The sequence below is a fragment of the Symphalangus syndactylus genome, chromosome 11, assembly GCF_028878055.3.
Source record: "Symphalangus syndactylus isolate Jambi chromosome 11, NHGRI_mSymSyn1-v2.1_pri, whole genome shotgun sequence".
NCBI lineage: Eukaryota > Metazoa > Chordata > Mammalia > Primates > Hylobatidae > Symphalangus > Symphalangus syndactylus.
This window is the reverse complement of record NC_072433.2, coordinates 7280408-8433840: the sequence shown is the minus strand read 5'-3', so window position 1 is coordinate 8433840 and position 1153433 is coordinate 7280408.

Genomic DNA, 1153433 nt, shown 5'->3' with positions numbered 1-1153433 from the left:
TACTACTCTCTTAGCGCTCCAAATGTCCAGTTGCATTTTCTACAGAAAGAGTGTTCAGATCTGCTCAATCAAAAGTATGGTTTAACTCTGTTAGCTGAATGCACAGATCAGAAAGAAGTTTCACAGAATGATTCTGTGTAGTTTATATTTGGAGACATTCCTTTTTCCACTATTACCCTCTTAGCGCTCCAAATCTCCACTTGCATTTTCTACAGAAAGAGTGTTTCAGAACGGCTCAATCAAAACTAAGGTTCAACTCTTTTAGTTGAACAAACAGAACAGAAAGAAGTTTCACACAATTCTTCTGTGTAGTTTTTATTTGTAGACATTCTTTTTCCCAATATAGGCCTCTTAGCGCTCAGAATGTCCAATTGCAGTTTCTACAGAAAGAGTGTTTCAGAACGGCTCAATCAAAAGTAAGGTTCAACTCTGTTAGTTGAATGCACAGAACAGAAAGAAGTTTCATACAATGCTTCTGTGTAGTTTATATTTGAACGTATTCTTTTTTCCACTATTACCCACTTGGCGCTACGAATGTCCAGTTGCATTTTCTACAGACAGAGTGTTTCAAAACTGCTCAATCAAAAGTATGGTTTAACTCTGTTAGCTGAATGCTCAGATCAGAAAGAAGTTTCACAGAATGCTTCTGTGTAGTTTATATTTGAATATATTCCTTTTTCCACTACTACTCTCTTAGCGCTCCAAATGTCCAGTTGCATGTTCTACAGAAAGAGTGTTCAGATCTGCTCAATCAAAAGTATGGTTTAACTCTGTTAGCTGAATGCACAGATCAGAAAGAAGTTTCACCGAATGATTCTGTGTAGTTTATATTTGAAGACATTCCTTTTTCCACTATTACCCTCTTAGCGCTCCGAATCTCCACTTGCATTTTCTACAAAAAGAGTGTTTCATAACTGCTCAATCAAAAATATGTTTTATCTCTGTTAACTGAATTTACAGATCAGAAATAAGTTTCACAGAATGCATCTGTGTAGTTTTTATTGGAAGATATTCTTTTTCCCAATGTAGGCCTCTTAGCGCTTAGCATGTCCAATTGCAGTTTCTACAGAAAGAGTGTTTCAGAACGGCTCAATCAAAAGTAAGGTTCAACTCTGTTAGTTGAATGCACAGAACAGAAAGAATTTTCACAGAATGCTACTGTGTAGTTTATATTTGAATATCTTCCTTTTTCCACTATTACCCTCTTAGCGCTGCGAATGTCCACTTGCATTTTCTACAGAAAGAGTGTTCAGAACTGCGCAATCAAAAGTATGGTTTAACTCTGTTAGCTTAATGAACATATCAGAAATAAGTTTCACACAATGCTTCTGTGTAGTTTTTATTTGAAGATATTATTTTTCCCAATAGAGGCCTCTTAGCGCTCAGAATGTCCAATTGCAGTTTCTACAGAAAGAGTGTTTCAGAAAGGCTCAATCAAAAGTAAGATTCAACTCTGTTAGTTGAATGCACAGAACAGAAAGAAGTTTCATACAATGCTTCTGTGTAGTTTATATTTGAACATATTTTTTTTTCCACTATTACCCACTTAGCGCTACGAATGTCCAGTTGCATTTTCTACAGACAGAGTGTTTCAAAACTGCTCAATCAAAAGTATGGTTGAACTCTGTCAGCTGAATGCTCAGATCAGAAAGAAGTTTCACAGAATGCTTCTGTGTAGTTTATATTTGAATATATTCCTTTTTCCACTACTACTCTCTTAGCGCTCCAAATGTCCAGTTGCATTTTCTACAGAAAGAGTGTTCAGATCTGCTCAATCAAAAGTATGGTTTAACTCTGTTAGCTGAATGCACAGATCAGAAAGAAGTTTCACAGAATGATTCTGTGTAGTTTATATTTGGAGACATTCCTTTTTCCACTATTACCCTCTTAGCGCTCCAAATCTCCACTTGCATTTTCTACAGAAAGAGTGTTTCAGAACGGCTCAATCAAAACTAAGGTTCAACTCTTTTAGTTGAACAAACAGAACAGAAAGAAGTTTCACACAATTCTTCTGTGTAGTTTTTATTTGTAGACATTCTTTTTCCCAATCTAGGCCGCTTAGCGCTCAGAATGTCCAATTGCAGTTTCTACAGAAAGAGTGTTTCAGAACGGCTCAATCAAAATAAGGTTCAACTCTGTTAGTTGAATGCACAGAACAGAAAGAAGTTTCATACAATGCTTCTGTGTAGTTTATATTTGAACATATTCTTTTTTCCACTATTACCCACTTGGCGCTACGAATGTCCAGTTGCATTTTCTACAGACAGAGTGTTTCAAAACTGCTCAATCAAAAGTATGGTTTAACTCTGTTAGCTGAATGCTCAGATCAGAAAGAAGTTTCACAGAATGCTTCTGTGTAGTTTATATTTGAATATATTCCTTTTTCCACTACTACTCTCTTAGCGCTCCAAATGTCCAGTTGCATGTTCTACAGAAAGAGTGTTCAGATCTGCTCAATCAAAAGTATGGTTTAACTCTGTTAGCTGAATGCACAGATCAGAAAAAAGTTTCACCGAATGTTTCTGTGTAGTTTATATTTGAAGACATTCCTTTTTCCACTATTACCCTCTTAGCGCTCCGAATCTCCACTTGCATTTTCTACAAAAAGAGTGTTTCATAACTGCTCAATCAAAAATATGTTTTATCTCTGTTAACTGAATTTACAGATCAGAAATAAGTTTCACAGAATGCATCTGTGTAGTTTTTATTTGAAGATATTCTTTTTCGCAATGTAGGCCTCTTAGCGCTTAGCATGTCCAATTGCAGTTTCTACAGAAAGAGTGTTTCAGAACGGCTCAATCAAAAGTAAGGTTCAACTCTGTTAGTTGAATGCACAGAACAGAAAGAATTTTCACAGAATGCTACTGTGTAGTTTATATTTGAATATATTCCTTTTTCCACTATTACCCTCTTAGCGCTGCGAATGTCCACTTGCATTTTCTACAGAAAGAGTGTTCAGAACTGCGCAATCAAAAGTATGGTTTAACTCTGTTAGCTTAATGAACATATCAGAAATAAGTTTCACACAATGCTTCTGTGTAGTTTTTATTTGAAGAAATTATTTTTCCCAATAGAGGCCTCTTAGCGCTCAGAATGTCCAATTGCAGTTTCTACAGAAAGAGTGTTTCAGAAAGGCTCAAACAAATGTAAGATTCAACTCTGTTAGTTGAATGCACAGAACAGAAAGAAGTTTCATACAATGCTTCTGTGTAGTTTATATTTGAACATATTTTTTTTTCCACTATTACCCACTTAGCGCTACGAATGTCCAGTTGCATTTTCTACAGACAGAGTGTTTCAAAACTGCTCAATCAAAAGTATGGTTTAACTCTGTCAGCTGAATTCTCAGATCAGAAAGAAGTTTCACAGAATGCTTCTGTGTAGTTTATATTTGAATATATTCCTTTTTCCACTACTACTCTCTTAGCGCTCCAAATGTCCAGTTGCATTTTCTACAGAAAGAGTGTTCAGATCTGCTCAATCAAAAGTATGGTTTAACTCTGTTAGCTGAATGCACAGATCAGAAAGAAGTTTCACAGAATGATTCTGTGTAGTTTATATTTGGAGACATTCCTTTTTCCACTATTACCCTCTTAGCGCTCCAAATCTCCACTTGCATTTTCTACAGAAAGAGTGTTTCAGAACGGCTCAATCAAAACTAAGGTTCAACTCTTTTAGTTGAACAAACAGAACAGAAAGAAGTTTCACACAATTCTTCTGTGTAGTTTTTATTTGTAGACATTCTTTTTCCCAATATAGGCCTCTTAGCGCTCAGAATGTCCAATTGCAGTTTCTACAGAAAGAGTGTTTCAGAACGGCTCAATCAAAAGTAAGGTTCAACTCTGTTAGTTGAATGCACAGAACAGAAAGAAGTTTCATACAATGCTTCTGTGTAGTTTATATTTGAACGTATTCTTTTTTCCACTATTACCCACTTGGCGCTACGAATGTCCAGTTGCATTTTCTACAGACAGAGTGTTTCAAAACTGCTCAATCAAAAGTATGGTTTAACTCTGTTAGCTGAATGCTCAGATCAGAAAGAAGTTTCACAGAATGCTTCTGTGTAGTTTATATTTGAATATATTCCTTTTTCCACTACTACTCTCTTAGCGCTCCAAATGTCCAGTTGCATGTTCTACAGAAAGAGTGTTCAGATCTGCTCAATCAAAAGTATGGTTTAACTCTGTTAGCTGAATGCACAGATCAGAAAGAAGTTTCACCGAATGATTCTGTGTAGTTTATATTTGAAGACATTCCTTTTTCCACTATTACCCTCTTAGCGCTCCGAATCTCCACTTGCATTTTCTACAAAAAGAGTGTTTCATAACTGCTCAATCAAAAATATGTTTTATCTCTGTTAACTGAATTTACAGATCTGAAATAAGTTTCACAGAATGCATCTGTGTAGTTTTTATTGGAAGATATTCTTTTTCCCAATGTAGGCCTCTTAGCGCTTAGCATGTCCAATTGCAGTTTCTACAGAAAGAGTGTTTCAGAACGGCTCAATCAAAAGTAAGGTTCAACTCTGTTAGTTGAATGCACAGAACAGAAAGAATTTTCACAGAATGCTACTGTGTAGTTTATATTTGAATATATTCCTTTTTCCACTATTACCCTCTTAGCGCTGCGAATGTCCACTTGCATTTTCTACAGAAAGAGTGTTCAGAACTGCGCAATCAAAAGTATGGTTTAACTCTGTTAGCTTAATGAACATATCAGAAATAAGTTTCACACAATGCTTCTGTGTAGTTTTTATTTGAAGATATTATTTTTCCCAATAGAGGCCTCTTAGCGCTCAGAATGTCCAATTGCAGTTTCTACAGAAAGAGTGTTTCAGAAAGGCTCAATCAAAAGTAAGATTCAACTCTGTTAGTTGAATGCACAGAACAGAAAGAAGTTTCATACAATGCTTCTGTGTAGTTTATATTTGAACATATTTTTTTTTCCACTATTACCCACTTAGCGCTACGAATGTCCAGTTGCATTTTCTACAGACAGAGTGTTTCAAAACTGCTCAATCAAAAGTATGGTTGAACTCTGTTAGCTGAATGCTCAGATCAGAAAGAAGTTTCACAGAATGCTTCTGTGTAGTTTATATTTGAATATATTCCTTTTTCCACTACTACTCTCTTAGCGCTCCAAATGTCCAGTTGCATTTTCTACAGAAAGAGTGTTCAGATCTGCTCAATCAAAAGTATGGTTTAACTCTGTTAGCTGAATGCACAGATCAGAAACAAGTTTCACAGAATGATTCTGTGTAGTTTATATTTGGAGACATTCCTTTTTCCACTATTACCCTCTTAGCGCTCCGAATCTCCACTTGCATTTTCTACAGAAAGTGTGTTTCAGAACGGATCAATCAAAACTAAGGTTCAACTCTTTTAGTTGAACAAACAGAACAGAAAGAAGTTTCACACAATTCTTCTCTGTAGTTTTTATTTGTAGACATTCTTTTTCCCAATATAGGCCCCTTAGCGCTCAGAATGTCCAATTGCAGTTTCTACAGAAAGAGTGTTTCAGAACGGCTCAATCAAAAGTAAGGTTCAACTCTGTTAGTTGAATGCACAGAACAGAAAGAATTTTCATGTAATGCTTCTGTGTAGTTTATATTTGAACATATTCTTTTTTCCACTATTACCCACTTAGCGCTACGAATGTCCAGTTGCATTTTCTACAGACAGAGTGTTTCAAAACTGCTCAATCAAAAGTATGGTTTAACTCTGTTAGCTGAATGCTCAGATGAGAAAGAAGTTTCACAGAATGCTTCTGTGTAGTTTATATTTGAATATATTCCTTTTTCCACTACTACGCTCTTAGCGCTCCAAATGTCCAGTTGCATTTTCTACAGAAAGAATGTTCAGATCTGCTCAATCAAAAGTATGGTTTAACTCTGTTAGCTGAATGCACAGATCAGAAAGAAGTTTCACCGAATGATTCTGTGTTGTTTATATTTGAAGACATTCCTTTTTCCACTATTACCCTCTTAGCGCTCCGAATCTCAACTTGCATTTTCTACAAAAAGAGTGTTTCATAACTGCTCAATCAAAAATATGTTTTATCTCTGTTAACTGAATTTACAGATCAGAAATAAGTTTCACAGAATGCATCTGTGTAGTTTTTATTTGAAGATATTCTTTTTCGCAATGTAGGCCTCTTAGCGCTTAGCATGTCCAATTGCAGTTTCTACAGAAAGAGTGTTTCAGAACGGCTCAATCAAAAGTAAGGTTCAACTCTGTTAGTTGAATGCACAGAACAGAAAGAATTTTCACAGAATGCTACTGTGTAGTTTATATTTGAATATATTCCTTTTTCCACTATTACCCTCTTAGCGCTGCGAATGTCCACTTGCATTTTCTACAGAAAGAGTGTTCAGAACTGCGCAATCAAAAGTATGGTTTAACTCTGTTAGCTTAATGAACATATCAGAAATAAGTTTCACACAATGCTTCTGTGTAGTTTTTATTTGAAGAAATTATTTATCCCAATAGAGGCCTCTTAGCGCTCAGAATGTCCAATTGCAGTTTCTACAGAAAGAGTGTTTCAGAAAGGCTCAATCAAATGTAAGATTCAACTCTGTTAGTTGAATGCACAGAACAGAAAGAAGTTTCATACAATGCTTCTGTGTAGTTTATATTTGAACATATTTTTTTTTCCACTATTACCCACTTAGCGCTACGAATGTCCAGTTGCATTTTCTACAGACAGAGTGTTTCAAAACTGCTCAATCAAAAGTATGGTTTAACTCTGTCAGCTGAATTCTCAGATCAGAAAGAAGTTTCACAGAATGCTTCTGTGTAGTTTATATTTGAATATATTCCTTTTTCCACTACTACTCTCTTAGCGCTCCAAATGTCCAGTTGCATTTTCTACAGAAAGAGTGTTCAGATCTGCTCAATCAAAAGTATGGTTTAACTCTGTTAGCTGAATGCACAGATCAGAAAGAAGTTTCACAGAATGATTCTGTGTAGTTTATATTTGGAGACATTCCTTTTTCCACTATTACCCTCTTAGCGCTCCAAATCTCCACTTGCATTTTCTACAGAAAGAGTGTTTCAGAACGGCTCAATCAAAACTAAGGTTCAACTCTTTTAGTTGAACAAACAGAACAGAAATGAGTTTCACACAATTCTTCTGTGTAGTTTTTATTTGTAGACATTCTTTTTCCCAATATAGGCCTCTTAGCGCTCAGAATGTCCAATTGCAGTTTCTACAGAAAGAGTGTTTCAGAACGGCTCAATCAAAAGTAAGGTTCAACTCTGTTAGTTGAATGCACAGAACAGAAAGAAGTTTCATACAATGCTTCTGTGTAGTTTATATTTGAACGTATTCTTTTTTCCACTATTACCCACTTGGCGCTACGAATGTCCAGTTGCATTTTCTACAGACAGAGTGTTTCAAAACTGCTCAATCAAAAGTATGGTTTAACTCTGTTAGCTGAATGCTCAGATCAGAAAGAAGTTTCACAGAATGCTTCTGTGTAGTTTATATTTGAATATATTCCTTTTTCCACTACTACTCTCTTAGCGCTCCAAATGACCAGTTGCATGTTCTACAGAAAGAGTGTTCAGATCTGCTCAATCAAAAGTATGGTTTAACTCTGTTAGCTGAATGCACAGATCAGAAAGAAGTTTCACCGAATGATTCTGTGTAGTTTATATTTGAAGACATTCCTTTTTCCACTATTACCCTCTTAGCGCTCCGAATGTCCACTTGCATTTTCTACAAAAAGAGTGTTTCATAACTGCTCAATCAAAAATATGCTTTATCTCTGTTAACTGAATTTACAGATCAGAAATAATTTTCACAGAATGCATCTGTGTAGTTTTTATTTGAAGATATTCTTTTTCCCAATGTAGGCCTCTTAGCGCTTAGCATGTCCAATTGCAGTTTCTACAGAAAGAGTGTTTCAGAACGGCTCAATCAAAAGTAAGGTTCAACTCTGTTAGTTGAATGCACAGAACAGAAAGAATTTTCACAGAATGCTACTGTGTAGTTTATATTTGAATATATTCCTTTTTCCACTATTACCCTCTTAGCGCTACGAATGTCCAGTTGCATTTTCTACAGAAAGAGTGTTCAGATCTGCTCAATCAAAAGTATGGTTTAACTCTGTTAGCTGAATGCACAGATCAGAAACAAGTTTCACACAATAATTCTGTGTAGTTTATATTTGGAGACATTCCTTTTTCCACTATTACCCTCTTAGCGCTCCGAATCTCCACTTGCATTTTCTACAGAAAGAGTGTTTCAGAACGGCTCAATCAAAACTAAGGTTCAACTCTTTTATTTGAACAAACAGAACAGAAAGTAATTTCACACAATTCTTCTGTGTAGTTTTTATTTGTAGACATTCTTTTTCCCAATATAGGCCTCCTAGCGCTCAGAATGTCCAATTGCAGTTTCTACAGAAAGAGTGTTTCAGAAAGGCTCAATCAAAAGTAAGGTTCAACTCTGTTAGTTGAATGCACAGAACAGAAAGAAGTTTCATACAATGCTTCTGTGTAGTTTATATTTGAACATATTCTTTTTTCCACTATTACCCACTTAGCGCTACGAATGTCCAGTTGCATTTTCTACAGACAGAGTGTTTCAAAACTGCTCAATCAAAAGTATGGTTTAACCCTGTTAGCTGAATGCTCAGATCAGAAAGAAGTTTCACAGAATGCTTCTGTGTTGTTTATATTTGAATATATTCCTTTTTCCACTACTACGCTCTTAGCGCTCCAAATGTCCAGTTGCATTTTCTACAGAAAGAGTGTTCTGATCTGCTCCATCAAAAGTATGGTTTAACTCTGTTAGCTGAATGCACAGATCAGAAAGCAGTTTCACCGAATGATTCTGTGTAGTTCATATTTGAAGACATTCCTTTTTCCACTATTACCCTCTTAGCGCTCCGAATCTCCACTTGCATTTTCTACAAAAAGAATCTTTCATAACTGCTCATTCAAAAATATGTTTTATCTCTGTTAACTGAATTTACAGATCAGAAATAAGTTTCACAGAATGCATCTGTGTAGTTTTTATTTGAAGATATTCTTTTTCCCAATGTATGCCTCTTAGCGCTTAGCATGTCCAATTGCAGTTTCTACAGAAAGAGTGTTTCAGAACGGCTCAATCAAAAGTAAGGTTCAACTCTGTTAGTTGAATGCACAGAACAGAAAGAATTTTCACAGAATGCTACTGTGTAGTTTATATTTGAATATATTCCTTTTTCCACTATTACCCTCTTAGCGCTCCGAATGTCCACTTGCATTTTCTACAGAAAGAGTGTTCAGAACTGCGCAATCAAAAGTATGGTTTAACTCTGTTAGCTTAATGAACATATCAGAAATAAGTTTCACACAATGCTTCTGTGTAGTTTTTATTTGAAGATATTATTTTTCCCAATAGAGGCCTCTTAGCGCTCAGAATGTCCAATTGCAGTTTCTACAGAAAGAGTGTTTCAGAAAGGCTCAATCAAAAGTAAGGTTCAACTCTGTTAGTTGAATGCACAGAACAGAAAGAAGTTTCATACAATGCTTCTGTGTAGTTTATACTTGAACGTATTCTTTTTTGCACTATTACCACTTAGCGCTACGAATGTCAAGTTGCATTATCTACAGACAGAGTGTTTCAAAACTGCTCAATCAAAAGTATGGTTTAACTCTGTTAGCTGAATGCTCAGATCAGAAAGAAGTTTCACAGAATGCTTCTGTGTAGTTTATATTTGAATATATTCCTTTTTCCACTACTACTCTCTTAGCGCTCCAAATGTCCAGTTGCATTTTCTACAGAAAGAGTGTTCAGATCTGCTCAATCAAAAGTATGGTTTAACTCTGTTAGCTGAATGCACAGATCAGAAAGAAGTTTCACACAATAATTCTGTGTAGTTTATATATGGAGAGATTCCTTTTTCCACTATTACCCTCTTAGCGCTCCGAATCTCCACTTGCATTTTCTACAGAAAGAGTGTTTCAGAACGGCTCAATCAAAACTAAGGTTCAACTCTTTTATTTGAACAAACAGAACAGAAAGTAGTTTCACACAATTCTTCTGTGTAGTTTTTATTTGTAGACATTCTTTTTCCCAATATAGGCCTCCTAGCGCTCAGAATGTCCAATTGCAGTTTCTACAGAAAGAGTGTTTCAGAAAGGCTCAATCAAAAGTAAGGTTCAACTCTGTTAGTTGAATGCACAGAACAGAAAGAAGTTTCATACAATGCATCTGTGTAGTTTATATTTGAACATATTCTTTTTTCCACTATTACCCACTTAGCGCTCCGAATCTCCACTTGCATTTTCTACAGAAAGAGTGTTTCAGAACGGCTCAATCAAAACTAAGGTTCAACTCTTTTATTTGAACAAACAGAACAGAAAGTAGTTTCACACAATTCTTCTGTGTAGTTTTTATTTGTAGACATTCTTTATCCCAATATAGGCCTCCTAGCGCTCAGAATGTCCAATTGCAGTTTCTACAGAAAGAGTGTTTCAGAAAGGCTCAATCAAAAGTAAGGTTCAACTCTGTTAGTTGAATGCACAGAACAGAAAGAAGTTTCATACAATGCTTCTGTGTAGTTTATATTTGAACATATTCTTTTTTCCACTATTACCCACTTAGCGCTACGAATGTCCAGTTGCATTTTCTACAGACAGAGTGTTTCAAAACTGCTCAATCAAAAGTATGGTTTAACTCTGTTAGCTGAATGCTCAGATCAGAAAGTAGTTTCACAGAATGCTTCTGTGTAGTTTATATTTGAATATATTCCTTTTTCCACTAGTACTCTCTTAGCGCTCCAAATGTCCAGTTGCATTTTCTACAGAAAGAGTGTTCAGATGTGCTCAATCAAAGTAGGGTTTAACTCTGTTAGCTGAATGCACAGATCAGAAAGAAGTTTCACAGAATGATTCTGTGTAGTTTATATTTGGAGACATTCCTTTTTCCACTATTACCCTCTTAGCGCTCCGAATCTCCACTTGCATTTTCTACAGAAAGAGTGTTTCAGAACGGCTCAATCAAAACTAAGGTTCAACTCTTTTAGTTGAACAAACAGAACAGAAAGAAGTTTCACACAATTCTTCTGTGTAGTTTTTATTTGTAGACATTCTTTTTCCCAATATAGGCCTCCTAGCGCTCAGAATGTCCAATTGCAGTTTCTACAGAAAGAGTGTCTCAGAACGGCTCAATCAAAAGTAAGGTTCGACTCTGTTAGTTGAATGCACAGAACAGAAAGAAGTTTCATACAATGCTTCTGTGTAGTTTATATTTGAACATATTCTTTTTTCCACTATTACCCACTTAGCGCTACGAATGTCCAGTAGCATTTTCTACAGACAGACTGTTTCAAAACTGCTCAATCAAAAGTATGGTTTAACTCTGTTAGCTGAATGCTCAGATCAGAAAGAAGTTTCACAGAATGCTTCTGTGTAGTTTATATTTGAATATATACCTTTTTCCACTACTACGCTCTTAGCGCTCCAAATGACCAGTTGCATTTTCTACAGAAAGAGTGTTCAGATCTGCTCAATCAAAAGTATGGTTTAACTCTGTTAGCTGAATGCACAGATCAGAAAGAAGTTTCACCGAATGATTCTGTGTAGTTTATATTTGAAGACATTCCTTTTTCCACTATTACCCTCTTAGCGCTCCGAATGTCCACTTGCATTTTCTACAAAAAGAGTGTTTCATAACTGCTCAATCAAAAATATGCTTTATCTCTGTTAACTGAATTTACAGATCAGAAATAATTTTCACAGAATGCATCTGTGTAGTTTTTATTTGAAGATATTCTTTTTCCCAATGTAGGCCTCTTAGCGCTTAGCATGTCCAATTGCAGTTTCTACAGAAAGAGTGTTTCAGAACGGCTCAATCAAAAGTAAGGTTCAACTCTGTTAGTTGAATGCACAGAACAGAAAGAATTTTCACAGAATGCTACTGTGTAGTTTATATTTGAATATATTCCTTTTTCCACTATTACCCTCTTAGCGCTACGAATGTCCAGTTGCATTTTCTACAGAAAGAGTGTTCAGATCTGCTCAATCAAAAGTATGGTTTAACTCTGTTAGCTGAATGCACAGATCAGAAACAAGTTTCACAGAATGATTCTGTGTAGTTTATATTTGGAGACATTCCTTTTTCCACTATAACCCTCCTAGCGCTCCGAATCTCCACTTGCATTTTCTACAGAAAGAGGGTTTCAGAACGGATCAATCAAAACTAAGGTTCAACTCTTTTAGTTGAACAAACAGAACAGAAAGAAGTTTCACACAATTCTTCTCTGTAGTTTTTATTTGTAGACATTCTTTTTCCCAATATAGGCCCCTTAGCGCTCAGAATGTCCAATTGCAGTTTCTACAGAAAGAGTGTTTCAGAACGGCTCAATCAAAAGTAAGGTTCAACTCTGTTAGTTGAATGCACAGAACAGAAAGAAGTTTCATGTAATGCTTCTGTGTAGTTTATATTTGAACATATTCTTTTTTCCACTATTACCCACTTAGCGCTACGAATGTCCAGTTGCATTTTCTACAGACAGAGTGTTTCAAAACTGCTCAATCAAAAGTATGGTTTAACTCTGTTAGCTGAATGCTCAGATCAGAAAGAAGTTTCACAGAATGCTTCTGTGTAGTTTATATTTGAATATATTCCTTTTTCCACTACTACGCTCTTAGCGCTCCAAATGTCCAGTTGCATTTTCTACAGAAAGAGTGTTCAGATCTGCTCAATCAAAAGTATGGTTTAACTCTGTTAGCTGAATGCACAGATCAGAAAGAAGTTTCACTGAATGATTCTGTGCAGTTTATATTTGAAGACATTCCTTTTTCCACTATTACCCTCTTAGCGCTCCGAATCTCCACTTGCATTTTCTACAAAAAGCGTGTTTCATAACTGCTCAATCAAAAATATGCTTTATCTCTGTTAACTGAATTTACAGATCAGAAATAAGTTTCACAGAATGCATCTGTGTAGTTTTTATTTGAAGATATTCTTTTTCCCAATGTAGGCCTCTTAGCGCTTAGCATGTCCAATTGCAGTTTCTACAGAAAGAGTGTTTCAGAACGGCTCAATCAAAAGTAAGGTTCAACTCTGTTAGTTGAATGCACAGAACAGAAAGTATTTTCACAGAATGCTACTGTGTAGTTTATATTTGAATATACTCCTTTTTCCACTATTACCCTCTTAGCGCTCCGAATGTCCACTTGCATTTTTTACAGAAAGAGTGTTCAGAACTGCGCAATCAAAAGTATGGTTTAACTCTGTTAGCTTAATGAACATATCAGAAATAAGTTTCACACAATGCTTCTGTGTAGTTTTTATTTGAAGATATTATTTTTCCCAATAGAGGCCTCTTAGCGCTCAGAATGTGCAATTGCAGTTTCTACAGAAAGAGTGTTTCAGAAAGGCTCAATCAAAAGTAAGGTTCAACTCTGTTAGTTGAATGCACAGAACAGAAAGAAGTTTCATACAATGCTTCTGTGTAGTTTATATTTGAACATATTCTTTTTTCCACTATTACCCACTTAGCGCTACGAACGTCCAGTAGCATTTTCTACAGACAGACTGTTTCAAAACTGCTCAATCAAAAGTATGGTTTAACTCTGTTAGCTGAATGCTCAGATCAGAAAGAAGTTTCACAGAATGCTTCTGTGTAGTTTATATTTGAATATATTCCTTTTTCCACTACTACGCTCTTAGCGCTCCAAATGACCAGTTGCATTTTCTACAGAAAGAGTGTTCAGATCTGCTCAATCAAAAGTATGGTTTAACTCTGTTAGCTGAATGCACAGATCAGAAAGAAGTTTCACCGAATGATTCTGTGTAGTTTATATTTGAAGACATTCCTTTTTCCACTATTACCCTCTTAGCGCTCCGAATGTCCACTTGCATTTTCTACAAAAAGAGTGTTTCATAACTGCTCAATCAAAAATATGCTTTATCTCTGTTAACTGAATTTACAGATCAGAAATAATTTTCACAGAATGCATCTGTGTAGTTTTTATTTGAAGATATTCTTTTTCCCAATGTAGGCCTCTTAGCGCTTAGCATGTCCAATTGCAGTTTCTACAGAAAGAGTGTTTCAGAACGGCTCAATCAAAAGTAAGGTTCAACTCTGTTAGTTGAATGCACAGAACAGAAAGAATTTTCACAGAATGCTACTGTGTAGTTTATATTTGAATATATTCCTTTTTCCACTATTACCCTCTTAGCGCTCCGAATGTCCACTTGCATTTTCTACAGAAAGAGTGTTCAGAACTGCGCAATCAAAAGTATGGTTTAACTCTGTTAGCTTAATGAACATATCAGAAATAAGTTTCACACAATGCTTCTGTGTAGTTTTTATTTGAAGATATTATTTTTCCCAATAGAGGCCTCTTAGCGCTCAGAATGTGCAATTGCAGTTTCTACAGAAAGAGTGTTTCAGAAAGGCTCAATCAAAAGTAAGGTTCAACTCTGTTAGTTGAATGCACAGAACAGAAAGAAGTTTCATACAATGCTTCTTTGTAGTTTATATTTGAACATATTCTTTTTTCCACTATTACCCACTTAGCGCTACGAACGTCCAGTTGCATTTCCTACAGACAGAGTGTTTCAAAACTGCTCAATCAAAAGTATGGTTTAACTCTGTTAGCTGAATGCTCAGATCAGAAAGAAGTTTCACAGAATGCTTCTGTGTAGTTTATATTTGAATATATTCCTTTTTCCACTAGTACTCTCTTAGCGCTCCAAATGTCCAGTTGCATTTTCTACAGAAAGAGTGTTCAGATCTGCTCAATCAAAAGTATGGTTTAACTCTGTTAGCTGAATGCACAGATCAGAAAGAAGTTTCACAGAATGATTCTGTGTAGTTTATATTTGGAGACATTCGTTTTTCCACTATTACCCACTTAGCGCTCCGAATCTCCACTTGCATTTTCTACAGAAAGAGTGTTTCAGAACGGCTCAATCAAAACTAAGGTTCAAATCTTTTAGTTGAACAAACAGAACAGAAAGAAATTTCACACAATTCTTCTGTGTAGTTTTTATTTGTAGACATTCTTTTTCCCAATATAGGCCTCCTAGCGCTCAGAATGTCCAATTGCAGTTTCTACAGAAAGAGTGTTTCAGAACGGCTCAATCAAAAGTAAGGTTCGACTCTGTTAGTTGAATGCACAGAACAGAAAGCAGTTTCATACAATGCTTCTGTGTAGTTTATATTTGAAAATATTCTTTTTTCCACTATTACCCACTTAGCGCTACGAATGTCCAGTAGCATTTTCTACAGACAGACTGTTTCAAAACTGCTCAATCAAAAGTATGGTTTAACTCTGTTAGCTGAATGCTCAGATCAGAAAGAAGTTTCACAGAATGCTTCTGTGTAGTTTATATTTGAATATATTCCTTTTTCCACTACTACGCTCTTAGCGCTCCAAATGACCAGTTGCATTTTCTACAGAAAGAGTGTTCAGATCTGCTCAATCAAAAGTATGTTTTAACTCTGTTAGCTGAATGCACAGATCAGAAAGAAGTTTCACCGAATGATTCTGTGTAGTTTATTTTTGAAGACATTCCTTTTTCCACTATTACCCTCTTAGCGCTCCGAATGTCCACTTGCATTTTCTACAAAAAGAGTGTTTCATAACTGCTCAATCAAAAATATGCTTTATCTCTGTTAACTGAATTTACAGATCAGAAATAATTTTCACAGAATGCATCTGTGTAGTTTTTATTTGAAGATATTCTTTTTCCCAATGTAGGCCTCTTAGCGCTTAGCATGTCCAATTGCAGTTTCTACAGAAAGAGTGTTTCAGAACGGCTCAATCAAAAGTAAGGTTCAACTCTGTTAGTTGAATGCACAGAACAGAAAGAATTTTCACAGAATGCTACTGTGTAGTTTATATTTGAATATATTCCTTTTTCCACTATTACCCTCTTAGCGCTCCGAATGTCCACTTGCATTTTCTACAGAAAGAGTGTTCAGAACTGCGCAATCAAAAGTATGGTTTAACTCTGTTAGCTTAATGAACATATCAGAAATAAGTTTCACACAATGCTTCTGTGTAGTTTTTATTTGAAGATATTATTTTTCCCAATATAGGCCTCTTAGCGCTCAGAATGTCCAATTGCAGTTTCTACAGAAAGAGTGTTTCAGAAAGGCTCAATCAAAAGTAAGGTTCAACTCTGTTAGTTGAATGCACAGAATAGAAAGTAGTTTCATACAATGCTTCTGTGTAGTTTATATTTGAACATATTCTTTTTTCCACTATTACCCACTTAGCGCTACGAATGTCCAGTTGCATTTTCTACAGACAGAGTGTTTCAAAACTGCTCAATCAAAAGTATGGTTTAACTCTGTAAGCTGAATGCTCAGATCAGAAAGAAGTTTCACAGAATGCTTCTGTGTAGTTTATATTTGAATATATTCCTTTTTCCACTACTACGCTCTTAGCGCTCCAAATGTCCACTTGCATTTTCTACAGAAAGAGTGTTCAGATCTGCTCAATCAAAAGTATGGTTTAACTCTGTTAGCTGAATGCACAGATCAGAAAGAAGTTTCACAGAATAATTCTGTGTAGTTTATATTTTGAGATATTCCTTTTTCCACTATTACCCTCTTAGCGCTCCGAATCTCCACTTGCATTTTCTACAGAAAGAGTGTTTCAGAACGGCTCAATCAAAACTAAGGTTCAACTCTTTTAGTTGAATGAACAGAAGAGAAAGAATTTTCACAGAATATTTCTGTTTAGTTTTTATTTGTAGATATTCTTTTTCCCAATATATGCCTCTTAGCGCTCAGAATGTCCAATTGCAGTTTCTACAGAAAGATTGTTTCAGAATGGCTCAATCAAAAGTAAGGTTCAACTCTGTTAGTTGAATGCACAGAACAGAAAGAAGTTTCATACAATGCTTCTTTGTAGTTTATATTTGAACATATTCTTTTTTCCACTATTACCCACTTAGCGCTACGAACGTCCAGTTGCATTTCCTACAGACAGAGTGTTTCAAAACTGCTCAATCAAAAGTATGGTTTAACTCTGTTAGCTGAATGCTCAGATCAGAAAGAAGTTTCACAGAATGCTTCTGTGTAGTTTATATTTGAATATATTCCTTTTTCCACTAGTACTCTCTTAGCGCTCCAAATGTCCAGTTGCATTTTCTACAGAAAGAGTGTTCAGATCTGCTCAATCAAAAGTAGGGTTTAACTCTGTTAGCTGAATGCACAGATCAGAAAGAAGTTTCACAGAATGATTCTGTGTAGTTTATATTTGGAGACATTCCTTTTTCCACTATTACCCTCTTAGCGCTCCGAATCTCCACTTGCATTTTCTACAGAAAGAGTGTTTCAGAACGGCTCAATCAAAACTAAGGTTCAACTCTTTTAGTTGAACAAACAGAACAGAAAGAAGTTTCACACAATTCTTCTGTGTAGTTTTTATTTGTAGACATTCTTTTTCCCAATATAGGCCTCCTAGCGCTCAGAATGTCCAATTGCAGTTTCTACAGAAAGAGTGTCTCAGAACGGCTCAATCAAAAGTAAGGTTCGACTCTGTTAGTTGAATGCACAGAACAGAAAGAAGTTTCATACAATGCTTCTGTGTAGTTTATATTTGAACATATTCTTTTTTCCACTATTACCCACTTAGCGCTACGAATGTCCAGTAGCATTTTCTACAGACAGACTGTTTCAAAACTGCTCAATCAAAAGTATGGTTTAACTCTGTTAGCTGAATGCTCAGATCAGAAAGAAGTTTCACAGAATGCTTCTGTGTAGTTTATATTTGAATATATACCTTTTTCCACTACTACGCTCTTAGCGCTCCAAATGACCAGTTGCATTTTCTACAGAAAGAGTGTTCAGATCTGCTCAATCAAAAGTATGGTTTAACTCTGTTAGCTGAATGCACAGATCAGAAAGAAGTTTCACCGAATGATTCTGTGTAGTTTATATTTGAAGACATTCCTTTTTCCACTATTACCCTCTTAGCGCTCCGAATGTCCACTTGCATTTTCTACAAAAAGAGTGTTTCATAACTGCTCAATCAAAAATATGCTTTATCTCTGTTAACTGAATTTACAGATCAGAAATAAGTTTCACAGAATGCATCTGTGTAGTTTTTATTTGAAGATATTCTTTTTCCCAATGTAGGCCTCTTAGCGCTTAGCATGTCCAATTGCAGTTTCTACAGAAAGAGTGTTTCAGAACGGCTCAATCAAAAGTAAGGTTCAACTCTGTTAGTTGAATGCACAGAACAGAAAGAATTTTCACAGAATGCTACTGTGTAGTTTATATTTGAATATATTCCTTTTTCCACTATTACCCTCTTAGCGCTCCGAATGTCCACTTGCATTTTTTACAGAAAGAGTGTTCAGAACTGCGCAATCAAAAGTATGGTTTAACTCTGTTAGCTTAATGAACATATCAGAAATAAGTTTCACACAATGCTTCTGTGTAGTTTTTATTTGAAGATATTATTTTTCCCAATAGAGGCCTCTTAGCGCTCAGAATGTGCAATTGCAGTTTCTACAGAAAGAGTGTTTCAGAAAGGCTCAATCAAAAGTAAGGTTCAACTCTGTTAGTTGAATGCACAGAACAGAAAGAAGTTTCATACAATGCTTCTGTGTAGTTTATATTTGAACATATTCTTTTTTCCACTATTACCCACTTAGCGCTACGAACGTCCAGTTGCATTTTCTACAGACAGAGTGTTTCAAAACTGCTCAATCAAAAGTATGGTTTAACTCTGTTAGCTGAATGCTCAGATCAGAAAGAAGTTTCACAGAATGCTTCTGTGTAGTTTATATTTGAATATATTCCTTTTTCCACTAGTACTCTCTTAGCGCTCCAAATGTCCAGTTGCATTTTCTACAGAAAGAGTGTTCAGATCTGCTCAATCAAAAGTAGGGTTTAACTCTGTTAGCTGAATGCACAGATCAGAAAGAAGTTTCACAGAATGATTCTGTGTAGTTTATATTTGGAGACATTCCTTTTTCCACTATTACCCTCTTAGCGCTCCGAATCTCCACTTGCATTTTCTACAGAAAGAGTGTTTCAGAACGGCTCAATCAAAACTAAGGTTCAACTCTTTTAGTTGAACAAACAGAACAGAAAGAAATTTCACACAATTCTTCTGTGTAGTTTTTATTTGTAGACATTCTTTTTCCCAATATAGGCCTCCTAGCGCTCAGAATGTCCAATTGCAGTTCCTACAGAAAGAGTGTTTCAGAACGGCTCAATCAAAAGTAAGGTTCGACTCTGTTAGTTGAATGCACAGAACAGAAAGCAGTTTCATACAATGCTTCTGTGTAGTTTATATTTGAAAATATTCTTTTTTCCACTATTACCCACTTAGCGCTACGAATGTCCAGTAGCATTTTCTACAGACAGACTGTTTCAAAACTGCTCAATCAAAAGTATGGTTTAACTCTGTTAGCTGAATGCTCAGATCAGAAAGAAGTTTCACAGAATGCTTCTGTGTAGTTTATATTTGAATATATTCCTTTTTCCACTACTACGCTCTTAGCGCTCCAAATGACCAGTTGCATTTTCTACAGAAAGAGTGTTCAGATCTGCTCAATCAAAAGTATGTTTTAACTCTGTTAGCTGAATGCACAGATCAGAAAGAAGTTTCACCGAATGATTCTGTGTAGTTTATATTTGAAGACATTCCTTTTTCCACTATTACCCTCTTAGCGCTCCGAATGTCCACTTGCATTTTCTACAAAAAGAGTGTTTCATAACTGCTCAATCAAAAATATGCTTTATCTCTGTTAACTGAATTTACAGATCAGAAATAATTTTCACAGAATGCATCTGTGTAGTTTTTATTTGAAGATATTCTTTTTCCCAATGTAGGCCTCTTAGCGCTTAGCATGTCCAATTGCAGTTTCTACAGTAAGAGTGTTTCAGAACGGCTCAATCAAAAGTAAGGTTCAACTCTGTTAGTTGAATGCACAGAACAGAAAGAATTTTCACAGAATGCTACTGTGTAGTTTATATTTGAATATATTCCTTTTTCCACTATTACCCTCTTAGCGCTCCGAATGTCCACTTGCATTTTCTACAGAAAGAGTGTTCAGAACTGCGCAATCAAAAGTATGGTTTAACTCTGTTAGCTTAATGAACATATCAGAAATAAGTTTCACACAATGCTTCTGTGTAGTTTTTATTTGAAGATATTATTTTTCCCAATAGAGGTCTCTTAGCGCTCAGAATGTCCAATTGCAGTTTCTACAGAAAGAGTGTTTCAGAAAGGCTCAATCAAAAGTAAGGTTCAACTCTGTTAGTTGAATGCACAGAACAGAAAGAAGTTTCATACAATGCTTCGGTGTAGTTTATATTTGAACATATAATTTTTTCCACTATTACCCACTTAGCGCTACGAATGTCCAGTTGCATTTTCTACAGACAGAGTGTTTCAAAACTGCTCAATCAAAAGTATGGTTTAACTCTGTTAGCTGAATGCTCAGATCAGAAAGAAGTTTCACAGAATGCTTCTGTGTAGTTTATATTTGAATATAATCCTTTTTCCACTACTACTCTCTTAGCGCTCCAAATGTCCAGTTGCATTTTCTACAGAAAGAGTGTTCAGATCTGCTCAATCAAAAGTATGGTTTAACTCTGTTAGCTGAATGCACAGATCAGAAAGAAGTTTCACAGAATGATTCTGTGTAGTTTATATTTGGAGACATTCGTTTTTCCACTATTACCCACTTAGCGCTCCGAATCTCCACTTGCATTTTCTACAGAAAGAGTGTTTCAGAACGGCTCAATCAAAACTAAGGTTCAAATCTTTTAGTTGAACAAACAGAACAGAAAGAAATTTCACACAATTCTTCTGTGTAGTTTTTATTTGTAGACATTCTTTTTCCCAATATAGGCCTCCTAGCGCTCAGAATGTCCAATTGCAGTTTCTACAGAAAGAGTGTTTCAGAACGGCTCAATCAAAAGTAAGGTTCGACTCTGTTAGTTGAATGCACAGAACAGAAAGCAGTTTCATACAATGCTTCTGTGTAGTTTATATTTGAAAATATTCTTTTTTCCACTATTACCCACTTAGCGCTACGAATGTCCAGTAGCATTTTCTACAGACAGACTGTTTCAAAACTGCTCAATCAAAAGTATGGTTTAACTCTGTTAGCTGAATGCTCAGATCAGAAAGAAGTTTCACAGAATGCTTCTGTGTAGTTTATATTTGAATATATTCCTTTTTCCACTACTACGCTCTTAGCGCTCCAAATGACCAGTTGCATTTTCTACAGAAAGAGTGTTCAGATCTGCTCAATCAAAAGTATGTTTTAACTCTGTTAGCTGAATGCACAGATCAGAAAGAAGTTTCACCGAATGATTCTGTGTAGTTTATTTTTGAAGACATTCCTTTTTCCACTATTACCCTCTTAGCGCTCCGAATGTCCACTTGCATTTTCTACAAAAAGAGTGTTTCATAACTGCTCAATCAAAAATATGCTTTATCTCTGTTAACTGAATTTACAGATCAGAAATAATTTTCACAGAATGCATCTGTGTAGTTTTTATTTGAAGATATTCTTTTTCCCAATGTAGGCCTCTTAGCGCTTAGCATGTCCAATTGCAGTTTCTACAGAAAGAGTGTTTCAGAACGGCTCAATCAAAAGTAAGGTTCAACTCTGTTAGTTGAATGCACAGAACAGAAAGAATTTTCACAGAATGCTACTGTGTAGTTTATATTTGAATATATTCCTTTTTCCACTATTACCCTCTTAGCGCTCCGAATGTCCACTTGCATTTTCTACAGAAAGAGTGTTCAGAACTGCGCAATCAAAAGTATGGTTTAACTCTGTTAGCTTAATGAACATATCAGAAATAAGTTTCACACAATGCTTCTGTGTAGTTTTTATTTGAAGATATTATTTTTCCCAATATAGGCCTCTTAGCGCTCAGAATGTCCAATTGCAGTTTCTACAGAAAGAGTGTTTCAGAAAGGCTCAATCAAAAGTAAGGTTCAACTCTGTTAGTTGAATGCACAGAATAGAAAGTAGTTTCATACAATGCTTCTGTGTAGTTTATATTTGAACATATTCTTTTTTCCACTATTACCCACTTAGCGCTACGAATGTCCAGTTGCATTTTCTACAGACAGAGTGTTTCAAAACTGCTCAATCAAAAGTATGGTTTAACTCTGTAAGCTGAATGCTCAGATCAGAAAGAAGTTTCACAGAATGCTTCTGTGTAGTTTATATTTGAATATATTCCTTTTTCCACTACTACGCTCTTAGCGCTCCAAATGTCCACTTGCATTTTCTACAGAAAGAGTGTTCAGATCTGCTCAATCAAAAGTATGGTTTAACTCTGTTAGCTGAATGCACAGATCAGAAAGAAGTTTCACAGAATAATTCTGTGTAGTTTATATTTTGAGATATTCCTTTTTCCACTATTACCCTCTTAGCGCTCCGAATCTCCACTTGCATTTTCTACAGAAAGAGTGTTTCAGAACGGCTCAATCAAAACTAAGGTTCAACTCTTTTAGTTGAATGAACAGAAGAGAAAGAATTTTCACAGAATATTTCTGTTTAGTTTTTATTTGTAGATATTCTTTTTCCCAATATATGCCTCTTAGCGCTCAGAATGTCCAATTGCAGTTTCTACAGAAAGATTGTTTCAGAATGGCTCAATCAAAAGTAAGGTTCAACTCTGTTAGTTGAATGCACAGAACAGAAAGAAGTTTCATACAATGCTTCTTTGTAGTTTATATTTGAACATATTCTTTTTTCCACTATTACCCACTTAGCGCTACGAACGTCCAGTTGCATTTCCTACAGACAGAGTGTTTCAAAACTGCTCAATCAAAAGTATGGTTTAACTCTGTTAGCTGAATGCTCAGATCAGAAAGAAGTTTCACAGAATGCTTCTGTGTAGTTTATATTTGAATATATTCCTTTTTCCACTAGTACTCTCTTAGCGCTCCAAATGTCCAGTTGCATTTTCTACAGAAAGAGTGTTCAGATCTGCTCAATCAAAAGTAGGGTTTAACTCTGTTAGCTGAATGCACAGATCAGAAAGAAGTTTCACAGAATGATTCTGTGTAGTTTATATTTGGAGACATTCCTTTTTCCACTATTACCCTCTTAGCGCTCCGAATCTCCACTTGCATTTTCTACAGAAAGAGTGTTTCAGAACGGCTCAATCAAAACTAAGGTTCAACTCTTTTAGTTGAACAAACAGAACAGAAAGAAGTTTCACACAATTCTTCTGTGTAGTTTTTATTTGTAGACATTCTTTTTCCCAATATAGGCCTCCTAGCGCTCAGAATGTCCAATTGCAGTTTCTACAGAAAGAGTGTCTCAGAACGGCTCAATCAAAAGTAAGGTTCGACTCTGTTAGTTGAATGCACAGAACAGAAAGAAGTTTCATACAATGCTTCTGTGTAGTTTATATTTGAACATATTCTTTTTTCCACTATTACCCACTTAGCGCTACGAATGTCCAGTAGCATTTTCTACAGACAGACTGTTTCAAAACTGCTCAATCAAAAGTATGGTTTAACTCTGTTAGCTGAATGCTCAGATCAGAAAGAAGTTTCACAGAATGCTTCTGTGTAGTTTATATTTGAATATATACCTTTTTCCACTACTACGCTCTTAGCGCTCCAAATGACCAGTTGCATTTTCTACAGAAAGAGTGTTCAGATCTGCTCAATCAAAAGTATGGTTTAACTCTGTTAGCTGAATGCACAGATCAGAAAGAAGTTTCACCGAATGATTCTGTGTAGTTTATATTTGAAGACATTCCTTTTTCCACTATTACCCTCTTAGCGCTCCGAATGTCCACTTGCATTTTCTACAAAAAGAGTGTTTCATAACTGCTCAATCAAAAATATGCTTTATCTCTGTTAACTGAATTTACAGATCAGAAATAAGTTTCACAGAATGCATCTGTGTAGTTTTTATTTGAAGATATTCTTTTTCCCAATGTAGGCCTCTTAGCGCTTAGCATGTCCAATTGCAGTTTCTACAGAAAGAGTGTTTCAGAACGGCTCAATCAAAAGTAAGGTTCAACTCTGTTAGTTGAATGCACAGAACAGAAAGAATTTTCACAGAATGCTACTGTGTAGTTTATATTTGAATATATTCCTTTTTCCACTATTACCCTCTTAGCGCTCCGAATGTCCACTTGCATTTTCTACAGAAAGAGTGTTCAGAACTGCGCAATCAAAAGTATGGTTTAACTCTGTTAGCTTAATGAACATATCAGAAATAAGTTTCACACAATGCTTCTGTGTAGTTTTTATTTGAAGATATTATTTTTCCCAATAGAGGCCTCTTAGCGCTCAGAATGTGCAATTGCAGTTTCTACAGAAAGAGTGTTTCAGAAAGGCTCAATCAAAAGTAAGGTTCAACTCTGTTAGTTGAATGCACAGAACAGAAAGAAGTTTCATACAATGCTTCTTTGTAGTTTATATTTGAACATATTCTTTTTTCCACTATTACCCACTTAGCGCTACGAACGTCCAGTTGCATTTCCTACAGACAGAGTGTTTCAAAACTGCTCAATCAAAAGTATGGTTTAACTCTGTTAGCTGAATGCTCAGATCAGAAAGAAGTTTCACAGAATGCTTCTGTGTAGTTTATATTTGAATATATTCCTTTTTCCACTACTACTCTCTTAGCGCTCCAAATGTCCAGTTGCATTTTCTACAGAAAGAGTGTTCAGATCTGCTCAATCAAAAGTAGGGTTTAACTCTGTTAGCTGAATGCACAGATCAGAAAGAAGTTTCACAGAATGATTCTGTGTAGTTTATATTTGGAGACATTCCTTTTTCCACTATTACCCTCTTAGCGCTCCGAATCTCCACTTGCATTTTCTACAGAAAGAGTGTTTCAGAACGGCTCAATCAAAACTAAGGTTCAACTCTTTTAGTTGAACAAACAGAACAGAAAGAAGTTTCACACAATTCTTCTGTGTAGTTTTTATTTGTAGACATTCTTTTTCCCAATATAGGCCTCCTAGCGCTCAGAATGTCCAATTGCAGTTTCTACAGAAAGAGTGTCTCAGAACGGCTCAATCAAAAGTAAGGTTCGACTCTGTTAGTTGAATGCACAGAACAGAAAGAAGTTTCATACAATGCTTCTGTGTAGTTTATATTTGAACATATTCTTTTTTCCACTATTACCCACTTAGCGCTACGAATGTCCAGTAGCATTTTCTACAGACAGACTGTTTCAAAACTGCTCAATCAAAAGTATGGTTTAACTCTGTTAGCTGAATGCTCAGATCAGAAAGAAGTTTCACAGAATGCTTCTGTGTAGTTTATATTTGAATATATACCTTTTTCCACTACTACGCTCTTAGCGCTCCAAATGACCAGTTGCATTTTCTACAGAAAGAGTGTTCAGATCTGCTCAATCAAAAGTATGGTTTAACTCTGTTAGCTGAATGCACAGATCAGAAAGAAGTTTCACCGAATGATTCTGTGTAGTTTATATTTGAAGACATTCCTTTTTCCACTATTACCCTCTTAGCGCTCCGAATGTCCACTTGCATTTTCTACAAAAAGAGTGTTTCATAACTGCTCAATCAAAAATATGCTTTATCTCTGTTAACTGAATTTACAGATCAGAAATAATTTTCACAGAATGCATCTGTGTAGTTTTTATTTGAAGATATTCTTTTTCCCAATGTAGGCCTCTTAGCGCTTAGCATGTCCAATTGCAGTTTCTACAGAAAGAGTGTTTCAGAACGGCTCAATCAAAAGTAAGGTTCAACTCTGTTAGTTGAATGCACAGAACAGAAAGAATTTTCACAGAATGCTACTGTGTAGTTTATATTTGAATATATTCCTTTTTCCACTATTACCCTCTTAGCGCTACGAATGTCCAGTTGCATTTTCTACAGAAAGAGTGTTCAGATCTGCTCAATCAAAAGTATGGTTTAACTCTGTTAGCTGAATGCACAGATCAGAAACAAGTTTCACAGAATGATTCTGTGTAGTTTATATTTGGAGACATTCCTTTTTCCACTATAACCCTCCTAGCGCTCCGAATCTCCACTTGCATTTTCTACAGAAAGAGGGTTTCAGAACGGATCAATCAAAACTAAGGTTCAACTCTTTTAGTTGAACAAACAGAACAGAAAGAAGTTTCACACAATTCTTCTCTGTAGTTTTTATTTGTAGACATTCTTTTTCCCAATATAGGCCCCTTAGCGCTCAGAATGTCCAATTGCAGTTTCTACAGAAAGAGTGTTTCAGAACGGCTCAATCAAAAGTAAGGTTCAACTCTGTTAGTTGAATGCACAGAACAGAAAGAAGTTTCATGTAATGCTTCTGTGTAGTTTATATTTGAACATATTCTTTTTTCCACTATTACCCACTTAGCGCTACGAATGTCCAGTTGCATTTTCTACAGACAGAGTGTTTCAAAACTGCTCAATCAAAAGTATGGTTTAACTCTGTTAGCTGAATGCTCAGATCAGAAAGAAGTTTCACAGAATGCTTCTGTGTAGTTTATATTTGAATATATTCCTTTTTCCACTACTACGCTCTTAGCGCTCCAAATGTCCAGTTGCATTTTCTACAGAAAGAGTGTTCAGATCTGCTCAATCAAAAGTATGGTTTAACTCTGTTAGCTGAATGCACAGATCAGAAAGAAGTTTCACTGAATGATTCTGTGCAGTTTATATTTGAAGACATTCCTTTTTCCACTATTACCCTCTTAGCGCTCCGAATCTCCACTTGCATTTTCTACAAAAAGCGTGTTTCATAACTGCTCAATCAAAAATATGCTTTATCTCTGTTAACTGAATTTACAGATCAGAAATAAGTTTCACAGAATGCATCTGTGTAGTTTTTATTTGAAGATATTCTTTTTCCCAATGTAGGCCTCTTAGCGCTTAGCATGTCCAATTGCAGTTTCTACAGAAAGAGTGTTTCAGAACGGCTCAATCAAAAGTAAGGTTCAACTCTGTTAGTTGAATGCACAGAACAGAAAGTATTTTCACAGAATGCTACTGTGTAGTTTATATTTGAATATACTCCTTTTTCCACTATTACCCTCTTAGCGCTCCGAATGTCCACTTGCATTTTTTACAGAAAGAGTGTTCAGAACTGCGCAATCAAAAGTATGGTTTAACTCTGTTAGCTTAATGAACATATCAGAAATAAGTTTCACACAATGCTTCTGTGTAGTTTTTATTTGAAGATATTATTTTTCCCAATAGAGGCCTCTTAGCGCTCAGAATGTGCAATTGCAGTTTCTACAGAAAGAGTGTTTCAGAAAGGCTCAATCAAAAGTAAGGTTCAACTCTGTTAGTTGAATGCACAGAACAGAAAGAAGTTTCATACAATGCTTCTGTGTAGTTTATATTTGAACATATTCTTTTTTCCACTATTACCCACTTAGCGCTACGAACGTCCAGTTGCATTTTCTACAGACAGAGTGTTTCAAAACTGCTCAATCAAAAGTATGGTTTAACTCTGTTAGCTGAATGCTCAGATCAGAAAGAAGTTTCACAGAATGCTTCTGTGTAGTTTATATTTGAATATATTCCTTTTTGCACTAGTACTCTCTTAGCGCTCCAAATGTCCAGTTGCATTTTCTACAGAAAGAGTGTTCAGATCTGCTCAATCAAAAGTAGGGTTTAACTCTGTTAGCTGAATGCACAGATCAGAAAGAAGTTTCACAGAATGATTCTGTGTAGTTTATATTTGGAGACATTCCTTTTTCCACTATTACCCTCTTAGCGCTCCGAATCTCCACTTGCATTTTCTACAGAAAGAGTGTTTCAGAACGGCTCAATCAAAACTAAGGTTCAACTCTTTTAGTTGAACAAACAGAACAGAAAGAAATTTCACACAATTCTTCTGTGTAGTTTTTATTTGTAGACATTCTTTTTCCCAATATAGGCCTCCTAGCGCTCAGAATGTCCAATTGCAGTTCCTACAGAAAGAGTGTTTCAGAACGGCTCAATCAAAAGTAAGGTTCGACTCTGTTAGTTGAATGCACAGAACAGAAAGCAGTTTCATACAATGCTTCTGTGTAGTTTATATTTGAAAATATTCTTTTTTCCACTATTACCCACTTAGCGCTACGAATGTCCAGTAGCATTTTCTACAGACAGACTGTTTCAAAACTGCTCAATCAAAAGTATGGTTTAACTCTGTTAGCTGAATGCTCAGATCAGAAAGAAGTTTCACAGAATGCTTCTGTGTAGTTTATATTTGAATATATTCCTTTTTCCACTACTACGCTCTTAGCGCTCCAAATGACCAGTTGCATTTTCTACAGAAAGAGTGTTCAGATCTGCTCAATCAAAAGTATGTTTTAACTCTGTTAGCTGAATGCACAGATCAGAAAGAAGTTTCACCGAATGATTCTGTGTAGTTTATATTTGAAGACATTCCTTTTTCCACTATTACCCTCTTAGCGCTCCGAATGTCCACTTGCATTTTCTACAAAAAGAGTGTTTCATAACTGCTCAATCAAAAATATGCTTTATCTCTGTTAACTGAATTTACAGATCAGAAATAATTTTCACAGAAAGCATCTGTGTAGTTTTTATTTGAAGATATTCTTTTTCCCAATGTAGGCCTCTTAGCGCTTAGCATGTCCAATTGCAGTTTCTACAGAAAGAGTGTTTCAGAACGGCTCAATCAAAAGTAAGGTTCAACTCTGTTAGTTGAATGCACAGAACAGAAAGAATTTTCACAGAATGCTACTGTGTAGTTTATATTTGAATATATTCCTTTTTCCACTATTACCCTCTTAGCGCTCCGAATGTCCACTTGCATTTTCTACAGAAAGAGTGTTCAGAACTGCGCAATCAAAAGTATGGTTTAACTCTGTTAGCTTAATGAACATATCAGAAATAAGTTTCACACAATGCTTCTGTGTAGTTTTTATTTGAAGATATTATTTTTCCCAATAGAGGTCTCTTAGCGCTCAGAATGTCCAATTGCAGTTTCTACAGAAAGAGTGTTTCAGAAAGGCTCAATCAAAAGTAAGGTTCAACTCTGTTAGTTGAATGCACAGAACAGAAAGAAGTTTCATACAATGCTTCGGTGTAGTTTATATTTGAACATATAATTTTTTCCACTATTACCCACTTAGCGCTACGAATGTCCAGTTGCATTTTCTACAGACAGAGTGTTTCAAAACTGCTCAATCAAAAGTATGGTTTAACTCTGTTAGCTGAATGCTCAGATCAGAAAGAAGTTTCACAGAATGCTTCTGTGTAGTTTATATTTGAATATAATCCTTTTTCCACTACTACTCTCTTAGCGCTCCAAATGTCCAGTTGCATTTTCTACAGAAAGAGTGTTCAGATCTGCTCAATCAAAAGTATGGTTTAACTCTGTTAGCTGAATGCACAGATCAGAAAGAAGTTTCACAGAATGATTCTGTGTAGTTTATATTTGGAGACATTCGTTTTTCCACTATTACCCACTTAGCGCTCCGAATCTCCACTTGCATTTTCTACAGAAAGAGTGTTTCAGAACGGCTCAATCAAAACTAAGGTTCAAATCTTTTAGTTGAACAAACAGAACAGAAAGAAATTTCACACAATTCTTCTGTGTAGTTTTTATTTGTAGACATTCTTTTTCCCAATATAGGCCTCCTAGCGCTCAGAATGTCCAATTGCAGTTTCTACAGAAAGAGTGTTTCAGAACGGCTCAATCAAAAGTAAGGTTCGACTCTGTTAGTTGAATGCACAGAACAGAAAGCAGTTTCATACAATGCTTCTGTGTAGTTAATATTTGAAAATATTCTTTTTTCCACTATTACCCACTTAGCGCTACGAATGTCCAGTAGCATTTTCTACAGACAGACTGTTTCAAAACTGCTCAATCAAAAGTATGGTTTAACTCTGTTAGCTGAATGCTCAGATCAGAAAGAAGTTTCACAGAATGCTTCTGTGTAGTTTATATTTGAATATATTCCTTTTTCCACTACTACGCTCTTAGCGCTCCAAATGACCAGTTGCATTTTCTACAGAAAGAGTGTTCAGATCTGCTCAATCAAAAGTATGTTTTAACTCTGTTAGCTGAATGCACAGATCAGAAAGAAGTTTCACCGAATGATTCTGTGTAGTTTATTTTTGAAGACATTCCTTTTTCCACTATTACCCTCTTAGCGCTCCGAATGTCCACTTGCATTTTCTACAAAAAGAGTGTTTCATAACTGCTCAATCAAAAATATGCTTTATCTCTGTTAACTGAATTTACAGATCAGAAATAATTTTCACAGAATGCATCTGTGTAGTTTTTATTTGAAGATATTCTTTTTCCCAATGTAGGCCTCTTAGCGCTTAGCATGTCCAATTGCAGTTTCTACAGAAAGAGTGTTTCAGAACGGCTCAATCAAAAGTAAGGTTCAACTCTGTTAGTTGAATGCACAGAACAGAAAGAATTTTCACAGAATGCTACTGTGTAGTTTATATTTGAATATATTCCTTTTTCCACTATTACCCTCTTAGCGCTCCGAATGTCCACTTGCATTTTCTACAGAAAGAGTGTTCAGAACTGCGCAATCAAAAGTATGGTTTAACTCTGTTAGCTTAATGAACATATCAGAAATAAGTTTCACACAATGCTTCTGTGTAGTTTTTATTTGAAGATATTATTTTTCCCAATATAGGCCTCTTAGCGCTCAGAATGTCCAATTGCAGTTTCTACAGAAAGAGTGTTTCAGAAAGGCTCAATCAAAAGTAAGGTTCAACTCTGTTAGTTGAATGCACAGAATAGAAAGTAGTTTCATACAATGCTTCTGTGTAGTTTATATTTGAACATATTCTTTTTTCCACTATTACCCACTTAGCGCTACGAATGTCCAGTTGCATTTTCTACAGACAGAGTGTTTCAAAACTGCTCAATCAAAAGTATGGTTTAACTCTGTAAGCTGAATGCTCAGATCAGAAAGAAGTTTCACAGAATGCTTCTGTGTAGTTTATATTTGAATATATTCCTTTTTCCACTACTACGCTCTTAGCGCTCCAAATGTCCACTTGCATTTTCTACAGAAAGAGTGTTCAGATCTGCTCAATCAAAAGTATGGTTTAACTCTGTTAGCTGAATGCACAGATCAGAAAGAAGTTTCACAGAATAATTCTGTGTAGTTTATATTTTGAGATATTCCTTTTTCCACTATTACCCTCTTAGCGCTCCGAATCTCCACTTGCATTTTCTACAGAAAGAGTGTTTCAGAACGGCTCAATCAAAACTAAGGTTCAACTCTTTTAGTTGAATGAACAGAAGAGAAAGAATTTTCACAGAATATTTCTGTTTAGTTTTTATTTGTAGATATTCTTTTTCCCAATATATGCCTCTTAGCGCTCAGAATGTCCAATTGCAGTTTCTACAGAAAGATTGTTTCAGAATGGCTCAATCAAAAGTAAGGTTCAACTCTGTTAGTTGAATGCACAGAACAGAAAGAAGTTTCATACAATGCTTCTTTGTAGTTTATATTTGAACATATTCTTTTTTCCACTATTACCCACTTAGCGCTACGAACGTCCAGTTGCATTTCCTACAGACAGAGTGTTTCAAAACTGCTCAATCAAAAGTATGGTTTAACTCTGTTAGCTGAATGCTCAGATCAGAAAGAAGTTTCACAGAATGCTTCTGTGTAGTTTATATTTGAATATATTCCTTTTTCCACTAGTACTCTCTTAGCGCTCCAAATGTCCAGTTGCATTTTCTACAGAAAGAGTGTTCAGATCTGCTCAATCAAAAGTAGGGTTTAACTCTGTTAGCTGAATGCACAGATCAGAAAGAAGTTTCACAGAATGATTCTGTGTAGTTTATATTTGGAGACATTCCTTTTTCCACTATTACCCTCTTAGCGCTCCGAATCTCCACTTGCATTTTCTACAGAAAGAGTGTTTCAGAACGGCTCAATCAAAACTAAGGTTCAACTCTTTTAGTTGAACAAACAGAACAGAAAGAAGTTTCACACAATTCTTCTGTGTAGTTTTTATTTGTAGACATTCTTTTTCCCAATATAGGCCTCCTAGCGCTCAGAATGTCCAATTGCAGTTTCTACAGAAAGAGTGTCTCAGAACGGCTCAATCAAAAGTAAGGTTCGACTCTGTTAGTTGAATGCACAGAACAGAAAGAAGTTTCATACAATGCTTCTGTGTAGTTTATATTTGAACATATTCTTTTTTCCACTATTACCCACTTAGCGCTACGAATGTCCAGTAGCATTTTCTACAGACAGACTGTTTCAAAACTGCTCAATCAAAAGTATGGTTTAACTCTGTTAGCTGAATGCTCAGATCAGAAAGAAGTTTCACAGAATGCTTCTGTGTAGTTTATATTTGAATATATACCTTTTTCCACTACTACGCTCTTAGCGCTCCAAATGACCAGTTGCATTTTCTACAGAAAGAGTGTTCAGATCTGCTCAATCAAAAGTATGGTTTAACTCTGTTAGCTGAATGCACAGATCAGAAAGAAGTTTCACCGAATGATTCTGTGTAGTTTATATTTGAAGACATTCCTTTTTCCACTATTACCCTCTTAGCGCTCCGAATGTCCACTTGCATTTTCTACAAAAAGAGTGTTTCATAACTGCTCAATAAAAAATATGCTTTATCTCTGTTAACTGAATTTACAGATCAGAAATAAGTTTCACAGAATGCATCTGTGTAGTTTTTATTTGAAGATATTCTTTTTCCCAATGTAGGCCTCTTAGCGCTTAGCATGTCCAATTGCAGTTTCTACAGAAAGAGTGTTTCAGAACGGCTCAATCAAAAGTAAGGTTCAACTCTGTTAGTTGAATGCACAGAACAGAAAGAATTTTCACAGAATGCTACTGTGTAGTTTATATTTGAATATATTCCTTTTTCCACTATTACCCTCTTAGCGCTACGAATGTCCAGTTGCATTTTCTACAGAAAGAGTGTTCAGATCTGCTCAATCAAAAGTATGGTTTAACTCTGTTAGCTGAATGCACAGATCAGAAACAAGTTTCACAGAATGATTCTGTGTAGTTTATATTTGGAGACATTCCTTTTTCCACTATAACCCTCCTAGCGCTCCGAATCTCCACTTGCATTTTCTACAGAAAGAGGGTTTCAGAACGGATCAATCAAAACTAAGGTTCAACTCTTTTAGTTGAACAAACAGAACAGAAAGAAGTTTCACACAATTCTTCTCTGTAGTTTTTATTTGTAGACATTCTTTTTCCCAATATAGGCCCCTTAGCGCTCAGAATGTCCAATTGCAGTTTCTACAGAAAGAGTGTTTCAGAACGGCTCAATCAAAAGTAAGGTTCAACTCTGTTAGTTGAATGCACAGAACAGAAAGAAGTTTCATGTAATGCTTCTGTGTAGTTTATATTTGAACATATTCTTTTTTCCACTATTACCCACTTAGCGCTACGAATGTCCAGTTGCATTTTCTACAGACAGAGTGTTTCAAAACTGCTCAATCAAAAGTATGGTTTAACTCTGTTAGCTGAATGCTCAGATCAGAAAGAAGTTTCACAGAATGCTTCTGTGTAGTTTATATTTGAATATATTCCTTTTTCCACTACTACGCTCTTAGCGCTCCAAATGTCCAGTTGCATTTTCTACAGAAAGAGTGTTCAGATCTGCTCAATCAAAAGTATGGTTTAACTCTGTTAGCTGAATGCACAGATCAGAAAGAAGTTTCACTGAATGATTCTGTGCAGTTTATATTTGAAGACATTCCTTTTTCCACTATTACCCTCTTAGCGCTCCGAATCTCCACTTGCATTTTCTACAAAAAGCGTGTTTCATAACTGCTCAATCAAAAATATGCTTTATCTCTGTTAACTGAATTTACAGATCAGAAATAAGTTTCACAGAATGCATCTGTGTAGTTTTTATTTGAAGATATTCTTTTTCCCAATGTAGGCCTCTTAGCGCTTAGCATGTCCAATTGCAGTTTCTACAGAAAGAGTGTTTCAGAACGGCTCAATCAAAAGTAAGGTTCAACTCTGTTAGTTGAATGCACAGAACAGAAAGTATTTTCACAGAATGCTACTGTGTAGTTTATATTTGAATATACTCCTTTTTCCACTATTACCCTCTTAGCGCTCCGAATGTCCACTTGCATTTTTTACAGAAAGAGTGTTCAGAACTGCGCAATCAAAAGTATGGTTTAACTCTGTTAGCTTAATGAACATATCAGAAATAAGTTTCACACAATGCTTCTGTGTAGTTTTTATTTGAAGATATTATTTTTCCCAATAGAGGCCTCTTAGCGCTCAGAATGTGCAATTGCAGTTTCTACAGAAAGAGTGTTTCAGAAAGGCTCAATCAAAAGTAAGGTTCAACTCTGTTAGTTGAATGCACAGAACAGAAAGAAGTTTCATACAATGCTTCTGTGTAGTTTATATTTGAACATATTCTTTTTTCCACTATTACCCACTTAGCGCTACGAACGTCCAGTTGCATTTTCTACAGACAGAGTGTTTCAAAACTGCTCAATCAAAAGTATGGTTTAACTCTGTTAGCTGAATGCTCAGATCAGAAAGAAGTTTCACAGAATGCTTCTGTGTAGTTTATATTTGAATATATTCCTTTTTCCACTAGTACTCTCTTAGCGCTCCAAATGTCCAGTTGCATTTTCTACAGAAAGAGTGTTCAGATCTGCTCAATCAAAAGTAGGGTTTAACTCTGTTAGCTGAATGCACAGATCAGAAAGAAGTTTCACAGAATGATTCTGTGTAGTTTATATTTGGAGACATTCCTTTTTCCACTATTACCCTCTTAGCGCTCCGAATCTCCACTTGCATTTTCTACAGAAAGAGTGTTTCAGAACGGCTCAATCAAAACTAAGGTTCAACTCTTTTAGTTGAACAAACAGAACAGAAAGAAATTTCACACAATTCTTCTGTGTAGTTTTTATTTGTAGACATTCTTTTTCCCAATATAGGCCTCCTAGCGCTCAGAATGTCCAATTGCAGTTCCTACAGAAAGAGTGTTTCAGAACGGCTCAATCAAAAGTAAGGTTCGACTCTGTTAGTTGAATGCACAGAACAGAAAGCAGTTTCATACAATGCTTCTGTGTAGTTTATATTTGAAAATATTCTTTTTTCCACTATTACCCACTTAGCGCTACGAATGTCCAGTAGCATTTTCTACAGACAGACTGTTTCAAAACTGCTCAATCAAAAGTATGGTTTAACTCTGTTAGCTGAATGCTCAGATCAGAAAGAAGTTTCACAGAATGCTTCTGTGTAGTTTATATTTGAATATATTCCTTTTTCCACTACTACGCTCTTAGCGCTCCAAATGACCAGTTGCATTTTCTACAGAAAGAGTGTTCAGATCTGCTCAATCAAAAGTATGTTTTAACTCTGTTAGCTGAATGCACAGATCAGAAAGAAGTTTCACCGAATGATTCTGTGTAGTTTATATTTGAAGACATTCCTTTTTCCACTATTACCCTCTTAGCGCTCCGAATGTCCACTTGCATTTTCTACAAAAAGAGTGTTTCATAACTGCTCAATCAAAAATATGCTTTATCTCTGTTAACTGAATTTACAGATCAGAAATAATTTTCACAGAATGCATCTGTGTAGTTTTTATTTGAAGATATTCTTTTTCCCAATGTAGGCCTCTTAGCGCTTAGCATGTCCAATTGCAGTTTCTACAGAAAGAGTGTTTCAGAACGGCTCAATCAAAAGTAAGGTTCAACTCTGTTAGTTGAATGCACAGAACAGAAAGAATTTTCACAGAATGCTACTGTGTAGTTTATATTTGAATATATTCCTTTTTCCACTATTACCCTCTTAGCGCTCCGAATGTCCACTTGCATTTTCTACAGAAAGAGTGTTCAGAACTGCGCAATCAAAAGTATGGTTTAACTCTGTTAGCTTAATGAACATATCAGAAATAAGTTTCACACAATGCTTCTGTGTAGTTTTTATTTGAAGATATTATTTTTCCCAATAGAGGTCTCTTAGCGCTCAGAATGTCCAATTGCAGTTTCTACAGAAAGAGTGTTTCAGAAAGGCTCAATCAAAAGTAAGGTTCAACTCTGTTAGTTGAATGCACAGAACAGAAAGAAGTTTCATACAATGCTTCGGTGTAGTTTATATTTGAACATATACTTTTTTCCACTATTACCCACTTAGCGCTACGAATGTCCAGTTGCATTTTCTACAGACAGAGTGTTTCAAAACTGCTCAATCAAAAGTATGGTTTAACTCTGTTAGCTGAATGCTCAGATCAGAAAGAAGTTTCACAGAATGCTTCTGTGTAGTTTATATTTGAATATAATCCTTTTTCCACTACTACTCTCTTAGCGCTCCAAATGTCCAGTTGCATTTTCTACAGAAAGAGTGTTCAGATCTGCTCAATCAAAAGTATGGTTTAACTCTGTTAGCTGAATGCACAGATCAGAAAGAAGTTTCACAGAATGATTCTGTGTAGTTTATATTTGGAGACATTCGTTTTTCCACTATTACCCACTTAGCGCTCCGAATCTCCACTTGCATTTTCTACAGAAAGAGTGTTTCAGAACGGCTCAATCAAAACTAAGGTTCAAATCTTTTAGTTGAACAAACAGAACAGAAAGAAATTTCACACAATTCTTCTGTGTAGTTTTTATTTGTAGACATTCTTTTTCCCAATATAGGCCTCCTAGCGCTCAGAATGTCCAATTGCAGTTTCTACAGAAAGAGTGTTTCAGAACGGCTCAATCAAAAGTAAGGTTCGACTCTGTTAGTTGAATGCACAGAACAGAAAGCAGTTTCATACAATGCTTCTGTGTAGTTTATATTTGAAAATATTCTTTTTTCCACTATTACCCACTTAGCGCTACGAATGTCCAGTAGCATTTTCTACAGACAGACTGTTTCAAAACTGCTCAATCAAAAGTATGGTTTAACTCTGTTAGCTGAATGCTCAGATCAGAAAGAAGTTTCACAGAATGCTTCTGTGTAGTTTATATTTGAATATATTCCTTTTTCCACTACTACGCTCTTAGCGCTCCAAATGACCAGTTGCATTTTCTACAGAAAGAGTGTTCAGATCTGCTCAATCAAAAGTATGTTTTAACTCTGTTAGCTGAATGCACAGATCAGAAAGAAGTTTCACCGAATGATTCTGTGTAGTTTATTTTTGAAGACATTCCTTTTTCCACTATTACCCTCTTAGCGCTCCGAATGTCCACTTGCATTTTCTACAAAAAGAGTGTTTCATAACTGCTCAATCAAAAATATGCTTTATCTCTGTTAACTGAATTTACAGATCAGAAATAATTTTCACAGAATGCATCTGTGTAGTTTTTATTTGAAGATATTCTTTTTCCCAATGTAGGCCTCTTAGCGCTTAGCATGTCCAATTGCAGTTTCTACAGAAAGAGTGTTTCAGAACGGCTCAATCAAAAGTAAGGTTCAACTCTGTTAGTTGAATGCACAGAACAGAAAGAATTTTCACAGAATGCTACTGTGTAGTTTATATTTGAATATATTCCTTTTTCCACTATTACCCTCTTAGCGCTCCGAATGTCCACTTGCATTTTCTACAGAAAGAGTGTTCAGAACTGCGCAATCAAAAGTATGGTTTAACTCTGTTAGCTTAATGAACATATCAGAAATAAGTTTCACACAATGCTTCTGTGTAGTTTTTATTTGAAGATATTATTTTTCCCAATATAGGCCTCTTAGCGCTCAGAATGTCCAATTGCAGTTTCTACAGAAAGAGTGTTTCAGAAAGGCTCAATCAAAAGTAAGGTTCAACTCTGTTAGTTGAATGCACAGAATAGAAAGTAGTTTCATACAATGCTTCTGTGTAGTTTATATTTGAACATATTCTTTTTTCCACTATTACCCACTTAGCGCTACGAATGTCCAGTTGCATTTTCTACAGACAGAGTGTTTCAAAACTGCTCAATCAAAAGTATGGTTTAACTCTGTAAGCTGAATGCTCAGATCAGAAAGAAGTTTCACAGAATGCTTCTGTGTAGTTTATATTTGAATATATTCCTTTTTCCACTACTACGCTCTTAGCACTCCAAATGTCCACTTGCATTTTCTACAGAAAGAGTGTTCAGATCTGCTCAATCAAAAGTATGGTTTAACTCTGTTAGCTGAATGCACAGATCAGAAAGAAGTTTCACAGAATAATTCTGTGTAGTTTATATTTTGAGATATTCCTTTTTCCACTATTACCCTCTTAGCGCTCCGAATCTCCACTTGCATTTTCTACAGAAAGAGTGTTTCAGAACGGCTCAATCAAAACTAAGGTTCAACTCTTTTAGTTGAATGAACAGAAGAGAAAGAATTTTCACAGAATATTTCTGTTTAGTTTTTATTTGTAGATATTCTTTTTCCCAATATATGCCTCTTAGCGCTCAGAATGTCCAATTGCAGTTTCTACAGAAAGATTGTTTCAGAATGGCTCAATCAAAAGTAAGGTTCAACTCTGTTAGTTGAATGCACAGAACAGAAAGAAGTTTCATACAATGCTTCTGTGTAGTTTATATTTGAACATATTCTTTTTTCCACTATTACCCACTTAGCGCTACGAATGTCCAGTTGCATTTTCTACAGACAGAGTGTTTCAAAACTGCTCAATCAAAAGTATGGTTTAACTCTGTTAGCTGAATGCTCAGATCAGAAAGAAGTTTCACAGAATGCTTCTGTGTAGTTTATATTTGAATATATTCCTTTTTCCACTACTACGCTCTTAGCGCTCCAAATGTCCAGTTGCATTTTCTACAGAAAGAGTTTTCAGATCTGCTCAATCAAAAGTATGGTTTAACTCTGTTAGCTGAATGCACAGATCAGAAAGAAGTTTCACACAATAATTCTGTGTAGTTTATATTTGGAGACATTCCTTTTTCCACTATTACCCTCTTAGCGCTCCGAATCTCCACTTGCATTTTCTACAGAAATAGTGTTTCAGAACGGCTCAATCAAAACTAAGGTTCAACTGTTTTGTTTGAACAAACAGAACAGAAAGTAGTTTCACACAATTCTTCTGTGTAGTTTTTATTTGTAGACATTCTTTTTCCCAATATAGGCCTCCTAGCGCTCAGAATGTCCAATTGCAGTTTCTACAGAAAGAGTGTTTCAGAAAGGCTCAATCAAAAGTAAGGTTCAACTCTGTTAGTTGAATGCACAGAACAGAAAGAAGTTTCATACAATGCTTCTGTGTAGTTTATATTTGAACATATTCTTTTTTCCACTATTACCCACTTAGCGCTACGAACGTCCAGTTGCATTTTCTACAGACAGAGTGTTTCAAAACTGCTCAATCAAAAGTATGGTTTAACTCTGTTAGCTGAATGCTCAGATCAGAAAGAAGTTTCACAGAATGCTTCTGTGTAGTTTATATTTGAATATATTCCTTTTTCCACTAGTACTCTCTTAGCGCTCCAAATGTCCAGTTGCATTTTCTACAGAAAGAGTGTTCAGATCTGCTCAATCAAAAGTAGGGTTTAACTCTGTTAGCTGAATGCACAGATCAGAAAGAAGTTTCACAGAATGATTCTGTGTAGTTTATATTTGGAGACATTCGTTTTTCCACTATTACCCACTTAGCGCTCCGAATCTCCACTTGCATTTTCTACAGAAAGAGTGTTTCAGAACGGCTCAATCAAAACTAAGGTTCAAATCTTTTAGTTGAACAAACAGAACAGAAAGAAATTTCACACAATTCTTCTGTGTAGTTTTTATTTGTAGACATTCTTTTTCCCAATATAGGCCTCCTAGCGCTCAGAATGTCCAATTGCAGTTTCTACAGAAAGAGTGTTTCAGAACGGCTCAATCAAAAGTAAGGTTCGACTCTGTTAGTTGAATGCACAGAACAGAAAGCAGTTTCATACAATGCTTCTGTGTAGTTTATATTTGAAAATATTCTTTTTTCCACTATTACCCACTTAGCGCTACGAATGTCCAGTAGCATTTTCTACAGACAGACTGTTTCAAAACTGCTCAATCAAAAGTATGGTTTAACTCTGTTAGCTGAATGCTCAGATCAGAAAGAAGTTTCACAGAATGCTTCTGTGTAGTTTATATTTGAATATATTCCTTTTTCCACTACTACGCTCTTAGCGCTCCAAATGACCAGTTGCATTTTCTACAGAAAGAGTGTTCAGATCTGCTCAATCAAAAGTATGTTTTAACTCTGTTAGCTGAATGCACAGATCAGAAAGAAGTTTCACCGAATGATTCTGTGTAGTTTATTTTTGAAGACATTCCTTTTTCCACTATTACCCTCTTAGCGCTCCGAATGTCCACTTGCATTTTCTACAAAAAGAGTGTTTCATAACTGCTCAATCAAAAATATGCTTTATCTCTGTTAACTGAATTTACAGATCAGAAATAATTTTCACAGAATGCATCTGTGTAGTTTTTATTTGAAGATATTCTTTTTCCCAATGTAGGCCTCTTAGCGCTTAGCATGTCCAATTGCAGTTTCTACAGAAAGAGTGTTTCAGAACGGCTCAATCAAAAGTAAGGTTCAACTCTGTTAGTTGAATGCACAGAACAGAAAGAATTTTCACAGAATGCTACTGTGTAGTTTATATTTGAATATATTCCTTTTTCCACTATTACCCTCTTAGCGCTCCGAATGTCCACTTGCATTTTCTACAGAAAGAGTGTTCAGAACTGCGCAATCAAAAGTATGGTTTAACTCTGTTAGCTTAATGAACATATCAGAAATAAGTTTCACACAATGCTTCTGTGTAGTTTTTATTTGAAGATATTATTTTTCCCAATATAGGCCTCTTAGCGCTCAGAATGTCCAATTGCAGTTTCTACAGAAAGAGTGTTTCAGAAAGGCTCAATCAAAAGTAAGGTTCAACTCTGTTAGTTGAATGCACAGAATAGAAAGTAGTTTCATACAATGCTTCTGTGTAGTTTATATTTGAACATATTCTTTTTTCCACTATTACCCACTTAGCGCTACGAATGTCCAGTTGCATTTTCTACAGACAGAGTGTTTCAAAACTGCTCAATCAAAAGTATGGTTTAACTCTGTAAGCTGAATGCTCAGATCAGAAAGAAGTTTCACAGAATGCTTCTGTGTAGTTTATATTTGAATATATTCCTTTTTCCACTACTACGCTCTTAGCGCTCCAAATGTCCACTTGCATTTTCTACAGAAAGAGTGTTCAGATCTGCTCAATCAAAAGTATGGTTTAACTCTGTTAGCTGAATGCACAGATCAGAAAGAAGTTTCACAGAATAATTCTGTGTAGTTTATATTTTGAGATATTCCTTTTTCCACTATTACCCTCTTAGCGCTCCGAATCTCCACTTGCATTTTCTACAGAAAGAGTGTTTCAGAACGGCTCAATCAAAACTAAGGTTCAACTCTTTTAGTTGAATGAACAGAAGAGAAAGAATTTTCACAGAATATTTCTGTTTAGTTTTTATTTGTAGATATTCTTTTTCCCAATATATGCCTCTTAGCGCTCAGAATGTCCAATTGCAGTTTCTACAGAAAGATTGTTTCAGAATGGCTCAATCAAAAGTAAGGTTCAACTCTGTTAGTTGAATGCACAGAACAGAAAGAAGTTTCATACAATGCTTCTGTGTAGTTTATATTTGAACATATTCTTTTTTCCACTATTACCCACTTAGCGCTACGAATGTCCAGTTGCATTTTCTACAGACAGAGTGTTTCAAAACTGCTCAATCAAAAGTATGGTTTAACTCTGTTAGCTGAATGCTCAGATCAGAAAGAAGTTTCACAGAATGCTTCTGTGTAGTTTATATTTGAATATATTCCTTTTTCCACTACTACGCTCTTAGCGCTCCAAATGTCCAGTTGCATTTTCTACAGAAAGAGTTTTCAGATCTGCTCAATCAAAAGTATGGTTTAACTCTGTTAGCTGAATGCACAGATCAGAAAGAAGTTTCACACAATAATTCTGTGTAGTTTATATTTGGAGACATTCCTTTTTCCACTATTACCCTCTTAGCGCTCCGAATCTCCACTTGCATTTTCTACAGAAATAGTGTTTCAGAACGGCTCAATCAAAACTAAGGTTCAACTGTTTTGTTTGAACAAACAGAACAGAAAGTAGTTTCACACAATTCTTCTGTGTAGTTTTTATTTGTAGACATTCTTTTTCCCAATATAGGCCTCCTAGCGCTCAGAATGTCCAATTGCAGTTTCTACAGAAAGAGTGTTTCAGAAAGGCTCAATCAAAAGTAAGGTTCAACTCTGTTAGTTGAATGCACAGAACAGAAAGAAGTTTCATACAATGCTTCTGTGTAGTTTATATTTGAACATATTCTTTTTTCCACTATTACCCACTTAGCGCTACGAACGTCCAGTTGCATTTTCTACAGACAGAGTGTTTCAAAACTGCTCAATCAAAAGTATGGTTTAACTCTGTTAGCTGAATGCTCAGATCAGAAAGAAGTTTCACAGAATGCTTCTGTGTAGTTTATATTTGAATATATTCCTTTTTCCACTAGTACTCTCTTAGCGCTCCAAATGTCCAGTTGCATTTTCTACAGAAAGAGTGTTCAGATCTGCTCAATCAAAAGTAGGGTTTAACTCTGTTAGCTGAATGCACAGATCAGAAAGAAGTTTCACAGAATAATTCTGTGTAGTTTATATTTGGAGACATTCCTTTTTCCACTATTACCCTCTTAGCGCTCCGAATCTCCACTTGCATTTTCTACAGAAAGAGTGTTTCAGAACGGCTCAATCAAAACTAAGGTTCAACTATTTTAGTTGAACAAACAGAACAGAAAGAAATTTCACACAATTCTTCTGTGTAGTTTTTATTTGTAGACATTCTTTTTCCCAATATAGGCCTCCTAGCGCTCAGAATGTCCAATTGCAGTTTCTACAGAAAGAGTGTTTCAGAACGGCTCAATCAAAAGTAAGGTTCGACTCTGTTAGTTGAATGCACAGAACAGAAAGCAGTTTCATACAATGCTTCTGTGTAGTTTATATTTGAAAATATTCTTTTTTCCACTATTACCCACTTAGCGCTACGAATGTCCAGTAGCATTTTCTACAGACAGACTGTTTCAAAACTGCTCAATCAAAAGTATGGTTTAACTCTGTTAGCTGAATGCTCAGATCAGAAAGAAGTTTCACAGAATGCTTCTGTGTAGTTTATATTTGAATATATTCCTTTTTCCACTACTACGCTCTTAGCGCTCCAAATGACCAGTTGCATTTTCTACAGAAAGAGTGTTCAGATCTGCTCAATCAAAAGTATGGTTTAACTCTGTTAGCTGAATGCACAGATCAGAAAGAAGTTTCACCGAATGATTCTGTGTAGTTTATTTTTGAAGACATTCCTTTTTCCACTATTACCCTCTTAGCGCTCCGAATGTCCACTTGCATTTTCTACAAAAAGAGTGTTTCATAACTGCTCAATCAAAAATATGTTTTATCTCTGTTAACTGAATTTACAGATCAGAAATAAGTTTCACAGAATGCAACTGTGTAGTTTTTATTTGAAGATATTCTTTTTCCCAATGTAGGCCTCTTAGCGCTTAGCATGTCCAATTGCAGTTTCTACAGAAAGAGTGTTTCAGAACGGCTCAATCAAAAGTAAAGTTCAACTCTGTTAGTTGAATGCACAGAACAGAAAGAATTTTCACAGAATGCTACTGTGTAGTTTATATTTGAATATATTCCTTTTTCCACTATTACCCTCTTAGCGATCCGAAAGTCCACTTGCATTTTCTACAGAAAGAGTGTTCAGAACTGCGCAATCAAAAGTATGGTTTAACTCTGTTAGCTTAATGAACATATCAGAAATAAGTTTCACACAATGCTTCTGTGTAGTTTTTATTTGAAGATATTATTTTTCCCAATATAGGCCTCTTAGCGCTCAGAATGTCCAATTGCAGTTTCTACAGAAAGAGTGTTTCAGAAAGGCTCAATCAAAAGTAAGGTTCAACTCTGTTAGTTGAATGCACAGAACAGAAAGAAGTTTCATACAATGCTTCTGTGTAGTTTATATTTGAACATAGTTTTTTTTCCACTATTACCCACTTAGCGCTACGAATGTCCAGTTGCATTTTCTACAGACAGAGTGTTTCAAAACTGCTCAATCAAAAGTATGGTTTAACTCTGTTAGCTGAATGCTCAGATCAGAAAGAAGTTTCACAGAATGCTTCTGTGTAGTTTATATTTGAATATATTCCTTTTTCCACTACTACGCTCTTAGCGCTCCAAATGTCCACTTGCATTTTCTACAGAAAGAGTGTTCAGATCTGCTCAATCAAAAGTATGGTTTAACTCTGTTAGCTGAATGCACAGATCAGAAAGAAGTTTCACAGAATAATTCTGTGTAGTTTATATTTGGAGATATTCCTTTTTCCACTATTACCCTCTTAGCGCTCCGAATCTCCACTTGCATTTTCTACAGAAAGAGTGTTTCAGAACGGCTCAATCAAAACTAAGGTTCAACTCTTTTAGTTGAATGAACAGAAGAGAAAGAATTTTCACAGAATATTTCTGTTTAGTTTTTATTTGTAGATATTCTTTTTCCCAATATATGCCTCTTAGCGCTCAGAATGTCCAATTGCAGTTTCTACAGAAAGATTGTTTCAGAACGGCACAATCAAAAGTAAGGTTCAACTCTGTTAGTTGAATGCACAGAACAGAAAGAAGTTTCATACAATGCTTCTGTGTAGTTTATATTTGAACATATTCTTTTTTCCACTATTACCCACTTAGCGCTACGAATGTCCAGTTGCATTTTCTACAGACAGAGTGTTTCAAAACTGCTCAATCAAAAGTATGGTTTAACTCTGTTAGCTGAATGCACAGATCAGAAAGAAGTTTCACAGAATAATTCTGTGTAGTTTATATTTGGAGACATTCCTTTTTCCACTATTACCCTCTTAGCGCTCCGAATCTCCACTTGCATTTACTACAGAAAGAGTGTTTCAGAACGGATCAATCAAAACTAAGCTTCAACTCTTTTAGTTGAATGAACAGAACAGAAAGAAGTTTCACAGAATGCTTCTGTGTAGTTTTCATTTGTAGATATTCTTTTTCCCAATATAGTCCTCTTAGAGCTCAGAATGTCCAATTGCAGTTTCTACAGAAAGAGTGTTTCAGAACGGCTCAATCAAAAGTAAGGTTCAACTGTGGTAGTTGAATGCACAGAACAGAAAGAAGTTTCACAGAATGCTTCTGTGTAGTTTATATTTGAATATATTCCTTTTTCCACTATTACCCTCTTAGCGCTCCGAATGTCCACTTGCATTTTCTACAGAAAGAGTGTTCTGAACTTCGCAATCAAAAGTATGGTTTAACTCTGTTAGCTGAATGCACATATCAGAAATAAGTTTCAAACAATGCTTCTGTGTAGTTTTTATTTGAAGATATTATTTTTCCCAATATAGGCCTCTTAACGCCCAGAATGTCCAATTGCTGTTTCTACAGAAAGAGTGTTTCAGAACGGCTCAATCAAATGTAAGGTTCAACACTCTTAGTTGAATGCACAGAACAGAAAGAAGTTTCATACAATGCTTCTGTGTAGTTTATATTTGAACATATTCTTTTTTCCACTACTACCCTCTTACCGCTCCAAATGTCCAGTTGCATTTTCTACAGAAAGAGTGTTCAGATCTGCTCAATCAAAAGTATGTTTTAACTCTGTTAGCTGAATGCACAGATCAGAAAGAAGTTTCACAGAATGATTCTGTGTAGTTTATATTTGAAGACATTCCTTTCTCCACTATTACCCTCTTAGCGCTCCAAATCTCCACTTGCATTTTCTACAGAAAGAGTGTTTCAGAATGGCTCAATCAAAACTAAGGTTCAACTCTTTTAGTTGAATGAACAGAACAGAAAGTAGTTTCACAGAATAGTTCTGTGTAGTTTTTATTTGTAGACATTCTTTTTCCCAATATAGGCCTCTTAGCGCTCAGAATGTCCAATTGCAGTTTCTACAGAAAGAGTGTTTCAGAAAGGCTCAATCAAAAGTAAGGTTCAACTCTGTTAGTTGAATGCACAGAACAGAAAGAAGTTTCATACAATGCTTCTGTGTAGTTTATATGTGAACATATTCTTTTTTCCACTATTACCCACTTAGCGCTACGAATTTCCAGTTGCATTTTCTACAGACAGAGTGTTTCAAAGCTGCTCAATCAAAAGTATGGTTTAACTCTGTTAGCTGAATGCTCAGATCAGAAAGAAGTTTCACAGAATGCTTCTGTGTAGTTTATATTTGAATATATTCCTTTTTCGACTACTACGCTCTTAGCGCTCCAATTGTCCAGTTGCATTTTCTACAGAAAGAGTGTTCAGATCTGATCAATCAAAAGTATGGTTTAACTCTGTTAGCTGAATGCACAGATCAGAAAGAAGTTTCATAGAATGATTCTGTGTAGTTTATATTTGAAGACATTCCTTTTTCCACTATTACCCACTTAGCGCTCCGAATCTCCACTTGCATTTTCTACAGAAAGAGTGTTTCAGAACGGCTCAATCAAAACTAAGGTTCAACTCTTTTAGTTGAATGAACTGAACAGAAAGGAGTTTCACAGAATGCTTCTGTGTAGTTTTTATTTGTAGATTTTCTTTTTCCCAATATAGGCCTCTTAGCGCTCAGAATGTCCAATTGCAGTTTCTACAGAAAGAGTGTTTCAGAACGGCTCAATCAAAAGTAAGGTTCAACCCTGGTAGTTGAGTGCACAGAACAGAAAGAAGTTTCACAGAATGCTTCTGTGTAGTTTATATTTGAATATATTTCTTTTTCCACTATTACCCTCTTAGCGCTCCGAATGTCCACTTGCATTTTCTACAGAAAGAGTGTTCTGAACTGCGCAATCAAAAGTATGGTTTAACTCTGTTAGCTGAATGCACATATCAGAAATATGTTTCAAAAAATGCTTCTGTGTAGTTTTTATTTGAAGTTATTATTTTTCCCAATATAGGCCTCTTAGCGCTCAGAATGTCCAATTGCAGTTTCTACAGAAAGAGTGTTTCAGAACGGCTCAATCAAATGTAAGGTTCAACTCTCCTAGTTGAATGCACAGAACAGAAAGAAGTTTCACAGAATGATTCTGTGTAGCATTTAGTTGAAGATATTCCTTTTTGGACTATTACCCTCTTAGCGCTCCGAATATCCACTGGCAGTTTTTACACAAAGAGTGTTTCAGAACTTCTCCTTCAAAAGTAAGGCTCAACTCTGTTAGTTGAATGCGGAGAACAGAAAGGTGTTTCAGAGAATGCTTCTCTGTAGTTTTTAATTGGAGATATTCTTTTTCCTCTATTACAATCTTAGCGCTCCGAATGTCCACTTGCATTTTCTACAAAAAGAGAGTTTCATAACTGCTCAATCAAAAATATGGTTTAGCTCTGTTAACTGAATTTACAGATCAGAAATAAGTTTCACAGAATGCATCTGTGTAGTTTTTATTTGAAGATATTCTTTTTCCCAATGTAGGCCTCTTAGCGCTTAGCATGTCCAATTGCAGTTTCTACAGAAAGAGTGTTTCAGAACGGCTCAATCAAAAGTAAGGTTCAACTCTGTTAGATGAATGCACAGAACAGAAAGAAGTTTCACAGAATGCTACCGTGTAGTTTATATTTGAATATATTCCTTTTTCCACTATTAACCTCTTAGCGCTCCGAATGTCCACTTGCCTTTTCTACGGAAAGAGTGTTCGGAACTGCGCAATCAAAAGTATGGTTTAACTCTGTAAGCTGAATGCACATATCAGAAATAAGTTTCACACAATTCTTCTGTGTAGTTTTTATTTGAAGATATTATTTTTCCCAATATAGGCCTCTTAGCACTCAGAATGTCCAATTGCAGTTTCTACAGAAAGACGGTTTCAGAACGGCTCAATCAAATGTAAGGTTCAACTCTGTTAGTTGAATGCACAGAACAGAAAGAAGTTTCATACAATGCTTCTGTGTAGTTTATATTTGAACATAATCTTTTTTCCACTATTACCCACTTAGCGCTACGAATGTCCAGTTGCATTTTCTACAGACAGAGTGTTTCAAAACTACTCAATCAAAAGTATGGTTTAACTCTGTTAGCTGAATGCTCAGATCAGAAAGAAGTTTCACAGAATGCTTCTGTGTAGTTTATATTTGAATATATTCCTTTTTCCACTACTACGCTCTTAGCGCTCCAAATGTCCAGTTGCATTTTCTACAGAAAGAGTGTTCAGATCTGCTCAATCAAAAGTATGGTTTAACTCTGTTAGCTGAATGCACAGAGCAGAAAGAAGTTTCAGAGGATGATTCTGTGTAGTTTATATTTGAAGACATTCTTTTTTCCACTATTACCTTCTTAGCGCTCCGAATCTCCACTTGCATTTACTACAGAAAGTGTGTTTCAGAACGGCTCAATCAAAACTAAGGTTCAACTCTTTTAGTTGAATGAACAGAACAGAAAGAAGTTTCACAGAATGCTTCTGTGTAGTTTTCATTTGTAGATATTCTTTTTCCCAATATAGTCCTCTTAGAGCTCACAATGTCCAATTGCAGTTTCTACAGAAAGGGTGTTTCAGAAGGGCTCAATATAAAGTAAGGTTCAACCCTGGTAGTTGAATGCACAGAACAGAAAGAAGTTTCACAGAATGCTTCTGTGTAGTTTATATTTGAATATATTCCTTTTTCCACTATTACCCTCTTAGCGCTCAGAATGTCCAGTTGCATTTTCTACAGAAAGAGTGTTCGGAACTGCCCAATCAAAAGTATGGTTTAACTCTGTTAGCTGAATGCACATATCAGAAATAAGTTTCACACAATGCTTCTGTGAAGTTTTTATTTGAAGATATTATTTTTCCCAATATAGGCCTCTTAGCGCTCAGAATGTCCAATTGCAGTTTCTACAGAAAGAGTGTTTCAGAAAGGCTCAATCAAAAGTAAGGTTCAACTCTGTCAGTTGAATGCACAGAACAGAAAGAAGTTTCATACAATGCTTCTGTGTAGTTTATATTTGAACATATTCTTTTTTCCACTATTACCCACTTAGCGCTACGAATGTCCAGTTGCATTTTCTATAGACAGTGTGTTTCAAAACTGCTCAATCAAAAGTATGGTTTAACTCTGTTAGCTGAATGCTCAGATCAGAGAGAAGTTTCACAGAATGCTTCTGTGTAGTTTATATTTGAATATATTCCTTTTTCCACTACTACCCTCTTAGCTCTCCAAATGTCCAGTTGCATTATCTACAGAAAGAGTGTTCAGATCTGCTCAATCAAAAGTATGGTTTAACTCTGTTAGCTGAATGCACAGATCAGAAAGAAGTTTCACAGAATGATTCTGTGTAGTTTATATTTGAAGACATTCCTTTTTCCACTATTAACCTCTTAGCGCTCCGAATCTCCACTTGCATTTTCTACAGAAAGAGTGTTTCAGAACGGCTCAATCAAAACTAAGGTTCAACTCTTTTAGTTGAATGAACAGAACAGAAAGAAGTTTCACAGAATGCTTCTGTGTAGTTTTTATTTGTAGATATTCTTTTTCCCAATATAGGCCTCTTAGTGCTCAGAATGTCCAATTGCAGTTTCTACAGAAAGAGTGTTTCAGAACGGCTCAATCAAAAGTAAGGTTCAACCCTCGTAGTTGAATGCACAGAACAGAAAGAAGTTTCACAGAATGCTTCTGTGTAGTTTATATTTGAATATATTCCTTTTTCCACTATTACCCTCCTAGCGCTCCGAATGTCCACTTGCATTTTCTACAGAAAGAGTGTTCTGAACTGCGCAATCAAAAGTATGGTTTAACTCTGTTAGCTGAATGCACATATCAGAAATAAGTTTCAAACAATGATTCTGTGTAGTTTTTATTTGAAGATATTATTTTTCCCAATATATGCCTCTTAACGCTCAGAATGTCCAATTGCAGTTTCTAGAGATAGAGTGTTTCAGAATGGCTCAATCAAATGTAAGGTACAACTCTCTTAGTTGAATGCACAGAACAGAAAGAAGTTTCACAGAATGCTTCTGTGTAGTATTTAGTTGAAGATACTCCTTTTTGGACTATTGCCCACTTAGTGCTCTGAATATCCACTGGCAGTTTCTACACGAAGAGTGTTTCCGAACTGCTCCTTCAAAAGTAAGGCTCAACTCTGTTAGTTGAATGCGGAGAACAGAAAGGTGTTTTAGAGAATGCTTCTCTGTAGTTTTTAATTGGAGATATTCCTTTTTCCTCTATTACAATCTTAGCGCTCCAAATGTCCACTTGCATTTTCTACAAAAAGAGAGTTTCATAACTGCTCAATCAAAAATATGGTTTAGCTCTGTTAACTGAACTTACAGATCAGAAATAAGTTTCACAGAATGCATCTGTGTAGCTTTTATTTGAAGATATTCTTTTTCCCAATGTGGGCCTCTTAGCGCTTAGAATATCCAATTGCAGTTTCCACAGAAAGAGTGTTGCAGAACGGCTCAATCAAAAGTAAGGTTCAACTCTGTTAGTTGAATGAACATATCAGAAAGATGTTTCACAGAATGCTACTGTGTATTTTATATTTGAATATATTCCTTTTTCCACTATTACCCTCTTAGTGCTCCGAATGTCCACTTGCATTTTCTACGGAAAGAGTGTTCGGAACTGCGCAATCAAAAGTATGGTTTAACTCTGTTAGCTGAATGCACATATCAGAAATAAGTTTCACACAATGATTCAGTGTAGTTTTTATTTGAAGATATTATTTTTCCCAATATAGGCCTCTTGGCGCTCAGAATGTCCAATTGCAGTTTCTACAGAAAGACTGTTTCAGAACGGCTCAATCAAAAGTAAGGTTCAACTCTGTTAGTTGAATGCACAGAACAGAAAGAAGTTTCATACAATGCTTCTGTGTAGTTTATATTTGAACATATTCTTTTTTCCACTATTACCCACTTAGCGCTACGAATGTCCAGTTGCATTTTCTCCGGACAGAGTGTTTCAAAACTGCTCAATCAAAAGTATGGTTTAACTCTGTTAGCTGAATGCTCAGATCAGAAAGAAGTTTCACAGAATGCTTCTGTGTAGTTTTTATTTGTAGATATTCTTTATCCCAATATAGGCCTCTTAGCGCTCAGAATGTCCAATTGCAGTTTCTACAGAAAGAGTGTTTCAGAACGGCTCAATCAAAAGTAAGATTCAACCCTGGTAGTTGAATGCACAGAACAGAAAGAAGTTTCACAGAATGCTTCTGTGTAGTATTTAGTTGAAGATACTCCTTTTTGGACTATTGCCCACTTAGTGCTCTGAATATCCACTGGCAGTTTCTACACGAAGAATGTTTCAGAACTGCTCCTTCAAAAGTAAGGCTCAACTCTGTTAGTTGAATGCGGAGAACAGAAAGTTGTTTCAAACAATGCTTCTCTGTAGTTTTTAATTGGAGATATTCCTTTTTCCTCTATTACAATCTTAGCGCTCCGAATGTCCACTTGCATTTTCTACAAAAAGAGAGTTTCATAACTGCTCAATCAAAAATATGGTTTAGCTCTGTTAACTGAACTTACAGATCAGAAATAAGTTTCACAGAATGCATCTGTGTAGCTTTTATTTGAAGATATTCTTTTTCCCAATGTGGGCCTCTTAGCGCTTAGAATATCCAATTGCAGTTTCCACAGAAAGAGTGTTTCAGAACGGCTCAATCAAAAGTAAGGTTCAACTCTGTTAGTTGAATGAACATATCAGAAAGATGTTTCACAGAATGCTACTGTGTATTTTATATTTGAATATATTCCTTTTTCCACTATTACCCTCTTAGCACTCCGAATGTCCACTTGCATTTTCTACGGAAAGAGTGTTCGGAACTGCGCCATCAAAAGTATGGTTTAACTCTGTTAGCTGAATGCACATATCAGAAATAAGTTTCACACAATGCTTCAGTGTAGTTTTTATTTGAAGATATTATTTTTCCCAATATAGGCCTCTTAGCGCTCAGAACGTCCAATTGCAGTTTCTACAGTAAGACTGTTTCAGAACGGCTCAATCAAAAGTAAGGTTCAACTCTGTTAGTTGAATGCACAGAACAGAAAGAAGTTTCATACAATGCTTCTGTGTAGTTTATAATTGAACATATTCTTTTTTCCACTATTACCCACTTAGCGCTACGAATGTCCAGTTGCATTTTCTACAGACAGAGTGTTTCAATACTGCTCAATCAAAAGTATGGTTTAACTCTGTTAGCTGAATGCACAGATCAGAAAGATGTTTCACAGTATGATTCAGTGTAGTTTATATTTGAAGACATTACTTTTTCCACTATTACCCTCTTAGCGCTCAGAATGTCCAATTGCAGTTTCTACAGAAAGAGTGTTTCAGAACGGCTCAATCAAAAGTCAGGTTCAACCCTGGTAGTTGAATGCCCAGAACAGAAAGAAGTTTCACAGAATGCTTCTGTGTAGTTTATATTTGAATATATTCCTTTTTCCACTATTACCCTCTTAGCGCTCCGAAAGTCCACTTGCATTTTCTACAGAAAGATTTTTCTGAACTGCGCAATCAAAAGTATGGTTTAACTCTGTTAGCTGAATGCACATATCAGAAATAAGTTTCAAACAATGCTTCTGTGTAGTTTTTATTTGAAGATATTATTTTTCCCACTATATGCCTCTTAGCGCTCAGAATGTCCAATTGCAGTTTCTACAGAAAGAGTGTTTCAGAACGGCTCAATCAAATGTAAGGTTCAACTCTCTTAGCTGAATGCACAGAACAGACAGAAGTTTCACAGAACGCTTCTGTGTAGTATTTAGTTGAAGATACTACTTTTTGGACTATTACCCACTTAGCGCTCCGAATATCCACTGGCAGTTTCTACACAAAGAGTGTTTCAGAACTGCTCTTTCAAAAGTAAGGCTCAACCCTGTTAGTTGAATGCGGAGAACAGAAAGTGGTTTCAGAGAATGCTTCTGTGTAGTTTTGAATTGGAGATATTCCTTTTTCCTCTATTACAATCTTAGCGCTACGAATGTCCACTTGCATTTTCTACAAAAAGTGTGTTTCTTAACTGCTCAATCAAAAATATGATTTAGCTCTGTTAACTGAATTTATAGATCAGAAATAAGTTTCACAGAATGCATCTGTGTAGTTTTTATTTGAAGATATTCTTTTTCACAATGTAGACCTCTTAGCGCTTAGAATGTCCAATTGCAGTTTCTACAGAAAGAGTGTTTCAGAACAGCTCAATCAAAAGTAAGGTTCAACTCTGTTAGTTGAATGCACAGAACAGAAAGAAGTTTCATACAATGCTTCTGTGTAGTTTATATTAGAACATATTCTTTTTTCCACTATTACCCACTTAGCGCTACGAATGTCCAGTTGCATTTTCTACAGACAGAGTGTTTCAAAACTGCTCAATCAAAATTATGGTTTAACTCTGTTAGCTGAATGCTCAGATCAGAAAGAAGTTTCACAGAATGCTTCTGTGTAGTTTATATTTGAATATATTCCTTTTTCCACGACTACCCTCTTAGCGCTCCAAATGTCCAGTTGCATTTTCTACAGAAAGAGTGTTCAGATCTGCTCAATCAAAAGTATGGTTTAACTCTGTTAGCTGAATGCACAGATCAGAAAGAAGTTTCACAGAATGATTCTGTGTAGTTTATATTTGAAGACAATCCTTTTTCCACTATTATCCTCTTAGCGCTCTGAATCCAACTTGCATTTTCTACAGAAAGAGTGTTTCAGAACGGCTCAATCAAAACTAAGGTTCAACTCTATTAGTTGAATGATCAGAACAGAAAGAAGTTTCACAGAATGCTTCTGTGTAGTTTTTATTTGTAGATATTCTTTTCCCAATATAGGCCTCTTAGCGCTCAGAATGTCCAGTTGCAGTTTTTACAGAAAGAGTGTTTCAGAACGGCTCAATCAAAAGTAAGGTTCAACCCTGGTAGTTGAATGCACAGAACAGAAAATATTTTCACAAAATGCTTCTGTGTAGTTTATATTTGAATATATTCCTTTTTCCACTATTACCCTCTTAGCGCTCCAAATGTCCAGTTGCATTTTCTACAGAAAGAGTGTTCAGAACTGCTCAATCAAATGTATGATTTAAGTCTCTTAGCTGAATGCACAGATTAGAAAGAAGTTGCACAGAATGCTTCTGTGTAGTTTTTATTTGAAGATATACTTTTTCCCAATATAGGCCTCTTAGTGCTCAGATTGTCCAATTGCAGTTTCTACAGAAAGAGTGTTTCAGAATGGCTCTTTCAAAAGTAAGGTTCAACTCTGCTATTTCAATGCACAGAACAGGAAGTAGTTTCACAGAATGCTTCTCTGTAGTTCATATTTGACGGTATTACTTTTTCCACTATTACCCTCTTAGAGCTCGGAATGTCCACTTGCATTTTCTACAGAAAGTGTGTTCAGAACTGCTCCATCAAAAGTATGGTTTAACTCTGTTAGTTGAATGCACAGATCAGAAAGAAGTTTCACAGAATTCTTCTGTGTAGTTTTTATTTGAAGATATTCCTTTTTCCAATATAGGTCTCTTAGCGCTCAGAATGTCCAATTGCAGTATCTACAGAAAGAGAGTTTCAGAACTGCTCAATCAAAAGTAAGGTTCAATACTGTTAGTTGAATGCACGGAACAGAAAGAAGTTTCAGAGAATTCTTCTGTGTAGTTTATATTTGAAGATATTCCTTTTTCCACTATTACCCTCTTAGCGCTCCGAATCACCACTTGCATATTCTACAGAAAGAGTGTTTCAGAACGGCTCAATCAAAAGTAAGGTTGAACTCTTTTAGTTGAATGCACAGAACAGAAAGAAGTTTCACAGAATGCTTCTGTGTAGTATTTAGTTATAGATATTCCTTTTTCGACTATTACCCTCTTAGCATTCCGAATGTCCACGGGCAGTTTCTACACAAAGATTGTTTCAGAACAGCTCCTTCAAAGTAAGGCTCAAATCAGTTAGTTGAATGCAGAGAACAGAAAGGAGTTTCAGAGAATGCTTCTGTGTAGTTTTAATTTGGTGATATTCCTTTTTCCACTAATACAATTTTAGCGCTCCGAATGTCCACTTGCGTTTTCTACAGAAAGAGTGTCTCATAACTTCTCAATCAAAACTATGGTTTAACTCTGTTAGCTGAATGCACAGATCAGAAATAAGTTTCACAGAATGCTTCTGAGTAGTTTTTATTTGGAGATATTCTTTTTCCCAATATAGGCCACTTAGCGCTCAGAATGTCCAATTGCCGTTTCTACAGAATGAGTGTTTCAGAAGGCTCAATCAAAAGTAAGGTTCAACTCTGTTAGTTGAATGCACAGAACAGAAAGAAGTTTCACAGAATGCTTCTGTGTAGTTTATATTTGAATGTATTCTTTTTTCCACTATTACCATCTTAGCGCTCCGAATGTCCACTTGCATTTTCTACAGAAAGAGAGTTTCAGAAAGGCTCAATCAAAAGTAAGGTTCAACTCTGTTACTTGAATGCACAGAACAGAAAGAAGTTTCACAGAATGCTTCTGTGTAGTTTATATTTGAATATATTCCTTTTTCCAGTATTACCCTCTTAGTGCTCCGAATGTCCACTTGCATTTTCTACAGAAAGAGTGTTCTGAACGGCACAATCAAAAGTATGGTTTTACTCTGTTATTTGAATGCACATATCAGAAATAAGTTTCACAGAATCCTTCCGTGTAGTATTTTGTTGAAGATATTCCTTTTTCGACTATTATCCTCTTAGCTCTCCGAATGTCCAATTTCAGTTTCTAAACAAAGAGTGTTTCAGAACTGCTCCTTCAAAAGTAGGGCTCAACTCTGTTAGTTGAATGCAGAGAACAGAAAGGAGTTTCACAGAATGCCCCTGTGTAGTTTATATTTGAATATATTCCCTTTTTCAGTATTACCCTCTTAGCGCTCCGAATGTCCACTTGCATTTTCTACAGAAAGAGTGTTCAGAACTGCTCAATCCAAAGTATGGTTTAACTCTGTTAGCTGAATGCACAGATCAGAAAGAATTTTCACAGAATGCTTCTGTGTACTTTTTATTTGAAGATATTCCTTTCTCCAATATAGGAGTCTTAGCGCTCAGAATGTCCAATTGCAGTTTCTATAGAAAGAGTGTTTCAGAAAGGCTCAATCAAATGTAAGGTTCAACTCTGTTAGTTGAATGCACAGAACAGAAAGTAGTTTCACAGAATGCTTCTGTGTAGTTTATATTTGAATATATTACTTTTTCCACTACTACCCTCTTAGCGCTCCAAATGTCCAGTTGCATTTTCTACAGAAAGAGTGTTCAGAACTGCTCAATCAAATGTATGATTTAACTCTCTTAGCTGAATGCACAGATTAGAAAGAAGTTGCACAGAATGCTTCTGTGTAGTTTTTATTTGAAGATATAATTTTTCCCAATATAGGCCTCTTAGTGCTCAGATTGTCCAATTGCAGTTTCTACAGAAAGAGTGTTTCAGAATGGCTCTTTCAAAAGTAAGGTTCAACTCTGCTATTTCAATGCACAGAACAGAAAGTAGTTTCACAGAATGCTTCTCTGTAGTTCATATTTGACGGTATTACTTTTTCCACTATTACCCTCTTAGAGCTCGGAATGTCCACTTGCATTTTCTACAGAAAGTGTGTTCAGAACTGCTCCATCAAAAGTATGGTTTAACTCTGTTAGTTGAATGCACAGATCAGAAAGAAGTTTCACAGAATTCTTCTGTGTAGTTTTTATTTGAAGATATTCCTTTTTCCAATATAGGTCTCTTAGCGCTCAGAATATCCAATTGCAGTATCTACAGAAAGAGAGTTTCAGAACTGCTCAATCAAAAGTAAGGTTCAATACTGTTAGTTGAATGCACGGAACAGAAAGAAGTTTCAGAGAATTCTTCTGTGTAGTTTATATTTGAAGATATTCCTTTTTCCACTATTACCTTCTTAGCGCTCCGAATCACCACTTGCATTTTCTACAGAAAGAGTGTTTCAGAACGGCTCAATCAAAAGTAAGGTTGAACTCTTTTAGTTGAATGCACAGAACAGAAAGAAGTTTCACAGAATGCTTCTGTGTAGTTTATATTTGAATATATTCCTTTTTCCAGTATTACCCTCTTAGTGCTCCGAATGTCCACTTGCATTTTCTACAGAAAGAGTGTTCTGAACGGCACAATCAAAAGTATGGTTTTACTCGGTTATTTGAATGCACATATCAGAAATAAGTTTCACAGAATCCTTCCGTGTAGTATTTTGTTGAAGATATTCCTTTTTCGACTATTATCCTCTTAGCTCTCCGAATGTCCAATTTCAGTTTCTAAACAAAGAGTGTTTCAGAACTGCTCCTTCAAAAGTAGGGCTCAACTCTGTTAGTTGAATGCAGAGAACAGAAAGGAGCTTCACAGAATGCCTCTGTGTAGTTTATATTTGAATATATTCCCTTTTTCAGTATTACCCTCTTAGCGCTCCGAATGTCCACTTGCATTTTCTACAGAAAGAGTGTTCAGAACTGCTCAATCCAAAGTATGGTTTAACTCTGTTAGCTGAATGCACAGATCCGAAAGAATTTTCACAGAATGCTTCTGTGTACTTTTTATTTGAAGATATTCCTTTCTCCAATATAGGAGTCTTAGCGCTCAGAATGTCCAATTGCAGTTTCTACAGAAAGAGTGTTTCAGAAAGGCTCAATCAAAAGTAAGGTTCAACTCTGTTAGTTGAATGCACAGAACAGAAAGTAGTTTCACAGAATGCTTCTGTGTAGTTTATATTTGAATATATTACTTTTTCCACTACTACCCTCTTAGCGCTCCAAATGTCCAGTTGCATTTTCTACAGAAAGAGTGTTCAGAACTGCTCAATCAAATATATGATTTAACTCTCTTAGCTGAATGCACAGATTAGAAAGAAGTTGCCCAGAATGCTTCTGTGTAGTTTTTATTTGAAGATATATTTTTCCCAATATAGGCCTCTTAGTGCTCAGATTGTCCAATTGCAGTTTCTACAGAAAGAGTGTTTCAGAATGGCTCTTTCAAAAGTAAGGTTCAACTCTGCTATTTCAATGCACAGAAGAGAAAGTAGTTTCACAGAATGCTTCTCTGTAGTTCATATTTGACGGTATTACTTTTTCCACTATTACCGTCTTAGAGCTCGGAATGTCCACTTGCATTTTCTACAGAAAGTGTGTTCAGAACTGCTCCATTAAAAGTACGGTTTAACTCTGTTAGTTGAATGCACAGATCAGAAAGAAATTTCACAGAATTCTTCTGTGTAGTTTTTATTTGAAGATATTCCTTTTTCCAATATAGGTCTCTTAGCGCTCAGAATGTCCAATTGCAGTTTCTTCAGAAAGAGTGTTTCAGAATGGCTCAATCAAAAGTAAGGTTCAACCCTGGTAGTTGAATGCACAGAACAGAAAGAAGTTTCACACAATGCTTCTGTGTAGTTTATATTTGAATATATTCCTTTTTCCACTATTACCCTCTTAGTGCTCTGAATGTCCACTTGCATTTTCTACAGAAAGAGTGTTCTGAACTGCGCAATCAAAAGTATGGTTTAACTCCGTTAGCTGAATCCACATATCAGAAATAAGTTTCAAACAATGATTCTGTGTAGTTTTTATTTGATGATATTATTTTTCCCAATATAAGCCTCTTAGCGCTCAGAATGTCCAATTGCAGTTTCTACAGAAAGAGTGTTTCAGAACGGCTCAATCAAATGTAAGGTTCAACTCTCTTAGTTGAATGCACAGAAGAGAAAGAAGTTTCACAGAATGCTTCTGTGTAGTATTTAGTTTAAGATACTCCTTTTTGGACTATTACCCACTTCGCGCTCCAAATATCCACTGGCAGTTTCTACACAAAGAGTGTTTCAGAACTGCTCCTTCAAATGTAGGGCTCAGCTCTGTTAGTTGAATGCGGAGAACAGAAAGTTGTTTCAGAGAATGCTTCTGTGTAGTTTTTAATTGGAGATATTCCTTTTTCCTCTATTACAATCTTAGCGCTCCGAATGTCCACTTGCATTTTCTACAAAAAGAGTGTTTCATAACTGCTCAATCAAAAATATGGTTTAGCTCTGTTAACTGAATTTACAGATCGGAAATAAGTTTCACAGAATGCATCTGTGTAGTTTTTATTTGAAGATATTCTTTTTCCCAATGTAGGCCTCTTAGCGCTTAGAATGTCCAATTGCAGTTTCTACAGAAAGAGTGTTTCAGAACGGCTCAATCAAAAGTAAGGTTCAACTCTTTTAGTTGAATGCACAGAACAGAAAGAAGTTTCACAGAATGCTACTGTGTAGTTTATATGTGAATATATTCCTTTTTCCAATATTACCCTCTTAGCGCTCCGAATGTCCACTTGCATTTTCTACAGAAAGAGTGTTCAGAACTGCACAATGAAAAGTATGGTTTAACTCTGTTTGCTGAATGCACATATCAGAAATAAGTTTCACACAATGCTTCTGTGTAGTTTTTATTTGATGATATTATTTTTCCCAATATAGGCCTCTTAGCGCTCAGAATGTCCAATTGCAGTTTCTACAGAAAGAGTGTTTCAGAACGACTCAATCAAAAGTAAGGTTCAACTCTGTTAGTTGAATGCACAGAACAGAAAGAAGTTTCATACAATGCTTCTGTGTAGTTTATATTTGAACATATTCTTTTTTCCACTATTACCCACTTAGCGCTACGAATGTCCAGTTGCATTTCCTACAGACAGAGTGTTTCAAAACTGCTCAATCAAAAGTATGGTTTAACTCTGTTAGCTGAATGCTCAGATCAGAAAGAAGTTTCACAGAATGCTTCTGTGTAGTTTATATATGAATATATTCCTTTTTCCACTACTACCCTCTTAGCGCTCCAAATGTCCCGTTGCATTTTCTACAGAAAGAGTGTTGAGATCTGCTCAATCAAAAGTATGGTTTAACACTGTTAGCTGAATGCACAGATCAGAAAGAAGTTTCACAGAATAATTCTGTGTAGTTTATATTTGAAGACATTCCTTTTTCCACTATTACCCTCTTAGCGCTCCGAATCTCCACTTGCATTTTCTACAGAAAGAGTGTTTCAGAACGGCTCAATCAAAACTAATGTTCAACTCTTTTAGTTGAATGAACAGAACATAAAGAAGTTTCACAGAATGCTTCTGTGTAGTTTTTATTTGTAGATATTCTTTTTCCCAATATAGGCCTCTTAGCGCTCAGAATGTCCAATTGCAGTTTCTACAGAAAGAGTGTTTCAGAACGGCTCAATCAAAAGTAAGGTTCAACCCTGGTAGTTGAATGCACAGAACAGAAAGAAGTTTCACAGAATGCTTCTGTGTAGTTTATATTTGAATATATTCCTTTTTCCACTATTACCCTCTTAGCGCTCCGAATGTCTACTTGCACTTTCTACAGAAAGAGTGTTCTGAACTGCGCAATCAAAAGTATGGTTTAACTCTGTTAGCTGAATGCATATATCAGACATAAGTTTCAAACAATGCTTCTGTGTAGTTTTTATTTGAAGACATTATTTTCCCAATATAGGCCTCTTAGCGCTCAGAATGTCCAATTGCAGTTTCTACAGCAAGAGTGTTTCAGAACGGCTCAATCAAATGTAAGGTTCAACTTTCTTAGTTGAATGCACAGAACAGAAAGAAGTTTCACAGAATGCTTCTGTGTAGTATTTAGTTGAAGATACTCCTTTTTGGACTATTACCCACTTAGCGCTCCGAATATCCACTGGCAGTTTCTACACAAAGAGTGTTTCAGAACTGCTTCTTCAAAAGTAAGTCTCAACTCTGTTAGTTGAATGCGGAGAACAGAAAGGGGTTTCAGAGAATGCTTCTGTGTAGTTTTTAATTGGAGATATTCCTTTTTCCTCTATTACAATCTTAGCGCTCCGAATGTCCACATGCATTTTCTACAAAAAGAGTGTTTCATAACTGCTCAATCAAAAATATGGTTTAGCTCTGTTAACTGAATTTACAGATCAGAAATAAGTTTCACAGAATGCATCTGTGTAGTTTTTATTTGAAGATATTCTTTTTCCCAATATAGGCCTCTTAGCGCTTAGAATGTCCAATTGCAGTTTCTACAGAAACAGTGTTTCAGAACGGCTCAATCAAAAGTAAGGTTCAACTCTGTTAGCTGAATGCACAGAACAGAAAGAAGTTTCACAGAATGCTACTGTGTAGTTTATATTTGAATATATTCCTTTTTCCAGTATTACCCTCTTAGCGCTCCGAATGTCCACTTGCATTTTCTACAGAAAGAGTGTTCGGAACTGCGCAATCAAAAGTATGGTTTAAATCTGTTAGCTGAATGCACATATCAGAAATAAGTTTCACACAATGCTTCTGTGTAGTTTTTATTTGAAGATATTATTTTTCCCAATATAGGCCTCTTAGCACTCAGAATGTCCAATTGCAGTTTCTACAGAAAAAGTGTTTCAGAACGGCTCAATCAAAAGTAAGGTTCAACTCTGTTATTTGAATGCACAGAACAGAAAGAAGTTTCATACAATGCTTCTGTGTAGTTTATATTTGAACATATTCCTTTTTCCACTACTACACTCTTAGCGCTCCAAATGTCCAGTTGCATTTTCTACAGAAAGAGTGTTCAGATCTGCTCAATCAAAAGTATGGTTTAACTCTGTTAGCTGAATGCACAGATCAGAAAGAAGTTTCACAGAATGATTCAGTGTAGTTTATATTTGAAGACATTCCTTTTTCCACTATTACCCTCTTAGCGCTCCAAATCTCCACTTGCATTTTCTACAGAAAGAGTGTTTCAGAACGTCTCAATCAAAACTAAGGTAAAAATCTCTTAGTTGAATGCACAGAACAGAATTTAGTTTCACAGATTGCTTCTGTGTAGTTTGTATTTGAAGATATTCCTTTTTCCACTGTTACCCTCTTAGAGCTCAGAATGTCCACTTGCATTTTCTACAGAAAGTGTGTTCAGAACTGCTCTATCAAAAGTATGTTTTAACTCTTTAGGTGAATGCACAGATCAGAAATAAGTTTCACAGAATTTTTCTGTGTAGTTTATATTTGAAGATATTCCATTTTCCACTATTACCCACTTAGCGCTCTGAATGTCCAGTTGCATTTTCTACAGAAAGAGTGTTTCAGAACTGCTCAATCAAAAGTATGGTTTAACTCTGTTAGCTGAATGCACAGATCAGAAAGAAGTTTCACAGAATGCTGCTGTGTGGTGTTTATATGAAGTCATTCTTTTTAGCAATATAGGCCTCTTAGCGCACAGAATGTCCAATTGCAGTTTCTACAGAGAGAGTGTTTCAGAAAGGCTCAATCAAAAGTAAGGTTCAACTCTTTTAGTTGAATGAACAGAACAGAAAGAAGTTTCAGAGAATGATTCTGTGTAGTTTATATTTGAAGATATTCCTTTTTCCACTATTACCTTCTAAGCTCTCCGAATGTCCACTTGCATTTTCTACAGAAAGAGTGTTTCCGAACTGCTCAATCAAAAGTATGGTTTAACTCTGTTAGCTGAATGCACAGATCAGTACGAAGTTTCACAGAATGTTTCTGTGTAGTTTTTATTTGAAGATAGTCCTTTCCCAAATATAGGCCTCTTAGCGCTCCGAATATCCAATTTTAGTTTCTACAGAAAAAGTGTTTCAGAACGCCTCAATGAAAAGTAGGGTTCAACTCTTTTAGTTGAATTCACAGAACGGAAAGAAGTTTCACAGAATGCTTCTGTGTAGTATTTATTTGAAGGTATTCCTTTTTCCACCAGTAACCTCTTAGCGCTCCAAAAGTCCAGTTGCATTTTCTACAGAAGGAGTGTTCAGAACTGCTCAATCATATGTGTGGTTTAACCCTGTTAGGTGAATGCACAGATCAGAAAGAAGTTTCACAGAATTCTTCAGTGTAGTTTATATTTGAAGATATTCCATTTTCCACTATTACCCACTTAGCGCTCTGAATCTCCAGTTGCATTTTCTACAGAAAGAGTGTTTCAGAACTGCTGAGTCAAAAGAATGGTTTAACTCTGTTAGCTGAATGCACAGAACAGAAAGAAGTTTCACAGAATGCTGCGGTGTAATGTTTATAGGAAGATATTCTTTTTACCAATATAGGCCTCTTAGCGCTCAGAATGTCCAATTGCAGTTTCTACAGAAAGAGTGTTTCAGAAAGGCTCAATCAAAATTAAGGTTCAACCCTGTTAGTTGAATGCACAGAACAGAAAGTAGTTTCACAGAATGCTTCTGTGTAGTTTATATTTGAATATATTACTTTTTCCACTACTACCCTCTTAGCGCTCCAAATGTCCAGTTGCATTTTCTACAGAAAGAGTGTTCAGAACTGCTCAATCAAATGTATGATTTAACTCTCTTAGCTGAATGCACAGATTAGAAAGAAGTTGCACAGAATGCTTCTGTGTAGATTTTACTTGAAGCTATACTTTTTCCCAATATAGGCCTCTTAGTGCTCAGATTTCCAATTGCAGTTTCTACAGAAAGAGTGTTTCAGAATGGCTCTTTCAATAGTAAGGTTCAACTCTGCTATTTCAATGCACAGAACAGAAAGTAGTTTCACAGAATGCTTCTCTGTAGTTCATATTTGACGATATTACTTTTTCCACTATTACCCTCTTAGAGCTCGGAATGTCCACTTGCATTTTCTACAGAAAGAGTGTTCAGAACTGCTCCATCAAAAGTATGGTTTAACTCTGTTTGTTGAATGCACAGATCAGAAAGAAGTTTCACAGAATTCTTCTGTGTAGTTTTTATTTGAAGATATTCCTTTTTCCAATATAGGTCTCTTAGCGCTCAGAATGTCCAATTGCAGTATCTACAGAAAGAGAGTTTCAGAACTGCTCAATCAAAAGTAAGGTTCAATACTGTTAGTTGAATGCACGGAAGAGAAAGAACTTTCAGAGAATGCTTCTGTGTAGTTTATATTTGAAGATATTCCTTTTTCCACTATTACCCTCTTAGCGCTCCGAATCACCACTTGCATTTTCTACAGAAAGAGTGTTTCAGAACGGCTCAATCAAAAGTAAGGTTGAACTCGTTTAGTTGAATGCACAGAACAGAAAGAAGTTTCACAGAATGCTTCTGTGTAGTAATTAGTTATAGATATTCCTTTTTCGACTATTACCCTCTTAGCGTTCCGAATGTCCACTGGCAGTTTCTACACAAAGAGTGTTTCAGAACATCTCCTTCAAAGTAAGGCTCAAATCTGTTAGTTGAATGCAGAGAACAGAAAGGAGTTTCAGAGAATGCTTCTGTGTAGTTTTAATTTGGGGATATTCCTTTTTCCACTAATACAATTTTAGCGCTCCGAATGTCCACTTGCGTTTTCTACAGAAAGAGTGTCTCATAACTTCTCAATCAAAAGTATGGTTTAACTCTATAGCTGAATGCACAGATCAGAAATAAGTTTCACAGAATGCTTCTGAGTAGTTTTTATTTGGAGATATTCTTTTTCCCAATATAGGCCACTTAGCGCTCAGAATGTCCAATTGCCGTTGCTACAAAATGAGTGTTTCAGAAGGCTCAATCAAAAGTAAGGTTCAACTCTGTTAGTTGAATGCACAGAACAGAAAGAAGTTTCACAGAATGCTTCTGTGTAGTTTATATTTGAATGTATTCCTTTTTCCACTATTACCATCTTAGCGCTCCGAATGTCCACTTGCATTTTCTACAGAAAGAGAGTTTCAGAAAGGCTCAATCAAAAGTAAGGTTCAACTCTGTTACTTGAATGCACAGAACAGCAAGAAGTTTCACAGAATGCTTCTGTGTAGTTTATATTTGAATATATTCCTTTTTCCAGTATTACCCTCTTAGTGCTCCGAATGTCCACTTGCATTTTCTACAGAAAGAGTGTTCTGAACGGCTCAATCAAAAGTATGGTTTTACTCTGTTATTTGAATGCACAGATCAGAAAGAATTTTCACAGAATGCTTCTGTGTACTTTTTATTTGAAGATATTCCTTTCTCCAATATAGGAGTCTTAGCGCTCTGAATGTCCAATTGCAGTATCTACAGAAAGAGTGTTTCTGAACTGCTTAATCAAATGTAAGGTTCAACTCTGTTAGTTGAGTGAACGGAACAGAAAGAAGTTTCATAGAATGCTTCTGTGTAGTTTATATTTGAAGATGTTCCTTTTTCCACTATTACCTTCTAAGCGCTCCGAATGTCCACTTGCATTTTCTACAGAATGAGTGTTTCCGAACTGCTCAATCAAAAGTATGGTTTAATTCTGTTAGCTGAATGCACAGATCAGTACGAAGTTTCACGGAATGCTTCTGTGTAGTTTTTATTTGAAGATAGTCCTTTTTCCAATATAGGCCTCTTAGCGCTCCGAATATCCAATTGCAGTTTCTACAGAAAGAGTGTTTCAGAATGGCTCAATCAAAGTAGGGTTCAACTCATTTAGTTGAATGCACAGAACAGAGAGTAGTTTCACAGAATGCTTCTGTGTAGTATTTATTTGAAGATATTCCTTTTTCCACTATTACCGTCTTAGCGCTCCGAATGTCCACTTGCAGTTTCTACAGAAAGAGTGTTTCAGGACTGCTCCTTCAAAAATAAGGCTCAACCCTGTTAGTTGAAAGCAGAGAACAGAAACAAGTTTCAGAGAATGCCTCTTTGTAGTTTTTATTTGAAGATATTCCTTTTTCCACAATTACCATCTTAGCGCACCGAATGACCACTTGCATTTTCTACAGAAAGAGTGTTTCAGAACTGCTAAATCAAAAGTATCGTTTAACTCTCTTAGCTGAATGCACAGATAAGAAAGAAGTTTCACAGAATGCATCTGTGTAGTTTTTATTTGAAGATATTCCTTTTTCCACAATTACCAACTTAGCACACCGAATGTCCACTTGCATTTTCTACAGAAAGAGTGTTTCAGAACTGCTAAATCAAATGTATCGTTTAATTCAGTTAGCTGAATGCACAGAACAGAAAGAAGTTTCAGAGAATGCATCTCTGTAGTTTTTATTTGAAGATATTATTTTTCTCAATATAGGCCTCTTAGCGTTCAGAAATCCAATTACAGTTTCTACAGAAAGAGTGTTTCAGAACTGCTCAATCAAAATTAAGGTTCAACTCTGTTAGTTGAGTGCACAGAACAGAATGTAGTTTCACAGATTGCTTCTGTGTAGTTTATATTTGAAAATATTCCTTTTTCCACTGTTACCCTCTTAGATCTCCGAATGTCCACTTGCATTTTCTACAGAAAGTGTGTTCAGAACTGCTCTATCAAAAGTATGGTTTAACTCTGTTAGGTGAATGCACAGATCAGAAATAAGTTTCACAGAATTCTTCTGTGTAGTTTATATTTGAAGATATTCCATTTTCCACTATTACCCACTTAGCGCTCTGAATGTCCAGTTGCATTTTCTACAGAAAGAGTGTTTCAGAACTGCTCAATCAAAAGTATGGTTTAACTCTGTTAGCTGAATGCACAGATCAGAAAGAAGTTTCACAGAATGCTGCTGTGTAGTGTTTATATGAAGATATTCTTTTTACCAATATAGGCCTCTTAGCGCTCAGAATGTCCAATTGCAGTTTCTACAGAAAGAGTGTTTCAGAAAGGCTCAATCAAAAGTAAGGTTCAACTATGTTTGTTGAATGCACAGAACAGAAAGAAGTTTCACAGAATGCTTCTGTGTAGTTTATATTGGAATATATTACTTTTTGCACTACTACCCTCTTAGTGCTCCGAATGTCCAGTTGCATTTTCTACAGAAAGAGTGTTCAGAACTGATCAATCAAATGTATGATTTAACTCTGTTAGCTGAATGCACAGATCAGATAAAGTTTCACAGAATGCTTCTGTGTAGTTTTTATTTGAAGATATTATTTTTCCCAATATAGGCCTCTTATCGCTCAGATTGTCCAATTGAATTTTCTACAGAAAGAGTGTTTCAGAATGGCTCTATCATAAGTAAGGTTCAACTCTGTTATTTGAATGCACAGAACAGAAAGTAGTTTCACAGAATGCCTGTCTGTAGTTCTTATTTGACGATATTACTTTTTCCACTATTACCCTCTTAGAGCTCCGAATGTCCACTTGCATTTTCTACAGAAAGAGTGTTCAGAACTGCTCAATCAAAAGTATGGTTTAACTCTGTTAGTTGAATGCACAGATCAGAAAGAAGTTTCACAGAATTCTTCTGTGTACTTTTTATTTGAACATATTCCTTTTTCCAATATAGGACTCTTAGCGCTCAGAATTTCCAATTGCAGTATCTACAGAAAGAGAGTTTCAGAACTGGTCAATCAAAAGTAAGGTTCAATATTGTTAGTTGAATGCAAGGAACAGAAAGAAGTTTTACAGAATGCTTCTGTGTAGTTTATATTTGACGATACTCCTTTTTCCACTATTACCCTCTTAGCGCTCCGAATCACCACTTGCCTTTTCTACAGAAAGAGTGTTTCAGAACGGCTCAATCAAAAGTAAGGTTCAACTCTTTTAGTTGAATGCACAGAACAGAAAGAAGTTTCACAGAATGCTTCTGTTTAGTATTTAGTTGAAGATATTACTTTTTCGACTATTACCCTCTTAGCGTTCCGCATATCCACGGGCAGTTTCTACACAAAGAGTGTTTCAGAACAGCACCTTCAAAAGTAAGGCTCAACTCTGTTAGTTTAATGCAGAGAACAGAAAGGAGTTTCAGAGAATGCTTCTGTGTAGTTTTTATTTGGGGATATTCCTTTTTCCACTATTACAATCTTAGCGCTCCTAATGTCCACTTGCATTTCCTACAGAAACAGTGTTTAATAACTGCTCAATCAAAAGTGTGGTTTAACTCTGTTAGCTGAATGCACAGATCAGAAATAAGTTTCACAGAATTCTTCTGAGTAGTTTTTATTTGGAGATATTCTTTTTCCTAATATAGGCCACTTAGCGCTCAGAATGTCCAATTGCAGTTTCTACAGAATGAGTGTTTCAGGACGGCTCAATCAAAAGTAAGGTTCAACTCTGTTAGTTGAATGCACAGAACAGAAAGTAGTTTCACAGAATGCCTGTCTGTAGTTATTTGACGATATTACTTTTTCCACTATTACCCTCTTAGAGCTCCGAATGTCCACTTGCATTTTCTACAGAAAGAGTGTTCAGAACTGCTCAATCAAAAGTATGGTTTAACTCTGTTAGTTGAATGCACAGATCAGAAAGAAGTTTCACAGAATTCTTCTGTGTAGTTTTTATTTGAACATATTCCTTTTTCCAATATAGGACTCTTAGCGCTCAGAATTTCCAATTGCAGTATCTACAGAAAGAGAGTTTCAGAACTGGTCAATCAAAAGTAAGGTTCAATATTGTTAGTTGAATGCAAGGAACAGAAAGAAGTTTTACAGAATGCTTCTGTGTAGTTTATATTTGAAGATACTCCTTTTTCCACTATTACCCTCTTAGCGCTCCGAATCACCACTTGCATCTTCTACAGAAAGAGTGTTTCAGAACGGCTCAATCAAAAGTAAGGTTCAACTCTTTTAGTTGAATGCACAGAACAGAAAGAAGTTTCACAGAATGCTTCTGTTTAGTATTTAGTTGAAGATATTCCTTTTTCGACTATTACCCTCTTAGCGTTCCGCATATCCACTGGCAGTTTCTACACAAAGAGTGTTTCAGAACAGCACCTTCAAAAGTAAGGCTCAACTCTGTTAGTTTAATGCAGAGAACAGAAAGGAGTTTCAGAGAATGCTTCTGTGTAGTTTTTATTTGGGGATATTCCTTTTTCCACTATTACAATCTTAGCGCTCCTAATGTCCACTTGCATTTCCTACAGAAACAGTGTTTAATAACTGCTCAATCAAAAGTGTGGTTTAACTCTGTTAGCTGAATGCACAGATCAGGAATAAGTTTCACAGAATTCTTCTGAGTAGTTTTTATTTGGAGATATTCTTTTTCCCAATATAGGCCACTTAGCGCTCAGAATGTCCAATTGCAGTTTCTACAGAATGAGTGTTTCAGGACGGCTCAATCAAAAGTAAGGTTCAACTCTGTTAGTTGAATGCACAGAACAGAAAGAAGTTTCACAGAATTCTTCTGTGTAGTTTATATTTGAATATATTCCTTTTTCCAGTATTACCTTCTTAGTGCTCCGAATGTCCACTTGCATTTTCTTCAGAAAGAGTGTTCATAACGGCTCAATCAAAAGTATGGTTTTACTCTGTTAGTTGAATTCACATATCAGAAATAAGTTTCACAGAATGCTTCTGTGTAGTATTTAGCTGAAGATATTCCTTTTTCGACTATTATCCTCTTAGCTCTCCGAATGTCCAATTTCAGTTTCTACACAAAGAGTGTTTCAGAACTGCTCCTTCAAAAGTAAGGCTCAACTCTGTTAGTTGAATGCAGAGAACAGAAAGAAGTTGCAGAGAACAGAAAGAAATTTCACAGAATGCTTCTGTGTACTTTATATTTGAATATATTCCTTTTTCCACTACTACCCTCTTAGCGCTCCAAATGTCCAGTTGCATTTTCTACAGAAAGAGTGTTCAGAACTGCTCAATCAAATGTACGGTTTAACTCTGTTAGCTGAATGCACAGATCAGAAAGAAGTTTCACAGAATGATTCTGTGTAGTTTATATTTGAAGATATTCCTTTCTGTTGTCTGCATTAAAATCAATCAAAAAATTATATTGAAATTGAAATACTGAATTTTATACTAAAGACAAGGCATCCAACTGAAAATGAAATTTTCCAGGTGAAAATTTCCAAATCATAAATATGTAGGGACAAAAAACTTTATTTATAAAGAAAAAGATAATTCTAATTAATTGATGATTCAAAGGTTTACAACTTTAAAAGTAAATATTATCTTTGAAGTAAAGTCCATTTAAATTATTTATGCCACCAAAATTTTAGTAATTGTATATGTATATCATGTAAACTTTTTCGAGAATGATGGAATTGGAAATGTTAGGGTATTATGCGGAAAAAATCACCTAAAGAAAAAAATTATCTCCTCATGAAGGATTACTTTAGCCACTTTGACAGGTGTAGGTAAAAGAACACTTAATGCACATCAATATGATTAGGAGATGCGCGCTTAGATATACGTTATCATTGAAAAGAGAATTGTATTATCAGGTTTGCAGGGGCCCTTCTTATCCTTCATATTTATGTAACTTTGTCATCTATAGAAAGATTATAGGAATTTTAAAAATAGCTGATAGTTAAGAAACATCACCATAACACTGTGCTGAATGCATAATAAAACATTTCCCTTCTCTCTAAAAGCCTTTTAAAATTATGTACCATAATCAGTATGGCCAGCAGAGGGTCATTTCCATGTTCAAGTTCCTCTGTTTCTCGAGGGTGAGAATCCTTCTATAGTCTTCTGAGGGTGACACTGTAGTGTTTTCTTAGCCTGATTATTTTTATCTATTTTTTCCGATGCTTTCCTTTGTATATTTACATTTTACATATTGAAAGTTATTTTTTCAAATATTTTATATGCAAGTTTACAAAGTACAACGACTGTACATTAAAATAACTTATTTATGCCATATGGAAGATTAAATATAATTTTACAATATCTAATATTGATTGTTTAGTTTCTAATCATTGATACTTGACATGATTTTTCCCAGCATACCTCAAAATATTCTTCAAAATCCTGCGAATTAATTCCTGTAACACTTCTGAGGTGTATTAATAAGCTAGAGATGTAAAGAAGATTTGCAGAGAAAATTAGGTTCCCAAATTAGAAATTTTGTCCCACTATCGACTAGAAACCTCTTGAAATGATCAAAAACAATAATAATGCATGTCATAGAGGAAAACCAATAAGGCTGCTGCAGCATGACTACCTCTGTGACCTCAGACAAGTTACGTGTGGGTCCCTACTTCTGTGACCTCAGACAAGTTACGTGTGGGTCCGCACTTATTTTCTTCATCTCTAATAAATATTCGACAAATCTCATTTTCAAAAGTCTTTTAAGGCCTATCCACCTTTCTTTTTCTGATGGAGTTTTGCTCTCATTGCCCAGGCTGCAGTGCAATGTCATGGTCTCGGCTCACACAACCTCCGACTCCCGGATTCATGTGATTCTCCTGCCTCCACCTCCTGAGTAGCTGGGATTACAGGTGCGCAACACAACGCCCAGCTAATTTTTTGTATTTTTAGTAGAGATGGGGTTTCACCATGTTGGTCAGGCTGGTCTTGAACTCCCGACCTCAGGTGATCTGCACGCCTCGGCCTCTCAAAGTGCTGGGATTACAGTCATGAGCAACCGCGGCCTGTGAGGGCTTTCTACTTTTAAGATGTCAGGACGTATAGCCTGGGAGGTAAATGGTAGTATATATATACATATATATATGTATATATATATACACACACACACACTGTATATATATACATATATACGGTATATTATACTATATATACATATATACTGAATATTATACTCTATATATACATATCTACTGTATATTATATATATATATATATACACATACACACATACACACATACACACATGAGACAGAGAGAAGAGATAGACAATTTCATGTGAAAATATAAACTGTTAACATAATATTTTGCTTCTCTGAGGAATATTTAGCATTGTTCTCAATCTTCTCTGCAGAATTTAAGCATTTTTCTCAGAACTCACCAGATAGAATGAGGGAGGGGCCATATGATACGAGCCAGAGATGAAGGGAGAACAATAGAGAGGGTGCTTTGGGAAAAATAGTACAGTAAGGCTAGGGAATACTTCTCTCCAACAAAAAGACCAAGGTCACAGCTGTATCTCTTCAGAAGCCAAACTTTCTTTTAAAATGTCAATTTCCATCTATTTCTTGCTTCACAGACATTCCATTCATTGCTGGATTTCAAATAAAGCCTTTCCATGTGCAACCTTTCTATAGAAAAAGAGAAATATGGGGGACAGTACAGTCTAAGAAGTGATTAAGAATATCTAGTGGACTTTCCCAGACTGTAAATCTTTACATATATCTGAGCCTAATGAGGTGATTTATTGTGCTATAATGCACAGTGAACTATACAGATGCTTCTTTTTGATCATGCTGCAGAATGGAACTAAATACTAAATACCAAATAGCACTCCCATGATTCTTATACATGTGGCATATTTATGCTTTTTTATATAGCAATTCTTATTCTTAGCTCTTAGGCAACTACGGAATCTATTTGTCATTTTAATAGTCATGCTCCATTTGAGTTATGCAAGGTAGAAATTCTAAGTAGAAAATCTTGTTTTTATTGAAAGTTTTTAGTAAACATTTTGGAAAAAGTCTGTTTTTTGATGCTACTTCTGCACGCTTTCTCAACATGATATTACTTGGTATTGTCCTTATTAACCATAGTACACCATATTCTGCAAATGTTAGAGAGGGTTAAAAATCAGTCATGTATAAGTAAAGCTAATGAAATAGAAAGGAAACCATATTTAGGAAATGGAAGGCAGAAGCAAATGTATTAACCGTGAGTTAGAAACGGTTTAGTCTTTGGAATGAAGCAGCAAGAGTTTAAAAATCTGGTTTGTGATTCACTAGCTTTGTGACCTTGGAGAATTACCTCAGATTTCTGAGTATCAGTTTAGTAGGTGATATCAATTGCAACTTCGCAGAAATATCACAAGTATTAAATAAAGGACTTAGTATCTGGGAGAGCATAGAAAAATTACTAATAGTTACATTTTTGTTAATATTACCGTTATTATTATCATACGTATAGTATTTTCTTTCACTGACAATGCATTTAGGACATAAGGAGAACTATAGAACAGTGCTTCTCCAACTTAAATGCAGAGCATGAATCACCTGGAGTTTTGTCAAAATGCGAATTCTGACTCAGTAGCCCTGCAAACTAAGGAAATCTTGGTAATGCTGGTGCTGCTAGTTCACCAACAGACCACACGTTTTGCAACAGCTATATAGAATGTCCTGTTTCTTTTTTTAATCACAAAACATGGCAAGCTCTAAAATAAAGCAGAATAACAGATTTAAATGTTAATACTCATGTCCTCAATTTATAATTTCTCCCTCCCTAACAATGGTATAATTCTGATTAAAAATTAGCAAAGAAAAAAATGGAAATTAATCTTCCTATGTTTATTCTTTTAACAAATTCTGTGTGATTACTACTGGGTTACTTGCTGTAGGAAATAGAAAAATTGCTTTGACATAGATCCTCAAGAATCTGTCCCACTACAAGCTTATTTTTGTAGGAAGCTAAAAGATTTATATAAATAACCGTAATTAAAGAGACAAATGAAGAAGTGCAATGAAAGACGTAGGGAAAGTGCTAGAGGAGTTCGGGGTGGAGGAAAATTATCCTCAAATAATATCTATGCGTAACATTATGCTATCTTCCCTAACCAGCGCTTGACCAGATTGTCACAGTGAACTTTGGTCCTTTCTTATATCTTAGTTTTGGTTCCCACATCCTTCTGTTTGGGGAAGTTCTTGTTTTCCTCATGTAATGACAACAACACTTAAACAATGTATACCAGATAAAAGGAACTATATTGCTTGCTTTATTTACATAGTTAATTTAATTTGTACAATGAACTATGAAGTAATCAGCATTATTTCCTTCATTTTACATATGAGAAAATGGAGAATCAGCGACATTGAATCATCTCAAGTTTCTAAAATATCCACTCTCACCAGGCTGTTTACCCTGTTTTTGTCTGTATGCTGCTATAACAAAATGCCACAGATTGAGTAATTCATAAAAAACAGAAATGTATTTCTCACAGTTCTGGGGCTGAGAAGTCCGAAATCAAGGCAGCGGAGATTTGGCAGTTGGTCCCGAGGTGGCACCTTCTTGCTTCTTCTTCACGTGACAAAAGTGGGCAAAAACGGACAATGTGACGACATGGCAGAAGAGACTGAGGAGCCCGGCATTCCTCTAAAGCATCTTTTACGAGGACGTTTATCTCATTCATGAGGGTGGATCCTTCTTCACTTAATCACTTAACCAAAAGCCCCATCTCTTGATGTCATTGTCCTGGGATTTTAGTTTCAACATACAAACTTTGGATGGGCACATAGGTTCAAATCATAGCACCCTCCAAATTATAATGCCTCTCTCATGCCTGTTCTCCTTGAAGTACCCTCTGGTTTTGCTCTCTTCATTCTTGCCATCACAGTTAACCCTTCAGTTCCATTTCTTTAAGTAATCTCTAAATTTGTAAGATGGTTCCATCTTTTATTTTTGTATATGGCAGTCTCTCAAACATATTTGTCATATGAACTAAGCAGGTAAATATGTAAATGCCAGCTAAATTTTAGTGAATGATATAATGGCCTAAAGTTGTATCTACCCTTCAGCCAAATATATTTACTTTTAGTAGCAATCTCCTGTCATATACAAAGTCACGACTCTAGGGGTAAACATTTTAGCCTGTGGGTAAGATGTAAAGCAGTGGTATGTTATAGTGACAACTCACTGTCATAGCACTGGGACATGCTCCTCTATCTGCTACAAATTGAATCAACAAAATATATATGATTTTGTCAGATTTAAATGTATGCTCCTGTTAGTAAAATAAAAGTATGGGAAAACTTTACGGAGTAGATTTAATAGAAATGTTTTCCTGAGTTATCTGCCTTCTTTATTTTTATGTTATGCTTTAAGTCTATGGTCAATGTATAGAGCTATGATTGATGTGCTTTTCCAATTCTGTTCAGATCAGACAGGTTAATTTTCTTCTTTTAAATCTTCTTGAATTTTGTCTAACACTTTTTGTTCCAATTTCTTACTAGATTATACTCCCTTCCCTAACTGCTTCATGATTACTTATACACAAACAATATTATGATATTGACACATTGAATTCATTTTAGGTGATGATTTTGGTCATAAACATGAGCAGGTTGTGAAGTGTTTCAGCCATCCCAGGGCATGGCTGTCAGTCCCTTGTCTAATGTTTCAAAAAAATCTTGAATTTGTGATGATGCTGTGATGGTCCCTCAGATATTCTTACACACATCTTTGCCCCTTGTTCCCTCTAACTTTCCTCTTCTGATAAAAAAGCAAACACTGCCAAGCTCAAATGGAATTACATTTGGATGCAAGTGTCACTATGCAATGGTTGCCAACAAAAGTACACAAGGAATTTTATTATGGTGAATTAAAGGCAAACAGACTTCAGAGAAATGAGCACGAACATGAAAATGGCGCATGGTACGCGGATCTCACTGGAAAGTCATTCTGTACACAATGTTTTCACTAGAAAAATCCATTAGCTTTAGCTAGAAATTGAAATTACTTTGTAGGAAATCAGAATAAAATATGTGAAAACATTATATTCTGTGCAAGATTAATACCACGCCTGGTGTTGAAAGGTTTGTGGTCTTGCTTCGACGATGCTAAAAGGTCAGAAACCACAAAGATGCATATGTGTTGTCGTTTGCACAGTTACTAATTTTTCTCATTATTTCCATAATGCGATGTGCTGTTTCAACAGAGAAACCCTCTGGAGAGTGGCTTGCACTGTTTTCAGGCAGCTCTTTTGCTTTCATGTTTTGGCCTTGGCCAGGGAACTCAGACAGACTTTTCAGTTATTTTCGACAAGAATGTATTCATTTATTGTTTTAAATAATAATAAATAGATTTTAAAATTACTGTACATTACTGCACTTTAAACGCCATGAGGTCAAGGACTCTAAAGTCTGGACATCATTGTATACCCTACATCTTGCACAAGGTTTAGAAAAAATGGCATGGACACCTATTTTTTGAATCAATAAATGAATACATAAAAGAATTCCAAACTCTAGTCCAAGGTTTTAGATTAATAATGTATTAAAATGCGTAAAATTTATAGACAAAACTCTTCTTATTTAGAAGTTTATTCTTTAATTGGAGAGATAAAATATATGCACATAAAAGCTTAAGGAAAAATAATAAGGGTTTTGAAGTACTTACTATGTGAAAAATTTAGCATAAATCTTACATCCATTTATTTAACACATTTTATACGTTGCATTATTTATATATAGTGCTGATTGGTAGAATTCATATGTGAACGGAACTATAAAAATTTTGAGGATAAGCACTAGAAACACAGAATAAATAGAGTGTTAACATGCAAAACACAGAAATACTTCAATTGACTAGGTGAAAGAAAAGATTTCTGGTTCCATGTACACTGATTATTGAGGGATGAGTATGACATTATTATGCCAGAATCAATAAATATTTTAAATAGGGAGAAAACTATAATTATATATCTTTGTGTTCAACAGGAGTAGCAGTACTGATAAAGTAGAAGTTTGTTATACCTTTTTTATAGTCTTTTAAAGTTGTTTATAAATAAAATCTACTCTTAGTTAATTAATGGTTGATGTTCATTGAAGTGTTTTCAAATTTTTGACCTCTGAATTGCCTTGTACATATGGAGAAATAAAGCTTGCCTAGCATAATTTCTTGAGTGGAGAATGAATGATCTGGATAGATTTGTTGACAATATGTCTGTACTTATTTTATTAATTCTTTAATCTTCATGAAGAAAAATATAAAAGTCATATTCTAGTGTTTTATACCATGGAAAAAATGTCTTATCCTTTTCCTAAGGAAAAATACATCATGACACAAAAGTAAAGTTAATTAAATTACTTACTTTATTAATTAACTGTCTATTATTTCTATGGGTTGAAGTAAATTTGATACTCAATGCTATTTAATCTAATTCTAAAAGCTTGAATGAGTAATGATTTTTTCATGTAAGGTTAGTTGAAATAAATTATCACTGATTTTCAGATTTAATATTAATTAGCTATTGCATATTCTTAATGGGATATAAGTGTTTAAAAAGCCCTTTTTGGTTGCGAAAAGACCACGCCCATTGTAGACTTCTTAGAATACATCACATCTGGCCTCCTTTTTAGAGTGGGGAATTCAACTCATAAGTGGCTGGACATTGATTCTGAACATTTTGAACATTATTTGCCTGTCTTCACTCATACTGGTTGCTGTTCTTTTATAAGTAATCACCATGTTTAGCATGCACTTGAACTATTGTTACTTAGGGTGCTTGACTATTTACAAGTCTCACTAGGATTCTAGGTATTCATTAGTCTCGTGGTGTGTATTTGCTGATGGTCCTATTATCTTTGTTGGTTCAGTTACACAGTACCATCCAAGATGCTGCAACACATTATACACAGGGTATGGGTTGTGGGAGCTGCAGATATCAGTTATTATTTAGGCTCAGAAACTTAGAATCTCTGCAAGGTTGGACATGATCCTTAGTCTTGTTTTAAGACCGTCTTGTTTTAAAAGTTAAACCCAAATTCTTAAAATATAGAATAGGGGTGCTAGTAGTGCTCACAGAATTGTAGTAAAGATCAGCTGGGAAAGAAGAGCCTATTAAACAGAGCCTGGTATTTAATAAGTATCAGCTGCCTTCAATTAGGAATCTGTGTTGTCATGATTAGAAGATTGCTGGTTTATTTTACAGATCTGTAAGTATAGCCAAAATATGTCAAAATAACCACCAGAAAGAATCATATACCGTCCCTTGAACATTTCATCCCTAGAATCTAGCCAGATTAGCATCTCTATACTGGCAATACTGTTAACACAGATTGTGCTCAAACCCCTCATTGACTTTTCAGCACCTGTAAATTACTGGAGATTTAGGAAGAAGTCTGGGGTTATGGCTTAGTTAAGCTGAGTGGCCAGAAAGTGTGAGATGCTGGATGCCTCCTCCAGTTCATTTCTCCAGCGGCCTCACCAGGCGTATCCATAGCTCCGCTCCCGGGAGCTCGTCTCCGGCGTGGGGCGTGTGCGCACCCCTGGCCGGGCGGAGCCTGGAGCCTGCTCATTAGCAGCGCGGGCAGCTCGTGCGCCCGCAGGAGGGAGGCGGAAGCACAGCCCTGAGCCGCCAGCAGGAGGAGGGAGCGCGGCGGCTGCAGGCAGGGGAGGGAGAGGAAAGAACGGAGGGACGGTTCCCGGACAGAGCGGGAGGAATCGGGGAGCGGCCAGTCCAGGGGGAGCTGCTCCGCTGCGCTGCGCTCGTTATTCACAGGACGCGGCGGCGCTTCCCGGGGCCGCTTCCCGGTCCCCTGGGTGGAGGCTGCCATCTAAACCTGACTCCAGGTGAGTTCCCCAAAGAGGCGAAGCGAGGGGTCTCGAACCAGAGACTTGGAACTGGCGAGGCTGCTCGGCTCCCCAAGCGCTGCTGCCTTGACATTTCCCGATTCACGGGAGGTTTTGGGGGCGGCTGCACAGGCTGGAGGGGCGGATGGGCGGTTGCGATCCTCAGCCGGCGTGGGGGCGTTCGGGAGGAATTAGCTTCAGTGAACGGGGTTTTAGGAGATGTCCGCAAGGCACGCGCTATGTACGCGTTTCTAGACGAGCTTTTGAGACAGAAATTTGGCTTCCCGGATGCCCGTTTTGGCCTTCTGTCCTTCCTTTTGCTTGCCTCATGCCCAATTTTCCAAGCCGAGGAAAGGACTGGAAGGGCGTGGAAGTAGGAGGTCTGGGCACAGCATTCGGCAGGGCAGCCCTGGTCTCCAAGTTTGGGGGTGGGGGGTGGGACTCTTTTCCTTTCAGCCTAATTTACCAGGGGAAAACCCGCAGAGCACCTTGAGGTGCCTTTGCTCCGCACCCTCCATAAGCTTATTAGAGGGAACTTGAGGCTCGCTAGACAACCTGTGACAGGTGACGGCAATTTAGCTTAAAAGCCATGTTGGTTCACTTCGTCTCCTCTTTATCCTTTGTTGCAAAATTGATACCTTTTTGGATTTCTTTAACAGCACAAAGTTTAAGTGGCCGGCTGACAGGAAATATTTCTTTTGAAAATGCTATGAGAAAAGTGATGAGTTAACGTTGAGAGAAAGGCAACTTTATTTTCTCGGAAGAACTTTGGGGAAAGAGATTGATAGGGAAATTCTGGGCATGAAATTATGGACATTTCCCACAGAATTTCCTTCATTTATTTATTTTTTTACATTTCCTTCATTTTTTTTTTAATCGTGTGTGTGTGTATCAGAGAGACAAAATTCGTTGGAGGTATTAGGACTTTATTTGGTTTAGAAGTTTCTTTCTTACTAATAGCACTAATTTGTGATCTTCATGATTATAAGAATTTACTAAGTGTTTTGCTTTTAGGTGTTTTGGGTCTGTTTTTTAAAAAAATTCAATACTTACTTTGTGGGCCTTGCTGAATACCTCTCAATAAAATCGGTGGGCATACAGTTAGTGACATGACCCCTGTGGATTTAATAGCAGGTAAGTATACAAATGATAAGTTTAGGAAATAAATGTCAGAATCAACATTTAGGTGTGAAATTGAAATATCTTTCAAATATTTACCAAACTCTCTTATAGGATCCAATGTCATTTTATGGTCAAGAGAGCTTAAAGGTTTCTCAGATTGAGATATATGTATCTACTTTGTTAATCCAAATGTAATGTTTTATTTTGTTCTTTAATGACTGTTTGAATTCAACAAATAAAACTTGCATATTTAATGTAAGGTTCTTTCACATATATTACTTCTCCAATTTTTAATATAAATTTAAGGAGAAAAGCAATATTCCATTTTGTAGATGAAGAGACTGTGTCACAGAAGTATTACTTTACCTAGATTTCTGTAATTATTATGTTATAAACTTAGAAATTACATATTATTCTGGAACATATAAAATATATGAATGTTATAAACCATAAGAATTCAGACCTATGCTATTTAACTTCAAGTTTAGTTCTTTACCCAAACAATTGCATGACTACATTGAGACTACTGAAGTAATTATATATGAACACGCTATACGAAAAAATACTTAAAACATTTCTTATTTTTGTCGTTTCTCTTTGATATAAAATATACTATAATTTAATGGAGTTATATTCCATATTTAGATGCTCCTAACTTCCAAATAACACCTAAACTCCTAAAAACTGACCTGTGTCCTTCTTAATAGAAGTGGCTTGACCGGGAGACCCAATTTTTACTAAGAATATTCTTGGGATAATTTATGTCTTATAATCAAGATAAAGACAGGCCACATTTAGTTGTATTTTTAAACCACTTAGTGTGAAGTTGCAACGCAGACATAACTTGCTTTCAGGCTACACTGCCAGCTTTGCAGTGAATAGTCTTTAAGATTCCGTGGAAACATTGGCAGATATAGCTAATGTCTATCTGATGTAGGATTTATGAGAAAAGGAGAGGTAGAAACTGAATGCTCTTATATTTCATATGTGACCACATTCATAAATCTTTATTGATAAGTACTTTGTTGTCTGACACGGGCTGATACAAATAGGCTTCTTCAAGAGTTGAGGAAGAAAACTAAATCCCTATAATACAGCCTTTTTCCTCCTTTTCTTTCTTAAGCGGTAATAGTTGATCCTAGCTTTTGTGTGTCTATGCATGCTCAATACAGTTAGGGGTATAAGGAGAAGTTAAGCAAGAATATTGAATGCTAGCTAGGAAAGTTTTTGGAGTCTCAAATACTTTGGAACGATTTTTCACATTATATACATAAAATTCCTAGTTACATTTGGGAACTAAGTATATTATACACAACTTTGCATCTGATTACAGGATTCCCTGTACATTTATAGCTCAGGTATTCTGGAAAGAGTCAAGATAATTAGTTTTATGGCTCTTGCCCGTGTGACCTGTTTCTTTCTGGTCCTGATATTAAAAGGATGACTTAAATTTTCTGGAATGTCAAAATTTTCTCTTCCCTTGGATCCTACAAAATACTTCAAGCAGTGTATGTGTGATACTCGCTGTCATTCCAACATTTCCAATCCTCCTGAGAATGCTAAACAATGCCCTAGATTTCTTCCTTTGTAATTCTTTCAGATAGAGGGTTAGCTGAGTTAGGAAGAAAGGAGAGAGGGAGAGAAGAAGAGAGATGACATTTTATCCCTCAGGAAAGAACAAGACCAATTGTATTCCTAATTTAGAAATATTATTCTACAAACATTCCTGAACAAGAGGGCTTTGCATATACATTAAAGCAGAATACCTAGTCAACTTCTAGTTATGCCATGTAGTGAAATGGAAGTAAGATGAGTAGGCCGAGATCATTTTTGTTGGAGAACTGAGACCACATGAAATAGGTAACAGAGTTACCCCAACTGGGGGGCAAGAGGACTTGAAAGTTTCCTCCATAAATTTGCAGTTAGTACAGGGCTGCTCCAGTGATCAGAGTCATGAATGCCCTAGAGTGTCTGTATAACCCTGTACACAGGCTGAGACAGCTCTAACGGCCCAGAAAAGCCTCTGGACAGAATCACTGCACCCTTGGACATTGTCCGACCGCATGTATGAGAATAGTGAGTGCTGAGGAGTTGTGGGTAGCTCGGTACAACTCTTGCTAAAGGAGTGTCATCAACATTCATTGCTGAAAGTGAATTTTTTCATTCACATATGTGATGCCTATTAGGTCATGATTTCTTGGATACCAATTTGTACAAGATATGAATTAATTTTTGAACATCCTTTCTTAAAAGTACCATGTTCATATAGTTGCTCATTTTAATATGAGTAGTTCAGATGGGACATAATAGAGTAAGGAAATGATTGAACATCCTAAGATCTAGTGTATATACCTTTGTTCATGATGAGATTCATCCCCTGTCCCCCTTTGTAGTGACACTGATGGCATAAGGAGTATTAGATGAAATTTAATGCAGAAAACAATGGGATATATGAATGGTAGATATGGTTGACAACCACCATTTTCACTGAAGTTGTTTCAAAGCAAAGAAATTTGGGATAAATTCATTTTATTTGCTCCTGAAGGGTAATTAGGAATAAGTAGGAATTGTGAAGAGGCTGTAGTGTTGACATTAAGAGAAGTTTTTGATTCTTAAAATAGGATATATTACACAAGAGTGAACAAACAGAAGATACTGAACAAATATTCTGTCATAAGTAAGTGATGGATTATTCGGACTTGTTGAACTATGTTTTTAAATGTATTATTTAAATATTTAAATATTATTAAAACCTTAAATAATATTTAAATATTATAAAAGTTGTAGAAAATTATGTTTTCAATACAAATATACACTTATAAGCTATATTGTAGATATGGGAGTAAACAATGCAATTTTTTTTAACTGAGTGAAAAATTTAGTTTTTTAAAATTCCAAATGGAGCTAACAGCTTAGTGTGATACATATTTTGAATTTCAAAATTTGTAACCAAATAGGACAAATGTGTTGAACTGTACTTTTCTTGAAGAACCGTGATAAGAATGAGCGGTGAAAAAATTACAGCATACTTACCAGGGATCAAATACTTGCTTAGGGTTAATAAGAAAAATCTCAGCAAACGCTAGAAATGAGGTACACGATCTATCAGAGACCCATGATTAAAGTGGTATCTTGTTAGGTATATGAGCTTGAAAAGAAACGGCATAGCTTCACTTTACCCCAGTTGCTTCTTTTGTAAAACGGGGAGACTAAGAGTGTGGTAACTCAAAATCCTTTGTTAATGATTTTCTTCTTAGAACAGTGCCAGGTCCAATTAGGATTAGATTGCTATTTTTATTATTGATATTTGCCCTAGTTCTGCCTTTTATTGACTGTGTGAAATTGGTGAAGATCCCTTTCTGAAGCTTTGTTTCTTACCTACAAGCTGGGAATAGAATACCTGCTATGAAGAGTGGTTGTTAGTACATTAGAAAGGCTGGATATTTGTTGATATAAGGGGCTCAGCGCATGGTAGAAATTTGATAGCATTTTTTGCTTGCCCTCCCATGTATTACTGTGAAGACATCCCACATATTATGTCCAAGTTTTTATTTTCCCCTCAAATGCAATGTCAAGCACAAAACATTCCCATCTCCCAATTCTCTTCTGATGTTCTACAACCATTAAAGTATAGAAAACTAGAATGAGTGTTTTTATAACTTTTGCTGTACTTAAGCATGTGGAGAGAAGAGCGCTAGATCACAGGACACACTTTGATAGGAAAAGGGAAATATTTACACTGCAAACAACTTTCTCCTCATGCTTAACAGTTTTATGCTGTCATTCTGTCAGCACCAAGTGAGATTTTTCTATTTAAATAGTTTTCTATTTGTGGTATGATAATTCATGTATGGACTTCATGTAACTAACATAAATATCATGGATGGTTGAGAAGTGGTTTATTTTTACCAAGAGGAAAAAATGTGTACACGATTTTTTAAAATATTGCTTTGAAAATATTTAAAATTAATTTTGATTCAGTTGGTGGAAGATAGCGTCACAAACTCACTGCTAGTGGTATTCTTGAGAAGTAATGTTTGAATTTTCTAGGTATTGTCCCCAGACTGCCTTAAAAGAATTTAATTTTAGATGTAAATTTTCTGCTTAACATGGAAGATTTTCCCTGAAAATATTAGCTTCATCAGATACATAGTTGCTTAGGGGTAGCTGCATGGAATTATGGGAAGAGTGAAATAGAAAAAAATTTTCATGTCTAAGTTATACATACTGGTGTAATCATATTGATTGGATGATAATGATAATTACAGCAGTAATGTGATTGAAAGGGTAAGCAAGTAACATATACTACAGTTACTAATATAATCCTGTGATTGAGTTTACCACTTCATTTCTCTTTCCTGGAAACCCTTAAGTTTGTCACTATTGCACTTTATTTCCTTTGCTTATTGTAGTGGTGTATTAGTTGTATTACTGCTGCTATAACAAATTACGACACATTTACATAACTTAACACATATTTATTGTCTTGCAGTTTCAAAGGTCAGAAGTCCAAAATCACTTTAATTAGGCTAAGTCAATGTGTCTGCAGTGTGGGTTCCTTCTCGAGGTGCTGAGGGGAGAATCCATTCTCTTGCATTTTCTGCTTCTGGTGGCACCTGTCTTCATTGTCTTTTCCCCATTCCTCCATTTTCAAGGTGCGTTGCTTTTATTTCTGTTTCTGTCTCCGCGCTGTCTCCTCCTTTAACTTTGAGTCCTTCTCTCCACTTCATCTAAGGACTCCTGTGATTACTTTGGACTCACGTGGATGATCTGGGATAATCACCTTGTCTCCAGATCCTTAAATGAATCGTATCTACAAGTCCTTTGGCTGTGTAAGGCAGCACATTCCCAGGGCCGGGAGATTAGGTGAAGAACATCTTTTGGGACTATTATGCAGCCTATCACAAGTGGTAATATCACTTTTATGCCTTGAGACCCTGAAATTAATGTACTTGCTTACGCATGGAAAAACAATGTATCTGTGGGGGTAACAGTTTATTTTTGAACCATTAGAAGGTATTGATGGGGAAGTTTTCATCTGACAACAGATACTGATAAATTAAATACCCTTAGATTTGTCAAAACTAGCTTTAGTAAAATATAAGTAAAAGTATTTGCACTGCTAGGGTCAAAAATATTAATTAAACCCATTATTTATCAAGGCCAAGTCCTGGATTAGTTAGGTTTAAATTAACCTAGAACATTATCTTCCATAGTGCTTAATTGTGAAGCTTAGTTCTTGTTGACAAAAGCTCATCCATATAAGAAAGCATCGAAAGGTTGGTGTTTTTTTAACCTTTGCAGAATATAACTTTTCAAAGGGATGTTAGACAGTAGTTCCATCACAATTGATGCAGTTCACAGACATTCTTTGTGAATATTTTATCTCATGAGTTATATCTATGACACTAATCATAGACTTCTAGAAGAAATTTAGCAATGGTCATGTCAGCCTTTCAAATCTTTCTGTAACCTAGAAGAGGATCATTGCATAAGATAGATTCATTTTCCCCTTTATTCCATTGTTGCCAGAGAGAACTTGAAATGCCCTGTTCAAATTAATTTAATGCAAATGAATTCTTGCTGCCTCACAAGTAGTTTGTCCTTCATTTTTCTTAAAATTATATTGAAAATGGATGTGACCTGCTTTACTGGTTGTTGTGCAGGAAGCGTTGTCCTTCCTGAAAGCTCCCTCCGTTGTCAAAATGAAGCCATTAAGAGTAAAGTAAATTATATTATCTGATCATAGTATCACAATTGACCTTAAAACAATAAATTTTATAATCAGTGCAAATTGCTGAATAGTGTTTGCAGTTGTAGAAATTTCAAAGGAAACCCTGGTTGAGATACAAAGCTGCTATAATCATTTTTAAAATCTTTGTTTTTCTTTTACTTTGGAACAGTAGTGCAGTAAGAACTTTTGCCTTATTGTTCTCTCTGCCTTCCAGAAACCCTCATTCAAATATTCTAAGTTTTTAAGTCTTTTTCATTTCTTTTAATATTGTAACATTTAACAATGTCAAAGAAAGTATAATTTTTCTGGAAATCAAGCTAAAAATAAAGAGAAGCCGATGTAAATGAACATCAAATTAACAAGATTGATTAGGAAAAGTAATTTTTGAAAAGGGCCCAAAATCCCTTTGCACATAAATGCAAAAGAATTTAGTGAAAGAAGGTGAAACTGGAGTAAAGAACTCTACGGATGCGTAAGTAACTCTTAATAAGAATGAGTAACGTACATGCGTATCTTTAGCTCCCAGTTTCAGAGATACAGTAGTTGTACAACAAATGGTCCTTTCCTGCTGTTAAGGAAGCCTCTCCTCCTCCAGCCATGCCATTCCTCAGAGCAAGCTCTTCCACTGAGTTTTCAGCAACCATAAGTAAGAAGGATGGTACGATAGGCTGCGTGTACATATGGCCCTCATTAGCAGGCCAACTGTTCCTTTTGCCCACCCACATCACTGGGGACATATGGCGTTACTTTGACTGTTGAAACAAGTGTGTGTGGACATATCTTGGTATGAGTAAAAGACTGTTGATTGTCTTTCTCTTGTCGCTCGTGCAACCGTCTCCTTGTGGAGATCGTATTATCCATAACACTAGATTTGAGGATGATAAATGACGTTGTTATTATTAACTGAATTTGCCTCTCTAGTTTGATCACAAAACCAGCGAATGTTTGCTTATGGAACATGTAAAGCTTATAGAAGACGGAAAGCTTACAGAAAGAAATGATGGCTTTTCTAAGCATAAGAGTCAGGTCTTTTTCAATCAAAAACTAACTCATTCAAAAATTCAAGAGTTCTGTAAAACCAGAACAGCAGAGGTTTCAGAAATGCTATTGAGATCATTTATTATAAAATAGCCATTAATGAAATGTAATAGTGAGTCTGTTGTTGTGACTATGTGGAGAAATGAATGAGAAAATATAAGATAGGCTGGAATGAAGAGAGTCATCGGATCCCAACATAATTCATTTTGTATAGTTCACAGTATTGTAGCTTTAAAAAAATTATGAATTTTTTCAGTACTGTGAATTCTGAATTTGCAATATGAGGCTTTTCAATCCTTGCAACAAGTGTGTGTTTTTCAGTGGTTCTAGAATTATCGGGGCTTTCGAGCTGCTTCTGATAAGAAGGCAAGGCTAGAGGACTCGTGTTGAGGTGGCATTTGCACAGGACTTTAGATAACATACATCGATGATGTAGAGAGAAGAGCGGGTGATGTTGCTGTGGATTATAGTGGAAAGGCACCTTTTGCTCCCTCTGCTGACCTATTTGTGTATTCAGCTGTGTAGCATATTTCTTGTATAATTACATAGTAATTTCACACATTACATTAAGAAAATCTGAACAATTTTTACTAAACTCATGTTTTCTAAATATTAAGTAAATAAAACCAATATTTGGCTAGGTAATATTTATAAAAACAGGATTTCTAGATAGATGATGATAAATTTTCATCTATATCTATAGAGCTGATAAATTTTCAAAACCCTTTGAATATCACTTGTACTACAAAGTCTCGTTTCAGTTTCAGTGCCATGGCACATTGATTAATCACCACTAAAGCGGTACATGAAATATTTGGCAATATAGGTATTTGGTAATGGTGATTGATGCACAGAATACGGCACCGTTATTATGCACTGGCCTTGAGAACTTTAGTTTTCATCTTCGATCACATGATAGAGAACAAACTAACAGCTTTTTTCTTTCACCTTGCTGGAGAATAAACTAACAACTTCAAATTATCTGATCCATCCAAAAACTTATTTCCGTGAAACTCACTGATTTATTTATTATTTCGTGGGGATCACTATTATTTGCTGTAGTAAAATATCAAATGATCGATGTTTTATACCAACATGGCAGCTCACATGGTAGGCAACAGAATGAAAACAAACAGGTTTACTACCAAGAATTATACCATATTGCTTTTATTGACAGAAAAAGCATACAGATAATTTTATTCAGAGATTTTATGTGAATTATTTTGATAAGTGTACACATATATTTATAACTGACCTTTCTTTGTCAAGTGTGTGCCCACACACGTATTCATACTAAATCAATCTTAGAGATCTTATCCAAAGATTGAATTTCTTAAAGTGACTGTTCCAAATATGTATAATTTATGGCAAAAAAGTCACAAAATGGCAATACAAGGAGGCATAAAAGTGAAGATAAAGGGGGAGATGATGGTTAAAAACACCTGTAAATGAATAATTGATTTTGATTTAAATTCTTTTTAGTTCTTAGCTGATGAAATGAATATAAATGAAATTATTATGCAAAACACCTCTATTTGTTGTATATGCATGTACATATATGTGTTACAAATACAAAACTGATAGGATATTATTTAACATATATTCACACTCATAATGTGCATATATGTACATAATGAAAATGAGTGCTTGTTTTATATGTATGTATACACACACATACACATATTGCATACTTTCATTTTTTAAAATTTTACTTTAAGTTCTGGGATACATGTGCTGAACATGCAGGTTTGTTACATAGGTATACTTGTGCCATGGTAATTTGCTGCACCCATCAACCCGTCATCTAGGTTTTAAGCTCCACATGCATTAGCTATTTGTCCTAATGCTCTCCCTCCCCTTTCCCCACACCCACCTACAGACCCCAGTGTGTGATGTTCCTCTCCCTGTGTCAACATGTTCTCATTGTTCAGCACCCACTTATGAGTGAGAACATGCAGTGTTTGGTTTTCTGTTCCTGTGTTAGTTTGCTGAGGATGATGGTTTCCAGCTTCATCCATATCCCCGCAAAGGACGTGAACTCATCCTTTTTTATGGCTGTGTAGTATTCCATGGTGAATATGTGCCACATTTTCTTCATCCAGTCTATCATTGATGGGCATTATGTTGGTTCCAAGTCTTTGCTATTGTAAATAGTCCCATGATAAACATATATGTACATGTGTCTTTAGAGTAGAATGATGTATAATCCTTTGGTATATACCCAGTAATGGGATTGCTGGGTCAAATGGTATTTCTGGTTTTATATCCTTGAGGAATCACCACATTGTATTCCACAATGGTTGAACTATTTTACAAGCCCACCAACAGTGTAAAAGTGTTCCTATTTCTCTGCATCTTCTCCAGCATCTGTTTCCAGAATTTTTAATGATCACCATTCTAACTGGTGTGAGATGGTATGTCATTGTGGTTTTGATTTGCATTTCTCTAATGAACAGTGATAATGAGCTTTTTTCATATGTTTATTGGCCACATACATATCTTCTTTTGAGGAGTGTCTGTTCATATCCTTTGCCCACTTTTTGATGGGGTTGTTTGTTTTTTTTTTCTTGTAAATTTGTTTAAGTTCCTTCTAGATTCTGGATATTAGACCTTTGTCAGATGGATAGATTGCAAAAATTTTCTCATATTTTGTAGGTTGCCTGTTCACTCTTGTGATAGTTTATTTTACTGAGCAGAAGCTCTTTAGTTTGATTAGATTCCATCTGTCAATTTTGGCTGTTGTTTCAAGTGCTGTTGGTGATTTAGTCATGAAGTCTTTGCCCACACCTATGTCCTGAATCATATTGCCTAGGTTTTCTTCTAGGGTTTTTATAGTTTTAGGTTTTACATTTATGTTTTTAATCCACCTTGAGTTAATTCTTTTATAAGGTATAATGAAGGGGTCTAGTTTCTCTTTTCTGCATATGGCTACCCAGTTTTCCCAGCGCCATTTATTACATAGGGAATCCTTTCCCCATTGCTTGCTTTTGTCAGGTTTGTTGAAGATCAGATTGTTGTAGATGTGTGGTGTTATTTCTGAGGCCTCTATTCTGTTTCATTGGTCTATATATCTGTTTTGGTATTAGCACCATGCTGTTTTGGTTACTTTAGCTTTGTAATATAGTTTGAAGTCAGGCAGCGTCATGCCTCCAGCTTTGTTCTTTTTGCTTAGGTTAGCCTTAGCTCCACAGGCTCTTTTTTGCTTCCATATGAAATTTAACATAGTTTTTTTCTAGTTCTGTGAAGAAAGTCAATGGTAGCTTGATGGGAATAGCATTGAATCTATAAATTACTTTGGGCAATATGGCCATTTTCATGATATTGAGTCTTCCTATCCATAAGGATGGAGTGTTTCTCTATATGTTTGTGTCCTGTCATTTCCTTGAGCTCTGGTTTGTAGTTTTCTTTGAAGAGGTCCTTCACATCCCTTGTAGGTTGTATTCCTAGGTATTTTGTTTTCTTTTTAGCAATTGTGAATGGGAGTTTACTAATGATTTGGCTCTCTGCTTGTCTGTTATTGGTATATAAGAATGATTGTGATTTTTGCACATTAATTTTATATCCTGAGACTTTGCCAAAGTTGCTTATCAGGTTAAGGAATTTTTGGGCTGAGGTGGTGGCGTTTTGTAAATATACAATCATGTCATCTGCAGACAGAGACAATTTGATTTCCTCTCTTCCTATTTGCATGCTTTTATTTCTTTCTCTTACTCGATTGCCCTGGCCAGAACTTCCAATACTATCTTGATAAGAGTGGGGAGAGAGGGCATCCTACTCTTGGGCCAGTTTTCAAAGGTAATGCTTCCAGCTTTTGGCCATTTAGCATGATATTAGCTATGCATTTGTCATAAATAGCTCTTATTTTTGTGAGATATGTTCCATCAATACCTAGTTTATTGAGAGTTTTTAGTATGAGGGGTGTTGAATTTTATTGAAGGCCTTTTCTGCATCTATTGAGATAATCATGTGGTTTTTGTCATTGGTTCTGTTTATGTGATGGATTATGTTTATTGATTTGCATATGTTGAACCAGCCTTGCATGCCAGGCATGAAGCCAACTTGATCGTGGTGGATAAGTTTTTGATGTGCTGCTGGATTCTCTTGCCGGTATTTTATTCAGGATTTTCGCATCGATGTTCATCAGTGATATTGGCCTGAAATTTTCTTTTTCTATTGGGTCTCTGCCAGGTTTTGGAATCAGAGTGATGCTGGCCTCATAAAATGATTTAGGGAGGAGTCTTTCTTTTTCTATTGTTCAGAATAGTTTCAGAAGGAATGGTACCAGCTCCTCTTTGTACCTCTGATAGAACTCGGCTGTGAAGACATCTGGTCCTGGGCTTTTTTTGGTTGGTAGGCTAGTAATTACTGAGTCAATTTCAGAACTTGTTATTGGTCTATTCAGGGATTTGACTTCTTCCTGCTTTAGTCTTGGGAGGGTGTATGTGTCCAGGACTTTATCCATTTCTTCTAGATTTTCTAGTTTATTTGTGTAGAGGTGTTTACAGTATTCTCTAATAATAGTTTGTATTTCTGTGGGATCAGTGGTGATATACCCTTTATCGTTTTTTAATGTGTCTATTTGATCTTTCTCTCTTTTCTTCCTTGTTAGTCTGGCTACCGGTCTATCTATTTTGTTAATCTTTTCAAAAAACCCACTCCTAGATTCATTGATTTTTTTTTGAAGGTTTTTTTGTGTTTCTCTCCCATTCGGTTCTGCTGTGATCTTAGTTATTTCTTGTTTTATACTAGGTTTTTAATGTGTTTTCCATTGCTTCTTTTGATTGTGATGTTAGGGTGTCTATTTTAGATCTTTCCCACTTTCTAATGTGGACATTTAATGCTGTAAATTTCCCTCTAAACACTGTTTTAACTGTATCCCAGAAATTCTGATATGTTGTGTCTTGGTTCTCATTGGTTTCAAAGAACTTATTTATTTCTGCCTTAATTTTGCTATTTGCCCAGTAGTCATTCATAAGCAGGTTGTTCAGTTTCCATGTAGTTGTGCAGTTTTGAGTGAGCTTCTTAATTCTGAGTTCTAATTTGATTACACTGTGGTGTGAGAGATTGTTTGTTATGATTTTCATTCTTTTGCATTTGCTGAGGAGTGTTTTACTTCCAATTATGTGGTTGATTTCAGAATAAGTGCTATGTGGTGCTGAGAAGAATGTATATTCTGTTGATTTGGGGTGGAGGGTTCTGTAGGTATCTATTAGGTCCACTTGGACCAGAGCTGAGTTCAAGTCTGAATATCCTTGTTAATTTCCTTTCTTGTTGATCTGTCTAATATTGATAGTGGGTTGTTAAAGTTTCCCACTATTATTGTGTGGGAGTCTAAGTCTCCTTGTAGGTCTCTAGGAACTCGTTTTATGAATCCTGGTGCTCCTGTATTTGGCATATATATATATTTAGGATAGTGAGCTCTTCTTGTTGCATTGATCCCTTTACTACTATGTAATGCCCTTCTTTGTCCTTTTTTATCCTTGTTGGTTTAAAGTCTGTTTTATTAGAGACTAGGATTGCAACTCCTGCTTTTTTTTTCTTTCTTTCCATTTGCTTGGTAAATATTCCTCCATCCCTTTATTTTGAGCCTATGTGTGTCCTTGCAAGTGAGATGTGTCTCCTGAATACAGCACACCTGTGGGTATTGACTCTTTATCCAATTTGCCAGTGTATGTCTTTTAATTGGGGCATTTAGCTCATTTATATTTACCGTTAATATTGTTATGTGTGAATTTGGTCCTGTCATCATGATGTTAGCTGGTTATTCTGCACATTAGTTGAAGCAGTTTCTTCCTAGTTTCATTGGTTTATATATTTTGGTGTGTTTTTGCAGTGGCTGGTACTGGTTTTTCCTTTCCATGTTTAGTGCTTCCTTTAGGAGCTCTTGGAAGGCAGGTCTGATGGTGACTAAATCTGTCAGCATCTGCTTGTCTGTAAAGGATTTTATTTCTCATTCACTTATGAAGCTTAGTTTGGCTGGTTATGAAATTCCATATGTACATCATGGAAACGAGTGCATGTGATACACACACACACACACGCACACACATTGCATACTTTCATTTTTGTGTCCATTACTTTTCTGATTTTATCAGCAGCCAACTAAAGAAAATAGAAAAAAAAATGGTAATTCGATCTTTCATGTTCTGCATCTTCCAGCTTCACAACTTATAGTTTTCTATTTTTATTGTTATTGTGATCAGAATGAAAATGTATACAATAGAATCAGAATCAGGTCAGAATCAACAAAAATACTATAATGTTTGTACATGCTTTCGATGCAGTTTGTCTCTGCAAAGGGTGTGTGTGTTTCTATGCACATGTGCATGTACACAAGTGTGTAAATAAGTGTTTTATTCATGATGGAGAAAGGCTGGTCAAAATGATTCTGAATGAGATAGCACCACTACAGCAGATAATTAGGTCTCTAGCAATAAAACAAGTCATTAAACATGTTTCTAAGCATCTACTCAGTATCTGGCACAATGTTAAGTAGTGTAAATATAATCATTAGCAAAATTCAGCTTCTACCCTCAATGGTATATGTGTAGAACAAATTGGTAAAGCTGGAGTACATTTCAGGACCAAAAACAGTTTCTGTGTAGTTCCCACTTCATCAAGACCATGTTGTATACCTCTCATACACTTAAGCCATAGGGAAGCAATTATTCCATCCATCCTTTTACAGGGTAGTGGTGGGGAAGAAGAGCTGACTGTCATGCTTGAATTCACATAATTTCATAATTAAATAATTTCATGTTACATAATCTCGATAAACCTAAAATCCAATATATGATAAAGATAGTGTTTCAAATCAGTGGATAAGTGATAAACAGTTCATAAAATGGTGTTCAGATAATTGGCTATATGTATTTTATAGTTGCACAAAGGTATAATATGTCATTAATAAATATTAATTCCATAGTGGATGTCAAATACACTTTTTCAAAATATAAAGAAAAAATACCATAGACAAATATCACTTGCAACATTACGGTTAAAATTAAATATCCAAACATAGCCCTAACCAATAACAGAAAATTTAAAAAAAAAATTATGGATTGGAATTTGTTAAAATATAAAACTTTTCTTTTTCAGAGGATACAATGAATATGTGTAAAAAGCAAATATCAAATCAGCAACAAGTGCTTGCAATTCACTTGACATATTTAAAATATGAGTAGTTCCAACAAATCATAAATAAATGATTAGTAGTCCAATAAAAAAAAGACAAAGTACATTGACAGTAAACTGTATGAAACTCATGAACACTAAATGTCTTAGATTCTCTATTGTTAAACAAAATGCAAAAACAATAGAGAACATTATGAATATGGAGTTAATATTTAACAAAATTATTTTATCCATGTTATAAGTAAATATTTACATCCAAAAACCCTTGTTTTCTCTGAAAGTTGTCACTTATGAGTCTATTTTGAAAATGTTTAAAGAATAGTAATTAATTAACTTTAATAAATAGGTACTCCTATTGAGGGAAAACAGACATTTCCATAATTTTTCTTCTGTTTCTAATCTAGTAGATGGTAGGAAAATAATGACAATTGCATGTTCATACCTGGAGAATATGCATTCCATTTCTTTTAAACTTTTGCATTCTCAAAACTATATTGATACCTCAAAGCATACCCTTTGCTGTTGAAAACAGCCTTTCAAGTATAAAGACACACACATCACTTTCCTTAAATCTTATATAAGGCAAGGGCCTAGATTCCTATCAGAAAATGTATTTCAAGAATGCTTTTTTAGTAGTTCCTGTGGCCTTATCTTATAGAGGAAGGTTTTTTTTTAAACATACACACAGTATTTGATGCACATTTTTATTGGAAAGAGCTTTTATTTCCTTAAATGTTTTGTTGTCTAAGTGTGAAAAGTATCCTGCAGTGGAATTCAGTGGCACAGATGCTTATTGTGATAGATGAGATGAACTTGCTTCCCTAAGCATGCATGGGCATGAAATGCATCTGGCTTCTGTACATAAAAGTCAGTTATGTTCCCAAATGTGTCTCTGCATTTACACAGACGTTTAGGGGCAGACACCCTACTGTTCCCTCAAAAGGCGGCTCTGCTTAATTATGAAGTTCAAGTTAGACCAGAAGTTGGAAAATACTAAATTCCACATTGCAGACAGAGCCTGAGCAGGTGATGTCACCACTGCATTCTAAGGTGGCAAGTCCTCAGAGAAGTAACTTATCACCTTACCATGGAGAAAAATAACCGTGTCCAGAACACAAGAGGATGCTTTAAGGTAGCGTACAATCAAGTGTGCAAACCTGTGCAATACATACCAGATGAAATCCAGTTCAGAGGCTCAGGAAAACAAACAAATGAGGATATGCTTTAAAAAATAGGACTTAATATAAACAGTCGTGAGAGTAAAACTATTGCTAAGCACATAGGAAACATAAACCAGGCTTTCAGGAAGGAGTTTGGCACATGTGTGCACTGGTAGGAGGTGTAATGTGCAGAAATCCGGCCTTTTGTGGCATAGCAACTAAAGTTCCTTTTCTATTGTCCAGACAACCTTAAATATTCCTTTATGCAGTACTATTTTAAAAAGGCCATCTACTGTGCACAATGTGTTAGCATCAAGGACATGAAATTTATCTGGAATATACCAAAACTTTAATCAATAGACTAGGACCAAAGCTTTTAAAAACAGGTTTTCGTAGATAAATCATTATAAGTTATTATTTCCTCGCCATAGGTAAGGCATGATAGATAACTTTACTTTTTCTCAGTCACTTAGTGTGTAGGTAGAATAATGACCCTTAGCAGGATGACCTTTTGAATGTGTTGTTAGGCAGCATGGAAGCATTATGGTTAGAGGTGGAATTAAGATTGCTAATCACCTCACCTTAAACTGGAGCGATTATCCTGAATTATCTAGGTGGGCCCACTGTAGTCACAAAGAACCTTCAGACAGGAAGGCGGAGAGACCAGAGTGAGCAGAAGAGCTTGGGGAAACTGGAGCCGAGGCTGAAGTGATGTGCTGTGTCCAAGATGTGCAGAGGCCAAGAGCTCAGGGATACATGTGACCCCTCAAACCTGGTGAATTCTCTCCTGGAATCTCTAGACAAAATATACACTTGATGATACCTTGATTTTAGCACACTAAGACCCATTTTGGACTTCTGACCCCCAGAAGTATAAAGAAAAAAAATGTGTTGTTTTAAGCCTCTGAGTTTATGTTAATTTACTGTAACAGCAGTAAGAAACTAACACAGTAAGACGGCTTTTATTTTTATGTGATGTATAGAATTAAATTGGATATGCTAGGAAATATTGGAAATTTATTGATTTATTTTTTTGTCTGAGCTGGAGTCTGGCTCTGTCGCCCAGGCTGGAGTGCAGTGGCGCGATCTCGGCTCACTGCATGCTCTGCCTCCCGGGTTCCCGCCATTCTCCTGCCTCAGCCTCCCGAGTAGCTGGGACTACAGGCGCCGCCACCACGCCGGCTAATTTTCTGTATTTTTAGTAGAGACGGGGTTTCACCGTGGTCTCGATCTCCTGACCTTGTGATCCGCCCGCCTCGGCCTCCCAAAGTGCTGGGATTACAAGTGTGAGCCACCGCGCCCGGCCAGGAATTTATTTTCTTAATATAGTTCTTCATATTAGAATAATGAGAACCATCGAGTAATGAAGTGTTCTATTTTGTGAAGGATGATTATATAAACAGTACGAAGGTTAAAAACCGGGCGGGACCGGCTGGGCACAATGGCTCGTTCATGTAATCCCAGCACTTTGGGAGGCCGGGGCAGGTGGATCTCTTGAGCCCAGGAGTCTCAGATCAACCTGGGCAACATGTGAAACCCCATCTCCACAAAAATACAAAAACCAGGCAGACGTGGTGGCGGCGCCTGTGGTCCCAGCCACTCAGGAGGCTGCGGTGGAAGGATCGGAGCCCGGCAGGTGCAGGCTGCGGTGGACCGTGATTATGCCACTGCGCTCCAGTCTGGGTGACAGAGTAAGACCCTGTCTCCATTAAATAAATAGATAAATAAATATATATATAAGTAAAAGAGGAGGGTGTCTTTTGAAGGCTATTAAAGTCGTCTAAGTGTCCTCTGATTATATGAGGCTGGAATGGTGCATGGAATGTTGTGTTGAATAACCTGATACAGTCTCTGAAACTATAGAAGCATTAGTAATTTTAGCCTGAGAGTGCTATAATCTGGGATAATTTGGTCCAATACTTCCAGAGAGGGTTGAAGTTTTGAGATAGCTGGAGTTATTTCAGTTGAAGACCTGAATATGAGGCAACTGCATACTCAATTACAATTCAATTTCTACTCTTTATATAAGGTAGAAATGGGTAACATGTGGGACACTGTGTTAAAAGTAATGCAGCCATAGTGTAGTGGTAAAAGCAGATGAAAAGTACTATAATAGTCGTATAGATGAGGTACTGGAAAGAAGCAGATTTGAAAAATTGGAGATAAATGTCAGTTTTCCGGAGCCATGGGATGAAAACCAAACCGGATTACAACAGATTCAATTCACTCAAGATGTCTAACTTGGTAATAGGTCAGAAAACTCAATTTGTCGTATTTTCTTAAAAGTACACAAAAATGTTCCTTTTGATAAAACACGTGTAGTGCACCTTCGGATTTGATTTTTCTTTATGTTCTGTAAACTGCTCACAGTAAAACAGAAAAAAAGTCTGACAAATATGATGGTCCTTAAATCTTGTAGGAGTATGATGCTTCTCCAAAGAATAGAGGTTTTCCTAGGAAGGCCCTAAGCAAGGAATCAAGTTTCCTTTTGCAAGAAATAAAATTCTCAAAAGTTCCCTGCACCTTGGAAAGGCTCTGGTTGAAATTAATAGCACAACGTTATTTATTTAAATTTTAACTTTTAAGTTCAGGGGTACAAGTGTAGGTTTGTTACAGAGGTAAGCTTATGCCATGGGATTGGTTGTACAGTTTATTTCATCACCCAGATATTAAGCCTAATATCCATTAGTTGTTTTTCCTGATCCTCATAGCAAATATTACCCCCATAAAGTTTTATGGTTACTTTTTTCTTATCTTCTGATTAATGCCATTAGATTCACCAATTGAAATTATTTTTCAGTAGTTTAATTCCCTCTAGAAGGTTTAAAAAATGTTTCCGAATTTCCTAAGTCTTCTTTCTTTGTTAGTCTTCTAAAAAGCTATATTCAATAGAATTCATGTGCTTAGGTACAGTTTCACTAAAAGCGTATCTTCAACATTTGATCTGTTTAAAAGTTCTTAAGGTGTTAAGGAACATTAGGTATCAGAGTTTATGGCATTTGATTAATCTGAATAAATCTTGGCATCAAATTGAATTCAGCAAAAGTAACGGTGATAAATCAGAGAGCAATATTTGAAATGTCTCCAGGAAACATTTTAAAACAATTTTTAAGTTCACTAATTTGAGTCATTACACTTGGCCCTAATATGGTAGATTTTAAGTGAAGCTCAGTCGAACCTGGCAGATATCATATACAAACTTTTAATAGTCCTAACAATTCCTGTACCTCATTTGGATAAAGATTATTTCCAGAGCATCAGTGCTTTGACCAGAAAGGCATTTATTATTCTGTAACACTTTTCTTGAGAAATTAGCGTGATTCATCATTTGAGTACGCTCTCTCAGATAAGATTCTAATATTTGGGTGTGAATAAAACTTCAGGGCATTGAAAACAGCTGGAAGATAGACAATAGGGTGATCATCCTCTCTTGTCATTCTCTATCAAGGTCCTCTTTAATTATTGGCCTAAACAGCTATAACTTTATGGTGAAAACAAACCGCTCGGATATAGCGTTAAAGGTTGAAATAATGAATTATACATAAATCGATTTAGTTCAGTTATATTCTGTTGAATTGGGAGAACATCGAATTTTTAAATTTCTCTGCATTTCTTGAAGTTAGGAATAAAAGCTGGGGTGGGGTCTCCTGAAATAATGAGGTCTAGAATAATTTCTGTTAAATTTACTTTTTAGTAGGATAAGTCTACTAAAATCAATATGAATGGAACCTTCAATGTACCACTGAAGATAATTAATCTTTGAGAGGTTAAGTAACCATTACAAGGTAATTTACCTAATTAGCAACTAAACCAACCAAATTTTAGATTTCTTAACTTTAAGACTATTGCTCACATAGTCACGTAAAGTATATCTTCCACATAGTCACAGGCAATCACAAGCTAACACGAGCAGTTAGCACAAAATAGATGTTCCACATAGAATGCAGAACAAAAAAAGACACTTTAAAAATCCTTTTCCCTTTTCCAAATTCATATTTAAAAAGTTTCTTGTGGAATTTCCCAAATGCCAGCATGGCCACATATAATACAGATTGATACTCAGACCTCTAATGAGAAACAGTTAGAATTATGCTAAACAAGGAACATTCTATATTGATTTCACAAATTCTCCTCTTTCCACTTATAGTTTCTCATAAAATGTAACATGTTTGTCTTGTGTGGAGTCTGTATAGAAAAAGTGTGATAACTGAAGATATAGACACACAGGTGTATGTATGTCTGTGTGTTCCTGTGTATTATAGCCTTTCTTTAATGGTTTTCTCTTTATATATATATATACTTTAAGTTCTAGGACACATGTGCACAACGTGCAGGTTTGTTACATATGTATACATGTGCCATGTTGGTGTGCTGCACCCAGTAACTCATCATTTACATTAGGTATATCTCCAAATGCTGTCCCTCCCCCTCACCCCACCCCATGACAGGCCCCGGAGTGTGATGTTCCCCTTCCTGGGTCCATGTGTTCTCATTGTTCAATTCACACCTATGAGTGAGAACATGCAGCGTTTGGTTTTTTTTGTCCTTGTGATAGTTTGCTGAGAATTATGGTTTCCAGCTTCATCCATGTGTCTACAAAGGACATGAACTCATCCTTTTTTATGGCTGCATAGTATTCCATGGTGTATATGTGCCACATTTTCTTTTTTTTTTCTTTTTTTTATTATACTTTAGGTTTTAGGGTACATATGCACAATGTGCAGGTTTGTTACATATGTATCCAGCCACATTTTCTTAATCCAGTCTATCATCGTTGGACGTTTGGGTTGGTTCCAAGTCTTTGCTTTTGTGAATAGTGCCACAATAAACATACGTGTGCATGTGTCTTTATAGCAGCATGACTTATAATCCTTTGGGTATATATACATATATATATAAAAAAACTATATATATATATTTTGGGGACGGAGTTTCGCTCTGTCACCCAGCTGGAGTGCAGTGGCACGATCTCGGCTCACTGCAAGCTCCGCCTCCCGGGTTCACACCATTCTCCTGCCTCAGCCTCCAGAGTAGGTGGGACTACAGGTGCCCGCCACCATGCCCGGCTAATTTTTTGCATTTTTACTACAGACGGGGTTTCACCGTGTTAGCCAGGATGGTCTCGATCTCCTGACCTCATGATCCACCCTCCTCGGCCTCCCAAAGTGCTGGGATTACAGGCATGAACCACTGCGCCTGGTCTCTATTTAAGTTAGCTCTGTCCAGGGCAAACCAGCATTTCAAAGATACAAACTGTTTTTGCAAAAAACAGGTATACACCTATCCATAGTGCAGACATTATGTCTACTTATTTCTCTCTAAATAGATCTTTCATTTTAACAAGTACTTCACCTTCACAAAATTTAGTTGAGTCAGTGAACTCTTATCCAGATGCTATATCTTGGCCAGATTATCAAGAATTAAGCCTCACAGATAGGCTGTTTCCATTTCCTTTAACAAAGTTTATCAGTCCTGAGTTACTTCTTGATTTCTTGCCAGTGGCATATAATGATGACTCAGCCAAGTCAGTTCCCAGAGTTGGACTCTTTTTTTTCTTATACACAGGAAACTTCTTTTCCAAGAATACTTGTTCCAGTTGCTCACAATCTTCATAGTTGATGATTATAGAATGATCTATGTACTTTCAATGTACCTTCAAAAATGAGATCTGCAGCTGGATAAGACGTGTGTGTGTGTGTGTGTGTGTGTCTTAGTAGACTTAAACCTTTCATTGAATAAGAAGCCTAGTTGATAGTGTAAGGTGAGAGTTAGAAGAACAGGGAATTATTTGGTTTAAGGAATTGTGAAGAAATGTGCTATGCCATTAAAATTTTTCTCTACTTTTGTGTTAAATCTTAATTTTGTGCAGAATTTACTAAGCTGCAGGAAACTGTCAAAATTGACTCTTGCTAAGTTCCATATTGGTTTGTAATTATCTTAAAACAAAAGTTGGTTGATACTAAAGTGCAGTTTTTCCTCTAGCTTTCATAAATTGAGACAGGTCTTTTTCTCACCCTCCATATACCTACGGCTGGAAGCCGAGGTGGTTGTTCTTGGTTCCCGTTACAACTTCTAGACTGTTAATTTCTCCGCTCCTTGCAAATTAGACTGTTCCTTTGAAACTCAAACCCCTTGGAAATATCAGCCATGCCCCTTTGGTATTACCATCATCAACAGACCTCCCTCCTGGGCACTCTGGTCTTATTTTTTTTTTTTTTGAGATGGAGTCTTGCTCTGTCACCCATGCTGGAGTGTAATGGTGTGATCTCGGCTCACTGCAACCTCCTCCTCCCGGTTTCAAGTGATTCTCCTGCCTCAGGTTCCTGAGTAACTGGGATTACAGGTGCATACCACCACACCCAGCTAATTTTTGTATTTTTGGTAGAGACGGGGTTTCGCCATGTTGGCCAGGCTGGTCTCGAACTCCTGACCTCAGGTGATATGCCTGCCTCAGCCCCCCAAAGTGCTGGGATTACAGGCATGATCCACTGCACCTGGCCTCTTGCCATTTATTTAAGGCTTTAGATCTTTTGCTCAATATCATCTTCAGGCAAGTTCAGCCATCATTTTAGTGGCTCAGTTTCACGTGAAAGGACCAGTACAAACCTCGGTTCCCCGTTTTTTGACATCTTTATTTCCATTACTTTTTTTCTTTCCTCCACTTTATTGTCATCAAATCTGAAACATTTTCTATAAGGGTATGTATCACCAGGATCTAGATGCAAATATTCTGCCTCCTGGACATCACTCCTTGCCAGCTCGTTGGCCCAGATGTCCTCATTCCTACAACCCTTCATTTTCACTGAGACTCTCCTTAGGACACAGATGCTGCTGCTCCCTCACGATCCATCCGTACTCTCTTGCTTTCAGTTTCCACGTTTTCCTCCTCAAATGCCATAGTTCATTTTTAGCATTCCCTTGCAACTACCCTGAGCTTCATTTTCCCACAATTTATTTGTTTCTCTTTCTCTTCCCAAATTTTAAATGTTGATGTTTCTAAGGGTTCTGTCCTAATTGCTCTTCTTTTCTCTCCACACACATACTCTCTCTAAGCTCTAAACACTACTAAACAGCTCATAATTTCCAGTCTTAGAGTTTGGTCCAGACCTTTATTCTGGGAGTTGATGATTTACGTGACAATAGCACTCGAATAATTCAGAGGTAACATGTCCTGGTTTCCCACATGATAGTAAGTGGCACTGCCAGCCATGCTAGATGCTTATAAGTCATTTTTGGCCCTTCCTCAATATTCTGACAATATCCAATTCAACATTCATTTAAAGAATATTTTGGTTCCAAATACATCTGTAATTTCCTCCACCTATTTTGATTTCCAATGTCCCCAGCCTAGCCAGAGCCACATATTTTCTTACCTACGCTTATTTTCTTAGGTCATCCTTAGTCAACTTACTTTAATTCTTATCTCCGACACCCTGTTAGCTACAGAGAAACCAAAGTGATCTCTTAACATGTCTTTCAGTTTCCAACTCTCCCACTTTTCTGGTGTACTTGGACTAAGATTTATGTTCCTCATCATTACTAATGAAGACCTGTACTGTTTCACATATCCTTCTCTTTCAGCCACGTCTCACATTACTCTTTCTCCCTTCTGTACTTCATCCAGATTCCTACTTTTCAGTTTTTCATTTCATCCAATTCACAGGTTTCTTCTACATGCCAAGATCTTGCTCATATATTAGGGTCCTTGAACACTGGGGGTTTTTCCTATAAGACGAATCTTTCTGTATTGTATGAAAAGCTAACTCTTTTTATTCTCAGGTCTTAGCTTAAATATTCTCACTTGAAAGAAGTGGTTAGAGTCTGTATAATCCAAATTAATATTTCTTTTTTTCTTTTTCTTTTGAGACAGGGTCTTGCTGTGTCACCCAGGCTGGAGTGCAGTGCCACAATCTTGGCTCACGGAAACCTCTGCCTCCTGGGTTCAAGCAGTTTTCCTTTCTCAGCCTCCTGAGTAGCTGGGACTACAAGCGCACACCACTACACCCGGCTAACTTTTTTATTTTTAGTAGAGATGGGGTTTTGCCATGTTGATCAGACTGGTCTCAAACTCCTGGACTCAAGTGATCCATCCGCCTTGGCCTCCCAAAATGCTGGCATTACAGGCATAAGCCACCACGCCCGGCCCAAATTAATATATCTATATATAAAAATTATATGTATGAATCTTATATAATGTGAATTAAGATTATATCTAATGTTCGCCCCAACACCCTTGTTGGATATTCAGTCCCTTGCTTCACTTTGCATGTGAACACATTTTGTAATAATCTCTTCACTTTGCTCAGTTGGATTTCTGTGCCTGTCTTCGTCTTCAGAATTGAAACCCTAGGAGTACAGGACTGTGGCTTTCTTATTCACCACTGCAGCTCCGTAACTAAGAGAGCATCTGATACATATGTGTGAAGGGAATTGGTTAAATATAGACCACTAGGTCCAGTGGAGTCCACAGCCTATTCACTTCATGTAGTTTCCAAGAAACAAATGCTTCTCAACATATATTAATGAATGAGATATGGGCCAGGGTATCTGGTCTGGCTGGAGATGGCTTAACTTTGAGTTCACTTGAGAGGGTATCAGTGTGAGCAGGAATGCTTTCACTCACTTCAAGAATTGCATGGTGTTGGCTGGGCGCGGTGGCTCTCGCTTGTAATCCCAGCACTTTGGGAGGCCGAGGCGGGCGGATCACGAGGGCAGAAGATCGAGACCACGGTGAAACCCCGTCTCCACTAAAAATACAAAAAAAATTAGCCAGTCGTGGTGTCGGGCGCCTGTAGTCCCAGCTACTTCGAGAGGCTGAGGCAGGAGAACGGCGTGAACCCAGGAGGCGGAGCTTGCAGTGAGCCGAGATTGCACCACTGCACTCCAGCCTGGGTGACAGAGCGAGACTCCGTCTCAAAAAAAAAAAAAAGAAGAAGAATTGCATGGTGTTTAGGGGGAAGAATCACCCCGCTTCTCTGGGGAGACATGAGGGCTCTGTGGCTCCTGTGGGCTCTCAAACTGTTGGAAGATGATTGCTAAACCTGAGTTTTCAGGTCTCCTAGTTATATTCATTTAAACTTATACATGATTTGTCACTATTTTAAGTTGTTTTTCACTGAAAAGTCAGTCTGAATATAGAGCCTTATTTCATTCAGATCAGAAAAACTGGGTTTTGGTAAAATCTGTTTATCTATAATTTTTAAGTAAGTACAATTTTATAAACCAGTTATTCCTAACTTGAGAGGCCTGGAGGATTTATTACAATGTGTATTTCAGGGCCACATCTGCAGAAGTTTTGATACAACATTTCCTTACTAATACCCCTGACAGCACATTTTAGCAGGCATCCTGTGTTATTCAGAAGCAGAACGTTTATGCACTACACTTTGGGAGAGAGAAGTGCATGTTATGTTACCATTTAAAGATGCCTGGTTCTTGTGGGGCAAATTGGCAAATGATTTATCTGAACTAATGGCAGAGTGGAATTTTAATACTTTAGGGTTTTCAGGAATCTTAGAGCTGTTTTCATTTGTCTCACACATACAGCCTGAACCTTGAAGACATTAATGAATTTGTCACAGAAATTAAATTGGGCCAAAATTTACATTTGCAACCCATGTCTGTGCTCTTCATTCTAAAGCACAATGGCCTAGAGTCATATTTTAACCTCTAAGTTTCATCTTATTAAAAAATAAAATAAAATAAATGTAAATACATGCATGTATTATACTATATATACAATTTATATACATTACAATATTAATTTGAATCACACATGACATCACTAGTAAAGGCCAGTTACAGTTTAGACTGAGATAAGCCCTGTGAGAATTTACTAAGGTCAAAAAGACTCCTTTTAATAGTGACTCAGTGGTACCTACTCTAAGGACAAAGGCTCCAGTATGTATCCTAATCTAAGTTATTACTGAATGTGAGTCCTGTGATAGCTTCTAATGAAAATTTTCCATTGAAAAAAATCAATGTTAATAACTGGAACTCGAGAGCTGTATTGGGTTCTGCTGTGTTTTTCGGGCTTAGACTGTGTGCTATAATATGCTAAGAAGAGGAGTTGATGACCTGTGAGCTCTGGTCACTTCCTGATCTCATTTGACTCTTTGGTCTTTAGTTTTAAAAGGGTGATCAGAGAGGTTGCTTTATAATGGAGAAGTTGAACAAAAGGACCATCAACCTGCAGGCTCACTGGCACAGCGCAAGTTTCACCGGATAAGCATTTCAGTAAAGAGGACTATTGCCAACAGCAATACTTGCAAGGAAGCTTTGTTACAGAGAGGATTTTTTTTTTTAAAGAAGCTGCTAGGAAAACTGACACTAGAAGCTAACTAGAGTCACTCTTTATAGATATCAATGAAATTGTAAGTCTGAAGACATTACTTACCTAGATACAGTAATGGACTTTATTTAAGAACCAACTTTATACATACCTAATATACCTAGGCTTGTTGATCAAGTTGGCTGGCTGGGGAAGAATAAAACCATCTAGAAGATCCACATGATGAGAGAAAGCATTCGGGGAGGGCAGACAGAGACATGATGCTGGCCACAGATAGAACCCAGAGACGCTCTGTGATTGAAGTAGTTCTAATACCTGGAAGCTTCGATTTGCTCTTATAACGTGTCTAAAGCCATTTAATTCAAGACTACCCTTCCTAGTTGGTACCTGTAGATGTAATGCATCTCCTAAGGTATTAGTCTAGGCTCCACCGGACAGAACAACTACCTGGAGGTAGGTGGTGGAGCCTCCGGACTCCGCGACACATTTCACAATGCTGTTTACTCCAAAACACTGGCCTTATTGAACTAATCTAGCTATTGGGTAAGACGAGAAGTAATACACGAACATTCTTAAAGTCTGTTCTCTTTTGCCTTGTGACCTTAAACATTTCAAAGACCAACATGAACACTATTGAATAGAATTGTGTTTCCATCGTCATAACTAATCTGAAAGCCTAAGTTATACCTCTTTCACTGCACATCCAATCTATTTTATGGGCAGAAGAGCACAATGGGCTCAGCTATGCAGGCTTTAGGAGTTATTTTAACCTTTAAAGAACAATAGACACAAGTAAAAGTACATACATAAAGTAGGCATTTTATATTTAATTTTTATTTTCATATGCATGAAAAGTGTGTTCCAAAAAAAGATTAGAGAAATCCATGGCATGTCTTTCTGGTTAATGTTACTTTATTTTTTGGTTCATCTACGCTACTACTTACAAGTTACTTGTTTTTTTTTTCATGGAAAATTTTTTTTAAATGAATTGATTTTGCTTTTCATCAGCACAGTTGTTGACTAATACCAAAGTTAGTTAGAAGGTTATGATTTTTACATTTATAGAATGTCAGGGGCAGCATTTAGACAATACATCATAGTAACTTGGCATTTATGAAATATTAGTTTTCCATAAACATGAACTCAGAGAGGAAGGTTACATTTTTTTAAATTATAATAACATTTTGAAAACCATCTGTCCTTTAAAATGTTACTAAAATATATATTGGAACTGGTGTTTTAGATGCCAGTCCTTCCTGAAGAGTGTTTTGAGATTTTTTTCAAATACTGCCTCAGTTCTATATAAAATAGAAAATATTCTGCCTTGTAAAATGACTACTGGATGTAGGTAAGAAGAAGTTAAGGAAATATTACATAAAAGTAGATTTGCAAAGGTAATTTGCTGAAGGATTATTTACACTTTGATGAGTGGATCTGGATATTTTGATACTAAGTGAAAGTGGTTCCACTGGAATTAGAAGGGAATAGAGATCTGAAAGCAGGAGTGAAAAGAATGTGTGTAAGCCGGGCACGGTGGCTCATGCCTGACCTCAGGTGAGCCGCCCACCTCAGCCTCCCAAAGTGCTGGGATGACACGCTTGTTAAGTGGTACTCTAATTAATCAGTAACTTAAACCTCAAAAGAGATTCATTATGTACACAAAATTAATCTTGTGTAATCAAGTGTATAAGTAAAATTAATTGAAGAAATCAAAAAACGCAAGGTGGCTGACACCTGTAATCTCAGTGCTTTCGGAAGTCTAGGTGGGAGGATCCCTTGACTTAAGGAGGCTGAGACCAGTCAAGCAACACGGTGGGACCCCATCTCTGTAAAACAATTAGCCGGGGATGGTGGTGCGTGCCTGTAGTCCGAGCTACTTGAGAGGCTGAGGCAAAAGTATCGCTTGAGCCTAGGACTTGGAGTCTGCAGTGAGCTATGATCACACCACTGACTCCAGCCAGAGCAACAGAGGGAGACAATGAGAACACGTGGACACAGGAAGGGGAACATCACACTCTGGGGACTGTTGTGGGGTGGGGGAGGGGGCAGGGACAGCATTAGGAGATACACCTAATGCTAAATGACGAGTTAATGGGTGCATCACACCAACATGGCACATGGATACATATGTAAGAATCCTGCACGTTGTGCACATGTACCCCAAAACTCAAAGTATAATAATAAATAAATAATAAACCACAAAACACTTGTAATTCCAAATCCAGATATATAAACCACAGGAATACTTAGATAAACACACGTTATACACACATATAGTATATGTATGATAAAATATACTTGTATGTTCAACTTGGGAAAGGTTGATGATTTTAGAAACTAATAATTCTATTGCCTTGTGCTCTAATGATTTTCAATTTGAAGATTTATTTGGGATCAAATATATGAGGCTCCACATACAAGACATCTTTCTTTCCCCTCTTCTCAGCACCATTTTTTGGCTGATTATTGGACTACAACTGGGAGATCTAGAACTAAATTCCTGCTTAGTGTTTACTTGTTCAGAGCATAGGCTTTGAAATCGTCCTGTTTTGCCTCAGTCTCCACAGTGGTACCTACTAACCTCATGACTAGGGGATCGTGTAGCATTTCTCTAAGCCTTGTTTTCTTAGCTGTGAAGTGGTAAATTTTGGAAGTGCTTTGTTCATAGGATTTCTGTGGAAACTGAATTGGGTAAAGAATGTAAGGCATTTAGCACAGTAAAATAACCTGGATTACAGTAACTTTTCAAGGAGTGTTTATTAGTACTTAAACTGCCATTGTCATCAAAATTCTGTTTTTACATATGAACTTAGAAATGCCATTGTAACCTTCTCAACTCATTTGGTCATTTAAAATAGAGAGGTTGAGTTAGGTGTTTCTTAAATTTCTCTTTAGCTCTGATACTATGTGTCTGACGTTAAGTAATGCAAAGTTGGTAATTAAATCTTCCCCTTTCGTGATGTAGGAGAAAGGCATAAAAAATTTCTGGGTGACTGGATTCCCTTGCAAGTTTATTAGAATTGTAATTACGTAGCATTTTGAATAAAGCGTTCATTCTGGAAATCATTAAGTTTATTTTTCTTAACTCCGTATTTTGTCAACTGTGGAAAAATTGGGATTTAGGAGTAACCTCTGATTTAAAATTCCACCTAGTAACCATCTAAATTGTAGTCTTGTAATTTCCTAACTTTGGTCTTGAAGGTGTTTATCATTCTTATGCGTTATCATACTGTATTATATATTTATGCAACATAAAATGTATAGTTTTAACTATTGCACATGTTTACATATGAAAGGTGTAGTTTTGAACTTATCATTATTAAATTTGCTAATTTTGCTTCACTATTCATTTTGGACACTTATCCATATTAGTACATGCAACTCAAGTTTATTCTTTTGAGCTACTGTATATCATTCAAATGTATGAATAAATAACCTTGCTTTGGTGGACATTTAAGTATTTTCATGTATCAGTATGAAAAACAGTTTCAAAATGAACATTCAAATATACATTGCATATATGTGTATAATATTTGTATATATGAAGGTTCCTGTGGGTCATATATCTGAAATCAAAATTACAAGTGTTTTGTACCTTCTATAATTAATTTTACTCTCAATTTTAAGTAAACAAGATTAGTTTTTGCACATGATGCATCTCTTTATTCAGTTAAAATTACTGACATAATTAGAATACCACTTAAAACTTGAGAATATTTTCAAGGGTATTTATGCAAAACTTACATAAATGTGTTGAAAAGTCCTTTTGTATATATGTAGAGATTACATGGTATGTTAAATTCATCAATTTGCCTAAATATCAAGTTATACTTAAGTAGTGTCCATACACCATGCTTTTGCTTGACTGAACTCCAATATGTATATCCGGAGTACTTTCTAACATTCATAGGTTAAGTGGCCTGTTTTGGAAAATGATATTAAAAATGTAATTCAGATGAATGCTTAAAGATTAAAAATGAATGAGCTTTCGTATTAATCATCAATATGACAACCCTAAAGGGAAGCATGATTTTCAAATATACCTCCTTGTAGGCAGGATAATTCAGAAATGCACAGTGCATATTAGATATGGGATTTGAGTCATAGTGTATTTCTCTAAGAATGTAATTTATTGTACTTTCACATCCACCCCACTGAATATGCAGAGTTTAAGATGCAATGGCCAGAAGACATGAGCGTGTCACTAGAAGGATGTGGACGTGGGCTCTGGGGCTGTTGATGATGACGGTGGTCTTTTGGGGTCATCTGGGGAATGGACAAGGCCAAGGTAAGTGCAAGGATTTTCTAATTCTTTGCGAGTTGGATGCGAATTTCACTTTGTGATGAAATTATGTTGAGTCTTTGGTTTGATGTTTAAGCAATTTTTTACAATCTTCCGTCAGGTTTTTGTTACAGGGTATTGTAATATCTCTGCACCAGTTAAATTGAAATAGAATTAGGTGTGAGTAAATGCATCAAAATTGAAGCCATCTTTCTGAAATTGGCTTTTCTCTGTTGTAATTGATGATATGTATATATATGTGAGGTTTTATGAAGCCATATATATGCGTGTGTCTCTGTTGTAGTTGGTGGTATGTATATATATGTGAGGTGTTACGAGGCCATAAATATGCGTGTGTGTGGGTTTTGGGTGGGTGGGTGTGCCTGTGAGTTTGTGTGTGTGGTATTTTACAAGAACACGTAGCATATAAAGTTGTCGTGATTTTGAAGAAAAGTTTTTGGACGTTTGTCTGTTTAGGGTTTTTATGTTTTTGGATGTTTGTCTCTTTAGGGTTTTTATGTTTTACATTTTAAAATTTCAAGAACCTATTCTTAAAGGATGCGATGTTCTTTAGAAATTAAATGAAAAATGTGACGTTTCTCATTCTTCTGCCAAGTGTATTTAGGGGAAATTAATGAGAGAGTGGAGCTGCAAGGTTGTGGCATCCTGAAATGTCTGTTGGAGCGTAGAAAAAGGCCATAGATTTTGTAATAAGGCTTTCAATACTGATTTCATCAATAGCTGTATGGAGTGGTTTGTGCCAAATCTAGTATCTGTGAATGTATTTTGTGATAAGTATTGTATTATTTTTGGAGGTGTGTTGCCTGCTCAGATACAAATTGCAATTCTGTATTTTATGTGATAAAACATCCTGACATCGCTGAAATTTTCTTTTCCTTTCCGGGCAAGTATATTCGGCATTGATTTCCTGCATTTTCAAGGCTTGAAATGAAATCTGTGAGCAGGAAGTTTACAGAGTTATTTCAAGGGATAGGTATATTTCTCCAGATAAAATTGAAAGTGTGCAGTGTTATTATATAATTGTGATGAAGTTGAGCTTTGCTAGTTTGAAGTATCTAATAAAGTTTAACACTTTTTAAAAGATCCTTCAAAAAAAGCAGTTTTCTTGCCATATGTAATATTGTTCAATGAAGTTTTGAAATGAAATAGATATTTTTCAAAACCACAAATGCATCTGTGCCTTTATATGAACAGTTGTATATACATGTAAGCAGATAATACATTTTGTTAATTAAGATCAGCTTTGATTTTAATTTTTCTTTCCTGTCATTCAGAATTTGTATTTGCATCTAATAGAATTCTCATTTTTCTTTTTTGTCATAAAACTAATGTAAAATATATTCAATACACATAGTAGTTTTTTTCACCAAAGGTCTAAAACAAGAATATGTAGACAGTAGCTACGTTGGATTTCTTTGGCTATAAGAGTTGTCTATTTCTCTGGTGATGTGTAGAATTACTAAAATGCAGCATGACAACTGTTTCTCTGTAATAGTGATCCAACATGACATGTAGTATTACACAGGGTTGCTAATACCTTCCTCTGACCATCATTTCCAGTAATTGTGGCTTGTTTTAGATGAGGAATAGGTTATTAGATATTTAAAATATTTGAGAAAAATAGGTATCTTCTCTCTTATTTACCCAAACCCTTTTATTTACTCAATATTGATGGCTCAAGTATTCTATCTTTCACTAGGGACCATCATTTATTAAAAAATGGCCTGAAATCAATTCCAAGTCTAGCTGTAGTGAAGCTTCTAGTGGGAAATGCAAATTAAGTAATTTGTTTTCTTTCTAAAAGGATAAATTAAAATAGACAATGATTCAAAGAACAAAACAACTTAATAGAAAACATAATGGAATGCTTTGATACTATGATTCAGGGAATTTTGCTTCCTTAGTGGTAGCTAGATTGAGTGAAGGAGATTGCTTAGGTATAATGAGCAAATCTTATAATTGCAAGTATAACCCAAGCTGCATATCATCATTTAGCTCAATAAGCCTCATTAAATATTAAATATTACCTTTTAACTTTTATGCAATTAAGCAGAATTTAAAAATAAAAGTTTTAAAAATTAAAGTTTTTATTACTAAGTATCTTTTAAAATACAAATCTCACAGCTCCTTATTGTCAAGAAAAGAACACATGAAAATTTATAAATAAGGTTTTCTCTCTATTAAATTTACAGTCTTGCATTAAATATTGGTTATTGGGACCCACCATGTCCATGATTATGATTAAGTATCAATGAAAGATGACTCTTGCAGCAAATATGCATGCAAATGTTTTAAGATTATTTTCACATTATTTCACATAATTTCTTAAGCATAATAGGATAAGTAAATTATACTTTCTACACAAGCTCTTCATATTTATGAATAGACCATGTTCTAAATTTTTCAATCATTGGGGAATCCCAATGTCATATTTATGAATGGACCATGTTCTAAATGTTTCAGTCATTGGGGAATCCCAATGTCATATTTATGAATGGACCATGTTCTAAAAGTTTCAGTCATTGGGGAATCCCAGTGTCGTATTTATGAATGGACCATGTTCTAAATGTTTCAGTCATTGGGGAATCCCAGTGTCGTATTTATGAGTGGACCATGTTCTAAATGTTTCAGTCATTGGGGAATCCCAGTGTCGTATTTATGAATGGACCATGTTCAAAATGTTTCAGTCACTGGGGAATCCCAGTGTCGTATTTATGAATCGACCATGTTCTAAATGTTTCAGTCATTGAGGAATCTTCCTAGAGAAACCGTGTGAGAAATTGTAGCTAAGCTCAAAAACGGAAGACAAAAATCGATTTAACGAGGAATGTAGATTAATGTCATAGTATTATCGCGACTGTGTGCAACCACTACTTATAAACAATGATATAAGAAATGCAATCTGAAATCTGAATTCTAAATAGGAATGTAGTGCCATTATCCCTCTGGGACCCTTAGGGTCAAAATAAGATAAAAGTGATGAATGGTGGGTTGGAAGTCAGTCAGTGATCCTTGTCAAATTTTTGTATCTGTCAAGAAAAGCATCTGCTTGAGGACATCCATTTTCCTACTTCTGAGTTACAGAATAATAGGTACTTATCCTGAATGTGACATTCCCTGACGTGGACTCTGTCTTTGCTGCTTAGGTGGTGTGTGCATGAGAAAGTGCTTAACATCTGAAAACGGAGACAATCCTTAGAGAAAGATATATATGAATTTTAAAAGGAAATATACCTACGATGGAAATAAAACAAATAGCATAAATATCTAGCTGTATTTGGTCTTTTTGGTAACTATTACAATATATACATTTTCAAACAACTAAGTTCAGCACTGACTTTGGGAGAATCTAGATAAAACTGAACTGACATATAATAAGCATTGGTGTAATTAATAGCACAGGGGGCAGAACCATGGGGGTATTTCCTGAGGAAGAGGGACTATAGAGAGGCAAAAGAAAACCCAGCTCATTCTGGGGAGTGCCAGGAGCAGTTATTATATTCAGAACTGAGAACTTATTTCTAACTCACCAACCCATAGTTCTGGCTGAAGTGCAGTGGTGCAGTCATAGCTCATTGTCAGCCCCAAACTCCTGGGTTCATATGGTCCTCTCATCTCAGCCTCCTGGTAGCTATGACCACAGGTGTGCACTACTTTGTCCAGCCAGTTTATTTTATATTTTATTTTCATTTCATTTGTAAAGACTGGGTCTTGCTATGTTGCCCAGGCAGGTCACAAACTCCTATCCTCAAGCAGTCCTCTAACCTAGGCCTCCCAAAGTACTGACATTACAGGCATGAGCCATTGCATCTGGCTCAAAAATATTTCTGTCCTAATGGCTTTAACAAAGAAGTGCCGTTTTGGGGATATATACAATGGTGTGCTGCTTGGGAGTGACAAAAAAATAATTATAAGAAGAATGGAACGAATATGTCAGTATGTTTTCAAAAGCAAGTTAGCCCAAGTTTTTAAACAAGCATAATTTTAGGGTTTTTGTAACTAACTTAGGGTTTAAATGTAGCAAAAATTTTAAACATTATCATGAATACACAGAAAATTTTAATCAATTTGGTTTCCATGATGAATTTACATGCTTAAATTCCTAATTTCAATTTGCTGCTAGATATGAGAAAGTTTGAGATTTTGAAGAAGCAAGTGGTTCTTACAAATGTAGCAAACTTAAATTTTGAGGACAATTTAATTTAACTTCCATTTTTATGACCAGATTTTGGGTCAGCTGTTAAGCATTCAAAAAATAAAATCTGATAATATCTGGCAATTCCAATTTTCAGTTTTATTGATCTTCACCATGAAATAATATATAAGCTAAGGGGCAAAATTTTGGAAAAGCAGATCACTTTGTTGTCCTATTTAGCAAGTTCTCAAATTATGCCATCTTGGAATCATTACAAGTAATTATACGAAGACAGTATCTTGTGTTTTGTATTTCATTGTTACACATCCAATTGTTCTCTAGAGATATCAGAGAAAACCCACTCAAGAAGGGAAGGTTAGATAAACAGCCCTCTCTCTCTCTCTCTCTGTCTTTGCCTCCATTTGGTTCCTTATGTTCATTTCTCAGTGCATTTCAGTTACTTTTATTGTTCCCTTCATTTTCTCTTTCATTCCAGAAGTTTAAGTGATTGCATAATTCTTTTGACAGCTGAAAGTAGTATCCGACTTTGAATGAAAGGTTTACAGCTACAGCTTTTCAATTAGAAAATCTCAGATCATGTGATCTATGAGTTTTAATATCTTAGGATCTCGACCAGTAAGGAATAATCACTTTGAAAAACCTTGATGCTACCTAGAGTTTGTGTTTTGTGAGGTTGCTTGGTAAATTATTTTCCTTTGATAATTGAATATTGCTTCAAGAGAGGTGAGCTCAGACGTTTGGCAATGAATATTGAATGTGTATTCCAAGAGACATGACCTTAAAATATCATCAAGCTAAGTAGTAGTGAAATTGAACTCTGCTGTATAATAGAAGTCAGTGTTTCTTACATCTTTGTGATATATAAATATTTTTACATTGTGGTAGATAATAATTTGTATGGGAACATTTAATTGAATTTAATTTATCCTATGGCAGAATTATGTTGCATAGGTCATTTTAGTTTTTGATTTAAGCATCTTAAAATTACAAATGCAAATATTCAACACGTAAAACCCACATGAATACACACTCCCAAACATTTGAAATCCTAACAGTCATTTCCAACAGCTTTTTCCTACAAAAGAAGTCAGCTCTTCTTAGAGAAGACATGCATTCCCATAGCTTGAGAGGTGCACACTATAAGGTAAACAGAGAAAGGATTACAGCAGTTTAAGTATACCAGCGGATTTACTTTATAGACAATAGACTTTTGAATTACTTGTCTTCAAAATTTGGTTTCTTGAGAAAATTATCTGTGTAGATTAATCATGCATTTCAGATACTTTCCAGACATCTGAATGTTGTTTTCTTAAAAGTAGCCAGCACGCCTTTTTATGCAGTCTGCATGGGAGATAGTAAGAGATGTGTATGCTGTATATCTACTAGTAGAGATTTGTTTATGAGTGCTTCCTTAAAAAATTATTTTTTCTGAAGAAAGGGATTTCTTTTTTATAATTTAGATTAGATGATTTTAAATGTTTTTAGGTTTTAACCTCTCTGATCATCAGGGTCATTGCCATGGAAAAAATGCAAGTTATAGCATATTTCATTTTTATAAGGAAAGAAGTTGATAATTTAGACTTTTTTCTTTTACTAAATTGAATTACATCACTCAATATTTGGATGGCATTAATTCACAATAGCAACAAAAAAATCTTACTATTCAACAAAATAAAGTATGATTTCCTTCACATTTAACTTAATTTGTTCTTTAAAACATCTCCTAACGAAGGTTTTCTCATCCTCTGAAGCTGAATTTATTTAGGAAAAAATATTTTAAACACCATCCCAAGTGATATAACTATTTTTATTGAGCTTTGATGTTCTATTTGAACATATTTGAAGACTGTACAAGCACTCAATTTAGAATTAAGATTTTATTTGGAGATTTTGGTTGTATTTGAAATCTGTTGTGGAATTAAACATGAAGAATACGTCAATTTACTAGATGTCATTGTCTATGACACATTTTAGTCTTATCTTTCTGCCTATATGTAAAGAGGAATAGAAATAATTGGTATAAACAGGAAAAAAGAAGTAAAGTGGTAGGATCAGATGTGAGAAATATATAAGCTAAGATACTCTTTTTTTGTTTGTTTGTTTTTTGTTTTTGTGAGACAGAGTCTTGCTCTGTTGCCCAGGCTGGAGTGCAGTGACACAATCTTGGCTCACTGCGGCCTCCACCTCCCAGGCTCAATGGTTCTCCTGCCTCAGCCTCCTGTGTAGCTGGGATTACAGGTACGCATCACCACACCCGGCTAATTTTTGGATTTTTAGTAGAGACTAGGTTTGACCATGTTGGCTAGGCTAGTCTCAAACTCCTGACTTCAGTTGATCCGCCCACTTCAGCCTCCCAAAATTCTGGGATTTCAAGTGTGAGCCACCAGGGCCAGCCTAAGCTAAGATATTCTAGAAGCTATTAATAGTAAAATATAATGTAAATTGTTTAAAATTAATCTGTATATGAAATTTTTTCTAGGACTTTCCTGCCAGAAAAGTAGGAATAGAATGGCAAAAGGAACGAGGTTCCTTCTACAAGTAGGCACACATCCTATTTCACTTTATCCTGTGATCAGTCTCAAAACCATCTCCTGGTGTGAAGTGCTAAAACTGTGCTTTAAGAATAACTTAAGTCCTTTATGTACAAACTAAAGTATGAGAGCCTGAACCTTGGAAACCAAGAGATTCCAAAAAGCCTTATGTGTGAGACTGGGTGCCACAGATCTTGGCAGAAATTACTGCTTATTCTTAATTCTTATTGTTCCTTTCTAGCACTTCAATTTATAATGCCAATATCTACCTCAGCCTAAAGACAAGCTCTAGAATCACTTGTGTTACTTATTACATTTCTTTTAAAAAGCTCATGAATTACACATGAATTTCAAAGTTGCCAACTGAGATTCCAAGGACTTAGAAAAGAAAAAACGTGGCACCTTTCCATTATAAAGGCTGTACGCAGTCTTCATAGTGTTTGTCTTTAAGGGACAACATGCCTCATCCATCAGCAACTTTTCTTCCTTAAATCATCATATCTTGCCTAAAAAGGTTTTCTGAAAACTAAGATTTGCAGATTGTTATATCACATCTTAATCTACGTATCAACTTTAGCATTATCAAAGCATGAACTGTTCTGGGTTTTCATAGTTAATTATGTTTGTGGTAATAACTGGGATGCAATTGTTTTTCTTCTGATGATTTTGTACTTGCTTTTCTTATGGTAACTTCTGATGCTTGTTTGTAAGATCTTCCTCTCTTTTCTCCATCTGGTTATCTTCTTACCTTCTGTCCTTTAACTCAGATGTCACCCACACTGTGTGTCTTTCTGGATTGCTTCTTATTTAACTGTTGCTTCTCATAGTTTACATACCTCCTCCTGTACCACACTATCAACATTTCTCAAGCTGCACTATATGCTGGGTTGTGTCTTTATTTATTTATAAGTTCCTTGATAATTCGGACTATATATTAGTATATTCAAAAAATACTTATGAAGTGTTTACTTTGGGTCAGGAATTATTGAGTGAAGGAAATTGACCAAAACTCTGCCATCATGAAGCTCGCATTCTAACTTAGGGAGACAGATAACAGACAATGAGCCACATAAATATGCAAAGTATCGTAAGTTAGATGGTGAAAAGTAATCCTGGATGGGGATCAGATAATTTTGATAGGATAATTTTTAACTGGGTAGTCAAGAAAGGCCGCACAGAGAAGATGGCAATTGGAAGAACAAGGTGGTGAGAACTGCTGAGTCTGGAGCAAACACACAATTTGGAGCAGTAGAAGATTCCAGAAGTAACAGTATAGAGGCGAAGAAGTGGGAATTGTGTGGAGTCTTTTACTTGCTGTTGTAATGACCTTGGCTATGCTTTGAAGTGAGGTGGAAAGTTGGCAGGGACCTTAGTTTTCTTTTTAATAATTCACTATGAATTTTGAACGGTCACTATTATAGACTCAATAATTTTGCTTTATTACTCTTGCAATTGACTACAAAAGAGCGTATTGAAGAAATGTTAAATTCTAATTTAAACTGATTGAAATAGGTTTTTATCTTTTTATGTTTCTCATCACTGAATATCTCATTTTTAATTAGTTTGAAAGCATTCTAAGATAGTGAGCCAATGCAATTTAGCATAATGCATAACTTATTATTCATCAGATTTAGGTATTTAACCGAGGATGCTAATTAGGAAAGTAACTTGTTCTGTTGGATGATTTTGATAAAGCTACTTTCAAATGATTATCACATCCATTGATGTCATATTAAGTTGTGTTTCTGGAAACCAAATTTAGGCAGTGGTAATGAGTTAATATCTCTAAGTGGATACCTTTTATCTCTACAGTCAAGGATACTTGAAAGTGGAAAAACATACTGGCTTCAAGTCTTGGGAACTAGGACTTACCGGAAATGTGTGTGTTTTTTTTGTTTCCTGGTGGAATTGTCTTCTCGGAAAGATGGTGTTTCCTTTTCAATAGGAAAAAATTGATCCTATGCTGCTTTACTTTAATGCTTTGCTTTTGTCAAAATAGTGTTTTCTTAGGAAAATTAACCTATCATAATATAATGAAAAGAGAAATGCTGAAGACACAAAATGATGTCCATGTTAATATTGAGTAGGAAGCATCAAGGGACATGAGAAGAGGGAAGCGAAGAGAGGGAGAAGAGAAATTTATAGTGTAACAACAATTAGTAAAAAGGATTAGCATATACATGTAGTCAATAAGTCAATAAATGGCTGTTTATAGAAAGCCTACCAGGCACTAGGGGATATAGCAGTGAAGAAGGCAAAGACACAATTGGCTATACTGTAGTGAGGAGGGAAAGAGGAGGAAGACATACAAATACCTAAAAAAAGCAATGGTGTGAAGGGCTATAAAGTACACTACTACGAAGAAGATTACATGTGATAACATGGCTGAGTAAAACTGTCAAGGAGGAAGGCACTGATCTGGCTGTAGGTATTTCAGAGCATTTTTCTCTCTGAGGAGGTAATATTTCATTTGAGAGTTGAGTGAAGACAAAGAGGAAGGTACTTTGAAGATCTGGGGTGCTCTGAGCAGAAAGAAGGGCAGATATAAAGATTCTGTAATTTAAAAAGAGAGCTTGATAGTTTCTTACAAAGAAAAGAAGGCCGGTTTGGCTGGAATGTCCATGAAGGAAGAGCATGGAGAGAGATTACATGAGTGTTCTCAGGGACCAAATCTAGATCTTATATCAAAATGTGAATATAAATTAACTACATTGAAAAGTGTATGATGGATGTGTGATACGATGAGGTTAGCTCTTAGGAGGGTGTACTATTGTGGAAGGGTACACTAGTGAAGGAAGGGGGTTCATTTAGCTGACTATTGCACCTGTCCAGTTGAAGGATGATGGTAGTTGGGATTATGAGTGTAGCAATAAAGTTGGAGAAAATCAGTTGAGATTGGAAGTTGATTTGAAGATGATTGAATTTACTGAGCAAGAATTATATCAAGGTATTTGGATTTAGGGACATGGGGGATTATGGTCACTTTTAGTGATATGGCAAAGTCTTGATGACATGAGGCAGTTTGCAAGTGACAGAGGTGTGGGTAGGTGCGTATGTGTGATTGATTTTACATTTTTTAATCTTAAATTAAGACGCTAGTTAGAATCCAAGTGGAGACATCAAGTAGGCACTGACAAGTTGACTTGGCTAGAGATGTGAGTTAGATCATCGTAGCCTATAGAGCATGCCTAAAGTCATGAATCTAGGTGAGGGGTTGGAAAACTATTATAGCCCATGAGCCAGATCTGGTCTGCCACCTATTTTTGTATGGCTCATGAGTTATAAGTACGTGTGGCATTTATAAGTCTAAAATGTAAAATACAGGGAAATTTTTCAGCAGGGAAAGTTCCATAAATTTGCCTCTTGGCAACACAAAGCCTGCAATATTTACTATCTGGCTCTTTGTCAAAAATGTTACTGACTCCTGATCTGGATGAAACCCTGTGAGGAGAGAGTGTTGACAGAAGAGAGAGAAGCATCACAGTGGAAATTAAAATTATGTCAACTGAAGTGTGTAGGGTAGAGAATTTAAGCCTGAGTATAACAGTAAGAGATTAAAATAACAGTAAATTCATTATCAGCGTGATCAATGAAACCTTTGGGGGCAAAGAGGAACTATCTTCGTCACACCTTTCACTCACTCATAGAAAGATCTTAGGCAGGAAATATAACTTGTTTGAAGATCTGAGATAAGGCTAATGTAGTTTGGACAAAGAAAGCCAATGGGAGGATGACATTACATCTGGCCAAAGATTTAGGGAAGAGCCAAATACTTCAGGCTTTTTAAAGTGATCTTTAGATAAAGAGGAGGTCATCAAGGCATTCCGAATTTGGAGGATCAAATCACATCTGATGGAAAAAATCTGGCTGTATGTGCATCTAGGATGTAAGGAAGCCAACATGGATGTGAAGTTAAAATTGTCCATTGCAAATAATAAAATGAAGGCCCCAGGTAGCCTTGGCAAGGGCAGATTTGGTATAAAATCCTTATTGGAATGGGCTTAAGCAGTAACGGGAATACGGATCTAGCTGTTGTGTTTAGTGGAATTTTATCAGTCTTTTTGTTGTGTATGATATATAGATGGTCAAAATAAGGAACTTCTACATTTTCGGTTTTTGTTTTATTTTAATTGAGATTTGAATTAAAAATAAGAAACTTTTATTTTGAAACTTGGAGACTGTGTTTAAAAAGTATAGAGTAGGGCAAGAAAAAAACCTAAAACTCTCCTGATGAGGAGAGTGCTAATCGTGACTCTAATAATAATAAAATACTTTTCTGATAATTTTTTGTGTGTTTCATTATTTATATATGTATGGGAAGTTGTACCCTAGCCACATGCCAATTCACCTGGTGAACTTGCTCTTCAACGTGGCACAAATATTTCCTTCTATCTTTAGCCTTCCGGGGTTTCTCACATGGACTATTGGCTCTTCCTACATGAACCTGCTGGTAGTACCCTGTAGGAGACATGCTACTCCATGACAACAGGCACCACGCTGTAGGGGAATTACCATACCTGTCAATCACTATCTCTAGAATGTGGCCTTTCATGAGCCCTGAGATTTCATACTGTTTCTCTGAGCTGTAACAATATTTATATTGAAAAAATAAACATGTTCTTCTATCTTTAATATTTTATATCTTATAATTTGAATATCCCATTTTCATTATACTACTTAGCTGCTAAGTTATGTTATAAAAACAAGTTTTAATTATCTGCAAACACCTTCAAATCTAATCCTTACCGGTGAAGACTGATGTCTGGTTAACATCTGTTAGGACATTTATTTCCATACAGTATTTATAGCGCCTTTTTGTTATTGATTGGTATGATAAATGTGTAACTCTTACACAAAGACAAAATTTTTAGATTTTTGTATTTAAAATACTGGTTATCAAAAGAAAAACCCAGATGTTATTTGTTTATGTTTCTGCTTGAGGTACTGAATCTATTTCAAGTCATATTTCTCAGTATTGATATACTTAATTTTGCTGAAATAATAACACACTAACTTTAGCTACTTTTTTTCTCAGTGTATCTCCTTGTCGCTCACCATTTCCGCCTCATTTCACTTCTCATCTTTATTTCTTTTTCTTTGGTCTTCTTTTACTTTAGGGATTCTTTCAATTTAGAAGTGTTCTTGTTTTCTGTTAATTACTATTCTTCTTGGATGTACACAGTTATCCTTTTCCATTTCATTTGTGAATTCATCTCAGAGGCATTTTGTATGTGCCTTTTACTCATAGCTTCTCAGAAGTCCCTTTCGAGGTTACCGATTTAACATGTCATGTACTATAAGGTTTGCATGGCATGGTGGCAGCTGACTTTGGTCTTTACAAGGATTGAAATGTTCACTCAACATGGATTGGTAGAATTTATTTTTTCCTTAAACATTTCATCGCCTTGTAAACAAACAAAAGCAAACCCAAGACTCAAAACTGACATTACTATTGGTGCCCCTGGAAATAGCTACCTTCTCACTAAAGTAGATTTTGTCATCCAACTTTATGTGTTGTTGAACACACATGGTGCTGTATGAGCACTCACTCACTAGTCTAGAAAACATTGCTGTGACCAGTTACCAGAAAAATAAATTCAGATTGCTCTTCACCTTCCACAGATGACCCTTCTGAAAGCCATTTGAATTCATTATAAATTATAGTTATATTAGTGTGACTTTAATTCACTTGTAATCTGAACTTTATGTGCAATGCATTTTTTCCCGTGTTTAATCATTTTTGAATGCTAAATCATTTGCAAACAAATGGCTTGTCCTTGAGAAAGAATTTAAGGCTGAAAGTACATTAAGTGCCATCTGGGTATCTGTGTCAATGGTTTTGTCACTACAAATGTGTGTGTGTGTGCATATCACCTACTTTATCACATTTATTTGATAAAATTGATATGCAATCTCTAAATCATTGTGTCTCCAACTTGTGTTATGCCACAAATACAAATTTTTGTCCTAAAGTTGATGGTACCCTTTGTAAAACTAGAAGTTCTCATTTGTGCAAAGGAAGGAAAAATAAAACAAGAAACAAATTCAATAAAAAAATTAAAGGTCAGATTTCTTTTATAGCTGCTGAATTCCTTTCTTTCCTTTCCATCATCCTCACATTCCCAAATCTCAACAAAGTTAAGAAATTAAAACACACATCATGAGATCATATGTTCACCTTGTTCAGGAACTGAAGGATTACATATACAAGACTATACCTTAATAAGTAGAGGGAGAAATATGAAGATATGAATAGAATATGAAAATTTATTATAATGCAGTTGTATTCTAAAGTGTTTCCTAGGCAGGCTAAGAGTATGTTGCCAGGAAATTTTAAGAGACCCACTCCATTATATAGAAGAGGATGTGTGTAGATCTCTTAATTCTGAAATGTTTAGAACTGAGTACAACAGGTCTTTGAATAACGACGTTTCATTCAATGTCATTTCATTATGATGTTGATGAGAAAAAACAAATTGATTCCAATTGGGGTTCACTGTCTGTGTAGAGCTTATGTATTCTCCCCATGTCTGCATTGATATTCTCTGGATGCTCCAGTTTCCTCTCACTTCCCAAGGCTGTGCATGTGAGGTTGATTGACGTGTCTATGTGGTCCCAGTCTGAGTAACTGTGGGTATGTGTGAGTGCACCTGCAATGCGACGGCACCCTGTCCAGGGCTGGTTCCCACATTGCGTCCTGAGCTGACAGGATAGGCTGCGGTCAACTGCAACCCTAAACTGAAATAAGTAGGTAAATAATGATTTTACTAGCTTTTATTAATCTTAAACGTATGAATAGCTGAAATTTGTTTCAGCATTTAATATTAGAAGTGTTTTGATCTTTATTTACAAGTTTGTTGACGTTTTAGTTACCAAAAGCCATAGAAGCTTAACTCTTTTGATGTCAACCTATGGTAAAATGGGTTTCGCTGACTGTATTTTTGTACCAATTAACCATCCCCAATTTATCCCTCCGTATGCGTGTATCAAAACATCACGTGACCATAAATATATATACCTATGACCAGTTTTCAAGCACCTGTCAATGATGTTAAGTGAAGACTTATTGTAGTCCTTTTTTGGCATAACGAAAATGTGTGTGTTTTGTTCAAGATTGGAAAAGTTCTTTGTGTAAAGAACTAGACAGTAAATATTATAGGCTTTGCTGGCCATATGTAGTCTCTGTCTCTCCTTCATCTACTCATTCTTCTTCTCCCCTTCCTTCTCCTTCTTTAAACACTTCCAAAATGCCAAAACAATTTTTAGCTCTCAGCCATATGAAGCAAGCCATTGATTAAATTTGGCTTGTAGGCCCATAAGGTGTGAATTCCTTTACATCATCAGAATGCCGCATATATATGAAATGTTATCTATGAGAAATTAATGGGGCTCCCAGCAGAGAGAAATTAGCCTAAGTTAAGTTTGGGCTTTGGAATTCAGGGGAATGCCATGCACAAAAATGCTCTGCTTTTAAAACTAGTTACTAACAGTCCATTTCTGATATCAGAAATACATGAAAACTACCAATTGAACGGACATTATTCACTACTTTAGTGCTGCTACTCCTGTGTGGTGGAAAAAGAATCCAGAAAGTTTTCCTTTCCATTTGAACATTCATGCAATAAAAATTTCCAAATCTTTTTTTGAACAAATTTTTTATCTTATAGCTCTCTTGTGTACTTTATAAGTACGTTTTGCTGCTTATTCTCAGTAACTGTATTGAAACAATCTGTTTTCCTTTATCAATCAAAATAAAATAAGAAATTTAGCTTAATACTAATATTAAGCTGAAGTGCAAGATATATGAAAAAGAGAGAAAAGAAGCAGGATAAACTGACCTTTTGATAACTGCAGAGGACAGCAGATCAAAGACTGGACTTTAACGTCTGACATTTTCAGAATCTATCACAGTAAGTCCACTGGGTCCAGAAATAGGTTTTAATCCTAGATTGAAATGACAATGCTGTCATGACATTGAGTTTGATGGAAAAAGTGAAGTTAAAGTTTTTCTCAATATTTTTTTAAAATCAATGATTGATTTAACTATAAAATGGACTGATTCTGAAGAACTCATTCTGACGTTGGAGGTGAAAATGCTTTTACTCTAATCATTAAAATCAATTTCTCTAGATATCTGACTTTATTCTGCTTTATAACATAAAGAATGAAACTATATTTATTAATGAAGTGTAATCTAGCAAAGTGGCATAAGCATAATTATGAGTCACTTACTAAAGTTGTGTGTTTTTTTCCATTGCATGAAAACCCTGCCTTGTTTTAATTTTTATTGACTCTTTAAAAGCAATTTTAGGTTTGTAGAAAGAAGTGAATAAGCATTCACACGTCATCCTCAGCCTCTACCCCAATTTCCCCGATTTTTAACATCTTGCAATAGTGTGGTACATTTGTTATAGTTGATGAGTCAATATTGGTACATTACTATTGACTAAAGTATGTAGTTTGTATTAGAGTTTACTCCTTGTCTTATGAATTCTATAGGTTTTGTCAAATGTGTAATGACAAATAATCCTCATTACAGTGTCATACAGAATAATGGATTCACTCTCCTAAAATTCTTCCTTGCTCCATCCGTTCATCGTTTCCTCTACTAATTTATGTAGAAGATAAATTAGTAGATTGAGTTGATGGTTATAGCAGTTTAAAGCACAGATAGAAAACTAGATTGACCTGCCTACCCAGACTGTGCTTCTCACTCTCACTGTGCCCTTTCTTAACCTTTGGAAATGCTTTTATTCATATATAAAATAGGCTATAACTTCATATAGTTGTATTACAAAAAGTTAATGCACAGAAAAAGACTTGTGCTAGGTATATGGTTTCTTCTCAGTTAAATGGAAGCCATTGCGTGTGTTTGTCAATAGAATTCGTCATACTTTATCTCACATATCTTTACGTCATTGTTGGCACATGACATGTTTAGACTGCACAAATCTCCTCCAAATCCCTAATAGTCACTGATCTCTTTACTGTCTCCATAGTTTTGCTTTCTCCAGAAGGTCATGTAGTTGAATCATACGGTATGTAGACTTTTCAGACTGGCTTCTTTCACTTGGCAATATGCATTTAAAGGTTCCTGTGTGTCTTCTGTAGCTTGACAGAATACTATTCCATTGCCTGGATATACCACAGTTTATTTTTCCATTCACTTCCTGAAGGACATTTCGATTTTAGTGATCATGAATAAGGCTCCTGTAACCTTCATGGGAAGAAGGCTTTTGTGTGCATGTAAGTTTTCAAATCCTTTAAGTAAATACCGGGAATGTAATTGCTGGGTTGTGTGGTAGGAGTATGTTTAGTTTTATAAGAAACTGCCAAACTGACTGCCAAAGTAGCTGTACTATTCTGCATTCTCACAAGCAATGAATAAAAGTTCCTGTTTCTCCTCACATTTGCCAGCTTTTGGTATCATCAGACTTTTGGATATTGGTCATTTTAATAGTCATGTAATAATATCTCACGGTTGCTGTGACTTGCAGTTCCCTAATGATACATGACTAGTAACTTCAAAATCCCCATTTGACAGCTGTATTTAGACCTTTGGACTATTTTTTAAATGAGTTGTTTTCTTTCTTATTTTCGAGTTCTCTGTATACTTTAAATACCAGTAATTTATCTGATATGTTTTGAAAATGTTTTGAATATGTTTTGAAAAAATTTTCTCCCAACCTGTGGCTTTTGTTTTCATTCTAAGCACAGTTTTAATAACAAAAGTCTTTAATTTTAATGATGCTCAATTTCTCAATTTTTTCTTTGTCTAACCCAATAAATCAGAAAGCTTTTTATCATTTCACATGACTTAATATTCAGGCAAGGTCTATATAGGCCCCTTTCAAACAGTCATAAAGTTTAGAAGCTCTGACCTCACAAACAATAACAACGACAACATAGAAACAAAAATGACAGCTTTTGATGTTGTCTCAGTAATTTCTCAATTCAAGAACAGATTACTGAGCTTTATAAGCAATACGTATAGATATCAATTTCACAATAAAATACCTTATGATATTTATCAAATCACCTTAGTTTTGGTCACTTATTACTATTAGACTAAAATGTAATTTGTCAGACATGAGAAATCCTTTGGAGTATTTTTTAGAGAACCAAGTATTTGTTTTAGCCTTTTCAGTTCTTCTCTTGCTGTTTCTCCAGTATAGTCATTCCAATTGTCTCTATAGATGTATTAATACCAGGTACATAGTAAACACAATTATCTCCCACGTGTACCCCAACCCCCTTCCCTGTTCATGCAGTGAACATAAAGGAAGCAGGTCAAAAGGAAGCAGGTCATGTACCCTGTGATGTGCTGGGTTGTAAGGAAAGGTACACAATTAATGTACCATGTCTGAGTTTTCTTCTTCTCTGTATTTGTTCCATTTAATGCATGTATGTTTTTTATTCCTTTGGCCTCTCCAGTCCTAACACACTCAGGGATACTTGATACAGCTATAAGGCTGTGTCTTTATCAGGTACCTTTGGGTTACCCCCAGCCAGGGGTGGGAAATAGAGGAAGTGAATGTCTGTATCCTCATTAAGTATCACACAGAGCAGAAACATAAAGAAGCCTGTGCCATGAATGGGTCTCTTCTTTCTCCAAAAACCACCTACCCCTTCAACTCCCACTGCTTAAAGAGAAATCTTGTATTAGTCTCCCCATTTTCTCCTCAAACTTGCTTTAGCAAAGCAGTTCCTAAACCTCTGTTAATGTATGTCCCCACCCCTAACTCAACACACAGTCTCATGTCACATCACAGAAAAGAAGTTCAAAACAAAACAAAACAAAGCCACAGTCTGATAAGAAAAATAGGTAAGTTTTACAAAAGTTGTGTACTGTATCTCTGCTTTGAATTTTGTCATTGGCCAAGGATAGTAAAACTCTTGGAAAACTATAAAACAGGAACTTACGTAATATGTTTTACCCAAGATTTTTCAAACATTTTTGGAAGGATACTTATTAACATCTTGCAGAGGTAATGTTACATGAAAAACTTAGCATAAGACCAATCAGGTATTCTATGCAATAATGCAGATATATGAAAAAATAATATAATGAAATAAATGACTTTTCAAAAGGTATTGATCCTAGATCCACATTCTTTTTTTGGTTCAGGTGAGGCAATTAGAATGTGAAAAAAAGAAGCATAGAACAACTGTCTAATGAGAGGGACGAATGCTCCTGGGTGGAAAGTTATTACAAGATAAATTAGTAGATTGACACTTTTGTGTAGTTTATATTTGGAGACATTCCTTTTTCCACTATTACCCTCTTAGCGCTCCGAATCTCCACTTGCATTTTCTACAGAAAGTGTGTTTCAGAACGGCTCAATCAAAACTAAGGTTCAACTCTTTTAGTTGAACAAACAGAACAGAAAGAAGTTTCACACAATTCTTCTGTGTAGTTTTTATTTGTAGACATTCTTTTTCCCAATATAGGCCTCTTAGCGCTCAGAATGTCCAATTGCAGTTTCTACAGAAAGAGTGTTTCAGAACGGCTCAATCAAAAGTAAGGTTCAACTCTGTTAGTTGAATGCACAGAACACAAAGAAGTTTCATACAATGCTTCTGTGTAGTTTATATTTGAACATATTCTTTTTTCCACTATTACCCACTTAGCGCTACGAATGTCCAGTTGCATTTTCTACAGACAGAGTGTTTCAAAACTGCTCAATCAAAAGTATGGTTTAACTCTGTTAGCTGAATGCTCAGATCAGAAAGAAGTTTCACAGAATGCTTCTGTGTAGTTTATATTTGAATATATTCCTTTTTCCACTACTACGCTCTTAGCGCTCCAAATGTCCAGTTGCATTTTCTACAGAAAGAGTGTTCAGATCTGCTCAATCAAAAGTATGGTTTAACTCTGTTAGCTGAATGCACAGATCAGAAAGAAGTTTCACCGAATGATTCTGTGTAGTTTATATTTGAAGACATTCCTTTTTCCACTATTACCCACTTAGCGCTCCGAATCTCCACTTGCATTTTCTACAAAAAGAGTGTTTCATAACTGCTCAATCAAAAATATGTTTTATCTCTGTTAACTGAATTTACAGATCAGAAATAAGTTTCACAGAATGCATCTGTGTAGTTTTTATTTGAAGATATTCTTTTTCCCAATGTAGGCCTCTTAGCGCTTAGCATGTCCAATTGCAGTTTCTACAGAAAGAGTGTTTCAGAACGGCTCAATCAAAAGTAAGGTTCAACTCTGTTAGTTGAATGCACAGAACAGAAAGAATTTTCACAGAATGCTACTGTGTAGTTTATATTTGAATATATTCCTTTTTCCACTATTACCCTCTTAGCGCTCCGAAAGTCCACTTGCATTTTCTACAGAAAGAGTGTTCAGAACTGCGCAATCAAAAGTATGGTTTAACTCTGTTAGCTTAATGAACATATCAGAAATAAGCTTCACACAATGCTTCTGTGTAGTTTTTATTTGAAGATATTATTTTTCCCAATAGAGGCCTCTTAGCGCTCAGAATGTCCAATTGCAGTTTCTACAGAAAGAGTGTTTCAGAAAGGCTCAATCAAAAGTAAGGTTCAACTCTGTTAGTTGAATGCACAGAACAGAAAGAAGTTTCATACGATGCTTCTGTGTAGTTTACATTTGAACATACTCTTTTTTCCACTATTACCCACTTAGCCCTACGAAGGTCCAGTTGCATTTTCTACAGACAGAGTGTTTCAAAACTGCTCAATCAAAAGTATGGTTTAACTCTGTTAGCTGAATGCTCAGATCAGAAAGAAGTTTCACAGAATGCTTCTGTGTAGTTTATATTTGAATATATTCCTTTTTCCACTACTACGCTCTTAGCGCTCCAAATGTCCAGTTGCATTTTCAACAGAAAGAGTGTTCAGATCTGCTCAATCAAAAGTATGGTTTAACTCTGTTAGCTGAATGCACAGATCAGAAAGAAGTTTCACCGAATGATTCTGTGTAGTTTATATTTGAAGACATTCCTTTTTCCACTATTACACTCTTAGCGCTCCGAATCTCCACTTGCATTTTCTACAAAAAGAGTGTTTCATAACTGCTCAATCAAAAATATGTTTTATCTCTGTTAACCTAATTTACAGATCAGAAATAAGTTTCACAGAATGCATCTGTGTAGTTTTTATTTGAAGATATTCTTTTTCCCAATGTAGGCCTCTTAGCGCTTAGCATGTCCAATTGCAGTTTCTACAGAAAGAGTGTTTCAGAACGGCTCAATCAAAAGTAAGGTTCAACTCTGTTAGTTGAATGCACAGAACAGAAAGAATTTTCACAGAATGCTACTGTGTAGTTTATATTTGAATATATTCCTTTTTCCACTATTACCCTCTTAGCGCTCCGAAAGTCCACTTGCATTTTCTACAGAAAGAGTGTTCAGAACTGCGCAATCAAAAGTATGGTTTAACTCTGTTAGCTTAATGAACATATCAGAAATAAGTTTCACACAATGCTTCTGTGTAGTTTTTATTTGAAGATATTATTTTTCCCAATAGAGGCCTCTTAGCGCTCAGAATGTCCAATTGCAGTTTCTACAGAAAGAGTGTTTCAGAAAGGCTCAATCAAAAGTAAGGTTCAACTCTGTTAGTTGAATGCACAGAACAGAAAGAAGTTTCATACAATGCTTCTGTGTAGTTTATATTTGAACATATTCTTTTTTCCACTATTACCCACTTAACGCTACGAATGTCCAGTTGCATTTTCTACAGACAGCGTGTTTCAAAACTGCTCAATCAAAAGTATGGTTTAACTCTGTTAGCTGAATGCTCAGACCAGAAAGAAGTTTCACAGAATGCTTCTGTGTAGTTTATATTTGAATATATTCCTTTTTCCACTACTACCCTCTTAGCGCTCCAAATGTCCAGTTGCATTTTCTACAGAAAGAGTGTTCAGATCTGCTCAATCAAAAGTATGTTTTAACTCTGTTAGCTGAATGCACAGATCAGAAAGAAGTTTCACAGAATGATTCTGTGTAGTTTATATTTGGAGACATTCCTTTTTCCACTATTACCCTCTTAGCGCTCAGAAACTCCACTTGCATTTTCTACAGAAAGAGTGTTTCAGAACGACTCAATCAAAACTAAGGTTCAACGCTTTTAGTGGAACAAACAGAACAGAAAGAAGTTTCACACAATTCTTCTGTGTAGTTTTTATTTGTAGACATTATTTTTCCCAATATAGGCCTCTTAGCGCTCAGAATGTCCAATTGCAGTTTCTACAGAAAGAGTGTTTCAGAACGGCTCAATCAAAAGTAAGGTTCAACTCTGTTAGTTGAATGCACAGAACAGAAAGAAGTTTCATACAATGCTTCTGTGTAGTTTATATTTGAACATATTCTCTTTTCTACTATTACCCACTTAGCGCTACGAATGTCCAGTTGCATTTTCTACAGACAGAGTGTTTCAAAACTGCTCAATCAAAAGTATGGTTTAACTCTGTTAGCTGTATGCTCAGATCAGAAAGAAGTTTCACAGAATGCTTCTGTGTAGTTTATATTTGAATATATTCCTTTTTCCACTACTACGCTCTTAGCGCTCCAAATGTCCAGTTGCATTTTCTACAGAAAGAGTGTTCAGATCTGCTCAATCAAAAGTATGGTTTAACTCTGTTAGCTGAATGCACAGATCAGAAAGAAGTTTTACCGAATGATTCTGTGTAGTTTATATTTGAAGAAATTCCTTTTTCCACTATTACCCTCTTAGCGCTCCGAATCTCCACTTGCATTTTCTACAAAAAGAGTGTTTCATAACTGCTCAATCAAAACTAAGGTTCAACTCTTTTAGTTGAACAAACAGAACAGAAAGAAGTTTCACACAATTCTTCTGTGTAGTTTTTATTTGTAGACATTCTTTTTCCCAATATAGGCCTCTTAGCGCTCAGAATGTACAATTGCAGTTTCTACAGAAAGAGTGTTTCAGAACGGCTCAATCAAAAGTAAGGTTCAACTCTGTTAGTTGAATGCACAGAACAGAAAGAAGTTTCATACAATGCTTCTGTGTAGTTTATATTTGAACATATTCTTTTTTCCACTATTACCCACTTAGCGCTACGAATGTCCAGTTGCATTTTCTACAGACAGAGTGTTTCAAAACTGCTCAATCAAAAGTATGGTTTAACTCTGTTAGCTGAATGCTCAGATCAGAAAAAAGTTTCACAGAATGCTTCTGTGTAGTTTATATTTGAATATATTCCTTTTTCCACTACTACGCTCTTAGCGCTCCAAATGTCCAGTTGCATTTTCAACAGAAAGAGTGTTCAGATCTGCTCAATCAAAAATATGGTTTAACTCTGTTAGCTGAATGCACAGATCAGAAAGAAGTTTCACCGAATGATTCTGTGTAGTTTATATATGAAGACATTCATTTTTCCACTATTACCCTCTTAGCGCTCCGAATCTCCACTTGCATTTTCTACAAAAAGAGTGTTTCATAACTGCTCAATCAAAAATATGTTTTATCTCTGTTAACTGAATTTACAGATCAGAAATAAGTTTCACAGAATGCATCTGTGTAGTTTTTATTTGAAGATATTCTTTTTCCCAATGTAGGCCTCTTAGCGCTTAGCATGTCCAATTGCAGTTTCTACAGAAAGAGTGTTTCAGAACGGCTCAATCAAAAGTAAGGTTCAACTCTGTTAGTTGAATGCACAGAACAGAAAGAATTTTCACAGAATGCTACTGTGTAGTTTATATTTGAATATATTCCTTTTTCCACTATTACCCTCTTAGCGCTCCGAATGTCCACTTGCATTTTCTACAGAAAGAGTGTTCAGAACTGCGCAATCAAAAGTATGGTTTAACTCTGTTAGCTTAATGAACATATCAGAAATAAGTTTCACACAATGCTTCTGTGTAGTTTTTATTTGAAGATATTATTTTTCCCAATATAGGCCTCTTAGCGCTCAGAATGTCCAATTGCAGTTTCTACAGAAAGAGTGTTTCAGAAAGGCTCAATCAAAACTAAGGTTCAACTCTTTTAGTTGAACAAACAGAACAGAAAGAAGTTTCACACAATTCTTCTGTGTAGTTTTTATTTGTAGACATTCTTTTTCCCAATATAGGCCTCTTAGCGCTCAGAATGTCCAATTGCAGTTTCTACAGAAAGAGTGTTTCAGAACGGCTCAATCAAAAGTAAGGTTCAACTCTGTTAGTTGAATGCACAGAACAGAAAGAAGTTTCATACAATGCTTCTGTGTAGTTTATATTTGAACATATTCTTTTTTCCACTATTACCCACTTAGCGCTACGAATGTCCAGTTGCATTTTCTACAGACAGAGTGTTTCAAAACTGCTCAATCAAAAGTATGGTTTAACTCTGTTAGCTGAATGCTCAGATCAGAAAAAAGTTTCACAGAATGCTTCTGTGTAGTTTATATTTGAATATATTCCTTTTTCCACTACTACTCTCTTAGCGCTCCAAATGTCCAGTTGCATTTTCTACAGAAAGAGTGTTCAGATCTGCTCAATCAAAAGTATGGTTTAACTCTGTTAGCTGAATGTACAGATCAGAAAGAAGTTTCACCGAATGATTCTGTGTAGTTTATATTTGAAGACATTCCTTTTTCCACTATTACCCTCTTAGCGCTCAGAATCTCCACTTGCATTTTCTACAAAAAGAGTGTTTCATAACTGCTCAATCAAAAATATGTTTTATCTCTGTTAACTGAATTTACAGATCAGAAATAAGTTTCACAGAATGCATCTGTGTAGTTTTTATTTGAAGATATTCTTTTTCCCAATGTAGGCCTCTTAGCGCTTAGCATGTCCAATTGCAGTTTCTACAGAAAGAGTGTTTCAGAACGGCTCAATCAAAAGTAAGGTTCAACTCTGTTAGCTGAATGCACAGAACAGAAAGAGTTTTCACAGAATGCTACTGTGTAGTTTATATTTGAATATATTCCTTTTTCCACTATTACCCTCTTAGCGCTCCGAATGTCCACTTGCATTTTCTACAGAAAGAGTGTTCAGAACTGCGCAATCAAAAGTATGGTTTAACTCTGTTAGCTTAATGAACATATCAGAAATAAGTTTCACACAATGCTTCTGTGTAGTTTTTATTTGAAGATATTATTTTTCCCAATAGAGGCCTCTTAGCGCTCAGAATGTCCAATTGCAGTTTCTACAGAAAGAGTGTTTCAGAAAGGCTCAATCAAAAGTAAGGTTCAACTCTGTTAGTTGAATGCACAGAACAGAAAGAAGTTTCATACAATGCTTCTGTGTAGTTTATATTTGAACATATTCTTTTTTCCACTATTACCCACTTAGCGCTACGAATGTCCAGTTGCATTTTCTACAGACAGAGTGTTTCAAAACTGCTCAATCAAAAGTATGGTTTAACTCTGTTAGCTGAATGCTCAGATCAGAAAGAAGTTTCACAGAATGCTTCTGTGTAGTTTATATTTGAATATATTCCTTTTTCCACTACTACTCTCTTAGCGCTCCAAATGTCCAGTTGCATTTTCTACAGAAAGAGTGTTCAGATCTGCTCAATCAAAAGTATGGTTTAACTCTGTTAGCTAAATGCACAGATCAGAAAGAAGTTTCACAGAATGATTCTGTGTAGTTTATATTTGGAGACATTCCTTTTTCCACTATTACCCACTTAGCGCTCCGAATCTCCACTTGCATTTTCTACAGAAAGACTGTTACAGAACGGCTCAATCAAAACTAAGGTTCAACCCTTTTAGTTGAACAAACAGAACAGAAAGAAGTTTCACACAATTCTTCTGTGTAGTTTTTATTTGTAGACATTCTTTTTCCCAATATAGGCCTCTTAGCGCTCAGAATGTCCAATTGCAGTTTCTACAGAAAGTGTGTTTCAGAACGGCTCAATCAAAAGTAAGGTTCAATTCTGTTAGTTGAATGCACAGAACAGAAAGAAGTTTCATATAATGCTTCTGGGTAGTTTATATTTGAATATATTCTTTTTTCCACTATTACCCACTTAACGCTACGAATGTCCAGTTGCATTTTCTACAGATAGAGTGTTTAAAAACTGCTCAATCAAAAGTATGGTTTAACTCTGTTAGCTGTATGCTCAGATCAGAAAGAAGTTTCACAGAATGCTTCTGTGTAGCTTATATTTGAATATATTCCTTTTTCCACTACTACGCTCTTAGCGCTCCAAATGTCCAGTTGCATTTTCAACAGAAAGAGTGTTCAGATCTGCTCAATCAAAAGTATGGTTTAACTCTGTTAGCTGAATGCACAGATCAGAAAGAAGTTTCACCGAATGATTCTGTGTAGTTTATATATGAAGACATTCATTTTTCCACTATTACCCTCTTAGCGCTCCGAATCTCCACTTGCATTTTCTACAAAAAGAGTGTTTCATAACTGCTCAATCAAAAATATGTTTTATCTCTGTTAACTGAATTTACAGATCAGAAATAAGTTTCACAGAATGCATCTGTGTAGTTTTTATTTGAAGATATTCTTTTTCCCAATGTAGGCCTCTTAGCGCTTAGCATGTCCAATTGCAGTTTCTACAGAAAGAGTGTTTCAGAACGGCTCAATCAAAAGTAAGGTTCAACTCTGTTAGTTGAATGCACAGAAAGAAAGAATTTTCACAGAATGCTACTGTGTAGTTTATATTTGAATATATTCCTTTTTCCACTATTACCCTCTTAGCGCTCCGAATGTCCACTTGCATTTTCTACAGAAAGAGTGTTCAGAACTGCGCAATCAAAAGTATGGTTTAACTCTGTTAGCTTAATGAACATATCAGAAATAAGTTTCACACAATGCTTCTGTGTAGTTTTTATTTGAAGATATTATTTTTCCCAATAGAGGCCTCTTAGCGCTCAGAATGTCCAATTGCAGTTTCTACAGAAAGAGTGTTTCAGAAAGGCTCAATCAAAAGTAAGGTTCAACTCTGTTAGTTGAATGCACAGAACAGAAAGAAGTTTCATACAATGCTTCTGTGTAGTTTATATTTGAACATATTCTTTTTTCCACTATTACCCACTTAGCGCTACGAATGTCCAGTTGCATTTTCTACAGACAGAGTGTTTCAAAACTGCTCAATCAAAAGTATGGTTTAACTCTGTTAGCTGAATGCTCAGATCAGAAAGAAGTTTCACAGAATGCTTCTGTGTAGTTTATATTTGAATATATTCCTTTTTCCACTACTACTCTCTTAGCGCTCCAAATGTCCAGTTGCATTTTCTACAGAAAGAGTGTTCAGATCTGCTCAATCAAAAGTATGGTTTAACTCTGTTAGCTGAATGCACAGATCAGAAAGAAGTTTCACAGAATGATTCTGTGTAGTTTATATTTGGAGACATTCCTTTTTCCACTATTACCCACTTAGCGCTCCGAATCTCCACTTGCATTTTCTACAGAAAGTCTGTTACAGAACGGCTCAATCAAAACTAAGGTTCAACCCTTTTAGTTGAACAAACAGAACAGAAAGAAGTTTCACACAATTCTTCTGTGTAGTTTTTATTTGTAGACATTCTTTTTCCCAATATAGGCCTCTTAGCGCTCAGAATGTCCAATTGCAGTTTCTACAGAAAGAGTGTTTCAGAAAGGCTCAATCAAAAGTAAGGTTCAACTCTGTTAGTTGAATGCACAGAACAGAAAGAAGTTTCATACAATGCTTCTGTGTAGTTTATATTTGAACATATTCTTTTTCCACTATTACCCACTTAGCGCTACGCATGTCCAGTTGCATTTTCTACAGACAGAGTGTTTCAAAACTGCTCAATCAAAAGTATGGTTTAACTCTGTTAGCTGAATGCTCAGATCAGAAAGCAGTTTCACAGAATGCTTCTGTGTAGTTTATATTTGAATATATTCCTTTTTCCACTACTACGCTCTTAGCGCTCCAAATGTCCAGTTGCATTTTCAACAGAAAGAGTGTTCAGATCTGCTCAATCAAAAGTATGGTTTAACTCTGTTAGCTGAATGCACAGATCAGAAAAAAGTTTCACCGAATGATTCTGTGTAGATTATATTTGAAGACATTCCTTTTTCCACTATTACCCACTTAGCGCTCCGAATCTCCACTTGAATTTTCTACAAAAAGAGTGTTTCATAACTGCTCAATCAAAAATATGTTTTATCTCTGTTAACTGAATTTACAGATCAGAAATAAGTTTCACAGAATGCATCTGTGTAGTTTTTATTTGAAGATATTCTTTTTCCCAATGTAGGCCTCTTAGCGCTTAGCATGTCCAATTGCAGATTCTACAGAAAGAGTGTTTCAGAACGGCTCAATCAAAAGTAAGGTTCAACTCTGTTAGTTGAATGCACAGAACAGAAAGAATTTTCACAGAATGCTACTGTGTAGTTTGTATTTGAATATATACCTTTTTCCACTATTACCCTCTTAGCGCTCCGAATGTCCACTTGCATTTTCTACAGAAAGAGTGTTCAGAACTGCGCAATCAAAAGTATGGTTTAACTCTGTTAGCTTAATGAACATATCAGAAATAAGTTTCACACAATGCTTCTGTGTAGTTTTTATTTGAAGATATTATTTTTCCCAATATAGGCCTCTTAGCGCTCAGAATGTCCAATTGCAGTTTCTACAGAAAGAGTGTTTCAGAAAGGCTCAATCAAAAGTAAGGTTCAACTCTGTTAGTTGAATGCACAGAACAGAAAGAAGTTTCATACAATGCTTCTGTGTAGTTTATATTTGAACATATTCTTTTTTCCACTATTACCCACTTAGCGCTATGAATGTCCAGTTGCATTTTCTACACACAGAGTGTTTCAAAACTGCTCAATCAAAAGTATTGTTTAACTCTGTTATCTGAATGCTCAGATCAGAAAGAAGTTTCACAGAATGCTTCTGTGTAGTTTATATTTGAATATATTCCTTTTTCCACTACTGTTGTCTTAGCGCTTCAAATGTCCAGTTGTATTTTCTACAGAAAGAGTGTTCAGATCTGCTCCATCAAAAGTATGGTTTAACACTGTTAGCTGAATGCACAGATCAGAAAGAAGTTTCACAGAATGATTCTGTGTAGTTTATATTTGGAGACATTCCTTTTTCCACTATTACCCTCTTAGCGCTCCGAATCTCCACTTGCATTTTCTACAGAAAGAGCGTTACAGAACGGCTCAATCAAAACTAAGGTTCAACTCTTTTAGTTGAACAAACAGAACAGAAAGAAGTTTCACACAATTCTTCTGTGTAGTTTTTATTTGTAGACATTCTTTTTCCCAATATAGGCCTCTTAGCGCTCAGAATGTCCAATTGCAGTTTCTACAGAAAGTGTGTTTCAGAACGGCTAAATCAAAAGTAAGGTTCAACTCTGTTAGTTGAATGCACAGAACAGAAAGAAGTTTCATACAATGCTTCTGTGTAGTTTATATTTGAACATATTCTTTTTTCCACTATTACCCACTTAGCGCTACGAATGTCCAGTTGCATTTTCTACAGACAGAGTGTTTCAAAACTGCTCAATCAAAAGTATGGTTTAACTCTGTTAGCTGAATGCTCAGATCAGAAAGCAGTTTCACAGAATGCTTCTGTGTAGTTTATATTTGAATATATTCCTTTTTCCACTACTACGCTCTTAGCCCTCCAAATGTCCAGTTGCATTTTCAACAGAAAGAGTGTTCAGATCTGCTCAATCAAAAGTATGGTTTAACTCTGTTAGCTGAATGCACAGATCAGAAAGAAGTTTCACCGAATGATTCTGTGTAGTTTATATTTGAAGACATTCCTTTTTCCACTATTACCCTCTTAGCGCTCCGAATCTCCACTTGCATTTTCTATAAAAAGAGTGTTTCATAACTGCTCAATCAAAAATATGTTTTATCTCTGTTAACTGAATTTACAGATCAGAAATAAGTTTCACAGAATGCATCTGTGTAGTTTTTATTTGAAGATATTCTTTTTCCCAATGTAGGCCTCTTAGCGCTTAGCATGTCCAATTGCAGATTCTACAGAAAGAGTGTTTCAGAACGGCTCAATCAAAAGTAAGGTTCAACTCTGTTAGTTGAATGCACAGAACAGAAAGAATTTTCACAGAATGCTACTGTGTAGTTTATATTTGAATATATTCCTTTTTCCACTATTACCCTCTTAGCGCTCCGAATGTCCACTTGCATTTTCTACAGAAAGAGTGTTCAGAACTGCGCAATCAAAAGTATGGTTTAACTCTGTTAGCTTAATGAACATATCAGAAATAAGTTTCACACAATGCTTCTGTGTAGTTTTTATTTGAAGATATTATTTTTCCCAATAGAGGCCTCTTAGCGCTCAGAATGTCCAATTGCAGTTTCTACAGAAAGAGTGTTTCAGAAAGGCTCAGTCAAAAGTAAGGTTCAAATCTGTTAGTTGAATGCACAGAACAGAAAGAAGTTTCATACAATGATTCTGTGTAGTTTATATTTGAACATATTCTTTTTTCCACTATAACCCACTTAGCGCTACGAATGTCCAGTTGCATTTTCTACAGACAGAGTGTTTCAAAACTGCTCAATCATAAGTATGGTTTAACTCTGTTAGCTGAATGCTCAGATCAGAAAGAAGTTTCACAGAATGCTTCTGTGTAGTTTATATTTGAATATATTCCTTTTTCCACTACTACTCTCTTAGCGCTCCAAATGTCCAGTTGCATTTTCTACAGAAAGAGTGTTCAGATCTGCTCAATCAAAAGTATGGTTTAACTCTGTTAGCTGAATGCACAGATCAGAAAGAATTTTCACAGAATGATTCTGTGTAGTTTATATTTGGAGACATTCCTTTTTCCACTATTACCCACTTAGCGCTCCCAATCTCCACTTGCATTTTCTACAGAAGGAGTGTTTCAGAACGGCTCAATCAAAACTAAGGTTCAACTCTTTTAGTTGAACAAACAGAACAGAAAGAAGTTTCACACAATTCTTCTGTGTAGTTTTTATTTGTAGACATTCTTTTTCCCAATATAGGCCTCTTAGCGCTCAGAATGTCCAATTGCAGTTTCTACAGAAAGAGTGTTTCAGAACGGCTCAATCAAAAGTAAGGTTCAACTCTGTTAGTTGAATGCACAGAACAGAAAGAAGTTTCATACAATGCTTCTGTGTAGTTTATATTTGAACATATTCTTTTTTCCACTATTACCCACTTAGCGCTACGAATGTCCAGTTGCATTTTCTACAGACAGAGTGTTTCAAAACTGCTCAATCAAAAGTATGGTTTAACTCTGTTAGCTGAATGCTCAGATCAGAAAAAAGTTTCACAGAATGCTTCTGTGTAGTTTATATTTGAATATATTCCTTTTTCCACTACTACGCTCTTAGCGCTACAAATGTCCAGTTGCATTTTCAACAGAAAGAGTGTTCAGATCTGCTCAATCAAAAGTATGGTTTAACTCTGTTAGCTGAATGCACAGATCAGAAAGAAGTTTCACCGAATGATTCTGTGTAGTTTATATATGAAGACATTCATTTTTCCACTATTACCCTCTTAGCGCTCCGAATCTCCACTTGCATTTTCTACAAAAAGAGTGTTTCATAACTGCTCAATCAAAAATATGTTTTATCTCTGTTAACTGAATTTACAGATCAGAAATAAGTTTCACAGAATGCATCTGTGTAGTTTTTATTTGAAGATATTCTTTTTCCCAATGTAGGCCTCTTAGCGCTTAGCATGTCCAATTGCAGTTTCTACAGAAAGAGTGTTTCAGAACGGCTCAATCAAAAGTAAGGTTCAACTCTGTTAGTTGAATGCACAGAACAGAAAGAATTTTCACAGAATGCTACTGTGTAGTTTATATTTGAATATATTCCTTTTTCCACTATTACCCTCTTAGCGCTCCGAATGTCCACTTGCATTTTCTACAGAAAGAGTGTTCAGAACTGCGCAATCAAAAGTATGGTTTAACTCTGTTAGCTTAATGAACATATCAGAAATAAGTTTCACACAATGCTTCTGTGTAGTTTTTATTTGAAGATATTTTTTTTCCCAATATAGGCCTCTTAGCGCTCAGAATGTCCAATTGCAGTTTCTACAGAAAGAGTGTTTCAGAAAGGCTCAATCAAAAGTGAGGTTCAACTCTGTTAGTTGAATGCACAGAACAGAAAGAAGTTTCATACAATGCTTCTGTGTAGTTTATATTTGAACATATTCTTTTTTCCACTATTACCCACTTAGCGCTACGAATGTCCAGTTGCATTTTCTACAGACAGAGTGTTTCAAAACTGCTCAATCAAAAGTATGGTTTAACTCTGTTAGCTGAATGCTCAGATCAGAAAGCAGTTTCACAGAATGCTTCTGTGTAGTTTATATTTGAATATATTCCTTTTTCCACTACTACGCTCTTAGCGCTCCAAATGTCCAGTTGCATTTTCAACAGAAAGAGTGTTCAGATCTGCTCAATCAAAAGTATGGTTTAACTCTGTTAGCTGAATGCACAGATCAGAAAGAAGTTTCACCGAATGATTCTGTGTAGTTTATATATGAAGACATTCCTTTTTCCACTATTACCCTCTTAGCGCTCCGAATCTCCACTTGAATTTTCTACAAAAAGAGTGTTTCATAACTGCTCAATCAAAAATATGTTTTATCTCTGTTAACTGAATTTACAGATCAGAAATAAGTTTCACAGAATGCATCTGTGTAGTTTTTATTTGAAGATATTCTTTTTCCCAATGTAGGCCTCTTAGCGCTTAGCATGTCCAATTGCAGATTCTACAGAAAGAGTGTTTCAGAACGGCTCAATCAAAAGTAAGGTTCAACTCTGTTAGTTGAATGCACAGAACAGAAAGAATTTTCACAGAATGCTACTGTGTAGTTTGTATTTGAATATATACCTTTTTCCACTATTACCCTCTTAGCGCTCCGAATGTCCACTTGCATTTTCCACAGAAAGAGTGTTCAGAACTGCGCAATCAAAAGTATGGTTTAACTCTGTTAGCTTAATGAACATATCAGAAATAAGTTTCACACAATGCTTCTGTGTAGTTTTTATTTGAAGATATTATTTTTCCCAATATAGGCCTCTTAGCGCTCAGAATGTCCAATTGCAGTTTCTACAGAAAGAGTGTTTCAGAAAGGCTCAATCAAAAGTAAGGTTCAACTCTGTTAGTTGAATGCACAGAACAGAAAGAAGTTTCATACAATGCTTCTGTGTAGTTTATATTTGAACATATTCTTTTTTCCACTATTACCCACTTAGCGCTATGAATGTCCAGTTGCATTTTCTACACACAGAGTGTTTCAAAACTGCTCAATCAAAAGTATTGTTTAACTCTGTTATCTGAATGCTCAGATCAGAAAGAAGTTTCACAGAATGCTTCTGTGTAGTTTATATTTGAATATATTCCTTTTTCCACTACTGTTGTCTTAGCGCTTCAAATGTCCAGTTGTATTTTCTACAGAAAGAGTGTTCAGATCTGCTCCATCAAAAGTATGGTTTAACACTGTTAGCTGAATGCACAAATCAGAAAGAAGTTTCACAGAATGATTCTGTGTAGTTTATATTTGGAGGCATTCCTTTTTCCACTATTACCCTCTTAGCGCTCCGAATCTCCACTTGCATTTTCTACAGAAAGAGCGTTTCAGAAAGGCTCAATCAAAACTAAGGTTCAACTCTTTTAGTTGAACAAACAGAACAGAAAGAAGTTTCACACAATTCTTCTGTGTAGTTTTTATTTGTAGACATTCTTTTTCCCAATATAGGCGTCTTAGCGCTCAGAATGTCCAATTGCAGTTTCTACAGAAAGAGTGTTTCAGAACGGCTCAATCAAAAGTAAGGTTCAACTCTGTTAGTTGAATGCACAGAACAGAAAGAAGTTTCATACAATGCTTCTGTGTAGTTTATATTTGAACATATTCTTTTTTCCACTATTACCCACTTAGCGCTACGAATGTCCAGTTGCATTTTCTACAGACAGAGTGTTTCAAAACTGCTCAATCAAAAGTATGGTTTAACTCTGTTAGCTGAATGCTCAGATCAGAAAAAAGTTTCACAGAATGCTTCTGTGTAGTTTATATTTGAATATATTCCTTTTTCCACTACTACTCTCTTAGCGCTCCAAATGTCCAGTTGTATTTTCTACAGAAAGAGTGTTCAGATCTGCTCAATCAAAAGTATGTTTTAACTCTGTTAGCTGAATGTACAGATCAGAAAGAAGTTTCACCGAATGATTCTGTGTAGTTTATATTTGAAGACATTCCTTTTTCCACTATTACCCTCTTAGCGCTCAGAATCTCCACTTGCATTTTCTACAAAAAGAGTGTTTCATAACTGCTCAATCAAAAATATGTTTTATCTGTGTTAACTGAATTTACAGATCAGAAATAAGTTTCACAGAATGCATCTGTGTAGTTTTTATTTGAAGATATTCTTTTTCCCAATGTAGGCCTCTTAGCGCTTAGCATGTCCAATTGCAGTTTCTACAGAAAGAGTGTTTCAGAACGGCTCAATCAAAAGTAAGGTTCAACTCTGTTAGCTGAATGCACAGAACAGAAAGAGTTTTCACAGAATGCTACTGTGTAGTTTATATTTGAATATATTCCTTTTTCCACTATTACCCTCTTAGCGCTCCGAATGTCCACTTGCATTTTCTACAGAAAGAGTGTTCAGAACTGCGCAATCAAAAGTATGGTTTAACTCTGTTAGCTTAATGAACATATCAGAAATAAGTTTCACACAATGCTTCTGTGTAGTTTTTATTTGAAGATATTATTTTTCGAATAGAGGCCTCTTAGCGCTCAGAATGTCCAATTGCAGTTTCTACAGAAAGAGTGTTTCAGAAAGGCTCAATCAAAAGTAAGGTTCAACTCTGTTAGTTGAATGCACAGAACAGAAAGAAGTTTCATACAATGCTTCTGTGTAGTTTATATTTGAACATATTCTTTTTTCCACTATTACCCACTTAGCGCTACGAATGTCCAGTTGCATTTTCTACAGACAGAGTGTTTCAAAACTGCTCAATCAAAAGTATGGTTTAACTCTGTTAGCTGAATACTCAGATCAGAAAGAAGTTTCACAGAATGCTTCTGTGTAGTTTATATTTGAATATATTCCTTTTTCCACTACTACTCTCTTAGCGCTCCAAATGTCCAGTTGCATTTTCTACAGAAAGAGTGTTCAGATCTGCTCAATCAAAAGTATGGTTTAACTCTGTTAGCTGAATGCACAGATCAGAAAGAAGTTTCACAGAATGATTCTGTGTAGTTTATATTTGGAGACATTCCTTTTTCCACTATTACCCACTTAGCGCTCCGAATCTCCACTTGCATTTTCTACAGAAAGACTGTTACAGAACGGCTCAATCAAAACTAAGGTTCAACCCTTTTAGTTGAACAAACAGAACAGAAAGAAGTTTCACACAATTCTTCTGTTTAGTTTTTATTTGTAGACATTCTTTTTCCCAATATAGGCCTCTTAGCGCTCAGAATGTCCAATTGCAGTTTCTACAGAAAGTGTGTTTCAGAACGGCTCAATCAAAAGTAAGGTTCAACTCTGTTAGTTGAATGCACAGAACAGAAAGAAGTTTCATATAATGCTTCTGGGTAGTTTATATTTGAATATATTCTTTTTTCCACTATTACCCACTTAACGCTACGAATGTCCAGTTGCATTTTCTACAGATAGAGTGTTTAAAAACTGCTCAATCAAAAGTATGGTTTAACTCTGTTAGCTGTATGCTCAGATCAGAAAGAAGTTTCACAGAATGCTTCTGTGTAGCTTATATTTGAATATATTCCTTTTTCCACTACTACGCTCTTAGCGCTCCAAATGTCCAGTTGCATTTTCAACAGAAAGAGTGTTCAGATCTGCTCAATCAAAAGTATGGTTTAACTCTGTTAGCTGAATGCACAGATCAGAAAGAAGTTTCACCGAATGATTCTGTGTAGTTTATATATGAAGACATTCATTTTTCCACTATTACCCTCTTAGCGCTCCGAATCTCCACTTGCATTTTCTACAAAAAGAGTGTTTCATAACTGCTCAATCAAAAATATGTTTTATCTCTGTTAACTGAATTTACAGATCAGAAATAAGTTTCACAGAATGCATCTGTGTAGTTTTTATTTGAAGATATTCTTTTTCCCAATGTAGGCCTCTTAGCGCTTAGCATGTCCAATTGCAGTTTCTACAGAAAGAGTGTTTCAGAACGGCTCAATCAAAAGTAAGGTTCAACTCTGTTAGTTGAATGCACAGAACAGAAAGAATTTTCACAGAATGCTACTGTGTAGTTTATATTTGAATATATTCCTTTTTCCACTATTACCCTCTTAGCGCTCCGAATGTCCACTTGCATTTTCTACAGAAAGAGTGTTCAGAACTGCGCAATCAAAAGTATGGTTTAACTCTGTTAGCTTAATGAACATATCAGAAATAAGTTTCACACAATGCTTCTGTGTAGTTTTTATTTGAAGATATTATTTTTCCCAATAGAGGCCTCTTAGCGCTCAGAATGTCCAATTGCAGTTTCTACAGAAAGAGTGTTTCAGAAAGGCTCAGTCAAAAGTAAGGTTCAACTCTGTTAGTTGAATGCACAGAACAGAAAGAAGTTTCATACAATGATTCTGTGTAGTTTATATTTGAACATATTCTTTTTTCCACTATAACCCACTTAGCGCTACGAATGTCCAGTTGCATTTTCTACAGACAGAGTGTTTCAAAACTGCTCAATCAAAAGTATGGTTTAACTCTGTTAGCTGAATGCTCAGATCAGAAAGAAGTTTCACAGAATGCTTCTGTGTAGTTTATATTTGAATATATTCCTTTTTCCACTACTACTCTCTTAGCGCTCCAAATGTCCAGTTGCATTTTCTACAGAAAGAGTGTTCAGATCTGCTCAATCAAAAGTATGGTTTAACTCTGTTAGCTGAATGCACAGATCAGAAAGAATTTTCACAGAATGATTCTGTGTAGTTTATATTTGGAGACATTCCTTTTTCCACTATTACCCACTTAGCGCTCCCAATCTCCACTTGCATTTTCTACAGAAGGAGTGTTTCAGAACGGCTCAGTCAAAACTAAGGTTCAACTCTTTTAGTTGAACAAACAGAACAGAAAGAAGTTTCACACAATTCTTCTGTGTAGTTTTTATTTGTAGACATTCTTTTTCCCAATATAGGCCTCTTAGCGCTCAGAATGTCCAATTGCAGTTTCTACAGAAAGAGTGTTTCAGAACGGCTCAATCAAAAGTAAGGTTCAACACTGTTAGTTGAATGCACAGAACAGAAAGAAGTTTCATACAATGCTTCTGTGTAGTTTGTATTTGAACATATTCTCTTTTCCACTATTACCCACTTAGCGCTACGAATGTCCAGTTGCATTTTCTACAGACAGAGTGTTTCAAAACTGCTCAATCAAAAGTATGGTTTAACTCTGTTAGCTGAATGCTCAGATCAGAAAGAAGTTTCACAGAATGCTTCTGTGTAGTTTATATTTGAATATATTCCTTTTTCCACTACTACGCTCTTAGCGCTCCAAATGTCCAGTTGCATTTTCAACAGAAAGAGTGTTCAGATTTGCTCAATCAAAAGTATGGTTTAACGCTGTTAGCTGAATGCACAGATCAGAAAGAAGTTTCACCGAATGATTCTGTGTAGTTTATATTTGAAGACATTCCTTTTTCCACTATTACCCTCTTAGCGCTCAGAATCTCCACTTGCATTTTCTACAAAAAGAGTGTTTCATAACTGCTCAATCAAATATATGTTTTATCTCTGTTAACTGAATTTACAGATCAGAAATAAGTTTCACAGAGTGCATCTGTGTAGTTTTTATTTGAAGATATTCTTTTTCCCAATGTAGGCCTCTTAGCGCTTAGCATGTCCAATTGCAGTTTCTACAGAAAGAGTGTTTCAGAACGGCTCAATCAAAAGTAAGGTTCAACTCTGTTAGTTGAATGCACAGAACAGAAAGAATTTTCACAGAATGCTACTGTGTAGTTTATATTTGAATATATTCCTTTTTCCACTATTACCCTCTTAGCGCTCCGAATGTCCACTTGCATTTTCTACAGAAAGAGTGTTCAGAACTGCGCAATCAAAAGTATGGTTTAACTCTGTTAGCTTAATGAACATATCAGAAATAAGTTTCACACAATGCTTCTGTGTAGTTTTTATTTGAAGATATTATTTTTCCCAATAGAGGACTCTTAGCGCTCAGAATGTCCAATTGCAGTTTCTACAGAAAGAGTGTTTCAGAAAGGCTCAATCAAAAGTAAGGTTCAACTCTGTTAGTTGAATGCACAGAACAGAAAGAAGTTTCATACAATGCTTCTGTGTAGTTTATATTTGAATATATTCTTTTTTCCACTATTACCCACTTAGCGCTACGAATGTCCAGTTGCATTTTCTACAGACAGAGTGTTTCAAAACTGCTCAATCAAAAGTATGGTTTAACTCTGTTAGCTGAATGCTCAGATCAGAAAGAAGTTTCACAGAATGCTTCTGTGTAGTTTATATTTGAATATATTCCTTTTTCCACTACTACTCTCTTAGCGCTCCAAATGTCCAGTTGCATTTTCTACAGAAAGAGTGTTCAGATCTGCTCAATCAAAAGTATGGTTTAACTCTGTTAGCTGAATGCATAGATCAGAAAGAAGTTTCACAGAATTATTCTGTGTAGTTTATATTTGGAGACATTCCTTTTTCCACTATTACCCTCTTAGTGCTCCGAATCTCCACTTGCATTTTCTACAGAAAGAGTGTTTCAGAACGGCTCAATCAAAACTAAGGTTCAACTCTTTTAGTTGAACAAACAGAACAGAAAGAAGTTTCACACAATTCTTCTGTGTAGTTTTTATTTGTAGACATTCTTTTTCCCAATATAGGCCTCTTAGCGCTCAGAATGTCCAATTGCAGTTTCTACAGAAAGAGTGTTTCAGGACGGCTCAATCAAAAGTAAGGTTCAACTCTGTTAGTTGAATGCACAGAACAGAAAGAAGTTTCATACAATGCTTCTGTGTAGTTTATATTTGAACATATTCTCTTTTCCACTATTACCCTCTTAGCGCTACGAATGTCCAGTTGCATTTTCTACAGACAGAGTGTTTCAAAACTGCTCAATCAAAAGTATGGTTTAACTCTGTTAGCTGTATGCTCAGATCAGAAAGAAGTTTCACAGAATGCTTCTGTGTAGTTTATATTTGAATATATTCCTTTTTCCACTACTACGCTCTTAGCGCTCCAAATGTCCAGTTGCATTTTCAACAGAAAGAGTGTTCAGATCTGCTCAATCAAAAGTATGGTTTAACTCTGTTAGCTGAATGCACAGATCAGAAAGAAGTTTCACCGAATGATTCTGTGTAGTTTATATTTGAAGACATTCCTTTTTCCACTATTACCCTCTTAGCGCTCCGAATCTCCACTTGCATTTTCTACAAAAAGAGTGTTTCATAACTGCTCAATCAAAAATATGTTTTATCTCTGTTAACTGAATTTACACATCAGAAATAAGTTTCACAGAATGCATCTGTGTAGTTTTTATTTGAAGATATTCTTTTTCCCAATGTAGGCCTCTTAGCGCTTAGCATGTCCAATTGCAGTTTCTACAGAAACAGTGATTCAGAACGGCTCAATCAAAAGTAAGGTTCAACTCTGTTAGTTGAATGCACAGAACAGAAAGAATTTTCACAGAATGATACTGTGTAGTTTATATTTGAATATATTCCTTTTTCCACTATTACCCTCTTAGCGCTCCGAATGTCCACTTGCATTTTGTAGAGAAAGAGTGTTCAGAACTGCGCAATCAAAAGTATGGTTTAACTCTGTTAGCTTAATGAACATATCAGAAATAAGTTTCACACAATGCTTCTGTGTAGTTTTTATTTGAAGATATTATTTTTCCCAATAGAGGCCTCTTAGCGCTCAGAATGTCCAATTGCAGTTTCTACAGAAAGAGTGTTTCAGAAAGGCTCAATCAAAAGTAAGGTTCAACTCTGTTAGTTGAATGCACAGAACAGAAAGAAGTTTCATACAATGCTTCTGTGTAGTTTATATTTGAACATATTCTTTTTTCCACTATAACCCACTTAGCGCTACGAATGTCCAGTTGCATTTTCTACAGACAGAGTGTTTCAAAACTGCTCAATCATAAGTATGGTTTAACTCTGTTAGCTGAATGCTCAGATCAGAAAGAAGTTTCACAGAATGCTTCTGTGTAGTTTATATTTGAATATATTCCTTTTTCCACTACTACTCTCTTAGCGCTCCAAATGTCCAGTTGCATTTTCTACAGAAAGAGTGTTCAGATCTGCTCAATCAAAAGTATGGTTTAACTCTGTTAGCTGAATGCACAGATCAGAAAGAATTTTCACAGAATGATTCTGTGTAGTTTATATTTGGAGACATTCCTTTTTCCACTATTACCCACTTAGCGCTCCCAATCTCCACTTGCATTTTCTACAGAAGGAGTGTTTCAGAACGGCTCAATCAAAACTAAGGTTCAACTCTTTTAGTTGAGCAAACAGAACAGAAAGGAGTTTCACACAATTCTTCTGTGTAGTTTTTATTTGTAGACATTCTTTTTCCCAATATAGGCCTCTTAGCGCTCAGAATGTCCAATTGCAGTTTCTACAGAAAGAGTGTTTCAGAACGGCTCAATCAAAAGTAAGGTTCAACTCTGTTAGTTGAATGCACAGAACAGAAAGAAGTTTCATACAATGCTTCTGTGTAGTTTGTATTTGAACATATTCTCTTTTCCACTATTACCCACTTAGCGCTACGAATGTCCAGTTGCATTTTCTACAGACAGAGTGTTTCAAAACTGCTCAATCAAAAGTATGTTTTAACTCTGTTAGCTGAATGCTCAGATCAGAAAGAAGTTTCACAGAATGCTTCTGTGTAGTTTATATTTGAATATATTCCTTTTTCCACTACTACGCTCTTAGCGCTCCAAATGTCCAGTTGCATTTTCAACAGAAAGAGTGTTCAGATCTGCTCAATCAAAAGTATGGTTTAACTCTGTTAGCTAAATGCACAGATCAGAAAGAAGTTTCACCGAATGATTCTGTGTAGTTTATATTTGAAGACATTCCTTTTTCCACTATTACCCTCTTAGCGCTCAGAATCTCCACTTGCATTTTCTACAAAAAGAGTGTTTCATAACTGCTCAATCAAATATATGTTTTATCTCTGTTAACTGAATTTACAGATCAGAAATAAGTTTCACAGAGTGCATCTGTGTAGTTTTTATTTGAAGATATTCTTTTTCCCAATGTAGGCCTCTTAGCGCTTAGCATGTCCAATTGCAGTTTCTACAGAAAGAGTGTTTCAGAACGGCTCAATCAAAAGTAAGGTTCAACTCTGTTAGTTGAATGCACAGAACAGAAAGAATTTTCACAGAATGCTACTGTGTAGTTTACATTTGAACATATTCCTTTTTCCACTATTACCCTCTTAGCGCTCCAAATGTCCACTTGCATTTTCTACAGAAAGAGTGTTCAGAACTGCGCAATCAAAAGTATGGTTTAACTCTGTTAGCTTAATGAACATATCAGAAATAAGTTTCACACAATGCTTCTGTGTAGTTTTTATTTGAAGATATTATTTTTCCCAATAGAGGCCTCTTAGCGCTCAGAATGTCCAATTGCAGTTTCTACAGAAAGAGTGTTTCAGAAAGGCTCAATCAAAATTAAGGTTCAACTCTGTTAGTTGAATGCACAGAACAGAAAGAAGTTTCATACAATGCTTCTGTGTAGTTTATATTTGAACATATTCTTTTTTCCACTATAACCCACTTAGCGCTACGAATGTCCAGTTGCATTTTCTACAGACAGAGTGTTTCAAAACTGCTCAATCATAAGTATGGTTTAACTCTGTTAGCTGAATGCTCAGATCAGAAAGAAGTTTCACAGAATGCTTCTGTGTAGTTTATATTTGAATATATTCCTTTTTCCACTACTACTCTCTTAGCGCTCCAAATGTCCAGTTGCATTTTCTACAGAAAGAGTGTTCATATCTGCTCAATCAAAAGTATGGTTTAACTCTGTTAGCTGAATGCACAGATCAGAAAGAATTTTCACAGAATGATTCTGTGTTGTTTATATTTGGAGACATTCCTTTTTCCACTATTACCCACTTAGCGCTCCCAATCTCCACTTGCATTTTCTACAGAAGGAGTGTTTCAGAACGGCTCAATCAAAACTAAGTTTCAACTCTTTTAGTTGAACAAACAGAACAGAAAGAAGTTTCACACAATTCTTCTGTGTAGTTTTTATTTGTAGACATTCTTTTTCCCAATATAGGCCTCTTAGCGCTCAGAATGTCCAATTGCAGTTTCTACAGAAAGAGTGTTTCAGAACGGCTCAATCAAAAGTAAGGTTCAACTCTGTTAGTTGAATGCACAGAATAGAAAGTAGTTTCATACAATGCTTCTGTGTAGTTTATATTTGAACATATTCTTTTTTCCACTGTTACCCACTTAGCGCTACGAATGTCCAGTTGCATTTTCTACAGACAGAGTGTTTCAAAACTGCTCAATCAAAAGTATGGTTTAACTCTGTTAGCTGAATGCTCAGATCAGAAAGAAGTTTCACAGAATGCTTCTGTGTAGTTTATATTTGAATATATTCCTTTTTCCACTACTACGCTCTTAGCGCTCCAAATGTCCAGTTGCATTTTCTACAGAAAGAGTGTTCAGATCTGCTCAATCAAAAGTATGGTTTAACTCTGTTAGCTGAATGCACAGATCAGAAAGAAGTTTCACCGAATGATTCTGTGTAGTTTATATTTGAAGACATTCCTTTTTCCACTATTACCCTCTTAGCGCTCAGAATCTCCACTTGCATTTTCTACAAAAAGAGTGTTTCATAACTGCTCAATCAAAAATATGTTTTATCTCTGTTAACTGAAATTACAGATCAGAAATAAGTTTCACAGAATGCATCTGTGTAGTTTTTATTTGAAGATATTCTTTTTCCCAATGTAGGACTCTTAGCGCTTAGCATGTCCAATTGCAGTTTCTACAGAAAGAGTGTTTCAGAACGGCTCAATCAAAAGTAAGGTTCAACTCTGTTAGTTGAATGCACAGAACAGAAAGAATTTTCACAGAATGCTACTGTGTAGTTTATATTTGAATATATTCCTTTTTCCACTATTACCCTCTTAGCGCTCCGAATGTCCACTTGCATTTTCTACAGAAAGAGTGTTCAGAACTGCGCAATCAAAAGTATGGTTTAACTCTGTTAGCTTAATGAACATATCAGAAATAAGTTTCACACAATGCTTCTGTGTAGTTTTTATTTGAAGATATTATTTTTCCCAATATAGGCCTCTTAGCGCTCAGAATGTCCAATTGCAGTTTCTACAGAAAGAGTGTTTCAGAAAGGCTCAATCAAAAGTAAGGTTCAACTCTGTTAGTTGAATGCACAGAACAGAAAGAAGTTTCATACAATGCTTCTGTGTAGTTTATATTTGAACATATTTTTTTTCCACTATTACCCACTTAGCGCTACGAATGTCCAGTTGCATTTTCTACAGACAGAGTGTTTCAAAACTGCTCAATCAAAAGTATGGTTTAACTCTGTTAGCTGAATGCTCAGATCAGAAAGAAGTTTCACAGAATGCTTCTGTGTAGTTTATATTTGAATATATTCCTCTTTTAACTACTACTCTCTTAGCCCTCCAAATGTCCAGTTGCATTTTCTACAGAAAGAGTGTTCAGATCTGCTCAATCAAAAGTATGGTTTAACTCTGTTAGCTGAATGCACAGATCAGAAAGAAGTTTCACAGAATGATTCTGTGTAGTTTATATTTGGAGACATTCCTTTTTCCACTATTACCCTCTTAGCGCTCCGAAACTCCACTTGCATTTTCTACATAAAGAGTGTTTCAGAACGGCTCAATCAAAACTAAGGTTCAACTCTTTTAGTTGAACAAACAGAACACAAAGAAGTTTCACACAATTCTTCTGTGTAGTTTTTATTTGTAGACATTCTTTTTCCCAATATAGGCCTCTTAGCGCTCAGAATGTCCAATTGCAGTTTCTACAGAAAGAGTGTTTCAGAACGGCTCAATCAAAATTAAGGTTCAACTCTGTTAGTTGAATGCACAGAACAGAAAGAAGTTTCATACAATGCTTCTGTGTAGTTTATATTTGAACATATTCTTTTTTCCACTATTACCCACTTAGCGCTACGAATGTCCAGTTGCATTTTCTACAGACAGAGTGCTTCAAAACTGCTCAATCAAAAGTATGGTTTAACTCTGTTAGCTGAATGCTCAGATCAGAAGGAAGTTTCACAGAATGCTTCTGTGTAGTTTATATTTGAATATATTCCTTTTTCCACTACTACGCTCTTAGCGCTCCAAATGTCCAGTTGCATTTTCTACAGAAAGAGTGTTCAGATCTGCTCAATCAAAAGTATGGTTTAACTCTGTTAGCTGAATGCACAGATCAGAAAGAAGTTTCACCGAATGATTCTGTGTAGTTTATATTTGAAGACATTCCTTTTTCCACTATTACCCTCTTAGCGCTCCGAATCTCCACTTCCATTTTCTACAAAAAGAGTGTTTCATAACTGCTCAATCAAAAATATGTTTTATCTCTGTTAACTGAAATTACAGATCAGAAATAAGTTTCACAGAATGCATCTGTGTAGTTTTTATTTGAAGATATTCTTTTTCCCAATGTAGGACTCTTAGCGCTTAGCATGTCCAATTGCAGTTTCTACAGAAAGAGTGTTTCAGAACGGCTCAATCAAAAGTAAGGTTCAACTCTGTTAGTTGAATGCACAGAACAGAAAGAATTTTCACAGAATGCTACTGTGTAGTTTATATTTGAATATACTCCTTTTTCCACTATTACCCTCTTAGCGCTCCGAATGTCCACTTGCATTTTCTACAGAAAGAGTGTTCAGAACTGCGCAATCAAAAGTATGGTTTAACTCTGTTAGCTTAATGAACATATGAGAAATAAGTTTCACACAATGCTTCTGTGTAGTTTTTATTTGAAGATATTATTTTTCCCAATATAGGCCTCTTAGCGCTCAGAATGTCCAATTGCAGTTTCTACAGAAAGAGTGTTTCAGAACGGCTCAATCAAAAGTAAGGTTCAACTCTGTTAGTTGAATGCACAGAATAGAAAGTAGTTTCATACAATGCTTCTGTGTAGTTTATATTTGAACATATTCTTTTTTCCACTGTTACCCACTTAGCGCTACGAATGTCCAGTTGCATTTTCTACAGACAGAGTGTTTCAAAACTGCTCAATCAAAAGTATGGTTTAACTCTGTTAGCTGAATGCTCAGATCAGAAAGAAGTTTCACAGAATGCTTCTGTGTAGTTTATATTTGAATATATTCCTTTTTCCACTACTACGCTCTTAGCGCTCCAAATGTCCAGTTGCATTTTCTACAGAAAGAGTGTTCAGATCTGCTCAATCAAAAGTATGGTTTAACTCTGTTAGCTGAATGCACAGATCAGAAAGAAGTTTCACCGAATGATTCTGTGTAGTTTATATTTGAAGACATTCCTTTTTCCACTATTACCCTCTTAGCGCTCAGAATCTCCACTTGCATTTTCTACAAAAAGAGTGTTTCATAACTGCTCAATCAAAAATATGTTTTATCTCTGTTAACTGAAATTACAGATCAGAAATAAGTTTCACAGAATGCATCTGTGTAGTTTTTATTTGAAGATATTCTTTTTCCCAATGTAGGACTCTTAGCGCTTAGCATGTCCAATTGCAGTTTCTACAGAAAGAGTGTTTCAGAACGGCTCAATCAAAAGTAAGGTTCAACTCTGTTAGTTGAATGCACAGAACAGAAAGAATTTTCACAGAATGCTACTGTGTAGTTTATATTTGAATATATTCCTTTTTCCACTATTACCCTCTTAGCGCTCCGAATGTCCACTTGCATTTTCTACAGAAAGAGTGTTCAGAACTGCGCAATCAAAAGTATGCTTTAACTCTGTTAGCTTAATGAACATATCAGAAATAAGTTTCACACAATGCTTCTGTGTAGTTTTTATTTGAAGATATTATTTTTCCCAATATAGGCCTCTTAGCGCTCAGAATGTCCAATTGCAGTTTCTACAGAAAGAGTGTTTCAGAAAGGCTCAATCAAAAGTAAGGTTCAACTCTGTTAGTTGAATGCACAGAACAGAAAGAAGTTTCATACAATGCTTCTGTGTAGTTTATATTTGAACATATTTTTTTTCCACTATTACCCACTTAGCGCTACGAATGTCCAGTTGCATTTTCTACAGACAGAGTGTTTCAAAACTGCTCAATCAAAAGTATGGTTTAACTCTGTTAGCTGAATGCTCAGATCAGAAAGAAGTTTCACAGAATGCTTCTGTGTAGTTTATATTTGAATATATTCCTTTTTCCACTACTACTCTCTTAGCCCTCCAAATGTCCAGTTGCATTTTCTACAGAAAGAGTGTTCAGATCTGCTCAATCAAAAGTATGGTTTAACTCTGTTAGCTGAATGCACAGATCAGAAAGAAGTTTCACAGAATTATTCTGTGTAGTTTATATTTGGAGACATTCCTTTTTCCACTATTACCCTCTTAGCGCTCCGAAACTCCACTTGCATTTTCTACATAAAGAGTGTTTCAGAACGGCTCAATCAAAACTAAGGTTCAACTCTTTTAGTTTAACAAACAGAACACAAAGAAGTTTCACACAATTCTTCTGTGTAGTTTTTATTTGTAGACATTCTTTTTCCCAATATAGGCCTCTTAGCGCTCAGAATGTCCAATTGCAGTTTCTACAGAAAGAGTGTTTCAGAACGGCTCAATCAAAAGTAAGGTTCAACTCTGTTAGTTGAATGCACAGAATAGAAAGTAGTTTCATACAATGCTTCTGTGTAGTTTATATTTGAACATATTATTTTTTCCACTATTACCCACTTAGCGCTACGAATGTCCAGTTGCATTTTCTACAGACAGAGTGTTTCAAAACTGCTCAATCAAAAGTATGGTTTAACTCTGTTAGCTGAATGCTCAGATCAGAAGGAAGTTTCACAGAATGCTTCTGTGTAGTTTATATTTGAATATATTCCTTTTTCCACTACTACGCTCTTAGCGCTCCAAATGTCCAGTTGCATTTTCTACAGAAAGAGTGTTCAGATCTGCTCAATCAAAAGTATGGTTTAACTCTGTTAGCTGAATGCACAGATCAGAAAGAAGTTTCACCGAATGATTCTGTGTAGTTTATATTTGAAGACATTCCTTTTTCCACTATTACCCTCTTAGCGCTCCGAATCTCCACTTCCATTTTCTACAAAAAGTGTGTTTCATAACTGCTCAATCAAAAATATGTTTTATCTCTGTTAACTGAAATTACAGATCAGAAATAAGTTTCACAGAATGCATCTGTGTAGTTTTTATTTGAAGATATTCTTTTTCCCAATGTAGGACTCTTAGCGCTTAGCATGTCCAATTGCAGTTTCTACAGAAAGAGTGTTTCAGAACGGCTCAATCAAAAGTAAGGTTCAACTCTGTTAGTTGAATGCACAGAACAGAAAGAATTTTCACAGAATGCTACTGTGTAGTTTATATTTGAATATATTCCTTTTTCCACTATTACCCTCTTAGCGCTCCGAATGTCCACTTGCATTTTCTACAGAAAGAGTGTTCAGAACTGCGCAATCAAAAGTATGGTTTAACTCTGTTAGCTTAATGAACATATGAGAAATAAGTTTCACACAATGCTTCTGTGTAGTTTTTATTTGAAGATATTATTTTTCCCAATATAGGCCTCTTAGCGCTCAGAATGTCCAATTGCAGTTTCTACAGAAAGAGTGTTTCAGAAAGGCTCAATCAAAAGTAAGGTTCAACTCTGTTAGTTGATGGCACAGAACAGAAAGAAGTTTCATACAATGCTTCTGTGTAGTTTATATTTGAACATATTCTTTTTTCCACTATTACCCACTTAGCGCTACGAATGTCCAGTTGCATTTTCTACAGACAGAGTGTTTCAAACCTGCTCAATCAAAGGTATGGTTTAACTCTGTTAGCTGAATGCTCAGATCAGAAAGAAGTTTCACAGAATGCTTCTGTGTAGTTTATATTTGAATATATTCCTTTTTCCACTACTACTCTCTTAGCGCTCCAAATGTCCAGTTGCATTTTCTACAGAAAGTGTGTTCAGATCTGCTCAATCAAAAGTATGGTTTAACTCTGTTAGCTGAATGCACAGATCAGAAAGAAGTTTCACAGAATGATTCTGTGTAGTTTATATTTGGAGACATTCCTTTTTCCACTATTACCCTCTTAGCGCTCCGAATGTCCACTTGCATCTTCTACAGAAAGAGTGTTTCAGAACGGCTCAATCAAAACTAAGGTTCAACTCTTTTAGTTGAACAAACAGAACAGAAAGAAGTTTCACACAATTCTTCTGTGTAGTTTTTATTTGTAGACATTCTTTTTCCCAATATAGGGCTCTTAACGCTCAGAATGTCCAATTGCAGTTTCTACAGAAAGAGTGTTTCAGAACGGCTCAATCAAAAGTAAGGTTCAACTCTGTTAGTTGAATGCACAGAACAGAAAGAAGTTTCATACAATGCTTCTGTGTAGTTTATATTTGAACATATTCTTTTTTCCACTATTACCCACTTAGCGCTACGAATGTCCAGTTGCATTTTCTACAGACAGAGTGTTTCAAAACTGCTCAATCAAAAGTATGGTTTAACTCTGTTAGCTGAATGCTCAGAACAGAAAGAAGTTTCACAGAATGATTCTGTGTAGTTTATATTTGAATATATTCCTTTTTCCACTACTACGCTCTTAGCGCTCCAAATGTCCAGTTGCATTTTCTACAGAAAGAGTGTTCAGATCTGCTCAATCAAAAGTATGGTTTAACTCTGTTAGCTGAATGCACAGATCGGAAAGAAGTTTCACCGAATGATTCTGTGTAGTTTATATTTGAAGACATTACTTTTTCCACTATTACCCTCTTAGCGCTCCGAATCTCCACTTGCATTTTCTACAAAAAGAGTGTTTCATAACTGCCCAATCAAAAATATGTTTTATCTCTGTTAACTGAAATTACAGATCAGAAATAAGTTTCACAGAATGCATCTGTGTAGTTTTTATTTGAAGATATTCTTTTTCCCAATGTAGGCCTCTTAGCGCTTAGCATGTCCAATTGCAGTTTCTACAGAAAGAGTGTTTCAGAACGGCTCAATCAAAAGTAAGGTTCAACTCTGTTAGTTGAATGCACAGAACAGAAAGAATTTTCACAGAATGCTACTGTGTAGTTTATATTTGAATATATTCCTTTTTCCTCTATTACCCTCTTAGCGCTCCGAATGTCCACTTGCATTTTCTACAGAAAGAGTGTTCAGAACTGCGCAATCAAAAGTATGTTTTAACTCTGTTAGCTTATTGAACATATCAGAAATAAGTTTCACACAATGCTTCTGTGTAGTTTTTATTTGTAGACATTCTTTTTCCCAATATAGGCCTCTTAGCGCTCAGAATGTCCAATTGCAGTTTCTACAGAAAGAGTGTTTCAGAACGGCTCAATCAAAAGTAAGGTTCAACTCTGTTAGTTGAATGCACAGAATAGAAAGTAGTTTCATACAATGCTTCTGTGTAGTTTATATTTGAACATATTCTTTTTTCCACTATTACCCACTTAGCGCTACGAATGTCCAGTTGCATTTTCTACAGACAGAGTGTTTCAAAACTGCTCAATCAAAAGTATGGTTTAACTCTGTTAGCTGAATGCTCAGATCAGAAGGAAGTTTCACAGAATGCTTCTGTGTAGTTTATATTTGAATATATTCCTTTTTCCACTACTACGCTCTTAGTGCTCCAAATGTCCAGTTGCATTTTCTACAGAAAGAGTGTTCAGATCTGCTCAATCAAAAGTATGGTTTAACTCTGTTAGCTGAATGCACAGATCAGAAAGAAGTTTCACCGAATGATTCTGTGTCGTTTATATTTGAAGACATTCCTTTTTCCACTATTACCCTCTTAGCGCTCCGAATCTCCACTTGCATTTTCTACAAAAAGAGTGTTTCATAACTGCTCAATCAAAAATATGTTTTATCTCTGTTAACTGAAATTACAGATCAGAAATAAGTTTCACAGAATGCATCTGTGTAGTTTTTATTTGAAGATATTCTTTTTCCCAATGTAGGACTCTTAGCGCTTAGCATGTCCAATTGCAGTTTCTACAGAAAGAGTGTTTCAGAACGGCTCAATCAAAAGTAAGGTTCAACTCTGTTAGTTGAATGCACAGAACAGAAAGAATTTTCACAGAATGCTACTGTGTAGTTTATATTTGAATATATTCCTTTTTCCACTATTACCCTCTTAGCGCTCCGAATGTCCACTTGCATTTTCTACAGAAAGAGTGTTCAGAACTGCGCAATCAAAAGTATGGTTTAACTCTGTTAGCTTAATGAACATATCAGAAATAAGTTTCACACAATGCTTCTGTGTAGTTTTTATTTGAAGATATTATTTTTCCCAATATAGGCCTCTTAGCGCTCAGAATGTCCAATTGCAGTTTCTACAGAAAGAGTGTTTCAGAAAGGCTCAATCAAAAGTAAGGTTCAACTCTGTTAGTTGATGGCACAGAACAGAAAGAAGTTTCATACAATGCTTCTGTGTAGTTTATATTTGAACATATTCTTTTTTCCACTATTACCCACTTAGCGCTACGAATGTCCAGTTGCATTTTCTACAGACAGAGTGTTTCAAAACTGCTCAATCAAAAGTATGGTTTAACTCTGTTAGCTGAATGCTCAGATCAGAAAGAAGTTTCACAGAATGCTTCTGTGTAGTTTTTATTTGTAGACATTCTTTTTCCCAATATAGGGCTCTTAACGCTCAGAATGTCCAATTGCAGTTTCTACAGAAAGAGTGTTTCAGAACGGCTCAATCAAAAGTAAGGTTCAACTCTGTTAGTTGAATGCACAGAACAGAAAGAAGTTTCATACAATGCTTCTGTGTAGTTTATATTTGAACATATTCTTTTTTCCACTATTACCCACTTAGCGCTACGAATGTCCAGTTGCATTTTCTACAGACAGAGTGTTTCAAAACTGCTCAATCAAAAGTATGGTTTAACTCTGTTAGCTGAATGCTCAGAACAGAAAGAAGTTTCACAGAATGCTTCTGTGTAGTTTATATTTGAATATATTCCTTTTTCCACTACTACGCTCTTAGCGCTCCAAATGTCCAGTTGCATTTTCTACAGAAAGAGTGTTCAGATCTGCTCAATCAAAAGTATGGTTTAACTCTGTTAGCTGAATGCACAGATCAGAAAGAAGTTTCACCGAATGATTCTGTGTAGTTTATATTTGAAGACATTACTTTTTCCACTATTACCCTCTTAGCGCTCCGAATCTCCACTTGCATTTTCTACAAAAAGAGTGTTTCATAACTGCCCAATCAAAAATATGTTTTATCTCTGTTAACTGAAATTACAGATCAGAAATAAGTTTCACAGAATGCATCTGTGTAGTTTTTATTTGAAGATATTCTTTTTCCCAATGTAGGCCTCTTAGCGCTTAGCATGTCCAATTGCCGTTTCTACAGAAAGAGTGTTTCAGAACGGCTCAATCAAAAGTAAGGTTCAACTCTGTTAGTTGAATGCACAGAACAGAAAGAATTTTCACAGAATGCTACTGTGTAGTTTATATTTGAATATATTCCTTTTTCCTCTATTACCCTCTTAGCGCTCCGAATGTCCACTTGCATTTTCTACAGAAAGAGAGTTCAGAACTGCGCAATCAAAAGTATGTTTTAACTCTGTTAGCTTAATGAACATATCAGAAATAAGTTTCACACAATGCTTCTGTGTAGTTTTTATTTGAAGATATTATTTTTCCCAATATAGGCCTCTTAGCGCTCAGAATGTCCAATTGCAGTTTCTACAGAAAGAGTGTTTCAGAAAGGCTCAATCAAAAGTAAGGTTCAACTCTGTTAGTTGAATGCACAGAACAGAAAGAAGTTTCATACAATGCTTCTGTGTAGTTTATATTTGAACATATTCTTTTTTCCACTATTACCCACTTAGCGCTACGAATGTCCAGTTGCATTTTCTACAGACAGAGTGTTTCAAAACTGCTCAATCAAAAGTACGGTTTAACTCTGTTAGCTGAATGCTCAGATCAGAAAGAAGTTTCACAGAATGCTTCTGTGTAGTTTATATTTGAATATATTCCTTTTTCCACTACTACTCTCTTAGCCCTCCAAATGTCCAGTTGCATTTTCTACAGAAAGAGTGTTCAGATCTGCTCAATCAAAAGTATGGTTTAACTCTGTTAGCTGAATGCACAGATCAGAAAGAAGTTTCACAGAATGATTCTGTGTAGTTTATATTTGGAGACATTCCTTTTTCCATTATTACCCTCTTAGCGCTCCGAAACTCCACTTGCATTTTCTACATAAAGAGTGTTTCAGAACGGCTCAATCAAAACTAAGGTTCAACTCTTTTAGTTGAACAAACAGAACACAAAGAAGTTTCACACAATTCTTCTGTGTAGTTTTTATTTGTAGACATTCTTTTTCCCAATATAGGCCTCTTAGCGCTCAGAATGTCCAATTGCAGTTTCTACAGAAAGAGTGTTTCAGAACGGCTCAATCAAAAGTAAGGTTCAACTCTGTTAGTTGAATGCACAGAATAGAAAGTAGTTTCATACAATGCTTCTGTGTAGTTTATATTTGAACATATTCTTTTTTCCACTATTACCCACTTAGCGCTACGAATGTCCAGTTGAATTTTCTACAGACAGAGTGTTTCAAAACTGCTCAATCAAAAGTATGGTTTAACTCTGTTAGCTGAATGCTCAGATCAGAAGGAAGTTTCACAGAATGCTTCTGTGTAGTTTATATTTGAATATATTCCTTTTTCCACTACTACGCTCTTAGCGCTCCAAATGTCCAGTTGCATTTTCTACAGAAAGAGTGTTCAGATCTGATCAATCAAAAGTATGGTTTAACTCTGTTAGCTGAATGCACAGATCAGAAAGAAGTTTCACCGAATGATTCTGTGTAGTTTATATTTGAAGACATTCCTTTTTCCACTATTACCCTCTTAGCGCTCCGAATCTCCACTTCCATTTTCTACAAAAAGAGTGTTTCATAACTGCTCAATCAAAAATATGTTTTATCTCTGTTAACTGAAATTACAGATCAGAAATAAGTTTCACAGAATGCATCTGTGTAGTTTTTATTTGAAGATATTCTTTTTCCCAATGTAGGACTCTTAGCGCTTAGCATGTCCAATTGCAGTTTCTACAGAAAGAGTGTTTCAGAACGGCTCAATCAAAAGTAAGGTTCAACTCTGTTAGTTGAATGCACAGAACAGAAAGAATTTTCACAGAATGCTACTGTGTAGTTTATATTTGAATATATTCCTTTTTCCACTATTACCCTCTTAGCGCTCCGAATGTCCACTTGCATTTTCTACAGAAAGAGTGTTCAGAACTGCGCAATCAAAAGTATGGTTTAACTCTGTTAGCTTAATGAACATATCAGAAATAAGTTTCACACAATGCTTCTGTGTGGTTTTTATTTGAAGATATTATTTTTCCCGATATATTCCTCTTAGCGCTCAGAATGTCCAATTGCAGTTTCTACAGAAAGAGTGTTTCAGAAAGGCTCAATCAAAAGTAAGGTTCAACTCTGTTAGTTGATGGCACAGAACAGAAAGAAGTTTCATACAATGCTTCTGTGTAGTTTATATTTGAACATATTCTTTTTTCCACTATTACCCACTTAGCGCTACGAATGTCCAGTTGCATTTTCTACAGACAGAGTGTTTCAAACCTGCTCAATCAAAAGTATGGTTTAACTCTGTTAGCTGAATGCTCAGATCAGAAAGAAGTTTCACAGAATGCTTCTGTGTAGTTTATATTTGAATATATTCCTTTTTCCACTACTACTCTCTTAGCGCTCCAAATGTCCAGTTGCATTTTCTACAGAAAGTGTGTTCAGATCTGCTCAATCAAAAGTATGGTTTAACTCTGTTAGCTGAATGCACAGATCAGAAAGAAGTTTCACAGAATGATTCTGTGTAGTTTATATTTGGAGACATTCCTTTTTCCACTATTACCCTCTTAGCGCTCCGAATGTCCACTTGCATCTTCTACAGAAAGAGTGTTTCAGAACGGCTCAATCAAAACTAAGGTTCAACTCTTTTAGTTGAACAAACAGAACAGAAAGAAGTTTCACACAATTCTTCTGTGTAGTTTTTATTTGTAGACATTCTTTTTCCCAATATAGGGCTCTTAACGCTCAGAATGTCCAATTGCAGTTTCTACAGAAAGAGTGTTTCAGAACGGCTCAATCAAAAGTAAGGTTCAACTCTGTTAGTTGAATGCACAGAACAGAAAGAAGTTTCATACAATGCTTCTGTGTAGTTTATATTTGAACATATTCTTTTTTCCACTATTACCCACTTAGCGCTACGAATGTCCAGTTGCATTTTCTACAGACAGAGTGTTTCAAAACTGCTCAATCAAAAGTATGGTTTAACTCTGTTAGCTGAATGCTCAGAACAGAAAGAAGTTTCACAGAATGATTCTGTGTAGTTTATATTTGAATATATTCCTTTTTCCACTACTACGCTCTTAGCGCTCCAAATGTCCAGTTGCATTTTCTACAGAAAGAGTGTTCAGATCTGCTCAATCAAAAGTATGGTTTAACTCTGTTAGCTGAATGCACAGATCGGAAAGAAGTTTCACCGAATGATTCTGTGTAGTTTATATTTGAAGACATTACTTTTTCCACTATTACCCTCTTAGCGCTCCGAATCTCCACTTGCATTTTCTACAAAAAGAGTGTTTCATAACTGCCCAATCAAAAATATGTTTTATCTCTGTTAACTGAAATTACAGATCAGAAATAAGTTTCACAGAATGCATCTGTGTAGTTTTTATTTGAAGATATTCTTTTTCCCAATGTAGGCCTCTTAGCGCTTAGCATGTCCAATTGCAGTTTCTACAGAAAGAGTGTTTCAGAACGGCTCAATCAAAAGTAAGGTTCAACTCTGTTAGTTGAATGCACAGAACAGAAAGAATTTTCACAGAATGCTACTGTGTAGTTTATATTTGAATATATTCCTTTTTCCTCTATTACCCTCTTAGCGCTCCGAATGTCCACTTGCATTTTCTACAGAAAGAGTGTTCAGAACTGCGCAATCAAAAGTATGTTTTAACTCTGTTAGCTTATTGAACATATCAGAAATAAGTTTCACACAATGCTTCTGTGTAGTTTTTATTTGAAGATATTATTTTTCCCAATATAGGCCTCTTAGCGCTCAGAATGTCCAATTGCAGTTTCTACAGAAAGAGTGTTTCAGAAAGGCTCAATCAAAAGTAAGGTTCAACTCTGTTAGTTGATGGCACAGAACAGAAAGAAGTTTCATACAATGCTTCTGTGTAATTTATATTTGAACATATTTTTTTTCCACTATTACCCACTTAGCGCTACGAATGTCCAGTTGCATTTTTTACAGACAGAGTGTTTCAAAACTGCTCAATCAAAAGTATGGTTTAACTCTGTTAGCTGAATGCTCAGATCAGAAAGAAGTTTCACAGAATGCTTCTGTGTAGTTTATATTTGAATATATTCCTTTTTCCACTACTACTCTCTTAGCGCTCCAAATGTCCAGTTGCATTTTCTACAGAAAGTGTGTTCAGATCTGCTCAATCAAAAGTATGGTTTAACTCTGTTAGCTGAATGCACAGATCAGAAAGAAGTTTCACAGAATGATTCTGTGTAGTTTATATTTGGAGACATTCCTTTTTCCACTATTACCCTCTTAGCGCTCCGAATGTCCACTTGCATCTTCTACAGAAAGAGTGTTTCAGAACGGCTCAATCAAAACTAAGGTTCAACTCTTTTAGTTGAACAAACAGAACAGAAAGAAGTTTCACACAATTCTTCTGTGTAGTTTTTATTTGTAGACATTCTTTTTCCCAATATAGGGCTCTTAACGCTCAGAATGTCCAATTGCAGTTTCTACAGAAAGAGTGTTTCAGAACGGCTCAATCAAAAGTAAGGTTCAACTCTGTTAGTTGAATGCACAGAACAGAAAGAAGTTTCATACAATGCTTCTGTGTAGTTTATATTTGAACATATTCTTTTTTCCACTATTACCCACTTAGCGCTACGAATGTCCAGTTGCATTTTCTACAGACAGAGTGTTTCAAAACTGCTCAATCAAAAGTATGGTTTAACTCTGTTAGCTGAATGCTCAGAACAGAAAGAAGTTTCACAGAATGATTCTGTGTAGTTTATATTTGAATATATTCCTTTTTCCACTACTACGCTCTTAGCGCTCCAAATGTCCAGTTGCATTTTCTACAGAAAGAGTGTTCAGATCTGCTCAATCAAAAGTATGGTTTAACTCTGTTAGCTGAATGCACAGATCGGAAAGAAGTTTCACCGAATGATTCTGTGTAGTTTATATTTGAAGACATTACTTTTTCCACTATTACCCTCTTAGCGCTCCGAATCTCCACTTGCATTTTCTACAAAAAGAGTGTTTCATAACTGCCCAATCAAAAATATGTTTTATCTCTGTTAACTGAAATTACAGATCAGAAATAAGTTTCACAGAATGCATCTGTGTAGTTTTTATTTGAAGATATTCTTTTTCCCAATGTAGGCCTCTTAGCGCTTAGCATGTCCAATTGCAGTTTCTACAGAAAGAGTGTTTCAGAACGGCTCAATCAAAAGTAAGGTTCAACTCTGTTAGTTGAATGCACAGAACAGAAAGAATTTTCACAGAATGCTACTGTGTAGTTTATATTTGAATATATTCCTTTTTCCTCTATTACCCTCTTAGCGCTCCGAATGTCCACTTGCATTTTCTACAGAAAGAGTGTTCAGAACTGCGCAATCAAAAGTATGTTTTAACTCTGTTAGCTTATTGAACATATCAGAAATAAGTTTCACACAATGCTTCTGTGTAGTTTTTATTTGTAGACATTCTTTTTCCCAATATAGGCCTCTTAGCGCTCAGAATGTCCAATTGCAGTTTCTACAGAAAGAGTGTTTCAGAACGGCTCAATCAAAAGTAAGGTTCAACTCTGTTAGTTGAATGCACAGAATAGAAAGTAGTTTCATACAATGCTTCTGTGTAGTTTATATTTGAACATATTCTTTTTTCCACTATTACCCACTTAGCGCTACGAATGTCCAGTTGCATTTTCTACAGACAGAGTGTTTCAAAACTGCTCAATCAAAAGTATGGTTTAACTCTGTTAGCTGAATGCTCAGATCAGAAGGAAGTTTCACAGAATGCTTCTGTGTAGTTTATATTTGAATATATTCCTTTTTCCACTACTACGCTCTTAGCGCTCCAAATGTCCAGTTGCATTTTCTACAGAAAGAGTGTTCAGATCTCCTCAATCAAAAGTATGGTTTAACTCTGTTAGCTGAATGCACAGATCAGAAAGAAGTTTCACCGAATGATTCTGTGTCGTTTATATTTGAAGACATTCCTTTTTCCACTATTACCCTCTTAGCGCTCCGAATCTCCACTTGCATTTTCTACAAAAAGAGTGTTTCATAACTGCTCAATCAAAAATATGTTTTATCTCTGTTAACTGAAATTACAGATCAGAAATAAGTTTCACAGAATGCATCTGTGTAGTTTTTATTTGAAGATATTCTTTTTCCCAATGTAGGACTCTTAGCGCTTAGCATGTCCAATTGCAGTTTCTACAGACAGAGTGTTTCAGAACGGCTCAATCAAAAGTAAGGTTCAACTCTGTTAGTTGAATGCACAGAACAGAAAGAATTTTCACAGAATGCTACTGTGTAGTTTATATTTGAATATATTCCTTTTTCCACTATTACCCTCTTAGCGCTCCGAATGTCCACTTGCATTTTCTACAGAATGAGTGTTCAGAACTGCGCAATCAAAAGTATGGTTTAACTCTGTTAGCTTAATGAACATATCAGAAATAAGTTTCACACAATGCTTCTGTGTAGTTTTTATTTGAAGATATTATTTTTCCCAATATAGGCCTCTTAGCGCTCAGAATGTCCAATTGCAGTTTCTACAGAAAGAGTGTTTCAGAAAGGCTCAATCAAAAGTAAGGTTCAACTCTGTTAGTTGATGGCACAGAACAGAAAGAAGTTTCATACAATGCTTCTGTGTAGTTTATATTTGAACATATTTTTTTTCCACTATTACCCACTTAGCGCTACGAATGTCCAGTTGCATTTTCTACAGACAGAGTGTTTCAAAACTGCTCAATCAAAAGTATGGTTTAACTCTGTTAGCTGAATGCTCAGATCAGAAAGAAGTTTCACAGAATGCTTCTGTGTAGTTTATATTTGAATATATTCCTTTTTCCACTACTACTCTCTTAGCGCTCCAAATGTCCAGTTGCATTTTCTACAGAAAGTGTGTTCAGATCTGCTCAATCAAAAGTATGGTTTAACTCTGTTAGCTGAATGCACAGATCAGAAAGAAGTTTCACAGAATGATTCTGTGTAGTTTATATTTGGAGACATTCCTTTTTCCACTATTACCCTCTTAGCGCTCCGAATGTCCACTTGCATCTTCTACAGAAAGAGTGTTTCAGAACGGCTCAATCAAAACTAAGGTTCAACTCTTTTAGTTGAACAAACAGAACAGAAAGAAGTTTCACACAATTCTTCTGTGTAGTTTTTATTTGTAGACATTCTTTTTCCCAATATAGGGCTCTTAACGCTCAGAATGTCCAATTGCAGTTTCTACAGAAAGAGTGTTTCAGAACGGCTCAATCAAAAGTAAGGTTCAACTCTGTTAGTTGAATGCACAGAACAGAAAGAAGTTTCATACAATGCTTCTGTGTAGTTTATATTTGAACATATTCTTTTTTCCACTATTACCCAATTAGCGCTACGAATGTCCAGTTGCATTTTCTACAGACAGAGTGTTTCAAAACTGCTCAATCAAAAGTATGGTTTAACTCTGTTAGCTGAATGCTCAGAACAGAAAGAAGTTTCACAGAATGATTCTGTGTAGTTTATATTTGAATATATTCCTTTTTCCACTACTACGCTCTTAGCGCTCAAAATGTCCAGTTGCATTTTCTACAGAAAGAGTGTTCAGATCTGCTCAATCAAAAGTATGGTTTAACTCTGTTAGCTGAATGCACAGATCAGAAAGATGTTTCACCGAATGATTCTGTGTAGTTTATATTTGAAGACATTTCTTTTTCCACTATTACCCTCTTAGCGCTCCGAATCTCCACTTGCATTTTCTACAAAAAGAGTGTTTCATAACTGCCCAATCAAAAATATGTTTTATCTCTGTTAACTGAAATTACAGATCAGAAATAAGTTTCACAGAATGCATCTGTGTAGTTTTTATTTGAAGATATTCTTTTTCCCAATGTAGGCCTCTTAGCGCTTAGCATGTCCAATTGCAGTTTCTACAGAAAGAGTGTTTCAGAACGGCTCAATCAAAAGTAAGGTTCAACTCTGTTAGTTGAATGCACAGAACAGAAAGAATTTTCACAGAATGCTACTGTGTAGTTTATATTTGAATATATTCCTTTTTCCTCTATTACCCTCTTAGCGCTCCGAATGTACACTTGCATTTTCTACAGAAAGAGTGTTCAGAACTGCGCAATCAAAAGTATGTTTTAACTCTGTTTGCTTATTGAACATATCAGAAATAAGTTTCACACAATGCTTCTGTGTAGTTTTTATTTGAAGATATTATTTTTCACAATATAGGCCTCTTAGCGCTCAGAATGTCCAATTGCAGTTTCTACAGAAAGAGTGTTTCAGAAAGGCTCAATCAAAAGTAAGGTTCAACTCTGTTAGTTGAATGCACAGAACAGAAAGAAGTTTCATACAATGCTTCTGTGTAGTTTATATTTGAACATATTCTTTTTTCCACTATTACCCACTTAGCGCTACGAATGTCCAGTTGCATTTTCTACAGACAGAGTGTTTCAAAACTGCTCAATCAAAAGTATGGTTTAACTCTGTTAGCTGAATGCTCAGATCAGAAAGAAGTTTCACAGAATGCTTCTGTGTAGTTTATATTTGAATATATTCCTTTTTCCACTACTACTCTCTTAGCCCTCCAAATGTCCAGTTGCATTTTCTACAGAAAGAGTGTTCAGATCTGCTCAATCAAAAGTATGGTTTAACTCTGTTAGCTGAATGCACAGATCAGAAAGAAGTTTCACAGAATGATTCTGTGTAGTTTATATTTGGAGACATTCCTTTTTCCACTATTACCCTCTTAGCGCTCCGAATCTCCACTTGCATTTTCTACATAAAGAGTGTTTCAGAACGGCTCAATCAAAACTAAGGTTCAACTCTTTTAGTTGAACAAACAGAACACAAAGAAGTTTCACACAATTCTTCTGTGTAGTTTTTATTTGTAGACATTCTTTTTCCCAATATAGGCCTCTTAGCGCTCAGAATGTCCAATTGCAGTTTCTACAGAAAGAGTGTTTCAGAACGGCTCAATCAAAAGTAAGGTTCAACTCTGTTAGTTGAATGCACAGAATAGAAAGTAGTTTCATACAATGCTTCTGTGTAGTTTATATTTGAACATATTCTTTTTTCCACTATTACCCACTTAGCGCTACGAATGTCCAGTTGCATTTTCTACAGACAGAGTGTTTCAAAACTGCTCAATCAAAAGTATGGTTTAACTCTGTCAGCTGAATGCTCAGATCAGAAAGAAGTTTCACAGAATGCTTCTGTGTAGTTTATATTTGAATATATTCCTTTTTCCACTACTACGCTCTTAGCGCTCCAAATGTCCAGTTGCATTTTCTACAGAAAGAGTGTTCAGATCTGCTCAATCAAAAGTATGGTTTAACTCTGTTAGCTGAATGCACAGATCAGAAAGAAGTTTCACCGAATGATTCTGTGTAGTTTATATTTGAAGACATTCCTTTTTCCACTATTACCCTCTTAGCGCTCCGAATGTCCACTTGCATTTTCTACAAAAAGAGTGTTTCATAACTGCTCAATCAAAAATATGTTTTATCTCTGTTAACTGAAATTACAGATCAGAAATAAGTTTCACAGAATGCATCTGTGTAGTTTTTATTTGAAGATATTCTTTTTCCCAATGTAGGCCTCTTAGCGCTTAGCATGTCCAATTGCAGTTTCTACAGAAAGAGTGTTTCAGAACGGCTCAATCAAAAGTAAGGTTCAACTCTGTTAGTTGAATGCACAGAACAGAAAGAATTTTCACAGAATGCTACTGTGTAGTTTATATTTGAATATATTCCTTTTTCCACTATTACCCTCTTAGCGCTCCGAATGTCCACTTGCATTTTCTACAGAAAGAGTGTTCAGAACTGCGCAATCAAAAGTATGGTTTAACTCTGTTAGCTTAAGGACCATATCAGAAATAAGTTTCACACAATGCTTCTGTGTAGTTTTTATTTGAAGATATTATTTTTCCCAATATAGGCCTCTTAGCGCTCAGAATGTCCAATTGCAGTTTCTACAGAAAGAGTGTTTCAGAAAGGCTCAATCAAAAGTAAGGTCCAACTCTGTTAGTTGATGGCACAGAACAGAAAGAAGTTTCATACAATGCTTCTGTGTAGTTTATATTTGAACATATTCTTTTTTCCACTATTACCCACTTAGCGCTACGAATGTCCAGTTGCATTTTCTACAGACAGAGTGTTTCAAAACTGCTCAATCAAAAGTATGGTTTAACTCTGTTAGCTGAATGCTCAGATCAGAAAGAAGTTTCACAGAATGCTTCTGTGTAGTTTATATTTGAATATATTCCTTTTTCCACTACTACGCTCTTAGCGCTCCAAATGTCCAGTTGCATTTTCTACAGAAAGAGTGTTCAGATCTGCTCAATCAAAAGTATGGTTTAACTCTGTTAGCTGAATGCACAGATCAGAAAGAAGTTTCACAGAATGATTCTGTGTAGTTTATATTTGGAGACATTCCTTTTTCCACTATTACCCTCTTAGCGCTCCGAATGTCCACTTGCATTTTCTACAGAAAGAGTGTTTCAGAACGGCTCAATCAAAACTAAGGTTCAACTCTTTTAGTTGAACAAACAGAACAGAAAGAAGTTTCACACAATTCTTCTGTGTAGTTTTTATTTGTAGACATTCTTTTTCCCAATATAGGGCTCTTAACGCTCAGAATGTCCAATTGCAGTTTCTACAGAAAGAGTGTTTCAGAACGGCTCAATCAAAAGTAAGGTTCAACTCTGTTAGTTGAATGAACAGAACAGAAAGAAGTTTCATACAATGCTTCTGTGTAGTTTATATTTGAACATATTCTTTTTTCCACTATTACCCACTTAGCGCTACGAATGTCCAGTTGCATTTTCTACAGACAGAGTGTTTCAAAACTGCTCAATCAAAAGTATGGTTTAACTCTGTTAGCTGAATGCTCAGAACAGAAAGAAGTTTCACAGAATGATTCTGTGTAGTTTATATTTGAATATATTCCTTTTTCCACTACTACGCTCTTAGCGCTCCAAATGTCCAGTTGCATTTTCTACAGAAAGAGTGTTCAGATCTGCTCAATCAAAAGTATGGTTTAACTCTGTTAGCTGAATGCACAGATCAGAAAGAAGTTTCACCGAATGATTCTGTGTAGTTTATATTTAAAGACATTACTTTTTCCACTATTACCCTCTTAGCGCTCCGAATCTCCACTTGCATTTTCTACAAAAAGAGTGTTTCATAACTGCCCAATCAAAAATATGTTTTATCTCTGTTAACTGAAATTACAGATCAGAAATAAGTTTCACAGAATGCATCTGTGTAGTTTTTATTTGAAGATATTCTTTTTCCCAATGTAGGCCTCTTAGCGCTTAGCATGTCCAATTGCAGTTTCTACAGAAAGAGTGTTTCAGAACGGCTCAATCAAAAGTAAGGTTCAACTCTGTTAGTTGAATGCACAGAACAGAACGAATTTTCACAGAATGCTACTGTGTAGTTTATATTTGAATATATTCCTTTTTCCTCTATTACCCTCTTAGCGCTCCGAATGTCCACTTGCATTTTCTACAGAAAGAGTGTTCAGAACTGCGCAATCAAAAGTATGTTTTAACTCTGTTAGCTTATTGAACATATCAGAAATAAGTTTCACACTATGCTTCTGTGTAGTTTTTATTTGAAGATATTATTTTTCCCAATATAGGCCTCTTAGCGCTCAGAATGTCCAATTGCAGTTTCTACAGAAAGAGTGTTTCAGAAAGGCTCAATCAAAAGTAAGGTCCAACTCTGTTAGTTGATGGCACAGAACAGATAGAAGTTTCATACAATGCTTCTGTGTAGTTTATATTTGAACATATTCTTTTTTCCACTATTACCCACTTAGCGCTACGAATGTCCAGTTGCATTTTCTACAGACAGAGTGTTTCAAAACTGCTCAATCAAAAGTATGGTTTAACTCTGTTAGCTGAATGCTCAGATCAGAAAGAAGTTTCACAGAATGCTTCTGTGTAGTTTATATTTGAATATATTCCTTTTTCCACTACTACGCTCTTAGCGCTCCAAATGTCCAGTTGCATTTTCTACAGAAAGAGTGTTCAGATCTGCTCAATCAAAAGTATGGTTTAACACTGTTAGCTGAATGCACAGATCAGAAAGAAGTTTCACCGAATGACTCTGTGTAGTTTATATTTGAAGACATTACTTTTACCACTATTACCCTCTTAGCGCTCGGAATCTCCACTTGCATTTTCTACAAAAAGAGTGTTTCATAACTGCTCAATCAAAAATATTTTTTATCTCTGTTAACTGAAATTACAGATCAGAAATAAGTTTCACAAAATGCATCTGTGTAGTTTTTATTTGAAGATATTCTTTTTCCCAATGTAGGCCTCTTAGCGCTTAGCATGTCCAATTGCAGTTTCTACAGAAAGAGTGTTTCAGAACGGCTCAATCAAAAGTAAGGTTCAACTCTGTTAGTTGAATGCACAGAACAGAAAGAATTTTCACAGAATGCTACTGTGTAGTTTATATTTGAATATATTCCTTTTTCCTCTATTACCCTCTTAGCGCTCCGAATGTCCACTTGCATTTTCTACAGAAAGAGTGTTCAGAACTGCGCAATCAAAAGTATGTTTTAACTCTGTTAGCTTAATGAACATATCAGAAATAAGTTTCACACAATGCTTCTGTGTAGTTTTTATTTGAAGATATTATTTTTCCCAATATAGGCCTCTTAGCGCTCAGAATGTCCAATTGCAGTTTCTACAGAAAGAGTGTTTCAGAAAGGCTCAATCAAAAGTAAGGTCCAACTCTGTTAGTTGATGGCACAGAACAGAAAGAAGTTTCATTCAATGCTTCTGTGTAGTTTATATTTGAACATACTCTTTTTTCCACTATTACCCACTTAGCGCTACGAATGTCCAGTTGCATTTTCTACAGACAGAGTGTTTCAAAACTGCTCAATCAAAAGTATGGTTTAACTCTGTTAACTGAAATTACAGATCAGAAATAAGTTTCACAGAATGCATCTGTGTAGTTTTTATTTGAAGATATTCTTTTTCCCAATGTAGGCCTCTTAGCGCTTAGCATGTCCAATTGCAGTTTCTACAGAAAGAGTGTTTCAGAACGGCTCAATCCAAAGTAAGGTTCAACTCTGTTAGTTGAATGCACAGAACAGAAAGAATTTTCACAGAATGCTACTGTGTAGTTTATATTTGAATATATTCCTTTTTCCACTATTACCCTCTTAGCGCTCCGAATGTCCACTTGCATTTTCTACAGAAAGAGTGTTCAGAACTGCGCAATCAAAAGTATGGTTTAACTCTGTTAGCTTAAGGACCATATCAGAAATAAGTTTCACACAATGCTTCTGTGTAGTTTTTATTTGAAGATATTATTTTTCCCAATATAGGCCTCTTAGCGCTCAGAATGTCCAATTGCAGTTTCTACAGAAAGAGTGTTTCAGAAAGGCTCAATCAAAAGTAAGGTCCAACTCTGTTAGTTGATGGCACAGAACAGAAAGAAGTTTCATACAATGCTTCTGTGTAGTTTATATTTGAACATATTCTTTTTTCCACTATTACCCACTTAGCGCTACGAATGTCCAGTTGCATTTTCTACAGACAGAGTGTTTCAAAACTGCTCAATCAAAAGTATGGTTTAACTCTGTTAGCTGAATGCTCAGATCAGAAAGAAGTTTCACAGAATGCTTCTGTGTAGTTTATATTTGAATATATTCCTTTTTCCACTACTACGCTCTTAGCGCTCCAAATGTCCAGTTGCATTTTCTACAGAAAGAGTGTTCAGATCTGCTCAATCAAAAGTATGGTTTAACTCTGTTAGCTGAATGCACAGATCAGAAAGAAGTTTCACAGAATGATTCTGTGTAGTTTATATTTGGAGACATTCCTTTTTCCACTATTACCCTCTTAGCGCTCCGAATGTCCACTTGCATTTTCTACAGAAAGAGTGTTTCAGAACGGCTCAATCAAAACTAAGGTTCAACTCTTTTAGTTGAACAAACAGAACAGAAAGAAGTTTCACACAATTCTTCTGTGTAGTTTTTATTTGTAGACATTCTTTTTCCCAATATAGGGCTCTTAACGCTCAGAATGTCCAATTGCAGTTTCTACAGAAAGAGTGTTTCAGAACGGCTCAATCAAAAGTAAGGTTCAACTCTGTTAGTTGAATGAACAGAACAGAAAGAAGTTTCATACAATGCTTCTGTGTAGTTTATATTTGAACATATTCTTTTTTCCACTATTACCCACTTAGCGCTACGAATGTCCAGTTGCATTTTCTACAGACAGAGTGTTTCAAAACTGCTCAATCAAAAGTATGGTTTAACTCTGTTAGCTGAATGCTCAGAACAGAAAGAAGTTTCACAGAATGATTCTGTGTAGTTTATATTTGAATATATTCCTTTTTCCACTACTACGCTCTTAGCGCTCCAAATGTCCAGTTGCATTTTCTACAGAAAGAGTGTTCAGATCTGCTCAATCAAAAGTATGGTTTAACTCTGTTAGCTGAATGCACAGATCAGAAAGAAGTTTCACCGAATGATTCTGTGTAGTTTATATTTAAAGACATTACTTTTTCCACTATTACCCTCTTAGCGCTCCGAATCTCCACTTGCATTTTCTACAAAAAGAGTGTTTCATAACTGCCCAATCAAAAATATGTTTTATCTCTGTTAACTGAAATTACAGATCAGAAATAAGTTTCACAGAATGCATCTGTGTAGTTTTTATTTGAAGATATTCTTTTTCCCAATGTAGGCCTCTTAGCGCTTAGCATGTCCAATTGCAGTTTCTACAGAAAGAGTGTTTCAGAACGGCTCAATCAAAAGTAAGGTTCAACTCTGTTAGTTGAATGCACAGAACAGAACGAATTTTCACAGAATGCTACTGTGTAGTTTATATTTGAATATATTCCTTTTTCCTCTATTACCCTCTTAGCGCTCCGAATGTCCACTTGCATTTTCTACAGAAAGAGTGTTCAGAACTGCGCAATCAAAAGTATGTTTTAACTCTGTTAGCTTATTGAACATATCAGAAATAAGTTTCACACTATGCTTCTGTGTAGTTTTTATTTGAAGATATTATTTTTCCCAATATAGGCCTCTTAGCGCTCAGAATGTCCAATTGCAGTTTCTACAGAAAGAGTGTTTCAGAAAGGCTCAATCAAAAGTAAGGTCCAACTCTGTTAGTTGATGGCACAGAACAGATAGAAGTTTCATACAATGCTTCTGTGTAGTTTATATTTGAACATATTCTTTTTTCCACTATTACCCACTTAGCGCTACGAATGTCCAGTTGCATTTTCTACAGACAGAGTGTTTCAAAACTGCTCAATCAAAAGTATGGTTTAACTCTGTTAGCTGAATGCTCAGATCAGAAAGAAGTTTCACAGAATGCTTCTGTGTAGTTTATATTTGAATATATTCCTTTTTCCACTACTACGCTCTTAGCGCTCCAAATGTCCAGTTGCATTTTCTACAGAAAGAGTGTTCAGATCTGCTCAATCAAAAGTATGGTTTAACTCTGTTAGCTGAATGCACAGATCAGAAAGAAGTTTCACCGAATGACTCTGTGTAGTTTATATTTGAAGACATTACTTTTACCACTATTACCCTCTTAGCGCTCCGAATCTCCACTTGCATTTTCTACAAAAAGAGTGTTTCATAACTGCTCAATCAAAAATATTTTTTATCTCTGTTAACTGAAATTACAGATCAGAAATAAGTTTCACAAAATGCATCTGTGTAGTTTTTATTTGAAGATATTCTTTTTCCCAATGTAGGCCTCTTAGCGCTTAGCATGTCCAATTGCAGTTTCTACAGAAAGAGTGTTTCAGAACGGCTCAATCAAAAGTAAGGTTCAACTCTGTTAGTTGAATGCACAGAACAGAAAGAATTTTCACAGAATGCTACTGTGTAGTTTATATTTGAATATATTCCTTTTTCCTCTATTACCCTCTTAGCGCTCCGAATGTCCACTTGCATTTTCTACAGAAAGAGTGTTCAGAACTGCGCAATCAAAAGTATGTTTTAACTCTGTTAGCTTAATGAACATATCAGAAATAAGTTTCACACAATGCTTCTGTGTAGTTTTTATTTGAAGATATTATTTTTCCCAATATAGGCCTCTTAGCGCTCAGAATGTCCAATTGCAGTTTCTACAGAAAGAGTGTTTCAGAAAGGCTCAATCAAAAGTAAGGTCCAACTCTGTTAGTTGATGGCACAGAACAGAAAGAAGTTTCATTCAATGCTTCTGTGTAGTTTATATTTGAACATACTCTTTTTTCCACTATTACCCACTTAGCGCTACGAATGTCCAGTTGCATTTTCTACAGACAGAGTGTTTCAAAACTGCTCAATCAAAAGTATGGTTTAACTCTGTTAACTGAAATTACAGATCAGAAATAAGTTTCACAGAATGCATCTGTGTAGTTTTTATTTGAAGATATTCTTTTTCCCAATGTAGGCCTCTTAGCGCTTAGCATGTCCAATTGCAGTTTCTACAGAAAGAGTGTTTCAGAACGGCTCAATCCAAAGTAAGGTTCAACTCTGTTAGTTGAATGCACAGAACAGAAAGAATTTTCACAGAATGCTACTGTGTAGTTTATATTTGAATATATTCCTTTTTCCACTATTACCCTCTTAGCGCTCCGAATGTCCACTTGCATTTTCTACAGAAAGAGTGTTCAGAACTGCGCAATCAAAAGTATGGTTTAACTCTGTTAGCTTAATGAACATATCAGAAATAAGTTTCACACAATGCTTCTGTGTAGTTTTTATTTGAAGATATTATTTTTCCCAATAGAGGCCTCTTAGCTCTCAGAATGTCCAATTGCAGTTTCTACAGAAAGAGTGTTTCAGAAAGGCTCAATCAAAAGTAAGGTTCAACTCTGTTAGTTGAATGCACAGAACAGAAAGAAGTTTCATACAATGCTTCTGTGTAGTTTATATTTGAACATATTCTTTTTTCCACTATTACCCACTTAACGCTACGAATGTCCAGTTGCATTTTCTACAGACAGCGTGTTTCAAAACTGCTCAATCAAAAGTATGGTTTAACTCTGTTAGCTGAATGCTCAGACCAGAAAGAAGTTTCACAGAATGCTTCTGTGTAGTTTGTATTTGAATATATTCCTTTTTCCACTACTACCCTCTTAGCGCTCCAAATGTCCAGTTGCATTTTCTACAGAAAGAGTGTTCAGATCTGCTCAATCAAAAGTATGTTTTAACTCTGTTAGCTGAATGCACAGATCAGAAAGAAGTTTCACAGAATGATTCTGTGTAGTTTATATTTGGAGACATTCCTTTTTCCACTATTACCCTCTTAGCGCTCCGAAACTCCACTTGCATTTTCTACAGAAAGAGTGTTTCAGAACGACTCAATCAAAACTAAGGTTCAACTCTTTTAGTGGAACAAACAGAACAGAAAGATGTTTCACACAATTCTTCTGTGTAGTTTTTATTTGTAGACATTATTTTTCCCAATATAGGCCTCTTAGCGCTCAGAATGTCCAATTGCAGTTTCTACAGAAAGAGTGTTTCAGAAAGGCTCAATCAAAAGTAAGGTCCAACTCTGTTAGTTGATGGCACAGAACAGAAAGAAGTTTCATTCAATGCTTCTGTGTAGTTTATATTTGAACATACTCTTTTTTCCACTATTACCCACTTAGCGCTACGAATGTCCAGTTGCATTTTCTACAGACAGAGTGTTTCAAAACTGCTCAATCAAAAGTATGGTTTAACTCTGTTAGCTGAATGCTCAGATCAGAAAGAAGTTTCAAAGAATGCTTCTGTGTAGTTTATATTTGAATATATTCCTTTTTCCACTACTACTCTCTTAGCGCTCCAAATGTCCAGTTGCATTTTCTACAGAAAGTGTGTTCAGATCTGCTCAATCAAAAGTATGGTTTAACTCTGTTAGCTGAATGCACTGATCAGAAAGAAGTTTCACAGAATGATTCTGTGTAGTTTATATTTGGAGACATTCCTTTTTCCACTATTACCCTCTTAGCGCTCCGAATGTCCACTTGCATTTTCTACAGAAAGAGTGTTTCAGAACGGCTCAATCAAAACTAAGGTTCAACTCTTTAGTTGAACAAACAGAACAGAAACTAGTTTCACACAATTCTTCTGTGTAGTTTTTATTTGTAGACATTCTTTTTCCCAATATAGGCCTCTTAACGCTCAGAATGTCCAATTGCAGTTTCTACAGAAAGAGTGTTTCAGAACGGCTCAATCAAAAGTAAGGTTCAACTCTGTTAGTTGAATGCACAGAACAGAAAGAAGTTTCATACAATGCTTCTGTGTAGTTTATATTTGAACATATTCTTTTTTCCACTATTACCCAATTAGCGCTACGAATGTCCAGTTGCATTTTCTACAGAAAGAGTGTTCAGAACTGCGCAATCAAAAGTATGGTTTAACTCTGTTAGCTTAATGACCATATCAGAAATAAGTTTCACACAATGCTTCTGTGTAGTTTTTATTTGAAGATATTATTTTTCCCATTAGAGGCCTCTTAGCTCTCAGAATGTCCAATTGCAGTTTCTACAGAAAGAGTGTTTCAGAAAGGCTCAATCAAAAGTAAGGTTCAACTCTGTTAGTTGAATGCACAGAACAGAAAGAAGTTTCATACAATGCTTCTGTGTAGTTTATATTTGAACATATTCTTTTTTCCACTATTACCCACTTAACGCTACGAATGTCCAGTTGCATTTTCTACAGACAGCGTGTTTCAAAACTGCTCAATCAAAAGTATGGTTTAACTCTGTTAGCTGAATGCTCAGACCAGAAAGAAGTTTCACAGAATGCTTCTGTGTAGTTTGTATTTGAATATATTCCTTTTTCCACTACTACCCTCTTAGCGCTCCAAATGTCCAGTTGCATTTTCTACAGAAAGAGTGTTCAGATCTGCTCAATCAAAAGTATGTTTTAACTCTGTTAGCTGAATGCACAGATCAGAAAGAAGTTTCACAGAATGATTCTGTGTAGTTTATATTTGGAGACATTCCTTTTTCCACTATTACCCTCTTAGCGCTCCGAAACTCCACTTGCATTTTCTACAGAAAGAGTGTTTCAGAACGACTCAATCAAAACTAAGGTTCAACCCTTTTAGTGGAACAAACAGAACAGAAAGAAGTTTCACACAATTCTTCTGTGTAGTTTTTATTTGTAGACATTATTTTTCCCAATATAGGCCTCTTAGCGCTCAGAATGTCCAATTGCAGTTTCTACAGAAAGAGTGTTTCAGAACGGCTCAATCAAAAGTAAGGTTCAACACTGTTAGTTGAATGCACAGAACAGAAAGAAGTTTCATACAATGCTTCTGTGTAGTTATATTTGAACATATTCTCTTTTCTACTATTACCCACTTAGCGCTACGAATGTCCAGTTGCATTTTCTACAGACAGAGTGTTTCAAAACTGCTCAATCAAAAGTATGGTTTAACTCTGTTAGCTGTATGCTCAGATCAGAAAGAAGTTTCACAGAATGCTTCTGTGTAGTTTATATTTGAATATATTCCTTTTTCCACTACTACGCTCTTAGCGCTCCAAATGTCCAGTTGCATTTTCTACAGAAAGAGTGTTCAGATCTGCTCAATCAAAAGTATGGTTTAACTCTGTTAGCTGAATGCACAGATCAGAAAGAAGTTTTACCGAATGATTCTGTGTAGTTTATATTTGAAGAAATTCCTTTTTCCACTATTACCCTCTTAGCGCTCCGAATCTCCACTTGCATTTTCTACAAAAAGAGTGTTTCATAACTGCTCAATCAAAACTAAGGTTCAACTCTTTTAGTTGAACAAACAGAACAGAAAGAAGTTTCACACAATTCTTCTGTGTAGTTTTTATTTGTAGACATTCTTTTTCCCAATATAGGCCTCTTAGCGCTCAGAATGTCCAATTGCAGTTTCTACAGAAAGTGTGTTTCAGAACGGCTCAATCAAAAGTAAGGTTCAACTCTGTTAGTTGAATGCACAGAACAGAAAGAAGTTTCATATAATGCTTCTGTGTAGTTTATATTTGAACATATTCTTTTTTCCACTATTACCCACTTAACGCTACGAATGTCCAGTTGCATTTTCTACAGATAGAGTGTTTAAAAACCGCTCAATCAAAAGTATGGTTTAACTCTGTTAGCTGTATGCTCAGATCAGAAAGAAGTTTCACAGAATGCTTCTGTGTAGTTTATATTTGAATATATTCCTTTTTCCACTACTACGCTCTTAGCGCTCCAAATGTCCAGTTGCATTTTCAACAGAAAGAGTGTTCAGATCTGCTCAATCAAAAGTATGTTTTAACTCTGTTAGCTGAATGCACAGATCAGAAAGAAGTTTCACCGAATGATTCTGTGTAGTTTATATATGAAGACATTCATTTTTCCACTATTACCCTCTTAGCGCTCCGAATCTCCACTTGCATTTTCTACAAAAAGAGTGTTTCATAACTGCTCAATCAAAAATATGTTTTATCTCTGTTAACTGAATTTACAGATCAGAAATAAGTTTCACAGAATGCATCTGTGTAGTTTTTATTTGAAGATATTCTTTTTCCCAATGTAGACCTCTTAGCGCTTAGCATGTCCAATTGCAGTTTCTACAGAAAGAGTGTTTCAGAACGGCTCAATCAAAAGTAAGGTTCAAATCTGTTAGTTGAATGCACAGAACAGAAAGAATTTTCACAGAATGCTACTGTGTAGTTTATATTTGAATATATTCCTTTTTCCACTATTACCCTCTTAGCGCTCCGAATGTCCACTTGCATTTTCTACAGAAAGAGTGTTCAGAACTGCGCAATCAAAAGTATGGTTTAACTCTGTTAGCTTAATGAACATATCAGAAATAAGTTTCACACAATGCTTCTGTGTAGTTTTTATTTGAAGATATTATTTTTCCCAATATAGGCCTCTTAGCGCTCAGAATGTCCAATTGCAGTTTCTACAGAAAGAGTGTTTCAGAAAGGCTCAATCAAAAGTAAGGTCCAACTCTGTTAGTTGATGGCACAGAACAGATAGAAGTTTCATACAATGCTTCTGTGTAGTTTATATTTGAACATATTCTTTTTTCCACTATTACCCACTTAGCGCTACGAATGTCCAGTTGCATTTTCTACAGACAGAGTGTTTCAAAACTGCTCAATCAAAAGTATGGTTTAACTCTGTTAGCTGAATGCTCAGATCAGAAAGAAGTTTCACAGAATGCTTCTGTGTAGTTTATATTTGAATATATTCCTTTTTCCACTACTACGCTCTTAGCGCTCCAAATGTCCAGTTGCATTTTCTACAGAAAGAGTGTTCAGATCTGCTCAATCAAAAGTATGGTTTAACTCTGTTAGCTGAATGCACAGATCAGAAAGAAGTTTCACCGAATGACTCTGTGTAGTTTATATTTGAAGACATTACTTTTACCACTATTACCCTCTTAGCGCTCCGAATCTCCACTTGCATTTTCTACAAAAAGAGTGTTTCATAACTGCTCAATCAAAAATATTTTTTATCTCTGTTAACTGAAATTACAGATCAGAAATAAGTTTCACAAAATGCATCTGTGTAGTTTTTATTTGAAGATATTCTTTTTCCCAATGTAGGCCTCTTAGCGCTTAGCATGTCCAATTGCAGTTTCTACAGAAAGAGTGTTTCAGAACGGCTCAATCAAAAGTAAGGTTCAACTCTGTTAATTGAATGCACAGAACAGAAAGAATTTTCACAGAATGCTACTGTGTAGTTTATATTTGAATATATTCCTTTTTCCTCTATTACCCTCTTAGCGCTCCGAATGTCCACTTGCATTTTCTACAGAAAGAGTGTTCAGAACTGCGCAATCAAAAGTATGTTTTAACTCTGTTAGCTTAATGAACATATCAGAAATAAGTTTCACACAATGCTTCTGTGTAGTTTTTATTTGAAGATATTATTTTTCCCAATATAGGCCTCTTAGCGCTCAGAATGTCCAATTGCAGTTTCTACAGAAAGAGTGTTTCAGAAAGGCTCAATCAAAAGTAAGGTCCAACTCTGTTAGTTGATGGCACAGAACAGAAAGAAGTTTCATTCAATGCTTCTGTGTAGTTTATATTTGAACATACTCTTTTTTCCACTATTACCCACTTAGCGCTACGAATGTCCAGTTGCATTTTCTACAGACAGAGTGTTTCAAAACTGCTCAATCAAAAGTATGGTTTAACTCTGTTAACTGAAATTACAGATCAGAAATAAGTTTCACAGAATGCATCTGTGTAGTTTTTATTTGAAGATATTCTTTTTCCCAATGTAGGCCTCTTAGCGCTTAGCATGTCCAATTGCAGTTTCTACAGAAAGAGTGTTTCAGAACGGCTCAATCCAAAGTAAGGTTCAACTCTGTTAGTTGAATGCACAGAACAGAAAGAATTTTCACAGAATGCTACTGTGTAGTTTATATTTGAATATATTCCTTTTTCCACTATTACCCTCTTAGCGCTCCGAATGTCCACTTGCATTTTCTACAGAAAGAGTGTTCAGAACTGCGCAATCAAAAGTATGGTTTAACTCTGTTAGCTTAATGAACATATCAGAAATAAGTTTCACACAATGCTTCTGTGTAGTTTTTATTTGAAGATATTATTTTTCCCAATAGAGGCCTCTTAGCTCTCAGAATGTCCAATTGCAGTTTCTACAGAAAGAGTGTTTCAGAAAGGCTCAATCAAAAGTAAGGTTCAACTCTGTTAGTTGAATGCACAGAACAGAAAGAAGTTTCATACAATGCTTCTGTGTAGTTTATATTTGAACATATTCTTTTTTCCACTATTACCCACTTAACGCTACGAATGTCCAGTTGCATTTTCTACAGACAGCGTGTTTCAAAACTGCTCAATCAAAAGTATGGTTTAACTCTGTTAGCTGAATGCTCAGACCAGAAAGAAGTTTCACAGAATGCTTCTGTGTAGTTTGTATTTGAATATATTCCTTTTTCCACTACTACCCTCTTAGCGCTCCAAATGTCCAGTTGCATTTTCTACAGAAAGAGTGTTCAGATCTGCTCAATCAAAAGTATGTTTTAACTCTGTTAGCTGAATGCACAGATCAGAAAGAAGTTTCACAGAATGATTCTGTGTAGTTTATATTTGGAGACATTCCTTTTTCCACTATTACCCTCTTAGCGCTCCGAAACTCCACTTGCATTTTCTACAGAAAGAGTGTTTCAGAACGACTCAATCAAAACTAAGGTTCAACTCTTTTAGTGGAACAAACAGAACAGAAAGATGTTTCACACAATTCTTCTGTGTAGTTTTTATTTGTAGACATTATTTTTCCCAATATAGGCCTCTTAGCGCTCAGAATGTCCAATTGCAGTTTCTACAGAAAGAGTGTTTCAGAAAGGCTCAATCAAAAGTAAGGTCCAACTCTGTTAGTTGATGGCACAGAACAGAAAGAAGTTTCATTCAATGCTTCTGTGTAGTTTATATTTGAACATACTCTTTTTTCCACTATTACCCACTTAGCGCTACGAATGTCCAGTTGCATTTTCTACAGACAGAGTGTTTCAAAACTGCTCAATCAAAAGTATGGTTTAACTCTGTTAGCTGAATGCTCAGATCAGAAAGAAGTTTCACAGAATGCTTCTGTGTAGTTTATATTTGAATATATTCCTTTTTCCACTACTACTCTCTTAGCGCTCCAAATGTCCAGTTGCATTTTCTACAGAAAGTGTGTTCAGATCTGCTCAATCAAAAGTATGGTTTAACTCTGTTAGCTGAATGCACTGATCAGAAAGAAGTTTCACAGAATGATTCTGTGTAGTTTATATTTGGAGACATTCCTTTTTCCACTATTACCCTCTTAGCGCTCCGAATGTCCACTTGCATTTTCTACAGAAAGAGTGTTTCAGAACGGCTCAATCAAAACTAAGGTTCAACTCTTTAGTTGAACAAACAGAACAGAAACTAGTTTCACACAATTCTTCTGTGTAGTTTTTATTTGTAGACATTCTTTTTCCCAATATAGGCCTCTTAACGCTCAGAATGTCCAATTGCAGTTTCTACAGAAAGAGTGTTTCAGAACGGCTCAATCAAAAGTAAGGTTCAACTCTGTTAGTTGAATGCACAGAACAGAAAGAAGTTTCATACAATGCTTCTGTGTAGTTTATATTTGAACATATTCTTTTTTCCACTATTAACCAATTAGCGCTACGAATGTCCAGTTGCATTTTCTACAGACAGAGTGTTTCAAAACTGCTCAATCAAAAGTATGGTTTAACTCTGTTAGCTGAATGCTCAGATCAGAAAGAAGTTTCACAGAATGCTTCTGTGTAGTTTATATTTGAATATATTCCTTTTTCCACTACTACGCTCTTAGCGCTCCAAATGTCCAGTTGCATTTTCTACAGAAAGAGTGTTCAGATCTGCTCAATCAAAAGTATGGTTTAACTCTGTTAGCTGAATGCACAGATTAGAAAGAAGTTTCACCGAATGATTCTGTGTAGTTTATATTTGAAGACATTACTTTTTCCACTACTACCCTCTTAGCGCTCCGAATCTCCACTTGCATTTTCTACAAAAAGAGTGTTTCATAACTGCCCAATCAAAAATATGTTTTATCTCTGTTAACTGAAATTACAGATCAGAAATAAGTTTCACAGAATGCATCTGTGTAGTTTTTATTTGAAGATATTCTTTTTCCCAATGTAGGCCTCTTAGCGCTTAGCATGTCCAATTGCAGTTTCTACAGAAAGAGTGTTTCAGAACGGCTCAATCAAAAGTAAGGTTCAACTCTGTTAGTTGAATGCACAGAACAGAAAGAATTTTCACAGAATGCTACTGTGTAGTTTATATTTGAATATATTCCTTTTTCCACTATTACCCTCTTAGCGCTCCGAATGTCCACTTGCATTTTCTACAGAAAGAGTGTTCAGAACTGCGCAATCAAAAGTATGGTTTAACTCTGTTAGCTTAATGACCATATCAGAAATAAGTTTCACACAATGCTTCTGTGTAGTTTTTATTTGAAGATATTATTTTTCCCAATAGAGGCCTCTTAGCTCTCAGAATGTCCAATTGCAGTTTCTACAGAAAGAGTGTTTCAGAAAGGCTCAATCAAAAGTAAGGTTCAACTCTGTTAGTTGAATGCACAGAACAGAAAGAAGTTTCATACAATGCTTCTGTGTAGTTTATATTTGAACATATTCTTTTTTCCACTATTACCCACTTAACGCTACGAATGTCCAGTTGCATTTTCTACAGACAGCGTGTTTCAAAACTGCTCAATCAAAAGTATGGTTTAACTCTGTTAGCTGAATGCTCAGACCAGAAAGAAGTTTCACAGAATGCTTCTGTGTAGTTTGTATTTGAATATATTCCTTTTTCCACTACTACCCTCTTAGCGCTCCAAATGTCCAGTTGCATTTTCTACAGAAAGAGTGTTCAGATCTGCTCAATCAAAAGTATGTTTTAACTCTGTTAGCTGAATGCACAGATCAGAAAGAAGTTTCACAGAATGATTCTGTGTAGTTTATATTTGGAGACATTCCTTTTTCCACTATTACCCTCTTAGCGCTCCGAAACTCCACTTGCATTTTCTACAGAAAGAGTGTTTCAGAACGACTCAATCAAAACTAAGGTTCAACCCTTTTAGTGGAACAAACAGAACAGAAAGAAGTTTCACACAATTCTTCTGTGTAGTTTTTATTTGTAGACATTATTTTTCCCAATATAGGCCTCTTAGCGCTCAGAATGTCCAATTGCAGTTTCTACAGAAAGAGTGTTTCAGAACGGCTCAATCAAAAGTAAGGTTCAACACTGTTAGTTGAATGCACAGAACAGAAAGAAGTTTCATACAATGCTTCTGTGTAGTTATATTTGAACATATTCTCTTTTCTACTATTACCCACTTAGCGCTACGAATGTCCAGTTGCATTTTCTACAGACAGAGTGTTTCAAAACTGCTCAATCAAAAGTATGGTTTAACTCTGTTAGCTGTATGCTCAGATCAGAAAGAAGTTTCACAGAATGCTTCTGTGTAGTTTATATTTGAATATATTCCTTTTTCCACTACTACGCTCTTAGCGCTCCAAATGTCCAGTTGCATTTTCTACAGAAAGAGTGTTCAGATCTGCTCAATCAAAAGTATGGTTTAACTCTGTTAGCTGAATGCACAGATCAGAAAGAAGTTTTACCGAATGATTCTGTGTAGTTTATATTTGAAGAAATTCCTTTTTCCACTATTACCCTCTTAGCGCTCCGAATCTCCACTTGCATTTTCTACAAAAAGAGTGTTTCATAACTGCTCAATCAAAACTAAGGTTCAACTCTTTTAGTTGAACAAACAGAACAGAAAGAAGTTTCACACAATTCTTCTGTGTAGTTTTTATTTGTAGACATTCTTTTTCCCAATATAGGCCTCTTAGCGCTCAGAATGTCCAATTGCAGTTTCTACAGAAAGTGTGTTTCAGAACGGCTCAATCAAAAGTAAGGTTCAACTCTGTTAGTTGAATGCACAGAACAGAAAGAAGTTTCATATAATGCTTCTGTGTAGTTTATATTTGAACATATTCTTTTTTCCACTATTACCCACTTAACGCTACGAATGTCCAGTTGCATTTTCTACAGATAGAGTGTTTAAAAACTGCTCAATCAAAAGTATGGTTTAACTCTGTTAGCTGTATGCTCAGATCAGAAAGAAGTTTCACAGAATGCTTCTGTGTAGTTTATATTTGAATATATTCCTTTTTCCACTACTACGCTCTTAGCGCTCCAAATGTCCAGTTGCATTTTCAACAGAAAGAGTGTTCAGATCTGCTCAATCAAAAGTATGTTTTAACTCTGTTAGCTGAATGCACAGATCAGAAAGAAGTTTCACCGAATGATTCTGTGTAGTTTATATATGAAGACATTCATTTTTCCACTATTACCCTCTTAGCGCTCCGAATCTCCACTTGCATTTTCTACAAAAAGAGTGTTTCATAACTGCTCAATCAAAAATATGTTTTATCTCTGTTAACTGAATTTACAGATCAGAAATAAGTTTCACAGAATGCATCTGTGTAGTTTTTATTTGAAGATATTCTTTTTCCCAATGTAGACCTCTTAGCGCTTAGCATGTCCAATTGCAGTTTCTACAGAAAGAGTGTTTCAGAACGGCTCAATCAAAAGTAAGGTTCAAATCTGTTAGTTGAATGCACAGAACAGAAAGAATTTTCACAGAATGCTACTGTGTAGTTTATATTTGAATATATTCCTTTTTCCACTATTACCCTCTTAGCGCTCCGAATGTCCACTTGCATTTTCTACAGAAAGAGTGTTCAGAACTGCGCAATCAAAAGTATGGTTTAACTCTGTTAGCTTAATGAACATATCAGAAATAAGTTTCACACAATGCTTCTGTGTAGTTTTTATTTGAAGATATTATTTTTCCCAATATAGGCCTCTTAGCGCTCAGAATGTCCAATTGCAGTTTCTACAGAAAGAGTGTTTCAGAAAGGCTCAATCAAAAGTAAGGTTCAACTCTGTTAGTTGAATGCACAGAACAGAAAGAAGTTTCATACAATGCTTCTGTGTAGTTTATATTTGAACATATTCTTTTTTCCACTATTACCCACTTAGCGCTACGAATCTCCAGTTGCATTTTCTACAGACAGAGTGTTTCAAAACTGCTCAATCAAAAGTATGGTTTAACTCTGTTAGCTGAATGCTCAGATCAGAAAGCAGTTTCACAGAATGCTTCTGTGTAGTTTATATTTGAATATATTCCTTTTTCCACTACTACGCTCTTAGCGCTCCAAATGTCCAGTTGCATTTTCAACAGAAAGAGTGTTCAGATCTGCTCAATCAAAAGTATGGTTTAACTCTGTTAGCTGAATGCACAGATCAGAAAGAAGTTTCACCGAATGATTCTGTGTAGTTTATATTTGAAGACATTCCTTTTTCCATTATTACCCTCTTAGCGCTCCGAATCTCCACTTGCATTTTCTACAAAAAGAGTGTTTCATAACTGCTCAATCAAAAATATGTTTTATCTCTGTTAACTGAATTTACAGATCAGAAATAAGTTTCACAGAATGCATCTGTGTAGTTTTTATTTGAAGATATTCTTTTTCCCAATGTAGGCCTCTTAGCGCTTAGCATGTCCAATTGCAGATTCTACAGAAAGAGTGTTTCAGAACGGCTCAATCAAAAGTAAGGTTCAACTCTGTTAGTTGAATGCACAGAACAGAAAGAATTTTCACAGAATGCTACTGTGTAGTTTGTATTTGTATATATACCTTTTTCCACTATTACCCTCTTAGCGCTCCGAATGTCCACTTGCATTTTCTACAGAAAGAGTGTTCAGAACTGCGCAATCAAAAGTATGGTTTAACTCTGTTAGCTTAATGAACATATCAGAAATAAGTTTCACACAATGCTTCTGTGTAGTTTTTATTTGAAGATATTATTTTTCCCAATATAGGCCTCTTAGCGCTCAGAATGTCCAATTGCAGTTTCTACAGAAAGAGTGTTTCAGAAAAGCTCAATCAAAAGTAAGGTTCAACTCTGTTAGTTGAATGCACAGAACAGAAAGAAGTTTCATACAATGCTTCTGTGTAGTTTATATTTGAACATATTCTTTTTTCCACTATTACCCACTTAGCGCTATGAATGTCCAGTTGCATTTTCTACAGACAGAGTGTTTCAAAACTGCTCAATCAAAAGTATTGTTTAACTCTGTTATCTGAATGCTCAGATCAGAAAGAAGTTTCACAGAATGCTTCTGTGTAGTTTATATTTGAATATATTCCTTTTTCCACTACTGTTGTCTTAGCGCTTCAAATGTCCAGTTGTATTTTCTACAGAAAGAGTGTTCAGATCTGCTCCATCAAAAGTATGGTTTAACTCTGTTAGCTGAATGCACAGATCAGAAACAAGTTTCACAGAATGATTCTGTGTAGTTTATATTTGGAGACATTCCTTTTTCCACTATTACCCTCTTAGCGCTCCGAATCTCCACTTGCATTTTCTACAGAAAGAGCGTTTCAGAAAGGCTCAATCAAAACTAAGGTTCAACTCTTTTAGTTGAACAAACAGAACAGAAAGAAGTTTCACACAATTCTTCTGTGTAGTTTTTATTTGTAGACATTCTTTTTCCCAATATAGGCCTCTTAGCGCTCAGAATGTCCAATTGCAGTTTCTACAGAAAGAGTGTTTCAGAACGGCTCAATCAAAAGTAAGGTTCAACTCTGTTAGTTGAATGCACAGAACAGAAAGAAGTTTCATACAATGCTTCTGTGTAGTTTATATTTGAACCTATTATTTTTTCCACTATTACCCACTTACGCTACGAATGTCCACTTGCATTTTCTACAGACAGAGTGTTTCAAAACTGCTCAATCAAAAGTATGGTTTAACTCTGTTAGCTGAATGCTCAGATCAGAAAGAAGTTTCACAGAATGCTTCTGTGTAGTTTATATTTGAATATATTCCTTTTTCCACTACTACTCTCTTAGCGCTCCAAATGTCCAGTTGCATTTTCTACAGAAAGAGTGTTCAGATCTGCTCAATCAAAAGTATGGTTTAACTCTGTTAGCTGAATGTACAGATCAGAAAGAAGTTTCACCGAATGATTCTGTGTAGTTTATATTTGAAGACATTCCTTTTTCCACTATTACCCTCTTAGCGCTCAGAATCTCCACTTGCATTTTCTACAAAATGAGTGTTTCATAACTGCTCAATCAAAAATATGTTTTATCTCTGTTAACTGAATTTACAGATCAGAAATAAGTTTCACAGAATGCATCTGTGTAGTTTTTATTTGAAGATATTCTTGTTCCCAATGTAGGCCTCTTAGCGCTTAGCATGTCCAATTGCAGTTTCTACAGAAAGAGTGTTTCAGAACGGCTCAATCAAAAGTAAGGTTCAACTCTGTTAGTTGAATGCACAGAACAGAAAGAATTTTCACAGAATGCTACTGTGTAGTTTATATTTGAATATATTCCTTTTTCCACTATTACCCTCTTAGCGCTCCGAATGTCCACTTGCATTTTCTACAGAAAGAGTGTTCAGAACTGCGCAATCAAAAGTATGGTTTAACTCTGTTAGCTTAATGAACATATCAGAAATAAGTTTCACACAATGCTTCTGTGTAGTTTTTATTTGAAGATATTATTTTTCCCAATATAGGCCTCTTAGCGCTCAGAATGTCCAATTGCAGTTTCTACAGAAAGAGTGTTTCAGAAAGGCTCAATAAAAAGTAAGGTTCAACTATGTTAGTTGAATGCACAGAACAGAAAGAAGTTTCATACAATGCTTCTGTGTAGTTTATATTTGAACATATTCTTTTTTCCACTATTACCCACTTAGCGCTACGAATGTCCAGTTGCATTTTCTACAGACAGAGTGTTTCAAAACTGCTCAATCAAAAGTATGGTTTAACTCTGTTAGCTGAATGCTCAGATCAGAAAGCAGTTTCACAGAATGCTTCTGTGTAGTTTATATTTGAATATATTCCTTTTTCCACTACTACGCTCTTAGCGCTCCAAATGTCCAGTTGCATTTTCATCAGAAAGAGTGTTCAGATCTGCTCAATCAAAAGTATGGTTTAACTCTGTTAGCTGAATGCACAGATCAGAAAGAAGTTTCACCGAATGATTCTGTGTAGTTTATATTTGAAGACATTCCTTTTTCCACTATTACCCCCTTAGCGCTCCGAATCTCCACTTGCATTTTCTATAAAAAGAGTGTTTCATAACTGCTCAATCAAAAATATGTTTTATCTCTGTTAACTGAATTTACAGATCAGAAATAAGTTTCACAGAATGCATCTGTGTAGTTTTTATTTGAAGGTATTATTTTTCCCAATGTAGGCCTCTTAGCGCTTAGCATGTCCAATTGCAGATTCTACAGAAAGAGTGTTTCAGAACGGCTCAATCAAAAGTAAGGTTCAACTCTGTTAGTTGAATGCACACAACAGAAAGAATTTTCACAGAATGCTACTGTGTAGTTTATATTTGAATATATTCCTTTTTCCACTATTACCCTCTTAGCGCTCCGAATGTCCACTTGCATTTTCTACAGAAAGAGTGTTCAGAACTGCGCAATCAAAAGTATGGTTTAACTCTGTTAGCTTAATGAACATATCAGAAATAAGTTTCACACAATGCTTCTGTGTAGTTTTTATTTGAAGATATTATTTTTCCCAATAGAGGCCTCTTAGCGCTCAGAATGTCCAATTGCAGTTTCTACAGAAAGAGTGTTTCAGAAAGGCTCAGTCAAAAGTAAGGTTCAACTCTGTTAGTTCAATGCACAGAACAGAAAGAAGTTTCATACAATGATTCTGTGTAGTTTATATTTGAACATATTCTTTTTTCCACTATTACCCACTTAGCGCTACGAATGTCCAGTTGCATTTTCTACAGACAGAGTGTTTCAAAACTGCTCAATCAAAAGTATGGTTTAACTCTGTTAGCTGAATGCTCAGATCAGAAAGAAGTTTCACAGAATGCTTCTGTGTAGTTTATATTTGAATATATTCCTTTTTCCACTACTACGCTCTTAGCGCTCCAAATGTCCAGTTGCATTTTCAACAGAAAGAGTGTTCAGATCTGCTCAATCAAAAGTATGGTTTAACTCTGTTAGCTGAATGCACAGATCAGAAAGAAGTTTCACCGAATGATTCTGTGTAGTTTATATTTGAAGACATTCCTTTTTCCATTATTACCCTCTTAGCGCTCCGAATCTCCACTTGAATTTTCTACAAAAAGAGTGTTTCATAACTGTTCAATCAAAAATATGTTTTATCTCTGTTAACTGAATTTACAGATCAGAAATAAGTTTCACAGAATGCATCTGTGTAGTTTTTATTTGAAGATATTCTTTTTCCCAATGTAGGCCTCTTAGCGCTTAGCATGTCCAATTGCAGATTCTACAGAAAGAGTGTTTCAGAACGGCTCAATCAAAAGTAAGGTTCAACTCTGTTAGTTGAATGCACAGAACAGAAAGAATTTTCACAGAATGCTACTGTGTAGTTTGTATTTGAATATATACCTTTTTCCACTATTACCCTCTTAGCGCTCCGAATGTCCACTTGCATTTTCTACAGAAAGAGTGTTCAGAACTGCGCAATCAAAAGTATGGTTTAACTCTGTTAGCTTAATGAACATATCAGAAATAAGTTTCACACAATGCTTCTGTGTAGTTTTTATTTGAAGATATTATTTTTCCCAATATAGGCCTCTTAGCGCTCAGAATGTCCAATTGCAGTATCTACAGAAAGGGTGTTTCAGAAAGGCTCAATCAAAAGTAAGGTGCAACTCTGTTAGTTGAATGCACAGAACAGAAAGAAGTTTCATACAATGCTTCTGTGTAGTTTATATTTGAACATATTCTTTTTTCCACTATTACCCACTTAGTGCTATGAATGTCCAGTTGCATTTTCTACAGACAGAGTGTTTCAAAACTGCTCAATCAAAAGTATTGTTTAACTCTGTTATCTGAATGCTCAGATCAGAAAGAAGTTTCACAGAATGCTTCTGTGTAGTTTATATTTGAATATATTCCTTTTTCCACTACTGTTGTCTTAGCGCTTCAAATGTCCAGTTGTATTTTCTACAGAAAGAGTGTTCAGATCTGCTCCATCATAAGTATGGTTTAACTCTGTTAGCTGAATGCACAGATCAGAAACAAGTTTCACAGAATGATTCTGTGTAGTTTATATTTGGAGACATTCCTTTTTCCACTATTACCCTCTTAGCGCTCCGAATCTCCACTTGCATTTTCTACAGAAAGAGCGTTTCAGAAAGGCTCAATCAAAACTAAGGTTCAACTCTTTTAGTTGAACAAACAGAACAGAAAGAAGTTTCACACAATTCTTCTGTGTAGTTTTTATTTGTAGACATTCTTTTTCCCAATATAGGCCTCTTAGCGCTCAGAATGTCCAATTGCAGTTTCTACAGAAAGAGTGTTTCAGAACGGCTCAATCAAAAGTAAGGTTCAACTCTGTTAGTTGAATGCACAGAACAGAAAGAAGTTTCATACAATGCTTCTGTGTAGTTTATATTTGAACATATTCTTTTTTCCACTATTACCCACTTACGCTACGAATGTCCACTTGCATTTTCTACAGACAGAGTGTTTCAAATCTGCTCAATCAAAAGTATGGTTTAACTCTGTTAGCTGAATGCTCAGATCAGAAAGAAGTTTCACAGAATGCTTCTGTGTAGTTTATATTTGAATATATTCCTTTTTCCACTACTACGCTCTTAGCGCTCCAAATGTCCAGTTGCATTTTCTACAGAAAGAGTGTTCAGATCTGCTCAATCAAAAGTATGGTTTAACTCTGTTAGCTGAATGCACAGATCAGAAAGAAGTTTCACCGAATGATTCTGTGTAGTTTATATTTAAAGACATTACTTTTTCCACTATTACCCTCTTAGCGCTCCGAATCTCCACTTGCATTTTCTACAAAAAGAGTGTTTCATAACTGCCCAATCAAAAATATGTTTTATCTCTGTTAACTGAAATTACAGATCAGAAATAAGTTTCACAGAATGCATCTGTGTAGTTTTTATTTGAAGATATTCTTTTTCCCAATGTAGGCCTCTTAGCGCTTAGCATGTCCAATTGCAGTTTCTACAGAAAGAGTGTTTCAGAACGGCTCAATCAAAAGTAAGGTTCAACTCTGTTAGTTGAATGCACAGAACAGAACGAATTTTCACAGAATGCTACTGTGTAGTTTATATTTGAATATATTCCTTTTTCCTCTATTACCCTCTTAGCGCTCCGAATGTCCACTTGCATTTTCTACAGAAAGAGTGTTCAGAACTGCGCAATCAAAAGTATGTTTTAACTCTGTTAGCTTATTGAACATATCAGAAATATGTTTCACACAATGCTTCTGTGTAGTTTTTATTTGAAGATATTATTTTTCCCAATATAGGTCTCTTAGCGCTTAGAATGTCCAATTGCAGTTTCTACAGAAAGAGTTTTTCAGAAAGGCTCAATCAAAAGTAAGGTCCAACTCTGTTAGTTGATGGCACAGAACAGATAGAAGTTTCATACAATGCTTCTGTGTAGTTTATATTTGAACATATTCTTTTTTCCACTATTACCCACTTAGCGCTACGAATGTCCAGTTGCATTTTCTACAGACAGAGTGTTTCAAAACTGCTCAATCAAAAGTATGGTTTAACTCTGTTAGCTGAATGCTCAGATCAGAAAGAAGTTTCACAGAATGCTTCTGTGTAGTTTATATTTGAATATATTCCTTTTTCCACTACTACGCTCTTAGCGCTCCAAATGTCCAGTTGCATTTTCTACAGAAAGAGTGTTCAGATCTGCTCAATCAAAAGTATGGTTTAACTCTGTTAGCTGAATGCACAGATCAGAAAGAAGTTTCACCGAATGACTCTGTGTAGTTTATATTTGAAGACATTACTTTTTCCACTATTACCCTCTTAGCGCTCCGAATCTCCACTTGCATTTTCTACAAAAAGAGTGTTTCATAACTGCTCAATCAAAAATATTTTTTATCTCTGTTAACTGAAATTACAGATCAGAAATAAGTTTCACAGAATGCATCTGTGTAGTTTTTATTTGAAGATATTCTTTTTCCCAATGTAGGCCTCTTAGCGCTTAGCATGTCCAATTGCAGTTTCTACAGAAAGAGTGTTTCAGAACGGCTCAATCAAAAGTAAGGTTCAACTCTGTTAGTTGAATGCACAGAACAGAAAGAATTTTCACAGAATGCTACTGTGTAGTTTATATTTGAATATATTCCTTTTTCCTCTATTACCCTCTTAGCGCTCCGAATGTCCACTTGCATTTTCTACAGAAAGAGTGTTCAGAACTGCGCAATCAAAAGTATGTTTTAACTCTGTTAGCTTAATGAACATATCAGAAATAAGTTTCACACAATGCTTCTGTGTAGTTTTTATTTGAAGATATTATTTTTCCCAATATAGGCCTCTTAGCGCTCAGAATGTCCAATTGCAGTTTCTACAGAAAGAGTGTTTCAGAAAGGCTCAATCAAAAGTAAGGTCCAACTCTGTTAGTTGATGGCACAGAACAGAAAGAAGTTTCATTCAATGCTTCTGTGTAGTTTATATTCGAACATACTCTTTTTTCCACTATTACCCACTTAGCGCTACGAATGTCCAGTTGCATTTTCTACAGACAGAGTGTTTCAAAACTGCTCAATCAAAAGTATGGTTTAACTCTGTTAACTGAAATTACAGATCAGAAATAAGTTTCACAGAATGCATCTGTGTAGTTTTTATTTGAAGATATTCTTTTTCCCAATGTAGGCCTCTTAGCGCTTAGCATGTCCAATTGCAGTTTCTACAGAAAGAGTGTTTCAGAACGGCTCAATCCAAAGTAAGGTTCAACTCTGTTAGTTGAATGCACAGAACAGAAAGAATTTTCACAGAATGCTACTGTGTAGTTTATATTTGAATATATTCCTTTTTCCACTATTACCCTCTTAGCGCTCCGAATGTCCACTTGCATTTTCTACAGAAAGAGTGTTCAGAACTGCGCAATCAAAAGTATGGTTTAACTCTGTTAGCTTAATGAACATATCAGAAATAAGTTTCACACAATGCTTCTGTGTAGTTTTTATTTGAAGATATTATTTTTCCCAATAGAGGCCTCTTAGCTCTCAGAATGTCCAATTGCAGTTTCTACAGAAAGAGTGTTTCAGAAAGGCTCAATCAAAACTAAGGTTCAACTCTGTTAGTTGAATGCACAGAACAGAAAGAAGTTTCATACAATGCTTCTGTGTAGTTTATATTTGAACATATTCTTTTTTCCACTATTACCCACTTAACGCTACGAATGTCCAGTTGCATTTTCTACAGACAGCGTGTTTCAAAACTGCTCAATCAAAAGTATGGTTTAACTCTGTTAGCTGAATGCTCAGACCAGAAAGAAGTTTCACAGAATGCTTCTGTGTAGTTTATATATGAATATATTCCTTTTTCCACTACTACTCTCTTAGCGCTCCAAATGTCCAGTTGCATTTTCTACAGAAAGTGTGTTCAGATCTGCTCAATCAAAAGTATGGTTTAACTCTGTTAGCTGAATGCACAGATCAGAAAGAAGTTTCACAGAATGATTCTGTGTAGTTTATATTTGGAGACATTCCTTTTTCCACTATTACCCTCTTAGCGCTCCGAATGTCCACTTGCATTTTCTACAGAAAGAGTGTTTCAGAACGGCTCAATCAAAACTAAGGTTCAACTCTTTAGTTGAACAAACAAAACAGAAACTAGTTTCACACAATTCTTCTGTGTAGTTTTTATTTGTAGACATTCTTTTTCCCAATATAGGCCTCTTAACGCTCAGAATGTCCAATTGCAGTTTCTACAGAAAGAGTGTTTCAGAACGGCTCAATCAAAAGTAAGGTTCAACTCTGTTAGTTGAATGCACAGAACAGAAAGAAGTTTCATACAATGCTTCTGTGTAGTTTATATTTGAACATATTCTTTTTTCCACTATTACCCAATTAGCGCTACGAATGTCCAGTTGCATTTTCTACAGACAGAGTGTTTCAAAACTGCTCAATCAAAAGTATGGTTTAACTCTGTTAGCTGAATGCTCAGATCAGAAAGAAGTTTCACAGAATGCTTCTGTGTAGTTTATATTTGAATATATTCCTTTTTCCACTACTACGCTCTTAGCGCTCCAAATGTCCAGTTGCATTTTCTACAGAAAGAGTGTTCAGATCTGCTCAATCAAAAGTATGGTTTAACTCTGTTAGCTGAATGCACAGATCAGAAAGAAGTTTCACCGAATGATTCTGTGTAGTTTATATTTGAAGACATTACTTTTTCCACTATTAACCTCTTAGCGCTCCGAATCTCCACTTGCATTTTCTACAAAAAGAGTGTTTCATAACTGCCCAATCAAAAATATGTTTTATCTCTGTTAACTGAAATTACAGATCAGAAATAAGTTTCACAGAATGCATCTGTGTAGTTTTTATTTGAAGATATTCTTTTTCCCAATGTAGGATTCTTAGCGCTTAGCATGTCCAATTGCAGTTTCTACAGAAAGAGTGTTTCAGAACGGCTCAATCAAAAGTAAGGTTCAACTCTGTTAGTTGAATGCACAGAACAGAAAGAATTTTCACAGAATGCTACTGTGTAGTTTATATTTGAATATATTCCTTTTTCCACTATTACCCTCTTAGCGCTCCGAATGTCCACTTGCATTTTCTACAGAAAGAGTGTTCAGAACTGCGCAATCAAAAGTATGGTTTAACTCTGTTAGCTTAATGACCATATCAGAAATAAGTTTCACACAATGCTTCTGTGTAGTTTTTATTTGAAGATATTATTTTTCCCAATAGAGGCCTCTTAGCTCTCAGAATGTCCAATTGCAGTTTCTACAGAAAGAGTGTTTCAGAAAGGCTCAATCAAAAGTAAGGTTCAACTCTGTTAGTTGAATGCACAGAACAGAAAGAAGTTTCATACAATGCTTCTGTGTAGTTTATATTTGAACATATTCTTTTTTCCACTATTACCCACTTAACGCTACGAATGTCCAGTTGCATTTTCTACAGACAGCGTGTTTCAAAACTGCTCAATCAAAAGTATGGTTTAACTCTGTTAGCTGAATGCTCAGACCAGAAAGAAGTTTCACAGAATGCTTCTGTGTAGTTTGTATTTGAATATATTCCTTTTTCCACTACTACCCTCTTAGCGCTCCAAATGTCCAGTTGCATTTTCTACAGAAAGAGTGTTCAGATCTGCTCAATCAAAAGTATGTTTTAACTCTGTTAGCTGAATGCACAGATCAGAAAGAAGTTTCACAGAATGATTCTGTGTAGTTTATATTTGGAGACATTCCTTTTTCCACTATTACCCTCTTAGCGCTCCGAAACTCCACTTGCATTTTCTACAGAAAGAGTGTTTCAGAACGACTCAATCAAAACTAAGGTTCAACTCTTTTAGTGGAACAAACAGAACAGAAAGAAGTTTCACACAATTCTTCTGTGTAGTTTTTATTTGTAGACATTATTTTTCCCAATATAGGCCTCTTAGCGCTCAGAATGTCCAATTGCAGTTTCTACAGAAAGAGTGTTTCAGAACGGCTCAATCAAAAGTAAGGTTCAACTCTGTTAGTTGAATGCACAGAACAGAAAGAAGTTTCATACAATGCTTCTGTGTAGTTATATTTGAACATATTCTCTTTTCTACTATTACCCACTTAGCGCTACGAATGTCCAGTTGCATTTTCTACAGACAGAGTGTTTCAAAACTGCTCAATCAAAAGTATGGTTTAACTCTGTTAGCTGTATGCTCAGATCAGAAAGAAGTTTCACAGAATGCTTCTGTGTAGTTTATATTTGAATATATTCCTTTTTCCACTACTACGCTCTTAGCGCTCCAAATGTCCAGTTGCATTTTCTACAGAAAGAGTGTTCAGATCTGCTCAATCAAAAGTATGGTTTAACTCTGTTAGCTGAATGCACAGATCAGAAAGAAGTTTTACCGAATGATTCTGTGTAGTTTATATTTGAAGAAATTCCTTTTTCCACTATTACCCTCTTAGCGCTCCGAATCTCCACTTGCATTTTCTACAAAAAGAGTGTTTCATAACTGCTCAATCAAAACTAAGGTTCAACTATTTTAGTTGAACAAACAGAACAGAAAGAAGTTTCACACAATTCTTCTGTGTAGTTTTTATTTGTAGACATTCTTTTTCCCAATATAGGCCTCTTAGCGCTCAGAATGTCCAATTGCAGTTTCTACAGAAAGTGTGTTTCAGAACGGCTCAATCAAAAGTAAGGTTCAACTCTGTTAGTTGAATGCACAGAACAGAAAGAAGTTTCATATAATGCTTCTGTGTAGTTTATATTTGAACATATTCTTTTTTCCACTATTACCCACTTAACGCTACGAATGTCCAGTTGCATTTTCTACAGATAGAGTGTTTAAAAACTGCTCAATCAAAAGTATGGTTTAACTCTGTTAGCTGTATGCTCAGATCAGAAAGAAGTTTCACAGAATGCTTCTGTGTAGTTTATATTTGAATATATTCCTTTTTCCACTACTACGCTCTTAGCGCTCCAAATGTCCAGTTGCATTTTCAACAGAAAGAGTGTTCAGATCTGCTCAATCAAAAGCATGGTTTAACTCTGTTAGCTGAATGCACAGATCAGAAAGAAGTTTCACCGAATGATTCTGTGTAGTTTATATATGAAGACATTCATTTTTCCCCTATTACCCTCTTAGCGCTCCGAATCTCCACTTGCATTTTCTACAAAAAGAGTGTTTCATAACTGCTCAATCAAAAATATGTTTTATCTCTGTTAACTGAATTTACAGATCAGAAATAAGTTTCACAGAATGCATCTGTGTAGTTTTTATTTGAAGATATTCTTTTTCCCAATGTAGACCTCTTAGCGCTTAGCATGTCCAATTGCAGTTTCTACAGAAAGAGTGTTTCAGAACGGCTCAATCAAAAGTAAGGTTCAAATCTGTTAGTTGAATGCACAGAACAGAAAGAATTTTCACAGAATGCTACTGTGTAGTTTATATTTGAATATATTCCTTTTTCCACTATTACCCTCTTAGCGCTCCGAATGTCCACTTGCATTTTCTACAGAAAGAGTGTTCAGAACTGCGCAATCAAAAGTATGTTTTAACTCTGTTAGCTTAATGAACATATCAGAAATAAGTTTCACACAATGCTTCTGTGTAGTTTTTATTTGAAGATATTATTTTTCCCAATATAGGCCTCTTAGCGCTCAGAATGTCCAATTGCAGTTTCTACAGAAAGAGTGTTTCAGAAAGGCTCAATCAAAAGTAAGGTTCAACTCTGTTAGTTGAATGCACAGAACAGAAAGTAGTTTCATACAATGCTTCTGTGTAGTTTATATTTGAACATATTCTTTTTTCCACTATTACCCACTTAGCGCTACGAATGTCCAGTTGCATTTTCTACAGACAGAGTGTTTCAAAACTGCTCAATCAAAAGTATGGTTTAACTCTGTTAGCTGAATGCTCAGATCAGAAAGCAGTTTCACAGAATGCTTCTGTGTAGTTTATATTTGAATATATTCCTTTTTCCACTACTACGCTCTTAGCGCTCCAAATGTCCAGTTGCATTTTCAACAGAAAGAGTGTTCAGATCTGCTCAATCAAAAGTATGGTTTAACTCTGTTAGCTGAATGCACAGATCAGAAAGAAGTTTCACCGAATGATTCTGTGTAGTTTATATTTGAAGACATTCCTTTTTCCATTATTACCCTCTTAGCGCTCCGAATCTCCACTTGAATTTTCTACAAAAAGAGTGTTTCATAACTGCTCAATCAAAAATATGTTTTATCTCTGTTAACTGAATTTACAGATCAGAAATAAGTTTCACAGAATGCATCTGTGTAGTTTTTATTTGAAGATATTCTTTTTCCCAATGTAGGCCTCTTAGCGCTTAGCATGTCCAATTGCAGATTCTACAGAAAGAGTGTTTCAGAACGGCTCAATCAAAAGTAAGGTTCAACTCTGTTAGTTGAATGCACAGAACAGAAAGAATTTTCACAGAATGCTACTGTGTAGTTTGTATTTGAATATATACCTTTTTCCACTATTACCCTCTTAGCGCTCCGAATGTCCACTTGCATTTTCTACAGAAAGAGTGTTCAGAACTGCGCAATCAAAAGTATGGTTTAACTCTGTTAGCTTAATGAACATATCAGAAATAAGTTTCACACAATGCTTCTGTGTAGTTTTTATTTGAAGATATTATTTTTCCCAATATAGGCCTCTTAGCGCTCAGAATGTCCAATTGCAGTTTCTACAGAAAGAGTGTTTCAGAAAGGCTCAATCAAAAGTAAGGTTCAACTCTGTTAGTTGAATGCACAGAACAGAAAGAAGTTTCATACAATGCTTCTGTGTAGTTTATATTTGAACATATTCTTTTTTCCACTATTACCCACTTAACGCTACGAATGTCCAGTTGCATTTTCTACAGATAGAGTGTTTAAAAACTGCTCAATCAAAAGTATGGTTTAACTCTGTTAGCTGTATGCTCAGATCAGAAAGAAGTTTCACAGAATGCTTCTGTGTAGTTTATATTTGAATATATTCCTTTTTCCACTACTGTTGTCTTAGCGCTTCAAATGTCCAGTTGTATTTTCTACAGAAAGAGTGTTCAGATCTGCTCCATCAAAAGTATGGTTTAACTCTGTTAGCTGAATGCACAGATCAGAAACAAGTTTCACAGAATGATTCTGTGTAGTTTATATTTGGAGACATTCCTTTTTCCACTATTACCCTCTTAGCGCTCCGAATCTCCACTTGCATTTTCTACAAAAAGAGCGTTTCAGAAAGGCTCAATCAAAACTAAGGTTCAACTCTTTTAGTTGAACAAACAGAACAGAAAGAAGTTTCACACAATTCTTCTGTGTAGTTTTTATTTGTAGACATTCTTTTTCCCAATATAGGCCTCTTAGCGCTCAGAATGTCCAATTGCAGTTTCTACAGAAAGAGTGTTTCAGAACGGCTCAATCAAAAGTAAGGTTCAACTCTGTTAGTTGAATGCACAGAACAGAAAGAAGTTTCATACAATGCTTCTGTGTAGTTTATATTTGAACATATTCTTTTTTCCACTATTACCCACTTACGCTACGAATGTCCACTTGCATTTTCTACAGACAGAGTGTTTCAAAACTGCTCAATCAAAAGTATGGTTTAACTCTGTTAGCTGAATGCTCAGATCAGAAAGAAGTTTCACAGAATGCTTCTGTGTAGTTTATATTTGAATATATTCCTTTTTCCACTACTACTCTCTTAGCGCTCCAAATGTCCAGTTGCATTTTCTACAGAAAGAGTGTTCAGATCTGCTCAATCAAAAGTATGGTTTAACTCTGTTAGCTGAATGTACAGATCAGAAAGAAGTTTCACCGAATGATTCTGTGAAGTTTATATTTGAAGACATTCCTTTTTCCACTATTACCCTCTTAGCGCTCAGAATCTCCACTTGCATTTTCTACAAAATGAGTGTTTCATAACTGCTCAATCAAAAATATGTTTTATCTCTGTTAACTGAATTTACAGATCAGAAATAAGTTTCACAGAATGCATCTGTGTAGTTTTTATTTGAAGATATTCTTTTTCCCAATGTAGGCCTCTTAGCGCTTAGCATGTCCAATTGCAGTTTCTACAGAAAGAGTGTTTCAGAACGGCTCAATCAAAAGTAAGGTTCAACTCTGTTAGTTGAATGCACAGAACAGAAAGTATTTTCACAGAATGCTACTGTGTAGTTTATATTTGAATATATTCCTTTTTCCACTATTACCCTCTTAGCGCTCCGAATGTCCACTTGCATTTTCTACAGAAAGAGTGTTCAGAACTGCGCAATCAAAAGTATGGTTTAACTCTGTTAGCTTAATGAACATATCAGAAATAAGTTTCACACAATGCTTCTGTGTAGTTTTTATTTGAAGATATTATTTTTCCCAATATAGGCCTCTTAGCGCTCAGAATGTCCAATTGCAGTTTCTACAGAAAGAGTGTGTCAGAAAGGCTCAATCAAAAGTAAGGTTCAACTATGTTAGTTGAATGCACAGAACAGAAAGAAGTTTCATACAATGCTTCTGTGTAGTTTATATTTGAACATATTCTTTTTTCCACTATTACCCACTTAGCGCTACGAATGTCCAGTTGCATTTTCTACAGACAGAGTGTTTCAAAACTGCTCAATCAAAAGTATGGTTTAACTCTGTTAGCTGAATGCTCAGATCAGAAAGCAGTTTCACAGAATGCTTCTGTGTAGTTTATATTTGAATATATTCCTTTTTCCACTACTACGCTCTTAGCGCTCCAAATGTCCAGTTGCATTTTCAACAGAAAGAGTGTTCAGATCTGCTCAATCAAAAGTATGGTTTAACTCTGTTAGCTGAATGCACAGATCAGAAAGAAGTTTCACCGAATGATTCTGTGTAGTTTATATTTGAAGACATTCCTTTTTCCACTATTACCCCCTTAGCGCTCCGAATCTCCACTTGCATTTTCTATAAAAAGAGTGTTTCATAACTGCTCAATCAAAAATATGTTTTATCTCTGTTAACTGAATTTACAGATCAGAAATAAGTTTCACAGAATGCATCTGTGTAGTTTTTATTTGAAGGTATTCTTTTTCCCAATGTAGGCCTCTTAGCGCTTAGCATGTCCAATTGCAGATTCTACAGAAAGAGTTTTTCAGAACGGCTCAATCAAAAGTAAGGTTCAACTCTGTTAGTTGAATGCACAGAACAGAAAGAATTTTCACAGAATGCTACTGTGTAGTTTATATTTGAATATATTCCTTTTTCCACTATTACCCTCTTAGCGCTCCGAATGTCCACTTGCATTTTCTACAGAAAGAGTGTTCAGAACTGCGCAATCAAAAGTATGGTTTAACTCTGTTAGCTTAATGAACATATCAGAAATAAGTTTCACACAATGCTTCTGTGTAGTTTTTATTTGAAGATATTATTTTTCCCAATAGAGGCCTCTTAGCGCTCAGAATGTCCAATTGCAGTTTCTACAGAAAGAGTGTTTCAGAAAGGCTCAGTCAAAAGTAAGGTTCAACTCTGTTAGTTCAATGCACAGAACAGAAAGAAGTTTCATACAATGCTTCTGTGTAGTTTATATTTGAACATATTCTTTTTTCCACTATTACCCACTTAGCGCTACGAATGTCCAGTTGCATTTTCTACAGACAGAGTGTTTCAAAACTGCTCAATCAAAAGTATGGTTTAACTCTGTTAGCTGAATGCTCAGATCAGAAAGAAGTTTCACAGAATGCTTCTGTGTAGTTTATATTTGAATATATTCCTTTTTCCACTACTACGCTCTTAGCGCTCCAAATGTCCAGTTGCATTTTCAACAGAAAGAGTGTTCAGATCTGCTCAATCAAAAGTATGGTTTAACTCTGTTAGCTGAATGCACAGATCAGAAAGAAGTTTCACCGAATGATTCTGTGTAGTTTATATTTGAAGACATTCCTTTTTCCATTATTACCCTCTTAGCGCTCCGAATCTCCACTTGAATTTTCTACAAAAAGAGTGTTTCATAACTGCTCAATCAAAAATATGTTTTATCTCTGTTAACTGAATTTACAGATCAGAAATAAGTTTCACAGAATGCATCTGTGTAGTTTTTATTTGAAGATATTGTTTTTCCCAATGTAGGCCTCTTAGCGCTTAGCATGACCAATTGCAGATTCTACAGAAAGAGTGTTTCAGAACGGCTCAATCAAAAGTAAGGTTCAACTCTGTTAGTTGAATGCACAGAACAGAAAGAATTTTCACAGAATGCTACTGTGTAGTTTGTATTTGAATATATACCTTTTTCCACTATTACCCTCTTAGCGCTCCGAATGTCCACTTGCATTTTCTACAGAAAGAGTGTTCAGAACTGCGCAATCAAAAGTATGGTTTAACTCTGTTAGCTTAATGAACATATCAGAAATAAGTTTCACACAATGCTTCTGTGTAGTTTTTATTTGAAGATATTATTTTTCCCAATATAGGCCTCTTAGCGCTCAGAATGTCCAATTGCAGTTTCTACAGAAAGAGTGTTTCAGAAAGGCTCAATCAAAAGTAAGGTTCAACTCTGTTAGTTGAATGCACAGAACAGAAAGAAGTTTCATACAATGCTTCTGTGTAGTTTATATTTGAACATATTCTTTTTTCCACTATTACCCACTTAGTGCTATGAATGTCCAGTTGCATTTTCTACAGACAGAGTGTTTCAAAACTGCTCAATCAAAAGTATTGTTTAACTCTGTTATCTGAATGCTCAGATCAGAAAGAAGTTTCACAGAATGCTTCTGTGTAGTTTATATTTGAATATATTCCTTTTTCCACTACTGTTGTCTTAGCGCTTCAAATGTCCAGTTGTATTTTCTACAGAAAGAGTGTTCAGATCTGCTCCATCAAAAGTATTTTTTAACTCTGTTAGCTGAATGCACAGATCAGAAACAACTTTCACAGAATGATTCTGTGTAGTTTATATTTGGAGACATTCCTTTTTCCACTATTACCCTCTTAGCGCTCCGAATCTCCACTTGCATTTTCTACAGAAAGAGCGTTTCAGAAAGGCTCAATCAAAACTAAGGTTCAACTCTTTTAGTTGAACAAACAGAACAGAAAGAAGTTTCACACAATTCTTCTGTGTAGTTTTTATTTGTAGACATTCTTTTTCCCAATATAGGCCTCTTAGCGCTCAGAATGTCCAATTGCAGTTTCTACAGAAAGAGTGTTTCAGAACGGCTCAATCAAAAGTAAGGTTCAACTCTGTTAGTTGAATGCACAGAACAGAAAGAAGTTTCATACAATGCTTCTGTGTAGTTTATATTTGAACATATTCTTTTTTCCACTATTACCCACTTACGCTACGAATGTCCACTTGCATTTTCTACAGACAGAGTGTTTCAAATCTGCACAATCAAAAGTATGGTTTAACTCTGTTAGCTGAATGCTCAGATCAGAAAGATGTTTCACAGAATGCTTCTGTGTAGTTTATATTTGAATATATTCCTTTTTCCACTACTACTCTCTTAGCGCTCCAAATGTCCAGTTGCATTTTCTACAGAAAGAGTGTTCAGATCTGCTCAATCAAAAGTATGGTTTAACTCTGTTAGCTGAATGTACAGATCAGAAAGAAGTTTCACCGAATGATTCTGTGTAGTTTATATTTGAAGACATTCCTTTTTCCACTATTACCCTCTTAGCGCTCAGAATCTCCACTTGCATTTTCTACAAAATGAGTGTTTCATAACTGCTCAATCAAAAATATGTTTTATCTCTGTTAACTGAATTTACAGATCAGAAATAAGTTTCACAGAATGCATCTGTGTAGTTTTTATTTGAAGATATTCTTTTTCCCAATGTAGGCCTCTTAGCGCTTAGCATGTCCAATTGCAGTTTCTACAGAAAGAGTGTTTCAGAACGGCTCAATCAAAAGTAAGGTTCAACTCTGTTAGTTGAATGCACAGAACAGAAAGAATTTTCACAGAATGCTACTGTGTAGTTTATATTTGAATATATTCCTTTTTCCACTATTACCCTCTTAGCGCTCCGAATGTCCACTTGCATTTTCTACAGAAAGAGTGTTCAGAACTGCGCAATCAAAAGTATGGTTTAACTCTGTTAGCTTAATGAACATATCAGAAATAAGTTTCACACAATGCTTCTGTGTAGTTTTTATTTGAAGATATTATTTTTCCCAATATAGGCCTCTTAGCGCTCAGAATGTCCAATTGCTGTTTCTACAGAAAGAGTGTTTCAGAAAGGCTCAATCAAAAGTAAGGTTCAACTATGTTAGTTGAATGCACAGAACAGAAAGAAGTTTCATACAATGCTTCTGTGTAGTTTATATTTGAACATATTCTTTTTTCCACTATTACCCACTTAGCGCTACGAATGTCCAGTTGCATTTTCTACAGACAGAGTGTTTCAAAACTGCTCAATCAAAAGTATGGTTTAACTCTGTTAGCTGAATGCTCAGATCAGAAAGCAGTTTCACAGAATGCTTCTGTGTAGTTTATATTTGAATATATTCCTTTTTCCACTACTACGCTCTTAGCGCTCCAAATGTCCAGTTGCATTTTCAACAGAAAGAGTGTTCAGATCTGCTCAATCAAAAGTATGGTTTAACTCTGTTAGCTGAATGCACAGATCAGAAAGAAGTTTCACCGAATGATTCTGTGTAGTTTATATTTGAAGACATTCCTTTTTCCACTATTACCACCTTAGCGCTCCGAATCTCCACTTGCATTTTCTATAAAAAGAGTGTTTCATAACTGCTCAATCAAAAATATGTTTTATCTCTGTTAACTGAATTTACAGATCAGAAATAATTTTCACAGAATGCATCTGTGTAGTTTTTATTTGAAGGTATTCTTTTTCCCAATGTAGGCCTCTTAGCGCTTAGCATGTCCAATTGCAGATTCTACAGAAAGAGTGTTTCAGAACGGCTCAATCAAAAGTAAGGTTCAACTCTGTTAGTTGAATGCACAGAACAGAAAGAATTTTCACAGAATGCTACTGTGTAGTTTATATTTGAATATATTCCTTTTTCCACTATTACCCTCTTAGCGCTCCGAATGTCCACTTGCATTTTCTACAGAAAGAGTGTTCAGAACTGCGCAATCAAAAGTATGGTTTAACTCTGTTAGCTTAATGAACATATCAGAAATAAGTTTCACACAATGCTTCTGTGTAGTTTTTATTTGAAGATATTATTTTTCCCAATAGAGGCCTCTTAGCGCTCAGAATGTCCAATTGCAGTTTCTACAGAAAGAGTGTTTCAGAAAGGCTCAGTCAAAAGTAAGGTTCAACTCTGTTAGTTCAATGCACAGAACAGAAAGAAGTTTCATACAATGATTCTGTGTAGTTTATATTTGAACATATTCTTTTTTCCACTATTACCCACTTAGCGCTACGAATGTCCAGTTGCATTTTCTACAGACAGAGTGTTTCAAAACTGCTCAATCAAAAGTATGGTTTAACTCTGTTAGCTGAATGCTCAGATCAGAAAGAAGTTTCACAGAATTCTTCTGTGTAGTTTATATTTGAATATATTCCTTTTTCCACTACTACTCTCTTAGCGCTCCAAATGTCCAGTTGGATTTTCTACAGAAAGAGTGTTCAGATCTGCTCAATCAAAAGTATGGTTTAACTCTGTTAGCTGAATGCACAGATCAGAAAGAAGTTTCACAGAATGATTCTGTGTAGTTTATATTTGGAGACATTCCTTTTTCCACTATTACCCTCTTAGCGCTCCGAATCTCCACTTGCATTTTCTACAGAAAGAGTGTTTCAGAATGGCTCAATCAAAACTACGGTTCAACTCTTTTAGTTGAACAAACAGAACAGAAAGAAGTTTCACACAATTCTTCTGTGTAGTTTTTATTTGTAGACATTCTTTTTCCCAATATAGGCCTCTTAGCGCTCAGAATGTCCAATTGCAGTTTCTACAGAAAGAGTGTTTCAGGACGGCTCAATCAAAAGTAAGGTTCAACTCTGTTAGTTGAATGCACAGAACAGAAAGAAGTTTCATACAATGCTTCTGTGTAGTTTATATTTGAACATATTCTTTTTTCCACTATTACCCAATTAGCGCTACGAATGTCCAGTTGCATTTTCTACAGACAGAGTGTTTCAAAACTGCTCAATCAAAAGTATGGTTTAACTCTGTTAGCTGAATGCTCAGATCAGAAAGAAGTTTCACAGAATGCTTCTGTGTAGTTTATATTTGAATATATTCCTTTTTCCACTACTACGCTCTTAGCGCTCCAAATGTCCAGTTGCATTTTCTACAGAAAGAGTGTTCAGATCTGCTCAATCAAAAGTATGGTTTAACTCTGTTAGCTGAATGCACAGATCAGAAAGAAGTTTCACCGAATGATTCTGTGTAGTTTATATTTGAAGACATTACTTTTTCCACTATTACCCTCTTAGCGCTCCGAATCTCCACTTGCATTTTCTACAAAAAGAGTGTTTCATAACTGCCCAATCAAAAATATGTTTTATCTCTGTTAACTGAAATTACAGATCAGAAATAAGTTTCACAGAATGCATCTGTGTAGTTTTTATTTGAAGATATTCTTTTTCCCAATGTAGGCCTCTTAGCGCTTAGCATGTCCAATTGCAGTTTCTACAGAAAGAGTGTTTCAGAACGGCTCAATCAAAAGTAAGGTTCAACTCTGTTAGTTGAATGCACAGAACAGAAAGAATTTTCACAGAATGCTACTGTGTAGTTTATATTTGAATATATTCCTTTTTCCACTATTACCCTCTTAGCGCTCCGAATGTCCACTTGCATTTTCTACAGAAAGAGTGTTCAGAACTGCGCAATCAAAAGTATGGTTTAACTCTGTTAGCTTAATGAACATATCAGAAATAAGTTTCACACAATGCTTCTGTGTAGTTTTTATTTGAAGATATTATTTTTCCCAATAGAGGCCTCTTAGCTCTCAGAATGTCCAATTGCAGTTTCTACAGAAAGAGTGTTTCAGAAAGGCTCAATCAAAAGTAAGGTTCAACTCTGTTAGTTGAATGCACAGAACAGAAAGAAGTTTCATACAATGCTTCTGTGTAGTTTATATTTGAACATATTCTTTTTTCCATTATTACCCACTTAACGCTACGAATGTCCAGTTGCATTTTCTACAGACAGCGTGTTTCAAAACTGCTCAATCAAAAGTATGGTTTAACTCTGTTAGCTGAATGCTCAGACCAGAAAGAAGTTTCACAGAATGCTTCTGTGTAGTTTGTATTTGAATATATTCCTTTTTCCACTACTACCCTCTTAGCGCTCCAAATGTCCAGTTGCATTTTCTACAGAAAGAGTGTTCAGATCTGCTCAATCAAAAGTATGGTTTAACTCTGTTAGCTTTTTTTTTTTTTTTTTTTTTTTTTTTTTTTTTTTTTTTTTTTTTTTTTTTTTTTATTATACTTTAGGGTTTTAGGGTACATGTGCACAATGTGCAGTTTTGTTACATATGTATCCATGTGCCATGTTGATTTCCTGCACCCATTAACTCGTCATTTAGCATTAGGTGTATCTCCTAATGCTGTCCCTCCCCCCTCCCCCCACCCCACAACAGTCCCCGGAGTGTGATGTTCCCCTTCCTGTGTCCATGAGTTCTCATTGTTCAATTCCCACCTATGGGTGAGAACATGCGGTGTTTGGTTTTTTGTCCTTGCGATAGTTTACTGAGAATGATGTTTTCCAGTTTCATCCATGTCCCTACAAAGGACACGAACTCATCATTTTTTATGGCTGCATAGTATTCCATGGTGTATATGTGCCACATTTTCTTAATCCAGTCTATCGTTGTTGGACATTTGGGTTGGTTCCAACTCTTTGCTATTGTGAATAGTGCCGCAATAAACATACGTGTGCATGTGTCTTTATAGCAGCATGATTTATAGTCCTTTGGGTATATACCCAGTAATGGGATGGCTGGGTCAAATGGTATTTCTAGTTCGAGATCCCTGAGGAATCGCCACACTGACTTCCACAATGGTTGAACTAGTTTACAGTCCCACCAACAGTGTAAAAGTGTTCCTATTTCTCCACATCCTCTCCAGCACCTGTTGTTTCCTGATTTTTTAATGATGGCCATTCTAACTGGTGTGAGATGGTATCTCACTGTGGTTTTGATTTGCATTTCTCTGATGGCCAGTGATGAGGAGCATTTCTTCATGTGTTTTTTGGCTGCATAAATGTCTTCTTTTGAGAAGTGTCTGTTCATGTCCTCTGCCCACTTTTTGATGGGGTTGTTTGTTTTTTTCTTGTAAATTTGTTTGAGTTCATTGTAGATTCTGGATATTAGCCCTTTGTCAGATGAGTAGGTTGCAAAAATTTTCTCCCATTGTGTAGGTTGCCTGTTCACTCTGATGATAGTTTCTTTTGCTGTGCAGAAGCTCTTTAGTTTAATGAGATCCCATTTGTCGATTTTGGCTTTTGTTGCCATTGCTTTTGGTGTTTTAGACATGAAGTCCTTGCCCACGCCTATGACCTGAATGGTATTGCCTAGGTTTTCTTGTAGGATTTTAATGGTTTTAGGTCTAACATATAAGTCTTTAATCCATCTTGAATTAATTTTTGTATAACGTGTAAGGAAGGGATCCAGTTGCAGCTTTCTACATATGGCTAGCCAGTTTTCCCAGCACCATTTATTAAATAGAGAATCCTTTCCCCATTTCTTGTTTTTGTCAGGTTTGTCAAAGATCAGGTAGTTGTAGCTATGCGGCATCATTTCTGAGGGCTCTGTTCTGTTCCATTGATCTATGTCTCTGTTGTGGTACCAGTACCATGCTGTTTTGGTTACTGTAGCCTTGTAGTATAGTTTAAAGTCAGGTAGCGTGATGCCTCCAGCTTTGTTCTTTTGGCTTAGGATTGACTTGGCGATGCGGGCTCTTTTTTGGTTCCATATGAACTTTAAAGTAGTTTTTTCCAATTCTGTGAAGAAAGTCATTGGTAGCTTGATGGGGATGGCATTGATTCTATAAATTACCTTGGGCAGTATGGCCATTTTCACAATATTGATTCTTCCAACCCATGAGCATGGAATGTTCTTCCATTTGTTTGTATCCTCTTTTATTTCATTGAGCAGTGGTTTGTAGTTCTCCTTGAAGAGGTCCTTCACATCCCTTGTAAGCTGGATTCCTAGGTATTTTATTCTCTTTGAAGCAATTGTGAATGGGAGTTCACTCATGATTTGGCTCTCTGTTTGTCTGTTATTGGTGTACAAGAATGCTTGTGATTTTTGTACATTAATTTTGTATCCTGAGACTTTGCTGAAGTTGCTAATCAGCTTAAGGAGATTTTGGGCTGAGACAATGGGGTTTTCTAGATATACAATCATGTCATCTGCAAACAGGGACAATTTGACTTCCTCTTTTCCTAATTGAATACCCTTTATTTCCTTCTCCTGCCTGATTGCTCTGGCCAGAACTTCCAACACTATGTTGAATAGGAGCGGTGAGAGAGGGCATCCCTGTCTTGTGCCATAACTCTGTTAGCTTAATGAACATATCAGAAATAAGTTTCACACAATGCTTCTGTGTAGTTTTTATTTGAAGATATTATTTTTCCCAATAGAGGCCTCTTAGCGCTCAGAATGTCCAATTGCAGTTTCTACAGAAAGAGTGTTTCAGAAAGGCTCAATCAAAAGTAAGGTTCAACTCTGTTAGTTGAATGCACAGAACAGAAAGAAGTTTCATACAATGCTTCTGTGTAGTTTATATTTGAACATATTCTTTTTTCCACTATTACCCACTTAGCGCTACGAATGTCCAGTTGCATTTTCTACAGACAGAGTGTTTCAAAACTGCTCAATCATAAGTATGGTTTAACTCTGTTAGCTGAATGCTCAGATCAGAAAGAAGTTTCACAGAATGCTTCTGTGTAGTTTATATTTGAATATATTCCTTTTTCCACTACTACTCTCTTAGCGCTCCAAATGTCCAGTTGCATTTTCTACAGAAAGAGTGTTCAGATCTGCTCAATCAAAAGAATGGTTTAACTCTGTTAGCTGAATGCACAGAGCAGAAAGAATTTTCACAGAATGATTCTGCGTAGTTTATATTTGGAGACATTCCTTTTTCCACTATTACCCACTTAGCGCTCCCAATCTCCACTTGCATTTTCTACAGAAAGAGTGTTTCAGAACGGCTCAATCAAAACTAAGGTTCAACTCTTTTAGTTGAACAAACAGAACAGAAAGGAGTTTCACACAATTCTTATGTGTAGTTTTTATTTGTAGACATTCTTTTTCCCAATATAGGCCTCTTAGCGCTCAGAATGTCCAATTGCAGTTTCTACAGAAAGAGTGTTTCAGAACGGCTCAATCAAAAGTAAGGTTCAACTCTGTTAGTTGAATGCACAGAACAGAAAGAAGTTTCATACAATGCTTATGTGTAGTTTGTATTTGAACATATTCTCTTTTCCACTATTACCCACTTAGCGCTACGAATGTCCAGTTGCATTTTCTACAGACAGAGTGTTTCAAAACTGCTCAATCAAAAGTATGGTTTAACTCTGTTAGCTGTATGCTCAGATCAGAAAGAAGTTTCACAGAATGCTTCTGTGTAGTTTATATTTGAATATATTCCTTTTTCCACTACTACGCTCTTAGCGCTCCAAATGTCCAGTTGCATTTTCAACAGAAAGAGTGTTCAGATCTGCTCAATCAAAAGTATGGTTTAACTCTGTTAGCTGAATGCACAGATCAGAAAGAAGTTTCACCGAATGATTCTGTGTAGTTTATATTTGAAGACATTCCTTTTTCCACTATTACCCTCTTAGCGCTCCGAATCTCCACTTGCATTTTCTACAAAAAGAGTGTTTCATAACTGCTCAATCAAAAATATGTTTTATCTCTGTTAACTGAATTTACAGATCAGAAATAAGTTTCACAGAATGCATCTGTGTAGTTTTTATTTGAAGATATTCTTTTTCCCAATGTAGGCCTCTTAGCGCTTAGCATGTCCAATTGCAGTTTCTACAGAAACAGTGATTCAGAACGGCTCAATCAAAAGTAAGGTTCAACTCTGTTAGTTGAATGCACAGAACAGAAAGAATTTTCACAGAATGCTACTGTGTAGTTTATATTTGAATATATTCCTTTTTCCACTATTACCCTCTTAGCGCTCCGAATGTCCACTTGCATTTTGTACAGAAAGAGTGTTCAGAACTGCGCAATCAAAAGTATGGTTTAACTCTGTTAGCTTAATGAACATATCAGAAATAAGTTTCACACAATGCTTCTGTGTAGTTTTTATTTGAAGATATTATTTTTCCCAATAGAGGCCTCTTAGCGCTCAGAATGTCCAATTGCAGTTTCTACAGAAAGAGTGTTTCAGAAAGGCTCAATCAAAAGTAAGGTTCAACTCTGTTAGTTGAATCCACAGAACAGAAAGAAGTTTCATACAATGCTTCTGTGTAGTTTATATTTGAACATATTCTTTTTTCCACTATTACCCACTTAGCGCTACGAATGTCCAGTTGCATTTTCTACAGACAGCGTGTTTCAAAACTGCTCAATCAAAAGTATGGTTTAACTCTGTTAGCTGAATGCTCAGTTCAGAAAGAAGTTTCACAGAATGCTTCTGTGTAGTTTATATTTGAATATATTCCTTTTTCCACTACTACTCTCTTAGCGCTCCAAATGTCCAGTTGCATTTTCTACAGAAAGAGTGTTCAGATCTGCTCAATCAAAAGTATGGTTTAACTCTGTTAGCTGAATGCACAGATCAGAAAGAAGTTTCACAGAATGATTCTGTGTAGTTTATATTTGGAGACATTCCTTTTTCCACTGTTACCCTCTTAGCGCTCCGAATCTCCACTTGCATTTTCTACAGAAAGAGTGTTTCAGAACGGCTCAATCAAAACAAAGGTTCAACTCTTTTAGTTGAACAAACAGAACAGAAAGAAGTTTCACACAATTCTTCTGTGTAGTTTTTATTTGTAGACATTCTTTTTCCCAATATAGGCCTCTTAGCGCTCAGAATGTCCAATTGCAGTTTCTACAGAAAGAGTGTTTCAGAACGGCTCAATCAAAAGTAAGGTTCAACTCTGTTAGTTGAATGCACAGAACAGAAAGAAGTTTCATACAATGCTTCTGTGTAGTTTATATTTGAACATATTCTTTTTTCCACTATTACCCACTTAGCGCTACGAATGTCCAGTTGCATTTTCTACAGACAGAGTGTTTCAAAACTGCTCAATCAAAAGTATGGTTTAACTCTGTTAGCTGAATGCTCAGATCAGAAAGAAGTTTCACAGAATGCTTCTGTGTAGTTTATATTTGAATATATTCCTTTTTCCACTACTACGCTCTTAGCGCTCCAAATGTCCAGTTGCATTTTCAACAGAAAGAGTGTTCAGATCTGCTCAATCAAAAGTATGGTTTAACTCTGTTAGCTGAATGCACAGATCAGAAAGAAGTTTCACCGAATGATTCTGTGTAGTTTATATTTGAAGACATTCCTTTTTCCACTCTTACCCTCTTAGCGCTCCGAATCTCCACTTGCATTTTCTACAAAAAGAGTTTTTCATAACTGCTCAATCAAAAATATGTTTTATCTCTGTTAACTGAATTTACAGATCAGAAATAAGTTTCACAGAATGCATCTGTGTAGTTTTTATTTGAAGATATACTTTTTCCCAATGTAGGCCTCTTAGCGCTTAGCATGTCCAATTGCAGTTTCTACAGAAAGAGTGTTTCAGAACGGCTCAATGAAAAGTAAGGTTCAAATCTGTTAGTTGAATGCACAGAACAGAAAGAATTTTCACAGAATGCTACTGTGTAGTTTACATTTGAATATATTCCTTTTTCCACTATTACCCTCTTAGCGCTCCGAATGTCCACTTGCATTTTCTACAGAAAGAGTGTTCAGAACTGCGCAATCAAAAGTATGGTTTAACTCTGTTAGCTTAATGAACATATCAGAAATAAGTTTCACACAATGCTTCTGTGTAGTTTTTATTTGAAGATATTATTTTTCCCAATAGAGGCCTCTTAGCGCTCAGAATGTCCAATTGCAGTTTCTACAGAAAGAGTGTTTCAGAAAGGCTCAATCAAAAGTAAGGTTCAACTCTGTTAGTTGAATGCACAGAACAGAAAGAAGTTTCATACAATGCTTCTGTGTAGTTTATATTTGAACATATTCTTTTTTCCACTATAACCTACTTAGCGCCAGGAATGTCCAGTTGCATTTTCTACAGACAGAGTGTTTCAAAACTGCTCAATCATAAGTATGGTTTAACTCTGTTAGCTGAATGCTCAGATCAGAAAGAAGTTTCACAGAATGCTTCTGTGTAGTTTATATTTGAAAATATTCCTTTTTCCACTACTACTCTCTTAGCGCTCCAAATGTCCAGTTGCATTTTCTACAGAAAGAGTGTTCAGATCTGCTCAATCAAAAGTATGGTTTAACTCTGTTAGCTGAATGCACAGATCAGAAAGAATTTTCACAGAATGATTATGTGTAGTTTATATTTGGAGACATTCCTTTTTCCACTATTACCCACTTAGCGCTCCCAATCTCCACTTGCATTTTCTACAGAAGGAGTGTTTCAGAACGGCTCAATCAAAACTAAGGTTCAACTCTTTTAGTTGAACAAACAGAACAGAAAGAAGTTTCACACAATTCTTCTGTTTAGTTTTTATTTGTAGACATTCTTTTTCCCAATATAGGCCTCTTAGCGCTCAGAATGTCCAATTGCAGTTTCTACAGAAAGAGTGTTTCAGAACGGCTCAATCAAAAGTAAGGTTCAACTCTGTTAGTTGAATGCACAGAACAGAAAGAAGTTTCATACAATGCTTCTGTGTAGTTTGTATTTGAACATATTCTCTTTTCCACTATTACCCACTTAGCGCTACGAATGTCCAGTTGCATTTTCTACAGACAGAGTGTTTCAAAACTGCTCAATCAAAAGTATGGTTTAACTCTGTTAGCTGAATGCTCAGATCAGAAAGAAGTTTCACAGAATGCTTCTGTGTAGTTTATATTTGAATATATTCCTTTTTCCACTACTACGCTCTTAGCGCTCCAAATGTCCAGTTGCATTTTCAACAGAAAGAGTGTTCAGATCTGCTCAATCAAAAGTATGGTTTAACTCTGTTAGCTGAATGCACAGATCAGAAAGAAGTTTCACCGAATGATTCTGTGTAGTTTATATTTGAAGACATTCCTTTTTCCACTATTACCCTCTTAGCGCTCAGAATCTCCACTTGCATTTTCTACAAAAAGAGTGTTTCATAACTGCTCAATCAAATATATGTTTTATCTCTGTTAACTGAATTTACAGATCAGAAATAAGTTTCACAGAGTGCATCTGTGTAGTTTTTATTTGAAGATATTGTTTTTCCCAATGTAGGCCTCTTAGCGCTTAGCATGTCCAATTGCAGTTTCTACAGAAAGAGTGTTTCAGAACGGCTCAATCAAAAGTAAGGTTCAACTCTGTTAGTTGAATGCACAGAACAGAAAGAATTTTCACAGAATGCTACTGTGTAGTTTATATTTGAATATATTCCTTTTTCCACTATTACCCTCTTAGCGCTCCGAATGTCCACTTGCATTTTCTACAGAAAGAGTGTTCAGAACTGCGCAATCAAAAGTATGGTTTAACTCTGTTAGCTTAATGAACATATCAGAAATAAGTTTCACACAATGCTTCTGTGTAGTTTTTATTTGAAGATATTATTTTTCCCAATAGAGGCCTCTTAGCGCTCAGAATGTCCAATTGCAGTTTCTACAGAAAGAGTGTTTCACAAAGGCTCAATCAAAAGTAAGGTTCAACTCTGTTAGTTGAATGCACAGAACAGAAAGAAGTTTCATACAATGCTTCTGTGTAGTTTATATTTGAACATATTCTTTTTTCCACTATTACCCACTTAGCGCTACGAATGTCCAGTTGCATTTTCTACAGACAGAGTGTTTCAAAACTGCTCAATCAAAAGTATGGTTTAACTCTGTTAGCTGAATGCTCAGATCAGAAAGAAGTTTCACAGAATGATTCTGTGTAGTTTATATTTGGAGACATTCCTTTTTCCACTATTACCCTCTTAGCGCTCCGAATCTCCAATTGCATTTTCTACAGAAAGAGTGTTTCAGAACGGCTCAATCAAAACTAAGGTTCAACTCTTTTAGTTGAACAAACAGAACAGAAAGAAGTTTCACACAATTCTTCTGTGTAGTTTTTATTTGTAGACATTCTTTTTCCCAATATAGGCCTCTTAGCGCTCAGAATGTCCAATTGCAGTTTCTACAGAAAGAGTGTTTCAGGACGGCTCAATCAAAAGTAAGGTTCAACTCTGTTAGTTGAATGCACAGAACAGAAAGAAGTTTCATACAATGCTTCTGTGTAGTTTATATTTGAACATATTCTCTTTTCCACTATTACCCACTTAGCGCTACGAATGTCCAGTTGCATTTTCTACAGACAGAGTGTTTCAAAACTGCTCAATCAAATGTATGGTTTAACTCTGTTAGCTGTATGCTCAGATCAGAAAGAAGTTTCACAGAATGCTTCTGTGTAGTTTATATTTGAATATATTCCTTTTTCCACTACTACGCTCTTAGCGCTCCAAATGTCCAGTTGCATTTTCAACAGAAAGAGTGTTCAGATCTGCTCAATCAAAAGTATGGTTTAACTCTGTTAGCTGAATGCACAGATCAGAAAGAAGTTTCACCGAATGATTCTGTGTAGTTTATATTTGAAGACATTCCTTTTTCCACTATTACCCTCTTAGCGCTCCGAATCTCCACTTGCATTTTCTACAAAAAGAGTGTTTCATAACTGCTCAATCAAAAATATGTTTTATCTCTGTTAACTGAATTTACAGATCAGAAATAAGTTTCACAGAATGCATCTGTGTAGTTTTTATTTGAAGATATTATTTTTCCCAATGTAGGCCTCTTAGCGCTTAGCATGTCCAATTGCAGTTTCTACAGAAACAGTGATTCAGAACGGCTCAATCAAAAGTAAGGTTCAACTCTGTTAGGTGAATGCACAGAACAGAAAGAATTTTCACAGAATGCTACTGTGTAGTTTGTATTTGAATATATTCCTTTTTCCACTATTACCCTCTTAGCGCTCCGAATGTCCACTTGCATTTTCTACAGAAAGGGTGTTCAGAACTGCGCAATCAAAAGTATGGTTTAACTCTGTTAGCTTAATGAACATATCAGAAATAAGTTTCACACAATGCTTCTGTGTAGTTTTTATTTGAAGATATTATTTTTCCCAATAGAGGCCTCTTAGCACTCAGAATGTCCAATTGCAGTTTCTACAGAAAGAGTGTTTCAGAAAGGCTCAGTCAAAAGTAAGGTTCAACTCTGTTAGTTCAATGCACAGAACAGAAAGAAGTTTCATACAATGCTTCTGTGTAGTTTATATTTGAACATATTCTTTTTTCCACTATTACCCACTTAGCGCTATGAATGTCCAGTTGCATTTTCTACAGACAGAGTGTTTCAAAACTGCTCAATCAAAAGTATGGTTTAACTCTGTTAGCTGAATGCTCAGTTCAGAAAGAATTTTCACAGAATGCTTCTGTGTAGTTTATATTTGAATATATTCCTTTTTCCACTACTACTCTCTTAGCGCTCCAAATGTCCAGTTGCATTTTCTACAGAAAGAGTGTTCAGATCTGCTCAATCAAAAGTATGGTTTAACTCTCTTAGCTGAATGCACAGATCAGAAAGAAGTTTCAGAGAATGATTCTGTGTAGTTTATATTTGGAGACATTCCTTTTTCCACTATTACCCTCTTAGCGCTCCGAATCTCCACTTGCATTTTCTACAGAAAGAGTGTTTCAGAACGGCTCAATCAAAACTAAGGTTCAACTCTTTTAGTTGAACAAACAGAACAGAAAGAAGTTTCACACAATTCTTCTGTGTAGTTTTTATTTGTAGACATTCTTTTTCCCAATATAGGCCTCTTAGCGCTCAGAATGTCCAATTGCAGTTTCTACAGAAAGAGTGTTTCAGAACGGCTCAATCAAAAGTAAGGTTCAACTCTGTTAGTTGAATGCACAGAACAGAAAGAAGTTTCATACAATGCTTCTGTGTAGTTTGTATTTGAACATATTCTCTTTTCCACTATTACCCACTTAGCGCTACGAATGTCCGGTTGCATTTTCTACAGACAGAGTGTTTCAAAACTGCTCAATCAAAAGTATGGTTTAACTCTGTTAGCTGAATGCTCAGATCAGAAAGAAGTTTCACAGAATGCTTCTGTGTAGTTTATATTTGAATATATTACTTTTTCCACTACTACGCTCTTAGCGCTCCAAATGTCCAGTTGCATTTTCAACAGAAAGAGTGTTCAGATCTGCTCAATCAAAAGTATGGTTTAACTCTGTTAGCTGAATGCACAGATCAGAAAGAAGTTTCACAGAATGCTTCTGTGTAGTTTATATTTGAATATATTCCTTTTTCCACTATTACCGTCTTAGCGCTCCGAATCTCTACTTGCATTTTCTACAAAAAGAGTGTTTCATAACTGCTCAATCAAAAATATGTTTTATCTCTGTTAACTGAAGTTACAGATCAGAAATAAGTTTCACAGAGTGCATCTGTGTAGTTTTTATTTGAAGATATCCTTTTTCCCAATGTAGGCCTCTTAGCGCTTAGCATGTCCAATTGCAGTTTCTACAGAAAGAGTGTTTCAGAACGGCTCAATCAAAAGTAAGGTTCAACTCTGTTAGTTGAATGCACCGAACAGAAAGAATTTTCACAGAATGCTACTGTGTAGTTTATATTTGAATATATTCCTTTTTCCACTATTACCCTCTTAGCGCTCCGAATGTCCACTTGCATTTTCTACAGAAAGAGTGTTCAGAACTGCGCAATCAAAAGTATGGTTTAACTCTGTTAGCTTAATGAACATATCAGAAATAAGTTTCACACAATGCTTCTGTGTAGTTTTTATTTGAAGATATTATTTTTCCCAATAGAGGCCTCTTAGCGCTCTGAATGTCCAATTGCAGTTTCTACAGAAAGAGTGTTTCAGAAAGGCTCAATCAAAAGTAAGGTTCAACTCTGTTAGTTGAATGCACAGATCAGAAAGAAGTTTCATACAATGCTTCTGTGTAGTTTATATTTGAACATATTCTTTTTTCCACTATTACCCACTTAGCGCTACGAATGTCCAGTTGCATTTTCTACAGACAGAGTGTTTCAGAACTGCTCAATCAAAAGTATGGTTTAACTCTGTTAGCTGAATGCTCAGATCAGAAAGAAGTTTCACAGAATGCTTCTGTGTAGTTTATATTTGAATATATTCCTTTTTCCACTACTACTCTCTTAGCGCTCCAAATGTCCAGTTGCATTTTCTACAGAAAGAGTGTTCAGATCTGCTCAATCAAAAGTATGGTTTAACTCTGTTAGCTGAATGCACAGATCAGAAAGAAGTTTCACAGAATGATTCTGTGTAGTTTATATTTGGAGACATTCCTTTTTCCACTATTACCCTCTTAGCGCTCCGAATCTCCACTTGCATTTTCTACAGAAAGAGTGTTTCAGAACGGCTCAATCAAAACTAAGGTTCAACTCTTTTAGTTGAACAAACAGAACAGAAAGAAATTTCACACAATTCTTCTGTGTAGTTTTTATTTGTAGACATTCTTTTTCCCAATATAGGCCTCTTAGCGCTCAGAATGTCCAATTGCAGTTTCTACAGAAAGAGTGTTTCAGAACGGCTCAATCAAAAGTAAGGTTCAACTCTGTTAGTTGAATGCACAGAACAGAAAGAAGTTTCATACAATGCTTCTGTGTAGTTTGTATTTGAACATATTCTCTTTTCCACTATTACCCACTTAGCGCTACGAATGTCCAGTTGCATTTTCTACAGACAGAGTGTTTCAAAACTGCTCAATCAAAAGTATGGTTTAACTCTGTTAGCTGAATGCTCAGATCAGAAAGAAGTTTCACAGAATTCTTCTGTGTAGTTTATATTTGAATATATTCCTTTTTCCACTACTACGCTCTTAGCGCTCCAAATGTCCAGTTGCATTTTCAACAGAAAGAGTGTTCAGATCTGCTCAATCAAAAGTATGGTTTAACTCTGTTAGCTGAATGCACAGATCAGAAAGAAGTTTCACCGAATGATTCTGTGTAGTTTATATTTGAAGACATTCCTTTTTCCACTATTACCCTCTTAGCGCTCCGAATCTCCACTTGCATTTTCTACAAAAAGAGTGTTTCATAACTGCTCAATCAAAAATATGTTTTATCTCTGTTAACTGAATTTACAGATCAGAAATAATTTTCACAGAGTGCATCTGTGTAGTTTTTATTTGAAGGTATTCTTTTTCCCAATGTAGGCCTCTTAGCGCTTAGCATGTCCAATTGCAGTTTCTACAGAAAGAGTGTTTCAGAACGGCTCAATCAAAAGTAAGGTTCAACTCTGTTAGTTGAATGCACAGAACAGAAAGAATTTTCACAGAATGCTACTGTGTAGTTTATATTTGAATATATTCCTTTTTCCACTATTACCCTCTTAGCGCTCCGAATGTCCACTTGCATTTTCTACAGAAAGAGTGTTCAGAACTGCGCAATCAAATGTATGGTTTAACTCTGTTAGCTTAATGAACATATCAGAAATAAGTTTCACACAATGCTTCTGTGTAGTTTTTATTTGAAGATATTATTTTTCCCAATAGAGGACTCTTAGCGCTCAGAATGTCCAATTGCAGTTTCTACAGAAAGAGTGTTTAAGAAAGGCTCAATCAAAAGTAAGGTTCAACTCTGTTAGTTGAATGCACAGAACAGAAAGAAGTTTCATACAATGCTTCTGTGTAGTTTATATTTGAACATATTCTTTTTTCCACTATTACCCACTTAGCGCTACGAATGTCCAGTTGCATTTTCTACAGACAGAGTGTTTCAAAACTGCTCAATCAAAAGTATGGTTTAAATCTGTTAGCTGAATGCTCAGATCAGAAAGAAGTTTCACAGAATGCTTCTGTGTAGTTTATATTTGAATATATTCCTTTTTCCACTACTACTCTCTTAGCGCTCCAAATGTCCAGTTGCATTTTCTACAGAAAGAGTGTTCAGATCTGCTCAATCAAAAGTATGGTTTAACTCTGTTAGCTGAATGCACAGATCAGAAAGAAGTTTCACAGAATGATTCTGTGTAGTTTATATTTGGAGACATTCCTTTTTCCACTATTACCCTCTTAGCGCTCCGAATCTCCACTTGCATTTTCTACAGAAAGAGTGTTTCAGAACGGCTCAATCAAAACTAAGGTTCAACTCTTTTAGTTGAACAAACAGAACAGAAAGAAGTTTCACACAATTCTTCTGTGTAGTTTTTATTTGTAGACATTCTTTTTCCCAATATAGGCCTCTTAGCGCTCAGAATGTCCAATTGCAGTTTCTACAGAAAGAGTGTTTCAGAACGGCTCAATCAAAAGTAAGGTTCAACTCTGTTAGTTGAATGCACAGAACAGAAAGAATTTTCACAGAATGCTACTGTGTAGTTTATATTTGAATATATTCCTTTTTCCACTATTACCCTCTTAGCGCTCCGAATGTCCACTTGCATTTTCTACAGAAAGAGTGTTCAGAACTGCGCAATCAAAAGTATGGTTTAACTCTGTTAGCTTAATGAACATATCAGAAATAAGTTTCACACAATGCTTCTGTGTAGTTTTTATTTGAAGATATTATTTTTCCCAATAGAGGCCTCTTAGCTCTCAGAATGTCCAATTGCAGTTTCTACAGAAAGAGTGTTTCAGAAAGGCTCAATCAAAAGTAAGGTTCAACTCTGTTAGTTGAATGCACAGAACAGAAAGAAGTTTCATACAATGCTTCTGTGTAGTTTATATTTGAACATATTCTTTTTTCCATTATTACCCACTTAACGCTACGAATGTCCAGTTGCATTTTCTACAGACAGCGTGTTTCAAAACTGCTCAATCAAAAGTATGGTTTAACTCTGTTAGCTGAATGCTCAGACCAGAAAGAAGTTTCACAGAATGCTTCTGTGTAGTTTGTATTTGAATATATTCCTTTTTCCACTACTACCCTCTTAGCGCTCCAAATGTCCAGTTGCATTTTCTACAGAAAGAGTGTTCAGATCTGCTCAATCAAAAGTATGGTTTAACTCTGTTAGCTTTTTTTTTTTTTTTTTTTTTTTTTTTTTTTTTTTTTTTTTTTTTTTTTTTTTTTATTATACTTTAGGGTTTTAGGGTACATGTGCACAATGTGCAGTTTTGTTACATATGTATCCATGTGCCATGTTGATTTCCTGCACCCATTAACTCGTCATTTAGCATTAGGTGTATCTCCTAATGCTGTCCCTCCCCCCTCCCCCCACCCCACAACAGTCCCCGGAGTGTGATGTTCCCCTTCCTGTGTCCATGAGTTCTCATTGTTCAATTCCCACCTATGGGTGAGAACATGCGGTGTTTGGTTTTTTGTCCTTGCGATAGTTTACTGAGAATGATGTTTTCCAGTTTCATCCATGTCCCTACAAAGGACACGAACTCATCATTTTTTATGGCTGCATAGTATTCCATGGTGTATATGTGCCACATTTTCTTAATCCAGTCTATCGTTGTTGGACATTTGGGTTGGTTCCAACTCTTTGCTATTGTGAATAGTGCCGCAATAAACATACGTGTGCATGTGTCTTTATAGCAGCATGATTTATAGTCCTTTGGGTATATACCCAGTAATGGGATGGCTGGGTCAAATGGTATTTCTAGTTCGAGATCCCTGAGGAATCGCCACACTGACTTCCACAATGGTTGAACTAGTTTACAGTCCCACCAACAGTGTAAAAGTGTTCCTATTTCTCCACATCCTCTCCAGCACCTGTTGTTTCCTGATTTTTTAATGATGGCCATTCTAACTGGTGTGAGATGGTATCTCACTGTGGTTTTGATTTGCATTTCTCTGATGGCCAGTGATGAGGAGCATTTCTTCATGTGTTTTTTGGCTGCATAAATGTCTTCTTTTGAGAAGTGTCTGTTCATGTCCTCTGCCCACTTTTTGATGGGGTTGTTTGTTTTTTTCTTGTAAATTTGTTTGAGTTCATTGTAGATTCTGGATATTAGCCCTTTGTCAGATGAGTAGGTTGCAAAAATTTTCTCCCATTGTGTAGGTTGCCTGTTCACTCTGATGATAGTTTCTTTTGCTGTGCAGAAGCTCTTTAGTTTAATGAGATCCCATTTGTCGATTTTGGCTTTTGTTGCCATTGCTTTTGGTGTTTTAGACATGAAGTCCTTGCCCACGCCTATGACCTGAATGGTATTGCCTAGGTTTTCTTGTAGGATTTTAATGGTTTTAGGTCTAACATATAAGTCTTTAATCCATCTTGAATTAATTTTTGTATAACGTGTAAGGAAGGGATCCAGTTGCAGCTTTCTACATATGGCTAGCCAGTTTTCCCAGCACCATTTATTAAATAGAGAATCCTTTCCCCATTTCTTGTTTTTGTCAGGTTTGTCAAAGATCAGGTAGTTGTAGCTATGCGGCATCATTTCTGAGGGCTCTGTTCTGTTCCATTGATCTATGTCTCTGTTGTGGTACCAGTACCATGCTGTTTTGGTTACTGTAGCCTTGTAGTATAGTTTAAAGTCAGGTAGCGTGATGCCTCCAGCTTTGTTCTTTTGGCTTAGGATTGACTTGGCGATGCGGGCTCTTTTTTGGTTCCATATGAACTTTAAAGTAGTTTTTTCCAATTCTGTGAAGAAAGTCATTGGTAGCTTGATGGGGATGGCATTGATTCTATAAATTACCTTGGGCAGTATGGCCATTTTCACAATATTGATTCTTCCAACCCATGAGCATGGAATGTTCTTCCATTTGTTTGTATCCTCTTTTATTTCATTGAGCAGTGGTTTGTAGTTCTCCTTGAAGAGGTCCTTCACATCCCTTGTAAGCTGGATTCCTAGGTATTTTATTCTCTTTGAAGCAATTGTGAATGGGAGTTCACTCATGATTTGGCTCTCTGTTTGTCTGTTATTGGTGTACAAGAATGCTTGTGATTTTTGTACATTAATTTTGTATCCTGAGACTTTGCTGAAGTTGCTAATCAGCTTAAGGAGATTTTGGGCTGAGACAATGGGGTTTTCTAGATATACAATCATGTCATCTGCAAACAGGGACAATTTGACTTCCTCTTTTCCTAATTGAATACCCTTTATTTCCTTCTCCTGCCTGATTGCTCTGGCCAGAACTTCCAACACTATGTTGAATAGGAGCGGTGAGAGAGGGCATCCCTGTCTTGTGCCATAACTCTGTTAGCTTAATGAACATATCAGAAATAAGTTTCACACAATGCTTCTGTGTAGTTTTTATTTGAAGATATTATTTTTCCCAATAGAGGCCTCTTAGCGCTCAGAATGTCCAATTGCAGTTTCTACAGAAAGAGTGTTTCAGAAAGGCTCAATCAAAAGTAAGGTTCAACTCTGTTAGTTGAATGCACAGAACAGAAAGAAGTTTCATACAATGCTTCTGTGTAGTTTATATTTGAACATATTCTTTTTTCCACTATTACCCACTTAGCGCTACGAATGTCCAGTTGCATTTTCTACAGACAGAGTGTTTCAAAACTGCTCAATCATAAGTATGGTTTAACTCTGTTAGCTGAATGCTCAGATCAGAAAGAAGTTTCACAGAATGCTTCTGTGTAGTTTATATTTGAATATATTCCTTTTTCCACTACTACTCTCTTAGCGCTCCAAATGTCCAGTTGCATTTTCTACAGAAAGAGTGTTCAGATCTGCTCAATCAAAAGAATGGTTTAACTCTGTTAGCTGAATGCACAGAGCAGAAAGAATTTTCACAGAATGATTCTGCGTAGTTTATATTTGGAGACATTCCTTTTTCCACTATTACCCACTTAGCGCTCCCAATCTCCACTTGCATTTTCTACAGAAAGAGTGTTTCAGAACGGCTCAATCAAAACTAAGGTTCAACTCTTTTAGTTGAACAAACAGAACAGAAAGGAGTTTCACACAATTCTTATGTGTAGTTTTTATTTGTAGACATTCTTTTTCCCAATATAGGCCTCTTAGCGCTCAGAATGTCCAATTGCAGTTTCTACAGAAAGAGTGTTTCAGAACGGCTCAATCAAAAGTAAGGTTCAACTCTGTTAGTTGAATGCACAGAACAGAAAGAAGTTTCATACAATGCTTATGTGTAGTTTGTATTTGAACATATTCTCTTTTCCACTATTACCCACTTAGCGCTACGAATGTCCAGTTGCATTTTCTACAGACAGAGTGTTTCAAAACTGCTCAATCAAAAGTATGGTTTAACTCTGTTAGCTGTATGCTCAGATCAGAAAGAAGTTTCACAGAATGCTTCTGTGTAGTTTATATTTGAATATATTCCTTTTTCCACTACTACGCTCTTAGCGCTCCAAATGTCCAGTTGCATTTTCAACAGAAAGAGTGTTCAGATCTGCTCAATCAAAAGTATGGTTTAACTCTGTTAGCTGAATGCACAGATCAGAAAGAAGTTTCACCGAATGATTCTGTGTAGTTTATATTTGAAGACATTCCTTTTTCCACTATTACCCTCTTAGCGCTCCGAATCTCCACTTGCATTTTCTACAAAAAGAGTGTTTCATAACTGCTCAATCAAAAATATGTTTTATCTCTGTTAACTGAATTTACAGATCAGAAATAAGTTTCACAGAATGCATCTGTGTAGTTTTTATTTGAAGATATTCTTTTTCCCAATGTAGGCCTCTTAGCGCTTAGCATGTCCAATTGCAGTTTCTACAGAAACAGTGATTCAGAACGGCTCAATCAAAAGTAAGGTTCAACTCTGTTAGTTGAATGCACAGAACAGAAAGAATTTTCACAGAATGCTACTGTGTAGTTTATATTTGAATATATTCCTTTTTCCACTATTACCCTCTTAGCGCTCCGAATGTCCACTTGCATTTTGTACAGAAAGAGTGTTCAGAACTGCGCAATCAAAAGTATGGTTTAACTCTGTTAGCTTAATGAACATATCAGAAATAAGTTTCACACAATGCTTCTGTGTAGTTTTTATTTGAAGATATTATTTTTCCCAATAGAGGCCTCTTAGCGCTCAGAATGTCCAATTGCAGTTTCTACAGAAAGAGTGTTTCAGAAAGGCTCAATCAAAAGTAAGGTTCAACTCTGTTAGTTGAATCCACAGAACAGAAAGAAGTTTCATACAATGCTTCTGTGTAGTTTATATTTGAACATATTCTTTTTTCCACTATTACCCACTTAGCGCTACGAATGTCCAGTTGCATTTTCTACAGACAGCGTGTTTCAAAACTGCTCAATCAAAAGTATGGTTTAACTCTGTTAGCTGAATGCTCAGTTCAGAAAGAAGTTTCACAGAATGCTTCTGTGTAGTTTATATTTGAATATATTCCTTTTTCCACTACTACTCTCTTAGCGCTCCAAATGTCCAGTTGCATTTTCTACAGAAAGAGTGTTCAGATCTGCTCAATCAAAAGTATGGTTTAACTCTGTTAGCTGAATGCACAGATCAGAAAGAAGTTTCACAGAATGATTCTGTGTAGTTTATATTTGGAGACATTCCTTTTTCCACTGTTACCCTCTTAGCGCTCCGAATCTCCACTTGCATTTTCTACAGAAAGAGTGTTTCAGAACGGCTCAATCAAAACAAAGGTTCAACTCTTTTAGTTGAACAAACAGAACAGAAAGAAGTTTCACACAATTCTTCTGTGTAGTTTTTATTTGTAGACATTCTTTTTCCCAATATAGGCCTCTTAGCGCTCAGAATGTCCAATTGCAGTTTCTACAGAAAGAGTGTTTCAGAACGGCTCAATCAAAAGTAAGGTTCAACTCTGTTAGTTGAATGCACAGAACAGAAAGAAGTTTCATACAATGCTTCTGTGTAGTTTATATTTGAACATATTCTTTTTTCCACTATTACCCACTTAGCGCTACGAATGTCCAGTTGCATTTTCTACAGACAGAGTGTTTCAAAACTGCTCAATCAAAAGTATGGTTTAACTCTGTTAGCTGAATGCTCAGATCAGAAAGAAGTTTCACAGAATGCTTCTGTGTAGTTTATATTTGAATATATTCCTTTTTCCACTACTACGCTCTTAGCGCTCCAAATGTCCAGTTGCATTTTCAACAGAAAGAGTGTTCAGATCTGCTCAATCAAAAGTATGGTTTAACTCTGTTAGCTGAATGCACAGATCAGAAAGAAGTTTCACCGAATGATTCTGTGTAGTTTATATTTGAAGACATTCCTTTTTCCACTCTTACCCTCTTAGCGCTCCGAATCTCCACTTGCATTTTCTACAAAAAGAGTTTTTCATAACTGCTCAATCAAAAATATGTTTTATCTCTGTTAACTGAATTTACAGATCAGAAATAAGTTTCACAGAATGCATCTGTGTAGTTTTTATTTGAAGATATACTTTTTCCCAATGTAGGCCTCTTAGCGCTTAGCATGTCCAATTGCAGTTTCTACAGAAAGAGTGTTTCAGAACGGCTCAATCAAAAGTAAGGTTCAAATCTGTTAGTTGAATGCACAGAACAGAAAGAATTTTCACAGAATGCTACTGTGTAGTTTACATTTGAATATATTCCTTTTTCCACTATTACCCTCTTAGCGCTCCGAATGTCCACTTGCATTTTCTACAGAAAGAGTGTTCAGAACTGCGCAATCAAAAGTATGGTTTAACTCTGTTAGCTTAATGAACATATCAGAAATAAGTTTCACACAATGCTTCTGTGTAGTTTTTATTTGAAGATATTATTTTTCCCAATAGAGGCCTCTTAGCGCTCAGAATGTCCAATTGCAGTTTCTACAGAAAGAGTGTTTCAGAAAGGCTCAATCAAAAGTAAGGTTCAACTCTGTTAGTTGAATGCACAGAACAGAAAGAAGTTTCATACAATGCTTCTGTGTAGTTTATATTTGAACATATTCTTTTTTCCACTATAACCTACTTAGCGCCAGGAATGTCCAGTTGCATTTTCTACAGACAGAGTGTTTCAAAACTGCTCAATCATAAGTATGGTTTAACTCTGTTAGCTGAATGCTCAGATCAGAAAGAAGTTTCACAGAATGCTTCTGTGTAGTTTATATTTGAAAATATTCCTTTTTCCACTACTACTCTCTTAGCGCTCCAAATGTCCAGTTGCATTTTCTACAGAAAGAGTGTTCAGATCTGCTCAATCAAAAGTATGGTTTAACTCTGTTAGCTGAATGCACAGATCAGAAAGAATTTTCACAGAATGATTATGTGTAGTTTATATTTGGAGACATTCCTTTTTCCACTATTACCCACTTAGCGCTCCCAATCTCCACTTGCATTTTCTACAGAAGGAGTGTTTCAGAACGGCTCAATCAAAACTAAGGTTCAACTCTTTTAGTTGAACAAACAGAACAGAAAGAAGTTTCACACAATTCTTCTGTTTAGTTTTTATTTGTAGACATTCTTTTTCCCAATATAGGCCTCTTAGCGCTCAGAATGTCCAATTGCAGTTTCTACAGAAAGAGTGTTTCAGAACGGCTCAATCAAAAGTAAGGTTCAACTCTGTTAGTTGAATGCACAGAACAGAAAGAAGTTTCATACAATGCTTCTGTGTAGTTTGTATTTGAACATATTCTCTTTTCCACTATTACCCACTTAGCGCTACGAATGTCCAGTTGCATTTTCTACAGACAGAGTGTTTCAAAACTGCTCAATCAAAAGTATGGTTTAACTCTGTTAGCTGAATGCTCAGATCAGAAAGAAGTTTCACAGAATGCTTCTGTGTAGTTTATATTTGAATATATTCCTTTTTCCACTACTACGCTCTTAGCGCTCCAAATGTCCAGTTGCATTTTCAACAGAAAGAGTGTTCAGATCTGCTCAATCAAAAGTATGGTTTAACTCTGTTAGCTGAATGCACAGATCAGAAAGAAGTTTCACCGAATGATTCTGTGTAGTTTATATTTGAAGACATTCCTTTTTCCACTATTACCCTCTTAGCGCTCAGAATCTCCACTTGCATTTTCTACAAAAAGAGTGTTTCATAACTGCTCAATCAAATATATGTTTTATCTCTGTTAACTGAATTTACAGATCAGAAATAAGTTTCACAGAGTGCATCTGTGTAGTTTTTATTTGAAGATATTGTTTTTCCCAATGTAGGCCTCTTAGCGCTTAGCATGTCCAATTGCAGTTTCTACAGAAAGAGTGTTTCAGAACGGCTCAATCAAAAGTAAGGTTCAACTCTGTTAGTTGAATGCACAGAACAGAAAGAATTTTCACAGAATGCTACTGTGTAGTTTATATTTGAATATATTCCTTTTTCCACTATTACCCTCTTAGCGCTCCGAATGTCCACTTGCATTTTCTACAGAAAGAGTGTTCAGAACTGCGCAATCAAAAGTATGGTTTAACTCTGTTAGCTTAATGAACATATCAGAAATAAGTTTCACACAATGCTTCTGTGTAGTTTTTATTTGAAGATATTATTTTTCCCAATAGAGGCCTCTTAGCGCTCAGAATGTCCAATTGCAGTTTCTACAGAAAGAGTGTTTCACAAAGGCTCAATCAAAAGTAAGGTTCAACTCTGTTAGTTGAATGCACAGAACAGAAAGAAGTTTCATACAATGCTTCTGTGTAGTTTATATTTGAACATATTCTTTTTTCCACTATTACCCACTTAGCGCTACGAATGTCCAGTTGCATTTTCTACAGACAGAGTGTTTCAAAACTGCTCAATCAAAAGTATGGTTTAACTCTGTTAGCTGAATGCTCAGATCAGAAAGAAGTTTCACAGAATGATTCTGTGTAGTTTATATTTGGAGACATTCCTTTTTCCACTATTACCCTCTTAGCGCTCCGAATCTCCAATTGCATTTTCTACAGAAAGAGTGTTTCAGAACGGCTCAATCAAAACTAAGGTTCAACTCTTTTAGTTGAACAAACAGAACAGAAAGAAGTTTCACACAATTCTTCTGTGTAGTTTTTATTTGTAGACATTCTTTTTCCCAATATAGGCCTCTTAGCGCTCAGAATGTCCAATTGCAGTTTCTACAGAAAGAGTGTTTCAGGACGGCTCAATCAAAAGTAAGGTTCAACTCTGTTAGTTGAATGCACAGAACAGAAAGAAGTTTCATACAATGCTTCTGTGTAGTTTATATTTGAACATATTCTCTTTTCCACTATTACCCACTTAGCGCTACGAATGTCCAGTTGCATTTTCTACAGACAGAGTGTTTCAAAACTGCTCAATCAAATGTATGGTTTAACTCTGTTAGCTGTATGCTCAGATCAGAAAGAAGTTTCACAGAATGCTTCTGTGTAGTTTATATTTGAATATATTCCTTTTTCCACTACTACGCTCTTAGCGCTCCAAATGTCCAGTTGCATTTTCAACAGAAAGAGTGTTCAGATCTGCTCAATCAAAAGTATGGTTTAACTCTGTTAGCTGAATGCACAGATCAGAAAGAAGTTTCACCGAATGATTCTGTGTAGTTTATATTTGAAGACATTCCTTTTTCCACTATTACCCTCTTAGCGCTCCGAATCTCCACTTGCATTTTCTACAAAAAGAGTGTTTCATAACTGCTCAATCAAAAATATGTTTTATCTCTGTTAACTGAATTTACAGATCAGAAATAAGTTTCACAGAATGCATCTGTGTAGTTTTTATTTGAAGATATTATTTTTCCCAATGTAGGCCTCTTAGCGCTTAGCATGTCCAATTGCAGTTTCTACAGAAACAGTGATTCAGAACGGCTCAATCAAAAGTAAGGTTCAACTCTGTTAGGTGAATGCACAGAACAGAAAGAATTTTCACAGAATGCTACTGTGTAGTTTGTATTTGAATATATTCCTTTTTCCACTATTACCCTCTTAGCGCTCCGAATGTCCACTTGCATTTTCTACAGAAAGAGTGTTCAGAACTGCGCAATCAAAAGTATGGTTTAACTCTGTTAGCTTAATGAACATATCAGAAATAAGTTTCACACAATGCTTCTGTGTAGTTTTTATTTGAAGATATTATTTTTCCCAATAGAGGCCTCTTAGCACTCAGAATGTCCAATTGCAGTTTCTACAGAAAGAGTGTTTCAGAAAGGCTCAGTCAAAAGTAAGGTTCAACTCTGTTAGTTCAATGCACAGAACAGAAAGAAGTTTCATACAATGCTTCTGTGTAGTTTATATTTGAACATATTCTTTTTTCCACTATTACCCACTTAGCGCTATGAATGTCCAGTTGCATTTTCTACAGACAGAGTGTTTCAAAACTGCTCAATCAAAAGTATGGTTTAACTCTGTTAGCTGAATGCTCAGTTCAGAAAGAATTTTCACAGAATGCTTCTGTGTAGTTTATATTTGAATATATTCCTTTTTCCACTACTACTCTCTTAGCGCTCCAAATGTCCAGTTGCATTTTCTACAGAAAGAGTGTTCAGATCTGCTCAATCAAAAGTATGGTTTAACTCTCTTAGCTGAATGCACAGATCAGAAAGAAGTTTCAGAGAATGATTCTGTGTAGTTTATATTTGGAGACATTCCTTTTTCCACTATTACCCTCTTAGCGCTCCGAATCTCCACTTGCATTTTCTACAGAAAGAGTGTTTCAGAACGGCTCAATCAAAACTAAGGTTCAACTCTTTTAGTTGAACAAACAGAACAGAAAGAAGTTTCACACAATTCTTCTGTGTAGTTTTTATTTGTAGACATTCTTTTTCCCAATATAGGCCTCTTAGCGCTCAGAATGTCCAATTGCAGTTTCTACAGAAAGAGTGTTTCAGAACGGCTCAATCAAAAGTAAGGTTCAACTCTGTTAGTTGAATGCACAGAACAGAAAGAAGTTTCATACAATGCTTCTGTGTAGTTTGTATTTGAACATATTCTCTTTTCCACTATTACCCACTTAGCGCTACGAATGTCCGGTTGCATTTTCTACAGACAGAGTGTTTCAAAACTGCTCAATCAAAAGTATGGTTTAACTCTGTTAGCTGAATGCTCAGATCAGAAAGAAGTTTCACAGAATGCTTCTGTGTAGTTTATATTTGAATATATTACTTTTTCCACTACTACGCTCTTAGCGCTCCAAATGTCCAGTTGCATTTTCAACAGAAAGAGTGTTCAGATCTGCTCAATCAAAAGTATGGTTTAACTCTGTTAGCTGAATGCACAGATCAGAAAGAAGTTTCACAGAATGCTTCTGTGTAGTTTATATTTGAATATATTCCTTTTTCCACTATTACCGTCTTAGCGCTCCGAATCTCTACTTGCATTTTCTACAAAAAGAGTGTTTCATAACTGCTCAATCAAAAATATGTTTTATCTCTGTTAACTGAAGTTACAGATCAGAAATAAGTTTCACAGAGTGCATCTGTGTAGTTTTTATTTGAAGATATCCTTTTTCCCAATGTAGGCCTCTTAGCGCTTAGCATGTCCAATTGCAGTTTCTACAGAAAGAGTGTTTCAGAACGGCTCAATCAAAAGTAAGGTTCAACTCTGTTAGTTGAATGCACCGAACAGAAAGAATTTTCACAGAATGCTACTGTGTAGTTTATATTTGAATATATTCCTTTTTCCACTATTACCCTCTTAGCGCTCCGAATGTCCACTTGCATTTTCTACAGAAAGAGTGTTCAGAACTGCGCAATCAAAAGTATGGTTTAACTCTGTTAGCTTAATGAACATATCAGAAATAAGTTTCACACAATGCTTCTGTGTAGTTTTTATTTGAAGATATTATTTTTCCCAATAGAGGCCTCTTAGCGCTCTGAATGTCCAATTGCAGTTTCTACAGAAAGAGTGTTTCAGAAAGGCTCAATCAAAAGTAAGGTTCAACTCTGTTAGTTGAATGCACAGATCAGAAAGAAGTTTCATACAATGCTTCTGTGTAGTTTATATTTGAACATATTCTTTTTTCCACTATTACCCACTTAGCGCTACGAATGTCCAGTTGCATTTTCTACAGACAGAGTGTTTCAGAACTGCTCAATCAAAAGTATGGTTTAACTCTGTTAGCTGAATGCTCAGATCAGAAAGAAGTTTCACAGAATGCTTCTGTGTAGTTTATATTTGAATATATTCCTTTTTCCACTACTACTCTCTTAGCGCTCCAAATGTCCAGTTGCATTTTCTACAGAAAGAGTGTTCAGATCTGCTCAATCAAAAGTATGGTTTAACTCTGTTAGCTGAATGCACAGATCAGAAAGAAGTTTCACAGAATGATTCTGTGTAGTTTATATTTGGAGACATTCCTTTTTCCACTATTACCCTCTTAGCGCTCCGAATCTCCACTTGCATTTTCTACAGAAAGAGTGTTTCAGAACGGCTCAATCAAAACTAAGGTTCAACTCTTTTAGTTGAACAAACAGAACAGAAAGAAATTTCACACAATTCTTCTGTGTAGTTTTTATTTGTAGACATTCTTTTTCCCAATATAGGCCTCTTAGCGCTCAGAATGTCCAATTGCAGTTTCTACAGAAAGAGTGTTTCAGAACGGCTCAATCAAAAGTAAGGTTCAACTCTGTTAGTTGAATGCACAGAACAGAAAGAAGTTTCATACAATGCTTCTGTGTAGTTTGTATTTGAACATATTCTCTTTTCCACTATTACCCACTTAGCGCTACGAATGTCCAGTTGCATTTTCTACAGACAGAGTGTTTCAAAACTGCTCAATCAAAAGTATGGTTTAACTCTGTTAGCTGAATGCTCAGATCAGAAAGAAGTTTCACAGAATGCTTCTGTGTAGTTTATATTTGAATATATTCCTTTTTCCACTACTACGCTCTTAGCGCTCCAAATGTCCAGTTGCATTTTCAACAGAAAGAGTGTTCAGATCTGCTCAATCAAAAGTATGGTTTAACTCTGTTAGCTGAATGCACAGATCAGAAAGAAGTTTCACCGAATGATTCTGTGTAGTTTATATTTGAAGACATTCCTTTTTCCACTATTACCCTCTTAGCGCTCCGAATCTCCACTTGCATTTTCTACAAAAAGAGTGTTTCATAACTGCTCAATCAAAAATATGTTTTATCTCTGTTAACTGAATTTACAGATCAGAAATAATTTTCACAGAGTGCATCTGTGTAGTTTTTATTTGAAGGTATTCTTTTTCCCAATGTAGGCCTCTTAGCGCTTAGCATGTCCAATTGCAGTTTCTACAGAAAGAGTGTTTCAGAACGGCTCAATCAAAAGTAAGGTTCAACTCTGTTAGTTGAATGCACAGAACAGAAAGAATTTTCACAGAATGCTACTGTGTAGTTTATATTTGAATATATTCCTTTTTCCACTATTACCCTCTTAGCGCTCCGAATGTCCACTTGCATTTTCTACAGAAAGAGTGTTCAGAACTGCGCAATCAAATGTATGGTTTAACTCTGTTAGCTTAATGAACATATCAGAAATAAGTTTCACACAATGCTTCTGTGTAGTTTTTATTTGAAGATATTATTTTTCCCAATAGAGGACTCTTAGCGCTCAGAATGTCCAATTGCAGTTTCTACAGAAAGAGTGTTTAAGAAAGGCTCAATCAAAAGTAAGGTTCAACTCTGTTAGTTGAATGCACAGAACAGAAAGAAGTTTCATACAATGCTTCTGTGTAGTTTATATTTGAACATATTCTTTTTTCCACTATTACCCACTTAGCGCTACGAATGTCCAGTTGCATTTTCTACAGACAGAGTGTTTCAAAACTGCTCAATCAAAAGTATGGTTTAAATCTGTTAGCTGAATGCTCAGATCAGAAAGAAGTTTCACAGAATGCTTCTGTGTAGTTTATATTTGAATATATTCCTTTTTCCACTACTACTCTCTTAGCGCTCCAAATGTCCAGTTGCATTTTCTACAGAAAGAGTGTTCAGATCTGCTCAATCAAAAGTATGGTTTAACTCTGTTAGCTGAATGCACAGATCAGAAAGAAGTTTCACAGAATGATTCTGTGTAGTTTATATTTGGAGACATTCCTTTTTCCACTATTACCCTCTTAGCGCTCCGAATCTCCACTTGCATTTTCTACAGAAAGAGTGTTTCAGAACGGCTCAATCAAAACTAAGGTTCAACTCTTTTAGTTGAACAAACAGAACAGAAAGAAGTTTCACACAATTCTTCTGTGTAGTTTTTATTTGTAGACATTCTTTTTCCCAATATAGGCCTCTTAGCGCTCAGAATGTCCAATTGCAGTTTCTACAGAAAGAGTGTTTCAGAACGGCTCAATCAAAAGTAAGGTTCAACTCTGTTAGTTGAATGCACAGAACAGAAAGAAGTTTCATACAATGCTTCTGTGTAGTTTGTATTTGAACATATTCTCTTTTCCACTATTACCCACTTAGCGCTACGAATGTCCAGTTGCATTTTCTACAGACAGAGTGTTTCAAAACTGCTCAATCAAAAGTATGGTTTAACTCTGTTAGCTGAATGCTCAGATCAGAAAGAAGTTTCACAGAATTCTTCTGTGTAGTTTATATTTGAATATATTCCTTTTTCCACTACTACGCTCTTGGCGCTCCAAATGTCCAGTTGCATTTTCAACAGAAAGAGTGTTCAGATCTGCTCAATCAAAAGTATGGTTTAACTCTGTTAGCTGAATGCACAGATCAGAAAGAAGTTTCACCGAATGATTCTGTGTAGTTTATATTTGAAGACATTCCTTTTTCCACTATTACCCTCTTAGCGCTCCGAATCTCCACTTGCATTTTCTACAAAAAGAGTGTTTCATAACTGCTCAATCAAAAATATGTTTTATCTCTGTTAACTGAATTTACAGATCAGAAATAAGTTTCACAGAATGCATCTGTGTAGTTTTTATTTGAAGATATTCTTTTTCCCAATGTAGGCCTCTTAGCGCTTAGCATGTCCAATTGCAGTTTCTACAGAAACAGTGATTCAGAACGGCTCAATCAAAAGTAAGGTTCAAATCTGTTAGTTGAATGCACAGAACAGAAAGAATTTTCACAGAATGCTACTGTGTAGTTTATATTTGAATATATTCCCTTTTCCACTATTACCCTCTTAGCGCTCCGAATGTCCACTTGCATTTTGTACAGAAAGAGTGTTCAGAACTGCGCAATCAAAAGTATGGTTTAACTCTGTTAGCTTAATGAACATATCAGAAATAAGTTTCACACAATGCTTCTGTGTAGTTTTTATTTGAAGATATTATTTTTCCCAATAGAGGCCTCTTAGCGCTCAGAATGTCCAATTGCAGTTTCTACAGAAAGAGTGTTTCAGAAAGGCTCAATCAAAAGTAAGGTTCAACTCTGTTAGTTGAATGCACAGAACAGAAAGAAGTTTCATACAATGCTTCTGTGTAGTTTATATTTGAACATATTCTTTTTTCCACTATTACCCACTTAGCGCTACGAATCTCCAGTTGCATTTTCTACAGACAGAGTGTTTCAAAACTGCTCAATCAAAAGTATGGTTTAACTCTGTTAGCTGAATGCTCAGTTCAGAAAGAAGTTTCACAGAATGCTTCTGTGTAGTTTATATTTGAATATATTCCTTTTTCCACTACTACTCTCTTAGCGCTCCAAATGTCCAGTTGCATTTTCTACAGAAAGAGTGTTCAGATCTGCTCAATCAAAAGTATGGTTTAACTCTGTTAGCTGAATGCACAGATCAGAAAGAAGTTTCACAGAATGATTCTGTGTAGTTTATATTTGGAGACATTCCTTTTTCCACTATTACCCTCTTAGCGCTCCGAATCTCCACTTGCATTTTCTACAGAAAGAGTGTTTCAGAACGGCTCAATCAAAACTAAGTTTCAACTCTTTTAGTTGAACAAACAAAACAGAAAGTAGTTTCACACAAATCTTCTGTGTAGTTTTTATTTGTAGACATTCTTTTTCCCAATATAGGCCTCTTAGCGCTCAGAATGTCCAATTGCAGTTTCTACAGAAAGAGTGTTTCAGAACGGCTCAATCAAAAGTAAGGTTCAACTCTGTTAGTTGAATGCACAGAACAGAAAGATGTTTCATACAATGCTTCTGTGTAGTTTATATTTGAACATATTCTTTTTTCCACTATTACCCACTTAGCGCTACGAATGTCCAGTTGCATTTCCTACAGACAGAGTGTTTCAAAACTGCTCAATCAAAAGTATGGTTTAACTCTGTTAGCTGAATGCTCAGATCAGAAAGAAGTTTCACAGAATGCTTCTGTGTAGTTTATATTTGAATATATTACTTTTTCCACTACTACGCTCTTACCGCTCCAAATGTCCAGTTGCATTTTCTACAGAAAGAGTGTTCAGATCTGCTCAATCAAAAGTATGGTTTAACTCTGTTAGCTGAATGCACAGATCAGAAAGAAGTTTCACCGAATGATTTTGTGTAGTTTATATTTGAAGACATTCCTTTTTCCACTATTACCCTCTTAGCGCTCCGAATCTCCACTTGCATTTTCTACAGAAAGAGTGTTTCATAACTGCTCAGTCAAAAATATGTTTTATCTCTGTTAACTGAATTTACAGATCAGAAATAAGTTTCACAGAGTGCATCTGTGTAGTTTTTATTTGAAGATATTCTTTTTCCCAATGTAGGCCTCTTAGCGCTTAGCATGTCCAATTGCAGTTTCTACAGAAAGAGTGTTTCAGAACGGCTCAATCAAAAGTAAGGTTCAACTCTGTTAGTTGAATGCACCGAACAGAAAGAATTTTCACAGAATGCTACTGTGTAGTTTATATTTGAATATATTCCTTTTTCCACTATTACCCTCTTAGCGCTCCGAATGTCCACTTGCATTTTCTACAGAAAGAGTGTTCAGAACTGCGCAATCAAAAGTATGGTTTAACTCTGTTAGCTTAATGAACATATCAGAAATAAGTTTCACACAATGCTTCTGTGTAGTTTTTATTTGAAGATATTATTTTTCCCAATAGAGGCCTCTTAGCGCTCTGAATGTCCAATTGCAGTTTCTACAGAAAGAGTGTTTCAGAAAGGCTCAATCAAAAGTAAGGTCCAACTCTGTTAGTTGAATGCACAGAACAGAAAGAAGTTTCATACAATGCTTCTGTGTAGTTTATATTTGAACATATTCTTTTTTCCACTATTACCCACTTAGCGCTACGAATGTCCAGTTGCATTTTCTACAGACAGAGTGTTTCAAAACTGCTCAATCAAAAGTATGGTTTAACTCTGTTAGCTGAATGCTCAGATCAGAAAGAAGTTTCACAGAATGCTTCTGTGTAGTTTATATTTGAATATATTCCTTTTTCCACTACTACTCTCTTAGCGCTCCAAATGTCCAGTTGCATTTTCTACAGAAAGAGTGTTCAGATCTGCTCAATCAAAAGTATGGTTTAACTCTGTTAGCTGAATGCACAGATCAGAAAGAAGTTTCACAGAATGATTCTGTGTAGTTTATATTTGGAGACATTCCTTTTTCCACTATTACCCTCTTAGCGCTCCGAATCTCCACTTGCATTTTCTACAGAAAGAGTGTTTCAGAACGGCTCAATCAAAACTAAGGTTCAACTCTTTTAGTTGAACAAACAGAACAGAAAGAAGTTTCACACAATTCTTCTGTGTAGTTTTTATTTGTAGACATTCTTATTCCCAATATAGGCCTCTTAGCGCTCAGAATGTCCAATTGCAGTTTCTACAGAAAGAGTGTTTCAGAACGGCTCAATCAAAAGTAAGGTTCAACTCTGTTAGTTGAATGCACAGAACAGAAAGAAGTTTCATACAATGCTTCTGTGTAGTTTGTATTTGAACATATTCTCTTTTCCACTATTACCCACTTAGCGCTACGAATGTCCAGTTGCATTTTCTACAGACAGAGTGTTTCAAAACTGCTCAATCAAAAGTATGGTTTAACTCTGTTAGCTGAATGCTCAGATCAGAAAGAAGTTTCACAGAATTCTTCTGTGTAGTTTATATTTGAATATATTCCTTTTTCCACTACTACGCTCTTAGCGCTCCAAATGTCCAGTTGCATTTTCAACAGAAAGAGTGTTCAGATCTGCTCAATCAAAAGTATGGTTTAACTCTGTTAGCTGAATGCAAAGATCAGAAAGAAGTTTCACCGAATGATTCTGTGTAGTTTATATTTGAAGACATTCCTTTTTCCACTATTACCCTCTTAGCGCTCCGAATCTCCACTTGCATTTTCTACAAAAAGAGTGTTTCATAACTGCTCAATCAAAAATATGTTTTATCTCTGTTAACTGAATTTACAGATCAGAAATAATTTTCACAGAGTGCATCTGTGTAGTTTTTATTTGAAGGTATTCTTTTTCCCAATGTAGGCCTCTTAGCGCTTAGCATGTCCAATTGCAGTTTCTACAGAAAGAGTGTTTCAGAACGGCTCAATCAAAAGTAAGGTTCAACTCTGTTAGTTGAATGCACAGAACAGAAAGAATTTTCACAGAATGCTACTGTGTAGTTTATATTTGAATATATTCCTTTTTCCACTATTACCCTCTTAGCGCTCCGAATGTCCACTTGCATTTTCTACAGAAAGAGTGTTCAGAACTGCGCAATCAAAAGTATGGTTTAACTCTGTTAGCTTAATGAACATATCAGAAATAAGTTTCACACAATGCTTCTGTGTAGTTTTTATTTGAAGATATTATTTTTCCCAATAGAGGACTCTTAGCGCTCAGAATGTCCAATTGCAGTTTCTACAGAAAGAGTGTTTAAGAAAGGCTCAATCAAAAGTAAGGTTCAACTCTGTTAGTTGAATGCACAGAACAGAAAGAAGTTTCATACAATGCTTCTGTGTAGTTTATATTTGAACATATTCTTTTTTCCACTATTACCCACTTAGCGCTACGAATGTCCAGTTGCATTTTCTACAGACAGAGTGTTTCAAAACTGCTCAATCAAAAGTATGGTTTAAATCTGTTAGCTGAATGCTCAGATCAGAAAGAAGTTTCACAGAATGCTTCTGTGTAGTTTATATTTGAATATATTCCTTTTTCCACTACTACTCTCTTAGCGCTCCAAATGTCCAGTTGCATTTTCTACAGAAAGAGTGTTCAGATCTGCTCAATCAAAAGTATGGTTTAACTCTGTTAGCTGAATGCACAGATCAGAAAGAAGTTTCACAGAATGATTCTGTGTAGTTTATATTTGGAGACATTCCTTTTTCCACTATTACCCTCTTAGCGCTCCGAATCTCCACTTGCATTTTCTACAGAAAGAGTGTTTCAGAACGGCTCAATCAAAACTAAGGTTCAACTCTTTTAGTTGAACAAACAGAACAGAAAGAAGTTTCACACAATTCTTCTGTGTAGTTTTTATTTGTAGACATTCTTTTTCCCAATATAGGCCTCTTAGCGCTCAGAATGTCCAATTGCAGTTTCTACAGAAAGAGTGTTTCAGAACGGCTCAATCAAAAGTAAGGTTCAACTCTGTTAGTTGAATGCACAGAACAGAAAGAAGTTTCATACAATGCTTCTGTGTCGTTTATATTTGAACATATTCTCTTTTCCACTATTACCCACTTAGCGCTACGAATGTCCAGTTGCATTTTCTACAGACAGATTGTTTCAAAACTGCTCAATCAAAAGTATGGTTTAACTCTGTTAGCTGAATGCTCAGATCAGAAAGAAGTTTCACAGAATGCTTCTGTGTACTTTATATTTGAATATATTCCTTTTTCCACTACTACGCTCTTAGCGCTCCAAATGTCCAGTTGCATTTTCAACAGAAAGAGTGTTCAGATCTGCTCAATCAAAAGTATGGTTTAACTCTGTTAGCTGAATGCACAGATCAGAAAGAAGTTTCACCGAATGATTCTGTGTAGTTTATATTTGAAGACATTCCTTTTTCCACTATTACCCTCTTAGCGCTCCGAATCTCCACTTGCATTTTCTACAAAAAGTGTGTTTCATAACTGCTCAGTCAAAAATATGTTTTATCTCTGTTAACTGAATTTACAGATCAGAAATAAGTTTCACAGAGTGCATCTGTGTAGTTTTTATTTGAAGATATTCTTTTTCCCAATAGAGGCCTCTTAGCGCTTAGCATGTCCAATTGCAGTTTCTACAGAAAGAGTGTTTCAGAACGGATCAATCAAAAGTAAGGTTCAACTCTGTTAGTTGAATGCACAGAACAGAAAGAAGTTTCATACAATGCTTCTGTGTAGTTTATATTTGAACATATTCTCTTTTCCACTATTACCCACTTAGCGCTACGAATGTCCAGTTGCATTTTCTACAGACAGATTGTTTCAAAACTGCTCAATCAAAAGTATGGTTTAACTCTGTTAGCTGAATGCTCAGATCAGAAAGAAGTTTCACAGAATGCTTCTGTGTACTTTATATTTGAATATATTCCTTTTTCCACTACTACGCTCTTAGCGCTCCAAATGTCCAGTTGCATTTTCAACAGAAAGAGTGTTCAGATCTGCTCAATCAAAAGTATGGTTTAACTCTGTTAGCTGAATGCACAGATCAGAAAGAAGTTTCACCGAATGATTCTGTGTAGTTTATATTTGAAGACATTCCTTTTTCCACTATTACCCTCTTAGCGCTCCGAATCTCCACTTGCATTTTCTACAAAAAGTGTGTTTCATAACTGCTCAGTCAAAAATATGTTTTATCTCTGTTAACTGAATTTACAGATCAGAAATAAGTTTCACAGAGTGCATCTGTGTAGTTTTTATTTGAAGATATTCTTTTTCCCAATGTAGGCCTCTTAGCGCTTAGCATGTCCAATTGCAGTTTCTACAGAAAGAGTGTTTCAGAACGGATCAATCAAAAGTAAGGTTCAACTCTGTTAGTTGAATGCACCGAACAGAAAGAATTTTCACAGAATGCTACTGTGTAGTTTATATTTGAATATATTCCTTTTTCCACTATTACTCTCTTAGCGCTCCGAATGTCCACTTGCATTTTCTACAGAAAGAGTGTTCAGAACTGCGCAATCAAAAGTATGGTTTAACTCTGTTAGCTTAATGAACATATCAGAAATAAGTTTCACACAATGCTTCTGTGTAGTTTTTATTTGAAGATATTATTTTTCCCAATAGAGGCCTCTTAGCGCTCAGAATGTCCAATTGCAGTTTCTACAGAAAGAGTGTTTCAGAAAGGCTCAATCAAAAGTAAGGTTCAACTCTGTTAGTTGAATGCACAGAACAGAAAGAAGTTTCATACAATGCTTCTGTGTAGTTTATATTTGAACATATTCTTTTTTCCACTATTACCCACTTAGCGCTACGAATGTCCAGTTGCATTTTCTACAGACAGAGTGTTTCAAAACTGCTCAATCAAAAGTATGGTTTAACTCTGTTAGCTGAATGCTCAGATCAGAAAGAAGTTTCACAGAATGCTTCTGTGTAGTTTATATTTGAATATATTCCTTTTTCCACTACTACTCTCTTAGCGCTCCAAATGTCCAGTTGCATTTTCTACAGAAAGAGTGTTCAGATCTGCTCAATCAAAAGTATGGTTTAACTCTGTTAGCTGAATGCACAGATCAGAAAGAAGTTTCACAGAATGATTCTGTGTAGTTTATATTTGGAGACATTCCTTTTTCCACTATTACCCTCTTAGCGCTCCGAATCTCCACTTGCATTTTCTACAGAAAGAGTGTTTCAGAACGGCTCAATCAAAACTAAGGTTCAACTCTTTTAGTTGAACAAACAGAACAGAAAGAAGTTTCACACAATTCTTCTGTGTAGTTTTTATTTGTAGACATTCTTTTTCCCAATATAGGCCTCTTAGCGCTCAGAATGTCCAATTGCAGTTTCTACAGAAAGAGTGTTTCAGAACGGCTCAATCAAAAGTAAGGTTCAACTCTGTTAGTTGAATGCACAGAACAGAAAGAAGTTTCATACAATGCTTCTGTGTAGTTTGTATTTGAACATATTCTCTTTTCCACTATTACCCACTTAGCGCTACGAATGTCCAGTTGCATTTTCTACAGACAGAGTGTTTCAAAACTGCTCAATCAAAAGTATGGTTTAACTCTGTTAGCTGAATGCTCAGATCAGAAAGAAGTTTCACAGAATTCTTCTGTGTAGTTTATATTTGAATATATTCCTTTTTCCACTGCTACGCTCTTAGCGCTCCAAATGTCCAGTTGCATTTTCAACAGAAAGAGTGTTCAGATCTGCTCAATCAAAAGTATGGTTTAACTCTGTTAGCTGAATGCACAGATCAGAAAGAAGTTTCACCGAATGATTCTGTGTAGTTTATATTTGAAGACATTCCTTTTTCCACTATTACCCTCTTAGCGCTCCGAATCTCCACTTGCATTTTCTACAAAAAGAGTGTTTCATAACTGCTCAATCAAAAATATGTTTTATCTCTGTTAACTGAATTTACAGATCAGAAATAATTTTCACAGAGTGCATCTGTGTAGTTTTTATTTGAAGGTATTCTTTTTCCCAATGTAGGCCTCTTAGCGCTTAGCATGTCCAATTGCAGTTTCTACAGAAAGAGTGTTTCAGAACGGCTCAATCAAAAGTAAGGTTCAACTCTGTTAGTTGAATGCACAGAACAGAAAGAATTTTCACAGAATGCTACTGTGTAGTTTATATTTGAATATATTCCTTTTTCCACTATTACCCTCTTAGCGCTCCGAATGTCCACTTGCATTTTCTACAGAAAGAGTGTTCAGAACTGCGCAATCAAAAGTATGGTTTAACTCTGTTAGCTTAATGAACATATCAGAAATAAGTTTCACACAATGCTTCTGTGTAGTTTTTATTTGAAGATATTATTTTTCCCAATAGAGGACTCTTAGCGCTCAGAATGTCCAATTGCAGTTTCTACAGAAAGAGTGTTTAAGAAAGGCTCAATCAAAAGTAAGGTTCAACTCTGTTAGTTGAATGCACAGAACAGAAAGAAGTTTCATACAATGCTTCTGTGTAGTTTATATTTGAACATATTCTTTTTTCCACTATTACCCACTTAGCGCTACGAATGTCCAGTTGCATTTTCTACAGACAGAGTGTTTCAAAACTGCTCAATCAAAAGTATGGTTTAAATCTGTTAGCTGAATGCTCAGATCAGAAAGAAGTTTCACAGAATGCTTCTGTGTAGTTTATATTTGAATATATTCCTTTTTCCACTACTACTCTCTTAGCGCTCCAAATGTCCAGTTGCATTTTCTACAGAAAGAGTGTTCAGATCTGCTCAATCAAAAGTATGGTTTAACTCTGTTAGCTGAATGCACAGATCAGAAAGAAGTTTCACAGAATGATTCTGTGTAGTTTATATTTGGAGACATTCCTTTTTCCACTATTACCCTCTTAGCGCTCCGAATCTCCACTTGCATTTTCTACAGAAAGAGTGTTTCAGAACGGCTCAATCAAAACTAAGGTTCAACTCTTTTAGTTGAACAAACAGAACAGAAAGAAGTTTCACACAATTCTTCTGTGTAGTTTTTATTTGTAGACATTCTTTTTCCCAATATAGGCCTCTTAGCGCTCAGAATGTCCAATTGCAGTTTCTACAGAAAGAGTGTTTCAGAACGGCTCAATCAAAAGTAAGGTTCAACTCTGTTAGTTGAATGCACAGAACAGAAAGAAGTTTCATACAATGCTTCTGTGTCGTTTATATTTGAACATATTCTCTTTTCCACTATTACCCACTTAGCGCTACGAATGTCCAGTTGCATTTTCTACAGACAGATTGTTTCAAAACTGCTCAATCAAAAGTATGGTTTAACTCTGTTAGCTGAATGCTCAGATCAGAAAGAAGTTTCACAGAATTCTTCTGTGTAGTTTATATTTGAATATATTCCTTTTTCAACTACTACGCTCTTAGCGCTCCAAATGTCCAGTTGCATTTTCAACAGAAAGAGTGTTCAGATCTGCTCAATCAAAAGTATGGTTTAACTCTGTTAGCTGAATGCACAGATCAGAAAGAAGTTTCACCGAATGATTCTGTGTAGTTTATATTTGAAGACATTCCTTTTTCCACTATTACCCTCTTAGCGCTCCGAATCTCCACTTGCATTTTCTACAAAAAGTGTGTTTCATAACTGCTCAGTCAAAAATATGTTTTATCTCTGTTAACTGAATTTACAGATCAGAAATAAGTTTCACAGAGTGCATCTGTGTAGTTTTTATTTGAAGATATTCTTTTTCCCAATGTAGGCCTCTTAGCGCTTAGCATGTCCAATTGCAGTTTCTACAGAAAGAGTGTTTCAGAACGGATCAATCAAAAGTAAGGTTCAACTCTGTTAGTTGAATGCACAGAACAGAAAGTAGTTTCATACAATGCTTCTGTGTAGTTTATATTTGAACATATTCTCTTTTCCACTATTACCCACTTAGCGCTACGAATGTCCAGTTGCATTTTCTACAGACAGATTGTTTCAAAACTGCTCAATCAAAAGTATGGTTTAACTCTGTTAGCTGAATGCTCAGATCAGAAAGAAGTTTCACAGAATGCTTCTGTGTACTTTATATTTGAATATATTCCTTTTTCCACTACTACGCTCTTAGCGCTCCAAATGTCCAGTTGCATTTTCAACAGAAAGAGTGTTCAGATCTGCTCAATCAAAAGTATGGTTTAACTCTGTTAGCTGAATGCACAGATCAGAAAGAAGTTTCACCGAATGATTCTGTGTAGTTTATATTTGAAGACATTCCTTTTTCCACTATTACCCTCTTAGCGCTCCGAATCTCCACTTGCATTTTCTACAAAAAGTGTGTTTCATAACTGCTCAGTCAAAAATATGTTTTATCTCTGTTAACTGAATTTACAGATCAGAAATAAGTTTCACAGAGTGCATCTGTGTAGTTTTTATTTGAAGATATTCTTTTTCCCAATGTAGGCCTCTTAGCGCTTAGCATGTCCAATTGCAGTTTCTACAGAAAGAGTGTTTCAGAACGGATCAATCAAAAGTAAGGTTCAACTCTGTTAGTTGAATGCACCGAACAGAAAGAATTTTCACAGAATGCTACTGTGTAGTTTATATTTGAATATATTCCTTTTTCCACTATTACTCTCTTAGCGCTCCGAATGTCCACTTGCATTTTCTACAGAAAGAGTGTTCAGAACTGCCCAATCAAAAGTATGGTTTAACTCTGTTAGCTTAATGAACATATCAGAAATAAGTTTCACACAATGCTTCTGTGTAGTTTTTATTTGAAGATATTATTTTTCCCAATAGAGGCCTCTTAGCGCTCAGAATGTCCAATTGCAGTTTCTACAGAAAGAGTGTTTCAGAAAGGCTCAATCAAAAGTAAGGTTCAACTCTGTTAGTTGAATGCACAGAACAGAAAGAAGTTTCATACAATGCTTCTGTGTAGTTTATATTTGAACATATTCTTTTTTCCACTATTACCCACTTAGCGCTACGAATGTCCAGTTGCATTTTCTACAGACAGAGTGTTTCAAAACTGCTCAATCAAAAGTATGGTTTAACTCTGTTAGCTGAATGCTCAGATCAGAAAGAAGTTTCACAGAATGCTTCTGTGTAGTTTATATTTGAATATATTCCTTTTTCCACTACTACTCTCTTAGCGCTCCAAATGTCCAGTTGCATTTTCTACAGAAAGAGTGTTCAGATCTGCTCAATCAAAAGTATGGTTTAACTCTGTTAGCTGAATGCACAGATCAGAAAGAAGTTTCACAGAATGATTCTGTGTAGTTTATATTTGGAGACATTCCTTTTTCCACTATTACCCTCTTAGCTCTCCGAATCTCCACTTGCATTTTCTACAGAAAGAGTGTTTCAGAACGGCTCAATCAAAACTAAGGTTCAACTCTTTTAGTTGAACAAACAGAACAGAAAGAAGTTTCACACAATTCTTCTGTGTAGTTTTTATTTGTAGACATTCTTTTTCCCAATATAGGCCTCTTAGCGCTCAGAATGTCCAATTGCAGTTTCTACAGAAAGAGTGTTTCAGAACGGCTCAATCAAAAGTAAGGTTCAACTCTGTTAGTTGAATGCACAGAACAGAAAGAAGTTTCATACAATGCTTCTGTGTAGTTTTTATTTGAACATATTCTCTTTTCCACTATTACCCACTTAGCGCTACGAATGTGCAGTTGCATTTTCTACAGACAGAGTGTTTCAAAACTGCTCAATCAAAAGTATGGTTTAACTCTGTTAGCTGTATGCTCAGATCAGAAAGAAGTTTCACAGAATGCTTCTGTGTAGTTTATATTTGAATATATTCCTTTTTCCACTACTACGCTCTTAGCGCTCCAAATATCCAGTTGCATTTTCAACAGAAAGAGTGTTCAGATCTTCTCAATCAAAAGTATGGTTTAACTCTGTTAGCTGAATGCACAGATCAGAAAGAAGTTTCACCGAATGATTCTGTGTAGTTTATATTTGAAGACATTCCTTTTTCCACTAGTAGCCTCTTAGCGCTCCGAATCTCCACTTGCATTTTCTACAAAAAGAGGGTTTCATAACTGCTCAATCAAAAATATGTTTTATCTCTGTTAACTGAATTTATAGATCAGAAATAAGTTTCACAGAATGCATCTGTGTAGATTTTATTTGAAGATATTCTTTTTCCCAATGTAGGCCTCTTAGCGCTTAGCATGTCCAATTGCAGTTTCTACAGAAAGAGTGTTTCAGAACGGCTCAATCAAAAGTAAGGTTCAACTCTGTTAGTTGAATGTACAGAACAGAAAGAATTTTCACAGAATGCTACTGTGTAGTTTATATTTGAATATATTCCTTTTTCCAATATTACCCTCTTAGCGCTCCGAATGTCCACTTGCATTTTGTACAGAAAGAGTGTTCAGAACTGCGCAATCAAAAGTATGGTTTAACTCTGTTAGCTTAATGAACATATCAGAAATAAGTTTCACACAATGCTTCTGTGTAGTTTTTATTTGAAGATATTATTTTTCCCAATAGAGGCCTCTTAGCGCTCAGAATGTCCAATTGCAGTTTCTACAGAAAGAGTGTTTCAGAAAGGCTCAATCAAAAGTAAGGTTCAACTCTGTTAGTTGAATGCACAGAACAGAAAGAAGTTTCATACAATGCTTCTGTGTAGTTTATATTTGAACATATTCTTTTTTCCACTATTACCCACTTAGCGCTACGAATGTCCAGTTAAATTTTCTACAGACAGAGTGTTTCAAAACTGCTCAATCAAAAGTATGGTTTAACTCTGTTAGCTGAATGCTCAGATCAGAAAGAAGTTTCACAGAATGCTTCTGTGTAGTTTATATTTGAATATATTCCTTTTTCCACTACTACTCTCTTAGCGCTCCAAATGTCCAGTTGCATTTTCTACAGAAAGAGTGTTCAGATCTGCTCAATCAAAAGTATGGTTTAACTCTGTTAGCTGAATGCACAGATCAGAAAGAATTTTCACAGAATGATTCTGTGTAGTTTATATTTGGAGACATTCCTTTTTCCACTATTACTCTCTTAGCGCTCCGAATCTCCACTTGCATTTTCTACAGAAAGAGTGTTTCAGAACGGCTTAATCAAAACTAAGGTTCAACTCTTTTAGTTGAACAAACAGTACAGAAAGAAGTTTCACACAATTCTTCTGTGTAGTTTTTATTTGTAGACATTCATTTTCCCAATATAGGCCTCTTAGCGCTCAGAATGTCCAATTGCAGTTTCTACAGAAAGAGTGTTTCAGAACGGCTCAATCAAAAGTAAGGTTCAACTCTGTTAGTTGAATGCACAGAACAGAAAGAAGTTTCATACAATGCTTCTGTGTAGTTTATATTTGAACATATTCTCTTTTCCACTATTACCCACTTAGCGCTACGAATGTCCAGTTGCATTTTCTACAGACAGAGTGTTTCAAAACTGCTCAATCAAAAGTATGGTTTAACTCTGTTAGCTGTATGCTCAGATCAGAAAGAAGTTTCACAGAATGCTTCTGTGTAGTTTATATTTGAATATATTCCTTTTTCCACTACTACGCTCTTAGCGCTCCAAAAGTCCAGTTTCATTTTCAACAGAAAGAGTGTTCAGATCTGCTCAATCAAAAGTATGCTTTAACTCTGTTAGCTGAATGCACAGATCAGAAAGAAGTTTCACCGAATGATTCTGTGTAGTTTATATTTGAAGACATTCCTTTTTCCACTATTACCCTCTTAGCGCTCCGAATCTCCACTTGCATTTTCTACAAAAAGAGTGTTTCATAACTGCTCAATCAAAAATATGTTTTATCTCTGTTGACTGAATTTACAGATCAGAAATAAGTTTCACAGAATGCATCTGTGTAGTTTTTATTTGAAGATATTCTTTTTCCCAATGTAGGCCTCTTAGCGCTTAGCATGTCCAATTGCAGTTTCTACAGAAAGAGTGTTTCAGAAAGGCTCAATCAAAAGTAAGGTTCAACTCTGTTAGTTGAATGCACAGAACAGAAAGTAGTTTCATACAATGCTTCTGTGTAGTTTATATTTGAACATATTCTTTTTTCCACTATTACCCTCTTAACGCTACGAATGTCCAGTTGCATTTTCTACAGACAGAGTGTTTCAAACCTGCTCAATCAAAAGTATGGTTTAACTCTGTTAGCTGAATGCTCAGACCAGAAAGAAGTTTCACAGAATGCTTCTGTGTAGTTTATATTTGAATATATTCCTTTTTCCACTACTACGCTCTTAGCGCTCCAAATGTCCAGTTGCATTTTCAACAGAAAGAGTGTTCAGATCTTCTCAATCAAAAGTATGGTTTAACTCTGTTAGCTGAATGCACAGATCAGAAAGAAGTTTCACCGAATGATTCTGTGTAGTTTATATTTGAAGACATTCCTTTTTCCACTAGTAGCCTCTTAGCGCTCCGAATCTCCACTTGCATTTTCTACAAAAAGAGGGTTTCATAACTGCTCAATCAAAAATATGTTTTATCTCTGTTAACTGAATTTATAGATCAGAAATAAGTTTCACAGAATGCATCTGTGTAGATTTTATTTGAAGATATTCTTTTTCCCAATGTAGGCCTCTTAGCGCTTAGCATGTCCAATTGCAGTTTCTACAGAAAGAGTGTTTCAGAACGGCTCAATCAAAAGTAAGGTTCAACTCTGTTAGTTGAATGCACAGAACAGAAAGAATTTTCACAGAATGCTACTGTGTAGTTTATATTTGAATATATTCCTTTTTCCACTATTTCCCTCTTAGCGCTCCGAATGTCCACTTGCATTTTGTACAGAAAGAGTGTTTCAAAACTGCTCAATCAAAAGTATGGTTTAACTCTGTTAGCTGTATGCTCAGATCAGAAAGAAGTTTCACAGAATGCTTCTGTGTAGTTTATATTTGAATATATTCCTTTTTCCACTACTACGCTCTTAGCGCTCCAAATGTCCAGTTGCATTTTCTACAGAAAGAGTGTTCAGATCTGCTCAATCAAAAGTATGGTTTAACTCTGTTAGCTGAATGCACAGATCAGAAAGAAGTTTTACCGAATGATTCTGTGTAGTTTATATTTGAAGACATTCCTTTTTCCACTATTACCCTCTTAGCGCTCCGAATCTCCACTTGCATTTTCTACAAAAAGAGTGTTTCATAACTGCTCAATCAAAAATATGTTTTATCTCTGTTAACTGAATTTATAGATCAGAAATAAGTTTCACAGAATGCATCTGTGTAGTTTTTATTTGAAGATATTCTTTTTCCCAATGTAGGCCTCTTAGCGCTTAGCATGTCCAATTGCAGTTTCTACAGAAAGAGTGTTTCAGAACGGCTCAATCAAAAGTAAGGTTCAACTCTGTTAGTTGAATGCACAGAACAGAAAGTATTTTCACAGAATGCTACTGTGTAGTTTATATTTGAATATATTCCTTTTTCCACTAATACCCTCTTCGCGCTCCGAATGTCCACTTGCATTTTCTACAGAAAGAGTGTTCAGAACTGCGCAATCAAAAGTATGGTTTTACTCTGTTAGCTTAATGAACATATCAGAAATAAGTTTCACACAATGCTTCTGTGTAGTTTTTATTTGAAGATATTATTTTTCCCAATAGAGGCCTCTTAGCGCTCAGAATATCCGATTGCAGTTTCTACAGAAAGAGTGTTTCAGAAAGGCTCAATCAAAAGTAAGGTTCAACTCTGTTAGTTGAATGCACAGAACAGAAAGAAGTTTCATACAATGCTTCTGTGTAGTTTATATTTGAACATATTCTTTTTTCCACTATTACCCACTTAGCGCTACGAATGTCCAGTTGCATTTTCTACAGACAGAGTGTTTCAAAACTGCTCAATCAAAAGTATGGTTTAACTCTGTTAGCTGAATGCTCAGATCAGAAAGAAGTTTCACAGAATGCTTCTGTGTAGTTTATATTTGAATATGTTCCTTTTTCCACTAATACGCTCTTAGCGCTCCAAATGTGCAGTTGCATTTTCAACAGACAGAGTGTTCAGATGTGCTCAATCAAAAGTATGGTTTAACTCTGTTAGCTGAATGCACAGATCAGAAAGAAGTTTCACCGAATGATTCTGTGTAGTTTATATTTGAAGACATTCCTTTTTCCACAATTACCCTCTTAGCGCTCCGAATCTCCACTTGCATTTTCTACAAAAAGAGTGTTTCATAACTGCTCAATCAAAAATATGTTTTATCTCTGTTGACTGAATTTACAGATCAGAAATAAGTTTCACAGAATGCATCTGTGTAGTTTTTATTTGAAGATATTCTTTTTCCCAATGTAGGCCTCTTAGCGCTTAGCATGTCCAATTGCAGTTTCTACAGAAAGAGTGTTTCAGAACGGCTCAATCAAAAGTAAGGTTCAACTCTGTTAGTTGAATGCACAGAACAGAAAGTATTTTCACAGAATGCTACTGTGTAGTTTATATTTGAATATATTCCTTTTTCCACTATTACCCTCTTAGCGCTCCGAATGTCCACTTGCATTTTCTACAGAAAGAGTGTTCAGAACTGCGCAATCAAAAGTATGGTTTAACTCTGTTAGCTTAATGAACATATCAGAAATAAGTTTCACACAATGCTTCTGTGTAGTTTTTATTTGAAGATATTATATTTCCCAATAGAGGCCTCTTAGCGCTCAGAATGTCCAATTGCAGTTTCTACAGAAAGAGTGTTTCAGAAAGGCTCAATCAAAAGTAAGGTTCAACTCTGTTAGTTGAATGCACAGAACAGAAAGAAGTTTCATACAATGCTTCTGTGTAGTTTATATTTGAACATATTCTTTTTTCCACTATTACCCACTTAGCGCTACGAATGTCCAGTTGCATTTTCTACAGACAGAGTGTTTCAAAACTGCTCAATCAAAAGTATGGTTTAACTCTGTTAGCTGAATGCTCAGTTCAGAAAGAAGTTTCAGAGAATGCTTCTGTGTAGTTTATATTTGAATATATTCCTTTTTCCACTACTACTCTCTTAGCGCTCCAAATGTCCAGTTGCATTTTCTACAGAAAGAGTGTTCAGATCTGCTCAATCAAAAGTATGGTTTAACTCTGTTAGCTGAATGCACAGATCAGAAAGAAGTTTCACATAATGATTCTGTGTAGTTTATATTTGGAGACATTCCTTTTTCCACTATTACCCTCTTAGCGCTCCGAAACTACACTTGCATTTTCTACAGAAAGAGTGTTTCAGAACGACTCAATCAAAACTAAGGTTCAACTCTTTTAGTGGAACAAACAGAACAGAAAGAAGTTTCACACAATTCTTCTGTGTAGTTTTTATTTGTAGACATTATTTTTCCCAATATAGGCCTCTTAGCGCTCAGAATGTCCAATTGCAGTTTCTACAGAAAGAGTGTTTCAGAACGGCTCAATCAAAAGTAAGGTTCAACTCTGTTAGTTGAATGCACAGAACAGAAAGAAGTTTCATACAATGCTTCTGTGTAGTTTATATTTGAACATATTCTCTTTTCCACTATTACCCACTTAGCGCTACGAATGTCCAGTTGCATTTTCTACAGACAGAGTGTTTCAAAACTGCTCAATCAAAAGTATGGTTTAACTCTGTTAGCTGTATGCTCAGATCAGAAAGAAGTTTCACAGAATGCTTCTGTGTAGTTTATATTTGAATATATTCCTTTTTCCACTTCTACGCTCTTAGCGCTCCAAATGTCCAGGTGCATTTTCTACAGAAAGAGTGTTCAGATCTGCTCAATCAAAAGTATGGTTTAACTCTGTTAGCTGAATGCACAGATCAGAAAGAAGTTTTACTGAATGATTCTGTGTAGTTTATATTTGAAGACATTCCTTTTTCCACTATTACCCTCTTAGCGCTCCGAATCTCCACTTGCATTTTCTACAAAAAGAGTGTTTCATAACTGCTCAATCAAAAATATGTTTTATCTCTGTTAACTGAATTTATAGATCAGAAATAAGTTTCACAGAATGCATCTGTGTAGTTTTTATTTGAAGATATTCTTTTTCCCAATGTAGGCCTCTTAGCGCTTAGCATGTCCAATTGCAGTTTCTACAGAAAGAGTGTTTCAGAACGGCTCAATCAAAAGTAAGGTTCAACTCTGTTAGTTGAATGCACAGAACAGAAAGTATTTTCACAGAATGCTACTGTGTAGTTTATATTTGAATATATTCCTTTTTCCACTAATACCCTCTTAGCGCTCCGAATGTCCACTTGCATTTTCTACAGAAAGAGTGTTCAGAACTGCGCAATCAAAAGTATGGTTTAACTCTGTTAGCTTAATGAACATATCAGAAATAAGTTTCACAAAATGATTCTGTGTAGTTTTTATTTGAAGATATTATTTTTCCCAATAGAGGCCTCTTAGCGCTCAGAATGTCCAATTGCAGTTTCTACAGAAAGAGTGTTTCAGAAAGGCTCAATCAAAACTAAGTTTCAACTCTGTTAGTTGAATGCACAGAACAGAAAGAAGTTTCATACAATGCTTCTGTGTAGTTTATATTTGAACATATTCTTTTTTCCACTATTACCCACTTAGCGCTACGAATGTCCAGTTGCATTTTCTACAGACAGAGTATTTCAAAACTGCTCAATCAAAAGTATGGTTTAACTCTGTTAGCTGAATGCTCAGATCAGAAAGAAGTTTCATAGAATGCTTCTGTGTAGTTTATATTTGAATATATTCCTTTTTCCACTACTACTCTCTTAGCCCTCCAAATGTCCAGTTGCATTTTCTACAGAAAGAGTGTTCAGATCTGCTCAATCAGAAGTATGGTTTAACTCTGTTAGCTGAATGCACAGATCAGAAAGAAGTTTCACAGAATGATTCTGTGTAGTTTATATTTGGAGACATTCCTTTTTCCACTATTACCCTCTTAGCGCTCCGAAACTCCACTTGCATTTTCTACATAAAGAGTGTTTCAGAACGGCTCAATCAAAACTAAGGTTCAACTCTTTTAGTTGAACAAACAGAACACAAAGAAGTTTCACACAATTCTTCTGTGTAGTTTTTATTTGTAGACATTCTTTTTCCCAATAGAGGCCTCTTAGCGCTCAGAATGTCCAATTGCAGTTTCTACAGAAAGAGTGTTTCAGAAAGGCTCAATCAAAAGTAAGGTTCAACTCTGTTAGTTGAATGCACAGAACAGAAAGTAGTTTCATACAATGCTTCTGTGTAGTTTATATTTGAACATATTCTTTTTTCCACTATTACCCTCTTAACGCTACGAATGTCCAGTTGCATTTTCTACAGACAGAGTGTTTCAAAACTGCTCAATCAAAAGTATGGTTTAACTCTGTTAGCTGAATGCTCAGACCAGAAAGAAGTTTCACAGAATGCTTCTGTGTAGTTTATATTTGAATATATTCCTTTTTCCACTACTACGCTCTTAGCGCTCCAAATGTCCAGTTGCATTTTCAACAGAAAGAGTGTTCAGATCTTCTCAATCAAAAGTATGGTTTAACTCTGTTAGCTGAATGCACAGATCAGAAAGAAGTTTCACCGAATGATTCTGTGTAGTTTATATTTGAAGACATTCCTTTTTCCACTAGTAGCCTCTTAGCGCTCCGAATCTCCACTTGCATTTTCTACAAAAAGAGGGTTTCATAACTGCTCAATCAAAAATATGTTTTATCTCTGTTAACTGAATTTATAGATCAGAAATAAGTTTCACAGAATGCATCTGTGTAGATTTTATTTGAAGATATTCTTTTTCCCAATGTAGGCCTCTTAGCGCTTAGCATGTCCAATTGCAGTTTCTACAGAAAGAGTGTTTCAGAACGGCTCAATCAAAAGTAAGGTTCAACTCTGTTAGTTGAATGCACAGAACAGAAAGAATTTTCACAGAATGCTACTGTGTAGTTTATATTTGAATATATTCCTTTTTCCACTATTTCCCTCTTAGCGCTCCGAATGTCCACTTGCATTTTGTACAGAAAGAGTGTTTCAAAACTGCTCAATCAAAAGTATGGTTTAACTCTGTTAGCTGTATGCTCAGATCAGAAAGAAGTTTCACAGAATGCTTCTGTGTAGTTTATATTTGAATATATTCCTTTTTCCACTACTACGCTCTTAGCGCTCCAAATGTCCAGTTGCATTTTCTACAGAAAGAGTGTTCAGATCTGCTCAATCAAAAGTATGGTTTAACTCTGTTAGCTGAATGCACAGATCAGAAAGAAGTTTTACCGAATGATTCTGTGTAGTTTATATTTGAAGACATTCCTTTTTCCACTATTACCCTCTTAGCGCTCCGAATCTCCACTTGCATTTTCTACAAAAAGAGTGTTTCATAACTGCTCAATCAAAAATATGTTTTATCTCTGTTAACTGAATTTATAGATCAGAAATAAGTTTCACAGAATGCATCTGTGTAGTTTTTATTTGAAGATATTCTTTTTCCCAATGTAGGCCTCTTAGCGCTTAGCATGTCCAATTGCAGTTTCTACAGAAAGAGTGTTTCAGAACGGCTCAATCAAAAGTAAGGTTCAACTCTGTTAGTTGAATGCACAGAACAGAAAGTATTTTCACAGAATGCTACTGTGTAGTTTATATTTGAATATATTCCTTTTTCCACTAATACCCTCTTCGCGCTCCGAATGTCCACTTGCATTTTCTACAGAAAGAGTGTTCAGAACTGCGCAATCAAAAGTATGGTTTTACTCTGTTAGCTTAATGAACATATCAGAAATAAGTTTCACACAATGCTTCTGTGTAGTTTTTATTTGAAGATATTATTTTTCCCAATAGAGGCCTCTTAGCGCTCAGAATATCCGATTGCAGTTTCTACAGAAAGAGTGTTTCAGAAAGGCTCAATCAAAAGTAAGGTTCAACTCTGTTAGTTGAATGCACAGAACAGAAAGAAGTTTCATACAATGCTTCTGTGTAGTTTATATTTGAACATATTCTTTTTTCCACTATTACCCACTTAGCGCTACGAATGTCCAGTTGCATTTTCTACAGACAGAGTGTTTCAAAACTGCTCAATCAAAAGTATGGTTTAACTCTGTTAGCTGAATGCTCAGATCAGAAAGAAGTTTCACAGAATGCTTCTGTGTAGTTTATATTTGAATATGTTCCTTTTTCCACTAATACGCTCTTAGCGCTCCAAATGTGCAGTTGCATTTTCAACAGACAGAGTGTTCAGATGTGCTCAATCAAAAGTATGGTTTAACTCTGTTAGCTGAATGCACAGATCAGAAAGAAGTTTCACCGAATGATTCTGTGTAGTTTATATTTGAAGACATTCCTTTTTCCACAATTACCCTCTTAGCGCTCCGAATCTCCACTTGCATTTTCTACAAAAAGAGTGTTTCATAACTGCTCAATCAAAAATATGTTTTATCTCTGTTGACTGAATTTACAGATCAGAAATAAGTTTCACAGAATGCATCTGTGTAGTTTTTATTTGAAGATATTCTTTTTCCCAATGTAGGCCTCTTAGCGCTTAGCATGTCCAATTGCAGTTTCTACAGAAAGAGTGTTTCAGAACGGCTCAATCAAAAGTAAGGTTCAACTCTGTTAGTTGAATGCACAGAACAGAAAGTATTTTCACAGAATGCTACTGTGTAGTTTATATTTGAATATATTCCTTTTTCCACTATTACCCTCTTAGCGCTCCGAATGTCCACTTGCATTTTCTACAGAAAGAGTGTTCAGAACTGCGCAATCAAAAGTATGGTTTAACTCTGTTAGCTTAATGAACATATCAGAAATAAGTTTCACACAATGCTTCTGTGTAGTTTTTATTTGAAGATATTATTTTTCCCAATAGAGGCCTCTTAGCGCTCAGAATGTCCAATTGCAGTTTCTACAGAAAGAGTGTTTCAGAAAGGCTCAATCAAAAGTAAGGTTCAACTCTGTTAGTTGAATGCACAGAACAGAAAGAAGTTTCATACAATGCTTCTGTGTAGTTTATATTTGAACATATTCTTTTTTCCACTATTACCCACTTAGCGCTACGAATGTCCAGTTGCATTTTCTACAGACAGAGTGTTTCAAAACTGCTCAATCAAAAGTATGGTTTAACTCTGTTAGCTGAATGCTCAGTTCAGAAAGAAGTTTCAGAGAATGCTTCTGTGTAGTTTATATTTGAATATATTCCTTTTTCCACTACTACTCTCTTAGCGCTCCAAATGTCCAGTTGCATTTTCTACAGAAAGAGTGTTCAGATCTGCTCAATCAAAAGTATGGTTTAACTCTGTTAGCTGAATGCACAGATCAGAAAGAAGTTTCACATAATGATTCTGTGTAGTTTATATTTGGAGACATTCCTTTTTCCACTATTACCCTCTTAGCGCTCCGAAACTACACTTGCATTTTCTACAGAAAGAGTGTTTCAGAACGACTCAATCAAAACTAAGGTTCAACTCTTTTAGTGGAACAAACAGAACAGAAAGAAGTTTCACACAATTCTTCTGTGTAGTTTTTATTTGTAGACATTATTTTTCCCAATATAGGCCTCTTAGCGCTCAGAATGTCCAATTGCAGTTTCTACAGAAAGAGTGTTTCAGAACGGCTCAATCAAAAGTAAGGTTCAACTCTGTTAGTTGAATGCACAGAACAGAAAGAAGTTTCATACAATGCTTCTGTGTAGTTTATATTTGAACATATTCTCTTTTCCACTATTACCCACTTAGCGCTACGAATGTCCAGTTGCATTTTCTACAGACAGAGTGTTTCAAAACTGCTCAATCAAAAGTATGGTTTAACTCTGTTAGCTGTATGCTCAGATCAGAAAGAAGTTTCACAGAATGCTTCTGTGTAGTTTATATTTGAATATATTCCTTTTTCCACTTCTACGCTCTTAGCGCTCCAAATGTCCAGGTGCATTTTCTACAGAAAGAGTGTTCAGATCTGCTCAATCAAAAGTATGGTTTAACTCTGTTAGCTGAATGCACAGATCAGAAAGAAGTTTTACTGAATGATTCTGTGTAGTTTATATTTGAAGACATTCCTTTTTCCACTATTACCCTCTTAGCGCTCCGAATCTCCACTTGCATTTTCTACAAAAAGAGTGTTTCATAACTGCTCAATCAAAAATATGTTTTATCTCTGTTAACTGAATTTATAGATCAGAAATAAGTTTCACAGAATGCATCTGTGTAGTTTTTATTTGAAGATATTCTTTTTCCCAATGTAGGCCTCTTAGCGCTTAGCATGTCCAATTGCAGTTTCTACAGAAAGAGTGTTTCAGAACGGCTCAATCAAAAGTAAGGTTCAACTCTGTTAGTTGAATGCACAGAACAGAAAGTATTTTCACAGAATGCTACTGTGTAGTTTATATTTGAATATATTCCTTTTTCCACTAATACCCTCTTAGCGCTCCGAATGTCCACTTGCATTTTCTACAGAAAGAGTGTTCAGAACTGCGCAATCAAAAGTATGGTTTAACTCTGTTAGCTTAATGAACATATCAGAAATAAGTTTCACAAAATGATTCTGTGTAGTTTTTATTTGAAGATATTATTTTTCCCAATAGAGGCCTCTTAGCGCTCAGAATGTCCAATTGCAGTTTCTACAGAAAGAGTGTTTCAGAAAGGCTCAATCAAAACTAAGTTTCAACTCTGTTAGTTGAATGCACAGAACAGAAAGAAGTTTCATACAATGCTTCTGTGTAGTTTATATTTGAACATATTCTTTTTTCCACTATTACCCACTTAGCGCTACGAATGTCCAGTTGCATTTTCTACAGACAGAGTATTTCAAAACTGCTCAATCAAAAGTATGGTTTAACTCTGTTAGCTGAATGCTCAGATCAGAAAGAAGTTTCATAGAATGCTTCTGTGTAGTTTATATTTGAATATATTCCTTTTTCCACTACTACTCTCTTAGCCCTCCAAATGTCCAGTTGCATTTTCTACAGAAAGAGTGTTCAGATCTGCTCAATCAGAAGTATGGTTTAACTCTGTTAGCTGAATGCACAGATCAGAAAGAAGTTTCACAGAATGATTCTGTGTAGTTTATATTTGGAGACATTCCTTTTTCCACTATTACCCTCTTAGCGCTCCGAAACTCCACTTGCATTTTCTACATAAAGAGTGTTTCAGAACGGCTCAATCAAAACTAAGGTTCAACTCTTTTAGTTGAACAAACAGAACACAAAGAAGTTTCACACAATTCTTCTGTGTAGTTTTTATTTGTAGACATTCTTTTTCCCAATAGAGGCCTCTTAGCGCTCAGAATGTCCAATTGCAGTTTCTACAGAAAGAGTGTTTCAGAAAGGCTCAATCAAAAGTAAGGTTCAACTCTGTTAGTTGAATGCACAGAACAGAAAGTAGTTTCATACAATGCTTCTGTGTAGTTTATATTTGAACATATTCTTTTTTCCACTATTACCCTCTTAACGCTACGAATGTCCAGTTGCATTTTCTACAGACAGAGTGTTTCAAAACTGCTCAATCAAAAGTATGGTTTAACTCTGTTAGCTGAATGCTCAGACCAGAAAGAAGTTTCACAGAATGCTTCTGTGTAGTTTATATTTGAATATATTCCTTTTTCCACTACTACCCTCTTAGCGCTCCGAATGTCCAGTTGCATTTTCTACAGAAAGAGTGTTCAGATCTGCTCAATCAAAAGTATGATTTAACACTGTTAGCTGAATGCACAGATCAGAAAAAAGTTTCACATAATGATTCTGTGTAGTTTATATTTGGAGACATTCCTTTTTCCACTAGTAGCCTCTTAGCGCTCCGAAACTCCACTTGCATTTTCTACAGAAAGAGTGTTTCAGAACGACTCAATCAAAACTAAGGTTCAACTCTTTTAGTGGAACAAACAGAACAGAAAGAAGTTTCACGCAATTCTTCTGTGTAGTTTTTATTTGTAGACATTATTTTTCCCAATATAGGCCTCTTAGCGCTCAGAATGTCCAATTGCAGTTTCTACAGAAAGAGTGTTTCAGAACGGCTCAATCAAAAGTAAGGTTCAACTCTGTTAGTTGAATGCACAGAACAGAAAGAAGTTTCATACAATGCTTCTGTGTAGTTTATATTTGAACATATTCTCTTTTCCACTATTACCCACTTAGCGCTACGAATGTCCAGTTGCATTTTCTACAGACAGAGTGTTTCAAAACTGCTCAATCAAAAGTATGGTTGAACACTGTTAGCTGTATGCTCAGATCAGAAAGAAGTTTCACAGAATGCTTCTGTGTAGTTTATATTTGAATATATTCCTTTTTCCACTTCTACGCTCTTAGCGCTCCAAATGTCCAGGTGCATTTTCTACAGAAAGAGTGTTCAGATCTGCTCAATCAAAAGTATGGTTTAACTCTGTTAGCTGAATGCACAGATCAGAAAGAAGTTTTACTGAATGATTCTGTGTAGTTTATATTTGAAGACATTCCTTTTTCCACTATTACCCTCTTAGCGCTCCGAATCTCCACTTGCATTTTCTACAAAAAGAGTTTTTCATAACTGCTCAATCAAAAATATGTTTTATCTCTGTTAACTGAATTTATAGATGAGAAATAAGTTTCACAGAATGCATCTGTGTAGTTTTTATTTGAAGATATTCTTTTTCCCAATGTAGGCCTCTTAGCGCTTAGCATGTCCAATTGCAGTTTCTACAGAAAGAGTGTTTCAGAAAGGCTCAATCAAAAGTAAGGTTCAACTCTGTTAGTTGAATGCACAGAACAGAAAGTATTTTCACAGAATGCTACTGTGTAGTTTATATTTGAATATATTCCTTTTTCCACTAATACCCTCTTAGCGCTCCGAATGTCCACTTGCATTTTCTACAGAAAGAGTGTTCAGAACTGCGCAATCAAAAGTATGGTTTAACTCTGTTAGCTTAATGAACATATCAGAAATAAGTTTCACAAAATGCTTCTGTGTAGTTTTTATTTGAAGATATTATTTTTCCCAATAGAGGCCTCTTAGCGCTCAGAATGTCCAATTGCAGTTTCTACAGAAAGAGTGTTTCAGAAAGGCTCAATCAAAACTAAGTTTCAACTCTGTTAGTTGAATGCACAGAACAGAAAGAAGTTTCATACAATGCTTCTGTGTAGTTTATATTTGAACATATTCTTTTTTCCACTATTACCCACTTATCGCTACGAATGTCCAGTTGCATTTTCTACAGACAGAGTATTTCAAAACTGCTCAATCAAAAGTATGGTTTAACTCTGTTAGCTGAATGCTCAGATCAGAAAGAAGTTTCATAGAATGCTTCTGTGTAGTTTATATTTGAATATATTCCTTTTTCCACTACTACTCTCTTAGCCCTCCAAATGTCCAGTTGCATTTTCTACAGAAAGAGTGTTCAGATCTGCTCAATCAAAAGTATGGTTTAACTCTGTTAGCTGAATGCACAGATCAGAAAGAAGTTTCACAGAATGATTCTGTGTAGTTTATATTTGGAGACATTCCTTTTTCCACTATTACCCTCTTAGTGCTCCGAAACTCCACTTGCATTTTCTACATAAAGAGTGTTTCAGAACGGCTCAATCAAAACTAAGGTTCAACTCTTTTAGTTGAACAAACAGAACACAAAGAAGTTTCACACAATTCTTCTGTGTAGTTTTTATTTGTAGACATTCTTTTTCCCAATATAGGCCTCTTAGCGCTCAGAATGTCCAATTGCAGTTTCTACAGAAAGAGTGTTTCAGAACGGCTCAATCAAAAGTAAGGTTCAACTCTGTTAGTTGAATGCACAGAATAGAAAGTAGTTTCATACAATGCTTCTGTGTAGTTTATATTTGAACATATTCTTTTTTCCACTATTACCCACTTAGCGCTACGAATGTCCAGTTGCATTTTCTACAGACAGAGTGTTTCAAAACTGCTCAATCAAAAGTATGGTTTAACTCTGTTAGCTGAATGCTCAGATCAGAAAGAAGTTTCACAGAATGCTTCTGTGTAGTTTATATTTGAATATATTCCTTTTTCCACTACTACGCTCTTAGCGCTCCAAATGTCCAGTTGCATTTTCTACAGAAAGAGTGTTCAGATCTGCTCAATCAAAAGTATGGTTTAACTCTGTTAGCTGAATGCACAGATCAGAAAGAAGTTTTACTGAATGATTCTGTGTAGTTTATATTTGAAGACATTCCTTTTTCCACTATTACCCTCTTAGCGCTCCGAATCTCCACTTGCATTTTCTACAAAAAGAGTTTTTCATAACTGCTCAATCAAAAATATGTTTTATCTCTGTTAACTGAATTTATAGATCAGAAATAAGTTTCACAGAATGCATCTGTGTAGTTTTTATTTGAAGATATTCTTTTTCCCAATGTAGGCCTCTTAGCGCTTAGCATGTCCAATTGCAGTTTCTACAGAAAGAGTGTTTCAGAAAGGCTCAATCAAAAGTAAGGTTCAACTCTGTTAGTTGAATGCACAGAACAGAAAGTATTTTCACAGAATGCTACTGTGTAGTTTATATTTGAATATATTCCTTTTTCCACTAATACCCTCTTAGCGCTCCGAATGTCCACTTGCATTTTCTACAGAAAGAGTGTTCAGAACTGCGCAATCAAAAGTATGGTTTAACTCTGTTAGCTTAATGAACATATCAGAAATAAGTTTCACAAAATGCTTCTGTGTAGTTTTTATTTGAAGATATTATTTTTCCCAATAGAGGCCTCTTAGCGCTCAGAATGTCCAATTGCAGTTTCTACAGAAAGAGTGTTTCAGAAAGGCTCAATCAAAACTAAGTTTCAACTCTGTTAGTTGAATGCACAGAACAGAAAGAAGTTTCATACAATGCTTCTGTTTAGTTTATATTTGAACATATTCTTTTTTCCACTATTACCCACTTATCGCTACGAATGTCCAGTTGCATTTTCTACAGACAGAGTATTTCAAAACTGCTCAATCAAAAGTATGGTTTAACTCTGTTAGCTGAATGCTCAGATCAGAAAGAAGTTTCATAGAATGCTTCTGTGTAGTTTATATTTGAATATATTCCTTTTTCCACTACTACTCTCTTAGCCCTCCAAATGTCCAGTTGCATTTTCTACAGAAAGAGTGTTCAGATCTGCTCAATCAAAAGTATGGTTTAACTCTGTTAGCTGAATGCACAGATCAGAAAGAAGTTTCACAGAATGATTCTGTGTAGTTTATATTTGGAGACATTCCTTTTTCCACTATTACCCTCTTAGCGCTCCGAAACTCCACTTGCATTTTCTACATAAAGAGTGTTTCAGAACGGCTCAATCAAAACTAAGGTTCAACTCTTTTAGTTGAACAAACAGAACACAAAGAAGTTTCACACAATTCTTCTGTGTAGTTTTTATTTGTAGACATTCTTTTTCCCAATATAGGCCTCTTAGCGCTCAGAATGTCCAATTGCAGTTTCTACAGAAAGAGTGTTTCAGAACGGCTCAATCAAAAGTAAGGTTCAACTCTGTTAGTTGAATGCACAGAATAGAAAGTAGTTTCATACAATGCTTCTGTGTAGTTTATATTTGAACATATTCTTTTTTCCACTATTACCCACTTAGCGCTACGAATGTCCAGTTGCATTTTCTACAGACAGAGTGTTTCAAAACTGCTCAATCAAAAGTATGGTTTAACTCTGTTAGCTGAATGCTCAGATCAGAAAGAAGTTTCACAGAATGCTTCTGTGTAGTTTATATTTGAATATATTCCTTTTTCCACTACTACGCTCTTAGCGCTCCAAATGTCCAGTTGCATTTTCTACAGAAAGAGTGTTCAGATCTGCTCAATCAAAAGTATGGTTTAACTCTGTTAGCTGAATGCACAGATCAGAAAGAAGTTTCACCGAATGATTCTGTGTAGTTTATATTTGAAGACATTCCTTTTTCCACTATTACCCTCTTAGCGCTCCGAATCTCCACTTGCATTTTCTACAAAAAGAGTGTTTCATAACTGCTCAATCAAAAATATGTTTTATCTCTGTTAACTGAAATTACAGATCAGAAATAAGTTTCACAGAATGCATCTGTGTAGTTTTTATTTGAAGATATTCTTTTTCCCAATGTAGGCCTCTTAGCGCTTAGCATGTCCAATTGCAGTTTCTACAGAAAGAGTGTTTCAGAACGGCTTAATCAAAAGTAAGGTTCAACTCTGTTAGTTGAATGCACAGAACAGAAAGAATTTTCACAGAATGCTACTGTGTAGTTTATATTTGAATATATTCCTTTTTCCACTATTACCCTCTTAGCGCTACGAATGTCCACTTGCATTTTCTACAGAAAGAGTGTTCAGAACTGCGCAATCAAAAGTATGGTTTAACTCTGTTAGCTTAATGAACATATCAGAAATAAGTTTCACACAATGCTTCTGTGTAGTTTTTATTTGAAGATATTATTTTTCCCAATATAGGCCTCTTAGCGCTCAGAATGTCCAATTGCAGTTTCTACAGAAAGAGTTTTTCAGAAAGGCTCAATCAAAAGTAAGGTTCAACTCTGTTAGTTGATGGCACAGAACAGAAAGAAGTTTCATACAATGCTTCTGTGTAGTTTATATTTGAACATATTCTTTTTTCCACTATTACCCTCTTAACGCCACGAATGTCCAGTTGCATTTTCTACAGACAGAGTGTTTCAAAACTGCTCAATCAAAAGTATGGTTTAACTCTGTTAGCTGAATGCTCAGACCAGAAAGAAGTTTCACAGAATGCTTCTGTGTAGTTTATATTTGAATATATTCCTTTTTCCACTACTACCCTCTTAGCGCTCCGAATGTCCAGTTGCATTTTCTACAGAAAGAGTGTTCAGATCTACTCAATCAAAAGTATGTTTTAACTCTGTTAGCTGAATGCACAGATCAGAAAGAAGTTTCACATAATGATTCTGTGTAGTTTATATTTAGAGACATTCCTTTTTCCACTATTACCCTCTTAGCGCTCCGAAACTCCACTTGCATTTTCTACAGAAAGAGTGTTTCAGAACGACTCAATCAAAACTAAGGTTCAACTCTTTTAGTGGAACAAACAGAACAGAAAGAAGTTTCACACAATTCTTCTGTGTAGTTTTTATTTGTAGACATTCTTTTTCCCAATATAGGCCTCTTAGCGCTCAGAATGTCCAATTGCAGTTTCTACAGAAAGAGTGTTTCAGAACGGCTCAATCAAAAGTAAGGTTCAACTCTGTTAGTTGAATGCACAGAACAGAAAGAAGTTTCATACAATGCTTCTGTGTAGTTTATATTTGAACATATTCTCTTTTCCACTATTACCCACTTAGCGCTACGAATGTCCAGTTGCATTTTCTACAGACAGAGTGTTTCAAATCTGCTCAATCAAAAGTATGGTTTAACTCTGTTAGCTGTATGCTCAGATCAGAAAGAAGTTTCACAGAATGCTTCTGTGTAGTTTATATTTGAATATATTCCTTTTTCCACTTCTACGCTCTTAGCGCTCCAAATGTCCAGTTGCATTTTCTACAGAAAGAGTGTTCAGATCTGCTCAATCAAAAGTATGGTTTAACTCTGTTAGCTGAATGCACAGATCAGAAAGAAGTTTCACAGAATGATTCTGTGTAGTTTATATTTGGAGACATTCCTTTTTCCACTATTACCCTCTTAGCGCTCCGAATCTCCACTTGCATTTTCTACAAAAAGAGTGTTTCATAACTGCTCAATCAAAAATATGTTTTATCTCTGTTAACTGAATTTATAGATCAGAAATAAGTTTCACAGAATGCATCTGTGTAGTTTTTATTTGAAGATATTCTTTTTCCCAATGTAGGCCTCTTAGCGCTTAGCATGTCCAATTGCAGTTTCTACAGAAAGAGTGTTTCAGAACGGCTCAATCAAAAGTAAGGTTCAGCTCTGTTAGTTGAATGCACAGAACAGAAAGTATTTTCACAGAATGCTACTGTGTAGTTTATATTTGAATATATTCCTTTTTCCACTAATACCCTCTTAGCGCTCCGAATGTCCACTTGCATTTTCTACAGAAAGAGTGTTCAGAACTGCGCAATCAAAAGTATGGTTTAACTCTGTTAGCTTAATGAACATATCAGAAATAAGTTTCACACAATTCTTCTGTGTAGTTTTTATTTGTAGACATTCTTTTTCCCAATATAGGCCTCTTAGCGCTCAGAATGTCCAATTGCAGTTTCTACAGAAAGAGTGTTTCAGAACGGCTCAATCAAAAGTAAGGTTCAACTCTGTTAGTTGAATGCACAGAATAGAAAGTAGTTTCATACAATGCTTCTGTGTAGTTTATATTTGAACATATTCTTTTTTCCACTATTACCCACTTAGCGCTACGAATGTCCAGTTGCATTTTCTACAGACAGAGTGTTTCAAAACTGCTCAATCAAAAGTATGGTTTAACTCTGTTAGCTGAATGCTCAGATCAGAAAGAAGTTTCACAGAATGCTTCTGTGTAGTTTATATTTGAATATATTCCTTTTTCCACTACTACGCTCTTAGCGCTCCAAATGTCCAGTTGCATTTTCTACAGAAAGAATGTTCAGATCTTCTCAATCAAAAGTATGGTTTAACTCTGTTAGCTGAATGCACAGATCAGAAAGAAGTTTCACCGAATGATTCTGTGTAGTTTATATTTGAAGACATTCCTTTTTCCACTATTACCCTCTTAGCGCTCCGAATCTCCACTTGCATTTTCTACAAAAAGAGTGTTTCATAACTGCTCAATCAAAAATATGTTTTATCTCTGTTAACTGAAATTACAGATCAGAAATAAGTTTCACAGAATGCATCTGTGTAGTTTTTATTTGAAGATATTCTTTTTCCCAATGTAGGCCTCTTAGCGCTTAGCATGTCCAATTGCAGTTTCTACAGAAAGAGTGTTTCAGAACAGCTCAATCAAAAGTAAGGTTCAACTCTGTTAGTTGAATGCACAGAACAGAAAGAATTTTCACAGAATGCTACTGTGTAGTTTATATTTGAATATATTCCTTTTTCCACTATTACCCTCTTAGCGCTCCGAATGTCCACTTGCATTTTCTACAGAAAGAGTGTTCAGAACTGCGCAATCAAAAGTATGGTTAAACTCTGTTAGCTTAATGAACATATCAGAAATAAGTTTCACACAATGCTTCTGTGTAGTTTTTATTTGAAGATATTATTTTTCCCAATATAGGCCTCTTAGCGCTCAGAATGTCCAATTGCAGTTTCTACAGAAAGAGTGTTTCAGAAAGGCTCAATCAAAAGTAAGGTTCAACTCTGTTAGTTGATGGCACAGAAAAGAAAGAAGTTTCATACAATGCTTCTGTGTAGTTTATATTTGAACATATTCTTTTTTCCACTATTACCCACTTAGCGCTACGAATGTCCGGTTGCATTTTCTACAGACAGAGTGTTTCAAAACTGCTCAATCAAAAGTATGGTTTAACTCTGTTAGCTGAATGCTCAGATCAGAAAGAAGTTTCACAGAATGCTTCTGTGTAGTTTATATTTGAATATATTCCTTTTTCCACTACTACTCTCTTAGCGCTCCAAATGTCCAGTTGCATTTTCTACAGAAAGTGTGTTCAGATCTGCTCAATCAAAAGTATGATTTAACACTGTTAGCTGAATGCACAGATCAGAAAAAAGTTTCACATAATGATTCTGTGTAGTTTATATTTGGAGACATTCCTTTTTCCACTAGTAGCCTCTTAGCGCTCCGAAACTCCACTTGCATTTTCTACAGAAAGAGTGTTTCAGAACGACTCAATCAAAACTAAGGTTCAACTCTTTTAGTGGAACAAACAGAACAGAAAGAAGTTTCACGCAATTCTTCTGTGTAGTTTTTATTTGTAGACATTATTTTTCCCAATATAGGCCTCTTAGCGCTCAGAATGTCCAATTGCAGTTTCTACAGAAAGAGTGTTTCAGAACGGCTCAATCAAAAGTAAGGTTCAACTCTGTTAGTTGAATGCACAGAACAGAAAGAAGTTTCATACAATGCTTCTGTGTAGTTTATATTTGAACATATTCTCTTTTCCACTATTACCCACTTAGCGCTACGAATGTCCAGTTGCATTTTCTACAGACAGAGTGTTTCAAAACTGCTCAATCAAAAGTATGGTTGAACACTGTTAGCTGTATGCTCAGATCAGAAAGAAGTTTCACAGAATGCTTCTGTGTAGTTTATATTTGAATATATTCCTTTTTCCACTTCTACGCTCTTAGCGCTCCAAATGTCCAGGTGCATTTTCTACAGAAAGAGTGTTCAGATCTGCTCAATCAAAAGTATGGTTTAACTCTGTTAGCTGAATGCACAGATCAGAAAGAAGTTTTACTGAATGATTCTGTGTAGTTTATATTTGAAGACATTCCTTTTTCCACTATTACCCTCTTAGCGCTCCGAATCTCCACTTGCATTTTCTACAAAAAGAGTTTTTCATAACTGCTCAATCAAAAATATGTTTTATCTCTGTTAACTGAATTTATAGATGAGAAATAAGTTTCACAGAATGCATCTGTGTAGTTTTTATTTGAAGATATTCTTTTTCCCAATGTAGGCCTCTTAGCGCTTAGCATGTCCAATTGCAGTTTCTACAGAAAGAGTGTTTCAGAAAGGCTCAATCAAAAGTAAGGTTCAACTCTGTTAGTTGAATGCACAGAACAGAAAGTATTTTCACAGAATGCTACTGTGTAGTTTATATTTGAATATATTCCTTTTTCCACTAATACCCTCTTAGCGCTCCGAATGTCCACTTGCATTTTCTACAGAAAGAGTGTTCAGAACTGCGCAATCAAAAGTATGGTTTAACTCTGTTAGCTTAATGAACATATCAGAAATAAGTTTCACAAAATGCTTCTGTGTAGTTTTTATTTGAAGATATTATTTTTCCCAATAGAGGCCTCTTAGCGCTCAGAATGTCCAATTGCAGTTTCTACAGAAAGAGTGTTTCAGAAAGGCTCAATCAAAACTAAGTTTCAACTCTGTTAGTTGAATGCACAGAACAGAAAGAAGTTTCATACAATGCTTCTGTGTAGTTTATATTTGAACATATTCTTTTTTCCACTATTACCCACTTATCGCTACGAATGTCCAGTTGCATTTTCTACAGACAGAGTATTTCAAAACTGCTCAATCAAAAGTATGGTTTAACTCTGTTAGCTGAATGCTCAGATCAGAAAGAAGTTTCATAGAATGCTTCTGTGTAGTTTATATTTGAATATATTCCTTTTTCCACTACTACTCTCTTAGCCCTCCAAATGTCCAGTTGCATTTTCTACAGAAAGAGTGTTCAGATCTGCTCAATCAAAAGTATGGTTTAACTCTGTTAGCTGAATGCACAGATCAGAAAGAAGTTTCACAGAATGATTCTGTGTAGTTTATATTTGGAGACATTCCTTTTTCCACTATTACCCTCTTAGCGCTCCGAAACTCCACTTGCATTTTCTACATAAAGAGTGTTTCAGAACGGCTCAATCAAAACTAAGGTTCAACTCTTTTAGTTGAACAAACAGAACACAAAGAAGTTTCACACAATTCTTCTGTGTAGTTTTTATTTGTAGACATTCTTTTTCCCAATATAGGCCTCTTAGCGCTCAGAATGTCCAATTGCAGTTTCTACAGAAAGAGTGTTTCAGAACGGCTCAATCAAAAGTAAGGTTCAACTCTGTTAGTTGAATGCACAGAACAGAAAGTAGTTTCATACAATGCTTCTGTGTAGTTTATATTTGAACATATTCTTTTTTCCACTATTACCCACTTAGCGCTACGAATGTCCAGTTGCATTTTCTACAGACAGAGTGTTTCAAAACTGCTCAATCAAAAGTATGGTTTAACTCTGTTAGCTGAATGCTCAGATCAGAAAGAAGTTTCACAGAATGCTTCTGTGTAGTTTATATTTGAATATATTCCTTTTTCCACTACTACGCTCTTAGCGCTCCAAATGTCCAGTTGCATTTTCTACAGAAAGAGTGTCCAGATCTGCTCAATCAAAAGTATGGTTTAACTCTGTTAGCTGAATGCACAGATCAGAAAGAAGTTTTACTGAATGATTCTGTGTAGTTTATATTTGAAGACATTCCTTTTTCCACTATTACCCTCTTAGCGCTCCGAATCTCCACTTGCATTTTCTACAAAAAGAGTTTTTCATAACTGCTCAATCAAAAATATGTTTTATCTCTGTTAACTGAATTTATAGATCAGAAATAAGTTTCACAGAATGCATCTGTGTAGTTTTTATTTGAAGATATTCTTTTTCCCAATGTAGGCCTCTTAGCGCTTAGCATGTCCAATTGCAGTTTCTACAGAAAGAGTGTTTCAGAAAGGCTCAATCAAAAGTAAGGTTCAACTCTGTTAGTTGAATGCACAGAACAGAAAGTATTTTCACAGAATGCTACTGTGTAGTTTATATTTGAATATATTCCTTTTTCCACTAATACCCTCTTAGCGCTCCGAATGTCCACTTGCATTTTCTACAGAAAGAGTGTTCAGAACTGCGCAATCAAAAGTATGGTTTAACTCTGTTAGCTTAATGAACATATCAGAAATAAGTTTCACAAAATGCTTCTGTGTAGTTTTTATTTGAAGATATTATTTTTCCCAATAGAGGCCTCTTAGCGCTCAGAATGTCCAATTGCAGTTTCTACAGAAAGAGTGTTTCAGAAAGGCTCAATCAAAACTAAGTTTCAACTCTGTTAGTTGAATGCACAGAACAGAAAGAAGTTTCATACAATGCTTCTGTTTAGTTTATATTTGAACATATTCTTTTTTCCACTATTACCCACTTATCGCTACGAATGTCCAGTTGCATTTTCTACAGACAGAGTATTTCAAAACTGCTCAATCAAAAGTATGGTTTAACTCTGTTAGCTGAATGCTCAGATCAGAAAGAAGTTTCATAGAATGCTTCTGTGTAGTTTATATTTGAATATATTCCTTTTTCCACTACTACTCTCTTAGCCCTCCAAATGTCCAGTTGCATTTTCTACAGAAAGAGTGTTCAGATCTGCTCAATCAAAAGTATGGTTTAACTCTGTTAGCTGAATGCACAGATCAGAAAGAAGTTTCACAGAATGATTCTGTGTAGTTTATATTTGGAGACATTCCTTTTTCCACTATTACCCTCTTAGCGCTCCGAAACTCCACTTGCATTTTCTACATAAAGAGTGTTTCAGAACGGCTCAATCAAAACTAAGGTTCAACTCTTTTAGTTGAACAAACAGAACACAAAGAAGTTTCACACAATTCTTCTGTGTAGTTTTTATTTGTAGACATTCTTTTTCCCAATATAGGCCTCTTAGCGCTCAGAATGTCCAATTGCAGTTTCTACAGAAAGAGTGTTTCAGAACGGCTCAATCAAAAGTAAGGTTCAACTCTGTTAGTTGAATGCACAGAATAGAAAGTAGTTTCATACAATGCTTCTGTGTAGTTTATATTTGAACATATTCTTTTTTCCACTATTACCCACTTAGCGCTACGAATGTCCAGTTGCATTTTCTACAGACAGAGTGTTTCAAAACTGCTCAATCAAAAGTATGGTTTAACTCTGTTAGCTGAATGCTCAGATCAGAAAGAAGTTTCACAGAATGCTTCTGTGTAGTTTATATTTGAATATATTCCTTTTTCCACTACTACGCTCTTAGCGCTCCAAATGTCCAGTTGCATTTTCTACAGAAAGAGTGTTCAGATCTGCTCAATCAAAAGTATGGTTTAACTCTGTTAGCTGAATGCACAGATCAGAAAGAAGTTTCACCGAATGATTCTGTGTAGTTTATATTTGAAGACATTCCTTTTTCCACTATTACCCTCTTAGCGCTCCGAATCTCCACTTGCATTTTCTACAAAAAGAGTGTTTCATAACTGCTCAATCAAAAATATGTTTTATCTCTGTTAACTGAAATTACAGATCAGAAATAAGTTTCACAGAATGCATCTGTGTAGTTTTTATTTGAAGATATTCTTTTTCCCAATGTAGGCCTCTTAGCGCTTAGCATGTCCAATTGCAGTTTCTACAGAAAGAGTGTTTCAGAACGGCTTAATCAAAAGTAAGGTTCAACTCTGTTAGTTGAATGCACAGAACAGAAAGAATTTTCACAGAATGCTACTGTGTAGTTTATATTTGAATATATTCCTTTTTCCACTATTACCCTCTTAGCGCTACGAATGTCCACTTGCATTTTCTACAGAAAGAGTGTTCAGAACTGCGCAATCAAAAGTATGGTTTAACTCTGTTAGCTTAATGAACATATCAGAAATAAGTTTCACACAATGCTTCTGTGTAGTTTTTATTTGAAGATATTATTTTTCCCAATATAGGCCTCTTAGCGCTCAGAATGTCCAATTGCAGTTTCTACAGAAAGAGTTTTTCAGAAAGGCTCAATCAAAAGTAAGGTTCAACTCTGTTAGTTGATGGCACAGAACAGAAAGAAGTTTCATACAATGCTTCTGTGTAGTTTATATTTGAACATATTCTTTTTTCCACTATTACCCTCTTAACGCCACGAATGTCCAGTTGCATTTTCTACAGACAGAGTGTTTCAAAACTGCTCAATCAAAAGTATGGTTTAACTCTGTTAGCTGAATGCTCAGACCAGAAAGAAGTTTCACAGAATGCTTCTGTGTAGTTTATATTTGAATATATTCCTTTTTCCACTACTACCCTCTTAGCGCTCCGAATGTCCAGTTGCATTTTCTACAGAAAGAGTGTTCAGATCTACTCAATCAAAAGTATGTTTTAACTCTGTTAGCTGAATGCACAGATCAGAAAGAAGTTTCACATAATGATTCTGTGTAGTTTATATTTAGAGACATTCCTTTTTCCACTATTACCCTCTTAGCGCTCCGAAACTCCACTTGCATTTTCTACAGAAAGTGTGTTTCAGAACGACTCAATCAAAACTAAGGTTCAACTCTTTTAGTGGAACAAACAGAACAGAAAGAAGTTTCACACAATTCTTCTGTGTAGTTTTTATTTGTAGACATTCTTTTTCCCAATATAGGCCTCTTAGCGCTCAGAATGTCCAATTGCAGTTTCTACAGAAAGAGTGTTTCAGAACGGCTCAATCAAAAGTAAGGTTCAACTCTGTTAGTTGAATGCACAGAACAGAAAGAAGTTTCATACAATGCTTCTGTGTAGTTTATATTTGAACATATTCTCTTTTCCACTATTACCCACTTAGCGCTACGAATGTCCAGTTGCATTTTCTACAGACAGAGTGTTTCAAATCTGCTCAATCAAAAGTATGGTTTAACTCTGTTAGCTGTATGCTCAGATCAGAAAGAAGTTTCACAGAATGCTTCTGTGTAGTTTATATTTGAATATATTCCTTTTTCCACTTCTACGCTCTTAGCGCTCCAAATGTCCAGTTGCATTTTCTACAGAAAGAGTGTTCAGATCTGCTCAATCAAAAGTATGGTTTAACTCTGTTAGCTGAATGCACAGATCAGAAAGAAGTTTCACAGAATGATTCTGTGTAGTTTATATTTGGAGACATTCCTTTTTCCACTATTACCCTCTTAGCGCTCCGAATCTCCACTTGCATTTTCTACAAAAAGAGTGTTTCATAACTGCTCAATCAAAAATATGTTTTATCTCTGTTAACTGAATTTATAGATCAGAAATAAGTTTCACAGAATGCATCTGTGTAGTTTTTATTTGAAGATATTCTTTTTCCCAATGTAGGCCTCTTAGCGCTTAGCATGTCCAATTGCAGTTTCTACAGAAAGAGTGTTTCAGAACGGCTCAATCAAAAGTAAGGTTCAGCTCTGTTAGTTGAATGCACAGAACAGAAAGTATTTTCACAGAATGCTACTGTGTAGTTTATATTTGAATATATTCCTTTTTCCACTAATACCCTCTTAGCGCTCCGAATGTCCACTTGCATTTTCTACAGAAAGAGTGTTCAGAACTGCGCAATCAAAAGTATGGTTTAACTCTGTTAGCTTAATGAACATATCAGAAATAAGTTTCACACAATTCTTCTGTGTAGTTTTTATTTGTAGACATTCTTTTTCCCAATATAGGCCTCTTAGCGCTCAGAATGTCCAATTGCAGTTTCTACAGAAAGAGTGTTTCAGAACGGCTCAATCAAAAGTAAGGTTCAACTCTGTTAGTTGAATGCACAGAATAGAAAGTAGTTTCATACAATGCTTCTGTGTAGTTTATATTTGAACATATTCTTTTTTCCACTATTACCCACTTAGCGCTACGAATGTCCAGTTGCATTTTCTACAGACAGAGTGTTTCAAAACTGCTCAATCAAAAGTATGGTTTAACTCTGTTAGCTGAATGCTCAGATCAGAAAGAAGTTTCACAGAATGCTTCTGTGTAGTTTATATTTGAATATATTCCTTTTTCCACTACTACGCTCTTAGCGCTCCAAATGTCCAGTTGCATTTTCTACAGAAAGAATGTTCAGATCTTCTCAATCAAAAGTATGGTTTAACTCTGTTAGCTGAATGCACAGATCAGAAAGAAGTTTCACCGAATGATTCTGTGTAGTTTATATTTGAAGACATTCCTTTTTCCACTATTACCCTCTTAGCGCTCCGAATCTCCACTTGCATTTTCTACAAAAAGAGTGTTTCATAACTGCTCAATCAAAAATATGTTTTATCTCTGTTAACTGAAATTACAGATCAGAAATAAGTTTCACAGAATGCATCTGTGTAGTTTTTATTTGAAGATATTCTTTTTCCCAATGTAGGCCTCTTAGCGCTTAGCATGTCCAATTGCAGTTTCTACAGAAAGAGTGTTTCAGAACAGCTCAATCAAAAGTAAGGTTCAACTCTGTTAGTTGAATGCACAGAACAGAAAGAATTTTCACAGAATGCTACTGTGTAGTTTATATTTGAATATATTCCTTTTTCCACTATTACCCTCTTAGCGCTCCGAATGTCCACTTGCATTTTCTACAGAAAGAGTGTTCAGAACTGCGCAATCAAAAGTATGGTTAAACTCTGTTAGCTTAATGAACATATCAGAAATAAGTTTCACACAATGCTTCTGTGTAGTTTTTATTTGAAGATATTATTTTTCCCAATATAGGCCTCTTAGCGCTCAGAATGTCCAATTGCAGTTTCTACAGAAAGAGTGTTTCAGAAAGGCTCAATCAAAAGTAAGGTTCAACTCTGTTAGTTGATGGCACAGAAAAGAAAGAAGTTTCATACAATGCTTCTGTGTAGTTTATATTTGAACATATTCTTTTTTCCACTATTACCCACTTAGCGCTACGAATGTCCGGTTGCATTTTCTACAGACAGAGTGTTTCAAAACTGCTCAATCAAAAGTATGGTTTAACTCTGTTAGCTGAATGCTCAGATCAGAAAGAAGTTTCACAGAATGCTTCTGTGTAGTTTATATTTGAATATATTCCTTTTTCCACTACTACTCTCTTAGCGCTCCAAATGTCCAGTTGCATTTTCTACAGAAAGTGTGTTCAGATCTGCTCAATCAAAAGTATGGTTTAACTCTGTTAGCTGAATGCACAGATCAGAAAGAAGTTTCACAGAATGATTCTGTGTAGTTTATATTTGGAGACATTCCTTTTTCCACTATTACCCTCTTAGCGCTCCGAATGTCCACTTGCATTTTCTACAGAAAGAGTGTTTCAGAACGGCTCAATCAAAACTAAGGTTCAACTCTTTTAGTTGAACAAACAGAACAGAAAGATGTTTCACACAATTCTTCTGTGTAGTTTTTATTTGTAGACATTCTTTTTCCCAATATAGGCCTCTTAACGTTCAGCATTTCCAATTGCAGTTTCTACAGAAAGAGTGTTTCAGAACGGCTCAATCAAAAGTAAGGTTCAACTCTGTTTGTTGAATGCACAGAACAGAAAGAAGTTTCATACAATGCTTCTGTGTAGTTTATATTTGAACATATTCTTTTTTCCACTATTACCCACTTAGCGCTGCGAATGTCCAGTTGCATTTTCTACAGACAGAGTGTTTCAAAACTGCTCAATCAAAAGTATGGTTTAACTCTGTTAGCTGAATGCTCAGAACAGAAAGAAGTTTCACAGAATGCTTCTGTGTAGTTTATATTTGAATATATTCCTTTTTCCACTACTACGCTCTTAGCGCTCCAAATGTCCAGTTGCATTTTCTACAGAAAGAGTGTTCAGATCTGCTCAATCAAAAGTATGGTTTAACTCTGTTAGCTGAATGCACAGATCAGAAAGAAGTTTCACCGAATGATTCTGTGTAGTTTATATTTGAAGACATTACTTTTTCCACTATTACCCTCTTAGCGCTCCGAATCTCCACTTGCATTTTCTACAAAAAGAGTGTTTCATAACTGCCCAATCAAAAATATGTTTTATCTCTGTTAACTGAAATTACAGATCAGAAATAAGTTTCACAGAATGCATCTGTGTAGTTTTTATTTGAAGATATTCTTTTTTCAATGTAGGTCTGTTAGCGCTTAGCATGTCCAATTGCAGTTTCTACAGAAAGAGTGTTTCAGAACGGCTCAATCAAAAGTAAGGTTCAACTCTGTTAGTTGAATGCACAGAACAGAAAGAATTTTCACAGAATGCTACTGTGTAGTTTATATTTGAATATATTCCTTTTTCCTCTATTACCCTCTTAGCGCTCCAAATGTCCACTTGCATTTTCTACAGAAAGAGTGTTCAGAACTGCGCAATCAAAAGTATGTTTTAACTCTGTTAGCTTATTGAACATATCAGAAATAAGTTTCACACAATGCTTCTGTGTAGTTTTTATTTGAAGATATTATTTTTCCCAATATAGGCCTCTTAGCGCTCAGAATGTCCAATTGCAGTTTCTACAGAAAGAGTGTTTCAGAAAGGCTCAATCAAAAGTAAGGTTCAACTCTGTTAGTTGAATGCACAGAACAGAAAGAAGTTTCATACAATGCTTCTGTGTAGTTTATATTTGAACATATTCTTTTTTCCACTATTACCCACTTAGCGCTACGAATGTCCAGTTGCATTTTCTACAGACAGAGTGTTTCAAAACTGCTCAATCAAAAGTATGGTTTAACTCTGTTAGCTGAATGCTCAGATCAGAAAGAAGTTTCACAGAATGCTTCTGTGTAGTTTATATTTGAATATATTCCTTTTCCCACTACTACTCTCTTAGCCCTGAAAATGTCCAGTTGCATTTTCTACAGAAAGAGTGTTCAGATCTGCTCAATCAAAAGTATGGTTTAACTCTGTTAGCTGAATGCACAGATCAGAAAGAAGTTTCACAGAATGATTCTGTGTAGTTTATATTTGGAGACATTCCTTTTTCCACTATTACCCTCTTAGCGCTCCGAATCTCCACTTGCATTTTCTACATAAAGAGTGTTTCAGAACGGCTCAATCAAAACTAAGGTTCAACTCTTTTAGTTGAACAAACAGAACACAAAGAAGTTTCACACAATTCTTCTGTGTAGTTTTTATTTGTAGACATTCTTTTCCCCAATATAGGCCTCTTAGCGCTCAGAATGTCCAATTGCAGTTTCTACAGAAAGAGTGTTTCAGAACGGCTCAATCAAAAGTAAGGTTCAACTCTGTTAGTTGAATGCACAGAATAGAAAGTAGTTTCATACAATGCTTCTGTGTAGTTTATATTTGAACATATTCTTTTTTCCACTATTACCCACTTAGCGCTACGAATGTCCAGTTGCATTTTCTACAGACAGAGTGTTTCAAAACTGCTCAATCAAAAGTATGGTTTAACTCTGTTAGCTGAATGCTCAGATCAGAAAGAAGTTTCACAGAATGCTTCTGTGTAGTTTATATTTGAATATATTCCTTTTTCCACTACTACGCTCTTAGCGCTCCAAATGTCCAGTTGCATTTTCTACAGAAAGAGTGTTCAGATCTGCTCAATCAAAAGTATGGTTTAACTCTGTTAGCTGAATGCACAGATCAGAAAGAAGTTTCACCGAATGATTCTGTGTAGTTTATATTTGAAGACATTACTTTTTCCACTATTACCCTCTTAGCGCTCCGAATCTCCACTTGCATTTTCTACAAAAAGAGTGTTTCATAACTGCTCAATCAAAAATATGTTTTATCTCTGTTAACTGAAATTACAGATCAGAAATAAGTTTCACAGAATGCATCTGTGTAGTTTTTATTTGAAGATATTCTTTTTCCCAATGTAGGCCTCTTAGCCCTTAGCATGTCCAATTGCAGTTTCTACAGAAAGAGTGTTTCAGAACGGCTCAATCAAAAGTAAGGTTCAACTCTGTTAGTTGAATGCACAGAACAGAAAGAATTTTCACAGAATGATACTGTGTAGTTTATATTTGAATATATTCCGTTTTCCTCTATTACCCTCTTAGCGCTCCGAATGTCCACTTGCATTTTCTACAGAAAGAGTGTTCAGAACTGCGCAATCAAAAGTATGTTTTAACTCTGTTAGCTTAATGAACATATCAGAAATAAGTTTCACACAATGCTTCTGTGTAGTTTTTATTTGAAGATATTATTTTTCCCAATATAGGCCTCTTAGTGCTCAGAATGTCCAATTGCAGTTTCTACAGAAAGAGTGTTTCAGAAAGGCTCAATCAAAAGTAAGGTCCAACTCTGTTAATTGATGGCACAGAACAGAAAGAAGTTTCATACAATGCTTCTGTGTAGTTTATATTTGAACATACTCTTTTTTCCACTATTACCCACTTAGCGCTACGAATGTCCAGTTGCATTTTCTACAGACAGAGTGTTTCAAAACTGCTCAATCAAAAGTATGGTTTAACTCTGTTAGCTGAATGCTCAGATCAGAAAGAAGTTTCACAGAATGCTTCTGTGTAGTTTATATTTGAATATATTCCTTTTTCCACTACAACTCTCTTAGCGCTCCAAATGTCCAGTTGCATTTTCTACAGAAAGTGTGTTCAGATCTGCTCAATCAAAAGTATGGTTTAACTCTGTTAGCTGAATGCGCAGATCAGAAAGAAGTTTCACCGAATGATTCTGTGTAGTTTATATTTGAAGACATTCCTTTTTCCACTATTACCCTCTTAGCGCTCCGAATCTCCACTTGCATTTTCTACAAAAAGAGTGTTTCATAACTGCTCAATCAAAAATATGTTTTATCTCTGTTAACTGAAATTACAGATCAGAAATAAGTTTCACAGAATGCATCTGTGTAGTTTTTATTTGAAGATATTCTTTTTCCCAATGTAGGCCTCTTAGCGCTTAGCATGTCCAATTGCAGTTTCTACAGAAAGAGTGTTTCAGAACGGCTCAATCAAAAGTAAGGTTCAACTCTGTTAGTTGAATGCACAGAACAGAAAGAATTTTCACAGAATGCTACTGTGTAGTTTATATTTGAATATATTCCTTTTTCCACTATTACCCTCTTAGCGCTCCGAATGTCCACTTGCATTTTCTACAGAAAGAGTGTTCAGAACTGCGCAATCAAAAGTATGGTTTAACTCTGTTAGCTTAATGAACATATCAGAAATAATTTTCACACAATGCTTCTGTGTAGTTTTTATTTGAAGATATTATTTTTCCCAATATAGGCCTCTTAGCGCTCAGAATGTCCAATTGCAGTTTCTACAGAAAGAGTGTTTCAGAAAGGCTCAATCAAAAGTAAGGTCCAACTCTGTTAGTTGATGGCACAGAACAGAAAGAAGTTTCATACAATGCTTCTGTGTAGTTTATATTTGAACATATTCTTTTTTCCACTATTACCCACTTAGCGCTACGAATGTCCAGTTGCATTTTCTACAGACAGAGTGTTTCAAAACTGCTCTATCAAAAGTATGGTTTAACTCTGTTAGCTGAATGCTCAGATCAGAAAGAAGTTTCACAGAATGCTTCTGTGTAGTTTATATTTGAATATATTCCTTTTTCCACTACTACTCTCTTAGCGCTCCAAATGTCCAGTTGCATTTTCTACAGAAAGTGTGTTCAGATCTGCTCAATCAAAAGTATGGTTTAACTCTGTTAGCTGAATGCACAGATCAGAAAGAAGTTTCACAGAATGATTCTGTGTAGTTTATATTTGGAGACATTCCTTTTTCCACTATTACCCCCTTAGCGCTCCGAATCTCCACTTGCATTTTCTACAGAAAGAGTGTTTCAGAACGGCTCAATCAAATCTAAGGTTCAACTCTTTTAGTTGAACAAACAGAACAGAAAGAAGTTTCACACAATTCTTCTGTGTAGTTTTTATTTGTAGACATTCTTTTTCCCAATATAGGCCTCTTAACGCTCAGAATGTCCAATTGCAGTTTCTACAGAAAGAGTGTTTCAGAACGGCTCAATCAAAAGTAAGGTTCAACTCTGTTAGTTGAATGCACAGAACAGAAAGAAGTTTCATACAATGCTTCTGTGTAGTTTATATTTGAACATATTCTTTTTTCCACTATTACCCACTTAGCGCTACGAATGTCCAGTTGCATTTTCTACAGACAGAGTGTTTCAAAACTGCTCAATCAAAAGTATGGTTTAACTCTGTTAGCTGAATGCTCAGATCAGAAAGAAGTTTCACAGAATGCTTCTGTGTAGTTTATATTTGAATATATTCCTTTTTCCACTACTACGCTCTTAGCGCTCCAAATGTCCAGTTGCATTTTCTACAGAAAGAGTGTTCAGATCTGCTCAATCAAAAGTATGGTTTAACTCTGTTAGCTGAATGCACAGATCAGAAAGAAGTTTCACCGAATGATTCTGTGTAGTTTATATTTGAAGACATTACTTTTTCCACTATTACCCTCTTAGCGCTCCGAGTCTCCACTTGCATTTTCTACAAAAAGAGTGTTTCATAACTGCCCAATCAAAAATATGTTTTATCTCTGTTAACTGAAATTACAGATCAGAAATAAGTTTCACAGAATGCATCTGTGTAGTTTTTATTTGAAGATATTCTTTTTCCCAATGTAGGCCTCTTAGCGCTTAGCATGTCCAATTGCAGTTTCTACAGAAAGAGTGTTTCAGAACGGCTCAATCAAAAGTAAGGTTCAACTCTGTTAGTTGAATGCACAGAACAGAAAGAATTTTCACAGAATGCTACTGTGTAGTTTATATTTGAATATATTCCTTTTTCCTCTATTACCCTCTTAGCGCTCCGAATGTCCACTTGCATTTTCTACAGAAAGAGTGTTCAGAACTGCGCAATCAAAAGTATGTTTTAACTCTGTTAGCTTATTGAACATATCAGAAATAAGTTTCACACAATGCTTCTGTGTAGTTTTTATTTGAAGATATTATTTTTCCCAATATAGGCCTCTTAGCGCTCAGAATGTCCAATTGCAGTTTCTACAGAAAGAGTGTTTCAGAACGGCTCAATCAAAAGTAAGGTTCAACTCTGTTAGTTGAATGCACAGAATAGAAAGTAGTTTCATACAATGCTTCTGTGTAGTTTATATTTGAACATATTCTTTTTTCCACTATTACCCACTTAGCGCTACGAATGTCCAGTTGCATTTTCTACAGACAGAGTGTTTCAAAACTGCTCAATCAAAAGTATGGTTTAACTCTGTTAGCTGAATGCTCAGATCAGAAAGAAGTTTCACAGAATGCTTCTGTGTAGTTTATATTTGAATATATTCCTTTTTCCACTACTACGCTCTTAGCGCTCCAAATGTCCAGTTGCATTTTCTACAGAAAGAGTGTTCAGATCTGCTCAATCAAAAGTATGGTTTAACTCTGTTAGCTGAATGCACAGATCAGAAAGAAGTTTCACCGAATGATTCTGTGTAGTTTATATTTGAAGACATTCCTTTTTCCACTATTACCCTCTTAGCGCTCCGAATCTCCACTTGCATTTTCTACAAAAAGAGTGTTTCATAACTGCTCAATCAAAAATATGTTTTATCTCTGTTAACTGAAATTACAGATCAGAAATAAGTTTCACAGAATGCATCTGTGTAGTTTTTATTTGAAGATATTCTTTTTCCCAATGTAGGCCTCTTAGCGCTTCGCATGTCCAATTGCAGTTTCTACAGAAAGAGTGTTTCAGAAAGGCTCAATCAAAAGTAAGGTTCAACTCTGTTAGTTGAATGCACAGAACAGAAAGAATTTTCACAGAATGCTACTGTGTAGTTTATATTTGAATATATTCCTTTTTCCACTATTACCCTCTTAGCGCTCCGAATGTCCACTTGCATTTTCTACAGAAAGAGTGTTCAGAACTGCGCAATCAAAAGTATGGTTTAACTCTGTTAGCTTAATGAACATATCAGAAATAAGTTTCACACAATGCTTCTGTGTAGTTTTTATTTGAAGATATTATTTTTCCCAATATAGGCCTCTTAGCACTCAGAATGTCCAATTGCAGTTTCTACAGAAAGAGTGTTTCAGAAAGGCTCAATCAAAAGTAAGTCCAACTCTGTTAGTTGATGGCACAGAACAGAAAGAAGTTTCATACAATGATTCTGTGTAGTTTATATTTGAACATATTCTTTTTTCCACTATTACCCACTTAGCGCTATGAATGTCCAGTTGCATTTTCTACAGACAGAGTGTTTCAAAACTGCTCAATCAAAAGTATGGTTTAACTCTGTTAGCTGAATGCTCAGATCAGAAAGAAGTTTCACAGAATGCTTCTGTGTAGTTTATATTTGAATATATTCCTTTTTCCACTACTACGCTCTTAGCGCTCCAAATGTCCAGTTGCATTTTCTACAGAAAGAGTGTTCAGATCTGCTCAATCAAAAGTATGGTTTAACTCTGTTAGCTGAATGCACAGATCAGAAAGAAGTTTCACCGAATGATTCTGTGTAGTTTATATTTGAAGACATTCCTTTTTCCACTATTACCCTCTTAGCGCTCCGAATCTCCACTTGCATTTTCTACAAAAAGAGTGTTTCATAACTGCTCAATCAAAAATATGTTTTATCTCTGTTAACTGAAATTACAGATCAGAAATAAGTTTCACAGAATGCATCTGTGTAGTTTTTATTTGAAGATATTCTTTTTCCCGTGTAGGCCTCTGAGCGCTTAGCATGTCCAATTGCAGTTTCTACAGAAAGAGTGTTTCAGAACGGCTCAATCAAAAGTAAGGTTCAACTCTGTTAGTTGAATGCACAGAACAGAAAGAATTTTCACAGAATGCTACTGTGTAGTTTATATTTGAATATATTCCTTTTTCCACTATTACCCTCTTAGCGCTCCGAATGTCCACTTGCATTTTCTACAGAAAGAGTGTTCAGAACTGCGCAATCAAAAGTATGGTTTAACTCTTTTAGCTTAATGAACATATCAGAAATAAGTTTCACACAATGCTTCTGTGTAGTTTTTATTTGAAGATATTTTTTTTCCCAATATAGGCCTCTTAGCGCTCAGAATGTGCAATTGCAGTTTCTACAGAAAGAGTGTTTCAGAAAGGCTCAATCAAAAGTAAGGTCCAACTCTGTTAGTTGATGGCACAGAACAGAAAGAAGTTTCATACAATGCTTCTGTGTAGTTTATATTTGAACATATTCTTTTTTCCACTATTACCCACTTAGCGCTACGAATGTCCAGTTGCATTTTCTACAGACAGAGTGTTTCAAAACTGCTCAATCAAAAGTATGGTTTAACTCTGTTAGCTGAATGCTCAGATCAGAAAGAAGTTTCACAGAATGCTTCTGTGTAGTTTATATTTGAATATATTCCTTTTTCCACTACTACGCTCTTAGCGCTCCAAATGTCCAGTTGCATTTTCTACAGAAAGAGTGTTCAGATCTGCTCAATCAAAAGTATGGTTTAACTCTGTTAGCTGAATGCACAGATCAGAAAGAAGTTTCACAGAATGATTCTGTGTAGTTTATATTTGGAGACCTTCCTTTTTCCACTATTACCCTCTTAGCGCTCCGAATCTCCACTTGCATTTTCTACAGAAAGAGTGTTTCAGAATGGCTCAATCAAAACTAAGGTTCAACTCTTTTAGTTGAACAAACAGAACAGAAAGTAGTTTCACACAATTCTTCTGTGTAGTTTTTATTTGTAGACATTCTTTTTCCCAATATAGGCCTCTTAGCACTCAGAATGTCCAATTGCAGTTTCTACAGAAAGAGTGTTTCAGAACGGCTCAATCAAAAGTAAGGTTCAACTCTGTTAGTTGAATGCACAGAACAGAAAGAAGTTTCATACAATGCTTCTGTGTAGTTTATATTTGAACATATTCTTTTTTCCACTATTACCCACTTAGCGCTACGAATGTCCAGTTGCATTTTCTACAGACAGAGTGTTTCAAAACTGCTCAATCAAAAGTAAGGTTTAACTCTGTTAGCTGTATGCTCAGATCAGAAAGAAGTTTCACAGAATGCTTCTGTGTAGTTTATATTTGCATATATTCCTTTTTCCACTACTACGCTCTTAGCGCTCCAAATGTCCAGTTGCATTTTCAACAGAAAGAGTGTTCAGATGTGCTCAATCAAAAGTATGGTTTAACTCTGTTAGCTGAATGCACAGATCAGAAAGAAGTTTCACCGAATGATTCTGTGTAGTTTATATTTGTAGACATTCCTTTTTCCACTATTACCCTCTTAGCGCTCCGAATCTCCACTTGCATTTTCTACAAAAAGAGTGTTTCATAACTGCTCAATCAAAAATATGTTTTATCTCTGTTAACTGAAATTACAGATCAGAAATAAGTTTCACAGAATGCATCTGTGTTGTTTTTATTTGAAGATATTCTTTTACCCAATGTAGGCCTCTTAGCGCTTAGCATGTCGAATTGCAGTTTCTACAGAAAGAGTGTTTCAGAACGGCTCAATCAAAAGTAAGGTTCAACTCTGTTAGTTGAATGCACAGAACAGAAAGTATTTTCACAGAATGCTACTGTTTAGTTTATATTTGAATATATTCCTTTTTCCACTATTACCCTCTTAGCGCTCCGAATGTCCACTTGCATTTTCTACAGAAAGAGTGTTCAGAACTGCGCAATCAAAAGTATGGTTTAACTCTGTTAGCTTAATGAACATATCAGAAATAAGTTTCACACAATGCTTCTGTGTAGTTTTTATTTGAAGATATTATTTTTCCCAATATAGGCCTCTTAGCGCTCAGAATGTCCAATTGCAGTTTCTACAGAAAGAGTGTTTCAGAAAGGCTCAATCAAAAGTAAGGTTCAACTCTGTTAGTTGAATGCACAGAACAGAAAGAAGTTTCATACAATGCTTCTGTGTAGTTTATATTTGAACATATTCTTTTTTCCACTATTACCCACTTAGCGCTACGAATGTCCAGTTGCATTTTCTACAGACAGAGTGTTTCAAATCTGCTCAATCAAAAGTATGGTTTAAATCTGTTAGCTGAATGCTCAGATCAGAAAGAAGTTTCACAGAATGCTTCTGTGTAGTTTATATTTGAATATATTCCTTTTTCCACTACTACTCTCTTAGCGCTCCAAATGTCCAGTTGCATTTTCTACAGAAAGAGTGTTCAGATCTGCTCAATCAAAAGTATGGTTTAACTCTGTTAGCTGAATGCACAGATCAGAAAGAAGTTTCACAGAATGATTCTGTGTAGTTTATATTTGGAGACATTCCTTTTTCCACTATTAACCTCTTAGCGCTCCGAATCTCCACTTGCATTTTCTACAGAAAGAGTGTTTCAGAACGGCTCAATCAAAACTAAGGTTCAACTCTTTTAGTTGAACAAACAGAACAGAAATAAGTTTCAAACAATTCTTCTGTGTAGTTTTTATTTGTAGACATTCTTTTTCCCAATATAGGCCTCTTAGCGCTCAGAATGTCCAATTGCAGTTTCTACAGAAAGAGTGTTTCAGAACGGCTCAATCAAAAGTAAGGTTCAACTCTGTTAGTTGAATGCACAGAACAGAAAGAAGTTTCATACAATGCTTCTGTGTAGTTTATATTTGAACATATTCTTTTTTCCACTATTACCCAGTTAGCACTACGAATGTCCAGTTGCATTTTCTACAGACAGAGTGTTTCAAAACTGCTCAATCAAAAGTATGGTTTAACTCTGTTAGCTGTATGCTCAGATCAGAAAGAAGTTTCACAGAATGCTTCTGTGTAGTTTATATTTGAATATATTCCTTTTTCCACTACTACGCTCTTAGCGCTCCAAATGTCCAGTTGCATTTTCAACAGAAAGAGTGTTCAGATGTGCTCAATCAAAAGTATGGTTTAACTTTGTTAGCTGAATGCACAGATCAGAAAGAAGTTTCACCGAATGATTCTGTGTAGTTTATATTTGTAGACATTCCTTTTTCCACTATTACCCTCTTAGCGCTCCGAATCTCCACTTGCATTTTCTACAAAAAGAGTGTTTCATAACTGCTCAATCAAAAATATGTTTTATCTCTGTTAACTGAATTTACAGATCAGAAATAAGTTTCACAGAATGCATCTGTGTAGTTTTTATTTGAAGATAATCTTTTTCCCAATGTAGGCCTCTTAGCGCTTAGCATGTCCAATTGCAGTTTCTACAGAAAGAGTGTTTCAGAACGGCTCAATCAAAAGTAAGGTTCAACTCTGTTATTTGAATGCACAGAACAGAAAGAATTTTCACAGAATGCTACTGTGTAGTTTATATTTGAATATATTCCTTTTTCCACTATTACCCTCTTAGCGCTCCGAATGTCCCCTTGCATTTTCTACAGAAAGAGTGTTCAGAACTGCGCAATCAAAATTATGGTTTAACACTGTTAGCTTAATGAACATATCAGAAATAAGTTTCAAACAATGCTTCTGTGTAGTTTTTATTTGAAGATATTATTTTTCCCAATATAGGCCTCTTAGCGCTCAGAATGTCCAATTGAAGTTTCTACAGAAAGAGTGTTTCAGAAAGGCTCAATCAAAAGTATGGTTCAACTCTGTTAGTTGAATGCACAGAACAGAAAGAAGTTTCATACAATGCTTCTGTGTAGTTTATATTTGAACATATTCTTTTTTCCACTATTACCCCCTTAGCGCTACGAATGTCCAGTTGCATTTTCTACAGACAGAGTGTTTCAAAACTGCTCAATCAAAATTATGGTTTAACTCTGTTAGCTGAATGCTCAGATCAGAAAGAAGTTTCACAGAATGCTTCTGTGTAGTTTATATTTGAATATATTCCTTTTTCCACTACTACTCTCTTAGCGCTCCAAATGTCCAGTTGCATTTTCTACAGAAAGAGTGTTCAGATCTGCTCATTCAAAAGTATGGTTTAACTCTGTTAGCTGAATGCACAGATCAGAAAGAAGTTTCACAGAATGATTCTGTGTAGTTTATATTTGGAGACATTCCTTTTTCCACTATTACCCTCTTAGCGCTCCGAATCTCCACTTGCATTTTCTACAGAAAGAGTGTTTCAGAACGGCTCAATCAAAACTAAGGTTCAACTCTTTTAGTTGAACAAACAGAACAGAAAGAAGTTTCACACAATTCTTCTGTGTAGTTTTTATTTGTAGACATTCCTTTTTCCACTATTACCCTCTTAGCGCTCCGAATCTCCACTTGCATTTTCTACAAAAAGAGTGTTTCATAACTGCTCAATCAAAAATATGTTTTATCTCTGTTAACTGAAATTACAGATCAGAAATAAGTTTCACAGAATGCATCTGTGTTGTTTTTATTTGAAGATATTCTTTTACCCAATGTAGGCCTCTTAGCGCTTAGCATGTCGAATTGCAGTTTCTACAGAAAGAGTGTTTCAGAACGGCTCAATCAAAAGTAAGGTTCAACTCTGTTAGTTGAATGCACAGAACAGAAAGAATTTTCACAGAATGCTACTGTGTAGTTTATATTTGAATATATTCCTTTTTCCACTATTACCCTCTTAGCGCTCCGAATGTCCACTTGCATTTTCTACAGAAAGAGTGTTCAGAACTGCGCAATCAAAAGTATGGTTTAACTCTGTTAGCTTAATGAACATATCAGAAATAAGTTTCACACAATGCTTCTGTGTAGTTTTTATTTGAAGATATTATTTTTCCCAATATAGGCCTCTTAGCGCTCAGAATGTCCAATTGCAGTTTCTACAGAAAGAGTGTTTCAGAAAGGCTCAATCAAAAGTAAGGTTCAACTCTGTTAGTTGAATGCACAGAACAGAAAGAAGTTTCATACAATGCTTCTGTGTAGTTTATATTTGAACATATTCTTTTTTCCACTATTACCCACTTAGCGCTACGAATGTCCAGTTGCATTTTCTACAGACAGAGTGTTTCAAATCTGCTCAATCAAAAGTATGGTTTAAATCTGTTAGCTGAATGCTCAGATCAGAAAGAAGTTTCACAGAATGCTTCTGTGTAGTTTATATTTGAATATATTCCTTTTTCCACTACTGCGCTCTTAGCGCTCCAAATGTCCAGTTGCATTTTCAACAGAAAGAGTGTTCAGATCTGCTCAATCAAAAGTATGGTTTAACTCTGTTAGCTGAATGCATAGATCAGAAAAAAGTTTCACCGAATGATTCTGTGTAGTTTATATTTGAAGACATTCCTTTTTCCACTATTACCCTCTTAGCGCTCCGAATCTCCACTTGCATTTTCTACAAAAAGAGTGTTTCATAACTGCTCAATCAAAAATATGTTTTATCTCTGTTAACTGAATTTACAGATCAGAAATAAGTTTCACAGAATGCATCTGTGTAGTTTTTATTTGAAGATATTCTTTTTCCCAATGTAGGCCTCTTAGCGCTTAGCATGTCCAATTGCAGTTTCTACAGAAAGAGTGTTTCAGAACGGCTCAATCAAAAGTAAGGTTCAACTCTGTTAGTTGAATGCACAGAACAGAAAGAATTTTCACAGAATGCTACTGTGTAGTTTATATTTGAATATATTCCTTTTTCCACTATTACCCTCTTAGCGCTCCGAATGTCCACTTGCATTATCTACAGAGAGAGTGTTCAGAACTGCGCAATCAAAAGTATGGTTTAACTCTGTTAGCTTAATGAACATATCAGAAATAAGTTTCACACAATGCATCTGTGTAGTTTTTATTTGAAGATATTATTTTTCCCAATATAGGCCTCTTAGCGCTCAGAATGTCCAATTGCAGTTTCTACAGAAAGAGTGTTTCAGAAAGGCTCAATCAAAAGTAAGGTTCAACTCTGTTAGTTGAATGCACAGAACAGAAAGAAGTTTCATACAATGCTTCTGTGTAGTTTATATTTGAAAATATTCTTTTTTCCACTATTACCCACTTAGCGCTACGAATGTCCAGTTGCATTTTCTACAGACAGAGTGTTTCAAAACTGCTCAATCAAAAGTATGGTTTAACTCTGTTAGCTGAATGCTCAGATCAGAAAGAAGTTTCACAGAATGCTTCTGTGTAGTTTATATTTGAATATATTCCTTTTTCCACTACTACTCTCTTAGCGCTCAAAATGTCCAGTTGCATTTTCTACAGAAAGAGTGTTCAGATCTGCTCAATCAAAAGTATGGTTTAACTCTGTTAGCTGAATGCACAGATCAGAAAGAAGTTTCACAGAATGATTCTGTGTAGTTTATATTTGGAGACATTCCTTTTTCCACTATTAACCTCTTAGCGCTCCGAATCTCCACTTGCATTTTCTACAGAAAGAGTGTTTCAGAACGGCTCAATCAAAACTAAGGTTCAACTCTTTTAGTTGAACAAACAGAACAGAAATAAGTTTCACACAATTCTTCTGTGTAGTTTTTATTTGTAGACATTCTTTTTCCCAATATAGGCCTCTTAGCGCTCAGAATGTCCAATTGCAGTTTCTACAGAAAGAGTGTTTCAGAACGGCTCAATCAAAAATAAGGTTCAACTCTGATAGTTGAATGCACAGAACAGAAAGAAGTTTCATACAATGCTTCTGTGTAGTTTATATTTGAACATATTCTTTTTTCCACTATTACCCACTTAGCGCTACGAATGTCCATTTGCATTTTCTACAGACAGAGTGTTTCAAAACTGCTCAATCAAAAGTATGGTTTAACTCTGTTAGCTGAATGCTCAGATCAGAAAGAAGTTTCACAGAATGCTTCTGTGTAGTTTATATTTGAATATATTCCTTTTTCCACTACTACGCTCTTAGCGCTCCAAATGTCCAGTTGCATTTTCTACAGAAAGAGTGTTCAGATCTGCTCAATCAAAAGTATGGTTTAACTCTGTTAGCTGAATGCACAGAGCAGAAAGAAGTTTCACCGAATGATTCTGTGTAGTTTATATTTGGAGACATTCCTGTTTCCACTATTACCCTCTTAGCGCTCCGAATCTCCACTTGCATTTTCTACAGAAAGAGTGTTTCAGAACGGCTCAATCAAAACTAAGGTTCAACTCTTTTAGTTGAACAAACAGAACAGAAAGTAGTTTCACACAATTCTTCTGTGTAGTTTTTATTTGTAGACATTCTTTTTCCCAATATAGGCCTCTTAGCGCTCAGAATGTCCAATTGCAGTTTCTACAGAAAGAGTGTTTCAGAACGGCTCAATAAAAAGTAAGGTTCAACTCTGTTAGTTGAATGCACAGAACAGAAAGAAGTTTCATACAATGCTTCTGTGTAGTTTCTATTTGAACATATTCTATTTTCCACTATTACCCACTTAGCGCTACGAATGTCCAGTTGCATTTTCTACAGACAGAGTGTTTCAAAACTGCTCAATCAAAAGTATGGTTTAACTCTGTTAGCTGTATGCTCAGATCAGAAAGAAGTTTCACAGAATGCTTCTGTGTAGTTTATATTTGAATATATTCCTTTTTCCACTACTACGCTCTTAGCGCTCCAAATGTCCAGTTGCATTTTCAACAGAAAGAGTGTTCAGATGTGCTCAATCAAAAGTATGGTTTAACTCTGTTAGCTGAATGCACAGATCAGAAAGAAGTTTCACCGAATGATTCTGTGTAGTTTATATTTGAAGACATTCCTTTTTCCACCATTACCCTCTTAGCGCTCCGAATCTCCACTTGCATTTTCTACAAAAAGAGTGTTTCATAACTGCTCAATCAAAAATATGTTTTATCTCTGTTAACTGAATTTACAGATCAGAAATAAGTTTCACAGAATGCGTCTGTGTAGTTTTTATTTGAAGATATTCTTTTTCCCAATGTAGGCCTCTTAGCGCTTAGCATGTCCAATTGCAGTTTCTACAGAAAGAGTGTTTCAGAACGGCTCAATCAAAAGTAAGGTTCAACTCTGTTATTTGAATGCACAGAACAGAAAGTATTTTCACAGAATGCTACTGTGTAGTTTATATTTGAATATATTCCTTTTTCCACTATTACCCTCTTAGCGCTCCGAATGTCCACTTGCATTTTCTACAGAAAGAGTGTTCAGAACTGCGCAATCAAAAATATGGTTTAACTCTGTTAGCTTAATGAACATATCAGAAATAAGTTTCACACAATGCTTCTGTGTAGTTTTTATTTGAAGATATTATTTTTCCCAATAGAGGCCTCTTAGCGCTCAGAATGTCCAATTGCAGTTTCTACAGAAAGAGTGTTTCAGAACGGCTCAATCAAAACTAAGGTTCAACTCTTTTAGTTGAACAAACAGAACAAAAAGAAGTTTCACAAAATTCTTCTGTGTAGTTTTTATTTGTAGACATTCTTTTTCCCAATATAGGCCTCTTAGCGCTCAGAATGTCCAATTGCAGTTTCTACAAAAGAGTGTTTCAGAACGGCTCAATCAAAAGTAAGGTTCAACTCTGTTAGTTGAATGCACAGAACAGAAAGAAATTTCATACAATGCTTCTGTGTAGTTTGTATTTGAAGATATTCTTTTTTCCACTATTACCCACTTAGCGCTACAAATGTCCAGTTGCATTTCCTACAGACAGAGTGTTTCAAAACTGCTCAATCAAAAGTATGGTTTAACTCTGTTAGCTGAATGCTCAGATCAGAAAGAAGTTTCACAGAATGCTTCTGTGTAGTTTATATTTGAATATATTCCTTTTTCCACTTCTACGCTCTTAGCGCTCCAAATGTCCAGTTGCATTTTCTACAGAAAGAGTGTTCAGATCTGCTCAATCAAAAGTATGGTTTAAATCTGTTAGCTGAATGCACAGATCAGAAAGAAGTTTCACCGAATGATTCTGTGTAGTTTATATTTGAAGACATTCATTTTTCCACTATTACCCACTTAGCGCTCCGAATCTCCACTTGCATTTTCTACAAAAAGAGTGTTTCATAACTGCTCAATCAAAAATATGTTTTATCTCTGTTAACTGAATTTACAGATCAGAAATAAGTTTCACAGAATGCATCTGTGTAGTTTTTATTTGAAGATATTCTTTTTCCCAATGTAGGCCTCTTAGCGCTTAGCATGTCCAATTGCAGTTTCTACAGAAAGAGTGTTTCAGAATGGCTCAATCAAAAGTAAGGTTCAACACTGTTAGTTGAATGCACAGAACAGAAAGAATTTTCACAGAATGCTACTGTGTAGTTTATATTTGAATATATTCCTGTTTCCACTATTACCCTCTTAGCGCTCCGAATCTCCACTTGCATTTTCTACAGAAAGAGTGTTTCAGAACGGCTCAATCAAAACTAAGGTTCAACTCTTTTAGTTGAACAAACAGAACAGAAAGTAGTTTCACACAATTCTTCTGTGTAGTTTTTATTTGTAGACATTCTTTTTCCCAATATAGGCCTCTTAGCGCTCAGAATGTCCAATTGCAGTTTCTACAGAAAGAGTGTTTCAGAACGGCTCAATCAAAAGTAAGGTTCAACTCTGTTAGTTGAATGCACAGAACAGAAAGAAGTTTCATACAATGCTTCTGTGTAGTTTCTATTTGAACATATTCTATTTTCCACTATTACCCACTTAGCGCTACGAATGTCCAGTTGCATTTTCTACAGACAGAGTGTTTCAAAACTGCTCAATCAAAAGTATGGTTTAACTCTGTTAGCTGTATGCTCAGATCAGAAAGAAGTTTCACAGAATGCTTCTGTGTAGTTTATATTTGAATATATTCCTTTTTCCACTACTACGCTCTTAGCGCTCCAAATGTCCAGTTGCATTTTCAACAGAAAGAGTGTTCAGATGTGCTCAATCAAAAGTATGGTTTAACTCTGTTAGCTGAATGCACAGATCAGAAAGAAGTTTCACCGAATGATTCTGTGTAGTTTATATTTGAAGACATTCCTTTTTCCACCATTACCCTCTTAGCGCTCCGAATCTCCACTTGCATTTTCTACAAAAAGAGTGTTTCATAACTGCTCAATCAAAAATATGTTTTATCTCTGTTAACTGAATTTACAGATCAGAAATAAGTTTCACAGAATGCGTCTGTGTAGTTTTTATTTGAAGATATTCTTTTTCCCAATGTAGGCCTCTTAGCGCTTAGCATGTCCAATTGCAGTTTCTACAGAAAGAGTGTTTCAGAACGGCTCAATCAAAAGTAAGGTTCAACTCTGTTATTTGAATGCACAGAACAGAAAGTATTTTCACAGAATGCTACTGTGTAGTTTATATTTGAATATATTCCTTTTTCCACTATTACCCTCTTAGCGCTCCGAATGTCCACTTGCATTTTCTACAGAAAGAGTGTTCAGAACTGCGCAATCAAAAATATGGTTTAACTCTGTTAGCTTAATGAACATATCAGAAATAAGTTTCACACAATGCTTCTGTGTAGTTTTTATTTGAAGATATTATTTTTCCCAATAGAGGCCTCTTAGCGCTCAGAATGTCCAATTGCAGTTTCTACAGAAAGAGTGTTTCAGAACGGCTCAATCAAAACTAAGGTTCAACTCTTTTAGTTGAACAAACAGAACAAAAAGAAGTTTCACAAAATTCTTCTGTGTAGTTTTTATTTGTAGACATTCTTTTTCCCAATATAGGCCTCTTAGCGCTCAGAATGTCCAATTGCAGTTTCTACAAAAGAGTGTTTCAGAACGGCTCAATCAAAAGTAAGGTTCAACTCTGTTAGTTGAATGCACAGAACAGAAAGAAATTTCATACAATGCTTCTGTGTAGTTTGTATTTGAAGATATTCTTTTTTCCACTATTACCCACTTAGCGCTACAAATGTCCAGTTGCATTTCCTACAGACAGAGTGTTTCAAAACTGCTCAATCAAAAGTATGGTTTAACTCTGTTAGCTGAATGCTCAGATCAGAAAGAAGTTTCACAGAATGCTTCTGTGTAGTTTATATTTGAATATATTCCTTTTTCCACTACTACGCTCTTAGCGCTCCAAATGTCCAGTTGCATTTTCTACAGAAAGAGTGTTCAGATCTGCTCAATCAAAAGTATGGTTTAAATCTGTTAGCTGAATGCACAGATCAGAAAGAAGTTTCACCGAATGATTCTGTGTAGTTTATATTTGAAGACATTCATTTTTCCACTATTACCCACTTAGCGCTCCGAATCTCCACTTGCATTTTCTACAAAAAGAGTGTTTCATAACTGCTCAATCAAAAATATGTTTTATCTCTGTTAACTGAATTTACAGATCAGAAATAAGTTTCACAGAATGCATCTGTGTAGTTTTTATTTGAAGATATTCTTTTTCCCAATGTAGGCCTCTTAGCGCTTAGCATGTCCAATTGCATTTTCTACAGAAAGAGTGTTTCAGAACGGCTCAATCAAAAGTAAGGTTCAACACTGTTAGTTGAATGCACAGAACAGAAAGAATTTTCACAGAATGCTACTGTGTAGTTTATATTTGAATATATTCCTTTTTCCACTATTACCCTCTTAGCGCTCCGAATGTCCACTTGCATTTTCTACAGAAAGAGTGTTCAGAACTGCGCAATCAAAAGTATGGTTTAACTCTGTTAGCTTAATGAACATATCAGAAATAAGTTTCACACAATGCTTCTGTGTAGTTTTTATTTGAAGATATTATTTTTCCCAATATAGGCCTCTTAGCGCTCAGAATGTCCAATTGCAGTTTCTACAGAAAGAGTGTTTCAGAAAGGCTCAATCAAAGTAAGGTTCAACTCTGTTAGTTGAATGCACAGAACAGAAAGAAGTTTCATACAATGCTTCTGTGTAGTTTATATTTGAACATATTCTTTTTTCCACTATTACCCACTTAGCGCTACGAATGTCCAGTTGCATTTTCTACAGACAGAGTGTTTCAAAACTGCTCAATCAAAAGTATGGTTTAACTCTGTTAGCTGAATGCTCAGATCAGAAAGAAGTTTCACAGAATGCTTCTGTGTAGTTTATATTTGAATATATTCCTTTTTCCACTACTACTCTCTTAGCGCTCCAAATGTCCAGTTGCATTTTCTACAGAAAGAGAGTTCAGATCTGCTCAATCAAAAGTATGGTTTAACTCTGTTAGCTGAATGCACAGATCAGAAAGAAGTTTCACAGAATGATTCTGTGTAGTTTATATTTGGAGACATTCCTTTTTCCACTATTACCCTCTTAGCGCTCCGAATCTCCACTTGCATTTTCTACGGAAAGTGTGTTTCAGAACGGCTCAATCAAAACTAAGGTTCAACTCTTTTAGTTGAACAAATAGAACAGAAAGAAGTTTCACACAATTCTTCTGTGTAGTTTTTATTTGCAGACATTCTTTTTCCCAATATAGGCCTCTTAACGCTCAGAATGTCCAATTGCAGTTTCTACAGAAAGAGTGTTTCAGAACGGCTCAATCAAAAGTAAGGTTCAACTCTGTTAGTTGAATGCACAGAACAGAAAGAATTTTCACGGAATGCTACTGTGTAGTTTATATTTGAATATATTCCTTTTTCCACTATTACCCTCTTAGCGCTCCGAATGTCCACTTGCATTTTCTACAGAAAGAGTTTTCAGAACTGCGCAATCAAAAGTATGGTTTAACTCTGTTAGCTTAATGAACATATCAGAAATAAGTTTCACACAATGCTTCTGTGTAGTTTTATTTGAAGATTTTATTTTTCCCAATAGAGGCCTCTTAGCGCTCAGAATGTCCAATTGCAGTTTCTACAGAAAGAGTGTTTCAGAAATGCTCAATCAAAAGTAAGGTTCAACTCTGTTAGTTGAATGCACAGAACAGAAAGAAGTTTCATACAATGCTTCTGTGTAGTTTATATTTGAACATATTCTTTTTTCCACTATTACCCACTTAGCGCTACGAATGTCCAGTTGCATTTTCTACAGACAGAGTGTTTCAAAACTGCTCAATCAAAAGTATGGTTTAACTCTGTTAGCTGAATGCTCAGATCAGAAAGAAGTTTCACAGAATGCTTCTGTGTAGTTTATATTTGAATATATTCCTTTTTCCACTACTACGCTCTTAGCGCTCCAAATGTCCAGTTGCATTTTCTACAGAAAGAGTGTTCAGATCTGCTCAATCAAAAGTATGGTTTAACTCTGTTAGCTGAATGCACAGATCAGAAAGAAGTTTCACCGAATGATTCTGTGTAGTTTATATTTGAAGACATTCCTTTTTCCACTATTACCCTCTTAGCGCTCCGAATCTCCACTTGCATTTTCTACAAAAGGGTGTTTCATAACTGCTCAATCAAAAATATGTTTTATCTCTGTTAACTGAATTTACAGATCAGAAATAAGTTTCACAGAATGCATCTGTGTAGTTTTTATTTGAAGATATTCTTTTTCCCAATGTAGGCCTCTTAGCGCTTAGCATGTCCAATTGCAGTTTCTACAGAAAGAGTGTTTCAGAACGGCTCAATCAAAAGTAAGGTTCAACTCTGTTAGTTGAATGCACAGAACAGAAAGAATTTTCACAGAATGCTACTGTGTAGTTTATATTTGAATATATTCCTTTTTCCACTATTACCCTCTTAGCGCTCCGAATGTCCACTTGCATTTTCTACAGAAAGAGTGTTCAGAACTGCGCAATCAAAAGTATGGTTTCACTCTGTTATCTTAATGAACATATCAGAAATAAGTTTCACACAATGCTTCTGTGTAGTTTTTATTTGAAGATATTATTTTTCCCAATATAGGCCTCTTAGCGCTCAGAATGTCCAATTGCAGTTTCTACAGAAAGAGTGTTTCAGAAAGGCTCAATCAAAACTAAGGTTCAACTCTGTTAGTTGAATGCACAGAACAGAAAGAAGTTTCATACAATGCTTCTGTGTAGTTTATATTTGAACATATACTTTTTTCCACTATTACCCACTTAGCGCTACGAATGTCCAGTTGCATTTTCTACAGACAGAGTGTTTCAAAACTGCTCAATCAAAAGTATGGTTTAACTCTGTTAGCTGAATGCTCAGATCAGAAAGAAGTTTCACAGAATGCTTCTGTGTAGTTTATATTTGAATATATTCCTTTTTCCACTACTACTCTCCTAGCGCTCCAAATGTCCAGTTGCATTTTCTACAGAAAGAGTGTTCAGATCTGCTCAATCAAAAGTATGGTTTAACTCTGTTAGCTGAATGCACAGATCAGAAAGAATTTTCAGAGAATGATTCTGTGTAGTTTATATTTGGAGACATTACTTTTTCCACTATTACCCTCTTAGCGCTCCGAATCTCCACTTGCATTTTCTACAGAAAGAGTGTTTCAGAACGGCTCAATCAAAACTAAGGTTCAACTCTTTTAGTTGAACAAACAGAACAGAAAGAAGTTTCACACAATTCTTCTGTGTAGTTTTTATTTGTAGACATTCTTTTTCCCAATATAGGCCTCTTAGCGCTCAGAATGTCCAATTGCAATTTCTACAGAAAGAGTGTTTCAGAACGGCTCAATCAAAAGTAAGGTTCAACTCTGTTAGTTGAATGCACAGAACAGAAAGAAGTTTCATACAATGCTTCTGTGTAGTTTATATTTGAAAATATCCTTTTTTCCACTATTACCCACTTAGCGCTACGAATGTCCAGTGGCATTTTCTAGAGAAAGAGTGTTCAGATCTGCTCAATCAAAAGTATGGTTTAACTCTGTTAGCTTAATGAACATAACAGAAATAAGTTTCACACAATGCTTCTGTGTAGTTTTTATTTGAAGATATTATTTTTCCCAATAGAGGCCTCTTAGCGCTCAGAATGTCCAATTGCAGTTTCTACAGAAAGAGTGTTTCAGAAAGGCTCAATCAAAAGTAAGGTTCAACTCTGTTAGTTGAATGCACAGAACAGAAAGAAGTTTCATACAATGCTTCTGTGTAGTTTATATTTGAACATATTCTTTTTTCCACTATTACCCACTTAGCGCTACGAATGTCCAGTTGCATTTTCTACAGACAGAGTGTTTCAAAACTGCTCAATCAAAAGTATGGTTTAACTCTGTTAGCTGAATGCTCAGATCAGAAAGAAGTTTCACAGAATGCTTCTGTGTAGTTTATATTTGAATATATTCCTTTTTCCACTACTACTCTCTTAGCGCTCCAAATGTCCAGTTGCATTTTCTAAAGAAAGAGTGTTCAGATCTGCTCAATCAAAAGTATGGTTTAACTCTGTTAGCTGAATGCACGGATCAGAAAGAAGTTTCACAGAATGATTCTGTGTAGTTTATATTTGGAGACATTCCTTTTTCCACTATTACCCTCTTAGCGCTCCGAATCTCCACTTGCATTTTCTACAGAAAGAGTGTTTCAGAACGGCTCAATCAAAACTAAGGTTCAACTCTTTTAGTTGAACAAACAGAACAGAAAGAAGTTTCACAAAATTCTTCTGTGTAGTTTTTATTTGTAGACATTCTTTTTCCCAATATAGGCCCCTTAGCGCTCAGAATGTCCAATTGCAGTTTCTACAAAAGAGTGTTTCAGAACGGCTCAATCAAAAGTAAGGTTCAACTCTGTTAGTTGAATGCACAGAACAGAAAGAAATTTCATACAATGCTTCTGTGTAGTTTGTATTTGAAGATATTCTTTTTTCCACTATTACCCACTTAGCGCTACAAATGTCCAGTTGCATTTCCTACAGACAGAGTGTTTCAAAACTGCTCAATCAAAAGTATGGTTTAACTCTGTTAGCTGAATGCTCAGATCAGAAAGAAATTTCACAGAATGCTTCTGTGTAGTTTATATTTGAATATATTCCTTTTTCCACTACTACGCTCTTAGCGCTCCAAATGTCCAGTTGCATTTTCTACAGAAAGAGTGTTCAGATCTGCTCAATCAAAAGTATGGTTTAAATCTGTTAGCTGAATGCACAGATCAGAAAGAAGTTTCACCGAATGATTCTGTGTAGTTTATATTTGAAGACATTCATTTTTCCACTATTACCCACTTAGCGCTCCGAATCTCCACTTGCATTTTCTACAAAAAGAGTGTTTCATAACTGCTCAATCAAAAATATGTTTTATCTCTGTTAACTGAATTTACAGATCAGAAATAAGTTTCACAGAATGCATCTGTGTAGTTTTTATTTGAAGATATTCTTTTTCCCAATGTAGGCCTCTTAGCGCTTAGCATGTCCAATTGCATTTTCTACAGAAAGAGTGTTTCAGAACGGCTCAATCAAAAGTAAGGTTCAACACTGTTAGTTGAATGCACAGAACAGAAAGAATTTTCACAGAATGCTACTGTGTAGTTTATATTTGAATATATTCCTTTTTCCACTATTACCCTCTTAGCGCTCCGAATGTCCACTTGCATTTTCTACAGAAAGAGTGTTCAGAACTGCGCAATCAAAAGTATGGTTTAACTCTGTTAGCTTAATGAACATATCAGAAATAAGTTTCACACAATGCTTCTGTGTAGTTTTTATTTGAAGATATTATTTTTCCCAATATAGGCCTCTTAGCGCTCAGAATGTCCAATTGCAGTTTCTACAGAAAGAGTGTTTCAGAAAGGCTCAATCAAAGTAAGGTTCAACTCTGTTAGTTGAATGCACAGAACAGAAAGAAGTTTCATACAATGCTTCTGTGTAGTTTATATTTGAACATATTCTTTTTTCCACTATTACCCACTTAGCGCTACGAATGTCCAGTTGCATTTTCTACAGACAGAGTGTTTCAAAACTGCTCAATCAAAAGTATGGTTTAACTCTGTTAGCTGAATGCTCAGATCAGAAAGAAGTTTCACAGAATGCTTCTGTGTAGTTTATATTTGAATATATTCCTTTTTCCACTACTACTCTCTTAGCGCTCCAAATGTCCAGTTGCATTTTCTACAGAAAGAGAGTTCAGATCTGCTCAATCAAAAGTATGGTTTAACTCTGTTAGCTGAATGCACAGATCAGAAAGAAGTTTCACAGAATGATTCTGTGTAGTTTATATTTGGAGACATTCCTTTTTCCACTATTACCCTCTTAGCGCTCCGAATCTCCACTTGCATTTTCTACGGAAAGTGTGTTTCAGAACGGCTCAATCAAAACTAAGGTTCAACTCTTTTAGTTGAACAAATAGAACAGAAAGAAGTTTCACACAATTCTTCTGTGTAGTTTTTATTTGCAGACATTCTTTTTCCCAATATAGGCCTCTTAACGCTCAGAATGTCCAATTGCAGTTTCTACAGAAAGAGTGTTTCAGAACGGCTCAATCAAAAGTAAGGTTCAACTCTGTTAGTTGAATGCACAGAACAGAAAGAATTTTCACGGAATGCTACTGTGTAGTTTATATTTGAATATATTCCTTTTTCCACTATTACCCTCTTAGCGCTCCGAATGTCCACTTGCATTTTCTACAGAAAGAGTTTTCAGAACTGCGCAATCAAAAGTATGGTTTAACTCTGTTAGCTTAATGAACATATCAGAAATAAGTTTCACACAATGCTTCTGTGTAGTTTTATTTGAAGATTTTATTTTTCCCAATAGAGGCCTCTTAGCGCTCAGAATGTCCAATTGCAGTTTCTACAGAAAGAGTGTTTCAGAAATGCTCAATCAAAAGTAAGGTTCAACTCTGTTAGTTGAATGCACAGAACAGAAAGAAGTTTCATACAATGCTTCTGTGTAGTTTATATTTGAACATATTCTTTTTTCCACTATTACCCACTTAGCGCTACGAATGTCCAGTTGCATTTTCTACAGACAGAGTGTTTCAAAACTGCTCAATCAAAAGTATGGTTTAACTCTGTTAGCTGAATGCTCAGATCAGAAAGAAGTTTCACAGAATGCTTCTGTGTAGTTTATATTTGAATATATTCCTTTTTCCACTACTACGCTCTTAGCGCTCCAAATGTCCAGTTGCATTTTCTACAGAAAGAGTGTTCAGATCTGCTCAATCAAAAGTATGGTTTAACTCTGTTAGCTGAATGCACAGATCAGAAAGAAGTTTCACCGAATGATTCTGTGTAGTTTATATTTGAAGACATTCCTTTTTCCACTATTACCCTCTTAGCGCTCCGAATCTCCACTTGCATTTTCTACAAAAGGGTGTTTCATAACTGCTCAATCAAAAATATGTTTTATCTCTGTTAACTGAATTTACAGATCAGAAATAAGTTTCACAGAATGCATCTGTGTAGTTTTTATTTGAAGATATTCTTTTTCCCAATGTAGGCCTCTTAGCGCTTAGCATGTCCAATTGCAGTTTCTACAGAAAGAGTGTTTCAGAACGGCTCAATCAAAAGTAAGGTTCAACTCTGTTAGTTGAATGCACAGAACAGAAAGAATTTTCACAGAATGCTACTGTGTAGTTTATATTTGAATATATTCCTTTTTCCACTATTACCCTCTTAGCGCTCCGAATGTCCACTTGCATTTTCTACAGAAAGAGTGTTCAGAACTGCGCAATCAAAAGTATGGTTTCACTCTGTTATCTTAATGAACATATCAGAAATAAGTTTCACACAATGCTTCTGTGTAGTTTTTATTTGAAGATATTATTTTTCCCAATATAGGCCTCTTAGCGCTCAGAATGTCCAATTGCAGTTTCTACAGAAAGAGTGTTTCAGAAAGGCTCAATCAAAACTAAGGTTCAACTCTGTTAGTTGAATGCACAGAACAGAAAGAAGTTTCATACAATGCTTCTGTGTAGTTTATATTTGAACATATACTTTTTTCCACTATTACCCACTTAGCGCTACGAATGTCCAGTTGCATTTTCTACAGACAGAGTGTTTCAAAACTGCTCAATCAAAAGTATGGTTTAACTCTGTTAGCTGAATGCTCAGATCAGAAAGAAGTTTCACAGAATGCTTCTGTGTAGTTTATATTTGAATATATTCCTTTTTCCACTACTACTCTCCTAGCGCTCCAAATGTCCAGTTGCATTTTCTACAGAAAGAGTGTTCAGATCTGCTCAATCAAAAGTATGGTTTAACTCTGTTAGCTGAATGCACAGATCAGAAAGAATTTTCAGAGAATGATTCTGTGTAGTTTATATTTGGAGACATTACTTTTTCCACTATTACCCTCTTAGCGCTCCGAATCTCCACTTGCATTTTCTACAGAAAGAGTGTTTCAGAACGGCTCAATCAAAACTAAGGTTCAACTCTTTTAGTTGAACAAACAGAACAGAAAGAAGTTTCACACAATTCTTCTGTGTAGTTTTTATTTGTAGACATTCTTTTTCCCAATATAGGCCTCTTAGCGCTCAGAATGTCCAATTGCAATTTCTACAGAAAGAGTGTTTCAGAACGGCTCAATCAAAAGTAAGGTTCAACTCTGTTAGTTGAATGCACAGAACAGAAAGAAGTTTCATACAATGCTTCTGTGTAGTTTATATTTGAAAATATCCTTTTTTCCACTATTACCCACTTAGCGCTACGAATGTCCAGTGGCATTTTCTAGAGAAAGAGTGTTCAGATCTGCTCAATCAAAAGTATGGTTTAACTCTGTTAGCTTAATGAACATAACAGAAATAAGTTTCACACAATGCTTCTGTGTAGTTTTTATTTGAAGATATTATTTTTCCCAATAGAGGCCTCTTAGCGCTCAGAATGTCCAATTGCAGTTTCTACAGAAAGAGTGTTTCAGAAAGGCTCAATCAAAAGTAAGGTTCAACTCTGTTAGTTGAATGCACAGAACAGAAAGAAGTTTCATACAATGCTTCTGTGTAGTTTATATTTGAACATATTCTTTTTTCCACTATTACCCACTTAGCGCTACGAATGTCCAGTTGCATTTTCTACAGACAGAGTGTTTCAAAACTGCTCAATCAAAAGTATGGTTTAACTCTGTTAGCTGAATGCTCAGATCAGAAAGAAGTTTCACAGAATGCTTCTGTGTAGTTTATATTTGAATATATTCCTTTTTCCACTACTACTCTCTTAGCGCTCCAAATGTCCAGTTGCATTTTCTAAAGAAAGAGTGTTCAGATCTGCTCAATCAAAAGTATGGTTTAACTCTGTTAGCTGAATGCACGGATCAGAAAGAAGTTTCACAGAATGATTCTGTGTAGTTTATATTTGGAGACATTCCTTTTTCCACTATTACCCTCTTAGCGCTCCGAATCTCCACTTGCATTTTCTACAGAAAGAGTGTTTCAGAACGGCTCAATCAAAACTAAGGTTCAACTCTTTTAGTTGAACAAACAGAACAGAAAGAAGTTTCACAAAATTCTTCTGTGTAGTTTTTATTTGTAGACATTCTTTTTCCCAATATAGGCCCCTTAGCGCTCAGAATGTCCAATTGCAGTTTCTACAAAAGAGTGTTTCAGAACGGCTCAATCAAAAGTAAGGTTCAACTCTGTTAGTTGAATGCACAGAACAGAAAGAAATTTCATACAATGCTTCTGTGTAGTTTGTATTTGAAGATATTCTTTTTTCCACTATTACCCACTTAGCGCTACAAATGTCCAGTTGCATTTCCTACAGACAGAGTGTTTCAAAACTGCTCAATCAAAAGTATGGTTTAACTCTGTTAGCTGAATGCTCAGATCAGAAAGAAGTTTCACAGAATGCTTCTGTGTAGTTTATATTTGAATATATTCCTTTTTCCACTACTACGCTCTTAGCGCTCCAAATGTCCAGTTGCATTTTCTACAGAAAGAGTGTTCAGATCTGCTCAATCAAAAGTATGGTTTAAATCTGTTAGCTGAATGCACAGATCAGAAAGAAGTTTCACCGAATGATTCTGTGTAGTTTATATTTGAAGACATTCATTTTTCCACTATTACCCACTTAGCGCTCCGAATCTCCACTTGCATTTTCTACAAAAAGAGTGTTTCATAACTGCTCAATCAAAAATATGTTTTATCTCTGTTAACTGAATTTACAGATCAGAAATAAGTTTCACAGAATGCATCTGTGTAGTTTTTATTTGAAGATATGCTTTTTCCCAATGTAGGCCTCTTAGCGCTTAGCATGTCCAATTGCAGTTTCTACAGAAAGAGTGTTTCAGAACGGCTCAATCAAAAGTAAGGTTCAACACTGTTAGTTGAATGCACAGAACAGAAAGAATTTTCACAGAATGCTACTGTGTAGTTTAAATTTGAATATATTCCTTTTTCCACTATTACCCTCTTAGCGCTCCGAATGTCCACTTGCATTTTCTACAGAAAGAGTGTTCAGAACTGCGCAATCAAAAGTATGGTTTAACTCTGTTAGCTTAATGAACATATCAGAAATAAGTTTCACACAATGCTTCTGTGTAGTTTTTATTTGAAGATATTATTTTTCCCAATATAGGCCTCTTAGCGCTCAGAATGTCCAATTGCAGTTTCTACAGAAAGAGTGTTTCAGAAAGGCTCAATCAAAGTAAGGTTCAACTCTGTTAGTTGAATGCACAGAACAGAAAGAAGTTTCATACAATGCTTCTGTGTAGTTTATATTTGAACATATTCTTTTTTCCACTATTACCCACTTAGCGCTACGAATGTCCAGTTGCATTTTCTACAGACAGAGTGTTTCAAAACTGCTCAATCAAAAGTATGGTTTAACTCTGTTAGCTGAATGCTCAGATCAGAAAGAAGTTTCACAGAATGCTTCTGTGTAGTTTATATTTGAATATATTCCTTTTTCCACTACTACTCTCTTAGCGCTCCAAATGTCCAGTTGCATTTTCTACAGAAAGAGAGTTCAGATCTGCTCAATCAAAAGTATGGTTTAACTCTGTTAGCTGAATGCACAGATCAGAAAGAAGTTTCACAGAATGATTCTGTGTAGTTTATATTTGGAGACATTCCTTTTTCCACTATTACCCTCTTAGCGCTCCGAATCTCCACTTGCATTTTCTACGGAAAGTGTGTTTCAGAACGGCTCAATCAAAACTAAGGTTCAACTCTTTTAGTTGAACAAATAGAACAGAAAGAAGTTTCACACAATTCTTCTGTGTAGTTTTTATTTGCAGACATTCTTTTTCCCAATATAGGCCTCTTAACGCTCAGAATGTCCAATTGCAGTTTCTACAGAAAGAGTGTTTCAGAACGGCTCAATCAAAAGTAAGGTTCAACTCTGTTAGTTGAATGCACAGAACAGAAAGAATTTTCACAGAATGCTACTGTGTAGTTTATATTTGAATATATTCCTTTTTCCACTATTACCCTCTTAGCGCTCCGAATGTCCACTTGCATTTTCTACAGAAAGAGTTTTCAGAACTGCGCAATCAAAAGTATGGTTTAACTCTGTTAGCTTAATGAACATATCAGAAATAAGTTTCACACAATGCTTCTGTGTAGTTTTTATTTGAAGATTTTATTTTTCCCAATAGAGGCCTCTTAGCGCTCAGAATGTCCAATTGCAGTTTCTACAGAAAGAGTGTTTCAGAAATGCTCAATCAAAAGTAAGGTTCAACTCTGTTAGTTGAATGCACAGAACAGAAAGAAGTTTCATACAATGCTTCTGTGTAGTTTATATTTGAACATATTCTTTTTTCCACTATTACCCACTTAGCGCTACGAATGTCCAGTTGCATTTTCTACAGACAGAGTGTTTCAAAACTGCTCAATCAAAAGTATGGTTTAACTCTGTTAGCTGAATGCTCAGATCAGAAAGAAGTTTCACAGAATGCTTCTGTGTAGTTTATATTTGAATATATTACTTTTTCCACTACTACGCTCTTAGCGCTCCAAATGTCCAGTTGCATTTTCTACAGAAAGAGTGTTCAGATCTGCTCAATCAAAAGTATGGTTTAACTCTGTTAGCTGAATGCACAGATCAGAAAGAAGTTTCACCGAATGATTCTGTGTAGTTTATATTTGAAGACATTCCTTTTTCCACTATTACCCTCTTAGCGCTCCGAATCTCCACTTGCATTTTCTACAAAAGGGTGTTTCATAACTGCTCAATCAAAAATATGTTTTATCTCTGTTAACTGAATTTACAGATCAGAAATAAGGTTCACAGAATGCATCTGTGTAGTTTTTATTTGAAGATATTCTTTTTCCCAATGTAGGCCTCTTAGCGCTTAGCATGTCCAATTGCAGTTTCTACAGAAAGAGTGTTTCAGAACGGCTCAATCAAAAGTAAGGTTCAACTCTGTTAGTTGAATGCACAGAACAGAAAGAATTTTCACAGAATGCTACTGTGTAGTTTATATTTGAATATATTCCTTTTTCCACTATTACCCTCTTAGCGCTCCGAATGTCCACTTGCATTTTCTACAGAAAGAGTGTTCAGAACTGCGCAATCAAAAGTATGGTTTAACTCTGTTAGCTTAATGAACATATCAGAAATAAGTTTCACACAATGCTTCTGTGTAGTTTTTATTTGAAGATATTATTTTTCCCAATATAGGCCTCTTAGCGCTCAGAATGTCCAATTGCAGTTTCTACAGAAAGAGTGTTTCAGAAAGGCTCAATCAAAACTAAGGTTCAACTCTGTTAGTTGAATGCACAGAACAGAAAGAAGTTTCATACAATGCTTCTGTGTAGTTTATATTTGAACATATACTTTTTTCCACTATTACCCACTTAGCGCTACGAATGTCCAGTTGCATTTTCTACAGACAGAGTGTTTCAAAACTGCTCAATCAAAAGTATGGTTTAACTCTGTTAGCTGAATGCTCAGATCAGAAAGAAGTTTCACAGAATGCTTCTGTGTAGTTTATATTTGAATATATTCCTTTTTCCACTACTACTCTCCTAGCGCTCCAAATGTCCAGTTGCATTTTCTACAGAAAGAGTGTTCAGATCTGCTCAATCAAAAGTATGGTTTAACTCTGTTAGCTGAATGCACAGATCAGAAAGAATTTTCAGAGAATGATTCTGTGTAGTTTATATTTGGAGACATTACTTTTTCCACTATTACCCTCTTAGCGCTCCGAATCTCCACTTGCATTTTCTACAGAAAGAGTGTTTCAGAACGGCTCAATCAAAACTAAGGTTCAACTCTTTTAGTTGAACAAACAGAACAGAAAGAAGTTTCACACAATTCTTCTGTGTAGTTTTTATTTGTAGACATTCTTTTTCCCAATATAGGCCTCTTAGCGCTCAGAATGTCCAATTGCAATTTCTACAGAAAGAGTGTTTCAGAACGGCTCAATCAAAAGTAAGGTTCAACTCTGTTAGTTGAATGCACAGAACAGAAAGAAGTTTCATACAATGCTTCTGTGTAGTTTATATTTGAAAATATCCTTTTTTCCACTATTACCCACTTAGCGCTACGAATGTCCAGTGGCATTTTCTAGAGAAAGAGTGTTCAGATCTGCTCAATCAAAAGTATGGTTTAACTCTGTTAGCTTAATGAACATAACAGAAATAAGTTTCACACAATGCTTCTGTGTAGTTTTTATTTGAAGATATTTTTTTTTCCCAATAGAGGCCTCTTAGCGCTCAGAATGTCCAATTGCAGTTTCTACAGAAAGAGTGTTTCAGAAAGGCTCAATCAAAAGTAAGGTTCAACTCTGTTAGTTGAATGCACAGAACAGAAAGAAGTTTCATACAATGCTTCTGTGTAGTTTATATTTGAACATATTCTTTTTTCCACTATTACCCACTTAGCGCTACGAATGTCCAGTTGCATTTTCTACAGACAGAGTGTTTCAAAACTGCTCAATCAAAAGTATGGTTTAACTCTGTTAGCTGAATGCTCAGATCAGAAAGAAGTTTCACAGAATGCTTCTGTGTAGTTTATATTTGAATATATTCCTTTTTCCACTACTACTCTCTTAGCGCTCCAAATGTCCAGTTGCATTTTCTAAAGAAAGAGTGTTCAGATCTGCTCAATCAAAAGTATGGTATAACTCTGTTAGCTGAATGCACGGATCAGAAAGAAGTTTCACAGAATGATTCTGTGTAGTTTATATTTGGAGACATTCCTTTTTCCACTATTACCCTCTTAGCGCTCCGAATCTCCACTTGCATTTTCTACAGAAAGAGTGTTTCAGAACGGCTCAATCAAAACTAAGGTTCAACTCTTTTAGTTGAACAAACAGAACAGAAAGAAGTTTCACACAATTCTTCTGTGTAGTTTTTATTTGTAGACATTCTTTTTCCCAATATAGGCCTCTTAGCGCTCAGAATGTACAATTGCAGTTTCTACAGAAAGAATGTTTCAGAACGGCTCAATCAAAAGTAAGGTTCAACTCTGTTAGTTGAATGCACAGAACAGAAAGAAGTTTCATACAATGCTTCTGTGTAGTTTATATGTGAACATATTCTTTTTTCCACTATTACCCACTTAGCGCTACGAATGTCCAGTTGCATTTTCTACAGCCAGAGTGTTTCAAAACTGCTCAATCAAATGTATGGTTTAACTCTGTTTGCTGAATGCTCAGATCAGAAAGAAGTTTCACAGAATGCTTCTGTGTAGTTTATATTTGAATATATTCCTTTTTCCACTACTACGCTCTTAGCGCTCCAAATGTCCAGTTGCATTTTCTACAGAAAGAGTGTTCAGATCTGCTCAATCAAAAGTATGGTTTAACTCTGTTAGCTGAATGCACAGATCAGAAAGAAGTTTCACCGAATGATTCTGTGTAGTTTATATTTGAAGACATTCCTTTTTCCACTATTACCCTCTTAGCGCTCCGAATCTCCACTTGCATTTTCTACAAAAAGAGTGTTTCATAACTGCTCAATCAAAAATATGTTTTATCTCTGTTATCTGAATTTACAGATCAGAAATAAGTTTCACAAAATGCATCTGTGTAGTTTTTATTTGAAGATATTCTTTTTCCCAATGTAGGCCTCTTAGCGCTTAGCATGTCCAATTGCAGTTTCTACAGAAAGAGTGTTTCAGAACGTCACAATCAAAAGTAAGGTTCAACTCTGTTAGTTGAATGCACAGAACAGAAAGAATTTTCACAGAATGCTACTCTGTAGTTTATATTTGAATATATTCCTTTCTCCACTATTACCCTCTTAGCGCTCCGAATGTCCACTTGCATTTTCTACAGAAAGAGTGTTCAGAACTGCGCAATCAAAAGTATGGTTTAACTCTGTTAGCTTAATGAACATATCAGAAATAAGTTTCACACAATGCTTCTGTGTAGTTTTTATTTGAAGATATTATTTTTCCCAATATAGGCCTCTTAGCGCTCAGAATGTCCAATTGCAGTTTCTACAGAAAGAGTGTTTCAGAAAGGCTCAATCAAAAGTAAGGTTCAACTCTGTTAGTTGAATGCACAGAACAGAAAGAAATTTCATACAATGCTTCTGTGTAGTTTATATTTGAAGATATTCTTTTTTCCACTATTACCCACTTGGCGCTACGAATGTCCAGTTGCATTTCCTACAGACAGAGTGTTTCAAAACTGCTCAATCAAAAGTATGGTTTAACTCTGTTAGCTGAATGCTCAGATCAGAAAGAAGTTTCACAGAATGCTTCTGTGTAGTTTATATTTGAATATATTCCTTTTTCCACTACTACTCTCCTAGCGCTCCAAATGTCCAGTTGCATTTTCTACAGAAAGAGTGTTCAGATCTGCTCAATCAAAAGTATGGTTTAACTCTGTTAGCTGAATGCACAGATCAGAAAGAATTTTCAGAGAATGATTCTGTGTAGTTTATATTTGGAGACATTACTTTTTCCACTATTACCCTCTTAGCGCTCCGAATCTCCACTTGCATTTTCTACAGAAAGAGTGTTTCAGAACGGCTCAATCAAAACTAAGGTTCAACTCTTTTAGTTGAACAAACAGAACAGAAAGAAGTTTCACACAATTCTTCTGTGTAGTTTTTATTTGTAGACATTCTTTTTCCCAATATAGGCCTCTTAGCGCTCAGAATGTCCAATTGCAATTTCTACAGAAAGAGTGTTTCAGAACGGCTCAATCAAAAGTAAGGTTCAACTCTGTTAGTTGAATGCACAGAACAGAAAGAAGTTTCATACAATGCTTCTGTGTAGTTTATATTTGAAAATATCCTTTTTTCCACTATTACCCACTTAGCGCTACGAATGTCCAGTGGCATTTTCTAGAGAAAGAGTGTTCAGATCTGCTCAATCAAAAGTATGGTTTAACTCTGTTAGCTTAATGAACATAACAGAAATAAGTTTCACACAATGCTTCTGTGTAGTTTTTATTTGAAGATATTATTTTTCCCAATAGAGGCCTCTTAGCGCTCAGAATGTCCAATTGCAGTTTCTACAGAAAGAGTGTTTCAGAAAGGCTCAATCAAAAGTAAGGTTCAACTCTGTTAGTTGAATGCACAGAACAGAAAGAAGTTTCATACAATGCTTCTGTGTAGTTTATATTTGAACATATTCTTTTTTCCACTATTACCCACTTAGCGCTACGAATGTCCAGTTGCATTTTCTACAGACAGAGTGTTTCAAAACTGCTCAATCAAAAGTATGGTTTAACTCTGTTAGCTGAATGCTCAGATCAGAAAGAAGTTTCACAGAATGCTTCTGTGTAGTTTATATTTGAATATATTCCTTTTTCCACTACTACTCTCTTAGCGCTCCAAATGTCCAGTTGCATTTTCTAAAGAAAGAGTGTTCAGATCTGCTCAATCAAAAGTATGGTTTAACTCTGTTAGCTGAATGCACGGATCAGAAAGAAGTTTCACAGAATGATTCTGTGTAGTTTATATTTGGAGACATTCCTTTTTCCACTATTACCCTCTTAGCGCTCCGAATCTCCACTTGCATTTTCTACAGAAAGAGTGTTTCAGAACGGCTCAATCAAAACTAAGGTTCAACTCTTTTAGTTGAACAAACAGAACAGAAAGAAGTTTCACACAATTCTTCTGTGTAGTTTTTATTTGTAGACATTCTTTTTCCCAATATAGGCCTCTTAGCGCTCAGAATGTCCAATTGCAGTTTCTACAGAAAGAATGTTTCAGAACGGCTCAATCAAAAGTAAGGTTCAACTCTGTTAGTTGAATGCACAGAACAGAAAGAAGTTTCATACAATGCTTCTGTGTAGTTTATATGTGAACATATTCTTTTTTCCACTATTACCCACTTAGCGCTACGAATGTCCAGTTGCATTTTCTACAGCCAGAGTGTTTCAAAACTGCTCAATCAAATGTATGGTTTAACTCTGTTTGCTGAATGCTCAGATCAGAAAGAAGTTTCACAGAATGCTTCTGTGTAGTTTATATTTGAATATATTCCTTTTTCCACTACTACGCTCTTAGCGCTCCAAATGTCCAGTTGCATTTTCTACAGAAAGAGTGTTCAGATCTGCTCAATCAAAAGTATGGTTTAACTCTGTTAGCTGAATGCACAGATCAGAAAGAAGTTTCACCGAATGATTCTGTGTAGTTTATATTTGAAGACATTCCTTTTTCCACTATTACCCTCTTAGCGCTCCGAATCTCCACTTGCATTTTCTACAAAAAGAGTGTTTCATAACTGCTCAATCAAAAATATGTTTTATCTCTGTTATCTGAATTTACAGATCAGAAATAAGTTTCACAAAATGCATCTGTGTAGTTTTTATTTGAAGATATTCTTTTTCCCAATGTAGGCCTCTTAGCGCTTAGCATGTCCAATTGCAGTTTCTACAGAAAGAGTGTTTCAGAACGTCACAATCAAAAGTAAGGTTCAACTCTGTTAGTTGAATGCACAGAACAGAAAGAATTTTCACAGAATGCTACTCTGTAGTTTATATTTGAATATATTCCTTTCTCCACTATTACCCTCTTAGCGCTCCGAATGTCCACTTGCATTTTCTACAGAAAGAGTGTTCAGAACTGCGCAATCAAAAGTATGGTTTAACTCTGTTAGCTTAATGAACATATCAGAAATAAGTTTCACACAATGCTTCTGTGTAGTTTTTATTTGAAGATATTATTTTTCCCAATATAGGCCTCTTAGCGCTCAGAATGTCCAATTGCAGTTTCTACAGAAAGAGTGTTTCAGAAAGGCTCAATCAAAAGTAAGGTTCAACTCTGTTAGTTGAATGCACAGAACAGAAAGAAATTTCATACAATGCTTCTGTGTAGTTTATATTTGAAGATATTCTTTTTTCCACTATTACCCTCTTGGCGCTACGAATGTCCAGTTGCATTTCCTACAGACAGAGTGTTTCAAAACTGCTCAATCAAAAGTATGGTTTAACTCTGTTAGCTGAATGCTCAGATCAGAAAGAAGTTTCACAGAATGCTTCTGTGTAGTTTATATTTGAATATATTCCTTTTTCCACTACTACTCTCCTAGCGCTCCAAATGTCCAGTTGCATTTTCTACAGAAAGAGTGTTCAGATCTGCTCAATCAAAAGTATGGTTTAACTCTGTTAGCTGAATGCACAGATCAGAAAGAATTTTCAGAGAATGATTCTGTGTAGTTTATATTTGGAGACATTACTTTTTCCACTATTACCCTCTTAGCGCTCCGAATCTCCACTTGCATTTTCTACAGAAAGAGTGTTTCAGAACGGCTCAATCAAAACTAAGGTTCAACTCTTTTAGTTGAACAAACAGAACAGAAAGAAGTTTCACACAATTCTTCTGTGTAGTTTTTATTTGTAGACATTCTTTTTCCCAATATAGGCCTCTTAGCGCTCAGAATGTCCAATTGCAATTTCTACAGAAAGAGTGTTTCAGAACGGCTCAATCAAAAGTAAGGTTCAACTCTGTTAGTTGAATGCACAGAACAGAAAGAAGTTTCATACAATGCTTCTGTGTAGTTTATATTTGAAAATATCCTTTTTTCCACTATTACCCACTTAGCGCTACGAATGTCCAGTGGCATTTTCTAGAGAAAGAGTGTTCAGATCTGCTCAATCAAAAGTATGGTTTAACTCTGTTAGCTTAATGAACATAACAGAAATAAGTTTCACACAATGCTTCTGTGTAGTTTTTATTTGAAGATATTATTTTTCCCAATAGAGGCCTCTTAGCGCTCAGAATGTCCAATTGCAGTTTCTACAGAAAGAGTGTTTCAGAAAGGCTCAATCAAAAGTAAGGTTCAACTCTGTTAGTTGAATGCACAGAACAGAAAGAAGTTTCATACAATGCTTCTGTGTAGTTTATATTTGAACATATTCTTTTTTCCACTATTACCCACTTAGCGCTACGAATGTCCAGTTGCATTTTCTACAGACAGAGTGTTTCAAAACTGCTCAATCAAAAGTATGGTTTAACTCTGTTAGCTGAATGCTCAGATCAGAAAGAAGTTTCACAGAATGCTTCTGTGTAGTTTATATTTGAATATATTCCTTTTTCCACTACTACTCTCTTAGCGCTCCAAATGTCCAGTTGCATTTTCTAAAGAAAGAGTGTTCAGATCTGCTCAATCAAAAGTATGGTATAACTCTGTTAGCTGAATGCACGGATCAGAAAGAAGTTTCACAGAATGATTCTGTGTAGTTTATATTTGGAGACATTCCTTTTTCCACTATTACCCTCTTAGCGCTCCGAATCTCCACTTGCATTTTCTACAGAAAGAGTGTTTCAGAACGGCTCAATCAAAACTAAGGTTCAACTCTTTTAGTTGAACAAACAGAACAGAAAGAAGTTTCACACAATTCTTCTGTGTAGTTTTTATTTGTAGACATTCTTTTTCCCAATATAGGCCTCTTAGCGCTCAGAATGTACAATTGCAGTTTCTACAGAAAGAATGTTTCAGAACGGCTCAATCAAAAGTAAGGTTCAACTCTGTTAGTTGAATGCACAGAACAGAAAGAAGTTTCATACAATGCTTCTGTGTAGTTTATATGTGAACATATTCTTTTTTCCACTATTACCCACTTAGCGCTACGAATGTCCAGTTGCATTTTCTACAGCCAGAGTGTTTCAAAACTGCTCAATCAAATGTATGGTTTAACTCTGTTTGCTGAATGCTCAGATCAGAAAGAAGTTTCACAGAATGCTTCTGTGTAGTTTATATTTGAATATATTCCTTTTTCCACTACTACGCTCTTAGCGCTCCAAATGTCCAGTTGCATTTTCTACAGAAAGAGTGTTCAGATCTGCTCAATCAAAAGTATGGTTTAACTCTGTTAGCTGAATGCACAGATCAGAAAGAAGTTTCACCGAATGATTCTGTGTAGTTTATATTTGAAGACATTCCTTTTTCCACTATTACCCTCTTAGCGCTCCGAATCTCCACTTGCATTTTCTACAAAAAGAGTGTTTCATAACTGCTCAATCAAAAATATGTTTTATCTCTGTTATCTGAATTTACAGATCAGAAATAAGTTTCACAAAATGCATCTGTGTAGTTTTTATTTGAAGATATTCTTTTTCCCAATGTAGGCCTCTTAGCGCTTAGCATGTCCAATTGCAGTTTCTACAGAAAGAGTGTTTCAGAACGTCACAATCAAAAGTAAGGTTCAACTCTGTTAGTTGAATGCACAGAACAGAAAGAATTTTCACAGAATGCTACTCTGTAGTTTATATTTGAATATATTCCTTTCTCCACTATTACCCTCTTAGCGCTCCGAATGTCCACTTGCATTTTCTACAGAAAGAGTGTTCAGAACTGCGCAATCAAAAGTATGGTTTAACTCTGTTAGCTTAATGAACATATCAGAAATAAGTTTCACACAATGCTTCTGTGTAGTTTTTATTTGAAGATATTATTTTTCCCAATATAGGCCTCTTAGCGCTCAGAATGTCCAATTGCAGTTTCTACAGAAAGAGTGTTTCAGAAAGGCTCAATCAAAAGTAAGGTTCAACTCTGTTAGTTGAATGCACAGAACAGAAAGAAATTTCATACAATGCTTCTGTGTAGTTTATATTTGAAGATATTCTTTTTTCCACTATTACCCACTTGGCGCTACGAATGTCCAGTTGCATTTCCTACAGACAGAGTGTTTCAAAACTGCTCAATCAAAAGTATGGTTTAACTCTGTTAGCTGAATGCTCAGATCAGAAAGAAGTTTCACAGAATGCTTCTGTGTAGTTTATATTTGAATATATTCCTTTTTCCACTACTACTCTCCTAGCGCTCCAAATGTCCAGTTGCATTTTCTACAGAAAGAGTGTTCAGATCTGCTCAAACAAAAGTATGGTTTAACTCTGTTAGCTGAATGCACAGATCAGAAAGAATTTTCAGAGAATGATTCTGTGTAGTTTATATTTGGAGACATTACTTTTTCCACTATTACCCTCTTAGCGCTCCGAATCTCCACTTGCATTTTCTACAGAAAGAGTGTTTCAGAACGGCTCAATCAAAACTAAGGTTCAACTCTTTTAGTTGAACAAACAGAACAGAAAGAAGTTTCACACAATTCTTCTGTGTAGTTTTTATTTGTAGACATTCTTTTTCCCAATATAGGCCTCTTAGCGCTCAGAATGTCCAATTGCAATTTCTACAGAAAGAGTGTTTCAGAACGGCTCAATCAAAAGTAAGGTTCAACTCTGTTAGTTGAATGCACAGAACAGAAAGAAGTTTCATACAATGCTTCTGTGTAGTTTATATTTGAAAATATCCTTTTTTCCACTATTACCCACTTAGCGCTACGAATGTCCAGTGGCATTTTCTAGAGAAAGAGTGTTCAGATCTGCTCAATCAAAAGTATGGTTTAACTCTGTTAGCTTAATGAACATAACAGAAATAAGTTTCACACAATGCTTCTGTGTAGTTTTTATTTGAAGATATTATTTTTCCCAATAGAGGCCTCTTAGCGCTCAGAATGTCCAATTGCAGTTTCTACAGAAAGAGTGTTTCAGAAAGGCTCAATCAAAAGTAAGGTTCAACTCTGTTAGTTGAATGCACAGAACAGAAAGAAGTTTCATACAATGCTTCTGTGTAGTTTATATTTGAACATATTCTTTTTTCCACTATTACCCACTTAGCGCTACGAATGTCCAGTTGCATTTTCTACAGACAGAGTGTTTCAAAACTGCTCAATCAAAAGTATGGTTTAACTCTGTTAGCTGAATGCTCAGATCAGAAAGAAGTTTCACAGAATGCTTCTGTGTAGTTTATATTTGAATATATTCCTTTTTCCACTACTACTCTCTTAGCGCTCCAAATGTCCAGTTGCATTTTCTAAAGGAAGAGTGTTCAGATCTGCTCAATCAAAAGTATGGTTTAACTCTGTTAGCTGAATGCACGGATCAGAAAGAAGTTTCACAGAATGATTCTGTGTAGTTTATATTTGGAGACATTCCTTTTTCCACTATTACCCTCTTAGCGCTCCGAATCTCCACTTGCATTTTCTACAGAAAGAGTGTTTCAGAACGGCTCAATCAAAACTAAGGTTCAACTCTTTTAGTTGAACAAACAGAACAGAAAGAAGTTTCACACAATTCTTCTGTGTAGTTTTTATTTGTAGACATTCTTTTTCCCAATATAGGCCTCTTAGCGCTCAGAATGTCCAATTGCAGTTTCTACAGAAAGAATGTTTCAGAACGGCTCAATCAAAAGTAAGGTTCAACTCTGTTAGTTGAATGCACAGAACAGAAAGAAGTTTCATACAATGCTTCTGTGTAGTTTATATGTGAACATATTCTTTTTTCCACTATTACCCACTTAGCGCTACGAATGTCCAGTTGCATTTTCTACAGCCAGAGTGTTTCAAAACTGCTCAATCAAATGTATGGTTTAACTCTGTTTGCTGAATGCTCAGATCAGAAAGAAGTTTCACAGAATGCTTCTGTGTAGTTTATATTTGAATATATTCCTTTTTCCACTACTACGCTCTTAGCGCTCCAAATGTCCAGTTGCATTTTCTACAGAAAGAGTGTTCAGATCTGCTCAATCAAAAGTATGGTTTAAATCTGTTAGCTGAATGCACAGATCAGAAAGAAGTTTCACCGAATGATTCTGTGTAGTTTATATTTGAAGACATTCCTTTTTCCACTATTACCCTCTTAGCGCTCCGAATCTCCACTTGCATTTTCTACAAAAAGAGTGTTTCATAACTGCTCAATCAAAAATATGTTTTATCTCTGTTATCTGAATTTTCAGATCAGAAATAAGTTTCACAAAATGCATCTGTGTAGTTTTTATTTGAAGATATTCTTTTTCCCAATGTAGGCCTCTTAGCGCTTAGCATGTCCAATTGCAGTTTCTACAGAAAGAGTGTTTCAGAACGTCACAATCAAAAGTAAGGTTCAACTCTGTTAGTTGAATGCACAGAACAGAAAGAATTTTCACAGAATGCTACTCTGTAGTTTATATTTGAATATATTCCTTTCTCCACTATTACCCTCTTAGCGCTCCGAATGTCCACTTGCATTTTCTACAGAAAGAGTGTTCAGAACTGCGCAATGAAAAGTATGGTTTAACTCTGTTAGCTTAATGAACATATCAGAAATAAGTTTCACACAATGCTTCTGTGTAGTTTTTATTTGAAGATATTATTTTTCCCAATATAGGCCTCTTAGCGCTCAGAATGTCCAATTGCAGTTTCTACAGAAAGAGTGTTTCAGAAAGGCTCAATCAAAAGTAAGGTTCAACTCTGTTAGTTGAATGCACAGAACAGAAAGAAATTTCATACAATGCTTCTGTGTAGTTTATATTTGAAGATATTCTTTTTTCCACTATTACCCACTTGGCGCTACGAATGTCCAGTTGCATTTCCTACAGACAGAGTGTTTCAAAACTGCTCAATCAAAAGTATGGTTTAACTCTGTTAGCTGAATGCTCAGATCAGAAAGAAGTTTCACAGAATGCTTCTGTGTAGTTTATATTTGAATATATTCCTTTTTCCACTACTACTCTCCTAGCGCTCCAAATGTCCAGTTGCATTTTCTACAGAAAGAGTGTTCAGATCTGCTCAATCAAAAGTATGGTTTAACTCTGTTAGCTGAATGCACAGATCAGAAAGAATTTTCAGAGAATGATTCTGTGTAGTTTATATTTGGAGACATTACTTTTTCCACTATTACCCTCTTAGCGCTCCGAATCTCCACTTGCATTTTCTACAGAAAGAGTGTTTCAGAACGGCTCAATCAAAACTAAGGTTCAACTCTTTTAGTTGAACAAACAGAACAGAAAGAAGTTTCACACAATTCTTCTGTGTAGTTTTTATTTGTAGACATTCTTTTTCCCAATATAGGCCTCTTAGCGCTCAGAATGTCCAATTGCAATTTCTACAGAAAGAGTGTTTCAGAACGGCTCAATCAAAAGTAAGGTTCAACTCTGTTAGTTGAATGCACAGAACAGAAAGAAGTTTCATACAATGCTTCTGTGTAGTTTATATTTGAAAATATCCTTTTTTCCACTATTACCCACTTAGCGCTACGAATGTCCAGTGGCATTTTCTCGAGAAAGAGTGGTCAGATCTGCTCAATCAAAAGTATGGTTTAACTCTGTTAGCTGAATGCACAGATCAGAAAGAATTTTCACAGAATGATTCTGTGTAGTTTATATTTGGAGACATTCCTTTTTCCACTATTACCCTCTTAGCGCTCGGAATCTCCACTTGCATTTTCTACAGAAAGAGTGTTTCAGAACGGCTCAATCAAAACTAAGGTTCAACTCTTTTAGTTGAACAAACAGAACAGAAAGAATTTTCACACAATTCTTCTGTGTAGTTTTTATTTGTAGACATTCTTTTTCCCAATGTAGGCCTCTTAGCGCTTAGAATGTCCAATTGCAGTTTCTACAGAAAGAGTGTTTCAGAACGTCTCAATCAAAAGTAAGGTTCAACTCTGTTAGTTGAATGCACAGAACAGAAAGAATTTTCACAGAATCCTACTCTGTAGTTTATATTTGAATATATTCCTTTCTCCACTATTACCCTCTTAGCGCTCCGAATGTCCACTTGCATTTTCTACAGAAAGAGTGTTCAGAACTGCGCAATCAAAAGTATGGTTTAACTCTGTTAGCTGAATGCACAGATCAGAAAGAAGTTTCACCGAATGATTCTGTGTAGTTTATATTTGAAGACATTCCTTTTTCCACTATTTCCCTCTTAGCGCTCCGAATCTCCACTTGCATTTTCTACAAAAAGAGTGTTTCATAACTGCTCAATCAAAAATATGTTTTATCTCTGTTAACTGAATTTACAGATCAGAAATAAGTTTCACAGAATGCATCTGTGTAGTTTTTATTTGAAGATATTCTTTTTCCCAATGTAGGCCTCTTAGCGCTTAGCATGTCCAATTGCAGTTTCTACAGAAAGAGTGTTTCAGAACGTCTCAATCAAAAGTAAGGTTCAACTCTGTTAGTTGAATGCACAGAACAGAAAGAATTTTCACAGAATGCTACTGTGTAGTTTATATTTGAATATATTCCTTTCTCCACTATTACCCTCTTAGCGCTCCGAATGTCCACTTGCATTTTCTACAGAAAGAGTGTTCAGAACTGCGCAATCAAAAGTATGGTTTAACTCTGTTAGCTTAATGAACATATCAGAAATAAGTTTCACACAATGCTTCTGTGTAGTTTTTATTTGAAGATATTATTTTTCCCAATATAGGCCTCTTAGCGCTCAGAATGTCCAATTGCAGTTTCTACAGAAAGAGTGTTTCAGAAAGGCTCAATCAAAAGTAAGGTTCATCTCTGTTAGTTGAATGCACAGAACAGAAAGAAATTTCATACAATGCTTCTGTGTAGTTTATATTTGAAGATATTCTTTTTTCCACTATTACCCACTTGGCGCTACGAATGTCCAGTTGCATTTCCTACAGACAGAGTGTTTCAAAACTGCTCAATCAAAAGTATGGTTTAACTCTGTTAGCTGAATGCTCAGATCAGAAAGAAGTTTCACAGAATGCTTCTGTGTAGTTTATATTTGAATATATTCCTTTTTCCACTACTACTCTCCTAGCGCTCCAAATGTCCAGTTGCATTTTCTACAGAAAGAGTGTTCAGATCTGCTCAATCAAAAGTATGGTTTAACTCTGTTAGCTGAATGCAAGGATCAGAAAGAAGTTTCACAGAATGATTCTGTGTAGTTTATATTTGGAGACATTCCTTTTTCCACTATTACCCTCTTAGCGCTCCGAATGTCCACTTGCATTTTCTACAGAAAGAGTGTTTCAGAACGGCTCAATCAAAACTAAGGTTCAACCCTTTTAGTTGAACAAACAGAACAGAAAGTAGTTTCACACAATTCTTCTGTGTAGTTTTTATTTGTAGACATTCTTTTTCCCAATATAGGCCTCTTAGCGCTCAGAATGTCCAATTGCAGTTTCTACAGAAAGAGTGTTTCAGAACGGCTCAATCAAAAGTAAGGTTCAACTCTGTTAGTTGAATGCACAGAACAGAAAGAAGTTTCATACAATGCTTCTGTGTAGTTTATATTTGAACACATTATTTTTTCCACTATTACCCACTTAGCGCTACGAATATCCAGTGGCATTTTCTACAGACATAGTGTTTCAAAACTGCTCAATCAAAAGTATGGTTTAACTCTGTTAGCTGAATGCTCATATCAGAAAGAAGTTTCACAGAATGCTTCTGTGTAGTTTATATTTGAATATATTCCTTTTTCCACTACTACGCTCTTAGCGCTCCAAATGTCCAGTTGCATTTTCTACAGAAAGAGTGTTCAGATCTGCTCAATCAAAAGTATGGTTTAACTCTGTTAGCTGAATGCACAGATCAGAAAGAAGTTTCACCGAATGATTCTGTGTAGTTTATATTTGAAGACATTCCTTTTTCCACTATTACCCTCTTAGCGCTCCGAATCCCCACTTGCATTTTCTACAAAAAGAGTGTTTCATAGCTGCTCAATCAAAAATATGTTTTATCTCTGTTAACTGAATTTACAGATCAGAAATAAGTTTCACAGAATGCATCTGTGTAGTTTTTATTTGAAGATATTCTTTTTCCCAATGTAGGCCTCTTAGCGCTTAGCATGTCCAATTGCAGTTTCTACAGAAAGAGAGTTTCAGAACGGCTCAATCAAAAGTAAGGTTCAACTCCGTTAGTTGAATGCACAGAACAGAAAGAATTTTCACAGAATGCTACTGTGTAGTTTATATTTGAATATATTCCTTTCTCCACTATTACCCTCTTAGCGCTCCGAATGTCCACTTGCATTTTCTACAAAAAGAGTGTTCAGAACTGCGCAATCAAAATTATGGTTTAACTCTGTTAGCTTAATGAACATATCAGAAATAAGTTTCACACAATGCTTCTGTGTAGTTTTTATTTGAAGATATTATTTTTCCCAATATAGGCCTCTTAGCGCTCAGAATGTCCAATTGCATTTTCTACAGAAAGAGTGTTTCAGAAAGGCTCAATCAAAAGTAAGGTTCAACTCTGTTAGTTGAATGCACAGAACAGAAAGAAATTTCATACAATGCTTCTGTGTAGTTTATATTTGAAGATATTCTTTTTTCCACTATTACCCACTTGGCGCTACGAATGTCCAGTTGCATTTCCTACAGACAGAGTGTTTAAAAACTGCTCAATCAAAAGTATGGTTTAACTCTGTTAGCTGAATGCTCAGATCAGAAAGAAGTTTCACAGAATGCTTCTGTGTAGTTTATATTTGAATATATTCCTTTTTCCACTACTACTCTCCTAGCGCTCCAAATGTCCAGTTGCATTTTCTACAGAAAGAGTGTTCAGATCTGCTCAATCAAAAGTATGGTTTAACTCTGTTAGCTGAATGCACAGATCAGAAAGAATTTTCAGAGAATGATTCTGTGTAGTTTATATTTGGAGACATTCCTTTTTCCACTATTACCCTCTTAGCGCTCCGAATCTCCACTTGCATTTTCTACAGAAAGAGTGTTTCAGAACGGCTCAATCAAAACTAAGGTTCAACCCTTTTAGTTGAACAAACAGAACAGAAAGAAGTTTCACACAATTCTTCTGTGTAGTTTTTATTTGTAGACATTCTTTTTCCCAATATAGGCCTCTTAGCGCTCAGAATGTCCAATTGCAATTTCTACAGAAAGAGTGTTTCAGAATGGCTCAATCAAAAGTAAGGTTCAACTCTGTTAGTTGAATGCACAGAACAGAAAGAAGTTTCATACAATGCTTCTGTGTAGTTTATATTTGAAAATATCCTTTTTTCCACTATTACCCACTTAGCGCTACGAATGTCCAGTGGCATTTTCTAGAGAAAGAGTGGTCAGATCTGCTCAATCAAAAGTATGGTTTAACTCTGTTAGCTGAATGCACAGATCAGAAAGAATTTTCACAGAATGATTCTGTGTAGTTTATATTTGGAGATATTCCTTTTTCCACTATTACCCTCTTAGCGCTCCGAATCTCCACTTGCATTTTCTACAGAAAGAGTGTTTCAGAACGGCTCAATCAAAACTAAGGTTCAACTCTTTTAGTTGAACAAACAGAACAGAAAGAAGTTTCACACAATTCTTCTGTGTAGCTTTTATTTGTAGACATTCTTTTTCCCAATATAGGTCTCTTAGCGCTCAGAATGTCCAATTGCAGTTTCTACAGAAAGAGTGTTTCAGAACGGCTCAATCAAAAGTATGGTTCAACTCTGTTAGTTGAATGCACAGAACAGAAAGAAGTTTCATACAATGCTTCTGTGTAGTTTATATTTGAACATATTCTTTTTTCTACTATTACCCACTTAGCGCTACGAATGTCCAGTTGCATTTTCTACAGACAGAGTGTTTCAAAACTGCTCAATCAAAAGTATGGTTTAACTCTGTTAGCTGAATGCTCAGATCAGAAAGAAGTTTCACAGAATGCTTCTGTGTAGTTTATATTTGAATATATTCCTTTTTCCACTACTACGCTCTTAGCGCTCCAAATGGCCAGTTGCATTTTCTACAGAAAGAGTGTTCAGATCTGCTCAATCAAAAGTATGGTTTAACTCTGTTAGCTGAATGCACAGATCAGAAAGAAGTTTCACCGAATGATTCTGTGTAGTTTATATTTGAAGACATTCCTTTTTCCACTATTTCCCTCTTAGCGCTCCGAATCTCCACTTGCATTTTCTACAAAAAGAGTGTTTCATAACTGCTCAATCAAAAATATGTTTTATCTCTGTTAACTGAATTTACAGATCAGAAATAAGTTTCACAGAATGCATCTGTGTAGTTTTTATTTGAAGATATTCTTTTTCCCAATGTAGGCCTCTTAGCGCTTAGCATGTCCAATTGCAGTTTCTACAGAAAGAGTGTTTCAGAACGGCTCAATCAAAAGTAAGGTTCAACTCTGTTAGTTGAATGCACAGAACAGAAAGAATTTTCACAGAATGCTACTGTGTAGTTTATATTTGAATATATTCCTTTCTCCACTATTACTCTCTTAGCGCTCCGAATGTCCACTTGCATTTTCTACAGAAAGAGTGTTCAGAACTGCGCAATCAAAAGTGTGGTTTAACTCTGTTAGCTTAATGAACATATCATAAATAAGTTTCACACAATGCTTCTGTGTAGTTTTTATTTGAAGATATTATTTTTCCCAATATAGGCCTCTTAGCGCTCAGAATGTCCAATTGCAGTTTCTACAGAAAGAGTGTTTCAGAAAGGCTCAATCAAAAGTAAGGTTCATCTCTGTTAGTTGAATGCACAGAACAGAAAGAAATTTCATACAATGCTTCTGTGTAGTTTGTATTTGAAGATATTCTTTTTTCCACTATTACCCACTTGGCGCTACGAATGTCCAGTTGCATTTTCTACAGACAGAGTGTTTCAAAACTGCTCAATCAAAAGTATGGTTTTACTCTGTTAGCTGAATGCTCAGATCAGAAAGTAGTTTCACAGAATGCTTCTGTGTAGTTTATATTTGAATATATTCCTTTTTCCACTACTACTCTCTAAGCGCTCCAAATGTCCAGTTGCATTTTCTACAGAAAGAGTGTTCAGATCTGCTCAATCAAAAGTATGTTTTAACTCTGTTAGCTGAATGCAAGGATCAGAAAGAAGTTTCACAGAATGATTCTGTGTAGTTTATATTTGGAGACATTCTTTTTCCACTATTACCCTCTTAGCGCTCCGAATGTCCACTTGCATTTTCTACAGAAAGAGTGTTTCAGAACGGCTCAATCAAAACTAAGGTTCAACCCTTTTAGTTGAACAAACAGAACAGAAAGAAGTTTCACACAATTCTTCTGTGTAGTTTTTATTTGTAGACATTCTTTTTCCCAATAGAGGCCTCTTAGCGCTCAGAATGTCCAATTGCAGTTTCTACAGAAAGAGTGTTTCAGAACGGCTCAATCAAAAGTAAGGTTCAACTCTGTTAGTTGAATGCACAGAACAGAAAGAAGTTTCATACAATGCTTCTGTGTAGTTTATATTTGAACACATTATTTTTTCCACTATTACCCACTTAGCGCTACGAATGTCCAGTGGCATTTTCTACAGACATAGTGTTTCAAAACTGCTCAATCAAAAGTATGGTTTAACTCTGTTAGCTGAATGCTCAGATCAGAAAGAAGTTTCACAGAATGCTTCTGTGTAGTTTATATTTGAATATATTCCTTTTTCCACTACTACGCTCTTAGCGCTCCAAATGTCCAGTTGCATTTTCTACAGAAAGAGTGTTCAGATCTGCTCAATCAAAAGTATGGTTTAACTCTGTTAGCTGAATGCACAGATCAGAAAGAAGTTTCACCGAATGATTCTGTGTAGTTTATATTTGAAGACATTCCTTTTTCCACTATTACCCTCTTAGCGCTCCGAATCCCCACTTGCATTTTCTACAAAAAGAGTGTTTCATAACTGCTCAATCAAAAATATGTTTTATCTCTGTTAACTGAATTTACAGATCAGAAATAAGTTTCACAGAATGCATCTGTGTAGTTTTTATTTGAAGATATTCTTTTTCCCAATGTAGGCCTCTTAGCGCTTAGCATGTCCAATTGCAGTTTCTACAGAAAGAGAGTTTCAGAACGGCTCAATCAAAAGTAAGGTTCAACTCTGTTAGTTGAATGCACAGAACAGAAAGAATTTTCACAGAATGCTACTGTGTAGTTTATATTTGAATATATTCCTTTCTCCACTATTACCCTCTTAGCGCTCCGAATGTCCACTTGCATTTTCTACAGAAAGAGTGTTCAGAACTGCGCAATCAAAAGTATGGTTTAACTCTGTTAGCTTAATGAACATATCAGAAATAAGTTTCACACAATGCTTCTGTGTAGTTTTTATTTGAAGATATTATTTTTCCCAATATAGGCCTCTTAGCGCTCAGAATGTCCAATTGCAGTTTCTACAGAAAGAGTGTTTCAGAAAGGCTCAATCAAAAGTAAGGTTCAAATCTGTTAGTTGAATGCACAGAACAGAAAGTAATTTCATACAATGCTTCTGTGTAGTTTATATTTCAACATATTCTTTTTTCCACTATTACCGACTTGGCGCTACGAATGTCCAGTTGCATTTTCTACAGACAGAGTGTTTCAAAACTGCTCAATCAAAAGTATGGTTTAATTCTGTTAGCTGAATGCTCAGATCAGAAAGAAGTTTCACAGAATGCTTCTGTGTAGTTTATATTTGAATATATTCCTTTTTCCACTACTACTCTCCTAGCGCTCCAAATGTCCAGTTGCATTTTCTAGAGAAAGAGTGTTCAGATCTGCTCAATCAAAAGTATGGTTTAACTCTGTTAGCTGAATGCACAGATCAGAAAGTATTTTCACAGAATGATTCTGTGTAGTTTATATTTGGAGATATTCCTTTTTCCACTATTACCCTCTTAGCACTCCGAATCTCCACTTGCATTTTCTACAGAAAGAGTGTTTCAGAACGGCTCAATCAAAACTAAGGTTCAACTCTTTTAGTTGAACAAACAGAACAGAAAGTAGTTTCACACAATTCTTCTGTGTAGCTTTTATTTGTAGACATTCTTTTTCCAAATATAGGCCTCTTAGCGCTCAGAATGTCCAATTGCAGTTTCTACAGAAAGAGTGTTTCAGAACGGCTCAATCAAAAGTATGGTTCAACCCTGTTAGTTGAATGCACAGAACAGAAAGAAGTTTCATACAATGCTTCTGTGTAGTTTATATTTGAACATATTCTTTTTTCTACTATTACCCACTTAGCGCTACGAATGTCCAGTTGCATTTTCTACAGACAGAGTGTTTCAAAACTGCTCAATCAAAAGTATGGTTTAACTCTGTTAGCTGAATGCTCAGATCAGAAAGAAGTTTCACAGAATGCTTCTGTGTAGTTTATATTTGAATATATTCCTTTTTCCACTACTACGCTCTTAGCGCTCCAAATGTCCAGTTGCATTTTCTACAGAAAGAGTGTTCAGATCTGCTCAATCAAAAGTATGGTTTAACTCTGTTAGCTGAATGCACAGATCAGAAAGAAGTTTCACCGAATGATTCTGTGTAGTTTATATTTGAAGACATTCCTTTTTCCACTATTTCCCTCTTAGCGCTCAGAATCTCCACTTACATTTTCTACAAAAAGAGTGTTTCATAACTGCTCAATCAAAAATATGTTTTATCTCTGTTAACTGAATTTACAGATCAGAAATAAGTTTCACAGAATGCATCTGTGTAGTTTTTATTTGAAGATATTCTTTTTCCCAATGTAGGCCTCTTAGCGCTTAGCATGTCCAATTGCAGTTTCTACAGAAAGAGTGTTTCAGAACGGCTCAATCAAAAGTAAGGTTCAACTCTGTTAGTTGAATGCACAGAACAGAAAGAATTTTCACAGAATGCTACTGTGTAGTTTATATTTGAATATATTCCTTTCTCCACTATTACCCTCTTAGCGCTCCGAATGTCCACTTGCATTTTCTACAGAAAGAGTGTTCAGAACTGCGCAATCAAAAGTGTGGTTTAACTCTGTTAGCTTAATGAACATATCATAAATAAGTTTCACACAATGCTTCTGTGTAGTTTTTATTTGAAGATATTATTTTTCCCAATATAGGCCTCTTAGCGCTCAGAATGTCCAATTGCAGTTTCTACAGGAAGAGTGTTTCAGAAAGGCTCAATCAAAAGGAAGGTTCAACTCTGTTAGTTGAATGCACAGAACAGAAAGAAATTTCATACAATGCTTCTGTGTAGTTTGTATTTGAAGATATTCTTTTTTCCACTATTACCCACTTGGCGCTACGAATGTCCAGTTGCATTTTCTACAGACAGAGTGTTTCAAAACTGCTCAATCAAAAGTATGGTTTAACTCTGTTAGCTGAATGCTCAGATCAGAAAGAAGTTTCACAGAATGCTTCTGTGTAGTTTATATTTGAATATATTCCTTTTTCCACTACTACTCTCTTAGCGCTCCAAAGGTCCAGTTGCATTTTCTACAGAAAGATTGTTCAGATCTGCTCAATCAAAAGTATGGTTTAACTCTGTTAGCTGAATGCACAGATCAGAAAGAAGTTTCACAGAATTATTCTGTGTAGTTTATATTTGGAGACATTCCTTTTTCCACTATTACCCTCTTAGCGCTCCGAATCTCCACTTGCATTTTCTACAGAAAGAGTGTTTCAGAACGGCTCAATCAAAACTAAGGTTCAACTCTTTTAGTTGAACAAACAGAACAGAAAGAAGTTTCACACAATTCTTCTGTGTAGTTTTTATTTGTAGACATTCTTTTTCCCAATATAGGCCTCTTAGCGCTCAGAACGTCCAATTGCAGTTTCTACAGAAAGAGTGTTTCAGAACGGCTCAATCAAAAGTAAGGTTCAACTCTGTTAGTTGAATGCACAGAACAGAAAGAAGTTTCATACAATGCTTCTGTGTAGTTTATATTTGAACACATTATTTTTTCCACTATTACCCACTTAGCGCTACGAATGTCCAGTGGCATTTTCTACAGACAGAGTGTTTCAAAACTGCTCAATCAAAAGTATGGTTTAACTCTGTTAGCTGAATGCTCAGATCAGAAAGAAGTTTCACAGAATGCTTCTGTGTAGTTTATATTTGAATATATTCCTTTTTCCACTACTACGCTCTTAGCGCTCCAAATGTCCAGTTGCATTTTCAACAGCAAGAGTGTTCAGATCTGCTCAATCAAAAGTATGGTTTAACTCTGTTAGCTGAATGCACAGATCAGAAAGAAGTTTCACCGAATGATTCTGTGTAGTTTATATTTGAAGACATTCCTTTTTCCACTATTACCCTCTTAGCGCTCCGAATCTCCACTTGCATTTTCTACAAAAAGAGTGTTTCATAACTGCTCAATCAAAAATATGTTTTATCTCTGTTAACTGAATTTACAGATCAGAAATAAGTTTCACAGAATGCATCTGTGTAGTTTTTATTTGAAGATACTCTTTTTCCCAATGTAGGCCTCTTAGCGCTTAGCATGTCCAATTGCAGTTTCTACAGAAAGAGTGTTTCAGAACGGCTCAATCAAAAGTAAGTTTCAACTCTGTTAGTTGAATGCACAGAACAGAAAGAATTTTAACAGAATGCTACTGTGTAGTTTATATTTGAATATATTCCTTTTTCCACTATTACCCTCTTAGCGCTCCGAATGTTCACTTGCATTTTCTACAGAAAGAGTGTTCAGAACTGCGCAATCAAAGTATGGTTTAACTCTGTTAGCTTAATGAACATATCAGAAATAAGTTTCACACAATGCTTCTGTGTAGTTTTTATTTGAAGATATTATTTTTCCCAATAGAGGCCTCTTAGCGCTCAGAATGTCCAATTGCAGTTTCTACAGAAAGAGTGTTTCAGAAAGGCTCAATCAAAAGTAAGGTTCAACTCTGTTAGTTGAATGCACAGAACAGAAAGAAATTTCATACAATGCTTCTGTGTAGTTTATATTTGAACATATTCTTTTTTCCACTATTACCCACTTGGCGCTACGAATGTCCAGTTGCATTTCCTACAGACAGAGTGTTTCAAAACTGCTCAATCAAAAGTATGGTTTAACTCTGTTAGCTGAATGCTCAGATCAGAAAGAAGTTTCACAGAATGCTTCTGTGTAGTTTATATTTGAATATATTCCTTTTTCCACTACTACTCTCCTAGCGCTCCAAATGTCCAGTTGCATTTTCTACAGAAAGAGTGTTCAGATCTGCTCAATAAAAAGTATGGTTTAACTCTGTTAGCTGAATGCACAGATCAGAAAGAATTTTCAGAGAATGATTCTGTGTAGTTTATATTTGGAGACATTCCTTTTTCCACTATTACCCTCTTAGCGCTCCGAATCTCCACTTGCATTTTCTACAGAAAGAGTGTTTCAGAACGGCTCAATCAAAACTAAGGTTCAACTCTTTTAGTTGAACAAACAGAACAGAAAGAAGTTTCACACAATTCTTCTGTGTAGTTTTTATTTGTAGACATTCTTTTTCCCAATATAGGCCTCTTAGCGCTCAGAATGTCCAATTGCAATTTCTACAGAAAGAGTGTTTCAGAACGGCTCAATCAAAAGTAAGGTTCAACTCTGTTAGTTGAATGCACAGAACAGAAAGAAGTTTCATACAATGCTTCTGTGTAGTTTATATTTGAAAATATCCTTTTTTCCACTATTACCCACTTAGCGCTACGAATGTCCAGTGGCATTTTCTAGAGAAAGAGTGTTCAGATCTGCTCAATCAAAAGTATGGTTTAACTCTGTTAGCTGAATGCACAGATCAGAAAGAATTTTCACAGAATGATTCTGTGTAGTTTATATTTGGAGATATTCCTTTTTCTACTATTACACTCTTAGCGCTCCGAATCTCCACTTGCATTTTCTACAGAAAGAGTGTTTCAGAACGGCTCAATCAAAACTAAGGTTCAACTCTTTTAGTTGAACAAACAGAACAGAAAGAAGTTTCACACAATTCTTCTGTGTAGCTTTTATTTGTAGACAATCTTTTTCCCAAATATAGGCCTCTTAGCGCTCATAATGTCCAATTGCAGTTTCTACAGAAAGAGTGTTTCAGAACGGCTCAATCAAAAGTATGGTTCAACTCTGTTAGTTGAATGCACAGAACAGAAAGAAGTTTCATACAATGCTTCTGTGTAGTTTATATTTGAACATATTCTTTTTTCTACTATTACCCACTTAGCGCTACGAATGTGCAGTTGCATTTTCTACAGACAGAGTGTTTCAAAACTGCTCAATCAAAAGTATGGTTTAACTCTGTTAGCTGAATGCTCAGATCAGAAAGAAGTTTCACAGAATGCTTCTGTGTAGTTTATATTTGAATATATTCCTTTTTCCACTACTACGCTCTTAGCGCTCCAAATGTCCAGTTGCATTTTCTACAGAAAGAGTGTTCAGATCTGCTCAATCAAAAGTATGGTTTAACTCTGTTAGCTGAATGCACAGATCAGAAAGAAGTTTCACCGAATGATTCTGTGTAGTTTATATTTGAAGACATTCCTTTTTCCACTATTTCCCTCTTAGCGCTCCGAATCTCCACTTGCATTTTCTACAAAAAGAGTGTTTCATAACTGCTCAATCAAAAATATGTTTTATCTCTGTTAACTGAATTTACAGATCAGAAATAAGTTTCACAGAATGCATCTGTGTTGTTTTTATTTGAAGATATTCTTTTTCCCAATGTAGGCCTCTTAGCGCTTAGCATGTCCAATTGCAGTTTCTACAGAAAGAGTGTTTCAGAACGGCTCAATCAAAAGTAAGGTTCAACTCTGTTAGTTGAATGCACAGAACAGAAAGAATTTTCACAGAATGCTACTGTGTAGTTTATATTTGAATATATTCCTTTCTCCACTATTACCCTCTTAGCGCTCCGAATGTCCACTTGCATTTTCTACAGAAAGAGTGTTCAGAACTGCGCAATCAAAAGTGTGGTTTAACTCTGTTAGCTTAATGAACATATCATAAATAAGTTTCACACAATGCTTCTGTGTAGTTTTTATTTGAAGATATTATTTTTCCCAATATAGGCCTCTTAGCGCTCAGAATGTCCAATTGCAGTTTCTACAGAAAGAGTGTTTCAGAAAGGCTCAATCAAAAGTAAGGTTCATCTCTGTTAGTTGAATGCACAGAACAGAAAGAAATTTCATACAATGCTTCTGTGTAGTTTATATTTGAAGATATTCTTTTTTCCACTATTACCCACTTGGCGCTACGAATGTCCAGTTGCATTTTCTACAGACAGAGTTTTTCAAAACTGCTCAATCAAAAGTATGGTTTAACTCTGTTAGCTGCATGCTCAGATCAGAAAGTAGTTTCACAGAATGCTTCTGTGTAGTTTATATTTGAATATATTCCTTTTTCCACTACTACTCTCTTAGCGCTCCAAATGTCCAGTTGCATTTTCTACAGAAAGAGTGTTCAGATCTGCTCTATCAAAAGTATGGTTTAACTCTGTTAGCTGAATGCACAGATCAGAAAGAAGTTTCACAGAATGATTCTGTGTAGTTTATATTTGGAGACATTCCTTTTTCCACTATTACCCTCTTAGCGCTCCGAATGTCCACTTGCATTTTCTACAGAAAGAGTGTTTCAGAACGGCTCAATCAAAACTAAGGATCAACCCTTTTAGTTGAACAAACAGAACAGAAAGAAGTTTCACACAATTCTTCTCTGTAGTTTTTATTTGTAGACATTCTTTTTCCCAATAGAGGCCTCTTAGCGCTCAGAATGTCCAATTGCAGTTTCTACAGAAAGAGTGTTTCAGAACGGCTCAATCAAAAGTAAGGTTCAACTCTGTTAGTTGAATGCACAGAACAGAAAGAAGTTTCATACAATGCTTCTGTGTAGTTTATATTTGAACACATTATTTTTTCCACTATTACCCACTTAGCGCTACGAATATCCAGTGGCATTTTCTACAGACATAGTGTTTCAAAACTGCTCAATCAAAAGTATGGTTTAACTCTGTTAGCTGAATGCTCAGATCAGAAAGAAGTTTCACAGAATGCTTCTGTGTAGTTTATATTTGAATATATTCCTTTTTCCACTACTACGCTCTTAGCGCTCCAAATGTCCAGTTGCATTTTCTACAGAAAGAGTGTTCAGATCTGCTCAATCAAAAGTATGGTTTAACTCTGTTAGCTGAATGCACAGATCAGAAAGAAGTTTCACCGAATGATTCTGTGTAGTTTATATTTGAAGACATTCCTTTTTCCACTATTACCCTCTTAGCGCTCCGAATCCCCACTTGCATTTTCTACAAAAAGAGTGTTTCATAACTGCTCAATCAAAAATATGTTTTATCTCTGTTAACTGAATTTACAGATCAGAAATAAGTTTCACAGAATGCATCTGTGTAGTTTTTATTTGAAGATATTCTTTTTCCCAATGTAGGCCTCTTAGCGCTTAGCATGTCCAATTGCAGTTTCTACAGAAAGAGAGTTTCAGAACGGCTCAATCAAAAGTAAGGTTCAACTCTGTTAGTTGAATGCACAGAACAGAAAGAATTTTCACAGAATGCTACTGTGTAGTTTATATTTGAATATATTCCTTTCTCCACTATTACCCTCTTAGCGCTCCGAATGTCCACTTGCATTTTCTACAGAAAGAGTGTTCAGAACTGCGCAATCAAAAGTATGGTTTAACTCTGTTAGCTTAATGAACATATCAGAAATAAGTTTCACACAATGCTTCTGTGTAGTTTTTATTTGAAGATATTATTTTTCCCAATATAGGCCTCTTAGCGCTCAGAATGTCCAATTGCAGTTTCTACAGAAATAGTGTTTCAGAAAGGCTCAATCAAAAGTAAGGTTCAAATCTGTTAGTTGAATGCACAGAACAGAAAGTAATTTCATACAATGCTTCTGTGTAGTTTATATTTCAACATATTCTTTTTTCCACTATTACCGACTTGGCGCTACGAATGTCCAGTTGCATTTTCTACAGACAGAGTGTTTCAAAACTGCTAAATCAAAAGTATGGTTTAACTCTGTTAGCTGAATGCTCAGATCAGAAAGAAGTTTCACAGAATGCTTCTGTGTAGTTTATATTTGAATATATTCCTTTTTCCACTACTACTCTCCTAGCGCTCCAAATGTCCAGTTGCATTTTCTAGAGAAAGAGTGTTCAGATCTGCTCAATCAAAAGTATGGTTTAACTCTGTTAGCTGAATGCACAGATCAGAAAGAATTTTCACAGAATGATTCTGTGTAGTTTATATTTGGAGATATTCCTTTTTCCACTATTACCCTCTTAGCGCTCCGAATCTCCACTTGCATTTTCTACAGAAAGAGTGTTTCAGAACGGCTCAATCAAAACTAAGGTTCAACTCTTTTAGTTGAACAAACAGAACAGAAAGAAGTTTCACACAATTCTTCTGTGTAGCTTTTATTTGTAGACATTCTTTTTCCCAATATAGGTCTCTTAGCGCTCAGAATGTCCAATTGCAGTTTCTACAGAAAGAGTGTTTCAGAACGGCTCAATCAAAAGTATGGTTCAACTCTGTTAGTTGAATGCACAGAACAGAAAGAAGTTTCATACAATGCTTCTGTGTAGTTTATATTTGAACATATTCTTTTTTCTACTATTACCCACTTAGCGCTACGAATGTCCAGTTGCATTTTCTACAGACAGAGTGTTTCAAAACTGCTCAATCAAAAGTATGGTTTAACTCTGTTAGCTGAATGCTCAGATCAGAAAGAAGTTTCACAGAATGTTTCTGTGTAGTTTATATTTGAATATATTCCTTTTTCCACTACTACGCTCTTAGCGCTCCAAATGTCCAGTTGCATTTTCTACAGAAAGAGTGTTCAGATCTGCTCAATCAAAAGTATGGTTTAACTCTGTTAGCTGAATGCACAGATCAGAAAGAAGTTTCACCGAATGATTCTGTGTAGTTTATATTTGAAGACATTCCTTTTTCCACTATTTCCCTCTTAGCGCTCCGAATCTCCACTTGCATTTTCTACAAAAAGAGTGTTTCATAACTGCTCAATCAAAAATATGTTTTATCTCTGTTAACTGAATTTACAGATCAGAAATAAGTTTCACAGAATGCATCTGTGTAGTTTTTATTTGAAGATATTCTTTTTCCCAATGTAGGCCTCTTAGCGCTTAGCATGTCCAATTGCAGTTTCTACAGAAAGAGTGTTTCAGAACGGCTCAATCAAAAGTAAGGTTCAACTCTGTTAGTTGAATGCACAGAACAGAAAGAATTTTCACAGAATGCTACTGTGTAGTTTATATTTGAATATATTCCTTTCTCCACTATTACCCTCTTAGCGCTCCAAATGTCCACTTGCATTTTCTACAGAAAGAGTGTTCAGAACTGCGCAATCAAAAGTGTGGTTTAACTCTGTTAGCTTAATGAACATATCATAAATAAGTTTCACACAATGCTTCTGTGTAGTTTTTATTTGAAGATATTATTTTTCCCAATATAGGCCTCTTAGCGCTCAGAATGTCCAATTGCAGTTTCTACAGAAAGAGTGTTTCAGAAAGGCTCAATCAAAAGTAAGGTTCATCTCTGTTAGTTGAATGCACAGAACAGAAAGAAATTTCATACAATGCTTCTGTGTAGTTTATATTTGAAGATATTCTTTTTTCCACTATTACCCACTTGGCGCTACGAATGTCCAGTTGCATTTTCTACAGACAGAGTGTTTCAAAACTGCTCAATCAAAAGTATGGTTTAACTCTGTTAGCTGCATGCTCAGATCAGAAAGTAGTTTCACAGAATGCTTCTGTGTAGTTTATATTTGAATATATTCCTTTTTCCACTACTACTCTCTTAGCGCTCCAAATGTCCAGTTGCATTTTCTACAGAAAGAGTGTTCAGATCTGCTCAATCAAAAGTATGGTTTAACTCTGTTAGCTGAATGCAAGGATCAGAAAGAAGTTTCACAGAATGATTCTGTGTAGTTTATATTTGGAGACATTCCTTTTTCCACTATTACCCTCTTAGCGCTCCGAATGTCCACTTGCATTTTCTACAGAAAGAGTGTTTCAGAACGGCTCAATCAAAACTAAGGTTCAACCCTTTTAGTTGAACAAACAGAACAGAAAGAAGTTTCACAAAATTCTTCTGTGTAGTTTTTATTTGTAGACATTCTTTTTCCCAATAGAGGCCTCTTAGCGCTCAGAATGTCCAATTGCAGTTTCTACAGAAAGAGTGTTTCAGAACGGCTCAATCAAAAGTAAGGTTCAACTCTGTTAGTTGAATGCACAGAACAGAAAGAAGTTTCATACAATGCTTCTGTGTAGTTTATATTTGAACACATTATTTTTTCCACTATTACCCACTTAGCGCTACGAATATCCAGTGGCATTTTCTACAGACATAGTGTTTCAAAACTGCTCAATCAAAAGTATGGTTTAACTCTGTTAGCTGAATGCTCAGATCAGAAAGAAGTTTCACAGAATGCTTCTGTGTAGTTTATATTTGAATATATTCCTTTTTCCACTACTACGCTCTTAGCGCTCCAAATGTCCAGTTGCATTTTCTACAGAAAGAGTGTTCAGATCTGCTCAATCAAAAGTATGGTTTAACTCTGTTAGCTGAATGCACAGATCAGAAAGAAGTTTCACCGAATGATTCTGTGTAGTTTATATTTGAAGACATTCCTTTTTCCACTATTACCCTCTTAGCGCTCCGAATCCCCACTTGCATTTTCTACAAAAAGAGTGTTTCATAACTGCTCAATCAAAAATATGTTTTATCTCTGTTAACTGAATTTACAGATCAGAAATAAGTTTCACAGAATGCATCTGTGTAGTTTTTATTTGAAGATATTCTTTTTCCCAATGTAGGCCTCTTAGCGCTTAGCATGTCCAATTGCAGTTTCTACAGAAAGAGAGTTTCAGAACGGCTCAATCAAAAGTAAGGTTCAACTCTGTTAGTTGAATGCACAGAACAGAAAGAATTTTCACAGAATGCTACTGTGTAGTTTATATTTGAATATATTCCTTTCTCCACTATTACCCTCTTAGCGCTCCGAATGTCCACTTGCATTTTCTACAGAAAGAGTGTTCAGAACTGCGCAATCAAAAGTATGGTTTAACTCTGTTAGCTTAATGAACATATCAGAAATAAGTTTCACACAATGCTTCTGTGTAGTTTTTATTTGAAGATATTATTTTTCCCAATATAGGCCTCTTAGCGCTCAGAATGTCCAATTGCAGTTTCTACAGAAAGAGTGTTTCAGAAAGGCTCAATCAAAAGTAAGGTTCAAATCTGTTAGTTGAATGCACAGAACAGATAGTAATTTCATACAGTGCTTCTGTGTAGTTTATATTTCAACATATTCTTTTTTCCACTATTACCCACTTGGCGCTACGAATGTCCAGTTGCATTTTCTACAGACAGAGTGTTTCAAAACTGCTCAATCAAAAGTATGGTTTAACTCTGTTAGCTGAATGCTCAGATCAGAAAGAAGTTTCACAGAATGCTTCTGTGTAGTTTATATTTGAATATATTCCTTTTTCCACTACTACTCTCCTAGCGCTCCAAATGTCCAGTTGCATTTTCTAGAGAAAGAGTGTTCAGATCTGCTCAATCAAAAGTATGGTTTAACTCTGTTAGCTGAATGCACAGATCAGAAAGAATTTTCACAGAATGATTCTGTGTAGTTTATATTTGGAGATATTCCTTTTTCCACTATTACCCTCTTAGCGCTCCGTATCTCCACTTGCATTTTCTACAGAAAGAGTGTTTCAGAACGGCTCAATCAAAACTAAGGTTCAACTCTTTTAGTTGAACAAACAGAACAGAAAGAAGTTTCACACAATTCTTCTGTGTAGCTTTTATTTGTAGACATTCTTTTTCCCAATATAGGCCTCTTAGCGCTCAGAATGTCCAATTGCAGTTTCTACAGAAAGAGTGTTTCAGAACGGCTCAATCAAAAGTATGGTTCAACTCTGTTAGTTGAATGCACAGAACAGAAAGAAGTTTCATACAATGCTTCTGTGTAGTTTATATTTGAACATATTCTTTTTTCTACTATTACCCACTTAGCGCTACGAATGTCCAGTTGCATTTTCTACAGACAGAGTGTTTCAAAACTGCTCAATCAAAAGTATGGTTTAACTCTGTTAGCTGAATGCTCAGATCAGAAAGAAGTTTCACAGAATGCTTCTGTGTAGTTTATATTTGAATATATTCCTTTTTCCACTACTACGCTCTTAGCGCTCCAAATGTCCAGTTGCATTTTCTACAGAAAGAGTGTTCAGATCTGCTCAATCAAAAGTATGGTTTAACTCTGTTAGCTGAATGCACAGATCAGAAAGAAGTTTCACCGAATGATTCTGTGTAGTTTATATTTGAAGACATTCATTTTTCCACTATTACCCTCTTAGCGCTCCGAATCTCCACTTGCATTTTCTACAAAAAGAGTGTTTCATAACTGCTCAATCAAAAATATGTTTTATCTCTGTTAACTGAATTTACAGATCAGAAATAAGTTTCACAGAATGCATCTGTGTAGTTTTTATTTGAAGATATTCTTTTTCCCAATGTAGGCCTCTTAGCGCTTAGCATGTCCAATTGCAGTTTCTACAGAAAGAGTGTTTCAGAACGGCTCAATCAAAAGTAAGGTTCAACTCTGTTAGTTGAATGCACAGAACAGAAAGAATTTTCACAGAATGCTACTGTGTAGTTTATATTTGAATATATTCCTTTCTCCACTATTACCCTCTTAGCGCTCCGAATGTCCACTTGCATTTTCTACAGAAAGAGTGTTCAGAACTGCGCAATCAAAAGTGTGGTTTAACTCTGTTAGCTTAATGAACATATCATAAATAAGTTTCACACAATGCTTCTGTGTAGTTTTTATTTGAAGATATTATTTTTCCCAATATAGGCCTCTTAGCGCTCAGAATGTCCAATTGCAGTTTCTACAGAAAGAGTGTTTCAGAAAGGCTCAATCAAAAGTAAGGTTCATCTCTGTTAGTTGAATGCACAGAACAGAAAGAAATTTCATACAATGCTTCTGTGTAGTTTATATTTGAAGATATTCTTTTTTCCACTATTACCCACTTGGCGCTACGAATGTCCAGTTGCATTTTCTACAGACAGAGTGTTTCAAAACTGCTCAATCAAAAGTATGGTTTAACTCTGTTAGCTGCATGCTCAGATCAGAAAGTAGTTTCACAGAATGCTTCTGTGTAGTTTATATTTGAATATATTCCTTTTTCCACTACTACTCTCTTAGCGCTCCAAATGTCCAGTTGCATTTTCTACAGAAAGAGTGTTCAGATCTGCTCAATCAAAAGTATGGTTTAACTCTGTTAGCTGAATGCAAGGATCAGAAAGAAGTTTCACAGAATGATTCTGTGTAGTTTATATTTGGAGACATTCCTTTTTCCACTATTACCCTCTTAGCGCTCCGAATGTCCACTTGCATTTTCTACAGAAAGAGTGTTTCAGAACGGCTCAATCAAAACTAAGGTTCAAACTTTTAGTTGAACAAACAGAACAGAAAGAAGTTTCACACAATTCTTCTGTGTAGTTTTTATTTGTAGACATTCTTTTTCCCAATAGAGGCCTCTGAGCGCTCAGAATGTCCAATTGCAGTTTCTACAGAAAGAGTGTTTCAGAACGGCTCAATCAAAAGTAAGGTTCAACTCTGTTAGTTGAATGCACAGAACAGAAAGAAGTTTCATACAATGCTTCTGTGTAGTTTATATTTGAACACATTATTTTTTCCACTATTACCCACTTAGCGCTACGAATATCCAGTGGCATTTTCTACAGACATAGTGTTTCAAAACTGCTCAATCAAAAGTATGGTTTAACTCTGTTAGCTGAATGCTCAGATCAGAAAGAAGTTTCACAGAATGCTTCTGTGTAGTTTATATTTGAATATATTCCTTTTTCCACTACTACGCTCTTAGCGCTCCAAATGTCCAGTTGCATTTTCTACAGAAAGAGTGTTCAGATCTGCTCAATCAAAAGTATGGTTTAACTCTGTTAGCTGAATGCACAGATCAGAAAGGAGTTTCACCGAATGATTCTGTGTAGTTTATATTTGAAGACATTCCTTTTTCCACTATTACCCTCTTAGCGCTCCGAATCCCCACTTGCATTTTCTACAAAAAGAGTGTTTCATAACTGCTCAATCAAAAATATGTTTTATCTCTGTTAACTGAATTTACAGATCAGAAATAAGTTTCACAGAATGCATCTGTGTAGTTTTTATTTGAAGATATTCTTTTTCCCAATGTAGGCCTCTTAGCGCTTAGCATGTCCAATTGCAGTTTCTACAGAAAGAGAGTTTCAGAACGGCTCAATCAAAAGTAAGGTTCAACTCTGTTAGTTGAATGCACAGAACAGAAAGAATTTTCACAGAATGCTACTGTGTAGTTTATATTTGAATATATTCCTTTCTCCACTATTACCCTCTTAGCGCTCCGAATGTCCACTTGCATTTTCTACAGAAAGAGTGTTCAGAACTGCGCAATCAAAAGTATGGTTTAACTCTGTTAGCTTAATGAACATATCAGAAATAAGTTTCACACAATGCTTCTGTGTAGTTTTTATTTGAAGATATTATTTTTCCCAATATAGGCCTCTTAGCGCTCAGAATGTCCAATTGCAGTTTCTACAGAAAGAGTGTTTCAGAAAGGCTCAATCAAAAGTAAGGTTCAAATCTGTTAGTTGAATGCACAGAACAGAAAGTAATTTCATACAATGCTTCTGTGTAGTTTATATTTCAACATATTCTTTTTTCCACTATTACCGACTTGGCGCTACGAATGTCCAGTTGCATTTTCTACAGACAGAGTGTTTCAAAACTGCTCAATCAAAAGTATGGTTTAACTCTGTTAGCTGAATGCTCAGATCAGAAAGAAGTTTCACAGAATGCTTCTGTGTAGTTTATATTTGAATATATTCCTTTTTCCACTACTACTCTCCTAGCGCTCCAAATGTCCAGTTGCATTTTCTAGAGAAAGAGTGTTCAGATCTGCTCAATCAAAAGTATGGTTTAACTCTGTTAGCTGAATGCACAGATCAGAAAGAATTTTCACAGAATGATTCTGTGTAGTTTATATTTGGAGATATTCCTTTTTCCACTATTACCCTCTTAGCGCTCCGAATCTCCACTTGCATTTTCTACAGAAAGAGTGTTTCAGAACGGCTCAATCAAAACTAAGGTTCAACTCTTTTAGTTGAACAAACAGAACAGAAAGAAGTTTCACACAATTCTTCTGTGTAGCTTTTATTTGTAGACATTCTTTTTCCCAATATAGGTCTCTTAGCGCTCAGAATGTCCAATTGCAGTTTCTACAGAAAGAGTGTTTCAGAACGGCTCAATCAGAAGTATGGTTCAACTCTGTTAGTTGAATGCACAGAACAGAAAGAAGTTTCATACAATGCTTCTGTGTAGTTTATATTTGAACATATTCTTTTTTCTACTATTACCCACTTAGCGCTACGAATGTCCAGTTGCATTTTCTACAGACAGAGTGTTTCAAAACTGCTCAATCAAAAGTATGGTTTAACTCTGTTAGCTGAATGCTCAGATCAGAAAGAAGTTTCACAGAATGCTTCTGTGTAGTTTATATTTGAATATATTCCTTTTTCCACTACTACGCTCTTAGCGCTCCAAATGTCCAGTTGCATTTTCTACAGAAAGAGTGTTCAGATCTGCTCAATCAAAAGTATGGTTTAACTCTGTTAGCTGAATGCACAGATCAGAAAGAAGTTTCACCGAATGATTCTGTGTAGTTTATATTTGAAGACATTCCTTTTTCCACTATTTCCCTCTTAGCGCTCCGAATCTCCACTTGCATTTTCTACAAAAAGAGTGTTTCATAACTGCTCAATCAAAAATATGTTTTATCTCTGTTAACTTAATTTACAGATCAGAAATAAGTTTCACAGAATGCATCTGTGTAGTTTTTATTTGAAGATATTCTTTTTCCCAATGTAGGCCTCTTAGCGCTTAGCATGTCCAATTGCAGTTTCTACAGAAAGAGTGTTTCAGAACGGCTCAATCAAAAGTAAGGTTCAACTCTGTTAGTTGAATGCACAGAACAGAAAGAATTTTCACAGAATGCTACTGTGTAGTTTATATTTGAATATATTCCTTTCTCCACTATTACCCTCTTAGCGCTCCGAATGTCCACTTGCATTTTCTACAGAAAGAGTGTTCAGAACTGCGCAATCAAAAGTGTGGTTTAACTCTGTTAGCTTAATGAACATATCATAAATAAGTTTCACACAATGCTTCTGTGTAGTTTTTATTTGAAGATATTATTTTTCCCAATATAGGCCTCTTAGCGCTCAGAATGTCCAATTGCAGTTTCTACAGAAAGAGTGTTTCAGAAAGGCTCAATCAAAAGTAAGGTTCATCTCTGTTAGTTGAATGCACAGAACAGAAAGAAATTTCATACAATGCTTCTTTGTAGTTTGTATTTGAAGATATTCTTTTTTCCACTATTACCCACTTGGCGCTACGAATGTCCAGTTGCATTTTCTACAGACAGAGTGTTTCAAAACTGCTCAATCAAAAGTATGGTTTAACTCTGTTAGCTGAATGCTCAGATCAGAAAGTAGTTTCACAGAATGCTTCTGTGTAGTTTATATTTGAATATATTCCTTTTTCCACTACTACTCTCTTAGCGCTCCAAATGTCCAGTTGCATTTTCTACAGAAAGAGTGTTCAGATCTGCTCAATCAAAAGTATGGTTTAACTCTGTTAGCTGAATGCAAGGATCAGAAAGAAGTTTCACAGAATGATTCTGTGTAGTTTATATTTGGAGACATTCTTTTTCCACTATTACCCTCTTAGCGCTCCGAATGTCCACTTGCATTTTCTACAGAAAGAGTGTTTCAGAACGGCTCAATCAAAACTAAGGTTCAACCCTTTTAGTTGAACAAACAGAACAGAAAGAAGTTTCACAAAATTCTTCTGTGTAGTTTTTATTTGTAGACATTCTTTTTCCCAATATAGGCCTCTTAGCGCTCAGAATGTCCAATTGCAGTTTCTACAGAAAGAGTGTTTCAGAACGGCTCAATCAAAAGTAAGGTTCAACTCTGTTAGTTGAATGCACAGAACAGAAAGAAGTTTCATACAATGCTTCTGTGTAGTTTATATTTGAACACATTATTTTTTCCACTATTACCCACTTAGCGCTACGAATGTCCAGTGGCATTTTCTACAGACATAGTGTTTCAAAACTGCTCAATCAAAAGTATGGTTTAACTCTGTTAGCTGAATGCTCAGATCAGAAAGAAGTTTCACAGAATGCTTCTGTGTAGTTTATATTTGAATATATTCCTTTTTCCACTACTACGCTCTTAGCGCTCCAAATGTCCAGTTGCATTTTCTACAGAAAGAGTGTTCAGATCTGCTCAATCAAAAGTATGGTTTAACTCTGTTAGCTGAATGCACAGATCAGAAAGAAGTTTCACCGAATGATTCTGTGTAGTTTATATTTGAAGACATTCCTTTTTCCACTATTACCTTCTTAGCGCTCCGAATCCCCACTTGCATTTTCTACAAAAAGAGTGTTTCATAACTGCTCAATCAAAAATATGTTTTATCTCTGTTAACTGAATTTACAGATCAGAAATAAGTTTCACAGAATGCATCTGTGTAGTTTTTATTTGAAGATATTCTTTTTCCCAATGTAGGCCTCTTAGCGCTTAGCATGTCCAATTGCAATTTCTACAGAAAGAGAGTTTCAGAACGGCTCAATCAAAAGTAAGGTTCAACTCTGTTAGTTGAATGCACAGAACAGAAAGAATTTTCACAGAATTCTACTGTGTAGTTTATATTTGAATATATTCCTTTCTCCACTATTACCCTCTTAGCGCTCCAAATGTCCACTTGCATTTTCTACAGAAAGAGTGTTCAGAACTGCGCAATCAAAAGTATGGTTTAACTCTGTTAGCTTAATGAACATATCAGAAATAAGTTTCACACAATGCTTCTGTGTAGTTTTTATTTGAAGATATTATTTTTCCCAATATAGACCTCTTAGCGCTCAGAATGTCCAATTGCAGTTTCTACAGAAAGAGTGTTTCAGAAAGGCTCAATCAAAAGTAAGGTTCAAATCTGTTAGTTGAATGCACAGAACAGAAAGTAATTTCATACAATGCTTCTGTGTAGTTTATATTTCAACATATTCTTTTTTCCACTATTACCGACTTGGCGCTACGAATGTCCAGTTGCATTTTCTACAGACAGAGTGTTTCAAAACTGCTCAATCAAAAGTATGGTTTAACTCTGTTAGCTGAATGCACAGATCAGAAAGAATTTTCACAGAATGATTCTGTGTAGTTTATATTTGGAGATATTCCTTTTTCCACTATTACCCTCTTAGCGCTCCGAATCTCCACTTGCATTTTCTACAGAAAGAGTGTTTCAGAACGGCTCAATCAAAACTAAGGTTCAACTCTTTTAGTTGAACAAACAGAACAGAAAGAAGTTTCACACAATTCTTCTGTGTAGCTTTTATTTGTAGACATTCTTTTTCCCAATATAGGCCTCTTAGCGCTCAGAATGTCCAATTGCAGTTTCTACAGAAAGAGTGTTTCAGAACGGCTCAATCAAAAGTATGGTTCAACCCTGTTAGTTGAATGCACAGAACAGAAAGAAGTTTCATACAATGCTTCTGTGTAGTTTATATTTGAACATATTCTTTTTTCTACTATTACCCACTTAGCGCTACGAATGTCCAGTTGCATTTTCTACAGACAGAGTGTTTCAAAACTGCTCAATCAAAAGTATGGTTTAACTCTGTTAGCTGAATGCTCAGATCAGAAAGAAGTTTCACAGAATGCTTCTGTGTAGTTTATATTTGAATATATTCCTTTTTCCACTACTACGCTCTTAGCGCTCCAAATGTCCAGTTGCATTTTCTACAGAAAGAGTGTTCAGATCTGCTCAATCAAAAGTATGGTTTAACTCTGTTAGCTGAATGCACAGATCAGAAAGAAGTTTCACCGAATGATTCTGTGTAGTTTATATTTGAAGACATTCCTTTTTCCACTATTTCCCTCTTAGCGCTCCGAATCTCCACTTGCATTTTCTACAAAAAGAGTGTTTCATAACTGCTCAATCAAAAATATGTTTTATCTCTGTTAACTGAATTTACAGATCAGAAATAAGTTTCACAGAATGCATCTGTGTAGTTTTTATTTGAAGATATTCTTTTTCCCAATGTAGGCCTCTTAGCGCTTAGCATGTCCAATTGCAGTTTCTACAGAAAGAGTGTTTCAGAACGGCTCAATCAAAAGTAAGGTTCAACTCTGTTAGTTGAATGCACAGAACAGAAAGAATTTTCACAGAATGCTACTGTGTAGTTTATATTTGAATATATTCCTTTCTCCACTATTACCCTCTTAGCGCTCCGAATGTCCACTTGCATTTTCTACAGAAAGAGTGTTCAGAACTGCGCAATCAAAAGTGTGGTTTAACTCTGTTAGCTTAATGAACATATCATAAATAAGTTTCACACAATGCTTCTGTGTAGTTTTTATTTGAAGATATTATTTTTCCCAATATAGGCCTCTTAGCGCTCAGAATGTCCAATTGCAGTTTCTACAGAAAGAGTGTTTCAGAAAGGCTCAATCAAAAGGAAGGTTCAACTCTGTTAGTTGAATGCACAGAACAGAAAGAAATTTCATACAATGCTTCTGTGTAGTTTGTATTTGAAGATATTCTTTTTTCCACTATTACCCCCTTGGCGCTACGAATGTCCAGTTGCATTTTCTACAGACAGAGTGTTTCAAAACTGCTCAATCAAAAGTATGGTTTAACTCTGTTAGCTGAATGCTCAGATCAGAAAGAAGTTTCACAGAATGCTTCTGTGTAGTTTATATTTGAATATATTCCTTTTTCCACTACTACTCTCTTAGCGCTCCAAAGGTCCAGTTGCATTTTCTACAGAAAGAGTGTTCAGATCTGCTCAATCAAAAGTATGGTTTAACTCTGTTAGCTGAATGCACAGATCAGAAAGAAGTTTCACAGAATTATTCTGTGTAGTTTATATTTGGAGACATTCCTTTTTCCACTATTACCCTCTTAGCGCTCCGAATCTCCACTTGCATTTTCTACAGAAAGAGTGTTTCAGAACGGCTCAATCAAAACTAAGGTTCAACTCTTTTAGTTGAACAAACAGAACAGAAAGAAGTTTCACACAATTCTTCTGTGTAGTTTTTATTTGTAGACATTCTTTTTCCCAATATAGGCCTCTTAGCGCTCAGAATGTCCAATTGCAGTTTCTACAGAAAGAGTGTTTCAGAACGGCTCAATCAAAAGTAAGGTTCAACTCTGTTAGTTGAATGCACAGAACAGAAAGAAGTTTCATACAATGCTTCTGTGTAGTTTATATTTGAACACATTATTTTTTCCACTATTACCCACTTAGCGCTACGAATGTCCAGTGGCATTTTCTACAGACAGAGTGTTTCAAAACTGCTCAATCAAAAGTATGGTTTAACTCTGTTAGCTGAATGCTCAGATCAGAAAGAAGTTTCACAGAATGCTTCTGTGTAGTTTATATTTGAATATATTCCTTTTTCCACTACTACGCTCTTAGCGCTCCAAATGTCCAGTTGCATTTTCTACAGAAAGAGTGTTCAGATCTGCTCAATCAAAAGTATGGTTTAACTCTGTTAGCTGAATGCACAGATCAGAAAGAAGTTTCACCGAATGATTCTGTGTAGTTTATATTTGAAGACATTCCTTTTTCCACTATTACCCTCTTAGCGCTCCGAATCTCCACTTGCATTTTCTACAAAAAGAGTGTTTCATAACTGCTCAATCAAAAATATGTTTTATCTCTGTTAACTGAATTTACAGATCAGAAATAAGTTTCACAGAATGCATCTGTGTAGTTTTTATTTGAAGATATTCTTTTTCCCAATGTAGGCCTCTTAGCGCTTAGCATGTCCAATTGCAGTTTCTACAGAAAGAGTGTTTCAGAACGGCTCAATCAAAAGTAAGGTTCAACTCTGTTAGTTGAATGCACAGAACAGAAAGAATTTTCACAGAATGCTACTGTGTAGTTTATATTTGAATATATTCCTTTCTCCACTATTACCCTCTTAGCGCTCCGAATGTCCACTTGCATTTTCTACAGAAAGAGTGTTCAGAACTGCGCAATCAAAAGTATGGTTTAACTCTGTTAGCTTAAGGAACATATCAGAAATAAGTTTCACACAATGCTTCTGTGTAGTTTTAATTTGAAGATATTATTTTTCCCAATATAGGTCTCTTAGCGCTCAGAATGTCCAATTGCAGTTTCTACAGAAAGAGTGTTTCAGAACGGCTCAATCAAATGTAAGGTTCAACTCTGTTAGTTGAATGCACAGAACAGAAAGAAGTTTCATACAATGCTTCTGTGTAGTTTATATTTGAACATATTCTCTTTTCCACTATTACCCACTTAGCGCTACGAATGTCCAGTTGCATTTTCTACAGACAGAGTGTTTCAAAACTGCTCAATCAAAAGTATGGTTTAACTCTGTTAGCTGAATGCTCAGATCAGAAAGAAGTTTCACAGAATGATTCTGTGTAGTTTATATTTGGAGACATACCTTTTTCCACTATTACCCTCTTAGCGCTCCCAATCTCCACTTGCATTTTCTACAGAAAGAGTGTTTCAGAACGGCTCAATCAAAACTAAGGTTCAACTCTTTTAGTTGAACAAACAGAACAGAAAGAAGTTTCACACAATTCTTCTGTGTAGTTTTTATTTGTAGACATTCTTTTTCCCAATATAGGCCTCTTAGTGCTCAGAATGTCCAATTGCAGTTTCTACAGAAAGAGTGTTTCAGAAAGGCTCAATCAAAAGTAAGGTTCAACTCTGTTAGTTGAATGCACAGAACAGAAAGAAGTTTCATACAATGCTTCTGTGTAGTTTATATTTGAACATATTCTCTTTTCCACTATTACCCACTTAGCGCTACGAATGTCCAGTTGCATTTTCTACAGACAGAGTGTTTCAAAACTGCTCAATCAAAAGTATGGTTTAACTCTGTTAGCTCTATGCTCAGATCAGAAAGATGTTTCACAGAATGCTTCTGTGTAGTTTATATTTGAATATATTCCTTTTTCCACTACTACTCTCTTAGCGCTCCAAATGTCCAGTTGCATTTTCAACAGAAAGAGTGCTCAGATCTGCTCAATCAAAAGTGTGTTTTAACTCTGTTAGCTGAATGCACAGATCAGAAAAAAGTTTCACCGAATGATTCTGTGTAGTTTTTATTTGAAGACATTCCTTTTTCCACTATTACCCTCTTAGCGCTCCGAATCTCCACTTGCATTTTCTACAAAAAGAGTGTTTCATAACTGCTGAATCAAAAATATGTTTTATCTCTGTTAACTGAATTTACAGATCAGAAATAAGTTTCACAGAATGCATCTGTGTAGTTTTTATTTGAAGATATTCTTTTTCCCAATGTAGGCCTCTTAGCGCTTAGCATGTCCAATTGCAGTTTCTACAGAAAGAGTGTTTCAGAGCGGCTCAATCAAAAGTAAGGTTCAACTCTGTTAGTTGAATGCACAGAACAGAAAGAATTTTCACAGAATGCTACTGTGTAGTTTATATTTGAATATATTCCTTTTTCCACTATTACCCTCTTAGCGCTCCGAATGTCCACTTGCATTTTCTACAGAAAGAGTGTTCAGAACTGCGCAATCAAAAGTATGGTTTAACTCTGTTAGCTTAATGAACATATCAGAAATAAGTTTCACACAATGCCTCTGTGTAGTTTTTATTTGAAGATATTATTTTTCCCAATAGAGGCTTCTTAGCGCTCAGAATGTCCAATTGAAGTTTCTACAGAAAGAGTGTTTCAGAAAGGCTCAATCAAAAGTAAGGTTCAACTCTGTTAGTTGAATGCACAGAACAGAAAGAAGTTTCATACAATGCTTCGGTGTAGTTTATATTTGAACATATTCTTTTTTCCACTATTACCCACTTAGCGCTACGAATGTCCAGTTGCATTTTCTACAGACAGAGTGTTTCAAAACTGCTCAATCAAAAGTATGGTTTAACTCTGTTAGCTGAATGCTCAGATCAGAAAGAAGTTTCACAGAATGCTTCTGTGTAGTTTATATTTGAATATATTCCTTTTTCCACTACTACGCTCTTAGCGCTCCAAATGTCCAGTTGCATTTTCTACAGAAATTGTGTTCAGATCTGCTCAATCAAAAGTATGTTTTAACTCTGTTAGCTGAATGCACAGATCAGAAAGAAGTTTCACCGAATGATTCTGTGTAGTTTATATTTGAAGACATTCCTTTTTCCACTATTACCCTCTTAGCGCTCCGAATCTCCACTTGCATTTTCTACAAAAAGAGTGTTTCATAACTGCTCAATCAAAAATATGTTTTATCTCTGTTAACTGAATTTACAGATTAGAAATAAGTTTCACGGAATGCATCTGTGTAGTTTTTATTTGAAGATATTCTTTTTCCCAATGTAGGCCTCTTAGCGCTTAGCATGTCCAATTGCAGTTTCTACAGAAAGAGTGTTTCAGAACGGCTCAATCAAAAGTAAGGTTCAACTCTGTTAGTTGAATGCACAGAAGAGAAAGAATTTTCACAGAATGCTACTGTGTAGTTTATATTTGAATATATTCCTTTTTCCACTATTACCCTCTTAGCGCTCCGAATGTCCACTTGCATTTTCTACAGAAAGAGTGTTCAGAACTGCGCAATCAAAAGTATGGTTTAACTCTGTTAGCTTAATGAACATATCAGAAATAAGTTTCACACAATGCTTCTGTGTAGTTTTTATTTGAAGATATTATTTTTCCCAATATAGGCCTCTTAGCGCTCAGAATGTCCAATTGCAGATTCTACAGAAAGAGTGTTTCAGAAAGTCTCAATCAAAAGTAAGGTTCAACTCTGTTAGTTGAATGCACAGAACAGAAAGAAGTTTCATACAATGCTTCTGTGTAGTTTATATTTGAACATATTCTTTTTTCCACTATTACCCACTTAGCGCTACGAATGTCCATTTGCATTTTCTACAGACAGAGTGTTTCAAAACTGCTCAATCAAAAGTATGGTTTAACTCCGTTAGCTGAATGCTCAGATCAGAAAGAAGTTTCACAGAATGCTTCTGTGTAGTTTATATTTGAATATATTCCTTTTTCCACTACTACGCTCTTAGCGCTCCAAATGTCCAGTTGCATTTTCAACAGCAAGAGTGTTCAGATCTGCTCAATCAAAAGTATGGTTTAACTCTGTTAGCTGAATGCACAGATCAGAAAGAAGTTTCACCGAATGATTCTGTGTAGTTTATATTTGAAGACATTCCTTTTTCCACTATTACCCTCTTAGCGCTCCGAATCTCCACTTGCATTTTCTACAAAAAGAGTGTTTCATAACTGCTCAATCAAAAATATGTTTTATCTCTGTTAACTGAATTTACAGATCAGAAATAAGTTTCACAGAATGCATCTGTGTAGTTTTTATTTGAAGATACTCTTTTTCCCAATGTAGGCCTCTTAGCGCTTAGCATGTCCAATTGCAGTTTCTACAGAAAGAGTGTTTCAGAACGGCTCAATCAAAAGTAAGTTTCAACTCTGTTAGTTGAATGCACAGAACAGAAAGAATTTTCACAGAATGCTACTGTGTAGTTTATATTTGAATATATTCCTTTTTCCACTATTACCCTCTTAGCGCTCCGAATGTTCACTTGCATTTACTACAGAAAGAGTGTTCAGAACTGCACAATCAAAGTATGGTTTAACTCTGTTAGCTTAATGAACATATCAGAAATAAGTTTCACACAATGCTTCTGTGTAGTTTTTATTTGAAGATATTATTTTTCCCAATAGAGGCCTCTTAGCGCTCAGAATGTCCATTTGCAGTTTCTACAGAAAGAGTGTTTCAGAAAGGCTCAATCAAAAGTAAGGTTCAACTCAGTTAGTTGAATGCACAGAACAGAAAGAAGTTTCATACAATGCTTCTGTGTAGTTTATATTTGAACATATACTTTTTTCCACTATTACCCACTTAGCGCTAGGAATGTCCAGTTGCATTTTCTACAGACAGAGTGTTTCAAAACTGCTCAATGAAAAGTATGGTTTAACTCTGTTAGCTGAATGCTCAGATCAAAAATAAGTTTCACAGAATGCTTCTGTGTAGTTTATATTTGAATATATTCCTTTTTCCACTACTACTCTCTTAGCGCTCCAAATGTCCAGTTGCATTTTCTACAGAAAGAGTGTTCAGATCTGCTCAATCAAAAGTATGGTTTAACTCTGTTAGCTGAATGCACAGATCAGAAAGAAGTTTCACAGAATGATTCTGTGTAGTTTATATTTGGAGACATTAATTTTTCCACTATTACCCTCTTAGCGCTCCGAATCTCCACTTGCATTTTCTACAGAAAGACTGTTACAGAACGGCTCAATCAAAACTAAGGTTCAACTCCTTTAGTTGAACAAACAGAACAGAAAGAAGTTTCACACAATTCTTCTGTGTAGTTTTTATTTGTAGACATTCTTTTTCCCAATATAGGCCTCTTAGCGCTCAGAATGTCCAATTGCAGTTTCTACAGAAAGAGTATTTCAGAACGGCTCAATCAAAAGTAAGGTTCAACTCTGTTAGTTGAATGCACAGAACAGAAAGAAGTTTCATACAATGCTTCTGTGTAGTTTATATTTGAACATATTCTTTTTTCCACTATTACCCACTTAGCGCTACGATTTTCCAGTTGCATTTTCTACAGACAGAGTGTTTCAAAACTGCTCAATCAAAAGTATGGTTTAACTCTGTTAGCTGAATGCTCAGATCAGAAAGAAGTTTCACAGAATGCTTCTGTGTAGTTTATATTTGAATATATTACTTTTTCCACTACTACGCTCTTAGCGCTCCAAATGTCCAGTTGCATTTTCTACAGAAAGAGTGTTCAGATCTGCTCAATCAAAAGTATGGTTTAACTCTGTTGGCTGAATGCACAGATCAGAAAGAAGTTTCACCGAATGATTCTGTGTAGTTTATATTTGAAGACATTCATTTTTCCACTATTACCTTCTTAGCGCTCCGAATCTCCACTTGCATTTTCTACAAAAAGAGTGTTTCATAACTGCTCAATCAAAAATATATTTTATCTCTGTTAACTGAATTTACAGATCAGAAATAAGTTTCACAGAATGCATCTGTGTAGTTTTTATTTGAAGATACTCTTTTTCCCAATGTAGGCCTCTTAGCGCTTATCATGTCCAATTGCAGTTTCTACAGAAAGAGTGTTTCAGAACGGCTCAATCAAAAGTAAGGTTCAACTCTGTTAGTTGAATGCACAGAACAGAAAGAATTTTCACAGAATGCTACTGTGTAGTTTATATTTGAATATATTCCTTTTTCCACTATTACCCTCTTAGCGCTCCGAATGTTCACTTGCATTTTCTACAGAAAGAGTGTTCAGAACTGCGCAATCAAAGTATGGTTTAACTCTGTTAGCTTAATGAACATATCAGAAATAAGTTTCACACAATGCCTCTGTGTAATTTTTATTTGAAGATATTATTTTTCCCAATAGAGGCCTCTTAGCGCTCAGAATGTCCAATTGCAGTTTCTACAGAAAGAGTGTTTCAGAAAGGCTCAATCAAAAGTAAGGTTCAACTCAGTTAGTTGAATGCACAGAACAGAAAGAAGTTTCATACAATGCTTCTGTGTAGTTTATATTTGAACATATACTTTTTTCCACTATTACCCACTAAGCGCTACGAATGTCCAGTTGCATTTTCTACAGACAGAGTGTTTCAAAACTGCTCAATCAAAAGTATGGTTTAACTCTGTTAGCTGAATGCTCAGATCAGAAAGAAGTTTCACAGAATGCTTCTGTGTAGTTTATATTTGAATATATGACTTTTTCCACTACTACTCTCTTAGCGCTCCAAATGTCCAGTTGCATTTTCTACAGAAAGAGTGTTCAGATCTGCTCAATCAAAAGTATGGTTTAACTCTGTTAGCTGAATGCACAGATCAGAAAGAAGTTTCACAGAATGATTCTGTGTAGTTTATATTTGGAGACATTAATTTTTCCACTATTACCCTCTTAGCGCTCCGAATCTCCACTTGCATTTTCTACAGAAAGACTGTTAAAGAACGGCTCAATCAAAACTAAAGTTCAACTCCTTTAGTTGAACAAACAGAACAGAAAGAATTTTCACACAATTCTTCTGTGTAGTTTTTATTTGTAGACATTCTTTTTCCCAATATAGGCCTCTTAGCGCTCAGAATGTCCAATTGCAGTTTCTACAGAAAGAGTATTTCAGAACGGCTCAATCAAAAGTAAGGTTCAACTCTGTTAGTTGAATGCACAGAACAGAAAGAAGTTTCATACAATGCTTCTGTGTAGTTTATATTTGAACATATTCTTTTTTCCACTATTACCCACTTAGCGCTACGATTGTCCAGTTGCATTTTCCACAGACAGAGTGTTTCAAAACTGCTCAATCAAAAGTATGGTTTAACTCTGTTAGCTGAATGCTCAGATCAGAAAGAAGTTTCACAGAATGCTTCTGTGTAGTTTATATTTGAATATATTACTTTTTCCACTACTACGCTCTTAGCGCTCCAAATGTCCAGTTGCATTTTCTACAGAAAGAGTGTTCAGATCTGCTCAATCAAAAGTATGGTTTAACTCTGTTGGCTGAATGCACAGATCAGAAAGAAGTTTCACCGAATGATTCTGTGTAGTTTATATTTGAAGACATTCATTTTTCCACTATTACCTTCTTAGCGCTCCGAATCTCCACTTGCATTTTCTACAAAAAGAGTGTTTCATAACTGCTCAATCAAAAATATGTTTTATCTCTGTTAACTGAATTTACAGATCAGAAATAAGTTTCACAGAATGCATCTGTGTAGTTTTTATTTGAAGATATTCTTTTTCCCAATGTAGGCCTCTTAGCGCTTAGCATGTCCAATTGCAGTTTCTACAGAAAGAGTGTTTCAGAACGGCTCAATCAAAAGTAAGGTTCAACTCTGTTACTTGAATGCACAGAACAGAAAGAATTTTCACAGAATGCTACTGTGTAGTTTATATTTGAATATATTCCTTTTTCCAACATTACCCTCTTAGCGCTCCGAATGTCCACTTGCATTTTCTACAGAAAGAGTGTTCAGAACTGCGCAATCAAAAGTATGGTTTAACTCTGTTAGCTTAATGAACATATCAGAAATAAATTTCACACAATGCTTCTGTGTAGTTTTTATTTGAAGATATTTTTTTTCCCAATAGAGGCCTCTTAGCGCTCAGAATGTCCAATTGCAGTTTCTACAGAAAGAGTGTTTCAGAAAGGCTCAATCAAAAGTAAGGTTCAACTCAGTTAGTTGAATGCACAGAACAGAAAGAAGTTTCATACAATGCTTCTGTGTAGTTTATATTTGAACATATACTTTTTTCCACTATTACCCACTAAGCGCTACGAATGTCCAGTTGCATTTTCTACAGACAGAGTGTTTCAAAACTGCTCAATCAAAAGTATGGTTTAACTCTGTTAGCTGAATGCTCAGATCAGAAAGAAGTTTCACAGAATGCTTCTGTGTAGTTTATATTTGAATATATGCCTTTTTCCACTACTACTCTCTTAGCGCTCCAAATGTCCAGTTGCATTTTCTACAGAAAGAGTGTTCAGATCTGCTCAATCAAAAGTATGGTTTAACTCTGTTAGCTGAATGCACAGATCAGAAAGAAGTTTCACAGAATGATTCTGTGTAGTTTATATTTGGAGACATTAATTTTTCCACTATTACCCTCTTAGCGCTCCGAATCTCCACTTGCATTTTCTACAGAAAGACTGTTAAAGAACGGCTCAATCAAAACTAAAGTTCAACTCCTTTAGTTGAACAAACAGAACAGAAAGAATTTTCACACAATTCTTCTGTGTAGTTTTTATTTGTAGACATTCTTTTTCCCAATATAGGCCTCTTAGCGCTCAGAATGTCCAATTGCAGTTTCTACAGAAAGAGTATTTCAGAACGGCTCAATCAAAAGTAAGGTTCAACTCTGTTAGTTGAATGCACAGAACAGAAAGAAGTTTCATACAATGCTTCTGTGTAGTTTATATTTGAACATATTCTTTTTTCCACTATTACCCACTTAGCGCTACGATTGTCCAGTTGCATTTTCCACAGACAGAGTGTTTCAAAACTGCTCAATCAAAAGTATGGTTTAACTCTGTTAGCTGAATGCTCAGATCAGAAAGAAGTTTCACAGAATGCTTCTGTGTAGTTTATATTTGAATATATTACTTTTTCCACTACTACTCTCTTAGCGCTCCAAATGTCCAGTTGCATTTTCTACAGAAAGAGTGTTCAGATCTGCTCAATCAAAAGTATGGTTTAACTCTGTTGGCTGAATGCACAGATCAGAAAGAAGTTTCACCGAATGATTCTGTGTAGTTTATATTTGAAGATATTCATTTTTCCACTATTACCTTCTTAGCGCTCCGAATCTCCACTTGCATTTTCTACAAAAAGAGTGTTTCATAACTGCTCAATCAAAAATATGTTTTATCTCTGTTAACTGAATTTACAGATCAGAAATAAGTTTCACAGAATGCATCTGTGTAGTTTTTATTTGAAGATATTCTTTTTCCCAATGTAGGCCTCTTAGCGCTTAGCATGTCCAATTGCAGTTTCTACAGAAAGAGTGTTTCAGAACGGCTCAATCAAAAGTAAGGTTCAACTCTGTTACTTGAATGCACAGAACAGAAAGAATTTTCACAGAATGCTACTGTGTAGTTTATATTTGAATATATTCCTTTTTCCAACATTACCCTCTTAGCGCTCCGAATGTCCACTTGCATTTTCTACAGAAAGAGTGTTCAGAACTGCGCAATCAAAAGTATGGTTTAACTCTGTTAGCTTAATGAACATATCAGAAATAAATTTCACACAATGCTTCTGTGTAGTTTTTATTTGAAGATATTTTTTTTCCCAATAGAGGCCTCTTAGCGCTCAGAATGTCCAATTGCAGTTTCTACAGAAAGAGTGTTTCAGAAAGGCTCAATCAAAAGTAAGGTTCAACTCTGTTAGTTGAATGCACAGAACAGAAAGAAGTTTCATACAATGCTTCGGTGTAGTTTATATTTGAACATATACTTTTTTCCACTATTACCCACTTAGCGCTACGAATGTCCAGTTGCATTTTCTACAGACAGAGTGTTTCAAAACTGCTCAATCAAAAGTATGGTTTAACTCTGTTAGCTGAATGCTCAGATCAGAAAGAAGTTTCACAGAATGCTTCTGTGTAGTATATATTTGAATATATTCCTTTTTCCACTACTACTCTCTTAGCGCTCCAAATGTCCAGTTGCATTTTCTACAGAAAGAGTGTTCAGATCTGCTCAATCAAAAGTATGGTTTAACTCTGTTAGCTGAATGCACAGATCAGAAAGAAGTTTCACAGAATGATTCTGTGTAGTTTATATATGGAGACATTCCTTTTTCCACTATTACCCTCTTAGCGCTCCGAATCTCCACTTGCATTTTCTACAGAAAGAGTGTTTCAGAACGGCTCAATCAAAACTAAGGTTCAACTCTTTTAGTTGAACAAACAGAACAGAAAGAAGTTTCACACAATTCTTCTGTGTAGTTTTTATTTGTAGACATTCTTTTTCCCAATATAGGCCTCTTAGCGCTCAGAATGTCCAATTGCAGTTTCTACAGAAAGAGTGTTTCAGAACGGCTCAATCAAAAGTAAGGTTCAACTCTGTTAGTTGAATGCACAGAACAGAAAGAAGTTTCATACAATGCTTCTGTGTAGTTTATCTTTGAACATATTCTTTTTTCCACTATTACCCACTTAGCGCTACGAATGTCCAGTTGCATTTTCTACAGACAGAGTGTTTCAAAACTGCTCAATCAAAATTATGGTTTAACTCTGTTAGCTGAATGCTCAGATCAGAAAGAAGTTTCACAGAATGCTTCTGTGTAGTTTATATTTGAATATATTCCTTTTTCCACTACTACGCTCTTAGCGCTCCAAATGTCCAGTTGCATTTTCAACAGCAAGAGTGTTCAGATCTGCTCAATCAAAAGTATGGTTTAACTCTGTTAGCTGAATGCACAGATCAGAAAGAAGTTTCACCGAATGATTCTGTGTAGTTTATATTTGAAGACATTCCTTTTTCCACTATTACCCTCTTAGCGCTCCGAATCTCCACTTGCATTTTCTACAAAAAGAGTGTTTCATAACTGCTCAATCAAAAATATGTTTTATCTCTGTTAACTGAATTTACAGATCAGAAATAAGTTTCACAGAATGCATCTGTGTAGTTTTTATTTGAAGATATTCTTTTTCCCAATGTAGGCCTCTTAGCGCTTAGCATGTCCAATTGCAGTTTCTACAGAAAGAGTGTTTCAGAACGGCTCAATCAAAAGTAAGTTTCAACTCTGTTAGTTGAATGCACAGAACAGAAAGAATTTTCACAGAATGCTACTGTGTAGTTTATATTTGAATATATTCCTTTTTCCACTATTACCCTCTTAGCGCTCCGAATGTCCACTTGCATTTTCTACAGAAAGAGTGTTCAGAACTGCGCAATCAAAGTATGGTTTAACTCTGTTAGCTTAATGAACATATCAGAAATAAGTTTCACACAATGCTTCTGTGTAGTTTTTATTTGAAGATATTATTTTTCCCAATAGAGGCCTCTTAGCGCTCAGAATGTCCAATTGCAGTTTCTACAGAAAGAGTATTTCAGAAAGGCTCAATCAAAAGTAAGGTTCAACTCTGTTAGTTGAATGCACAGAACAGAAAGAAGTTTCATACAATGCTTCTGTGTAGTTTATATTTGAACATATTCTTTTTTCCACTATTACCCACTTAGCGCTACGAATGTCCAGTTGCATTTTCTACAGACAGAGTGTTTCAAAACTGCTCAATCAAAAGTATGGTTTAACTCTGTTAGCTGAATGCTCAGATCAGAAAGAAGTTTCACAGAATGCTTCTGTGTAGTTTATATTTGAATATATTCCTTTTTCCACTACTAGTCTCTTAGCGCTCCAAATGTCCAGTTGCATTTTCTACAGAAAGAGTGTTCAGATCTGCTCAATCAAAAGTATGGTTTAACTCTGTTAGCTGAATGCACAGATCAGAAAGAAGTTTCACAGAATGATTCTGTGTAGTTTATATTAGGAGACATTCCTTTTTCCACTATTACCCTCTTAGCGCTCCGAATCTCCACTTGCATTTTCTACAGAAAGACTGTTACAGAACGGCTCAATCAAAACTAAGGTTCAAATCCTTTAGTTGAACAAACAGAACAGAAAGAAGTTTCACACAATTCTTCTGTGTAGTTTTTATTTGTAGACATTCTTTTTCCCAATATAGGCCTCTTAGCGCTCAGAATGTCCAATTGCAGTTTCTACAGAAAGAGTGTTTCAGAACGGCTCAATCAAAAGTAAGGTTCAACTCTGTTAGTTGAATGCACAGAACAGAAAGAAGTTTCATACAATGCTTCTGTGTAGTTTATATTTGAACATATTCTTTTTCCACCATTACCCACTTAGCGCTACGATTGTCCAGTTGCATTTTCTACAGACAGAGTGTTTCAAAACTGCTCAATCAAATGTATGTTTTAACTCTGTTAGCTGAATGCTCAGATCAGAAAGAAGTTTCACAGAATGCTTCTGTGTAGTTTATATTTGAATATATTCCTTTTTCCACTACTACGCTCTTAGCGCTCCAAATGTCCAGTTGCATTTTCACCAGAAAGAGTGTTCAGATCTGCTCAATCAAAAGTATGGTTTAACTCTGTTAGCTGAATGCACAGATCAGAAAGAAGTTTCACCGAATGATTCTGTGTAGTTTATATTTGAAGACATTCCTTTTTCCACTATTACCCCCTTAGCGCTCCGAATCTCCACTTGCATTTTCTACAAAAAGAGTGTTTCATAACTGCTCAATCAAAAATATGTTTTATCTCTGTTAACTGAATTTACAGATCAGAAATAAGTTTCACAGAATGCATCTGTGTAGTTTTTATTTGAAGATATTCTTTTTCCCAATGTAGGCCTCTTAGCGCTTAGCATGTCCAATTGCAGTTTCTACAGAAAGAGTGTTTCAGAACGGCTCAATCAAAAGTAAGGTTCAACTCTGTTAGTTGAATGCACAGAACAGAAAGAATTTTCACAGAATGCTACTGTGTAGTTTATATTTGAATATATTCCTTTTTCCACTATTACCCTCTTAGCGCTCCGAATGTCCACTTGCATTTTCTACAGAAAGAGTGTTCAGAACTGCGCAATCAAAAGTATGGTTTAACTCTGTTAGCTTAATGAACATATCAGAAATAAGTTTCACACAATGCTTCTGTGTAGTTTTTATTTGAAGATATTATTTTTCCCAATAGAGGCCTCTTTGCGCTCAGAATGTCCAATTGCAGTTTCTACAGAAAGAGTGTTTCAGAAAGGCTCAATCAAAAGTAAGGTTCAACTCTGTTAGTTGAATGCACAGAACAGAAAGAAGTTTCATACAATGCTTCGGTGTAGTTTATATTTGAACATATAATTTTTTCCACTATTACCCACTTAGCGCTACGAATGTCCAGTTGCATTTTCTACAGACAGAGTGTTTCAAAACAGCTCAATCAAAAGTATGGTTTAACTCTGTTAGTTGAATGCTCAGATCAGAAAGAAGTTTCACAGAATGCTTCTGTGTAGTTTATATTTGAATATATTCCTTTTTCCACTACTACTCTCTTAGCGCTCCAAATGTCCAGTTGCATTTTCTACAGAAAGATTGTTCAGATCTGCTCAATCAAAAGTATGGTTTAACTCTGTTAGCTGAATGCACAGATCAGAAAGAAGTTTCACAGAATGATTCTGTGTAGTTTATATTTGGAGACATTCCTTTTTCCACTATTACCCTCTTAGCACTCCGAATCTCCACTTGCATTTTCTACAGAAAGAGTGTCTCAGAACGGCTCAATCAAAACTAAGGTTCAACTCTTTTAGTTGAACAAACAGAACAGAAAGAAGTTTCACACAATTTTTCTGTGTAGTTTTTATTTGTAGACATTCTTTTTCCCAATATAGGCCTCTTAGCGCTCAGAATGTCCAATTGCAGTTTCTACAGAAAGAGTGTTTCAGAACGGCTCAATCAAAAGTAAGGTTCAACTCTGTTAGTTGAATGCACAGAACAGAAAGAAGTTTCATACAATGCTTCTGTGTAGTTTATATTTGAACATATTCTTTTTTCCACTATTACCCACTTAGCGCTACGAATGTCCAGTTGCATTTTCTACAGACAGAGTGTTTCAAAACTGCTCAATCAAAAGTATGGTTTAACTCTGTTAGCTGAATGCTCAGATCAGAAAGAAGTTTCACAGAATGCTTCTGTGTAGTTTATATTTGAATATATTCCTTTTTCCACTACTGCGCTCTTAGCGCTCCAAATGTCCAGTTGCATTTTCAACAGCAAGAGTGTTCAGATCTGCTCAATCAAAAGTATGGTTTAACTCTGTTAGCTGAATGCACAGATCAGAAAGAAGTTTCACCGAATGCTTCTGTGTAGTTTATATTTGAAGACATTCCTTTTTCCACTATTACCCTCTTAGCGCTCCGAATCTCCACTTGCATTTTCTACAAAAAGAGTGTTTCATAACTGCTCAATCAAAAATATTTTTTATCTCTGTTAGCTGAATTTACAGATCAGAAATAAGTTTCACAGAATGCATCTGTGTAGTTTTTATTTGAAGATATTCTTTTTCCCAATGTAGGCCTCTTAGCGCTTAGCATGTCCAATTGCAGTTTCTACAGAAGGAGTGTTTCAGAACGGCTCAATCAAAAGTAAGGTTCAACTCTGTTAGTTGAATGCACAGAACAGAAAGAATTTTCACAGAATGCTACTGTGTAGTTTTTATTTGAATATATTCCTTTTTCCACTATTACCCTCTTAGCTCTCCGAATGTCCACTTGCATTTTCTACAGAAAGAGTGTTCAGAACTGCGCAATCAAAAGTATGGTTTAACTCTGTTAGCTTAATGAACATATCAGAAAGGAGTTTCACACAATTCTTCTGTGTAGTTTTTATTTGTAGACATTCTTTTTCCCAATAGAGTCCTCTTAGCGCTCAGAATGTCCAATAGCAGTTTCTACAGAAAGAGTGTTTCAGAAAGGCTCAATCAAAAGTAAGGTTCAACTCTGTTAGTTGAATGCACAGAACAGAAAGAAGTTTCATACAATGCTTCTGTGTAGTTTATATTTGAACATATTCTTTTTTCCACTATTAGCCACTTAGCGCTACGAATGTCCAGTTGCATTTTCTACAGACAGAGTGTTTCAAAACTGCTCAATCAAAAGTATGGTTTAACTCTGTTAGCTGAATGCTCAGATCAGAAAGAAGTTTCACAGAATGCTTCTGTGTAGTTTATATTTGAATATATTCCTTTTTCCACTACTACTCTCTTAGCGCTCCAAATGTCCAGTTGCATTTTCTACAGAAAGAGTGTTCAGATCTGCTCAATCAAAAGTATGGTTTAACTCTGTTAGCTGAATGCACAGATCAGAAAGAAGTTTCACAGAATGATTCTGTGTAGTTTATATTTGGAGACATTCCTTTTTCCACTATTACCCTCTTAGCGCTCCGAATCTCCACTTGCATTTTCTACAGAAAGAGTGTCTCAGAACGGCTCAATCAAAACTAAGGTTCAACTCTTTTAGTTGAACAAACAGAACAGAAAGAAGTTTCACACAATTTTTCTGTGTAGTTTTTATTTGTAGACATTCTTTTTCCCAATATAGGCCTCTTAGCGCTCAGAATGTCCAATTGCAGTTTCTACAGAAAGAGTGTTTCAGAACGGCTCAATCAAAAGTAAGGTTCAACTCTGTTAGTTGAATGCACAGAACAGAAAGAAGTTTCATACAATGCTTCTGTGTAGTTTATATTTGAACATATTCTTTTTTCCACTATTACCCACTTAGCGCTACGAATGTCCAGTTGCATTTTCTACAGACAGAGTGTTTCAAAACTGCTCAATCAAAAGTATGGTTTAACTCTGTTAGCTGAATGCTCAGATCAGAAAGAAGTTTCACAGAATGCTTCTGTGTAGTTTATATTTGAATATATTCCTTTTTCCACTACTGCGCTCTTAGCGCTCCAAATGTCCAGTTGCATTTTCAACAGCAAGAGTGTTCAGATCTGCTCAATCAAAAGTATGGTTTAACTCTGTTAGCTGAATGCACAGATCAGAAAGAAGTTTCACCGAATGCTTCTGTGTAGTTTATATTTGAAGACATTCCTTTTTCCACTATTACCCTCTTAGCGCTCCGAATCTCCACTTGCATTTTCTACAAAAAGAGTGTTTCATAACTGCTCAATCAAAAATATTTTTTATCTCTGTTAGCTGAATTTACAGATCAGAAATAAGTTTCACAGAATGCATCTGTGTAGTTTTTATTTGAAGATATTCTTTTTCCCAATGTAGGCCTCTTAGCGCTTAGCATGTCCAATTGCAGTTTCTACAGAAGGAGTGTTTCAGAACGGCTCAATCAAAAGTAAGGTTCAACTCTGTTAGTTGAATGCACAGAACAGAAAGAATTTTCACAGAATGCTACTGTGTAGTTTTTATTTGAATATATTCCTTTTTCCACTATTACCCTCTTAGCTCTCCGAATGTCCACTTGCATTTTCTACAGAAAGAGTGTTCAGAACTGCGCAATCAAGAGTATGGTTTAACTCTGTTAGCTTAATGAACATATCAGAAAGGAGTTTCACACAATTCTTCTGTGTAGTTTTTATTTGTAGACATTCTTTTTCCCAATAGAGTCCTCTTAGCGCTCAGAATGTCCAATAGCAGTTTCTACAGAAAGAGTGTTTCAGAAAGGCTCAATCAAAAGTAAGGTTCAACTCTGTTAGTTGAATGCACAGAACAGAAAGAAGTTTCATACAATGCTTCTGTGTAGTTTATATTTGAACATATTCTTTTTTCCACTATTAGCCACTTAGCGCTACGAATGTCCAGTTGCATTTTCTACAGACAGAGTGTTTCAAAACTGCTCAATCAAAAGTATGGTTTAACTCTGTTAGCTGAATGCTCAGATCAGAAAGAAGTTTCACAGAATGCTTCTGTGTAGTTTATATTTGAATATATTCCTTTTTCCACTACTACTCTCTTAGCGCTCCAAATGTCCAGTTGCATTTTCTACAGAAAGAGTGTTCAGATCTGCTCAATCAAAAGTATGGTTTAACTCTGTTAGCTGAATGCACAGATCAGAAAGAAGTTTCACAGAATGATTCTGTGTAGTTTATATTTGGAGACATTCCTTTTTCCACTATTACCCTCTTAGCGCTCCGAATCTCCACTTGCATTTTCTACAGAAAGAGTGTTTCAGAACGGCTCAATCAAAACAAAGGTTCAACTCTATTAGTTGAACAAACAGAACAGAAAGAAGTTTCACACAATTCTTCTGTGTAGTTTTTATTTGTAGACATTCTTTTTCCCAATATAGGCCTCTTAGCGCTCAGAATGTCCAATTGCAGTTTCTACAGAAAGAGTGTTTCAGAAAGGCTCAATCAAAAGTAAGGTTCAACTCTGTTAGTTGAATGCACAGAACAGAAAGTAGTTTCATACAATGCTTCTGTGTAGTTTATATTTGAACATATTCTTTTTTCCACTATTACCCACCTAGCGCTACGAATGTCCAGTTGCATTTTCTACAGACAGAGTGTTTCAAAACTGCTCAATCAAAAGTATGGTTTAACTCTGTTAGCTGAATGCTCAGATCAGAAAGAAGTTTCACTGAATGCTTCTGTGTAGTTTATATTTGAATATATTCCTTTTTCCACTACTACTCTCTTAGCGCTCCAAATGTCCAGTTGCATTTTCTACAGAAAGAGTGTTCAGATCTGCTCAATCAAAAGTATGGTTTAATTCTGTTAGCTGAATGCACAGATCAGAAAGAAGTTTCACAGAATTATTCTGTGTAGTTTATATTTGGAGACATTCCTTTTTCCACTATTACCCTCTTAGCGCTCCGAATCTCCACTTGCATTTTCTACAGAAAGAGTGTTTCAGAACGGCTCAATCAAAACTAAGGTTCAACTCTTTTAGTTGAACAAACAGAACAGAAAGAAGTTTCACACAATTCTTCTGTGTAGTTTTTATTTGTAGATATTCTTTTTCCCAATATAGGCCTCTTAGCGCTCAGAATGTCCAATTGCAGTTTCTACAGAAAGAGTGTTTCAGAACGGCTCAATCAAAAGTAAGGTTCAACTCTGTTAGTTGAATGCACAGAACAGAAAGAAGTTTCATGCAATGCTTCTGTGTAGTTTATATTTGAACATATTCTTTTTTCCACTATTACCCACTTAGCGCTACGAATGTCCAGTTGCATTTTCTACAGACAGAGTGTTTCAAAACTGCTCAATCAAAAGTATGGTTTAACTCTGTTAGCTGAATGCTCAGATCAGAAAGAAGTTTCACAGAATGCTTCTGTGTAGTTTATATTTGAATATATTCCTTTTTCCACTACTACGCTCTTAGCGCTCCAAATGTCCAGTTGCATTTTCTACAGAAATTGTGTTCAGATCTGCTCAATCAAAAGTATGTTTTAACTCTGTTAGCTGAATGCACAGATCAGAAAGAAGTTTCACCGAATGATTCTGTGTAGTTTATATTTGGAGACATTCCTTTTTCCACTATTAACCTCTTAGCGCTCCGAATCTCCACTTGCATTTTCTACAAAAAGAGTGTTTCATAACTGCTCAATCAAAAATATGTTTTATCTCTGTTAACTGAATTTACAGATTAGAAATAAGTTTCACGGAATGCATCTGTGTAGTTTTTATTTGAAGATATTCTTTTTCCCAATGTAGGCCTCTTAGCGCTTAGCATGTCCAATTGCAGTTTCTACAGAAAGAGTGTTTCAGAACGGCTCAATCAAAAGTAAGGTTCAACTCTGTTAGTTGAATGCACAGAAGAGAAAGAATTTTCACAGAATGCTACTGTGTAGTTTATATTTGAATATATTCCTTTTTCCACTATTACCCTCTTAGCGCTCCGAATGTCCACTTGCATTTTCTACAGAAAGAGTGTTCAGAACTGCGCAATCAAAAGTATGGTTTAACTCTGTTAGCTTAATGAACATATCAGAAATAAGTTTCACACAATGCTTCTGTGTAGTTTTTATTTGAAGATATTATTTTTCCCAATATAGGCCTCTTAGCACTCAGAATGTCCAATTGCAGTTTCTACAGAAAGAGTGTTTCAGAAAGTCTCAATCAAAAGTAAGGTTCAACTCTGTTAGTTGAATGCACAGAACAGAAAGAAGTTTCATACAATGATTCTGTGTAGTTTATATTTGAACATATTCTTTTTTCCACTATTACCCACTTAGCGCTACGAATGTCCATTTGCGTTTTCTACAGACAGAGTGTTTCAAAACTGCTCAATCAAAAGTATGGTTTAACTCCGTTAGCTGAATGCTCAGATCAGAAAGAAGTTTCACAGAATGCTTCTGTGTAGTTTATATTTGAATATATTCCTTTTTCCACTACTACGCTCTTAGCGCTCCAAATGTCCAGTTGCATTTTCAACAGCAAGAGTGTTCAGATCTGCTCAATCAAAAGTATGGTTTAACTCTGTTAGCTGAATGCACAGATCAGAAAGAAGTTTCACCGAATGATTCTGTGTAGTTTATATTTGAAGACATTCCTTTTTCCACTATTACCATCTTAGCGCTCCGAATCTCCACTTGCATTTTCTACAAAAAGAGTGTTTCATAACTGCTCAATCAAAAATATGTTTTATCTCTGTTAACTGAATTTACAGATCAGAAATAAGTTTCACAGAATGCATCTGTGTAGTTTTTATTTGAAGATACTCTTTTTCCCAATGTAGGCCTCTTAGCGCTTAGCATGTCCAATTGCAGTTTCTACAGAAAGAGTGTTTCAGAACGGCTCAATCAAAAGTAAGGTTCAACTCTGTTAGTTGAATGCTCAGATCAGAAAGAAGTTTCACAGAATGCTTCTGTGTAGTTTATATTTGAATATATTCCTTTTTCCACTACTACTCTCTTAGCGCTCCAAATGTCCAGTTGCATTTTCTACAGAAAGAGTGTTCAGATCTGCTCAATCAAAAGTATGATTTAACTCTGTTAGCTGAATGCACAGATCAGAAAGAAGTTTCACAGAATGATTCTGTGTAGTTTATATTTGGAGACATTCCTTTTTCCACTATTACCCTCTTAGCGCTCCGAATCTCCACTTGCATTTTCTACAGAAAGAGTGTTTCAGAACGGCTCAATCAAAACTAAGGTTCAACTCTATTAGTTGAACAAACAGAACAGAAAGAAGTTTCACACAATTCTTCTGTGTAGTTTTTATTTGTAGACATTCTTTTTCCCAATATAGGCCTCTTAGCGCTCAGAATGTCCAATTGCAGTTTCTACAGAAAGAGTGTTTCAGAACGGCTCAATCAAAAGTAAGGTTCAACTCTGTTAGTTGAATGCACAGAACAGAAAGAAGTTTCATACAATGCTTCTGTGTAGTTTATATTTGAACATATTCTTTTTTCCACTATTACCCACTTAGCGCTACGAATGTCCAGTTGCATTTTCTACAGACAAAGTGTTTCAAAACTGCTCAATCAAAAGTATGGTTTAACTCTGTTAGCTGAATGCTCAGATCAGAAAGAAGTTTCACAGAATGCTTCTGTGTAGTTTATATTTGAATATATTCCTTTTTCCACTAATACGCTCTTAGCGCTCCAAATGTCCAGTTGCATTTTCTACAGAAAGAGTGTTCAGATCTGCTCAATCAAAAGTATGGTTTAACTCTGTTAGCTGAATGCACAGATCAGAAAGAAGTTTCACCGAATGATTCTGTGTGGTTTATATTTGAAGTCATTCCTTTTTCCACTATTACCCTCTTAGCGCTCTGAATCTCCAATTGCATTTTCTACAAAAAGAGTGTTTCATAACTGCTCAATCAAAAATATGTTTTAACTCTGTTAACTGAATTTACAGATCAGAAATAAGTTTCACGGAATGCATCTGTGTAGTTTTTATTTGAAGATATTCTTTTTCCCAATGTAGGCCTCTTAGCGCTTAGCATGTCCAATTCCAGTTTCTACAGAAAGAGTGTTTCAGAACGGCTCAATCAAAAGTAAGGTTCAACTCTGTTAGTTGAATGCACAGAACAGAAAGAATTTTCACAGAATTCTACTGTGTAGTTTATATTTGAATATATTCCTTTTTCCACTATTACCCTCTTAGCGCTCCGAATGTCCACTTGCATTTTCTACAGAAAGAGTGTTCAGAACTGCGCAATCAAAAGTATGGTTTAACTCTGTTAGCTTAATGAACATATCAGAAATAAGTTTCACACAATGCTTCTGTGTAGTTTTTATTTGAAGATATTATTTTTCCCAATATAGGCCTCTTAGCGCTCAGAATGTCCAATTGCAGTTTCTACAGAAAGAGAGTTTCAGAAAGGCTCAATCAAAAGTAAGGTTCAACTCTGTTAGTTGAATGCACAGAACAGAAAGAAGTTTCATACAATGCTTCTGTGTAGTTTATATTTGAACATATTCTTTTTTCCACTATTACCCACTTAGCGCTACGAATGTCCAGTTGCATTTTCTACAGACAGAGTGTTTCAAAACTGCTCAATCAAAAGTATGGTTTAACTCTGTTAGCTGAATGCTCAGATCAGAAAGAAGTTTCACAGAATGCTTCTGTGTAGTTTATATTTGAATATATTCCTTTTTCCACTACTACGCTCTTAGCGCTCCAAATGTCCAGTTGCATTTTCTACAGAAATTGTGTTCAGATCTGCTCAATCAAAAGTGTGTTTTAACTCTGTTAGCTGAATGCACAGATCAGAAAGAAGTTTCACCGAATGATTCTGTGTAGTTTATATTTGAAGACATTACTTTTTCCACTATTACCCTCTTAGCGCTCCGAATCTCCACTTGCATTTTCTACAAAAAGTGTGTTTCATAACTGCTCAATCAAAAATATGTTTTATCTCTGTTAACTGAATTTACAGATTAGAAATAAGTTTCACGGAATGCATCTGTGTAGTTTTTATTTGAAGATATTCTTTTTCCCAATGTAGGCCTCTTAGCGCTTAGCATGTCCAATTGCTGTTTCTACAGAAAGAGTGTTTCAGAACGGCTCAATCAAAAGTAAGGTTCAACTCTGTTAGTTGAATGCACAGAAGAGAAAGAATTTTCACAGAATGCTACTGTGTAGTTTATATTTGAATATATTCCTTTTTCCACTATTACCCTCTTAGCGCTCCGAATGCCCACTTGCATTTTCTACAGAAAGAGTGTTCAGAACTGCGCAATCAAAAGTATGGTTTAACTCTGTTAGCTTAATGAACATATCAGAAATAAGTTTCACACAATGCTTCTGTGTAGTTTTTATTTGAAGATATTATTTTTCCCAATATAGGCCTCTTAGCGCTCAGAATGTCCAATTGCAGTTTCTACAGAAAGAGTGTTTCAGAAAGTCTCAATCAAAAGTAAGGTTCAACTCTGTTAGTTGAATGCACAGAACAGAAAGAAGTTTCATACAATGCTTCTGTGTAGTTTATATTTGAACATATTCTTTTTTCCACTATTACCCACTTAGCGCTACGAATGTCCAATTGCATTTTCTACAGACAGAGTGTTTCAAAACTGCTCAATCAAAAGTATGGTTTAACTCCGTTAGCTGAATGCTCAGATCAGAAAGAAGTTTCACAGAATGATTCTGTGTAGTTTATATTTGAATATATTCCTTTTTCCACTACTACGCTCTTAGCGCTCCAAATGTCCAGTTGCATTTTCAACAGCAAGAGTGTTCAGATCTGCTCAATCAAAAGTATGGTTTAACTCTGTTAGCTGAATGCACAGATCAGAAAGAAGTTTCACCGAATGATTCTGTGTAGTTTATATTTGAAGACATTCCTTTTTCCACTATTACCCTCTTAGCGCTCCGAATCTCCACTTGCATTTTCTACAAAAAGAGTGTTTCATAACTGCTCAATCAAAAATATGTTTTATCTCTGTTAACTGAATTTACAGATCAGAAATAAGTTTCACAGAATGCATCTGTGTAGTTTTTATTTGAAGATACTCTTTTTCCCAATGTAGGCCTCTTAGCGCTTAGCATGTCCAATTGCAGTTTCTACAGAAAGAGTGTTTCAGAACGGCTCAATCAAAAGTAAGTTTCAACTCTGTTAGTTGAATGCACAGAACAGAAAGAATTTTCACAGAATGCTACTGTGTAGTTTATATTTGAATATATTCCTTTTTCCACTATTACCCTCTTAGCGCTCCGAATGTTCACTTGCATTTTCTACAGAAAGAGTGTTCAGAACTGCGCAATCAAAGTATGGTTTAACTCTGTTAGCTTAATGAGCATATCAGAAATAAGTTTCACACAATGCTTCTGTGCAGTTTTTATTTGAAGATATTATTTTTCCCAATAGAGGCCTCTTAGCGCACAGAATGTCCAATTGCAGTTTCTACAGAAAGAGTGTTTCAGAAAGGCTCAATCAAAAGTAAGGTTCAACTCAGTTAGTTGAATGCACAGAACAGAAAGAAGTTTCATACAATGCTTCTGTGTAGTTTATATTTGAACATATACTTTTTTCCACTATTACCCACTTAGCGCTACGAATGTCCAGTTGCATTTTCTACAGACAGAGTGTTTCAAAACTGCTCAATGAAAAGTATGGTTTAACTCTGTTAGCTGAATGCTCAGATCAGAAAGAAGTTTCACAGAATGCTTCTGTGTAGTTTATATTTGAATATATTCCTTTTTCCACTACTACTCTCTTAGCGCTCCAAATGTCCAGTTGCATTTTCTACAGAAAGAGTGTTCAGATCTGCTCAATCAAAAGTATGGTTTAACTCTGTTAGCTGAATGCACAGATCAGAAAGAAGTTTCACAGAATGATTCTGTGTAGTTTATATTTGGAGACATTAATTTTTCCACTATTACCCTCTTAGCGCTCCGAATCTCCACTTGCATTTTCTACAGAAAGACTGTTACAGAACGGCTCAATCAAAACTAAGGTTCAACTCCTTTAGTTGAACAAACAGAACAGAAAGAAGTTTCACACAATTCTTCTGTGTAGTTTTTATTTGTAGACATTCTTTTTCCCAATATAGGCCTCTTAGCGCTCAGAATGTCCAATTGCAGTTTCTACAGAAAGAGTATTTCAGAACGGCTCAATCAAAAGTAAGGTTCAACTCTGTTAGTTGAATGCACAGAACAGAAAGAAGTTTCATACAATGCTTCTGTGTAGTTTATATTTGAACATATTCTTTTTTCCACTATTACCCACTTAGCGCTACGATTGTCCAGTTGCATTTTCTACAGACAGAGTGTTTCAAAACTGCTCAATCAAAAGTATGGTTTAACTCTGTTAGCTGAATGCTCAGATCAGAAAGAAGTTTCACAGAATGCTTCTGTGTAGTTTATATTTGAATATATTACTTTTTCCACTACTACGCTCTTAGCGCTCCAAATGTCCAGTTGCATTTTCTACAGAAAGAGTGTTCAGATCTGCTCAATCAAAAGTATGGTTTAACTCTGTTGGCTGAATGCACAGATCAGAAAGAAGTTTCACCGAATGATTCTGTGTAGTTTATATTTGAAGACATTCATTTTTCCACTATTACCTTCTTAGCGCTCCGAATCTCCCCTTGCATTTTCTACAAAAAGAGTGTTTCATAACTGCTCAATCAAAAATATGTTTTATCTCTGTTAACTGAATTTACAGATCAGAAATAAGTTTCACAGAATGCATCTGTGTAGTTTTTATTTGAAGATATTCTTTTTCCCAATGTAGGCCTCTTAGCGCTTAGCATGTCCAATTGCAGTTTCTACAGAAAGAGTGTTTCAGAACGGCTCAATCAAAAGTAAGGTTCAACTCTGTTACTTGAATGCACAGAACAGAAAGAATTTTCACAGAATGCTACTGTGTAGTTTATATTTGAATATATTCCTTTTTCCACTATTACCCTCTTAGCGCTCCGAATGTCCACTTGCATTTTCTACAGAAAGAGTGTTCAGAACTGCGCAATCAAAAGTATGGTTTAACTCTGTTAGCTTAATGAACATATCAGAAATAAGTTTCACACAATGCTTCTGTGTAGTTTTTATTTGAAGATATTATTTTTCCCAATAGAGGCCTCTTAGCGCTCAGAATGTCCAATTGCAGTTTCTACAGAAAGAGTGTTTCAGAAAGGCTCAATCAAAAGTAAGGTTCAACTCTGTTAGTTGAATGCACAGAACAGAAAGAAGTTTCATACAATGCTTCGGTGTAGTTTATATTTGAACATATACTTTTTTCCACTATTACCCACTTAGCGCTACGAATGTCCAGTTGCATTTTCTACAGACAGAGTGTTTCAAAACTGCTCAATCAAAAGTATGGTTTAACTCTGTTAGCTGAATGCTCAGATCAGAAAGAAGTTTCACAGAATGCTTCTGTGTAGTTTATATTTGAATATATTCCTTTTTCCACTACTACTCTCTTAGCGCTCCAAATGTCCAGTTGCATTTTCTACAGAAAGAGTGTTCAGATCTGCTCAATCAAAAGTATGGTTTAACTCTGTTAGCTGAATGCACAGATCAGAAAGAAGTTTCACAGAATGATTCTGTGTAGTTTATATTTGGAGACATTCCTTTTTCCACTATTACCCTCTTAGCGCTCCGAATCTCCACTTGCATTTTCTACAGAAAGAGTGTTTCAGAACGGCTCAATCAAAACTAAGGTTCAAATCTTTTAGTTGAACAAACAGAACAGAAAGAAGTTTCACACAATTCTTCTGTGTAGTTTTTATTTGTAGACATTCTTTTTCCCAATATAGGCCTCTTAGCGCTCAGAATGTCCAATTGCAGTTTCTACAGAAAGAGTGTTTCAGAACGGCTCAATCAAAAGTAAGGTTCAACTCTGTTAGTTGAATGCACAGAACAGAAAGATGTTTCATACAATGCTTCTGTGTAGTTTATATTTGAACATATTCTTTTTTCCACTATTACCCACTTAGCGCTACGAATGTCCAGTTGCATTTTCTACAGACAGAGTGTTTCAAAACTGCTCAATCAAAATTATGGTTTAACTCTGTTAGCTGAATGCTCAGATCAGAAAGAAGTTTCACAGAATGATTCTGTGTAGTTTATAGTTGAATATATTCCTTTTTCCACTACTACGCTCTTAGCGCTCCAAATGTCCAGTTGCATTTTCAACAGCAAGAGTGTTCAGATCTGCTCAATCAAAAGTATGGTTTAACTCTGTTAGCTGAATGCACAGATCAGAAAGAAGTTTCACCGAATGATTCTGTGTAGTTTATATTTGAAGACATTTTTTTCCACTATTACCCTCTTAGCGCTCCGAATCTCCACTTGCATTTTCTACAAAAAGAGTGTTTCATAACTGCTCAATCAAAAATATGTTTTATCTCTGTTAACTGAATTTACAGATCAGAAATAAGTTTCACAGAATGCATCTGTGTAGTTTTTATTTGAAGATATTCTTTTTCCCAATATAGGCCTCTTAGCGCTCAGAATGTCCAATTGCAGTTTCTACAGAAAGAGTGTTTCAGAACGGCTCAATCAAAAGTAAGGTTCAACTCTGTTAGTTGAATGCACAGAACAGAAAGAAGTTTCATACAATGCTTCTGTGTAGTTTATATTTGAACATATTCTTTTTTCCACTATTACCCACTTAGCGCTACGAATGTCCAGTTGCATTTTCTACAGACAGAGTGTTTCAAAACTGCTCAATCAAAAGTATGGTTTAACTCTGTTAGCTGAATGCTCAGATCAGAAAGAAGTTTCACAGAATGCTTCTGTGTAGTTTATATTTGAATATATTCCTTTTTCCACTACTACGCTCTTAGCGCTCCAAATGTCCAGTTGCATTTTCTACAGAAATTGTGTTCAGATCTGCTCAATCAAAAGTATGTTTTAACTCTGTTAGCTGAATGCACAGATCAGAAAGAAGTTTCACCGAATGATTCTGTGTAGTTTATATTTGAAGACATTCCTTTTTCCACTATTACCTTCTTAGCGCTCCGAATCTCCACTTGCATTTTCTACAAAAAGAGTGTTTCATAACTGCTCAATCAAAAATATGTTTTATCTCTGTTAACTGAATTTACAGATTAGAAATAAGTTTCACGGAATGCATCTGTGTAGTTTTTATTTGAAGATATTCTTTTTCCCAATGTAGGCCTCTTAGCGCTTAGCATGTCCAATTGCAGTTTCTACAGAAAGAGTGTTTCAGAACGGCTCAATCAAAAGTAAGGTTCAACTCTGTTAGTTGAATGCACAGAAGAGAAAGAATTTTCACAGAATGCTACTGTGTAGTTTATATTTGAATATATTCCTTTTTCCACTATTACCCTCTTAGCGCTCCGAATGTCCACTTGCATTTTCTACAGAAAGAGTGTTCAGAACTGCGCAATCAAAAGTATGGTTTAACTCTGTTAGCTTAATGAACATATCAGAAATAAGTTTCACACAATGCTTCTGTGTAGTTTTTATTTGAAGATATTATTTTTCCCAATATAGGCCTCTTAGCGCTCAGAATGTCCAATTGCAGATTCTACAGAAAGAGTGTTTCAGAAAGTCTCAATCAAAAGTAAGGTTCAACTCTGTTAGTTGAATGCACAGAACAGAAAGGAGTTTCATACAATGCTTCTGTGTAGTTTATATTTGAACATATTCTTTTTTCCACTATTACCCACTTAGCGCTACGAATGTCCATTTGCATTTTCTACAGACAGAGTGTTTCAAAACTGCTCAATCAAAAGTATGGTTTAACTCCGTTAGCTGAATGCTCAGATCAGAAAGAAGTTTCACAGAATGCTTCTGTGTAGTTTATATTTGAATATATTCCTTTTTCCACTACTACGCTCTTAGCGCTCCAAATGTCCAGTTGCATTTTCAACAGCAAGAGTGTTCAGATCTGCTCAATCAAAAGTATGGTTTAACTCTGTTAGCTGAATGCACAGATCAGAAAGAAGTTTCACCGAATGATTCTGTGTAGTTTATATTTGAAGACATTCCTTTTTCCACTATTACCCTCTTAGCGCTCCGAATCTCCACTTGCATTTTCTACAAAAAGAGTGTTTCATAACTGCTCAATCAAAAATATGTTTTATCTCTGTTAACTGAATTTACAGATCAGAAATAAGTTTCACAGAATGCATCTGTGTAGTTTTTATTTGAAGATACTCTTTTTCCCAATGTAGGCCTCTTAGCGCTTAGCATGTCCAATTGCAGTTTCTACAGAAAGAGTGTTTCAGAACGGCTCAATCAAAAGTAAGTTTCAACTCTGTTAGTTGAATGCACAGAACAGAAAGAATTTTCACAGAATGCTACTGTGTAGTTTATATTTGAATATATTCCTTTTTCCACTATTACCCTCTTAGCGCTCCGAATGTTCACTTGCATTTACTACAGAAAGAGTGTTCAGAACTGCGCAATCAAAGTATGGTTTAACTCTGTTAGCTTAATGAACATATCAGAAATAAGTTTCACACAATGCTTCTGTGTAGTTTTTATTTGAAGATATTATTTTTCCCAATAGAGGCCTCTTAGCGCTCAGAATGTCCATTTGCAGTTTCTACAGAAAGAGTGTTTCAGAAAGGCTCAATCAAAAGTAAGGTTCAACTCAGTTAGTTGAATGCACAGAACAGAAAGAAGTTTCATACAATGCTTCTGTGTAGTTTATATTTGAACATATACTTTTTTCCACTATTACCCACTTAGCGCTAGGAATGTCCAGTTGCATTTTCTACAGACAGAGTGTTTCAAAACTGCTCAATGAAAAGTATGGTTTAACTCTGTTAGCTGAATGCTCAGATCAAAAATAAGTTTCACAGAATGCTTCTGTGTAGTTTATATTTGAATATATTCCTTTTTCCACTACTACTCTCTTAGCGCTCCAAATGTCCAGTTGCATTTTCTACAGAAAGAGTGTTCAGATCTGCTCAATCAAAAGTATGGTTTAACTCTGTTAGCTGAATGCACAGATCAGAAAGAAGTTTCACAGAATGATTCTGTGTAGTTTATATTTGGAGACATTAATTTTTCCACTATTACCCTCTTAGCGCTCCGAATCTCCACTTGCATTTTCTACAGAAAGACTGTTACAGAACGGCTCAATCAAAACTAAGGTTCAACTCCTTTAGTTGAACAAACAGAACAGAAAGAAGTTTCACACAATTCTTCTGTGTAGTTTTTATTTGTAGACATTCTTTTTCCCAATATAGGCCTCTTAGCGCTCAGAATGTCCAATTGCAGTTTCTACAGAAAGAGTATTTCAGAACGGCTCAATCAAAAGTAAGGTTCAACTCTGTTAGTTGAATGCACAGAACAGAAAGAAGTTTCATACAATGCTTCTGTGTAGTTTATATTTGAACATATTCTTTTTTCCACTATTACCCACTTAGCGCTACGATTTTCCAGTTGCATTTTCTACAGACAGAGTGTTTCAAAACTGCTCAATCAAAAGTATGGTTTAACTCTGTTAGCTGAATGCTCAGATCAGAAAGAAGTTTCACAGAATGCTTCTGTGTAGTTTATATTTGAATATATTACTTTTTCCACTACTACGCTCTTAGCGCTCCAAATGTCCAGTTGCATTTTCTACAGAAAGAGTGTTCAGATCTGCTCAATCAAAAGTATGGTTTAACTCTGTTGGCTGAATGCACAGATCAGAAAGAAGTTTCACCGAATGATTCTGTGTAGTTTATATTTGAAGACATTCATTTTTCCACTATTACCTTCTTAGCGCTCCGAATCTCCACTTGCATTTTCTACAAAAAGAGTGTTTCATAACTGCTCAATCAAAAATATGTTTTATCTCTGTTAACTGAATTTACAGATCAGAAATAAGTTTCACAGAATGCATCTGTGTAGTTTTTATTTGAAGATACTCTTTTTCCCAATGTAGGCCTCTTAGCGCTTATCATGTCCAATTGCAGTTTCTACAGAAAGAGTGTTTCAGAACGGCTCAATCAAAAGTAAGGTTCAACTCTGTTAGTTGAATGCACAGAACAGAAAGAATTTTCACAGAATGCTACTGTGTAGTTTATATTTGAATATATTCCTTTTTCCACTATTACCCTCTTAGCGCTCCGAATGTTCACTTGCATTTTCTACAGAAAGAGTGTTCAGAACTGCGCAATCAAAGTATGGTTTAACTCTGTTAGCTTAATGAACATATCAGAAATAAGTTTCACACAATGCCTCTGTGTAATTTTTATTTGAAGATATTATTTTTCCCAATAGAGGCCTCTTAGCGCTCAGAATGTCCAATTGCAGTTTCTACAGAAAGAGTGTTTCAGAAAGGCTCAATCAAAAGTAAGGTTCAACTCAGTTAGTTGAATGCACAGAACAGAAAGAAGTTTCATACAATGCTTCTGTGTAGTTTATATTTGAACATATACTTTTTTCCACTATTACCCATTAAGCGCTACGAATGTCCAGTTGCATTTTCTACAGACAGAGTGTTTCAAAACTGCTCAATCAAAAGTATGGTTTAACTCTGTTAGCTGAATGCTCAGATCAGAAAGAAGTTTCACAGAATGCTTCTGTGTAGTTTATATTTGAATATATGCCTTTTTCCACTACTACTCTCTTAGCGCTCCAAATGTCCAGTTGCATTTTCTACAGAAAGAGTGTTCAGATCTGCTCAATCAAAAGTATGGTTTAACTCTGTTAGCTGAATGCACAGATCAGAAAGAAGTTTCACAGAATGATTCTGTGTAGTTTATATTTGGAGACATTAATTTTTCCACTATTACCCTCTTAGCGCTCCGAATCTCCACTTGCATTTTCTACAGAAAGACTGTTAAAGAACGGCTCAATCAAAACTAAAGTTCAACTCCTTTAGTTGAACAAACAGAACAGAAAGAATTTTCACACAATTCTTCTGTGTAGTTTTTATTTGTAGACATTCTTTTTCCCAATATAGGCCTCTTAGCGCTCAGAATGTCCAATTGCAGTTTCTACAGAAAGAGTATTTCAGAACGGCTCAATCAAAAGTAAGGTTCAACTCTGTTAGTTGAATGCACAGAACAGAAAGAAGTTTCATACAATGCTTCTGTGTAGTTTATATTTGAACATATTCTTTTTTCCACTATTACCCACTTAGCGCTACGATTGTCCAGTTGCATTTTCCACAGACAGAGTGTTTCAAAACTGCTCAATCAAAAGTATGGTTTAACTCTGTTAGCTGAATGCTCAGATCAGAAAGAAGTTTCACAGAATGCTTCTGTGTAGTTTATATTTGAATATATTACTTTTTCCACTACTACGCTCTTAGCGCTCCAAATGTCCAGTTGCATTTTCTACAGAAAGAGTGTTCAGATCTGCTCAATCAAAAGTATGGTTTAACTCTGTTGGCTGAATGCACAGATCAGAAAGAAGTTTCACCGAATGATTCTGTGTAGTTTATATTTGAAGACATTCATTTTTCCACTATTACCTTCTTAGCGCTCCGAATCTCCACTTGCATTTTCTACAAAAAGAGTGTTTCATAACTGCTCAATCAAAAATATGTTTTATCTCTGTTAACTGAATTTACAGATCAGAAATAAGTTTCACAGAATGCATCTGTGTAGTTTTTATTTGAAGATATTCTTTTTCCCAATGTAGGCCTCTTAGCGCTTAGCATGTCCAATTGCAGTTTCTACAGAAAGAGTGTTTCAGAACGGCTCAATCAAAAGTAAGGTTCAACTCTGTTACTTGAATGCACAGAACAGAAAGAATTTTCACAGAATGCTACTGTGTAGTTTATATTTGAATATATTCCTTTTTCCAACATTACCCTCTTAGCGCTCCGAATGTCCACTTGCATTTTCTACAGAAAGAGTGTTCAGAACTGCGCAATCAAAAGTATGGTTTAACTCTGTTAGCTTAATGAACATATCAGAAATAAATTTCACACAATGCTTCTGTGTAGTTTTTATTTGAAGATATTTTTTTTCCCAATAGAGGCCTCTTAGCGCTCAGAATGTCCAATTGCAGTTTCTACAGAAAGAGTGTTTCAGAAAGGCTCAATCAAAAGTAAGGTTCAACTCAGTTAGTTGAATGCACAGAACAGAAAGAAGTTTCATACAATGCTTCTGTGTAGTTTATATTTGAACATATACTTTTTTCCACTATTACCCACTAAGCGCTACGAATGTCCAGTTGCATTTTCTACAGACAGAGTGTTTCAAAACTGCTCAATCAAAAGTATGGTTTAACTCTGTTAGCTGAATGCTCAGATCAGAAAGAAGTTTCACAGAATGCTTCTGTGTAGTTTATATTTGAATATATGCCTTTTTCCACTACTACTCTCTTAGCGCTCCAAATGTCCAGTTGCATTTTCTACAGAAAGAGTGTTCAGATCTGCTCAATCAAAAGTATGGTTTAACTCTGTTAGCTGAATGCACAGATCAGAAAGAAGTTTCACAGAATGATTCTGTGTAGTTTATATTTGGAGACATTAATTTTTCCACTATTACCCTCTTAGCGCTCCGAATCTCCACTTGCATTTTCTACAGAAAGACTGTTAAAGAACGGCTCAATCAAAACTAAAGTTCAACTCCTTTAGTTGAACAAACAGAACAGAAAGAATTTTCACACAATTCTTCTGTGTAGTTTTTATTTGTAGACATTCTTTTTCCCAATATAGGCCTCTTAGCGCTCAGAATGTCCAATTGCAGTTTCTACAGAAAGAGTATTTCAGAACGGCTCAATCAAAAGTAAGGTTCAACTCTGTTAGTTGAATGCACAGAACAGAAAGAAGTTTCATACAATGCTTCTGTGTAGTTTATATTTGAACATATTCTTTTTTCCACTATTACCCACTTAGCGCTACGATTGTCCAGTTGCATTTTCCACAGACAGAGTGTTTCAAAACTGCTCAATCAAAAGTATGGTTTAACTCTGTTAGCTGAATGCTCAGATCAGAAAGAAGTTTCACAGAATGCTTCTGTGTAGTTTATATTTGAATATATTACTTTTTCCACTACTACGCTCTTAGCGCTCCAAATGTCCAGTTGCATTTTCTACAGAAAGAGTGTTCAGATCTGCTCAATCAAAAGTATGGTTTAACTCTGTTGGCTGAATGCACAGATCAGAAAGAAGTTTCACCGAATGATTCTGTGTAGTTTATATTTGAAGACATTCATTTTTCCACTATTACCTTCTTAGCGCTCCGAATCTCCACTTGCATTTTCTACAAAAAGAGTGTTTCATAACTGCTCAATCAAAAATATGTTTTATCTCTGTTAACTGAATTTACAGATCAGAAATAAGTTTCACAGAATGCATCTGTGTAGTTTTTATTTGAAGATATTCTTTTTCCCAATGTAGGCCTCTTAGCGCTTAGCATGTCCAATTGCAGTTTCTACAGAAAGAGTGTTTCAGAACGGCTCAATCAAAAGTAAGGTTCAACTCTGTTACTTGAATGCACAGAACAGAAAGAATTTTCACAGAATGCTACTGTGTAGTTTATATTTGAATATATTCCTTTTTCCAACATTACCCTCTTAGCGCTCCGAATGTCCACTTGCATTTTCTACAGAAAGAGTGTTCAGAACTGCGCAATCAAAAGTATGGTTTAACTCTGTTAGCTTAATGAACATATCAGAAATAAATTTCACACAATGCTTCTGTGTAGTTTTTATTTGAAGATATTTTTTTTCCCAATAGAGGCCTCTTAGCGCTCAGAATGTCCAATTGCAGTTTCTACAGAAAGAGTGTTTCAGAAAGGCTCAATCAAAAGTAAGGTTCAACTCTGTTAGTTGAATGCACAGAACAGAAAGAAGTTTCATACAATGCTTCGGTGTAGTTTATATTTGAACATATACTTTTTTCCACTATTACCCACTTAGCGCTACGAATGTCCAGTTGCATTTTCTACAGACAGAGTGTTTCAAAACTGCTCAATCAAAAGTATGGTTTAACTCTGTTAGCTGAATGCTCAGATCAGAAAGAAGTTTCACAGAATGCTTCTGTGTAGTATATATTTGAATATATTCCTTTTTCCACTACTACTCTCTTAGCGCTCCAAATGTCCAGTTGCATTTTCTACAGAAAGAGTGTTCAGATCTGCTCAATCAAAAGTATGGTTTAACTCTGTTAGCTGAATGCACAGATCAGAAAGAAGTTTCACAGAATGATTCTGTGTAGTTTATATATGGAGACATTCCTTTTTCCACTATTACCCTCTTAGCGCTCCGAATCTCCACTTGCATTTTCTACAGAAAGAGTGTTTCAGAACGGCTCAATCAAAACTAAGGTTCAACTCTTTTAGTTGAACAAACAGAACAGAAAGAAGTTTCACACAATTCTTCTGTGTAGTTTTTATTTGTAGACATTCTTTTTCCCAATATAGGCCTCTTAGCGCTCAGAATGTCCAATTGCAGTTTCTACAGAAAGAGTGTTTCAGAACGGCTCAATCAAAAGTAAGGTTCAACTCTGTTAGTTGAATGCACAGAACAGAAAGAAGTTTCATACAATGCTTCTGTGTAGTTTATCTTTGAACATATTCTTTTTTCCACTATTACCCACTTAGCGCTACGAATGTCCAGTTGCATTTTCTACAGACAGAGTGTTTCAAAACTGCTCAATCAAAATTATGGTTTAACTCTGTTAGCTGAATGCTCAGATCAGAAAGAAGTTTCACAGAATGCTTCTGTGTAGTTTATATTTGAATATATTCCTTTTTCCACTACTACGCTCTTAGCGCTCCAAATGTCCAGTTGCATTTTCAACAGCAAGAGTGTTCAGATCTGCTCAATCAAAAGTATGGTTTAACTCTGTTAGCTGAATGCACAGATCAGAAAGAAGTTTCACCGAATGATTCTGTGTAGTTTATATTTGAAGACATTCCTTTTTCCACTATTACCCTCTTAGCGCTCCGAATCTCCACTTGCATTTTCTACAAAAAGAGTGTTTCATAACTGCTCAATCAAAAATATGTTTTATCTCTGTTAACTGAATTTACAGATCAGAAATAAGTTTCACAGAATGCATCTGTGTAGTTTTTATTTGAAGATATTCTTTTTCCCAATGTAGGCCTCTTAGCGCTTAGCATGTCCAATTGCAGTTTCTACAGAAAGAGTGTTTCAGAACGGCTCAATCAAAAGTAAGTTTCAACTCTGTTAGTTGAATGCACAGAACAGAAAGAATTTTCACAGAATGCTACTGTGTAGTTTATATTTGAATATATTCCTTTTTCCACTATTACCCTCTTAGCGCTCCGAATGTCCACTTGCATTTTCTACAGAAAGAGTGTTCAGAACTGCGCAATCAAAGTATGGTTTAACTCTGTTAGCTTAATGAACATATCAGAAATAAGTTTCACACAATGCTTCTGTGTAGTTTTTATTTGAAGATATTATTTTTCCCAATAGAGGCCTCTTAGCGCTCAGAATGTCCAATTGCAGTTTCTACAGAAAGAGTATTTCAGAAAGGCTCAATCAAAAGTAAGGTTCAACTCTGTTAGTTGAATGCACAGAACAGAAAGAAGTTTCATACAATGCTTCTGTGTAGTTTATATTTGAACATATTCTTTTTTCCACTATTACCCACTTAGCGCTACGAATGTCCAGTTGCATTTTCTACAGACAGAGTGTTTCAAAACTGCTCAATCAAAAGTATGGTTTAACTCTGTTAGCTGAATGCTCAGATCAGAAAGAAGTTTCACAGAATGCTTCTGTGTAGTTTATATTTGAATATATTCCTTTTTCCACTACTAGTCTCTTAGCGCTCCAAATGTCCAGTTGCATTTTCTACAGAAAGAGTGTTCAGATCTGCTCAATCAAAAGTATGGTTTAACTCTGTTAGCTGAATGCACAGATCAGAAAGAAGTTTCACAGAATGATTCTGTGTAGTTTATATTAGGAGACATTCCTTTTTCCACTATTACCCTCTTAGCGCTCCGAATCTCCACTTGCATTTTCTACAGAAAGACTGTTACAGAACGGCTCAATCAAAACTAAGGTTCAAAAACTTTAGTTGAACAAACAGAACAGAAAGAAGTTTCACACAATTCTTCTGTGTAGTTTTTATTTGTAGACATTCTTTTTCCCAATATAGGCCTCTTAGCGCTCAGAATGTCCAATTGCAGTTTCTACAGAAAGAGTGTTTCAGAACGGCTCAATCAAAAGTAAGGTTCAACTCTGTTAGTTGAATGCACAGAACAGAAAGAAGTTTCATACAATGCTTCTGTGTAGTTTATATTTGAACATATTCTTTTTCCACCATTACCCACTTAGCGCTACGATTGTCCAGTTGCATTTTCTACAGACAGAGTGTTTCAAAACTGCTCAATCAAATGTATGTTTTAAATCTGTTAGCTGAATGCTCAGATCAGAAAGAAGTTTCACAGAATGCTTCTGTGTAGTTTATATTTGAATATATTCCTTTTTCCACTACTACGCTCTTAGCGCTCCAAATGTCCAGTTGCATTTTCACCAGAAAGAGTGTTCAGATCTGCTCAATCAAAAGTATGGTTTAACTCTGTTAGCTGAATGCACAGATCAGAAAGAAGTTTCACCGAATGATTCTGTGTAGTTTATATTTGAAGACATTCCTTTTTCCACTATTACCCCCTTAGCGCTCCGAATCTCCACTTGCATTTTCTACAAAAAGAGTGTTTCATAACTGCTCAATCAAAAATATGTTTTATCTCTGTTAACTGAATTTACAGATCAGAAATAAGTTTCACAGAATGCATCTGTGTAGTTTTTATTTGAAGATATTCTTTTTCCCAATGTAGGCCTCTTAGCGCTTAGCATGTCCAATTGCAGTTTCTACAGAAAGAGTGTTTCAGAACGGCTCAATCAAAAGTAAGGTTCAACTCTGTTAGTTGAATGCACAGAACAGAAAGAATTTTCACAGAATGCTACTGTGTAGTTTATATTTGAATATATTCCTTTTTCCACTATTACCCTCCTAGCGCTCCGAATGTCCACTTGCATTTTCTACAGAAAGAGTGTTCAGAACTGCGCAATCAAAAGTATGGTTTAACTCTGTTAGCTTAATGAACATATCAGAAATAAGTTTCACACAATGCTTCTGTGTAGTTTTTATTTGAAGATATTATTTTTCCCAATAGAGGCCTCTTTGCGCTCAGAATGTCCAATTGCAGTTTCTACAGAAAGAGTGTTTCAGAAAGGCTCAATCAAAAGTAAGGTTCAACTCTGTTAGTTGAATGCACAGAACAGAAAGAAGTTTCATACAATGCTTCGGTGTAGTTTATATTTGAACATATACTTTTTTCCACTATTACCCACTTAGCGCTACGAATGTCCAGTTGCATTTTCTACAGACAGAGTGTTTCAAAACAGCTCAATCAAAAGTATGGTTTAACTCTGTTAGTTGAATGCTCAGATCAGAAAGAAGTTTCACAGAATGCTTCTGTGTAGTTTATATTTGAATATATTCCTTTTTCCACTACTACTCTCTTAGCGCTCCAATTGTCCAGTTGCATTTTCTACAGAAAGAGTGTTCAGATCTGCTCAATCAAAAGTATGGTTTAACTCTGTTAGCTGAATGCACAGATCAGAAAGAAGTTTCACAGAATGATTCTGTGTAGTTTATATTTGGAGACATTCCTTTTTCCACTATTACCCTCTTAGCGCTCCGAATCTCCACTTGCATTTTCTACAGAAAGAGTGTCTCAGAACGGCTCAATCAAAACTAAGGTTCAACTCTTTTAGTTGAACAAACAGAACAGAAAGAAGTTTCACACAATTTTTCTGTGTAGTTTTTATTTGTAGACATTCTTTTTCCCAATATAGGCCTCTTAGCGCTCAGAATGTCCAATTGCAGTTTCTACAGAAAGAGTGTTTCAGAACGGCTCAATCAAAAGTAAGGTTCAACTCTGTTAGTTGAATGCACAGAACAGAAAGAAGTTTCATACAATGCTTCTGTGTAGTTTATATTTGAACATATTCTTTTTTCCACTATTACCCACTTAGCGCTACGAATGTCCAGTTGCATTTTCTACAGACAGAGTGTTTCAAAACTGCTCAATCAAAAGTATGGTTTAACTCTGTTAGCTGAATGCTCAGATCAGAAAGAAGTTTCACAGAATGCTTCTGTGTAGTTTATATTTGAATATATTCCTTTTTCCACTACTACGCTCTTAGCGCTCCAAATGTCCAGTTGCATTTTCAACAGCAAGAGTGTTCAGATCTGCTCAATCAAAAGTATGGTTTAACTCTGTTAGCTGAATGCACAGATCAGAAAGAAGTTTCACCGAATGCTTCTGTGTAGTTTATATTTGAAGACATTCCTTTTTCCACTATTACCCTCTTAGCGCTCCGAATCTCCACTTGCATTTTCTACAAAAAGAGTGTTTCATAACTGCTCAATCAAAAATATTTTTTATCTCTGTTAGCTGAATTTACAGATCAGAAATAAGTTTCACAGAATGCATCTGTGTAGTTTTTATTTGAAGATATTCTTTTTCCCAATGTAGGCCTCTTAGCGCTTAGCATGTCCAATTGCAGTTTCTACAGAAGGAGTGTTTCAGAACGGCTCAATCAAAAGTAAGGTTCAACTCTGTTAGTTGAATGCACAGAACAGAAAGAATTTTCACAGAATGCTACTGTGTAGTTTTTATTTGAATATATTCCTTTTTCCACTATTACCCTCTTAGCTCTCCGAATGTCCACTTGCATTTTCTACAGAAAGAGTGTTCAGAACTGCGCAATCAAAAGTATGGTTTAACTCTGTTAGCTTAATGAACATATCAGAAAGGAGTTTCACACAATTCTTCTGTGTAGTTTTTATTTGTAGACATTCTTTTTCCCAATAGAGTCCTCTTAGCGCTCAGAATGTCCAATAGCAGTTTCTACAGAAAGAGTGTTTCAGAAAGGCTCAATCAAAAGTAAGGTTCAACTCTGTTAGTTGAATGCACAGAACAGAAAGAAGTTTCATACAATGCTTCTGTGTAGTTTATATTTGAACATATTCTTTTTTCCACTATTACCCACTTAGCGCTACGAATGTCCAGTTGCATTTTCTACAGACAGAGTGTTTCAAAACTGCTCAATCAAAAGTATGGTTTAACTCTGTTAGCTGAATGCTCAGATCAGAAAGAAGTTTCACAGAATGCTTCTGTGTAGTTTATATTTGAATATATTCCTTTTTCCACTACTACGCTCTTAGCGCTACAAATGTCCAGTTGCATTTTCAACAGAAAGATTGTTCAGATCTGCTCAATCAAAAGTATGGTTTAACTCTGTTAGCTGAATGCACAGATCAGAAAGAAGTTTCACCGAATGATTCTGTGTAGTTTATATTTGAAGACATTCCTTTTTCCACTATTACCCTCTTAGCGTTCCGAATCTCCACTTGCATTTTCTACAAAAAGAGTGTTTCATAACTGCTCAATCAAAAATATGTTTTATCTCTGTTAACTGAATTTACAGATCAGAAATAAGTTTCACAGAATGCATCTGTGTAGTTTTTATTTGAAGATATTCTTTTTCCCAATGTAGGCCTCTTAGCGCTTAGCATGTCCAATTGCAGTTTCTACAGAAAGAGTGTTTCAGAACGGCTCAATCAAAAGTAAGGTTCAACTCTGTTAGTTGAATGCACAGAACAGAAAGAATTTTCACAGAATGCTACTGTGTAGTTTTTATTTGAATATATTCCTTTTTCCACTATTACCCTTTTAGCTCTCCGAATGTCCACTTGCATTTTCTACAGAAAGAGTGTTCAGAACTGCGCAATCAAAAGTATGGTTTAACTCTGTTAGCTTAATGAACATATCAGAAAGAAGTTTCACACAATTCTTCTGTGTAGTTTTTATTTGTAGACATTCTTTTTCCCAATAGAGGCCTCTTAGCGCTCAGAATGTCCAATAGCAGTTTCTACAGAAAGAGTGTTTCAGAACGGCTCAATCAAAAGTAAGGTTCAACTCTGTTAGTTGAATGCACAGAACAGAAAGAAGTTTCATACAATGCTTCTGTGTAGTTTATATTTGAACATATTCTTTTTTCCACTATTACCCACTTAGCGCTACGAATGTCCAGTTGCATTTTCTACAGACAGAGTGTTTCAAAACTGCTCAATCAAAAGTATGGTTTAACTGTGTTAGCTGAATGCTCAGATCAGAAAGAAGTTTCACAGAATGCTTCTGTGTAGTTTATATTTGTATATATTCCCTTTTCCACTACTACGCTCTTAGCGCTCCAAATGTCCAGTTGCATTTTCAACAGAAAGATTGTTCAGATCTGCTCAATCAAAAGTATGGTTTAACTCTGTTAGCTGAATGCACAGATCAGAAAGAAGTTTCACCGAATGATTCTGTGTAGTTTATATTTGAAGACATTCCTTTTTCCACTATTACCCTCTTAGCGTTCCGAATCTCCACTTGCATTTTCTACAAAAAGAGTGTTTCATAACTGCTCAATCAAAAATATGTTTTATCTCTGTTAACTGAATTTACAGATCAGAAATAAGTTTCACAGAGTGCATCTGTGTAGTTTTTATTTGAAGATATTCTTTTTCCCAATGTAGGCCTCTTAGCGCTTAGCATGTCCAATTGCAGTTTCTACAGAAAGAGTGTTTCAGAACGGCTCAATCAAAAGTAAGGTTCAACTCTGTTAGTTCAATGCACAGAACAGAAAGAATTTTCACAGAATGCTACTGTGTAGTTTATATTTGAATATATTCCTTTTTCCACTATTACCCTCTTAGCGCTCCGAATGTCCACTTGCATTTTCTACAGAAAGAGTGTTCAGAACTGCGCAATCAAAAGTATGGTTTAACTCTGTTAGCTTAATGAACATATCAGAAATAAGTTTCACACAATGCTTCTGTGTAGTTTTTTTTGAAGATATTATTTTTCCCAATAGAGGCCTCTTAGCGCTCAGAATGTCCAATTGCAGTTTCTACAGAAAGAGTGTTTCAGAAAGGCTCAATCAAAAGTAAGGTTTAACTCTGTTAGTTGAATGCACAGAACAGAAAGAAGTTTCATACAATGCTTCTGTGTAGTTTATATTTGAACATATTCTTTTTTCCACTATTACCCACTTAGCGCTACGAATGTCCAGTTGCATTTTCTACAGACAGAGTGTTTCAAAACTGCTCAATCAAAAGTATGGTTTAACTCTGTTAGCTGAATGCTCAGATCAGAAAGAAGTTTCACGGAATGCTTCTGTGTAGTTTATATTTGAATATATTCCTTTTTCCACTACTACTCTCTTAGCGCTCCAAATGTCCAGTTGCATTTTCTACAGAAAGAGTGTTCAGATTTGCTCAATCAAAAGTATGGTTTAACTCTGTTAGCTGAATGCACAGATCAGAAAGAAGTTTCACAGAATGATTCTGTGTAGTTTATATTTGGAGACATTCCTTTTTCCACTATTACCCTCTTAGCGCTCCGAATCTCCACTTGCAATTTCTACAGAAAGTGTGTTTCAGAACGGCTCAATCAAAACTAAGGTTCAACTCTTTTAGTTGAACAAACAGAACAGAAAGAAGTTTCACACAATTCTTCTGTGTAGTTTTTATTTGTAGACATTCTTTTTCCCAATATAGGCCTCTTAGCGCTCAGAATGTCCAATTGCAGTTTCTACAGAAAGAGTGTTTCAGAACGGCTCAATCAAAAGTAAGGTTCAACTCTGTTAGTTGAATGCACAGAACAGAAAGAAGTTTCATAGAATGCTTTTGTGTAGTTTATATTTGAACATATTCTTTTTTCCACTATTACCCACTTAGCGCTACGAATGTCCATTTGCATTTTCTACAGACAGAGTGTTTCAAAACTGCTCAATCAAAAGTATGGTTTAACTCTGTTAGCTGAATGCTCAGATCAGAAAGAAGATTCACAGAATGCTTCTGTGTAGTTTATATTTGAATATATTCCTTTTTCCACTACTACGCTCTTAGCGCTCCAAATGTCCAGTTGCATTTTCAACAGCAAGAGTGTTCAGATCTGCTCAATCAAAAGTATGGTTTAACTCTGTTAGCTGAATGCACAGATCAGAAAGAAGTTTCACCGAATGATTCTGTGTAGTTTATATTTGAAGACATTCCTTTTTCCACTATTACCCTCTTAGCGCTCCGAATCTCCACTTGCATTTTCTACAAAAAGAGTGTTTCATAACTGCTCAATCAAAAATATGTTTTATCTCTGTTAACTGAATTTACAGATCAGAAATAAGTTTCACAGAGTGCATCTGTGTAGTTTTTATTTGAAGATATTCTTTTTCCCAATGTAGGCCTCTAGCGCTTAGCATGTCCAATTGCAGTTTCTACATAAAGAGTGTTTCAGAACGGCTCAATAAAAAGTAAGGTTCAACTCTGTTAGTTGAATGCACAGAAGAGAAAGAATTTTCACAGAATGCTACTGTGTAGTTTATATTTGAATATATACCTTTTTCCACTTTTACCCTCTTAGCGCTCCGAAAGTCCACTTGCATTTTCTACAGAAAGAGTGTTCAGAACTGCGCAATCAAAAGTATGGTTTAACTCTGTTAGCTTAATGAACATATCAGAAATAAGTTCCACACAATGCTTCTGTGTAGTTTTTATTTGAAGATATTATTTTTCCCAATAGAGGCCTCTTAGCGCTCAAAATGTCCAATTGCAGTTTCTACAGAAAGAGTGTTTCAGAAAGGCTCAATCAAAAGTAAGGTTCAACTCTGTTAGTTGAATGCACAGAACAGAAAGGAGTTTCATACAATGCTTCTGTGTAGTTTATATTTGAACATATTCTTTTTTCCACTATTACCCACTTAGCGCTACGAATGTCCAGTTGCATTTTCTACAGACAGAGTGTTTCAAAACTGCTGAATCAAAAGTATGGTTTAACTCTGTTAGCTGAATGCTCAGATCAGAAAGAAGTTTCACAGAATGCTTCTGTGTAGTTTATATTTGAATATATTCCTTTTTCCACTACTAGTCTCTTAGCGCTCCAAATGTCCAGTTGCATTTTCTACAGAAAGAGTGTTCAGATCTGCTGAATCAAAAGTATGGTTTAACTCTGTTAGCTGAATGCACAGATCAGAAAGAAGTTTCACAGAATGATTCTGTGTAGTTTATATTTGGAGACATTCCTTTTTCCACTATTACCCTCTTAGCGCTCCGAATCTCCACTTGCATTTTCTACAGAAAGAGTGTTTCAGAACGGCTCAATCAAAACTAAGGTTCAAATCTTTTAGTTGAACAAACAGAACAGAAAGAAGTTTCACACAACTCTTCTGTGTAGTTTTTATTTGTAGACATTCTTTTTCCCAATATAGGCCTCTTAGCGCTCAGAATGTCCAATTGCAATTTCTACAGAAAGAGTGTTTCAGAACGGCTCAATCAAAAGTAAGGTTCAACTCTGTTAGTTGAATGCACAGAACAGAAAGAAGTTTCATACAATGATTCTGTGTAGTTTATATTTGAAAATATACTTTTTTCCACTATTACCCACTTAGCGCTACGAATGTCCAGTTGCATTTTCTACAGACAGAGTGTTTCAAAACTGCTCAATCAAAAGTATGGTTTAACTCTGTTAGCTGAATGCTCAGATCAGAAAAAAGTTTCACAGAATGCTTCTGTGTAGTTTATATTTGAATATATTCCTTTTTCCACTACTACGCTCTTAGCGCTCCAAATGTCCAGTTGCATTTTCAACAGCAAGAGTGTTCAGATCTGCTCAATCAAAAGCATGGTTTAACTCTGTTAGCTGAATGCACAGATCAGAAAGAAGTTTCACCGAATGATTCTGTGTAGTTTATATTTGAAGACATTCCTTTTTCCACTATTACCCTCTTAGCGCTCCGAATCTCCACTTGCATTTTCTACAAAAAGAGTGTTTCATAACTGCTCAATCTAAAATATGTTTTATCTCTGTTAACTGAATTTACAGATCAGAAATAAGTTTCACAGAATGCATCTGTGTAGTTTTTATTTGAAGATATTCTTTTTCCCAATGTAGGCCTCTTAGCGCTTAGCATGTCCAATTGCAGTTTCTACAGAAAGAGTGTTTCAGAACGGCTCAATCAAAAGTAAGGTTCAACTCTGTTAGTTCAATGCACAGAACAGAAAGAATTTTCACAGAATGCTACTGTGTAGTTTATATTTGAATATATTCCTTTTTCCACTATTACCCTCTTAGCGCTCCGAATGTCCACTTGCATTTTCTACAGAAAGAGTGTTCAGAACTGCGCAATCAAAAGTATGGTTTAACTCTGTTAGCTTAATGAACATATCAGAAATAAGTTTCACACAATGCTTCTGTGTAGTTTTTTTTGAAGATATTATTTTTCCCAATAGAGGCCTCTTAGCGCTCAGAATGTCCAATTGCAGTTTCTACAGAAAGAGTGTTTCAGAAAGGCTCAATCAAAAGTAAGGTTTAACTCTGTTAGTTGAATGCACAGAACAGAAAGAAGTTTCATACAATGCTTCTGTGTAGTTTATATTTGAACATATTCTTTTTTCCACTATTACCCACTTAGCGCTACGAATGTCCAGTTGCATTTTCTACAGACAGAGTGTTTCAAAACTGCTCAATCAAAAGTATGGTTTAACTCTGTTAGCTGAATGCTCAGATCAGAAAGAAGTTTCACGGAATGCTTCTGTGTAGTTTATATTTGAATATATTCCTTTTTCCACTACTACTCTCTTAGCGCTCCAAATGTCCAGTTGCATTTTCTACAGAAAGAGTGTTCAGATTTGCTCAATCAAAAGTATGGTTTAACTCTGTTAGCTGAATGCACAGATCAGAAAGAAGTTTCACAGAATGATTCTGTGTAGTTTATATTTGGAGACATTCCTTTTTCCACTATTACCCTCTTAGCGCTCCGAATCTCCACTTGCAATTTCTACAGAAAGTGTGTTTCAGAACGGCTCAATCAAAACTAAGGTTCAACTCTTTTAGTTGAACAAACAGAACAGAAAGAAGTTTCACACAATTCTTCTGTGTAGTTTTTATTTGTAGACATTCTTTTTCCCAATATAGGCCTCTTAGCGCTCAGAATGTCCAATTGCAGTTTCTACAGAAAGAGTGTTTCAGAACGGCTCAATCAAAAGTAAGGTTCAACTCTGTTAGTTGAATGCACAGAACAGAAAGAAGTTTCATACAATGCTTTTGTGTAGTTTATATTTGAACATATTCTTTTTTCCACTATTACCCACTTAGCGCTACGAATGTCCATTTGCATTTTCTACAGACAGAGTGTTTCAAAACTGCTCAATCAAAAGTATGGTTTAACTCTGTTAGCTGAATGCTCAGATCAGAAAGAAGATTCACAGAATGCTTCTGTGTAGTTTATATTTGAATATATTCCTTTTTCCACTACTACGCTCTTAGCGCTCCAAATGTCCAGTTGCATTTTCAACAGCAAGAGTGTTCAGATCTGCTCAATCAAAAGTATGGTTTAACTCTGTTAGCTGAATGCACAGATCAGAAAGAAGTTTCACCGAATGATTCTGTGTAGTTTATATTTGAAGACATTCCTTTTTCCACTATTACCCTCTTAGCGCTCCGAATCTCCACTTGCATTTTCTACAAAAAGAGTGTTTCATAACTGCTCAATCAAAAATATGTTTTATCTCTGTTAACTGAATTTACAGATCAGAAATAAGTTTCACAGAGTGCATCTGTGTAGTTTTTATTTGAAGATATTCTTTTTCCCAATGTAGGCCTCTAGCGCTTAGCATGTCCAATTGCAGTTTCTACATAAAGAGTGTTTCAGAACGGCTCAATAAAAAGTAAGGTTCAACTCTGTTAGTTGAATGCACAGAAGAGAAAGAATTTTCACAGAATGCTACTGTGTAGTTTATATTTGAATATATACCTTTTTCCACTTTTACCCTCTTAGCGCTCCGAAAGTCCACTTGCATTTTCTACAGAAAGAGTGTTCAGAACTGCGCAATCAAAAGTATGGTTTAACTCTGTTAGCTTAATGAACATATCAGAAATAAGTTTCACACAATGCTTCTGTGTAGTTTTTATTTGAAGATATTATTTTTCCCAATAGAGGCCTCTTAGCGCTCAAAATGTCCAATTGCAGTTTCTACAGAAAGAGTGTTTCAGAAAGGCTCAATCAAAAGTAAGGTTCAACTCTGTTAGTTGAATGCACAGAACAGAAAGGAGTTTCATACAATGCTTCTGTGTAGTTTATATTTGAACATATTCTTTTTTCCACTATTACCCACTTAGCGCTACGAATGTCCAGTTGCATTTTCTACAGACAGAGTGTTTCAAAACTGCTGAATCAAAAGTATGGTTTAACTCTGTTAGCTGAATGCTCAGATCAGAAAGAAGTTTCACAGAATGCTTCTGTGTAGTTTATATTTGAATATATTCCTTTTTCCACTACTAGTCTCTTAGCGCTCCAAATGTCCAGTTGCATTTTCTACAGAAAGAGTGTTCAGATCTGCTGAATCAAAAGTATGGTTTAACTCTGTTAGCTGAATGCACAGATCAGAAAGAAGTTTCACAGAATGATTCTGTGTAGTTTATATTTGGAGACATTCCTTTTTCCACTATTACCCTCTTAGCGCTCCGAATCTCCACTTGCATTTTCTACAGAAAGAGTGTTTCAGAACGGCTCAATCAAAACTAAGGTTCAAATCTTTTAGTTGAACAAACAGAACAGAAAGAAGTTTCACACAACTCTTCTGTGTAGTTTTTATTTGTAGACATTCTTTTTCCCAATATAGGCCTATTAGCGCTCAGAATGTCCAATTGCAGTTTCTACAGAAAGAGTGTTTCAGAACGGCTCAATCAAAAGTAAGGTTCAACTCTGTTAGTTGAATGCACAGAACAGAAAGAAGTTTCATACAATGATTCTGTGTAGTTTATATTTGAAAATATACTTTTTTCCACTATTACCCACTTAGCGCTACGAATGTCCAGTTGCATTTTCTACAGACAGAGTGTTTCAAAACTGCTCAATCAAAAGTATGGTTTAACTCTGTTAGCTGAATGCTCAGATCGGAAAAAAGTTTCACAGAATGCTTCTGTGTAGTTTATATTTGAATATATTCCTTTTTCCACTACTACGCTCTTAGCGCTCCAAATGTCCAGTTGCATTTTCAACAGCAAGAGTGTTCAGATCTGCTCAATCAAAAGCATGGTTTAACTCTGTTAGCTGAATGCACAGATCAGAAAGAAGTTTCACCGAATGATTCTGTGTAGTTTATATTTGAAGACATTCCTTTTTCCACTATTACCCTCTTAGCGCTCCGAATCTCCACTTGCATTTTCTACAAAAAGAGTGTTTCATAACTGCTCAATCTAAAATATGTTTTATCTCTGTTAACTGAATTTACAGATCAGAAATAAGATTCACAGAATGCATCTGTGTAGTTTTTATTTGAAGATATTCTTTTTCCCAATGTAGGCCTCTTAGCGCTTAGCATGTCCAATTGCAGTTTCTACAGAAAGAGTGTTTCAGAACGGCTCAATCAAAAGTAAGGTTCAACTCTGTTAGCTGAATGCACAGAACAGAAAGAGTTTTCACAGAATGCTACTGTGTAGTTTATATTTGAATATATTCCTTTTTCCACTATTACCCTCTTAGCGCTCCGAATGTCCACTTGCATTTTCTACAGAAAGAGTGTTCAGAACTGCGCAATCAAAAGTATGGTTTAACTCTGTTAACTTAATGAACATATCAGAAATAAGTTTCACACACTGCTTCTGTGTAGTTTTTATTTGAAGATATTATTTTTCCCAATAGAGGCCTCTTAGCGCTCAGAATGTCCAATTGCAGTTTCTACAGAAAGAGTGTTTCAGAAAGGCTCAATCAAAAGTAAGGTTCAACTCTGTTAGTTGAATGCACAGAACAGAAAGAAGTTTCATACAATGCTTCTGTGTAGTTTATATTTGAATATATTCTTTTTTCCACTATTACCCACTTAGCGCTACGAATGTCCAGTTGCATTTTCTACAGACAGAGTGTTTCAAAACTGCTCAATCAAAAGTATGGTTTAAATCTGTTAGCTGAATGCTCAGATCAGAAAGAAGTTTCACAGAATGCTTCTGTGTAGTTTATATTTGAATATATTCCTTTTTCCACTACTACTCTCTTAGCGCTCCAAATGTCCAGTTGCATTTTCTACAGAAAGAGTGTTCAGATCTGCTCAATCAAAAGTATGGTTTAACTCTGTTAGCTGAATGCACAGATCAGAAAGAAGTTTCACAGAATGATTCTGTGTAGTTTATATTTGGAGATATTCCTTTTTCCACTATTACCCTCTTAGCGCTCCGAATCTCCACTTGCATTTTCTACAGAAAGAGTGTTTCAGAACGGCTCAATCAAAACTAAGGTTCAACTCTTTTAGTTGAACAAACAGAACAGAAAGAAGTTTCACACAATTCTTCTGTGTAGTTTTTATTTGTAGACACTCTTTTTCCCAATATATGCCTCTTAGCGCTCAGAATGTCCAATTGCAGTTTCTACAGAAAGAGTGTCTCAGAACGGCTCAATCAAAAGTAAGGTTCAACTCTGTTAGTTGAATGCACAGAACAGAAAGAAGTTTCATACAATGCTTCTCTGTAGTTTATATTTGAACATATTCTTTTTTCCACTATTACCCACTTAGCGCTACGAATGTCCAGTTGCATTTTCTACGGACAGAGTGTTTCAAAACTGCTCAATCAAAAGTATGGTTTAACTCTGTTAGCTGAATGCTCAGATCAGAAAGAAGTTTCACAGAATGCTTCTGTGTAGTTTATATTTGAATATATTCCTTTTTCCACTACTACGCTCTTAGCGCTCAAAATGTCCAGTTGCATTTTCAACAGAAAGATTGTTCAGATCTGCTCAATCAAAAGTATGGTTTAACTCTGTTAGCTGAATGCACAGATCAGAAAGAAGTTTCACCGAATGATTCTGTGTAGTTTATATTTGAAGACATTCCTTTTTCCACTATTACCCTCTTAGCGCTCCAAATCTCCACTTGCATTTTCTACAAAAAGAGTGTTTCATAACTGCTCAATCAAAAATATGTTTTATCTCTGTTAACTGAATTTACAGATCAGAAATAAGTTTCACAGAGTGCATCTGTGTAGTTTTTATTTGAAGATATTCTTTTTCCCATTGTAGGCCTCTTAGCGCTTAGCATGTCCAATTGCAGTTTCTACAGAAAGAGTGTTTCAGAACGGCTCAATCAAAAGTAAGGTTCAACTCTGTTAGTTGAATGCACAGAACAGAAAGGAGTTTCATACAATGCTTCTGTGTAGTTTATATTTGAACATATTCTTTTTTCCACTATTACCCACTTAGCGCTACGAATGTCCAGTTGCATTTTCTACAGACAGAGTGTTTCAAAACTGCTGAATCAAAAGTATGGTTTAACTCTGTTAGCTGAATGCTCAGATCAGAAAGAAGTTTCACAGAATGCTTCTGTGTAGTTTATATTTGAATATATTCCTTTTTCCACTACTAGTCTCTTAGCGCTCCAAATGTCCAGTTGCATTTTCTACAGAAAGAGTGTTCAGATCTGCTGAATCAAAAGTATGGTTTAACTCTGTTAGCTGAATGCACAGATCAGAAAGAAGTTTCACAGAATGATTCTGTGTAGTTTATATTTGGAGACATTCCTTTTTCCACTATTACCCTCTTAGCGCTCCGAATCTCCACTTGCATTTTCTACAGAAAGAGTGTTTCAGAACGGCTCAATCAAAACTAAGGTTCAAATCTTTTAGTTGAACAAACAGAACAGAAAGAAGTTTCACACAACTCTTCTGTGTAGTTTTTATTTGTAGACATTCTTTTTCCCAATATAGGCCTCTTAGCGCTCAGAATGTCCAATTGCAGTTTCTACAGAAAGAGTGTTTCAGAACGGCTCAATCAAAAGTAAGGTTCAACTCTGTTAGTTGAATGCACAGAACAGAAAGAAGTTTCATACAATGATTCTGTGTAGTTTATATTTGAAAATATACTTTTTTCCACTATTACCCACTTAGCGCTACGAATGTCCAGTTGCATTTTCTACAGACAGAGTGTTTCAAAACTGCTCAATCAAAAGTATGGTTTAACTCTGTTAGCTGAATGCTCAGATCAGAAAAAAGTTTCACAGAATGCTTCTGTGTAGTTTATATTTGAATATATTCCTTTTTCCACTACTACGCTCTTAGCGCTCCAAATGTCCAGTTGCATTTTCAACAGCAAGAGTGTTCAGATCTGCTCAATCAAAAGCATGGTTTAACTCTGTTAGCTGAATGCACAGATCCGAAAGAAGTTTCACCGAATGATTCTGTGTAGTTTATATTTGAAGACATTCCTTTTTCCACTATTACCCTCTTAGCGCTCCGAATCTCCACTTGCATTTTCTACAACAAGAGTGTTTCATAACTGCTCAATCTAAAATATGTTTTATCTCTGTTAACTGAATTTACAGATCAGAAATAAGTTTCACAGAATGCATCTGTGTAGTTTTTATTTGAAGATATTCTTTTTCCCAATGTAGGCCTCTTAGCGCTTAGCATGTCCAATTGCAGTTTCTACAGAAAGAGTGTTTCAGAACGGCTCAATCAAAAGTAAGGTTCAACTCTGTTAGCTGAATGCACAGAACAGAAAGAGTTTTCAAAGAATGCTACTGTGTAGTTTATATTTGAATATATTCCTTTTTCCACTATTACCCTCTTAGCGCTCCGAATGTCCACTTGCATTTTCTACAGAAAGAGTGTTCAGAACTGCGCAATCAAAAGTATGGTTTAACTCTGTTAGCTTAATGAACATATCAGAAATAAGTTTCACACACTGCTTCTGTGTAGTTTTTATTTGAAGATATTATTTTTCCCAATAGAGGCCTCTTAGCGCTCAGAATGTCCAATTGCAGTTTCTACAGAAAGAGTGTTTCAGAAAGGCTCAATCAAAAGTAAGGATCAACTCTGTTAGTTGAATGCACAGAACAGAAAGAAGTTTCATACAATGCTTCTGTGTAGTTTTTATTTGAAGATATTATTTTTCCCAATAGAGGCCTCTTAGCACTCAGAATGTCCAATTGCAGTTTCTACAGAAAGAGTGTTTCAGAAAGGCTCAATCAAAAGTAAGGTTCAACTCTGTTAGTTGAATGCACAGAACAGAAAGGAGTTTCATACAATGCTTCTGTGTAGTTTATATTTGAACATATTCTTTTTTCCACTATTACCCACTTAGCGCTACGAATGTCCAGTTGCATTTTCTACAGACAGAGTGTTTCAAAACTGCTGAATCAAAAGTATGGTTTAACTCTGTTAGCTGAATGCTCAGATCAGAAAGAAGTTTCACAGAATGCTTCTGTGTAGTTTATATTTGAATATATTCCTTTTTCCACTACTAGTCTCTTAGCGCTCCAAATGTCCAGTTGCATTTTCTACAGAAAGAGTGTTCAGATCTGCTGAATCAAAAGTATGGTTTAACTCTGTTAGCTGAATGCACAGATCAGAAAGAAGTTTCACAGAATGATTCTGTGTAGTTTATATTTGGAGACATTCCTTTTTCCACTATTACCCTCTTAGCGCTCCGAATCTCCACTTGCATTTTCTACAGAAAGAGTGTTCAGAACTGCGCAATCAAAACTAAGGTTCAACTCCTTTAGTTGAACAAACAGAACAGAAAGAAGTTTCACACAATTCTTCTGTGTAGTTTTTATTTGTAGACATTCTTTTTCCCAATATAGGCCTCTTAGCGCTCAGAATGTCCAATTGCAGTTTCTACAGAAAGAGTGTTTCAGAACGGCTCAATCAAAAGTAAGGTTCAACTCTGTTAGTTGAATGCACACAACAGAAAGAAGTTTCATACAATGCTTCTGTGTAGTTTATATTTGAACATATTCATTTTTCCACTATTACCCACTTAGCGCTACGATTGTCCAGTTGCATTTTCTACAGACAGAGTGTTTCAAAACTGCTCAATCAAAAGTATGGTTTAACTCTGTTAGCTGAATGCTCAGATCAGAAAGAAGTTTCACAGAATGCTTCTGTGAAGTTTATATTTGAATATATTCCTTTTTCCACTACTACGCTCTTAGCGCTCCAAATGTCCAGTTGCATTTTCAACAGAAAGAGTGTTCAGATCTGCTCAATCAAATGTATGGTTTAACTCTGTTAGCTGAATGCACAGATCAGAAAGAAGTTTCACCGAATGATTCTGTGTAGTTTATATTTGAAGACATTCCTTTTTCCACTATTACCCTATTAGCGCTCCGAATCTCCACTTGCATTTTCTACAAAAAGAGTGTTTCATAACTGCTCAATCAAAAATATGTTTTATCTCTGTTAACTGAATTTACAGATCAGAAATAAGTTTCACAGAATGCATCTGTGTAGTTTTTATTTGAAGATATTCTTTTTCCCAATGTAGGCCTCTTAGCGCTTAGCATGTCCAATTGCAGTTTCTACAGAAAGAGTGTTTCAGAACGGCTCAATCAAAAGTAAGGTTCAACTCTGTTAGCTGAATGCACAGAACAGAAAGAGTTTTCACAGAATTCTACTGTGTAGTTTATATTTGAATATATTCCTGTTTCCACTATTACACTCTTAGCGCTCCGAATGTCCACTTGCTTTTTCCACAGAAAGAGTGTTCAGAACTGCGCAATCAAAAGTATGTTTTAACTCTGTTAGCTTAATGAACATATCAGAAATAAGTTTCACACAATGCTTCTGTGTAGTTTTTATTTGAAGATATTATTTTTCCCAATAGAGGCCTCTTAGCGCTCAGAATGTCCAATTGCAGTTTCTACAGAAAGAGTGTTTCAGAAAGGCTCAATCAAAACTAAGGTTCAACTCTTTTAGTTGAACAAACAGAACAGAAAGAAGTTTCACACAATTCTTCTGTGTAGTTTTTATTTGTAGACATTCTTTTTCCCAATATAGGCCTCTTAGCGCTCAGAATGTCCAATAGCAGTTTTTACAGAAAGAGTGTTTCAGAACGGCTCAATCAAAAGTAAGGTTCAACTCTGTTAGTTGAATGCACAGAACAGATAGAAGTTTCATACAATGCTTCTGTGTAGTTTATATTTGAACATATTCTTTTTTCCACTATTACCCACTTAGCGCTACGAATGTCCAGTTGCATTTTCTACAGACAGAGTGTTTCAAAACTGCTCAATCAAAAGTATGGTTTAACTCTGTTAGCTGAATGCTCAGATCAGAAAGAAGTTTCACAGAATGCTTCTGTGTAGTTTATATTTGAATATATTCCTTTTTCCACTACTACGCTCTTAGCGCTCCAAATGTCCAGTTGCATTTTCAACAGAAAGATTGTTCAGATCTGCTCAATCAAATGTATGGTTTAACTCTGTTAGCTGAATTCACAGATCAGAAAGAAGTTTCACCGAATGATTCTGTGTAGTTTATATTTGAAGACATTCCTTTTTCCACTATTACCCTCTTAGCGTTCCGAATCTCCACTTGCATTTTCTACAAAAAGAGTGTTTCATAACTGCTCAATCAAAAATATGTTTTATCTCTGTTAACTGAATTTACAGATCAGAAATAAGTTTCACAGAATGCATCTGTGTAGTTTTTATTTGAAGATATTCTTTTTCCCAATGTAGGCCTCTTAGCGCTTAGCATGTCCAATTGCAGTTTCTACAGAAAGAGTGTTTCAGAACGGCTCAATCAAAAGTAAGGTTCAACTCTGTTAGTTGAATGCACAGAACAGAAAGAATTTTCACAGAATGCTACTGTGTAGTTTTTATTTGAATATATTCCTTTTTCCACTATTACCCTCTTAGCTCTCCGAATGTCCACTTGCATTTTCTACAGAAAGAGTGTTCAGAACTGCGCAATCAAAAGTATGGTTTAACTCTGTTAGCTTAATGAACATATCAGAAAGAAGTTTCACACAATTCTTCTGTGTAGTTTTTATGTGTAGACATTCTTTTTCCCAATAGAGGCCTCTTAGCGCTCAGAATGTCCAATAGCTGTTTCTACAGAAAGAGTGTTTCAGAACGGCTCAATCAAAAGTAAGGTTCAACTCTGTTAGTTGAATGCACAGAACAGAAAGAAGTTTCATACAATGCTTCTGTGTAGTTTATATTTGAACATATTCTTTTTTCCACTATTACCCACTTAGCGCTACGAATGTCCAGTTGCATTTTCTACAGACAGAGTGTTTCAAAACTGCTCAATCAAAAGTATGGTTTAACTCTGTTAGCTGAATGCTCAGATCAGAAAGAAGTTTCACAGAATGCTTCTGTGTAGTTTATATTTGAATATATTCCTTTTTCCACTACTACTCTCTTAGCGCTCCAAATGTCCAGTTGCATTTTCTACAGAAAGAGTGTTCAGATTTGCTCAATCAAAAGTATGGTTTAACTCTGTTAGCTGAATGCACAGATCAGAAAGAAGTTTCACAGAATGATTCTGTGTAGTTTATATTTGGAGACATTCCTTTTTCCACTATTACCCTCTTAGCGCTCCGAATCTCCACTTGCATTTTCTACAGAAAGAGTGTTTCAGAACGGCTCAATCAAAACTAAGGTTCAACTCTTTTAGTTGAACAAACAGAACAGAAAGAAGTTTCACACAATTCTTCTGTGTAGTTTTTATTTTTAGACATTCTTTTTCCCAATATAGGCCTCTTAGTGCTCAGAATGTCCAATTGCAGTTTCTACAGAAAGAGTGTTTCAGAACGGCTCAATCAAAAGTAAGGTTCAACTCTGTTAGTTGAATGCACAGAACAGAAAGAAGTTTCATACAATGCTTCTGTGTAGTTTATATTTGAACATATTCTTTTTTCCACTATTACCCACTTAGCGCTACGAATGTCCATTTGCATTTTCTACAGACAGAGTGTTTCAAAACTGCTCAATCAAAAGTATGGTTTAACTCTGTTAGCTGAATGCTCAGATCAGAAAGAAGTTTCACAGAATGCTTCTGTGTAGTTTATATTTGAATATATTCCTTTTTCCACTACTACGCTCTTAGCGCTCCAAATGTCCAGTTGCATTTTCAACAGCAAGAGTGTTCAGATCTGCTCAATCAAAAGTATGGTTTAACTCTGTTAGCTGAATGCACAGATCAGAAAGAAGTTTCACCGAATGATTCTGTGTAGTTTATATTTGAAGACATTACTTTTTTCACTATTACCCACTTAGCGCTCCGAATCTCCACTTGCATTTTCTACAAAAAGAGTGTTTCATAACTGCTCAATCAAAAATATGTTTTATCTCTGTTAACTGAATTTACAGATCAGAAATAAGTTTCACAGAGTGCATCTGTGTAGTTTTTATTTGAAGATATTCTTTTTCCCAATGTAGGCCTCTAGCGCTTAGCATGTCCAATTGCAGTTTCTACATAAAGAGTGTTTCAGAACGGCTCAATCAAAAGTAAGGTTCAACTCTGTTAGTTGAATGCACAGAAGAGAAAGAATTTTCACAGAATGCTACTGTGTAGTTTATATTTGAATATATACCTTTTTCCACTTTTACCCTCTTAGCGCTCCGAAAGTCCACTTGCATTTTCTACAGAAAGAGTGTTCAGAACTGCGCAATCAAAAGTATGGTTTAACTCTGTTAGCTTAATGAACATATCAGAAATAAGTTTCACACAATGCTTCTGTGTAGTTTTTATTTGAAGATATTATTTTTCCCAATAGAGGCCTCTTAGCGCTCAGAATGTCCAATTGCAGTTTCTACAGAAAGAGTGTTTCAGAAAGGCTCAATCAAAAGTAAGGTTCAACTCTGTTAGTTGAATGCACAGAACAGAAAGAAGTTTCATACAATGCTTCTGTGTAGTTTATATTTGAACATATTCTTTTTTCCACTATTACCCACTTAGCGCTACGAATGTCCAGTTGCATTTTCTACAGACAGAGTGTTTCAAAACTGCTCAATCAAAAGTATGGTTTAACTCTGTTAGCTGAATGCTCAGATCAGAAAGAAGTTTCACAGAATGCTTCTGTGTAGTTTATATTTGAATATATTCCTTTTTCCACTACTACGCTCTTAGCGCTCCAAATGTCCAGTTGCATTTTCAACAGCAAGAGTGTTCAGATCTGCTCAATCAAATTATGGTTTAACTCTGTTAGCTGAATGCACAGATCAGAAAGAAGTTTCACCGAATGATTCTGTGTAGTTTATATTTGAAGACATTCCTTTTTCCACTATTACCCTCTTAGCGCTCCGAATCTCCCCTTGCATTTTCTACAAAAAGAATGTTTCATAACTGCTCAATCAAAAATACGTTTTATCTCTGTTAACTGAATTTACAGATCAGAAATAAGTTTCACAGAGTGCATCTGTGTAGTTTTTATTTGAAGATATTCTTTTTCCCAATGTAGGCCTCTTAGCGCTTAGCATGTCCAATTGCAGTTTCTACAGAAAGAGTGTTTCAGAACGGCTCAATCAAAAGTAAGGTTCAACTCTGTTAGTTGAATGCACAGAACAGAAAGAATTTTCACAGAATGCTACTGTGTAGTTTATATTTGAATATATTCCTTTTTCCACTAGTACCCTCTTAGCGCTCCGAATGTCCACTTGCATTTTCTACAGAAAGAGTTTTCAGAACTGCGCAATCAAAAGTATTGTTTAACTCTGTTAGCTTAATGAACATATCAGAAATAAGTTTCACACAATGCTTCTGTGTAGTTTTTATTTGAAGATATTATTTTCCCCAATAGAGGCCTCTTAGCGCTCAGAATGTCCAATTGCAGTTTCTACAGGAAGAGTGTTTCAGAAAGGCTCAATCAAATGTAAGGTTCAACTCTGTTAGTTGAATGCACAGAACAGAAAGAAGTTTCATACAATGCTTCTGTGTAGTTTATATTTGAACATATTCTTTTTTCCACTATTACCCACTTAGCGCTACGAATGTCCAGTTGCATTTTCTACAGACAGAGTGTTTCAAAACTGCTCAATCAAAAGTATGGTTTAACTCTGTTAGCTGAATGCTCAGATCAGAAAGAAGTTTCACAGAATGCTTCTGTGTAGTTTATATTTGAATATATTCCTTTTTCCACTACTACTCTCTTAGCGCTCCAAATGTCCAGTTGCATTTTCTACAGAAAGAGTGTTCAGATCTGCTCAATCAAAAGTATGGTTTAACTCTGTTAGCTGAATGCACAGATCAGAAAGAAGTTTCACCGAATGATTCTGTGTAGTTTATATTTGAAGACATTACTTTTTCCACTATTACCCTCTTAGCGCTCCGAATCTCCACTTGCATTTTCTACAAAAAGAGTGTTTCATAACTGCTCAATCAAAAATATGTTTTATCTCTGTTAACTGAATTTACAGATCAGAAATAAGTTTCACAGAATGCATCTGTGTAGTTTTTATTTGAAGATATTCTTTTTCCCAATGTAGGCCTCTTAGCGCTTAGCATGTCCAATTGCAGTTTCTACAGAAAGAGTGTTTCAGAACGGCTCAATCAAAAGTAAGGTTCAACTCTGTTAGTTGAATGCACAGAACAGAAAGAATTTTCACAGAATACTACTGTGTAGTTTATATTTGAATATATTCCTTTTTCCACTATTGCCCTCTTAGCGCTCCGAATGTCCACTTGCATTTTCTACAGAAAGAGTGTTCAGAACTGCGCAATCAAATTATGGTTTAACTCTGTTAGCTTAATGAACATATCAGAAATAAGTTTCACACAATGCTTCTGTGTAGTTTTTATTTGAAGATATTATTTTTCCCAATAGAGGCCTCTTAGCGCTCAGAATGTCCAATTGCAGTTTCTACAGAAAGAGTGTTTCAGAAAGGCTCAATCAAAAGTAAGGTTCAACTCTGTTAGTTGAATGCACAGAACAGAAAGAAGTTTCATACAATGCTTCTGTGTAGTTTATATTTGAACATATTCTTTTTTCCACTATTACCCACTTAGCGCTACGAATGTCCAGTTGCATTTTCTACAGACAGAGTGTTTCAAAACTGCTCAATCAAAAGTATGGTTTAACTCTGTTAGCTGAATGCTCAGATCAGAAAGAAGTTTCACAGAATGCTTCTGTGTAGTTTATATTTGAATATATTCCTTTTTCCACTACTACTCTCTTAGCGCTCCAAATGTCCAGTTGCATTTTCTACAGAAAGAGTGTTCAGATCTGCTCAATCAAAAGTATGGTTTAACTCTGTTAGCTGAATGCACAGATCAGAAAGAAGTTTCACAGAATGATTCTGTGTAGTTTATATTTGGAGACATTCCTTTTTCCACTATTACCCTCTTAGCGCTCCGAATCTCCACTTGCATTTTCTACAGAAAGACTGTTACAGAACGGCTCAATCAAAACTAAGGTTCAACTCCTTTAGTTGAACAAACAGAACAGAAAGAAGTTTCACACAATTCTTCTGTGTAGTTTTTATTTGTAGACATTCTTTTTCCCAATATAGGCCTCTTAGCGCTCAGAATGTCCAATTGCAGTTTCTACAGAAAGAGTGTTTCAGAACGGCTCAATCAAAAGTAAGGTTCAACTCTGTTAGTTGAATGCACACAACAGAAAGAAGTTTCATACAATGCTTCTGTGTAGTTTATATTTGAACATATTCATTTTTCCACTATTACCCACTTAGCGCTACGATTGTCCAGTTGCATTTTCTACAGACAGAGTGTTTCAAAACTGCTCAATCAAAAGTATGGTTTAACTCTGTTAGCTGAATGCTCAGATCAGAAAGAAGTTTCACAGAATGCTTCTGTGAAGTTTATATTTGAATATATTCCTTTTTCCACTACTACGCTCTTAGCGCTCCAAATGTCCAGTTGCATTTTCAACAGAAAGAGTGTTCAGATCTGCTCAATCAAATGTATGGTTTAACTCTGTTAGCTGAATGCACAGATCAGAAAGAAGTTTCACCGAATGATTCTGTGTAGTTTATATTTGAAGTCATTCCTTTTTCCACTATTACCCTATTAGCGCTCCGAATCTCCACTTGCATTTTCTACAAAAAGAGTGTTTCATAACTGCTCAATCAAAAATATGTTTTATCTCTGTTAACTGAATTTACAGATCAGAAATAAGTTTCACAGAATGCATCTGTGTAGTTTTTATTTGAAGATATTCTTTTTCCCAATGTAGGCCTCTTAGCGCTTAGCATGTCCAATTGCAGTTTCTACAGAAAGAGTGTTTCAGAACGGCTCAATCAAAAGTAAGGTTCAACTCTGTTAGCTGAATGCACAGAACAGAAAGAGTTTTCACAGAATTCTACTGTGTAGTTTATATTTGAATATATTCCTGTTTCCACTATTACACTCTTAGCGCTCCGAATGTCCACTTGCATTTTCCACAGAAAGAGTGTTCAGAACTGCGCAATCAAAAGTATGTTTTAACTCTGTTAGCTTAATGAACATATCAGAAATAAGTTTCACACAATGCTTCTGTGTAGTTTTTATTTGAAGATATTATTTTTCCCAATAGAGGCCTCTTAGCGCTCAGAATGTCCAATTGCAGTTTCTACAGAAAGAGTGTTTCAGAAAGGCTCAATCAAAACTAAGGTTCAACTCTTTTAGTTGAACAAACAGAACAGAAAGAAGTTTCACACAATTCTTCTGTGTAGTTTTTATTTGTAGACATTCTTTTTCCCAATATAGGCCTCTTAGCGCTCAGAATGTCCAATAGCAGTTTTTACAGAAAGAGTGTTTCAGAACGGCTCAATCAAAAGTAAGGTTCAACTCTGTTAGTTGAATGCACAGAACAGATAGAAGTTTCATACAATGCTTCTGTGTAGTTTATATTTGAACATATTCTTTTTTCCACTATTACCCACTTAGCGCTACGAATGTCCAGTTGCATTTTCTACAGACAGAGTGTTTCAAAACTGCTCAATCAAAAGTATGGTTTAACTCTGTTAGCTGAATGCTCAGATCAGAAAGAAGTTTCACAGAATGCTTCTGTGTAGTTTATATTTGAATATATTCCTTTTTCCACTACTACGCTCTTAGCGCTCCAAATGTCCAGTTGCATTTTCAACAGAAAGATTGTTCAGATCTGCTCAGTCAAATGTATGGTTTAACTCTGTTAGCTGAATTCACAGATCAGAAAGAAGTTTCACCGAATGATTCTGTGTAGTTTATATTTGAAGACATTCCTTTTTCCACTATTACCCTCTTAGCGTTCCGAATCTCCACTTGCATTTTCTACAAAAAGAGTGTTTCATAACTGCTCAATCAAAAATATGTTTTATCTCTGTTAACTGAATTTACAGATCAGAAATAAGTTTCACAGAATGCATCTGTGTAGTTTTTATTTGAAGATATTCTTTTTCCCAATGTAGGCCTCTTAGCGCTTAGCATGTCCAATTGCAGTTTCTACAGAAAGAGTGTTTCAGAACGGCTCAATCAAAAGTAAGGTTCAACTCTGTTAGTTGAATGCACAGAACAGAAAGAATTTTCACAGAATGCTACTGTGTAGTTTTTATTTGAATATATTCCTTTTTCCACTATTACCCTCTTAGCTCTCCGAATGTCCACTTGCATTTTCTACAGAAAGAGTGTTCAGAACTGCGCAATCAAAAGTATGGTTTAACTCTGTTAGCTTAATGAACATATCAGAAAGAAGTTTCACACAATTCTTCTGTGTAGTTTTTATGTGTAGACATTCTTTTTCCCAATAGAGGCCTCTTAGCGCTCAGAATGTCCAATAGCTGTTTCTACAGAAAGAGTGTTTCAGAACGGCTCAATCAAAAGTAAGGTTCAACTCTGTTAGTTGAATGCACAGAACAGAAAGAAGTTTCATACAATGCTTCTGTGTAGTTTATATTTGAACATATTCTTTTTTCCACTATTACCCACTTAGCGCTACGAATGTCCAGTTGCATTTTCTACAGACAGAGTGTTTCAAAACTGCTCAATCAAAAGTATGGTTTAACTCTGTTAGCTGAATGCTCAGATGAGAAAGAAGTTTCACAGAATGCTTCTGTGTAGTTTATATTTGAATATATTCCTTTTTCCACTACTACTCTCTTAGCGCTCCAAATGTCCAGTTGCATTTTCTACAGAAAGAGTGTTCAGATTTGCTCAATCAAAAGTATGGTTTAACTCTGTTAGCTGAATGCACAGATCAGAAAGAAGTTTCACAGAATGATTCTGTGTAGTTTATATTTGGAGACATTCCTTTTTCCACTATTACCCTCTTAGCGCTCCGAATCTCCACTTGCATTTTCTACAGAAAGAGTGTTTCAGAACGGCTCAATCAAAACTAAGGTTCAACTCTTTTAGTTGAACAAACAGAACAGAAAGAAGTTTCACACAATTCTTCTGTGTAGTTTTTATTTTTAGACATTCTTTTTCCCAATATAGGCCTCTTAGTGCTCAGAATGTCCAATTGCAGTTTCTACAGAAAGAGTGTTTCAGAACGGCTCAATCAAAAGTAAGGTTCAACTCTGTTAGTTGAATGCACAGAACAGAAAGAAGTTTCATACAATGCTTCTGTGTAGTTTATATTTGAACATATTCTTTTTTCCACTATTACCCACTTAGCGCTACGAATGTCCATTTGCATTTTCTACAGACAGAGTGTTTCAAAACTGCTCAATCAAAAGTATGGTTTAACTCTGTTAGCTGAATGCTCAGATCAGAAAGAAGTTTCACAGAATGCTTCTGTGTAGTTTATATTTGAATATATTCCTTTTTCCACTACTACGCTCTTAGCGCTCCAAATGTCCAGTTGCATTTTCAACAGCAAGAGTGTTCAGATCTGCTCAATCAAAAGTATGGTTTAACTCTGTTAGCTGAATGCACAGATCAGAAAGAAGTTTCACCGAATGATTCTGTGTAGTTTATATTTGAAGACATTACTTTTTTCACTATTACCCACTTAGCGCTCCGAATCTCCACTTGCATTTTCTACAAAAAGAGTGTTTCATAACTGCTCAATCAAAAATATGTTTTATCTCTGTTAACTGAATTTACAGATCAGAAATAAGTTTCACAGAGTGCATCTGTGTAGTTTTTATTTGAAGATATTCTTTTTCCCAATGTAGGCCTCTAGCGCTTAGCATGTCCAATTGCAGTTTCTACATAAAGAGTGTTTCAGAACGGCTCAATCAAAAGTAAGGTTCAACTCTGTTAGTTGAATGCACAGAAGAGAAAGAATTTTCACAGAATGCTACTGTGTAGTTTATATTTGAATATATACCTTTTTCCACTTTTACCCTCTTAGCGCTCCGAAAGTCCACTTGCATTTTCTACAGAAAGAGTGTTCAGAACTGCGCAATCAAAAGTACGGTTTAACTCTGTTAGCTTAATGAAAATATCAGAAATAAGTTTCACACAATGCTTCTGTGTAGTTTTTATTTGAAGATATTATTTTTCCCAATAGAGGCCTCTTAGCGCTCAGAATGTCCAATTGCAGTTTCTACAGAAAGAGTGTTTCAGAAAGGCTCAATCAAAAGTAAGGTTCAACTCTGTTAGTTGAATGCACAGAACAGAAAGAAGTTTCATACAATGCTTCTGTGTAGTTTATATTTGAACATATTCTTTTTTCCACTATTACCCACTTAGCGCTACGAATGTCCAGTTGCATTTTCTACAGACAGAGTGTTTCAAAACTGCTCAATCAAAAGTATGGTTTAACTCTGTTAGCTGAATGCTCAGATCAGAAAGAAGTTTCACAGAATGCTTCTGTGTAGTTTGTATTTGAATATATTCCTTTTTCCACTACTAGTCTCTTAGCGCTCCAAATGTCCAGTTGCATTTTCTACAGAAAGAGTGTTCAGATCTGCTGAATCAAAAGTATGGTTTAACTCTGTTAGCTGAATGCACAGATCAGAAAGAAGTTTCACAGAATGATTCTGTGTAGTTTATATTTGGAGACATTCCTTTTTCCACTATTACCCTCTTAGCGCTCCGAATCTCCACTTGCATTTTCTACAGAAAGAGTGTTTCAGAACGGCTCAATCAAAACTAAGGTTCAAATCTTTTAGTTGAACAAACAGAACAGAAAGAAGTTTCACACAACTCTTCTGTGTAGTTTTTATTTGTAGATATTCTTTTTCCCAATATAGGCCTCTTAGCGCTCAGAATGTCCAATTGCAGTTTCTACAGAAAGAGTGTTTCAGAACGGCTCAATCAAAAGTAAGGTTCAACTCTGTTAGTTGAATGCACAGAACAGAAAGAAGTTTCATACAATGCTTCTGTGTAGTTTATATTTGAACATATACTTTTTTCCACTATTACCCACTTAGCGCTACGAATGTCCAGTTGCATTTTCTACAGACAGAGTGTTTCAAAACTGCTCAATCAAAAGTATGGTTTAACTCTGTTAGCTGAATGCTCAGATCAGAAAGAAGTTTCACAGAATGCTTCTGTATAGTTTATATTTGAATATATTCCTTTTTCCACTACTACTCTCTTAGCGCTCCAAATGTCCAGTTGCATTTTCAACAGCAAGAGTGTTCAGATCTGCTCAATCAAAAGCATGGTTTAACTCTGTTAGCTGAATGCACAGATCAGAAAGAAGTTTCACCGAATGATTCTGTGTAGTTTATATTTGAAGACATTCCTTTTTCCACTATTACCCTCTTAGCGCTCCGAATCTCCACTTGCATTTTCTACAAAAAGAGTGTTTCATAACTGCTCAATCAAAAATATGTTTTATCTCTGTTAACTGAATTTACAGATCAGAAATAAGTTTCACAGAATGCATCTGTGTAGTTTTTATTTGAAGATATTCTTTTTCCCAATGTAGGCCTCTTAGCGCTTAGCATGTCCAATTGCAGTTTCTACAGAAAGAGTGTTTCAGAACGGCTCAATCAAAAGTAAGGTTCAACTCTGTTAGCTGAATGCACAGAACAGAAAGAGTTTTCACAGAATTCTACTGTGTAGTTTATATTTGAATATATTCCTGTTTCCACTATTACCCTCTTAGCGCTCCGAATGTCCACTTGCATTTTCCACAGAAAGAGTGTTCAGAACTGCGCAATCAAAAGTATGGTTTAACTCTGTTAGCTTAATGAACATATCAGAAATAAGTTTCACACAATGCTTCTGTGTAGTTTTTATTTGAAGATATTATTTTTCCCAATAGAGGCCCCTTAGCGCTCAGACTGTCCAATTGCAGTTTCTACAGAAAGAGTGTTTCAGAAAGGCTCAATCAAAAGTAAGGTTCAACTCTGTTAGTTGAATGCACAGAACAGAAAGAAGTTTCATACAATGCTTCGGTGTAGTTTATATTTGAACATATACTTTTTTCCACTATTACCCACTTAGCGCTACGAATGTCCAGTTGCATTTTCTACAGACAGAGTGTTTCAAAACTGCTCAATCAAAAGTATGGTTTAAATCTGTTAGCTGAATGCTCAGATCAGAAAGAAGTTTCACAGAATGCTTCTGTGTAGTTTATATTTGAATATATTCCTTTTTCCACTACTACTCTCTTAGCGCTCCAAATGTCCAGTTGCATTTTCTACAGAAAGAGTGTTCAGATCTGCTCAATCAAAAGTATGGTTTAACTCTGTTAGCTGAATGCACAGATCAGAAAGAAGTTTCACAGAATGATTCTGTGCAGTTTATATTTGGAGATATTCCTTTTTCCACTATTACCCTCTTAGCGCTCCGAATCTCCACTTGCATTTTCTACAGAAAGAGTGTTTCAGAACGGCTCAATCAAAACTAAGGTTCAACTCTTTTAGTTGAACAAACAGAACAGAAAGAAGTTTCACACAATTCTTCTGTGTAGTTTTTATTTGTAGACACTCTTTTTCCCAATATATGCCTCTTAGCGCTCAGAATGTCCAATTGCAGTTTCTACAGAAAGGGTGTTTCAGAACGGCTCAATCAAAAGTAAGGTTCAACTCTGTTAGTTGAATGCACAGAACAGAAAGAAGTTTCATACAATGCTTCTGTGTAGTTTATATTTGAACATATAGTTTTTTCCACTATTACACACTTAGCGCTACGAATGTCCAGTTGCATTTTCTACAGACAGAGTGTTTCAAAACTGCTCAATCAAAAGTATGGTTTAACTCTGTTAGCTGAATGCTCAGATCAGAAAGAAGTTTCACAGAATGCTTCTGTGTAGTTTATATTTGTATATATTCCTTTTTCCACTACTACGCTCTTAGCGCTCCAAATGTCCAGTTGCATTTTCAACAGAAAGAGTGTTCAGATCTGCTCAATCAAAAGTATGGTTTAACTCTGTTAGCTGAATGCACAGATCAGAAAGAAGTTTCACCGAATGATTCTGTGTAGTTTATATTTGAAGACATTCCTTTTTCCACTATTACCCTCTTAGCGCTCCGAATCTCCACTTGCATTTTCTACAAAAAGAGTGTTTCATAACTGCTCAATCAAAAATATGTTTTATCTCTGTTAACTGAATTTACAGATCAGAAATAAGTTTCACAGAGTGCATCTGTGTAGTTTTTATTTGAAGATATTCTTTTTCCCAATGTAGGCCTCTTAGCGCTTAGCATGTCCAATTGCAGTTTCTACAGAAAGAGTGTTTCAGAACGCCTCAATCAAAAGTAAGGTTCAACTCTGTTAGTTGAATGCACAGAACAGAAAGAATTTTCACAGAATGCTACTGTGTAGTTTATATTTGAATATATTCCTTTTTCCACTATTACCCTCTTAGCGCTCCGAATGTCCACTTGCATTTTCTACAGAAAGAGTGTTCAGAACTGCGCAATCAAAAGTATGGTTTAACTCTGTTAGCTTAATGAACATATCAGAAATAAGTTTCACACAATGCTTCTGTGTAGTTTTTATTTGAAGATATTATTTTTCCCAATAGAGGCCTCTTAGCGCTCAGAATGTCCAATTGCAGTTTCTACAGAAAGAGTGTTTCAGAAAGGCTCAATCAAAAGTAAGGTTCAACTCTGTTAGTTGAATGCACAGAACAGAAAGAAGTTTCATACAATGCTTCTGTGTAGTTTATATTTGGACATATTCTTTTTTCCACTATTACCCACTTAGCGCTACGAATGTCCAGTTGCATTTTCTACAGACAGAGTGTTTCAAAACTGCTCACTCAAAAGTATGGTTTAACTCTGTTAGCTGAATGCTCAGATCAGAAAGAAGTTTCACAGAATGCTTCTGTGTAGTTTATATTTGAATATATTCCTTTTTCCACTACTACTCTCTTAGCGCTCCAAATGTCCAGTTGCATTTTCTACAGAAAGAGTGTTCAGATCTGCTCAATCAAAAGTATGGTTTAACTCTGTTAGCTGAATGCACAGATCAGAAAGAAGTTTCACCGAATGCTTCTGTGTAGTTTATATTTGAAGACATTCCTTTTTCCACTATTACCCTCTTAGCGCTCCGAATCTCCACTTGCATTTTCTACAAAAAGAGTGTTTCATAACTGCTCAATCAAAAATATGTTTTATCTCTGTTAACTGAATTTACAGATCAGAAATAAGTTTCACAGAATGCATCTGTGTAGTTTTTATTTGAAGATATTCTTTTTCCCAATGTAGGCCTCTTAGCGCTTAGCATGTCCAATTGCAGTTTCTACAGAAAGAGTGTTTCAGAACGGCTCAATCAAAAGTAAGGTTCAACTCTGTTAGCTGAATGCACAGAACAGAAAGAGTTTTCACAAAATTCTACTGTGTAGTTTATATTTGAATATATTCCTGTTTCCACTATTACCCTCTTAGTGCTCCGAATGTCCACTTGCATTTTCCACAGAAAGAGTGTTCAGAACTGCGCAATCAAAAGTATGGTTTAACTCTGTTAGCTTAATGAACATATCAGAAATAAGTTTCACACAATGCTTCTGTGTAGTTTTTATTTGAAGATATTATTTTTCCCAATAGAGGCCCCTTAGCGCTCAGAATGTCCAATTGCAGTTTCTACAGAAAGAGTGTTTCAGAAAGGCTCAATCAAAAGTAAGGTTCAACTCTGTTAGTTGAATGCACAGAACAGAAAGAAGTTTCATACAATGCTTCGGTGTAGTTTATATTTGAACATATACTTTTTTCCACTATTACCCACTTAGCGCTACGAATGTCCAGTTGCATTTTCTACAGACAGAGTGTTTCAAAACTGCTCAATCAAAAGTATGGTTTAACTCTGTTAGCTGAATGCTCAGATCAGAAAGAAATTTCACAGAATGCTTCTGTGTAGTTTATATTTGAATATATTCCTTTTTCCACTACTACTCTCTTAGCGCTCCAAATGTCCAGTTGCATTTTCTACAGAAAGAGTGTTCAGATCTGCTCAATCAAAAGTATGGATTAACCCTGTTAGCTGAATGCAGAGATCAGAAAGAAGTTTCACAGAATGATTCTGTGTAGTTTATATTTGGAGACATTCCTTTTTCCACTATTACCCTCTTAGCGCTCCGAATCTCCACTTGCATTTTCTACAGAAAGAGTGTTTCAGAACGGCTCAATCAAAACTAAGGTTCAAATCTTTTAGTTGAACAAACAGAACAGAAAGAAGTTTCACACAATTCTTCTGTGTAGTTTTTATTTGTAGACATTCTTTTTCCCAATATAGGCCTCTTAGCGCTCAGAATGTCCAATTTCAGTTTCTACAGAAAGAGTGTTTCAGAACGGCTCAATCAAAAGTAAGGTTCAACTCTGTTAGTTGAATGCACAGAACAGAAAGAAGTTTCATACAATGCTTCTGTGTAGTTTATATTTGAACATATACTTTTTTCCACTATTACACACTTAGCGCTACGAATGTCCAGTTGCATTTTCTACAGACAGAGTGTTTCAAAACTGCTCAATCAAAAGTATGGTTTAACTCTGTTAGCTGAATGCTCAGATCAGAAAGAAGTTTCACAGAATGCTTCTGTGTAGTTTATATTTGTATATATTCCTTTTTCCACAACTACGCTCTTAGCACTCCAAATGTCCAGTTGCATTTTCAACAGAAAGAGTGTTCAGATCTGCTCAATCAAAAGTATGGTTTAACTCTGTTAGCTGAATGCACAGATCAGAAAGAAGTTTCACCGAATGATTCTGTGTAGTTTATATTTGAAGACATTCCTTTTTCCACTATTACTCTCTTAGCGCTCCGAATCTCCACTTGCATTTTCTACAAAAAGAGTGTTTCATAACTGCTCAATCAAAAATATGTTTTATCTCTGTTAACTGAATTTACAGATCAGAAATAAGTTTCACAGAGTGCATCTGTGTAGTTTTTATTTGAAGATATTCTTTTTCCCAATGTAGGCCTCTTAGCGCTTAGCATGTCCAATTGCAGTTTCTACAGAAAGAGTGTTTCAGAACGCCTCAATCAAAAGTAAGGTTCAACTCTGTTAGTTGAATGCACAGAACAGAAAGAATTTTCACAGAATGCTACTGTGTAGTTTATATTTGAATATATTCCTTTTTCCACTATTACCCTCTTAGCGCTCCGAATGTCCACTTGCATTTTCTACAGAAAGAGTGTTCAGAACTGCGCAATCAAAAGTATGGTTTAACTCTGTTAGCTTAATGAACATATCAGAAATAAGTTTCACACAATGCTTCTGTGTAGTTTTTATTTGAAGATATTATTTTTCCCAATAGAGGCCTCTTAGCGCTCAGAATGTCCAATTGCTGTTTCTACAGAATGAGTGTTTCAGAAAGGCTCAATCAAAAGTAAGGTTCAACTCTGTTAGTTGAATGCACAGAACAGAAAGAAGTTTCATACAATGCTTCTGTGTAGTTTATATTTGGACATATTCTTTTTTCCACTATTACCCACTTAGCGCTACGAATGTCCAGTTGCATTTTCTACAGACAGAGTGTTTCAAAACTGCTCAATCAAAAGTATGGTTTAACTCTGTTAGCTGAATGCTCAGATCAGAAAGAAGTTTCACAGAATGCTTCTGTGTAGTTTATATTTGAATATATTCCTTTTTCCACTACTACTCTCTTAGCGCTCCAAATGTCCAGTTGCATTTTCTACAGAAAGAGTGTTCAGATCTGCTCAATCAAAAGTATGGTTTAACTCTGTTAGCTGAATGCACAGATCAGAAAGAAGTTTCACCGAATGCTTCTGTGTAGTTTATATTTGAAGACATTCCTTTTTCCACTATTACCCTCTTAGCGCTCCGAATCTCCACTTGCATTTTCTACAAAAAGAGTGTTTCATAACTGCTCAATCAAAAATATGTTTTATCTCTGTTAACTGAATTTACAGATCAGAAATAAGTTTCACAGAATGCATCTGTGTAGTTTTTATTTGAAGATATTCTTTTTCCCAATGTAGGCCTCTTAGCGCTTAGCATGTCCAATTGCAGTTTCTACAGAAAGAGTGTTTCAGAACGGCTCAATCAAAAGTAAGGTTCAACTCTGTTAGCTGAATGCACAGAACAGAAAGAGTTTTCACAGAATTCTACTGTGTAGTTTATATTTGAATATATTCCTGTTTCCACTATTACCCTCTTAGCGCTCCGAATGTCCACTTGCATTTTCCACAGAAAGAGTGTTCAGAACTGCGCAATCAAAAGTATGGTTTAACTCTGTTAGCTTAATGAACATATCAGAAATAAGTTTCACACAATGCTTCTGTGTAGTTTTTATTTGAAGATATTATTTTTCCCAATAGAGGCCCCTTAGCGCTCAGAATGTCCAATTGCAGTTTCTACAGAAAGAGTGTTTCAGAAAGGCTCAATCAAAAGTAAGGTTCAACTCTGTTAGTTGAATGCACAGAACAGAAAGAAGTTTCATACAATGCTTCGGTGTAGTTTATATTTGAACATATACTTTTTTCCACTATTACCCACTTAGCGCTACGAATGTCCAGTTGCATTTTCTACAGACAGAGTGTTTCAAAACTGCTCAATCAAAAGTATGGTTTAACTCTGTTAGCTGAATGCTCAGATCAGAAAGAAGTTTCACAGAATGCTTCTGTGTAGTTTATATTTGAATATATTCCTTTTTCCACTACTACTCTCTTAGCGCTCCAAATGTCCAGTTGCATTTTCTACAGAAAGAGTGTTCAGATCTGCTCAATCAAAAGTATGGATTAACCCTGTTAGCTGAATGCAGAGATCAGAAAGAAGTTTCACAGAATGATTCTGTGTAGTTTATATTTGGAGACATTCCTTTTTCCACTATTAGCCTCTTAGCGCTCCGAATCTCCACTTGCATTTTCTACAGAAAGAGTGTTTCAGAACGGCTCAATCAAAACTAAGGTTCAAATCTTTTAGTTGAACAAACAGAACAGAAAGGAGTTTCACACAATTCTTCTGTGTAGTTTTTATTTGTAGACATTCTTTTTCCCAATATAGGCCTCTTAGCGCTCAGAATGTCCAATTTCAGTTTCTACAGAAAGAGTGTTTCAGAAAGGCTCAATCAAAAGTAAGGTTCAACTCTGTTAGTTGAATGCACAGAACAGAAAGAAGTTTCATACAATGCTTCTGTGTAGTTTATATTTGAACATATTCTTTTTTCCACTATTACCCACTTAGCGCTACGAATGTCCAGTTGCATTTTCTACAGACAGAGTGTTTCAAAACTGCTCAATCAAAAGTATGGTTTAACTCTGTTAGCTGAATGCTCAGATCAGAAAGAAGTTTCACAGAATGCTTCTGTGTAGTTTATATTTGAATATATTCCTTTTTCCACTACTACGCTCTTAGCGCTCCAAATGTCCAGTTGCATTTTCAACAGAAAGATTGTTCAGATCTGCTCAATCAAAAGTTTGGTTTAACTCTGTTAGCTGAATGCACAGATCAGAAAGAAGTTTCACCGAATGATTCTGTGTAGTTTATATTTGAAGACATTCCTTTTTCCACTATTACCCTCTTAGCGCTCCAAATCTCCACTTGCATTTTCTACAAAAAGAGTGTTTCATAACTGCTCAATCAAAAATATGTTTTATCTCTGTTAACTGAATTTACAGATCAGAAATAAGTTTCACAGAGTGCATCTGTGTAGTTTTTATTTGAAGATATTCTTTTTCCCAATGTAGGCCTCTTAGCGCTTAGCATGTCCAATTGCAGTTTCTACAGAAAGAGTGTTTCAGAACGCCTCAATCAAAAGTAAGGTTCAACTCTGTTAGTTGAATGCACAGAACAGAAAGAATTTTCACAGAATGCTACTGTGTAGTTTATATTTGAATATATTCCTTTTTCCAATATTACCCTCTTAGTGCTCCGAATGTCCACTTGCATTTTCTACAGAAAGAGTGTTCAGAACTGCGCAATCAAAAGTATGGTTTAACTCTGTTAGCTTAATGAACATATCAGAAATAAGTTTCACACAATGCTTCTGTGTAGTTTTTATTTGAAGATATTATTTTTCCCAATAGAGGCCTCTTAGCGCTCAGAATGTCCAATTGCAGTTTCTACAGAAAGAGTGTTTCAGAAAGGCTCAATCAAAAGTAAGGTTCAACTCTGTTAGTTGAATGCACAGAACAGAAAGAAGTTTCATACAATGCTTCTGTGTAGTTTATATTTGGACATATTCTTTTTTCCACTATTACCCACTTAGCGCTACGAATGTCCAGTTGCATTTTCTACAGACAGAGTGTTTCAAAACTGCTCAATCAAAAGTATGGTTTAACTCTGTTAGCTGAATGCTCAGATCAGAAAGATGTTTCACAGAATGCTTCTGTGTAGTTTATATTTGAATATATTCCTTTTTCCACTACTACTCTCCTAGCGCTCCAAATGTCCAGTTGCATTTTCTACAGAAAGAGTGTTCAGATCTGCTCAATCAAAAGTATGGTTTAACTCTGTTAGCTGAATGCACAGATCAGAAAGAAGTTTCACAGAATGCTTCTGTGTAGTTTATATTTGAAGACATTCCTTTTTCCACTATTACCCTCTTAGCGCTCCGAATCTCCACTTGCATTTTCTACAAAAAGAGTGTTTCATAACTGCTCAATCAAAAATATGTTTTATCTCTGTTAACTGAATTTACAGATCAGAAATAAGTTTCACAGAATGCATCTGTGTAGTTTTTGTTTGAAGATATTCTTTTTCCCAATGTAGGCCTCTTAGCGCTTAGCATGTCCAATTGCAGTTTCTACAGAAAGAGTGTTTCAGAACGGCTCAATCAAAAGTAAGGTTCAACTCTGTTAGCTGAATGCACAGAACAGAAAGAGTTTTCACAGAATTCTACTGTGTAGTTTATATTTGAATATATTCCTGTTTCCACTATTACCCTCTTAGCGCTCCGAATGTCCACTTGCATTTTCCACAGAAAGAGTGTTCAGAACTGCGCAATCAAAAGTATGGTTTAACTCTGTTAGCTTAATGAACATATCAGAAATAAGTTTCACACAATGCTTCTGTGTAGTTTTTATTTGAAGATATTATTTTTCCCAATAGAGGCCCCTTAGCGCTCAGAATGTCCAATTGCAGTTTCTACAGAAAGAGTGTTTCAGAAAGGCTCAATCAAAAGTAAGGTTCAACTCTGTTAGTTGAATGCACAGAACAGAAAGAAGTTTCATACAATGTTTGGTGTAGTTTATATTTGAACATATACTTTTTTCCACTATTACCCACTTAGCGCTACGAATGTCCAGTTGCATTTTCTACAGACAGAGTGTTTCAAAACTGCTCAATCAAAAGTATGGTTTAACTCTGTTAGCTGAATGCTCAGATCAGAAAGAAGTTTCACAGAATGCTTCTGTGTAGTTTATATTTGAATATATTCCTTTTTCCACTACTACTCTCTTAGTGCTCCAAATGTCCAGTTGCATTTTCTACAGAAAGAGTGTTCAGATCTGCTCAATCAAAAGTATGGATTAACCCTGTTAGCTGAATGCAGAGATCAGAAAGAAGTTTCACAGAATGATTCTGTGTAGTTTATATTTGGAGACATTCCTTTTTCCACTATTACCCTCTTAGCGCTCCGAATCTCCACTTGCATTTTCTACAGAAAGAGTGTTTCAGAACGGCTCAATCAAAACTAAGGTTCAACTCTTTTAGTTGAACAAACAGAACAGAAAGAAGTTTCACACAATTCTTCTGTGTAGTTTTTATTTGTAGACATTCTTTTTCCCAATATAGGCCTCTTAGCGCTCAGAATGTCCAATTGCAGTTTCTACAGAAAGAGTGTTTCAGAACGGCTCAATCAAAAGTAAGGTTCAACTCTGTTAGTTGAATGCACAGAACAGAAAGAAGTTTCATACAATGCTTCTGTGTAGTTTATATTTGAACATATTCTTTTTTCCACTATTACCCACTTAGCGCTACGAATGTCCAGTTGCATTTTCTACAGACAGAGTGTTTCAAAACTGCTCAATCAAAAGTATGGTTTAACTCTGTTAGCTGAATGCTCAGATCAGAAAGAAGTTTCACAGAATGCTTCTGTGTAGTTTATATTTGAATATATTCCTTTTTCCACTACTACGCTCTTAGCGCTCCAAATGTCCAGTTGCATTTTCAACAGCAAGAGTGTTCAGATCTGCTCAATCAAATTATGGTTTAACTCTGTTAGCTGAATGCACAGATCAGAAAGAAGTTTCACTGAATGATTCTGTGTAGTTTATATTTGAAGACATTCCTTTTTCCACTATTACCCTCTTAGCGCTCCGAATCTCCCCTTGCATTTTCTACAAAAAGAATGTTTCATAACTGCTCAATCAAAAATATGTTTTATCTCTGTTAACTGAATTTACAGATCAGAAATAAGTTTCACAGAGTGCATCTGTGTAGTTTTTATTTGAAGATATTCTTTTTCCCAATGTAGGCCTCTTAGCGCTTAGCATGTCCAATTGCAGTTTCTACAGAAAGAGTGTTTCAGAACGGCTCAATCAAAAGTAAGGTTCAACTCTGTTAGTTGAATGCACAGAACAGAAAGAATTTTCACAGAATGCTACTGTGTAGTTTATATTTGAATATATTCCTTTTTCCACTATTACCCTCTTAGCGCTCCGAATGTCCACTTGCATTTTCTACAGAAAGAGTGTTCAGAACTGCGCAATCAAAAGTATTGTTTAACTCTGTTAGCTTAATGAACATATCAGAAATAAGTTTCACACAATGCTTCTGTGTAGTTTTTATTTGAAGATATTATTTTCCCCAATAGAGGCCTCTTAGCGCTCAGAATGTCCAATTGCAGTTTCTACAGGAAGAGTGTTTCAGAAAGGCTCAATCAAATGTAAGTTTCAACTCTGTTAGTTGAATGCACAGAACAGAAAGAAGTTTCATACAATGCTTCTGTGTAATTTATATTTGAACATATTCTTTTTCCACTATTACCCACTTAGCGCTACGAATGTCCAGTTGCATTTTCTACAGACAGAGTGTTTCAAAACTGCTCAATCAAAAGTATGGTTTAACTCTGTTAGCTGAATGCTCAGATCAGAAAGAAGTTTCACAGAATGCTTCTGTGTTGTTTATATTTGAATATATTCCTTTTTCCACTACTACTCTCTTAGCGCTCCAAATGTCCAGTTGCATTTTCTACAGAAAGAGTGTTCAGATCTGCTCAATCAAAAGTATGGTTTAACTCTGTTAGCTGAATGCACAGATCAGAAAGAAGTTTCACCGAATGATTCTGTGTAGTTTATATTTGAAGACATTCCTTTTTCCACTATTACCCTCTTAGCGCTCCGAATCTCCACTTGCATTTTCTACAAAAAGAGTGTTTCATAACTGCTCATTCAAAAATATGTTTTATCTCTGTTAACTGAATTTACAGATCAGAAATAAGTTTCACAGAATGCATCTGTGTAGTTTTTATTTGAAGATATTCTTTTTCCCAATGTAGGCCTCTTAGCGCTTAGCATGTCCAATTGCAGTTTCTACAGAAAGAGTGTTTCAGAACGGCTCAATCAAAAGTAAGGTTCAACTCTGTTAGTTGAATGCACAGAACAGAAAGAATTTTCACAGAATACTACTGTGTAGTTTATATTTGAATATATTCCTTTTTCCACTATTACCCTCTTAGCGCTACGAATGTCCACTTGCATTTTCTACAGAAAGAGTGTTCAGAACTGCGCAATCAAATTATGGTTTAACTCTGTTAGCTTAATGAACATATCAGAAATAAGTTTCACACAATGCTTCTGTGTAGTTTTTATTTGAAGATATTATTTTTCCCAATAGAGGCCTCTTAGCGCTCAGAATGTGCAATTGCAGTTTCTACAGAAAGAGTGTTTCAGAAAGGCTCAATCAAAAGTAAGGTTCAACTCTGTTAGTTGAATGCACAGAACAGAAAGAAGTTTCATACAATGCTTCTGTGTAGTTTATATTTGAACATATTCTTTTTTCCACTATTACCCACTTAGCGCTACGAATGTCCAGTTGCATTTTCTACAGACAGAGTGTTTCAAAACTGCTCAATCAAAAGTATGGTTTAACTCTGTTAGCTGAATGCTCAGATCAGAAAGAAGTTTCACAGAATGCTTCTGTGTAGTTTATATTTGAATATATTCCTTTTTCCACTACTTCTCTCTTAGCGCTCCAAATGTCCAGTTGCATTGTCTACAGAAAGAGTGTTCAGATCTGCTCAATCAAAAGTATGGTTTAACTCTGTTAGCTGAATGCACAGATCAGAAAGAAGTTTCACAGAATGATTCTGTGTAGTTTATATTTGGAGACATTCCTTTTTCCACTATTACCCTCTTAGCGCTCCTAATCTCCACTTGCATTTTCTACAGAAAGACTGTTACAGAACGGCTCAATCAAAACTAAGGTTCAACTCTTTAGTTGAACAAACAGAACAGAAAGAAGTTTCACACAATTCTTCTGTGTAGTTTTTATTTGTAGACATTCTTTTTCCCAATATAGGCCTCTTAGCGCTCAGAATGTCCAATTGCAGTTTCTACAGAAAGAGTGTTTCAGAACGGCTCAATCAAAAGTAAGGTTCAACTCTGTTAGTTGAATGCACACAACAGAAAGAAGTTTCATACAATGCTTCTGTGTAGTTTATATTTGAACATATTCATTTTTCCACTATTACCCACTTAGCGCTAGGATTGTCCAGTTGCATTTTCTACAGACAGAGTGTTTCAAAACTGCTCAATCAAAAGTATGGTTTAACTCTGTTAGCTGAATGCTCAGATCAGAAAGAAGTTTCACAGAATGCTTCTGTGAAGTTTATATTTGAATATATTCCTTTTTCCACTACTACGCTCTTAGCGCTCCAAATGTCCAGTTGCATTTTCAACAGAAAGAGTGTTCAGATCTGCTCAATCAAATGTATGATTTAACTCTGTTAGCTGAATGCACAGATCAGAAAGAAGATTCACCGAATGATTCTGTGTAGTTTATATTTGAAGACATTCCTTTTTCCACTATTACCCTCTTAGCGCTCCGAATCTCCACTTGCATTTACTACAAAAAGGGTGTTTCATAACTGCTCAATCAAAAATATGTTTTGTCTCTGTTAACTGAATTTACAGATCAGAAATAAGTTTCACAGAATGCATCTGTGTAGTTTTTATTTGAAGATATTCTTTTTCCCAATGTAGGCCTCTTAGCGCTTAGCATGTCCAATTGCAGTTTCTACAGAAACAGTGATTCAGAACGGCTCAATCAAAAGTAAGGTTCAACTCTGTTAGTTGAATGCACAGAACAGAAAGAATTTTCACAGAATGCTACTGTGTAGTTTATATTTGAATATATTCCTTTTTCCACTATTACCCTCTTAGCGCTCCGAATGTCCACTTGCATTTTCTACAGAAAGAGTGTTCAGAACTGCGCAATCAAAAGTATGGTTTAACTCTGTTAGCTTAATGAACATATCAGAAATAAGTTTCACACAATGCTTCTGTGTAGTTTTTATTTGAAGATATTATTTTTCCCAATAGAGGCCTCTTAGCGCTCAGAATGTCCAATTGCAGTTTCTACAGAAAGAGTGTTTCAGAAAGGCTCAATCAAAAGTAAGGTTCAACTCTGTTAGTTGAATGCACAGAACAGAAAGAAGTTTCATACAATGCTTCTGTGTAGTTTATATTTGAACATATTCTTTTTTCCACTATTACCCACTTAGCGCTACGAATGTCCAGTTGCATTTTCTACAGACAGAGTGTTTCAAAACTGCTCAATCAAAAGTATGGTTTAACTCTGTTAGCTGAATGCTCAGATCAGAAAGAAGTTTCACAGAATGCTTCTGTGTAGTTTATATTTGAATATATTCCTTTTTCCACTACTACTCTCTTAGCGCTCCAAATGTCCAGTTGCATTTTCTACAGAAAGAGTGTTCAGATCTGCTCAATCAAAAGTATGGTTTAACTCTGTTAGCTGAATGCACAGATCAGAAAGAAGTTTCACAGAATGATTCTGTGTAGTTTATATTTGGAGACATTCCTTTTTCCACTATTACCCTCTTAGCGCTCCGAATCTCCACTTGCATTTTCTACAGAAAGAGTGTTTCAGAACGGCTCAATCAAAACTAAGGTTCAAATCTTTTAGTTGAACAAACAGAACAGAAAGAAGTTTCACACAATTCTTCTGTGTAGTTTTTATTTGTAGACATTCTTTTTCCCAATATAGGCCTCTTAGCGCTCAGAATGTCCAATTGCAGTTTCTACAGAAAGAGTGTTTCAGAACGGCTCAATCAAAAGTAAGGTTCAACTCTGTTAGTTGAATGCACACAACAGAAAGAAGTTTCATACAATGCTTCTGTGTAGTTTATATTTGAACATATTCATTTTTCCACTATTACCCACTTAGCGCTACGATTGTCCAGTTGCATTTTCTACAGACAGAGTGTTTCAAAACTGCTCAATCAAAAGTATGGTTTAACTCTGTTAGCTGAATGCTCAGATCAGAAAGAAGTTTCACAGAATGCTTCTGTGAAGTTTATATTTGAATATATTCCTTTTTCCACTACTACGCTCTTAGCGCTCCAAATGTCCAGTTGCATTTTCAACAGAAAGAGTGTTCAGATCTGCTCAATCAAATGTATGATTTAACTCTGTTAGCTGAATGCACAGATCAGAAAGAAGATTCACCGAATGATTCTGTGTAGTTTATATTTGAAGACATTCCTTTTTCCACTATTACCCTCTTAGCGCTCCGAATCTCCACTTGCATTTACTACAAAAAGGGTGTTTCATAACTGCTCAATCAAAAATATGTTTTGTCTCTGTTAACTGAATTTACAGATCAGAAATAAGTTTCACAGAATGCATCTGTGTAGTTTTTATTTGAAGATATTCTTTTTCCCAATGTAGGCCTCTTAGCGCTTAGCATGTCCAATTGCAGTTTCTACAGAAACAGTGATTCAGAACGGCTCAATCAAAAGTAAGGTTCAACTCTGTTAGTTGAATGCACAGAACAGAAAGAATTTTCACAGAATGCTACTGTGTAGTTTATATTTGAATATATTCCTTTTTCCACTATTACCCTCTTAGCGCTCCGAATGTCCACTTGCATTTTCTACAGAAAGAGTGTTCAGAACTGCGCAATCAAAAGTATGGTTTAACTCTGTTAGCTTAATGAACATATCAGAAATAAGTTTCACACAATGCTTCTGTGTAGTTTTTATTTGAAGATATTATTTTTCCCAATAGAGGCCTCTTAGCGCTCAGAATGTCCAATTGCAGTTTCTACAGAAAGAGTGTTTCAGAAAGGCTCAATCAAAAGTAAGGTTCAACTCTGTTAGTTGAATGCACAGAACAGAAAGAAGTTTCATACAATGCTTCTGTGTAGTTTATATTTGAACATATTCTTTTTTCCACTATTACCCACTTAGCGCTACGAATGTCCAGTTGCATTTTCTACAGACAGAGTGTTTCAAAACTGCTCAATCAAAAGTATGGTTTAACTCTGTTAGCTGAATGCTCAGATCAGAAAGAAGTTTCACAGAATGCTTCTGTGTAGTTTATATTTGAATATATTCCTTTTTCCACTACTACTCTCTTAGCGCTCCAAATGTCCAGTTGCATTTTCTACAGAAAGAGTGTTCAGATCTGCTCAATCAAAAGTATGGTTTAACTCTGTTAGCTGAATGCACAGATCAGAAAGAAGTTTCACAGAATGATTCTGTGTAGTTTATATTTGGAGACATTCCTTTTTCCACTATTACCCTCTTAGCGCTCCGAATCTCCACTTGCATTTTCTACAGAAAGAGTGTTTCAGAACGGCTCAATCAAAACTAAGGTTCAAATCTTTTAGTTGAACAAACAGAACAGAAAGAAGTTTCACACAATTCTTCTGTGTAGTTTTTATTTGTAGACATTCTTTTTCCCAATATAGGCCTCTTAGCGCTCAGAATGTCCAATTTCAGTTTCTACAGAAAGAGTGTTTCAGAAAGGCTCAATCAAAAGTAAGGTTCAACTCTGTTAGTTGAATGCACAGAACAGAAAGAAGTTTCATACAATGCTTCTGTGTAGTTTATATTTGAACATATTCTTTTTTCCACTATTACCCACTTAGCGCTACGAATGTCCAGTTGCATTTTCTACAGACAGAGTGTTTCAAAACTGCTCAATCAAAAGTATGGTTTAACTCTGTTAGCTGAATGCTCAGATCAGAAAGAAGTTTCACAGAATGCTTCTGTGTAGTTTATATTTGAATATATTCCTTTTTCCACTACTACGCTCTTAGCGCTCCAAATGTCCAGTTGCATTTTCTACAGAAAGAGTGTTCAGATCTGCTCAATCAAAAGTATGGTTTAACTCTGTTAGCTGAATGCACAGATCAGAAAGAAGTTTCACCGAATGCTTCTGTGTAGTTTATATTTGAAGACATTCCTTTTTCCACTATTACCCTCTTAGCGCTCGGAATCTCCACTTGCATTTTCTACAAAAAGAGTGTTTCATAACTGCTCAATCAAAAATATGTTTTATCTCTGTTAACTGAATTTACAGATCAGAAATAAGTTTCACAGAATGCATCTGTGTAGTTTTTATTTGAAGATATTCTTTTTCCCAATGTAGGCCTCTTAGCGCTTAGCATGTCCAATTGCAGTTTCTACAGAAAGAGTGTTTCAGAACGGCTCAATCAAAAGTAAGGTTCAACTCTGTTAGTTGAATGCACAGAACAGAAAGAATTTTCACAGAATACTACTGTGTAGTTTATATTTGAATATATTCCTTTTTCCACTATTACCCTCTTAGCGCTACGAATGTCCACTTGCATTTTCTACAGAAAGAGTGTTCAGAACTGCGCAATCAAATTATGGTTTAACTCTGTTAGCTTAATGAACATATCAGAAATAAGTTTCACACAATGCTTCTGTGTAGTTTTTATTTGAAGATATTATTTTTCCCAATAGAGGCCTCTTAGCGCTCAGAATGTGCAATTGCAGTTTCTACAGAAAGAGTGTTTCAGAAAGGCTCAATCAAAAGTAAGGTTCAACTCTGTTAGTTGAATGCACAGAACAGAAAGAAGTTTCATACAATGCTTCTGTGTAGTTTATATTTGAACATATTCTTTTTTCCACTATTACCCACTTAGCGCTACGAATGTCCAGTTGCATTTTCTACAGACAGAGTGTTTCAAAACTGCTCAATCAAAAGTATGGTTTAACTCTGTTAGCTGAATGCTCAGATCAGAAAGAAGTTTCACAGAATGCTTCTGTGTAGTTTATATTTGAATATATTCCTTTTTCCACTACTTCTCTCTTAGCGCTCCAAATGTCCAGTTGCATTGTCTACAGAAAGAGTGTTCAGATCTGCTCAATCAAAAGTATGGTTTAACTCTGTTAGCTGAATGCACAGATCAGAAAGAAGTTTCACAGAATGATTCTGTGTAGTTTATATTTGGAGACATTCCTTTTTCCACTATTACCCTCTTAGCGCTCCTAATCTCCACTTGCATTTTCTACAGAAAGACTGTTACAGAACGGCTCAATCAAAACTAAGGTTCAACTCTTTAGTTGAACAAACAGAACAGAAAGAAGTTTCACACAATTCTTCTGTGTAGTTTTTATTTGTAGACATTCTTTTTCCCAATATAGGCCTCTTAGCGCTCAGAATGTCCAATTGCAGTTTCTACAGAAAGAGTGTTTCAGAACGGCTCAATCAAAAGTAAGGTTCAACTCTGTTAGTTGAATGCACACAACAGAAAGAAGTTTCATACAATGCTTCTGTGTAGTTTATATTTGAACATATTCATTTTTCCACTATTACCCACTTAGCGCTACGATTGTCCAGTTGCATTTTCTACAGACAGAGTGTTTCAAAACTGCTCAATCAAAAGTATGGTTTAACTCTGTTAGCTGAATGCTCAGATCAGAAAGAAGTTTCACAGAATGCTTCTGTGAAGTTTATATTTGAATATATTCCTTTTTCCACTACTACGCTCTTAGCGCTCCAAATGTCCAGTTGCATTTTCAACAGAAAGAGTGTTCAGATCTGCTCAATCAAATGTATGATTTAACTCTGTTAGCTGAATGCACAGATCAGAAAGAAGTTTCACCGAATGATTCTGTGTAGTTTATATTTGAAGACATTCCTTTTTCCACTATTACCCTCTTAGCGCTCCGAATCTCCACTTGCATTTACTACAAAAAGGGTGTTTCATAACTGCTCAATCAAAAATATGTTTTGTCTCTGTTAACTGAATTTACAGATCAGAAATAAGTTTCACAGAATGCATCTGTGTAGTTTTTATTTGAAGATATTCTTTTTCCCAATGTAGGCCTCTTAGCGCTTAGCATGTCCAATTGCAGTTTCTACAGAAACAGTGATTCAGAACGGCTCAATCAAAAGTAAGGTTCAACTCTGTTAGTTGAATGCACAGAACAGAAAGAATTTTCACAGAATGCTACTGTGTAGTTTATATTTGAATATATTCCTTTTTCCACTATTACCCTCTTAGCGCTCCGAATGTCCACTTGCATTTTCTACAGAAAGAGTGTTCAGAACTGCGCAATCAAAAGTATGGTTTAACTCTGTTAGCTTAATGAACATATCAGAAATAAGTTTCACACAATGCTTCTGTGTAGTTTTTATTTGAAGATATTATTTTTCCCAATAGAGGCCTCTTAGCGCTCAGAATGTCCAATTGCAGTTTCTACAGAAAGAGTGTTTCAGAAAGGCTCAATCAAAAGTAAGGTTCAACTCTGTTAGTTGAATGCACAGAACAGAAAGAAGTTTCATACAATGCTTCTGTGTAGTTTATATTTGAACATATTCTTTTTTCCACTATTACCCACTTAGCGCTACGAATGTCCAGTTGCATTTTCTACAGACAGAGTGTTTCAAAACTGCTCAATCAAAAGTATGGTTTAACTCTGTTAGCTGAATGCTCAGATCAGAAAGAAGTTTCACAGAATGCTTCTGTGTAGTTTATATTTGAATATATTCCTTTTTCCACTACTACTCTCTTAGCGCTCCAAATGTCCAGTTGCATTTTCTACAGAAAGAGTGTTCAGATCTGCTCAATCAAAAGTATGGTTTAACTCTGTTAGCTGAATGCACAGATCAGAAAGAAGTTTCACAGAATGATTCTGTGTAGTTTATATTTGGAGACATTCCTTTTTCCACTATTACCCTCTTAGCGCTCCGAATCTCCACTTGCATTTTCTACAGAAAGAGTGTTTCAGAACGGCTCAATCAAAACTAAGGTTCAAATCTTTTAGTTGAACAAACAGAACAGAAAGAAGTTTCACACAATTCTTCTGTGTAGTTTTTATTTGTAGACATTCTTTTTCCCAATATAGGCCTCTTAGCGCTCAGAATGTCCAATTTCAGTTTCTACAGAAAGAGTGTTTCAGAAAGGCTCAATCAAAAGTAAGGTTCAACTCTGTTAGTTGAATGCACAGAACAGAAAGAAGTTTCATACAATGCTTCTGTGTAGTTTATATTTGAACATATTCTTTTTTCCACTATTACCCACTTAGCGCTACGAATGTCCAGTTGCATTTTCTACAGACAGAGTGTTTCAAAACTGCTCAATCAAAAGTATGGTTTAACTCTGTTAGCTGAATGCTCAGATCAGAAAGAAGTTTCACAGAATGCTTCTGTGTAGTTTATATTTGAATATATTCCTTTTTCCACTACTACGCTCTTAGCGCTCCAAATGTCCAGTTGCATTTTCAACAGAAAGATTGTTCAGATCTGCTCAATCAAAAGTATGGTTTAACTCTGTTAGCTGAATGCACAGATCAGAAAGAAGTTTCACCGAATGATTCTGTGTAGTTTATATTTGAAGACATTCCTTTTTCCACTATTACCCTCTTAGCGCTCCAAATCTCCACTTGCATTTTCTACAAAAAGAGTGTTTCATAACTGCTCAATCAAAAATATGTTTTATCTCTGTTAACTGAATTTACAGATCAGAAATAAGTTTCACAGAGTGCATCTGTGTAGTTTTTATTTGAAGATATTCTTTTTCCCAATGTAGGCCTCTTAGCGCTTAGCATGTCCAATTGCAGTTTCTACAGAAAGAGTGTTTCAGAACGCCTCAATCAAAAGTAAGGTTCAACTCTGTTAGTTGAATGCACAGAACAGAAAGAATTTTCACAGAATGCTACTGTGTAGTTTATATTTGAATATATTCCTTTTTCCACTATTACCCTCTTAGCGCTCCGAATGTCCACTTGCATTTTCTACAGAAAGAGTGTTCAGAACTGCGCAATCAAAAGTATGGTTTAACTCTGTTAGCTTAATGAACATATCAGAAATAAGTTTCACACAATGCTTCTGTGTAGTTTTTATTTGAAGATATTATTTTTCCCAATAGAGGCCTCTTAGCGCTCAGAATGTCCAATTGCAGTTTCTACAGAAAGAGTGTTTCAGAAAGGCTCAATCAAAAGTAAGGTTCAACTCTGTTAGTTGAATGCACAGAACAGAAAGAAGTTTCATACAATGCTTCTGTGTAGTTTATATTTGAACATATTCTTTTTTCCACTATTACCCACTTAGCGCTACGAATGTCCAGTTGCATTTTCTACAGACAGAGTGTTTCAAAACTGCTCAATCAAAAGTATGGTTTAACTCTGTTAGCTGAATGCTCAGATCAGAAAGAAGTTTCACAGAATGCTTCTGTGTAGTTTATATTTGAATATATTCCTTTTTCCACTACTACTCTCTTAGCGCTCCAAATGTCCAGTTGCATTTTCTACAGAAAGAGTGTTCAGATCTGCTCAATCAAAAGTATGGTTTAACTCTGTTAGCTGAATGCACAGATCAGAAAGAAGTTTCACCGAATGCTTCTGTGTAGTTTATATTTGAAGACATTCCTTTTTCCACTATTACCCTCTTAGCGCTCCGAATCTCCACTTGCATTTTCTACAAAAAGAGTGTTTCATAACTGCTCAATCAAAAATATGTTTTATCTCTGTTAACTGAATTTACAGATCAGAAATAAGTTTCACAGAATGCATCTGTGTAGTTTTTATTTGAAGATATTCTTTTTCCCAATGTAGGCCTCTTAGCGCTTAGCATGTCCAATTGCAGTTTCTACAGAAAGAGTGTTTCAGAACGGCTCAATCAAAAGTAAGGTTCAACTCTGTTAGCTGAATGCACAGAACAGAAAGAGTTTTCACAGAATTCTACTGTGTAGTTTATATTTGAATATATTCCTGTTTCCACTATTACCCTCTTAGCGCTCCGAATGTCCACTTGCATTTTCCACAGAAAGAGTGTTCAGAACTGCGCAATCAAAAGTATGGTTTAACTCTGTTAGCTTAATGAACATATCAGAAATAAGTTTCACACAATGCTTCTGTGTAGTTTTTATTTGAAGATATTATTTTTCCCAATAGAGGCCCCTTAGCGCTCAGAATGTCCAATTGCAGTTTCTACAGAAAGAGTGTTTCAGAAAGGCTCAATCAAAAGTAAGGTTCAACTCTGTTAGTTGAATGCACAGAACAGAAAGAAGTTTCATACAATGCTTCGGTGTAGTTTATATTTGAACATATACTTTTTTCCACTATTACCCACTTAGCGCTACGAATGTCCAGTTGCATTTTCTACAGACAGAGTGTTTCAAAACTGCTCAATCAAAAGTATGGTTTAACTCTGTTAGCTGAATGCTCAGATCAGAAAGAAGTTTCACAGAATGCTTCTGTGTAGTTTATATTTGAATATATTCCTTTTTCCACTACTACTCTCTTAGCGCTCCAAATGTCCATTTGCATTTTCTACAGAAAGAGTGTTCAGATCTGCTCAATCAAAAGTATGGATTAACCCTGTTAGCTGAATGCAGAGATCAGAAAGAAGTTTCACAGAATGATTCTGTGTAGTTTATATTTGGAGACATTCCTTTTTCCACTATTACCCTCTTAGCGCTCCGAATCTCCACTTGCATTTTCTACAGAAAGAGTGTTTCAGAACGGCTCAATCAAAACTAAGGTTCAACTCTTTTAGTTGAACAAACAGAACAGAAAGAAGTTTCACACAATTCTTCTGTGTAGTTTTTATTTGTAGACATTCTTTTTCCCAATATAGGCCTCTTAGCGCTCAGAATGTCCAATTGCAGTTTCTACAGAAAGAGTGTTTCAGAACGGCTCAATCAAAAGTAAGGTTCAACTCTGTTAGTTGAATGCACAGAACAGAAAGAAGTTTCATACAATGCTTCTGTGTAGTTTATATTTGAACTTATTCTTTTTTCCACTATTACCCACTTAGCGCTACGAATGTCCAGTTGCATTTTCTACAGACAGAGTGTTTCAAAACTGCTCAATCAAAAGTATGGTTTAACTCTGTTAGCTGAATGCTCAGATCAGAAAGAAGTTTCACAGAATGCTTCTGTGTAGTTTATATTTGAATATATTCCTTTTTCCACTACTACGCTCTTAGCGCTCCAAATGTCCAGTTGCATTTTCAACAGCAAGAGTGTTCAGATCTGCTCAATCAAATTATGGTTTAACTCTGTTAGCTGAATGCACAGATCAGAAAGAAGTTTCACCGAATGATTCTGTGTAGTTTATATTTGAAGACATTCCTTTTTCCACTATTACCCTCTTAGCGCTCCGAATCTCCCCTTGCATTTTCTACAAAAAGAATGTTTCATAACTGCTCAATCAAAAATATGTTTTATCTCTGTTAACTGAATTTACAGATCAGAAATAAGTTTCACAGAGTGCATCTGTGTAGTTTTTATTTGAAGATATTCTTTTTCCCAATGTAGGCCTCTTAGCGCTTAGCATGTCCAATTGCAGTTTCTACAGAAAGAGTGTTTCAGAACGGCTCAATCAAAAGTAAGGTTCAACTCTGTTAGTTGAATGCACAGAACAGAAAGAATTTTCACAGAATGCTACTGTGTAGTTTATATTTGAATATATTCCTTTTTCCACTATTACCCTCTTAGCGCTCCGAATGTCCACTTGCATTTTCTACAGAAAGAGTGTTCAGAACTGCGCAATCAAAAGTATTGTTTAACTCTGTTAGCTTAATGAACATATCAGAAATAAGTTTCACACAATGCTTCTGTGTAGTTTTTATTTGAAGATATTATTTTCCCCAATAGAGGCCTCTTAGCGCTCAGAATGTCCAATTGCAGTTTCTACAGGAAGAGTGTTTCAGAAAGGCTCAATCAAATGTAAGGTTCAACTCTGTTAGTTGAATGCACAGAACAGAAAGAAGTTTCATACAATGCTTCTGTGTAGTTTATATTTGAACATATTCTTTTTTCCACTATTACCCACTTAGCGCTACGAATGTCCAGTTGCATTTTCTACAGACAGAGTGTTTCAAAACTGCTCAATCAAAAGTATGGTTTAACTCTGTTAGCTGAATGCTCAGATCAGAAAGAAGTTTCACAGAATGCTTCTGTGTAGTTTATATTTGAATATATTCCTTTTTCCACTACTACTCTCTTAGCGCTCCAAATGTCCAGTTGCATTTTCTACAGAAAGAGTGTTCAGATCTGCTCAATCAAAAGTATGGTTTAACTCTGTTAGCTGAATGCACAGATCAGAAAGAAGTTTCACAGAATGATTCTGTGTAGTTTATATTTGGAGACATTCCTTTTTCCACTATTACCCTCTTAGCGCTCCGAATCTCCGCTTGCATTTTCTACAGAAAGACTGTTACAGAACGGCTCAATCAAAACTAAGGTTCAACTCCTTTAGTTGAACAAACAGAACAGAAAGAAGTTTCACACAATTCTTCTGTGTAGTTTTTATTTGTAGACATTCTTTTTCCCAATATAGGCCTCTTAGCGCTCAGAATGTCCAATTGCAGTTTCTACAGAAAGAGTGTTTCAGAACGGCTCAATCAAAAGTAAGGTTCAACTCTGTTAGTTGAATGCACACAACAGAAAGAAGTTTCATACAATGCTTTTGTGTAGTTTATATTTGAACATATTCATTTTTCCACTATTACCCACTTAGCGCTACGATTGTCCAGTTGCATTTTCTACAGACAGAGTGTTTCAAAACTGCTCAATCAAAAGTATGGTTTAACTCTGTTAGCTGAATGCTCAGATCAGAAAGAAGTTTCACAGAATGCTTCTGTGAAGTTTATATTTGAATATATTCCTTTTTCCACTACTACACTCTTAGCGCTCCAAATGTCCAGTTGCATTTTCAACAGAAAGAGTGTTCAGATCTGCTCAATCAAATGTATGGTTTAACTCTGTTAGCTGAATGCACAGATCAGAAAGAAGTTTCACCGAATGATTCTGTGTAGTTTATATTTGAAGACATTCCTTTTTCCACTATTACCCTCTTAGCGCTCCGAATCTCCACTTGCATTTACTACAAAAAGGGTGTTTCATAACTGCTCAATCAAAAATATGTTTTATCTCTGTTAACTGAATTTACAGATCAGAAATAAGTTTCACAGAATGCATCTGTGTAGTTTTTATTTGAAGATATTCTTTTTCCCAATGTAGGCCTCTTAGCGCTTAGCATGTCCAATTGCAGTTTCTACAGAAACAGTGATTCAGAACGGCTCAATCAAAAGTAAGGTTCAACTCTGTTAGTTGAATGCACAGAACAGAAAGTATTTTCACAGTATGCTACTGTGTAGTTTATATTTGAATATATTCCTTTTTCCACTATTACCCTCTTAGCGCTCCGAATGTCCACTTGCATTTTCTACAGAAAGAGTGTTCAGAACTGCGCAATCAAAAGTATGGTTTAACTCTGTTAGCTTAATGAACATATCAGAAATAAGTTTCACAAAATGCTTCTGTGTAGTTTTTATTTGAAGATATTATTTTTCCCAATAGAGGCCTCTTAGCGCTCAGAATGTCCAATTGCAGTTTCTACAGAAAGAGTGTTTCAGAAAGGCTCAATCAAAAGTAAGTTTCAACTCTGTTAGTTGAATGCACAGAACAGAAAGAAGTTTCATACAATGCTTCGGTGTAGTTTATATTTGAACATATACTTTTTTCCACTATTACCCACTTAGCGCTACGAATGTACATTTGCATTTTCTACAGACAGAGTGTTTCAAAACTGCTCAATCAAAAGTATGGTTTAACTCTGTTAGCTGAATGCTCAGATCAGAAAGAAGTTTCACAGAATGCTTCTGTGTAGTTTATATTTGAATATATTCCTTTTTCCACTACTACTCTCTTAGCGCTCCAAATGTCCAGTTGCATTTTCTACAGAAAGAGTGTTCAGATCTGCTCAATCAAAAGTATGGATTAACCCTGTTAGCTGAATGCAGAGATCAGAAAGAAGTTTCACAGAATGATTCTGTGTAGTTTATATTTGGAGACATTCCTTTTTCCACTATTACCCTCTTAGCGCTCCGAATCTCCACTTGCATTTTCTACAGAAAGAGTGTTCAGAACTGCACAATCAAAAGTATGGTTTAACTCTGTTAGCTTAATGAACATATCAGAAATAAGTTTCACACAATGCTTCTGTGTAGTTTTTATTTGAAGATATTATTTTCCCCAATAGAGGCCTCTTAGCGCTCAGAATGTCCAATTGCAGTTTCTACAGAAAGAGTGTTTCAGAAAGGCTCAATCAAAAGTAAGGTTCAACTCTGTTAGTTGAATGCACAGAACAGAAAGAAGTTTCATACAATGCTTCTGTGTAGTTTATATTTGAACATATTCTTTTTTCCACTATTACCCACTTAGCGCTACGAATGTCCAGTTGCATTTTCTACAGACAGAGTGTTTCAAAACTGCTCAATCAAAAGTATGGTTTAACTCTGTTAGCTGAATGCTCAGATCAGAAAGAAGTTTCACAGAATGCTTCTGTGTAGTTTATATTTGAATATATTCCTTTTTCCACTACTACTCTCTTAGCGCTCCAAATGTCCAGTTGCATTTTCTACAGAAAGAGTGTTCAGATCTGCTCAATCAAAAGTATGGTTTAACTCTGTTAGCTGAATGCACAGATCAGAAACAAGTTTCACAGAATGATTCTGTGTAGTTTATTTTTGGAGACATTCCTTTTTCTACTATTTACATCTTAGCGCTCCGAATCTCCACTTGCATTTTCTACAGAAAGACTGTTACAGAACGGCTCAATCAAAACTAAGGTTCAACTCTTTTAGTTGAACAAACAGAACAGAAAGAAGTTTCACACAATTCTTCTGTGTAGTTTTTATTTGTAGACATTCTTTTTCCCAACATAGGCCTCTTAGCGCTCAGAATGTCCAATTGCAGTTTCTACACAAAGAGTGTTTCAGAAAGGCTCAATCAAAAGTAAGGTTCAACTCTGTTAGTTGAATGCACAGAACAGAAAGAAGTTTCATACAATGCTTCTGTGTAGTTTATATTTGAACATATTCTTTTTTCCACTCTTACCCACTTAGCGCTACGATTGTCCAGTTGCATTTTCTACAGACAGAGTGTTTCAAAACTGCTCAATCAAAAGTATGGTTTAACTCTGTTAGCTGAATGCTCAGATCAGAAAGAAGTTTCACAGAATGCTTCTGTGTAGTTTATATTTGAATATATTCCTTTTTCCACTACTACGCTCTTAGCGCTCCAAATGTCCAGTTGCATTTTCAACAGAAAGAGTGTTCAGATCTGCTCAATCAAAAGTATGGTTTAACTCTGTTAGCTGAATGCACAGATCAGAAAGAAGTTTCACAGAATGATTCTGTGTAGTTTATTTTTGGAGACATTCCTTTTTCCACTATTACCCTCTTAGCGCTCCGAATCTCCACTTGCATTTTCTACAAAAAGACTGTTACAGAACGGCTCAATCAAAACTAAGGTTCAACTCTTTTAGTTGAACAAACAGAACAGAAAGAAGTTTCACACAATTCTTCTGTGTAGTTTTTATTTGTAGACATTATTTTTCCCAATATAGGCCTCTTAGCGCTCAGAATGTCCAATTGCAGTTTCTACAGAAAGAGTGTTTCAGAACGGCTCAATCAAAAGTAAGGTTCAACTCTGTTAGTTGAATGCACAGAACAGAAAGAATTTTCACAGAATGCTACTGTGTAGTTTATATTTGAATATATTCCTTTTTCCACTATTACCCTCTTAGCGCTCCGAATGTCCACTTGCATTTTCTACAGAAAGAGTGTTCAGAACTGCGCAATCAAAAGTATGGTTTAACTCTGTTAGCTTAATGAACATATCAGAAATAAGTTTCACACAATGCTTCTGTGTAGTTTTTATTTGAAGATATTATTTTTCCCAATAGAGGCCTCTTAGCGCTCAGAATGTCCAATTGCAGTTTCTACAGAAAGAGTGTTTCAGAAAGGCTCAATCAAAAGTAAGGTTCAACTCTGTTAGTTGAATGCACAGAACAGAAAGAAGTTTCATACAATGCTTCGGTGTAGTTTATATTTGAACATATACTTTTTTCCACTATTACCCACTTAGCGCTACGAATGTCCAGTTGCATTTTCTACAGACAGAGTGTTTCAAAACTGCTCAATCAAAAGTATGGTTTCACTCTGTTAGCTGAATGCTCAGATCAGAAAGAAGTTTCACAGAATGCTTCTGTGTAGTTTATATTTGAATATATTCCTTTTTCCACTACTACTCTCTTAGCGCTCCAAATGTCCAGTTGCATTTTCTACAGAAAGAGTGTTCAGATCTGCTCAATCAAAAGTATGGTTTAACCCTGTTAGCTGAATGCAGAGATCAGAAAGAAGTTTCACAGAATGATTCTGTGTAGTTTATATTTGCAGACATTCCTTTTTCCACTATTACCTTCTTAGCGCTCCGAATCTCCACTTGCATTTTCTACAGAAAGAGAGTTTCAGAACGGCTCAATCAAAACTAAGTTTCAACTCTTTTAGTTGAACAAACAGAACAGAAAGAAGTTTCACACAATTCTTCTGTGTAGTTTTTATTTGTAGACATTCTTTTTCCCAATATAGGCCTCTTAGCGCTCAGAATGTCCAATTGCAGTTTCTACAGAAAGAGGGTTTCAGAACGGCTCAATCAAAAGTAAGGTTCAACTCTGTTAGTTGAATGCACAGAACAGAAAGAATTTTCATACAATGTTTCTGTGTAGTTTATATTTGAACATATTCTTTTTTCCACTATTACCCACTTAGCGCTACGAATGTCCAGTTGCATTTTCTACAGACAGAGTGTTTCAAAACTGCTCAATCAAAAGTATGCTTTAACTCTGTTAGCTGAATGCTCAGATCAGAAGGAAGTTTCACAGAATGCTTCTGTGTAGTTTATATTTGAATATATTCCTTTTTCCACTACTACGCTCTTAGCGCTCCAAATGTCCAGTTGCATTTTCAACAGAAAGAGTGTTCAGATCTGCTCAATCAAAAGTATGGTTTAAGTCTGTTAGCTGAATGCACAGATCAGAAAGAAGTTTCACCGAATGATTCTGTGTAGTTTATATTTGAAGACATTCCTTTTTCCACTATTACCCTCTTAGCGCTCCGAATCTCCACTTGCATTTACTACAAAAAGGGTGTTTCATAACTGCTCAATCAAAAATACGTTTTATCTCTGTTAACTGAATTTACAGATCAGAAATAAGTTTCACAGAATGCATCTGTGTAGTTTTTATTTGAAGATATTCTTTTTCCCAATGTAGGCCTCTTAGCGCTTAGCATGTCCAATTGCAGTTTCTACAGAAACAGTGATTCAGAACGGCTCAATCAAAAGTAAGGTTCAACTCTGTTAGTTGAATGCACAGAACAGAAAGAATTTTCACAGAATGCTACTGTGTAGTTTATATTTGAATATATTCCTTTTTCCACTATTACCCCCTTAGCGCTCCGAATGTCCACTTGCATTTTCTACGGAAAGAGTGTTCAGAACTGCGCAATCAAAAGTATGGTTTAACTCTGTTAGCTTAATGAACATATCAGAAATAAGTTTCACACAATGCTTCTGTGTAGTTTTTATTTGAAGATATTATTTTTCCCAATAGAGGCTTCTTAGCGCTCAGAATGTCCAATTGCAGTTTCTACAGAAAGAGTGTTTCAGAAAGGCTCAATCAAAAGTAAGTTTCAACTCTGTTAGTTGAATGCACAGAACAGAAAGAAGTTTCATACAATGCTTCGGTGTAGTTTATATTTGAACATATACTTTTTTCCACTATTACCCACTTAGCGCTCCGAATGTACAGTTGCATTTTCTACAGACAGAGTGTTTCAAAACTGCTCAATCAAAAGTATGGTTTAACTCTGTTAGCTGAATGCTCAGATCAGAAAGAAGTTTCACAGAATGCTTCTGTGTAGTTTATATTTGAATATATTCCTTTTTCCACTACTACTCTCTTAGCGCTCCAAATGTCCAGTTGCATTTTCTACAGAAAGAGTGTTCAGATCTGCTCAATCAAAAGTATGGTTTAACTCTGTTAGCTGAATGCACAGATCAGAAAGAAGTTTCACAGAATGATTCTGTGTAGTTTATATTTGGAGACATTCCTTTTTCCACTATTACCCTCTTAGCGCTCCGAATCTCCACTTGCATTTACTACAGAAAGACTGTTACAGAACGGCTCAATCAAAACTAAGGTTCAACTCCTTTAGTTGAACAAACAGAACAGAAAGAAGTTTCACACAATTCTTCTGTGTAGTTTTTATTTGTAGACATTATTTTTCCCAATATAGGCCTCTTAGCGCTCAGAATGTCCAATTGCAGTTTCTACAGAAAGAGTGTTTCAGAACGGCTCAATCAAAAGTAAGATTCAACACTGTTAGTTGAATGCACACAACAGAAAGAAGTTTCATACAATGCTTCTGTGTAGTTTATATTTGAACATATTCATTTTTCCACTATTACCCACTTAGCGCTACGATTGTCCAGTTGCATTTTCTACAGACAGAGTGTTTCAAAACTGCTCAATCAAAAGTATGGTTTAACTCTGTTAGCTGAATGCTCAGACCAGAAAGAATTTTCACAGAATGCTTCTGTGAAGTTTATATTTGAATATATTCCTTTTTCCACTACTACGCTCTTAGCGCTCCAAATGTCCAGTTGCATTTTCAACAGAAAGAGTGTTCAGATCTGCTCAATCAAATGTATGGTTTAACTCTGTTAGCTGAATGCACAGATCAGAAAGAAGTTTCACCGAATGATTCTGTGTAGTTTATATTTGAAGACATTCCTTTTTCCACTATTACCCTCTTAGCGCTCCGAATCTCCACTTGCATTTTCTACAAAAAGAGTGTTTCATAACTGCTCAATCAAAAATATGTTTTATCTCTGTTAACTGAATTTACAGATCAGAAATAAGTTTCACAGAATGCATCTGTGTAGTTTTTATTTGAAGATATTCTTTTTCCCAATGTAGGCCTCTTAGCGCTTAGCATGTCCAATTGCAGTTTCTACAGAAAGAGTGTTTCAGAACGGCTCAATCAAAAGTAAGGTTCAACTCTGTTAGCTGAATGCACAGAACAGAAAGAGTTTTCACAGAATTCTACTGTGTAGTTTATATTTGAATATATTCCTGTTTCCACTATTACCCTCTTAGCGCTCCGAATGTCCACTTGCATTTTCCACAGAAAGAGTGTTCAGAACTGCGCAATCAAAAGTATGGTTTAACTCTGTTAGCTTAATGAACATATCAGAAATAAGTTTCACACAATGCTTCTGTGTAGTTTTTATTTGAAGATATTATTTTTCCCAATAGAGGCCTCTTAGCGCTCAGAATGTCCAATTGCAGTTTCTACAGAAAGAGTGTTTCAGAAAGGCTCAATCAAAAGTAAGGTTCAACTCTGTTAGTTGAATGCACAGAACAGAAAGAAGTTTCATACAATGCTTCGGTGTAGTTTATATTTGAACATATACTTTTTTCCACTATTACCCACTTAGCGCTACGAATGTCCAGTTGCATTTTCTACAGACAGAGTGTTTCAAAACTGCTCAATCAAAAGTATGGTTTAACTCTGTTAGCTGAATGCTCAGATCAGAAAGAAGTTTCACAGAATGCTTCTGTGTAGTTTATATTTGAATATATTCCTTTTTCCACTACTACTCTCTTAGCGCTCCAAATGTCCAGTTGCATTTTCTACAGAAAGAGTGTTCAGATCTGCTCAATCAAAAGTATGGTTTAACCCTGTTAGCTGAATGCAGAGATCAGAAAGAAGTTACACAGAATGATTCTGTGTAGTTTATATTTGGAGACATTCCTTTTTCCACTATTACCCTCTTAGCGCTCTGAATCTCCACTTGCATTTTCTACAGAAAGAGTGTTTCAGAACGGCTCAATCAAAACTAAGGTTCAACTCTTTTAGTTGAACAAACAGAACAGAAAGAAGTTTCACACAATTCTTCTGTGTAGTTTTTATTTGTAGACATTCTTTTTCCCAATATAGGCCTCTTAGCGCTCAGAATGTCCAATTGCAGTTTCTACAGAAAGAGGGTTTCAGAACGGCTCAATCAAAAGTAAGGTTCAACTCTGTTAGTTGAATGCACAGAACAGAAAGAATTTTCATACAATGCTTCTGTGTAGTTTATATTTGAACATATTCTTTTTTCCACTATTACCCACTTAGCGCTACGAATGTCCAGTTGCATTTTCTACAGACAGAGTGTTTCAAAACTGCTCAATCAAAAGTATGGTTTAACTCTGTTAGCTGAATGCTCAGATCAGAAAGAAGTTTCACAGAATGCTTCTGTGTAGTTTATATTTGAATATATTCCTTTTTCCACTACTACGCTCTTAGCGCTCCAAATGTCCAGTTGCATTTTCAACAGAAAGAGTGTTCATATCTGCTCAATCAAAAGTATGGTTTAAGTCTGTTAGCTGAATGCACAGATCAGAAAGAAGTTTCACCGAATGATTCTGTGTAGTTTATATTTGAAGACATTCCTTTTTCCACTATTACCATCTTAGCGCTCCGAATCTCCACTTGCATTTACTACAAAAAGGGTGTTTCATAACTGCTCAATCAAAAATATGTTTTATCTCTGTTAACTGAATTTACAGATCAGAAATAAGTTTCACAGAATGCATCTGTGTAGTTTTTATTTGAAGATATTCTTTTTCCCAATGTAGGCCTCTTAGCGCTTAGCATGTCCAATTGCAGTTTCTACAGAAACAGTGATTCAGAACGGCTCAATCAAAAGTAAGGTTCAACTCTGTTAGTTGAATGCACAGAACAGAAAGAATTTTCACAGAATGCTACTGTGTAGTTTATATTTGAATATATTCCTTTTTCCACTATTACCCTCTTAGCGCTCCGAATGTCCACTTGCATTTTCTACAGAAAGAGTGTTCAGAACTGCGCAATCAAAAGTATGGTTTAACTCTGTTAGCTTAATGAACATATCAGAAATAAGTTTCACACAATGCTTCTGTGTAGTTTTTATTTGAAGATATTATTTTACCCAATAGAGGCCTCTTAGCGCTCAGAATGTCCAATTGCAGTTTCTACAGAAAGAGTGTTTCAGAAAGGCTCAATCAAAAGTAAGTTTCAACTCTGTTAGTTGAATGCACAGAACAGAAAGAAGTTTCATACAATGCTTCGGTGTAGTTTATATTTGAACATATACTTTTTTCCACTATTACCCACTTAGCGCTACGAATGTACAGTTGCATTTTCTACAGACAGAGTGTTTCAAAACTGCTCAATCAAAAGTATGGTTTAACACTGTTAGCTGAATGCTCAGATCAGAAAGAAGTTTCACAGAATGCTTCTGTGTAGTTTATATTTGAATATATTCCTTTTTCCACTACTACTCTCTTAGCGCTCCAAATGTCCAGTTGCATTTTCTACAGAAAGAGTGTTCAGATCTGCTCAATCAAAAGTATGGTTTAACTCTGTTAGCTGAATGCACAGATCAGAAACAAGTTTCACAGAATGATTCTGTGTAGTTTATTTTTGGAGACATTCCTTTTTCCACTATTACCCTCTTAGCGCTCCGAATCTCCACTTGCATTTTCTACAGAAAGACTGTTACAGAACGGCTCAATCAAAACTAAGGTTCAACTCTTTTAGTTGAACAAACAGAACAGAAAGAAGTTTCACACAATTCTTCTGTGTAGTTTTTATTTGTAGACATTCTTTTTCCCAACATAGGCCTCTTAGCGCTCAGAATGTCCAATTGCAGTTTCTACAGAAAGAGTGTTTCAGAAAGGCTCAATCAAAAGTAAGGTTCAACTCTGTTAGTTGAATGCACAGAACAGAAAGAAGTTTCATACAATGCTTCTGTGTAGTTTATATTTGAACATATTCTTTTTTCCACTATTACCCACTTAGCGCTACGAATGTCCAGTTGCATTTTCTACAGACAGAGTGTTTCAAAACTGCTCAATCAAAAGTATGGTTTAACTCTGTTAGCTGAATGCTCAGATCAGAAAGAAGTTTCACAGAATGCTTCTGTGTAGTTTATATTTGAATATATTCCTTTTTCCACTACTACGCTCTTAGCGCTCCAAATGTCCAGTTGCATTTTCAACAGCAAGAGTGTTCAGATCTGCTCAATCAAAAGTATGGTTTAACTCTGTTAGCTGAATGCACTGATCAGAAAGAAGTTTCACCGAATGATTCTGTGTAGTTTATATTTGAAGACATTCCTTTTTCCACTATTACCCTCTTAGCGCTCCAAATCTCCACTTGCATTTTCTACAAAAAGAGTGTTTCATAACTGCTCAATCAAAAATATGTTTTATCTCTGTTAACTGAATTTACAGATCAGAAATAAGTTTCACAGAGTGCATCTGTGTAGTTTTTATTTGAAGATATTCTTTTTCCCAATGTATGCCTCTTAGCGCTTAGCATGTCCAATTGCAGTTTCTACAGAAAGAGTGTTTCAGAACGGCTCAATCAAAAGTAAGGTTCAACTCTGTTAGTTGAATGCACAGAACAGAAAGAATTTTCACAGAATGCTACTGTGTAGTTTATATTTGAATATATTCCTTTTTCCACTATTACCCTCTTAGCGCTCCGAATGTCCACTTGCATTTTCTACAGAAAGAGTGTTCAGAACTGCACAATCAAAAGTATGGTTTAACTCTGTTAGCTTAATGAACATATCAGAAATAAGTTTCACACAATTCTTCTGTGTAGTTTTTATTTGTAGACATTCTTTTTCCCAACATAGGCCTCTTAGCGCTCAGAATGTCCAATTGCAGTTTCTACAGAAAGAGTGTTTCAGAAAGGCTCAATCAAAAGTAAGGTTCAACTCTGTTAGTTGAATGCACAGAACAGAAAGAAGTTTCATACAATGCTTCTGTGTAGTTTATATTTGAACATATTCTTTTTTCCACTATTACCCACTTAGCGCTACGAATGTCCAGTTGCATTTTCTACAGACAGAGTGTTTCAAAACTGCTCAATCAAAAGTATGGTTTAACTCTGTTAGCTGAATGCTCAGATCAGAAAGAAGTTTCACAGAATGCTTCTGTGTAGTTTATATTTGAATATATTCCTTTTTCCACTACTACTCTCTTAGCGCTCCAAATGTCCAGTTGCATTTTCTACAGAAAGAGTGTTCAGATCTGCTCAATCAAAAGTATGGTTTAACTCTGTTAGCTGAATGCACAGATCAGAAAGAAGTTTCACAGAATGATTCTGTGTAGTTTATTTTTGGAGACATTCCTTTTTCCACTATTACCCTCTTAGCGCTCCGAATCTCCACTTGCATTTTCTACAGAAAGACTGTTACAGAACGGCTCAATCAAAACTAAGGTTCAACTACTTTAGTTGAACAAACAGAACAGAAAGAAGTTTCACACAATTCTTCTGTGTAGTTTTTATTTGTAGACATTCTTTTTCCCAATATAGGCCTCTTAGCGCTCAGAAAGTCCAATTGCAGTTTCTACAGAAAGAGTGTTTCAGAACGGCTCAATCAAAAGTAAGGTTCAACTCTGTTAGTTGAATGCACAGAACAGAAAGAAGTTTCATACAATGCTTCTGTGTAGTTTATATTTGAACATATTCTTTTTTCCACTATTACCCACTTAGCGCTACGATTGTCCAGTTGCATTTTCTACAGACAGAGTGTTTCAAAACTGCTCAATCAAAAGTATGGTTTGACTCTGTTAGCTGAATGCTCAGATCAGAAAGAAGTTTCACAGAATGCTTCTGTGTAGTTTATATTTGAATATATTCCTTTTTCCACTACTACGCTCTTAGCGCTCCAAATGTCCAGTTGCATTTTCAACAGAAAGAGTGTTCAGATCTGCTCAATCAAAAGTATGGTTTAACTCTGTTAGCTGAATGCACAGATCAGAAAGAAGTTTCACAGAATGATTCTGTGTAGTTTATTTTTGGAGACATTCCTTTTTCCACTATTACCCTCTTAGCGCTCCGAATCTCCACTTGCATTTTCTACAGAAAGACTGTTACAGAACGGCTCAATCAAAACTAAGGTTCAACTCTTTTAGTTGAACAAACAGAACAGTAAGAAGTTTCACACAATTCTTCTGTGTAGTTTTTATTTGTAGACATTCTTTTTCCCAATATAGGCCTCTTAGCGCTCAGAATGTCCAATTGCAGTTTCTACAGAAAGAGTGTTTCAGAACGGCTCAATCAAAAGTAAGGTTCAACTCTGTTAGTTGAATGCACAGAACAGAAAGAATTTTCACAGAATGCTACTGTGTAGTTTATATTTGAATATATTCCTTTTTCCACTATTACCCTCTTAGCGCTCCGAATGTCCACTTGCATTTTCTACAGAAAGAGTGTTCAGAACTGCGCAATCAAAAGTATGGTTTAACTCTGTTAGCTTAATGAACATATCAGAAATAAGTTTCACACAATGCTTCTGTGTAGTTTTTATTTGAAGATATTATTTTTCCCAATAGAGGCCTCTTAGCGCTCAGAATGTCCAATTGCAGTTTCTACAGAAAGAGTGTTTCAGAAAGGCTCAATCAAAAGTAAGGTTCAACTCTGTTAGTTGAATGCACAGAACAGAAAGAAGTTTCATACAATGCTTCGGTGTAGTTTATATTTGAACATATACTTTTTTCCACTATTACCCACTTAGCGCTACGAATGTCCAGTTGCATTTTCTACAGACAGAGTGTTTCAAAACTGCTCAATCAAAAGTATGGTTTAACTCTGTTAGCTGAATGCTCAGATCAGAAACAAGTTTCACAGAATGCTTCTGTGTAGTTTATATTTGAATATATTCCTTTTTCCACTACTACTCTCTTAGCGCTCCAAATGTCCAGTTGCATTTTCTACAGAAAGAGTGTTCAGATCTGCTCAATCAAAAGTATGGTTTAACCCTGTTAGCTGCATGCAGAGATCAGAAAGAAGTTTCACAGAATGATTCTGTGTAGTTTATATTTGCAGACATTCCTTTTTCCACTATTACCCTCTTAGCGCTCCGAATCTCCACTTGCATTTTCTACAGAAAGAGTGTTTCAGAACGGCTCAATCAAAACTAAGGTTCAACTCTTTTAGTTGAACAAACAGAACAGAAAGAAGTTTCACACAATTCTTCTGTGTAGTTTTTATTTGTAGACATTCTTTTTCCCAATATAGGCCTCTTAGCGCTCAGAATGTCCAATTGCAGTTTCTACAGAAAGAGGGTTTCAGAACGGCTCAATCAAAAGTAAGGTTCAACTCTGTTAGTTGAATGCACAGAACAGAAAGAATTTTCATACAATGTTTCTGTGTAGTTTATATTTGAACATATTCTTTTTTCCACTATTACCCACGTAGCGCTACGATTGTCCAGTTGCATTTTCTACAGACAGAGTGTTTCAAAACTGCTCAATCAAAAGTATGGTTTAACTCTGTTAGCTGAATGCTCAGATCAGAAAGAAGTTTCACAGAATGCTTCTGTGAAGTTTATATTTGAATATATTCCTTTTTCCACTACTACGCTCTTAGCGCTCCAAATGTCCAGTTGCATTTTCAACAGAAAGAGTGTTCAGATCTGCTCAATCAAATGTATGGTTTAACTCTGTTAGCTGAATGCACAGATCAGAAAGAAGTTTCACCGAATGATTCTGTGTAGTTTATATTTGAAGACATTCCTTTTTCCACTATTACCCTCTTAGCGCTCCGAATCTCCACTTGCATTTACTACAAAAAGGGTGTTTCATAACTGCTCAATCAAAAATATGTTTTATCTCTGTTAACTGAATTTACAGATCAGAAATAAGTTTCACAGAATGCATCTGTGTAGTTTTTATTTGAAGATATTCTTTTTCCCAATGTAGGCCTCTTAGCGCTTAGCATGTCCAATTGCAGTTTCTACAGAAACAGTGATTCAGAACGGCTCAATCAAAAGTAAGGTTCAACTCTGTTAGTTGAATGCACAGAACAGAAAGAATTTTCACAGAATGCTACTGTGTAGTTTATATTTGAATATATTCCTTTTTCCACTATTACCCTCTTAGCGCTCCGAATGTCCACTTGCATTTTCTACAGAAAGAGTGTTCAGAACTGCGCAATCAAAAGTATGGTTTAACTCTGTTAGCTTAATGAACATATCAGAAATAAGTTTCACACAATGCTTCTGTGTAGTTTTTATTTGAAGATATTATTTTTCCCAATAGAGGCCTCTTAGCGCTCAGAATGTCCAATTGCAGTTTCTACAGAAAGAGTGTTTCAGAAAGGCTCAATCAAAAGTAAGTTTCAACTCTGTTAGTTGAATGGACAGAACAGAAAGAAGTTTCATACAATGCTTCGGTGTAGTTTATATTTGAACATATACTTTTTTCCACTATTACCCACTTAGCGCTACGAATGTACAGTTGCATTTTCTACAGACAGAGTGTTTCAAAACTGCTCAATCAAAAGTATCGTTTAACTCTGTTAGCTGAATGCTCAGATCAGAAAGAAGTTTCACAGAATGCTTCTGTGTAGTTTATATTTGAATATATTCCTTTTTCCACTACTACTCTCTTAGCGCTCCAAATGTCCAGTTGCATTTTCTACAGAAAGAGTGTTCAGATCTGCTCAATCAAAAGTATGGTTTAACTCTGTTAGCTGAATGCACAGATCAGAAACAAGTTTCACAGAATGATTCTGTGTAGTTTATTTTTGGAGACATTCCTTTTTCCACTATTACCCTCTTAGCGCTCCGAATCTCCACTTGCATTTTCTACAGAAAGACTGTTACAGAACGGCTCAATCAAAACTAAGGTTCAACTCTTTTAGTTGAACAAACAGAACAGAAAGAAGTTTCACACAATTCTTCTGTGTAGTTTTTATTTGTAGACTTTCTTTTTCCCAACATAGGCCTCTTAGCGCTCAGAATGTCCAATTGCAGTTTCTACAGAAAGAGTGTTTCAGAAAGGCTCAATCAAAAGTAAGGTTCAACTCTGTTAGTTGAATGCACAGAACAGAAAGAAGTTTCATACAATGCTTCTGTGTAGTTTATATTTGAACATATTCTTTTTTCCACTATTACCCACTTAGCGCTACGAATGTCCAGTTGCATTTTCTACAGACAGAGTGTTTCAAAACTGCTCAATCAAAAGTATGGTTTAACTCTGTTAGCTGAATGCTCAGATCAGAAAGAAGTTTCACAGAATGCTTCTGTGTAGTTTATATTTGAATATATTCCTTTTTCCACTACTACGCTCTTAGCGCTCCAAATGTCCAGTTGCATTTTCAACAGCAAGAGTGTTCAGATCTGCTCAATCAAAAGTATGGTTTAACTCTGTTAGCTGAATGCACAGATCAGAAAGAAGTTTCACCGAATGATTCTGTGTAGTTTATATTTGAAGACATTCCTTTTTCCACTATTACCCTCTTAGCGCTCCGAATCTCCACTTGCATTTTCTACAAAAAGAGTGTTTCATAACTGCTCAATCAAAAATATGTTTTATCTCTGTTAACTGAATTTACAGATCAGAAATAAGTTTCACAGAGTGCATCTGTGTAGTTTTTATTTGAAGATATTCTTTTTCCCAATGTATGCCTCTTAGCGCTTAGCATTTCCAATTGCAGTTTCTACAGAAAGAGTGTTTCAGAACGGCTCAATCAAAAGTAAGGTTCAACTCTGTTAGTTGAATGCACAGAACAGAAAGAATTTTCACAGAATGCTACTGTGTAGTTTATATTTGAATATATTCCTTATTCCACTATTACCCTCTTAGTGCTCCGAATGTCCACTTGCATTTTCTACAGAAAGAGTGTTCAGAACTGCACAATCAAAAGTATGGTTTAACTCTGTTAGCTTAATGAACATATCAGAAATAAGTTTCACAAAATGCTTCTGTGTAGTTTTTATTTGAAGATATTATTTTCCCCAATAGAGGCCTCTTAGCGCTCAGAATGTCCAATTGCAGTTTCTACAGAAAGAGTGTTTCACAAAGGCTCAATCAAAAGTAAGGTTCAACTCTGTTAGTTGAATGCACAGAACAGAAAGAAGTTTCATACAATGCTTCTGTGTAGTTTATATTTGAACATATTCTTTTTTCCACTATTACCCACTTAGCGCTACGAATGTCCAGTTGCATTTTCTACAGACAGAGTGTTTCAAAACTGCTCAATCAAAAGTATGGTTTAACTCTGTTAGCTGAATGCTCAGATCAGAAAGAAGTTTCACAGAATGCTTCTGTGTAGTTTATATTTGAATATATTCCTTTTTCCACTACTAATCTCTTAGCACTCCAAATGTCCAGTTGCATTTTCTACAGAAAGAGTGTTCAGATCTGCTCAATCAAAAGTATGGTTTAACTCTGTTAGCTGAATGCACAGATCAGAAACAAGTTTCACAGAATGATTCTGTGTAGTTTATTTTTGGAGACATTCCTTTTTCCACTATTAACCTCTTAGCGCTCCGAATCTCCACTTGCATTTTCTACAGAAAGACTGTTACAGAACGGCTCAATCAAAACTAAGGTTCAACTCTTATAGTTGAACAAACAGAACAGAAAGAAGTTTCACACAATTCTTCTGTGTAGTTTTTATTTGTAGACATTCTTTTTCCCAACATAGGCCTCTTAGCGCTCAGAATGTCCAATTGCAGTTTCTACAGAAAGAGTGTTTCAGAAAGGCTCAATCAAAAGTAAGGTTCAACTCTGTTAGTTGAATGCACAGAACAGAAAGAAGTTTCATACAATGCTTCTGTGTAGTTTATATTTGAACATATTCTTTTTTCCACTATTACCCACTTAGCGCTACGAATGTCCAGTTGCATTTTCTACAGACAGAGTGTTTCAAAACTGCTCAATCAAAAGTATGGTTTAACTCTGTTAGCTGAATGCTCAGATCAGAAAGAAGTTTCACAGAATGCTTCTGTGTAGTTTATATTTGAATATATTCCTTTTTCCACTACTACGCTCTTAGCGCTCCAAATGTCCAGTTGCATTTTCAACAGAAAGAGTGTTCAGATCTGCTCAATCGAAAGTATGGTTTAACTCTGTTAGCTGAATGCACAGATCAGAAAGAAGTTTCACCGAATGATTCTGTGTAGTTTATATTTGAAGACATTCCTTTTTCCACTATTACCCTCTTAGCGCTCCGAATCTCCACTTGCATTTTCTACAAAAAGAGTGTTTCATAACTGCTCAATCAAAAATATGTTTTATCTCTCTTAACTGAATTTACAGATCAGAAATAAGTTTCACAGAATGCATCTGTGTAGTTTTTATTTGAAGATATTCTTTTTCCCAATGTAGGCCTCTTAGCGCTTAGCATGTCCAATTGCAGTTTCTACAGAAAGAGTGTTTCAGAACGGCTCAATCAAAAGTAAGGTTCAACTCTGTTAGTTGAATGCACAGAACAGAAAGAATTTTCACAGAATGCTACTGTGTAGTTTATATTTGAATATATTCCTTTTTCCACTATTACCCTCTTAGCGCTCCGAATGTCCACTTGCATTTTCTACAGAAAGAGTGTTCAGAACTGCGCAATCAAAAGTATGGTTTAACTCTGTTAGCTTAATGAACATATCAGAAATAAGTTTCACACAATGCTTCTGTGTAGTTTTTATTTGAAGATATTATTTTTCCCAATAGAGGCCTCTTAGCGCTCAGAATGTCCAATTGCAGTTTCTACAGAAAGAGTGTTTCAGAAAGGCTCAATCAAAAGTAAGGTTCAACTCTGTTAGTTGAATGCACAGAACAGAAAGAAGTTTCATACAATGCTTCTGTGTAGTTTATATTTGAACATATTCATTTTTCCACTATTACCCACTTAGCGCTACGAATGTCCAGTTGCATTTTCTACAGACAGAGAGTTTCAAAACTGCTCAATCAAAAGTACGGTTTAACTCTGTTACCTGAAGCTCAGATCAGAAAGAAGTTTAACAGAATGCTTCTGTGTAGTTTATATTTGAATATATTCCTTTTTCCACTACTACGCTCTTAGCGCTCCAAATGTCCAGTTGCATTTTCAACAGCAAGAGTGTTCAGATCTGCTCAATCAAAAGTATGGTTTAACTCTGTTAGCTGAATGCACAGATCAGAAAGAAGTTTCACCGAATGATTCTGTGTAGTTTATATTTGAAGACATTCCTTTTTCCACTATTACCCTCTTAGCGCTCCGAATCTCCACTTGCATTTTCTACAAAAAGAGTGTTTCATAACTGCTCAATCAAAAATATGTTTTATCTCTGTTAACTGAATTTACAGATCAGAAATAAGTTTCACAGAGTGCATCTGTGTAGTTTTTATTTGAAGATATTCTTTTTCCCAATGTATGCCTCTTAGCGCTTAGCATTTCCAATTGCAGTTTCTACAGAAAGAGTGTTTCAGAACGGCTCAATCAAAAGTAAGGTTCAACTCTGTTAGTTGAATGCACAGAACAGAAAGAATTTTCACAGAATGCTACTGTGTAGTTTATATTTGAATATATTCCTTATTCCACTATTACCCTCTTAGTGCTCCGAATGTCCACTTGCATTTTCTACAGAAAGAGTGTTCAGAACTGCACAATCAAAAGTATGGTTTAACTCTGTTAGCTTAATGAACATATCAGAAATAAGTTTCACAAAATGCTTCTGTGTAGTTTTTATTTGAAGATATTATTTTCCCCAATAGAGGCCTCTTAGCGCTCAGAATGTCCAATTGCAGTTTCTACAGAAAGAGTGTTTCAGAAAGGCTCAATCAAAAGTAAGGTTCAACTCTGTTAGTTGAATGCACAGAACAGAAAGAAGTTTCATACAATGCTTCTGTGTAGTTTATATTTGAACATATTCTTTTTTCCACTATTACCCACTTAGCGCTACGAATGTCCAGTTGCATTTTCTACAGACAGAGTGTTTCAAAACTGCTCAATCAAAAGTATGGTTTAACTCTGTTAGCTGAATGCTCAGATCAGAAAGAAGTTTCACAGAATGCTTCTGTGTAGTTTATATTTGAATATATTCCTTTTTCCACTACTAATCTCTTAGCACTCCAAATGTCCAGTTGCATTTTCTACAGAAAGAGTGTTCAGATCTGCTCAATCAAAAGTATGGTTTAACTCTGTTAGCTGAATGCACAGATCAGAAACAAGTTTCACAGAATGATTCTGTGTAGTTTATTTTTGGAGACATTCCTTTTTCCACTATTAACCTCTTAGCGCTCCGAATCTCCACTTGCATTTTCTACAGAAAGACTGTTACAGAACGGCTCAATCAAAACTAAGGTTCAACTCTTATAGTTGAACAAACAGAACAGAAAGAAGTTTCACACAATTCTTCTGTGTAGTTTTTATTTGTAGACATTATTTTTCCCAACATAGGCCTCTTAGCGCTCAGAATGTCCAATTGCAGTTTCTACAGAAAGAGTGTTTCAGAAAGGCTCAATCAAAAGTAAGGTTCAACTCTGTTAGTTGAATGCACAGAACAGAAAGAAGTTTCATACAATGCTTCTGTGTAGTTTATATTTGAACATATTCTTTTTTCCACTATTACCCACTTAGCGCTACGAATGTCCAGTTGCATTTTCTACAGACAGAGTGTTTCAAAACTGCTCAATCAAAAGTATGGTTTAACTCTGTTAGCTGAATGCTCAGATCAGAAAGAAGTTTCACAGAATGCTTCTGTGTAGTTTATATTTGAATATATTCCTTTTTCCACTACTACGCTCTTAGCGCTCCAAATGTCCAGTTGCATTTTCAACAGAAAGAGTGTTCAGATCTGCTCAATCAAAAGTATGGTTTAACTCTGTTAGCTGAATGCACAGATCAGAAAGAAGTTTCACCGAATGATTCTGTGTAGTTTATATTTGAAGACATTACTTTTTCCACTATTACCCTCTTAGCGCTCCGAATCTCCACTTGCATTTTCTACAAAAAGAGTGTTTCATAACTGCTCAATCGAAAATATGTTTTATCTCTCTTAACTGAATTTACAGATCAGAAATAAGTTTCACAGAATGCATCTGTGTAGTTTTTATTTGAAGATATTCTTTTTCCCAATGTAGGCCTCTTAGCGCTTAGCATGTCCAATTGCAGTTTCTACAGAAAGAGTGTTTCAGAACGGCTCAATCAAAAGTAAGGTTCAACTCTGTTAGTTGAATGCACAGAACAGAAAGAATTTTCACAGAATGCTACTGTGTAGTTTATATTTGAATATATTCCTTTTTCCACTATTACCCTCTTAGCGCTCCGAATGTCCACTTGCATTTTCTACAGAAAGAGTGTTCAGAACTGCGCAATCAAAAGTATGGTTTAACTCTGTTAGCTTAATGAACATATCAGAAATAAGTTTCACACAATGCTTCTGTGTAGTTTTTATTTGAAGATATTATTTTTCCCAATAGAGGCCTCTTAGCGCTCAGAATGTCCAATTGCAGTTTCTACAGAAAGAGTGTTTCAGAAAGGCTCAATCAAAAGTAAGGTTCAACTCTGTTAGTTGAATGCACAGAACAGAAAGAAGTTTCATACAATGCTTCTGTGTAGTTTATATTTGAACATATTCTTTTTTCCACTATTACCCACTTAGCGCTACGAATGTCCAGTTGCATTTTCTGCAGACAGAGTGTTTCAAAACTGCTCAATCAAAAGTATGGTTTAACTCTGCTAGCTGAATGCTCAGATCAGAAAGAAGTTTCACAGAATGCTTCTGTGTAGTTTATATTTGAATATATTCCTTTTTCCACTACTACTCTCTTAGCGCTCCAAATGTCCAGTTGCATTTTCTACAGAAAGAGTGTTCAGATCTGCTCAATCAAAAGTATGGTTTAACTCTGTTAGCTGAATGCACAGATCAGAAAGAAGTTTCACAGAATGATTCTGTGTAGTTTATATTTGGAGACATTCCTTTTTCCACTATTACCCTCTTAGCGCTCCGAATCTCCACTTGCATTTTCTACAGAAAGACTGTTACAGAACGGCTCAATCAAAACTAAGGTTCAACTCCTTTAGTTGAACAAACAGAACAGAAAGAAGTTTCACACAATTCTTCTGTGTAGTTTTTATTTGTAGACATTCTTTTTCCCAATATAGGCCTCTTAGCGCTCAGAAAGTCCAATTGCAGTTTCTACAGAAAGAGTGTTTCAGAACGGCTCAATCAAAAGTAAGGTTCAACTCTGTTAGTTGAATGCACAGAACAGAAAGAAGTTTCATACAATGCTTCTGTGTAGTTTATATTTGAACATATTCTTTTTTCCACTATTACCCACTTAGCGCTACGATTGTCCAGCTGCATTTTCTACAGAGTGTTTCAAAACTGCTCAATCAAAAGTATGGTTTAACTCTGTCAGCTGAATGCTCAGATCAGAAAGAAGTTTCACAGAATGCTTCTGTGTAGTTTATATTTGAATATATTCCTTTTTCCACTACTACTCTCTTAGCGCTCCAAATGTCCAGTTGCATTTTCTACAGAAAGAGTGTTCAGATCTGCTCAATCAAAAGTATGGTTTAACTCTGTTAGCTGAATGCACAGATCAGAAACAAGTTTCACAGAATGATTCTGTGTAGTTTATATTTGAATATATTCCTTTTTCCACTACTACGCTCTTAGCGCTCCAAATGTCCAGTTGCATTTTCAACAGCAAGAGTGTTCAGATCTGCTCAATCAAAAGTATGGTTTAACTCTGTTAGCTGAATGCACAGATCAGAAAGAAGTTTCACCGAATGATTCTGTGTAGTTTATATTTGAAGACATTCCTTTTTCCACTATTACCCTCTTAGCGCTCCGAATCTCCACTTGCATTTTCTACAAAAAGAGTGTTTCATAACTGCTCAATCAAAAATATGTTTTATCTCTGTTAACTGAATTTACAGATCAGAAATAAGTTTCACAGAGTGCATCTGTGTAGTTTTTATTTGAAGATATTCTTTTTCCCAATGTATGCCTCTTAGCGCTTAGCATTTCCAATTGCAGTTTCTACAGAAAGAGTGTTTCAGAACGGCTCAATCAAAAGTAAGGTTCAACTCTGTTAGTTGAATGCACAGAACAGAAAGAATTTTCACAGAATGCTACTGTGTAGTTTATATTTGAATATATTCCTTATTCCACTATTACCCTCTTAGTGCTCCGAATGTCCACTTGCATTTTCTACAGAAAGAGTGTTCAGAACTGCACAATCAAAAGTATGGTTTAACTCTGTTAGCTTAATGAACATATCAGAAATAAGTTTCACAAAATGCTTCTGTGTAGTTTTTATTTGAAGATATTATTTTCCCCAATAGAGGCCTCTTAGCGCTCAGAATGTCCAATTGCAGTTTCTACAGAAAGAGTGTTTCAGAAAGGCTCAATCAAAAGTAAGGTTTAACTCTGTTAGCTGAATGCTCAGATCAGAAAGAAGTTTCACAGAATGCTTCTGTGTAGTTTATATTTGAATATATTCCTTTTTCCACTACTACTCTCTTAGCGCTCAAAATTTCCAGTTGCATTTTCTACAGAAAGAGTGTTCAGATCTGCTCAATCAAAAGTATGTTTTAACTCTGTTAGCTGAATGCACAGATCAGAAACAAGTTTCACAGAATGATTCTGTGTAGTTTATATTTGGAGACATTCCATTTTCCACTATTACCCTCTTAGCGCTCCGAATCTCCACTTGCATTTTCTACAGAAAGACTGTTACAGAACGGCTCAATCAAAACTAAGGTTCAACTCCTTTAGTTGAACAAACAGAACAGAAAGAAGTTTCACACAATTCTTCTGTGTAGTTTTTATTTGTAGACATTCTTTTTCCCAATATAGGCCTCTTAGCGCTCAGAAAGTCCAATTGCAGTTTCTACAGAAAGAGTGTTTCAGAACGGCTCAATCAAAAGTAAGGTTCAACTCTGTTAGTTCAATGCACAGAACAGAAAGTAGTTTCATACAATTCTTCTGTGTAGTTTATATTTGAACATATTCTTTTTTCCACTATTACCCACTTAGCGCTACGATTGTCCAGTTGCATTTTCTACAGACAGAGTGTTTCAAAACTGCTCAATCAAAAGTATGGTTTAACTCTGTTAGCTGAATGCTCAGATCAGAAAGAAGTTTCACAGAATGCTTCTGTGTAGTTTATATTTGAATATATTCCTTTTTCCACTACTACGCTCTTAGCGCTCCAAATGTCCAGTTGCATTTTCAACAGCAAGAGTGTTCAGATCTGCTCAATCAAAAGTATGGTTTAACTCTGTTAGCTGAATGCACAGATCAGAAAGAAGTTTCACCGAATGATTCTGTGTAGTTTATATTTGAAGACATTCCTTTTTCCACTATTACCCTCTTAGCTCTCCGAATCTCCACTTGCATTTTCTACAAAAAGAGTGTTTCATAACTGCTCAATCAAAAATATGTTTTATCTCTGTTAACTGAATTTACAGATCAGAAATAAGTTTCACAGAGTGCATCTGTGTAGATTTTATTTGAAGATATTCTTTTTCCCAATGTAGGCCTCTTAGCGCTTAGCATGTCCAATTGCAGGTTCTACAGAAAGAGTGTTTCAGAACGGCTCAATCAAAAGTAAGGTTCAACTCTGTTAGTTGAATGCACAGAACAGAAAGAATTTTCACAGAATGCTACTGTGTAGTTTATATTTGAATATATTCCTTATTCCACTATTACCCTCTTAGTGCTCCGAATGTCCACTTGCATTTTCTACAGAAAGAGTGTTCAGAACTGCACAATCAAAAGTATGGTTTAACTCTGTTAGCTTAATGAACATATCAGAAATAAGTTTCACACAATGCTTCTGTGTAGTTTTTATTTGAAGATATTATTTTCCCCAATAGAGGCCTCTTAGCGCTCAGAATGTCCAATTGCAGTTTCTACAGAAAGAGTGTTTCAGAAAGGCTCAATCAAAAGTAAGGTTCAACTCTGTTAGTTGAATGCACAGAACAGAAAGAAGTTTCATACAATGCTTCTGTGTAGTTTATATTTGAACATATTCTTTTTTCCACTATTACCCACTTAGCGCTACGAATGTCCAGTTGCATTTTCTACAGACAGAGTGTTTCAAAACTGCTCAATCAAAAGTATGGTTTAACTCTGTTAGCTGAATGCTCAGATCAGAAAGAAGTTTCACAGAATGCTTCTGTGTAGTTTATATTTGAATATATTCCTTTTTCCACTACTACTCTCTTAGCGCTCCAAATGTCCAGTTGCATTTTCTACAGAAAGAGTGTTCAGATCTGCTCAATCAAAAGTATGGTTTAACTCTGTTAGCTGAATGCACAGATCAGAAACAAGTTTCACAGAATGATTCTGTGTAGTTTATTTTTGGAGACATTCCTTTTTCCACTATTAACCTCTTAGCGCTCCGAATCTCCACTTGCATTTTCTACAGAAAGACTGTTACAGAACGGCTCAATCAAAACTAAGGTTCAACTCTTTTAGTTGAACAAACAGAACAGAAAGAAGTTTCACACAATTCTTCTGTGTAGTTTTTATTTGTAGACATTCTTTTTCCCAACATAGGCCTCTTAGCGCTCAGAATGTCCAATTGCAGTTTCTACAGAAAGAGTGTTTCAGAAAGGCTCAATCAAAAGTAAGGTTCAACTCTGTTAGTTGAATGCACAGAACAGAAAGAAGTTTCATACAATGCTTCTGTGTAGTTTATATTTGAACATATTCTTTTTTCCACTATTACCCACTTAGCGCTACGAATGTCCAGTTGCATTTTCTAGAGACAGAGTGTTTCAAAACTGCTCAATCAAAAGTATGGTTTAACTCTGTTAGCTGAATGCTCAGATCAGAAAGAAGTTTCACAGAATGCTTCTGTGTAGTTTATATTTGAATATATTCCTTTTTCCACTACTACGCTCTTAGCGCTCCAAATGTCCAGTTGCATTTTCAACAGAAAGAGTGTTCAGATCTGCTCAATCAAAAGTATGGTTTAAATCTGTTAGCTGAATGCACAGATCAGAAAGAAGTTTCACCGAATGATTCTGTGTAGTTTATATTTGAAGACATTCCTTTTTCCACTATTACCCTCTTAGCGCTCCGAATCTCCACTTGCATTTTCTACAAAAAGAGTGTTTCATAACTGCTCAATCAAAAATATGTTTTATCTCTCTTAACTGAATTTACAGATCAGAAATAAGTTTCACAGAATGCATCTGTGTAGTTTTTATTTGAAGATATTCTTTTTCCCAATGTAGGCCTCTTAGCGCTTAGCATGTCCAATTGCAGTTTCTACAGAAAGAGTGTTTCAGAACGGCTCAATCAAAAGTAAGGTTCAACTCTGTTAGTTGAATGCACAGAACAGAAAGAATTTTCACAGAATGCTACTGTGTAGTTTATATTTGAATATATTCCTTTTTCCACTATTACCCTCTTAGCGCTCCGAATGTCCACTTGCATTTTCTACAGAAAGAGTGTTCAGAACTGCGCAATCAAAAGTATGGTTTAACTCTGTTAGCTTAATGAACATATCAGAAATAAGTTTCACACAATGCTTCTGTGTAGTTTTTATTTGAAGATATTATTTTTCCCAATAGAGGCCTCTTAGCGCTCAGAATGTCCAATTGCAGTTTCTACAGAAAGAGTGTTTCAGAAAGGCTCAATCAAATGTAAGGTTCAACTCTGTTAGTTGAATGCACAGAACAGAAAGAAGTTTCATACAATGCTTCTGTGTAGTTTATATTTGAACATATTCTTTTTTCCACTATTACCCACTTAGCGCTACGAATGTCCAGTTGCATTTTCTGCAGACAGAGTGTTTCAAAACTGCTCAATCAAAAGTATGGTTTAACTCTGTTAGCTGAATGCTCAGATCAGAAAGAAGTTTCACAGAATGCTTCTGTGTAGTTTATATTTGAATATATTCCTTTTTCCACTACTACTCTCTTAGCGCTCAAAATTTCCAGTTGCATTTTCTACAGAAAGAGTGTTCAGATCTGCTCAATCAAAAGTATGTTTTAACTCTGTTAGCTGAATGCACAGATCAGAAAGAAGTTTCACAGAATGATTCTGTGTAGTTTATATTTGGAGACATTCCATTTTCCACTATTACCCTCTTAGCGCTCCGAATCTCCACTTGCATTTTCTACAGAAAGACTGTTACAGAACGGCTCAATCAAAACTAAGGTTCAACTCCTTTAGTTGAACAAACAGAACAGAAAGAAGTTTCACACAATTCTTCTGTGTAGTTTTTATTTGTAGACATTCTTTTTCCCAATATAGGCCTCTTAGCGCTCAGAAAGTCCAATTGCAGTTTCTACAGAAAGAGTGTTTCAGAACGGCTCAATCAAAAGTAAGGTTCAACTCTGTTAGTTCAATGCACAGAACAGAAAGTAGTTTCATACAATTCTTCTGTGTAGTTTATATTTGAACATATTCTTTTTTCCACTATTACCCACTTAGCGCTACGATTGTCCAGTTGCATTTTCTACAGACAGAGTGTTTCAAAACTGCTCAATCAAAAGTATGGTTTAACTCTGTTAGCTGAATGCTCAGATCAGAAAGAAGTTTCACAGAATGCTTCTGTGTAGTTTATATTTGAATATATTCCTTTTTCCACTACTACGCTCTTAGCGCTCCAAATGTCCAGTTGCATTTTCAACAGCAAGAGTGTTCAGATCTGCTCAATCAAAAGTATGGTTTAACTCTGTTAGCTGAATGCACAGATCAGAAAGAAGTTTCACCGAATGATTCTGTGTAGTTTATATTTGAAGACATTCCTTTTTCCACTATTACCCTCTTAGCTCTCCGAATCTCCACTTGCATTTTCTACAAAAAGAGTGTTTCATAACTGCTCAATCAAAAATATGTTTTATCTCTGTTAACTGAATTTACAGATCAGAAATAAGTTTCACAGAGTGCATCTGTGTAGATTTTATTTGAAGATATTCTTTTTCCCAATGTAGGCCTCTTAGCGCTTAGCATGTCCAATTGCAGGTTCTACAGAAAGAGTGTTTCAGAACGGCTCAATCAAAAGTAAGGTTCAACTCTGTTAGTTGAATGCACAGAACAGAAAGAATTTTCACAGAATGCTACTGTGTAGTTTATATTTGAATATATTCCTTTTTCCACTATTACCCTCTTAGCGCTCCGAATGTCCACTTGCATTTTCTACAGAAAGAGTGTTCAGAACTGCGCAATCAAAAGTATGGTTTAACTCTGTTAGCTTAATGAACATATCAGAAATAAGTTTCACACAATGCTTCTGTGTAGTTTTTATTTGAAGATATTATTTTCCCCAATAGAGGCCTCTTAGCGCTCAGAATGTCCAATTGCAGTTTCTGCAGAAAGAGTGTTTCAGAAAGGCTCAATCAAAAGTAAGGTTCAACTCTGTTAGTTGAATGCACAGAACAGAAAGAAGTTTCATACAATGCTTCTGTGTAGTTTATATTTGAACATATAATTTTTTCCACTATTACCCACTTAGCGCTACGATTTTCCAGTTGCATTTTCTACAGACAGAGTGTTTCAAAACTGCTCAATCAAAAGTATGGTTTAACTCTGTTAGCTGAATGCTCAGATCAGAAAGAAGTTTCACAGAATGCTTCTGTGTAGTTTATATTTGAACATATTCCTTTTTCCACTACTACGCTCTTAGCGCTCCAAATGTCCAGTTGCATTTTCAACAGAAAGAGTGTTCAGATCTGCTCAATCAAAAGTATGGTTTAACTCTGTTAGCTGAATGCACAGATCAGAAAGAAGTTTCACCGAATGATTCTGTGTAGTTTGTATTTGAAGACATTCCTTTTTCCACTATTACCCCCTTAGCGCTCCGAATCTCCACTTGCATTTTCTACAAAAAGAATGTTTCATAACTGCTCAATCAAAAATATGTTTTATCTCTGTTAACTGAATTTACAGATCAGAAATAAGTTTCACAGAATGCATCTGTGTAGTTTTTATTTAAAGATATTCTTTTTCCCAATGTAGGCCTCTTAGTGCTTAGCATGTCCAATTGCAGTTTCTACAGAAAGAGTGTTTCAGAACGGCTCAATCAAAAGTAAGGTTCAACTCTGTTAGTTGAATGCACAGAACAGAAAGAATTTTCACAGAATGCTACTGTGTAGTTTATATTTGAATATATTCCTTTTTCCACTATTACCCTCTTAGCGCTCCGAATGTCCACTTGCATTTTCTACAGAAAGAGTGTTCAGAACTGCGCAATCAAAAGTATGGTTTAACTCTGTTAGCTTAATGAACATATCAGAAATAAGTTTCACACAATGCTTCTGTGTAGTTTTTATTTGAAGATATTATTTTTCCCAATAGAGGCCTCTTAGCGCTCAGAATGTCCAATTGCAGTTTCTACAGAAAGAGTGTTTCAGAAAGGCTCAATCAAAAGTAAGGTTCAACTCTGTTAGTTGAATGTACAGAACAGAAAGAAGTTTCATACAATGCTTCGGTGTAGTTTATATTTGAACATATACTTTTTTCCACTATTACCCACTTAGCGCTATGAATGTCCAGTTGCATTTTCTACAGACAGAGTGTTTCAAAACTGCTCAATCAAAAGTATGGTTTAACTCTGTTAGCTGAATGCTCAGATCAGAAAGAAGTTTCACAGAATGCTTCTGTGTAGTTTATATTTGAATATATTCCTTTTTCCACTACTACTCTCTTAGCGCTCCAAATGTCCAGTTGCATTTTCTACAGAAAGAGTGTTCAGATCTGCTCAATCAAAAGTATGGTTTAACTCTGTTAGATGAATGCACAGATCAGAAAGAAGTTTCACAGAATGATTCTGTGTAGTTTATTTTTGGAGACATTCCTTTTTCCACTATTACCCTCTTAGCGCTCCGAATCTCCACTTGCATTTTCTACAGAAAGACTGTTACAGAACGGCTCAATCAAAACTAAGGTTCAACTCTTTTAGTTGAACAAACAGAACAGAAAGAAGTTTCACACAATTCTTCTGTGTAGTTTTTATTTGTAGACATTCTTTTTCCCAATATAGGCCTCTTAGCGCTCAGAATGTCCAATTGCAGTTTCTACAGAAAGAGTGTTTCAGAACGGCTCAATCAAAAGTAAGGTTCAACTCTGTTAGTTGAATGCACAGAACAGAAAGAATTTTCACAGAATGCTACTGTGTAGTTTATATTTGAATATATTCCTTTTTCCACTACTACCCTCTTAGCGCTCCGAATGTCCACTTGCATTTTCTACAGAAAGAGTGTTCAGAACTGCGCAATCAAAAGTATGGTTTAACTCTGTTAGCTTAATGAACATATCAGAAATAAGTTTCACACAATGCTTCTGTGTAGTTTTTATTTGAAGATATTATTTTCCCCAATAGAGGCCTCTTAGCGCTCAGAATGTCCAATTGCAGTTTCTACAGAAAGAGTGTTTCAGAAAGGCTCAATCAAAAGTAAGGTTCAACTCTGTTAGTTGAATGCACAGAACAGAAAGAAGTTTCATACAATGGTTCTGTGTAGTTTATATTTGAACATATTTTTTTTCCACTATTACCCACTTAGCGCTACGATTGTCCAGTTGCATTTTCTACAGACAGAGTGTTTCAAAACTGCTCAATCAAAAGTATGGTTTAACTCTGTTAGCTGAATGCTCAGATCAGAAAGAAGTTTCACAGAATGCTTCTGTGTAGTTTATATTTGAATATATTCCTTTTTCCACTACTACGCTCTTAGCGCTCGAAATGTCCAGTTGCATTTTCAACAGAAAGTGTGTTCAGATCTGCTCAATCAAAAGTATGGTTTAACTCTGTTAGCTGAATGCACAGATCAGAAAGAAGTTTCACCGAATGATTCTGTGTAGTTTATATTTGAAGACATTCCTTTTTCCACTATTACCCTCTTAGCGCTCCGAATCTCCACTTGCATTTTCTACAAAAAGAGTGTTTCATAACTGCTCAATCAAAAATATGTTTTATCTCTGTTAACTGAATTTACAGATCAGAAATAAGTTTCACAGAATGCATCTGTGTAGTATTTATTTGAAGATATTCTTTTTCCCAATGTAGGCCTCTTAGTGCTTAGCATGTCCAATTGCAGTTTCTACAGAAAGAGTGTTTCAGAACGGCTCAATCAAAAGTAAGGTTCAACTCTGTTAGTTGAATGCACAGAACAGAAAGAATTTTCACAGAATGCTACTGTGTAGTTTATATTTGAATATATTCCTTTTTCCACTATTACCCTCTTAGCGCTCCGAATGTCCACTTGCATTTTCTACAGAAAGAGTGTTCAGAACTGCGCAATCAAAAGTATGGTTTAACTCTGTTAGCTTAATGAACATATCAGAAATAAGTTTCACACAATGCTTCTGTGTAGTTTTTATTTGAAGATATTATTTTTCCCAATAGAGGCCTCTTAGCGCTCAGAATGTCCAATTGCAGTTTCTACAGAAAGAGTGTTTCAGAAAGGCTCAATCAAAAGTAAGGTTCAACTCTGTTAGTTGAATGCACAGAACAGAAAGAAGTTTCATACAATGCTTCGGTGTAGTTTATATTTGAACATATACTTTTTTCCACTATTACCACTTAGCGCTACGAATGTCCAGTTGCATTTTCTACAGACAGAGTGTTTCAAAACTGCTCAATCAAAAGTATGGTTTAACTCTGTTAGCTGAATGCTCAGATCAGAAAGAAGTTTCACAGAATGCTTCTGTGTAGTTTATATTTGAATATATTCCTTTTTCCACTACTACTCTCTTAGCGCTCCAAATGTCCAGTTGCATTTTCTACAGAAAGAGTGTTCAGATCTGCTCAATCAAAAGTATGGTTTAACTCTGTTAGCTGAATGCACAGATCAGAAAGAAGTTTCACAGAATGATTCTGTGTAGTTTATTTTTGGAGACATTCCTTTTACCACTATTACCCTCTTAGCGCTCCGAATCTCCACTTGCATTTTCTACAGAAAGACTGTTACAGAACGGCTCAATCAAAACTAAGGTTCAACTCTTTTAGTTGAACAAACAGAACAGAAAGAAGTTTCACACAATTCTTCTGTGTAGTTTTTATTTGTAGACATTCTTTTTCCCAATATAGGCCTCTTAGCGCTCAGAATGTCCAATTGCAGTTTCTACAGAAAGAGTGTTTCAGAACGGCTCAATCAAAAGTAAGGTTCAACTCTGTTAGTTGAATGCACAGAACAGAAAGACGTTTCATACAATGCTTCTGTGTAGTTTATATTTGAACATATTCTTTTTCCACTATTACCCACTTAGCGCTACGAATGTCCAGTTGCATTTTCTACAGACAGAGTGTTTCAAAACTGCTCAATCAAAAGTATGGTTTAACTCTGTTAGCTGAATGCTCAGATCAGAAAGAAGTTTCACAGAATGCTTCTGTGTAGTTTATATTTGAATATATTCCTTTTTCCACTACTACGCTCTTAGCGCTCCAAATGTCCAGTTGCATTTTCAACAGCAAGAGTGTTCAGATCTGCACAATCAAAAGTATGGTTTAACTCTGTTAGCTGAATGCACAGATCAGAAAGAAGTATCACCGAATGATGCTGTGTAGTTTATATTTGAAGACATTCCTTTTTCCACTATTACCCTCTTAGCGCTCCGAATCTCCACTTGCATTTTCTACAAAAAGAGTGTTTCATAACTGCTCAATCAAAAATATGTTTTATCTCTGTTAACTGAATTTACAGATCAGAAATAAGTTTCACAGTGTGCATCTGTGTAGTTTTTATTTGAAGATATTCTTTTTCCCAATGTAGGCCTCTTAGCGCTTAGCATGTCCAATTGCAGTTTCTACAGAAAGAGTGTTTCAGAACGACTCAATCAAAAGTAAGGTTCAACTCTGTTAGTTGAATGCACAGAACAGAAAGAATTTTCACAGAATGCTACTGTGTAGTTTATATTTGAATATATTCCTTTTTCCACTATTACCCTCTTAGCGCTCCGAATGTCCACTTGCATTTTCTACAGAAAGAGTGTTCAGAACTGCGCAATCAAAAGTATGGTTTAACTCTGTTAGCTTAATGAACATATCAGAAATAAGTTTCACACAATGCTTCTGTGTAGTTTTTATTTGAAGATATTATTTTCCCCAATAGAGGCCTCTTAGCGCTCAGAATGTCCAATTGCAGTTTCTACAGAAAGAGTGTTTCAGAAAGGCTCAATCAAAAGTAAGGTTCAACTCTTTTAGTTGAATGCACAGAACAGAAAGAAGTTTCATACAATGCTTCTGTGTAGTTTATATTTGAACATATTCTTTTTTCCACTATTACCCACTTAGCGCTACGAATGTCCAGTTGCATTTTCTACAGACAGAGTGTTTCAAAACTGCTCAATCAAAAGTATGGTTTAACTCTGTTAGCTGAATGCTCAGATCAGAAAGAAGTTTCACAGAATGCTTCTGTGTAGTTTATATTTGAATATATTCCTTTTTCCACTACTACTCTCTTAGCGCTCCAAATGTCCAGTTGCATTTTCTACAGAAAGAGTGTTCAGATCTGCTCAATCAAAAGTATGGTTTAACTCTGTTAGCTGAATGCACAGATCAGAAAGAAGTTTCACAGAATGATTCTGTGTAGTTTATTTTTGGAGACATTCCTTTTTCCACTATTAACCTCTTAGCGCTCCGAATCTCCACTTGCATTTTCTACAGAAAGACTGTTACAGAACGGCTCAATCAAAACTAAGGTTCAACTCTTTTAGTTGAACAAACAGAACAGAAAGAAGTTTCACACAATTCTTCTGTGTAGTTTTTATTTGTAGACATTCTTTTTCCCAATATAGGCCTCTTGCGCTCAGAATGTCCAATTGCAGTTTCTACAGAAAGAGTGTTTCAGAACGGCTCAATCAAAAGTAAGGTTCAACTCTGTTAGTTGAATGCACAGAACAGAAAGAATTTTCATACAATGCTTCTGTGTAGTTTATATTTGAACATATTCTTTTTTCCACTATTACCCACTTAGCGCTACGAATGTCCAGTTGCATTTTCTACAGACAGAGTGTTTCAAAACTGCTCAATCAAAAGTATGGTTTAACTCTGTTAGCTGAATGCTCAGATCAGAAAGAAGTTTCACAGAATGCTTCTGTGTAGTTTATATTTGAATATATTCCTTTATCCACTACTACGCTCTTAGCGCTCCAAATGTCCAGTTGCATTTTCAACAGCAAGAGTGTTCAGATCTGCTCAATCAAAGTATGGTTTAACTCTGTTAGCTGAATGCAAAGATCAGAAAGAAGTTTCACCGAATGATTCTGTGTAGTTCATATTTGAAGACATTCCTTTTTCCACTATTACCCTCTTAGCGCTCCGAATCTCCACTTGCATTTTCTACAAAAAGAGTGTTTCATAACTGCTCAATCAAAAATATGTTTTATCTCTGTTAACTGAATTTACAGATCAGAAATAAGTTTCACAGAATGCATCTGTGTAGTTTATATTTGAAGATATTCTTTTTCCCAATGTAGGCCTCTTAGCGCTTAGCATGTCCAATTGCAGTTTCTACAGAAAGAGTGTTTCAGAACGGCTCAATCAAAAGTAAGGTTCAACTCTGTTAGTTGAATGCACAGAACAGAAAGAATTTTCACAGAATGCTACTGTGTAGTTTATATTTGAATATATTCCTTTTTCCACTATTACCCTCTTAGCGCTCCGAATGTCCACTTGCATTTTCTACAGAAAGAGTGTTCAGAACTGCGCAATCAAAAGTATGGTTTAACTCTGTTAGCTTAATGAACATATCAGAAATAAGTTTCACACAATGTTTCTGTGTAGTTTTTATTTGAAGATATTATTTTTCCCAATAGAGGCCTCTTAGCGCTCAGAATGTCCAATTGCAGTTTCTACAGAAAGAGTGTTTCAGAAAGGCTCAATCAAAAGTAAGGTTCAACTCTGTTAGTTGAATGCACAGAACAGAAAGAAGTTTCATACAATGCTTCGGTGTAGTTTATATTTGAACATATACTTTTTTCCACTATTACCCACTTAGCGCTACGAATGTCCAGTTGCATTTTCTACAGACAGAGTGTTTCAAAACTGCTCAATCAAAAGTATGGTTTAACTCTGTTAGCTGAATGCTCAGATCAGAAAGAAGTTTCACAGAATGCTTCTGTGTAGTTTATATTTGAATATATTCCTTTTTCCACTACTACTCTCTTAGCGCTCCAAATGTCCAGTTGCATTTTCTACAGAAAGAGTGTTCAGATCTGCTCAATCAAAAGTATGGTTTAACTCTGTTAGCTGAATGCACAGATCAGAAAGAAGTTTCACAGAATGATTCTGTGTAGTTTATTTTTGGAGACATTCCTTTTTCCACTATTACCCTCTTAGCGCTCCGAATCTCCACTTGCATTTTCTACAGAAAGACTGTTACAGAACGGCTCAATCAAAACTAAGGTTCAAAACTTTTAGTTGAACAAACAGAACAGAAAGAAGTTTCACACAATTCTTCTGTGTAGTTTTTATTTGTAGACATTCTTTTTCCCAATATAGGCCTCTTAGCGCTCAGAATGTCCAATTGCAGTTTCTACAGAAAGAGTGTTTCAGAACGGCTCAATCAAAAGTAAGGTTCAACTCTGTTAATTGAATGCACAGAACAGAAAGTAGTTTCATACAATGCTTCTGTGTAGTTTATATTTGAACATATTCTTTTTTCCACTATTACCCACTTAGCGCTACGAATGTCCAGTTGCATTTTCTACAGACAGAGTGTTTCAAAACTGCTCAATCAAAAGTATGGTTTAACTCTGTTAGCTGAATGCTCAGATCAGAAAGAAGTTTCACAGAATGCTTCTGTGTAGTTTATATTTGAATATATTCCTTTATCCACTACTACGCTCTTAGCGCTCCAAATGTCCAGTTGCATTTTCAACAGCAAGAGTGTTCAGATCTGCTCAATCAAAAGTATGGTTTAACTCTGTTAGCTGAATGCACAGATCAGAAAGAAGTTTCACCGAATGATTCTGTGTAGTTTATATTTGAAGACATTCCTTTTTCCACTATTACCCTCTTAGCGCTCCGAATCTCCACTTGCATTTTCTACAAAAAGAGTGTTTCATAACTGCTCAATCAAAAATATGTTTTATCTCTGTTAACTGAATTTACAGATCAGAAATAAGTTTCACAGAGTGCATCTGTGTAGTTTTTATTTGAAGATATTCTTTTTCCCAATGTAGGCCTCCTAGCGCTTAGCATGTCCAATTGCAGTTTCTACAGAAAGAGTGTTTCAGAACGGCTCAATCAAAAGTAAGGTTCAACTCTGTTAGTTGAATGCACAGAACAGAAAGAATTTTCACAGAATGCTACTGTGTAGTTTATATTTGAATATATTCCTTTTTCCACTATTACCCTCTTAGCGCTCCGAATGTCCACTTGCATTTTCTACAGAAAGAGTGTTCAGAACTGCGCAATCAAAAGTATGGTTTAACTCTGTTAGCTTAATGAACATATCAGAAATAAGTTTCACACAATGCTTCTGTGTAGTTTTTATTTGAAGATATTATTTTCCCCAATAGAGGCCTCTTAGCGCTCAGAATGTCCAATTGCCGTTTCTACAGAAAGAGTGTTTCAGAAAGGCTCAATCAAAGTAAGGTTCAACTCTGTTAGTTGAATGCACAGAACAGAAAGAAGTTTCATACAATGGTTCTGTGTAGTTTATATTTGAACATATTCTTTTTTCCACTATTACCCACTTAGCGCTACGATTGTCCAGTTGCATTTTCTACAGACAGAGTGTTTCAAAACTGCTCAATCAAAACTATGGTTTAACTCTGTTAGCTGAATGCTCAGATCAGAAAGAAGTTTCACAGAATGCTTCTGTGTAGTTTATATTTGAATATATTCCTTTTTCCACTACTACGCTCTTAGCGCTCCAAATGTCCAGTTGCATTTTCAACAGAAAGAGTGTTCAGATCTGCTCAATCAAAAGTATGGTTTAACTCTGTTAGCTGAATGCACAGATCAGAAAGAAGTTTCACCGAATGATTCTGTGTAGTTTATATTTGAAGACATTCCTTTTTCCACTATTACCCTCTTAGCGCTCCGAATCTCCACTTGCATTTTCTACAAAAAGAGTGTTTCATAACTGCTCAATCAAAAATATGTTTTATCTCTGTTAACTGAATTTACAGATCAGAAATAAGTTTCACAGAATGCATCTGTGTAGTATTTATTTGAAGATATTCTTTTTCCCAATGTAGGCCTCTTAGTGCTTAGCATGTCCAATTGCAGTTTCTACAGAAAGAGTGTTTCAGAACGGCTCAATCAAAAGTAAGGTTCAACTCTGTTAGTTGAATGCACAGAACAGAAAGAATTTTCACAGAATGCTACTGTTTAGTTTATATTTGAATATATTCCTTTTTCCACTATTACCCTCTTAGCGCTCCGAATGTCCACTTGCATTTTCTACACAAAGAGTGTTCAGAACTGCGCAATCAAAAGTATGGTTTAACTCTGTTAGCTTAGTGAACATATCAGAAATAAGTTTCACACAATGCTTCTGTGTAGTTTTTATTTGAAGATATTATTTTTCCCAATAGAGGCCTCTTAGCGCTCAGAATGTCCAATTGCAGTTTCTACAGAAAGAGTGTTTCAGAAAGGCTCAATCAAAAGTAAGGTTCAACTCTGTTAGTTGAATGCACAGAACAGAAAGAAGTTTCATACAATGCTTCGGTGTAGTTTATATTTGAACATATACTTTTTTCCACTATTACCACTTAGCGCTACGAATGTCCAGTTGCATTTTCTACAGACAGAGTGTTTCAAAACTGCTCAATCAAAAGTATGGTTTAACTCTGTTAGCTGAATGCTCAGATCAGAAAGAAGTTTCACAGAATGCTTCTGTGTAGTTTATATTTGAATATATTCCTTTTTCCACTACTACTCTCTTAGCGCTCCAAATGTCCAATTGCATTTTCTACAGAAAGAGTGTTCAGATCTGCTCAATGAAAAGTATGGTTTAACTCTGTTAGCTGAATGCACAGAGCAGAAAGAAGTTTCACAGAATGATTCTCTGTAGTTTATTTTTGGAGACATTCCTTTTACCACTATTACCCTCTTAGCGCTCCGAATCTCCACTTGCATTTTCTACAGAAAGACTGTTACAGAACGGCTCAATCAAAACTAAGGTTCAACTCTTTTAGTTGAACAAACAGAACAGAAAGAAGTTTCACACAATTCTTCTGTGTAGTGTTTATTTGTAGACATTCTTTTTCCCAATATAGGCCTCTTAGCGCTCAGAATGTCCAATTGCAGTTTCTACAGAAAGAGTGTTTCAGAACGGCTCAATCAAAAGTAAGGTTCAACTCTGTTAGTTGAATGCACAGAACAGAAAGACGTTTCATACAATGCTTCTGTGTAGTTTATATTTGAACATATTCTTTTTTCCACTATTACCCACTTAGCGCTACGAATGTCCAGTTGCATTTTCTACAGACAGAGTGTTTCAAAACTGCTCAATCAAAAGTATGGTTTAACTCTGTTAGCTGAATGCTCAGATCAGAAAGAAGTTTCACAGAATGCTTCTGTGTAGTTTATATTTGAATATATTCCTTTTTCCACTACTACGCTCTTAGCGCTCCAAATGTCCAGTTGCATTTTCAACAGCAAGAGTGTTCAGATCTGCTCAATCAAAAGTATGGTTTAACTCTGTTAGCTGAATGCACAGATCAGAAAGAAGTTTCACCGAATGATTCTGTGTAGTTTATATTTGAAGACATTCCTTTTTCCACTATTACCCTCTTAGCGCTCCGAATCTCCACTTGCATTTTCTACAAAAAGAGTGTTTCATAACTGCTCAATCAAAAATATGTTTTATCTCTGTTAACTGAATTTACAGATCAGAAATAAGTTTCACAGAATGCATCTGTGTAGTTGATATTTGAAGATATTCTTTTTCCCAATGTAGGCCTCTTAGCGCTTAGCATGTCCAATTGCAGTTTCTACAGAAAGAGTGTTTCAGAACGGCTCAATCAAAAGTAAGGTTCAACTCTGTTAGTTGAATGCACAGAACAGAAAGAATTTTCACAGAATGCTACTGTGTAGTTTATATTTGAATATATTCCTTTTTCCACTATTACCCTCTTAGCGCTCCGAATGTCCACTTGCATTTTCTACAGAAAGAGTGTTCAGAACTGCGCAATCAAAAGTATGGTTTAACTCTGTTAGCTTAATGAACATATCAGAAATAAGTTTCACACAATGTTTCTGTGTAGTTTTTATTTGAAGATATTATTTTTCCCAATAGAGGCCTCTTAGCGCTCAGAATGTCCAATTGCAGTTTCTACAGAAAGAGTGTTTCAGAAAGGCTCAATCAAAAGTAAGGTTCAACTCTGTTAGTTGAATGCACAGAACAGAAAGAAGTTTCATACAATGCTTCGGTGTAGTTTATATTTGAACATATACTTTTTTCCACTATTACCCACTTAGCGCTACGAATGTCCAGTTGCATTTTCTACAGACAGAGTGTTTCAAAACTGCTCAATCAAAAGTATGGTTTAACTCTGTTAGCTGAATGCTCAGATCAGAAAGAAGTTTCACAGAATGCTTCTGTGTAGTTTATATTTGAATATATTCCTTTTTCCACTACTACTCTCTTAGCGCTCCAAATGTCCAGTTGCATTTTCTACAGAAAGAGTGTTCAGATCTGCTCAATCAAAAGTATGGTTTAACTCTGTTAACTGAATGCACAGATCAGAAAGAAGTTTCACAGAATGATTCTGTGTAGTTTATATTTGGAGAAATTCCTTTTTCCACAATTACCCTCTTAGCGCTCCGAATCTCCACTTGCATTTTCTACAGAAAGAGTGTTTCAGAACGGCTCAATCAAAACTAAGGTTCAACTCTTTTAGGTGAACAAACAGAACAGAAAGAAGTTTCACACAATTCTTCTGTGTAGTTTTTATTTGTAGACATTCTTTTTCCCAATATAGGCCTCTTAGCGCTCAGAATGTCCAATTGCAGTTTCTACAGAAAGAGTGTTTCAGAACGGCTCAATCAAAAGTAAGGTTCAACTCTGTTAATTGAATGCACAGAACAGAAAGTAGTTTCATACAATGCTTCTGTGTAGTTTATATTTGAACATATTCTTTTTTCCACTATTACCCACTTAGCGCTACGAATGTCCAGTTGCATTTTCTACAGACAGAGTGTTTCAAAACTGCTCAATCAAAAGTATGGTTTAACTCTGTTAGCTGAATGCTCAGATCAGAAAGAAGTTTCACAGAATGCTTCTGTGTAGTTTATATTTGAATATATTCCTTTATCCACTACTACGCTCTTAGCGCTCCAAATGTCCAGTTGCATTTTCAACAGCAAGAGTGTTCAGATCTGCTCAATCAAAAGTATGGTTTAACTCTGTTAGCTGAATGCACAGATCAGAAAGAAGTTTCACCGAATGATTCTGTGTAGTTTATATTTGAAGACATTCCTTTTTCCACTATTACCCTCTTAGCGCTCCGAATCTCCACTTGCATTTTCTACAAAAAGAGTGTTTCATAACTGCTCAATCAAAAATATGTTTTATCTCTGTTAACTGAATTTACAGATCAGAAATAAGTTTCACAGAGTGCATCTGTGTAGTTTTTATTTGAAGATATTCTTTTTCCCAATGTAGGCCTCCTAGCGCTTAGCATGTCCAATTGCAGTTTCTACAGAAAGAGTGTTTCAGAACGGCTCAATCAAAAGTAAGGTTCAACTCTGTTAGTTGAATGCACAGAACAGAAAGAATTTTCACAGAATGCTACTGTGTAGTTTATATTTGAATATATTCCTTTTTCCACTATTACCCTCTTAGCGCTCCGAATGTCCACTTGCATTTTCTACAGAAAGAGTGTTCAGAACTGCGCAATCAAAAGTATGGTTTAACTCTGTTAGCTTAATGAACATATCAGAAATAAGTTTCACACAATGCTTCTGTGTAGTTTTTATTTGAAGATATTATTTTCCCCAATAGAGGCCTCTTAGCGCTCAGAATGTCCAATTGCCGTTTCTACAGAAAGAGTGTTTCAGAAAGGCTCAATCAAAGTAAGGTTCAACTCTGTTAGTTGAATGCACAGAACAGAAAGAAGTTTCATACAATGGTTCTGTGTAGTTTATATTTGAACATATTCTTTTTTCCACTATTACCCACTTAGCGCTACGATTGTCCAGTTGCATTTTCTACAGACAGAGTGTTTCAAAACTGCTCAATCAAAACTATGGTTTAACTCTGTTAGCTGAATGCTCAGATCAGAAAGAAGTTTCACAGAATGCTTCTGTGTAGTTTATATTTGAATATATTCCTTTTTCCACTACTACGCTCTTAGCGCTCCAAATGTCCAGTTGCATTTTCAACAGAAAGAGTGTTCAGATCTGCTCAATCAAAAGTATGGTTTAACTCTGTTAGCTGAATGCACAGATCAGAAAGAAGTTTCACCGAATGATTCTGTGTAGTTTATATTTGAAGACATTCCTTTTTCCACTATTACCCTCTTAGCGCTCCGAATCTCCACTTGCATTTTCTACAAAAAGAGTGTTTCATAACTGCTCAATCAAAAATATGTTTTATCTCTGTTAACTGAATTTACAGATCAGAAATAAGTTTCACAGAATGCATCTGTGTAGTATTTATTTGAAGATATTCTTTTTCCCAATGTAGGCCTCTTAGTGCTTAGCATGTCCAATTGCAGTTTCTACAGAAAGAGTGTTTCAGAACGGCTCAATCAAAAGTAAGGTTCAACTCTGTTAGTTGAATGCACAGAACAGAAAGAATTTTCACAGAATGCTACTGTTTAGTTTATATTTGAATATATTCCTTTTTCCACTATTACCCTCTTAGCGCTCCGAATGTCCACTTGCATTTTCTACACAAAGAGTGTTCAGATCTGCTCAATCAAAAGTATGGTTTAACTCTGTTAGCTGAATGCACAGATCAGAAAGAAGTTTCACAGAATGATTCTGTGTAGTTTATTTTTGGAGACATTCCTTTTTCCACTATTACCCTCTTAGCGCTCCGAATCTCCACTTGCATTTTCTACAGAAAGACTGTTACAGAACGGCTCAATCAAAACTAAGGTTCAAATCTTTTAGTTGAACAAACAGAACAGAAAGAAGTTTCACACAATTCTTCTGTGTAGTTTTTATTTGTAGACATTCTTTTTCCCAATATAGGCCTCTTAGCGCTCAGAATGTCCAATTGCAGTTTCTACAGAAAGAGTGTTTCAGAACGGCTCAATCAAAAGTAAGGTTCAACTCTGTTAATTGAATGCACAGAACAGAAAGTAGTTTCATACAATGCTTCTGTGTAGTTTATATTTGAACATATTCTTTTTTCCACTATTACCCACTTAGCGCTACGAATGTCCAGTTGCATTTTCTACAGACAGAGTGTTTCAAAACTGCTCAATCAAAAGTATGGTTTAACTCTGTTAGCTGAATGCTCAGATCAGAAAGAAGTTTCACAGAATGCTTCTGTGTAGTTTATATTTGAATATATTCCTTTATCCACTACTACGCTCTTAGCGCTCCAAATGTCCAGTTGCATTTTCAACAGCAAGAGTGTTCAGATCTGCTCAATCAAAAGTATGGTTTAACTCTGTTAGCTGAATGCACAGATCAGAAAGAAGTTTCACCGAATGATTCTGTGTAGTTTATATTTGAAGACATTCCTTTTTCCACTATTACCCTCTTAGCGCTCCGAATCTCCACTTGCATTTTCTACAAAAAGAGTGTTTCATAACTGCTCAATCAAAAATATGTTTTATCTCTGTTAACTGAATTTACAGATCAGAAATAAGTTTCACAGAGTGCATCTGTGTAGTTTTTATTTGAAGATATTCTTTTTCCCAATGTAGGCCTCCTAGCGCTTAGCATGTCCAATTGCAGTTTCTACAGAAAGAGTGTTTCAGAACGGCTCAATCAAAAGTAAGGTTCAACTCTGTTAGTTGAATGCACAGAACAGAAAGAATTTTCACAGAATGCTACTGTGTAGTTTATATTTGAATATATTCCTTTTTCCACTATTACCCTCTTAGCGCTCCGAATGTCCACTTGCATTTTCTACAGAAAGAGTGTTCAGAACTGCGCAATCAAAAGTATGGTTTAACTCTGTTAGCTTAATGAACATATCAGAAATAAGTTTCACACAATGCTTCTGTGTAGTTTTTATTTGAAGATATTATTTTCCCCAATAGAGGCCTCTTAGCGCTCAGAATGTCCAATTGCCGTTTCTACAGAAAGAGTGTTTCAGAAAGGCTCAATCAAAGTAAGGTTCAACTCTGTTAGTTGAATGCACAGAACAGAAAGAAGTTTCATACAATGGTTCTGTGTAGTTTATATTTGAACATATTCTTTTTTCCACTATTACCCACTTAGCGCTACGATTGTCCAGTTGCATTTTCTACAGACAGAGTGTTTCAAAACTGCTCAATCAAAACTATGGTTTAACTCTGTTAGCTGAATGCTCAGATCAGAAAGAAGTTTCACAGAATGCTTCTGTGTAGTTTATATTTGAATATATTCCTTTTTCCACTACTACGCTCTTAGCGCTCCAAATGTCCAGTTGCATTTTCAACAGAAAGAGTGTTCAGATCTGCTCAATCAAAAGTATGGTTTAACTCTGTTAGCTGAATGCACAGATCAGAAAGAAGTTTCACCGAATGATTCTGTGTAGTTTATATTTGAAGACATTCCTTTTTCCACTATTACCCTCTTAGCGCTCCGAATCTCCACTTGCATTTTCTACAAAAAGAGTGTTTCATAACTGCTCAATCAAAAATATGTTTTATCTCTGTTAACTGAATTTACAGATCAGAAATAAGTTTCACAGAATGCATCTGTGTAGTATTTATTTGAAGATATTCTTTTTCCCAATGTAGGCCTCTTAGTGCTTAGCATGTCCAATTGCAGTTTCTACAGAAAGAGTGTTTCAGAACGGCTCAATCAAAAGTAAGGTTCAACTCTGTTAGTTGAATGCACAGAACAGAAAGAATTTTCACAGAATGCTACTGTTTAGTTTATATTTGAATATATTCCTTTTTCCACTATTACCCTCTTAGCGCTCCGAATGTCCACTTGCATTTTCTACACAAAGAGTGTTCAGAACTGCGCAATCAAAAGTATGGTTTAACTCTGTTAGCTTAGTGAACATATCAGAAATAAGTTTCACACAATGCTTCTGTGTAGTTTTTATTTGAAGATATTATTTTTCCCAATAGAGGCCTCTTAGCGCTCAGAATGTCCAATTGCAGTTTCTACAGAAAGAGTGTTTCAGAAAGGCTCAATCAAAAGTAAGGTTCAACTCTGTTAGTTGAATGCACAGAACAGAAAGAAGTTTCATACAATGCTTCGGTGTAGTTTATATTTGAACATATACTTTTTTCCACTATTACCACTTAGCGCTACGAATGTCCAGTTGCATTTTCTACAGACAGAGTGTTTCAAAACTGCTCAATCAAAAGTATGGTTTAACTCTGTTAGCTGAATGCTCAGATCAGAAAGAAGTTTCACAGAATGCTTCTGTGTAGTTTATATTTGAATATATTCCTTTTTCCACTACTACTCTCTTAGCGCTCCAAATGTCCAATTGCATTTTCTACAGAAAGAGTGTTCAGATCTGCTCAATCAAAAGTATGGTTTAACTCTGTTAGCTGAATGCACAGAGCAGAAAGAAGTTTCACAGAATGATTCTCTGTAGTTTATTTTTGGAGACATTCCTTTTACCACTATTACCCTCTTAGCGCTCCGAATCTCCACTTGCATTTTCTACAGAAAGACTGTTACAGAACGGCTCAATCAAAACTAAGGTTCAACTCTTTTAGTTGAACAAACAGAACAGAAAGAAATTTCACACAATTCTTCTGTGTAGTGTTTATTTGTAGACATTCTTTTTCCCAATATAGGCCTCTTAGCGCTCAGAATGTCCAATTGCAGTTTCTACAGAAAGAGTGTTTCAGAACGGCTCAATCAAAAGTAAGGTTCAACTCTGTTAGTTGAATGCACAGAACAGAAAGACGTTTCATACAATGCTTCTGTGTAGTTTATATTTGAACATATTCTTTTTTCCACTATTACCCACTTAGCGCTACGAATGTCCAGTTGCATTTTCTACAGACAGAGTGTTTCAAAACTGCTCAATCAAAAGTATGGTTTAACTCTGTTAGCTGAATGCTCAGATCAGAAAGAAGTTTCACAGAATGCTTCTGTGTAGTTTATATTTGAATATATTCCTTTTTCCACTACTACGCTCTTAGCGCTCCAAATGTCCAGTTGCATTTTCAACAGCAAGAGTGTTCAGATCTGCTCAATCAAAAGTATGGTTTAACTCTGTTAGCTGAATGCACAGATCAGAAAGAAGTTTCACCGAATGATTCTGTGTAGTTTATATTTGAAGACATTCCTTTTTCCACTATTACCCTCTTAGCGCTCCGAATCTCCACTTGCATTTTCTACAAAAAGAGTGTTTCATAACTGCTCAATCAAAAATATGTTTTATCTCTGTTAACTGAATTTACAGATCAGAAATAAGTTTCACAGAATGCATCTGTGTAGTTGATATTTGAAGATATTCTTTTTCCCAATGTAGGCCTCTTAGCGCTTAGCATGTCCAATTGCAGTTTCTACAGAAAGAGTGTTTCAGAACGGCTCAATCAAAAGTAAGGTTCAACTCTGTTAGTTGAATGCACAGAACAGAAAGAATTTTCACAGAATGCTACTGTGTAGTTTATATTTGAATATATTCCTTTTTCCACTATTACCCTCTTAGCGCTCCGAATGTCCACTTGCATTTTCTACAGAAAGAGTGTTCAGAACTGCGCAATCAAAAGTATGGTTTAACTCTGTTAGCTTAATGAACATATCAGAAATAAGTTTCACACAATGTTTCTGTGTAGTTTTTATTTGAAGATATTATTTTTCCCAATAGAGGCCTCTTAGCGCTCAGAATGTCCAATTGCAGTTTCTACAGAAAGAGTGTTTCAGAAAGGCTCAATCAAAAGTAAGGTTCAACTCTGTTAGTTGAATGCACAGAACAGAAAGTAGTTTCATACAATGCTTCGGTGTAGTTTATATTTGAACATATACTTTTTTCCACTATTACCCACTTAGCGCTACGAATGTCCAGTTGCATTTTCTACAGACAGAGTGTTTCAAAACTGCTCAATCAAAAGTATGGTTTAACTCTGTTAGCTGAATGCTCAGATCAGAAAGAAGTTTCACAGAATGCTTCTGTGTAGTTTATATTTGAATATATTCCTTTTTCCACTACTACTCTCTTAGCGCTCCAAATGTCCAGTTGCATTTTCTACAGAAAGAGTGTTCAGATCTGCTCAATCAAAAGTATGGTTTAACTCTGTTAACTGAATGCACAGATCAGAAAGAAGTTTCACAGAATGATTCTGTGTAGTTTATATTTGGAGAAATTCCTTTTTCCACAATTACCCTCTTAGCGCTCCGAATCTCCACTTGCATTTTCTACAGAAAGAGTGTTTCAGAACGGCTCAATCAAAACTAAGGTTCAACTCTTTTAGGTGAACAAACAGAACAGAAAGAAGTTTCACACAATTCTTCTGTGTAGTTTTTATTTGTAGACATTCTTTTTCCCAATATAGGACTCTTAGCGCTCAGAATGTCCAATTGCAGTTTCTACAGAAAGAGTGTTTCAGAACGGCTCAATCAAAAGTAAGGTTCAACTCTGTTAATTGAATGCACAGAACAGAAAGTAGTTTCATACAATGCTTCTGTGTAGTTTATATTTGAACATATTCTTTTTTCCACTATTACCCACTTAGCGCTACGAATGTCCAGTTGCATTTTCTACAGACAGAGTGTTTCAAAACTGCTCAATCAAAAGTATGGTTTAACTCTGTTAGCTGAATGCTCAGATCAGAAAGAAGTTTCACAGAATGCTTCTGTGTAGTTTATATTTGAATATATTCCTTTATCCACTACTACGCTCTTAGCGCTCCAAATGTCCAGTTGCATTTTCAACAGCAAGAGTGTTCAGATCTGCTCAATCAAAAGTATGGTTTAACTCTGTTAGCTGAATGCACAGATCAGAAAGAAGTTTCACCGAATGATTCTGTGTAGTTTATATTTGAAGACATTCCTTTTTCCACTATTACCCTCTTAGCGCTCCGAATCTCCACTTGCATTTTCTACAAAAAGAGTGTTTCATAACTGCTCAATCAAAAATATGTTTTATCTCTGTTAACTGAATTTACAGATCAGAAATAAGTTTCACAGAGTGCATCTGTGTAGTTTTTATTTGAAGATATTCTTTTTCCCAATGTAGGCCTCCTAGCGCTTAGCATGTCCAATTGCAGTTTCTACAGAAAGAGTGTTTCAGAACGGCTCAATCAAAAGTAAGGTTCAACTCTGTTAGTTGAATGCACAGAACAGAAAGAATTTTCACAGAATGCTACTGTGTAGTTTATATTTGAATATATTCCTTTTTCCACTATTACCCTCTTAGCGCTCCGAATGTCCACTTGCATTTTCTACAGAAAGAGTGTTCAGAACTGCGCAATCAAAAGTATGGTTTAACTCTGTTAGCTTAATGAACATATCAGAAATAAGTTTCACACAATGCTTCTGTGTAGTTTTTATTTGAAGATATTATTTTCCCCAATAGAGGCCTCTTAGCGCTCAGAATGTCCAATTGCCGTTTCTACAGAAAGAGTGTTTCAGAAAGGCTCAATCAAAGTAAGGTTCAACTCTGTTAGTTGAATGCACAGAACAGAAAGAAGTTTCATACAATGGTTCTGTGTAGTTTATATTTGAACATATTCTTTTTTCCACTATTACCCACTTAGCGCTACGATTGTCCAGTTGCATTTTCTACAGACAGAGTGTTTCAAAACTGCTCAATCAAAACTATGGTTTAACTCTGTTAGCTGAATGCTCAGATCAGAAAGAAGTTTCACAGAATGCTTCTGTGTAGTTTATATTTGAATATATTCCTTTTTCCACTACTACGCTCTTAGCGCTCCAAATGTCCAGTTGCATTTTCAACAGAAAGAGTGTTCAGATCTGCTCAATCAAAAGTATGGTTTAACTCTGTTAGCTGAATGCACAGATCAGAAAGAAGTTTCACCGAATGATTCTGTGTAGTTTATATTTGAAGACATTCCTTTTTCCACTATTACCCTCATAGCGCTCCGAATCTCCACTTGCATTTTCTACAAAAAGAGTGTTTCATAACTGCTCAATCAAAAATATGTTTTATCTCTGTTAACTGAATTTACAGATCAGAAATAAGTTTCACAGAATGCATCTGTGTAGTATTTATTTGAAGATATTCTTTTTCCCAATGTAGGCCTCTTAGTGCTTAGCATGTCCAATTGCAGTTTCTACAGAAAGAGTGTTTCAGAACGGCTCAATCAAAAGTAAGGTTCAACTCTGTTAGTTGAATGCACAGAACAGAAAGAATTTTCACAGAATGCTACTGTTTAGTTTATATTTGAATATATTCCTTTTTCCACTATTACCCTCTTAGCGCTCCGAATGTCCACTTGCATTTTCTACACAAAGAGTGTTCAGAACTGCGCAATCAAAAGTATGGTTTAACTCTGTTAGCTTAGTGAACATATCAGAAATAAGTTTCACACAATGCTTCTGTGTAGTTTTTATTTGAAGATATTATTTTTCCCAATAGAGGCCTCTTAGCGCTCAGAATGTCCAATTGCAGTTTCTACAGAAAGAGTGTTTCAGAAAGGCTCAATCAAAAGTAAGGTTCAACTCTGTTAGTTGAATGCACAGAACAGAAAGAAGTTTCATACAATGCTTCGGTGTAGTTTATATTTGAACATATACTTTTTTCCACTATTACCACTTAGCGCTACGAATGTCCAGTTGCATTTTCTACAGACAGAGTGTTTCAAAACTGCTCAATCAAAAGTATGGTTTAACTCTGTTAGCTGAATGCTCAGATCAGAAAGAAGTTTCACAGAATGCTTCTGTGTAGTTTATATTTGAATATATTCCTTTTTCCACTACTACTCTCTTAGCGCTCCAAATGTCCAATTGCATTTTCTACAGAAAGAGTGTTCAGATCTGCTCAATCAAAAGTATGGTTTAACTCTGTTAGCTGAATGCACAGAGCAGAAAGAAGTTTCACAGAATGATTCTCTGTAGTTTATTTTTGGAGACATTCCTTTTACCACTATTACCCTCTTAGCGCTCCGAATCTCCACTTGCATTTTCTACAGAAAGACTGTTACAGAACGGCTCAATCAAAACTAAGGTTCAACTCTTTTAGTTGAACAAACAGAACAGAAAGAAGTTTCACACAATTCTTCTGTGTAGTGTTTATTTGTAGACATTCTTTTTCCCAATATAGGCCTCTTAGCGCTCAGAATGTCCAATTGCAGTTTCTACAGAAAGAGTGTTTCAGAACGGCTCAATCAAAAGTAAGGTTCAACTCTGTTAGTTGAATGCACAGAACAGAAAGACGTTTCATACAATGCTTCTGTGTAGTTTATATTTGAACATATTCTTTTTTCCACTATTACCCACTTAGCGCTACGAATGTCCAGTTGCATTTTCTACAGACAGAGTGTTTCAAAACTGCTCAATCAAAAGTATGGTTTAACTCTGTTAGCTGAATGCTCAGATCAGAAAGAAGTTTCACAGAATGCTTCTGTGTAGTTTATATTTGAATATATTCCTTTTTCCACTACTACGCTCTTAGCGCTCCAAATGTCCAGTTGCATTTTCAACAGCAAGAGTGTTCAGATCTGCTCAATCAAAAGTATGGTTTAACTCTGTTAGCTGAATGCACAGATCAGAAAGAAGTTTCACCGAATGATTCTGTGTAGTTTATATTTGAAGACATTCCTTTTTCCACTATTACCCTCTTAGCGCTCCGAATCTCCACTTGCATTTTCTACAAAAAGAGTGTTTCATAACTGCTCAATCAAAAATATGTTTTATCTCTGTTAACTGAATTTACAGATCAGAAATAAGTTTCACAGAATGCATCTGTGTAGTTGATATTTGAAGATATTCTTTTTCCCAATGTAGGCCTCTTAGCGCTTAGCATGTCCAATTGCAGTTTCTACAGAAAGAGTGTTTCAGAACGGCTCAATCAAAAGTAAGGTTCAACTCTGTTAGTTGAATGCACAGAACAGAAAGAATTTTCACAGAATGCTACTGTGTAGTTTATATTTGAATATATTCCTTTTTCCACTATTACCCTCTTAGCGCTCCGAATGTCCACTTGCATTTTCTACAGAAAGAGTGTTCAGAACTGCGCAATCAAAAGTATGGTTTAACTCTGTTAGCTTAATGAACATATCAGAAATAAGTTTCACACAATGTTTCTGTGTAGTTTTTATTTGAAGATATTATTTTTCCCAATAGAGGCCTCTTAGCGCTCAGAATGTCCAATTGCAGTTTCTACAGAAAGAGTGTTTCAGAAAGGCTCAATCAAAAGTAAGGTTCAACTCTGTTAGTTGAATGCACAGAACAGAAAGAAGTTTCATACAATGCTTCGGTGTAGTTTATATTTGAACATATACTTTTTTCCACTATTACCCACTTAGCGCTACGAATGTCCAGTTGCATTTTCTACAGACAGAGTGTTTCAAAACTGCTCAATCAAAAGTATGGTTTAACTCTGTTAGCTGAATGCTCAGATCAGAAAGAAGTTTCACAGAATGCTTCTGTGTAGTTTATATTTGAATATATTCCTTTTTCCACTACTACTCTCTTAGCGCTCCAAATGTCCAGTTGCATTTTCTACAGAAAGAGTGTTCAGATCTGCTCAATCAAAAGTATGGTTTAACTCTGTTACCTGAATTCACAGATCAGAAAGAAGTTTCACAGAATGATTCTGTGTAGTTTATATTTGGAGAAATTCCTTTTTCCACAATTACCCTCTTAGCGCTCCGAATCTCCACTTGCATTTTCTACAGAAAGAGTGTTTCAGAACGGCTCAATCAAAACTAAGGTTCAACTCTTTTAGGTGAACAAACAGAACAGAAAGAAGTTTCACACAATTCTTCTGTGTAGTTTTTATTTGTAGACATTCTTTTTCCCAATATAGGCCTCTTAGCGCTCAGAATGTCCAATTGCAGTTTCTACAGAAAGAGTGTTTCAGAACGGCTCAATCAAAAGTAAGGTTCAACTCTGTTAGTTGAATGCACAGAACAGAAAGAAGTTTCATACAATGCTTCTGTGTAGTTTATATTTGAACATATTCTTTTTTCCACTATTACCCACTTAGCGCTACGAATGTCCAGTTGCATTTTCTACAGACAGAGTGTTTCAAAACTGCTCAATCAAAAGTATGGTTTAACTCTGTTAGCTGAATGCTCAGATCAGAAAGTAGTTTCACAGAATGCTTCTGTGTAGTTTATATTTGAATATATTCCTTTTTCCACTACTACTCTCTTAGCGCTCCAAATGTCCAGTTGCATTTTCAACAGCAAGAGTGTTCAGATCTGCTCAATCAAAAGTATGGTTTAACTCTGTTAGCTGAATGCACAGATCAGAAAGAAGTTTCACCTAATGATTCTGTGTAGTTTATATTTGAAGACATTCTTTTTTCCACTATTACCCTCTTAGCGCTCCGAATCTCCACTTGCATTTTCTACAAAAAGAGTGTTTCATAACTGCTCAATCAAAAATATGTGTTATCTCTGTTAACTGAATTTACAGATCAGAAATAAGTTTCACAGAGTGCATCTGTGTAGTTTTTATTTGAAGTTATTCTTTTTCCCAATGTAGGCCTCTTAGCGCTTAGCATGTCCAATTGCAGTTTCTACAGAAAGAGTGTTTCAGAACGACTCAATCAAAAGTAAGGTTCAACTCTGTTAGTTGAATGCACAGAACAGAAAGAATTTTCACAGAATGCTACTGTGTAGTTTATATTTGAATATATTCCTTTTTCCACTATTACCCTCTTAGCGCTCCGAATGTCCACTTGCATTTTCTACAGAAAGAGTGTTCAGAACTGCGCAATCAAAAGTATGGTTTAACTCTGTTAGCTTAATGAACATATCAGAAATAAGTTTCACACAATGCTTCTGTGTAGTTTTTATTTGAAGATATTATTTTCCCCAATAGAGGCCTCTTAGCGCTCAGAATGTCCAATTGCAGTTTCTACAGAAAGAGTGTTTCAGAAAGGCTCAATCAAAAGTAAGGTTCAACTCTGTTAGTTGAATGCACAGAACAGAAAGAAGTTTCATACAATGCTTCTGTGTAGTTTATATTTGAACATATTCTTTTTTCCACTATTACCCACTTAGCGCTACGAATGTCCAGTTGCATTTTCTACAGACAGAGTGTTTCAAAACTGCTCAATCAAAAGTATGGTTTAACTCTGTTAGCTGAATGCTCAGATCAGAAAGAAGTTTCACAGAATGCTTCTGTGTAGTTTATATTTGAATATATTCCTTTTTCCACTACTACTCTCTTAGCGCTCCAAATGTCCAGTTGCATTTTCTACAGAAAGAGTGTTCAGATCTGCTCAATCAAAAGTATGGTTTAACTCTGTTAGCTGAATGCACAGATCAGAAAGAAGTTTCACAGAATGATTCTGTGTAATTTATTTTTGGAGACATTCCTTTTTCCACTATTAACTTCTTAGCGCTCCGAATCTCCACTTGCATTTTCTACAGAAAGACTGTTACAGAACGGCTCAATCAAAACTAAGGTTCAACTCTTTTAGTTGAACAAACAGAACAGAAAGAAGTTTCACACAATTCTTCTGTGTAGTTTTTATTTGTAGACATTCTTTTTCCCAATATAGGCCTCTTAGCGCTCAGAATGTCCAATTGCAGTTTCTACAGAAAGAGTGTTTCAGAACGGCTCAATCAAAAGTAAGGTTCAACTCTGTTAGTTGAATGCACAGAACAGAAAGAATTTTCATACAATGCTTCTGTGTAGTTTATATTTGAACATATTCTTTTTTCCACTATTACCCACTTAGCGCTACGAATGTCCAGTTGCATTTTCTACAGACAGAGTGTTTCAAAACTGCTCAATCAAAAGTATGGTTTAACTCTGTTAGCTGAATGCTCAGATCAGAAAGAAGTTTCACAGAATGCTTCTGTGTAGTTTATATTTGAATATATTCCTTTTTCCACTACTACGCTCTTAGCGCTCCAAATGTCCAGTTGCATTTTCAACAGCAAGAGTGTTCAGATCTGCTCAATCAAAAGTATGGTTTAACTCTGTTAGCTGAATGCACAGATCAGAAAGAAGTTTCACCGAATGATTCTGTGTAGTTCATATTTAAAGACATTCCTTTTTCCACTATTACCCTCTTAGCGCTCCGAATCTCCACTTGCATTTTCTACAAAAAGAGTGTTTCATAACTGCTCAATCAAAAATATGTTTTATCTCTGTTAACTGAATTTACAGATCAGAAATAAGTTTCACAGAATGCATCTGTGTAGTTTATATTTGAAGATATTCTTTTTCCCAATGTAGGCCTCTTAGCGCTTAGCATGTCCAATTGCAGTTTCTACAGAAAGACTGTTTCAGAACGGCTCAATCAAAAGTAAGGTTCAACTCTGTTAGTTGAATGCACAGAACAGAAAGAATTTTCACAGAATGCTACTGTGTAGTTTATATTTGAATATATTCCTTTTTCCACTATTACCCTCTTAGCGCTCCGAATGTCCACTTGCATTTTCTACAGAAAGAGTGTTCAGAACTGCGCAATCAAAAGTATGGTTTAACTCTGTTAGCTTAATGAACATATCAGAAATAAGTTTCACACAATGTTTCTGTGTAGTTTTTATTTGAAGATATTATTTTTCCCAATAGAGGCCTCTTAGCGCTCAGAATGTCCAATTGCAGTTTCTACAGAAAGAGTGTTTCAGAAAGGCTCAATCAAAAGTAAGGTTCAACTCTGTTAGTTGAATGCACAGAACAGAAAGAAGTTTCATACAATGCTTCGGTGTAGTTTATATTTGAACATATACTTTTTTCCACTATTACCCACTTAGCGCTACGAATGTCCAGTTGCATTTTCTACAGACAGAGTGTTTCAAAACTGCTCAATCAAAAGTATGGTTTAACTCTGTTAGCTGAATGCTCAGATCAGAAAGAAGTTTCACAGAATGCTTCTGTGTAGTTTATATTTGAATATATTCCTTTTTCCACTACTACTCTCTTAGCGCTCCAAATGTCCAGTTGCATTTTCTACAGAAAGAGTGTTCAGATCTGCTCAATCAAAAGTATGGTTTAACTCTGTTAGCTGAATGCACAGATCAGAAAGAAGTTTCACAGAATGATTCTGTGTAGTTTATATTTGGAGACATTCCTTTTTCCACAATTACCCTCTTAGCGCTCCGAATCTCCACTTGCATTTACTACAGAAAGAGTGTTTCAGAACGGCTCAATCAAAACTAAGGTTCAACTCTTTTAGTTGAACAAACAGAACAGAAAGAAGTTTCACACAATTCTTCTGTGTAGTTTTTATTTGTAGACATTCTTTTTCCCAATATAGGCCTCTTAGCGCTCAGAATGTCCAATTGCAGTTTCTACAGAAAGAGTGTTTCAGAACGGCTCAATCAAAAGTAAGGTTCAACTCTGTTAGTTGAATGCACAGAACAGAAAGAAGTTTCATACAATGCTTCTGTGTAGTTTATATTTGAACAAATTCTTTTTTCCACTATTACCCACTTAGCGCTACGAATGTCCAGTTGCATTTTCTACAGACAGAGTGTTTCAAAACTGCTCAATCAAAAGTATGGTTTAACTCTGTTAGCTGAATGCTCAGATCAGAAAGTAGTTTCACAGAATGCTTCTGTGTAGTTTATATTTGAATATATTCCTTTTTCCACTACTACTCTCTTAGCGCTCCAAATGTCCAGTTGCATTTTCAACAGCAAGAGTGTTCAGATCTGCTCAATCAAAAGTATGGTTTAACTCTGTTAGCTGAATGCACAGATCAGAAAGAAGTTTCACCTAATGATTCTGTGTAGTTTATATTTGAAGACATTCTTTTTTCCACTATTACCCTCTTAGCGCTCCGAATCTCCACTTGCATTTTCTACAAAAAGAGTGTTTCATAACTGCTCAATCAAAAATATGTGTTATCTCTGTTAACTGAATTTACAGATCAGAAATAAGTTTCACAGAGTGCATCTGTGTAGTTTTTATTTGAAGATATTTTTTTTCCCAATGTAGGCCTCTTAGCGCTTAGCATGTCCAATTGCAGTTTCTACAGAAAGAGTGTTTCAGAACGGCTCAATCAAAAGTAAGGTTCAACTCTGTTAGTTGAATGCACAGAACAGAAAGAATTTTCACAGAATGCTACTGTGTAGTTTATATTTGAATATATTCCTTTTTCCACTATTACCCTCTTAGCGCTCCGAATGTCCACTTGCATTTTCTACAGAAAGAGTGTTCAGAAATGCGCAATCAAAAGTATGGTTTAACTCTGTTAGCTTAATGAACATATCAGAAATAAGTTTCACACAATGCTTCTGTGTAGTTTTTATTTGAAGATATTATTTTTCCCAATAGAGGCCTCTTAGCGCTCAGAATGTCCAATTGCAGTTTCTACAGAAAGAGTGTTTCAGAAAGGCTCAATCAAAAGTAAGGTTCAACTCTGTTAGTTGAATGCACAGAACAGAAAGAAGTTTCATACAATGCTTCGGTGTAGTTTATATTTGAACATATAGTTTTTTCCACTATTACCCACTTAGCGCTACGAATGTCCAGTTGCATTTTCTACAGACAGAGTGTTTCAAAACTGCTCAATCAAAAGCATGGTTTAATTCTGTTAGCTGAATGCTCAGATCAGAAAGAAGTTTCACAGAATGCTTCTGTGTAGTTTATATTTGAATATATTCCTTTTTCCACTACTACTCTCTTAGCGCTCCAAATGTCCAGTTGCATTTTCTACAGAAAGAGTGTTCAGATCTGCTCAATCAAAAGTATGGTTTAACTCTGTTAGCTGAATGCACAGATCAGAAAGAAGTTTCACAGAATGATTCTGTGTAGTTTATTTTTGGAGACATTCCTTTTACCACTATTACCCTCTTAGCGCTCCGAATCTCCACTTGCATTTTCTACAGAAAGACTGTTACAGAACGGCTCAATCAAAACTAAGGTTCAACTCTTTTAGTTGAACAAACAGAACAGAAAGAAGTTTCACACAATTCTTCTGTGTAGTTTTTATTTGTAGACATTCTTTTTCCCAATATAGGCCTCTTAGCGCTCAGAATGTCCAATTGCAGTTTCTACAGAAAGAGTGTTTCAGAACGGCTCAATCAAAAGTAAGGTTCAACTCTGTTAGTTGAATGCACAGAACAGAAAGAAGTTTCATACAATGCTTCTGTGTAGTTTATATTTGAACATATTCTTTTTTCCACTATTACCCACTTAGCGCTATGAATGTCCAGTTGCATTTTCTACAGACAGAGTGTTTCAAAACTGCTCAATCAAAAGTATGGTTTAACTCTGTTAGCTGAATGCTCAGATCAGAAAGAAGTTTCACAGAATGCTTCTGTGTAGTTTATATTTGAATATATTCCTTTTTCCACTACTACGCTCTTAGCGCTCCAAATGTCCAGTTGCATTTTCAACAGCAAGAGTGTTCAGATCTGCTCAATCAAAAGTATGGTTTAACTCTGTTAGCTGAATGCACAGATCAGAAAGAAGTTTCACCGAATGATTCTGTGTAGTTTATATTTGAAGACATTCCTTTTTCCACTATTACCCTCTTAGCGCTCCGAATCTCCACTTGCATTTTCTACAAAAAGAGTGTTTCATAACTGCTCAATCAAAAATATGTTTTATCTCTGTTAACTGAATTTACAGATCAGAAATAAGTTTCACAGTGTGCATCTGTGTAGTTTTTATTTGAAGATATTCTTTTTCCCAATGTAGGCCTCTTAGCGCTTAGCATGTCCAATTGCAGTTTCTACAGAAAGAGTGTTTCAGAACGACTCAATCAAAAGTAAGTTTCAACTCTGTTAGTTGAATGCACAGAACAGAAAGAATTTTCACAGAATGCTACTGTGTAGTTTATATTTGAATATATTCCTTTTTCCACTGTTACCCTCTTAGCGCTCCGAATGTCCACTTGCATTTCTACAGAAAGAGTGTTCAGAACTGCGCAATCAAAAGTATGGTTTAACTCTGTTAGCTTAATGAACATATCAGAAATAAGTTTCACACAATGCTTCTGTGTAGTTTTTATTTGAAGATATTATTTTCCCCAATAGAGGCCTCTTAGCGCTCAGAATGTCCAATTGCAGTTTCTACAGAAAGAGTGTTTCAGAAAGGCTGAATCAAAAGTAAGGTTCAACTCTGTTAGTTGAATGCACAGAACAGAAAGAAGTTTCATACAATGCTTCTGTGTAGTTTATATTTGAACATATTCTTTTTTCCACTATTACCCACTTAGCGCTACGAATGTCCAGTTGCATTTTCTACAGACAGAGTGTTTCAAAACTGCTCAATCAAAAGTATGGTTTAACTCTGTTAGCTGAATGCTCAGATCAGAAAGAAGTTTCACAGAATGCTTCTGTGTAGTTTATATTTGAATATATTCCTTTTTCCACTACTACTCTCTTAGCGCTCCAAATGTCCAGTTGCATTTTCTACAGAAAGAGTGTTCAGATCTGCTCAATCAAAAGTATGGTTTAACTCTGTTAGCTGAATGCACAGATCAGAAAGAAGTTTCACAGAATGATTCTGTGTAGTTTATTTTTGGAGACATTCCTTTTTCCACTATTAACCTCTTAGCGCTCCGAATCTCCACTTGCATTTTCTACAGAAAGACTGTTACAGAACGGCTCAATCAAAACTAAGGTTCAACTCTTTTAGTTGAACAAACACAACAGAAAGAAGTTTCACACAATTCTTCTGTGTAGTTTTTATTTGTAGACATTCTTTTTCCCAATATAGGCCTCTTAGCGCTCAGAATGTCCAATTGCAGTTTCTACAGAAAGAGTGTTTCAGAACGGCTCAATCAAAAGTAAGGTTCAACTCTGTTAGTTGAATGCACAGAACAGAAAGAATTTTCATACAATGCTTCTGTGTAGTTTATATTTGAACATATTCTTTTTTCCACTATTACCCACTTAGCGCTACGAATGTCCAGTTGCATTTTCTACAGACAGAGTGTTTCAAAACTGCTCAATCAAAAGTATGGTTTAACTCTGTTAGCTGAATGCTCAGATCAGAAAGAAGTTTCACAGAATGCTTCTGTGTAGTTTATATTTGAATATATTCCTTTTTCCACTACTACGCTCTTAGCGCTCCAAATGTCCAGTTGCATTTTCAACAGCAAGAGTGTTCAGATCTGCTCAATCAAAAGTATGGTTTAACTCTGTTAGCTGAATGCACAGATCAGAAAGAAGTTTCACCGAATGATTCTGTGTAGTTCATATTTGAAGACATTCCTTTTTCCACTATTACCCTCTTAGCGATCCGAATCTCCACTTGCATTTTCTACAAAAAGAGTGTTTCATAACTGCTCAATCAAAAATATGTTTTATCTCTGTTAACTGAATTTACAGATCAGAAATAAGTTTCACAGAATGCATCTGTTTAGTTTATATTTGAAGATATTCTTTTTCCCAATGTAGGCCTCTTAGCGCTTAGCATGTCCAATTGCAGTTTCTACAGAAAGAGTGTTTCAGAACGACTCAATCAAAAGTAAGGTTCAACTCTGTTAGTTGAATGCACAGAACAGAAAGAATTTTCACAGAATGCTACTGTGTAGTTTATATTTGAATATATTCCTTTTTCCACTATTACCCTCTTAGCGCTCCGAATGTCCACTTGCATTTTCTACAGAAAGAGTGTTCAGAACTGCGCAATCAAAAGTATGGTTTAACTCTGTTAGCTTAATGAACATATCAGAAATAAGTTTCACACAATGCTTCTGTGTAGTTTTTATTTGAAGATATTATTTTCCCCAATAGAGGCCTCTTAGCGCTCAGAATGTCCAATTGCAGTTTCTACAGAAAGAGTGTTTCAGAAAGGCTCAATCAAAAGTAAGGTTCAACTCTGTTAGTTGAATGCACAGAACAGAAAGAAGTTTCATACAATGCTTCTGTGTAGTTTATATTTGAACATATTCTTTTTTCCACTATTACCCACTTAGCGCTACGAATGTCCAGTTGCATTTTCTACAGACAGAGTGTTTCAAAACTGCTCAATCAAAAGTATGGTTTAACTCTGTTAGCTGAATGCTCAGATCAGAAAGAAGTTTCACAGAATACTTCTGTGTAGTTTATATTTGAATATATTCCTTTTTCCACTACTACTCTCTTAGCGCTCCAAATGTCCAGTTGCATTTTCTACAGAAAGAGTGTTCAGATCTGCTCAATCAAAAGTATGGTTTAACTCTGTTAGCTGAATGCACAGATCAGAAAGAAGTTTCACAGAATGATTCTGTGTAGTTTATTTTTGGAGACATTCCTTTTTCCACTATTAACCTCTTAGCGCTCCGAATCTCCACTTGCATTTTCTACAGAAAGACTCTTACAGAACGGCTCAATCAAAACTAAGGTTCAACTCTTTTAGTTGAACAAACAGAACAGAAAGAAGTTTCACACAATTCTTCTGTGTAGTTTTTATTTGTAGACATTCTTTTTCCCAATATAGGCCTCTTAGCGCTCAGAATGTCCAATTGCAGTTTCTACAGAAAGAGTGTTTCAGAACGGCTCAATCAAAAGTAAGGTTCAACTCTGTTAGTTGAATGCACAGAACAGAAAGAAGTTTCATACAATGCTTCTGTGTAGTTTATATTTGAACATATTCTTTTTTCCACTATTACCCACTTAGCGCTATGAATGTCCAGTTGCATTTTCTACAGACAGAGTGTTTCAAAACTGCTCAATCAAAAGTATGGTTTAACTCTGTTAGCTGAATGCTCAGATCAGAAAGAAGTTTCACAGAATGCTTCTGTGTAGTTTATATTTGAATATATTCCTTTTTCCACTACTACGCTCTTAGCGCTCCAAATGTCCAGTTGCATTTTCAACAGCAAGAGTGTTCAGATCTGCTCAATCAAAAGTATGGTTTAACTCTGTTAGCTGAATGCACAGATCAGAAAGAAGTTTCACCGAATGATTCTGTGTAGTTTATATTTGAAGACATTCCTTTTTCCACTATTACCCTCTTAGCGCTCCGAATCTCCACTTGCATTTTCTACAAAAAGAGTGTTTCATAACTGCTCAATCAAAAATATGTTTTATCTCTGTTAACTGAATTTACAGATCAGAAATAAGTTTCACAGTGTGCATCTGTGTAGTTTTTATTTGAAGATATTCTTTTTCCCAATGTAGGCCTCTTAGCGCTTAGCATGTCCAATTGCAGTTTCTACAGAAAGAGTGTTTCAGAACGACTCAATCAAAAGTAAGTTTCAACTCTGTTAGTTGAATGCACAGAACAGAAAGAATTTTCACAGAATGCTACTGTGTAGTTTATATTTGAATATATTCCTTTTTCCACTGTTACCCTCTTAGCGCTCCGAATGTCCACTTGCATTTTCTACAGAAAGAGTGTTCAGAACTGCGCAATCAAAAGTATGGTTTAACTCTGTTAGCTTAATGAACATATCAGAAATAAGTTTCACACAATGCTTCTGTGTAGTTTTTATTTGAAGATATTATTTTCCCCAATAGAGGCCTCTTAGCGCTCAGAATGTCCAATTGCAGTTTCTACAGAAAGAGTGTTTCAGAAAGGCTGAATCAAAAGTAAGGTTCAACTCTGTTAGTTGAATGCACAGAACAGAAAGAAGTTTCATACAATGCTTCTGTGTAGTTTATATTTGAACATATTCTTTTTTCCACTATTACCCACTTAGCGCTACGAATGTCCAGTTGCATTTTCTACAGACAGAGTGTTTCAAAACTGCTCAATCAAAAGTATGGTTTAACTCTGTTAGCTGAATGCTCAGATCAGAAAGAAGTTTCACAGAATGCTTCTGTGTAGTTTATATTTGAATATATTCCTTTTTCCACTACTACTCTCTTAGCGCTCCAAATGTCCAGTTGCATTTTCTACAGAAAGAGTGTTCAGATCTGCTCAATCAAAAGTATGGTTTAACTCTGTTAGCTGAATGCACAGATCAGAAAGAAGTTTCACAGAATGATTCTGTGTAGTTTATTTTTGGAGACATTCCTTTTTCCACTATTAACCTCTTAGCGCTCCGAATCTCCACTTGCATTTTCTACAGAAAGACTGTTACAGAACGGCTCAATCAAAACTAAGGTTCAACTCTTTTAGTTGAACAAACACAACAGAAAGAAGTTTCACACAATTCTTCTGTGTAGTTTTTATTTGTAGACATTCTTTTTCCCAATATAGGCCTCTTAGCGCTCAGAATGTCCAATTGCAGTTTCTACAGAAAGAGTGTTTCAGAACGGCTCAATCAAAAGTAAGGTTCAACTCTGTTAGTTGAATGCACAGAACAGAAAGAATTTTCATACAATGCTTCTGTGTAGTTTATATTTGAACATATTCTTTTTTCCACTATTACCCACTTAGCGCTACGAATGTCCAGTTGCATTTTCTACAGACAGAGTGTTTCAAAACTGCTCAATCAAAAGTATGGTTTAACTCTGTTAGCTGAATGCTCAGATCAGAAAGAAGTTTCACAGAATGCTTCTGTGTAGTTTATATTTGAATATATTCCTTTTTCCACTACTACGCTCTTAGCGCTCCAAATGTCCAGTTGCATTTTCAACAGCAAGAGTGTTCAGATCTGCTCAATCAAAAGTATGGTTTAACTCTGTTAGCTGAATGCACAGATCAGAAAGAAGTTTCACCGAATGATTCTGTGTAGTTCATATTTGAAGACATTCCTTTTTCCACTATTACCCTCTTAGCGATCCGAATCTCCACTTGCATTTTCTACAAAAAGTGTGTTTCATAACTGCTCAATCAAAAATATGTTTTATCTCTGTTAACTGAATTTACAGATCAGAAATAAGTTTCACAGAATGCATCTGTTTAGTTTATATTTGAAGATATTCTTTTTCCCAATGTAGGCCTCTTAGCGCTTAGCATGTCCAATTGCAGTTTCTACAGAAAGAGTGTTTCAGAACGACTCAATCAAAAGTAAGGTTCAACTCTGTTAGTTGAATGCACAGAACAGAAAGAATTTTCACAGAATGCTACTGTGTAGTTTATATTTGAATATATTCCTTTTTCCACTATTACCCTCTTAGCGCTCCGAATGTCCACTTGCATTTTCTACAGAAAGAGTGTTCAGAACTGCGCAATCAAAAGTATGGTTTAACTCTGTTAGCTTAATGAACATATCAGAAATAAGTTTCACACAATGCTTCTGTGTAGTTTTTATTTGAAGATATTATTTTCCCCAATAGAGGCCTCTTAGCGCTCAGAATGTCCAATTGCAGTTTCTACAGAAAGAGTGTTTCAGAAAGGCTCAATCAAAAGTAAGGTTCAACTCTGTTAGTTGAATGCACAGAACAGAAAGAAGTTTCATACAATGCTTCTGTGTAGTTTATATTTGAACATATTCTTTTTTCCACTATTACCCACTTAGCGCTACGAATGTCCAGTTGCATTTTCTACAGACAGAGTGTTTCAAAACTGCTCAATCAAAAGTATGGTTTAACTCTGTTAGCTGAATGCTCAGATCAGAAAGAAGTTTCACAGAATGCTTCTGTGTAGTTTATATTTGAATATATTCCTTTTTCCACTACTACTCTCTTAGCGCTCCAAATGTCCAGTTGCATTTTCTACAGAAAGAGTGTTCAGATCTGCTCAATCAAAAGTATGGTTTAACTCTGTTAGCTGAATGCACAGATCAGAAAGAAGTTTCACAGAATGATTCTGTGTAGTTTATTTTTGGAGACATTCCTTTTTCCACTATTAACCTCTTAGCGCTCCGAATCTCCACTTGCATTTTCTACAGAAAGACTCTTACAGAACGGCTCAATCAAAACTAAGGTTCAACTCTTTTAGTTGAACAAACAGAACAGAAAGAAGTTTCACACAATTCTTCTGTGTAGTTTTTATTTGTAGACATTCTTTTTCCCAATATAGGCCTCTTAGCGCTCAGAATGTCCAATTGCAGTTTCTACAGAAAGAGTGTTTCAGAACGGCTCAATCAAAAGTAAGGTTCAACTCTGTTAGTTGAATGCACAGAACAGAAAGAATTTTCATACAATGCTTCTGTGTAGTTTATATTTGAACATATTCTTTTTTCCACTATTACCCTCTTAGCGCTACGAATGTCCAGTTGCATTTTCTACAGACAGAGTGTTTCAAAACTGCTCAATCAAAAGTATGGTTTAACTCTGTTAGCTGAATGCTCAGATCAGAAAGAAGTTTCACAGAATGCTTCTGTGTAGTTTATATTTGAATATATTCCTTTTTCCACTACTACGCTCTTAGCGCTCCAAATGTCCAGTTGCATTTTCAACAGCAAGAGTGTTCAGATCTGCTCAATCAAAAGTATGGTTTAACTCTGTTAGCTGAATGCACAGATCAGAAAGAAGTTTCACCGAATGATTCTGTGTAGTTCATATTTGAAGACATTCCTTTTTCCACTATTACCCTCTTAGCGATCCGAATCTCCACTTGCATTTTCTACAAAAAGAGTGTTTCATAACTGCTCAATCAAAAATATGTTTTATCTCTGTTAACTGAATTTACAGATCAGAAATAAGTTTCACAGAATGCATCTGTGTAGTTTATATTTGAAGATATTCTTTTTCCCAATGTAGGCCTCTTAGCGCTTAGCATGTCCAATTGCAGTTTCTACAGAAAGAGTGTTTCAGAACGGCTCAATCAAAAGTAAGGTTCAACTCTGTTAGTTGAATGCACAGAACAGAAAGAATTTTCACAGAATGCTACTGTGTAGTTTATATTTGAATATATTCCTTTTTCCACTATTACCCTCTTAGCGCTCCGAATGTCCACTTGCATTTTCTACAGAAAGAGTGTTCAGAACTGCGCAATCAAAAGTATGGTTTAACTCTGTTAGCTTAATGAACATATCAGAAATAATTTTCACACAATGTTTCTGTGTAGTTTTTATTTGAAGATATTATTTTTCCCAATAGAGGCCTCTTAGCGCTCAGAATGTCCAATTGCAGTTTCTACAGAAAGAGTGTTTCAGAAAGGCTCAATCAAAAGTAAGGTTCAACTCTGTTAGTTGAATGCACAGAACAGAAAGTAGTTTCATACAATGCTTCGGTGTAGTTTATATTTGAACATATACTTTTTTCCACTATTACCCACTTAGCGCTACGAATGTCCAGTTGCATTTTCTACAGACAGAGTGTTTCAAAACTGCTCAATCAAAAGTATGGTTTAACTCTGTTAGCTGAATGCTCAGATCAGAAAGAAGTTTCACAGAATGCTTCTGTGTAGTTTATATTTGAATATATTCCTTTTTCCACTACTACTCTCTTAGCGCTCCAAATGTCCAGTTGCATTTTCTACAGAAAGAGTGTTCAGATCTGCTCAATCAAAAGTATGGTTTAACTCTGTTAGCTGAATGCACAGATCAGAAAGAAGTTTCACAGAATGATTCTGTGTAGTTTATTTTTGGAGACATTCCTTTTTCCACTATTACCCTCTTAGCGCTCCGAATCTCCACTTGCATTTTCTACAGAAAGACTGTTACAGAACGGCTCAATCAAAACTAAGGTTCAACTCTTTTAGTTGAACAAACAGAACAGAAAGAAGTTTCACACAATTCTTCTGTGTAGTTTTTATTTGTAGACATTCTTTTTCCCAATATAGGCCTCTTAGCGCTCAGAATGTCCAATTGCAGTTTCTACAGAAAGAGTGTTTCAGAACGGCTCAATCAAAAGTAAGGTTCAACTCTGTTAATTGAATGCACAGAACAGAAAGAAGTTTCATACAATGCTTCTGTGTAGTTTATATTTGAACATATTCTTTTTTCCACTATTACCCACTTAGCGCTACGAATGTCCAGTTGCATTTTCTACAGACAGAGTGTTTCAAAACTGCTCAATCAAAAGTATGGTTTAACTCTGTTAGCTGAATGCTCAGATCAGAAAGAAGTTTCACAGAATGCTTCTGTGTAGTTTATATTTGAATATATTCCTTTTTCCACTACTACGCTCTTAGCGCTCCAAATGTCCAGTTGCATTTTCAACAGCAAGAGTGTTCAGATCTGCTCAATCAAAAGTATGGTTTAAATCTGTTAGCTGAATGCACAGATCAGAAAGAAGTTTCACCGAATGATTCTGTGTAGTTTATATTTGAAGACATTCCTTTTTCCACTATTACCCACTTAGCGCTCCGAATCTCCACTTGCATTTTCTACAAAAAGAGTGTTTCATAACTGCTCAATCAAAAATATGTTTTATCTCTGTTAACTGAATTTACAGATCAGAAATAAGTTTCACAGAGTGCATCTGTGTAGTTTTTATTTGAAGATATTCTTTTTCCCAATGTAGGCCTCTTAGCGCTTAGCATGTCCAATTGCAGTTTCTACAGAAAGAGTGTTTCAGAACGGCTCAATCAAAAGTAAGGTTCAACTCTGTTAGTTGAATGCACAGAACAGATAGAATTTTCACAGAATGCTACTGTGTAGTTTATATTTGAATATATTCCTTTTTCCACTATTACCCTCTTATCGCTCCGAATGTCCACTTGCATTTTCTACAGAAAGAGTGTTCAGAACTGCGCAATCAAAAGTATGGTTTAACTCTGTTAGCTTAATGAACATATCAGAAATAAGTTTCACACAATGCTTCTGTGTAGTTTTTATTTGAAGATATTATTTTCCCCAATAGAGGCCTCTTAGCACTCAGAATGTCCAATTGCAGTTTCTACAGAAAGAGTGTTTCAGAAAGGCTCAATCAAAAGTAAGGTTCAACTCTGTTAGTTGAATGCACAGAACAGAAAGAAGTTTCATACAATGCTTCTGTGTAGTTTATATTTGAACATATTCTTTTTTCCACTATTACCCACTTAGCGCTACGATTGTCCAGTTGCATTTTCTACAGACAGAGTGTTTCAAAACTGCTCAATCAAAAGTATGGTTTAACTCTGTTAGCTGAATGCTCAGATCAGAAAGAAGTTTCACAGAATGCTTCTGTGTAGTTTATATTTGAATATATTCCTTTATCCACTACTACGCTCTTAGCGCTCCAAATGTCCAGTTGCATTTTCAACAGAAAGAGTGTTCAGATCTGCTCAATCAAAAGTATGGTTTAACTCTGTTAGCTGAATGCACAGATCAGAAAGAAGTTTCACCGAATGATTCTGTGTAGTTTATATTTGAAGACATTCCTTTTTCCACTATTACCCTCTTAGCGCTCCGAATCTCCACTTGCATTTTCTACAAAAAGAGTGTTTCCTAACTGCACAATCAAAAATAAGTTTTATCTCTGTTAACTGAATTTACAGATCAGAAATAAGTTTCACAGAATGCATCTGTGTAGTTTTTATTTGAAGATATTCTTTTTCCCAATGTAGGCCTCTTAGTGCTTAGCATGTCCAATTGCAGTTTCTACAGAAAGAGTGTTTCAGAACGGCTCAATCAAAAGTAAGGTTCAACTCTGTTAGTTGAATGCACAGAACAGAAAGAATTTTCACAGAATGCTACTGTGTAGTTTATATTTGAATATATTCCTTTTTCCACTATTACCCTCTTAGCGCTCCGAATGTCCACTTGCATTTTCTACAGAAAGAGTGTTCAGAACTGCGCAATCAAAAGTATGGTTTAGCTCTGTTAGCTTAATGAACATATCAGAAATAAGTTTCACACAATGCTTCTGTGTAGTTTTTATTTGAAGATATTATTTTTCCCAATAGAGGCCTCTTAGCGCTCAGAATGTCCAATTGCAGTTTCTACAGAAAGAGTGTTTCAGAAAGGCTCAATCAAAAGTAAGGTTCAACTCTGTTAGTTGAATGCACAGAACAGAAAGAAGTTTCATACAATGCTTCGGTGTAGTTTATATTTGAACATATACTTTTTTCCACTATTACCCACTTAGCGCTATGAATGTCCAGTTGCATTTTCTACAGACAGAGTGTTTCAAAACTGCTCAATCAAAAGTATGGTTTAACTCTGTTAGCTGAATGCTCAGATCAGAAAAAAGTTTCACAGAATGCTTCTGTGTAGTTTATATTTGAATATATTCCTTTTTCCACTACTACTCTCTTAGCGCTCCAAATGTCCAGTTGCATTTTCTACAGAAAGAGTGTTCAGATCTGCTCAATCAAAAGTATGGTTTAACAATGTTAGCTGAATGCACAGATCAGAAAGAAGTTTCACAGAATGATTCTGTGTAGTTTATATTTGGAGACATTCCTTTTTCCACTATTACCCTCTTAGCGCTCCGAATCTCCACTTGCATTTTCTACAGAAAGACTGTTACAGAACGGCTCAATCAAAACTAAGGTTCAACTCCTTTAGTTGAACAAACAGAACAGAAAGAAGTTTCACACAATTCTTCTGTGTAGTTTTTATTTGTAGACATTCTTTTTCCCAATATAGGCCTCTTAGCGCTCAGAATGTCCAATTGCAGTTTCTACAGAAAGAGTGTTTCAGAACGGCTCAATCAAAAGTAAGGTTCAACTCTGTTAGTTGAATGCACAGAACAGAAAGTAGTTTCATACAATGCTTCTGTGTAGTTTATATTTGAACATATTCTTTTTTCCACTATTACCCACTTAGCGCTACGATTGTCCAGTTGCATTTTCTACAGACAGAGTGTTTCAAAACTGCTCAATCAAAAGTATGGTTTAACTCTGTTAGCTGAATGCTCAGATCAGAAAGAAGTTTCACAGAATGATTCTGTGTAGTTTATATTTGGAGACATTCCTTTTTCCACTATTACCCTCTTAGCGCTCCGAATCTCCACTTGCATTTTCTACAGAAAGAGTGTTTCAGAACGGCTCAATCAAAACTAAGGTTCAACTCTTTTAGTTGAACAAACAGAACAGAAAGAAGTTTCACACAATTCTTCTGTGTAGTTTTTATTTGTAGACATTCTTTTTCCCAATATAGGCCTCTTAGCGCTCAGAATGTCCAATTGCAGTTTCTACAGAAAGAGTGTTTCAGAACGGCTCAATCAAAAGTAAGGTTCAACTCTGTTAGTTGAATGCACAGAACAGAAAGAAGTTTCATACAATGCTTCTGTGTAGTTTATATTTGAACATATTCTTTTTTCCACTATTACCCACTTAGCGCTACAAATGTCCAGTTGCATTTTCTACAGACAGAGTGTTTCAAAACTGCTCAATCAAAAGTATGGTTTAACTCTGTTAGCTGAATGCTCAGATCAGAAAGAAGTTTCACAGAATGCTTCTGTGTAGTTTATATTTGAATATATTCCTTTTTCCACTACTACTCTCTTAGCGCTCCAAATGTCCAGTTGCATTTTCAACAGCAAGAGTGTTCAGATCTGCTCAATCAAAAGTATGGTTTAACTCTGTTAGCTGAATGCACAGATCAGAAAGAAGTTTCACCGAATGATTCTGTGTAGTTTATATTTGAAGACATTCCTTTTTCCACTATTACCCTCTTAGCGATCCGAATCTCCACTTGCATTTTCTACAAAAAGAGTGTTTCATAACTGCTCAATCAAAAATATGTTTTATCTCTGTTAACTGAATTTACAGATCAGAAATAAGTTTCACAGAGTGCATCTGTGTAGTTTTTATTTGAAGATATTCTTTTTCCCAATGTAGGCCTCTTAGCGCTTAGCATGTCCAATTGCAGTTTCTACAGAAAGAGTGTTTCAGAACGGCTCAATCAAAAGTAAGGTTCAACTCTGTTAGTTGAATGCACAGAACAGAAAGAATTTTCACAGAATGCTACTGTGTAGTTTATATTTGAATATATTCCTTTTTCCACTATTACCCTCTTAGCGCTCCGATGGTCCACTTGCATTTTCTACAGAAAGAGTGTTCAGAACTGCGCAATCAAAAGTATGTTTTAACTCTGATAGCTTAATGAACATATCAGAAATAAGTTTCACACAGTGCTTCTGTGTAGTTTTTATTTGAAGATATTATTTTTCCCAATAGAGGCCTCTTAGCGCTCAGAATGTCCAATTGCAGTTTCTACAGAAAGAGTGTTTCAGAAAGGCTCAATCAAAAGTAAGGTTCAACTCTGTTAGTTGAATGCACAGAACAGAAAGAAGTTTCATACAATGCTTCTGTGTATTTTATATTTGAACATATTCTTTTTTCCACTATTACCCACTTAGCGCTACGAATGTCCAGTTGCATTTTCTACAGACAGAGTGTTTCAAAACTGCTCAATCAAAAGTATGGTTTAACTCTGTTAGCTGAATGCTCAGATCAGAAAGAAGTTTCACAGAATGCTTCTGTGTAGTTTATATTTGAATATATTCCTTTTTCCACTACTACTCTCTTAGCGCTCCAAATGTGCAGCTTCATTTTCTACAGAAAGAGTGTTCAGACCTGCTCAATCAAAAGTATGGTTTAACTCTGTTAGCTGAATGCACAGATCAGAAAGAAGTTTCACAGAGTGCATCTGTGTAGTTTTTATTTGAAGATATTCTTTTTCCCAATGTAGGCCTCTTAGCGCTTAGCATGTCCAATTGCAGTTTCTACAGAAAGAGTGTTTCAGAAAGGCTCAATCAAAAGTAAGGTTCAACTCTGTTAGTTGAATGCACAGAACAGAAAGAATTTTCACAGAATGCTACTGTGTAGTTTATATTTGAATATATTCCTTTTTCCACTATTACCCTCTTAGCGCTCCGAATGTCCACTTGCATTTTCTACAGAAAGAGTGTCCAGAACTGCACAATCAAAAGTATGGTTTAACTCTGTTAGCTTAATGAACATATCAGAAATAAGTTTCACACAATGCTTCTGTGTAGTTTTTATTTGAAGATATTATTTTTCCCAATAGAGGCCTCTTAGCGCTCAGAATGTCCAATTGCAGTTTCTACAGAAAGAGTGTTTCAGAAAGGCTCAATCAAAAGTAAGGTTCAACTCTGTTAGTTGAATGCACCGAACAGAAAGAAGTTTCATACAATGCTTCTGTGTAGTTTATATTTGAACATATTCTTTTTTCCACTATTACCCACTTAGCGCTACGAATGTCCAGTTGCATTTTCTACAGACAGAGTGTTTCAAAACTGCTCAATCAAAAGTATGGTTTAACTCTGTTAGCTGAATGCACAGATCAGAAAGAAGTTTCACAGAATGATTCTGTGTAGTTTATATATGGAGACATTCCTTTTTCCACTATTACCCTCTTAGCGCTCCGAATCTCCACTTGCATTTTCTACAGAAAGAGTGTTTCAGAACGGCTCAATCAAAACTAAGGTTCAACTCTTTTAGTTGAACAAACAGAACAGAAAGAAGTTTCACACAATTCTTCTGTGTAGTTTTTATTTGTAGACATTCTTTTTCCCAATATAGGCCTCTTAGCGCTCAGAATATCCAATTGCAGTTTCTACAGAAAGAGTGTTTCAGAACGGCTCAATCAAAAGTAAGGTTCAACTCTGTTAGTTGAATGCACAGAACAGAAAGAAGTTTCATACAATGCTTCTGTGTAGTTTATATTTGAACATATTCTTTTTTCCACTATTACCCACTTAGCGCTACGAATGTCCAGTTGCATTTTCTACAGACAGAGTGTTTCAAAACTGCTCAATCAAAAGTATGGTTTAACTCTGTTAGCTGAATGCTCAGATCAGAAAGAAGTTTCACAGAATGCTTCTGTGTAGTTTATATTTGAATATATTCCTTTTTCCACTACTACGCTCTTAGCGCTCCAAATGTCCAGTTGCATTTTCAACAGCAAGAGTGTTCAGATCTGCTCAATCAAAAGTATGGTTTAACTCTGTTAGCTGAATGCACAGATCAGAAAGAAGTTTCACCGAATGATTCTGTGTAGTTTATATTTGAAGACATTCCTTTTTCCACTATTACCCTCTTAGCGCTCTGAATCTCCACTTGCATTTTCTACAAAAAGAGTGTTTCATAACTGCTCAATCAAAAATATGTTTTATCTCTGTTAACTGAATTTACAGATCAGAAATAAGTTTCACAGAGTGCATCTGTGTAGTTTTTATTTGAAGATATTCTTTTTCCCAATGTAGGCCTCTTAGCGCTTAGCATGTCCAATTGCAGTTTCTACAGAAAGAGTGTTTCAGAACGGCTCAATCAAAAGTAAGGTTCAACTCTGTTAGTTGAATGCACAGAACAGAAAGAATTTTAACAGAATGCTACTGTGTAGTTTTTATTTGAATATATTCCTTTTTCCACTATTACCCTCTTAGCGCTCCGAATGTCCACTTGCATTTTCTACAGAAAGAGTGTTCAGAACTGCGCAATCAAAAGTATGGTTTAACTCTGTTAGCTTAATGAACATATCAGAAATAAGTTTCACACAATGCTTCTGTGTAGTTTTTATTTGAAGATATTATTTTTCCCAATAGAGGCCTCTTAGCGCTCAGAATGTCCAATTGCAGTTTCTACAGAAAGAGTGTTTCAGAAAGGCTCAATCAAAAGTAAGGTTCAACTCTGTTAGTTGAATGCACAGAACAGAAAGAAGTTTCATACAATGCTTCTGTGTAGTTTATATTTGAACATATTCTTTTTTCCACTATTACCCACTTAGCGCTACGAATGTCCAGTTGCATTTTCTACAGACAGAGTGTTTCAAAACTGCTCAATCAAAAGTATGGTTTAACTCTGTTAGCTGAATGCTCAGATCAGAAAGAAGTTTCACAGAATGCTTCTGTGTAGTTTATATTTGAATATATTCCTTTTTCCACTACTACGCTCTTAGCGCTCCAAATGTCCAGTTGCATTTTCAACAGAAAGATTGTTCAGATCTGCTCAATCAAAAGTATGGTTTAACTCTGTTAGCTGAATGCACAGATCATAAAGAAGTTTCACCGAATGATTCTGTGTAGTTTATATTTGAAGACATTCCTTTTTCCACTATTACAATCTTAGCGTTCCGAATCTCCACTTGCATTTTCTACAAAAAGAGTGTTTCATAACTGCTCAATCAAAAATATGTTTTATCTCTGTTAACTGAATTTACAGATCAGAAATAAGTTTCACAGAGTGCATCTGTGTAGTTTTTATTTGAAGATATTCTTTTTCCCAATGTAGGCCTCTTAGCGCTTAGCATGTCCAATTGCAGTTTCTACAGAAAGAGTGTTTCAGAACGGCTCAATCAAAAGTAAGGTTCAACTCTGTTAGTTGAATGCACAGAACAGAAAGAATTTTCACAGAATGCTACTGTGTAGTTTATATTTGAATATATTCCTTTTTCCACTATTACCCTCTTAGCGCTCCGAATGTCCACTTGCATTTTCTACAGAAAGAGTGTTCAGAACTGCGCAATCAAAAGTATGGTTTAACTCTGTTAGCTGAATGCTCAGATCAGAAAAAAGTTTCACAGAATGCTTCTGTGTAGTTTATATTTGAATATATTCCTTTTTCCACTACTACTCTCTTAGCGCTCCAAATGTCCAGTTGCATTTTCTACAGAAAGAGTGTTCAGATCTGCTCAATCAAAAGTATGGTTTAACAATGTTAGCTGAATGCACAGATCAGAAAGAAGTTTCACAGAATGATTCTGTGTAGTTTATATTTGGAGACATTCCTTTTTCCACTATTACCCTCTTAGCGCTCCGAATCTCCACTTGCATTTTCTACAGAAAGACTGTTACAGAACGGCTCAATCAAAACTAAGGTTCAACTCCTTTAGTTGAACAAACAGAACAGAAAGAAGTTTCACACAATTCTTCTGTGTAGTTTTTATTTGTAGACATTCTTTTTCCCAATATAGGCCTCTTAGCGCTCAGAATGTCCAATTGCAGTTTCTACAGAAAGAGTGTTTCAGAACGGCTCAATCAAAAGTAAGGTTCAACTCTGTTAGTTGAATGCACAGAACAGAAAGTAGTTTCATACAATGCTTCTGTGTAGTTTATATTTGAACATATTCTTTTTTCCACTATTACCCACTTAGCGCTACGATTGTCCAGTTGCATTTTCTACAGACAGAGTGTTTCAAAACTGCTCAATCAAAAGTATGGTTTAACTCTGTTAGCTGAATGCTCAGATCAGAAAGAAGTTTCACAGAATGATTCTGTGTAGTTTATATTTGGAGACATTCCTTTTTCCACTATTACCCTCTTAGCGCTCCGAATCTCCACTTGCATTTTCTACAGAAAGAGTGTTTCAGAACGGCTCAATCAAAACTAAGGTTCAACTCTTTTAGTTGAACAAACAGAACAGAAAGAAGTTTCACACAATTCTTCTGTGTAGTTTTTATTTGTAGACATTCTTTTTCCCAATATAGGCCTCTTAGCGCTCAGAATGTCCAATTGCAGTTTCTACAGAAAGAGTGTTTCAGAACGGCTCAATCAAAAGTAAGGTTCAACTCTGTTAGTTGAATGCACAGAACAGAAAGAAGTTTCATACAATGCTTCTGTGTAGTTTATATTTGAACATATTCTTTTTTCCACTATTACCCACTTAGCGCTACAAATGTCCAGTTGCATTTTCTACAGACAGAGTGTTTCAAAACTGCTCAATCAAAAGTATGGTTTAACTCTGTTAGCTGAATGCTCAGATCAGAAAGAAGTTTCACAGAATGCTTCTGTGTAGTTTATATTTGAATATATTCCTTTTTCCACTACTACTCTCTTAGCGCTCCAAATGTCCAGTTGCATTTTCAACAGCAAGAGTGTTCAGATCTGCTCAATCAAAAGTATGGTTTAACTCTGTTAGCTGAATGCACAGATCAGAAAGAAGTTTCACCGAATGATTCTGTGTAGTTTATATTTGAAGACATTCCTTTTTCCACTATTACCCTCTTAGCGCTCCGAATCTCCACTTGCATTTTCTACAAAAAGAGTGTTTCATAACTGCTCAATCAAAAATATGTTTTATCTCTGTTAACTGAATTTACAGATCAGAAATAAGTTTCACAGAGTGCATCTGTGTAGTTTTTATTTGAAGATATTCTTTTTCCCAATGTAGGCCTCTTAGCGCTTAGCATGTCCAATTGCAGTTTCTACAGAAAGAGTGTTTCAGAACGGCTCAATCAAAAGTAAGGTTCAACTCTGTTAGTTGAATGCACAGAACAGAAAGAATTTTCACAGAATGCTACTGTGTAGTTTATATTTGAATATATTCCTTTTTCCACTATTACCCTCTTAGCGCTCCGATGGTCCACTTGCATTTTCTACAGAAAGAGTGTTCAGAACTGCGCAATCAAAAGTATGTTTTAACTCTGATAGCTTAATGAACATATCAGAAATAAGTTTCACACAGTGCTTCTGTGTAGTTTTTATTTGAAGATATTATTTTTCCCAATAGAGGCCTCTTAGCGCTCAGAATGTCCAATTGCAGTTTCTACAGAAAGAGTGTTTCAGAAAGGCTCAATCAAAAGTAAGGTTCAACTCTGTTAGTTGAATGCACAGAACAGAAAGAAGTTTCATACAATGCTTCTGTGTATTTTATATTTGAACATATTCTTTTTTCCACTATTACCCACTTAGCGCTACGAATGTCCAGTTGCATTTTCTACAGACAGAGTGTTTCAAAACTGCTCAATCAAAAGTATGGTTTAACTCTGTTAGCTGAATGCTCAGATCAGAAAGAAGTTTCACAGAATGCTTCTGTGTAGTTTATATTTGAATATATTCCTTTTTCCACTACTACTCTCTTAGCGCTCCAAATGTGCAGTTTCATTTTCTACAGAAAGAGTGTTCAGACCTGCTCAATCAAAAGTATGGTTTAACTCTGTTAGCTGAATGCACGGATCAGAAAGAAGTTTCACAGAGTGCATCTGTGTAGTTTTTATTTGAAGATATTCTTTTTCCCAATGTAGGCCTCTTAGCGCTTAGCATGTCCAATTGCAGTTTCTACAGAAAGAGTGTTTCAGAAAGGCTCAATCAAAAGTAAGGTTCAACTCTGTTAGTTGAATGCACAGAACAGAAAGAATTTTCACAGAATGCTACTGTGTAGTTTATATTTGAATATATTCCTTTTTCCACTATTACCCTCTTAGCGCTCCGAATGTCCACTTGCATTTTCTACAGAAAGAGTGTCCAGAACTGCGCAATCAAAAGTATGGTTTAACTCTGTTAGCTTAATGAACATATCAGAAATAAGTTTCACACAATGCTTCTGTGTAGTTTTTATTTGAAGATATTATTTTTCCCAATAGAGGCCTCTTAGCGCTCAGAATGTCCAATTGCAGTTTCTACAGAAAGAGTGTTTCAGAAAGGCTCAATCAAAAGTAAGGTTCAACTCTGTTAGTTGAATGCACCGAACAGAAAGAAGTTTCATACAATGCTTCTGTGTAGTTTATATTTGAACATATTCTTTTTTCCACTATTACCCACTTAGCGCTACGAATGTCCAGTTGCATTTTCTACAGACAGAGTGTTTCAAAACTGCTCAATCAAAAGTATGGTTTAACTCTGTTAGCTGAATGCACAGATCAGAAAGAAGTTTCACAGAATGATTCTGTGTAGTTTATATATGGAGACATTCCTTTTTCCACTATTACCCTCTTAGCGCTCCGAATCTCCACTTGCATTTTCTACAGAAAGAGTGTTTCAGAACGGCTCAATCAAAACTAAGGTTCAACTCTTTTAGTTGAACAAACAGAACAGAAAGAAGTTTCACACAATTCTTCTGTGTAGTTTTTATTTGTAGACATTCTTTTTCCCAATATAGGCCTCTTAGCGCTCAGAATATCCAATTGCAGTTTCTACAGAAAGAGTGTTTCAGAACGGCTCAATCAAAAGTAAGGTTCAACTCTGTTAGTTGAATGCACAGAACAGAAAGAAGTTTCATACAATGCTTCTGTGTAGTTTATATTTGAACATATTCTTTTTTCCACTATTACCCACTTAGCGCTACGAATGTCCAGTTGCATTTTCTACAGACAGAGTGTTTCAAAACTGCTCAATCAAAAGTATGGTTTAACTCTGTTAGCTGAATGCTCAGATCAGAAAGAAGTTTCACAGAATGCTTCTGTGTAGTTTATATTTGAATATATTCCTTTTTCCACTACTACGCTCTTAGCGCTCCAAATGTCCAGTTGCATTTTCAACAGCAAGAGTGTTCAGATCTGCTCAATCAAAAGTATGGTTTAACTCTGTTAGCTGAATGCACAGATCAGAAAGAAGTTTCACCGAATGATTCTGTGTAGTTTATATTTGAAGACATTCCTTTTTCCACTATTACCCTCTTAGCGCTCTGAATCTCCACTTGCATTTTCTACAAAAAGAGTGTTTCATAACTGCTCAATCAAAAATATGTTTTATCTCTGTTAACTGAATTTACAGATCAGAAATAAGTTTCACAGAGGGCATCTGTGTAGTTTTTATTTGAAGATATTCTTTTTCCCAATGTAGGCCTCTTAGCGCTTAGCATGTCCAATTGCAGTTTCTACAGAAAGAGTGTTTCAGAACGGCTCAATCAAAAGTAAGGTTCAACTCTGTTAGTTGAATGCACAGAACAGAAAGAATTTTCACAGAATGCTACTGTGTAGTTTTTATTTGAATATATTCCTTTTTCCACTATTACCCTCTTAGCGCTCCGAATGTCCACTTGCATTTTCTACAGAAAGAGTGTTCAGAACTGCGCAATCAAAAGTATGGTTTAACTCTGTTAGCTTAATGAACATATCAGAAATAAGTTTCACACAATGCTTCTGTGTAGTTTTTATTTGAAGATATTATTTTTCCCAATAGAGGCCTCTTAGCGCTCAGAATGTCCAATTGCAGTTTCTACAGAAAGAGTGTTTCAGAAAGGCTCAATCAAAAGTAAGGTTCAACTCTGTTAGTTGAATGCACAGAACAGAAAGAAGTTTCATACAATGCTTCTGTGTAGTTTATATTTGAACATATTCTTTTTTCCACTATTACCCTCTTAGCGCTACGAATGTCCAGTTGCATTTTCTACAGACAGAGTGTTTCAAAACTGCTCAATCAAAAGTATGGTTTAACTCTGTTAGCTGAATGCTCAGATCAGAAAGAAGTTTCACAGAATGCTTCTGTGTAGTTTATATTTGAATATATTCCTTTTTCCACTACTACGCTCTTAGCGCTCCAAATGTCCAGTTGCATTTTCAACAGAAAGATTGTTCAGATCTGCTCAATCAAAAGTATGGTTTAACTCTGTTAGCTGAATGCACAGATCATAAAGAAGTTTCACCGAATGATTCTGTGTAGTTTATATTTGAAGACATTCCTTTTTCCACTATTACAATCTTAGCGTTCCGAATCTCCACTTGCATTTTCTACAAAAAGAGTGTTTCATAACTGCTCAATCAAAAATATGTTTTATCTCTGTTAACTGAATTTACAGATCAGAAATAAGTTTCACAGAGTGCATCTGTGTAGTTTTTATTTGAAGATATTCTTTTTCCCAATGTAGGCCTCTTAGCGCTTAGCATGTCCAATTGCAGTTTCTACAGAAAGAGTGTTTCAGAACGGCTCAATCAAAAGTAAGGTTCAACTCTGTTAGTTGAATGCACAGAACAGAAAGAATTTTCACAGAATGCTACTGTGTAGTTTATATTTGAATATATTCCTTTTTCCAATATTACCCTCTTAGCGCTCCGAATGTCCACTTGCATTTTCTACAGAAAGAGTGTTCAGAACTGCGCAATCAAAAGTATGGTTTAACTCTGTTAGCTTAATGAACATATCAGAAATAAGTTTCACACAATGCTTCTGTGTAGTTTTTATTTGAAGATATTATTTTTCCCAATAGAGGCCTCTTAGCGCTCAGAATGTCCAATTGCAGTTTCTACAGAAAGAGTGTTTCAGAAAGGCTCAATCAAAAGTAAGGTTCAACTCTGTTAGTTGAATGCACAGAACAGAAAGAAGTTTCATACAATGCTTCTGTGTAGTTTATATTTGAACATATTCTTTTTTCCACTATTACCCACTTAGCGCTACGAATGTCCAGTTGCATTTTCTACAGACAGAGTGTTTCAAAACTGCTCAATCAAAAGTATGGTTTAACTCTGTTAGCTGAATGCTCAGATCAGAAAGAAGTTTCACAGAATGCTTCTGTGTAGTTTATATTTGAATATATTCCTTTTTCCACTACTACTCTCTTAGCGCTCCAAATGTACAGTTGCATTTTCTACAAAAAGAGTGTTCAGATCTGCTCAATCAAAAGTATGGTTTAACTCTGTTAGCTGAATGCACAGATCAGAAAGAAGTTTCACAGAATGATTCTGTGTAGTTTATATTTGGAGACATTCCTTTTTCCACTATTACCCTCTTAGCGCTCCGAATCTCCACTTGCATTTTCTACAGAAAGACTGTTACAGAACGGCTCAATCAAAACTAAGGTTCAACTCCTTTAGTTGAACAAACAGAACAGAAAGAAGTTTCACACAATTCTTCTGTGTAGTTTTTATTTGTAGACATTCTTTTTCCCAATATAGGCCTCTTAGCGCTCAGAATGTCCAATTGCAGTTTCTACAGAAAGAGTGTTTCAGAACGGCTCAATCAAAAGTAAGGTTCAACTCTGTTAGTTGAATGCACAGAACAGAAAGAAGTTTCATACAATGCTTCTGTGTAGTTTATATTTGAACATATTCTTTTTTCCACTATTACCCACTTAACGCTACGATTGTCCAGTTGCATTTTCTACAGACAGAGTGTTTCAAAACTGCTCAATCAAAAGTATGGTTTAACTCTGTTAGCTGAATGCTCAGATCAGAAAGAAGTTTCACAGAATGCTTCTGTGTAGTTTATATTTGAATATATTCCTTTTTCCACTACTACGCTCTTAGCGCTCCAAATGTCCAGTTGCATTTTCAACAGAAAGACTGTTCAGATCTGCTCAATCAAAAGTACGGTTTAAATCTGTTAGCTGAATGCACAGATCAGAAAGAAGTTTTACCGAGTGATTCTGTGTAGTTTATATTTGAAGACATTCCTTTTTCCACTATTACCCTCTTAGCGCTCCGAATCTCCACTTGCATTTTCTACAAAAAGAGTGTTTCATAACTGCTCAATCAAAAATATGTTTTATCTCTGTTAACTGAATTTACAGATCAGAAATAAATTTCACATAATGCATCTGTGTAGTTTTTATTTGAAGATATTCTTTTTCCCAATGTAGGCCTCTTAGCGCTTAGCATGTCCAATTGCAGTTTCTACAGAAAGAGTGTTTCAGAACGGCTCAATCAAAAGTAAGGTTCAACTCTGTTAGTTGAATGCACAGAACAGAAAGAATTTTCACAGAATGCTACTGTGTAGTTTATATTTGAATATATTCCTTTTTCCACTATTACCCTCTTAGCGCTCCGAATGTCCACTTGCATTTTCTAAAGAAAGAGTTTTCAGAACTGCGCAATCAAAAGTATGGTTTAACTCTGTTAGCTTAATGAACATATCAGAAATAAGTTTCACACAATGCTTCTGTGTAGTTTTTATTTGAAGATATTATTTTTCCCAATAGAGGCCTCTTAGCGCTCAGAATGTCCAATTGCAGTTTCTACAGAAAGAGTGTTTCAGAAAGGCTCAATCAAAAGTAAGGTTCAACTCTGTTAGTTGAATGCACAGAACAGAAAGAAGTTTCATACAATGCTTCGGTGTAGTTTATATTTGAACATATACATTTTCCACTATTACCCACTTAGCGCTACGAATGTCCAGTTGCATTTTCTACAGACAGAGTGTTTCAAAACTGCTCAATCAAAAGTATGGTTTAACTCTGTTAGCTGAATGCTCAGATCAGAAAGAAGTTTCACAGAATGCTTCTGTGTAGTTTATATTTGAATATATTCCTTTTTCCACTACTACTCTCTTAGCGCTCCAAATGTCCAGTTGCATTGTCTACAGAAAGAGTGTTCAGATCTGCTCAATCAAAAGTATGGTTTAACTCTGTTAGCTGAATGCACAGATCAGAAAGAAGTTTCACAGAATGATTCTGTGTAGTTTATATTTGGAGACATTCCTTTTTCCACTATTACCCTCTTAGCGCTCCGAATCTCCACTTGCATTTTCTACAGAAAGAGTGTTTCAGAACGGCTCAATCAAAACTAAGGTTCAACTCTTTTAGTTGAACAAACAGAACAGAAAGAAGTTTCACACAATTCTTCTGTGTAGTTTTTATTTGTAGACATTCTTTTTCCCAATATAGGCCTCTTAGCGCTCAGAATGTCCAATTGCAGTTTCTACAGAAAGAGTGTTTCAGAACGGCTCAATCAAAAGTAAGGTTCAACTCTGTTAGTTGAATGCACAGAACAGGAAGAAGTTTCATACAATGCTTCTGTGTAGTTTATATTTGAACATATTCTTTTTTCCACTATTACCCACTTAGCGCTACAAATGTCCAGTTGCATTTTCTACAGACAGAGTGTTTCAAAACTGCTCAATCAAAAGTATGGTTTAACTCTGTTAGCTGAATGCTCAGATCAGAAAGAAGTTTCACAGAATGCTTCTGTGTAGTTTATATTTGAATATATTCCTTTTTCCACTACTACTCTCTTAGCGCTCCAAATGTCCAGTTGCATTTTCAACAGCAAGAGTGTTCAGATCTGCTCAATCAAAAGTATGGTTTAACTCTGTTAGCTGAATGCACAGATCAGAAAGAAGTTTCACCGAATGATTCTGTGTAGTTTATATTTGAAGACATTCCTTTTTCCACTATTACCCTCTTAGCGCTCCGAATCTCCACTTGCATTTTCTACAAAAAGAGTGTTTCATAACTGCTCAATCAAAAATATGTTTTATCTCTGTTAACTGAATTTACAGATCAGAAATAAGTTTCACAGAGTGCATCTGTGTAGTTTTTATTTGAAGATATTCTTTTTCCCAATGTAGGCCTCTTAGCGCTTAGCATGTCCAATTGCAGTTTCTACAGAAAGAGTGTTTCAGAACGGCTCAATCAAAAGTAAGGTTCAACTCTGTTAGTTGAATGCACAGAACAGAAAGAATTTTCACAGAATGCTACTGTGTAGTTTTTATTTGAATATATTCCTTTTTCCACTATTACCCTCTTAGCGCTCCGATGGTCCACTTGCATTTTCTACAGAAAGAGTGTTCAGAACTGCGCAATCAAAAGTATGTTTTAACTCTGATAGCTTAATGAACATATCAGAAATAAGTTTCACACAGTGCTTCTGTGTAGTTTTTATTTGAAGATATTATTTTTCCCAATAGAGGCCTCTTAGCGCTCAGAATGTCCAATTGCAGTTTCTACAGAAAGAGTGTTTCAGAAAGGCTCAATCAAAAGTAAGGTTCAACTCTGTTAGTTGAATGCACAGAACAGAAAGAAGTTTCATACAATGCTTCTGTGTATTTTATATTTGAACATATTCTTTTTTCCACTATTACCCACTTAGCGCTACGAATGTCCAGTTGCATTTTCTACAGACAGAGTGTTTCAAAACTGCTCAATCAAAAGTATGGTTTAACTCTGTTAGCTGAATGCTCAGATCAGAAAGAAGTTTCACAGAATGCTTCTGTGTAGTTTATATTTGAATATATTCCTTTTTCCACTACTACTCTCTTAGCGCTCCAAATGTGCAGTTTCATTTTCTACAGAAAGAGTGTTCAGACCTGCTCAATCAAAAGTATGGTTTAACTCTGTTAGCTGAATGCACAGATCAGAAAGAAGTTTCACAGAGTGCATCTGTGTAGTTTTTATTTGAAGATATTCTTTTTCCCAATGTAGGCCTCTTAGCGCTTAGCATGTCCAATTGCAGTTTCTACAGAAAGAGTGTTTCAGAACGGCTCAATCAAAAGTAAGGTTCAACTCTGTTAGTTGAATGCACAGAACAGAAAGAATTTTCACAGAATGCTACTGTGTAGTTTATATTTGAATATATTCCTTTTTCCACTATTACCCTCTTAGCGCTCCGAATGTCCACTTGCATTTTCTACAGAAAGAGTGTCCAGAACTGCGCAATCAAAAGTATGGTTTAACTCTGTTAGCTTAATGAACATATCAGAAATAAGTTTCACACAATGCTTCTGTGTAGTTTTTATTTGAAGATATTATTTTTCCCAATAGATGCCTCTTAGCGCTCAGAATGTCCAATTGCAGTTTCTACAGAAAGAGTGTTTCAGAAAGGCTCAATCAAAAGTAAGGTTCAACTCTGTTAGTTGAATGCACCGAACAGAAAGAAGTTTCATACAATGCTTCTGTGTAGTTTATATTTGAACATATTCTTTTTTCCACTATTACCCACTTAGCGCTACGAATGTCCAGTTGCATTTTCTACAGACAGAGTGTTTCAAAACTGCTCAATCAAAAGTATGGTTTAACTCTGTTAGCTGAATGCTCAGATCAGAAAGAAGTTTCACAGAATGCTTCTGTGTAGTTTATATTTGAATATATTCCTTTTTCCACTACTACTCTCTTAGCGCTCCAAATGTCCAGTTGCATTTTCTACAGAAAGAGTGTTCAGATCTGCTCAATCAAAAGTATGGTTTAACTCTGTTAGCTGAATGCACAGATCAGAAAGAAGTTTCACAGAATGATTCTGTGTAGTTTATATATGGAGACATTCCTTTTTCCACTATTACCCTCTTAGCGCTCCGAATCTCCACTTGCATTTTCTACAGAAAGAGTGTTTCAGAACGGCTCAATCAAAACTAAGGTTCAACTCTTTTAGTTGAACAAACAGAACAGAAAGAAGTTTCACACAATTCTTCTGTGTAGTTTTTATTTGTAGACATTCTTTTTTCCAATATAGGCCTCTTAGCGCTCAGAATGTCCAATTGCAGTTTCTACAGAAAGAGTGTTTCAGAACGGCTCAATCAAAAGTAAGGTTCAACTCTGTTAGTTGAATGCACAGAACAGAAAGAAGTTTCATACAATGCTTCTGTGTAGTTTATATTTGAACATATTCTTTTTTCCACTATTACCCACTTAGCGCTACGAATGTCCAGTTGCATTTTCTACAGACAGAGTGTTTCAAAACTGCTCAATCAAAAGTATGGTTTAACTCTGTTAGCTGAATGCTCAGATCAGAAAGAAGTTTCACAGAATGCTTCTGTGTAGTTTATATTTGAATATATTCCTTTTTCCACTACTACGCTCTTAGCGCTCCAAATGTCCAGTTGCATTTTCAACAGCAAGAGTGTTCAGATCTGCTCAATCAAAAGTATGGTTTAACTCTGTTAGCTGAATGCACAGATCAGAAAGAAGTTTCACCGAATGATTCTGTGTAGTTTATATTTGAAGACATTCCTTTTTCCACTATTACCCTCTTAGCGCTCCGAATCTCCACTTGCATTTTCTACGAAAAGAGTGTTTCATAACTGCTCAATCAAAAATATGATTTATCTCTGTTAACTGAATTTACAGATCAGAAATAAGTTTCACAGAGAGCATCTGTGTAGTTTTTATTTGAAGATATTCTTTTTCCCAATGTAGGCCTCTTAGCGCTTAGCATGTCCAATTGCAGTTTCTACAGAAAGAGTGTTTCAGAACGGCTCAATCAAAAGTAAGGTTCAACTCTGTTAGTTGAATGCACAGAACAGAAAGAATTTTCACAGAATGCTACTGTGTAGTTTTTATTTGAATATATTCCTTTTTCCACTATTACCCTCTTAGCGCTCCGAATGTCCACTTGCATTTTCTACAGAAAGAGTGTTCAGAACTGCGCAATCAAAAGTATGGTTTAACTCTGTTAGCTTAATGAACATATCAGAAATAAGTTTCACACAATGCTTCTGTGTAGTTTTTATTTGAAGATATTATTTTTCCCAATAGAGGCCTCTTAGCGCTCAGAATGTCCAATTGCAGTTTCTACAGAAAGAGTGTTTCAGAAAGGCTCAATCAAAAGTAAGGTTCAACTCTGTTAGTTGAATGCACAGAACAGAAAGAAGTTTCATACAATGCTTCTGTGTAGTTTATATTTGAACATATTCTTTTTTCCACTATTACCCACTTAGCGCTACGAATGTCCAGTTGCATTTTCTACAGACAGAGTGTTTCAAAACTGCTCAATCAAAAGTATGGTTTAACTCTGTTAGCTGAATGCTCAGATCAGAAAGAAGTTTCACAGAATGCTTCTGTGTAGTTTATATTTGAATATATTCCTTTTTCCACTACTACGCTCTTAGCGCTCCAAATGTCCAGTTGCATTTTCAACAGAAAGATTGTTCAGATCTGCTCAATCAAAAGTATGGTTTAACTCTGTTAGCTGAATGCACAGATCATAAAGAAGTTTCACCGAATGATTCTGTGTAGTTTATATTTGAAGACATTCCTTTTTCCACTATTACAATCTTAGCGTTCCGAATCTCCACTTGCATTTTCTACAAAAAGAGTGTTTCATAACTGCTCAATCAAAAATATGTTTTATCTCTGTTAACTGAATTTACAGATCAGAAATATGTTTCACAGAGTGCATCTGTGTAGTTTTTATTTGAAGATATTCTTTTTCCCAATGTAGGCCTCTTAGCGCTTAGCATGTACAATTGCAGTTTCTACAGAAAGAGTGTTTCAGAACGGCTCAATCAAAAGTAAGGTTCAAATCTGTTAGTTGAATGCACAGAACAGAAAGAATTTTCATAGAATGCTACTGTGTAGTTTATATTTGAATATATTCCTTTTTCCACTATTACCCTCTTAGCGCTCCGAATGTCCACTTGCATTTTCTACAGAAAGAGTCTTCAGAACTGCACAATCAAAAGTATGGTTTAACTCTGTTAGCTTAATGAACATATCAGAAATAAGTTTCACACAATGATTCTGTGTAGTTTTTATTTGAAGATATTATTTTTCCCAATAGAGGCCTCTTAGCGCTCAGAATGTCCAATTGCAGTTTCTACAGAAAGAGTGTTTCAGAAAGGCTCAATCAAAAGTAAGGTTCAACTCTGTTAGTTGAATGCACAGAACAGAAAGAAGTTTCATACAATGCTTCGGTGTAGTTTATATTTGAACATATTCTTTTTTCCACTATTACCCACTTAGCGCTACGAATGTCCAGTTGCATTTTCTACAGACAGAGTGTTTCAAAACTGCTCAATCAAAAGTATGGTTTAACTCTGTTAGCTGAATGCTCAGATCAGAAAGAAGTTTCACAGAATGCTTCTGTGTAGTTTATATTTGAATATCTTCCTTTTTCCACTACTACTCTCTTAGCGCTCCAAATGTCCAGTTGCATTTTCTACAGAAAGAGTGTTCAGATCTGCTCAATCAAAAGTATGGTTTAACTCTGTTAGCTGAATGCACAGATCAGAAATATGTTTCACAGAATGATTCTGTGTAGTTTATATATGGAGACATTCCTTTTTCCACTATTACCCTCTTAGCGCTCCGAATCTCCACTTGCATTTTCTACAGAAAGAGTGTTTCAGAACGGCTCAATCAAAACTAAGGTTCAACTCTTTTAGTTGAACAAACAGAACAGAAAGAAGTTTCACACAATTCTTCTGTGTAGTTTTTATTTGTAGACATTCTTTTTCCCAATATAGGCCTCTTAGTGCTCAGAATGTCCAATTGCAGTTTCTACAGAAAGAGTGTTTCAGAACGGCTCAATCAAAAGTAAGGTTCAACTCTGTTAGTTGAATGCACAGAACAGAAAGAAGTTTCATACAATGCTTCTGTGTAGTTTATATTTGAACATATTCTTTTTTCCACTATTACCCACTTAGCGCTACGAATGTCCAGTTGCATTTTCTACAGACAGAGTGTTTCAAAACTGCTCAATCAAAAGTATGGTTTAACTCTGTTAGCTGAATGCTCAGATCAGAAAGAAGTTTCACAGAATGCTTCTGTGTAGTTTATATTTGAATATATTCCTTTTTCCACTACTACGCTCTTAGCGCTCCAAATGTCCAGTTGCATTTTCAACAGCAAGAGTGTTCAGATCTGCTCAATCAAAAGTATGGTTTAACTCTGTTAGCTGAATGCACAGATCAGAAAAAAGTTTCACCGAATGATTCTGTGTAGTTTATATTTGAAGACATTCCTTTTTCCACTATTACCCTCTTAGCGCTCCGAATCTCCACTTGCATTTTCTACAAAAATAGTGTTTCATAACTGCTCAATCAAAAATATGTTTTATCTCTGTTAACTGAATTTACAGATCAGAAATAAGTTTCACAGAGTGCATCTGTGTAGTTTTTATTTGAAGATATTCTTTTTCCCAATGTAGGCCTCTTAGCGCTTAGCATGTCCAATTGCAGTTTCTACAGAAAGAGTGTTTCAGAACGGCTCAATCAAAAGTAAGGTTCAACTCTGTTAGTTGAATGCACAGAACAGAAAGTATTTTCACAGAATGCTACTGTGTAGTTTTTATTTGAATATATTCCTTTTTCCAATATTACCCTCTTAGCGCTCCGAATGTCCACTTGCATTTTCTACAGAAAGAGTGTTCAGAACTGCGCAATCAAAAGTATGGATTAATTCTGTTAGCTTAATGAACATATCAGAAATAAGTTTCACACAATGCTTCTGTGTAGTTTTTATTTGAAGATATTATTTTTCCCAATAGAGGCCTCTTAGCGCTCAGAATGTCCAATTGCAGTTTCTACAGAAAGAGTGTTTCAGAAAGGCTCAATCAAAAGTAAGGTTCAACTCTGTTAGTTGAATGCAGAGAACAGAAAGAAGTTTCATACAATGCTTCTGTGTAGTTTATATTTGAACATATTCTTTTTTCCACTATTACCCACTTAGCGCTACGAATGTCCAGTTGCATTTTCTACAGACAGAGTGTTTCAAAACTGCTCAATCAAAAGTATGGTTTAACTCTGTTAGCTGAATGCTCAGATCAGAAAGAAGTTTCACAGAATGCTTCTGTGTAGTTTGTATTTGAATATATTCCTTTTTCCACTGCTACTCTCTTAGCGCTCCAAATGTCCAGTTGCATTTTCTACAGAAAGAGTGTTCAGATCTGCTCAATCAAAAGTATGGTTTAACTCTGTTAGCTGAATGCACAGATCAGAAAGAAGTTTCACAGAATGATTCTGTGTAGTGTATATTTGGAGACATTCCTTTTTCCACTATTACCCTCTTAGCGCTCCGAATCTCCACTTGCATTTTCTACAGAAAGAGTGTTTCAGAACGGCTCAATCAAAACTAAGGTTGAAATCTTTTAGTTGAACAAACAGAACAGAAAGAAGTTTCACACAATTCTTCGGTGTAGTTTTTATTTGTAGACATTCATTTTCCCAATATAGGCCTCTTAGCGCTCAGAATGTCCAATTGCAGTTTCTACAGAAAGAGTGTTTCAGAAAGGCTCAATCAAAAGTAAGGTTCAACTCTGTTAGTTGAATGCACAGAACAGAAAGAAGTTTCATACAATGCTTCTGTGTAGTTTATATTTGAACATATTCTTTTTTCCACTATTACCCACTTAGCGCTACGAATGTCCAGTTGCATTTTCTACAGACAGAGTGTTTCAAAACTGCTCAATCAAAAGTATGGTTTAAATCTGTTAGCTGAATGCTCAGATCAGAAAGAAGTTTCACAGAATGCTTCTGTGTAGTTTATATTTGAATATATTCCTTTTTCCACTACTACGCTCTTAGCGCTCCAAATGTCCAGTTGCATTTTCAACAGAAAGATTGTTCAGATCTGCTCAATCAAAAGTATGGTTTAACTCTGTTAGCTGAATGCACAGATCAGAAAGAAGTTTCACCGAATGATTCTGTGTAGTTTATATATGAAGACATTCCTTTTTCCACTATTACCCTCTTAGCGTTCCGAATCTCCACTTGCATTTTCTACAAAAAGAGTGTTTCATAACTGCTCAATCAAAAATATGTTTTATCTCTGTTAACTGAATTTACAGATCAGAAATAAGTTTCACAGAGTGCATCTGTGTAGTTTTAATTTGAAGATATTCTTTTTCCCAATGTAGGCCTCTTAGCGCTTAGCATGTCCAATTGCAGTTTCTACAGAAAGAGTGTTTCAGAACGGCTCAATCAAAAGTAAGGTTCAACTCTTTTAGTTGAATGCACAGAACAGAAAGTATTTTCACAGAATGCTACTGTGTAGTTTATATTTGAATATATTACTTTTTCCACTATTACCCTCTTAGCGCTCCGAATGTCCACTTGCATTTTCTACAGAAAGAGTGTTCAGAACTGCGAAATCAAAAGTATGGTTTAACTCTGTTAGCTTAATGAACATATCAGAAATAAGTTTCACACAATGCTTCTGTGTAGTTTTTATTTGAAGATATTATTTTTCCCAATAGAGGCCTCTTAGCGCTCAGAATGTCCAATTGCAGTTTCTACAGAAAGAGTGTTTCAGAAAGGCTCAAACAAAAGTAAGGTTCAACTCTGCTAGTTGAATGCACAGAACAGAAAGAAGTTTCATACAATGCTTCTGTGTAGTTTATATTTGAACATATTCTTTTTTCCACTATTACCCACTTAGCGCTACGAATGTCCAGTTGCATTTTCTACAGACAGAGTGTTTCAAAACTGCTCAATCAAAAGTATGGTTTAACTCTGTTAGCTGAATGCTCAGATCAGAAAGAAGTTTCACAGAATGCTTCTGTGTAGTTTATATTTGAATATATTCCTTTTTCCACTACTACTCTCTTAGCGCTCCAAATGTCCAGTTGCATTTTCTACAGAAAGAGTGTTCAGATCTGCTCAATCAAAAGTATGGTTTAACTCTGTTAGATGAATGCACAGATCAGAAAGAAGTTTCACAGAATGATTCTGTGTAGTTTATATTTGGAGACATTCCTTTTTCCACTATTACCCTCTTAGCGCTCCGAATCTCCACTTGCATTTTCTACAGAAAGAGTGTTTCAGAACGGCTCAATCAAAACTAAGGTTCAACTCTTTTAGTTGAACAAACAGAACAGAAAGAAGTTTCACACAATTCTTCTATGTAGTTTTTATTTGTAGACATTCTTTTTCCCAATATAGGCCTCTTAGCGCTCAGAATGTCCAATTGCAGTTTCTACAGAAAGAGTGTTTCAGAACGGCTCAATCAAAAGTAAGGTTCAACTCTGTTAGTTGAATGCACAGAACAGAAAGAAGTTTCATACAATGCTTCTGTGTAGTTTATATTTGAACATATTCTTTTTTCCACTATTACCCACTTAGCGCTACGAATGTCCAGTTGCATTTTCTACAGACAGAGTGTTTCAAACCTGCTCAATCAAAAGTATGGTTTAACTCTGTTAGCTGAATGCTCAGATCAGAAAGAAGTTTCACAGAATGCTTCTGTGTAGTTTATATTTGAATATATTCCTTTTTCCACTACTACGCTCTTAGCGCTCCAAATGTCCAGTTGCATTTTCAACAGCAAGAGTGTTCAGATCTGCTCAATCAAAAGTATGGTTTAACTCTGTTAGCTGAATGCACAGATCAGAAAGAAGTTTCACCGAATGATTCTGTGTAGTTTATATTTGAAGACATTCCTTTTTCCACTATTACCCTCTTAGCGCTCCGAATCTCCACTTGCATTTTCTACAAAAAGAGTGTTTCATAACTGCTCAATCAAAAATATGTTTTATCTCTGTTAACTGAATTTACAGATCAGAAATAAGTTTCACAGAATGCATCTGTGTAGTTTTTATTTGAAGATATTCTTTTTCCCAATGTAGGCCTCTTAGCGCTTAGCATGTCCAATTGCAGTTTCTACAGAAAGAGTGTTTCAGAACGGCTCAATCAAAAGTAAGGTTCAACTCTGTTAGCTGAATGCACAGAACAGAAAGAGTTTTCACAGAATGCTACTGTGTAGTTTATATGTGAATATATTCCTTTTTCCACTATTACCCTCTTAGCGCTCCGAATGTCCACTTGCATTTTCCACAGAAAGAGTGTTCAGAACTGCGCAATCAAAAGTATGGTTTAACTCTGTTAGCTTAATGAACATATCAGAAATAAGTTTCACACAATGCTTCTGTGTAGTTTTTATTTGAAGATATTATTTTTCCCAATAGAGGCCTCTTAGCGCTCAGAATGTCCAATTGCAGTTTCTACAGAAAAAGTGTTTCAGAAAGGCTCAATCCAAAGTAAGGTTCAACTCTGTTAGTTGAATGCACAGAACAGAAAGAAGTTTCATACAATGCTTCTGTGTAGTTTATATTTGAACATATTCTTTTTTCCACTATTACCCACTTAGCGCTACGAATGTCCAGTTGCATTTTCTACAGACAGAGAGTTTCAAAACTGCTCAATCAAAAGTATGGTTTAACTCTGTTAGCTGAATGCTCAGATCAGAAAGAAGTTTCACAGAATGCTTCTGTGTAGTTTATATTTGAATATATTCCTTTTTCCACTACTACTCTCTTAGCGCTCCAAATGTCCAGTTGCATTTTCTACAGGAAGAGTGTTCAGATCTGCTCAATCAAAAGTATGGTTTAACTCTGTTAGCTGAATGCACAGATCAGAAAGAAGTTTCACAGAATGATTCTGTGTAGTTTATATTTGGAGACATTCCTTTTTCCACTATTACCCTCTTAGCGCTCCGAATCTCCACTTGCATTTTCTACAGAAAGAGTGTTTCAGAACGGCTCAATCAAAACTAAGGTTCAACTCTTTTAGTTGAACAAACAGAACAGAAAGAAGTTTCACACAATTCTTCTGTGTAGTTTTTATTTGTAGACACTCTTTTTCCCAATATATGCCTCTTAGCGCTCAGAATGTCCAATTGCAGTTTCTACAGAAAGAGTGTTTCAGAACGGCTCAATCAAAAGTAAGGTTCAACTCTGTTAGTTGAATGCACAGAACAGAAAGAAGTTTCATACAATGCTTCTGTGTAGTTTATATTTGAACATATACTTTTTTCCACTATTACACACTTAGCGCTACGAATGTCCAGTTGCATTTTCTACAGACAGAGTGTTTCAAAACTGCTCAATCAAAAGTATGGTTTAACTCTGTTAGCTGAATGCTCAGATCAGAAAGAAGTTTCACAGAATGCTTCTGTGTAGTTTATATTTGCATATAATCCTTTTTCCACTACTACGCTCTTAGCGCTCCAAATGTCCAGTTGCATTTTCAACAGAAAGAGTGTTCAGATCTGCTCAATCAAAAGTATGGTTTAACTCTGTTAGCTGAATGCACAGATCAGAAAGAAGTTTCAACGAATGATTCTGTGTAGTTTATATTTGAAGACATTCCTTTTTCCACTATTACCCTCTTAGCGCTCCGAATCTCCACTTGCATTTTCTACAAAAAGAGTGTTTCATCACGGCTCAATCAAAAATATGTTTTATCTCTGTTAACTGAATTTACAGATCAGAAATAAGTTTCACAGAATGCATCTGTGTAGTTTTTATTTGAAGATATTCTTTTTCCCAATGTAGGCCTCTTAGCGCTTAGCATGTCCAATTGCACTTTCTACAGAAAGAGTGTTTCAGAACGGCTCAATCAAAAGTAAGGTTCAACTCTGTTAGCTGAATGCACAGAACAGAAAGAGTTTTCACAGAATGCTACTGTGTAGTTTATATTTGAAGACATTCCTTTTTCCACTATTACCCTCTTAGCGCTCCGAATCTCCACTTGCATTTTCTACAAAAAGAGTGTTTCATAACTGGTCAATCAAAAATATGTTTTATCTCTGTTAACTGAATTTACAGATCAGAAATAAGTTTCACCGAATGCATCTGTGTAGTTTTTATTTGAAGATATTCTTTTTCCCAATGTAGGCCTCTTAGCGCTTAGCATGTCCAATTGCAGTTTCTACAGAAAGAGTGTGTCAGAACGGCTCAATCAAAAGTAAGGTTCAACTCTGTTAGTTGAATGCACAGAACAGAAAGAATTTTCACAGAATGCTACTGTGTAGTTTATATTTGAATATATTACTTTTTCCACTATTACCCTCTTAGCGCTCCGAATGTCCACTTGCATTTTCTACCGAAAGAGTGTTCAGAACTGCACAATCAAAAGTATGCTTTAACTCTGTTAGCTTAATGAACATATCAGAAATAAGTTTCACACAATGCTTCTGTGTAGTTTTTATTTGAAGATATTATTTTTCCCAATATAAGCCTCTTAGCGCTCAGAATGTCCAATTGCAGATTCTACAGAAAGAGTGTTTCAGAAAGGCTCAATCAAAAGTAAGGTTCAACTCTGTTAGTTGAATGCACAGACCAGAAAGAAGTTTCATACAATGCTTCTGTGTAGTTTATATTTGAACATATTCTTTTTTCCACTATTACCCACTTAGCGCTACGAATGTCCAGTTGCATTTTCTACAGACAGAGTGTTTCAAAACTGCTCAATCAAAAGTATGGTTTAACTCTGTTAGCTGAATGCTCAGATCAGAAAGAAGTTTCACAGAATGCTTCTGTGTAGTTTATATTTGAATATATTCCTTTTTCCACTACTACTCTCTTAGCTCTCCAAATGTCCAGTTGCATTTTCTACAGAAAGAGTGTTCAGATCTGCTCAATCAAAAGTATGGTTTAACTCTGTTAGCTGAATGCACAGATCAGAAAGAAGTTTCACAGAATGATTCTGTGTAGTTTATATTTGGAGACATTCCTTTTTCCACCATTACCCTCTTAGCGCTCCGAATCTCCACTTGCATTTTCTACAGAAAGAGTGTTTCAGAACGGCTCAATCAAAACTAAGGTTCAACTCTTTTAGTTGAACAAACAGAACAGAAAGAAGTTTCACACAATTCTTCTGTGTAGTTTTTATTTGTAGACATTCTTTTTCCCAATATAGGCCTCTTAGCGCTCAGAATGTCCAATTGCAGTTTCTACAGAAAGAGTGTTTCAGAACGGCTCAATCAAAAGTAAGGTTCAACTCTGTTAGTTGAATGCATAGAACAGAAAGAAGTTTCATACAATGCTTCTGTGTAGTTTATATTTGAACATATTCTCTTTTCCACTATTACCCACTTAGCGCTACGAATGTCCAGTTGCATTTTCTACAGACAGAGTGTTTCAAAACTGCTCAATCAAAAGTATGGTTTAACTCTGTTAGCTGTATGCTCAGATCAGAAAGAAGTTTCACAGAATGCTTCTGTGTAGTTTATATTTGAATATATTCCTTTTTCCACTACTACTCTCTTAGCGCTCCAAATGTCCAGTTGCATTTTCTACAGAAAGAGTGTTCAGATCTGCTCAATCAAAAGTATGGTTTAACTCTGTTAGCTGAATGCACAGATCAGAAAGAAGTTTCACAGAATGATTCTGTGTATTTTATATTTGGAGACATTCCTTTTTCCACTATTACCCTCTTAGCGCTCCGAATCTCCACTTGCATTTTCTACAAAAAGAGAGTTTCATAACTGCTCAATCAAAAATATGTTTTATCTCTGTTAACTGAATTTACAGATCAGAAATAAGTTTCACAGAATGCATCTGTGTAGTTTTTATTTGAAGATATTCTTTTTCCCAATGTAGGCCTCTTAGCGCTTAGCATGTCCAATTGCAGTTTCTACAGAAAGAGTGTTTCAGAACGGCTCAATCAAAAGTAAGGTTCAACTCTGTTAGTTGAATGCACAGAACAGGAAGAATTTTCACAGAATGCTACTGTGTAGTTTATATTTGAATATATTCCTTTTTCCACTATTACCCTCTTAGCGCTCCGAATGTCCACTTGCATTTTCTACAGAAAGAGTGTTCAGAACTGCGCAATCAAAAGTATGGTTTAACTCTGTTAGCTTAATGAACATATCAGAAATAAGTTTCACACAATGTTTCTGTGTAGTTTTTATTTGAAGATATTATTTTTCCCAATAGAGGCCTCTTAGCGCTCAGAATGTCCAATTGCAGTTTCTACAGAAAGAGTGTTTCAGAAAAACTCAATCAAAGTAAGGTTCAACTCTGTTAGTTGAATGCACAGAACAGAAAGAAGTTTCATACAATGCTTCGGTGTAGTTTATATTTGAACATATTCTTTTTTCCACTATTACCCACTTAGCGCTACGAATGTCCAGTTGCATTTTCTACAGACAGAGTGTTTCAAAACTGCTCAATCAAAAGTATGGTTTAACTCTGTTAGCTGAATGCTCAGATCAGAAATAAGTTTCACAGAATGCATCTGTGTAGTTTTTATTTGAAGATATTCTTTTTCCCAATGTAGGCCTCTTAGCGCTTAGCATGTCCAATTGCAGTTTCTACAGAAAGAGTGTTCAGATCTGCTCAATCAAAAGTATGGTTTAACTCTGTTAGCTGAAGGCACAGATCAGAAAGAAGTTTCACAGAATGATTCTGTGTAGTTTATATTTGGAGACATTCCTTTTTCCACTATTACCCTCTTAGCGCTCCGAATCTCCACTTGCATTTTCTACAGAAAGAGTGTTTCAGAACGGCTCAATCAAAACTAAGGTTCAACTCTTTTAGTTGAACAAACAGAACAGAAAGAAGTTTCACACAATTCTTCTGTGTAGTTTTTATTTGTAAACATTCTTTTTCCCAATAGAGGCCTCTTAGCGCTCAGAATGTCCAATTGCAGTTTCTACAGAAAGAGTGTTTCAGAACGGCTCAATCAAAAGTAAGGTTCAACTCTGTTAGTTGAATGCACAGAACAGAAAGAAGTTTCATACAATGCTTCTGTGTAGTTTATATTTGAACATATTCTTTTTTCCACTATTACCCACTTAGCGCTACGAATGTCCAGTTGCATTTTCTACAGACAGAGTGTTTCAAAACTGCTCAATCAAAAGTATGGTTTAACTCTGTTAGCTGAATGCTCAAATCAGAAAGAAGTTTCACAGAATGCTTCTGTGTAGTTTATATTTGAATATATTCCTTTTTCCACTACTACGCTCTAGCGCTCCAAATGTCCAGTTGCATTTTCTACAGAAAGAGTGTTCAGATCTGCTCAATCAAAAGTATGGTTTAACTCTGTTAGCTGAAAGCACAGATCAGAAAGAAGTTTCACCGAATGATTCTGTGTAGTTTATATTTGAAGACATTCCTTTTTCCACTATTACCCACTTAGCGCTCCGAATCTCCACTTGCATTTTCTACAAAAAGAGTGTTTCATAACTGCTCAATCAAAAATATGTTTTATCTCTGTTAACTGAATTTACAGATCAGAAATTAGTTTCACAGAATGCATCTGTGTAGTTTTTATTTGAAGATATTCTTTTTCCCAATGTAGGACTCTTAGCGCTTAGCATGTCCAATTGCAGTTTCTACAGAAAGAGTGTTTCAGAACGGCTCAATCAAAAGTAGGGTTCAACTCTGTTAGTTGAATGCACAGAACAGAAAGAAGTTTCATACAATGCTTCTGTGTAGCTTATATTTGAACATATTCTTTTTTCCACTATTACCCACTTAGCGCTACGAATGTCCAGTTGCATTTTCTACAGAGAGAGTGTTTCAAAACTGCTCAATCAAATGTATGGTTTAACTCTGTTAGCTGAATGCTCAGATCAGAAAGAAGTTTCACAGAATGCTTCTGTGTAGTTTATATTTGAATATATTCCTTTTTCCACTACTACTCTCTTAGCGCTCCAAATGTCCAGTTGCATTTTCTACAGAAAGAGTGTTCAGATCTGCTCAATCAAAAGTATGGTTTAACTCTGTTAGCTGAATGCACAGATCAGAAAGAAGTTTCACAGAATGATTCTGTGTATTTTATATTTGGAGACATTCCTTTTTCCACTATTACCCTCTTAGCGCTCCAAATCTCCACTTGCATTTTCTACAGAAAGAGTGTTTCAGAACGGCTCAATCAAAACTAAGGTTCAACTCTTTTAGTTGAACAAACAGAACAGAAAGAAGTTTCACACAATTCTTCTGTGTAGTTTTTATTTGTAGACATTCTGTTTCCCAATATAGGCCTCTTAGCGCTCAGAATGTCCAATTGCAGTTTCTACAGAAAGAGTGTTTCAGAACCGCTCAATCAAAAGTAAGGTTCAACTCTGTTAGTTGAATGCACAGAACAGAAAGAAGTTTCATACAATGCTTCTGTGTAGTTCATATTTGAACACATTCTTTTTTCCACTATTACCCACTTAGCGCTACGAATGTCCAGTTGCATTTTCTACAGACAGAGTGTTTCAAAACTGCTCAATCAAAAGTATGGTTTAACTCTGTTAGCTGAATGCTCAGATCAGAAAGAAGTTTCACAGAATGCTTCTGTGTAGTTTATATTTGAATATATTCCTTTTTCCACTACTACGCTCTTAGCGCTCCAAATGTCCAGTTGCATTTTCTACAGAAAGAGTGTTCAGATCTGCTCAATCAAAAGTATGGTTTAACTCTGTTAGCTGAATGCACAGATCAGAAAGAAGTTTCACCGAATGATTCTGTGTAGTTTATATTTGAAGACATTCCTTTTTCCACTATTACCCACTTAGCGCTCCGAATCTCCACTTGCATTTTCTACAAAAAGAGTGTTTCATAACTGCTCAATCAAAAATATGTTTTATCTCTGTTAACTGAATTTACAGATCAGAAATAAGTTTCACAGAATGCATCTGTGTAGTTTTTATTTGAAGATATTCTTTTTCCCAATGTAGGCCTCTTAGCGCTTAGCATGTCCAATTGCAGTTTCTACAGAAAGAGTGTTTCAGAACGGCTCAATCAAAAGTAAGGTTCAACTCAGTTAGCTGAATGCACAGAACAGAAAGAGTTTTCACAGAATGCTACTGTGTAGTTTATATTTGAATATATTCCTTTTTCCACTATTACCCTCTTAGCGCTCCGAATGTCCACTTGCATTTTCTACAGAAAGAGTGTTCAGAACTGCGCAATCAAAAGTATGGTTTAACTCTGTTAGCTTAATGAACATATCAGAAATAAGTTTCACACAATGCTTCTGTGTAGTTTTTATTTGAAGATATTTTTTTTTCCAATAGAGGCCTCTTAGCGCTCAGAATGTCCAATTGCAGTTTCTACAGAAAGAGTGTTTCAGAAAGGCTCAATCAAAAGTAAGGTTCAACTCTGTTAGTTGAATGCACAGAACAGAAAGAAGTTTCATACAATGCTTCTGTGTAGTTTATATTTGAACATATTCTTTTTTCCACTATTACCCACATAGCGCTACGAATGTCCAGTTGCATTTTCTACAGACAGAGTGTTTCAAAACTGCTCAATCAAAAGTATGGTTTAACTCTGTTAGCTGAATCCTCAGATCAGAAAGAATTTTCACAGAATGCTTCTGTGTAGTTTATATTTGAATATATTCCTTTTTCCACTACTACTCTCTTAGCGCTCAAATGTCCATTTGCATTTTCTACAGAAAGAGTGTTCAGATCTGCTGAATCAAAAGTATGGTTTAACTCTGTTAGCTGAATGCACAGATCAGAAAGAAGTTTCACAGAATGATTCTGTGTAGTTTATATTTGGAGACATTCCTTTTTCCACTATTACAGTCTTAGCGCTCCGAATCTCCACTTGCATTTTCTACAGAAAGAGTGTTTCAGAACGGCTCAATCAAAACTAAGGTTCAACTCTTTTAGTTGAACAAACAGAACAGAAAGAAGTTTCACACAATTCTTCTGTGTAGTTTTTATTTGTAGACATTCTTTTTCCCAATATAGGCCTCTTAGCGCTCAGAATGTCCAATTGCAGTTTCTACAGAAAGAGTGTTTCAGAACGGCCCAATCAAAAGTAAGGTTCAACTCTGTTAGTTGAATGCACAGAACAGCAAGAAGTTTTACAGAATGCTTCTGTGTAGTTTATATTTAACATATTCTTTTTTCCACTATTACCCACTTAGCGCTACGAATGTCCAGTTGCATTTTCTACAGACAGAGGGTTTCAAAACTGCTCAATCAAAAGTATGGTTTAACTCTGTTAGCTGAATGCTCAGATCAGAAAGAAGTTTCACAGAATGCTTCTGTGTAGTTTATATTTGAATATATTACTTTTTCCACTACTACGCTCTTAGCGCTCCAAATGTCCAGTGCATTTTCTACAGAAAGAGTGTTCAGATCTGCTCAATCAAAAGTATGGTTTAACTCTGTTAGCTGAATGCACAGATCAGAAAGAAGTTTCACCGAATGATTCTGTGTAGTTTATATTTGAAGACATTCCTTTTCCCACTATTACCCACTTAGCGCTCGGAATCTCCACTTGCATTTTCTACAAAAAGAGTGTTTCATAACTGCTCAATCAAAAATATATTTTATCTCTGTTAACTGAATTTACAGATCAGAAATAAGTTTCACAGAATGCATCCGTGTAGTTTTTATTTGAAGATATTCTTTTTCCCAATGTAGGCCTCTTAGCGCTTAGCATGTCCAATTGCAGTTTCTACAGAAAGAGTGTTTCAGAACGGCTCAATCAAAAGTAAGGTTCAACTCTGTTAGCTGAATGCACAGAACAGAAAGGGTTTTCACAGAATGCTACTGTGTAGTTTATATTTGAATACATTCCTTTTCCCACTATTACCCTCTTATTGCTCCGAATGTCCACTTGCATTTTCTACAGAAAGAGTGTTCCGAACTGCGCAATCAAAAGTATGGTTTAACTCTGTTAGCTTAATGAACATATCAGAAATAAGTTTCACACAATGCTTCTGTGTAGTTTTTATTTGAAGATATTATTTTTCCCAATAGAGGCCTCTTAGCGCTCAGAATGTCCAATTGCAGTTTCTACAGAAAGAGTGTTTCAGAAAGGCTCAATCAAAAGTAAGTTTCAACTCTGTTAGTTGAATGCACAGAACAGAAAGAAGTTTCATACAATGCTTCTGTGTAGTTTATATTTGAACATATTCTTTTCTCCAATATTATCCACTTAGCGCTACGAATGTCCAGTTGCATTTTCTACAGACAGAGTGTTACAAAACTGCTCAATCAAAATTATGGTTTAACTCTTTTAGCTGAATGCTCAGATCAGAAAGAAGTTTCACAGAATGCTTCTGTGTAGTTTATATTTGAATATATTGCTTTTTCCACTACTACTCTCTTAGCGCTCCAAATGTCCAGTTGCATTTTCTACAGAAAGAGTGTTCAGATCTGCTGAATCAAAAGTATGGTTTAACCCTGTTAGCTAAATGCACAGATCAGAAGGAAGTTTCACAGAATGATTCTGTGTAGTTTATATTTGGAGACATTCCTTTTTCCACTATTACCCTCTTAGCGCTCCGAATCTCCACTTGCATTTTCTACAGAAAGAGTGTTTCAGAACGGCTCAATCAAAACTAAGGTTCAACACTTTTTGTTGAACAAACAGAACAGAAAGAAGTTTCACACAATTCTTTTGTGTAGTTTTTATTTGTAGACATTCTTTCTCCCAATATAGGCCTCTTAGCGCTCAGAATGTCCAATTGCAGTTTCTACAGAAAGAGTGTTTCAGAACGGCTCAATCAAAAGTAAGGTTCAACTCTGTTAGTTGAATGCACAGAACAGCAAGAAGTTTCACAGAATGCTTCTGTGTAGTTTATATTTGAACATATTCTTTTTTCCACTATTACCCACTTAGCGCTACGAATGTCCAGTTGCATTTTCTACAGACAGAGTGTTTCAAAACTGCTCAATCAAAAGTATGGTTTAACTCTGTTAGCTGAATGCTCAGATCAGAAAGAAGTTTCACAGAATGCTTCTGTGTAGTTTATATTTGAATATATTCCTTTTTCCACTAGTACGCTCTTAGCGCTCCAAATGTCCAGTTGCATTTTCTACAGAGAGAGTGTTCAGACCTGCTCAATCAAAAGTATGGTTTAACTCTGTTAGCTGAATGCACAGATCAGAAAGAAGTTTCACCGAATGATTCTGTGTAGTTTATATTTGAAGACATTCCTTTTTCCACTATTACCCTCTTAGCGCTCCGAATCTCCACTTGCATTTTCTACAAAAAGAGTGTTTCATAACTGCTCAATCAAAAATATGTTTTATCTCTGTTAACTGAATTTACAGATCAGAAATAAGTTTCACAGAATGCATCTGTGTAGTTTTTATTTGAAGATATTCTTTTTCCCAATGTAGGCCTCTTAGCGCTTAGCATGTCCAATTGCAGTTTCTACAGAAAGAGTGTTTCAGAACGGCTCAATCAAAAGTAAGGTTCAACTCTGTTAGCTGAATGCACAGAACAGTAAGAGTTTTAACAGAATGCTACTGTGTAGTTTATATTTGAATATATTCCTTTTTCCACTATTACCCTCTTAGCGCTCCGAATGTCCACTTGCATTTTCTACAGAAAGAGTGTTCAGAACTGCGCAATCAAAAGTATGGTTTAACTCTGTTAGCTTAATGAACATATCAGAAATAAGTTTCACACAATGCTTCTGTGTAGTTTTTATTTGAAGATATTATTTTTCCCAATAGAGGCCTCTTTGCGCTCAGAATGTCCAATTGCAGTTTCTACAGAAAGAGTGTTTCAGAAAGGCTCAATCAAAAGTAAGGTTCAACTCTATTAGTTGAATGCACAGAACAGAAAGAAGTTTCATACAATGCTTCTGTGTAGTTTATATTTGAACATATTCTTTTGTCCACTATTACCCACTTAGCGCTACGAATGTCCAGTTGCATTTTCTACAGACAGAGTGTTTCAAAACTGCTCAATCAAAAGTATGGTTTAACTCTGTTAGTTGAATGCTCAGATCAGAAAGAAGTTTCACAGAATGCTTCTGTGTAGTTTATATTTGAATATATTCCTTTTTCCACTACTACTCTCTTAGCGCTCAAATGTCCATTTGCATTTTCTACAGAAAGAGTGTTCAGATCTGCTGAATCAAAAGTATGGTTTAACTCTGTTAGCTGAATGCACAGATCAGAAAGAAGTTTCACAGAATGATTCTGTGTAGTTTATATTTGGAGACATTCCTTTTTCCACTATTACAGTCTTAGCGCTCCGAATCTCCACTTGCATTTTCTACAGAAAGAGTGTTTCAGAACGGCTCAATCAAAACTAAGGTTCAACTCTTTTAGTTGAACAAACAGAACAGAAAGAAGTTTCACACAATTCTTCTGTGTAGTTTTTATTTGTAGACATTCTTTTTCCCAATATAGGCCTCTTAGCGCTCAGAATGTCCAATTGCAGTTTCTACAGAAAGAGTGTTTCAGAACGGCCCAATCAAAAGTAAGGTTCAACTCTGTTAGTTGAATGCACAGAACAGCAAGAAGTTTTACAGAATGCTTCTGTGTAGTTTATATTTAACATATTCTTTTTTCCACTATTACCCACTTAGCGCTACGAATGTCCAGTTGCATTTTCTACAGACAGAGGGTTTCAAAACTGCTCAATCAAAAGTATGGTTTAACTCTGTTAGCTGAATGCTCAGATCAGAAAGAAGTTTCACAGAATGCTTCTGTGTAGTTTATATTTGAATATATTCCTTTTTCCACTACTACGCTCTTAGCGCTCCAAATGTCCAGTGCATTTTCTACAGAAAGAGTGTTCAGATCTGCTCAATCAAAAGTATGGTTTAACTCTGTTAGCTGAATGCACAGATCAGAAAGAAGTTTCACCGAATGATTCTGTGTAGTTTATATTTGAAGACATTCCTTTTCCCACTATTACCCACTTAGCGCTCGGAATCTCCACTTGCATTTTCTACAAAAAGAGTGTTTCATAACTGCTCAATCAAAAATATATTTTATCTCTGTTAACTGAATTTACAGATCAGAAATAAGTTTCACAGAATGCATCTGTGTAGTTTTTATTTGAATATATTCTTTTTCCCAATGTAGGCCTCTTAGCGCTTAGCATGTCCAATTGCAGTTTCTACAGAAAGAGTGTTTCAGAACGGCTCAATCAAAAGTAAGGTTCAACTCTGTTAGCTGAATGCACAGAACAGAAAGAGTTTTCACAGAATGCTACTGTGTAGTTTATATTTGAATACATTCCTTTTCCCACTATTACCCTCTTATTGCTCCGAATGTCCACTTGCATTTTCTACAGAAAGAGTGTTCCGAACTGCGCAATCAAAAGTATGGTTTAACTCTGTTAGCTTAATGAACATATCAGAAATAAGTTTCACACAATGCTTCTGTGTAGTTTTTATTTGAAGATATTATTTTTCCCAATAGAGGCCTCTTAGCGCTCAGAATGTCCAATTGCAGTTTCTACAGAAAGAGTGTTTCAGAAAGGCTCAATCAAAAGTAAGTTTCAACTCTGTTAGTTGAATGCACAGAACAGAAAGAAGTTTCATACAATGCTTCTGTGTAGTTTATATTTGAACATATTCTTTTCTCCAATATTACCCACTTAGCGCTACGAATGTCCAGTTGCATTTTCTACAGACAGAGTGTTACAAAACTGCTCAATCAAAATTATGGTTTAACTCTGTTAGCTGAATGCTCAGATCAGAAAGAAGTTTCACAGAATGCTTCTGTGTAGTTTATATTTGAATATATTGCTTTTTCCACTACTACTCTCTTAGCGCTCCAAATGTCCAGTTGCATTTTCTACAGAAAGAGTGTTCAGATCTGCTGAATCAAAAGTATGGTTTAACCCTGTTAGCTGAATGCACAGATCAGAAGGAAGTTTCACAGAATGATTCTGTGTAGTTTATATTTGGAGACATTCCTTTTTCCACTATTACCCTCTTAGCGCTCCGAATCTCCACTTGCATTTTCTACAGAAAGAGTGTTTCAGAACGGCTCAATCAAAACTAAGGTTCAACACTTTTAGTTGAACAAACAGAACAGAAAGAAGTTTCACACAATTCTTCTGTGTAGTTTTTATTTGTAGACATTCTTTCTCCCAATATAGGCCTCTTAGCGCTCAGAATGTCCAATTGCAGTTTCTACAGAAAGAGTGTTTCAGAACGGCTCAATCAAAAGTAAGGTTCAACTCTGTTAGTTGACTGCACAGAACAGCAAGAAGTTTCACAGAATGCTTCTGTGTAGTTTATATTTGAACATATTCTTTTTTCCACTATTACCCACTTAGCGCTACGAATGTCCAGTTGCATTTTCTACAGACAGAGTGTTTCAAAACTGCTCAATCAAAAGTATGGTTTAACTCCGTTAGCTGAATGCTCAGATCAGAAAGAAGTTTCACAGAATGCTTCTGTGTAGTTTATATTTGAATATATTCCTTTTTCCACTAGTACGCTCTTAGCGCTCCAAATGTCCAGTTGCATTTTCTACAGAAAGAGTGTTCAGATCTGCTCAATCAAAAGTATGGTTTAACTCTGTTAGCTGAATGCACAGATCAGAAAGAAGTTTCACCGAATGATTCTGTGTAGTTTATATTTGAAGACATTCCTTTTTCCAGTATTACCCTCTTAGCGCTCCGAATCTCCACTTGCATTTTCTACAAAAAGAGTGTTTCATAACTGCTCAATCAAAAATATGTTTTATCTCTGTTAACTGAATTTACAGATCAGAAATAAGTTTCACAGAATGCATCTGTGTAGTTTTTATTTGAAGATATTCTTTTTCCCAATGTAGGCCTCTTAGCGCTTAGCATGTCCAATTGCAGTTTCTACAGAAAGAGTGTTTCAGAACGGCTCAATCAAAAGTAAGGTTCAACTCTGTTAGCTGAATGCACAGAACAGTAAGAGTTTTAACAGAATGCTACTGTGTAGTTTATATTTGAATATATTCCTTTTTCCACTATTACCCTCTTAGCGCTCCGAATGTCCACTTGCATTTTCTACAGAAAGAGTGTTCAGAACTGCGCAATCAAAAGTATGGTTTAACTCTGTTAGCTTAATGAACATATCAGAAATAAGTTTCACACAATGCTTCTGTGTAGTTTTTATTTGAAGATATTATTTTTCCCAATAGAGCCCTCTTTGCGCTCAGAATGTCCAATTGCAGTTTCTACAGAAAGAGTGTTTCAGAAAGGCTCAATCAAAAGTAAGGTCCAACTCTATTAGTTGAATGCACAGAACAGAAAGAAGTTTCATACAATGCTTCTGTGTAGTTTATATTTGAACATATTCTTTTGTCCACTATTACCCACTAAGCGCTACGAATGTCCAGTTGCATTTTCTACAGACAGAGTGTTTCAAAACTGCTCAATCAAAAGTATGGTTTAACTCTGTTAGTTGAATGCTCAGATCAGAAAGAAGTTTCACAGAATGCTTCTGTGTAGTTTATATTTGAATATATTCCTTTTTCCACTACTACTCTCTTAGCGCTCAAATGTCCATTTGCATTTTCTACAGAAAGAGTGTTCAGATCTGCTGAATCAAAAGTATGGTTTAACTCTGTTAGCTGAATGCACAGATCAGAAAGAAGTTTCACAGAATTATTCTGTGTAGTTTATATTTGGAGACATTCCTTTTTCCACTATTACAGTCTTAGCGCTCCGAATCTCCACTTGCATTTTCCACAGAAAGAGTGTTTCAGAACGGCTCAATCAAAACTAAGGTTCAACTCTTTTAGTTGAACAAACAGAACAGAAAGAAGTTTCACAGAATTCTTCTCTGTAGTTTTTATTTGTAGACATTCTTTTTCCCAATATAGGCCTCCTAGCGCTCAGAATGTCCAATTGGAGTTTCTACAGAAACAGTGTTTCAGAATGGCTCAATCAAAAGTAAGGTTCAACTCTGTTAGTTGAATGCACAGAACAGAAAGAAGTTTCATACAATGCTTCTGTGTAGTTTATATTTGAACATATTCTTTTTTCCACTATTACCCACTTAGCGCTACGAATGTCCAGTTGCATTTTCTACAGACAGAGTGTTTCAAAACTGCTCAATCAAAAGTATGGTTTAACTCTGTTAGCTGAATGCTCAGATCAGAAAGAAGTTTCACAGAATGCTTCTGTGTAGTTTATATTTGAAAATATTTCTTTTTCCACTACTACGCTCTTAGCGCTCCAAATGTCCAGTTGCATTTTCTACAGAAAGAGTGTTCAGATCTGCTCAATCAAAAGTATGGTTTAACTCTGTTAGCTGAATGCACAGATCAGAAAGTAGTTTCACCGAATGATTCCGTGTAGTTTATATTTGAAGACATTCCTTTTTCCACTATTACCCTCTTAGCGCTCCGAATCTCCACTTGCATTTTCTACAAAAAGAGTGTTTCATAACTGCTCAATCAAAAATATGTTTTATCTCTGTTAACTGAATTTACAGATCAGAAATAAGTTTCACAGAATGCATCTGTGTAGTTTTTATTTGAAGATATTCTTTTTCCCAATGTAGGCCTCTTAGCGCTTAGCATGTCCAATTGCAGTTTCTACAGAAAGAGTGTTTCAGAACGGCTGAATCAAAAGTTAGGTTCAACTCTGTTAGTTGAATGCACAGAACAGAAAGAATTTTCACAGAATGCTACTGTGTAGTTTATATTTCAATATATTCTTTTTCCACTATTACCCTCTTAGCGCTCCGAATCTCCACTTGCATTTTCTACAGAAAGAGTGTTCAGAACTGCGCAATCAAAACTAAGGTTCAACTCTTTTAGTTGAACAAACAGAACAGAAAGAAGTTTCACACAATGCTTCTGTGTAGTTTTTATTTGTAGATATTCTTTTTCCCAATATAGGCCTCTTAGCGCTCAGAATGTCCAATTGCAGTTTCTACAGAAAGAGTGATTCAGAACGGCTCAATCAAACGTAAGGTTCAACTCTGTTAGTTGAATGCACAGAACAGAAAGAAGTTTCATACAATGCTTCTGTGTAGTTTATATTTGAACATATTCTTTTTTCCACTATTACCCACTTAGCGCTACGAATGTCCAGTTGCATTTTCAACAGACAGAGAGTTTCAAAACTGCTCAATCAAAAGTATGGTTTAACTCTGTTAGCTGAATGCTCAGATCAGAAAGAAGTTTCACAGAATGCTTCTGTGTAGTTTATATTTGAATATATTCCATTTTCCACTACTACGCTCTTAGCGCTCCAAATGTCCAGTTGCATTTTCTACAGAAAGAGTGTTCAGATCTGCTCAATCAAAAGTATGGTTTAACTCTGTTAGCTGAATGCACAGATCAGAAAGAAGTTTCACAGAATGATTCTGTGTAGTTTATATTTGAAGACATTCCTTTTTCCACTATTACCCTCTTAGCGCTCCGAATCTCCACTTGCATTTTCTTCAAAAAGAGTGTTTCATAACTGCTCAATCAAAAATATGTTTTATCTCTGTTAACTGAATTTACAGATCAGAAATAAGTTTCACATAATGCATCTGTGTAGTTTTTATTTGAAGATATTCTTTTTCCCAATGTAGGCCTCTTAGCGCTTAGCATGTCCAATTGCAGTTTCTACAGAAAGAGTGTTTCAGAACGGCTCAATCAAAAGTAAGGTTCAACTCTGTTAGCTGAATGCACAGAACAGAAAGGGTTTTCACAGAATGCTACTGTGTAGTTTATATTTGAATACATTCCATTTCCCACTATTACCCTCTTATTGCTCCGAATGTACACTTGCATTTTCTACAGAAAGAGTGTTCCGAACTGCGCAATCAAAAGTATGGTTTAACTCTGTTAGCTTAATGAACATATCAGAAATAAGTTTCACACAATGCTTCTGTGTAGTTTTTATTTGAAGATATTATTTTTCCCAATAGAGGCCTCTTAGCGCTCAGAATGTCCAATTGCAGTTTCTACAGAAAGAGTGTTCAGATCTGCTGAATCAAAAGTATGGTTTAACCCTGTTAGCTGAATGCACAGATCAGAAGGAAGTTTCACAGAATGATTCTGTGTAGTTTATATTTGGAGACATTCCTTTTTCCACTATTACCCTCTTAGCGCTCCGAATCTCCACTTGCATTTTCTACAGAAAGAGTGTTTCAGAACGGCTCAATCAAAACTAAGGTTCGACACTTTTTGTTGAACAAACAGAACAGAAAGAAGTTTCACACAATTCTTCTGTGTAGTTTTTATTTGTAGACATTCTTTCTCCCAATATAGGCCTCTTAGCGCTCAGAATGTCCAATTGCAGTTTCTACAGAAAGAGTGTTTCAGAACGGCTCAATCAAAAGTAAGGTTCAACTCTGTTAGTTGAATGCACAGAACAGCAAGAAGTTTCACAGAATGCTTCTGTGTAGTTTATATTTGAACATATTCTTTTTTCCACTATTACCCACTTAGCGCTACGAATGTCCAGTTGCATTTTCTACAGACAGAGTGTTTCAAAACTGCTCAATCAAAAGTATGGTTTAACTCTGTTAGCTGAATGCTCAGATCAGAAAGAAGTTTCACAGAATGCTTCTGTGTAGTTTATATTTGAATATATTCCTTTTTCCACTAGTACGCTCTTAGCGCTCCAAATGTCCAGTTGCATTTTCTACAGAGAGAGTGTTCAGATCTGCTCAATCAAAAGTATGGTTTAACTCTGTTAGCTGAATGCACAGATCAGAAAGAAGTTTCACCGAATGATTCTGTGTAGTTTATATTTGAAGACATTCCTTTTTCCACTATTACCCTCTTAGCGCTCCGAATCTCCACTTGCATTTTCTACAAAAAGAGTGTTTCATAACTGCTCAATCAAAAATATGTTTTATCTCTGTTAACTGAATTTACAGATCAGAAATAAGTTTCACAGAATGCATCTGTGTAGTTTTTATTTGAAGATATTCTTTTTCCCAATGTAGGCCTCTTAGCGCTTAGCATGTCCAATTGCAGTTTCTACAGAAAGAGTGTTTCAGAACGGCTCAATCAAAAGTAAGGTTCAACTCTGTTAGCTGAATGCACAGAACAGTAAGAGTTTTAACAGAATGCTACTGTGTAGTTTATATTTGAATATATTCCTTTTTCCACTATTACCCTCTTAGCGCTCCGAATGTCCACTTGCATTTTCTACAGAAAGAGTGTTCAGAACTGCGCAATCAAAAGTATGGTTTAACTCTGTTAGCTTAATGAACATATCAGAAATAAGTTTCACACAATGCTTCTGTGTAGTTTTTATTTGAAGATATTATTTTTCCCAATAGAGGCCTCTTTGCGCACAGAATGTCCAATTGCAGTTTCTACAGAAAGAGTGTTTCAGAAAGGCTCAATCAAAAGTAAGGTTCAACTCTGTTAGTTGAATGCACAGAACAGAAAGAAGTTTCATACAATGCTTCTGTGTAGTTTATATTTGAACATATTCTTTTTTCCACTATTACCCACTTAGCGCTACGAATGTCCAGTTGCATTTTCTACAGACAGAGTGTTTCAAAACTGCTCAATCAAAAGTATGGTTTAACTCTGTTATTTGAATGCTCAGATCAGAAAGAAGTTTCACAGAATGCTTCTGTGTAGTTTATATTTGAATATATTCCTTTTTCCACTACTACTCTCTTAGCGCTCAAATGTCCATTTGCATTTTCTACAGAAAGAGTGTTCAGATCTGCTGAATCAAAAGTATGGTTTAACTCTGTTAGCTGAATGCACAGATCAGAAAGAAGTTTCACAGAATGATTCTGTGTAGTTTATATTTGGAGACATTCCTTTTTCCACTATTACAGTCTTAGCGCTCCGAATCTCCACTTGCATTTTCTACAGAAAGAGTGTTTCAGAACGGCTCAATCAAAACTAAGGTTCAACTCTTTTAGTTGAACAAACAGAACAGAAAGAAGTTTCACACAATTCTTCTGTGTAGTTTTTATTTGTAGACATTCTTTTTCCCAATATAGGCCTCTTAGCGCTCAGAATGTCCAATTGCAGTTTCTACAGAAAGAGTGTTTCAGAACGGCCCAATCAAAAGTAAGGTTCAACTCTGTTAGTTGAATGCACAGAACAGCAAGAAGTTTTACAGAATGCTTCTGTGTAGTTTATATTTAACATATTCTTTTTTCCACTATTACCCACTTAGCGCTACGAATGTCCAGTTGCATTTTCTACAGACAGAGGGTTTCAAAACTGCTCAATCAAAAGTATGGTTTAACTCTGTTAGCTGAATGCTCAGATCAGAAAGAAGTTTCACAGAATGCTTCTGTGTAGTTTATATTTGAATATATTCCATTTTCCACTACTACGCTCTTAGCGCTCCAAATGTCCAGTGCATTTTCTACAGAAAGAGTGTTCAGATCTGCTCAATCAAAAGTATGGTTTAACTCTGTTAGCTGAATGCACAGATCAGAAAGAAGTTTCACCGAATGATTCTGTGTAGTTTATATTTGAAGACATTCCTTTTCCCACTATTACCCACTTAGCGCTCGGAATCTCCACTTGCATTTTCTACAAAAAGAGTGTTTCATAACTGCTCAATCAAAAATATATTTTATCTCTGTTAACTGAATTTACAGATCAGAAATAAGTTTCACAGAATGCATCTGTGTAGTTTTTATTTGAAGATATTCTTTTTCCCAATGTAGGCCTCTTAGCGCTTAGCATGTCCAATTGCAGTTTCTACAGAAAGAGTGTTTCAGAACGGCTCAATCAAAAGTAAGGTTCAACTCTGTTAGCTGAATGCACAGAACAGAAAGAGTTTTCACAGAATGCTACTGTGTAGTTTATATTTGAATACATTCCTTTTCCCACTATTACCCTCTTATTGCTCCGAATGTCCACTTGCATTTTCTACAGAAAGAGTGTTCCGAACTGCGCAATCAAAAGTATGGTTTAACTCTGTTAGCTTAATGAACATATCAGAAATAAGTTTCACACAATGCTTCTGTGTAGTTTTTATTTGAAGATATTATTTTTCCCAATAGAGGCCTCTTAGCGCTCAGAATGTCCAATTGCAGTTTCTACAGAAAGAGTGTTTCAGAAAGGCTCAATCAAAAGTAAGTTTCAACTCTGTTAGTTGAATGCACAGAACAGAAAGAAGTTTCATACAATGCTTCTGTGTAGTTTATATTTGAACATATTCTTTTCTCCAATATTACCCACTTAGCGCTACGAATGTCCAGTTGCATTTTCTACAGACAGAGTGTTACAAAACTGCTCAATCAAAATTATGGTTTAACTCTGTTAGCTGAATGCTCAGATCAGAAAGAAGTTTCACAGAATGCTTCTGTGTAGTTTATATTTGAATATATTGCTTTTTCCACTACTACTCTCTTAGCGCTCCAAATGTCCAGTTGCATTTTCTACAGAAAGAGTGTTCAGATCTGCTGAATCAAAAGTATGGTTTAACCCTGTTAGCTGAATGCACAGATCAGAAGGAAGTTTCACAGAATGATTCTGTGTAGTTTATATTTGGAGACATTCCTTTTTGCACTATTACCCTCTTAGCGCTCCGAATCTCCACTTGCATTTTCTACAGAAAGAGTGTTTCAGAACGGCTCAATCAAAACTAAGGTTCAACACTTTTAGTTGAACAAACAGAACAGAAAGAAGTTTCACACAATTCTTCTGTGTAGTTTTTATTTGTAGACATTCTTTCTCCCAATATAGGCCTCTTAGCGCTCAGAATGTCCAATTGCAGTTTCTACAGAAAGAGTGTTTCAGAACGGCTCAATCAAAAGTAAGGTTCAACTCTGTTAGTTGACTGCACAGAACAGCAAGAAGTTTCACAGAATGCTTCTGTGTAGTTTATATTTGAACATATTCTTTTTTCCACTATTACCCACTTAGCGCTACGAATGTCCAGTTGTATTTTCTACAGACAGAGTGTTTCAAAACTGCTCAATCAAAAGTATGGTTTAACTCCGTTAGCTGAATGCTCAGATCAGAAAGAAGTTTCACAGAATGCTTCTGTGTAGTTTATATTTGAATATATTCCTTTTTCCACTAGTACGCTCTTAGCGCTCCAAATGTCCAGTTGCATTTTCTACAGAAAGAGTGTTCAGATCTGCTCAATCAAAAGTATGGTTTAACTCTGTTAGCTGAATGCACAGATCAGAAAGAAGTTTCACCGAATGATTCTGTGTAGTTTATATTTGAAGACATTCCTTTTTCCACTATTACCCTCTTAGCGCTCCGAATCTCCACTTGCATTTTCTACAAAAAGAGTGTTTCATAACTGCTCAATCAAAAATATGTTTTATCTCTGTTAACTGAATTTACAGATCAGAAATAAGTTTCACAGAATGCATCTGTGTAGTTTTTATTTGAAGATATTCTTTTTCCCAATGTAGGCCTCTTAGCGCTTAGCATGTCCAATTGCAGTTTCTACAGAAAGAGTGTTTCAGAACGGCTCAATCAAAAGTAAGGTTCAACTCTGTTAGCTGAATGCACAGAACAGTAAGAGTTTTAACAGAATGCTACTGTGTAGTTTATATTTGAATATATTCCTTTTTCCACTATTACCCTCTTAGCGCTCCGAATGTCCACTTGCATTTTCTACAGAAAGAGTGTTCAGAACTGCGCAATCAAAAGTATGGTTTAACTCTGTTAGCTTAATGAACATATCAGAAATAAGTTTCACACAATGCTTCTGTGTAGTTTTTATTTGAAGATATTATTTTTCCCAATAGAGGCCTCTTTGCGCTCAGAATGTCCAATTGCAGTTTCTACAGAAAGAGTGTTTCAGAAAGGCTCAATCAAAAGTAAGGTCCAACTCTATTAGTTGAATGCACAGAACAGAAAGAAGTTTCATACAATGCTTCTGTGTAGTTTATATTTGAACATATTCTTTTGTCCACTATTACCCACTAAGCGCTACGAATGTCCAGTTGCATTTTCTACAGACAGAGTGTTTCAAAACTGCTCAATCAAAAGTATGGTTTAACTCTGTTAGTTGAATGCTCAGATCAGAAAGAAGTTTCACAGAATGCTTCTGTGTAGTTTATATTTGAATATATTCCTTTTTCCACTACTACTCTCTTAGCGCTCAAATGTCCATTTGCATTTTCTACAGAAAGAGTGTTCAGATCTGCTGAATCAAAAGTATGGTTTAACTCTGTTAGCTGAATGCACAGATCAGAAAGAAGTTTCACAGAATTATTCTGTGTAGTTTATATTTGGAGACATTCCTTTTTCCACTATTACAGTCTTAGCGCTCCGAATCTCCACTTGCATTTTCCACAGAAAGAGTGTTTCAGAACGGCTCAATCAAAACTAAGGTTCAACTCTTTTAGTTGAACAAACAGAACAGAAAGAAGTTTCACAGAATTCTTCTCTGTAGTTTTTATTTGTAGACATTCTTTTTCCCAATATAGGCCTCCTAGCGCTCAGAATGTCCAATTGGAGTTTCTACAGAAACAGTGTTTCAGAATGGCTCAATCAAAAGTAAGGTTCAACTCTGTTAGTTGAATGCACAGAACAGAAAGAAGTTTCATACAATGCTTCTGTGTAGTTTATATTTGAACATATTCTTTTTTCCACTATTACCCACTTAGCGCTACGAATGTCCAGTTGCATTTTCTACAGACAGAGTGTTTCAAAACTGCTCAATCAAAAGTATGGTTTAACTCTGTTAGCTGAATGCTCAGATCAGAAAGAAGTTTCACAGAATGCTTCTGTGTAGTTTATATTTGAAAATATTCCTTTTTCCACTACTACGCTCTTAGCGCTCCAAATGTCCAGTTGCATTTTCTACAGAAAGAGTGTTCAGATCTGCTCAATCAAAAGTATGGTTTAACTCTGTTAGCTGAATGCACAGATCAGAAAGTAGTTTCACCGAATGATTCCGTGTAGTTTATATTTGAAGACATTCCTTTTTCCACTATTACCCTCTTAGCGCTCCGAATCTCCACTTGCATTTTCTACAAAAAGAGTGTTTCATAACTGCTCAATGAAAAATATGTTTTATCTCTGTTAACTGAATTTACAGATCAGAAATAAGTTTCACAGAATGCATCTGTGTAGTTTTTATTTGAAGATATTCTTTTTCCCAATGTAGGCCTCTTAGCGCTTAGCATGTCCAATTGCAGTTTCTACAGAAAGAGTGTTTCAGAACGGCTGAATCAAAAGTTAGGTTCAACTCTGTTAGTTGAATGCACAGAACAGAAAGAATTTTCACAGAATGCTACTGTGTAGTTTATATTTCAATATATTCTTTTTCCACTATTACCCTCTTAGCGCTCCGAATCTCCACTTGCATTTTCTACAGAAAGAGTGTTCAGAACTGCGCAATCAAAACTAAGGTTCAACTCTTTTAGTTGAACAAACAGAACAGAAAGAAGTTTCACACAATGCTTCTGTGTAGTTTTTATTTGTAGACATTCTTTTTCCCAATATAGGCCTCTTAGCGCTCAGAATGTCCAATTGCAGTTTCTACAGAAAGAGTGATTCAGAACGGCTCAATCAAACATAAGGTTCAACTCTGTTAGTTGAATGCACAGAACAGAAAGAAGTTTCATACAATGCTTCTGTGTAGTTTATATTTGAACATATTCTTTTTTCCACTATTACCCACTTAGCGCTACGAATGTCCAGTTGCATTTTCAACAGACAGAGAGTTTCAAAACTGCTCAATCAAAAGTATGGTTTAACTCTGTTAGCTGAATGCTCAGATCAGAAAGAAGTTTCACAGAATGCTTCTGTGTAGTTTATATTTGAATATATTCCATTTTCCACTACTACGCTCTTAGCGCTCCAAATGTCCAGTTGCATTTTCTACAGAAAGAGTGTTCAGATCTGCTCAATCAAAAGTATGGTTTAACTCTGTTAGCTGAATGCACAGATCAGAAAGAAGTTTCACAGAATGATTCTGTGTAGTTTATATTTGAAGACATTCCTTTTTCCACTATTACCCTCTTAGCGCTCCGAATCTCCACTTGCATTTTCTTCAAAAAGAGTGTTTCATAACTGCTCAATCAAAAATATGTTTTATCTCTGTTAACTGAATTTACAGATCAGAAATAAGTTTCACATAATGCATCTGTGTAGTTTTTATTTGAAGATATTCTTTTTCCCAATGTAGGCCTCTTAGCGCTTAGCATGTCCAATTGCAGTTTCTACAGAAAGAGTGTTTCAGAACGGCTCAATCAAAAGTAAGGTTCAACTCTGTTAGCTGAATGCACAGAACAGAAAGGGTTTTCACAGAATGCTACTGTGTAGTTTATATTTGAATACATTCCTTTTCCCACTATTACCCTCTTATTGCTCCGAATGTACACTTGCATTTTCTACAGAAAGAGTGTTCCGAACTGCGCAATCAAAAGTATGGTTTAACTCTGTTAGCTTAATGAACATATCAGAAATAAGTTTCACACAATGCTTCTGTGTAGTTTTTATTTGAAGATATTATTTTTCCCAATAGAGGCCTCTTAGCGCTCAGAATGTCCAATTGCATTTTCTACAGAAAGAGTGTTCAGATCTGCTGAATCAAAAGTATGGTTTAACCCTGTTAGCTGAATGCACAGATCAGAAGGAAGTTTCACAGAATGATTCTGTGTAGTTTATATTTGGAGACATTCCTTTTTCCACTATTACCCTCTTAGCGCTCCGAATCTCCACTTGCATTTTCTACAGAAAGAGTGTTTCAGAACGGCTCAATCAAAACTAAGGTTCAACACTTTTAGTTGAACAAACAGAACAGAAAGAAGTTTCACACAATTCTTCTGTGTAGTTTTTATTTGTAGACATTCTTTCTCCCAATATAGGCCTCTTAGCGCTCAGAATGTCCAATTGCAGTTTCTACAGAAAGAGTGTTTCAGAACGGCTCAATCAAAAGTAAGGTTCAACTCTGTTAGTTGACTGCACAGAACAGCAAGAAGTTTCACAGAATGCTTCTGTGTAGTTTATATTTGAACATATTCTTTTTTCCACTATTACCCACTTAGCGCTACGAATGTCCAGTTGCATTTTCTACAGACAGAGTGTTTCAAAACTGCTCAATCAAAAGTATGGTTTAACTCTGTTAGCTGAATGCTCAGATCAGAAAGAAGTTTCACAGAATGCTTCTGTGTAGTTTATATTTGAATATATTCCTTTTTCCACTAGTACGCTCTTAGCGCTCCAAATGTCCAGTTGCATTTTCTACAGAAAGAGTGTTCAGATCTGCTCAATCAAAAGTATGGTTTAACTCTGTTAGCTGAATGCACAGATCAGAAAGAAGTTTCACCGAATGATTCTGTGTAGTTTATATTTGAAGACATTCCTTTTTCCACTATGACCCTCTTAGCGCTTCGAATCTCCACTTGCATTTTCTACAAAAAGAGTGTTTCATAACTGCTCAATCAAAAATATGTTTTATCTCTGTTAACTGAATTTACAGATCAGAAATAAGTTTCACAGAATGCATCTGTGTAGTTTTTATTTGAAGATATTCTTTTTCCCAATGTAGGCCTCTTAGCGCTTAGCATGTCCAATTGCAGTTTCTACAGAAAGAGTGTTTCAGAACGGCTCAATCAAAAGTAAGGTTCAACTCTGTTAGCTGAATGCACAGAACAGTAAGAGTTTTAACAGAATGCTACTGTGTAGTTTATATTTGAATATATTCCTTTTTCCACTATTACCCTCTTAGCGCTCCGAATGTCCACTTGCATTTTCTACAGAAAGAGTGTTCAGAACTGCGCAATCAAAAGTATGGTTTAACTCTGTTAGCTTAATGAACATATCAGAAATAAGTTTCACACAATGCTTCTGTGTAGTTTTTATTTGAAGATATTATTTTTCCCAATAGAGGCCTCTTTGCGCTCAGAATGTCCAATTGCAGTTTCTACAGAAAGAGTGTTTCAGAAAGGCTCAATCAAAAGTAAGGTCCAACTCTATTAGTTGAATGCACAGAACAGAAAGAAGTTTCATACAATGCTTCTGTGTAGTTTATATTTGAACATATTCTTTTGTCCACTATTACCCACTTAGCGCTACGAATGTCCAGTTGCATTTTCTACAGACAGAGTGTTTCAAAACTGCTCAATCAAAAGTATGGTTTAACTCTGTTAGTTGAATGCTCAGATCAGAAAGAAGTTTCACAGAATGCTTCTGTGTAGTTTATATTTGAATATATTCCTTTTTCCACTACTACTCTCTTAGCGCTCAAATGTCCATTTGCATTTTCTACAGAAAGAGTGTTCAGATCTGCTGAATCAAAAGTATGGTTTAACTCTGTTAGCTGAATGCACAGATCAGAAAGAAGTTTCACAGAATTATTCTGTGTAGTTTATATTTGGAGACATTCCTTTTTCCACTACTACAGTCTTAGCGCTCCGAATCTCCACTTGCATTTTCCACAGAAAGAGTGTTTCAGAACGGCTCAATCAAAACTAAGGTTCAACTCTTTTAGTTGAACAAACAGAACAGAAAGAAGTTTCACAGAATTCTTCTCTGTAGTTTTTATTTGTAGACATTCTTTTTCCCAATATAGGCCTCCTAGCGCTCAGAATGTCCAATTGGAGTTTCTACAGAAACAGTGTTTCAGAATGGCTCAATCAAAAGTAAGGTTCAACTCTGTTAGTTGAATGCACAGAACAGAAAGAAGTTTCATACAATGCTTCTGTGTAGTTTATATTTGAACATATTCTTTTTTCCACTATTACCCACTTAGCGCTACGAATGTCCAGTTGCATTTTCTACAGACAGAGTGTTTCAAAACTGCTCAATCAAAAGTATGGTTTAACTCTGTTAGCTGAATGCTCAGATCAGAAAGAAGTTTCACAGAATGCTTCTGTGTAGTTTATATTTGAAAATATTCCTTTTTCCACTACTACGCTCTTAGCGCTCCAAATGTCCAGTTGCATTTTCTACAGAAAGAGTGTTCAGATCTGCTCAATCAAAAGTATGGTTTAACTCTGTTAGCTGAATGCACAGATCAGAAAGTAGTTTCACCGAATGATTCCGTGTAGTTTATATTTGAAGACATTCCTTTTTCCACTATTACCCTCTTAGCGCTCCGAATCTCCACTTGCATTTTCTACAAAAAGAGTGTTTCATAACTGCTCAATGAAAAATATGTTTTATCTCTGTTAACTGAATTTACAGATCAGAAATAAGTTTCACAGAATGCATCTGTTTAGTTTTTATTTGAAGATATTCTTTTTCCCAATGTAGGCCTCTTAGCGCTTAGCATGTCCAATTGCAGTTTCTACAGAAAGAGTGTTTCAGAACGGCTGAATCAAAAGTTAGGTTCAACTCTGTTAGTTGAATGCACAGAACAGAAAGAAATTTCACAGAATGCTACTGTGTAGTTTATATTTCAATATATTCTTTTTCCACTATTACCCTCTTAGCGCTCCGAATCTCCACTTGCATTTTCTACAGAAAGAGTGTTCAGAACTGCGCAATCAAAACTAAGGTTCAACTCTTTTAGTTGAACAAACAGAACAGAAAGAAGTTTCACACAATGCTTCTGTGTAGTTTTTATTTGTAGACATTCTTTTTCCCAATATAGGCCTCTTAGCGCTCAGAATGTCCAATTGCAGTTTCTACAGAAAGAGTGATTCAGAACGGCTCAATCAAACATAAGGTTCAACTCTGTTAGTTGAATGCACAGAACAGAAAGAAGTTTCATACAATGCTTCTGTGTAGTTTATATTTGAACATATTCTTTTTTCCACTATTACCCACTTAGCGCTACGAATGTCCAGTTGCATTTTCAACAGACAGAGAGTTTCAAAACTGCTCAATCAAAAGTATGGTTTAACTCTGTTAGCTGAATGCTCAGATCAGAAAGAAGTTTCACAGAATGCTTCTGTGTAGTTTATATTTGAATATATTCCATTTTCCACTACTACGCTCTTAGCGCTCCAAATGTCCAGTTGCATTTTCTACAGAAAGAGTGTTCAGATCTGCTCAATCAAAAGTATGGTTTAACTCTGTTAGCTGAATGCACAGATCAGAAAGAAGTTTCACAGAATGATTCTGTGTAGTTTATATTTGAAGACATTCCTTTTTCCACTATTACCCTCTTAGCGCTCCGAATCTCCACTTGCATTTTCTTCAAAAAGAGTGTTTCATAACTGCTCAATCAAAAATATGTTTTATCTCTGTTAACTGAATTTACAGATCAGAAATAAGTTTCACATAATGCATCTGTGTAGTTTTTATTTGAAGATATTCTTTTTCCCAATGTAGGCCTCTTAGCGCTTAGCATGTAAAATTGCAGTTTCTACAGAAAGAGTGTTTCAGAACGGCTCAATCAAAAGTAAGGTTCAACTCTGTTAGCTGAATGCACAGAACAGAAAGGGTTTTCACAGAATGCTACTGTGTAGTTTATATTTGAATACATTCCTTTTCCCACTATTACCCTCTTATTGCTCCGAATGTACACTTGCATTTTCTACAGAAAGAGTGTTCCGAACTGCGCAATCAAAAGTATGGTTTAACTCTGTTAGCTTAATGAACATATCAGAAATAAGTTTCACACAATGCTTCTGTGTAGTTTTTATTTGAAGATATTATTTTTCCCAATAGAGGCCTCTTAGCGCTCAGAATGTCCAATTGCAGTTTCTACAGAAAGAGTGTTCAGATCTGCTGAATCAAAAGTATGGTTTAACCCTGTTAGCTGAATGCACAGATCAGAAGGAAGTTTCACAGAATGATTCTGTGTAGTTTATATTTGGAGACATTCCTTTTTCCACTATTACCCTCTTAGCGCTCCGAATCTCCACTTGCATTTTCTACAGAAAGAGTGTTTCAGAACGGCTCAATCAAAACTAAGGTTCAACACTTTTAGTTGAACAAACAGAACAGAAAGAAGTTTCACACAATTCTTCTGTGTAGTTTTTATTTGTAGACATTCTTTCTCCCAATATAGGCCTCTTAGCGCTCAGAATGTCCAATTGCAGTTTCTACAGAAAGAGTGTTTCAGAACGGCTCAATCAAAAGTAAGGTTCAACTCTGTTAGTTGACTGCACAGAACAGCAAGAAGTTTCACAGAATGCTTCTGTGTAGTTTATATTTGAACATATTCTTTTTTCCACTATTACCCACTTAGCGCTACGAATGTCCAGTTGCATTTTCTACAGACAGAGTGTTTCAAAACTGCTCAATCAAAAGTATGGTTTAACTCTGTTAGCTGAATGCTCAGATCAGAAAGAAGTTTCACAGAATGCTTCTGTGTAGTTTATATTTGAATATATTCCTTTTTCCACTAGTACGCTCTTAGCGCTCCAAATGTCCAGTTGCATTTTCTACAGAAAGAGTGTTCAGATCTGCTCAATCAAAAGTATGGTTTAACTCTGTTAGCTGAATGCACAGATCAGAAAGAAGTTTCACCGAATGATTCTGTGTAGTTTATATTTGAAGACATTCCTTTTTCCACTATGACCCTCTTAGCGCTTCGAATCTCCACTTGCATTTTCTACAAAAAGAGTGTTTCATAACTGCTCAATCAAAAATATGTTTTATCTCTGTTAACTGAATTTACAGATCAGAAATAAGTTTCACAGAATGCATCTGTGTAGTTTTTATTTGAAGATATTCTTTTTCCCAATGTAGGCCTCTTAGCGCTTAGCATGTCCAATTGCAGTTTCTACAGAAAGAGTGTTTCAGAACGGCTCAATCAAAAGTAAGGTTCAACTCTGTTAGCTGAATGCACAGAACAGTAAGAGTTTTAACAGAATGCTACTGTGTAGTTTATATTTGAATATATTCCTTTTTCCACTATTACCCTCTTAGCGCTCCGAATGTCCACTTGCATTTTCTACAGAAAGAGTGTTCAGAACTGCGCAATCAAAAGTATGGTTTAACTCTGTTAGCTTAATGAACATATCAGAAATAAGTTTCACACAATGCTTCTGTGTAGTTTTTATTTGAAGATATTATTTTTCCCAATAGAGGCCTCTTTGCGCTCAGAATGTCCAATTGCAGTTTCTACAGAAAGAGTGTTTCAGAAAGGCTCAATCAAAAGTAAGGTCCAACTCTATTAGTTGAATGCACAGAACAGAAAGAAGTTTCATACAATGCTTCTGTGTAGTTTATATTTGAACATATTCTTTTGTCCACTATTACCCACTTAGCGCTACGAATGTCCAGTTGCATTTTCTACAGACAGAGTGTTTCAAAACTGCTCAATCAAAAGTATGGTTTAACTCTGTTAGTTGAATGCTCAGATCAGAAAGAAGTTTCACAGAATGCTTCTGTGTAGTTTATATTTGAATATATTCCTTTTTCCACTACTACTCTCTTAGCGCTCAAATGTCCATTTGCATTTTCTACAGAAAGAGTGTTCAGATCTGCTGAATCAAAAGTATGGTTTAACTCTGTTAGCTGAATGCACAGATCAGAAAGAAGTTTCACAGAATTATTCTGTGTAGTTTATATTTGGAGACATTCCTTTTTCCACTACTACAGTCTTAGCGCTCCGAATCTCCACTTGCATTTTCCACAGAAAGAGTGTTTCAGAACGGCTCAATCAAAACTAAGGTTCAACTCTTTTAGTTGAACAAACAGAACAGAAAGAAGTTTCACAGAATTCTTCTCTGTAGTTTTTATTTGTAGACATTCTTTTTCCCAATATAGGCCTCCTAGCGCTCAGAATGTCCAATTGGAGTTTCTACAGAAACAGTGTTTCAGAATGGCTCAATCAAAAGTAAGGTTCAACTCTGTTAGTTGAATGCACAGAACAGAAAGAAGTTTCATACAATGCTTCTGTGTAGTTTATATTTGAACATATTCTTTTTTCCACTATTACCCACTTAGCGCTACGAATGTCCAGTTGCATTTTCTACAGACAGAGTGTTTCAAAACTGCTCAATCAAAAGTATGGTTTAACTCTGTTAGCTGAATGCTCAGATCAGAAAGAAGTTTCACAGAATGCTTCTGTGTAGTTTATATTTGAAAATATTCCTTTTTCCACTACTACGCTCTTAGCGCTCCAAATGTCCAGTTGCATTTTCTACAGAAAGAGTGTTCAGATCTGCTCAATCAAAAGTATGGTTTAACTCTGTTAGCTGAATGCACAGATCAGAAAGTAGTTTCACCGAATGATTCCGTGTAGTTTATATTTGAAGACATTCCTTTTTCCACTATTACCCTCTTAGCGCTCCGAATCTCCACTTGCATTTTCTACAAAAAGAGTGTTTCATAACTGCTCAATGAAAAATATGTTTTATCTCTGTTAACTGAATTTACAGATCAGAAATAAGTTTCACAGAATGCATCTGTGTAGTTTTTATTTGAAGATATTCTTTTTCCCAATGTAGGCCTCTTAGCGCTTAGCATGTCCAATTGCAGTTTCTACAGAAAGAGTGTTTCAGAACGGCTGAATCAAAAGTTAGGTTCAACTCTGTTAGTTGAATGCACAGAACAGAAAGAATTTTCACAGAATGCTACTGTGTAGTTTATATTTCAATATATTCTTTTTCCACTATTACCCTCTTAGCGCTCCGAATGTCCACTTGCATTTTCTACAGAAAGAGTGTTCAGAACTGCGCAATCAAATGTATGGTTTAACTCTGTTAGCTTAATGAACATATCAGAAATATGTTTCACACAATGCTTCTGTGTAGTTTTTATTTGAAGATATTATTTTTCCCAATAGAGGCCTCTTAGCGCTCAGAATGTCCAATTGCAGTTTCTACAGAAAGAGTGTTTCAGAAAGGCTCAATCAAAAGTAAGGTTCAACTCTGTTAGTTGAATGCACAGAACAGAAAGAAGTTTCATACAATGCTTCTGTGTAGTTTATATTTGAACATATTCTTTTTTCCACTATTACCCACTTAGCGCTACGAATGTCCAGTTGCATTTTCTACAGACAGAGTGTTTCAAAACTGCTCAATCAAAAGTATGGTTTAACTCTGTTAGCTGAATGCTCAGATCAGAAAGAAGTTTCACAGAATGCTTCTGTGTAGTTTATATTTGAATATATTCCTTTTTCCACTACTACGCTCTTAGCGCTCCAAATGTCCAGTTGCATTTTCTACAGAAAGGGTGTTCAGATCTGCTCAATCAAAAGTATGGTTTAACTCTGTTAGCTGAATGCACAGATCAGAAAGAAGTTTCACCGAATGATTCTGTGTAGTTTATATTTGAAGACATTCCTTTTTCCACTATTACCCTCTTACCGCTCCGAATCTCCACTTGCATTTTCTACAAAAGAGTGTTTCATAACTGCTCAATCAAAAATATGTTTTATCTCTGTTAACTGAATTTACAGATCAGAAATAAGTTTCACAGAATGCATCTGTGTAGTTTTTATTTGAAGATATTCTTTTTCCCAATGTAGGCCTCTTAGCGCTTAGCATGTCCAATTGCAGTTTCTACAGAAAGAGTGTTTCAGAACGGCTCAATCAAAAGTAAGGTTCAACTCTGTTAGTTGAATGCACAGAACAGGAAGAATTTTCACAGAATGCTACTGTGTAGTTTATATTTGAATATATTCCTTTTTCCACTGTTACCCTCTTAGCGCTCCGAATGTCCACTTGCATTTTCTACAGAAAGAGTGTTCAGAACTGCGCAATCAAAACTAAGGTTCAACTCTTTTAGTTGAACAAACAGAACAGAAAGAAGTTTCACACAATGCTTCTGTGTAGTTTTTATTTGTAGACATTCTTTTTCCCAATATAGGCCTCTTAGCGCTCAGAATGTCCAATTGCAGTTTCTACAGAAAGAGTGATTCAGAACGGCTCAATCAAACGTAAGGTTCAACTCTGTAAGTTGAATGCACAGAACAGAAAGAAGTTTCATACAATGCTTCTGTGTAGTTTATATTTGAACATATTCTTTTTTCCACTATTACCCACTTAGCGCTACGAATGTCCAGTTACATTTTCTACAGACAGAGTGTTTCAAAACTGCTCAATCAAAAGTATGGTTTAACTCTGTTAGCTGAATGCTCAGATCAGAAAGAAGTTTCACAGAATGCTTCTGTGTAGTTTATATTTGAATATATTCCTTTTTCCACTACTACGCTCTTAGCGCTCCAAATGTCCAGTTGCATTTTCTACAGAAAGAGTGTACAGATCTGCTCAATCAAAAGTATGGTTTAACTCTGTTAGCTGAATGCACAGATCAGAAAGAAGTTTCACCGAATGATTCTGTGTAGTTTATATTTGAAGACATTCCTTTTTCCACTATTACCCTCTTAGCGCTCCGAATCTCCACTTGCATTTTCTTCAAAAAGAGTGTTTCATAACTGCTCAATCAAAAATATGTTTTATCTCTGTTAACTGAATTTACAGATCAGAAATAAGTTTCACAGAATGCATCTGTGTAGTTTTTATTTGAAGATATTCTTTTTCCCAATGTAGGCCTCTTAGCGCTTAGCATGTCCAATTGCAGTTTCTACAGAAAGAGTGTTTCAGAACGGCTCAATCAAAAGTAAGGTTCAACTCTGTTAGTTGAATGCACAGAACAGGAAAAATTTTCACAGAATGCTACTGGGTAGTTTATATTTGAATATATTCCTTTTTCCACTATTACCCTCTTAGCGCTCCGAATGTCCACTTGCATTTTCTACAGAAAGAGTGTTCAGAACTGCGCAATCAAAACTAAGGTTCAAATCTTTTAGTTGAACAAACAGAACAGAAAGAAGTTTCACACAATGCTTCTGTGTAGTTTTTATTTGTAGACATTCTTTTTCCCAATATAGGCTTCTTAGCGCTCAGAATGTCCAATTGCAGTTTCTACAGAAAGAGTGATTCACAACGGCTCAATCAAACGTAAGGTTCAACTCTGTTAGTTGAATGCACAGAACAGAAAGAAGTTTCATACAATGCTTCTGTGTAGTTTATATTTGAACATATTCTTTTTTCCACTATTACCCACTTAGCGCTACGAATGTCCAGTTGCATTTTCTACAGACAGAGTGTTTCAAAACTGCTCAATCAAAATTATGGTTTAACTCTGTTAGCTGAATGCTCAGATCAGAAAGAAGTTTCACAGAATGCTTCTGTGTAGTTTATATTTGAATATATTCCTTTTTCCACTACTACGCTCTTAGCACTCCAAATGTCCAGTTGCATTTTCTAGAGAAAGAGTGTTCAGATCTGCTCAATCAAAAGTATGGTTTAACTCTGTTAGCTGAATGCAGAGATCAGAAAGAAGTTTCACCGAATGATTCTGTGTAGTTTATATTTGAAGACATACCTTTTTCCACTATTACCCCCTTAGCGCTCCGAATCTCCACTTGCATTTACTTCAAAAAGAGTGTTTCATAACTGCTCAATCAAAAATATGTTTTATCTCTGTTAACTGAATTTACAGATCAGAAATAAGTTTCACAGAATGCATCTGTGTAGTTTTTATTTGAAGATATTCTTTTTCCCAATGTAGGCCTCTTAGCGCTTAGCATGTCCAATTGCAGTTTCTACAGAAAGAGTGTTTCAGAACGGCTCAATCAAAAGTAAGGTTCAACTCTGTTAGTTGAATGCACAGAACAGAAAGAATTTTCACAGAATGCTACTGTGTAGTTTATATTTGAATATATTCCTTTTTCCACTATTACCCTCTTAGCGCTCCGAATGTCCACTTGCATTTTCTACAGAAAGAGTGTTCAGAACTGCGCAATCAAATGTATGGTTTAACTCTGTTAGCTTAATGAACATATCAGAAATATGTTTCACACAATGCTTCTGTGTAGTTTTTATTTGAAGATATTATTTTTCCCAATAGAGGCCTCTTAGCGCTCAGAATGTCCAATTGCAGTTTCTACAGAAAGAGTGTTTCAGAAAGGCTCAATCAAAAGTAAGGTTCAACTCTGTTAGTTGAATGCACAGAACAGAAAGAAGTTTCATACAATGCTTCTGTGTAGTTTATATTTGAACATATTCTTTTTTCCACTATTACCCACTTAGCGCTACGAATGTCCAGTTGCATTTTCTACAGACAGAGTGTTTCAAAACTGCTCAATCAAAAGTATGGTTTAACTCTGTTAGCTGAATGCTCGGATCAGAAAGAAGTTTCACAGAATGCTTCTGTGTAGTTTATATTTGAATATATTCCTTTTTCCACTACTACGCTCTTAGCGCTCCAAATGTCCAGTTGCATTTTCTACAGAAAGGGTGTTCAGATCTGCTCAATCAAAAGTATGGTTTAACTCTGTTAGCTGAATGCACAGATCAGAAAGAAGTTTCACCGAATGATTCTGTGTAGTTTATATTTGAAGACATTCCTTTTTCCACTATTACCCTCTTACCGCTCCGAATCTCCACTTGCATTTTCTACAAAAGAGTGTTTCATAACTGCTCAATCAAAAATATGTTTTATCTCTGTTAACTGAATTTACAGATCAGAAATAAGTTTCACAGAATGCATCTGTGTAGTTTTTATTTGAAGATATTCTTTTTCCCAATGTAGGCCTCTTAGCGCTTAGCATGTCCAATTGCAGTTTCTACAGAAAGAGTGTTTCAGAACGGCTCAATCAAAAGTAAGGTTCAACTCTGTTAGTTGAATGCACAGAACAGGAAGAATTTTCACAGAATGCTACTGTGTAGTTTATATTTGAATATATTCCTTTTTCCACTGTTACCCTCTTAGCGCTCCGAATGTCCACTTGCATTTTCTACAGAAAGAGTGTTCAGAACTGCGCAATCAAAACTAAGGTTCAACTCTTTTAGTTGAACAAACAGAACAGAAAGAAGTTTCACACAATGCTTCTGTGTAGTTTTTATTTGTAGACATTCTTTTTCCCAATATAGGCCTCTTAGTGCTCAGAATGTCCAATTGCAGTTTCTACAGAAAGAGTGATTCAGAACGGCTCAATCAAACGTAAGGTTCAACTCTGTAAGTTGAATGCACAGAACAGAAAGAAGTTTCATACAATGCTTCTGTGTAGTTTATATTTGAACATATTCTTTTTTCCACTATTACCCACTTAGCGCTACGAATGTCCAGTTGCATTTTCTACAGACAGAGTGTTTCAAAACTGCTCAATCAAAAGTATGGTTTAACTCTGTTAGCTGAATGCTCAGATCAGAAAGAAGTTTCACAGAATGCTTCTGTGTAGTTTATATTTGAATATATTCCTTTTTCCACTACTACGCTCTTAGCGCTCCAAATGTCCAGTTGCATTTTCTACAGAAAGAGTGTACAGATCTGCTCAATCAAAAGTATGGTTTAACTCTGTTAGCTGAATGCACAGATCAGAAAGAAGTTTCACCGAATGATTCTGTGTAGTTTATATTTGAAGACATTCCTTTTTCCACTATTACCCTCTTAGCGCTCCGAATCTCCACTTGCATTTTCTTCAAAAAGAGTGTTTCATAACTGCTCAATCAAAAATATGTTTTATCTCTGTTAACTGAATTTACAGATCAGAAATAAGTTTCACAGAATGCATCTGTGTAGTTTTTATTTGAAGATATTCTTTTTCCCAATGTAGGCCTCTTAGCGCTTAGCATGTCCAATTGCAGTTTCTACAGAAAGATTGTTTCAGAACGGCTCAATCAAAAGTAAGGTTCAACTCTGTTAGTTGAATGCACAGAACAGAAAGAATTTTCACAGAATGCTACTGTGTAGTTTATATTTGAATATATTCCTTTTTCCACTATTACCCTCTTAGCGCTCCGAATGTCCACTTGCATATTCTACAGAAAGAGTGTTCAGAACTGCGCAATCAAAAGTATGGTTTAACTCTGTTAGCTTAATGAACATATCAGAAATAAGTTTCACACAATGCTTCTGTGTAGTTTTTATTTGTAGACATTCTTTTTCCCAATATAGGTCTCTTAGCGCTCAGAATGTCCAATTGCAGTTTCTACAGAAAGAGTGTTTCAGAACGGCTCAATCAAAAGTAAGGTTCAACTCTGTTAGTTGAATGCACAGAACAGAAAGAAGTTTCATACAATGCTTCTGTGTAGTTTATATTTGAACATATTCTTTTTTCCACTATTACCCACTTAGCGCTACGAATGTCCAGTTGCATTTTCTACAGACAGAGTGTTTCAAAACTGCTCAATCAAAAGTATGGTTTAACTCTGTTAGCTGAATGCTCAGATCAGAAAGAAGTTTCACAGAATGCTTCTGTGTAGTTTTTATTTGAATATATTCCTTTTTCCACTACTACGCTCTTAGCGCTCCAAATGTCCAGTTGCATTTTCTACAGAAAGAGTGTTCAGATCTGCTCAATCAAAAGTATGGTTTAACTCTGTTAGCTGAATGCACAGATCAGAAAGAAGTTTCACCGAATGATTCTGTGTAGTTTATATTTGAAGACATTCCTTTTTCCACTATTACCTTCTTAGCGCTCCGAATCTCCACTTGCATTTTCTACAAAAAGATGGTTTCATAACTGCTCAATCAAAAATATGTTTTATCTCTGTTAACTGAATTTACAGATCAGAAATAAGTTTCACAGAATGCATCTGTGTAGTTTTTATTTGAAGATATTCTTTTTCCCAATGTAGGCCTCTTAGCGCTTAGCATGTCCAACTGCAGTTTCTACAGAAAGAGTGTTTCAGAACGGCTCAATCAAAAGTAAGGTTCAACTCTGTTAGTTGAATGCACAGAACAGGAAGAATTTTCACAGAATGCTACTGTGTAGTTTATATTTGAAAATATTCCTTTTTCCACTATTACCCTCTTAGTGCTCCGAATGTCCACTTGCATTTTCTACAGAAAGAGTGTTCAGAACTGCGCAATCAAAACTAAGGTTCAACTCTTTTAGTTGAACAAACAGAACAGAAAGAAGTTTCACACAATGCTTCTGTGTAGTTTTTATTTGAAGATATTATTTTTCCCAATAGAGGCCTCTTAGCACTCAGAATGTCCAATTGCAGTTTCTAGAGAAAGAGTGATTCAGAAAGGCTCAATCAAAAGTAAGGTTCAACTCTGTTAGTTGAATGCACAGAACAGAAAGAAGTTTCATACAATGCTTCTGTGTAGTTTATATTTGAACATATTCTTTTTTCCACTATTACCCAGTTAGCGCTACGAATGTCCAGTTGCATTTTCTACAGACAGAGTGTTTCAAAACTGCTCAATCAAAAGTATGGTTTAACTCTGTTAGCTGAATGCTCAGATCAGAAAGAAGTTTCACAGAATGCTTCTGTGTAGTTTATATTTGAATATATTCCTTTTTCCACTACTACTCTCTTAGCGCTCCAAATGTCCAGTTGCATTTTCTACAGAAAGAGTGTTCAGATCTGCTCAATCAAAAGTATGGTTTAACTCTGTTAGCTGAATGCACAGATCAGAAAGAAGTTTCACAGAATGATTCTGTGTAGTTTATATTTGGAGACATTCCTTTTTCCACTATTACCCTCTTTGCGCTCCGAATCTCCACTTGCATTTTCTACAGAAAGAGAGTTTCAGAACGGCTCATTCAAAACTAAGTTTCAACTCTTTTAGTTGAACAAACAGAACAGAAAGAAGTTTCACACAATTCTTCTGTGCAGTTTTTATTTGTAGACATTCTTTTTCCAAATATAGGCCTCTTAGCGCTCAGAATGTCCAATTGCAGTTTCTACAGAAAGAGTGTTTCAGAACGGCTCAATCAAAAGTAAGGTTCAACTCTGTTAGTTGAATGCACAGAACAGAAAGAAGTTTCATACAATGCTTCTGTGTAGTTTATATTTGAACATATTCTTTTTTCCACTATTACCCACTTAGCGCTACGAATGTCCAGTTGCATTTTCTACAGACAGAGTGTTTCAAAACTGCTCAATCAAAGTATGGTTTAACTCTGTTAGCTGAATGCTCAGATCAGAAAGAAGTTTCACAGAATGCTTCTGTGTAGTTTATATTTGAATATATTCCTTTTTCCACTACTATGCTCTTAGCACTCCAAATGTCCAGTTGCATTTTCTACAGAAAGAGTGTTCAGATCTGCTCAATCAAAAGTATGGTTTAACTCTGTTAGCTGAATGCACAGATCAGAAAGAAGTTTCACCGAATGATTCTGTGTAGTTTATATTTGAAGACATTCATTTTCCACTATTACCCTCTTAGCGCTCCGAATCTCCACTTGCATTTTCTACAAAAAGAGTGTTTCATAACTGCTCAATCAAAAATATGTTTTATCTCTGTTAACTGAATTTACAGACCAGAAATAAGTTTCACAGAATGCATCTGTGTAGTTTTTATTTGAAGATATTCTTTTTCCCAATGTAGGCCTCTTAGCGCTTAGCATGTCCAATTGCAGTTTCTACAGAAAGAGAGTTTCAGAACAGCTCAATCAAAAGTAAGGTTCAACTCTGTTAGTTGAATGCACAGAACAGGAAGAATTTTCACAGAATGCTACTGTGTAGTTTATATTTGAATATATTCCTGTTTCCACTATTACCCTCTTAGCGCTCCGAATGTCCACTTGCATTTTCTACAGAAAGAGTGTTCAGAACTGCGCAATCAAAACTAAGGTTCAACTCTTTTAGTTGAACAAACAGAACAGAAAGAAGTTTCACACAATGCTTCTGTGTAGTTTTTATTTGTAGACATTCTTTTTCCCAATATAGGCCTCTTAGCGCTCAGAATGTCCAATTGCAGTTTCTACAGAAAGAGTGATTCAGAACAGCTCAATCAAACGTAAAGTTCAACTCTGTTAGTTGAATGCACAGAACAGAAAGAAGTTTCATACAATGCTTCTGTGTAGTTTATATTTGAACATATTCTTTTTTCCACTATTACCCACTTAGCGCTACGAATGTCCAGTTGCATTTTCTACAGACAGAGTGTTTCAAAACTGCTCAATCAAAAGTATGGTTTAACTCTGTTAGCTGAATGCTCAGATCAGAAAGAAGTTTCACAGAATGCTTCTGTGTAGTTTATATTTGAATATATTCCTTTTTCCACTACTACTCTCTTAGCGCTCCAAATGTCCAGTTGCATTTTCTACAGAAAGAGTGTTCAGATCTGCTCAATCAAATGTATGGTTTAACTCTTTTAGCTGAATGCACAGATCAGAAAGAAGTTTCACAGAATGATTCTGTGTAGTTTATATTTGGAGATATTCCTTTTTCCACTATTACCCTCTTAGCGCTCCGAATCCCCACTTGCATTTTCTACAGAAAGAGTGTTTCAGAACGGCTCAATCAAAACTAAGGTTCAACTCTTTTAGTTGAACAAACAGAACAGAAAGGAGTTTCACACAATTCTTCTGTGTAGTTTTTATTTGTAGACATTCTTTTTCCCAATATAGTCCTCTTAGCGCTCAGAATGTCCAATTGCAGTTTCTACAGAAAGAGTGTTTCAGAACGGCTCAATCAAAAGTAAGGTTCAACTCTGTTAGTTGAATGCACAGAACAGAAAGAAGTTTCATACAATGCTTCTGTGTAGTTTATATTTGAACATATTCTTTTTTCCACTATTACCCACTTAGCGCTACGAATGTCCAGTTGCATTTTCTACAGACAGAGTGTTTCAAAACTGCTCAATCAAAAGTATGGTTTAACTCTGTTAGCTGAATGCTCAGATCAGAAAGAAGTTTCACAGAATGCTTCTGTGTAGTTTATATTTGAATATATTCCTTTTTCCACTACTACGCTCCTAGCGCTCCAAATGTCCAGTTGCATTTTCTACAGAAAGAGTGATCAGATCTGCTCTATCAAAAGTATGGTTTAACTCTGTTAGCTGAATGCACAGATCAGAAAGAAGTTTCACCGAATGATTCTGTGTAGTTTATATTTGAAGACATTCCTTTTTCCACTATTACCCTCTTAGCGCTCCGAATCTCCACTTGCATTTTCTACAAAAAGAGTGTTTCATAACTGCTCAATCAAAAATATGTTTTATCTCTGTTAACTGAATTTACAGATCAGAAATAAGTTTCACAGAATGCATCTGTGTAGTTTTTATTTGAAGATATTCTTTTTCCCAATGTAGGCCTCTTAGCGCTTAGCATGTCCAATTGCAGTTTCTACAGAAAGAGTGTTTCAGAACGGCTCAATCAAAAGTAAGGTTCAAATCTGTTAGTTGAATGTACAGAACAGAAAGAATTTTCACAGAATGCTACTGTGTAGTTTATATTTCAATATATTCCTTTTTCCACTATTACCCTCTTAGCGCTCCGAATGTCCACTTGCATTTTCTACAGAAAGAGTGTTCAGAACTGCGCAATCAAAAGTATTTTTTAACTCTGTTAGCTTAAAGAACATATCAGAAATAAGTTTCACACAATGCTTCTGTGTAGTTTTTATTTGAAGATATTATTTTTCCCAATAGAAGCCTCTTAGCCCTCAGAATGTCCAATTGCAGTTTCTACAGAAAGAGTGTTTCAGAAAGGCTCAATCAAAAGTAAGGTTCAACTCTGTTAGTTGAATGCACAGAACAGAAAGAAGTTTCATACAATGCTTCTGTGTAGTTTATATTTGAACATATTCTTTTTTCCACTATTACCCACTTAGCGCTACGAATGTCCAGTTGCATTTTCTACAGACAGAGTGTTTCAAAACTGCTTAATCAAAAGTATGGTTTAACTCTGTTAGCTGAATGCTCAGATCAGAAAGAAGTTTCACAGAATGCTTCAGTGTAGTTTATATTTGAATATATTCCTTTTTCCACTACTACTCTCTCAGCGCTCCAAATGTGCAGTTGCATTTTCTACAGAAAGAGTGTTCAGATCTGCTCAATCAAAGTATGGTTTAACTCTGTTAGCTGAATGCACAGATCAGAAAGATGTTTCACAGAATGCTTCTGTGTAGTTTATATTTGGAGACATTAATTTTTCCACTATTACCCTCTTAGCGCTCCGAATCTCCACTTGCATTTTCTACAGAAAGAGTGTTTCAGAACGGCTCAATCAAAACTAAGGTTCAACTCTTTAGTTGAACAAACAGAACAGAAAGGAGTTTCACACAATTCTTCTGTGTAGTTTTTATTTGTAGACATTATTTTTTTCAATATAGGCCTCTTAGCGCTCAGAATGTCCAATTGCAGTTTCTACAGAAAGAGTGTTTCAGAACGGCTCAATCAAACGTAAGGTTCAACTCTGTTAGTTGAATGCACAGAACAGAAAGAAGTTTCATACAATGCTTCTGTGTAGTTTATATTTGAACATATTCTTTTTTCCACTATTACACACTTAGCGCTACGAATGTCCAGTTGCATTTTCTACAGACAGAGTGTTTCAAAACTGCTCAATCAAAAGTATGGTTTAACTCTGTTAGCTGAATGCTCAGATCAGAAAGAAGTTTCACAGAATGCTTCTGTGTAGTTTATATTGGAATATATTCCTTTTTCCACTACTACGCTCTTAGCGCTCCAAATGTCCAGTTGCATTTTCTACAGAAAGAGTGATCAGATCTGCTCAATCAAAAGTATGGTTTAACTCTGTTAGCTGAATGCACAGATCAGAAAGAAGTTTCACCGAATGATTCTGTGTAGTTTATATTTGAAGACATTCCTTTTTCCACTATGACCCTCTTAGCGCTTCGAATCTCCACTTGCATTTTCTACAAAAAGAGTGTTTCATAACTGCTCAATCAAAAATATGTTTTATCTCTGTTAACTGAATTTACAAATCAGAAATAAGTTTCACAGAATGCATCTGTGTAGTTTTTATTTGAAGATATTCTTTTTCCCAATGTAGGCCTCTTAGCGCTTAGCATGTCCAATTGCAGTTTCTACAGAAAGAGTGTTTCAGAACGGCTCAATCAAAAGTAAGGTTCAAATCTGTTAGTTGAATGCACAGAACAGAAAGAATTTTCACAGAATGCTACTGTGTAGTTTATATTTGAATATATTCCTTTTTCCACTATTACCCTCTGAGCGCTCCGAATGTCCACTTGCATTTTCTACAGAAAGAGTGTTCAGAACTGCGCAATCAAAAGTATTTTTTAACTCTGTTAGCTTAAAGAACATATCAGAAATAAGTTTCACACAATGCTTCTGTGTAGTTTTTATTTGAAGATATTATTTTTCCCAATAGAGGCCTCTTAGCCCTCAGAATGTCCAATTGCAGTTTCTACAGAAAGAGTGTTTCAGAAAGGCTCAATCAAAAGTAAGGTTCAACTCTGTTAGTTGAATGCACAGAACAGAAAGAAGTTTCATACAATGCTTCTGTGTAGTTTATATTTGAACATATTCTTTTTTCCACTATTACCCACTTAGCGCTACGAATGTCCAGTTGCATTTTCTACAGACAGAGTGTTTCAAAACTGCTCAATCAAAAGTATGGTTTAACTCTGTTAGCTGAATGCTCAGATCAGAAAGAAGTTTCACAGAATGCTTCAGTGTAGTTTATATTTGAATATATTCCTTTTTCCACTACTACTCTCTTAGCGCTCCAAATGTCCAGTTGCATTTTCTACAGAAAGAGTGTTCAGATCTGCTCAATCAAAGTATGGTTTAACTCTGTTAGCTGAATGCACAGATCAGAAAGAAGTTTCACAGAATGGTTCTGTGTAGTTTATATTTATAGACATTAATTTTTCCACTATTACCCTCTTAGCGCTCCGAATCTCCACTTGCATTTTCTACAGAAAGAGTGTTTCAGAACGGCTCAATCAAAACTAAGGTTCAACTCTTTAGTTGAACAAACAGAACAGAAATGAGTTTCACACAATTCTTCTGTGTAGTTTTTATTTGTAGACATTATTTTTCCCAATATAGGCCTCTTAGCGCTCAGAATGTCCAATTGCAGTTTCTACAGAAAGAATGTTTCAGAACGGCTCAATCAAAAGTAAGGTTCAACTCTGTTAGTTGAATGCACAGAACAGAAAGAAGTTTCATACAATGCTTCTGTGTAGTTTATATTTGAACATATTCTTTTTTCCACTATTACACACTTAGCGCTACGAATGTCCAGTTGCATTTTCTACAGACAGAGTGTTTCAAAACTGCTCAATCAAAAGTATGGTTTAACTCTGTTAGCTGAATGCTCAGATCAGAAAGAAGTTTCACAGAATGCTTCTGTGTAGTTTATATTGGAATATATTCCTTTTTCCACTACTACGCTCTTAGCGCTCCAAATGTCCAGTTGCATTTTCTACAGAAAGAGTGATCAGATCTGCTCAATCAAAAGTATGGTTTAACTCTGTTAGCTGAATGCACAGATCAGAAAGAAGTTTCACCGAATGATTCTGTGTAGTTTATATTTGAAGACATTCCTTTTTCCACTATGACCCTCTTAGCGCTTCGAATCTCCACTTGCATTTTCTACAAAAAGAGTGTTTCATAACTGCTCAATCAAAAATATGTTTTATCTCTGTTAACTGAATTTACAGATCAGAAATAAGTTTCACAGAATGCATCTGTGTAGTTTTTATTTGAAGATATTCTTTTTCCCAATGTAGGCCTCTTAGCGCTTAGCATGTCCAATTGCAGTTTCTACAGAAAGAGTGTTTCAGAACGGCTCAATAAAAAGTAAGGTTCAAATCTGTTAGTTGAATGCACAGAACAGAAAGAATTTTCACAGAATGCTACTGTGTAGTTTATATTTGAATATATTCCTTTTTCCACTATTACCCTCTAAGCGCTCCGAAGGTCCACTTGCATTTTCTACAGAAAGAGTGTTCAGAACTGCGCAATCAAAAGTATGGTTTAACTCTGTTAGCTTAATGAACATATCAGAAATAACTTTCACACAATGCTTCTGTGTAGTTTTTATTTGAAGATATTATTTTTCCCAATAGAGGCCTCTTAGCGCTCAGAATGTCCAATTGCAGTTTCTACAGAAAGAGTGTTTCAGAACGGCTCAATCAAAAGTAAGGTTCAACTCTGTTAGTTGAAAGCACAGAACAGAAAGAAGTTTCATACAATGCTCTGTGTAGTTTATATTTGAACATATTCTTTTTTCCACTATTACCCACTTAGCGCTACGAATGTCCAGTTGCATTTTCTACAGACAGAGTGTTTCAAAACTGCTCAATCAAAAGTATGGTTTAACTCTGTTAGCTGAATGCTCAGATCAGAAAGAAGTTTCACAGAATGCTTCTGTGTAGTTTATATTTGAATATATTCCTTTACCCACTACTACTCTCTTAGCGCTCCAAATGTCCAGTTGCATTTTCTACAGAAAGAGTGTTCAGATCTGCTCAATCAAAAGTTTGGTTTAACTCTGTTAGCTGAATGCACAGATCAGAAAGAAGTTTCACAGAATGATTCTGTGTAGTTTATATTTGGAGACATTCCTTTTTCCACTATTACCCTCTTAGCGCTCCGAATCTCCACTTGCATTTTCTACAGAAAGAGTGTTTCAGAACGGCTCAATCAAAACTAAGGTTCAACTCTTTTAGTTGAACAAACAGAACAGAAAGAAGTTTCACACAATTCTTCTGTGTAGTTTTTATTTGTAGACATTCTTTTTCCCAATATAGTCCTCTTAGCGCTCAGAATGTCCAATTGCAGTTTCTACAGAAAGAGTGTTTCAGAACGGCTCAATCAAAAGTAAGGTTCAACTCTGTTAGTTGAATGCACAGAACAGAAAGAAGTTTCATACAATGCTTCTGTGTAGTTTATATTTGAACATATTCTTTTTTCCACTATTACCCACTTAGCGCTACGAATGTCCAGTTGCATTTTCTACAGACAGAGTGTTTCAAAACTGCACAATCAAAAGTATGGTTTAACTCTGTTAGCTGAATGCTCAGATCAGAAAGAAGTTTCACAGAATGCTTCTGTGTAGTTTATATTTGAATATATTCCTTTTTCCACTACTACTCTCCTAGCGCTCAAAATGTCCAGTTGCATTTTCTACAGAAAGAGTGATCAGATCTGCTCAATCAAAAGTATGGTTTAACTCTGTTAGCTGAATGCACAGATCAGAAAGAATTTTCACCGAATGATTCTGTGTAGTTTATATTTGAAGACATTCCTTTTTCCACTATTACCCTCTTAGCGCTCCGAATCTTCACTTGCATTTTCTACAAAAAGAGTGTTTCATAACTGCTCAATCAAAAATATGTTTTATCTCTGTTAACTGAATTTACAGATCAGAAATAAGTTTCACAGAATGCATCTGTGTAGTTTTTATGTGAAGATATTCTTTTTCCCAATGTAGGCCTCTTAGCGCTTAGCATGTCCAATTGCAGTTTCTACAGAAAGAGTGTTTCAGAACGGCTCAATCAAAAGTAAGGTTCAAATCTGTTAGTTGAATGCACAGAACAGGAAGAATTTTCACAGAATGCTACTGTGTAGTTTATATTTGAATATATTCCTTTTTCCACTATTACCCTCTTAGCGCTCCGAATGTCCACTTGCATTTTCTACAGAAAGAGTGTTCAGAACTGCGCAATCAAAAGTATTTTTTAACTCTGTTAGCTTAAAGAACATATCAGAAATAAGTTTCACACAATGCTTCTGTGTAGTTTTTATTTGAAGATATAATTTTTCCCAATAGAGGCCTCTTAGCCCTCAGAATGTCCAATTGCAGTTTCTACAGAAAGAGTGTTTCAGAAAGGCTCAATCAAAAGTAAGGTTCAACTCTGTTAGTTGAATGCACAGAACAGAAAGAAGTTTCATAAATGCTTCTGTGTAGTTTATATTTGAACATATTCTTTTTTCCACTATTACCCACTTAGCGCTACGAATGTCCAGTTGCATTTTCTACAGACAGAGTGTTTCAAAACTGCTCAATCAAAAGTATGGTTTAACTCTGTTAGCTGAATGCTCAGATCAGAAAGAAGTTTCACAGAATGCTTCAGTGTAGTTTATATTTGAATATATTCCTTTTTCCATTACTACTCTCTTAGCGCTCCAAATGTCCAGTTGCATTTTCTACAGAAAGGGTGTTCAGATCTGCTCAATCAAAGTATGGTTTAACTCTGTTAGCTGAATGCACAGATCAGAAAGAAGTTTCACAGAATGATTCTGTGTAGTTTATATTTGGAGACATTAATTTTTCCACTATTACCCTCTTAGCGCTCCGAATCTCCACTTGCATTTTCTACAGAAAGAGTGTTTCAGAACGGCTCAATCAAAACTAAGGTTCAACTCTTTAGTTGAACAAACAGAACAGAAAGGAGTTTCACACAATTCTTCTGTGTAGTTTTTATTTGTAGACATTCTTTTTCCCAATATAGGCCTCTTAGCGCTCAGAATGTCCAATTGCAGTTTCTACAGAAAGAGTGTTTCAGAACGGCTCAATCAAAAGTAAGGTTCAACTCTGTTAGTTGAATGCACAGAACAGAAAGAAGTTTCATACAATGCTTCTGTGTAGTTTATATTTGAACATATTCTTTTTTCCACTATTTCACACTTAGCGCTACGAATGTCCAGTTGCATTTTCTACAGACAGAGTGTTTCAAAACTGCTCAATCAAAAGTATGGTTTAACTCTGTTAGCTGAATGCTCAGATCAGAAAGAAGTTTCACAGAATGCTTCTGTGTAGTTTATATTGGAATATATTACTTTTTCCACTACTACGCTCTTAGCGCTCCAAATGTCCAGTTGCATTTTCTACAGAAAGAGTGATCAGATCTGCTCAATCAAAAGTATGGTTTAACTCTGTTAGCTGAATGCACAGATCAGAAAGAAGTTTCACCGAATGATTCTGTGTAGTTTATATTTGAAGACATTCCTTTTTCCACTATGACCCTCTTAGCGCTTCGAATCTCCACTTGCATTTTCTACAAAAAGAGTGTTTCATAACTGCTCAATCAAAAATATGTTTTATCTCTGTTAACTGAATTTACAGATCAGAAATAAGTTTCACAGAATGCATCTGTGTAGTTTTTATTTGAAGATATTCTTTTTCCCAATGTAGGCCTCTTAGTGCTTAGCATGTCCAATTGCAGTTTCTACAGAAAGAGTGTTTCAGAACGGCTCAATCAAAAGTAAGGTTCAGCTCTGTTAGTTGAATGCACAGAACAGAAAGAATTTTCACAGAATGCTACTGTGTAGTTTATATTTGAATATATTCCTTTTTCCACTATTACCCTCTAAGCGCTCCGAAGGTCCACTTGCATTTTCTACAGAAAGAGTGTTCAGAACTGCGCAATCAAAAGTATGGTTTAACTCTGTTAGCTTAATGAACATATCAGAAATAAGTTTCACACAATGCTTCTGTGTAGTTTTTATTTGAAGATATTATTTTTCCCAATAGAGGCCTCTTAGCGCTCAGAATGTCCAATTGCAGTTTCTACAGAAAGAGTGTTTCAGAACGGCTCAATCAAAAGTAAGGTTCAACTCTGTTAGTTGAAAGCACAGAACAGAAAGAAGTTTCATACAATGCTCTGTGTAGTTTATATTTGAACATATTCTTTTTTCCACTATTACCCACTTAGCGCTACGAATGTCCAGTTGCATTTTCTACAGACAGAGTGTTTCAAAACTGCTCAATCAAATGTATGGTTTAACTCTGTTAGCTGAATGCTCAGATCAGAAAGAAGTTTCACAGAATGCTTCTCTGCAGTTTATATTTGAATATATTCCTTTTTCCACTACTACGCTCCTAGCGCTCCAAATGTCCAGTTGCATTTTCTACAGAAAGAGTGATCAGATCTGCTCAATCAAAAGTATGGTTTAACTCTGTTAGCTGAATGCACAGATCAGAAAGAAGTTTCACCGAATAATTCTGTGTAGTTTATATTTGAAGACATTCCTTTTTCCACTATTACCCTCTTAGCGCACCGAATCTCCACTTGCATTTTCTACAAAAAGAGTGTTTCATAACTGCTCAATCAAAAATATGTTTTATCTCTGTTAACTGAATTTACAGATCAGAAATAAGTTTCACAGAATGCATCTGTGTAGTTTTTATTTGAAGATATTCTTTTTCCCAATGTAGGCCTCTTAGCGCTTAGCATGTCCAATTGCAGTCTCTACAGAAAGAGTGTTTCAGAATGGCTCAATCAAAAGTAAGGTTCAAATCTGTTAGTTGAATGCACAGAACAGAAAGAATTTTCACAGAATGCTACTGTGTAGTTTATATTTGAATATATTCCTTTTTCCACTATTACCCTCTTAGCGCTCCGAATGTCCACTTGCATTTTCTACAGAAAGAGTGTTCAGAGCTGCGCAATCAAAAGTATTTTTTAACTCTGTTAATTTAAAGAACATATCAGAAATAAGTTTCACACAATGCTTCTGTGTAGTTTTTATTTGAAGATATTATTTTTCCCAATAGAGGCCTCTTAGCGCTCAGAATGTCCAATTGCAGTTTCTACAGAAAGAGTGTTTCAGAAAGGCTCAATCAAAAGTAAGGTTCAACTCTGTTAGTTGAATGCACACAACAGAAAGAAGTTTCATACAATGCTTCTGTGTAGTTTATATTTGAACATATTCTTTTTTCCAGTATTACCCACTTAGCGCTATGAATGTCCAGTTGCATTTTCTACAGACAGAGTGTTTCAAAACTGCTCAATCAAAAGTATGGTTTAACTCTGTTAGCTGAATGCTCAGATCAGAAAGAAGTTTCACAGAATGATTCTGTGTAGTTTATATTTGAAGACATTCCTTTTTCCACTATGACCCTCTTAGCGCTTCGAATCTCCACTTGCATTTTCTACAAAAAGAGTGTTTCATAACTGCTCAATCAAAAATATGTTTTATCTCTGTTAACTGAATTTACAGATCAGAAATAAGTTTCACAGAATGCATCTGTGTAGTTTTTATTTGAAGATATTCTTTTTCCCAATGTAGGCCTCTTAGTGCTTAGCATGTCCAATTGCAGTTTCTACAGAAAGAGTGTTTCAGAACGGCTCAATCAAAAGTAAGGTTCAGCTCTGTTAGTTGAATGCACAGAACAGAAAGAATTTTCACAGAATGCTACTGTGTAGTTTATATTTGAATATATTCCTTTTTCCACTATTACCCTCTAAGCGCTCCGAAGGTCCACTTGCATTTTCTACAGAAAGAGTGTTCAGAACTGCGCAATCAAAAGTATGGTTTAACTCTGTTAGCTTAATGAACATATCAGAAATAACTTTCACACAATGCTTCTGTGTAGTTTTTATTTGAAGATATTATTTTTCCCAATAGAGGCCTCTTAGCGCTCAGAATGTCCAATTGCAGTTTCTACAGAAAGAGTGTTTCAGAACGGCTCAATCAAAAGTAAGGTTCAACTCTGTTAGTTGAAAGCACAGAACAGAAAGAAGTTTCATACAATGCTCTGTGTAGTTTATATTTGAACATATTCTTTTTTCCACTATTACCCACTTAGCGCTACGAATGTCCAGTTGCATTTTCTACAGACAGAGTGTTTCAAAACTGCTCAATCAAATGTATGGTTTAACTCTGTTAGCTGAATGCTCAGATCAGAAAGAAGTTTCACAGAATGCTTCTCTGCAGTTTATATTTGAATATATTCCTTTTTCCACTACTACGCTCCTAGCGCTCCAAATGTCCAGTTGCATTTTCTACAGAAAGAGTGATCAGATCTGCTCAATCAAAAGTATGGTTTAACTCTGTTAGCTGAATGCACAGATCAGAAAGAAGTTTCACCGAATAATTCTGTGTAGTTTATATTTGAAGACATTCCTTTTTCCACTATTACCCTCTTAGCGCACCGAATCTCCTCTTGCATTTTCTACAAAAAGAGTGTTTCATAACTGCTCAATCAAAAATATGTTTTATCTCTGTTAACTGAATTTACAGGTCAGAAATAAGTTTCACAGAATGCATCTGTGTAGTTTTTATTTGAAGATATTCTTTTTCCCAATGTAGGCCTCTTAGCGCTTAGCATGTCCAATTGCAGTCTCTACAGAAAGAGTGTTTCAGAATGGCTCAATCAAAAGTAAGGTTCAAATCTGTTAGTTGAATGCACAGAACAGAAAGAATTTTCACAGAATGCTACTGTGTAGTTTATATTTGAATATATTCCTTTTTCCACTATTACCCTCTTAGCGCTCCGAATGTCCACTTGCATTTTCTACAGAAAGAGTGTTCAGAGCTGCGCAATCAAAAGTATTTTTTAACTCTGTTAATTTAAAGAACATATCAGAAATAAGTTTCACACAATGCTTCTGTGTAGTTTTTATTTGAAGATATTATTTTTCCCAATAGAGGCCTCTTAGCGCTCAGAATGTCCAATTGCAGTTTCTACAGAAAGAGTGTTTCAGAAAGGCTCAATCAAAAGTAAGGTTCAACTCTGTTAGTTGAATGCACACAACAGAAAGAAGTTTCATACAATGCTTCTGTGTAGTTTATATTTGAACATATTCTTTTTTCCACTATTACCCACTTAGCGCTATGAATGTCCAGTTGCATTTTCCACAGACAGAGTGTTTCAAAACTGCTCAATCAAAAGTATGGTTTAACTCTGTTAGCTGAATGCTCAGATCAGAAAGAAGTTTCACAGAATGCTTCTGTGTAGTTTATATTTGAATATATTCCTTTTTCCACTACTACTCTCTTAGCGCTCCAAATGTCCAGTTGCATTTTCTACAGAAAGAGTGTTCAGATCTGCTCAATCAAAAGTATGGTTTAACTCTGTTAGCTGAATGCACAGATCAGAAAGAAGTTTCACAGAATGATTCTGTGTAGTTTATATTTGGAGACATTCCTTTTTCCACTAGTACCCTCTTAGCGCTCCGAATCTCCACTTGCATTTTCTACAGAAAGAGTGTTTCAGAACGGCTCAATCAAAACTAAGGTTCAACTCTTTTAGTTGAACAAACAGAACAGAAAGGAGTTTCACACAATTCTTCTGTGTAGTTTTTATTTGTAGACATTCTTTTTCCCAATATAGGCCTCTTAGCGCTCAGAATGTCCAATTGCAGTTTCTACAGAAAGAGTGTTTCAGAACGGCTCAATCAAAAGTAAGGTTCAACTCTGTTAGTTGAATGCCCAGAACAGAAAGAAGTTTCATACAATGCTTCTGTGTAGTTTATATTTGAACATATTCTTTTTTCCACTATTACCCACTTAGCGCTACGAATGTCCAGTTGCATTTTCTACAGACAGAGTGTTTCAAAACTGCTCAATCAAAAGTATGGTTTAACTCTGTTAGCTGAATGCTCAGATCAGAAAGAAGTTTCACAGAATGCTTCTGTGTAGTTTATATTTGAATATATTCCTTTTTCCACTACTACGCTCCTAGCGCTCCAAATGTCCAGTTGCATTTTCTACAGAAAGAGTGATCAGATCTGCTCTATCAAAAGTATGGTTTAACTCTGTTAGCTGAATGCACAGATCAGAAAGAAGTTTCACCGAATGATTCTGTGTAGTTTATATTTGAAGACATTCCTTTTTCCACTATTACCCTCTTAGCGCTCCGAATCTCCACTTGCATTTTCTACAAAAAGAGTGTTTCATAACTGCTCAATCAAAAATATGTTTTATCTCTGTTAACTGAATTTACAGATCAGAAATAAGTTTCACAGAATGCATCTGTGTAGTTTTTATTTGAAGATATTCTTTTTCCCAATGTAGGCCTCTTAGCGCTTAGCATGTCCAATTGCAGTTTCTACAGAAAGAGTGTTTCAGAACGGCTCAATCAAAATTAAGGTTCAAATCTGTTAGTTGAATGTACAGAACAGAAAGAATTTTCACAGAATGCTACTGTGTAGTTTATATTTCAATATATTCCTTTTTCCACTATTACCCTCTTAGCGCTCCGAATGTCCACTTGCATTTTCTACAGAAAGAGTGTTCAGAACTGCGCAATCAAAAGTATTTTTTAACTCTGTTAGCTTAAAGAACATATCAGAAATAAGTTTCACACAATGCTTCTGTGTAGTTTTTATTTGAAGATATTATTTTTCCCAATAGAAGCCTCTTAGCCCTCAGAATGTCCAATTGCAGTTTCTACAGAAAGAGTGTTTCAGAAAGGCTCAATCAAAAGTAAGGTTCAACTCTGTTAGTTGAATGCACAGAACAGAAAGAAGTTTCATACAATGCTTCTGTGCAGTTTATATTTGAACATATTCTTTTTTCCACTATTACCCACTTAGCGCTACGAATGTCCAGTTGCATTTTCTACAGACAGAGTGTTTCAAAACTGCTTAATCAAAAGTATGGTTTAACTCTGTTAGCTGAATGCTCAGATCAGAAAGAAGTTTCACAGAATGCTTCAGTGTAGTTTATATTTGAATATATTCCTTTTTCCACTACTACTCTCTCAGCGCTCCAAATGTGCAGTTGCATTTTCTACAGAAAGAGTGTTCAGATCTGCTCAATCAAAGTATGGTTTAACTCTGTTAGCTGAATGCACAGATCAGAAAGAAGTTTCACAGAATGATTCTGTGTAGTTTATATTTGGAGACATTAATTTTTCCACTATTACCCTCTTAGCGCTCCGAATCTCCACTTGCATTTTCTACAGAAAGAGTGTTTCAGAACGGCTCAATCAAAACTAAGGTTCAACTCTTTAGTTGAACAAACAGAACAGAAAGGAGTTTCACACAATTCTTCTGTGTAGTTTTTATTTGTAGACATTATTTTTCCCAATATAGGCCTCTTAGCGCTCAGAATGTCCAATTGCAGTTTCTACAGAAAGAGTGTTTCAGAACGGCTCAATCAAACGTAAGGTTCAACTCTGTTAGTTGAATGCACAGAACAGAAAGAAGTTTCATACAATGCTTCTGTGTAGTTTATATTTGAACATATTCTTTTTTCCACTATTACACACTTAGCGCTACGAATGTCCAGTTGCATTTTCTACAGACAGAGTGTTTCAAAACTGCTCAATCAAAAGTATGGTTTAACTCTGTTAGCTGAATGCTCAGATCAGAAAGAAGTTTCACAGAATGCTTCTGTGTAGTTTATATTGGAATATATTCCTTTTTCCACTACTACGCTCTTAGCGCTCCAAATGTCCAGTTGCATTTTCTACAGAAAGAGTGATCAGATCTGCTCAATCAAAAGTATGGTTTAACTCTGTTAGCTGAATGCACAGATCAGAAAGAAGTTTCACCGAATGATTCTGTGTAGTTTATATTTGAAGACATTCCTTTTTCCACTATGACCCTCTTAGCGCTTCGAATCTCCACTTGCATTTTCTACAAAAAGAGTGTTTCATAACTGCTCAATCAAAAATATGTTTTATCTCTGTTAACTGAATTTACAAATCAGAAATAAGTTTCACAGAATGCATCTGTGTAGTTTTTATTTGAAGATATTCTTTTTCCCAATGTAGGCCTCTTAGCGCTTAGCATGTCCAATTGCAGTTTCTACAGAAAGAGTGTTTCAGAACGGCTCAATCAAAAGTAAGGTTCAAATCTGTTAGTTGAATGCACAGAACAGAAAGAATTTTCACAGAATGCTACTGTGTAGTTTATATTTGAATATATTTCTTTTTCCACTATTACCCTCTTAGCGCTCCGAATGTCCACTTGCATTTTCTACAGAAAGAGTGTTCAGAACTGCGCAATCAAAAGTATTTTTTAACTCTGTTAGCTTAAAGAACATATCAGAAATAAGTTTCACACAATGCTTCTGTGTAGTTTTTATTTGAAGATATTATTTTTCCCAATAGAGGCCTCTTAGCCCTCAGAATGTCCAATTGCAGTTTCTACAGAAAGAGTGTTTCAGAAAGGCTCAATCAAAAGTAAGGTTCAACGCTGTTAGTTGAATGCACAGAACAGAAAGAAGTTTCATACAATGCTTCTGTGTAGTTTATATTTGAACATATTCTTTTTTCCACTATTACCCACTTAGCGCTACGAATGTCCAGTTGCATTTTCTACAGACAGAGTGTTTCAAAACTGCTCAATCAAAAGTATGGTTTAACTCTGTTAGCTGAATGCTCAGATCAGAAAGAAGTTTCACAGAATGCTTCAGTGTAGTTTATATTTGAATATATTCCTTTTTCCACTACTACTCTCTTAGCGCTCCAAATGTCCAGTTGCATTTTCTACAGAAAGAGTGTTCAGATCTGCTCAATCAAAGTATGGTTTAACTCTGTTAGCTGAATGCACAGATCAGAAAGAAGTTTCACAGAATGGTTCTGTGTAGTTTATATTTATAGACATTAATTTTTCCACTATTACCCTCTTAGCGCTCCGAATCTCCACTTGCATTTTCTACAGAAAGAGTGTTTCAGAACGGCTCAATCAAAACTAAGGTTCAACTCTTTAGTTGAACAAACAGAACAGAAATGAGTTTCACACAATTCTTCTGTGTAGTTTTTATTTGTAGACATTATTTTTCCCAATATAGGCCTCTTAGCGCTCAGAATGTCCAATTGCAGTTTCTACAGAAAGAATGTTTCAGAACGGCTCAATCAAAAGTAAGGTTCAACTCTGTTAGTTGAATGCACAGAACAGAAAGAAGTTTCATACAATGCTTCTGTGTAGTTTATATTTGAACATATTCTTTTTTCCACTATTACACACTTAGCGCTACGAATGTCCAGTTGCATTTTCTACAGACAGAGTGTTTCAAAACTGCTCAATCAAAAGTATGGTTTAACTCTGTTAGCTGAATGCTCAGATCAGAAAGAAGTTTCACAGAATGCTTCTGTGTAGTTTATATTGGAATATATTCCTTTTTCCACTACTACGCTCTTAGCGCTCCAAATGTCCAGTTGCATTTTCTACAGAAAGAGTGATCAGATCTGCTCAATCAAAAGTATGGTTTAACTCTGTTAGCTGAATGCACAGATCAGAAAGAAGTTTCACCGAATGATTCTGTGTAGTTTATATTTGAAGACATTCCTTTTTCCACTATGACCCTCTTAGCGCTTCGAATCTCCACTTGCATTTTCTACAAAAAGAGTGTTTCATAACTGCTCAATCAAAAATATGTTTTATCTCTGTTAACTGAATTTACAGATCAGAAATAAGTTTCACAGAATGCATCTGTGTAGTTTTTATTTGAAGATATTTTTTTTCCCAATGTAGGCCTCTTAGCGCTTAGCATGTCCAATTGCAGTTTCTACAGAAAGAGTGTTTCAGAACGGCTCAATAAAAAGTAAGGTTCAAATCTGTTAGTTGAATGCACAGAACAGAAAGAATTTTCACAGAATGCTACTGTGTAGTTTATATTTGAATATATTCCTTTTTCCACTATTACCCTCTAAGCGCTCCGAAGGTCCACTTGCATTTTCTACAGAAAGAGTGTTCAGAACTGCGCAATCAAAAGTATGGTTTAACTCTGTTAGCTTAATGAACATATCAGAAATAACTTTCACACAATGCTTCTGTGTAGTTTTTATTTGAAGATATTATTTTTCCCAATAGAGGCCTCTTAGCGCTCAGAATGTCCAATTGCAGTTTCTACAGAAAGAGTGTTTCAGAACGGCTCAATCAAAAGTAAGGTTCAACTCTGTTAGTTGAAAGCACAGAACAGAAAGAAGTTTCATACAATGCTCTGTGTAGTTTATATTTGAACATATTCTTTTTTCCACTATTACCCACTTAGCGCTACGAATGTCCAGTTGCATTTTCTACAGACAGAGTGTTTCAAAACTGCTCAATCAAAAGTATGGTTTAACTCTGTTAGCTGAATGCTCAGATCAGAAAGAAGTTTCACAGAATGCTTCTGTGTAGTTTATATTTGAATATATTCCTTTACCCACTACTACTCTCTTAGCGCTCCAAATGTCCAGTTGCATTTTCTACAGAAAGAGTGTTCAGATCTGCTCAATCAAAAGTTTGGTTTAACTCTGTTAGCTGAATGCACAGATCAGAAAGAAGTTTCACAGAATGATTCTGTGTAGTTTATATTTGGAGACATTCCTTTTTCCACTATTACCCTCTTAGCGCTCCGAATCTCCACTTGCATTTTCTACAGAAAGAGTGTTTCAGAACGGCTCAATCAAAACTAAGGTTCAACTCTTTTAGTTGAACAAACAGAACAGAAAGAAGTTTCACACAATTCTTCTGTGTAGTTTTTATTTGTAGACATTCTTTTTCCCAATATAGTCCTCTTAGCGCTCAGAATGTCCAATTGCAGTTTCTACAGAAAGAGTGTTTCAGAACGGCTCAATCAAAAGTAAGGTTCAACTCTGTTAGTTGAATGCACAGAACAGAAAGAAGTTTCATACAATGCTTCTGTGTAGTTTATATTTGAACATATTCTTTTTTCCACTATTACCCACTTAGCGCTACGAATGTCCAGTTGCATTTTCTACAGACAGAGTGTTTCAAAACTGCACAATCAAAAGTATGGTTTAACTCTGTTAGCTGAATGCTCAGATCAGAAAGAAGTTTCACAGAATGCTTCTGTGTAGTTTATATTTGAATATATTCCTTTTTCCACTACTACGCTCCTAGCGCTCCAAATGTCCAGTTGCATTTTCTACAGAAAGAGTGATCAGATCTGCTCAATCAAAAGTATGGTTTAACTCTGTTAGCTGAATGCACAGATCAGAAAGAAGTTTCACCGAATAATTCTGTGTAGTTTATATTTGAAGACATTCCTTTTTCCACTATTACCCTCTTAGCGCACCGAATCTCCACTTGCATTTTCTACAAAAAGAGTGTTTCATAACTGCTCAATCAAAAATATGTTTTATCTCTGTTAACTGAATTTACAGATCAGAAATAAGTTTCACAGAATGCATCTGTGTAGTTTTTATTTGAAGATATTCTTTTTCCCAATGTAGGCCTCTTAGCGCTTAGCATGTCCAATTGCAGTCTCTACAGAAAGAGTGTTTCAGAATGGCTCAATCAAAAGTAAGGTTCAAATCTGTTAGTTGAATGCACAGAACAGAAAGAATTTTCACAGAATGCTACTGTGTAGTTTATATTTGAATATATTCCTTTTTCCACTATTACCCTCTTAGCGCTCCGAATGTCCACTTGCATTTTCTACAGAAAGAGTGTTCAGAGCTGCGCAATCAAAAGTATTTTTTAACTCTGTTAATTTAAAGAACATATCAGAAATAAGTTTCACACAATGCTTCTGTGTAGTTTTTATTTGAAGATATTATTTTTCCCAATAGAGTCCTCTTAGCGCTCAGAATGTCCAATTGCAGTTTCTACAGAAAGAGTGTTTCAGAAAGGCTCAATCAAAAGTAAGGTTCAACTCTGTTAGTTGAATGCACACAACAGAAAGAAGTTTCATACAATGCTTCTGTGTAGTTTATATTTGAACATATTCTTTTTTCCACTATTACCCACTTAGCGCTATGAATGTCCAGTTGCATTTTCTACAGACAGAGTGTTTCAAAACTGCTCAATCAAAAGTATGGTTTAACTCTGTTAGCTGAATGCTCAGATCAGAAAGAAGTTTCACAGAATGCTTCTGTGTAGTTTATATTTGAATATATTCCTTTTTCCACTACTACTCTCTTAGCGCTCCAAATGTCCAGTTGCATTTTCTACAGAAAGAGTGTTCAGATCTGCTCAATCAAAAGTATGGTTTAACTCTGTTAGCTGAATGCACAGATCAGAAAGAAGTTTCACAGAATGATTCTGTGTAGTTTATATTTGGAGACATTCCTTTTTCCAATATTACCCTCTTAGCGCTCCGAATCTCCACTTGCATTTTCTACAGAAAGAGTGTTTCAGAACGGCTCAATAAAAACTAAGGTTCAACTCTTTTAGTTGAACAAACAGAACAGAAAGAAGTTTCACACAATTCTTCTGTGTAGTTTTTATTTGCAGACATTCTTTTTCCCAATATGGGCCTCTTAGCGCTCAGAATGTCCAATTGCAGTTTCTACAGAAAGAGTGTTTCAGAACGGCTCAATCAAAAGTAAGGTTCAACTCTGTTAGTTGAATGCACAGAACTGAAAGAAGTTTCATACAATGCTTCTGTGTAGTTTATATTTGAACATATACTTTTTTCCACTATTACCCACTTAGCGCTACGAATGTCCAGTTGCATTTTCTACAGACAGAGTGTTTCAAAACTGCTCAATCAAAAGTATGGTTTAACTCTGTTAGCTGAATGCTCAGATCAGAAAGAAGTTTCACAGAATGCTTCTGTGTAGTTTATATTTGAATATATTCCTTTTTCCACTACTACGCTCTTAACGATCCAAATGTCCAGTTGCATTTTCTACAGAAAGAGTGTTCAGATCTGCTCAATCAAAAGTATGGTTTAACTCTGTTAGCTGAATGCACAGATCAGAAAGAAGTTTCACCGAATGATTCTGTGTAGTTTATATTTGAAGACATTCTTTTTTCCACTATTACCCTCTTAGCGCTCCGAATCTCCACTTGCATTTTCTACAAAAAGAGTGTTTCATAACTGCTCAATCAAAAATATGTTTTATCTCTGTTAACTGAATTTACAGATCAGAAATAAGTTTCACAGAATGCATCTGTGTAGTTTTTATTTGAAGATATTGTTTTTCCCAATGTAGGCCTCTTAGCGCTTAGCATGTCCAATTGCCGTTCCTACAGAAAGAGTGTTTCAGAACGGCTCAATCAAAAGTAGGGTTCAACTCTGTTAGTTGAATGCACAGAACAGAAAGAATTTTCACAGAATGCTACTGTGTAGTTTATATTTGAATATGTTCCTTTTTCCACTATTACCCTCTTAGCGCTCCGAATGTCCACTTGCATTTTCTACAGAAAGAGTGTTCAGAACTGCGCATTCAAAAGTATGGTTTAACTCTGTTAGCTTAATGAACATATCAGAAATAAGTTTCACACAATGCTTCTGTGTAGTTTTTATTTGAAGATATTCTTTTTCCCAATATAGGCCTCTTAGCGCTCAGAATGTCCAATTGCAGTTTCTACAGAAAGAGTGTTTCAGAACGGCTCAATCAAAAGTAAGGTTCAACTCTGTTAGTTGAATGCAGAGAACTGAAAGAAGTTTCATACAATGCTTCTGTGTAGTTTATATTTGAACATATACTTTTTTCCACTATTACCCACTTAGCGCTACGAATGTCCAGTTGCATTTTCTACAGACAGAGTGTTTCAAAACTGCTCAATCAAAAGTATGGTTTAACTCTGTTAGCTGAATGCTCAGATCAGAAAGAAGTTTCACAGAATGCTTCTGTGTAGTTTATATTTGAATATATTCCCTTTTCCACTACTACGCTCTTAGCGCTCCAAATGTCCAGTTGCATTTTCTACAGAAAGAGTGTTCAGATCTGCTCAATCAAAACTATGGTTTAACTATGTTAGGTGAATGCACAGATCAGAAAGAAATTTCACCGAATGATTCTGTGTAGTTTATATTTGTAGACATTCCTTTTTCCACTATTACCCACTTAGCGCTCCGAATCTCCACTTGCATTTTCTACAAAAAGAGTGTTTCATAACTGCTCAATCAAAAATATGTTTTATCTCTGTTAACTGAATTTACAGATCAGAAATAAGTTTCACAGAATGCATCTGTGTAGTTTTTATTTGAAGATATTCTTTTTCCCAATGTAGGCCTCTTAGCGCTTAGCATGTCCAATTGCAGTTCCTACAGAAAGAGTGTTTCAGAACGGCTCAATCAAAAGTAGGGTTCAACTCTGTTAGTTGAATGCACAGAACAGAAAGAATTTTCACAGAATGCTACTGTGTAGTTTATATTTGAATATATTCCTTTTTCCACTATTACCCTCTTAGCGCTCCGAATGTCCACTTGCATTTTCTACAGAAAGAGTGTTCAGAACTGCGCAATCAAAAGTATGCTTTAACTCTGTTAGCTTAATGAACATATCAGAAATAAGTTTCACACAATGCTTCGGTGTAGTTTTTATTTGAAGATATTATTTTTCCCAATAGAGGCCTCTTAGCGCTCAGAATGTCCAATGGCAGTTTCTACAGAAAGAGTGTTTCGGAAAGGCTCAAACAAAAGTAAGGTTCAACTCTGTTAGTTGAATGCACAGAACAGAAAGAAGTTTCATACAAGGCTTCTGTGTAGCTTATATTTGAACATATTCTTTTTTCCACTATTACCCACTTAGCGCTACGAATGTCCAGTTGCATTTTCTACAGACAGAGTGTTTCAAAACTGCTCAATCAAAAGTATGGTTTAACTCTGTTAGCTGAATGCTCAGATCAGAAAGAAGTTTCACAGAATGCTTCTGTGTAGTTTATATTTGAATATATTCCTTTTTCCACTACTACTCTCTTAGCGCTCCAAATGTCCAGTTGCATTTTCTACAGAAAGAGTGTTCAGATCTGCTCAATCAAAAGTATGGTTTAACTCTGTTAGCTGAATGCACAGATCAGAAAGAAGTTTCACAGAATGATTCTGTGTAGTTTATATTTGAAGACATTCTTTTTTCCACTATTACCCTCTTAGCGCTCCGAATCTCCACTTGCATTTTCTACAGAAAGAGTGTTTCAGAACGGCTCAGTCAAAACTAAGGTTGAACTCTTTTAGTTGAACAAACAGAACAGAAAGAAGTTTCACACAATTCTTCTGTGTAGTTTTTATTTGTAGACATTCTTTTTGCCAATATAGGCCTCTTAGCGCTCAGAATGTCCAATTGCAGTTTCTACAGAAAGAGTGTTTCAGAACGGCTCAATCAAAAGTAAGGTTCAACTCTGTTAGTTGAATGCACAGAACAGAAAGAAGTTTCATACAATGCTTCTGTGTAGTTTATATTTGAACATATTCTTTTTTCCACTATTACCCACTTAGCGCTACGAATGTCCAGTTGCATTTTCTACAGACAGAGTGTTTCAAAACTGCACAATCAAAAGTATGGTTTAACTCTGTTAGCTGAATGCTCAGATCAGAAAGAAGTTTCACAGAATGCTTCTGTGTAGTTTATATTTGAATATATTCCTTTTTCCACTACTACGCTCCTAGCGCTCCAAATGTCCAGTTGCATTTTCTACAGAAAGAGTGATCAGATCTGCTCAATCAAAAGTATGGTTTAACTCTGTTAGCTGAATGCACAGATCAGAAAGAAGTTTCACCGAATAATTCTGTGTAGTTTATATTTGAAGACATTCCTTTTTCCACTATTACCCTCTTAGCGCACCGAATCTCCACTTGCATTTTCTACAAAAAGAGTGTTTCATAACTGCTCAATCAAAAATATGTTTTATCTCTGTTAACTGAATTTACAGATCAGAAATAAGTTTCACAGAATGCATCTGTGTAGTTTTTATTTGAAGATATTCTTTTTCCCAATGTAGGCCTCTTAGCGCTTAGCATGTCCAATTGCAGTCTCTACAGAAAGAGTGTTTCAGAATGGCTCAATCAAAAGTAAGGTTCAAATCTGTTAGTTGAATGCACAGAACAGAAAGAATTTTCACAGAATGCTACTGTGTAGTTTATATTTGAATATATTCCTTTTTCCACTATTACCCTCTTAGCGCTCCGAATGTCCACTTGCATTTTCTACAGAAAGAGTGTTCAGAGCTGCGCAATCAAAAGTATTTTTTAACTCTGTTAATTTAAAGAACATATCAGAAATAAGTTTCACACAATGCTTCTGTGTAGTTTTTATTTGAAGATATTATTTTTCCCAATAGAGTCCTCTTAGCGCTCAGAATGTCCAATTGCAGTTTCTACAGAAAGAGTGTTTCAGAAAGGCTCAATCAAAAGTAAGGTTCAACTCTGTTAGTTGAATGCACACAACAGAAAGAAGTTTCATACAATGCTTCTGTGTAGTTTATATTTGAACATATTCTTTTTTCCACTATTACCCACTTAGCGCTATGAATGTCCAGTTGCATTTTCTACAGACAGAGTGTTTCAAAACTGCTCAATCAAAAGTATGGTTTAACTCTGTTAGCTGAATGCTCAGATCAGAAAGAAGTTTCACAGAATGCTTCTGTGTAGTTTATATTTGAATATATTCCTTTTTCCACTACTACTCTCTTAGCGCTCCAAATGTCCAGTTGCATTTTCTACAGAAAGAGTGTTCAGATCTGCTCAATCAAAAGTATGGTTTAACTCTGTTAGCTGAATGCACAGATCAGAAAGAAGTTTCACAGAATGATTCTGTGTAGTTTATATTTGGAGACATTCCTTTTTCCAATATTACCCTCTTAGCGCTCCGAATCTCCACTTGCATTTTCTACAGAAAGAGTGTTTCAGAACGGCTCAATAAAAACTAAGGTTCAACTCTTTTAGTTGAACAAACAGAACAGAAAGAAGTTTCACACAATTCTTCTGTGTAGTTTTTATTTGCAGACATTCTTTTTCCCAATATGGGCCTCTTAGCGCTCAGAATGTCCAATTGCAGTTTCTACAGAAAGAGTGTTTCAGAACGGCTCAATCAAAAGTAAGGTTCAACTCTGTTAGTTGAATGCACAGAACTGAAAGAAGTTTCATACAATGCTTCTGTGTAGTTTATATTTGAACATATACTTTTTTCCACTATTACCCACTTAGCGCTACGAATGTCCAGTTGCATTTTCTACAGACAGAGTGTTTCAAAACTGCTCAATCAAAAGTATGGTTTAACTCTGTTAGCTGAATGCTCAGATCAGAAAGAAGTTTCACAGAATGCTTCTGTGTAGTTTATATTTGAATATATTCCTTTTTCCACTACTACGCTCTTAACGATCCAAATGTCCAGTTGCATTTTCTACAGAAAGAGTGTTCAGATCTGCTCAATCAAAAGTATGGTTTAACTCTGTTAGCTGAATGCACAGATCAGAAAGAAGTTTCACCGAATGATTCTGTGTAGTTTATATTTGAAGACATTCTTTTTTCCACTATTACCCTCTTAGCGCTCCGAATCTCCACTTGCATTTTCTACAAAAAGAGTGTTTCATAACTGCTCAATCAAAAATATGTTTTATCTCTGTTAACTGAATTTACAGATCAGAAATAAGTTTCACAGAATGCATCTGTGTAGTTTTTATTTGAAGATATTGTTTTTCCCAATGTAGGCCTCTTAGCGCTTAGCATGTCCAATTGCCGTTCCTACAGAAAGAGTGTTTCAGAACGGCTCAATCAAAAGTAGGGTTCAACTCTGTTAGTTGAATGCACAGAACAGAAAGAATTTTCACAGAATGCTACTGTGTAGTTTATATTTGAATATGTTCCTTTTTCCACTATTACCCTCTTAGCGCTCCGAATGTCCACTTGCATTTTCTACAGAAAGAGTGTTCAGAACTGCGCATTCAAAAGTATGGTTTAACTCTGTTAGCTTAATGAACATATCAGAAATAAGTTTCACACAATGCTTCTGTGTAGTTTTTATTTGAAGATATTCTTTTTCCCAATATAGGCCTCTTAGCGCTCAGAATGTCCAATTGCAGTTTCTACAGAAAGAGTGTTTCAGAACGGCTCAATCAAAAGTAAGGTTCAACTCTGTTAGTTGAATGCAGAGAACTGAAAGAAGTTTCATACAATGCTTCTGTGTAGTTTATATTTGAACATATACTTTTTTCCACTATTACCCACTTAGCGCTACGAATGTCCAGTTGCATTTTCTACAGACAGAGTGTTTCAAAACTGCTCAATCAAAAGTATGGTTTAACTCTGTTAGCTGAATGCTCAGATCAGAAAGAAGTTTCACAGAATGCTTCTGTGTAGTTTATATTTGAATATATTCCCTTTTCCACTACTACGCTCTTAGCGCTCCAAATGTCCAGTTGCATTTTCTACAGAAAGAGTGTTCAGATCTGCTCAATCAAAACTATGGTTTAACTATGTTAGGTGAATGCACAGATCAGAAAGAAATTTCACCGAATGATTCTGTGTAGTTTATATTTGTAGACATTCCTTTTTCCACTATTACCCACTTAGCGCTCCGAATCTCCACTTGCATTTTCTACAAAAAGAGTGTTTCATAACTGCTCAATCAAAAATATGTTTTATCTCTGTTAACTGAATTTACAGATCAGAAATAAGTTTCACAGAATGCATCTGTGTAGTTTTTATTTGAAGATATTCTTTTTCCCAATGTAGGCCTCTTAGCGCTTAGCATGTCCAATTGCAGTTCCTACAGAAAGAGTGTTTCAGAACGGCTCAATCAAAAGTAGGGTTCAACTCTGTTAGTTGAATGCACAGAACAGAAAGAATTTTCACAGAATGCTACTGTGTAGTTTATATTTGAATATATTCCTTTTTCCACTATTACCCTCTTAGCGCTCCGAATGTCCACTTGCATTTTCTACAGAAAGAGTGTTCAGAACTGCGCAATCAAAAGTATGCTTTAACTCTGTTAGCTTAATGAACATATCAGAAATAAGTTTCACACAATGCTTCGGTGTAGTTTTTATTTGAAGATATTATTTTTCCCAATAGAGGCCTCTTAGCGCTCAGAATGTCCAATGGCAGTTTCTACAGAAAGAGTGTTTCGGAAAGGCTCAAACAAAAGTAAGGTTCAACTCTGTTAGTTGAATGCACAGAACAGAAAGAAGTTTCATACAAGGCTTCTGTGTAGCTTATATTTGAACATATTCTTTTTTCCACTATTACCCACTTAGCGCTACGAATGTCCAGTTGCATTTTCTACAGACAGAGTGTTTCAAAACTGCTCAATCAAAAGTATGGTTTAACTCTGTTAGCTGAATGCTCAGATCAGAAAGAAGTTTCACAGAATGCTTCTGTGTAGTTTATATTTGAATATATTCCTTTTTCCACTACTACTCTCTTAGCGCTCCAAATGTCCAGTTGCATTTTCTACAGAAAGAGTGTTCAGATCTGCTCAATCAAAAGTATGGTTTAACTCTGTTAGCTGAATGCACAGATCAGAAAGAAGTTTCACAGAATGATTCTATGTAGTTTATATTTGAAGACATTCTTTTTTCCACTATTACCCTCTTAGCGCTCCGAATCTCCACTTGCATTTTCTACAGAAAGAGTGTTTCAGAACGGCTCAGTCAAAACTAAGGTTGAACTCTTTTAGTTGAACAAACAGAACAGAAAGAAGTTTCACACAATTCTTCTGTGTAGTTTTTATTTGTAGACATTCTTTTTGCCAATATAGGCCTCTTAGCGCTCAGAATGTCCAATTGCAGTTTCTACAGAAATAGTGTTTCAGAACGGCTCAATCAAAATTAAGGTTCAACTCCGTTAGTTGAATGCACAGAACAGAAAGAAGTTTCATACAATGCTTCTGTGTAGTTTATATTTGAACATATTCTTTTTTCCACTATTACCCACTTAGCGCTACGAATGTCCAGTTGCATTTTCTACAGACAGAGTGTTTCAAAACTGCTCAATCAAAAGTATGGTTTAACTCTGTTAGCTGAATGCACAGATCAGAAAGAAGTTTCACAGAATGATTCTGTGTAGTTTATATTTGAAGACATTCTTTTTTCCACTATTACCCTCTTAGCGCTCCGAATCTCCACTTGCATTTTCTACAGAAAGAGTGTTTCAGAACGGCTCAGTCAAAACTAAGGTTGAACTCTTTTAGTTGAACAAACAGAACAGAAAGAAGTTTCACACAATTCTTCTGTGTAGTTTTTATTTGTAGATATTCTTTTTGCCAATATAGGCCTCTTAGTGCTCAGAATGTCCAATTGCAGTTTCTACAGAAAGAGTGTTTCAGAACGGCTCAATCAAAAGTAAGGTTCAACTCTGTTAGTTGAATGCACAGAACAGAAAGAAGTTTCATACAATGCTTCTGTGTAGTTTATATTTGAACATATTCTTTTTTCCACTATTACCCACTTAGCGCTACGAATGTCCAGTTGCATTTTCTACAGACAGAGTGTTTCAAAACTGCTCAATCAAAAGTATGGTTTAACTCTTTTAGCTGAATATTCAGATCAGAAAGAAGTTTCACAGAATGCTTCTGTGTAGTTTATATTTGAATATATTCCTTTTTCCACTACTACGCTCTTAGCGCTCCAAATGTCCAGTTGCATTTTCTACAAAAAGAGTGTTCAGATCTGCTCAATCAAAAGTATGGTTTAACTCTGTTAGCTGAATGCACAGATCAGAAAGAAGTTTCACCGAATGATTCTGTGTAGTTTATATTTGAAGACATTCTTTTTTCCACTATTACCCTCTTAGCGCTCCGAATCTCCACTTGCATTTTCTACAAAAAGAGTGTTTCATAACTGCTCAATCAAAAATATGATTTATCTCTGTTAACTGAATTTACAGATCAGAAATAAGTTTCACAGAATGCATCTGTGTAGTTTTTATTTGAAGATATTCTTTTTCCCAATGTAGGCCTCTTAGCGCTTAGCATGTCCAATTGCAGTTCCTACAGAAAGAGTGTTTCAGAACGGCTCAATCAAAAGTAAGGTTCAACTCTGTTAGTTGAATGCACAGCACAGAAAGAATTTTCACAGAATGCTACTGTGAAGTTTATATTTGAATATATTCCTTTTTCCACTATTACCCTCTTAGCGCTCCAAATGTCCACTTGCATTTTCTACAGAAAGAGTGTTCAGAACTGCGCAATCAAAAGTATGGTTTAACTCTGTTAGCTTAATGAACATATCAGAAATAAGTTTCACACAATGCTTCTGTGTAGTTTTTATTTGAAGATATTATTTTTCCCAATAGAGGCCTCTTAGCGCTCAGAATGTCCAATTGCAGTTTCTACAGAAAGAGTGTTTCAGAACGGCTCAATCAAAAGTAAGGTTCAACTCTGTTAGTTGAATGCACAGAACAGAAAGAAGTTTCATACAATGCTTCTGTGTAGTTCATATTTGAACATATTCTTTTTTCCACTATTACCCACTTAGCGCTACGAATGTCCAGTTGCATTTTCTACAGACAGAATGTTTCAAAACTGCTCAATCAAAAGTATGGTTTAGCTCTGTTAGCTGAATGCTCAGATCAGAAAGAAGTTTCACAGAATGCTTCTGTGTAGTTTATATTTGAATATATTCCTTTTTCCACTACTACGCTCTTAGCGCTCCAAATGTCCAGTTGCATTTTCTACAGAAAGAGTGTTCAGATCTGCTCAATCAAAAGTATGGTTTAACTCTGTTAGCTGAATGCGCAGATCAGAAAGAAGTTTCACAGAATGATTCTGTGTAGTTTATATTTGGAGACATTCCTTTTTCCACTATTACCCTCTTAGCGCTCCGAATCTCCACTTGCATTTCCTACAGAAAGAGTGTTTCAGAACGGCTCAATCAAAACTAAGGTTCAACTCTTTTAGTTGAACGAACAGAACAGAAAGGAGTTTCACACAATTCTTCTGTGTAGTTTTTATATGTAGACATTCTTTTTCCCAATATAGGCCTCTTAGCGCTCAGAATGTCCAATTGCAGTTTCTACAGAAATAGTGTTTCAGAACGGCTCAATCAAAATTAAGGTTCAACTCCGTTAGTTGAATGCACAGAACAGAAAGAAGTTTCATACAATGCTTCTGTGTAGTTTATATTTGAACATATTCTTTTTTCCACTATTACCCACTTAGCGCTACGAATGTCCAGTTGCATTTTCTACAGACAGAGTGTTTCAAAACTGCTCAATCAAAAGTATGGTTTAACTCTGTTAGCTGAATGAACAGATCAGAAAGAAGTTTCACAGAATGATTCTGTGTAGTTTATATTTGAAGACATTCTTTTTTCCACTATTACCCTCTTAGCGCTCCGAATCTCCACTTGCATTTTCTACAGAAAGAGTGTTTCAGAACGGCTCAGTCAAAACTAAGGTTGAACTCTTTTAGTTGAACAAACAGAACAGAAAGAAGTTTCACACAATTCTTCTGTGTAGTTTTTATTTGTAGACATTCTTTTTGCCAATATAGGCCTCTTAGCGCTCAGAATGTCCAATTGCAGTTTCTACAGAAAGAGTGTTTCAGAACGGCTCAATCAAAAGTAAGGTTCAACTCTGTTAGTTGAATGCACAGAACAGAAAGAAGTTTCATACAATGCTTCTGTGTAGTTTATATTTGAATATATTCCTTTTTCCACTACTACGCTCTTAACGATCCAAATGTCCAGTTGCATTTTCTACAGAAAGAGTGTTCAGATCTGCTCAATCAAAAGTATGGTTTAACTCTGTTAGCTGAATGCACAGATCAGAAAGAAGTTTCACCGAATGATTCTCTGTAGTTTATATTTGAAGACATTCTTTTTTCCACTATTACCCTCTTAGCGCTCCGAATCTCCACTTGCATTTTCTACAAAAAGAGTGTTTCATAACTGCTCAATCAAAAATATGTTTTATCTCTGTTAACTGAATTTACAGATCAGAAATAAGTTTCACAGAATGCATCTGTGTAGTTTTTATTTGAAGATATTGTTTTTCCCAATGTAGGCCTCTTAGCGCTTAGCATGTCCAATTGCCGTTCCTACAGAAAGAGTGTTTCAGAACGGCTCAATCAAAAGTAGGGTTCAACTCTGTTAGTTGAATGCACAGAACAGAAAGAATTTTCACAGAATGCTACTGTGTAGTTTATATTTGAATATGTTCCTTTTTCCACTATTACCCTCTTAGCGCTCCGAATGTCCACTTGCATTTTCTACAGAAAGAGTGTTCAGAACTGCGCATTCAAAAGTATGGTTTAACTCTGTTAGCTTAATGAACATATCAGAAATAAGTTTCACACAATGCTTCTGTGTAGTTTTTATTTGAAGATATTCTTTTTCCCAATATAGGCCTCTTAGCGCTCAGAATGTCCAATTGCAGTTTCTACAGAAAGAGTGTTTCAGAACGGCTCAATCAAAAGTAAGGTTCAACTCTGTTAGTTGAATGCAGAGAACTGAAAGAAGTTTCATACAATGCTTCTGTGTAGTTTATATTTGAACATATACTTTTTTCCACTATTACCCACTTAGCGCTACGAATGTCCAGTTGCATTTTCTACAGACAGAGTGTTTCAAAACTGCTCAATCAAAAGTATGGTTTAACTCTGTTAGCTGAATGCTCAGATCAGAAAGAAGTTTCACAGAATGCTTCTGTGTAGTTTATATTTGAATATATTCCCTTTTCCACTACTACGCTCTTAGCGCTCCAAATGTCCAGTTGCATTTTCTACAGAAAGAGTGTTCAGATCTGCTCAATCAAAACTATGGTTTAACTATGTTAGGTGAATGCACAGATCAGAAAGAAATTTCACCGAATGATTCTGTGTAGTTTATATTTGTAGACATTCCTTTTTCCACTATTACCCACTTAGCGCTCCGAATCTCCACTTGCATTTTCTACAAAAAGAGTGTTTCATAACTGCTCAATCAAAAATATGTTTTATCTCTGTTAACTGAATTTACAGATCAGAAATAAGTTTCACAGAATGCATCTGTGTAGTTTTTATTTGAAGATATTCTTTTTCCCAATGTAGGCCTCTTAGCGCTTAGCATGTCCAATTGCAGTTCCTACAGAAAGAGTGTTTCAGAACGGCTCAATCAAAAGTAGGGTTCAACTCTGTTAGTTGAATGCACAGAACAGAAAGAATTTTCACAGAATGCTACTGTGTAGTTTATATTTGAATATATTCCTTTTTCCACTATTACCCTCTTAGCGCTCCGAATGTCCACTTGCATTTTCTACAGAAAGAGTGTTCAGAACTGCGCAATCAAAAGTATGCTTTAACTCTGTTAGCTTAATGAACATATCAGAAATAAGTTTCACACAATGCTTCGGTGTAGTTTTTATTTGAAGATATTATTTTTCCCAATAGAGGCCTCTTAGCGCTCAGAATGTCCAATGGCAGTTTCTACAGAAAGAGTGTTTCGGAAAGGCTCAAACAAAAGTAAGGTTCAACTCTGTTAGTTGAATGCACAGAACAGAAAGAAGTTTCATACAAGGCTTCTGTGTAGCTTATATTTGAACATATTCTTTTTTCCACTATTACCCACTTAGCGCTACGAATGTCCAGTTGCATTTTCTACAGACAGAGTGTTTCAAAACTGCTCAATCAAAAGTATGGTTTAACTCTGTTAGCTGAATGCTCAGATCAGAAAGAAGTTTCACAGAATGCTTCTGTGTAGTTTATATTTGAATATATTCCTTTTTCCACTACTACTCTCTTAGCGCTCCAAATGTCCAGTTGCATTTTCTACAGAAAGAGTGTTCAGATCTGCTCAATCAAAAGTATGGTTTAACTCTGTTAGCTGAATGCACAGATCAGAAAGAAGTTTCACAGAATGATTCTGTGTAGTTTATATTTGAAGACATTCTTTTTTCCACTATTACCCTCTTAGCGCTCCGAATCTCCACTTGCATTTTCTACAGAAAGAGTGTTTCAGAACGGCTCAGTCAAAACTAAGGTTGAACTCTTTTAGTTGAACAAACAGAACAGAAAGAAGTTTCACACAATTCTTCTGTGTAGTTTTTATTTGTAGACATTCTTTTTGCCAATATAGGCCTCTTAGCGCTCAGAATGTCCAATTGCAGTTTCTACAGAAAGAGTGTTTCAGAACGGCTCAATCAAAAGTAAGGTTCAACTCTGTTAGTTGAATGCACAGAACAGAAAGAAGTTTCATACAATGCTTCTGTGTAGTTTATATTTGAACATATTCTTTTTTCCACTATTACCCACTTAGCGCTACGAATGTCCAGTTGCATTTTCTACAGACAGAATGTTTCAAAACTGCTCAATCAAAAGTATGGTTTAACTCTGTTAGCTGAATATTCAGATCAGAAAGAAGTTTCACAGAATGCTTCTGTGTAGTTTATATTTGAATATATTCCTTTTTCCACTACTACGCTCTTAGCGCTCAAAATGTCCAGTTGCATTTTCTACAGAAAGAGTGTTCAGATCTGCTCAATCAAAAGTATGGTTTAACTCTGTTAGCTGAATGCACAGATCAGAAAGAAGTTTCACCGAATGATTCTGTGTAGTTTATATTTGAAGACATTCTTTTTTCCACTATTACCCTCTTAGCGCTCCGAATCTCCACTTGCATTTTCTACAAAAAGAGTGTTTCATAACTGCTCAATCAAAAATATGTTTTATCTCTGTTAACTGAATTTACAAATCAGAAATAAGTTTCACAGAATGCATCTGTGTAGTTTTTATTTGAAGATATTCTTTTTCCCAATGTAGGCCTCTTAGCGCTTAGCATGTCCAATTGCAGTTCCTACAGAAAGAGTGTTTCAGAACGGCTCAATCAAAAGTAGGGTTCAACTCTGTTAGTTGAATGCACAGCACAGAAAGAATTTTCACAGAATGCTACTGTGAAGTTTATATTTGAATATATTCCTTTTTCCACTATTACCCTCTTAGCGCTCCAAATGTCCACTTGCATTTTCTACAGAAAGAGTGTTCAGAACTGCGCATTCAAAAGTATGGTTTAACTCTGTTAGCTTAATGAACATATCAGAAATAAGTTTCACACAATGCTTCTGTGTAGTTTTTATTTGAAGATATTATTTTTCCCAATAGAGGCCTCTTAGCGCTCAGAATGTCCAATTGCAGTTTCTACAGAAAGAGTGTTTCAGAAAGGCTCAATCAAAAGTAAGGTTCAACTCTGTTAGTTGAATGCACAGAACAGAAAGAAGTTTCATACAATGCTTCTGTGTAGCTTATATTTGAACATATTCTCTTTTCCACTATTACCCACTTAGCGCTACGAATGTCCAGTTGCATTTTCTACAGACAGAGTGTTTCAAAACTGCCCAATCAAAAGTATGGTTTAACTCTGTTAGCTGAATGCTCAGATCAGAAAGAAGTTTCACAGAATGCTTCTGTGTAGTTTATATTTTAATATATTCCTTTTTCCACTACTACTCTCTTAGCGCTCCAAATGTCCAGTTGCATTTTCTACAGAAAGAGTGTTCAGATCTGCTCAATCAAAAGTATGGTTTAACTCTGTTAGCTGAATGCACAGATCAGAAAGAAGTTTCACAGAATGATTCTGTGTAGTTTATATTTGGAGACATTCCTTTTTCCACTATTACCCTCTTAGCGCTCCGAATCACCACTTGCATTTTCTACAGAAAGAGTGTTTCAGAACGGCTCAATCAAAACTAAGGTTCAACTCTTTTAGTTGAACAAACAGAGCAGAAAGAAGTTTCACACAATTCTTCTGTGTAGTTTTTATTTGTAGACATTCTTTTTCCCAATATATGCCTCTTAGCGCTCAGAATGTCCAATTGCAGTTTCTACAGAAAGAGTGTTTCAGAACGGCTCAATCAAAAGTAAGGTTCAACTCTGTTAGTTGAATGCACAGAACAGAAAGAAGTTTCATACAATGCTTCTGTGTAGTTCATATTTGAACATATTCTTTTTTCCACTATTACCCACTTAGCGCTACGAATGTCCAGTTGCATTTTCTACAGACAGAATGTTTCAAAACTGCTCACTCAAAAGTATGGTTTAGCTCTGTTAGCTGAATGCTCAGATCAGAAAGAAGTTTCACAGAATGCTTCTGTGTAGTTTATATTTGAATATATTCCTTTTTCCACTACTACGCTCTTAGCGCTCCAAATGTCCAGTTGCATTTTCTACAGAAAGAGTGTTCAGATCTGCTCAATCAAAAGTATGGTTTAACTCTGTTAGCTGAATGCGCAGATCAGAAAGAAGTTTCACAGAATGATTCTGTGTAGTTTATATTTGGAGACATTCCTTTTTCCACTATTACCCTCTTAGCGCTCCGAATCTCCACTTGCATTTCCTACAGAAAGAGTGTTTCAGAACGGCTCAATCAAAACTAAGGTTCAACTCTTTTAGTTGAACGAACAGAACAGAAAGAAGTTTCACACAATTCTTCTGTGTAGTTTTTATATGTAGACATTCTTTTTCCCAATATAGGCCTCTTAGCGCTCAGAATGTCCAATTGCAGTTTCTACAGAAATAGTGTTTCAGAACGGCTCAATCAAAATTAAGGTTCAACTCCGTTAGTTGAATGCACAGAACAGAAAGAAGTTTCATACAATGCTTCTGTGTAGTTTATATTTGAACATATTCTTTTTTCCACTATTACCCACTTAGCGCTACGAATGTCCAGTTGCATTTTCTACAGACAGAGTGTTTCAAAACTGCTCAATCAAAAGTATGGTTTAACTCTGTTAGCTGAATGCACAGATCAGAAAGAAGTTTCACAGAATGATTCTGTGTAGTTTATATTTGAAGACATTCTTTTTTCCACTATTACCCTCTTAGCGCTCCGAATCTCCACTTGCATTTTCTACAGAAAGAGTGTTTCAGAACGGCTCAGTCAAAACTAAGGTTGAACTCTTTTAGTTGAACAAACAGAACAGAAAGAAGTTTCACACAATTCTTCTGTGTAGTTTTTATTTGTAGATATTCTTTTTGCCAATATAGGCCTCTTAGCGCTCAGAATGTCCAATTGCAGTTTCTACAGAAAGAGTGTTTCAGAACGGCTCAATCAAAAGTAAGGTTCAACTCTGTTAGTTGAATGCACAGAACAGAAAGAAGTTTCATACAATGCTTCTGTGTAGTTTATATTTGAACATATTCTTTTTTCCACTATTACCCACTTAGCGCTACGAATGTCCAGTTGCATTTTCTACAGACAGAGTGTTTCAAAACTGCTCAATCAAAAGTATGGTTTAACTCTTTTAGCTGAATATTCAGATCAGAAAGAAGTTTCACAGAATGCTTCTGTGTAGTTTATATTTGAATATATTCCTTTTTCCACTACTACGCTCTTAGCGCTCCAAATATCCAGTTGCATTTTCTACAAAAAGAGTGTTCAGATCTGCTCAATCAAAAGTATGGTTTAACTCTGTTAGCTGAATGCACAGATCAGAAAGAAGTTTCACCGAATGATTCTGTGTAGTTTATATTTGAAGACATTCTTTTTTCCACTATTACCCTCTTAGCGCTCCGAATCTCCACTTGCATTTTCTACAAAAAGAGTGTTTCATAACTGCTCAATCAAAAATATGATTTATCTCTGTTAACTGAATTTACAGATCAGAAATAAGTTTCACAGAATGCATCTGTGTAGTTTTTATTTGAAGATATTCTTTTTCCCAATGTAGGCCTCTTAGCGCTTAGCATGTCCAATTGCAGTTCCTACAGAAAGAGTGTTTCAGAACGGCTCAATCAAAAGTAAGGTTCAACTCTGTTAGTTGAATGCACAGCACAGAAAGAATTTTCACAGAATGCTACTGTGAAGTTTATATTTGAATATATTCCTTTTTCCACTATTACCCTCTTAGCGCTCCAAATGTCCACTTGCATTTTCTACAGAAAGAGTGTTCAGAACTGCGCAATCAAAAGTATGGTTTAACTCTGTTAGCTTAATGAACATATCAGAAATAAGTTTCACACAATGCTTCTGTGTAGTTTTTATTTGAAGATATTATTTTTCCCAATAGAGGCCTCTTAGCGCTCAGAATGTCCAATTGCAGTTTCTACAGAAAGAGTGTTTCAGAACGGCTCAATCAAAAGTAAGGTTCAACTCTGTTAGTTGAATGCACAGAACAGAAAGAAGTTTCATACAATGCTTCTGTGTAGTTCATATTTGAACATATTCTTTTTTCCACTATTACCCACTTAGCGCTACGAATGTCCAGTTGCATTTTCTACAGACAGAATGTTTCAAAACTGCTCAATCAAAAGTATGGTTTAGCTCTGTTAGCTGAATGCTCAGATCAGAAAGAAGTTTCACAGAATGCTTCTGTGTAGTTTATATTTGAATATATTCCTTTTTCCACTACTACGCTCTTAGCGCTCCAAATGTCCAGTTGCATTTTCTACAGAAAGAGTGTTCAGATCTGCTCAATCAAAAGTATGGTTTAACTCTGTTAGCTGAATGCGCAGATCAGAAAGAAGTTTCACAGAATGATTCTGTGTAGTTTATATTTGGAGACATTCCTTTTTCCACTATTACCCTCTTAGCGCTCCGAATCTCCACTTGCATTTCCTACAGAAAGAGTGTTTCAGAACGGCTCAATCAAAACTAAGGTTCAACTCTTTTAGTTGAACGAACAGAACAGAAAGGAGTTTCACACAATTCTTCTGTGTAGTTTTTATATGTAGACATTCTTTTTCCCAATATAGGCCTCTTAGCGCTCAGAATGTCCAATTGCAGTTTCTACAGAAATAGTGTTTCAGAACGGCTCAATCAAAATTAAGGTTCAACTCCGTTAGTTGAATGCACAGAACAGAAAGAAGTTTCATACAATGCTTCTGTGTAGTTTATATTTGAACATATTCTTTTTTCCACTATTACCCACTTAGCGCTACGAATGTCCAGTTGCATTTTCTACAGACAGAGTGTTTCAAAACTGCTCAATCAAAAGTATGGTTTAACTCTGTTAGCTGAATGAACAGATCAGAAAGAAGTTTCACAGAATGATTCTGTGTAGTTTATATTTGAAGACATTCTTTTTTCCACTATTACGCTCTTAGCGCTCCGAATCTCCACTTGCATTTTCTACAGAAAGAGTGTTTCAGAACGGCTCAGTCAAAACTAAGGTTGAACTCTTTTAGTTGAACAAACAGAACAGAAAGAAGTTTCACACAATTCTTCTGTGTAGTTTTTATTTGTAGACATTCTTTTTGCCAATATAGGCCTCTTAGCGCTCAGAATGTCCAATTGCTGTTTCTACAGAAAGAGTGTTTCAGAACGGCTCAATCAAAAGTAAGGTTCAACTCTGTTAGTTGAATGCACAGAACAGAAAGAAGTTTCATACAATGCTTCTGTGTAGTTTATATTTGAACATATTCTTTTTTCCACTATTACCCACTTAGCGCTACGAATGTCCAGTTGCATTTTCTACAGACAGAGTGTTTCAAAACTGCTCAATCAAAAGTATGGTTTAACTCTGTTAGCTGAATGCTCAGATCAGAAAGAAGTTTCACAGAATGCTTCTGTGTAGTTTATATTTGAATATATTCCCTTTTCCACTACTACGCTCTTAGCGCTCCAAATGTCCAGTTGCATTTTCTACAGAAAGAGTGTTCAGATCTGCTCAATCAAAACTATGGTTTAACTATGTTAGGTGAATGCACAGATCAGAAAGAAATTTCACCGAATGATTCTGTGTAGTTTATATTTGTAGACATTCCTTTTTCCACTATTACCCACTTAGCGCTCCGAATCTCCACTTGCATTTTCTACAAAAAGAGTGTTTCATAACTGCTCAATCAAAAATATGTTTTATCTCTGTTAACTGAATTTACAGATCAGAAATAAGTTTCACAGAATGCATCTGTGTAGTTTTTATTTGAAGATATTCTTTTTCCCAATGTAGGCCTCTTAGCGCTTAGCATGTCCAATTGCAGTTCCTACAGAAAGAGTGTTTCAGAACGGCTCAATCAAAAGTAGGGTTCAACTCTGTTAGTTGAATGCACAGAACAGAAAGAATTTTCACAGAATGCTACTGTGTAGTTTATATTTGAATATATTCCTTTTTCCACTATTACCCTCTTAGCGCTCCGAATGTCCACTTGCATTTTCTACAGAAAGAGTGTTCAGAACTGCGCAATCAAAAGTATGCTTTAACTCTGTTAGCTTAATGAACATATCAGAAATAAGTTTCACACAATGCTTCGGTGTAGTTTTTATTTGAAGATATTATTTTTCCCAATAGAGGCCTCTTAGCGCTCAGAATGTCCAATGGCAGTTTCTACAGAAAGAGTGTTTCGGAAAGGCTCAAACAAAAGTAAGGTTCAACTCTGTTAGTTGAATGCACAGAACAGAAAGAAGTTTCATACAAGGCTTCTGTGTAGCTTATATTTGAACATATTCTTTTTTCCACTATTACCCACTTAGCGCTACGAATGTCCAGTTGCATTTTCTACAGACAGAGTGTTTCAAAACTGCTCAATCAAAAGTATGGTTTAACTCTGTTAGCTGAATGCTCAGATCAGAAAGAAGTTTCACAGAATGCTTCTGTGTAGTTTATATTTGAATATATTCCTTTTTCCACTACTACTCTCTTAGCGCTCCAAATGTCCAGTTGCATTTTCTACAGAAAGAGTGTTCAGATCTGCTCAATCAAAAGTATGGTTTAACTCTGTTAGCTGAATGCACAGATCAGAAAGAAGTTTCACAGAATGATTCTGTGTAGTTTATATTTGAAGACATTCTTTTTTCCACTATTACCCTCTTAGCGCTCCGAATCTCCACTTGCATTTTCTACAGAAAGAGTGTTTCAGAACGGCTCAGTCAAAACTAAGGTTGAACTCTTTTAGTTGAACAAACAGAACAGAAAGAAGTTTCACACAATTCTTCTGTGTAGTTTTTATTTGTAGACATTCTTTTTGCCAATATAGGCCTCTTAGCGCTCAGAATGTCCAATTGCAGTTTCTACAGAAAGAGTGTTTCAGATCGGCTCAATCAAAAGTAAGGTTCAACTCTGTTAGTTGAATGCACAGAACAGAAAGAAGTTTCATACAATGCTTCTGTGTAGTTTATATTTGAACATATTCTTTTTTCCACTATTACCCACTTAGCGCTACGAATGTCCAGTTGCATTTTCTACAGACAGAATGTTTCAAAACTGCTCAATCAAAAGTATGGTTTAACTCTGTTAGCTGAATATTCAGATCAGAAAGAAGTTTCACAGAATGCTTCTGTGTAGTTTATATTTGAATATATTCCTTTTTCCACTACTACGCTCTTAGCGCTCAAAATGTCCAGTTGCATTTTCTACAGAAAGAGTGTTCAGATCTGCTCAATCAAAAGTATGGTTTAACTCTGTTAGCTGAATGCACAGATCAGAAAGAAGTTTCACCGAATGATTCTGTGTAGTTTATATTTGAAGACATTCTTTTTTCCACTATTACCCTCTTAGCGCTCCGAATCTCCACTTGCATTTTCTACAAAAAGAGTGTTTCATAACTGCTCAATCAAAAATATGTTTTATCTCTGTTAACTGAATTTACAAATCAGAAATAAGTTTCACAGAATGCATCTGTGTAGTTTTTATTTGAAGATATTCTTTTTCCCAATGTAGGCCTCTTAGCGCTTAGCATGTCCAATTGCAGTTCCTACAGAAAGAGTGTTTCAGAACGGCTCAATCAAAAGTAGGGTTCAACTCTGTTAGTTGAATGCACAGCACAGAAAGAATTTTCACAGAATGCTACTGTGAAGTTTATATTTGAATATATTCCTTTTTCCACTATTACCCTCTTAGCGCTCCAAATGTCCACTTGCATTTTCTACAGAAAGAGTGTTCAGAACTGCGCATTCAAAAGTATGGTTTAACTCTGTTAGCTTAATGAACATATCAGAAATAAGTTTCACACAATGCTTCTGTGTAGTTTTTATTTGAAGATATTATTTTTCCCAATAGAGGCCTCTTAGCGCTCAGAATGTCCAATTGCAGTTTCTACAGAAAGAGTGTTTCAGAAAGGCTCAATCAAAAGTAAGGTTCAACTCTGTTAGTTGAATGCACAGAACAGAAAGAAGTTTCATACAATGCTTCTGTGTAGCTTATATTTGAACATATTCTCTTTTCCACTATTACCCACTTAGCGCTACGAATGTCCAGTTGCATTTTCTACAGACAGAGTGTTTCAAAACTGCCCAATCAAAAGTATGGTTTAACTCTGTTAGCTGAATGCTCAGATCAGAAAGAAGTTTCACAGAATGCTTCTGTGTAGTTTATATTTTAATATATTCCTTTTTCCACTACTACTCTCTTAGCGCTCCAAATGTCCAGTTGCATTTTCTACAGAAAGAGTGTTCAGATCTGCTCAATCAAAAGTATGGTTTAACTCTGTTAGCTGAATGCACAGATCAGAAAGAAGTTTCACAGAATGATTCTGTGTAGTTTATATTTGGAGACATTCCTTTTTCCACTATTACCCTCTTAGCGCTCCGAATCACCACTTGCATTTTCTACAGAAAGAGTGTTTCAGAACGGCTCAATCAAAACTAAGGTTCAACTCTTTTAGTTGAACAAACAGAGCAGAAAGAAGTTTCACACAATTCTTCTGTGTAGTTTTTATTTGTAGACATTCTTTTTCCCAATATATGCCTCTTAGCGCTCAGAATGTCCAATTGCAGTTTCTACAGAAAGAGTGTTTCAGAACGGCTCAATCAAAAGTAAGGTTCAACTCTGTTAGTTGAATGCACAGAACAGAAAGAAGTTTCATACAATGCTTCTGTGTAGTTCATATTTGAACATATTCTTTTTTCCACTATTACCCACTTAGCGCTACGAATGTCCAGTTGCATTTTCTACAGACAGAATGTTTCAAAACTGCTCACTCAAAAGTATGGTTTAGCTCTGTTAGCTGAATGCTCAGATCAGAAAGAAGTTTCACAGAATGCTTCTGTGTAGTTTATATTTGAATATATTCCTTTTTCCACTACTACGCTCTTAGCGCTCCAAATGTCCAGTTGCATTTTCTACAGAAAGAGTGTTCAGATCTGCTCAATCAAAAGTATGGTTTAACTCTGTTAGCTGAATGCGCAGATCAGAAAGAAGTTTCACAGAATGATTCTGTGTAGTTTATATTTGGAGACATTCCTTTTTCCACTATTACCCTCTTAGCGCTCCGAATCTCCACTTGCATTTCCTACAGAAAGAGTGTTTCAGAACGGCTCAATCAAAACTAAGGTTCAACTCTTTTAGTTGAACGAACAGAACAGAAAGAAGTTTCACACAATTCTTCTGTGTAGTTTTTATATGTAGACATTCTTTTTCCCAATATAGGCCTCTTAGCGCTCAGAATGTCCAATTGCAGTTTCTACAGAAATAGTGTTTCAGAACGGCTCAATCAAAATTAAGGTTCAACTCCGTTAGTTGAATGCACAGAACAGAAAGAAGTTTCATACAATGCTTCTGTGTAGTTTATATTTGAACATATTCTTTTTTCCACTATTACCCACTTAGCGCTACGAATGTCCAGTTGCATTTTCTACAGACAGAGTGTTTCAAAACTGCTCAATCAAAAGTATGGTTTAACTCTGTTAGCTGAATGCACAGATCAGAAAGAAGTTTCACAGAATGATTCTGTGTAGTTTATATTTGAAGACATTCTTTTTTCCACTATTACCCTCTTAGCGCTCCGAATCTCCACTTGCATTTTCTACAGAAAGAGTGTTTCAGAACGGCTCAGTCAAAACTAAGGTTGAACTCTTTTAGTTGAACAAACAGAACAGAAAGAAGTTTCACACAATTCTTCTGTGTAGTTTTTATTTGTAGATATTCTTTTTGCCAATATAGGCCTCTTAGCGCTCAGAATGTCCAATTGCAGTTTCTACAGAAAGAGTGTTTCAGAACGGCTCAATCAAAAGTAAGGTTCAACTCTGTTAGTTGAATGCACAGAACAGAAAGAAGTTTCATACAATGCTTCTGTGTAGTTTATATTTGAACATATTCTTTTTTCCACTATTACCCACTTAGCGCTACGAATGTCCAGTTGCATTTTCTACAGACAGAGTGTTTCAAAACTGCTCAATCAAAAGTATGGTTTAACTCTTTTAGCTGAATATTCAGATCAGAAAGAAGTTTCACAGAATGCTTCTGTGTAGTTTATATTTGAATATATTCCTTTTTCCACTACTACGCTCTTAGCGCTCCAAATATCCAGTTGCATTTTCTACAAAAAGAGTGTTCAGATCTGCTCAATCAAAAGTATGGTTTAACTCTGTTAGCTGAATGCACAGATCAGAAAGAAGTTTCACCGAATGATTCTGTGTAGTTTATATTTGAAGACATTCTTTTTTCCACTATTACCCTCTTAGCGCTCCGAATCTCCACTTGCATTTTCTACAAAAAGAGTGTTTCATAACTGCTCAATCAAAAATATGATTTATCTCTGTTAACTGAATTTACAGATCAGAAATAAGTTTCACAGAATGCATCTGTGTAGTTTTTATTTGAAGATATTCTTTTTCCCAATGTAGGCCTCTTAGCGCTTAGCATGTCCAATTGCAGTTCCTACAGAAAGAGTGTTTCAGAACGGCTCAATCAAAAGTAAGGTTCAACTCTGTTAGTTGAATGCACAGCACAGAAAGAATTTTCACAGAATGCTACTGTGAAGTTTATATTTGAATATATTCCTTTTTCCACTATTACCCTCTTAGCGCTCCAAATGTCCACTTGCATTTTCTACAGAAAGAGTGTTCAGAACTGCGCAATCAAAAGTATGGTTTAACTCTGTTAGCTTAATGAACATATCAGAAATAAGTTTCACACAATGCTTCTGTGTAGTTTTTATTTGAAGATATTATTTTTCCCAATAGAGGCCTCTTAGCGCTCAGAATGTCCAATTGCAGTTTCTACAGAAAGAGTGTTTCAGAACGGCTCAATCAAAAGTAAGGTTCAACTCTGTTAGTTGAATGCACAGAACAGAAAGAAGTTTCATACAATGCTTCTGTGTAGTTCATATTTGAACATATTCTTTTTTCCACTATTACCCACTTAGCGCTACGAATGTCCAGTTGCATTTTCTACAGACAGAATGTTTCAAAACTGCTCAATCAAAAGTATGGTTTAGCTCTGTTAGCTGAATGCTCAGATCAGAAAGAAGTTTCACAGAATGCTTCTGTGTAGTTTATATTTGAATATATTCCTTTTTCCACTACTACGCTCTTAGCGCTCCAAATGTCCAGTTGCATTTTCTACAGAAAGAGTGTTCAGATCTGCTCAATCAAAAGTATGGTTTAACTCTGTTAGCTGAATGCGCAGATCAGAAAGAAGTTTCACAGAATGATTCTGTGTAGTTTATATTTGGAGACATTCCTTTTTCCACTATTACCCTCTTAGCGCTCCGAATCTCCACTTGCATTTCCTACAGAAAGAGTGTTTCAGAACGGCTCAATCAAAACTAAGGTTCAACTCTTTTAGTTGAACGAACAGAACAGAAAGGAGTTTCACACAATTCTTCTGTGTAGTTTTTATATGTAGACATTCTTTTTCCCAATATAGGCCTCTTAGCGCTCAGAATGTCCAATTGCAGTTTCTACAGAAATAGTGTTTCAGAACGGCTCAATCAAAATTAAGGTTCAACTCCGTTAGTTGAATGCACAGAACAGAAAGAAGTTTCATACAATGCTTCTGTGTAGTTTATATTTGAACATATTCTTTTTTCCACTATTACCCACTTAGCGCTACGAATGTCCAGTTGCATTTTCTACAGACAGAGTGTTTCAAAACTGCTCAATCAAAAGTATGGTTTAACTCTGTTAGCTGAATGAACAGATCAGAAAGAAGTTTCACAGAATGATTCTGTGTAGTTTATATTTGAAGACATTCTTTTTTCCACTATTACCCTCTTAGCGCTCCGAATCTCCACTTGCATTTTCTACAGAAAGAGTGTTTCAGAACGGCTCAGTCAAAACTAAGGTTGAACTCTTTTAGTTGAACAAACAGAACAGAAAGAAGTTTCACACAATTCTTCTGTGTAGTTTTTATTTGTAGACATTCTTTTTGCCAATATAGGCCTCTTAGCGCTCAGAATGTCCAATTGCTGTTTCTACAGAAAGAGTGTTTCAGAACGGCTCAATCAAAAGTAAGGTTCAACTCTGTTAGTTGAATGCACAGAACAGAAAGAAGTTTCATACAATGCTTCTGTGTAGTTTATATTTGAACATATTCTTTTTTCCACTATTACCCACTTAGCGCTACGAATGTCCAGTTGCATTTTCTACAGACAGAGTGTTTCAAAACTGCTCAATCAAAAGTATGGTTTAACTCTGTTAGCTGAATGCTCAGATCAGAAAGAAGTTTCACAGAATGCTTCTGTGTAGTTTATATTTGAATATATTACATTTTCCACTACTTCGCTCTTAGCGCTCCAAATGTCCAGTTGCATTTTCTACAGAAAGAGTGTTCAGATCTGCTCAATCCAAAGTATGGTTTAACTCTGTTAGCTGAATGCACAGATCAGAAAGAAGTTTCACCGAATGATTCCGTGTAGTTTATATTTGAAGACATTCCTTTTTCCACTATTACCCTCTTAGCGCTCCGAATCTCCACTTGCATTTTCTACAAAAAGAGTGTTTCATAACTGCTCAATCAAAAATATGTTTTATCTCTGTTAACTGAATTTACAGATCAGAAATAAGTTTCACAGAATGCTTCTGTGTAGTTTTTATATTGAAGGTATTCTTTTTCCCAATGTAGGCCTCTTAGCGCTTAGCATGTCCAATTGCATTTTCTACAGAAAGAGTGTTTCAGAACGGCTCAATCAAAAGTAAGGTTCAACTCTGTTAGTTGAATGCACAGCACAGAAAGTATTTTCACAGAATGCTACTGTGAAGTTTATATTTCAATATATTCCTTTTTCCACTATTACCCTCTTAGCGCTCCAAATGTCCACTTGCATTTTCTCCAGAAAGAGTGTTCAGAACTGCGCATTCAAAAGTATGGTTTAACTCTGTTAGCTTAATGAACATATCAGAAATAAGTTTCACACAATGCTTCTGTGTAGTTTTTATTTGAAGATATTACTTTTCCCAATAGAGGCCTCTTAGCGCTCAGAATGTCCAATTGCAGTTTCTACAGAAAGAGGGTTTCAGAAAGGCTCAATCAAAAGTAAGGTTCAAATCTGTTAGTTGAATGCACAGAACAGAAAGAAGTTTCATACAATGCTTCTGTGTAGCTTATATTTGAACATATTCATTTTTCCACTATTACCCACTTAGCGCTACGAATGTCCAGTTGCATTTTCTACAGACAGAGTGTTTCAAAACTGCTCAATCAAAAGTATGGTTTAACTCTGTTAGCTGAATGCTCAGATCAGAAAGAAGTTTCACAGAATGCTTCTGTGTAGTTTATATTTGAATATATTTCTTTTTCCACTACTACTCTCTTAGCGCTCCAAATGTCCAGTTGCATTTTCTACAGAAAGAGTGTTCAGATCTGCTCAATCAAAAGTATGGTTTAACTCTGTTAGCTGAATGCACAGATCAGAAAGAAGTTTCACCGAATGATTCTGTGTAGTTTATATTTGGAGACATTCCTTTTTCCACTATTACCCTCTTAGCGCTCCGAATCTCCACTTGCATTTTCTACAGAAAGAGTGTTTCAGAACGGCTCAATAAAAACTAAGGTTCAACTCTTTTAGTTGAACAAACAGAGCAGAAAGAAGTTTCACACAATTCTTCTGTGTAGTTTTTATTTGTAGACATTCTTTTTCCCAATATATGCCTCTTAGCGCTCAGAATGTCCAATTGCAGTTTCTACAGAAAGAGTGTTTCAGAACGGCTCAATCAAAAGTAAGGTTCAACTCTGTTAGTTGAATGCACAGAACAGAAAGAAGTTTCATACAATGCTTCTGTGTAGTTCATATTTGAACATATTCTTTTTTCCACTATTACCCACTTAGCGCTACGAATGTCCAGTTGCATTTTCTACAGACAGAATGTTTCAAAACTGCTCAATCAAAAGTATGGTTTAGCTCTGTTAGCTGAATGCTCAGATCAGAAAGAAGTTTCACAGAATGCTTCTGTGTAGTTTATATTTGAATATATTCCTTTTTCCACTACTACGCTCTTAGCGCTCCAAATGTCCAGTTGCATTTTCTACAGAAAGAGTGTTCAGATCTGCTCAATCAAAAGTATGGTTTAACTCTGTTAGCTGAATGCGCAGATCAGAAAGAAGTTTCACAGAATGATTCTGTGTAGTTTATATTTGGAGACATTCCTTTTTCCACTATTACCCTCTTAGCGCTCCGAATCTCCACTTGCATTTCCTACAGAAAGAGTGTTTCAGAACGGCTCAATCAAAACTAAGGTTCAACTCTTTTAGTTGAACGAACAGAACAGAAAGGAGTTTCACACAATTCTTCTGTGTAGTTTTTATATGTAGACATTCTTTTTCCCAATATAGGCCTCTTAGCGCTCAGAATGTCCAATTGCAGTTTCTACAGAAATAGTGTTTCAGAACGGCTCAATCAAAAGTAAGGTTCAACTCCGTTAGTTGAATGCACAGAACAGAAAGAAGTTTCATACAATGCTTCTGTGTAGTTTATATTTGAACATATTCTTTTTTCCACTATTACCCACTTAGCGCTACGAATGTCCAGTTGCATTTTCTACAGACAGAGTGTTTCAAAACTGCTCAATCAAAAGTATGGTTTAACACTGTTAGCTGAATGCACAGATCAGAAAGAAGTTTCACAGAATGATTCTGTGTAGTTTATATTTGAAGACATTCTTTTTTCCACTCTTACCCTCTTAGCGCTCCGAATATCCACTTGCATTTTCTACAGAAAGAGTGTGTCAGAACGGCTCAGTCAAAACTAAGGTTGAACTATTTTAGTTGAACAAACAGAACAGAAAGAAGTTTCACACAATTCTTCTGTGTAGTTTTTATTTGTAGACATTCTTTTTGCCAATATAGGCCTCTTAGCGCTCAGAATGTCCAATTGCAGTTTCTACAGAAAGAGTGTTTCAGAACGGCTCAATCAAAAGTAAGGTTCAACTCTGTTAGTTGAATGCACAGAACAGAAAGAAGTTTCATACAATGCTTCTGTGTAGTTTATATTTGAACATATTCTTTTTTCCACTATTACCCACTTAGCGCTACGAATGTCCAGTTGCATTTTCTACAGACAGAGTGTTTCAAAACTGCTCAATCAAAAGTATGGTTTAACTCTGTTAGCTGAATGCTCAGATCAGAAAGAAGTTTCACAGAATGCTTCTGTGTAGTTTATATTTGAATATATTACATTTTCCACTACTTCGCTCTTAGCGCTCCAAATGTCCAGTTGCATTTTCTACAGAAAGAGTGTTCAGATCTGCTCAATCAAAAGTATGGTTTAACTCTGTTAGCTGAATGCACAGATCAGAAAGAAGTTTCACCGAATGATTCCGTGTAGTTTATATTTGAAGACATTCCTTTTTCCACTATTACCCTCTTAGCGCTCCGAATCTCCACTTGCATTTTCTACAAAAAGAGTGTTTCATAACTGCTCAATCAAAAATATGTTTTATCTCTGTTAACTGAATTTACAGATCAGAAATAAGTTTCACAGAATGCATCTGTGTAGTTTTTATATTGAAGGTATTCTTTTTCCCAATGTAGGCCTCTTAGCGCTTAGCATGTCCAATTGCATTTTCTACAGAAAGAGTGTTTCAGAACGGCTCAATCAAAAGTAAGGTTCAACTCTGTTAGTTGAATGCACAGCACAGAAAGAATTTTCACAGAATGCTACTGTGAAGTTTATATTTGAATATATTCCTTTTTCCACTATTACCCTCTTAGCGCTCCAAATGTCCACTTGCATTTTCTACAGAAAGAGTGTTCAGAACTGCGCATTCAAAAGTATGGTTTAACTCTGTTAGCTTAATGAACATATCAGAAATAAGTTTCACACAATGCTTCTGTGTAGTTTTTATTTGAAGATATTATTTTTCCCAATAGAGGCCTCTTAGCGCTCAGAATGTCCAATTGCAGTTTCTACAGAAAGAGTGTTTCAGAAAGGCTCAATCAAAAGTAAGGTTCAACTCTGTTAGTTGAATGCACAGAACAGAAAGAAGTTTCATACAATGCTTCTGTGTAGCTTATATTTGAACATATTCATTTTTCCACTATTACCCACTTAGCGCTACGAATGTCCAGTTGCATCTTCTACAGACAGAGTGTTTCAAAACTGCTCAATCAAAAGTATGGTTTAACTCTGTTAGCTGAATGCTCAGATCAGAAAGAAGTTTCACAGAATGCTTCTGTGTAGTTTATATTTGAATATATTCCTTTTTCCACTACTACTCTCTTAGCGCTCCAAATGTCCAGTTGCATTTTCTACAGAAAGAGTGTTCAGATCTGCTCAATCAAAAGTATGGTTTAACTCTGTTAGCTGAATGCACAGATCAGAAAGAAGTTTCACAGAATGATTCTGTGTAGTTTATATTTGGAGACATTCCTTTTTCCACTATTACCCTCTTAGCGCTCCGAATCTCCACTTGCATTTTCTACAGAAAGAGTGTTTCAGAACGGCTCAATAAAAACTAAGGTGCAACTCTTTTAGTTGAACAAACAGAGCAGAAAGAAGTTTCACACAATTCTTCTGTGTAGTTTTTATTTGTAGACATTCTTTTTCCCAATATATGCCTCTTAGCGCTCAGAATGTCCAATTGCAGTTTCTACAGAAAGAGTGTTTCAGAACGGCTCAATCAAAAGTAAGGTTCAACTCTGTTAGTTGAATGCACAGAACAGAAAGAAGTTTCATACAATGCTTCTGTGTAGTTCATATTTGAACATATTCTTTTTTCCACTATTACCCACTTAGCGCTACGAATGTCCAGTTGCATTTTCTACAGACAGAATGTCTCAAAACTGCTCAATCAAATGTATGGTTTAGCTCTGTTAGCTGAATGCTCAGATCAGAAAGAAGTTTCACAGAATGCTTCTGTGTAGTTTATATTTGAATATATTCCTTTTTCCACTACTACGCTCTTAGCGCTCCAAATGTCCAGTTGCATTTTCTACAGAAAGAGTGTTCAGATCTGCTCAATCAAAAGTATGGTTTAACTCTGTTAGCTGAATGCGCAGATCAGAAAGAAGTTTCACAGAATGATTCTGTGTAGTTTATATTTGGAGACATTCCTTTTTCCACTATTACCCTCTTAGCGCTCCGAATCTCCACTTGCATTTTCTACAGAAAGAGTGTTTCAGAACGGCTCAATCAAAACTAAGGTTCAACTCTTTTAGTTGAACGAACAGAACAGAAAGAAGTTTCACACAATTCTTCTGTGTAGTTTTTATATGTAGACATTGTTTTTCCCAATATAGGCCTCTTAGCGCTCAGAATGTCCAATTGCAGTTTCTACAGAAATAGTGTTTCAGAACGGCTCAATCAAAATTAAGGTTCAACTCCGTTAGTTGAATGCACAGAACAGAAAGAAGTTTCATACAATGCTTCTGTGTAGTTTATATTTGAACATATTCTTTTTTCCACTATTACCCACTTAGCGCTACGAATGTCCAGTTGCATTTTCTACAGACAGAGTGTTTCAAAACTGCTCAATCAAAAGTATGGTTTAACTCTGTTAGCTGAATGAACAGATCAGAAAGAAGTTTCACAGAATGATTCTGTGTAGTTTATATTTGAAGACATTCTTTTTTCCACTATTACCCTCTTAGCGCTCCGAATCTCCACTTGCATTTTCTACAGAAAGAGTGTTTCAGAACGGCTCAGTCAAAACTAAGGTTGAACTCTTTTAGTTGAACAAACAGAACAGAAAGAAGTTTCACACAATTCTTCTGTGTAGTTTTTATTTGTAGACATTCTTTTTGCCAATATAGGCCTCTTAGCGCTCAGAATGTCCAATTGCAGTTTCTACAGAAAGAGTGTTTCAGAACGGCTCAATCAAAAGTAAGGTTCAACTCTGTTAGTTGAATGCACAGAACAGAAAGAAGTTTCATACAATGCTTCTGTGTAGTTTATATTTGAACATATTCTTTTTTCCACTATTACCCACTTAGCGCTACGAATGTCCAGTTGCATTTTCTACAGACAGAGTGTTTCAAAACTGCTCAATCAAAAGTATGGTTTAACTCTGTTAGCTGAATGCTCAGATCAGAAAGAAGTTTCACAGAATGCTTCTGTGTAGTTTATATTTGAATATATTACATTTTCCACTACTTCGCTCTTAGCGCTCCAAATGTCCAGTTGCATTTTCTACAGAAAGAGTGTTCAGATCTGCTCAATCCAAAGTATGGTTTAACTCTGTTAGCTGAATGCACAGATCAGAAAGAAGTTTCACCGAATGATTCCGTGTAGTTTATATTTGAAGACATTCCTTTTTCCACTATTACCCTCTTAGCGCTCCGAATCTCCACTTGCATTTTCTACAAAAAGAGTGTTTCATAACTGCTCAATCAAAAATATGTTTTATCTCTGTTAACTGAATTTACAGATCAGAAATAAGTTTCACAGAATGCTTCTGTGTAGTTTTTATATTGAAGGTATTCTTTTTCCCAATGTAGGCCTCTTAGCGCTTAGCATGTCCAATTGCATTTTCTACAGAAAGAGTGTTTCAGAACGGCTCAATCAAAAGTAAGGTTCAATTCTGTTAGTTGAATGCACAGCACAGAAAGAATTTTCACAGAATGCTACTGTGAAGTTTATATTTCAATATATTCCTTTTTCCACTATTACCCTCTTAGCGCTCCAAATGTCCACTTGCATTTTCTCCAGAAAGAGTGTTCAGAACTGCGCATTCAAAAGTATGGTTTAACTCTGTTAGCTTAATGAACATATCAGAAATAAGTTTCACACAATGCTTCTGTGTAGTTTTTATTTGAAGATATTACTTTTCCCAATAGAGGCCTCTTAGCGCTCAGAATGTCCAATTGCAGTTTCTACAGAAAGAGTGTTTCAGAAAGGCTCAATCAAAAGTAAGGTTCAAATCTGTTAGTTGAATGCACAGAACAGAAAGAAGTTTCATACAATGCTTCTGTGTAGCTTATATTTGAACATATTCATTTTTCCACTATTACCCACTTAGCGCTACGAATGTCCAGTTGCATTTTCTACAGACAGAGTGTTTCAAAACTGCTCAATCAAAAGTATGGTTTAACTCTGTTAGCTGAATGCTCAGATCAGAAAGAAGTTTCACAGAATGCTTCTGTGTAGTTTATATTTGAATATATTTCTTTTTCCACTACTACTCTCTTAGCGCTCCAAATGTCCAGTTGCATTTTCTACAGAAAGAGTGTTCAGATCTGCTCAATCAAAAGTATGGTTTAACTCTGTTAGCTGAATGCACAGATCAGAAAGAAGTTTCACAGAATGATTCTGTGTAGTTTATATTTGGAGACATTCCTTTTTCCACTATTACCCTCTTAGCGCTCCGAATCTCCACTTGCATTTTCTACAGAAAGAGTGTTTCAGAACGGCTCAATAAAAACTAAGGTTCAACTCTTTTAGTTGAACAAACAGAGCAGAAAGAAGTTTCACACAATTCTTCTGTGTAGTTTTTATTTGTAGACATTCTTTTTCCCAATATATGCCTCTTAGCGCTCAGAATGTCCAATTGCAGTTTCTACAGAAAGAGTGTTTCAGAACGGCTCAATCAAAAGTAAGGTTCAACTCTGTTAGTTGAATGCACAGAACAGAAAGAAGTTTCATACAATGCTTCTGTGTAGTTCATATTTGAACATATTCTTTTTTCCACTATTACCCACTTAGCGCTACGAATGTCCAGTTGCATTTTCTACAGACAGAATGTTTCAAAACTGCTCAATCAAAAGTATGGTTTAGCTCTGTTAGCTGAATGCTCAGATCAGAAAGAAGTTTCACAGAATGCTTCTGTGTAGTTTATATTTGAATATATTCCTTTTTCCACTACTACGCTCTTAGCGCTCCAAATGTCCAGTTGCATTTTCTACAGAAAGAGTGTTCAGATCTGCTCAATCAAAAGTATGGTTTAACTCTGTTAGCTGAATGCGCAGATCAGAAAGAAGTTTCACAGAATGATTCTGTGTAGTTTATATTTGGAGACATTCCTTTTTCCACTATTACCCTCTTAGCGCTCCGAATCTCCACTTGCATTTCCTACAGAAAGAGTGTTTCAGAACGGCTCAATCAAAACTAAGGTTCAACTCTTTTAGTTGAACGAACAGAACAGAAAGGAGTTTCACACAATTCTTCTGTGTAGTTTTTATATGTAGACATTCTTTTTCCCAATATAGGCCTCTTAGCGCTCAGAATGTCCAATTGCAGTTTCTACAGAAAGAGTGTTTCAGAACGGCTCAATCAAAAGTAAGGTTCAACTCTGTTAGTTGAATGCACAGAACAGAAAGAAGTTTCATACAATGCTTCTGTGTAGTTCATATTTGAACATATTCTTTTTTCCACTATTACCCACTTAGCGCTACGAATGTCCAGTTGCATTTTCTACAGACAGAATGTTTCAAAACTGCTCAATCAAAAGTATGGTTTAGCTCTGTTAGCTGAATGCTCAGATCAGAAAGAAGTTTCACAGAATGCTTCTGTGTAGTTTATATTTGAATATATTCCTTTTTCCACTACTACGCTCTTAGCGCTCCAAATGTCCTGTTGCATTTTCTACAGAAAGAGTGTTCAGATCTGCTCAATCAAAAGTATGGTTTAACTCTGTTAGCTGAATGCGCAGATCAGAAAGAAGTTTCACAGAATGATTCTGTGTAGTTTATATTTGGAGACATTCCTTTTTCCACTATTACCCTCTTAGCGCTCCGAATCTCCACTTGCATTTCCTACAGAAAGAGTGTTTCAGAACGGCTCAATCAAAACTAAGGTTCAACTCTTTTAGTTGAACGAACAGAACAGAAAGGAGTTTCACACAATTCTTCTGTGTAGTTTTTATATGTAGACATTCTTTTTCCCAATATAGGCCTCTTAGCGCTCAGAATGTCCAATTGCAGTTTCTACAGAAATAGTGTTTCAGAACGGCTCAATCAAAAGTAAGGTTCAACTCCGTTAGTTGAATGCACAGAACAGAAAGAAGTTTCATACAATGCTTCTGTGTAGTTTATATTTGAACATATTCTTTTTTCCACTATTACCCACTTAGCGCTACGAATGTCCAGTTGCATTTTCTACAGACAGAGTGTTTCAAAACTGCTCAATCAAAAGTATGGTTTAACTCTGTTAGCTGAATGCACAGATCAGAAAGAAGTTTCACAGAATGATTCTGTGTAGTTTATATTTGAAGACATTCTTTTTTCCACTCTTACCCTCTTAGCGCTCCGAATATCCACTTGCATTTTCTACAGAAAGAGTGTTTCAGAACGGCTCAATCAAAACTAAGGTTCAACTCTTTTAGTTGAACGAACAGAACAGAAAGAAGTTTCACACAATTCTTCTGTGTAGTTTTTATATGTAGACATTCTTTTTCCCAATATAGGCCTCTTAGCGCTCAGAATGTCCAATTGCAGTTTCTACAGAAATAGTGTTTCAGAACGGCTCAATCAAAATTAAGGTTCAACTCCGTTAGTTGAATGCACAGAACAGAAAGAAGTTTCATACAATGCTTCTGTGTAGTTTATATTTGAACATATTCTTTTTTCCACTATTACCCACTTAGCGCTACGAATGTCCAGTTGCATTTTCTACAGACAGAGTGTTTCAAAACTGCTCAATCAAAAGTATGGTTTAACTCTGTTAGCTGAATGCTCAGATCAGAAAGAAGTTTCACAGAATGCTTCTGTGTAGTTTATATTTGAATATATTACATTTTCCACTACTTCGCTCTTAGCGCTCCAAATGTCCAGTTGCATTTTCTACAGAAAGAGTGTTCAGATCTGCTCAATCAAAAGTATGGTTTAACTCTGTTAGCTGAATGCACAGATCAGAAAGAAGTTTCACCGAATGATTCTGTGTAGTTTATATTTGGAGACATTCCTTTTTCCACTATTACCCTCTTAGCGCTCCGAATCTCCACTTGCATTTTCTACAAAAAGAGTGTTTCATAACTGCTCAATCAAAAATATGTTTTATCTCTGTTAACTGAATTTACAGATCAGAAATAAGTTTCACAGAATGCATCTGTGTAGTTTTTATATTGAAGGTATTCTTTTTCCCAATGTAGGCCTCTTAGCGCTTAGCATGTCCAATTGCATTTTCTACAGAAAGAGTGTTTCAGAACGGCTCAATCAAAAGTAAGGTTCAACTCTGTTAGTTGAATGCACAGCACAGAAAGAATTTTCACAGAATGCTACTGTGAAGTTTATATTTGAATATATTCCTTTTTCCACTATTACCCTCTTAGCGCTCCAAATGTCCACTTGCATTTTCTACAGAAAGAGTGTTCAGAACTGCGCATTCAAAAGTATGGTTTAACTCTGTTAGCTTAATGAACATATCAGAAATAAGTTTCACACAATGCTTCTGTGTAGTTTTTATTTGAAGATATTATTTTTCCCAATAGAGGCCTCTTAGCGCTCAGAATGTCCAATTGCAGTTTCTACAGAAAGAGTGTTTCAGAAAGGCTCAATCAAAAGTAAGGTTCAACTCTGTTAGTTGAATGCACAGAACAGAAAGTAGTTTCATACAATGCTTCTGTGTAGCTTATATTTGAACATATTCATTTTTCCACTATTACCCACTTAGCGCTACGAATGTCCAGTTGCATCTTCTACAGACAGAGTGTTTCAAAACTGCTCAATCAAAAGTATGGTTTAACTCTGTTAGCTGAATGCTCAGATCAGAAAGAAGTTTCACAGAATGCTTCTGTGTAGTTTATATTTGAATATATTCCTTTTTCCACTACTACTCTCTTAGCGCTCCAAATGTCCAGTTGCATTTTCTACAGAAAGAGTGTTCAGATCTGCTCAATCAAAAGTATGGTTTAACTCTGTTAGCTGAATGCACAGATCAGAAAGAAGTTTCACAGAATGATTCTGTGTAGTTTATATTTGGAGACATTCCTTTTTCCACTATTACCCTCTTAGCGCTCCGAATCTCCACTTGCATTTTCTACAGAAAGAGTGTTTCAGAACGGCTCAATAAAAACTAAGGTGCAACTCTTTTAGTTGAACAAACAGAGCAGAAAGAAGTTTCACACAATTCTTCTGTGTAGTTTTTATTTGTAGACATTCTTTTTCCCAATATATGCCTCTTAGCGCTCAGAATGTCCAATTGCAGTTTCTACAGAAAGAGTGTTTCAGAACGGCTCAATCAAAAGTAAGGTTCAACTCTGTTAGTTGAATGCACAGAACAGAAAGAAGTTTCATACAATGCTTCTGTGTAGTTCATATTTGAACATATTCTTTTTTCCACTATTACCCACTTAGCGCTACGAATGTCCAGTTGCATTTTCTACAGACAGAATGTCTCAAAACTGCTCAATCAAATGTATGGTTTAGCTCTGTTAGCTGAATGCTCAGATCAGAAAGAAGTTTCACAGAATGCTTCTGTGTAGTTTATATTTGAATATATTCCTTTTTCCACTACTACGCTCTTAGCGCTCCAAATGTCCAGTTGCATTTTCTACAGAAAGAGTGTTCAGATCTGCTCAATCAAAAGTATGGTTTAACTCTGTTAGCTGAATGCGCAGATCAGAAAGAAGTTTCACAGAATGATTCTGTGTAGTTTATATTTGGAGACATTCCTTTTTCCACTATTACCCTCTTAGCGCTCCGAATCTCCACTTGCATTTTCTACAGAAAGAGTGTTTCAGAACGGCTCAATCAAAACTAAGGTTCAACTCTTTTAGTTGAACGAACAGAACAGAAAGAAGTTTCACACAATTCTTCTGTGTAGTTTTTATATGTAGACATTGTTTTTCCCAATATAGGCCTCTTAGCGCTCAGAATGTCCAATTGCAGTTTCTACAGAAATAGTGTTTCAGAACGGCTCAATCAAAATTAAGGTTCAACTCCGTTAGTTGAATGCAAAGAACAGAAAGAAGTTTCATACAATGCTTCTGTGTAGTTTATATTTGAACATATTCTTTTTTCCACTATTACCCACTTAGCGCTACGAATGTCCAGTTGCATTTTCTACAGACAGAGTGTTTCAAAACTGCTCAATCAAAAGTATGGTTTAACTCTGTTAGCTGAATGCTCAGATCAGAAAGAAGTTTCACAGAATGCTTCTGTGTAGTTTATATTTGAATATATTACATTTTCCACTACTTCGCTCTTAGCGCTCCAAATGTCCAGTTGCATTTTCTACAGAAAGAGTGTTCAGATCTGCTCAATCAAAAGTATGGTTTAACTCTGTTTGCTGAATGCACAGATCAGAAAGAAGTTTCACCGAATGATTCCGTGTAGTTTATATTTGAAGACATTACTTTTTCCACTATTACCCTCTTAGCGCTCCGAATGTCCACTTGCATTTTCTACAAAAAGAGAGTTTCATAACTGCTCAATCAAAAATATGTTTTATCTCTGTTAACTGAATTTACAGATCAGAAATAAGTTTCACAGAATGCATCTGTGTAGTTTTTATATTGAAGGTATTCTTTTTCCCAATGTAGGCCTCTTAGCGCTTAGCATGTCCAATTGCATTTTCTACAGAAAGAGTGCTTCAGAACGGCTCAATCAAAAGTAAGGTTCAATTCTGTTAGTTGAATGCACAGCACAGAAAGAATTTTCACAGAATGCTACTGTGAAGTTTATATATGAATATATTCCTTTTTCCACTATTACCCTCTTAGCGCTCCAAATGTCCACTTGCATTTTCTACAGAAAGAGTGTTCAGAACTGCGCATTCAAAAGTATGGTTTAACTCTGTTAGCTTAATGAACATATCAGAAATAAGTTTCACACAATGCTTCTGTGTAATTTTTATTTGAAGATATTATTTTCCCAATAGAGGCCTCTTAGCGCTCAGAATGTCCAATTGCAGTTTCTACAGAAAGAGTGTTTCAGAAAGGCTCAATCAAAAGTAAGGTTCAACTCTGTTAGTTGAATGCACAGAACAGAAAGAAGTTTCATACAATGCTTCTGTGTAGCTTATATTTGAACATATTCATTTTTCCACTATTACCCACTTAGCGCTACGAATGTCCAGTTGCATTTTCTACAGACAGAGTGTTTCAAAACTGCTCAATCAAAAGTATGGTTTAACTCTGTTAGCTGAATGCTCAGATCAGAAAGAAGTTTCACAGAATGCTTCTGTGTAGTTTATATTTGAATATATTCCTTTTCCAATACTACTCTCTTAGCGCTCCAAATGTCCAGTTGCATTTTCTACAGAAAGAGTGTTCAGATCTGCTCAATCAAAAGTATGGTTTAACTCTGTTAGCTGAATGCACAGATCAGAAAGAAGTTTCACAGAATGATTCTGTGTAGTTTATATTTGGAGACATTCCTTTTTCCACTATTACCCTCTTAGCGCTCCGAATCTCCACTTGCATTTTCTACAGAAAGAGTGTTTCAGAACGGCTCAATAAAAACTAATGTTCAACTCTTTTAGTTGAACAAACAGAGCAGAAAGAAGTTTCACACAATTCTTCTGTGTAGTTTTTATTTGTAGACATTCTTTTTCCCAATATATGCCTCTTAGCGCTCAGAATGTCCAATTGCAGTTTCTACAGAAAGAGTGTTTCAGAACGGCTCAATGAAAAGTAAGGTTCAACTCTGTTAGTTGAATGCACAGAACAGAAAGAAGTTTCATACAATGCTTCTGTGTAGTTCATATTTGAACATATTCTTTTTTCCACTATTACCCACTTAGCGCTACGAATGTCCAGTTGCATTTTCTACAGACAGAATGTTTCAAAACTGCTCAATCAAAAGTATGGATTAGCTCTGTTAGCTGAATGCTCAGATCAGAAAGAAGTTTCACAGAATGCTTCTGTGTAGTTTATATTTGAATATATTCCTTTTTCCACTACTACGCTCTTAGCGCTCCAAATGTCCAGTTGCATTTTCTACAGAAAGAGTGTTCAGATCTGCTCAATCAAAAGTATGGTTTAACTCTGTTAGCTGAATGCGCAGATCAGAAAGAAGTTTCACAGAATGATTCTGTGTAGTTTATATTTGGAGACATTCCTTTTTCCACTATTACCCTCTTAGCGCTCCGAATCTCCACTTGCATTTTCTACAGAAAGAGTGTTTCAAAACGGCTCAATCAAAACTAAGGTTCAACTCTTTTAGTTGAACGAACAGAACAGAAAGAAGTTTCACACAATTCTTCTGTGTAGTTTTTATATGTAGACATTCTTTTTCCCAATATAGGCCTCTTAGCGCTCAGAATGCCCAATTGCAGTTTCTACAGAAATAGTGTTTCAGAACGGCTCAATCAAAATTAAGGTTCAACTCCGTTAGTTGAATGCACAGAACAGAAAGAAGTTTCATACAATGCTTCTGTGTAGTTTATATATGAACATATTCTTTTTTCCACTATTACCCACTTAGCGCTACGAATGTCCAGTTGCATTTTCTACAGACAGAGTGTTTCAAAACTGCTCAATCAAAAGTACGGTTTAACTCTGTTAGCTGAATGCTCAGATCAGAAAGAAGTTTCACAGAATGCTTCTGTGTAGTTTATATTTGAATATATTACATTTTCCACTACTTCGCTCTTAGCGCTCCAAATGTCCAGTTGCATTTTCTACAGAAAGAGTGTTCAGATCTGCTCAATCAAAAGTATGGTTTAACTCTGTTAGCTGAATGCACAGATCAGAAAGAATTTTCACCGAATGATTCCGTGTAGTTTATATTTGAAGACATTCCTTTTTCCACTATTACCCTCTTAGCGCTCCGAATCTCCACTTGCATTTTCTACAAAAAGAGTGTTTCATAACTGCTCAATCAAAAATATGTTTTATCTCTGTTAACTGAATTTACAGATCAGAAATAAGTTTCACAGAATGCATCTGTGTAGTTTTTATATTGAAGGTATTCTTTTTCCCAATGTAGGCCTCTTAGCGCTTAGCATGTCCAATTGCATTTTCTACAGAAAGAGTGTTTCAGAACGGCTCAATCAAAAGTAAGGTTCAACTCTGTTAGTTGAATGCACAGCACAGAAAGAATTTTCACAGAATGCTACTGTGAAGTTTATATTTGAATATATTCCTTTTTCCACTATTACCCTCTTAGCGCTCCAAATGTCCACTTGCATTTTCTACAGAAAGAGTGTTCAGAACTGCGCATTCAAAAGTATGGTTTAACTCTGTTAGCTTAATGAACATATCAGAAATAAGTTTCACACAATGCTTCTGTGTAGTTTTTATTTGAAGATATTATTTTTCCCAATAGAGGCCTCTTAGCGCTCAGAATGTCCAATTGCAGTTTCTACAGAAAGAGTGTTTCAGAAAGGCTCAATCAAAAGTAAGGTTCAACTCTGTTAGTTGAATGCACAGAACAGAAAGAAGTTTCATACAATGCTTCTGTGTAGCTTATATTTGAACATATTCATTTTTCCACTATTACCCACTTAGCGCTACGAATGTCCAGTTGCATTTTCTACAGACAGAGTGTTTCAAAACTGCTCAATCAAAAGTATGGTTTAACTCTGTTAGCTGAATGCTCAGATCAGAAAGAAGTTTCACAGAATGCTTCTGTGTAGTTTATATTTGAATATATTACTTTTTCCACTACTACTCTCTTAGCGCTCCAAATGTCCAGTTGCATTTTCTACAGAAAGAGTGTTCAGATCTGCTCAATCAAAAGTATGGTTTAACTCTGTTAGCTGAATGCACAGATCAGAAAGAAGTTTCACAGAATGATTCTGTGTAGTTTATATTTGGAGACATTCCTTTTTCCACTATTACCCTCTTAGCGCTCCGAATCTCCACTTGCATTTTCTACAGAAAGAGTGTTTCAGAACGGCTCAATAAAAACTAAGGTTCAACTCTTTTAGTTGAACAAACAGAGCAGAAAGAAGTTTCACACAATTCTTCTGTGTAGTTTTTATTTGTAGACATTCTTTTTCCCAATATATGCCTCTTAGCGCTCAGAATGTCCAATTGCAGTTTCTACAGAAAGAGTGTTTCAGAACGGCTCAATCAAAAGTAAGGTTCAACTCTGTTAGTTGAATGCACAGAACAGAAAGAAGTTTCATACAATGCTTCTGTGTAGTTCATATTTGAACATATTCTTTTTTCCACTATTACCCACTTAGCGCTACGAATGTCCAGTTGCATTTTCTACAGACAGAATGTTTCAAAACTGCTCAATCAAAAGTATGGTTTAGCTCTGTTAGCTGAATGCTCAGATCAGAAAGAAGTTTCACAGAATGCTTCTGTGTAGTTTATATTTGAATATATTCCTTTTTCCACTACTATTCTCTTAGCGCTCCAAATGTCCAGTTGCATTTTCTACAGAAAGAGTGTTCAGATCTGCTCAATCAAAAGTATGGTTTAACTCTGTTAGCTGAATGCGCAGATCAGAAAGAAGTTTCACAGAATGATTCTGTGTAGTTTATATTTGGAGACATTCCTTTTTCCACTATTACCCTCTTAGCGCTCCGAATCTCCACTTGCATTTTCTACAGAAAGAGTGTTTCAGAACGGCTCAATCAAAACTAAGGTTCAACTCTTTTAGTTGAACGAACAGAACAGAAAGAAGTTTCACACAATTCTTCTGTGTAGTTTTTATATGTAGACATTCTTTTTCCCAATATAGGCCTCTTAGCGCTCAGAATGTCCAATTGCAGTTTCTACAGAAATAGTGTTTCAGAACGGCTCAATCAAAATTAAGGTTCAACTCCGTTAGTTGAATGCACAGAACAGAAAGAAGTTTCATACAATGCTTCTGTGTAGTTTATATTTGAACATATTCTTTTTTCCACTATTACCCACTTAGCGCTACGAATGTCCAGTTGCATTTTCTACAGACAGAGTGTTTCAAAACTGCTCAATCAAAAGTATGGTTTAACTCTGTTAGCTGAATGCTCAGATCAGAAAGAAGTTTCACAGAATGCTTCTGTGTAGTTTATATTTGAATATATTACATTTTCCACTACTTCGCTCTTAGCGCTCCAAATGTCCAGTTGCATTTTCTACAGAAAGAGTGTTCAGATCTGCTCAATCAAAAGTATGGTTTAACTCTGTTAGCTGAATGCACAGATCAGAAAGAAGTTTCACCGAATGATTCCGTGTAGTTTATATTTGAAGACATTCCTTTTTCCACTATTACCCTCTTAGCGCTCCGAATCTCCACTTGCATTTTCTACAAAAAGAGTGTTTCATAACTGCTCAATCAAAAATATGTTTTATCTCTGTTAACTGAATTTACAGATCAGAAATAAGTTTCACAGAATGCATCTGTGTAGTTTTTATATTGAAGGTATTCTTTTTCCCAATGTAGGCCTCTTAGCGCTTAGCATGTCCAATTGCATTTTCTACAGAAAGAGTGTTTCAGAACGGCTCAATCAAAAGTAAGGTTCAACTCTGTTAGTTGAATGCACAGCACAGAAAGAATTTTCACAGAATGCTACTGTGAAGTTTATATTTGAATATATTCCTTTTTCCACTATTACCCTCTTAGCGCTCCAAATGTCCACTTGCATTTTCTACAGAAAGAGTGTTCAGAACTGCGCATTCAAAAGTATGGTTTAACTCTGTTAGCTTAATGAACATATCAGAAATAAGTTTCACACAATGCTTCTGTGTAGTTTTTATTTGAAGATATTATTTTTCCCAATAGAGGCCTCTTAGCGCTCAGAATGTCCAATTGCAGTTTCTACAGAAAGAGTGTTTCAGAAAGGCTCAATCAAAAGTAAGGTTCAACTCTGTTAGTTGAATGCACAGAACAGAAAGAAGTTTCATACAATGCTTCTGTGTAGCTTATATTTGAACATATTCATTTTTCCACTATTACCCACTTAGCGCTACGAATGTCCAGTTGCATTTTCTACAGACAGAGTGTTTCAAAACTGCTCAATCAAAAGTATGGTTTAACTCTGTTAGCTGAATGCTCAGATCAGAAAGAAGTTTCACAGAATGCTTCTGTGTAGTTTATATTTGAATATATTCCTTTTTCCACTACTACTCTCTTAGCGCTCCAAATGTCCAGTTGCATTTTCTACAGAAAGAGTGTTCAGATCTGCTCAATCAAAAGTATGGTTTAACTCTGTTAGCTGAATGCACAGATCAGAAAGAAGTTTCACAGAATGATTCTGTGTAGTTTATATTTGGAGACATTCCTTTTTCCACTATTAACCTCTTAGCGCTCCGAATCTCCACTTGCATTTTCTACAGAAAGAGTGTTTCAGAACGGCTCAATAAAAACTAAGGTTCAACTCTTTTAGTTGAACAAACAGAGCAGAAAGAACTTTCACACAATTCTTCTGTGTAGTTTTTATTTGTAGACATTCTTTTTCCCAATATATGCCTCTTAGCGCTCAGAATGTCCAATTGCAGTTTCTACAGAAAGAGTGTTTCAGAACGGCTCAATCAAAAGTAAGGTTCAACTCTGTTAGTTGAATGCACAGAACAGAAAGAAGTTTCATACAATGCTTCTGTGTAGTTCATATTTGAACATATTCTTTTTTCCACTATTACCCACTTAGCGCTACGAATGTCCAGTTGCATTTTCTACAGACAGAATGTTTCAAAACTGCTCAATCAAAAGTATGGTTTAGCTCTGTTAGCTGAATGCTCAGATCAGAAAGAAGTTTCACAGAATGCTTCTGTGTAGTTTATATTTGAATATATTCCTTTTTCCACTACTACGCTCTTAGCGCTCCAAATGTCCAGTTGCATTTTCTACAGAAAGAGTGTTCAGATCTGCTCAATCAAAAGTATGGTTTAACTCTGTTAGCTGAATGCGCAGATCAGAAAGAAGTTTCACAGAATGATTCTGTGTAGTTTATATTTGGAGACATTCCTTTTTCCACTATTACCCTCTTAGCGCTCCGAATCTCCACTTGCATTTTCTACAGAAAGAGTGTTTCAGAACGGCTCAATCAAAACTAAGGTTCAACTCTTTTAGTTGAACGAACAGAACAGAAAGAAGTTTCACACAATTCTTCTGTGTAGTTTTTATATGTAGACATTCTTTTTCCCAATATAGGCCTCTTAGCGCTCAGAATGTCCAATTGCAGTTTCTACAGAAATAGTGTTTCAGAACGGCTCAATCAAAATTAAGGTTCAACTCCGTTAGTTGAATGCACAGAACAGAAAGAAGTTTCATACAATGCTTCTGTGTAGTTTATATTTGAACATATTCTTTTTTCCACTATTACCCACTTAGCGCTACGAATGTCCAGTTGCATTTTCTACAGACAGAGTGTTTCAAAACTGCTCAATCAAAAGTATGGTTTAACTCTGTTAGCTGAATGCTCAGATCAGAAAGAAGTTTCACAGAATGCTTCTGTGTAGTTTATATTTGAATATATTACATTTTCCACTACTTCGCTCTTAGCGCTCCAAATGTCCAGTTGCATTTTCTACAGAAAGAGTGTTCAGATCTGCTCAATCAAAAGTATGGTTTAACTCTGTTAGCTGAATGCACAGATCAGAAAGAAGTTTCACCGAATGATTCCGTGTAGTTTATATTTGAAGACATTCCTTTTTCCACTATTACCCTCTTAGCGCTCCGAATCTCCACTTGCATTTTCTACAAAAAGAGTGTTTCATAACTGCTCAATCAAAAATATGTTTTATCTCTGTTAACTGAATTTACAGATCAGAAATAAGTTTCACAGAATGCATCTGTGTAGTTTTTATATTGAAGGTATTCTTTTTCCCAATGTAGGCCTCTTAGCGCTTAGCATGTCCAATTGCATTTTCTACAGAAAGAGTGTTTCAGAACGGCTCAATCAAAAGTAAGATTCAACTCTGTTAGTTGAATGCACAGCACAGAAAGAATTTTCACAGAATGCTACTGTGAAGTTTATATTTGAATATATTCCTTTTTCCACTATTACCCTCTTAGCGCTCCAAATGTCCACTTGCATTTTCTACAGAAAGAGTGTTCAGAAATGCGCATTCAAAAGTATGGTTTAACTCTGTTAGCTTAATGAACATATCAGAAATAAGTTTCACACAATGCTTCTGTGTAGTTTTTATTTGAAGATATTATTTTTCCCAATAGAGGCCTCTTAGCGCTCAGAATGTCCAATTGCAGTTTCTACAGAAAGAGTGTTTCAGAAAGGCTCAATCAAAAGTAAGGTTCAACTCTGTTAGTTGAATGCACAGAACAGAAAGAAGTTTCATACAATGCTTCTGTGTAGCTTATATTTGAACATATTCATTTTTCCACTATTACCCACTTAGCGCTACGAATGTCCAGTTGCATTTTCTACAGACAGAGTGTTTCAAAACTGCTCAATCAAAAGTATGGTTTAACTCTGTTAGCTGAATGCTCAGATCAGAAAGAAGTTTCACAGAATGCTTCTGTGTAGTTTATATTTGAATATATTCCTTTTTCCACTACTACTCTCTTAGCGCTCCAAATGTCCAGTTGCATTTTCTACAGAAAGAGTGTTCAGATCTGCTCAATCAAAAGTATGGTTTAACTCTGTTAGCTGAATGCACAGATCAGAAAGACGTTTCACAGAATGATTCTGTGTAGTTTATATTTGGAGACATTCCTTTTTCCACTATTACCCTCTTAGCGCTCCGAATCTCCACTTGCATTTTCTACAGAAAGAGTGTTTCAGAACGGCTCAATAAAAACTAAGGTTCAACTCTTTTAGTTGAACAAACAGAGCAGAAAGAAGTTTCACACAATTCTTCTGTGTAGTTTTTATTTGTAGACATTCTTTTTCCCAATATATGCCTCTTAGCGCTCAGAATGTCCAATTGCAGTTTCTACAGAAAGAGTGTTTCAGAACGGCTCAATCAAAAGTAAGGTTCAACTCTGTTAGTTGAATGCACAGAACAGAAAGAAATTTCATACAATGCTTCTGTGTAGTTCATATTTGAACATATTCTTTTTTCCACTATTACCCACTTAGCGCTACGAATGTCCAGTTGCATTTTCTACAGACAGAATGTTTCAAAACTGCTCAATCAAAAGTATGGTTTAGCTCTGTTAGCTGAATGCTCAGATCAGAAAGAAGTTTCACAGAATGCTTCTGTGTAGTTTATATTTGAATATATTCCTTTTTCCACTACTACGCTCTTAGCGCTCCAAATGTCCAGTTGCATTTTCTACAGAAAGAGTGTTCAGATCTGCTCAATCAAAAGTATGGTTTAACTCTGTTAGCTGAATGCGCAGATCAGAAAGAAGTTTCACAGAATGATTCTGTGTAGTTTATATTTGGAGACATTCCTTTTTCCACTATTACCCTCTTAGCGCTCCGAATCTCCACTTGCATTTTCTACAGAAAGAGTGTTTCAGAACGGCTCAATCAAAACTAAGGTTCAACTCTTTTAGTTGAATGAACAGAACAGAAAGAAGTTTCACACAATTCTTCTGTGTAGTTTTTATATGTAGACATTCTTTTTCCCAATATAGGCCTCTTAGCGCTCAGAATGTCCAATTGCAGTTTCTACAGAAATAGTGTTTCAGAACGGCTCAATCAAAATTAAGGTTCAACTCCATTAGTTGAATGCACAGAACAGAAAGAAGTTTCATACAATGCTTCTGTGTAGTTTATATTTGAACATATTCTTTTTTCCACTATTACCCACTTAGCGCTACGAATGTCCAGTTGCATTTTCTACAGACAGAGTGTTTCAAAACTGCTCAATCAAAAGTATGGTTTAACTCTGTTAGCTGAATGCTCAGATCAGAAAGAAGTTTCACAGAATGCTTCTGTGTAGTTTATATTTGAATATATTACATTTTCCACTACTTCGCTCTTAGCGCTCCAAATGTCCAGTTGCATTTTCTACAGAAAGAGTGTTCAGATCTGCTCAATCAAAAGTATGGTTTAACTCTGTTAGCTGAATGCACAGATCAGAAAGAAGTTTCACCGAATGATTCCGTGTAGTTTATATTTGAAGACATTCCTTTTTCCACTATTACCCTCTTAGCGCTCCGAATCTCCACTTGCATTTTCTACAAAAAGAGTGTTTCATAACTGCTCAATCAAAAATATGTTTTATCTCTGTTAACTGAATTTACAGATCAGAAATAAGTTTCACAGAATGCATCTGTGTAGTTTTTATATTGAAGGTATTCTTTTTCCCAATGTAGGCCTCTTAGCGCTTAGCATGTCCAATTGCATTTTCTACAGAAAGAGTGTTTCAGAACGGCTCAATCAAAAGTAAGGTTCAACTCTGTTAGTTGAATGCACAGCACAGAAAGAATTTTCACAGAATGCTACTGTGAAGTTTATATTTGAATATATTCCTTTTTCCACTATTACCCTCTTAGCGCTCCAAATGTCCACTTGCATTTTCTACAGAAAGAGTGTTCAGAACTGCGCATTCAAAAGTATGGTTTAACTCTGTTAGCTTAATGAACATATCAGAAATAAGTTTCACACAATGCTTCTGTGTAGTTTTTATTTGAAGATATTATTTTTCCCAATAGAGGCCTCTTAGCGCTCAGAATGTCCAATTGCAGTTTCTACAGAAAGAGTGTTTCAGAAAGGCTCAATCAAAAGTAAGGTTCAACTCTGTTAGTTGAATGCACAGAACAGAAAGAAGTTTCATACAATGCTTCTGTGTAGCTTATATTTGAACATATTCATTTTTCCACTATTACCCACTTAGCGCTACGAATGTCCAGTTGCATTTTCTACAGACAGAGTGTTTCAAAACTGCTCAATCAAAAGTATGGTTTAACTCTGTTAGCTGAATGCTCAGATCAGAAAGAAGTTTCACAGAATGCTTCTGTGTAGTTTATATTTGAATATATTCCTTTTTCCACTACTACTCTCTTAGCGCTCCAAATGTCCAGTTGCATTTTCTACAGAAAGAGTGTTCAGATCTGCTCAATCAAAAGTATGGTTTAACTCTGTTAGCTGAATGCACAGATCAGAAAGAAGTTTCACAGAATGATTCTGTGTAGTTTATATTTGGAGACATTCCTTTTTCCACTATTACCCTCTTAGCGCTCCGAATCTCCACTTGCATTTTCTACAGAAAGAGTGTTTCAGAACGGCTCAATAAAAACTAAGGTTCAACTCTTTTAGTTGAACAAACAGAGCAGAAAGAAGTTTCACACAATTCTTCTGTGTAGTTTTTATTTGTAGACATTCTTTTTCCCAATATATGCCTCTTAGCGCTCAGAATGTCCAATTGCAGTTTCTACAGAAAGAGTGTTTCAGAACGGCTCAATCAAAAGTAAGGTTCAACTCTGTTAGTTGAATGCACAGAACAGAAAGAAGTTTCATACAATGCTTCTGTGTAGTTCATATTTGAACATATTCTTTTTTCCACTATTACCCACTTAGCGCTACGAATGTCCAGTTGCATTTTCTACAGACAGAATGTTTCAAAACTGCTCAATCAAAAGTATGGTTTAGCTCTGTTAGCTGAATGCTCAGATCAGAAAGAAGTTTCACAGAATGCTTCTGTGTAGTTTATATTTGAATATATTCCTTTTTCCACTACTACGCTCTTAGCGCTCCAAATGTCCAGTTGCATTTTCTACAGAAAGAGTGTTCAGATCTGCTCAATCAAAAGTATGGTTTAACTCTGTTAGCTGAATGCGCAGATCAGAAAGAAGTTTCACAGAATGATTCTGTGTAGTTTATATTTGGAGACATTCCTTTTTCCACTATTACCCTCTTAGCGCTCCGAATCTCCACTTGCATTTTCTACAGAAAGAGTGTTTCAGAACGGCTCAATCAAAACTAAGGTTCAACTCTTTTAGTTGAATGAACAGAACAGAAAGAAGTTTCACACAATTCTTCTGTGTAGTTTTTATATGTAGACATTCTTTTTCCCAATATAGGCCTCTTAGCGCTCAGAATGTCCAATTGCAGTTTCTACAGAAATAGTGTTTCAGAACGGCTCAATCAAAATTAAGGTTCAACTCCGTTAGTTGAATGCACAGAACAGAAAGAAGTTTCATACAATGCTTCTGTGTAGTTTATATTTGAACATATTCTTTTTTCCACTATTACCCACTTAGCGCTACGAATGTCCAGTTGCATTTTCTACAGACAGAGTGTTTCAAAACTGCTCAATCAAAAGTATGGTTTAACTCTGTTAGCTGAATGCTCAGATCAGAAAGAAGTTTCACAGAATGCTTCTGTGTAGTTTATATTTGAATATATTACATTTTCCACTACTTCGCTCTTAGCGCTCCAAATGTCCAGTTGCATTTTCTACAGAAAGAGTGTTCAGATCTGCTCAATCAAAAGTATGGTTTAACTCTGTTAGCTGAATGCACAGATCAGAAAGAAGTTTCACCGAATGATTCCGTGTAGTTTATATTTGAAGACATTCCTTTTTCCACTATTACCCTCTTAGCGCTCCGAATCTCCACTTGCATTTTCTACAAAAAGAGTGTTTCATAACTGCTCAATCAAAAATATGTTTTATCTCTGTTAACTGAATTTACAGATCAGAAATAAGTTTCACAGAATGCATCTGTGTAGTTTTTATATTGAAGGTATTCTTTTTCCCAATGTAGGCCTCTTAGCGCTTAGCATGTCCAATTGCATTTTCTACAGAAAGAGTGTTTCAGAACGGCTCAATCAAAAGTAAGGTTCAACTCTGTTAGTTGAATGCACAGCACAGAAAGAATTTTCACAGAATGCTACTGTGAAGTTTATATTTGAATATATTCCTTTTTCCACTATTACCCTCTTAGCGCTCCAAATGTCCACTTGCATTTTCTACAGAAAGAGTGTTCAGAACTGCGCATTCAAAAGTATGGTTTAACTCTGTTAGCTTAATGAACATATCAGAAATAAGTTTCACACAATGCTTCTGTGTAGTTTTTATTTGAAGATATTATTTTTCCCAATAGAGGCCTCTTAGCGCTCAGAATGTCCAATTGCAGTTTCTACAGAAAGAGTGTTTCAGAAAGGCTCAATCAAAAGTAAGGTTCAACTCTGTTAGTTGAATGCACAGAACAGAAAGAAGTTTCATACAATGCTTCTGTGTAGCTTATATTTGAACATATTCATTTTTCCACTATTACCCACTTAGCGCTACGAATGTCCAGTTGCATTTTCTACAGACAGAGTGTTTCAAAACTGCTCAATCAAAAGTATGGTTTAACTCTGTTAGCTGAATGCTCAGATCAGAAAGAAGTTTCACAGAATGCTTCTGTGTAGTTTATATTTGAATATATTCCTTTTTCCACTACTACTCTCTTAGCGCTCCAAATGTCCAGTTGCATTTTCTACAGAAAGAGTGTTCAGATCTGCTCAATCAAAAGTATGGTTTAACTCTGTTAGCTGAATGCACAGATCAGAAAGAAGTTTCACAGAATGATTCTGTGTAGTTTATATTTGGAGACATTCCTTTTTCCACTATTACCCTCTTAGCGCTCCGAATCTCCACTTGCATTTTCTACAGAAAGAGTGTTTCAGAACGGCTCAATCAAAACTAAGGTTCAACTCTTTTAGTTGAACGAACAGAACAGAAAGAAGTTTCACACAATTCTTCTGTGTAGTTTTTATATGTAGACATTCTTTTTCCCAATATAGGCCTCTTAGCGCTCAGAATGTCCAATTGCAGTTTCTACAGAAATAGTGTTTCAGAACGGCTCAATCAAAATTAAGGTTCAACTCCGTTAGTTGAATGCACAGAACAGAAAGAAGTTTCATACAATGCTTCTGTGTAGTTTATATTTGAACATATTCTTTTTTCCACTATTACCCACTTAGCGCTACGAATGTCCAGTTGCATTTTCTACAGACAGAGTGTTTCAAAACTGCTCAATCAAAAGTATGGTTTAACTCTGTTAGCTGAATGCTCAGATCAGAAAGAAGTTTCACAGAATGCTTCTGTGTAGTTTATATTTGAATATATTACATTTTCCACTACTTCGCTCTTAGCGCTCCAAATGTCCAGTTGCATTTTCTACAGAAAGAGTGTTCAGATCTGCTCAATCAAAAGTATGGTTTAACTCTGTTAGCTGAATGCACAGATCAGAAAGAAGTTTCACCGAATGATTCCGTGTAGTTTATATTTGAAGACATTCCTTTTTCCACTATTACCCTCTTAGCGCTCCGAATCTCCACTTGCATTTTCTACAAAAAGAGTGTTTCATAACTGCTCAATCAAAAATATGTTTTATCTCTGTTAACTGAATTTACAGATCAGAAATAAGTTTCACAGAATGCATCTGTGTAGTTTTTATATTGAAGGTATTCTTTTTCCCAATGTAGGCCTCTTAGCGCTTAGCATGTCCAATTGCATTTTCTACAGAAAGAGTGTTTCAGAACGGCTCAATCAAAAGTAAGGTTCAACTCTGTTAGTTGAATGCACAGCACAGAAAGAATTTTCACAGAATGCTACTGTGAAGTTTATATTTGAATATATTCCTTTTTCCACTATTACCCTCTTAGCGCTCCAAATGTCCACTTGCATTTTCTACAGAAAGAGTGTTCAGAACTGCGCATTCAAAAGTATGGTTTAACTCTGTTAGCTTAATGAACATATCAGAAATAAGTTTCACACAATGCTTCTGTGTAGTTTTTATTTGAAGATATTATTTTTCCCAATAGAGGCCTCTTAGCGCTCAGAATGTCCAATTGCAGTTTCTACAGAAAGAGTGTTTCAGAAAGGCTCAATCAAAAGTAAGGTTCAACTCTGTTAGTTGAATGCACAGAACAGAAAGAAGTTTCATACAATGCTTCTGTGTAGCTTATATTTGAAAATATTCATTTTTCCACTATTACCCACTTAGCGCTACGAATGTCCAGTTGCATTTTCTACAGACAGAGTGTTTCAAAACTGCTCAATCAAAAGTATGGTTTAACTCTGTTAGCTGAATGCTCAGATCAGAAAGAAGTTTCACAGAATGCTTCTGTGTAGTTTATATTTGAATATATTCCTTTTTCCACTACTACTCTCTTAGCGCTCCAAATGTCCAGTTGCATTTTCTACAGAAAGAGTGTTCAGATCTGCTCAATCAAAAGTATGGTTTAACTCTGTTAGCTGAATGCACAGATCAGAAAGAAGTTTCACAGAATGATTCTGTGTAGTTTATATTTGGAGACATTCCTTTTTCCACTATTACCCTCTTAGCGCTCCGAATCTCCACTTGCATTTTCTACAGAAAGAGTGTTTCAGAACGGCTCAATAAAAACTAAGGTTCAACTCTTTTAGTTGAACAAACAGAGCAGAAAGAACTTTCACACAATTCTTCTGTGTAGTTTTTATTTGTCTACATTCTTTTTCCCAATATATGCCTCTTAGCGCTCAGAATGTCCAATTGCAGTTTCTACAGAAAGAGTGTTTCAGAACGGCTCAATCAAAAGTAAGGTTCAACTCTGTTAGTTGAATGCACAGAACAGAAAGAAGTTTCATACAATGCTTCTGTGTAGTTCATATTTGAACATATTCTTTTTTCCACTATTACCCACTTAGCGCTACGAATGTCCAGTTGCATTTTCTACAGACAGAATGTTTCAAAACTGCTCAATCAAAAGTATGGTTTAGCTCTGTTAGCTGAATGCTCAGATCAGAAAGAAGTTTCACAGAATGCTTCTGTGTAGTTTATATTTGAATATATTCCTTTTTCCACTACTACGCTCTTAGCGCTCCAAATGTCCAGTTGCATTTTCTACAGAAAGAGTGTTCAGATCTGCTCAATCAAAAGTATGGTTTAACTCTGTTAGCTGAATGCGCAGATCAGAAAGAAGTTTCACAGAATGATTCTGTGTAGTTTATATTTGGAGACATTCCTTTTTCCACTATTACCCTCTTAGCGCTCCGAATCTCCACTTGCATTTTCTACAGAAAGAGTGTTTCAGAACGGCTCAATCAAAACTAAGGTTCAACTCTTTTAGTTGAACGAACAGAACAGAAAGAAGTTTCACACAATTCTTCTGTGTAGTTTTTATATGTAGACATTCTTTTTCCCAATATAGGCCTCTTAGCGCTCAGAATGTCCAATTGCAGTTTCTACAGAAATAGTGTTTCAGAACGGCTCAATCAAAATTAAGGTTCAACTCCGTTAGTTGAATGCACAGAACAGAAAGAAGTTTCATACAATGCTTCTGTGTAGTTTATATTTGAACATATTCTTTTTTCCACTATTACCCACTTAGCGCTACGAATGTCCAGTTGCATTTTCTACAGACAGAGTGTTTCAAAACTGCTCAATCAAAAGTATGGTTTAACTCTGTTAGCTGAATGCTCAGATCAGAAAGAAGTTTCACAGAATGCTTCTGTGTAGTTTATATTTGAATATATTACATTTTCCACTACTTCGCTCTTAGCGCTCCAAATGTCCAGTTGCATTTTCTACAGAAAGAGTGTTCAGATCTGCTCAATCAAAAGTATGGTTTAACTCTGTTAGCTGAATGCACAGATCAGAAAGAAGTTTCACCGAATGATTCCGTGTAGTTTATATTTGAAGACATTCCTTTTTCCACTATTACCCTCTTAGCGCTCCGAATCTCCACTTGCATTTTCTACAAAAAGAGTGTTTCATAACTGCTCAATCAAAAATATGTTTTATCTCTGTTAACTGAATTTACAGATCAGAAATAAGTTTCACAGAATGCATCTGTGTAGTTTTTATATTGAAGGTATTCTTTTTCCCAATGTAGGCCTCTTAGCGCTTAGCATGTCCAATTGCATTTTCTACAGAAAGAGTGTTTCAGAACGGCTCAATCAAAAGTAAGATTCAACTCTGTTAGTTGAATGCACAGCACAGAAAGAATTTTCACAGAATGCTACTGTGAAGTTTATATTTGAATATATTCCTTTTTCCACTATTACCCTCTTAGCGCTCCAAATGTCCACTTGCATTTTCTACAGAAAGAGTGTTCAGAACTGCGCATTCAAAAGTATGGTTTAACTCTGTTAGCTTAATGAACATATCAGAAATAAGTTTCACACAATGCTTCTGTGTAGTTTTTATTTGAAGATATTATTTTTCCCAATAGAGGCCTCTTAGCGCTCAGAATGTCCAATTGCAGTTTCTACAGAAAGAGTGTTTCAGAAAGGCTCAATCAAAAGTAAGGTTCAACTCTGTTAGTTGAATGCACAGAACAGAAAGAAGTTTCATACAATGCTTCTGTGTAGCTTATATTTGAACATATTCATTTTTCCACTATTACCCACTTAGCGCTACGAATGTCCAGTTGCATTTTCTACAGACAGAGTGTTTCAAAACTGCTCAATCAAAAGTATGGTTTAACTCTGTTAGCTGAATGCTCAGATCAGAAAGAAGTTTCACAGAATGCTTCTGTGTAGTTTATATTTGAATATATTCCTTTTTCCACTACTACTCTCTTAGCGCTCCAAATGTCCAGTTGCATTTTCTACAGAAAGAGTGTTCAGATCTGCTCAATCAAAAGTATGGTTTAACTCTGTTAGCTGAATGCACAGATCAGAAAGAAGTTTCACAGAATGATTCTGTGTAGTTTATATTTGGAGACATTCCTTTTTCCACTATTACCCTCTTAGCGCTCCGAATCTCCACTTGCATTTTCTACAGAAAGAGTGTTTCAGAACGGCTCAATAAAAACTAAGGTTCAACTCTTTTAGTTGAACAAACAGAGCAGAAAGAAGTTTCACACAATTCTTCTGTGTAGTTTTTATTTGTAGACATTCTTTTTCCCAATATATGCCTCTTAGCGCTCAGAATGTCCAATTGCAGTTTCTACAGAAAGAGTGTTTCAGAACGGCTCAATCAAAAGTAAGGTTCAACTCCGTTAGTTGAATGCACAGAACAGAAAGAAGTTTCATACAATGCTTCTGTGTAGTTTATATTTGAACATATTCTTTTTTCCACTATTACCCACTTAGCGCTACGAATGTCCAGTTGCATTTTCTACAGACAGAGTGTTTCAAAACTGCTCAATCAAAAGTATGGTTTAACTCTGTTAGCTGAATGCTCAGATCAGAAAGAAGTTTCACAGAATGCTTCTGTGTAGTTTATATTTGAATATATTACATTTTCCACTACTTCGCTCTTAGCGCTCCAAATGTCCAGTTGCATTTTCTACAGAAAGAGTGTTCAGATCTGCTCAATCAAAAGTATGGTTTAACTCTGTTAGCTGAATGCACAGATCAGAAAGAAGTTTCACCGAATGATTCCGTGTAGTTTATATTTGAAGACATTCCTTTTTCCACTATTACCCTCTTAGCGCTCCGAATCTCCACTTGCATTTTCTACAAAAAGAGTGTTTCATAACTGCTCAATCAAAAATATGTTTTATCTCTGTTAACTGAATTTACAGATCAGAAATAAGTTTCACAGAATGCATCTGTGTAGTTTTTATATTGAAGGTATTCTTTTTCCCAATGTAGGCCTCTTAGCGCTTAGCATGTCCAATTGCATTTTCTACAGAAAGAGTGTTTCAGAACGGCTCAATCAAAAGTAAGGTTCAACTCTGTTAGTTGAATGCACAGCACAGAAAGAATTTTCACAGAATGCTACTGTGAAGTTTATATTTGAATATATTCCTTTTTCCACTATTACCCTCTTAGCGCTCCAAATGTCCACTTGCATTTTCTACAGAAAGAGTGTTCAGAACTGCGCATTCAAAAGTATGGTTTAACTCTGTTAGCTTAATGAACATATCAGAAATAAGTTTCACACAATGCTTCTGTGTAGTTTTTATTTGAAGATATTATTTTTCCCAATAGAGGCCTCTTAGCGCTCAGAATGTCCAATTGCAGTTTCTACAGAAAGAGTGTTTCAGAAAGGCTCAATCAAAAGTAAGGTTCAACTCTGTTAGTTGAATGCACAGAACAGAAAGAAGTTTCATACAATGCTTCTGTGTAGCTTATATTTGAACATATTCATTTTTCCACTATTACCCACTTAGCGCTACGAATGTCCAGTTGCATTTTCTACAGACAGAGTGTTTCAAAACTGCTCAATCAAAAGTATGGTTTAACTCTGTTAGCTGAATGCTCAGATCAGAAAGAAGTTTCACAGAATGCTTCTGTGTAGTTTATATTTGAATATATTCCTTTTTCCACTACTACTCTCTTAGCGCTCCAAATGTCCAGTTGCATTTTCTACAGAAAGAGTGTTCAGATCTGCTCAATCAAAAGTATGGTTTAACTCTGTTAGCTGAATGCACAGATCAGAAAGAAGTTTCACAGAATGATTCTGTGTAGTTTATATTTGGAGACATTCCTTTTTCCACTATTACCCTCTTAGCGCTCCGAATCTCCACTTGCATTTTCTACAGAAAGAGTGTTTCAGAACGGCTCAATAAAAACTAAGGTTCAACTCTTTTAGTTGAACAAACAGAGCAGAAAGAACTTTCACACAATTCTTCTGTGTAGTTTTTATTTGTAGACATTCTTTTTCCCAATATATGCCTCTTAGCGCTCAGAATGTCCAATTGCAGTTTCTACAGAAAGAGTGTTTCAGAACGGCTCAATCAAAAGTAAGGTTCAACTCTGTTAGTTGAATGCACAGAACAGAAAGAAGTTTCATACAATGCTTCTGTGTAGTTCATATTTGAACATATTCTTTTTTCCACTATTACCCACTTAGCGCTACGAATGTCCAGTTGCATTTTCTACAGACAGAATGTTTCAAAACTGCTCAATCAAAAGTATGGTTTAGCTCTGTTAGCTGAATGCTCAGATCAGAAAGAAGTTTCACAGAATGCTTCTGTGTAGTTTATATTTGAATATATTCCTTTTTCCACTACTACGCTCTTAGCGCTCCAAATGTCCAGTTGCATTTTCTACAGAAAGAGTGTTCAGATCTGCTCAATCAAAAGTATGGTTTAACTCTGTTAGCTGAATGCGCAGATCAGAAAGAAGTTTCACAGAATGATTCTGTGTAGTTTATATTTGGAGACATTCCTTTTTCCACTATTACCCTCTTAGCGCTCCGAATCTCCACTTGCATTTTCTACAGAAAGAGTGTTTCAGAACGGCTCAATCAAAACTAAGGTTCAACTCTTTTAGTTGAACGAACAGAACAGAAAGAAGTTTCACACAATTCTTCTGTGTAGTTTTTATATGTAGACATTCTTTTTCCCAATATAGGCCTCTTAGCGCTCAGAATGTCCAATTGCAGTTTCTACAGAAATAGTGTTTCAGAACGGCTCAATCAAAATTAAGGTTCAACTCCGTTAGTTGAATGCACAGAACAGAAAGAAGTTTCATACAATGCTTCTGTGTAGTTTATATTTGAACATATTCTTTTTTCCACTATTACCCACTTAGCGCTACGAATGTCCAGTTGCATTTTCTACAGACAGAGTGTTTCAAAACTGCTCAATCAAAAGTATGGTTTAACTCTGTTAGCTGAATGCTCAGATCAGAAAGAAGTTTCACAGAATGCTTCTGTGTAGTTTATATTTGAATATATTACATTTTCCACTACTTCGCTCTTAGCGCTCCAAATGTCCAGTTGCATTTTCTACAGAAAGAGTGTTCAGATCTGCTCAATCAAAAGTATGGTTTAACTCTGTTAGCTGAATGCACAGATCAGAAAGAAGTTTCACCGAATGATTCCGTGTAGTTTATATTTGAAGACATTCCTTTTTCCACTATTACCCTCTTAGCGCTCCGAATCTCCACTTGCATTTTCTACAAAAAGAGTGTTTCATAACTGCTCAATCAAAAATATGTTTTATCTCTGTTAACTGAATTTACAGATCAGAAATAAGTTTCACAGAATGCATCTGTGTAGTTTTTATATTGAAGGTATTCTTTTTCCCAATGTAGGCCTCTTAGCGCTTAGCATGTCCAATTGCATTTTCTACAGAAAGAGTGTTTCAGAACGGCTCAATCAAAAGTAAGGTTCAACTCTGTTAGTTGAATGCACAGCACAGAAAGAATTTTCACAGAATGCTACTGTGAAGTTTATATTTGAATATATTCCTTTTTCCACTATTACCCTCTTAGCGCTCCAAATGTCCACTTGCATTTTCTACAGAAAGAGTGTTCAGAACTGCGCATTCAAAAGTATGGTTTAACTCTGTTAGCTTAATGAACATATCAGAAATAAGTTTCACACAATGCTTCTGTGTAGTTTTTATTTGAAGATATTATTTTTCCCAATAGAGGCCTCTTAGCGCTCAGAATGTCCAATTGCAGTTTCTACAGAAAGAGTGTTTCAGAAAGGCTCAATCAAAAGTAAGGTTCAACTCTGTTAGTTGAATGCACAGAACAGAAAGAAGTTTCATACAATGCTTCTGTGTAGCTTATATTTGAACATATTCATTTTTCCACTATTACCCACTTAGCGCTACGAATGTCCAGTTGCATTTTCTACAGACAGAGTGTTTCAAAACTGCTCAATCAAAAGTATGGTTTAACTCTGTTAGCTGAATGCTCAGATCAGAAAGAAGTTTCACAGAATGCTTCTGTGTAGTTTATATTTGAATATATTCCTTTTTCCACTACTACTCTCTTAGCGCTCCAAATGTCCAGTTGCATTTTCTACAGAAAGAGTGTTCAGATCTGCTCAATCAAAAGTATGGTTTAACTCTGTTAGCTGAATGCACAGATCAGAAAGAAGTTTCACAGAATGATTCTGTGTAGTTTATATTTGGAGACATTTCTTTTTCCACTATTACCCTCTTAGCGCTCCGAATCTCCACTTGCATTTTCTACAGAAAGAGTGTTTCAGAACGGCTCAATAAAAACTAAGGTTCAACTCTTTTAGTTGAACAAACAGAGCAGAAAGAACTTTCACACAATTCTTCTGTGTAGTTTTTATTTGTAGACATTCTTTTTCCCAATATATGCCCCTTAGCGCTCAGAATGTCCAATTGCAGTTTCTACAGAAAGAGTGTTTCAGAACGGCTCAATCAAAAGTAAGGTTCAACTCTGTTAGTTGAATGCACAGAACAGAAAGAAGTTTCATACAATGCTTCTGTGTAGTTCATATTTGAACATATTCTTTTTTCCACTATTACCCACTTAGCGCTACGAATGTCCAGTTGCATTTTCTACAGACAGAATGTTTCAAAACTGCTCAATCAAAAGTATGGTTTAGCTCTGTTAGCTGAATGCTCAGATCAGAAAGAAGTTTCACAGAATGCTTCTGTGTAGTTTATATTTGAATATATTCCTTTTTCCACTACTACGCTCTTAGCGCTCCAAATGTCCAGTTGCATTTTCTACAGAAAGAGTGTTCAGATCTGCTCAATCAAAAGTATGGTTTAACTCTGTTAGCTGAATGCGCAGATCAGAAAGAAGTTTCACAGAATGATTCTGTGTAGTTTATATTTGGAGACATTCCTTTTTCCACTATTACCCTCTTAGCGCTCCGAATGTCCACTTGCATTTTCTACAGAAAGAGTGTTTCAGAACGGCTCAATCAAAACTAAGGTTCAACTCTTTTAGTTGAACGAACAGAACAGAAAGAAGTTTCACACAATTCTTCTGTGTAGTTTTTATATGTAGACATTCTTTTTCCCAATATAGGCCTCTTAGCGCTCAGAATGTCCAATTGCAGTTTCTACAGAAATAGTGTTTCAGAACGGCTCAATCAAAATTAAGGTTCAACTCCGTTAGTTGAATGCACAGAACAGAAAGAAGTTTCATACAATGCTTCTGTGTAGTTTATATTTGAACATATTCTTTTTTCCACTATTACCCACTTAGCGCTACGAATGTCCAGTTGCATTTTCTACAGACAGAGTGTTTCAAAACTGCTCAATCAAAAGTATGGTTTAACTCTGTTAGCTGAATGCTCAGATCAGAAAGAAGTTTCACAGAATGCTTCTGTGTAGTTTATATTTGAATATATTACATTTTCCACTACTTCGCTCTTAGCGCTCCAAATGTCCAGTTGCATTTTCTACAGAAAGAGTGTTCAGATCTGCTCAATCAAAAGTATGGTTTAACTCTGTTAGCTGAATGCACAGATCAGAAAGAAGTTTCACCGAATGATTCCGTGTAGTTTATATTTGAAGACATTCCTTTTTCCACTATTACCCTCTTAGCGCTCCGAATCTCCACTTGCATTTTCTACAAAAAGAGTGTTTCATAACTGCTCAATCAAAAATATGTTTTATCTCTGTTAACTGAATTTACAGATCAGAAATAAGTTTCACAGAATGCATCTGTGTAGTTTTTATATTGAAGGTATTCTTTTTCCCAATGTAGGCCTCTTAGCGCTTAGCATGTCCAATTGCATTTTCTACAGAAAGAGTGTTTCAGAACGGCTCAATCAAAAGTAAGGTTCAACTCTGTTAGTTGAATGCACAGCACAGAAAGAATTTTCACAGAATGCTACTGTGAAGTTTATATTTGAATATATTCCTTTTTCCACTATTACCCTCTTAGCGCTCCAAATGTCCACTTGCATTTTCTACAGAAAGAGTGTTCAGAACTGCGCATTCAAAAGTATGGTTTAACTCTGTTAGCTTAATGAACATATCAGAAATAAGTTTCACACAATGCTTCTGTGTAGTTTTTATTTGAAGATATTATTTTTCCCAATAGAGGCCTCTTAGCGCTCAGAATGTCCAATTGCAGTTTCTACAGAAAGAGTGTTTCAGAAAGGCTCAATCAAAAGTAAGGTTCAACTCTGTTAGTTGAATGCACAGAACAGAAAGAAGTTTCATACAATGCTTCTGTGTAGCTTATATTTGAACATATTCATTTTTCCACTATTACCCACTTAGCGCTACGAATGTCCAGTTGCATTTTCTACAGACAGAGTGTTTCAAAACTGCTCAATCAAAAGTATGGTTTAACTCTGTTAGCTGAATGCTCAGATCAGAAAGAAGTTTCACAGAATGCTTCTGTGTAGTTTATATTTGAATATATTCCTTTTTCCACTACTACTCTCTTAGCGCTCCAAATGTCCAGTTGCATTTTCTACAGAAAGAGTGTTCAGATCTGCTCAATCAAAAGTATGGTTTAACTCTGTTAGCTGAATGCACAGATCAGAAAGAAGTTTCACAGAATGATTCTGTGTAGTTTATATTTGGAGACATTCCTTTTTCCACTATTACCCTCTTAGCGCTCCGAATCTCCACTTGCATTTTCTACAGAAAGAGTGTTTCAGAACGGCTCAATAAAAACTAAGGTTCAACTCTTTTAGTTGAACAAACAGAGCAGAAAGAACTTTCACACAATTCTTCTGTGTAGTTTTTATTTGTAGACATTCTTTTTCCCAATATATGCCTCTTAGCGCTCAGAATGTCCAATTGCAGTTTCTACAGAAAGAGTGTTTCAGAACGGCTCAATCAAAAGTAAGGTTCAACTCTGTTAGTTGAATGCACAGAACAGAAAGAAGTTTCATACAATGCTTCTGTGTAGTTCATATTTGAACATATTCTTTTTTCCACTATTACCCACTTAGCGCTACGAATGTCCAGTTGCATTTTCTACAGACAGAATGTTTCAAAACTGCTCAATCAAAAGTATGGTTTAGCTCTGTTAGCTGAATGCTCAGATCAGAAAGAAGTTTCACAGAATGCTTCTGTGTAGTTTATATTTGAATATATTCCTTTTTCCACTACTACGCTCTTAGCGCTCCAAATGTCCAGTTGCATTTTCTACAGAAAGAGTGTTCAGATCTGCTCAATCAAAAGTATGGTTTAACTCTGTTAGCTGAATGCGCAGATCAGAAAGAAGTTTCACAGAAAGATTCTGTGTAGTTTATATTTGGAGACATTCCTTTTTCCACTATTACCCTCTTAGCGCTCCGAATCTCCACTTGCATTTTCTACAGAAAGAGTGTTTCAGAACGGCTTAATCAAAACTAAGGTTCAACTCTTTTAGTTGAACGAACAGAACAGAAAGAAGTTTCACACAATTCTTCTGTGTAGTTTTTATATGTAGACATTCTTTTTCCCAATATAGGCCTCTTAGCGCTCAGAATGTCCAATTGCAGTTTCTACAGAAATAGTGTTTCAGAACGGCTCAATCAAAATTAAGGTTCAACTCCGTTAGTTGAATGCACAGAACAGAAAGAAGTTTCATACAATGCTTCTGTGTAGTTTATATTTGAACATATTCTTTTTTCCACTATTACCCACTTAGCGCTACGAATGTCCAGTTGCATTTTCTACAGACAGAGTGTTTCAAAACTGCTCAATCAAAAGTATGGTTTAACTCTGTTAGCTGAATGCTCAGATCAGAAAGAAGTTTCACAGAATGCTTCTGTGTAGTTTATATTTGAATATATTACATTTTCCACTACTTCGCTCTTAGCGCTCCAAATGTCCAGTTGCATTTTCTACAGAAAGAGTGTTCAGATCTGCTCAATCAAAAGTATGGTTTAACTCTGTTAGCTGAATGCACAGATCAGAAAGAAGTTTCACCGAATGATTCCGTGTAGTTTATATTTGAAGACATTCCTTTTTCCACTATTACCCTCTTAGCGCTCCGAATCTCCACTTGCATTTTCTACAAAAAGAGTGTTTCATAACTGCTCAATCAAAAATATGTTTTATCTCTGTTAACTGAATTTACAGATCAGAAATAAGTTTCACAGAATGCATCTGTGTAGTTTTTATATTGAAGGTATTCTTTTTCCCAATGTAGGCCTCTTAGCGCTTAGCATGTCCAATTGCATTTTCTACAGAAAGAGTGTTTCAGAACGGCTCAATCAAAAGTAAGGTTCAACTCTGTTAGTTGAATGCACAGCACAGAAAGAATTTTCACAGAATGCTACTGTGAAGTTTATATTTGAATATATTCCTTTTTCCACTATTACCCTCTTAGCGCTCCAAATGTCCACTTGCATTTTCTACAGAAAGAGTGTTCAGAACTGCGCATTCAAAAGTATGGTTTAACTCTGTTAGCTTAATGAACATATCAGAAATAAGTTTCACACAATGCTTCTGTGTAGTTTTTATTTGAAGATATTATTTTTCCCAATAGAGGCCTCTTAGCGCTCAGAATGTCCAATTGCAGTTTCTACAGAAAGAGTGTTTCAGAAAGGCTCAATCAAAAGTAAGGTTCAACTCTGTTAGTTGAATGCACAGAACAGAAAGAAGTTTCATACAATGCTTCTGTGTAGCTTATATTTGAACATATTCATTTTTCCACTATTACCCACTTAGCGCTACGAATGTCCAGTTGCATTTTCTACAGACAGAGTGTTTCAAAACTGCTCAATCAAAAGTATGGTTTAACTCTGTTAGCTGAATGCTCAGATCAGAAAGAAGTTTCACAGAATGCTTCTGTGTAGTTTATATTTGAATATATTCCTTTTTCCACTACTACTCTCTTAGCGCTCCAAATGTCCAGTTGCATTTTCTACAGAAAGAGTGTTCAGATCTGCTCAATCAAAAGTATGGTTTAACTCTGTTAGCTGAATGCACAGATCAGAAAGAAGTTTCACAGAATGATTCTGTGTAGTTTATATTTGGAGACATTCCTTTTTCCACTATTACCCTCTTAGCGCTCCGAATCTCCACTTGCATTTTCTACAGAAAGAGTGTTTCAGAACGGCTCAATAAAAACTAAGGTTCAACTCTTTTAGTTGAACAAACAGAGCAGAAAGAACTTTCACACAATTCTTCTGTGTAGTTTTTATTTGTAGACATTCTTTTTCCCAATATATGCCTCTTAGCGCTCAGAATGTCCAATTGCAGTTTCTACAGAAAGAGTGTTTCAGAACGGCTCAATCAAAAGTAAGGTTCAACTCTGTTAGTTGAATGCACAGAACAGAAAGAAGTTTCATACAATGCTTCTGTGTAGTTCATATTTGAACATATTCTTTTTTCCACTATTACCCACTTAGCGCTACGAATGTCCAGTTGCATTTTCTACAGACAGAATGTTTCAAAACTGCTCAATCAAAAGTATGGTTTAGCTCTGTTAGCTGAATGCTCAGATCAGAAAGAAGTTTCACAGAATGCTTCTGTGTAGTTTATATTTGAATATATTCCTTTTTCCACTACTACGCTCTTAGCGCTCCAAATGTCCAGTTGCATTTTCTACAGAAAGAGTGTTCAGATCTGCTCAATCAAAAGTATGGTTTAACTCTGTTAGCTGAATGCGCAGATCAGAAAGAAGTTTCACAGAATGATTCTGTGTAGTTTATATTTGGAGACATTCCTTTTTCCACTATTACCCTCTTAGCGCTCCGAATCTCCACTTGCATTTTCTACAGAAAGAGTGTTTCAGAACGGCTCAATCAAAACTAAGGTTCAACTCTTTTAGTTGAACGAACAGAACAGAAAGAAGTTTCACACAATTCTTCTGTGTAGTTTTTATATGTAGACATTCTTTTTCCCAATATAGGCCTCTTAGCGCTCAGAATGTCCAATTGCAGTTTCTACAGAAATAGTGTTTCAGAACGGCTCAATCAAAATTAAGGTTCAACTCCGTTAGTTGAATGCACAGAACAGAAAGAAGTTTCATACAATGCTTCTGTGTAGTTTATATTTGAACATATTCTTTTTTCCACTATTACCCACTTAGCGCTACGAATGTCCAGTTGCATTTTCTACAGACAGAGTGTTTCAAAACTGCTCAATCAAAAGTATGGTTTAACTCTGTTAGCTGAATGCTCAGATCAGAAAGAAGTTTCACAGAATGCTTCTGTGTAGTTTATATTTGAATATATTACATTTTCCACTACTTCGCTCTTAGCGCTCCAAATGTCCAGTTGCATTTTCTACAGAAAGAGTGTTCAGATCTGCTCAATCAAAAGTATGGTTTAACTCTGTTAGCTGAATGCACAGATCAGAAAGAAGTTTCACCGAATGATTCCGTGTAGTTTATATTTGAAGACATTCCTTTTTCCACTATTACCCTCTTAGCGCTCCGAATCTCCACTTGCATTTTCTACAAAAAGAGTGTTTCATAACTGCTCAATCAAAAATATGTTTTATCTCTGTTAACTGAATTTACAGATCAGAAATAAGTTTCACAGAATGCATCTGTGTAGTTTTTATATTGAAGGTATTCTTTTTCCCAATGTAGGCCTCTTAGCGCTTAGCATGTCCAATTGCATTTTCTACAGAAAGAGTGTTTCAGAACGGCTCAATCAAAAGTAAGGTTCAACTCTGTTAGTTGAATGCACAGCACAGAAAGAATTTTCACAGAATGCTACTGTGAAGTTTATATTTGAATATATTCCTTTTTCCACTATTACCCTCTTAGCGCTCCAAATGTCCACTTGCATTTTCTACAGAAAGAGTGTTCAGAACTGCGCATTCAAAAGTATGGTTTAACTCTGTTAGCTTAATGAACATATCAGAAATAAGTTTCACACAATGCTTCTGTGTAGTTTTTATTTGAAGATATTATTTTTCCCAATAGAGGCCTCTTAGCGCTCAGAATGTCCAATTGCAGTTTCTACAGAAAGAGTGTTTCAGAAAGGCTCAATCAAAAGTAAGGTTCAACTCTGTTAGTTGAATGCACAGAACAGAAAGAAGTTTCATACAATGCTTCTGTGTAGCTTATATTTGAACATATTCATTTTTCCACTATTACCCACTTAGCGCTACGAATGTCCAGTTGCATTTTCTACAGACAGAGTGTTTCAAAACTGCTCAATCAAAAGTATGGTTTAACTCTGTTAGCTGAATGCTCAGATCAGAAAGAAGTTTCACAGAATGCTTCTGTGTAGTTTATATTTGAATATATTCCTTTTTCCACTACTACTCTCTTAGCGCTCCAAATGTCCAGTTGCATTTTCTACAGAAAGAGTGTTCAGATCTGCTCAATCAAAAGTATGGTTTAACTCTGTTAGCTGAATGCACAGATCAGAAAGAAGTTTCACAGAATGATTCTGTGTAGTTTATATTTGGAGACATTCCTTTTTCCACTATTACCCTCTTAGCGCTCCGAATCTCCACTTGCATTTTCTACAGAAAGAGTGTTTCAGAACGGCTCAATAAAAACTAAGGTTCAACTCTTTTAGTTGAACAAACAGAGCAGAAAGAACTTTCACACAATTCTTCTGTGTAGTTTTTATTTGTAGACATTCTTTTTCCCAATATATGCCTCTTAGCGCTCAGAATGTCCAATTGCAGTTTCTACAGAAAGAGTGTTTCAGAACGGCTCAATCAAAAGTAAGGTTCAACTCTGTTAGTTGAATGCACAGAACAGAAAGAAGTTTCATACAATGCTTCTGTGTAGTTCATATTTGAACATATTCTTTTTTCCACTATTACCCACTTAGCGCTACGAATGTCCAGTTGCATTTTCTACAGACAGAATGTTTCAAAACTGCTCAATCAAAAGTATGGTTTAGCTCTGTTAGCTGAATGCTCAGATCAGAAAGAAGTTTCACAGAATGCTTCTGTGTAGTTTATATTTGAATATATTCCTTTTTCCACTACTACGCTCTTAGCGCTCCAAATGTCCAGTTGCATTTTCTACAGAAAGAGTGTTCAGATCTGCTCAATCAAAAGTATGGTTTAACTCTGTTAGCTGAATGCGCAGATCAGAAAGAAGTTTCACAGAATGATTCTGTGTAGTTTATATTTGGAGACATTCCTTTTTCCACTATTACCCTCTTAGCGCTCCGAATCTCCACTTGCATTTTCTACAGAAAGAGTGTTTCAGAACGGCTCAATCAAAACTAAGGTTCAACTCTTTTAGTTGAACGAACAGAACAGAAAGAAGTTTCACACAATTCTTCTGTGTAGTTTTTATATGTAGACATTCTTTTTCCCAATATAGGCCTCTTAGCGCTCAGAATGTCCAATTGCAGTTTCTACAGAAATAGTGTTTCAGAACGGCTCAATCAAAATTAAGGTTCAACTCCGTTAGTTGAATGCACAGAACAGAAAGAAGTTTCATACAATGCTTCTGTGTAGTTTATATTTGAACATATTCTTTTTTCCACTATTACCCACTTAGCGCTACGAATGTCCAGTTGCATTTTCTACAGACAGAGTGTTTCAAAACTGCTCAATCAAAAGTATGGTTTAACTCTGTTAGCTGAATGCTCAGATCAGAAAGAAGTTTCACAGAATGCTTCTGTGTAGTTTATATTTGAATATATTACATTTTCCACTACTTCGCTCTTAGCGCTCCAAATGTCCAGTTGCATTTTCTACAGAAAGAGTGTTCAGATCTGCTCAATCAAAAGTATGGTTTAACTCTGTTAGCTGAATGCACAGATCAGAAAGAAGTTTCACCGAATGATTCCGTGTAGTTTATATTTGAAGACATTCCTTTTTCCACTATTACCCTCTTAGCGCTCCGAATCTCCACTTGCATTTTCTACAAAAAGAGTGTTTCATAACTGCTCAATCAAAAATATGTTTTATCTCTGTTAACTGAATTTACAGATCAGAAATAAGTTTCACAGAATGCATCTGTGTAGTTTTTATATTGAAGGTATTCTTTTTCCCAATGTAGGCCTCTTAGCGCTTAGCATGTCCAATTGCATTTTCTACAGAAAGAGTGTTTCAGAACGGCTCAATCAAAAGTAAGGTTCAACTCTGTTAGTTGAATGCACAGCACAGAAAGAATTTTCACAGAATGCTACTGTGAAGTTTATATTTGAATATATTCCTTTTTCCACTATTACCCTCTTAGCGCTCCAAATGTCCACTTGCATTTTCTACAGAAAGAGTGTTCAGAACTGCGCATTCAAAAGTATGGTTTAACTCTGTTAGCTTAATGAACATATCAGAAATAAGTTTCACACAATGCTTCTGTGTAGTTTTTATTTGAAGATATTATTTTTCCCAATAGAGGCCTCTTAGCGCTCAGAATGTCCAATTGCAGTTTCTACAGAAAGAGTGTTTCAGAAAGGCTCAATCAAAAGTAAGGTTCAACTCTGTTAGTTGAATGCACAGAACAGAAAGAAGTTTCATACAATGCTTCTGTGTAGCTTATATTTGAACATATTCATTTTTCCACTATTACCCACTTAGCGCTACGAATGTCCAGTTGCATTTTCTACAGACAGAGTGTTTCAAAACTGCTCAATCAAAAGTATGGTTTAACTCTGTTAGCTGAATGCTCAGATCAGAAAGAAGTTTCACAGAATGCTTCTGTGTAGTTTATATTTGAATATATTCCTTTTTCCACTACTACTCTCTTAGCGCTCCAAATGTCCAGTTGCATTTTCTACAGAAAGAGTGTTCAGATCTGCTCAATCAAAAGTATGGTTTAACTGTGTTAGCTGAATGCACAGATCAGAAAGAAGTTTCACAGAATGATTCTGTGTAGTTTATATTTGGAGACATTCCTTTTTCCACTATTACCCTCTTAGCGCTCCGAATCTCCACTTGCATTTTCTACAGAAAGAGTGTTTCAGAACGGCTCAATCAAAACTAAGGTTCAACTCTTTTAGTTGAACAAACAGAGCAGAAAGAAGTTTCACACAATTCTTCTGTGTAGTTTTTATTTGTAGACATTCTTTTTCCCAATATATGCCTCTTAGCGCTCAGAATGTCCAATTGCAGTTTCTACAGTAAGAGTGTTTCAGAACGGCTCAATCAAAAGTAAGGTTCAACTCTGTTAGTTGAATGCACAGAACAGAAAGAAGTTTCATACAATGCTTCTGTGTAGTTCATATTTGAAGATATTCTTTTTTCCACTATTACCCACTTAGCGCTACGAATGTCCAGTTGCATTTTCTACAGACAGAATGTTTCAAAACTGCTCAATCAAAAGTATGGTTTAGCTCTGTTAGCTGAATGCTCAGATCAGAAAGAAGTTTCACAGAATGCTTCTGTGTAGTTTATATTTGAATATATTCCTTTTTCCACTACTACGCTCTTAGCGCTCCAAATGTCCAGTTGCATTTTCTACAGAAAGAGTGTTCAGATCTGCTCAATCAAAAGTATGGTTTAACTCTGTTAGCTGAATGCGCAGATCAGAAAGAAGTTTCACAGAATGATTCTGTGTAGTTTATATTTGGAGACATTCCTTTTTCCACTATTACCCTCTTAGCGCTCCGAATCTCCACTTGCATTTTCTACAGAAAGAGTGTTTCAGAACGGCTCAATCAAAACTAAGGTTCAACTCTTTTAGTTGAACGAACAGAACAGAAAGAAGTTTCACACAATTCTTCTGTGTAGTTTTTATATGTAGACATTCTTTTTCCCAATATAGGCCTCTTAGCGCTCAGAATGTCCAATTGCAGTTTCTACAGAAATAGTGTTTCAGAACGGCTCAATCAAAATTAAGGTTCAAATCCGTTAGTTGAATGCACAGAACAGAAAGAAGTTTCATACAATGCTTCTGTGTAGTTTATATTTGAACATATTCTTTTTTCCACTATTACCCACTTAGCGCTACGAATGTCCAGTTGCATTTTCTACAGACAGAGTGTTTCAAAACTGCTCAATCAAAAGTATGGTTTAACTCTGTTAGCTGAATGCTCAGATCAGAAAGAAGTTTCACAGAATGCTTCTGTGTAGTTTATATTTGAATATATTACATTTTCCACTACTTCGCTCTTAGCGCTCCAAATGTCCAGTTGCATTTTCTACAGAAAGAGTGTTCAGATCTGCTCAATCAAAAGTATGGTTTAACTCTGTTAGCTGAATGCACAGATCAGAAAGAAGTTTCACCGAATGATTCCGTGTAGTTTATATTTGAAGACATTCCTTTTTCCACTATTACCCTCTTAGCGCTCCGAATCTCCACTTGCATTTTCTACAAAAAGAGTGTTTCATAACTGCTCAATCAAAAATATGTTTTATCTCTGTTAACTGAATTTACAGATCAGAAATAAGTTTCACAGAATGCATCTGTGTAGTTTTTATATTGAAGATATTCTTTTTCCCAATGTAGGCCTCTTAGCGCTTAGCATGTCCAATTGCATTTTCTACAGAAAGAGTGTTTCAGAACGGCTCAATCAAAAGTAAGGTTCAACTCTGTTAGTTGAATGCACAGCACAGAAAGAATTTTCACAGAATGCTACTGTGAAGTTTATATTTGAATATATTCCTTTTTCCACTATTACCCTCTTAGCGCTCCAAATGTCCACTTGCATTTTCTACAGAAAGAGTGTTCAGAACTGCGCATTCAAAAGTATGGTTTAACTCTGTTAGCTTAATGAACATATCAGAAATAAGTTTCACACAATGCTTCTGTGTAGTTTTTATTTGAAGATATTATTTTTCCCAATAGAGGCCTCTTAGCGCTCAGAATGTCCAATTGCAGTTTCTACAGAAAGAGTGTTTCAGAAAGGCTCAATCAAAAGTAAGGTTCAACTCTGTTAGTTGAATGCACAGAACAGAAATAAGTTTCATACAATGCTTCTGTGTAGCTTATATTTGAACATATTCTTTTTTCCACTATTACCCACTTAGCGCTACGAATGTCCAGTTGCATTTTCTACAGACAGAGTGTTTCAAATCTGCTCAATCAAAAGTATGGTTTAACTCTGTTAGCTGAATGCTCGGATCAGAAAGAAGTTTCACAGAATGCTTCTGTGTAGTTTATATTTGAATATATTCCTTTTTCCACTACTACTCTCTTAGCGCTCCAAATGTCCAGTTGCATTTTCTACAGAAAGAGTGTTCAGATCTGCTCAATCAAAAGTATGGTTTAACTCTGTTAGCTGAATGCACAGATCAGAAAGAAGTTTCACAGAATGATTCTGTGTAGTTTATATTTGGAGACATTCCTTTTTCCACTATTACCCTCTTAGCGCTCCGAATCTCCACTTGCATTTTCTACAGAAAGAGTGTTTCAGAACGGCTCAATCAAAACTAAGGTTCAACTCTTTTAGTTGAACAAACAGAGCAGAAAGAAGTTTCACACAATTCTTCTGTGTAGTTTTTATTTGTAGACATTCTTTTTCCCAATATATGCCTCTTAGCGCTCAGAATGTCCAATTGCAGTTTCTACAGAAAGAGTGTTTCAGAACGGCTCAATCAAAAGTAAGGTTCAACTCTGTTAGTTGAATGCACAGAACAGAAAGAAGTTTCATACAATGCTTCTGTGTAGTTCATATTTGAACATATTCTTTTTTCCACTATTACCCACTTAGCGCTACGAATGTCCAGTTGCATTTTCTACAGACAGAATGTTTCAAAACTGCTCAATCAAAAGTATGGTTTAGCTCTGTTAGCTGAATGCTCAGATCAGAAAGAAGTTTCACAGAATGCTTCTGTGTAGTTTATATTTGAATATATTCCTTTTTCCACTACTACGCTCTGAGCGCTCCAAATGTCCAGTTGCATTTTCTACAGAAAGAGTGTTCAGATCTGCTCAATCAAAAGTATGGTTTAACTCTGTTAGCTGAATGCGCAGATCAGAAAGATGTTTCACAGAATGATTCTGTGTAGTTTATATTTGGAGACATTCCTTTTTCCACTATTACCCTCTTAGCGCTCCGAATCTCCACTTGCATTTTCTACAGAAAGAGTGTTTCAGAACGGCTCAATCAAAACTAAGGTTCAACTCTTTTAGTTGAACGAACAGAACAGAAAGAAGTTTCACACAATTCTTCTGTGTAGTTTTTATATGTAGACATTCTTTTTCCCAATATAGGCCTCTTAGCGCTCAGAATGTCCAATTGCAGTTTCTACAGAAATAGTGTTTCAGAACGGCTCAATCAAAATTAAGGTTCAACTCCGTTAGTTGAATGCACAGAACAGAAAGTAGTTTCATACAATGCTTCTGTGTAGTTTATATTTGAACATATTCTTTTTTCCACTATTACCCACTTAGCGCTACGAATGTCCAGTTGCATTTTCTACAGACAGAGTGTTTCAAAACTGCTCAATCAAAAGTATGGTTTAACTCTGTTAGCTGAATGCTCAGATCAGAAAGAAGTTTCACAGAATGCTTCTGTGTAGTTTATATTTGAATATATTACATTTTCCACTACTACGCTCTGAGCGCTCCAAATGTCCAGTTGCATTTTCTACAGAAAGAGTGTTCAGATCTGCTCAATCAAAAGTATGGTTTAACTCTGTTAGCTGAATGCACAGATCAGAAAGAAGTTTCACCGAATGATTCCGTGTAGTTTATATTTGAAGACATTCCCTTTTCCACTATTACCCTCTTAGCGCTCCGAATCTCCACTTGCATTTTCTACAAAAAGAGTGTTTCATAACTGCTCAATAAAAATATGTTTTATCTCTGTTAACTGAATTTACAGATCAGAAATAAGTTTCACAGAATGCATCTGTGTAGTTTTTATTTGAAGATATTCTTTTTCCCAATGTAGGCCTCTTAGCGCTTAGCATGTCCAATTGCAGTTTCTACAGAAAGAGTGTTTCAGAACGGCTCAATCAAAAGTAAGGTTCAACTCTGTTAGTTGAATGCACAGAACAGAAAGTATTTTCACAGAATGCTACTGTGTAGTTTATATTTGAATATATTCCTTTTTCCACTATTACCCTCTTAGCGCTCCGAATGTCCACTTGCATTTTCTACAGAAAGAGTGTTCAGAACTGCGCAATCAAAAGTATGGTTTAACTCTGTTAGCTTAATGAACATATCAGAAATAAGTTTCACACAATGCTTCTGTGTAGTTTTTATTTGAAGATATTATTTTTCCCAATATATACCTCTTAGCGCTCAGAATGTCCAATTGCAGTTTCTACAGAAAGAGTGTTTCAGAAAGGCTCAATCAAAAGTAAGGTTCAACTCTGTTAGTTGTATGCACAGAACAGAAAGAAGTTTCATACAATGCTTCTGTGTAGTTTATATTTGAACATATTCTTTTTTCCACTATTACCCACTTAGCGCTACGAATGTCCAGTTGCATTTTCTACAGACAGAGTGTTTCAAAACTGCTCAATCAAAAGTATGGTTTAACTCTGTTAGCTGAATGCTCAGATCAGAAAGAAGTTTCACAGAATGCTTCTGTGTAGTTTATATTTGAATATATTCCTTTTTCCACCTCTATGCTCTTAGCGCTCCAAATGTCCAGTTGCATTTTCTACAGAAAGAGTGTTCAGATCTGCTCAATCAAAAGTATGGTTTAACTCTGTTAGCTGAATGCACAGATCAGAAAGAAGTTTCACCGAATGATTCTGTGTAGTTTATATTTGGAGACATTCCTTTTTCCACTAATACCCTCTTAGCGCTCCGAATCTCCACTTGCATTTTCTACAGAAAGAGTGTTTCAGAACGGCTCAATCAAAACTAAGGTTCAAGTCTTTTAGTTGAACGAACAGAACAGAAAGAAGTTTCACACAATTCTTCTGTGTAGTTTTTATTTGTAGACATTCTTTTTCCCAATATAGGCCTCTTAGCGCTCAGAATGTCCAATTGCAGTTTCTACAGAAAGAGTGTTTCAGAACGGCTCAATCAAAAGTAAGGTTCAACTCTGTTAGTTGAATGCACAGAACAGAAAGAAGTTTCATACAATGCTTCTGTGTAGTTTATATTTGAACATATTTTTTTTCCACTATAACCCACTTAGCGCTACGAATGTCCAGTTGCATTTTCTACAGACAGAGTGTTTCAAAACTGCTCAATCAAAAGTATGGTTTAACTCTTTTAGCTGAATGCTCAGATCAGAAAGAAGTTTCACAGAATGCTTCTGTGTAGTTTATATTTGAATATATTCCTTTTTCCACCTCTATGCTCTTAGCGCTCCAAATGTCCAGTTGCATTTTCTACAGAAAGAGTGTTCAGATCTGCTCAATCAAAAGTATGGTTTAACTCTGTTAGCTGAATGCACAGATCAGAAAGAAGTTTCACCGAATGATTCCGTGTAGTTTATATTTGAAGATATTCCTTTTTCCACTATTACCCTCTTAGCGCTCCGAATCTCCACTTGCATTTTCTACAAAAAGAGTGTTTCATAACTGCTCAATCAAAAATATGTTTTATCTCTGTTAACTGAATTTACAGATCAGAAATAAGTTTCACAGAATGCATCTGTGTAGTTTTTATTTGAAGATATTCTTTTTCCCAATGTAGGCCTCTTAGCGCTTAGCATGTCCAATTGCAGTTTCTACAGAAAGAGTGTTTCAGAACGGCTCAATCAAAAGTAAGGTTCAACTCTGTTAGTTGAATGCACAGAACAGAAAGAATTTTCACAGAATGCTACTGTGTAGTTTATATTTGAATATATTCCTTTTTCCACTATTACCCTCTTAGCGCTCCGAATGTCCACTTGCATTTTCTACAGAAAGAGTGTTCAGAACTGCGCAATCAAAAGTATGGTTTAACTCTGTTAGCTTAATGAACATATCAGAAATAAGTTTCACACAATGCTTCTGTGTAGTTTTTATTTGAAGATATTATTTTTCCCAATAGAGGCCTCTTAGCTCTCAGAATGTCCAATTGCAGTTTCCACAGAAAGAGTGTTTCAGAAAGGCTCAATCAAAAGTAAGGTTCAACTCTGTTAGTTGAATGCACAGAACAGAAAGAAGTTTCATACAATGCTTCTGTGTAGTTTATATTTGAACATATTCTTTTTTCCACTATTACCCACTTAGCGCTACGAATGTCCAGTTGCATTTTCTACAGACAGAGTGTTTCAAAACTGCTCAATCAAAAGTATGGTTTAACTCTGTTAGCTGAATGCTCAGATCAGAAAGAAGTTTCACAGAATGCTTCTGTGTAGTTTATATTTGAATATATTCCTTTTTCCACTACTACTCTCTTAGCGCTCCAAATGTCCAGTTGCATTTTCTACAGAAAGAGTGTTCAGATCTGCTCAATCAAAAGTATGGTTTAACTCTGTTAGCTGAATGCACAGATCAGAAAGAAGTTTCACAGAATGATTCTGTGTAGTTTATATTTGGAGACATTCCTTTTTCCACTATTACCCTCTTAGCGCTCCGAATCTCCACTTGCATTTTCTACAGAAAGAGTGTTTCAGAACGGCTCAATCAAAACTAAGGTTCAACTCTTTTAGTTGAACAAACAGAGCAGAAAGAAGTTTCACACAATTCTTCTGTGTAGTTTTTATTTGTAGACATTCTTTTTCCCAATATATGCCTCTTAGCGCTCAGAATGTCCAATTGCAGTTTCTACAGAAAGAGTGTTTCAGAAAGGCTCAATCAAAAGTAAGGTTCAACTCTGTTAGTTGAATGCACAGAACAGAAAGAAGTTTCATACAATGCTTCTGTGTAGTTCATATTTGAACATATTCTTTTTTCCACTATTACCCACTTAGCGCTACGAATGTCCAGTTGCATTTTCTACAGACAGAATGTTTCAAAACTGCTCAATCAAAAGTATGGTTTAGCTCTGTTAGCTGAATGCTCAGATCAGAAAGAAGTTTCACAGAATGCTTCTGTGTAGTTTATATTTGAATATATTCCTTTTTCCACTACTACGCTCTTAGCGCTCCAAATGTCCAGTTGCATTTTCTACAGAAAGAGTATTCAGATCTGCTCAATCAAAAGTATGGTTTAACTCTGTTAGCTGAATGCGCAGATCAGAAAGATGTTTCACAGAATGATTCTGTGTAGTTTATATTTGGAGACATTCCTTTTTCCACTATTACCCTCTTAGCGCTCCGAATCTCCACTTGCATTTTCTACAGAAAGAGTGTTTCAGAACGGCTCAATCAAAACTAAGGTTCAACTCTTTTAGTTGAACGAACAGAACAGAAAGAAGTTTCACACAATTCTTCTGTGTAGTTTTTATATGTAGACATTCTTTTTCCCAATATAGGCCTCTTAGCGCTCAGAATGTCCAATTGCAGTTTCTACAGAAATAGTGTTTCAGAACGGCTCAATCAAAATTAAGGTTCAACTCCGTTAGTTGAATGCACAGAACAGAAAGTAGTTTCATACAATGCTTCTGTGTAGTTTATATTTGAACATATTCTTTTTTCCACTATTACCCACTTAGCGCTACGAATGTCCAGTTGCATTTTCTACAGACAGAGTGTTTCAAAACTGCTCAATCAAAAGTATGGTTTAACTCTGTTAGCTGAATGCTCAGATCAGAAAGAAGTTTCACAGAATGCTTCTGTGTAGTTTATATTTGAATATATTACATTTTCCACTACTACGCTCTGAGCGCTCCAAATGTCCAGTTGCATTTTCTACAGAAAGAGTGTTCAGATCTGCTCAATCAAAAGTATGGTTTAACTCTGTTAGCTGAATGCACAGATCAGAAAGAAGTTTCACCGAATGATTCCGTGTAGTTTATATTTGAAGACATTCCCTTTTCCACTATTACCCTCTTAGCGCTCCGAATCTCCACTTGCATTTTCTACAAAAAGAGTGTTTCATAACTGCTCAATAAAAATATGTTTTATCTCTGTTAACTGAATTTACAGATCAGAAATAAGTTTCACAGAATGCATCTGTGTAGTTTTTATTTGAAGATATTCTTTTTCCCAATGTAGGCCTCTTAGCGCTTAGCATGTCCAATTGCAGTTTCTACAGAAAGAGTGTTTCAGAACGGCTCAATCAAAAGTAAGGTTCAACTCTGTTAGTTGAATGCACAGAACAGAAAGAATTTTCACAGAATGCTACTGTGTAGTTTATATTTGAATATATTCCTTTTTCCAGTATTACCCTCTTAGCGCTCCGAATGTCCACTTGCATTTTCTACAGAAAGAGTGTTCAGAACTGCGCAATCAAAAGTATGGTTTAACTCTGTTAGCTTAATGAACATATCAGAAATAAGTTTCACACAATGCTTCTGTGTAGTTTTTATTTGAAGATATTATTTTTCCCAATATATACCTCTTAGCGCTCAGAATGTCCAATTGCAGTTTCTACAGAAAGAGTGTTTCAGAAAGGCTCAATCAAAAGTAAGGTTCAACTCTGTTAGTTGTATGCACAGAACAGAAAGAAGTTTCATACAATGCTTCTGTGTAGTTTATATTTGAACATATTCTTTTTTCCACTATTACCCACTTAGCGCTACGAATGTCCAGTTGCATTTTCTACAGACAGAGTGTTTCAAAACTGCTCAATCAAAAGTATGGTTTAACTCTGTTAGCTGAATGCTCAGATCAGAAAGAAGTTTCACAGAATGCTTCTGTGTAGTTTATATTTGAATATATTCCTTTTTCCACCTCTATGCTCTTAGCGCTCCAAATGTCCAGTTGCATTTTCTACAGAAAGAGTGTTCAGATCTGCTCAATCAAAAGTATGGTTTAACTCTGTTAGCTGAATGCACAGATCAGAAAGAAGTTTCACCGAATGATTCTGTGTAGTTTATATTTGGAGACATTCCTTTTTCCACTAATACCCTCTTAGCGCTCCGAATCTCCACTTGCATTTTCTACAGAAAGAGTGTTTCAGAACGGCTCAATCAAAACTAAGGTTCAAGTCTTTTAGTTGAACGAACAGAACAGAAAGAAGTTTCACACAATTCTTCTGTGTAGTTTTTATTTGTAGACATTCTTTTTCCCAATATAGGCCTCTTAGCGCTCAGAATGTCCAATTGCAGTTTCTACAGAAAGAGTGTTTCAGAACGGCTCAATCAAAAGTAAGGTTCAACTCTGTTAGTTGAATGCACAGAACAGAAAGAAGTTTCATACAATGCTTCTGTGTAGTTTATATTTGAACATATTTTTTTTCCACTATTACCCACTTAGCGCTACGAATGTCCAGTTGCATTTTCTACAGACAGAGTGTTTCAAAACTGCTCAATCAAAAGTATGGTTTAACTCTTTTAGCTGAATGCTCAGATCAGAAAGAAGTTTCACAGAATGCTTCTGTGTAGTTTATATTTGAATATATTCCTTTTTCCACCTCTATGCTCTTAGCGCTCCAAATGTCCAGTTGCATTTTCTACAGAAAGAGTGTTCAGATCTGCTCAATCAAAAGTATGGTTTAACTCTGTTAGCTGAATGCACAGATCAGAAAGAAGTTTCACCGAATGATTCCGTGTAGTTTATATTTGAAGACATTCCTTTTTCCACTATTACCCTCTTAGCGCTCCGAATCTCCACTTGCATTTTCTACAAAAAGAGTGTTTCATAACTGCTCAATCAAAAATATGTTTTATCTCTGTTAACTGAATTTACAGATCAGAAATAAGTTTCACAGAATGCATCTGTGTAGTTTTTATTTGAAGATATTCTTTTTCCCAATGTAGGCCTCTTAGCGCTTAGCATGTCCAATTGCAGTTTCTACAGAAAGAGTGTTTCAGAACGGCTCAATCAAAAGTAAGGTTCAACTCTGTTAGTTGAATGCACAGAACAGAAAGAATTTTCACAGAATGCTACTGTGTAGTTTATATTTGAATATATTCCTTTTTCCACTATTACCCTCTTAGCGCTCCGAATGTCCACTTGCATTTTCTACAGAAAGAGTGTTCAGAACTGCGCAATCAAAAGTATGGTTTAACTCTGTTAGCTTAATGAACATATCAGAAATAAGTTTCACACAATGCTTCTGTGTAGTTTTTATTTGAAGATATTATTTTTCCCAATATATACCTCTTAGCGCTCAGAATGTCCAATTGCAGTTTCTACAGAAAGAGTGTTTCAGAAAGGCTCAATCAAAAGTAAGGTTCAACTCTGTTAGTTGTATGCACAGAACAGAAAGAAGTTTCATACAATGCTTCTGTGTAGTTTATATTTGAACATATTCTTTTTTCCACTATTACCCACTTAGCGCTACGAATGTCCAGTTGCATTTTCTACAGACAGAGTGTTTCAAAACTGCTCAATCAAAAGTATGGTTTAACTCTGTTAGCTGAATGCTCAGATCAGAAAGAAGTTTCACAGAATGCTTCTGTGTAGTTTATATTTGAATATATTCCTTTTTCCACCTCTATGCTCTTAGCGCTCCAAATGTCCAGTTGCATTTTCTACAGAAAGAGTGTTCAGATCTGCTCAATCAAAAGTATGGTTTAACTCTGTTAGCTGAATGCACAGATCAGAAAGAAGTTTCACCGAATGATTCTGTGTAGTTTATATTTGGAGACATTCCTTTTTCCACTAATACCCTCTTAGCGCTCCGAATCTCCACTTGCATTTTCTACAGAAAGAGTGTTTCAGAACGGCTCAATCAAAACTAAGGTTCAAGTCTTTTAGTTGAACGAACAGAACAGAAAGAAGTTTCACACAATTCTTCTGTGTAGTTTTTATTTGTAGACATTCTTTTTCCCAATATAGGCCTCTTAGCGCTCAGAATGTCCAATTGCAGTTTCTACAGAAAGAGTGTTTCAGAACGGCTCAATCAAAAGTAAGGTTCAACTCTGTTAGTTGAATGCACAGAACAGAAAGAAGTTTCATACAATGCTTCTGTGTAGTTTATATTTGAACATATTTTTTTTCCACTATTACCCACTTAGCGCTACGAATGTCCAGTTGCATTTTCTACAGACAGAGTGTTTCAAAACTGCTCAATCAAAAGTATGGTTTAACTCTTTTAGCTGAATGCTCAGATCAGAAAGAAGTTTCACAGAATGCTTCTGTGTAGTTTATATTTGAATATATTCCTTTTTCCACCTCTATGCTCTTAGCGCTCCAAATGTCCAGTTGCATTTTCTACAGAAAGAGTGTTCAGATCTGCTCAATCAAAAGTATGGTTTAACTCTGTTAGCTGAATGCACAGATCAGAAAGAAGTTTCACCGAATGATTCCGTGTAGTTTATATTTGAAGACATTCCTTTTTCCACTATTACCCTCTTAGCGCTCCGAATCTCCACTTGCATTTTCTACAAAAAGAGTGTTTCATAACTGCTCAATCAAAAATATGTTTTATCTCTGTTAACTGAATTTACAGATCAGAAATAAGTTTCACAGAATGCATCTGTGTAGTTTTTATTTGAAGATATTCTTTTTCCCAATGTAGGCCTCTTAGCGCTTAGCATGTCCAATTGCAGTTTCTACAGAAAGAGTGTTTCAGAACGGCTCAATCAAAAGTAAGGTTCAACTCTGTTAGTTGAATGCACAGAACAGAAAGAATTTTCACAGAATGCTACTGTGTAGTTTATATTTGAATATATTCCTTTTTCCACTATTACCCTCTTAGCGCTCCGAATGTCCACTTGCATTTTCTACAGAAAGAGTGTTCAGAACTGCGCAATCAAAAGTATGGTTTAACTCTGTTAGCTTAATGAACATATCAGAAATAAGTTTCACACAATGCTTCTGTGTAGTTTTTATTTGAAGATATTATTTTTCCCAATAGAGGCCTCTTAGCTCTCAGAATGTCCAATTGCAGTTTCCACAGAAAGAGTGTTTCAGAAAGGCTCAATCAAAAGTAAGGTTCAACTCTGTTAGTTGAATGCACAGAACAGAAAGAAGTTTCATACAATGCTTCTGTGTAGTTTATATTTGAACATATTCTTTTTTCCACTATTACCCACTTAGCGCTACGAATGTCCAGTTGCATTTTCTACAGACAGAGTGTTTCAAAACTGCTCAATCAAAAGTATGGTTTAACTCTGTTAGCTGAATGCTCAGATCAGAAAGAAGTTTCACAGAATGCTTCTGTGTAGTTTATATTTGAATATATTCCTTTTTCCACTACTACTCTCTTAGCGCTCCAAATGTCCAGTTGCATTTTCTACAGAAAGAGTGTTCAGATCTGCTCAATCAAAAGTATGGTTTAACTCTGTTAGCTGAATGCACAGATCAGAAAGAAGTTTCACAGAATGATTCTGTGTAGTTTATATTTGGAGACATTCCTTTTTCCACTATTACCCTCTTAGCGCTCCGAATCTCCACTTGCATTTTCTACAGAAAGAGTGTTTCAGAACGGCTCAATCAAAACTAAGGTTCAACTCTTTTAGTTGAACAAACAGAACAGAAAGAAGTTTCACACAATTCTTCTGTGTAGTTTTTATTTGTAGACATTCATTTTCCCAATATAGGCCTCTTAGCTCTCAGAATGTCCAATTGCAGTTTCTACAGAAAGAGTGTTTCAGAACGGCTCAATCAAAAGTAAGGTTCAACTCTGTTAGTTGAATGCACAGAACAGAAAGAATTTTCACAGAATGCCACTGTGTAGTTTATATTTGAATATATTCCTTTTTCCACTATTACCCTCTTAGCGCTCCGAATGTCCACTTGCATTTTCTACAGAAAGAGTGATCAGAACTGCGCAATCAAAAGTATGGTTTAACTCTGTTAGCTTAATGAACATATCAGAAATAAGTTTCACACAATGCTTCTGTGTAGTTTTTATTTGAAGATATTATTTTTCCCAATATAGGCCTCTTAGCGCTCAGAATGTCCAATTGCAGTTTCTACAGAAAGAGTGTTTCAGAAAGGCTCAATCAAAAGTAAGGTTCAACTCTGTTAGTTGAATGCACAGAACAGAACGAAGTTTCATACAATGCTTCTGTGTAGTTTATATTTGAACATATTCTTTTTTCCACTATTACCCACTTAGCGCTACGAATGTCCAGTTGCATTTTCTACAGACAGAGTGTTTCAAAACTGCTCAATCAAAAGTATGGTTTAACTCTGTTAGCTGAATGCTCAGATCAGAAAGAAGTTTCACAGAATGCTTCTGTGTAGTTTATATTTGAATATATTCCTTTTTCCACCTCTATGCTCTTAGCGCTCCAAATGTCCAGTTGCATTTTCTACAGAAAGAGTGTTCAGATCTGCTCAATCAAAAGTATGGTTTAACTCTGTTAGCTGAATGCACAGATCAGAAAGAAGTTTCACCGAATGATTCCGTGTAGTTTATATTTGAAGACATTCCTTTTTCCACTATTACCCTCTTAGCGCTCCGAATCTCCACTTGCATTTTCTGCAAAAAGAGTGTTTCATAACTGCTCAATCAAAAATATGTTTTATCTCTGTTAACTGAATTTACAGATCAGAAATAAGTTTCACAGAATGCATCTGTGTAGTTTTTATTTGAAGATATTCTTTTTCCCAATGTAGGCCTCTTAGCGCTTAGCATGTCCAATTGCAGTTTCTACAGAAAGAGTGTTTCAGAACGGCTCAATCAAAAGTAAGGTTCAACTCTGTTACTTGAATGCACAGAACAGAAAGAATTTTCACTGAATGCTACTGTGTAGTTTATATTTGAATATATTCCTTTTTCCACTATTACCCTCTTAGCGCTCCGAATGTCCACTTGCATTTTCTACAGAAAGAGTGTTCAGAACTGCGCAATCAAAAGTATGGTTTAACTCTGTTAGCTTAATGAACATATCAGAAATAAGTTTCACACAATGCTTCTGTGTAGTTTTTATTTGAAGATATTATTTTTCCCAATAGAGGCCTCTTAGCGCTCAGAATGTCCAATTGCAGTTTCCACAGAAAGAGTGTTTCAGAAAGGCTCAATCAAAAGTAAGGTTCAACTCTGTTAGTTGAATGCACAGAACAGAAAGAAGTTTCATACAATGCTTCTGTGTAGTTTATATTTGAACATATTCTTTTTTCCACTATTACCCACTTAGCGCTACGAATATCCAGTTGCATTTTCTACAGACAGAGTGTTTCAAAACTGCTCAATCAAAAGTATGGTTTAACTCTGTTAGCTGAATGCTCAGATCAGAAAGAAGTTTCACAGAATGCTTCTGTGTAGTTTATATTTGAATATATTCCTTTTTCCACCTCTATGCTCTTAGCGCTCCAAATGTCCAGTTGCATTTTCTACAGAAAGAGTGTTCAGATCTGCTCAATCAAAAGTATGGTTTAACTCTGTTAGCTGAATGCACAGATCAGAAAGAAGTTTCACCGAATGATTCCGTGTAGTTTATATTTGAAGACATTCCTTTTTCCACTATTACCCTCTTAGCGCTCCGAATCTCCACTTGCATTTTCTACAAAAAGAGTGTTTCATAACTGCTCAATCAAAAATATGTTTTATCTCTGTTAACTGAATTTACAGATCAGAAATAAGTTTCACAGAATGCATCTGTGTAGTTTTTATTTGAAGATATTCTTTTTCCCAATGTAGGCCTCTTAGCGCTTAGCATGTCCAATTGCAGTTTCTACAGAAAGAGTGTTTCAGAACGGCTCAATCAAAAGTAAGGTTCAACTCTGTTAGTTGAATGCACAGAACAGAAAGAATTTTCACAGAATGCTACTGTGTAGTTTATATTTGAATATATTCCTTTTTCCACTATTACCCTCTTAGCGCTCCGAATGTCCACTTGCATTTTCTACAGAAAGAGTGTTCAGAACTGCGCAATCAAAAGTATGGTTTAACTCTGTTAGCTTAATGAACATATCAGAAATAAGTTTCACACAATGCTTCTGTGTAGTTTTTATTTGAAGATATTATTTTTCCCAATAGAGGCCTCTTAGCTCTCAGAATGTCCAATTGCAGTTTCCACAGAAAGAGTGTTTCAGAAAGGCTCAATCAAAAGTAAGGTTCAACTCTGTTAGTTGAATGCACAGAACAGAAAGAAGTTTCATACAATGCTTCTGTGTAGTTTATATTTGAACATATTCTTTTTTCCACTATTACCCACTTAGCGCTACGAATGTCCAGTTGCATTTTCTACAGACAGAGTGTTTCAAAACTGCTCAATCAAAAGTATGGTTTAACTCTGTTAGCTGAATGCTCAGATCAGAAAGAAGTTTCACAGAATGCTTCTGTGTAGTTTATATTTGAATATATTCCTTTTTCCACTACTACTCTCTTAGCGCTCCAAATGTCCAGTTGCATTTTCTACAGAAAGAGTGTTCAGATCTGCTCAATCAAAAGTATGGTTTAACTCTGTTAGCTGAATGCACAGAACAGAAAGAAGTTTCACAGAATGATTCTGTGTAGTTTATATTTGGAGACATTCCTTTTTCCACTATTACCCTCTTAGCGCTCCGAATCTCCACTTGCATTTTCTACAGAAAGAGTGTTTCAGAACGGCTCAATCAAAACTAAGGTTCAACTCTTTTAGTTGAACAAACAGAACAGAAAGAAGTTTCACACAATTCTTCTGTGTAGTTTTTATTTGTAGACATTCATTTTCCCAATATAGGCCTCTTAGCGCTCAGAATGTCCAATTGCAGTTTCTACAGAAAGAGTGTTTCAGAACGGCTCAATCAAAAGTAAGGTTCAACTCTGTTAGTTGAATGCACAGAACAGAAAGAATTTTCACAGAATGCCACTGTGTAGTTTATATTTGAATATATTCCTTTTTCCACTATTACCCTCTTAGCGCTCCGAATGTCCACTTGCATTTTCTACAGAAAGAGTGATCAGAACTGCGCAATCAAAAGTATGGTTTAACTCTGTTAGCTTAATGAACATATCAGAAATAAGTTTCACACAATGCTTCTGTGTAGTTTTTATTTGAAGATATTATTTTTCCCAATATAGGCCTCTTAGCGCTCAGAATGTCCAATTGCAGTTTCTACAGAAAGAGTGTTTCAGAAAGGCTCAATCAAAAGTAAGGTTCAACTCTGTTAGTTGAATGCACAGAACAGAACGAAGTTTCATACAATGCTTCTGTGTAGTTTATATTTGAACATATTCTTTTTTCCACTATTACCCACTTAGCGCTACGAATGTCCAGTTGCATTTTCTACAGACAGAGTGTTTCAAAACTGCTCAATCAAAAGTATGGTTTAACTCTGTTAGCTGAATGCTCAGATCAGAAAGAAGTTTCACAGAATGCTTCTGTGTAGTTTATATTTGAATATATTCCTTTTTCCACCTCTATGCTCTTAGCGCTCCAAATGTCCAGTTGCATTTTCTACAGAAAGAGTGTTCAGATCTGCTCAATCAAAAGTATGGTTTAACTCTGTTAGCTGAATGCACAGATCAGAAAGAAGTTTCACCGAATGATTCCGTGTAGTTTATATTTGAAGACATTCCTTTTTCCACTATTACCCTCTTAGCGCTCCGAATCTCCACTTGCATTTTCTGCAAAAAGAGTGTTTCATAACTGCTCAATCAAAAATATGTTTTATCTCTGTTAACTGAATTTACAGATCAGAAATAAGTTTCACAGAATGCATCTGTGTAGTTTTTATTTGAAGATATTCTTTTTCCCAATGTAGGCCTCTTAGCGCTTAGCATGTCCAATTGCAGTTTCTACAGAAAGAGTGTTTCAGAACGGCTCAATCAAAAGTAAGGTTCAACTCTGTTACTTGAATGCACAGAACAGAAAGAATTTTCACTGAATGCTACTGTGTAGTTTATATTTGAATATATTCCTTTTTCCACTATTACCCTCTTAGCGCTCCGAATGTCCACTTGCATTTTCTACAGAAAGAGTGTTCAGAACTGCGCAATCAAAAGTATGGTTTAACTCTGTTAGCTTAATGAACATATCAGAAATAAGTTTCACACAATGCTTCTGTGTAGTTTTTATTTGAAGATATTATTTTTCCCAATAGAGGCCTCTTAGCGCTCAGAATGTCCAATTGCAGTTTCCACAGAAAGAGTGTTTCAGAAAGGCTCAATCAAAAGTAAGGTTCAACTCTGTTAGTTGAATGCACAGAACAGAAAGAAGTTTCATACAATGCTTCTGTGTAGTTTATATTTGAACATATTCTTTTTTCCACTATTACCCACTTAGCGCTACGAATATCCAGTTGCATTTTCTACAGACAGAGTGTTTCAAAACTGCTCAATCAAAAGTATGGTTTAACTCTGTTAGCTGAATGCTCAGATCAGAAAGAAGTTTCACAGAATGCTTCTGTGTAGTTTATATTTGAATATATTCCTTTTTCCACTAATACTCTCTTAGCGCTCCAAATGTCCAGTTGCATTTTCTACAGAAAGAGTGTTCAGATCTGCTCAATCAAAAGTATGGTTTAAATCTGTTAGCTGAATGCACAGATCAGAAAGAAGTTTCACAGAATGATTCTGTGTAGTTTATATTTGGAGACATTCCTTTTTCCACTATTACCCTCTTAGCGCTCCGAATCTCCACTTGCATTTTCTACAGAAAGAGTGTTTCAGAACGGCTCAATCAAAACTAAGGTTCAACTCTTTTAGTTGAACAAACAGAACAGAAAGAAGTTTCACACAATTCTTCTGTGTAGTTTTTATTTGTAGACATTCATTTTCCCAATATAGGCCTCTTAGCGCTCAGAATGTCCAATTGCAGTTTCTACAGAAAGAGTGTTTCAGAACGGCTCAATCAAAAGTAAGGTTCAACTCTGTTAGTTGAATGCACAGAACAGAAAGAAGTTTCATACAATGCTTCTGTGTAGTTTATATTTGAACATATTCTTTTTTCCACTATTACCCACTTAGCGCTACGAATGTCCAGTTGCATTTTCTACAGACAGAGTGTTTCAAAACTGCTCAATCAAAAGTATGGTTTAACTCTGTTAGCTGAATGCTCAGATCAGAAAGAAGTTTCACAGAATGCTTCTGTGTAGTTTATATTTGAATATATTCCTTTTTCCACTACTACGCTCTTAGTGCTCCAAATGTCCAGTTGCATTTTCTACAGAAAGAGTGTTCAGATCTGCTCAATCAAAAGTATGGTTTAACTCTGTTAGCTGAATGCACAGATCAGAAAGAAGTTTCACCGAATGATTCCGTGTAGTGTATATTTGAAGACATTCCTTTTTCCACTATTACCTTCTTAGCGCTCCGAATCTCCACTTGCATTTTCTACACAAAGAGTGTTTCATAACTGCTCAATCAAAAATATGTTTTATCTCTGTTAACTGAATTTACAGATCAGAAATAAGTTTCACAGAATGCATCTGTGTAGTTTTTATTTGAAGATATTCTTTTTCCCAATGTAGGCCTCTTAGCGCTTAGCATGTGCAATTGCAGTTTCTACAGAAAGAGTGTTTCAGAACGGCTCAATCAAATGTAAGGTTCAACTCTGTTAGTTGAATGCACAGAACAGAAAGAATTTTCACAGAATGCTACTGTGTAGTTTATATTTGAATATATTCCTTTTTCCACTATTACCCTCTTAGCGATCCGAATGTCCACTTGCGTTTTCTACAGAAAGAGTGTTCAGAACTGCACAATAAAAAGTATGGTTTAACTCTGTTAGCTTAATGAACATATCAGAAATAAGTTTCACACAATGCTTCTGTGTAGTTTTTATTTGAAGATATTATTTTTCCCAATATAGGCCTCTTAGCGCTCAGAATGTCCAATTGCAGTTTCTACAGAAAGAGTGTTTCAGAAAGGCTCAATCAAAAGTAAGGTTCAACTCTGTTAGTTGAATGCACAGAACAGAAAGAAGTTTCATACAATGCTTCTGTGTAGTTTATATTTGAACATATTCTTTTTTCCACTATTACCCACTTAGCGCTACGAATGTCCAGTTGCATTTTCTACAGACAGAGTGTTTCAAAACTGCTCAATCAAAAGTATGGTTTAACTCTGTTAGCTGAATGCTCAGATCAGAAAGAAGTTTCACAGAATGCTTCTGTGTAGTTTATATTTGAATATATTCCTTTTTCCACTACTACTCTCTTAGCGCTCCGAATGTCCAGTTGCATTATCTACAGAAAGAGTGTTCAGATCTGCTCAATCAAAAGTATGGTTTAACTCTGTTAGCTGAATGCACAGATCAGAAAGAAGTTTCACAGAATGATTCTGTGTAGTTTATATGTGGAGACATTCCTTTTTCCACTATTACCCTCTTAGTGCTCCGAATCTCCACTTGCATTTTCTACAGAAAGAGATTTTCAGAACGGCTCAATCAAAACTAAAGTTCAACTCTTTTAGTTGAACGAACAGAACAGAAAGGAGTTTCACACAATTCTTCTGTGTAGTTTTTATTTGTAGACATTCTTTTTCCCAATATAGGCCTCTTAGCGCTCAGAATGTCCAATTGCAGTTTCTACAGAAATAGTGTTTCAGAACGGCTCAATCAAAATTAAGGTTCAACTCCGTTAGTTGAATGCACAGAACAGAAAGTAGTTTCATACAATGCTTCTGTGTAGTTTATATTTGAACATATTCTTTTTTCCACTATTACCCACTTAGCGCTACGAATGTCCAGTTGCATTTTCTACAGACAGAGTGTTTCAAAACTGCTCAATCAAAAGTATGGTTTAACTCTGTTAGCTGAATGCTCAGATCAGAAAGAAGTTTCACAGAATGCTTCTGTGTAGTTTATATTTGAATATATTACATTTTCCACTACTACGCTCTGAGCGCTCCAAATGTCCAGTTGCATTTTCTACAGAAAGAGTGTTCAGATCTGCTCAATCAAAAGTATGGTTTAACTCTGTTAGCTGAATGCACAGATCAGAAAGAAGTTTCACCGAATGATTCCGTGTAGTTTATATTTGAAGACATTCCCTTTTCCACTATTACCCTCTTAGCGCTCCGAATCTCCACTTGCATTTTCTACAAAAAGAGTGTTTCATAACTGCTCAATAAAAATATGTTTTATCTCTGTTAACTGAATTTACAGATCAGAAATAAGTTTCACAGAATGCATCTGTGTAGTTTTTATTTGAAGATATTCTTTTTCCCAATGTAGGCCTCTTAGCGCTTAGCATGTCCAATTGCAGTTTCTACAGAAAGAGTGTTTCAGAACGGCTCAATCAAAAGTAAGGTTCAACTCTGTTAGTTGAATGCACAGAACAGAAAGAATTTTCACAGAATGCTACTGTGTAGTTTATATTTGAATATATTCCTTTTTCCACTATTACCCTCTTAGCGCTCCGAATGTCCACTTGCATTTTCTACAGAAAGAGTGTTCAGAACTGCGCAATCAAAAGTATGGTTTAACTCTGTTAGCTTAATGAACATATCAGAAATAAGTTTCACACAATGCTTCTGTGTAGTTTTTATTTGAAGATATTATTTTTCCCAATATATACCTCTTAGCGCTCAGAATGTCCAATTGCAGTTTCTACAGAAAGAGTGTTTCAGAAAGGCTCAATCAAAAGTAAGGTTCAACTCTGTTAGTTGTATGCACAGAACAGAAAGAAGTTTCATACAATGCTTCTGTGTAGTTTATATTTGAACATATTCTTTTTTCCACTATTACCCACTTAGCGCTACGAATGTCCAGTTGCATTTTCTACAGACAGAGTGTTTCAAAACTGCTCAATCAAAAGTATGGTTTAACTCTGTTAGCTGAATGCTCAGATCAGAAAGAAGTTTCACAGAATGCTTCTGTGTAGTTTATATTTGAATATATTCCTTTTTCCACCTCTATGCTCTTAGCGCTCCAAATGTCCAGTTGCATTTTCTACAGAAAGAGTGTTCAGATCTGCTCAATCAAAAGTATGGTTTAACTCTGTTAGCTGAATGCACAGATCAGAAAGAAGTTTCACCGAATGATTCTGTGTAGTTTATATTTGGAGACATTCCTTTTTCCACTAATACCCTCTTAGCGCTCCGAATCTCCACTTGCATTTTCTACAGAAAGAGTGTTTCAGAACGGCTCAATCAAAACTAAGGTTCAAGTCTTTTAGTTGAACGAACAGAACAGAAAGAAGTTTCACACAATTCTTCTGTGTAGTTTTTATTTGTAGACATTCTTTTTCCCAATATAGGCCTCTTAGCGCTCAGAATGTCCAATTGCAGTTTCTACAGAAAGAGTGTTTCAGAACGGCTCAATCAAAAGTAAGGTTCAACTCTGTTAGTTGAATGCACAGAACAGAAAGAAGTTTCATACAATGCTTCTGTGTAGTTTATATTTGTACATATTTTTTTTCCACTATTACCCACTTAGCGCTACGAATGTCCAGTTGCATTTTCTACAGACAGAGTGTTTCAAAACTGCTCAATCAAAAGTATGGTTTAACTCTTTTAGCTGAATGCTCAGATCAGAAAGAAGTTTCACAGAATGCTTCTGTGTAGTTTATATTTGAATATATTCCTTTTTCCACCTCTATGCTCTTAGCGCTCCAAATGTCCAGTTGCATTTTCTACAGAAAGAGTGTTCAGATCTGCTCAATCAAAAGTATGGTTTAACTCTGTTAGCTGAATGCACAGATCAGAAAGAAGTTTCACCGAATGATTCCGTGTAGTTTATATTTGAAGACATTCCTTTTTCCACTATTACCCTCTTAGCGCTCCGAATCTCCACTTGCATTTTCTACAAAAAGAGTGTTTCATAACTGCTCAATCAAAAATATGTTTTATCTCTGTTAACTGAATTTACAGATCAGAAATAAGTTTCACAGAATGCATCTGTGTAGTTTTTATTTGAAGATATTCTTTTTCCCAATGTAGGCCTCTTAGCGCTTAGCATGTCCAATTGCAGTTTCTACAGAAAGAGTGTTTCAGAACGGCTCAATCAAAAGTAAGGTTCAACTCTGTTAGTTGAATGCACAGAACAGAAAGAATTTTCACAGAATGCTACTGTGTAGTTTATATTTGAATATATTCCTTTTTCCACTATTACCCTCTTAGCGCTCCGAATGTCCACTTGCATTTTCTACAGAAAGAGTGTTCAGAACTGCGCAATCAAAAGTATGGTTTAACTCTGTTAGCTTAATGAACATATCAGAAATAAGTTTCACACAATGCTTCTGTGTAGTTTTTATTTGAAGATATTATTTTTCCCAATAGAGGCCTCTTAGCGCTCAGAATGTCCAATTGCAGTTTCCACAGAAAGAGTGTTTCAGAAAGGCTCAATCAAAAGTAAGGTTCAACTCTGTTAGTTGAATGCACAGAACAGAAAGTAGTTTCATACAATGCTTCTGTGTAGTTTATATTTGAACATATTCTTTTTTCCACTATTACCCACTTAGCGCTACGAATATCCAGTTGCATTTTCTACAGACAGAGTGTTTCAAAACTGCTCAATCAAAAGTATGGTTTAACTCTGTTAGCTGAATGCTCAGATCAGAAAGAAGTTTCACAGAATGCTTCTGTGTAGTTTATATTTGAATATATTCCTTTTTCCACTACTACTCTCTTAGCGCTCCAAATGTCCAGTTGCATTTTCTACAGAAAGAGTGTTCAGATCTGCTCAATCAAAAGTATGGTTTAACTCTGTTAGCTGAATGCACAGATCAGAAAGAAGTTTCACAGAATGATTCTGTGTAGTTTATATTTGGAGACATTCCTTTTTCCACTATTACCCTCTTAGCGCTCCGAATCTCCACTTGCATTTTCTACAGAAAGAGTGTTTCAGAACGGCTCAATCAAAACTAAGGTTCAACTCTTTTAGTTGAACAAACAGAACAGAAAGAAGTTTCACACAATTCTTCTGTGTAGTTTTTATTTGTAGACATTCATTTTCCCAATATAGGCCTCTTAGCGCTCAGAATGTCCAATTGCAGTTTCTACAGAAAGAGTGTTTCAGAACGGCTCAATCAAAAGTAAGGTTCAACTCTGTTAGTTGAATGCACAGAACAGAAAGAAGTTTCATACAATGCTTCTGTGTAGTTTATATTTGAACATATTCTTTTTTCCACTATTACCCACTTAGCGCTACGAATGTCCAGTTGCATTTTCTACAGACAGAGTGTTTCAAAACTGCTCAATCAAAAGTATGGTTTAACTCTGTTAGCTGAATGCTCAGATCAGAAAGAAGTTTCACAGAATGCTTCTGTGTAGTTTATATTTGAATATATTCCTTTTTCCACTACTACGCTCTTAGTGCTCCAAATGTCCAGTTGCATTTTCTACAGAAAGAGTGTTCAGATCTGCTCAATCAAAAGTATGGTTTAACTCTGTTAGCTGAATGCACAGATCAGAAAGAAGTTTCACCGAATGATTCCGTGTAGTTTATATTTGAAGACATTCCTTTTTCCACTATTACCTTCTTAGCGCTCCGAATCTCCACTTGCATTTTCTACACAAAGAGTGTTTCATAACTGCTCAATCAAAAATATGTTTTATCTCTGTTAACTGAATTTACAGATCAGAAATAAGTTTCACAGAATGCATCTGTGTAGTTTTTATTTGAAGATATTCTTTTTCCCAATGTAGGCCTCTTAGCGCTTAGCATGTGCAATTGCAGTTTCTACAGAAAGAGTGTTTCAGAACGGCTCAATCAAATGTAAGGTTCAACTCTGTTAGTTGAATGCACAGAACAGAAAGAATTTTCACAGAATGCTACTGTGTAGTTTATATTTGAATATATTCCTTTTTCCACTATTACCCTCTTAGCGATCCGAATGTCCACTTGCGTTTTCTACAGAAAGAGTGTTCAGAACTGCACAATAAAAAGTATGGTTTAACTCTGTTAGCTTAATGAACATATCAGAAATAAGTTTCACACAATGCTTCTGTGTAGTTTTTATTTGAAGATATTATTTTTCCCAATATAGGCCTCTTAGCGCTCAGAATGTCCAATTGCAGTTTCTACAGAAAGAGTGTTTCAGAAAGGCTCAATCAAAAGTAAGGTTCAACTCTGTTAGTTGAATGCACAGAACAGAAAGAAGTTTCATACAATGCTTCTGTGTAGTTTATATTTGAACATATTCTTTTTTCCACTATTACCCACTTAGCGCTACGAATGTCCAGTTGCATTTTCTACAGACAGAGTGTTTCAAAACTGCTCAATCAAAAGTATGGTTTAACTCTGTTAGCTGAATGCTCAGATCAGAAAGAAGTTTCACAGAATGCTTCTGTGTAGTTTATATTTGAATATATTCCTTTTTCCACTACTACTCTCTTAGCGCTCCGAATGTCCAGTTGCATTATCTACAGAAAGAGTGTTCAGATCTGCTCAATCAAAAGTATGGTTTAACTCTGTTAGCTGAATGCACAGATCAGAAAGAAGTTTCACAGAATGATTCTGTGTAGTTTATATGTGGAGACATTCCTTTTTCCACTATTACCCTCTTAGTGCTCCGAATCTCCACTTGCATTTTCTACAGAAAGAGATTTTCAGAACGGCTCAATCAAAACTAAGGTTCAACTCTTTTAGTTGAACGAACAGAACAGAAAGGAGTTTCACACAATTCTTCTGTGTAGTTTTTATTTGTAGACATTCTTTTTCCCAATATAGGCCTCTTAGCGCTCAGAATGTCCAATGGCAGTTTCTACAGAAAGAGTGTTTCAGAACGGCTCAATCAAAAGTAAGGTTCAACTCTGTTAGTTGAATGCACAGAACAGAAAGAAGTTTCATACAATGCTTCTGTGTAGTTTATATTTGAACATATTCTTTTTTCCACTATTACCCACTTAGCACTACGAATGTCCAGTTGCATTTTCTACAGACAGAGTGTTTCAAAACTGCTCAATCAAAAGTATGGTTTAACTCTGTTAGCTGAATGCTCAGATCAGAAAGAAGTTTCACAGAATGCTTCTGTGTAGTTTATATTTGAATATATTCCTTTTTCCACTACTACCCTCTTAGCGCTCCAAATGTCCAGTTGCATTTTCTACAGAAAGAGTGTTCAGATCTGCTCAATCAAAAGTATGGTTTAATTCTGTTAGCTGAATGCACAGATCAGAAAGAAGTTTCACAGAATGATTCTGTGTAGTTTATATTTGGAGACATTCCTTTTTCCACTATTACCCTCTTAGCGCTCCGAATCTCCACTTGCATTTTCTACAGAAAGAGTGTTTCAGAACGGCTCAATCAAAACTAAGGTTCAACTCTTTTAGTTGAACGAACAGAACAGAAAGAAGTTTCACACAATTCTTCTGTGTGGTTTTTATTTGTAGACATTCTTTTTCCCAATATAGGCCTCTTAGCGCTCAGAATGTCCAATTGCAGTTTCTACAGAAAGAGTGTTTCAGAACGGCTCAATCAAAAGTAAGGTTCAACTCTGTTAGTTGAATGCACAGAACAGAACGTAGTTTCATTCAATGCTTCTGTGTAGTTTATATTTGAACATATTCTTTTTTCCACTATTACCCACTTAGCGCTACGAATGTCCAGTTGCATTTTCTACAGACAGAGTGTTTCCAAACTGCTCAATCAAAAGTATGGTTTAACTCTGTTAGCTGAATGCTCAGATCAGAAAGAAGTTTCACAGAATGCTTCTGTGTAATTTATATTTGAATATATTCCTTTTTCCACTACTACGCTCTTAGCGCTCCAAATGTCCAGTTGCATTTTCTACAGAAAGAGTGTTCAGATCTGCTCAATCAAAAGTATGGTTTAACTCTGTTAGCTGAATGCACAGATCAGAAAGAAGTTTCACCGAAGGATTCTGTGTAGTTTATATTTGAAGACATTCCTTTTTCCACTATTACCCTCTTAGCGCTCGGAATCTCCACTTGCATTTTCTACAAAAAGAGTGTTTCATAACTGCTCAATCAAAAATATGTTTTATCTCTGTTAACTGAATTTACAGATCAGAAATAAGTTTCACAGAATGCATCTGTGTAGTTTTTATTTGAAGATATTCTTTTTCCCAATATAGGCCTCTTAGCGCTTAGCATGTCCAATTGCAGTTTCTACAGAAAGAGTGTTTCAGAACGGCTCAATCAAAAGTAAGGTTCAACTCTGTTAGTTGAATGCACAGAACAGAAAGAATTTTCACAGAATGCTACTGTGTAGTTTATATTTGAATATATTCCTTTTTCCACTATTACCCTCTTAGCGCTCCGAATGTCCACTTGCGTTTTCTACAGAAAGAGTGTTCAGAACTGCACAATCAAAAGTATGGTTTAACTCTATTAGCTTAATGAACATATCAGAAATAAGTTTCACACAATGCTTCTGTGTAGTTTTTATTTGAAGATATTATTTTTCCTAATATAGGCCTCTTAGCGCTCAGAATGTCCAATTGCAGTTTCTACAGAAAGAGTGTTTCAGAAAGGCTCAATCAAAAGTAAGGTTCAACTCTGTTAGTTGAATGCACAGAATAGAAAGAAGTTTCATACAATGCTTCTGTGTAGTTTACATTTGAACATATTCCTTTTTCCACTATTACCCACTTAGCGCTACGAATGTCCAGTTGCATTTTCTACAGACAGAGTGTTTCCAAACTGCTCAATCAAAAGTATGGTTTAACTCTGTTAGCTGAATGCTCAGATCAGAAAGAAGTTTCACAGAATGCTTCTGTGTAGTTTATATTTGAATATATTTCTTTTTCCACTACTACGCTCTTAGCGCTCCAAATGTCCAGTTGCATTTTCTACAGAAAGAGTGTTCAGATCTGCTCAATCAAAAGTATGGTTTAACTCTGTTAGCTGAATGCACAGATCAGAAAGAAGTTTCACCGAATGATTCTGTGTAGTTTATATTTGAAGACATTCCTTTTTCCACTATTACCATCTTAGCGCTCCGAATCTCCACTTGCATTTTCTACAAAAAGAGTGTTTCATAACTGTTCAATCAAAAATATGTTTTATCTCTGTTAACTGAATTTACAGATCAGAAATAAGTTTCACAGAATGCATCTGTGTAGTTTTTATTTGAAGATATTCTTTTTCCCAATGTAGGCCTCTTAGCGCTTAGCATGTCCAATTGCAGTTTCTACAGAAAGAGTGTTTCAGAACGGCTCAATCAAAAGTAAGGTTCAACTCTGTTAGTTGAATGCACAGAACAGAAAGAATTTTCACAGAATGCTACTGTGTAGTTTATATTTGAATATATTCCTTTTTCCACTATTACCCTCTTAGCGCTCCGAATGTCCACATGCGTTTTCTACAGAAAGAGTGTTCAGAACTGCACAATCAAAAGTATGGTTTAACTCTGTTAGCTTAATGAACATATCAGAAATAAGTTTCACACAATGCTTCTGTGTAGTTTTTATTTGAAGATATTATTTTTCCCAATATAGGCCTCTTAGCGCTCAGAATGTCCAATTGCAGTTTCTACAGAAAGAGTGCTTCAGAAAGGCTTAATCAAAAGTAAGGTTCAACTCTGTTAGTTGAATGCACAGAACAGAAAGTAGTTTCATACACTGCTTCTGTGTAGTTTATATTTGAACATATTCTTTTTTCCACTATTACCCACTTAGCGCTACGAATGTCCAGTTGCATTTTCTACAGACAGAGTATTTCAAAACTGCTCAATTAAATGTATGGTTTAACTCTGTTAGCTGAATGCTCAGATCAGAAAGAAGTTTCACAGAATGCTTCTGTGTAGTTTATATTTGAATATATTCCTTTTTCCACTACTACACCCTTAGCGCTCCAAATGTCCAGTTGCATTATCTACAGAAAGAGTGTTCAGATCTGCTCAATCAAAAGTATGGTTTAACTCTGTTAGCTGAATGCACAGATCAGAAAGAAGTTTCACAGAATGATTCTGTGTAGTTTATATGTGGAGACATTCCTTTTTCCACTATTACCCTCTTAGCGCTCCGAATCTCCACTTGCATTTTCTACAGAAAGAGTTTTTCAGAACGGCTCAATCAAAACTAAGGTTCAACTCTTTTAGTTGAACGAACAGAACAGAAAGGAGTTTCACACAATTCTTCTGTGTAGTTTTTATTTGTAGACATTCTTTTTCCCAATATAGGCCTCTCAGCGCTCCGAATGTCCAATTGCAGTTTCTACAGAAAGAGTGTTTCAGAACGGCTCAATCAAAAGTAAGGTTCAACTCTGTTAGTTGAATGCACAGAACAGAAAGAAGTTTCATACAATGCTTCTGTGTAGTTTATATTTGAACATATTCTTTTTCCCACTATTACCCACTTAGCGCTATGAATGTCCAGTTGCATTTTCTACAGACAGAGTGTTTCAAAACTGCTCAATCAAAAGTATGGTTTAACTCTGTTAGCTGAATGCTCAGATCAGAAAGAAGTTTCACAGAATGCTTCTGTGTAGTTTATATTTGAATATATTCCTTTTTCCACTACTACGCTCTTTGCGCTCCAAATGTCCAGTTGCATTTTCTACAGAAAGAGTGTTCAGATCTGCTCAATCAAAAGTATGGTTTAACTCTGTTAGCTGAATGCACAGATCAGCAAGAAGTTTCACCGAATGATTCTGTGTAGTTTATATTTGAAGACATTCCTTTTTCCACTATTACCCTCTTAGCGCTCCGAATCTCCACTTGCATTTTCTACAAAAAGAGTGTTTCATAACTGCTCAATCAAAAATATGTTTTATCTCTGTTAACTGAATTTACAGATCAGAAATAAGTTTCACAGAATGCATCTGTGTAGTTTTTATTTGAAGATATTCTTTTTCCCAATGTAGGCCTCTTAGCGCTTAGCATGTCCAATTGCAGTTTCTACAGAAAGAGTGTTTCAGAACGGCTCAATCAAAAGTAAGGTTCAACTCTGTTAGTTGAATGCACAGAACAGAAAGGATTTTCACAGAATGCTACTGTGTAGTTTATATTTGAATATATTCCTTTTTACACTATTACCCTCTTAGCGCTCCGAATGTCCACTTGCGTTTTCTACAGAAAGAGTGTTCAGAACTGCACAATCAAAAGTATGGTTTAACTCTGTTAGCTTAATGAACATATCAGAAATAAGTTTCACACAATGCTTCTGTGTAGTTTTTATTTGAAGATATTATTTTTCCCAATAGAGGCCTCTTAGCGCTCAGAATGTCCAATTGCAGTTTCTACAGAAAGAGTGTTTCAGAAAGGCTCAATCAAAAGTAAGGTTCAACTCTGTTAGTTGAAGGCACAGAACAGAAAGAAGTTTCATACAATGGTTCTGTGTAGTTTATATTTGAACATATTCTTTTTTCCACTATTACCCACTTAGCGCTACGAATGTCCAGTTGCATTTTCTACAGACAGAGTGTTTCAAAACTGCTCAATCAAAAGTATGGTTTAAGTCTGTTAGCTGAATGCTCAGATCAGAAAGAAGTTTCACAGAATGCTTCTGTGTAGTTTATATTTGAATATATTACTTTTTCCACTACTACTCTCTTAGCGCTCCAAATGTCCAGTTGCATTTTCTACAGAAAGAGTGTTCAGATCTGCTCAATCAAAAGTATGGTTTAACTCTGTTAGCTGAATGCACAGATCAGAAAGAAGTTTCACAGAATGATTCTGTGTAGTTTATATTTGGAGACATTCCTTTTTCCACTATTACCCTCCTAGCGCTCCGAATTTCCACTTGCATTTTCTACAGAAAGAGTTTTTCAGAACGGCTCAATCAAAACTAAGGTTCAACTCTTTTAGTTGAACGAACAGAACAGAAAGAAGTTTCACACAATTCTTCTGTGTAGTTTTTATTTGTAGACATTCTTTTTCCCAATATAGGCCTCTTAGCGCTCAGAATGTCCAATTGCAGTTTCTACACAAAGAGTGTTTCAGAACGGCTCAATCAAAAGTAAGGTTCAACTCTGTTAGTTGAATGCACAGAACAGAAAGAAGTTTCATACAATGCTTCTGTGTAGTTTATATTTGAACATATTCTTTTTCCCACTATTACCCACTTAGCGCTATGAATGTCCAGTTGCATTTTCTACAGACAGAGTGTTTCAAAACTGCTCAATCAAAAGTATGGTTTAACTCTGTTAGCTGAATGCTCAGATCAGAAAGAAGTTTCACAGAATTCTTCTGTGTAGTTTATATTTGAATATATTCCATTTTCCACTACTACGCTCTTAGCGCTCCAAATGTCCAGTTGCATTTTCTACAGAAAGAGTGTTCAGATCTGCTCAATCAAAAGTATGGTTTAACTCTGTTAGCTGAATGTACAGATCAGAAAGAAGTTTCACAGAATGATTCTGTGTAGTTTATATTTGGAGACATTCCTTTTTCCACTATTACCCTCTTAGCGCTCCGAATCTCCACTTGCATTTTCTACAGAAAGAGTGTTTCAGAACGGCTCAATCAAAACTGAGGTTCAACTCCTTTAGTTGAATGAACAGAACAGAAAGAAGTTTCACACAATTCTTCTGTGTAGTTTTTATTTGTAGACATTCTTTTTCCCAATATAGGCCTCTTAGCGCTCAGAATGTCCAATTGCAGTTTCTACAGAAAGAGTGTTTCAGAACGGCTCAATCAAAAGTAAGGTTCAACTCTGATAGTTGAATGCACAGAACAGAAAGAAGTTTCATACAATGCTTCTGTGTAGTTTATATTTGAACATATTCTTTTTTCCACTATTACCCACTTAGCGCTACGAATGTCTAGTTGCATTTTCTACAGACAGAGTGTTTCAAAACTGCTCAATCAAAAGTATGGTTTAACTCTGTTAGCTGAATGCTCAGATCAGAAAGAAGTTTCACAGAATGCTTCTGTGTAGTTTATATATGAATATATTCCTTTTTCCACTACTACGCTCTTAGCGCTCCAAATATCCAGTTGCATTTTCTACAGAAAGAGTGTTCAGATCTGCTCAATCAAAAGTATGGTTTAACTCTGTTAGCTGAATGCACAGATCAGAAAGAAGTTTCACCGAATGATTCTGTGTAGTTTATATTTGAAGACATTCCTTTTTCCACTATTACCCTCTTAGCGCTCCGAATCTCCACTTGCATTTTCTACAAAAAGAGTGTTTCAAAACTGCTCAATCAAAAATATGTTTTATCTCTGTTAACTGAATTTACAGATCAGAAATAAGTTTCACAGAATGCATCTGTGTAGTTTTTATTTGAAGATATTCTTTTTCCCAATGTAGGCCTCTTAGCGCTTACCATGTCCAATTGCAGTTTCTACAGAAAGAGTGTTTCAGAACGGCTCAATCAAAAGTAAGGTTCAACTCTGTTAGTTGAATGCACAGAACAGAAAGAATTTTCACAAAATGCTACTGTGTAGTATATATTTGAATATATTCCTTTTTCCACTATTACCCTCTTAGCGCTCCGAATGTCCACTTGCGTTTTCTACAGAAAGAGTGTTCAGAACTGCACAATCAAAAGTATGCTTTAACTCTGTTAGCTTAATGAACATATCAGAAATAAGTTTCACACAATGCTTCTGTGTAGTTTTTATTTGAAGATATTATTTTTCCCAATATAGGCCTCTTAGCGCTCAGAATGTCCAATTGCAGTTTCTACAGAAAGAGTGTTTCAGAAAGGCTCAATCAAAAGAAAGGTTCAACTCTGTTAGTTGAATGCACAGAACAGAAAGAAGTTTCATACAATGCTTCTGTGTACTTTATATTTGAACATATTCTTTTTTCCACTATTACCCACATAGCGCTACGAATGTCCAGTTGCATTTTCTACAGACAGAGTGTTTCAAAACTGCTCAATCAAAAGTATGGTTTAACTCTGTTAGCTGAATGCTCAGATCAGAAAGAAGTTTCACAGAATGCTTCTGTGTAGTTTATATTTGAATATATTCCTTTTTCCACTACTACTCTCTTAGCGCTCCAAATGTCCAGTTGCCTTTTCTACAGAAAGAGTGTTCAGATCTGCTCAATCAAAAGTATGGTTTAACTCTGTTAGCTGAATGCACAGATCAGAAACAAGTTTCACAGAATGATTCTGTGTAGTTTATATTTGGAGACATTCCTTTTTCCACTATTACCCTCTTAGCGCTCCGAATATCCACTTGCATTTTCTACAGAAAGAGTTTTTCAGAACGGCTCAATCAAAACCAAGGTTCAACTCTTTTAGTTGAACGAACAGAACAGAAAGGAGTTTCACACAATTCTTCTGTGTAGTTTTTATTTGTAGACATTCTTTTTCCCAATATAGGCCTCTTAGCGCTCAGAATGTCCAATTGCAGTTTCTACAGAAAGAGTGTTTCAGAACGGCTCAATCAAAAGTAAGGTTCAACTCTGTTAGTTGAATGCACAGAACAGAAAGAAGTTTCATACAATGCTTCTGTGTAGTTTATATTTGAACATATTCTTTTTCCCACTATTACCCACTTAGCGCTATGAATATCCAGTTGCATTTTCTACAGACAGAGTGTTTCAAAACTGCTCAATCAAAAGTATGGTTTAACTCTGTTAGCTGAATGCTCAGATCAGAAAGAAGTTTCACAGAATGCTTCTGTGTAGTTTATATTTGAATATATTCCTTTTTCCACTACTACGCTCTTAGCGCTCCAAATGTCCAGTTGCATTTTCTACAGAAAGAGTGTTCAGATCTGCTCAATCAAAAGTATGGTTTAACTCTGTTAGCTGAATGCACAGATCAGAAAGAAGTTTCACCGAATGATTCCGTGTAGTTTATATTTGAAGACATTCCTTTTTCCACTATTACCCTCTTAGCGCTCCGAATCTCCACTTGCATTTTCTACAAAAAGAGTGTTTCATAACTGCTCAATCAAAAATATGTTTTATCTCTGTTAACTGAATTTACAGATCAGAAATAAGTTTCACAGAATGCATCTGTGTAGTTTTTATTTGAAGATATTCTTTTTTCCAATGTAGGCCTCTTAGCGCTTAGCATGTCCAAATGCAGTTTCTACAGAAAGAGTGTTTCAGAACGGCTCAATCAAAAGTAAGGTTCAAATCTGTTAGTTGAATGCACCGAACAGAAAGAATTTTCACAGAATGCTACTGTGTAGTTTATATTTGAATATATTCCTTTTTCCACTATTACCTTCTTAGCGCTCCGAATGTCCACTTGCATTTTCTACAGAAAGAGTGTTCAGACCTGCGCAATCAAAAGTATGGTTTAACTCTGTTAGCTTAATGAACATATCAGAACTAAGTTTCACACAATGCTTCTGTGTAGTTTTTATTTGAAGATATTATTTTTCCCAATATAGGCCTCTTAGCGCTCAGAATGTCCAATTGCAGTTTCTACAGAAAGAGTGTTTCAGAAAGGCTCAATCAAAAGTAAGGTTCAACTCTGTTAGTTGAAAGCACAGAAGAGAAAGAAGTTTCATACAATGCTTCTGTGTAGTTTATATTTGAATATATTCTTTTTTCCACTATTACCCACTTAGCGCTACGAATGTCCAGTTGCATTTTCTACAGACAGAGTGTTTCAAAACTGCTCAATCAAAAGTATGGTTTAACTCTGTTAGCTGAATGCTCAGATCAGAAAGAAGTTTCACAGAATGCTTCTGTGTAGTTTATATTTGAATATATTCCTTTTTCCACTACTACCCACTTAGCGCTCCAAATGTCCAGTTGCATTTTCTACAGAAAGAGTGTTCAGATCTGCTCAATCAAAAGTATGGTTTAACACTGTTAGCTGAATGCACAGATCAGAAAGAAGTTTCACAGAATGATTCTGTGTAGTTTATATTTGGAGACATTCCTTTTTCCACTATTACCCTCTTAGCGCTCCGAATCTCCACTTGCATTTTCTACAGAAAGAGTTTTTCAGAATGGCTCAATCAAAACTAAGGTTCAACCCTTTTAGTTGAACGAACAGAACAGAAAGGAGTTTCACAAAATTCTTCTGTGTAGTTTTTATTTGTAGACATTCTTTTTCCCAATATAGGCCTCTTAGCGCTCAGAATGTCCAATTGCAGTTTCTACAGAAAGAGTGTTTCAGAACGGCTCAATCAAAAGTAAGGTTCAAATCTGTTAGTTGAATGCACAGAACAGAAAGAAGTTTCATACAATGCTTCTGTGTAGTTTATATTTGAACATATTCTTTTTCCCACTATTACCCACTTAGCGCTATGAATGTCCAGTTGCATTTTCTACAGACAGAGTGTTTCAAAACTGCTCAATCAAAAGTATGGTTTAACTCTGTTAGCTGAATGCTCAGATCAGAAAGAAGTTTCACAGAATTCTTCTGTGTAGTTTATATTTGAATATATTCCTTTTTCCACTACTACGCTCTTAGCGCTCCAAATGTCCAGTTGCATTTTCTACAGAAAGAGTGTTCAGATCTGCTCAATCAAAAGTATGGTTTAACTCTGTTAGCTGAATGCACAGATCAGAAAGTAGTTTCACCGAATGATTCCGTGTAGTTTATATTTGAAGACATTCCTTTTTCCACTATTACCCTCTTAGCGCTCCGAATCTCCACTTGCATTTTCTACAAAAAGAGTGTTTCATAACTGCTCAATCAAAAATATGTTTTATCTCTGTTAACTGAATTTACAGATCAGAAATAAGTTTCACAGAATGCATCTGTGTAGTTTTTATTTGAAGATATTCTTTTTTCCAATGTAGGCCTCTTAGCGCTTACCATGTCCAAATGCAGTTTCTACAGAAAGAGTGTTTCAGAACGGCTCAATGAAAAGTAAGGTTCAACTCTGTTAGTTGAATGCACCGAACAGAAAGAATTTTCACAGAATGCTACTGTGTAGTTTATATTTGAATATATTCCTTTTTCCACTATTACCCTCTTAGCGCTCCGAATGTCCACTTGCATTTTCTACAGAAAGAGTGTTCAGACCTGCGCAATCAAAAGTATGGTTTAACTCTGTTAGCTTAATGAACATATCAGAACTAAGTTTCACACAATGCTTCTGTGTAGTTTTTATTTGAAGATATAATTTTTCCCAATATAGGCCTCTTAGCGCTCAGAATGTCCAATTGCAGTTTCTACAGAAAGAGTGTTTCAGAAAGGCTCAATCAAAAGTAAGGTTCAACTCTGTTAGTTGAATGCACGGAAAAGAAAGAAGTTTCATACAATGCTTCTGTGTAGTTTATATTTGAACATATTCTTTTTTCCACTATTACCCACTTAGCGCTACGAATGTCCAGTTGCATTTTCTACAGGCAGAGTGTTTCAAAACTGCTCAATCAAAAGTATGGTTTAACTCTGTTAGCTGAATGCTCAGATCAGAAAGAAGTTTCACAGAATGCTTCTGTGTAGTTTATATTTGAATATATTCCTTTTTCCACTACTACCCTCTTAGCGCTCCAAATGTCCAGTTGCATTTTCTACAGAAAGAGTGTTCAGATCTGCTCAATCAAAAGTATGGTTTAACTCTGTTAGCTGAATGCACAGATCAGAAAGTAGTTTCACAGAATGATTCTGTGTAGTTTATATTTGGAGACATTCCTTTTTCCACTATTACCCTCTTAGCGCTCCGAATCTCCACTTGCATTTTCTACAGAAAGAGTGTTTCAGAACGGCTCAATCAAAACTAAGGTTCAACTCTTTTAGTTGAACGAACAGAACAGAAAGAAGTTTCACACAATTCTTCTGTGTAGTTTTTATTTGTAGACATTCTTTTTCCCAGTATAGGCCTCTTAGCGCTCAGAATGTCCAATTGCAGTTTCTACAGAAAAAGTGTTTCAGAACGGCTCAATCAAAAGTAAGGTTCAACTCTGTTAGTTGAATGCACAGAACAGAAAGAAGTTTCATACAATGCTTCTGTGTAGTTTATATTTGAACATATTCTTTTTTCCACTATTACCCACTTAGCGCTACGAATGTCCAGTTGCATTTTCTACAGACAGAGTGTTTCAAAACTGCTCAATCAAAAGTATGGTTTAACTCTGTTAGCTGAATGCTCAGATCAGAAAGAAGTTTCACAGAATGCTTCTGTGTAGTTTATATTTGAATATATTCCTTTTTACACTACTACGCTCTTAGCGCTCCAAATGTCCAGTTGCATTTTCTACAGAAAGAGTGTTCAGATCTGCTCAATCAAAAGTATGGTTTAACTCTGTTAGCTGAATGCACAGATCAGAAAGAAGTTTCACCGAATGATTCTGTGTAGTTTATATTTGAAGACATTCCTTTTTCCACTATTACCCTCTTAGCGCTCCAAATCTCCACTTGCATTTTCTACAAAAAGAGTGTTTCATAACTGCTCAATCAAAAATATGTTTTATCTCTGTTAACTGAATTTACAGATCAGAAATAAGTTTCACAGAATGCATCTGTGTAGTTTTTATTTGAAGATATTCTTTTTCCCAATGTAGGCCTCTTAGCGCTTAGCATGTCCAAATGCAGTTTCTACAGAAAGAGTGTTTCAGAACGGCTCAATCAAAAGTAAGGTTCAACTCTGTTAGTTGAATGCACAGAACAGAAAGAATTTTCACAGAATGCTACTGTGTAGTTTATATTTGAATATATTCCTTTTTCCACTATTACCATCTTAGCGCTCCGAATGTCCACTTGCGTTTTCTACAGAAAGAGTGTTCAGAACTGCACAATCAAAAGTATGGTTTAACTCTGTTAGCTTAATGAACATATCAGAAATAAGTTTCACACAATGCTTCTGTGTAGTTTTTATTTGAAGATATTATTTTTCCCAATATAGGCCTCTTAGCGCTCAGAATGTCCAATTGCAGTTTCTACAGAAAGAGTGTTTCAGAAAGGCTCAATCAAAAGTAAGGTTCCACTCTGTTAGTTGAATGCACAGAACAGAAAGAAGTTTCATACAATGCTTCTGTGTAGTTTATATTTGAACATATTCTTTTTTCCACTATTACCCACTTAGCGCTACGAATGTCCAGTTGCATTTTCTACAGACAGAGTGTTTCAAAACTGCTCAATCAAAAGTATGGTTTAACTCTGTTAGCTGAATTCTCAGATCAGAAAGAAGTTTCACAGAATGCTTCTCTGTAGTTTATATTTGAATATATTCCTTTTTCCACTACTACTCTCTTAGCGTTCCAAATGTCCAGTTGCATTTTCTACAGAAAGAGTGTTCAGATCTGCTCAATCAAAAGTATGGTTTAATTCTGTTAGCTGAATGCACAGATCAGAAAGAAGTTTCACAGAATGATTCTGTGTAGTTTATATTTGGAGACATTCCTTTTTCCACTATTACCCTCTTAGCGCTCCGAATCTCCACTTGCATTTTCTACAGAAAGAGTTTTTCAGAACGGCTCAATCAAAACTAAGGTTCAACTCTTTTAGTTGAACGAACAGAACAGAAAGGAGTTTCACACAATTCTTCTGTGTAGTTTTTATTTGTAGACATTCTTTTTCCCAATATAGGCCTCTTAGCGCTCAGAATGTCCAATTGCAGTTTCTACAGAAAGAGTGTTTCAATACGGCTCAATCAAAAGTAAGGTTCAACTCTGTTAGTTGAATGCACAGTACAGAAAGAAGTTTCATACAATGCTTCTGTGTAGTTTATATTTGAACATATTCTTTTTCCCACTATTACCCACTTAGCGCTATGAATGTCCAGTTGCATTTTCTACAGACAGAGTGTTTCAAAACTGCTCAATCAAAAGTATGGTTTAACTCTGTTAGCTGAATGCTCAGATCAGAAAGAAGTTTCACAGAATTCTTCTGTGTAGTTTATATTTGAATATATTCCTTTTTCCACTACTACGCTCTTAGCGCTCCAAATGTCCAGTTGCATTTTCTACAGAAAGAGTGTTCAGATCTGCTCAATCAAAAGTATGTTTTAACTCTGTTAGCTGAATGCACAGATCAGAAAGAAGTTTCACCGAATGATTCCGTGTAGTTTATATTTGAAGACATTCCTTTTTCCACTATTACCCTCTTAGCGCTCCGAATCTCCACTTGCATTTTCTACAAAAAGAGTGTTTCATAACTGCACAATCAAAAATATGTTTTATCTCTGTTAACTGAATTTACAGATCAGAAATAAGTTTCACAGAATGCATCTGTGTAGTTTTTATTTGAAGATATTCTTTTTTCCAATGTAGGCCTCTTAGCGCTTAGCATGTCCAAATGCAGTTTCTACAGAAAGAGTGTTTCAGAACGGCTCAATCAAAAGTAAGGTTCAACTCTGTTAGTTGAATGCACCGAACAGAAAGAATTTTCACAGAATGCTACTGTGTAGTTTATATTTGAATATATTACTTTTTCCACAATTACACTCTTAGCGCTCCGAATGTCCACTTGCATTTTCTACAGAAAGAGTGTTCAGACCTGCGCAATCAAAAGTATGGTTTAACTCAGTTAGCTTAATGAACATATCAGAACTAAGTTTCACACAATGCTTCTGTGTAGTTTTTATTTGAAGATATTATTTTTCCCAATATAGGCCTCTTAGCGCTCAGAATGTCCAATTGCAGTTTCTACAGAAAGAGTGTTTCAGAACGGCTCAATCAAAAGTAAGGTTCAACTCTGTTAGTTGAATGCACAGAACAGAAAGAAGTTTCATACAATGCTTCTGTGTAGTTTATATTTGAACATATTCTTTTTTCCACTATTACCCACTTAGCGCTACGAATGTCCAGTTGCATTTTCTACAGACAGAGTGTTTCAAAACTGCTCAATCAAAAGTATGGTTTAACTCTGTTAGCTGAATGCACAGATCAGAAAGAAGTTTCACAGAATGATTCTGTGTAGTTTATATTTGGAGACATTCCTTTTTCCACTATTACCCTCTTAGCGCTCCGAATGTCCAGTTGCATTTTCTACAGAAAGAGTGTTCAGATCTGCTCAATCAAATCTAAGGTTCAACTCTTTTAGTTGAACGAACAGAACAGAAAGAAGTTTCACACAATTCTTCTGTGTAGTTTTTATTTGTAGACATTCTTTATCCCAATATAGGCCTCTTAGCGCTCAGAATGTCCAATTGCAGTTTCTACAGAAAGTGTGTTTCAGAACGGCTCAATCTAAAGTAACGTTCAACTCTGTTAGTTGAATGCACAGAACAGAAAGAAGTTTCATACAATGCTTCTGTGTAGTTTATATTTGAACATATTCTTTTTTCCACTATTACCCACTTAGCGCTACGAATGTCCAGTTGCATTTTCTACAGGCAGAGTGTTTCAAAACTGCTCAATCAAAAGTATGGTTTAACTCTGTTAGCTGAATGCTCAGATCAGAAAGAAGTTTCACAGAATGCTTCTGTGTAGTTTATATTTGAATATATTCCTTTTTCCACTACTACCCTCTTAGCGCTCCAAATGTCCAGTTGCATTTTCTACAGAAAGAGTGTTCAGATCTGCTCAATCAAAAGTATGGTTTAACTCTGTTAGCTGAATGCACAGATCAGAAAGTAGTTTCACAGAATGATTCTGTGTAGTTTATATTTGGAGACATTCCTTTTTCCACTATTACCCTCTTAGCGCTCCGAATCTCCACTTGCATTTTCTACAGAAAGAGTGTTTCAGAACGGCTCAATCAAAACTAAGGTTCAACTCTTTTAGTTGAACGAACAGAACAGAAAGAAGTTTCACACAATTCTTCTGTGTAGTTTTTATTTGTAGACATTCTTTTTCCCAGTATAGGCCTCTTAGCGCTCAGAATGTCCAATTGCAGTTTCTACAGAAAAAGTGTTTCAGAACGGCTCAATCAAAAGTAAGGTTCAACTCTGTTAGTTGAATGCACAGAACAGAAAGAAGTTTCATACAATGCTTCTGTGTAGTTTATATTTGAACATATTCTTTTTTCCACTATTACCCACTTAGCGCTACGAATGTCCAGTTGCATTTTCTACAGACAGAGTGTTTCAAAACTGCTCAATCAAAAGTATGGTTTAACTCTGTTAGCTGAATGCTCAGATCAGAAAGAAGTTTCACAGAATGCTTCTGTGTAGTTTATATTTGAATATATTCCTTTTTACACTACTACGCTCTTAGCGCTCCAAATGTCCAGTTGCATTTTCTACAGAAAGAGTGTTCAGATCTGCTCAATCAAAAGTATGGTTTAACTCTGTTAGCTGAATGCACAGATCAGAAAGAAGTTTCACCGAATGATTCTGTGTAGTTTATATTTGAAGACATTCCTTTTTCCACTATTACCCTCTTAGCGCTCCAAATCTCCACTTGCATTTTCTACAAAAAGAGTGTTTCATAACTGCTCAATCAAAAATATGTTTTATCTCTGTTAACTGAATTTACAGATCAGAAATAAGTTTCACAGAATGCATCTGTGTAGTTTTTATTTGAAGATATTCTTTTTCCCAATGTAGGCCTCTTAGCGCTTAGCATGTCCAAATGCAGTTTCTACAGAAAGAGTGTTTCAGAACGGCTCAATCAAAAGTAAGGTTCAACTCTGTTAGTTGAATGCACAGAACAGAAAGAATTTTCACAGAATGCTACTGTGTAGTTTATATTTGAATATATTCCTTTTTCCACTATTACCATCTTAGCGCTCCGAATGTCCACTTGCGTTTTCTACAGAAAGAGTGTTCAGAACTGCACAATCAAAAGTATGGTTTAACTCTGTTAGCTTAATGAACATATCAGAAATAAGTTTCACACAATGCTTCTGTGTAGTTTTTATTTGAAGATATTATTTTTCCCAATATAGGCCTCTTAGCGCTCAGAATGTCCAATTGCAGTTTCTACAGAAAGAGTGTTTCAGAAAGGCTCAATCAAAAGTAAGGTTCCACTCTGTTAGTTGAATGCACAGAACAGAAAGAAGTTTCATACAATGCTTCTGTGTAGTTTATATTTGAACATATTCTTTTTTCCACTATTACCCACTTAGCGCTACGAATGTCCAGTTGCATTTTCTACAGACAGAGTGTTTCAAAACTGCTCAATCAAAAGTATGGTTTAACTCTGTTAGCTGAATTCTCAGATCAGAAAGAAGTTTCACAGAATGCTTCTCTGTAGTTTATATTTGAATATATTCCTTTTTCCACTACTACTCTCTTAGCGTTCCAAATGTCCAGTTGCATTTTCTACAGAAAGAGTGTTCAGATCTGCTCAATCAAAAGTATGGTTTAATTCTGTTAGCTGAATGCACAGATCAGAAAGAAGTTTCACAGAATGATTCTGTGTAGTTTATATTTGGAGACATTCCTTTTTCCACTATTACCCTCTTAGCGCTCCGAATCTCCACTTGCATTTTCTACAGAAAGAGTTTTTCAGAACGGCTCAATCAAAACTAAGGTTCAACTCTTTTAGTTGAACGAACAGAACAGAAAGGAGTTTCACACAATTCTTCTGTGTAGTTTTTATTTGTAGACATTCTTTTTCCCAATATAGGCCTCTTAGCGCTCAGAATGTCCAATTGCAGTTTCTACAGAAAGAGTGTTTCAATACGGCTCAATCAAAAGTAAGGTTCAACTCTGTTAGTTGAATGCACAGTACAGAAAGAAGTTTCATACAATGCTTCTGTGTAGTTTATATTTGAACATATTCTTTTTCCCACTATTACCCACTTAGCGCTATGAATGTCCAGTTGCATTTTCTACAGACAGAGTGTTTCAAAACTGCTCAATCAAAAGTATGGTTTAACTCTGTTAGCTGAATGCTCAGATCAGAAAGAAGTTTCACAGAATTCTTCTGTGTAGTTTATATTTGAATATATTCCTTTTTCCACTACTACGCTCTTAGCGCTCCAAATGTCCAGTTGCATTTTCTACAGAAAGAGTGTTCAGATCTGCTCAATCAAAAGTATGTTTTAACTCTGTTAGCTGAATGCACAGATCAGAAAGAAGTTTCACCGAATGATTCCGTGTAGTTTATATTTGAAGACATTCCTTTTTCCACTATTACCCTCTTAGCGCTCCGAATCTCCACTTGCATTTTCTACAAAAAGAGTGTTTCATAACTGCACAATCAAAAATATGTTTTATCTCTGTTAACTGAATTTACAGATCAGAAATAAGTTTCACAGAATGCATCTGTGTAGTTTTTATTTGAAGATATTCTTTTTTCCAATGTAGGCCTCTTAGCGCTTAGCATGTCCAAATGCAGTTTCTACAGAAAGAGTGTTTCAGAACGGCTCAATCAAAAGTAAGGTTCAACTCTGTTAGTTGAATGCACCGAACAGAAAGAATTTTCACAGAATGCTACTGTGTAGTTTATATTTGAATATATTACTTTTTCCACAATTACACTCTTAGCGCTCCGAATGTCCACTTGCATTTTCTACAGAAAGAGTGTTCAGACCTGCGCAATCAAAAGTATGGTTTAACTCAGTTAGCTTAATGAACATATCAGAACTAAGTTTCACACAATGCTTCTGTGTAGTTTTTATTTGAAGATATTATTTTTCCCAATATAGGCCTCTTAGCGCTCAGAATGTCCAATTGCAGTTTCTACAGAAAGAGTGTTTCAGAACGGCTCAATCAAAAGTAAGGTTCAACTCTGTTAGTTGAATGCACAGAACAGAAAGAAGTTTCATACAATGCTTCTGTGTAGTTTATATTTGAACATATTCTTTTTTCCACTATTACCCACTTAGCGCTACGAATGTCCAGTTGCATTTTCTACAGACAGAGTGTTTCAAAACTGCTCAATCAAAAGTATGGTTTAACTCTGTTAGCTGAATGCACAGATCAGAAAGAAGTTTCACAGAATGATTCTGTGTAGTTTATATTTGGAGACATTCCTTTTTCCACTATTACCCTCTTAGCGCTCCGAATGTCCAGTTGCATTTTCTACAGAAAGAGTGTTCAGATCTGCTCAATCAAATCTAAGGTTCAACTCTTTTAGTTGAACGAACAGAACAGAAAGAAGTTTCACACAATTCTTCTGTGTAGTTTTTATTTGTAGACATTCTTTATCCCAATATAGGCCTCTTAGCGCTCAGAATGTCCAATTGCAGTTTCTACAGAAAGTGTGTTTCAGAACGGCTCAATCTAAAGTAACGTTCAACTCTGTTAGTTGAATGCACAGAACAGAAAGAAGTTTCATACAATGCTTCTGTGTAGTTTATATTTGAACATATTCTTTTTTCCACTATTACCCACTTAGCGCTACGAATGTCCAGTTGCATTTTCTACAGACAGAGTGTTTCAAAACTGCTCAATCAAAAGTATGGTTTAACTCTGTTAGCTGAATGCTCAGATCAGAAAGAAGTTTCACAGAATGCTTCTGTGTAGTTTATATTTGTATATATTCCTTTTTCTACTACTACGCTCTTAGTGCTCCAAATGTCCAGTTGCATTTTCTACAGAAAGAGTGTTCAGATCTGCTCAATCAAAAGTATGGTTTAACTCTGTTAGCTGAATGCACAGATCAGAAAGTAGTTTCACCGAATGATTCCGTGTAGTTTATATTTGAAGACATTACTTTTTCCACTATTACCCTCTTAGCGCTCCTAATCTCCACTTGCATTTTCTACAAAAAGAGTGTTTCATAACTGCTCAATCAAAAATATGTTTTATCTCTGTTAACTGAATTTACAGATCAGAAATAAGTTTCACAGAATGCATCTGTGTAGTTTTTATTTGAAGATATTCTTTTTTCCAATGTAGGCCTCTTAGCGCTTAGCATGTCCAAATGCAGTTTCTACAGAAAGAGTGTTTCAGAACGGCTCAATCAAAAGTAAGGTTCAACTCTGTTAGTTGAATGCACCGAACAGAAAGAATTTTCACAGAATGCTACTGTGTAGTTTATATTTGAATATATTCCTTTTTCCACTATTACCCTCTTAGCGCTCCGAATGTCCACTTGCATTTTCTACAGAAAGAGTGTTCAGACCTGCGCAATCAAAAGTATGGTTTAACTCTGTTAGATTAATGAACATATCAGAACTAAGTTTCACAAAATGTTTCTGTGTAGTTTTTATTTGAAGATATATTTTTTCCAAATATAGGCCTCTTAGCGCTCAGAATGTCCAATTGCAGTTTCTACAGAAAGAGTGTTTCAGAAAGGCTCAATCAAAAGTAAGGTTCAACTCTGTTAGTTGAATGCACAGAAAAGAAAGAAGTTTCATACAATGCTTCTGTGTAGTTTATATTTGAACATATTCTTTTTTCCACTATTACCCACTTAGCGCTACGAATGTCCAGTTGCATTTTCTACAGACAGAGTGTTTCAAAACTGCTCAATCAAAAGTATGGTTTAACTCTGTTAGCTGAATGCTCAGATCAGAAAGAAGTTTCACAGAATGCTTCTGTGTAGTTTATATTTGAATATATTCCTTTTTCCACTACTACCCTCTTAGCGCTCCAAATGTCCAGTTGCATTTTCTACAGAAAGAGTGTTCAGATCTGCTCAATCAAAAGTATGGTTTAACTCTGTTAGCTGAATGCACAGATCAGAAAGAAGTTTCACAGAATGATTCTGTGTAGTTTATATTTGGAGACATTCCTTTTTCCACTATTACCATCTTAGCGCTCCGAATCTCCACTTGCATTTTCTACAGAAATGTGTTTCAGAACGGCTCAATCAAAACTAAGGTTCAACTCTTTTAGTTGAACGAACAGAACAGAAAGAAGTTTCACACAATTCTTCTGTGTAGTTTTTATTTTTAGACATTCTTTTTCCCAGTATAGGCCTCTTAGCGCTCAGAATGTCCAATTGCAGTTTCTACAGAAAGAGTGTTTCAGAACGGCTCAATCAAAAGTAAGGTTCAACTCTGTTAGTTGAATGCACAGAACAGAAAGAAGTTTCATACAATGCTTCTGTGTAGTTTATATTTGAACATATTCTTTTTTCCACTATTACCCACTTAGTGCTACGAATGTCCAGTTGCATTTTCTACAGACAGAGTGTTTCAAAACTGCTCAATCATAAGTATGGTTTAACTCTGTTAGCTGAATGCTCAGATCAGAAAGAAGTTTCACAGAATGCTTCTGTGTAGTTTATATTTGAATATATTCCTTTTTACACTACTACGCTCTTAGCGCTCCAAATGTCCAGTTGCATTTTCTACAGAAAGAGTGTTCAGATCTGCTCAATCAAAAGTATGGTTTAACTCTGTTAGCTGAATGCACAGATCAGAAAGAAGTTTCACCGAATGATTCTGTGTAGTTTATATTTGAAGACATTCCTTTTTCCACTATTACCCTCTTAGCGCTCCGAATCTCAACTTGCATTTTCTACAAAAAGAGTGTTTCATAACTGCTCAATCAAAAATATGTTTTATCTCTGTTAACTGAATTTACAGATCAGAAATAAGTTTCACAGAATGCATCTGTGTAGTTTTTATTTGAAGATATTCTTTTTCCCAATGTAGGCCTCTTAGCGCTTAGCATGTCCAATTGCAGTTTCTACAGAAAGAGTGTTTAAGAACGGCTCAATCAAAAGTAAGGTTCAACTCTGTTAGTTGAATGCACCGAACAGAAAGAATTTTCACAGAATGCTACTGTGTAGTTTATATTTGAATATATTCCTTTTTCCACTATTACCCTCTTAGCGCTCCGACTGTCCACTTGCGTTTTCTACAGAAAGAGTGTTCAGAACTGCACAATCAAAAGTATGGTTTAACTCTGTTAGCTTAATGAACATATCAGAAATAAGTTTCACACAATGCTTCTGTGTAGTTTTTATTTGAAGATATTGTTTTTCCCAATATAGGCCTCTTAGCGCTCAGAATGTCCAATTACAGTTTCTACAGAAAGAGTGTTTCAGAAAGGCTCAATCAAAAGTAAGGTTCAACTCTGTTAGTTGAATGCACAGAACAGAAAGAAGTTTCATACAATGCTTCTGTGTAGTTTATATTTGAACATATTCTTTTTTCCACTATTACCCACTTAGCGCTATGAATGTCCAGTTGCATTTTCTACAGACAGAGTGTTTCAAAACTGCTCATTCAAAAGTATGGTTTAACTCTGTTAGCTGAATGCTCAGATCAGAAAGAAGTTTCACAGAATGCTTCTGTGTAGTTTATATTTGAATATATTCCTTTTTCCACTACTACTCTGTTAGCGTTCAAAATGTCCAGTTGCATTTTCTACAGAAAGAGTGTTCAGATCTGCTCAATCAAAAGTATGGTTTAACTCTGTTAGCTGAATGCACAGATCAGAAAGAAGTTTCACAGAATGATTCTGTGTAGTTTATATTTGGAGACATTCCTTTTTCCACTATTACCCTCTTAGCGCCCCGAATCTCCACTTGCATTTTCTACAGAAAGATTTTTTCAGAACGGCTCAATCAAAACTAAGGTTCAACTCTTTTAGTTGAACGAACAGAACAGAAAGGAGTTTCACACAATTCTTCTGTGTAGTTTTTATTTGTAGACATTCTTTTTCCCAATATAGGCCTCTTAGCGCTCAGAATGTCCAATTGCAGTTTCTACAGAAAGAGTGTTTCAGAACGGCTCAATCAAAAGTAAGGTTCAACTCTGTTAGTTGAATGCACAGAACAGAAAGAAGTTTCGTACAATGCTTCTGTGTAGTTTATATTTGAACATATTCTTTTTCCCACTATTACCAACTTAGCGCTATGAATGTCCAGTTGCATTTTCTACAGACAGAGTGTTTCAAAACTGCTCAATCAAAAGTATGGTTTAACTCTGTTAGCTGAATGCTCAGATCAGAAAGAAGTTTCACAGAATTCTTCTGTGTAGTTTATATTTGAATATATTCCTTTTTCCACTACTACGCTCTTAGCGCTCCAAATGTCCAGTTGCATTTTCTACAGAAAGAGTGTTCAGATCTGCTCAATCAAAAGTATGGTTTAACTCTGTTAGCTGAATGCACAGATCAGAAAGAAGTTTCACCGAATGATTCCGTGTAGTTTATATTTGAAGACATTCCTTTTTCCACTATTACCTTCTTAGCGCTCCGAATCTCCACTTGCATTTTCTACAAAAAGTGTGTTTCATATCTGCACAATCAAAAATATGTTTTATCTCTGTTAACTGAATTTACAGATCAGAAATAAGTTTCACAGAATGCATCTGTGTAGTTTTTATTTGAAGATATTCTTTTTTCCAATGTAGGCCTCTTAGCTCTTAGCATGTCCAAATGCAGTTTCTACAGAAAGAGTGTTTCAGAACGGCTCAATCAAAAGTAAGGTTCAACTCTGTTAGTTGAATGCACCGAACAGAAAGAATTTTCACAGAATGCTACTGTGTAGTTTATATTTGAATATATTCCTTTTTCCACTATTACCCTCTTAGCGCTCCGCATGTCCACTTGCATTTTCTACAGAAAGAGTGTTCAGACCTGCGCAATCAAAAGTATGGTTTAACTCTGTTAGCTTAATGAACATATCAGAACTAAGTTTCACACAATGCTTCTGTGTAGTTTTTATTTGAAGATATTATTTTTCCCAATATAGGCCTCTTAGCGCTCAGAATATCCAATTGCAGTTTCTACAGAAAGAGTGTTTCAGAAAGGCTCAATCAAAAGTAAGGTTCAACTCTGTTAGTTGAATGCACAGAACAGAAAGAAGTTTCATACAATGCTTCTGTGTAGTTTATATTTGAACATATTCTTTTTTCCACTATTACCCACTTAGCGCTACGAATGTCCAGTTGCATTTTCTACAGACAGAGTGTTTCAAAACTGCTCAATCAAAAGTATGGTTTAACTCTGTTAGCTGAATGCACAGATCAGAAAGAAGTTTCACAGAATGATTCTGTGTAGTTTATATTTGGAGACATTCCTTTTTCCACTAGTACCCTCTTAGCGCTCCGAATGTCCAGTTGCATTTTCTACAGAAAGAGTGTTCAGATCTGCTCAATCAAAACTAAGGTTCAACTCTTTTAGTTGAACGAACAGAACAGAAAGAAGTTTCACACAATTCTTCTGTGTAGTTTTTATTTGTAGACATTCTTTTTCCCAATATAGGCCTCTTAGCGCTCAGAATGTCCAATTGCAGTTTCTACAGAAAGTGTGTTTCAGAACGGCTCAATCAAAAGTAACGTTCAACTCTGTTAGTTGAATGCACAGAACAGAAAGATGTTTCATACAATGCTTCTGTGTAGTTTATATTTGAACATATTCTTTTTTCCACTATTACCCACTTAGCGCTACGAATGTCCAGTTGCATTTTCTACAGACAGAGTGTTTCAAAACTGCTCAATCAAAAGTATGGTTTAACTCTGTTAGCTGAATGCTCAGATCAGAAAGAAGTTTCACAGAATGCTTCTGTGTACTTTATATTTGAATATATTCCTTTTTCCACTACTACGCTCTTAGCGCTCCAAATGTCCAGTTGCATTTTCTACAGAAAGAGTGTTCAGATCTGCTCAATCAAAAGTATGGTTTAACTCTGTTAGCTGAATGCACAGATCAGAAAGTAGTTTCACCGAATGATTCCGTGTAGTTTATATTTGAAGACATTCCTTTTTCCACTATTACCCACTTAGCGCTCCGAATCTCAACTTGCATTTTCTACAAAAAGAGTGTTTCATAACTGCTCAATCAAAAATATGTTTTATCTCTGTTAACTGAATTTACAGATCAGAAATAAGTTTCACAGAATGCATCTGTGTAGTTTTTATTTGAAGATATTCTTTTTTCCAATGTAGGCCTCTTAGCGCTTAGCATGTCCAAATGCAGTTTCTACAGAAAGAGTGTTTCAGAACGGCTCAATCAAAAGTAAGGTTCAACTCTGTTAGTTGAATGCACCGAACAGAAAGAATTTTCACAGAATGCTACTGTGTAGTTTATATTTGAATATATTCCTTTTTCCACTATTACCCTCTTAGCGCTCCGAATGTCCACTTGCATTTTCTACAGAAAGAGTGTTCAGACCTGCGCAATCAAAAGTATGGTTTAACTCTGTTAGCTTAATGAACATATCAGAACTAAGTTTCACACAATGCTTCTGTGTAGTTTTTATTTGAAGATATTTTTTTTCCCAATATAGGCCTCTTAGCGCTCAGAATATCCAATTGCAGTTTCTACAGAAAGAGTGTTTCAGAAAGGCTCAATCAAAAGTAAGGTTCAACTCTGTTAGTTGAATGCACACAACAGAAAGAAGTTTCATACAATGCTTCTGTGTAGTTTATATTTGAACATATTCTTTTTTCCACTATTACCCACTTAGCGCTACGAATGTCCAGTTGCATTTTCTACAGACAGAGTGTTTCAAAACTGCTCAATCAAAAGTATGGTTTAACTCTGTTAGCTGAATGCACAGATCAGAAAGAAGTTTCACAGAATGATTCTGTGTAGTTTATATTTGGAGACATTCCTTTTTCCACTATTACCCTCTTAGCGCTCCGAATGTCCAGTTGCATTTTCTACAGAAAGAGTGTTCAGATCTGCTCAATCAAAACTAAGGTTCAACTCTTTTAGTTGAACGAACAGAACAGAAAGAAGTTTCACACAATTCTTCTGTGTAGTTTTTATTTGTAGACATTCTTTTTCCCAATATAGGCCTCTTAGCGCTCAGAATGTCCAATTGCAGTTTCTACAGAAAGTGTGTTTCAGAACGGCTCAATCAAAAGTAACGTTCAACTCTGTTAGTTGAATGCACAGAACAGAAAGAAGTTTCATTCAATGCTTCTGTGTAGTTTATATTTGAACATATTCTTTTTTCCACTATTACCCACTTAGCGCTACGAATGTCCAGTTGCATTTTCTACAGACAGAGTGTTTCAAAACTGCTCAATCAAAAGTATGGTTTAACTCTGTTAGCTGAATGCTCAGATCAGAAAGAAGTTTCACAGAATGCTTCTGTGTACTTTATATTTGAATATATTCCTTTTTCCACTACTACGCTCTTAGCGCTCCAAATGTCCAGTTGCATTTTCTACAGAAAGAGTGTTCAGATCTGCTCAATCAAAAGTATGGTTTAACTCTGTTAGCTGAATGCACAGATCAGAAAGTAGTTTCACCGAATGATTCCGTGTAGTTTATATTTGAAGACATTCCTTTTTCCACTATTACCCTCTTAGCGCTCCGAATCTCCACTTGCATTTTCTACAAAAAGTGTGTTTCATAACTGCTCAATCAAAAATATGTTTTATCTCTGTTAACTGAATTTACAGATCAGAAATAAGTTTCACAGAATGCATCTGTGTAGTTTTTATTTGAAGATATTCTTTTTTCCAATGTAGGCCTCTTAGCGCTTAGCATGTCCAAATGCAGTTTCTACAGAAAGAGTGTTTCAGAACGGCTCAATCAAAAGTAAGGTTCAACTCTGTTAGTTGAATGCACCGAACAGAAAGAATTTTCACAGAATGCTACTTTGTAGTTTATATTTGAATATATTCCTTTTTCCACTATTACCCTCTTAGCGCTCCGAATGTCCACTTGCATTTTCTATAGAAAGAGTGTTCAGACCTGCGCAATCAAAAGTATGGTTTAACTCTGTTAGCTTAATGAACATATCAGAACTAAGTTTCACACAATGCTTCTGTGAAGTTTTTATTTGAAGATATTTTTTTTCCCAATATAGGCCTCTTAGCGCTCAGAATATCCAATTGCAGTTTCTACAGAAAGAGTGTTTCAGAAAGGCTCAATCAAAAGTAAGGTTCAACTCTGTTAGTTGAATGCACAGAACAGAAAGAAGTTTCATACAATGCTTCTGTGTAGTTTATATTTGAACATATTCTTTTTTCCACTATTACCCACTTAGCGCTACGAATGTCCAGTTGCATTTTCTACAGACAGAGTGTTTCAAAACTGCTCAATCAAAAGTATGGTTTAACTCTGTTAGCTGAATGCACAGATCAGAAAGAAGTTTCACAGAATGATTCTGTGTAGTTTATATTTGGAGACATTCCTTTTTCCACTATTACCCTCTTAGCGCTCCGAATGTCCAGTTGCATTTTCTACAGAAAGAGTGTTCAGATCTGCTCAATCAAAACTAAGGTTCAACTCTTTTAGTTGAACGAACAGAACAGAAAGAAGTTTCACACAATTCTTCTGTGTAGTTTTTATTTGTAGACATTCTTTTTCCCAATATAGGCCTCTTAGCGCTCAGAATGTCCAATTGCAGTTTCTACAGAAAGTGTGTTTCAGAACGGCTCAATCAAAAGTAACGTTCAACTCTGTTAGTTGAATGCACAGAACAGAAAGAAGTTTCATTCAATGCTTCTGTGTAGTTTATATTTGAACATATTCTTTTTTCCACTATTACCCACTTAGCGCTACGAATGTCCAGTTGCATTTTCTACAGACAGAGTGTTTCAAAACTGCTCAATCAAAAGTATGGTTTAACTCTGTTAGCTGAATGCTCAGATCAGAAAGAAGTTTCACAGAATGCTTCTGTGTACTTTATATTTGAATATATTCCTTTTTCCACTACTACGCTCTTAGCACTCCAAATGTCCAGTTGCATTTTCTACAGAAAGAGTGTTCAGATCTGCTCAATCAAAAGTACGGTTTAAATCTGTTAGCTGAATGCACAGATCAGAAAGTAGTTTCACCGAATGATTCCGTGTAGTTTATATTTGAAGACATTCCTTTTTCCACTATTACCCTCTTAGCGCTCCGAATCTCCATTTGCATTTTCTACAAAAAGAGTGTTTCATAACTGCTCAATCAAAAATATGTTTTATCTCTGTTAACTGAATTTACAGATCAGAAATAAGTTTCACAGAATGCATCTGTGTAGTTTTTATTTGAAGATATTCTTTTTTCCAATGTAGGCCTCTTAGCGCTTAGCATGTCCAAATGCAGTTTCTACAGAAAGAGTGTTTCAGAACGGCTCAATCAAAAGTAAGGTTCAACTCTGTTAGTTGAATGCACCGAACAGAAAGAATTTTCACAGAATGCTACTGTGTAGTTTATATTTGAATATATTCCTTTTTCCACTATTACCCTCTTAGCGCTCCGAATGTCCACTTGCATTTTCTACAGAAAGAGTGTTCAGACCTGCGCAATCAAAAGTATGGTTTAACTCTGTTAGCTTAATGAACATATCAGAACTAAGTTTCACACAATGCTTCTGTGTAGTTTTTATTTGAAGATATTATTTTTCCCAATATAGGCCTCTTAGCGCTCAGAATATCCAATTGCAGTTTCTACAGAAAGAGTGTTTCAGAAAGGCTCAATCAAAGTAAGGTTCAACTCTGTTAGTTGAATGCACAGAACAGAAAGAAGTTTCATACAATGCTTCTGTGTAGTTTATATTTGAACATATTCTTTTTTCCACTATTACCCACTTAGCGCTCCGAATCTCCACTTGCATTTTCTACAGAAAGAGTGTTTCAGAACGGCTCAATCAAAACTGAGGTTCAACTCCTTTAGTTGAATGAACAGAACAGAAAGAAGTTTCACACAATTCTTCTGTGTAGTTTTTATTTGTAGACATTCTTTTTCCCAATATAGGCCTCTTAGCGCTCAGAATGTCCAATTGCAGTTTCTACAGAAAGAGTGTTTCAGAACGGCTCAATCAAAAGTAAGGTTCAACTCTGATAGTTGAATGCACAGAACAGAAAGAAGTTTCATACAATGCTTCTGTGTAGTTTATATTTGAACATATTCTTTTTTCCACTATTACCCACTTAGCGCTACGAATGTCTAGTTGCATTTTCTACAGACAGAGTGTTTCAAAACTGCTCAATCAAAAGTATGGTTTAACTCTGTTAGCTGAATGCTCAGATCAGAAAGAAGTTTCACAGAATGCTTCTGTGTAGTTTATATATGAATATATTCCTTTTTCCACTACTACGCTCTTAGCGCTCCAAATATCCAGTTGCATTTTCTACAGAAAGAGTGTTCAGATCTGCTCAATCAAAAGTATGGTTTAACTCTGTTAGCTGAATGCACAGATCAGAAAGAAGTTTCACCGAATGATTCTGTGTAGTTTATATTTGAAGACATTCCTTTTTCCACTATTACCCTCTTAGCGCTCCGAATCTCCACTTGCATTTTCTACAAAAAGAGTGTTTCAAAACTGCTCAATCAAAAATATGTTTTATCTCTGTTAACTGAATTTACAGATCAGAAATAAGTTTCACAGAATGCATCTGTGTAGTTTTTATTTGAAGATATTCTTTTTCCCAATGTAGGCCTCTTAGCGCTTACCATGTCCAATTGCAGTTTCTACAGAAAGAGTGTTTCAGAACGGCTCAATCAAAAGTAAGGTTCAACTCTGTTAGTTGAATGCACAGAACAGAAAGAATTTTCACAAAATGCTACTGTGTAGTATATATTTGAATATATTCCTTTTTCCACTATTACCCTCTTAGCGCTCCGAATGTCCACTTGCGTTTTCTACAGAAAGAGTGTTCAGAACTGCACAATCAAAAGTATGCTTTAACTCTGTTAGCTTAATGAACATATCAGAAATAAGTTTCACACAATGCTTCTGTGTAGTTTTTATTTGAAGATATTATTTTTCCCAATATAGGCCTCTTAGCGCTCAGAATGTCCAATTGCAGTTTCTACAGAAAGAGTGTTTCAGAAAGGCTCAATCAAAAGAAAGGTTCAACTCTGTTAGTTGAATGCACAGAACAGAAAGAAGTTTCATACAATGCTTCTGTGTACTTTATATTTGAACATATTCTTTTTTCCACTATTACCCACATAGCGCTACGAATGTCCAGTTGCATTTTCTACAGACAGAGTGTTTCAAAACTGCTCAATCAATAGTATGGTTTAACTCTGTTAGCTGAATGCTCAGATCAGAAAGAAGTTTCACAGAATGCTTCTGTGTAGTTTATATTTGAATATATTCCTTTTTCCACTACTACTCTCTTAGCGCTCCAAATGTCCAGTTGCCTTTTCTACAGAAAGAGTGTTCAGATCTGCTCAATCAAAAGTATGGTTTAACTCTGTTAGCTGAATGCACAGATCAGAAACAAGTTTCACAGAATGATTCTGTGTAGTTTATATTTGGAGACATTCCTTTTTCCACTATTACCCTCTTAGCGCTCCGAATATCCACTTGCATTTTCTACAGAAAGAGTTTTTCAGAACGGCTCAATCAAAACCAAGGTTCAACTCTTTTAGTTGAACGAACAGAACAGAAAGGAGTTTCACACAATTCTTCTGTGTAGTTTTTATTTGTAGACATTCTTTTTCCCAATATAGGCCTCTTAGCGCTCAGAATGTCCAATTGCAGTTTCTACAGAAAGAGTGTTTCAGAACGGCTCAATCAAAAGTAAGGTTCAACTCTGTTAGTTGAATGCACAGAACAGAAAGAAGTTTCATACAATGCTTCTGTGTAGTTTATATTTGAACATATTCTTTTTCCCACTATTACCCACTTAGCGCTATGAATATCCAGTTGCATTTTCTACAGACAGAGTGTTTCAAAACTGCTCAATCAAAAGTATGGTTTAACTCTGTTAGCTGAATGCTCAGATCAGAAAGAAGTTTCACAGAATGCTTCTGTGTAGTTTATATTTGAATATATTCCTTTTTCCACTACTACGCTCTTAGCGCTCCAAATGTCCAGTTGCATTTTCTACAGAAAGAGTGTTCAGATCTGCTCAATCAAAAGTATGGTTTAACTCTGTTAGCTGAATGCACAGATCAGAAAGAAGTTTCACCGAATGATTCCGTGTAGTTTATATTTGAAGACATTCCTTTTTCCACTATTACCCTCTTAGCGCTCTGAATCTCCACTTGCATTTTCTACAAAAAGAGTGTTTCATAACTGCTCAATCAAAAATATGTTTTATCTCTGTTAACTGAATTTACAGATCAGAAATAAGTTTCACAGAATGCATCTGTGTAGTTTTTATTTGAAGATATTCTTTTTTCCAATGTAGGCCTCTTAGCGCTTAGCATGTCCAAATGCAGTTTCTACAGAAAGAGTGTTTCAGAACGGCTCAATCAAAAGTAAGGTTCAAATCTGTTAGTTGAATGCACCGAACAGAAAGAATTTTCACAGAATGCTACTGTGTAGTTTATATTTGAATATATTCCTTTTTCCACTATTACCTTCTTAGCGCTCCGAATGTCCACTTGCATTTTCTACAGAAAGAGTGTTCAGACCTGCGCAATCAAAAGTATGGTTTAACTCTGTTAGCTTAATGAACATATCAGAACTAAGTTTCACACAATGCTTCTGTGTAGTTTTTATTTGAAGATATTATTTTTCCCAATATAGGCCTCTTAGCGCTCAGAATGTCCAATTGCAGTTTCTACAGAAAGAGTGTTTCAGAAAGGCTCAATCAAAAGTAAGGTTCAACTCTGTTAGTTGAATGCACAGAAGAGAAAGAAGTTTCATACAATGCTTCTGTGTAGTTTATATTTGAATATATTCTTTTTTCCACTATTACCCACTTAGCGCTACGAATGTCCAGTTGCATTTTCTACAGACAGAGTGTTTCAAAACTGCTCAATCAAAAGTATGGTTTAACTCTGTTAGCTGAATGCTCAGATCAGAAAGAAGTTTCACAGAATGCTTCTGTGTAGTTTATATTTGAATATATTCCTTTTTCCACTACTACCCACTTAGCGCTCCAAATGTCCAGTTGCATTTTCTACAGAAAGAGTGTTCAGATCTGCTCAATCAAAATTATGGTTTAACACTGTTAGCTGAATGCACAGATCAGAAAGAAGTTTCACAGAATGATTCTGTGTAGTTTATATTTGGAGACATTCCTTTTTCCACTATTACCCTCTTAGCGCTCCGAATCTCCACTTGCATTTTCTACAGAAAGAGTTTTTCAGAATGGCTCAATCAAAACTAAGGTTCAACCCTTTTAGTTGAACGAACAGAACAGAAAGGAGTTTCACAAAATTCTTCTGTGTAGTTTTTATTTGTAGACATTCTTTTTCCCAATATAGGCCTCTTAGCGCTCAGAATGTCCAATTGCAGTTTCTACAGAAAGAGTGTTTCAGAACGGCTCAATCAAAAGTAAGGTTCAAATCTGTTAGTTGAATGCACAGAACAGAAAGAAGTTTCATACAATGCTTCTGTGTAGTTTATATTTGAACATATTCTTTTTCCCACTATTACCCACTTAGCGCTATGAATGTCCAGTTGCATTTTCTACAGACAGAGTGTTTCAAAACTGCTCAATCAAAAGTATGGTTTAACTCTGTTAGCTGAATGCTCAGATCAGAAAGAAGTTTCACAGAATTCTTCTGTGTAGTTTATATTTGAATATATTCCTTTTTCCACTACTACGCTCTTAGCGCTCCAAATGTCCAGTTGCATTTTCTACAGAAAGAGTGTTCAGATCTGCTCAATCAAAAGTATGGTTTAACTCTGTTAGCTGAATGCAAAGATCAGAAAGTAGTTTCACCGAATGATTCCGTGTAGTTTATATTTGAAGACATTCCTTTTTCCACTATTACCCTCTTAGCGCTCCGAATCTCCACTTGCATTTTCTACAAAAAGAGTGTTTCATAACTGCTCAATCAAAAATATGTTTTATCTCTGTTAACTGAATTTACAGATCAGAAATAAGTTTCACAGAATGCATCTGTGTAGTTTTTATTTGAAGATATTCTTTTTTCCAATGTAGGCCTCTTAGCGCTTACCATGTCCAAATGCAGTTTCTACAGAAAGAGTGTTTCAGAACGGCTCAATGAAAAGTAAGGTTCAACTCTGTTAGTTGAATGCACCGAACAGAAAGAATTTTCACAGAATGCTACTGTGTAGTTTATATTTGAATATATTCCTTTTTCCACTATTACCCTCTTAGCGCTCCGAATGTCCACTTGCATTTTCTACAGAAAGAGTGTTCAGACCTGCGCAATCAAAAGTATGGTTTAACTCTGTTAGCTTAATGAACATATCAGAACTAAGTTTCACACAATGCTTCTGTGTAGTTTTTATTTGAAGATATAATTTTTCCCAATATAGGCCTCTTAGCGCTCAGAATGTCCAATTGCAGTTTCTACAGAAAGAGTGTTTCAGAAAGGCTCAATCAAAAGTAAGGTTCAACTCTGTTAGTTGAATGCACGGAAAAGAAAGAAGTTTCATACAATGCTTCTGTGTAGTTTATATTTGAACATATTCTTTTTTCCACTATTACCCACTTAGCGCTACGAATGTCCAGTTGCATTTTCTACAGGCAGAGTGTTTCAAAACTGCTCAATCAAAAGTATGGTTTAACTCTGTTAGCTGAATGCTCAGATCAGAAAGAAGTTTCACAGAATGCTTCTGTGTAGTTTATATTTGAATATATTCCTTTTTCCACTACTACCCTCTTAGCGCTCCAAATGTCCAGTTGCATTTTCTACAGAAAGAGTGTTCAGATCTGCTCAATCAAAAGTATGGTTTAACTCTGTTAGCTGAATGCACAGATCAGAAAGTAGTTTCACAGAATGATTCTGTGTAGTTTATATTTGGAGACATTCCTTTTTCCACTATTACCCTCTTAGCGCTCCGAATCTCCACTTGCATTTTCTACAGAAAGAGTGTTTCAGAACGGCTCAATCAAAACTAAGGTTCAACTCTTTTAGTTGAACGAACAGAACAGAAAGAAGTTTCACACAATTCTTCTGTGTAGTTTTTATTTGTAGACATTCTTTTTCCCAGTATAGGCCTCTTAGCGCTCAGAATGTCCAATTGCAGTTTCTACAGAAAAAGTGTTTCAGAACGGCTCAATCAAAAGTAAGGTTCAACTCTGTTAGTTGAATGCACAGAACAGAAAGAAGTTTCATACAATGCTTCTGTGTAGTTTATATTTGAACATATTCTTTTTTCCACTATTACCCACTTAGCGCTACGAATGTCCAGTTGCATTTTCTACAGACAGAGTGTTTCAAAACTGCTCAATCAAAAGTATGGTTTAACTCTGTTAGCTGAATGCTCAGATCAGAAAGAAGTTTCACAGAATTCTTCTGTGTAGTTTATATTTGAATATATTCCTTTTTCCACTACTACGCTCTTAGCGCTCCAAATGTCCAGTTGCATTTTCTACAGAAAGAGTGTTCAGATCTGCTCAATCAAAAGTATGGTTTAACTCTGTTAGCTGAATGCACAGATCAGAAAGTAGTTTCACCGAATGATTCCGTGTAGTTTATATTTGAAGACATTCCTTTTTCCACTATTACCCTCTTAGCGCTCCGAATCTCCACTTGCATTTTCTACAAAAAGAGTGTTTCATAACTGCTCAATCAAAAATATGTTTTATCTCTGTTAACTGAATTTACAGATCAGAAATAAGTTTCACAGAATGCATCTGTGTAGTTTTTATTTGAAGATATTCTTTTTTCCAATGTAGGCCTCTTAGCGCTTACCATGTCCAAATGCAGTTTCTACAGAAAGAGTGTTTCAGAACGGCTCAATGAAAAGTAAGGTTCAACTCTGTTAGTTGAATGCACCGAACAGAAAGAATTTTCACAGAATGCTACTGTGTAGTTTATATTTGAATATATTCCTTTTTCCACTATTACCCTCTTAGCGCTCCGAATGTCCACTTGCATTTTCTACAGAAAGAGTGTTCAGACCTGCGCAATCAAAAGTATGGTTTAACTCTGTTAGCTTAATGAACATATCAGAACTAAGTTTCACACAATGCTTCTGTGTAGTTTTTATTTGAAGATATAATTTTTCCCAATATAGGCCTCTTAGCGCTCAGAATGTCCAATTGCAGTTTCTACAGAAAGAGTGTTTCAGAAAGGCTCAATCAAAAGTAAGGTTCAACTCTGTTAGTTGAATGCACGGAAAAGAAAGAAGTTTCATACAATGCTTCTGTGTAGTTTATATTTGAACATATTCTTTTTTCCACTATTACCCACTTAGCGCTACGAATGTCCAGTTGCATTTTCTACAGGCAGAGTGTTTCAAAACTGCTCAATCAAAAGTATGGTTTAACTCTGTTAGCTGAATGCTCAGATCAGAAAGAAGTTTCACAGAATGCTTCTGTGTAGTTTATATTTGAATATATTCCTTTTTCCACTACTACCCTCTTAGCGCTCCAAATGTCCAGTTGCATTTTCTACAGAAAGAGTGTTCAGATCTGCTCAATCAAAAGTATGGTTTAACTCTGTTAGCTGAATGCACAGATCAGAAAGTAGTTTCACAGAATGATTCTGTGTAGTTTATATTTGGAGACATTCCTTTTTCCACTATTACCCTCTTAGCGCTCCGAATCTCCACTTGCATTTTCTACAGAAAGAGTGTTTCAGAACGGCTCAATCAAAACTAAGGTTCAACTCTTTTAGTTGAACGAACAGAACAGAAAGAAGTTTCACACAATTCTTCTGTGTAGTTTTTATTTGTAGACATTCTTTTTCCCAGTATAGGCCTCTTAGCGCTCAGAATGTCCAATTGCAGTTTCTACAGAAAAAGTGTTTCAGAACGGCTCAATCAAAAGTAAGGTTCAACTCTGTTAGTTGAATGCACAGAACAGAAAGAAGTTTCATACAATGCTTCTGTGTAGTTTATATTTGAACATATTCTTTTTTCCACTATTACCCACTTAGCGCTACGAATGTCCAGTTGCATTTTCTACAGACAGAGTGTTTCAAAACTGCTCAATCAAAAGTATGGTTTAACTCTGTTAGCTGAATGCTCAGATCAGAAAGAAGTTTCACAGAATGCTTCTGTGTAGTTTATATTTGAATATATTCCTTTTTACACTACTACGCTCTTAGCGCTCCAAATGTCCAGTTGCATTTTCTACAGAAAGAGTGTTCAGATCTGCTCAATCAAAAGTATGGTTTAACTCTGTTAGCTGAATGCACAGATCAGAAAGAAGTTTCACCGAATGATTCTGTGTAGTTTATATTTGAAGACATTCCTTTTTCCACTATTACCCTCTTAGCGCTCCAAATCTCCACTTGCATTTTCTACAAAAAGAGTGTTTCATAACTGCTCAATCAAAAATATGTTTTATCTCTGTTAACTGAATTTACAGATCAGAAATAAGTTTCACAGAATGCATCTGTGTAGTTTTTATTTGAAGATATTCTTTTTCCCAATGTAGGCCTCTTAGCGCTTAGCATGTCCAAATGCAGTTTCTACAGAAAGAGTGTTTCAGAACGGCTCAATCAAAAGTAAGGTTCAACTCTGTTAGTTGAATGCACAGAACAGAAAGAATTTTCACAGAATGCTACTGTGTAGTTTATATTTGAATATATTCCTTTTTCCACTATTACCATCTTAGCGCTCCGAATGTCCACTTGCGTTTTCTACAGAAAGAGTGTTCAGAACTGCACAATCAAAAGTATGGTTTAACTCTGTTAGCTTAATGAACATATCAGAAATAAGTTTCACACAATGCTTCTGTGTAGTTTTTATTTGAAGATATTATTTTTCCCAATATAGGCCTCTTAGCGCTCAGAATGTCCAATTGCAGTTTCTACAGAAAGAGTGTTTCAGAAAGGCTCAATCAAAAGTAAGGTTCCACTCTGTTAGTTGAATGCACAGAACAGAAAGAAGTTTCATACAATGCTTCTGTGTAGTTTATATTTGAACATATTCTTTTTTCCACTATTACCCACTTAGCGCTACGAATGTCCAGTTGCATTTTCTACAGACAGAGTGTTTCAAAACTGCTCAATCAAAAGTATGGTTTAACTCTGTTAGCTGAATTCTCAGATCAGAAAGAAGTTTCACAGAATGCTTCTCTGTAGTTTATATTTGAATATATTCCTTTTTCCACTACTACTCTCTTAGCGTTCCAAATGTCCAGTTGCATTTTCTACAGAAAGAGTGTTCAGATCTGCTCAATCAAAAGTATGGTTTAATTCTGTTAGCTGAATGCACAGATCAGAAAGAAGTTTCACAGAATGATTCTGTGTAGTTTATATTTGGAGACATTCCTTTTTCCACTATTACCCTCTTAGCGCTCCGAATCTCCACTTGCATTTTCTACAGAAAGAGTTTTTCAGAACGGCTCAATCAAAACTAAGGTTCAACTCTTTTAGTTGAACGAACAGAACAGAAAGGAGTTTCACACAATTCTTCTGTGTAGTTTTTATTTGTAGACATTCTTTTTCCCAATATAGGCCTCTTAGCGCTCAGAATGTCCAATTGCAGTTTCTACAGAAAGAGTGTTTCAATACGGCTCAATCAAAAGTAAGGTTCAACTCTGTTAGTTGAATGCACAGTACAGAAAGAAGTTTCATACAATGCTTCTGTGTAGTTTATATTTGAACATATTCTTTTTCCCACTATTACCCACTTAGCGCTATGAATGTCCAGTTGCATTTTCTACAGACAGAGTGTTTCAAAACTGCTCAATCAAAAGTATGGTTTAACTCTGTTAGCTGAATGCTCAGATCAGAAAGAAGTTTCACAGAATTCTTCTGTGTAGTTTATATTTGAATATATTCCTTTTTCCACTACTACGCTCTTAGCGCTCCAAATGTCCAGTTGCATTTTCTACAGAAAGAGTGTTCAGATCTGCTCAATCAAAAGTATGTTTTAACTCTGTTAGCTGAATGCACAGATCAGAAAGAAGTTTCACCGAATGATTCCGTGTAGTTTATATTTGAAGACATTCCTTTTTCCACTATTACCCTCTTAGCGCTCCGAATCTCCACTTGCATTTTCTACAAAAAGAGTGTTTCATAACTGCACAATCAAAAATATGTTTTATCTCTGTTAACTGAATTTACAGATCAGAAATAAGTTTCACAGAATGCATCTGTGTAGTTTTTATTTGAAGATATTCTTTTTTCCAATGTAGGCCTCTTAGCGCTTAGCATGTCCAAATGCAGTTTCTACAGAAAGAGTGTTTCAGAACGGCTCAATCAAAAGTAAGGTTCAACTCTGTTAGTTGAATGCACCGAACAGAAAGAATTTTCACAGAATGCTACTGTGTAGTTTATATTTGAATATATTACTTTTTCCACAATTACACTCTTAGCGCTCCGAATGTCCACTTGCATTTTCTACAGAAATAGTGTTCAGACCTGCGCAATCAAAAGTATGGTTTAACTCAGTTAGCTTAATGAACATATCAGAACTAAGTTTCACACAATGCTTCTGTGTAGTTTTTATTTGAAGATATTATTTTTCCCAATATAGGCCTCTTAGCGCTCAGAATGTCCAATTGCAGTTTCTACAGAAAGAGTGTTTCAGAACGGCTCAATCAAAAGTAAGGTTCAACTCTGTTAGTTGAATGCACAGAACAGAAAGAAGTTTCATACAATGCTTCTGTGTAGTTTATATTTGAACATATTCTTTTTTCCACTATTACCCACTTAGCGCTACGAATGTCCAGTTGCATTTTCTACAGACAGAGTGTTTCAAAACTGCTCAATCAAAAGTATGGTTTAACTCTGTTAGCTGAATGCACAGATCAGAAAGAAGTTTCACAGAATGATTCTGTGTAGTTTATATTTGGAGACATTCCTTTTTCCACTATTACCCTCTTAGCGCTCCGAATGTCCAGTTGCATTTTCTACAGAAAGAGTGTTCAGATCTGCTCAATCAAATCTAAGGTTCAACTCTTTTAGTTGAACGAACAGAACAGAAAGAAGTTTCACACAATTCTTCTGTGTAGTTTTTATTTGTAGACATTCTTTATCCCAATATAGGCCTCTTAGCGCTCAGAATGTCCAATTGCAGTTTCTACAGAAAGTGTGTTTCAGAACGGCTCAATCTAAAGTAACGTTCAACTCTGTTAGTTGAATGCACAGAACAGAAAGAAGTTTCATACAATGCTTCTGTGTAGTTTATATTTGAACATATTCTTTTTTCCACTATTACCCACTTAGCGCTACGAATGTCCAGTTGCATTTTCTACAGGCAGAGTGTTTCAAAACTGCTCAATCAAAAGTATGGTTTAACTCTGTTAGCTGAATGCTCAGATCAGAAAGAAGTTTCACAGAATGCTTCTGTGTAGTTTATATTTGAATATATTCCTTTTTCCACTACTACCCTCTTAGCGCTCCAAATGTCCAGTTGCATTTTCTACAGAAAGAGTGTTCAGATCTGCTCAATCAAAAGTATGGTTTAACTCTGTTAGCTGAATGCACAGATCAGAAAGTAGTTTCACAGAATGATTCTGTGTAGTTTATATTTGGAGACATTCCTTTTTCCACTATTACCCTCTTAGCGCTCCGAATCTCCACTTGCATTTTCTACAGAAAGAGTGTTTCAGAACGGCTCAATCAAAACTAAGGTTCAACTCTTTTAGTTGAACGAACAGAACAGAAAGAAGTTTCACACAATTCTTCTGTGTAGTTTTTATTTGTAGACATTCTTTTTCCCAGTATAGGCCTCTTAGCGCTCAGAATGTCCAATTGCAGTTTCTACAGAAAAAGTGTTTCAGAACGGCTCAATCAAAAGTAAGGTTCAACTCTGTTAGTTGAATGCACAGAACAGAAAGAAGTTTCATACAATGCTTCTGTGTAGTTTATATTTGAACATATTCTTTTTTCCACTATTACCCACTTAGCGCTACGAATGTCCAGTTGCATTTTCTACAGACAGAGTGTTTCAAAACTGCTCAATCAAAAGTATGGTTTAACTCTGTTAGCTGAATGCTCAGATCAGAAAGAAGTTTCACAGAATGCTTCTGTGTAGTTTATATTTGAATATATTCCTTTTTACACTACTACGCTCTTAGCGCTCCAAATGTCCAGTTGCATTTTCTACAGAAAGAGTGTTCAGATCTGCTCAATCAAAAGTATGGTTTAACTCTGTTAGCTGAATGCACAGATCAGAAAGAAGTTTCACCGAATGATTCTGTGTAGTTTATATTTGAAGACATTCCTTTTTCCACTATTACCCTCTTAGCGCTCCAAATCTCCACTTGCATTTTCTACAAAAAGAGTGTTTCATAACTGCTCAATCAAAAATATGTTTTATCTCTGTTAACTGAATTTACAGATCAGAAATAAGTTTCACAGAATGCATCTGTGTAGTTTTTATTTGAAGATATTCTTTTTCCCAATGTAGGCCTCTTAGCGCTTAGCATGTCCAAATGCAGTTTCTACAGAAAGAGTGTTTCAGAACGGCTCAATCAAAAGTAAGGTTCAACTCTGTTAGTTGAATGCACAGAACAGAAAGAATTTTCACAGAATGCTACTGTGTAGTTTATATTTGAATATATTCCTTTTTCCACTATTACCATCTTAGCGCTCCGAATGTCCACTTGCGTTTTCTACAGAAAGAGTGTTCAGAACTGCACAATCAAAAGTATGGTTTAACTCTGTTAGCTTAATGAACATATCAGAAATAAGTTTCACACAATGCTTCTGTGTAGTTTTTATTTGAAGATATTATTTTTCCCAATATAGGCCTCTTAGCGCTCAGAATGTCCAATTGCAGTTTCTACAGAAAGAGTGTTTCAGAAAGGCTCAATCAAAAGTAAGGTTCCACTCTGTTAGTTGAATGCACAGAACAGAAAGAAGTTTCATACAATGCTTCTGTGTAGTTTATATTTGAACATATTCTTTTTTCCACTATTACCCACTTAGCGCTACGAATGTCCAGTTGCATTTTCTACAGACAGAGTGTTTCAAAACTGCTCAATCAAAAGTATGGTTTAACTCTGTTAGCTGAATTCTCAGATCAGAAAGAAGTTTCACAGAATGCTTCTCTGTAGTTTATATTTGAATATATTCCTTTTTCCACTACTACTCTCTTAGCGTTCCAAATGTCCAGTTGCATTTTCTACAGAAAGATTGTTCAGATCTGCTCAATCAAAAGTATGGTTTAATTCTGTTAGCTGAATGCACAGATCAGAAAGAAGTTTCACAGAATGATTCTGTGTAGTTTATATTTGGAGACATTCCTTTTTCCACTATTACCCTCTTAGCGCTCCGAATCTCCACTTGCATTTTCTACAGAAAGAGTTTTTCAGAACGGCTCAATCAAAACTAAGGTTCAACTCTTTTAGTTGAACGAACAGAACAGAAAGGAGTTTCACACAATTCTTCTGTGTAGTTTTTATTTGTAGACATTCTTTTTCCCAATATAGGCCTCTTAGCGCTCAGAATGTCCAATTGCAGTTTCTACAGAAAGAGTGTTTCAATACGGCTCAATCAAAAGTAAGGTTCAACTCTGTTAGTTGAATGCACAGTACAGAAAGAAGTTTCATACAATGCTTCTGTGTAGTTTATATTTGAACATATTCTTTTTCCCACTATTACCCACTTAGCGCTATGAATGTCCAGTTGCATTTTCTACAGACAGAGTGTTTCAAAACTGCTCAATCAAAAGTATGGTTTAACTCTGTTAGCTGAATGCTCAGATCAGAAAGAAGTTTCACAGAATTCTTCTGTGTAGTTTATATTTGAATATATTCCTTTTTCCACTACTACGCTCTTAGCGCTCCAAATGTCCAGTTGCATTTTCTACAGAAAGAGTGTTCAGATCTGCTCAATCAAAAGTATGTTTTAACTCTGTTAGCTGAATGCACAGATCAGAAAGAAGTTTCACCGAATGATTCCGTGTAGTTTATATTTGAAGACATTCCTTTTTCCACTATTACCCTCTTAGCGCTCCGAATCTCCACTTGCATTTTCTACAAAAAGAGTGTTTCATAACTGCACAATCAAAAATATGTTTTATCTCTGTTAACTGAATTTACAGATCAGAAATAAGTTTCACAGAATGCATCTGTGTAGTTTTTATTTGAAGATATTCTTTTTTCCAATGTAGGCCTCTTAGCGCTTAGCATGTCCAAATGCAGTTTCTACAGAAAGAGTGTTTCAGAACGGCTCAATCAAAAGTAAGGTTCAACTCTGTTAGTTGAATGCACCGAACAGAAAGAATTTTCACAGAATGCTACTGTGTAGTTTATATTTGAATATATTACTTTTTCCACAATTACACTCTTAGCGCTCCGAATGTCCACTTGCATTTTCTACAGAAATAGTGTTCAGACCTGCGCAATCAAAAGTATGGTTTAACTCAGTTAGCTTAATGAACATATCAGAACTAAGTTTCACACAATGCTTCTGTGTAGTTTTTATTTGAAGATATTATTTTTCCCAATATAGGCCTCTTAGCGCTCAGAATGTCCAATTGCAGTTTCTACAGAAAGAGTGTTTCAGAACGGCTCAATCAAAAGTAAGGTTCAACTCTGTTAGTTGAATGCACAGAACAGAAAGAAGTTTCATACAATGCTTCTGTGTAGTTTATATTTGAACATATTCTTTTTTCCACTATTACCCACTTAGCGCTACGAATGTCCAGTTGCATTTTCTACAGACAGAGTGTTTCAAAACTGCTCAATCAAAAGTATGGTTTAACTCTGTTAGCTGAATGCACAGATCAGAAAGAAGTTTCACAGAATGATTCTGTGTAGTTTATATTTGGAGACATTCCTTTTTCCACTATTACCCTCTTAGCGCTCCGAATGTCCAGTTGCATTTTCTACAGAAAGAGTGTTCAGATCTGCTCAATCAAATCTAAGGTTCAACTCTTTTAGTTGAACGAACAGAACAGAAAGAAGTTTCACACAATTCTTCTGTGTAGTTTTTATTTGTAGACATTCTTTATCCCAATATAGGCCTCTTAGCGCTCAGAATGTCCAATTGCAGTTTCTACAGAAAGTGTGTTTCAGAACGGCTCAATCTAAAGTAACGTTCAACTCTGTTAGTTGAATGCACAGAACAGAAAGAAGTTTCATACAATGCTTCTGTGTAGTTTATATTTGAACATATTCTTTTTTCCACTATTACCCACTTAGCGCTACGAATGTCCAGTTGCATTTTCTACAGGCAGAGTGTTTCAAAACTGCTCAATCAAAAGTATGGTTTAACTCTGTTAGCTGAATGCTCAGATCAGAAAGAAGTTTCACAGAATGCTTCTGTGTAGTTTATATTTGAATATATTCCTTTTTCCACTACTACCCTCTTAGCGCTCCAAATGTCCAGTTGCATTTTCTACAGAAAGAGTGTTCAGATCTGCTCAATCAAAAGTATGGTTTAACTCTGTTAGCTGAATGCACAGATCAGAAAGTAGTTTCACAGAATGATTCTGTGTAGTTTATATTTGGAGACATTCCTTTTTCCACTATTACCCTCTTAGCGCTCCGAATCTCCACTTGCATTTTCTACAGAAAGAGTGTTTCAGAACGGCTCAATCAAAACTAAGGTTCAACTCTTTTAGTTGAACGAACAGAACAGAAAGAAGTTTCACACAATTCTTCTGTGTAGTTTTTATTTGTAGACATTCTTTTTCCCAGTATAGGCCTCTTAGCGCTCAGAATGTCCAATTGCAGTTTCTACAGAAAAAGTGTTTCAGAACGGCTCAATCAAAAGTAAGGTTCAACTCTGTTAGTTGAATGCACAGAACAGAAAGAAGTTTCATACAATGCTTCTGTGTAGTTTATATTTGAACATATTCTTTTTTCCACTATTACCCACTTAGCGCTACGAATGTCCAGTTGCATTTTCTACAGACAGAGTGTTTCAAAACTGCTCAATCAAAAGTATGGTTTAACTCTGTTAGCTGAATGCTCAGATCAGAAAGAAGTTTCACAGAATGCTTCTGTGTAGTTTATATTTGAATATATTCCTTTTTACACTACTACGCTCTTAGCGCTCCAAATGTCCAGTTGCATTTTCTACAGAAAGAGTGTTCAGATCTGCTCAATCAAAAGTATGGTTTAACTCTGTTAGCTGAATGCACAGATCAGAAAGAAGTTTCACCGAATGATTCTGTGTAGTTTATATTTGAAGACATTCCTTTTTCCACTATTACCCTCTTAGCGCTCCAAATCTCCACTTGCATTTTCTACAAAAAGAGTGTTTCATAACTGCTCAATCAAAAATATGTTTTATCTCTGTTAACTGAATTTACAGATCAGAAATAAGTTTCACAGAATGCATCTGTGTAGTTTTTATTTGAAGATATTCTTTTTCCCAATGTAGGCCTCTTAGCGCTTAGCATGTCCAAATGCAGTTTCTACAGAAAGAGTGTTTCAGAACGGCTCAATCAAAAGTAAGGTTCAACTCTGTTAGTTGAATGCACAGAACAGAAAGAATTTTCACAGAATGCTACTGTGTAGTTTATATTTGAATATATTCCTTTTTCCACTATTACCATCTTAGCGCTCCGAATGTCCACTTGCGTTTTCTACAGAAAGAGTGTTCAGAACTGCACAATCAAAAGTATGGTTTAACTCTGTTAGCTTAATGAACATATCAGAAATAAGTTTCACACAATGCTTCTGTGTAGTTTTTATTTGAAGATATTATTTTTCCCAATATAGGCCTCTTAGCGCTCAGAATGTCCAATTGCAGTTTCTACAGAAAGAGTGTTTCAGAAAGGCTCAATCAAAAGTAAGGTTCCACTCTGTTAGTTGAATGCACAGAACAGAAAGAAGTTTCATACAATGCTTCTGTGTAGTTTATATTTGAACATATTCTTTTTTCCACTATTACCCACTTAGCGCTACGAATGTCCAGTTGCATTTTCTACAGACAGAGTGTTTCAAAACTGCTCAATCAAAAGTATGGTTTAACTCTGTTAGCTGAATTCTCAGATCAGAAAGAAGTTTCACAGAATGCTTCTCTGTAGTTTATATTTGAATATATTCCTTTTTCCACTACTACTCTCTTAGCGTTCCAAATGTCCAGTTGCATTTTCTACAGAAAGAGTGTTCAGATCTGCTCAATCAAAAGTATGGTTTAATTCTGTTAGCTGAATGCACAGATCAGAAAGAAGTTTCACAGAATGATTCTGTGTAGTTTATATTTGGAGACATTCCTTTTTCCACTATTACCCTCTTAGCGCTCCGAATCTCCACTTGCATTTTCTACAGAAAGAGTTTTTCAGAACGGCTCAATCAAAACTAAGGTTCAACTCTTTTAGTTGAACGAACAGAACAGAAAGGAGTTTCACACAATTCTTCTGTGTAGTTTTTATTTGTAGACATTCTTTTTCCCAATATAGGCCTCTTAGCGCTCAGAATGTCCAATTGCAGTTTCTACAGAAAGAGTGTTTCAATACGGCTCAATCAAAAGTAAGGTTCAACTCTGTTAGTTGAATGCACAGTACAGAAAGAAGTTTCATACAATGCTTCTGTGTAGTTTATATTTGAACATATTCTTTTTCCCACTATTACCCACTTAGCGCTATGAATGTCCAGTTGCATTTTCTACAGACAGAGTGTTTCAAAACTGCTCAATCAAAAGTATGGTTTAACTCTGTTAGCTGAATGCTCAGATCAGAAAGAAGTTTCACAGAATTCTTCTGTGTAGTTTATATTTGAATATATTCCTTTTTCCACTACTACGCTCTTAGCGCTCCAAATGTCCAGTTGCATTTTCTACAGAAAGAGTGTTCAGATCTGCTCAATCAAAAGTATGTTTTAACTCTGTTAGCTGAATGCACAGATCAGAAAGAAGTTTCACCGAATGATTCCGTGTAGTTTATATTTGAAGACATTCCTTTTTCCACTATTACCCTCTTAGCGCTCCGAATCTCCACTTGCATTTTCTACAAAAAGAGTGTTTCATAACTGCACAATCAAAAATATGTTTTATCTCTGTTAACTGAATTTACAGATCAGAAATAAGTTTCACAGAATGCATCTGTGTAGTTTTTATTTGAAGATATTCTTTTTTCCAATGTAGGCCTCTTAGCGCTTAGCATGTCCAAATGCAGTTTCTACAGAAAGAGTGTTTCAGAACGGCTCAATCAAAAGTAAGGTTCAACTCTGTTAGTTGAATGCACCGAACAGAAAGAATTTTCACAGAATGCTACTGTGTAGTTTATATTTGAATATATTACTTTTTCCACAATTACACTCTTAGCGCTCCGAATGTCCACTTGCATTTTCTACAGAAAGAGTGTTCAGACCTGCGCAATCAAAAGTATGGTTTAACTCAGTTAGCTTAATGAACATATCAGAACTAAGTTTCACACAATGCTTCTGTGTAGTTTTTATTTGAAGATATTATTTTTCCCAATATAGGCCTCTTAGCGCTCAGAATGTCCAATTGCAGTTTCTACAGAAAGAGTGTTTCAGAACGGCTCAATCAAAAGTAAGGTTCAACTCTGTTAGTTGAATGCACAGAACAGAAAGAAGTTTCATACAATGCTTCTGTGTAGTTTATATTTGAACATATTCTTTTTTCCACTATTACCCACTTAGCGCTACGAATGTCCAGTTGCATTTTCTACAGACAGAGTGTTTCAAAACAGCTCAATCAAAAGTATGGTTTAACTCTGTTAGCTGAATGCACAGATCAGAAAGAAGTTTCACAGAATGATTCTGTGTAGTTTATATTTGGAGACATTCCTTTTTCCACTATTACCCTCTTAGCGCTCCGAATGTCCAGTTGCATTTTCTACAGAAAGAGTGTTCAGATCTGCTCAATCAAATCTAAGGTTCAACTCTTTTAGTTGAACGAACAGAACAGAAAGAAGTTTCACACAATTCTTCTGTGTAGTTTTTATTTGTAGACATTCTTTATCCCAATATAGGATTCTTAGCGCTCAGAATGTCCAATTGCAGTTTCTACAGAAAGTGTGTTTCAGAACGGCTCAATCTAAAGTAACGTTCAACTCTGTTAGTTGAATGCACAGAACAGAAAGAAGTTTCATACAATGCTTCTGTGTAGTTTATATTTGAACATATTCTTTTTTCCACTATTACCCACTTAGCGCTACGAATGTCCAGTTGCATTTTCTACAGACAGAGTGTTTCAAAACTGCTCAATCAAAAGTATGGTTTAACTCTGTTAGCTGAATGCTCAGATCAGAAAGAAGTTTCACAGAATGCTTCTGTGTAGTTTATATTTGAATATATTCCTTTTTCTACTACTACGCTCTTAGTGCTCCAAATGTCCAGTTGCATTTTCTACAGAAAGAGTGTTCAGATCTGCTCAATCAAAAGTATGGTTTAACTCTGTTAGCTGAATGCACAGATCAGAAAGTAGTTTCACCGAATGATTCCGTGTAGTTTATATTTGAAGACATTACTTTTTCCACTATTACCCTCTTAGCGCTCCGAATCTCCACTTGCATTTTCTACAAAAAGAGTGTTTCATAACTGCTCAATCAAAAATATGTTTTATCTCTGTTAACTGAATTTACAGATCAGAAATAAGTTTCACAGAATGCATCTGTGTAGTTTTTATTTGAAGATATTCTTTTTTCCAATGTAGGCCTCTTAGCGCTTAGCATGTCCAAATGCAGTTTCTACAGAAAGAGTGTTTCAGAACGGCTCAATCAAAAGTAAGGTTCAACTCTGTTAGTTGAATGCACCGAACAGAAAGAATTTTCACAGAATGCTACTGTGTAGTTTATATTTGAATATATTCCTTTTTCCACTATTACCCTCTTAGCGCTCCGAATGTCCACTTGCATTTTCTACAGAAAGAGTGTTCAGACCTGCGCAATCAAAAGTATGGTTTAACTCTGTTAGATTAATGAACATATCAGAACTAAGTTTCACAAAATGCTTCTGTGTAGTTTTTATTTGAAGATATATTTTTTCCAAATATAGGCCTCTTAGCGCTCAGTATGTCCAATTGCAGTTTCTACAGAAAGAGTGTTTCAGAAAGGCTCAATCAAAAGTAAGGTTCAACTCTGTTAGTTGAATGCACAGAAAAGAAAGAAGTTTCATACAATGCTTCTGTGTAGTTTATATTTGAACATATTCTTTTTTCCACTATTACCCACTTAGCGCTACGAATGTCCAGTTGCATTTTCTACAGACAGAGTGTTTCAAAACTGCTCAATCAAAAGTATGGTTTAACTCTGTTAGCTGAATGCTCAGATCAGAAAGAAGTTTCACAGAATGCTTCTGTGTAGTTTATATTTGAATATATTCCTTTTTCCACTACTACCCTCTTAGCGCTCCAAATGTCCAGTTGCATTTTCTACAGAAAGAGTGTTCAGATCTGCTCAATCAAAAGTATGGTTTAACTCTGTTAGCTGAATGCACAGATCAGAAAGAAGTTTCACAGAATGATTCTGTGTAGTTTATATTTGGAGACATTCCTTTTTCCACTATTACCATCTTAGCGCTCCGAATCTCCACTTGCATTTTCTACAGAAATGTGTTTCAGAACGGCTCAATCAAAACTAAGGTTCAACTCTTTTAGTTGAACGAACAGAACAGAAAGAAGTTTCACACAATTCTTCTGTGTAGTTTTTATTTTTAGACATTCTTTTTCCCAGTATAGGCCTCTTAGCGCTCAGAATGTCCAATTGCAGTTTCTACAGAAAGAGTGTTTCAGAACGGCTCAATCAAAAGTAAGGTTCAACTCTGTTAGTTGAATGCACAGAACAGAAAGAAGTTTCATACAATGCTTCTGTGTAGTTTATATTTGAACATATTCTTTTTTCCACTATTACCCACTTAGCGCTACGAATGTCCAGTTCCATTTTCTACAGACAGAGTGTTTCAAAACTGCTCAATCATAAGTATGGTTTAACTCTGTTAGCTGAATGCTCAGATCAGAAAGAAGTTTCACAGAATGCTTCTGTGTAGTTTATATTTGAATATATTCCTTTTTACACTACTACGCTCTTAGCGCTCCAAATGTCCAGTTGCATTTTCTACAGAAAGAGTGTTCAGATCTGCTCAATCAAAAGTATGGTTTAACTCTGTTAGCTGAATGCACAGATCAGAAAGAAGTTTCACCGAATGATTCTGTGTAGTTTATATTTGAAGACATTCCTTTTTCCACTATTACCCTCTTAGCGCTCCGAATCTCAACTTGCATTTTCTACAAAAAGAGTGTTTCATAACTGCTCAATCAAAAATATGTTTTATCTCTGTTAACTGAATTTACAGATCAGAAATAAGTTTCACAGAATGCATCTGTGTAGTTTTTATTTGAAGATATTCTTTTTCCCAATGTAGGCCTCTTAGCGCTTAGCATGTCCAATTGCAGTTTCTACAGAAAGAGTGTTTAAGAACGGCTCAATCAAAAGTAAGGTTCAACTCTGTTAGTTGAATGCACCGAACAGAAAGAATTTTCACAGAATGCTACTGTGTAGTTTATATTTGAATATATTCCTTTTTCCACTATTACCCTCTTAGCGCTCCGACTGTCCACTTGCGTTTTCTACAGAAAGAGTGTTCAGAACTGCACAATCAAAAGTATGGTTTAACTCTGTTAGCTTAATGAACATATCAGAAATAAGTTTCACACAATGCTTCTGTGTAGTTTTTATTTGAAGATATTGTTTTTCCCAATATAGGCCTCTTAGCGCTCAGAATGTCCAATTACAGTTTCTACAGAAAGAGTGTTTCAGAAAGGCTCAATCAAAAGTAAGGTTCAACTCTGTTAGTTGAATGCACAGAACAGAAAGAAGTTTCATACAATGCTTCTGTGTAGTTTATATTTGAACATATTCTTTTTTCCACTATTACCCACTTAGCGCTATGAATGTCCAGTTGCATTTTCTACAGACAGAGTGTTTCAAAACTGCTCATTCAAAAGTATGGTTTAACTCTGTTAGCTGAATGCTCAGATCAGAAAGAAGTTTCACAGAATGCTTCTGTGTAGTTTATATTTGAATATATTCCTTTTTCCACTACTACTCTCTTAGCGTTCAAAATGTCCAGTTGCATTTTCTACAGAAAGAGTGTTCAGATCTGCTCAATCAAAAGTATGGTTTAACTCTGTTAGCTGAATGCACAGATCAGAAAGAAGTTTCACAGAATGATTCTGTGTAGTTTATATTTGGAGACATTCCTTTTTCCACTATTACCCTCTTAGCGCCCCGAATCTCCACTTGCATTTTCTACAGAAAGATTTTTTCAGAACGGCTCAATCAAAACTAAGGTTCAACTCTTTTAGTTGAACGAACAGAACAGAAAGGAGTTTCACACAATTCTTCTGTGTAGTTTTTATTTGTAGACATTCTTTTTCCCAATATAGGCCTCTTAGCGCTCAGAATGTCCAATTGCAGTTTCTACAGAAAGAGTGTTTCAGAACGGCTCAATCAAAAGTAAGGTTCAACTCTGTTAGTTGAATGCACAGAACAGAAAGAAGTTTCGTACAATGCTTCTGTGTAGTTTATATTTGAACATATTCTTTTTCCCACTATTACCAACTTAGCGCTATGAATGTCCAGTTGCATTTTCTACAGACAGAGTGTTTCAAAACTGCTCAATCAAAAGTATGGTTTAACTCTGTTAGCTGAATGCTCAGATCAGAAAGAAGTTTCACAGAATTCTTCTGTGTAGTTTATATTTGAATATATTCCTTTTTCCACTACTACGCTCTTAGCGCTCCAAATGTCCAGTTGCATTTTCTACAGAAAGAGTGTTCAGATCTGCTCAATCAAAAGTATGGTTTAACTCTGTTAGCTGAATGCACAGATCAGAAAGAAGTTTCACCGAATGATTCCGTGTAGTTTATATTTGAAGACATTCCTTTTTCCACTATTACCTTCTTAGCGCTCCGAATCTCCACTTGCATTTTCTACAAAAAGTGTGTTTCATATCTGCACAATCAAAAATATGTTTTATCTCTGTTAACTGAATTTACAGATCAGAAATAAGTTTCACAGAATGCATCTGTGTAGTTTTTATTTGAATATATTCTTTTTTCCAATGTAGGCCTCTTAGCTCTTAGCATGTCCAAATGCAGTTTCTACAGAAAGAGTGTTTCAGAACGGCTCAATCAAAAGTAAGGTTCAACTCTGTTAGTTGAATGCACCGAACAGAAAGAATTTTCACAGAATGCTACTGTGTAGTTTATATTTGAATATATTCCTTTTTCCACTATTACCCTCTTAGCGCTCCGCATGTCCACTTGCATTTTCTACAGAAAGAGTGTTCAGACCTGCGCAATCAAAAGTATGGTTTAACTCTGTTAGCTTAATGAACATATCAGAACTAAGTTTCACACAATGCTTCTGTGTAGTTTTTATTTGAAGATATTATTTTTCCCAATATAGGCCTCTTAGCGCTCAGAATATCCAATTGCAGTTTCTACAGAAAGAGTGTTTCAGAAAGGCTCAATCAAAAGTAAGGTTCAACTCTGTTAGTTGAATGCACAGAACAGAAAGAAGTTTCATACAATGCTTCTGTGTAGTTTATATTTGAACATATTCTTTTTTCCACTATTACCCACTTAGCGCTACGAATGTCCAGTTGCATTTTCTACAGACAGAGTGTTTCAAAACTGCTCAATCAAAAGTATGGTTTAACTCTGTTAGCTGAATGCACAGATCAGAAAGAAGTTTCACAGAATGATTCTGTGTAGTTTATATTTGGAGACATTCCTTTTTCCACTAGTACCCTCTTAGCGCTCCGAATGTCCAGTTGCATTTTCTACAGAAAGAGTGTTCAGATCTGCTCAATCAAAACTAAGGTTCAACTCTTTTAGTTGAACGAACAGAACAGAAAGAAGTTTCACACAATTCTTCTGTGTAGTTTTTATTTGTAGACATTCTTTTTCCCAATATAGGCCTCTTAGCGCTCAGAATGTCCAATTGCAGTTTCTACAGAAAGTGTGTTTCAGAACGGCTCAATCAAAAGTAACGTTCAACTCTGTTAGTTGAATGCACAGAACAGAAAGAAGTTTCATACAATGCTTCTGTGTAGTTTATATTTGAACATATTCTTTTTTCCACTATTACCCACTTAGCGCTACGAATGTCCAGTTGCATTTTCTACAGACAGAGTGTTTCAAAACTGCTCAATCAAAAGTATGGTTTAACTCTGTTAGCTGAATGCTCAGATCAGAAAGAAGTTTCACAGAATGCTTCTGTGTACTTTATATTTGAATATATTCCTTTTTCCACTACTACGCTCTTAGCGCTCCAAATGTCCAGTTGCATTTTCTACAGAAAGAGTGTTCAGATCTGCTCAATCAAAAGTATGGTTTAACTCTGTTAGCTGAATGCACAGATCAGAAAGTAGTTTCACCGAATGATTCCGTGTAGTTTATATTTGAAGACATTCCTTTTTCCACTATTACCCTCTTAGCGCTCCGAATCTCAACTTGCATTTTCTACAAAAAGAGTGTTTCATAACTGCTCAATCAAAAATATGTTTTATCTCTGTTAACTGAATTTACAGATCAGAAATAAGTTTCACAGAATGCATCTGTGTAGTTTTTATTTGAAGATATTCTTTTTTCCAATGTAGGCCTCTTAGCGCTTAGCATGTCCAAATGCAGTTTCTACAGAAAGAGTGTTTCAGAACGGCTCAATCAAAAGTAAGGTTCAACTCTGTTAGTTGAATGCACCGAACAGAAAGAATTTTCACAGAATGCTACTGTGTAGTTTATATTTGAATATATTCCTTTTTCCACTATTACCCTCTTAGCGCTCCGAATGTCCACTTGCATTTTCTACAGAAAGAGTGTTCAGACCTGCGCAATCAAAAGTATGGTTTAACTCTGTTAGCTTAATGAACATATCAGAACTAAGTTTCACACAATGCTTCTGTGTAGTTTTTATTTGAAGATATTTTTTTTCCCAATATAGGCCTCTTAGCGCTCAGAATATCCAATTGCAGTTTCTACAGAAAGAGTGTTTCAGAAAGGCTCAATCAAAAGTAAGGTTCAACTCTGTTAGTTGAATGCACACAACAGAAAGAAGTTTCATACAATGCTTCTGTGTAGTTTATATTTGAACATATTCTTTTTTCCACTATTACCCACTTAGCGCTACGAATGTCCAGTTGCATTTTCTACAGACAGAGTGTTTCAAAACTGCTCAATCAAAAGTATGGTTTAACTCTGTTAGCTGAATGCACAGATCAGAAAGAAGTTTCACAGAATGATTCTGTGTAGTTTATATTTGGAGACATTCCTTTTTCCACTATTACCCTCTTAGCGCTCCGAATGTCCAGTTGCATTTTCTACAGAAAGAGTGTTCAGATCTGCTCAATCAAAACTAAGGTTCAACTCTTTTAGTTGAACGAACAGAACAGAAAGAAGTTTCACACAATTCTTCTGTGTAGTTTTTATTTGTAGACATTCTTTTTCCCAATATAGGCCTCTTAGCGCTCAGAATGTCCAATTGCAGTTTCTACAGAAAGTGTGTTTCAGAACGGCTCAATCAAAAGTAACGTTCAACTCTGTTAGTTGAATGCACAGAACAGAAAGAAGTTTCATTCAATGCTTCTGTGTAGTTTATATTTGAACATATTCTTTTTTCCACTATTACCCACTTAGCGCTACGAATGTCCAGTTGCATTTTCTACAGACAGAGTGTTTCAAAACTGCTCAATCAAAAGTATGGTTTAACTCTGTTAGCTGAATGCTCAGATCAGAAAGAAGTTTCACAGAATGCTTCTGTGTACTTTATATTTGAATATATTCCTTTTTCCACTACTACGCTCTTAGCGCTCCAAATGTCCAGTTGCATTTTCTACAGAAAGAGTGTTCAGATCTGCTCAATCAAAAGTATGGTTTAACTCTGTTAGCTGAATGCACAGATCAGAAAGTAGTTTCACCGAATGATTCCGTGTAGTTTATATTTGAAGACATTCCTTTTTCCACTATTACCCTCTTAGCGCTCCGAATCTCCACTTGCATTTTCTACAAAAAGAGTGTTTCATAACTGCTCAATCAAAAATATGTTTTATCTCTGTTAACTGAATTTACAGATCAGAAATAAGTTTCACAGAATGCATCTGTGTAGTTTTTATTTGAAGATATTCTTTTTTCCAATGTAGGCCTCTTAGCGCTTAGCATGTCCAAATGCAGTTTCTACAGAAAGAGTGTTTCAGAACGGCTCAATCAAAAGTAAGGTTCAACTCTGTTAGTTGAATGCACCGAACAGAAAGAATTTTCACAGAATGCTACTTTGTAGTTTATATTTGAATATATTCCTTTTTCCACTATTACCCTCTTAGCGCTCCGAATGTCCACTTGCATTTTCTATAGAAAGAGTGTTCAGACCTGCGCAATCAAAAGTATGGTTTAACTCTGTTAGCTTAATGAACATATCAGAACTAAGTTTCACACAATGCTTCTGTGAAGTTTTTATTTGAAGATATTTTTTTTCCCAATATAGGCCTCTTAGCGCTCAGAATATCCAATTGCAGTTTCTACAGAAAGAGTGTTTCAGAAAGGCTCAATCAAAAGTAAGGTTCAACTCTGTTAGTTGAATGCACAGAACAGAAAGAAGTTTCATACAATGCTTCTGTGTAGTTTATATTTGAACATATTCTTTTTTCCACTATTACCCACTTAGCGCTACGAATGTCCAGTTGCATTTTCTACAGACAGAGTGTTTCAAAACTGCTCAATCAAAAGTATGGTTTAACTCTGTTAGCTGAATGCACAGATCAGAAAGAAGTTTCACAGAATGATTCTGTGTAGTTTATATTTGGAGACATTCCTTTTTCCACTATTACCCTCTTAGCGCTCCGAATGTCCAGTTGCATTTTCTACAGAAAGAGTGTTCAGATCTGCTCAATCAAAACTAAGGTTCAACTCTTTTAGTTGAACGAACAGAACAGAAAGAAGTTTCACACAATTCTTCTGTGTAGTTTTTATTTGTAGACATTCTTTTTCCCAATATAGGCCTCTTAGCGCTCAGAATGTCCAATTGCAGTTTCTACAGAAAGTGTGTTTCAGAACGGCTCAATCAAAAGTAACGTTCAACTCTGTTAGTTGAATGCACAGAACAGAAAGAAGTTTCATTCAATGCTTCTGTGTAGTTTATATTTGAACATATTCTTTTTTCCACTATTACCCACTTAGCGCTACGAATGTCCAGTTGCATTTTCTACAGACAGAGTGTTTCAAAACTGCTCAATCAAAAGTATGGTTTAACTCTGTTAGCTGAATGCTCAGATCAGAAAGAAGTTTCACAGAATGCTTCTGTGTACTTTATATTTGAATATATTCCTTTTTCCACTACTACGCTCTTAGCGCTCCAAATGTCCAGTTGCATTTTCTACAGAAAGAGTGTTCAGATCTGCTCAATCAAAAGTATGGTTTAACTCTGTTAGCTGAATGCACAGATCAGAAAGTAGTTTCACCGAATGATTCCGTGTAGTTTATATTTGAAGACATTCCTTTTTCCACTATTACCCTCTTAGCGCTCCGAATCTCCACTTGCATTTTCTACAAAAAGAGTGTTTCATAACTGCTCAATCAAAAATATGTTTTATCTCTGTTAACTGAATTTACAGATCAGAAATAAGTTTCACAGAATGCATCTGTGTAGTTTTTATTTGAAGATATTCTTTTTTCCAATGTAGGCCTCTTAGCGCTTAGCATGTCCAAATGCAGTTTCTACAGAAAGAGTGTTTCAGAACGGCTCAATCAAAAGTAAGGTTCAACTCTGTTAGTTGAATGCACCGAACAGAAAGAATTTTCACAGAATGCTACTTTGTAGTTTATATTTGAATATATTCCTTTTTCCACTATTACCCTCTTAGCGCTCCGAATGTCCACTTGCATTTTCTATAGAAAGAGTGTTCAGACCTGCGCAATCAAAAGTATGGTTTAACTCTGTTAGCTTAATGAACATATCAGAACTAAGTTTCACACAATGCTTCTGTGAAGTTTTTATTTGAAGATATTTTTTTTCCCAATATAGGCCTCTTAGCGCTCAGAATATCCAATTGCAGTTTCTACAGAAAGAGTGTTTCAGAAAGGCTCAATCAAAAGTAAGGTTCAACTCTGTTAGTTGAATGCACAGAACAGAAAGAAGTTTCATACAATGATTCTGTGTAGTTTATATTTGAACATATTCTTTTTTCCACTATTACCCACTTAGCGCTACGAATGTCCAGTTGCATTTTCTACAGACAGAGTGTTTCAAAACTGCTCAATCAAAAGTATGGTTTAACTCTGTTAGCTGAATGCACAGATCAGAAAGAAGTTTCACAGAATGATTCTGTGTAGTTTATATTTGGAGACATTCCTTTTTCCACTATTACCCTCTTAGCGCTCCGAATGTCCAGTTGCATTTTCTACAGAAAGAGTGTTCAGATCTGCTCAATCAAAACTAAGGTTCAACTCTTTTAGTTGAACGAACAGAACAGAAAGAAGTTTCACACAATTATTCTGTGTAGTTTTTATTTGTAGACATTCTTTTTCCCAATATAGGCCTCTTAGCGCTCAGAATGTCCAATTGCAGTTTCTACAGAAAGTGTGTTTCAGAACGGCTCAATCAAAAGTAACGTTCAACTCTGTTAGTTGAATGCACAGAACAGAAAGAAGTTTCATTCAATGCTTCTGTGTAGTTTATATTTGAACATATTCTTTTTTCCACTATTACCCACTTAGCGCTACGAATGTCCAGTTGCATTTTCTACAGACAGAGTGTTTCAAAACTGCTCAATCAAAAGTATGGTTTAACTCTGTTAGCTGAATGCTCAGATCAGAAAGAAGTTTCACAGAATGCTTCTGTGTACTTTATATTTGAATATATTCCTTTTTCCACTACTACGCTCTTAGCGCTCCAAATGTCCAGTTGCATTTTCTACAGAAAGAGTGTTCAGATCTGCTCAATCAAAAGTATGGTTTAACTCTGTTAGCTGAATGCACAGATCAGAAAGTAGTTTCACCGAATGATTCCGTGTAGTTTATATTTGAAGACATTCCTTTTTCCACTATTACCCTCTTAGCGCTCCGAATCTCCACTTGCATTTTCTACAAAAAGAGTGTTTCATAACTGCTCAATCAAAAATATGTTTTATCTCTGTTAACTGAATTTACAGATCAGAAATAAGTTTCACAGAATGCATCTGTGTAGTTTTTATTTGAAGATATTCTTTTTTCCAATGTAGGCCTCTTAGCGCTTAGCATGTCCAAATGCAGTTTCTACAGAAAGAGTGTTTCAGAACGGCTCAATCAAAAGTAAGGTTCAACTCTGTTAGTTGAATGCACCGAACAGAAAGAATTTTCACAGAATGCTACTTTGTAGTTTATATTTGAATATATTCCTTTTTCCACTATTACCCTCTTAGCGCTCCGAATGTCCACTTGCATTTTCTATAGAAAGAGTGTTCAGACCTGCGCAATCAAAAGTATGGTTTAACTCTGTTAGCTTAATGAACATATCAGAAATAAGTTTCACACAATGCTTCTGTGAAGTTTTTATTTGAAGATATTTTTTTTCCCAATATAGGCCTCTTAGCGCTCAGAATATCCAATTGCAGTTTCTACAGAAAGAGTGTTTCAGAAAGGCTCAATCAAAAGTAAGGTTCAACTCTGTTAGTTGAATGCACAGAACAGAAAGAAGTTTCATACAATGATTCTGTGTAGTTTATATTTGAACATATTCTTTTTTCCACTATTACCCACTTAGCGCTACGAATGTCCAGTTGCATTTTCTACAGACAGAGTGTTTCAAAACTGCTCAATCAAAAGTATGGTTTAACTCTGTTAGCTGAATGCACAGATCAGAAAGAAGTTTCACAGAATGATTCTGTGTAGTTTATATTTGGAGACATTCCTTTTTCCACTATTACCCTCTTAGCGCTCCGAATGTCCAGTTGCATTTTCTACAGAAAGAGTGTTCAGATCTGCTCAATCAAAACTAAGGTTCAACTCTTTTAGTTGAACGAACAGAACAGAAAGAAGTTTCACACAATTATTCTGTGTAGTTTTTATTTGTAGACATTCTTTTTCCCAATATAGGCCTCTTAGCGCTCAGAATGTCCAATTGCAGTTTCTACAGAAAGTGTGTTTCAGAACGGCTCAATCAAAAGTAACGTTCAACTCTGTTAGTTGAATGCACAGAACAGAAAGAAGTTTCATTCAATGCTTCTGTGTAGTTTATATTTGAACATATTCTTTTTTCCACTATTACCCACTTAGCGCTACGAATGTCCAGTTGCATTTTCTACAGACAGAGTGTTTCAAAACTGCTCAATCAAAAGTATGGTTTAACTCTGTTAGCTGAATGCTCAGATCAGAAAGAAGTTTCACAGAATGCTTCTGTGTACTTTATATTTGAATATATTCCTTTTTCCACTACTACGCTCTTAGCACTCCAAATGTCCAGTTGCATTTTCTACAGAAAGAGTGTTCAGATCTGCTCAATCAAAAGTATGGTTTAAATCTGTTAGCTGAATGCACAGATCAGAAAGTAGTTTCACCGAATGATTCCGTGTAGTTTATATTTGAAGACATTCCTTTTTCCACTATTACCCTCTTAGCGCTCCGAATCTCCATTTGCATTTTCTACAAAAAGAGTGTTTCATAACTGCTCAATCAAAAATATGTTTTATCTCTGTTAACTGAATTTACAGATCAGAAATAAGTTTCACAGAATGCATCTGTGTAGTTTTTATTTGAAGATATTCTTTTTTCCAATGTAGGCCTCTTAGCGCTTAGCATGTCCAAATGCAGTTTCTACAGAAAGAGTGTTTCAGAACGGCTCAATCAAAAGTAAGGTTCAACTCTGTTAGTTGAATGCACCGAACAGAAAGGATTTTCACAGAATGCTACTGTGTAGTTTATATTTGAATATATTCCTTTTTCCACTATTACCCTCTTAGCGCTCCGAATGTCCACTTGCATTTTCTACAGAAAGAGTGTTCAGACCTGCGCAATCAAAAGTATGGTTTAACTCTGTTAGCTTAATGAACATATCAGAACTAAGTTTCACACAATGCTTCTGTGTAGTTTTTATTTGAAGATATTATTTTTCCCAATATAGGCCTCTTAGCGCTCAGAATATCCAATTGCAGTTTCTACAGAAAGAGTGTTTCAGAAAGGCTCAATCAAAAGTAAGGTTCAACTCTGTTAGTTGAATGCACAGAACAGAAAGAAGTTTCATACAATGCTTCTGTGTAGTTTATATTTGAACATATTCTTTTTTCCACTATTACCCACTTAGCGCTACGAATGTCCAGTTGCATTTTCTACAGACAGAGTGTTTCAAAACTGCTCAATCAAAAGTATGGTTTAACTCTGTTAGCTGAATGCACAGATCAGAAAGAAGTTTCACAGAATGATTCTGTGTAGTTTATATTTGGAGACATTCCTTTTTCCACTATTACCCTCTTAGCGCTCCGAATGTCCAGTTGCATTTTCTACAGAAAGAGTGTTCAGATCTGCTCAATCAAAACTAAGGTTCAACTCTTTTAGTTGAACGAACAGAACAGAAAGAAGTTTCACACAATTCTTCTGTGTAGTTTTTATTTGTAGACATTCTTTTTCCCAATATAGGCCTCTTAGCGCTCAGAATGTCCAATTGCAGTTTCTACAGAAAGTGTGTTTCAGAACGGCTCAATCAAAAGTAACGTTCAACTCTGTTAGTTGAATGCACAGAACAGAAAGAAGTTTCATACAATGCTTCTGTGTAGTTTATATTTGAACATATTCTTTTTTCCACTATTACCCACTTAGCGCTACGAATGTCCAGTTGCATTTTCTACAGACAGAGTTTTTCAAAACTGCTCAATCAAAAGTATGGTTTAACTCTGTTAGCTGAATGCTCAGATCAGAAAGAAGTTTCACAGAATGCTTCTGTGTACTTTATATTTGAATATATTCCTTTTTCCACTACTACGCTCTTAGCGCTCCAAATGTCCAGTTGCATTTTCTACAGAAAGAGTGTTCAGATCTGCTCAATCAAAAGTATGGTTTAACTCTGTTAGCTGAATGCACAGATCAGAAAGTAGTTTCACCGAATGATTCCGTGTAGTTTATATTTGAAGACATTCCTTTTTCCACTATTACCCTCTTAGCGCTCCGAATCTCCACTTGCATTTTCTACAAAAAGAGTGTTTCATAACTGCTCAATCAAAAATATGTTTTATCTCTGTTAACTGAATTTACAGATCAGAAATAAGTTTCACAGAATGCATCTGTGTAGTTTTTATTTGAAGATATTCTTTTTTCCAATGTAGGCCTCTTAGCGCTTAGCATGTCCAAATGCAGTTTCTACAGAAAGAGTGTTTCAGAACGGCTCAATCAAAAGTAAGGTTCAACTCTGTTAGTTGAATGCACCGAACAGAAAGAATTTTCACAGAATGCTACTGTGTAGTTTATATTTGAATATATTCATTTTTCCACTATTACCCTCTTAGCGCTCCGAATGTCCACTTGCATTTTCTACAGAAAGAGTGTTCAGACCTGCGCAATCAAAAGTATGGTTTAACTCTGTTAGCTTAATGAACATATCAGAACTAAGTTTCACACAATGCTTCTGTGTAGTTTTTATTTGAAGATATTTTTTTTCCCAATATAGTCCTCTTAGCGCTCAGAATATCCAATTGCAGTTTCTACAGAAAGAGTGTTTCAGAAAGGCTCAATCAAAAGTAAGGTTCAACTCTGTTAGTTGAATGCACAGAACAGAAAGAAGTTTCATACAATGCTTCTGTGTAGTTTATATTTGAACATATTCTTTTTTCCACTATTACCCACTTAGCGCTACGAATGTCCAGTTGCATTTTCTACAGACAGAGTGTTTCAAAACTGCTCAATCAAAAGTATGGTTTAACTCTGTTAGCTGAATGCACAGATCAGAAAGAAGTTTCACAGAATGATTCTGTGTAGTTTATATTTGGAGACATTCCTTTTTCCACTATTACCCTCTTAGCGCTCCGAATGTCCAGTTGCATTTTCTACAGAAAGAGTGTTCAGATCTGCTCAATCAAAACTAAGGTTCAACTCTTTTAGTTGAACGAACAGAACAGAAAGAAGTTTCACACAATTCTTCTGTGTAGTTTTTATTTGTAGACATTCTTTTTCCCAATATAGGCCTCTTAGCGCTCAGAATGTCCAATTGCAGTTTCTACAGAAAGTGTGTTTCAGAACGGCTCAATCAAAAGTAACGTTCAACTCTGTTAGTTGAATGCACAGAACAGAAAGAAGTTTCATTCAATGCTTCTGTGTAGTTTATATTTGAACATATTCTTTTTTCCACTATTACCCACTTAGCGCTACGAATGTCCAGTTGCATTTTCTACAGACAGAGTGTTTCAAAACTGCTCAATCAAAAGTATGGTTTAACTCTGTTAGCTGAATGCTCAGATCAGAAAGAAGTTTCACAGAATGCTTCTGTGTACTTTACATTTGAATATATTCCTTTTTCCACTACTACGCTCTTAGCGCTCCAAATGTCCAGTTGCATTTTCTACAGAAAGAGTGTTCAGATCTGCTCAATCAAAAGTATGGTTTAACTCTGTTAGCTGAATGCACAGATCAGAAAGTAGTTTCACCGAATGATTCCGTGTAGTTTATATTTGAAGACATTCCTTTTTCCACTATTACCCTCTTAGCGCTCCGAATCTCCACTTGCATTTTCTACAAAAAGAGTGTTTCATAACTGCTCAATCAAAAATATGTTTTATCTCTGTTAACTGAATTTACAGATCAGAAATAAGTTTCACAGAATGCATCTGTGTAGTTTTTATTTGAAGATATTCTTTTTTCCAATGTAGGCCTCTTAGCGCTTAGCATGTCCAAATGCAGTTTCTACAGAAAGAGTGTTTCAGAACGGCTCAATCAAAAGTAAGGTTCAACTCTGTTAGTTGAATGCACCGAACAGAAAGAATTTTCACAGAATGCTACTGTGTAGTTTATATTTGAATATATTCCTTTTTCCACTATTACCCTCTTAGCGCTCCGAATGTCCACTTGCATTTTCTACAGAAAGAGTGTTCAGACCTGCGCAATCAAAAGTATGGTTTAACTCTGTTAGCTTAATGAACATATCAGAACTAAGTTTCACACAATGCTTCTGTGTAGTTTTTATTTGAAGATATTATTTTTCCCAATATAGGCCTCTTAGCGCTCAGAATATCCAATTGCAGTTTCTACAGAAAGAGTGTTTCAGAAAGGCTCAATCAAAAGTAAGGTTCAACTCTGTTAGTTGAATGCACAGAACAGAAAGAAGTTTCATACAATGCTTCTGTGTAGTTTATATTTGAACATATTCTTTTTTCCACTATTACCCACTTAGCGCTACGAATGTCCAGTTGCATTTTCTACAGACAGAGTGTTTCAAAACTGCTCAATCAAAAGTATGGTTTAACTCTGTTAGCTGAATGCACAGATCAGAAAGAAGTTTCACAGAATGATTCTGTGTAGTTTATATTTGGAGACATTCCTTTTTCCACTATTACCCTCTTAGCGCTCCGAATGTCCAGTTGCATTTTCTACAGAAAGAGTGTTCAGATCTGCTCAATCAAAACTAAGGTTCAACTCTTTTAGTTGAACGAACAGAACAGAAAGAAGTTTCACACAATTCTTCTGTGTAGTTTTTATTTGTAGACATTCTTTTTCCCAATATAGGCCTCTTAGAGCTCAGAATGTCCAATTGCAGTTTCTACAGAAAGTGTGTTTCAGAACGGCTCAATCAAAAGTAACGTTCAACTCTGTTAGTTGAATGCACAGAACAGAAAGAAGTTTCATTCAATGCTTCTGTGTAGTTTATATTTGAACATATTCTTTTTTCCACTATTACCCACTTAGCGCTACGAATGTCCAGTTGCATTTTCTACAGACAGAGTGTTTCAAAACTGCTCAATCAAAAGTATGTTTTAACTCTGTTAGCTGAATGCTCAGATCAGAAAGAAGTTTCACAGAATGCTTCTGTGTACTTTATATTTGAATATATTCCTTTTTCCACTACTACGCTCTTAGCGCTCCAAATGTCCAGTTGCATTTTCTACAGAAAGAGTGTTCAGATCTGCTCAATCAAAAGTATGGTTTAACTCTGTTAGCTGAATGCACAGATCAGAAAGTAGTTTCACCGAATGATTCCGTGTAGTTTATATTTGAAGACATTCCTTTTTCCACTATTACCCTCTTAGCGCTCCGAATCTCCATTTGCATTTTCTACAAAAAGAGTGTTTCATAACTGCTCAATCAAAAATATGTTTTATCTCTGTTAACTGAATTTACAGATCAGAAATAAGTTTCACAGAATGCATCTGTGTAGTTTTTATTTGAAGATATTCTTTTTTCCAATGTAGGCCTCTTAGCGCTTAGCATGTCCAAATGCAGTTTCTACAGAAAGAGTGTTTCAGAACGGCTCAATCAAAAGTAAGGTTCAACTCTGTTAGTTGAATGCACCGAACAGAAAGAATTTTCACAGAATGCTACTGTGTAGTTTATATTTGAATATATTCCTTTTTCCACTATTACCCTCTTAGCGCTCCGAATGTCCACTTGCATTTTCTACAGAAAGAGTGTTCAGACCTGCGCAATCAAAAGTATGGTTTAACTCTGTTAGCTTAATGAACATATCAGAACTAAGTTTCACACAATGCTTCTGTGTAGTTTTTATTTGAAGATATTATTTTTCCCAATATAGGCCTCTTAGCGCTCAGAATATCCAATTGCAGTTTCTACAGAAAGAGTGTTTCAGAAAGGCTCAATCAAAAGTAAGGTTCAACTCTGTTAGTTGAATGCACAGAACAGAAAGAAGTTTCATACAATGCTTCTGTGTAGTTTATATTTGAACATATTCTTTTTTCCACTATTACCCACTTAGCGCTACGAATGTCCAGTTGCATTTTCTACAGACAGAGTGTTTCAAAACTGCTCAATCAAAAGTATGGTTTAACTCTGTTAGCTGAATGCACAGATCAGAAAGAAGTTTCACAGAATGATTCTGTGTAGTTTATATTTGGAGACATTCCTTTTTCCACTATTACCCTCTTAGCGCTCCGAATGTCCAGTTGCATTTTCTACAGAAAGAGTGTTCAGATCTGCTCAATCAAAACTAAGGTTCAACTCTTTTAGTTGAACGAACAGAACAGAAAGAAGTTTCACACAATTCTTCTGTGTAGTTTTTATTTGTAGACATTCTTTTTCCCAATATAGGCCTCTTAGCGCTCAGAATGTCCAATTGCAGTTTCTACAGAAAGTGTGTTTCAGAACGGCTCAATCAAAAGTAACGTTCAACTCTGTTAGTTGAATGCACAGAACAGAAAGAAGTTTCATACAATGCTTCTGTGTAGTTTATATTTGAACATATTCTTTTTTCCACTATTACCCACTTAGCGCTACGAATGTCCAGTTGCATTTTCTACAGACAGAGTTTTTCAAAACTGCTCAATCAAAAGTATGGTTTAACTCTGTTAGCTGAATGCTCAGATCAGAAAGAAGTTTCACAGAATGCTTCTGTGTACTTTATATTTGAATATATTCCTTTTTCCACTACTACGCTCTTAGCGCTCCAAATGTCCAGTTGCATTTTCTACAGAAAGAGTGTTCAGATCTGCTCAATCAAAAGTATGGTTTAACTCTGTTAGCTGAATGCACAGATCAGAAAGTAGTTTCACCGAATGATTCCGTGTAGTTTATATTTGAAGACATTCCTTTTTCCACTATTACCCTCTTAGCGCTCCGAATCTCAACTTGCATTTTCTACAAAAAGAGTGTTTCATAACTGCTCAATCAAAAATATGTTTTATCTCTGTTAACTGAATTTACAGATCAGAAATAAGTTTCACAGAATGCATCTGTGTAGTTTTTATTTGAAGATATTCTTTTTTCCAATGTAGGCCTCTTAGCGCTTAGCATGTCCAAATGCAGTTTCTACAGAAAGAGTGTTTCAGAACGGCTCAATCAAAAGTAAGGTTCAACTCTGTTAGTTGAATGCACCGAACAGAAAGAATTTTCACAGAATGCTACTGTGTACTTTATATTTGAATATATTCATTTTTCCACTATTACCCTCTTAGCGCTCCGAATGTCCACTTGCATTTTCTACAGAAAGAGTGTTCAGACCTGCGCAATCAAAAGTATGGTTTAACTCTGTTAGCTTAATGAACATATCAGAACTAAGTTTCACACAATGCTTCTGTGTAGTTTTTATTTGAAGATATTTTTTTTCCCAATATAGTCCTCTTAGCGCTCAGAATATCCAATTGCAGTTTCTACAGAAAGAGTGTTTCAGAAAGGCTCAATCAAAAGTAAGGTTCAACTCTGTTAGTTGAATGCACAGAACAGAAAGAAGTTTCATACAATGCTTCTGTGTAGTTTATATTTGAACATATTCTTTTTTCCACTATTACCCACTTAGCGCTACGAATGTCCAGTTGCATTTTCTACAGACAGAGTGTTTCAAAACTGCTCAATCAAAAGTATGGTTTAACTCTGTTAGCTGAATGCACAGATCAGAAAGAAGTTTCACAGAATGATTCTGTGTAGTTTATATTTGGAGACATTCCTTTTTCCACTATTACCCTCTTAGCGCTCCGAATGTCCAGTTGCATTTTCTACAGAAAGAGTGTTCAGATCTGCTCAATCAAAACTAAGGTTCAACTCTTTTAGTTGAACGAACAGAACAGAAAGAAGTTTCACACAATTATTCTGTGTAGTTTTTATTTGTAGACATTCTTTTTCCCAATATAGGCCTCTTAGCGCTCAGAATGTCCAATTGCAGTTTCTACAGAAAGTGTGTTTCAGAACGGCTCAATCAAAAGTAACGTTCAACTCTGTTAGTTGAATGCACAGAACAGAAAGAAGTTTCATTCAATGCTTCTGTGTAGTTTATATTTGAACATATTCTTTTTTCCACTATTACCCACTTAGCGCTACGAATGTCCAGTTGCATTTTCTACAGACAGAGTGTTTCAAAACTGCTCAATCAAAAGTATGGTTTAACTCTGTTAGCTGAATGCTCAGATCAGAAAGAAGTTTCACAGAATGCTTCTGTGTACTTTACATTTGAATATATTCCTTTTTCCACTACTACGCTCTTAGCGCTCCAAATGTCCAGTTGCATTTTCTACAGAAAGAGTGTTCAGATCTGCTCAATCAAAAGTATGGTTTAACTCTGTTAGCTGAATGCACAGATCAGAAAGTAGTTTCACCGAATGATTCCGTGTAGTTTATATTTGAAGACATTCCTTTTTCCACTATTACCCTCTTAGCGCTCCGAATCTCCACTTGCATTTTCTACAAAAAGAGTGTTTCATAACTGCTCAATCAAAAATATGTTTTATCTCTGTTAACTGAATTTACAGATCAGAAATAAGTTTCACAGAATGCATCTGTGTAGTTTTTATTTGAAGATATTCTTTTTTCCAATGTAGGCCTCTTAGCGCTTAGCATGTCCAAATGCAGTTTCTACAGAAAGAGTGTTTCAGAACGGCTCAATCAAAAGTAAGGTTCAACTCTGTTAGTTGAATGCACCGAACAGAAAGAATTTTCACAGAATGCTACTGTGTAGTTTATATTTGAATATATTCCTTTTTCCACTATTACCCTCTTAGCGCTCCGAATGTCCACTTGCATTTTCTACAGAAAGAGTGTTCAGACCTGCGCAATCAAAAGTATGGTTTAACTCTGTTAGCTTAATGAACATATCAGAACTAAGTTTCACACAATGCTTCTGTGTAGTTTAAATTTGAAAATATTATTTTTCCCAATATAGGCCTCTTAGCGCTCAGAATATCCAATTGCAGTTTCTACAGAAAGAGTGTTTCAGAAAGGCTCAATCAAAAGTAAGGTTCAACTCTGTTAGTTGAATGCACAGAACAGAAAGAAGTTTCATACAATGCTTCTGTGTAGTTTATATTTGAACATATTCTTTTTTCCACTATTACCCACTTAGCGCTACGAATGTCCAGTTGCATTTTCTACAGACAGAGTGTTTCAAAACTGCTCAATGAAAAGTATGGTTTAACTCTGTTAGCTGAATGCACAGATCAGAAAGAAGTTTCACAGAATGATTCTGTGTAGTTTATATTTGGAGACATTCCTTTTTCCACTATTACCCTCTTAGCGCTCCGAATGTCCAGTTGCATTTTCTACAGAAAGAGTGTTCAGATCTGCTCAATCAAAACTAAGGTTCAACTCTTTTAGTTGAACGAACAGAACAGAAAGAAGTTTCACACAATTCTTCTGTGTAGTTTTTATTTGTAAACATTCTTTTTCCCAATATAGGCCTCTTAGCGCTCAGAATGTCCAATTGCAGTTTCTACAGAAAGAGTGTTTCAGAACGGCTCAATCAAAAATAAGGTTCAACTCTGTTAGTTGAATGCACAGAACAGAAAGAAGTTTCATACAATGCTTCTGTGTAGTTTATATTTGAACATATTCTTTTTTCCACTATTACCCACTTAGCGCTACGAATATCCAGTTGCATTTTCTACAGACAGAGTGTTCAGATCTGCTCAATCAAAAGTATGGTTTAACTCTGTTAGCTGAATGCTCAGATCAGAAAGAAGTTTCACAGAATGCTTCTTTGTAGTTTATATTTGAATATATTCCTTTTTCCACTACTACGCTCTTAGCGCTCCAAATGTCCAGTTGCATTTTCTACAGAAAGAGTGTTCAGATCTGCTCAATCAAAAATATGGTTTAACTCTGTTAGCTGAATGCACAGATCAGAAAGAAGTTTCACCGAATGATTCTGTGTAGTTTATATTTGAAGACATTCCTTTTTCCACTATTACCCTCTTAGCGCTCCGAATCTCCACTTGCATTTTCTACAAAAAGAGTGTTTCATAACTGCTCAATCAAAAATATGTTTTATCTCTGTTAACTGAATTTACAGATCAGAAATAAGTTTCACAGAATGCATCTGTGTAGTTTTTATTTGAAGATATTCTTTTTCCCAATGTAGGCCTCTTAGCGCTTAGAATGTCCAATTGCAGTTTCTACAGAAAGAGTGTTTCAGAACGGCTCAATCAAAAGTAAGGTTCAACTCTGTTAGTTGAATGCACAGAACAGAAAGAATTTTCACAGAATGCTACTGTGTAGTTTATATTTGAATATATTCCTTTTTCCACTATTACCCTCTTAGCCCTCCGAATGTCCACTTGCATTCTCTACAGAAAGAGTGTTCAGAACTGCGCAATCAAAAGTATGGTTTAACTCTGTTTGCTTAATGAACATATCAGAAATAAGTTTCACACAATGCTTCTGTGTAGTTTTTATTTGAAGATATTATTTTTCCCAATAGAGGCCTCTTAGCGCTCAGAATGTCCAATTGCAGTTTCTACAGAAAGAGTGTTTCAGAAAGGCACAATCAAAAGTAAGGTTCAACTCTGTTAGTTGAATGCACAGAACAGAAAGAAGTTTCATACAATGCTTCTGTGTGGTTTATATTTGAACATATTCTTTTTTCCACTATTACCCACTTAGCGCTACGAATGTCCAGTTGCATTTTCTACAGACAGAGTGTTTCAAAACTGCTCAATCAAAAGTATGGTTTAACTCTGTTAGCTGAATGCTCAGATCAGAAAGAAGTTTCACAGAATGCTTCTGTGTAGTTTATATTTGAATATATTCCTTTTTCCACTACTACTCTCTTAGCACTCCAAATGTCCAGTTGCATTTTCTACAGAAAGAGTGTTCAGATCTGCTCAATCAAAAGTATGGTTTAACTCTGTTGGCTGAATGCACAGATCAGAAAGAAGTTTCACAGAATGATTCTGTGTAGTTTATATTTGGAGATATTCCTTTTTCCACTATTACCCTCTTAGCGCTCCGAATCTCCACTTGCATTTTCTACAGAAAGAGTGTTTCAGAACGGCTCAATCAAAACTAAGGTTCAACTCTTTTAGTTGAACAAACAGAACAGAAAGAAGTTTCACACAATTCTTCTGTGTAGTTTTTATTTGTAGACATTCTTTTTCCCAATATAGGCTTCTTAGCGCTCAGAATGTCTAATTGCAGTTTCTACAGAAACAGTGTTTCAGAACGGCTCAATCAAAAGTAAGGTTCAACTCTGTTAGTTGAATGCACAGAACAGAAAGAAGTTTCATACAATGCTTCTGTGTAGTTTATATTTGAACATATTCTTTTTTCCACTATTACCCACTTAGCGCTACGAATGTCCAGTTGCATTTTCTACAGACAGAGTGTTTCAAAACTGCTCAATCAAAAGTATGGTTTAACTCTGTTAGCTGAATGCTCAGATCAGAAAGAAGTTTCACAGAATGCTTCTGTGTAGTTTATATTTGAATATATTACTTTTTCCACTACTACGCTCTTAGCGCTCCAAATGTCCAGTTGCATTTTCTACAGAAAGAGTGTTCAGATCTGCTCAATCAAAAGTATGGTTTAACTCTGTTAGCTGAATGCACAGATCAGAAAGAAGTTTCACCGAATGATTCTGTGTAGTTTATATTTGAAGACATTCCTTTTTCCACTATTACCCTCTTAGCGCTCCGAATCTCCACTTGCATTTTCTACAAAAAGAGTGTTTCATAACTGCTCAATCAAAAATATGTTTTATCTCTGTTAACTGAATTTACAGATCAGAAATAAGTTTCACAGAATGCATCTGTGTAGTTTTTATTTGAAGATATTCTTTTTCCCAAAGTAGGCCTCTTAGCGCTTAGCATGTCCAACTGCAGTTTCTACAGAAAGAGTGTTTCAGAACGGCTCAATCAAAAGTAAGGTTCAACTCTGTTAGTTGAATGCACAGAACAGAAAGAATTTTCACAGAATGCTACTGTGTAGTTTATATTTGAATATATTCCTTTTTCCACTATTACCCTCTTAGCGCTCCGAATGTCCACTTGCATTTTCTACAGAAAGAGTGTTCAGAACTGCGCAATCAAAAGTATGGTTTAACTCTGTTAGCTTAATGAACATATCAGAAATAAGTTTCACACAATGCTTCTGTGTAGTTTTTATTTGAAGATATTATTTTTCCCAATAGAGGCCTCTTAGCGCTCAGAATGTCCAATTGCAGTTTCTACAGAAAGAGTGTTTCAGAACGGCTCAATCAAAAGTAAGGTTCAACTCTGTTAGTTGAATGCACAGAACAGAAAGAAGTTTCATACAATGCTTCTGTGTAGTTTATATTTGAACATATTCTTTTTTCCACTATTACCCACTTGGCGCTACGAATGTCCAGTTGCATTTTCTACAGACAGAGTGTTTCAAAACTGCTCAATCAAAAGTATGGTTTAACTCTGTTAGCTGAATGCTCAGATCAGAAAGAAGTTTCACAGAATGCTTCTGTGTAGTTTATATTTGAATATATTCCTTTTTCCACTACTACTCTCTTAGCGCTCCAAATGTCCAGTTGCATTTTCTACAGAAAGAGTGTTCAGATCTGCTCAATCAAAAGTATGGTTTAACTCTGTTAGCTGAATGCACAGATCAGAAAGAAGTTTCACAGAATGATTCTGTGTAGTTTATATTTGGAGACATTCCTTTTTCCACTATTACCCTCTTAGCGCTCCGAATCTCCACTTGCAATTTCTACAGAAAGAGTGTTTCAGAACGGCTCAATCAAAACTAAGGTTCAACTCTTTTAGTTGAACAAACAGAACAGAAAGAAGTTTCACACAATTCTTCTGTGTAGTTTTTATTTGTAAACATTCTTTTTCCCAATATAGGCCTCTTAGCGCTCAGAATGTCCAATTGCAGTTTCTACAGAAAGAGTGTTTCAGAACGGCTCAATCAAAAGTAAGGTTCAACTCTGTTAGTTGAATGCACAGAACAGAAAGAAGTTTCATACAATGCTTCTGTGTAGTTTATATTTGAACATATTCTTTTTTCCACTATTACCCACTTAGCGCTATGAATATCCAGTTGCATTTTCTACAGACAGAGTGTTCAGATCTGCTCAATCAAAAGTATGGTTTAACTCTGTTAGCTGAATGCTCAGATCAGAAAGAAGTTTCACAGAATGCTTCTGTGTAGTTTATATTTGAATATATTCCTTTTTCCACTACTACGCTCTTAGCGCTCCAAATGTCCAGTTGCATTTTCTACAGAAAGAGTGTTCAGATCTGCTCAATCAAAAGTATGGTTTAACTCTGTTAGCTGAATGCACAGATCTGAAAGAAGTTTCACCGAATGATTCTGTGTAGTTTATATTTGAAGACATTCCTTTTTCCACTAATACCCTCTTAGCGCTCCGAATCTCCACTTGCATTTTCTACAAAAAGAGTGTTTCATAACTGCTCAATCAAAAACATGTTTTATCTCTGTTAACTGAATTTACAGATCAGAAATAAGTTTCACAGAATGCATCTGTGTAGTTTTTATTTGAAGATATTCTTTTTCCCAATGTAGGCCTCTTAGCGCTTAGCATGTCCAATTGCAGTTTCTACAGAAAGAGTGTTTCAGAACGGCTCAATAAAAAGTAAGGTTCAACTCTGTTAGTTGAATGCACAGAACAGAAAGAATTTTCACAGAATGCTACTGTGTAGTTTATATTTGAATATATTCCTTTCTCCACTATTACCCTCTTAGCGCTCCGAATGTCCACTTGCATTTTCTACAGAAAGAGTGTTCAGAACTGCGCAATCAAAAGTATGGTTTTACTCTGTTAGCTTAATGAACATATCAGAAATAAGTTTCACACAATGCTTCTGTGTAGTTTTTATTTGAAGATATTATTTTTCCCAATATAGGCCTCTTAGCGCTCAGAAAGTCCAATTGCAGTTTCTACAGAAAGAGTGATTCAGAAAGGCTCAATCAAAAGTAAGGTTCAACTCTGTTAGTTGAATGCACAGAACAGAAAGAAGTTTCATACAATGCTTCTGTGTAGTTTATAATTGAACATATTCTTTTTTCCACTATTACCCACTTAGCGCTACGAATGTCCAGTTGCATTTTCTACAGACAGAGTGTTTCAAAACTGCTCAATCAAAAGTATGGTTTAACTCTGTTAGCTGAATGCTCAGATCAGAAAGAAGTTTCACAGAATGCTTCTGTGTAGTTTATATTTGAATATATTCCTTTTTCCACTACTACTCTCTTAGCGCTCCAAATGTCCAGTTGCATTTTCTACAGAAAGAGTGTTCAGATCTGCTCAATCAAAAGTATGGTTTCACTCTGTTAGCTGAACGCACAGAACAGAAAGAAGTTTCACAGAATGATTCTGTGTAGTTTATATTTGGAGACATTCCTTTTTCCACTATTACCCTCTTAGCGCTCCGAATCTCCACTTGCATTTTATACAGAAAGAGTGTTTCAGAACGGCTCAATGAAAAGTAAGGTTCAACTCTGTTAGCTGAATGCACAGAACAGAAAGAAGTTTCATACAATGCTTCTGTGTAGTTTATATTTGAACATATTCTTTTTTCCACTATTACCCACTTAGTGCTACGAATGTCCAGTTGCATTTTCTACAGACAGAGTGTTTCAAAACTGCTCAATCAAAAGTATGGTTTAACTCTGTTAGCTGAATGCTCAGATCAGAAAGAAGTTTCACAGAATGCTTCTGTGTAGTTTATATTTGAATATATTCCTTTTTCCACTACTACGCTCTTAGCGCTCCAAATGTCCAGTTGCATTTTCTACAGAAAGAGTGTTCAGATCTGCTCAATCAAAAGTATGGTTTAACTCTGTTAGCTGAATGCACAGATCAGAAAGAAGTTTCACCGAATGATTCTGTGTAGTTTATATTTGAAGACATTCCTTTTTCCACTATTAACCTCTTAGCGCTCCGAATCTCCACTTGCATTTTCTACAAAAAGAGTGTTTCATAACTGCTCAATCAAAAATATGTTTTATCTCTGTTAACTGAATTTACAGATCAAAAATAAGTTTCACAGAATGCATCTGTGTAGTTTTTATTTGAAGATATTCTTTTTCCCAATGTAGGCCTCTTAGCGCTTAGCATGTCCAATTGCAGTTTCTACAGAAAGAGTGTTTCAGAACGGCTCAATCAAAAGTAAGGTTCAACTCTGTTAGTTGAATGCACAGAACAGAAAGAATTTTCACAGAATGCTACTGTGTAGTTTATATTTGAATATATTCCTTTTTCCACTATTACCCTCTTAGCGCTCCGAATGTCCACTTGCATTTTCTACAGAAAGAGTGTTCAGAACTGCGCAATCAAAAGTATGGTTTAACTCTGTTAGTTTAATGAGCATATCAGAAATAAGTTTCACACAATGCTTCTGTGTAGTTTTTATTTGAAGATATTATTTTTCCCAATAGAGGCCTCTTAGCGCTCAGAATGTCCAATTGCAGTTTCTACAGAAAGAGTGTTTCAGAAAGTCTCAATCAAAAGTAAGGTTCAACTCTGTTAGTTGAATGCACAGAACAGAAAGAAGTTTCATACAATGCTTCTGTGTAGTTTATATTTGAACATATTCTTTTTTCCACTATTACCCACTTAGCGCTACGAATGTCCAGTTGCATTTTCTACAGACAGAGTGTTTCAAAACTGCTCAATCAAAAGTATGGTTTAACTCTGTTAGCTGAATGCTCAGATCAGAAAGAAGTTTCACAGAATGCTTCTGTGTAGTTTATATTTGAATATATTCCTTTTTCCACTACTACTCTCTTAGCACTCCAAATGTCCAGTTGCATTTTCTACAGAAAGAGTGTTCAGATCTGCTCAATCAAAAGTATGGTTTAACTCTGTTAGCTGAATGCACAGATCAGAAAGAAGTTTCACAGCATGATTCTGTGTAGTTTATATTTGGAGACATTCCTTTTTCCACTATTACCCTCTTAGCGCTCCGAATCTCCACTTGCATTTTCTACAGAAAGAGTGATTCAGAACGGCTCAATCAAAACTAAGGTTCAACTCTTTTAGTTGAACAAACAGAACAGAAAGAAGTTTCACACAATTCTTCTGTGTAGTTTTTATTTGTAGACATTCTTTTTCCCAATATAGGCCTCTTAGCGCTCAGAATGTCCAATTGCAGTTTCTACAGAAAGAGTGTTTCAGAACGGCTCAATCAAAAGTAAGGTTCAACTCTGTTAGTTGAATGCACAGAACAGAAAGAAGTTTCATACAATGCTTCTGTGTAGTTTATATTTGAACATATTCTTTTTTCCACTATTACCCACTTAGCGCTACGAATGTCCAGTAGCATTTTCTACAGACAGACTGTTTCAAAACTGCTCAATCAAAAGTATGGTTTAACTCTGTTAGCTGAATGCTCAGATCAGAAAGAAGTTTCACAGAATGCTTCTTTGTAGTTTATATTTGAATATATTACTTTTTCCACTACTACGCTCTTAGCGCTCCAAATGTCCAGTTGCATTTTCTACAGAAAGAGTGTTCAGATCTGCTCAATCAAAAGTATGGTTTAACTCTGTTAGCTGAATGCACAGATCAGAAAGAAGTTTCACCGAATGATTCTGTGTAGTTTATATTTGAAGACATTCCTTTTTCCGCTATTACCCTCTTAGCGCTCCGAATCTCCACTTGCATTTTCTACAAAAAGAGTGTTTCATAACTGCTCAATCAAAAATATGTTTTATCTCTGTTAACTGAATTTACAGATCAGAAATAAGTTTCACAGAATGCATCTGTGTAGTTTTTATTTGAAGATATTCTTTTTCCCAATGTAGGCCTCTTAGCGCTTAGCATGTCCAATTGCAGTTTCTACAGAAAGAGTGTTTCAGAACGGCTCAATCAAAAGTAAGGTTCAACTCTGTTAGTTGAATGCACAGAACACAAAGAATTTTCACAGAATGCTACTGTGTAGTTTATATTTGAATATATTCCTTTTTCCACTATTACCCTCTTAGCGCTCCGAATGTCCACTTGCATTCTCTACAGAAAGAGTGTTCAGAACTGCACAATCAAAAGTATGGTTTAACTCTGTTAGCTTAATGAACATATCAGAAATAAGTTTCACACAATGCTTCTGTGTAGTTTTTATTTGAAGATATTATTTTTCCCAATAGAGGCCTCTTAGCGCTCAGAATGTCCAATTGCAGTTTCTACAGAAAGAGTTTTTCAGAAAGGCTCAATCAAAAATAAGGTTCAACTCTGTTAGTTGAATGCACAGAACAGAAAGAAGTTTCATACAATGCTTCTGTGTAGTTTATATTTGAACATATTCATTTTTCCACAATTACCCACTTAGCGCTACGAATGTCCAGTTGCATTTTCTACAGACAGAGTGTTTCCAAACTGCTCAATCAAAAGTATGGTTTAACTCTGTTAGCTGAATGCTCAGATCAGAAAGAAGTTTCACAGAATGCTTCTCTGTAGTTTATATTTGAATATATTCCTTTTTCCACTACTACGCTCTTAGCGCTCCAAATGTCCAGTTGCATTTTCTACAAAAAGAATGTTCAGATCTGCTCAATCAAATGTATGGTTTAACTCTGTTAGCTGAATGCACAGATCAGAAAGAAGTTTCACCGAATGATTCTGTGTAGTTTATATTTGAAGACATTCCTTTTTCCACTATTACCCTCTTAGCGCTCCGAATGTCCACTTGCATTTTCTACAGAAAGAGTGTTCAGAACTGCGCAATCAAAAGTATGGTTTAACTCTGTTAGCTTAATGAACATATCAGAAATAAGTTTCACACAATGCTTCTGTGTAGTTTGTATTTGAAGATATTATTTTTCCCAATAGAGGCCTCTTAGCGCTCAGAATGTCCAATTGCAGTTTCTACAGAAAGAGTGTTTCAGAAAGGCTCAATCAAAAGTAAGGTTCAACTCTGTTAGTTGTATGCGCAGAACAGAAAGAAGTTTCATACAATGCTTCTGTGTAGTTTATATTTGAACATATTCTTTTTTCCACTATTACCCACTTGGCGCTACGAATTTCCAGTTGCATTTTCTACAGACAGAGTGTTTCAAAACTGCTCAATCAAAAGTATGGTTTAAATCTGTTAGCTGAATGCTCAGATCAGAAAGAAGTTTCACAGAATGCTTCTGTGTAGTTTATATTTGAATATATTCCTTTTTCCACTACTACTCTCTTAGCGCTCCAAATGTCCAGTTGCATTTTCTACCGAAAGAGTGTTCAGATCTGCTCAATCAAAAGTATGGTTTAACTCTGTTAGCTGAATGCACAGATCAGAAAGAAGTTTCACAGAATGATTCTGTGTAGTTTATATTTGGAGACATTCCTTTTTCCACTATTACCCTCTTAGCGCTCCGAATCTCCACTTGCATTTTCTACAGAAAGAGTGTTTCAGAACGGCTCAATCAAAACTAAGGTTCAACTCTTTTAGTTGAACAAACAGAACAGAAAGTAGTTTCACACAATTCTTCTGTGTAGTATTTATTTGTAGACATTCTTTTTCCCAATATAGGCCTCTTAGCGCTCAGAATGTCCAATTGCAGTTTCTACAGAAAGAGTGTTTCAGAACGGCTCAATCAAAAGTAAGGTTCAACTCTGTTAGTTGAATGCACAGAACAGAAAGAAGTTTCATACAATGCTTCTGTGTAGTTTATATTTGAACCTATTCTTGTTTCCACTATTACCCACTTAGCGCTATGAATGTCCAGTTGCATTTTCTACAGACAGAGTGTTTCCAAACTGCTCAATCAAAAGTATGGTTTAACTCTGTTAGCTGAATGTTCAGATCAGAAAGAAGTTTCACAGAATTCTTCTGTGTAGTTTATATTTGAATATATTCCTTTTTGCACTACTACGCTCTTAGCGCTCCAAATGTCCAGTTGCATTTTCTACAGAAAGAGTGTTCAGTTCTGCTCAATCAAAAGTATGGTTTAACTCTGTTAGCTGAATGCACAGATCTGAAAGAAGTTTCACCGAATGATTCTGTGTAGTTTATATTTGAAGACATTCCTTTTTCCACTATTACCCTCTTAGCGCTGCGAATCTCCACTTGCATTTTCTACAAAAAAAGTGTTTCATAACTGCTCAATCAAAAATATGTTTTATCTCTGTTAACTGAATTTACAGATCAGAAATAAGTTTCACAGAATGCATCTGTGTAGTTTTTATTTGAAGATATTCTTTTTCCCAATGTAGGCCTCTTAGCGCTTAGCATGTCCAATTGCAGTTTCTACAGAAAGAGTGTTTCAGAACGGCTCAATCAAAAGTAAGGTTCAACTCTGTTAGTTGAATGCACAGAACAGAAAGAATTTTCACAGAATGCTACTGTGTAGTTTATATTTGAATATATTCCTTTTTCCAATATTACCCTCTTAGCGCTCCGAATGTCCACTTGCATTTTCTACAGAAAGAGTGTTCAGAACTGCGCAATCAAAAGTATTGTTTAACTCTGTTAGCTTAATGAACATATCAGAAATAAGTTTCACACAATGCTTCTTTGTAGTTTTTATTTGAAGATATTATTTTTCCCAATATAGGCCTCTTAGCGCTCAGAATGTCCAATTGCAGTTTCTACAGAAAGAGTGTTTCAGAAAGGCTCAATCAAAAGTAAGGTTCAACTCTGTTAGTTGAATGCACAGAACAGAAAGAAGTTTCATACAATGCTTCTGTGTAGTTTATATTTGAACATATTCTTTTTTCCACTATTTCCCACTTAGCGCTACGAATGTCCAGTTGCATTTTCTACAGACAGAGTGTTTCAAAACTGCTCAATCAAAAGTATGGTTTAACTCTGTTAGCTGAATGCTCAGATCAGAAAGAAGTTTCACAGAATGCTTCTGTGTAGTTTATATTTGAATATATTCCTTTTTCCACTACAACTCTCTTAGCGCTCCAAATGTCCAGTTGCATTTTCTACAGAAAGAGTGTTCAGATCTGCTCAATCAAAAGTATGGTTTAACTCTGTTAGCTGAACGAACAGAACAGAAAGAAGTTTCACAGAATGATTCTGTGTAGTTTATATTTGGAGACATTCCTTTTTCCACTATTACCCTCTTAGCGCTCCGAATCTCCACTTGCATTTTATACAGAAAGAGTGATTCAGAACGGCTCAATCAAAACTAAGGTTCAACTCTTTTAGTTGAACAAACAGAAGAGAAAGAAGTTTGACACAATTCTTCTGTGTAGTTTTTATTTGTAGACATTCTTTTTCCCAATATAGGCCTCTTAGCGCTCAGAATGTCCAATTGCAGTTTCTACAGAAAGAGTGTTTCAGAACGGCTCAATGAAAAGTAAGGTTCAACTCTGTTAGTTGAATGCACAGAACAGAAAGAAGTTTCATACAATGCTTCTGTGTAGTTTATATTTGAACATATTCTTTTTTCCACTATTACCCACTTAGTGCTACGAATGTCCAGTTGCATTTTCTACAGACAGAGTGTTTCAAAACTGCTCAATCAAAAGTATGGTTTAACTCTGTTAGCTGAATGCTCAGATCAGAAAGAAGTTTCACAGAATGCTTCTGTGTACTTTATATTTGAATATATTCCTTTTTCCACTACTACGCTCTTAGCGCTCCAAATGTCCAGTTGCATTTTCTACAGAAAGAGTGTTCAGATCTGCTCAATCAAAAGTATGGTTTAACTCTGTTAGCTGAATGCACAGATCAGAAAGAAGTTTCACCGAATGATTCTGTGTAGTTTATATTTGAAGACATTCCTTTTTCCACTATTACCCTCTTAGCGCTCCGAATCTTCACTTGCATTTTCTACAAAAAGAGTGTTTCATAACTGCTCAATCAAAAATATGTTTTATCTCTCTTAACTGAATTTACAGATCAGAAATAAGTTTCACAGAATGCATCTGTGTGGTTTTTATTTGAAGATATTATTTTTCCCAATGTAGGCCTCTTAGCGCTTAGCATGTCCAATTGCAGTTTCTACAGAAAGAGTGTTTCAGAACGGCTCAATCAAAAGTAAGGTTCAACTCTGTTAGTTGAATGCACAGAACAGAAAGAATTTTCACAGAATGCTACTGTGTAGTTTATATTTGAATATATTCCTTTTTCCACTATTACCCTCTTAGCGCTCCGAAAGTCCACTTGCATTTTCTACAGAAAGAGTGTTCAGAACTGCGCAATCAAAAGTATGGTTTAACTCTGTTAGCTTAATGAACATATCAGAAATAAGTTTCACACAATGCTTCTGTGTAGTTTTTATTTGAAGATATTATTTTTCCCAATAGAGGCCTCTTAGCGCTCAGAATGTCCAATTGCAGTTTCTACAGAAAGAGTGTTTCAGAAAGGCTCAATCAAAAATAAGGTTCAACTCTGTTAGTTGAATGCACAGAACAGAAAGAAGTTTCATACAATGCTTCTGTGTAGTTTATATTTGAACATATTCTTTTTTCCACTATTACCCACTTAGCGCTACGAATGTCCAGTTGCATTTTCTACAGACAGAGTGTTTCAAAACTGCTCAATCAAAAGTATGGTTTAACTCTGTTAGCTGAATGCTCAGATCAGAAAGAAGTTTCACAGAATGCTTCTCTGTAGTTTATATTTGAATATATTCCTTTTTCCACTACTACGCTCTTAGCGCTCCAAATGTCCAGTTGCATTTTCTACAGAAAGAATGTTCAGATCTGCTCAATCAAATGTATGGTTTAACTCTGTTAGCTGAATGCACAGATCAGAAAGAAGTTTCACCGAATGATTCTGTGTAGTTTATATTTGAAGACATTCCTTTTTCCACTATTACCCTCTTAGCGCTCCGAATGTCCACTTGCATTTTCTACAGAAAGAGTGTTCAGAACGGCGCAATCAAAAGTATGGTTTAACTCTGTTAGCTTAATGAACATATCAGAAATAAGTTTCACACAATGCTTCTGTGTAGTTTTTATTTGAAGATATTATTTTTCCCAATAGAGGCCTCTTAGCGCTCAGAATGTCCAATTGCAGTTTCTACAGAAAGAGTGTTTCAGAAAGGCTCAATCAAAAGTAAGGTTCAACTCTGTTAGTTGTATGCGCAGAACAGAAAGATGTTTCATACAATGCTTCTGTGTAGTTTATATTTGAACATATTCTTTTTTCCACTATTACCCACTTGGCGCTACGAATGTCCAGTTGCATTTTCTACAGACAGAGTGTTTCAAAACTGCTCAATCAAAAGTATGGTTTAAATCTGTTAGCTGAATGCTCAGATCAGAAAGAAGTTTCACAGAATGCTTCTGTGTAGTTTATATTTGAATATATTCCTTTTTCCACTACTACTCTCTTAGCGCTCCAAATGTCCAGTTGCATTTTCTACCGAAAGAGTGTTCAGATCTGCTCAATCAAAAGTATGGTTTAACTCTGTTAGCTGAATGCACAGATCAGAAAGAAGTTTCACAGAATGATTCTGTGTAGTTTATATTTGGAGACATTCCTTTTTCCACTATTACCCTCTTAGCGCTCCGAATCTCCACTTGCATTTTCTACAGAAAGAGTGTTTCAGAACGGCTCAATCAAAACTAAGGTTCAACTCTTTTAGTTGAACAAACAGAACAGAAAGAAGTTTCACACAATTCTTCTGTGTAGTATTTATTTGTAGACATTCTTTTTCCCAATATAGGCCTCTTAGCGCTCAGAATGTCCAATTGCAGTTTCTACAGAAAGAGTGTTTCAGAACGGCTCAATTAAAAGTAAGGTTCAACTCTGTTAGTTGAATGCACAGAACAGAAAGAAGTTTCATACAATGCTTCTGTGTAGTTTATATTTGAACCTATTCTTGTTTCCACTATTACCCACTTAGCGCTATGAATGTCCAGTTGCATTTTCTACAGACAGAGTGTTTCCAAACTGCTCAATCAAAAGTATGGTTTAACTCTGTTAGCTGAATGCTCAGATCAGAAAGAAGTTTCACAGAATTCTTCTGTGTAGTTTATATTTGAATATATTCCTTTTTCCACTACTACGCTCTTAGCGCTCCAAATGTCCAGTTGCATTTTCTACAGAAAGAGTGTTCAGATCTGCTCAATCAAAAGTATGGTTTAACTCTGTTAGCTGAATGCACAGATCTGAAAGAAGTTTCACCGAATGATTCTGTGTAGTTTATATTTGAAGACATTCCTTTTTCCACTATTACCCTCTTAGCGCTCCGAATCTCCACTTGCATTTTCTACAAAAAGGGTGTTTAATAACTGCTCAATCAAAAATATGTTTTATCTCTGTTAACTGAATTTACAGATCAGAAATAAGTTTCACAGAATGCATCTGTGTAGTTTTTATTTGAAGATATTCTTTTTCCCAATGTAGGCCTCTTAGCGCTTAGCATGTCCAATTGCAGTTTCTACAGAAAGAGTGTTTCAGAACGGCTCAATCAAAAGTAAGGTTCAACTCTGTTAGTTGAATGCACAGAACAGAAAGAATTTTCACAGAATGCTACTGTGTAGTTTATATTTGAATATATTCCTTTTTCCACTATTACCATCTTAGCGCTCCGAATGTCCACTTGCATTTTCTACAGAAAGAGTGTTCAGAACTGCGCAATCAAAAGTATTGTTTAACTCTGTTAGCTTAATGAACATATCAGAAATAAGTTTCACACAATGCTTCTTTGTAGTTTTTATTTGAAGATATTATTTTTCCCAATATAGGCCTCTTAGCGCTCAGAATGTCCAATTGCAGTTTCTACAGAAAGAGTGTTTCAGAAAGGCTCAATCAAAAGTAAGGTTCAACTCTGTTAGTTGAATGCACAGAACAGAAAGAAGTTTCATACAATGCTTCTGTGTAGTTTATATTTGAACATATTCTTTTTTCCACTATTTCCCACTTAGCGCTACGAATGTCCAGTTGCATTTTCTACAGACAGAGTGTTTCAAAACTGCTCAATCAAAAGTATGGTTTAACTCTGTTAGCTGAATGCTCAGATCAGAAAGAAGTTTCACAGAATGCTTCTGTGTAGTTTATATTTGAATAAATTCCTTTTTCCACTACAACTCTCTTAGCGCTCCAAATGTCCAGTTGCATTTTCTACAGAAAGAGTGTTCAGATCTGCTCAATCAAAAGTATGGTTTAACTCTGTTAGCTGAACGAACAGAACAGAAAGAAGTTTCACAGAATGATTCTGTGTAGTTTATATTTGGAGACATTCCTTTTTCCACTATTACCCTCTTAGCGCTCCGAATATCCACTTGCATTTTATACAGAAAGAGTGATTCAGAACGGCTCAATCAAAACTAAGGTTCAACTCTTTTAGTTGAACAAACAGAACAGAAAGAAGTTTGACACAATTCTTCTGTGTAGTTTTTATTTGTAGACATTCATTTTCCCAATATAGGCCTCTTAGCGCTCAGAATGTCCAATTGCAGTTTCTACAGAAAGAGTGTTTCAGAACGGCTCAATGAAAAGTAAGGTTCAACTCTGTTAGTTGAATGCACAGAACAGAAAGAAGTTTCATACAATGCTTCTGTGTAGTTTATATTTGAACATATTCTTTTTTCCACTATTACCCACTTAGTGCTACGAATGTCCAGTTGCATTTTCTACAGACAGAGTGTTTCAAAACTGCTCAATCAAAAGTGTGGTTTAACTCTGTTAGCTGAATGCTCAGATCAGAAAGAAGTTTCACAGAATGCTTCTATGTAGTTTATATTTGAATATATTCCTTTTTCCACTACTACGCTCTTAGCGCTCCAAAGGTCCAGTTGCATTTTCTACAGAAAGAGTGTTCAGATCTGCTCAATCAAAAGTATGGTTTAACTCTGTTAGCTGAATGCACAGATCAGAAAGAAGTTTCACCGAATGATTCTGTGTAGTTTATATTTGAAGACATTCCTTTTTCCACTATGACCCTCTTAGCGCTCCGAATCTCCACTTGCATTTTCTACAAAAAGAGTGTTTCATAACTGCTCAATCAAAAATATGTTTTATCTCTCTTAACTGAATTTACAGATCAGAAATAAGTTTCACAGAATGCATCTGTGTGGTTTTTATTTGAAGATATTCTTTTTCCCAATGTAGGCCTCTTAGCGCTTAGCATGTCCAATTGCAGTTTCTACAGAAAGAGTGTTTCAGAACGGCTCAATCAAAAGTAAGGTTCAACTCTGTTAGTTGAATGCACAGAACAGAAAGAATTTTCACAGAATGCTACTGTGTAGTTTATATTTGAATATATTCCTTTTTCCACTATTACCCTCTTAGCGCTCCGAATGTCCACTTGCATTTTCTACAGAAAGAGTGTTCAGAACTGCGCAATCAAAAGTATGGTTTAACTCTGTTAGCTTAATGAACATATCAGAAATAAGTTTCACACAATGCTTCTGTGTAGTTTTTATTTGAAGATATTATTTTTCCCAATAGAGGCCTCTTAGCGCTCAGAATGTCCAATTGCAGTTTCTACAGAAAGAGTGTTTCAGAAAGGCTCAATCAAAAGTAAGGTTCAACTATGTTAGTTGAATGCACAGAACAGAAAGAAGTTTCATACAATGCTTCTGTGTAGTTTATATTTGAACATATTCTTTTTTCCACTATTACCCACTTAGCGCTACGAATGTCCAGTTGCATTTTCTACAGACAGAGTGTTTCAAAACTGCTCAATCAAAAGTATGGTTTAACTCTGTTAGCTGAATGCTCAGATCAGAAAGAAGTTTCACAGAATGCTTCTGTGTAGTTTATATTTGAATATATTCCTTTTTCCACTACTACTCTCTTAGCACTCCAAATGTCCAGTTGCATTTTCTACAGAAAGAGTGTTCAGATCTGCTCAATCAAAAGTATGGTTTAACTCTGTTAGCTGAATGCACAGATCAGAAAGAAGTTTCACAGAATGATTCTGTGTAGTTTATATTTGGAGACATTCCTTTTTCCACTATTACCCTCTTAGCGCTCCGAATCTCCACTTGCATTTTCTACAGAAAGAGTGTTTCAGAACGGCTCAATCAAAACTAAGGTTCAACTCTTTTAGTTGAACAAACAGAACAGAAAGAAGTTTCACACAATTCATCTGTGTAGTTTTTATTTGTAGACATTCTTTTTCCCAATAAAGGCTTCTTAGCGCTCAGAATGTCCAATTGCAGTTTCTACAGAAACAGTGTTTCAGAACGGCTCAATCAAAAGTAAGGTTCAACTCAGTTAGTTGAATGCACAGAACAGAAAGAAGTTTCATACAATGCTTCTGTGTAGTTTATATTTGAACATATTCTTTTTTCCACTATTACCCACTTAGCGCTACGAATGTACAATTGCATTTTCTACAGACAGAGTGTTTCCAAACTGCTCAATCAAAAGTATGGTTTAACTCTGTTAGCTGAATGCTCAGATCAGAAAGAAGTTTCACAGAATGCTTCTCTGTAGTTTATATTTGAATATATTCCTTTTTCCACTACTACGCTCTTAGCGCTCCAAATGTCCAGTTGCATTTTCTACAGAAAGAATGTTCAGATCTGCTCAATCAAATGTATGGTTTAACTCTGTTAGCTGAATGCACAGATCAGAAAGAAGTTTCACCGAATGATTCTGTGTAGTTTATATTTGAAGACATTCCTTTTTCCACTATTACCCTCTTAGCGCTCCGAATGTCCACTTGCATTTTCTACAGAAAGAGTGTTCAGAACTGCGCAATCAAAAGTATGGTTTAACTCTGTTAGCTTAATGAACATATCAGAAATAAGTTTCACACAATGCTTCTGTGTAGTTTTTATTTGAAGATATTATTTTTCCCAATAGAGGCCTCTTAGCGCTCAGAATGTCCAATTGCAGTTTCTACAGAAAGAGTGTTTCAGAAAGGCTCAATCAAAAGTAAGGTTCAACTATGTTAGTTGAATGCACAGAACAGAAAGAAGTTTCATACAATGCTTCTGTGTAGTTTATATTTGAACATATTCTTTTTTCCACTATTACCCACTTAGCGCTACGAATGTCCAGTTGCATTTTCTACAGACAGAGTGTTTCAAAACTGCTCAATCAAAAGTATGGTTTAACTCTGTTAGCTGAATGCTCAGATCAGAAAGAAGTTTCACAGAATGCTTCTGTGTAGTTTATATTTGAATATATTCCTTTTTCCACTACTACTCTCTTAGCACTCCAAATGTCCAGTTGCATTTTCTACAGAAAGAGTGTTCAGATCTGCTCAATCAAAAGTATGGTTTAACTCTGTTAGCTGAATGCACAGATCAGAAAGAAGTTTCACAGAATGATTCTGTGTAGTTTATATTTGGAGACATTCCTTTTTCCACTATTACCCTCTTAGCGCTCCGAATCTCCACTTGCATTTTCTACAGAAAGAGTGTTTCAGAACGGCTCAATCAAAACTAAGGTTCAACTCTTTTAGTTGAACAAACAGAACAGAAAGAAGTTTCACACAATTCATCTGTGTAGTTTTTATTTGTAGACATTCTTTTTCCCAATAAAGGCTTCTTAGCGCTCAGAATGTCCAATTGCAGTTTCTACAGAAACAGTGTTTCAGAACGGCTCAATCAAAAGTAAGGTTCAACTCAGTTAGTTGAATGCACAGAACAGAAAGAAGTTTCATACAATGCTTCTGTGTAGTTTATATTTGAACATATTCTTTTTTCCACTATTACCCACTTAGCGCTACGAATGTACAATTGCATTTTCTACAGACAGAGTGTTTCCAAACTGCTCAATCAAAAGTATGGTTTAACTCTGTTAGCTGAATGCTCAGATCAGAAAGAAGTTTCACAGAATGCTTCTCTGTAGTTTATATTTGAATATATTCCTTTTTCCACTACTACGCTCTTAGCGCTCCAAATGTCCAGTTGCATTTTCTACAGAAAGAATGTTCAGATCTGCTCAATCAAATGTATGGTTTAACTCTGTTAGCTGAATGCACAGATCAGAAAGAAGTTTCACCGAATGATTCTGTGTAGTTTATATTTGAAGACATTCCTTTTTCCACTATTACCCTCTTAGCGCTCCGAATGTCCACTTGCATTTTCTACAGAAAGAGTGTTCAGAACGGCGCAATCAAAAGTATGGTTTAACTCTGTTAGCTTAATGAACATATCAGAAATAAGTTTCACACAATGCTTCTGTGTAGTTTTTATTTGAAGATATTATTTTTCCCAATAGAGGCCTCTTAGCGCTCAGAATGTCCAATTGCAGTTTCTACAGAAAGAGTGTTTCAGAGAGGCTCAATCAAAAGTAAGGTTCAACTCTGTTAGTTGTATGCGCAGAACAGAAAGATGTTTCATACAATGCTTCTGTGTAGTTTATATTTGAACATATTCTTTTTTCCACTATTACCCACTTGGCGCTACGAATGTCCAGTTGCATTTTCTACAGACAGAGTGTTTCAAAACTGCTCAATCAAAAGTATGGTTTAAATCTGTTAGCTGAATGCTCAGATCAGAAAGAAGTTTCACAGAATGCTTCTGTGTAGTTTATATTTGAATATATTCCTTTTTCCACTACTACTCTCTTAGCGCTCCAAATGTCCAGTTGCATTTTCTACCGAAAGAGTGTTCAGATCTGCTCAATCAAAAGTATGGTTTAACTCTGTTAGCTGAATGCACAGATCAGAAAGAAGTTTCACAGAATGATTCTGTGTAGTTTATATTTGGAGACATTCCTTTTTCCACTATTACCCTCTTAGCGCTCCGAATCTCCACTTGCATTTTCTACAGAAAGAGTGTTTCAGAACGGCTCAATCAAAACTAAGGTTCAACTCTTTTAGTTGAACAAACAGAACAGAAAGAAGTTTCACACAATTCTTCTGTGTAGTATTTATTTGTAGACATTCTTTTTCCCAATATAGGCCTCTTAGCGCTCAGAATGTCCAATTGCAGTTTCTACAGAAAGAGTGTTTCAGAACGGCTCAATCAAAAGTAAGGTTCAACTCTGTTAGTTGAATGCACAGAACAGAAAGAAGTTTCATACAATGCTTCTGTGTAGTTTATATTTGAACCTATTCTTGTTTCCACTATTACCCACTTAGCGCTATGAATGTCCAGTTGCATTTTCTACAGACAGAGTGTTTCCAAACTGCTCAATCAAAAATATGGTTTAACTCTGTTAGCTGAATGCTCAGATCAGAAAGAAGTTTCACAGAATTCTTCTGTGTAGTTTATATTTGAATATATTCCTTTTTCCACTACTACGCTCTTAGCGCTCCAAATGTCCAGTTGCATTTTCTACAGAAAGAGTGTTCAGATCTGCTCAATCAAAAGTATGGTTTAACTCTGTTAGCTGAATGCACAGATCTGAAAGAAGTTTCACCGAATGATTCTGTGTAGTTTATATTTGAAGACATTCCTTTTTCCACTATTACCCTCTTAGCGCTCCGAATCTCCACTTGCATTTTCTACAAAAAGAGTGTTTAATAACTGCTCAATCAAAAATATGTTTTATCTCTGTTAACTGAATTTACAGATCAGAAATAAGTTTCACAGAATGCATCTGTGTAGTTTTTATTTGAAGATATTCTTTTTCCCAATGTAGGCCTCTTAGCGCTTAGCATGTCCAATTGCAGTTTCTACAGAAAGAGTGTTTCAGAACGGCTCAATCAAAAGTAAGGTTCAACTCTGTTAGTTGAATGCACAGAACAGAAAGAATTTTCACAGAATGCTACTGTGTAGTTTATATTTGAATATATTCCTTTTTCCACTATTACCCTCTTAGCGCTCCGAATGTCCACTTGCATTTTCTACAGAAAGAGTGTTCAGAACTGCGCAATCAAAAGTATTGTTTAACTCTGTTAGCTTAATGAACATATCAGAAATAAGTTTCACACAATGCTTCTTTGTAGTTTTTATTTGAAGATATTATTTTTCCCAATATAGGCCTCTTAGCGCTCAGAATGTCCAATTGCAGTTTCTACAGAAAGAGTGTTTCAGAAAGGCTCAATCAAAAGTAAGGTTCAACTCTGTTAGTTGAATGCACAGAACAGAAAGAAGTTTCATACAATGCTTCTGTGTAGTTTATATTTGAACATATTCTTTTTTCCACTATTTCCCACTTAGCGCTACGAATGTCCAGTTGCATTTTCTACAGACAGAGTGTTTCAAAACTGCTCAATCAAAAGCATGGTTTAACTCTGTTAGCTGAATGCTCAGATCAGAAAGAAGTTTCACAGAATGCTTCTGTGTAGTTTATATTTGAATATATTCCTTTTTCCACTACAACTCTCTTAGCGCTCCAAATGTCCAGTTGCATTTTCTACAGAAAGAGTGTTCAGATCTGCTCAATCAAAAGTATGGTTTAACTCTGTTAGCTGAACGAACAGAACAGAAAGAAGTTTCACAGAATGATTCTGTGTAGTTTATATTTGGAGACATTCCTTTTTCCACTATTACCCTCTTAGCGCTCCGAATATCCACTTGCATTTTATACAGAAAGAGTGATTCAGAACGGCTCAATCAAAACTAAGGTTCAACTCTTTTAGTTGAACAAACAGAACAGAAAGAAGTTTGACACAATTCTTCTGTGTAGTTTTTATTTGTAGACATTCTTTTTCCCAATATAGGCCTCTTAGCGCTCAGAATGTCCAATTGCAGTTTCTACAGAAAGAGTGTTTCAGAACGGCTCAATGAAAAGTAAGGTTCAACTCTGTTAGTTGAATGCACAGAACAGAAAGAAGTTTCATACAATGCTTCTGTGTAGTTTATATTTGAACATATTCTTTTTTCCACTATTACCCACTTAGTGCTACGAATGTCCAGTTGCATTTTCTACAGACAGAGTGTTTCAAAACTGCTCAATCAAAAGTATGGTTTAACTCTGTTAGCTGAATGCTCAGATCAGAAAGAAGTTTCACAGAATGCTTCTGTGTAGTTTATATTTGAATATATTCCTTTTTCCACTACTACGCTCTTAGCGCTCCAAATGTCCAGTTGCATTTTCTACAGAAAGAGTGTTCAGATCTGCTCAATCAAAAGTATGGTTTAACTCTGTTAGCTGAATGCACAGATCAGAAAGAAGTTTCACCGAATGATTCTGTGTAGTTTATATTTGAAGACATTCCTTTTTCCACTATTACCCTCTTAGCGCTCCGAATCTCCACTTGCATTTTCTACAAAAAGAGTGTTTCATAACTGCTCAATCAAAAATATGTTTTATCTCTCTTAACTGAATTTACAGATCAGAAATAAGTTTCACAGAATGCATCTGTGTGGTTTTTATTTGAAGATATTCTTTTTCCCAATGTAGGCCTCTTAGCGCTTAGCATGTCCAATTGCAGTTTCTACAGAAAGAGTGTTTCAGAACGGCTCAATCAAAAGTAAGGTTCAACTCTGTTAGTTGAATGCACAGAACAGAAAGAATTTTCACAGAATGCTACTGTGTAGTTTATATTTGAATATATTCCTTTTTCCACTATTACCCTCTTAGCGCTCCGAATGTCCACTTGCATTTTCTACAGAAAGAGTGTTCAGAACTGCGCAATCAAAAGTATGGTTTAACTCTGTTAGCTTAATGAACATATCAGAAATAAGTTTCACACAATGCTTCTGTGTAGTTTTTATTTGAAGATATTATTTTTCCCAATAGAGGCCTCTTAGCGCTCAGAATGTCCAATTGCAGTTTCTACAGAAAGAGTGTTTCAGAAAGGCTCAATCAAAAGTAAGGTTCAACTATGTTAGTTGAATGCACAGAACAGAAAGAAGTTTCATACAATGCTTCTGTGTAGTTTATATTTGAACATATTCTTTTTTCCACTATTACCCACTTAGCGCTACGAATGTCCAGTTGCATTTTCTACAGACAGAGTGTTTCCAAACTGCTCAATCAAAAGTATGGTTTAACTCTGTTAGCTGAATGCTCAGATCAGAAAGAAGTTTCACAGAATGCTTCTGTGTTGTTTATATTTGAATATATTCCTTTTTCCACTACTACTCTCTTAGCACTCCAAATGTCCAGTTGCATTTTCTACAGAAAGAATGTTCAGATCTGCTCAATCAAAAGTATGGTTTAACTCTGTTAGCTGAATGCACAGATCAGAAAGAAGTTTCACAGAATGATTCTGTGTAGTTTATATTTGGAGACATTCCTTTTTCCACTATTACCCTCTTAGCGCTCCGAATCTCCACTTGCATTTTCTACAGAAAGAGTGTTTCAGAACGGCTCAATCAAAACTAAGGTTCAACTCTTTTAGTTGAACAAACAGAACAGAAAGAAGTTTCACACAATTCATCTGTGTAGTTTTTATTTGTAGACATTCTTTTTCCCAATAAAGGCTTCTTAGCGCTCAGAATGTCCAATTGCAGTTTCTACAGAAACAGTGTTTCAGAACGGCTCAATCAAAAGTAAGGTTCAACTCAGTTAGTTGAATGCACAGAACAGAAAGAAGTTTCATACAATGCTTCTGTGTAGTTTATATTTGAACATATTCTTTTTTCCACTATTACCCACTTAGCGCTACGAATGTACAATTGCATTTTCTACAGACAGAGGGTTTCAAAACTGTTCAATCAAAAGTATGGTTTAACTCTGTTAGCTGAATGCTCAGATCAGAAAGAAGTTTCACAGAATGCTTCTGTGTAGTTTATATTTGAATATATTACTTTTTCCACTACTACGCTCTTAGCGCTCCAAATGTCCAGTTGCATTTTCTACAGAAAGAGTGTTCAGATCTGCTCAATCAAAAGTATGGTTTAAGTCTGTTAGCTGAATGCACAGATCAGAAAGAAGTTTCACCGAATGATTCTGTGTAGTTTATATTTGAAGACATTCCTTTTTCCACTATTACCCTCTTAGCGCTCCGAATCTCCACTTGCATTTTCTACAAAAAGAGTGTTTCATAACTGCTCAATCAAAAATTTGTTTTATCTCTGTTAACTGAATTTACAGATCAGAAATAAGTTTCACAGAATGCATCTGTGTAGTTTTTATTTGAAGATATTCTTTTTCCCAATGTAGGCCTCTTAGCGCTTAGCATGTCCAATTGCTGTTTCTACAGAAAGAGTGTTTCAGAACGGCTCAATCAAAAGTAAGGTTCAACACTGTTAGTTGAATGCACAGAACAGAAAGAATTTTCACAGAATGCTACTGTGTAGTTTATATTTGAATATATTCCTTTCTCCACTATTACCCTCTTAGCGCTCCGAATGTCCACTTGCATTTTCTACAGAAAGAGTGTTCAGAACTGCGCAATCAAAAGTATGGTTTAACTCTGTTAGCTTAATGAACATATCAGAAATAAGTTTCACACAATGCTTCTGTGTAGTTTTTATTTGTAGACATTCTTTTTCCCAATATAGGCCTCCTAGCGCTCAGAATGTCCAATTGCAGTTTCTACAGAAAGAGTGTTTCAGAAAGGCTCAATCAAAAGTAAGGTTCAACTCTGTTAGTTGAGTGCACAGAACAGAAAGAAATTTCATACAATGCTTCTGTGTAGTTTATATTTGAAGATATTCTTTTTTCCACTATTACCCACTTGGCGCTACGAATGTCCAGTTGCATTTTCTACAGACAGAATGTTTCAAAACTGCTCAATCAAAAGTATGGTTTAACTCTGTTAGCTGAATGCTCAGATCAGAAAGAAGTTTCACAGAATGCTTCTGTGTAGTTTATATTTGAATATATTCCTTTTTCCACTACTACTCTCTTAGCGCTCCAAATGTCCAGTTGCATTTTCTACAGAAAGAGTGTTCAGATCTGCTCAATCAAAAGTATGGTTTAACTCTGTTAGCTGAATGCACAGATCAGAAAGAAGTTTCACAGAATGATTCTGTGTAGTTTATATTTGGAGACATTCCTTTTTCCACTATTAACCTCTTAACGCTCCGAATCTCCACTTGCATTTTCTACAGAAAGAGTGTTCAGAACGGCTCAATCAAAAGTAAGGTTCAAATCTTTTAGTTGAACAAACAGAACAGAAAGAAGTTTCACACAATTCTTCTGTGTAGTTTTTATTTGTAGACATTCTTTTTCCCAATATAGGCCTCTTAGCGCTCAGAATGTCCAATTGCAGTTTCTACAGAAAGAGTGTTTCAGAACGGCTCAATCAAAGGTAAGGTTCAACTCTGTTAGTTGAATGCACAGAACAGAAAGAATTTTCACAGAATGCTACTGTGTAGTTTATATTTGAATATATTCCTTTTTCCACTATTACCCTCTTAGCGCTCCGAATGTCCACTTGCATTTTCTACAGAAAGAGTGTTCAGAACTGCGCAATCAAAAGTATGGTTTAACTCTGTTAGCTTAATGAACATATCAGAAATAAGTTTCACACAATGCTTCTGTGTAGTTTTTATTTGAAGATATTTTTTTTCCCAATATAGGCCTCTTAGCGCTCAGAATGTCCAATTGCAGTTTCTACAGAAAGAGTGTTTCAGAAAGGCTCAATCAAAAGTAAGGTTCAACTCTGTTAGTTGAATGCACAGAACAAAAGAAATTTCATACAATGCTTCTGTGTAGTTTATATTTGAACATATTCTTTTTTCCACTATTACCCACTTGGCGCTACGAATGTCCGGTTGCATTTTCTACAGACAGAGTGTTTCAAAACTGCTCAATCAAAAGTATGGTTTAACTCTGTTAGCTGAATGCTGAGATAAGAAAGAAGTTTCACAGAATGCTTCTGTGTAGTTTATATTTGAATATATTCCTTTTTCCACTACTACTCTCTTAGCGCTCCAAATGTCCAGTTGCATTTTCTACAGAAAGAGTGTTCAGATCTGCTCAATCAAAAGTATGCTTTAACTCTGTTAGCTGAATGCACAGATCAGAAACAAGTTTCACAGAATGATTCTGTGTAGTTTATATTTGGAGACATTCCTTTTTCCACTATTACCCTCTTAGCGCTCCGAATCTCCACTTGCATTTTCTACAGAAAGAGTGTTTCAGAATGGCTCAATCAAAACTAAGGTTCAACTCTTTTAGTTGAACAAACAGAACAGAAAGAAGTTTCACACAATTCTTCTGTGTAGTTTTTATTTGTAGACATTCTTTTTCCCAATATAGGCCTCTTAGCGCTCAGAATGTCCAATTGCAGTTTGTACAGAAAGAGTGTTTCAGAACGGCTCAATCAAAAGTAAGCTTCAACTCTGTTAGTTGAATGCACAGAACAGAAAGAAGTTTCATACAATGCTTCTGTGTAGTTTATATTTGAACATATTCTTTTTTCCACTATTACCCAATTGGCGCTATGAATGTCCAGTTGCATTTTCTACAGACAGAGTGTTTCAAAACTGCTCAATCAAAAGTATGGTTTAACTCTGTTAGCTGAATGCTCAGATCAGAAAGAAGTTTCACAGAATGCTTCTGTGTAGTTTATATTTGGATATATTCCTTTTTCCACTACTACTCTCTTAGCGCTCCAAATGTCCAGTTGCATTTTCTACAGAAAGAGTGTTCAGATCTGCTCAATCAAAAGTATGGTTTAACTCTGTTAGCTGAATGCACAGATCAGAAAGAAGTTTCACAGAATGATTCTGTGTAGTTTATATTTGGAGACATTCCTTTTTCCACTATTACCCTCTTAGCGCTCCGAATCTCCACTTGCATTTTCTACAGAAAGAGTGTTTCAGAACGGCTCAATCAAAACTAAGGTTCAACTCTTTTAGTTGAACAAACAGAATAGAAAGAAGTTTCACACAATTCTTCTGTGTAGTTTTTATTTGTAGACATTCTTTTTCCCAATATAGGCCTCTTAGCACTCAGAATGTCCAATTGCAGTTTCTACAGAAAGAGTGTTTCAGAACGGCTCAATCAAAAGTAAGGTTCAACTCTGTTAGTTGAATGCACAGAACAGAAAGAAGTTTCATACAATGCTTCTGTGTAGTTTATATTTGAAAATATTCTTTTTTCCACTATTACCCACTTGGCGCTACGAATGTCCAGTTGCATTTTCTACAGACAGAGTGTTTCAAAACTGCTCAATCAAAAGTATGGTTTAACTCTGTTAGCTGAATGCTCAGATCAGAAAGAAGTTTCACAGAATGCTTCTGTGTAGTTTATATTTGAATATATTCCTTTTTCCACTACTACTCTCTTAGCGCTCCAAATGTCCAGTTGCATTTTCTACAGAAAGAGTGTTCAGATCTGCTCAATCAAATGTATGTTTTAACTCTGTTAGCTGAATGCACAGATCAGAAAGAAGTGTCACAGAATGATTCTGTGTAGTTTATCTTTGGAGACATTCCTTTTTCCACTATTACCCTCTTAGCGCTCCGAATCTCCACTTGCATTTTCTACAGAAAGAGTGTTTCAGAACGGCTCAATCAAAAGTAAGGTTCAACTCTTTTAGTTGAACAAACAGAACAGAAAGAAGTTTCACACAATTCTTCTGTGTAGTTTTTATTTGTAGACATTCTTTTTCCCAATATAAGCCTCTTAGCGCTCAGAATGTCCAATTGCAGTTTCTACAGAGAGAGTGTTTCAGAACGGCTCAATCAAAAGTAAGGTTCAACTATGTTAGTTGAATGCACAGAACAGAAAGAAGTTTCATACAATGCTTCTGTGTAGTTTATATTTGAACATATTCTTTTTTCCACTATTACCCACTTAGCGCTACGAATGTCCAGTTGCATTTTCTACAGACAGAGTGTTTCAAAACTGCTCAATCAAAAGTATGGTTTAACTCTGTTAGCTGAATGCTCAGATCAGAAAGAAGTTTCACAGAATGCTTCTGTGTAGTTTATATTTGAATATATTCCTTTTTCCACTACTACGCTCTTAGCGCTCCAAATGTCCAGTTGCATTTTCTACAGAAAGAGTGTTCAGATCTGCTCAATCAAAAGTATGGTTTAACTCTGTTAGCTGAATGCACAGATCAGAAAGAAGTTTCACCGAATGATTCTGTGTAGTTTATATTTGAAGACATTCCTTTTTCCACTATTACCCTCTTAGCGCTCCGAATCTCCACTTGCATTTTCTACAAAAAGAGTGTTTCATAACTGCTCAATCAAAAATATGTTTTATCTCTGTTAACTGAATTTACAGATCAGAAATAAGTTTCACAGAATGCATCTGTGTAGTTTTTATTTGAAGATATTCTTATTCCCAATGTAGGCCTCTTAGCGCTTAGCATGTCCAATTGCAGTTTCTACAGAAAGAGTGGGTCAGAACGGCTCAATCAAAAGTAAGGTTCAACTCTGTTAGTTGAATGCACAGAACAGAAAGAATTTTCACAGAATGCTACTGTGTAGTTTATATTGGAATATATTCCTTTTTCCACTATTACCCTCTTAGCGCTCCGAATGTCCACTTGCATTTTCTGCAGAAAGAATGTTCTGAACTGCGCAATCAAAAGTATGGTTTAACTCTGTTAGCTTAATTAACATATCAGAAATAAGTTTCACACAATGCTTCTGTGTAGTTTTTATTTGAAGATATTATTTTTCCCAATAGAGGCCTCTTAGCGCTCAGAATGTCCAATTGCAGTTTCTACAGAAAGAGTGTTTCAGAAAGGCTCAATCAAAAGTAAGGTTCAACTCTGTTAGTTGAATGCACAGAACAGAAAGAAGTTTCATACAATGCTTCTGTGTAGTTTATATTTGAACATATTCTTTTTTCCACTATTACCCACTTAGCGCTACGAATGTCCAGTAGCATTTTCTACAGACAGAGTGTTTCAAAACTGCTCAATCAAAAGTATGGTTTAACTCTGTTAGCTGAATGCTCAGATCAGAAAGAAGTTTCACAGAATGCTTCTGTGTAGTTTATATTTGAATATATTCCTTTTTCCACTACTACCCCCTTAGCGCTCCAAATGTCCAGTTGCATTTTCTACAGAAAGAGTGTTCAGATCTGCTCAATCAAAATTATGGTTTAACTCTGTTAGCTGAATGCACAGATCAGAAAGAAGTTTCACAGAATGATTCTGTGTAGTTTATATTTGGAGACATTCCTTTTTCCACTATTACCCTCTTAGCGCTCCGAATCTCCACTTGCATTTTCTACAGAAAGAGTGTTTCAGAACGGCTCAATCAAAACTAAGGTTCAACTCTTTTAGTTGAACAAACAGAACAGAAAGAAGTTTCACACAATTCTTCTGTGTAGTTTTTATTTGTAGACATTCTTTTTCCCAATATAGGCCTCTTAGCGCTCAGAATGTCCAATTGCAGTTTCTACAGAAAGAGTGTTTCAGAACGGCTCAATCAAAAGTAAGGTTCAACTCTGTTAGTTGAATGCACAGAACAGAGAAGAAGTTTCATACAATGCTTCTGTGTAGTTTATTTTTGAACATATTCTTTTGTCCACTATTACCCACTTAGCGCTACGAATGTCCAGTTGCATTTTCTACAGACAGAGTGTTTCAAAACTGCTCAATCAGAAGTATGGTTTAACTCTGTTAGCTGAATGCTCAGATCAGAAAGAAGTTTCACAGAATGCTTCTGTGTAGTTTATATTTGAATATATTCCTTTTTCCACTACTACTCTCTTATCGCTCCAAATGTCCAGTTGCATTTTCTACAGAAAGAGTGTTCAGATCTGCTCAATCAAAAGTATGGTTTAAGTCTGTTAGCTGAATGCACAGATCAGAAAGAAGTATCACAGAATGATTCTGTGTAGTTTATATTTGGAGACATTCCTTTTTCCACTATTACCCTCTTAGCGCTCCGAATCTCCACTTGCATTTTCTACAGAAAGAGTGTTTCAGAACGGCTCAATCAAAACTAAGGTTCAACTCTTTTAGTTGAACAAACAGAACAGAAAGAAGTTTCACACAATTCTTCTGTGTAGTTTTTATTTGTAGACATTCTTTTTCCCAATATAGGCCTCCTAGCGCTCAGAATGTCCAATTGCAGTTTCTACAGAAAGAGTGTTTCAGAACGGCTCAATCAAAAGTAAGGTTCAACTCTGTTAGTTGAATGCACAGAACAGAGAAGAAGTTTCATACAATGCTTCTGTGTAGTTTATTTTTGAACATATTCTTTTTTCCACTATTACCCACTTAGCGCTACGAATGTCCAGTTGCATTTTCTACAGACAGAGTGTTTCAAAACTGCTCAATCAGAAGTATGTTTTAACTCTGTTAGCTGAATGCTCAGATCAGAAAGAAGTGTCACAGAATGCTTCTGTGTAGTTTATATTTGAATATATTCCTTTTTCCACTACTACGCTCTTAGCGCTCCAAATGTCCATTTGCATTTTCTACAGAAAGAGTGTTCAGATCTGCTCAATCAAAAGTATGGTTTAACTCTGTTAGCTGAATGCACAGATCAGAAAGAAGTTTCACCGAATGATTCTGTGTAGTTTATATTTGAAGACATTCCTTTTTCCACTATTACCCACTTAGCGCTCCAAATCTCCACTTGCATTTTCTACAAAAAGAGTGTTTCATATCTGCTCAATCAAAAATATGTTTTATCTCTGTTAACTGAATTTACAGATCAGAAATAAGTTTCACAGAATGCATCTGTGTAGTTTTTATTTGAAGATATTCTTTTTCCCAATGTAGGCCTCTTAGCGCTTAGCATGTCCAATTGCAGTTTCTACAGAAAGAGTGTTTCAGAACGGCTCAATCAAAAGTAAGGTTCAACTCTGTTAGTTGAATGCACAGAACAGAAAGAATTTTCACAGAATGCTACTGTGTAGTTTATATTTGAATATATTCCTTTTTCCACTATTACCCTCTTAGCGCGCCGAATGTCCACTTGCATTTTCTACAGAAAGAGTGTTCAGAACTGCGCAATCAAAAGTATGGTTTAACTCTGTTAGCTTAATGAACATATCATAAATATGTTTCACACAATGCTTCTGTGTAGTTTTTATTTGAAGATATTATTTTTCCCAATATAGGCCTCTTAGCGCTCAGAATGTCCAATTGCAGTTTCTACAGAAAGAGTGTTTCAGAACGGCTCAATCAAAAGTAAGGTTCAACTCTGTTAGTTGAATGCACAGAACAGAAAGAAGTTTCATACAATGCTTCTGTGTAGTTTATATTTGAACATATTCTTTTTCCACTATTACCCACTTAGCGCTAAGAATGTCCACTTGCATTTTCTACAGACAGAGTGTTTCAAAACTGCTCAATCAAAAGTATGGTTTAACTCTGTTAGCTGAATGCTCAGATCAGAAATAAGTTTCACAGAATGCTTCTGTGTAGTTTATATTTGAATATATTCCTTTTTCCACTACTACTCTCTTATCGCTCCAAATGTCCAGTTGCATTTTCTACAGAAAGAGTGTTCAGATCTGCTCAATCAAAAGTATGGTTTAACTCTGTTAGCTGAATGCACAGATCAGAAAGAAGTATCACAGAATGATTCTGTGTAGTTTATATTTGGAGACATTCCTTTTTCCACTATTACCCTCTTAGCGCTCGGAATCTCCACTTGCATTTTCTACAGAAAGAGTGTTTCAGAACGGCTCAATCAAAACTAAGGTTCAACTCTTTTAGTTGAACAAACAGAACAGAAAGAAGTTTCACACAATTCTTCTGTGTAGTTTTTATTTGTAGACGTTCTTTTTCCCAATATAGGCCTCTTAGCGCTCAGAATGTCCAATTGCAGTTTCTACAGAAAGAGTGTTTCAGAACGGCTCAATCAAAAGTAAGGTTCAACTCTGTTAGTTGAATGCACAGAACAGAGAAGAAGTTTCATACAATGCTTCTGTGTAGTTTATTTTTGAACATATTCTTTTGTCCACTATTACCCACTTAGCGCTACGAATGTCCAGTTGCATTTTCTACAGACAGAGTGTTTCAAAACTGCTCAATCAGAAGTATGGTTTAACTCTGTTAGCTGAATGCTCAGATCAGAAAGAAGTTTCACAGAATGCTTCTGTGTAGTTTATATTTGAATATATTCCTTTTTCCACTACTACTCTCTTATCGCTCCAAATGTCCAGTTGCATTTTCTACAGAAAGAGTGTTCAGATCTGCTCAATCAAAAGTATGGTTTAAGTCTGTTAGCTGAATGCACAGATCAGAAAGAAGTATCACAGAATGATTCTGTGTAGTTTATATTTGGAGACATTCCTTTTTCCACTATTACCCTCTTAGCGCTCCGAATCTCCACTTGCATTTTCTACAGAAAGAGTGTTTCAGAACGGCTCAATCAAAACTAAGGTTCAACTCTTTTAGTTGAACAAACAGAACAGAAAGAAGTTTCACACAATTCTTCTGTGTAGTTTTTATTTGTAGACATTCTTTTTCCCAATATAGGCCTCCTAGCGCTCAGAATGTCCAATTGCAGTTTCTACAGAAAGAGTGTTTCAGAACGGCTCAATCAAAAGTAAGGTTCAACTCTGTTAGTTGAATGCACAGAACAGAGAAGAAGTTTCATACAATGCTTCTGTGTAGTTTATTTTTGAACATATTCTTTTTTCCACTATTACCCACTTAGCGCTACGAATGTCCAGTTGCATTTTCTACAGACAGAGTGTTTCAAAACTGCTCAATCAGAAGTATGTTTTAACTCTGTTAGCTGAATGCTCAGATCAGAAAGAAGTGTCACAGAATGCTTCTGTGTAGTTTATATTTGAATATATTCCTTTTTCCACTACTACGCTCTTAGCGCTCCAAATGTCCATTTGCATTTTCTACAGAAAGAGTGTTCAGATCTGCTCAATCAAAAGTATGGTTTAACTCTGTTAGCTGAATGCACAGATCAGAAAGAAGTTTCACCGAATGATTCTGTGTAGTTTATATTTGAAGACATTCCTTTTTCCACTATTACCCACTTAGCGCTCCAAATCTCCACTTGCATTTTCTACAAAAAGAGTGTTTCATATCTGCTCAATCAAAAATATGTTTTATCTCTGTTAACTGAATTTACAGATCAGAAATAAGTTTCACAGAATGCATCTGTGTAGTTTTTATTTGAAGATATTCTTTTTCCCAATGTAGGCCTCTTAGCGCTTAGCATGTCCAATTGCAGTTTCTACAGAAAGAGTGTTTCAGAACGGCTCAATCAAAAATAAGGTTCAACTCTGTTAGTTGAATGCACAGAACAGAAAGAATTTTCACAGAATGCTACTGTGTAGTTTATATTTGAATATATTCCTTTTTCCACTATTACCCTCTTAGCGCGCCGAATGTCCACTTGCATTTTCTACAGAAAGAGTGTTCAGAACTGCGCAATCAAAAGTATGGTTTAACTCTGTTAGCTTAATGAACATATCATAAATATGTTTCACACAATGCTTCTGTGTAGTTTTTATTTGAAGATATTATTTTTCCCAATATAGGCCTCTTAGCGCTCAGAATGTCCAATTGCAGTTTCTACAGAAAGAGTGTTTCAGAACGGCTCAATCAAAAGTAAGGTTCAACTCTGTTAGTTGAATGCACAGAACAGAAAGAAGTTTCATACAATGCTTCTGTGTAGTTTATATTTGAACATATTCTTTTTCCACTATTACCCACTTAGCGCTAAGAATGTCCACTTGCATTTTCTACAGACAGAGTGTTTCAAAACTGCTCAATCAAAAGTATGGTTTAACTCTGTTAGCTGAATGCTCAGATCAGAAATAAGTTTCACAGAATGCTTCTGTGTAGTTTATATTTGAATATATTCCTTTTTCCACTACTACTCTCTTATCGCTCCAAATGTCCAGTTGCATTTTCTACAGAAAGAGTGTTCAGATCTGCTCAATCAAAAGTATGGTTTAACTCTGTTAGCTGAATGCACAGATCAGAAAGAAGTATCACAGAATGATTCTGTGTAGTTTATATTTGGAGACATTCCTTTTTCCACTATTACCCTCTTAGCGCTCGGAATCTCCACTTGCATTTTCTACAGAAAGAGTGTTTCAGAACGGCTCAATCAAAACTAAGGTTCAACTCTTTTAGTTGAACAAACAGAACAGAAAGAAGTTTCACACAATTCTTCTGTGTAGTTTTTATTTGTAGACGTTCTTTTTCCCAATATAGGCCTCTTAGCGCTCAGAATGTCCAATTGCAGTTTCTACAGAAAGAGTGTTTCAGAACGGCTCAATCAAAAGTAAGGTTCAACTCTGTTAGTTGAATGCACAGAACAGAAAGAAGTTTCATACAATGCTTCTGTGTAGTTTATATTTGAACATATTCTTTTTTCCACTATTACCCACTTAGCGCTACGAATGTCCAGTTGCATTTTCTACAGACAGAGTGTTTCAAAACTGCTCAATCAAAAGTATGGTTTAAGTCTGTTAGCTGAATGCTCAGATCAGAAAGAAGTTTCACAGAATGCTTCTGTGTAGTTTATATTTGAATATATTCCTTTTTCCACTACTAAGCTCTGAGCGCTCCAAATGTCCAGTTGCATTTTCTACAGAAAGAGTGTTCAGATCTGCTCAATCAAAAGTATGGTTTAACTCTGTTAGCTGAATGCACAGATCAGAAAGAAGTTTCACCGAATGATTCTGTGTAGTTTATATTTGAAGACATTCCTTTTTCCACTATTACCCTCTTAGCGCTCCGAATCTCCACTTGCATTTTCTACAAAAAGAGTGTTTCATAACTGCTCAATCAAAAATATGTTTTATCTCTGTTAACTGAATTTACAGATCAGAAATAAGTTTCACAGAAAGCATCTGTGTAGTTTTTATTTGAAGATATTCTTTTTCCCAATGTAGGCCTCTTAGCGCTTAGCATGTCCAATTGCAGTTTCAACAGAAAGAGTGTTTCAGAACGGCTCAATCAAAAGTAAGGTTCAACTCTGTTAGTTGAATGCACAGAACAGAAAGAATTTTCACAGAATGCTACTGTGTAGTTTATATTTGAATATATTCCTTTTTCCACTATTACCCTCTTAGCGCTCCGAATGTCCACTTGCATTTTCTGCAGAAAGAGTGTTCAGAACTGCGCAATCAAAAGTATGGTTTAACTCTGTTAGCTTAATGAACACATCAGAAATAAGTTTCACACAGTGCTTCTGTGTAGTTTTTATTTGAAGATATTATTTTTCCCAATATAGGCCTCTAGCGCTCAGAATGTCCAATTGCAGTTTCTACAGAAAGAGTGTTTCAGAAAGGCTCAATCAAAAGTAAGGTTCAACTCTGTTAGTTGAATGCACAGAACAGAAAGAAGTTTCATACAATGCTTCTGTGTAGTTTATATTTGAACATATTCTTTTTTCCACTATTACCCACTTAGCGCTACGAATGTCCAGTTGCATTTTCTACAGACAGAGTGTTTCAAAACTGCACAATCAAAAGTATGGTTTAACTCTGTTAGCTGAATGCTCAGATCAGAAAGAAGTTTCACAGAATGCTTCTGTTTAGTTTATATTTGAATATATTCCTTTTTCCACTACTACTCTCTTAGCGCTCCAAATGTCCAGTTGCATTTTCTACAGAAAGAGTGTTCAGATCTGCTCAATCAAAAGTATGGTTTAACTCTGTTAGCTGAATGCACAGATCAGAAAGAAGTTTCACAAAATGATTCTGTGTAGTTTATATTTGGAGACATTCCTTTTTCCACTATTACCCTCTTAGCGCTCCGAATCTCCACTTGCATTTTCTACAGAAAGAGTGTTTCAGAACGGCTCAATCAAAACTAAGGTTCAACTCTTTTAGTTGAACAAACAGAACAGAAATATGTTTCACACAATTCTTCTGTGTAATTTTTATTTGTACACATTCTTTTTCCCAATATAGGCCTCTTAGCGCTCAGAATGTCCAATTGCAGTTTCTACAGAAAGAGTGTTTCAGAACGGCTCAATCAAAAGTAAGGTTCAACTCTGTTAGTTGAATGCACAGAACAGAAAGTTGTTTCATACAATGCTTCTGTGTAGTTTATATTTGAACATATTCTTTTTTCCACTATTACCCACTTAGCGCTACGAATGTCCAGTTGCATTTTCTACAGACAGAGTGTTTCAAAACTGCTCAATCAAAAGTATGGTTTAACTCTGTTAGCTGAATGCTCAGATCAGAAAGAAGTATCACATAATGCTTCTGTGTAGTTTATAATGGAATATATTTCTTTTTCCACTACTACGCTCTTAGCGCTCCAAATGTCCAGTTGCATTTTCTACAGAAAGAGTGTTCAGATCTGCTCAATCAAAAGTATGGTTTAACTCTGTTAGCTGAATGCACAGATCAGAAAGAAGTTTCACCGAATGATTCTGTGTAGTTTATATTTGAAGACATTCCTTTTTCCACTATTACCCTCTTAGCGCTCCGAATCTCCACTTGCATTTTCTACAAAAAGAGTGTTTCATAACTGCTCAATCAAAAATATGTTTTATCTCTGTTAACTGAATTTACAGATCAGAAATAAGTTTCACAGAATGCATCTGTGTAGTTTTTATTTGAAGATATTCTTTTTCCCAATGTAGGCCTCTTAGCGCTTAGCATGTCCAATTGCAGTTTCTACAGAAAGAGTGTTTCAGAACGGCTCAATCAAAAGTAAGGTTCAACTCTGTTAGTTGAATGCACAGAACAGAAAGAATTTTCACAGAATGCTACTGTGTAGTTTATATTGGAATATATTACTTTTTCCACTATTACCCTCTTAGCGCTCCGAATGTCCACTTGCATTTTCTACAGAAAGAGTGTTCAGAACTGCGCAATCAAAAGTATGGTTTAACTCTGTTAGCTTAATGAATATATCAGAAATAAGTTTCACACAATGCTTCTGTGTAGTTTTTATTTGAAGATATTATTTTTCCCAATAGAGGCCTCTTAGCGCTCAGAATGTCCAATTGCAGTTTCTACAGAAAGAGTGTTTCAGAAAGGCTCAATCAAAAGTAAGATTCAACTCTGTTAGTTGAATGCACAGAACAGAAAGAAGTTTCATACAATGTTTCTGTGTAGTTTATATTTGAACATATTCTTTTTTCCACTATTACCCACTTAGCGCTACGAATGTCCAGTTGCATTTTCTACAGACAGAGTGTTTCAAAACTGCTCAATCAAAAGTATGGTTTAACTCTGTTAGCTGAATGCTCAGATCAGAAAGAAGTTTCACAGAATGCTTCTGTGTAGTTTATATTTGAATATATTCCTTTTTCCACTACTAATCTCTTAGCGCTCCAAATGTCCAGTTGCATTTTCTACAGAAAGAGTGTTCAGATCTGCTCAATCAAAAGTATGGTTTAACTCTGTTAGCTGAATGCAAAGATCAGAAGGAAGTTTCACAGAATGATTCTGTGTAGTTTATATTTGGAGACATTCCTTTTTCCACTATTACCCTCTTAGCGCTCCGAATCTCCACTTGCATTTTCTACAGAAAGAGTGTTTCAGAACGGCTCAATCAAAACTAAGGTTCAACTCTTTTAGTTGAACAAACAGAACAGAAAGAAGTTTCACACAATTCTTCTGTGTAGTTTTTATTTGTAGACATTCTTTTTCCCAATATAGGCCTCCTAGCGCTCAGAATGTCCAATTGCAGTTTCTACAGAAAGAGTGTTTCAGAACGGCTCAATCAAAAGTAAGGTTCAACTCTGTTAGTTGAATGCACAGAACAGAGAAGAAGTTTCATACAATGCTTCTGTGTAGTTTATTTTTGAACATATTCTTTTTTCCACTATTACCCACTTAGCGCTACGAATGTCCAGTTGCATTTTCTACAGACAGAGTGTTTCAAAACTGCTCAATCAGAAGTATGTTTTAACTCTGTTAGCTGAATGCTCAGATCAGAAAGAAGTGTCACAGAATGCTTCTGTGTAGTTTATATTTGAATATATTCCTTTTTCCACTACTACGCTCTTAGCGCTCCAAATGTCCATTTGCATTTTCTACAGAAAGAGTGTTCAGATCTGCTCAATCAAAAGTATGGTTTAACTCTGTTAGCTGAATGCACAGATCAGAAAGAAGTTTCACCGAATGATTCTGTGTAGTTTATATTTGAAGACATTCCTTTTTCCACTATTACCCACTTAGCGCTCCAAATCTCCACTTGCATTTTCTACAAAAAGAGTGTTTCATATCTGCTCAATCAAAAATATGTTTTATCTCTGTTAACTGAATTTACAGATCAGAAATAAGTTTCACAGAATGCATCTGTGTAGTTTTTATTTGAAGATATTCTTTTTCCCAATGTAGGCCTCTTAGCGCTTAGCATGTCCAATTGCAGTTTCTACAGAAAGAGTGTTTCAGAACGGCTCAATCAAAAGTAAGGTTCAACTCTGTTAGTTGAATGCACAGAACAGAAAGAATTTTCACAGAATGCTACTGTGTAGTTTATATTTGAATATATTCCTTTTTCCACTATTACCCTCTTAGCGCGCCGAATGTCCACTTGCATTTTCTACAGAAAGAGTGTTCAGAACTGCGCAATCAAAAGTATGGTTTAACTCTGTTAGCTTAATGAACATATCATAAATATGTTTCACACAATGCTTCTGTGTAGTTTTTATTTGAAGATATTATTTTTCCCAATATAGGCCTCTTAGCGCTCAGAATGTCCAATTGCAGTTTCTACAGAAAGAGTGTTTCAGAACGGCTCAATCAAAAGTAAGGTTCAACTCTGTTAGTTGAATGCACAGAACAGAAAGAAGTTTCATACAATGCTTCTGTGTAGTTTATATTTGAACATATTCTTTTTCCACTATTACCCACTTAGCGCTAAGAATGTCCACTTGCATTTTCTACAGACAGAGTGTTTCAAAACTGCTCAATCAAAAGTATGGTTTAACTCTGTTAGCTGAATGCTCAGATCAGAAATAAGTTTCACAGAATGCTTCTGTGTAGTTTATATTTGAATATATTCCTTTTTCCACTACTACTCTCTTATCGCTCCAAATGTCCAGTTGCATTTTCTACAGCAAGAGTGTTCAGATCTGCTCAATCAAAAGTATGGTTTAACTCTGTTAGCTGAATGCACAGATCAGAAAGAAGTATCACAGAATGATTCTGTGTAGTTTATATTTGGAGACATTCCTTTTTCCACTATTACCCTCTTAGCGCTCGGAATCTCCACTTGCATTTTCTACAGAAAGAGTGTTTCAGAACGGCTCAATCAAAACTAAGGTTCAACTCTTTTAGTTGAACAAACAGAACAGAAAGAAGTTTCACACAATTCTTCTGTGTAGTTTTTATTTGTAGACGTTCTTTTTCCCAATATAGGCCTCTTAGCGCTCAGAATGTCCAATTGCAGTTTCTACAGAAAGAGTGTTTCAGAACGGCTCAATCAAAAGTAAGGTTCAACTCTGTTAGTTGAATGCACAGAACAGAAAGAAGTTTCATACAATGCTTCTGTGTAGTTTATATTTGAACATATTCTTTTTTCCACTATTACCCACTTAGCGCTACGAATGTCCAGTTGCATTTTCTACAGACAGAGTGTTTCAAAACTGCTCAATCAAAAGTATGGTTTAAGTCTGTTAGCTGAATGCTCAGATCAGAAAGAAGTTTCACAGAATGCTTCTGTGTAGTTTATATTTGAATATATTCCTTTTTCCACTACTAAGCTCTGAGCGCTCCAAATGTCCAGTTGCATTTTCTACAGAAAGAGTGTTCAGATCTGCTCAATCAAAAGTATGGTTTAACTCTGTTAGCTGAATGCACAGATCAGAAAGAAGTTTCACCGAATGATTCTGTGTAGTTTATATTTGAAGACATTCCTTTTTCCACTATTACCCTCTTAGCGCTCCGAATCTCCACTTGCATTTTCTACAAAAAGAGTGTTTCATAACTGCTCAATCAAAAATATGTTTTATCTCTGTTAACTGAATTTACAGATCAGAAATAAGTTTCACAGAAAGCATCTGTGTAGTTTTTATTTGAAGATACTCTTTTTCCCAATGTAGGCCTCTTAGCGCTTAGCATGTCCAATTGCAGTTTCAACAGAAAGAGTGTTTCAGAACGGCTCAATCAAAAGTAAGGTTCAACTCTGTTAGTTGAATGCACAGAACAGAAAGAATTTTCACAGAATGCTACTGTGTAGTTTATATTTGAATATATTCCTTTTTCCACTATTACCCTCTTAGCGCTCCGAATGTCCACTTGCATTTTCTGCAGAAAGAGTGTTCAGAACTGCGCAATCAAAAGTATGGTTTAACTCTGTTAGCTTAATGAACATATCAGAAATAAGTTTCACACAATGCTTCTGTGTAGTTTTTATTTGAAGATATTATTTTTCCCAATATAGGCCTCTAGCGCTCAGAATGTCCAATTGCAGTTTCTACAGAAAGAGTGTTTCAGAAAGGCTCAATCAAAAGTAAGGTTCAACTCTGTTAGTTGAATGCACAGAACAGAAAGAAGTTTCATACAATGCTTCTGTGTAGTTTATATTTGAACATATTCTTTTTTCCACTATTACCCACTTAGCGCTACGAATGTCCAGTTGCATTTTCTACAGACAGAGTGTTTCAAAACTGCACAATCAAAAGTATGGTTTAACTCTGTTAGCTGAATGCTCAGATCAGAAAGAAGTTTCACAGAATGCTTCTGTGTAGTTTATATTTGAATATATTCCTTTTTCCACTACTACGCTCTTAGCGCTCCAAATGTCCAGTTGCATTTTCTACAGAAAGAGTGTTCAGATCTGCTCAATCAAAAGTATTGTTTAACTCTGTTAGCTGAATGCACAGATCAGAAAGAAGTTTCACCGAATGATTCTGTGTAGTTTATATTTGAAGACATTCCTTTTTCCACTATTACCCTCTTAGCGCTCCGAATCTCCACTTGCATTTTCTACAAAAAGAGTGTTTCATAACTGCTCAATCAAAAATATGTTTTATCTCTGTTAACTGAATTTACAGATCAGAAATAAGTTTCACAGAATGCATCTGTGTAGTTTTCGTTTGAAGATATTCTTTTTCCCAATGTAGGCCTCTTAGCGCTTAGCATGTCCAATTGCAGTTTCTACAGAAAGAGTGTTTCAGAACGGCTCAATCAAAAGTAAGGTTCAACTCTGTTAGTTGAATGCACAGAACAGAAAGTATTTTCACAGAATGCTACTGTGTAGTTTATATTTGAATATATTCCTTTTTCCATTATTACCCTCTTAGCGCTCCGAATGTCCACTTGCATTTTCTACAGAAAGAGTGTTAAGAACTGCGCAATCAAAAGTATGGTTTAACTCTGTTAGCTTAATGAACATATCAGAAATAAGTTTCACACAATGCTTCTGTGTAGTTTTTATTTGAAGATATTATTTTTCCCAATAGAGGCCTCTTAGCGCTCAGAATGTCCAATTGCAGTTTCTACAGAAAGAATGTTTCAGAAATGCTCAATCAAAAGTAAGGTTCATCTCTGTTAGTTGAATGCACAGAACAGAAAGAAGTTTCATACAATGCTTCTGTGTAGTTTATATTTGAACATATTCTTTTTTCCACTATTACCCACTTAGCGCTACGAATGTCCAGTTGCATTTTCTACAGACAGAGTGTTTCAAAACTGCTCAATCAAAGGTATGGTTTAACTCTGTTAGCTGAATGCTCAGATCAGAAAGAAGTTTCACAGAATGCTTCTGTGTAGTTTATATTTGAATATATTCCTTTTTCCACTACTACTCTCTTAGCGCTCCAAATGTCCAGTTGCCTTTTCTACAGAAAGAGTGTCCAGATCTGCTCAATCAAAAGTATGGTTTAACTCTGTTAGCTGAATGCACAGATCAGAAAGAACTTTCACCGAATGATTCTATGTAGTTTATATTTGGAGACATTCCTTTTTCCACTATTACCCTCTTAGCGCTCCGAATCTCCACTTGCATTTTCTACAGAAAGAGTGTTTCAGAACGGCTCAATCAAAACTAAGGTTCAACTCTTTTAGTTGAACAAACAGAACAGAAAGTAGTTTCACACAATTCTTCTGTGTAGTTTTTATTTGTAGACATTCTTTTTCCCAATATAGGCCACTTAGCACTCAGAATGTCCAATTGCAGTTTCTACAGAAAGAGTGTTTCAGAACGGCTCAATCAAAAGTAAGGTTCAACTCTGTTAGTTGAATGCACAGAACAGAAAGAAGTTTCATACAATGCTTCTGTGTAGTTTATATTTGAACATATTCTTTTTTCCACTATTACCCACTTAGCGCTACGAATGTCCAGTTGCATTTTCTACAGACAGAGTGTTTCAAATCTGCTCCATCCAAAGTATGGTTTAACTCTGTTAGCTGAATGCTCAGATCAGAAGGAAGTTTCACAGAATGCTTCTGTGTAGTTTATATTTGAATATATTCCTTTTTCCACTACTACGCTCTTAGCGCTCTAAATGTCCAGTTGCATTTTCTACAGAAAGAGTGTTCAGATCTGCTCAATCAAAAGTATTGTTTAACTCTGTTAGCTGAATGCACAGATCAGAAAGAAGTTTCACCGAATGATTCTGTGTAGTTTATATTTGAAGACATTCGTTTTTCTACTATTACCCTCTTAGCGCTCCGAATCTCCACTTGCATTTTCTACAAAAAGAGTGTTTCTTAACTGCTCAATCAAAAATATGTTTTATCTCTGTTAACTGAATTTACAGATCAGAAATAAGTTTCACAGAATGCATCTGTGTAGTTTTTATTTGAAGATATTCTTTTCCCCAATGTAGGCCTCTTAGCGCTTAGCATGTCCAATTGCAGTTTCTACAGAATGAGTGTTTCAGAACGGCTCAATCAAAAGTAAGGTTCAACTCTGTTAGTTGAATGCACAGAACAGAAAGAATTTTCACAGAATGCTACTGTGTAGTTTATATTTGAATATATTCCTTTTTCCACTATTACCCTCTTAGCACTCCGAATGTCCACTTGCATTTTCTACAGAAAGAGTGTTCAGAACTGCGCAATCAAAAGTATGGTTTAACTCTGTTAGCTTAATGAACATATCAGAAATAAGTTTCACACAATGCTTCTGTGTAGTTTTTATTTGAAGATATTTTTTTTCCCAATATAGGCCTCTTAGCGCTCAGAATGTCCAATTGCAGTTTCTACAGAAAGAGTGTTTCAGAAAGGCTCAATCCAAAGTAAGGTTCAACTCTGTTAGTTGAATGCACAGAACAGAAAGAAGTTTCATACAATGCTTCTGTGTAGTTTATATTTGAACACATTCTTTTTTCCACTATTACCCACTTAGCGCTACGAATGTCCAGTTGCATTTTCTACAGACAGAGTGTTTCAAAACTGCTCAATCAAAAGTATGGTTTAACTCTGTTAGCTGAATGCTCAGATCAGAAAGAAGTTTCACAGAATGCTTCTGTGTAGTTTATATTTGAATATATTCCTTTTTCCACTACTACTCTCTTAGCGCTCCAAATGTCCAGTTGCATTTTCTACAGAAAGAGTGTTCAGATCTGCTCAATCAAAAGTATGGTTTAACTCTGTTAGCTGAATGCACAGATCAGAAAGAAGTTTCACAAAATGATTCTGTGTAGTTTATATTTGGAGACATTCCTTTTTCCACTATTACCCTCTTAGCGCTCCGAATCTCCACTTGCATTTTCTACAGAAAGAGTGTTTCAGAACGGCTCAATCAAAACTAAGGTTCAACTCATTTAGTTGAACAAACAGAACAGAAATATGTTTCACACAATTCTTCTGTGTAATTTTTATTTGTAGACATTCTTTTTCCCAATATAGGCCTCTTAGCGCTCAGAATGTCCAATTGCAGTTTCTACAGAAAGAGTGTTTCAGAACGGCTCAATCAAAAGTAAGGTTCAACTCTGTTAGTTGAATGCACAGAACAGAAAGGTGTTTCATAAAATGCTTCTGTGTAGTTTATATTTGAACATATTCTTTTTTCCACTATTACACACTTAGTGCTACGAATGTCCAGTTGCATTTTCTACAGACAGAGTGTTTCAAAACTGCTCAATCAAAAGTATGGTTTAACTCTGTTAGCTGAATGCTCAGATCAGAAAGAAGTTTCACATAATGCTTCTGTGTAGTTTATAATTGAATATATTCCTTTTTCCACTACTACGCTCTTAGCGCTCCAAATGTCCAGTTGCATTTTCTACAGAAAGAGTGTTCAGATCTGCTCAATCAAAAGTATGGTTTAACTCTGTTAGCTGAATGCACAGATCAGAAAGAAGTTTCACCGAATGATTCTGTGTAGTTTATATTTGAAGACATTACTTTTTCCACTATTACCCTCTTAGCGCTCCGAATCTCCACTTGCATTTTCTACAAAAAGAGTGTTTCATAAATGCTCAATCAAAAATATGTTTTATCTCTGTTAACTGAATTTACAGATCAGAAATAAGTTTCACAGAATGCATCTGTGTAGTTTTTATTTGTAGATATTCTTTTTCCCAATGTAGGCCTCTTAGCGCTTAGCATGTCAAATTGCAGTTTCTACAGAAAGAGTGTTTCAGAACGGCTCAATCAAAAGTAAGGTTCAACACTGTTAGTTGAATGCACAGAACAGAAAGAATTTTCACAGAATGCTACTGTGTAGTTTATATTGGAATATATTCCTTTTTCCACTATTACCCTCTTAGCGCTCCGAATGTCCACTTGCATTTTCTACAGAAAGAGTGTTCAGAACTGCGCAATCAAAAGTATGGTTTAACTCTGTTAGCTTAATGAATATATCAGAAATAAGTTTCACACAATGCTTCTGTGTAGTTTTTATTTGAAGATATTATTTTTCCCAATAGAGGCCTCTTAGCGCTCAGAATGTCCAATTGCAGTTTCTACAGAAAGAGTGTTTCAGAAAGGCTCAATCAAAAGTAAGGTTCAACTCTGTTAGTTGAATGCACAGAACAGAAAGAAGTTTCATACAATGTTTCTGTGTAGTTTATATTTGAACATATTCTTTTTTCCACTATTACCCACTTAGCGCTACGAATGTCCAGTTGCATTTTCTACAGACAGAGTGTTTCAAAACTGCTCAATCAAAAGTATGGTTTAACTCTGTTAGCTGAATGCTAAGATCAGAAAGAAGTTTCACAGAATGCTTCTGTGTAGTTTATATTTGAATATATTCCTTTTTCCACTACTACTCTCTTAGCGCTCCAAATGTCCAGTTGCATTTTCTACAGAAAGAGTGTTCAGATCTGCTCAATCAAAAGTATGGTTTAACTCTGTTAGCTGAATGCAAAGATCAGAAAGGAGTTTCACAGAATGATTCTGTGTAGTTTATATTTGGAGACATTCCTTTTTCCACTATTACCCTCTTAGCGCTCCGAATGTCCACTTGCATTTTCTACAGAAAGAGTGTTTCAGAACGGCTCAATCAAAACTAAGGTTCAACTCTTTTAGTTGAACAAACAGAACAGAAAGAAGTTTCACACAATTCTTCTGTGTAGTTTTTATTTGTAGACATTCTTTTTCCCAATATAGGCCTCCTAGCGCTCAGAATGTCCAATTGCAGTTTCTACAGAAAGAGTGTTTCAGAACGGCTCAATCAAAAGTAAGGTTCAACTCTGTTAGTTGAATGCACAGAACAGAAAGAAGTTTCATACAATGCTACTGTGTAGTTTATATTTGAACATATTCTTTTTTCCGCTATTACCCACTTAGCGCTACGAATGTCCAGTTGCATTTTCTACAGACAGAGAGTTTCAAAACTGCTCAATCAAAAGTATGGTTTAACTCTGTTAGCTGAATGCTCAGATCAGAAAGAAGTTTCACAGAATGCTTCTGTGTAGTTTATATTTGAATATATTCCTTTTTCCACTACTACGCTCTTAGCGCTCCAAATGTCCAGTTGCATTTTCTACAGAAAGAGTGTTCAGATCTGCTCAATCAAAAGTATTGTTTAACTCTGTTAGCTGAATGCACAGATCAGAAAGAAGTTTCACCGAATGATTCTGTGTAGTTTATATTTGAAGACATTCCTTTTTCCACTATTACCCTCTTAGCACTCCGAATCTCCACTTGCATTTTCTACAAAAAGAGTGTTTCATAACTGCTCAATCAAAAATGTGTTTTATCTCTGTTAACTGAATTTACAGATCAGAAATATGTTTCACAGAATGCATCTGTGTAGTTTTCGTTTGAAGATATTCTTTTTCCCAATGTAGGCCTCTTAGCGCTTAGCATGTCCAATTGCAGTTTCTACAGAAAGAGTGTTTCAGAACGGCTCAATCAAAAGTAAGGTTCAACTCTGTTAGTTGAATGCACAGAACAGAGAAGAAGTTTCATACAATGCTTCTGTGTAGTTTATTTTTGAACATATTCTTTTTTCCACTATTACCCACTTAGCGCTACGAATGTCCAGTTGCATTTTCTACAGACAGAGTGTTTCAAAACTGCTCAATCAGAAGTATGGTTTAACTCTGTTAGCTGAATGCTCAGATCAGAAAGAAGTGTCACAGAATGCTTCTGTGTAGTTTATATTTGAATATATTCCTTTTTCCACTACTACGCTCTTAGCGCTCCAAATGTCCATTTGCATTTTCTACAGAAAGAGTGTTCAGATCTGCTCAATCAAAAGTATGGTTTAACTCTGTTCGCTGAATGCACAGATCAGAAAGAAGTTTCACCGAATGATTCTGTGTAGTTTATATTTGAAGACATTCCTTTTTCCACTATTACCCTCTTAGCGCTCCAATTCTCCACTTGCATTTTCTACAAAAAGAGTGTTTCATATCTGCTCAATCAAAAATATGTTTTATCTCTGTTAACTGAATTTACAGATCAGAAATAAGTTTCACAGAATGCATCTGTGTAGTTTTTATTTGAAGATATTCTTTTTCCCAATGTAGGCCTCTTAGCGCTTAGCATGTCCAATAGCAGTTTCTACAGAAAGAGTGTTTCAGAACGGCTCAATCAAAAGTAAGGTTCAACTCTGTTAGTTGAATGCACAGAACAGAAAGGATTTTCACAGAATGCTACTGTGTAGTTTATATTTGAATATATTCCTTTTTCCACTATTACCCTCTTAGCGCGCCGAATGTCCACTTGCATTTTCTACAGAAAGAGTGTTCAGAACTGCGCAATCAAAAGTATGGTTTAACTCTGTTAGCTTAATGAACATATCATAAATATGTTTCACACAATGCTTCTGTGTAGTTTTTATTTGAAGATATTATTTTTCCCAATATAGGCCTCTTAGCGCTCAGAATGTCCAATTGCAGTTTCTACAGAAAGAGTGTTTCAGAACGGCTCAATCAAAAGTAAGGTTCAACTCTGTTAGTTGAATGCAAAGAACAGAAAGAAGTTTCATACAATGCTTCTGTGTAGTTTATATTTGAACATATTCTTTTTCCACTATTACCCACTTAGCGCTAAGAATGTCCACTTGCATTTTCTACAGACAGAGTGTTTCAAAACTGCTCAATCAAAAGTATGGTTTAACTCTGTTTGCTGAATGCTCAGATCAGAAAGAAGTTTCACAGAATGCTTCTGTGTAGTTTATATTTGAATATATTCCTTTTTCCACTACTACGCTCTTAGCGCTCCAAATGTCCAGTTGCAGTTTCTACAGAAAGAGTGTTCAGATCTGCTCAATCAAAAGTATGGTTTAACTCTGTGAGCTGAATGCACAGATCAGAAAGAAGTTTCACAGAATGATTCTGTGTAGTTTATATTTGGAGACATTCCTTTTTCCACTATTACCCTCTTAGCGCTCCGAATCTCCACTTGCATTTTCTACAGAAAGAGTGTTTCAGAACGGCTCAATCAAAACTAAGGTTCAACTCTTTTAGTTGAACAAACAGAACAGAAAGAAGTTTCACACAATTCTTCTGTGTAGTTTTTATTTGTAGACATTCTTTTTCCCAATATAAGCCTCTTAGCGCTCAGAATGTCCAATTGCAGTTTCTACAGAAAGAGTGTTTCAGAACGGCTCAATCAAAAGTAAGGTTCAACTCTGTTAGTTGAATGCACAGAACAGAAAGTAGTTTCATACAATGCTTCTTTGTAGTTTATATTTGAACATATTCTTTTTTCCACTATTACCCACTTAGCGCTACGAATGTCCAGTTGCATTTTCTACAGACAGAGTGTTTTAAAACGGCTCAATCAAAAGTATGGTTTAACTCTGTTAGCTGAATGCTCAGATCAGAAAGAAGTTTCACAGAATGCTTCTGTGTAGTTTATATTTGAATATATTCCTTTTTCCACTACTACGCTCTTAGTGCTCCTAATGTCCAGTTGCATTTTCTACAGAAAGAGTGTTCAGATCTGCTCAATCAAAAGTATGGTTTAACTCTGTTAGCTGAATGCACAGATCAGAAAGAAGTTTCACCGAATGATTCTGTGTAGTTTATATTTGAAGACATTCCTTTTTCAACTATTACCCTCTTAGCGCTCCGAATCTCCACTTGCATTTTCTACAAAAAGAGTGTTTCATAACTGCTCAATCAAAAATATGTTTTATCTCTGTTAACTGAATTTACAGATCAGAAATAAGTTTCACAGAATGCATCTGTGTAGTTTTCATTTGAAGATATTCTTTTCCCCAATGTAGGCCTCTTAGCGCATAGCATGTCCAATTGCAGTTTCTACAGAAAGAGTGTTTCAGAACGGCTCAATCAAAAGTAAGGTTCAACTCTGTTAGTTGAATGCACAGAACAGAAAGAATTTTCACAGAATGCTACTGTGTAGTTTATATTTGAATATATTCCTTTTTCCACTATTACCCTCTTAGCGCTCCGAATGTCCACTTGCATTTTCTACAGAAAGAGTGTTCAGAACTTCGCAATCAAAAGTATGGTTTAACTCTGTTAGCTTAATGAACATATCAGAAATAAGTTTCACACAATGCTTCTGTGTAGTTTTTATTTGAAGTTATTATTTTTCAGAATAGAAGCCTCTTAGCGCTCAGAATGTCCAATTGCAGTTTCTACAGAAAGAGTGTTTCAGAAAGGCTCAATCCAATGTAAGGTTCAACTCTGTTATTTGAATGCACAGAACAGAAAGAAGTTTCATACAATGCTTCTGTGTAGTTTATATTTGAACATATTCTTTTTTCCACTATTACCCTCTTAGCGCTCCGAATGTCCACTTGCATTTTCTACAGAAAGAGTGTTCAGAACTGCGCAATCAAAAGTATGGTTTAACTCTGTTAGCTTAATGAACATATCAGAAATAAGTTTCACACAATGCTTCTGTGTAGTTTTTATTTGAAGATATTATTTTTCCCAATATAGGCCTCTTAGCGCTCAGAATGTCCAATTGCAGTTTCTACAGAAAGAGTGTTTCAGAAAGGCTCAATCCAAAGTAAGGTTCAACTCTGTTAGTTGAATGCACAGAACAAAAAGAAGTTTCATACAATGATTCTGTGTAGTTTATATTTGAACATATTCTTTTTTCCACTATTACCCACTTAGCGCTACGAATGTCCAGTTGCATTTTCTAGAGACAGTGTGTTTCAAAACTGCTCAATCAGAAGTATGGTTTAACTCTGTTAGCTGAATGCTCAGATCAGAAAGAAGTTTCACAGAATGCTTCTGTGTAGTTTATATTTGAATATTTTCCTTTTTCCACTACTACGCTCTTAGCGCTCCAAATGTCCAGTTGCATTTTCTACAGAAAGAGTGTTCAGATCTGCTCAATCAAAAGTATGGTTTAACTCTGTTAGCTGAATGCACAGATCAGAAAGAATTTTCACCGAATGATTCTGTGTAGTTTATATTTGAAGACATTCCTTTTTCCACTATTACCCTCTTAGCGCTCCGAATCTCCACTTGCATTATCTACAAAAAGAGTGTTTCATAACTGCTCAATCAAAAATATGTTTTATCTCTGTTAACTGAATTTACAGATCAGAAATAAGTTTCACAGAATGCATCTGTGTAGTTTTTATTTGAAGATATTCTTTTCCCCAATGTAGGCCTCTTAGCGCTTAGCATGTCCAATTGCAGTTTCTACAGAAAGAGTGTTTCAGAACGGCTCAATCAAAAGTAAGGTTAAACTCTGTTAGTTGAATGCACAGAACAGAAAGAATTTTCACAGAATGCTACTGTGTAGTTTATATTTGAATATATTCCTTTTTCCACTATTACCCTCTTAGCGCTCCGAATGTCCACTTGCATTTTCTACAGAAAGAGTGTTCAGAACTGCGCAATCAAAAGTATGGTTCAAATCTGTTAGCTTAATGAACATATCAGAAATAAGTTTCACACAATGCTTCTGTGTAGTTTTTATTTGAAGATATTCTTTTTCAGAATAGAGGCCTCTTAGCGCTCAGAATGTCCAATTGCAGTTTCTACAGAAAGAGTGTTTCAGAAAGGCTCAATCCAAAGTAAGGTTCAACTCTGTTAGTTGAATGCACAGAACAGAAAGAAGTTTCATACAATGCTTCTGTGTAGTTTATATTTGAACATATTCTTTTTTCCACTATTACCCACTTAGCGCTACGAATGTCCAGTTGCATTTTCTACAGACAGAGTGTTTCAAAACTGCTCAATCAAAAGTATGGTTTAACTCTGTTTGCTGAATGCTCAGATCAGAAAGAAGTTTCACAGAATGCTTCTGTGTAGTTTATAATTGAATATATTCCTTTTTCCACTACTACGCTCTTAGCGCTCCAAATGTCCAGTTGCATTTTCTACAGAAAGAGTGTTCAGATCTGCTCAATCAAAAGTATGGTTTAACTCTGTTAGCTGAATGCACAGATCAGAAAGAAATTTCACCGAATGATTCTGTGTAGTTTATATTTGAAGACATTCCTTTTTCCACTATTACCCACTTAGCGCTCCGAATCTCCACTTGCATTTTCTACAAAAAGAGTGTTTCATAACTGCTCAATCAAAAATATGTTTTATCTCTGTTAACTGAATTTACAGATCAGAAATAATTTTCACAGAATGCATCTGTGTAGTTTTTATTTGATGATATTCTTTTTCCCAATGTAGGCCTCTTAGCGCTTAGCATGTCCAATTGCAGTTTCTACAGAAAGAGTGTTTCAGAACGGCTCAATCAAAAGTAAGGTTCAACTCTGTTAGTTGAATGCACAGAACAGAAAGAATTTTCACAGAATGCTACTGTGTAGTTATATTTGAATATATTCCTTTTTCCACTATTACCCTCTTAGCGCTCCGAATGTCCACTTGCATTTTCTACAGAAAGAGTGTTCAGAACTGCGCAATCAAAAGTATGGTTTAACTCTGTTAGCTTAATGAACATATCAGAAATAAGTTTCACACAGTGCTTCTGTGTAGTTTTTATTTGAAGATATTATTTTTCCCAATATAGGCCTCTTAGCGCTCAGAATGTCCAATTGCAGTTTCTACAGAAAGAGTGTTTCAGAAAGGCTCAATCCAAAGTAAGGTTCAACTCTGTTAGTTGAATGCACAGAACAAAAAGAAGTTTCATACAATGCTTCTGTGTAGTTTATATTTGAACATATTCTTTTTTCCACTATTACCCACTTAGCGCTACGAATGTCCAGTTGCATTTTCTACAGACAGAGTGTTTCAAAACTGCTCAATCAAAAGTATGGTTTAACTCTGTAAGCTGAATGCTCAGATCAGAAAGAAGTTTCACAGAATGCTTCTGTGTAGTTTATATTTGAACATATTCCTTTTTCCACTACTACTCTCTTAGCGCTCCAAATGTCCAGTTGCATTTTCTACAGAAAGAGTGTTCAGATCTGCTGAATCAAAAGTATGGTTTAACTCTGTTAGCTGAATGCACAGATCAGAAAGAAGTTTCACAGAATGATTCTGTGTAGTTTATATTTGGAGACATTCCTTTTTCCACTATTACCCTCTTAGCGCTCCGAATCTCCACTTGCATTTTCTACAGAAAGAGTGTTTCAGAACGGCTCAATCAAAACTAAGGTTCAACACTTTTTGTTGAACAAACAGAACAGAAAGAAGTTTCACACAATTATTCTGTGTAGTTTTTATTTGTAGACATTCTTTTTCCCAATATAGGCCTCCTAGCGCTCAGAATGTCCAATTGCAGTTTCTGCAGAAAGAGTGTTTCAGAACGGCTCAATCAAAAGTAAGGTTCAACTCTGTTAGTTGAATGCACAGAACAGAAAGAAGTTTCATACAATGCTACTGTGTAGTTTATATTTGAACATATTCTTTTTTCCGCTATTACCCACTTAGCGCTACGAATGTCCAGTTGCATTTTCTACAGACAGAGTGTTTCAAAACTGCTCAATCAAAAGTATGGTTTAACTCTGTTAGCTGAATGCTCAGATCAGAAAGAAGTTTCACAGAATGCTTCTGTGTAGTTTATATTTGAATATATTACTTTTTCCACTACTACTCTCTTAGCGCTCCAAATGTCCAGTTGCATTTTCTACAGAAAGTGTGTTCAGATCTGCTCAATCAAAAGTATGGTTTAACCCTGTTAGCTGAATGCACATATCAGAAAGAAGTTTCACAGAATGATTCTGTGTAGTTTATATTTGGAGACATTCCTTTTTCCACTATTACCCTCTTAACGCTCCGAATGTCCACTTGCATTTTCTACAGAAAGAGTTTTCAGAACTGCGCAATCAAAAGTATGGTTTAACTCTGTTAGCTTAATGAACATATCAGAAATAAGTTTCACACAATGCTTCTGTGTAGTTTTTATTTGAAGATATTATTTTTCCCAATATAGGCCTCTTAGCGCTCAGAATGTCCAATTGCAGTTTCTACAGAAAGAGTGTTTCAGAAAGGCTCAATCAAAAGTAAGGTTCAACTCTGTTAGTTGAATGCACAGAACAGAAAGAAGTTTCATACAATGCTTCTGTGTAGTTTATATTTGAACATATTCTTTTTTCCACTATTACCCACTTAGCGCTACGAATATCCAGTTGCATTTTCTACAGACAGAGTGTTTCAAAACTGCTCAATCAAAAGTATGGTTTAACTCTGTTAGCTGAAAGCTCAGATCAGAAAGAAGTTTCACAGAATGCTTCTGTGTAGTTTATATTTGAATATATTCCTTTTTCCACTACTACGCTCTTAGCGCTCCAAATGTCCAGTTGCATTTTTTGCAGAAAGAGTGTTCAGATCTGCTCAATCAAAAGTATGGTTTAACTCTGTTAGCTGAATGCACAGATGAGAAAGAAGTTTCACCGAATGATTCTGTGTAGTTTATATTTGAAGACATTCCTTTTTCCACTATTACCCTCTTAGCGCTCCGAATCTCCACTTGCATTTTCTACAAAAAGAGTGTTTCATAACTGCTCAATCAAAAATATGTATTATCTCTGTTAACTGAATTTACAGATCAGAAATAAGTTTCACAGAATGCATCTGTGTAGTTTTTATTTAAGTTATTCTTTTTCCCAATGTAGGCCTCTTAGCGCTTAGCATGTCCAATTGCAGTTTCTACAGAAAGAGTGTTTCAGAACGGCTCAATCAAAAGTAAGGTTCAACTCTGTTAGTTGAATGCACAGAACAGAAAGAATTTTCACAGAATGCTGCTGTGTAGTTTATATTTGAATATATTCCTTTTTCCACTATTACCTTCTTAGCGCTCCGAATGTCCACTTGCATTTTCTACAGAAAGAGTGTTCAGAACTGCGCAATCAAATGTATGGTTTAACTCTGTTAGCTTAATGAACATATCAGAAATAAGTTTCACACAATGCTTCTGTGTAGTTTTTATTTGAAGATATTATTTTTCCCAATAGAGGCCTCTTAGCGCTCAGAATGTCCAATTGCAGTTTCTACAGAAAGAGAGTTTCAGAAAGGCTCAATCAAAAGTAAGGTTCAACTCTGTTAGTTGAATGCACAGAACAGAAAGAAGTTTCATACAATGATTCTGTGTAGTTTATATTTGAACATATTCTTTTTTCCACTATTACCCACTTAGCGCTACGAATGTCCAGTTGCATTTTCTACAGACAGAGTGTTTCAAAACTGCTCAATCAAAAGTATGGTTTAACTCTGTTAGCTGAATGCTCAGATCAGAAAGTAGTTTCACAGAATGCTTCTGTGTAGTTTATATTTGAATATATTCCTTTTTCCACTACTACTCTCTTAGCGCTCCAAATGTCCAGTTGCATTTTCTACAGAAAGAGTGTTCAGATCTGCTCAATCAAAAGTATGGTTTAACTCTGTTAGCTGAATGCACAGATCAGAAAGAAGTTTCACAAAATGATTCTGTGTAGTTTATATTTGGAGACATTCCTTTTTCAACTATTACCCTCTTAGCGCTCCGAATCTCCACTTGCATTTTCTACAGAAAGAGTGTTTCAGAACGGCGCAATCAAAACTAAGGTTCAACTCTTTTAGTTGAACAAACAGAACAGAACTATGTTTCACACAATTCTTCTGTGTAATTTTTATTTGTAGACATTCTTTTTCCCAATATAGGCCTCTTAGTGCTCAGAATGTCCAATTGCAGTTTCTACAGAAAGAGTGTTTCAGAACGGCTCAATCAAAAGTAAGGTTCAACTCTGTTAGTTGAATGCACAGAACAGAAAGAAGTTTCATACAATGCTTCTGTGTAGTTTATATTTGAACATATTCTTTTTTCCACTATTACCCACTTAGCGCTACGAATGTCCAGTTGCATTTTCTACAGACAGAGTGTTTCAAAACTGCTCAATCAAAAGTATGGTTTAACTCTGTTAGCTGAATGCTCAGATCAGAAAGATGTTTCACAGAATGCTTCTGTGTAGTTTATATTTGAATATATTCCTTTTTCCACTAGTACGCTCTTAGCGTTCCAAATGTCCAGTTGCATTTTCTACAGAAAGAGTGTTCAGATCTGCTCAATCAAAAGTATGGTTTAACTCTGTTAGCTGAATGCACAGATCAGAAAGAAGTTTCACCGAATGATTCTGTGTAGTTTATATTTGAAGACATTCCTTTTTCCACTATTACCCTCTTAGTGCTCCGAATCTCCACTTGCATTTTCTACAAAAAGAGTGTTTCATAACTGCTCAATCAAAAATATGTTTTATCTCTCTTAACTGAATTTACAGATCAGAAATAAGTTTCACAGAATGCATCTGTGTAGTTTTTATTTGAAGATATTCTTATTCCCAATGTAGGCCTCTTAGCGCTTAGCATATCCAATTGCAGTTTCTACAGAAAGAGTGTGTCAGAACGGCTCAATCAAAAGTAAGGTTCAACTCTGTTAGTTGAATGCACAGAACAGAAAGAATTTTCACAGAATGATACTGTGTAGTTTATATTGGAATATATTCCTTTTTCCACTATTACCCTCTTAGCGCTCCGAATGTCCACTTGCATTTTCTACAGAAAGAGTGTTCTGAACTGCGCAATCAAAAGTATGGTTTAACTCTGTTAGCTTAATGAACATATCAGAAATAAGTTTCACAAAATGCTTCTGTGTAGTTTTTATTTGAAGATATTATTTTTCCCAATAGAGGCCTCTTAGCGCTCAGAATGTCCAATTGCAGTTTCTACAGAAAGAGTGTTTCAGAAAGGCTCAATCAAAAGTAAGGTTCAACTCTGTTAGTTGAATGCACAGAACAGAAAGAAGTTTCATACAATGCTTCTGTGTAGTTTATATTTGAACATATTCTTTTTTCCACTATTACCCACTTAGCGCTACGAATGTCCAGTAGCATTTTCTACAGACAGAGTGTTTCAAAACTGCTCAATCAAAAGTATGGTTTAACTCTGTTAGCTGAATGCTCAGATCAGAAATAAGTTTCACAGAATGCTTCTGTGTAGTTTATATTTGAATATATTCCTTTTTCCACTACTACTCTCTTATCGCTCCAAATGTCCAGTTGCATTTTCTACAGAAAGAGTGTTCAGATCTGCTCAATCAAAAGTATGGTTTAAGTCTGTTAGCTGAATGCACAGATCAGAAAGAAGTATCACAGAATGATTCTGTGTAGTTTATATTTGGAGACATTCCTTTTTCCACTATTACCCTCTTAGCGCTCGGAATCTCCACTTGCATTTTCTACAGAAAGAGTGTTTCAGAACGGCTCAATCAAAACTAAGGTTCAACTCTTTTAGTTGAACAAACAGAACAGAAAGAAGTTTCACACAATTCTTCTGTGTAGTTTTTATTTGTAGACGTTCTTTTTCCCAATATAGGCGTCTTAGCGCTCAGAATGTCCAATTGCAGTTTCTACAGAAAGAGTGTTTCAGAACGGCTCAATCAAAAGTAAGGTTCAACTCTGTTAGTTGAATGCACAGAACAGAAAGAAGTTTCATACAATGCTTCTGTGTAGTTTATATTTGAACATATTCTTTTTTCCACTATTACCCACTTAGCGCTACGAATGTCCAGTTGCATTTTCTACAGACAGAGTGTTTCAAACCTGCACAATCAAAAGTATGGTTTATCTCTGTTAGCTGAATGCTCAGATCAGAAAGAAGTTTCACAGAATGCTTCTGTGTAGTTTATATTTGAATATATTCCTTTTTCCACTACTACGCTCTTAGCGCTCCAAATGTCCAGTTGCATTTTCTACAGAAAGAGTGTTCAGATCTGCTCAATCAAAAGTATTGTTTAACTCTGTTAGCTGAATGCACAGATCAGAAAGAAGTTTCACCGAATGATTCTGTGTAGTTTATATTTGAAGACATTCCTTTTTCCACTATTACCCTCTTAGCGATCCGAATCTCCACTTGCATTTTCTACAAAAAGAGTGTTTCATAACTGCTCAATCAAAAATATGTTTCATCTCTGTTAACTGAATTTACAGATCAGAAATATGTTTCACAGAATGCATCTGTGTAGTTTTCGTTTGAAGATATTCTTTTTCCCAATGTAGGCCTCTTAGCGCTTAGCATGTCCAATTGCATTTTCTACAGAAAGAGTGTTTCAGAACGGCTCAATCAAAAGTAAGGTTCAACTCTGTTAGTTGAATGCACAGAACAGAAAGAATTTTCACAGAATGCTACTGTGTAGTTTATATTTGAATATATTCCTTTTTCCACTATTACCCTCTTAGCGCTCCGAATGTCCACTTGCATTTTCTACAGAAAGAGTGTTAAGAACTGCGCAATCAAAAGTATGGTTTAACTCTGTTAGCTTAATGAACATATCACAAATAAGTTTCACACAATGCTTCTGTGTAGTTTTTATTTGAAGATATTATTTTTCCCAATAGAGGCCTCTTAGCGCTCAGAATGTCCAATTGCAGTTTCTACAGAAAGAATGTTTCAGAAAGGCTCAATCAAAAGTAAGGTTCATCTCTGTTAGTTGAATGCACAGAACAGAAAGAAGTTTCATACAATGCTTCTGTGTAGTTTATATTTGAACATATTCTTTTTTCCACTATTACCCACTTAGCGCTACGAATGTCCAGTTGCATTTTCTACAGACAGAGTGTTTCAAAACTGCTCAATCAAAGGTATGGTTTAACTCTGTTAGCTGAATGCTCAGATCAGAAAGAAGTTTCACAGAATGCTTCTGTGTAGTTTATATTTGAATATATTCCTTTTTCCACTACTACTCTCTTAGCGCTCCAAATGTCCAGTTGCCTTTTCTACAGAAAGAGTGTTCAGATCTGCTCAATCAAAAGTATGGTTTAACTCTGTTAGCTGAATGCACAGATCAGAAAGAAGTTTCACAGAATGATTCTGTGTAGTTTATATTTGGAGACATTCCTTTTTCCACTATTACCCTCTTAGCGCTCCGAATCTCCACTTGCATTTTCTACAGAAAGAGTGTTTCAGAACGGCTCAATCAAAACTAAGGTTCAACTCTTTTAGTTGAACAAACAGAACAGAAAGTAGTTTCACACAATTCTTCTGTGTACTTTTTATTTGTAGACATTCTTTTTCCCAATATAGGCCACTTAGCACTCAGAATGTCCAATTGCAGTTTCTACAGAAAGAGTGTTTCAGAACGGCTCAATCAAAAGTAAGGTTCAACTCTGTTAGTTGAATGCACAGAACAGAAAGAAGTTTCATACAATGCTTCTGTGTAGTTTATATTTGAACATATTTTTTTTCCACTATTACCCACTTAGCGCTACGAATGTCCAGTTGCATTTTCTACAGACAGAGTGTTTCAAATCTGCTCCATCCAAAGTATGGTTTAACTCTGTTAGCTGAATGCTCAGATCAGAAGGAAGTTTCACAGAATGCTTCTGTGTAGTTTATATTTGAATATATTCCTTTTTCCACTACTACGCTCTTAGCGCTCCAAATGTCCAGTTGCATTTTCTACAGAAAGTGTGTTCAGATCTGCTCAATCAAAAGTATGGTTTAACTCTGTTAGCTGAATGCACAGATCAGAAAGAAGTTTCACCGAATGATTCTGTGTAGTTTATATTTGAAGACATTCGTTTTTCTACTATTACCCTCTTAGCGCTCCGAACCTCCACTTGCATTTTCTACAAAAAGAGTGTTTCTTAACTGCTCAATCAAAAATATGTTTTATCTCTGTTAACTGAATTTACAGATCAGAAATAAGTTTCACAGAATGCATCTGTGTAGTTTTTATTTGAAGATATTCTTTTCCCCAATGTAGGCCTCTTAGCGCTTAGCATGTCCAATTGCAGTTTCTACAGAAAGAGTGTTTCAGAACGGCTCAATCAAAAGTAAGGTTCAACTCTGTTAGTTGAATGCACAGAACAGAAAGAATTTTCACAGAATGATACTGTGTAGTTTATATTTGAATATATTCCTTTTTCCACTATTACCCTCTTAGCACTCCGAATGTCCACTTGCATTTTCTACAGAAAGAGTGTTCAGAACTGCGCAATCAAAAGTATGGTTTAACTCTGTTAGCTTAATGAACATATCAGAAATAAGTTTCACACAATGCTTCTGTGTAGTTTTTATTTGAAGATATTTTTTTTCCCAATATAGGCCTCTTAGCGCTCAGAATGTCCAATTGCAGTTTCTACAGAAAGAGTGTTTCAGAAAGGCTCAATCCAAAGTAAGGTTCAACTCTGTTAGTTGAATGCACAGAACAGAAAGAAGTTTCATACAATGCTTCTGTGTAGTTTATATTTGAACATATTCTTTTTTCCACTATTACCCACTTTGCGCTACGAATGTCCAGTTGCATTTTCTACAGACAGAGTGTTTCAAAACTGCTCAATCAAAAGTATGGTTTAACTCCGTTAGCTGAATGCTCAGATCAGAAAGAAGTTTCACAGAATGCTTCTGTGTAGTTTATATTTGAATATATTCCTTTTTCCACTACAACGCTCTTAGGGCTCCAAATGTCCAGTTGCATTTTCTACAGAAAGAGTGTTCAGATCTGCTCAATCAAAAGTATGTTTTAACTCTGTTAGCTGAATGCACAGATCAGAAAGAAGTTTCACAGAATGATTCTGTGTAGTTTATATTTGGAGACATTCCTTTTTCCACTATTACCCTCTTAGCGCTCCGAATCTCCACTTGCATTTTCTACAGAAAGAGTGTTTCAGAACGGCTCAATCAAAACTAAGGTTCAACTCTTTTAGTTGAACAAACAGAACAGAAAGTTGTTTCACACAATTCTTCTGTTTAGTTTTTATTTGTAGACATTCTTTTTCCCAATATAGGCCTCTTAGCGCTCAGAATGTCCAATTGCAGTTTCTACAGAAAGAGTGTTTCAGAACGGCTCAATCAAAAGTAAGGTTCAACTCTGTTAGTTGAATGCACAGAAGAGAAAGAAGTTTCATACAATGCTTCTGTGTAGTTTATATTTGAACATATTCTTTTTTCCACTATTACCCACTTAGCGCTATGAATGTCCAGTTTCATTTTCTACAGACAGAGTGTTTCAAAACTGCTCAATCAGAAGTATGGTTTAACTCTGTTAGCTGAATGCTCAGATCAGAAAGAAGTTTCACAGAATGCTTCTGTGTAGTTTATATTTGAATATATTCCTTTTTCCACTACTACGCTCTTAGCGCTCCAAATGTCCAGTTGCATTTTCTACAGAAAGAGTGTTCAGATCTGCTCAATCAAAAGTATGGTTTAACTCTGTTAGCTGAATGCACAGATCAGAAAGAATTTTCACCAAATGATTCTGTGTAGTTTATATTTGAAGACATTCCTTTTTCCACTATTACCCTCTTAGCGCTCCGAAACTCCACTTGCATTATCTACAAAAAGAGTGTTTCATAACTGCTCAATCAAAAATATGTTTTATCTCTGTTAACTGAATTTACAGATCAGAAATAAGTTTCACAGAATGCATCTGTGTAGTTTTTATTTGAAGATATTCTTTTCCCCAATGTAGGCCTCTTAGCGCTTAGCATGTCCAATTGCAGTTTCTACAGAAAGAGTGTTTCAGAACGGCTCAATCAAAAGTAAGGTTAAATTCTGTTAGTTGAATGCACAGAACAGAAAGAATTTTCACAGAATGCTACTGTGTAGTTTATATTTGAATATATTCCTTTTTCCACTATTACCCTCTTAGCGCTCCGAATGTCCACTTGCATTTTCTACAGAAAGAGTGTTCAGAACTGCGCAATCAAAAGTATGGTTCAAATCTGTTAGCTTAATGAACATATCAGAAATAAGTTTCACACAATGCTTCTGTGTAGTTTTTATTTGAAGATATTCTTTTTCAGAATAGAGGCCTCTTAGCGCTCAGAATGTCCAATTGCAGTTTCTACAGAAAGAGTGTTTCAGAAAGGCTCAAACAAAAGTAAGGTTCAACTCTGTTAGTTGAATGCACAGAACAGAAAGAAGTTTCATACAATGCTTCTGTGTAGTTTATATTTGAACATATTTTTTTTCCACTATTACCCACTTAGCGCTACGAATGTCCAGTTGCATTTTCTACAGACAGAGTGTTTCAAAACTGCTGAATCAAAAGTATGGTTTAACTCTGTTTGCTGAATGCTCAGATCAGAAAGAAGTTTCACAGAATGCTTCTGTGTAGTTTATATTTGAATATATTCCTTTTTCCACTACTACGCTCTTAGGGCTCCAAATGTCCAGTTGCATTTTCTACAGAAAGAGTGTTCAGATCTGCTCAATCAAAAGTATGGTTTAACTCTGTTAGCTGAATGCACAGATCAGAAAGAAGTTTCACAGAATGATTCTGTGTAGTTTATATTTGGAGACATTCCTTTTTCCACTATTACCCTCTTAGCGCTCGGAATGTCCACTTGCATTTTCTACAGAAAGAGTGTTTCAGAACGGCTCAATCAAAACTAAGGTTCAACTCTTTTAGTTGAACAAACAGAACAGAAAGAAGTTTCACACAATTCTTCTGTGTAGTTTTTATTTGTAGACGTTCTTTTTCCCAATATAGGCGTCTTAGCGCTCAGAATGTCCAATTGCAGTTTCTACAGAAAGAGTGTTTCAGAACGGCTCAATCAAAAGTAAGGTTCAACTCTGTTAGTTGAATGCACAGAAGAGAAAGAAGTTTCATACAATGCTTCTGTGTAGTTTATATTTGAACATATTCTTTTTTCCACTATTACCCACTTAGCGCTACGAATGTCCAGTTGCATTTTCTACAGACAGAGTGTTTCAAAACTGCACAATCAAAAGTATGGTTTATCTCTGTTAGCTGAATGCTCAGATCAGAAAGAAGTTTCACAGAATGCTTCTGTGTAGTTTATATTTGAATATATTCCTTTTTCCACTACTACGCTCTTAGCGCTCCAAATGTCCAGTTGCATTTTCTACAGAAAGAGTGTTCAGATCTGCTCAATCAAAAGTATTGTTTAACTCTGTTAGCTGAATGCACAGATCAGAAAGAAGTTTCACCGAATGATTCTGTGTAGTTTATATTTGAAGACATTCCTTTTTCCACTATTACCCTCTTAGCGCTCCGAATCTCCACTTGCATTTTCTACAAAAAGAGTGTTTCATAACTGCTCAATCAAAAATATGTTTTATCTCTGTTAACTGAATTTACAGATCAGAAATATGTTTCACAGAATGCATCTGTGTAGTTTTCGTTTGAAGATATTCTTTTTCCCAATGTAGGCCTCTTAGCGCTTAGCATGTCCAATTGCATTTTCTACAGAAAGAGTGTTTCAGAACGGCTCAATCAAAAGTAAGGTTCAACTCTGTTAGTTGAATGCACAGAACAGAAAGAATTTTCACAGAATGCTACTGTGTAGTTTATATTTGAATATATTCCTTTTTCCACTATTACCCTCTTAGCGCTCCGAATGTCCACTTGCATTTTCTACAGAAAGAGTGTTAAGAACTGCGCAATCAAAAGTATGATTTAACTCTGTTAGCTTAATGAACATATCAGAAATAAGTTTCACACAATGCTTCTGTGTAGTTTTTATTTGAAGATATTATTTTTCCCAATAGAGGCCTCTTAGCGCTCAGAATGTCCAATTGCAGTTTCTACAGAAAGAATGTTTCAGAAAGGCTCAATCAAAAGTAAGGTTCATCTCTGTTAGTTGAATGCACAGAACAGAAAGAAGTTTCATACAATGCTTCTGTGTAGTTTATATTTGAACATATTCTTTTTTCCACTATTACCCACTTAGCGCTACGAATGTCCAGTTGCATTTTCTACAGACAGAGTGTTTCAAAACTGCTCAATCAAAGGTATGGTTTAACTCTGTTAGCTGAATGCTCAGATCAGAAAGAAGTTTCACAGAATGCTTCTGTGTAGTTTATATTTGAATATATTCCTTTTTCCACTACTACTCTCTTAGCGCTCCAAATGTCCAGTTGCCTTTTCTACAGAAAGAGTGTTCAGATCTGCTCAATCAAAAGTATGGTTTAACTCTGTTAGCTGAATGCACAGATCAGAAAGAAGTTTCACCGAATGATTCTGTGTAGTTTATATTTGGAGACATTCCTTTTTCCACTATTACCCTCTTAGCGCTCCGAATCTCCACTTGCATTTTCTACAGAAAGAGTGTTTCAGAACGGCTCAATCAAAACTAAGGTTCAACTCTTTTAGTTGAACAAACAGAACAGAAAGTAGTTTCACACAATTCTTCTGTGTACTTTTTATTTGTAGACATTCTTTTTCCCAATATAGGCCACTTAGCACTCAGAATGTCCAATTGCAGTTTCTACAGAAAGAGTGTTTCAGAACGGCTCAATCAAAAGTAAGGTTCAACTCTGTTAGTTGAATGCACAGAACAGAAAGAAGTTTCATACAATGCTTCTGTGTAGTTTATATTTGAACATATTTTTTTTCCACTATTACCCACTTAGCGCTACGAATGTCCAGTTGCATTTTCTACAGACAGAGTGTTTCAAATCTGCTCCATCCAAAGTATGGTTTAACTCTGTTAGCTGAATGCTCAGATCAGAAGGAAGTTTCACAGAATGCTTCTGTGTAGTTTATATTTGAATATATTCCTTTTTCCACTACTACGCTCTTAGCGCTCCAAATGTCCAGTTGCATTTTCTACAGAAAGTGTGTTCAGATCTGCTCAATCAAAAGTATGGTTTAACTCTGTTAGCTGAATGCACAGATCAGAAAGAAGTTTCACCGAATGATTCTGTGTAGTTTATATTTGAAGACATTCGTTTTTCTACTATTACCCTCTTAGCGCTCCGAACCTCCACTTGCATTTTCTACAAAAAGAGTGTTTCTTAACTGCTCAATCAAAAATATGTTTTATCTCTGTTAACTGAATTTACAGATCAGAAATAAGTTTCACAGAATGCATCTGTGTAGTTTTTATTTGAAGATATTCTTTTCCCCAATGTAGGCCTCTTAGCGCTTAGCATGTCCAATTGCAGTTTCTACAGAAAGAGTGTTTCAGAACGGCTCAATCAAAAGTAAGGTTCAACTCTGTTAGTTGAATGCACAGAACAGAAAGAATTTTCACAGAATGCTACTGTGTAGTTTATATTTGAATATATTCCTTTTTCCACTATTACCCTCTTAGCACTCCGAATGTCCACTTGCATTTTCTACAGAAAGAGTGTTCAGAACTGCGCAATCAAAAGTATGGTTTAACTCTGTTAGCTTAATGAACATATCAGAAATAAGTTTCACACAATGCTTCTGTGTAGTTTTTATTTGAAGTTATTATTTTTCAGAATAGAAGCCTCTTAGCGCTCAGAATGTCCAATTGCAGTTTCTACAGAAAGAGTGTTTCAGAAAGGCTCAATCCAAAGTAAGGTTCAACTCTGTTATTTGAATGCACAGAACAGAAAGAAGTTTCATACAATGCTTCTGTGTAGTTTATATTTGAACATATTCTTTTTTCCACTATTACCCACTTAGCGCTACGAATGTCCAGTTGCATTTTCTACAGACAGAGTGTTTCAAAACTGCTCTATCAAAAGTATGGTTTAACTCTGTTTGCTGAATGCTCAGATCAGAAAGAAGTTTCACAGAATGCTTCTGTGTAGTTTATATTTGAATATATTCCTTTTTCCACTACTACGCTCTTAGGGCTCCAAATGTCCAGTTGCATTTTCTACAGAAAGAGTGTTCAGATCTGCTCAATCAAAAGTATGGTTTAACTCTGTTAGCTGAATGCACAGATCAGAAAGAAGTTTCACAGAATGATTCTGTGTAGTTTATATTTGGAGACATTCCTTTTTCCACTATTACCCTCTTAGCGCTCCGAATCTCCACTTGCATTTTCTACAGAAAGAGTGTTTCAGAACGGCTCAATCAAAACTAAGGTTCAACTCTTTTAGTTGAACAAACAGAACAGAAAGAAGTTTCACACAATTCTTCTGTGTAGTTTTTATTTGTAGACATTCTTTTTCCCAATATAGGCCACTTAGCGCTCAGAATGTCCAATTGCAGTTTCTACAGAAAGAGTGTTTCAGAACGGCTCAATCAAAAGTAAGGTTCAACTCTGTTAGTTGAATGCACAGAATAGAAAGAAGTTTCATACAATGCTTCTGTGTAGTTTATATTTGAACATATTCTTTTTTCCACTATTACCCACTTAGCGCTACGAATGTCCAGTTGCATTTTCTACAGACAGAGTGTTTCAAATCTGCTCCATTCAAATTATGGTTTAACTCTGTTAGCTGAATGCTCAGATCAGAAGGAAGTTTCACAGAATGCTTCTGTGTAGTTTATATTTGAATATATTCCTTTTTCCACTACTACGCTCTTAGCGCTCCAAATGTCCAGTTGCATTTTCTACAGAAAGAGTGTTCAGATCTGCTCAATCAAAAGTATGGTTTAACTCTGTTAGCTGAATGCACAGATCAGAAAGAAGTTTCACCGAATGATTCTGTGTAGTTTATATTTGAAGACATTCCTTTTTCAACTATTACCCTCTTAGCGCTCCGAATCTCCACTTGCATTTTCTACAAAAAGAGTGTTTCATAACTGCTCAATCAAAAATATGTTTTATCTCTGTTAACTGAATTTACAGATCAGAAATAAGTTTCACAGAATGCATCTGTGTAGTTTTCATTTGAAGATATTCTTTTCCCCAATGTAGGCCTCTTAGCGCTTAGCATGTCCAATTGCAGTTTCTACAGAAAGAGTGTTTCAGAACGGCTCAATCAAAAGTAAGGTTCAACTCTGTTAGTTGAAGGCACAGAACAGAAAGAATTTTCACAGAATGCTACTGTGTAGTTTATATTTGAATATATTCCTTTTTCCACTATTACCCTCTTAGCGCTCCGAATGTCCACTTGCATTTTCTACAGAAAGAGTGTTCAGAACTTCGCAATCAAAAGTATGGTTTAACTCTGTTAGCTTAATGAACATATCAGAAATAAGTTTCACACAATGCTTCTGTGTAGTTTTTATTTGAAGTTATTATTTTTCAGAATAGAAGCCTCTTAGCGCTCAGAATGTCCAATTGCAGTTTCTACAGAAAGAGTGTTTCAGAAAGGCTCAATCCAAAGTAAGGTTCAACTCTGTTATTTGAATGCACAGAACAGAAAGAAGTTTCATACAATGCTTCTGTGTAGTTTATATTTGAACATATTCTTTTTTCCACTATTACCCACTTAGCGCTACGAATGTCCAGTTGCATTTTCTACAGACAGAGTGTTTCAAAACTGCTCTATCAAAAGTATGGTTTAACTCTGTTTGCTGAATGCTCAGATCAGAAAGAAGTTTCACAGAATGCTTCTGTGTAGTTTATATTTGAATATATTCCTTTTTCCACTACTACGCTCTTAGGGCTCCAAATGTCCAGTTGCATTTTCTACAGAAAGAGTGTTCAGATCTGCTCAATCAAAAGTATGGTTTAACTCTGTTAGCTGAATGCACAGATCAGAAAGAAGTTTCACAGAATGATTCTGTGTAGTTTATATTTGGAGACATTCCTTTTTCCACTATTACCCTCTTAGCGCTCCGAATCTCCACTTGCATTTTCTACAGAAAGAGTGTTTCAGAACGGCTCAATCAAAACTAAGGTTCAACTCTTTTAGTTGAACAAACAGAACAGAAAGAAGTTTCACACAATTCTTCTGTGTAGTTTTTATTTGTAGACATTCTTTTTCCCAATATAGGCCACTTAGCGCTCAGAATGTCCAATTGCAGTTTCTACAGAAAGAGTGTTTCAGAACGGCTCAATCAAAAGTAAGGTTCAACTCTGTTAGTTGAATGCACAGAACAGAAAGAAGTTTCATACAATGCTTCTGTGTAGTTTATATTTGAACATATTCTTTTTTCCACTATTACCCACTTAGTGCTACGAATGTCCAGTTGCATTTTCTACAGACAGAGTGTTTCAAATCTGCTCCATTCAAATTATGGTTTAACTCTGTTAGCTGAATGCTCAGATCAGAAGGAAGTTTCACAGAATGCTTCTGTGTAGTTTATATTTGAATATATTCCTTTTTCCACTACTACGCTCTTAGCGCTCCAAATGTCCAGTTGCATTTTCTACAGAAAGAGTGTTCAGATCTGCTCAATCAAAAGTATGGTTTAACTCTGTTAGCTGAATGCACAGATCAGAAAGAAGTTTCACCGAATGATTCTGTGTAGTTTATATTTGAACACATTCGTTTTTCTACTATTACCCTCTTAGCGCTCCGAATCTCCACTTGCATTTTCTACAAAAAGAGTGTTTCATAACTGCTCAATCAAAAATATGTTTTATCTCTGTTAACTGAATTTACATATCAGAAATAAGTTTCACAGAATGCATCAGTGTAGTTTTTATTTGAAGATATTCTTTTCCCCAATGTAGGCCTCTTAGCGCTTAGCATGTCCAATTGCAGTTTCTACAGAAAGAGTGTTTCAGAACGGCTCAATCAAAAGTAAGGTTCAACTCTGTTAGTTGAATGCACAGAACAGAAAGAATTTTCACAGAATGCTACTGTGTAGTTTATATTTGAATATATTCCTTTTTCCACTATTACCCTCTTAGCACTCCGAATGTCCACTTGCATTTTCTACAGAAAGAGTGTTCAGAACTGCGCAATCAAAAGTATGGTTTAACTCTGTTAGCTTAATGAACATATCAGAAATAAGTTTCACACAATGCTTCTGTGTAGTTTTTATTTGAAGATATTTTTTTTCCCAATATAGGCCTCTTAGAGCTCAGAATGTCCAATTGCAGTTTCTACAGAAAGAGTGTTTCAGAACGGCTCAATCAAAAGTAAGGTTCAACTCTGTTAGTTGAATGCACAGAACAGAAAGAAGTTTCATACAATGCTTCTGTGTAGTTTATATTTGAACATATTCTTTTTTCCACTATTACCCACTTAGCGCTATGAATGTCCAGTTTCATTTTCTACAGACAGAGTGTTTCAAAACTGCTCAATCAGAAGTATGGTTTAACTCTGTTAGCTGAATGCTCAGATCAGAAAGAAGTGTCACAGAATGCTTCTGTGTAGTTTATATTTGAATATATTCCTTTTTCCACTACTACGCTCTTAGCGCTCCAAATGTCCAGTTGCATTTTCTACAGAAAGAGTGTTCAGATCTGCTCAATCAAAAGTATGTTTTAACTCTGTTAGCTGAATGCACAGATCAGAAAGAAGTTTCACCGAATGATTCTGTGTAGTTTATATTTGAAGACATTCCTTTTTCCACTATTACCCACTTAGCGCTCCGAATCTCCACTTGCATTTTCTACAAAAAGAGTGTTTCATAACTGCTCAATCAAAAATATGTTTTATCTCTGTTAACTGAATTTACAGATCAGAAATAATTTTCACAGAATGCATCTGTGTAATTTTTATTTGAAGATATTCTTTTTCCCAATGTAGGCCTCTTAGCGCTTAGCATGTCCAATTGCAGTTTCTACAGAAAGAGTGTTTCAGAACGGCTCAATCAAAAGTAAGGTTCAACTCTGTTAGTTGAATGCACAGAACAGAAAGAATTTTCACAGAATGCTACTCTGTAGTTTATATTTGAATATATTCCTTTTTCCACTATTACCCTCTTAGCGCTCCGAATGTCCACTTGCATTTTCTACAGAAAGAGTGTTAAGAACTGCGCAATCAAAAGTATGGTTTAACTCTGTTAGCTTAATGAACATATCAGAAATAAGTTTCACACAATGCTTCTGTGTAGTTTTTATTTGAAGATATTATTTTTCCCAATAGAGGCCTCTTAGCGCTCAGAATGTCCAATTGCAGTTTCTACAGAAAGAGTGTTTCAGAAAGGCTCAATCAAAAGTAAGGTTCAACTCTGTTAGTTGAATGCACAGAACAGAAAGAAGTTTCATACAATGCTTCTGTGTAGTTTATATTTGAACATATTCTTTTTTCCACTATTACCCACTTAGCGCTACGAATGTCCAGTTGCATTTTCTACAGACAGAGTGTTTCAAAACTGCTCAATCAAAAGTATGGTTTAACTCTGTTTGCTGAATGTTCAGATCAGAAAGAAGTTTCACAGAATGCTTCTGTGTAGTTTATATTTGAATATATTCCTTTTTCCACTACTACGCTCTTAGGGCTCCAAATGTCCAGTTGCATTTTCTACAGAAAGAGTGTTCAGATCTGCTCAATCAAAAGTATGGTTTAACTCTGTTAGCTGAATGCACAGATCAGAAAGAAGTTTCACAGAATGATTCTGTGTAGTTTATATTTGGAGACATTCCTTTTTCCACTATTACCCTCTTAGCGCTCCGAATCTCCACTTGCATTTACTACAGAAAGAGTGTTTCAGAACGGCTCAATCAAAACTAAGGTTCAACTCTTTTAGTTGAACAAACAGAACAGAAAGAAGTTTCACACAATTCTTCTGTGTAGTTTTTATTTGTAGACATTCTTTTTCCCAATATAAGCCTCTTAGCGCTCAGAATGTCCAATTGCAGTTTCTACAGAAAGAGTGTTTCAGAACGGCTCAATCAAAAGTAAGGTTCAACTCTGTTAGTTGAATGCACAGAACAGAAAGAAGTTTCATACAATGCTTCTGTGTAGTTTATATTTGAACATATTCTTTTTTCCACTATTACCCACTTAGCGCTACGAATGTCCAGTTGCATTTTCTACAGACAGAGTGTTTTAAAACGGCTCAATCAAAAGTATGGTTTAACTCTGTTAGCTGAATGCTCAGATCAGAAAGAAGTTTCACAGAATGCTTCTGTGTAGTTTATATTTGAATATATTCCTTTTTCCACTACTACGCTCTTAGTGCTCCGAATGTCCAGTTGCATTTTCTACAGAAAGAGTGTTCAGATCTGCTCAATCAAAAGTATGGTTTAACTCTGTTAGCTGAATGCACAGATCAGAAAGAATTTTCACCGAATGATTCTGTGTAGTTTATATTTGAAGACATTCCTTTTTCCACTATTACCCTCTTAGCGCTCCGAATCTCCACTTGCATTATCTACAAAAAGAGTGTTTCATAACTGCTCAATCAAAAATATGTTTTATCTCTGTTAACTGAATTTACAGATCAGAAATAAGTTTCACAGAATGCATCTGTGTAGTTTTTATTTGAAGATATTCTTTTCCCCAATGTAGGCCTCTTAGCGCTTAGCATGTCCAATTGCAGTTTCTACAGAAAGAGTGTTTCAGAACGGCTCAATCAAAAGTAAGGTTAAACTCTGTTAGTTGAATGCACAGAACAGAAAGAATTTTCACAGAATGCTACTGTGTAGTTTATATTTGAATATATTCCTTTTTCCACTATTACCCTCTTAGCGCTCCGAATGTCCACTTGCATTTTCTACAGAAAGAGTGTTCAGAACTGCGCAATCAAAAGTATGGTTCAAATCTGTTAGCTTAATGAACATATCAGAAATAAGTTTCACACAATGCTTCTGTGTAGTTTTTATTTGAAGATATTCTTTTTCAGAATAGAGGCCTCTTAGCGCTCAGAATGTCCAATTGCAGTTTCTACAGAAAGAGTGTTTCAGAAAGGCTCAATCAAAAGTAAGGTTCAACTCTGTTAGTTGAATGCACAGAACAGAAAGAAGTTTCATACAATGCTTCTGTGTAGTTTATATTTGAACATATTCTTTTTTCCACTATTACCCACTTAGCGCTACGAATGTCCAGTTGCATTTTCTACAGACAGAGTGTTTCTAAACTGCTCAATCAAAAGTATGGTTTAACTCTGTTTGCTGAATGCTCAGATCAGAAAGAAGTTTCACAGAATGCTTCTGTGTAGTTTATATTTGAATATATTCCTTTTTCCACTACTACGCTCTTAGGGCTCCAAATGTCCAGTTGCATTTTCTACAGAAAGAGTGTTCAGATCTGCTCAATCAAAAGTATGGTTTAACTCTGTTAGCTGAATGCACAGATCAGAAAGAAGTTTCACAGAATGATTCTGTGTAGTTTATATTTGGAGACATTCCTTTTTCCACTATTACCCTCTTAGCGCACCGAATCTCCACTTGCATTTTCTACAGAAAGAGTGTTTCAGAACTGCTCAATCAAAACTAAGGTTCAACTCTTTTAGTTGAACAAACAGAACAGAAAGATGTTTCACACAATTCTTCTGTGTAGTTTTTATTTGTAGACATTCTTTTTCCCAATATAAGCCTCTTAGCGCTCAGAATGTCCAATTGCAGTTTCTACAGAAAGAGTGTTTCAGAACGGCTCAATCAAAAGTAAGGTTCAACTCTGTTGGTTGAATGCACAGAACAGAAAGAAGTTTCATACAATGCTTCTGTGTAGTTTATATTTGAACATATTCTTTTTTCCACTATTACCCACTTAGCGCTACGAATGTCCGGTTGCATTTTCTACAGACAGAGTGTTTTAAAACGGCTCAATCAAAAGTATGGTTTAACTCTGTTAGCTGAATGCACAGATCAGAAAGAAGTTTCACCGAATGATTCTGTGTAGTTTATATTTGAAGACATTCGTTTTTCTACTATTACCCTCTTAGCGCTCCGAATCTCCACTTGCATTTTCTACAAAAAGAGTGTTTCATAACTGCTCAATCAAAAATATGTTTTATCTCTGTTAACTGAATTTACATATCAGAAATAAGTTTCACAGAATGCATCAGTGTAGTTTTTATTTGAAGATATTCTTTTCCCCAATGTAGGCCTCTTAGCGCTTAGCATGTCCAATTGCAGTTTCTACAGAAAGAGTGTTTCAGAACGGCTCAATCAAAAGTAAGGTTCAACTCTGTTAGTTGAATGCACAGAACAGAAAGAATTTTCACAGAATGCTACTGTGTAGTTTATATTTGAATATATTCCTTTTTCCACTATTACCCTCTTAGCACTCCGAATGTCCACTTGCATTTTCTACAGAAAGAGTGTTCAGAACTGCGCAATCAAAAGTATGGTTTAACTCTGTTAGCTTAATGAACATATCAGAAATAAGTTTCACACAATGCTTCTGTGTAGTTTTTATTTGAAGATATTTTTTTTCCCAATATAGGCCTCTTAGAGCTCAGAATGTCCAATTGCAGTTTCTACAGAAAGAGTGTTTCAGAACGGCTCAATCAAAAGTAAGGTTCAACTCTGTTAGTTGAATGCACAGAACAGAAAGAAGTTTCATACAATGCTTCTGTGTAGTTTATATTTGAACATATTCTTTTTTCCACTATTACCCACTTAGCGCTATGAATGTCCAGTTTCATTTTCTACAGACAGAGTGTTTCAAAACTGCTCAATCAGAAGTATGGTTTAACTCTGTTAGCTGAATGCTCAGATCAGAAAGAAGTGTCACAGAATGCTTCTGTGTAGTTTATATTTGAATATATTCCTTTTTCCACTACTACGCTCTTAGCGCTCCAAATGTCCAGTTGCATTTTCTACAGAAAGAGTGTTCAGATCTGCTCAATCAAAAGTATGTTTTAACTCTGTTAGCTGAATGCACAGATCAGAAAGAAGTTTCACCGAATGATTCTGTGTAGTTTATATTTGAAGACATTCCTTTTTCCACTATTACCCACTTAGCGCTCCGAATCTCCACTTGCATTTTCTACAAAAAGAGTGTTTCATAACTGCTCAATCAAAAATATGTTTTATTTCTGTTAACTGAATTTACAGATCAGAAATAATTTTCACAGAATGCATCTGTGTAATTTTTATTTGAAGATATTCTTTTTCCCAATGTAGGCCTCTTAGCGCTTAGCATGTCCAATTGCAGTTTCTACAGAAAGAGTGTTTCAGAACGGCTCAATCAAAAGTAAGGTTCAACTCTGTTAGTTGAATGCACAGAACAGAAAGAATTTTCACAGAATGCTACTCTGTAGTTTATATTTGAATATATTCCTTTTTCCACTATTACCCTCTTAGCGCTCCGAATGTCCACTTGCATTTTCTACAGAAAGAGTGTTAAGAACTGCGCAATCAAAAGTATGGTTTAACTCTGTTAGCTTAATGAACATATCAGAAATAAGTTTCACACAATGCTTCTGTGTAGTTTTTATTTGAAGATATTATTTTTCCCAATAGAGGCCTCTTAGCGCTCAGAATGTCCAATTGCAGTTTCTACAGAAAGAGTGTTTCAGAAAGGCTCAATCAAAAGTAAGGTTCAACTCTGTTAGTTGAATGCACAGAACAGAAAGAAGTTTCATACAATGCTTCTGTGTAGTTTATATTTGAACATATTCTTTTTTCCACTATTACCCACTTAGCGCTACGAATGTCCAGTTGCATTTTCTACAGACAGAGTGTTTCAAAACTGCTCAATCAAAAGTATTGTTTAACTCTGTTTGCTGAATGTTCAGATCAGAAAGAAGTTTCACAGAATGCTTCTGTGTAGTTTATATTTGAATATATTCCTTTTTCCACTACTACGCTCTTAGGGCTCCAAATGTCCAGTTGCATTTTCTACAGAAAGAGTGTTCAGATCTGCTCAATCAAAAGTATGGTTTAACTCTGTTAGCTGAATGCACAGATCAGAAAGAAGTTTCACAGAATGATTCTGTGTAGTTTATATTTGGAGACATTCCTTTTTCCACTATTACCCTCTTAGCGCTCCGAATCTCCACTTGCATTTACTACAGAAAGAGTGTTTCAGAACGGCTCAATCAAAACTAAGGTTCAACTCTTTTAGTTGAACAAACAGAACAGAAAGAAGTTTCACACAATTCTTCTGTGTAGTTTTTATTTGTAGACATTCTTTTTCCCAATATAAGCCTCTTAGCGCTCAGAATGTCCAATTGCAGTTTCTACAGAAAGAGTGTTTCAGAACGGCTCAATCAAAAGTAAGGTTCAACTCTGTTAGTTGAATGCACAGAACAGAAAGAAGTTTCATACAATGCTTCTGTGTAGTTTATATTTGAACATATTCTTTTTTCCACTATTACCCACTTAGCGCTACGAATGTCCAGTTGCATTTTCTACAGACAGAGTGTTTTAAAACGGCTCAATCAAAAGTATGGTTTAACTCTGTTAGCTGAATGCTCAGATCAGAAAGAAGTTTCACAGAATGCTTCTGTGTAGTTTATATTTGAATATATTCCTTTTTCCACTACTACGCTCTTAGTGCTCCGAATGTCCAGTTGCATTTTCTACAGAAAGAGTGTTCAGATCTGCTCAATCAAAAGTATGGTTTAACTCTGTTAGCTGAATGCACAGATCAGAAAGAATTTTCACCGAATGATTCTGTGTAGTTTATATTTGAAGACATTCCTTTTTCCACTATTACCCTCTTAGCGCTCCGAATCTCCACTTGCATTATCTACAAAAAGAGTGTTTCATAACTGCTCAATCAAAAATATGTTTTATCTCTGTTAACTGAATTTACAGATCAGAAATAAGTTTCACAGAATGCATCTGTGTAGTTTTTATTTGAAGATATTCTTTTCCCCAATGTAGGCCTCTTAGCGCTTAGCATGTCCAATTGCAGTTTCTACAGAAAGAGTGTTTCAGAACGGCTCAATCAAAAGTAAGGTTAAACTCTGTTAGTTGAATGCACAGAACAGAAAGAATTTTCACAGAATGCTACTGTGTAGTTTATATTTGAATATATTCCTTTTTCCACTATTACCCTCTTAGCGCTCCGAATGTCCACTTGCATTTTCTACAGAAAGAGTGTTCAGAACTGCGCAATCAAAAGTATGGTTCAAATCTGTTAGCTTAATGAACATATCAGAAATAAGTTTCACACAATGCTTCTGTGTAGTTTTTATTTGAAGATATTCTTTTTCAGAATAGAGGCCTCTTAGCGCTCAGAATGTCCAATTGCAGTTTCTACAGAAAGAGTGTTTCAGAAAGGCTCAATCAAAAGTAAGGTTCAACTCTGTTAGTTGAATGCACAGAACAGAAAGAAGTTTCATACAATGCTTCTGTGTAGTTTATATTTGAACATATTCTTTTTTCCACTATTACCCACTTAGCGCTACGAATGTCCAGTTGCATTTTCTACAGACAGAGTGTTTCTAAACTGCTCAATCAAAAGTATGGTTTAACTCTGTTTGCTGAATGCTCAGATCAGAAAGAAGTTTCACAGAATGCTTCTGTGTAGTTTATATTTGAATATATTCCTTTTTCCACTACTACGCTCTTAGGGCTCCAAATGTCCAGTTGCATTTTCTACAGAAAGAGTGTTCAGATCTGCTCAATCAAAAGTATGGTTTAACTCTGTTAGCTGAATGCACAGATCAGAAAGAAGTTTCACAGAATGATTCTGTGTAGTTTATATTTGGAGACATTCCTTTTTCCACTATTACCCTCTTAGCGCTCCGAATCTCCACTTGCATTTTCTACAGAAAGAGTGTTTCAGAACTGCTCAATCAAAACTAAGGTTCAACTCTTTTAGTTGAACAAACAGAACAGAAAGATGTTTCACACAATTCTTCTGTGTAGTTTTTATTTGTAGACATTCTTTTTCCCAATATAAGCCTGTTAGCGCTCAGAATGTCCAATTGCAGTTTCTACAGAAAGAGTGTTTCAGAACGGCTCAATCAAAAGTAAGGTTCAACTCTGTTGGTTGAATGCACAGAACAGAAAGAAGTTTCATACAATGCTTCTGTGTAGTTTATATTTGAACATATTCTTTTTTCCACTATTACCCACTTAGCGCTACGAATGTCCGGTTGCATTTTCTACAGACAGAGTGTTTTAAAACGGCTCAATCAAAAGTATGGTTTAACTCTGTTAGCTGAATGCTCAGATCAGAAAGAAGTTTCACAGAATGCTTCTGTGTAGTTTATATTTGAATATATTCCTTTTTCCACTACTACGCTCTTAGCGCTCCTAATGTCCAGTTGCATTTTCTACAGAAAGAGTGTTCAGATCTGCTCAATCAAAAGTATGGTTTAACTCTGTTAGCTGAATGCACAGATCAGAAAGAAGTTTCACCGAATGATTCTGTGTAGTTTATATTTGAAGACATTCCTTTTTCCACTATTACCCTCTTAGCGCTCCGAATCTCCACTTGCATTTTCTACAAAAAGAGTGTTTCATAACTGCTCAATCAAAAATATGTTTTATCTCTGTTAACTGAATTTACAGATCAGAAATAAGTTTCACAGAATGCATCTGTGTAGTTTTCATTTGAAGATATTCTTTTCCCCAATGTAGGCCTCTTAGCGCTTAGCATGTCCAATTGCAGTTTCTACAGAAAGAGTGTTTCAGAACGGCTCAATCAAAAGTAAGGTTCAACTCTGTTAGTTGAATGCACAGAACAGAAAGAATTTTCACAGAATGCTACTGTGTAGTTTATATTTGAATATATTCCTTTTTCCACTATTACCCTCTTAGCGCTCCGAATGTCCACTTGCATTTTCTACAGAAAGAGTGTTCAGAACTTCGCAATCAAAAGTATGGTTTAACTCTGTTAGCTTAATGAACATATCAGAAATAAGTTTCACACAATGCTTCTGTGTAGTTTTTATTTGAAGATTTTTTTTTCAGAATAGAGGCCTCTTAGCGCTCAGAATGTCCAATTGCAGTTTCTACAGAAAGAGTGTTTCAGAAAGGCTCAATCCAAAGTAAGGTTCAACTCTGTTATTTGAATGCACAGAACAGAAAGAAGTTTCATACAATGCTTCTGTGTAGTTTATATTTGATCATATTCTTTTTTCCACTATTACCCACTTAGCGCTACGAATGTCCAGTTGCATTTTCTACAGACAGAGTGTTTCAAAACTGCTCAATCAAAAGTATGGTTTAAATCTGTTTGCTGAATGCTCAGATCAGAAAGAAGTTTCACAGAATGCTTCTGTGTAGTTTATATTTGAATATATTCCTTTTTCCACTACTACGCTCTTAGGGCTCCAAATGTCCAGTTGCATTTTCTACAGAAAGAGTGTTCAGATCTGCTCAATCAAAAGTATGGTTTAACTCTGTTAGCTGAATGCACAGATCCGAAAGAAGTTTCACAGAATGATTCTGTGTAGTTTATATTTGGAGACATTCCTTTTTCCACTATTACCCTCTTAGCGCTCCGAATCTCCACTTGCATTTTCTACAGAAACAGTGTTTCAGAACGGCTCAATCAAAACTAAGTTTCAACTCTTTTAGTTGAACAAACAGAACAGAAAGAAGTTTCACACAATTCTTCTGTGTAGTTTTTATTTGTAGACATTCTTTTTCCCAATATAGGCCTCTTAGCGCTCAGAATGTCCAATTGCAGTTTCTACAGAAAGAGTGTTTCAGAACGGCTCAATCAAAAGTAAGGTTCAACTCTGTTAGTTGAATGCACAGAACAGAAAGGAGTTTCATACAATGCTTCTGTGTAGTTTATATTTGAACATATTCTTTTTTCCACTATTACCCACTTAGCGCTACGAATGTCCAGTTGCATTTTCTACAGACAGAGTGTTTCAAAACTGCTCAATCAGAAGTATGGTTTAACTCTGTTAGCTGAATGCTCAGATCAGAAAGAAGTTTCACAGAATGCTTCTGTGTAGTTTATATTTGAATATATTCCTTTTTCCACTACTACGCTCTTAGCGCTCCAAATGTCCAGTTGCATTTTCTACAGAAAGAGTGTTCCGATCTGCTCAATCAAAAGTATGGTTTAACTCTGTTAGCGGAATGCACAGATCAGAAAGATGTTTCACCGAATGATTCTGTGTAGTTTATATTTGAAGACATTCCTTTTTCCACTATTACCCTCTTAGCGCTCCGAATCTCCACTTGCATTATCTACAAAAAGAGTGTTTCATAACTGCTCAATCAAAAATATGTTTTATCTCTGTTAACTGAATTTACAGATCAGAAATAAGTTTCACAGAATGCATCTGTGTAGTTTTTATTTGAAGATATTCTTTTCCCCAATGTAGGCCTCTTAGCGCTTAGCATGTCCAATTGCAGTTTCCACAGAAAGAGTGTTTCAGAACGGCTCAATCAAAAGTAAGGTTCAACTCTGTTAGTTGAATGCACAGAACAGAAAGAATTTTCACAGAATGCTACTGTGTAGTTTATATTTGAATATATTCCTTTTTCCACTATTACCCTCTTAGCGCTCCGAATGTCCACTTGCATTTTCTACAGAAAGAGTGTTCAGAACTGCGCAATCAAAAGTATGATTCAACTCTGTTAGCTTAATGAACATATCAGAAATAAGTTTCACACAATGCTTCTGTGTAGTTTTTATTTGAAGATATTCTTTTTCAGAATAGAGGCCTCTTAGCACTCAGAATGTCCAATTGCAGTTTCTACAGAAAGAGTGTTTCAGAAAGGCTCAATCCAAAGTAAGGTTCAACTCTGTTAGTTGAATGCACAGAACAGAAAGAAGTTTCATACAATGCTTCTGTGTAGTTTATATTTGAACATATTCTTTTTTCCACTATTACACACTTAGCGCTACGAATGTCCAGTTGCATTTTCTACAGACAGAGTGTTTCAAAACTGCTCAATCAAAAGTATGGTTTAACTCTGTTTGCTGAATGCTCAGATCAGAAAGAAGTTTCACAGAATGCTTCTGTGTAGTTTATATTTGAATATATTCCTTTTTCCACTACTACGCTCTTAGGGCTCCAAATGTCCAGTTGCATTTTCTACAGAAAGAGTGTTCAGATCTGCTCAATCAAAAGTATGGTTTAACTCTGTTAGCTGAATGCACAGATCAGAAAGAAGTTTCACAGAATGATTCTGTGTAGTTTATATTTGGAGACATTCCTTTTTCCACTATTACCCTCTTAGCGCTCCGAATCTCCACTTGCATTTTCTACAGAAAGAGTGTTTCAGAACGGCTCAATCAAAACTAAGGTTCAACTCTTTTAGTTGAACAAACAGAACAGAAAGCAGTTTCACACAATTCTTCTGTGTAGTTTTTATTTGTAGACATTCTTTTTCCCAATATAGGCCTCTTAGCGCTCAGAATGTCCAATTGCAGTTTCTACAGAAAGAGTGTTTCAGAACGGCTCAATCAAAAGTAAGGTTCAACTCTGTTAGTTGAATGCACAGAACAGAAAGAAGTTTCATACAATGCTTCTGTGTAGTTTATATTTGAACATATTCTTTTTTCCACTATTACTCACTTAGCGCTACGAATGTCCAGTTGCATTTTCTACAGACAGAGTGTTTCAAAACTGCTCAATCAAAAGTATGGTTTAACTCTGTTAGCTGAATGCTCAGATCAGAAAGAAGTTTCACAGAATGCTTCTGTGTAGTTTATATTTGAATATATTCCTTTTTCCACTACTACGCTCTTAGCGCTCCAAATGTCCAGTTGCATTTTCTACAGAAAGAGTGTTCAGATCTGCTCAATCAAAAGTATGGTTTAACTCTGTTAGCTGAATGCACAGATCAGAAAGAAGTTTCACAGAATGATTCTGTGTAGTTTATATTTGAAGACATTCCTTTTTCCACTATTACCCTCTTAGCGCTCCGAATGTCCACTTGCATTTTCTACAGAAAGAGTGTTCAGAACTTCGCAATCAAAAGTATGGTTTAACTCTGTTAGCTTAATGAATATATCAGAAATAAGTTTCACACAATGCTTCTGTGTAGTTTTTATTTGAAGATATTTTTTTTCAGAATAGAGGCCTCTTAGCGCTCAGAATGTGCAATTGCAGTTTCTACAGAAAGAGTGTTTCAGAAAGGCTCAATCCAAAGTAAGGTTCAACTCTGTTATTTGAATGCACAGAACAGAAAGAAGTTTCATACAATGCTTCTGTGTAGTTTATATTTGATCATATTCTTTTTTCCACTATTACCCACTTAGCGCTACGAATGTCCAGTTGCATTTTCTACAGACAGAGTGTTTCAAAACTGCTCAATCAAAAGTATGGTTTAAATCTGTTTGCTGAATGCTCAGATCAGAAAGAAGTTTCACAGAATGCTTCTGTGTAGTTTATATTTGAATATATTCCTTTTTCCACTACTACGCTCTTAGGGCTCCAAATGTCCAGTTGCATTTTCTACAGAAAGAGTGTTCAGATCTGCTCAATCAAAAGTATGGTTTAACTCTGTTAGCTGAATGCACAGATCCGAAAGAAGTTTCACAGAATGATTCTGTGTAGTTTATATTTGGAGACATTCCTTTTTCCACTATTACCCTCTTAGCGCTCCGAATCTCCACTTGCATTTTCTACAGAAACAGTGTTTCAGAACGGCTCAATCAAAACTAAGGTTCAACTCTTTTAGTTGAACAAACAGAACAGAAAGAAGTTTCACACAATTCTTCTGTGTAGTTTTGATTTGTAGACATTCTTTTTCCCAATATAGGCCTCTTAGCGCTCAGAATGTCCAATTGCAGTTTCTACAGAAAGAGTGTTTCAGAACGGCTCAATCAAAAGTAAGGTTCAACTCTGTTAGTTGAATGCACAGAACAGAAAGGAGTTTCATACAATGCTTCTGTGTAGTTTATATTTGAACATATTCTTTTTTCCACTATTACCCACTTAGCGCTACGAATGTCCAGTTGCATTTTCTACAGACAGAGTGTTTCAAAACTGCTCAATCAGAAGTATGGTTTAACTCTGTTAGCTGAATGCTCAGATCAGAAAGAAGTTTCACAGAATGCTTCTGTGTAGTTTATATTTGAATATATTCCTTTTTCCACTACTACGCTCTTAGCGCTCCAAATGTCCAGTTGCATTTTCTACAGAAAGAGTGTTCAGATCTGCTCAATCAAAAGTATGGTTTAACTCTGTTAGCGGAATGCACAGATCAGAAAGATGTTTCACCGAATGATTCTGTGTAGTTTATATTTGAAGACATTCCTTTTTCCACTATTACCCTCTTAGCGCTCCGAATCTCCACTTGCATTATCTACAAAAAGAGTGTTTCATAACTGCTCAATCAAAAATATGTTTTATCTCTGTTAACTGAATTTACAGATCAGAAATAAGTTTCACAGAATGCATCTGTGTAGTTTTTATTTGAAGATATTCTTTTCCCCAATGTAGGCCTCTTAGCGCTTAGCATGTCCAATTGCAGTTTCCACAGAAAGAGTGTTTCAGAACGGCTCAATCAAAAGTAAGGTTCAACTCTGTTAGTTGAATGCACAGAACAGAAAGAATTTTCACAGAATGCTACTGTGTAGTTTATATTTGAATATATTCCTTTTTCCACTATTACCCTCTTAGCGCTCCGAATGTCCACTTGCATTTTCTACAGAAAGAGTGTTCAGAACTGCGCAATCAAAAGTATGATTCAACTCTGTTAGCTTAATGAACATATCAGAAATAAGTTTCACACAATGCTTCTGTGTAGTTTTTATTTGAAGATATTCTTTTTCAGAATAGAGGCCTCTTAGCACTCAGAATGTCCAATTGCAGTTTCTACAGGAAGAGTGTTTCAGAAAGGCTCAATCCAAAGTAAGGTTCAACTCTGTTAGTTGAATGCACAGAACAGAAAGAAGTTTCATACAATGCTTCTGTGTAGTTTATATTTGAACATATTCTTTTTTCCACTATTACACACTTAGCGCTACGAATGTCCGGTTGCATTTTCTACAGACAGAGTGTTTCAAAACTGCTCAATCATAAGTATGGTTTAACTCTGTTTGCTGAATGCTCAGATCAGAAAGAAGTTTCACAGAATGCTTCTGTGTAGTTTATATTTGAATATATTCCTTTTTCCACTACTACGCTCTTAGGGCTCCAAATGTCCAGTTGCATTTTCTACAGAAAGAGTGTTCAGATCTGCTCAATCAAAAGTATGGTTTAACTCTGTTAGCTGAATGCACAGATCAGAAAGAAGTTTCACAGAATGATTCTGTGTAGTTTATATTTGGAGACATTCCTTTTTCCACTATTACCCTCTTAGCGCTCCGAATCTCCACTTGCATTTTCTACAGAAAGAGTGTTTCAGAACGGCTCAATCAAAACTAAGGTTCAACTCTTTTAGTTGAACAAACGGAACAGAAAGCAGTTTCACACAATTCTTCTGTGTAGTTTTTATTTGTAGACATTCTTTTTCCCAATATAGGCCTCTTAGCGCTCAGAATGTCCAATTGCAGTTTCTACAGAAAGAGTGTTTCAGAACGGCTCAATCAAAAGTAAGGTTCAACTCTGTTAGTTGAATGCACAGAACAGAAAGAAGTTTCATACAATGCTTCTGTGTAGTTTATATTTGAACATATTCTTTTTTCCACTATTACTCACTTAGCGCTACGAATGTCCAGTTGCATTTTCTACAGACAGAGTGTTTCAAAACTGCTCAATCAAAAGTATGGTTTAACTCTGTTAGCTGAATGCTCAGATCAGAAAGAAGTTTCACAGAATGCTTCTGTGTAGTTTATATTTGAATATATTCCTTTTTCCACTACTACGCTCTTAGCGCTCCAAATGTCCAGTTGCATTTTCTACAGAAAGAGTGTTCAGATCTGCTCAATCAAAAGTATGGTTTAACTCTGTTAGCTGAATGCACAGATCAGAAAGAAGTTTCACAGAATGATTCTGTGTAGTTTATATTTGAAGACATTCCTTTTTCCACTATTACCCTCTTAGCGCTCGAATCTCCACTTGCATTTTCTACAAAAAGAGTGTTTCATAACTGCTCAATCAAAAATATGTTTTATCTCTGTTAACTGAATTTACAGATCAGAAATAAGTTTCACAGGATGCATCTGTGTAGTTTTTATTTGAAGATATTCTTTTTCCCAATGTAGGCCTCTTAGCGCTTAGCATGTCCAATTGCTGTTTCTACAGAAAGAGTGTTTCAGAACGGCTCAATCAAAAGTAAGGTTCAACTCTGTTAGTTGAATGCACAGAACAGAAAGAATTTTCACAGAATGCTACTGTGTAGTTTATATTTGAATATATTCCTTTTTCCACTATTACCCTCTTAGCGCTCCGAATGTCCACTTGCATTTTCTACAGAAAGAGTGTTCAGAACTGCGCAATCAAAAGTATGGTTTAACTCTGTTAGCTTAATGAACATATCAGAAATAAGTTTCACACAATGCTTCTGTGTAGTTTTTATTTGAAGATATTATTTTTCAGAATAGAGTCCTCCTAGCGCTCAGAATGTCCAATTGCAGTTTCTACAGAAAGAGTGTTTCAGAAAGGCTCAATCAAAAGTAAGGTTCAACTCTGTTAGTTGAATGCACAGAACAGAAAGAAGTTTCATACAATGCTTCTGTGTAGTTTATATTTGAACATATTCTTTTTTCCACTATTACCCACTTAGCGCTACGAATGTCCAGTTGCATTTTCTACAGACAGAGTGTTTCAAAACTGCTCAATCAAAAGTATGGTTTAACTCTGTTAGCTGAATGCTCAGATCAGAAAGAAGTTTCACAGAATGCTTCTGTGTAGTTTATATTTGAATATATTCCTTTTTCCACTACTATTCTCTTAGCGCTCCAAATGTCCAGTTGCATTTTCTACAGAAAGAGTGTTCAGATCTGCTCAATCAAAAGTATGGTTTAACTCTGTTAGCTGAATGCACAGATCAGAAAGAAGTTTCACAGAATGATTCTGTGTAGTTTATATTTGGAGACATTCCTTTTTCCACTATTACCCTCTTAGCGCTCCGAATCTCCACTTGCATTTTCTACAGAAAGAGTGTTTCAGAACGGCTCAATCAAAACTAAGGTTCAACTCTTTTAGTTGAACAAACAGAACAGAAAGATGTTTCACACAATTCTTCTGTGTAGTTTTTATTTGTAGACATTCTTTTTCCCAATATAGGCCTCTTAGCGCTCAGAATGTCCAATTGCAGTTTCTACAGAAAGAGTGTTTCAGAACGGCTCAATCAAAAGTAAGGTTCAACTCTGTTAGTTGAATGCACAGAACAGAAAGAAGTTTCATACAATGCTTCTGTGTAGTTTATATTTGAACATATTCTTTTTTCCACTATTACCCACTTAGCGCTACGAATGTCCAGTTGCATTTTCTACAGACATAGTGTTTCAAAACTGCTCAATCAGAAGTATGGTTTAACTCTGTTAGCTGAATGCTCAGATCAGAAAGAAGTTTCACAGAATGCTTCTGTGTAGTTTATATTTGAATATATTACTTTTTCCACTACTACGCTCTTAGCGCTCCAAATGTCCAGTTGCATTTTCTACAGAAAGAGTGTTCAGATCTGCTCAATCAAAAGTATGGTTTAACTCTGTTAGCTGAATGCACAGATCAGAAAGAAGTTTCACAGAATGATTCTGTGTAGTTTATATTTGAAGACATTCCTTTTTCCACTATTACCCTCTTAGCGCTCCGAATCTCCACTTGCATTTTCTACAAAAAGAGTGTTTCATAACTGCTCAATCAAAAATATGTTTTATCTCTGTTAACTGAATTTACAGATCAGAAATAAGTTTCACAGAATGCATCTGTGTAGTTTTCATTTGAAGATATTCTTTTCCCCAATGTAGGCCTCTTAGCGCTTAGCATGTCCAATTGCAGTTACTACAGAAAGAGTGTTTCAGAACGGCTCAATCAAAAGTAAGGTTCAACTCTGTTAGTTGAATGCACAGAACAGAAAGAATTTTCACAGAATGGTACTGTGTAGTTTATATTTGAATATATTCCTTTTTCCACTGTTACCCTCTTAGCGCTCCGAATGTCCACTTGCATTTTCTACAGAAAGAGTGTTCAGAACTGCGCAATCAAAAGTATGGTTTAACTCTGTTAGCTTAATGAACATATCAGAAATAAGTTTCACACAATGCTTCTGTGTAGTTTTTATTTGAAGATATTATTTTTCCCAATATAGGCCTCTTAGCGCTCAGAATGTCCAATTGCAGTTTCTACAGAAAGAGTGTTTCAGAAAGGCTCAATCAAAAGTAAGGTTCAACTCTGTTAGTTGAATGCACAGAACAGAAAGAAGTTTCATACAATGATTCTGTGTAGTTTATATTTGAACATATTCTTTTTTCCACTATTACCCACTTAGCGCTACGAATGTCCAGTTGCATTTTCTACAGACAGAGTGTTTCAAAACTGCTCAATCAAAAGTATGGTTTAACTCTGTAAGCTGAATGCTCAGATCAGAAAGAAGTTTCACAGAATGCTTCTGTGTAGTTTATATTTGAATATATTCCTTTTTCCACTACTACTCTCTTAGCGCTCCAAATGTCCAGTTGCATTTTCTACAGAAAGAGTGTTCAGATCTGCTGAATCAAAAGTATGGTTTCACTCTGTTAGCTGAATGCACAGATCAGAAAGAAGTTTCACAGAATGATTCTGTGTAGTTTATATTTGGAGACATTCCTTTTTCCACTATTACCCTCTCAGCGCTCCGAATCTCCACTTGCATTTTCTACAGAAAGAGTGTTTCAGAACGGCTCAATCAAAACTAAGGTTCAACTCTTTTAGTTGAACAAACAGAACAAAAAGTAGTTTCACACAATTCTTCTGTGTACTTTTTATTTGTAGACATTCTTTTTCCCAATATAGGCCTCTTAGCGCTCAGAATGTCCAATTGCAGTTTCTACAGAAAGAGTGTTTCAGAACGGCTCAATCAAAAGTAAGGTTCAACTCTGTTAGTTGAATGCACAGAACAGAAAGGAGTTTCATACAATGCTTCTGTGTAGTTTATATTTGAACATATTCTTTTTTCCACTATTACCCACTTAGCGCTACGAATGTCCAGTTGCATTTTCTACAGACAGAGTGTTTCAAAACTGCTCAATCAGAAGTATGGTTTAACTCTGTTAGCTGAATGCTCAGATCAGAAAGAAGTTTCACAGAATGCTTCTGTGTAGTTTATATTTGAATATATTCCTTTTTCCACTACTACGCTCTTAGCGCTCCAAATGTCCAGTTGCATTTTCTACAGAAAGAGTGTTCAGATCTGCTCAATCAAAAGTATGGTTTAACTCTGTTAGCGGAATGCACAGATCAGAAAGATGTTTCACCGAATGATTCTGTGTAGTTTATATTTGAAGACATTCCTTTTTCCACTATTACCCTCTTAGCGCTCCGAATCTCCACTTGCATTATCTACAAAAAGAGTGTTTCATAACTGCTCAATCAAAAATATGTTTTATCTCTGTTAACTGAATTTACAGATCAGAAATAAGTTTCACAGAATGCATCTGTGTAGTTTTTATTTGAAGATATTCTTTTCCCCAATGTAGGCCTCTTAGCGCTTAGCATGTCCAATTGCAGTTTCCACAGAAAGAGTGTTTCAGAACGGCTCAATCAAAAGTAAGGTTCAACTCTGTTAGTTGAATGCACAGAACAGAAAGAATTTTCACAGAATGCTACTGTGTAGTTTATATTTGAATATATTCCTTTTTCCACTATTACCCTCTTAGCGCTCCGAATGTCCACTTGCATTTTCTACAGAAAGAGTGTTCAGAACTGCGCAATCAAAAGTATGATTCAACTCTGTTAGCTTAATGAACATATCAGAAATAAGTTTCACACAATGCTTCTGTGTAGTTTTTATTTGAAGATATTCTTTTTCAGAATAGAGGCCTCTTAGCACTCAGAATGTCCAATTGCAGTTTCTACAGGAAGAGTGTTTCAGAAAGGCTCAATCCAAAGTAAGGTTCAACTCTGTTAGTTGAATGCACAGAACAGAAAGAAGTTTCATACAATGCTTCTGTGTAGTTTATATTTGAACATATTCTTTTTTCCACTATTACACACTTAGCGCTACGAATGTCCGGTTGCATTTTCTACAGACAGAGTGTTTCAAAACTGCTCAATCATAAGTATGGTTTAACTCTGTTTGCTGAATGCTCAGATCAGAAAGAAGTTTCACAGAATGCTTCTGTGTAGTTTATATTTGAATATATTCCTTTTTCCACTACTACGCTCTTAGGGCTCCAAATGTCCAGTTGCATTTTCTACAGAAAGAGTGTTCAGATCTGCTCAATCAAAAGTATGGTTTAACTCTGTTAGCTGAATGCACAGATCAGAAAGAAGTTTCACAGAATGATTCTGTGTAGTTTATATTTGGAGACATTCCTTTTTCCACTATTACCCTCTTAGCGCTCCGAATCTCCACTTGCATTTTCTACAGAAAGAGTGTTTCAGAACGGCTCAATCAAAACTAAGGTTCAACTCTTTTAGTTGAACAAACGGAACAGAAAGCAGTTTCACACAATTCTTCTGTGTAGTTTTTATTTGTAGACATTCTTTTTCCCAATATAGGCCTCTTAGCGCTCAGAATGTCCAATTGCAGTTTCTACAGAAAGAGTGTTTCAGAACGGCTCAATCAAAAGTAAGGTTCAACTCTGTTAGTTGAATGCACAGAACAGAAAGAAGTTTCATACAATGCTTCTGTGTAGTTTATATTTGAACATATTCTTTTTTCCACTATTACTCACTTAGCGCTACGAATGTCCAGTTGCATTTTCTACAGACAGAGTGTTTCAAAACTGCTCAATCAAAAGTATGGTTTAACTCTGTTAGCTGAATGCTCAGATCAGAAAGAAGTTTCACAGAATGCTTCTGTGTAGTTTATATTTGAATATATTCCTTTTTCCACTACTACGCTCTTAGCGCTCCAAATGTCCAGTTGCATTTTCTACAGAAAGAGTGTTCAGATCTGCTCAATCAAAAGTATGGTTTAACTCTGTTAGCTGAATGCACAGATCAGAAAGAAGTTTCACAGAATGATTCTGTGTAGTTTATATTTGAAGACATTCCTTTTTCCACTATTACCCTCTTAGCGCTCGAATCTCCACTTGCATTTTCTACAAAAAGAGTGTTTCATAACTGCTCAATCAAAAATATGTTTTATCTCTGTTAACTGAATTTACAGATCAGAAATAAGTTTCACAGGATGCATCTGTGTAGTTTTTATTTGAAGATATTCTTTTTCCCAATGTAGGCCTCTTAGCGCTTAGCATGTCCAATTGCTGTTTCTACAGAAAGAGTGTTTCAGAACGGCTCAATCAAAAGTAAGGTTCAACTCTGTTAGTTGAATGCACAGAACAGAAAGAATTTTCACAGAATGCTACTGTGTAGTTTATATTTGAATATATTCCTTTTTCCACTATTACCCTCTTAGCGCTCCGAATGTCCACTTGCATTTTCTACAGAAAGAGTGTTCAGAACTGCGCAATCAAAAGTATGGTTTAACTCTGTTAGCTTAATGAACATATCAGAAATAAGTTTCACACAATGCTTCTGTGTAGTTTTTATTTGAAGATATTATTTTTCAGAATAGAGTCCTCCTAGCGCTCAGAATGTCCAATTGCAGTTTCTACAGAAAGAGTGTTTCAGAAAGGCTCAATCAAAAGTAAGGTTCAACTCTGTTAGTTGAATGCACAGAACAGAAAGAAGTTTCATACAATGCTTCTGTGTAGTTTATATTTGAACATATTCTTTTTTCCACTATTACCCACTTAGCGCTACGAATGTCCAGTTGCATTTTCTACAGACAGAGTGTTTCAAAACTGCTCAATCAAAAGTATGGTTTAACTCTGTTAGCTGAATGCTCAGATCAGAAAGAAGTTTCACAGAATGCTTCTGTGTAGTTTATATTTGAATATATTCCTTTTTCCACTACTATTCTCTTAGCGCTCCAAATGTCCAGTTGCATTTTCTACAGAAAGAGTGTTCAGATCTGCTCAATCAAAAGTATGGTTTAACTCTGTTAGCTGAATGCACAGATCAGAAAGAAGTTTCACAGAATGATTCTGTGTAGTTTATATTTGGAGACATTCCTTTTTCCACTATTACCCTCTTAGCGCTCCGAATCTCCACTTGCATTTTCTACAGAAAGAGTGTTTCAGAACGGCTCAATCAAAACTAAGGTTCAACTCTTTTAGTTGAACAAACAGAACAGAAAGATGTTTCACACAATTCTTCTGTGTAGTTTTTATTTGTAGACATTCTTTTTCCCAATATAGGCCTCTTAGCGCTCAGAATGTCCAATTGCAGTTTCTACAGAAAGAGTGTTTCAGAACGGCTCAATCAAAAGTAAGGTTCAACTCTGTTAGTTGAATGCACAGAACAGAAAGAAGTTTCATACAATGCTTCTGTGTAGTTTATATTTGAACATATTCTTTTTTCCACTATTACCCACTTAGCGCTACGAATGTCCAGTTGCATTTTCTACAGACATAGTGTTTCAAAACTGCTCAATCAGAAGTATGGTTTAACTCTGTTAGCTGAATGCTCAGATCAGAAAGAAGTTTCACAGAATGCTTCTGTGTAGTTTATATTTGAATATATTACTTTTTCCACTACTACGCTCTTAGCGCTCCAAATGTCCAGTTGCATTTTCTACAGAAAGAGTGTTCAGATCTGCTCAATCAAAAGTATGGTTTAACTCTGTTAGCTGAATGCACAGATCAGAAAGAAGTTTCACAGAATGATTCTGTGTAGTTTATATTTGAAGACATTCCTTTTTCCACTATTACCCTCTTAGCGCTCCGAATCTCCACTTGCATTTTCTACAAAAAGAGTGTTTCATAACTGCTCAATCAAAAATATGTTTTATCTCTGTTAACTGAATTTACAGATCAGAAATAAGTTTCACAGAATGCATCTGTGTAGTTTTCATTTGAAGATATTCTTTTCCCCAATGTAGGCCTCTTAGCGCTTAGCATGTCCAATTGCAGTTACTACAGAAAGAGTGTTTCAGAACGGCTCAATCAAAAGTAAGGTTCAACTCTGTTAGTTGAATGCACAGAACAGAAAGAATTTTCACAGAATGGTACTGTGTAGTTTATATTTGAATATATTCCTTTTTCCACTGTTACCCTCTTAGCGCTCCGAATGTCCACTTGCATTTTCTACAGAAAGAGTGTTCAGAACTGCGCAATCAAAAGTATGGTTTAACTCTGTTAGCTTAATGAACATATCAGAAATAAGTTTCACACAATGCTTCTGTGTAGTTTTTATTTGAAGATATTATTTTTCCCAATATAGGCCTCTTAGCGCTCAGAATGTCCAATTGCAGTTTCTACAGAAAGAGTGTTTCAGAAAGGCTCAATCAAAAGTAAGGTTCAACTCTGTTAGTTGAATGCACAGAACAGAAAGAAGTTTCATACAATGATTCTGTGTAGTTTATATTTGAACATATTCTTTTTTCCACTATTACCCACTTAGCGCTACGAATGTCCAGTTGCATTTTCTACAGACAGAGTGTTTCAAAACTGCTCAATCAAAAGTATGGTTTAACTCTGTAAGCTGAATGCTCAGATCAGAAAGAAGTTTCACAGAATGCTTCTGTGTAGTTTATATTTGAATATATTCCTTTTTCCACTACTACTCTCTTAGCGCTCCAAATGTCCAGTTGCATTTTCTACAGAAAGAGTGTTCAGATCTGCTGAATCAAAAGTATGGTTTCACTCTGTTAGCTGAATGCACAGATCAGAAAGAAGTTTCACAGAATGATTCTGTGTAGTTTATATTTGGAGACATTCCTTTTTCCACTATTACCCTCTCAGCGCTCCGAATCTCCACTTGCATTTTCTACAGAAAGAGTGTTTCAGAACGGCTCAATCAAAACTAAGGTTCAACTCTTTTAGTTGAACAAACAGAACAAAAAGTAGTTTCACACAATTCTTCTGTGTACTTTTTATTTGTAGACATTCTTTTTCCCAATATAGGCCTCTTAGCGCTCAGAATGTCCAATTGCAGTTTCTACAGAAAGAGTGTTTCAGAACGGCTCAATCCAAAGTAAGGTTCAACTCTGTTAGTTGAATGCACAGAACAGAAAGAAGTTTCATACAATGCTTCTGTGTAGTTTATATTTGAACATATTCTTTTTTCCATTATTACCCACTTAGCGCTACGAATGTCCAGTTGCATTTTCTATAGACAGTGTGTTTCAAAACTGCTCAATCAGAAGTATGGTTTAACTCTGTTAGCTGAATGCTCAGATCAGAAAGAAGTTTCACAGAATGCTTCTGTGTAGTTTATATTTGAATATTTTCCTTTTTCCACTACTACGCTCTTAGCGCTCCAAATGTCCAGTTGCATTTTCTACAGAAAGAGTGTTCAGATCTGCTCAATCAAAAGTATGGTTTAACTCTGTTAGCTGAATGCACAGATCAGAAAGAATTTTCACCGAATGATTCTGTGTAGTTTATATTTGAAGACATTCCTTTTTCCACTATTACCCTCTTAGCGCTCCGAATCTCCACTTGCATTATCTACAAAAAGAGTGTTTCATAACTGCTCAATCAAAAATATGTTTTATCTCTGTTAACTGAATTTACAGATCAGAAATAAGTTTCACAGAATGCATCTGTGTAGTTTTTATTTGAAGATATTCTTTTCCCCAATGTAGGCCTCTTAGCGCTTAGCATGTCCAATTGCAGTTTCTACAGAAAGAGTGTTTCAGAACGGCTCAATCAAAAGTAAGGTTAAACTCTGTTAGTTGAATGCACAGAACAGAAAGAATTTTCACAGAATGCTACTGTGTAGTTTATATTTGAATATATTCCTTTTTCCACTATTACCCTCTTAGCGCTCCGAATGTCCACTTGCATTTTCTACAGAAAGAGTGTTCAGAACTGCGCAATCAAAAGTATGGTTCAAATCTGTTAGCTTAATGAACATATCAGAAATAAGTTTCACACAATGCTTCTGTGTAGTTTTTATTTGAAGATATTCTTTTTCAGAATAGAGGCCTCTTAGCGCTCAGAATGTCCAATTGCAGTTTCTACAGAAAGAGTGTTTCAGAAAGGCTCAATCCAAAGTAAGGTTCAACTCTGTTAGTTGAATGCACAGAACAGAAAGAAGTTTCATACAATGCTTCTGTGTAGTTTATATTTGAACATATTCTTTTTTCCACTATTACCCACTTAGCGCTACGAATGTCCAGTTGCATTTTCTACAGACAGAGTGTTTCAAAACTGCTCAATCAAAAGTATGGTTTAACTCTGTTTGCTGAATGCTCAGATCAGAAAGAAGTTTCACAGAATGCTTCTGTGTAGTTTATATTTGAATATATTCCTTTTTCCACTACTACGCTCTTAGGGCTCCAAATGTCCAGTTGCATTTTCTACAGAAAGAGTGTTCAGATCTGCTCAATCAAAAGTATGGTTTAACTCTGTTAGCTGAATGCACAGATCAGAAAGAAGTTTCACCGAATGATTCTGTGTAGTTTATATTTGGAGACATTCCTTTTTCCACTATTACCCTCTTAGCGCTCCGAATCTCCACTTGCATTTTCTACAGAAAGAGTGTTTCAGAACGGCTCAATCAAAACTAAGGTTCAACTCTTTTAGTTGAACAAACAGAACAGAAAGAAGTTTCACACAATTCTTCTGTGTAGTTTTTATTTGTAGACATTCTTTTTCTCAATATAGGCCTCTTAGCGCTCAGAATGTCCAATTGCAGTTTCTACAGAAAGAGTGTTTCAGAACGGCTCAATCAAAAGTAAGGTTCAACTCTGTTAGTTGAATGCACAGAACAGAAAGGAGTTTCATACAATGCTTCTGTGTAGTTTATATTTGAACATATTCTTTTTTCCACTATTACCCACTTAGCGCTACGAATGTCCAGTTGCATTTTCTACAGACAGAGTGTTTCAAAACTGCTCAATCAGAAGTATGGTTTAACTCTGTTAGCTGAATGCTCAGATCAGAAAGAAGTTTCACAGAATGCTTCTGTGTAGTTTATATTTGAATATATTCCTTTTTCCACTACTATTCTCTTAGCGCTCCAAATGTCCAGTTGCATTTTCTACAGAAAGAGTGTTCAGATCTGCTCAATCAAAAGTATGGTTTAACTCTGTTAGCTGAATGCACAGATCAGAAAGAAGTTTCACAGAATGATTCTGTGTAGTTTATATTTGGAGACATTCCTTTTTCCACTATTACCCTCTTAGCGCTCCGAATCTCCACTTGCATTTTCTACAGAAAGAGTGTTTCAGAACGGCTCAATCAAAACTAAGGTTCAACTCTTTTAGTTGAACAAACAGAACAGAAAGATGTTTCACACAATTCTTCTGTGTAGTTTTTATTTGTAGACATTCTTTTTCCCAATATAGGCCTCTTAGCGCTCAGAATGTCCAATTGCAGTTTCTACAGAAAGAGTGTTTCAGAACGGCTCAATCCAAAGTAAGGTTCAACTCTGTTAGTTGAATGCACAGAACAGAAAGAAGTTTCATACAATGCTTCTGTGTAGTTTATATTTGAACATATTCTTTTTTCCACTATTACCCACTTAGCGCTACGAATGTCCAGTTGCATTTTCTACAGACATAGTGTTTCAAAACTGCTCAATCAGAAGTATGGTTTAACTCTGTTAGCTGAATGCTCAGATCAGAAAGAAGTTTCACAGAATGCTTCTGTGTAGTTTATATTTGAATATATTCCTTTTTCCACTACTACGCTCTTAGCGCTCCAAATGTCCAGTTGCATTTTCTACAGAAAGAGTGTTCAGATCTGCTCAATCAAAAGTATGGTTTAACTCTGTTAGCTGAATGCACAGATCAGAAAGAAGTTTCACAGAATGATTCTGTGTAGTTTATATTTGAAGACATTCCTTTTTCCACTATTACCCTCTTAGCGCTCCGAATCTCCACTTGCATTTTCTACAAAAAGAGTGTTTCATAACTGCTCAATCAAAAATATGTTTTATCTCTGTTAACTGAATTTACAGATCAGAAATAAGTTTCACAGAATGCATCTGTGTAGTTTTCATTTGAAGATATTCTTTTCCCCAATGTAGGCCTCTTAGCGCTTAGCATGTCCAATTGCAGTTACTACAGAAAGAGTGTTTCAGAACGGCTCAATCAAAAGTAAGGTTCAACTCTGTTAGTTGAATGCACAGAACAGAAAGAATTTTCACAGAATGCTACTGTGTAGTTTATATTTGAATATATTCCTTTTTCCACTGTTACCCTCTTAGCGCTACGAATGTCCACTTGCATTTTCTACAGAAAGAGTGTTCAGAACTGCGCAATCAAAAGTATGGTTTAACTCTGTTAGCTTAATGAACATATCAGAAATAAGTTTCACACAATGCTTCTGTGTAGTTTTTATTTGAAGATATTATTTTTCCCAATATAGGCCTCTTAGCGCTCAGAATGTCCAATTGCAGTTTCTACAGAAAGAGTGTTTCAGAAAGGCTCAATCAAAAGTAAGGTTCAACTCTGTTAGTTGAATGCACAGAACAGAAAGAAGTTTCATACAATGATTCTGTGTAGTTTATATTTGAACATATTCTTTTTTCCACAATTACCCACTTAGCGCTACGAATGTCCAGTTGCATTTTCTACAGACAGAGTGTTTCAAAACTGCTCAATCAAAAGTATGGTTTAACTCTGTAAGCTGAATGCTCAGATCAGAAAGAAGTTTCACAGAATGCTTCTGTGTAGTTTATATTTGAATATATTCCTTTTTCCACTACTACTCTCTTAGCGCTCCAAATGTCCAGTTGCATTTTCTACAGAAAGAGTGTTCAGATCTGCTGAATCAAAAGTATGGTTTCACTCTGTTAGCTGAATGCACAGATCAGAAAGAAGTTTCACAGAATGATTCTGTGTAGTTTATATTTGGAGACATTCCTTTTTCCACTATTACCCTCTCAGCGCTCCGAATCTCCACTTGCATTTTCTACAGAAAGAGTGTTTCAGAACGGCTCAATCAAAACTAAGGTTCAACTCTTTTAGTTGAACAAACAGAACAGAAAGAAGTTTCACACAATTCTTCTGTGTACTTTTTATTTGTAGACATTCTTTTTCCCAATATAGGCCTCTTAGCGCTCAGAATGTCCAATTGCAGTTTCTACAGAAAGAGTGTTTCAGAACGGCTCAATCCAAAGTAAGGTTCAACTCTGTTAGTTGAATGCACAGAACAGAAATAAGTTTCATACAATGCTTCTGTGTAGTTTATATTTGAACATATTCTTTTTTCCATTATTACCCACTTAGCGCTACGAATGTCCAGTTGCATTTTCTAGAGACAGTGTGTTTCAAAACTGCTCAATCAGAAGTATGGTTTAACTCTGTTAGCTGAATGCTCAGATCAGAAAGAAGTTTCACAGAATGCTTCTGTGTAGTTTATATTTGAATATTTTCCTTTTTCCACTACTACGCTCTTAGCGCTCCAAATGTCCAGTTGCATTTTCTACAGAAAGTGTGTTCAGATCTGCTCAATCAAAAGTATGGTTTAACTCTGTTAGCTGAATGCACAGATCAGAAAGAATTTTCACCGAATGATTCTGTGTAGTTTATATTTGAAGACATTCCTTTTTCCACTATTACCCTCTTAGCGCTCCGAATCTCCACTTGCATTATCTACAAAAAGAGTGTTTCATAACTGCTCAATCAAAAATATGTTTTATCTCTGTTAACTGAATTTACAGATCAGAAATAAGTTTCACAGAATGCATCTGTGTAGTTTTTATTTGAAGATATTCTTTTCCCCAATGTAGGCCTCTTAGCGCTTAGCATGTCCAATTGCAGTTTCTACAGAAAGAGTGTTTCAGAACGGCTCAATCAAAAGTAAGGTTAAACTCTGTTAGTTGAATGCACAGAACAGAAAGAATTTTCACAGAATGCTACTGTGTAGTTTATATTTGAATATATTCCTTTTTCCACTATTACCCTCTTAGCGCTCCGAATGTCCACTTGCATTTTCTACAGAAAGAGTGTTCAGAACTGCGCAATCAAAAGTATGGTTCAAATCTGTTAGCTTAATGAACATATCAGAAATAAGTTTCACACAATGCTTCTGTGTAGTTTTTATTTGAAGATATTCTTTTTCAGAATAGAGGCCTCTTAGCGCTCAGAATGTCCAATGCAGTTTCTACAGAAAGAGTGTTTCAGAAAGGCTCAATCCAAAGTAAGGTTCAACTCTGTTAGTTGAATGCACAGAACAGAAAGAAGTTTCATACAATGCTTCTGTGTAGTTTATATTTGAACATATTCTTTTTTCCACTATTACCCACTTAGCGCTACGAATGTCCAGTTGCATTTTCTACAGACAGAGTGTTTCAAAACTGCTCAATCAAAAGTATGGTTTAACTCTGTTTGCTGAATGCTCAGATCAGAAAGAAGTTTCACAGAATGCTTCTGTGTAGTTTATATTTGAATATATTCCTTTTTCCACTACTACGCTCTTAGGGCTCCAAATGTCCAGTTGCATTTTCTACAGAAAGAGTGTTCAGATCTGCTCAATCAAAAGTATGGTTTAACTCTGTTAGCTGAATGCACAGATCAGAAAGAAGTTTCACCGAATGATTCTGTGTAGTTTATATTTGGAGACATTCCTTTTTCCACTATTACCCTCTTAGCGCTCCGAATCTCCACTTGCATTTTCTACAGAAAGAGTGTTTCAGAACGGCTCAATCAAAACTAAGGTTCAACTCTTTTAGTTGAACAAACAGAACAGAAAGAAGTTTCACACAATTCTTCTGTGTAGTTTTTATTTGTAGACATTCTTTTTCTCAATATAGGCCTCTTAGCGCTCAGAATGTCCAATTGCAGTTTCTACAGAAAGAGTGTTTCAGAAAGGCTCAATCAAAAGTAAGGTTCAACTCTGTTAGTTGAATGCACAGAACAGAAAGAAGTTTCATACAATGATTCTGTGTAGTTTATATTTGAACATATTCTTTTTTCCACTATTACCCACTTAGCGCTACGAATGTCCAGTTGCATTTTCTACAGACAGAGTGTTTCAAAACTGCTCAATCAAAAGTATGGTTTAACTCTGTTTGTTGAATGCTCAGATCAGAAAGAAGTTTCACAGAATGCTTCTGTGTAGTTTATATTTGAATATATTCCTTTTTCCACTACTACTCTCTTAGCGCTCCAAATGTCCAGTTGCATTTTCTACAGAAAGAGTGTTCAGATCTGCTCAATCAAAAGTATGGTTTAACTCTGTTAGCAGAATGCACAGATCAGAAAGAAGTTTCACAGAATGATTCTGTGTAGTTTATATTTGGAGACATTCCTTTTTCCACTATTACCCTCTTAGCGCTCCGAATCTCCACTTGCATTTTCTACAGAAAGAGTGTTTCAGAACGGCTCAATCAAAACTAAGGTTCAACTCTTTTAGTTGAACAAACAGAACAGAAAGAAGTTTCACACAATTCTTCTGTGTAGTTTTTATTTGTAGACATTCTTTTTCTCAATATAGGCCTCTTAGCGCTCAGAATGTCCAATTGCAGTTTCTACAGAAAGAGTGTTTCAGAACGGCTCAATCAAAAGTAAGGTTCAACTCTGTTAGTTGAATGCACAGAACAGAAAGGAGTTTCATACAATGCTTCTGTGTAGTTTATATTTGAACATATTCTTTTTTCCACTATTACCCACTTAGCGCTACGAATGTCCAGTTGCATTTTCTACAGACAGAGTGTTTCAAAACTGCTCAATCAGAAGTATGGTTTAACTCTGTTAGCTGAATGCTCAGATCAGAAAGAAGTTTCACAGAATGCTTCTGTGTAGTTTATATTTGAATATATTCCTTTTTCCACTACTATTCTCTTAGCGCTCCAAATGTCCAGTTGCATTTTCTACAGAAAGAGTGTTCAGATCTGCTCAATCAAAAGTATGGTTTAACTCTGTTAGCTGAATGCACAGATCAGAAAGAAGTTTCACAGAATGATTCTGTGTAGTTTATACTTGGAGACATTCCTTTTTCCACTATTACCCTCTTAGCCCTCCGAATCTCCACTTGCATTTTCTACAGAAAGAGTGTTTCAGAACGGCTCAATCAAAACTAAGGTTCAACTCTTTTAGTTGAACAAACAGAACAGAAAGATGTTTCACACAATTCTTCTGTGTAGTTTTTATTTGTAGACATTCTTTTTCCCAATATAGGCCTCTTAGCGCTCAGAATGTCCAATTGCAGTTTCTACAGAAAGAGTGTTTCAGAACGGCTCAATCAAAAGTAAGGTTCAACTCTGTTAGTTGAATGCACAGAACAGAAAGAAGTTTCATACAATGCTTCTGTGTAGTTTATATTTGAACATATTCTTTTTTCCACTATTACCCACTTAGCGCTACGAATGTCCAGTTGCATTTTCTACAGACATAGTGTTTCAAAACTGCTCAATCAGAAGTATGGTTTAACTCTGTTAGCTGAATGCTCAGATCAGAAAGAAGTTTCACAGAATGCTTCTGTGTAGTTTATATTTGAATATATTCCTTTTTCCACTACTACGCTCTTAGCGCTCCAAATGTCCAGTTGCATTTTCTACAGAAAGAGTGTTCAGATCTGCTCAATCAAAAGTATGGTTTAACTCTGTTAGCTGAATGCACAGATCAGAAAGAAGTTTCACAGAATGATTCTGTGTAGTTTATATTTGAAGACATTCCTTTTTCCACTATTACCCTCTTAGCGCTCCGAATCTCCACTTGCATTTTCTACAAAAAGAGTGTTTCATAACTGCTCAATCAAAAATATGTTTTATCTCTGTTAACTGAATTTACAGATCAGAAATAAGTTTCACAGAATGCATCTGTGTAGTTTTCATTTGAAGATATTCTTTTCCCCAATGTAGGCCTCTTAGCGCTTAGCATGTCCAATTGCAGTTACTACAGAAAGAGTGTTTCAGAACGGCTCAATCAAAAGTAAGGTTCAACTCTGTTAGTTGAATGCACAGAACAGAAAGAATTTTCACAGAATGCTACTGTGTAGTTTATATTTGAATATATTCCTTTTTCCACTGTTACCCTCTTAGCGCTCCGAATGTCCACTTGCATTTTCTACAGAAAGAGTGTTCAGAACTGCGCAATCAAAAGTATGGTTTATCTCTGTTAGCTTAATGAACATATCAGAAATAAGTTTCACACAATGCTTCTGTGTAGTTTTTATTTGAAGATATTATTTTTCCCAATATAGGCCTCTTAGCGCTCAGAATGTCCAATTGCAGTTTCTACAGAAAGAGTGTTTCAGAAAGGCTCAATCAAAAGTAAGGTTCAACTCTGTTAGTTGAATGCACAGAACAGAAAGAAGTTTCATACAATGATTCTGTGTAGTTTATATTTGAACATATTCTTTTTTCCACTATTACCCACTTAGCGCTAGGAATGTCCAGTTGCATTTTCTACAGACAGAGTGTTTCAAAACTGCTCAATCAAAAGTATGGTTTAACTCTGTAAGCTGAATGCTCAGATCAGAAAGAAGTTTCACAGAATGCTTCTGTGTAGTTTATATTTGAATATATTCCTTTTTCCACTACTACTCTCTTAGCGCTCCAAATGTCCAGTTGCATTTTCTACAGAAAGAGTGTTCAGATCTGCTGAATCAAAAGTATGGTTTCACTCTGTTAGCTGAATGCACAGATCAGAAAGAAGTTTCACAGAATGATTCTGTGTAGTTTATATTTGGAGACATTCCTTTTTCCACTATTACCCTCTCAGCGCTCCGAATCTCCACTTGCATTTTCTACAGAAAGAGTGTTTCAGAACGGCTCAATCAAAACTAAGGTTCAACTCTTTTAGTTGAACAAACAGAACAGAAAGAAGTTTCACACAATTCTTCTGTGTACTTTTTATTTGTAGACATTCTTTTTCCCAATATAGGCCTCTTAGCGCTCAGAATGTCCAATTGCAGTTTCTACAGAAAGAGTGTTTCAGAACGGCTCAATCCAAAGTAAGGTTCAACTCTGTTAGTTGAATGCACAGAACAGAAAGAAGTTTCATACAATGCTTCTGTGTAGTTTATATTTGAACATATTCTTTTTTCCATTATTACCCACTTAGCGCTACGAATGTCCAGTTGCATTTTCTAGAGACAGTGTGTTTCAAAACTGCTCAATCAGAAGTATGGTTTAACTCTGTTAGCTGAATGCTCAGATCAGAAAGAAGTTTCACAGAATGCTTCTGTGTAGTTTATATTTGAATATTTTCCTTTTTCCACTACTACGCTCTTAGCGCTCCAAATGTCCAGTTGCATTTTCTACAGAAAGAGTGTTCAGATCTGCTCAATCAAAAGTATGGTTTAACTCTGTTAGCTGAATGCACAGATCAGAAAGAATTTTCAGCGAATGATTCTGTGTAGTTTATATTTGAAGACATTCCTTTTTCCACTATTACCCTCTTAGCGCTCCGAATCTCCACTTGCATTATCTACAAAAAGAGTGTTTCATAACTGCTCAATCAAAAATATGTTTTATCTCTGTTAACTGAATTTACAGATCAGAAATAAGTTTCACAGAATGCATCTGTGTAGTTTTTATTTGAAGATATTCTTTTCCCCAATGTAGGCCTCTTAGCGCTTAGCATGTCCAATTGCAGTTTCTACAGAAAGAGTGTTTCAGAACGGCTCAATCAAAAGTAAGGTTAAATTCTGTTAGTTGAATGCACAGAACAGAAAGAATTTTCACAGAATGCTACTGTGTAGTTTATATTTGAATATATTCCTTTTTCCACTATTACCCTCTTAGCGCTCCGAATGTCCACTTGCATTTTCTACAGAAAGAGTGTTCAGAACTGCGCAATCAAATGTATGGTTCAAATCTGTTAGCTTAATGAACATATCAGAAATAAGTTTCACACAATGCTTCTGTGTAGTTTTTATTTGAAGATATTCTTTTTCAGAATAGAGGCCTCTTAGCGCTCAGAATGTCCAATGCAGTTTCTACAGAAAGAGTGTTTCAGAAAGGCTCAATCCAAAGTAAGGTTCAACTCTGTTAGTTGAATGCACAGAACAGAAAGAAGTTTCATACAATGCTTCTGTGTAGTTTATATTTGAACATATTCATTTTTCCACTATTACCCACTTAGCGCTACGAATGTCCAGTTGCATTTTCTACAGACAGAGTGTTTCAAAACTGCTCAATCAAAAGTATGGTTTAACTCTGTTTGCTGAATGCTCAGATCAGAAAGAAGTTTCACAGAATACTTCTGTGTAGTTTATATTTGAATATATTCCTTTTTCCACTACTACGCTCTTAGGGCTCCAAATGTCCAGTTGCATTTTCTACAGAAAGAGTGTTCAGATCTGCTCAATCAAAAGTATGGTTTAACTCTGTTCGCTGAATGCACAGATCAGAAAGAAGTTTCACCGAATGATTCTGTGTAGTTTATATTTGGAGACATTCCTTTTTCCACTATTACCCTCTTAGCGCTCCGAATCTCCACTTGCATTTTCTACAGAAAGAGTGTTTCAGAACGGCTCAATCAAAACTAAGGTTCAACTCTTTTAGTTGAACAAACAGAACAGAAAGAAGTTTCACACAATTCTTCTGTGTAGTTTTTATTTGTAGACATTCTTTTTCTCAATATAGGCCTCTTAGCGCTCAGAATGTCCAACTGCAGTTTCTACAGAAAGAGTGTTTCAGAACGGCTCAATCAAAAGTAAGGTTCAACTCTGTTAGTTGAATGCACAGAACAGAAAGGAGTTTCATACAATGCTTCTGTGTAGTTTATATTTGAACATATTCTTTTTTCCACTATTACCCACTTAGCGCTACGAATGTCCAGTTGCATTTTCTACAGACAGAGTGTTTCAAAACTGCTCAATCAGAAGTATGGTTTAACTCTGTTAGCTGAATGCTCAGATCAGAAAGAAGTTTCACAGAATGCTTCTGTGTAGTTTATATTTGAATATATTCCTTTTTCCCCTACTACGCTCTTAGCGCTCCAAATGTCCAGTTGCATTTTCTACAGAAAGAGTGTTCAGATCTGCTCAATCAAAAGTATGGTTTAACTCTGTTAGCGGAATGCACAGATCAGAAAGATGTTTCACCGAATGATTCTGTGTAGTTTATATTTGAAGACATTCCTTTTTCCACTCTTACCCTCTTAGCGCTTCGAATCTCCACTTGCATTATCTACAAAAAGAGTGTTTCATAACTGCTCAATCAAAAATATGTTTTATCTCTGTTAACTGAATTTACAGATCAGAAATAAGTTTCACAGAATGCATCTGTGTAGTTTTTATTTGAAGATATTCTTTTCTCCAATGTAGGCCTCTTAGCGCTTAGCATGTCCAATTGCAGTTTCCACAGAAAGAGTGTTTCAGAACGGCTCAATCAAAAGTAAGGTTGAACTCTGTTAGTTGAATGCACAGAACAGAAAGAATATTCACAGAATGCTACTGTGTAGTTTATATTTGAATATATTCCTTTTTCCACTATTACCCTCTTAGCGCTCCGAATGTCCACTTGCATTTTCTACAGAAAGAGTGTTCAGAACTGCGCAATCAAAAGTATGGTTCAAATCTGTTAGCTTAATGAACATATCAGAAATAAGTTTCACACAATGCTTCTGTGTAGTTTTTATTTGAAGATATTCTTTTTCAGAATAGAGGCCTCTTAGCGCTCAGAATGTCCAATTGCAGTTTCTACAGAAAGAGTGTTTCAGAAAGGCTCAATCCAAAGTAAGGTTCAACTCTGTTAGTTGAATGCACAGAACAGAAAGAAGTTTCATACAATGCTTCTGTGTAGTTTATATTTGAACATATTCTTTTTTCCACTATTACACACTTAGCGCTACGAATGTCCAGTTGCATTTTCTACAGACAGAGTGTTTCAAAACTGCTCAATCAAAAGTATGGTTTAACTCTGTTTGCTGAATGCTCAGATCAGAAAGAAGTTTCACAGAATGCTTCTGTGTAGTTTATATTTGAATATATTCCTTTTTCCACTACTACGCTCTTAGGGCTCCAATTGTCCAGTTGCATTTTCTACAGAAAGAGTGTTCAGATCTGCTCAATCAAAAGTATGGTTTAACTCTGTTAGCTGAATGCACAGATCAGAAAGAAGTTTCACAGAATGATTCTGTGTAGTTTATATTTGGAGACATTCCTTTTTCCACTATTACCCTCTTAGCGCTCCGAATCTCCACTTGAATTTTCTACAGAAAGAGTGTTTCAGAACGGCTCAATCAAAACTAAGGTGCAACACTTTTAGTTGAACAAACAGAACAGAAAGAAGTTTCACACAATTCTTCTGTGTAGTTTTTAATTGTAGACATTCTTTTTCCCAATATAGGCCTCTTTGCGCTCAGAATGTCCAATTGCAGTTTCTACAGAAAGAGTGTTTCAGAACGGCTCAATCAAAAGTAAGGTTCAACTCTGTTAGTGGAATGCACAGAACAGAAAGAAGTTTCATACAACGCTTCTGTGTAGTTTATATTTGAATATATTCCTTTTTCCACTACTACGCTCTTAGCGCTCCAAATGTCCAGTTGCATTTTCTACAGAAAGAGTGTTCAGATCTGCTCAATCAAAAGTATGGTTTAACTCTGTTAGCTGAATTCACAGATCAGAAAGAAGTTTCACCGAATGATTCTGTGTAGTTTATATTTGAAGACATTCCTTTTTAAACTATTACCCTCTTAGCGCTCCGAATCTCCACTTGCATTTTCTACAAAAAGAGTGTTTCATAACTGCTCAATCAAAAATAGGTTTTATCTCTGTTAACTGAATTTACATATCAGAAATAACTTTCACAGAATGCATCTGTGTAGTTTTTATTTGAAGATATTCTTTTTCCCAATGTAGGCCTCTTAGCGCTTAGCATGTCCAATTGCAGTTTCTACAGAAAGAGTGTTTCAGAACGGCTCAATCAAAAGTAAGGTTCAACTCTGTTAGTTGAATGCACAGAACAGAAAGAATTTTCACAGAATGCTACTGTGTAGTTTATATTTGAATATATTCCTTTTTCCACTATTACCCTCTTAGCGCTCCGAATGTCCACTTGCATTTTCTACAGAAAGAGTGTTCAGAACTGCGCAATCAAAAGTATGGTTTAACTCTGTTAGCTTAATGAACATATCAGAAATAAGTTTCACACAATGCTTCTGTGTAGTTTTTATTTGAAGATATTATTTTTCCCAATAGAGGCCTCTTAGCGCTCAGAATGTCCAATTGCAGTTTCTACAGAAAGAGTGTTTCAGAAAGGCTCAATCAAAAGTAAGGTTCAACTCTGTTAGTTGAATGCACAGAACAGAAAGAAGTTTCATACAATGCTTCTGTGTAGTTTCTATTTGAACATATTCTTTTTTCCACTTTTACCCACTTAGCGCTACGAATGTCCAGTTGCATTTTCTACAGACAGAGTGTTTCAAAACTGCTCAATCAAAAGTATGGTTTAACTCTGTTAGCTGAATGCTCAGATCAGAAAGAAGTTTCACAGAATGCTTCTGTGTAGTTTGTATTTGAATATATTCCTTTTTCCACTACTACTCTCTTAGCGCTCCAAATGTCCAGTTGCATTTTCTACAGAAAGAGTGTTCAGATCTGCTCAATCAAAAGTATGGTTTAACTCTGTTAGCTGAATGCGCAGATCAGAAAGAAGTTTCACAGAATGATTCTGTGAGGTTTATATTTGGAGACATTCCTTTTTCCACTATTACCCTCTTAGCGCTCCGAATCTCCACTTGCATTTTCTACAGAAAGAGTGTTTCAGAACGGCTCAATCAAAACTAAGGTTCAACTCTTTTAGTTGAACAAACAGAACAGAAAGAAGTTTCACACAATTCTTCTGTGTAGTTTTTATTTGTAGACATTCTTTTTCCCAATATAGGCCTCTTAGCACTCAGAATATCCAATTGCAGTTTCTACAGAAAGAGTGTTTCAGAACGGCTCAATCAAATGTAAGGTTCAACTCTGTTAGTTGAATGCACAGGACAGAAAGAAGTTTCATACAATGCTTCAGTGTAGTTTATATTTGAACATATTCATTTTTCCACTATTACCCACTTAGCGCTACGAATGTCCAGTTGCATTTTATACAGACAGAGTGTTTCAAAACTGCTCAATCAAAAGTATGTTTTAACTCTGTTAGCTGAATGCTCAGATAAGAAAGAAGTTTCACAGAATGCTTCAGTGTAGTTTATATTTGAATATATTACTTTTTCCACTACTACGCTCTTAGCGCTCCAAATGTCCAGTTGCATTTTCTACAGAAAGAGTGTTCAGATCTGCTCAATCAAAAGTATGGTTTAACTCTGTTAGCTGAATGCACAGATCAGAAAGAAGTTTCACCGAATGATTCTGTGTAGTTTATATTTGAAGACATTCCTTTTTCCACTATTACCCTCTTAGCGCTCCGAATCTCCACTTGCATTTTCTACAAACAGAGTGTTTCATAACTGCTCAATCAAAAATAGGTTTTATCTCTGTTAACTGAATTTACAGATCAGAAATAAGTTTCACAGAATGCATCTGTGTAGTTTTTATTTGAAGATATTCTTTTTCCCAATATAGGCCTCTTAGCTCTTAGCATGTCCAATTGCAGTTTCTACAGAAAGAGTGTTTCAGAACGGCTCAATCAAAAGTAAGGTTCAAATCTGTTAGTTGAATGCACAGAACAGAAAGAATTTTCACAGAATGCTACTGTGTAGTTTATATTTGAATATATTCCTTTTTCCACTATTACCCTCTTAGCGCTCCGAATGTCCACTTGCATTTTCTACAGAAAGTGTGTTCAGAACTGCGCAATCAAAAGTATGGTTTAACTCTGTTAGCTTAATGAACATATCAGAAATAAGTTTCACACAATGCTTCTGTGTAGTTTTTATTTGAAGATATTATTTTTCCCAATATAGGCCTCTTAGCGCTCAGAATGTCCAATTGCAGTTTCTACAGAAAGAGTGTTTCAGAAAGTCTCAATCAAATGTAAGGTTCAACTCTGTTAGTTGAATGCACAGAACAGAATGTAGTTTCATACAATGCTTCTGTGTAGTTTATATTTGAACATATTCTTTTTTCCACTATTACCCACTTAGCGCTACGAATGTCCAGTTGCATTTTCTACAGAGAGAGTGTTTCAAAACTGCTCATTCAAAAGTATGGTTTAACTCTGTTAGCTGAATGCTCAGATCAGAAAGAAGTTTCACAGAATGCTTCTGTGTAGTTTATATTTGAATATATTCCTTTTTCCACTACTACTCTCTTAGCGCTCCAAATGTCCAGTTGCATTTTCTAGAGAAAGAGTGTTCAGATCTGCTCAATCAAAAGTATGGTTTAACTCTGTTAGCTGAATGCACAGATCAGAAAGAAGTTTCACAGAATGATTCTGTGTAGTTTATATTTGGAGACATTCCTTTTTCCACTATTACCCTCTTAGCGCTCCGAATCTCCACTTGCATTTTCTACAGAAAGAGTGTTTCAGAACGGCTCAATCAAAACTAAGGTTCAATTCTTTTAGTTGAACAAACAGAACAGAAAGAAGTTTCACACAATTCTTCTGTGTAGTTTTTATTTGTAGACATTCTTTTTCCCAATATAGGCCTCTTAGCGCTCAGAATGTCCAATTGCAGTTTCTACAGAAAGAGTGTTTCAGAACGGCTCAATCAAAAGTAAGGTTCAACTCTGTTAGTTGAATGCACAGAACAGAAAGAAGTTTCATACAATGCTTCTGTGTAGTTTATATTTGAACATATTCTTTTTTCCACTATTACCCACTTAGCGCTACGAATGTGCAGTTGCATTTTCTACAGACAGAGTGTTTCAAAACTGCTCAATCAAAAGTATGGTTTAACTCTGTTTGCTGAATGCTCAGATCAGAAAGAAGTTTCACAGAATGCTTCTGTGTAGTTTATATTTGAATATATTCCTTTTTCCACTACTACGCTCTTAGGGCTCCAATTGTCCAGTTGCATTTTCTACAGAAAGAGTGTTCAGATCTGCTCAATCAAAAGTATGGTTTAACTCTGTTAGCTGAATGCACAGATCAGAAAGAAGTTTCACAGAATGATTCTGTGTAGTTTATATTTGGAGACATTCCTTTTTCCACTATTACCCTCTTAGCGCTCCGAATCTCCACTTGAATTTTCTACAGAAAGAGTGTTTCAGAACGGCTCAATCAAAACTAAGGTGCAACACTTTTAGTTGAACAAACAGAACAGAAAGAAGTTTCACACAATTCTTCTGTGTAGTTTTTAATTGTAGACATTCTTTTTCCCAATATAGGCCTCTTTGCGCTCAGAATGTCCAATTGCAGTTTCTACAGAAAGAGTGTTTCAGAACGGCTCAATCAAAAGTAAGGTTCAACTCTGTTAGTGGAATGCACAGAACAGAAAGAAGTTTCATACAACGCTTCTGTGTAGTTTATATTTGAATATATTCCTTTTTCCACTACTACGCTCTTAGCGCTCCAAATGTCCAGTTGCATTTTCTACAGAAAGAGTGTTCAGATCTGCTCAATCAAAAGTATGGTTTAACTCTGTTAGCTGAATTCACAGATCAGAAAGAAGTTTCACCGAATGATTCTGTGTAGTTTATATTTGAAGACATTCCTTTTTAAACTATTACCCTCTTAGCGCTCCGAATCTCCACTTGCATTTTCTACAAAAAGAGTGTTTCATAACTGCTCAATCAAAAATAGGTTTTATCTCTGTTAACTGAATTTACATATCAGAAATAACTTTCACAGAATGCATCTGTGTAGTTTTTATTTGAAGATATTCTTTTTCCCAATGTAGGCCTCTTAGCGCTTAGCATGTCCAATTGCAGTTTCTACAGAAAGAGTGTTTCAGAACGGCTCAATCAAAAGTAAGGTTCAACTCTGTTAGTTGAATGCACAGAACAGAAAGAATTTTCACAGAATGCTACTGTGTAGTTTATATTTGAATATATTCCTTTTTCCACTATTACCCTCTTAGCGCTCCGAATGTCCACTTGCATTTTCTACAGAAAGAGTGTTCAGAACTGCGCAATCAAAAGTATGGTTTAACTCTGTTAGCTTAATGAACATATCAGAAATAAGTTTCACACAATGCTTCTGTGTAGTTTTTATTTGAAGATATTATTTTTCCCAATAGAGGCCTCTTAGCGCTCAGAATGTCCAATTGCAGTTTCTACAGAAAGAGTGTTTCAGAAAGGCTCAATCAAAAGTAAGGTTCAACTCTGTTAGTTGAATGCACAGAACAGAAAGAAGTTTCATACAATGCTTCTGTGTAGTTTCTATTTGAACATATTCTTTTTTCCACTTTTACCCACTTAGCGCTACGAATGTCCAGTTGCATTTTCTACAGACAGAGTGTTTCAAAACTGCTCAATCAAAAGTATGGTTTAACTCTGTTAGCTGAATGCTCAGATCAGAAAGAAGTTTCACAGAATGCTTCTGTGTAGTTTGTATTTGAATATATTCCTTTTTCCACTACTACTCTCTTAGCGCTCCAAATGTCCAGTTGCATTTTCTACAGAAAGAGTGTTCAGATCTGCTCAATCAAAAGTATGGTTTAACTCTGTTAGCTGAATGCGCAGATCAGAAAGAAGTTTCACAGAATGATTCTGTGAGGTTTATATTTGGAGACATTCCTTTTTCCACTATTACCCTCTTAGCGCTCCGAATCTCCACTTGCATTTTCTACAGAAAGAGTGTTTCAGAACGGCTCAATCAAAACTAAGGTTCAACTCTTTTAGTTGAACAAACAGAACAGAAAGAAGTTTCACACAATTCTTCTGTGTAGTTTTTATTTGTAGACATTCTTTTTCCCAATATAGGCCTCTTAGCACTCAGAATATCCAATTGCAGTTTCTACAGAAAGAGTGTTTCAGAACGGCTCAATCAAATGTAAGGTTCAACTCTGTTAGTTGAATGCACAGGACAGAAAGAAGTTTCATACAATGCTTCAGTGTAGTTTATATTTGAACATATTCATTTTTCCACTATTACCCACTTAGCGCTACGAATGTCCAGTTGCATTTTATACAGACAGAGTGTTTCAAAACTGCTCAATCAAAAGTATGGTTTAACTCTGTTAGCTGAATGCTCAGATAAGAAAGAAGTTTCACAGAATGCTTCAGTGTAGTTTATATTTGAATATATTACTTTTTCCACTACTACGCTCTTAGCGCTCCAAATGTCCAGTTGCATTTTCTACAGAAAGAGTGTTCAGATCTGCTCAATCAAAAGTATGGTTTAACTCTGTTAGCTGAATGCACAGATCAGAAAGAAGTTTCACCGAATGATTCTGTGTAGTTTATATTTGAAGACATTCCTTTTTCCACTATTACCCTCTTAGCGCTCCGAATCTCCACTTGCATTTTCTACAAACAGAGTGTTTCATAACTGCTCAATCAAAAATAGGTTTTATCTCTGTTAACTGAATTTACAGATCAGAAATAAGTTTCACAGAATGCATCTGTGTAGTTTTTATTTGAAGATATTCTTTTTCCCAATATAGGCCTCTTAGCTCTTAGCATGTCCAATTGCAGTTTCTACAGAAAGAGTGTTTCAGAACGGCTCAATCAAAAGTAAGGTTCAAATCTGTTAGTTGAATGCACAGAACAGAAAGAATTTTCACAGAATGCTACTGTGTAGTTTATATTTGAATATATTCCTTTTTCCACTATTACCCTCTTAGCGCTCCGAATGTCCACTTGCATTTTCTACAGAAAGTGTGTTCAGAACTGCGCCATCAAAAGTATGGTTTAACTCTGTTAGCTTAATGAACATATCAGAAATAAGTTTCACACAATGCTTCTGTGTAGTTTTTATTTGAAGATATTATTTTTCCCAATATAGGCCTCTTAGCGCTCAGAATGTCCAATTGCAGTTTCTACAGAAAGAGTGTTTCAGAAAGTCTCAATCAAATGTAAGGTTCAACTCTGTTAGTTGAATGCACAGAACAGAATGTAGTTTCATACAATGCTTCTGTGTAGTTTATATTTGAACATATTCTTTTTTCCACTATTACCCACTTAGCGCTACGAATGTCCAGTTGCATTTTCTACAGAGAGAGTGTTTCAAAACTGCTCATTCAAAAGTATGGTTTAACTCTGTTAGCTGAATGCTCAGATCAGAAAGAAGTTTCACAGAATGCTTCTGTGTAGTTTATATTTGAATATATTCCTTTTTCCACTACTACTCTCTTAGCGCTCCAAATGTCCAGTTGCATTTTCTAGAGAAAGAGTGTTCAGATCTGCTCAATCAAAAGTATGGTTTAACTCTGTTAGCTGAATGCACAGATCAGAAAGAAGTTTCACAGAATGATTCTGTGTAGTTTATATTTGGAGACATTCCTTTTTCCACTATTACCCTCTTAGCGCTCCGAATCTCCACTTGCATTTTCTACAGAAAGAGTGTTTCAGAACGGCTCAATCAAAACTAAGGTTCAATTCTTTTAGTTGAACAAACAGAACAGAAAGAAGTTTCACACAATTCTTCTGTGTAGTTTTTATTTGTAGACATTCTTTTTCCCAATATAGGCCTCTTAGCGCTCAGAATGTCCAATTGCAGTTTCTACAGAAAGAGTGTTTCAGAACGGCTCAATCAAAAGTAAGGTTCAACTCTGTTAGTTGAATGCACAGAACAGAAAGAAGTTTCATACAATGCTTCTGTGTAGTTTATATTTGAACATATTCTTTTTTCCACTATTACCCACTTAGCGCTACGAATGTGCAGTTGCATTTTCTACAGACAGAGTGTTTCAAAACTGCTCAATCAAAAGTATGGTTTAACTCTGTTAGCTGAATGCTCAGATCGGAAAGAAGTTTCACAGAATGCTTCAGTGTAGTTTATATTTGAATATATTCCTTTTTCCACTACTACGCTCTTAGCGCTCCAAATGTCCAGTTGCATTTTCTACAGAAAGAGTGTTCAGATCTGCTCAATCAAAAGTATGGTTTAACTCTGTTAGCTGAATGCACAGATCAGAAAGAAGTTTCACCGAATGATTCTGTGTAGTTTATATTTGAAGACATTCCTTTTTCCACTATTACCCTCTTAGCGCTCCGAATCTCCACTTGCATTTTCTACAAAAAGAGTGTTTCATAACTGCTCAATCAAAAATAGGTTTTATCTCTGTTAACTGAATTTACAGATCAGAAATAAGTTTCACAGAATGCATCTGTGTAGTTTTTATTTGAAGATATTCTTTTTCCCAATGTAGGCCTCTTAGCGCTTAGCATGTCCAATTGCAGTTTCTACAGAAAGAGTGTTTCAGAACGGCTCAATCAAAAGTAAGGTTCAACTCTGTTAGTTGAATGCACAGAACAGAAAGTATTTTCACAGAATGCTACTGTGTAGTTTATATTTGAATATATTCCTTTTTCCACTATTACCCTCTTAGCACTCCGAATGTCCACTTGCATTTTCTACAGAAAGAGTGTTCAGAACTGCGCAATCAAAAGTATGGTTTAACTCTGTTAGCTTAATGAACATATCAGAAATAAGTTTCACACGATGCTTCTGTGTAGTTTTTATTTGAAGATATTATTTTTCCCAATAGAGGCCTCTTAGCTCTCAGAATGTCCAATTGCAGTTTCTACAGAAAGAGTGTTTCAGAAAGGCTCAATCAAAAGTAAGGTTCAACTCTGTTAGTTGAATGCACAGAACAGAAAGAAGTTTCATACAATGCTTCTGTGTAGTTTATATTTGAACATATTCTTTTTTCCACTATAACCCACTTAGCGCTACGAATGTCCAGTTGCATTTTCTACAGACAGAGTGTTTCAAAACTGCTCAATCAAAGTATGGTTAAATCTGTTAGCTGAATGCTCAGCTCAGAAAGAAGTTTCACAGAATGCTTCTGTGTAGTTTATATTTGAATATATTCCTTTTTCCACTACTACTCTCTTAGCGCTCCAAATGTCCAGTTGCATTTTCTACAGAAAGAGTGTTCAGATCAGCTCAATCAAAAGTATGTTTTAACTCTGATAGCTGAATGCACAGATCAGAAAGAAGTTTCACAGAATGATTCTGTGTAGTTTATATTTGGAGACATTCCTTTTTCCACTATTACCCTCCTAGCGCTCCGAATCTCCCCTTGCATTTTCTACAGAAAGAGTGTTTCAGAACGGCTCAATCAAAACTAAGGTTCAACTCTTTTAGTTGAACAAACATAACAGAAAGAAGTTTCACACAATTCTTCTGTGTAGTTTTTATTTGTAGACATTCTTTTTCCCAATATAGGCCTCTTTGCTCTCAGAATGTCCAATTGCAGTTTCTACAGAAAGAGTGTTTCAGAACGTCTCAATCAAAAGTAAGGTTCAACTCTGTAGTTGAATGCACAGAACAGAAAGAAGTTTCATACAATGCTTCTGTGTAGTTTATATTTGAACATATTCCTTTTTCCACTATTACCCACTTAGCGCTACGAATGTCCAGTTGCATTTTCTACAGACAGAGTGTTTCAAAACTGCTCAATCAATAGTATGGTTTAACTCTGTTAGCTGAATGCTCAGATCAGAAAGAAGTTTCACAGAATGCTTCTGTGTAGTTTATATTTGAATATATTCCTTTTTCCACTACTACGCTCTTAGCGCTCCAAATGTCCAGTTGCATTTTCTACAGAAAGAGTGTTCAGATCTGCTCAATCAAAAGTATGCTTTAACTCTCTTAGCTGAATGCACAGATCAGAAAGAAGTTTCACCGAATGATTCTGTGTAGTTTATATTTGGAGACGTTCCTTTTTCCACTATTACCCTCTTAGCGCTCCGAATCTCCACTTGCATTTTCTACAGAAAGAGTGTTTCAGAACGGCTCAATCAAAACTAAGGTTCAACTCTTTTAGTTGAACAAACAGAACAGAAAGAAGTTTCACACAATTCTTCTGTGTAGTTTTTATTTGTAGACATTCTTTTTCCCAATATAGGCCTCTTAGCACTCAGAATATCCAATTGCAGTTTCTACAGAAAGAGTGTTTCAGAACGGCTCAATCAAAAGTAAGGTTCAACTCTGTTAGTTGAATGCACAGAACAGAAAGGATTTTCACAGAATGCTACTGTGTAGTTTATATTTGAATATATTCCTTTTTCCACTATTACCCTCTTAGCGCTCCGAATGTCCACTTGCATTTTCTACAGAAAGAGTGTTCAGAACTGCGCAATCAAAAGTATGGTTTAACTCTGTTAGCTTAAAGAACATATCAGAAATAAGTTTCACACAATGCTTCTGTGTAGTTTTTATTTGAAGATATTATTTTTCCCAATAGAGGCCTCTTAGCGCTCAGAATGTCCAATTGCAGTTTCTACAGAAAGAGTGTTTCAGAAAGGCTCTATCAAAGTAAGGTTCAACTCTGTTGGTTGAATGCACAGAACAGAAAGAAGTTTCATACAATGCTTCTGTGTAGTTTCTATTTGAGCATATTCTTTTTTCCACTATTACCCACTTAGCGCTACGAATGTCCAGTTGCATTTTCTACAGACAGAGTGTTTCAAAACTGCACAATCAAAAGTATGGTTTAACTCTGTTAGCTGAATGCTCAGATCAGAAAGAAGTTTCACAGAATGCTTCTGTGTAGTTTATATTTGAATATATTCCTTTTTCCACTACTACTCTCTTAGCGCTCCAAATGTCCAGTTGCATTTTCTACAGAGAGAGTGTTCAGATCTGCTCAATCAAAAGTATGGTTTAACTCTGTTAGCTGAATGCACAGATCAGAAAGAAGTTTCACAGAATGATTCTGTGTAGTTTATATTTGGAGACCTTCCTTTTTCCACTATTACCCTCTTAGCGCTCCGAATCTCCACTTGCATTTTCTACAGAAAGAGTGTTTCAGAACGGCTCAATCAAAACTAAGGTTCAACTCTTTTAGTTGAACAAACAGAACAGAAAGAAGTTTCACACAATTCTTCTGTGTAGTTTTTATTTGTAGACATTCTTTTTCCCAATATAGGCCTCTTAGCGCTCAAAATGTCCAATTGCAGTCTCTACAGAAAGAGTGTTTCATAACGGCTAAATCAAAAGTAAGGTTCAACTCTGTTAGTTGAATGCACAGAACAGAAAGAAGTTTCATACAATGCTTCTGTGTAGTTTATATTTGAACATATTCTTTTTTCCACTATTACCCACTTAGCGCTATGAATGTGCAGCTGCATTTTCAACAGACAGAGTGTTTCAAAACTGCTCAATCAAAAGTATGGTTTAACTCTGTTAGCTGAATGCTCAGATCAGAAAGAAGTTTCACAGAATGCTTCTGTGTAATTTATATTTGAATATATTCCTTTTTCCACTACTACGCTCTTAGCGCTCCAAATGTCCAGTTGCATTTTCTACAGAAAGAGTGTTCAGATCTGCTCAATCAAAAGTATGGTTTAACTCTGTTAGCTGAATGCACAGATCAGAAAGAAGTTTCACCGAATGATTCTGTGTAGTTTATATTTGAAGACATTCCTTTTTCCACTATTACCCACTTAGCGCTCCGAATCTCCACTTGCATTTTCTACAAAAAGAGTGTTTCATAACTGCTCAATCAAAATTATGTTTTATCTCTGTTAACTGAATTTACAGATCAGAAATAAGTTTCACAGAATGCATCTGTGTAGTTTTTATTTGAAGATATTCTTTTTCCCAATGTAGATCTCTTAGCGCTTAGCATGTCCAATTGCAGTTTCTACAGAAAGAGTGTTTCAGAACGGCTCAATCAAAAGTAAGGTTCAACTCTGTTAGTTGAATGCACAGAACAGAAAGTATTTTCACAGAATGCTACTGTGTAGTTTATATTTGAATATATTCCTTTTTCCACTATTATCCTCTTAGCGCTCCGAATGTCCACTTGCATTTTCTACAGAAAGAGTGTTCAGAACTGCGCAATCAAAAGTATGGTTTAACTCTGTTAGCTTAATGATCATATCAGAAATAAGTTTCACACAATGCTTCTGTGTAGTTTTTATTTGAATATATTATTTTTCCCAATAGAGGCCTCTTAGCGCTCAGAATGTCCAATTGCAGTTTCTACAGAAAGAGTGTTTCAGAAAGGCTCAATCAAAAGTAAGGTTCAACTCTGTTAGTTGAATGCACAGAACAGAAAGAAGTTTCATACAATGCTTCTGTGTAGTTTATATTTGAACATATTCTTTTTTCCACTATTACCCACTTAGCGCTACGAATGTCCAGTTGCATTTTCTACAGACAGAGTGTTTCAAAACTGCTCAATCAAAGTATGGTTTAACTCTGTTAGCTGAATGCTCAGATCAGAAAGAAGTTTCACAGAATGCTTCTGTGTAGTTTATATTTGAATATATTCCTTTTTCCACTACTACTCTCTTAGCGTTCCAAATGTCCAGTTGCATTTTCTACAGAAAGAGTGTTCAGATCAGCTCAATCAAAAGTATGGTTTAACTCTGTTAGCTGAATGCACAGATCAGAAAGAAGTTTCACAGAATGATTCTGTGTAGTTTATATTTGGAGACATTCCTTTTTCCACTATTACCCTCTTAGCGCTCCGAATCTCCCCTTGCATTTTCTACAGAAAGAGTGTTTCAGAACGGCTCAATCAAAACTAAGGTTCAACTCTTTTAGTTGAACAAACAGAACAGAAAGAAGTTTCACACAATTCTTCTGTGTAGTTTTTATTTGTAGACATTCTTTTTCCCAATATAGGCCTCTTTGCTCTCAGAATGTCCAATTGCAGTTTCTACAGAAAGAGTGTTTCAGAACGTCTCAATCAAAAGTAAGGTTCAACTCTGTAGTTGAATGCACAGAACAGAAAGAAGTTTCATACAATGCTTCTGTGTAGTTTATATTTGAACATATTCCTTTTTCCACTATTACCCACTTAGCGCTACGAATGTCCAGTTGCATTTTCTACAGACAGAGTGTTTCAAAACTGCTCAATCAAAAGTATGGTTTAACTCTGTTAGCTGAATGCTCAGATCAGAAAGAAGTTTCACAGAATGCTTCTGTGTAGTTTATATTTGAATATATTCCTTTTTCCACTACTACGCTCTTAGCGCTCCAAATGTCCAGTTGCATTTTCTACAGAAAGAGTGTTCAGATCTGCTCAATCAAAAGTATGCTTTAACTCTCTTAGCTGAATGCACAGATCAGAAAGAAGTTTCACCGAATGATTCTGTGTAGTTTATATTTGGAGACGTTCCTTTTTCCACTATTACCCTCTTAGCGCTCCGAATCTCCACTTGCATTTTCTACAGAAAGAGTGTTTCAGAACGGCTCAATCAAAACTAAGGTTCAACTCTTTTAGTTGAACAAACAGAACAGAAAGAAGTTTCACACAATTCTTCTGTGTAGTTTTTATTTGTAGACATTCTTTTTCCCAATATAGGCCTCTTAGCACTCAGAATATCCAATTGCAGTTTCTACAGAAAGAGTGTTTCAGAACGGCTCAATCAAAAGTAAGGTTCAACTCTGTTAGTTGAATGCACAGAACAGAAAGGATTTTCACAGAATGCTACTGTGTAGTTTATATTTGAATATATTCCTTTTTCCACTATTACCCTCTTAGCGCTCCGAATGTCCACTTGCATTTTCTACAGAAAGAGTGTTCAGAACTGCGCAATCAAAAGTATGGTTTAACTCTGTTAGCTTAATGAACATATCAGAAATAAGTTTCACACAATGCTTCTGTGTAGTTTTTATTTGAAGATATTATTTTTCCCAATAGAGGCCTCTTAGCGCTCAGAATGTCCAATTGCAGTTTCTACAGAAAGAGTGTTTCAGAAAGGCTCTATCAAAGTAAGGTTCAACTCTGTTGGTTGAATGCACAGAACAGAAAGAAGTTTCATACAATGCTTCTGTGTAGTTTCTATTTGAGCATATTCTTTTTTCCACTATTACCCACTTAGCGCTACGAATGTCCAGTTGCATTTTCTACAGACAGAGTGTTTCAAAACTGCTCAATCAAAAGTATGGTTTAACTCTGTTAGCTGAATGCTCAGATCAGAAAGAAGTTTCACAGAATGCTTCTGTGTAGTTTATATTTGAATATATTCCTTTTTCCACTACTACTCTCTTAGCGCTCCAAATGTCCAGTTGCATTTTCTACAGAGAGAGTGTTCAGATCTGCTCAATCAAAAGTATGGTTTAACTCTGTTAGCTGAATGCACAGATCAGAAAGAAGTTTCACAGAATGATTCTGTGTAGTTTATATTTGGAGACATTCCTTTTTCCACTATTACCCTCTTAGCGCTCCGAATCTCCACTTGCATTTTCTACAGAAAGAGTGTTTCAGAACGGCTCAATCAAAACTAAGGTTCAAATCTTTTAGTTGAACAAACAGAACAGAAAGAAGTTTCACACAATTCTTCTGTGTAGTTTTTATTTGTAGACATTCTTTTTCCCAATATAGGCCTCTTAGCGCTCAGAATGTCCAATTGCAGTCTCTACAGAAAGAGTGTTTCATAACGGCTCAATCAAAAGTAAGGTTCAACTCTGTTAGTTGAATGCACAGAACAGAAAGAAGTTTCATACAATGCTTCTGTGTAGTTTATATTTGAACATATTCTTTTTTCCACTATTACCCACTTAGCGCTATGAATGTGCAGCTGCATTTTCAACAGACAGAGTGTTTCAAAACTGCTCAATCAAAAGTATGGTTTAACTCTGTTAGCTGAATGCTCAGATCAGAAAGAAGTTTCACAGAATGCTTCTGTGTAATTTATATTTGAATATATTCCTTTTTCCACTACTACGCTCTTAGCGCTCCAAATGTCCAGTTGCATTTTCTACAGAAAGAGTGTTCAGATCTGCTCAATCAAAAGTATGGTTTAACTCTGTTAGCTGAATGCACAGATCAGAAAGAAGTTTCACCGAATGATTCTGTGTAGTATATATTTGAAGACATTCCTTTTTCCACTATTACCCACTTAGCGCTCCGAATCTCCACTTGCATTTTCTACAAAAAGAGTGTTTCATAACTGCTCAATCAAAAATATGTTTTATCTCTGTTAACTGAATTTACAGATCAGAAATAAGTTTCACAGAATGCATCTGTGTAGTTTTTATTTGAAGATATTCTTTTTCCCAATGTAGGCCTCTTAGCGCTTAGCATGTCCAATTGCAGTTTCTACAGAAAGAGTGTTTCAGAACGGCTCAATCAAAAGTAAGGTTCAACTCTGTTAGTTGAATGCACAGAACAGAAAGTATTTTCACAGAATGCTACTGTGTAGTTTATATTTGAATATATTCCTTTTTCCACTATTATCCTCTTAGCGCTCCGAATGTCCACTTGCATTTTCTACAGAAAGAGTGTTCAGAACTGCGCAATCAAAAGTATGGTTTAACTCTGTTAGCTTAATGAACATATCAGAAATAAGTTTCACACAATGCTTCTGTGTAGTTTTTATTTAAAGATATTATATTTCCCAATAGAGGCCTCTTAGCGCTCAGAATGTCCAATTGCAGTTTCTACAGAAAGAGTGTTTCAGAAAGGCTCAATCAAAAGTAAGGTTCAACTCTGTTAGTTGAATGCACAGAACAGAAAGAAGTTTCATACAATGATTCTGTGTAGTTTATATTTGAACATATGCTTTTTTCCAGTATTACCCACTTAGCGCTACGAATGTCCAGTTGCATTTTCTACAGACAGAGTGTTTCAAAACTGCTCAATCAAAAGTATGGTTTAACTCTGTTAGCTGAATGCTCAGATCAGAAAGAAGTTTCGCAGAATGCTTCTGTGTAGTTTATATTTGAATATATTACTTTTTCCACTACTACTCTCTTAGCGCTCCAAATGTCCAGTTGCATTTTCTACAGAAAGAGTGTTCAGATGTGCTCAATCAAAAGTATGGTTTAATTCTGTTAGCTGAATGCACAGATCAGAAAGAAGTTTCACAGAATGATTCTGTGTAGTTTATATTTGGAGACATTCCTTTTTCCACTATTACCCTCTTAGCGCTCGGAATCTCCACTTGCATTTTCTACAGAAAGAGTGTTTCAGAACGGCTCAATCAAAACTAAGGTTCAACTCTTTTAGTTGAACAAACAGAACAGAAAGAAGTTTCACACAATTCTTCTGTGTAGTTTTTATTTGTAGACATTCTTTTTCCCAATATAGGCCTCTTTGCGCTCAGAATGTCCAATTGCAGTTTCTACAGAAAGAGTGTTTCAGAACGGCTCAATCAAAAGTAAGGTTCAACTCTGTTAGTTGAATGCACAGAACAGAAAGTAGTTTCATACAATGCTTCTGTGTAGTTTATATTTGAACATATTCTTTTTTCCACTATTACCCACTTAGCGCTACGAATGTCCAGCTGCATTTTCTACAGACAGAGTGTTTCAAAACTGCTCAATCAAAAGTATGGTTTAACTCTGTTAGCTGAATGGTCAGATCAGAAAGAAGTTTCACAGAATGCTTCTGTGTAGTTTATATTTGAATATATTCCTTTTTCCACTACTACGCTCTTAGCGCTCCAAATGTCCAGTTGCATTTTCTACAGAAAGAGTGTTCAGATCTGCTCAATCAAAAGTATGGTTTAACTCTGTTAGCTGAATGCACAGATCAGAAAGAAGTTTCACCGAATGATTCTGTGTAGTTTATATTTGAAGACATTCCTTTTTCCACTATTACCCTCTTAGCGCTCCGAATCTCCACTTGCATTTTCTACAAAAAGAGTGTTTCATAACTGCTCAATCAAAAATATGTTTTATCTCTGTTAACTGAATTTACAGATCAGAAATAAGTTTCACAGAATGCATCTGTGTAGTTTTTATTTGAAGATATTCTTTTTCCCAATGTAGGCCTCTTAGCTCTTAGCATGTCCAATTGCAGTTTCTACAGAAAGAGTGTTTCAGAACGGCTCAATCAAAAGTAAGGTTCAACTCTGTTAGTTGAATGCACAGAACAGAAAGAATTTTCACAGAATGCTACTGTGTAGTTTATATTTGAATATATTCCTTTTTCCACTATTACCCTCTTAGCGCTCCGAATGTACACTTGCATTTTATACAGAAAGAGTGTTCAGAACTGCGCAATCAAAAGTATGGTTTAACTCTGTTAGCTTAATGAACATATCAGAAATAAGTTTCACACAATGCTTCTGTGTAGTTTTTATTTGAAGATATTATTTTTCCCAATAGAGGCCTCTTAGCGCTCAGAATGTCCAATTGCAGTTTCTACAGAAAGAGTGTTTCAGAAAGGCTCAATGAAAAGTAAGGTTCAACTCTGTTAGTTGAATGCACAGAACCGAAAGAGGTTTCATACAATGCTTCTGTGTAGTTTCTATTTGAACATATTCTTTTTTCCACTATTACCCACTTAGCGCTACGAATGTCCAGTTGCATTTTCTACAGACAGAGTGTTTCAAAACTGCTCAATCAAAAGTATGGTTTAACTCTGTTAGCTGAATGCTCAGATCAGAAAGAAGTTTCACCGAATGCTTCTGTGTAGTTTATATTTGAATATATTCCTTTTTCCACTACTACTCTCTTAGCGCTCCAAATGTCCAGTTGCATTTTCTACAGGAAGAGTGTTCAGATCTGCTCAATCAAAAGTATGGTTTAACTCAGTTAGCTGAATGCACAGATCAGAAAGAAGTTTCACAGAATGATTCTGTGTAGTTTATATTTGAAGACATTCCTTTTTCCACTATTACCCACTTAGCGCTCCGAATCTCCACTTGCATTTTCTACAGAAAGAGTGTTTCAGAACGGCTCAATCAAAACTAAGGTTCAACTCTTTTAGTTGAACAAACAGAACAGAAAGAAGTTTCACACAATTCTTATGTGTAGTTTTTATTTGTAGACATTCTTTTTCCCAATATAGGCCTCTTAGCGCTCAGAATGTCCAATTGTAGTTTCTACAGAAAGAGAGTTTCAGAACGGCTCAATCAAAAGTAAGGTTCAACTCTGTTAGTTGTATGCACAGAACAGAAAGAAGTTTCATACAATGCTTCTGTGTAGTTTATATTTGAACATATTCTTTTTTCCACTATTTCCCACTTAGCGCTACGAATGTCCAGTTGCATTTTCTACAGACAGAGTGTTTCAAAACTGCTCAATCAAAAGTATGGTTTAACTCTGTTAGCTGAATGCTCAGATCAGAAAGAAGTTTCACAGAATGCTTCTCTGTAGTTTATATTTGAATATATTCCTTTTTCCACTACTACGCTCTGAGCGCTCCAAATGTCCAGTTGCATTTTCTACAGAAAGAGTGTTCAGATCTGCTCAATCAAAATATGGTTTAACTCTGTTAGCTGAATGCACAGATCAGAAAGAAGTTTCACCGAATGATTCTGTGTAGTTTATATTTGAAGACATTCCTTTATCCACTATTACCCTCTTAGCGCTCCGAATCTCCACTTGCATTTTCTACAAAAAGAGTGTTTCATAACTGCTCAATCAAAAATATGTTTTATCTCTGTTAACTGAATTTACAGATCAGAAATAAGTTTCACAGAATGCATCTGTGTAGTTTTTATTTGAAGATATTCTTTTTCCCAATGTAGGCCTCTTAGCGCTTAGCATGTCCAATTGCAGTTTCTACAGAAAGAGTGTTTCAGAACGGCTCAATCAAAAGTAAGGTTCAACTCTGTTAGTTGAATGCACAGAACAGAAAGAATTTTCACAGAATGCTACTGTGTAGTTTATATTTGAATATATTCCTTTTTCCACTATTACCCTCTTAGCGCTCCGAATGTCCACTTGCATTTTCTGCAGAAAGAGTGTTCAGAACTGCGCAATCAAAAGTATGGTTTAACTCTGTTAGCTTAATGAACATATCAGAAATAAGTTTCACACAATGCTTCTGTGTAGTTTTTATTTGAAGATATTATTTTTCCCAATATAGGCCTCTTAGCGCTCAGAATGTCCAATTGCAGTTTCTACAGAAAGAGTGTTTCAGAACGGCTCAATAAAAAGTAAGGTTCAACTCTGTTAGTTGAATGCACAGAACAGAAAGAAGTTTCATACAATGCTTCTGTGTAGTTTATATTTGAACATATTCTTTTCTCCACTATTACCCACTTAGCGCTACTAATGTCCAGTTGCATTTTCTACAGACAGAGTGTTTCAAAACTGCTCAATCAAAAGTATAGTTTAACTCTGTTAGCTGAATGGTCAGATCAGAAAGAAGTTTCACAGAATGCTTCTGTGTAGTTTATATTTGAATATATTCCTTTTTCCACTACTACACTCTTAGCGCTCCAAATGTCCAGTTGCATTTTCTACAGAAAGAGTGTTCAGATCTGCTCAATCAAAAGTATGGTTTTACTCTGTTAGCTGAATGCACAGATCAGAAACAAGTTTCACCGAATGATTCTGTGTAGTTTATATTTGAAGACATTCCTTTTTCCACTATTACCCTCTTAGCGCTCCGAATCTCCACTTGCATTTTCTACAGAAAGAGTGTTTCAGAACGGCTCAATCAAAACAAAGGTTCAAATCTTTTAGTTGAACAAACAGAACAGAAAGAAGTTTCACACAATTCTTCTGTGTAGTTTTTATTTGTAGGCATTCTTTTTCCCAATATAGGCCTCTTAGCGCTCAGAATGTCCAATTGCAGTTTCTACAGAAAGAGTGTTTCAGAACGGCTCAATCAAAAGTAAGGTTCAACTCTGTTAGTTGAATGCACAGAACAGAAAGAAGTTTCATACAATGCTTCTGTGTAGTTTATATTTGAACATATTATTTTTCCACTATTACCCACTTAGTGCTACGAATGTCCAGTTGCATTTTCTACAAACAGAGTGTTTCAAAACTGCTCAATCAAAAGTATGGTTTAACTCTGTTAGCTGAATGCTCAGATCAGAAAGAAGTTTCACAGAATGCTTCTGTGTAGTTTATATTTGAATATATTCCTTTTTCCACTACTACTCTCTTAGCGCTCCAAATGTCCAGTTGCATTTTCTACAGAAAGAGTGTTCAGATCTGCTCAATAAAAAGTATGGTTTAACTCTGTTAGCTGAATGCACAGATCAGAAAGAAGTTTCACCGAATGATTCTGTGTAGTTTATATTTGGAGACATTCCTTTTTCCACTATTACCCTCTTAGCGCTCCGAATCTCCACTTGCATTTTCTACAGAAAGAGTGTTTCAGAACGGCTCAATCAAAACTAAGGTTCAACTCTTTTAGTTGAACAAACAGAACAGAAAGAAGTTTCACACAATTCTTCTGTGTAGTTTTTATTTGTAGATATTCTTTTTCCCAATATAGGCCTCTTAGCGCTCAGAATGTCCAATTGTAGTTTCTACAGAAAGAGAGTTTCAGAACGGCTCAATCAAAAGTAACGTTCAACTCTGTTAGTTGAATGCACAGAACAGAAAGAAGTTTCATACAATGCTTCTGTGTAGTTTATATTTGAACATATTTTTTTTCCACTATTACCCACTTAGCGCTACGAATGTCCAGTTGCATTTTCTACAGACAGAGTGTTTCAAAACTGCTCAATCAAAAGTATGGTTTAACTCTGTTAGCTGAATGCTCAGATCAGAAAGAAGTTTCACAGAATGCTTCTGTGTAGTTTATATTTGAATATATTCCTTTTTCCACTACTACGCTCTGAGCGCTCCAAATGTCCAGTTGCATTTTCTACAGAAAGAGTGTTCAGATCTGCTCAATCAAAAGTATGGTTTAACTCTGTTAGCTGAATGCACAGATCAGAAAGAAGTTTCACCGAATGATTCTGTGTAGTTTATATTTGAAGACATTCCTTTTTCCACTATTACCCTCTTAGCGCTCCGAATCTCCACTTGCATTTTCTACAAAAAGAGTGTTTCATAACTGCTCCATCAAAAATATGTTTTATCTCTGTTAACTGAATTTACAGATCAGAAATAATTTTCACAGAATGCATCTGTGTAGTTTTTATTTGAAGATATTCTTTTTCCCAATGTAGGCCTCTTAGCGCTTAGCATGTCCAATTGCAGTTTCTACAGAAAGAGTGTTTCAGAACGGCTCAATCAAAAGTAAGGTTCAACTCTGTTAGTTGAATGCACAGAACAGAAAGAATTTTCACAGAATGCTACTGTGTAGTTTATATTTGAATATATTCCTTTTTCCACTATTACCCTCTTAGAGCTCCGAATGTCCACTTGCATTTTCTGCAGAAAGAGTGTTCAGAACTGCGCAATCAAAAGTATGGTTTAACTCTGTTAGCTTAATGAACATATCAGAAATAAGTTTCACACAATGCTTCTGTGTAGTTTTTATTTGAAGATATTATTTTTCCCAATATAGGCCTCTTAGCGCTCAGAATGTCCAATTGCAGTTTCTACAGAAAGAGTGTTTCAGAACGGCTCAATAAAAAGTAAGGTTCAACTCTGTTAGTTGAATGCACAGAACAGAAAGAAGTTTCATACAATGCTTCTGTGTAGTTTATATTTGAACATATTCTTTTTTCCACTATTACCCACTTAGCGCTACGAATGTCCAGTTGCATTTTCTACAGACAGAGTGTTTCAAAACTGCTCAATCAAAGTATAGTTTAACGCTGTTAGCTGAATGGTCAGATCAGAAAGAAGTTTCACAGTATGCTTCTGTGTAGTTTATATTTGAATATATTCCTTTTTCCACTACTACACTCTTAGTGCTCCAAATGTCCAGTTGCATTTTCTACAGAAAGAGTGTTCAGATCTGCTCAATCAAAAGTATGGTTTAACTCTGTTAGCTGAATGCACAGATCAGAAAGAAGTTTCACCGAATGATTCTGTGTAGTTTATATTTGAAGACATTCCTTTTTCCACTATTACCCTCTTAGCGCTCCGAATCTCCACTTGCATTTTCTACAGAAATAGTGTTTCAGAACGGCTCAATCAAAACAAAGGTTCAAATCTTTTAGTTGAACAAACAGAACAGAAAGAAGTTTCACACAATTCTTCTGTGTAGTTTTTATTTGTAGGCATTCTTTTTCCCAATATAGGCCTCTTAGCGCTCAGAATGTCCAATTGCAGTTTCTACAGAAAGAGTGTTTCAGAACGGCTCAATCAAAAGTAAGGTTCAACTCTGTTAGTTGAATGCACAGAACAGAAAGAAGTTTCATACAATGCTTCTGTGTAGTTTATATTTGAACATATTCTTTTTTCCACTATTACCCACTTAGTGCTACGAATGTCCAGTTGCATTTTCTACAGACAGAGTTTTTCAAAACTGCTCAATCAAAAGTATGGTTTAACTCTGTTAGCTGAATGCTCAGATCAGAAAGAAGTTTCACAGAATGCTTCTGTGTAGTTTATATTTGAATATATTACTTTTTCCACTACTACGCTCTTAGCGCTCCAAATGTCCACTTGCATTTTCTACAGAAAGAGTGTTCAGATCTGCTCAATCAAAAGTATGGTTTAACTCTGTTAGCTGAATGCACAGATCAGAAAGAAGTTTCACCGAATGATTCTGTGTAGTTTATAGTTGAAGACATTCCTTTTTCCACTATTACCCTCTTAGCGCTCCGAATCTCCACTTGCATTTTCTACAAAAAGTGTTTCATAACTGCTCAATCAATAATATGTTTTATCTCTGTTAACTGAATTTACAGGTCAGAAATAAGTTTCACAGAATTCATCTGTGTAGTTTTTATTTGAACATATTCTTTTTCCCAATGTAGGCCTCTTAGCGCTTAGCATGTCCAAATGCAGTTTCTACAGAAACAGTGTTTCAGAACGGCTCAATCAAAAGTAAGGTTCAACTCTGTCAGTTGAATGCACAGAACAGAAAGAATTTTCACAGAATGCTACTGTGTAGTTTATATTTGAATATATTCCTTTTTCCACTATTACCCTCTTAGCGCTCCGAATGTCCACTTGCATTTTCTACAGAAAGAGTGTTCAGAACTGCGCAATCAAAAGTATGGTTTAACTCTGTTAGCTTAATGAACATATCAGAAATAAGTTTCACACAATGCTTCTGTGTAGTTTTTATTTGAAGATATTATTTTTCCCAATATAGGCCTCTTAGCGCTCAGAATGTCCAATTGCAGTTTCTACAGAAAGAGAGTTTCAGAAAGGCTCAATCAAAATTAAGGTTCAACTTTGTTAGTTGAATGCACAGAACAGAAAGAAGTTTCATACAATGCTTCTGTGTAGTTTATATTTGATCATATTCTTTTTTCCACTATTACCCACTTAGCGCTACGAATGTCCAGTTGCATTTTCTACAGACAGAGTGTTTCAAAACTGCTCAATCAAAAGTATGGTTTAACTCTGTTAGCTGAATGCTCAGATCAGAAAGAAGTTTCACAGAATGCTTCTGTGTAGTTTATATTTGAATATATTCCTTTTTCCACTACTACTCTCTTAGCGCTCCAAATGTCCAGTTGCATTTTCTACAGAAAGAGTGTTCAGATCTGCTCAATCAAAAGTATGTTTTAACTCTGTTAGCTGAATGCACAGATCAGAAAGAAGTTTCACAGAATGATTCTGTGTAGTTTATATTTGGAGACATTCCTTTTTCCACTATTACCCTCCTAGCGCTCCGAATCTCCACTTGCATTTTCTACAGAAAGAGTGTTTCAGAACGGCTCAATTAAAACTAAGTTTCAACTCTTTTAGTTGAACAAACAGAACAGAAAGAAGTTTCACACAATTCTTCTGTGTCGTCTTTATTTGTAGACATTCTTTTTCCCCATATAGGCCTCTTAGCGCTCAGAATGTCCAATTGCAGTTTCTACAGAAAGAGTGTTTCAGAACGGCTCAATCAAAAGTAAGGTTCAACACTGTTAGTTGAATGCACAGAACAGAAAGAAGTTTCATACAATGCTTCTGTGTAGTTTATATTTGAAGACATTCCTTTTTCCACTATTACCCTCTTAGCGCTCCGAATCTCCACTTGCATTTTCTACAAAAAGAGTGTTTCATAACTGCTCAATCAAAAATATGTTTTATCTCTGTTAACTGAATTTACAGATCAGAAATAAGTTTCACAGAATGCATCTGTGTAGTTTTTATTTGAAGATATTCTTTTTCCCAATATAGGCCTCTTAGCGCTTAGCATGTCCAATTGCAGTTTCTACAGAAAGAGTGTTTCAGAACGGCTCAATCAAAAGTAAGGTTCAACTCTGTTAGTTGAATGCACAGAACAGAAAGAATTTTCACAGAATGCTACTGTGTAGTTTATATTTGAATATATTCCTTTTTCCACTATTACCTTCTTAGCGCTCCGAATGTCCATTTGCATTTTCTACAGAAGGAGTGTTCAGAACTGCGCAATCAAAAGTATGGTTTAACTCTGTTATCTTAATGAACATATCAGTAATAAGTTTCACACAATGCTTCTGTGTAGTTTTTATTTGAAGATATTATTTTTCCCAATATAGGCTTCTTAGCGCTCAGAATGTCCAATTGCAGTTTCTACAGATATAGTGTTTCAGAAAGGCTCAATCAAAAGTAAGGTTCAACTCTGTTATTTGAATGCACAGAACAGAAAGAAGTTTCATACAATGCTTCTGTGTAGTTTATATTTGAACATAATCTTTTTTCCACTATTACCCACTTAGCGCTACGAATGTCCAGTTGCATTTTCTACAGACAGAGTGTTTCAAAACTGCTCAATCAAAAGTATGGTTTAACTCTGTTAGCTGAATGCTCAGATCAGAAAGAAGTTTCACAGAATGCTTCTGTGTAGTTTATATTTGAATATATTCCTTTTTCCACTACTACTCTCTTAGCGCTCCAAATGTCCAGTTGCATTTTCTACAGAAAGAGTGTTCAGATCTGCTCAATCAAAAGTATGCTTTAACTCTGTTAGCTGAATGCACAGATCAGAAAGAAGTTTCACAGAATGATTCTGTGTAGTTTATATTTGGAGACATTCCTTTTTCCACTATTACCCTCTTAGCGCTCCGAATCTCCACTTGCATTTTCTACAGAAAGAGTGTTTCAGAACGGCGCAATTAAAACTAAGGTTCAACTCTTTTAGTTGAACAAACAGAACAGAAAGAAGTTTCACACAATTCTTCTGTGTAGTTTTTATTTGTAGACATTCTTTTTCCCATTATAGGCCTCTTAGCGCTCCGAATGTCCAATTGCAGTTTCTACAGAAAGAGTGTTTCAGAACGGCTCAATCAAAAGTAAGGTTCAACTCTGTTAGTTGAATGCACAGATCAGAAAGAAGTTTCACCGAATGATTCTGTGTAGTTTATATTAGAAGACATTCCTTTTTCCACTATTAATCTATTAGCGCTCCGAATTTCCACTTGCATTTTCTACAAAAAGAGTGTTTCATAACTGCTCAGTCAAAAATATGTTTTATCTCTGTTAACTGAATTTACAGATCAGAAATAAGTTTCACAGAATGCATCTGTGTAGTTTTTATTTGAAGATATTCTTTTTCCCAATGTTGGCCTCTTAGCGCTAAGCATGTCCAATTGCAGTTTCTACAGAAAGAGTGTTTCAGAACGGCTCAATCAAAAGTAAGGTTCAACTCTGTTAGTTGAATGCACAGAACAGAAAGTATTTTCACAGAATGCTACTGTGTAGTTTATATTTGAATATATTCCTTTTTCCACTATTACCCTCTTAGCGCTCCGAATGTCCACTTGCATTTTCTACAGAAAGAGTGTTCAGAACTGCGAAATCAAAAGTATGGTTTAACTCTGTTAGCTTAATGAACATATCAGAAATAAGTTTCACACAATGCCTCTGTGTAGTTTTATTTGAAGATATTATTTTTCCCAATATAGGCCTCTTAGCGCTCCGAATGTCCAATTGCAGTTTCTACAGAAAGAGTGTTTCAGAAAGGCTCAATCAAAAGTAAGGTTCAACTCTGTTAGTTGAATGCACAGAACAGAAAGAAGTTTCATACAATGCTTCTGTGTAGTTTATATTTGTACATATTCTTTTTTCCACTATTACCCACTTAGCGCTATGAATGTCCAGTTGCATTTTCTACAGACAGAGTGTTTCAAAACTGCTCAATCAAAAGTATGGTTTAACTCTGTTAGCTGAATGCTCAGATCAGAAAGAAGTTTCACAGAATGCTTCTGTGTAGTTTATATTTGAATATATTCCTGTTTCCACTACTACGCTCTTAGCGCTCCAAATGTCCAGTTGCATTTTCTACAGAAAGAGTGTTCAGATCTGCTCAATCAAAAGTATGGTTTAACTCTGTTAGCTGAATGCACAGATCAGAAAGAAGTTTCACCGAATGATTCTGTGTAGTTTATGTTTGAAGACATTCCTTTTTCCACTATTACCCTCTTAGCGCTCCGAATCTCCACTTGCATTTTCTACAGAAAGAGTGTTTCAGAACGGCTCAATCAAAACTAAGGTTCAACTCTTTTAGTTGAACAAACAGAACAGAAAGAAGTTTCACACAATTCTTCTGTGTAGTTTTTATTTGTAGACATTCTTTTTCCCAATATAGGCCTCTTAGCGCTCAGAATGTCCAATTGCAGTTTCTACAGAAAGAGTGTTTCAGAACGGCTCAATCAAAAGTAAGGTTCAACTCTGTTAGTTGAATGCACAGAACAGAAAGAAGTTTCATACAATGCTTCTGTGTAGTTTATATTTGAACATATTCTTTTTTCCACTATTACCCACTTAGAGCTAGGAATGTCCAGTTGCATTTTCTACAGACAGAGTGTTTCAAAACGGCTCAATCAAAAGTATGGTTTAACTCTGTTAGCTGAATGCTCAGATCAGAAAGAAGTTTCACAGAATGCTTCTGTGTAGTTTATATTTGAATATATTCCTTTTTCCACTACTACGCTCTGAGCGCTCCAAATGTCCAGTTGCATTTTCTACAGAAAGAGTGTTCAGATATTCTCAATCAAAAGTATGGTTTAACTCTGTTAGCTGAATGCACAGATCAGAAAGAAGTTTCACCGAATGATTCTGTGTAGTTTATATTTGAAGACATTCCTTTTTCCACTATTACCCTCTTAGCGCTCCGAATCTCCACTTGTATTTTCTACAAAAGGAGTGTTTCATAACTGCTCAATCAAAAATATGTTTTATCTCTGTTAACTGAATTTACAGATCAGAAATAAGTTTCACAGAATGCATCTGTGTAGTTTTTATTTGAAGATATTCTTTTTCCCAATGTAGGCCTCTTAGCGCTTAGCATGTCCAATTGCAGTTTCTACAGAAAGAGTGTTTCAGAACGGCTCAATCAAAAGTAAGGTTCATCTCTGTTAGTTGAATGCACAGAACAGAAAGAATTTTCACAGAATGCTACTGTGTAGTTTATATTTGAATATATTCCTTTTTCCACTATTACACTCTTAGCGCTCCGAATGTCCACTTGCATTTTCTACAGAAAGAGTGTTCAGAACTGCGCAATCAAAAGTATGGTTTAACTCTGTTAGCTTAATGAACATATCAGAAATAAGTTTCATACAATGCTTCTGTGTAGTTTTTATTTGAAGATGTTATTTTTCTCAATATAGGCCTCTTAGCGCTCAGAATGTCCAATTGCAGTTTCTACAGAAAGAGTATTTCAGAAAGGCTCAATCAAAAGTAAGGTTCAACTCTGTTAGTTGAATGCACAGAACAGAAAGAAGTTTCATACAATGCTTCTGTGTAGTTTATATTTGAACATATTCTTTTTTCCACTATTACCCACTTAGCGCTACGAATGTCCAGTTGCATTTTCTACAGACAGAGTGTTTCAAAACTGCTCAATCAAAAGTATGGTTTAACTCTGTTAGCTGAATGCTCAGATCAGAAAGAAGTTTCACAGAATGCTTCTGTGTAGTTTATATTTGAATATATTCCTTTTTCCACTACTACGCTCTTAGCGCTCGAAATGTCCAGTTGCATTTTCTACAGAAAGAGTGTTCAGATCTGCTCAATCAAAAGTATGGTTTAACTCTGTTAGCTGAATGCACAGATCAGAAAGAAGTTTCACCGAATGATTCTGTGTAGTTTATATTTGAAGACATTCCTTTTTCCACTATTACCCTCTTAGCGCTCCGAATCTCCACTTGCATTTTCTACAGAAAGAGTGTTTCAGAACGGCTCAATCAAAACAAAGGTTGAACTCTTTTAGTTGAACAAACAGAACAGAAAGAAGTTTCACACAATTCTTCTGTGTAGTTTTTATGTGTAGGCATTCTTTTTCCCAATATAGGCCTCTTAGCGCTCAGAATGTCCAATTGCAGTTTCTACAGAAAGAGTGTTTCAGAACGGCTCAATAAAAGTAAGGTTCAACTCTGTTAGTTGAATGCACAGAACAGAAAGAAGTTTCATACAATGCTTCTGTGTAGTTTATATTTGAACATATTCTTTTTTCCACTATTACCCACTAAGTTCTACGAATGTCCAGTTGCATTTTCTACAGACAGAGTGTTTCAAAACTGCTCAATCAAAAGTATGGTTTAACTCTGTTAGCTGAATGCTCAGATCAGAAAGAAGTTTCACAGAATGCTTCTGTGTAGTTTATATTTGAATATATTCCTTTTACCACTACTACGCTCTTAGTGCTCCGAATCTCCACTTGCATTTTCTACAGAAAGAGTGTATCAGAATGGCTCAATCAAAACTAAGGTTCAACTCTTTTAGTTGAACAAACAGAACAGAAAGAAGTTTCACACAATTCTTCTGAGTAGTTTTAGTTTGTAGACATTCTTTTTCCCAATACAGGCCTCTTAGCGCTCAGAATGTCCAATTGCAGTTTCTACAGAAAGAGTGTTTCAGAACGGCTCAATCAATAGTAAGGTTCAACTCTGTAAGTTGAATGCACAGAACAGAAAGAAGTTTCATACAATGCTTCTGTGTAGTTTCTATTTGAACATATTCTTTTTTCCACTATTACCCACTTAGCGCTACGAATGTCCAGTTGCATTTTCTACAAACAGAGTGTTTCAAAACTGCTCAATCAAAAGTATGGTTTAACTCTGTTAGCTGAATGCTCAGATCAGAAAGAAGTTTCACAGAATGCTTCTGTGTAGTTTATATTTGAATATATTCCTTTTTCCACTACTACTCTCTTAGCGCTCCAAATGTCCAGTTGCATTTTCTACAGAAAGAGTGTTCAGATCTGCTCAATCAAAAGTATGGTTTAACTCTGTTAGCTGAATGCACAGATCAGAAAGAAGTTTCACCGAATGATTCTGTGTAGTTTATATTTGAAGACATTCCTTTTTCCACTATTACCCTCTTAGCGCTCCGAATCTCCACTTGCATTTTCTACAAAAAGAGTGTTTCATAACTGCTCAATCAAAAATATGTTTTATCTCTGTTAACTGAATTTACAGATCAGAAATAAGTTTCACAGAATGCATCTGTGTAGTTTTTATTTGAAGATATTCTTTTTCCCAATATAGGCCTCTTAGCGCTTAGCATGTCCAATTGCAGTTTCTACAGAAAGAGTGTTTCAGAACGGCTCAATCAAAAGTAAGGTTCAACTCTGTTAGTTGAATGCACAGAACAGAAAGAATTTTCACAGAATGCTACTGTGTAGTTTATATTTGAATATATTCCTTTTTCCACTATTACCTTCTTAGCGCTCCGAATGTCCATTTGCATTTTCTACAGAAGGAGTGTTCAGAACTGCGCAATCAAAAGTATGGTTTAACTCTGTTATCTTAATGAACATATCAGTAATAAGTTTCACACAATGCTTCTGTGTAGTTTTTATTTGAAGATATTATTTTTCCCAATATAGGCTTCTTAGCGCTCAGAATGTCCAATTGCAGTTTCTACAGATAGAGTGTTTCAGAAAGGCTCAATCAAAAGTAAGGTTCAACTCTGTTATTTGAATGCACAGAACAGAAAGAAGTTTCATACAATGCTTCTGTGTAGTTTATATTTGAACATAATCTTTTTTCCACTATTACCCACTTAGCGCTACGAATGTCCAGTTGCATTTTCTACAGACAGAGTGTTTCAAAACTGCTCAATCAAAAGTATGGTTTAACTCTGTTAGCTGAATGCTCAGATCAGAAAGAAGTTTCACAGAATGCTTCTGTGTAGTTTATATTTGAATATATTCCTTTTTCCACTACTACTCTCTTAGCGCTCCAAATGTCCAGTTGCATTTTCTACAGAAAGAGTGTTCAGATCTGCTCAATCAAAAGTATGCTTTAACTCTGTTAGCTGAATGCACAGATCAGAAAGAAGTTTCACAGAATGATTCTGTGTAGTTTATATTTGGAGACATTCCTTTTTCCACTATTACCCTCTTAGCGCTCCGAATCTCCACTTGCATTTTCTACAGAAAGAGTGTTTCAGAACGGCGCAATTAAAACTAAGGTTCAACTCTTTTAGTTGAACAAACAGAACAGAAAGAAGTTTCACACAATTCTTCTGTGTAGTTTTTATTTGTAGACATTCTTTTTCCCATTATAGGCCTCTTAGCGCTCCGAATGTCCAATTGCAGTTTCTACAGAAAGAGTGTTTCAGAACGGCTCAATCAAAAGTAAGGTTCAACTCTGTTAGTTGAATGCACAGATCAGAAAGAAGTTTCACCGAATGATTCTGTGTAGTTTATATTAGAAGACATTCCTTTTTCCACTATTAATCTATTAGCGCTCCGAATTTCCACTTGCATTTTCTACAAAAAGAGTGTTTCATAACTGCTCAGTCAAAAATATGTTTTATCTCTGTTAACTGAATTTACAGATCAGAAATAAGTTTCACAGAATGCATCTGTGTAGTTTTTATTTGAAGATATTCTTTTTCCCAATGTTGGCCTCTTAGCGCTAAGCATGTCCAATTGCAGTTTCTACAGAAAGAGTGTTTCAGAACGGCTCAATCAAAAGTAAGGTTCAACTCTGTTAGTTGAATGCACAGAACAGAAAGTATTTTCACAGAATGCTACTGTGTAGTTTATATTTGAATATATTCCTTTTTCCACTATTACCCTCTTAGCGCTCCGAATGTCCACTTGCATTTTCTACAGAAAGAGTGTTCAGAACTGCGAAATCAAAAGTATGGTTTAACTCTGTTAGCTTAATGAACATATCAGAAATAAGTTTCACACAATGCCTCTGTGTAGTTTTATTTGAAGATATTATTTTTCCCAATATAGGCCTCTTAGCGCTCCGAATGTCCAATTGCAGTTTCTACAGAAAGAGTGTTTCAGAAAGGCTCAATCAAAAGTAAGGTTCAACTCTGTTAGTTGAATGCACAGAACAGAAAGAAGTTTCATACAATGCTTCTGTGTAGTTTATATTTGTACATATTCTTTTTTCCACTATTACCCACTTAGCGCTATGAATGTCCAGTTGCATTTTCTACAGACAGAGTGTTTCAAAACTGCTCAATCAAAAGTATGGTTTAACTCTGTTAGCTGAATGCTCAGATCAGAAAGAAGTTTCACAGAATGCTTCTGTGTAGTTTATATTTGAATATATTCCTGTTTCCACTACTACGCTCTTAGCGCTCCAAATGTCCAGTTGCATTTTCTACAGAAAGAGTGTTCAGATCTGCTCAATCAAAAGTATGGTTTAACTCTGTTAGCTGAATGCACAGATCAGAAAGAAGTTTCACCGAATGATTCTGTGTAGTTTATGTTTGAAGACATTCCTTTTTCCACTATTACCCTCTTAGCGCTCCGAATCTCCACTTGCATTTTCTACAGAAAGAGTGTTTCAGAACGGCTCAATCAAAACTAAGGTTCAACTCTTTTAGTTGAACAAACAGAACAGAAAGAAGTTTCACACAATTCTTCTGTGTAGTTTTTATTTGTAGACATTCTTTTTCCCAATATAGGCCTCTTAGCGCTCAGAATGTCCAATTGCAGTTTCTACAGAAAGAGTGTTTCAGAACGGCTCAATCAAAAGTAAGGTTCAACTCTGTTAGTTGAATGCACAGAACAGAAAGAAGTTTCATACAATGCTTCTGTGTAGTTTATATTTGAACATATTCTTTTTTCCACTATTACCCACTTAGAGCTAGGAATGTCCAGTTGCATTTTCTACAGACAGAGTGTTTCAAAACGGCTCAATCAAAAGTATGGTTTAACTCTGTTAGCTGAATGCTCAGATCAGAAAGAAGTTTCACAGAATGCTTCTGTGTAGTTTATATTTGAATATATTCCTTTTTCCACTACTACGCTCTGAGCGCTCCAAATGTCCAGTTGCATTTTCTACAGAAAGAGTGTTCAGATATTCTCAATCAAAAGTATGGTTTAACTCTGTTAGCTGAATGCACAGATCAGAAAGAAGTTTCACCGAATGATTCTGTGTAGTTTATATTTGAAGACATTCCTTTTTCCACTATTACCCTCTTAGCGCTCCGAATCTCCACTTGTATTTTCTACAAAAGGAGTGTTTCATAACTGCTCAATCAAAAATATGTTTTATCTCTGTTAACTGAATTTACAGATCAGAAATAAGTTTCACAGAATGCATCTGTGTAGTTTTTATTTGAAGATATTCTTTTTCCCAATGTAGGCCTCTTAGCGCTTAGCATGTCCAATTGCAGTTTCTACAGAAAGAGTGTTTCAGAACGGCTCAATCAAAAGTAAGGTTCATCTCTGTTAGTTGAATGCACAGAACAGAAAGAATTTTCACAGAATGCTACTGTGTAGTTTATATTTGAATATATTCCTTTTTCCACTATTACACTCTTAGCGCTCCGAATGTCCACTTGCATTTTCTACAGAAAGAGTGTTCAGAACTGCGCAATCAAAAGTATGGTTTAACTCTGTTAGCTTAATGAACATATCAGAAATAAGTTTCATACAATGCTTCTGTGTAGTTTTTATTTGAAGATGTTATTTTTCTCAATATAGGCCTCTTAGCGCTCAGAATGTCCAATTGCAGTTTCTACAGAAAGAGTATTTCAGAAAGGCTCAATCAAAAGTAAGGTTCAACTCTGTTAGTTGAATGCACAGAACAGAAAGAAGTTTCATACAATGCTTCTGTGTAGTTTATATTTGAACATATTCTTTTTTCCACTATTACCCACTTAGCGCTACGAATGTCCAGTTGCATTTTCTACAGACAGAGTGTTTCAAAACTGCTCAATCAAAAGTATGGTTTAACTCTGTTAGCTGAATGCTCAGATCAGAAAGAAGTTTCACAGAATGCTTCTGTGTAGTTTATATTTGAATATATTCCTTTTTCCACTACTACGCTCTTAGCGCTCGAAATGTCCAGTTGCATTTTCTACAGAAAGAGTGTTCAGATCTGCTCAATCAAAAGTATGGTTTAACTCTGTTAGCTGAATGCACAGATCAGAAAGAAGTTTCACCGAATGATTCTGTGTAGTTTATATTTGAAGACATTCCTTTTTCCACTATTACCCTCTTAGCGCTCCGAATCTCCACTTGCATTTTCTACAGAAAGAGTGTTTCAGAACGGCTCAATCAAAACAAAGGTTGAACTCTTTTAGTTGAACAAACAGAACAGAAAGAAGTTTCACACAATTCTTCTGTGTAGTTTTTATGTGTAGGCATTCTTTTTCCCAATATAGGCCTCTTAGCGCTCAGAATGTCCAATTGCAGTTTCTACAGAAAGAGTGTTTCAGAACGGCTCAATAAAAGTAAGGTTCAACTCTGTTAGTTGAATGCACAGAACAGAAAGAAGTTTCATACAATGCTTCTGTGTAGTTTATATTTGAACATATTCTTTTTTCCACTATTACCCACTAAGTTCTACGAATGTCCAGTTGCATTTTCTACAGACAGAGTGTTTCAAAACTGCTCAATCAAAAGTATGGTTTAACTCTGTTAGCTGAATGCTCAGATCAGAAAGAAGTTTCACAGAATGCTTCTGTGTAGTTTATATTTGAATATATTCCTTTTACCACTACTACGCTCTTAGTGCTCCGAATCTCCACTTGCATTTTCTACAGAAAGAGTGTATCAGAATGGCTCAATCAAAACTAAGGTTCAACTCTTTTAGTTGAACAAACAGAACAGAAAGAAGTTTCACACAATTCTTCTGAGTAGTTTTAGTTTGTAGACATTCTTTTTCCCAATACAGGCCTCTTAGCGCTCAGAATGTCCAATTGCAGTTTCTACAGAAAGAGTGTTTCAGAACGGCTCAATCAATAGTAAGGTTCAACTCTGTAAGTTGAATGCACAGAACAGAAAGAAGTTTCATACAATGCTTCTGTGTAGTTTCTATTTGAACATATTCTTTTTTCCACTATTACCCACTTAGCGCTACGAATGTCCAGTTGCATTTTCTACAAACAGAGTGTTTCAAAACTGCTCAATCAAAAGTATGGTTTAACTCTGTTAGCTGAATGCTCAGATCAGAAAGAAGTTTCACAGAATGCTTCTGTGTAGTTTATATTTGAATATATTCCTTTTTCCACTACTACTCTCTTAGCGCTCCAAATGTCCAGTTGCATTTTCTACAGAAAGAGTGTTCAGATCTGCTCAATCAAAAGTATGGTTTAACTCTGTTAGCTGAATGCACAGATCAGAAAGAAGTTTCACCGAATGATTCTGTGTAGTTTATATTTGAAGACATTCCTTTTTCCACTATTACCCTCTTAGCGCTCCGAATCTCCACTTGCATTTTCTACAAAAAGAGTGTTTCATAACTGCTCAATCAAAAATATGTTTTATCTCTGTTAACTGAATTTACAGATCAGAAATAAGTTTCACAGAATGCATCTGTGTAGTTTTTATTTGAAGATATTCTTTTTCCCAATGTAGGCCTCTTAGCGCTTAGCATGTCCAATTGCAGTTTCTACAGAAAGAGTGTTTCAGAACGGCTCAAACAAAAGTAAGGTTCAACTCTGTTAGTTGAATGCACAGAACAGAAAGAATTTTCACAGAATGCTACTGTGTAGTTTATATTTGAATATATTCCTTTTTCCACTATTACCCTCTTAGCGCTCCGAATGTCCACTTGCATTTTCTACAGAAAGAGTGTTCAGAACTGCGCAATCAAATGTATGGTTTAACTCTGTTAGCTTAATGAACATATCAGAAATAAGTTTCACACAATGCTTCTGTGTAGTTTTTATTTGAAGATATTATTTTTCAAAATAGAGGCCTCTTAGCGCTCAGAATGTCCAATTGCAGTTTCTACAGAAAGAGTGTTTCAGAAAGGCTCAATCAAAAGTAAGGTTCAACTCTGTTAGTTGAATGCACAGAACAGAAAGAAGTTTCATACAATGATTCTGTGTAGTTTATATTTGAACATATTCTTTTTTCCAGTATTACCCACGTAGCGCTCCAAATATCCAGTTGCATTTTCTACAGAAAGAGAGTTCAGATCTGCTCAATCAAAAGTATGGTTTAACTCTGTTAGCTGAATGCACAGATCAGAAAGAAGTTTCACCGAATGATTCTTTGTAGTTTATATTTGAAGACATTCCTTTTTCCACTATTACCCTCTTAGCGCTCCGAATGTCCACTTGCATTTTCTACAGAAAGAGTGTTCAGAACTGCACAATCAAAAGTATGGTTTAACTCTGTTACCTTAATGAACATATCAGAAATAAGTTTCACACAATGCTTCTGTGTAGTTTTTATTTGAAGATATTATTTTTCCCAATAGAGGCCTCTTAGCGCTCAGAATGTCCAATTGCAGTTTCTACAGAAAGAGTGTTTCAGAAAGGCTAAATCAAAAGTAAGGTTCAACTCTGTTAGTTGAATGCAGAGAACAGAAAGAAGTTTCATACAATGATTCTGTGTAGTTTATATTTGAACATATCCTTTTTTCCACTATTACTCACTTAGCGCTACGAATGTCCAGTTGCATTTTCTACAGACAGAGTGTTTCAAAACTGCTCAATCAATAGTATGGTTTAACTCTTTTAGCTGAATGCTCAGATCAGAAAGAAGTTTCACAGAATGCTTCTGTGTAGTTTATATTTGAATATATTCCTTTTTCCACTACTACTCTCTTAGCGCTCCAAATGTCCAGTTGCATTTTCTACAGAAAGAGTGTTCAGATCTGCCCAATCAAAAGTATGGTTTAACTCTGTTAGCTGAATGCACAGATCAGAAAGAAGTTTCACAGAATGATTCTGTGTAGTTTATATTTGGAGACATTCCTTTTTCCACTATTACCCTCTTAGCGCTCCGAATCTCCACTTGCATTTTCTACAGAAAGAGTGTTTCAGAACGGCTCAATCAAAGCTAAGGTTCAACTCTTTTAGTTGAACAAACAGAACAGAAAGTAGTTTCACACAATTCTTCTGTGTAGTTTTTATTTGTAGACATTCTTTTTCCCAATATAGGCCTCTTAGCGCTCAGAATGTCCAATTGCAGTTTCTACAGAAAGAGTGTTTCAGAACGGCTCAATCAAAAGTAAGGTTCAACTCTGTAAGTTGAATGCACAGAACAGAAAGAAGTTTCATACAATGCTTCTGTGTAGTTTCTATTTGAACATATTCTTTTTTCCACTATTACCCAATTAGCGCTACGAATGTCCAGTTGCATTTTCTACAGACAGAGTGTTTCAAAACTGCTCAATCAAAAGTATGGTTTAACTCTGTTAGCTGAATGCTCAGATCAGAAAGAAGTTTCACAGAATGCTTCTGTGTAGTTTATATTTGAATATATTCCTTTTTCCACTACTACTCTCTTAGCGCTCCAAATGTCCAGTTGCATTTTCTACAGAAAGAGTGTTCAGATCAGCTCAATCAAATTATGGTTTAACTCTGTTAGCTGAATGCACAGATCAGAAAGAAGTTTCACAGAATGATTCTGTGTAGTTTATATTTGGAGACATTCCTTTTTCCACTATTACCCTCTTAGCGCTCCGAATCTCCACTTGCATTTTCTACAGAAAGAGTGTTTCAGAACGGCTCAATCAAAACTAAGGTTCAACTCTTTTAGTTGAACAAACAGAACAGAAAGAAGTTTCACACAATTCTTCTGTGTAGTTTTTATTTGTAGACATTCTTTTTCCCAATATAGGCATCTTAGCGCTCAGAATGTCCAATTGCAGTTTCTACAGAAAGAGTGTTTCAGAACGGCTCAAACAAAAGTAAGGTTCAACTCTGTTAGTTGAATGCACAGAACAGAAAGAATTTTCACAGAATGCTACTGTGTAGTTTATATTTGAATATATTCCTTTTTCCACTATTACCCTCTTAGCGCTCCGGATGTCCACTTGCATTTTCTACAGAAAGAGTGTTCTGAACTGCGCAATCAAAAGTATGGTTTAACTCTGTTAGCTTAATGAACATATCAGAAATAAGTTTCACACAATGCTTCTGTGTAGTTTTTATTTGAAGATATTATTTTTCAAAATAGAGGCCTCTTAGCGCTCAGAATTTCCAATTGCAGTTTCTACAGAAAGAGTGTTTCAGAAAGGCTCAATCAAAAGTAAGGTTCAACTCTGTTAGTTGAATGCACAGAACAGAAAGAAGTTTCATACAATGATTCTGTGTAGTTTATATTTGAACATATTCTTTTTTCCACTATTACCCACTAAGTGCTACGAATGTCCAGTTGCATTTTCTACAGACAGAGTGTTTCAAAACTGCTCAATCAAAAGTATGGTTTAACTCTGTTAGCTGAATGCTCAGATCAGAAAGAAGTTTCACAGAATGCTTCTGTGTAGTTTATATTTGAATATATTCCTTTTACCACTACTACGCTCTTAGTGCTCCGAATCTCCACTTGCATTTTCTACAGAAAGAGTGTATCAGAATGGCTCAATCAAAACTAAGGTTCAACTCTTTTAGTTGAACAAACAGAACAGAAAGAAGTTTCACACAATTCTTCTGAGTAGTTTTTGTTTGTAGACATTCTTTTTCCCAATACAGGCCTCTTAGCGCTCAGAATGTCCAATTGCAGTTTCTACAGAAAGAGTGTTTCAGAACGGCTCAATCAATAGTAAGGTTCAACTCTGTAAGTTGAATGCACAGAACAGAAAGAAGTTTCATACAATGCTTCTGTGTAGTTTCTATTTGAACATATTTTTTTTTCACTATTACCCACTTAGCGCTACGAATGTCCAGTTGCATTTTCTACAAACAGAGTGTTTCAAAACTGCTCAATCAAAAGTATGGTTTAACTCTGTTAGCTGAATGCTCAGATCAGAAAGAAGTTTCACAGAATGCTTCTGTGTAGTTTATATTTGAATATATTCCTTTTTCCACTACTACTCTCTTAGCGCTCCAAATGTCCAGTTGCATTTTCTACAGAAAGAGTGTTCAGATCTGCTCAATCAAAAGTATGGTTTAACTCTGTTAGCTGAATGCACAGATCAGAAAGAAGTTTCACCGAATGATTCTGTGTAGTTTATATTTGAAGACATTCCTTTTTCCACTATTACCCTCTTAGCGCTCCGAATCTCCACTTGCATTTTCTACAAAAAGAGTGTTTCATAACTGCTCAATCAAAAATATGTTTTATCTCTGTTAACTGAATTTACAGATCAGAAATAAGTTTCACAGAATGCATCTGTGTAGTTTTTATTTGAAGATATTCTTTTTCCCAATGTAGGCCTCTTAGCGCTTAGCATGTCCAATTGCAGTTTCTACAGAAAGAGTGTTTCAGAACGGCTCAAACAAAAGTAAGGTTCAACTCTGTTAGTTGAATGCACAGAACAGAAAGAATTTTCACAGAATGCTACTGTGTAGTTTATATTTGAATATATTCCTTTTTCCACTATTACCCTCTTAGCGCTCCGAATGTCCACTTGCATTTTCTACAGAAAGAGTGTTCAGAACTGCGCAATCAAATGTATGGTTTAACTCTGTTAGCTTAATGAACATATCAGAAATAAGTTTCACACAATGCTTCTGTGTAGTTTTTATTTGAAGATATTATTTTTCAAAATAGAGGCCTCTTAGCGCTCAGAATTTCCAATTGCAGTTTCTACAGAAAGAGTGTTTCAGAAAGGCTCAATCAAAAGTAAGGTTCAACTCTGTTAGTTGAATGCACAGAACAGAAAGAAGTTTCATACAATGATTCTGTGTAGTTTATATTTGAACATATTCTTTTTTCCAGTATTACCCACGTAGCGCTCCAAATATCCAGTTGCATTTTCTACAGAAAGAGAGTTCAGATCTGCTCAATCAAAAGTATGGTTTAACTCTGTTAGCTGAATGCACAGATCAGAAAGAAGTTTCACCGAATGATTCTTTGTAGTTTATATTTGAAGACATTCCTTTTTCCACTATTACCCTCTTAGCGCTCCGAATGTCCACTTGCATTTTCTACAGAAAGAGTGTTCAGAACTGCACAATCAAAAGTATGGTTTAACTCTGTTACCTTAATGAACATATCAGAAATAAGTTTCACACAATGCTTCTGTGTAGTTTTTATTTGAAGATATTATTTTTCCCAATAGAGGCCTCTTAGCGCTCAGAATGTCCAATTGCAGTTTCTACAGAAAGAGTGTTTCAGAAAGGCTAAATCAAAAGTAAGGTTCAACTCTGTTAGTTGAATGCAGAGAACAGAAAGAAGTTTCATACAATGATTCTGTGTAGTTTATATTTGAACATATCCTTTTTTCCACTATTACTCACTTAGCGCTACGAATGTCCAGTTGCATTTTCTACAGACAGAGTGTTTCAAAACTGCTCAATCAATAGTATGGTTTAACTCTTTTAGCTGAATGCTCAGATCAGAAAGAAGTTTCACAGAATGCTTCTGTGTAGTTTATATTTGAATATATTCCTTTTTCCACTACTACTCTCTTAGCGCTCCAAATGTCCAGTTGCATTTTCTACAGAAAGAGTGTTCAGATCTGCTCAATCAAAAGTATGGTTTAACTCTGTTAGCTGAATGCACAGATCAGAAAGAAGTTTCACAGAATGATTCTGTGTAGTTTATATTTGGAGACATTCCTTTTTCCACTATTACCCTCTTAGCGCTCCGAATCTCCACTTGCATTTTCTACAGAAAGAGTGTTTCAGAACGGCTCAATCAAAACTAAGGTTCAACTCTTTTAGTTGAACAAACAGAACAGAAAGTAGTTTCACACAATTCTTCTGTGTAGTTTTTATTTGTAGACATTCTTTTTCCCAATATAGGCCTCTTAGCGCTCAGAATGTCCAATTGCAGTTTCTACAGAAAGAGTGTTTCAGAACGGCTCAATCAAAAGTAAGGTTTAACTCTGTTAGTTGAATGCACTGAACAGAAAGAAGTTTCATACAATGCTTCTGTGTAGTTTCTATTTGAATATATTCCTTTTTCCACTACTACGCTCTTAGCGCTCCAAATGTCCAGTTGCATTTTCTACAGAAAGAGTGTTCAGATCAGCTCAATCAAATTATGGTTTAACTCTGTTAGCTGAATGCACAGATCAGAAAGAAGTTTCACAGAATGATTCTGTGTAGTTTATATTTGGAGACATTCCTTTTTCCACTATTACCCTCTTAGCGCTCCGAATCTCCACTTGCATTTTCTACAGAAAGAGTGTTTCAGAACGGCTCAATCAAAACTAAGGTTCAACTCTTTTAGTTGAACAAACAGAACAGAAAGAAGTTTCACACAATTCTTCTGTGTAGTTTTTATTTGTAGACATTCTTTTTCCCAATATAGGCATCTTAGCGCTCAGAATGTCCAATTGCAGTTTCTACAGAAAGAGTGTTTCAGAACGGCTCAAACAAAAGTAAGGTTCAACTCTGTTAGTTGAATGCACAGAACAGAAAGAATTTTCACAGAATGCTACTGTGCAGTTTATATTTGAATATATTCCTTTTTCCACTATTACCCTCTTAGCGCTCCGAATGTCCACTTGCATTTTCTACAGAAAGAGTGTTCTGAACTGCGCAATGAAAAGTATGGTTTAACTCTGTTAGCTTAATGAACATATCAGAAATAAGTTTCACACAATGCTTCTGTGTAGTTTTTATTTGAAGATATTATTTTTCAAAATAGAGGCCTCTTAGCGCTCAGAATTTCCAATTGCAGTTTCTACAGAAAGAGTGTTTCAGAAAGGCTCAATCAAAAGTAAGGTTCAACTCTGTTAGTTGAATGCACAGAACAGAAAGAAGTTTCATACAATGATTCTGTGTAGTTTATATTTGAACATATTCTTTTTTCCAGTATTACCCACGTAGCGCTCCAAATATCCAGTTGCATTTTCTACAGAAAGAGAGTTCAGATCTGCTCAATCAAAAGTATGGTTTAACTCTGTTAGCTGAATGCACAGATCAGAAAGAAGTTTCACCGAATGATTCTGTGTAGTTTATATTTGAAGACATTCCTTTTTCCACTATTACCCTCTTAGCGCTCTGAATCTCCACTTGCATTTTCTACAAAAAGAGTGTTTCATAACTGCTCAATCAAAAATAAGTTTTATCTCTGTTAACTGAATTTACAGATCAGAAATAAGTTTCACAGAATGCATCTGTGTAGTTTTTATTTGAAGATATTCTTTTTCCCAATGTAGGCCTCTTAGCGCTTAGCATGTCCAATTGCAGTTTCTACAGAAAGAGTGTTTCAGAACGGCTCAATCAAAAGTAAGGTTCAACTCTGTTAGTTGAATGCACAGAACAGAAAGTATTTTCACAGAATGCTACTGTGTAGTTTATATTTGAATATATTCCTTTTTCCACTATTACCCTCTTAGCGCTCCGAATGTCCACTTGCATTTTCTACAGAAAGAGTGTTCAGAACTGCGCAATCAAAAGTATGGTTTAACTCTGTTAGCTTAATGAACATATCAGAAATAAGTTTCACACAATGCTTCTGTGTAGTTTTTATTTGAAGATATTATTTTTCCCAATAGAGGCCTCTTAGCGCTCAGAATGTCCAATTGCAGTTTCTACAGAAAGAGAGTTTCAGAAAGGCTAAATCAAAAGTAAGGTTCAACTCTGTTAGTTGAATGCACAGAACAGAAAGAAGTTTCATACAATGATTCTGTGTAGTTTATATTTGAACATATCCTTTTTTCCACTATTACTCACTTAGCGCTACGAATGTCCAGTTGCATTTTCTACAGACAGAGTGTTTCAAAACTGCTCAATCAATAGTATGGTTTAACTCTTTTAGCTGAATCCTCAGATCAGAAAGAAGTTTCACAGAATGCTTCTGTGTAGTTTATATTTGAATATATTCCTTTTTCCACTACTACTCTCTTAGCGCTCCAAATGTCCAGTTGCATTTTCTACAGAAAGAGTGTTCAGATCTGCTCAATCAAAAGTATGTTTTAAATCTGTTAGCTGAATGCACAGATCAGAAAGAAGTTTCACAGAATGATTCTGTGTAGTTTATATTTGGAGACATTCCTTTTTCCACTATTACCCTCTTAGCGCTCCGAATCTCCACTTGCATTTTCTACAGAAAGAGTGTTTCAGAACGGCTCAATCAAAACTAAGGTTCAACTCTTTTAGTTGAACAAACAGAACAGAAAGTAGTTTCACACAATTCTTCTGTGTAGTTTTTATTTGTAGACATTCTTTTTCCCAATATAGGCCTCTTAGCTCTCAGAATGTCCAATTGCAGTTTCTACAGAAAGAGTGTTTCAGAACGGCTCAATCAAAAGTAAGGTTCAACTCTGTAAGTTGAATGCACAGAACAGAAAGAAGTTTCATACAATGCTTCTGTGTAGTTTCTATTTGAACATATTCTTTTTTCCACTATTACCCACTTAGCGCTACGAATGTCCAGTTGCATTTTCTACAGACAGAGTGTTTCAAAACTGCTCAATCAAAAGTATGGTTTAACTCTGTTAGCTGAATGCACAGATCAGAAAGAAGTTTCACAGAATGCTTCTGTGTAGTTTATATTTGAATATATTCCTTTTTCCACTACTACTCTCTTAGCGCTCCAAATGTCCAGTTGCATTTTCTACAGAAAGAGTGTTCAGATCTGCTCAATCAAAAGTATGGTTTAACTCTGTTAGCTGAATGCACAGATCAGAAAGAAGTTTCACAGAATGATTCTGTGTAGTTTATATTTGGAGACATTCCTTTTTCCACTATTACCCTCTTAGCGCTCCGAATCTCCACTTGCATTTTCTACAGAAAGAGTGTTTCAGAACGGCTCAATCAAAACTAAGGTTCAACTCTTTTAGTTGAACAAACAGAACAGAAAGAAGTTTCACACAATTCTTCTGTGTAGTTTTTATTTGTAGACATTCTTTTTCCCAATATAGGCATCTTAGAGCTCAGAAAGTCCAATTGCAGTTTCTACAGAAAGAGTGTTTCAGAACGGCTCAATCAAAAGTAAGGTTCAACTCTGTTATTTGAATGCACAGAACAGAAAGAAGTTTCATACAATGCTTCTGTGTAGTTTCTATTTGAACATATTCTTTTTTCCACTATTACCCACTAAGCGCTACGAATGTCCAGTTGCATTTTCTACAGACAGAGTGTTTCAAAACTGCTCAATCAAAAGTATGGTTTAACTCTGTTAGCTGAATGCTCAGATCAGAAAGAAGTTTCACAGAATGCTTCTGTGTAGTTTATATTTGAATATATTCCTTTTTCCACTACTACGCTCTGAGCGCTCCAAATGTCCAGTTGCATTTTCTACAGAAAGGGTGTTCAGATCTGCTCAATCAAAAGTATGGTTTAACTCTGTTAGCTGAATGCACAGATCAGAAAGAAGTTTCACCGAATGATTCTGTGTAGTTTATATTTGAAGACATTCCTTTTTCCACTATTACCATCTTAGCGCTCCGAATCTCCACTTGCATTTTCTACAAAAAGAGTGTTTCATAACTGCTCAATCAAAAATATGTTTTATCTCTGTTAACTGAATTTACAGATCAGAAATAAGTTTCACAGAATGCATCTGTGTAGTTTTTATTTGAAGATATTCTTTTTCCCAATGTAGGCCTCTTAGCGCTTAGCATGTCCAATTGCAGTTTCTACAGAAAGAGTGTTTCAGAACGGCTCAATCAAAAGTAAGGTTCAACTCTGTTAGTTGAATGCACAGAACAGAAAGAATTTTCACAGAATTCTACTGTGTAGTTTATATTTGAATATACTCCTTTTTCCACTATTACCCTCTTAGCGCTCCGAATGTCCACTTGCATTTTCTACAGAAAGAGTGTTCAGAACTGCGCAATCAAAAGAATGGTTTAACTCTGTTAGCTTAATGAACATATCAGAAATAAGTTTCACACAATGCTTCTGTGTAGTTTTTATTTGAAGATATTATTTTTCCCAATAGAGGCCTCTTAGCGCTCAGAATGTCCAATTGCAGTTTCTACACAAAGAGTGTTTCAGAAAGGCTCAATCAAAAGTAAGGTTCAACTCTGTTAGTTGAATGCACAGAACAGAAAGAAGTTTCATATAATGCTTCTGTGTAGTTTATATTTGAACATATTCTTTTTTCCACTATTACCCACTTAGCGCTACGAATGTCCAGTTGCATTTTCTACAGACAGAGTGTTTCAAAACTGCTCAATCAAAAGTATGGTTTAACTCTGTCAGCTGAATGCTCAGATCAGAAAGAAGTTTCACAGAATGCTTCTGTGTAGTTTATATTTGAATATATTCCTTTTTCCACTACTACTCTCTTAGCGCTCCAAATGTCCAGTTGCATTTTCTACAGAAAGAGTGTTCAGATCTGCTCAATCAAAAGTATGGTTTAACTCTGTTAGCTGAATGCACTTATCAGAAAGAAGTTTCACAGAATGATTCTGTGTAGTTTATATTTGGAGACATTCCTTTTTCCACTATTACCCTCTTAGCGCTCCGAAACTCCACTTGCATTTTCTACAGAAAGAGTGTTTCAGAAAGGCTCAATCAAAACTAAGTTTCAACTCTTTTAGTTGAACAAACAGAACAGAAAGAAGTTTCACACAATTCTTCTGTGTAGTTTTTATTTGTAGACATTCTTTTTCCCAATATAGGCCTCTTAGCGCTCAGAATGTCCAATTGCAGTTTCTACAGAAAGAGTGTTTCAGAACGGCTCAATCAAAAGTAAGGTTTAACTCTGTTAGTTGAATGCACTGAACAGAAAGAAGTTTCATACAATGCTTCTGTGTAGTTTCTATTTGAATATATTACTTTTTCCACTACTACGCTCTTAGCGCTCCAAATGTCCAGTTGCATTTTGTACAGAAAGAGTGTTCAGATCTGCTCAATCAAAAGTATGCTTTAACTCTGTTAGCTGAATGCACAGATAAGAAAGAAGTTTCACCGAATGATTCTGTGTAGTTTATATTTGAAGACATTCCTTTTTCCACTATTACCCTCTTAGCGCTCCGAATCTCCACTTGCATTTACTACAAAAAGAGTGTTTCATAACTGCTCAATCAAAAATATGTTTTATCTCTGTTAACTGAATTTACAGATCAGAAATAAGTTTCAAAGAATGCACCTGTGTAGTTTTTATTTGAAGATATTCTTTTTCCCAATGTAGGCCTCTTAGCGCTTAGCATGTCCAATTGCAGTTTCTACAGAAAGAGTGTTTCAGAACGGCTCAATCAAAGTAAGGTTCAACTCTGTTAGTTGAATGCACAGAACAGAAAGAATTTTCACAGAATGCTACTGTGTAGTTTATATTTGAATATATTCCTTTTTCCACTATTACCCTCTTAGCGCTCCGAATGTCCACTTGCATTTTCTACAGAAAGAGTGTTCAGAACTGCGCAATCAAAAGTATGGTTTAACTCTGTTAGCTTAATGAACATATCAGAAATAAGTTTCACACAATGCTTCTGTGTAGTTTTTATTTGAAGATATTATTTTTCCCAATAGAGGCCTCTTAGCGCTCAGAATGTCCAATTGCAGTTTCTACAGAAAGAGTGTTTCAGAAAGGCTCAATCAAAAGTAAGGTTCAACTCTGTTAGTTGAATGCACAGAACAGAAAGAAGTTTCATACAATGATTCTGTGTAGTTTATATTTGAACATATTCTTTTTTCCAGTATTACCCACGTAGCTCTACGAATGTCCAGTTGCATTTTCTACAGACAGAGTGTTCCAAAACTGCTCAATCAAAAGTATGGTTTAAATCTGTTAGCTGAATGCTCAGATCAGAAAGAAGTTTCACAGAATGCTTCTGTGTAGTTTATATTTGAATATATTCCTTTTTCCACTACTACTCTCTTAGCGCTCCAAATGTCCAGTTGCATTTTCTACAGAAAGAGTGTTCAGATCTGCTCAATAAAAAGTATGGTTTAACTCTGTTAGCTGAATGCACAGATCAGAAAGAAGTTTCACAGAATGATTCTGTTTAGTTTATATTTGGAGACATTCCTTTTTCCACTATTACCCTCTTAGCGCACCGAATCTCCACTTGCATTTTCTACAGAAAGAGTGTTTCAGAACGGCTCAATCAAAACTAAGGTTCAACTCTTTTAGTTGAACAAACAGAACAGAAAGAAGTTTCACACAATTCTTCTGTGTAGTTTTTATTTGTAGACATTCTTTTTCCCAATATAGGCCTCTTAGCGCTCAGAATGTCCAATTGCATTTTCTACAGAAAGAGTGTTTCAGAACGGCTCAATCAAAAGTAAGGTTCAACTCTGTTAGTTGAATGCACAGAACAGAAAGAAGTTTCATACAATGCTTCTGTGTAGTTTATATTTGAACATATTCTTTTTTCCAGTATTACCCACGTAGCGCTACGAATGTCCAGTTGCATTTTCTACAGACAGAGTGTTTCAAAACTGCTCAATCAAAAGTATGGTTTAACTCTGTTAGCTGAATGCTCAGATCAGAAAGAAGTTTCACAGAATGCTTCTGTGTAGTTTATATTTGAATATATTCCTTTTTCCACTACTACGCTCTTAGCGCTCCAAATGTCCAGGTGCATTTTCTACAGAAATTGTGTTTAGATCTGCTCAATCAAAAGTATGGTTTAACTCTGTTAGCTGAATGCACAGATCAGAAAGAAGTTTCACCGAATGATTCTGTGTAGTTTATATTTGAAGACATTCCTTTTTCCACTATTACCCCCTTAGCGCTCCGAATCTCCACTTGCATTTTCTACAAAATGAGTGTTTCATAACTGCTCAATCAAAAATATGTTTTATCTCTGTTAACTGAATTTACAGATCAGAAATAAGTTTCACAGAATGCATCTGTGTAGTTTTTATTTGAAGATATTCTTTTTCCCAATGTAGGCCTCTTAGCGCTTAGCATGTCCAATTGCAGTTTCTACAGAAAGAGAGTTTCAGAACGGCTCAATCAAAAGTAAGGTTCAACTCTGTTAGTTGAATGCACAGAACAGAAAGAATTTTCACAGAATGCTACTGTGTAGTTTATATTTGAATATATTCCTTTTTCCACTATTACCCTCTTAGCCCTCCGAATGTCCACTTGCATTTTCTACAGAAAGAGTGTTCAGAACTGCGCAATCAAAAGTATGGTTTAACTCTGTTAGCTTAATGAACATATCAGAAATAAGTTTCACACAATGCTTCTGTGTAGTTTTTATTTGAAGATATTATTTTTCCCAATAGAGGCCTCTTAGCGCTCAGAATGTCCAATTGCAGTTTCTACAGAAAGAGTGTTTCAGAAAGGCTCAATCAAAAGTAAGGTTCAACTCTGTTAGTTGAATGCACAGAACAGAAAGAAGTTTCATACAATGATTCTGTGTAGTTTATATTTGAACATATTCTTTTTTCCAGTATTACCCACGTAGCTCTACGAATGTCCAGTTGCATTTTCTACAGACAGAGTGTTCCAAAACTGCTCAATCAAAAGTATGGTTTAAATCTGTTAGCTGAATGCTCAGATCAGAAAGAAGTTTCACAGAATGCTTCTGTGTAGTTTATATTTGAATATATTCCTTTTTCCACTACTACTCTCTTAGCGCTCCAAATGTCCAGTTGCATTTTCTACAGAAAGAGTGTTCAGATCTGCTCAATAAAAAGTATGGTTTAACTCTGTTAGCTGAATGCACAGATCAGAAAGAAGTTTCACAGAATGATTCTGTTTAGTTTATATTTGGAGACATTCCTTTTTCCACTATTACCCTCTTAGCGCACCGAATCTCCACTTGCATTTTCTACAGAAAGAGTGTTTCAGAACGGCTCAATCAAAACTAAGGTTCAACTCTTTTAGTTGAACAAACAGAACAGAAAGAAGTTTCACACAATTCTTCTGTGTAGTTTTTATTTGTAGACATTCTTTTTCCCAATATAGGCCTCTTAGCGCTCAGAATGTCCAATTGCATTTTCTACAGAAAGAGTGTTTCAGAACGGCTCAATCAAAAGTAAGGTTCAACTCTGTTAGTTGAATGCACAGAACAGAAAGAAGTTTCATACAATGCTTCTGTGTAGTTTATATTTGAACATATTCTTTTTTCCAGTATTACCCACGTAGCGCTACGAATGTCCAGTTGCATTTTCTACAGACAGAGTGTTTCAAAACTGCTCAATCAAAAGTATGGTTTAACTCTGTTAGCTGAATGCTCAGATCAGAAAGAAGTTTCACAGAATGCTTCTGTGTAGTTTATATTTGAATATATTCCTTTTTCCACTACTACGCTCTTAGCGCTCCAAATGTCCAGGTGCATTTTCTACAGAAATTGTGTTTAGATCTGCTCAATCAAAAGTATGGTTTAACTCTGTTAGCTGAATGCACAGATCAGAAAGAAGTTTCACCGAATGATTCTGTGTAGTTTATATTTGAAGACATTCCTTTTTCCACTATTACCCCCTTAGCGCTCCGAATCTCCACTTGCATTTTCTACAAAATGAGTGTTTCATAACTGCTCAATCAAAAATATGTTTTATCTCTGTTAACTGAATTTACAGATCAGAAATAAGTTTCACAGAATGCATCTGTGTAGTTTTTATTTGAAGATATTCTTTTTCCCAATGTAGGCCTCTTAGCGCTTAGCATGTCCAATTGCAGTTTCTACAGAAAGAGAGTTTCAGAACGGCTCAATCAAAAGTAAGGTTCAACTCTGTTAGTTGAATGCACAGAACAGAAAGAATTTTCACAGAATGCTACTGTGTAGTTTATATTTGAATATATTCCTTTTTCCACTATTACCCTCTTAGCCCTCCGAATGTCCACTTGCATTTTCTACAGAAAGAGTGTTCAGAACTGCGCAATCAAAAGTATGGTTTAACTCTGTTAGCTTAATGAACATATCAGAAATAAGTTTCACACAATGCTTCTGTGTAGTTTTTATTTGAAGATATTATTTTTCCCAATAGAGGCCTCTTAGCGCTCAGAATGTCCAATTGCAGTTTCTACAGAAAGAGTGTTTCAGAAAGGCTCAATCAAAAGTAAGGTTCAACTCTGTTAGTTGAATGCACAGAACAGAAAGAAGTTTCATATAATGCTTCTGTGTAGTTTATATTTGAACATATTCTTTTTTCCACTATTACCCACTTAGCGCTACGAATGTCCAGTTGCATTTTCTACAGACAGAGTGTTTCAAAACTGCTCAATCAAAAGTATGGTTTAACTCTGTCAGCTGAATGCTCAGATCAGAAAGAAGTTTCACAGAATGCTTCTGTGTAGTTTATATTTGAATATATTCCTTTTTCCACTACTACTCTCTTAGCGCTCCAAATGTCCAGTTGCATTTTCTACAGAAAGAGTATTCAGATCTGCTCAATCAAAAGTATCGTTTAACTCTGTTAGCTGAATGCACTTATCAGAAAGAAGTTTCACAGAATGATTCTGTGTAGTTTATATTTGGAGACATTCCTTTTTCCACTATTACCCTCTTAGCGCTCCGAATCTCCACTTGCATTTTCTACAGAAAGAGTGTTTCAGAAAGGCTCAATCAAAACTAAGTTTCAACTCTTTTAGTTGAACAAACAGAACAGAAAGAAGTTTCACACAATTCTTCTGTGTAGTTTTTATTTGTAGACATTCTTTTTCCCAATATAGGCCTCTTAGCGCTCAGAATGTCCAATTGCAGTTTCTACAGAAAGAATGTTTCAGAACGGCTCAATCAAAAGTAAGGTTCAACTATGTTAGTTGAATGCACAGAACAGAAAGAAGTTTCATACAATGATTCTGTGTAGTTTCTATTTGTATATATTCCTTTTTCCACTACTACGCTCTTAGCGCTCCAAATGTCCAGTTGCATTTTCTACAGAAAGAGTGTTCAGATCTGCTCAATCAAAAGTATGCTTTAACTCTGTTAGCTGAATGCACAGATAAGAAAGAAGTTTCACCGAATGATTCTGTGTAGTTTATATTTGAAGACATTCCTTTTTCCACTATTACCCTCTTAGCGCTCCGAATCTCCACTTGCATTTACTACAAAAAGAGTGTTTCATAACTGCTCAATCAAAAATATGTTTTATCTCTGTTAACTGAATTTACAGATCAGAAATAAGTTTCAAAGAATGCATCTGTGTAGTTTTTATTTGAAGATATTCTTTTTCCCAATGTAGGCCTCTTAGCGCTTAGCATGTCCAATTGCAGTTTCTACAGAAAGAGTGTTTCAGAACGGCTCAATCAAAAGTAAGGTTCAACTCTGTTAGTTGAATGCACAGAACAGAAAGAATTTTCACAGAATGCTACTGTGTAGTTTATATTTGAATATATTCCTTTTTCCACTATTACCCTCTTAGCGCTCCGAATGTCCACTTGCATTTTCTACAGAAAGAGTGTTCAGAACTGCGCAATCAAAAGTATGGTTTAACTCTGTTAGCTTAATGAACATATCAGAAATAAGTTTCACACAATGCTTCTGTGTAGTTTTTATTTGAAGATATTATTTTTCCCAATAGAGGCCTCTTAGCGCTCAGAATGTCCAATTGCAGTTTCTACAGAAAGAGTGTTTCAGAAAGGCTCAATCAAAAGTAAGGTTCAACTCTGTTAGTTGAATGCACAGAACAGAAAGAAGTTTCATACAATGATTCTGTGTAGTTTATATTTGAACATATTCTTTTTTCCAGTATTACCCACGTAGCTCTACGAATGTCCAGTTGCATTTTCTACAGACAGAGTGTTCCAAAACTGCTCAATCAAAAGTATGGTTTAAATCTGTTAGCTGAATGCTCAGATCAGAAAGAAGTTTCACAGAATGCTTCTGTGTAGTTTATATTTGAATATATTCCTTTTTCCACTACTACTCTCTTAGCGCTCCAAATGTCCAGTTGCATTTTCTACAGAAAGAGTGTTCAGATCTGCTCAATAAAAAGTATGGTTTAACTCTGTTAGCTGAATGCACAGATCAGAAAGAAGTTTCACAGAATGATTCTGTGTAGTTTATATTTGGAGACATTCCTTTTTCCACTATTACCCTCTTAGCGCACCGAATCTCCACTTGCATTTTCTACAGAAAGAGTGTTTCAGAACGGCTCAATCAAAACTAAGGTTCAACTCTTTTAGTTGAACAAACAGAACAGAAAGAAGTTTCACACAATTCTTCTGTGTAGTTTTTATTTGTAGACATTCTTTTTCCCAATATAGGCCTCTTAGCGCTCAGAATGTCCAATTGCATTTTCTACAGAAAGAGTGTTTCAGAACGGCTCAATCAAAAGTAAGGTTCAACTCTGTTAGTTGAATGCACAGAACAGAAAGAAGTTTCATACAATGCTTCTGTGTAGTTTATATTTGAACATATTCTTTTTTCCAGTATTACCCACGTAGCGCTACGAATGTCCAGTTGCATTTTCTACAGACAGAGTGTTTCAAAACTGCTCAATCAAAAGTATGGTTTAACTCTGTTAGCTGAATGCTCAGATCAGAAAGAAGTTTCACAGAATGCTTCTGTGTAGTTTATATTTGAATATATTCCTTTTTCCACTACTACGCTCTTAGCGCTCCAAATGTCCAGTTGCATTTTCTACAGAAATTGTGTTTAGATCTGCTCAATCAAAAGTATGGTTTAACTCTGTTAGCTGAATGCACAGATCAGAAAGAAGTTTCACCGAATGATTCTGTGTAGTTTATATTTGAAGACATTCCTTTTTCCACTATTACCCCCTTAGCGCTCCGAATCTCCACTTGCATTTTCTACAAAATGAGTGTTTCATAACTGCTCAATCAAAAATATGTTTTATCTCTGTTAACTGAATTTACAGATCAGAAATAAGTTTCACAGAATGCATCTGTGTAGTTTTTATTTGAAGATATTCTTTTTCCCAATGTAGGCCTCTTAGCGCTTAGCATGTCCAATTGCAGTTTCTACAGAAAGAGAGTTTCAGAACGGCTCAATCAAAAGTAAGGTTCAACTCTGTTAGTTGAATGCACAGAACAGAAAGAATTTTCACAGAATGCTACTGTGTAGTTTATATTTGAATATATTCCTTTTTCCACTATTACCCTCTTAGCCCTCCGAATGTCCACTTGCATTTTCTACAGAAAGAGTGTTCAGAACTGCGCAATCAAAAGTATGGTTTAACTCTGTTAGCTTAATGAACATATCAGAAATAAGTTTCACACAATGCTTCTGTGTAGTTTTTATTTGAAGATATTATTTTTCCCAATAGAGGCCTCTTAGCGCTCAGAATGTCCAATTGCAGTTTCTACAGAAAGAGTGTTTCAGAAAGGCTCAATCAAAAGTAAGTTTCAACTCTGTTAGTTGAATGCACAGAACAGAAAGAACTTTCATACAATGATTCTGTGTAGTTTATATTTGAACATATTCTTTTTTCCAGTATTACCCACGTAGCGCTACGAATGTCCAGTTGCATTTTCTACAGACAGAGTGTTTCAAAACTGCTCAATCAAAAGTATGGTTTAACTCTGTTAGCTGAATGCTCAGATCAGAAAGAAGTTTCACAGAATGCTTCTGTGTAGTTTATATTTGAATATATTCCTTTTTCCACTACTACTCTCTTAGCGCTCCAAATGTCCAGTTGCATTTTCTACAGAAAGAGTGTTCTGAACTGCGCAATCAAAAGTATGGTTTAACTCTGTTAGCTGAATGCACATATCAGAAATAAGTTTCAAACAATGCTTCTGTGTAATTTTTATTTGAAGATATTATTTTTCCCAATATACGCCTCTTAGGGCTCAGAATGTCCAATTGCAGTTTCTACAGAAAGAGTGTTTGAGAACGGCTGAATCAAATGTAAGGTTCAACTCTCTTAGTTGAATGCACAGAAGAGAAAGAAGTTTCACTGAATGCTTCTGTGTAGTATTTAGTTGAAGATACTCCTTTTTGGACTATTACACACTTAGCGCTCCGAATATCCACTGGCAGTTTCTACACAAAGTGTGTTTCAGAACTGCTCCTTCAAAAGTAAGGCTCAACTCTGTTAGTTGAATTCGGAGAACCGAAAGGTGTTTCAGAGAATGCTTCTGTGTAGTTTTTAATTGGAGATATCCCTTTTTCCTCTATTACAATCTTAGTGCTCCGAATGTCCACTTGCATTTTCTACAAAAAGATTGTTTCATAACTGCTCAATCAAAAATATGTTTTATCTCTGTTAACTGAATTTACAGATCAGAAATAAGTTTCACAGAATGCATCAGTGTAGTTTTTATTTGAAGATATTCTTTTTCCCAATGTAGGCCTCTTAACGCTTAGCATGTCCAATTGCAGTTTCTACAGAAAGAGTGTTTCAGAACGGCTCAATCCAAAGTAAGGTTCAACTCTGTTAGTTGAATGCACAGAACAGAAAGAATTTTCACAGAATGCTACTGTGTAGTTTATATTTGAATATATTCCTTTTTCCACTATTACCCTCTTAGCGCTCCGAATGTCCACTTGCATTTTCTGCAGAAAGAGTGTTCAGAACTGCGCAATCAAAAGTATGGTTTAACTCTGTTAGCTTAATGAACATATCAGAAATAAGTTTCACACAATGATTCTGTGTAGTTTTTATTTGAAGATATTATTTTTCCCAATATAGGCCTCTTAGCGCTCAGAATGTCCAATTGCAGTTTCTACAGAAAGAGAGTTTCAGAAAGGCTCAATCAAAAGTAAGGTTCAACTCTGTTAGTTGAATGCACAGAACAGAAAGAAGTTTCATACAATGCTTCTGTGTAGTTTATATTTGAACATATTCTTTTTTCCACTATTACCCACTTAGCGCTACAAATGTCCAGTTGCATTTTCTACAGACAGAGTGTTTCAAAACTGCTCAATCAAAAGTATGGTTTAACTCTGTTAGCTGAATGCTCAGATCAGAAAGAAGTTTCACAGAATGCTTCTGTGTAGTTTATATTTGAATATATTACTTTTTCCACTACTACGCTCTTAGCGCTCCAAGTGTCCAGTTGCATTTTCTACAGAAAGAGTGTTCAGATCTGCTCAATCAAAAGTATGGTTTAACTCTGTTAGCTGAATGCACAGATCAGAAAGAAGTTTCACCGAATAATTCTGTGTAGTTTATATTTGAAGACATTCCTTTTTCCACTATTACCCTCTTAGCGCTCCGAATCTCCACTTGCATTTTCTACAGAAAGAGTGTTTCAGAACGGCTCAATCCAAACAAAGGTTCAACACTTTTAGTTGAACAAACAGAACAGAAAGAAGTTTCACACAATTCTTCTGTGTAGTTTTTATTTGTAGGCATTCTTTTTCCCAATATAGGCCTCTTATCGCTCAGAATGTCCAATTGCAGTTTCTACAGAAAGAGTGTTTCAGAACGGCTCAATCAAATGTAAGGTTCAACTCTGTTAGTTGAATGCACAGAACAGAAAGAAGTTTCATACAATGCTTCTGTGTAGTTTATATTTGAACATATTCTTTTTTCCACTATTACCCACTTAGTGCTACGAATGTCCAGTTGCATTTTCTACAGACAGAGTGTTTCAAAACTGCTCAATCAAAAGTATGGTTTAACTCTGTTAGCTGAATGCTCAGATCAGAAAGAAGTTTCACAGAATGCTTCTGTGTAGTTTATATTTGAATATATTCCTTTTTCCACTACTACGCTCTTAGCGCTCCAATTGTCCAGTTGCATTTTTTACAGAAAGAGTGTTCAGATCTGCTCAATCAAAAGTATGGTTTAACTCTGTTAGCTGCATGCACAGATCAGAAAGAAGTTTCACCGAATGATTCTGTGTAGTTTATATTTGAAGACATTCCTTTTTCCACTATTACCCTCTTAGCGCTCCGAATCTCCACTTGCATTTTCTACAAAAAGAGGGTTTCATAACTGCTCAATCAAAAATATGTTTTATCTCTGTTAACTGAATTTACAGATCAGAAATAAGTTTCACAGAATGCATCTGTGTAGTTTTTATTTGAAGATATTCTTTTTCCCAATATAGGCCTCTTAGCGCTTAGCATGTCCAATTGCAGTTTCTACAGAACGAGTGTTTCAGAACGGCTCAATCAAAAGTAAGGATCAACTCTGTTAGTTGAATGCACAGAACAGAAAGAATTTTCACAGAATGCTACTGTGTAGTTTATATTTGAATATATTCCTTTTTCCACTACTACGCTCTTAGCGCTCCAAATGTCCAGTTGCATTTTCTACAGAAAGAGTGTTTCAAAACTGCTCAATCAAAAGTATGGTTTAACTCTGTTAGCTGAATGCTCAGATCAGAAAGAAGTTTCACAGAATGCTTCTGTGTAGTTTATATTTGAATATATTCCTTTTTCCACTACTACGCTCTTAGCGCTCCAAATGTCCAGTTGCATTTTCTACAGAAAGAGTGTTCAGATCTGCTCAATCAAAAGCATGCTTTAACTCTGTTAGCTGAATGCACAGATAAGAAAGAAGTTTCACCGAATGATTCTGTGTAGTTTGTATTTGAAGACATTCCTTTTTCCACTATTACCCTCTTAGCGCTCCGAATCTCCACTTGCATTTTCTACAAAAAGAGTGTTTCATAACTGCCCAATCAAAAATATGTTTTATCTCTGTTAACTGAATTTACAGATCAGAAATAAGTTTCACAGAATGCATCTGTGTAGTTTTTATTTGAAGATATTCTTTTTCCCAATGTAGGCCTCTTAGCGCTTAGCATGTCCAATTGCAGTTTCTACAGAAAGAGTGTTTCAGAACGGCTCAATCAAAAGTAAGGTTCAACTCTGTTAGTTGAATGCACAGAACAGAAAGAATTTTCACAGAATGCTACTGTGTAGTTTATATTTGAATATATTCCTTTTTCCACTATTACCCTCTTAGCGCTCCGAATGTCCACTTGCATTTTCTACAGAAAGAGTGTTCAGAACTGCGCAATCAAAAGTATGGTTTAACTCTGTTAGCTTAATGAACATATCAGAAATAAGTTTCACACAATGCTTCTTTGTAGTTTTTATTTGAAGATATTATTTTTCCCAATAGAGGCCTCTTAGCGCTCAGAATGTCCAATTGCAGTTTCTACAGAAAGAGTGTTTCAGAAAGGCTCAATCAAATGTAAGGTTCAACTCTGTTAGTTGAATGCACAGAACAGAAAGAAGTTTCATACAATGCTTCTGTGTAGTTTATATTTGAACATATTCTTTTTTCCACTATTACCCACTTAGCGCTACGAATGTCCAGTTGCATTTTCTACAGACAGAGTGTTTCAAAACTGCTCAATCAAAAGTATGGTTTAACTCTGTTAGCTGAATGCTCAGATCAGAAAGAAGTTTCACAGAATGCTTCTGTGTAGTTTATATTTGAATATATTCCTTTTTCCACTACTACTCTGTTAGCGCTCCAAATGTCCAGTTGCATTTTCTACAGAAAGAGTGTTCAGATCTGCTCAATCAAAAGTATGGTTTAACTCTGTTAGCTGAATGCACAGAGCAGAAAGAAGTTTCACAGAATGATTCTGTGTAGTTTATATTTGGAGACATTCCTTTTTCCACTATTACCCTCTTAGCGCTCCGAATCTCCACTTGCATTTTCTACAGAAAGAGTGTTTCAGAACGGCTCAATCAAAACTAAGGTTCAACTCTTTTAGTTGAACAAACAGAACAGAAAGAAGTTTTACACAATTCTTCTGTGTAGTTTTTATTTGTAGACATTCTTTTTCCCAATATAGGCCTCTTAGCGCTCAGAATGTCCAATTGCAGTTCCTACAGAAAGAGTGTTTCAGAACGGCTCAATCAAAAGTAAGGTTCAACTCTGTTAGTTGAATGCACAGAACAGAAAGAAGTTTCATACAATGCTTCTGTGTAGTTTCTATTTGAACATATTCTTTTTTCCACTATTACCCACTTAGCGCTACGAATGTCCAGTTGCATTTTCTACAGACAGAGTGTTTCAAAACTGCTCAATCAAAAGTATGGTTTAACTCTGTTAGCTGAATGCTCAGATCAGAAAGAAGTTTCACAGAATGCTTCTGTGTAGTTTATATTTGAATATATTCCTTTTTCCACTACTACGCTCTGAGCGCTCCAAAGGTCCAGTTGCATTTTCTACAGAAAGAGTGTTCAGATCTGCTCAATCAAAAGTATGGTTTAACTCTGTTAGCTGAATGCACAGATCAGAAAGAAGTTTCACCGAATGATTCTGTGTAGTTTATATTTGAAGACATTCCTTTTTCCACTATTACCCTCTTAGCGCTCCGAATCTCCACTTGCATTTTCTACAAAAAGAGTGTTTCATAACTGCTCAATCAAAAATATGTTTTATCTCTGTTAACTGAATTTACAGATCAGAAATAAGTTTCACAGAATGCATCTGTGTAGTTTTTATTTGAAGACATTCTTTTTCCCAATGTAGGCCTCTTAGCGCTTAGCATGTCCAATTGCAGTTTCTACAGAAAGAGTGTTTCAGAACGGCTCAATCAAAAGTAAGGTTCAACTCGGTTAGTTGAATGCACAGAACAGAAAGAATTTTCACAGAATGCTACTGTGTATTTTATATTTGAATATATTCCGTTTTCCACTATTACCCTCTTAGCGCTCCAAATGTACAGTTGCATTTTCTACAGAAAGAGTGTTCAGATCTGCTCAATCAAAAGTATGCTTTAACCCTGTTAGCTGAATGCACAGATCAGAAAGACGTTTCACCGAATAATTCTGTGTAGTTTATATTTGAAGACATTCCTTTTTCCACTATTACCCTCTTAGCGCTCGAATCTCCACTTGCATTTTCTACAGAAAGAGTGTTTCAGAAGGGCTCAATGAAAACTAAGGTTCAACTCTTTTAGTTGAACAAACAGAACAGAAAGAAGTTTCACACAATTCTTCTGTGTAGTTTTTATTTGTAGACATTCTTTTTCCCAATATAGGCCTCCTAGCGCTCAGAATGTCCAATTGCAATTTCTACAGAAAGAGTGTTTCAGAACGGCTCAACCAAAAGTAAGGTTCAACTCTGTTAGTTGAATGCACAGAACAGAAAGAAGTTTCATACAATGCTTCTGTGTAGTTTATATTTGAACATATTCTTTTTTCCACTATTACCCACTTAGCGCTACGAATGTCCAGTTTCATTTTCTACAGACAGAGTGTTTCAAAACTGCTCAATCAAAAGTATGGTTTAACTCTGTTAGCTGAATGCTCAGATCAGAAAGAAGTTTCACAGAATGCTTCTGTGTAGTTTATATTTGAATATATTCCTTTTTCCACTACTACGCTCTTAGCGCTCCAAATGTCCAGTTGCATTTTCTACAGAAAGAGTGTTCAGATCTGCTCAATCAAAAGCATGCTTTAACTCTGTTAGCTGAATGCACAGATAAGAAAGAAGTTTCACCGAATGATTCTGTGTAGTTTGTATTTGAAGACATTCCTTTTTCCACTATTACCTTCTTAGCGCTCCGAATCTCCACTTGCATTTTCTACAAAAAGAGTGTTTCATAACTGCTCAATCAAAAATATGTTTTATCTCTGTTAACTGAATTTACAGATCAGAAATAAGTTTCACAGAATGCATCTGTGTAGTTTTTATTTGAAGATATTCTTTTTCCCAATGTAGGCCTCTTAGCGCTTAGCATGTCCAATTGCAGTTTCTACAGAAAGAGTGTTTCAGAACGGCTCAATCAAAAGTAAGGTTCAACTCTGTTAGTTGAATGCACAGAACAGAAAGAATTTTCACAGAATGCTACTGTGTAGTTTATATTTGAATATATTCCTTTTTCCACTATTACCCTCTTAGCGCTCCGAATGTCCACTTGCATTTTCTACAGAAAGAGTGTTCAGAACTGCGCAATCAAAAGTATGGTTTAACTCTGTTAGCTTAATGAACATATCAGAAATAAGTTTCACACAATGCTTCTGTGTAGTTTTTATTTGAAGATATTATTTTTCCCAATAGAGGCCTCTTAGCGCTCAGAATGTCCAATTGCAGTTTCTACAGAAAGAGTGTTTCAGAAAGGCTCAACCAAAAGTAAGGTTCAACTCTGTTAGTTGAATGCACAGAACAGAAAGAAGTTTCATACAATGATTCTGTGTAGTTTATATTTGAACATATTCTTTTATCCAGTATTACCCACGTAGCGCTACGAATGTTCAGTTGCATATTCTACAGACAGAGTGTTTCAAAACTGCTCAATCAAAAGTATGGTTTAACTCTGTTAGCTGAATGCTCAGATCAGAAAGAAGTTTCACAGAATGCTTCTGTGTAGTTTATATTTGAATATATTCCTTTTTCCACTACTACTCTGTTAGCGCTCCAAATGTCCAGTTGCATTTTCTACAGAAAGAGTGTTCAGATCTGCTCAATCAAAAGTATGGTTTAACTCTGTTAGCTGAATGCACAGAGCAGAAAGAAGTTTCACAGAATGATTCTGTGTAGTTTATATTTGGAGACATTCCTTTTTCCACTATTACCCTCTTAGCGCTCCGAATCTCCACTTGCATTTTCTACAGAAAGAGTGTTTCAGAACGGCTCAATCAAAACTAAGGTTCAACTCTTTTAGTTGAACAAACAGAACAGAAAGAAGTTTCACACAATTCTTCTGTGTAGTTTTTATTTGTAGACATTATTTTTCCCAATATAGTCCTCTTAGCGCTCAGAATGTCCAATTGCAGTTTCTACAGAAAGAGTGTTTCAGAACGGCTCAATCAAAAGTAAGGTTCAACTCTGTTAGTTGAATGCACAGAAAAGAAAGAAGTTTCATACAATGCTTCTGTGTAGTTTATATTTGAACATATTCTTTTTTCCACTATTACCCACTTAGCGCTACGAATGTCCAGTTGCATTTTCTACAGACAGAGTGTTTCAAAACTGCTCAATCAAAAGTATGGTTTAACTCTGTTAGCTGAATGCTCAGATCAGAAAGAAGTTTCACAGAATGCTTCTGTGTAGTTTATATTTGAATATATTCCTTTTTCCACTACTACGCTCTGAGCGCTCCAAAGGTCCAGTTGCATTTTCTACAGAAAGAGTGTTCAGATCTGCTCAATCAAAAGTATGGTTTAACTCTGTTAGCTGCATGCACAGATCAGAAAGAAGTTTCACCGAATGATTCTGTGTAGTTTATATTTGAAGACATTCCTTTTTCCACTATTACCCTCTTAGCGCTCCGAATCTCCACTTGCATTTTCTACAAAAAGAGTGTTTCATAACTGCTCAATCAAAAATATGTTTTATCTCTGTTAACTGAATTTACAGATCAGAAATAAGTTTCACAGGATGCATCTGTGTAGTTTTTATTTGAAGATATTCTTTTTTCCAATGTAGGCCTCTTAGCGCTTAGCATGTCAAATTGCAGTTTCTACAGAAAGAGTGTTTCAGAACGGCTCAATCAAAAATAAGGTTCAACTCTGTTAGTTGAATGCACAGAAAAGAAAGAATTTTCACAGAATGCTACTGTGTATTTTATATTTGAATATATTCCGTTTTCCACTATTACCCTCTTAGCGCTCCAAGTGTCCAGTTGCATTTTCTACAGAAAGAGTGTTCAGATCTGCTCAATCAAAAGTATGGTTTAACTCTGTTAGCTGAATGCACAGATCAGAAAGACGTTTCACCGAATAATTCTGTGTAGTTTATATTTGAAGACATTCCTTTTTACACTATTACCCTCTTAGCGCTCCGAATCTCCACTTGCATTTTCTACAGAAAGAGTGTTTCAGAACGGCTCAATCAAAACAAAGGTTCAACACTTTTAGTTGAACAAACAGAACAGAAAGAAGATTCACACAATTCTTCTGTGTAGTTTTTATTTGTAGGCATTCTTTTTCCCAATATAGGCCTCTTAGCGCTCAGAATGTCCAATTGCAGTTTCTACAGAAGGAGTGTTTCAGAACGGCTCAATCAAAAGTAAGGTTCAACTCTGTTAGTTGAATGCACAGAACAGAAAGAAGTTTCATACAATGCTTCTGTGTAGTTTATATTTGAACATATTCTTTTTTCCACTATTACCCACTTAGTGCTACGAATGTCCATTTGCATTTTCTACAGACAGAGTGTTTCAAAACTGCTCAATCAAAAGTATGGTTTAATTCTGTTAGCTGAATGCTCAGATCAGAAAGAAGTTTCACAGAATGCTTCTGTGTAGTTTATATTTGAATATATTCCTTTTTCCACTACTACGCTCTTAGCGCTCCAAATGTCCAGTTGCATTTTCTACAGAAAGAGTGTTCAGATCTGCTCAATCAAAAGTATGGTTTAACACTGTTAGCTGCATGCACAGATCAGAAAGAAGTTTCACCGAATGATTCTGTGTAGTTTATATTTGAAGACATTCCTTTTTCCTCTATTACCCTCTTTGCGCTCCGAATCTCCACTTGCATTTTCTACAAAAAGAGTGTTTCATAACTGCTCAATCAAAAATATGTTTTATCTCTGTTAACTGAATTTACAGATCAGAAATAAGTTTCACAGAATGCATCTGTGTAGTTTTTATTTGAAGATATTCTTTTTCCCAATATAGGCCTCTTAGCACTTAGCATGTCCAATTGCAGTTTCTACAGAAAGAGTGTTTCAGAACGGCTCAATCAAAAGTAAGGTTCAACTCTGTTAGTTGAATGCACAGAACAGAAAGAATTTTCACAGAATGCTACTGTGTAGTTTATATTTGAATATATTCCTTTTTCCACTATTACCCTCTTAGCGCTCCGAATGTCCACTTGCATTTTCTACAGAAAGTGTGTTCAGAACTGCGCAATCAAAAGTATGGTTTAACTCTGTTAGCTTATTGAACATATCAGTAATAAGTTTCACACAATGCTTTTGTGTAGTTTTTATTTGAATGTATTATTTTTCCCAATATAGGCCTCTTAGCGCTCAGAATGTCCAATTGCAGTTTCTACAGAAAGAGTGTTTCAGAAAGACTCAATCAAATGTAAGGTTCAACTCTGTTAGTTGAATGCACAGAACAGAAAGTAGTTTCATACAATGCTTCTGTGTAGTTTATATTTGAACATATTCTTTTTTCCACTATTACCCACTTAGCGCTACGAATGTCCAGTTGCATTTTCTACAGACAGAGTGTTTCAAAACTGCTCAATCAAAAGTATGGTTTAACTCTGTTAGCTGAATGCTCAGATCAGAAAGAAGTTTCACAGAATGCTTCTGTGTAGTTTATATTTGAATATATTCCTTTTTCCACTAGTACGCTCTTAGCACTCCAAATGTCCAGTTGCATTTTCTACAGAAAGACTGTTCAGATCTGCTCAATCAAAAGTATGGTTTAACTCTGTTAGCTGAATGCACAGATCAGAAACAAGTTTCACCGAATGTTTCTGTGTAGTTTATATTTGAAGACATTCCTTTTCCACTATTACACTCTTAGCGCTCCGAATCTCCACTTGCATTTTCTACAGAAAGAGTGTTTCAGAACGGCTCAATCAAAACAAAGGTTCAACTCTTTTAGTTGAACAAACAGAACAGAAAGAAGTTTCACACAATTCTTCTGTGTAGTTTTTATTTGTAGACATTCTTTTTCCCAATATAGGCCTCTTAGCGCTCAGAATGTCCAATTGCAGTTTCTACAGAAAGAGTGTTTCAGAACGGCTCAATCAAAAGTAAGGTTCAACTCTGTTAGTTGAATGCACAGAACAGTAAGAAGTTTCATACAATGCTTCTGTGTAGTTTATATTTGAAGACATTCCTTTTTCCACTATTACCCTCTTAGCGCTCCGAATCTCCACTTGCATTTTCTACAAAAAGAGTGTTTCATAACTGCTCAATCAAAAATATGTTTTATCTCTGTTAACTGAATTTACAGATCAGAAATAAGTTTCACAGAATGCATCTGTGTAGTTTTTATTTGAAGATATTCTTTTTCCCAATATAGGCCTCTTAGCGCTTAGCATGTCCAATTGCAGTTTCTACAGAAAGAGTGTTTCAGAACGGCTCAATCAAAAGTAAGGTTCAACTCTGTTAGTTGAATGCACAGAACAGTAAGAATTTTCACAGAATGCTACTGTGTAGTTTTTATTTGAATATATTCCTTTTTCCACTATTACCCTCTTAGCGCTCCGAATGTCCATTTGCATTTTCTACAGAAAGAGTGTTCAGAACTGCGCAATCAAAAGTATGGTTTAACTCTGTTAGCTTAATGAACATATCAGTAATAAGTTTCACACAATGCTTCTGTGTAGTTTTTATTTGAAGGTATTATTTTTCCCAATATAGGCCTCTTAGCGCTCAGAATGTCCAATTGCAGTTTCTACAGAAAGAGTGTTTCAGAAAGGCTCAATCAAAAGTAAGGTTCAACTCTGTTAGTTGAATGCACAGAACAGAAAGAAGTTTCATACAATGCTTCTGTGTAGTTTATATTTGAACATATTCTTTTTTCCACTATTACCCACTTAGCGCTACGAATGTCCAGTTGCATTTTGTACAGACAGAGTGTTTCAAAACTGCTCAATCAAAAGTATGGTTTAACTCTGTTAGCTGAATGCTCAGATCAGAAAGAAGTTTCACAGAATGCTTCTGTGTAGTTTATATTTGAATATATTCCTTTTTCCACTACTACGCTCTGAGCGCTCCAAATGTCCAGTTGCATTTTCTACAGAAAGAGTGTTCAGATCTGCTCAATCAAAAGTATGGTTTAAATCTGTTAGCTGAATGCACAGATCAGAAAGAAGTTTCACAGAATGATTCTGTGTAGTTTATATTTGGAGACATTCCTTTTTCCACTATTACCCTCTTAGCGCTCCGAATCTCCACTTGCATTTTCTACAGAAAGAGTGTTTCAGAACGGCTCAATCAAAACTAAGGTTCAACTCTTTTAGTTGAACAAACAGAACAGAAAGAAATTTCACACAATTCTTCTGTGTAGTTTTTATTTGTAGACATTCTTTTTCCCAATATAGGCCTCTTAGCGCTCAGAATGTCCAATTGCAGTTTCTACAGAAAGAGTGTTTCAGAACGGCTCAATCAAAAGTAAGGTTCAACTCTGTTAGTTGAATGCACAGAACAGAAAGAAGTTTCATACAATGATTCTGTGTAGTTTATATTTGAACATATTCTTTTGTCCACTATTACACACTTAGCGCTACGAATGTCCAGTTGCATTTTGTACAGACAGAGTGTTTCAAAACTGCTCAATCAAAAGTATGGTTTAACTCTGTTAGCTGAATGCTCAGATCAGAAAGAAGTTTCACAGAATGCTTCTGTGTAGTTTATATTTGAATATATTCCTTTTTCCACTACTACTCTCTTAGGGCTCCAAATGTCCAGTTGCATTTTCTACAGAAAGAGTGTTCAGATCTGCTCAATCAAAAGTATTGTTTAACTCTGTTAGCTGAATGCACAGATCAGAAAGAAGTTTCACAGAATGATTCTGTGTAGTTTATATTTGAAGACATTCCTTTTTCCACTATTACCCTATTAGCGCTCTGAATCTCCACTTGCATTTTCTACAGAAAGAGTGTTTCAGAACGGCTCAATCAAAACAAAGGTTCAACTCTTTTAGTTGAACAAACAGAACAGAAAGAAGTTTCACACAATTCTTCTGTGTAGTTTTTATTTGTAGGCATTCTTTTTCCCAATATAGGCCTCTTAGCGCTCAGAATGTCCAATTGCAGTTTCTACAGAAAGAGTGTTTCAGAACGGCTCAATCAAAAGTAAGGTTCAACTCTGTTAGTTGAATGCACAGAACAGAAAGAAGTTTCATACAATGCTTCTGTGTAGTTTCTATTTGAACATATTCTTTTTTCCACTATTACCCACTTAGCGCTACGAATGTCCAGTTGCATTTTCTACAGACAGAGTGTTTCAAAACTGCTCAATCAAAAGTATGGTTTAACTCTGTTAGCTGAATGCTCAGATCAGAAAGAAGTTTCACAGAATGCTTCTGTGTAGTTTATATTTGAATATATTCCTTTTTCCACTACTACTCTCTGAGCGCTCCAAAGGTCCAGTTGCATTTTCTACAGAAAGAGTGTTCAGATCTGCTCAATCAAAAGTATGGTTTAACTCTGTTAGCTGCATGCACAGATCAGAAAGAAGTTTCACCGAATGATTCTGTGTAGTTTATATTTGAAGACATTCCTTTTTCCACTATTACCCTCTTAGCGCTCCGAATCTCCACTTGCATTTTCTACAAAAAGAGTGTTTCATAACTGCTCAATCAAAAATATGTTTTATCTCTGTTAACTGAATTTACAGATCAGAAATAAGTTTCACAGGATGCATCTGTGTAGTTTTTATTTGAAGATATTCTTTTTTCCAATGTAGGCCTCTTAGCGCTTAGCATGTCAAATTGCAGTTTCTACAGAAAGAGTGTTTCAGAACGGCTCAATCAAAACAAAGGTTCAACACTTTTAGTTGAACAAACAGAACAGAAAGAAGATTCACACAATTCTTCTGTGTAGTTTTTATTTGTAGGCATTCTTTTTCCCAATATAGGCCTCTTAGCGCTCAGAATGTCCAATTGCAGTTTCTACAGAAGGAGTGTTTCAAAACGGCTCAATCAAAAGTAAGGTTCAACTCTGTTAGTTGAATGCACAGAACAGAAAGAAGTTTCATACAATGCTTCTGTGTAGTTTATATTTGAACATATTCTTTTTTCCACTATTACCCACTTAGTGCTACGAATGTCCATTTGCATTTTCTACAGACAGAGTGTTTCAAAACTGCCCAATCAAAAGTATGGTTTAACTCTGTTAGCTGAATGCTCAGATCAGAAAGAAGTTTCACAGAATGCTTCTGTGTAGTTTATATTTGAATATATTCCTTTTTCCACTACTACGCTCTTAGCGCTCCAAATGTCCAGTTGCATTTTCTACAGAAAGAGTGTTCAGATCTGCTCAATCAAAAGTATGTTTTAACTCTGTTAGCTGCATGCACAGATCAGAAAGAAGTTTCACCGAATGATTCTGTGTAGTTTATATTTGAAGACATTCCTTTTTCCACTATTACCCTCTTAGCGCTCCGAATCTCCACTTGCATTTTCTACAAAAAGAGTGTTTCATAACTGCTCAATCAAAAATATGTTTTATCTCTGTTAACTGAATTTACAGATCAGAAATAAGTTTCACAGAATGCATCTGTGTAGTTTTTATTTGAAGATATTCTTTTTCCCAATATAGGCCTCTTAGCACTTAGCATGTCCAATTGCAGTTTCTACAGAAAGAGTGTTTCAGAACGGCTCAATCAAAAGTAAGGTTCAACTCTGTTAGTTGAATGCACAGAACAGAAAGAATTTTCACAGAATGCTACTGTGTAGTTTATATTTGAATATATTCCTTTTTCCACTATTACCCTCTTAGCGCTCCGAATGTCCACTTGCATTTTCTACAGAAAGTGTGTTCAGAACTGCGCAATCAAAAGTATGGTTTAACTCTGTTAGCTTATTGAACATATCAGTAATAAGTTTCACACAATGCTTTTGTGTAGTTTTTATTTGAATGTATTATTTTTCCCAATATAGGCCTCTTAGCGCTCAGAATGTCCAATTGCAGTTTCTACAGAAAGAGTGTTTCAGAAAGACTCAATCAAATGTAAGGTTCAACTCTGTTAGTTGAATGCACAGAACAGAAAGTAGTTTCATACAATGCTTCTGTGTAGTTTATATTTGAACATATTCTTTTTTCCACTATTACCCACTTAGCGCTACGAATGTCCAGTTGCATTTTCTACAGACAGAGTGTTTCAAAACTGCTCAATCAAAAGTATGGTTTAACTCTGTTAGCTGAATGCTCAGATCAGAAAGAAGTTTCACAGAATGCTTCTGTGTAGTTTATATTTGAATATATTCCTTTTTCCACTAGTACGCTCTTAGCACTCCAAATGTCCAGTTGCATTTTCTACAGAAAGAGTGTTCAGATCTGCTCAATCAAAAGTATGGTTTAACTCTGTTAGCTGAATGCACAGATCAGAAAGAAGTTTCACCGAATGTTTCTGTGTAGTTTATATTTGAAGACATTCCTTTTCCACTATTACACTCTTAGCGCTCCGAATCTCCACTTGCATTTTCTACAGAAAGAGTGTTTCAGAACGGCTCAATCAAAACAAAGGTTCAACTCTTTTAGTTGAACAAACAGAACAGAAAGAAGTTTCACACAATTCTTCTGTGTAGTTTTTATTTGTAGGCATTCTTTTTCCCAATATAGGCCTCTTAGCGCTCAGAATGTCCAATTGCAGTTTCTACAGAAAGAGTGTTTCAGAACGGATCAATCAAAAGTAAGGTTCAACTCTGTTAGTTGAATGCACAGAACAGAAAGAAGTTTCATACAATGCTTCTGTGTAGTTTATATTTGAAGACATTCCTTTTTCCACTATTACCCTCTTAGCGCTCCGAATCTCCACTTGCATTTTCTACAAAAAGAGTGTTTCATAACTGCTCAATCAAAAATATGTTTTATCTCTGTTAACTGAATTTACAGATCAGAAATAAGTTTCACAGAATGCATCTGTGTAGTTTTTATTTGAAGATATTCTTTTTCCCAATATAGGCCTCTTAGCGCTTAGCATGTCCAATTGCAGTTTCTACAGAAAGAGTGTTTCAGAACGGCTCAATCAAAAGTAAGGTTCAACTCTGTTAGTTGAATGCACAGAACAGTAAGAATTTTCACAGAATGCTACTGTGTAGTTTTTATTTGAATATATTCCTTTTTCCACTATTACCCTCTTAGCGCTCCGAATGTCCATTTGCATTTTCTACAGAAAGAGTGTTCAGAACTGCGCAATCAAAAGTATGGTTTAACTCTGTTAGCTTAATGAACATATCAGTAATAAGTTTCACAAAATGCTTCTGTGTAGTTTTTATTTGAAGATATTATTTTTCCCAATATAGGCCTCTTAGCGCTCAGAATGTCCAATTGCAGTTTCTACAGAAAGAGTGTTTCAGAAAGGCTCAATCAAAAGTAAGGTTCAACTCTGTTAGTTGAATGCACAGAACAGAAAGAAGTTTCATACAATGCTTCTGTGTAGTTTATATTTGAACATATTCTTTTTTCCACTATTACCCACTTAGCGCTACGAATGTCCAGTTGCATTTTGTACAGACAGAGTGTTTCAAAACTGCTCAATCAAAAGTATGGTTTAAATCTGTTAGCTGAATGCTCAGATCAGAAAGAAGTTTCACAGAATGCTTCTGTGTAGTTTATATTTGAATATATTCCTTTTTCCACTACTACGCTCTGAGCGCTCCAAATGTCCAGTTGCATTTTCTACAGAAAGAGTGTTCAGATCTGCTCAATCAAAAGTATGGTTTAAATCTGTTAGCTGAATGCACAGATCAGAAAGAAGTTTCACAGAATGATTCTGTGTAGTTTATATTTGGAGACATTCCTTTTTCCACTATTACCCTCTTAGCGCTCCGAATCTCCACTTGCATTTTCTACAGAAAGAGTGTTTCAGAACGGCTCAATGAAAACTAAGGTTCAACTCTTTTAGTTGAACAAACAGAACAGAAAGAAATTTCACACAATTCTTCTGTGTAGTTTTTATTTGTAGACATTCTTTTTCCCAATATAGGCCTCTTAGCGCTCAGAATGTCCAATTGCAGTTTCTACAGAAAGAGTGTTTCAGAACGGCTCAATCAAAAGTAAGGTTCAACTCTGTTAGTTGAATGCACAGAACAGAAAGAAGTTTCATACAATGATTCTGTGTAGTTTATATTTGAACATATTCTTTTGTCCACTATTACACACTTAGCGCTACGAATGTCCAGTTGCATTTTCTACAGACAGAGTGTTTCAAAACTGCTCAATCAAAAGTATGGTTTAACTCTGTTAGCTGAATGCTCAGATCAGAAAGAAGTTTCACAGAATGCTTCTGTGTAGTTTATATTTGAATATATTCCTTTTTCCACTACTACGCTCTTAGCGCTCCAAATGTCCAGTTGCATTTTCTACAGAAAGAGTGTTCAGATCTGCTCAATCAAAAGCATGCTTTAACTCTGTTAGCTGAATGCACAGATAAGAAAGAAGTTTCACCGAATGATTCTGTGTAGTTTGTATTTGAAGACATTCCTTTTTCCACTATTACCCTCTTAGCGCTCCGAATCTCCACTTGCATTTTCTACAAAAAGAGTGTTTCATAACTGCTCAATCAAAAATATGTTTTATCTCTGTTAACTGAATTTACAGATCAGAAATAAGTTTCACAGAATGCATCTGTGTAGTTTTTATTTGAAGATATTCTTTTTCCCAATGTAGGCCTCTTAGCGCTTAGCATGTCCAATTGCAGTTTCTACAGAAAGAGTGTTTCAGAACGGCTCAATCAAAAGTAAGGTTCAACTCTGTTAGTTGAATGCACAGAACAGAAAGAATTTTCACAGAATGCTACTGTGTAGTTTATATTTGAATATATTCCTTTTTCCACTATTACCCTCTTAGCGCTCCGAATGTCCACTTGCATTTTCTACAGAAAGAGTGTTCAGAACTGCGCAATCAAAAGTATGGTTTAACTCTGTTAGCTTAATGAACATATCAGAAATAAGTTTCACACAATGCTTCTGTGTAGTTTTTATTTGAAGATATTATTTTTCCCAATAGAGGCCTCTTAGCGCTCAGAATGTCCAATTGCAGTTTCTACAGAAAGAGTGTTTCAGAAAGGCTCAACCAAAAGTAAGGTTCAACTCTGTTAGTTGAATGCACAGAACAGAAAGAAGTTTCATACAATGATTCTGTGTAGTTTATATTTGAACATATTCTTTTATCCAGTATTACCCACGTAGCGCTACGAATGTTCAGTTGCATATTCTACAGACAGAGTGTTTCAAAACTGCTCAATCAAAAGTATGGTTTAACTCTGTTAGCTGAATGCTCAGATCAGAAAGAAGTTTCACAGAATGCTTCTGTGTAGTTTATATTTGAATATATTCCTTTTTCCACTACTACTCTCTTAGGGCTCCAAATGTCCAGTTGCATTTTCTACAGAAAGAGTGTTCAGATCTGCTCAATCAAAAGTATTGTTTAACTCTGTTAGCTGAATGCACAGATCAGAAAGAAGTTTCACAGAATGATTCTGTGTAGTTTATATTTGAAGACATTCCTTTTTCCACTATTACCCTATTAGCGCTCTGAATCTCCACTTGCATTTTCTACAGAAAGAGTGTTTCAGAACGGCTCAATCAAAACAAAGGTTCAACTCTTTTAGTTGAACAAACAGAACAGAAAGAAGTTTCACACAATTCTTCTGTGTAGTTTTTATTTGTAGGCATTCTTTTTCCCAATATAGGCCTCTTAGCGCTCAGAATGTCCAATTGCAGTTTCTACAGAAAGAGTGTTTCAGAACGGCTCAATCAAAAGTAAGGTTCAACTCTGTTAGTTGAATGCACAGAACAGAAAGAAGTTTCATACAATGCTTCTGTGTAGTTTCTATTTGAACATATTCTTTTTTCCACTATTACCCACTTAGCGCTACGAATGTCCAGTTGCATTTTCTACAGACAGAGTGTTTCAAAACTGCTCAATCAAAAGTATGGTTTAACTCTGTTAGCTGAATGCTCAGATCAGAAAGAAGTTTCACAGAATGCTTCTGTGTAGTTTATATTTGAATATATTCCTTTTTCCACTACTACTCTCTGAGCGCTCCAAAGGTCCAGTTGCATTTTCTACAGAAAGAGTGTTCAGATCTGCTCAATCAAAAGTATGGTTTAACTCTGTTAGCTGCATGCACAGATCAGAAAGAAGTTTCACCGAATGATTCTGTGTAGTTTATATTTGAAGACATTCCTTTTTCCACTATTACCCTCTTAGCGCTCCGAATCTCCACTTGCATTTTCTACAAAAAGAGTGTTTCATAACTGCTCAATCAAAAATATGTTTTATCTCTGTTAACTGAATTTACAGATCAGAAATAAGTTTCACAGGATGCATCTGTGTAGTTTTTATTTGAAGATATTCTTTTTTCCAATGTAGGCCTCTTAGCGCTTAGCATGTCAAATTGCAGTTTCTACAGAAAGAGTGTTTCAGAACGGCTCAATCAAAACAAAGGTTCAACACTTTTAGTTGAACAAACAGAACAGAAAGAAGATTCACACAATTCTTCTGTGTAGTTTTTATTTGTAGGCATTCTTTTTCCCAATATAGGCCTCTTAGCGCTCAGAATGTCCAATTGCAGTTTCTACAGAAGGAGTGTTTCAAAACGGCTCAATCAAAAGTAAGGTTCAACTCTGTTAGTTGAATGCACAGAACAGAAAGAAGTTTCATACAATGCTTCTGTGTAGTTTATATTTGAACATATTCTTTTTTCCACTATTACCCACTTAGTGCTACGAATGTCCATTTGCATTTTCTACAGACAGAGTGTTTCAAAACTGCCCAATCAAAAGTATGGTTTAACTCTGTTAGCTGAATGCTCAGATCAGAAAGAAGTTTCACAGAATGCTTCTGTGTAGTTTATATTTGAATATATTCCTTTTTCCACTACTACGCTCTTAGCGCTCCAAATGTCCAGTTGCATTTTCTACAGAAAGAGTGTTCAGATCTGCTCAATCAAAAGTATGTTTTAACTCTGTTAGCTGCATGCACAGATCAGAAAGAAGTTTCACCGAATGATTCTGTGTAGTTTATATTTGAAGACATTCCTTTTTCCACTATTACCCTCTTAGCGCTCCGAATCTCCACTTGCATTTTCTACAAAAAGAGTGTTTCATAACTGCTCAATCAAAAATATGTTTTATCTCTGTTAACTGAATTTACAGATCAGAAATAAGTTTCACAGAATGCATCTGTGTAGTTTTTATTTGAAGATATTCTTTTTCCCAATATAGGCCTCTTAGCACTTAGCATGTCCAATTGCAGTTTCTACAGAAAGAGTGTTTCAGAACGGCTCAATCAAAAGTAAGGTTCAACTCTGTTAGTTGAATGCACAGAACAGAAAGAATTTTCACAGAATGCTACTGTGTAGTTTATATTTGAATATATTCCTTTTTCCACTATTACCCTCTTAGCGCTCCGAATGTCCACTTGCATTTTCTACAGAAAGTGTGTTCAGAACTGCGCAATCAAAAGTATGGTTTAACTCTGTTAGCTTATTGAACATATCAGTAATAAGTTTCACACAATGCTTTTGTGTAGTTTTTATTTGAATGTATTATTTTTCCCAATATAGGCCTCTTAGCGCTCAGAATGTCCAATTGCAGTTTCTACAGAAAGAGTGTTTCAGAAAGACTCAATCAAATGTAAGGTTCAACTCTGTTAGTTGAATGCACAGAACAGAAAGTAGTTTCATACAATGCTTCTGTGTAGTTTATATTTGAACATATTCTTTTTTCCACTATTACCCACTTAGCGCTACGAATGTCCAGTTGCATTTTCTACAGACAGAGTGTTTCAAAACTGCTCAATCAAAAGTATGGTTTAACTCTGTTAGCTGAATGCTCAGATCAGAAAGAAGTTTCACAGAATGCTTCTGTGTAGTTTATATTTGAATATATTCCTTTTTCCACTAGTACGCTCTTAGCACTCCAAATGTCCAGTTGCATTTTCTACAGAAAGAGTGTTCAGATCTGCTCAATCAAAAGTATGGTTTAACTCTGTTAGCTGAATGCACAGATCAGAAAGAAGTTTCACCGAATGTTTCTGTGTAGTTTATATTTGAAGACATTCCTTTTCCACTATTACACTCTTAGCGCTCCGAATCTCCACTTGCATTTTCTACAGAAAGAGTGTTTCAGAACGGCTCAATCAAAACAAAGGTTCAACTCTTTTAGTTGAACAAACAGAACAGAAAGAAGTTTCACACAATTCTTCTGTGTAGTTTTTATTTGTAGGCATTCTTTTTCCCAATATAGGCCTCTTAGCGCTCAGAATGTCCAATTGCAGTTTCTACAGAAAGAGTGTTTCAGAACGGATCAATCAAAAGTAAGGTTCAACTCTGTTAGTTGAATGCACAGAACAGAAAGAAGTTTCATACAATGCTTCTGTGTAGTTTATATTTGAAGACATTCCTTTTTCCACTATTACCCTCTTAGCGCTCCGAATCTCCACTTGCATTTTCTACAAAAAGAGTGTTTCATAACTGCTCAATCAAAAATATGTTTTATCTCTGTTAACTGAATTTACAGATCAGAAATAAGTTTCACAGAATGCATCTGTGTAGTTTTTATTTGAAGATATTCTTTTTCCCAATATAGGCCTCTTAGCGCTTAGCATGTCCAATTGCAGTTTCTACAGAAAGAGTGTTTCAGAACGGCTCAATCAAAAGTAAGGTTCAACTCTGTTAGTTGAATGCACAGAACAGTAAGAATTTTCACAGAATGCTACTGTGTAGTTTTTATTTGAATATATTCCTTTTTCCACTATTACCCTCTTAGCGCTCCGAATGTCCATTTGCATTTTCTACAGAAAGAGTGTTCAGAACTGCGCAATCAAAAGTATGGTTTAACTCTGTTAGCTTAATGAACATATCAGTAATAAGTTTCACAAAATGCTTCTGTGTAGTTTTTATTTGAAGATATTATTTTTCCCAATATAGGCCTCTTAGCGCTCAGAATGTCCAATTGCAGTTTCTACAGAAAGAGTGTTTCAGAAAGGCTCAATCAAAAGTAAGGTTCAACTCTGTTAGTTGAATGCACAGAACAGAAAGAAGTTTCATACAATGCTTCTGTGTAGTTTATATTTGAACATATTCTTTTTTCCACTATTACCCACTTAGCGCTACGAATGTCCAGTTGCATTTTGTACAGACAGAGTGTTTCAAAACTGCTCAATCAAAAGTATGGTTTAAATCTGTTAGCTGAATGCTCAGATCAGAAAGAAGTTTCACAGAATGCTTCTGTGTAGTTTATATTTGAATATATTCCTTTTTCCACTACTACGCTCTGAGCGCTCCAAATGTCCAGTTGCATTTTCTACAGAAAGAGTGTTCAGATCTGCTCAATCAAAAGTATGGTTTAAATCTGTTAGCTGAATGCACAGATCAGAAAGAAGTTTCACAGAATGATTCTGTGTAGTTTATATTTGGAGACATTCCTTTTTCCACTATTACCCTCTTAGCGCTCCGAATCTCCACTTGCATTTTCTACAGAAAGAGTGTTTCAGAACGGCTCAATGAAAACTAAGGTTCAACTCTTTTAGTTGAACAAACAGAACAGAAAGAAATTTCACACAATTCTTCTGTGTAGTTTTTATTTGTAGACATTCTTTTTCCCAATATAGGCCTCTTAGCGCTCAGAATGTCCAATTGCAGTTTCTACAGAAAGAGTGTTTCAGAACGGCTCAATCAAAAGTAAGGTTCAACTCTGTTAGTTGAATGCACAGAACAGAAAGAAGTTTCATACAATGATTCTGTGTAGTTTATATTTGAACATATTCTTTTGTCCACTATTACACACTTAGCGCTACGAATGTCCAGTTGCATTTTCTACAGACAGAGTGTTTCAAAACTGCTCAATCAAAAGTATGGTTTAACTCTGTTAGCTGAATGCTCAGATCAGAAAGAAGTTTCACAGAATGCTTCTGTGTAGTTTATATTTGAATATATTCCTTTTTCCACTACTACGCTCTTAGCGCTCCAAATGTCCAGTTGCATTTTCTACAGAAAGAGTGTTCAGATCTGCTCAATCAAAAGCATGCTTTAACTCTGTTAGCTGAATGCACAGATAAGAAAGAAGTTTCACCGAATGATTCTGTGTAGTTTGTATTTGAAGACATTCCTTTTTCCACTATTACCCTCTTAGCGCTCCGAATCTCCACTTGCATTTTCTACAAAAAGAGTGTTTCATAACTGCTCAATCAAAAATATGTTTTATCTCTGTTAACTGAATTTACAGATCAGAAATAAGTTTCACAGAATGCATCTGTGTAGTTTTTATTTGAAGATATTCTTTTTCCCAATGTAGGCCTCTTAGCGCTTAGCATGTCCAATTGCAGTTTCTACAGAAAGAGTGTTTCAGAACGGCTCAATCAAAAGTAAGGTTCAACTCTGTTAGTTGAATGCACAGAACAGAAAGAATTTTCACAGAATGCTACTGTGTAGTTTATATTTGAATATATTCCTTTTTCCACTATTACCCTCTTAGCGCTCCGAATGTCCACTTGCATTTTCTACAGAAAGAGTGTTCAGAACTGCACAATCAAAAGTATGGTTTAACTCTGTTAGCTTAATGAACATATCAGAAATAAGTTTCACACAATGCTTCTGTGTAGTTTTTATTTGAAGATATTATTTTTCCCAATAGAGGCCTCTTAGCGCTCAGAATGTCCAATTGCAGTTTCTACAGAAAGAGTGTTTCAGAAAGGCTCAACCAAAAGTAAGGTTCAACTCTGTTAGTTGAATGCACAGAACAGAAAGAAGTTTCATACAATGATTCTGTGTAGTTTATATTTGAACATATTCTTTTTTCCAGTATTACCCACGTAGCGCTACGAATGTTCAGTTGCATATTCTACACACAGAGTGTTTCAAAACTGCTCAATCAAAAGTATGGTTTAACTCTGTTAGCTGAATGCTCAGATCAGAAAGAAGTTTCACAGAATGCTTCTGTGTAGTTTATATTTGAATATATTCCTTTTTCCACTACTACTCTCTTAGGGCTCCAAATGTCCAGTTGCATTTTCTACAGAAAGAGTGTTCAGATCTGCTCAATCAAAAGTATGGTTTAACTCTGTTAGCTGAATGCACAGATCAGAAAGAAGTTTCACCAAATGATTCTGTGTAGTTTATATTTGAAGACATTCCTTTTTCCACTATTACCCTATTAGCGCTCTGAATCTCCACTTGCATTTTCTACAGAAAGAGTGTTTCAGAACGGCTCAATCAAAACAAAGGTTCAACTCTTTTAGTTGAACAAACAGAACAGAAAGAAGTTTCACACAATTCTTCTGTGTAGTTTTTATTTGTAGGCATTCTTTTTCCCAATATAGGCCTCTTAGCGCTCAGAATGTCCAATTGCAGTTTCTACAGAAAGAGTGTTTCAGAACGGCTCAATCAAAAGTAAGGTTCAACTCTGTTAGTTGAATGCACAGAACAGAAAGAAGTTTCATACAATGCTTCTGTGTAGTTTCTATTTGAACATATTCTTTTTTCCACTATTACCCACTTAGCGCTACGAATGTCCAGTTGCATTTTCTACAGACAGAGTGTTTCAAAACTGCTCAATCAAAAGTATGGTTTAACTCTGTTAGCTGAATGCTCAGATCAGAAAGAAGTTTCACAGAATGCTTCTGTGTAGTTTATATTTGAATATATTCCTTTTTCCACTACTACGCTCTGAGCGCTCCAAAGGTCCAGTTGCATTTTCTACAGAAAGAGTGTTCAGATCTGCTCAATCAAAAGTATGGTTTAACTCTGTTAGCTGAATGCACAGATCAGAAAGAAGTTTCACCGAATGATTCTGTGTAGTTTATATTTGAAGACATTCCTTTTTCCACTATTACCCTCTTAGCGCTCCGAATCTCCACTTGCATTTTCTACAAAAAGAGTGTTTCATAACTGCTCAATCAAAAATATGTTTTATCTCTGTTAACTGAATTTACAGATCAGAAATAAGTTTCACAGAATGCATCTGTGTAGTTTTTATTTGAAGATATTCTTTTTCCCAATGTAGGCCTCTTAGCGCTTAGCATGTCCAATTGCAGTTTCTACAGAAAGAGTGTTTCAGAACGGCTCAATCAAAAGTAAGGTTCAACTCTGTTAGTTGAATGCACAGAACAGAAAGAATTTTCACAGAATGCTACTGTGTAGTTTATATTTGTATATATTACTTTTTCCACTATTACCCTCTTAGCGCTCGGAATGTCCACTTGCATTTTCTACAGAAAGAGTGTTCAGAGCTGCGCAATCAAAAGTATGGTTTAACTCTGTTAGCTTAATGAACATATCAGAAATAAGTTTCACACAATGCTTCGGTGTAGTTTTTATTTGAAGATATTATTTTTCCCAATAGAGGCCTCTTAGCGCTCAGAATGACCAACTGCAGTTTCTACAGAAAGAGTGCTTCAGAAAGGCTTAATCAAAAGTAAGGTTCAACTCTGTTAGTTGAATGCACAGAACAGAAAGAAGTTTCATACAATGCTTCTGTGTAGTTTATATTTGAACATATTCTTTTTTCCACTATTACCCACTTAGCGCTACGAATGTCCAGTTGCATTTTCTACAGACAGAGTGTTTCAAAACTGCTCAATCAAAAGTATGGTTTAACTCTGTTAGCTGAATGCTCAGATCAGAAAGAAGTTTCACAGAATGCTTCTGTGTAGTTTATATTTGAATATATTCCTTTTTCCACTACTACTCTCTTAGCGCTCAAAATGTCCAGTTGCATTGTCTACAGAAAGAGTGTTCAGATCTGCTCAATCAAAAGTATGGTTTAACTCTGTTAGCTGAATGCACAGATCAGAAAGAAGTTTCACAGAATGATCCTGTGTAGTTTATATTTGGAGACATTCCTTTTTCCACTATTACCCTCTTAGCGCTCCGAATCTCCACTTGCATTTTCTACAGAAAGAGTGTTTCAGAACGGCTCAATCAAAACAAACGTTCAACTCTTTTAGTTGAACAAACAGAACAGAAAGAAGTTTCACACAATTCCTCTGTGTAGTTTTTATTTGTAGGCATTCTTTTTCCCAATATAGGCCTCTTAGCGCTCAGAATGTCCAATTGCAGTTTCTACAGAAAGAGTGTTTCAGAACGGCTCAATCAAAAGTAAGGTTCAACTCTGTTAGTTGAATGCACAGAACAGAAAGAAGTTTCATACAATGCTTCTGTGTAGTTTATATTTGAACATATTCTTTTTTCCACTATTACCCACTTAGCGCTACGAATGTCCAGTTGCATTTTCTACAGACAGAGTGTTTCAAAACTGCTCAATCAAAAGTATGGTTTAACTCTGTTAGCTGAATGCTCAGATCAGAAAGAAGTTTCACAGAATGCTTCTGTGTAGTTTATATTTGAATATATTCCTTTTTCCACTACTACGCTCTGAGCGCTCCAAATGTCCAGTTGCATTTTCTACAGAAAGAGTGTTCAGATCTGCTCAATCAAAAGTATGGTTTAACTCTGTTAGCTGAATGCACAGATCAGAAAGAAGTTTCACCGAATGATTCTGTGTAGTTTATATTTGAAGACATTCCTTTTTCCACTATTACCCTCTTAGCGCTCCGAATCTCCACTTGCATTTTCTACAAAAAGAGTGTTTCATAACTGCTCAATCAAAAATATGTTTTATCTCTGTTAACTGAATTTACAGATCAGAAATAAGTTTCACAGAATGCATCTGTGTAGTTTTTATTTGAAGACATTCTTTTTCCCAATGTAGGCCTCTTAGCGCTTAGCATGTCCAATTGCAGTTTCTACAGAAAGAGTGTTTCAGAACGGCTCAATCAAAAGTAAGGTTCAACTCTGTTAGTTGAATGCACAGAACAGAAAGAATTTTCACAGAATGCTACTGTGTATTTTATGTTCGAGTATATTCCGTTTTCCACTATTACCCTTTTAGCGCTCCAAATGTCCAGTTGCATTTTCTACAGAAAGAGTGTTCAGATCTGCTCAATCAAAAGTATGGTTTAACCCTGTCAGCTGAATGCACAGATCAGAAAGACGTTTCACCGAATAATTCTGTGTAGTTTATATTTGAAGACATTCCTTTTTCCACTATTACCCTCTTAGCGCTCGAAGCTCCACTTGCATTTTCTACAGAAAGAGTGTTTCAGAACGGCTCAATGAAAACTAAGGTTCAACTCTTTTAGTTGAACAAACAGAACAGAAAGAAGTTTCACACAATTCTTCTGTGTAGTTTTTATTTGTAGACATTCTTTTTCCCAATATAGGCCTCCTAGCGCTCAGAATGTCCAATTGCAGTTTCTACAGAAAGAGTGTTTCAGAACGGCTCAATCAAAAGTAAGGTTCAACTCTGTTAGTTGAATGCACAGAACAGAAAGAAGTTTCATACAATGCTTCTGTGTAGTTTATATTTGAACATATTCTTTTTTCCACTATTACCCACTTAGCGCTACGAATGTCCAGTTGCATTTTCTACAGACAGAGTGTTTCAAAACTGCTCAATCAAAAGTATGGTTTAACTCTGTTAGCTGAATGCTCAGATCAGAAAGAAGTTTCACAGAATGCTTCTGTGTAGTTTATATTTGAATATATTCCTTTTTCCACTACTACGCTCTTAGCGCTCCAAATGTCCAGTTGCATTTTCTACAGAAAGAGTGTTCAGATCTGCTCAATCAAAAGTATGGTTTAATTCTGTTAGCTGAATGCACAGATCAGAAAGAAGTTTCGCAGAATGATTCTGTGTAGTTTATATTTGGAGATATTCCTTTTTCCACTATTACCCTCTAAGCGCTCCGAATCTCCACTTGCATTTTCTACAGAAAGAGTGTTTCAGAACGGCTCAATGAAAACTAAGGTTCAACTCTTTTAGTTGAACAAACAGAACAGAAAGAAGTTTCACACAATTCTTCTTTGTAGTTTTTATTTGTAGACATTCTTTTTCCCAATATAGGCCTCCTAACGCTCAGAATGTCCAATTGCAGTTTCTACAGAAAGTGTGTTTCAGAACGGCTCAATCAAAAGTAAGGTTCAACTCTGTTAGTTGAATGCACAGAACAGAAAGAAGTTTCATAGAATGCTTCTGTGTAGTTTATATTTGAACATATTCTTTTTTCCACTATTACCCACTTAGCGCTACGAATGTCCAGTTGCATTTTCTACAGACAGAGTGTTTCAAAACTGCTCAATCAAAAGTATGGTTTAACTCTGTTAGCTGAATGCTCAGATCAGAAAGAAGTTTCACAGAATGCTTCTGTGTAGTTTATATTTGAATATATTCCTTTTTCCACTACTACGCTCTTAGCGCTCCAAATGTCCAGTTGCATTTTCTACAGAAAGAGTGTTCAGATCTGCTCAATCAAAAGTATGGTTTAACTCTGTTAGCTGAATGCACAGATCAGAAAGAAGTTTCACCGAATGATTCTGTGTAGTTTATATTTGAAGACATTCCTTTTTCCACTATTACCCTCTTAGCGCTCCGAATCTCCACTTGCATTTTCTACAAAAAGAGTGTTTCATATCTGCTCAATCAAAAATATGTTTTATCTCTGTTAACTGAATTTACAGATCAGAAATAAGTTTCACAGAATGCATCTGTGTAGTTTTTATTTGAAGATATTCTTTTTCCCAATGTAGGCCTCTTAGCGCTTAGCATGTCCAATTGCAGTTTCTACAGAAAGAGTGTTTCAGAACGGCTCAATCAAAAGTAAGGTTCAACTCTGTTAGTTGAATGCACAGAACAGAAAGAATTTTCACAGAATGCTACTGTGTAGTTTATATATGTATATATTCCTTTTTCCACTATTACCCTCTTAGCGCTCGGAATGTCCACTTGCATTTTCTACAGAAAGAGTGTTCAGAGCTGCGCAATCAAAAGTATGGTTTAACTCTGTTAGCTTAATGAACATATCAGAAATAAGTTTCACACAATGCTTCTGTGTAGTTTTTATTTGAAGTTATTATTTTTCCCAATAGAGGCCTCTTAGCGCTCAGAATGACCAATTGCAGTTTCTACAGAAAGAGTGCTTCAGAAAGGCTTAATCAAAAGTAAGGTTCAACTCTGTTAGTTGAATGCACAGAACAGAAAGAAGTTTCATACAATGCTTCTGTGTAGTTTATATTTGAACATATTCTTTTTTCCACTATTACCCACTTAGCGCTACGAATGTCCAGTTGCATTTTCTACAGACAGAGTGTTTCAAAACTGCTCAATCAAAAGTATGGTTTAACTCTGTTAGCTGAATGCTCAGATCAGAAAGAAGTTTCACAGAATGCTTCTGTGTAGTTTATATTTGAATATATTCCTTTTTCCACTACTACTCTCTTAGCGCTCAAAATGTCCAGTTGCATTTTCTACAGAAAGAGTGTTCAGATCTGCTCAATCAAAAGTATGGTTTAACTCTGTTAGCTGAATGCACAGATCAGAAAGAAGTTTCACAGAATGATCCTGTGTAGTTTATATTTGGAGACATTCCTTTTTCCACTATTACCCTCTTAGCGCTCCGAATCTCCACTTGCATTTTCTACAGAAAGAGTGTTTCAGAACGGCTCAATCAAAACTAAGGTTCAACTCTTTTAGTTGAACAAACAGAACAGAAAGAAGTTTCACACAATTCTTCTGTGTAGTTTTTATTTGTAGACATTCTTTTTCCCAATATAGGCCTCTTAGCGCTCAGAATGTCCAATTGCAGTTTCTACAGAAAGAGTGTTTCAGAACGGCTCAATCAAAAGTAAGGTTCAACTCTGTTAGTTGAATGCACAGAACAGAAAGAAGTTTCATACAATGCTTCTGTGTAGTTTATATTTGAACATATTCTTTTTTCCACTATTACCCACTTAGCGCTACGAATGTCCAGTTGCATTTTCTACAGACAGAGTGTTTCAAAACTTCTCAATCAAAAGTATGGTTTAACTCTGTTAGCTGAATGCTCAGATCAGAAAGAAGTTTCACAGAATGCTTCTGTGTAGTTTATATTTGAATATATTCCTTTTTCCACTACTACTCTCTTAGCGCTCCAAATGTCCAGTTGCATTTTCTACAGAAAGAGTGTTCAGATCTGCTCAATCAAAAGTATGGTTTAATTCTGTTAGCTGAATGCACAGATCAGAAAGAAGTTTCGCAGAATGATTCTGTGTAGTTTATATTTGGAGATATTCCTTTTTCCACTATTACCCTCTAAGCGCTCCGAATCTCCAGTTGCATTTTCTACAGAAAGAGTGTTTCAGAACGGCTCAATGAAAACTAAGGTTCAACTCTTTTAGTTGAACAAACAGAACAGAAAAAAGTTTCACACAATTCTTCTGTCTAGTTTTTATTTGTAGACATTCTTTTTCCCAATATAGGCCTCCTAGCGCTCAGAATGTCCAATTGCAGTTTCTACAGAAAGAGTGTTTCAGAACGGCTCAATCAAAAGTAAGGTTCAACTCTGTTAGTTGAATGCACAGAACAGAAAGAAGTTTCATAGAATGCTTCTGTGCAGTTTATATTTGAACATATTCTTTTTTCCACTATTACCCACTTAGCGCTACGAATGTCCAGTTGCATTTTCTACAGACAGAGTGTTTCAAAACTGCTCAATCAAAAGTATGGTTTAACTCTGTTAGCTGAATGCTCAGATCAGAAAGAAGTTTCACAGAATGCTTCTGTGTAGTTTATATTTGAATATATTCCTTTTTCCACTACTACGCTCTTAGCGCTCCAAATGTCCAGTTGCATTTTCTACAGAAAGAGTGTTCAGATCTACTCAATCAAAATTATGGTTAAACTCTGTTAGCTGAATGCACAGATCAGAAGGAAGTTTCACCGAATGATTCTGTGTAGTTTATATTTGAAGACATTCCTTTTTCCACTAGTACCCACTTAGCGCTCCGAATCTCCACTTGCATTTTCTACAAAAAGAGTGTTTCATAACTGCTCCATCAAAAATATGTTTTATCTCTGTTAACTGAATTTACAGATCAGAAATAAGTTTCACAGAATGCATCTGTGTAGTTTTTATTTGAAGATATTCTTTTTCCCAGTGTAGGCCTCTTAGCGCTTAGCATGTAAAATTGCAGGTTCTACAGAAAGAGTGTTTCAGAACGGCTCAATCAAAAGTAAGGTTCAAATCTGTTAGTTGAATGCACAGAACAGAAAGAATTTTCACAGAATGCTACTGTGTAGTTTATATTTGAATATATTCCTTTTTCCACTATTACCCTCTTAGAGCTCCGAATGTCCACTTGCGTTTTCTACAGAAAGAGTGTTCAGAACTGCGCAATCAAAAGTATGGTTTAACTCTGTTAGCTTAATGAACATATCAGAAATAAGTTTCACACAATGCTTCTGTGTAGTTTTTATTTGAAGATATTTTTTTTCCCAATAGAGGCCTCTTAGCGCTCAGAATGTCCAATTGCAGTTTCTACAGATAGAGTGTTTCAGAAAGGCTCAATCAAAAGTAAGTTCCAACTCTGTTAGTTGAATGCACAGAACAGAAAGATGTTTCATACAATGATTCTGTGTAGTTTATATTTGAACATATTCTTTTTTCCACTATTACCCACTTAGCGCTACGCATGTCCAGTTGCATTTTCTACAAACAGAATGTTTCAAAACTGCTCAATCAAAAGTATGGTTTAAGTCTGTTAGCTGAGTGCTCAGATCAGAAAGAATTTTCACAGAATTCTACTGTGTAGTTTATATTTGAATATATTCCTTTTTCCACTATTACCCTCTTAGCGCTCCGAATGTCCACTTGCATTTTCTACAGAAAGAGTGTTCAGAACTGCGCAAGCAAAAGTATGGTTTAACTCTGTTAGCTTAATGAACATATCAGACATAAGTTTCACACAATGCTTCTGTGTAGTTTTTATTTGAAGATATTATTTTTCCCAATAGAGGCCTCTTAGCGCTCAGAATGTCCAATTGCAGTTTCTACAGAAAGAGTGTTTCAGAAAGGCTCAATCAAAAGTAAGGTTCAACTCTGTTAGTTGAATGCACAGAACAGAAAGAAGTTTCATACAATGATTCTGTGTAGTTTATATCTGAACATATTCTTTTTTCCAGTATTACCCACTTAGCGCTACGAATGTCCTGTTGCATTTTCTACAGACAGAGTGTTTCAAAACTGCTCAATCAAAAGTATGGTTTATCTCTGTTAGCTGAATTCCCAGATCAGAAAGAAGTTTCACAGAATGCTTCTGTGTAGTTTATATTTGAATATATTCCTTTTTCCACTACTACTCTCTTAGCGCTCCAAATGTCCAGTTGCATTTTCTACAGAAAGAGTGTTCAGATCTGCTCAATCAAAAGTATGGTTTAACTCTGTTAGCTGAATGCACAGATCAGAAAAAAGTTTCACAGAATGATTCTGTGTAGTTTATATTTGGAGACATTCCTTTTTCCACTATTACCCTCTTAGCGCTCCGAATCTCCACTTGCATTTTCTACAGAAAGAGTGTTTCAGAACGGCTCAATCAAAACTAAGGTTCAACTCTTTTAGTAGAACAAACAGAACAGAAAGTAGTTTCACACAATTCTTCTGTGTAGTTTTTATTTGTAGACATTCTTTTTCCCAATATAGGCCTCTTAGCGCTCAGAATGTCCAATTGCAGTTTCTACAGAAAGAGTGTTTCAGAACGGCTCAATCAAAAGTAAGGTTCAACTCTGTTAGTTGAATGCACAGAACAGAAAGAAGTTTCATACAATGCTTCTGTGTAGTTTATATTTGAACATATTCTTTTTTCCACTATTACCCACTTAGCGCTAGGAATGTCCAGTTGCATTTTCTACAGACAGAGTGTTTCAAAACTGCTCAATCAAAAGTATGGTTTAACTCTGTTAGCTGAATGCTCAGATCAGAAAGAAGTTTCACAGAATGCTTCTGTGTAGTTTATATTTGAATATATTCCTTTTTCCACTACTACGCTCTGAGCGCTCCAAATGTCCAGTTGCATTTTCTACAGAAAGAGTGTTCAGATCTGCTCAATCAAAAGTATGGTTTAACTCTGTTAGCTGAATGCACAGATCAGAAAGAAGTTTCACCGAAAGATTCTGTGTAGTTTATATTTGAAGACATTCCTTTTTCCACTATTACCCTCTTAGCGCTCCGAATCTCCACTTGCATTTTCTACAAAAAGAGTGTTTCATAACTGCTCAATCAAAAATATGTTTTATCTCTGTTAACTGAATTTACAGATCAGAAATAAGTTTCACAGAATGCATCTGTGTAGTTTTTATTTGAAGATATTCTTTTTCCCAATGTAGGCCTCTTAGCGCTTAGCATGTCCAATTGCAGTTTCTACAGAAAGAGTGTTTCAGAACGGCTCAATCAAAAGTAAGGTTCATCTCTGTTAGTTGAATGCACAGAACAGAAAGAATTTTCACAGAATGCTACTGTGTAGTTTATATTTGAATATATTCCATTTTCCACTATTACCCTCTTAGCGCTCCGAATGTCCACTTGCATTTTCTACAGAAAGAGTGTTCAGAACTGCGCAATCAAAAGTATGGTTTAACTCTGTTAGCTTAATGAACATATCAGAAATAAGTTTCACACTATGCTTCTGTGTAGTTTTTATTTGAAGATATTATTTTTCCCAATATAGGCCTCTTAGCGCTCAGAATGTCCAATTGCAGTTTCTACAGAAAGAGTGTTTCAGAAGGGCTCAATCAAAAGTAAGGTTCAACTCTGTTAGTTGAATGCACAGAACAGAAAGAAGTTTCATACAATGCTTCTGTGTAGTTTATATTTGAACATATTCTTTTTTCCACTATTACCCACTTAGCGCTACGAATGTCCAGTTGCATTTTCTACAGACAGAGTGTTTCAAAACTTCTCAATCAAAAGTATGGTTTAAATCTGTTAGCTGAATGCTCAGATCAGAAAGAAGTTTCACAGAATGCTTCTGTGTAGTTTATATTTGAATATATTCCTTTTTCCACTACTACTCTCTTAGCGCTCCAAATGTCCAGTTGCATTCTCTACAGAAAGAGTGTTCAGATCTGCTCAATCAAAAGTATGGTTTAACTCTGTTAGCTGAATGCACAGATCAGAAAGAAGTTTCACAGAATGATTCTGTGTAGTTTATATTTGGAGACATTCCTTTTTCCACTATTACCCTCTTAGCGCTCCGAATCTCCACTTGCATTTTCTACAGAAAGAGTGTTTCAGAACGGCTCAATCAAAACTAAGGTTCAACCCTTTTAGTTGAACAAACAGAACAGAAAGAAGTTTCACACAATTCTTCTGTGTAGTTTTTATTTGTAGACATTCTTCTTCCCAATATAGGCCTCTTAGCGCTCAGAATGTCCAATTGCAGTTTCTACAGAAAGAGTGTTTCAGAACGGCTCAATCAAAAGTAAGGTTCAACCCTGTTAGTTGAATGCACAGAACAGAAAGAAGTTTCATACAATGCTTCTGTGTAGTTTCTATTTGAACATATTCTTTTTTCCACTATTACCCACTTAGCGCTACGAATGTCCAGTTGCATTTTCTACAGACAGAGTGTTTCAAAACTGCTCAATCAAAAATATGGTTTAACTCTGTTAGCTGAATGCTCAGATCAGAAAGAAGTTTCACAGAATGCTTCTGTGTAGTTTATATTTGAATATATTCCTTTTTCCACTACTACTCTCTTAGCGCTCCAAATGTCCAGTTGCATTTTCTACAGAAAGAGTGTTCATATCTGCTCAATCAAAAGTATGGTTTAACTCTGTTAGCTGAATGCACAGATCAGAAAGAAGTTTCACCGAATGATTCTGTGTAGTTTATATTTGAAGACATTCCTTTTTCCACTATTACCCTCTTAGCGCTCCGAATCTCCACTTGCATTTTCTACAAAAAGAGTGTTTCATAACTGCTCAATCAAAAATATTTTTTATCTCTGTTAACTGAATTTACAGATCAGAAATAAGTTTCACAGAATGCATCTGTGTAGTTTTTATTTGAAGATATTCTTTTTCCCAATGTAGGACTCTTAGCGCTTAGCATGTCCAATTGCAGTTTCTACAGAAAGAGTGTTTCAGAACGGCTCAATCAAAAGTAAGGTTCAACTCTGTTAGTTGAATGCACAGAACAGAAAGAATTTTCACAGAATGCTACTGTGTAGTTTATATTTGAATATATTCCTTTTTCCACTATTACCCCCTTAGCGCTCCGAATGTCCACTTGCATTTTCTACAGAAAGAGTGTTCAGAACTGCGCAATCAAAAGCATGGTTTAACTCTGTTATCTTAATGAACATATCAGAAATAAGTTTCACACAATGCTTCTGTGTAGTTTTTATTTGAAGATATTATTTTTCCCAATATAGGCCTCTTAGCGCTCAGAATGTCCAATTGCAGTTTCTACAGAAAGAGTGTTTCAGAAAGGCTCAATCAAAATAAGGTTCAACTCTGTTATTTGAATGCACAGAACAGAAAGAAGTTTCATACAATGATTCTGTGTAGTTTATATTTGAACATATTCTGTTTTGAAGTATTACCCACGTAGCGATACGAATGTCCAGTTGCATTTTCTACAGACAGAGTCTTTCAAAACTGCTCAATCAAAAGTATGGTTTAACTCTGTTAGCTGAATGCTCAGATCAGAAAGAAGTTTCACAGAATGCTTCTGAGTAGTTTATATTTGAATATATTCCTTTTTCCACTACTACTCTCTTAGCGCTCCAAATGTCCAGTTGCATTTTCTACAGAAAGAGTGTTCAGATCTGCTCAATCAAAAGTATGGTTTAACTCTGTTAGCTGAATGCACAGATCAGAAAGAAGTTTCACAGAATGATTCTGTGTAGTTTATATTTGGAGACATTCCTTTTTCCACTATTACCCTCTAAGCGCTCCGAATCTCCACTTGCATTTTCTACAGAAAGAGTGTTTCAGAACGGCTCAATCAAAACTAAGGTTCAACTCTTTTAGTTGAACAAACAGAACAGAAAGAAGTTTCACACAATTCTTCTGTGTAGTTTTTATTTGTAGACATTCTTTTTCCCAATATAGGCCTCTTAGCGCTCAGAATGTCCAATTGCAATTTCTACAGAAAGAGTGTTTCAGAAAGGCTCAATCAAAAGTAAGGTTCAACTCTGTTAGTTGAATGCACAGAACAGAAGGAAGTTTCATACAATGCTTCTGTGTAGTTTATATTTGAACATATTCTTTTTTCCACTATTACCCACTTAGCGCTACGAATGTCCAGTTGCATTTTCTACAGACAGAGAGTTTCAAAACTGCTCAATCAAAAGTATGGTTTAACTCTGTTAGCTGAATGCTCAGATCAGAAAGAAGTTTCACAGAATGCTTCTGTGTAGTTTATATTTGAATATATTCCTTTTTCCACTACTACTCTCTTAGCGCTCCAAATGTCCAGTTGCATTTTCTACAGAAAGAGTGTTCAGATCTGCTCAATCAAAAGTATGGTTTAACTCTGTTAGCTGAATGCACAGATCAGAAAGAAGTTTCACAGAATGATTCTGTGTAGTTTATATTTGGAGACATTCCTTTTTCCACTATTACCCTCTTAGCGCTCCGAATCTCCACTTGCATTTTCTACAGAAAGAGTGTTTCAGAACGGCTCAATCAAAACTAAGGTTCAACTCTTTTAGCTGAACAAACAGAACAGAAAGAAGTTTCACACAATTCTTCTGTGTAGTTTTTATTTGTAGACATTCTTTTTCCCAATACAGGCCTCCTAGCGCTCAGAATGTCCAATTGCAGTTTCTACAGAAAGAGTGTTTCAGAACGGCTCAATCAATATTAAGGTTCAACTCTGTTAGTTGAATGCACAGAACAGAAAGAAGTTTCATACAATGCTTCTGTGTAGTTTCTATTTGAACATATTCTTTTTTCCACTATTATCCACTTAGCGCTACGAATGTCCACTTGCATTTTCTACAGACAGAGTGCTCTGAACTGCGCAATCAAAAGTATGGTTTAACTCTGTTAGCTGAATGCACATATCAGAAATAAGTTTCAAACAATGCTTCTGTGTAGTTTTTATTTGAAGATATTATTTTTCCCAATATAGGCCTCTTACCGCTCAGAATGTCCAATTGCAGTTTCTACAGAACGAGTGTTTCAGAACGGCTCAATCATATGTAAGGTTCAACTTTCTTAGTTGAATGCACAGAACAGAAAGAAGTTTCACAGAATGCTTCTGTGTAGTATTTAGTTGAAGATACTACTTTTTGGACTATTACACACTTAGCGCTCCGAATATCCACTGGCAGTTTCTACACAAAGAGTGTTTCAGAACTGCTCCTTCAAAAGTAAGGCTCAACTCTGTTAGTTGAATGCGGAGAACAGAAAGGGGTTTCAGAGAATGCTTCTGTGTAGTTTTTAATTGGAGATATTCCTTTTTCCTCTATTACAATCTTAGCGCTCCGAATGTCCACTTGCATTTTCTACAAAAAGAGTGTTTCACAACTGCTCAATCAAAAATATGGTTTAGCTCTGTTAACTGAATTTACAGATCAGAAATAAGTTTCACAGAATGCATCTGTGTAGTTTTTATTTGAAGATATTCTTTTTCCCAATGTAGGCCTCTTAGCGCTTAGAATGTCCAATTGCAGTTTCTACAGAAAGAGTGTTTCAGGACGGCTCAATCAAAAGTAAGGTTCAACACTGTTAGTTGAATGCACAGAAGAGAAAGAAGTTTCACAGAATGCTACTGTGTAGTTTATATTTGAATATATCCCTTTTTCCACTATTACCCTCTTAGCGCTCCGAATGTCCACTTGCATTTTCTACAGAAAGAGTGTTCTGAACTGCGCAATCAAAAGTACGGTTTAACTCTGTTAGCTGAATGCACATATCAGAAATATGTTTCACACAATGCTTCTGTGTAGTTTTTATTTGAAGATATTATTTTTCCCAATATAGGCCTCTTAGCGCTCAGAATATCCAATTGCAGTTTCTACAGAAAGAGTGTTCCAGAACGGCTCAATCAAAAGTAAGGTTCAACTCTGTTAGCTGAATGCACAGAACAGAAAGATGTTTCATACAATGCTTCTGTGTAGTTTATATTTGAACATATTATTTTTTCCACTATTACGCACTTAGCGCTACGAAGGTCCAGTTGCATTTTCTACAGACAGAGTGTTTCAAAACTGCTCAATCAAAAGTATGGTTTAACTCTGTTAGCTGAATGCTCAGATCAGAAAGAAGTTTCACAGAATGCTTCTGTGTAGTTTATATTTGAATATATTCCTTTTTCCACTTCTACCCTCTTAGCGCTCCAAATGTCCAGTTGCATTTTCTACAGAAAGAGTGTTCAGATCTGCTCTATCAAAAGTATGGTTTAACTCTGTTAGCTGAATGCACAGATCAGAAAGAAGTTTCACAGAATGATTCTGTGTAGTTTATATTTGAAGACATTCCTTTTTCCACTATTACCCTCTTAGCGCTCCGAATCTCCACTTGCATTTTCTACAGAAAGAGTGTTTCAGAAAGGCTCAATCCAAACTAAGGTTCAAATCTTTTAGTTGAATGAACAGAACAGAAAGAAGTTTCACAGAATGCTACTGTGTAGTTTATATTTGAATATATCCCTTTTTCCACAATTACCCTCTTAGCGCTCCGAATGTCCACTTGCATTTTCTACAGAAAGAGTCTTCTGAACTGCGCAATCAAAAGTATGGTTTTACTCTGTTAGCTGAATGCTCAGATCAGAAAGAAGTTTCACAGAATGCTTCTGTGTAGTTTATATTTGAATATATTCCTTTTTCCACTACTACCCTCTTAGCGCTCCAAATGTCCAGTTGCATTTTCTACAGAAAGAGTGTTCAGATCTGCTCAATCAAAAGTATGGTTTAACTCTGTTAGCTGAATGCACAGATCAGAAAGTAGTTTCAGAGAATGCATCTCTGTAGTTTTTATTTGAAGATATTATTTTTCTCAATATAGGACTCTTAGCGTTCAGAAATCCAATTACACTTTCTACAGAAAGAGTGTTTCAGAACTGCTCAATCAAAATTAAGGTTCAACTCTGTTAGTTGAATGCACAGAACAGAATGTAGTTTCACAGAATGCTTCTGTGTAGTTTATATTTGAATATATTCCATTTTCCACTATTACCCACTTAGCACTCTGAATGTCCAGTTGCATTTTCTACAGAAAGAGTGTTTCAGAACTGCTCAATCAAAAGTATGGTTTAACTCTGTTAGCTGAATGCACAGATCAGAAAGAAGCTTCACAGAATGCTGCTGTGTAGTGTTTATATGAAGATATTCTTTTTACCAATATAGGCCTCTTAGATCTCCGAATGTCCACTTGCATTTTCTACAGAAAATGTGTTCAGAACTGCTCTATCAAAGGTATGGTTTAACTGTGTTAGGTGAATGCACAGATCAGAAATAAGTTTCACAGAATTCTTCTGTGTAGTTTATATTTGAAGATATTCCATTTTCCACTATTACCCACTTAGCGCTCTGAATGTCCAGTTGCATTTTCTACAGAAAGAGTGTTTCAGAACTGCTCAATCAAAAGTATGGTTTAACTCTGTTAGCTGAATGCACAGATCAGAAAGAAGTTTCACAGAATGCTGCTGTGTAGTGTTTATATGAAGATATTCTTTTTACCAATATAGGCCTCTTAGCGCTCAGAATGTCCAATTGCATTTTCTACAGAAAGAGTGTTTCAGAAAGGCTCAATCAAAAGTAAGGTTCAACTATGTTAGTTGAATGCACAGAACAGAAACAAGTTTCACAGAATGCTTCTGTGTAGTTTATATTTGAATATATTCCTTTTTGCACTACTACCCTCTTAGCGCTCCAAATGTCCAGTTGTATTTTCTACAGAAAGAGTGTTCAGAACTGATCAATCAAATGTATGATTTAACTCTGTTAGCTGAATGCACAGATCAGAAAAAGTGTCACAGAATGCTTCTGTGTAGTTTTTATTTGAAGATATTGTTTTTCCCAATATAGGCCTCTTATTGCTCAGATTGTCCAATTGAATTTTCTACAGAAAGAGTGTTTCAGAATGGCTCTATCAAAAGTAAGGTTCAACTCTGTTATTTGAATGCACAGAACAGAAAGTAGTTTCACAGAATGCTTGTCTGTAGTTCTTATTTGACGATATTACTTTTTCCACTATTACCCTCTTAGAGCTCCGAATGTCCACTTGCATTTTCTACAGAAAGAGTGTTCAGAACTGCTCAATCAAAAGTATGGTTTAACTCTGTTAGTTGAATGCACAGATCAGAAAGAAGTTTCACAGAATTCTTCTGTGTAGTTTTCATTTGAAGATATTCCTTTTTCCAATATAGGACTCTTAGCGTTCAGAATTTCCAATTGCAGTATCTTCAGAAAGAGAGTTTCAGAACTGGTCAATCAAAAGTAAGGTTCAATATTGTTAGTTGAATGCAAGGAACAGAAAGAAGTTCTACAGAATGCTTCTGTGTAGTTTATATTTGAAGATATTCCTTTTTCCTCTATTACCCTCTTAGCGCTCCGAATCACCACTTGCATTTTCTACAGAAAGAGTGTTTCAGAACGGCTCAATCAAAAGTAAGGTTCAACTCTTTTAGTTGAATGCACAGAAAAGAAAGAAGTTTCACAGAATGCTTCTGTTTAGTATTTAGTTGAAGATATTCCTTTTTCGACTATTACCCTCTTAGCGTTCCGAATGTCCACTGGCAGTTTCTACACAAAGAGTGTTTCAGAACAGCTCCTTCAAAAGTAAGGCTCAATTCTGTTAGTTTAATGCAGAGAACAGAAAGGAGTTTCAGAGAATGCTTCTGTGTAGTTTTTATTTGGGGATATTCCTTTTTCCACTATTACAATCTTAGCGCTCCTAATGTCCACTTGCATTTCCTACAGAAACAGTCTTTAATAACTGCTCAATCAAAAGTATGGTTTAACTCTGTTAGCTGAATGCACAGATCAGAAATAAGTTTCACAGAATTCTTCTGAGTAGTTTTTATTTGGAGATATTCTTTTTCCCAATATAGGCCACTTAGCGCTCAGAATGTCCAATTGCAGTTTCTACAGAATGAGTGTTTCAGGACGGCTCAATCAAAAATAAGGTTCAACTCTGTTAGTTGAATGCACAGAACAGAAAGAAGTTTCACAGAATTCTTCTGTGTAGTTTATATTTGAATATATTCCTTTTTCCTGTATTACCTTCTTAGTGCTCCGAATGTCCACTTGCATTTTCTTCAGAAAGAGTGTTCATAATGGCTCAATCAAAAGTATGGTTTTACTCTGTTAGTTGAATGCACATATCAGAAATAAGTTTCACAGAATGCTTCTGTGTAGTATTTAGCTGAAGATATTCCTTTTTCGACTTTTATCCTCTTAGCTCTCCGAATGTCCAATTTCAGTTTCTACACAAAGAGTGTTTCGGAACTGCTCCTTCAAAAGTAAGGCTCAACTCTGTTAGTTGAATGCAGAGAACAGAAAGAAGTTGTAGAGAGCAGAAAGAAATTTCACAGAATGCTTCTGTTTACTTTATATTTGAATATATTCCTTTTTCCACTACTACCCTCTTAGCGCTGCAAATGTCCAGTTGCATTTTCTACAGAAAGAGTGTTCAGAACTGCTCAATCAAAAGTACGGTTTAACTCTGTTAGCTGAATGCACAGATCAGAAAGATGTTTCACAGAATGATTCTGTGTAGTTTATATTTGAAGATATTCCTTTCTGTTCTCTGCATTAAAATCAATCAGAAAATTATATTGAAATTGAAATACTGAATTTTATACTAAAGACAAGGCATACAACTGAAAATGAAATTTTCCAGGTGAAAATTTCCAAATCATAAATATGTAGGGACAAAAAACTTTATTTATAAAGAAAAAGATAATTCTAATTAATTGATGATTCAAAGGTTTACAACTTTAAAAGTAAATATTATCTTTGAACTAAAGTCCATTTAAATTATTTATGCCGCCAAAATTTTAGTAATTGTATATGTATATCATGTAAACTTTTTCGAGAAAGATGGAATTGGAAATGTTAGAGTATTATGCGGAAAAAATCACCTAAAGGAAAAAATTATCTCCTCATGAAATATTACTTTAGCCACTTTGACAGGTGTAGGTAAAAGAACACTTAATGCACATCAATATGATTAGGAGATGCGCGCTTAGAAATACGTTATCATTGAAAAGAGAATTATATTATCAGGTTTGCAGGGGCCCTTCTTATCCTTCATATTTATGTAACTTTGTCATCTATAGAAAGATTATAAGAATTTTAAAAATAGCTGATAGTTAAGAAACATCACCATAACACTGTGCTGAATGCATAATAAAACATTTCCCTTCTCTCTAAAAGCCTTTTAAAATTATGTACCATAATCAGTATGGCCAGCAGAGGGTCATTTCCATGTTCAAGTTCCTCTGTTTCTCGAGGGTGAGAATCCTTCTATAGTCTTCTGAGGGTGACACTGTAGTGTTTTCTTAGCCTGATTATTTTTATCTATTTTTTCCGATCCTTTCCTTTGTATATTTACATTTTACATATTGAAAGTTATTTTTTCAAATATTTTATATGCAAATTTACAAAGTACAACGACTGTACATTAAAATAACTTATTTATGCCATATGGAAGATTAAATATAATTTTACAATATCTAATATTGATTGTTTAGTTTCTAATCATTGATACTTGACATGATTTTTCCCAGCATACCTCAAAATATTCTTCAAAATCCTGCGAATTAATTCCTGTAACACTTCTGAGGTGTATTAATAAGCTAGAGATGTAAAGAAGATTTGCAGAGAAAATTAGGTTCCCAAATTAGAAATTTTGTCCCACTATCGACTAGAAACCTCTTGAAATGATCAAAAACAATAATAATGCATGTCATAGAGGAAAACCAATAAGGCTGCTGCAGCATGACTACCTCTGTGACCCCATACAAGTTACGTGTGGGTCCCTACTTCTGTGACCTCAGACAAGTTACGTGTGGGTCCGCACTTATTTTCTTCATCTCTAATAAATATTTGACAAATCTCATTTTCAAAAGTCTTTTAAGGCCTATCCACCTTTATTTTTCAGATGGAGTTTTGCTCTCATTGCCCAGGCTGCAGTGCAATGTCATGGTCTCGGCTCACACAACCTCCGACTCCCGGGTTCATGTGATTCTCCTGCCTCCACCTCCTGAGTAGCTGGGATTACAGGTGCGCAACACAACGCCCAGCTAATTTTTTGTATTTTTAGTAGAGATGGGGTTTCACCATGTTGGTCAGGCTGGTCTTGAACTCCCGACCTCAGGTGATCTGCACGCCTCGGCCTCTCAAAGTGCTGGGATTACAGGCATGAGCAACCGCGGCCTGTGAGGGCTTTCTACTTTTAAGATGTCAGGACGTATAGCCTGGGAGGTAAATGGTAGTATATATATACATATATATGTATATATGTATATATATATACACACACACACTGTATATATATACATATATACGGTATATTATACTATATATACATATATACTGAATATTATACTCTATATATACATATCTACTGTATATTATATGTATATATATATATACACATACACACATACACACATGAGACAGAGAGAAGAGATAGACAATTTCATGTGAAAATATAAACTGTTAACATAATATTTTGCTTCTCTGAGGAATATTTAGCATTGTTCTCAATCTTCTCTGCAGAATTTAAGCATTTTTCTCAGAACTCACCAGATAGAATGAGGGAGGGGCCATATGATACGAGCCAGAGATGAAGGGAGAACAATAGAGAGGGTGCTTTGGGAAAAATAGTACAGTAAGGCTAGGGAATACTTCTCTCCAACAAAAAGACCAAGGTCACAGCTGTATCTCTTCAGAAGCCAAACTTTCTTTTAAAATGTCAATTTCCATCTATTTCTTGCTTCACAGACATTCCATTCATTGCTGGATTTCAAATAAAGCCTTTCCATGTGCAACCTTTCTATAGAAAAAGAGAAATATGGGGGACAGTACAGTCTAAGAAGTGATTAAGAATATCTAGTGGACTTTCCCAGACTGTAAATCTTTACATATATCTGAGCCTAATGAGGTGATTTATTGTGCTATAATGCACAGTGAACTATACAGATGCTTCTTTTTGATCATGCTGCAGAATGGAACTAAATACTAAATACCAAATAGCACTCCCATGATTCTTATACATGTCATTCATATGGCATATTTATGCTTTTTTATATAGCAATTCTTATTCTTAGCTCTTAGGCAATTACGGAATCTTTTTGTCATTTTAATAATCATGCTCCATTTGAGTTATGCAAGGTAGAAATTCTAAGTAGAAAATCTTGTTTTTATTGAAAGTTTTTAGTAAACATTTTGGAAAAAGTCTGTTTTTTGATGCTACTTCTGCACGCTTTCTCAACATGATATTACTTGGTATTGTCCTTATTAACCATAGTACACCATATTCTGCAAATGTTAGAGAGGGTTAAAAATCAGTCATGTATAAGTAAAGCTAATGAAATAGAAAGGAAACCATATTTAGGAAATGGAAGGCAGAAGCAAATGTATTAACCGTGAGTTAGAAACGGTTTAGTCTTTGGAATGAAGCAGCAAGAGTTTAAAAATCTGGTTTGTGATTCACTAGCTTTGTGACCTTGGAGAATTACTTCAGATTTCTGAGTATCAGTTTAGTAGGTGATATCAATTGCAACTTCGCAGAAATATCACAAGTATTAAATAAAGGACTTAGTATCTGGGAGAGCATAGAAAATTACTAATAGTTACATTTTTGTTAATATTACCGTTATTATTATCATACGTATAGTATTTTCTTTCACTGACAATGCATTTAGGACATAAGGAGAACTATAGAACAGTGCTTCTCCAACTTAAATGCAGAGCATGAATCACCTGGAGTTTTGTCAAAATGCGAATTCTGACTCAGTAGCCCTGCAAACTAAGGAAATCTTGATAATGCTGGTGCTGCTAGTTCACCAACAGACCACACGTTTTGCAACAGCTATATAGAATGTCCTGTTTCTTTTTTTAATCACAAAACATGGCAAGCTCTAAAATAAAGCAGAATAACAGATTTAAATGTTAATACTCATGTCCTCAATTTATAATTTCTCCCTCCCTAACAATGGTATAATTCTGATTAAAAATTAGCAAAGAAAAAAATGGAAATTAATCTTCCTATGTTTATTCTTTTAACAAATTCTGTGTGATTACTACTGGGTTACTTGCTGTAGGAAATAGAAAAATTGCTTTGACATAGATCCTCAAGAATCTGTCCCACTACAAGCTTATTTTTGTAGGAAGCTAAAAGATTTATATAAATAACCGTAATTAAAGAGACAAATGAAGAAGTGCAATGAAAGACGTAGGGAAAGTGCTAGAGGAGTTCGGGGTGGAGGAAAATTATCCTATAATAATATCTATGCGTAACATTATGCTATCTTCCCTAACCAGCGCTTGACCAGATTGTCACAGTGAACTTTGGTCCTTTCTTATATCTTAGTTTTGGTTCCCACATCCTTCTGTTTGGGGAAGTTCTTGTTTTCCTCATGTAATGACAACAACACTTAAACAATGTATACTAGATAAAAGGAACTATATTGCTTTATTTACATAGTTAATTTAATTTGTACAATGAACTATGAAGTAATCAGCATTATTTCCTTCATTTTACATATGAGAAAATGGAGAATCAGCGACATTGAATCATCTCAAGTTTCTAAAATATCCACTCTCACCAGGCTGTTTACCCTGTTTTTGTCTGTATGCTGCTATAACAAAATGCCACAGATTGAGTAATTCATAAAAAACAGAAATGTATTTCTCACAGTTCTGGGGCTGAGAAGTCCGAAATCAAGGCAGTGGAGATTTGGCAGTTGGTCCCGAGGTGGCACCTTCTTGCTTCGTCTTCACGTGACAAAAGTGGGCAAAAACGGACAATGTAACGACATGGCAGAAGAGACTGAGGAGCCCGGCATTCCTCTAAAGCATCTTTTACGAGGACGTTTATCTCATTCATGAGGGTGGATCCTTCTTCATTTAATCACTTAACCAAAAGCCCCATCTCTTGATGTCATTGTCCTGGGATTTTAGTTTCAACATACAAACTTTGGATGGGCACATAGGTTCAAATCATAGCACCCTCCAAATTATAATGCCTCTCTCATGCCTGTTCTCCTTGAAGTACCCTCTGGTTTTGCTCTCTTCATTCTTGCCATCACAGTTAACCCTTCAGTTCCATTTCTTTAAGTAATCTCTAAATTTGTAAGATGGTTCCATCTTTTTTTTTTGTATATGGCAGTCTCTCAAACATATTTGTCATATGAACTAAGCAGGTAAATATGTAAATGCCAGCTAAATTTTAGTGAATGATATAATGGCCTAAAGTTGTATCTACCCTTCAGCCAAATATATTTACTTTTAGTAGCAATCTCCTGTCATATACAAAGTCACGACTCTAGGGGTAAACATTTTAGCCTGTGGGTAAGATGTAAAGCAGTGGTATGTTATAGTGACAACTCACTGTCATAGCACTGGGACATGCTTCTCTATCTGCTACAAATTGAATCAACAAAATATATATGATTTTGTCAGATTTAAATGTATGCTCCTGTTAGTAAAATAAAAGTATGGGAAAACTTTACGGAGTAGATTTAATAGAAATGTTTTCCTGAGTTATCTGCCTTCTTTATTTTTATGTTATGCTTTAAGTCTATGGTCAATGTATAGAGCTATGATTGATGTGCTTTTCCAATTCTGTTCAGATCAGACAGGTTAATTTTCTTCTTTTAAATCTTCTTGAATTTTGTCTAACACTTTTTGTTCCAATTTCTTACTAGATTATACTCCCTTCCCTAACTGCTTCATGATTACTTATACACAAACAATATTATGATATTGACACATTGAATTCATTTTAGGTGATGATTTTGGTCATAAACATGAGCAGGTTGTGAAGTGTTTCAGCCATCCCAGGGCATGGCTGTGAGTCCCTTGTCTAATGTTTCAAAAAAATCTTGAATTTGTGATGATGCTGTGATGGTCCCTCAGATATTCTTACACACATCTTTGCCCCTTGTTCCCTCTAACTTTCCTCTTCTGATAAAAAAGCAAACACTGCCAAGCTCAAATGGAATTACATTTGGATGCAAGTGTCACTATGCAATGGTTGCCAATAAAAGTACACAAGGAATTTCATTATGGTGAATTAAAGGCAAACAGACTTCAGAGAAATGAGCACGAACATGAAAATGGCGCATGGTACGCGGATCTCACTGGAAAGTCATTCGGTACACAATGTTTTCACTAGAAAAATCCATTAGCTTTAGCTAGAAATTGAAATTACTTTGTAGGAAATCAGAATAAAATATGTGAAAACATTATATTCTGTGCAAGATTAATACCACGCCTGGTGTTGAAAGGTTTGTGGTCTTGCTTCAACGATGCTAAAAGGTCAGAAACCACAAAGATGCATATGTGTTGTCGTTTGCACAGTTACTAATTTTTCTCATTATTTCCATAATGCGATGTGCTGTTTCAACAGAGAAACCCTCTGGAGAGTGGCTTGCACTGTTTTCAGGCAGCTCTTTTGCTTTCATGTTTTGGCCTTGGCCAGGGAATTCAGACAGACTTTTCAGTTATTTTCGACAAGAATGTATTCATTGATTGTTTTAAATAATAATAAATAGATTTTAAAATTACTGTACATTACTGCACTTTAAACGCCATGAGGTCAAGGACTCTAAAGTCTGGACATCATTGTATACCCTACATCTTGCACAAGGTTTAGAAAAAATGGCATGGACACCTATTTTTTGAATCAATAAATGAATACATAAAAGAATTCCAAACTCTAGTCCAAGGTTTTAGATTAATAATGTATTAAAATGCGTAAAATTTATAGACAAAACTCTTCTTATTTAGAAGTTTATTCTTTAGTTGGAGAGATAAAATATATGCACATAAAAGCTTAAGGAAAAATAATAAGGGTTTTGAAGTACTTACTATGTGAAAAATTTAGCATAAATCTTACATCCATTTATTTAACACATTTTATACGTTGCATTATTTATATATAGTGCTGATTGGTAGAATTCATATGTGAACGGAACTATAAAAATTTTGAGGATAAGCACTAGAAACACAGAATAAATAGAGTGTTAACATGCAAAACACAGAAATACTTCAATTGACTAGGTGAAAGAAAAGATTTCTGGTTCCATGTACACTGATTATTGAGGGATGAGTATGACATTATTATGCCAGAATCAATAAATATTTTAAATAGGGAGAAAACTATAATTATATATCTTTGTGTTCAACAGGAGTAGCAGTACTGATAAAGTAGAAGTTTGTTATACCTTTTTTATAGTCTTTTAAAGTTGTTTATAAATAAAATCTACTCTTAGTTAATTAATGGTTGATGTTCATTGAAGTGTTTTCAAATTTTTGACCTCTGAATTGCCTTGTACATATGGAGAAATAAAGCTTGCCTAGCATAATTTCTTGAGTGGAGAATGAATGATCTGGATAGATTTGTTGACAATATGTCTGTACTTATTTTATTAATTCTTTAATCTTCATGAAGAAAAATATAAGAGTCATATTCTAGTATTTTATACCATGGAAAAAATGTCTTATCCTTTTCCTAAGGAAAAATACATCATGACACAAAAGTAAAGTTAATTAAATTACTTACTTTATTAATTAACTGTCTATTATTTCTATGGGTTGAAGTAAATTTGATACTCAATGCTATTTAATCTAATTCTAAAAGCTTGAATGAGTAATGATTTTTTCACATAAGGTTAGTTGAAATAAATTATCACTGATTTTCAGATTTAATATTAATTAGCTATTGCATATTCTTAATGGGAAATAAGTGTTTAAAAAGCCCTTTTTGGTTGCGAAAAGACCACGCCCATTGTAGACTTCTTAGAATACATCACATCTGGCCTCCTTTTTAGAGTGGGGAATTCAACTCATAAGTGGCTGGACATTGATTCTGAACATTTTGAACATTATTTGCCTGTCTTCACTCATACTGGTTGCTGTTCTTTTATAAGTAATCACCATGTTTAGCATGCACTTGAACTATTGTTACTTAGGGTGCTTGACTATTTACAAGTCTCACTAGGATTCTAGGTATTCATTAGTCTCGTGGTGTGTATTTGCTGATGGTCCTATTATCTTTGTTGGTTCAGTTACACAGTACCATCCAAGATGCTGCAACACATTATACACAGGCTATGGGTTGTGGGAGCTACAGATTTCAGTTATTATTTAGGCTCAGAAACTTAGAATCTCTGCAAGGTTGGACATGATCCTTAGTCTTGTTTTAAGACCGTCTTGTTTTAAAAGTTAAACCCAAATTCTTAAAATATAGAATAGGGGTGCTAGTAGTGCTCACAGAATTGTAGTAAAGATCAGCTGGGAAAGAAGAGCCTATTAAACAGAGCCTGGTATTTAATAAGTATCAGCTGCCTTCAATTAGGAATCTGTGTTCTCATGATTAGAAGATTGCTGGTTTATTTTACAGATCTGTAAGTATAGCCAAAATATGTCAAAATAACCACCAGAAAGAATCATATACCGTCCCTTGAACATTTCATCCCTAGAATCTAGCCAGATTAGCATCTCTATACTGGCAATACTGTTAACACAGATTGTGCTCAAACCCCTCATTGACTTTTCAGCACCTGTAAATTACTGGAGATTTAGGAAGAAGTCTGGGGTTATGGCTTAGTTAAGCTGAGTGGCCAGAAAGTGTGAGATGCTGGATGCCTCCTCCAGTTCATTTCTCCAGCGGCCGCACCAGGCGTATCCATAGCTCCGCTCCCCGGAGCTCATCTCCGGCGTGGGGCGTGTGCGCACCCCTGGCCGGGCGGAGCCTGGAGCCTGCTCATTAGCAGCGCGGGCAGCTCGTGCGCCCGCAGGAGGGAGGCGGAAGCACAGCCCTGCGCCGCCAGCAGGAGGAGGGAGCGCGGCGGCTGCAGGCAGGGTAGGGAGAGGAAAGAACGGAGGGACGGTTCCCGGACAGAGCGGGAGGAATCGGGGAGCGGCCAGTCCAGGGGGAGCTGCTCCGCTGCGCTGCGCTCGTTATTCACAGGACGCGGCGGCGCTTCCGGGGCCGCTTCCCGGTCCCCTGGGTGGAGGCTGCCATCTAAACCTGACTCCAGGTGAGTTCCCCAAAGAGGCGAAGCGAGGGGTCTCGAACCAGAGACTTGGAACTGGCGAGGCTGCTCGGCTCCCCAAGCGCTGCTGCCTTGACATTTCCCGATTCACGGGAGGTTTTGGGGGCGGCTGCACAGGCTGGAGGGGCGGATGGGCGGTTGCGATCCTCAGCCGGCGTGGGGGCGTTCGGGAGGAATTAGCTTCAGTGAACGGGGTTTTAGGAGATGTCCCCAAGGCACGCGCTATGTACGCGTTTCTAGACGAGCTTTTGAGACAGAAATTTGGCTTCCCGGATGCCCGTTTTGGCCTTCTGTCCTTCCTTTTGCTTGCCTCATGCCCAATTTTCCAAGCCGAGGAAAGGACTGGAAGGGCGTGGAAGTAGGAGGTCTGGGCACAGCATTCGGCAGGGCAGCCCTGGTCTCCAAGTTTGGGGGTGGGGGGTGGGACTCTTTTCCTTTCAGCCTAATTTACCAGGGGAAAACCCGCAGAGCACCTTGAGGTGCCTTTGCTCCGCACCCTCCATAAGCTTATTAGAGGGAACTTGAGGCTCGCTAGACAACCTGTGACAGGTGACGGCAATTTAGCTTAAAAGCCATGTTGGTTCACTTCGTCTCCTCTTTATCCTTTGTTGCAAAATTGATACCTTTTTGGATTTCTTTAACAGCACAAAGTTTAAGTGGCCGGCTGACAGGAAATATTTCTTTTGAAAATGCTATGAGAAAAGTGATGAGTTAACGTTGAGAGAAAGGCAACTTTATTTTCTCGGAAGAACTTTGGGGAAAGAGATTGATAGGGAAATTCTGGGCATGAAATTATGGACATTTCCCACAGAACTTCCTTCATTTATTTATTTTTTTACATTTCCTTCATTTTTTTTTTAATCGTGTGTGTGTGTATCAGAGAGACAAAATTCGTTGGAGGTATTAGGACTTTATTTGGTTTAGAAGTTTCTTTCTTACTAATAGCACTAATTTGTGATCTTCATGATTATAAGAATTTCCTAAGTGTTTTGCTTTTAGGTGTTTTGGGTCTGTTTTTTAAAAAAATTCAATACTTACTTTGTGGGCCTTGCTGAATACCTCTCAATAAAATCGGTGGGCATACAGTTAGTGACATGACCCCTGTGGATTTAATAGCAGGTAAGTATACAAATGATAAGTTTAGGAAATAAATGTCAGAATCAACATTTAGGTGTGAAATTGAAATATCTTTCAAATATTTACCAAACTCTCTTATAGGATCCAATGTCATTTTATGGTCAAGAGAGCTTAAAGGTTTCTCAGATTGAGATATATGTATCTACTTTGTTAATCCAAATGTAATGTTTTATTTTGTTCTTTAATGACTGTTTGAATTCAACAAATAAAACTTGCATATTTAATGTAAGGTTCTTTCACATATATTACTTCTCCAATTTTTAATATAAATTTAAGGAGAAAAGCAATATTCCATTTTGTAGATGAAGAGACTGTGTCACAGAAGTATTACTTTACCTAGATTTCTGTAATTATTATGTTATAAACTTAGAAATTACATATTATTCTGGAACATATAAAATATATGAATGTTATAAACCATAAGAATTCAGACCTATGCTATTTAACTTCAAGTTTAGTTCTTTACCCAAACAATTGCATGACTACATTGAGACTACTGAAGTAATTATATATGAACACGCTATACGAAAAAATACTTAAAACATTTCTTATTTTTGTCGTTTCTCTTTGATATAAAATATACTATAATTTAATGGAGTTATATTCCATATTTAGATGCTCCTAACTTCCAAATAACACCTAAACTCCTAAAAACTGACCTGTGTCCTTCTTAATAGAAGTGGCTTGACCGGGAGACCCAATTTTTACTAAGAATATTCTTGGGATAATTTATGTCTTATAATCAAGATAAAGACAGGCCACATTTAGTTGTATTTTTAAACCACTTAGTGTGAAGTTGCAACGCAGACATAACTTGCTTTCAGGCTACACTGCCAGCTTTGCAGTGAATAGTCTTTAAGATTCCGTGGAAACATTGGCAGATATAGCTAATGTCTATCTGATGTAGGATTTATGAGAAAAGGAGAGGTAGAAACTGAATGCTCTTATATTTCATATGTGACCACATTCATAAAACTTTATTGATAAGTACTTTGTTGTCTGACACGGGCTGATACAAATAGGCTTCTTCAAGAGTTGAGGAAGAAAACTAAATCCCTATAATACAGCCTTTTTCCTCCTTTTCTTTCTTAAGTGGTAATAGTTGATCCTAGCTTTTGTGTGTCTATGCATGCTCAATACAGTTAGGGGTATAAGGAGAAGTTAAGCAAGAATATTGAATGCTAGCTAGGAAAGTTTTTGGAGTCTCAAATACTTTGGAACGATTTTTCACATTATATACATAAAATTCCTAGTTACATTTGGGAACTAAGTATATTATACACAACTTTGCATCTGATTACAGGATTCCCTGTACATTTATAGCTCAGGTATCCTGGAAAGAGTCAAGATAATTAGTTTTATGGCTCTTGCCCGTGTGACCTGTTCCTTTCTGGTCCTGATATTAAAAGGATGACTTAAATTTTCTGGAATGTCAAAATTTTCTCTTCCCTTGGATCCTACAAAATACTTCAAGCAGTGTATGTGTGATACTCGCTGTCATTCCAACATTTCCAATCCTCCTGAGAATGCTAAACAATGCCCTAGATTTCTTCCTTTGTAATTGTTTCAGATAGAGGGTTAGCTGAGTTAGGAAGAAAGGAGAGAGGGAGAGAAGAAGAGAGATGACATTTTATCCCTCAGGAAAGAACAAGACCAATTGTATTCCTAATTTAGAAATATTATTCTACAAACATTCCTGAACAAGAGGGCTTTGCATATACATTAAAGCAGAATACCTAGTCAACTTCTAGTTATGCCATGTAGTGAAATGGAAGTAAGATGAGCAGGCCGAGATCATTTTTGTTGGAGAACTGAGACCACATGAAATAGGTAACAGAGTTACCCCAACTGGGGGGCAAGAGGACTTGAAAGTTTCCTCCATAAATTTGCAGTTAGTACAGGGCTGCTCCAGTGATCAGAGTCATGAATGCCCTAGAGTGTCTGTATAACCCTGTACACAGGCTGAGACAGCTCTAACGGCCCAGAAAAGCCTCTGGACAGAATCACTGCACCCTTGGACATTGTCCGACCGCATGTATGAGAATAGTGAGTGCTGAGGAGTTGTGGGTAGCTCGGTACAACTCTTGCTAAAGGAGTGTCATCAACATTCATTGCTGAAAGTGAATTTTTTCATTCACATATGTGATGCCTATTAGGTCATGATTTCTTGGATACCAATTTGTACAAGATATGAATTAATTTTTGAACATCCTTTCTTAAAAGTACCATGTTCATATAGTTGCTCATTTTAATATGAGTAGTTCAGATGGGACATAATAGAGTAAGGAAATGATTGAACATCCTAAGATCTAGTGTATATACCTTTGTTCATGATGAGATTCATCCCCTGTCCCCCTTTGTAGTGACACTGATGGCATAAGGAGTATTAGATGAAATTTAATGCAGAAAACAATGGGATATATGAATGGTAGATATGGTTGACAACCACCATTTTCACTGAAGTTGTTTCAAAGCAAAGAAATTTGGGATAAATTCATTTTATTTGCTCCTGAAGGGTAATTAGGAATAAGTAGGAATTGTGAAGAGGCTGTAGTGTTGACATTAAGAGAAGTTTTTGATTCTTAAAATAGGATATATTACACAAGAGTGAACAAACAGAAGATACTGAACAAATATTCTGTCATAAGTAAGTGATGGATTATTCGGACTTGTTGAACTATGTTTTTAAATGTATTATTTAAATATTTAAATATTATTAAAACCTTAAATAATATTTAAATATTATAAAAGTTGTAGAAAATTATGTTTTCAATACAAATATACACTTATAAGCTATATTGTAGATATGGGAGTAAACAATGCAATTTTTTTTAACTGAGTGAAAAATTTAGTTTTTTAAAATTCCAAATGGAGCTAACAGCTTAGTGTGATACATATTTTGAATTTCAAAATTTGTAACCAAATAGGACAAATGTGTTGAACTGTACTTTTCTTGAAGAACCGTGATAAGAATGAGCGGTGAAAAAATTACAGCATACTTACCAGGGATCAAATACTTGCTTAGGGTTAATAAGAAAAATCTCAGCAAACGCTAGAAATGAGGTACACGATCTATCAGAGACCCATGATTAAAGTGGTATCTTGTTAGGTATATGAGCTTGAAAAGAAACGGCATAGCTTCACTTTACCCCAGTTGCTTCTTTTGTAAAACGGGGAGACTAAGAGTGTGGTAACTCAAAATCCTTTGTTAATGATTTTCTTCTTAGAACAGTGCCAGGTCCAATTAGGATTAGATTGCTATTTTTATTATTGATATTTGCCCTAGTTCTGCCTTTTATTGACTGTGTGACATTGGTGAAGATCCCTTTCTGAAGCTTTGTTTCTTACCTACAAGCTGGGAATAGAATACTTGCTATGAAGAGTGGTTGTTAGTACATTAGAAAGGCTGGATATTTGTTGATATAAGGGGCTCAGCGCATGGTAGAAATTTGATAGCATTTTTTGCTTGCCCTCCCATGTATTACTGTGAAGACATCCCACATATTATGTCCAAGTTTTTATTTTCCCCTCAAATGCAATGTCAAGCACAAAACATTCCCATCTCCCAATTCTCTTCTGATGTTCTACAACCATTAAAGTATAGAAAACTAGAATGAGTGTTTTTATAACTTTTGCTGTACTTAAGCATGTGGAGAGAAGAGCGCTAGATCACAGGACACACTTTGATAGGAAAAGGGAAATATTTACACTGCAAACAACTTTCTCCTCATGCTTAACAGTTTTATGCTGTCATTCTGTCAGCACCAAGTGAGATTTTTCTATTTAAATAGTTTTCTATTTGTGGTATGATAATTCATGTATGGACTTCATGTAACTAACATAAATATCATGGATGGTTGAGAAGTGGTTTATTTTTACCAAGAGGAAAAAATGTGTACACGATTTTTTAAAATATTGCTTTGAAAATATTTAAAATTAATTTTGATTCAGTTGGTGGAAGATAGCGTCACAAACTCACTGCTAGTGGTATTCTTGAGAAGTAATGTTTGAATTTTCTAGGTATTGTCCCCAGACTGCCTTAAAAGAATTTAATTTTAGATGTAAATTTTCTGCTTAACATGGAAGATTTTCCCTGAAAATATTAGCTTCATCAGATACATAGTTGCTTAGGGGTAGCTGCATGGAATTATGGGAAGAGTGAAATAGAAAAAAATTTTCATGTCTAAGTTATACATACTGGTGTAATCATATTGATTGGATGATAATGATAATTACAGCAGTAATGTGATTGAAAGGGTAAGCAAGTAACATATACTACAGTTACTAATATAATCCTGTGATTGAGTTTACCACTTCGTTTCTCTTTCCTGGAAACCCTTAAGTTTGTCACTATTGCACTTTATTTCCTTTGCTTATTGTAGTGGTGTATTAGTTGTATTACTGCTGCTATAACAAATTACGACACATTTACATAACTTAACACATATTTATTGTCTTGCAGTTTCAAAGGTCAGAAGTCCAAAATCACTTTAATTAGGCTAAGTCAATGTGTCTGCAGTGTGGGTTCCTTCTCGAGGTGCTGAGGGGAGAATCCATTCTCTTGCATTTTCTGCTTCTGGTGGCACCTGTCTTCATTGTCTTTTCCCCATTCCTCCATTTTCAAGGTGCGTTGCTTTTATTTCTGTTTCTGTCTCTGCGCTGTCTCCTCCTTTAACTTTGAGTCCTTCTCTCCACTTCATCTAAGGACTCCTGTGATTACTTTGGACTCACGTGGATGATCTGGGATAATCACCTTGTCTCCAGATCCTTAAATGAATCGTATCTACAAGTCCTTTGGCTGTGTAAGGCAGCACATTCCCAGGGCCGGGAGATTAGGTGAAGAACATCTTTTGGGACTATTATGCAGCCTATCACAAGTGGTAATATCACTTTTATGCCTTGAGACCCTGAAATTAATGTACTTGCTTACGCATGGAAAAACAATGTATCTGTGGGGGTAACAGTTTATTTTTGAACCATTAGAAGGTATTGATGGGGAAGTTTTCATCTGACAACAGATACTGATAAATTAAATACCCTTAGATTTGTCAAAACTAGCTTTAGTAAAATATAAGTAAAAGTATTTGCACTGCTAGGGTCAAAAATATTAATTAAACCCATTATTTATCAAGGCCAAGTCCTGGATTAGTTAGGTTTAAATTAACCTAGAACATTATCTTCCATAGTGCTTAATTGTGAAGCTTAGTTCTTGTTGACAAAAGCTCATCCATATAAGAAAGCATCGAAAGGTTGGTGTTTTTTTAACCTTTGCAGAATATAACTTTTCAAAGGGATGTTAGACAGTAGTTCCATCACAATTGATGCAGTTCACAGACATTCTTTGTGAATATTTTATCTCATGAGTTATATCTATGACACTAATCATAGACTTCTAGAAGAAATTTAGCAATGGTCATGTCAGCCTTTCAAATCTTTCTGTAACCTAGAAGAGGATCATTGCATAAGATAGATTCATTTTCCCCTTTATTCCATTGTTGCCAGAGAGAACTTGAAATGCCCTGTTCAAATTAATTTAATGCAAATGAATTCTTGCTGCCTCACAAGTAGTTTGTCCTTCATTTTTCTTAAAATTATATTGAAAATGGATGTGACCTGCTTTACTGGTTGTTGTGCAGGAAGCGTTGTCCTTCCTGAAAGCTCCCTCAGTTGTCAAAATGAAGCCATTAAGAGTAAAGTAAATTATATTATCTGATCATAGTATCACAATTGACCTTAAAACAATAAATTTTATAATCAGTGCAAATTGCTGAATAGTGTTTGCAGTTGTAGAAATTTCAAAGGAAACCCTGGTTGAGATACAAAGCTGCTATAATCATTTTTAAAATCTTTGTTTTTCTTTTACTTTGGAACAGTAGTGCAGTAAGTACTTTTGCCTTATTGTTCTCTCTGCCTTCCAGAAACCCTCATTCAAATATTCTAAGTTTTTAAGTCTTTTTCATTTCTTTTAATATTGTAACATTTAACAATGTCAAAGAAAGTATAATTTTTCTGGAAATCAAGCTAAAAATAAAGAGAAGCCGATGTAAATGAACATCAAATTAACAAGATTGATTAGGAAAAGTAATTTTTGAAAAGGGCCCAAAATCCCTTTGCACATAAATGCAAAAGAATTTAGTGAAAGAAGGTGAAACTGGAGTAAAGAACTCTACGGATGCGTAAGGAACTCTTAATGAGAATGAGTAACGTACATGCATATCTTTAGCTCCCAGTTTCAGAGATACAGTAGTTGTACAACAAATGGTCCTTTCCTGCTGTTAAGGAAGCCTCTCCTCCTCCAGCCATGCCATTCCTCAGAGCAAGCTCTTCCACTGAGTTTTCAGCAACCATAAGTAAGAAGGATGGTACGATAGGCTGCGTGTACATATGGCCCTCATTAGCAGGCCAACTGTTCCTTTTGCCCACCCACATCACTGGGGACATATGGCGTTACTTTGACTGTTGAAACAAGTGTGTGTGGACATATCTTGGTATGAGTAAAAGACTGTTGATTGTCTTTCTCTTGTCGCTCGTGCAACCGTCTCCTTGTGGAGATCGTATTATCCATAACACTAGATTTGAGGATGATAAATGACGTTGTTATTATTAACTGAATTTGCCTCTCTAGTTTGATCACAAAACCAGCGAATGTTTGCTTATGGAACATGTAAAGCTTATAGAAGACGGAAAGCTTACAGAAAGAAATGATGGCTTTTCTAAGCATAAGAGTCAGGTCTTTTTCAATCAAAAACTAACTCATTCAAAAATTCAAGAGTTCTGTAAAACCAGAACAGCAGAGGTTTCAGAAATGCTATTGAGATCATTTATTATAAAATAGCCATTAATGAAATGTAATAGTGAGTCTGTTGTTGTGACTATGTGGAGAAATGAATGAGAAAATATAAGATAGGCTGGAATGAAGAGAGTCATCGGATCCCAGCATAATTCATTTTGTATAGTTCACAGTATTGTAATTTTAAAAAATTATGAATTTTTTCAGTACTGTGAATTCTGAATTTGCAATATGAGGCTTTTCAATCCTTGCAACAAGTGTGTATTTTTCAGTGGTTCTAGAATTATCGGGGCTTTCGAGCTGCTTCTGATAAGAAGGCAAGGCTAGGGGACTCGTGTTGAGGTGGCATTTGCACAGGACTTTAGATAACATACATCGATGATGTAGAGAGAAGAGCAGGTGATGTTGCTGTGGATTATAGGGGAAAGGCACCTTTTGCTCCCTCTGCTGACCTATTTGTGTATTCAGCTGTGTAGCATATTTCTTGTATAATTACATAGTAATTTCACACACTACATTAAGAAAATCTGAACAATTTTTACTAAACTCATGTTTTCTAAATATTAAGTAAATAAAACCAATATTTGGCTAGGTAACATTTATAAAAACAGGATTTCTAGATAGATGATGATAAATTTTCATCTATATCTATAGAGCTGATAAATTTTCAAAACCCTTTGAATATCACTTGTACTACAAAGTCTCGTTTCAGTTTCAGTGCCATGGCACATTGATTAATCACCACTAAAGCGGTACATGAAATATTTGGCAATATAGGTATTTGGTAATGGTGATTGATGCACAGAATACGGCACCATTATTATGCACTGGCCTTGAGAACTTTAGTTTTCATCTTCGATCACCTGATAGAGAACAAACTAACAGCTTTTTTCTTTCACCTTGATGGAGAATAAACTAAAAACTTCAAATTATCTGATCCATCCAAAAACTTATTTCCGTGAAACTCACTGATTTATTTATTATTTCGTGGGGATCACTATTATTTGCTGTAGTAAAATATCAAATGATCGATGTTTTATACCAACATGGCAGCTCACATGGTAGGCAACAGAATGAAAACAAACAGGTTTACTACCAAGAATTATACTAGATTGCTTTTATTGACAGAAAAAGCATACAGATAATTTTATTCAGAGATTTTATGTGAATTATTTTGATAAGTGTACACATATATTTATAACTGACCTTTCTTTGTCAAGTGTGTGCCCACACACGTATTCATACTAAATCAATCTTAGAGATCTTATCCAAAGATTGAATTTCTTAAAGTGACTGTTCCAAATATGTATAATTTATGGCGAAAAAGTCACAAAATGGCAATACAAGGAGGCATAAAAGTGAAGATAAAGGGGGAGATGATGGTTAAAAACACCTGTAAATGAATAATTGATTTTGATTTAAATTCTTTTTAGTTCTTAGCTGATGAAATGAATATAAATGAAATTATTATGCAAAACACCTCTATTTGTTGTATATGCATGTACATATATGTGTTACAAATACAAAACTGATAGGATATTATTTAACATATATTCACACTCATAATGTGCATATATGTACATAATGAAAATGAGTGCTTGTTTTATATGTATGTATACACACACATACACATATTGCATACTTTCATTTTTTAAAATTTTACTTTAAGTTCTGGGATACATGTGCTGAACATGCAGGTTTGTTACATAGGTATACTTGTGCCATGGTAATTTGCTGCACCCATCAACCCGTCATCTAGGTTTTAAGCTCCACATGCATTAGCTATTTGTCCTAATGCTCTCCCTCCCCTTTCCCCCCACCCACCTACAGACCCCAGTGTGTGATGTTCCTCTCCCTGTGTCAACATGTTCTCATTGTTCAGCACCCACTTATGAGTGAGAACATGCAGTGTTTGGTTTTCTGTTCCTGTGTTAGTTTGCTGAGGATGATGGTTTCCAGCTTCATCCATATCCCCGCAAAGGACGTGAACTCATCCTTTTTTATGGCTGTGTAGTATTCCATGGTGAATATGTGCCACATTTTCTTCATCCAGTCTATCATTGATGGGCATTATGTTGGTTCCAAGTCTTTGCTATTGTAAATAGTCCCATGATAAACATATATGTACATGTGTCTTTAGAGTAGAATGATGTATAATCCTTTGGTATATACCCAGTAATGGGATTGCTGGGTCAAATGGTATTTCTGGTTTTATATCCTTGAGGAATCACCACATTGTATTCCACAATGGTTGAACTATTTTACAAGCCCACCAACAGTGTAAAAGTGTTCCTATTTCTCTGCATCTTCTCCAGCATCTGCTGTTTCCAGAATTTTTAATGATCACCATTCTAACTGGTGTGAGATGGTATGTCATTGTGGTTTTGATTTGCATTTCTCTAATGAACAGTGATAATGAGCTTTTTTCATATGTTTATTGGCCATATACATATCTTCTTTTGAGGAGTGTCTGTTCATATCCTTTGCCCACTTTTTGATGGGGTTGTTTGTTTTTTTTTTCTTGTAAATTTGTTTAAGTTCCTTCTAGATTCTGGATATTAGACCTTTGTCAGATGGATAGATTGCAAAAATTTTCTCATATTTTGTAGGTTGCCTGTTCACTCTTGTGATAGTTTATTTTACTGAGCAGAAGCTCTTTAGTTTGATTAGATTCCATCTGTCAATTTTGGCTGTTGTTTCAAGTGCTGTTGGTGATTTAGTCATGAAGTCTTTGCCCACACCTATGTCCTGAATCATATTGCCTAGGTTTTCTTCTAGGGTTTTTATAGTTTTAGGTTTTACATTTATGTTTTTAATCCACCTTGAGTTAATTCTTTTATAAGGTATAATGAAGGGGTCTAGTTTCTCTTTTCTGCATATGGCTACCCAGTTTTCCCAGCGCCATTTATTACATAGGGAATCCTTTCCCCATTGCTTGCTTTTGTCAGGTTTGTTGAAGATCAGATTGTTGTAGATGTGTGGTGTTATTTCTGAGGCCTCTATTCTGTTTCATTGGTCTATATATCTGTTTTGGTATTAGCACCATGCTGTTTTGGTTACTTTAGCTTTGTAATATAGTTTGAAGTCAGGCAGCGTCATGCCTCCAGCTTTGTTCTTTTTGCTTAGGTTAGCCTTGGCTCCACAGGCTCTTTTTTGCTTCCATATGAAATTTAACATAGTTTTTTTCTAGTTCTGTGAAGAAAGTCAATGGTAGCTTGATGGGAATAGCATTGAATCTATAAATTACTTTGGGCAATATGGCCATTTTCATGATATTGAGTCTTCCTATCCATGAGGATGGAGTGTTTCTCTATATGTTTGTGTCCTGTCATTTCCTTGAGCTCAGGTTTGTAGTTTTCCTTGAAGAGGTCCTTCACATCCCTTGTAGGTTGTATTCCTAGGTATTTTGTTTTCTTTATAGCAATTGTGAATGGGAGTTTACTAATGATTTGGCTCTCTGCTTGTCTGTTATTGGTATATAAGAATGATTGTGATTTTTGCACATGAATTTTATATCCTGAGACTTTGCCAAAGTTGCTTATCAGGTTAAGGAATTTTTGGGCTGAGGTGGTGGCGTTTTGTAAATATACAATCATGTCATCTGCAGACAGAGACAATTTGATTTCCTCTCTTCCTATTTGCATGCTTTTATTTCTTTCTCTTACTCGATTGCCCTGGCCAGAACTTCCAATACTATGTTGATAAGAGTGGGGAGAGAGGGCATCCTACTCTTGGGCCAGTTTTCAAAGGTAATGCTTCCAGCTTTTGGCCATTTAGCATGATATTAGCTATGCATTTGTCATAAATAGCTCTTATTTTTGTGAGATATGTTCCATCAATACCTAGTTTATTGAGAGTTTTTAGTATGAGGGGTGTTGAATTTTATTGAAGGCCTTTTCTGCATCTATTGAGATAATCATGTGGTTTTTGTCATTGGTTCTGTTTATGTGATGGATTATGTTTATTGATTTGCATATGTTGAACCAGCCTTGCATGCCAGGCATGAAGCCAACTTGATCGTGGTGGATAAGTTTTTGATGTGCTGCTGGATTCTCTTGCCAGTATTTTATTCAGGATTTTCGCATCGATGTTCATCAGTGATATTGGCCTGAAATTTTCTTTTTCTATTGGGTCTCCGCCAGGTTTTGGAATCAGAGTGATGCTGGCCTCATAAAATGATTTAGGGAGGAGTCTTTCTTTTTCTATTGTTCAGAATAGTTTCAGAAGGAATGGTACCAGCTCCTCTTTGTACCTCTGGTAGAACTCGGCTGTGAAGACATCTGGTCCTGGGCTTTTTTTGGTTGGTAGGCTAGTAATTACTGAGTCAATTTCAGAACTTGTTATTGGTCTATTCAGGGATTTGACTTCTTCCTGCTTTAGTCTTGGGAGGGTGTATGTGTCCAGGACTTTATCCATTTCTTCTAGATTTTCTAGTTTATTTGTGTAGAGGTGTTTACAGTATTCTCTAATAATAGTTTGTATTTCTGTGGGATCAGTGGTGATATCCCCTTTATCGTTTTTTAATGTGTCTATTTGATCTTTCTCTCTTTTCTTCCTTGTTAGTCTGGCTACCGGTCTATCTATTTTGTTAATCTTTTCAAAAAACCCACTCCTAGGTTCATTGATTTTTTTTTGAAGGTTTTTTTGTGTTTCTCTCCCATTCGGTTCTGCTGTGATCTTAGTTATTTCTTGTTTTATACTAGGTTTTTAATGTGTTTTCCATTGCTTCTTTCGATTGTGATGTTAGGGTGTCTATTTTAGATCTTTCCCACTTTCTAATGTGGACATTTAATGCTGTAAATTTCCCTCTAAACACTGTTTTAACTGTATCCCAGAAATTCTGATATGTTGTGTCTTTGTTCTCATTGGTTTCAAAGAACTTATTTATTTCTGCCTTAATTTTGCTATTTACCCAGTAGTCATTCATAAGCAGGTTGTTCAGTTTCCATGTAGTTGTGCAGTTTTGAGTGAGCTTCTTAATTCTGAGTTCTAATTTGATTACACTGTGGTGTGAGAGATTGTTTGCTATGATTTTCATTCTTTTGCATTTGCTGAGGAGTGTTTTACTTCCAATTATGTGGTTGATTTTAGAATAAGTGCTATGTGGTGCTGAGAAGAATGTATATTCTGTTGATTTGGGGTGGAGAGTTCTGTAGGTATCTATTAGGTCCACTTGGACCAGAGCTGAGTTCAAGTCTGAATATCCTTGTTAATTTCCTTTCTTGTTGATCTGTCTAATATTGATAGTGGGTTGTTAAAGTTTCCCACTATTATTGTGTGGGAGTCTAAGTCTCCTTGTAGGTCTCTAGGAACTCGTTTTATGAATCCTGGTGCTCCTGTATTTGGCATATATATATATTTAGGATACTTAGCTCTTCTTGTTGCATTGATCCCTTTACTACTATGTAATGCCCTTCTTTGTCCTTTTTTTATCCTTGTTGGTTTAAAGTCTGTTTTATTAGAGACTAGGATTGCAACTCCTGCTTTTTTTTTCTTTCTTTCCATTTGCTTGGTAAATATTCCTCCATCCCTTTATTTTGAGCCTATGTGTGACCTTGCGAGTGAGATGTGTCTCCTGAATACAGCACACCTGTGGGTATTGACTCTTTATCCAATTTGCCAGTGTATGTCTTTTAATTGGGGCATTTAGCTCATTTATATTTACCGTTAATATTGTTATGTGTGAATTTGGTCCTGTCATCATGATGTTAGCTGGTTATTCTGCACATTAGTTGAAGCAGTTTCTTCCTAGTTTCATTGGTTTATATATTTTGGTGTGTTTTTGCAGTGGCTGGTACTGGTTTTTCCTTTCCATGTTTAGTGCTTCCTTTAGGAGCTCTTGGAAGGCAGGTCTGATGGTGACTAAATCTGTCAGCATCTGCTTGTCTGTAAAGGATTTTATTTCTCATTCACTTATGAAGCTTAGTTTGGCTGGTTATGAAATTCCATATGTACATCATGGAAACGAGTGCATGTGATACACACACACACACACGCACACACATTGCATACTTTCATTTTTGTGTCCATTTCTTTTCTGATTTTATCAGCAGCCAACTAAAGAAAATAGAAAAAAAAATTGGTAATTCGATCTTTCATGTTCTGCATCTTCCAGCTTCACAACTTATAGTTTTCTATTTTTATTGTTATTGTGATCAGAATGAAAATGTATACAATAGAATCAGAATCAGGTCAGAATCAACAAAAATACTATAATGTTTGTACATGCTTTCGATGCAGTTTGTCTCTGCAAAGGGTGTGTGTGTTTCTATGCACATGTGCATGTACACAAGTGTGTAAATAAGTGTTTTATTCATGATGGAGAAAGGCTGGTCAAAATGATTCTGAATGAGATAGCACCACTACAGCAGATAATTAGGTCTCTAGCAATAAAACAAGTCATTAAACATGTTTCTAAGCATCTACTCAGTATCTGGCACAATGTTAAGTAGTGTAAATAGAATCATTAGCAAAATTCAGCTTCTACCCTCAATGGTATATGTGTAGAACAAATTGGTAAAGCTGGAGTACATTTCAGGACCAAAAACAGTTTCTGTGTCGTTCCCACTTCATCAAGACCATGTTGTATACCTCTCATACACTTAAGCCATAGGGAAGCAATTATTCCATCCATCCTTTTACAGGGTAGTGGTGGGGAAGAAGAGCTGACTGTCATGCTTGAATTCACATAATTTCATAATTAAATAATTTCATGTTACATAATCTCGATAAACCTAAAATCCAATATATGATAAAGATAGTGTTTCAAATCAGTGGATAAGTGATAAACAGTTCATAAAATGGTGTTCAGATAATTGGCTATATGTATTTTATAGTTGCACAAAGGTATAATATGTCATTAATAAATATTAATTCCATAGTGGATGTCAAATACACTTTTTCAAAATATAAAGAAAAAATACCATAGACAAATATCACTTGCAACATTACGGTTAAAATTAAATATCCAAACATAGCCCTAACCAATAACAGAAAATTTAAAAAAAAATTTATGGATTGGAATTTTTTAAAATATAAAACTTTTCTTTTTCAGAGGATACAATGAATATGTGTAAAAAGCAAATATCAAATCAGCAACAAGTGCTTGCAATTCACTTGACATATTTAAAATATGAGTAGTTCCAACAAATCATAAATAAATGATTAGTAGTCCAATAAAAAAAAGACAAAGTACATTGACAGGAAACTGTATGAAACTCATGAACACTAAATGTCTTAGATTCTCTATTGTTAAACAAAATGCAAAAACAATAGAGAACATTATGAATATGGAGTTAATATTTAACAAAATTATTTTATCCATGTTATAAGTAAATATTTACATCCAAAAACCCTTGTTTTCTCTGAAAGTTGTCACTTATGAGTCTATTTTGAAAATGTTTAAAGAATAGTAATTAATTAACTTTAATAAATAGGTACTCCTATTGAGGGAAAACAGACATTTCCATAATTTTTCTTCTGTTTCTAATCTAGTAGATGGTAGGAAAATAATGACAATTGCATATTCATACCTGGAGAATATGCATTCCATTTCTTTTAAACTTTTGCATTCTCAAAACTATATTGATACCTCAAAGCATACCCTTTGCTGTTGAAAACAGCCTTTCAAGTATAAAGACACACACATCACTTTCCTTAAATCTTATATAAGGCAAGGGCCTAGATTCCTATCAGAAAATGTATTTCAAGAATGCTTTTTTAGTAGTTCCTGTGGCCTTATCTTATAGAGGAAGGTTTTTTTTTAAACATACACACAGTATTTGATGCACATTTTTATTGGAAAGAGCTTTTATTTCCTTAAATGTTTTGTTGTCTAAGTGTGAAAAGTATCCTGCAGTGGAATTTAGTGGCACAGATGCTTATTGTGATAGATGAGATGAACTTGCTTCCCTAAGCATGAATGGGCATGAAATGCATCTGGCTTCTGTACATAAAAGTCAGTTATGTTCCCAAATGTGTCTCTGCATTTACACAGACGTTTAGGGGCAGACACCCTACTGTTCCCTCAAAAGGCGGCTCTGCTTAATTATGAAGTTCAAGTTAGACCAGAAGTTGGAAAATACTAAATTCCACATTGCAGACAGAGCCTGAGCAGGTGATGTCACCACTGCATTCTAAGGTGGCAAGTCCTCAGAGAAGTAACTTATCACCTTACCATGGAGAAAAATAACCGTGTCCAGAACACAAGAGGATGCTTTAAGGTAGCGTACAATCAAGTGTGCAAACCTGTGCAATACATACCAGATGAAATCCAGTTCAGAGGCTCAGGAAAACAAACAAATGAGGATATGCTTTAAAAAATAGGACTTAATATAAACAGTCGTGAGAGTAAAACTATTGCTAAGCACATAGGAAACATAAACCAGGCTTTCAGGAAGGAGTTTGGCACATGTGTGCACTGGTAGGAGGTGTAATGTGCAGAAATCCGGCCTTTTGTGGCATAGCAACTAAAGTTCCTTTTCTATTGTCCAGACAACCTTAAATATTCCTTTATGCAGTACTATTTTAAAAAGGCCATCTACTGTGCACAATGTGTTAGCATCAAGGACATGAAATTTATCTGGAATATACCAAAACTTTAATCAATAGACTAGGACCAAAGCTTTTAAAAACAGGTTTTCGTAGATAAATCATTATAAGTTATTATTTCCTCGCCATAGGTAAGGCATGATAGATAACTTTACTTTTTCTCAGTCACTTAGTGTGTAGGTAGAATAATGACCCTTAGCAGGATGACCTTTTGAATGTGTTGTTAGGCAGCATGGAAGCATTATGGTTAGAGGTGGAATTAAGATTGCTAATCACCTCACCTTAAACTGGAGCGATTATCCTGAATTATCTAGGTGGGCCCACTGTAGTCACAAAGAACCTTCAGACAGGAAGGCGGAGAGACCAGAGTGAGCAGAAGAGCTTGGGGAAACTGGAGCCGAGGCTGAAGTGATGTGCTGTGTCCAAGATGTGCAGAGGCCAAGAGCTCAGGGATACATGTGACCCTTCAAACCAGGTGAATTCTCTCCTGGAATCTCTAGACAAAATATACACTTGATGATACCTTGATTTTAGCACACTAAGACCCATTTTTGACTTCTGACCCCCAGAAGTATAAAGAAAAAAAATGTGTTGTTTTAAGCCTCTGAGTTTATGTTAATTTACTGTAACAGCAGTAAGAAACTAACACAGTAAGACGGCTTTTATTTTTATGTGATGTATAGAATTAAATTGGATATGCTAGGAAATATTGGAAATTTATTGATTTATTTTTTTGTCTGAGCTGGAGTCTGGCTCTGTCGCCCAGGCTGGAGTGCAGTGGCGCGATCTCGGCTCACTGCATGCTCTGCCTCCCGGGTTCCCGCCATTCTCCTGCCTCAGCCTCCCGAGTAGCTGGGACTACAGGCGCCGCCACCACGCCAGCTAATTTTCTGTATTTTTAGTAGAGACGGGGTTTCACCGTGGTCTCGATCTCCTGACCTCGTGATCCGCCCGCCTCGGCCTCCCAAAGTGCTGGGATTACAAGTGTGAGCCACCGCGCCCGGCCAGGAATTTATTTTCTTAATATAGTTCTTCATATTAGAATAATGAGAACCATCGAGTAATGAAGTGTTCTATTTTGTGAAGGATGATTATATAAACAGTACGAAGGTTAAAAACCGGGCGGGACCGGCTGGGCACAATGGCTCGTTCATGTAATCCCAGCACTTTGGGAGGCCGGGGCAGGTGGATCTCTTGAGCCCAGGAGTCTCAGATCAGCCTGGGCAACATGTGAAACCCCATCTCCACAAAAATACAAAAACCAGGCAGACGTGGTGGCGGCGCCTGTGGTCCCAGCCACTCAGGAGGCTGCGGTGGAAGGATCGGAGCCCGGCAGGTGCAGGCTGCGGTGGACCGTGATTATGCCACTGTGCTCCAGTCTGGGTGACAGAGTAAGACCCTGTCTCCATTAAATAAATAGATAAATAAATATATATATAAGTAAAAGAGGAGGGTGTCTTTTGAAGGCTATTAAAGTCGTCTAAGTGTCCTCTGATTATATGAGGCTGGAATGGTGCATGGAATGTTGTGTTGAATAACCTGATACAGTCTCTGAAACTATAGAAGCATTAGTAATTTTAGCCTGAGAGTGCTATAATCTGGGATAATTTGGTCCAATTCTTCCAGAGAGGGTTGAAGTTTTGAGAGAGCTGGAGTTATTTCAGTTGAAGACCTGAATATGAGGCAACTGGATACTCAATTACAATTCAATTTCTACTCTTTATATAAGGTAGAAATGGGTAACATGTGGGACACTGTGTTAAAAGTAATGCAGCCATAGTGTAGTGGTAAAAGCAGATGAAAAGTACTATAATAGTCGTATAGATGAGGTACTGGAAAGAAGCAGAGTTGAAAAATTGGAGATAAATGTCAGTTTTCCAGAGCCATGGGATGAAAACCAAACAGGATTACAACAGATTCAATTCACTCAAGATGTCTAACTTGGTAATAGGTCAGAAAACTAAATTTGTCGTATTTTCTTAAAAGTACACAAAAATGTTCCTTTTGATAAAACACGTGTAGTGCACCTTCGGATTTGATTTTTCTTTATGTTCTGTAAACTGCTCACAGTAAAACAGAAAAAAAGTCTGACAAATATGATGGTCCTTAAATATTGTAGGAGTATGATGCTTCTCCAAAGAATAGAGGTTTTCCTAGGAAGGCCCTAAGCAAGGAATCAAGTTTCCTTTTGCAAGAAATAAAATTCTCAAAAGTTCCCTGCACCTTGGAAAGGCTCTGGTTGAAATTAATAGCACAACGTTATTTATTTAAATTTTAACTTTTAAGTTCAGGGGTACAAGTGTAGGTTTGTTACAGAGGTAAGCTTATGCCATGGGATTGGTTGTACAGTTTATTTCATCACCCAGATATTAAGCCTAATATCCATTAGTTGTTTTTCCTGATCCTCATAGCAAATATTACCCCCATAAAGTTTTATGGTTACTTTTTTCTTATCTTCTGATTAATGCCATTAGATTCACCAATTGAAATTATTTTTCAGTAGTTTAATTCCCTCTAGAAGGTTTAAAAAATGTTTCCGAATTTCCTAAGTCTTCTTTCTTTGTTAGTCTTCTAAAAAGCTATATTCAATAGAATTCATGTGCTTAGGTACAGTTTCACTAAAAGCGTATCTTCAACATTTGATCTGTTTAAAAGTTCTTAAGGTGTTAAGGAACATTAGGTATCAGAGTTTATGGCATTTGATTAATCTGAATAAATCTTGGCATCAAATTGAATTCAGCAAAAGTAACAGTGATAAATCAGAGAGCAATATTTGAAATGTCTCCAGGAAACATTTTAAAACAATTTTTAAGTTCACTAATTTGAGTCATTACACTTGGCCCTAATATGGTAGATTTTAAGTGAAGCTCAGTCGAACCTGGCAGATATCATATACAAACTTTTAATAGTCCTAACAATTCCTGTACCTCATTTGGATAAAGATTATTTCCAGAGCATCAGTGCTTTGACCAGAAAGGCATTTATTATTCTGTAACACTTTTCTTGAGAAATTAGCATGATTCATCATTTGAGTACGCTCTCTCAGATAAGATTCTAATATTTGGGTGTGAATAAAACTTCAGGGCATTGAAAACAGCTGGAAGATAGACAATAGGGTGATCATCCTCTCTTGTCATTCTCTATCAAGGTCCTCTTTAATTATTGGCCTAAACAGCTATAACTTTATGGTGAAAACAAACCGCTCGGATATAGCGTTAAAGGTTGAAATAATGAATTATACATAAATCGATTTAGTTCAGTTATATTCTGTTGAATTGGGAGAACATCGAATTTTTAAATTTCTCTGCATTTCTTGAAGTTAGGAATAAAAGCTGGGGTGGGGTCTCCTGAAATAATGAGGTCTAGAATAATTTCTGTTAAATTTACTTTTTAGTAGGATAAGTCTACTAAAATCAATATGAATGGAACCTTCAATGTACCACTGAAGATAATTAATCTTTGAGAGGTTAAGTAACCATTACAAGGTAATTTACCTAATTAGCAACTAAACCAACCAAATTTTAGATTTCTTAACTTTAAGACTATTGCTCACATAGTCACGTAAAGTATATCTTCCACATAGTCACAGGCAATCACAAGCTAACACGAGCAGTTAGCACAAAATAGATGTTCCACATAGAATGCAGAACAAAAAAAGACACTTTAAAAATCCTTTTCCCTTTTCCAAATTCATATTTAAAAAGTTTCTTGTGGAATTTCCCAAATGCCAGCATGGCCACATATAATACAGATTGATACTCAGACCTCTAATGAGAAACAGTTAGAATTATGCTAAACAAGGAACATTCTATATTGATTTCACAAATTCTCCTCTTTCCACTTATAGTTTCTCATAAAATGTAACATGTTTGTCTCGTGTGGAGTCTGTATAGAAAAAGTGTGATAACTGAAGATATAGACACACAGGTGTATGTATGTCTGTGTGTTCCTGTGTATTATAGCCTTTCTTTAATGGTTTTCTCTTTATATTTATATATATATATATATATATATACTTTAAGTTCTAGGACACATGTGCACAACGTGCAGGTTTGTTACATATGTATACATGTGCCATGTTGGTGTGCTGCACCCAGTAACTCATCATTTACATTAGGTATATCTCCAAATGCTGTCCCTCCCCCTCACCCCACCCCATGACAGGCCCTGGAGTGTGATGTTCCCCTTCCTGGGTCCATGTGTTCTCATTGTTCAATTCACACCTATGAGTGAGAACATGCAGCGTTTGTTTTTTTTGTCCTTGTGATAGTTTGCTGAGAATTATGGTTTCCAGCTTCATCCATGTGTCTACAAAGGATATGAACTCATCCTTTTTTATGGCTGCATAGTATTCCATGGTGTATATGTGCCACATTTTCTTTTTTTTTTCTTTTTTTTATTATACTTTAGGTTTTAGGGTACATATGCACAATGTGCAGGTTTGTTACATATGTATCCAGCCACATTTTCTTAATCCAGTCTATCATCGTTGGACGTTTGAGTTGGTTCCAAGTCTTTGCTATTGTGAATAGTGCCACAATAAACATACGTGTGCATGTGTCTTTATAGCAGCATGACTTATAATCCTTTGGGTATATATACATATATATATAAAAATCTATATATATATATTTTTGGGACGGAGTTTCGCTCTGTCACCCAGCTGGAGTGCAGTGGCGCGATCTCGGCTCACTGCAAGCTCCGCCTCCCGGGTTCACACCATTCTCCTGCCTCAGCCTCCAGAGTAGCTGGGACTACAGGTGCCCGCCACCATGCCCGGCTAATTTTTTGCATTTTTACTACAGACGGGGTTTCACCGTGTTAGCCAGGATGGTCTCGATCTCCTGACCTCATGATCCACCCTCCTCGGCCTCCCAAAGTGCTGGGATTACAGGCATGAACCACCGCACCTGGTCTCTATTTAAGTTAGCTCTGTCCAGGGCAAACCAGCATTTCAAAGATACAAACTGTTTTTGCAAAAAACAGGTATACACCTATCCATAGTGCAGACATTATGTCTACTTATTTCTCTCTAAATAGATCTTTCATTTTAACAAGTACTTCACCTTCACAAAATTTAGTTGAGTCAGTGAACTCTTATCCAGATGCTATATCTTGGCCAGATTATCAAGAATTAAGCCTCACAGATAGGCTGTTTCCATTTCCTTTAACAAAGTTTATCAGTCCTGAGTTACTTCTTGATTTCTTGCCAGTGGCATATAATGATGACTCAGCCAAGTCAGTTCCCAGAGTTGGACTCTTTTTTTTCTTATACACAGGAAACTTCTTTTCCAAGAATACTTGTTCCAGTTGCTCACAATCTTCATAGTTGATGATTATAGAATGATCTGTGTACTTTCAATGTACCTTCAAAAATGAGATCTGCAGCTGGATAAGACGTGTGTGTGTGTGTGTGTGTGTGTCTTAGTAGACTTAAACCGTTCATTGAATAAGAAGCCTAGTTGATAGTGTAAGGTGAGAGTTAGAAGAACAGGGAATTATTTGGTTTAAGGAATTGTGAAGAAATGTGCTATGCCATTAAAATTTTTCTCTACTTTTGTGTTAAATCTTAATTTTGTGCAGAATTTACTAAGCTGCAGGAAACTGTCAAAATTGACTCTTGCTAAGTTCCATATTGGTTTGTAATTATCTTAAAACAAAAGTTGGTTGATACTAAAGTGCAGTTTTTCCTCTAGCTTTCATAAATTGAGACAGGTCTTTTTCTCACCCTCCACATACCTATGGCTGGAAGCCGAGGTGGTTGTTCTTGGTTCCCGTTACAACTTCTAGACTGTTAATTTCTCCGCTCCTTGCAAATTAGACTGTTCCTTTGAAACTCAAACCCCTTGGAAATATCAGCCATGCCCCTTTGGTATTACCATCATCAACAGACCTCCCTCCTGGGCACTCTGGTCTTATTTTTTTTTTTTTTTGAGATGGAGTCTTGCTCTGTCACCCATGCTGGAGTGTAATGGTGTGATCTCGGCTCACTGCAACCTCCTCCTCCCGGTTTCAAGTGATTCTCCTGCCTCAGTTTCCTGAGTAACTGGGATTACAGGTGCATACCACCACACCCAGCTAATTTTTGTATTTTTGGTAGACACGGGGTTTCGCCATGTTGGCCAGGCTGGTCTCGAACTCCTGACCTCAGGTGATATGCCTGCCTCAGCCCCCCAAAGTGCTGGGATTACAGGCATGATCTACTGCACCTGGCCTCTTGCCATTTATTTAAGGCTTTAGATCTTTTGCTCAATATCATCTTCAGGCAAGTTCAGCCATCATTTTAGTGGCTCAGCTTTCACGTGAAAGGACCAGTACAAACCTCGGTTCCCCGTTTTTTGACATCTTTATTTCCATTACTTTTTTTCTTTCCTCCACTTTATTGTCATCAAATCTGAAATATTTTCTATAAGGGTATGTACCACCAGGATCTAGATGCAAATATTCTGCCTCCTGGACATCACTCCTTGCCAGCTCGTTGGCCCAGATGTCCTCATTCCTACAACCCTTCATTTTCACTGAGACTCTCCTTAGGACACAGCTGCTGCTGCTCCCTCACGATCCATCCGTACTCTCTTGCTTTCAGTTTCCACGTTTTCCTCCTCAAATGCCATAGTTCATTTTTAGCATTCCCTTGCAACTACCCTGAGCTTCATTTTCCCACAATTTATTTGTTTCTCTTTCTCTTCCCAAATTTTAAATGTTGATGTTTCTAAGGGTTCTGTCCTAATTGCTCTTCTTTTCTCTCCACACACATACTCTCTCTAAGCTCTAAACACTACTAAACAGCTCATAATTTCCAGTCTTAGAGTTTGGTCCAGACCTTTATTCTGGGAGTTGATGATTTACGTGACAATAGCACTCGAATAATTCAGAGGTAACATGTCCTGGTTTCCCACATGATAGTAAGTGGCACTGCCAGCCATGCTAGATGCTTATAAGTCATTTTTGGCCCTTCCTCAATATTCTGACAATATCCAATTCAACATTCATTTAAAAAATATTTTGGTTCCAAATACATCTGTAATTTCCTCCACCTATTTGGATTTCCAATGTCCCCAGCCTAGCCAGAGCCACATATTTTCTTACCTACGCTTATTTTCTTAGGTCATCCTTAGTCAACTTACTTTAATTCTTATCTCCGACACCCTGTTAGCTACAGAGAAACCAAAGTGATCTCTTAACATGTCTTTCAGTTTCCAACTCTCCCACTTTTCTGGTGTACTTGGACTAAGATTTATGTTCCTCATCATTACTAATGAAGACCTGTACTGTTTCACATATCCTTCTCTTTCAGCCACGTCTCACATTAGTCTTTCTCCCTTCTGTACTTCATCCAGATTCCTACTTTTCAGTTTTTCATTTCATCCAATTCACAGGTTTCTTCTACATGCCAAGATCTTGCTCATATATTAGGGTCCTTGAACACTGGGGGTTTTTCCTATAAGACGAATCTTTCTGTATTGTATGAAAAGCTAAATCTTTTTATTCTCAGGTCTTAGCTTAAATATTCTCACTTGAAAGAAGTGGTTAGAGTCTGTATAATCCAAATTAATATTACTTTTTTTCTTTTTCTTTTGAGACAGGGTCTTGCTGTGTCACCCAGGCTGGAGTGCAGTGCCACAATCTTGGCTCACGGAAACCTCTGCCTCCTGGGTTCAAGCAGTTTTCCTTTCTCAGCCTCCTGAGTAGCTGGGACTACAAGCGCACACCACTACACCCGGCTAACTTTTTTACTTTTAGTAGAGATGGGGTTTTGCCATGTTGATCACACTGGTCTCAAACTCCTGGACTCAAGTGATCCATCCGCCTTGGCCTCCCAAAATGCTGGCATTACAGGCATAAGCCACCACGCCCGGCCCAAATTAATATATCTATATATAAAAATTATATGTATGAATCTTATATAATGTGAATTAAGATTATATCTAATGTTCGCCCCAACACCCTTGTTGGATATTCAGTCCCTTGCTTCACTTTGCATGTGAACACATTTTGTAATAATCTCTTCTCTTTGCTCAGTTGGATTTCTGTGCCTGTCTTCGTCTTCAGAATTGAAACCCTAGGAGTACAGGACTGTGGCTTTCTTATTCACCACTGCAGCTCCGTAACTAAGAGAGCATCTGATACATATGTGTGAAGGGAATTGGTTAAATATAGACCACTATGTCCAGTGGAGTCCACAGCCTATTCACTTCATGTAGTTTCCAAGAAACAAATGCTTCTCAACATATATTAATGAATGAGATATGGGCCAGGGTATCTGGTCTGGCTGGAGATGGCTTAACTTTGAGTTCACTTGAGAGGGTATCAATGTGAGCAGGAATGCTTTCACTCACTTCAAGAATTGCATGGTGTTGGCCGGGCGCGGTGGCTCTCGCTTGTAATCCCAGCACTTTGGGAGGCCGAGGCGGGCGGATCACGAGGGCAGAAGATCGAGACCACGGTGAAACCCCGTCTCCACTAAAAATACAAAAAAAATTAGCCAGTCGTGGTGTCGGGCGCCTGTAGTCCCAGCTACTTCGAGAGGCTGAGGCAGGAGAACGGCGTGAACACAGGAGGCGGAGCTTGCAGTGAGCCGAGATTGCACCACTGCACTCCAGCCTGGGTGACAGAGCGAGACTCCGTCTCAAAAAAAAAAAAAAGAAGAAGAATTGCATGGTGTTTAGGGGGAAGAATCACCCCGCTTCTCTGGGGAGACATGAGGGCTCTGTGGCTCCTGTGGGCTCTCAAACTGTTGGAAGATGATTGCTAAACCTGAGTTTTCAGGTCTCCTAGTTATATTCATTTAAACTTATACATGATTTGTCACTATTTTAAGTTGTTTTTCACTGAAAAGTCAGTCTGAATATAGAGCCTTATTTCATTCAGATCAGAAAAACTGGGTTTTGGTAAAATCTGTTTATCTATAATTTTTAAGTAAGTACAATTTTATAAACCAGTTATTCCTAACTTGAGAGGCCTGGAGGATTTATTACAATGTGTATTTCAGGGCCACATCTGCAGAAGTTTTGATACAACATTTCCTTACTAATACCCCTGACAGCACATTTTAGCAGGCATCCTGTGTTATTCAGAAGCAGAACGTTTATGCACTACACTTTGGGAGAGAGAAGTGCATGTTATGTTACCATTTAAAGATGCCTGGTTCTTGTGGGGCAAATTGGCAAATGATTTATCTGAACTAATGGCAGAGTGGAATTTTAATACTTTAGGGTTTTCAGGAATCTTAGAGCTGTTTTCATTTGTCTCACACATACAGCCTGAACCTTGAAGACATTAATGAATTTGTCACAGAAATTAAATTGGGCCAAAATTTACATTTGCAACCCATGTCTGTGCTCTTCATTCTAAAGCACAATGGCCTAGAGTCATATTTTAACCTCTAAGTTTCATCTTATTAAAAAATAAAATAAAATAAATAATTGTAAATACATGCATGTATTATACCTATATATACAATTTATATACATTACAATATTAATTTGAATTACACATGACATCACTAGTAAAGGCCAGTTACAGTTTAGACTGAGATAAGCCCTGTGAGAATTTACTAAGGTCAAAAAGACTCCTTTTAATAGTGACTCAGTGGTACCTACTCTAAGGACAAAGGCTCCAGTATGTATCCTAATCTAAGTTATTACTGAATGTGAGTCCTGTGATAGCTTCTAATGAAAATTTTCCATTGAAAAAAATCAATGTTAATAACTGGAACTCGAGAGCTGTAATGGGTTCTGCTGTGTTTTTCGGGCTTAGACTGTGTGCTATAATATGCTAAGAAGAGGAGTTGATGACCTGTGAGCTCTGGTCACTTCCTGATCTCATTTGACTCTTTGGTCTTTAGTTTTAAAAGGGTGATCAGAGAGGTTGCTTTATAATGGAGAAGTTGAACAAAAGGACCATCAACCTGCAGGCTCACTGGCACAGCGCAAGTTTCACCGGATAAGCATTTTAGTAAACAGGACTATTGCCAACAGCAATACTTGCAAGGAAGCTTTGTTACAGAGAGGATTTTTTTTTTTAAAGAAGCTGCTAGGAAAACTGACACTAGAAGCTAACTAGAGTCACTCTTTATAGATATCAATGAAATTGTAAGTCTGAAGACATTACTTACCTAGATACAGAAATGGACTTTATTTAAGAACCAACTTTATACATACCTAATATACCTAGGCTTGTTGATCAAGTTGGCTGGCTGGGGAAGAATAAAACCATCTAGAAGATCCACATGATGAGAGAAAGCATTCGGGGAGGGCAGACAGAGACATGATGCTGGCCACAGATAGAACCCAGAGACGCTCTGTGATTGAAGTAGTTCTAATACCTGGAAGCTTCGATTTGCTCTTATAACGTGTCTAAAGCCATTTAATTCAAGACTACCCTTCCTAGTTGGTACCTGTAGATGTAATGCATCTCCTAAGGTATTAGTCTAGGCTCCACCGGACAGAACAACTACCTGGAGGTAGGTGGTGGAGCCTCCGGACTCCGCGACACATTTCACAATGCTGTTTACTCCAAAACACTGGCCTTATTGAACTAATCTAGCTATTGGGTAAGACGAGAAGTAATACACGAACATTCTTAAAGTCTGTTCTCTTTTGCCTTGTGACCTTAAACATTTCAAAGACCAACATGAACACTACTGAATAGAATTGTGTTTCCATCGTCATAACTAATCTGAAAGCCTAAGTTATACCTCTTTCACTGCACATCCAATCTACTTTATGGGCAGAAGAGCACAATGGGCTCAGCTATGCAGGCTTTAGGAGTTATTTTAACCTTTAAAGAACAATAGACACAAGTAAATGTACATACATAAAGTAGGCATTTTATATTTAATTTTTATTTTCATATGCATGAAAAGTGTGTTCCAAAAAAAGATTAGAGAAATCCATGGCATGTCTTTCTGGTTAATGTTACTTTATTTTTTGGTTCATCTACGCTACTACTTACAAGTTACTTGTTTTTTTTTTCATGGAAAATTTTTTTTAAATGAATTGATTTTACTTTTCATCAGCACAGTTGTTGACTAATACCAAAGTTAGTTAGAAGGTTATGATTTTTACATTTATAGAATGTCAGGGGCAGCATTTAGACAATACATCATAGTAACTTGGCATTTATGAAATATTAGTTTTCCATAAACATGAACTCAGAGAGGAAGGTTACATTTTTTTAAATTATAATAACATTTTGAAAACCATCTGTCCTTTAAAATGTTACTAAAATATATATTGGAACTGGTGTTTTAGATGCCAGTCCTTCCTGAAGAGTGTTTTGAGATTTTTTTCAAATACTGCCTCAGTTCTATATAAAATAGAAAATATTCTGCCTTGTAAAATGACTACTGGATGTAGGTAAGAAGAAGTTAAGGAAATATTACATAAAAGTAGATTTGCAAAGATAATTTGCTGAAGGATTATTTACACTTTGATGAGTGGATCTGGATATTTTGATACTAAGTGAAAGTGGTTCCACTGGAATTAGAAGGGAATAGAGATCTGAAAGCAGGAGTGAAAAGAATGTGTGTAAGCCGGGCACAGTGGCTCATGCCTGACCTCAGGTGAGCCGCCCACCTCAGCCTCCCAAAGTGCTGGGATGACACGCTTGTTAAGTGGTACTCTAATTAATCAGTAACTTAAACCTCAAAAGAGATTCATTATGTACACAAAATGAATCTTGTGTAATCAAGTGTATAAGTAAAATTAATTGAAGAAATCAAAAAACGCAAGGTGGCTGACACCTGTAATCTCAGTGCTTTCGGAAGTCTAGGTGGGAGGATCCCTTGACTTAAAGAGGCTGAGACCAGTCAAGCAACACGGTGGGACCCCATCTCTGTAAAACAATTAGCCGGGGATGGTGGTGCGTGCCTGTAGTCCGAGCTACTTGAGAGGCTGAGGCAAAAGTATCGCTTGAGCCTAGGACTTGGAGTCTGCAGTGAGCTATGATCACACCACTGACTCCAGCCAGAGCAACAGAGGGAGACAATGAGAACACGTGGACACAGGAAGGGGAACATCACACTCTGGGGACTGTTGTGGGGTGGGGGAAGGGGGCAGGGACAGCATTAGGAGATACACCTAATGCTAAATGACGAGTTAATGGGTGCAGCACACCAACATGGCACATGGATACATATGTAAGAAACCTGCACGTTGTGCACATGTACCCCAAAACTCAAAGTATAATAATAAATAAATAATAAACCACAAAACACTTGTAATTCCAAATCCAGATATATAAACCACAGGAATACTTAGATAAACACACGTTATACACACATATAGTATATGTATGATAAAATATACTTGTATGTTCAACTTGGGAAAGGTTGATGATTTTAGAAACAAACTAATAATTCTATTGCCTTGTGCTCTAATGATTTTCAATTTGAAGATTTATTTGGGATCAAATATTTGAGGCTCCATATACAAGACATCTTTCTTTCCCCTCTTCTCAGCACCATTTTTTGGCTGATTATTGGACTACAACTGGGAGATCTAGAACTAAATTCCTGCTTAGTGTTTACTTGTTCAGAGCATAGGCTTTGAAATCGTCCTGTTTTGCCTCAGTCTCCATAGTGGTACCTACTAACCTCATGACTAGGGGATCGTGTAGCATTTCTCTAAGCCTTGTTTTCTTAGCTGTGAAGTGGTAAATTTTGGAAGTGCTTTGTTCATAGGATTTCTGTGAAAACTGAATTGGGTAAAGAATGTAAGGCATTTAGCACAGTCAAATAACCTGGATTACAGTAACTTTTCAAGGAGTGTTTATTAGTACTTAAACTGCCATTGTCATCAAAACTCTGTTTTTACATATGAACTTAGAAATGCCATTGTAACCTTCTCAACTCATTTGGTCATTTAAAATAGAGAGGTTGAGTGAGGTGTTTCTTAAATTTCTCTTTAGCTCTGATACTATGTGTCTGACGTTAAGTAATGCAAAGTTGGTAATTAAATCTTCCCCTTTCGTGATGTAGGAGAAAGGCATAAAAAATTTCTGGGTGACTGGATTCCCTTGCAAGTTTATTAGAATTGTAATTACGTAGCATTTTGAATAAAGCGTTCATTCTGGAAATCATTAAGTTTATTTTTCTTAACTCCGTATTTTGTCAACTGTGGAAAAATTGGGATTTAGGAGTAACCTCTGATTTACAATTCCACCTAGTAACCATCTAAATTGTAGTCTTGTAATTTCCTAACTTTGGTCTTGAAGGTGTTTATCATTCTTATGCGTTATTATACTGTATTATATATTTATGCAACATAAAATGTATAGTTTTAACTATTGCACATGTTTACATATGAAAGGTGTAGTTTTGAACTTATCATTATTAAATTTGCTAATTTTGCTTCACTATTCATTTTGGACACTTATCCATATTAGTACATGCAACTCAAGTTTATTCTTTTGAGCTACTGTATATCATTCAAATGTATGAATAAATAACCTTGCTTTGGTGGACATTTAAGTATTTTCATGTATCAGTATGAAAAACAGTTTCAAAATGAACATTCAAATATACATTGCATATATGTGTATAATATTTGTATATATGAAGGTTCCTGTGGGTCATATATCTGAAATCAAAATTACAAGTGTTTTGTACCTTCTATAATTAATTTTACTCTCAATTTTAAGTAAACAAGATTAGTTTTTGCACATGATGCATCTCTTTATTCAGTTAAAATTACTGACATAATTAGAATACCACTTAAAACTTGAGAATATTTTCAAGGGTATTTATGCAAAACTTACATAAATGTGTTGAAAAGTCCTTTTGTATATATGTAGAGATTACATGGTATGTTAAATTCATCAATTTGCCTAAATATCAAGTTATACTTAAGTAGTGTCCATACACCATGCTTTTGCTTGACTGAACTCCAATATGTATATCCGGAGTACTTTTTAACATTCATAGGTTAAGTGGCCTGTTTTGGAAAATGATATTAAAAATGTAATTCAGATGAATGCTTAAAGATTAAAAATGAATGAGCTTTCGTATTAATCATCAATATGACAACCCTAAAGGGAAGCATGATTTTCAAATATACCTCCTTGTAGGCAGGATAATTCAGAAATGCACAGTGCATATTAGATATGGGATTTGAGTCATAGTGTATTTCTCTAAGAATGTAATTTATTGTACTTTCACATCCACCCCACTGAATATGCAGAGTTTAAGATGCAATGGCCAGAAGACACGAGCGTGTCACTAGAAGGATGTGGACGTGGGCTCCGGGGCTGTTGATGATGACGGTGGTCTTTTGGGGTCATCTGGGGAATGGACAAGGCCAAGGTAAGTGCAAGGATTTTCTAATTCTTTGCGAGTTGGATGCGAATTTCACTTTGTGATGAAATTATGTTGAGTCTTTGGTTTGATGTTTAAGCAATTTGTTACAATCTTCCGTCAGGTTTTTGTTACAGGGTATTGTAATATCTCTGCACCAGTTAAATTGAAATAGAATTAGGTGTGAGTAAATGCATCAAAATTGAAGCCATCTTTCTGAAATTGGCTTTTCTCTGTTGTAATTGATGATATGTATATATATGTGAGGTTTTATGAAGCCATATATATGCGTGTGTCTCTGTTGTAGTTGGTGATATGTATATATATGTGAGGTGTTACGAGGCCATAAATATGCGTGTGTGTGGGTTTTGGGTGGGTGGGTGTGCCTGTGAGTTTGTGTGTGTGGTATTTTACAAGAACACGTAGCATATAAAGTTGTCGTGATTTTGAAGAAAAGTTTTTGGACGTTTGTCTGTTTAGGGTTTTTATGTTTTTGGATGTTTGTCTCTTTAGGGTTTTTATGTTTTACATTTTAAAATTTCAAGAACCTATTCTTAAAGGATGCGATGTTCTTTAGAAATTAAATGAAAAATGTGACGTTTCTCATTCTTCTGCCAAGTGTATTTAGGGGAAATTAATGAGAGAGTGGAGCTGCAAGGTTGCCGCATCCTGAAATGTCTGTTGGAGCGTAGAAAAAGGCCATAGATTTTGTAATAAGGCTTTCAATACTGATTTCATCAATAGCTGTATGGAGTGGTTTGTGCCAAATCTAGTATCTGTGAATGTATTTTGTGATAAGTATTGTATTATTTTTGGAGGTGTGTTGCCTGCTCAGATACAAATTGCAATTCTGTATTTTATGTGATAAAACATCCTGACATCGCTGAAATTTTCTTTTCCTTTCGGGGCAAGTATATTCGGCATTGATTTCCTGCATTTTCAAGGCTTGAAATGAAATCTTTGAGCAGGAAGTTTACAGAGTTATTTCAAGGGATAGGTATATTTCTCCAGATAAAATTGAAAGTGTGCAGTGTTATTATAAAATTGTGATGAAGTTGAGCTTTGCTAGTTTGAAGTATCTAATAAAGTTTAACACTTTTTAAAAGATCCTTCAAAAAAAGCAGTTTTCTTGCCATATGTAATATTGTTCAATGAAGTTTTGAAATGAAATAGATATTTTTCAAAACCACAAATGCATCTGTGCCTTTATATGAACAGTTGTATATACATGTAAGCAGATAATACATTTTGTTAATTAAGATCAGCTTTGATTTTAATTTTTCTTTCCTGTCATTCAGAATTTGTATTTGCATCTAATAGAATTCTCATTTTTCTTTTTTGTGATAAAACTAATGTAAAATATATTCAATACACATAGTAGTTTTTTTCACCAAAGGTCTGAAACAAGAATATGTAGACAGTAGCTACGTTGGATTTCTGTGGCTATAAGAGTTGTCTATTTCTCTGGTAATGTGTAGAATTACTAAAATGCAGCATGACAACTGTTTCTCTGTAATAGCCATCCAACATGACATGTAGTATTACACAGGGTTGCTAAAACCTTCCTCTGACCATCATTTCCAGTAATTGTGGCTTGTTTTAGATGAGGAATAGGTTATTAGATATTTAAAATATTTGAGAAAAATAGGTATCTTCTCTCTTATTTACCCAAACCCTTTTATTTACTCAATATTGATGGCTCAAGTATTCTATCTTTCACTAGGGACAATCATTTATTAAAAAATGGCCTGAAATCAATTCCAAGTCTAGCTGTAGTGAAGCTTCTAGTGGGAAATGCAAATTAAGTAATTTGTTTTCTTTCTAAAAGGATAAATTAAAATAGACAATGATTCAAAGAACAAAACAACTTAATAGAAAACATAATGGAATGCTTTGATATTATGATTCAGGGAATTTTGCTTCCTTTGTGGTAGCTAGATTGAGTGAAGGAGATTGCTTAGGTATAATGAGCAAATCTTATAATTGCAAGTATAACCCAAGCTGCATATCATCATTTAGCTCAATAAGCCTCATTAAATATTAAATATTACCTTTTAACTTTTATGCAATTAAGCAGAATTTAAAATTAAAAGTTTTAAAAATTAAAGTTTTTATTACTAAGTATCTTTTAAAATACAAATCTCACAGCTCCTTATTGTCAAGAAAAGAACACATGAAAACTTATAAATAAGGTTTTCTCTCTATTAAGTTTACAGTCTTGCATGAAATACTGGTTATTGGGACCCACCATATCCAAGATTATGATTAAGTATCAATGAATTATGACTCTTGCAGCAAATATGCATGCAAATGTTATAAGATTATTTTCACATTATTTCACATAATTTCTTAAGCATAATAGGATAAGTAAATTATAGTTTCTACACAAGCTCTTCATATTTATGAATAGACCATGTTCTAAATGTTTCAGTCATTGGGGAATCCCAATGTCATATTTACGAATGGGCCATGTTCTAAATGTTTCAGTCATTGAGGAATCCCAATGTCATATTTATGAATGGACCATGTTCTAAAAGTTTCTGTCATTGGGGAATCCCAATGTCATATTTATGAATGGACCATGTTCTAAATGTTTCAGTCGTTGGGGAATCCCAATGTCTTATTTATGAATGGACCATGTTCTAAATGTTTCAGTCGTTGGGGAATCCCAATGTCATATTTATGAATGGACCATGTTCTAAATGTTTCAGTCGTTGGGGAATCCCAATGTCATATTTATGAATGGACCATGTTCTAAATGTTTCAGTCGTTGGGGAATCCCAATGTCATATTTATGAATGGACCATGTTCTAAATGTTTCAGTCGTTGGGGAATCCCAATGTCATATTTATGAATGGACCATGTTCTAAATGTTTCAGTCATTGGGGAATCTTCCTAGAGAAACCATGTGAGAAATTGTAGCTAAGCTCAAAAAATGGAAGGCAAAAATCGATTTAACGAGGAATGTAGATTAATGTCATAGTATTATCGCAACTGTGTGCAACCACTACTTATAAACAATGATAGAAGAAATGCAGTCTGAAATCTGAATTCCAAATAAGAATGTAGGGCCATTATCCGTCTTGGACCCTTAGGGTCAAAATAAGAGAAAAGGGATGAATGGTGAGTTGGAAGTAAGTCAATGATCCTTGTCAATTTTTTGTATCTGTCAAGAAAAGCATCTGCTTGAGGACATCCATTTTCCTACTTCTGAATTACAGAATAATAGGTGCTTATCCTGAATGTGACATTCCCTGACGTGGACTCTGTGTCTTTGCTGCTTAGGTGGTGTGTGCATGAGAAAGTGCTTAACATCTGGAAACGGAGACAATCCTTAGAGAAAGATATTCATGAATTTTAAAAGGAAATATACCTACGATGGAAATAAAACAAACAGCATAAATATCTAGCTGTATTTTGTCTTTTTGGTAACTATTACAATATATACATTTTCAAACAACTAAGTTCAGCACTGACTTTGGGAGAATCTAGATAAAACTGAACTGACATATAATAAGCGTTGGTGTAATTAATAGCACAGCGGGCAGAACCATGGGGGTATTTCCTGAGGAAGAGGGACTATAGAGAGGCAAAAGAAAACCCAGCTCACTCTGGGGAGTGCCAGGAGCAGTTATTATATTCAGAACTGAGAACTTATTTCTGACTCACCAACCCATAGTTCTGGCTGAAGTGCAGTGGTGCAGTCATAGCTCATTCACAGCCCCAAACTCCTGGGTTCATATAGTCCTCTCATCTCAGCCTTCTGGTAGCTGTGACCACAGGTGTGCACTACTATGCCCAGCCAGTTTATTTTATATTTTATTTTCATTTCATTTGTAAAGACTGGGTCTTGCTATGTTGCCCAGGCAGGTCACAAACTCCTATCCTCAAGCAGTCCTCTAACCTAGGCCTCCCAAAGTACTGAGATTACAGGCATGAGCCATTGCACCTGGCTCAAAAATATTTCTGTCTTAATGGCTTTAACAAAGAAGTGCCGTTTTGGGGATATATACAATGGTGTGCTGCTTGGGAGTGACAAAAAATAATTATAAGAAGAATGGAACGAATATGTCAGTATGTTTTCAAAAGCAAGTTAGCCCAAGTTTTTAAACAAGCATAATTTTAGAGTTTTTGTAACTAACTTAGGGTTTAAATGTAGCAAAAATTTTAAACATTATCATGAATACACAGAAAATTTTAATCAATTTGGTTTCCACGATGAATTTACATGCTTAAATTCCTCATTTCAATTTGCTGCTCGATATGAGAAAGTTTGAGATTTTGAAGAAGCAAGTGGTTCTTACAAATGTAGCAAACTTAAATTTTGAGGACAATTTAATTAAACTTCCATTTTTATGACCAGATTTTGAGTCAGCTGTTAAGCATTCAAAAAATAAAATCTGATAATATCTGGCAATTCCAATTTTCAGTTTTATTGATCTTCACCATGAAATAATATAGAAGGTAAGGGGCAAAATTTTGGAAAAGCAGATCACTTTGTTGTCCTATTTAGCAGGTTCCCAAATTATGCCATCTTGGAATCATTACAAGTAATTATACGAAGACAATATCTTGTGTTTTGTATTTCATTGTTACACATCCAATTGTTCTCTAGAGATATCAGAGAAAACCCACTCAAGAAGGGAAGGTTAGATAAACAGCCCTCTCTCTCTCTCTGTCTTTGCCTCCATTTGGTTCCTTATATTCATTTCCCAGTGCATTTCAAAGTTACTTTTATTGTTCCCTTCATTTTCTCTTTCATTCCAGAAGTTTAAGTGATTGCATAATTCTTTTGACAGCTGAAGGTAGTATCCGACTTTGAATGAAAGGTTTACAGCTACGGCTTTTCAATTAGAAAATCTCAGATAATGTGATCTATGAGTTCTAATATCTTAGGATCGCGACCAGTAAGGAATAATCACTTTGAAAAACCTTGATGCTACCTAGAGTTTGTGTTTTGTGAGGTTGCTTGGTAAATTATTTTCATTTGATAATTGAATATTGCTTCAAGAGAGGTGAGCTCAGACATTTGGCAATGAATATTGAATGTGACATTTGGCAATGAATATTGAATGTGTATTCCAAGAGACATGACCTTAAAATATCATCAAGCTAAGTAGTAGTGAAATTGAACTCTTCTGTATAATGGAAGTCAGTGTTTATTACGTCTTTGTGATATATAAATATTTTTACATTGTGGTAGATAATAATTTGTATGGGAACATTTAATTGAATTTAATTTATCCTATGGCAGAATTATGTTACATAGGTCATTTTAGTTTTTGATTTAAGCATCTTAAAATTATAAATGCAAATATTCAACACATAAAACCCACATGAATACACACTCCCAAACATTTGAAATCCTAACAGTCATTTCCAACAGCTTTTTCCTACAAAAGAAGTCAGCTATTCTTAGAGAAGACATGCATTCCCATAGCTTGAGAGGTGCACACTATAAGGTAAACAGAGAAAGGATTAAAGCAGTTTAAGAATACCAGCGGATTTACTTTAAAGACAATAGACTTTTGAATTACTTGTCTTCAAAATTTTGTTTCTTGAGAAAATTATCTGTGTAGATTAATCATGCATTTCAGATACTTTCCAGACATCTGAATGTTGTTTTCTTAAAAGTAGCCAGCAAGCCATTTTATGCAGTCTGCATGGGAGATAGTAAGAGATGTGTATGCTGTATATCTACTAGTAGAGATTTGTTTTTGAGTGCTTCCTTAAAAAAATATTTTTTCTGAAGAAAGGGATTTCTTTTTTATAATTTAGATTAGATGATTTTAAATGTTTTTAGGTTTTAACCTCTCTGATCATCAGGGTCGTTGCCTTGGAAAAAATGCAAGTTATAGCATATTACATTTTTATAAGGAAGGAAGTTGATAATTAAGACCTTTTTCTTTTACTAAATTGAATTACATCACTCAATATTTGGATGGCATTAATTCACAATAGTAATAAATAAATCTTACTATTCAACCTAATAAAGTATGATTTCCTTCACATTTAACTTAATTTGTTCTTTAAAACATCTCCTAATGAAGGTTTTCTCATCTTCTGAAGCTGAATTTATTTAGGAAAAAATATTTTAAACACCATCCCAAGTGATATAACTATTTTTATTGAGCTTTGATGTTCTATTTGAACATATTTGAAGACTGTACAAGCACACAATTTAGAATTAAGATTTTATTTGGAGATTTTGGTTGTATTTGAAATCTGTTGTGGAATTAAACATGAAGAATACATCAATTTACTAAATGTCATTGTCTATGACACATTTTAGTCTTATCTTTCTGTCTGTATGTAAAGAGGAATAGAAATAATTGGTATAAACAGGAAAAAAGAAGTAAAGTGGTAGGATCAGATGTGAGAAATATATAAGCTAAGATACTCTTTGTTTGTTTGTTTGTTTTTTGTTTTTCTGAGACAGAGTCTTGCTCTGTTTCCCAGGTGGAGTGCAGTGACACAATCTTGGCTCACTGTGGCCTCCACCTCCCGGGCTCAATGGTTCTCCTGCCTCAGCCTCCCGTGTATCTGGGATTACAGGTACGCATCACCACACCCGGCTAATTTTTGGATTTTTAGTAGAGACTAGGTTTGACCATGTTGGCTAAGCTAGTCTCAAACTCCTGACTTCAAGTGATCCACCCACTTCAGCCTCCCAAAGTGCTTGGATTTCAAGTGTGAGCTACCAGGGCCAGCCTAAGCTAAGATATTCTAGAAGCTAATAATAGTAAAATATAATGTAAATTGTTTAAAGTTAATCTATATATGAATTTTTTTCTAGGACTTTCCTGCCAGAAACGTAGGAATAGAATGGCAGAAGGAACGAGGTTCCTTCACAAGGAGGCACACATTCTATTTCACATTATCCTGTGATCAGTCTCATAACCATCTCCTGGTGTGAAGTGCTAAAACTGTGCTTTAAGAATAACTTAAGTCCTTTATGTACAAACTAAAGTATGAGAGCCTGAACCTTGGAAACCAAGAGATTCCAAAAAGCCTTACGTGTGAGACTGGGTGTCACAGATCTTGGCAGAAATTACTGCTTATTCTTAATTCTTATTGTTCCTTTCTAACACTTCAACTTATAATGCCAATATCTACCTCAGCCTAAAGACAAGCTCTAGAATCACTTGTGTTACTTATTACATTTCTTTTAAAAAACTCATGAATTACACATGAATTTCAAAGTTGCCAACTGAGATTCCAAGTACTTGAAAAAAAATCCTGGCACCTTTCCATTATAAAGGCTGTACGCAGTCTTCATAGTGTTTGTCTTTAAGGGACGTGCCTCATCCATCAGCAACTTTTCTTCTTAAATCATCATATCTTGCCTAAAAATGTTTTCTCAAAAGTTAGGAAGCACTAAGATTTGCAGATTGTTATATCACATCTTAATCTACGTATCAACTTTCTCATTATCAACGCATGAACTGTTCTGGGTTTTCATAGTTAATTATGTTTGTGATAATAACTGGGATGCAATTGTTTTTCTTCTGATGATTTTGTACTTGCTTTTCTTATAGTAACTTCTGATGCTTGTTTGTAAGATCTTCCTCTCTTCTCTCCATCTGATTATCTTCTTACCTTCTGTCCTTTAACTCAGATGTCACTCACACTGTGTGTCTTTCTGGATTGCTTCTTATTTAACTGTTGCTTCTCATAGTTTACATACCTCCTCCTATACCACACTATCGATATTTCTCAAACTGCACTATATGCTGGGATGTGTCTTTATTTATTTATAAGCTCCTTGATAATTCGGACTATATATTAGTATATTCAAAAAATACTTATGAAGTGTTTACTTTGGTTCAGGAATTATTGAGTGAAGGAAATTGACCAAAACTCTGCCATCATGAAGCTCGCATTCTAACTTAGGGAGACAGATAACAGACAATGAGCCACATAAATATGCAAAGTATCGTAAGTTAGATGGTGAAAAGTAATCCTGGATGGGGATCAGATAATTTTCAAAGGGTAACTTTTAACTGGGTAGTCAAGAAGGGCCGCACAGAGAAGATGGTAATTGGAAGAACAAGGTGGTGAGAACTGCTGAGTCTGGAGCAAACACACAATTTGGAGTAGTAGAAGATTCCAGAAGTAACAGAATAGAGGTGAAGAAGTGGGAATTGTGTGGAGTCTTACTTCCTGTTGTAATGACCTTGGCTGTGCTTTGAAGTGAGGTGGAAAGTTGCTAGGGACCTTAGTTTTCTTTTCAATAATTCATTATGAATTTTGAACGATCACTATTAAAGACTCAATAATTTTGCTTTATTACTCTTGCAATTGACTACAAAATAGTGGATTGAAGAAATGTTAAATTCTAATTTAAACTGATTGAAATAGGTTTTTATCTTTTTATATTTCTCATCACTGAATATCTCATTTTTAATTAATTTGAAAGCATTCTAGGATAGTCAGCCAATGCAATTTAGCATAATGCATAACTTATTATTCATCAGATTTATATATTTAACTGAAGATGCTAATTAGGAAAGTAACTTGTTCTGTTGGGTGATTTTGATAAAGCTACTTTCAAATTATTATCACATCTATTGATGTCATATTAAGTTGTGTTTCTGGAAGCCAAATTTAGGCAGTAGTAATGAGTTAATATCTCTAAGTGGATACCTTTTATCTGTACAGTCAAGGATACTTGAAAGTGGAAAAACATACTGGCTTCAAGTCTTGGGAACTAGGACTTACCGGAAATGTGTTTGTTTGTTTTGTTTCCTGGTGAAATTGTCTTCTCGGAAAGATGGTGTTTCCTTTTCAATCGGAAAAAATTGATCCTATGCTGCTTTACTTTAATGCTTTGCTTTTGTCAAAATAGTGTTTTCTTAGGAAAATTAACCTATCATAATATAATGAAAAGAGAAATGCTGAAGACACAAAATGATGTCCATGTTAATATTGAGTAGGAAGCATCAAGGGGCATGAGAAGAGGGAAGCGAAGAGAGGGAGAAGAGAAATTTATAGTGTAACAAAAATTAGTAAAAAGGATTAGAATATACATGTAGTCAATAAGTCAATAAATGGCTGTTTATAGAAAGCCTACCAGGCAGTAGGGGATATAGCAGTGAAGAAGGCGAAGACACAATTGGCTATACTGTAGTGAGGAGGGAAAGAGGAGGAAGACATACAAATACCTAAACAAAGCAATGGTGTGAAGGGCTATAAGGTACACTACTACGAAGAAGATTACATGTGATAACATGGCTGAGTAAAACTGGCAAGGAGGAAGGCACTGATCTGGCTGTAGGTATTTCAGAGCATTTTTCTCTCTGAGGAGGTAATATTTCATTTGAGAGTTGAGTGAAGACAAATAGGAAGGTACTTTGAAGATCTGGGGTGCTCTGAGCAGAAAGAAGGGCAGATATAAAGATTCTGTAATTTAAAAAGAAAGCTTGATAGTTTCTTACAAAGAAAAGAAGGCCGGTTTGGCTGGAATGTCCATGAAGGAAGAGCATGGAGAGAGATTACATGAGTGTTCTCAGGGACCAAATCTAGATCTTATATCAAAGTGTGAATATAAATTAACTACATTGAAAAGTGTATGATGGATGTGTGATATGATGAGGTTAGCTCTTAGGAGGGTGTACTATTGTGGAAGGGTACAATAGTGAAGGAAGGGGGTTCATTTAGCTGACTATTGCACCTGTCCAGTTGAAGGATGATGGTAGTTGGGATTATGAGTATAGCAATAAAGTTGGAGAAAATCAGCTGAGATTGGAAGTTGATTTGAAGATGATTGAATTTACTGAGCAAGAATTATATAAAGGTATTTGGATTTAGGGACATGGGGGATTATGGTCACTTTTAGTGATATGGCAAAGTCTTGATGACATGAGGCAGTTTGCAAGTGACAGAGGTGCGGGTAGGTGCGTATTTGTGATTGATTTTACATTTTTTAATCTTAAATTAAGACGCTAGTTAGAATCCAAGTGGAGACATCAAGTAGGCACTGACAAGTTGACTTGGCTAGAGATGTGAGATCATCGTAGCCTATAGATCATGCCTGAAGTCATGCATCTAGGTGAGGGGTTGGAAAACTATTATAGCCCATGAGCCAGATCTGGTCTGCCGCCTGTTTTTGTGTGGCTCATGAGTTATAAGTACGTGTGGCATTTATAAGTCTAAAATGTAAAATACAGGGAAATTTTTCAGCAGGGAAAGTTCCATAAATTTGCCTCTTGGCAACACAAAGCCTGCAATATTTACTATCTGGCTCTTTGTCAAAAATGTTGCTGATTCCTGATCTGGATGAAACCCTGTGAGGAGAGAGTGTTGATAGAAGAGAGAGAAGCATCATAGTGGAAATTAAAATTATGTCAACTCAAGTGTGTAGGGTAGAGAATTTAAGCCTGAGTATAACAGTAAGAGATTAAAATAACAGTAAATTCATTATCAGCGTGATCAATGAAACCTTTGGCGGCAAAGAGGAACTATCTTCATCAGACCTTTCACTCACTCATAGAAAGATCTTAGGCAGGAAATATAACTTGTTTGAAGATCTGAGATAAGGCTAATGTAGTTTGGACAAAGAAAGCCAATGGGAGGATGACATTACGTCTGGCCAAGGATTTAGGGAAGAGCCAAATACTTCAGGCTTTTTAAAGTGATCTTTAGATAAAGAGGAGGTCATCAAGGCATTCCGAAGTTGGAAGATCAAATCACATCTGATGGGAAAAAATCTGGCTGTATGTGCATCTAGGATGTAAGGAAGCCAACATGGATGTGAAGTTAAAATTGTCCATTGCAAATAATAAAATGAAGGCCCCAGGTAGCCTTGGCAAGGGCAGATTTGGTACAAAATCCTTATTGGAATGGGCTTAAGCAGTAACGGGAATACGGATCTAGCTGTTGTGTTTAGTGGAATTTTATCAGTCTTTTTGTTGTGTATGATATATAGATGGTCAAAATAAGCAACTTCTACATTTTCGGTTTTTGTTTTATTTTAATTGAGATTTGAATTAAAAATAAGAAACTTTTATTTTCAAGATTGGAGACTGTGTTTAAAAAGTATAGAGTAGGGCTAGAAAAAAACATAAAACTTTCCTGATGAGGAGAGTGCTAATCATGACTCTAATAATAATAAAATACTTTTCTGATAATTTTTTGTGTGTTTCATTATTTATATATGTATGGGAAGTTGTACCCTAGCCACATGCCAATTCACCTGGTGAACTTGCTCTTCAATGTGGCACAAATATTTCCTTCTATCTTTAGCCTTCCGGGGTTTCTCACATGGACTATTGGCTCTTCCTACTTGAACCTGCTGGTAGTACCCTGTAGGAGACATGCTACTTCATGACAACAGGCACCACGCTGTAGGGGAATTACCACACCTGTCAATCCCTATCTCTAGAATGTGGTCTTCCATGAGCCCTGAGATTTCATACTGTTTCTCTGAGCTGTAACAATATTTATATTGAAAAAATAAACATGTTCTTCTATCTTTAATATTTTATATCTTATAATTTGAATATCCCATTTTCATTATACTACTTAGCTGCTAAGTTATCTTATAAAAACAAGTTTTAATTATCTGCAAACACCTTCAAATCTAATCCTTACCGGTGAAGACTGATGTCTGGTTAACATCTGCTAGGACATTTATTTCCATAAAGTATTTATAGCGCCTTTTTGTTATTGATTGGTATGATAAATGTGTAACTCTTACACAAAGATAAAATTTTTAGATTTTTGTATTTAAAATACTGGTTATCAAAAGAAAAACCCAGATGTTATTTGTTTATGTTTCTGCTTGAGGTACTGAATCTATTTCAAGTCATATTTCTCACTATTGATATACTTAATTTTGCTGAAATAATAACACACTATCTTTAGCTAATTTTTTTCTCAGTATGTCTCCTCGTCGCTCACCATTTTCGCCTCATCTCATTTCTCATCTTTATATCTTTTTCTTTGGTCTTCTTTTACTTTGGGGATTCTTTCAATTTAGAAGTGTTCTTGTTTTCTGATAATTACTATTCTTCTTGGATGTACACAGATATCCTTTTCCGTTTCATTTGTGAATTTATCTCAAAGGCATTTTGTGTGTGCCTTTTACTCATAGCTTCTCAGAAGTCCCTTTCGAGGTTACCGATTTAACATGTCATGTACTATAAGGTTTTCATGGCATGGTGGAAGCTGACTTTTGCCTTTACATGGATTGAAATGTTCACTCAACATGGATTGGTAGAATTTTTTTTCCTTAAACATTACATTGCCTTGTAAACAAACAAAAGCAAACCCAAGACTCAAAACTGACATTACTGTTGGTGCCCCTGGAAATAGCTACCTTCTCACTAAAGTAGATTTTGTCATCCAACTTTATGTGTTGTTGAACACACATGGTGCTGTATGAGCACTCACTCACTAGTCTAGAAAACATGGCTGTGACCAGTTTCCAGAAAAATCAATTCAGATTGCTCTTCACATGCCACAGATGACCCTTCTGAAAGCTATTTGAATTCATTATAAATTATATTAGTATGACTTTAATTCATTTGTAATCTGAACTTTATGTGCAATGCATTTTTTCTCGTGTTTAATCATTTTTGAATGCTAAATCATTTGCAAACAAATGGCTTGTCCTTGAGAAAGAATTTAAGGCTGAAAGTACGTTAAGTACCATCTGGGTATCTGTGTCAATGTTTTCGTCACTACGTGTGTCTGTGTGTGTGTGTGTGTGTGTGCATATCACCTACTTTATCACATTTATTTGATAAAATTGATATGCAATCTCTAAATCATTGTGTCTCCAACTTGTGTTATCCCACAAATACAAATTTTTGTCCTAAAATTGGTGGTACCCTTTGTAAAACTAGAAGCTCTCATTTGTGCAAAGGAAGGAAAAATAAAACAAACAAACTCAATAAAAAAATTAAAGGTCAGATTTCTTTTATAGCTGCTGAGTTCCTTTCTTTCATTGCCATCATCCTCACATTCCCAAATCTCTACAAAGTTAAGAAATTAAAACACACATCATGAGATCGTATGTTCACCTTGTTCAGGAACTGAAGGATTACATATACAAGACTATACCTTAATAAGTAGAGGGAGAAATAGGAAGATATAAATAGAATATGAAAATTTATTATACTGCAGTTCTATTCTAAAGTGTTTCCTAGGCAGGCTAAGAGTATGTTGCCAGGAAATTTTAAGAGACCCACTCCATTATATAGAAGAGGATGTGTGTAGATCTCTTAATTCTGAAATGTTTAGAACTGAGTACAACAGGTCTTCGAATAACGACGTTTCATTCAATGTCATTTCATTATAATGTTAATGAGAAAAAACAAATTGATTCCAATTGGGATTCACTGTCTGTGTAGAGCTTATGTATTCTCCCCATGTCTGCATGGATATTCTCTGGATGCTCCAGTTTCCTCTCACTTCCCAAGGCTGTGCATGTGAGGTTGATTGACGTGTCTATGTGGTCCCAGTCTGAGTAACTGTGGGTATGTTTGAGTGCACATGCAATGCGACGGCGTCCTGTCCAGGGCTGGTTCCCACATTGCGTCCTGAGCTGACAGGATAGGCTGCGGTCAACTGCAAACCTAAACTGAATTAAGTAGGTAAATAATGATTTTACTAGCTTTTATTGATCTTAAATGTATGAATAGCTGAAATTTATTTCAGCATTTAATATTAGAAGTGTTTTGATCTTTATTTACAAGTTTGTTGACGTTTTAGTTACCGAAAGCCATAGAAGCTGAACTCTTTTGATGTCAACCTATGGTAAAATCGGTTTCGCTTACTGTATTTTTGTACCAATTAACATCCCCAATTTATCCCCCCGTATGCGTGTATCAAAACATCACGTGACCATAAATCTATATACCTATGACCAGTTTTCAAGCACCTGTCGATGATGTTAAGTGAAGACTTATTGTAGTCCTTTTTTGGCATAACAAAGATGTGTGTGTTTTGTTCAAGATTGGAAAAGTTCTTTGTGTAAAGAACTAGACAGTAAATATTATAGGCTTTGCTGGCCATATGTAGTCTCTGTCTCTCCTTCATCTACTCATTCTTCTTCTCCCCTTCCTTCTCCTTCTTTAAACACTTCCAAAATGCCAAAACAATTTTTAGCTCTCAGCCATATGAAGCAAGCCATTGATTAAATTTGGCTTGTAGGCCCATAATGTGTGAATTCCTTTACATCATCAGAATGCCACATATATATGAAATGTTATCTATGAGAAATTAATGGTGCTCCCAGCAGAGAGAAATTAGCCTAAGTTAAGTTTGGGCTTTGGAATTCAGGGGAATGCCATGCACAAAAATGCTCTGCTTTCAAAACTAGTTACTAACAGTCCATTTCTGATATCAGAAATACATGAAAACTACCAATTGAACGGACATTATTCACTACTTTAGTGCTGCTACTCATGTGTGGTGGAAAAAGAATCCAGAAAGTTTTCCTTTCCGTTTGAACATTCATGCAATAAAAATTTCCAAATCTTTTTTTGAACCAATTTTTATCTGATAGCTCTCTTGTGTACTTTATAAGTACCTTTTGCTGCTTATTCTCAGTAACTGTATTGAAACAATCTGTTTTCCTTTATCAATCAAAATAAAATAAGAAATTTAGCTTAATACTAATATTAAGCTGAAGTGCAAGATATATGAAAAAGAGAGAAAAGAAGCAGGATAAACTGACCTTTTGATAACTGCAGAGGACAGCAGATCAAAGACTGGACTTTAACGTCTTACATTTTCAGAATCTATCACAGTAAGTCCACTGGGTCCAGAAATAGGTTTTAATCCTAGATTGAAATGACTCACAATGCTGTCATGACATTGAGTTTGATGGAAAAAGTGAAGTTAATGTTTTTCTCAATATTTTTTTAAAATCAATGATTGATTTAACTATAAAATGGACTGATTCTGAAGAACTCATTCTGACACTGGAGGTGAAAATGCTTTTACTCTAATCATTAAAATCAATTTCTCTAGATATCTGACTTTATTCTGCTTTATAACATGAAGAATGAAACTATATTTATTAATGAAGTGTAATCTAGCAAAGTGGCATAAGCATAATTATCAGTCACTTACTAAAATTGTGTGTTTTTTTTCCATTGCATGAAAACCCTGCCTTGTTTTAATTTGTATCGACTTTTTAAAAGCAATTTTAGGTTTGTAGAAAGAAGTGAATAAGCATTCACACGTCATCCTCAGCCTTTACCCCAATTTCCCCGATTTTTAACACCTTGCAGTAGTGTTGTACATTTGTTATAGTTGATGAGTCAATATTGGTACATTATTATTGACTAAAGTATGTAGTTTATATTAGAGTTTACTCCTTGTCTTATGAATTCTATAGGTTTTGTCAAATGTGTAATGACAAATAATCCTCACTACAGTGTCACACAGAATAATGGATTCACTCTCCTAAAATTCTTCCTTGCTCCATCCGTTCATCGCTTCCTCTACTAATTTATGTAGAAGATAAATTAGTAGATTGAGATGATGGTTATAGGAGTTTAAAGCACAGATAGAAAACTAGATTTTCCTACCTACCCAGACTGTGCTTCTCACTCTCACTGTGCCCTTTCTTAACCTTTGGAAATGCCTTTATTCATATATAAAATAGGCTATAACTTCATATAGTTGTATTACAAAAAGTTAATGCACAGAAAAAGACTTGTGCTAGGTATATGGTTTCTTCTCAGTTAAATGGAAGCCATTGCATGTGTTTGTCAATAGAATTCGTCATACTTTATCTCACATATCTTTACGTCATTGTTGGCACATGACATATTTAGACTGCACAAATCTCCTCCAAATCCCTAATAGCCACTGATCTCTTTACTGTCTCCATAGTTTTGCTTTCTCCAGAAGGTCATGCAGTTGAATCATACGGTATGTAGACTTTTCAGACTGGCTTCTTTCACTTGGCAATATGCATTTAAATGTTCCTGTGTGTCTTCTGTAGCTTGACAGAATACTATTCCATTGCCTGGATATACCACAGTTTATTTTTCCATTCACTTCCTGAAAGACATTTCGATTTTAGTGATCATGAATAAGGCTCCTGTAACATTCATGGGAAGAAGGCTTTTGTGTGCATGTAAGTTTTCAAATCCTTTATGTAAATACCGGGAATGTAATTGCTGGGTTGTGTGGTAGGGTATGTTTAGTTTTATAAGAAACTGCCAAACTGACTGCCAAAGTAGCTGTACTATTCTGCATTCTCACCAGCAATGAATAAAAGTTCCTGTTTCTCCTCACATTTGCCAGCTTTTGGTATCATCAGACTTTTGGATATTGGTCATTTTAATAGTCATGTAATAATATCTCACGGTTGCTGTGACTTGCAGTTCCCTAATGATACATGACTAGTAACTTCAAAATCCCCATTTGACAGCTGTATTTAGACCTTTGGACTATTTTTTAAATGAGTTGTTTTCTTTCTTATTTTCGAGTTCTCTGTATACTTTAAATACCAGTAATTTATCTGATATGTTTTGAAAATGTTTTGAATATGTTTTGAAAAAATTTTCTCCCAACCTGTGGCTTTTGTTTTCATTCTAAGCACAGTTTGAATAACAAAAGTCTTTAATTTTAATGATGCTCAATTTCTCAATTTTTTCTTTGTCTAACCCAATAAATCAGAAAGCTTTTTATCATTTCACATGACTTAACATTCAGGCAAGGTCTATATAGGCCCCTTTCAAACAGTCATAAAGTTTAGAAGCTCTGACCTCACAAACAATAACAACGACAACATAGAAACAAAAATGACAGCTTTCGATATTGTCTCAGTAATTTCTCAATTCAAGAACAGATTACTGAGCTTTATAAGCAATACGTATAGATATCAATTTCACAATAAAATACCTTATGATATTTATCAAATCGCCTTAGTTTTGGTCACTTATTACTATTAGACTAAAATGTAATTTGTCAGACATGAGAAATCTTTTTGTAGTATTTTTTAGAGAACCAAGTATTTGTTTTAGCCTTTTCAGTTCTTCCCTTGCTATTTCTCCAGTATAGTCATTCCAATTGTCTCTATAGATGTATTAATACCAGGTACATAATAAACACAATTATCTCCCACGTGTACCCCAACCCCATTCCCTGTTCATGCAGTCAACATAAAGGAAGCAGGTCAAAAGGAAGCAGGTCATGTACCCTGTGATGTGCTGGGTTGTAAGGAAAGGTACACAATTAATGTACCATGTCTGAGTTTTCTTCTTCTCTGTATTTGTTCCATTTAATGCATGTATGTTTTTTATTCCTCAGGCCTCTCCAGTCCTAACACACTCAGGGATACTTGATACAGCTATAAGGCTGTGTCTTTATCAGGTACCTTTGGGTTACCCCCAGCCAGGTGTGGGAAATAGAGGAAGTGAATGTCTGTATCCTCATTAAGTATCACACAGAGCAGAAACATAAAGAAGCCTGTGCCATGAATGGGTCTCTTCTTTCTCCAAAAACCACCTACCCCTTCAACTCCCACTGCTTAAAGGAAAATCTTTTATTAGTCTCCCCATTTTCTCCTCAAACTTGCTTTAGCAAAGCAGTTCTTAAACCTCTGTTAATGTATGTCCCCACCCCTAACTCAACACACAGTCTCATGTCACATCACAGAAAAGAAGTTCAAAACAAAACAAAACAAAGCCACAGTCTTATAAGAAAAATAGGTAAGTTTTACAAAAGTTGTGTACTGTATCTCTGCTTTGAATTTTGTCATTGGCCAAGGATAGTAAAACTCTTGGAAAACTATAGAACAGGAACTTACTTAATATATTTTACCCAAGATTTTTCAAACATTTTTGGAAGGATACTTATTAACATCTTGCAGAGGTAATGTTACATGAAAAACTTAGCATAAGACCAATCAGGTATTCTATGCAATAATGCAGATATATGAAAAAATAATATAATGAAATAAATGACTTTTCAAAAGGTATTGATCCTAGATCCACATTCTTTTTTTGGTTCAGGTGAGGCAATTAGAATGTGAAAAAAAGAAGCATAGAACAACTGTCTAATGAGAGGGACGAATGTTCCTGGGTGGAAAGTTATTAGAAGATAAATTAGTAGATTGACCCTTTTGCTGTCTACGCAGGTTTTTTTTTTTTTTGCTAGTACCAATAGAAACAAATTCATTTTATGGTTTGTGTCACTGGAAATGTATAACTTAGTGGTAGCTATATAGCAAACTTTGAATATGTAATAATAAGAGATTAGATGTAGATTTAATATCATTATTTAATTTATTTGCTTGAATACCAGTGAGGAATTTCCACTTAAGCTCTCGTTTTCCAGATGAGTGTTTAATTGAATTCCAGAATTCATTTTGAAATAGAACTTTGTGTAGAATATGAATTTCTTTGCAAGAAGAATCATTTGTACACTTGGGTTTGAGAGCAGTTTAATGTCAATATAACTTCTTTCCAGGCTTTCATTTCCTACTTTTTGATATGGGAATAATCTCATGGCGTGATTGTGAAAGTCTTAAAAGATAATGTTTGGGGGGAGGGGAAGGGATAGCAATAGGAGATATACCTAATGTTAAATGATGAGTTAATGGGTGCAGCACACCTACATGGCACATGTATACATATGTAACAAACCTCCACGTTGTGCACATGTACCCTAAATCTTAAAGTATAATAAAAAAAGATAATGTTTGCAAAGATACTCTGTGCACTCAAAGCGTGCTCTATGAACTTCATTACCGTTCACACTTTGGGTTTATGAGGCTTCCATTTGCTGGCAATAGAAATGTGACTCTGAGTTAGATGCCGTGGTGTGGGAGATGATGTTTATTGGAGTTTAAAGCACAGATAGACAACTAGATTGTCCTGCCCACCCAGACTGTGCTTCTCACTCTCACCGTGCCCTTTCTTAACCTTTGGAAACACCTGTATTTATATATAAAATAGTTTCATATACTATTTTATACTATATACTTCATATAGTTGTATTATGAAAAGTTAATGCACAGAAAAAGACTTGTGCTAGGTATACGGTTTCTTCTCAATTAAATGGAAGCTATTGCCTGTATTTGTCAATAGAATTCATCATACTTTATCTCACATATTCAGTGCTTTACATCATTTTTGGCACATGGTATGTTTAGACTGTGCAAGGGTTAATTACGCCAAATTTATCTATCTACAGTTAATATAGCCCAAGGTACCTTGTTTAGCTGAGCCAAAGTTTGTATTTATTAAAAATGTAAATTTATCTTGAAGTGATGCCTGATCTCACAGAACTATGGGTTCCAATCTCTAAATCACTGTGATCAGTAGTAAAACTATGTACTCTGTGTCTGTCCTACTAGCTATATTGCCGGAATCTGGAGCATGACTTTTGGGTCTTTCTGTAATGCCTTACCTCTCATCAAAATTCACAAAATTCACAAGACCTGCTCTCTGGATTGTGAGACTTTTGCATTACAAAGAAAAAGGTGCTGTCCTAATGGCATTCCAAAGCCATTTGAAATGAGTTGCTTTCGTTTCCAGGGAGTCATTTTTATGTTGGTTATCATTACTTTACCATTACCTTTTAATTTGGAAATGTTAAAATCCATTGCCATGCTCCTTGGAATATAAAGATCATATAGGGTCATTGAGATGAGTCTGAAAGTATCAGTCACTGGAGACCTTCTAGTGGGATAATGTTGTTAATATTGCTGGTATTCTATTCTTCACGTTTCCTCCAGTAAAATGTAAAGTGACCAAAATATAAGCGTCACGCAGGCAAAGATTCTTTTATTTGTTCAACGAACACTGCCTTCACATAGTAGTCAGTTAATATTCACTACTAGAATGCATGTTGAATGGCATCTCTTTTATTTGCCATTAGCGTTGGTCCACTTTATAGCAGTTGGACAAAAAAATTGGACAAAGTGTGTTGATCTTTTATGAAAAAATAGATATCTCTTTCTTTCTTTCATTGTTGCGTTTTCTGTGGGCAAGTTGATAGACACTGTAGTCCTGATGTTATTTTAGGGCATACAGTTGAAGTTACTAGATCTTTTAGAGTTTATTTAATTATAATATGAAGCTTTGAGTTTCTGTTTCGTTATTAAATAATTTATTTTATGATAGTGTTGCTTAACTTAGTGTGCAAGGCCTACAAATAAACCTAATAAATATCTTACAAACTACCTTAAAATAAATCTAACATTTTTTACTGAAATATTTTTAAACATGTTGAAGTTGGAATGCCACGTAATTGTATACACACACACACAAAACACACACACACACACACACACATTAGGTTTTCATTTGGTTTCTTTGTTCCTATTATTGAAATTCCTATGCTAATAACCATATCAATTTATGAAACTCATTTTGAGAAAAAAGGCCTAAAATATAACTCATTTTTAAAATGATTTTCTCTTAATTTATAATGTAATACTTTAATAAAATATGGTAGGGCAATTTTGTATAAATATTTATGCTAAGTTTTCTACATAAGTTACTGCATATAGTCTAGTTTTTAATAGAAGGGTTTTTTTTTTTGCTTCAGTATCCACTTTAAAGTCAATGACATTTAGTGTTTTCTACTTTACAGTTCTAAGTTACTTTTGCTTAAAAAGTCATCTGACTTTTAAGTTAATGTCCAACTTGATTACTATCTCTCTGTATCTCATTGATGTGTTCTTGAAAGTAGTTAGATTTTGAAAGACATTACTAAGAGGGCTTTTTCTCATCTTTGGAGAGTAACTTGAGGTAAATGGTTGTCTTTCGTCTTTGTCCTCCCCTCTACCCGCAACTCCCTATCCCAGATCATTAGCTGAACTTGTGTGCTCAGGTTAATGTTCTGTTTCACCTTTCTTGTCAAATTGCTAGAGACAACTCTCTTCAGTTATATAATGTACACACAGAATCTCATCTTTTTAATCTCTCTCTTTTAAACAAATGTGTTCACCCTCAGATTTGCTGGCATTTAGAACAGGACTTCCTATTAGAAATATAATAATTTTCATTCATGTGGAATCTTCAATACAAAAAAACCCAGAAAAACACATATCAATGGTTTGCTTGTGTCATGCTGATAGTTGGGGGACAGCTGATATTAGAAAAAGTGACACTATATTTCTGAACACAAACCTTGTTTCATCTTAGAATTTGGTGTTGAACCAATTTTGTACCTCAGTGCTATAAACCTTAATGAGTTGTTAATGTGTGATTAACTGCCTTGGCCAAACTCAAAATCTTATTCACACATACAATACACACAGAGAACTTATTTTTATTTGTTCAGTCACTCCTTTAGTCCTTCATTTATTTCACAAACATTCATTGACACTTACGTGGCAGCACTCTTATAAGAATAGAATATACCCTGTTAAATCAGACATGATACTTGCTTTTGTGGAGCTTATGCTTTAATGGAGAAACAGAAAGTCAAGCAAAACCTCAAACTATATAACTTTAAATTGGATATGTGCTAATGAAGGAAAATGTGGCACTGTAAGAAAAAATAATAGGGAGTTAAAGGATAAATAGGAGTTTGGTGGATGAAATTTATGAAGGGCTGAAGATTTAAAACAAAAGAAACTGATGCAGGAGGGTGCAGCTTTGGAGTCAAGAATGAAGTTCTAGGAAATAGCAAGGAAATGGTAGGAGAGGAGGTCAAAGTAGGTAGGATTTTATATATTATCAATGGGAAAATATTGAACAACCCTAAGCAGAAACGCAATGATATATGTTCATCTTCATTACAAATTCTTCTCTCTTTAGTAGACCTGTTTTCAGGCAAAATTTCATGAGAGAATAGTAACAAAGAGAAAAAAAGTGGTGTTCTCAGATTATCTCTAACTCACCTGATGACTTGAAGTTAAATGACCTCAACATTTTGTGAGGCTTTTCCTTCTTATAAAGTAAGGAGTTTAGATGAGGTGAGGTGTCCAATTTCATTTAGCTTCAATTTCCTGTAATTTGACAGCTGTCAAGTCATGCTTTGATTTGTTCTGTTTGTGAGCCAGAGTAACTTTAAGGCAGTATATTAACTAGGAGAACTATTTCTTTACTTTTAAACTTCAAAATTATGATGACGTAAGTATTTTAAAGAGCATTTAGAAAGTAGACAAATGAAAAATTTTTAACATTTTGGAATGCTTCTTTTATTTCTTTTTGAAACCTAGGTTTTTGGTGGTAGTGGTGATATTTATTTTTGCCAAACGAACCATTCCATGTAATTTTGTAGCATTTTGGGTTGATGACCACCGTAAGTCTAGTATTCCTATATGTGTTAAAACTTATCTTTACAATTAATGTATTTTCACTGAATTATTTAATTAAAAATTAAACTACGATTTCTAATACATGTTCAGTGAGATATTATTAGGCATTACCTGAAAGGGATTTCTGGAGAAAGAAAGAATTTCTGGTTAAAAGGAGTTGAGCAGGTTTTCCTAGAGCGATTCTCTCGGTCTCTAGGATGGAGCTACAGCATAAAATATCCTCCTAATTTACTTCACAAATTAGCCCTTAGATTTCATGAATTACTTATAATTCTTTTTGTAGACCACAGTTTCTTTGCTCTTCAGTATTTCACTTGCTTATGTGAGTTTCTAAAACTAAGTTTAATTTTGGAAATTCTTAATTTTATGTTTATATTTTGAATTTTGTTTAAAATTAAGTTTAGTAAAAAGCTAGGTTTTTATTTCTACCTACAAATTCAGTGTCCCGTCAATAGAAAAAAAATTCTCAATAATATTTTGAAGTTACTTTAGTCTTTGTCATTAAAGAATAAAAATTTACCAGGCAGAAATGCCCCAGAAGCTACCTATGGAGGAAATATAAATATTATTATTACCTACTAATATTAATATACAAAATAGTCAATTATGTGTATAGAAGTTAAATGTATATAAAAGTTAAATATTTATAAATGATACAGGACTCACGTGTTTGTATGCTCTGACTGCTGTGCAGTCACAGTCTTATAAATTGATAAACAGAGTTTGCAGTAAAGAAGGAGTTTAATGATTGCAGGACAGCTGAGTGAGGAGATGCGAGCACCCTCAAATCTGTCTTTCCAGAGAGTACTTGGTTGGGGTGAAGGGATTGTAGAGGGCCACGGGCTGGATAAATGGGGTCACTGACTGGTTTGGGTTAGGGGGTTTAAATCACCAGGATGTGGAAACTTCGCCCTTTAGTGAGTCAGCTTCTCCTGGAGCCCTTCGGAGGAGCTGATGTCAGTAGTTTCACTGGTATGTAGGATCTGAAAGAATACCTCAGAGAGAAAACTTAACACTTCACAATGCTCAAGTTGTTATCTATGAGTAGTTAAGTTTAACTATAATCTTGTGACAGGATATAAATGATTGTGGGGCTGTACCTAATAAACAATTATGAGGAAGCAGGACAGATAGCAAGTTAACTTAATGTTTAAGACTGGATGTGTTGGAAGCTTATTTTTATTTCATCCCCTCCCTCCTTTCCCAAATAATTTTATAAAGATTATAGGGGTGGTTTATATATATATGTATAAATAACTTCTAATATTTTATCAGTTAATAAAAGCTCACATTTTCTAGACATTTTTGTTGATTAAGCTAATAAGATGGCTTTTACCAATGGATCTTGAAATGTGGTATGCTAAATGAATTTCTGTTTTCAAAAAGAATTGTGCATGATCAATAATTCACTAAAACAGTAGGCAAGTAAACTATATCACTAAGACAGTAGGCAAGTAAACTATATTTTTAAATTTACTAGTGGTGTAATCTTGAGCAAGTCACCTGACACTTCATGCCTTAATTTATAAAAGAAAAAAGAGAACTTCCTAAATTACAGAGTTGGGTTCAAATATGAATGAGAAATAGAAATATGAAGGTATTGGAAATATTAGAAATAGGAATATGAAGGTATCTGCTATAGTGTTAGTGACTGACATGTACTTAACTATCATTGACAAAATTATTATTCTTTTCTTTTTTGAAATAATGGAGACATAGTAGAGAAGATTTTGTTAATTTGAGGTGTTTTAACTCTTTATTCAGTAAGTTCTTTGTAAAAATTTATAGGAAGAACTGAAGGGATATAAAGGGTTCATAATAAACACAGCAGATGATTTCTGATCCTTAAATCCAGAAACTGGGCCCTAGTCTATTTTACTTTCTTATTTCTTGCAAACTACCTAGAAAAAGTTGGAGAATGGCACTATTTTTTTTTATTGATCTCAGCTTCAAAAATTTCAAAATGTAGTTTTTCATTAGTAGTAATTCAAGCTAGAACATATAATATATTCAACATTACACTAAGTGATTTACTTTTATATAAGTTATTTCATTTAACCTTAAGAATACTTCGTGGATATATTTATATTTACTTTTACAGATTAATAGATTGTTATTAGCAGAGTTTGGGTAACTTGCCGAACTCTGATACATTGCTAAGGAGTGATTCACCTATAATTGAGCCAGGTTTCTTCTAAATACTATGCTCCACTGTAAATATATGAGATTACAGGTTAAAGTTTGAGAATTACTTCTAAGTAATAAATAGCTCACTCAATTTTAATATCGATTCTGGTAAAATTCTTTATAAAGGGTTTAGCATTCTTTATAATGTTTGGGGTTGGGTCAGGGAGAAGATAATGAAAAGAGAACAGAGCAGATAAGAAACATTTTGCACATCTGACTTCCAAACTGATCCTCTAAATAGATTTTTTTATGCTATCTCATCAAATTGAAACTTTTTGATCGATATAGAAACAAAAAATATTGTATTAAAAATATTGAGAAAGATTGAGGAGAAAGAAAATTTTTTTGAAGAGAATCAAACTATAGTATTTTAGGTATATTTCTGTGTGAATCTTGAAAGTAGGGAAAGAAATATGTCAGCAAAAATACTAGAAGTAATTTATTATTTGATTGTCACAAAAACATTGATTGAACTTGCAATCACTAATCTAGGATGCTCTTGCTCTGACTTATATTCCTTGCCCAAATATTCCAAACCATGACCTTGTATTAATAAAAGAAGACATTCAAGTAGTATATTGATAGTTTACAAGCACTTAGAATGTATATTTTGAAATTTTCTGGTGATCTGACGAGTGACTTTGAGTCTCAAAATTAGAGAAGTTTCTAATAATTCTGGATTAAATAAAATGTGAGGGAGTTAATCTTGAAACAAAAGGAAAAGAACTCATCCATACAAGGAAAGGACTTTGTGATTAACACCTGACTTTTCATCAGAAACAATGATAGTCAGAACACAATGGGATAGCACATCCAAAGTGCTGAAAGAAAGAATAAGTGTCTTGTTCTGTTTATGTTACCAAAGTTGTAATGTGCGTAGGATTTATATTTAAAGGGGAAAAACTTTAAGGGGAATTAGACATAGTCAATGGAAAGAATATGACCAATAATGTGTTCTAGATCTGGCTTGGTTAGATATAACGCGTTTAACTTTGGATAATTCAGGAATCCTTTGCAAATCTTTGTTTCTTTGCCTCCAATATAACTGGGCTGGAGTCAACACTAAAAAGCTTGAACTCTCAATATTGTGTATATCTGTTATTTCAAGTTATCTTTGCCTCCGATATAACTGGGCTGGAGTCAACACTAAAAGCTTGGACTCCAAATATAGTGTATATCTGTTATTTCAAGTTAGTATATTTTATGTTTCCTTCTTGATGGAAGCTTGTCTTATTTTGTTCTCTACAGTCTGTATTTTTTTCTTTTCATAGTTCTGCAGCAATTGTTTTTGAAATATAAAAATAATTCTTTTGTGCTGTGTGAAAATATGCATCCTTTTATTGAAGCTGCCAGACAGATGTGTTATTTCAAGTGGGAGACTATGATTTTTCTCTATAGATGATGGGTGGGATTTTGTTGTTGTTGTTGCCATTTGTTTGTTTGTCTAACTTTACTAGTAGGTAGATTATTTGAATGACTGATCTGATTAACCATCATTCCTTCTAAATCTGTCTCCTTTCCTTCAGGTCTCTCATCTGAACACATTAGAAATTCTCAATACAGTTGGTATTGTGCCCAGCTAAATCCATCTGATTTTTGTTTTTAAAAATGGCAAGTTGATATAACATTTCATCATACTATATAAAATAGAAAAATCAGAACAAAATGTAATTGACAGTTTTCTGAGTGTCTTTTAGCTTAAGTTTTGAAATTGTTTTTGTCTATTTTTATTTAGGGTCTCACTCTGTCACCCAGGGTGGAGTGCAGTGGTGCAATTATGGCTCACTGTACTCTTGATCTCCTGGGCTCAAGCAGTCCTCTCAACTCAGCCCCCAAGTAGCTAGAACTACAGGTGTGTGCCACCACACCCAGCTTTATTTTTTATTAAAGAAAAACAATTGTAGACCTTAGCTTTCATTATGTTGCTCTGGCTGGTCTTGAACTTCCAACCTCAAGTGATCCTCCCACCTTTGCCTCCCAAAGTGCTGGGATTAAAAGTGTGAACCAACTCACGAAACTGTTTTTTTAAATTATCATTAGAATACTTGATAAAATAAAATAAAATAAACATCTGAAAATGATTCTGACATAGTTGGGTGCTGGCTTTAAAAAGTCCATTATGTCCGTTTTCTAAGGTGGCACTTAAACACATGCACACACGCACAGACTGGGTGGCTTAAACAACAGATATTTATTTTCTCACAGTTCTAGGGGCTGTAAATCCAAGGTCAAAGTGCTCCTCTGAGGACCATGATGGAAGGATCTGTTTTAGGCCTCTCTTCTTGGCTTGTAGGTGTCTGCCTTCATGCAGTTGTACTTCTGTGCATGCATGTAGCTGATTTTTACCCCTTTCCAAATTTTATTTTATATGGACTTCATTTTTGTTGGATTGGAACCCACCCTGAGGGCCTCATTTTAACTGAATTCTTATTTAAAACATCCAAATATGGTTACTTTCAGAAATACTAGGCTTTAGAATTTCACCATATGAATTTGGAGAGAGGGGAGCACAGTTCAGCCCATAACTAACACACGGTAAGTAACTATTGACCAAGTTACTCATGTTACTCAAGAGAGATAATTCACTTTTTTAATACAAAGCAATTTTTTTCCTCAGTAGGTGTAAGAGTGTGTCACACAGAAGTAGCATTTTAACATATAAGATACGTAGCTGAGCTGTAAATATAGGAGACAGTATGATAATTTTTACATTTCAAATTCTCTGCCTGCATTAGAATATTTTTGCAGAATGTGTAAAACAATCTAATGAATTGATTGGAATGTGTGGGAACAAGAAATATGGTTGTGGTTTTTACATAAAGCTTTTATATAGTTCCTTTAAAAATATAATTCTCATTTACCGATTTCCCTAAGGTAATGGGTATATTTTGTTTAATTATTTTTGATCCCTTGATTTTTCTGACTATGGTTCACAAAAAAACCATAAGATAAAGTACCATCCTGTACCTTATTTTCATTCGACAGTTTTTTTCTGCTAAATTAATATTTTGTATATTTTTATTTTGTATATATTTGGTATAATTCTGTTAATATTTTATATATTTTGCATATTTGTATATGAGATGCAGATGCCTTAGACAACATGAAAATATCTTTGAACATCCCTATTTTACCAAGGAAGAAAGATAAGCAAAGAACATGATTTAATAGATTTTAGGATTAACTGGTAAGTTACACGAGTTTCAATTTCCCAGAACTCTAATATATATCCCTGCATTCTTATTATGAAATATACAGAAAACACCATTTTGTTGCCCATTGTTACATTTATTTATATTGTACACATAATCTCAAAGTTTATATTTTGCCACCATTTATGCATGAATTTTTCATGACAAATATTCCTAAGTATTCCCATTATAGGTATATGTTTCCCAGAATAGTGGTTTCAGGATGTCGTACTATTATCCAACTGTCAATTTACTTATTTATTTTATTTATTTTTTCTGTTTATTTTTAAGGCTAAGTGCGAGTGGAAAAGAAAACAAGAAATCTGTAACTGGTTGTGATTAATTAGTTTTGAACACCACTACATTTGGACTAGCCTGCTAATTTATTTTTCATCTATACTTACCTCATCAGCACTCCCTAATTCTTGCTTATCTTAAGCAATTGAAATTTTCACCCAAGCTTTAACCTAGTTAGAAATATATTTTTCTAAAATTCAAACTCCATACTGTTGAGGCCATATCTTTCTGAAATGCAGTAATATTTTCACTACTGTTTAAATCCAAACATTTCTAACTCTGTGTTGCAGATATGGATATGAAGAGGCTACTGCTACAAGTTTATACAGGCTGGGTATTTTGCACTTTAGTGACTGATTACTGTTTCTTTAGGAATGGACATATTTGTCTTGTTCTATAGTTACCATTCATTGAATTGTTAAATGTGCGGTCAATATTGTATATGAGCTATTCAGATATGTGTGACGTGCACGTGCACAGAGATCTTTGTCCTTTGTGATTAGTATAACTGTGCATACACATCTTTTTGTGAGTCTCTTGGTCATTCAAATTCAGCTACTCATCCTGTACTTTATCTTCATGCAACAGTTTTTTTTCTGCTAAATTAATATTTTGTATATTTTTATTTTGTATATATTTGGCATAATTCTGTTAATATTTTATATATTTTGTATACTTGCATATGAGATGCAGATGCTTTAGACAACAAGAAAATATCTTTGAACATCCCTATTTTACCAAGGAAGAAAGATAACCAAAGCACATGATTAATAGATTTTAGAATTAACTGGTAAGTTACACAAATTTCAATTTCCCAGAACTCCAATATATATCCCTGCATTCTTATCGTGAAATATACAGTAACAAGGAATGAAATTAATGTATTAAAGTATCTTAATCTATCTAATTAAATGGTATTTTGAAAAGGACTTTAATGCTCTTTTGACATTGAAATAAAGTGAGTTTATCTTGAGATTCCATAAGATAATGAAGAGCTGGTAATTACATCTTTACATTTTATTGCTCTTTAAATGGCAGAATCTTCATTATTTCTGCAAGAGGTCACAAACATGTTCATCTTAACTTGATTATTATACAAATAAGGCTTTATTAATACATCTATAGAAGTAGCCAAATCACTTTGCCTAAATAACTTTTTTTTTAAAGAGACATATGCAAAAAAACATGAATGTATCATGAATTAATTTGTGCATGGTTTCCCTATAAAATAGTCACAGTAGCAACCACAATTATGGTAAATTAAAAGTTGTAAAACTAAATGTTTTTACATCAACAGTTTTCTCTTTAATGCTGTTTTCAGTTTAATGCTGGCCTATTTTTCTGGGCTTCCATACAGACTTTATAATTAGTTGGATACAGTGGTTGTATGATTAATAAAATATAGACTGGTGCTGCCATGTTTGCATTTGAATCCTGCCTCAGCCACCCAATATGGTATGAATGAGGTCAAGTCAGAACCTGCGTTTTCTCATACAGAAAAATAGTCATAGAAACAGCAATCTCATAATGTTGTGTGTTGGTTAAATAAGAAAGTTATGTAAAACTGTCAAAGCACAATAGCTACACATAACAGGCATTCAAGTATTAGTGCCTATATTCTGATCTCTGTTTCCCTCACTTTTCTATTCCCCCAAGTGATAACAGAAGCTACATTTAAAATCACTATTCCACTCTACGATTTCTGTTGTAGAAAAATAGAGAAATCTGTGTTTTCTTATGTAGTAACTTTTATCTGTATATCTTCTTGAGTCTCTGGAGTTGTATAATTTTCATATATATAATTAATTTGACCTCCGGTCTCTACAGATAGTTTATCAACACACTGCTACACATAGACCCAGGTCTTTGATTTCCACAATGTGTGTGTCTGCATGTGTATTTATTAATATGCTTTATGTTCTGGCTGTTGAGTTGATGGGAGAAAAGTGAAGAAATCATAAGTAAAATTTTTACTCCACGATAAGGTGCTGATTTTTCTTTTAAGGAGTATACCAATATAACTATTTAAACTTGGAACTATTAAGGTATCTTTTCTCTTTTTTGTAAGTATCTCAAGCTGAAATGACTGTCAGCAGGATGAGGCACATGCCAGTATATGCTGCCAATTTGAGATAGTTCATATCCCAGGACTTTTTTAGAATTGTCTATGTGCCAGTCTTGACAAAATTTCAGTTACTTGCAGAGTTTTCCTTTGTGCAGAAGTGAACTCAGTTCAGATATTTTGACTTCACTACTAAAAGTGTGTAAGTCAATTTTCTATAACTGGAGACAACTGAGTCAACTTTTAAAATAATCCTAGGTGTCTCTAGGATTACTATATATTAACACAAAAAGGGTTATAACCACATACTACAATAATTAAAATAACATAAAATTACAAACAAATTCATGGCACTCAGACTTAATAGGTATGTATGGCCCTTACACATTTATTTATCCTAACAATTTGTTCTGATGGCAAAAACGTACCCAAGTAGGAAGAATAATGTTAGAAGGCATGGAGTAATCTTGCATTTTTCATTATAATTTCATATATAATTTCATTTTTCATATATAATTTTGTTTTTAATGCATAGTTACCATGCATTAAAAACCAACTTTCTTTTTAGCCTCTTTAAATAAACACATTTAACACAATCAAGATGGCAGAGATTTTCAGGGATCACCTTATCAAGTTGCCCATTTCTAAGAGTATTTGGAAGCAGATATTACTAAAAACAGTAGTTAGGGTGCCATAATTGCCTTGAGGTAATATTGACTGTAAGTATCTTCAGTGTCCAGAAGTTTTCCTGAAAAATAACTTCAAATATAAACTTCACGTGATAATTTACTTTCTTAAATTACAATAGTTTATTTTTGTTTCGTTGTTTTCGAAAATGGTTGCGATCAAGGTGACACATGCATACATGATCAGAGAGGCAGTTAATTAGGACGATAGATGCCTGAATCAAGATTTGCTGTTCTGTTTGTGTTTCATATGTTGCAAAAATAATATATTCACAGCAAAGTTACTGATGGTTTGGCTGTCAACGCTATGGATGTTATTACTGTCCCTCAGGCTTTGCTGATGAGTCTACATGTATCAGGTTGTCTCCTTCCTCTACTTATCTTCCGTCTTTGCCGCTCTAATAGGATCGAAGTAATTGTAAATCTCTCCCATTGAGTTATTTTTTCAAGTTTTGAAATTTTTAGTGTATAAATTGTTAAGTTTTGATAACCTACATTTTAGTTTATTTACTTATTTTCATGGTACATATTTAAGGCATACATATATGCCATGAAATTATTACTAAAATCAAGCCAGTTAACATATCCATCACCTTTGATAGTTTTATTTTTATGTGATTGGCAAGAGCACCTAAAAAATATACTTTTAGAAAATTTTCAGTATAGAATACAATATTATTAACTATTGGTATCATACTATACGTTAGATACAACTTACTCATCCTACATGACTGCCAGTTTGTACCCTTTGATCTGCTTTTTTTCATTTCCTCTTAATCCTTATCCCTGATGACCACCATTCTACTGTTTCTGTATACTTGGCTTGTTTTTAGATAGCACATAGAAGTGAGATCATGAAGCATTTTTCTTTCCATGTCTGGTTTTATTTTACTTAGCATAATGCCATCCAGGTTCATCCATATCATCAAAAATGGCAATTTTAATCTTTTTTTAAGATTGAATACTATATACATAATATTTATACTATTATTACAGAGTTTATAAGATTATAATATATATTATAACTAGATATCATAATTTGTTTATCCAATTGTTTTCATAGCTTGGCTATTGTGAACTATACTGCAATAAACATGGGAACACAGATGTATCTTTCATAGACTGATTTCAGTTCCTTTGGGTGTATACCCAGCAGGGGGATTGTGGAGTCATACAGTAACTCTAGTTTAAATTTTTGAGGAACCCTCATACCGTTTCCCAAAATGGATGTATCAGTTTACATTCCCACCAGCAGTGAACATGGGTTTCCTTTTTCCACACCCTCATCACACTTCTCTCTTTTTTATATAACAACCATCCTAACAGTTGTGAAATGATATATTTGTTTTGATTAACATTTTTCTGATTAATGATGTTGAGCACCTTTTCATACACTTGTTGCCCTTCGTATGTGTTTTTTAAATAACGTCTATTCAGATACTTTGGCTATTTATCAGTCGGATTTTTTTTTGACATTGAGTTGTGTGAGATTTTTATTTCACATGTCAACCCCTATCTGACATATGGTTTGTAAATATTCTCTCCCATTCTGCAGGCTGTCTTTTCATTTTGTTGAGTGTTTGCTGTGCAGAAGCTTTTTATGCACTGCATTTTGATGCAGTCTCACTTGTTTATTTTTGCTTTTGTTGCCTGAGCTTTTGGTGTGATAGCTAAAAAACCATTGTCAAGGCCCATATCAAGGAGTTGTTTTCTCTGTGTTTTCTTCTGGGAATTTTATACTTTCAGGTCTTACACGTGGGCCTTTAATCCACCTTGAGTTGGTTTTGTGTACAGTCTAAGATAAGGGTCCAGTTTTATTCTTTTATATGTAGATAACCAGACTCTCACTGTTGCTTCTTCACAGGAACCATTCTTTGCCCCAATTTTGGCCAAGTGCCTTCTACACCACCTTCAAGTCTAAGTGCAACAGAAAATGCACCTTCTCAGGAAAGACATTTATTGTTCACTCATAATTCGGTCTTTAATAGACATATCCAATAGAATATACAGTTCGCAAGATTAAAAACAAGGTTTATATTGCTTCATAAGAAGCAAGCACATTTTTGAAGCACACGGTAATTCTTGACAATGAAACCTGCAACTCATTATGATTTTTAAGTTGTGTGAGATGTGGATACCCAGCATTTTCATGATGAGGCTGTGCTTTCTTACATTTTCAGTGATGAAGAAGACATGCCAACAGAGGGTTAGTTCCAGATAAAATGAAATGTTCCAAACAGTATGTATTGTTTATTTGAATCATCTGTGGGGGAAGGAAAGATAATTTTCCAAAGGACATTCCTCCTAAATTCTGTCTTAAAGTTGTTTGTAAGTAGAAGATTGAGTTTATATTACATTACAAGACCATAATGTCTTTATTAAATTCACTGTGCAATCTTTAATCAAATAAGTAAATGCATTATTTATTTCCAAGTTTGAAGCACACATTCTCTTCAGCTGAAATGCCAATTCTGGAGGAAAACATATCCAATTATATATGAAACTGAAGGCCATTTTTACTTTTTATTATTCTTGTAGCATTTAAAGACCAAAAGCCTGTCTTATATCTAGTTGCATGTTTTCAGGAAATATGCTTTTGGAAACTATTCTCATGAATATGAAATTAACCTCAATAAATAATTTATTTTTGAACTCTTATTTCTTGCTAATTAAATATCTTTGGCCAAAACATTTTTAATCCTCCTATTTGTTCTTTGAGAAATTTTGACAATAAATTCAAAACTTTTAATGGAGAATATTTAAAAGGTCTTCTTAGAATAAAAAGAAATTTTACTTTTTTTCTTCATCAAAGTTGTGTATCCCTATATTTCTAATGTTTAGGACATAAACAATTAGGTGTGATTATGACCACTAAATAACTAAGAACAATATACATTTTTAGATTTCAGGCTTTAAAAGTAAAACACTAGTTAGAATTTTATGGTTAAATCATGTTCTTTGTACCATGAAAGAAAAGAAAATCATCGTGTTGTATATCAAAATATAATAATGAGGTATCATCTCTCTCAGAGATCTCTGAACAACATCATAAAATCTGAACATGTTTCTTTTCAGTAATATTTGAGTGATTAAGGCATCAAAAACTTGGAACAAAATAAGATTAAAGCAGAATAATAGCTTAAAAATTAGGTCTAAATTCTAGTTCTCTTGCTTGTGGCAAAACTTTGGTCAAGTAAGTAACCTCTGATTTCTCATTGTCTTCATCGATAAAGACAGAAAAATTCAATTCATCCTACTTTGCCAAACTCTGTGAGAAAGCTGCATAACTTTGAAATTTTGTGGTAGCATAGAATGTCTTAACCATCTAGATTATTAAAAATTCATTTAAAAATTAGCTATTTTTTGAAGTACAAATTCTAATAAATTCTACAACTTTGAAAAAATAATTTTTCAAGTTTGGAAAACTTCAGGCTATGTGGCTAAATCAGAGGGCAATAGAGCATGTATACACCAATATATATCAAATTTTTCTTGTAACATTTTAGAGATTCTTAAGTTTTACAGAAGCTTATTCACAAAAAGGGTTGCTACAAATTCAGAAATATATCCTTCAGCCTCTTCCATTAATTAGAAAACATTATATAATCAGTCACACCTGTCCAAAGTACATAATAAAATATAGCATCCTAAATAAGTATTTGTTACTTTTATTGCTTATGTTGTGAAATCGAAGCTTATTGCAAAGTAAATCAAATAAATTATTCTGTTCTGTGCTTATAAAAGTGAGATTTCAGACCCAATTTTAGATAATTTGCCATCATCATGGAAACGGAAAAGGTTGCTAAGTCAGTTATTTGTTCTTTCTTTCCCGTCTCCTGGGGGTCCAGTAAATGATTATTGAAAAAGTGCTTATCAAAAAACTATTTTGAGCAACATAATTTAGAAGAAATATTATTAAGACACAAGCATTTTTAAGAGAGTTGTGAAATATTCATAGAAATGATCAATAAAATCAAAATGTGTGAAATACCACACAGTAGTATACTTGATTGTTATGGGGGTGCAAAGTTAAAGTATTCTAAGGTGAGCGTGAAGTTCTGGAAAGTACTTTTTGGCCATTGACGAGGACTTTGTTTCAATGAAGGAAGCAAGAAGGGAGTGTTGAGGCAGGGACACTGGGCATCATGTTGAACAAATAGTAAAGACCAAAGACAGATTCTGGAAAATGGATGGCCTCTTGAGAGAAAAATTATGTTTGTGATACCAGCTTGACTTATTACTCTTATATAAGCAACTTCTAAATAAATGAAACCAAATTTGATTATGTTAGGGATTGCCTGGACAGAGACTTGGATTTTGGAGAAATTCAGGGCATAATTTTCTTGAATTCAAATCATGTAGATCATTGATTCTCAAAGAGTGGTCTTTGATCCAACAACATCGGTGTTACATTGAGACGTCAATTCTTGGACCCCCAGATCTGTTGAATCAGAAACTCAGGAAATCTCAGCAGTCTCTTTTGCAGCACGTCCCCTGGGTGACTCCATTGCACAGTGGAGTTTGAAAACCACTGCTGTGGACAAATAACCGAAGTCCCTCGAAGGCCGTCTGGCACTAGCTGTGGCAGCCTGTTAAGTGTGGCTCCTGCAGGACCATCCCTTGTTCACTCTATCTATTAAAGTTTAGTGGCAGATGGAAAGATAACAAATGATAGGGTACAATTTTGTATGTAAACCATAATCCGCGAAATAATCTATTTTCAATCTTCTAACTAGAAGGTACTTCACTCGAATTTAAGCTATTCTAAATAACAACATTTTTCTGAATTAAGAAGACATAGAGTCAAAGGACCAGGCAATCAATTACTAATTAGTGGTTAGTTAACAAGAAATAAATAAAACTATTATCAGAATGTCATTTACATAAGCAAAGCATAGCCAGGTAGGTAGATCCTATTAGAAGGATTATAAGATGAATAACTACACATCTATTCTGTAACACTAGAAATTATAAAAATGAAAAAAATTTAATTATCAAATGAACAAATATTGTAAGATTCCTTCACAGTGGTTTATCTTCATTATTGGAAGAGTGCTTTAGTACAAACTTTCTAGGCTCAGTTTGGCAGAATTTATCAAGAATTTAAAAAATATGGCCATTGACACAATAATACGGTTAAACAATCACCTTAAGGGAATAGAAATCTAATCCAAGAACTAAAGAACCAGGAACTGATAAGGCAAAAGGGACTAAGTGATGGAAAGAGCAAGAGGGAGAGATGTGAGACCTTGCACCAAAGATAAAACTTAAAACTACAACAACGAAAATTATGGATAGACACTGTTACCTGTATATGAACATTAAGGAAAAGTAACAGTCAAAATTTTGTCTGGAATAATAGAAATGTTGTAAAAACAGGAGAGTAAGAAAAGGAAACTGATTGTATAGAATGTGAAGTGTGATTGTGGATTCCTCTCTGATACAGAGGGTTCATCAAGCACTGACAAATAATTGTGTGTGTGTGGATAGACTTAAATTCCCACAAATCAGCACCATTTATTTTATGGCTACATGATGCCATAATATATAGACATAAAACCATGAAATCACAAAGCAAGAAATGAAATTCTACATGGAATTGTCAACTTTGTCAAAATAAAAACATGCCTAGAAAAAATGAAAAGTTAATTCAGCAAAACAATGCATAAGGCTGATTATCTCACACTGGCAGATTCATTGGTAATTACATAATAATAAATATTATTAGTATCATTATTGATTTGCAGCATAGTGTTGAACAGAGCACTCTCTAGAGCCTGACTAACTCACATGAACCTTGATCCCGTCACTTTGTGGTGAACTCAAGTAATTTAGCCTCTCAGAACCTCAGTTTTTCCATCTCTAAAATAGTGATAAGGTAATGCCTATCTTTAATCAGGGCTAAATGGATAAATTATTTATAGGGGTTGGGAAGGTGCTTGGTGTTGTAATTACTCAATAAATAAAATATCCAATAATTTTTTTAAAATAAAAGTATAAAAATTATGTAAGGTTTATAATCATAAAAATACTCGAATCCAAAGATATTTACAACACAACGATATATTCTTTTTAAAAAATACTAACATTTAGGTTAGCTAATATTTGGTGTCCTATATATGAACAACAACAACATAAGGCTACATGTGAAAGAACCAAGTGGATGTCCACTTCAATAAGAGTGAGGGGTCAGAGGAAGGTAAGTTTGTGCTTCGTGATAAATAGTGTTGCACGGAGGCAAGTTCAGGGACGTTTCTTAGAGGAAGTAATTTGGGCTATATGGAAGACTAATTGTAAAGTAAGGTTGAGAGCAAGGTTATTCAAATGCTGAAATATGATCCATGCAAAGTATGAAAATGTAAAGGGTTGTCCAGGTGGCAATGTGCAGATTTGTGGCCATTCGTGATGGCAGATATGGTTTTGTTTGCCATCTCTAGTTGAGTCTAGTACTGCTGATTTTGGCCAGACTATCCAGGAATTTGATGATCCAATTAATGAATCTGGTGTCGGAGTATAAAGATAGAATTAGGCTTTTAGGAAGACTAACGTGGCAATAGTGTGTGTTATGAGCGACAGGAAAGAGGAATTGCCCTACAGAAGGCCTAAAAGCCCAGAAACTAAAAAGGCAAGGAATAGTGATGGAAGGAGCAAGAGGGAGAGATGTGAGACCTCGCACCAAAAATAAAAATTAAAACAACAAAAAAAGTATAGATAGACTCTGTTACCTGAAAGCAACAGTGAAAATTTTGTCTGGAATAATAGAAATTTTGAAAAAACAGGAGAGTAAGAAAAGGAAACTAATTTTATAGAAAGAATGTTAATTTGATTTTGGATTACTGAAATGACAGCAGGCCATGGAAATGAAAGGAGCTAAGTAGCAGAGGGAATTGGTGATAGGAAGTTTTAGATGGAGTGGCTTCCGATTCATCAAATAAAAATAATAGTTGAGATTTCAGAGGTAGAAGAAAAGAGAAAATTTGAAGGCAGAAGATTATAATTAATTACCCAGGGTTAGAAAAAAATCGTAAAAATGAAGCCAGCAAAGATGGCGGGAAAGGGCTCATGAGTAGTTAAGGTAGGGATGAGGGAGGAGAAAAACCATGGTAATGTGGTTATATAACATGAGAATAATATGGAAGGAAGGGGTAATTATTTTAAAGAAGAAAGTGAAGGAAAACAGCAATAGGTAATGGTGAGGACCAAATACTGCGAACAGCTTACAGTTTGCTGAAACTGAAGGGACATTGGGATTGACCATTGTGAGGTGATTATGATTGCTAAATATAGTGCATTTGGTGAATACAAAAGGTAGAGGCTGAAAGAAGCAATGTATGAAAATATTTCAACGCAAGAAAGAATAGATTCAGGCATTTGGTAAATGTAAAATATAGTAGGCACAAAATGCATAGCAGTGCATAGAAACAGATAAGTATTAATTTTTTGTTCAGAGGCACTCAGTTACAAAAGAAATTATGTTCGCTGTTGCAATTATTATCAGCATAATAGGAGGAAATATGCACCCTGTATTTTGAAAGATAGGTGCATTTGAACAGTTGAGAGTAGCTATACTTCAAAGTAGCTATCATGGGAATGTTTCGGGGGTTAAAATCATTAATTAAGTAAAATTTATCGAAAATTTGTCAAAGTATTGTTGGCATTAACAGACAATTTAATTTTATGAATTATGGCTTGTCTTGTAATTCTATGTACTGCGTCAAATGTAAATTTGGCTAAACAATGTTTCGGATTTTACTGTTAGCAGTTATTCTCTAATGTTAGGTAAACATTTATAATGTTTTCAATTATTTGAGTTTAATTTTGCAAGAGATTTATTGAAAAGTTTAGTGAGTTGTAAATTTCCATATTGCACAATAAGAGGCAGTTTTGAGAGGCTAAAATATGTAGATACATTTACTTTCACAACTTTTTAGACTTAAGTCACATTATATTTATTCGATGGCAGCAGGAAAATAGTTGTTGATGCCATGTAAAACATAGAGAGATGTGTGTTTATACAGATAGTGTTTTTGATAAATTGATGAGCTTTATTTTATTTTTGTCGGGCTATAACATATTTTTAACCTGTCCTCAAAATATAAATAATAACAAGTAAAATGAACTTGTTAACAAGTATAATAATCTTTTTCACAATGGCTGAAAAAGATTGAATTATTTTTGAGATTCATAATGTATGCTTAAAATTTGGAAGAAGATACATACTTTGGGATTAGAATTGGCTAGACATAAAATAGTTGGCAGATATCTAGACAATTATCACTGTCATATATTGGTTTATTTTGTAATTGGGTACAATACATGAATATTGGCAAATTGGGTAAATAAGGTCTTCCACAGATACAAATTTAAACATATTTGTACAAATTTAATAGTTTGTTGGCCTCTTTATAGGTACTTTTGCAAGGCCAAATTCTTTATCAAATTATTTATATTAAAATGAATAATTTTTATAAATGACTAAGATATTCGAATATTTGAAGAGCAATTTCGTCTACCCTTTATTTATATGTACTAATATATTTTGGTAGCCTCTGTTTAGATCAATTTCATCTACTCTTTATTTATATGTACTAATATATTTTGGTAGCCTCTGTTTAGATCAATTTCATCTACTCTTTATTTATATATACTCTTTATTTATATATATATACTTTATATATACTCTATTTATATATACTTTATTTATATATATATATTAAATATACTTTATTTGTATATATATAAACTCTTTTTTTCCCATTATTTGGCTATCACTAGTTACCAATGTTTATTTTTTGAAGTAATATGATCCTTGATATCAACAATTATGACATTCAATCAACAATGTGGTTGATAGAAGCCTTAAGAAAATTACCTGCTCTGATTACTTCTCAGTGAACAGGAGATGCTAACATGACCATATAGAAATAGTGTGTGAGAATTAAATCAAAGATTATGTGTGAATCTGTGATCTATAATTTATTAGCATAAAATCACTAAACAGCAAAATCCCATCTGGCTATAATTGGGAGAGATACTCACTAATGGAAGACAGGAAGTAGTATTAATCTGATTTCTACAGGACCAGGGGGCTTTTTATTGGTTGAGCCTAAGTTGGGCCATAGAACTCCAGTCACTGCCATGAAATTCTGAAAATCATTGAATAGCAACTCTCAGTGTACATGAAGCAGAAGTCCCATTGCCAGGTAATAGAGGTCTTTGGCTTGTGCCTATGAGCTTTCATTGGAGAGGAGAGAATAGTGTCAATATCCATGCAAATGGGAACAGCAGAAGCACAAGTTATAAAACTTAATTAAAAAGAAACTCTGCCAAAAATTTACATGTGACTATGCATATACCATGACCCAGAAACTCAATAAAAATGTGTACATGTGTTTAAAAAACCGTACTGAAATGTTTGTGTTAGCAGTATTCAAAATAGCCACACACTGGAGATCACTCAAATGCCCAGAAAATGTAGAAGAGATAAATTAATTATTGCACATTCATGCAGTGTAATACTATTAAGCAATAAGATTGAACTACAACCGTGGGCTGTAGTTAAATGACTCTCCAAAATACAGTGTTGAGTGAAGAAATCTAGACACAGAAGATACATACTGTTTAATTCCACTTATACAAAGTAGAAAGGAAGGAAATTTTTTGTGACTCTTGGAGTGGAAGAGACGAATTTCAAAGACATTAGCAATATTTCTTATCTGATTTGACTATTGGCTACATGGGTATTGACGTATAATACATTCTCCAAATGTATTACATGTTAATACAAGTTTAAAAATCAATTTTTCATTGTCACAAAGAAAGAATGGTTATTTTCAATAATTCATATTAAAAACAAAATCTAAGGAAGTTCCATTGTGACACAGAGCATTGTAAGACAAGGACTATGTAATATACGGAAGAGGAATTAGAAACAAAAAGAAGACTCGGAGGAAATAAAAGGGAGGGAAATCCACTTATGAATGGCACAAACCATGTTTCTTTGCCACACGTCTGTGGAAAGGGTTACTCCATACCATAGAATGGAATAATTAAAGACTCATTATCTATATGGTGTGTTTTATTTTTAGCTGGTTGCCTCAAAAGTTACGTTACCTATCAAGGAAATGGCTTAGTGTTTGCTTCCCATTATGTAGCTTAGGTATTCTCAATTATCCCTCTGTTCTTTATAATGTGTTGTGTGGATCACTCTTTCATATAGTATCAAAGAATTGCAAAATAATACTTTTGTGCATAGAGTTCTACAATATGATTAAAAGCAACCAATTCAGGAAAACATGCTAATTAACAGATCAAACACTTAACGAAAGGAATTCTCGCCTGGCCTTACTCTGTCTCACAAATGTGCCTGGCAACGTAATAGACACTTGATAGGTTCTGATACGACTAGAGAACAGATCACAAGAAAGGTCCAAACATACACCAAACACATAGCTGAAAAGTAAAGTTGAAAAAAAATTCATGGTCTGTGCTTGGTAGAATGGATTATCTCAACCTACTACTACTTGTTGGAAATATCTAACTTAAAGTCAAATAGCTAATTGTAGACATAAAAAAGTTGCGTCTCCATATTTGGTTTTCAGTTGATTCAATGGAGAACAATTTTAGTTTTGAATCCATAAAGTTGAAAACTCTTCCTTTTTGAAAATGCTTAAAAAGGCTTTTCTGCCACAAGCAACTCTTTCTACATGCCATATTTTATACTAGTTAGAGCCATTATTTGAGTTTACTTAAAATATATGGATATGAATTTAGCTAAATAAATGAGTAGGGGTATGCTAGTTGCAAGTTAACTAGGATGGATCAATGTTCATGATAAGGAAATTTGAAAAGCGTCAACTGCCATATTGATACATACACATCAGCATATACTTTGTACTCAAAGATCCAGAAAAGGTAGAGTGACAAAGATAAATTGCACTATACATTACTTTCTGCTATTGATTATTTTCACTATTTACAACTTGTGGTATTTTGGGTAACAATGAGACATTCTTGTATACCACATGAACAATTTTGAAAACAATGAGTAAATTATTATAGCTTTAATATTTTCTCATTGAACTTGTCAATTTAGAGACACTATCCTGAAACCAGCTCTATGGAAAGATGTTATAATGTAAAGGAAGTTAAATGAGCAAGAAGTAATACAACGTTAGTTCAAATATGTCCCAATTTTTCAAAATAGTGATATATTACACATCAAAACAGTTTGTAAAGCTATATCTGAAAAAATCAGCAATAGTAGTTTTCTGTAGATATTAAATTTTACCATCGTAAATATGGTGTAGAGAATTATAGTTCAGAGTAACTTGAATTGGAATCATGGTGCTTCCACTTAAAAACTGGTTGGCTTTTGTTAAACATTTCACTTCTTTGCTTTTCTGTTTTTTCATAAGTCTAGTGAATATAATAATGGGCTCTCTTTTGCAGGGTTTTGTAGAGTAGTCAATAATTTTAAAAAAGTACTTAGAATGCCAAAATTATTCAATAAGGTTTAGTTATTATTTTACTAATATTTTATCTTAGCTAGTATTTCAAACTTCAAGATCTTTCATTTTTAATTTAATATGCAATTGATGGTGTTCAACAAAATTTTACCTATGTTTTACAAAAATAATATATTTTCTTTTTTTTTTATTATACTTTAGGTTTTAGGGTACATGTGCACAATGTGCATGTTTGTTACATATGTATCCATGTGCCATGTTGATTTCCTGAACCCATTAACTTGTCATTTAGCATTAGGTATATCTCCTAATGCTGTCCCTCCCCCCTTCCTCCACCCCACAACAGTCCCCGGAGTGTGATGTTCCCCTTCCTGTGTCCATGAGTTCTCATTGTTCAATTCCCACCTATGAGTGAGAACATGCGGTGTTTGGTTTTTTGTCCTTGTGATAGTTTACTGAGAATGATGTTTTCCAATTTCATCCATGTCCCTACAAAGGACATGAACTCATCCTTTTTTATGGCTGCATAGTATTCCACGGTGTATATGTGCCACATTTTCTTAATCCAGTCTATTGTTGTTGGACATTTGGGTTGGTTCCAAGTCTTTGCTATTGTGAATAGTGCCGCAATAAACATACGTGTGCATGTGTCTTTATAGCAGCATGATTTATAGTCCTTTGGGTATATACCCAGTAATGGGATGGCTGGGTCAAATGGTATTTCTAGTTCTAGATCCCTGAGGAATCGCCACACTGACTTCCACAATGGTTGAACTAGTTTACAGTCCCACCAACAGTGTAAAAGTGTTCCTATTTCTCCACATCCTCTCCAGCACATGTTGTTTCCTGATTTTTTAATGATGGCCATTCTAACTGGTGTGAGATGGTATCTCATTGTGGTTTTGATTTGCATTTCTCTGATGGCGAGTGATGATGAACATTTCTTCATGTGTTTTTTGGCTGCATGAATGTCTTCTTTTGAGAAGTGTCTGTTCATGTCCTTTGCCCACTTTTTGATGGGGTTGTTTGTTTTTTTCTTGTAAATTTGTTTGAGTTCATTGTAGATTCTGGATATTAGCCCTTTGTCAGATGAGTAGGTTGCAAAAATTTTCTCCCATTCTGTAGGTTGCCTGTTCACACTGATGGTAGTTTCTTTTGCTGTGCAGAAGCTCTTTAATTGGATCTCATTTGTCAATTTTGGCTTTTGTTGCCATTGCTTTTGGAGTTTTAGACATGAAGTCCTTGCCCACGCCTATGTCCTGAATGGTATTGCCTAGGTTTTCTTGTAGGATTTTAATGGTTTTAGGTCTAACATTTAAGTCTTTAATCCATCTTGAATTAATTTTTGTATAAGGGATAAGGAAGGGATCCAGTTTCAGCTTTCTATATATGGCTAGCCAGTTTTCCCAGCACCATTTATTAAATAGGGAATCCTTTCCCCATTGCTTGTTTTTGTCAGGTTTGTCAAAGATCAGATAGTTGTAGATATGTGGCATCATTTCTGAGGGCTCTGTTCTGTTCCATTGATCTATGTCTCTGTTGTGGTACCAGTACCATGCTGTTTTGGTTACTGTAGCCTTGTAGTATAGTTTGAAGTCAGGTAGCGTGATGCCTCCAGCTTTGTTCTTTTGGCTTAGGATTGACTTGGCGATGCGGGCTCTTTTTTGGTTCCATATGAACTTTAAAGTAGTTTTTTCCAATTCTGTGAAGAAAGTCATTGGTAGCTTGATGGGGATGCCATTGAATCTATAAATTACCTTGGGCAGTATGGCCATTTTCACGATATTGATTCTTCCAATCCATGAGCATGGAATGTTCTTCCATTTGTTTGTATCCTCTTTTATTTCATTGAGCAGTGGTTTGTAGTTCTTGAAGAGGTCCTTCATGTCCCTTGTAAGTTGGATTCCTAGGTATTTTATTCTCTTTGAAGCAATTGTGAATGGGAGTTCACTCATGATTTGGCTCTCTGTCTGTCTGTGATTGGTGTACAAGAATGCTTGTGATTTTTGTACATTGATTTTGTATCCTGAGACTTTGCTGAAGTTGCTAATCAGCTTAAGGAGATTTTGGGCTGAGACAATGGTGTTTTCTAGATATACAATCATGTCATCTGCAAACAGGGACAATTTGACTTCCTCTTTTCCTAACTGAATACCCTTTATTTCCTTCTCCTGCCTGATTGCTCTGGCCAGAACTTCCAACACTATGTTGAATAGGAGCGGTGAGAGAGGGCATCCCTGTCTTGTGCCAGTTTTCAGAGGGAATGCTTCCAGTTTTTGACCATTCAGTATGATATTGGCTGTGGGTTTGTCGTAGATAGCTCTTATTATTTTGAGATACGTCCCATCAATACCTAATTTATTGAGAGTTTTTAGCATGAAGGGTTGTTGAATTTTGTCAAAGGCCTTTTCTGCATCTATTGAGATAAACATGTGGTTTTTGTCTTTGGTTCTGTTTATATGCTGGATTACATTTATTGATTTGTGTATGTTGAACTAGCCTTGCATCCCAGGGATGAAGCCCACTTGATTATGGTGGATAAGCTTTTTGATGTGCTGCTGGATTCGGTTTGCCAGTATTTTATTGAGGATTTTTGCATCAATGTTCATCAAGGATATTGGTCTGAAATTCTCTTTTGTGGTTATGTCTCTGCCAGGCTTTGGTATCAGGACGATGCTCGCTTCATAAAATGTGTTAGGGAGGATTCCCTCTTTTTCTATCGATTGGAATAGTTTCAGAAGGAATGGTACCAGTTCCTCCTTTTACCTCTGGTAGAATTCGGCTGTGAATCCATCAGGACCTGGACTCTTTTTGGTTGGTAAGCTATTGATTATTGCCACAATTTCAGAACCTGTTATTGGTCTATTCAGAGATTCAACTTCTTCCTGATTTAGTCTTGGGAGGGTGTATTTGTCGAGGAATTTATCCATTTCTTCTAGATTTTCTAGTATATTTGCATAGAGGTGTTTGTAGTATTCTCTGATGGTAGATTGTATTTCTGTGGGATCGGTGGTGATATCCCCTTTTTCATTTTTTATTGCATCTATTTGATTCTTCTCTCTTTTCTTCTTTATTCGTCTTGCTAGCGGTCTATCAATGTTGTTGATCTTTTCAAATAACCAGCTCCTGAATTCATAAATTTTTTGAAGGGTTTTTTGTGTCTCTATTTCCTTCAGTTCTGCTCTGATTTTAGTTATTTCTAGCCTTCTGCTAGCTTTTGAATGTGTTTGTTCTTGCTTTTCTAGTTCTTTTAATTGTGATGTTAGGGTGTCAGTTTTGGATCTTTCCTGCTTTCTCTTGTGGGCATTTAGTGCTATAAATTTCCCTCTACACACTGCTTTGAACGTGTCCCAGAGATTCTGGTATGTTGTGTCTTTGTTCTCATTGGTTTCAAAGAACATCTTTATTTCTGCCTTCATTTCATTATGTACCCAGTAGTCATTCAGGAGCAGGTTGTTCAGTTTCCATGTACTTGAGCGGTCTTGAGTGAATTTCTTAATCCTGAGTTCTAGTTTGATTGCACTGTGGTCTGAGAGAGAGTTTGTTATAATTACTGTTCTTTTACATTTGCTGAGGAGAGCTTTACTTCCAACGATGTGGTCAATTTTGGAATAGGTGTGGTGTGGTGCTGAAAAAAATGTATATTCTGTTGATTTGGGGTGGAGAATTCTGTAGATGTCTATTAGGTCCACTTTATGTAGAGCTGAGTTCAATTCCTGGATATCCTTTTTAACTTTCTGTCTCATTGATCTGTCTAATGTTGACAGTGGGGTGTTAAAATCTCCCATTATTATTGTGTGGGAGTTTAAGTCCCTTTGTAGGTCACTCAGGACTTGCTTTATGAATCTGGGTGCTCCTGTGTTGGCTGCATATATATTTAGGATAGTTAGCTCTTCTTTTTGAATTGATCCCTTTACCATTATGTAATGGCCTTCTTTGTCTCTTTTGATCTTTGTTGGTTTAAAGTCTATTTTATCAGAGACTAGGATTGCAACCCCTGCCTTTTTTTGTTTTCCATTTACTTGATAGATCTTCCTCCATCCCTTTATTTTGAGTCTATTTGTGTCTCTGCACGTGAGATGGGTTTCCTGAATACAGCACACTGATGGGTCCTGACTCCTTATCCAGTTTGCTGGTCTATGTCTTTTAACTGGAGCATTTAGCCCATTTACATTTAACGTGAATATTGTTATGTGTGAATCTGATCCTGTCATTATGATGTTAGTTGGTTACTTTGCTCGTTAGTTGCTGCAGTTTCTTCCTAGCCTCAATGGTCTTTACAATTTGGCATGTTTTTGCAGGGGCTGGTACCGGTTGTTCCTTTCCATATTTAGTACTTCCTTCAGGAGCTCTTTTAGGGCAGGCCTGGTGGTGACAAAATCACTCAGCGTTTGCTTCTCTGTAAAGTATTTTATTTCTCCTTCACTTATGAAGCTTAGTTTGGCTGGATAGGAAATTCTGGGCTGAAAATTCTTGTCTTTAAGAATGTTGAATATTGGCCCCCACTCTGTTCTGGCTTGTAGAGTTTCTGCCGAGAGATCAGCTCTTAGTCTGATGGGCTTCCCTTTGTGGGTAACCCGACCTTTCTCACTGGCTGCCCTTAACATTTTTTCCTTCATTTCAACTTTGGTGAATCTGACAATTATGTGTCTTGGAGTTGCTCTTCTCAAGGAGTATCTTTGTGGCATTCTCTGTATTTCCTGAATCTGAATGTTGGCCTGCCTTGCTAGATTGGGGAAGGTCTCCTGGATAATATCTTGCAGAGTGTTTTCCAACTTGGTTCCATTCTCCCCATCATTTTCAGATACACCAATCAGATGTAGGTTTGGTCTTTTCACATAGTCCCAAATTTCTTGGAGGGTTTGTTCATTTCTTTTTATTCTTTTTTCTCTAAACTTCCCTTCTCTCTTCATTTCATTCATTTCATCTTCCATCAGCGATACCCTTTCTTCCAGTTGATCGCATCTGCTACTGAGACTTCTGCAATCTTCGCGTAGTTCCCGATACTTGGCTTTCAGCTCCATTAGCTCCTTGAAGCCCTTCTCTCCATTGGTTATACTAGTTATCCAGTCTTCTAATTTTTTTTTCAAAGTTTTTAACTTCTTTGCTATTGTTTTGAATTTCCTCTCGTAGCTCAGAGTAGTTTGATCGTCTGAAGCCTTCTTCTCTCAACTAGTCAAAGTCATCCTCCATCCAGCTTTGTTCTGTTGCTGGTGAGGAACTGTGTTCCTTTGGAGGAGGAGAGGTGCTCTGTTTTTTAGAGTTTCCAGTTTTTCTGCTCTGTTTTTTCCCCATCTTTGTGGTTTTATCTACTTTTTGTCTTTGATGATGGTGATGTACAGATGCGTTTTTGGTGTGGATGTCCTTTCTGTTTGTTAGTTTTCCTTCTACCAGACGGGACCCTCAGCTGCAGGTCTGTTGGAGTTTGCTAGAGGTCCACTCCAGACCCTGTTTGGCTGGGTGTCAGCAGTGGTGGCTGCAGAACAGCGGATTTTCATGAGACCACAAATTCAGCTGTCTGATAGTTCCTCTGGAAGTTTTGTCTCAGAGGAGTACCTGGCCGAGTGAGGTGTCATTCTGTCCCTACTGGGGGGGTGCCTCCGAGTTAGGCTGCTCAGGGGTGAGGGACCCACTTTAGAAGGCAGTCTGTCCGTTCTCAGATCTCCAGCTGTGTGCTGGGAGAACCACTACTCACTTCAAAGCTGTCAGTCAGACAGGGACATTTAAGTGTGAGGAGGTTCCTGCTGACTTTTTGTTTGTCTGTGTCCTGCCCCCAGAGGTGGAGCCTACAGAGGCAGGCTGGCCTCCTTGAGCTGTGGTGGGCTCCACCCAGTTCGAGCTTCCTGGCTGCTTTGTTTACCTAAGCAAGCCTGGGCAATGGCAGGCGGCCCTCCCCCAGCGTCGCTGCCGCCTTGCAGCTTGATCTCAGACTGCTGTGCTAGCCATCAGTGAGACTCCGTGGGCATAGGACCCTCCGAGCCAGGTGCGGGACACAATCTCCTAGTGTGCCATTTTCCAGGCCCGTTGGAAAAGCGCAGTATTAGGATGGGACTGACCCGATATTCCAGGTGCCGTCTGTTACCCCTTTCTTTGACTAGGAAAGGGAACTCCTTGACCCCTTGCACTTCCCAAGTGAGGCAATGCCTCGCCCTGCTTCGGCTCGCGCACAGTGCGCTTCACCGACTGTCCTGCACCCACTGTTTGGCACTCCCTAGTGAGATGAAACCGGTACCTCAAGCAGAAATGCAGAAATCACCCGTCTTCTGTGTCGCTGGGGCTGGGAGCTGGAGACCGGAGCTGTTCTTATTCGGCCATCTTGGCTCCACCCCCCAAAAACAAAATATTTTCTAAATGCTTCACAATTTTAAAATAAAGCAAAATATTTAAAAAATTGATTAAAGGAAGTGAGACAAAAAAGTAAAAAGCTGTCTGAAAATTTTAAAATTACTGTAGTTATATATATTTAATATGCAGTATTTGGTATTCAGCTTATTAACTGATATCCGTCCTTAAGAGTTAATAATTGATCTGAACTCTCAACAGTAGTAAAACTGCACTGTGTGGTAAAGACACATGCAAGTTCCATGAAAATTTTACCAACCAAGTGAATAACTTTACAGAATACATAGACACAGTGATTTATACCAGTAATCTCTTTAAAGTGAGGTTTTGCTAGGAAACTATGCCATTTTCTTGACAAGCTCACATCTTGTTATTGAGTATCACTGGAATGGGGCAGAGCACATGTGGGATGGAGCGGGAGTAAGTGCTTGTGCATTTTTGCTTCCTCACTGGCTCCTCTCCCTCCACCGTGAGATCATACCTGGGTTAGTGTGCTAAAGAATGAGAGATTAGAACACAGGTGAATACTTTCAGCTGAGGGCAAACTATGTCAACCAATGTCTGCCTGACCCACCAGCTGAAAACCGATGCATGTGTAAGATCCACTGCTCCCAGCTCAGATAGGCAGAACCAGTTAACTAATCTATAGACATTTGAAAAATAATAAGTGATTGTTTTAAGCTATTAAATTTGGAGGTGGTATGTTATAAAAAGTTATGGCAGTGATAACTAACAGATGCTCTATCATACTAGGATGGCATGATAAAGATATGTGGGACAGTAACTGGCTAGGGATAAAGGGATGAGTGAACCTTATATTTTTAAATTAAGGGAATATACACACATATACAGAGAGAGATAATAATAGGCTTGCTTATTTAATTGTATACTAATTATCTTATCCAAGACAGGCAGGGGAAGTGCTGTACAATGTCTTGAATAGAAAGCAGAGAATAGGATCAGCCCAAGTGGATAGTGTTGAACCCCACAAGAATGGATATAAGTTTATCTAGTAAGTGATTACATTGGAAAAATGGTTCCGAGGACAGGTTTTTTTTCACACTCTAACCTATCGGGAGCACATGGAAATTCTCTTCTGGCACATAATTTTTAGAGTTGTTAATGGAAATTTAGGACATAACATGCGTTAAAATGCCTTGTCTACTAGTGTCCAAAATAAGTTGGGTGCTTTGTGTGTTTCTTGTGTCCCTTCAATGTCTATATAAACTTCTTAAGAGCCTCAGCATTCTGAAATTCAGATAATGACCAGTAAAACACAACCTTTATTTCTTCTAAGCCTGAAAGCTACACATTGTTTTAGTTAATTCTTAATTTCTTCCAAAGTATAAATTTTGTAGAGATGTTGATATCCTTTAATCCAGTATTTAGGAAGTATGCCATTTAATTTTATGTAAGTTGCTTAGTTTATTTTTTCAGACTGTTTTTTCAAGAAATTCCATTTCCTAAAAAATACCCATGGCAGCCTTGGATAAGGATGAAAATGCTAAATTATATGCATAAAATACAAAATTAAAAATCAGTGACGTTTTTCAAGTTACATAAACTTGTCTTCCATTTGTAGTAGGTGTTTCGTGTTACTATTAGCTGGATGAGTAGTAATACCAGTTAAAGTCCTCACGTTCCACATTTCCAAGTGATACAGGGCAAAGTATTTTGCCATGATGGACTTCAGATTTCATAACGAAAGTGCTTCCATTTCTCTTATTAAATGAATTCTCTGAACTCCTAAAATGTATAAACTTTATGAGTATGTGGAACATGAGCCTCCCTCTCTGCCTTCTGCTTTCAGAATGATGTCAGTGCTTGAAAACGGAAAACAGTTCAGTGTCTTTAGGGGTTCCTGATCCAACAATTACTTATTCCATTCATCTTCTATAGAAGCATTTCTGATGATGTTTGAATTTGACTTTCAGTCTGAGCCAAATGTATATGGCTTTTTTTTCTGCTTAGTATTCATTATCACACTTACTCTTGAAATTATTATTTTTTTTTTTTATTTTTTTTATTTTTTTTTTATGTTTTCTTTTTTTTTTTTTTTTTTTTATTATACTTTAGGGTTTTAGGGTACATGTGCACAATGTGCAGGTTTGTTACATATGTATCCATGTGCCATGTTGATTTCCTGCACCCATTAATTCGTCATTTAGCATTAGGTGTATCTCCTAATGCTGTCCCTCCCCCCTCCCCCCACCCCACAACAGTCCCCGGAGCGTGATGTTCCCCTTCCTGTGTCCATGAGTTCTCATTGTTCAATTCCCACCTATGAGTGAGAACATGCGGTGTTTGGTTTTTTGTCCTTGCGATAGTTTACTGAGAATGATGTTTTCCAGTTTCATCCATGTCCCTACAAAGGACACGAACTCATCATTTTTTATGGCTGCATAGTATTCCATGGTGTATATGTGCCACATTTTCTTAATCCAGTCTATTGTTGTTGGACATTTGGGTTGGTTCCAACTCTTTGCTATTGTGAATAGTGCTGCAATAAACATACGTGTGCATGTGTCTTTATAGAAATTATAAAAAACTGTTGTGAAGCAAACAGATGTGAGTAAGTTACCTCAAATCTTTTCATGAGTCAGCATCCATGACTGTGGAAGAGGCAGCAGTTTATTTTCGCATGAAATATGTCAAGTTTCTGTAGTCAAACTATACAAAGCTGGGCTGCACCTAATTATTGGTATAAATTACATAAGGCATCTAAACAGTGATAATTTAGAAGACTCAAAGCACTGGTATTCACTTAAATCTGAAGAGGCTCTGACTGGACACATGTATCTCTGACAAAAAGTCCGAGTGCCATGTAGATGTTTATGTTGGCTTTCCTTGATTCTCGGCCAGTAACTTCTGTGAGGTCCGATAAGGCAAGCAATGAATTCTCTCTTAGCCTCATCTTCTTCATTTGTAAAATTGTTAAATATTTTGCAGGACTTCTTCATACTCAGACTTTAATTGTGGTTGGCTTAGAACTCTTTCTCTTTCAACATTGTCTTCATTTCTCCACCGTTTTACTAAACCTTAGTCGTGATTGTTGATATGTCCTCAAGTATCATATACGCACCACGTTCCTTGGAGGTGGTAGAGTGTAGTGAATGGTCAAACAGGTTCTGGGTTTAAATCCTGCATCCTCTGCTTTCTAGCTGTGTGATTTGGGTCAGGCTAGTTGCTATCTGAGCCTCATTTTCCTCATCTGATTGTTTTAAAGACAAAATAGTATATAAGACAAAAGAGATAAACAATATGTGAAAATATTCCAGCCTCTGACACATCGAAATTCTCAAGAAATATTTACTGTTCTCAGAACAATATTCTATTCTATTCACAATAACAATTGTTAAAATTTTTATGCCTGTTCTAAGCTAAAATCTCTACAAGTCCAAGGGTTAATCAAGAAACATTAAATGTCCCCCAAATAATTATTTCTATTTAACATACTTTAATTTTAAAACAGTTTTAGGTTCACAGCAAAACTGAGCATTGAAGTGTAAAAGCTTTAAGATAATTTTTTGCCCTTTCAGTATTTAATTTATTTTATTTAGACCTGATTAATTATAAAATTATTTTTCCTTAGCCATGGGAATTCAATATTACGTTATAAAGATATTTCAACTGGAAAGCGTTTTTTTTTTTTTTTTTTTTTTTTTTTTTTTTTTTTTTTTTTTTTTTTGAGACGGAGTCTGGCTCTGTCGCCCAGGCTGGAGTGCAGGGGCACGATTTCGGCTCACTGCAAGCTCCGCCTCCCAGGTTCACCCTGTTCTCCTGCCTCAGCCTCCCTAGTAGCTGGGACTACAGGCGCCTGCCACCATGCCTGGCTAATTTTTCGTATTTTTAGTAGAGACGGTATTTCACCATGTTAGCCAGGATGGTCTCGATCTCCTGACCTCGTGATCCACCCACCTCGGGCTCCCAAAGTTAATTTTTGAATATATTTCAGATTTTGCTCTAGCATATTTAATGAGATATTAATGTTACTATACAATCTAAATTTTGGCATATCATTTTATATCCCTCAGCGTTTAAAAATCCTTTGTCATTATAGCTTGTACTCTCTGTCTTTTAATAGTGAACTTAATCTATTCATACTAAATATGATTTTGACATATATGGATATATTTCTGCATCTTTAATAAAATTTCACTGTATTTTTACTTCTTTACTTTTTTCGTTTGTTTTCTGCTTTTCATTGACTTGATTGCATATTTTTCGGGGGTGTGTTGTTTGTATATTTCCTTTTCTATTTAATCTGTGTCGCTTTTCATTGCTCTTTAGTTATTAAATGTTGAATAAAGTGCATTAGCACTAATGAAGCACAAGGTTGCATTAACAAAGTACAACTTGAATCAATCATCTCCTTCTACCTGAACAATTTAAGGGCTATAGAAAATTTTAGATATGATCATCTCTTCCAGTTTTTATGTTATTGCAACTTGTAAATATAATTATGTTTTGTTTTTTAAGTTCCAAGCTAAATAGTCATTATCCTTAATGTTATTATTGCTGTTACTTTGGTTATTGATTATTTAGATACACCAACGTGTTTTCAAGTTTCTGTATAACTCAGTGCCACTTAGATCTCACTCTTTTCTTCTCATTGAAGCTTATGTTTTGGTGCTCTTTGGTATGTAAACTCAATCATTTATTTGAATGTGTGTGTGTGTGTCTGTGGCAGGGTCTCAGGCTTTCACCCAGGCTGCAGTGCTGTGGTGCAATCATGGTTCACTGCAGCCTTGACTTTCTGGGCTCAAGCAGGTCTCCCACCTCAGCCTCCTGGGTAACTGGGACTACAGGCATTTGCCACCACGCCCACCCCAGGATAATTGTTTGTATTTTTAGTAGAAATGAAGTTTCGCCATCTTGTCCAGGCTGGTCTTGAACTCTTGAGCTCAAGCAGTCTGCTCTCCCCAGCCTCCCAAAGTGCTGAGATTACAGGCATGAACAACCATGGCTGTCCTGAAAATTATCTTATTTTATATATCTTACTCTTAATAATTTAGAAAGGTTTAAAATAATAGATTGATGGATATTTTCTCTTAGCACTTTGAAGAGTTTAAAATCATAGGTTGATGGAAATTTTCTCTTAGCACTATTGTCTTTTATAATTTCAAGATACTTTCATTTTAAATTATGAGTGGAAAACAGAAATTACCTAAAAGGGCACAATTACTAGACTGACAGTATTATGGGTTGAATTGTGTACCTTCAGCAAATAATGAGGCGGTAATTCCAGTAGCTGTGAATGTGACCTTGTATGGCAATACAGCCTTTGCAGATGACCAAGTCAGGATGAGGTCATTAGGATGGGTCCAATCCAATATGACTCTGTCCTTTCAAAAAGGAGAAATGTGGACACAGGGAAAGATAGGCATACAGAGAAGGCGATGTGAAGACACAGGAAGAATGCCATTGATAAGCCAAGCGATATGGTCTGGCTTAGCTCCCGTAACTCCTATGTGTTGTGGGAGGGATCTGGGGGAGGTAATTGAATCACGGTTGTAGCTTCCATAACTCCCATATGTTGTGGGAGGGACCTGATGAGAGATCATTGAATCACGGTGTTTTTTTCCCCATGCTGTTCTTGTGGTGGTGAATGAGTCTCACAAGATCTGTTGGTTTGATAAGGGGTCTCCCCTTTGCTTGGTTCTCATTCTCTCTTGCCTGCCGCCATGTGAAATGAGCCTTTCGTCTTCTGCCATGACTATGAGGCCTTCCCAGCACATGGAACTGTGAGTTCAGTAAACCTCTTTTTCTGTATAAATTACCCAGTCTCTGGTATGTCTTCATGAGCAGCAGGAGAACAGACTAAAACACCAAGAAACACCCAAAGCTGCAAGACATTAGGAGAGAGACTTCTCTGGAAAGCTTTTTCCTTTTGGCTCTCAGAAAGAGCCACCTTTTCAACACCATGATTTTAGACTTCTACCCTCCAGAACTCTGAGACAGTACACTTCTGATTAAGCCACCCACTGTGCGCTGTTTTGTTAGGGCAGTCCCAGGAAAGTACTACAGCTACAAATCGTAAACAGAAACAAGAGCCAGGAGAAACCAGAACCTTCAACCCTCCATGTAGTACTCTATCCTTTCTTTCTGGAGGTTTTCAGAAGGCATTTCAAGGATTCAGCAGGGGGTTGGTAGACCATGCTGGGCCCACTGTGTCCCATTCCTGCCAGATTCCTGCAGGAACTGCACGGTTTACTAGGTTACACTTTCTGTTTATGGCTTCTCAGGATGCACACTTGACCCTATGCCCTCTCTTAATCCTGGCAGCCCCCCATACTCTGCCTAAATAAATACCAGTGGACATAACTACCAACATGCCAAAGTCCTCAACATCTCATATTCCATGCAAGAATACGTAGAGAGGCTCTTTATACTGTCATAGATTATACCAGCCGGGTATCCAAGTGATGTCAACAGGGCCCCAGTGTTTTTAGACATTTTAATAAAAATTCCTTTTTAAAAAATCAGATTTTGCTATAAAGTCATGCTTATAATCCCTATGTTCTTTTCTTGACAGTATGTTTTTCCAAAAGAATCCTCAGCCATCCACATAAAAACAGTTTCCATATATGCGAACTGGAAATTTTTATAACTGGTAGAAACAGACTAAAAACTGGACTTTCAAAAAATACAGTTGGCCTTTCATGTGTACAAGCTCCACATTCACAGATTCAACCAACTATGGATAGAAAATACAGTATTCCCAGATTGGGCAGCCCAAGGATGCAGAGGGCTCAGTTTTAATTTTCCCAGGTTATACAGGACCAATGTTGGAATTTTAGCACTTCTGGATTTTGGCATCCATCAGGGTTCTAGAACTATTCCCTCATGGAGAACGTGGAAGCACTGTATATACCAATGGCAAATAAGCAGTGAAAATTTGCTTTACGCCACTAGTCATTAGGAAAACGCAATTAAAACTGCAATGAGATGCCCTATACAGCTACTAGGATGGCTATAATCAAATCACAGAAGACGGAGTACTGATGAGGATATGTAGAAACATCAGTGGTATAGTTGCTTTGGATAACAATAGGGAAGTTTCTTTTAAATTTAAATATACATTTATCACATGACTCAACTATCAATTCCTGGATGTTTACCCAAGAGAAATAAAAGCATATTCATACAGAGACCCATTTGCTAATGTTTATAGCAACTTTATTTGCATGGCCTTAAACTAGAAATAATCCAGAGGCCCATGTATTAGTAAAGGTATAATCAAATGGAACACTAGTTTGCGATAAAAAAAATACAATATAGACATATGTAACAGCATGAATAAATCTCCAACGCATTAAGTAAACTCAATAAAAAACAATCAAAGCTACATAGTATATGATTCAATTTTTGTGACATTATTTAATAGCCAAAACTGTAGCCACCCAAATCTGAGTGGGGTAGACAGGGGCTAGGTGTCAGGTTGGGGGTGAGGACTGATTACTAAGGGGCACTAGGTAACATAGTACTTTAGGTTGCTGTAACAGAATATCATAGACTGGGTAGTTTATAAACAACCAAAATTCATTTTTCACAGTTTTGGAGACTAGAAGTTCAAATTCAAGTTACTGACAGATTCAGTGCCTGGTAATGACTCACTTCCTGATTCAGAGGTGGCTGTCATTCTTTGGTCTCCTCACATTGTAGAAGGACGGGATATCTCCAGGGTCTCTTATAAAAAGCACTATCTCCTTTGATTAAGTCTCTGTTCTTATGACCTAATCACCCTCCATAGCCTCCAACTCCCAATACCGTTATATTGGGTATTAGATTTCAGCATAAAATTTCAGAAGAATATAAAAATTGAATCTATAGAAGAAGGGAATTTTTAGGATGAAATGTCTCCATTGAAGTGGTTGTTACACTACTGTAAACATTTGTCAAAAATCATCAAAATGAACACTTAGAAAATGCTGTTATATATAATTATCGTTTGGTTGTGTCCCTCCAAAAGGCATGTGTTGGAATATAATCCAATGAACCACTGTTGGGAGGTGGGGCCCAATGGGAGGTGTTTAGGTCATGAAGGCAGAAGCCTTGTGAACAGATTCATGCTGATTTAAAATAACTTAAGGCTGGGAGTTCAATCTCTTGCTGTCTCACCTTCCACCATGAGATGACACAGAAAGAAGGTCCTCACCAGACACTTGCCTTTGCATCTTGGATTTTCCAGTTTCCAGAACCATGAAGAATCTCTACAAATTGCCCAGTCTCTTATATTCCATTATAGCAGCACAGACTGAATGGAACTATACATGCATTGCATTTGAATGAATATTAGTAAGAAATTAAACTTTCACCACAATAAAGGAATCTTTGAATGAGCACTGGGTCCCTCTGAGCAAGGACATGGACAGATGTTATGTAAGAGAAAGGATTGGATCAGAACTTTGAGAGCAGAAAGCATCAAATATTCTACAGCTTGAGCCTTCTGTAATGGTAGCAGTAGGAACTGAAGATTCCTATGTTTTTGTTATCTTACATGGTGAATTGGACTCCACTAATGGAGGGGCTTAAGATATGAGCAGCCATTTATTTTGTATAAACAGTTGTGCAAAATGAATGTGCCAATAAACCATAACAAAATAAATTGGGAGAGCTTCAAATCTAATCCACCTTTTAGGAAGTCTATGATGGATAGACTTGACCTACAGAATCTAGGCACACTTTTGATAAGCCAATAATTTCCTCTCTATATAGATACCCCTAATTCAGGCTTCAGGGGCTAAAAAGTGTTTCCAGAGTTGCAACAAAATGATCAATACTTGAACAATATAACACACACTACAAGATTCCTTACTTTGAATGTTGAATATGTGTAGATATAGAGATACTAACTGAAGAAATTAAAGTTTGGCAGCTTTTGAAAATGTAGTCATTCAAATATGTAAGGCATTGTTTGATGACACAACCAAAAATAAAGTTTTCATATTTCTTTATTCAGTATTTTACATAATCTAGGGAGATATAAACTTCTGGCTAACAACAAAATAAATGTTCGCTTAAGAAACAAGACTCCCAGACTTAAACATCGTTACAAAAATACATATGTGACCAGCTATGTTTGGTTTCTCCACTGTCTTTTGGTTGCACTCTAATTTTTCCAGCTTGAAGTATCTTGTCCTTATGCATTTTTAGACATCCAATACAGAGGTAATATTTATTTATTCAGTATTTGTCACTTTGAGAGTACTATGTTTTCTCAGATCTGAATCATCAAGTTGTTCTTGAATATTATACATTTCATTTTCAGGGTAGAATAAACTTTGTACTGATTATATTTGAATTTGTTACTTGAAGTGGAAATTGTAAGTGATAGCAGAAAGCCTGAGTGCTTTGAAATGAGGAATACTGGATAGTGAAATATTGGTTTAAATTCTGGATCTTCCAGTGATAGCTGCCATCAAGGACACAATTTCTTATCATTTTTAGCTTTAAATCACTCAATTTGGACATAGAAATAATAAACACATTTTACAAAGTTATGCTGGTGTGATGAGATCAGCATTCAGTAAAGGGAAGCTGATACGACTGTCAGTCAACGGATTCATCTAGCTATTTACCTACCCTTCTTTTGTTTTCCTCTCTGCAGCCAAAAGATTTAAGTTCAAATTCTGGATTGATGGTTTATTACATCTGTGACTTTTAGCAAGTTATGTACTTTGCGGTCTAAAATTTCACACTTATAAAGTATGATATTAACATTAAAGAGTCTATAAGAATCTAGTTTAGTGCCTGAAATATAGTAGGTGCTCATTTAATGACAGCTACTGCTATTTTAACTTTTAGACATCACTATTACTACAAAACTGGCTTTGATATTTTACCTTTCTAAAATCTATTTTTTTGCTTCCTAAAATGCAGACTGTCCTGCATCCAAACTATATTGGAAATTAAATATTTTAATGGAAAATAAAAATCACACACAGGTCAAGTAAGTTATAGTGGTTTTGAACAAAAGGCATACAATTTCTTTTTAAAAAAATATAAAAAGTATTAAAACTATGTTCAACATGAATATACTTATGTGTGTATTATATACATGCTGGAAATATCAGTTTTTAAGGGACTACATAGCAGCTACATGTTTTGATAATTGACATTATTCAGCAAATTTTTCTAATACATGAAGTATGTCAAATGATGAGTTCAGTATAACATTTTTATCTGCATTGCTTTGTTACTTTTGTGCATTACTATTAAATGCATTGTTATATGTTGCTGTAAGTTGTATTATTGCATATTAAAATCATTCTTAGATAAAATAAAAATCAACAAGGTCATTTGCACAGCTCGAGAAAATGTTTTTATCATACGGAGATTACGCATTTTTCTTTTAGCACTTTTTTTTGCATGAAATCAATTATTTCACGTTTTTTTTTTAAAAAAAACAGCTTCCAGGTAAAGTAAATATTTTCACTTTTAGCTACACATGGATATCCTCCATTATTTATGTTGTCATATACTTATCTTAGTAAAAGGTTTGACTAAAAATAACCGCTTATCCAAAGTGTACTTATGTTAAGTGTAGATATATTTTGAGTAAATAAAAAGCAGGTATTTTTTTCAGAGATAATCTTAAAAATGCTTTTTCATGAATCTCGAAGTTAAATAGCTGGAAATGAAATCCAGAAGTAAATGATACCACTTGTAAACATACCTCTGACATTAGGAGTATACAGGAAATTATGACAAGTATCTGTTATCATAGATAAGTAAGGGTATCCCATGGGTAACTAAAAATGAGCATATTTAATGGGAGCCAAGTTTCGTATTTTTAAAAGACATGGAGAAATTTATTTCATAAGAAAAATCTGTTTAAAATGGAAAATCTTTGTAAAAAAACTACTCTTTTTAAAATCCTTTGCTAATGGCCTTCTTGAACTTTATCTTAATGTATATAAGAATTCTTCAAAAATCACATTATATAATTAATTAAGGATTTTAGAGAAAATTAGAAAGATACTGCAATATGTCAACAATGTTTAAAACTGATGTTAAATAAGTCTGGGCGCAGTGCCTCACTCCTGTAATCCCAGCACTTTCGTAGGTGGGTCACCTGAGGTCAGGAGTTCAAGACCAGCTTGGCCAACATGGTGATACCCCAACTCCACTAAAAATATGCAAATTACCTGTGTGTGGTGGTGGATACCTCTAGTTACAACTACTCTGGGAGGCTGAGGCAGGAGAATTGCTTGAACCTGGGAGGTGGAGGTTACAGTGAGCGGAGATCAGGCCACTGCACTCCAGCCTGAGAGACAGAGCAAGACCGTTAAAAAAAAAAAAAAGAAAAAAATATCGCTGCTAAATACGTTTCTGGCTATTACTAATTTCTATTTGTGATGGTCTAGTTTGTGCTTTTCTTTTTTAATAAAGACTTGTTTTTTAAAAGAAAGCACAGTGATCTGGATGATGTCTTATGGTAAAGCCTTGGGGTAAACTCCAAAGGGTAAGTATTAGCAGTGTCGATGCCACCTCATTACAGTAAACACAATACCACATTTAAAGTGAAAAAAAAATCAGACTTTTGTGAAGTGTCTTGCAAATTCAAATCCTTTCTATGATGGCAAATAAAACAGGAATTTGGAGCACCAAACTTGCCCCTTCCTCTGCAATAAACTAAACACAAAAGTTTCAAACATGTTTTAGAATGAATTCCTAATTTTATACATCAAATGACCACCCTCTCATCACATTGAATACCTACGGTAAGAAATTAGAATTCTCTCTCTCGTCCTTCCTTGTTAGTGTAGGGTAGAAGGGATTTTTTTTTCTCATCCATCACTAGGTTCATGGCTGAAGCACCTATAACAAAAGGCAGTTTAACAACAGAAAAGCGTACATATTTATTTAATGTAAATTTTATGTGACATGTGGACCTTCAGAAATGAAGACCCAAAGAAATGGCGAAATCTATGTATATTTATGCTTAGGTTGGATGGGGAGTAGACAGTCATGAGGAAGCATGATTGAACAGAGGGAGTATGATCTAATGGTAATAAGCTGGGGGAACTTAGCAAGGCCTGTTTGTTCATATTACTTTCTGTGTCCCAGTGTGACATTCCTTGTCTCCAGATATGAGGCACATGAGGCTCTTATCACATACTTCAGAGGAAGATCAGATTTTTTTTTTTTTTTTGAGACAGTGTCTCCTCTGTCGCCCAGGCTGGAGGGCAGTGGCGTGATCTCCGCTCACTGCAAGCTGCACCTCCCGGGTTCACACCGTTTTCCTGCCTCAGCCTCCCGAGTAGCTGGGACTACAGGCACTGCCACCACACCCGGATAATTTTTTGTATTTTTAGTAGAGACGAGGTTTCACCGTGTTAGCCAGGATGGTCTCGATCTCCTGACCTCGTGATCCACCCACCTCGGCCTCCCAAAGTGCTGGGATTACAGGCGTGAGCCACCGCACCCAGCTGAAGATCAGATTCTTTTACAGCTTGCTTCAGAGAAGAAGGATTGGAGAAGGTCAGAGACCTTTGTCCTTTGTGATTTTCTCAAATGTGAAGGTGCCATCTTCTGGGGTAGCACGTTCTGAACCCAATGCTCTGGGGTAGCGTGTTTTTATTTGTAGAATATCAAGAGAATGGTGTTGCATCTTTCAGAAAACCCAGTCTAGAAAATCTTAGGAATGAAATATACAACCTAATTTTATACATTTTTCTAATTTCTATTTATGGTTAATATTTGAAGAAACATTCCCTCATGCATATATAGTTTTAGTTTAATGTAAGTGGATAAGATACATAATAGTGCTGGTTGCAAAGATTTTGTGTTCCAGAAGAGTTCAATAATATTTTCCTTAAAGGTTGGCTTGTAAGAAGAAAATTTATTTCCAACATTTTAATCTTTGACTCTGCATTAGCCATTTTCAAGTAGATAAATTAATTTTTTTCACTTGAGTTATTTACTGAAAATTCGTGAACTTAATTGCTGAAAAGCTTCAGCTTTTGCTGTTTTTTTTTTTTCGCTAATCAGTGATTCAGTGATTACTATTTCTTTTCTATTTTCTTTATATGTACTGTAATTTCTCAATGGCATTCAAAAAACCCTGGAAAGCACATTGAAAGTGGAATTATTTGAGCTGGACATATACTTGTGCATTAAAAAATTCTCCAAATATGTCTTTAAAACTTAATTAAAAATGTCAACTTAGAAACTTAATGTGCCTGGGTCTTAGTCCAGAGGACAGTGGTATCAGCTGAAACAGGAAGATAATGGAAGGGGATTTGAACTTTATGATAAGGACTCCTGGTCAGTTTAAGAAAGACAATGACAGGATCAGAATATACGTTACTGCCTGCTGTGTATATGCAGCAATAGCGGTTATACCTGGTTCTTTGTCTCCAAATCAGAGCACAGGCCCAACAAGAACAATCCTCGGTCCACTTATGAGGGAGTCTTATCCACTCAGTTGGAGGGATGGTTTCCCTGCATATTGCTGCAAACTTCCTGTCACTGCACCAGAGGTTTAGAATTAGCATTAATGACCTTCAAACAGCTTAATTTCCCCAGAGTCATTGAACACAGCTAGTTGGCCCTACTAGGCTGAAAGCCATATGGCATCAATTGTAAATGTTTTGCTACCATTTCCCAACATAACCACCTGCCTGATTTACTGTTTGCTGGATGCTCACCTTGAATGTGAATATGTACACATAATTTTTTTCTTTAAATTAAGAAATGTAGTTTAAAATTATGATTCATTTTATCCTATTAAGATGTTGAAGGGGGATGCTGAAGAAGATTCACATTGTCAGTTTTGTATAAATCCACTTGTTGGAGAAAAGTGTTGAAATGAAATTAACAAAACCATCATATAAATATAAACGTGTAGATTGTTAAAATTACAGTTTTAGGAAATTTGCAACATAAAGTACAAGGTAAATAAATATCTCATTTTGAACTCACATATTTAGTACAAAATATTGCCCAAAATCCATCCTAGGGCTTGGGGATATTTAGAAAAGAGAAGACCCCCAGAGCTATAAATCATTAAAAAACCAGATAGCTTAACTTCAAAATGCATTTTATTTTTCTTAATCTTGGGTTTCAAGATAAAACCTTGAAGAAAACTGTAGAAGCCTTTACTCTTAGCCATAAAATAGACTCCATTTCCCCCCCTTTCCTACCATGTATACTCCCTTCACATTTATCTAATTCTATGCTGTCATCTATATGCCTTCTTAGAAGTTGCAGGGGCTAATCTTGAGTCTGACAAAGGAAGCTTGGAGACTCAGCTGCAAAATTCCCAAGATTACTGCAAGGTGGCTGGCTAGTCAACAACCCCGCCATTGTTGAGATGCTGCCAGCTCGTGATTCAGGAGGACTGAGACACAAAATAGCCACCAGAGCAAAACACACAGACACTGTACTCAGCACAATTCTTGCGCACCTTCCTTATCAATTTTTCCACACTTAAACCCCTACCCTCACCCCCAAAATTGAAGTGGTTGGTTTGAATGGGAATCCGGCCACATCCCCTTTACTAGTTTTGTTTAGTAAAATCCCTTTCTTTCCACCAGACCTCACTCTTGTGAATTGGACTCTGCAAGTGGTAAGCATTCAGATCTGTATTCAGTTACAACGAAGTGATCTCTCTGCAATGGATACAGAAAAGATAGGTTCAAGGGGAAATATAGGGGAAGAGGGAGCGGGAACTTAAATATTGGGGATAAATGAATTTGGGATAATTAAAAGCAGACATAGAGAAAATTCTGAAGGGACACTGGTAATAGTGTATATGGAGACATTGTGCTCCTCAATGGAAATGTTGAGGGTACAATATTGCTTCCATGCATCTCCCTTTCAGCAATTCAGCCCAGTGACTTGATGCAATGACATCACCCGTTCTCTTCTGAGGAAACAGTTTTAGACATTCAAAGCCCAGTTGTTCAATGTAGCCGAGATTCTTTAATTTCTATTTCAGCTAATTAGTAGCAATACAAACTCTTGCCAAACAAGAAATGTGAATTCTTAAAGATTAAATTTTATTTTATCTCTATCTAGAGGTAGGAAACCAATCTTTTGGGAGGCAAAAATTAGGATGACAGCCAAAATTCATTTCTTCATTCCAAAATAAAGCCTTTATGTGTAGCGAATTATTTTTCATAATTCTAGAAAGTGGCATGTTCCAGCAATTATAATTATAAAGTGTACTGTTTTTGGAGGGTAAAATAGTAAGTCACATCATTAAGGTCAAAATGATGTTTAAAGGAAAACTATAACTATGCCTTTAGTATATTAAAATTAGATAATATTTTGTACATCTGTCCCTGCAAAATAAAACACTTTTTATATGTTTTCTTTGGCTCACACACAACTAAATTTGATGAGATAAAATATACAAATATTTGACAGGGTCAATTTCCTTTTCAAGTTGGATTTTAATTAATTCAATAAGCATGTATTGATGACCTACTGTATGCAATACATTTGGCTATATTTAGCATATCTGATTTTGCTCTATCATCACGGATCGTGATGTTTGTGACGGGGGATGTTTGCGACTGGAAGCTTTTTTTTCCCATTAGCCAAATAAATAAGTAGGTAAATGCTTAAATATTTTTTTAAAAATCCACGTGGTGTTATTTTGAGAGGTATAGAATTTATCTAAGCTCCAGTTCCTTCCATTGGAAAAATGAGTATTTAAATGAGGTAATATGTATAAAGGCAATGGCGGCTGGGCACGGTGGCTTGTGCGTGTAATCCCCGCAATTTGGGAGGCCCAGGTGGGACGATCGCTTTAGCCCGGGAGTTCAAGATCAGCCTGGGCAACAGGGAAAGACCCAGTTTCTACAAAATATTTTTAAAGTTAGCTGGGTGCAGTGGCACGTGCCTGTAGTCCCAGCTACTTGGGAGGCTGTGGCAGAAGGATTGCTTAGGCCTGGGAGGTTAAGGTTGCAGTGAGCTGTGATCGCGCTACTGCACTCCAATCTGAACCACAGAGTGAGACCCTGTCTCTAAAAATAAATACAGAAATAAAGACATACATACATACATACATAAAAAATAAGGCAAAGAGTAGGCCCTCAATAACATGAGCTAATATCAATCTGTATTTCCATAAATTGGTATCATTCTATGTATCCATAGCCTCCAAACCTGTTATAGTCCAGTCTTTGGCTCCTTTTCCTGTGGCTTTAAAAATTTATATTAGATAAGGAAAAGAATCACACTATATACTTACCCTTAACTGTTTTATAGTTATTTTCAGATTTACATTTCCTGTGGTTACCAAATTACAAATGGCTACATGTAAAAACATACCTTTCTGGACAGTTTAGTTTCTCAAAGTTCAGAGCAACTCATATGCACTTACATGTAAAAATTATATAAAATATGCATATGTTAACTTCTCATATATACTTAAAAGATACCTAACAAAATTGAGAGTTCGCAATGGTGTTACACACATATTTGAAGTTGCAAATAGAAAAAAACAGATATCCAGAAATCAGGCTGAGTTTATACCCTAGAGATATTTGCAATTCCTCCATAATAAAGTGACAGAATTTGTGACTTTGAAGCTAAAAATTATGCATAACTGCATTTTACACCATTTTAGCCATCAACAACTTATATTAACAACTAAATTAAGTTATACATCAAGCCAGAAAAGATCGCAAATTTCTTATGTTCTAGTATTGGAAGAAGAAAGGCATTTTTAGTTTAAAATTAAGTATGTGACACAAAATGGCCAGATGGTGCACACAATCCATTTGTTGCAGGGCTTCTAGTTCTTTCCATGCATTGGAAGAAAACCAGGTGACAAGTTAGGCAGCAGTTTTTATGTAGGACATTTCCAAATTGCATATAATCAGAGAATAAGGATCTAGAAGGTAACTTCCAACTAAAACAAGCCATTCTGACTCAAAGTCACAAGAATTCAGTCTTAATAATCACAAATGCTTTCTGTTCTCAAGCTTAAAAATCTATTCTCTATTTTCTTTGGACTCACAGTGTCTTAGAATTTTTGCACACATAGTCTTACATTTTCCTCTTCACAGAATGGGATTGGCAGAAAAAATGAGAGAACTTTTTGCAGTTAGTGATTTTTTCCAAGATCACAGAGCTAGTCAATACACCATGTGATTCACATAAAACATGAGAATAGCCAGTATGGGGTACCTAGAAATGAGGAGCATTGCAATTATAATACAAACAAAAATTATACCCCATTTTACTAGTTTGAATCATTACCACAATAAACATGGATTCATAAGTTAGGCTGTGATAGAACCAAAAGAAGACATTTATGTGATTTTTTTTTAATGGCATGCATCTGCTCAGGACAGGCTGTACTTTTTAGAGGAACAACTTTATCCTTCAGTAAAAAATTCTGAAGAAGTGTGATATCAAAGCTCAATTAAACTTGATATTTAAAGTCTTTATACCAAAATAATCTATTCATGAACAATACAAGAATGAGATTTGGCAGGAAAGCTATGTCAGTATATCTCATGTCAGTGCCTAGCTAGGATGCTAATTCACAAGAAAAAATATTGTCATTCTCCAATGTCGGGCAGTTATTTGAAGCCTGTCTGCTTTTTTTGGTAGAGATACTTTAAATAAGGAACCTGGGGAAAGAGTTACAGATATCTACTGGCATGAAGAGGAAGACCGTTTACTGAATATAATTGAATGGATATTTTTATGAGTATTGGTATTATTTCAATTTTCAATTAAAAAAATAAACTGGTATATGCAAAATCTTCATGCTGTGGGCCATATTGAAAGATAGTAAATAATTGAAATAAAATGCCGAGATATTGGTGGGGACCCGTCTGCACCTACTAGGGTCTTGATGTTACCTGAGCCCCCTTAGGTATTTTAAATATGTGCCAGAAGACAGTGCTTCTCAGGACATGATTTTTCTATTCCTAAAAATAAGTTACAGGAAAAATAGACAAATGAAGACTAAATGTTTCAAGAGGGAACCCATATAATGGGTTAAATGAGGCATAGGATAGCAGTGTGTGAGGCATTTTGTATTAGAGCTCATTTAAAATACCATCGGTTACATGAGGTTTCAGAAAAAAAGAAAACAGCCTGTGTTCTGCATAAACAACTGTATGCAATGTATTGTAAAATGGGTATGAGGAATTAAGGAAAGAATGCCTTTTCTTCTGGTGTTCATCTTCCTCCTGGTTCCTAGCCAACTACAACAATTTGTTTTATAATCTTGCTTATGGCACCTTCCATGGCAACAGGTGTTTACTCATTTTGACAAATGCCACTTTATTAACAATCGTGATGTATGCAAAGAGGACTAACAATCCCTCTAGTTATGCAAAGGACAGGCACAGTACCCGCTGGGGATCAGAGCCTACCAACTTTGTGACAGCTCACAGTATATTTTCACTATTGAAGCCAATGGAGTATATATTGAATATACACGTTGTTCAAGGATTGGTCCTGCTTTGTGCTTGAGGCTTATTTTATTTTCAATGTGTCCTGATTTATTAAACTAGTTTTATGATGGGCACACCTAAAGAGCATCTGCCTCCTATAGAAGAAATGGCCATGTTATAGTGACAAACTTGGCAATGTAGAAATAAACTTAGAAATGTAGGCAAATATGAGATGATACCTGAACATCATCTCAGCCACACCACAGTTATTGAGATATTGTTTTCTAAGGGTAAGGTCCAAACACTTTATCATATTTTTATATCTTGCATGTAGTAGATAATTTATATACATACCAATCACACACACACACACACACACACAGACACTCAATGTCATAGCAATCTAATTAGAAATAAAAGCTTCTAAATTTCAAATAATGTGGAGCAAAACTATAAAATATTGTCTTAAGTTTTACAAATTTTTTAAAAAGATGATTCACAGAATTATGGAGGATATTGATCCAATTGAATAAAACATAAAGCCCTGAATACTTCTCCACTCTTCCATTTTTATAGAAACTAAGAAGCAATTTAAAGATTTCTTTTTTAATGTGAAGAAAAATGTTTTGTTAGATTTTCTGCTAAATGCCATTTAAATAATCAATTTGCCAACATTTAGGGAAATTGAGTATGCCACTTCCCTAAAAAGCTTGTCATTTCTCTTTAGGGTAACGTGTAACAGAGATGCATAGGAAAATTCAGGGATGTGCTTTGAAATACTATTAGTAGATAGCAAATGGGGGATAGATGGATAAAAATTTATTCTATATATTACTGGGCAATAGTTAAAGGGAATAATGTATCTCTCTATATACATGGGTCTCAAAATTGGCCTCAAAAATGATACTGAGTTAAAAAACACTAAGTGAAACATGGTGAATATCACATTTCCCTGTGTAAATATAAAAATAGAAAAAATATAACAATCATTGTTGATATATATTTAGGAAAGAAAGGATTAATTGTTTAATATTGAGAGTAGATTAGACACACACATATATTAAGTATATAAGAATTAGCCTTTGGATTTAATTTTTTGTTTTAATCTGCTGTATCTCTATTTACTATTTCATTCATTATTATTTTTGGTTTTTATAATTGCATTTCTTCTGCTTGGGTTTCTTATGTTTTCCCTAATATCTTAAGTTAACTGTTGAATTTATCTGTTTTCAGACTTTATTGCTTTCTTGTAGGTTTTAAATATGCTTTCCTATTTCCAAATCTACAAATTTTTCAAAAAAAATTGTTTTTTTCTGACTTTGAACTTCGTTGTGCTTAGAGAAGTATATCTGTCTGATAATTCCTTGGAATTGGCTGATATGTGCATTATGTCTTCCCCACGTGGTTCGGTTTTCTCTGAAGCTCCGTGCGTACCTGAGAACACTGTGTATTCCTTCGTATGATGGGTTTGCTGACTTCTTCATATGTTTTGAGGAAAGTTATTAGAGGCATCGAAGTTGAAATGAGTGTATAATTATCATTGTTTTATGATGTTTTCCATTCTATGTGATGCTTTGTGCCTTAAAGACTTCACTCTATAATATTAATATAGATACACCAGCTTTCCTTTGACTAATATTTAAGCTGCCTAATTTCTTATCCATTGTGTATAAGTTTTCCCATGTTTTTATTTTCATGTGTGGTTCTTCGATAGTATAATCCTGGATCTTATCTTTTATTGAATTTAACCTTTAACTAGAAAGTTAATTTATTTACATTTATTAGGATTGCTGTTATATTTGGATTCATTACCATCCTATTTCTTTTTATGTATATTCCTATTTTGCTTCATCGCTTTTACTTTTTATCACTTTTTCTGCATCCTTTACATGAAGTTTTTATTTAAATTCTATTTCCCTCTTTATTCTTTTAATAGCTACCATGAAATTTTAACAGATTTATTTAAAGTCTACATTAATCATTTTCTCTATTCCTTCTTTATATAACATAGGGAGCTTCGAATTATAAAAATCAAATCACCTGCTATTTAGTCTTACTTATTGTCCCATATTTTAATTATATCCTTTCTTTATTCCCAAATTTCATATTTTTGTTATTTCACATACACTCTGTGGTTTATCTACATGCTTTCCACGTTCTTCACTCAACATTTCTTCTTGTATCTCCAGCTTTCCTTTTGTGGTTATTTTCCATCTTGTTGACATATCATCAAAATTTGTTGAAGTGTGAATCTATTCACTTTTAGGTTTCCTAAAGGGAGTTTTAGTTTTTCTTTTAGGTTTACTTACATCTTACTTTTGAATTATTTCAAACATGACAAAATATGTGAGAGGAGTACAAATATTAATACTTCCTATATACCTTGAGCCCACATGCTTTACTTGTTTATGTTTTACTGAATGCACTTTATCATTCTCTCTCTCTCTCTCTTTCTTCATCCTCAGTGTTCATTTTATTACCATGTTGACAGGAAGAGTTGTTCTTGATATTAAGTAAGGATTTTAAATCAGCTTATTATCACTGCAAATTTCCAAAAGACAGAAAGAAGGGTAACAGTGTGAATCTCTCTATGGCTTCTAGTAAAAATGGAAATATTGCTTAGATTGGAGGAAGGTCATAGAGCACTCTCAGAAGAAATATGATCGTATTGCCATCATAGAAGCAATACATTTGTCTTTTGTCTCCTTACTTGTTTATATTTTTTCAACTATTTAAATCAAACAATTTGAGGTGAAAGTTCACCACCACTCTCACCTACCAATAACAAGATAGAACACTGGAAATATTATTTCCCAAACATGAGTTTTCATTTTGATGATAGTCAGCTACTAATCTAGATGCTTGATATAAGAGACATTATCTAAGCTCTACCATACCTGTATCAGTATAATTACTTCCCTATTATACATGAAGATATACAGGCATACCTTGGAGATATTGCAGATTCAGTTCCAGACCACTGCAGTAAAGCAAACATTGCAATAAAATGAGTCATATAAATTTGTTGCTTTTCCAATGCATAAAAAAGTCATGTTTACATTACAATATAAGCAGCTGAGTGTGCAATAGAAGTATGTCTAAAAAACAATGCACATACTTTAATTTTAAAATACTTTATTGCTAAAATGCTAAGGATTATCTGTTCCTTGATCAAGTTGTGATTTTTCACAGGTAAAGGGTTTGGTCCCAGTGTTGGTGGCTGCTGACCAATCAGGGTGGTGGTTTCTTAAGGTTAATGTGGCTGTGGCAATTTCTTCTAACAAGGCAGCAATGAAGTTTGCCACATTGGTTGATTTTTCCTTTCGTGAAAGATTTTTTTTTTTTTTTTTTTGTAGCATGTGATGCTGTTTGATAACTTTTTCCCCACAGTAGAACTTCTTTCAAACCCAAATTCTGCCACTGCTTTATCAATTCAGTTTCTGTAATATTCTAAATTCTTTGTTGTTATTTCAGGAATGTTCACAGCATCATTACCAGGAGTAGATTCTATCTCATGGAACAACTTTCTTTGCTCATCTGTAAGAAACAACTCCTAATGCATTAAAATTGTATCTTGAAACTGCAGCAACTCAGTCACATCTTCAGGCTCCACTTCTAATTCTAGTTGTCTTGCTGTTTCCACCACATCCGCATTTACTTCCACTGAAGAGTTAAACCCCTCAAAGTCATCTGTGAGAGTTGGACTCAACTTCTTCTAAACTCCTGTTATTGTTGATATTTTGGACTCCTCCCAGGAATCACAAATGTCCTTAGTGTCATCTAGAGTGGTGAATCCTTTCCAGAAGATTTTCAATTTATTTTACCCAGATTCATCAAGGGAGTCATTATGGCAGCAATAATCTTACTATGTTTAGTTCTTATGTAATAAAACTTGAAAGTTGAAATTACTCCTTGATTCAGAGGCTACAGAATGGATGTTGTGTTAACGAGCTTAAAAACACGAATATCCTTGTTCATCTCCATCAGAACTCTTGGGTGTTCAGGTACATTGTCAATGAACAGCAATATTTTGAAAGGACTCTTTTTTTTCTGAGCAGTAGGTCTCAAGAGCAGGATAAAAATATCCAGTAGACCATACTGTTAACAGATATGCTGTCATTCAGACTTTGCTCCATTTATAGAGTACAGGGACAGTAGATTTAGCACAATTTTTACTATTTTCAGAATCGTTAATCAGTATTGGCTTCAACTTCAATTTACCAGCTGCATTAGCCCCTACCAAGAGTGTCACCCTGTGCACTGAAGCTTTAAAGCCAGGCATTGACTTATTTTCTAGCCATGAACGTCCTAGACAGCATCTCCTTTCAATATAAGTCTGTTTCATCTACACTGAAAATCTCTTGTTTAGTGTAACAACCTTCATCTATTATCTTAGCTAGATTTTCCAGATTATATGCTAAAGCTTCTACATCAGCACATGCTACTACTTCACCTTGCACTTTTTCTTTTATTTTGGGATGGCTTCTTTCCTTAAAAATTATCAACCAACTTCTTCTAGCTTCCAACTTTTCTACTTCATTTCTCTCAGCCTGAAGATAATTGAAAATAATTTGGGCCTTGTTGTAGTTGGTTTGGTTTTCTATCCAGACTAATAAAACGTTCTTCATATCAGCAACAAGTCTGTTTTACATTCTTTGTCGTTCATTTGTTCACTGTAGTAGCACTTTCAATTACCTTCAAGAACTTTTCCTTTGTGTTCCTAAGTTGGCTGTTTGTTATAAGAGACCTAGCTTTTAGCCTCTCTCAGCTTTCAACATGCTTTCTTCATTAAGTTTAATCATTTCCAGCTTTTGACTTAAAGTGAGAGATGTATGATGCTTTTCTTCTCACTTGAACACTTACAGGCCATTGTAGGGTTATTACTTGGCCTAATTTTAATATTGTTGTGTCTCAGGGAATAGTGAGGCTTGAGGAGAAGAAGAGAGATGGAAGAACAGCTAGTTGCTGAAGAAGTGGGAACACACATGATATTAATTAAGTTCACTATCTTATATGTGCAGAGTGTATGGTGTCCCACAAACAATTACAATAGTGACATAAAAGATCATTGATCACAGATAACCATAACTAATATAATGACAATGAAAAAATCTGAAATATTGTGAGAGGTACTGAACTGTGACCCAGAAACCAAAAGTGAGCACATATTGTTGGAAAAAATGGTGTGGATAGAATTGCACAAGGCAGGCTGGTCAAAACCTTCAATTTGTAAAATCACAACATCTACAAGAAAAGTGCAATGAAACAAAGTACGCTTGCCATTGCTCCAGGTTACAGAGAGAAAAAGTGGAAGAGATTAGATTCAAATCAAATCTCTGTGATGCCAAAATCCATGATCTTAATCATTAAATACATTGCTTCCAATTTTATGTCTAGATAATATATATTTCATAGGTTTTATATAAAAATCTATTGTTTAACATCATCTCATTAGTAATATATATATAATATTCAGAAAGTTTAAACAATGGTTACTTAAATGAACTACTGCTTTATTAAGCAAGATACAAATCTTAATCTGTAATATATATTTAGAAGTAGGATTTATAACATTAAAATAAGCCATGATGGTTTTTCCAAAATAATGAGAAAATGACCCCTTAAATCAATTATACTTTAAAAAGAAAGATGCCTGTTTTGTCTGTCTTTATGAAGGAGACGAAATTTGGCAAGGCAAAAACTTTAGGTTGTTAAAAGAAGCAAGTTAACTCATGTTTATGTTTTATAACTTATTTTATTTTTTAAAACAACCTTGAGTTGAGTTTTCTTTGTATTTATTTTGTACTATTTTAAGATGTATAGGTCATTTGCAAGTAGTTAGTTGCTGAATTTTCGGTGCAATCCAAATACTTAGTTTAGTATTACCTGTGGTTTACCTGCTAATTTAAACAGATGACTATAACATGCAAATTAAGATTATAACCACGCATTTTCAACTGCAAACTATATGGAAAGAGTATTCGATATGAAAAAGACAAAATAAAAATTACATAGTTTCTATTTTCTTTGCAGTTTAAAAATGAATTGGAAAATGAATTAGTAATAATGTTTAAAATGCATTTAATTGTGTTTTTTAATGTTGCATGGCATAAAATTTTGATAGCTCGGTTAGAAATGTATGTCTGAACTAGATTTCACAGAAACTGTTTTCCTCTTTCTATTGGTGAAATACTAACTGCTGTGTCTTGATATGACCACTTGATGGAACTCTTTCATTTTGCTTTCAGCATTCTCTAAGCAGTGACAAACTTACCTTTCTGGGCAGGTATAAAAGTATATATATGTATGTGTGTGTGTATATATACATGTGTATGTATGTGTGTGTGTATATATATGTATATATATGTGCGTGCCTATATATATGTATATATATGTGTGTATATATGTGTATATATATGTATGCTTAAAGGAATTCGTTATTTGGCATATTTAGTATTCTCTACCTTTTTTATGTATGTCAATTTTATTTATTTCTATGGAGAACCACAGTGTTAGTAAGTCGATCTGTAGAAAAAAAAATACTACTTCTTAAATAAACTCTTGTTCTCATTTCCCTCCAAGAATTTTTGGCAGAAAATTAATTTTAAATAATTCTTAATATTTAAATATAATAATATCCAAAATGTTATTTTCTTTATAATCAAACTGAAACTCTATTTCTGGGATGCCTTCAAAATTAATAGTCAGAAGCATTCACAAGGTCTTGGGAATTAGAGGGTGTTAGGTAGTTGTGGGAACTTCCTAACAATTATCCTTATTAAGAAAGATAGCTTGAGAAGAGGAGAGATTGATTTTGAAGTGAAGCTTTCAATAAAGTCATATAGAACAATTAGGAAAAACTAGAAGTGAAGGACGGGGTGAAAATCACCTTCTCTTCTTTGAAAACATTGACGCTATAGGTCATCCAAGAGCTGTGGATTAGGTATCAATCATCTATTTGTGACCTTTCATTTAAACTTTCTGAAGTTTTGCATAAAATAGGGATAATCGTAAATCTCTCACGAGGCTCAGATACAATAAAACTCACTATAGAAACACATTTGTAAACTCTAAAAACATCGTGGAACTAGTAGTTGTTGGAATGATCACATTGTTGTAAAGAAAGCCCACATTAAGCATGTCAGCATATCTCGGAGAAAAAGGCCGTCTTCGGTAACTCTACCTTACAAAATATTTTCCATGCTCTGTAGTGTCTGGCTCCTAGTCACAAGAATCTCAAGGAAGTAAGGCCTCTTTTTTGTTTGCCGTTTATTCTAAGTGATCTCTGCCACTTCAGTGGCATCTAGTCCTATGCTAATGGTGGCCAAATCATTTTTCCAGTCCAGAATCTCTACATGAACTCCACCATCCTATTAGACACTTTCTCCCCAATATTCTGAAAACTTAAATTTCTCTTTGCTTAAACCAAACTCACTGTGTTTATTCTGCAAAACTGTTGCATACACTTGGCTGACAGAGTTTTTGGTTTTTAAATTGATGACTGTGATTAATTTCTCTTTTGGCTCCCCAGTACCCAGCCTACAGTAGTCAGTCACTGATTAACCATTGAATGAATGAAGTATTCTGAAGCTCAAGACATAGATTTGACCGAATGGTGATAATTTCAAACATTAATTTGTTTTATTGTGACTCTGTTAGAGATTGGCTTATACAATATTACTTTCCTAGTGATTCTTGTTTTTATCTATTTTTGGTCTACACAAGGCATTGAAAATATAAGGCACTGAATGTGCCCTCATTTTCAGAGTTTAAAAGAAATTTCATTGCTGCACTAATGATAAAAATTTAATCAACTCTTTTTTAGGAATAAGTTATAAAATACTATTCATGCTTTTTCTCAATATACACTTTTTCTTCTTCAATTACTGGAGTGAGGAAACTCACTTAAGAGGAATGTCTTTCAATAAGAGCAGCTGTAAGGAAAAAGCATATTTTCACTGCCAAGAAAAACTATCAGATAAAATACATTCATTGTACAAAAGAATTATGAACGATTTCTGTAGACATGCAATATGGTATGTACTATTGAATGTGTTGAGGATAAAGTAATAAACAAAAGTACATGTTCTTACATTCTTTGAGCTTGTGTGGGAAACCCAATATAAACAAATGTGCTATTTATATTTTGGTTTAACTTACTTTATTTCAGGTTGCAACAGAACTATACAAAATGTGAAGTAGGGAAGGTGATGAAGTAACACAGGCTGCTATTTTCTAATGGGTTGTCAGAGAAGATCTGTCTAAGGGGAGACTTTATATAGATATCTGAGTGAAATGATGGGCCAAGTCATTTGGGGAAGACATTTTGGATTGCCTCGAGAGGTCTCAAGAACCTTCCAGGGCTCTCCAGAACCCCTCTTCAGGGATCTCTGAAAAGATACTGATTACAGAGATGTCTGAGGACTGAGCTGGGACAATCCAACATTTGTAGTACTGATGCAAAGAAAGCCCACCAAAAGAGATTTAGATCATTTCTACAGTTCTATAAAAATATTTTTATGACTCCTAATTTTCATTTAGTTAGCGTATTTTTTCTTCTTCATGTCACCTTTACCCTTTTGTTGACTGTAAAGAAATCCATACACTTACGCAATGTATTCTGTGACAGCATAAGCTGTTTTCAATGATGGGAGCATCAATTTATAGGTAAGTATAACTCAATTAAAGCACATAAGTTCAGGTACTAAAATCAATACAAAGAGCATATTCTGCTACCTCCCAGTCGCCCGCCCCCGGTTTACATATGCTTAACATTTCTGGTGGACAGAATCTTGCTGCTTGTGTGGGATTCTTGACATCACAATATTCATCGTAGAGTAGGCATGCAATGGTTTTAATTTAAATCAATAAGTTAATCTCAAGGGGCAGGGAAGTGAGCAAAAGGGGGCTTATGACCCTTTTTCCTAAAGAGCAACCAATGGTCAGCCATCATTGATTGCTACACAAGGCCACTCCTGAGATCCCAGTTCTAATATCATAAAAAATCAAGTACATGAAAATAATAGAAAGTGAAACCCATGCTTTCCTGACAACAGTGTCTTGCTTCTGGAGATAAAACTAATGATTTTCCCAGAAAATTTTTAAGCAACATTTGGAGGAAAAGCTAAAGAGAGATTTGAATATTATTCCTTTAGGACAGGATTGCCTGGTAACTTACAGGGCACCTATTTAAATGTGAACTTCAGATAAGCCTCTAAGTATTTAAGATGTTCTTATACTAAAAAGTTATTTGTTTTTTACATGAAATTGAAATATAAGTAGAAATCCTCTATTTATATTTGCTAAATCTGACAATCCTATGTTAGGAATACTTTAGACAGATTAGGGTAAGATACATTTTCTGGAAACATCAAGCAACCTATTTTTGTTCGTCCATCAATCAAAGCCAAGGAGCCAATAGGATAGATTAGTATGGCTAAATGTCTTAGGCTATTGGCAAAAAGTGTGGATGTAGTATTTTTCAAGACAAAATAAAAGAAAGGAAGTTAGCTTTTAGATGTATGAAATGTTCTTTCTTAGCTATGATTTTATTAAAAATATACTGAGATGAGAAAATCAATCCTTTCTCAGATGAGAAGAAATCCAAACATAAGCACAATAAAACGTGTGAAAGCAATAAAATACATGCTATAGAATTCAACCATATTCAAATATATACTGATAGAGCAAATATGAGAGAGGATAATAGTACATGAAGCTAAACTAGGCCCTCTTCCATGAAAAATCATAGGCTCAAATTGTCTGTGGAGGGGCTAGGCCACTCATAATGACAAAAGATGAAGACAATAATAAGAGTTATATAACATTTTTAGTAGTTATATTAAGCTTCTAAGTGAGGTTAAAAAGTAACAGAAATATTCCCAACCGTGTGATAAAAACATTAAAAAATTACTACAATTGACAGAACTCCAGGATCATAAGAGACTTGTTAGATTCTAAAGGAAGTTGCTAATGAATAAGGAAAGCTGTTAAACAGGCATTGAAAATCTCCAAAGAACTAGGACATGCATTAAAGAAATCTTCAGGAAAATGCAATATAGTAAAATTCAGAAAAAAATGTTTAACTGTGGTGTGGTATAAAACTCCAGTGGTGTGAATTTCAGAATCAAGAATAGACCTGAGAAGGAAGAGGAAGAGGAGTAGGAGGGGGACCTTTCTACCAAAGATCATTACCTGTCAAAACCATGAAGTCTCTTAATAAAATAAGCTACTGACTAGATTTTAAATTTGCATTGGAAATGCCATGACGATTAAAAATTTTTACATAAAAAAAGGCCTTGGTTATTTGAATGTGTTCTCTAACTCTGGTTGTGTGCTTGGAATTAAAGCCCTATCACTGGCGTTCCAACTCTGCTGTGATCCTATTTTGGGGGCTAGTTCCTGGCAATGATGCTATGAGCATATTTGCCAAATTGTCTAAAGACCACTTTTCTTGTTATGCAAATATCAGTTTAGTCATCCAACTTGTGTATACAGTTCTGGAACAAGAAGCATCTGGAAAAAAAAGAACATATTATGACACTTAGCTAAAAGTGGGGGATGGGGATATTCTTTGGAGGAAAAGAATTCTATCAAGGACCTAATATATTTAATTCTGTTCGTTAAAAACAAATTTCCAATGGTTTCAAACCAGAAATTAATTAAAATAAAAATGGGAGTTAACATGAAATATTAACAAAACTTTATCATTCCTATTTGTTTTTGTTAACTGTGATTAATAAGTGTTCAGAAAAAACATGGCATTATATTAATGTCTCCTAAATATTTGAAAATGTATAATTTAGCACTTCTTACATTTCTTTATTATTATTATTATACTTTAAGTTCTAGGGTACATGTGCACAATGTGCAGGTTTGTATACATGTGCCATGTTGGTGTGCTGCACCCATTAACTCCTCATTTACGTTAGGTATTTCTCCTAATGCTATCCCTCCGCCAACCCCCCACCCCATGACAGGCTGTGGTGTGTGATATTCCCAACCCAGTGTTCAAATGTTCTCATTGTTCAATTCCCACCTGTGAGTGAGAACATGCAGTGTTTGGTTTTCTGTCCTTGCGATAGTTTGCTCAGAATGATGGTTTCCAGCTTCATCCATGTGCCTACAAAGGACATGAACTCATCCTTTTTACAGCTGCATAGTATTCCATGGTGTATATGTGCCACATTTTCTTAATCTAATCTATCATTGATGGACACTTGGGTTGATTGCAAGTCTTTGCTATTGTGAATAGTGCCACAATAAACATATGTGTGCATGTCTTTATAGCAGCATGATTTATAATCCTTTGTGTATATACCCAGTAATGGAATTGCTGGGTCAAATGGTATTTCTAGTTTGAGATCCTTGAGGAATCACCACACTGTCTTCCACAATGGTTGAACTACTTTACAGTCCCACCAACAGTGTAAAAGCCTTCCTATTTCTCCACATCCTCTCCAGCACCTATTGTATCCTGACTTTTTAATGATCGCCATTCTAACTGGTGTGAGATGGTATCTCATTGTGGTTTTGATTTGCATTTCTCTGATGACCAGTGATGATGAGCCTTTTTTCGTGTGTGTGTTGGCTGAATAAAGGTCTTCTTTTGAAAAGTGTCTGTTCATATCCTTTGCCCATGTTTTGATGGGGCTGTTCGATTTTTTCTTGTAAATTTGTTAAAGTCTTCGTTGATTCTGGATATTAGCCCTTTGTCAGATGAGTAGATTGCAAAAATTTCCTCCCATTCTGTAGGTTGCCTGTTCACTCTGATGGTAGTTTCTTTTGCTGTGCAGAAGCTCTTTAGTTTAATTAGATCCCATTTGTCTATCTTGGCTTTTGTTGCCACTGCTTTTGGTGTTTTAGTCATGAAGTCCTTGCCCATGCCTATGTCCTGAATGGTATTGCCTAGGTTTTCTTCTGGGTTTTCATGGTTTTACATATCACATTTAAGTCTTTAATCCATCTTGAATTAATTTTTGTATAAGGTGTAAGGAAGGGATCCAGTTTCAGCTTTCTACATATGGCTAGCCAGTTTTCCCAGCACCATTTATTAAATAGGAAATCATTTCCCCATTTCTTGTTTTAGTCAGGTTTGTCAAAGATCAGACGGTTTTAGATGTGTGGTGGTATTTCTGAGGCCTCTGTTCTATTCCATTCGTCTATGTTTCTGTTTTGGTACCAGTACCATGCTGTTTTGGTTACTGTAGCCTTGTAGTATAGTTGGAAGTCGGGTAGCATGATTCCTCCAGCTTTGTTGTTTTTGCTTAGGATTGGCTTGGCAATACAGGCTCTTTTTTGGTTCCATATGAACTTTAAAGTAGTTTGTTTCCAATTCTGTGAAGAAAGTCATTGGTAGCTTGATGGGGATGGCATTGAATCTATAAATTACCTTGGGGAGTATGGCCATTTTCACAATAGTGATTCTTCCTATCCATGAGCATGGAATGTTCTTCCATTTGTTTGTATCCTCTTTTATTTCATTGAGCAGTGGTTTGTAGTCCTCCTTGAAGAGGTCCTTCACATCCCTTGTGAATTGGATTCTTAGGTATTTTATTCTCTTTGTAGCAATTGTGAATGGGAGTTCACTCATGATTTAGCTCTCTGTCTGTTACTGGTGTATAGGAATGCTTGTGATTTTTGCAGATTGATTTTGTATCCTGAGACTTTGCTGAAGTTACTTATCAGATTAAGGAGATTTTGGGCTGAGATGATGGGGTTTTCTAAATATAAATCATGTCGTCTGCAAACAGGGACAATTTGACTTTCTCTTTTCCTAATTGAATATTTATTTCTCTTTATTTCTTTATTTCTTTCTCTTGCCTGATTGCCCTGGCCAGAACTTCCAGCACTATGTTGAATAGGAGTGGTGAGAGAGGGCATCCCCGTCTTGTGCCAGTTTTCAAAGGGAATGCTTCCAGTTTTTGCATATTCAGTAAGATATTGGCTGTGCGTCTGTCATAAATAGCTCTTATTATTTTGAGATACGTCCCATCAATACCAAATTTATTGAGAGTTTTTAGCACGAAGCGCTGTTGAATTTTGTCAAGGGCCTTTTCTAAATCTATTGAGATAATCATGTGGTTTTTGTCTTTGGTTCTGTTTATCTGATGGATTATATCTATTGATTTGCGTATGTTAAACCAGCATTGCATCCCAGGGATGAAGCCAACTTGATCTTGGTGGATAAGCTTTTTGATGTGCTGCTGGATTCGGTTTGCCAGTATTTTATTGAGGATTTTCGCATCGATGTTCATCAGGGATATTGGTCTAAAATTCTCTTTTTTTGTTGTGTCTCTGACAGGCTTTGGTATCAGGATGAAGCTGGCCTCATAAAATGAGTTAGGGAGGATTCCCTCTTTTCCTATTGTTTGGAATAGTTTCAGAAGGAATGGTACCACTTCCTCTTTGTACCTCTAGTAGAATTCAGCTGTGAATCCTGGACTTTTTTTGGTTGGTAGCTATTAATTATTGCCTCAATTTCAGAGTCTGTTGTTGGTCTATTCAGGGGTTCAGCATCTTTCTGGTTTAGTCTTGGGAGGGTGTATGTGTCCAGGAATTTATCCATTTCTTCTAGATTTTCTAATTTATTTGCATAGAGGCATTTATATTATTCTCTGAGGGTAGTTTGTATTTCTGTGGGATCGGTGGTGATATCCCCTTTATCATTTTTTATTGAGTCTATTTGATTCTTCTCTCTTTTCTTCTTTATTAGTCTTGCTAGTGGTCTATCAGTTTTGTTGATCTTTTCAGAAAACCAGCTCCTGGATTCATTGATTTTTTGAAAGGTGTTTTGTGTCTCTATTTCCTTCAGTTCTGCTCTGATCTTAGTTATTTCCTGACTTCTGCTAGCTTTGGGATGTGTTTGCTCTTGCTTCTCTAGTTCTTTTAATAGTGATATTAGGGTGTCGATTTTGGATCTTTGCTGCTTTCTCTTGTGGGCATTTAGTGCTATAAATTTCCCTCTACACACTGCTTTGTATGTGTGCCGAGATTCTGGTATGTTGTGTCTTTGTTCTCATTGGTTTCAAAGAACATCTTTATTTCTACCTTCATTTCGTTATGTACCCAGTAGTCATTCAGGAGCAGGTTGTTCAGTTTCTATGTAGTTGTGCAGTTTTGAGTGAGTTTCTTAATCCTGAGTTCTAATTTGATTGCACTGTGGTCTGAGAGATAGTTTGTTGTGATTTGTGTTCTTTTACATTTGCTGAGGAGAAGCACTTCTTACATGTCTGATGTGAAAACTGTTTAAACACTATGACATCCTAGTTTAATAATTACATATTGAGTGGTCCAAACAGACCATAAATTTTTCCGAAAGCAATATTCATATCACACACATTGAAGTTATTTTTGACTGGATATTATACGATGCTGCTTATTTAGGCAAGATAGGGTTTTCTTTTAATATTGCAATGTGTGATGTACTAAAGAACGTTTATGTTGAAGCTTTAAAAAGACAGAAATAAGAGAAACCCAAACACATTCTGACTGGCTTTAAAAGTAAGAATAAATAGTCCTTCCAAAGCATCATAAAATGGATATAACAGCAAAAAAAAAAAAAAATGGGTAGAAATGTTATAGTTGTTTATTCTTTGTTTCCTCAAGGGGAAAAAATAGCACTTTTATCATGGTTGGGACATAACTTCTAAAGAAAAACAAGTTTAGAGCTTTCTATGTATTTTCTATTTCTTTCTTTAGACAATATTACCACGTGGTCTGGTCTAATGCAGCTGTGACACATACACACACACACACATCACCGACCAGGATAGGCTGTGCTATTGCTTTTGCTTCTTAGTGTGAATATTGAAAGGCCACAGGGTCACCTTCAGCTCTTTGGACACTGGCTTCCTGTACGTCCTGCTGTGTTTCCTGCTTGAATGCACAAGCCTTATTGCACCGAGTATGTTTTGCAGAAATGTACCTTGATATGCCACATAATTCCCATACACATTTGCGGGCCTGCACTCATTATCTATTGAAAACAATCTGACCGAAAAGTGACAGTCTCGATTGCGATTTTCATTTGATCTTACAAATTATTTCCAAGGGCCACGGTGTTGGCACATTTGTAACTCCTGTGTCTCCTTCACCCTCTACAACAGACTTAGCCCCACCTTTTCATGGAAAAGCACAAGACCCTCAAATCATTGTGTTGTCCTAACGGCTTTCAAAGAATTACTTCCTTCGAAGTTATTTTCCTCTTTTTTTAACTTACATTTCTAAAGCTAGAGTCAGGATAGTTGATTCTGGTGCTGAAAAAAAATCAGTTAATAACGATTTTTATAAACTTCTACACATTTCTTTTGTGTAGGGTTGGTGTCGTGGAATATTGTGCATTTGGAGGTTAGAAAGAAACTGGTTCACTTTTTTTTTTTGAGGCAGGATTTCACTCTGTTGCCCAGGCTGGAGTGCAGTGGTGCGATCTCGGCTCACTGCAACCACCGCCTCCCGGGTTCAAGTGATTCTCCTGCCTCAGCCTCCCAAGTAGCTGGGATTACAGGCACCAACCACCACGCCCAGTTAATTTTTGTATTTTTAGTAGAAATGGGGTTTCACCATGTTGGCCAGGCTGGTCTCCAACTCCTGACCTCAGGTGATCTGCCTGCCTCGGCCTCCCAAAGTGCTGGTATTACAGGTGAGAGCCAACACGCCTGGCTGGTTCACATTTTAAATATGTTACTTTTTAACCAAATGATTTGGGGCAAGTTTCTCCTGTTTTTCTTTTTTTTTGAAATAGAGTTTCATTCTTGTTGCCCAGGGTGGAGTTCAATGGCGCGATCTCAGCTCACCACAACCTCCGCCTCCCAGGTTCAAGCGATTCTCCTGCCTCAGCTTCCCTAGTAGCTGGGATTACAGGCATGCACCACCATGCCCAGCTAATTTCATGTTTTTAGTAGAGACGGGGTTTCTCCATGTTGGTGAGGCTGGTCTCAAACTCCCGACGTCAGGTGATCCGCCCGCCTTGGCCTCCCAAAGTGCTGGGATTACAGGCATGAGCCACTGCGCCCGGCCATTTCTCCTCTTTTTCACATGTGTTTTCTCAGCTATAAAATATTATTTATCCCTGTAGATCTCTATTCACCTCGAAAGTCAAGATAAAACTTTCCATTTGCTTCCCAGTATATATTTGGACATTTTGCCATACTGAACTTACCCATGCCTGTTTTTCAGTGTGTTCATTTGTATTACTTTGGAGAAGCTATTATCTTGCCATCCTCTTTGTTGTCTTCTGATTTCTACTCCCTATTTTTCATTGAGATTTTCTTCTGCCCTCAGGTAGTACATGCTCATCCATCTCCATTGTATATCAATAGGCCTTTGAAAATAATCCTAGCTGTAAATCCTGACGATTAAATAATTCAGAATTATTTACTCATCTGCATCATCCTGATATATATTCCTATGTTGCCCACACTGTGTTCAGTGGTAGAAACACATGCTAAATTATGCATGTACATTTTCTTTTTTCTTTTGTTTTTTAGACAGAGTATCACTCTGTTGCCCAGGCTGGAGTGCACTGGCACGATCTTGGCTCACTGCAACCTCTGCCTCCTGGCTTCAAGCGATTCTGCTGCGTCAGCCTCCCAAGTAGCTGGGATTACAGGTGTCCACCACCATGCCTGGCCAATTTTTGTATTTTTACTAGAGACGGGGTTTCATTTGTGGGCTGGGCTGATCTCAAATTCTTGACCTCGTTATCTGCCCTCCTCGGACTCCCAAAGTGCTGGGATTCGCATGTTCATTTTCCAGTCACTATTTATGCATTCTTCAATCATACTGCTTTTCTCAGCATATACATACATAAAATGTTTTCTGTGCATGAAGCCTTATTCTAGGCACTGGGTATAGACTAAAAACAAAAAAAATAGGATAATCTATTCCCCTGCCCCCTTGAAACTCACAGTCAAACAGGAGAAAAATATATGAAACAAAAGAATAAAGTACATAATTTTGTCATTTGAATAAACACAAAGATAGAGTGATATTATAGAACAAAATCCTTAACTACTTTTGGAAAATGAGTAAGAGGTTTTAAAGAAATGCCATTTAAACAGATACTTTAAAAATAAAGAAAGATTCACCGAATGACAGGGATCAAGGAGGAACTATGAATAAGTAAAATTAACCTAGAGAGGAACTTAAGGAAGAAACGTAGATCAGAATGTGCAGAGCTTTGAAAGAGTCATTTTAAGAATGTTCTTACCTTATCTGAAGGGTACTGGGAAGATACCGAAAAGTTTCAGCAGAAGGGTAACTTGACCTCAATTGTATTTTTAAAGAAATCATTCTAGTTTCTGTTTGTGGAGCAAGAAAAAAGAAAGATTGTTTGGGAAAGAACAGGAAGTGGGGGAAAATCATGAGTAGAATTCTACAAGCAGGTTTTGCAAATATATGTCTAGAGCTAGAAGAAATATCTGGTACAGATATAAATTTGGGTCCCTTCAGTCTATCATTATTAAAGGAAAGAATGGGAGTAGGTGAGATTGCATTGAGTGTATATTGCAAGAAGAGTGGGGAAAAGTGTGGGGAAAACACTTCAAAAATAAGTAGAAAAGTAAGACCTGGTAACGAACAATCTAGAAGCAAGAATTATAGAGGTGTGAGGAACATCCTCAGAATGAGGTTGCATTGTATGATGGGTGCTGTGATCACAGCCCTCTTTAAGGGTGGCCTCAACTGCCTGCAACCAATGACTGATCAACAGACGGATATGAAGGCACAGTCTACCCGTTCCAACTAGAACTTGGCCTTTATGCAACTCTGAAGTGTTATTTTACCAGTGTCCCCATAGGCTGAAGCTGCATCCAGCCCACTTTCTCTCCTTGTCCTACCATGCTTCTCTCTACTTTCCTAGATATTGCTCCCAAGAGAATTCCATAAAAGACATCCTTCTTGTTAGTATCCATCTGACATTCTCCTTCCCTGGGAACACAACTGGTAGCACATGGAAAACTGCGTGTGTGTGTGTGTGTATGTGTGTGTATGTATGTGTGTATGTGTGTGTATGTGTGTGTGTGTATGTGTGTGTTTAAAGAGTGTGCTAGATTGTGTCTAGTAATCCTGCACAGTCAATAAATAATGTCTGCAATAGGAACAAAGTAGTGATTAGCCCTTTTGTTTCAGTAGTGAATGCAGCTAAATTGGTCAAGTCATGCCAGCAGCAATGGAATTGGACCGTGTAGAGGAATAAGAGAGGGAGACTGAGGATGGGTAATGTTGACAATCTTCCTGAAGAGCTTAGGAGGAAACACAAAATCAGGACAGTGGTAGCACATGTAAAATTTGTTTCAGGTGGAAGAAATGACATTGACTTTGGAATGTTCCTCCACGGGTGGGGGAGGGGCCATAGGAAAGACTGGCGTTAGGTTGACTAGAGGAGGATGCAGCACAGTTTCCTGTCTTGGCTTTTGTTTGTTTCAGGGAAGAAAGAGACAAAGATTAAGGACAGCAGAGGGAAATACAGAGTTGTGTTTGTGGTAAAAGATTAAAATAGTCATTCTGAAGGGTGATGGGTTGAATTGAGAAAATAAACGTGGTCTCTTTTTTTTAGGCAGCATCAGGAGTTCAGTTGAGAGTAACGACAATGAATTTATATGGCACAAATGTAGGCAATCACATATTCTACTTGTTTTCTTGTTTAATATAAATGGCCATGCATTTTGGATTGGTTGGTAAATGGTGTTTGTGATGAAAACATCTGTTTCCCTTTTTTTTACTCTCAAGAAAAGAAAAACATTTAAAGAATATTTAAATTATCTTGCATTTGAAAAGAACACATGAATAAGCTTACATAAACATTTTCTCTGTTGGGGAATACTTCCTAATGAATCACATCCTTTGTCTATAGGGTAAAAGGAAAGAACATTATCTGACTAATAAGGAAGAAGGAGCACTTTGTGAATCTATAACAATAAGCATAGATATTTGTCAGTCTAAACTTACCTTGTTGAGCCTCTATAATTAGAATATGACTGATGAAGAGAATAAATATTTGTATATAATGTAATGAAAGGCCTTGTAAAGTTTATTTGCATAGGAGATGTAGGTGGAAGCCAGGCTCAAATTAATCAGTATTATCTGCAGAAATGATTGCATTCCACTTCGGAGAATAAACGACAGGACATCCTGTGGTTCCTTTGAATTCTGGACATTACATGAAAGGGGACATATTATTGTTCTCTTAAATAATATCCGACTTGTAATTAAAAATGAATGTAGGGTTTAATGACTTCTTTTGTCTTCTTTTTTGTGCAGAGAAAACTTCTAAAGCTCATTTTTAATATTTGCTATTCAATTTATAGATTTATAAGCCTAGTTCTTCTCTAGGTCTCTTTCATTACTGAGATTATTTTATTTTTAAAATGGGAAATTGCAGCAATTATTTTAAGGGCTTATGAATTTTTTTAATCTTGGTTACAAATGTAAAACATTTTCAAATATTTTTAAATTTATTTATAAACCTTTATAACTTATTTTTTGAGTGCTTCAAATTTAGGACAGTAAATTTTTTCTGCATATCTAAATAACTTTTATAAATCTAATTAATAAAAATAGTGACCCTAAAATGCATCTAGTTGTTCCAAAATAATATATAAATACTAAAATATCAATTTAAAATACCATGTCAAAATCAAGCGAATAATTACATATTTTAAGTTTGAAATTATGAAACCATCATTCCAATTCACTAAGAATTCCAAATGTAATATATTTTATTTCACTTAAGTTCTTTAGTGTCTGCATCTACAAACAAAATTTCCCCGATAATTTTATTTTTGTAAGAACAATCAATAAGGTGAATCCAAACGCTTTGCCAAATGTTCCAATATTGTTTATATTAGTAAGAAATTTAAAATCAAATATCTGTTTCAAGTACTCAACTGCACATTAGATATTGTACCTTTAAAACTCACTCTCTGCTGGGCATGGGGGCTCATGCCTGTAATCCCAGCACTTTGGGAGGCCAAGGAGGGCAGATCACCTGAGGTCAGGAGTTCAAGCCCAGCCTGGCCAACATGGAGAAACCTTGTCTCTACTAACAATACAAAAATTAGCCCGGCGTGGTGGGGTGCATCTGTAGTGCCAGTTACTCAGGAGGCTGAGGCAGGAGAATTGCTTGAACTGGGAGGGGGAGGTTGCAGTGAGCTGAGATCCCACCACTGCCCTCCAGCCTGGGCGACAGAGTGAGACTCTCTCTCAAAAAACAAAACGAAGCTTTCTCTCATAAGCGAAGTTCTCTTAAACATTACACGTATGTAGATTTCCAACACAGATTGGATCCTTTCCAATGCCAAACTATCTTTACTAGGATTTCAGATTTTTAAAGTATTTCTATGCTTAATTGGAAACCCTGCCGAGGCTAAGGAGACGTGTACACATCATGAAAGCAACGACTATCTGGTAACTGAAGATACTCACAATACCAAACACTTAATTCTAAATCTTATGCTGTGGGAGATCATGTCATCCTGCGCGACTATGATTTATTATGACCGGAAATCTTTGCCAGGATTTTGACAGATATTTTTAGATTCTGTTTTTTTTTTCTGAGCTACTAATAAAAACTTATGTAGAGCTTTTATGTTGGTGACCCTCAGACCTCAAGGAGGAAGTTATACCACCCATTCCCTGGAGTTCCTTGGAACAGATTTTCTAATTCTCCTGTCTAATCACAGAACTCTGCCCTCCCACCTACATTGGTCATTTGTCTGTATGTCGAATGCATTATTTTAGCTCTTAAGAAACATATGTGTATTTTCCAACTAAACCGTAAAACTTCGTGGGAATACCAATGAATGCCTTTCCATCTAACTTTAAAGAACTTTGAACTTCATAGAATTTTCTATTTTTTCATGTTCTTAATACCACAAAACACAGGTATTAATATCATACGTTATATGGCATTTGCATATCTCTTATAGCTTTATCTGACATGGGTTTGAAAATTATAAGGTCATTCTATTGGCATTTATTTAATTATTGCTTATGACATTTTATGTTGATTGAGCCCTACTTTTTTGGCTTTTGGAAATAAAGACTGCTGTGATTTTGTCTGTAATGGCGCAAACACGTTGTCATTCATTGACATATGAATGTACTTCAAGTTTAAAAGATGTCCTGTTTCTCTTGATCATCAGAAATCTCAGAGCTGACAGCACCAGGCATGTGTGTTTGTGTGTGTGTGACAGAGAGTGAGAGAAGGAGAGAGAGAGAGAGAGATTAAAAAAACACCCCAGAACATAGTAAAGTGACAGAAACAAATTAAAGATGAATTAAATTTCATCCAAACTTTAAATATGGTCATTTTGCATCTTTGAGAAAGTTGGGTAGCTTATTCTAGGACGATCATATTGGAGAAAGGATGGAATACCTGATTAGTATATTAACATAATTTTGAAGACATGAAATGAATAAAGTACTTGTTTCTAATGCATGACATGCAGGTGTATGTAAGAACTTTGTTAATAGTTGTCTTTTTGAAACAGTAATAGGTGTTTCCAGGTGTGCACAGGTATGTGCGAATATCAGAGATTAAAATAGAAACGGAACCAAAAAGCTGTGCCATCATTGAAAATATATTTGTTTAAAGACTACGTGACACTTAGGAGGCATTTTAATGCAGTATTTTATGTATGCAATTATTTACATATGTTTAAGTGTTTTTTATTTGACTTCCATAAAGTTTAGATTTGTTGCAATCTTATTTTTACCCTTGAGGGAAGAGAGAGACCCTCTCATATTGTTTTATATTGTTTTATACTCAGTACTTGTTTTAAGAAAAAAACTAGGAAGTGAAATCAAAGACAGGCAGCTCAGCGCCAGACCCAAAACCAGGCCTGGGCCTGCCTGGCCTAAACCTAGTAGCTAAAAATCAACTCATGACTTAGAACCCGATGTTACCCATAGATTTCAGGCATTGTATGGAAGAACATTGTGAAACTCTCTGCCCTGTTCCGTTTCACTCTGACCACCGGTGCATGCAGCCCCTGCCACGTACCCCTTGCTTGCTCAAATCAATCACGACCCTTTCTTGTGAAATCCTTAGTGTTGTGAGCCCTTAAAAGGGACAGAAATTGTGCACTTGGGGAGCTCGGGTTTTGAGGCAGTAGCTTGCTGATGCTCCCCGCTGAATAAAGCCCTTCCTTCTACAACTCGGCGTCTGAGGGGTTTTGTCTGCGGCTCATCCTGCTACACCCTTAGTAGTATCTGAATCTTGGAAAGGAAGGGGAGGGAATATCCAAATATCTTAAACGGGGTTCTCGGACTTCTAATAAACAGTTAAAATCTTACACACAAGGTATTTAAAGCATACAGATGATTCTACATTTGTTCTAACAGATCATAGTGCCATGAATATTTGTCCATTAACGAACATCCCTTACGTGTAAGAACATTTTGCCACTGTGCTTTTAGTTATCCCCTTTTCACCTACTGTCCCCTGGAATAGTCTCTCCCTTTCGTTTCTCAGGGGTCTTCTTGAGCCTGAAGCTTTTATTGGGCCTCACTTTTTGCTGCTTTCTTCCTTCGCCAGTTCTGGGCCTTTTTGCTGCGTCCACTACGGGTTGAAAAAAGGAGAAAGCGCAACCCCAAGCTACTGACCTATGAGTAACAAGGTCACCGAATTCCCCTTAGTCCTGCTGGGGTCTGATCCTCTACTCTGTGAAGACCACGGCTGGGGAAGACCTAACCTTCACTCCAGCTCGCTTGGATTTGTCAGTCTTTGATGATGGAAGCCTGAAATGCAGACCTTATACCCTAACCAATTCTTCCTCGGCCAAAAAAAAAAAAAAAAACACAAAACCAAACCAAACCAAACAAAAAAACACGGCCACCTCTTTATGACCAACCATAGTTTTGGTTTAACCCTTCAAGACGCACTTATCTACTTAATCCACAATTATATTGTAGTATCACGCTAAGCATGGAGTTATTATCAAGGATCAAATGGCCTCTGGCCTTTTGGAATCCACATGATCTTGGAACTCTGTGAAGATTGTCTTCGGATCACTTTGCCCTGCTGTGGTTCACCTCACCCCGTGCATTTTGACTTTTCTATCTCCTTCCCTATTGTTGTGTAAAGTTACATCACGATGTTGAGTGGTGTGTTTTACACCCCAATGTCCCATAAACAAATACTTTTAATACCCTTTTGTTGGTCTAATTTGTAAGTGACCATTTTATACGCCACAGTAAGTACCTGTAAAGTTGGAGACAAAGAAAAGAGAATTGTGTTGTTCTTGTGCTAAGAAAGGGCAGCATTAAACTCCTCTGTAACCTCTTTTCTGTATTTCCGTTTTAACAAGGGTAGAGTTATCACAAAGTGGGTGAATGTAAGCATTCTTCCCTCAAACATCTGTGTTCTTCAGCCTGTCCCACTTCACCCTTTCCAAAGAAGGGCAGGTTTTTAAATAGAAGAGAAGCAATGTTGAATAAAGAGTATATCATGACGCTCCATAATTCATATAACCTCCAGACAAGTTCTCAAGTTTATTGGTCAGAAAACACATGGTGACATTCACTACTTTTTTGTTATTATTGTAAAGATTTCTGTGAGAGTGTGGGGCTCAGTCAAACTTTGTAGGGAGAAATAAGCCACAGTCACAGAGATTCATTCATTCATTCATTCATTCAACACGTAGCTTTGTTTCTATTATGCCCCACTGTCCTAGGCTCTGGGGATTAGACAGTGACCAAAACTGACAGGTATTTAGCCTCATGGAGCTTAAAGCATATTGAAGGGAACAGACAAAACTCACATAGGAATGTGCGATGTGCATAAATAAAATACTTTCGGTAAGTGCCATGACTAAAATACACCGAGGGCTGACATACAGTTGCATGTTGCGTAAGAGAGACTTGCGTTAGGTAAGGTGTCTAGGTTAGCTGTCTCTGAGGAAATTGCATTTCAGCTGGGACCTTAAAAGATTACAGTGAGGTCAGAGAGTGTCCTAGGCAGAGATAAATAGAATGCGTAAAGGACTTTACGTTGAAAAATTCCTAAGCTGTTTGAAAAACTGATAGGGGCCAAGTTGCAGGTGAAATGGATGACAGCAAGTCAAGCTATTACCATTTTATTACAAACCACACATAGGGTCTTTAAATGTTCCAGAATTTTGATTTTTTTTATTACCTGGGAGAGAATGTAATTTTATTTTCATCAAATCTTGTTCTTATAAACTCCTTTTACATTTTGCTTTCATCTGAGTAAGCTGACCATATAGTGCCCTCGTGTGGCGTAGTGCTGTATTACACGATTAATACTGTAGACTCTTTGAGGCATGATTTTAGCAAAATTCTTTTACACCTTTTTCAGTTAATCTAAGTCACTTCTAGCTGCTCTCACTCAGACTCAAACATAGAATCTTATTTATTTGTATTGTTGTGTTTTACTACTTTCTCACATTCCACTGTGGAATGGACACGCGCTGGGAGCACAGACTCCAGTGACCTCAGGATCCAGGCAGACTGAGAACAAAAATGAGGGAGGCCAGACCAGACCTGAAACAAAGACTCTGAGAGATTTGGAGACGCAGGTTATAGGAAAGACTTTCAATTTTATGTATTTACTTTATAAATAAGTAATGCCAAAATAAATAGCCTTGGGGACCATTGTATTTTTCAGTCTCTGTCCCTAGCTTTTTACTTTTAGCAAATGTACATGGTTAATTTCTCAGTCAACACCACAAATGCTTTGTATCCTTTTGTGCATTTTGACTATTTTAGAACTGATTATTTTGTGCATCAAGTTGTCTATTTCTGTTTCCAAGTTCAGCATTTTGCCACACGTTTATTTTGGAAAGTATTTCAGGAATCTTTGTTGCTCAAAACCAAGCACTGTAGCTGGAGCTGGTTTCTTTCCTCCTCTCCCTTCCTCTCTCTTCCTTCTTCCTTCCTAAGGCTTGAGCCATTTTTCACTAGAAGAGTTTTATTTTTAATTTTATTTTTATTTATTTTTTTGACAAATGACTGCCAGTATGCTTTATGGAATGCAGCTGTTGAACTTTATTTCCTGCTTTTCTTTGCATTAAAGTAGTCCCAAAATTGTTTTCTGAGGAACTCTTCACTTTGACTGCCAGCACTGCTTGTGTACCTTTCAAGTCAGAAATTGAGCGGTCTGTTCAGGCCCATCTTTATCCAGCTCCTGCTTTTCACATGAGGATGTTTGTACTACATGCAATTTTGTTGACTTTTGGAGTGTAAAGCTTTGTTTGTAAATGAAAACATAGAATTACAGCTTTCCCGCTACTTGTCTGGGACTATAATCACGAATTCACTGCAGCTGGATACTTTTCAGACACGTGGATAAGATAAATAATATTTATGAAAGATGGCCTGGAGGAAACGAAGCCATCCATTCTGCCATGTTATCTAAAATCTGTTTCAAGATGAAGTGAGACCACCAAAAATGCCTAACTGGCTGGGCGCGGTGGCTCACGCCTGTAATCCCAGCACTTTGGGAGGCTGAGGCGGGCGGATCATGAGGTGAGGAGATCGAGACCATCCTGGCTAACACGGTGAAACCCCGTCTCTACTAAAAACACAAAAAGTTAGCCAGGCGTGGTGGCAGCGCCTGTAGTCCCAGCTACTTGGGAGGCTGAGGCGGAAGAATGGTGTGAACCCGGGAGGCGGAGCTTGCAGTGAGCCGAGATTGCACCACTGCACTCCAGCCTGGGCGACAGAGTGAGACTCTGTCTCAAAAAAAAAAAAAAAAAAGAAAAGAAAAAAAAGCCTAACTGGACCACATCGTACTGGGCCCAACACAGTCGCTTCTTACTGAACTGCTTTAGCCATCATAAAACCTTCTCTTCATGAGGGGCCGTAGGAAATATTTTCTCTTATTTCATATTGGTGTTCTCCCAAATAACTAGAATATATCATGCACGGTCTTGTTACTGGTTATATTTTCTCCTTTCTGCATGTTAATTAGAAAACTCAAAGTCAAATTTGTGCTCTGCCCTGACTCAGTGCATGATTCGCCAGTGTCCATTTGTTCACTGACCACATTTCTGACACCATCTTGCTCCCCTATTTTTTGTATTTTCTAAAGGTTCTTTCTAAAGAGTTTAAGTATTTTATATTGCTATATTGTATGCATTTGCAAGAAACTTAAATGCATTTGGAACAGAAGTGATAGATAAGTAACAACCATGTGATCGCTATCGATTCTGTACCTAATTATAAGTACATAATTCCTGGCTTAACCGTCTGTAACCTAAATAAGTAAGAATTAATACACCCTATAATTCCTCGATAGCTGAAACCTCCCCCCAGATTAATTTTATAAGCCATGCTAATCCTATTTCTCAGTGCACAGAGGTTGAACTTGTGGACTAATAGTGCATTAATATTGCTCATGAAAAATATAGCTAAATAGGGAGAAAGGAGATGAAAAGAACCAAAAATATTCTTTTAAGGATAATATTTGATCCTCTGCATCCATTCATTAAAGCTAATATTCATTCTCCATTTCTCTCTGTCCATCTGGTTCTATGAAAAGACCTAGCCTGCTCTCAACATGTGTGTGACATTAATAGATGTTAGTGATACAGAGATTGCCGTCCGTGCAGATTGACAGCACTATGTGGAGGTGAGAAGGAGTCTTGTTTACCACTTAGGATCTGGATCTCTGGTCTGCTTTGTCATGCAACACAATCCTTCTGGGATTTGTAAGTGACGACAAGCCTCAGCGATAATTATATTAAAATGCTTTTAACTTAGTGTGAACATAATTTAATAAGATGTAGATGTTCAAAAGGCTAGCCTTGAATTCAGTCTTGAGACCAGAGACAATATGCCTGTGTGCATGGTGTATGTCTGGAAAGCATGTACATTCTTTGACCCCAGTTAATTTCTACGAAGAAGTGTGTTAGTCTCTGATCTAATAATCTCATCTGCAGATTACTACATTTTTATTACGATAAAGAACACCTGGGCTTTTAAAATATAGTAAGGTTATCTTACCTGGAATATTAAATATTATTGAAGTTACAACTTTGGAGAAATTATATTTTTAATGAATATGGTTATATTATACCTGTTCGTTATTAGAGTAGCCCTCAAAGTTGGTGATTTATCAATGCGTTGCTGCTGAATAACAATAGCTTTATTGAATGTCTGCTTCATACTGAGCGTTGTATAAGAGGCTTTTCATATATTATCTCATTTAGTCATCATAAAACATTTTATGGAATGCATTGTCAACATTTTGTGAATGAAAAGTGGAGTAAATTGTTTGCATTCCCATAGGTGGGCAGGTTTTTTATGCTAAAAAAAAAAAGAGAATGGTTGCATTCACATCTCTTAACCTATATGCACACTTCCTTTGCACAGTGGGGTTTGGCAAAGCTCTATCTTCTGCTAGTGTTAGGGCAATTCTGATTGAAATCATACCATTTTAGATAAAATTAAAATTAAACTTGTATTTGTATAACTTGAAAATTTTGAATTTTTCCTGCACTGACAGGGAGGCACACTTCATGATTGGCACTCAGGTTTATGTTTTAGAGTAGCAAACAGACAGTGATACCCCAGAAAAATGAGTTTGTACATAAACTGCAAATATTTTTACTTAATATAGTAAGCAGTAAATAATTAGTCAATGTTTTTGATCATATGAATGACAATTTGAACGTGGGAATATTGCAGCCCTTATGCACTGCAGATGAGATTATGGATTGTCACACTGGTTGAAAAGACAATATGAAATTATACAATATGTTTTAAGATGCTCACAACCCCTAAAAAGCTAGCAAGGAATCTCAGACACATGTGCATAAGGACACACAAGAGCATCCATGGCAGCTCTGTCTACGGTAACGGGGCACTGAAAATTAGCAGGAGAGCAAGTTAACAAATCATAGCATGTTTACAAATGGAATACTACACAGCAGTGTGAATGAGGGACCAGAACTGTAAATGTTAACAAGATTAATCTCAGGAACACAATGTTGAATGAAAATAGCACACCACAGAAAGATACATATTTCTTCAGTATACTTGAATAAAGTTCAAAGCACGCAACACTAAACAACATATTAGAGGCACATATGAAGGTACAACTATTAATAAAGATAAAGAGGAATTAAAAACCACACAAGATACAGGATAATGGTAATCTCTCTGGGGGAGAGAGTTGTCAGGATGAGGGACCCTCAGGGACCCTAAGGGTTTCGGCAACGTCTTTTATTTATTTTTTTCGAGACGGAGTCTCTCTGTCACCCAGGCTGGAGTGCAGTGGCGCGATCTCGGCTCACTGCAAGCTCTGCCTCCCGGGTTCCCGCCATTCTCCTGCCTCAGCCTCTCCGAGTAGCTGGGACTACAGGCGCCGCCACCACGCCCGGCTAATTTTTTGTATTTTTAGTACAGACGGGGTTTCACTGTCTTAGCCAGGATGGTCTCGATCTCCTGACCCCGTGATCCGCCCGCCTCGGCCTCCCAAAGTGCTGGGATTACAAGCGTGAGCCACCGTGCCCAGCCTCAGCAACTTCTTATTTTGAGCTGGGTAGCTAGGCGGTGGGTGTAAGGAACCCCCTTTTCCATTTAATCTCAGTGTCTCACATTTATCACAAGCATTTTTTGTTTTTGCTTTTGTTTTTTTGAGACAGGGTTTTGCTGTGCTGCCCAGGTTGGAGGGCAATGATGTGACCACAGCTCACTGCTACAGCCACGACCTCTTGGGCTCAAGCAGTCCTGTCACCTCAGCCTCTGGAGTAGCTGAGACCACAGGCGCATGCCACCACCCCTGGCTAATTTAAGTGTATATATATATATTTTGTGTGTGTAGAGACAGAGTTTTCCATATTGCCCAGGCTGATCTCAAACTCCTGGACTCAAGTGATCCATCTCCCTCAGTCTCCCAAAGTGCTGGGATTACAGGCGAGAGCCACAGAGCCTGGCCACAAGCGTTCCTTTAGTGTCTATGTATTCAATATTCCAACAAGGACAAACAATGAGAAAATATTTAGACCTTAAATATTTTCTAAGTAAACTTATTTATATCGCACTCTTTAGAGAAGCACCTCCTCTTACTTTATTATTTACACATATTCTTCTCTGAATTTAATTCATAAAAGTTATTGTCCACTGTCCTCTAATTTGTGCCACTTTTTCATCAAATGAGGAAGATATGTGTGTGTCCTCGTACCCTGGGTGGCATGTTGCAAATTTTTCACTCCTGGTAGTGCATAGTCCCTCTCTGGAAATCAGGTCAATTGGTAGAGTCCTCTGTATTTCTGCCTCCTGCCCCAGTGTATTAAAAATGATAAAAAGATAGGCCTCTTCTTCTTCGTGCTGTAATACAACCCAAGCATAGCAAAGCTTTGATTAAATGAGTACAGAATAGTTGGTAGCTGATGCTTGCTATTCCCCAGTGTGATGGTTAATAACGCGTGTCAACTTGATTGGGTTGAAAGATGCAAATAACTGTTCCTGGGTGTGTCTTTGAGGGTATTGCCAAAGGACATTAGCATTTGAGTCAGTGGACTGAGAGACACAGACCCACCCTCAATCTGGGTGGGCGCTGTCTAAGCAGCTGCCATTGTGGCTAAGATAAAAGCAGGCAGGAGAACGCAGAAGGACCAGACTGGCTAAGTCCTCTGGTCTCCATCTTTCTCCCGTGCTGGGTGCTTTCTGCCCTCGAACATCGGACTCTGAGTTCTTCAGCTTTCAGACTCTTGGATTACACCAGTGATTTGCCAGGGGCTCTCGCGTCTTCAGCCACACACTGAAGGGGACACTGCTGGCTTCCCTACTTTTGCAGTTTGGGACTCAGACTGGCTTCCTGGGTCCTCAGCTTGCAGATGGCGTATTGGGGGCTTCACCTTAAGATCATGTGAGTCAATTCTCCTAATAAACTCCCTTTCATGCATACATCTATCCTATTAGTCCAGTCGCCCTAGAGAACCCTGACTAATACACCCAGCTAGGAGGTACAGTTAAGTTGTCAATACCACCCACAGGCTGGTTCTTGTGGCCACTGCCTCTTACAGTGTTTATTTCTCCATCGAGTTCGCAACGGCTGTGGCTTGCTGTGCTCTCCCTCTTCTCTCTCAGTACCTGATGGCCAGAGCTGTTTCCAGATCTTTGCCTTTATAAATGCCTTCTTCCCTCCTACAGCTGATTCCTTCCAACAGGGCTCAGCAGGTGAAAGGCAGTTCACACAAGTCTTCTCTAATGAATACTGCTGTGATGCTTTTTGAAATTACTAACATTCCTATCGCTTTCATTAAACAGTGAAGATAGAAGATTAAAGGCCACTATCCCTGCACAAGAGCTCCTCCTTGTGGCCTGCCGATGTTTTAAATGTGCAAACCTTGGTGATATATTGATATCCTGTGATGAGTTCATCCCACATCAACAATTGAGTTTTCTTCTGTTCTTTCGTATTTTATCACGTGTATAATTATTTTTCTCCAGATGAATCTTGTACTGTTTGTTATATTTACTTGTTCTTATATATATTGCCATATTGCCTAGGCTGGAAAAAAAATTGACTTACGCACTTATTTAGTGCCTCATTTGAAAAAAATGATGGTTTCAATTATTTGAAACTCTAAAGTACATTTTCTTCATGTCCGTTTTCTATATTTTAAAAATGAAGTACTTTCATATGTATTCATGTCACTACAGTCATAATTTCCCGTCCAAAGTTCCACTGAAGAACCACCTTATCTTACACATCTCAAAGGAATTTAGCTGATGAAATAATTTGAACTAATCAAGGAAGGGATAACATCCTACTTTTTGCAGACTTTGCTTTCACATGTATATTACACATGGACTATATTATAACAGTGTTTGCAAAAATTACTTTTAAGTACATTAATCACTGTTTCTGACAGGTAAAATGCTGAAATAAGCTTCTTGTAATGGGTGTGAATATTTTTGGGGGGCTTGCAGAATATTGCAGATTAATATCACAGAAAGCATGTCTAGTTCATGCAACAATTATTTTCATGCAAATTTTGTGGGTCTTTACAAATAATACATATTTGTTACCACTCTTCTTGATAGCGAAGAAAATAAAAATAATAAATATTTGAGAAAAGATCAGGTTCACTTATACTACATATACCACATTATCTTTCATATCAATAGTCGCCTTGCACTTTAAACCTGTAACAAAACATGAGAAATTTTAGAAGGGAAAATATTGGAAGATAAATTAATACCTCTGAAGCCTGTATTCCTATAAATTTAGTTGATAAAGCTCAGTTTATTTAGAGTTTTGAAGAGATATTTTCTCTTCAATGAAGAAATCTCCATAATTGAATGATCTAAATTTCAATGATTAAAAGTACTAGTAAAAGAAAATATTTATAGAAAAGCATTCCTTTAACAATTTTTACGTCCAAAATATGATTTAATTTTTCATGAAATGGGAATATGAATGATCATACATTCTTTTACACACACTTCATAAATTTAAAAGTTCTCAATCTATTTTAAAAACCCATATGTAAACAACAGTGTCATAAGATATGTTAAGAACTACAGCAGTCAGAAAAAGTTAACAACCCTTGAAATGGCACAGGAAAGGACAGGATGTCTTCCAGGAAGAGGTGCCAATTCTGTTTAAAATTAAGAGACAATGGAGTAATGCAAATACTAACTTTACCCTGCAAATTGCAACATTTATCATCTAGCATCAAATGTGTATGCTGGGACTGACGCATGCACGCACAGATGGTTTGTGTTCTATAATAAAGTTAATTGGTGAAATAAAATAATGGGTTTAATTTCTAGCAAAGAAATGCTTGGTTAATCTAAATTAGTAATATTTGCTTATGGAATTTCCTACCCCAATTATTTCAGATGCTGTCCCTGAGATTTTTTTTGTTAAACTGCATGATACACATTTTGGGTGAAGTATTTTTAAAACTTAGGGTATCTCCTTATTTTCTGATTAAAGTAAAATTTCTCAGTGTTTCTGTAAGGACTTTGGCAAATACTCTTTCTGCTTTCTAAAACAAAATATAAGAACCAGAAATCTTTGTAATCCTTCACTATGTTGATGTCTTTTACAGCAGATTTCTCAGGAAGTATTGTTTGTCTTTCCAAACTGAAATTTTCCCTTCATAATCTAACATTCATGTCTTCAAATCTGACCAAACTCTGTGTAAATGATATTTTGTAAAACTCATTCTGTGTTTAGGACAAGTGAACACAAAGTTGTCACCTTCAAAATAGCTAAGTGGTCATATCACATGTTAAATTGACTGGGGAAATTCTAAACATTGAAAGTGTTCAAATCTGGATTTTTCCTCAAGAAATATAACCTTTGGTTATTTTTATTTGAAAGAAGCTAGTTTTATGAATTAAGCTTTAATTCTGAGATAATTACATGGTCATAGGCAGTTATAAGAAATAATGCAGAGATATTTTATTGCCACTTGCCTAGCTTCCCCCAGTGGTAATGTAGGCCAAACTATAGGACAGTATCGTAACAAAGATGCTGACATCGATATAATCCACTGAGCTTTTTCAGGGTCAGTTTTACTTTTTACGTTAAAGTACATGATTCATTTAGTTTTTGTTTTTAAAATAAAATATCTGAGGGAGAAGTCTGCTGACTTAGTTCTTTAAATTTTACAACTAATGCAAAGTTACTGAGACTTACAGAGCTTTGAGAAGTGCACTGTTATTTCCAGAGTTAAATTTAAATAAAACACTTAAACTCTGAGACTATTTTCTAGTTGTAAAAAGGTTAAAACTGCATTGTAGCTGTTCCTTTCCTTTCATTTCAAAACCTAAACAATGTTCTATTATTTAAAGGTAGTTCATTAATAAGCAAAGATTTGTTACAACCGTGATGACAATAACATGTATGTATATTTTAGCATTTGAATACATTCTACATGAAAACATTTCTTTATATTTAAACTATTATTTCATACAAATAGAAGTCAAAAGAAATGTTATCAGATGCTATAAAATAACTCTTCCATAATGTAGGATGCACTGGGAAAATAGTGAATAAAATATCATGTGCTGTTTTGGCATTAGATTTTCCATACATGAAGATAAATGGGTTCATTAACTTCTTCCACCCATCTTTTATATTTTGTAGATTGACTTCATATTACTGTGATAAGAGGCAGATTGAAATCCTGGCTTCCTGATTATATATCTTCTTTTATGAACTCTTGTTGATGTAGATTAAGTGGGCTAGCAGATACAGTAGTACTCATAAAATAGCTTTTCAGAGCTTTATATAGTTTAATAAACATTTACCTATTTCCCAAAAATATCGTGCAAACATACTAAATATAAAGTCAACAATCTGTACTTTATATATCTATTACCATTGTATAACAATGTAATTTATCTATTTGAAACTAAATTGACCAAAGACATTAACAAACATATAGGGAAATTTAAGTTTTATGTCTTTATGGAAATATGTTTTAAGTCCTGCCTTTTTGTAATTGAGAGTTATATTTTTACTCGAATATTTAAATGTTATATGTAATTACAATCATAAGGCAACACCTATCATGAATGAATCCTGATTTGGTGAGGTGAAATGTCTTAGTTTATGTTTGTATAAATTGTATACAATATTGTGTAATTTGTATAAAATATTTTATCTGAATTTAGTTCTTTAGGTCAGATGGAAAAACCTCTCCTGCCTAGCCCTACCTCCAATAATTGGAAAATCTACTTACTGACATGTCAAGTCACTTCTCTTGAGGAATCAACTTCTAAAAGTAGTAGTCATAGAGTGAGTTTAGACGGAAATTCAGAAACGTCAACTAAAGTTAACTATACCCCTGTTGTTCACTGTTATCATGACTTTCATTTTTCTATCCGGCCAAAAATACTTCTAGTTTTATTCCCTCCAAGTTTAATGCCTTCTTGTTTACATGCCTATTGCATGTTGTCACTTATAAGTAGGAGCTGAAGAGTAAGGACACATGGACATAAACAGAGATAACAGACACTGAGAATTCCAACAGGATTTGGATTATGTATTATATTATTCACATTAAGTCCTATGAGCCTATCAGTGGAGGTGCATAATAATTATTTCAAAAATAATTTTAAACATGGAAGTTTGAAACGCATTTTTGGCATTGTTTGTCAGGGAAAGTTGGAGAGAAGAGCAGAGATTTTCTAGCTGTCCTCTTGGTATGCTTGCTTATGCATTAGCTTGAATAAACTGACACATCCCGTGTCAGCCCTGAAACCCTTAAGCTGAAGTTTGGGGAGGTGAGGAATCTCTGGACATATCCTTGAGTTGATTGATTATCAGTTTGAAAGGGCAGCGTACTAGTCTGTTCTCATGCTGCTAATAAAGACACACCCGAGACTGGGTCATTTATGAAGGAAAGAGGTTTAATGGACTCACAGTTCTACATTGCTGGAGAGGCTTCACAATCATGGCTGAAGGCGAATGAGGAGCAAAGTCACATCTTACATGGCAGCAGGGAAGAGGGCATGTGCTTTATAAAACCATCAGCTCTCATGAGACTTATTCAACATCACGAGAACAGCATGGAAAATAACCACTTCCATGATTCAGTATCTTGCATGGGGTCCCTCCCACAACCTGTGGGGATTCTGGGAGCTACAATTCAAGATGAGATTTGGGTGGGGACACAAAGCCAAACCATATCAGGCAGACCTTACTAATTGTCACCACCATCTTTTTATTGTATTTATCTTATGTTCTAATTTTAGACGCAGAGATTATTTGTTACATGGCTATTCCATGCGTGATGGTAGGGTATGTGCTTCTAGTACACCTGTCACCCAAATGGTGAACATTACACTCAATAGGCAGTTTATGAACCCTCACTCCCCAGTCGCCCTCCCTGCTTTTGGAGTTTTCAGTGTCTGTTATCTCCATCTTTATGTCCATGTGTCCCCATTATTTAGCTCCTACTTGTGAGAATGTGAAATGATTTGAGTTCCTGCTTCTGGGTTTGTTCACTTAGAATAATAGCCTCCAGCTCCATCCACATTGCTGCAAAGGGCATGATTTTATTATTTTTATGGCTGTGTGGTATTCCATGGTGTATATATACATTTTTTAAATCTAATCAACTGTTGACCACCAGCTTTTATTTTATTTTATTTTATTTTATTTTTTAAATTTTATTTTTTGAGACGGAGTCTCGCTCTGTTGCCAGGCTGGAGTGCAGTGGTGCCATCTCGGCTAGCTGCAACCTCCGCCTCCTGGGTTCAAGCCATTCTCCTGCTTCAGCCTCCCAAGTAGCTGGGACTACAGGCACCGCCACCACACCCGGCTGGACCACCAGCTTTTAAAAACAAACTTGATTGACTAATTTTACTAGTTTTTGTGACTCACGACTCATTCAACACTTTGGGGATTAAAAATACATCCTCTGGTTTTGCATCCATGGATTCAACCAAGTGCTAATTGAAAATATTTGAAAAAATGAAAAACAAAAAAATGATACGAATAACACAAATGATAAACAATACAGTATAACAACTACATAGCATTCACATTGTATTAAGTATTATAACAACTCTGTAGATAATTTAAAGTATACGGGAGGATGGGCATAGATTATATATACATATTACACCATTTTATGTAAAGGACTTGAGTATCTGCAGATTCTGAGGAGGGTCCGTTCTGGAAGCAGTGCCCCACAGGTACCAAGGGATGACTGTATTCAGACTGAAACAAAATATTCTTAAACAGAAATCATTGGCCCATATAATAAAGTTCTAATACTAACCCTGCTTTTAAAAACTTTAAATTACATGATATTTTCTTTATAAAATGGTGACTTTTTAAAAGGCATGATCATGTTGGTTGTATTTAATTTTAACTACGTGTTCTAAAAGGGTCTCTAAAATAAAATTGAAAAAAAAACCCATTCACTTTTAAAATACTGAGGTTTTGTTGCCTGTTTATAGAGGAGGTTACAAAAAAAAAGAAAAAGGATCTTACATGTATCACTACACTGAAGCAATTGCCTTCAGAATACTTAGCATAGACTTAAATTTGAGTCTTGTAACATTCTGAGGAACATTTATGATGGGAGGGTTGCAGATGTTTATGGCAATTTAAGGAGGTACAAATCTCAAACATACATCAGTAGATTATGAATTCAGCAGTGGTGATTGGTAGCACTTTATAATCTGCAAATTGATTTGCTAAAGTCTACCCTATAATAGAGGAAAGTGTAATGTCAGATGTAGCAAATTGCAATTTTGGGGCATATGTTAATAGTATGCAGTTTCAATCCCTCATTAAAACAAAACAAAACAGCTAAAATTATGGTCTTTTAAAAAAAATAATTATGTTGTGTATGCATGTGTATGTATTTAAACTATGTTATTTACCTGAATATTCTGTCTACTTAACTTTGGAGTTCCCCAAATTTTCTAAAGACCAGTTAGAAACAAAATGAGATCTTAAAATATTTTATCATGAGCATCTGGATTCCGTTCCTTTGTGTGTAATATTTTAAGTTACCATCATCTCTCACCGTCTAGGGCCTTTTATTTATACGTGCTTCAATCTGATACTAGGCGTATGCAGGCTTATTCAAATGTGTGCCACTCACAGCCTGCAGTGCCTACGACATTGCAGGAGTTTCTTAAAGTCATTTAGACTCTCCATCCTTGGGTTTATACGACACATTTGTTACTTCAGTAATTCAGTAAGAATAGTCCTCAGTACCTCAGGAGGAGCAAAGTTTCTTATGCTTAGAGATGTTAATATTTAGAAGCTTTGGAAGGTTAGAAATACTTCAAAGGAGACAAGCATTCTCCTTAAAAAGCTAGAATATTTCCATATTTACTTTATAAACATGTTCATGGTTGATAGATAAGTCAGTTTTGGGTCACAAAAAGGGGTTGTGCTGCACACTTCTGCATTTGGAATTATCCTCAACATAGTAAGCTTTCAGGGTGACACGTAGATGGAACTTTTTTAGAGATACATCACTTTCTCGGGAAAGTATTGTGGAGTAGAAAAGATTTATAGAGCTGGAACCGTATTATACGGAGCTGTAGATCACTGCTGCTGACCAATGCGACCAGCTTTTTTTTTCCCTTTTTGCAAATATTCACCAAATGTCCTTTGTCTTGTCTTTCCTTTTTGAAGTAACAATTCAATTAGTTTTTTTGGTCTGAAAAATCAGATCATTCCCTGTTCTACATCATTTTTCTTGATTTTTGTTCCTAATCTCATACCATAAACAAATGTTTTTGTTTGTCTGTGTTTGTCAGGAATGACAGATTTAACAGCAAAGCATAAATGTAGATAGGTAGTTAAAAATCCAGTACAGTAAATCACTGCTTTTACCATGTGTTTGTGAAGGGTTATGATTAAAAATGGAACCTGAGTGAGGTAGATAAAAGAAATCCAATAATGTTATTTTAGGAGGATAGTGTTGTAACGTTCAGAATTGTAATCATTATAAAGAGCTTTTTTTTTCTCTTTTTTTAAACTATCACTTCTGGGACACATGTGCGGAATGTGCACGTTTGTTACGTAGGTATAGACGTGCCATGGTGGATAGCTGCACCCATCAACCCGTCACCTCCATTAGGTATTTCTCCTAATGCTCTCCCTCCCATAACCCCCACCCCTGACAGGCCCCAGTGTGTGATGTCCCCTCCCTGTGTCCACGTGTTCTAATTGTTCAACTCCCACTTAGGAGTGAGAACACGCGGTGTTTGGTTTTCTGTAAAGAACATTTTTAAAAGGAAAACGGATACTATAGTTATTACTACTGAATGTATTTAGAAGTTCTAATAAGTTCATATTATGAATGTAATACTGCCTTTTGCATGAAGCACCTAGTGGGTAATTATAAAACTCATTGCGACCTAATTGATGAAATAGGTAGAGTGACAATTTCCACTTGTTGATGAACGTTACACATGAACTATCACATGTCGAAACAGCAGAAACTCTTTTTTTTTTTCTTTTTTTGTTATTTGGTTGCAAGATGGTTTGTTTGCCTTTTTCTTTTAATTATTATTATACTTTAGGTTTTAGGGTCCATGTGCACAACGTGCAGGTTTGTTACATATGTATCCATGTGCCGTGTTGTTTTGCTGCACCCATTAACTGGTCATTTAACATTAGGTATATCTCCTAATGCTGTCCCTCCCCCCACCCCACAACAGTCCCCGGAGTGTGATGTTCCCCTTCCTGTGTCCATGTGTTCTCATTGTTCAATTCCCACCTATGAGTGAGAACATGGGGTGTTTGGTTTTTTGTCCTTGTGATAGTTTACTGAGAATGATGGTTTCCAGCTTCATCCATGTCCCTACAAAGGACATGAACTCATCCTTTTTTATGGCTGCATAGTATTCCATGGTGTATATGTGCCACATTTTCTTAATCCAGTCTATCATTGTTGGACGTTTGGGTTGGTTCGAAGTCTTTGCTATTGTGAATAGTGCCTCAGTAAACATACGTGTGCATATGTCTTTCTAGCAGCATGATTTATAATCCTTTGGGTATATGCCCAGTAATGGGATGGCTGGGTCAAATGGTATTTCTAGTTCTAGATCCCTGAGAAATGGCCACACTGACTTCCACAATGGTTGAACTAGTTTACAGTCCCACCAACAGTGTAAAAGTCTTCCTATTTCTCCACATCCTCTCCAGCACCTGTTGTTTCCTGACTTTTTAATGATGGCCATTCTAACTGGTGTGAGATGGTATCTCACTGTGGTTTTGATTTGCATTTCTCTGATGGCCAGTGATGATGAGCATTTTTTCATGTGTTTTTTGGCTGCATATATGTCTTCTTTTGAGAAGTGTCTGTTCATGTCCTTCACCCACTTTTTGATGGGGTTGTTTTTTTCTTGTAAATTTGTTTGAGTTCATTGTAGATTCTGGATATTAGCCCTTTGTCAGATGAATAGGTTGTGAATATTTTCTCCCATTCTGTAGGTTGCCTGTTCACTCTGATGGTGGTTTCTTTTGCTGTGCAGAAGCTCTTGAGTTTAATTAGATCCCATTTGTCAATTTTGGCTTTTGTTGCCATTGCTTTTGGTGTTTTAGACATGAAGTCCTTGCCCACGCCTATTTCCTGAATGGTATTGCCTAGGTTTTCTTCTAGGGTTTTTATGGTTTTAGGTCTAACATGTAAGTCTTTAATCCATCTTGAATTAGTTTTTGTATAAGGTGTAAAGAAGGGATCCAGTTTCAGCTTTCTACATATGGCTAGCCAGTTTTCCCAGCACCATTTATTAAATAGGGAATCCTTTCCCCATTGCTTGTTTTTGTCAGGTTTGTCAAAGATCAGATGGTTGTAGATGTGTGGTGTTATTTCTGAGGGCTCTGTTCTGTTCCATTGGTCTATATCTCTGTTTTGGTACCAGAGAAATTCTTTTATATATTTTTAAGACATTATCACATCAAGGTATTTTGGTGTGATTTCCAACAGAATCGGCTAGAAAATGTTTTTTTTAAAAAAAGACAATATGATTTGAGTATTTGGTTATCATCACTGACCATAACTATAAATCATTTCCATTCTCTTATAAACCAAAAACTACCTGTGGGAAAATTATTAGCAATCACATCTATGCTGAATGTTCATTCTTATGTAAATTAAAAAGCATTTTCACACAGAGACCTGATTTTTGTGTACATCAGATACAGAATAAAATCTAATATGGGTATTGTATTAATAATCCCATGTGGTGAAGGAACGATTAAGTATATCTGTAACCATAATCTTGAGAAATATTTTACCTTTTAGTAAATAATAAAACCCAACTGCTGTTGCAGCTCTCTGAGGTTTATAAAATTATGCTAGGGTTAGTTGTTTTAATCAGCACAGGACATTTTCGCCCCAGATCTGTTGTCTTCCGGGAAAACATTGGCTTCCACAGAAGGTGGTCGTTTTGAAGGCTGGCAGAGATTTCTGCTGGTGACTGTCACCGAGGATTTTCATCCCTAACAATGGGAAGTGTAAATATAATCTGATTGCTGTGGCTAATTTGGGTCCCTTTACAACTGTAAATAACTAGTCCAAGGTTTTTGCTTAAGGTGTCACACCAATGTTACAACTCTTTTGAATTTTTTCAAGTCAGGAATAGACATCTCCTTCTTACTGCTGTGTGAAAGATAATTAATAGATCTTGTCTGTGACTCTTAACTTGGAAAAATGATTTGTTATGGGCAGAGAAATAACAGAGAATAAGAAATCTCAAACTTCGCCATCTCATGATCATCCCTGTTCCCACCGTGGAATTTGATTTAATGTTCTTCCACCTTGGACAGCGGTCAGTGTTTCAACATTAGAAATTCTAGAAGCATGTTCTTGCTACAGTTTCACCCCAAGGACAAGATTATTGCAAAACTCCACTCGATTTGAGGATTTTATTTTCCCTGGTATGATTTGCAGCCACCTGGAAAATGCCATGTTTATTTATGTTATTCTTCTTTATAAAGATTGCGAAAAATCAATGTCAAGGTGAATTCACATGTGCAAATTTTCAGCAACAAGTTAATTTCATGTCAAAGTTTAAAAAAAAGTTATCATTCCTAAAACCAATTTTAGAAGCTGGAATTGTTTTACTGAGTAAATTCAGGTAAAGTGCATGCTTCCTTTGAACACCTGCATCCTGCATCTCATGGTCAGCAACCAAGTTAATAATTAGGAAACGCATCGCATTTCTGCTGAGTTGTTTGAACTCTCTATGTTTAAGTATAGTGTCATTATTCAGATTGGGTTTTTCTTTTTTTTGGTAAGATGTATTTTTTACTTTTAAAGGAAGCTTTGGTCATTGTTTACTCTGTAACTAAACGTGGATACAGATATAAAATATTGCTTGCCTGTATTTTCTGTATTTGACCAGGAGTTATTAACAGAGTTGTTTGATAGCAGAGACGTGTTCTGTTGAAATTTGTGAAAAAAAACATATTTTATCTAGATGAACCTGTTTTCCAAATACTTTTTTGATATACAGCTGGAAGCACCAGAAATTTCCCTCCTGGAGAAAGTAAAGTCACACTTTTTAATTGTATTAGTTCTGTGCAGCTGCTGTAACAAATTACCTCTAATGGCTTGGTGGCTAAAACCCCAGAAATCCATTGTCTTATAATTATGTAGCTTAGAAATTCAACAAGGGTCTCAGTGGGCTGAAATCGAGGTATCAGCAGGACTGAGTTCCTTTCTGGAGGTTCTACAGGGTCTATTTCCTTTCTTTTTCTATCCGGCAGGGGCCACCGGCATTCCTGTGGTCCCACAGCATCCTCAAAGCCAGCAACACTGCTCTCTCTGTTTCTTTCTTCCATAGTCACATCTCCCTCTGACTCTCGCTCTTCAGCTTCTCTTTCCCATTTTAAAGACCATTCTGATGTCACTGGGCTTCCTGGGATGACTCTAAATAATCTACCTATTTTGAGGCCAACTGGCTAGCAACCTTAACTTTCCCTGTGACATGTAACCTAACATATTCACAGGTGTACAGAGATTAGAATGCGGACGTTCTTGGGGGATATGGCCTAGTTCTGCCCACCACAAAGATGGAGCCAACTTTTAAAACAATCTTTGAAAGGCATAACTGACTTTTGGGTGCAACAGTAAAATTTAAATATTAATAAGATAATCAAAACAGCACGTCTAAAATAATTTGTTTTAAAAGTTAACTTACAAATTTCAATTGAAACATAATTTTTTATCAGAAATCCTAGCAGAGTTATATGCTGTCCGACTACTTCACTAATGTGATCCCCAAACAATTACAGGTGTACGAGTCACTGTAGTTTTACGACATTAGCAAAACGTTGTACCAGGTTTTGTCAGTCACAAAACGCGAAATTTCAAATCCAAGTTTCTCCCTCCTTCATTGATATGAAGTGAAGTCAACACTCAATCTTACCTGGCATTCTTCTTACTTGGGATTAGCAACATATGCTTATATGAGGGTTATAGGCCTGTGTTCTAGATGCAAAGGAAATTGGGTTTGTGCTTTCATCTTAGAGACGAATTTATAAGGTGAAATTTTCCCAGACACAGGCATAGTATTCAAAGAAGTGCAGATCAAAAAGCATGAACAGTGTTAGCTATAGGGCTGTCAGAACGGAATCGTTGCTTGACCCTAGCAAATCATAGCTTTGTTCTGTTTTCCCCCAGATAATGGTGAGAAATCACAGAAAACATTGGGGGAGATTTCAAAATTGTTAAAATCATATATGTTGGAGTTAATATAGGAGAAAATTACGCCTACTGATACTAATATTTGTCTATGTCATTTTTAACAATCAGAGTTCATTTAAGTGATTTTCTATTCATAAGTTAGAAATCTATTACTGTAAGTTCTTGATTAAGCTTATTAGATGCATTCATTCTAAAAGCCTGGTTACATTTTGTCACATATCAGCTCATTTAAACAACTGGCACTCAAATACTTAACCTAAGTTTATGCAAGGTAACACTAACTATAGCCTTTAAAGAGGGAATGAGTCACCATACTTGGCAGCTATGCAAAAGTTTTGCATTGTTAATCATGAGCGTAATGTAATGTGGCAGAGGGCATGGGGCCTTTTGAGTTACTGGGCGAAGTCTAAAAATAGCTGCCGTTCACTGAGTCCAGACCATAGACGTTGCTCTGAGAATTTTTTTATGCTGCCCTCCTCCCTTTTTTTTTTTTTTTTTGAGACTGAGTCTCGCTCTGTCGCCCAGGCTGGAGTGCAGTGGCACAATCTTGGCTCACTGCAAACTCCACCTCCTGGGTTCCCGCCATTCTCCTGCCTCAGCCTCTGAGTAGCTGGGACTACAGGCGCCACCACCATGCCAAGCTAATTTTTTTGTATTTTTAGTAGAGATGGGGTTTCACCGTGGTCTCGATCTCCTCACCTCGTGATCCGCCCGCCTCGGCCTCCCAAAGTGCTGGGATTACAAGCGTGAGCCACCGCGCCCAGCCAAATCTGTAGTCTTACACCAATTTATAACTTAGAATGGATAATGCAAATGAATACTCAAACTTATTTAATTATTTGATAATATTTTATATAAGTTAACTGCTTTAGTTGTACAAAATATTAAATTACGAAACCAAATATTTTTTATAATGAACCATTTTCTTAAGAATAATACAATAGACATAAGACTAATAAGACTTTGCAAAAATTGAGATGTTTATTGAACATTTTTCAAATTAGCAAGAATAAATTTAAGAGAAAACTTTATTTTAAGGATATTAGAATCCACAGAGAAGAAAGGAATAGAGAAATATGATTTAGTCTGCCAATTTTATATGTGAAAAAACAGGCTCACCTATGTTAAGGAATGCAGTCAGTTAGACTGACAAAGAAATGAAATTAGAAATTAGGTTTTCAGACATTTATCTTAGTGGTACTTTATAATAAGTTCTTTTCTGTTCTCTTTAAAATTTCATGTTTATTGTTTTAAGAATTTCAGAAATAATATATAAATATTAAAAGATAATTAAGCTGATAGATATAATCAATCAAGTTAGCTTAGAATGCATCAGAATCTTTTGGAATCCGGGTGTTATCTTCTTGGCTGCGTGTTTGAAGCCAGCAATTTCTTTTCAATTGTCTTTTTGCCTTAATGTGAATTCTTTATTAGCTCTTTCGAAACAAAGACACTTTCCATGGACAAATACGAGTCTCCAGCTCGATGACTGTAGGGTGCCTGAGGTTGTGTGGCTGACACAGGAAGCCCGAGGCAATAGCTGAGCAAAGTGGTTCAGGTTGTGAATTCTGGAGTCGGCTTTTTTGGTTTGAATCCCAGATTTGACACAAATCAGAAATGTGATCACAGGCCAGTTATCTGATTTTTCTAAGCCCCAGTTCCCTTCAGTTAAAAATGGGGATAATAAAGAATACAACACAGCTCACATCTGTTGTATGATTAACTATTGTATATCAAGATCAAAGGAGGACAATATCTGCATAATAATCAGCAAATAACAGCTATTGTGTATACTAGTAACAGGGACTAAGAGGAATCTTTCTGAACAAATGTTTGGAAAACATGGTAGAGATTGGCAGCCAAATTTAGTCAAATAGTTTACAGAATTCCTGCGATTCACTGCTTTTCTTTACAATAGATACCAGAGCCTTGGAAATGTTTAAAAAAAAAAAAACTATTGTTTACCTGAAGATCAATAAATATATCAGGCTCCGCACAATTAAGTAGAAAAAGAATCTTTTTTATATTATTATTATCCTGTAGCATTTATCTGTACTTGGTGTCATATCAAAAACGTTTCCGAGAGGGCCTGGTTTCTGCCAATTACGAAGTAGGAACTGTATTTATTTTGTAAACTTTCACCAATGCTCTAGTTACCAATGTTTATTTTTGCCTTCTAGTCTTGTCATATGAGAAATCTCACTGAAAACTACAATACCCTCTAGTGTACATGATTGCATATAGTTTAAACATTAATGTTGTTTTAGGATTTTTATGCAAAGCAGTAAAAGTTTGAGGTTAAGCCCTAAAATATCATTTTATTCATTTATCTGGCAAACTTACTGAACATGTAATATGTGATAGATAGTAATTTAGCTGCTGGATATATAGCAGTGAACGACGGGTAAAAATTTGTGTTCTCTTAAAATCTAAAGGGGTAAGACAATTATCAAAGAAAATATTTAAAACTCTTAATATGTCGTGTATTGGTGAGTGCTAAGGAGAAGAAGTACACATGGAGGGTGGAGGGTTACAAGGTCAGGAAAGACTTCATTAAGCAGGTGAAATGTGAGCAAAGACACAAATGAAAAGAGAAGGCAAGCCATGCAGAATGGCCTAGTTGTTAAGAGCACAGACTTTGCAGGTAGAGAGGCGTGCAGGTGTCTGGTGTGTTTGAGGGAGGGTAAGGAGTTCTGTCTGACTGGGCTGTAGTCAGCTAAAGGACAGTGAGAGCAGAAGGAGACAGCGGGGTAATGGAGCCAAATTACATAGTTCCTTGTAGGCCTCCGTAACACCTCAGGCTTTTACTTTGAATGAGATGGAAAGCCACTGAGGAGTTTGTAACCAGCCATACCTTACGGTCTGGTTTAATACGAGAAACTGTCACTGTGGGTGCCATGGAGAAGGTGCCCTAAGGGTTCACAGTGTGTTCATTGGAAATGCTAAGCCTTCTACCTGTGTGCCAGACACTGTCACCTCTCACCTAATGCAGGAACATCATTCCCCCAACTTTTCCCTTTCTTCTGCATCATCAATTCTCCTCCTGCTAATTAATAATATTCTTCACATGCAAACATGCTACAATTATTCTTATTTTAAAATACCTTTCCATATTCTACAAATCTCTCAAGATACTGCCTCTTTTCTCTGACCCTCAGAGCAAAACTCCATGCACCCATTATACCCAAATCCTTTCATCTTGGTTTTTAAAGCTTCCACCCCAATCTGCCTTCTCCTTTTCTACTGTCCAAAATTTGTTGTTGCCAAGGATAACATTGATCTCCATATTCTTCAACTTTTAGTCCTTTTCACAAAATTTGACACAGGTAATCTTCGACTTCTCCTTGAAACATGTTTGTCACCTGGGTTCCAGGTCACAGTATTGTCAGTTCTATTCACCATGTTATAGCTGCTGCTTCCTGCGTTCCTTCGTTCACCACCATCTTCCTGATTTCTCAGTTACAGCACAGAAGGGATGATTCTGGCATTTATTTACTTTATTTAAATGCATTTTCTTTTTTACCTCAGATGGTGTCATGCTTTAACTCCTATGCATATACTGCCGATTTTCAAGTTTATAATCCCCAGCCTTCATTGTGCTGTAGAACTGTGGAATTGTACATTGAGCCACCTAGTTGATATTACTTCTTGAAATCTAATAAGTAACTCAAGGTTATTATTTGCAAAATTGACCCTCTGATTTTCTCCCTAAACCTGGTTCTGCCGCAACTTGGCCAGCTCAATAAATGACAGTTTTATTCTTCGATAATTTAAACCAAACTCTATGAAGTTATCCTTACCTGCTATTTCTAGTTTTCCCAGATTCAATCCATCAGGAAATCCTGCAAGTCTACTTTTAAACTGAATGCCTGTTGAGGTAATTTGCACAGACACTACTTGGTATAAACCACCATCAGCTCTCAATGGAATATTGCCTTAGTTTCCTGTTTGCGTCTAGAGCTGATGAAGCCGGACAGCAGGCTGATGGCTAGTTTTTTTTTTTTTTCCTGAAAGAAATAAATTATTGTAATTTGGTGGGTCTTAAATAACTGACTTAGAAATTATGTAATCTCATTAAAAATACATACACTATTTTTTAATGACAATTAGAAACATCCTAAACTTTATTTAGTAAAGTCTTGACAAGTCCTTTCTGTGTGAGTTTTAATGGTGAAATCTTGTTCAAGAACAAAGAACACGTTCGGACGTGTTAGGTAAGGGAAGGTCTAAGATAAACTCAGAGAGAAGAGGCCTATTGCTTTATTAGAATTTGTGATTCTTTGAGAGTCTTAATGTCACAAAAACAAGTATAAAAAGAAACCATAGAAATACCTCATTAGCCATCTAGTTTTTAATATGCTGTCTAACCAAGGGTTGCATTTCTTGAGTCAAAGGTAGCATTTTATGATTCATAATTTCTACCATTGCTAAAATTTTAAATTTGGTCTTAACATTTGATTGGTTCTCTTTCATAATTGCAATTTCAAGGCCTGTAGTTTGTCTGGGTTGATAATTATTCAGATGAATGATTTATCCATTTAGATAAATATCAACTGGTTCTAATAATTTGCAGTTACTCTTTATGTCAGGTTGCTTAATCATAAATGCTTTCTTAAGACCTCCTCTTTGTCAAAACTGTTCTTTAGATTCCCATAAAACACTTCTGGAGTTAGAATTTTCCCCATCATTTCTAAAGATAAATGGAAGAACTCAGAAATTAATTTGACCTCTTTGCTGCCTTGCCATCCTACTTAATTACTACAGAGTTAACTATAAAAGCTATTATTTCATCAGTAACTATCTAATTTATAATATCCTATACTGAGTATAAAATGTATGAACTGGTTGGGTTATCTGGCTTTATGTTACATAATTGCCCGTTCAAATTTTTATTTCAACCTGGTTTATGTGCTTTGCGACATTTTGGATATATTCGTATTTTTAGGTATTTCTCGTTTTAGTAGAGACTGATGTTCTTAAATACAAGCTTTTACTTTGATTTCTATCAGCATTGTGAGAATTTGCTCATTTTCTAATCGGACTTTTTCAGGTCATAGAAAAATTAAGGAATGATATTGTCATTTAAATTCACTAAGAGAGTTGGAAAACACCAGCAGTGATTTACAAGTTAAGGAAAGTAAACAGATGCTTTAAAAATATATATTTTTTAATGATTATAATATTATTATTAATTGAAAGCTGATTTTCAGGAATGGAAACAAATGTTGATTTGTGGGTTCTTAATGTCAAGCTAACACCTGTTTCTGGTAGTTTAATTTACTTTGGTCCACTCTCTTCTTCATGTAAGAGTAAAAAGTGTTTTGTGGAACACACTTCAGTACCAAGAAAAGCTTGTTAATAGCTGTTCTACAGTATATATTCTCAAATCCATGTCATGCCACATCTTTTCATACATTGTAAGTCAGTGGTTTAGGACATAAAAAAATGATGTTTCTCAAAACACTTGTTATTTACTCACACATACTGTGTTCTAGCATTCTAGAAGTGTCTTGGTAGATTTAAAGATTGGTTTGCTCTGTCACACTATAATCTAACAAAGTTTTCTTTGGCTTTTAAATCTAATCTCTGAGGCTGGATAGTAGACTTTCTTTCCCCCGCAAAAAAAATTTCGTTGGATTTTTTTTCCTTGAGGCATATCAAATTCTTATTTCCTTTAGGTTATAAAGAAATAGAGATTCAAAACATTGTGTTGAAACTTTTTCATATTTTACCCCCTATTTTGTGGAGAAATGTTTCAAAAAGTAGCCAATGCTATATTTCTTAGTTGTATTTTATTTTTATTTTTACTTCATATTATGTTGAATATAAAATAAAACTTGAGAGATGCATTTACCAGTTTATTCAGTAAGGCCTTTTCTTTATATATACTCCTAGATAAATTTTAGCAGGAAGGTCAGAAACTTGTACTAAATTAGAGCTTAGTTTTTTTGTTTTGTTTTTTTAAGACCTACAAACTCCTCTTGTATCAGCACACTTCATATTATGGCTTAAGCTGTTATCAGAAATACTATTTCTTAATATCATATATTATTCTTTAAAGCGCAACAATTTAATACAACTATATTTATTAAGACCCTCACAGATCAAGAGCTGAGGGTGTTTATAAATGAAACATAAAAGATGACAGACATAGGGCCAGTGGTCTCGAGTAATGTCCATGAAACCCCAGTGCAGGAATGCAGGCAGGCCTCAGAGGTAGTAAAGTTATACTAAGAAGTAGAAAGTTGACAATTGTTTCTCTACCTATTCAGACCTCTGTTTCCTCATTTGTCAAATGAAATCAATAATAGAAAGTACCTCCCAGGACAAACGATGGGATGGATATAAAGCATTCTCACACTTTGGCACATAATAATTTTTCAGTGTTCCACAAGAAACCTTTATTTTGTTTTATCTTATTTTGTCCCTATTCTTTCCCCAGTCACTTGAAATGTTGGAAGGAAGGTGAGTGGACTGATCTGCTTACTGCTCTTGACTGCTCTTGTGTTGTGGCTGAAATTTGTAGGGGAGGCTGCTCTCCATAATTAAGTCTAGTATCATTGTTTCATACGTGTGCTTTTAATATTTTTAAAACATTTATTTAAAAACTTAAGCCTAACTGATTTGTGAACTTCTCAGAATGAGTATTCTTCTTAAAATATTAAATTAATAAGAAAATTAAGCACAATATAAGGAAGACAGTTATATAAAAACTGAACAGTAAGTTAAATTGGAGTGTAGTCCAAGGCACTTGGGATGCTAGAGCTGTTATAAGTGAGCTTTCAATTTATGTCAAGAGTCCTGGTAGATAGAAGATTAAGAGTCTTTGTATCTTACCATCTTATAAAGTAAGTTATACGGGTTCAACTAGAGAGATAAGCAGTGTCCTGACAAACGTGAATACGGGTTCCCTTTTAAAAACGTTTCTAATAAAGGCATTGCGTTGAGCTTGCCTCCAATGTGGCATCTCGGTGGAGACATGAAGCTGAGGCTCCAGGTCCGTGGAGGTCATTTCTCACTCTTCAGTTCCATCAGATGATACGCCAGGGGTTAGGAGAAGCTGCACCCCATCTCACATTTCAACTCTGCTGCAATGAGAAGGAAATAAGTCAAGGAAAATGCCTCACTTCGTTAAGGCAGGGGCAAGAGAGAAGAAGAGCACCATGGTTTGTTCATGATTTAAAAATATTCAGCCAGATGGCCCACAAGTAAATGTGGCCCAATTAATTGGTAATGTGTAATCAGATTAGCATTTCTTGCCTTCTTAGAGGAGTATGAAATGGGCAAAGAGATGGACAGAGGTGCCAAACATATCTTCTTCCTTAATTTCTCATGAGGAAAAAGATGATGAGTAAAAAGGAAGGAATTAAATGAAGTTAAACTGATATTAAGTGAGATGTATCAATGTGTTAGGTTAAATACTTGTCATTAATCTGGAGGAATTAGTATAAAGTAAAATATAAGACTGTTCATAGTAAAATAGTCAATAAAATGAATATAAACGCAGATAGCCCACATATGCTAGTTTTTTAATGAAAAAGTTCTCTTTCAGATATGGCCCTTCACAATATATGTAAAGAAGACACAAAATAAATTGATCAAAAAATGGTAAAGTAACATGTCAGATTATTTTTGAAAGATGTTCCTTTAAGCAAAAGTTAATGAAATGATGGTAGTTGCATATAAAGAAAGAAATATGTGACAATAGGGTCTTTCATATTCACTAGAAACATACTTGGCGATGAGACTTAACCCATTAGGCATGAATACGAACAGAAATGGAAGACATTCAGACACAAGTGATCATTTGTGAGACATGAGCTTGGTCGTATTTATCCTGCTGAGTTCTTTGTTGAAACGACATTGCTTCCCCACATGATCTTTCCCACAGCCCGTCTGAATTGTGCTGTGTGGAGCCGTGTCACCCAGGCTTTCTGTGCCAGGGCCACCTTGTGATGGCTCATCCAGTATCTACTATCCACTAGCCAGTAACTTCCAAGGCTGAGAGTGGCCAGGGGAGGAAGAAAGATTATGTCCTTATTACCAGGAAAGCAAGGTACACTGGTGATATCTACAGCCTGAATGTGACCAAATGCAGAGTGGAGAATCTCTGACATCATTCCACATCTAGGAGTTCCTATACGCTGTTCCTCTGTCTTTGCCTCCCGTCTGGAGTTAAATGAGGGATATTTTAAAAAATGTTCCCCTGAAGACTTTTCCTATTTTTTTTTTTTTTTGCTAGTGTTCCTGTTTTCCATATAACAAGTATCAAAAAGCATAGATGTGCTATTTGCAAAACTAACTGAAAATTTCTTAGATTGAATTAAATGTAACATTTTACACCGTGTAGTGCCTTTTTAAACCAGGTATCGCATTCAAATCAGCGATTCGCTACAGTATCCCAGTAACGTAGACAAACAAACGAGCATCTAAAATCTGATCACATCTCTTCCTTAACGGCTCCCATGAGTCAATAGAAACAGCAAAACAGAAGGAAAAGGAACATCTATAAAGGCCGCCTTAGTGCCAAGAAATTTTTATCCATCATTATATTCAAGCATGGCAATAACACTGTGAGGCAATTGTCTTGTACTTACTTACAGAGCAGATAATAAAACAGGATCAGGAAGATACAGTAACTTTTCCTGGCTCTAAGTAACTAATTGATGAAAAAGTTTGGGTTCAAATTCAGAGCTGTCCAATTCCATATTCTGTACTAATTCCAAATTCTTTATTACTTAAAATATTATTTTAGCAAATAGCTCAACGAAAACTTTTCACAGAGCAAAAATGTTATTGCATTAATGCTCGCATGTACATTTGACCGATAATCTGTTGTCCTTTTATGTGACTGTAATTTTACCCACATTGAAATGTTTTTCCAATGTTGGTTATAGATGGGGTTTGAATGTCCTTTACTCTGCTGCGCCTCCCTTTGAGATCAACTGCATCCATTTGCTGGATGGTTAACTTAGGTTACGTAAATCTATAACTATGTATCAGAGTTTTTTTGGTCTGAATTGCTATCTCTCAATAAGTAACCCAGAAGAAAATTGCACTGGCCTTTCACCAGCACAACTGTTTTAGTCTTAAGACACCAGCAAATATATCCTCTGTTTCAGTGACCAATGAAAGGCCATATTAACTCACAGTTGGCTATGGCTGGCATTTTAGCATGATATAAAAAATGGAAATCATAAAGAATCCTATGGACATTTTGTACTATAGATATTATTTTTATAGAGGGTGGAGGTGCTTCATTTATGCATTCTAAGGAACAAAATTTAGCTAGTAATTAACAGTATTTAACCTGTGTAAAGTCTTTTATGCAAGCTGTAAAATTAATTTTGTTACAGAAATTGCATTACACTTAACAGCTGATGACCTATCTTACCACAGTAATGTATTTTTCATTAAAATGAAACATTGTGTTTCAGAAGCAGGAGCCAGGAATCAGGGGTTGAACTGGAAACGGCCACATGTGTTATATAGAATTGCTGTCTTCCAAAAGAGCATATAACCTGGCATTTCTCAGTTTATTACTGCATCAAGATGAGCAGATTTAAACTCTAATTAAAGAGATGCCATACATTGTCTTTTTACAACTTCGGTGACGTTAACTGTTGTCCTGTCGAACTATCCCTGGTAAATTATAACTGTTGTTTTGGTCTTTTATGTAAGCTCAGACGTCTAGGTTGGATTTATCGTGAAGTTGGAGTATTGCCTAGTATTTTCCTGTTTAATTCGGGCTCTACTTCCCTACTGTAATATTTTACTCCCTGGTAGTGCAAAGTGAATTTTGTTTGTTTTTATTTTAGTTGTTGTCGATTATCCCCTAAAACATAATTTTCAGTAGTACACAATAAATGCAGTGTGGATGGCAACTTCGGTAATTAATTGAGTCCATGAATGGAGTGATTATATTTTAAACGTTTCCCATAATGTGTAGAAAAGCAAAACAACATGAAACTAGGGATTGGGGAATTTGGAAATCTTATATAAATTTGATAATGTTTTAAAATCTTAATGAGGCCGGGTGAGGTGGCTTATGCCTGTAATCTCAGCACTTTGGGAGGCCGAGTGGGAGGATCATTTGAGGTCAGGAGTTCGAGACCAGCCTGGCCAACATGGCGAAACCCTGTCTCTACCAAAGATACAAAAATTAGCCATAAGTGGTGGTGGGCACCTGTAGTCCCAGGTACCCGGGAGGCTGAGGCAGGAGAATTGCTTGAACTCCAGAGATGGAGGTTGCAGTGAAGTGAGATCGTGCCACTGCACTCCAGCCTGGGTGACAAAGTGAGACTCCGTCTCAAAATAATAATAATAACAACAATAATAAATAAAATCGTAATGAATTTTCATTATAACGATTCTTCTTGAACAATATTTTTCCTATTATTATTTAAAAAAAGAAGTAATATACAAATGGGTAAGGAGGAAACACATGTGGGTATGACAAATTAAAATTTTAAGAAACGTTAGATGTAAAGACAAAAATGGATAATTAAACATTAAAATACCTTAGATTCTGAGTTGCAGTGGAAAAGTAGGAACAAAGTGGAGATAATCAGCAAAGTGAGTTGGAAGATCAAAGAACTGATTAAAGGAGTCTATTCCAATTCTAAGACAAACACTAGTTGCCAACTTCCATTGATAACCATTCCCCCTTTGCCACCAAAATCAAACAGAAGAGCGTAATTGCCTCATTTCTTAGAATGAAACTGCAATATAAATTTACTGCTAACAACCTGCTTTCCACCCCCTCTCTTCTTCCCAGAGAACTGCTTAATTTTTCAAAATTTCACAATACTGGAATATAATCTTCCTTTAGTGGCAATTAGAAGAGTGGAAAATCAATGCAACATTCGTATGACAGAGTTTGGTAGCGAGAGGATCGTAACAACCTGTGTTTTCGTTATTGGTTGTGAGGTAGGCCAGATTTTTTGTTAATGTTTCTGAGTTGAAATTCTTAAGTTGTTCCATTACTTAACCTATAACATTGTTTCATAGAAACAGATTTGGATGTATTTGGAGAATCTGAATCTGAGTCAACTTTTGCACAACTCAGTCCTAGTGTTGGATTTAGCAGTAAGCGATGTATTTATTTATGTATTTATTTACTTATTTATTTCTAATGACAGGGTCTTGTCCTGTCATCCCCAGGCTGGAGTGCAATAGCATGATCATAGTTCACTGCAGCCTTGACCTCCTAGGCTCAAGCAATCCTCCTGCTCAGCTTCCCAAGTAGCTAGGACTACAGACGCACACCACCTTGCCCAGCTAATTCTCATTCTTTTGTAGAGACAGAGTCTCCCTATGTTGCCCAGGCTGGTCTCAAACTCCTGAACGCAAGAGATCCTCCTTCCTTGGCCTCCTAAAGTGCTGGGATTATAGGTGTGAGCCACCATGCCTGGCCTCAGTAATAAGCTTTTAAAGAACAAAATCAAATTGTTCAATATCTTAACTAATGTAACATAATACTTTAAAAATTAGAAAAACAAAAAGCTTGCTATATGTAATTGGAGTAGATGATACATAATAAAATAACTTCAATGTTGAGTTTTTTGAGGGACCTCCATGCTTTTACTGGTTTACATCTCTACTAACAGTATGCAAGTGCCCCTTTCTCCTCATTCTCATCAAAATTCATTGTTGTCTTTGTTTTATTTTTGATAAAACCATTTTAATTGGGGTGAGATAACAAGATAACAGCTCATCGTAGTTTTGATTTGTATTTCTCTGATGACTAGTGCTGCTGAGCACATGGACGGAACTGGAAGACGCCACGTTAAGTGAAATGAGCTACGCACAGAAAGACCAGTATCTCCTGTTTTCACTCATATGTGGGAGCTAAAAAAACTGATCTTACAGAGATAGGAGAACAATGATTATAATAAACTGGGAAGGGTAGTGAAGAAACAAGTATTAAGAGGGGTTGGTTAATGAGTACAAATACGATTAGATGAAAGTAATAAAATCTAGTGTTCATTATCACAATAAGGTAACCACAGGTAACAATAATTTATTGCGTATTTCAAAGTAACTAGAAGAGTGAAGTTGGAGTGTTCCTAACACAATGAAACAATAAATGCTTGAGGTGATGAATATCCCAATAACCCTCTTGTGATCATTAAACATTGTATGTGTGTATCAAAATATCACATGTACTCCCATAAATATGTGCAATTATGATGTATCATTAAACATTGAAAATTTATTTAGTATTATTAGTTTTTTTTGTTTGTTTATTTGTTTTTTTTTTGTAGAGACAGAGTCTTGCTCTGTCACCCAAGCTGGAGTGCAGTGGCACAATCTGGGCTCACTGCAACCTCCGCCTCCCAGGTTCAAGCAGTTCTTCCATCTCAGCCTCCCAAGTAGCTGGGATTACAGGTGCATGCCGCCACGCCCGGCTAATTTCTTTTGTATTTTAGTGAAGACGGGACTTCACCGTGTTGCCCAGGCTGGTCTCGAAGTCCTGAGCTCAGGCAATCCGCCCGCCTTGGCCTCCCAGAGTGCCAGGTAAAATTTAGGATTTTAAATGAAGTAAAGTGTGACTAAGTAGGCAGAAATTACAAACAAGGGATGAACAACAACAAAAATGAAAGAAAGGAAAGAAAGAAAGAAAGACATTTCTACAAAATCCTGAAAGATTGGCTTTACTAAAAATCTTGTAATTTGGAAAATGAGAGAAGAAAAATAGAACCAATGATATGCCTGATTGTTGCCCTCAAATATTTTATAGCAGGAATGCATAAGAATGAGATAACATCATTGGCCTTCACATAGATACAATATTTAAATGCTTTTCCCTTTTGTGTAGAAACATGACACACTGATTTCTCATGTTGAAGGCGAAATTAAATCTAGCCAAGTAGTGACCCGGCTCTCCGCCTGCCGTGGTTTAGTGAAGACCAGCAATTCTAGTCCGAGCTTAGAAGCCTCGGAGAGGATGCTGACGAAAGCACCGCTGCCTAACTCTCTGACCCAGGCTCAGTGCATACTGACCACCAGAAAAATCGGCTCTATTTGTGGCTTCAGCGCTTATTATTCCTGGTTGCTTTCAAATATCCTAACATAGTGAGACCATGAAGACATTTATAATTCAGTCCTAAAGTAAAATTCAACCATGTTTTTTTCTACTGTTCCCAAAGACCAACTTGTGCAGGACTTCAGGTGGAAGAACTGGTGCCTGGATTATGTTGTAAAAAACAGTATTTTAGCCTGATGGTAGGAGGATAACACATTCTTTTTCGTTTCTGCAAAAGATGCTAATTTCTGCCATTGTTAAGTTTCAGATTCACTCTGTTTAATCAAAGAACCCCTAAATGGATCTGAGGAGTTGCTTACAAAGAATTTTTTGATCATGTATGTCTGCTCACTGTCTACTCAGTTGTCACATTTATAAATGAAAGCATTTTAAAATTAGATATCAGTCTTTATTTTCATCATTTTCACTTATTTCGGGAGCAAATTATCTGTTAAAATTTCTTTTTCAACCATCTACAACAGATCTAAATAGGCCAAGGATATGTAGTAAGATATATGACTCTTTATGCAAACAAAGAAGAGAAAATAGATCATCTTTTTCTTTGCGGCACTGGAATTACCATATTTAAAGCATTCTTCAAACTATTTTTAATCCTTGATTTTGCCAGTATGACATGCAATCTTACAATTGTTTGTCCTATTAGTATTCCTTTATAAAAATATTCTCTCATGCTAAAGAGACTGGCTTGTTAATGGAAAAAAATTCAACCAAGTGAAATTTATAGCTCCTCTTTTAAAAACACAGCTCTTTAAGGGCTTTGTGGCAAGAAATCAGGGGCATTAGCAACCACTTTCAAGTTACTTTAAGGGAAAATTCATGAGAATCATTGAAAATTAGTTTTATAATTTTTTTACAAAATTTTATATAGATACACATATATATACACATACATATATGTGTATATATATATTCTATTCCATGTACAAACTACATTTTTAAGCAGGCATTACTTAGATGCTTACTAGATGGAAATTAACAATCTATGGTTCTAAAACGTAGATTTATGTAGACTGATGTAGATACTTGAATTTTGCCCCAGCTCTACTTCCTAATAGATGTATGAATAGTCATGTAACTGAACCTATCTGAACCGATTTTCTCTGTAAATGGTGAAAATTATGCCTCAACAAAGGGATAGTGAAATGGGTAATATTTGATAATATGAATTTAGCTCAGCCTCACATAGTTAAGCAATCAATAAACAATAATAAAAATAATAAATAACTTGTTTTAATACTTCCCTATCTTTCAATACCTGGCATAGAATTGGATGAGAATGAAAAATTCACCTATGTCACCAAAGCAGACGTGAATTGAACACTTAGATATGTTTCACTTCACTCAGCTCCTGCAGAGAAATTTGCCATCAGAAAACAACCCATGTCTGAGGCTGCTGGATAAGAGCTTAAGGTCCCCTTTTCATAGATGTTCTCATTTCTTTCGAGCTGGATACCACACCTGTCCTTTAAAGGCCTGTAAGTAGCTAAACTATCATGGTTTTAAGTCTGTACAATTTCCCTTTGTCCTGTATATAGAATACAAAATGGCACATGAAAATACACACACACATACACACACATACACCAGAAAAACTGAAAGAAAAGATAAAGGAAAGCCTCAAGAGCAAAATACTCAGATGCAGAAGTGTAGACATGCATTTAAAATCTAACTTTATTTTGCTAATGAAAATAGAATCAAGCCACAGATTTTTGTGACTGGCAAAGGTAATTGAGCCCCCAACCGTTAATCTCCTTTCTTCACTCCAAGCTACTTGATTCATTCAACAAACATATTTACTATCTACAAGCTTCAGTCACTGAGCCATATGCCCAAATAAATGTCAATCAACGCCCTAAAGATAGACTGATGTAAAAGGTAAGAAATTTCAATCCACTGTGTTGCATACCATGACAAAGTAGGTATAACAGATGATGTGACTACTCTTACTACCAGAAATTAGGGAAGACTCACCAGAGAAAGTCACATTTAAGATGAGTCCTTAAGGGTTTAGCAGAAATTTAATGGATTGAGAAGAGGAAAGTTCCTTTTCGATTTTTTTACAACTAAGTGTGTAAAGGCATAAAAAGTTATGCTATGTGCAGAGATCAATGGGAAGGGTAGATGAGGAGAGTATAGGATGCCGAGTGGGAAATGAGAAGCAGGAATAAGAGGGTAAACAACTGGCAGTTTCTTAAATAGAAGAGCTACATAATTGACTCTTATCTGTATACAAAATAACTCCTGTGTTCCCTGGAAAAGATTGTTTAGGAGAGAGTGACAAGTTAGCAGAGGCCAGTAAGAGTGGAGGGAGTGACAAGCCTTTTGTCTTTACCTCCTTCAAGTCTCTGCTCAAATATTGCCACTTTACAGAGATTGATTTGAATGACCTTTAAATAACAGTCGCTGCTACTCTCTTTCCTTATTTCCTATTTTATTTTTCTTTGAAAAAATCATTACAGGATTAGTTATGATTTTCCCATTAGTATGTCATTTTTTATATCTTTTGAGATAATTGCCATAGCCTCAGTGACCAGAATGTTGCCTGGGACGTAGTAGCTACTCAGTAAATATTTTGTGAATAAATCAATGATTTTTTTCAAATTGTGAGCTCATGAAGACCCGGCCCAAGGCGATCACCACGGGCATAGAGTAGAGAGTACAGACTTAAGAAGCTTTTCCAAATTAAATCAACCAAACGTATTTGGTGATGGAATATATGTAATGAGGGAGGAAAGATCAAAAAAGGAGGCGCTTCCTTCACAGTGTGGGAGATTGGATGAATTATGATGACATTCACCGAAATGAAATGTAATATGAACACCTTTGGGAAGGAGATCATAAATTCAGTAATCAGGGGTGTTAAACATCAGTTCTCTGTCAGTCAAAAGGGAATGGAATTGCAGGCCTGGGGCCCAGGAGAAAGCTCTGAGATTAAGGTAGGGATGTATAAATCATTAAAAATTGATAGCAGTAGAAGACACAAGTATAAAAGTCATATGAATAGTGAGCATAAGAATATAAATACTGCAAAGTTTAGAGCATTTGGAAAAATATTAAGGTCAGGAAATAAAACGATAATATTTTTAAAATGAGAGTTAAGGATGACAAAAATTCTATGATTCCGAAGTTGCACTGGGAGTCTTTGAGATTGGCCACTGTTCATCGGAGAACTAGATAAGTTTTTGTTTTTGTTTTGTTTTTTAGCAACAGCATGGGAAGGAAAAAAATACACTTTTTGCTAGACTAGTTTGTGATTTTTGCACTTTAAAGTGTAGAAACTTACTAAGCTTTTAGATTTCAGAAATATGTAGGTCAACATCTGAGTTTAGATTCATAGAGCACTTTTTGTCTTTCACCAGTTTCCTGATAGAACCAGCATCTGAAATGTTCCCTCCTGTCCCAAAAGTCTACACTTCCTATGGCTTCTTCTATGTACTTATTTCCCGTTTGAATGTCTTTCCTTTTATTCTATATGTTACAAAGCAGAAATAATTGAATAGCTTGTAGACTTTCTCAGGTGCACACCCTTTTCTCTCTCCTCTAAATTGGTCACCAAAATTCCATCATGGCAATGTCAACAATGATGGCAACATGACGGTTACCACAACTGCATGCTCATCAGGGAGGCATTGGAAAGCCTCACCCATTCATTGGTGAGCTTCTTCCAACTGACACCTGGGAAACGGCCACTTACCCGCTCTCAGTCTATTGTTTTTAATGGAACTGGGACTGCTGGATATTGTGTTGGGGAAAAAAATCCATGCAGAACCAATGATATGTAAGAATTAATGGAATTCCTAGAAAAAAGCAGACACTTTTGTGCTCTTTCGTGAGGGAATATGAGAAACAGCTGCTGCCATGTTGTAATCATAAAAGCAAACCTTAAGTATGAAGCCAAATATGTAGAAGAATGCAGATCTGAGAAACAAAGAAACAAAAAGAAAATAGTTATGTAAGCTCTTCATATGACTCATGTAGACTTTTTAGTCATATGAAGTAAGAAGTGGCTGTTCCTTAAGGTGGAGTTGCTTAGTCTTCTCCACAGCCACCAGAGTCCTAATTAGTCATTTATCATGTGCCATTAATTGTGCTACATATTTTATGAACATGATGTCATTATATCATTTAATTTTCAGCACAATTCTATGAGGCAGTTATTACTACTGTTTTACAGATAAGAAAGCTGAGGAACAGAAAGGATGAGGAATTTACTCAAAATTACACAGTTAATTGAGGCACAGTTAATTGATGCAGGAATTAAACCCTAACCTATTCTAAATCCCTCAATATTATTCCACCTGTCCTGACCCGAATTTGGCTACATATTAGGGTTTCCATTATAATATCTGGCGTGCGGTTTCCTCTAAAGTCTGTCCATACTAGTGCCCTGTCTCCATCTTCTCATGTCTGTAAATGGATTTTTAAATTATGGGGTTTACATTTCTTTTCTATCTACGTACACTGACAGAAGAATTACCACCTTACAGAATGAAATCACATTAATATGTCCTTGCTGCTCAAGAGGCAATTAGGGTATTCTCTGTGGACTCATCCAATCCTTGGACCACATCTTATTTTGTGAAACATATAGAAACCGAGCTTAATTAAATTAATAAAATAAAATGAAATACATAAATGTTCAGAATGTGTCTGAATTAGTACCCAACTACATTACTTAGGTAATATTTAGGCTTTTAAAAAAAAATTTATGAAAACTCATGTAACACCTGTGTGCTTGGAAATGCTGACTATTCTTGTGCTTAAAGCTTATCCATGATCTGCTTCAGAGTTTGTGTAACACAAACCCCCAGTTTACATACACACACACACACACACACATATACCTATATGATATGTATGCATGGAAAATTGAGTATATGCATATAGAAACATATCATTAAGTGGATTTCTAAAGTTCTTAAGAATCATTGACAAACCAATTCATTCTCAAAGACACCTTTAACAAATGTTTGATTCTTATCTTACCTTAGTTAAGTATTATAGGAATGCTATGGAATTTTGACCTGATTTACAAAAGCTAATTTATCAGATATCAAGGAATCCCAGATTTTGTTTCTACTTTTAAAAAGGTAAACAAAAAATCACAAGCACTGCATATCTTTATCTTTTAAATGGAAGTAAATCTAGCAGGTATTTTTTTAAATAAAAAATATACATGAGACTTGCAGTTTTCATTACAGCATGTAAAGAGCTTAGCAGTCACCACTTCATTCTAACAACAAGTTAAAAGCTTATCAAATGAAAAACTAACAGTTCTTTTCAGATCCATCTAGTCGTCAGATCACAGAGCAAACTGTTGCCCCTGAAATCGGAGAGACACACAGGCAGATACAGAGATTCAAAACCTACTTGCACAGAAACCCGTCAGCAGTAACACCTGTGGGAACCAGTGCCAGAGTAGGGAAACCTGAACCATAATTGAGGAATTGCTGGAGGCCCACTGTGGACAACTCTGAGAATTAAAAGCTCCAAGGGAGCACGTCACAAAGGGCCCCCACACTTTTGTGAATTTGAGCTCTAAGAACTCTACCGGGTCCTCACAGTGAATATTGGATAAAAGTCTCTCAAGCTTCTGTAAGGGAGAGGGAGAAATGAACCGATTTGAAATACAAAAGGGCAACCGTTCTTAAAGACTTGTCTTCCAGAGAAACTATTTTATCAGGGACTGACCGTCTGGGGTATTGTCAAAGCCTAACTGACGTGAAGGAAGGAAAATATCCTGTGTATTAGTCTGTCCTCACGCAGCAAAAGGATATACTTGAGACTGAGTAATTTCTGAAGGAAAGGTGTTTAATTGACTCACAGTACGGCCTGGCTTCAGAAGCCTCAGGAAACTTACAATCATGGTGGAATCGGAGCAAACACATCCTTCTTCACGTGGTGGCAGCAAGAAGTGAGAGCGAAGGGGAGGAAAAGCCGCTTATAAAACCACCAGATGTCAGGAGAATTCACCCACCACCATGAGAACAGCATGGAGGTAACGGCCCCCAGGATTCCATCACCTCCCGCTAAGTCCCTCCTATGACCCGTGGGGACTATGGGAACTACAGTTCAGTATGAGATTTGGGTGGGGACACAGCCAAACCATATCACCCAACTTCAGCCACTGCTTGTCATCCTATGTCACCCAATGGGCAGAGGTTGTGGATGGGGCTGAGAAGCAGGTGAAATTCATAGTCCGAAGTCACAGGCTCAACAAAATACTAATAACTTCCTCTACTGCAACACCTTAGCAATCTACTAAAGGCCTGTTTGCTGCAGTTCTATTTACCCAGTACATCATGTCTTCCTTTCAACACAATATTACGAGGCATACTAAAATGTAATAAGCACAATTTGAAAACAAAGAACAATCATCAAAATCAGAGTCAGATAAGGCAAGAAAGTTGGAAGTATTAGACAAGAAATTTTTTATTTAGTAACTATGATCAATATGCTATGAGATTTAATAGAAAAAGTAAATAACTTGGAAGAACACATAGACAATGTGAACAGATGAAAATTATACAAAAGAGTCAAAAAGAAGTGTTAGAGTTTAAAAACACTAACAGCAATGGCGAGTGCCTTTGATGCGTCATTAACAGACTAGACGTGTATGAGAAAAGCCTCTCTGAGCTGGAGAATATGACTACAGAAACATCCACAATAGAAAAGAGAAGAGATAAATGATGAAATAAATCAGAATATAATATCCAAGAAATGGGAAACAACTAAAAACTATGCATAAAGGGAATACAAGAAGAAGAAAGAAAGAAGCAGGATTTGAAGCAATAATAACAGAGTTTCTCCCAAATTAATGACAGACACCAAACCACAGATCCAGAAAGCTCAGAGAACACCAAAGAGCATAAATGTCAGAAAACCTGCACGTAGGCATATTATACTCAAACTTCAGAAAAGGAAAGGCAAAGAAAAAGCCTAAAAAGATGCCAGATTTTTAAAATACCTATTTATAAAAGATCAAAGAAAAATATTATATCTGACTTCTTTTCAGAAGCAGTGTAAGCAAGAACAGAATGGGTTTAAATATTTAATGTCTTGGTAGAAATAAAACACTCTCCAAGCTAGAATTCTGTACCCTGCAAAATTATCCTCCAAAAGTGGAAGAGAAAGAAAGACACCCTCAAACATAAATTGAGAGAATGTTTGGTCAGTAGACCTGCCTTGCAAGAAATGTTAAAATAAAAAGTTATGTAGAAAGAAGGAAAAGTATACAGGTTACAAAGTCATATCTACATAAAAAAGTGAATAGAATCAGAAAAGGAATAAGTGAAGATAAACCTTTTATTTTTGTTATTTTATCTAATAGTTGCTTCAAAATAATAATAGCAATAATGAATTAGATTGTTTACACTTCTGTTCATATATATGGCTATGTGTAAATAAAATGAGTGACACTAATGATACAAGAGACAGGAGTGAGTAATTAGGATTATTGTGTTATGAAGTTCACACACTACCCATGAGGCAGTAAAGCATTGTTTCAAAATGCATTTGGATTAGATGTAAAGGTATATTGCAACCTGTAGGGCAAGTAATTTTAATTGTAAGTAATATGGATGATATAAACACACTATAGACAAAGACTGTAAGAATGGATCAAGAAACTATAAGCAATTATATGTTATTTATAAAAAGTCTTATATCTAAAGACTCATAGATGAAAAGTAAAAAATAGGATGGTGAGAGATACACTATGCTAACACTAATCAAAAGAAAGCAGGAGTAGCTATATCAATTTCAGACAGAACAGACTTCAGAGCAAAGGAAGTTATCAGGGATAAAGAAAAATATTACATAATGATAAAGGGTCAATACTCCAAGAGCACATAAAAATCCTTAATGTGTATGCACCTAACATCAGAGTGTTATAACATGTGAGGCAAAAACTGATAGGACTGCAAGGAAAAATGCATAAATCCACTCATAATTAGAGACCTTAATACCCTGCCACCATAAGTGGACAAATCCAACAGGCAGAAAATTGGTAAGGACATGGATGTACAGCATTACCAAATCATTTGGATGAAACTGACATATAGACTACTTTATCTGACAATAGCGTATTACACAGTCTTTCAAGCTCACATAGAACATTCACCAAGATAGATTACATCTGAACAATAAAATCACACCTTAACAAATTAAAAAAGATAGAAACCATGCATTGTCTGCTATCAGACTACACTGGAATTACACTAGGTCGATCACAGAAAGACAGCTGGAAAAATCTCAAAATCCTGGAGGTTAAATAACACATTTCTAAATAACCCATGGGTCAAATAAAATATCTCAAGAGAAAGTAAAAATATATTTTGAACTGAATTTAAAAGAAAATACAGTTTATCAAAATTTGTGGGAGGCAACAAAAGCAATGCATGAGGGAAATTTATAGAATCGAATGCACATGTTAGGAAAGATGAAAGAACAAGCAACAATATAACCTTCCACATTAAGAAACTAGAAAAACAGAACAAATTAAATCCAAAGTAGGCAGAGAAAAGAAATAATAAAAATTAGTGGAGGAATCAATGAAACTAAAGACGGATTCAAATAATCAGTGAAACAAAAAACTGGTTATTTGAAAAGATCGGAGTGGAAGAGAGAGAGAATGAGAGAGACCACGCGAATTACCAATATCGGAAATGAAAAAGAGGACATCACTATAGATTTATGGGCATTAAAAGGGTAGTAAAAGAATATTACGAACAAATCTGTGCTTCCAAATTGGGTAATCCAAATAAAATTGACCAATTCCTTAAAAGACACCATCTGTCAAATCTTCCACTGAAAGAAACAGAGTTATAATAGGCTTATATCCATTAAGGAAATTGACTTAATCAGTTACCAAACTAGAAACACCAGACCCAGATGAGTTCAGGGAGGAATTTTAGCAAACATTTATAAAATAAATTATGCCAATTCTCCACAGTCTCTTTTGGAAGGCAAAAACAAAGGAGATACTTTCAAACTCATTATTTGAGGCCAGCTTTACCCTAATAGAAAAACCAAAGGTATTATAAGAGAAGCAAACTACAAAACAATGTCTGTCAGGAAAATAGCTGCAGTAATACTCAAGAAAATATTAGCAAATTAAATTGAACATGCATAAAAAGAATTATACACCACAACCAAATTAGATTTATCGAGGCATGCAAGTCTGGTTAAATATTTAAAAATGAATTAATGTAACCCATCACATCAACAGACTGAAGAAGAAAAATTACATGATAATATTAATATATGAAGAAAAAACATTTGACAAAATCAAACACCCATTCACGATAAATTCTCAGTAAACTAGGAACACAGAACTTCTTCAAGTTGATAAAGGATATCTGGAAAAAGCTCTAAATCTACAGCTAATATCATACGTAACAGTGAGAAACTCAAAGCTTCCACGTTAAGATCAGGAAAAATGCAAGGAGATTCAATTCACCACTCTTCTCAAGATTGTACTGGAAGTTCGAGCTAATCAAATAAGAAAACAAAATTTTAAAATATAGAGTGGAAAGGAATAAAACGAACTTTCCTTGTTTGCAAATGACATGAATGTTGACATAAAAAAAATCCAAAAGAATTCTCAGAAAATCTCCTGGAATATTAGTGATTATAGAAAGGTATCAGAATATAAGGTTAATATACAAAACTCAGTTGCTTTTCTACATATTAGCAATGAACAAGCACAATTTGAAATTACAAACACACTAACATTTACATTAATATCCCTCAAAATCATATACTTAGGTATAAATCTAACAAAATATGTACAAAATCTATGTAAGGAACACAGCGAAACTCTCATGAAAGATATCAAAGAACTAGGCTGGGTGCGGTGGCTCATGCTTGTAATCCCAACACTTTGGGAGAGTGAGGCAGGCAGACCACCTGAGGTCAGGGGTTCGAGACCAGCCTGGCTGACATGGTGAAACTCCATCTCTACTAAGAATAGTGGCAGGCGCCTATAATCCCAGCTGCTCTGCAGGCTAAGGCAGGAAAATAGCTTGAATCTGAGAGATCATGCCACTGCACTCCAGCCTGGGTAACAGAGTGAGATCCTGTAAAAAAAAAAAAAAAAAAAAAAAAAGCATATATTTCATGCTTTTGTATAAAAACCTCAAGATAGTCAAGATATCAGTTCTCCCAAAATTGATCTATAGTTTCAACACAATCCGAAATAATCTTAGCAAGTTATTCTATAGATATCAACAAACTGATTCTAACGTTTATACAGAGAAGCAAAAGAATCAGAATTGCCAATTTAATATTGAAGAAGAATAAAATTGGAGGAGTGATGCTATCAAACTTTGACTTACTATAAAGCTACTGTAATCAAATTAATGTGGTGTTGGTGAAAGAATAGACAAATAGATAAATAGAAAAGAATAGAGAGCCCAGAAATAGACCCACATAAATGGAGTTAACTGATCTTGATGAATGAGTGAAGGTAATACAGTGGAACAAATACAGTCTTCTCAGAAAATGGTGCAGTTTTCCATGTGCTACCAGTTGTGTTCCCAGGGAAAGAGAATGTCAGATGGATACTAACAAGAAGGATGTCTTTTATGGAATTCTCTTGGGATCAATACCTGGGAAAGTAGAGAGAAGCATGGTAGGACAAGGAGAGAAAGTGGGCTGGATGCAGCTTCAGCCTATGGGGACACTGGTAAAATAAAACTTCAGAGTTGTATAAAGGCTAAGTTCTAGTTGGAATGGGTAGACTTTGCCTTCATATCCGTCTATTGATCAGTCATTGGTTGCAGGCAGTTGAGGCCACCCTTAAAGAGGGCTGTGAGGCCGGGCGCGGTGGCTCACGCTTGTAATCCCAGCACTTTGGGAGGCCGAGGCGGGCGGATCACGAGGTCAGGAGATCGAGACCACGGTGAAACCCCGTCTCTACTAAAAAATACAAAAAATTAGCCGGGCGCGGTGGCGGGCGCCTGTAGTCTCAGCTACTCGGAGGCTGAGGCAGGAGAATGGCGTGAACCCGGGAGGCGGAGCTTGCAGTGAGCGGAGATTGCGCCACTGCACTCCAGCCCGGGCGACAGAGCGAGACTCTGTCTCAAAAAAAAAAAAAAAAAAAAAAAAAAAGAGGGCTGTGATCACAGCACCCATCATACAATGTAACCTCATTCTGAGGATGTTCCTCACACCTCTATCATTCTTGCATCTTGATTGTTCATTACCAGGTCCTACTTTTCTACTTAATTTTAAAGTGTTGAAGTTCCTCATAATTTCTTTTCCCCACTCTTCATGCAATATACACTCAATGCAATCTCACCTACTCCCATTCTTTCCTTTAATAATGATAGACTGAAGGGACCCAAATTTATATCTGTACCAGATATTTCTTCTAGCTCTAGACATATATTTGCCAAACCTACTTGTAGAATTCTACTCACCATCTTCCCCCACTTCCTGTTCTTTCCCAAACAATCTTTCTTTTTTCTTGCTCCACAAACAGAAACTAGAATGATTTCTTTAAAAATACAAATGAGCTCAAGTTACCCTTCTGCTGAAACTTTTCGGTATCTTCCCAGTACCTTTCAGATAAGGTAAGAACATTCTTAAAATGACTCTTTCAAAGCTCTGCACATTCTGATCTACGTTTCTTCCTTAAGTTCCTCTCTAGGTTAATTTTACTTATTCATAGTTCCTCCTTGATCCCTGTCATTCGGTGAATCTTTCTTTATTTTTAAAGTATCTGTTTAAATGGCATTTCTTTAAAAACTCTTATTCATTGTCCAAAAGTACTTAAGGATTTTGTTCTATAATATCACTCTATCTTTGTGTTTATTCAAATGACAAAATTATTTACTTTATTCTTTTGTTTCATATATTTTTCTCCTGTTTGACCGTGAGTTTCAAGGGGGCAGGGCAATAGATTATCCGATTTTTTTTGTTTTTGGTCTATCCCCAGTGCCTAGAATAAGGCTTGATGCACAGAAAACATTTTATGTATGTATATGCTGAGAAAAGCAGTATGATTGAAGAATGCATAAATAGTGACTGGAAAATGAACATGCGAATCCCAGCACTTTGGGAGTCCGAGGAGGGCAGATCACGAGGTCAAGACTTTGAGACCAGCCCAGCCCACATGTGAAACCCCGTCTCTAGTAAAAATACAAAAATTGGCCAGGCATGGTGGTGGACACCTGTAATCCCTGCTACTTGGGAGGCTGAGGCAGCAGAATCGCTTGAAGCCAGGAGGCAGAGGTTGCAGTGAGCCAAGATCGTGCCAGTGCACTCCAGCCTGGGCAACAGAGTTATACTCTGTCTAAAAAAAAAAAGAAAAAAGAAAATGTACATGCATAATTTAGCATGTGTTTCTACCACTGAACACAGTGTGGGCAACATAGGAATATATATCAGGATGATGCAGATGAGTAAATAATTCTGAATTATTTAATCGTCAGGATTTACAGCTAGGATTATTTTCAAAGGCTTATTAATATACAATGGAGATGGATGAGCATGTACTGCCTGAGGGGAGAAGAAAATCTCAATGAAAAATATGGAGTAGAAATCAGAAGACAACAAAGAAGATGGCAAGATAATTGCTTTTCCAGAGTAATACAAATGAACACACTGAAAAACAGGCATGGGTAAGTTCACTATGGTAAAATGTCCAAATATATACTGGGAAGCAAATGGAAAGTTTTATCTTGACTTTCGAGGTGAATAGAGATCTACAGGGATAAATAATATTTTATAGCTGAGAAAAAACATGTGAAAAAGGGGAGAAATGGCCGGGCGCAGTGGCTCACGCCTGTAATCCCAGCACTTTGGGAGGCCGAGCGGGTGGATCACCTGACGTCAGGAGTTTGAGACCAGCCTGACCAACATGGAGAAACCCCGTCTCTACTAAAAACACGAAATTAGCTGGGCATGGTGGTGCATACCTGTAATCCCAGCTACTAGGGAAGCTGAGGCAGGGGAATCGCTTGAACCTGGGAGGCAGAGGATGTGGTGAGCGGAGATCGCGTCACTGAACTCCAGCCTGGGCAACAAGAGTGAAACTCCATTTCAAAAAAAAGAAAAACGGGAGAAACTTGCCCCAAATCATTTGGTTAAAAAGTTGCATATTTAAAATGTGAACCAGCCAGACGCGTGGGCTCACACCTGTAATATCAGCACTTTGGGAGGCCGAGGCAGGCAGATCACCTGAGGTCAGGAGTTTGAGACCAGCCTGGCCAACCTGGTGAAACCCCGTCTCTACTAAAAATACAAAAATTAACTGGGTGTGGTGGCACGTGCCTGTAATCCCAGCTACTTGGGAGGCTGAGGCAGGAGAATCACTTGAACCCGGGAGGCGGTGGTTGCAGTGAGCCGGGATTGCACCACTGCTCTCCAGCCTGGGCAACAGAGTGAGATCCTGCCTCAAAAATAAATAAATAAATAAAAGTGAACCAGTTTCTTTCTAACCTCCAAATGCACAATATTCCACGACACCAACCCTACAGCAAAGAAATGTGTAGAAGTTTATAAAAATGGTTATTAATTGATTTTTTTTCAGCACCAGAATCAACTATCCTGACTCTAGCTTTAGAAACGTAAGTTAAAGAGGAAAATAACTTCGAAGGAAGTAATTCTTTGAAAGCCGTTAGGACAACACAATGATTTGAGGGTCTTGTGCTTTTCCATGAAAAGGTGGGGCTAAGTCTGTTGTAGAGGGTGAAGGAGACACAGGAGTTAAAAATGTGCCAACACCGTGGCCCTTGGAAATAACTTGTAAGATCAAATGAAAATCGCAATCGAGACTGTCACTTTTCGATCAGATTGTTTTCAATCGATAATGAGTGCAGGCCCGCAAATGTGTATGGGAATTATGTGGCGTATCAAGGTACATTTCTGCAGAACATACTCAGTGCAATATGGCTTGTGGATTCAACATTCCTTTATATAATTGCACTCAACTAATGTATGCCTTGGAAAGCAAGCTCATCAAACATTATGTCTTAACAGACTTCTGAAAGAAAAACTGGAGTTCCTGGTGGCTCTTAAACAGTCTGCTGGTTATTTTATGGCATAGAGGAGAAAATCTACCCTGGAGAAATCTAGCCGAGCACATCCTCAGACTGATCACATTCACCTTCTCATCATGCTTCCAGTCTCAATTAAAAACAAAACAAAAAAGAGAATCATATATGAGTAATCTGTTCTGAATCATACAGGGATAATCCATGCTGAGATAATACTTATGCATCTCTCTTAGAACATGTCTAGAATACTTACTAGGAAGACTCACTATCAAAAGGGATTTTGGCATATGTGCATTAATTCAGCAAGCCTCATTTCTTCAATACCAAACATGTGCCAGACATTGTCCTAGGAAGAGAGGATTTAGAAAAAAACAAAGATATATTTACATGTAGTCCAGCCATAGAAAAAGATAAGTAAGTAATTAAATGCAGGAGTATACTATAGCTTCAAAGATAAAACTTATGAAGGTCTGGAAATTAGCACACATGGGATAAAACAGTCACTTCTACATAAGAGGAGGCGATTATCAAGAAGATTCACGTAAGATTCAGTATTGAGCTAAGGTTAAAGAGAGAAGCATTGTTCTTGGACCAAGTTTACTGGGAGGTGGGAGAGTAAAAGAAGTCAGGGACCAAAGGAAGCTACAACAGAGAGCACTGAACGAGCAGCCTTGCAGGTCTGACCCAGACTGTCATCTGAGAAAATTACAGGCAGTTTGATTGGCTGGGGCACAGGCCGTGAGGTGGGGCATGATGAGTGACAGCTGGAACCAGGCAAGGCTCATAAATGTCACACTAAGGAATTTTCACTGTTTTCTACCAGCCACTGGAAGAAACTGAAGAGCTTAAAGCAAGATAATGGCACATCACAAAACACATGGATTCGAGGTGGTAAGACAAAAAGAAGTTACTGTAGCAGAAGCATTAGGAAGTAGACTTGTATAATTTAATCGCAAAATAAGTACTTTTCCTACCCCCACAAAAACATTCCAACACACAGAACTAATGTGGGTTATGAATTATTTCACACTGTTCCCTACTGAAACAACATACTTTCAACTTTATTCTTTCAGTTCTGAGCGTGCTTATCTGCAAAGATATATAACCTAGTCTCCACGTCTTATCATAGAAAATTATTACAGGTGACTTGTCTATTTTCAAACGCGGAGAAAAATATAACAGAAATAGATGCATTTAGTCCTTCTGAATTAACCAGCTAAGCTACTTGAGGAGGAAGAGATTATATCAAAATTTTAAACTTTTAAAACTAATTTAACATTATAACCACAAACGAACAGATATATGTATTTTTTTCTTCATGAAATACTTTAGAGAAAAATTAAAATCCATGCTCCTGCCTTATTCAAAGCAAAATGATATTGAGTACAGCTGTTCATTTCAAAGGCCACTGCACGTCTCCCATAAAAGCAGTGTGTTACAGTGATAAAAACTGCCCACCAATGGTCATGCCTATGCCCGTTTTCTAAGGTGTTTGCCACCCTTCTGTCAAGAGGTGAAGTCTGTTTCTTTAACTCCTGAATCTGGGTTGCCCGTGTGGCTTGTTTTGATCAATGAAATGTCACAGAAGTTATGTTCTAGGACTTTTGAGCTCAGGTCTTCAGTTTCTACTTTCCCTTTCGGAACTCAGCTCCACATAAAGAATTCCAGAATCTCCTGTTAAGGAGGGTAACCACACAGAGAGACGGGAGGGTGACAGGCCACAGGCAGAAACACAATCTACGTGGAAGAGACCCATGGCATTCCAGCCAACAGCAAGTACCAGGCCCCACGTGCGAATGAGGCCAATGGGTTCCACTAGCTCCAGCTGAGCTGTCCCAGCCAAAACCATGTCAATCATGGACGAGTTCTCTCTTCTTCATCCTGCCCATACTGCTGTCTCATGGCATCATACCCAATAAAATGGCTGTGATTTGAAGTCATTACGCTTTGGGGTGCTTTATTACATAGCAACATATAAATAATAATGAGTAGTAAAATGCTTATTGCTAACTTTTCAGTGTAAAATTCCAGTGGCAGACCATGATGCCATGTAGAAAATATCTGGCTCAATTCGTACAAAAATGGCACAGCGTGTGGGACTCAGAGGAAACACCACAGTAGCAGGCCCTATGTGCACAGCAGGACACACGGGAAGCCAGTGTCCAAAGAGCTGAAGGTGACCCTGTGGTCTTTCAATATTCGCACTAAGAAGCAAAAGCAATAGCACAGCATATCCTGGTCGGTGATGTGTGTGTGTGTGTATGTGTCACAACTGCATTAGACCAGACCACGTGGTAACATTGTCTAAAGAAAGAAATAGAAAATACATAGAAAGCTCTAAACTTGTTTTTCTTTAGAAGTTATGTCCCAACCATGATTAAAGTGCTATTTTTTCCCCCTTGAGGAAACAAAGAAAAAACAACGAAAACATTTCTACACATTTTTTTTTTTTTTTTTGCTATTATATCCATTTTATGATGCTTTGGAAGTACTGTTTATACTTACTTTTAAAGCCAGTCAGAATGTGTTTGGGTTTCTCTTATTTCTGTCTTTTTAAAGCTTCAACATAAAAGTTCTTTAGTACATCACACATTGCAATATTAAAAGAAAACACTATCTTGCCTAAATAAGCAGTATCGTATAATATCCAGTCGAAACTAACTTCAATGTATGTGATATGAATATTGCTTTCTGAAAACTTTACGGTCTGTTTGGACCACTCAATATGTAATTTTTAAACTAGGATGCCATAGTGTTTAAACAGTTTTCACATCAGAAATGTAAGAAGTACTTCCCCTCAGCAAATGTAAAAGAACACAAATCACAACAAACTATCTCTCAGACCACAGTGCAATCAAATTAGAACTCAGGATTAAGAAACTCACTCAAAACTGCACAACTACATGGAAACTGAACAACCTGCTCCTGAATGACTACTGGGTACATAACGAAATGAAGGCAGAAATAAAGATGTTCTTTGAAACCAATGAGAACAAAGACACAACATACCAGAATCTCTGGGACACACTTAAAGCAGTGTGTAGAAGGAAACTTATAGCACTAAATGCCCACAAGAGAAAGCAGGAAAGATCCAAAATCGACACCCTAACATCACTATTAAAAGAACAAGAGAAGCAAGAGCAAACACATCCCAAAGCTAGCAGAAGTCAGGAAATAACTAAGATCAGAGCAGAACTGAAGGAAATAGAGACACAAAACACCCTTCAAAAAATCAATGAATCCAGGAGCTGGTTGTTTGAGAAGATCAACAAAACTGGTAGACCGCTAGCAAGACTAATAAAGAAGAAAAGAGAGAAGAATCAAATAGACGCAATAAAAAATGATAAAGGGGATATCACCACCGATCCCACAGAAATACAAACTACCATCAGAGAATACTATAAATGCCTCTATGCAAATAAATTAGAAAATCTAGAAGAAATGGATAAATTCCTGGACACATACACCCTCCCAAGACTAAACCAGAAAGATGCTGAATCCCTGAATAGAACAACAACAGACTCTGAAATTGAGGCAATAATTAATAGCCTACCAACCAAAAAAAGTCCAGGATTCACAGCTGAATTCTACTAGAGGTACAAAGAGGAACTGGTACCATTCCTTCTGAAACTATTCCAAACAATAGGAAAAGAGGGAATCCTCCCTAACTCATTTTATGAGGCCAGCTTCATCCTGATACCAAAGCCTGTCAGAGACACAACAAAAAAAGAGAATTTTAGACCAATATCCCTGATGAACATCGATGCGAAAATCCTCAATAAAATACTGGCAAACCGAATCCAGCAGCACATCAAAAAGCTTATCCACCAAGATCAAGTTGGCTTCATCCCTGGGATGCAATGCTGGTTTAACATACGCAAATCAATAGATATAATCCATCACATAAACAGAACCAAAGACAAAAACCACATGATTATCTCAATAGATTTAGAAAAGGCCCTTGACAAAATTCAACAGCGCTTCGTGCTAAACACTCTCAATTAATTTGGTATTGATGGGACGTATCTCAAAATAATAAGAGCTATTTATGACAAACGCACAGCCAATATCTTACTGAATGTGCAACAACTGGAATCATGCCCTTTTAAAACCGGCACAAGACAGGGATGGCCTCTCTCACCACTCCTATTCAACATAGTGCTGGAAACTCTGGCCAGGGCAATCAGGCAAGAGAAAGAAATAAAGAAATAAAGAGAAATAAATATTCAATTAGGAAAAGAGAAAGTCAAATTGTCCCTGTTTGCAGACGACATGATTTATATTTAGAAAACCCCATCATCTCAGCCCCAAATCTCTTTAAGCTGATAAGTAACTTCAGCAAAGTCTCAGGATACAAAATCAATGTGCAAAAATCACAAGCATTCCTATACACCAGTAACAGACAGAGAGCTAAATCATGAGTGAACTCCCATTCACAATTGCTACAAAGAGAATAAAATACCTAAGAATCCAATTCACAAGGGATGTGAAGGACCTCTTCAAGGAGAACTACAAACCACTGCTCAATGAAATAAAAGAGGATACAAACAAATGGAAGAACATTCCATGCTCATGGATAGGAAGAATCACTATTGTGAAAATGGCCATACTCCCCAAGGTAATTTATAGATTCAATGCCATCCCCATCAAGCTACCAATGACTTTCTTCACAGAATTGGAAAAAAACTACTTTAAATTTCATATGGAACCAAAAAAGAGCCTGTATTGCCAAGCCAATCCTAAGCAAAAACAACAAAGCTGGAGGCATCATGCTACCTGACTTCCAACTATACTACAAGGCTACAGTAACCAAAACAGCATGGTACTGGTACCAAAACAGAGATATAGACCAATGGAACAGAACAGAGGCCTCAGAAATACCACCACACATCTAAAACCATCTTATCTTTCACAAACCTGACTAAAACAAGAAATGGGGAAATGATTTCCTATTTAATAAATGGTGCTGGGAAAACTGGCTAGCCATAGGTAGAAAGCTGAAACTGGATCCCTTCCTGACACCTTATACAAAAATTAATTCAAGATGGATTAAAGACTTAAATGTTATATGTAAAACCATGAAAACCCAGAAGAAAACCTAGGCAATACCATTCAGGACATAGGCATGGGCAAGGACTTCATGACTAAAACACCAAAAGTAGTGGCAACAAAAGCCAAGATAGACAAATGGGATCTAATTAAACTAAAGAGCTTCTGCACAGCAAAAGAAACTACCATCAGAGTGAACAGGCAACCTACAGAATGGGAGGAAATTTTTGCAATCTACCCATCTGACAAAGGGCTAATATCCAGAATCAATGAAGACTTTAACAAATTTACAAGAAAAAATCGAACAGCCCCAACAAAACGTGGGCAAAGGATATGAACAGACACTTTTCAAAGGAAGACCTTTATTCAGCCAACACACACATGAAAAAAGGCTCATCATCACTGGTCATCAGAGAAATGCAAATCAAAACCACAATGAGATACCATCTCACACCAGTTAGAATGGCCATCATTTAAAAAGTCAGGAAACAACAGGTGCTGGAGATGATGTGGAGTAATAGGAAGGATTTTACACTGTTGGTGGGACTGTAAAGTAGTTCAACCATTGTGGAAGACAGTGTTGTGATTCCTCAAGGATCTCAAACTAGAAATACCATTTGACCCAGCAATTCTATTACTGGGTATATACCCAAAGTATTATAATCACGCTACTATAAAGACATGCACACATATGTTTACTGTGGCACTATTCACAATAGCAAAGACTTGCAATCAACCCAAGTGTCCATCAATGATAGATTAGATTAAGAAAATGTGGCACATATACACCATGGAATACTATGCAACTGTAAAAAAGGATGAGTTCATGTCCTTTGTAGGGACATGGATGAAGCTGGAAACCATCATTCTGAGCAAACTACCGCAAGGACAGAAAACCAAACACTGCATGTTCTCACTCACAGGTGGAAATTGAACAATGAGAACATTTGAACACTGGGTTGGGAATATCACACACCAGAGCCTGTCATGGGGTGGGGGGTTGGGGGAGGGATAGCATTAGGATAAATACCTAACGTAAATGAGGAGTTAATGGGTGCAGCACACCAACATGGCACATGTATACAAACCTGCACATTGTGCACATGTACCCTAGAACTTAAAGTATAATAATAAAGAAATGTAAGAAGTGCTAAATTATAGATTTTCAAATATTTAGGAGACATTAATATAATGCCATGTTTTTTCTGAACACTTATTAAGCACAGTTAACAAAAACAAATAGAAATGATAAAGTTTTGTTAATATTTCATGTTAACTCCCATTTTTATTTTAATTAATTTCTGGCTTGAAACCATTGGAAATTTGTTTTTAACGAACAGAATTAAATACATTAGGTCCTTGATAGAATTCTTTTCCTCCAAAGAATATCACCATCACCCACTTTTAGCTAACTGTCATAATATGTTCTTTTTTTTCCAGATGCTTCTTGTTCCAGAACTGTATACACAAGTTGGACGACTAAACTGATATTTGCATAACAAGAAAAGTGGTCTTTAGACAATTTGGCAAATATGCTCATAGCAGCACTGCCAGGAACTAACCCCCAAAATAGGATCACAGCAGAGTTGGAACGCCAGTGATAGGGCTTTAATTCCAAGCACACAACCAGAGTTAGAGAACACATTCAAATAACCCAGGCCTTTTTTTATGTAAAAATTTTTAATAATCATGGCATTTCCAATGCAAATTTAAAATCTAGTCAGTAGCTTATTTTATTAAGAGACGTCATGGTTTTGACAGGTAATGATCTTTGCTAGAAAGGTCCCCCTCCTCCTCCTCCTCTTCTTTCTCAGGTCTATTCTTGATTCTGAAATTCACACCACTGGAATTTTATACCACACCACAGTTAAACATTTTTTTCTGAATTTTACTCTATTGCATTTTCCTGAAGATTTCTTTAATGCATGCCCTAGTTCTTTGGAGACTTTCAATGCCTGTTTAACAGCTTTCCTTATTCATTAGCAACTTCCTTTAGAATCTAACAAGTCTCTTATGATCCTGGAGTTCTGTCAATTGTAGTAATTTTTTATTGTTTTTATCACACGGTTGGGAATATTTGTTACTTTTTAACCTCACTTAGAAGCTTAATATAACTACTAAGAATGTTATATAACTCTTATTAGTGTCTTCATCTTTTGTCATTATGAGTGGCCTAGCCCCTCCATAGACAATTTGAGCCTATGATTTTTCATGGAAGAGGGCCTAATTTAGCTTCATGTATTATTATCCTCTCTCATATTTGCTCTATCAGTATATATTTGAATATGGTTGAATTCTATAGCATGTATTTTATTGCTTTCACACGTTTTATTGTGCTTATGTTTGGATTTCTTCTCATCTGAGAAAGGATTGATTTTCTCATCTCAGTATATTTTTAATAAAATCATAGCTAAGAAAGAACATTTCATCCATCTAAAAGCTAACTTCCTTTCTTTATTTTGTCCTGAAAAATACTACACCCACACATTTTTGCCAATAGCCTAACATTTAGCCATACTAATCTATCCTATTGGCTCCTTGGCTTTGATTGATGGACTAACAAAAATAGCTTGCTTGATGTTTCCAGAGAAAGTATATTACCCTCATCTGTCTAAAGTATTCCTAACATAGGATTGTCAGATTTAGCAAATAAAAATATAGGATTTCTACTTATATTTCAATTTCATGTAAAAAACAAATAAGTTTTTAGTATAAGAACATCTTAAATACTTAGAGGCTTATCTGAAGTTCACATTTAAATAGGTGCCCTGTAAGTTACCAGGCAATCCTGTCCTAAAGGAATAATATTCAAATCTCTCTTTAGCTTTTCCTCCAAATGTTGCTTAAAAATTTTCTGGGAAAATCATTAGTTTTATCTCCAGAAGCAAGACACTGTTGTCAGAAAAGGATGGGTTTCATTTTCTATTATTTTCATGTACTTGATTATTTATGATATTAGAACTGGGATCTCAGGAGTGGCCTTGGGTAGCAATCAATGGTGGCTGACCATTGGTTGCTCTTCAGGAAAAAGGGTCATAAGCCCCCTTTTGCTCACTTCCCTGCCCCTTGAAATTAACTTATTGATTTAAATTAAAAGCATTGCATGCCTACTCTACGATGAATATTGTGATGTCAAGAATCCCAAACAAGCAGCAAGATTCTGTCCACTAGAAATGTTAAGCATATGTAAACCGGAGGCGGGCGACTGGGAGGTACCAGAATATGCTCTTTGTATTGATTTTAGTACCTGAACTTATGTGCTTTAATTCAGTTATACTTACCTATAAATTGATGCTCCCATCATTGAAAACAGCTTATGCTGTTACAGAATACATTGCGTAAGTGTATGGATTCCTTTACAGTCAACAAAAGGGTAAATGTGACATGAAGAAGAAAAAATACGCTAACTAAATGAAAATTGGGAGTCATAAAAATACTTTTATAGAACTATAGAAATGATCTAAATCTCTTTTGGTGGGCTTTCTTTGCATCAGTACTACAAATGTTGGATTGTCCCAGCTCTGTCCTCAGACATCTCTGTAATCAGTATCTTGTCAGAGATCCCTGAAGAGGGGTTCTGGAGAGCCCTGGAAGGTTCTTGAGACCTCTCGAGGCAATCCAAAATGTCTTCCCGAAATGCCTTGGCCCATCATTTCACTCAGATATCTATATAAAGTCTCCCCTTAGACAGATCTTCTCTGACAACCCATTAGAAAATAGCAGCCTCTGTTACTTCATAACCTTCCCTACTTCACATTTTGTATAGTTCTGTTGCAACCTGAAATAAAATAAGTTAAACCGAAATATAAATAGCACATTTGTTTATATTGGGTTTCCCACACAAGCTCAAAGAATGTAAGGACATGTACTTTTGTTTATTACTTTATCCCCAACACATTCAATAGTACATACCATATTGCATGTCTACAGAAATCGTTTGTAATTTTTTTGTACAATGAATGTATTTTATCTGATAGTTTTTTTTGGCAGTGAAAATATGCTTTTCCCTTACAGCTGCTCTTATTGAAAGACATTCCTCTTAAGTGAATTTCCTCACTCCAGTAATTCAAGAAGAAAAAGTGTATATAGAGAAAAAGCATTAATAGTATTTTATAACTTATTCCTAAAAATGGGTTGATTAAATGTTTATCATTAGTGCAGCAATGAAGTTTCTTTTAAACTCTGAAAATGAGGGCACATTCAGTGACTTATATTTTCAATGCCTTCTGTAGATCAAAAATAGATAAAAACAAGAATCAGTAGGAAAGTAATATTGTATAAGCCAATCTCTAACAGAGTCGCAATAAAACAAATTAATGTTTGAAATTATCACCATTAGGTCAAATCTGTGTCTTGAGCTTCAAAATACTTCATTCATTCAATGGTTAATCGGTCACTGACTACTGTAGGCTGGGTACTGGGGAGCCAAAAGAGAAATTAATCACGGTCATCAATTTAAAAACCAAAAACTCTGTCAGCCAAGTGTATGCAACAGTTTTGCAGAATAAACACAGTGAGTTTGGCTTAAGACAGAGAAATTTAAGTTTCCAGAATATTGGGGAGAAAGTGTCTAATAGGATGGTGGAGTTTATGTAGAGATTCTGGACTGGAAAAATGATTTGGCCACCATTAGCATAGGACTAGATGCCACTGAAGTGGCAGAGATCACTTAGAATAAATGGCAAACAAAAAAGAGGCCTTACTTCCTTGAGATTCTTCTGACTAGGAGCCAGACACTACAGAGCATGGAAAATATTTTGTAAGGTAGAGTTACCGAAGACGGCCTTTTTCTCCGAGATATGCTGACATGCTTAATGTGGGCTTTCTTTACAACAATGTGATCATTCCAACAACTACTAGTTCCACGATGTTTTTAGAGTTTACAAATGTATTACTACAGTGAGTTTTATTGTATCTGAGCCTCGTGAGAGATTTACGATTATCCCTATTTTATGCAAAACTTCAGAAAGTTTAAATGAAAGGTCACAAATAGATGATTGATACCTAATCCACAGCTCTTGGATGACCTATAGCGTCAATGTTTTCAATGAAGAGAAGGTGATTTTCACCCCGTCCTTCACTTCTAGTTTTTCCTAATTGTTCTATATGACTTTATTGAAAGCTTCACTTCAAAATCAATCTCTCCCCTTCTCAAAGTATCTTTCTTAATAAGGATAATTGTTATGAAGTTCCCACAGCTACCTAACACCCTCTAATTCCCAAGACCTTGTGAATGCTTCTGACTATGAATTTTGAAGGCATTCCAGAAATACAGCTTCAGTTTGATTATAAAGCAAATAACATCTTGGATATTATTATATTTAAATATTTAGAATTATTTAAAATTAATATTTTGCAAAAAATTCTTGGAGGATAATGAGAACAAGAGTTTATTTAAGAAGTAGAATTTTATTTCTTTTTCTACAGATCGACTTACTAACACTGTGGTTCTCCATAGAAATAAATAAAATTCACATACATAAAAAACGGTAGAGAATACTAAATGTGCCAAATAACGAATTCCTTTAAGCATAGATATATATATACACATATATACACATATATATATACATATATACATACGCACACATCATATATATACACACACACACATACATATACATGTATATATACACACATACATACTTATATACACTTTTATACCTGCCAAGAAAGGTAAGTTTGTCACTGCTTAGAGATTGCTGAAAGCAAAATGAAAGAGTTCCATCAAGTGGTCATATCAAGACACAGCAGTTAGTATTTCACCAATAGAAAGAGGAAAACAATTTCTCTGAAATCTAGTTCAGACATACATTTCTAACCGAGCTATTAAAATTTTATGCCATGCAACATTAAAAAACACAATTAAATGCATTTTAAACATTATTATTAATTCATTTTCCAAATCATTTTTAAACTGCAAAGAAAATAGAAACTATGTGATTTTTATTTTTTATCTTTTTCATAACGAATACTCTCTCCATATAGTTTGCAGTTGAAAATGCGTGGTTATAATCTTAATTTGCATGTTATAGTCATTTTTTTAAATTAGCAGGTAAACCACAGGTAATACTAAACTAAGTATTTGGATTGCACCGAAAATTCAGAAACTAACTACTTGCAAATGACCTATACATCTTAAAATAGTACAAAATAAATACAAAGAAAACTCTACTCAAGGTTGTTTTAAAAAATAAAATAAGTTATAAAACATAAGCATGAGTTAACTTGCTTCTTTTAACAATCTATAGTTTTTGCCTTGCCAAATTTCATCTCCTTCATAAAGACAGACAAAACAGGCATCTTTCTTTTTAAAGTATAATTGATTTAAGGGGTCATTTTCTCATTATTTTGGAAAAACCATCATGGCTTATTTTAATGTTATAAATGCTACTTCTAAATATATATTACAGATTAAGATTTGTTTCTTGCTTAATAAAGCAGTAGTTCATTTAAGCAACCATTGTTTAATTAAACTTTCTGAATATTATATATATTACTAATGAGATGAGGTTAAACAATAGATTTTTATATAAAACCTATGAAATATATATTATCTAGACATAAAATTGGAAGCAATGTATTTAATGATTAAGATCATGGATTTTGGCATCAGAGAGATTTGATTTGAATCTAATCTCTTCCACTTTTTTTCTCTGTAACCTGGAGCAATGACAAGCGTACTTTGTTTCATTGCACTTTTCTTGTAGATGTTGTGCTTTTTACAAATTGAAGGTTTGTGGCCAGCCTGCCTTGAGCAATTCTATCCACACCATTTTTTCCAACAGTATGTGCTCACTTTTGGTTTCTGGGTCACAGTTCAATACTTCTCACAATATTTCAGATTTTTTCATTGTCATTATATTACTTATGGTTATCTGTGATCAATGATCTTTTATGTCACTATTGTAATTGTTTGTGGGACACCATACACTCTGCACATATAAGATAGCGAACTTAATTAATATCATGTGTGTTCCCACTTCTTCAGCAGCTAGCTGTTCTTCCATCTCTCTTCTTCTCCTCAAGCCTCACTATTCCCTGAGACACAACAATATTAAAATTAGACCAAGTAATAACCCTGCAATGGCCTGTAAATGTTCAAGTGAGAAGAAAAGCATCATACATCTCTCACTTTAAGTCAAAAGCTGGAAATGATTAAACTTAATGAAGAAGGCATGTTGAAAGCTGAGAGAGGCTAAAAGCTAGGTCTCTTATAACAAACAGCCAACTTATGAACACAAAGGAAAAGTTCTTGAAGGTAATTGACAGTGCTACTACAGTGAACAAATGAACGATGAAGAATGTAAAACAGGCTTGTTGCTGATATGAAGAACGTTTTATTAGTCTGGATAGAAAATCAAACCAACTACAAGGCCCAAATTATCTTCAATTCTCTTCAGGCTGAGAGAAATGAAGAAGAAAAGTTGGAAGCTAGAAGAAGTTGGTTGATAATTTTTAAGGAAAGAAGCCATCCCAAAATAAAAGAAAAAGTGCAAGGTGAAGTAGTAGCATGTGCTGATGTAGAAGCTTTAGCACATAATCTGGAAAATCTAGCTAAGATAATAGATGAAGTTTGTTACACTAAACAAGAGATTTTCAGTGTAGATGAAACAGACTTATATTGAAAGGAGATGCTGTCTAGGACGTTCATGGCTAGAAAATAAGTCAATGCCTGGCTTTAAAGCTTCAGTGCACAGGGTGACACTCTTGGTAGGGGCTAATGCAGCTGGTAAATTGAAGTTGAAGCCAATACTGATTAACGATTCTGAAAATAGCAAGAATTATGCTAAATCTACTGTGCCTGTACTCTATAAATGGAGCAAAGTCTGAATGACAGCATATCTGTTAACAGTATGGTCTGCTGGATATTTTTATCCCGCTCTTGAGACCCACTGCTCAGAAAAAAAAGAGTCCTTTCAAAATATTGCTGTTCATTGACAATGTACCTGACCACCCAAGTGTTCTGATGGAGGTGAACAAGGATATTAGTGTTTCTAAGCTCGTTAACACAACATCCATTCTGTAGCCTCTGAATCAAGCAGTAATTTCAACTTTCAAGTTTTATTACATAAGAACTAAACATGGTTAGGTTATTGCTGCCATAATGACTACTCTGATTAATCTGGGTAAAATAAATTGAAAATCTTCAGGAAAGGATTCACCACTCTAGATGACACTAAGGACATTTGTGATTCCTGGGAGGAGTCCAAATATCAACAATAACAGGAGTTTAGAAGAAGTTGAGTCCAACTCTCACAGATGACCTTGAGGGGTTTAACTCTTCAGTGGAAGTAAATGCGGATGTGGTGGAATCAGCAAGACAACTAGAATTAGAAGTGGAGCCTGAAAATGTGACTGAGTTGCTGCAGTTTCAAGATACAATTTTAATGCATTAGGATTTGTTTCTTAGAGATGAGCAAAGAAAGTCGTTCCTTGAGATAGAATCTACTCCTGGTAATGATGCTGTGAACATTCTTGAAATAACAACAAAGAATTTAGAATATTACAGAAACTTAGTTGATAAAGCAGTGGTAGAATTTGGGTTTGAAAGAAGTTCTACTGTGGGGAAAAAGCTATCAAACAGCATCACATGTTACAAAAAAAAAAAAAATCTTTCATGAAAGGAAAAGTAAACCAATGTGGCAAACTTCATTGCTGCCTTGTTAGAAGAAATTGCCACAGCCACATTAACCTTAAGAAACCACCACCCTGATTGGTCAGCTGCCACGAACACTTGGACCAAACCCTTTACCTGTGAAAAATCACAACTTGATGAAGGAACAGATAATCATTAGCATTTTAGCAATAAAGTATTTTAAAATTAAAGTATGTGCATTGTTTTTTAGACATACTTCTATTGCACACTCTGCTGCTTATATTGTAATGTAAACATGACTTTTTTATGCATTGGAAAACCAACAAACTTGTATGACTCACTTTATTGCAATGTTTGCTTTACTGCAGTGGTCTGGAACTGAATCTGTAATATCTCCAAGGTATGCCTGTATATCTTCATGTATAATAGGGAAGTAATTCTACTGATACAGGTATGGTAGAGCTTAGATAATGTCTCTTATATCAAACATCTAGATTAGTAGCTGACTATCATCAAAATGAAAACACATGTTTGGGAAATAATATTTCCACTGTACTATCTTGTTATTGGTAGGTGAGAGTGGTGGTGAACTTTCACCTCAAATTGTTTGATTTAAATAGTTGAAAAAATATAAACAAGTAAGGAGACAAAAGACAAATGTATTGCTTCTATGATGGCAATACGATCATATTTCTTCTGAGTGCTCTATGACCTTCCTCCAATCTAAGCAATATTTCCATTTCTACTAGAAGCCATAGAGATTCACACTGTTACCCTTCTTTCTGTCTTTTGGAAATTTGCAGTGAGAATAAGCTGATTTAAAATCCTTACTTAATATCAAGAACAACTCTTCCTGTCAACATGGTAATAAAATGAACACTGAGGATGAAGAGAGAGAGAGAGAGAATGATAAAGTGCATTCAGTAAAACATAAACAAGTAAAGGATGTGGGCGCAAGGTATATAGGAATTATTAATATTTGTACCCCTCTCACATATTTTGTCATGTGTGAAATAATTCAAAAGTAAGATGTAAGTAAACCTAAAAGAAAAACTAAAACTCCCTTTAGGAAACCTAAAAGTGAATAGATTCACACTTCAACAAACTTTTGACGATATGTCAGCAAGATTGAAAATAACTACAAAAGGAAAGCTGCAGATACAAGAAGGAATGTTGAGTGAAGAACATGGAAAGCATGTAGATAAACCACAGGGTCTGTGTGAAATAACAAAAAAAATTAAATTTGGGAATACAGAAAGGATATAATTAAAATATGGGACAATAAGTAAGACTAGCAGGTGATTTGATTTTTATAATTCTAAGGTCCCTATGTTATATAAAGAAGGAATAGAGAAAATGATTAATGTAGACTTTAAGTAGATAAATCTGTTAAAATTTCATGGTAACTATTAAAAGAATAAAGAGGGAAATAGAATTTAAATAAAAACTTCATGTAAATGATGCAGAAAAAGTGATAAAAAGTAAAAGCGATGAAGCAAAAGAGGAACATACAAAACAAGAAATAGGATGGTAATGAATCCAAATATATCAGCAATCCTAATAAATGTAAATAAATTAACTTTCTAGTTAAAGGTTAAATTCAATAAAAGATAAGATCCAGGATTATACTATCGAAGAATCACACATGAAAATAAAAACATGGAAAAACTGATACACAAAGGATAAGAAATTAGGCAGCTTAAATATTAGTCAAAGGAAAGCTGGTGTATCTATATTAATATTATAGAGTGAAGTCTTTGAGGCACAAAGCATCATATAGAATGGAAAACATCATAAAACAATGATAATTATACACTCATTTCAACTTTGATGCCTCTAATAACTTGCCTCAAAACATATAAAGAAGTCAACAAACCCGTCATACCAAGGAATACACAGTGTTCTCAGGTACGCACGGAACTTCAGAGAAAGCCGAACCACATGGGGAAGACATAATGCACATATCAGCCAATTCCAAGGAATTATCAGACAGATATACTTCTCTTAGCACAACGAAGTTCAAAGTCAGAAAAAAACATTTTTTTTTTGAAAAATTTGTAGATTTGGAAATAGGAAAGCATATTTAAAACATACAAGAAAGCAATAAAGTCTGAAAACAGATAAATTCAACAGTTAACTTAAGATATTAGGGAAAATATAAGAAACCCAAGCAGAAGAAATGCAATTATAAAAACCAACAATAATAATGAATGAAATAGTAAATAGAGATACAGCAGATTAAAACAAAAAGATTAACAAATCGAAAGGCTAATTCTTATATATTTAATATATGTGTGTGTCTAATATACTCTCAATATTAAACTATTAATCCTTTCTTTCCTAAATATATATCAACAATGATTGTTATATTTTATCTATTTTTATATTTACACAGGGAAATGTGATATTCACCATGTTTCACTTAGTGTTTTTTAACTCAGTATCATTTTTGAGGCCAATTTTGAGACCCATGTGTATAGAGAGATACTTTATTCCTTTTAACTATTGCCCAGTCATATATAGATTAAATTTTTATCCATCTATCCCCCATTTGCTATCTACTAATAATATTTCAAAGCACATCCCTGAATTTTCCTATGCATCTCCGTTACACGTTACCCTAAAGAGAAATCACAAGCTTTTTAGAGAAGTGGCATACTCAATTTCCCTAAAGGTTGGCAAATTGATTATTTAAATGGCATTTAGCAGAAAATCTAACAAAACATTTTTCTTCACATTAAAAAAGAAATCCTTAAATTGCTTCTTAGTTTCTATAAAAATGGAAGAGTGGAGAAGTATTCAGGGCTTTATGTTTTATTCAATTGGATCAATATCCTCCATAATCCTGTGAATCATCTTTTTAAAAAATTTGTAAAACTTAAGACAATATTTTATAGTTTTGCTCCACATTATTTGAAATTTAGAAACTTTTATTTCTAATTAGATTGCTATGACATTGAGTGTGTGTGTGTGTGTGTGTGTGATTGGTATGTATAGAAGTTATCTGCTACATGCAAGATATAAAAATATGATAAAGTGTTTGGACCTTAGCCTTAGAAAACAATATCTCAATAACTGTGGTGTGGCTGAGATGATGTTCAGGTATCATCTCATATTTGCCTACATTTCTAAGTTTATTTCTACATTGCCAAGTTTGTAACTATAACATGGCCATTTCCTGTATAGGAGACAGATGCTCTTTAGGTGTGTCCATCATAAAACTAGTTTAATAAATCAGGACACATTGAAAATAAAATAAGCCTCAAGCATAAAGCAGGACCAATCCTTGAACAACGTGTATATTCAATATATACTCCATTGGCTTCAATAGTGAAAATATACTGTGAGCTGTCACAAAGTTGGTAGGCTCTGATCCCCAGCGGGTACTGTGCCTGTCCTTTGCATAACTAGAGGGATTGTTAGTCCTCTTTGCATACATCACGATTGTTAATAAAGTGACATTTAAAATGAGTAAGCACCTGTTGCCATGGAAGGTGCCATAAGCAAGATTATAAAACAAATTGTTGTAGTTGGCTAGGAACCAGGAGGAAGATGAACACCAGAAGAAAAGGCATTCTTTCCTTAATTCCTCATACCCATTTTACAATGCATTGCATACAGTTGTTTATGCAGAACACAGGCTGTTTTCTTTTTTTCTGAAACCTCATGTAACCGATGGTATTTTAAATGAGCTCTAATACAAAGTGCCTCACACACTGCTATCCTATGCCTCATTTAACCCATTATATGGGTTCCCTCTTGAAACATTTAGTCTTCATTTGTCTATTTTTCCTGTAACTTATTTTTAGGAATAGAAAAATCATGTCCTGGGAAGCATGTCTTCTGGCACATATTTAAAATACCTAAGGGGGCTCAGGTAACATCAAGACCCTAGTAGGTGCAGACGGGTCCCCACCAATATCTTGGCATTTTATTTCAATTATTTACTATCTTTCAATATGGCCCACAGCATGAAGATTTTGCATATACCAGTTTATTTTTTAATTGAAAATTGAAATAATACCAATACTCATAAAAACATCCATTCAATTCTATTCAGTAAACAGTCTTCCTCTTCATGCCAGTAGATATCTGTAACTCTTTCCCCAGGTTCCTTATTTAAAGTATCTTTACCAAAAAAAGCAGACAGGCTTCAAATAACCGTCTGACATTGGAGAATGACAATATTTTTTCTTGTGAATTAGCATCCTAGCTAGGCACTGATATGAGATATACTGACATAGCTTTCATGCCAAATCTCATTCTTGTATTGTTCATGAATAGATTCATTATTTTGGTACAAAGACTTTAAATATCAAGTTTAATTGATCTTTTATATCACACTTCTCCAGAATTTTTTACTGAAGGATAAATTTGTTCCTCTAAAAAGCACAGCCTGTCCCGAGCAGATGCATGCCATTAAAAAAAAAAATCACATAAATGTCTTCTTTTGGTTCTATCACAGCCTAACATATGAATCCATGTTTATTGTGGTAATGATTCAAACTAGTAAAATGGGGTATAATTTTTGTTTGTATTATAATTGCAGTGCTCCTCATTTCTAGGTACCCCATACTGGCTATTCTCATGTTTTATGTGAATCACAGGGTGTATTGTCTAGCTCTGTGATCTTGGAAAAAATGACTGGCTGCAAAAAGTTCTCTCATTTCTTCTGCCAATCCCATTCTGTGAAGAGGAAAATGTAAGACTATGTGTGCAAAAATTCTAAGACACTGAGAGTCCAAAGAAAATAGAGAATAGATATTTAAGCTTGAGAACAGAAAGCATTTGTGATTATTAAGACTGAATTCTTGTGACTTTGAGTCAGAATGGCTTGTTTTTAGTTGGAAGTTATCTTCTAGATCCTTATTCTCTGATTATATGCAATTTGGAAATGTCCTACATAAAAACTGCTGCCTAACTTGTCACCTGGTTTTCTTCCAATGCACAGAAAGAACTAGAAGCCCTGCAACAAATGGATTATGTGCACCATCTGGCCATTTTGTGTCGCATAATAAATTTTAAACTAAAAATGCCTTTCTTCTTCCAATACTAGAACATAAGAAATTTGCGATCTTTTCTGGCTTGATGTATAACTTAATTTATTTGTTAATATAAGTTGTTGATGGCTAAAATTGTGTAAAATGCAGTTATACATAATTTTTAGCTTCAAAGTCACAAATTTTGTCACTTTATTATGGAGGAATTGCAAATATCTCTAGGGTATAAACTCAGCCTGATTTCTGGATATCTGTTTTTTTCTATTTGCAACTTCAAATATGTGTGTAACGCCATTGCGAACTCTCAATTTTGTTAGGTGTCTTTCAAGTATATATGAGAAGTTAACATATGCATATTTTATATAATTTTTACATGTAAGTGCATATGAGTTCCTCTGAACTTTGAGAAACTAAACTGTCCAGAAAGCTAAGTTTTTACATGTAGCCATTTGTAATTTGGTAACCACAGGAAATGTAAATCTGAAAATAACTATAAAACAGTTAAGGATAAGTATATAGTGTGATTCTTTTCCTTATCTAATATAAATTTTTAAAGACACAGGAAAAGGAGCCGAAGACTGGACTATAACAGGTTTGGAGGCTATGAATACATAGAATGATACCAATTTATGGAAATACAGATTGATATTAGCTCATGTTATTGAGGGCCTACTCTTTGCTTTATTTTTTATGTATGTATGTATGTATGTCTTATTTCTGTATTTATTTTTAGAGACAGGGTCTCACTCTGTGGTTCAGATTGGAGTGCAGTAGCGCGATCACAGCTCACTGCAACCTCAACCTCCCAGGCCTAAGCAATCCTTCTGCCACAGCCTCCCAAGTAGCTGGGACTACAGGCACGTGCCACTGCACCCAGCTAAATTTAAAAATATTTTGTAGAAACTGGGTCTTTCCCTGTTGCCCAGGCTGATCTTGAACTCCCGGGCTAAAGCGATCGTCCCACCTGGGCCTCCCAAATTGCGGGGATTACACGCACAAGCCACCGTGCCCAGCCGCCATTGCCTTTATACATATTACCTCATTTAAATACACATTTTTCCAATGGAAGGAACTGGAGCTTAGATAAATTCTATACCTCTCAAAATAACACCACGTGGATTTTTAAAAAAATCTTTAAGCATTTACCTACTTATTTATTTGGCTAATGGGAAAAAAAAGCTCCCAGTCACAAACATCCCCCGTCACAAACATCACGATCCATGATGATAGAGCAAAATCAGATATGCTAAATTTAGCCAAATGTATTGCATACAGTAGGTCATCAATACATGCTTATTGAATTAATTAAAATCCAACTTGAAAAGGAAATTGACCCTGTCAAATATTTGTATATTTTATCTCATCAAATTTAGTTGTGTGTGAGCCAAAGAAAACATATGAAAAGTGTTTTATTTTGCAGGGACAGATGTATAAAATATTATCTAATTTTAATATACTAAAGGCATAGTTATAGTTTTCCTTTAAACATCATTTTGACCTTAATGATGTGACTTACTATTTTACCCTCCAAAAACAGTACACTTTATAATTATAATTGCTGGAACATGCCACTTTCTAGAATTACGAAAAATAATTCATTACACATAAAGGCTTTATTTTGGAATGAATAAATGAATGTTGGCTGTCATCGTAATTTGTGCCTCCCGAAAGATTGGTTTCCTACCTCTAGATAGAGAGAAAATAAAATTTAATCTTTAAGAATTCACATTTCTTGTTTGGCAAGAGTTTGTATTGCTACTAATTAGCTGATATAGAAATTAAAGAATCTCGGCGACATTGAACAACTGGGCTTTGAATGTCTAAAACTGTTTCCTCAGAAGAGAACTGGTGATGTCATTGCATCAAGTCACTGGGCTGAATTGCTGAAAGGGAGATGCATGGAAACAATATCGTACCCTCAAAATTTCCATTGAGGAGCACAATGTCTCCATATACACTATTACCAGTTTCCCTTCAGAATTTTCTCTATGTCTGCTTTTAATTATCCCAAATTCATTTATCCCCAATATTTAAGTTCCCCCTCCCTCTTCCCCTATATTTCCCCTTGAACCTATCTTTTCTGTATCCATTGCAGAGAGATCCCTTCGTTGTAACTGAATACAGATCTGAATGCTTACCACTTGCAGAGTCCAATTCACAAGAGTGAGGTCTGGTGGAAAGAAAGGGATTTTACTAACCAAAACTAGTAAAGGGGATGTGGCCGGATTCCCATCCAAAGCAACCACTTCAATTTTGGGGGTGAGGGTAGGAGTTTAAGTGTGGAAAAATTGATAAGGAAGGCGCGCAAAATTGTGCTGAGTACAATGTCTATGTGTCTTGCTCTGGTGGCTATTTTGTGTCTCAGTCCTCCTGAATCACGAGCTGGCAGCATCTCAACAATGGCGGGGTTGTTGACTAGCCAGCCACCTTGAAATAATCTTGGGAATTTTGCAGCTGAGTCTCCAAGCTTCCTTTGTCAGACTCAAGATTAGCCCCTGCAACTTCTAAGAAGGCATATAGACGACAGCATACAATTAGATAAATGTGAAGGGAGTATACATGGTAGGAAAGGGAGGGATATGGAGTCTATTTTATGGCTAAGAGAAAAGGCTTCTACAGTTTTCTTCAAGGTTTTATCTTGAAACCCAAGACTAAAAAAAAAAAATGCATTTTGAAGTTAAGCTATCTGGTTTTTTAATGATTTATAGCTCTGGGGGTCTTCTCTTTTCTAAATATCCCCAAGCCCTAGGATGTATTTTGGGCAATATTTTGTACTAAATATGTGAGTTCAAAATGAGATATTTATTTACCTTGTACTTTATGTTGCAAATTTCCTAAAACTGTAATTTTAACAATCTACACGTTTATATTTATATGATGGTTTTGTTAATTTCATTTCAACACTTTTCTCCAACAAGTGGATTTATACAAAACTGACAATGTGAATCTTCTTCAGCATCCCCCTTCAACATCTTAATAGGATAAAATGAATCATAATTTTAAACTACATTTCTTAATTTAAAGAAAAAAATTATGTGTACATATTCACATTCAAGGTGAGTATCCAGCAAACAGTAAATCAGGCAGGTGGTTATGTTGGGAAATGGTAGCAAAACATTTACAATTGATGCCATATGGCTTTCAGCCTAGTAGGGCCAACTAGCTGTGTTCAATGACTCTGGGGAAATTAAGCTGTTTGAAGGTCATTAATGCTAATTCTAAACCTCTGGGGCAGTGACAGGAAGTTGGCAGCAATATGCAGGGAAACCATACCTCCAACTGAGTGCATAAGCCTCCTTCATAAGTGGACCGAGGATTGTTCTTGTTGGGCCTGTGCTCTGATTTGGAGACAAAGAACCAGGTATAACCACTATTGCTGCATATACACAGCAGGCAGTAACGTATATTCTGATCCTGTCATTGTCTTTCTTAAACTGACCAGGAGTCCTTATCATAAAGTTCAAATCCCCTTCCATTATCTTCCTGTTTCAGCTGATACCACTGTCCTCTGGACTAAGCCCCAGGCACATTAAGTTTCTAAGTTGACATTTTTAATTAAGTTTTAAAGACATATTTGGAGAATTTTTTAAATGCACAAGTATATGTCCAGCTCAAATAATTCCACTTTCAATGTGCTTTCCTGGGTTTCTTGAATGCCATTGAGAAATTACAGTACATATAAAGAAAATAGAAAAGAAATAGTAATCACTGAATCAATGATTAGCGAAAAAAAAAACAGCAAAAGCTAAAGCTTTTCAGCAATTAAGTTCACCAATTTTCAGTAAATAACTCAAGTGAAAAAAATTAATTTATCTACTTGAAAATGGCTAATGCAGAGTCAAAGATTAAAATGTTGGAAATAAATTTTCTTCTTACACGCCAACCTTTAAGGAAAATATTATTGAACTCTTCTGGAACACAAAATCTTTGCAACCAGCATTATTATGTATATTATCCACTTTCATTAAACTAAAACTCTATATGCATGAGGGAATGTTTCTTCAAATATTAACCATAAATAGAAATTAGAAAAATGTATAAAATTAGGTTGTATATTTCATTCCTAAGATTTTCTAGACTGGGTTTTTCTGAAAGATGCAACACCATTCTCTTGATATTCTACAAATAGAAACACGCTACCCCAGAGCATTGGGTTCAGAACGTGCTACCCCAGAAGATGGCACCTTCACATTTGAGAAAATCACAAAGGAGAAAGGTCTCTGACCTTCTCCAATCCTTCTTCTCTGAAGCAAGCTGTAAAAGAATCTGATCTTCAGCTGGGTGCGGTGGCTCACTCCTGTAATCCCAGCACTTTGGGACGCCGAGGTGGGTGGATCACGAGGTCAGGAGATTGAGACCATCCTGGCTAACACGGTGAAACCTCGTCTCTACTAAAAATACAAAAAATTATCCGGGTGTGGTGGTGGCGCCTCTAGTCCCAGCTACTCGGGAGGCTGAGGTAGGAAAACGGTGTGAACCCGGGAGGTGGAGCTTGCAGTGAGCGGAGATCACGCCACTGCCCTCCAGCCTGGGTGACAGAGCGAGACACTGTCTCAAAAAAAAAAAAAAAAAGAATCTGATCTTCCTCTGAAGTATGTGATAAGAGCCTCATGTGCCTCATATCTGGAGACAAGGAATGTCACACTGGGACACAGAAAGTAATATGAACAAACAGGCCTTGCTAAGTTCCCCCAGCTTATTACCATTAGATCATACTCCCTCTGTTCAATCATGCTTCCTCATGACTGTCTACTCCCCATCCAACCTAAGCATAAATATACATAGATTTCGCCATTTCTTTGGGTCTTCATTTCTGAAGGTCCACATGTCACATAAAATTTACATTAAATAAATATGTAGGGTTTTCTGTTGTTAAACTGCCTTTTGTTATAGGTGCTTCAGCCATGAACCTAGTGATGGATGAGAAAAAAAAATCCCTTCTACCCTACACTAACAAGGAAGGAGGAGAGAGAGAATTCTAATTTCTTACCATAGGTATTCAATGTGATGAGAGGGTGGTCATTTGGTGTATAAAATTAGGAATTCATTCTAAAACATGTTTGAAACTTTTGTTTAGTTTATTGCAGAGGAAGGGGCAAGTTTGGTGCTCCAAATTCCTGTTTTATTTGCCATCATAGAAAGGATTTGAATTTGCAAGACACTTCACAAAAGTCTGATTTTTTTTTCACTTTAAATGTGGTATTGTGGTTACTGTAATGAGGTGGCATCGACACTGCTAATACTTACCCTTTGGAGTTTACCCCAAGGCTTTACCATAAGACATCATCCAGATCACTGTGCTTTCTTTTAAAAAACAAGTCTTTATTAAAAAGAAAAGCACAAACTAGACCATCACAAATAGAAATTAGTAATAGCCAGAAACGTATTTAGCAGCGATTTTTTTTCTTTTTTTTTTAACAGTATTGCTCTGTCTCTCAGGCTGGAGTGCAGTGGCATGATCTCGGCTCACTGTAACCTCCACCTCCCAGGTTCAAGCAATTCTCCTGCCTCAGCCTCCCAGAGTAGTTGTAACTAGAGGTATCCACCACCACACACAGGTAATTTGCATATTTTTAGTGGAGTTGGGGTATCACCATGTTGGCCAAGCTGGTCTTGAACTCCTGACCTCAGGTGACCCACCTACGAAAGTGCTGGGATTACAGGAGTGAGGCACTGCGCCCAGACTTATTTAACATCAGTTTTAAACATTGTTGACATATTGCAGTATCTTTCTAATTTTCTCTAAAATCCTTAATTAATTATATAATGTGATTTTTGAAGAATTCTTATATACATTAAGATAAAGTTCAAGAAGGCCATTAGCAAAGGATTTTAAAAAGAGTAGTTTTTTTACAAAGATTTTCCATTTTAAACAGATTTTTCTTATGAAATAAATTTCTCCATGTCTTTTAAAAATACGAAACTTGGCTCCCATTAAATATGCTCATTTTTAGTTACCCATGGGATACCCTTACTTATCTATGATAACAGATACTTGTCATAATTTCCTGTATACTCCTAATGTCAGAGGTATGTTTACAAGTGGTATCATTTACTTCTGGATTTCATTTCCAGCTATTTAACCTCCAGATTCATGATAAAGCATTTTTAAGATTATCTCTGAAAACAATACCTGCTTTTTATTTACTCAAAATATATCTACACTTAACATAAGTACACTTTGGATAAGCAGTTATTTTTAGGCAAACTTTTACTAAGATAAGTATATGACAACATAAATAATGGAGGATATCCACGTGTAGCTAAAAGTGAAAATATTTACTTTACCTGGAAGATGTGTTTTTTTTAAAAAAAAAACCCTGAAACAATTGATTTCATGCAAAAAAAGTGCTAAAAGAAAAATGCGTAATCTGTGTATGATAAAAACATTTTCTCGAGCTGTGCAAATGACCTTGTTGATTTTTATTTTATCTAAGAATGATTTTAATATGCAATAATACAACTTACAGCAACATATAACAATGCATTTAATAGTAATGCACAAAAGTAACAAAGCAATGCAGATAAAAATATTATACTGAACTCATCATTTGACATACTTCATGTATTAGAAAAATTTGCTGAATAATGTCAATTATCAAAACATGTAGCTGCTATGTAGTCCCTTAAAAACTGATATTTCCAGCATGTATATAATACACATATAAGTATATTCGTGTTGAACATAGCTTTAATACTTTTTATATTTTTTTAAAAAGAAATTGTATGCCTTTTGTTCAAAACCACTATAACTTACTTGACCTGTGTGTGATTTTTATTTTCCGTTAAAATATTTAATTTCCAATATAGTTTGGATGCAGGACAGTCTGCATTTTAGGAAGCAAAAAAATAAATTTTAGAAAGGTAAAATATCAAAGCCAGTTTTGTAGTAATAGTGATGTCTAAAAGTTGAAATAGTAGCTGTCATTAAATGAGCACCTACTATATTTCAGGCACTAAACTGGATTCTTATAGACTCTTTAATAATAATATCATACATTATAAATGTGAAATTTTAGACTGCAAAGTACACAATTTGCTAAAAGTCACAGATGTAATAAACTGTCAATCCAGAATTTGAACTTAAATCTTTTGGCTGCAGAGAGGAAAACAAAAGAACGGTAGGTAAATAGCTAGATGAATCCGTTGACTGACAGTCGTATCAGCTTCCCTTTACTGAATGCTGATCTCATCACACCAGTATAACTTTGTAAAATGTGTTTATTATTTCCATGTTCAAAGTGAGTGACTTAAGGCTAAAAATGATAAGAAATGTGTCCTTGATGGCAGCTATCACTGGAAGATCCAGAATTTTAACCAATATTTCACTATCCAGTATTACTCATTTCAAAGCACTCAGCCTTTCTGCTATCACATACAATTTCCACTTCAAGTAACAAATTCAAATATAATCGGTACAAAGTTTATCCTACCCTGAAAATGAAATGTATAATATTCAAGAACAACTTGATGATTCACATCTGAGAAAACATAGTACTCTCAAAGTGACAAATACTGAGTAAATAAATATTACCTCTGTATTGGATGTCTAAAAATGAGTAAGGACAAGATACTTCAAACTGGAAAAATTAGAGTGCAAACAAAAGACAACGGTGGAACCAAACATAGCTGGTCACATATGTATTTTTGTAACGATTTTTAAGTCTGGGAGTCTTGTTTCCTAAGCAAACATTTATTTTTTTGGTAGCCAGAAGTTTATATCTCCCTAGATTATGTAAAATACTGAAAAAAGAAATATGAAAACTTTATTTTTGGTTGTGTCATCAAACAGTGCCTTACATATTTGAATGACTACACTTTCAAAAGCTGCCAAACTTTAATTTCTTCTGTTAGTATCTATATCTACACATATTCAACATTCAAAGTAAGGAATCTTGTAGTGTGTGTTATATTGTTCAAGTATTGATGATTTTGTTGCAACTCTGGAAACACTTTTCAGCCCCTGAAGCCTGAATTAGGGGTATCTATATAGAGAGGAAATTATTGGCTTATCAAAAGTGTGCATAGATTCTGTAGGTCAAGTCTATCCATCATAGACTTCCTAAAAGGTGGATTAGATTTGAAGCTCTCCCAATTTATTTTGTTATGGTTTATTGGCACATTCATTTTGCACAACTGTTTATACAAAATAAATGGCTGCTCATATCTTAAGCCCCTCCATTAGTGGAGTCCAATTCACCATGTAAGATAACAAAAACATAGGAATCTTCAGTTCCTACTGCTACCATTACAGAAGGCTCAAGCTGTAGAATATTTGATGCCTTCTGCTCTCAAAGTTCTGATCCATTCCTTTCTCTTACATAACATCTGTCCTTGGCCTTGCTCAGAGGTACCCAGTGCTCATTCAAAGATCCCTTTATTGTGGTGAATGTTTAATTTCTTACTAATATTCATTCAAATGCAATACATGTATAGTTCCATTCAGTCTGTGCTGCTATAATGGAATATAAGAGACTGGGCAATTTGTAGAGATTCTTCATGGTTCTGGAAACTGGAAAATCCAAGATGCAAAGGCAAGTGTCTGGTGAGGACCTTCTTTCTGTGTCATCTCATGGTGGAAGGTGAGACAGCAAGAGATTGAACTCCCAGCCTTAAGTTATTTTAAATCAGCATGAATCTGTTCACAAGGCTTCAGCCTTCATGACCTAAACACCTCCCATTGGGCCCCACCTCCCAACAGTGGTTCATTGGATTATGTTCCAACACATGCCTTTTGGAGGGACACAGCCAAACGATAATGATATATAACAGCATTTTCTAAGTGTTCATTTTGATGAATTTTGACAAATGTTTACAGTAGTGTAACAACACTTCAATGGAGACGTTTCATCCTAAAAATTCCCTTGTTCTATAGATTCAATTTTTATATTCTTCTGAAATTTTATGCTGAAATCTAATACCCAATATAATGGTATTGCGAGTTGGAGGCTTTGGAAGGTGATTAGATCATAAGAACAGAGACTTAATCAAAGGAGTTAGTGCTTTTTATAAGAGACCCTGGAGATATCCCGTCCTTCTACAATGTGAGGAGACAAAAGAATGACAGCCACCTCTGAATCAGGAAGTGAGTCATTACCAGGCACTGAGTCTGTCAGTAACGTGAATTTGAACTTCTGGTCACCAAAACTGTGAAAAATAAATTTTGGTTGTTTATAAACTACCCAGTCTATGATATTCTGTTACAGCAACCTAAAGTACTATGTTACCTGGTGCCCCTTTGTAATCAGTCCTCGCCCCCAACCTGACACCTAGCCCCTGTCTACCCCACTCAGATTTGGGTGGCTACAGTTTTGGCTATTAAATAATGTCACAAAAATTGAATCATATACTATGTAGCTTTGATTGTTTTTTATTGAGTTTACTTAATGCGTTGGAGATTTATTCATGCTGTTACATATGTCTATATTGTATTTTTTTATCGCAAACTAGTGTTCCATTTGATTATACCTTTACTAATACATGGGCCTCTGGATTATTTCTAGTTTAAGGCCATGCAAATAAAGTTGCTATAAACATTAGCAAATGGGTCTCTGTATGAACATGCTTTTATTTCTCTTGGGTAAACATCCAGGAATTGATAGTTGAGTCATATGATAAATGTATATTTAAATTTAAAAGAAACTTCCCTATTGTTTTCCAAAGCAACTATACCACTGATGTTTCTACATATCCTCATCAGTACTCCGTCTTCTGTGATTTGATTATAGCCGTCCTAGTAGCTGTATAGAGCATCTCATTGCAGTTTTAATTGCATTTTCCTAATGACTAGTGGCGTTAAGCAAATTTTCACTGCTTATTTGCCATTGGTATATACAGTGGTTCCACGTTCTCCGTGAGAGATTAGTTCTAGAACCCTGATGGATGCCAAAATCCAGAAATGCTAAAATTCCAACATTGGTCCTGTATAACCTGGGAAAATTAAAACTGAGCCCTCTGCATCCTTGGGCTGCCCAATCTGGGAATACTATATTTTCTATCCATAGTTGTTTGAATCTGTGAATGCGGAGCTCGTACACAGGAAAGGCCAACTATATTTTTTGAAAGTCCAGTTTTTAGTCTGTTTCTACCGGTTATAAAAATTTCCAGTTCGCATATATGGAAACTGTTTTTATGTGGATGGCTGAGGATTCTTTTGGAAAAACATACTGTCAAGAAAAGAACATAGGGATTATAAGCCTGACTCTATAGCAAAATCTGATTTTTTAAAAAGAAATTTTTATTAAAATGTCTAAAAAACACTGGGGCCCTGTTGACATCACTTGGATACCCGGCTGGTATAATCTATGACAGTATAAAGAGCCCGTCTATGTACTCTTGCATGGAATATGAGATGTTGAGGACTTTGGCATGTCGGTAGTTTTGTCCACTGGTATTTATTTAGGCAGAGTATGGGGGGTTGCCAGGATTAAGAGAGGGCATAGGGTCAAGTGTGCATCCTGAGAAGCCATAAACAGAAAAGAAAGTGTAACCTAGTAAACCGTGCAGTTCCTGCAGGAATCTGGCAGGAATGGGACACAGTGGGCCCAGCATGGTCTACCAACCCCCTGCTGAATCCTTGAAATTCCTTCTGAAAACCTCCAGAAAGAAAGGACAGAGTACTGCATAGAGGGTTGAAGGTTCTGGTTTCTCCTGGCTCTTGTTTCTGTTTACGATTTGTATCTGTAGTAGTTTCCTGGGACTGCCCTAACAAAACAGCACACAGTGGGTGGCTTAACCATAAGTGTACTGTCTCAGAGTTCTGGAAGGCAGAAGTCTAAAATCATGGTGTTGAAAATGTGGCTCCTTCTGAGAGCCACAAGGAAAAAGCTATTCCAGAGAAGTCTCTCTCCTTATGTCATGCAGCTTTGGGTGTTTCTTGGTGTTTTAGTCTGTTCTCCTGCTGCTCATGAAGACATACCAGAGACTGGATAATTTATACAGAAAAAGAGGTTTAATGAACTCACAGTTCCATGTGCTGGGAAGGCCTCATAGTCATGGCAGAAGACGAAAGGCTCATTTCACATGGCGGCAGGCAAGAGAGAATGAGAACCAAGCAAAGAGGAGACCCCTTATCAAACCAACAGATCTTGTGAGACTCATTCACCACCACAAGAACAGTATGGGGAAAACCACCCCGTGATTCAATGATCTCTCACCAGATCCCTCCCACAACACATGGGAGTTACGGAAACTACAACCATGATTCAATTACCTCCCCCAAATCCCTCCCACAACACATGGGAGTTACAGGAGCTAAGACAGACCATATCGCTTGGCCTATCAATGGCATTCTTCCTGTGTCTTCACATCGCCTTCTCTGTATGCCTATCTTTCCCTTTGTCCACATTTCTCCTTTTTGTAACTACAGAGTCATATTGGATTGGGCCCATCCTAATGACTTCATCCTGACTTGGTCATCTGCAAAGGCTGTATTTCCATACAAGGTCACATTCACAGCTACTGGAATTACCGCCTCATTATTTGCTGAAGGTACACAATTCAACCCATAACACTGTCAGTCTAGTAATTGTGCCCTTTTAGGTAATTTCTGTTTTCTACTCATAATTTAAAATGAAAGTATCTTGAAATTATAAAAGACAATAGTGCTAAGAGAAAATTTCCATAAACCTATGATTTTAAACTCTTCAAAGTGCTAAGAGAAAATATCCATCAATCTATTATTTTACACCTTTCTAAATTATTAAGAGTAAGATATATAAAATAAGATAATTTTCAGGACAGCCATGGTTGTTCATGCGTGTAATCTCAGCACTTTGGGAGGCTCGGGAGAGCAGACTGCTTGAGCTCAAGAGTTCAAGACCAGCCTGGACAAGATGGTGAAACTTCATTTCTACTAAAAATACAAACAATTAGCCTGGTGTGGGCGTGGTGGCAAATGCCTGTAGTCCCAGTTACCCAAGAGGCTGAGGTGGGAGACCTGCTTGAGCCCAGAAAGTCAAGGCTGCAGTGAACCATGATTGCACCACAGCACTGCAGCCTGGGTGACAGCCTGAGACCCTGCCACATACACACACACACATTCAAATAAATGATTGAGTTTACATACCAAAGAGCACCAAAATATATGCTTCAATGAGAAGAAAAGAGTGAGATCTAAGTGGCACTGAGTTATACAGAAACTTGAAAACACGTTGGTGTATCTAAATAATCAATAACCAAAGTAACAGCAATAATAACATTAAGGATAATGACTATTTAGCTTGGAATTTAAAAAACAATACATAATTATATTTACAACTTGCAATAATATAAAAACTGGAAGAGACGATCATATCTAAAATTTTCTATAGCCCTTAAATTGTTCAGGTAGAAGGAGATGATTGATTCAAGTTGTACTTTGTTAATGCAACCTTGTGCTTCATTAGTGCTAATGCACTATGTTCAACATTTAATAACTAAAGAGCAATGAAAAGCGACACAGATTAAATGGAAAAGGAAATATACAAACAACACACCCCCCAAAAATATGCAATCAAGTCAATGAAAAGCAGAAAACAAACGAAAAAAGTAAAGAAGTAAAAATACAGTGAAATTTTATTAAAGATGCAGAAATATATCCATATGTGTCAAAATCATATTTAGTATAAATACATTAAGTTCACTATTAAAAGACAGAGAGTACAAGCTATAATGACAAAGGATTTTTAAACGCTGAGGGATATAAAATGATATGCCAAAATTTAGATTGTATCGTGACATTAATATCTCATTAAATATGCTAGAGCAAAATCTGAAATATATTCAAAAATTAACTGGGAGCCCGAGGTGGGTGGATCACGAGGTCAGCAGATCGAGACCATCCTGGCTAACATGGTGAAATACCATCTCTACTAAAAATACAAAAAATTAGCCAGGCATGGTGGCAGGCGCCTGTAGTCCCAGCTACTAGGGAGGCTGAGGCAGGAGAACAGGGTGAACCTGGGAGGCGGAGCTTGCAGTGAGCCGAGATCGTGCCCCTGCACTCCAGCCTGGGCGACAGAGCCAGACTCCATCTCAAAAAAAAAAAAAAAAAAAAAAAAAAAAAAAAAAAAAAAAAAAAGCTTTCCAGTTGAAATATCTTTATAACGTAATATTGAATTCCCATGGCTAAGGAAAAATAATTTTATAATTAATCAGGTCTAAATAAAATAAATTAAATACTGAAAGGGCAAAAAATTATCTTAAAGCTTTTACACTTCAATGCTCAGTTTTGCTGTGAACCTAAAACTGTTTTAAAATTAAATTATGTTAAATAGAAATAATTATTTGTGGGACATTTAATGTTTCTTGATTAAACCTTGGACTTGTAGAGATTTTAACTTAGAACAGGCATAAAAATTGTAACAATTGTTATTGTGAATAGAATAGAATATTGTTCTGAGAACAGTAAATATTTCTTGAGAATTTCGATGTGTCAGAGGCTGGAATATTTTCACATATTGTTTAACTCTTTTGTCTTATATACTATTTTGTCTTTAAAACAATCAGATGAGGAAAATGAGGCTCAGATAGCAACTATCCTGACCCAAATCACACAGCTAGAAAGCAGAGGATGCAGGATTTAAACCCAGAACCTGTTTGACCATTCACTACACTCTACCACCTCCAAGGAACGTGGTGCGTATATGATACTTGAGGACATATCAACAGTCACGACTAAGGTTTATTAAAACGGTGGAGAAATGAAGACAATGTTGAAAGAGAAAGAGTTCTAAGCCAACCACAATTAAAGTCTGAGTATGAAGAAGTCATGCAAAATATTTAACAATTTTACAAATGAAGAAGATGAGGCTAAGAGAGAATTCATTGCTTGCCTTATCGGACATCACAGTCCTCACTAATTATTTTAGTTTGTGTTTTCTTTCACATGTCTTGAAACTTGCATCATCCTATAATAGTCACTAGAATTTAGTACTTAATTTTTCTCTCGTTTCTGTGCATCTGTGCATGGAGAGGGATACACCGGCTGCATGCTGATAGAAACTGACATTGTTTGAAAACACCTACTTTCACTTCCTAAATATGTGACTTCAAATATAACATAATTAAATATATAAATACTTAGGATATTTTTCTCTCTCTTAAAATTTATCTTAGCTTTGCAGGCCATAAGCTCAGAAATATGTGTTCCTTGTAAAAGCCACCATCTTGACCTCTTATTCTCCATCCATTAGCACAGTAAGTGTGCATTTAAACAGTTAACTAGCTATGAAATTGTTGGTAGAGGAGTCCTACAAAAACTGCAATGTATTAAAATCCTGTTTGGTCACAACTTTCTGAGGGAGGGAAGAAAACTTCATATGAGTTATGGCGATGTAATTTATGTTGATTATAAGAAAAAATTGCTTTAGGCCAATAAAATTCAAATAAAAAAACACATTCAGAAACGAGGTTTAAAATATAAATAGCATGAAATAGGGGAGATTAGAGCTAATATTTTCCAGGAGCTAAATAAACACACAAGCTCATATGGCATTTATTGTAAAGGTTAGAAGAGAAATCTAATTCAATATATTTTATGTACATGTAGAATGATTAGAATCTCTCCGGTTCTTGATAAATATAATCTAAAGAATTAGTTTAGAGATCTTTCTCCCATCTTCAGTCAGACTTTTATAAATTAATGAAATTATCTATTATCATTTCATCTTAGATGTCATAAGACTTTGGAAACAGGGGGTATTAGGGACTAATTTACAACACATAAATAGCCTGAACAGGTGGTACTTAATACCATCACAGATACTGGTCACTGGGTAGAGTTCATAGTTATGGAAGTGAATGCCAATTAGAAAAATGTTCATATCCTCATCACTGAGCAAACTTAAACTAAGTGAAAAGATACCACTTGCCAGGTGCAGTGGCTCAGGCCTGTAATCCCAGCACTTTGGGAGTCCGAGGCAGGCAGATCACGAGGTCAGGAGATTGAGACCATCCTGGCTAACAGGGTGAAACCCCGTCTCTACTAAAAATGCAAAAAATATTAGCCGGGCGTGGTTGCGGACACCTGTAGTCCCAGCTACTCGGGAGGCTGAGGCAGGAGAATGGTGTGAACCCGGGAGGCGGAGCTTGCAGTGAGCCGAGATCGCACCACTGCACTCCAGCCTGGGCGACAGAGCGAGACTCCGTCTCAGGAAAAAAAAAAAAAGAATGGACGAATACAAATGCCTTTAATTCCGTTCAGACTTAAGACTTCACAGTTCTCAGAGACACCAAAGAAATTCTTTCCAAAAGTTTTTTTTGCAGAGATATATTTAAAGGCATAATTATATTTTTAAGAGCTTCCCAGATTGTAACAAATATAAGTAACTTCAACTAGCAAATAAGAAATTCATAAATGTAGCTAGCTGCTCAGTATTGCTGATTTGATACCATTTGATATCTTCGAACTGTACCAACATTTAATGAGGATATAACTGAGTGAATCCTGCAACAGAAATATTAACATATGTGCTAAAATGAGCTATAATGGAAATATATATTTCCAATGTCATTTAGAGCAAATACTTATATTAATCAGGCTGAATTATATGACTCCTACATTGAGTCTTTGAACAATTGAGTTACAGTGGCAAATAATAGACAAATAAAGAAATGACATAATTAGATCATAAACTGATCTAGTCGTCTTATATAATTTTTATGTAGAGCCTGAAGGAAGAGTGCTGATCATGAAATAGTATCCTAAAAGAATGCAGCTATTACTTAATAATACAAGGAAATCAGAAAATTTGTCAAGGATCATGCAGCATAGTGAGTAGTGATGATTTACATATATCTGAATAGATGATTTACATATATCAGAATAGATGATTTACATATATCAGAACTGATGATTTCATATATCAGAATAGATGATTTACATATATCAGAATTGATGACTTACATATATCAGAATATTCATCCCTTAACTTAACTACTCATAGATAACAACTTGAGCATTGTGAAATGTTGTTTTCTCTCTGAGGTATTCTTTCAGATCCTACATACCAGTGAAACTACTGACATCAGCTCCTCCGAAGGGCTCCAGGAGAAGCTGACTCACTAAAGGGCGAAGTTTCTACATCCTGGTGATTTAAGATTTAATCCCCCTAACCCAAACCAGTCAGTGACCCCATTTATCCAGCCCCTGGTCCTCTACAATCCCTTCACCCCAACCAAGTACTCTCTGGAAAGACAGATTTGAGGGTGCTCGCATCTCCTCACTCAGCTGTCCTGCAATCATTAAACTCCTTCTTTACTGCAAACTCTGTTTATCAATTTATCAGACTGTGACTGCACAGCAGTCAGAGAATACAAACACGTGAGTCCTGTATCATTTATAAATATTTAACTTTTATATATATTTAACTTCTATACACATAATTGACTATTTTGTATATTACTATTAGTAGGTAATAATAATATTTATATTTCCTCCATAGGTAGCTTCTGGGGCATTTCTGCCTGGTAAATTTTATTCTTTAATGACAAAGACTAAAGTAAGTAACTTTAAAATATTATTGAGAATTTTTTTCTATTGATGGGACACTGAATTTGTAGGTAGAAATAAAAACCTAGCTTTTTACTAAACTTAATTTTAAACACAATTCAAAATATAAATATAAAATTAAGAATTTCCAAAATTAAACTTAGTTTTAGAAACTCACATAAGCAAGTGTAATACTGAAGAGCAAAGAAACTGTGGTGTACAAAAAAAATTATAAGTAATTCATGAAATCTAAGGGCTAATTTGTGAAGTAAATTAGGAGGATATTTTATGCTGTAGCTCCATCCTAGACACCAAGAGAATCGCTCTAGGAAAACCTGCTCAACTCTTTTTAACCAGAAATTCTTTCTTTCTCCAGAAATCCCTTTCAGGTAATGCCTAATAATATCTCACTGAACATGTATTAGAAATCGTAGTTTAATTTTTAATTAAATAATTCAGTGAAAATATATTAATTTTAAAGATAAATTTTAACACATATGGGAATACTAGACTTACGGTGGTCATCAACCCAAAATGCTACAAAATTACATGGAATGGTTAGTTTGACAAAAATAAATATCACCAATACCACCAAAAACCTAGGTTTCAAAAAGAAATAAAAGAAGCATTCCTAAATGTTAAAAATTTTTCATTTGTCTACTTTCTAAATGCTCTTTAAAATACTTACGTCATCACAGTTTTGAAGTTTAAAAGTAAAGAAATATTTCTCCTAGTTAATATACTGCCTTAAAGTTACTCTGGCTCACAAACAGAACAAATCAAAGCATGGCTCGACAGCTGTCAGATTACAGGAAATTGAAGCTAAATGAAATTGGACACCTCACCTCATCTAAACTCCTTACTTTATAAGAAGGAAAAGCCTCACAAAATGTTGAGGTCATTTAACTTCAAGTCATCAGGTGAGTTAGAGATAATCTGAGAACATCACTTTTTTTCTCTTTGTTACTATTCTCTCATGAAGTTTTGCCTGAAAACAGGTCTACTAAAGATAGAAGAATTTGTAATGAAGATGAATATATATCATTGCCTTTCTGCTTAGGGTTGTTCAATATTTTCCCATTGATAATATATAAAATCCTACCTACTTTGACCTCCTCTCCTACCATTTCCTTGCTATCTCCTAGAACTTCACTCTTGACTCCAAAGCTGCACCCTCCTGCATCAGTTTCTTTTGTTTGAAATCTTCAGCCCTTCATAAATTTCATCCACCAAACTCCTATTTATCCTTTAACTCCCTATTATTTTTTCTTACAGTGCCACATTTTCCTTCATTAGCACATATCCAATTTAAAGTTATATAGTTTGCTTGACTTTCTGTTTCTCAATTAAAGCATAAGCTCCACAAAAGCAAGTATCATGTCTGATTTAACGGGGTATATTCTATTCTTATAAGAGTGCTGCCACGTAAGTGTCAATGAATGTTTGTGAAATAAATGAAGGACTAAAGGAGTGACTGAACAAATAAAAATAAGTTCTCTGTGTGTATTGTATGTGTGAATAAGATTTTGAGTTTGGCCAAGGCAGTTAATCACATATTAACAACACATTAAGTTTTATAGCAATGAGGTACAAAATTGGTTCAACACCAAATTCTAAGATGAAACAAGGTTTGTGTTCAGAAATATACTGTCACTTTTTCTAATATCAGCTGCCCTCCAACTATCAGCATGACACATGCAAACCATTGATATGTGTTTTTCTGTTTTTTTTTGTATTGAAGATTACACATGAATGAAAATTATTATATTTCTAATAGGAAGTCCTGTTCTAAATGACAGCAAATCTGAGGGTGAACACATTTGTTTAAAAGAGAGAGATTAAAAAGATGAGATTCTGTGTGTACAGTATATAACTGAAGGGAGTTGTATCTAGCAATTTGACAAGAAAGGTGAAACAGAACATTAACCTGAGCACACAAGTTCAGCTAATGATCTGGGATGGGGAGTTGTGGGTAGAGAGGAGGACAAAGACGAAAGACAACCATTTACCCCAAGTTACTCTCCAAAGATGAGAAAAGCCCTCTTAGTAATGTCTTTCAAAATCTAACTACTTTCAAGAACACATCGATGAGATACAGAGAGATACCAATCAAGTTGGACAGTAACTTAAAAGTCAGATGACTTTTTAAGCATAAGTAACTTAGAACTGTAAAGTAAAAAACACTAAATGTCATTGACTTTAAAGTGGATACTGAAGAAAAAGAAAACCCTTCTATTAAAAACTAGACTATATGCAATAACTGATGTAGAAAAATTAGCATAAATATTTATACAAAATTGCCCTACCCTATTTTATTAAAGTATTACATTATAAATTAAAAGAAAATCATTTTAAAAATGAGTTATATTTTAGGCCTTTTTTCTCAAAATGAGTTTCATAAATTGATATGGTTATTAGCATAGGAATTTCAATAATAGGAACAAAGAAACCAAATGAAAACCTAATGTGTGTGTGTGTGTATACAATTACCTGGCATTCCAACTTCAACATGTTTAAAAATATTTCAGTAAAAAATGTTAGATTTATTTTAAGGTAGTTTGTAAGATATTTATTAGGTTTATTTGTAGGCCTTGCACACTAAGTTAAGCAACACTATCACAAAATAAATTATTTAATAATGAAACAGAAACTCAAAACTTCATATTATAATTAAATAAACTCTAAAGGATCTAGTAACTTCAACTGTATGCCCTAAAATAACATCAGGTCTACAGTGTGTATCAACTTGCCCACAGAAAATGCAACAATGAAAGAAAGAAAGAGATATCTATTTTTTCATAAAAGATCAACACACTTTGTCCAATTTTTTTTGTCCAACTGCTATAAAGTGGGCCAACGCTAATGGCAAATAAAAGAGCTGCCATTCAACATGCATTCTAGTAGTGAATATTAACTGACTACTATGTGAAGGCAGTGTTCGTTGAACAAATAAAAGAATCTTTGCCTGCGTGACGCTTATATTTTGGTCACTTTACATTTTACTGGAGGAAACGTGAAGAATAGAATACCAGCAATATTAACAACATTATCCCACTAGAAGGTCTCCAGTGACTGATACTTTCAGACTCATCTCAATGACCCTATATGATCTTTATATTCCAAGGAGCATGACAATGGATTTTAACATTTCCAAATTAAAAGGTAATGGTAAAGTAATGATAACCAAAATAAAAATGACTCCCTGGAAACGAAAGCAACCCATTTCAAATGGCTTTGGAATGCCATTAGGACAGCACCTTTTTCTTTGTAATGCAAAAGTCTCACAATCCAGAGAGCAGATCTTGTGAATTTTGTGAATTTTGATGAGAGGCAAGACGTTACAGAAAGACCCAAAAGTCATGCTCCAGATCCCGGCAATATAGCTAGTAGGACAGACACAGAGTACATAGTTTTACTACTGATCACAGTGATTTAGAGATTGGAACCCATAGTTCTGTGAGATCAGGCATCATTTCAAGATAAAATTTACATTTTTAATAAATGCAAACTTTGGCTCAGCTAAACAAGGTACCTTGGGCTATATTTACTGTAGATAGATAAATTTGGCGTAATTAACCCTTGCACAGTCTAAACATACCATGTGCCAAAAATGATGTAAAGCACTGAATATGTGAGATAAAGTATGATGAATTCTATTGACAAATACAGGCAATAGCTTCCATTTAATTGAGAAGAAACCGTATAACTAGCACAAGTCTTTTTCTGCGCGTTAACTTTTCATAATACAACTATATGATGTATATAGTATAAAATAGTATATAAAACTATTTTATATATAAATAAAAGTGTTTCCAAAGGTTAAGAAAGGGCACGGTGAGAGTGAGAAGCACAGTCTGGGTGGGCAGGACAATCTAGTTGTCTATCTGTGCTTTAAACTCCAATAAACATCATCTCCCACACCACGGCATCTAACTCAGAGTCACATTTCAATTGCCAGCAAATGGAAGCCTCATAAACCCAAAATGTGAACGGCAATGAAGTTCATAGAGCACGCTTTGAGTGCACAGAGTATCTTTGCAAACATTATCTTTTTTTTTTATTATACTTTAAGTTTTAGGGTACATGTGCACAACGTGGAGGTTTGCTACATATGTATACATGTGCCATGTTGGTGTGCTGCACCCATTAACTCATCATTTAATATTAGGTATATCTCCTGATGCTATCCCTTCCCCTTCCCACAAACATTATCTTTTAAGACTTTCACAATCACGCCCTGAGATTATTCCCATATCAAAAAGTAGGAAATGAAAGCCTGGAAAGAAGTTATATTGACATTAAACTGCTCTCAAACCCAAGTGTACAAATGATTTTTCTTGCAAAGAAATTCATATTCTACACAAAGTTCTATTTCAAAATGAATTCTGGAATTCAATTAAACACTCATCTTGAAAACGAGAGCTTAAGTGGAAATTCCTCACTGGTATTCAAGCAAATAAATTAAATAATGATATTAAACCTACATCTAATCTCTTATTATTACATATTGAAAGTTTGCTATACAGCTACCACTAAGTTATACATTTCCAGTGACACAAACCATAAAATGAATTTGTATCTCTTGGTACTAGCAAAAAAAAAAAAAAAACAAAAAAAAAAACTACATAGACAGCAAAAAGGCCAATCTACTAATTTACCTTCTAATAACTTTCCACCCAGGAGCATTCGTCCCTCTCATTAGACAGTTGTTCTATGCTTCTTTTTTTCACATTCTAATTGCCTCACCTGAACCAAAAAAAGAATGTGGATCTAGGATCAATACATTTTGAAAAGCCATTTATTTCATTACATTATTTTTTCATATATCTGCATTATTGTATAGAATACCTGATTGGTCTTATGCTAAGTTTTTCATGTAACATTACCTCTGCAAGATGTTAATAAGTATCCTTCCAAAAATGTTTGAAAAATCTTGGGTAAAACATATTAAGTAAGTTCCTGTTTTATAGTTTTCCAGGAGTTTTACTATCCTTGGCCAATGACAAAGTTCAAAGCAGAGATATAGTACACAACTTTTGTAAAACTTACCTATTTTTCTTGTAAGGCTGTGGCTTTGTTTTGTTTTGTTTTGTTTTGAACTTCTTTTCTGTGATGTGACATAAGACTGTGTGTTGAGTTAGGGGTGGGGACATACATTAACAGAGGTTTAGGAACTGCTTTGCTAAAGCAAGTTTGAGGAGAAAATGGGGAGACTAATACAAGATTTTCCTTTAAGCAGTGGGAGTTGAAGGGGTAGGTGGTTTTTGGAGATAGAAGAGACCCATTCATGGCACAGGCTTCTTTATGTTTCTGCTCTGTGTGATACATAATGAGGATACAGACATTCACTTCCTCTATTTCCCACCCCTGGCTGGGGGTAACCCAAAGATACCTGATAAAGACACAGCCTTATAGCTGTATCAAGTATCCCTGAGTGTGTTAGGACTGGAGAGGCCTGAGGAATAAAAAACATACATGCATTAAATGGAACAAATACAGAGAAGAAGAAAACTCAGACATGGTACCTTAATTGTGTACCTTTCCTTACAACCCAGCACATCACAGGGTACATGACCTGCTTCCTTTTGACCTGCTTCCTTTATGTTGACTGAATGAACAGGGAAGGGGGTTGGGGTACACGTGGGAGATAATTGTATTTATTATGTACCTGGTATTAATACATCTATAGAGACAATTGGAATGACTATACTGGAGAAACAGCAAGAGAAGAACTGAAAAGGCTAAAACAAATACTTGGTTCTCTAAAAATTACTACAAAAAGATTTCTCATGTCTGACAAATTACATTTTAGTCTAATAGTAATAAGTGACCAAAACTAAGGCGATTTGATAAATATCATAAGGTATTTTATTGTGAAATTGATATCTATACGTATTGCTTATAAAGCTCAGTAATCTGTTCTTGAATTGAGAAATTACTGAGACAACATCAAAAGCTGTCATTTTTGTTTCTATGTTGTCGTTGTTATTGTTTGTGAGGTCAGAGCTTCTAAACTTTATGACTGTTTGAAAGGGGCCTATATAGACCTTGCCTGAATATTAAGTCATGTGAAATGATAAAAAGCTTTCTGATTTATTGGGTTAGACAAAGAAAAAATTGAGAAATTGAGCATCATTAAAATTAAAGACTTTTGTTATTCAAACTGTGCTTAGAATGAAAACAAAAGCCACAGGTTGGGAGAAAATCTTTTCAAAACATATTCAAAACATTTTCAAAACATATCAGATAAATTACTGGTATTTAAAGTATACAGAGAACTCGAAAATAAGAAAGAAAACAACTCATTTAAAAAATAGTCCAAAGGTCTAAATACAGCTGTCAAATGGGGATTTTGAAGTTACTAGTCATGTACCATTAGGGAACTGCAAGTCACAGCAACCGTGAGATATTATTACATGACTATTAAAATGACCAATATCCAAAAGTCTGATGATACCAAAAGCTGGCAAATGTGAGGAGAAACAGGAACTTTTATTCATTGCTGGTGAGAATGCAGAATAGTACAGCTACTTTGGCAGTCAGTTTGGCAGTTTCTTATAAAACTAAACATACCCTACCACACAACCCAGCAATTACATTCCCGGTATTTACTTAAAGGATTTGAAAACTTACATGCACACAAAAGCCTTCTTCCCATGAATGTTAAAGGAGCCTTATTCATGATCACTAAAATCGAAATGTCTTTCAGGAAGTGAATGGAAAAATAAACTGTGGTATATCCAGGCAATGGAATAGTATTCTGTCAAGCTACAGAAGACACACAGGAACCTTTAAATGCATATTGCCAAGTGAAAGAAGCCAGTCTGAAAAGTCTACATACCGTATGATTCAACTGCATGACCTTCTGGAGAAAGCAAAACTATGGAGACGGTAAAGAGATCAGTGGCTATTAGGGATTTGGAGGAGATTTGTGCAGTCTAAACATGTCATGTGCCAACAATGACGTAAAGATATGTGAGATAAAGTATGACGAATTCTATTGACAAACACATGCAATGGCTTCCATTTAACTGAGAAGAAACCATATACCTAGCACAAGTCTTTTTCTGTGCATTAACTTTTTGTAATACAACTATATGAAGTTATAGCCTATTTTATATATGAATAAAAGCATTTCCAAAGGTTAAGAAAGGGTTCAGTGAGAGTGAGAAGCACAGTCTGGGTAGGTAGGTCAATCTAGTTTTCTATCTGTGCTTTAAACTGCTATAACCATCAACTCAATCTACTAATTTATCTTCTACATAAATTAGTAGAGGAAACGATGAACGGATGGAGCAAGGAAGAATTTTAGGAGAGTGAATCCATTTTTCTGTATGACACTGTAATGAGGATTATTTGTCATTACACATTTGACAAAACCTATAGAATTCATAAGACAAGGAGTAAACTCTAATACAAACTACATACTTTAGTCAATAATAATGTACCAATATTGACTCATCAACTATAACAAATGTACCACACTATTGCAAGATGTTAAAAATCGGGGAAATTGGGGTAGAGGCTGAGGATGACGTGTGAATGCTTATTCACTTCTTTCTACAAACCTAAAATTGCTTTTAAAGAGTCAATAAAAATTAAAACAAGGCAGGGTTTTCATGCAATGGAAAAAAACACACAACTTTAGTAAGTGACTGATAATTATGCTTATGCCACTTTGCTAGATTACACTTCATTAATAAATATAGTTTCATTCTTTATGTTATAAAGCAGAATAAAGTCAGATATCTAGAGAAATTGATTTTAATGATTAGAGTAAAAGCATTTTCACCTCCAACGTCAGAATGAGTTCTTCAGAATCAGTCCATTTTATAGTTAAATCAATCATTGATTTTACAAAAATATTGAGAAAAACTTTAACTTCACTTTTTCCATCAAACTCAATGTCATGACAGCATTGTGAGTCATTTCAATCTAGGATTAAAACCTATTTCTGGACCCAGTGGACTTACTGTGATAGATTCTGAAAATGTAAGACGTTAAAGTCCAGTCTTTGATCTGCTGTCCTCTGCAGTTATCAAAAGGTCAGTTTATCCTGCTTCTTTTCTCTCTTTTTCATATATCTTGCACTTCAGCTTAATATTAGTATTAAGCTAAATTTCTTATTTTATTTTGATTGATAAAGGAAAACAGATTGTTTCGATACAGTTACTGAGAATAAGCAGCAAAAGGTACTTATAAAGTACACAAGAGAACTATCAGATAAAAATGTGTTCAAAAAAAGATTTGGAAATTTTTATTGCATGAATGTTCAAATGGACAGGAAAACTTTCTGGATTCTTTTTCCACCACACATGAGTAGCAGCACTAAAGTAGTGAATAATGTCCATTCAATTGGTAGTTTTCATGTATTTCTGATATCAGAAATGGACTGTTAGTAACTAGTTTTAAAAGCAGAGCATTTTTGTGCATGGCATTCCCCTGAATTCCAAAGCCCAAACTTAACTTAGGCTAATTTCTCTCTGCTGGGAGCACCATTAATTTCTCATAGATAACATTTCATATATATGCGGCATTCTGATGATGTAAAGGAATTCACACATTATGGGCCTACAAGCCAAATTTAATCAATGGCTTGCTTCATATGGCTGAGAGCTAAAAATTGTTTTGGCATTTTGGAAGTGTTTAAAGAAGGAGAAGGAAGGGGAGAAGAAGAATGAGTAGATGAAGGAGAGACAGAGACTACATATGGCCAGCAAAGCCTATAATATTTACTGTCTAGTTCTTTACACAAAGAACTTTTCCAATCTTGAACAACACACACACATTTTTGTTATGCCAAAAAAGGACTACAATAAGTCTTCACTTAACATCATCGACAGGTGCTTGAAAACTGGTCATAGGTATATATATTTATGGTCACGTGATGTTTTGATACACGCATACGGGGGGATAAATTGGGGATGGTTAATTGGTACAAAAATACAGTAAGCGAAACCCATTTTACCATAGGTTGACATCAAAAGAGTTAAGCTTCTATGGCTTTTGGTAACTAAAACGTCAACAAACTTGTAAATAAAGATCAAAACACTTCTAATATTAAATGCTGAAATAAATTTCAGCTATTCATACGTTTAAGATTAATAAAAGCTAGTAAAATCATTATTTACCTACTTATTTCAGTTTGGGGTTGCAGTTGACCGCAGCCTATCCTGTCAGCTCAGGACGCAATGTGGGAACCAGCACTGGACAGGGCGCCGTCGCATTGCAGGTGCACTCACACATACCCACAGTTACTCAGACTGGGACCACATAGACACGTCAATCAACCTCACATGCACAGCCTTGGGAAGTGAGAGGAAACTGGAGCATCCAGAGAATATCAATGCAGACATGGGGAGAATATATAAGCTCTACACAGACAGTGAACCCCAATTGGAATCAATTTGTTTTTTCTCATCAACATTATAATGAAATGACATTGAATGAAACGTCGTTATTCAAAGACCTGTTGTACTCAGTTCTAAACATTTCAGAATTAAGGGATCTACACACATCCTCTTCTATATAATGGAGTGGGTCTCTTAAAATTTCCTGGCAACATACTCTTAGCCTGCCTAGGAAACACTTTAGAATAGAACTGCATTATAATAAATTTTCATATTCTATTTATATCTTCCTATTTCTCCCTCTACTTATTAAGGTATAGTCTTGTATATGTAATCCTTCAGTTCCTGAACAAGGTGAACATATGATCTCATGATGTGTGTTTTAATTTCTTAACTTTGTTGAGATTTGGGAATGTGAGGATGATGGAAAGGAAATAAAGGAACTCAGCAGCTATAAAAGAAATCTGACCTTTAATTTTTTTATTGAATTTGTTTCTTGTTTTATTTTTCCTTCCTTTGCACAAATGAGAACTTCTAGTTTTACAAAGGGTACCACCAATTTTAGGACAAAAATTTGTATTTGTGGTATAACACAAGTTGGAGACACAATGATTTAGAGATTGCATATCAATTTTATCAAATAAATGTGATAAAGTAGGTGATATGCACACACACACACATATGTAGTGACAAAACCATTGACACAGATACCCAGATGGCACTTAATGTACTTTCAGCCTTAAATTCTTTCTCAAGGACAAGCCATTTGTTTGCAAATGATTTAGCATTTGGCCGGGCGTGGTGGCTCACGCTTGTAATCCCAGCACTTTGGGGGGCCGAGGTGGGTGGATCACGAGGTCAGGAGATCGAGACCATGGTGAAACCCCGTCTCTACTAAAAATACAAAAAATTAGCCAGGCGTGGTGGCGGGCGCCTGTAGTCCCAGCTACTTGGAGAGGCTGAGGCAGGAGAATGGCGTGAACCCGGGAGGCAGAGCTTGCAGTGAGCCGAGATTGCGCCACTGCACTCCAGCCTGGGTGACAGAGCAAGACTCCGTCTCAAGAAAAAAAAAAAAAAAAAAAAAAAAATGATTTAGCATTCAAAAATGATTAAACACGGGAAAAAATGCATTGCACATAAAGTTCAGATTACAAGTGAATTAAAGTCACACTAATATAACTATAATTTATAATGAATTCAAATGGCTTTCAGAAGGGTCATCTGTGGAAGGTGAAGAGCAATCTGAATTTATTTTTCTGGTAACTGGTCACAGCAATGTTTTCTAGACTAGTGAGTGAGTGCTCATACAGCACCATGTGTGTTCAACAACACATAAAGTTGGATGACAAAATCTACTTTAGTGAGAAGGTAGCTATTTCCAGGGGCACCAATAGTAATGTCAGTTTTGAGTCTTGGGTTTGCTTTTGTTTGTTTACAAGGCGATGAAATGTTTAAGGAAAAAATAAATTCTACCAATCCATGTTGAGTGAACATTTCAATCCTTGTAAAGACCAAAGTCAGCTGCCACCATGCCATGCAAACCTTATAGTACATGACATGTTAAATCGGTAACCTCGAAAGGGACTTCTGAGAAGCTATGAGTAAAAGGCACATACAAAATGCCTCTGAGATGAATTCACAAATGAAATGGAAAAGGATAACTGTGTACATCCAAGAAGAATAGTAATTAACAGAAAACAAGAACACTTCTAAATTGAAAGAATCCCTAAAGTAAAAGAAGACCAAAGAAAAAGAAATAAAGATGAGAAGTGAAATGAGGCGGAAATGGTGAGCGACAAGGAGATACACTGAGAAAAAAAGTAGCTAAAGTTAGTGTGTTATTATTTCAGCAAAATTAAGTATATCAATACTGAGAAATATGACTTGAAATAGATTCAGTACCTCAAGCAGAAACATAAACAAATAACATCTGGGTTTTTCTTTTGATAACCAGTATTTTAAACACAAAAATCTAAAAATTTTGTCTTTGTGTAAGAGTTACACATTTATCATACCAATCAATAACAAAAAGGCGCTATAAATACTGTATGGAAATAAATGTCCTAACAGATGTTAACCAGACATCAGTCTTCACCGGTAAGGATTAGATTTGAAGGTGTTTGCAGATAATTAAAACTTGTTTTTATAACATAACTTAGCAGCTAAGTAGTATAATGAAAATGGGATATTCAAATTATAAGATATAAAATATTAAAGATAGAAGAACATGTTTATTTTTTCAATATAAATATTGTTACAGCTCAGAGAAACAGTATGAAATCTCAGGGCTCATGAAAGGCCACATTCTAGAGATAGTGATTGACAGGTATGGTAATTCCCCTACAGCGTGGTGCCTGTTGTCATGGAGTAGCATGTCTCCTACAGGGTACTACCAGCAGGTTCAAGTAGGAAGAGCCAATAGTCCATGTGAGAAACCCCGGAAGGCTAAAGATAGAAGGAAATATTTGTGCCACGTTGAAGAGCAAGTTCACCAGGTGAATTGGCATGTGGCTAGGGTACAACTTCCCATACATATATAAATAATGAAACACACAAAAAATTATCAGAAAAGTATTTTATTATTATTAGAGTCACGATTAGCACTCTCCTCATCAGGAGAGTTTTAGGTTTTTTTCTAGCCCTACTCTATACTTTTTAAACACAGTCTCCAAGTTTCAAAATAAAAGTTTCTTATTTTTAATTCAAATCTCAATTAAAATAAAACAAAAACCGAAAATGTAGAAGTTCCTTATTTTGACCATCTATATATCATACACAACAAAAAGACTGATAAAATTCCACTAAACACAACAGCTAGATCCGTATTCCCGTTACTGCTTAAGCCCATTCCAATAAGGATTTTATACCAAATCTGCCCTTGCCAAGGCTACCTGGGGCCTTCATTTTATTATTTGCAATGGACAATTTTAACTTCACATCCATGTTGGCTTCCTTACATCCTAGATGCACATACAGCCAGATTTTTTCCCATCAGATGTGATTTGATCTTCCAACTTCGGAATGCCTTGATGACCTCCTCTTTATCTAAAGATCACTTTAAAAAGCCTGAAGTATTTGGCTCTTCCCTAAATCTTTGGCCAGATGTAATGTCATCCTCCCATTGGCTTTCTTTGTCCAAACTACATTAGCCTTATCTCAGATCTTCAAACAAGTTATATTTCCTGCCTAAGATCTTTCTATGAGTGAGTGAAAGGTGTGATGAAGATAGTTCCTCTTTGCCCCCAAAGGTTTCATTGATCACGCTGATAATGAATTTACTGTTATTTTAATCTCTTACTGTTATACTCAGGCTTAAATTCTCTACCCTACACACTTCAGTTGACATAATTTTAATTTCCACTGTGATGCTTCTCTCTCTTCTGTCAACACTCTCTCCTCACAGGGTTTCATCCAGATCAGGAGTCAGTAACATTTTTGACAAAGAGCCAGATAGTAAATATTGCAGGCTTTGTGTTGCCAAGAGGCAAATTTATGGAACTTTCCCTGCTGAAAAATTTCCCTGTATTTTACATTTTAGACTTATAAATGCCACACGTACTTATAACTCATGAGCCATACAAAAATAGGTGGCAGACCAGATCTGGCTCATGGGCTATAATAGTTTTCCAACCCCTCACCTAGATTCATGACTTTAGGCATGCTCTATAGGCTACGATGATCTAACTCACATCTCTAGCCAAGTCAACTTGTCAGTGCCTACTTGATGTCTCCACTTGGATTCTAACTAGCGTCTTAATTTAAGATTAAAAAATGTAAAATCAATCACACATACGCACCTACCCACACCTCTGTCACTTGCAAACTGCCTCATGTCATCAAGACTTTGCCATATCACTAAAAGTGACCATAATCCCCCATGTCCCTAAATCCAAATACCTTGATATAATTCTTGCTCAGTAAATTCAATCATCTTCAAATCAACTTCCAATCCCAACTGATTTTCTCCAACTTTATTGCTACACTCATAATCCCAACTACCGTCATCCTTCAACTGGACAGGTGCAATAGTCAGCTAAATGAACCCCCTTCCTTCACTACTGTACCCTTCCACAATAGTACACCCTCCTAAGGGCTAACCTCATCGTATCACACATCCATCATACAATTCTCAATGTAGTTAATTTATATTCACACTTTGATATAAGATCTAGATTTGGTCCCTGAGAACACTCATGTAATCTCTCTCCATGCTCTTCCTTCATGGACATTCCAGCCAAACCGGCCTTCTTTTCTTTGTAAGAAACTATCAAGCTCTCTTTTTAAATTACAGAATCTTTATATCTGCCCTTCTTTCTGCTCAGAGCACCCCAGATCTTCAAAGTACCTTCCTCTTTGTCTTCACTCAACTCTCAAATGAAATATTACCTCCTCAGAGAGAAAAATGCTCTGAAATACCTACAGCCAGATCAGTGCCTTCCTCCTTGACAGTTTTACTCAGCCATGTTATCACATGTAATCTTCTTCGTAGTAGTGTACTTTATAGCCCTTCACACCATTGCTTTGTTTAGGTATTTGTATGTCTTCCTCCTCTTTCCCTCCTCACTACAGTATAGCCAATTGTGTCTTTGCCTTCTTCACTGCTATATCCCCTAGTGCCTGGTAGGCTTTCTATAAACAGCCATTTATTGACTTATTGACTACATGTATATGCTAATCCTTTTTACTAATTGTTGTTACACTATAAATTTCTCTTCTCCCTCTCTTCGCTTCCCTCTTCTCATGTCCCTTGATGCTTCCTACTCAATATTAACATGGACATCATTTTGTGTCTTCAGCATTTCTCTTTTCATTATATTATGATAGGTTAATTTTCCTAAGAAAACACTATTTTGACAAAAGCAAAGCATTAAAGTAAAGCAGCATAGGATCAATTTTTTCCTATTGAAAAGGAAACACCATCTTTCCGAGAAGACAATTCCACCAGGAAACAAAAAAAACACACACATTTCCGGTAAGTCCTAGTTCCCAAGACTTGAAGCCAGTATGTTTTTCCACTTTCAAGTATCCTTGACTGTAGAGATAAAAGGTATCCACTTAGAGATATTAACTCATTACCACTGCCTAAATTTGGTTTCCAGAAACACAACTTAATATGACATCAATGGATGTGATAATCATTTGAAAGTAGCTTTATCAAAATCATCCAACAGAACAAGTTACTTTCCTAATTAGCATCCTCGGTTAAATACCTAAATCTGATGAATAATAAGTTATGCATTATGCTAAATTGCATTGGCTCACTATCTTAGAATGCTTTCAAACTAATTAAAAATGAGATATTCAGTGATGAGAAACATAAAAAGATAAAAACCTATTTCAATCAGTTTAAATTAGAATTTAACATTTCTTCAATACGCTCTTTTGTAGTCAATTGCAAGAGTAATAAAGCAAAATTATTGAGTCTATAATAGTGACCGTTCAAAATTCATAGTGAATTATTAAAAAGAAAACTAAGGTCCCTGCCAACTTTCCACCTCACTTCAAAGCATAGCCAAGGTCATTACAACAGCAAGTAAAAGACTCCACACAATTCCCACTTCTTCGCCTCTATACTGTTACTTCTGGAATCTTCTACTGCTCCAAATTGTGTGTTTGCTCCAGACTCAGCAGTTCTCACCACCTTGTTCTTCCAATTGCCATCTTCTCTGTGCGGCCTTTCTTGACTACCCAGTTAA